The sequence below is a fragment of the Hemitrygon akajei genome, chromosome 12 (genome assembly GCF_048418815.1).
Source record: "Hemitrygon akajei chromosome 12, sHemAka1.3, whole genome shotgun sequence".
Classification (NCBI taxonomy): Eukaryota; Metazoa; Chordata; class Chondrichthyes; order Myliobatiformes; family Dasyatidae; genus Hemitrygon; species Hemitrygon akajei.
Window position 1 is genome coordinate 41419409 of NC_133135.1, and position 1153433 is coordinate 42572841.

The 1153433-nt window shown below is 40.6% G+C and overlaps 1 protein-coding gene and 1 long non-coding RNA gene across 4 annotated transcripts; one reads left to right on the forward strand and one right to left on the reverse strand.

The window, feature by feature from the left end:
• Positions 1 to 311452: 311452 nt before the first annotated feature.
• pik3r3b (phosphoinositide-3-kinase, regulatory subunit 3b (gamma)) lies at positions 311453 to 888632 on the reverse strand. 3 transcript variants are annotated; one of them, XM_073062975.1, is made up of 16 exons: positions 888397 to 888632; positions 887282 to 887903; positions 730821 to 730913; positions 725200 to 725277; positions 586905 to 587036; positions 550237 to 550438; positions 546681 to 546766; positions 332165 to 332276; positions 331258 to 331356; positions 327243 to 327423; positions 325330 to 325455; positions 323789 to 323931; positions 322681 to 322857; positions 322488 to 322562; positions 319372 to 319542; positions 311453 to 317584 (listed from the first exon to the last, which is right to left on the reverse strand). In XM_073062975.1, the coding sequence occupies exons 2-16, from the start codon at positions 887604 to 887606 to the stop codon at positions 317386 to 317388; spliced, it is 2199 nt and encodes a 732-aa protein (XP_072919076.1). In that variant the 5' UTR covers positions 887607 to 887903; positions 888397 to 888632; the 3' UTR covers positions 311453 to 317385. The 3 variants fall into 3 exon arrangements, with proteins under 3 accessions (XP_072919076.1, XP_072919075.1, XP_072919077.1); XM_073062974.1 differs by having other exon boundaries at positions 887282 to 887906; XM_073062976.1 differs by lacking the exons at positions 546681 to 546766; positions 550237 to 550438; positions 586905 to 587036; ... (2 more) ...; positions 887282 to 887903; positions 888397 to 888632 and adding an exon at positions 350324 to 350996.
• LOC140736930 (uncharacterized) lies at positions 432157 to 439077 on the forward strand. Its single transcript, XR_012101026.1, has 2 exons — positions 432157 to 432254; positions 437821 to 439077. It is a non-coding gene; the product is annotated as an uncharacterized lncRNA (long non-coding RNA).
• Positions 888633 to 1153433: the final 264801 nt, after the last annotated feature.

Here is a 1153433-nt window from a genome sequence, read left to right on the forward strand (position 1 = left end):
GACTACAGTCAAGTGGCAGCCCCCCTTACCCGGCTTACCTTGCCTACCACACCTTTTTGTTGGGACTCTGAAGCTGACTCGGCTTGAGACACTGGCCTGAAGAGGCGTTTCACAACCGCTCCCATCCTGGTCCATCCAGACCCTTCCCCTCAATTCATTGTCGAGGTGGACGCCTCTGACTCCGGGATAGGAGCAGTCCTGTCCCAATGATCAAGTTCGGATGAAAAGCTTCACCCCTGTGCCGCCTTTTCTCGCCTACTGTCCTCCAGTGAGCGGAATTACGATGTGGGGAATCGGGAACTACTGGCGGTCAAGCTAGCATTGGAAGAATGGAGGCACTGACTGGACGGGGCAGAACACCCATTTGTTGTGTGGACTGATCATAAGAACTTGGGTTATATTCAGACTGCCAAACATTTAAAATCCCACCAGGCCCATTGGGCATAACTTTTTTGGATGGTTCAAGTTTTCCCTCACATACAGTCCAGGGTCCAAGAACGGGAAGCTGGACGCACTCTCCCACCAATATGACTGCAAGGAGGACACTTACAACCTAGGGACTATACTCCAAACATCTTGGGAGATCGAGTCCAAAGTAAAGGAAGCCCAATGGGATGACCCTGACCCTGGCAATGGACCCAGCAATCGCCTGTATGTGCCCAATTCTGTCATATCTCGGGTTCTCCAGTAGGGGCACACATCTCGGTTCGCTTGCCAGCCCGGGAGTGATCGGACCCTGGCTGTCCTGAAAAGACACTTTTGGTGGCCATCCATGGAGACAGATACCCATTCCTATGTCTCGGCATGTTCCTTCTGTGCCTGTGGAAAAGACTCTCATCGGCCACCTGCGGGATTAGTTCGTCCTCTACCCTGGTCGCACATCGCCCTAGACTTCATCACCGGTCTACCCCCTTCCCGTCGAAACACCACAGTCCACACCGTGGTGGACCAGTTCTCCAAGACGGTGCACTTTGTAACCTTCCCTAAACTCCTTTCTGCTCAGGAAACCGCAGACCTTCTCATCTGTCACGTTTTCCGCCTCCACGGAATCCCTGCGGACATCATCTCTGATCGAGGTCTGCAATTCATCTCGCAGGTATGGAAGGCCTTCTGACAAGCTTTAGGTGCCTCGGTCAGCCTGTCATCTGGCTTCCACCCCCAGACGAAAGGGCAAACGGAACGGGGCAATCAGGACTTGGAGGTGACGCTATGTTGTGTAACAGCAAACAATCTGTCTACGTGGAGTGACCACCTCCCGTGGGTTGAGTATGCCCACAACTCTGGTGAGCTCTCCCATTGGGAAGTCTCCTTTCGAGTGCTCCCTTGGGTACCAACCCCCGCTGTTCCCCGCACAAGAAGAGGAAATTGCAGTGCCGTCTGTTCAGGACCATATTAATCGGTGCCTTAAGGCTTGGGAGGAGACACATATGGCCCTACTCAGATCAGCAAATCGCAATAAGTAGACTGCTGACCGACACCGGACTCCAGCACCAGAGTACTGACCTGGGCAGATGGTGTGGCTTTCATCCAAGGACATCCCACTCAAAAACAAGCCTAAGAAACTCGCCTCTCGCTTCCTGGGAGCTTTCAAGGTCGAAAGGGTCATCAATCCCACAGCAGTCTGACTTAAACTGCCAAGATCAATGCGCATCCACCCTACCTTTCATGTTTCCCAATTAAAGCCAGTTTCCATCAGCACCTGTGTCCTCCGGCTGAAACTCCCCCACCTGCCCGTATCATCGACAACCATCCACCATACACTGTCTGATGACCACTGGATGTGCACCGTCAGGGCAGGGGTTTCCAATACCTGGTAGACTGGGAAGAGTACGGTCCAGAAGAACGTCCCTGGGTTCCCCGCTCCTTCATTCTGGACCCTTCCCTCATCCAGGACTTCCATCGGGACCATTCAGACAGGCCTGGAGGATCACCTGGAGGCTCCCGTTGAGGGGGAGGAGTACTGTCATGGTCCTGTCGGGCAATGCTCTACCTTGCTATTATCTCAGTAATTGGGCCTCAATCCCCTCGTCTAATTTCCAATCATTCCCAGTTCCACTAATTACACACACCTGCTTCCCATCAGTAAATGCAGGATAAAAACCCTGGAATCACAACAAGAAGCTGCCAGTACGTTGGTCAGCTCTTGTGTGAGTAACCTCATTTCATGGACTGTCAGGTTAGTTCTAAGTTCCGCATTGTTTCCTGGATTCTCTACGTGAACCTTGTCTCCGTGTCAAGACTCTCCTGGATACCTATTCCCTGCTCGCTACGGTGCTAATGCCTCCCGACTCTGTCTCCGCGCTTGTGTCCTGCACTTGGGTTCGTCCCCAGCCACGTCCTTGCAACAGTTTGTTTATTTATTATTTTATTTATTTGAACTACAAAAATCTTATTTTCTCCCCATGAGAGTTTGACTGACTTCTCTGATTCTCTGCTTTGTCAGTGCCTCTGGTGCACTCCCCCAGGCTAGTGGCCCACAGATTGTTGCAATGTATCCACTTCAGTTTGCACTGCAGCTTGAAAGGGTTGCCCTGAAACCCTGGCCCTTTCTCAGCTCAAGACTCATGGTGCATACTATTAGCAAAGTAGCACGGGCAGTTTAGGTTGATACGTCTCTGGATATTTGTCATAGATAGATGTAAAGAAGATTTCCTGTAAATTCTTTCTTGTGAGGGATCTCACTTGGTCTGTAGCATTAATCATTGACAATCAATTATTTCTGACACCATGTTATGTACTTTATTGGAAAATTGTGCAGAGCACACCAGGACGCCAGCGTGCAGTATACTCAGCTGAACTTTATTGATAACCCTCTTTGTGAACTCCTCCCATGTGGGGGTGGCTAACTGAGTGGCATAGGAATCACACTATTAACTACCACCACAGCCACTGAAAACAAAAAAATTGACTCTTTCTATAATAATCCCTCCCTAGAATCAGAATCAGAATTAGGTTTATTATCCACAAAGTATACTGCAGATGCTGTGGTCAAATCAAGACGTACAAAAAAGCTGGATGAACTCAGCAGGTCGGGCAGCATCTGCTGACTGCTTCTTTCAACGGATGCTGCCCGACCTGCTGAGTTCATCCAGCTATTTTGTACGTCTTAGGTTTATTATCACTGGCATGTGAAGTGAAATTTATTAACTTAGCAGCAGCAATTCAATGCAATACATAATATAGAAGAGAAAAATTAAATAAAATATTAATAATAATAAATAAGCAAATCAATTACAGTATATGCATTTTGAGTAGATTAAAAATGTGCAAAAAACAGAAATACTGTATATTAAAAAAAAGTGAGGTAGTGTCCAAGGGTTCAATGTCCAGTTAAGAATCGGATGGCAGAGAGGAAGAAGCTGATCCTGAATCGCTAAGTGTGTGCCTTCAGGCTTTTGTACCTCCTACTTGATGGTAACAGTGAGAAAAGGGCATGCCCTGGGTGCTAGAGGTCCTTAATAAAGGATGCTGCCTTTCTGAGGCACCGCTCCCTGAAAATGTCCTGGGTACTTTGTAGGCCAGTACCCAAGATGGAGCTGACTAGATTTACAACCCTCTGCAACTTCTTTCGGTCCTGTGCAGTAGCTTGCCCCCACCCCCATACCAGACATTCATGAAGCCTGTCAGAATGCTCTCCACGGTACATCTATTCGTAAGTGTTTGTAAGTGTATTTATTGACATGTCGAATCTCTTCAAATTCCTAATGAAGTATAGCCGCTGTCCTGCCTTCTTTATAACTACATTGATATGTTGGGACTAGGTTAGATCCTCAGAGATTTTGAGACCCAGGAACTTGAAACTGCTCACTCTCTCCATTTCTGATCCCTCTGAGGATTGGTATGTGTTCCTTCGTCTTACCCTTCCTGAAGTCCACAATCAGCTCTTTCGTCTTACTGATGTTGAGTGCCAGGTTGTTGCTGTGCCACCACTCTTCTAGTTGGCATATCTCACTCCTGTACGCTCTCTAGACACCACCTGAGATTCTACCAACAATGGTTGTATCATCAGCAAATTTATAGATAATTTTTGAACTTTGCCTAGCCACACAGTCATGTGTATACAGAGAACAGAGCAGTGGGCTAAGCACACACCCTGAGGTGTACCAGTGTTGATCGTCAGTGAGGAGGATATGTTATCACCAATCTGCACAGATTGTGATCTTCCGGTTAGGAAGTTGATGATCCAGTTGCAGAGGGAGGTACAGATGCCCAGGTTCTGCAACTTCTCAATCAGGATTGTGGGAGTGATGGTGTTAAGTGCTGAGCTATAGTCGATGAACAGCTTCCTGACATAGGTGCTTGTGTTGTCCAGGTGGTCTAAAGCTGTGTGGAGAGCCATTGAGATTGCGTCTGCCATTGAACTATTGTGGCGATAGGCAAATTGCAATGGATCCAAGTCCTTGCTGAGGCAGGAGTTCAGTCTAGTCATGACCAACCTCTCAAAGCATTTCATCACTGTCGATGAGAGTGTTACCAGGCGATAGCCATTAAGGCAGCCCACATTATTCTTCTTAGGCACTGGTATAATTCTTACCTTTTTGAAGCAAGTGGGAACTTCCTCCCGTAGCAGTGAGAGGTTGAAATTGTCCTTGAATACCCCCGCTAGTTCATTGGCACAGGTTTTCAGAGCCATACCAGGTATTCCATCGGGACCTTCTGCCTTGCGAGGATTCACTTTCTTTAAAGACAGCCTAACATTGGCCTCTGAGATTCAGAGCACAGGGTCATCAGGTGCAGCAGGGATCTTCACAGCTGTAGTTGTATTCTCCCTTTCAAAGTGGGCATAGAAGGTGTTGAGTTCATCTGATAGTGAAGCATCACTGCCATTCATGCTATTGGGTTTTGCTTTGTAGGAAGTAATGTCTTGCAAGCCCTGCCAGAGTTACCGTGCATCTAATGTCACCTCCAACCTTGTTTGAAATTGTCTCTTTCTCCTTGAAATAGCCCTCCACAAATCATACCTGGTTTTCTGGTACAGGCCTGGGTTGCCAGACTTGAATGCCACAGATCTAGCCTTCAGCAGATGACGTACCTCCTGGTTCATCCACGGCTGTTGGTTTGGGAATGTACAGCAAGTCTTTGTGGGCACACACCCATCCACACTGGTTTTAATGAAGTTGGTAACAACTGCAGCATACTCATCCAGGTTCGAAGATGAATCCCTGAATACAGTCCTGTCCACTGATTCAAAGCAGTCCTGTAGGCGCTCCTGTGCTTCCCTTGGTCCTCACTACTGGTACTCCAGTCTTCAGTCTCTGCCTATACTCAGGGAGTAGAAGTACAGACAGGTGATCAGGCTTCTCGAAGTGAGGGTGTGGAATAGCACGGTAGGCATACTTGATGGTGGCGTAGCAATGGTCCAGTGTGTTACTTCCTCTGGTACTACAAATGATCTGTTGATGGTAGCTGCTTAGTGTTGTGGAGGGCTACTTCAAGGGCGAAGAGACAATTTCGAACGAGGCTGGCGGCGACATTGGATGCACGGCAACTCTGGCAGGGTTTGCAAGACATTACTTCCTACAAAGCGAAACCCAACAGCATGAATGGCAGCGAATTCAATGCCTTCTATGCCCTCTTGTTACATGTTAAAAATATGAAAGCATGGTAAAGGTTAAAATATTGAAATTCCTTGCATCAGTAGATCTCGCATAGACGAGGCAAGTGTTTTGTAAAAAGTGTCTTGAAAGAAGATTGATTCAATCTCATTACAGCTCCACATAAATTGTTCTCAGTATATAGATAGATGCCTTTTATTCATTCACGGGATTTGGCCATCGCTGTTAAGAGCAGCAATCCATTCAATCAGAATAGCTGTGCACTCAAGATTTGTGCTTCACCTCCTTTCAGAGATGCGAAAGGTATTGGATGCTCTGTGGAAAGCAGCATCCATCAGTAATTCAATGCAGGTCCTGTCAAAGCCCTTTGGGAGGGAGCCTGTGGCTGCTAGTTTTCACAAAACATCTCACAGAGGCAGCCAGTTGGAAGACAGGCAGCTAACAATCAAATGCCTTACATTCATTATTATGTGTTTTTGCATGTTTTTATTGTGGGTTATGTTTTGCTAATACTGATCTGATACAAAAAAAAGATAAGTGGAGCCAAGCCCAGACTTTACATTTTAGCTCCAGTAGCTAATTAACAGTCCTTCCACAGTGAAACTTACTGTTTCATATTTTTATCTCTTATGATAAAGAGTAATGCAGTTTCAAGAGTGATAGGTTATCTATTTATTCATCTGGTGAAGAGTTTGATGATTAAACATGGAACTACACTCTTTAAGTTTTCATTCCCTGTTGGATTATTATTCTGGAGAATTGGGACATTCCCCAGTTCATTTTTCACAGAGGGCTTCAGGAATGATTGGCCACTTCTCTGCTGAAGAAAGAATTGCAACCAGATCACATCTTCATAACGCCCAGACAAAATGCTGAAGGATCTCAGCAGGCCAGGCAGCATCTATGGACATTTCAGGCCGAAACCCTTCAGCAGGACTGGAAAAAAAAGCTCAGGAGTAGATTTGAAAGGTGGGGGGAGGGGAGAGAGAAAAACCAGGTGACAGGTGAAACTTGGAGGGGGAGGGAAGTTCATTGGTGAAAGAGACAGAAGGCCATGGAAGAGAAAAAAGGGGTGAGGAGCACCAGAGGGAGGCGATGGGTGGGCAAGGAGATAAAGTGAGAGAGAGAAAAGGAGATGGGAAATGGTGGTGGGAAGCATTACTGGAAATTTTAGAAATTGATGTGCATGCCATCAAGTTGGAGGCACGCAAATGGAATATAAAGTGTTGTTCCTCCAACCTAAGTGTGGCCTCATTATGACAGTGGAGGAGGCCATGGATGATCATATCGGAATGGGAATAGGAAGTGGAAATAAAATAGGTGGCCACTGGGAGACCCTGCTTTTTCTGGCAAAGGTGCTCGGTAAAGTGGTCTCCCAATCTATGTCAGGTCTCAGTGATGTACAGGAGGCTAGACCGAGAGCACTGAACACAGTAAATGACCCCAACAGAGTCACAGGTGAAGTGTCACCTCACCTGCAAGGATTGTTCAGGGCCATGAATGGTAGTGAGGGAGGAGGTGTAGGGGCAGGTGTAACACTTGTTCTGCTTACAAGGATAAGTGCCTTTGGAGAGATTAGTAGGGAGGGATGAATAGACAGGGGATCATATAGGGAGCGATACCTGCAGAAAGCAGGAAGTTGGGGGGAGGGCAAGATATGCTTAGTGGTGGGATCCCGTTGGAAGAGGCGGAAGTTTCAGAGAACCATGTGTTAGGTGTGAATTCTGATGGGGTGGTAGGTGAGGGAAAGAGGAACGCTATCCCTGTTAGGTTGGCGGGAGGATGGGGTAAGAGCAGATGTGCGTGAAATAGAAGATAATTTCAGCATCTGCAGATTTTCTCTTGTTTATAATGCCCAGCTATGTTAGCTCAAGCAGAATTCAAAGGATGATCAGATGAGACAGTAACCCACTGGCCCTATTCCTTCTTTCCCATTATTCCTCTTAGCACTTGCTTTCACATTCCCTCCACCCAACTTGCACACCACTTTCACCTCTGAACAATTTGAAATGCATTTCATTGGCTAGCTCAGTTCAGCAAAGAAACTTCTGGTCTGTAAGGTCGAGCTACTGGGGAGGCAGTACACAGGCAAAATCAATATGGTGAGGCATTAAATCTGTTTTCTTTATATGGTTTACCTGTTACAGCTTTGGAAAACTAACAAATGAAAGTTACAGAAGGAGACTGCAATAACTCACTCAAAATAGTTGGACAGCCAGTGGAAGAGGGGCTGGAAAGGAAAAGCCGGGAGGTTAAAGACAAAATCAAAGTCATTGCCAGATGCATTTTATATATATAGCTTTCACCTATTGTATTGAAAGAGCAGGTCACGACTGTGTGACTAATGTATCCTATGATTCACTTTAGTCACAATAAAGCAAAGAGATTGAGGAAGTCTTTACATTTTTAAGGAAGGTGGAATGCAAAACTTGGCTGCATGTGCCCATTGTCTGGCCACTATAGCCGACGATCTGCTTTGACATTCACATGCAATTTGTGTACTTAGCCCCAGTTATGGCTGAGATATTGAGGAGGGTATATTATCCCAAGCCAGATCAGAAAATAGTAACAGGTTAATAGTGTAGAGGCACAAGTTTAAAGCACACCAAAGTACCTCAGACATATAAGATAGGTTATAATTAAATTAATGCAATAAAAAAGCTACCATTAGGAAGGGTGACCATGAAATGACTGGATTGTTGTAAAAACCCATTTGATCATCCCTTACTAATTGTATTCTCAAGCTACTGAAATGCATCTAATTGCCATAAAAATATAATTAAAATAAAACCCAATAGATTTCTGCATGCAAACAAAAGTTCAGTGATCATTTCAGCTTCCTCCATAATTAGTGAAAATATATGCAGAAAATGAGCTATGCCTTCTCCAGCTAACAAGGCTCTTTGTTGGGCATACTTAGCTCAATACAATTTCACTCATGACTTTACTCTAAAGATTTAATTGATGGCTGGCAGCAGCATCCTCAAATTTCAAATACCAATACAGGCTGAGTTACTCTGAACACAATTGGTAGTAGAAATTTATCTCTGCTATTAAAATGAAGCCCTGGTCTCAATTTTAGATGACTTGCAAGCCACCAGTTTCTGCTTTTCAACTATAGATTTAGGCTTGAAAAGAGGGTGTTAATCAATTAAGATTATGTTTAAATTATAAACAATAATTCTAGTCTATAGACTTCTGGCTTATAAAAAGTGTACAATTGTGTGAATTGCACATTAATTTAACTGTAAATAGTTAATAAGTTTTGAAAATTATATCAGTAACTGACTTGAGTTTTACGTTTGCACAATAATTCCAGAAGTAATGAAGCTACAATGAAAATATTTGCAGAGAAAGTTTAAAGCAAGTTCAGATGATAAAGGTTGTCTTTTTTTTTGTTTTGCATGGTCTTCTTTAGAAAAATGCTGTCTTTGCCACTGAAGATGAGGACTGTGTAATACATGGTTATGAGTTCAAGGGTTCAGTATGGTAGAGGTCAAAATACTCAACTGACTTCACCAACTTAAAATAAGATTAAATTGAAAATTGTGTACTGATGTGAAAATACATAGAAGTTTTTTTTGTGTTAGTTCAGAATTCTATTAACTTCACAAAAATCCATTTTTTGCTCTAAAAATTCCACAAAGACTAGATTGAAATGTAAAGATGCGTGTTATGTATCATAAGAGCTGGCAAAAGGGTTTTGTTGTTGAGAGGTCAGGAAGAGGGCTGGATTAGCACTGATGAGCAAAAGCATAAAAGCAGGAATGAATACAAAAGGTCACCATTGCCACAGTCTAAAAAGCAACAAAAGAGGGTGAATTTTCAGATGCCAATGAGTAGTAATCACAGGAATAATCATAAGATGATTACAAGCCTCCTCGCTTTTTGGGACTTTCTTTCCCCAGAATTAAACTGGGCCCAAGGCATTATGTGCAGAAGAATAGGGCCTGTACAACTAATCTGTAATATTCCAAATACAGTACAGAGCAGACCACGATGAGTCCCAATGTGTCTCACCTTAGGATGGAGAACAACAGGGTGTATTCAGAGAAGAATGACCCACTGAACCTTTGTTAATGCAGATGTCCTTCCTCATTATTTTCCATGTGACAGCATGACTTTCATTGTAGGCACGGTGTCACCTGCGTGAGTCTTTCTGCCCAAGTGTGGAACCATGTGACTATGGTCCGTGTTGTGCAGTAGCCACCCTTTGATTTGCTGTGGAGGCTGAATTATTGAAGGAACAGCACTCCGCTGTGAAGTGAATACTTGCAAATATTGACCAGCATGCTGCCATATGTGTGGTAAACACAATAATTGAACTTTCAAGGTGTGATTGCCATTTGGATATATCATATCATTGAGTTGATCTACGTGCCCTTTGCAGCATGGGGTAGCTTACTATCCTTGATAAACTAGAAGTCCTTACTGCCTACAGTTCTCTTGCAAAGAAAAAATAGATATATTCAGCTCTCATCAGGTAGAATTCTTGACAAATGGAACACATTGCAGGTGCTCCATCTCATGATTGAAACAAACTGAATTCATGAAAGTTTATGGCCACCAAGAATTTAACAGAAGCAAGCAGACCTAAAGTACATCTGCGCTAGTGATGAGATTATCTTGGATATTTCAGCTTGGATCTCTTCAATGAAGCAATGGATTTAGGTGGCGTTAGAGAGTTGAACCTGAATAACATTGTGGATCTTTTTTCTTCCTTTTCTATCCCCTTATCTTCCTTGGGTTGACCTGCCATGCACACCACCGCCTCAATCTCCCTCTTGTGTTAGATATGAGGATGAAGGGGATGAATTACAACTTAAGTACTCAAGTCCGGTCGGTGTTCAAGAAGCCTTGAAATCAACACAGTCTCATTGAGCTTTTGAAACATCACTCTCTTACTCTTTATAATCTTTTAAGAAATCTATTTGAGCCAAAACAATATTCCATAGAAAAGTCACCAACAAAATCAAGCCTTCTTGGCACTAAGTGGATCATCTTCTGCTTTGGTTGTTCAGAGGTGTTAGCTGTATTTTGCAGTCCACTTTGTTGCTGTTTCAGTTGGATCAGCATTTCATACATATTGATGGCACAATCTGTCTACTTTGAACTTTTGCAGAGGGTAAAAGAATGGAACATGCACTTGCACCCTTCTCTTTATGTAGTTACCATCTCCCTGATGAAGTATCTTCAAACTGAGAGAGTAATTCTAGTATTAGTGTCTCTTTCCACAAATCCTGACTGATTTGCTGAGTGTTTCCAGGATTTTCTGTATTTATTTCAGATTTCCAGCAGTTTATTGAGTTTTCTGGTTCACAAAACAGGCAGAGCACAAAGTGCCATTAGTATTACCCCTACAAGGTGCATCACACAGTTGAAAATTTACTGTCAAAGTTTCTGACCACATCCTTTCAAACCTCCTTAAAAAGGAAAATTGTACAAGAGAATGGAGAGTAAATAATATGGCAGTTATTCAGGAATATTGAGAAATATAACCCATAGTTAAGTTGGCTAAATATTAGTTCTACACACACTTTTTGAATTAATAATTTATGATCAGACTAATCATTGTATTGAACAGTTTATGTTAATCTTGGACAGTGTGGAATGAAGAAAACATTCATGTTTGACATATTAAAGAGAGTTTTGAAGATATGGTCAATGTGATAGATAAAAGGAATGTAATCAACATCCATATTGATTCACAGAATTTGTTCAATAAGATATCTTGTAAAGTTTATTAATCAATTCTAGGCGATGAAGAGGAAATGTTCTGGGATGGCTGGAATATCAGTTGATGGAACATATGAAATAATTTAAACTCCTACTTTCTGGATGGGTCTGCTTTGGGTAAAAATTTAAATTTACAACACCTTCAAAACCTAATCCAACTCATTCTCTTTGGTTTTAATGGAGCCATTACATACCTGTGTAGAAACTAATTAATTCCCTGTCTGCGTATTCAAAACTGTTTTAATAAAGTTGTGACTTCTTTCCTTTCTCATTTTGCTTCAACAGTGGTACTGCAGTGTTCCAGTCATCAAAATCCCAGCAAATGAGGGGAGGTAAGAATTACTATATGGAATAGATGTTGTGCTTAGGTCAGGGAGATCATGAAAGCTTCCGAGGCCATTGACAATCCCCTCTCAATCCTAAATCCACTCTCCACCAGACTTCAACATTGGGCCTTCAATCTTCATTGTTAAATACCTCAGCAAATGCACCATCCCCCATTTTCTGCGATACAATGCTCTTCTGATTACCTCCTTTTCCTGCACAGGCTTCCATCAGCCCTCAATGATCTGCTCCATTTTGTTTTCTCTTTTTTCTTCTCCCTGACTCACTGGGCTACTCCAGCAACGTTTACAGGCCTTTCCTCCTCCCTGAACTCCACTTTCTTCTATTCTTCTCTTCTAGTGATACAGTTATCCTTCCAACAGCCATCCAGCATCTCAAGTCCTGGCAAATTTATTATAACCTATGTTTCCGATTTGTGACTGGTCAAGAATGTTTCACAATTTGTTAGATGAGCATCTAGCTTAATAAGATTTATCCTGAGCACTAGTTCTCTCCAGCACTGACGGATGTATGTCTGGAGTACAACTATTCTTTAAACTAGTTATTTATTAGAGTCTTCTGAAATTTTCAGTGTAATTTCAAGATTTGATATCATATTGGTATCATCATACCGAGCATATGGTTTCACATGATGCTCTATTATCAATTGAATTATTTTATATCCCCTAACAGTGTTAAGTACTTTTTCTTTTAGGAAGTGATGCTCTCTCAATTCCCTACTTTCTTTCTTTCTTTATCAATCTTTTTGTTGATTTAAAAAGAGCATATATACAAGTAAGAGGAGAATTATCTCAAATATATATATCAATAACAATACATAAATAAGGTAAAATAAACATTATCAAAATCATGCATAGTATTAATCTGATACAGAATGTATAATAAGGAAAAAGGTAATTAATTCTCCTCTTATCAATTCATGAAGAGAAAAAAGGCTTTTTGAAATTTTTATGTGAAAAACCCCCCACTATTCTAAACAAACAAAAACAAAAAGGAAGAAAAAAGGACTGGGCAGTCCATCCTGAGAGTAATACCAAGAAAAGAAAGACTTTCTGATCAAATCCAAAACTTCGGAAAAATAACTGGAAGCGGGTCATTACAAAAATCAATAAAGCAAATCATATGAAAATATTGAATAAAAGGTCGCCAGATTTCTTCAAATTTAAAGATTTCTTCAAATTTCTTCAATTCCCTACTCTCATGTTGGTACTAACTTCAATAAACAACTTTCAGAAACATCATATTAACAGCGATGTTATGTTTCACCATCTGGTCTCAAGATGAGTTCCAGGAAATCTGAAAAGTTCTCCTGTACTCAGGAAACTTGGTTTCCAATCTACTGTGGCTGATGGAGTCCACATCTGCATTTCCTCTAATTTCCTAGACTTCTGTTCTAACACTCCCCTTTATCCAGACAGTAGAGGGATGGAGTTTCTTTGCTCCTCATCTTACACCCCACTGGCCTCTGCATTGAACACATCATCCTTCATCATTTCCAGCAGCTGCAAAAGGATCTCACCATCAGTCACATCTTTTCTTCCTCACTCCTTTCTTTTTTCCCCCACAGGACCCACTTAATCAATGACTCTCTGGTTTTCTCACCCCTTGCCACCCACCTCTGTCTATCCCCTGGCACTTCCCCTGCAAACAAAGGAGGGGCAATACCTGTCCTTTTGCCTCCTCTCTCATCGCTATCCAACCTCCTCCACTGCATCTGGTGCTCTTGAGGTGGCCATCCCTACATTGCAATTCAAGGTGTAGACTAGACAACTGTTCATTGGAGCACCTGTGTCTCATTGCAATGGTCATTCTGACCTCTCAGTTGCATGCCATTTCACATTCCCACCAGAGTCCAGGATGTCTTGGATTCCTGGACTGACATGCATCTGGTCTATTTGAGTACAGCTGGATGTTACCACAGATGGAACTGATTGCAAGAGGGCAGCTTGTTGCAGTACAATTGAGCTCAATGTGTTCATCTAAATTGTCATAATACATGGTTGTACAATGAAGGTACATCTATAATAACCTTTTTTAAGAATTCACTGGTTCATACGATGTGGACCTAGTCTTATCCCTAAATGCTTCTGAACTGAGGTTGTAGGCAAGTGTGGATTACACTGGAGGAACTGAAGTCACACAGGTGTCCTTTCCTGAACCATACCAGGGAACTAGATGGACTTTTACAACTATCTGCTCCTGTGTCTGATGTCTCATGTCTTATGTTTTCCAACCTGGGACTAAAGCAAAATACTAAATATTAACAAGGAGAAAATAACCTTAGTTTTGGTATTTCAGTGTAGTCTCAGAGGCTTCAGTTATTAATCTATCATGAAGACAAGGAATCATTAAAGATTTCAGTACAGGAAACTACTTGGATCTTCATAGATGCACTGCCTCTTTCAAAAGGTCCAATTGGCTACACTTCCTATCTTTTTTTCTGCTAAGTTCTAGGAATCTTACTCTTCAAATATTTATTCGATTCATTTTCGGAAGTGACTATTAAATCTGATTCAGACATTCCTTCAGACGGACAGAAAAGGAAATGAAATGTTTCAGAAAGGGCTGAAAGAGAGAAAGCAGGGCTTTCCTTTATAGATTCTATTATGCGCAATGTTCAATAAAAATGGAGCATTTCTTCAACTATGTTGCAGATGGCAACATCATTCCCTTGGAAAGATGACATCTCAAGATATTCTGTTTACATTTAAGAATATTAGTTTATCTATTACTGTCATCAGATCAACTTGCTGAACCTGGAAGTTTATGTTCTTTATTGAAATTCTCTTTGTCACTCTAGTTTAAAGGAACACAGTGAATGAATGCACACAGCTCTGTAAATGACATAACCCAGGCACCAGCTGATTGCAGTTAAACTTTAATGTATTATAGACTTTGCCTAACAGTTTCAGAAGCAGAATGATTTGATTTTCAAATCAGCCACCATTCTAAACGGATATATATTATTCACTGTACGGTAGTGACTAAGAAATGGAATAGGTTAATGTTCCCACTGATTTCACCACATTAATTCATTGAAACTATCAGTAGAATTTTATTTAATGATAAAATATTTGTGCTTTTGTTTGTATTTTTTCAGTTGTCCTGTGACTGTCTACTGACGGAGCACTTCCCAAAACTCAGAATGGGAGCTATAGTGGGAGATTGGACAGAACACAAAATGGGAGTAATAGACGTGTGAACTTTGAAGTGTTCTTAAGCTGTATGAATTGTTTTTCAAAGTTTGTACGCAACAGTAATAATTTGCGTTTGAAGTAGCCTCAAAGAGCTTCCCAGAGCATTACCAGGTGAAAATTGACAGGAGATAGTAGGAGGCCACACTGCACACACCCAGAAATTGTTACCAGGACTGGGATGCTTGACTAGCTCACAGAGATTGTTTGTGATCAAGGCAACTTGCCAGCTTCAGGCTCACTCGTCATCTGCCTAATTGCTTTATGTATCCAGTGCTAACAATGCTATTCATTAGCTCAGTGCATCAGTAGAAGTCTGATATATAAATCATTAATACCTGAAACATTAAAGCAAACTTATGTCTCTTTAGGGCAGAGCAAAAGCAGATGCTGCAAGTGTTCCAAACAGAAGCTGACTGGAAGCAGTGAAGAACATAATGGCAAGGAAGCAAGAAAACTCCACTGCCCTGGTGGTTAAAAAAAGGAAGAAATTTGGCCAGTATGATTTTGGGGAAACCCTGTGAAGAACTGGTTGGAGAAGCCACGAGTAATGGTGCAGCTCTATAAAACTTTATTTAGACTACACTTGGAGTATTGTGTTCAGTTCTGGTCGCTTCATCATTGGAAGAATGTGGAAGCTTTAGAGGAGATATACCAGGATGCTGCCTGGATTAGCATGTCTTCTGAGGAGAGGTTGAACAAGCTAGGGATTTTCTTTTTGGAGAGAAGAAGGATGAGAAGCGACTTGATAGAGGATGAGACATAAATAGAGTGGATAGCCAGACCCTTTATCCCAGAGCAGAGATGGCTAATACGAGGGAAAATAATTTTAAGGTGATTTGTTGTTTACACAGTGAGTGATGGGTGTCAGGAGTGGCTGTGAAGACAGATACATTAGGGACATTTAAGAAGCTCTTAGGTAGGCACATGGATGAAAGCAAAATTGAAGGGCTCTATTGGAAGGGGGAATTAGATTGGTCTTAGAGAAAGGTGAAAGGTCTGCACAACATTGTGGGCCAGAGGACCTGTATTGTGCTCTACCATTCAATGTACAACGTTCTATAAACTAGGTCAACCCAAGTGCAGTGCCACCAAGTCCAGGGATCTCATGAGCATGCTTGAGCTTAATAAATGCAACCTTCAAAGGCATATCCCTCAGTCTGCACCATGAGCCTTTATATATTTCTAAGCACTACACTCTCGGCACTCCCCTAACATCAATCTCTATTGATCAGCATTCACATCTAACGCTGTCTGGTTCACTTCTCACTCAGACATTAAACATTACTGCAAGACTCACTCCCAATTCACCCTGTCGATTTTCAACCATGGCTATGACAGGACCCAAAGAAAGAACAGTACCTAACTCACCTTTATCTGTCTTGCAGGAAAAGGGGGTGTGTAATGAGAGGCAGCAGCAGCTAATAACCGGAGAACAGGAGGTGTAGTTGCAAAAGCTTAACTAAAACTGCATGGTATAGAAGGGATTAGCTTTAACAGTAGTGGCTCTAACCAAGATCTGCAATCTATGCATGCAATGATAGAAAAAGATGCTGCATGAAAATCAGCTAAGTCCAACTTTACAACTGAAAGATCAATTCTTGGCAATATTGTAGTCTAAACACTGACTTCTCACAGCTTAGGTTCTATCTTCTAATTATCTCCTCAAACTTTCAAGCTCTTTCTTCTTTCCCTTAGTCATTACACCACATCCACTGCCTGTGTGCCTTTCTCCTTTTTGGATCCTAAGACCCAGAATTTGTCCAAGGAGGGCAAAGAGAATGAAGATATGGCTACAGCAACACTCACATCAATGTTCTCAGCCAAGAAATGTAGATACTAAACTGCAAATGATTCAAGAGGAGAATCAGTGAATGATGAGATACAAGGCACTGTAGGCCTGAAGCCAAGGCAGAGAGAAAGGATAGTACAGGTACCAGCTCCCTGGAGTGTGAAGTCAGACATAGAAACATAGAAACATAGAAAATAGGTGCAGGAGTAGGCCATTCGGCCCTTCGAGCCTGCACCGCCATTCAGTATGATCATGGCTGATCATCCAACTCAGAACCCTGTACCTGCTTTCTCTCCATACCCCCGATCCCTTTAGCCACAAGGGCCATATCTAACTTCCTCTTAAATATAGCCAACGGACCGGCCTCAACTGTTTTCTGTGGCAGAGAATTCCACAGATTCACCACTCTCTGTGTGAAGAAGTTTTTCCTCATCTCGGTCCTAAAAGGCTTCCCCTTTATCCTTAAACTGTGACCCCTCGTTCTGGACTTCCCCAACATCGGAAACAATCTTCCTGCATCTAGCCTGTCCAATTCCTTTAGAATTTTATACGTTTCAATAAGATCCCCCCCTCAATCTTCTAAATTCCAGTGAGTATAAGCCTAGTCGATCCAGTCTTTCTTCATATGGAAGTCCTGCCATCCTGTTACGAATGTGGAGCAACTCTGATGGGCTGGAGGGTGCAAAGTTGCCCCCCCCCCTCCTTTTTGAGAATCGCAAGATCGCTATTATTTCAGGTCTGAGACCCAGGAAATGAGAGAGATACACATCATGTCAATAATGAAAGAGCGAGACGCAGGATCACAGCAAAGGCAGTTGCCATAGACAACGCAGAATACACAACCAGGTGGAATGTCTCCTGACATAAGCGGAGCGGAACCACTGATTACTGCCATTGTCTCTTGGAGAAGGAATTGTGTATTGAGTACTGTACTATTCATTGAAACCCCTCAGGGGACAACCAGAGCGGTCTGGTTGAGGGATTGCATCATCCCAACCTGATTGACATCTGAGACCCCGTGAGCGAGGATAAAAGACAGGTCTGGGGAACATCCCTTAGACGCACCAGGAGAAATGCTAGAAATCCAGGGACAGCGTTTTATAGCGAAAGCCGGTGGGAGCTCGTGTGCGTCCTCCCTTGCCAGGGTGGCGGGCTCATCACGGAAGAACAGTTTAGCTAAAGGAGAGGTCACACTTGAATGGCCACACCAACGAGACACCGACGGATCGAAATCATAAAGGAAGGTTAGCAAAACCCGTAGCGGTAACTGTTCCTATTCTCCTTTCTCTCTCTCTCTCTCTCTCTCCAACAATTGCAACACAGCGACAAACAAACAATGGCAGCCTGTGTGAACTGCAGTGAACTTTATATTTCCATCGGACAATTCATTATCCCCTAGACAACGATAGAGCATATTTCTTATTGATTATTATTATACCCGCACTTTTAGGTTTAGTATTGATGACGTATATTATCTGTATATTTGCATTGATATTATTTTTGTGTATTTTTGCTAATAAATACTGTTAAAAATAGTATCATCGGACTTCAACGGACGTCTCTATCTTTGCTGTAAGTAACCCAGTTACAGGGTTCGTAACAATCCCAGGAATCAATCTGGTGAACCTTCTTTGTACTCCCTCTATGGCAAAAATGTCTTTCCTCAGATTAGGGGACCAAAACTGCACACAATACTCTAGGTGTGGTCTCACCAAGGCCTTGTACAACTGCAGTAGAACCTCCCTGCTCCTGTACTCAAATCCTTTTGCTATGAATGCCAACATACCATTTTCCTTTTTCACCGCCTGCTGTACCTACATGCCCACCTTCAATGACTGATGTACAATGACACCCAGGTCTCGTTGCATGTGCTCCTTTGCTGTGGACTAAGATGACCCTGCAGAGGAGTCCTGAAGAAGGATCTTAGCCCAAAATGTCGACTGTTTGTTTATTTCCATAGATACTGCATGACCTGCTGAGTTCCTTCAGCATTTTGTGTCTGTTGCTGCAGAAGAATTTGATGATTTAGTGCCATGACATGCTTGGTGGATTGGCAGGCCTATCAAAATGCTTGCAGGGAACATGGAGAAATCCAGCACTGGTCATGTACAGTACTTCCAGCATTGAAGAGGTTGCCAACTCCAGGAGAGTTTTAGCAGTGGCCATCAGAACTTGCTTATAATGCAGCAACTCGTGGTGCGTGTTTCAGCTCATTGTAACATGAACGCATTTTGCCCAGTATCTGACAGGCTTTAACTTATACATTTGATTCAGTAGATTTTTGAGACAGTTTTTGTTTCTACATTGTGGCTATGTTCACAATGAAAGTCATCAAAAGGAGGAGGGATAGAGGTGGGATAGCGGGGAAATTAATCTGTACTTAGCTGACACAGCCCAGCCAGAATTGTCAGTGTAGATTGATTTCTCTCCTGCTGCTCCACAGTTATCCAAATTGGCACCAAAACTGGTGATAAAGAGGGTCGTATAAATTTCCAACAAAATATGAATCAACTGGGAAAGTGGGCAAGCAATAGCAAGTAGAATCTAACTCTCAGAAGTGCAGGGTGATGCATTTTGCGAAGTCAAAAGAGGGAAGGACATGTATAGTAAACGGCTAGGCCCTGGGATGTGTTATTGAACAGAGAGAGCATGTGGTTCCCTGAAAATCTGAACATGAGTAGGTAGGGTGGTGAGAAAGGCATATGGTGTACTTGCCTTTCTCAGTGAGGCGCTGAGTATGGAATTGGGATGTATTGGTACAATGGTGCAAAATGTTGGTTAAGCTGTGCTTGGAGTTCTGGTCACCATGCTATATGAAGAATGTGGTTAAACTGGAAATGGTGCAAAAAAATATGCACAAGAATTTTACCTGGATTAGAGGGTTTGAGTTAGCAGGAGAAGTTAGATAAACTGGGTTTCTTTTGTCTGGAGTGAAAGAGACTGAGAGAGAACACGATAAAGTTACATAAGATTATGAGAGGCATAGATAGGACAGGTGGTCAGTGTCCATTTGAGGGCTGCCCTCAGCACATCTCTAGGTGTGTTGGTTGTTAATGCAAACAATGCATTTCACTGTATGTTTCAATGTACATGTGATAAATAAATCTGAATCTGAATCCTTTTCCCATAGAAAGGGTATCTGAAACCAGGGGGCATAGGTTTAAGGTGAGAGGGAGGAGGTTTAAAGGTGATAAATTGTTCATACCAAGTGTACTTTGTATTAACTACCAGAAAGTGGTGGAGGCAGAAACAATAACAATACTTGTGAGGCATCTTGACAGGTAGCTGGCTGGTGTAGTGGCAGTAGCACCAGACTTTGGGATGAATGGTTCAGGGTTTGAATCTAGCTGGCCCCTTGCACACTTTCCATCCATGCTGGGTTGAGTGTTGAGCTAGCAACTGGGCCTCGCAAAAAAAAAAACCCAGAGAAATGCTAAGGAAATGGCAAAAGTGCTTCCCAATGTGCCACAAGGTAGAAAAAGGAACAACAACAATCTTGCCAGGTATTTGAATGAGCAGGGCACAATGCTGTATAAACTTAATGCAAGCAAGAAGGTAAAGTATAGATAGACATGATGTTCTGCATAGATGGAGTAGGTTGAAAGGCCTCTTTCTATGCTGCACAACTCTATACCTCTGTGATTTTAAGATGTGGGGAGCTGTCCCTACCAGTGATTACTCCTCAGTCAATTGCAGTGAAATTTACCCCAGGACAGGAAACAGGCTTTTGCGTTGCAGAATCTAAAATATTCTTCCTCTGAAACTTGATTTATTGATTTCAACATTATGAATTTTGGAGTGAGAGTACAGTTTGCTGATGGGATTATCTGATGTGTGTAGTGCTGCTGACTGGGGATGCAATTCTTGAGAATATTTGGTTATTATCACATTGTTGTTTGTGAGTGCTTGCTGTGAATAGATTGGCTGCTGCTTTCCCCATGTTACAATGATCACTAGACTTCGAAAGTGCCTCATTGACTGTGAAGTGTTTTGGGACTGCAGGAAGCTGTGCAAGTCATATATGTGGACATGTTTTTCTTTTCAAAGCATCCAGATCCGCAGTTTGGGCTCCTGAGGAGGTGAAGCCATTGACTGCTCCCTGGCCAGTTCCTTTTTGGGAATCTGCTGTAAATTACAAAGAAGGTTGCTGCTTGCTCCGATGTAAGAAAGAGAAAATGTTGCCACAAACTACAGTTATAGACTCAGGAGTCACTTCAAGGGCATTCTGAATCAGAGCTCATAACCTTAAAATACACTGTGTTTCTCATGGTAACTATCCTTAGGGGCTTTTTTTCCGAATTTATTGTATGGGAAGAAGACAAACAGATTTTTGTTGGTAACTAAACTACAATAATTGAAATGAAAAAAGAGGAAAATTGGTTTAATATTTTTTCTCAATGCCGAAGGCCCAATTTAACATCTTTAAAAAGGTAAATAACTTGATACGTCTGGCTGCACTCCAAGATGTTATTGGAGAGCTTTAGCAATGATTGGGTTTAAAGAAAGTCTTTAGTGAATAAATAAAATTTATTCACTGATATTGTACTACATTTTGAAGTAAACCATTACAACTAAAGCACTTAAAGATGTTTTAGAGGAATATGTGCATGGAAGTTATTTTTCTTTTTAACAATAGCCAGTGGAGCATGTAGGATGCAAAAACATAAAAGTGAGCTTAATATATATTTCACTTTAAAAATACAGTATGGTCTATAAAGTGAAATAAAAATATAGTCTCAAAGTCTGGAGTAAATTTAACATTGATTTTGATCTGTTGTGTCCCATATATAACCCTATATCATATAAATTTTATTTTTAAGTCTTTGCAAGTTGGAGAAAGAGGATGATTAAGTTAAGATTCTGAATGTAAGTTTACTTTTAAAATGAATGTCAGTGGCCAAAACTTAACCAGATTCATATGAGAAGTTTGATACTTAGCAATATCTGTGTCTTTTTTTAGAACATATGTTAGTATTTACAGTAGTTGCAACACTCCCTGGTAGTAATGAAGTGATGATTCAAGGACCATTATATTTCCTTTCCGTTACGCATTCACAACTGAATAGTCAGAATTTCCTTTGGGTCTTCAGCAGATTAAAGTAAATGTCATTATTTCTGGACTAAGAGAAGAGCAAAATCAGCTATGATTCATTAACAACGGTATGTTTCTGCAGGGTTGTTATTTCAGTCAAACATCCCAAGCCCCTTCACAAAGGAACTTGCTCTTTGCTGTCTCTGGTGACTCATACTGTAAAGTGTAAATCCAAGAGTGGAATCAGCCATATCTCTGTGGCAGAATGACTTACTGACATTCACGGTTAAGGCTCATCTTCACCAGTGACCTGAACTGAGAGCTCTCCTGTTGATTCTTCAAAGTATGTTCAGATACACAAGCAGAATTTCTCACGTTTACGTTTAGCTATTTCATAGTCTTTGGTTTGGCTCAAGCATCCAAATAGAACAACTTTGTAACTTTGCAGCTACTTTCTATATATATATTATAGAATGCTTATTAGTAACATTACCTATAAACACAGCGTGTATTGCAACATACGCGCACAAAATTCTGGAGGAACTCTGTAGGTCAGGCAGCATCTGTGGAAAAGTGTAAACAGTCGATATCTCTGGCTGATACCCTTCTTCAGGACTGGGAGAGAAGGGACGGAGGAATGTCTGAATTGAACAGTTGGGTGTGGGGAGAAAGGTTGGCTGGAAGGTGATAGTTGAAGCCAAGTGGGAGGGAAATGTCAAGGGCTGGAGAAGAAAGATTCTGATGGGAGAGGAGAGTGGACAATAGGAGAAAGGAAGGAGGAGGGACCCTGAGGGGAAGCAATAGGTAGATGAGAAGAAGTAAAAGGTCAGGGTGGGGAATGGGGGGGGGGGATAGCAAATTTTGTTCACCTGAAAGAGAAATCGATAATCATACCATCAGGTTGGGGGTTACAGAGATGGAATATAAGGTGTTGCTCCTCCACCCTGAACGTAGGCTCATTTTGGCACAAGAGGAGGCCATGGATCGACACATCAGAACAGGAATGTAGAGGAGGCTGCAATGAGAGCACTGGACACAATATGTGACCCCAGCAGATTTGCAGGTGAAGTGACACCTCACCTGGAGGACTCCTTGGGGCCCTGAATGGAGGTGAGGGAGGAGGTGTGTGGGCAGCTGTAGCACTTAGGCTGCTTGCAAGGTTAGGTGCCCGGAGGAAGAGTAGTGGGGAGGGCTGAATGGAGAAGGGAACTACAGAGGGAGTGATCTCTGCAGAAAGCAGAGGGGGGAAGGTAAACAAGAGGAAATCTGCAGATGCTGGAAATTCAAACAACAACACACACAAAATGCTGGTGGAACACAGCAGGCCAGGCAGCATCTATAGGGAGAAGCGCTGTCGATGTTTCGGGCCGAGACCCTTCGTCAGGACTAACTGAAAGGAAAGATAGTAAGAGATTTGAAAGTAGTGGGGAGAGGGGGAAATGCGAAATGATAGGAGAAGACCGGAGGGGGTGGGATGAAGCTGAGAGCTGGAAAGGTGATTGGCGAAAGTGATACAGAGCTGAAGAAGGGTAAGGATCATGGGATGGGAGGCCTAGGGAGAAAGAAAGGGGGGGGGGGAGCACCAGAGGGAGATGGAGAACAGGCAAACAACTAAATATGTCAGGGATGGAGTAAGAAGGAGAGGAGGGGCATTAACGGAAGGTAGAGAAGTCAATGTTCATGCCATCAGGTTGGAGGCTACTCAGCCGGTATATAAGGTGTTGTTCCTCCAACCTGAGTTTGGATTCATTTTGACAATAGAGGAGGCCATGGATAGACATATCAGAATGGGAATGGGACATGGAATTAAAATGTGTGGCTACTGGGAGATCCTGATTTTTCTGGCGGACCGAGCATAGGTGTTCAGTGAAACGGTCTCCCAGTCTGCGTCGGGTCTCACCAATATATAAAAGGCCACACCGGGAGCACCGGACGCAGTATACCACACCAACCGACTCACAGGTGAAGTGTCGCCTCACCTGGAAGGACTGTCTGGGGCCCTGAATGGTGGTGAGGGAGGAAGTGTAAGGGCAGGTGTAGCACTTGTTCCGCTTACAAGGATAAGTGCCAGGAGGGAGATCGGTGGGAAGGGATGGGGGGGATGAGTGGACAAGGGAGTCGCATAGGGAGTGATCCCTGCGGAAAGCAGAAAGGGGGGGAGGGAAAAATGTGTTTGGTAGTGGGATCCTGTTGGAGGTAGCGGAAGTTACGGAGAATTATTCGTTGGACCTGAAAGCTGGTGGAGTGGTAGGTGAGGACAAGGGGAACCCTATCCTGAGTGGGGTGGCGGGTGGATGGGGTGAGGGCAGATGTGTGGGAAATGGGAGAGATGCGTTTGAGAGCAGAGTTGATGGTGGACGAAGGGAAGCCCCTTTGTTTAAAAAAGGAAGATATCTCCTTCGTCCTGGAATGAAAAGCCTCATCCTGAGAGCAGATGCGGTGGAGATGGAAGAATTGTGAGAAGGGGATAGCCTTTTTGCAAGAGACAGGGTGGGAAGAGGAATAGTCCAGGTAGCTGTGAGAGTCTGTTGGCTTATAGTAGATATCAGTAGATAAGCCGTCTCCAGAGATGGAGACAGAAGGATCAAGAAAGGGGAGGGAGGTGTCGGAAATGGACCAGGTAAATCTGAGGGCAGGGTGAAAGTTGGAGGCAAAGTTAATGAAGTCGACGAGCTCAGCATGCGTGCAGGAGGCAGCGCCAATGCAGTCGTCGATGTAGCGAAGGAAAAGAGGGGGATGGATACCGGTATAGACTTGGAACATGGACTATTCCACAAAGCCAACAAAAAAGCAGGCATAACTGGGACCCATACGGGTGCCCATGGCTACACCCTTAGTTTGGAGGAAGTGGGAGGAGCCAAAGGAGAAATTATTGAGAGTGAGAACTAATTCCGCTAGACGGAAGAGAGTGGTGGTAGAGGGGAATTAGTAAGGTCTCGAATCCAAAAAGAAGCGAAGAGCTTCGAGACCATCTCGGTGGGGAATGGAGGTATATAGGGACTGGACATCCATGGTGAAAATAAGACGGTGGGGGCCAGGGAACTTAAAATCATTGAAAAAATTCAAAGCATGAGAAGTGTCATGAACATAGGTGGGAAGAGATTGAATAAGGGGGGATAAGACAGTGTCAAGGTATGCAGAAATGAGTTCAGTGGGGCAGGAGCAAGCTGAGACAATAGGTCTACCTGGACAGGCAGGTTTGTGGATCTCGGGTGGGAGGTAGAAACGGGAAGTGCGGGGTGTGGGAACTATGAGGTTGGTGGCAGTGGATGGGAGATCCCCAGAGCTGATAAGGTTGGTGATGGTATAGGAGACAATGGCCTGGTGCTCCTTAGTGGGGTCATGATCAAGAGGAGGTATCAGAGAGTTGTCGCTGTGCCTCGGCCAGGTAGAGGTCAGTACGCCAGATAACAACAGCTCCCCCCTTATCAGCAGGTTTTATAGTGAGGTTGGGATTGGTGCAGAGGGAGCGGAGAGCAGAGCGTTCGGAAGGAGTGAGGTTGGAATTGGAACAGGGTGTGGTGAAGTCGAGACGGTTGATGTCCAGTCGGCAATTAGCAATAAAGAGATCCAGAGCAGGCAGAAGACCAGAGCGGGGTGTCCATAAAAAGGAGGAGGGTTGAAGATGGGAGAAGGGGTCATCGGTGGGGGTAGGAGAGTCCTTGTCAAAGAAGTAAGCTCAGAGACGGAGCCAGCGGAAGAAGAGTTCAGCTTCATGGCGTATGCGGAACTCACTGAGGTGTGGGTGAAGGGGGACAAAGGTGAGGCCCTTAATGAGGACAGAACGCTCTGCCTCAGAGAGTTGAAGGTCGGAGGGAATGGTAAAGGCCCGGCACGGATGAGAGATGGGATCAGCGGGGGGAGGGAGGCTGGTAGTGTCAGTGGAGAGGGAAAGGTTGGGGTGAGAGGAAAATGGAGCCTCTGAGGGCCCAGGTGCTGATGATGGGATCTGAGGGAGAGGGGATTGCAGAGTGGTGGTGGGGCAAGGGGAGACAGGAGTCAAAATCGCAGCATGTGAAGACCCGGCCTGGAGTTCAAGGCTGGAGTCGCAGTTGGTGGTTGCGCAATCATTTTGAAGCTGTCCCATGATCCTTTCCCTTCTCCAGCTCTGTATCACTTTCGCCAATCACCTTTCCAGCTCTTAGCTTCATCCCACCCCCTCCGGTCTTCTCCTATCATTTCGCATTTCCCCCTCCCCCCACTACTTTCAAATCTGTTACTATCTTTGCTTTCGGTTAGTCCTGACGAAGGGTCTTGGCCTGAAACGTCGACAGCGCTTCTCCCTATAGATGCTGCCTGGCCTGCTGTGTTCCACCAGCATTTTGTGTGTGTTGTTGGGGGAAGGTAAAGATCTATTTAGTGGTAGGTTACCTTTGGAGATGATGCACTGGAAGCGGAGGCTGATGGGGTGCTTGGTAAGGATAAGAGGAACTCTATCACTGTTAAGGTGGCAGGAAGATGGGGTGAGTGCAGATGTTTGGGAAAAGGAGGGTATGTGAGGGCAGGGTCAATAGGAGAGGGAGGAAAAACCTGCCTTTAAAGAAGGAGGACATTTCTGATGTCATAAAATGGAAAGCCACATTGTGAGAATGGATGCGGCAGAGGTAAAGAAAATGAGAAAAGGGAATAGCATTTTTACAGGAGATAGGGTGGGAACGGGTATAGTCCAGATAACTGTGGGAATCAGCAGGTTTATAAAAGATGTCGGCTGACAGTTTGTCTCCAGACATGGAGATAGAGAAATCGAGAAAGGGGAGGGAGGTGTCAGAGTTGGCCAAGTGAATTTGAGGGTAGGGTGGAAGTTTAGGCAAAATCGATTAAATTGATGAGCATAGGTGCATGAAGCAACTTCAATGCATCAGTGTGGAGGAGGAAGAGTTGGGGAGTATTACTGGGGAAGGCTTCGAACATAGACTGTTATACAGAGCCAAAGAAGAGGCAGGCATAGCTTGGGCTCATGCCTACCCCTTGAGTTTGGTGAAAGTGGGAGGAGCCAAAGGAATAATTGTTCAGGGTGAGGAGAAGTTCTGACAGACAGAGGAAGGTGGTGGTGGAGGGGGATTGGTTGGTTCTTCTGTCAAGGAAGAAGTGGCGGGCTTTGAGGCTTCCAGATGGGGGATAGAAGTGTATAGGGCCATAACATCCATGGTGAAGATGAGGGTCAGGGAATTGAAAGTTACTGAGAAGATTGAGGGTATTTAGAGGTGTTGCGGATGTAGGTGAGAAGGGACTGAATCAAAGGGGATCAAATGGAATCACAATATGAGAACTTGATTTCAGCAGGGCAGGAGCAGGCTGAGACCAGAGGCCTACCTGGACAGTCTGGTTTGTGGATCTTTGGTAGGAGGAAGAAGCAAGCAGTGTGAGGTAAAGGAACTATGAGTTTGGTGGCAATAGATGGGAGTTCTCTAGAGTTGATGAGGTCAGTGATGGTTTTAGAGGCAGTTTTATGATGGTGTGGAGTGGGATCCACCTCAAGGGTTAGGTATGAGGAAGTGCCTGGGAGTAGTTGCCTGGCCTCAGCAAGATGGAAGGTCAGTATGCCTCACTACAACAGCATCCCTTTTGTCTACAGGTTTGATGGTAAGGTTGGGATTGAGACGGAGAGAGCAAATACCTGTGTATTTGGAAAGGCTCAGGCTGAAGGAGCAGAGATGAGTGCGGAAATCGAGACGAATGATGTCTTGTTGGCAATTAGAAATGAAAAGATCCAGAGCAGGCACAGAACCAGGGTGCGGTGTTCGAGAAAAGGAGGAGGGCTGAAAACTGGAGAAAGTGTCATCAGCATGAGGTGTGGAATCCTTGCCAAAGAAGGGGGCTCGAAGTTGGAGGTGATGGAAGAGCTCGGCGTCATGGTGGGCGTGGAACACACTGAGGTTCAAAGAAAGGTCAGGCCCTTACTGCGAACCAAACGTTCTGCCTCAGAGAGGGGAAGGTTGGAGGGAATTGTGAAGACCTGTCATGGATGAGAGCTGTGATCAGAGGGGGAAGGAGAGTTAGTATTGTCTGAGGAGAGGGGAGGGTTGGGGTTATCAGGAAAGGAGGTGTGAGAGGGAAATGGAGACTCCGAGGTCACAAGAGTTGATGAGGAGAGTGCCTGAGAGACACAGCATTGCAGAGTGGTGGGGGGAAAGGGGAGACTGGGGGGTCCGGTGGCAGCACATAGAGTCTTGGCCTGGAGGTGTTGGCAGTCAAGGTCCAGGCTGGAGCCAGAGCTACAGGTCAGACAATTAGCTGTTTGAAGGTGTCCAGGGTTGTAGGAACCGGCATTGACATTGGTGGGATCTGGGTGCTGAATCCACTTGGGATTGTTGGAACCGGAGATGGTGGTGGTAGTGTCACTGGTAGAAAGGTGTCCAGAGCTGTTGGGGCAGGAGATAGATTCAGAGAGATTCATAATTTGGGAGGAAACCAATGGAATCGAGGTCTGAATGAGAGGCAGCAGGGATCGCAGGGCTACTAGAGTTGGAAATGGTGAGATCTGCAGTCTAGAGATGGACGATCTTCCAAACCCTGCTGGATGCAAGAAACGTGAAGAACCAACGGTTGAAAGTGTGGATCCAGTGAAGGCTAAAGAATTGGAGAGGTCCATGCAGTGTGAGGACGGAAAGGCCTGGAGCTATGACAGCAACTGGGGCAGGGCCATCAGGTACCTCAGCATGGCGGAAAGGATGGCATGTAGAATGTGGAGAGAGAGGCAGTGGGAGAAGCAGGCAACTGAATATGTGTATCTGGGGATCTCAGTGAGTCCGAACTGAGAAGCCTGAAAACACTTCTGGAACCTATGTGGCACAAGATGACAGCAATTACATGCTCCCAGGAGGTATACCTGGCTATGGTATTGGTTTGAGTGAGCACATAGTCCAAGACTCTCAGTGCAGCAGAGATCATAGAGGGGGAGCAGGCAGTTCTGGGCAGGGCCTTTACAAGACAGGTGACCCCAGCTATTATCAGTACTCTTTAGAGATTGTCTGTCTATGTCAGTGGTCAGATAACCAGGAACTGTGATATGCACCAGGTGCTCATATGACCATACACCACCTGCTCCCATCTCTTCATGTGACCCTGATTGGGGGTCTAAGCAGGTGCTACACTTTGCCCAAGGGTGACCTGCAGGCTAGCGGAGGGAAGGAGCACCTTACACCTCCTTTGGTAGAGACGTATCTCCACCCTGCTACTCAGTGTCAATAATCAGCAGAAATATTTATGACATTATTAGTCTCCTTTTTAGTTTCCTTATTATGCACCTCTTTCCTAATAAACTCACCATTCTTTCTATTTTCTCATACCCTTCAGCAAAATATCTAACTTCCAGTGAACGTTCCTCATGCAAGTTGGATCGACTTTTAACCACTAAGATCATTATTGGCAAATTGAAATCATGACACATAATTAGAATTGCATTCCACAACCTGGCTTAATGGGAAAAAGAGCTCATATAAGCATAAGCTTGGGAAGCAAGCTCATACTTGCACATTTGGTCAAACTTTAACCTTAGTCACATCCTTTCCTAAGTTCTAAGTTCCCTTGTTACTAATAGTATTTACAGTAGCATCAGGCTGGGTAGGGAGAGATTAGAAGACCATAAAACCATAAGACATAGGAACACATTTTGGTCATTCAACCCATCAACTCTGCTCTGCCATTCCATCACTCTCAACCCCATTTTCTTGTCTTCTCCACATAACCTTTGACATCCTTACTATTCAACAACCTATCAACTTCCGCTTGAAATATACTCAATTACTTGGCCTCCATAGCTACCTGTGGCAGCAAATTTCCCAGGTTCACCCATCTCTGGCTAAAGAAATTACTCCTTATTTCTGTTCTAAAAGTATCTCCTGCTGTTCTAAGGCTGTGGTCTCTAGTCCTAGATTCCCCCAGTATAGAAAAAATCCTCTCAACTTCCACTCTATTTAGGCTTTCAATATTCAATACACTTCAATGAGATCCCTCTATTCTTCTAGACTCCAGTGAGTACAGGTCCAGAGCAACCAAATGCTCCTCAAACATTAACCCTTTCATTCTTGGGACCCTCATTCTCCTGGACCTCCTCTGGACTTTGTCCAATACCAGCACATCATTTAGATATGTTCTAAACTGCTAGAACTACTCACAATACTTCAAATGTGGACTGACCAATGCCTTATAATGCTTCAGCATTAACTTTGTAAGCCTTGCATTTAAGTCGCTTCCTTCATTGTGCCCATACCCCCCATCTAGCTATGCACCAATTATTCCTCAAGCTCTCATCCTCATCTTCCTTGCTCACCACAATTGTCTGTACTAAACTCTGGATTGTCCTCTTTAACCTTCTGACCAGCTCCTGCTTTAGGAATTTGTGTACAACCTACCTCATAGAACCAGTTGTAATTTCTTCTTACTTGGTACTGAGTCAAAATTGTCTTGGAAATTTTATAGAGCTCCCTAAATGTCAGCTATTGAAGAGCAGTAAAAGAGCAGCATGGAGGAAGATGTTGTGGGGGGCGGTGCTGAATCTGATGAAACTGCTCACAATACTCCAAATACTCAAGTGCACTCTCTCCTAATCTGTCTAAGTCCTCTGCAGACTCCCTGTGTTTCTTCAACACTACCTGCTTCTTCAGCCCTGTTTGTGTCATCTGTAAGCTTGGCCACAAGCCATCAATCCCATCATCCATGTCATTCACATATAATATGAAAAAGAAGCCGTTCCAACACCAACCCCAGCTGAACGGCACTAGTTACCAGCAGCCAAATGAAAATGCTCCTTTTATTCCCACTCATTGCTTCCTACCAGTCAGCCTAGCTTCTATCCATGTTAGTACCTTTCCTGAAATACTATGGGCTCATTTCTTGTTTACCTCCAAGAGGACCACAACCTTGTTGTGTTTTGGAGGCTTTCTTGCCTCAATGACCCAAGGAACTATGTTGGCTGGAGTCAAGGCTTTATGCTTTTGGTAGGTCACTTATGCTGAACAGGTAGAGGGCAAGACCAGACTAAGAGTGGTCCACCATTCCTCCATGCTCGGGGGTTCAACTCAGGGCTAACAACTCTGACTGATAAAACAAAATTGTTATGAAGAATCCTTCTACCTCTGAGTGTGACAGTATTCCTGAGCCTCCACCCAGGACTTGCATGACTGACAATAGTGAAAACTGAGATGAAGGTACTGACACGATGGAGGAAGCCCTGAACAAAGACAGAATCCCATCATTGCTGTCGGAAATGCCAGCGGCATTACAGGCAGTTAGTAATTAAGTTTTCTTGCTTAACAGTGGTACTTCATCAAAGGTCTTCTGAAAATTCAAGCGAAGAACATCCATTGACTTTCCTATGTTTATCCTGCTTGATATTTCCTCAAAGAATTCCAACAGATTAGTCAGACAAGATTTCCCTTTTAGGAAACAATTTTGACTTTGGCCAAATCAGTGGGTGCCTCCAAGTAGCTAAAGTCTCATTCTTAATAATGGACTCCAATATTTTCCCAATCACTGAAGTCATGGTTAACTAGCCAATAAGTTCTTTGGTCTCCCTTCCATCTTAAAGAATGGAGTGATATTTCCAACTATGAGAGATTGGAAGTAAATTTAGGGGCTAAATACACAAATGCCATACATTTAAATCTCCATTTTACTATTATCTATTTACTATTATCTATCTACTATTTATTATTCATAAAACTATTGAGTTGGAATATCGCATTTAGAGCTTCATTAACGTAGTGTGATTATTTTCATCTATCCTATTGATATGCCATTGTTTAATATTCATGCATACAAAATATTTTAAGGTATTTATTTTTGTTATTGTACTTTTCTGTGTTAAGTACTGGTTTTAACATTTCCATCACTGCCAGTTTTTTATATATAAGTCAATCAGATTGTTGACAAACCACTTTCAGACATTCTGTAACTTAATCCAAGCAAAGCATTGGATTGTCCACAAGAAGACGTTAAAGTTCAATGTTACTTACTTCAACTGGTGAAGTTGCTAAAGAAAGTGGGACTCAAATTTTTCTTTAGCGTAGAAAGCTGCATTAAACCAATAAGCCAATAAATACAGTGCCTTGTAAAAGTATTCAGCCCCCAACCCTTTGTTCACATAAATGAATATTATAACCACAGATTTTGATCAATTTAGTGTGAATTTTTATTTGCGAATCTCAAATTCCCAGTACAGACATAAAAACTGGGAAAATTGTAAAGCATGAGAAAATAAAAGTTCAAAACGTGAAATGTCAACAGTTCAAAAGTATTCATCCCAATTTGCTCAGTACTTAGTTGAACCACCTCTTGCAGCTATTACAACCAGTAGTCTTTTTGGATAAGTCTCTATTAGCTTTGCACGATGTGATGGAGCAAGGTTTGTCCATTCCTCCTTGCAAAACGGCCAGGTTAGTTGGGGAGGGGCAGTGGATAGCAATCTTGAGGTCTTTCCAGAGATGTTTGAACAGTTTAAGTTCAGTACTCAAGGACATCAATTTTCTTCATTTGAAGCCACTCCATGGTTGCTCTGGCAGTGCACTTTAGGTGGTTGTCCTACTGAGGGATGAATTCCCACTCTAGTTTAAACCTTTTTGGAGAGACTAGCAGGCTTTTATCCAGGATCTCTCTGTATTTAGCAGTGTTCATCTTCCTATCAATCCTGACCAGATTTCCAGTCTCTGCTGGTGGAAAATAACTCCATAGCATGATGCTACTTCCACCATACTTTACAGAGGGATGATGTTATCTGGCTGATGCACAGTATTAAATATACACCACATGTCCACTTAGCATTAAGGCCAAACAGTTTCACTTTAGTCTCATCCGCCGACAAGACCTTCTTCCACATCTTTACAGTGTCTTCTAAGTGATGCGTTGCAAAGTTTTTAGGGGCAGTGATATGTTTTTTTTCAGTCAGGGCTTCTTCCTTGCCACTCTTCCATAAATACCCTTTCTGTGCAAGGCCTTAGAGATTGTGGAGACATGAACATCATCTCCATTTACAGCCACTGACTTCTGCTGCTCACTCAGAATGACTGTTGGCATCACTGTAGCCTCTCTTACAAGTGCCATTCTTCTCCGGTCATTAAGTTTAGAGGGGTGGCCTTCTAGTCAGTGTGGCTGAGGCTTCATATTTTTTCCACTTTTTCTCAATGGACAGCACTGAGCTTTGAGGTATGTTCAGTGCTTTTGAGACAGTCTTGTTCCCTTCCCAGATGTGTGCTTCTCTATTATAATTTCCCTGACTTTCTTTGAATACGCTTTTGACTTTATTTTGGTTTAGTCTATTGAAAATCTACCATACTATTGGACATTACCGAGAGAGGGCATATTTATTCAGGTGATCCACCAATTTTTTACATCAACAAATTGGTGAGTTGGTACTGCACCAGAGGAAAGTTAATGTAGTAATTACAAAGGGGGTGAATACTGTTTCAGCTTTACAATTTTGGTTTTTAACTTCTAGTAAATTGTTGACAGGTTTTGGATTTTTTTTATTCGACATGATGTGCAATGTTTTGTAGACTAGCTTAAAAAACATACTACTTGAACATATTTTAAATTTAGAATGAGGCAGTAAAAGGTAAAAAAAAATTTGTGGGGGCTGAGTATTTTTTCAACACACTGGATTTTATTGTAACCTGCTGTTGTGAATTTCTATAGTACACCTAGCCCAAGGTCTTATGTGTCATAAAAATAGTCATACATCATTAACATGGTCAAAGGCCTTTCAATCATCATTTGGCAGTGTGTAGAGTAATATAGGTTGGTCATGGCTTTGCACACTGTGTGCAGGACAAAAGTTGCTGTCTGGGTTGAGGTCATAGAGGTAGATTATTGTGCAGGATTGGGGCATCAATTGATGGGCTGTGAAACCTACCTCAAGAGATTCACTAGAGAATCATTTTCTTTTAGAAAGGAAGATTTTGGCTTATGTTCAGTTTGGTCAGGGAAAGTCAGACTATGGAGAATACCAACCACAAGAGTTAAGTTTTCAACTTAAAGTAGATATACATGAAGGAAATTCCCAGCACCAAACTTTACTGTCTGGGGCCTTTTCAGAAGGGTCCACTTTAAATAACACTGAAACATTTCTCATACCTGGTTTGGTTTCATCTCTAATAATCATCTGTGCAAATTGTTGATTGCTCATGGCTGTTTGCACTATTATCTTGTGAATTATTGGTTGCTGTTTTGTTGCCTGTTATGGTATTGTCCTGTGTTTTATGCTTGGCAACAAACCACAGTCAATTCTGCTCTATTTCACATACTGGCAATAAAGTGATTCTGATTCTGATTCTGAAGGTCAGATTTTGCAATAAGTGGTCTGGCTTGTTTGCAGGCAATTCATGCATGCATGAAAACATAAAAATTATGTCCAGCTGTATGTCAATGTAGTTGGAGGCACCTGTATCATTACAGTGAATCAGGCTGAAGGAAAACTTAGAGGTCCATAAATCATTGAAAATGGCTGCTCAGGTAGATAGGATTCATAAAGAAAGCTTTTAGCATATTGGCCTTCTTAATCAATGTATTGAATACATGAGTTGAGCTGTTATGTTGAAGTTGTATAAGACCTAATTTGGAGTATTGTGTAAATACTCTTTACACTGAAATTTTCTTTCAGTTTTTGTTACATTTGTTCTATCAGTCTTGTCTGGGCCAATGTAAGTTACTGTAACCAGTGGGGTGTAAAGCTGAAGAGATGATGTGGAATGGACCAGTAAACAATGCTCAGGACCGGAGAATGTGTGTACAGGTCATTTGGATGTCACTGAAGTGGACCAGGTGCTGATGACGTTTGTGAGAAAAATAGCCTTGCTTTTCACCATCCATGGCTGGGAAAATGAATAAGTACATAAGTAAACAAGAGATTGTCTCAAATGGATGCTTCAAATATCTCAAATAGACAGACAGACTGACACGATAAATCAAAGATGTATAGATATTTCTTTTTGAAAGCATGGTGAATCTCAGTTCTCTGTATTAGAGAATTGTGGTGCTTAAATTACTTAAAGAAGAGCTTTGTATATTTTTGAAAGATCTGTAACTTGAAGCCTGTTGCAGATCAGCCATGTAGTATTGATTTGCTGGGCAGGTGACTTTCTTCTACTCCTATTTCCTTATATACAAGTAGATACAGTGCGTGATGAGACTGTGAGGAACAACAGGCAAATGATAGGGCAAAACTGGAGTTAGTAAGATGAGTTGAAGTATAACATGGGGACTAGATTATAAAAGCAAGGATGTAATGCAGAGGCTTTATAAGGCATTGATCCGAATGTACATGGAGCATTGTGAGCAGTTCTGGGCTCCTTATCTAAGAGAAGATGTGCTGGCATTGCAGTGGGTCCAGCGGAGGTTCATGAGAATGTTTCCAGGAATTAAAGGGTTAACGTATGAGGAGTATTTGATTGCTCTTGCTGGAATTTAGTAGAATGAGGGTGAATCCCATGGAATCCCATTGATATTGAAATGCATCAACAGAGTGGATGGAGAGAGGATGTTTCCTATAGTGGGGGAGTCTAGCAGCAGAGGTCACAGCCTCAGAATAGAGACCAGCTTTTAGAACAGAAATGAAGAGGAATTTCTTTAGCCAGAGGACGGTGAATCTGTGGAATTCATTGCCACAGATGGCTGTTGAGGCCATGTCATCGGGTATATTTAAAGGGGAGGTTGATAGGTTCTTGATAGTAAGGATGTCAAAGATTGTGGAAAGAAGGCAGGAGAATGGGGTTGAGAGGGGTAATAAATCACCTATGGTAGAATGGAGGATCAGGGTCAGTAGGCCAAATGGCCTATTCTGCTCCAAGTCTTATGGTCTTGTGTTCTTTTGATTTTGTGGGAGCAGAATTTCCAGAGCAATGGGCCCTCTTTTCTCAGCCCAGATGCTGCCAGCTTCAGAGTCGTTGTGTGGATGTGTGAGCAGCAAGATTACTGCCCCAGGTCTGCCACTGACCTCCAGCTCATAAAGTTCTTCTGATTTTCTACTTAGAGTCTGTATCACAGTGGCCCTGGCACAGGATTCATGAGCCCAGTTATTTGAATAGTTTTCACAGGATTACAGAAGAGATTAAAATGTAATAAGTTATGTATTTTCATAATCTGTTTTTAATGTTCTTAGATGAGTTAATTTTCTAACTCTAAAAAGAATAACTGAGTTTCTAGTGTTATGAAGGTGAAGCAACTCTGAGGGGCCGAAGGGTACAAAGTCGCCCCCTCCTTTTTGAGAATCGCAAGATCGCTATTATTTCAGGTCTGGGACCCAGGAAATGAGAGAGATACACATCATGAGGGAGAGAGACGCAGAATACACAAGGTTTGGAATGTGTCCTGACATCAGCGGAACAGAACCACTGATAATGGCCATTGTCTCTTGGAGAAGGAATTGTGTATTGAGTACTGTACTATTCATTGAAACCCTCAGGGGACAACCAGAGTGGTCTGGTTGAGGGATTGCATCATCCCAACCTGATTGACATCTGAGACCCCGTGAGTAAGGATAAAAGAGGGGTCTGGGGAACACCCCTCAGACACACCAGGAGAAACGCTAGAGATCCAGGGACAGCGTTTTATAGCAAAAGCTGGTGAGAGCTCGTGTGCGTCCTCCCTTGCCTGGGTGGCGGGCTCATCATGGAAGAACGGTTTAGCTAAAGGAAAGGCCACAAGTGAACGGCCACGACAACGAGACACCTGACGGATCGAAATCATAAAGGAAGGTTGGAAAAACCCATAGCGGTAACTGTTCCCATTATCTCTCTCTCTCTCTCTCCAACAAAGTGCAACACAGCGACAACCAAAAGACGGCAGCTTGTGGAACTGCAGTGAACTTTATATTTCCATCAGACAGTACATTATTCCCTAGACAACGATAGAGCTTATTTCTTATTGATTATTATTATACCTGCACTTTTAGATTTAGTATTGATGACGTATATTATCTGTATATTTGCATTGATATTATTTTTGTGTAATTTTACTAATAAATACTGTTAAAAATAGTATCATCAGACTTCAACGGATGTCTCTATCTTTGCTGGTAAGTCACCCAGTTACAGGGATCGTAACACTAGATAGGTATCTCATACTGAATAGTTCTTAATTGTTTCTGTATATCAAAGATAATGACCAATTTGACAATAGTTAAAGGCTTCCCCTCACTACACTGTGTCCATTCTGACTATTAAGTGTCCATCTATGTTAAACCCATTTTGAGCACTTGGTTAGTGATCTGCTGTGACAAGGCATTTCAAGTATTTATTGAAATATTGCTTAAATGCTGTAGGAATATTGCCTCCACCACTCCCTCAGACAGTCTATCCTTAATTTCATACAACCTTAGGACAAAAATTGTTCCTAGACCTACCCTTTCCCTTGAAGCTATGCCCTCTGATTATAAACACCTTGGTTATGGGGAATAATCTCATAATTTCTTACGATCTTCTCAATCTAGGCACCTCATAATTTTGATTGCCTCCATCAGCTCCCCCCCCCCAACCCACATTCTCCTTCATTCCAAGGAAAACAAGTCTGCTCCTTATATCTGAAACCTACCATCCCAGTGAATCGCTTCAGTACCTGCTCCAGTATTACTCTCTCCCTAGACCTTACATCGGAACAGGAAGCTTTTCATTTACCTTGTAAAAGAATCAAGGCCAGGTAGAGCTCTTCATTTCTCCACCAATTTCTACATTCCTCTTCCCCAACACACAGCAGAATTTTCCCCTCTTCCATTACACCCTTCAATTCAAAGACAGATAAACGCAGGCAACACATACAAAATGCTGGTGGAACGCAGCAGGCCAGGCAGCATCTATAGGGACAAGCACTGTCGACGTTTCGGGCCAAGACCCTTTGTCAGGACTAACTGAAAGGAAAGATAGTAAGAGATTTGAAAGTAGGAGGGGGAGGGGGAAATACGAAATGATAGGAGAAGACTAGAAGGGGTGGGGTGAAGCTGAGAGCCAGAAAGGTGATTGGCAAAAGGGATACAGAGCTAGAAAGGGGAAAGGATCATGGGATGGGAGGCCTAGGGAGAACGAAAGGGGGAGGGGAGCATCAGAGGGAGATAAAGAACAGGCAGAGTGATGGGCAGAGAGAGAGGAAAAGCGGGGGGGGAACTAAATATATCAGGGATGGGGTAAGAAAGGGAGGGGGGGCATTAACAGAAGTCAGAGAAGTCAATGTTCATGCCATCAGGTTGGAGTCTACCCAGACTGTATGTAAGGTGTTGTTCCTCCTGTCCCATGATACTTTCCCTTCTCCAGCTCTGTATCCCTTTTGCCAATTACCTTTCCGGGCTCTCAGCTTCACCCCACCCCCTCTGGTCTTCTCCTATCATTTCCTATTTCCCCCCTCCCCCTCCTACTTTCAAACCTCTTACTATCTTTCCTTTCAGTTAGTCCTGACGAAGGGTCTCGGCCCGAAACGTCGACAGTGCTTCTCCCCGTAGATTCTGCCTGGCCTGCTGCATTCCACCAGCATTTTGTGTGTATTGCTTGAATTTCCAGCATCTGCAGATTTCCTCGTGTTTGCTTTTTAACACATAAACACAGTGACACTTAATTAGATACAGGAGGTACTGAATAAAGTAGCCACTGAGCGTATGTTCATGGTCTTCTGCTGCTGTGGCCCATCTGCTTCAAGGTTTGACATAATGTGCATTCAGAGATGCTCTTCTGCACACCACAGTTGTAATGTCTTCGCATCAGGTTGAACCAGTCTGGCCATTCTCATCCGAGCTTTCTCATTAACAAGGCGTTTCTGCCCACAGAACTGCCACTCATTGGATGTTTTTTGCTTATTGCACCATTCTCTGTAAACTCTAGAGACAATCCCACGAGATCAGCAGTTTCTGAGAGACTCAAACCATTCCTTCTGGCACCAGCAATCATTCCACGGTCAACGTCACTTAGATTACATTTCTTCCCCATTCTGATGTTTGGACTGAACAACAACTGAACCTCTTGACCTTCTTGGTGCCATGATAGCGTAGCAGTTTATTGTGACTCTACAGCTCGGGGTGTTGAAGTTCGGAGTTCTGTTTAGGCATCCTCTGAAAGCAAAGTTTGTATGTACATCATGTGTGCGTGTGGTTTCCTCCAAGTGCACTGGATTCCTCTCACAGTCCAAAGATGCACCACTTAGTAGGTTAATTGGTCATTATAAATTGTCCTGTCATTAGGATAGGGTTAAATCAGTGGGTTACTGGGAGGCACTATTGATGGGCCAGAAGTGGCCTGTTCCATGATGTATTTCTAAATGAAATAAAATAAAATGTCTGTATGCTTTTATGCATTGAATTGTTGCCACATGATTGGCTGATTAGATATTTGCATTAACAAGCAGATGTACCTAATAAAGTGGACAATGATTGTATGTTCTCATCATAAATATATAGTTACCTTTTGTTTATCCCTTTCATGCTAGCAGCAGCACTACTGTTGATGTATGATCTAATGTTGTCTCATGGCTCTGTCCTCAGTTTAACCTCTATTCAATACTACCGAAAAGCTCAAAACGATGTGACTATGTCAATCTGCCTTCTAATGTTTCTCATCTTAATTCTTGTTTCTTGTCTTTGCTAGGGACTTATGACAACTTATACATCCAATAAAGGGAATCAGAACAAGAGTTTTTCTGGAGAGGAATTACTTTACACCCTGCTTAGGTTATTGAGTTAGTTAGATGGATCTGCACATGTTGAAACATGTATCGCCAGTTACCAATACCATGCACTGGTGTCAGGGACAGCCCAGGTCCCTCATGCCATGGCTTTGCTAAGTGTAGCTGAGGGATTGGAGCAGGGGGCAGGGATCCAGGTTTCTGGATCATTGGGACCTGATTTGGGCAGGCGTGACCTGTATATAAAGGACAGGTTGCAGTCGAACCTGAAGGGGACCAATATCCTGGCAGGGAGATTTGCTAAAGCTATTGGGGAGAGTTTAAACTAGAATTTAAACAGACCGGATGAGCTTAGAGTATACCGTAGTTCAGTACTTGGAGATGTGATGTTCTGGTCATTACAGAAACTTGGATGGTTCAAGGGCAGGAGTAGTTACTAAGAGTGGCAGGCTTTAGATGTTTCAGAAAGGACAGGGAGGGAGGCAAAAGAGGTGGGGACGTGGCACTGCTGATCAGAGATAGTGTCATGGCTGCAGAAAAGGAGGAAGTCATGGAGGGGTTGTTTACGGAATCTCTGTGGGTGTAAGTTAGGAACAGAAAGGGGTCAATAACTCTATTGGGTTTCTTTTTATAGACAAATAGTAACAGGGACATCGAGGAGCAGATAAGAAGACAGATTCTGGAAAGGAGTAATAATAACAGGGTTGTCGTGGTGGGAGATATTAATTTCCCAAATATTGATTGGCATCTCCCTAGAGCAAGGGGTTTAGATGGGATGGAGTTTGTTAGGTGTGTTCAGGAAGGTTTCTTGACACAATATGTAGAGAAGCCTACAAGAGGAGAGGCTGTACTTGATCTGGTATTAAGAAATTAACCTGGCCAGGTGTCAGATCTCTCAGTGGAAGAGTGTTTTGGAGAAAATGATCACAATTCTACAAACTTGTATCTCCTTTACCTCTTTACTGATTAAGAAAAGCCCCAAGGCATTCTGCAAGTATGTGAAGAGCAAAACGATAAGATGTGAGATAATAGGACTAATCAAGTGTGACAGTGGAAAAGTGTGTATGGAACCAGAGGAGATAGCAGAGGTACTTAATGAATACTTTGCTTCAGTATTCACTATGAAAAAGGATCTTGGCGTTTGTAGGGATGACTCACAGTGGACTGAAATGCTTGAGCATGTAGATTTTAAGAAGGAGGATGTGCTGGAGCTTTTGGAAAGCATCAAGTTGGATAAGTCACTGGGACTGAATGAGATGTACCCCAGGAGGCAAGGGAGGATATTGCTGAGCCTCTGGCGATGATCTTTGCATCATCACTGGGAACAGGAGAGATTCTGGAAGATTGGAAGGTTGTGGATGTTTTTCCCTTATTCAAGAAAGGGAGTAGAGATAGCCCAGGAAAATTTAAACCAGTGAGTCTTACTTCAGTGGTCGGTAAGTTGATGGAAAAGATCCTGAGAGTCAGGATTTATGAACATTTGGAGAGGCATAATATGATTAGGAATAGTCAGGATGGCTTTGTCAGAGGCAGGTTGTGCCTTACGAGCCTGATTGTATCTTTTGAGGATGTGACTAAACACATTAAAGGTAGAGCAGTAGATGTAGTGTATTTGGATTTCAGCAAGGCATTTGATAAGGTACCCCATGCAAGGATTATTGAGAAAGTAAGGAGGCATGGGATCCAAGGGGACTTTGCTTTGTGGATACAGAATTGACTTGCCCACAGAAGGCAAAGAGTGGTTGTAGATGGGTCATATTCTGCATGGAGGTTGGTGACCAGTGGTGTGCCTTAGGGACCACTACTCTTCATGACTTTTATAAATGACTTGGATGAGGAAGTGGAGGGATGTGTTAGTAAATTTGCTGATGACATAAAGGTTATGGGTGTTGTGGTTAGTGTGGAGGGCTGTCAAAGGTTACAGCAGGACATTGATAGGATGCAAAAAGTGGCAGATGGAGTTCAACCCAGATAAGTGTGAGGTGGTTCATTTTGGTAGATCAAATATGGTGGTAGAATATAGTATTAATGGTAAAATTCTTGGCAGTGTGGAGGATCAGAAGGATCTTGGGTTCCAAGTCCATAGGACACTCAAAGCTGCTGCGCAGATTGACTCTGTGGTTAAGAAGGCATACGGTGCATTGGCCTTCATCAATCGTGGAATTGAATTTAGGAGCCAAGAGGTAATGTTGCAGCTGTAAAGGACCCTGGTCAGACCCCACTTGGAGTACTGTGCTCAGTTCTGGTCACTTCACTACAGGAAGAATGTGGAAGCCATAGAAAGGGTGCAGAGGAGATTTGAGAATAGGTTGAGTGAATTTGGCTTTTTCTCCTTGGAGTGATGGAGGATGAGAAGTGACCTGATAGAGGTGTACAAGATGATGAGAGGCATTGATCATGTGGGTAGTCAGGGGCTTTTTCCCAGGGCTGAAATGGCTAGCATGAGAGGGCACAGTTTTGACGTGCTTGGAAGTAGCTACAGAGGAGATGTCAGTCGTAAGTTTTTTACGCAGAGTGTGGTGAGTGTGTGGAATTGGCTGCTGGCGATGGTGGTGGAGGGAGATATGGTAGGGTCTTTTAAGAAACTCCTGGATAGGTACATGGAGCCTAGAAAAATAGAGGGCTATGGGTAACCCTAGGTAATTTCTAAAGTAAGGACATGTTTGGCACAGCATTGCGGGCCAAAGGGCCTGTATTGTGCTGTAGGTTTTGTATGCTTTCTTTGTTAAATTAAAAAATGTTCAAAGACACTACAATGAAAGCTGTTGAACGAATGTGAACAGTTCTACTGAGTACTAGGATGATGGCCAAATTGTTCACCATAATGGCTGAAAACCGGGAAGGATCTGCTTCTATTCTGTGTATTCTCAGCTCACAGGTCAGCAGCGCTCTGCAGTCAGCCTTGGAGAGCTTTTTCACCTCTAAAGGTATTATAAAGGGGTCTATGTAACTTTGTTCGATAACTTTTCTTATGAATAAATTCTCATTCTCATTGACATTTCTTAGACTGCAGTATGTTGTCATCAGGTAATCTACATGAAGGTTTCAGTAACCCACATTGCAGAATCAGGAGAGTGATGAAGGTGTCACACTGGCTGTCAATGCAAGGGGACTTTTCTGACTAGTCAAATAAGGGAAGTTTCTAAATTCAGTATGCAACATCTTTAGAAGTTATCTAAGAATCTGGCAGAGGGATATCATTGCATTTACTGCTCTTTTTGTCTTTGTGGTGTCTTCCTTTCTTAGTGAATATTGGTACATTTCAGGCTTTTAACAGGTTAAAACTAAAAGCAGTGGTGTGATTAGTTTCAAACTCATCATGTATTGAAATAAGGGCCTTTGCAGGAAGTTGCAACAGGTCATCAGTGGTTTGACAAAGACCGGCAAAATTCCTAATTAACTTGCCAACAGGAAGGAAATCCAAGCCCCTGAAGTCAATTATATAGTTTCTGTTGCTGGGAAATTTCTCTGTATAATGGAAATCATTGATAATTTTCTTTTTATAATTGTGACATTGAAACGTGCATGTTTGCTAGCTTAAGTATTTATGGTTGAACTTCAAAATTCTATGTAGAAGAATGCTGTCTACTGTGAGTTATCAAGCCCCATTCCCTTGTTTGTCCCTATATTCCCAACTTCCATATCTCAGTTAAATTTACAAGGATATCGCCGGATCTTGGGGGCCTGAGTGACAGGGAAAGTTTGAAGAGATTGAGACTTTATTCTTGGGGCATAGGAAAATGAGAGGAGATTTGACAGAGGTCAAATTTGACATTATTATGAAAGGTATAGATAGGCAAGGAGGTTTTTTCCACTGAGGTTGGAGTGAGATTAGAACTACAGGTCATAGGTTAAGGGTGAAAGAAGAATCTGAGGGGTATTTCCTTGCTTAGCAAGTAGTGCGAGTGTGGAATTAGCTATCAGTGGAAGTAGTGGATGCAGGTTTGATTGCAAAATTTAAGAGAAGTTTGGATAAGTACATGGATGGGAAGGGTAGGGAGAGCAGGTTGATTGGATTAGACAGAATAACATTTTGGCATGGATTAGATGGATCAAAGATCCTGTTTCTGTGTTACAGAGCTCTAAGACTCTTATGACTCTAGTGACATCACAAATGTGGGCCGATGACAAGTGTGAATGTTGGTTCAGCAACCAAAGGCTACTACCTCACTTTTATTATTTCTGTTTTTGCACTATTTTTAATTTAACTATTTAATGTACTGTACATATATGTATACTTACTGTACTTTATTTTTTCTATATGATCATGTATTGCATTGCTGCTAAGTTAACAAATTTCACAACATATGTCAATGTTATTAAACCTGAATCTGTTTTGATTTAACATACAGTAATTGTCTGAGGAGTGAGAGAGGGAACTGAAAGACATTTTATTCACAGTTATTAAGCTATGGTGCCTTAACTTGAAGAGTTTTTAAAGCAGACAATGAGCTGAAGGGTGTTGACCTGAAACATTGACAGTCCATCTCCTTTCACAGATGCTGTACAACCCATTGAGTTTCTCCAGCAACTCAGTTTTTGCTCCAATTTCCAACATTTACATCTCTTGGGTTTTCAGTTTGTGATGCAGAATAGAAATTTAACAAAGCATAAGGACATCTACTAAGAGAATTAATTTACTGGGTTATGAGTTTACAGCCTACAGTCAAGTTGGAGCTCACAAAGGGAAGAAACCAGCAGAATTCTTTACTGGAGGGAGTCAATACTAAGCTTCTGGGTATGGCAGGTATAATGGTGAATCAAATTAATAGTAACTGGTACAGGTAACTACTACATTATGGTCATTCATTTTGCAGAAATTCCCCTTAAAGAACTCACAAATTACCACCCATATACAGCATTTGCGATACATGAAGAAATCCCATCAGAAGCAGGTTCCTGGAATGCCTGAGTTTAGTGCCTGAAAGCTGCAAGGATAAACATGATAGAAGAGGTTTGCAGTGAAACATTATAGAAGAATTATGTATTACATACATTTGGTCACTGCAGTGTAAGTACAGGTACCTCTGTGCTTTAGAGTTTCATATGTATGACGGTGAGAATGGAAAATCACAGATACTGCAATCATGTGCTAAGTACATAGTTTACATTTCCAGACTATTTAATCACAGAAATTATATTGTGTAGTACATGTAAAGGTCATGCTACTAAAAAAAACATAAGAAGGGCATTCATATATAAACACTGGAATAGTCGTAATATTTGTATAATGATGTTCACTGTCATATTATCTTTTTTGGTATTGAATGTCTTATGTTTTTCTACCCACAGGAACATTACATCACATAGATTACAAACTAATAGACAATAGACTTGACTTTTTTCTGATTAGCCATTTGATCCATGAGGCTAAGCAGAAAAAAAGGTGACCTAACAGTTGTCTGGTTAGACCTCGCGAACGCCTACGGGTCTATTCCACATGACCTCATCTTAGAAGGACTTGACCACAACTACATCCCAGTGGCTATTCGAAACATGATCACCAGCTACCTAGGAGGATTCAAACTCAGATTTACATCAGCTCATTTCACAACTAGTTGGCAGGACCTCCAGAAGGGGATTCCAACAGGGTGCACCATCTCCCCCACCCTATTTATTATGGGAGTGAACCTCCTAATATCAGCAGCAGAAGACGTAACCCATGGCCTGATGCTGGAGTCGGGCATTGCCCAGCCAGCTCTACGAGGGTTCATGGACGACATCACTATAACAACTGTGTCACATGTCCAAGCAAGATGGGTATTGGAAACCCTGGACAATGTAGCCACTTGGGCGAGGATGTCCTTCAAGGCCAAGAAGTCCAGCTGTATGGTGATCAGAAAGGGCAAAGTAACTAGAAAGTTTAGCCTCCAAGTTCAGGGTGAGGTCATCCCTTCCATTGAAGATAACTTAATAAAATGCTTGGGGAAGTGGTTTAATGCGTCACTGACAGATGGAGCCAATGTCACCAGTGCTGTGAAGCAGACAGATGAATGGCTGAAGAAGATTGAGAAATCTGGACTTCCTGGTAAATTCAAGACCTGGCTGTATCAATACGGCCTTCTGCCCAGGCTTCTCTGGCTCTTCACACTTTACGAGTTCCCCATGACTGCCGTAGAGCGCATCGAGAGGAAAATCAACAAGCACCTGAGGAAATGGTTAGGAGTTCCCCCAAGCTTCTCTTCAGTGGGCCTTTATATTTGATTTGGCCAGCTGCAGCTTCCCCTATCATCTGTTGTGGAGGAATTCAAGGTGGCTAATGCAGATCCTTATTAAGTTTGAGAGATTCCAATGACGACCTGGTAAAGCAAGCAGGTGTTACAACCAGATCCGGGCGCAAGTGGGCAGCCAAAGCAGCAGTAGAGCAGGCAGTGTGTTCTCTGAAGCTGAGATATCACCGGCAACCCCCACGTTGGGTAGCAAGGCCTCGGCTCGGTTCACTTCCGGCAGTGGGGAAACGCAAGCATAAGGAACAGGCGAGACTTGGTACAGGCAGAAGTACGGATCCGTGAGGAAGAGAAGCAGATGTCAAAGGCAGTGGAACAAGTGTCCCAGGGTGCCTGGACAAAATGGGATCTGCCCAAGCGCAAGATCTCATGGGCAGAGTTATGGAGACTGGAGCCCTTCCATATTTCCTTCTTCTTGCGATCCGTGTATGACACCCTTACTTCGCCATTACGTCTGTACATATGGGGGATAAGAGAGGACCCGAACTGTAAGCTCTGTGGTCAAAAGGGGACACTGGCTCATACACTGTCTGGGTGTAAAACAGCTCTAATTCAAGGACGGTATAGGTGGTGCCATGATAAGGTGCTGCTGGCTCTTGCTGACACACTAGAGCGAGAGAGATGCAAGAGGAGGACAGCTCGCACAGATTTGAGGAAGGCCATCACCTTCATCAAAGGGGGAGCTAGGCCTATCGTAACTAAATAACCAAAGCTAAATCTGCTGCTAACGGCCAGGTCCTGGGAAATGAGGGTTGATGTGGGAAGGAGGCTGCAGTTCCCAGAGGTGGTGCACACAACCCTCCACCCGGACATTGTATTGTAGTCAATTGAAGACCGGAAAATAATTCTGGTTGAGCTGACGGTGCTGTGGGAGGAGGGATGGGAAGAGGCCCATGAGAGAAAGGCTTTGAAGTACCAGTCCTTAGTGCAGGAGTGCAAAGACAAGGGATGGTAGGCATGGTTGTTCCCTGTGGAGATCGGCTGCAGAGGTTTCCCAGCCAAAGCAGCATGCCGGTTGTTGTCAGCTCTGGGCCTGGATGAAAGGAGCAATAAACAAGCAGCTCGTAGGATGGGGGAAGAGACAGACTGAGATTCTTGTTAGATTTGGAGTAGGCGAGAAGAGGGAAGCTGGAAAGCAGGAGCAGGTGGGCAGTGATTTGGCCACCACTGCCAGCCCACCAACTGGAGAGTGTCTTGGTTAAGGGTCGAACCATTCTGTGAAGGTTGGGAACCACCTGATGACATCTGCTCCTGGCTGAAGGCTACAGTTACCTCATAAGGTATCTGGAGAATGCACCATAACAGGTGTATGTAACAAGTAAAATGGATGAAAGCAAATTGACAGCTCATCTTTCCAACCCAATAAAAATAAAAAGTTTCAGTCATCATACACAACCAATGACGGATAAAAGTGTTCTATAAGAAAAGTCATTTTGGTCCTGCTTTTATATGTATACTCATCATAGAATGAAATGATGCAAATAGTGTTTAAGATTTGTTGTAATTTAAGGTGAACTAAAAATATATTGTCAAACTGCAGTGAGGGATAGTTTAATTGTTCTTCTTTTTGCAAATATGAAAACTGCACAAGATCACGGAGTGGATGCAATCAAGTAAGTGTATTATGATTGTACGATTATTTCAGGTGATTGGGATGTTTGATTTAAATAAGGCTATGGGGCTACAGAAGCCTGTTTTGGTTAACATGAAAATGATACACAATTTGTCAAAACACAGATATAGAAAAGATAGTACAGTAATGATAATTTAAAAAATTGAAACAGAATTTGGCAAAGTCGAATAGGCAATTTTAGATATCAAATCAAGATGAAGATTGCAATTTCTTCCATTTTGCTTAGTAATCAAACAATAAGTAACTGAAGTAACTTGACAGAATTGTTCCAAGAAATCCATAACATTTTTAATTTATCAACCTGTGCACTACTGATGAATGCATTTTGCTCATTTAACAATAAAATAATCAGCTAAACTTTTAATTTAACTTATCCCTTCTATGGAAAAAAATAACATTGTCATGACGTCTATACTTTTAAAGTTCAATGAACTGAAACAAACACTCTGATTCAGAAGTACAGGATAACAAAAGCTGAGGTAGTTAATGGAAGTTGTGAGGCAAATAAACTTTCATACATTGAATATTCCCAGGCAGTAGAAAACCACAAATGTGACCACAGTCATTTCCTCCGGAGACTCCCATTTTAATTAGTACATTTGTGTTTAGGTTTAACAGATTTAAAGATGATACTTCTTATTTTTTCAAACTGCATAATAAAGTGTAATATATTAATTTAGAACAATAAACTTTCTTTGCATTGGCAGGGTTGTCTCTTCAATACCACTGTCAAAATGTAATCTTCATGCAATTTTTGTAGTTTCAATTCTACAGCTGTTTGCAAGATCTGTGGAATGTTTGACATTGATGTGAAATCTCAGAGTGCTGCCTTGTTGTTTAACTTGACAATCGGTGTTTTTTTTTGGATCAGGAAAGAGGTTTTAAGCCTTGTTGTCATTTAACAACATTATCAAAAGCCTTGTTAAGAAGATTAGGTTTACTCAGGAAACAAACAAAAGCTGCCTTTTCAGAAAACTTAAATGCAATGCAATTATTTCGTCAGTAATGACAATCCTGGCAATTTTTTGCAAGGAAATATTGTCTTTTATCATTTTATAGATTATCTAAAATTTAAGTAACAATAATTTATGAAAAGTGCAAGACAATTTATTCTTAAATTTCTAATGAAGCAATAACCAATAAATTGCTCCTTGATGTCATACATCAGTGAAATTATATGATGTGATTTTATCATCACATTATACACTACTTTTAATCAAAAGAACGTATTTCGCAAATGCCTTTCAAACACATTATTTTCTTTACACAGAGGAAGTGTATGTATGGTTCAGGAAGCTGAAATTAGATAAGCTACTTAAGGAACATAAAGGAAGCAGGAAAGGATTTAAACAAGAAATTAGGAGGACTAAAAGGATCCATAAAATGTCCTTGGCAAGTCGGATTAAGGAGGATCCAAAGACAAAGACAGAGGATCCAAAGGTGGTCAGCAGCACAGGGGCGCCGCAGGGAACCGTACTCTCTCCGGTCCTGTTCACCCTGTACACATCAGACTTCCAATATAACTCGGAGTCCTGCCATGTGCAGAAGTTCGCTGATGACACGGCCATAGTGGGGTGTGTCAGGAATGGACAGGAGGAGGAGTATAGGAAACTGATACAGGACTTTGTGATATGGTGCAACTCAAACTACCTGCATCTCAATATCACCAAGACCAAGGAGATGGTGGTGGACTTTAGGAGATCTAGGCCTCATATGGAGCCAGTGATCATTAATGGAGAATGTGTGGAGCAGGTTAAGACCTACAAGTATCTGGGAGTACAGTTAGACGAGAAGCTAGACTGGACTGCCAACACAGATGCCTTGTGCAGGAAGGCACAGAGTCGACTGTACTTCCTTAGAAGGTTGGCGTCATTCAATGTCTGTAGTGAGATGCTGAAGATGTTCTATAGGTCAGTTGTGGAGAGCGCCCTCTTCTTTGTGGTGGCGTGTTGGGGAGGAAGCATTAAGAAGAGGGACGCCTCACGTCTTAATAAGCTGGTAAGGAAGGCGGGCTCTGTCGTGGGCAAAGTACTGGAGAGTTTAACATCGGTAGCTGAGCAAAGGGCGCTGAGTAGGCTACGGTCAATTATGGATAACTCTGAACATCCTCTACATAGCACCATCCAGAGACAGAGAAGCAGTTTCAGCGACAGGTTACTATCGATGCAATGCTCCTCAGACAGGATGAAGAGGTCAATACTCCCCAATGCCATTAGGCTTTACAATTCTACCGCCAGGACTTAAGAACTTTTTAAAAGCTATTATTAATGCTTTTTGAGATAGTGATTTAGATGCATATCATATTCTTTACTGAGTTAAGTATTGTATGTAATTAGTTTTGCTACAACAAGTGTATGGGACATTGGAAAAAAGTTGAATTTCCCCATGGGGATGAATAAAGTATCTATCTATCTATCTATCTATCTATCTCATATAATATATGAGTTAAGAGCAACATGGTAACTGGGGAAAGGGTAAATCCACTCAAGGACAAAGCATGGGATTTATTATGTGGAGTCAGAGAAAGTGGGTGAGGATTTTAATGACAAACACAGGAGATTCTGTAGATGCTGAAAATCTAGAATAACACACACAAAATGTTGGAGTCAATGTTTTGTGCCGAGACCCTTCATGAGGAGTGAGTGAGGTCTTTAATGAGTAGTTTGCATTGGTATTCAGAAAAGAGAGAACACAGATGATGGTGACACTATGGAGGGTTATGTTGATATTCTTGGGCATGTCAATAATAAGAAAGTGGAGGTGGTGGGTGTCTTGAAAAGCATTAAAGTGGATAGGTGTCTAGGGCCTGATGTGATCTATTTCAGGATATTGAGGAAAGGAGATTGCTGAGGCCTTGACAGAGATCTTTGTTTCCCTTTTAGCCATGGGTGAAGTACCAGAAGACTGGTATGTAGTCAGCATTGTTCCTTTATTAAGAAGAACAACAAACATAAAAATGGAAATTATAGGCTGGTGAACCTTCTGTCAGTGGTAGAGAAAAAGATTCTCGGGGAGAGGTTTACCAGCATTGGGAAACACATGGACTTATTTGGGTTATATTTGGCATGTCTTCTATGGGAATGGCTCTGTCTCATAAATTTGACCATCTTTTGATGATGAGGAATGATAAGGGTGGTATAGTTGATGTTGTCTAAATGAATAATAGACAAAACATTTGACAAGGATCTTCGTGGTAGGCTGGTCAAGAAGATGAAATCGGAGTCTCTTCTGGGCAGCTCATGGAATAAGACACGTGTTGGCTCTACTCCTTCCTTTTGCAACCTACTTTCCACTGCTACTTTTGTTTAAACTTTGAAGATTCATTACTTTTAGTGAAGGATTTACAATTTAATTACAATGGCTGGAACCCGAACTGGGATGGAATTAAGACGTGGCAAAATTCTTTCTGAAACGGAACAAACTGAACAAACAAAGGAGGCAGAGGAAGGCTTTACTTCAGAAAGAATGTTTTCTTTGATGCAAGATATTAATATCAAGGTCAGAATGGTGGACTCTAAAATTGATAAACTGATGAATGCTAATGAAAAGCTCGAAAAATCTCTCTCTGCTATCCAGGAATCTTTGAGGAATCTGGAATCTCAATATCAAACGCTTAAAAAGGACACCAATAGAATTGGAAGACAACAGGAGACAATACATCAAGTGATTAAAGAACAAGAATTAAAGATTTCTACCATGGAAAAGAAAATTGTTACAGTTTCTTCAGAATTATCAAGAATTAAGAAGAAAACTATTGATTTGGAAAGCAAAAGCCGAAGGATGAATTTACGTATACTGGATTTGCCTGAAAACATGGAAACCGGTGAGCCATTAAAGTTTTTTACAAATATGTTATACTCAATTTTAGTGAAATACTCGAAACTTCTCCGTTAATAGATAGAGCTCACCGAATCCCCCACCCGAAGCCTACGGTTGAGATGAAACTGTGTCTGGTGATTCTATGTCTGCATTACTATGCTACTAAAGAAGCAATTCTTCAAGATGCTAGGAAGCGGGGGAAGCTAATTTATAATGGAGTAGAGATTCATATAGTTGAAGATTTTGCCCCTGAGGTTTATGCAGAAAGAATTAATTATCGGGAAGTGATGGCTGAACTTTATAAGAACTGTCGTCCCGCTCTGTATTATCCAGCTCATTTGATAATTTTTCCACCTAACGCCCATCCAGAACAACTTAATTCCCCAGAAGAGGCTTGGAAATTTGTCAAGACTGTTGTGCAAGCAACTCCAACACTGTTTGTTTGGCAAGCAACTCCAACACAATCCTTAGCTGAGAGTCGTTTGTAGCTGAATCATTGAAGTTCAATCTACGTTCTATGTCTGCACAGACATTGCTTTGACTCTTTTATTTTATTTTCTTGAGGATTGTAAGAATTTAACACCAGTTGTAACATATTATTTGCTTGGATCTATCTTTTTTGAATATATGATCAATTTTTATTAAATGAATTTAAGATGGCTGCTGATAATTACATTCTAACATCTATTAGACATAATATTAAATTTAATCTTTAGCTGAGAGTCGTTTGCAGCTGAATCGTTGAAAGTTCAATTTACGTTCTATGTCGGCCCAGACATCGTTTCGGCTGTTTTATTTTTTCTTCTTTCTTTAGGATTTGTAAGAGTTTAATATCAGTCGTAACATATTATTTGGTTGGATCTATCTCTTTTGAACAAATTTAAGATGGCCACTGTTAACTACGTTCTAACCTCTGTTAGACATAATATCAAAATATTTGGAATTTCTCTATTTTTTCTATGTTTCTGATGTGTCTTTAGTCAGTGGTGTCAGTATATAACCCTTTTTTATAAAAAATAGAGTCTGCCTATTAGAGAAAAAGGGTTTAGGGTGTTTAGTTTAGCGTGCTGTCCATCTATTGGATGCTTTATTTCTGGCTTTGGGGAGAGAGCGGTGGGGCTATTAGTTTAGGTTTTATCGACTGGGCAGCCCTGAGAGGTTTTCCTGTCAATTATGTTGTTTTTTCTTCTTTCTGACTGAATCCATAATTTGTTCTTCCCTGCAGGTTTGGTTTGTGTTTTATAAAACTTTAAATTAAAGTCTTAGTATGGATGTTAATAAAATTAATATAATTTCCTGGAACCTGAATGGCTTGAACCAACCTATTAAGCATAGAAAGATCTTTAAGAAATATAAAACACTTCAAGCCAATATTATTTTTGCGCAAGAGACCTACATCCTTAGGGAAGATGAAAACCATTTTTTTAAAATTTTGGAAAGTCTCTCAGTTTCACTGTTCATCAGTAACTAAAAGTTGAGGGGTGTCTATTTTTATTAATTTTAAAGTCTCTTTTGTACATTTTAATACTGTCACTGATTCAACTGGAAGATACTTAATTGTTACTGGCTTGTTATGTAGTCAAAAGGTGGCTTTGGTGTGTGTGTGTGTGTGTGTGTGTGTGTGTGTGTGTGTGTGTGTGTGTGTGTGTGTGTGTGTGTGTGTGTGTGTGTGTGTGTGTGTGTGTGTGTGTGTGTGTGTGTGTGTGTGTGTGTGTGTGTGTGTGTGTGTGTGTGTGTGTGTGTGTCTACCTAATGTAGATAGCCCTGAATTTTTTAAGAGGTTGCTTTCTGCACTGCCGAATTTAAATGAATTTAAGTTGATTATGGGTGGTGACATTAAATGCTATCTCAATCTCTCAATTGATATGTCATCAACCAATCCATGCCTTCCTAATAAGGCTGCATCCTGTATTAATTCCTTTTTACTAGAATACGGTTTGGTTGATATTTGGAGATTTCTTTATCCTAAAGATAAGGATTTTTCTTTTTTTTCCACATGTACATCATAAATATTCAAGAATTGATTATTTTCTGTTAGATATGCGATTGGTGTCTTTTGTTGCTGATTGTGCATATGACGCTATTGTGCTGTCGGATCATGCACCCGTGAGACTAACACTGAAGCTCCCTGATAATACATGGAATGCATTTCAGTGGACATTTAATGCTGCATTGCTCCATGATTCAGCATTTGTAAGTTTTATTAAAGAGCAAATCTCTTTATTTTTTGAATTAAATATAACTGAAGGAATGTCAAATTTGGTTATTTGGGATGCAATTAAATCTTTTCTTAGGGGACAAATAATTTCATATTCAGCAGCTTTAAGAAGGAAGACTAAAGTGCAGCTTTTAGTGATTACTAACAAGATCAAAGAAATAGATAATATTTATTCAGTATCAGCTACTGAAGATTTATATAAGGAAAAGGTGGAACTTCAAACACAGCATGACTTGCTATTGACTTATCTCATAGATCAGCAACTTATGAAATCTAAAAGTCAATTTTATATACATGGGGATAAGTCAGGTAAATTGTTGGCTGCTCAACTCAAAGCAACTATGGCTAGAAGGCAGATCTTGAAAATACGAAGAACTGATAGAACTGAAACATCAGATTGTCAGGAAATTAATAAGGTATTTTTGGACTTCTACTCTTTTATAAATCTAATTTTCCATACAACACTATTTTTATGAATAAATTTCTTCAAAGATTGAATATACCCAAAATCTATACCCAAGATATGAATACATTAGATGCACCCATTAATCAAGAAGAAATAGCAGGAGTTATATCTTCTTTTCAATCAGGTAAAGCTCCAGGACCGGATGGATTTATGGTAGAATTTTTTAAGATGTTTACTGAAATACTTACACCTCATTTATGCCAAATTTTCACTGACTTTTGGGACCCTCCCGAAAGCTTTCTATGAGGCATCAATTTCATTATTTCCCAAAAAAGAAAAAGATTTATCTGAATATGCCTCTTACAGACCAATTTCCTTATTAAATGTGGATTCTAAAATTCTTTCTAAGATTTTGGCCAACAGGCTTGAGAATATTTACCTAAGGTTATTTCTAAGGATCAAACTGGATTTATTAAGAATAGATATTCATACATTAATATTCAGAGATTATTGAACATTATTCATTCTTCTCCATCTAAAGAATCTGAATGTATTGTTTCCCTTGATGCAGAAAAAGCCTTTGATAGAGTAGAATGGCCCTATTTATTCGAGGTTTTAGAAAGATTTAATTTTGGTACAGGTTTTATTTCATGGATTAAGCTGATCTATCAAGCTCCTATGGTGGCAGTTATAACTAACAATCAAAAATCTCCTTATTTTAGGTTATACAGAGGTACCCAGCAGGGTTGTCCTCTTAGTCTGTTGTTATTCAGCCTGGCACTGGGACCTCTTGCTATTGCTCTTTGGGACTCCAATAAGGTTCAAGGTATTAAGAGAGGAGATAAAGTACATAAGGTTTCATTGTATGCAGATGACTTGTTAGTTTATATTTCAGATCCTAAGAAATCTATTCTTGCTATGTTATCTATGTTTTCTGAATTTAGTAGTTTTTCTGGATATAAATTAAATTTGCACAAAAGTGAGTTATTTCCTATTAACAACTATTTGGATCAATATGACTAAATTCCTTTTAGTATTGCTAAAAATATCTTCACTTATCTTGCTATTAAAATACCAAAAATTTTAAGGACCTGTATAAATATAACTTTCTTCCATTAATTGAGTACACACAACAAATACTTTCTAAATGGTCTCTTATGCCATTATCATTAATTGGTCGAATTAATGCTATTAAAATGATAGTGTTACTGAAGTTTCTATATGTATTCCAAGCAATCCCTTCTTTTCTTAAACTGTTTTGTGATAGAATAGACTCTAAAATTCTATCTTTCATTTGGAATAATAAAAATCCTAGATTGAGTAAACCTTTACTGCAGCAATTAAAAAAGTATGGTGGTATGGCTTTGCCAAATTTTAGAATGTATTACTGGGCAATTAATATTCGATATATTTCTTTTTGGATTCATTTCTCAGACATACATGACTGTCCCTTATGGGTGGATTTGGAGAAAAACTCAGTGAAGAGGTATTCTTTGGCCTCTTTACTGGGAGCTCCTCTTCCTTTTTGCTTTCTAAGATTGGTATTCAAGACCTTAATCCCATTATCAAACATCTATTAAGAATTTGGTTTCAGTTTTGTAGATTCTTTGACTATAATAATTTTATTCTTTCTAGTAAAATCCATCTCAATTATTATTTAAACCATCAATTTCCAATCAGACCTTTTCAATTTGGAAAACCAAAGGAATAGTAACATTTTTAGATTTGTTTATGGGGAATTGTTTAATGTCTTTCACTCAGTTAGTGGACAAATATGACCTATCTAATGCACACTTTTTTAGATATTTACAAATTAGGAATTTTCTATGTAGTTTACTTCCAAATTTTCCCTTGGCTTATTCACCCAATATACTCTTTTTCAGGTTAAACCATTTCAAAAAGGACTGATAGCTAAAATTTATAAATGGTTATTGAATTTGCTTATGTTATCTAATGATAAAACTAAAGCTGTGTGGGTATTGGAATTTCAAGAGTCACTTTCAGATAATCAATTGGATTAAATTTTTCATTTGGTAAATACTTCATCTATTTGTGCCCGTCATTCCTTGATACAGTTCAAGGTAGTGCATCGGGTGCATATGTCAAAGGACAAATTAGCCTGTATCTTTTCCAACATTAATCCTATTTGCGATAGATGTAATATTGAGGTGGCTACTTTAACACATATGTTGGTATTGTATCAAGATAGATAATTTTTGGAAAGAAGTCTTTAAACTGGGAGCTGCCCAGTTCCCTTTTTTCCCTCTCTTTTTTTGTTTAGTAGGGTTTTTTATGTATATTAAAATTATAGAAGTTTCTTTATCTTCTTTCTTCTTTTCATGGATAAGAGGATAATCAATGATCTTTTTCTTTATTACATACTATTAGTTTAATACTATGTATGATTCTGATAATATTTATTTTACCTTTTATATGAATTGTTATTGATATAGATATTTGAGATAATTCTCCTCTTGTTTATATATATATATATATATATATATATATATGTACTCTTTTGTTTAATTAATAAAAAGAGTGATAAAGAAGATTAAGTCACCTGGGATGCATTTTGTGTCAGTAAATTTGATCTAAAATTCACTTGGTTAGAGAAGAAAGTGGGATAGTTGTAGCAGTCACGAGGAAATCTGCAGATGCTGGGAATTCAAGCAACACACGTATACTGCTGGTGGAACGCAGCAGGCAAAGCAGCATCTATAGGAAGAAGTACAGACGACCTTTCGGGCTGAGACCCTTCGTCAGGACTAACTGAAAGAAGAGATAGTAAGAGATTTGAAAGTGGGATGGGAGTGGGAGATCCAAAATGATAGGAGAAGACAGGAGGGGGAAGGATGAAACTAAGAGCTCGAAAGTTGATTGGCAAAAGGGATACAGATCTGGAGAAGGAAGAGGATCATGGGATGAGAGGCCTAGGGAGAAAGAAAGGGGCAGGGGAGCACCAGAGGGAGATGGAGAGCAGGCAAGGAATGATTGTGAGAGGTGCAGAGAGAGAAAAAAGAGAGAGAAAAGAAAACAAAGGGGAAAAAATAATAAATAAATAAATGAATGGATGAATGAATGAATGAATAAGGGATGGGGTAAGAAGGGGAGGGGGGGCATACCTGGACCATTCCTTTTCCCACCCTGTCTTGCAAAAATGCCACCCCCTTCTCCCAATTCCTCCGTCTCTGCTGCATCTGCTCTCAGGATGAGGCTTTTCATTCCTTTTTTAAAGGAAGTATTCCCTTCCTCCACCACCAACTCTGCTCTCAAACGCATCTCTCCCACTTTGGATCCCACCACCAAGCACATCTTTCCCTCCCCCCCTCTTTCTGATTACCGTAGGGATCGTTCCCCCCATCCCTTCCTACCGATCTCCCTTCTGGCACTTATCTTTGTAAGCGGAACAAGTACTACACCTGCCCTTACACTTCCTCCCTCACCACTGTTCAGGGCCCCAGACAGTCCTTCCAGGTGAAGTGGCCACACATTTTAATTCCGCATCCTATTCCCATTCTGATATGTCTATCCATGGCCTCCTCTACTGTCAAGATGAAGCCACACTCAGGTTGGAGGAACAACAGCTTATATTCCGTCTGGGTAACCTCCAACCTGATGGCATGAACATTGATTTCTCTAACTTCCATTAATGACCCCCTCCCCTTCTTACCCCATCCCTTATTTATTTATTTATTTATTTATTTATTTACCTACCTACCCTTTTTTTCCTCTCTTTTTTCTTTCTCTGCCCCTCTCACAATCACTCCTTGCCTGCTTTCCATTTCCTCTGGTGCTCGCCTCCCATCCCATGATCCTCTTCCTTCTCCAGCTCTGTATCCCTTTTGCCAATCACCTTTCCAGCTCTTAGCTTCATCCCTCCCCCTCCTGTCTTGGTCTATCATTTCGGATCTCCCCCCCCCCCCCCACTTTCAAATCTCTTACTATCTCTTCTTTCAGTTAGTCCTGATGAAGGGTCTTGGCCCGAAACGTCAACTGTACTTCTTCCTATAGATGCTGCCTGGCCTGCTGCGTTCCACCAGTTGTAGCAGTGTTAGTTGTAGCAGTGTTAGTTGTAGTTAGTTGTAGCAGTGTATTTTTTCTAATTGGAAGTCTATGGCCAACCCTGTACCATAAGGATCCCTGCTGGGACCTCTGTGCTTTGTACAAAGGTACCTTATGGAGCAGCACTGTCCACACGTTAATGATTTGGATGTAAATGCAGAATAGTGAAGAAGGCTGTATAAGGATACAGCAGGGTGTGCACTCAATGGCACTTTACTAGATACAGGCAAGGAAACCAGTGTGATCTTCTGCTGCTGTAGCCCATCCACTGCAAGCATTAACATGTTGTGCATTCAGAGAAGCTCTTCCGCATACCACTGTTATAACTCATGGTTGTTTTAGTTACACATGTTAGAACAGGTATGGGAATCAGAATTAAACTGTTTGGCCACCAGGAAATTCTGCTTTTGAGGGATGGAGCAGAGGTGCTTGACGGAATGGTCCTGCAATTTATGACGGACCTTACCAATGTAGAGGAGGCTGCATCAGGTGCTCTGAACTCAGTAGACGACCCAAGCAAAGCAGCAGGTGAAATGTTGTCTCACGTGGAAGGACTGTTTTGGGCCCTGAAGCAAGGTGAGTGAGAATGTGAATGGGCAAGTGTAACACTTTGGCCAGTTCCAGGGGTAAGTGCCGGGAGGGAGATTAGTGAGGAGTGATGAATGCCGTGTCTTAACCATGTCAGCATGCTTTTATGCATTGAGATGCTGCTGCATGATTGACTGATTGGATATTTGCGTTAATGAGCAGGTATACAGGTGTACCTAAAAAGTGGCTACTGAGTGTAGATCAGTTGGAAATTCAGGCAGAGAAATGGCAGGTGGAGTTTAATACGGACAAATGTGAGGTAGTGAATTTTAGGAAATCAAATGCAAGAGTATACAGCAAATGTCAAGTTTTACGGAGCATTAGTATACAGAGGGATCATCAGGTGCAAGTCCATTGATCCCTGGAAGTGCCAACACAAATAATTAGAGTGTTAAAAAAGCAGAAGGTATCCTTTCCTTCCATGGTTGGAGCACAGAATGTAGAAGTTGGGAAATAGTGTTGCAGCTGTACAAATCTTTGGTTAGGCCAATTTTGGAGTAATGTTTGTAATTTGAGTCTATGGGAAGGATATAACAGCTTTGAAGAGGGTGCAGAGGAGGTTTACTAGAATGTCACCTGGATTATAGGGTTTTAGCTATTAGGAGAGGTTGTCAAACTTGAATTGTTTTCTTTGAAGCTTTGAAAGCTGAGGAACTACTTGATAGAAATATATAAAATGATGAAGGACATAAATAGACCAGAGAGTCAGAGCCTTTTTCTGCAGCGTGGAAATGTCAAATCCTTGAGGACATAGGTTTAAGGTGAGAATTGCAAAGTTTAAGTGAGATTTGCAAGATGGTGTTTTTACACAGAGTAGTAAGTACGTGCGGAAGGGGTGGTGATTGTAGCAGATATGATAGCATTGTTTAAGAGGCATTTAGGCAACACATGAACGGGGTAGAATAAAGGGAAGCAGAGCAGACAATCTGATCTCAGATGGATTAGTTTAGGTTGACATCCTGCTGCCTGCACGTAGGATTTTCCATGTTTGATGCTCAGTGATCTCACTTTCATTCCATCATTTCTTGATGCAAAGGTATTTTCTTCCAGTTCTGTTCCTCTCCAGACTTGAACTTCTTCATCAAAGCTATATTCAGACTGATGTTCAACCTTATGAATTCCTGTTAAATCAGTTTGCTCCATCTCAGTAGTGGGAAATAAGTAGAATGCTTCTTTAACCATGCTCTACCAGGAGACATGAAGTATCATGCTCTCCAGAGCAAACAATGAAGATTCCATAGCCCATTCCCCGACCCTGCAGGTTACAGTTGTACTAATGGGTCTAGCATATGTGTGTTGGACACACTAGTCTGAAATGGTAGATATAATTCTGTGATTTCAGAAGGTGTTCACAACATTGATGGAACTCATTGGACCTCTCATCCATGCTGGTGCTATGCAAAAGCAATCCTTGTATGAATACACCCACCTTCTCCCCATGCCTCTGTCTATCATTTAAGATTCTTAATTGACTCCCCACAATTAAACTTAATTCAATGATTACTCCTGGAATGTATTTCATATAATAACTGCTCAACGTCGAAAAATGATTTTCATAATATCACTTTTTGGTTCTTTTGTTAATAACCTTTATTCTGTGTCTGCTGGCTCTTGCAACGGGTCCAGTTTCTCTTTAGAACTTCCATAATTTTAAACTCTCCTATTAGGTCTTCTTGCAATATCCTAAAAAATTAATTAATTTAACTGTAGAAGTTTATAAAACTATGAGAGGCATAGATATGGCAGACAGTCAGATTTTTTTTCTCCAGGTTGAATGCATGATACTAGAGGACAGGTACTTAAGATAAAAAGGGGAAATGGAGATATGCGAGGCAAATTTCTTATGCAGTATGGGCTTCCAGGTTTGTGGTGGAAACAGATGGTGTTTCAGATAGACACAAGAATGGAGGGATATGGCTCATATAGAGGCCAAAGAGATTAGTTTAATTTGATGTTCTGTTTGGCTCAAACATTGTGGATTGAAGGACTATTTCCTGTGTTGTCTTGTTAAAAGTTCTAGGTTCTTTGTTCTATGTTCTCCTCTGTTCCAAATAAAACAATCCAGTCTATCCACATAACTAAAGGCCTCATCCTTGCATTCATTTTAATAAATTTTCATATTCTCTTGAAAATACTTACGGCTCTCCTTAAATATGGTGCTCCGATTGTGCCCAATTCAAGCGATCCGCGAAAGCCTATCAGAAATTTCTTCATCCATATCATCCTAATCTGGACATAAATCCTGACCTTTTGGTAACTGGATCCAAAGGAGAAACTTTATCATGGGTTTCCCTGGCAATCGTTGAATACAAAGATAACTCTTCATGCACCTCCTTCATTTCTCTCACTTTTAATTAAAATCTGATTGATTAACATTTCCCCTTAAGTATAATAGCTTTCATTAACCTGCCTCAAATAGGCCTACCACTTGACTTGACAAAATAAACCATTTCTGGACTCAAGATGCTTAGGGTTGCTGGGTGAAGTTTCTAATTGCTTGTGTGGAATCCCTGAGAAGCATTCATATAGTGTTTTGTGATAAAATAGAAATCTTCAAAGGCACATGGCTTCTGCACACAGTTAACCAGTGTAATGCTTAGCTTAGGCTTGTATGGGTCCCTTTTATTGCTGTTTGGTATGAGGATCTATACCCTTATCTTGCATTATTGATTTCTACAAAATAATTCACCTATCTACATTAAAACAGATATTCCAATCCTCAACCCATGTTCTTAACTGTCTGAAATCTTCATTACCTGCCCAGAACTGCTCACCTAGGCAATTTCAATGACAATAATTTTTCAAGAAGATAAAAAAGAAGTTTGCATAGTAGATGCTGAGATGTTGTTTTCTCAGATTACAGAGTTTAAAACATTAAAAGATACATTCAGGACTAGAGTGCATGGTTAAGGTGAAAACAAAGTTCTGTACTTTTGGAGTTTTCTACCCTTTGTGTTGGAATAATGAGCTGAGATTGATAGACATTTGGATTCAAAGGGAGATATGAGGATTAGGTAGAAGTGGGGACAAAGGGTGTGGGGGTTCAGCCAACATCTTATTAAATGGTGGAATAGATTCAAAAAGTCATTTACTTTGTTTTTACTTCTATTTCTAATATTGCCAAGTTTTCAAGAAGTATCTCTGCCAGATTTTCTGAACAGTGCGAAGAGCAGGATAACATTTCAGTATGGCCTTCCTAAATTAACTCCAGAAGTATAGAATGTAAAACTGTGCAACTGTACTGCATGTTTCTGATCATTAATGTTAAGCTTAAGTTTCAAGTTAAACACACCTGGCTTATACCTTATTCTCAAGTCATGCTTGTTCAGAAAAGTAAGGGGCTTGTTAATCAGTTTTATTGGATATTGGATGATATGTGGTGTACTCACTCAAAGCAGTTGGTGGTTGCCTGAACAAGTTTGACTCCAGAATTTTAATTGAAAAAAAAAATGGCATTGGGTCATATTGATGCAATAAGACTCATTTTACATGTTATGATGAGGCTACCTTCATTAGCAAATTTACAGATGCTGTTTGAGCTATGCCTAGCCACTCAGTCATGGGTGTAGAGAGAGTAGAGCAGAGGGCTAAGCACACATCCCTGTGGAACTCCGGTGTTAATTGTCAGTGAAGAAGAGATGTTATTTCCAATTCTCACAGATTGTGGTCTTCTGGTTAGGAGATCAAGGATCCAGTTACAGAGGGAGGTACAGAGGCCTAGGTTCTGTAGTTTTCAAAACAGGACTGTAGGAATGATGGGTTTATTTGCTGAGCTATAGTCAATAAACAGCATCCTGACATAGATATTTCCATTGTCCAGGTGATCCAAGGCTGTGTGGAGAGCCATTAAGATTGCGTCTGCTGGAGACCTATTGTAGCTATAGGCAAACTATATCTATTGTGATGAAGTGCTTTGAGAGGTTAGTGACAAAACATATCAACTCCTGCCTGAGAAATGACTTGGATCCGCTCCAATTTGCCTACCAGAGCAGCAGGTCCATAGCAGATAGAACATAGAACATAGAATAGAACAGCACATTACAGGCCCTTCAGCCCACAATGTTGTGCCAACCCTCAAACCCTGCCTCCCATATAATCTCCCACCTTAAATTCCTCCATATACCTGTCTAGTAGTCTCTTAAACTTCACTAGTGTATCTGCCTCCACCACTGACCCAGGCAGTGCATTCCACACACCAACCACTCCCTGAGTAAAAAACCTTCCCCTAATATCCCCCTTGAACTTCTCTCCCCTTACCTTAAAACCATGTCCTCTTGTACTGAGCAGTGGTGCCCTGAGGAAGAGGAGCTGGCTATCCACTCTATCTATTCCTCTTAATATCTTGTACACCTCTATCATGTCTCCTCTCATCCTCCTTATCTCAAAGAGTAAAGCCCTAGCTCCCTTAATCTCTGATCATAATCCATACTCTCTAAACCAGGCAGCATCCTGGTAAATCTCCTCTGTACCCCTTCCCAATGCTTCCACATCCTTCCTATAGTGAGGCAACCAGAACTGGACACAATACTCCAAGTGTGGCCTAACTAGAGTTTTATAGAGCTGCATTGTTACATCGCGACATAAAGATCCTAGCCGGAGGCTCAGCAATCTCTTCCCTTGCCTCGTGGAGCAGCCTGGGGAATATTCCATCAGGCCCCAGGGACTTATCCGTCCTAATGTATTTTAACAACTCCAACACCTCCTCTCCCTTAATTACAACATGCTCCAGAACATCAACTTCACTTATATTGTCCTCATCATCATCTAGTTCCCTCTCATTGGTGAATACCGAAGAGAAGTATTCATTGAGGACCTCGCTCACTTCCACAACCTCCAGGCACATCTTCCCACCTTTATCTCTAATCGGTCCTACCTTCACTCCTGTCATCCTTTTGTTCTTCACATAATTGAAGAATGCCTTGGGGTTTTCCTTTACCCTACTCACCAAGGCCTTCTCATGCCCCCTTCTTGCTCTTCTCAGCCCCTTCTTAAGCTCCTTTCTTGCTACCCTATATTCCTCAATAGACCCATCTGATCCTTGCTTCCTAAACCTCATGTATGCTGCCTTCTTCCACCTGAATAGATTTTCCACTTCACTTGTCACCCATGGTTCCTTCAGCCTACCATTCTTTATCTTCCTCACTGGGACAAATTTATCCCTAACATCCTGCAAGAGATCCTTAAACAATGACCACATGTCCATAGTACATTTCCCTGCAAAAACATCATCCTAATTCACACCCGCAAGTTCTAGCCTTATAGCTTCATAATTTGCCCTTCCCCCATTAAAAATTTTCCTGTCCTCTCTGATTCTATCCTTTTCCATGATAATGCTAAAGGCCAGGGAGTGGTGGCCACTGTCCCCCAGATGCTCACCCACTGAGAGATCTGTGACCTGATCCGGTTCGTTACCTAATACTAGATCTAGTATGGTATTCCCCCTAGTCGGCCTGTCAACATACTGTGACAGGAATCCGTCCTGGACACATTTAACAAACTCTGCCCCATCCAAACCCTTGGAACTAATCAGGTGCCAATCAATATTAGGGAAGTTAAAGTTGCCCATGATAACAACCCTGTTATTTTTGAACCTTTCCAAAATCTGCCTCCCAATCTGCTCCTCGGTATCTCTGCTGCTACCGGGGGGCTATAGAATATTCTCAATAGAGTAACTGCTCCCTTCCTGTTCCTGGCTTCTACCCATACTGACTCAAAAGAGGATTCTGCTACATTACCCACCCTTTCCGTAGCTGTAATAGTATCCCTGACCAGTAATCCCACCCCCTCTCCCCTTTTCCCTCCTCTCTATCCCTTTTAAAGCACTAAAATCCAGGAATATTGAGAATCCATTTCTGCCCTGGTGCCAGCCAAGTCTCCGTAATGGCCGTTACATCATAATTTCATGTATGTATCCAAGCTCTCAGTTCATCACCTTTGTTCCTGATGCTTCTTGCATTGAAGCACACACACTTTAGCCCTTCTACCTTACTACCTTTACACCCTTTATTCTGCTTCTCTTTCCTCAAAGCCTCTCTATATATTAGATCTGGCTTTACTCCATGTACTTCTTTCACTGCTCTATCGCTCCGGGTCCCATTGCCCTTGCAAATTAGCTTAAACCCTCCCAAACCATGCTAGCAAACCTACCTACAAGGATATTGATCCCCCTCGAGTTCAGGTGCAACCCATCCAATCTGTACAGGTCCCACCTTCCCCAGAAGAGATCCCAATGATCCAAAAATCTAAAACCCTGTCCCTTGCACCAACTCCTCAGCCACGCATTCAACTGCCATCTCCTCCAATTCCTACCATCACTATCATATAGTACTGGCAGCAATCCTGAGAACGCCACCCTTGAGGTCCTATTCTTCAGCCTTCTGACTAGTTCCCGAAACTCACACTTCAGGACCTCATCCCTCTTCTTGCCTATGTCGTTGGTGCCAACATGTATCATGACTTCTGGTTGCTTTCTCTCTCGTACCAGGATGTCATGCACCCAGTCAGAGACATCCCGGACCCTGGCACCCGGGAGGCAACAAACCATGTGGTTGTCCGTCTCAAGTCCACAAAATCTCCTGTCTGCTTCCCTGACTATGGAGTCTCCAATGACGATAGCTCTCCTCTTCTCCGTCCCACCCTTCTGCACCACAGGCTCAGACTCAGGGCCAGAGGCTCTGCCATCGTGGCTAACACCTGGTCGGTCGTCCCTGCAAACAGCATCCAGGACGGTAAACTTATTATTCATGGGAATGGCTACAGGAGTGCTCTGCACTACCTGTCTATTCACCTTCACTTTCGCCCCACTGACTGTCACCCAACGACCTGCTTTTGGCAGCCTAGGTGTGACTACCTCCCTGTAGCTCTCATCTATGACTGCCTCATTCTCCCTTATGAGTTGAAGGTCATCCAGCTGCTGTTCCAGGTTCCTCACACAGTCTTCCAGATCGCCCAGCCGCATGCACTTCTGGCAGATGTGACTCTGCGGGAGAGTGGAGTTCCCCCAAGACTGCCACATCTCACAGGAGAGGCACATCACTGTCTCGGGAGGCATTTAAAGACTGACTGGGAACAAGCTCGTCCTCCGCCTCTTCTCATCAAAGCCTCTCGAGTCAAAGCCTCAAATCTCCACTCCTTCACTGGCCCACTCACTCACTGGCTGCTTTCCACGATGCCATCTCAATGGCTCTTCCATCAACCCTGGAATATCTGGATAGCAAAGATGCATATACCTGGATCAGGAAGCTCTTTATTGACTACAGATCAGCATTCAATACCATCATCCTCTCAATACTAATCATTAAGCTTCATGATCTTGGCCTCAATGCCTTCATGTGTGATTGGATGCTCAATTTCTTTACTTGCTGACCCCAGTCAGTTCAGATTGGCAGCAACATCTCTTCCACAATCTCCATTAACGCAGCTGCTGCACAAGGTTGTGAGCTTAGCCCCCTGCTCTACCTGCTTTGCATCTATGAAGATGTGGCTAAGCACAGCTCCAATGCCATAATTCAGTTTTGCTATGACCACTGTAATAGGACAAATCAAAGGTGGTGAGAAATCAGCATATAGCATGGAGATTGAACATCTGGCCCAGTGATGCCACCACAGCAATCTCTTACTCAATGTCAGTAAGAACAAGGACATGATTATTGACTTTAGGAAAGGAAAACCAGAGGTCCATGAACCCCTCAACCATTAGGATCTTGAACCAAAGGAGATAACTTCACTTGATCTATCATTGAAATGTTAACCCAACCTATGAACTCACTTTCAAGGACGCTTCATCTCATGTTCTTGATATTATTTATTTATTTGTTTATTATTAGTATTATTATTATTTCTTTCTTTTTGTATTTGCACAGTTTGTTGTCTTTTGCACGCTGGTTGTATGCCCGTTGGGTGTGGTCTGTCATTGAATCTATTATGGTTATTACTCTGTCGGGCATTTGGGGCTCGTCAGCCGCGGTCAGTATCTCACTTAGGAGAAGGAAAACTCTGATCTCAGACCTTCGCTGCCCCACTCATAAGGGAGGTGTAAGGGGTTTCTTCTTTATGTTACTGCGTATGTTCATCAAAATGGCTTCTTTGTTATGTTAAAAGTAAAAATGCTTCTTTGTCACGTTAACTGGTGAGAGAGTGCTTTCTTTCACAGCTTGTTTGGGTTATACTTACTGATAATGAGAATTGTATTCATTTGTTAACCAATTGGGATAGATGTTATTCTTTCTTGTGGGTCTGTAAGCTAGTATGTGGGTTTTTGGGGAGTTGGAGAGGAGATCGAGAGGAAGACAGACGTGCTGGGAGTGCTCTGGTCGATCACTTGGGGTGGTCCTGAGCTATGAGTCGTGGGGTCGGAGCGGATTGCAGGGGAAGAAGGAAGGTCTAGAACAATTCTGGGAATGAGAGGGTTAACATATGAGGAACGTTTGACCACTCTTGGACTGTATTCTTTGGAGTTTAGAAGAACGCGGGGGGGACCTCATAGAAACATTTCGAATGTTGAAAGGTATGGACAGAGTGGATGTGGCAAAGTTGTCTCCCATGGTGGGGGAGTCTAATATGAGAGGACATGTTTTGAGGATTGCAGGGCACCCATTCAGAACAGAGATGCGAAAAAAAATTTTTAGCCAGAGGGTGGTGAGTCTATGGAATTTATTGCCATGGGCAGCAGTGGAGGCCAAGTCATTGGGTGTATTTAAGGCAGAGATTGATAGATATCTGAGTAGTCAGGGCATCGAGGTTATGGTGAGAAGGCGGGGGAATGGGACTAAAGGGGAGATTGGATCAGCTCATGACGAAATGGCGGAGCAGACTCGATGGGCCGAATAGCCGACTTCTGCTCCTTCGTCTTATGGTCTTATGGTCTAACTCAGAGAGTGGTGGCAGTGTGGAACGAGCTGCCATTTGCCATGCTAAATGGGGGCTCACTCTTAAGTTTTAAGAACAAATTGGATAGATACATGCATGGGAGAGGTGTCGAGGGTAATGGACTGGGTGCAGGTCGATGGGACTAGCGGAATAAAGTTTTGGCACAGACTAGAAGGGCTGAATGGCCTGTTTTATGTGCTGTAGTGTTCTATGTTCTATGGTCCTGAGCTCCAACTGTGTGTGCACAAAGAAACTGAACTTTGATAAGTCTGGCACCTTTTTTTGTTTCCATTCATTCCTTTTTGTATTGTATCTTTATTAATTTCATGGTCCAAGTAAGATTTATAAAGTGTAATTTGTAAAATGTACATTGTGTGCTGGCTGATGATTGATGTTTGAGGCCGTATCAGGAGGCATTGCACAGCAACCGATGTAACCGTGAGACAAGGTTGGGCAGGGGACGGGGTCTCCCCTAGATGCGTACGAGCCGATATAGCTGAGCATTGCAGAGGCTTTTGGAGTAAACTCTGAGGGAAAAATCTGGAGGTGGAGTCCCTAAGGCAGTCTTTTGTTGAGTTCAATGCTGCTGGTACCAAACTGTCTCGGTCTCTGCCGATCCTCAGGGTTTATCAGTTGCGTGGAGAGGGGGAGCTTGCTACTTGGACAACAGCTTGCTCTCCATATCATACTGGCCAGGCGTACATATCTAGACAGCTAGGATGCAATATCCATGGTCAACTCTGATTGGTGGAAGCCCTCCTTATTCTTTTCTGGATTTATTGAGTATGGCCACAGGAAAGTGAAATTCAGGGTTGTTATGGTAACATAGATGTTTCTTGATAATAAATTTATTTTGAACTTTTACTTTGAACTTTGGATGGGCTACAGCTGCAGAAGATCACAAACATAAAGTCAGTGGCCACTTTATTCGGTGCAGGAGGTACCTAATAATGTTCACTGAGGGGGCGTACTTCAGAGTTCAGCCACCGGTGGTGCTACTGAGCTATCGTTGATAAAAGAAGTCTGCAAACCAGTTTATATTCTATGCTACTTCCAGAGGTTTTTAGAAATAATAATTAGTCAAGCTATCATTTGAGGTAGGTGGAAATGACATTTACATGTTGTCCATGTCAATTTTCAATTTTTAATCTAGTCAGCTCCATCTTAGGTACTAGCCTACAAAGTACCCAGGACATCTTCAGAGCGCAGTGCCCCATTATTAAGGACCTCCAGCACCCAGGGCATGCCCTTTTCTCACTGTTACCATCAGGAAGGAGGTACAGAAGCCTGAAGGTGCACACTCAGCGATTCAGGAACAGCTTCTACCCCTCTGCCATCCAATTCCTAAATGGACATTGAATCCTTGGACACTACCTCATTGTTTTAATATACAATATTTCTGTTTTTTGCACATTTAAAAAAATCTATTCAATACAGGTATACTGTAGTTAATTTACTTGTTTATTTATTATTATTTTAAACATTTTATTTGGTTTTTTTCTCTTTCTCTGCTAGATTATGTATTGCATTGAACTGCTGTTGCTAAGTTAACAAATTTCATGTCACATGCCGGTGATAATAGGACCTGATTCTGATTCTGATTTAATGCTTCTTTCATTAAACTATTACCTTTTAACCATTTAATTTCTCCTGACTTATGCCCTATTTCAGAATTTCCCTTCTGATTACTTCTTCCTGTCTCCTTTCTATTTTGTTTTTATTTCGACCTTTTCATTTCTGGTTAAAGTTATCATAAATATGAACTCTATTTCTCTGTCCAACAATAATACTTAACCTGTTGAATGCTTCCAGCACTTTTCTGATCTTGCCTGTATTACTCTCCAGTAATTCAAATATTCCTGTGTTGAAATCTTTACGCAAAAAACGAATATGGGAATAAAATCATGTATGTTGTAAATTGAAGTACTATACCAAAATAGTGCTTATGTGGGTGACAATGGGAGATTAATAAGCAAAGGATAAGTCTGCTCACTTTAAATGAAGCTTGCATAATCATTACCTAATTGAGGATGGAGGATTAATTCAACAAGTTAAAAGCTGAGCTGATATTCCTCAAGTTTTCATTGTTTCATAAGAACAGGATGTAGGAAGCCAGAAAGGTCAAGTCACACTTGAAGGGTGAACCAAGAGGTACGCAGAGCCTCCATCTAGCCTGTGTCTGGTCATTGTAATGTTGAGGGGACAACAATCTGAGCAACAAATTCAATCCCATGTTCCTGCTCTGCCTTTTGGAAGATTATTTCTGGTCTTCTGTTTCCTCCTCCTTCCTGTACAATCCCCGTAACCTTTGATTCTCTCGGTGTTCAAAAATCTATTGATCTCCACCTGGAATTTGTTTGATGACTGAGAATCCACAGACCTCTACATTTGAGAATTTGAAAGATTCACAAGCCTTGGAGCTGTCACATGCAGTCTTTTTCGCTGGAAATTAAAAGTTGTACTCTTATTCCTCATTCCTGGTATGCCACAAATACCAAAGAAGTCTGGTGCTCCAAATCCTGCATCCACTCCACCTGCCCAGTGGAAATGCAATGACTTTTTCCTTTCCCCTCTGCTTCACAGTGTTATCATTTGCTATGTCCCTAGACATCCTGCAATTGTCATTTTACATCTACCACTGTTGTGCAGCCTGCTTCCACAGTTCACATCCATGAACTTTCACACAGTTCATATTGTGTTGCTTCTCCCTTTTAGTATACACTCTGAGCCACATTATCAACAGCAGTCTACACAACTGCTCCCCTCTATTCACTCTTTGGGGAATAGCAATGTCACCAGGATTGAATATGGCCCATGTGCGGAGTGAGAGACTCCGATGCCGGTCGATGGTTCAAAGACTTTAATGCGAACGGTGTTACAGGGAAAAGAAAACAATAAACACTAGTCCAAACAGGGACGTTAACTAAAACTCTCAAATGGAAAATGAGGTCTACACTGCGGCTGAAAAGAACAACTAAATACAAAACAAATACTGCTAGTCTTCAGAGTCAGTTGATTCGACGGTCCAATTTCCCAGGCCGAATGCAAGCAGGCATTAAAGCATGGCTGTGTTCAAGGCTCGACTACGGAACGAATGGAGTTAAATACTATCACAATGAAATAATAATTAGCTGACATGTGCATATTAACAAGCACAATTGCCGTATGTACTGCACTGCCAAATCCATGGTTGTGACAAGCAAAGGGGCAATGAAAAGGGCTCTGACAACCATTCAAACCTCACTCTGATGGAGTAAACATTCAGGGGGATATCTAGTACTACGCCTAAATGGTCGGGTCTTAAGATGTAAGGTAACAGCTTGGAGGGTAGGAGAAGCAAAATATTTGATTAGTTAATTTTCCAGCTTTTAAAACAATCACTGACATAACCATGTTGTTTTGTCTGCACCCATACAGGTAGACAAGTCTAAGTGGTATCTGGCTACAAGTGAAGGTGTGCAAAATCAGGAATGCAGATTGATGTCTACTGATAGTTGGAGTGATAACAGAAAACATACAGAGCAAATATCTCCCTGGTTACTAGATCCAGGCCCATGAGATTCTTTCACCATTCTAGACAACAGAGTAGCCTTGAACCCTCCTGGAGTATTTAATGCAGAGATCATTCCGAGCCAATCCGTGTATGAATCAAGCCAGCTTTTTACCCAGATGGATTCAATTAATCTAAGAATATGTAGGCCTCTACTCCTTTGAAAAGGTTGAGAATGACACTCTTCTTGATGATTAAGTCAAAAATGACTTTGGAGACTTATTGATGCAAGCACTGATTTGCATTCTGTAAAAAGCCTCCTGCCTTCCTCTGGGATTTTCTCTCTCGGCAGGCTGTGGAGAAAACAGGGCAGAGAATAAAGCCATCCCATTTTGCTCAAAACAAAATCAATTTTTGGCTATCGGTCCGAATTGCTTGCCTGGCCTATTCCTGATTTCACCCTTTTTCTTGCTGGTCCTCCAAGCTTGCTCCATTAAGATTAAACATAGAAATACCTGACAGCAGAAATCCAAAGCCAGATGTAATATGAGTTTCTGACTTTGGAAACATTGGTTTGGCTTCTGCAGTAGAAATAGCACTGGGGCTGAGAACAATAGCACTGAATAACAAACTCCAGTGACTGCACAGGCACTTTAAAACATGGATATCAGGAAGCTGCAGTTGAAGTTGCTCTGCTCTATGGGGAAGCTGAGCTGTAAGAAGCTGTAACTGGGTCTTGCTAGCCTTGCACACTGCTCAGAATTGCCATTCAAAGAATCGCAAAGGTTACCTGATCCATTTGCTGGGAAACTATCTTGCTGGTCAGAAGTGTCTCTGTCCAGTGTTGAAGCCTTGAGCAGTGGTAGATACTCAAGCAATGCACTGGTGAAGCTTTATCCCTGAAGTTCCCCTGATTGATTTGCAGGCTGTCAAAGTCAGGAGAGCTTTAAATGTTTCTGAATGAATTAGCATGATGGAAGAGTGCCGTTTAAGTTGGGGATTCCGTGATTGTCCGTGAAAGTCCTGGATCTGCAGTCTTTTAATTCAGTGTACTGGCAGTTCCACTTGGCACCATTTATATGCAAAGATATGTCAATATCTTCCACACTACCTTTCACCACACCTGCTGGCCTCCCTTCCTTCTCTCTTGATACATACTCTACCACAACTTCTCTGAGTTGACATGAGGATCTCAGACCTGAAATTTTAACTGTAACACCGTCCATTGAAGCAGATCTGCCGGGATTTCCCATTATTTTCTGTTGTTATTTAGTCTTCTGAGCTTTTGCTTTGAGATACATGGAGTCAAGTTTCAGCATTCACCTCTCTACTTCTAAACCTACCAGAAAAAGTCTCCAATCCAATGTAGGAATTTCATTAAACAGTAAAAAAAAATGTATTTAACAACCAGTCTCTCTGTGACTGAAAACAGGTTTTAAAAACGAGTCTTTATGTTTGAATGGATATCCTTTTGTAGTCTAGTCAAGGATCAATTTTAAAATAATTTTAAACACCCAGGCACAATCTAAACATTTCTATGCAGTGTTGTGGAAATTTGCTAAAGCAGTTAATTGTTGAGTTTTAATGATGAAGGTTGGTGTCATGGTTTTGCTATTACTGAAGTGGCCTATGGCCCATAATTGAGGCTATTAGTAAGTAAGTAGGAACAAAGCAAATTCAAGCAGATTCATTGCATAAAGTGCAACTTTTTCATGTAGAAAGTACTCTGCATTTTGTAAAAGAAAGTTGGAGAGACTTACATCGCCAAATTATTTTCAGTTATTAAAACCTAGAGTCACCCAGTTGGCTCTAATCACTATAGATTGTTCTAAAGAAAGTTCCCCTTCGTGCATTGTAATTTGTCAGGCTAAACTCCCTTCAGGGCCTATATACGCTCTGTTGCTATTGAAAACTGCTTATTCAGCAGATTCCGCTTTTACAAGCACCAGCTTTGTATGTGAAGGCCTGGCTACCCATTGTGTGCAATGTTTGTTCTTCTGCCTGAGGGATAATTTTTTTAAGGGCCTGTCGATTTTGTTGATCAGATACCGGAACACGATCTGTGTGTGTGAATGCCCTTTTCAAACTGAAAACAAGTAAAACATGATGTGCCTGACTTAAACTATAAAACAGAACAAATCTAGCCTAGTTGGGTGGGTGAACTCAAGGCTAGAAAACAGTAAAATAAATGTATATCTAGATTAATGCAAAATGTCAACAAATAAGATCATAAGAATATAAGAAATAGGAGCAGGAGTAGGCCAGCTAGCTTGTAGTGCCTGCTGCACCATTCGTTATGATCATGGTTGATCTGGCCATGGACTCAGTTCCACCCACTCGCTTTTCCCCATAACACTCAGTTTCGCCCACTTGCTTTTTGCTATAACACTTTGTGATAGATATTCACTTCTTGGTTTATGTCTGTTAAACTTGCTTTCTAATCAACAGCAGTGCCATTTGTAAGTAAACTTCCAACTAACACTTTGTTTAGTTTCTGCTCATGAAAGGACGGCAGTCTGCAGTTCTTAAAATATAAATGAAAAGCAGAAATCAGCTTGAAGTTAATAACACTCTTTATAGAACAGTTTTGTTTCAAACAAGCTCTGTAATTGCAGACACTCTGTGTGGAAGTAGATGGTAGCTCGCAGCATTCTGTTTTCCTGCTCAAGAGTAGCATATATGTCAATAGTTTATTTCAAACAAACTGACTCTTAAGTTGCTTAGTTCAAAGAAGTTTGTAGAACAGATGGATAATATCATTTGGCATATCAATAAATGATGTGTTTATAGTTGAGAGTTTAATGTGCTCAAAGAAGTTAGCTTTACAGTATTAATTGTGAACTGTGAACACCAATCTAAGGCCAATGTTTCGAAAAGATGTTTTCAGACTTCTGATGTTAAAAGGATATCTGAGGAAATACCACATGCCTGTGCAGTCCCCAAGTGGGAGATACAGGTTATAAGTTTAGGGAGCAGTTCAGGTTTATTAGGAATGGGGTGAGGAATATCACGAAACAGGAAAGAAATACCAGGTGAACAAAAATCCACTCCTCCAGCTTTGGCTTATGCTGCAGACAACATTTCGTCTGCAACTTGTTGGTATGTCTTTTCAGTTTATACGAAATTGTACCAGTGTTTTGGAAATCCTTTGTCCTTTATCATTTGTGTTTAAGCAATGCTTTGTACTTTATATTTAGGAAATGCTTTGTGTTTTATGTTTGTTTCACATCTTGGATGTGATTTTGGAACCGTTGGAGACTGTGTTTTGCTGTTTGGAGGTCATTTGGGTGCTTAGTGCTCTGCAGTCTCCAAGATTCTGGGAGGCAGAAGCAGTGTGAGCAAATCTCGAGGTGAGAAGCCTGCAGGATGGCATGCAAGCCAATGTATGACCCCATTTCACTGATTATAGCTCCCGTTGTCCACTGGTTAAAGTGACGAGGGTGAGTGCAGAGGTTTGGAGATCGTTGGGATGTACCAGAGCTGTGTGGTCTCTAGGGGGATTCCAAGAGGCAGAGACAGTGCACAGGAACTTCATAACAGGCCGGCTGCAGGATGGGGCGCAAGCTGACGTTCAGTTCCATTTCGCCAATTAAAGCTTCTATTATTCACTGACTAAAGTGATGAGGGCAATTGAAGCTTCAAAGCGAGTGCGGAGGGTGAGCACTGGCTGCCCGGCTTTTGATCGCTCTGTATCAGAGAGGGAAAGGTCTACCGCTGGGCCCAGAGAGTGTTCCCCAGGCTTTTCTGCACCTTGGATTTGGACTTGCAACTATAAAATCTCCTTTTCAGTCTTATAGTTTTTATATTCTGTGTCTTTTTGCCCAGACTTCTTGGTTTTATTTGTGCAGGGAAGGGGATTTAGGGGTCAATGAGCCTAATCCGTTTTGCTTGGTTTTTGTGTGGGAGAAGGGATTGGGGAGTTGATGTGCTTGTTCCATTTTTGTTCATTTTTTTGCGGGGAGGTGGGATTTGGGGGGGGGGGGGTGGTTGCTGATCCTGCTGCCTTTCTTTTCTTTCTTGGTTTCACAACTACCCAGAGAACTGAAGAATTTCAGAGTTGTATACTATGATAATAAATGAACCTTTGAATCTTTGTTTTCAAAATATTTTATGTATAAGAAGTGGCTTGTAATTGGGAAATGTTTGAGATAGAAATCCTCTGTGCATTTTAAATGTGTTTTAAGAGTGTTGAAAGTGTTGGAGTTGAACGTGTATCACTGTAAAGATATGCGTAGATGTGCATTAAACTGCTTTGTGAGCTGGAACTATCTTATCCTTGAAGTGGGGAACCCACCACTCAAATAGTGGGTGTTGGCAGCTAAGCTCACCATCGAGAATAAACAGGGAAGTAAACTAGTCTTTGAAGATTGGTTAATTACAGTAAAATTTCCCTTTACTGAGTGTACTCGTGGCTATCTATATTGGATAGGGCTTAAGGTCTTCATTTGAATTTATAACTTTGCGGTCAGCAAACCCAATACCATCACAGTTGGTGCAAAACGTGGTCACGTCATACCAGAAGTATTATTTTTGTAAGAATTATTTTCTGGCAATAGTCCAGCTCAGAGAGCTCTTGACAAGTACTATGTCACCTCAACTCGTACTGTAAAATAGTCGTCATCCTGGTCTCCAGCAGTTGTGCAGGCAACTTTTGGTCGATTTGATGAATGTGCTTCTGATATTATCCCATATCAGAAATATCACACTGAACACGATTAATATTTTATTCTTCAACTCAGAGACTGGAATGATGAAGGGACAGAACTCAGAGTAGGATGCAGATTAGATGGACCAAACCCCACTGTGTAACCTATTGGCGACTCCTTTGCTTGTACCTTTAGAAACAGCTCTATTTCTATCTTTAATATCTCTATTTTTCCCTTTCAGGGTTCTTTTGAAGACCCTGACCTGGAGTTACATGCTGACTTCGGTTCTTTGTGGGAATGGGATCTACACGTGGGGTCTCACAACTGGCTGCTATTTGATATACCGAGAACGCAGCCTAGAAGACAAGCACGCCTTCACGGTTCCGGGATTTCGTGGCTCTGGAGGCGGGCGGACTCGAGGTCAGTGCCTCCGCAGGAAATCGGTGTGTTGTGGGAGATGGAAGATTGAAAGCACCTAGCTGGCTGCTGGCTGTGTGCCCAGAGACCCGAGTTCTTTGGGCACAGAGCTCAGAAAAGCGACGCAATAGACTTTTAACATCGTATATCAGTGAGTTGTTTGTTATGTCTCCCCTCTCGCTTTGAAATAGAGACACCTCTTTTCCCTTATTAGAAAGAGAGAGATCCTGTGATATGTCAAATTACCAGGTGAACGCGTAGTGTTTGGAGTACTGCAAGTCTGTGTCTTTATTGATGCATGCTTGAGTGCTCGGTGAGGGGTCGCAGATGCTTTTTTGCTGGTGGGGGAGGGGGGATCGCTGCTTTGCTGCTACTTACTCATGGGAGGGGGAGCTGGGGTGGGGCTTTGGGGTCCTAATATTTAGCTGTCATTCATTCTTTTGAGCACTCTATTTTCGTGGAGGCAGCGAAGAAAAAGCATTTCAGGATGTATATTGTACACATTTCTCTGACATTAAATCTACCTTTGAAACTGCCTTAGGTACGCTGGCTCTGGATTTCTTCCTCGGGGTTTATTCCTGAAGCTTTTCCCATGGGTGGGTATGGCCGCAAGGCAGCTGAGGTTTAAAATCAGAGTTTTCCTTCTCCTGGGCGAGCTGCCAACCAAAGCTGACAAACCCCAGCTGCCCAAAACAACTGGTTTTGGGGCACCAGTGGTCCACCTTTGCCCCTTCAGCAGAAACAATTTTGCTGGGCTTAGTAGCTAAGCCACACGTGAAGGCCAAGAGTTGGACTTGGTTGTCAGAGGCCGTTAGTGATGCACACCGTTTGGAAAACTTTACATGTAGTGGGGGCTTATCCCCACAACCACCCCTGGATATGACAACCTTAGGAACCATGCTAATGCTGAAGGAATCCTAAAGAGGCTTCTTCAGAAAACTGGGAGGTTCTGGACCAATCATACTCCCAACATTTTCAGCAATTCATATTAATGTCATTTCTCATCAATACTTATTAATGTTATTTCCCATAGCCATGGTATCACCTCCACATGAGTGTGAAAATCTAGATACATGAGTTTATAAACAAATTAATTGTGGAGATGTACTGTATGCAGAGGACTTAGCACTGTGTTGAGTAAAATAGTCAAAAGCCAGGGCTTAATAGCAGCTTATAAGACCAGAGAACAAATAGTGTGAGCAAACTGGGGCCTGGGTCATTCTATAATGTTACCCCTGTAACCTCGTGAAAACCTCTGCACCATGTGTGGAATGGCCCTTAATCAACACCCAATACATGAACGATTTCAGGTTCCTGTGCATCCATACAGCGGTAGCTGGATTACTGCTCATTTCCATACGAGGGCAACAAGGTGCTAGTACAGAGTTCTCTGCTTTCCCCTCTAAAGGGTATTTAGGTTCAGTAACTGTGGTAAACTATGTATACCTGTCTGGACACGCCCCTCTGCTGACTGCTTCTGTGGCTCCTCCCACAGACCCCTGTAAAAAGGCGATTGGGGCACTGCTCCTCCCTCAGTCTTCGACATGTCATGCTCCCCTTTTGCTGTTAATAAAAGCCTATCATTCACTTCCAGTCTCCTAGAGTTATTGATGGTGCATCAGTAACAAAGTTATCAAACTAACCTTGTTCCTTGGGTCGACCACGTTCACAGTGTTCCCCTACATCAGCCTCTCAACAGAGAAGATGTAATCAACAAACAAAACAAGTTTCCAGGAGACTTGCCTGCCCTTAGGAAGACATAGTTACCCACAACCTACAGTAGACGGCTAGACACTAGGTATAGGCCATGGCCTATAGTATAAAGGTGGCACTGGTGAAGCACAGTGGTGACTTGCTGGCTGCAACCAAAACTATTAACTACTTTAAAAATTACTCTTTTTCTCATAAACAACCATTGAAATCACTAGCCTAAAACTTTCCTTCTGTAATTGAGCTTTTAAACTGCTGTTTGACCTGGCATTTTTGAATGTGAACTGAAGCCTTGAAGGTACAGAATGGTTGTGGCATAGTGTGTACAGGCCAAATTGAGGTGGTGGGGCCAGGGTCCAAGTGCAGGAATGAGCCACTATTTGGCCATTACTGGAGTGGACTTGAAGGTGATTCGAAGCAGTAGAACTGAGGTGAGGCGAGCCCAGGCAAGAGTGAGGAACTAGCCACTGTTTGGGCAATTTAAGCACCGGGTCAGATTGGAAACATTGGGTACAGGCTGCATCGCCAGCAGGGCCTAGATCCAATAGTGTATTGAAGCAACAGGGCTCAGGTCCAAGAGCAAGGCCTGCTGTTTAGCCTGATTAAGCACTGGGCCAGATTGGAAAGGTCAGGTACAAGCTTAATCGAGGCAGCGGTGCCCAGGCCTGAGAGGGCTGAGGGTGAGGAAGAACCTGAGGTTTGGCCAATTTAACCACCGTGCTGAATTAAAAAAATCAGGGAGTCGGGTCTGGAAGAGAGGGACGGGCCGGAATTCAGCTCACTGTTCCCCGAAGTTTACTTGTCTCTGTGCTGAACTGAGACTGTGACCTGCCACTAATGTGCCCCTGGATCAGCTGCAATGATGACTGGCTTCATGGCTGTGGACTCGCTCGTGAGCTCCAGTTCTGTATATTATTTGCTTACTTTTACTGTTTGCATGATTTGTTTTTTTTTCTGCACATTGGGTGTTTGACGGTCTTGTTTTCTTAATGGGTTCCATTGGCTTTCATTGTTTTGTGGCTGCCTGTAAGGAAATGAATCTTAAGGTTGTATATAAATGTACTTTGAACTTTGACCTTAAGCTCCTCCCACTTTCTGTGTGGAAGAGACAAGGGGAAAATTCAGAGGCTCCATCTATATTATAGAGAAGAGTATACTGTTAAACTGAGCACACACCACAAGGCCTGACTCACCCTTCGTCTTCCAAATATACAAGAGGACAGGTCTCCTCTCAAATGTCCACCCCCTCACCTGCAGTTCAGGATAACAAAATGCAAAAAGGAGAGGGTTAAGGTTAATGTAATAAAAACTGCACAGGAGAATTTTTAGCAACAACTCTAATCAAAATTGTACTTTTGTTGAATAGGATACAGGCATACACATGCCTAAGCTTGCATTTTTGGCAAAAGTTGACCCTGCTATTTCGATACAGCAACAGCAATTACAATAAATGTTGCAAGGATTTCACTCATAAAAGTATAAATTTCTTGAAAATGACAGACAAAGACTATGTAATTAACATTAAAAAATCAGTTCTGCCATATAAAAGTAAATTTTCTAAGTATAACAATTACAAATCAGGGGTGTGTTTTAATTCCTGAATTTAGACAAAAAGTTACTTGAGTAGAATATCTAAAGACAATAAAAGCCTTATCATCAACACTAGACTTATTGAATTCTGCTCGAGCTTTCATACCTGGCTATGCACAATTGTTAAAACCATTACATGACAGTTGTAAAGTCATTTGTTCTAACCTCTGGAGATTATGAGGCACTAGAGAAATTGATGAATGCAGTTTGGCAAGCAAAAGACCTTCAGATAAGTGACCTAAGAAAATCTCCTGTTCTGTAAGTGAGTGTTTCACCCTAAACCACTGCAGTACAGCTATAATGAGGGAGAAGAAACACGAGCCCCCATACATTTCACCCCAACAGAACAGAAATGTACTGCCTTAGAAGGTTGTCTTACTATATTCTATACACTTATTGCAGTAAGGCAACTACAAGGGGACAAACCAGTTATTATCTAGAGTTTGTGACTTTGAAAAATGATAGTAAATTACCAACAAATGAATGGGGAGCTACCATAACTACATTTGGGAACTGTTCCCACAACCAATAGATTCCCTTTCAAGAACTCTTCATCTCATGTTCTCAATACTTATTGCTTATTCACTTATTAGTTTTACTTATTTCTTTTTGTATTTGCATAGTTTGCTGACTTCTGTACTCTGGTTGAACATCCAAGTTGGGCAGTCTTTTGTTATTTCTTTATATTGAGATACAGTGCGGAATAGGCCCATCCAACCCTCGCTCAGCGATCCTCCAACTTACTCTCAGCCTAATCACAGGATCAATTAACCTACCAACCAGAATGTCTTTGGACTCTGGGAGGTAACCGGAGTATCCAGAGGAAATCCATGTGGTCACGGAGAGAACATACGAGCTCCTTAAAGGCAGTGGCAGGAATTGAACTCAAGTCACCTGTATTGTAAAGCATTGCGCTAACCACTACACTACCATTAATATGCCTACAAGAAAATTAATGTCAGGGCTGTATATGATGACATATATTCACTTTGACAATAGATTTACTTTGAATTTGAACTTTATGAATGATGACTGACTAGATCATTGTTACAGGTGTTACACATCCCAGGACATACTGCAACCCTCTTTCACAGCTATAGTAATAAACAAGGTAATGAATAAGTTAAACAAGCTGTTGGGATGGACCTTACTACAGTAAGGGAGGTCAGGGTGTTGGGGGTAACTAAGTAACACTAAAAAAACCAGAATTACGCTGTAAGAATTCTCCTAGATACCACTAAACCCAGTTCCGAAGGATCTCCAACACAGTACAAATATGAAGCTGATGGTGAAAGTAAGGTTTGGGTATGCCTCCCTGAAAAAAGACAAGAAGCAAATAATACCTCCTATGTACTGGCACTCCTGCCTGTATATATGCCAGCTCTGATCTGTGCGGATTGGTGATAACATATCCTGCTCGCTGACGATCAACACTGGCACACCTCAGGGGTGTGTGCTAAACCAACTGCTCTACTGTCTGTATACACGTGACTGTGTGGCGAGGCATAGCTCAAATACCATCTATTAATTTGCTGACGATACAACCATTGTTGGTAGAATCTCAGGTGGCGACAAGAGGGCGTGAGATATGCCAACTAGTAGAGTGGTGCCGCAGCAATAACCTGGCACTTAATGTCAGTAAGACGAAAGCTGATTGTGAACTTCAGGCAGGGTAAGACGAACACATACCAATCCTCATTGAGGGATCAGAAGTGGAGAGAGGGAGCAGCTTCACGTTCCTGGGTGTCAAGATTTCTGAGGATCTAACCTGGTCCCAACATATTGATGTAGCTATAAAGAAGTCAAGACAGCAGCTATACTTTATTAGGAGTTTAAAGAAATTTGGCATGTCAACAGATACACTTAAAAACTTCTATAGTTGTACTGTGGAGAGCATTCTGACAGGCTGCATCACTGTCTGGTATGGAGGGGCTATTGCACATGACCGAAAGAAGATGCAGAAGGTTGTAAATCTAGTCAGCTCCATCTTGGGTACTAGCCTACAAAGTACCCAGGACATCTTTAGGGCGCGGTGTCTCAGAAAGGCAGCGTCTATTATTAAGGACCTCCAGCACCCAGGGCGTGCCCTTTTCTCACTGTTACCATCAGGAAGGAGGTACAGAAGCCTGAAGGCACACACTCAGCGATTCAGGAACAGCTTCTTCCCCTCTGCCATCTGATTCCTAAATGAATATTGAATCTTTGGACACTACCTCACTTTTTAAAAATATACAGTATTTCTGTTGTTGCACATTTTAAAAAAAATCTATTCAATATACGTAATTGATTTACTTGTTTATTTATTTTTTCTCTCTCTGCTAGATTATGTATTGCATTGAACTGCTGCTGCCAAGTTAACAAATTTCACGTCACATGCCGGTGATAATAAACCTGATTCTGATTCTGAAGTAAGAGTCTTCCCTCAGTGGTAAAGGCATTCAAGCCATGTGTGAACAAATGGGCTTACAAGCAGAGTACAGCACTCCATTCCAGCTGCAATCAAGTGGCATGTTGGACCGAAGGAATCGAGGGTTTAAGGAGGCCTGGCAAAAACAGTCTACTCTAGAGGCAAGTAATTTACACTTGTCCCTGAAATACAGCTGTCTGTAAGCAAAGTGAAAATAAGAGTACTCAAGAATGTTACACCTTATCTCTTAATGTACAATGTCTGGGTAAATACTTCCCCGAACTCTAACTCAGGTCAACCATCGCCTGTACCCAGTACAGCTCTCTTCAAGGAACTGAGAGAGTTTATGGGAATTCAACAGAAAGCAAAAGAACCTGACAAGGCAGTTTGGAGACCACAAAAAAGGGAACTGGGTCCAAGAAAAGAAATTCCATAAGAACACTTCTGAACCTAGTTTTCATCGTAGGTGGAAACCTCACGGTCTCATTACCCAGGTTATCAATGATAGGACAAGGACAATTGAGACCAGGAGAACATGCCCCAGGAGGATTTATTCCCTCAGAACGAGTAGAACCCTGATTTTAAGCGGAACATGGATCCGCCACAGAACTCCAACACTTCGATGGGGGAAGGGAAGTAAGGTGTATTGAAAAAATACAACACTTGTTTAGATCCAAAAGGCAAGGAAAACATTTCGGTTCACTTTAATATCTCATTGATATATTACCCATGGATAATACACCTGGAATGCATTGCTGTTTTTAGCATAAGGTGGTTCAAACTCCAGGCACAAATGTTGCTTTCATTGTATTTTACTTTTACTATTTGTGTTTATAATAATAATATTCAGTGTTGCCTTACTAACCGTTTGCTTTTTAACAGATTAAGTCACATTTACTACAGAAAGTGTCTCATCTGGCTCGGGCACCCCTGAAGCTTAATGACTCAGAGAATATCATTTGAGGGGATCTGTGAGGAATGATGATTGTAATTTAAGTATCACTAAATGGCCCTTACCTCTTGGTCATATGTGAAGTAATACACCAGAGCCCTTAATTCTTGCCGATGGCAAAGTGATTGTTCCTGTTCAAGTAAACATTCACTCCGACTACAGTGTGTCAGGCCCGCTCATGCAGGCTCCTCTCAGTGGCCTCACAGCCATCGATGGATGTTGCTTGGGGTCTGAGATAGTCAGAATGTCCACACAGTCTGTGCATGCGAATATCAGAGGGCACCACGAGTCCATTCAATTCCTCCTGGTCGACTCCTCTCATTTTGGGTTACCCCTGGCTCTCCACTTGGAGATAAATTTGTGGAGATTAAGTTATGGGGTGAAGTCACCAAACTCAGCAACTCACATGACTTAACCATCACCTTCAGTAAAAGGGAAGCCAGTATGTTACTAGCTCACAGACCACATGACTGTACCATCCACCTCCATCCGTTGTGGTCAGCAATGATTTGCCTAAACACTTTTAATGACTTTTTTGAAAAAAATGTAAAACTGCCTGTACTTAGGACTTGACAGTGCCTAATGGCATAATACCGCTGTTGTGATCCTTTGGTTCACTCAGAAAGTAGAAAGTTCTGGTGACTAAAGTTATTCGGACATACTGCTATCAGAGGATCACTCACTTTTTATAGAGAAGAGAATCTTGCAGTGATTTGATTATTTAATCTATGTTGCATATCTCAAGGCAGAAACACAGGTCCAGATTTTGGATGCAATGAAGAATGTTACAGAAGGACTTGAAATTTGTCAACAAACTCAAATTTCTCCGCAAGAGTAACTCAAACCACACAATCAGAGGAGCAAGACATCTCCTTTCACAAGTTTTCTCTGCAGACTCATACTAACCCCTTATTGGCTTAGCACTCCAGTGGAAACAATAGCCAAGACCTTTCCAGCTGTTGCAAATTTAGCTTTGATAGAAACAAATGCAGTTTCCGGGTGCATTAGCACTACTTTAAATTGGGCTGAATTTTGTTTTGCTGCAGTTTTCCAATAGACAAAGACAATTCCCTTAGCCTTTGGAATGATTGTTTATGTAGTGTTCTTTTTGTTGAAGACTACAAGGATGGAAGTGTGACTTCTGCTATTTATATAGTGGCTTCACTCCGAAAACTTTGTTAGCTCCCATACCTGTCCTGCACTACTATGGGTTACTTCTCATGTGTTCATTGCTACACACTTCCTCGTAGTTGCCTCCTTACCATTCCTCTGGTTCAGCCTCAACCCTGGAAGACTGAAGGGCAGGGACTGCCTTGATCATGTTATTCTTGCTCCTCTCCTTTTCCTAGCCCTGATCTCTAGCAATGCAAATGGACTTGCATGTTTCTCGCCTCATCTTGAGGGGCATTGGGATGTGTCTGTCATGAATAACTGGAGTAATAACACAATCCCATGGGAAGATGAGTTGATAAACATTATTTTTCACTTACCTCTTTGGATGTTGCATATTTACTTTTTTGCGTTTTATATACAATGAACTCCGGTTGATTGAGCATTTGTTAATTGAGGCAGCTGCTTATTTTGGAGAAATCTTGAAGAACAAGAACTCACTGAGAAGATAGCCAGGGTTCCCTTCACTTATTTGGGGCGTTTTGCCACTTAAGCGGGATAGGAGTCTGTTGCTGATCAGCTTTTAACTAGGGGCAGTCGCTTGCATTTCTTAGTCTGTTAGTGAGAAATAGCCTGTAGGGCAATTTAGAACTGTTTTCTCACTGCAGTTTAAACCATTCAGGCTTTGAAATGCCAGAAATGGCTGGGAGTGAAAATGAAAGGAACTACAAAGAATGTGAAGGAACCAGCAATAATCTTGAGTGTTGCAATGAAAATGAAGGTTTGGAGGATGCATTGAATGCAATAGATGCCTGCGCCAGTTTTGTTTATTTACACTCAATCAAAAGAACACAGCATCATACCCTGGATGAATTCTTCTGTTGATAACTATTAGGAACTAACACACAGTTTTATGGTACTGTAGTAATATTAGTAATGTTTTAATTTGTTCTATATTACATTTAAATACATAACTAACTTGTTACCCAGTTAAAGTGTAGTTTGTTGTTTTATGTTTTTTTTTAACTATTTCCTTGTAACTTCGGCTAATTGTGACAGCCGCTTATTGGGCCAAAATATACTGGTCCCAATGTGTCCTAATTAACTGAAATTCACTGTATATAGTTTTTATAAGACCATAAGATATAGGAGCAGAATTGGGCTATTTGGCCCATCACGTTGCTTGCCATTTCATCATGGTTGATCCAATTTTCCTTTCAACCCCAATCTCCTGCCTTCTCCCCATATCCCTGACCATTTAAGAATCTATCAGACTCTGCCTTAAATATACATAAAGATTTGGCCTCCACAGCTGCCTGTGGCAAAGAATTCCATAGATTCACCACTCTCTGGCTAAAGAAATTACTCCTCATCTCCATTCGAAAAGGACGCCCCTCTATTCTGAGGCTGTCCTCTGGTCTTAGACTCTTCTATCACAGGAAACATCCTTTCCATATCCCCTCGATTAATACCTTTCAACCGTCAAGTCAAGTCAGATTTATTTATAAAGCACATATAAAAACAACCCATGTTGACCAAGGTGCTGTACAAACCATAACAGGTAACTAAAATCATAAATACTAGAAACACAGATATAAACAACGAGGCACTCAGCTTATAGGCACAAAATAAACAATACACGAGCCTAGGCACAAGCCAAGAATCAACCACATCAGGAAGATTCAAACGCGAGTGAATAAAGGTAAGTTTTGAGCCTGGACTTAAAAGAGTCAATGGAGGGGGCAGATCTGATAGGGAGGGGAATGCTGTTCCACAGTCTAGGGGCTGCAACAGCAAAGGCGCGGTCACCCCTGAAGTTAAATTTAGATCGCGGGACAGCCAGGAGCCCCAGGTCAGCTGACCTGAGGGACCTGGGAGTAGAATAAGGCATTAGAGGGTCTGTGATATAGGGGGGGGGGGGCAGCCATTTAGGACTTTATAAACAAACAGGAGAACCTTAAAATCAATTCTGAACCGTACTGACAGCCAGTGGAGGGAGGCCAGGATAGAAGTACCGGTAATATGGTCCCTCTTCCAGGCCCCTGTCAGGAGCCTGGCTGCGACGTTCTGGACCAGTTGCAGGTGGGACAGGGACGACTGACTAAAACCAGTATACAGTCTATAGCTTTCAATTAGGTCAACCCTCTCTGAATTCCAGGGAATACAGACCCAGAGCCATGAATTACTTTTCATATGACAAGCTATTCAATCCTGGAATCATTTTTGTGAACCTCCTTTGAGTTCTCTCCATACTTTCTAAGATAGGGGACCCAAACAGGCTCATAATATTCCAAGTGAGTCCTCGTCAGTGCTTTATAAAATCTCAACATTATGTCCTTGCTTTTATTTTCTAGTCCTCTTGAAATGAATGTTAACATTGCATTTGCCTTCCTCACCACAGACTCAAACTGCAAATTAACCTTCAGAGAATCCTGCACAAGGACTCCCAAGTCCCTTTGCATCTGTTTTTTGTATTTTCTCTCCATTTAGAAAAGTCAATCCTTTCATTTCTTCTACCAAAGTGCATGACCATACACTTCCCAGCACTGTATTCCATCTGCCAGTTTTTGCCCATTCTCCTAATCTATCTAAATCCTTCTGTAGCCTCTCAAATTGCTCAAAACTATCTGCCCTCCACCTATCCTCATATTGTCTGCAAACTTTCCAACAAAGCCATCGATTCCATCATCCATATCATTGACTTATTACATAAAAAGAATCGGTCCCAACACAGACTGCTGTAGAACACTACTAGTCACTGGCAGCCAGCCAGAAAAGGCTCCCTTTATTTGCCTCCTGCCGATCAACTACTGCTTTATCTATGCTAGAATCTTTTCTGTAATACCATGAGCTCATAACTTGTTAAGCAGCCTCATGTGTGGCACCTTATCAAAGGCCTTCTGAAAATCCAAGTGCACAACATCAACCGATTCTCCTTTGTCCATCTTGCTTGTTATTTCTTCCAAGATTTTCAACAGATTTGTCAAGCAAGATCTTCCCTTGAGGACACCAGGTTTTTGGCATTGAGCATAGGTCCGTGGTGCAGAAGGGAAAGAGCAAGAAGTGGGGAGTGGTAGTGTTAGGGGACTCAATAGTCAAGCCAGCAGACAGGAGATTCTGTGGACATGAACAGGACACCCAAGTGGTACATAGCCTCCTAGGTGCCAGGGTCAGGAAGGTCTCAGATTGTATCCACACCATTTTGGAAGGGGAGGGAGAACAGTCAGATATCTGGGTATATATTAAAACCAATGACATAGGGAGGAAAAGCAAAAAGGTCCTAAAGAGAGAGAATTTAGAGAGCTAGGGAGAAAATTGAGAAGCAATTCCAGGGTAGTAACTTCTGGATTGTTGTTTGTGCCATGCACCAGTGATTTGGCAGATAAATGTGTGGCTGAGAAGCTGGTGCAGGGAGCAGGGCTTCAGGCTCTCGAATCATTGAGATCCCTTCATGGGATGTATGACTTGTACCAAAATGACATGTTGCACCTGAACCCGAGAGGGACAAAGACTCTTGTGGTCAGGTTTGTTAGAGATGCTAGGGAGGGTTTAAACTGATTTGGCAGGAGACTGGGAACAGGATAGGATGAATGGTAAAAAAAAAGCAAAGATAGTGTGCAGCCAGATTGTCAGGAAGGGCAGGCAGAAAATTGCAGCCAGCAGGATGAGTATCAGTGCATTAGGGAATCAGAATCAAAAAGGGTAGCAAATCCAGTACTCAAAGTGTTATATCTCAATGCACAGAGTATATACACATAGTAAGTTGTGTGATCTTATTGCACTATTAGAGATTGTTCAGTAAGATGTTGTGGCCATCACTGAATTGTGGTTGAAGGACACCTGTGGTCAGGAGCTGAATGTCCAAGGTTATATGTTGTATCAGAGGGATTGCAACGTAGGCAGAGGAAGATAAATAATGGCATGAAATCAGTAAAAAGATGTGACAAAGTATTGGAAGATGTTACATTCTTGCAGGTTCAGTTAAGAAACTGCAAGGGTAAAAGGACCCTCATGGCAGTTACATACAGACCTCCCAACAGAAGCTAGGATGTGGACAACATATTACAACATGATAGATAGATAGATAGATACTTTATTCATCCCCATGGGGAAATTCAACTTTTTTTCCAATGTCCCATACACTTGTTGTAGCAAAACTAATTACATACAATATTTAACTCAGTAAAAAATATGATATGCATCTAAATCACTATCTCAAAAAGCATTAATAATAGCTTTTAAAAAGTTCTTAAGTCCTGGCGGTTGAATTGTAAAGCCTAATGGCATTGGGGAGTATTGACCTCTTCATCCTGTCTGAGGAGCATTGCATCGATAGTAACCTGTCGCTGAAACCGCTTCTCTGTCTCTGGATGGTGCTATGTAGAGGATGTTCAGAGTTTTCCATAATTGACCGTAGCCTACTCAGCGCCCTTTGCTCAGCTACCGATGTTAAACTCTCCAGTACTTTGCCCACGACAGAGTCCGCCTTCCTTACCAGCTTATTAAGACGTGAGGCGTCCCTCTTCTTAATGCTTCCTCCCCAACACGCCACCACAAAGAAGAGGGCGCTCTCCACAACTGACCTATAGAACATCTTCAGCATCTCACTACAGACATTGAATGACGCCAACCTTCTTAGGAAGTACAGTCGACTCTGTGCCTTCCTGCACAAGGCATCTGTGTTGGCAGTCCAGTCTAGCTTCTCGTCTAACTGTACTCCCAGATATTTGTAGGTCTTTACCTGCTCCACACATTCTCCATTAATGATCACTGGCTCCATATGAGGCCTAGATCTCCTAAAGTCCACCACCATCTCCTTGGTCTTGGTGATATTGAGACGCAGGTAGTTTGAGTTGCACCATATCACAAAGTCCTGTATCAGTTTCCTATACTCCTCCTCCTGTCCATTCCTGACACACCCCACTATGGCCGTGTCATCAGCGAACTTCTGCACATGGCAGGACTCCGAGTTATATTGGAAGTCTGATGTGTACAGGGTGAACAGGACTGGAGAGAGTACGGTTCCCTGCAGCGCTCCTGTGCTGCTGACCACCGTGTCAGACCTACAGTCTCCCAACCGCACATACTGAGGTCTATCTGTCAAGTAGTCCACTATCCAATCCACCATGTGAGAGTCTACTCCCATCTCCGTTAGTTTGTGCCTTAAGATCTTGGGCTGGATGGTGTTAAAGGCACTAGAGAAGTCAAGGAATGTAATCCTCACAGCACAACTGACCCCATCTAGGTGAGAGAGTGATTTGTGCAGCAAATACGTGATAGCATCCTCCACTCCCACCTTCTCCTTATACGCAAACTGAAGAGGATCCCGGGTGTGCCTGGTTTGTGGCCTCAGATTCTGTATTATCAGCCATGGATGCGGAACATGGAAGGTGGGATGAATGCGGCGGAGAGTGGAGGGGAGCTTGAGATGGACAGCAACAGGGCTGATGACTTTAGCAATGGGAAAGGAGCTGATGAAGCGAAGGGCGAGCTTGCAGGAATCCACCTTGAGGGGCAGGTCTCAGGTTGATTCTGTATGTCAGGGCACTGGAGCAGGGATCCAATCGCAGACCCAGTACCATGCACACAATGATATTAATTGAGTAACAAATCCCAAGGTGCAAACAAAGTCAAGATCAAAGTTCAGGCAGAGGTCAAAACATTCAGAGAAATCCAAAAACCAGAATTGGGAAAAAGACAGAGTACAGATACAAATGCTGGAAAGGCTCAGGAAAATTCACTGGCACAATCTGGCAACAAACAGGTGAAAACACAGGACTGAAATACACTGAGCAATAAACAGAGAGGCAGATGATAGGTGGAGCACAATGAGACACAGGTGGCAGCAATACAGGTAATAATGAGAGACGGAGTACTCAGTGACACAGGGGCCGGAGTAGAGCAGGAGCGGGGACAGGAGCACATGGCAATACAAAACCACAGACTGACAACTAGGGGGAAACACACAAAAAGACAGAGCTCAACTGGAGGTACTGACAGTAACACCCCCCCACGCCACGGATGCCTCCTGCTGTTACAGCAGGTAGAGCTGAGTGCTGGCGATGAAAGTCCCTGATGAGAGAGGGGTCCTGGATGTTACAGGTGGGGACCCAGCACCTCTCCTCAGGACCTTAGCCCTCCCAGTCCACAAGGTACTGGAGACCATGGCTTCGGCAACGAATGTCCAGCAGTCGATGCACTGTGAAGGCCTCTGACCCATCGATGAGCCATGGGGGAGGGGGGATTTGGGGGCAGGGCACAGGAGGTGGCTCATGAAAGGCTTGATGCGGAACATGGAAGGTGGGATGAATGCGGCGGAGAGTGGAGGGGAGCTTGAGATGGACAGCAACAGGGCTGATGACTTTAGCAATGGGAAAGGAGCTGATGAAGCGAGGGGCGAGCTTGCAGGAATCCACCTTGAGGGGCAGGTCTCAGGTTGAAAGCCACACAGGCTGTCCCTGGCAGTAGCATAGGCCTTTGGAGCAATGGCGGTCAGCTTGATGCTTGATCCTTGCAGAGGCACAGAAAGGCAGAGAGAGTGCACCTCCATGTCCACTGACAACGGCGGATGAACGCCTCGGCAGATGGAACGCCAACCTCCTCCTCCTGGGCAGGAAACAGTGGAGGTTGGTAGCCAAGGCAGCACTCAAAGGGGGACAGACTGGTGGATGAGGACGGATGAGAGTTCATGGTGTACTTGGCTCAAGGTAGCTGCTTACTCCACGCAGAGGGGTTCTGGGACACCAGACACTGCAATACTGTCTCTAGCTGTTGGTTGGCCCGCTCGGTCTGGCCATTGGTCTGTGCGTGGAATCCTGAAGACAGACTCACGGAGGCACCCAGAAGATTACAGAATGCCCTCCAGAAGTTGGATGTGAATTGAGAGCCCCTGTCTGACACAACATCTACAGGTAAATCAGGTAATTTAAAAACATGCAGTACTAGTAACTTGGCTGTTTTTTTGGCCGAGAGGAGTTTAGGTAAATGAAGTGTACAGACTTGAAGAAACGATCCACTACTGTGAGAATGGTGGTGTTAACATCTGATGGGGGAAGACTGGTGACAAAATCCAAGGCAATGTAGGACCAGGGCCTCTTGGGGATAGACATGGGTTGTATCAGACCAGCAGGTGACCAGTTAGAGTTCTTGCCTTGAGCACAGACTGAGCAGGCTGAGATAAAGTTGAGGATGTAATCTCCCATGGAAGGCCACCAGAACTGCCAACTGATAAAGGCCTGAGTACGCTTGGTTCCAGGGTGACAGGATCACCGGGAAGAATGACCCCACTGCAATACCTATGAGCGGACAGAGCTGGGAACATAAACACGGTTAGTGGGGCATTGACTAGGGGCTCCCTTGCTCTGTTGAGCAGCTTGCACCATGGCTTCAATGTCTCATTGTGCTGCCCCCACGAGACAGAGAGCAGGGAGGATGACATTGCGTACCTCAGGGGTCTCAGAGGAATGAAATCTTCAGGAGAGGGCATCAAGTTTTCCATTCTTGGAACCAGGGCGGAAAGACAGAGTAAAATTGAAACTTGAGAAAAACAGGGACCAATGAACTTGATGGGAGTCGAGACGCTTGGCAGTATGGATATATTTTAGATTCTTGTGATCAGTCCAGACTAAGAATGGCACCTTTGCTCCCTCCAGTCAATGCCTCCACTCCTCCAGAGCTAGCTTCACAGCCAGCAGCTCCCAGTTTCTGACATCATAATTCTGCTCCATGGGAGTGAGGCGATGAGAGAAGGTGGCACAGGGGTGTACCTTCTCATCCTTGGCCATGTGCTGAGAGAGAACAGCTCCTACACCAACGTCAGATGCATCCACCTCCACAATGAACTGCCGGTCGGTGTCGGCTTGAATCAGGATGGGGGCAGAGGTGAAACGTTCCTTTAGGTCAGAGAATGCTTTTTCAGCAGCGAGGGACCAGGAGAATCTGACAGCCGATGAGGTAAGAACAGTGAGTGGTGCAGCCAGTGTACTGTAACTTCTGATGAAGTGGTGATAGAAGTTAGCGAAGCCCAAGATGCATTGCAATTCCTGATGAGTCGAGGGTTGGGGCCATTCGACCACTGTTTTGACCTTCTGTTGGTCCGTCTGAATGGAACCACCTGAAATTACATACCCCAGGAAAGAGACTGTATTGTGATGAAACTCACATTTCTCAGCCTTCACAAAGGGTTGTTTCTCCAGAAGGTGTTGGAGAACTCTGTGGATGTGACCTATGTATTCAGCAAGGGACTTGGAAAAAATAAAAATGTCGCTGAGATACACAAAATCAAATTGGTTCAGCATGTCCCTGAGAACGTCATTTACCAGGGACTGGAAGACAGCAGGGGCATTAGTGAGACCGAATGGCATGACCAGTTACTTGCAATGGCCTGAGGTGGTGTTGAAGGCCGTCTTCCACTTGTCCCCTTCGCAGATGCAGACAAGATGGTAGGCGTTATGGAGATCAAGCTTCTTGAAAACTGAGGCTTCTTGTAGTAGATCATGAGCAGAAGATGATAACAGTTCTTAGCAGTGACTTCATTCAGTCCCCGGTAATCAATGCACGGATGCAAGGATTGAAGTCTTCACAGCAAGAAGGAGTTGTCATAGATATACAGTTCCTGGCTTAAATTTCCTTTTTAAGTATCAGCAGCTGCTATCTGTAAGATCAAAAATAGTTGTAGGTAAACTTCCAACTGACAGTTTGTTAGTTTCTGGTCATAAAAGGAAGTCAGACTTTAGTTCTTAAAATATAAATGAAAATCAGTAATCAGCTTGAAGTTGAAAAATACTCTCTATAGAACAGGTTTGAAAACAAGCTCTGTATTTTGCAGACACTATGTCTGTGTGGAAGCATATGCTAGCTCACAGCATCCTAACTTCTTGCTTGAGTAGAGTATAAGATAATAGGTTTTTTCAAACAGACCAGCTGATTCTTACATTGCAGAACAGATGATAATATCATTTAGCATATCAATAACTGATGTGTTTATAGTTGAGAGGTTTAGGTGCTCAAAGAAATAAGCTTTATAATAATAATTATGAACTGTGAACATTAAGCACAGGTCTATGTTTCCAAAAGATGCTTTCAGACTGTTAGTGTTAAAAGGATATCTGAGGAAATATCACATGCTTGCAAAGTCACTCAAGTGGGACAAAGGGTATAAATGTCTACATAAGCAGTTCAGGTTTAGTAGGAATGGGTTAAGGAACATCAAGAAACATGAAAGAGACATAGCTTGAACAAAAATCCATCCCTCCTGCTTTGGTTTCTGCAACAATGACTTGTTCATCTGCAGCTTGTTGGTATGTCATTTTAGTTTATAGGAATTGTACTTGTGTTTTGGAAATCCTTTGCCCTTTATCCTTTATGTTTAAAAAATGCTTTGTGCTTTATGTTTAGGAAAGTTCTGTGTTTTGGAAATGGTTCATGTTTTAGAAATTGTTTGTAAATGGGAAATGTTTGAGATAGACATTCTCTGTGAACTTTAAATTGTGTTTGAAGAGTGTTTGGATTTAAATGTGAATCACTGTAAATAAATAAACTCTGTTCATTTAATGTCAATGTGTGAATTTAGAACTTCGTGGTCAGCAAATGTGATATTATCACACTCTTTTTCTTCTCCTGTGGAAGAATTTATCTAATTGTGTTTTAAGTATATCTATTGAGGTAGGATTTACTATTCCCCTTGGCAGAGAATTCCATAGATACACTACTGTGGACAAAGCAGTCTCTCTTCATCTCTGTCCTCAATCAACTCTCCAAAATTCTGAGACTATATCTCTAAGTTTTGTCTCACCTACCAATGGAAACAACATCCCTTTCTCTATCTTATCTATTCATTTCATAATTTTTGAATGTTGCTTTAAGATCCCCTCTTGTTCTTTTGACAGAAAGTCTCAAACAAATCAGTCTCTCCATATAGGCCTATGCTCTCATCTCTGTGATCAACCTGGTGAACCTCCTTTCCACCACCTTTCAAGCCAGCATATCTTTTCTTAAGTAAGGAGACCAGAAATGCAAGTATGACTCTAGTACCCTTACCACTAGCCTGTACAGTTGCACCGTAACTTAGCTGCTCTTGAATTTAATCCTCTGGTAGTGAACGCCAGTATTCTATTTGTCTTCTTCATAACCTGTTGCACTTGCAAATCTACCTTTTAAGATATTAGCACAAGCATTCCAAGTCCCTCTGAACAGCAGAATGTTCTAAGTTCAAAGTAAAACTTATTATCATACATGCCACCACAGAAGCCCCTTGAGATTCTTTTTCTGAAGGCTCACTTAGCAAATCTATAGAAAAGTAACTGTAAACAGGATTAATGGACATCAAACTGCACAAATGCAAATATAAATGAACAGCAATAAATACCAAGCATGAAATAACTAGATAATGAGTCCTTAAAGTGTGACCATTGATGGTGGGAACACCAGAAATAGAATGTATGTTGTTATCCCTTTTTGCCTGATGGTTGAGGGGTAGCAACTGTTCTCGAACTTGGTAGTGTGAGTTCTAAGGCACATGTCTCTTCTACCTGAATGCAGCAGCGAGAAAAGTGTGTGGCCTGGTAGTGAAAAACTTTGATGATTATTGTGTTGAGTGCCTTGTATCAGTCACTTTTCTTTTACAATGCCTATGATGTAAGAGTTGGCGCCAAACACTGGGAGGGGAACGGTCATACATTTTAAGCAGGGTGGAACAAAGAATTCTTGTGTTTCAGTTGGTGACATCAAGGCCTAAATTCGGTAATGGTCTCCAGCCTGATTTGTAAGATCATTTGTTTATGTTACATTCCTACACAGCATGCATGTCAGAGGAATTATTGGTTTTCATGTGTATCTTGGTAGTTCTGAACATTATACCATTTGTACTTTTACCACTTCTATTTGATTCTCTCCATGGGATGAAGCTGTCACAGGCAAGGCCAATATTTGCTTCCTAACCCAAGAGTACAACTCCTTCAGGGTAGAGTTGGCAAATGGCCACCAAAAGATGATGCACATGATTAATCTTCTCAATATTTCAGCCGCTAATTGGAATGTTTGCTCTTGGGGTGAAGCCTCTCCCCTCTTTCTTTAGCTCCACACTGCAGTCTGTAATGGCATCTCTTGGGTCGCTAAGAGATTAGTGGAGAGGCTAAGTGGAGTTCTTGGCTATGACTTCCCCTTCTGAATTGTTGAAGGAATATTTATTGTAAACTACACTGCAGATAGGGGTTTACTTAGACATGAAAACATGAACTCTTTCACGTCCTTTAACACCTGGCAGTTGTTGAATGTAAGTCAGCAAAGTGCATAAATATCTCATTAACGAGAATGCTGCTGTAGCAATTAGTAGAAGGAGAAGAAATAAGATGGCAGAAAGTGACCATGTCATGCTGTTAGACCGTGCTCTATATCTACTTTGGACTTGTCTCCACTAATTCCAAACATGGACAAAGATGTACCTAAATCTAAATTGCACTTATTAGATTCCAGCAGCTTAAGGTTGCATCATAGATGCCCTTGGGAATGTCGGCTTACTTAAGTGGAAATGTTATCATTTTTCCTTGATATTCACTGATATTACCATTGCTGAATTCTCCAAAATAACTATCCTGAGAATCACTGATGACCAGAAAATAATCTGAAGCAGGCACTTAATTACTTTGAATGCAACAGTATACTGGAAATGAATAATGCACTGCACGGTTTTCTAGTAGTTCATGATAGTGTGAAAGTGAAGCATCTACCATGGGCGCACTTATTACTTTATAATTTCTTTTATTATCAACACTAGACTTTGGAAACTAAAGCATCAGAGAACCACAACCTTACTCTGAGTGTGTCTATTAATGCATCAGATAACAGTTCTGTTGTTATATAACCTGATGTCAAACGCAAGGCTATTTGTAATTTAGAAACTATTTACATCAAATACTTGGGAATAGGTTTTTTTCTTAATCAATAATCACCTTGTAAGTGACAGCGAATCAGAAAGTGCTCAGTTTATGAGAATTGTTTGAGCTAATACCTTTCCTTGGCAATCACTCAAAGGAAATATCTGGCTACTTTTTTGTTAGCACGGTGAACAGGTCCTAATGAAGGGCCTTGGTCCAATTCCTATCTATAGAGGATGCTGGACCTGCCTAGATAAAATAATCTGTATTTCCAGCATCTGCAGAATCTCTTGTTCACTCTCAGATTTCCACAATGGCTCCCTGGTGGGTCTCAGCTGAGTGTGTAAAGATCAGTTCAAGGAATTTACTTCCTAATTCAAGTTTAGTCTCTGTGCTATTCTTTTGCAAAGCTCAAGTTCATTGACGACACAGGCCTTGACCCTTTCTCGATGTATACATGCGGGTGTGTGTGGACGTTGATGTGAATGCGTCTGTGTAACTGTGTGTGCTCATGAGTTTATCCATGTTCATGCTTAAGCAAATGTCTGTGTCTCTACATGTCTGTGTATAAATAGTTCATCAAATCTAATATTTTATTATTACCCTAACATTTCCTTTTGGTCAAGAAGTTGTTTACATCAGTAGCCCAGCACCTGGTGTGGTATTTAGCTTGATAGATTAGAAGTTCCATATGTGTGTTGATTGTACCTTCCTTCAACCCTGATCCCAGCTGCTGTGCTAAAATTGGTCTCCATAAACAGAATCATTCTTGGCTGCGATAGGATGCAAGGTCAAATAGCATAAAAACATGAATAATTGCAGCTGAAGGACCATCGCCTCAGTGTGGCAGCAATATTTATTCCTTTTGAAGATAAGTGACTCTGGAGGTTGAGACAATAACAACAAATTGGATATTCCTGAATGATTGTTGCTGAAGTTTGTCCATTGTCATTTTTCAAATTAGAAATTGTCACTCTTGGCCATTAGAAGAGAAAGATGCCACATTGTTGGATCAGCAAGGGTTAGTGCATTGTCCAGTTCCAGGTCACTGTATCTCATTGGGAAGCCACATAATAAGAGTATTGTCAGTATCTATCATTAAGGAGCTGGAATGATGATAAGTTTTTCTTTGTAAATGTCATTTAAAGACAACTGCTGAAACAATAATATGGTACATTGAAAATGAACCAGCACTTTGAACCTGAAATCAGACCTTGCTGAGCTGCATCATGACCCAGCCACTTCATGATGCTACAAAAGCTACATTGGCTTTGACTAAAGTAGATTGAAATCTAGAAATGACATTAAAAATAGAGCAAGATTTGTCAAACTGGGGTGGTTTCAAACTTTGATCTGGAGGATGAAAACCTTATCATTTCAAGTCTACTACTAATGTTGATATCTGGTTCCCTTAATTCCAATTACAATAATCGCAAGCAACATTGACTTAAACACATCCCGATGCTCAGTTATTATTGTATGAGTTTACATTATGATGGTTTAAGCTCTCCACTTTCTAAATGCCCAGAAGTAATAGAAATATTTTTATACTATACACACAATAATGATGTAGTATTATGAATCAGGCTCATTGTGCCTCTGATAGATAAAATAATTTACCTGTTATATAGTTTCTAATTTTAGCAGATCTAGGTCCAAATGACATGTAAACGTTGTAACAATATTATGGAATTCCATTACCTTTTGTGTGTCAACCTAATCTTTAGTCAATTAGTTTGTGAATACTTTAAGGAAGCAAGGCAGTGAAATGAAAGTTAATACATTGCCTGTTGCTTCCATCCTCTTAAAAAGGCCCTAAACTCTATAATAGAAAGATGAAGGTGTTTAATTCCTTGTCCCATACTAGAAAATGGAACAAGTTATCAGTAGGTATTGGAAAGATTTAAAAAGAGAGTTAAGAATGTATGTGTTTAATCAAGAAGATACTAACTGGAGAAACTGTTTTCACTAAGACAAAGCAGCCTGAAAAGACAGCTAAGATAGTGAACAAAATAAAGTAAGGTTTTGATTAAAAATGATCCCTGGAAGGTGGATCCACACTGCATCAAGTTCCTTATCCAGGCTGTTTATGGCATCCTTCCTAGCCCATCCAACCTGCACTGCTGGGGGAATGAGCAGCTTGCCCCCTCTGTGAGAAGATCGGTATGTAGGGCATATTCTGAGCTGCTGCCCCAGAGCTCTTGCCGATGGCCATTATCAGTGGCGGCACGACCAGGTCCTCTGGACAATTGCTGAGACAATCTGCAGCACTCTTAACATCTGCCGGAAAACAAGTCTGGTCAAGAATACCATCTGCTTTGTCAAAGAGGGGAAAAGACCAACACAACACCAGAAAGCAGCCGGGTTGCTCTTCACTGCGCAGGACTGGAAGCTAAAAGCAGACCTGGGAAAACAGCTGCAGTTTTCTCCCCGCATCACAGAGACTACATTGCGGCCCGACATTGTGTTGTGGTCTGACTCATCAAAGCACATTCTTATGCTTGAGCTTACCGTGCCGTGGGAAGAACGCATGGAGGAGGCCTATGAGCGGAAAAGAGCCAAGCATGAAGATCTGAAGAACAACTGCCAAAGAAGAGGCTGGAGAGCAAAGTGTTGGCCTGTGGAGGTCGGGTGTCATGGCTTTGCAGGCCGGTCACTCTGCAAAGTATACACTGCACTTGGAATCATGGGAGAGAGAGGGAGGAGAGACATTTCTACCACCACAGATGCAGCAGAGAAAGCATCAAGATGACTCTGGATAAAGAGGGCAAATCTGTGGGTTGCTGCTAGGGCACAGGCTGGGTCTGATCGTCCCCGGTCGGGTCACCTGGGTGAGGATGTATGATGTTGAGAGATCCGAAACACCTGACGATCCCAGGTGACATCACTGATGATGTGCCCTAGCTTCGCATCATGCAAGTGTTTCCGTAAGACTGAGCTGTAATTCCTGCTCTATGCAGCTTTGCTGGCCAGATATTCCAGGGTTGTGTGGAGAGCTATTGAGATGGCACCTGCTGTGGATCTATTGCTTCTGTAGGCAAATTGGAGCTGAATCATGTCACCACTCAGGCAGGAGCTGAGATGCTTCAACAGCAACCTTTTAAAACACTTCATCGCTGTGGATGTAAATACCACTGAGCAATAGTCAATGAGGCAGGTTACCCCCCTCTTCTTGGGCACCGTTTTGATTGAAGCCTGCTTGAAGCAGGTGGGTACCACACACTGCTGCAGTGAGAGGTTGAAGATATCTGTGAACACACCAGCTAGTTGGTCAGCACGGGTCTTCAGTACTTGGTCAGGTACTCTGTTCGAATCAAATGCTTTCCTTGGATTCACTCTGTTGAAAGCAGCCGGCATGTCACCTTCAGATACTGAGACCAAAGGATCATCAGGAGAGATGGGGTGTGCGCGATGGTTGCTCCCTATTCTAGTAGTCAAAGTGAGCATAGAATGCATTGAGCTCATCTGGAAGTGAAGCTTTGCTGCCACTAAATTTAACTTTGTTCAAACCCCGCCACAGCTGCTGAGCATCCCTCCTTGATTCTAGTCTAGTTCGGAATACCCACTTCACCCGTGAGCCAGCTTTCTGGAGATTATACCTGTGTTTCTTGTAGCATTCTTGATCTCCAGACTTCAATGCCTCTGATCTAACTCTCAGCAGATTCCAGATTTCATTGTTCATCCAGGCTTCTGATTGTGGAAGACCCTGAACAATTCCGTGGGACGCACTCATGCACAGCTGTTTCATTCAAGTCTGTTACAACCCTGACATAGTCATTAAGGTCCTCCGATGAGTTACTGAAAATGGTCCAGACCTGTAGCCGTTCCTCTGTCTTCAGCTACCACCTCTTAGTTGTCTTGAACCTCATTAAAATCCTGGCTAAGAATGATACAATCTTTCACAATTTAATGTTGATTTGAGAAATATTATGAGAAGTTCAATATATATTTATAGTAGTATTCTGAGAAAAATTTGCAATTGTGAAGTTCTGAAAATTTCATCTAAATACATGGAAATTCTGCAGGTTGTCTTCAGTTGATGTAAATTAGTAACTCAGCTTTAAGTTTTCTCTCCATGTCCATAAGTTATAGAATTAGTGCCAGTTTTTCTCATGACCCATTTTCCTTTATTTTTATTTTACTTGTTCGCACTTTAAGTATTGGTTTGGAAGTAACTCTCTCACTTCTAACTGAATCTTGTGAATTTAAACTTTGTTCTAGAGGTGAGATGGGCTCACTGCAGTGAACTGTATGATTAATACTAGAATAGTGGTAACCCTGAAGGAGGTAGATTTTGCAGTCACCCTGTTTCTTTATAACTGGGTTGGAGATCATGATGGCAGAGGTAATGCCCCAGGGAGAGGTTTGGAACATTCACCTGCTGCATTTCCCCCAACAGCACAGAAGTTCGCACCTGAATAATAATCAGAAACTTGGTCTGTTGTTGTATCCAAATTGTTTTTTGTAACGGGTTTTCCAATAACCCTTTATGTTGCAGCTTACCTGCTTCCTTCCGTTTGGCTCTGCTTTTCTGTCTGTCACTCAGGTCTTTCTTTGTTGTGTGGCCAATAGCAGTAGCAAAATCAAACATTACTGCATGATTACTGTCTGTGTACATCAGTGTTTTCTGCCTATTAATGCATGTGAACTAAAATGTCAAATGACAATTCAATTGCAAAGGACATAAGAATATCATGTTTATGCTACTGAATGTCCTGGTTACTGTATTCCTCACAGGGTATTAAGCTATGGACTTGTTTGTCCTCTTATTGACAATACTGTAACTGGATACACATCAGCACAAATATGAGATCTTGTACACAATGGTTTGGCTCTCATGCATGTAAATGGGAAAATAAACCCAGTGGCCACTTTATTATGTACACCTGCTCATTAATGCAAATATCTAATCGTGTCAACAACTTAATGCATAAAAGCATGCAGACATGGTCAAGAGGTTCAGTTGTTCTTCAGAGCAAGCAACATAATGGGGAAGCAATATGATCTAGATGACTTTGACTGTGGGAGGATTGTTGGTGCCATGCAGGTCATTTGTGTATCTTAGAATCTGCTGATCTCCTGGGTTTTCCACGCACAACAGTCTCTAGAGTTCACAGAGGATGGTGCAAAAAACAAAATAACATCCGGTGAGTGGCAGTTCTGTGGGTGAAAATGGCCAGACTGGTTTAAGCTGATAGGAAGGACAGTAACTTAGACAACCAGGCATGGCAACAGTAGTGTGCAGAAAAGCATTTTTGAATGCACATAACGTCAATCTTTGTAGTGGATGGGCTACAGCAACAGAACTACAAACATACAGTTAGTGGCTACTTTATTAGGTACAGGAGGTACCCAATAAAGAGGCCACTAAATATAGATCAGCATGGAAGTGAAGGGTTTAATGGCCCCTTCTATTCTGTATGATTTTTTGACTGCCCTAGCCCTGAAGGACAGGGAAATAATATGTAAAGGAACTGGTAAGCAGCCAATTTACATATAGCAAAATTCCACAAATAACAATGAGAATAAATTGTGAGGGACAGCTTTACATATTTGAAGAGTGTCACTATTTCTTAGCACAAAAGTATACCGAGTTAATTTTTCATTATATTTTTAGTGCAGTTGACTGTGGGAAGTATCAGTGCTGGAGATGTAAAGTATCAACTCTTCCTGGCCAAATTATAGGGAATGAGCCACACCTTTCTTCCAAAGGCTTGATTTTTTTCCAATACCGGAGGAATGATTCTCTTATGTTTATTTTACTTTTTCCATTGGTCTACACTAGTGTCAACTGCTATGAATGTTGGAGAGCTGTGTGGAGAACATCATTAAAATCTTGGCTAAGAATGTGCAATCTCATGTCACGAAGAAGCATTACAACAAGTGAAGAGAAGTGAAAATTTACTACCATATCAGATCTTGAAAGAACAGTCTCCAAACTTAATTCTCATAAATTATAATAAGACCCCATTATTGTGGATTCATTTCAAATTTTAAGGGGAAATGGCTACTGAGAAAGTAATGATGGGAAAGAAGAAAGGTTTATATTATATATAAATAAATGATAAAAGTTTGGCAATTCTCAAACTGAAAATGGTATGAAGAAAACTTTCAATGACAACAAGGCTCAATAGTTAATGACCTACCCCTGTTCTTGCTTGTTTACAAACCAGGTTAAATCATACTTTTAATACTAGCTGTCAGCTATTATTCTTGTTGAAATTAATTATATTTATTAAAAGGAATAATCTTGCCAAAATTCTAACATATTTGTTTTCATCTGGCAGACTGCACCTTTTCCTGATAACAGGACAATTGAAATTAGACGTATCCTAAGCAGTGCCTGGTTTCATTCTGCATAATTCCTGAAATAAATTGTGTCACTACCCAGCCTCTTCTTTACAAGATGTTTCTTTTTACCTTAGTTAGTTAAATTAATCTTTTCCATTCAAAACATCCGAAAGATGATGTATTATATATTCCGCTGACAAAGCATTTTGTATTCAATGCTATAAGAAAGCTACAAATTCCTTGAGAGGCAGTATACCTAATTACAAATATGGCTTTGAAAAAGGAGATTAGGACCAAAAATAATTTAAAATTAGAAATTTAACAACTTTTTTGTAACCTTTGCATTAATAAATTTAAGATAGTTAACTATAAACTATCGGGACTCTGTGTGGTGGTAGGAAGAGGGGCTTAATAATAAAACTGAAGAATTCACTTGTATGCAAAAAATAAGGATACTGCAGAATCAAAGACCTTATAATATGTTCTGTGTCATATATATCCACACAGAAGTACTTAAGTTGTAATGTATTTTGCCCTTGTACAAATGTCCCATGATTCAGTATTTGCTATCTCTCTTCAGCTGGTTTAAACTGCTTTCCAGTATGGAAGTTTGATCTGGAGTTTTTCAGTGTGGAAGAAAAAGAGCAATGTGAACATAACACAGAACTGTAGATGGGATGTCTTAACCGCAGTGGCCTGGCAGTACACAGTAGTTTTCATTTGCACGACAAAATTGGATGATCACCTTTTCCTGATGTAAATGAAACCAATGTGCACGGCAACTCAAGGAGCCTTTTCAGAGGAGTGGTTTTGTATTACCTGCGCTGGAGAATTATTTTTGGAAGCCAGTCCTGAACATAGACCTTTTTAATTTCCTGCGACGAAATGTATTTGAAGCAAAAGACATCATCTGTAATGCTACAGCTTGCCAAAATGAGGATTAAAATGTGCTAATTTAGCATCTTCCTCAACAGTAATTTTAGTTAATGGGTAGTGTTAGTGAATAGACAGCAACATTTAAGAGCAATGCAATGAATGCCAGTGGGAAGGAATAAAATAAAATATAATTTATTAAAATTAACAGTTGTTAAAAGATAATTGTATGAATTTGGTTCTGAGAATTGTGGGAAGCATGGTATAAAGACCTCAACCAAAGACTGAGGTATAATTATACGCTGTTATAATATTGAACTAGGATTCCGAATGTGCTTATCCAAATATTGGTTTCTTTGCTCTTTCTAGTACTTAGTTCATTGGAAAGGTTTGGTGATCAGTAATATTATATACAGGGATACTAAAAATTATAATTGCAACATAGAGCTGATAGTGCCTTTTATTTGGGTACTACTGATGATGTTTGAGGACAAAAATGACATTTGATGTGCAGATGTTCACAATTACTCTGACCCAAATATGGCATAGTGTAGTATATGCATTCAGTTCTTGCCAATACAGAAAAATTATTGAGAATCTTTCTCAAATCTGGTTCTCTGCAGAAATGTATTACCATTCTGCACCAGCAATATGAAATGCGATCCTAAGCAACAGGCCCACCAGAGACCCAATCACAGTGCAGAGTTGTATCAAACAAATTTCTGTCCAATCCTCTTTTCATTCTTCCTCACTGACATACTGCACTCTACCTCTAATAAACTGGCAATGAGATAAAGTAATGAAACCCAACCTTCATCATCTCCATTCCAACACCAAGATCACTCAACTTGTGGTCTTGGGCAGCAGTGGCTTCTTCAAAAAAGTGAATGAAAGCATAGGTCTCATGGTAAATGTTGTGAAGGCAAAGATCTTCTACCAACCTGCCTGCAGTGCAAAACACTCCCAACAATTAAGAACAATAAAAATATGGGTCAGTCACCATCCATTAGGATTCAATTCTCAGCCAGGACAAGCATTAATGACAGAATTTTTAAGGGCATCCATTGAACTAGCTCAGCTTTTTATGTTTGTGTAAAAGGACATTCAAAGTCTAAGTCCTCAAATCCAGCACCAAATTCAATAATCCTTCAAATCATGGACAGTCTACAGCAGACCTCTCAAAGTATTGGAGAAACACTAGTAACACGGTGTCCTAAAATTATCCTAAACCATTGGTGGATTAGGACAGCATCAGTGCCCTCTTCCATGTTTACGTTCCAGACTCTGTTCTTGTCATAATGCAAAGGTATGCAGTGGTTAATCAGAATTGTCTGCATACTCAGCACAAGTGGTGCATGCGAGCTCCATTGATAGGTAATTGGATAGTAGGGGTATGGCGGTCTATGGTTCTGGTGCAGGTCGATAGGAGTAGGCAGTCTAAATGGTTTCAGCATGGACTAGATGGGCCAAAGGGCCTGCTGCTATGCTGTACTTCTCCAAGACTTTATAGGGTGACTTTGCTCTATAGATATTAGAATTGGTTTATTATTGTCATATTTAACAGGATACAATGAAAAGTTTCCCTTGCATACTGTTAATACGGACAGATCATATCAATGCATTGAGCTAGACTGAGCTAAAACAATAACAATGCAGAATAAAGTGTTAAAGTTACCAAAAGAGTGCAGTGCAGGTAAACGATGAAGATCATAATAAGGTAGATTTGAGAACAAGAGTCCATCGTATTGTCAAGAGCCTGACAACAATGAGATAGAAGTTGTCCTTCAACCAGAGCGGTATGTGCTGTCAAATATTTGTGTCTTCTCTCCCAGTGGGAGAGAGGTGAAGAGGGTGGTTGGAGACTTTGATTAGGCTGGCTGATTAACTGAGGCAGCGAGAAGAATGATGGATTCCATTAAGAGGCTCCCATGATGTGCTGAGTTGTGTTCGCAACTCTATGCAGTTTCTTGCGGTCGCATGAGAGCAGTTGGTGTACCAAGCCATTATGCACCCAAACAGGGTGCTTTCAATAAATATTGGTAGCAGTCGATGGGACATGGTGAATTTCTTTAATCTCCTGAGGAATTAAGAGGCACTGATGAGCTTTCTTTGGTCAGTGTAGGCTATTGGTGATGTTTACACCAATTATTTCTAAGAGGACAGAGAAAACGCTTCATCAGCATTCTTAACAGTGTCCTAAGAAAGTGTCAAATCTTTACTGTCTCATGGGATCACTGCCCGTAACCACTCAGTGACGTCAAGGAACATCTTTGATGGCCAATCTCAAAAGCCATAAACAAACAATGGAAGCAATGCACTACATTCCAAACTATTCAGCTCCTGACCCGATCAAGAAGCACTTTTTCCTTTCTGGCAGAGCTTAGGGATCCCAGATAAGTTGCTTCAGCTATCTTAGAATCCATACAATATGATCAGAGAGGCTGCCTATGAAGAACAATAAACTACATAATGATTAATGTAAGAGTGCAGAGCAGACAGATTCCAGTCTCTGGACATACAGAACATGGAACAGTACAGCACTGTACAGTCCCTTCAGCCCACAATGTTGTGCTGACTTTTTAACTTGCAGCAAGATCAATTTAACCCTACCCTCCCACAAGGCCTTCCATTTTTCTGTCAACTATGTGCCTGTCTAAGAGATTGTTAAATATCCCCAATGCATCTGCATTTACCACCACCCCGGCTGGGAATTCCACACACTCACCACTGTCTGTGTAAAATTAACTTACTTCAGACATCCCCCTATACTTTCCTCTAAATACCTGAACATTATGGCCTTTCATATTAGCTATTTCCAACCTCAGGCCAGCCACTCTATCTATGCCTCCTATCATCTTGTACACCTCTATCAAGTCACTTCTCTTCCTCCTTCACTCTGAAGAGAAAAACACTAGCTTGCTCAACCTCTCCTTGTAAGACATACTCTCTAATTCAGCCACCATTCTGGTAGGTCTCTGTACCCTCTCTAAAGCTTCCTAAAATGAAGCAACCAGAACTATTACTAGTCTTCCAGCAATTGGCTTCTCCTCTATTTAGTTAACCCCTAATAGTCTTTTCTGCAGTTTGCTTCTTTCAAGTTGCCAGCTGAGACCTTTTGCTCAACTTTGGCCTCAAGCAAATCGGTACCCCTCCTAGCCTTCTCTCCTGTCATATTTGCAGATGATTCATGTCTGATATCTCACCACTTGCAGATTCCACCTCTCATGCTAAGATGGAAATGACAGCATACTGATTATCACCTTCATTCTATACTTCTGCACTAACTGACCTGGACTGTTTGTTATCTGAAAAGGTATTATCATCGAGACCAGGTGGAGGGAGGAAATAGAAGCTAATGCCATGCTGAAGCTTGTAAATCAGAAGCTACAGTTCTAGACAGGTAGCTACTCAGCAATATACTGGTTGATTATTGAAATCATTCCAATGAGCAGGCAACATTAGGTCGGCCTACTGCCACAGTTCAATTATGGGTACAGTTTAATTGCTCATTCTTATCCTTACACCTATTTTTTGGGACTATCTAATTTAGCATTCTGGTTTCTTTGAACTGGCTTTTTAAGTTTTAGAGAGTGGTAACAAGGAAGTGGATTGCTTGTTAAGGTACTGTAAATAAATAACAGCTAATAATAAAAAAATGTAGCTAAAGAATTTAGCCTATAATAACAAAACATTATAAATATTAGAGCGCAAACAAGAGAAAATCTGCAGGTGCTGTAAGCTCGAGCAACACACGCACAAAATGGTGGAGCAACACAGCAGGCTGGGCAGCATCTAGGAAAAGAGTACTGTTGATGTTTCGGGCTGAAACCCTTCGGCACGGCACGACAGGAGAAAAAACTGAGGAGTAGATTTTAAAGGTGGGGGGAGGGGAGAGAGAAAAACACGAGGTGATAGGTGAAACCTGGAGGGGGAAATACGAAATAAAGAGCTGGGAAGTTGATTGGTGAAAGAGACAGAAGACCATGTCCATTCATCCCTCCCCACTGATCTCCCTCCTGGCATTTATCCTTGCAAACAGAACAAGTGCCACATCTGCCCCTACACCTCCTCCCTCACAACCATCCAGGGCCCCAGACGTTTCACCTGTGAGTCTGTTGGGGTCACTTACTGTGTTTGGTTCTCCCAGTGCGGCCTTCGGTATATTGGTGAGACCCGAGATAGATTGGAAGACCGCTTCACCGAGCACCTATGCTCCATCTGCCAGAAAAAACAGGATCTCCCAGTTGTCACCCATTTTAATCCCACTTCCCATTCCCATTCTGATATGGGCTCCTCCACTGTCATAATGAGGACCTCATATTCCATTTGGGAACCTGATGGCATGAACATTGATTTCTCAAACTTCTGGTAATGCCCCCCAAACCCTTCCTTCACTATTTCCCGTCCCCTTTCCCCTCTCTCACCTTACCTCCTTGCCCACCCATTGCCTCCCTCTGGTACTCCTCCCCCCTTTTCTTTCTTCCATGGCCTTCTGTACCTTTCTCCAATCAACTTCCCAGCACTTTACTTCATCCCTCCCCCTCCGGGTTTCACCTGTCACTTCGTGTTTTTCTCTCCCCTTCTCCCACCTTTTAAATCTACTCCGCAGCTTTTTTCTCCAGTCCTGCCAAAGGGTTTCAGTCCGAAACGTCAACTGTACTCCTTTCCTAGATGCTGCCCGGCCTGTTGAGTTCCTCCACCATTTTGTGAGTGTTGCTTAATATTAGAGCTACAGGTTCAAACAAAGGAAGTATTGCTGAGCTATCTATTATGAATAAAATGACCAGACTAAAATTGCAATGCAACAAGCCTTATCTCCCTCGGTTATATTTTTTGGTAAGCAACTGCATAAAAATGTTCATTTTTTCATCGGATGTGAGTTTTCTAAATAAAAAAATACTATCTGTGGTTAATAATTTGCAATGTTGGGTGAACTGAAATCATGTGATTTCAGTGATAAAGAACAAACAAGTGGCTGTACAGAATTTTTTTTGACAAAAGGGTGCTTGGCATTGTTGAATATAACCATCTTTTTGTCATTTTTTCCATATCAGATTTATTAACCTCAATAGTTGTTTAAATGCGAGTTATTCCAGAATATTGGATCTACTAATTGTTCTCTAATATCCTTGATCTCCTCTTACTGACCAAAAAAAAGTAAAATGTCAGATCAATGAACACTGCAAAGGACAAAAGTTTGACTTCAAAGGATAAGTTCTCTTTTGAAGTCCTGCCTGGTGTGTCACTTCCTCTTGTCTACCAGAATGATTTATTGGACAGCAGTGAAATCCACTCTCAGTACTGGACTAGGAACATCAGACAACAACAAAAGGAACCAGGAGGATCTAGAGTATGGCTATTTCTTGGATGATTTTAACCTGCATCATGTAAGATTAATTTCACAAAGTTTGTAGGAAAAATCAAATGAACTGCATTGATGTGCTAATGGGCACATGATTTCTGGTAAATTCAACACAACAAAGATTTATTTTTCTTCCCAAATTTGTGTTAATATTGGTAAGAACTGTGCATGTATAGCTCCTGTAATAACCTTCAAGACAAAGAAGCAATTCTAAGTTTGTTTACCCCTGAGGCAGACTGATGTTTCTCAAAAAATATGTCTTATAATCCTCAAGTATGTTCACATCCAGAAAATAATCAGTGGGGTCAGGGGGTGGTTGTGAGGTTGGGCATAGGGCAAAGAGTAGGGACTGTCACGGAGAGAGAGAAAGAGAAATGCACACTAAAATATTGGATATGTAGATACTGGTATTTTAAAAACTAAAGGCATTTATAATTTGCAAATAAATAAGAGAAATGCATAACACATACTGTACTTTCCTAATGCCTGGAAATCCTGAATCTAATAAAAAAGTTGCAATGCACAAAAAGTAGCTTTCATTACAGTAACAATGATGTAATTTAGGTTAAATGAAATCAGGAGACATTTTGCTCAGCATATCTGTTCCAGCTTTGTGATGATGCAGCCAGTTTACCCCATGCCCAAGATAATTCCTCAGAGGAAAAATAATTGTTCCATCAGAATGCTTCATCTTGAATTCCACTATTAACCCACCATTTAATGTTCTTTTCTATAAGGAGAGTAACACTAGCTTCTACAGTCTCTCCAAATATTTGAAGGTGCTTGTTCCTGTGCCATACTACAGAATCCCCTCCCTACCTCTTCTGGGCCACCAACTACTTCCTAAATTGCAGTGCCTAGAACTGAAAATGTTAGTATTTCAATTGTAAAAATATAAATAGAACTGTAAAAGTTAGTATTAATTGTCTGCACAATCTCCAACAGCACAGGTGCACCACAAGACTGCATGGTTAGCCTCCGCTCTACTTGCTTTACTCTTCTGACTGTGTGGCTAAGCAGAGCTCCAATGCCATATTCAAGTTTGCCAACAACACCCCATCATAGGCCGAATCAAAGGTGGTGATGCATCAGCATGTAGGAGTGAGATTGAAAATCTGGCTGAGTGGTGCCACAGTAACAAATTCTTACTGGATGTCAGCAAGCCCAAAGGGCTGAGTATTGACTTCAGGAGGAGGAAACCAGAGGCCCATGAGTCAGTCCTCATCAGAAGATTAGAGGTGGACAGGGTCGGCTACTTTAAATTCCTCGGTGTTATCATTTTAGAGGACCTGTCCTGGGCCCAGCATGTATGTACATGTGGCAGCACCTCTACTTCCTTAGAAGTTTGCAAAAATTTGGCATGACTTTTAAAACTTAGACAAATCCAACAGATGTGTGGTGGAAAGTATATTGACTGGCTGTATCACAGCCTAGTATGGAAACACCAATGCCCTTGAATGGAAAACCTTGCAAAATGTAATAGATCTGGCCTGGTCCACCACAGGTAAAGCCCTCCCCATCATTCAGCACGTCTACAAGAAGCAACATCCCTCATCAGTGACCAGCACCACCCAGGTCCTGCTCTCTTTTCACTGCTGCCATCAAGGAGAATGCAGGGGAGACTCAGGCCCCACACCGCCATGTTCAGGATCAGTTGCTATGCCTCAACCATTGGGCTCTTGAACTAAAGTGCTTAACTTCACTCAACTTCACTTGCCCCATCTTTGAAGTGTTCCCACAACCTAAGGATTCACTTTCAATGGCTCTTCATCTCATTATTTATTTATTATTGTTATTTCTTTCTTTTTGTGTTTGCACAGTTGATGTCATTTGCACACTGCTTGAACACCCAACTTGGTGAAGTCTCATTGATTCTTTTATATTGGCTATTTATATTGGGTAGGGCTTAAGGTCTTCATTTAAGTTTGGAACTTTACAGTCAGTGAAACCAATGCTATCACAAAACAAATGTTTAGGAAGCATTTGGATGGACACATCAGCAGGGAGAGAACAGAGGTGTCAGACTATATACAGGTAGATAGTATTCATTTACACAGCCATCATGGTCAGTGCAGACGTGGTGAGATGAAGGAACTGTTCCTGTGTTATTCTATTCTATGTTATTTCTCCTCTCTAGTTGGTTTTGCTCCTCTATCATGGCATGCCTCATGTAGGGTAATGGGTTTAGGGTAATTGGTCACTGGATTACTGCCAGTAGCCAAATGTTTGGAAGGTGACCTTTGGGAGAGAAGAACAATTAGAAGCTGGGCAAGAAGCACCAGGAGGTAAGACATGTCAGAAGGGAGCCTTGGGAAGAGAATGGCCAAATGGGAGAGCAGGAAGAAATACCATTTAGCAAAGTTGGAAGACTGGCAGGTTATTAGGCAGAAAAAGGCATCTGGAAAGAAAGACCAATTGAGATGGCTTGGAAAAATAAAGATATTTTGGGTGGGAGATTGTTTTCCAAGATGTAGCAATGGGTAGGGGAGGGCGGAGGAATGGGGTAGGCTGGCAGTGAATGAAGATGTAATGGTTGTGACCTACAATTTGGATGTTCTGCTGGAAAAAAAAAGACTCTTAGTGTGTTCACAGTTTCAAACATGAGCTTGTGAAATATTCTTGTTTATAACTCTAGATGATATTGCTAACAAGTTCACCGAAGCAGCAATCAAACTTGTGGCTACGTCAATGCCTGCCATTGACCTTCCTGCTGCTAACTCTACCACAGCTGAAACATTTTTGCAGTATTTACTGGTTTTGTGGGTAGTTTTATACCATACTTTGGAACCAGATAATTAAAAATACATTTTAAAGGCTACAAACATATGTTAAGCATTACTCATAGGCAAGTTACACAAGGATTCTTGGCGTTTGCAGAGTTCTTAAAACTTTTCCACTGTTCATTGATTCAGCACTCTGTTGTCAGTGAAAACAAAGGGATAGAATGAACACACACCCAAATGATCAAACAGTAGCTCAGTGCTCAGTTCTACACTAAACGAAAGACGGAAATTTGGTATTGAACAGCTTCTCAATCTAAAATAAAATCATCCTCAACACAATTTTAATGATTGCAATGCTGTATTTTAAAGTAGACATTAAAACTGTCTTAGTGCTTCATATAATTACTATATCATTTATCTGGAATTCTCTCCATAAACCGTTAGTCTCCCTGAACATCTCGGGCACTTTATCTTTCTTTCACAGTTACATACTCTTTGAAAGTTCAATGATCAAGTGCTTTGCTCCCTGTCCTAATACCAGCTGTGTGTTTCAATGAATTGCTTTGCAGACTGCTTGTGGTAGGATATGCACACAAGCTTTTTATGTTTTGCCTTTACCTTTCACCATTAATCAAGAGATTTGAATTTAAATTTGTCGATATAATGTTGTGTGTCTGCACTTTCCAGCATGGAAAAAACCCATTATCAAATATTCAAGCCAATGAGTACGCTTACTCCCTCTGGAGAAATAACATCTTTAAGGGAATCTGTTCACTTCCACAGGTACAGCCATGTGTTTGGCTCAAGTAATCTTTGAAATAGTCTAGCTGACCATTAGGACTAGAGTTACAATGAATGGTTAAGAAATGCACCCCTTGCTTGTGATGACCATATCTTGTAAATAGCTAACAAAATAAAATAATACTAACTACGCTGTACTCTTATTTGACCCTCAAAATGTGTCATTTAAACTAAAAGGATTAAATTCCATCTGCCATTGATTTTCCCAACTTTCCAGTGGATTAATAACATTCAGCCTAAAATTGTCCTCTTCCCTATCAACGCCATAACTGGATTTCATGTCTTACTAAGCTTACTAAACTTACTAAAACTACCCCCTAAACATTGTTGCTTACTTTTATAAAAACAATAATTCCAGTTCTAATCCCTGTAGTACACTACTGGTCACAAGTTTCCAATCACAAAAGCAACCCTTCACAATCAACTTCTCCCTTCTCTACCAATCCAATTTGGATCCATTTTGTCAATACACCTTGGATCCCATGGGCTCCAACTTCTTGAACCAGCCTTCCACCTAGAACTTTGTCAAAAACCTTACTGGTCTATGTAGATTACATCAACCACACCATACTCATCAATATATTTAGTTGCCTCCTCAAAATAAACTCGACTATTGTCTGCCACCAACAATTCTGTGGTGGGTGAGAGTCAGCACTTTGAGCAGCATAGATTTGGTGTCCAAGATGAATTCTCAGACACCAAATTCCTAGCTTTTCATTCTGAAAAGTCCAATTGCCATAGTATATGGAGGGAATCATCTGCTTCATTTCGTGACTTGTTTGTGACCATAAGCTATTTGAGTAGTTAGTGTTAGCTCTAACTTGCCATGTTGCTTCCTGATATAAAGGAAGAGTGTAAACTCCACTGTCTCTCAGCCAGAATGGGAGAGCAGCCTCAATGCGTCGAATGGCTGAGTTCTCTTCCTTTGAGAAAATGCAACAAATAAACTCAAAAATGTTGAAGGCAATAATCAGAGGACCTGGGAATTTGTCTGTCGGCAGCAGCCCTTTTGTTCTGCACTGCAGCCATGGTGTGGCATATTATAATTTGTGGAGAAGTTTGATTTCACCTAAATCACTCTAGTACACATTTTAGTATGATTTGTATTACAGAACAGCAATAGTCCTCATTCCAGGGCACATTTATAGACAAGCCCAGTGTTGATACTTCTAATTCTTTTCTATGTCACCCTACAGTTTATGTTACGCTCAACTCTATGGAGTAGGTTTTGAATGTCCATTCTCCAGACTCAGTGACACAGACAGTACTGCTTAGTCATGAATGACACTTCTAGTTTATTTAAGGAGATTTTGAGTATCTCCTTCACCACCAAAAATAACATTTTCATGTTCCTATCTATTTGAACTGTTAGTGACACCAGAATAAATTGGACACTGCAAAAATATTTAAAATGTGTATTCTTGTTAATCTAAGTATCATTGATTTAGATTGAGATTTAAAGCTGCTTTAATCAGTGGAACTTACAAGCAGTTGTCAAAGAACAAGCCATGAAATGTGCACATTTACCACCAGCAGGGAACTCAATATCAGGTTTCAGTACAACTCTAAAAAAACAGCTCTACTATTGTGTACCATAAAAATCCCCACTAGAAATCAAAGTGGAGAACACCACTCGGCCATTGCTGATATATTTCTATTAACCCTTCCAGTCAATTTGTATGAAGCATTTATCTCTTTGATGAGCAAATGAAAGAGAGACAGTACCTTGCTTTTTCAAAGGCAGGAATAGTGACCTTTAATTTCTGTTCCTTGATTGATCCAGAACTCAGATTCATCTGCAGCAAAAAGTGGATACTCATCTCCTTTTGATTTTAAACATTCTCTTTGATACTCAATAACAGGAAAGCATGCAGAAAGCTGCTTTTGGTTTATACATTTTGCAAAGGATCTGGGCAAAATTTATCACAACTGATTGTAATTTTCGTGCCAAATTTAACATTTTATATAATACAAATAAGGATATAATATGGTATTAAAATAAATGCACATATGTTACATTGCTAATATAATCGGAGAACACAAAACAAATTAGGTTATTAAATTTATGTGGTATATTTATCTGTTTACTATAAAATGGATTTTATCAGCGGTTGCTCCATGATTCCTTTTGACCTTGAGATCTGATTGTTGAACAATTCTCCACTAGCAGTGACCAGCCATTGGGAGCTGGAAATTTAAGTCCTACCCTATCACTGCTGTCAAATCCCACATGATTAAATATCTCCAGTGGTTGGATATGTTAAGAAAAGCTCAAATGGATTTAAATAAAAATAAATAAAATTCATTAACAAATAAGTTCATTTAACAGATAGATAAAACTAGTAGGAATGAATTAAAGCATTGACATAAAAGTCAGGGCTTCTTTTCAAATTATTGTGGTCAAGTCAATTAGGCCACTCAATCTTGGCATTAGATCTCATCTCAATGTAACTCAATAGTACCTCATAACTACAAGAAATTATGAAGATACTGGAAATCCAGAGTTTAATGCACAAAATGCTGGAGGAACTCAGCAGGTTAGGCAGTGATTATGGAAAGATATAAACAGTCAATGTTACGGTCCAAGACCATTCATCAGGGTTGGCTTCTTTCCCCTTCCTTTCCAGTCCTGGTGAAGGATCTTGGACCAAAGCTATTTAATCATTTCCATAGTTGCTCCCTGACCTGCTGAGTTCATCCAGCATTTTGTCTGTGTTGCTCTCAATAAAAATAACAATAAATCTAAATTTCTGGGCAGCTTCTGAACCAAACAGGCTCTGTGCACCCCAACCATGGAATGGAACAAAAGTAGATCTTTGCCATTTATTCAGACTTTGGTGTGAAAATGGGTCATACAGAAAAGAAACAGGCCTTTTGTCCAAGCAAGTCCATTCCAACTATCAGTCATCCATTTACACTAATCCTGTAATAATCATATTTTTATTATTTTTTTCCTACATTTCATCAACCACCCCTTATTCTAGCATTCACCTACACAACGTGGAATATTCACAGTGGCCAATTAACTAACAAACACACATTTCTTTAAGGCATGGAATAAATTTAGAGCACCCAAAGGTCACAGGAGGATGCGCACACTCTGCATGGGTGGTACCCGAGGTCCCGATTGAAACCACGGCTCTTCCACTCGCTGCATATCACTGTGCTGTCCAGGGAACTGGTCTCCGGTTTATTGCAGTTCACAGGTACAGCATGATGAAGACCTGTTCATCGCAGTATTGTAGCTGGGAAAGAGGCAATCTTCCCGAATGAACCTGTGAAAACTGATGCAATCGGATCAACAGTATGTGTTGCAAGATGCCTGGTTTGACTTCAGGAGCAGCAGTCAATGTTTAAAACCTGTGGTTATGAAATATGGATGTAACCCTCAGGTTCCATCAGCTGCGTAAGTCTGGGGAAGACCGTCTCTGGCCCCAGCAAACGTGTGAGACTGAGGTGCCAAACGTCCTGTTTGTGTGGATGCTGTGTGATGTGTTACACTGTTACAAATCAGTACCATGAAATAACAGACAGTTCACCATATGCAGTTAAACGATTTAACTTTGTAGTTCTTTATTTGACTAGAGGTTTAGTAAAGTAAAACAAAAAGAAAAGGGCCATTTTAATGAAACAGTCTAACGCGCACGTTGGAGCTCATGATCTCCCTTCCATTGGTCCCTCATCGATTTCCCCGGGCTTCGTCGACTCCCGGCCTCACTCCGTCCACTCCTTCCTGGTGTCTATGACCTCTCCTTTCTGGCATCTTCTCTCTTCATCTTCCACTGAACAAAAGTCCCAGATCACCCCGGTCTCAGGCACACAACAAGAAAATCACTCCCTTCATTGGACGGCGATTGAAGTTTTCGTTCTGGCCTTCTGCCGATAAGGAGAAGGGAAAGGGGAAATCAGAGCGAGATCCCAGGAAGGCATCAATGATCTTAATGGCAAAAATTTGTTTAAATAAATGAAGATCGTCTTTTCCCTAACAGTGGGGCAAAACCAATGGTTTGTCCAATGGCTGGGATTTCTGGTAGTTCTAAGCAGTAGATAAAGCACAGAGAAGCCCTTGATAAGTACAAGGACCTCAAATGGACAATACAACCTTGGGGATGATGGTGGAAGGGGAAAAAGCCCATTATGAAGGAAAAGCAATGGTTTCCTGAGAGGTCTCAAGAAGCACACCTGCCTTTTCACAATGAAACCTGCAAATAAAATATTTAGAGATTACCTTCTGGGTCCCTTACTGTCCAGGAACCAGTTTATGACAGGTTTAGTGTAATAGAAAATACAAAACTATAGGGAAAAAACCAGGATTATTGGTGGCGACTGACTCCCATTACTTTCATTGCTTTTCTATCTTGTTTCAGCTGGGGTTGGGGTGTTTAAAATTAGGATCAGTTACTGATCCAAAAAAGCTAAAAGATCAAAGGAAGACTAGAGATGTTATTGAACTGGATTTTATTGGCATTTTTCCATATAATTATTGAAAAGTTCATGGTTTCTGTCCATGTATTTACATATCTAGAAGTTGCAAACATGATGGTAGCTGAAGCAAGTTCCTGGTGAGGCTCTGGGTACTGAATTCCTTGTGAAAACTAGCAGAGGATTGTGAAGCTGTTGCAGTTTCCTAGCATGGGAAATTCCTCATAGAACTGGAGTTAATGTGGAGTGGTCATAAAACCATAAGAGGTAGGATAACGACTAGGCCATTCGACCCATTGTCATTGCTTCACCTGCTCATCATGGCTGATCCATTTCCCTTTCAACCCCATTATCCTGCTTCCTCCCAGTAACATTTCATCCATCGACTAATCAAGAACCTATCAACCCCTGTCTTAAATACACCCAATAATCTGGCCTCCATAGCAGTCTGTGGCAATGAATTCCAGATTCACCATCCTCTGGCTAAAGAAGTTCCTCCTCTAAATGGATGTCATGTTGTGTATTTACTATTTCAATACTAATTGAATAATCTTGTAAATATGTTGCTGATTAAGCATTTTTATTCATTTAAATAAACAATTATGGGAAATATGTAAAAATATATTAATTGCATACGCCATCACATGAACTGTGTAGAACGAGCTTCCAGTAAAAGTGGGAGAGGCAGGTTCGATATTGTCATTAAAAAAAATTGGATAGGTATATGGACAGGAAAGGAATGGAGGGTTATGGGCTGAGTGCAGGTAGGTGGGACTAGGTGAGAGTAAGCGTTCGGCACGGACTAGAAGGGCCGAGATGGCCTGTTTCCGTGCTGTAATTGTGATATGGTTATCATGCTACCGTGTGATGCGCGTGCGCCTCGCTTATGTAAACTCGAACTACACCTGCACTTCTTGGACTCCCATGTTTCTTTGAATTAGTTTAATGTTTTAAAGTCACAAAACATAACACTGGTGAAGAGGTATTTTAAAACAAACCTGAGATGGCCACTCACCTATTAAACACAGCCAGGTGCTCGAAATAAAATAAAATGCAATGGGAGCACTGATGAGTCAAAAAGGCACTCCAGCATATGGTTGAGTTTAAAACAAAAGCAGCCAGGACATGTTCTTCAGAAGGGAAGATCCGATCAAGTTAAAGGACATAAACAGAAGAATTCAGGGTTCATAAACTGTGAGTACCGTGTAGTATTAATCATTTAAAAAATCAGAAGTGGCTGGCTACTTCAGAAAGATGGATGAGTTTAATTACATAATGGGTAATTGGCTCATGTATACTGAGCTATTGGAACAGTATTTTGAAGCAAATGAAACAACCATTGAGAAACGAGTGCCAATTTTGCTAAGTACATTAAGGTTAAAGGCATAGAGTTTGCTTCAAGTTTTGACTGCCCCAACCAAACCACCAGACATGAGCTTTGCTACCATTGTAAAAGTGATACAGGAACACATAGAACCAAAGCTATTGTTAATTGCAGAATGCTTTAAGTTTCATAGGTGGAATCAAAAAGAAGTCCATTTCAGTGTGAATGGTTGAATTGAAGAAATGGTCTACGCATTTTCATTTCCGTAACCTGCTTAATTATACACTGAGATTGTTTAGTTTGTGGAATCTGAAAAAAAAATCATTCAAAAATGGCTCCTAACCTGAAGTACAGGTTACATTTAAGTGAGCAATGGAAATCGTTCTTTTAATGGAAACTACAGACAGAGGCATAATTGAGTTGCAGTCTGGAAAGAAAGTCAGTGTGAAGAAAATTGCATTGTCTAAACAGAAACCGGCCTGGCTGAGTAAAATGATTTATTTTTGTGGCAGGACTCACATACACCAAACAAATGCAGATTTTAAAGGTGATGCTTTCCAAAAATGCAATAAAGTAGGACACAAACGAAGAGCATATTGGGCAGACAAAAGTAAATGGTCTGCACAGGGAAAGGGAAAGCACTGAAAATTCAAGTTGCTGTTTCAAAAAGAGCACTAATTAGCATGGTGTTGATGAACAATCTGATAATGATGAGAGTGACTCAGGATTGTGCAGCCTTGAGATTTATGGTGTAAGAATTAATAATAGACAAGCAATATGGCTTGTGCAAGAAGTGAATAGCAAATTAATTAAAATGAAATTAGACACTAGTTTAGATGTTTCAATCATTCCACAAAATGAGTTTGAGAGGCATTTCAAAGATACTAGACTGAAGCTTGCAGATATCCAACTAGGAACTTATATCGGAGAAAGGATAACTCCTGTGGGAGTGACATTCATTACAGTGAAATAAAACAACTGACAAACCACATTGACCTTGTATGTGGTAAAAGCAGGAAGACTAGCATTGTGGGGTCAGAAGTGGCTGAGACAACTACAACTTGATTGGAGATCTATTCACCATTTGCATGCCACATCCCCTGCAATGAAGCCATATGAAAGTGAATTCGGAAATGTACTGAATGAGGTCACAACTGTCTCCAAGCTGAATATTATCAGCCATTGCCCAACAGAGGGCAAACAAGTGTTGGTGCCAACCTTTGTGCCTCTGGCTGGAAATGATATTGGACCAAGGAAGGAGCATGCTGCTCAGAGGAAGTGTGAAAGTGATGAAAGCAGTGATCCAACTACAACAGTTTTTGTAGGTAACATATCTGAGAAAGCTTCTGATATATTAATCAGGCACATACTTGTGAAATGTGGCTTGGTTTTAAGCCGGAATGGAATTCAAGGTGTTTCAGGAAAGTTGAAAGTATTCATCTTTTGTGAATATAAAGAACCAGAATCTACTCTACGTGCATTAAGGTTATTGCACGAATTTCAAGTGGGAGACAAAAAGCTACTTGTAAAAGTAGATGCAAAGACTAAAACCCAGCTGGATGAATGGAAGGCCAAAAAGAAAGGAGTCAATGAAGGTATGAAAACAGAGACTTCGTCAGATGATGTTGTGGATGAGGAAACCAAGAGCAGAGATCAGAGCGTGAAGGACACAGTAGAAGGATTAATAAGAGAATACTCCAGTGAACTAAATGGACCTTCCCAAGATCAAGATGCACAAACTAGAAGAAAAAGGAGGGAAGAGATAGAGAGAAAGAATGTGAATGAGAAAGAGAAAGGTGTGAAAGAGAGAAGAAATGTGAGAAAGATAAAGGAAGGGATTGTGGTAGATTCAGAGAGAGAAATTGAGAAGAAAGGTGGCCAGAACTGTCAGAACCACTTCCTGCAGTCTCAGAGTCAACTCCTAGAACCACCAACAGTGGAGGCCTCAGAACCTGAGATTGTTTCACAGCCACATCTCACCTGCTAAGCAGAGAGATCCCCTTTGTCAGGAAAGATGTTATCCCAGAAGAGTAAGAAAGACTCAACAGAGATGAAATCTTTCAGCCTGAATGAGACAATTTAAAATTTACTTTAAATTTTGTCTGTATACAGTAGTTGTATTATATAATACACTGTGTATATAGTTGAAATGCATTCTACATTGAGTTGGAGTTTATAGCTAAGCAGTGAGGAGTGTTGTGTATTTAATATTTAAATAATATTTGAATAATCTTGTAAATAAGTTGTTGATTAAGTATTCTTGTTTGCTTAAATAGTTAATTACAGGTTATGTAAAAATATGTTGATTGTATACGTCATCATGCTGAGTCATGATACGTGCATGGCACACTTAAAGTAATCTCGAACTACAGCCATATTCCCAGACTCTGTGTTTTCATTTGAATTAATTTAATGTTTAAAGTTACAAAACATAACACATCCCTCAATTCTGAGGCTGCACACTCTGGTCCTAGACTCCCCCACTATAGGAAACATCCTCCCCACATCCACTCTATCACAGACATTTGATAGGTTTCAATGAGATCCCCTCCCAAGTACCCTGAGACCTCATCCTTAACAATCAACTCCTAACCACTGAGATCAGACTAACTGGCCCATAATTTCCTTTTTCTGCCTCCCCCCCCTTTTCAAAGAGTGGAGTGACATTTATAAATTGCAACTCTACCAAAACCATGCCAGAATCTAGTGTTATTTTTAAAGATCATTACTAAAGTCTCCACAATCTCTTCAGCTACTACTTTCTGAACCCTGGACTGTTGTCCTTCTAATCCAGCTGGCTTATCTACCTTCAGATCTTTCAGCTTCTCAAGCACCTTCTTCCTAGTGATAGCAATTGCACTCACATCTTCCCCCTGACATGCTTGAACTTCTGGCATAGTGCTAATCCCGTCCATCTACACCTTTTTTTTTTGTAATTTTTTTTATTGAAGTTCATCATCAAAAACATTTCCATAAGATGTATTTCAGACATTGTACATATATATCATATAATCATATATATCACAAATCTGCACATAGTATTTATCTGAGGTATACACTTACAGAAAAGAGTGGAGAGAAAAAACAAGCAAAAGGAAAAAACAATGTACAAGTAGGGAGTGATCTTTTTCTACAACAAATTCATTGATTTGTGAGAATAAAATCAGGCCTATGAGGCAGTATGTAGTTAAACCATTTTTCCCAGTATGAATCAAATTGTTCCAGCTTATGATTAACAGATGCTGTTATCTTCTCCATTTTGTAAATGTCCATTGTAATTTCCATCCATGCATTTAAAGTTGGGCACTCCTGTGATAAACATTTCCTAGTAAGAGTCTTTATCAGCCACCAAAAGTATATTCATTAAATATTAATCTCTTTTCAACTATTCTTGAGGTATATATTCAAAATATATGGTCTTACTCTCCAAGGGTATTTCACATTTAAAGATATCTTGTAGGGCATTGTATATCCCCTGCCAATAGTCTTTGATAACAGGGCAGTCCCAAAAAATATGATAATGATTTGCATTTTGATTTCCACAATTTCTCCAGCAAACAGGGAGGTTACTATCATAATGGGATTTCTGAGAGGGTGTAATAAAATATCTTATCAAGTTTTTCCATCCAAACTCCCTCCATTTCTGTGAATTGGTACACTTCCATTGATATCTCCATATTATTGTCCATTCTTCATCAGATATAATTATCCCTCCTTCCTTCTCCCATTTTGTTTTAATGTATGAAGTCGAATGTGTTTTAAGATTTGACAACCCCTTATACATGCTTGAAATGATTCTACTACCATTATCTAAATTGTATGTTTTTCTAAGTAGCTCTATCAAGCATGTACTTGCCTTGGTTACATTTTTAAGCGTCTTATTAACATATTGTCGCATCTGTAAATAATAAAAATCTTGCTTTTCTAATAAGTGTTTCTCTTTAAGCATTTCAAAACTGAACAGTGTTCCTTCTTTTATTATGTTGCAAAGAACTGTTATTCCTTTAGCTGTCCAGTCCTTAAATCTAGCATCCAATTTATTTGGTGTAAAATCCGAGTCATATGCAAACCATTTCAGAATTGCAATATCTCCCTCTAGAATATATATTCTTTTATAGTAGTTTTCCATATTTTAAGAGTCAATTTCACCCATGGGTTATCAATAGTATTTATGTACCTTTGCAGGTTGTTATCAGCCAAAATTGCTTGTATGGGGATGGAAAGTACCCGCTCCTCAATGTTTTTCCATTGAGTGTCATATGATGGGTTGCACCAACATATCACAGCTCTCAACTGTGCTGCAAAATAATAATCTCTAAGAGAAGGTAGGCCCCATCCCCCCTTTTCCTTTGCTAATTGAAAAGTTTTGAGACAAACTCTAGGCCTTTTACCCTGCCAAATATACCTTGATAACATGTTCCATTCATTGAATTGATTTTGATTCATCTCTATTGGTAGCGTCTGAAAGAGATATAACAGCCTGGGCAGTATATTCATTTTAATAGACTCAATCCTTGAACTGAGACTGAAAAAAGGAATCAGGTTCCATCTTGTCATATCTTCCTTAATTTTTTTATATAAAGGCTGATAATTACATTCTGATAATTTTGCCAAATCTTTTGGCATAATGATGTCCAAATATTTGAAAGACTCTGTTTGCCATGCCCAGGGATATCTACTTGCAATTTCTCTTGGTGGGCTATAGTTATATGAAAGTAATTGGGTTTTATCTATGTTGATCTTGTATCCTGATAATTGACCATATTGTTCAAAGGATTGCATCAATTTAGGTAAAGAGTATGTTGATTGCCTTAGATAGATCAAAATGTCATCCGCGTAACAAGCCAATTTATGCTCTGTCCCTTTAATAGTAATTCCCCTGATATCTTCATTTTGTCTGATGTATTGAGCTAATGGTTACCATGGTGACCATGCACAACCCTGATCGTGCCCCTTTCTAGGGTAAGACTATTTGAAAAATATCCATTGATTTTAATCCTAGCAGTAGGGTTGTCATATAGTGTCTGTATAGTTTTAATAATTATGTCTTGGAAACCAAATCTATGTAAAACTCTGTAAAGAAAATTCCAGTTAACCGAATCAAATGCCTTTTCAGTGTCCACGCTTATCACTATTGCTTCGATTTTATTTTTTTGTATATGATCCATAATGTGAAGTGTCCTTCGTATATTGTCTTGTGTTTGGCATTGTTGTATAAAACCTGTCTGATTGTTTCATATCAGTATGGGTAGAAGCTCATCTAATTGTTTGGCCATGATGGAGGTAAATAACCTATAATCTACATTAAGAACGGATATTGGTCTAAATGACCCACATTCCATTTGATCCTTGCCTTCTTTCGGTATAGTGAGACTATCGCTTCCTTCCAACTGGATGGCATTTGTGCCAGTTGAGTCCAGTTCAGTGTGGGGAGTAAAACAGGAATTAACTCATTTTTAAATTCTTTGTACCACTCTGCCATATACCCATCTGATCCTGGTGACTTGCTTAATTTAAGCCTACTAATTGCAGCTTTTAATTCAACTTCAGTTATGTCAGCAGTCATCATTCTATTTTGTTCTTCACTTAGAGTGGGTAACTCTAGAGAATTCAAGAAGGTGTCAATTTGGGTTATGCTTCCCCCTGGAACTTTGGAATATAGAGTTTTGTAAAACACTTCAAAAGCTTCTTAAATTTCATTTAGCTTATTTTTTATCATTTTCATTCTTGGGTCCCTAATTCTATGAATTGTATTTTCTGTTATCCTTTTTTTCAGTTTCCACACCAGTATTTTCATAGACTTTGATCCACTTTCATAATGTCTGTTTCAGAAACATTAAATTTTTCCTGGTTTCTTGCGTAGCCAAACTATTAATTTCATTCCTAACTTTTTAAATTTCCCCTAATGTATCCTGTGCCAAATGCAATTTGTGTTTTTCTCTAGTTCCTTCAGCCTATTTTGTAATTCCTCTAATGTTTTATTCCTTATTTTTTTCTTATATGAAGATATCGCTATAATTTTCCCTCTTAAGACAGCCTTCAGAGTATCCCATAAAATGGAAGGTGAAACCTGTCCATTATCATTAAATTCTAAGTAGAGACCAATTTCTTTTTTAAATTGTTCCTTAAAGTACGGATCATTGAATAGGCTTGAATTTAGTTTCCAAATAGTATTCTTTGGCTGTAGGTCAAAATCAACAGATAAATATATAGGTGCATGGTCACTTACATCTATTGTCCCAATTCCACAGGTGTTTATTTTGTCTTTGTCTTTTCCAAATATTATGAAATAGTCTATTCTTGTATATACAGAATAGGGAGCAGAATAATGAGTGTAATCCCTTCTGTCGGGGAAAGGTCTCTCCATATATCAATTAAACCAACATCTTCAAAAAGTGTATTAACTTTCTTATGTAAGGATTTTGTTTCATAGGTTTTTCTATTGGAAGAGTCTAAGTTTGGTTGAAATTGTAAATTTAAGTCTCCCCCACATATCAGGAGACCTTCTGTTTCCGCTACCATAATATCAGTAATTTTCTGAAAGAAACCAATATCACTTCCCGGGGGTGCGTATATATTCAATAGAGTAACTGAATTCCCATCTATATTCCCTCTTAGCAGAATATATCTGCCCTCTTTACCTCCCATTTCGAATACTTTTTCAAAATTTAGCTTACTGAGATAAGAATAGCAACTCCTCTCCTATGTCCTGATTTATATGAGGAGAAAAACAAATTAGTGAAGCCCATTCTCTTTAGTTTTCTATGCTCATTATCACTGAAATGAGTTTCCTGTAAATATACTACATGGGCTTGTTCTTTTTTTTTCATTTTAGATAAAATTCTATTATGTTTGATTGGATTTAATAGCCCATTGACATTAAAAGAAATGAATTTTACTTTGTCCTTAGCCATCTGTATTTATCTGTCAATGTATCATTGAAATTAGCAGAATAAAACTTAATCTACTCCCTGAACAAATAAGAACCAAGAAATGCAAATAATAACAAAAATGGCAACGAAGGAGTGATTCCAAGGCTGAGGTCTCTAGTAGATGACCCTGTGTTGAGCTAGAGGAAATGTCTAGCTGTGGGGGAATAACCCTCCTACTTGTGAGTTGAGGGCCCCCATTGCAGTATTCATAAAAGTCAGTGAACAAATCCATTACACAGAAAAGATTTCCCTGTGTACTCCTCCTACACACACACACACACACACACACACACACACACACACACACACATATATATATATATCCATATATATTACATACATACACATATATGCACGCATATATATATTCTCATTTTGGTGGGGGAAAAGGAGTAAGTGAGTGAATAAAGAATAACAACTAAGTAATATAAAATCCACATTATAATAAGTATTTCTCGAGATAGGTATATCACCGTCTACTTTTGCTTCCATTTAGCTTCTCAACATTTTTAAAGTTAGCCAAACCTTATGGCTCTTCTGGAGGGGGTGAGGACTGTCTTTGGGAAACTCCTGGTCTCTTCCTGATGTACTTCTCTCAGCCTCCTCCTGTCTCCTGCCTTCTCGATTCTCGCACTATTTCTGCCAGGCTTTCCCTCGGTTTGATCACACTGATGGGCAACCCTCTGGCCTTCATGTCTGTAGTCGCCTCTTCCATTATCTGGTACAACCGCGTCCTGTCTCCATAAAACACTTGAAATTTAGCAGGGTACAAAGTTTGAAATCTAATCTTTCCTAACTTTAATATTCACTTTATTTCAGAGTATTCTTTATGTTTCTGCAGGACCGCCGGGGGGGGGGGCGTAATCTTGGTTGAAATATATTAATTTATCATCTAAAAACACCCTCTTCTTACCCCAGGCCCTTCGTAGAATCTCTGCCTTGGTACTGTATCGAATGACTTTAATTATTATTGAGCATGGCGTATCTGCTCTATCTCGGGTAGGCTTTGGGACGAGCGCACAATGCGCTCTCTCAATTTCAGCTCCATAGTCGAGGGAAGCTCCAGCGCATCCCGCAGCAACTTTCTGACAAAATCCGTCATGGACAAACCCTCCGCTCCTTTGGGAATGTTGTATATTCTGATATTTTTCCGCCGTGATCTTCGCTCCAGGTCAAGCAGTTTACCTTCTTGTCGATATAGTATTTTTATTGTCTTACTTACAAACCCCATTTCCAGAAAAGTTGGGATATTTTCCAAAATGCAATAAAAACAAAAATCTGTGATATGTTAATTCACGTGAACCTTTATTTAACTGACAAAAGTACAAAGAAAAGATTTTCAATAGTTTTACTGACCAACTTAATTGTATTTTGTAAATATACACAAATTTAGAATTTGATGGCTGCAACACGCTCAACAAAAGTTGGGATAGAGGCATGTTTACCATTGTGTTACATCACCTTTCTTTTTAATAACACTTTTTAATCATTTTGGAACTGAGGATACTAATTGTAGTAGATTTGCAATTGGAAATTTTGTCCATTCTTGCTTGATATAAGACTTCAGCTGCTCAACAGTCCGTGGTCTCCGTTGTCTGATTCTCCTCTTCATGATGCAGCATACATTTTCAATAGGAGATAGATCTGGACTGGCAGCAGGCCAGTCAAGCACACACACTCTATGTCTACAAAACCACGCTGTTGTAGCCTGTGCAGAATGTGGTCTGGCATTGTCCTGCTGAAATAAGCATGGACATCCCGGGAAGAGACGTCGCCTTGATGGCAACGTATGTCTCACTAAAATCCTAATATACACCTCAGAGTCAATGGTACCTTCACATACATGCAACTCACCCATGCCGTGGGCACTGATGCACCCTCATACCATCACAGATGCTGGCTTTTTCACCTTTCGCTGATAACAATCAGGATGATCATTTTCATCTTTGGCACGGAGAACTCGACGCCCGTTTTTTCCAAAAACTAGTTGAAATGTGGACTCATCTGACCACAGCACACGGTTCCACAGTCTTTCGGTCCATCTGAGATGAGCTCGGGCCCAGAGAACTCGCCGGCGTTTCTGCATAGAGTTGATGTATGGCTTCCTCCTTGCATAATACAGTTTCAAGTTGCATTTCTGGATGCAGTGACAGACTGTGTTAAGTGACAATGGTTTTCCGAAGTACTCCCGAGCCCAGGTGGCTATAATTGTCACAGTAGCATGACGGTTTCTTAGGCAGTGCCACCTGAGGGCTCGAAGATCATGTGCATTCAACAGTGGTTTCCGACCTTGCCCTTTACGCACTGAGATGTCTCTGAATTCTCTGAATCTTTTCACAATATTATGTACTGTAGATGTTGAAAGACCTAAATTCTCTGCAATCTTGCGTTGGGAAATGTTCCTTTTGAACTGACTAACAATTCTCTCACGAATTTTGGCACAAAGGGGCGAGCCACGACCCATCCTTGCTTGCAAAGTCTGAGCCTTTGATGAATGCTACTTTTATACCCAGTCATGATACCTCACCTGCTACCGATTAGCCTGCTTAATGTGAAGTCTTCCAAACTGAATATTACTTGAATATTCTGTGCACTTTTCAATCTTATTTTAACTCTGTCCCAACGTTTGTTGAGTGTGTTGCAGCCATCAAGTTCTAAATTTGTGTATATTTACAAAATACAATTAAGTTGGTCAGGAAAACTATTGAAAATCTTTTCTTTGTACTTTTGTCAGTTAAATAAAGGTTCGTGTGAATTAACATATCACAGATTTTTGTTTTTATTGCATTTTGGAAAATATCCCAACTTTTCTGGAAGTGGGGTTTGAAGTATCCGTTTCACGTTTTGCACGCGATCTTCCACCTTCTCAATTCGAGTCTCTGCCACCGCTATTTTTTGATTGACGTTGGCGAGCTCTGACTTAATATCATGTAGCTGCAGTTTTATATCTTTCTGGAACTCCCTTATCTCTTTCAAAATTTTGATCATCTTCACTGCTTCGCCTGAACGAGGCCCAGCGTCAGCCTCGCTAGCATGCGGTCGGGTAGGAGAGCCACTCGCTGCAATCCTCTCGGCCGCAGGCTCCGCAATGTCGCTTTTTTTTATTTCCATTCTTTTTCCCCATTCTTGCCCCTCTTATCAGTTCAAATACTTTCAAAAAATACTATATTTGATGGGTTAACAGGGCAAAATACGCATTTTTCCGGAGGATCTAGTGACTTAAGCTGCCATTCTTAATGATGATGTCACCAGAACCCCGGTCCACTCCTATAATAGCCACTCCACTTCTCCCAAACTGATGGAGAAAATTCTCCACTGATTTCAATGCAAGAAATACTGATAAAGGATTATGATAAGAATTGGTATTTTTAGATTTTTATTAATGATTGAGGTTTATAAATATACTTTTAGGTTTTGGTGTTTTTATTATGTTATGTTTAAGCATTTTGAATATTTTTTAAGAAACTGAATTTTTTAAGGATATTTTTGAATGACTGAAATATTTATCCAGTGCCTTTTTCAGATTTACCTCTTGGGTTAGCTGTGCATCAAAAACATTTTCACTGTTTCACAGTGGAGTTTGTTACGGCCACTGTGACTGGATAAGGGGGTGGAATGGCTTATCATGGTGGAAAGCTAAGGCTGAAGCTGGCAACTTTCAGTGAGCTAGCTCCAGGAAATCCGCATAGGATATGAGTGATCTTTTCATTCGTTCAGCTATGAAGGTAGATAGCTTGCCACTGACTAGAAATTCTGGGTTGTAGAGATGAAAATAGTATTCAAAGACAATTAAAATCACGTTTACTGGTACAGGCAAAACAAATGAGTAGTTGCAAAAAACATAAGTGATTCTGCAGATGCTGGAAATCTGGAGCAATGCACAAAATGCTGGAGGAATTCAGCAGGTCAGGCAGCATCAATGGAGAGGAATCAAGAGCCAACATTTCAGACTGAGACCTGAAATGCCAGCTGTTTATTCCTCTCTGCTGAGTTCCTTCAGCATTTTGTACAGGTAGTGTCAAACCAAGTTAATTGTCAAATTATGTGCAAAAGAGAAATTATTTTTAGTGAGAGTAAAACAAAGTTGTTAAATTGTAAATGTTTACTTATATCTATGATTGTGTTCATCTAGTTTATATCTTCTCCATGATAAAGAGAAACAGTTTGATTATGCCTGATTTACAATGAAATTTTTGGATAATACCCGGTAGCTATTTTTAGCAAAAAATCTTTTCAGACCTTTGGTGTAATTCAGATTTTTTTTTGTGTTTTTTCTTCAGGTAAATTTTCAGGAGAAAGAAACCTATTTTTCATTTTTTGTTAGCATCATGACTTTTCTTCATGGAACCAAACCAGAAATAGAGAAGGAAAGGTCATCTGAACTCAAAAAATTACATCAAACTGGAAGCATTATCTTATGGAACTCATATAAAAACTTCAGCTTAAAAATGGATTTCACCTGCATTTGCAGCACTAACTAGCATTTAAAAATATAAAAGTGAGAAAATTTACCCTTAAAAATTGATAGAATGCTTTTCACCTTAATAAAAATATACAAGCAAAAGTAGGCCACTCATCCCTTCAAACCTGCTTTGGTACTTAATAATATCACAGTTAATCTGTTAAATCTACCATCCAGTTGACTCATGGTAACCTGTCATCACTTTGCTTTTCATTTGTGTCTGCCTTAAAGATATTCACAGATTCTGTTTCCACTGCTACTTCAGGAAGAGATATCTCTCTTTCGATATTTTTATTGGTTTCTGCATAAAGTAATACAGAGTACAAGAAGATATATATTATAAGTCAAAAGAAAAAAATAAAATAGTACCAAATACATTGTATTAAAATAGTTACAATCGCAAAATCCTGTATTCATAAAAATTAAATTAAATCATAATATAGAAATATAATAATTTTGTTGTACAGAAAAAATATCTAAACCCATTACCAAAGTCAGAGCCGTTAGGAAAAGCAAGAAAAAAGGGAAAAAACCCTTATCATATAATAAAATATATTATTAGCCACCACCTGTACTTTTACAACAAATCAAAGGTTTTGAAAATAACTCAAAAATGGTCCCCACAATGTATAAAAGTTTTGGCTAGATTCAAAAACTGAACATCATATCTTCTCTAAATTTAAACATGACATAACAGTCCATAACCATTGAGCATGAGTAGGTGGAACAGCATCCTTCCATTTAAGCAAGAGTGCCCTCCTAGCTATAAGAGAAATAAAAGCCAAAATATGCAAATCAGGTGTCTCCAAAATAAAGTCTTTTCCTCCACCAATACCAAATAATGCGGTCAAAGGGTTAGGCTTAAAATTTACTTTGAAAAGTACCGAGAAAGTTTCGAATACTTCCTTCCAGTATCTTCAAGGCTCGGACATATCTAAAACATGTGAATTAATGAAGATTCTCCATTATTACATCTATCACAGAAAGAGGATATATCCGAATAAAAATGAGATAGCTTATCTTTAGACATGTAAGCCCTATGAACCACTTTAAATTGTAAAAGGGAATGATGGGCTCATAACGATGAAGTGTTAACCAATTTAAAAGTTGCATTCCAAGTTTCCTCAGAAATTGAAGTGTGTAAATCTTGTTCCCAAAGATTTTTAATTTTGTCTATAGGAACGTTTCTCATTCCTAGCAACATACCATAAATATTGGATATTGAACCATTATAAAAAGGTTTCAAATTAAAAATTACATCTCATAAGTCCTTATCAGAACTTATAGGAAATGTATATAGTTGAGAACGCAGAAAGTCTCTAATTTGTAAATAACAAAAAAAAGAGTTTTGGGTAAACTATATTTAGCTGACATTTTTCTCAAATGAAAGAGGACTTCCTCCAACAAACAAATCCTGAAAGCATTTAATACCCAATCTATCCCATTCTTTAAAAACTGAATCGGTCATCGAAGGTTTAAAAAATAGTTAAAACAAATGGGACTAGACAAAGAAAATCTCAATAGACCAACGAATTTCCTAAATTGTACCCAGATCCTCAAAGTATGTTTAACTACCAAATTTTCAGTTAGTTTACTAAAAGATAAAGGGAGTGAGGATCCGAGAAGAGAAATAATAGAAAATCTATTAACAGAGTTAGCTTCTAAAGAAACCCATATCGGACTGCCCTCACGGTTAATATAATATGTCCAAAACATAAGATTTCGTATATTGACTGCCCAATAATGAAACCTAAAATTTGGTAAAGCTAAACCTCCATTCTTCTTAGATTTTTGAAGATGAACTTTATTTATTCAAGAATGTTTGTTTTTCCATATACAGGAAGATATAATAGAATCCAGAGCATCAAGAAAAGATTTAGGAATAAAAACAGGTAATGCCTGAAAAAGGTATATAAATTTAGGTAAAATGTTCATTTTAATAGAGTTGATTCAGCCAATCAAGGATAACAAAAGAGATGACCAGTTTGATAGTGTCCTTTTTACAAAATTCAGTAAGGTAAGAAAATTTTCATTAAATAGGTGTTTATAATTCTTGGTAATTGTTATACCCAAATAGGTAAATTGATTTTTTTTACAATTTTAAAAGAAATGTTAGTATTAATTGATGACAAATTATTCAGAGGAAAAAGTTCACTCTTATGTAAATTCAGTTTGTATCCTGAAAACTGGCTAAAATAAGAAAGTAGAGAAAGCACAGGAGGTAGTGAAGTCTTGACATTTGAAATAAAAAGCAATAGGTCATCAGCATAAAGCAAAACTTTATGAACAGTCCCTGTCCTTAGAATACCAGTAATATCATTAGGTTCTCGAAAAGCAATGGCTAAGGGTTCTAAGGCCAACTTAAAGAGCAAAGGGCTCAGGGGCCAACCTTGTCTAGTTCCACATTGAAGTTTAAAGGGTTTGGAATACTGAAAATTAATAAGGACCCTGGCAGAAGGAGATAGATACAGTACCGGTAATTAAATCCATTGAATAAAATTGGGCCCAAAATTAAATTTTTCTAAAGTTTTAAATAAATAATTCCATTCAACCCAATCAAAAGCCTTCTCAGCGTCCGAAGAAATCGCACATTCTGATACCTCCTTAGAAGGGGACATAACTCTCTGAGAGAAAAATCTCACCTCATCTCTATCTTAAATGAACAACTCCTTGTTTTTAAAGAATCGTCTCACAAGAGGAAATAGGCTCTCCATTTTCACCCTGCCAAAACCTTTGAGGATATTATACACTTCAATAAAATCATCCTGTACTCTTCACAATTTCAATGTGTTAAGTCTAGTCCTCTCATCTTTCCTTAAAGGACAAAATGCCCATTGCACTGAATTCTCTGAGTTACTTAAGTTGTAGTAACTTCTCAGTGCTATAAACAGCAATTCAGTTATGATTTCACCATGCCTTTTACAACTGAAGCATAATCTCTCTGCCATTGAATTAACATTATATTAGCTTTATCTATTACTTGTAGTACATTTATACTCGCCTTTGTGAATGAGATCTAAGGGCAGATAGACTCCTTTGCATCACAGAATTCTACAAGTTTTCATTTAAATGAAGTATTATTGTATTATATTTTATATAAAGTAATATATATATATAATTTTATCTTCCCTGCCAAATTGGACATTTCATATTTAAACAAAACTCTTTGCCCGTTCACTTAACCTACCTGTATCTCTCTAAAAGGTGGCATCTATCATTAAGGATTCCATAAGGAATTTGGGACTCCTTGTGCAGGATTCCCTAAAGGTTAATTTGTATGTTGAGTTGACGGTGAGGAAGGCAAAAGCAATGTTAGCATTCATTTTTTAGAGGACTAGAATATAAAAGTAAGGATCTAATGTTGAGGCTTATAAAGCACTGGTGAGGCCTCACTTGGAGTATTGTGAACAGTTTTGGGCCCTTTATCTAAGATAGGGAGATGCTGACATTGGAGCTGGTTCAAAGGAGGTTCATGAAAATGACTCCAGGATTGAAAAAGTTTGTCATATGAAGAGTGTTTGATGGCTCTGGGCTTGTATTCACTGGAATTCAGATGAATGAAGGATGACTGCATTGAAACCCATCAAATGTTGAAAGGCTTCAGTAGAGTGGATATGGAGAGGATGTTTCCTTTGTTGGAGGAATCTAAGACCAGAAGACACAGCTTTAGTTAGAGGGGCTTCCTTTTAGAACAAAAATGAAGAGGAATTTCTTTAGCCAAGAGTGGTGAATCTGTGAAATTCATTGCCACAGGCAGCTGTGGAGACCAAGTCATTGGGTCTACTTAAGGCAGAGGTTGATAGACTCTTGATTAGTCAGTGCATGAAAGGATAGGGGAGAAAGTTGGAGATTGGGACTGAGAAGGAAAATAGTTCAGCCATGATGAAATGGCAGAGCCAAATGGCCTAATTCTGCTCCTGTATCTTATGATCTTAAAGCCCAGGATATGTCCTCTTCTCATCACTACCATCAAGCAGGAGATATAGGAGCATGAAGAAACAGCCTCTCAGTATTTTAGAAACCCTCTACCATCAGATTTCTGAATGGACATTTAACCCATATTAAACCTGATTCTGATTCTCTTTGCAGCCTCCTCACACAATCTTCACAACTTACTTTCCTAAATCAATCTCCCAGCTATCAAAATATTGAGCAATCAACTTCATCCGAGTCACTAATATAAATTATAATTCACAGTCCATTTTCTATCCACACCAATATGTTACTTCCAAACTCATGAACTTTTCTTTCCTGCAGAAATCTAAAATTCATCACCATTCTAAATGCAGTCTGAGATGATAAGTATTACATATCCATCAGTATCCCTGTGCAAAAATATGAAGCTGTGTTAAAATGTGACAGGCATTTTAATATTGACACAAACTACCTGAAGACATCACAGCTACTGTGTCTTTACTTTTAAAATCATGGGAAACAAGTCTCAGTCTTAAGGATCTCTTCCCTTGACAACTACAGTACAGCAGTATCTTTATCTACTGTATCTATCTATCTATCTATCTATCTATTTTATTCATTCATTTGTTTGCTTATTTATCTAAAATAAACATCATAATAAGAAATATTTACAAGAATATACAGTTCAGCACTTTTTCATTCTTCCATTTGTACGGCATGTGCTAAGTGGAGTTAAATTACAGTTTAAAAACAATAGCACCATTACTACTCATGTGGTCCCCTGGGCTGGAACAGTACTATGGTAATTGAATGGCTTCCTCCCTGACCGGTAGTGGAAGATTGTAGATTGGTCTGTTCCCACCGAGCCTTTGCAGTGACTGCACTAAGCTCAGTGCTCTGCATAACAGTATAAAAGGTTTTCATGGAACTGATGGAAATTGTGGGAAGGTGATGGTGTTGCTACAACTTCTTCTTGGTAATTGGTCAAATTTCCATCTTACTTTTACCTGAAGTATATCTAAATATTAATATAAACTTTAGAAACAAGTAAAAGTACTGCTTTAATTTGAAATAATGGAAAATCAAGACTGAACTCTGAATTCTTCTGGGTAGCTTGGAAAAGGTCTTGCAATAATGATGAGTAAGAGAAGGTATTTACTAAAATGAAAGCAAATACAAAGTGTTTGCATCTATTTTATTTAACCAATAGTTAATAAATTGCTTTACCACACTCTAAGGTGGTTAACAGAAGCATTGTGCGTCACCCTACATTTTAACGTTTCACGTCACATCCCAGTGATAATAAACCTGATTCTGATTCTGACACTGCAATCGTCAATTGCATGATTTGCAAGATTTTTAAAACAGCATTAGTGGGAATCACCATTTAATAAACACAGGAGCTTCTGAAGATGCTGGAAATCCAGAGTAACACATAAAACACAGGAGGAACTCAGCAGGTCAGGCAGCATCTCTAGATGGGAATAAACAGTTTACATTTCAGGCCAAGGCCATTCATCAGAACTGGAAAGAAAAGGGCAAACATGAGGAAATCTGCAGATGCTGGAAATTCAAACGACACACACAAAATGCTGGTGGAACACAGTAGGCCAGGCAGCATCTATAGGAAGAAGCACTGTTGACATTTCGGGCCCAGACCCTTCGTCCTGACTGTGACATCCTGGCCTGCTGTGTTACACCAGCATTTTGTGTGTGTTGTTTGGAAAGAAAAGGAATGTGTTAAGCTTGTTGCTGAATCCACTACTACCAAGAACTTTATGCATATGTATAGTCCAACAAAATCCCCATGAATTCTCTGCCAGGACAAAGCAGGCCATTCCCAGAGATGGAGAGGCACTACTCTCGGCATCTTCTGGATGTTTTGGTATCTTGCACAGTGTGTGGCAAGTTGCTCAATCTGCTGATCTATACCAGGCCACCAGACAAAAAATTAGCCAATGCTTTCATTTTGACCACACCTAAATGACTGGCATATGGTTCTTCCAACATTTTAGCTCTCAGCTTAGATGATACAACAATTCTAAATCCCTGCATAAGGCAACCACGTCAAAGGCAAATTCATCCCAGCACTGGTAAAAATGGGGAACAGGAATTTCTGCTACACATTCCAGCCATTTTAGGTTGCCATGTAGACCAGAGACAGTGTGGGCTCTTCTCCTGTTTCCCTTTGGATCATCTCTGCTGAAATATGTCTTTTGATTTGCTTTAGGGAGAATACCTCACCAGGAGTGCTCTCTTCTGTAAATTTTTCAGGTATTTCCTTTTCCAAGGGTGAATAGGACAACCCATCGGCATTTCTATGATTAGTTGTTTAGTTGTCCTCGTGAACTCGATCTTGTAATTGTGTCCTCCAAGAAACAGAGCCCATCTCTGCATTCGTGTTGCTGCAGTTAGTGGAACACCATTCTGTAGACTGTAGACTAGTGGTTGATGATCAGTAATAAGGGTAAACTCCCAGACAGTACTGGTTGAAAAGTTTTACACCTCAAACCATACGCAAGGGCTTTCTGTCAATCTGTGAGTCATTTTGATGCAAAGGCAATGTAGTTTTCACATCCACCACTCATGTGACATGACTATACCTGTACTATGAGGCCAGGCATCACAGGCAAGCTTCACCAGATGATGTGGATCATAATGAATGAGTACAGTGGCTGATGTCACCATTTCCTTTGCCTTTTGGAAGGCCATATCACACTGCTTTATCCATTGCTATTTCTTCCTGATCTGCGGTAATGCGTTCAAGGAGTGGACCATAGTATCCAGGTTTGGCAGGAATCTGTTAAATTAATTGACAAATTTCAAAAGGGACCAAAACTGTGACATGTCCTTTATCTTTGGGGCATCCACCGCTGCCTGACCTTACTCAGCATACCTGTGTAATGCATGTTCGTTGATGGTGTGGCCGCAGCAAGTGATGTTTAGTTTAATGAACTCACTTTTGTTGCATTGTCCTCTGAGCCCATTAACTTCTAATCTTTTAACACGGTGCCTTGAGATTTTAGAGATGTTCCACGTCGTCCTTCCTGGCAACAATGATGGCATCCAGATAACACTGAGTGCCGGGGCAACCTCGCAGCACCTGGTCCATAGCTTTTTGCCAGAGTGCAGGTGCAGACACTACTCCAAAGTTAGGCTGACTATAATAATAAAGGTCTCTCCTTGCATCTCCACCTGTAGGTTGGCCTCAGCAAAGGACACTTTGCTGAAGTGTTTCCCTCCAGAAAGGTTTGCAAAGATATCTTCTATCCTGGGCAGAGGGTACTGATCTACTTCCAGTACTGGGTTGATGGTGACCTTAAATTCATCACAAAGCCTGACGTACCTATCCGACTTGCCTACTGGAACTGCTAGTGTTGCCAATAGGCTCCACTCAGCCCTGGAAATAATTCATTCGGCCTCCATGTAATCTGGTTCCCTGGCTACTTAATACAGGTGGTATGAGGGGTGATTGATAAGTTCATGGCCTATGGTAGAAGGGGTCAGTTTTAGAAAACCTAGCACATTTATTTTTCAACATAGTCCCCTCCTACATTTACATACTTAGCCCAGCGGTCGTGGAGCATACGTATCTTGGACCTCCAGAAAGTGTCCACAGCAGGGGTGATTGATAAGTTTGTGGCCTAAGGTAGAAGGAGATGAGTTACTAACTTCAAACTTTCGCATAATTAAAAGCCATCTCACACTGCATTGTTCATTGCCCTTTCTTCCCAGTCTGTAGTAATGAATTCCATGGGCGGAGCACTGTAGCCAGGTTTGGCAGGAACCTGTCATAGTATTTGAGTATGTGTCAAATGTGTTAAAAAGGATCATAACTGTGTCATGTCCATTGGCCTTAGGGGCATCCAACATTGCTTGAATATTCTCAGCCCACTTGTGTTTCTTGCGGGTCAATGATGTGACCAGTTAAGTAATGCATGGTTTAAAGAATTCACGCTTTTTGCATTGTGCTCTGAGACCATAAACTTCTAATCATTTTAACACTGTCTTGAGAGTTTGGAGATGTTCCTTGACATCCTCAGCAGTAACAATGATGTCATCCAGGTAACACTGAGTGCCTGGGCAGCCTTGCAGCACCTGGTCCATAGCTTTCTGCCAGAGAGCAGGTGCAGCTGCTACTCCAAAAATAAGCCTATTGGAGCAATAAAGCCCTTAGTGAATGCTTATGGTGAAAAGTAGTTCGGACTCTCATCATTATCAGATCTTTCATCAACAGTACTTAGATTAGTGCCTTTTTTGAAACTGCAACATGAATTCTTATCATTTTCTCTACCCTGTCCGATTCATTTATTTTTGTCTCCCTGCCATGCTCCTTGTATGTGTCCTACGTTGTTGCATTTTTTGCAAGTTTGGCCTTTAAACCTACATTGGTGAGGTTTCTGTGAGCCCCTGCCACAACAATAACACAATTCGTTTGCCCAGGCAGGTTCTTGTTTCGATTTTGCAATGTCGTTCATGCTCATGTTCATTTCTGACTCTGTTTCTACTGATACGGCAATTACAGCTGCTTTTTCAAATGTGAGTTCTGCGTCAGTTAGGAGCCATTTTTGAATGTTTTCTTGAAAGCTTCCCCAAACTAAATGATCTCAATGCATCATTAAGCCCATTATTGAACAGGAAATGTTTGGACAATTTCTCCAATTCAGCCACATAAGCTGAAATGGACTCTCTTCTTTTGATTCAGCTGAAACATTCCATGTACAACAATGGTTGCGGTTCTAATTGTCCCTGCATTACTTTCACAATATCAGCAAAGTTTATTTATTCTGTTTTGGTTGGAATAGTAAAACTTCTAAGCAATCTATACTTTTCCTCCAATTGCGCTCAGCAAAACAGGCACTTGTTTCTCATTGGCTATTCCATTTGCTTAAACATTCGGTTCAATTCATTCAGTATACATCCCCCAGTTAACTGTTGTGCGATCAAATGTGTCAATCTTTCTGATATAGCCAGCCATTTCTGCCCTTTTAAAATTGATTTTTTATTATCACCTGAACCTGCGTTCTGCCTCTTTTTAACCTGACTGTCGCTGTCCCATTCCGAAGAAAAAAATGTGCTGTGGTTCAACTGGTAGGTGGCTTTGTTTTAAAACTTCCTCATTGCCACTGTTTTGTTTTATAGCTTTGAAACTAATCAAAAGAAAAACACAAGAGCCTGGGGATAATATGTCTATTTAAGTTTACTTTAGTGAGGCGCTCCAGTATGATGTGGTGGCATGATGACATAGTCCTTTCACATACTTTTACATATAATCCATAATGAATTATGCAAACTGCAAGGAATGCTTAATCAAACAATATATTTACAGTATTTCTCAAATAATACTGAAAAGAAGAAGCCAGAATAAGAAGGTGGGGTGAGGGGAAGGAGTACAAGCTGGCAGGAGATAGGCAAAGTCAGGTGGGTGGGTGGGAGAAGGGGACGAAATTTGAAGCTGCAAGGTGGAAAGGGTAAAGGGCTGCAGAAGAAGGATTCTCATGGGAAAGGAAAGTGGACAGAAAGGGAAGGAGGAGGTGGACCAGAGGGAGGTGGTGGGCAGGGGAGGAAAAGAGAAAGGGTAAGAGGAGATCCTGAATAGGAAGTTGAAAAAGAGAAAAGGGATAGGGAGGAGAAATTATCAGAAGTTGGGCAAATCAATGTTCATGGCATCAGGTTGGAGGCTACCCAGCTGGAATATGAGTTGTTGCTCCTCCAACCTGAGAGTGGGAGTAGAGGGGCCAATGGGCCAACATGTTGGAATGGGAATGGGAAGTAGAATTGAACCAGGTGGTTATCAGGAGTTCCCACCTGTTGTGGAGGACTTAGTGAAGATGGTTGATGAAGTGATCCCCCAATCTACATCAGATCTCACTGATATAGAGAAGTATGCATCCGGAGCACCAGATACCATAGAGCACCCAGCGGACTCATAGGTGAGGAGCAACAATGTGTTCACTTCCTGTGTAACAAAAAATAGCTACCTCAATCATCTCTGAGCCCACTCTCTATGTAACTTTCTATGTTCACTCTCTGTATCCTCTGACACACCCTGTGTAACAAAAAATACCTACTCCTGACATATCTCCAATACTTTACTCCAATCAACTTAAAAGTATGTCCTCTAGTATTAGTCATTTCCTGTGGAAAAGGTGCTGGTGGTCGTCTGTATCCATGTCTCATTATCTTATACATCATCAGTCAGAATACACCCCATCTGCTATGACCCTGTGCCTTCTGTGGGCATGTCAATTCCAAACAGAGGGCGATAACTGCGTGGAATGCACTGCTGGGGTTAGTGGATTGGGTAGATACATTAGTGATATTTGAAAACCAGAGAAAATCTGCAGATGTTGGAAATCCAAGCAACACAAGCAAAATACTGGAGGAATTTAGCAGGACCTGCCGAAGGTTTTTGGCCCAAAACATCAGTAATACTCTTTTCCATAGATGTTGCCTGGCCTGCTGAGTTCTTACAGCATTTTGTGAGTGATATTTAAAAGACTTTTAGATAAGTACATGGATGAAAGAAATGGGTTGGGGGGAGGTATATGAGAATGAAGGGTTAGATTGATCTTGGAGTAGGTTAAAAGGTCAGCACAACATCTGAAAGGTGTGTACTATGCTGCACTGTCCTATATCTTGAATTGCATTGCTGCTGCAAAGCAACAAATTTCATGAAACACATGGTCAACATATCAGGAGCAGCATCTTCCCCTCCGCCAACAGATTTCTGAATGGACAATGAACCCATGAACACTACCTTAGTGTGATTTTTCCTCCCTTTTAGTACTACTTAATTAATTTTATTTTTATATATACTTATTGTAATTTGTATCTTTTTTATTGTTAAGTATTACAATGTATGACAAAACAACAAATTTCAAGACATATGCCAGTGATATTAAACTTGATTTAGAAATGAAAATTATTTTGGTTCCACTCTTGGGCTACTTGACAGTGATTGTTTTGGATGTACTGTCTCAAGACAAATCTCAAACTTACTGCCCAGCACAACCAAGAGTAAGTGTACTATTAATTCCTACCCATAAAGTTTTAAAATATAATGTGAGAGGGGAAAAAAGTCTATAACATTGTTCCAGCATTGCATGAACATTTTTTACTGCAAAAAGTACAAAGTTTCAAAAAATAATTTGACAGGCCTGAGTCCAGTGAAAAGCAACACAATGTTAAGTTAAATTTAATTTTTATTACCATGGTTTAAGTTAGAATATAAACATGAAAATGTGAAAACAATCTACTATCTTGTGTTCTAGGTGAGTGCACGTTGTGTATGAAAAATAGAGCTGTTTTTTCAGAAGGGAGGATGGATAATTGTGCATAAAATACTTTTTTAATCAGTTAAGTACATATAAACGAGACATACTGGCTTTGGTTGATCTCTAGAACAGGTCCTTTGAATAAAAATTGTGAATACCATGTGGAAAAGAGTGAAGAATACCTTATTCACATTATACTTGAAGGTCCTCAATGTTGTTCAACATGAGTGCTTAATGAATATGCGGCTCTTCTATAAAGGGGCAGTCAAAATTCACTGTGAGATTAATTTTCATTAACTACAATTATTTAATAATGATAATCAAAACAATTCACTTTATAATATGGACTGAACAAGAACCATCTTTCCAATTTGGGACTCAATGTATCGGTACATTGACTTCCGGTAAGATGGCGGTGCATTTGGTCACAACGGCTTCTACAAGGTCAATCCAAAGTATAATTGCCTTTTTTTAAAATATTTTTTTACAATCACAAAATTCTGCTGGACGTTAAGAACTTAAAGAACTGCAGGTCTACCCTATCAGTGAGCTTATTCTTTTCCATAAATGTTGCCTGACCTGCTGAGTTCCTCCAGTACTTGGTGTGCATTACTCATGCCAAGACTGCTGGGTTCTGTAATGAACTTTTTAGGTTCTTAACAGAAACCATAGTCAGGAGATGTCTCTCAAGAAAGAGTTAGAGATGGCAGCAAAAAGGGTCAGAGATTAGGCCAGACCAAATTCTTCCCTTGTTTAGTTTCTCAATTTGTTCAAACACCAAGGCTGTGGCTTCAGATGCAAATGACAATAAAGATAGCTGGTGGCTCAGTTTTATTTGGGAAAGGGTAAGGCTCAATCACAGCTGTGTGCATACATCTACTGATGCTTCTGGACACATCATCAGTGATGTTCATGGAATCATCGGGTGTTTCGGGTCTTACAACATCATACACCCTCCTCCAGGTGACCCAGCTGGGGCTGATCAGACCCCAGCCTGTGTCCAGATGGCTAGCTACACATGACTCCATGGCTCCCCTCTCTTGAGCCACAGCCACCTTGAGGCCCTCTCTGCCACATTGGGGGTACTGCGGATGGCTCGCCTCTTCCTCTCTCCTTCGATGCCCAAATTGCTGTAGGCTCTGGCTAAGGAACGGGCTGCGAATCCCCTACAACCAACCTCCACTGGGAGACACCTCGCTCTCCATCCAGTCTGCTGGCAGTTGCTGACCAGTCCTGCATACTTGGCGAGCTTCCTTTCAAAGGCTTGTTCCAAGCGATCTTCCCATGGGACTATCAGCTCCAGCATCACCACCTGCCTCGTAGACTCAGACACAAGGACAACGTCTGGTCGCAGGGTGGTGGCTGCGATATGGTCGGGGAACCTCAGCTGCCTTTCGAGGTCCACCAACAGCTGCCTGTCTCTTGCAGAGGTCAGGATACCAGAGATCCAGGCTCAATTCTGATCTTGTGTGATGTCTGAATGGAGTTAGCACATTCTCCCTGTGACTACATGAGTTTCTTCCAGGTGTTCTGGTTTCCTCTCATGTGCAAAAGATGTGTGCTAGTGAACTGTAAATAGACAATATTATGTAGGATCATGGCAAATCTGTTTTGGGTGATGATAGTCTGGGGAGGATAATGTAAGCATTAAAGTAAATGGATGTTTGGTGACCTGAAGGACCTGTTTCCTTGCTGTATGACTCTTGGCTCTTGTTATGTGGAAGAGACAATTTAATGCATACACTGTTGATGCACTATAAACACACTCCTTAGGTTTAAAGGATCATATCTCTTACGTCTTGCACTAAAATTATGTTTATTCTGTTGTGTAAAAGTCATGTATAATTTATGTTAATTTAAGTTGCCCATGATAATAACATTGAAACTTGAACCTGAAATCAATCTGGTGTGATTTGGAGAGAAAACCTACAGGTGATGGTATCCTTGTCTTTCTTGGTGATAGAGGTCATATGATTGGCAGGGATGATGTTAGAGGTGAGTGACTGCTTTGCATATCCTCTTTAAACTTTTACAGTCCTGCAGTCACTCTGAAAGACTGAACAGCAAATTTTGAAAAGAATACTCTAATCCCATTTTAACATAACCTTTACTGGACTTCAAGGCAGAATCCCCAATGTCTGTTTAATGCTGATAATAGTAGGACAACTATTCCTCCTGTCGTGTTTTGGATATGTGGCTGTCTTCTTTAAAAGTGGAAATAGCTAAATTAGAGTAGATCAAAAATTACCTTAAAATGAAATTTCAATATCGTATTTGTGTTTGTTGGATGATATTGTTGTACTTGGTCACACTAGGCCTAGCCCCCATGTTTAAGGCTGTTTGTTCCTAGAATTGGATCCATGTCAAAAATAACTATTATCAAATATTTTTTTGTATTTAAAATTACTTTAAATTTGTTTTTTTACAATGAAAAAAGATGTTATATTTCTGGGATGTTTCCTCTGCATTAACCTAAAATATATTCTATATTGGATTATCTGTCAATTTTAGTTCTGATATTGAGTACTAAGAAAGGAATAATTGATGATTTGATAGTGAAAAAACGTTGAAGGAACAATGCTCACAATGTTATTGATTTTTTATAAAGCAGTAAATGAAAGTGATTTAGTTCAGTCTGAAATCTGAATAAAGCTTTTATGAAGGCATAAGGAATGTGTCAGCTATAGTAGGCCAGGAAATTACATTAGAAATTATTAGAGTAAACAAGCATTGGCTAATATTTAAAGAATTAATACATACTTTACAAGTAATATATATCCTAAGGCAAAACAAAACAGGAAAGGTGGTCCAGCCCTGGCTATCAAAAAAAATTAAGCATAGTATTAGATCAAAGGAAAAGGTTAACATCGCCAAAAAAAGCAATGGCTCTGGGAATTGGAAAAAAGTCAAAATTCAGCAATGCTGTATCGATAAAGAAAAGGAAAGTAAAATAAAGTAATCAGCAAGAAACATGAGCAGGGCTTTAAAAGTTTTTCTGTTTATATGAAAAGGAAATGATTAGTTAAAGTTAATGTGGGTCTCTTTATCAGAAGCAGTGCACTACAGTGATTTAGGTGCTCAAAGAAATTAGCATTAGTAGAAAAATTAATTTTGGAGAAATTAATTGGAACGAAGGCAATAGAAGTCCAAGACCTGATGACTTGCATGCTGGGATTTTTGAAAGACTCAAGCAAACTGTATTATCAAAGTATGTACACAGTATATACTACCTTGAGATTCATTCTTTTGAGACATTTACAGGAAAATAAAGAACAAATATAATTTGGGAAAAAGACTGACAAACAACAAAAATATTATTTAGCATTTTGTTTGCACGACTTCAGTTTGCACTCCTGTACTTTGCAATATTCTGCTTTTTTGTGGTCTTCACTATTTATTGCTGCATTTAATATTACCCTGTCTATAGTTTACTCTGAACTTTATGCTTGTGATATATTTCTTTGCACCCTAGTGTATATGACAATGAACTGATCTGAATCTGAGTGGAGATAATGGATGTTCAGTTTGTATTCTTCCAAAATTCTCTGTACTTGTTAACGTTCTGACAAACTGGAGAGTAGAAAATGTAAACCAACAATGAGTACCAGTGTGGCACAGTTATCAGAGGTACAACTTCATAGCTCCAGTGAACCAAATTCAATTCTGACCTTTTGTTCTACTTCAGCAGAGCATCATCATTCTCCCTGTGACTGCATGATTTTCAGTTAGATGCTCTAGTTTCCTTCTATGTCCTCAGTTGCCAGGTGACCAGATAGTTGCCCCTAATCTGTAGCACCATTGCTCAATATTATTGTAAAAATCATTCTCAGTATTACCTCAGAATCATAATTAGGTTTGTATCACCGACATATCTCATGAAATTTGTTGTTTTGAGGCAGACCTACTGTGCAATACATTGAAAATTTATAAATTAAAATAAGAGATATATATTTAAAACATTAAAAATTAAATTAAATAAGTAGTGCAAAAGGAGAAAAAATAGTGAGGTTGTATTCATGGGCTGGCTTATTGTCCATTCGGAAATCTGATGGTGTAAGGGAAATAGATGTTCCTAAAATGTTGAGTGTGTGCCTTCAGGCTCCAGTCCCTCCTCTCTGATAGTAATAATTAGAAGAGAGCATGTTTTGGGTGAGTTTTGTAAATATTATATACTTGAAGGCCTGGTGGAGCTACAACTGAATCTCAGTAGAAGTAGAAGGTTGGAGCCAGTGTTCAGTGCCTCCACAACAAACACATTGGAACAAAGCTTGCTGGTTGCATCTGATGGTGGTAGAAAATTGAACAGCTAATAGTCAAAGGAGAATCCGTGAAAATCCCGTCATTGATGATGGTGGCAGAGCCCAGCATGAATGGAAAGGGTGGTAGTGAAATATATGCAACTTCCTTCAGCCAAGAAGGCACAGAGATTGATCCAATATTTGCCACTCTTGTGGCCCCCAGCAACAAGGAGGCCAGTGGTCAATTAATTTGATTCACCCCATCTTTGCAGAGAGGACCAGATGCAACAAAAGCAATGGGCTTCATCGATATCCCAGTGGAAGATGCTGAAGACTCGGGTTCTAGAATTAGATGCTATATCCTCAAAGTTGTTCCATTTTTGCTACAACACTAACGTCTAGTTGCCATTGTGCAATATTGACCAAAAATGTCCCATTCAGTAAAAATCAGGACAGATCTTTTCTAGCCAAGTGCCACCCCACCATTGTGCTTTCAATAAGCAGCAGTGATGCATGGTATCTTTGACAGTGTGTCCACTCCCCAACAATCTTTTGATGTTCCTGTAGTTTGGATTTCACCAAAGTGATTCTACTACAGATTTTGTTTCAGCCTCGTACCAGAGGTAGGGTAAGAGTAACACTAATATGGGAGATGAAGTTCAGTCTTTCTAAAGTTTCTGGTTTCAGGTTCACACTAGCCTTTGCTGCTGATCTCTGCCACACAAGTCTCACAGCTGCATTAGGGGAGTCATCAAAATTCCGTATTCTAGAAATGGAAACGTTATGTAGTTTTCCTTCAGTTCACAAGAACATCAGAGTGGGGCATGGCAGGATACATTGCAAGCCTCTTCAATATACATACATTCCAGCATATTCACTAATGTCCCTAAAGAAGCCTCCCTGTCAACTTGCAAATTGGAACTCATGGCTGCAATCTATGAGGATCCCTCTGCACAGTTAGAGAAAGAGCATTCTTCCTTTCTCTCTGGACACTTCTCTTCTTTGGCCAGTTGAAATCTCCTGATTCGTACCACCCACCCTTTCCCAAAAGCGCCACAGTGCAATGCTATTACAGATCAGGACGTTCGGAGTTCAAAGTTCAATTTGGTGTCCTATAAAAGGAATTTGCATGTTCTCCCTATGATCAGTGTGTATTTCAAAGAACTAAGAACAATACAGCACAGTACAGGCCATTCGGCCCACAATGTTGTGCCAACCCTTAAACCCTGCCCCCCATATAACCCTCCACCTTAAATTCCTCCATATACCTGTGTAGTAGTCTCTTAAATTTCACTAGTGTATCTGCCTCCACCACTGACTCAGGCAGTGCATTCCATGCACCAGCCACTCTCTGAGTAAAAAAACCTTCCTCTAATATCCCCCTTGAGCAGTGGTGCCCTGGGGGAGAGGCGCTGGCTGTCCACTCTGTCTATTCCTCTTAATATCTTGTATACCTCTATCATGTCTCCTCTCATCCTCCTTTTCTCCAGAGAGTAAAGCCCTAGCTTCCTTAATCTCTGATCACAATGCATACTCTCAAAACCAGGCAGTATCCTCGTAAATCTCCTTTGTACCCTTTCTAATGCTTCCACATCCTTCCTATAGCGAGGCGACCAGAACTGGACACAGTACTCCAAGTGTGGCCTAACCCGAGTTTTATAGAGCTGCATCATTACCCCGCGACTCTTAAACTCTATCCCTCGACTTATGAAAGCTAACACTCCATAAGCTTTCTTAACTACCCTATTCCTCCAGTTTCTTCCCATACTCCAATGACGTACTGGTTGGTAGGCTAATTGGTCATTGTAAGTTGTCGAATGTTAAATTGGTAGCTGGCTGGGCTGTGAGACTCGTTAGGCTGGTCGGGCCAATTCCACACTGTAATAAAAATAAAATAAAACTGGAAGCAATTTCCTACTATCCATCATCTTATTCATCACAACTGTCCCCAGTGTTGTAAAAACAGTATGACCCTTTATACACTGTTTGCAGTTATTGTACCTGCTGATCCACTGCAGCAAGGAGATGCCATACTGAAAACAATAGAGTTACACTGGGAAACCTGATAAAGTTCTTCCATGAACTTTGTATTTGAAGTTCTCATCTTCCTGTAAGTTTCATAAGTAGTATAGGGCGACCCACAATAATATGCCAAAAAAATTGGCGTAGACCAATTTCCAGGTCATAATTCAAACAGAATAAAGGAGACTTGCATTCCATCTGAGTTGGTCATCTAAAAAATTGGTTAAACCATTTGGGAGTTATTAAGGAAACAAAGCAGGGGCTCCCTAACTCAAATATTTAACTTTACCTACTTCTTCAGATTCAATTCAAAAATGTTTGATTTGCTTAACTACAGAGTAATGCCAGTAATTTAGGACATAATTTTTCTTCAAATATCTTTGAGATGGTGGTATTGGATCTGGAAATGGAAATGGGGTAATTAAAATGCCACTGTGATGCGATAAGCTTTAATTCCTTAATCAGACAGAATCTCAGTGTTACTTTATCCCAATTACAGACTGGAATTTGTAACAACAGAAACATCTGCTGTTAGCACATCTGGAGTAAAAAAAAATGTTAATCCAGATGTTACTACCAGTGTGGTTCTCCCCCTCATACACTGTTTTGCATTTGTTGCTATGATTAATATAAAATCTGGAATTTTAAGATAATTTCAACACTGCATTATTCTCGCTGTGAAATTTAAGAACATGGAACTTTTGTGAATGAAATACAGCGGTTGTTTTAATGGAATCTAAAAAAATGATCAATGATAAACAGCCTCTCAGAACCCGATTATCTAATTTAAAACTTATGAAGCTTCCTTCCCTCATTCAGTATCAAACTTAAAATCTGATTGTAAATAAATATTGATTTATTCTGATTTGATATATAGCTAATGTTAATCATCCCCACAGCATCCGGTGACCCAATGATTTCTGTCTTGGAGGCTGATGTTAGAAATTTTGCAGGAGGGTGAACCCTTGCAAGACATCAGGCCTTAATGGTGTACCTGGTGGGACTCTTAAAACTTGTGCCAACCAACTGGTGGAAGGGTTCAAGGACATCTTTAATCTCTCACCGCTGCAGTTGCAGGTTCCCATCTACTTCAAAAGGGCGACAATCATACCAGTGCCCAAGAAGAGCAGGGTGAGCTGCCTCAGTAATTATCACCCAGCGGCACTCAAATCTACTGTGATGAAATGCTTTAAGAGATTGGTCATGGATAGAATCAACTCCTACCTAAGCAAGGACCTAGACTCGCTGTAATTTGCTTATCACCACAATAGATCTACAATGGATGTAGTTTGGAAATAACTGCTCTTCCTTGCTGACTATCAACACTGACGCACCTCAAGGGTGTGTGCTTTGTACACAGTCCTACTCTCTCTGCACCCACAACTGTGTGGCTAGGCACCATCTATAAAGATACTGATAACACAACTATCATTGACAGAATTTCAGACGGTAATGAGGAGGCATACAGGTGTGAGATAAATCAGCTGATTGAGTGGTCTCACAGCAACAACCTTGCACTGAATGTCAGTAAGGTCAAGGAATTGATTGTGGACTTCAGGAAGGGAAAATCAAGGGATCAGCAGTGGAAAGAGTTAGCAGTTTTAAGTTCCTGGGTGTCAACATCTAAGAAGATCTATCCAGGACCCAACATATTGATTCAATTACAAAGAAGGCAACGTCAGTGGCTATACATCATTAGGAGTTTGAGAGAATTAGTATGTCACCAAAGGCTCCCACAAATTTCTACAGGTGTACCATGGAGAGCATTCTAACTGGTTGCATCACTGTCTGGTATGGAGGGATCACTACATGGGACTGAAAAAAGCTGCAGAAAGTTGTGAACTCTATCAGCAACATTGTGGGCACTAGCCTCCCCAGCATCCAGGACACCTTAAAAAGGCAGCATCCGTCATTAAGGACCCACCCACCCCCATCACCCCGGACATACCCTCTTCTCATTGTTACCATCGAGGTGGAGGCACAGGAGCCTGAAGACATACATGCAACATTTCATGAACACTTCTTCAGTATACTTCCTCTCTTTTTGCACTACTTAGTTAATACATATATATATATATATATAAAAAACAACAAATTTCATGACATACACTGCTGACATTAGACTGATTCTCATTCTGATTCTGATAATTAGGTCCACTACAGAGTGAAACAAGAGAAATTATATTTGGGAATAAGAAAATGGCTGAGAAATTGGATACTTTTTGTCAGTCCTCATGGAATAAGAAGACACAGTCAAATTACTGGAAATAGCAGAGACCTAAAGGACTAGAATAAATGAAGACTTCACAAAAAGTAGAGTTAGTAATAAAAACTAGTATTGAAAAAATTAATTTGTCAGGCCCTGAAAACCTTCATCCAGGGGATTTAAAGGAGGTTGCTTTGGGAACAGTGAGTGCACTGATTGGCATCTTCCAAAGTTTCATACATTCTCAAATGATTCCCACAGATTGGTAGTTTGAAAATGTAACCATTCAATAGACACAGATGAATGGGCTCATTGTTCCTGCATCAGGCCTAATCAGGCCTAACCTGTTGCAGGTTTTGCAGGCAGATTCTCCAAAATAGGTGAAAGAAATTTAGTAAATTCATTCTCTGTGTGGAGTCCACTGTTGGAGCACAGCCAGAAAACCACTGCAAATTTGTATCCTCCACATTTAAGCAGGAGCTCCTAACTGTGAGATCTCTGTGGAGTTATTGCTGGCAGCTTAGTGTGTAATTGCCAAGCGTATGCGAGTCGATGGTACTAAATTTCAAAAGCAGAGTGCAGTGTGTTACTGCTGAACGGTGTGTTTAGTGCTAGTCACTGAGGGAGGTGGGGGGGCGGGGGAGATTTCTTGACATTTAGATTGCTTTTTCACATATTCCTCCTTAGTGATACAACTTAAGATTCAGCCCTCAGTAAACTGGCTAGGGCATAAAGGTCCATAAGTCTAATTAAAACTTACCTTCAGAAGTACTTGTGTGTTCCACTGTAGGCACCAACATGTTTCAAATGTCAAACGTTATTTGAGAAATGAAGAAATGAAGAATACACCCTTTTTCCTCTTCTGATCCTCTAACTTTCTGGGAATTTGGATTTGGACCTAAAATAACATTCCTATTCATCTGACATTTGGTCTTTGATCTAATAATACCGTTCTTTCTCTCAACTCCCCTGATATATTGCATTCTATTTGATTATCATCCCATCATCAACCTTGCCAATTAAACCTAACCTCGCGTTCTACGTCTATTTATCAAAGACTTATATTAACCATGAATTGCCATATTTGTGATGAACATTAAGTATATATGGCCTAAGATTTTCTATCAATAATTAATGAGATAGAACTACGTACTAGCTTTCTCGCTTCTGAAAACATAGATAAAAAAGTAATGCATCTTCCATGAATGTAACAATGCTGAAAATTATGTAAATCTAAATGAAAGTTATTTTAACATATGTCAATAGGATCCATGTAGTATCTCAACTCCAGAGGAGATTTTTTTATCATCAGCAATATTGAAATTGAACTGAATTACAATGATGTTACTTTCATAAAAGGGATTAGATGCTGACATGTTGGAGAAGAAAGGAGTGTTACGAACCCCGTAACTGGATCACTTACCAGCAAAGATAGAGAGGTCTGTTGAAGTCTGATGGTACTATTATTAACGGTATTTATTGATAAAAATACACAAAAATAATATCAATGCAAACATACATATAATATACGTCGTCAATACTAAATCTAAAAGCGCGGGTATAATAATAATCAATATGAAATAGCTCTATCGTTGTCTAGGGGATAATGTATTGTCCGATGGAAATATAAAAGTCACTTTAGTTCATTCAAGCTGCAGGCTGCAGCCTTTGGTTGGAGTCAAGAGAGAGAGTTAAACTTGCCCATTCCTTTTATGAGGTCAATCCTTCGAGAGTCAGTGGGGACTGAATTTTCCTTTGTTGTTAGCTAAAACCGTTCTTCCGTGGCAAGACCCACCAATTCCGAGGCAAATGGAAAAGGACGCACGTGGGCTGTTTCCACTGGCTTCCGCTATTACGCTGTTACAGGAGTTCTATCGTTTCTTCTGGTGCGTCTGAGGGGCTGTTCCCATAGACCCTCTTTTATCCTGACTCACAGGGTCTCAGATGTCAATCAGGTTGGGATGATGCAATCCCTCCACCAACCCCCCTTGGTTCATTGCCTGGGGGGGGCTTCGATGAATCGTACAGTACTCAATACACAATTACGTCTCCAAAAGACAATGACCTGTTCCGTGGCTTTGTATCGCCGAAGGGCCAAACATTCCAAACGTCTCTCTCTCATTTCCTGGGCCTCCTGACCTGAATTAATAGCGATCTTGCGATTCTCAAAAAGGAGGGGGCTCAGGCGTAACAGGAGAAATGGAGAAAGAGGTGCATAAGAAATATTTATGACAAGGGTTAGGCTTCTGTGTGCAATAACCACCTCCTCCAGGCTCAATTGGTATTAACAAAGCAACCAATGACATGATCAGAGTTACTGAAAGTTGACATACTCTGCAATGTACATTATCATATAAATTATTCATCTATGGTGAAATATGCATACATGTGAATTTTTCTGAAGGGTTAAAATCTTGATCGGCACAGAAGGTCAGAGAGTTTACACAGAATAGCTGTCAGAGGATAGGCTGAGAGAGTGGAAGTTAGTTTAAACAGCTGTGCATATTGTTAATGACAAATGGGCATGAAAAGCTGTCTGTTTAAACAAGTTTTGGTAATAATTTACCTGATTCCAGGTGACAACAGATGCTCATGCTGAATATGTGCATAGATGTTGGGAGTAGGGCAAATGAGCAAACACATGACTATGGTAAAAAAAAAACAGAGAAAAACAGGATATCCAAAATAAGAGAGAAGATATATACAGGTAATTAAAAGTGATACTGATGTCAACTTTGTAGAAAGGAACTGAAGGTAATCATATGGTTAGCTGATCGAGACCATCTCCTGAAAGAATGTAGGCTGGATATGATGTTATGAATAGAATGAACGTATCAGGATGGCTGAAGTATAGGAATCATTGACAGTTTGAAATTCTACAATAAATCTCAAGGAACAAACTGATATTCTATGTTGACTGCTGGTATGAAGTAAAACTTTGGAAAGCTTTTAATAGGCTTTGCAATTCAATTAATATTGGAAGGTGAAAAACCAGGTAAGCATTTTCTCAAATGGGGCATCCACATAGGAGTTAACAGCAGGAGTAGATTACTCAGCCCCATGTGCCTGCTCGGCCATTCTCTAAAAAAATGGCTCATCTGACTGTAATTTCAATTCCATATTCTACCAACCCCTTTTAACCTTTGATCCTCTTGCTCATCAGGAATCTTTCTACCTCTCCCTTAAAACAGCATTACTCCCTTTGCTTCTGCTGTTGGCTTCCAGACCATGTAGGTGGCAATCTACCCTTTGTTCTCTTTGATCATGACACTGCGCTGCTGCTATCATTAGGCTGTGACATTGATCCATTAACCTCTTCCTGTAGTGAGAGCTTGGATATTTGAAGTTTAATGATGATAATGTTAGTGAAATAAGTAAACTGTCTAAACTTAATGACCTATCCCCACCACTCCACTTTTTTTATCTGGCCAAGGGTTTTGTGGAGCTGGGAAGAACATAATGCAATACAAGCAGTAGTCGGGCCTGTCCCACTATTTAAGGTGATCCTGGCTGATCTCAAGTCTGCAGATGCTGGAAATTCAAAGCAACACACACAAAATTCTGGAGGAACTCAGCTGAACAGGCAGTGTCTACGGAAGTGAATAAACAATCGACATTTCAGGCCGAGACCCTTCTTCAGGACTAATCTATACTGGCCTCAATTCCTCTTCTGTGTACTTTCTCTGTACCCTTCTACTCTGCCATCCATCAAGAGAGTGGTATGGAGAAGTGCCTCGTTCCATGCTGTAGAACTCTATGGTCCAATAGTTCAGGGAAATATTTCACATCCACAGCCAATTTTCCGTTTTTCTGTGCTTCCATTTTTCCTTCCTCTCTGCATCATGGTTAACTTCAGTTCTTTGAAAGTTATCCCTTTATCCACTGAAACTGCCTTCCTACAAGCTCTCATAGTTTGCTCTTTATTTCCCCAACATCTCTGCCCTCCTCAGATTAATTCCCATTTGTATTTGCACCATTCCCGGTTTGCCTCCTAACCTTAACCATGCCTTTCTCATTGCGATCATTCCTGCCACTATCTGTTACAGAATTACAGTGATAGTTTCTCTGCACTAAAAAGCAGTTAAACTAGATCTGCACCTTGGGTATAATTTAAAAGGTGAGAATAAGGAAATGTATAGCTGATTTGTTTAAATACAATTTTATTGCAATGAAATTCCACCAGTTTCCATCCTTGTTACTGATATAAATATTTGAATTTTATATAATATTCAAAAATGTCAGATTATTGTAACCTTTCTGTACAAGGTAAAGCAGAGAGAGCAGGGATGATCTTGCACCTCCAGAAACCATCTATTAGTATTAGATTATCCACTTGCTTATGATGAGGTGGCAAGGGTTAGGTGGGGTGGGGTACAGTGGAGGAAGTCTACTCATAATGTGCAAATAATGCACATTGGCTCTGATTATAAATTCAAAGTATAAATGGATACCACAGGAAGCATGGCTTTAGATATGAATTATATTACTCCACTATACAGCATGGAAACAGGCTCTTCAAACCAGCTAGCTAAGCAGTGCAAATAAATTCTCCAAATGCACTTTATTTTTGATAACAATGAGAATGCTTGCTATGAAGAATATTTAATGATTGTATTCCATTAGAAATCAGGTCTTGCATTTGCATAGGGCTTTTTAAAGACTTACAACATCAAAATTCTTCACAACCATTGTAGTAATTTTTAAGCCACTATGGTAATGCTGGAAACAGGCAGCAAATTTGTGCATAGCAGCCTTCCATGAGTAGCGATGTAATAATAACCAGGGTAATCTAATTTAAATAACGTTGATTGGAGTGTAAGCAGCGGCCGTGACCTGCGTGTAACTGTGCTCTTTCGAAAGCACTGTGGCATTTTTTTCCCATCCTGAGCACCCGGAGCTTCAGGTTAACTTTTCGAATATTGCTGAAAAGGAAGCCTCTGACCCAGTGCTTCAGTGTCCAGTGAAAGACATGTATCCTTCTCCATTTGTCTCTTTTTACCAATTGCATTTCAGATATTGTATCGACAGTTATTGATGGTGTGGAATAATAAGTACAATGGTGTGATTACTTGAGTCAAGTACGAGTTTCTCCTTTGGGATTGTCTATCGGTGTGTGTTCAGGTGCTGTAGAGGCCGATCTGAGACCCACATGTTCTCGTGTAGTGTAGGCAAGAGTAAGTGGTGGCTGAGGCTAGTGGTTGTGACTTTTGGTTGTTCAGCCTCTCCCTTCGCAGCTACTGTTCTTCGCTGTGTAATAGAGAGTTTGCTCTTAAGCTCCCTCTTGAAGAGTTTTCCTCCGGGCGTCTTGACTACAACGTCTTCCCAGTTTTCAGATGTACTGTTGAATTTCTTCAGGCTGCTTGCGATGTTATCTTTGAAGTGTTTCCCTTACCCACCAGAGTATGCTACCCTTCCTTCTACTGGGAGTAAAGGATGTGTTTGGGGAGATGCGAGTCAGGCATTTGGATGACAGGACCCATTCGTTGGAGCTGGAGTTGACAACACATAAAAATCCTTTAATCCAGTGTTTTTGAGGCCTTGATGGTGATAGACTAGCAGATTTTCTGAACGATTGGACATTACTCCTATTAATACCTAAACACAGTTTTATTTAACGCTTTTATACATCTTCCATGCTGGTTTAGTATATTTCCCAGTGAACTCATTGAATTTAAAGTGTGCAGGAAGTATTTCAGAACCTAACTCTGGCAACTTACGTACCTATGTTCCTGACCCCTTGAACTCCAGACATACTGTGGCTCTAACAGCATACCCAGCACATTGTCTAAACCATGTCTCACAACCAGACTCCTAACTCCCCGCTCTGCTCACATATCTCACCTGAAAGCTGGATCTCTGGCTCACATTCCAGACTAATGAGTGAACCAGAAGCTGAACCATCATGGTTGGATTATTGTAGTTTATTGTACATACAAAAACATCTCAAGGTCATGACGGTCGGTTATAGGTAAAAATTGAGTTATTCCATTTAAGGCAACCAGGCTAGAAGTGATAAGATTGGGCCACAGTGCAGCATCACTGTTAATATAAAACAATTTCACCTCTAAATTATTTCTGCCACAAAAGACCAGATCTCCGGTGCAGATCATGCCAGATAGAAAATAATTTTACAACATTTTATTAGAAGCTGAATGGAAATATGATCCACTTGTGAGAATATGCATTGATCCTTTTTGCTATAAACTGTATCAAATGTAATATTTGCTGTATGACCTTAAATCAGAATATGCTGTGAAGACAAATGATGTTCTGGGGTCATTTTTCAAGATAAGTGTAGATGTACAGACTGCAAAACTGATCCTGTATTTTTATAATCTTATTTAGTACAAAGTACACACTTCCCTCTAGGTGAACACTGTGCTTAGAATTATACATAATTATCTTAGACATCAAAGTATTTAGATGATTCAAAATTATCATAAAAGCAAAACTTGCTGGACTTACCAGTTGCTTCTCTGAACCTCTTTGCATGTTGGTTCTAAACAATTTCCTTCCAAATTTATAATGCTGCTGTGCTTCAAGCTAACCTTGAAAATATAGCAAAGCTGCTTTATTAAAGAAATTGGTGGTCTCTCTGGAGAGGCAGGCAACTAATGTTTCTGACCGTTCCGTGAGTAAATGTATACAATTGCCATAGCTGAAATTTAGTTCAATTGATCATTTTGATTGCATGGGACTCCAATGTGCAGCAGAGCTGCGTGGACTGGAAGAAATGGACCAAATCGCTTTGGGATAGATTTTGACTTTGTGTGATGACATAAAATAGGGGATGTTGATGTATATCATACTTGTGACAGAATAAAAATGGTCACTCTGATTGCCAGTCCCATTTATCACCCTCTCATAGTCAGACCATCATATCGACTGAGATAGAGAAGATGTCTATCACCAGGGAAATAACCCAATGTGAAGAGAATTTCAATAAGACTAAAATTCAACCAATGTGAAAAAAAGAAAGTGTGGCTAACTTACCTGAAACAACATCAGGCACCCAGAAAATATGGGTTGTTGCAGCCTTTTGATAAAAATGTGAGTTTTGATTGCTTAGCAATCTTTGTTTAACAGGAGGATGAAAATTTTATTAACTGGCCAATCAAGATGAATGAATATATCTTGTCTTGAAAATGATGAACTCTGCACTGAATCTGCTCCACTGGCACCCAATGTTGGTTCATAATGATACTGTATATTAATAAAATAGACATTAGCCCTCGATAAATGAATACCTGCCTTCAAAGATCAACTTCAGAAAAGTCTGCAATAATTAAATGTACAAATAGGTTTCAAGGTTTTGTCATAGATTACCAACTGCCATAAAATAAAATTTGCTAAATTACCCTGAAGTGATTTCCTTTTTATTAAGTTGAAGCAAACAGCAACCAATTAGCATTTTTATTCCCAAGTAAATCACTGTTTCCAAGGCTGAAAAGCAGCCATCTAGACAGCCATATATTATTTTAAATTTAATGTATTTCTAGCAATTTTGCTTTCCAACTTCAATAAAAATTGATAAATGTCAGGTTGAAACTGGATGAATCATACGTAATTAATTCTGTTTCAGCAGCTAAACACAATGGAATGACTGGAAGTCTAACACTATCTATTGTATGTCTTTTGCCATATGTCAGAATATCTGTACCACAATGTAACATCTCTATGAATGGGGGAAGGAAATTCAAAGAAGTATATTATTAAAATCTATTTGATCTCTTTTTGCCCATGTGATCAAAGTGAGTTTGGGGAAATTGCACTGAAGGTGGTTGAAACAAATAAAAAAAACATGTAAAACAAAGTTAATTTATAGACTATCTCAAAAAATGTCAATTTTTGCTATTTAATTTGCATTTACATCATGCATGAACACCTATTGTTGGTGTAGTGCGCAGCTGTTTTTTGCATTCACCTGCTGTGGAATAGGTTTATTTAGTATTCTAGGCAATTAGTACCACTATTCACAGCATATCTCTGTTGGCAAGGTCATCCTGGGGGAACAGACGCAAAGAGTACTGCCATACATTTCCCTCCAGCACGCTAACCTCATTCATGTTCTCCTTTTTGTTTAGTAAAAAGGATTGAATCTGGCAAATTTTTGCAAAGTAGTTTAAAAATTCTTTTCTACCTTACATACACATCTAATTAAACCCAGATGCCTGGCTTGCATTTTCTAGCGCTGCCACATTTTTTAACAGCTGCAGTTAAATATAAGCAGAGCCAAATACAACATCCGCTCCCTTTTTTTTAACTTCATGTGCTTGGCTCGGTGCTTGCATGGGCATCATTTCTATGAAAGACCACAACCTGAGCTGTTGAAAAAAGCTACTCTAATTTCCTGTCTACCCAAGCAATTTAGCCAACAAAAATGTTGGTGACAGATTACAAATTTTCCGCCCAGTCCTTTAGTGATGATCACAGGTGTGTGAAATCCGGTCAAGAATGAAAAATGACATCAGATTAATTTGCAATGCCTGAAACTATCAATGAGCTTGTCAAGAGTGAAACGTCTGCTCGTGACTAGATTCTTTTATGTTTTTAAAGTTTTAAAAAATTAACTTGGATGTATTTACTGTGGGTAGGAACTTCTCTTTTCAATAATTTCCACTGGAGATTGGTTTTATTGTGTCCAGTCCATGAAGTAAGGATGGAAATTTCGGTTTCAGGTTAGATCAGTACATTTAAAGAAAAGAGCCAATATTGCCTATAGCCTGTGGCTTTAAAAATGACAGGAATACAGCAGATTGACATTTGAAGAACGTCAGCAGCATTGTTGAGCTAGACTAACGTCAAGCTCAATAACATTGCTTCACTCAAATTTGGTGTCCACGACGTTGAGTCAATTTTCAGTGAAAAATGCTATATTGACTGGCTGTTTGATTGCTGATTAGAAAGTTGTGAGTTAAGTCCAAAATTAATGGATAGAAAGCTGTACAGTTAAGCTGATTAATTTTGTAGGAGTGATGAAAAAAGAACACTGGTGGCAAACAATGATTATTTGCACATATTTATTGAAGTTTGTACATTATTCCCTGTGAACGTGTGAGTTTCCTCCAGGTGTTTCAGTTTCCTCCCACAGTCCAGAAGCCTGCTGGTTAGTGGGATAATTGTACATTGTCTATGATTATGTTAGGGTTAAATAGATGGGTTGCTGGGGGCTGGGGCCCATTGGGCCAGAAGTGTGTCCGCGCTGTATCTCTAAATAAAATAAGCAAAACTTTTTAAAACAGTAGGATACTTCTGTAATGACTCCCTGCATTTGCCAATATTGAATCTGTGGAAAGGATGTGAAGTAAATGGTGTTGGAAGATTTAAAGATTAAGCTGCAAGGCCAATGAAAATAAAATAAAAATCGATCGATAGTGCTGCATTCTAAGCAAGCTTAAATATAAAAAGTTATGCCAAATTTGTGTGTAGAATTAAAAATGAACTACCCAGGCAGTCACATTATCCTTCCAAGGATTTGTACATATTCAATACCAGTAGCCTTATTAAGTATTCAGAGCTGATAGTACAGGAACATAGAAGAAACCTTATTGATTTGTTCATTAGTGTAAATTTCAAGCCCTTTCAAGCTTTGGCTAGATAAGCCATGGCTACAATTTTTTAATGATATGAATATTTTGGTACTATTTTTGTTTTCTCTCTTGACTTTGCCATAGGACACTGTTATAGTATGGGAGCACATTATTTGGTCATATCATTGCTTTTGATTGGCAAGCAAATAATTTTAATAGCATTTAATCACTCTGCCAATGTTATTTCAACCTATTTGTCTGTGTCTGTCTATTTAACAAATGCCAATAAAAATGAAGAGCCACAGCCCGGAGAATGGAATTAGCTAGGTAAATTCAATAATTACAGCTGGCTGATAGGCAGATTTACTGTTTACTCTTACTGAAAACATGTTGAAAAGTATCTCTGTATCACCCTTTTACAAAATTGTACTTAATGTGCAATGTGTTGTCATTGAGAGTAATGTAACATTTATGAAGTAGGTATTTCATTTGATGGAGTTCTCAAATACATATATATATTTTACATTCCTATATATTATATGAGGTCATTCTTACCCTTGGCAATTAGGCTCTATGAGTCAACCTATAGCCAGAGAAGTGACGACCTCCTCCTGTTAGACTCTTATTAGCCTCTGTTTAAGTTCTGTTTAGCTCTGTTTCTGAATTGCGCCCTGTGCAATTCTGTAGAATACTACCATCACTTCTTATCTGGACAGCGTGAATGTGCGCCATTACCATATTATAGTAATTCTTGCACTGCCATCTTATCATTGTGTGGTGAACTACATATACCTGTCTGGACATGCCCCCTGCTGACTGCTCCTGTGGCTCCTCCCACTGACCCTGTATAAAGGCGATTGAGGTCTGAGCCCGGCCTCTCTGTCTCCAGGATGTAGTATGGTGGTCAACCACTGCTTGTTCCTTCTTCCAGTCAATAAAAGCCGATATCTCGCCTTTACGTCTCAGAGAGAGTTATTGATGGTGCATCACATTGTGAATTTGTAAATCTTGTAAATCATGTAATCTTTGACATTGAAACCTTGTACATCTTATTTTTAAGGTAACTTAGTTTTTATTCTTCGTATATCTCTTCTGATATTTGTATATCTGTGCACTTGTAATGCTACTGTGACACTGTAACTTCCTTTGGGATGAATAAAGTATCTATCTATCTATTATGATACTGTTGGTATTGATCATTTATTTTAAAACCATACATGAGAATGTTTTTGCACCCAAATCTTCCTAATCATAAATTCTACTTTGTACTGACTAATACAAGGTATTAGTCAGAGTGACTACAGGTGTTATTTTTGCATAGTGAGTACAATAAGATATCCAATATTATATATGAAAATGGAAATCATTTACTAAGAAATGGTTCTTCATACATTAGAGTGGTAATTTGGAGTGGTACAAAAGGCTTATGATTTTCAAGTAACTTGCAAATAGCATGTTGCTGTGATGAAATATTTTCCAGAAATAACATTATTTCTTGAGTAAATCTAATTCTGACTCATGTTTACTGCTAAGCATAAGTTTTATATTAAATGAATAATACTTATGCATGCTTTTTCATGGGTCGTTATTTCAATGTAACTGTTGATTCAGCTTCTTGATATGGAGTACCAAATTTTAATTACCTGTATCATCGTTGTTTAAACGTGGCCCCCTGAAATGAACTACTTTGAACAATCCAACTGGATTGAACAATAAACTTAAAGGTGGCCTAACTAGTGACATCCATAAGCTGTGGAGTACCAAATTTGTGCCGATGAGTCAACGTTGTTTAATGGTATCTCGGCTATTTGTTTGGTCTGAAAGGGGATGATTTTCCATCTATTGGACTGATAATGTCGGTACAGTTTGTGCAAGAGATAGGAAGCAATACAATGCCCTTGTTCACAAACTGCACATTTTTCTCACGCCTTTTCCAACTTTAATAACTAGGTTTAGTCTACCAGTTGAAAGGTCAGTAAAATTTTGGAATTTAAGGAAGGATTGCTTAGTAATGAGCTGCTAACATTGTGGTTGTAAAAATTGATTCAGTATTTGTTGCACTGGCACTAATGAACTTTGTTGATCAAATATAGCCTCTCCATACCTGTTCTCATGCATAGTCCAATATTTACAAACACAAAGTCGCTAAGGGCCATAAAAAATAATTGTCTTTTGAAGAATGTAACTATCAGTGTGGAAGTCCAGCTGCCTCTGGAGCAACAACTTCTGATTGATTTTGTGTCATGAGCTCTGGATGTTGCTGTCTACCTTGACAAGCTGCAGACAGTCTGCACCATTTTATATGCTGCTTTGTTACACAGACCGTAGCAGAGTGCAACACACATGCAGGGCTCTGCGGCCCATGCTGTCTGTGCTGGCAACAATGTTAATTTCAACTGTATCCCTCAGTTCCCTGGCAGCTCACCTACCGGTCTAGATGCCTTTTAAATGGTGCTATTGCATCCACCTCCACCACTTCGACTGGCAACGTTGGCTGGGCCCTTACCAACCTCTGTAACAAAATAAACCTACCTCATAAATCTCCATTAAACTCTCACCTTATCACCTTAAATCTATGCCCACTTACACCCTGGCAAAAAGAATCTATCTACCCAAATTATGACTTTCTTAATTTTATGTGCTCTGTCAGGTCACTGTCAGCCTCTGACACTCCAGAGAGAACAATCCAAATAAATCCTTCTCTATTTACAGCTAGTACTCTCTGATCTCAGCAATATCCTGGCAAGTCTCTTCTGCACGCTCGCCGTAGTCTCTACCTATTTCCTGCAACACAGTGACCTGCAATACAGTACTTCAATGTGGACTTATAAAGGTTTTATACTGCTTCAGCATTACTTTCTGACTTCTTTATCGGATGCCTGAACCACTGAATCCTAGTGTGCTACAGGTCTTCTTTACTACCCTAACTACTCATGTTGCCACTTTCAGTGAGCTAGGCATTTGTACCCAAAAACCCCTCAGTACATCAATGCTCCTCATTTGTTGCATTATCTCCCTCTTACGTTTGACCTCCCGAGTTGCAACCCATGCATACTTGTTCAGGTTAGATTCCTGCTATTTCTCTGCCCGTATTTGCAACTGGACAATATCCCGCTGTATGATTTGACAGCCCTCCTCACTATCCACAACTCCCCATTGATTTTTGTGTCATCTGCACACATACTAATCAAGCCCAAATGCATTTTAGTCCAAATGATTTTTATATCACAGAGGTCCCACTGGGAACACTTCTTGACACCGATCTCTGGTCAGAAAAACACCTTTCTACCATAAGAACTCTTCCTTGGCCATCATAATTTTGAATCCAATCTACCAATTCACACTGGATACCAAATGCTTTAATCAGCCTACCCCGAGGGACCTTGTGGAATGATTTACTGTACAGTAGTTTGTTCCAAAATAGTGTGTTTTGTTTAAAAATGACAAAGATATATTCTGCTTTGCCTAATTGAAATGACTTCTTACCATTGGACCAAAGCTGTGTTCAGTCCCATTCATGTGTTTGCTGACATATTGTAACCACCGTTGGATCCAAATGCTTTTGTGGTACAAAGTTTCTTCAGAATTTAAGAATGGGACATAAAACTTATTGCTTTTGATCATTTTGGAGTATTGTGTGCAGCTTTGGGCTCCTTATTTTAGAAAGGATATACTGACATTGGAGAGGATTCAGAAAAGATCCACGAGAATGATTCCAGGAATGAAAGGGTTACTGTATGAAGAATATCTGGCAGCTCTTGGGCTGTATTCCCTATAATTCAGGTGAAAGAGGGGTGTTCTCATAGAAATATTCTGAATATTAAAAGGCCTGAACAGATTAGATATGGCAAAGTTATTTCTCATGGTAGGGGAGTCTAGGACAAGAGGGAACAGTTTCAGGATTGAAGGATGTCCATTTAGAACTGAGATGTGGAGAAATTACTTTATTCAGAGGTAGGTAAATCTGTGGAATTTGTTGCTATGAGCAGCTGTGGAGGCCAAGTCACTGGGCGCATTTAAGTTTCTTGATTAGCCATGGGATCAGAGGGTATGGGGAGAAGGCAGGGGAGTGGGGATAACTGGAACAATTGGATCAGCTGATGATTGAATGGCAGAGCAGACTCGATGGGCGGAATGGCCTACTTCTGCTCCTATATCTTATGGTCTTACTTTATTAAGTGTTACAAGGCAACAGAATAGCAAGGAATGAAGCATGTCGAGAGAACAAAGAAAGAGAGGAAGAACAAAGGGTGTGTGGTCTTTTTATACCAGACTAGTGACAACAGTAAATTCCATTGATAATATTAATAAGCGAAATAGCCAGAATCAAGCAATGTAACACCGACTGAAACCAACATTTCCAGGAAAATGCGGAGGCAACCATAACCACTGAAAATCTCTGAACAATTACGTGTGATTATATAAAAATACAAACAAGGATAAGAAAGCTACATGACAAGAAAAATAACAGTTTTACAGCCCAATCCAACACCACTTTACATAAAAAGAAACCATTCACGGGCATCTTGCTCTTCAGAATGAAGAGCAGAATTATAGACAACACCCAACAGTGGCAGTACTGAACACCAGTCCTCATTGTTGCCCCGAGTGACAGTAGTGGGCGGGAGAAGGCCGCTGCAACCAAAACGGTGGGTGGATGCACTTAGCTGGAAAGTCAAGATGAAAGAAGAACATTGCTGTTTTTGGATTGTCTTGCCATAAAGAATGACCTAGTTTTGCATCTCAGTGACTCCTTTGAAGAATACATAGATGTCTCACGATCCTCTGGCTCACTTTATTGCAAAATTGGCATGCCAAAGACAACAATACATACTTGGCTACATTGGAAGCAGTGGGCAAGGCCGTAAAGGAATTCTACTACATTCTTGAACAATCCATGATGCATGACAAACTGCTCCTCTTAAATGATTTCAATCCCAAAATCTCCATGGACAAATGAGCCCCTGGAAAGATGCCAGTGATAAGGACACAGCCGGACAAGCAACCTAGAGCACAACAAATGCAAAGAGTTAAGCAACATCTGTAACAAATTTCACAACACATGCCAGTGATGATAAGTCTAATTCTGATTCTGGAGTTCTGATCTTGTGTTATGGATGCTTTATCAAAACAGTTCAAAAAAGATGCTGCAGTCAATGCATAAACCTTCAAAAAAACTGTCAATGCTTAAAACATGTCCAGTTCTACCATCAGATCTGATATTCCTTGCAGTGTCTGCCATCTCTATTCTAGCACCATATATTATTTTCTTGCAATGAATTTGTTGAAGTGTATTGGATGGCATCCTTCTGGTACAGTAGTTGCCACTGTGGCATCTGTTCTCAAGTTCTTGAAATATACAACTTTTTCTTCCAGTGTAGTTCCACTTAAAAATAAATATGAAATTCACCAGATATTATTAGAGATCTTCTACACTCAGATGATGAGCTACTTTCTATGGAACCCTTGAAAGCCAGTGGTGACCCTTGATTATCCACTCAATCTAAAACTTCCCATTACCAAGAAGCTGCCTTCAGAAAATTTGTAGCTATAATTTGTATTACTTAACCTATATTATTTCAGAATTGTTGTAATATTAGTGTTTTAAAGCAACTAAAAGGCATTACAACAGCTGCTAGCACAGTGGATAGTATTAAGGCCTTGGTCTTCTCTTGAGGGTCTGGCTGATGCTCACGGCCTGCATTTCATTAAGGAATGATTGTGACGGCCAGGCCTTAAGGATGTGTGTGTGTGTGTGTGTGTGTGTGTGTGTGTGTGTGTGTGTGTGTGTGTGTGTGTGTGTGTGTGTGTGTGTGTGTGTGTGTGTGTGTGTGTGTGTGTGTGTGTGTGTTTATATATCAGTGGGGTTTGGGGGGTAGGTTCAGGTTAGCAGGTGGAGATGGTGTATGGTGCTTGAGAGGGTGTGGACATGGGTGGTAGCTTGGGTCAAGTACATTGTAGCAGAATGAGACAAATGTCACAAATCTTTCAGATTACAAAGAAATATTATATGATATCTAGATTTTTCATTTAATGAAAGGATAATTTTGATTGATTTTCTGAAGCAATATTCTGTTATTGTGTTAGTAAAATGTATTTGGTCTAATTTTGGGCTCGACACGAGCAAAGTCATTGCTCACATTTCTGTTTCTTCAATACCAGCATCAATTACCTTAAATTAGGCCTTTGACGTGGTTATTGGCATTGTTATTGGCATGGCAATCATGAAGGATATTTCAACTTGTGTCCTTTCTCAATCTGTAGACTGATCTTTGGGAAACTAAATGAAAAACCAACTCTAGATTCATCTAAGACATTAATGACATCTTGTTATCCCACCTCTCTTCTGAGGTACTTTGTCAGAGTTAGGAATGATTTAATTCAACTCCAAATCAGTGGACCCTGAGCTGACTGGAGAGTACTATGTGGGATTCATAATACATTGCCTCTGTAAGATTATCAGTGTGTAGTGTGAGATGTTCTGTGCCATTTGTGGAAGAATTTTTTCTGATAACTTGAAATCCAAAGAATTTAGTGTGGAATGCTCAGTTCAACAGCCCCGTGTCAACCCGCAGATTTCCAGGGCTTTGCTGAGATGCAGTTCAAAGTACTTTACCAGATTTGGAGTCAATAACTGCAAATTGCTTATGACTCCAAAACCTATAAAAGGGTGGAGATCGTTGTTGCACAATGTTCTTACCACCATTCAGGGCCCCAAACAGTTCTTCCAGGTGAGGCAACACTTCACTTGTGAGTCTGTTGGGGTCATCTATTGCATCCGGTGCTCCTGGTGTGGCCTCCTCTACATCAGCGAGACCCAGCGCAGATTGGGGGACCGCTTCGTCGAGCACCTCCGCTCCATCCGCCACAACAGACAGGATCTCCCAGTTGCCACCCACTTCAACTCTGCTTCACATTCCCATTCGGATATGTCCATACATGGCCTCCTCTACTGCCATGATGAGGCCAAACTCAGGTTGGAGGAGCAACACCTCATATACCGTCTGGGTAGTCTCCAGCCCCTTGGTATGAACATCGAATTCTCCAACTTCTGGTAATTCCCTCCCTCTCCCTTCCCCCATCCCACTTTCACTCTGCTTCCACTTCTAGCTGCCTATCACCTCTCATGACTCTGCCTTCTTCTACTACCCATAGTGCTTTCCCCTTAGATTCCTTCTTCACCTTTCCTGCCTATCCCCTCCCTGCTTCCCCTCTCCCACCCCTTGATCTTTCCTCTGATTGGTTTTTCAGCTGGCACCTTCCAGCCTTCTCCTTCCCACCCTCCCCCCATCTTCTTTATAGGGCTCCTGTCCCCTCCTTCTTCAGTCCTGATGAAGGGTCTTGGCCCGAAACGTCAACTGCTCGTTTCCACAGATGCTGCCTAACCTGCTGAGTTCCTCCAGCGTGTTGTACATGTTGATCTGACTACAGCATCTGCAGTGTACTTAGAGTTTATACTCATATTGATGCCTTAATTTTCAAACCTTCTTTTCTTCAATCAGTTAGAGATTGTGCAGGCACAATGAAAATCATGGGAAATGCTTCTCTGAAAAGGACTCCCAAGACATAGAAAGTGAGACACATTTCGTAAGATCTTGCAGTGGATCTTGATTGATTGTGGTACTGTTGTACAGTTTGGGTGGTGAAAAATCTTCACTTGCCAGATGTTTAGTGCAAGTCCCATTCTGCTTTCAGTGTTGTAAGTGGGTTGCACATACATATTATTTAAAACGGAGGTTGATAGGCTCTTGGTTAGTATGGTGGTCAAAGGTTGCAGGAAGTGGAGTCGACTCGATGGACCAAATGGCACAATTCTGTTCCTTTATCTTATGGCCTTATGGTTACTGTCTTCATAAAGTGGTGGAATAGTTCTAACTCTGGAGCAGAATCTATGCAAGTCCAATAGCTTCCAAAGAGAATAAGTCTGACAGATAATTGGTAAAATCTGACACCTCTTGCAACATCCAAGACATTTGATATCCATAAGACCATGAGACCAGAAGACATAGGAGTAGAATTAGGCCATTAAGCTCACAGAATTTACTCCTTCATTCCATCGTGGCTGATTTATTATCTCTCTCAGCCAATTCTCCTGTCTTCTCCCTGTAACTTTTGACTCCAACATCTTCCTAACTGCGGATGTCAGACTAACTGATCTATAACTTCCTTTCTGCTGCCTTCCTCCTTTCTTAAAGAGTGGAGTAACATTTTAATTTTCCAATCCTCTGGCACCAAGCCAGAGTCCAATGATTTTTGAAAGATCATTTCTAATGCCACACAATCTCTAACACTACCTCTTTCAGAACCCTGGGGTGCAGTTTATCTGGTCTGGGTGACTTATGTAACTTTAAGTCTTTCTGCTTTTTGAGCACCTTCTCTCTTGTAACAGTAACTGCACCCACTTCTCTTCCTTCACACACTACAACAGCAGGCATACTGCTAGTGTCTTCCACAGTGAAGACTGATGCAGAATACTCATTCAGTTCATTAGCCATCTCCTTGTCCCCCATTATTATTTCATTTTCTAGCGAACCTATATCCACTCTCAATTCTCTTTTATTTTTAACATACTTGAAAAAACTTTTGCTATCCACTTTGATATTATTTGCTACCTTGCTTTCATATTTCATCTTTTCCCTTCTAATAATTTTTTAAAAATTACTCTGTGTAGGCTTTTAAAAACTTCCCAGTCCTCTGTCTCCCACTAATTCTTGCCTTGTTGTATACCCTTTCTTCTGCTTTTACAATAGCTCTGACTTCCCAGGTCAGCCACGGTTGTACCATTTTACTATTTGCATATTTCTTCATTTTTGGAATACATATATCCTGCACCTTCCTCATTTTTCCCAGAAATGCATGCCATTTACCGAATGTCTTATCTTCCACATCCATCTGTGGCAATGAATTCCACAGATTCAGCACCCCTGGCTAAAGAAATTCTTCCTCGTCTCTGTTCTAAAGGGATCTCCTCATATTCTGAGGCAGTGATTTCTAGTCTTAGACTCCCCCACTATAGGAAACATCCTTTCCACATCCACTCTATTCCAGGCTTTCAATATCGGATAAGTTTCAATAAGATACCCTCATATTCTCTAAGCTTCAGTGAGCATGAGTGTATAGCTATCAAACACTCCTCATACATTCACCCTTTCATTCCTGGGATCATTCTAGTGAACCTACTTTGTACGGTCTCCGATGCCAATGCATCCTTTCTTAGATATGGGGCCCAAAGCTGCTCACAATATCAAGTGAGATACAGCCTTAAAAAGTTTTCTGAAAAAGTTAGTGGTTATTTTTCTTCTTTTTGGCTGTGCAATTTTACAACTTGTGGTGTTTTCCTTTGTTTTATCAGATAGTTTCAGTACCAGATCTGGTTCCAGATGAGACCACTCAAACATACTTCCGTAATCAATCCACTTCGAGGCATTTACCAAACAAGGAAGAGTACCTTGGATGTGTGGCTGGGCCAGACACATGAAAGTCTTGTGGTCCAGCAAATATGGAAAACATAATAAGCTGGACAGACCTGCCCATGGTGTTCATGACAGTTCTAAAGGAACAATGAAAATTTCTTGTTCACAGTGGAAAACCTTTTGGCCCAAATTCATAAAATAGATTGATCATCAAGGATTAACTCACTGGAATACTCAGAACAGAACCTTAAATGTCTAAGAAAAATAAATATTTCTCTTCTCTTATTCCAACCCTTTCAAACAACTGAAGACTCCATGTGGATGCGATCTACTTGCAGTTTTTCAAATATTCAGTTAATTCCACCTCCGGAAACTCTATTAGAAATATTTTTGAAATTATAGAAATAAAATATTGAGAGTAAATTCAGACTGAGGAGGAAAGGGGATAATGCTGAGACTACAATAGACCATAGAGTTACACAGTCAATGTTGAACAAGGTGCCTAGAAGAGCTAATCACATTTGTCTGAGCCTGGCTGATATCTCTCCAAACCTTTCCTATCCATGTATCTGTCCATTTTTTAACGTAATGAGCAAGGAAGTTCCGAAACTGGTCATTGCGAAATGTTGTGAACTGAAGCATCAAATTCAAATAGTAGATAGGTAAAACCTAGAGAATGCTAAAACAGCTTTTAAGTATCCACAAACACCACTTAATCGATAGTTAAATATGCCATTCAATATTTGTATGAGCCATTAGACGTTTTAACATTCCAGATGAAGAGAAACCATAATGACGGGCTTTATGGTTGCTTTGATAACAGAACTGTGTTCTGCTTCTGTATATTTACATTCTATGGAGCAGCCAAAGCCCACTCCCAGTGACTAATAAGCCTCTTAAGACTGGCATTTTGGAGTCAAAATTACTGCAGACCTTTATAATCTCGTTTGATAATCACATGTTTCCAAATGATACCATACCCTTGTCTTTTCAGCCTGTCTCTGTAATGTCTGCATTGGGTATTGTTGATTCTACAAATATCAACAGTATTAGAAACTTGTAAGAGTGCTAAAACTACAATACCACTTACTTTATTGTATAATTCTTAATTGCTTAATAAACTGTGCTGACGCAGACAGTCATTTCACCCACCTCTTTATTTTATAGCTGAAAAAATTCAGTCTCTGCCAAGATTCATTATCTTTAAGTCTGCCATGTTTTGAATGCAAGCTATAATTAGCAAGTGCCTAAAGCATATTTGAACAGAGGGCTATTACAGCATAGCCTGCTAATGTCCGCACATGTCACCGACTGATTTATTTTCTTGAATCCTAGGCATTGATTACATTGGCAGCACAAATGCCAGCATGGCTCAACATGTAACACTTTCAGCCAAAAGTCTGAAAGTGATTGGTTGAAAACCTGCTTCATAGTGTGATTCGTTTAATCTAATTTATCACTCCAGCCCAGCACTGAGTGCTACTCCCTGTTAATGGATGGTTAGCTTGTTTCTGTGGATTCCAGGGCTTCAAAAGGGCCTTCTTATCGTATGGCTGATACTTTTTCTCTCTTACAACAACACAAAAAATGGATGAACTGCCCATTGATTTCATTAATATATGAACAAATCATGAGTGTTTCTGCATTTTCTTGGGTACCAATAGTGACAGCTGAACAAAACCAGTTTGCTTGATGTGATAAGAAAAGTATAAACCGGCTTTTTTTTGCTATCGTTGCCCCAGCCTTGATCTGCAGGATCTTTGCAGCCTTGTCCCAGTCCCTATACATATTCTGTTCTTGGAGTGTTATGTGTTCTTCATGTACTGGGTGTCACAACGTTGGCTGAGCAAGCTGAAGCAGAGACCTAGGAAATTCCAGGAAACTACCATGCCATTTCCTGAACATCAGATCTAGCCTTTTTCGTATCTCTTCTGAAATATTCTCATGCATGTAATGGTAGAAAAATAATCAATGGGCTCAACTATTTAAGGCTAATCAGACCAAACTTTAAAAAGTTAGTGCTTCATGGTTATTAGTGCTTAATAATAGTTAATTGTCTGAGCTTAATTTTGGTGTAGAACTTTGGATGCTTACACCTGCACCTGCAAAATAACTTGGCAATTAGCTGCATTGCACATATGATGCCATATCACATACAAACAGCATATTTATCCTGAAAGCATTTTATTGAGAAAATGCAATAAGCTGTACAATCTGTGATTTTAGTGCGTTAATATTATTCATGAGTGTATTCTTCCCAATTTTCTGTTCTTTCTAAATTATTATTCAAAAAGGCTCTGTATTTACTTATGAATAGTTTGGAAGCAGAAACATTACAATGCAAGTACAATCAATACTTGGAGAAAATTGTCATCGATGAACAGGGCTAATGTCTGCATGTTGATCAGAGAAGGAGAAGGGCCTTTATTTCAAAAAACGTGGCTCATGGTTCCAACCCACGAACAAGAAAGGTATATTTTCATAGCATGCTTTGAGTTACCACTTCAACTAATCGTTTTATTCAGTTGTGTTGGACTCAACCAAATGTACCAAATATTAATCTGCAGAAATGTTTGCAGATTGAGTCAAAAGTTCATGACTTAAAATTTTCTGTTTCTATTGTTATATTATGCCAAATACAAGATATTTTAATAAATGCTAAGATAATTATGCCAATACTCTTTGTTGGTGTTGTAAAATATATTAGAATAAACAATATTTAACAAATAAGTACTCTAATTGGTATGTTCTCATCGGAAACATATGATGTTGAAATTCAAAATAATTGTGCCATGATCAAATTACATGTTGATATGGCTGCATAATTCACAGTATAAATCTATAAGCTTTGATACAATAAATTTCAATAAAAACTGGTAATTTCATCAGTCTTGACAGAACCTTGGATAAACATGCTGGTGCTGTAGGAGTCATATGCCTAATACTAATCTGCAGTTGCTGTCAAACGAAACGAGAGTCCAACCTTGAAGTGAGATATAAATGTATGTTGTGTTCTGCAAGAGTTGGTGTTAAAGTAAGCACCAATCATCCTCCTCCAGACAAAATGGCAGGACAATCTGAGTAAAAACTTCTCCACAGCTGTCAGCAGTGATATGCTGTGACAGACTCAGTGAAACAAGATAGGTAAAGCTAGTTTAATAGTGTTTTGCCTCCCTTCCCCCTTTATCAAGTTGTGCATCTGTTACTTTACTGGAGTTCTCTTTCTATACTTTGAAAATCCAGTTGAAAATTTCAAAATTTTCAAATGTGCAGTTATCAGAAAACATAACTGTGAAGTTGGCAGATGTTTGGAAGAACTCGTTCGTTAATGGCCTTGATCTACTGAACTTATCTAGTCTGACTTATTTATGACACATATGTTAATGTAGCTGATTGTCAGTATCTCCTGAACCTCCCAAGAAAGGAGGACCAGGAAGGACCAATTTGCTGACAATGACTTAAATAAAATATTCAATGTACCTTTGAGAGTGACAAATTATTTGTCAGTTATATAGATGTTGGATTGAGGTGCAATAATTTGCCTTCCATTTCTAGTAGTATAGCAGTGAGATCCCGCAGAGCAGTACAAAGGAAAATGGGATAGAGTAAATGCCAGCTGACCCCTGCAGTTGGCCTTAAATATTTCTCAGTCGTTCATTACACCTATTAGTCATCTGAGCCTATGTCATCTTCACTCCCCTCAAAACTGAACTGAGTCCATAACCTATGGACACACATTCAAGGACTCAACACTCACATTCTTGGAATTATTTATTTATTTGTTATTATTATTTTGTATTTGCACAATTTGTTTTTTGCACATTGGTTGTCGGCCTTTGTGTGCTCACTGATTCTATTGTATTTCTTTGTTCTACTGTGAATGCCTGTAAGAAAATGAATCTCAAGGTAGCATATTATGACATATACATACTTTGATAATGAATTTCCTTTGAATTTTGAACTTTGAGATAATAATGAAAGAGAATGGTTTAGGCTTTCAACAAATTTTGTTTTGAATTCAAGGAAAGTCCAAAGAGTAAGGTGTGGTCTGGTGTGCACTGAATCAGAAACTGACTGGTGATAACGGTGAAACCAGCAAGTTCTGAATGTCTCCTAATTTAGCTGCTTCACATTCACCTCTACGTAAATATTCCTGCAGAATTATTATCTCCAGAATCTGCACCTTTGTAGCAGATGAAACATTTTCTGTTTAGATTCTGTTTAGTTTCCTAAATCCAACTTAATGTCAGTGTGAGGTAAATGGGATCCAATATCATTGCTATCATACCTTCTTAGACCACAGAACAATACAGCCGAGGAACGGGACCTTTGGCCCATAATATTGTGCTGAACTAATTAAATTAATAAACAAATACCCACCTAAACCAAATACTTCTGTCTACATAATTTCCATATCCTTCCATTCCTGCATGTTCATGTGCCTTTCTAAGACCCTCTTTACTACCCCATTGTATTTGCCTCTGCCACAATCCCAGGCCGTGCTTTCCAGCCACCATCGTTCACTTCTTATGTTCTTTCATTCAGCTGTGAGCAGAGCAGCATTATCTGATGAACTTCCTTATTGTATGTTGTGTAGAAAGTTCCATCATTTCCCTAGGCATCATTAAATAGTGCCTCTTCATGACTTACAAAACTTCACAGCTGATTTGGTTCCAAAAAGCATAGTTTTTTTTAATAGCAGCATATACTAAATGTTCAAAGATTCAAAAATGCTCTGGAATATTAAAAATGTTTTCTTTAAAAAAATGTTTTTATTTAAAACATTTTCTTTAAATAAAAGTGGTTGTCTGCCTTCTGTACTGTTAAATTTGAAAGTAACCATTTTATTTTCAACTCAATTTTTGAATCAGTTGCTTCATCTCTAAGGTGGTTCTGTCTGTTTAGGGGTAATGGTCTTTCCTCTTGCGTGTAATCAGCTTTCTATTTTAACTTAACCTACATTTTAAATGTTATATTGTTAGAAGTTAGATATCCTGCACCCATCACATTCACTGGTGTTCCTTTCTGCTCTTTTCTGCTATTTGTGTCTTGGTATTAGAACAGTTGGGAGTTAGCCAAGGTCCCTTGCATACACAGGAATAGTGTATAGCTACAGTAATTTGCCTTGCCAAAGGCTGGAGAAATCACATGTGTTCACAGCTATTGTGCTGCACTTTTAAATATATTTCCTCATTTCTATTTTTAATTAGGATTATCCTTTACAAAGTAAATAAAGATCTGTGCACTTTATAACATTTCCATGGAAAATGCAGTTAATCATGAATTTTTTCGTTTGCTTGAAGATCTACCAAATAACAAGGTTAAAATATAAACATGCCAGAAAAGAATCCTACTTCTAAAAAGCATGCAGCATAAACTAAAACATATTTTTTAATGTAATCACCTGTCAAAGTACCTTTATTAAATTATCTCCTTATCAAAGTAACTGATGGTCGGGAACAATGTTCCCTCGAAGGTCAGTGCTTGTGCACACATGCACATATCTTTCCCTGCTACTGCACAAAGGAATTTAAACTGCACACAGAAGGTTGTCACCCTCTATCTTGTTGGCATGTTAAGAATATTTCATAATCGTACACAATCACATTTCTCTTTCCAGTTTCTGATGTGGGTGGTGTTGACAATGTCATGTTTGTGATGATCTGCCTGCAGATTTTAGAGCTGCCTTATTTACACTGCTTTTACTGAAGAAATTAATGAAACAATAATTCCGTGCGCCCATGTTGTTGTCACTGGGCAAAAAATTGCACAGCTCAAGATTTGTGCGCATGTTGGTCATTACAGATTAGAGGGACATTGGTCAGGAATGAAACACTCCTTTTTTTTCCTTGTGGTTATTTGAAAAAAGAGCTTTTGGGTTTCATAGCCAAACACAGAGCCAACTTTCTTCAGCTCTGTTAACAATGTCTCTTTCCCAAAAGCTCACAAAGTAGCATCATCTGCATTAAATTGGATAATTCCGCCTCCCGTAGTAGCCATTCTGTGGCAATTCTGATTGAGATTGCCAATTTACTGTGAGCACCAAATTATGAGCTGTTTGTATTGTGGAATTACAAGCACTACAGGGATTTGAGCTCAAATCATTAATGTTTATTTTCGCGCCTTTTACTGTGAGATTCCTAAGTGGAATGAGAATGGTTAGTTTTTATTCTGTTCTTGATAGGTAGCTCAGTGCAAAATTCTCCATTATTGGCACTAGCTCCCAGCGGACTGGAGATTTCAATCAAGGAAGTGAAAACTATGGCCCTCTTTATCATTGGTGATGTAATTCTGATCCAACGTAGGTAGACACTTGAGGTTATAGTTAAGAATAAAGAAACATTACTCTATATTAAACCTATTAGAAAAACAAGTGCAATGCAAAATAAAGGAAAAATATGATTCTCAAAAATACAAATTGTACTTGCTGATGTTGATATGAGAAGTCAAATTGAACGAATGGGAAATGAAATACAAACTAAATGTAAATACTATAAATTGGAAAGACAAAAATAATTCTGACATGGCATGTCAGTCATAATCAGTCGACAGGAAAGAGAAAAAGCCTCCTGCAGGACTGAATAAATTCTGGCTGAAAACAAGAATAAAACCAAATTTTTCATCAGCAATAACGGTAATGGTTTGAACTTGTTAATGGAAAGACTTGAGATTGTTTTATATGATCAGTCAGCCAATAGAAACAGGCATCAAAGACAAAATGCTTCATTGTGCTGACAAAGCGGGAAGCCCAGCCAAGGAAATGGGCTAAGGGGGTGGGGGGGAGAAACCTGATTACAAAAGACTTGCAGATCCTTCCAAAAATTAGGTTAGCAGACCATTCACCCATTTCTGAAACCGAAGAGCTTCTATTATTTTGGAAAATAAACTTCACTTCTAACTTAACATGAGCCATAGGGCACTACATGTGCGCCCTGATGCCACTCTCCAGACAGAAGCTGTAAGATGTATTGTGCAAAATACTAGTGATCACAAAGCAGTTTATCAGGCAGCAAGGCTAACTTGCCATGTGTGATCTAGTGGTGTGATCCTGCTCTAATAAAAAAACCAGGAAATGCTGGAAATATTCAGCAGGTCAGGCAGCATGGATGGAAAGCAAAACAGAGTTAAAATTTCAGGTCAAAAATGCCTTCTCTGTTGAACTGTTAACCTCCATTCCCAGAGATTCCTTATAATAATTCTCTGCCTTACAAATCTCCTTCTTGTCTCTAGCAATTTTTGTGATAAATACACTTAATCAAAGGATTTGTTTGTTTTCAGACATTTCAGTTTGCCAAGATCTATCAAACTGGACCCTGAATTAGGAGGAAGACTTATCTGCTGACATAATCAATGGACATTTTCCCAAGGTCTCTTATTCATCAATAGTTTCAAAGCAGTCTACATTTTTTAAAGTTCCTGTATCTTCTCTGATTAAAGACAATAGTCATAATCTGTATTGTTGCTGGCATCTCCTGATCTCACAGCCCATTCAACTATCCTCTTAACTTGATTATGTATGAACCAGTGAGCACCACCTCCTCGCACCCTTGCTGCTTAAAATGACCATTTCATCTTTGATTTGTTTGTCTATCGCTTCAATTAAGGTCATGGCTGTATTATTTCATTGTGATGATCATGGATAGTTCTTCCTTTTATGTTAAAGAACATCATGTCTCAGCTTTTTCATATTATTTCTTTGAAACCTATCAAATGTTTAAGGGAACACACACAAAATGCTGGTGGAACGTAGCAGGCCAGGCAGCATCTATAGGGAGAAGCACTGTCGACGTTTCGGGTCAAGACCCTTTGTCAGGACACATGTTTAAAGGCCTAGATAGAATAGATGTAGATAAGATGTTTCCTATAGTAGGGGAGTCTAGGACCAGAAGGAACAGACCCGGAATGCAAGGACAATTCTGCTCCTATGAGTAATGGTCTTACTTTCAAAACTATGTACTTAGTTCCTGGTTTCTGGTTTTGGGTCTTCTGAATGTTAAACAAGGTCATTCTGTGGTTGTTTCCCAGTGAGTAAATCTATTTATAACAAAGGCCAAGGTTAATACCGCTTCTCCTATTTGCAATTAAATTCACCAATTCTGATCATTGTTTTTTGAGACAAACTTTAAATTAAATTTTCACAGTCTCTCATTCTTTTTGTTCATTCATAGCAAACGTCTTCTACTTGTTGACATGAGAAAAGAGTAGCCAACGTTTCGGGCTGAGACCCTTCATCAGAGACCCTGATGAAGTGTCTCGGCCCAAAACGTTGGCTACCCTTTTCTCACGGATGCTGCCTGACCTGCTGAGTTCTTCCAGCGTTGTGTACGTATTCTTTGATCCACAGCATCTGCAGTTGTATCTTTGTGTCTTCTACTTGTTGAGTAGGTAGTTTGTAAAAGCTTGTAGATTTATAACGAAAAAGGTTCTTTGCTCTGGTCGCTTACTCCCAACCTCATTTACTTCTGAGTTATACTATTTTCTAAATGTGAATGTTGTAAGCAGACCTGACTTGGGTCAGATTTAACGAATCAGGAAAGCAAGGCAGCTTTGTGCCAACTATGTCCTCCCTACAGCCAGCTCAACCTGGTGTTTCCTTCCCAGCATTTATAAAACCAGCAGCTCCATTGTTTCTGTAATTATCCAGTTAACTTTAAAATCTACTGCTAGGACAACAACTTGCACAATGGTTTCTTGAAGCCTGTGTTAAATAAACATCAGAAAATAATTTTAGACTGCACTAACATCCCTTCAGAGTGAAGCTGGATTGTGGTTATGGTCCAGCTGTCGCATTAATACCAAGCTGGGTTGTAATCTGCCGCAACTTGGAACAACGAGAAATACAAATGAGAAATACAAAACATTTCTAATGTTATCATGCTTATACGCTACTGGCTGGTTTTACCTCCTTTCTAGTTATTTAATATCAGGCAGATTTATCCCAACAAATTCAGCAACAAAATGTTTTTGCTAACTGTTGTAGTCACAGAAGAAAAAAAGAAAATCTGCACGAGTGATTAATAACTTAATAATGAAGTAAATAAACATCAAATCAAAGGCCACCTGGATTATTAATGCATAATTGTTCTAAGATTGCTTGTTTTAGGCAAACTATAGCAATTTTAGTGCAATTATGTAGCAATCCAGGTGGCCTCAGATTTGATGTATATCTGTTTCCAGTGGTTTTGAGCACCCATTTGTTTTCCAATACCCAGTTTCTTAGCTATTAGAGAGTTATAAAACTTACTGCCAATGATTTACAACATTTGGAATTGTTTTTCCCATTTGGATTGGCTGCAGGTTTGAAGGAAAGGTCACTCTCAGAGAGAAGTTATTTGTTTTCTCATGCTGGTCATCTTTACTTTTCACTGCTGTGTTCTGACACCATGTGTTTGATTGGCAGGAAACAGTGCAAAAATATCAAGGCATTGAACCAGAAAGAGTCTTTCCAATCATCAAGCCTGCTCTTTCCACAATATATAAATTAAATCCATACATCCTTACTGAGGAAGATTCTGAATAATATCCTCTGATTCCAAGAATAATTAAGCAGAATACCTAACCTTGCCCTACCATGCCCAGAATCAGCTTAAAGTTATGATATGACTTTTAATGTTTCTTCCAAACAAGTACTTATCCAGCTCCCTTACACAGGAGTGGATTGGCTGAACCTTAGTTGTTTTCATTTGGAATTTGTTCAATATGCACATTGTGCTATGAAGGAAAACGTTTCTTTCAATCCGCTGTCTCCAGTTCTGTATAGATTAGGTTTCTGCTCAAATGTTAATGCCAAATAGTTTGTTTCTACTTGCATTGCAGCCAGTGCCCTTCATGATAGAGGCTTGGATTTGGCCTTCCCTTCGACTGTCGTCTTGTATTAACAACTTCAGCTTTTCAGGCCAATATTTATCCAGCTCCTTTCAGAAAGAGTTAATTAGCTGAACCTCAGCTCTTTTTGAAACTGAGGACCCTGACTTCAAAATAGTCTCTCTCCCAGAGGATCTTCAACACTCTACTCTGAACCCACTTCAAAGCGTTAGTATCTTTTAAAAAGAGGGGGCCAGAAATTACATAAATATTTTAAATGTGGCCTCATTTGTAATTTACACAAGGTTAGAATAACATGTTTTAATACATAATCATTGGTCAGATGATTCCCATATTTGATAGAAACTATGTATAGCCTGGAAAATGTCAACACATGATTAGCAATTATATGCAGGTCTTACTAGGAATCATATTCAGAAATTTTAATAGCCCTATTTGCCATAGATCATCTTATCCTGCTCTATGTTATGGTTGCAAGTTAGCGTTTTTATGGGATGTTTTCCTTTTGGTTAACCAAACAACGATCCTCATCAAAGGACCTTGCCCCCTACAGCTGTTGCTTTTCTATTTTTCTCTCTGAACGAGAGCATGCGTGGTAGATAGTTAACTGAGCTTATTCGGAACTCTGTTGATGCATTGCCAGAGTACTTGCAATGGATGATGCACCATACTTGAGCATGTGGAAATAAAAAGCCAGTCCTAGGCTTGACAACTGTTGAGTCTAGAAGTTTCCTACACATTTTTTGGGGATCTGCTCCAAGGAGAATCTATAAGAATCTGCTGGATCTGAATCACATGCAGCTGGAGACGTCAATCATAAAAGAGAACGTAAATGTTTTAGCACATTTCAATATTATTTTTCTCTTGCAAAGTTCAGTACCACACAATGTTAATGAGCTTCAGTGGCATTTGTTACCCAGTTAATGAGGAAATGTCAAAGTACTGATTGATAATCATTCAAAGTGAATTGAAGTGAAATGTATGGATACAATGTACCGATACATAATGTGCTATCGATGAAATCCTATTACATGATTTATCTGAAGAGCTTGTTTTGGGCTATGGTGCCGAGCTTTGATCCACTATGTTTATCTATGACGCCGAATGGTGTTAAGTGTCCTCTTGGTTCTTCAGGCCATTCAGTTTCTAAAGAAGCAGGCGAGAAGTCAGAGTAGTAATGGATGCTCCGAGGAAACGGTTTGCAGAGATATTCAGAACTCAACAAGAAGTGTCACAGAGTTATAGAGCACAGAAATGGGCTATGCTCACCAGTGTGCCCACCTAAGCTAGTCCCATTTGGTCTATATCTCACTAAACCTTCCCTTTCCATGTGCCCATTTAAATGTATTAATTCTACCTACCTCTACTGTTTCCTCTGGCAGTTCATTCCATATTCCTCTCACTGTCTGTTTGGAAAAAATTGCCCCTTTGAGTTTTCCCCTCTTACTATAAAGCTATGCCTTTCACCTTTACACTTTCCTCTCCCCATGAGTTTATAATTCTACAAGTTGACTCTCAGCCTCGTTTGCTGCAGGGAAAACTGTCCAAGCCTATCCAATCTCTCCTTATATCATAAGCCCTCTTGTCCAGACAACATCTTTGTTATACACAAGGGATTTCAGATGCTGGAATCTGGAGCATAAAACAACATGCTGGTAGGGCTCAGAGGGTCAGGCAGCATCTGTGTAGAGAAAGGAACTGGTGACCGCTCAGGATGAAACCTTGCATTAGGAGACCTGAAACCTCAGTGATTCCTTTCACTTCATATATGAGTGAGTTCCTGCAGCCATCTGATTGTTGCTTCGACACCTTGTGCATCTTTTCTGCTGCCTCTCTAGCTTAACACATCTTATAGTGTGGCAAGCAGACTGCATGCAATATTCCCAGTGTGTTGCTCCAGATTTCCAACATCTGCAGTCTCTCATGTGTCTCCACAATAGTCCAATTACGTTTACAACCATAACCATGCTTCCCCTGTGCGTTAATTTGGTCATACATTTAAATGCTGCGCACTGTACCACTGTTGTAAACTATTCCCCTTTCACTAAGATTTCCAACATGTAAATGGTTTAAGAGTGCTGTCTTGGAATCAAGTAATTACATCTGGATAGGTGTATCTCGATCATTTTGTTAACATTAAAATTGTGTAAAAAATGTAAAGGAAAAGTTCTCTGTATTTTCAAATCCTGTTATGTGTTTACAGTAAAAGGCAGAATTAACTATTTGTGGGATCTCTGTCCATTGCACTTCCTTGCTTCTTTAATGCATTGGATCAAATACCAAGCAATTTGGAAGCACTCTCTCCCTCTTCTGACTCGCCCAGCATCCTGTACAAACAAACCTATTACTTCTTCCACTTACATGATTTACTCACTTATTGAGTCCATTACTGGTCATTTTTTTCTGCTGGGGAAGCACTTCACTGTTGTTGAAATTGCCCCAAATTACACAGCCAAGACAGGAAATTGTGATGTGAGTGAGTGAGTGGCCTATCATCTAGTAACCCAATGCATTTGTAAGCAAATATTTTATAGCATCAGAGCACCAATTAATGACCATAAAGTTATTTTTTTACTTCATGTGTTCCACATTGTTTATTGTATTTAGGAAGTAATTTTTGAACACAAAAGATGAATAAACTTCCAGGAAATATTAACCCAGTCCATGTAGCAGTAATGTAAAAGTAAGATGGTAACTATGGTAACTGAGTTCAAAGGTCATCCAGCTTGATGGAGATGGATTTAAGTATGTGAGGCTGTCAGCATAAGTGCTTGTGAGCTGCTATTACCATGTGTAAAAGAGGCAATTGTGGATCATCAAATTTAAAAGCAGAATTATTGAATATTTGGCAAATTGTCTTAATCTTTCAGTAGAAACTGCATTAGATAAAATATTCTGAGACAAGCTAAACACTGGGAAGGTGGACTGTACTGTATTCAGTTTCTTTCACAAACTCTTTCTCAAAAACCATATGTTCACAGGGCAAATATACAAACTCCACACAGACATCACCGGAGATCAGGATTGAGTCGGGATCACTGAAGATGTGAGGTTGCAGATCTACCATTGTTCTTTCCGCCAGTTCATTACTAGGTCACTATTTAGCTGATTTCTGTTGATTTTCATAACACATTCATCCTTTATAATTCAAAATATAGCTTGAAAGATGACTAACTTTTTTTTTAACACAGAACATATAAATACACTTTCTGGAAAAGAGATTCCCTGCTGCAGTATTTTCAGCAATAGTTTTCCACTTCTCTGCTAGTGTCGTAGTGTCATAGCTAAATTCCTGTCACTTACTCATAATGATCCATGGCACAAATGAAGGCTATTGATTTTATACCAGCCAATAAGGGTTATTGAGTCTAATCCAACTTTACATTTCTCATTTCTGCTACTGTCTGTAAGGAGTTTATATGTCCTCCCCGTGACCATGTGGGTTTCCTGCAGGTGCTCCAGTTTTCTCCCACAGTCCAAAGCTGTACCAGTTGGTAGTTTAATTGTTCATTGTAAATCAGAAGTTGCTGAGCAGCGTGGTTGCAAGGGCCAGAAGGGCCTATTCCATGCTGCATCTCAGTAAGTAAACATATAAATATATTTCAGACCATATCACAATTACAGCACGGAGACAGGCCATCTCGGCCTTTCTAGTCATTGCCGAACGCTTACTCTCACCTTGTCCCGCTGACCTGCACTCAGCCCATAGCCCTCCATTCCTTTCCTGTCCATATACCTATCCAATTTTACTTTAGATGACACTACCGAACCTGCCTCTGCCACTTCTACTGGAAGCTCATTCCACACAGCTACCACTCTCTGAGAAAAGAAATTCCCCCTCGTGTTACCCTTAAACTTTTGCCCCCTAACTCTCAACTCATGTCCTCCTGTCTGAATCTCCCTTACTCTCAATGGAAAAAGCCTATCCACATCAACTTTATCTATCCCCCTCATAATTTTAAATACCTCTATCAAGTCCCCCCTCAACCTTCTACGCTCCAAAGAATAAAGACCTAACTTGTTCAATCTTTCCCTGTAACTTAGGTGCTGAAACCCAGGTAACATTCTAGTAAATCTTCTCTGTTCTCTCTCTATTTTGTTGATGTCTTTCCTATAATATCTCTTCAAAGGTGATGGGGTCCTCTGCTATAATCACCTTTTCAGGCAGTGAACTCCATGCACCTACCACTTTTCAAGCTGGTGATGAAATGATGATCTAATGCCGTAGCAATGTATTTGAATATAAAATTAAAATCTAATCCAATCATCATTGGATCACAGCCAACCTTGAAGCTGACCTAATCCAACGGAGGTCACCAAGCTGTTGATATGGATGAGTAGTTCAGAGCCAGAACACCTAGACTGTAGATAACCTTGTTTGGTTTCAGGCAGTTGTCAAAAAGAGCGATGGAGCTAATGACTACAGAACCAGTTAGGACAAGCGAATATTCGCTTGGGGTGTGCTGGCAAATGCCGTCGTTTGAAACAATGAACTGTAGAACCTAATGTTGTGGTAGAAAAGTTAGAGGGATTGATGTTATGGTTGTAGCAAATGACACATTAGTTGTGGCAGAGTAAAAAAAAACAGGTGAACGTTTCAGGAATATTTAATAATTTGACACTAAAGTTCAAAGTTCAGTACACAAAGCAATTTACATGTAAAATACCTTCCAAGGGCGTGTCCATTCCAATTGCCGTACTATTAAAACAAAAGTCAAAAACTCTGTCCATCTTCTTCTTCTTCATTATAGTCGTAATTGTGATGTTATTTGCTTGGATCAAAGAGCAGAAGGTGGTGTATGACTTGGAGATGGTACTATATCGAAATACTACATTTACACCAGATTTTGCATTAACGTCACTATCTTCTGCAGCATAATCAGGGGGCCTCTGCAATGATATATTAATGCAGAGCAGTGTTCCTTGCACATGCTATAGGAGTAAGACGATGTTGTCCCATTAATACTCAATCATGCACCCCTTCTATCTCCCTCTATCATCCCTTCACAAATCAGACAACCCTGCAATGGTTCAAAAGGACAATTGCATGGAGCGTGATGTCAGTTCTATGCCTTAGATGTAGAAATTGTTCTGGAATTGAATTGAATTGACTTTATTACTTACATACTTCATATACATGATGAGTAAAAATCTTTACGTTATGTTTCTGTCTAAATGTGCAATTTATAGTAATTTATAATAAATAGTATGTGCAGCAGGACAGTCAATATAACACAGAAATACACTGGTGTTAGCATGAATTAATCAGTCTGATAGCCTGGTGGAAGAAGCTGTCCCGGAGCCTGGTGGTCCTGGCTTTTATTCTGTGGTACTGTATCCCTGATGATAGCAGCTGGAACAGTTTGTGGTTGAGGTGACTTGGGTCCCCAATGATCCTTCGGGCCCTTTTTACACACTTGTCTTTATAAATGTCCTGAATAGTGGGAAGTTCACATCTACAGATGCACTGGGCTGTCCGCACCACTCTCTGCAGAGTCCTGCAATTGAGAGATGTACAGTTCCCATACCAGGCAGCAGTGCAGCCAGTCAGGGTGCTCCTGTAGAAAGTTCTTAGGATTTGGGGGCTTCTTCAACCATCTGAGGTGAAAGAGGTGCTGTCGTGCCTTTTGTACTGGTATGTACAGGCCACTTGAGATCCTCAGTGATATTTATACCGAGGAATTTAAAGCTACTCACCCTCTCAGCCCCAGATCCATTGATATCAATAGGGGTAGCCTGTCTCCATTCCTCCTGTAGTTCACAACCAGCTCCTTTGTTTTTGTGACATTGAGGGCAAGTGTGATTCATGATGTAAGTGTTTTGGTTGAATTTTCTAAGTGATGCATAATGACCAAATGGTTGCTATTATGTTTTATACCAGAGAGAAAAAAAAATCAATCTTTATTCAATAGCTAAAATCTGCTTTGCACCAAACCACTTAATAACTCGTGCTACAATTACAGATAAAACAGAATATGTTGAAAATTCTTAGCAGGATTGGCAACGTCTGTAGAAACAGAAACACAGTTGATATTTCAGATAGTAAAGGTCTTGGTGCACCTTGTTACCTATTTTTCTTTCCACGGATGTTGTCTAATCACTTAAAAGTTTCTAGTATTTTTTGTTTTGTTTATTTAAATGCCTTCTCTCTAACCAAGGCCAATCTGGAAGGTTCGAAGTGAAGAACTGATTTGGATTTAGTGAGGGTCACTGTGTTCCCTGGCTCAGTAAGATGAATTGTTCAATGTGCTGGATGTCATAAAGTTGACAGTTTGATCTACATATGGGCTCACTAAAATGCTTTGGTTGAGTGCAGGTGAACAGCACATTTAGCTTGTTGCTCCACACCCTGGCTCGCTTGCACTACGATCAGTGAAATGGGCTTAATGGCATTCTGAACGGCTCAGCTCACTTCCATTAAATAGCTCAGTATGGCCCGACTGGGGAAGGGCATGATGAGTGGGGAAATAAATCTACTGACGGTGCATAAAGGTTTGAAATTTGGCCAAGATTGCTCAAGCTAAAACCTTGTTATTAGTCTGTATTTACCACAGTGAAAGTGCCCTACTTTTGCAAAGCAGTCTGAATAAGAAGAACATGGATCAATAATTCCCAGTATAGGCTGCTTATTTCTAAAAGAAGAATTTAATGGAACACAGAACCTGGAATTTGTAAAGCCCTCATGGTAACAACTGACATTTGCAACAAATGATCTTCAATGCAAGTTTTTCTTATCATACCTGTTTCCCTTAGGGTGGTTTACTGAAATAGCTTTTGCCATTTACTTCTATGTTTTTTAAACTTTAAAAGGAACCAGTCATTTAAAAGCAGTGTCAAGATATCTTTTTAGTCAGGAAGGCATGCATTTGTAAACGTCATCCTAAACTGGCTCTGAGGCAATGACTGGTTGTATTAACATGAAATTACAGAAGATAACATAACCAACAAAAGTTATTCAGAATTAGGCCATCTTTAAATTTTAATTTCAAACCACATTCAGTTACATGAAGTTAAATTTCATTTTGGACGAGTCAGTTAATTTAATTTATCTTTTTTTAATTTAGAGATAAACATGGAACAGATCCTTCCAGCCCAATGAGTCACATCATCTAGCAGCTCATCTATTCAACACCAGCCTAATCACAGGACAATTTACAATCAGCAATTAACCAACTAACTGGTACATTTTTGGAATGTGGGAAGAAACTGGAGCACCTAGAAGAAACCCACACTTTCACAGAAAGGACGCACAAACTTCTTAAGAGGTCAATACTCCCCAATGCCATTAGGCTTTACAATTCAACCGCCAGGACTTAAGAACTTTTTAAAAGCTATTATTAATGCTTTTTGAGATAGTGATTTAGATGCATATCATATTTTTTATTGAGTTAAGTATTGTATGTAATTAGTTTTGCTACAACAAGTGTATGGGACATTGGAAAAAAAGTTGAATTTCCCCATGGGGATGAATAAAGTATCTATCTATCTATCTATCTTCTTAAAGACGGCATCAGAATTGAACTCTGAACTCCGACACCCCAAGCCATAATAGTATCATGGTGTTCATATAAAATAGCAACTATGATCCTCCTATATTTTTCTTAATCCATATTCCCAATTTGAGGAAGTAGGAGGAGGAGTCTTCTAAATATGTTATTACATTTGTGATCAGTATTGCTTCTGCTCAGTGTCAGGACAAGATCTATGCCATTTAATAAAGGAGAAAGCAGAATCTTAACCCATACCAGCACGCACAATGCCCAGCACATCTAAAGTCAAAATCTAATATTAACCCTTGGCAAATTCTTATATGCCCCATCAGCTGTTAACTAGCTTGTCCTCCAGCAACACACACAAAATGCTGGAGAACTCAGCATGCCAGGCAGCATCTACCCAAATGAATAAACAGTTGATGTTTCGATCCTTCTTCAGGACTGGAAAGATGTCAGAATAAAAAGCTGGGATGGAGAGGAAAGAGCATAGCTAGAAGGTGATAGGTGAAGTCATGTGGGTAGGAAAGATAATGGGATAGAGAGGAAGGAATCTGATTGAAGAGGTTGGCATCTTCTCCTTTCCTTTCCAGTCCTGAAGAAAGCTAGCGGCCCGAAATATTGACTGTTCATTAATTTCCATAGATACTGCCTGACTTGCTGAGTTCCTGCAGCATTTTGTGTGTGTTGCTTTCGATTTCCAGCATCTGTATTCTTTCTTGTGTTTATAACTTGTCCTCTGACATGTGTCCCTGGAGGAAAATAGCTCACTTTGTTGTAAAGTATCCTTCTCCAGACATCCTGACTGCAGTCTGCAAATTAACAACTGGATAATTTCAAATGTAAACCCACACTAGTGGTCTGTGGTGTTCTGATCACTGTATCAGTTCACTGCACTGTTCGTCCCCGCTCCCTCAAACTGCTAAAGTCTACAGCAACAGTGAGTAATTTTCCTACCCTAAGTATTATTTATTTAGTGTTACAGCATGGAGCAGTGTCACCCCAGCAACCCACAACAACCCCGATATAACACTAACCTAATCACGGGACAATTTACAATGGCCAGTTAACCTACCCGGTACATCTTTGGACTGTGGGAGGAAACTGGAGCACCCAGGGAAACCCCATGCATTCCACGGTAAAGGCATACTGAATCCTTACAGATATTGCTGGAATTGAACTCTGAACTCCGATACCCCAAGCCATAATAGCATTGCGCTAACTGCTACACTACTGAGGCGCAGATCCAAATGCAATTATCCATATTATGAATTAACCATTGGAAGGACCATACCAAATGCATTTAAAGAGGAGGTTACTTTCAAATAAATATGATAGGCAATGGCTTGCCACTAGAAATGCTCTAGCTGTTTTTTTTGAAGAAAATTCGATATGCTGACTTTTATTTTGTAATTCAACAGGTAAGGCAGGATGTGGAGCAAGTTGCAAGTTTCTAATTTAATCCTTGTCCATGCCATTTTAATTACTAGGCACCATTTGCAGCAGATGGACAGACTGTCTGCAATGAGGAAGGCGAACTCTTACACAAATTTTGTCCTTTTGCAGTCTCTGGTTCTGAATGCAAGATTAACAAGCAATGTGTTTACCAGAGATGATCAGGCTAGTATGTTCAATGTTAACTCTGGATTTTGTTCCAAAATACATTTGAGCATAATTTATTCATCCAGATATGGGTAGCAATGCTTTGAATACAATAAGTAACTTAGTTTAAATCAATTATCTGACACTGATATGATTGAGTTTAAAACAAATTAACTTTTTTGAAATGACGATAACTGCCAACACATGAAACTCCTGCAACCTAATATAAATTTGATTAAACTTATTTAATAACTTTAATATGGTACACCATCAATATGAATTATCATGTCAAGTATTAATCTAGCATTATTAGTGCTCCACATATTTGTGAGCCTCACTAACTACTGCAGCAAAAGAGATTTTGGCAAGTTGAAAATCAGACTTGCTGGACTTAATAGTAGGAAGGCAGGTAGACAGAAGCAGAAGCCTAGCACAGTGTTTCTGTACCAGAAGGTGGTACATACAAGATGCCATCCCCAATATCATAATGCTTGAGCATCTTGCCCCAGGATTATACTAAAGCTCCTATTCTGTGCCGGCTTGATTTTTCTGTCTGCTGTTTGTAGATAGCCACATATTAAGAAGGGTATTCACCCTCGTCTGCAACGAGAGCAATCATGCAGTAAAGAGAAAGGTTCTAATAGAACGTCCTTGCACTGGAATTTCTGCTCTCAAGGTCTGTCACGGTAATTGACTTAAAATCAGAGGATATTTACTCTATTGTATCCAACATACCAGCCAAGCAGCCACAGTAAGAACAGACTGGGATCATGGGCTGAGCCTCATACAGGGATCAATTAGAAAGAAAATGACATGAATGCTACACTCTGAATTGTGGGGGAGAAATGGGAATAATTGTTTGAGTTGCAAGGACTGCCAATCTAATATGGTAATAGACAATAGACAATAGACAATAGGTGCAGAAGTAGACCATTCGGCCCTTCGAGCCTGCACCGCCATTTTGAGATCATGGCTGATCAATTACTATCAATACCCGGTTCCTGCCTTGTCCCCATATCTCTTGATTCCCCTATCCATAAGATACCTATCTAGCTCCTTCTTGAAAGCATCCAGAGAATTGGCCTCCACTACCTTCCGAGGCAGTGCATTCCAGGCCCCCACAACACTCTGGGAGAAGAAGTTTTTCCTTAACTCTGTCCTAAATGACCTACCCCTTATTCTCAAACCATGCCCTCTGGTACAGGACTCTCCCAGCGTCTGGAACATATTTCCTGCCTCTATCTTATCCAATCCCTTAATAATCTTATATGTTTCAATCAGATCCCCTCTCAATCTCCTTAATTCCAGCGTGTACAAGCCCAGTCTCTCTAACCTCTCTGCGTAAGACAGTCCAGACATCCCAGGAATTAACCTCGTGAATCTATGCTGCACTTCCTCTACAGCCAGGATGTCCGTCCTTAACCCTGGAGACCAAAACTGTACACAATTCTCCAGGTGTGGTCTCACCAGGGCTCTGTACAAATGCAAGAGGATTTCCTTGCTCTTGTACTCAATTCCCTTTGTAATAAAGGCCAACATTCCATTAGCCTTCTTCACTGCCTGCTGCACTTGCTCATTCACCTTCAGTGACTGATGAACAAGGACTCCGAGATCTCTTTGTATTTCTCCCTTACCCAACTCTACACCGTTCAGATAATAATCTGTCTTCCTGTTCTTACTCCCAAAGTGGATAACCTCACACTTATTCACATTAAACGCCATCTGCCAAGTATCTGCCCACTCACCCAGCCTATCCAAGTCACCCTGAATTCTCCTAACATCCTCATCACATGTCACACTGCCACCCAGCTTAGTATCATCAGCAAATTTGCTGATGTTATTTTCTATGCCTTCATCCAAATTGTTAACGTAAATGGTAAACAGCTGTGGTCCCAATACCGAGCCCTGTGGCACCCCACTAGTCACCACCTGCCATTCTGAGAAACACCCATTCACCGCTACCCTTTGCTTTCTATCTGCCAACCAGTTTTCTATCCATGTCAATGCCTTCCCCCCGATGCCCTGAGCTTTGATTTTACCCACCAGTCTTCTATGTGGTACCTTATCAAATGCCTTCTGAAAATCGAGGTACACTACATCCACTGGATCTCCCCCGTCTAACTTCCTGGTTACATCCTCGAAAAACTCCAATAGATTAGTCAAACATTATTTATCCTTGGTAAATCCATGCTGGCTCGGCCCAATCCTATCACTGCTATCTAGATATGCCACTATTTCATCCTTAATAATGGACTCTAGCATCTATCCCACCACCGATGTCAGGTCGATAGTTCTCTGTTTTCTCCCTCCCTCCTTTCTTAAAAAGTGGGATAACATTAGCCATTCTCCAATCCTCAGGAACTGATCCTGAATCTAAGGAACATTGGAAAATGATTACCAATGCATCCGCAATTTCCAGGGCCACCTCCTTTAGTACCCTAGGGTGCAGACCATCTGGACCTGGGGATTTGTCAGCCTTCAGTCCCATCGACTGTTTTCTCATCACTGTTTCCTTCCGAATGTCAAACTGTTTCATTTCCTCTGTTACCCTATGTCCTTGGCCCATCCATACATCTGGGAGATTGCTTGTGTCTTCCTTAGTGAAAACAGATCTAAAGTACTCATTAAATTCTTCTGCCATTTCTCTGTTTCCCATAACAATTTCACCCAATTCATTCTTCAAGGGCCCAACATTGTTCTTAACTATCTGCTTTCTCTTCACATACCTAAAAAAGCTTTTGCTATCTTCCTTTATATTCCTGGCTAGCTTGCGTTCGTACCTCATTTTTTCTCCCCGTATTGTCTTTTTAGTTAAGTTCTGTTGTTCCTTAAAAACCTCCCAATCATCTGTCCTCCCACTCACCTTAGCTCTGTCATATTTCCTTTTTTTTAATGCTATGCAATCTCTGACTTCCTTTGTCAACCACTGTGGCCCCTTTCCCCCCTTTGAATCCTTCCTTCTCTGGGGGATGAACTGATTTTGCACCTTGTGCATTATTCCCAAGAATACCTGCCATTGCTGTTCCATTGTCTTTTCTCCTAGGCTATCCATCCAGTCAACTTTGGCCAGCTCCTCCCTCATGGCTCCATAGTTTCCCCTGTTCAACTGCAACACTGACACCTCCGAGCTGCCCTTATCCTTCTCAAATTGCAGATATAAGCTTATCATATTGTGATCACTACCTCCTAATGGCTCCTTTACTGCGAGATCGCTTATCAATTCCTGTTCATTACATAACACTAAATCCAGAATAGTCTTGTCCCTGGTCAGCTCTCGTACAAGCTGTTCCAAGAATGCATCCCATAGGCACTCTACAAACTCCCTATCCTGTGGTCCAGCACCAACCTGATTCTCCCAGTTCACCTGCATGTTAAAATCCCCCATAACTACTGCTACATTACCTTTACCACATGCCAATGTTAACTCCCTATTCAACTTGCACCCAATATCCATGCTACTGTTTGGTGGCCTGTAGACAACACCCATTTGGGTCCTTTTGCCCTTACTGTTCCTCAGTTCTATCCACACAGACCCTACTTCTCCTGACCCTATGTCCCCCCTTGCAAAGGACTGAATCTCATTCCTCACCAACAGGGCCATCTTAATGTGGCATCTTAAGCTTGGAGGAGGGCCTGAGACACTCAGTGGCACAGACATTAAAACCAATGTAAGGAATGTTCTCATTTTGGATAAATCCCCTATGGGTCTTGTTAAGGGTTTTGGCATTGTCTGCTCAGATCTTTTACTGAGGAATCAGAAAGCAGTAGATGTTACTCACCATACAAAGGCAAATCATACTTAGAGAGAGATGGATGGCTTTGAGGAGCATAAATCATGCAGGCAGAGGGTCACCCATCAGCACTTGGTTTAAAATGTGATAAAGGGGGAAATCAAAGAGTTGTCCAGGTGGATCAAAGGACAAAGGAGATGGAATCCTGATGGTGGCTGGCTATGTAGACTGGATAGAGTTATGGGGATAGGTCTGAAAGGGTGGGAGGAAGGAGTTTCTTCTGGATGGAATTGGCTCTGTTGTATGGTTTAGCTTTGATGAAATCCCTGCCCAGAGATCAGGAAGAATTGCACAGGTGATTGTGGACACCCCTCAGTCATCTCTGTCTATGGTGGATAGACATGAGAGTCCCATTCCAACGTGGTGGTGTTAGGGGGGATGGGAGGCTAATGTTCAGGCCCAGACGTTAGGGGTTTTTGGGGCAGACACAAACCCCTAACCTCTGGAGAGAGGAGAGGAGAGAGCTTGAGTAATATGTATGTAATTTCTCTCCTATCCTCATCTACTTTCAGTACTGCCAGTAATGAAACTTCAATGCAGGTTAAAGTTGAAGCAATATAAACACAAAAAAAGCTTAAAATATTTATCAGTGCTGCCTATTTGCAACATCTGGAGTTTTGAGTGTGGTAGCTAAGCCAATTTCATTAGCTTATCAGCGAACATTGTAGCTTCATATCCCTAATCTTGTCAGCAGGAAGCCTATCAATTGGAGGCCAATGAGGTTTGGGTTACTTTTTTAATATATTTATAACATTTATCTGATCAATGGTAATCAACTGTTTTTGAGAGTAAGGATTTGGCCTCAGAAATTCTTTTGTTCCTCCCTGCCTCATAATGTTAAAAATTAACACTAAGTTTTTGCCACTTTACTCAATGGATTTACTAAGTAGGACTCATGAAATTGTATCCAAAATTAAAATGTCTTAAGTATGTATATCTGTCATTAGAGGACTTAATATATATTTTGCTATTTTTTCATCAGTGTGACATTCAGCTTTTCCCCAAGAACCTGAACATCCTAAATATGGCTTCTGTGGACTCACCAGTTGGTATGTGCCCAATTTCCAGCTCCCTGGGAGGATTTGCACCACTGGCTAATTTTCAGAAAATGGGAACTTAAAAGGAGCATTAGGTGCTGCGCTGGCTTTGTCTTTTTACCAAAGAAAGGGTTATCACCTCAACAAGGAGCTTTAGTTTAGGGTCAATAAGTGGCTGAGATTTTGTTGGGCTTTGCAAGCAGTTCTGTGGTGAAGTCCCATCATTAATTCTCATAAATTATTGACAGGTTCAAAATTTGGAGAAGTTTGTTCTTGTTGACAATCTCTTGGTGACGGATGGCTTGGCATCAAATCTAGCAGAGAGGCACAAACTTGCAGAAATTTCACACCAATTAACAATGGTTGGATGAAGATTTTTGACAACAACAAGTACATTTTACAGTTGGCAATAATAGGTTAAACAATTTAAATATTGGAAATGATTTTTCTTTAAATTTTATAATGTCTTAATTGTTTATTTTGTTTAAATAGTGTTTGTTTCCTGAATGTAAAGAACATTGAGATTCATTAAAAAAACAAAGCATGTTGTGTGTTTACTATCTCAAGGCTTTGGTTTTCTCCAGTTTTGTGAGCCCTGGCGCACCCATGTAATTGGCTTATGTTTCTGGTGACAAGCTAGTCTTTGCCAATCAGATCCAGGAGTTCTTAGCTGGTTAATACACTAATATAAATATGCTTAAGCTAATGGTGGCTCTGGTAAGAAGGTGGCATTAAGTGGTGACTTTTTTTTATGCAGCCCTGTTAGGAATCAACTACAGCTGAAATCCACAGTCACAGCCAGAAGTACTTCAGTAAGCGGCATTGTTTTAAGACATTTTAAAAATCTATTGATACTCGAACTGGATGAATGTCGGACGATAGACTTGGGTTCTGAGTGCAGTTCCCCTTTAATAAAATAGAAGTGGGGACGCATTGTCGGTTTACAGAGATGAATGAAATGCAGAGGCTTTAGACTTCTACTCCCAACTATCCTGCTGGCATATGTACAGTCTCCGGAAAATAAAACTGAAGACAAGAACTGAAGCAAGGTTACTGTGCCAAAGGGGCATCAAGGACTATTCTGTATTCACTCTGTTTTACAGAAACATGGCTCACACTTAGCACTGCAGCCTGTTAGCTTCATATTCTCTGCAATGATAGGACAGCTTAGTCTTTTAAAGGGAAAGGAGGTGGAGTATGCTTTATGATTAACTCATTGTCATGGTGGTCTGCCTCAGTCCTGCTCACTGGACCTGGAACCCTTGGCGGTCAAATGTTATCCATTTTATCTGTTGAGGGCGTTTTCTGCCATTATCCTGGTAGAGTGTACAATTCACCTCAGGTCAATGTCAGGCAGGCACTGGAGGAACTGAGCAATATAATTAGCAGGCATGAAACTGCCCTCCCTGATGTCTTCCCTATCATTGTGGGAGATTTCATCAGGCCAGACTCTGAACAACCACCACCAACATATCACCTGTGGAACCAGAGGAGCCAACACACTTGATGACTGTTACATCAACACCAAGCACGCTTAACGTGCCTTTGCATGCCAAAACTTTGGAAAGTTTGATCACCTGGCTGTACTCCTTGCCTATAGGCAGAGACTAAAGACCGCAGCACCAGTAGTGAGGACCACGAAGATATAGTCAAGGGAGGCGGAGGAGCACTTACAGGACAGTCTTGAGTTAGTGGCCTGGACAATATTCAGGGATTAATCTTTGAATCTTAATGAATATATCACAGTTGTCGCTGACCACATTTGCCAGGAAGACGTGTGCCTTTGGGGTGCAGCCTTGGGCGGCCTCTGTGGACAGCCCGATTCCTTGCCTGTGTCACTAACTGGAACATCACGGAAATCAGAACATCGGGACAGTGGGTGTGGCTGTCAATGGCCTCTGCACCCTGGTGATCTCTCTCTCTCTCTCTCTCTTTCTCTGGGTTGGGTGGGAAAGTGCCAATTCAAGAGTCAGGTGAGCTCAAATAAGCGTCACTTCAGATTGTAACATTGAAACAGTAATCTGTTGGTCTCCCTTTCGCTGTGGGAAGGGTGACACTCCTCTGTCACTTGTTAGTGAGACAGAGAGCCTGTGGTATGTCGAAGTGCTAGGTTAAGGACTGTAGTTTTTGTTGGACTGCAGATCATGGGCTCTTTGGGGGCTTTGTGGATGGTGGGCACTGATGCTTCTTCTTGGAACGAGTGGGGGCAGGATGAGGGGATGGTTGATACTTTGCTGCTACTTGTGCATGGGAAGGGGTGAGGACTTTGGGGTTCTCATGTTTTTCTGTCATTCAATCTTTGGGGTTTTCTTCTGCTTCATGGCTGGCTGTGAAGAGAAAGAATGTGTTTATGTGTGTGTATATATATTTATATACACATTCTCTAATGTTACATTGAGCCATTGAACTTCATCAAGTCCTGTGTGGATGAGTGTGTGCCTTCAAACACACACTGGACATACGCAAATGAAGGCATGGATGAACCAGGAGATTTGTAGTCTGCTGAGGACTAGATCTTGTGGTATTCAAATCTGGTGATCCAGAACTATACAAGAGGTCCATGTATGATCTACAGGTCTATCTAAATAGACAATAGACAATAGACAGTAGGTGTAGGAGTAGGCCATTAGGCCCTTCTAGCCAGCACCGCCATTCACTGTGATCATGGCTGATCATACACAATCAGTACCCCGTTCCTGCCTTCTCCCCATATCCCTTGACCCCGCTATCTATAAGAGCTCTATCTAACTCTCTCTTGAATGCATCCAGAGACTTGGCCTCCACTGCCTTCTGGGGCAAAGGGTGAAAAAATTAATTCTGATTGAGTTTAGAGACTGAATCAGATGCATGCCAGCTCCGGCAGGGTTTGCAGGCCATTACTTCCTACAAAGCGAAACCTAACATCATTATTGGCAGTGATGCTTCACTCCCAGATGAGTTCAATGCCTTTTATGGACACTTTGAAAGGGAGAATAAAACGACACCCATGTGAATCATGATAGCATCTGGTGACTCTGTGATCTCTGTGTTGGAGGCTAACGTCAGACATTTTTCAAGAGGGTGAGCCCTTGTAAGGAGTCAGGCCTCTGAAAACCTGTGCCAACCAATTGGCAGAAGTGTTCAAGGACATCTTCAATCTCTCAATGCTGCAGTTGGAGGTCTCCACCTGCTTTAAAAGGGCAACAGTCATACCAGTGCCCAGGAAGAGCAGGGTAAGTTGCTTCAATGACTATCACCCAATGGCACTCACTTCTACTGTGATAAAGTGCTTTGAGAGGTTGGTCATGCTGGTTGAGTGGAGTTGCAGCAACAACTTTGTACTCAACATCAATAAGACCAAGGAAGCGACTGTGAGCTTCAGGAAGGAGAAGTCGAGGGAACGCACAACAGTCCTCATTGAGGGATCAGAAGTGGACAAAGTGAGCAGTTTCAAGTTCATGGGTGACAACATCTCTGAGGATCTATCCTGGGACTAACATAGTGAGGCAGTACAAAAAAGACATGGCAGCAGTTACATTTCACTAGGAGTTTGAGGAAAATTAGTATGTCACTAAATACACTCACAAATTTCTACAGATGTACCATGGGAAACATTATTAACTCGTTGCATTTGCTATGGAGGGGCCACGGCACAGGATCAGAGAAGTTGCAGGAAGTTGTAAACTCTTCCACCTCCATCGTGACCACCAGCCTCCCAAGCATGGAGGTCACCTTCAAAAGGCATCCATCATCCAGCACATGCCATCTTCTCATTGCTACCATCAAGGAGGAGGTACAGGAACCTGAAGGCACACACCTAATGTTTCAGGAACAGTTTCTTCCTCTCTGCTATCAGATGTACATGCTTATCAAGTTGCAACACCTTCTGTGATGATGTCAATCCCCACTTACATGAAGATTTGTCATAACCAAAACTGACGTTTTTCCTATTCTTGGCACAGAAAGTGGAAATTGTTCTAAAGCAATTCAGCAGCAGTTAAGGGCATTTGAAGCACATTGCCCTTCCAGTTGATGACACCTTAATGTAAGCCTGCCTGAATTATTAAGGTCAATACTCTCAACAGATAATGGGTCAACTTAGGTTCATCTACAGGGAACCATAGGCTTTCAGGGTGCAAGGTTTAGGAGACCGTAAATGCAGAAACAACTGAATGTAAGTGGTGGGGTGGTGTGCTTTCTTCCTATTAGTGTTATCTGTTCAGAGTAACTGAAGGCTTGTTCATATGCTCATTAGATAAAAATATTTGTCTCACCTTAGTCCTGAGCTGATCTTTCACCTATGTTTCCTTCTCCTGTGACCACAGTTTAAAGCTTAATTTATCTTATTACATTTAATGTTTTCCAAATCTCCACCAAGAATGCTGTCCAATTTAAGTCCTTGTACATTTCAAATTGTTTGTCATCTGCCTGACCGTGGCTTCTGCATAACATGAGTGGACAGCCATAAATAAAGCTGTAACCATAGGAATAAACAGAGTGACCTATTCGACTTCTAAGATTATTGCTTCAGATCTTCCCATCAAAATGATGACAGGCTTAATGTGGCATTGTGATTGTTGGAGCACAGATGTTGAACTAACTTAAATCTCGCTGAGTTGTGCCGCACCCCCATTAGCTTTGAGCAAGTTGTACCTTATTGTCTTCTGTTGTCATTACAATGTTGCAAAGGAGTGAAGCTGCTGTACTGGCACAAAGGACGTGGACAAAGCTCCTTTCCAGGAATTTGTCTTCATAATTACAGCTAAAGTAAGCTTTCAGAAACGTGTTGAAATACTATCAGTTGCTGTTTCTGGCACTAATAGTATGTGATTACAATTGAGATTTTTTATATCAAGTTATAATTGTCACAACTTTAAAAAGAAAGATAATATTAAAATTTTACTTTAACCTTTCTTTACTGGACTTTTTTTGTCTCTCATAACCGAATCCTTCTGTCTCCTTTCAGTACCTGATTTGACATTGAATTCACTGACCTAGAAATTCTATTGTGTAGTCTAACGTATTATATACTATATAATAGAGTTTTATCTGAAACCTGATCAATAAATACAATCAACCCTTTTGTTCATGTATTCCCATGGTGAGTGCTGCGTTTGCACAATGATGTCATTTGGCATCTCACACTGAAGTATTGATGTCATTTGCATGACAATTTACTGTTTATACATGACTGACAAAAAGGTAGATGTCAAACTTTGAGAGGTTGCTAACTGAGTGATTAAAGGCTGGTTCTGCCCTACCTTAAGCTGGTATCAGGGAGCGAAGACTGCAGCGATGTATCGCTCTTAAAGTTACGGAGCCACAAAACATGGAAATAAGCCATTCAGCTCATTAAGACTATTAACCACCCATTTGCACCAAAACAACAATCGTGGTATTTTAAATTTTCCCCATAATTTCATCATTTCCCCACATTCTGTGTTATGAACATCCATTGTGATTTCCTACCACAACTCCTTGTAATCAATTTGCACTTGTACACCTCTCTGCCACTATCCTTTTTCACACTCCTAGACTTCTATCTGAATCCTCTTTCTGTCCCAAACAAGAGAAAATCTGCAGATGCTGGAAATCCAAGTGATGCACACCAAATGTTGGAGAAACTCAGTAGGCCAGGCAGCATCTGTGGAAAGGAGTACCGTCAGCGTTTTGGGAGACCCTTTGGCAGGAGACTCCTTTTGCCCGTCCATTTACTCTGCAATGCCATACTCATCATCTCCCCAGGACCCATTTTCTTCCCTGGCTGTCTGGTCATTTCTTTCGCACCAATATTCACTCACCAGCCCAGTTGCAATTTTACATCCTCATCTCATTCCCAGATAACTTCCCAAATCTCTCAATCCTTCTCCCTGACAGCCTTCTCCCCAATAATCACATCCATCACTGCTCTCAACTGCTTCTACAACCTGCTTCCCTTCCCTCTCAGCAATTTCCCCTTCTACATGGAGGCAGGTTGCCATATGAAACCTTTTTTTGTTTGTTTGGGCATGCAAAGCTGGGGCTCACCTGTTCCAGCTTTAGGACCTTGTGCTGTAAACTTTATTAACTTTTAGGCTGATTGGATAAGAAGAACTGCTCTCTCTGGAACTAACTGCCCTGCTTTCTTCACTGTGATAGTCTTACGCCGTCACTCCCAGCATCTTGCCATGCAAGGAAAATTAAATATCTTGACATCTAAGAGGAAGTCTAACTAGAGGCAGATGCTATTAGGTTCACTCCTACAACAAATTATGACCCATCATAAACTGTAATAATGGCACCTTGTGCTTGTTTACACAAAATATCACAGACCACAATTCAGCCTCCCATCACAGCTCTAGTCAGACCCACAGGGAAGCCAATCACTTAATAAAATAAGAATTTATTTCCATTAAGTTTTACACAGTGTTTTTACTTCTTGGGAAGGGAAGTGGGCTGAGGAATCAGAAGGTTCAGTGCCAATAAATGGTTCTATACTTGTATATGCAGATGTTTCAAATTCTCCAAAATAATAATACAGGTATTTTCAGACCTTTTGCTGATGTGCTCCTGCATTGCAAGGATACTTATCGGGGGTTTTTCTTGAGCGCCTGCCAACTCGGTGCTATGGTAATAATAAACCACTTGCATCTGAAAAAACAAAATGTAGCTGCATAAAAATGACTGTGTACCATGTATGGCTAGGTATGAAAGTGAGGAAGCTAAAAAAAACCAATATTTGGGCAGAATCAAAGAAAACTTCCTTACGCCATGCTTAATTTTTTTTTCCGTTTTATTTGAGCAGCTTTTAAAATGAAGGCAGCTTTTGTTCTTGACTGAATTATGAACATTTTATTTTGAGCAAAGTGGTACTGAGCCTTGATAAACATAGTGAAGTTTCACCCTTAATCAATTAGTACCAGCCAATGTAATACAACTTCTGAAATGGAATTTTGGTGTTGATTTCACACCAAAGGGAGTGTACACTCCTCAAACTTTACTCCTTTCAATTTTCTTTTTCAGAAAAGAAATTTATATTTATTCAGTGCCTTTCATGATCTCAAAGTAATACTTTAACTTTAAAAATATTAACCCAAACTGTTCAGCCAAAACTAATCTTGTATGTAATGTTCTTAATGAAGGTTTGCTCAGGACAATCCTAATTTGATCATACTTTATGCTGATACTGGTTACAATAGATAAATATTTCATGGTTCACTTATTTAAAACATACATTATATAGTGCAACCCCTATTGGTTTATAGGGAGTTTGGAGATTTTAACATAAAACTGCATTATATTATAGAATTATAATTTAGTCTATTATATATGTACTCTGGCTGCCAACTATAAATCTGTTTCTCTTTCTTACAACATTTCATATATATTTTCCAGTTGCCTTTCAAATGTTCCTTTTGTTTTCAATCATCATTTAAAGTTTGTTATGAAACTCTTGTCCATGATTACAGGAAGCTACAGGTGAATTTGTGCCAATTTTCAAAATTTCATTTTGGTGTGTGGAAATCCATATGCTAATCAGCTCTTGATTCCTTTCAATGGAGGCCTGAAGTTTGGTCTTGATAACACTTCTTTAAAATAAGGTGCTCCCAGTTTCAATATTTTCTCAAGTTAGGGATTTATAAAATGTCATTTAATTTCTTGTTAGTTTATGCCACACTTATCAATCAGTGGAAATAATCTTTGATTATTCATTCTCACATAACTACTTATAATTTAGAAAGCTTCCATTAGATTTATACCTTAATCTGCTTAGTGTTTGGCTGAGGGTTGTGGGGTGTGATTGGGGAGGAGGCATTATCTCCTCGAATCCTTTTTGATATCCATAACCTTTCATTCAGTTGAAATTCCATTGCATCTTTACCAAACTCACTAAATAATCTTATTACCTTTCCTAAAAAGGGCACCAAAGTATTGCACAATATTCCTAATTAATATCTCGCACAAGATTCAGCATCACTTTTTTCCCTTTGTACTGATGTTCTCCTATCTTTTTATAGTTTATCCACCTACATTCGTAGCTTCAGAGGCTTGTCTGTCACCCCATCTTGAGATTTACTTTCCTCGGCTTTAGGATTTTTTCAGTTAGCAGTTTCTTTATCCAAAAATATACTACTTTACATTTCACAGTATTGAGCAGTTTACTATCTGCCCACACAGCTAATCTGTGTTCCTTCCCAAAGTTTTTGCGTTCTTACTCACCGTTGCTATGCACATTAATTTAATATAGTCAGCAAACTTCAGTATCAACCGTGCCTCTGTCTGAATCATTTATAGAAATGAGAAAAAGTGAAGAGTTCTGGAGCAGGTTACCATGCTGCACTTTTATCTGCATCCTTCTAGCCTGTCAGACATTTATTTATGCCTGCTAATGAAAAACACAAGAAAATAGGAGCAAGAGAACACCAATCAACCTCTCAGCCTATTTTGCAGTTCAATGTGATAATGACTAATGTGTGCTGGCCTCAACTCGTCTTCTTCACCAGTTCCCCACAAACCTCACATCCTTAGTCTTTCAAACATTTATCTATTTCCACCTTAAGTGTATGTAATGATCTAGAATCCCCATCTTCTGAGCAGGGAAATTCAGAGATTTAATACCCATTGAGAGAAGAGATTACTGTGCTTTAGTTCCACTGGCCAAGAAAGTCAATTGAACAAAGTATGTATTTTTAGTCACTGTGATTGAAATAATATCATATTTCAATTGTAATATAATTTCAATCACTGGATGCAGTCAGGATTTCATGGCACACACATGAAGCATCATGTGACTTTGAAAAAATACCAAGCATATAACGTGCACAAATGAGCCATTGAGAGAATACGATACTGATACCAGTTCATGCTTCTCCTGTGAAATTTATTCTATCTAATTAATTTTCATTGTAGGCTAAATGGGAAATAGGGTTTCAATGCTGGGAACACTGCACCTTTGCTGTTAAAGATGATTCCGATGATTGTTAGGGAATTAAGTAGATTGCATATTATGGTGTTACTTATGCTTATGTAATTTATGTTCATCATCTTTGTCATATACTCTACAGCTGTTGCAAAAATCCAGTTTTCATGATATTTATACCTAGGTATGTATGCACATAACAATGCCAATGAACTTGACCTTGGGCTGTACTTGAAGGGTCTTCCTGGAAGTCCTGATTGATATTTCATTGAACCCTGAGCTGAAGGATATCTATTTACTCATTGAATTATTTGGTGTCTCAGGCCTTGCAAATGGCCATGAGGAGGGGAGACATAAGGAAGGTTACTTTGTGGAAGAAACTTGGACGAGGCATTCCTTGAACAAGAATGCCTACCTCTTGAAATAATGGACCTTTCTCCAGCTCACCGGGAAACAGTTTGTTCATTGCATTAACAGTTTCTAAAGCAATCATCTTGTCTGGACCACTCTGCTGATGTTTCCCGGAGCCAAGCTCATGGGTTGGTAGTTGATGTATGACATATAACTTACTTTGGATCTGCCTGACTACAGCATGGACTTGCTGCCATTTGGACTGGCAGTGATAATTGGCCAATTTCAATGGTGCTCCATTTATACCTGATAATAATCAGCTGCATCAGGTGTAGTCTCACCATTGTTTCTCAACATTCAGTGGCATTATCACCATCCATTTTCCAAATGACAACATCCAGGAGGTTATCATCGACCAAAAATACAACAAAATTCCTGTAGGATGTGGGAGGTCATACCTGACAAACTGTTTTCAAAGTTTTTAAAGAACTAACTAAGTGGAAGAAGAGTGTAGAGCTGTGGATGTTGTGTGTATGGATTTTAGTAAGGTCTTTGATAAGGTGCTTCATGGCAGGCTGATCTGGAAGGTTAAGTTGTATGGGATTCAGGGGGAGCTAACAAGGTAGATTCAGAGTTGGCTCAAGGTAGACTCTTTGACTGGAGGCCCGTAACTAGTGGGGCCCAGGGGTCAGTGTTGGGATTTCTGTTTATTCATTATTTATGTTAAGTGGTGTGGATGTGAATATAAATGGCCTGATTAACAAGTCTGCTGATGATACTGAATTAAAGGGGTCTTGTGGATAGCGAAGTAAGTTGTAACAAATTGCAGAGGTATCTTTCTCAGTTAGAGAGATGGGCTAAAGTATAGCAAATGGATTTCAATTTACATACGTGTGAAGTAATGCATTTTGACATTCAGAACAGAGTAGGAACTATATAGTGATCAGCAGGGCTTTAATGCATGTTGTGGAACAAGTGCAAGTGTGTAGTTTCCTGAAAATGGCCACAGAAGTGGACTTGATGGTGAAAGAAGCATCTTGTATATTGACATTCATCAGTCAAGGCACTGAGTTTAGGACTAAGGACATTATGTTTTAATTATATAAGTTGTTGGTGAGACCTCACTTGTGGTATTGTGTACAGTTTATAACATTATGAGGGGTATGAATCAGGTAGATGGTCATAGTCTTTTCCCCAAGGTTTGACAGTGCAAAACTAGGATGCACAGATACAGGATAAGAGGAGAGGTATAAAAAACCCCCGAGTGATAGAGGGTAACGAGTTCATGGACTGAATTGCCACAGGAAGTGGTTAAGGCAGGTACAATTGCAATATTTAAGAGGCATTTGGCTAGGTACTTAGAGGGGAGGGTCTTGGAAGATTATGAGCCAGACTGGGGCAACTGACACTAGTGGGAAGGATGCTGTCGTCCACGTGGACCAGTTGGGCCTAAATGCCTGTTTCCATGCTGTATAACTCTATGACCGTCACTCCAGTTGTTGAGGCAAGATGAAAGCATCATAAAATACAATGAGAGAGTTAATTCCATTTTGATGATGCAGCCCCTGTGAGTCATAAGTCAAGACGAGGGAGGATTGGATACTGGCTACATGAGTCAAGACCAGCAGCATGCTGATCTCGAAACAATGGGAACTGTGGGCAACCTGAGGGGGGGGGGGGGGGGGTGGTGTGTGTGTGTGTGTGTGTGTGTGTGTGTGTGTGTGTGTGTGTGTGTGTGTGTGTGTGTGTGTGTGTGTGTGTGTGTGTGTGTGTGTGTGTGTGTGTGTGTGTGTGTGTGAGAGGGATGGATCTATAGGCACTGCAATAACACCTTCTCTCACAGCAACTTGATCCACCTTTAAAACCTTGTCATCCACCACCACTCTGCTGTAATTGCTACAGGCATGATATTGAACTAATCCTGCTTATAATGAATGGAACATCATGATTGTTGCTCCCTAATACTGGAATATTCATATAAGTGCAAGAGCAGCTGGCACCAGATTTCCCAGTGGTAACTCCTGTGTTTGCTTGCACGTGCAACAAAATCCAAGACTACAATATTTTTGTATTGAAGGCATTTGGTTAATATGAAGAGTTGTAAATGAGGGAAAAGGTAGATATTGTCTCCCTCTTGTACTGAGTTAACAGCTAGATTCTTTCTATACTCTTACTGACCTGGATTTGGGCCATACCTTCCAAATATCTGGACCTGACTTGCACTACCGTACTTTCCCTTTTCTATTTTCTAATTATGATTTATAACTTAAATTTTTATTATATTTACTTTGATTTGTACTTTTCAGGGAGCGTGAAGCGCAGAAACAAATATCACTGTGATGATTGTATGCTCTAGTATCAATTGTTTGGTGACAATAAATTATTTGTATTTACTTTCTCCCTACCAAATTTCAAATTGAACTCAGTTGTATTGTGATCACTGTCTCCTAAATGTTTTTTTTGCATTAAGCTCACTAATCGCCTCCATTTCATTACATAACACCCAATCCAGTATAACTGATCCCCTAGTAGGCTCAATGACAAACTGCTCTAAAAAGCTATTTCATAGGCATTCAACAAACTCAGTCTCTAGAGATCCACTTCCTGTCTGATTTTCCAATCGCCCTGCATGTTGAAATCTCCCATGACTATCATAATATTGCCCTTTTGACACACCTTTTCTATTTCCTGTTGTAATCTGTGGTGCAAATCCTACCTACTGTTGGGAGGTCTGTATATAAAAACCATCAGGGTCCTTTTACCCTTGCAGTATCTGAACTCAACCCACAAGGATTCAACATCTTCCAGTTCTATGTCACATATTTCTACTGATTTGATATCATTCTTTAGCAGCAGAAGAGCCAGTCCATCTCTCGGAATGCATGTGTTTTGCCCAGTTGCTCTAGTTTCAAGCCTTAGTCTAAAGCCGTACCAGGTAGGATCATTAGCAAAAGAAATTATCCCATGATTAGGTTAGGGTTAAAGAGGTTGTGTATTGAGTCCCATACTCTACTCCCTCTTCACTTACGATTGTGTACCTGCATTTGACACCAAAACCATTGTCAAATTAGCAGATGACACAACAGTGATCTCCAACAGAGACGAATCAGCGTACAGAGCGGAGGTACAGAACTTAGTGAGCTGGTGCTCAGAGAACAACAAAGACAGCAAAGACTAAGGAGCTAATTATCAACTTTGGAAAGTCAAGGGATGACGAGTACACTCCAGTCTACATTAATGGAGACATAGTGGAGAGAGTGTCCAGTTTCAGGTTTCTGGGAATACACATCTCAGAAGACCTTACATGGTCCATTAACACCACAACAATAGTTAAGAAAGCACAGCAACGCTTGTTTTTCCTCAGGACGCTGAAGAAAGCTGGTCTACCTGAACAGATGCTGGTGACCTTTTACCACTGCACCATAGAGAGCATCTTACCATACTGCATCTCTGTGTGGTATCTCAGCTGTACAGCAGCTGATAGGAAAGCACTTCAGCGGGTCGTCTCTAGCGCACAGGAGATCATCAGGACACAGCTCCCAGCCCTGAAGGACACCTACAGCTCACGCTGCCTAAGGAAAGCTACAAGCATTTGTAAGGACAATACACACCCATGCAGTCATCTGTTTAAACTTCTTCCATCTGGCAAACATTATAAGATTTTCTATGCCTGCACTTCCAGAGTGAAAAATAACTTTTCCCCCAGAGCTATAATTACTCTGAACCAATCGATCAAGCATCATCCATAAATTTGCTATATTGCTACTTTTAATACTGGTTTTATGGCTGTCATGCATCTGAGTTGTGCTTCTGTACTGCTGGACATTGCTTGTATTGGCTGGTTACTTAATTTTATTTATTGTTTATTTATTGTTTATTTGTTGTTTTATAGCATTGAGTACGAGAGTTGCAAACTCATTTTTGCTGTATTGGGGCATGACAAATTGTAATATGCAATGACAATAAAGATACTTCATTTCACTTCATTTCATTTTGGAGCTGTCAGGCATTACTGGGCAGCACAGCACAACAGGCCGGACTTGTCTACTCTCCGCTGTATCGCTAAATAAATAAATTCTTGCTTTAATTATTTGAGGAGCCTTAGGGTAGATTTTTTTCAGTTAGATGCTTTTAAACGTAAAAATGCAAAGCAGGACAACAACCTCTCCTAGTTTGTAGAGACAGTAACAAGCATTTCAGCTTTTGCAGCCCTAGTACAGCAAAAAAATTCCCAGAAGCTCCCACCACAGTAACCAATCTCTGCTCCCTGAGTGATTGGTCATTCTGACAACATTATTTCTGAACTAATCCCATTTGCCTACTAATTATGTTTAGAATTTCAAAGCACTGTGGGCTTTTCCATCCTCCAGTAATTGGACCTGCTTGTATTATAACCTCTACTTGAACACCTTGTGTTTCTTAATTCTGCCATTAATTCAACCTGCTGTAATCTCCTCCCCCTGTGAGTAGACCACCCTTGAGTTTATACACAGGCCATTTTACCCCACCTTCCATTATCTATCACCTTGTTCTATTGGAATCATCCCTTAATCATAACGTAACTGGCTGCTTCAGATGAAGAAAGAAAGAAAACAATATCAATCAGAGAACTGCAGAAAGGTGCAATTTTAGTTTCAGTTATATCCATCCATCCTCTAAAAAGAAATGGGAGGTGCTTCTTGCACACTAAAACATTGCAGTGCTAATTAGACATAATCAAAATTGGGTAGAGACCCAGCAAATGCTTGTATCGAAATTTCCGAGGGAACTTGATGAACTTACACTTGAAAACTGTCCAAGTCCAATTGGTAAATCTAATCTCTGGGGCTGTTACATGGGAGCTCTGATGCTCCGAGGTTGTTGAGCACTGGAAGGAGGGGTTAGAGATATGGGACTAGAAGCATTGTCAGGAGTGCTAATTCCAAAGAAATGTATGTTTTTACTTTGTTTGAATGTGCTCAGCACCAATCGGCGTCATGTGAAAAATAAGTATCATATGTATGAGGTTGGCAAGGTGGCCTTGATTTAGGGAAGTACAATGACAGTGGAATTTAACAAGATTGATTTGGGTGGCCTTTAGAATCACTGTCACATCCAGTTGTGCACTTCACACTGTCATATGCTTTAAAGTATATTGTTTATCAGAAATGAAAAATAGAATTATGCATCTGAAATCGTCAAATGCAGTAAGTTTGTCTCTGTCCATAAAGCAATATTCTAAAGTTGTCACGTACATTTTATATAATACATATTTCCCTTGCACATGCTTCAGATAGACACCCTTCTCATTACGGGCACATGCAACTACACAGCTGACACTTCCAACCCCATACAAACTTCATACACACACTCACTCAGACAGCCTCCACAATTCATACACACTTTACTTTTCTCACACAGGCTCAATGCAGCTGCTAGCCAGCTTGGTACTGCCATGAAACTAGGCGAGCTGTGCTACGACACTTGCTGAGCATGTTGAATAGCATGAACCCAATGTGAATGAGGTCTCACACCGCTGATAAATTGACCAATCAACCTTGAATTGCAGATGATCCAAGCCATTGTTTGCAATAAATCTGTTTTCTCAGGCTAAAGTGTTTGCAAATCAGGTATATTTGGTATAAACATAATTAACTTCTCATGCTGAGAAGGGTCCCTGCAAAGGATGCGACTAAGGCTCTCATTATGAGCATTTAATTTGTATTATGCAAAATGCCTATTTGATAATTATATTGAGGGCAATGTGATTTATTTGCAGTGCAAACTGAAAATAATTAATTCCAAAATAATTATTGCTTTAGTATTCATTAGTTCCCTTCTTCCCATCTCCTATCTTTCTACTACTCATATCGAAAACTGGTGGCACAGAATATAGCAGAACAAATGATAGTTTAAAAATACAAGTATTTAACTCAGTTATGTAAGAAATTAATATCAGAAGCTAAAATAAATGTTGTTTTGTGGGCCGTTTTTGAAAGCAATTTTATTAGATTAGTTCATGCTTACTTGCGTCTTTTTCTACTTTATTACTACACCTCAGAACATTAATTTGTCACATTAATTCCAAATTATGCTGTAGTGAAATGCATATGAAAGCACTGATAATTCAAACTTCGAGTTCATCAGTCTCCTGAGGCTCATTTTTTCAAGGTTGTCATGGTTGTTGAGTAATGGAAGCCTAATAGTAAAAATTGCAGATTTGCATTGATAAACTGGTGTGACCTATTCAGATAATACAATGCTGAATACTGACTTAAAGCTTTAGTCTTCCAACTCCAATCCATGTGATGCAAAAGTCTGCTCTGTAGCATGTTTTTGCGTTGTGTGGAAACCAAATTAGTTCCTAAAAGGTATCTGATGCAAGTGGAAGTGATACATCATGCTAATTTGACACCTATTGTTGCATTTAAATCAGAGCATATTTTCTTTAAACCTTATGCACTGGAACATCAGATGAAGCCATATTTTCTTACCCCACAATTGTGTGCTTGAAACAATTCACTTGGTTGCACATCAGCACAGGAGTGTGCGAGATACTTAGACCTCAATAGGTTTGTGCTTATGACATCTGCTCCCGTAACAGTGGATCCTGAGACCAGGGCAAACAATGGATTATCATAGCCTGATTATGGCCTACCATAGCCTAGCATTTATATGCATTGGTTTCCTTCAGGCTCAAGCTGAGGGAACTACAAGGTTTTGTATGGGGGAGAAAAAAAACAATCCTATCTCTAATCAAGGGCAACTTGCCAGAGAGCACAGCCAGTGTAAAGGCCCTGCTTCACTGGAATTGTAGAGTCCACCAAGCTGCAGAATATCATTCATGGCCTGTACGTCATTTGGCAGGTAGCCTATATCATCTCTGAGAAGCAGCACAAGACCAAGGGATTCCAGCTGTTGTGGAAGATGCATGGGTTTACCCTCTAACAGTCTGCTTCTATGTCAATTTGTCAGTCATCAGCATAAGTCCCATTGGTTGCTAAGAATGATTCACTGATGACATGGGTCTTGGGTTTAATGAGTAATCCATGGGTGTGTATCCACCATGCTTATAATGAAGGTCACATAAAATACCAAAGTGCTGCTTCTTGGTGTGTTCTGCAAACATTCTGCTGTCTTCGTCACCTGGTGTAGCTCACCAATTGGCAGTTAAATAAGTCTCATGACTTGTGGTGACTTGCTTTCTGGTGCACAATCTCTGCTTTGTATCACCTCAGACCTTGCTTTCATAGAATTATAGCACAGAATCAGCCAATTCAGCCTTACTCCTCCGCTCCAACACATATAAAACGCTGAGGGAAGTCGGCAGATCAGGCAGCATCTATATCAGCATCTATAAAGAGGAATAAACAGTTGGCATTTCATGAAGGGTCTCAGCCTGAAACATCAACTGTTTATTCCTCCTCAGTTCCTCCAGCAGTTTTGTGTGTGTTGCTCTGGATTCCCAGCATTTGCAGAACCTCTTGTGTTTATCATCCACATCAGCTGCTGCCAGTATTTGCTTACTGGCTTCAAGAGAACTCGCAACACTCACACCCCTCTTTACTTTGATGCCACAGCAGTGGAAACTGCTGACCATGCACATGGAACATTACATACTCTCGTGTCCCAGAACCCATTCTACACAATCAGGAATGCTCACCAATGCTTGCGCTTTCTGAGGAGGCTGAAGAGAGCCGGACTATGTACATCTATACTCATGTCCTTTTCCAGATCTGCAGCAGAGAGCATCCGAACAAGCTGCATTACTGCTTGGTATGGCAACTATACTGCAGTGCACAGGAAGGCTCTTCAATGGGTAGTCAAAACTGCCCAATGCATCACCATCACCAGCCTACCTGTCATCAAGGGCATATATTCAGAAAGGTGCCAAAAACGGCCAGTGACATTATGAAGGATCCCACCCATCCTGCTTATGGACAGCTAGTTCCATTCCCATCATGTAGGAGGCTAAATAGCATCCACACCAGGACCACCAGCCTCAAAAACACTTACTTTCTTCAAGGTTAACCAACACCTCCATCCACTAACTCACCCCCCCCCCCCACACACACCCCTCACCACCACTACTTTATCATTTCCTGTCCAAGTGACCTTATGTACAGACAGTCCTGTGTCCAGTGTCACTTTATGGACATACAAACAGTCTTTGTATATAAGCTATATTATGTATTTATATTTATTGTGTTTCTTTGCGCTGCATCAGAGTAACAATTGTTTCATTCTTCTTTACACTTGTGTACTGCAAAGGATGTTAGACAATCTTGAATTTTGAATTATTCTTGAATTCTCCTTTATGTCTAAGTGATTCCAGTGCTCATCCACCCACTTCTTTTTTAATATATTATTGTTTCTGTTTTTTGCACTATTTTTAATCTATTCAATATATGTATATTGTAATTATTTATTTATTTATTATTATTATTTTATTTTGTTTTTTTTCTATATAATGTATTGCATGGAACTGCTGCTGCTAAATTAACAAATTTCATGACACATGCCGGTGATAATAAGCCTGATTCTGATTCTCACATGCTGTTACTGACTCAGTTTTAACCTCACTCTGAGGCAGCGAATTGTAAATACTTTCCACTCCCTGGACGATGAATATCCTCTTCATATACCAAATATACTTTGATATAAATGAACCGTTTGTTGTTTGAGATGGGTGAATTTTCCTGCCACCTGTCCTGCCTATATCTGTAGCAATTTTATATACTTCAGTCATGTCCCCTGCACTCCAGGGAGAACAGATCTAGCTCCTCTAATTTCTCCTCATAACTGAACCGTTCCCAGGCAACATCCTGGAGAAGCTCTTCTGTGTTCTCTCCACTGCTATCGTGTCCTTTCTAAACCTAAACTCTGTGCGGTACTCCAGCAGAATAAAATTAGAGCACAACACCTCCTGTTTTCTGTATTCAGTGCCTCAGCTCCTAAAGGGCAGGATCCTATATGGCTCCCTAACCAAGTTATTTATCTGTATCACCATCTTCAAGGATTTTTGTAATCTGAGGTCCCTTTGTTCCTCAATACCCCAGGACCCTGCCATTCATGGTGTATGTCCCACCCTCATTCATGTACCCAAAATACATCTCCACCCGCTAATTTTTCACCCATTTTACCAACACATCAATATCTGTGCACCATAAAACTTCCTTCCACGCTATGTCGATCTTACTGCTATCTGCAAGTTTGCTGATCTTCCCTTCTGTGTCTAAATACAGGTATTTTTGGTGAGCAAGAGCAGGAGAAGGAAAAAGGAGAAGAAAAGAGATATCTCCCTTTGCTGACCATGAACAGCTCATCTCATTGTGATATCAATCAATGTATACATACTTCTCTATTCATAGGAATAGGTGCGGAGAGGACGTTTCCTGTAGCGGGAGAGTCTAGGACCAGAGTACACCCTCAGAATAGAATGACATCCCTTTAAAACAGAGATGAGGAGGAACTTATTTTGCCAAATGGTTGTGAATCTGTGGAACTCATTGCCACAGATGGCTGTGGAGGAGAAGTCATTGAGTATATTTAAAGTGGAGTTTGATTGGTTCTTGATTACTAAGGGCATGAAAGGTTAAGGGGAGATACCAGGAGAATGGTGTTGAGAAGAATAATAAATAAGCCCTGATGAAATGGTGGAGCAGATTCAATGGGCAGAATTATGTAATTCTGCTGCTATGTTTTATGGTCTTATATAATTACAATCAAACTTCTCAAATCCTCTACTTAGTGGTTTGACTGATGAAAGCCAGCATGTTAAATGCCTTCTTCACTACCCTGAATGTAACCCCATCAGTCTGCATAACCAAGCTTCAAATACTAAGTTGTCTCTGCAGAGGCTGCTGAAATGTTGGTAGATGCTGTAGAAAGTTGAATTTTCCAGTGGGTTTGTCCACAATTTCCACACTGGAAGAAATGGGTTTCATGATCCACAAGGCATGGTACAAGAAAGGTACTGGTCTCTTCCTTCCTTCCTGACAATACACAAAGGTTATCCAACATGCCAGCCAAATGCACCAAGCATTCTTTTGCCATATCATTTGCCACCTCTGCAGGTTGCTGCATGAGACATGTTGATGTAGTGGTTAGCGCATCACTTCACAGTGTCAGCGATGACCATTCCTGCTGCTGCCTGTAAGGAATTTGTACATTCTACCTGTGATTGTGTGGGTTTCCTCGGTGTGCTCCAGTCCCCCACCCCTGCCATTCCAAAGATATACAGTTAGGTTTAGTGATTTCTGGCCATGCTATGTTGAACCCAGAAGTCTGGCAACATTTGTGGGCTGCCCAGCACACACCTCGCTGATTTGATTTGATTCAAACAATGCTTTTCACTGTAAGTTTTGATTTTTCAATATACATGTGTTGAATAAAGCTAATCTTATTTCCTCAGTACCTTATGCAAACTCTATCTCTAAATGGAATTGTAAATTGTGTCTAATTTCATCATCTGAGCCACACACATTGGATTAATTGATGGATCATCCTCATCTCCAGACCTACTGGCATCTGACCCACTATTGTGGCTATCTTATAAGCTTCTGAGGTGGCAGAGGAAGCTGCTCAATTGTACCCTAACCACCACAAAGCAGAGAAAGAATAAAACCAGATGAAAAGTCCACCATTGACCACTGAATTGGCAAAGTCACCTCCAATCCAGCTGACCTTACAATGTCTACCACACAAACATCTGGAAACTGTTTAATTTGCTTGCTGTCTCAAAGACTAGCCAAGTAGCAGCTGAAGTAATTATCTTCAGAATTCTATCTTGCATGCAATGTGCCATTACAATCTCCACAAGGAATGTTCTAGCAACAGGACATGTTCACCAGGGTCAACAGCACAATGATGTACAGGTGGTAGGTCTAAGCCCCATGAAGCTTCAGCATCGACTCCTGACTTCATGATGTCTTGTAATATTTGGGCAAGAATGGGTACAGGAACTTCTTGTTAATTGCCATTAATTGTCCTTCTTCAGCTGCTATATAAAGTGTTGAACAGAACTTAGAAGAAACATTGAAAATAGCAAATGTATAGAACATACTATGGGTGCTGGACTTCAGGTTCCATTACTTAATGTATCTGGTAGCACCAGCAATGGCTAAATTGGCTGAACCCAGCTGTAACACATGTACACGAGATAGCAATTTTCCATAACGATAGGTTTTAACCAGCAACAGAGCAGATTAAAGCCCTCAGTGCAGGCACATCTAGTCATGAATGGCTGTGAATAATTTACATATTGGGAATAGGAGTTTCCGAGAACATTCACAGCCTTACAATAGCAGAGTCCAGCATATGTGTGCCAAAATCAGGGCTAAAGCATTTGTGACAAGATTTACAGGAAGTGGTTCCAAGTGGGATGATTTATCTTAACTTCCAGCTGAGAGGCCCACCATCTAAAAAGCCAAGCTTCAATTCATTCAATTCATTCCAAACATTATAGATGTAGTACAGAAGACTGGAGTTCCAGAACTAGTTGCTGTTTTAACCATTGTTCCAAACAGTTACAATATCATTGGAACAAACTGGTTAAAACCTATCACTATTTAAAATTGCCCTGTTCTGAAAAATAAAGCAAAAAGAAACTAATCTACCCAAGTACTGACCACTCAGCCTACTCCTAGTTGTTAGTAAATGGATGGAAAGTGTCCTTGGCAGTGTTATCAAATAGGGCACACTAATTAGCTTGCTCACTGATGTCCGATTTCTGGGTTCTGCCAGGACTGCTTGGCTCCAGACCTTATCGCAGCCTTGGTCCAAACAGATTAAGTTGCTGAATTCCATTAGTGACGTGAGATAGAATGCTTTTGATATCAAGTCAGCATTTAGCCAAATATGGCATTTTTGCTTCCATTTTTGGCAGCCGAATGTGGCTGGCTAAGCCATTATTTATTGCCAACTACTAAATGACCTTGTAAAGGTGATGGTGTGCTGCCTCTAGAATTATAGTGCTGATATACAGTGGATGCTCTTGTATTGCTCTTGGCTGTGGAACTGCAAAATTTAATCACAAAGAAAATGAGGGAAGAGAGATACATTTCTCAGGATGGTGTAGGAGGTTTCCTGCAGGAGATAGAATGGGCAAATAATCACATTGCATTCTGTATGTGTTATACCTTGCAGCTGCTGCTCATTGGTTGTAGGGAGGATGGTCATTTATGGTGGTTATTGCTTTGTCCTTTATTGGGCTTGAGAGTTGTTGGCACTGAATTCATTCAGACATATCGACAGCATTTCATTACAATCCTGGCTTGTACTTTGTGGATGAAGGAGCCATGGTGACACCAAAGTCAATGGGCATCAGAGGCAAAATAATCCAATGGTTGGAATGGAATTGACTTTATTACTTACATCCTTCACATACACGAGGATTAAAAACCTTTACATTATGTCTCTAAGTGTGCAGTGTGCAATGATATTAATTTGTAATAAATAGTATGTACAGCAGGTCAGTCAATATAACATAGAAATACAGTCTGATGGCCTGGTGGAAGAAGCTGTCCCAGAGCCTGTTGGTCTGGCCTTTCATGCTGTGGACCGTTTCTGGATGGTAGCAGCTGGAGCAGTTTGTGGCTGGGGTGACTCGAGCCCCCATTGATCCTTCGGGCTCTTCTTACACACCTGTCTTTGTAAATGTCCTGAACAGTGGGAAGTTCCCATCTACAAATACAATACCTAACACAGTGGAAAATGGTTGTGATTGTAGCAAGTCAGTCATTCCAGCTGCAGGACAACCTCAGGATAGTGTCCTAGTCTTGACAGACTTCAGCTGTTTCATCAATGACCTTCCTTCCATCATATGGTTAGAAATGGGAATGGAGGAAGTTTGCTGATAAGTACAGAAAGTTAAATTCCATTCACAAAGAAAGCAGACCATGCTTATATGCAACAGGATCGAAATGACTTTTAGACCTGGACTGATAAGTTTACATACTTTACTAGTACATGAAATGCCAGAAAAAAGGTCAAACTGTCCTTGATACTCAACGGCATTACCATTGCTGAGTTCTCCTACATCAGTATAGGTTTTCAATACAGTAGTTGACTAAAAAAGATACCACATTACAATTAATTAAATAAAGTAGGCATGCAGGATCTGGTGATGTGTTGTATCTGCATGATGTAGGACCAGGTGGGCCCACTGTGGTTCCTGATTTCCACATCTGCAGTAGTGTAGGTTGCTCAGGCAACTCAGACTCAAAGATGGTGACCTGGAATCTGAACTTCAAACACTGTGATACATCAGGGAAGGGGAGAGTAACCTGAACTCTGTGTCCCAGGAGACAGGCATATCCATTAGATGCACTGCTTCAGATTCAGCCTGTGGCCAGAGACCAAAGGGTGTGACTGCAAGTGAGACAGGAAAGGGGACTCAAGGGGTAGTGCTGGAGGAACCACAGCCCTTGAGCTAACCCAACAGGTGCAAGTTTGTTGCTCCCTGTGAGAATATGCATGGGGGCTGTAGGAAGGATGAGCAACTAACTGTGACACCTGGTTCAGAGAGCCATTCAAGAGGGGAGAGAGAAGAGAAATATAGTTGTAACTAGGGATTGTATACTCAGGACAATTGACACAAGTCTCTTTCACAAGGATCAAGAGCTCTGAAGGCTATGTTGTCTGTCTGGAGCTTGGGTTCAGGACATCTCATCTGACCTGCAGAGGAATTTGGAGTTGTGGTCCATGGGTTTACCATCAATATAGTAAGGACCAGGGAAGCAATCTTCTGAGGGAGTTTGAGTAGCTAGGGACTAAGTAAAAACAGAGAACCATTAAGGTAATTGCTACCTTAGCAACATGTCAATTGTCACAGATTTAATAAGATCAGAGAGTTAAATGTGTGGCTCAAAGATTCCTGTGGGAGAAGTGGGCTTGAATTTGTGGGACATTGACACCAGTATTGGGGAAGGAGGGAGCAGTTCAGCTGGGACGAGCTCCAGCTGAGCCAAGCTGTGACCACATAACTAGGGCTGTGAATAGGGCTTTAAACTAAATAGTTGGGGGGGGGGGGGTCAACAGTTGAGAAAATATGGATAAAGCAAAAGGGAAGATGGGTGCAAGAGAGGTTACAGAAGTCTTCAGAATAAAGAATTCAATAGAAAGTTTAGAAAGGCTTGTTAGGAATATAGGCAACATGGAGACAAATTTGAAGTGATGAGTGGTGAATAGAGGACTGAAGTTGTTATATTTGAATGCATGCAGTATACATAATGTTGTACTTGAGTTTGTAGCACAAGTATAAATAGGCAGGTATAATGTGGGCATCACAGAGTTGTAGATGAAAGAAGATGACAACTGGGAGCTTAATGTTCAAGTATACACATTGTTTTGAAAGGACAGGGTAGTGGGCAGAGGTGGTAGGGTGACTTTCTTTGTAAAAATAAAATCAAATCCTTAGAAATAAGTGACATAGGATCAAAAGATGTAGAATCCTTGTGGGTAGAGTTAAGAAATTGCAAAGGTGAGAAAGACTCTGATGAGAGTTATATATGGGCCTCCGAACAGTAGCCTTCATGTGGAATACAAATTACAATGGGAGGTAGAAAAGACATGCCAAAAGGGTAATATTACAATAATCATGGGGGATTTTAATATTCTGGTAGATTGGAAAAATCAGGTTAGTGCTGGATCCCAAGAAAAGGAATTTGTAAAATGTCTATGTGATTTCTTTTTAGAGCAGATTGTGGTTGAGTGCACTAGGATAAAGGCTGTTCTGGATTTGGTGTCGACTAATGAACTAGATTTGATTAGGGAGCTTAGGGTAAGTAAACACTTTACCTTAAGTTTGAGAGGGATTTCAGCTAAGTAAAGGTAACTGAAGAGGCACAAGAGAGGAGCTGGCCAATGTTGATTGGAAGGGGACACTAGCAGGAACAATGGCAGAACAGCAATGGCCAGAATTTCTGGGAATAATTTGGAAGTTGCAAAATCAGTTCATCCCAATGAAGAAGAAGAAGCATTTAAAAGGGAATATGAGGCAACTGTGGCTGACATGTGAAGTCAAATATAACATAAAAGCAAAAGAGAGGACATACAATATGGAAAAATATAGTAGGAAGATAGAGGACTTGGAAGCTTTTAAAAACTAACCAAGGACAACTAAGAAAGCAATAAGGAGAGAATAGATTAAATATGAAGAAATGCTAGCCAATCATATAAAAGAAGATAACAAAAGGTTTTTCGGATATACATATATAGAAAGGCAAGAGTGGACATCAGTCTGCTGGAAAATGACTCCGGAGAGGAAGTAATGGAGAATTAAGAAATGGTGGACAAACTGAATAAGTATTTTGTGTCTTTACTATGGAAGATGCCAGCAGCATGCCAGAAGTTTGAAAGTGTCAAGTGAAAGAGGAAAGTCGAGTTACTATTACTAAAGAGAAGATGTTTGAGAAGCTGAAAGATTTGAAGGTACATAAGTCACCTGGTCCATATAGATTACAGCCCAGCGTTCTGAAACATGGAGCTGAAGAGATTGTGGAGGCATTAGAAGTTATCTTTCAAGAATCACTAGATTCTGGAGTTGTTCCAGAGACTGGAAAATTGTAAGTATCACTCCACTCTTTAAGAAGGGAGGGATTTCATTATTAAGGATGAGGTTTTGTGGCACTTGGAGGCACATGACAAAATAAACTGAAGTCAGCATGATTTTCTTAAGGGGAAATCTTCCCTGATAATTCTGTTGGAACTCTTTGAGGAAATAACAAGCAGGGTAGACAAAGGAGAGTCAGTGGACATTAAGAGTCCTGATGAAGGGTATCAGCCCGAAACGTCGACAGTGAGTCCTGGCGAAGGTTCTCGGCCCGAAACGTCGACAGTGCTTCTCCTTATAGATGCTGCCAGGCCTGCTGTGTTCCACCAGCATTTTGTGTGTGTTGTCAGTGGATATTGTTTAATTGGACTTTTAGGAAACCTATGAAAAGGTGCCGTATATGAGTTTGCTAAACAGGATAAAGGCTCGTGCTATTACAGGAAAGACATTAGCATTTATAGAAGATTGACTGACTGGCAAAAGACATAATAAGGGCCTTTTCTGTTTGGCTGTCAGCGACCAGTGGTGTTCCGCAGGGGTCAGTGTTATGTGATATATATTAATAATCTGGATGACAGAATTGATGGCATTGTGGCCATGAATAGAAGGAAATCCTTTTGGAACAGAGATGAAAATGACTTTCCTTAGTCAGAGGATGGTGAATCTGTGGAATTCATTGCCACAGACAACTGTGGAAATACGTCACTGGATATACTTAAAGCAAAGTTTGATAGGTTCTTGATTAGTAAGGTCATCAAGTATTATGGGGAGAAGGCAAGAGAGTGGGGTTGAGAGGAAAAATAAGTCAGCCATGATCAAATGGTAGAACAGACTCAATAGGACAAATGGCCTAATTCTGCTCCTGTATCTTATGATCTATATCCTGAAGATTACTATTGATGAGAGAACCCAATTGGATTGTCTCACAAGTACTGTAGCTACATGAGCAGGTCAGGAGCAGAGAATCCTTCAGTAAATGACTCCCTTTCCAAATCCTTTCCATCACCAATGGTGCACTGTGGCTGCACAAATTATGCGATCTTTACTTCTCTCGGCTAAATCAGCTGCACTTCCACAGCTGCCACCTCCATCACTGAAAAATAGTGGTTTTAGGCATATGGAGATTACAACACTTGCATGCTCTCCTGCAAGTTACATAACAGGGGAATATATAACTAATATATAACTAATATCTAAATTTTGTTCTATTTGAATCTTGGAACTCGCTACCCATCAATATTGTGGGTGACTTTTATCAGAAAGACTGCTGCACATAAAAAGCTGGCTCACCTTCAAGGCCATTTATGGATGGACCATCGATGTTTACCTTGTCAACATTGCCCATCTCCTGGAAAATGAGTACAGGTTTCCCCCGCTATCCGAAAGTAGAGCATTCCTATGAAACCTTTCATAAGCCGACATGGTGTAAAGCGAAGAAGCAATTACCATTAATTTATATGGGAAAAATTTTTGAGCGTTTCCAGACCCAGTAAGTAACCTACCAAATCATACCAAATAGCACATGAAACCGAAAATAACACTAACATATAGTAAAAGCAGGAATGATATGATAAATACACAGCCAATATAAAGTAGAAATAATGTATATACAGTGTAGTTTCACTTACCAGAATCGGGAAGATTTAGCCAAAAACAGATTTGTGGAAAAATATTCAGCACATACACGCATGCGCACACACCTGCCCTCGCAAGGCTTCGCGGTCATGGTTGTCTTTCTTGGGGTCAACACAAATTAAAGCAGGCCCTGCCGTTGTTTCTTGGACCTTAGCTGCGACACTGCTCAGGGTACGTGCTGCCTCTCTAATGGCTCGCTGCAAAACAGACGCTGAATGCTATTTTCGCTTTTCACCTTTTCTCGTAAAAGTGAAAATCCTCTTCGGATTTCTTTTGGTTAGCGAAAACAGGTACTAATGTAGGTCTTTCATAAAAGCAACATGGCGTAAAGTGAACTTTCGTAAAGCGGGGGACACCTGTTAGTTTGAAAATAAAAATCTGTTTATTCTGCTACCGTCTGACTAGTTCCAGGTTCTCAACTATCACAAGTACAAAGACGCAGGGAAGAAAGTAAGAATTGCATGATCTGTACCACAGAAATCAGAAAAGATTGAAAGATGAGAGGAATGGGGTGGGAGAAGGAGCAATAGGTGTGAGGATATCATTACCTTCTATTATTTCAGCCCTGTCACTTACCAAGCTGTTAGCAATATTGTTCCATCATGCCCAGTACTGTCACCTCAATGTAGCTAATGATCTACATCTGTGCTCATCTTCTGCCGGTTAGATGCTGCTGCATCTGCTAAAAATAATTCCAGTGTTAGTGCCTCTCAAACCAATTTAGTTAATTCAGTTTAATCCAGCAATCACACCTGCGACCTTTGTGATCTGTCAAGATAATGATTGCTTAAAAAATACCCAATGGTTTTATTTCAGAATCTATCTAGTTTGATATTTTCAATAGGATTCTCGACTGATTCAGTCAGTAAAGTGCAGCTGACCTAAACAATTTTATTTTTTTTATCAAGTCATGTTACAGAAAAGGACAGTACAATAAATGGGGGAACATTATGATTTTTGTATGGTCTTTGGAAAGGCTGGTTCTGAAAATAAAGGAAGAAGCAGTTGAAATATTGTACAATGGATGTGTGATTGACCAATGAAACCCCAAGGGTTGTGAGCACAGGGCTGTCAGCTACCTGCAGGAATATTACCAGCATTACATTATTGAAGTGAGTGAGAAGTCAGTCAAAAAAGCAGATTTCTTGGGGAGTTGATAGAAATAGGAAGCCAAATGAGATAGATACTTTTCAGAAAATAATGTTTTGTTATATGGTATACATAGTCACAGAACACTAAAGCACAGAAACAGGCCTTCAGCCCAATGAGTCTGTGCAAGCCATTAATCTGCCTTGTCCCACTGACTTGCACCTGGACCATAGCACTCCATAACTCTCCCAATTTACCTATCCAAATTTCTCTTAAATTTTGAAATTGAACCCAAATCCACCACTTCTGCTGGCAGCTTGTTCTACACTCTCAATGCCCATTGAGGGAAGATGATCCTCCTCATGTTCCCTTCAAACAATTCAACTTTCACCCTTAACCCAAGACCTCTAGTTCTAGTCTTACCTAATCTCAGTGGGAAAAAAAGCCTGCTTGCTTTAATTTATCTAAAATCCTCATAATTTTGTATACTTCTATCAAACCTCCCCTTATTCTCCTACATTCTTGGGAATAAAGTCCTAATCTATTCAAACTTTCCCTATAACTCTGGTCCTCAAATCCTGGAAACATCCTTTGTAAATTTTCTCTACATTCTTTCAATTTTATTGATATCTCCCCTGTCAGTTATCTGACCAGATCTTGACACAATACTCCAAAAAAGGTCTCATAAACATCTTATTCAACTTCAACTTAACATCCCAACTCCTGCACTCAAGTAATTTGATTTATGAAGGCCAATATACCAAAAGCTCTGTTTATGATCCAATCTACTTGTAACACCACTTTCAGAGAATTATGAATCTATATTTCCAGATCCCTCTATTCTACAACACTCTTAATTGCCCTACCACTCAATGTGTAAGGCTTACCCTGTTCTGTCCTGCCAAAGTGTACTACCTCACACTTGTCTTCATTAAATTCCATCTGCAATTTTTCCAGTGTTCAGATCCCTTTGCAAGCTTTGATAGCATATACATGAGAAACAACAACGGACCCAACAGCACACCACTTCTCACAACCTTCCAAACAGAGATGTAACCATCTACTTCCACTCTCTGGCTTCTCCCACAAAGCCGATGTCTAATCCAATTTACTACCTCATCCTGAAGACCAAGCAACTAAATCTTCTTGACCAACCTCCCATGTGGAACTTTGTCAAAGGCCTTGCTTTCAAAGGAAACACAACATGTTAACTAAATACTTATTAGAAAGGGGTTTTCGGTTTAAATGTTCCAGATTTACATGACACAGAGCTTTTTTTCCCTTTCTACATGCTTAGGTATCCTGTAACTTAAATGACAAATGTTGATCACCATAATAATCGGCAACTCCATTTATCATTGCATCATGCAGATGAAAGGCTGTCAGAAGGTAAACAGGTTGGAGCTGTGTTCTTATTTTAATCTAAAAATTCCTGTGTTGCCACGTGAGGTGTATTTGAATAATTTCTTTAAGAAATAAACAATGTTTAACTGCTGTTTTGGATTTGAATAACAATATTTTTCCTATAACAATCTAAAATGAATTTTGTTCATTTTTATTACAAGGCAGTGGATTTAACCTGGTGACATTGTCTATCGTAGTGCTGGGTTTTGGAACCAATATCTGACCTTTCCTCACTTTGTAATTTAATGCCACCACCAACCATGTGGGTAAATTTTAGAAAATTAGACAACTATTGTTAGCGAAATACATTGTGTTCTTAACATTATGAACAATCACAAAAAATCTAATGACCACATGCACTTTTACTTTGCTATATATTATTTAAAACTCCTGATAAAAATGCTCCCAATTGCTCATTGTCACCAATAAATTTCCTTTTACTAATATATAAAAGTTATATATTTATCAAAGGAAAGAACATTGGAAGAAAGCATCAATGGGAAAAGATCTATTGGGAAACATTTATCCCACCTTTGCATTCTGCTGTAGATGGGCTGAAAAGTGAATCATGCTGTATATTTTTGGTGTTTTATTGACTATTGTCAGTTTTTATGTTGCGTCACATTAAATAAACATGTTATTAAAACTTAGCACAAATGTAAAATCTGAAGTCCAATTCGGGTAGAGTGTTCCAGAGATTTATTAGGTAATAATCATACACAGTGTTAGCATCAATTCCAGAAAGCTCCCATTGATAGTTCATTGCAGGAATCAATATTTTCTTGCTGTGGTTTTGTTTCATCCCAGATGCAATGCACTGGAATAAGATAAATATTATTGTTATTTATTTAAGATTAATATTTATCTAATATGTCGTCAATGCTAGTACTTGCTAACCATAATATAAAAATAATATAAAAGCAGGATACTAACAGTTTTTTCAGTTATATAAAGATCATAAGACCATCCCCGACATAGGAGCAGAATTAGGCTGTCTACCCATAACCTTTGATGCTATACAACCAAGAAATGATCAAACACCCAACAATCTGGCCTCCACAGCTGCCTGTGGTAATAAATTCCACAAAGTCAACAATGAAATTTCTTCGCACCTCTATTTTAAGTGGATGCCCCTCTACCCTGAGGCTGTGCCCTCTTGTCCTAGACTGCCCCATTATGGGAACATTCTTTCCACATCTACTCTGTCTAGGCCTTGCAACATTTGAAAGGTTTCAATGAGATCCCCCCTCATCCTTCTAAATTACAGACCCAGCGACATCAAACGTTCCTCGTATGATAATCATTTCAATCCCAGAATCATCCTTGTGAACCTCCTCTGAACACTCTCCAATGCCAGCATAACTTTTCTAAGATGATAACACTCAAGGTGGGGCATCACTATTGCCATATAAAGCCTCAGCATCACATCCCTGCTCTTGTATTCTACACCACTTGTAATGAATGCTAACATTGCATTTGCCTTCCTCACCACTGACTCAACCTGCAAGTTAACCTTTAGGGTGTTCTGCATAAAGATTGACATATCCCTTTGCATCTCAGAATTGCTGGTTTTTTCCTTGATTAGAAAATAGTCTGCATATTTATTTCTACTACCAAAGTGCATGACCCATGCATTTTCTAACATTGTATTTCATTTGCCACTCTCTTGCCCATTCTCCTAATCCAACTAAGTCCTTCTGCGGCCTACCTGTTTCCTCCACACTACCTGCCCCTCCACAAATTTTTGTATCATCTGCAAACTTGGCAACAAAGCCATCTAATTTCATCATCTAAATCATTGACATACAGAATAAAAAGAAGTGGTCCCAACACCGACCCCTGACAGCCACTACTCACTAGTGACCAACCAGAAAAGGAACCTTATATTCCCACTCGCTGTCTCCTACTAATCAGCCAATGCTCTAACCATGCTAGTAACTTTCTTGTAATATCATGGACTCTTAACTTGGTAAGAAGCTTCATTTGTGGCACCTTGTCAAGGCCATCTGAAAGTCCAAATACCCAACATCCACTGCATCCCCTTTATCTATCCTGTCCTGTGTCACCAAGTACTCCATAACCTCATCCTTAACGATTGACCACTGAGGTCAGGCTAACTGGTCTATAATTTCCTTTCTGCTTCTTCCACCTTTCTAAGAGAGTGGAATGACATTTGCAATTTTCCAGTCCACTGGCACCATGATTAAATACACCCAACTGATCCAAAGCTTTTTGAAAGATCATTACTAATGCCTGCATAGTCTCCACTGCTACCTCTTTCAAAAGCCTAAGGTGCAGTTCATCTGGTCCGTGTGACTTTTGTATCTTTAGGTCTTTCAGCTTTTTCAGCACCTTCCCCTGTTAATAGAAACTCCACTCACTTCTCTTCCCTCACATCCTTCAACATCTGGCACACTACTAGTGTCTTCCAAAGTGAAGACTGATGTAAAGTACTCACTTAGTTCATCTGCCATCTCCTTGTCCCCTAGTATTATTTCTATGGCCTTATTTTTTTGCAGTCCTATATCCACTCTCATCTTTCTAATTTTTACATATTTGAAAAAACTTTTACTATCCACTCTGATTATTGTTGCTTTCATATTCCATCTTTTCCCTCGTAATGATTCTTTTATTTGCTCCCTGTAGGGTTTTAAAAGCTTCTCAATAATCCGTCTTCCCACTAATTTTTGCTTTGCTGCATGACCTATCTTTTGCCTTTAAAATTAGCTTTGAATTCCCTTATCAGCCACAGTTGTTCTATTTCACCATCTGAGGATTTCTTCATTTTTGGAATACATCTATGCTGCACCTTCTTCACTTTTCCCAGAAACTCATGCCATTGAGTAAAAAGTAAATGGGAGGTGACAGTTGATATTGGACCACTGGAAAATAATCCTGTGAGGTAGTAATGGGCGACAAGGAAATGGCAGATGATCTTAAGGAGTACTTTGCATCAGTCTTCACTGTGGAAGACATTAAAAGTGTGCCAAAGGTCTATGTCAGGGAGCAGGAGTGAGTGTCATTTCTAGTAAAAAGGAAAAAGTGCTCGGCAAGCTCAGAGAACTTAAGGTGGGTAAGTCACCTGGGCCAGATGGACTACAACCCAGAGTCCTGAGAGAGGTTGCTGAAGAGATAACGGATGCATTGGTCATGATCTTTCAAGAATCACTTGACTCTGGCATGGTCCTGGAAGACTGGAAAATTGCAATTGTCACTCCACTCTTAAGGAAGGGAGGAAGGACAAAAAAGGAAATTATAGGCAGTTAGCTTAACCTCAGTAGCTGGGAAAGTGTTGGAATCCATTATTAAGGAAGAGGTTTCATGGTACTTGGAGACTAATGATAAAAAAAAGTCAAAATCAACATGGTTTCTGTGAAGGGAAATGTTGCCAGACAAATCCGTTAGAGTTCTTCAAGGAAGTAACAAGCAGGGTGGCAGTGGATGTCATTTACTTGGATTTTCAGAAGGCATTTGATAAGGTGCCACACGTGAGGCTGCTTAACAAGATAAAATCCTATCCTGTTACAGGAAAGATACTGGCATGGATATAAGAATGGCTGATAGGCAGGAGGTAGCAAGTGGGAGTAAAAGGGATCTTTTCTGGTTGGCTGCTAGTGACAAGCGGTGTTTCTCAGCAGTCAGTATTGGGACTGCGACTTTTCACATTGTTTGTCAATGATTTGGATAACAGAATTGATGGCTTTTTGACAAAGTTTGCAGATGATTCAAAGATAGGTGGAGGGGTAGGTAGTGCTGAGGAAGCAATATGATTGTAGTAGGACGTAGACAAATTAGAAGAATGGGTAAAAAAGTGGCAGATGGAATACAGTGTTGGGAAATGTACAATAATGGATTTTGGTAAAAGGAACAATAGTGTGGACTATTATCTAAATGAGGAGAAGGTTCAAAAATCAGAGATGCAGAGGGACCTAGGAGTCCTTGTGCAAGACCCCCAGAAGGTTAATTTACAGGGTGAGTCTGTGGTAAAGAAGACAAATACAATGTTGGCATTTATTTCAAGGGAAATAAAACATAAAAGCAAGGAGTTAATGCTGAGGCTTTATAAAACACTTGTCAGGATGCACTTGGAGTATTGTCAACAGTTTTGGGCCTCATATCTCAGAAAGGATGTGTTGACATTGGAAGAGAGTCTAGAGGAGGTTCATGAGGATGATTCTGGGAATGAAGGGGTTAACATATGAAGACCGTTTGGCAGCTTTGGGCCTGTACTTACTGGAATTTAGAGGAAGGCCTTGGAATCTTATTGAAACCTACTAAATGTTGAAAGGACTAGATAGAGTGGAGGCGAAAAGGATGTTTCCTCTGGTGGGGGTATGCAGAACTAGAGTGCACTAAATTGAGGGGCGACGTTTTAGAACAGAATTAAGTTAGAATTTTTTAATCACAAAGTAGTGAATCTGTGGAATGCTCTGCCACAGACGTTGGTAGAGGCCAAGTCTGTGGGTATATTTAATGCGGAAGTTGATAGTTTCCTGATTGGTCAGCATCAAATCATATGCCAAGAAGGCAGGTGTGTGGGATTGAGTGGGATCCAGGATCAGCCCATGATTAAATGGCAAAGCAGACTTGATGGGCTGAATGGTCTAATTCTGCTCCTATGTCTTATGGCCTTTTGGTCTAACCGATTTTTCTGGTTATTTGTTTTGTAAATAGAAGCTAACGAGTAAAAATATTTTTCACTGATAACATTTACTGTAATCAGAATCAATATAATGTTTTAATGAAACAAAAGGTTTTTGTCCCAGGGACCTGGGTTATATTTCAGTTTTGAAATGAAAGTCTTCTCTGTCTGTTGGTTGTAAAGGTGTCATACAAAAGACATTTTACATATGGATTCTTATGTTTTGGTGTTTTTATATTCTGTGTTTTTGCTCATTCTTTCCTGTTGCATGATTTTTTTTGTGCATGGGGAAGTTGATGTTTTTCTTTGAATGGGTTCTATGGTTCCCTTTATTTTGTGGCTGTCTGCAGAGAAGACAAATCTCAGAGTTATATATTGCATACATTCTTTGATAATAAACGTACTTGAAACCCTTGCTACCATAGATCTGTAAACTAAGACAGCCAATAACTTGCCAACTTCATTCACATGAGGCTACAAGAATCACTTACCCACAAGCTTTGAAAATTCACATAATAAACAGGACAAAATTTGCTGCTACATGACTGCTGCTACATTTCGTAGATGAGGTCTACATTCCTTAGCAGAATTAGAAAAAGGAAAAGTGATTTCGTTGAAGCTTATCCCAGTTTTAAAGAGATCTATAGAATGTATATGGAGATAAACACAAGAGATTCTGCAGATGCTGGAAATCCAGAGAATCATAGGCAAAATGCTGAAATAAACAGTCAACATTTCAGCTGAGATCTTTCTTTTGGACTGGGAAGGAAAGGGGAAGGCACCAGAATAAAAAGGTGCAGGGAGGGAGGGGAAACTAGCTAGAAGGTGATAGGTGAAGCAAGGTGGATGGGAAAGTTAAAGGGATGGAGAAGGAAAGATCTAATTGAATAGGAGCATGAACCATGGGAGAAAGGAAAGAAGGAGGGGCACTAGGGTAGAGATGTGCTTGGTGATAGGATCCCATTGAAGATGGTGGAAGTTGAAGATGGTAGGAAGGTACTACCGCCAAACACATTTTACCTCCTACCCCTCCCACTTTCTGCTTCCCACAGTGTCTGCTCCCTCTGTGATTCTTCTGTCCATTTGTTCCCCCGCCCCACTAATTTCCCTGCTGGCTCATATTCCTGCAAGTGACAGATATGCTACACTTGCCTAGTTGCCTCCTCCCCTACCTCCATGCCTCCATTCTGGACCCCAAACAGTCCTTACAGGTGAGGCAACACTTGTTGGGGGTCATCTATTGCATCTGGTGCTCCCAATGTGGCCTTCTCTAAGGAGTTGTAAGGCCTGATGTACATTGGGAGATTGCTTTAACAAACACCTCAGCTCCATCCCCCAAAAGCAGAACTTCCCAATGGCCAGCCATTTTAATTCTTATCTCCATTTGAGTTCCAACATGTCAGTCCACGGCCTTCTATTTTGCCATGATAAGGCCACTCTCAGGGTGGAGGAGCAACATCTCCTATACCGCCTAAGTAGCCTCCAACCTGACGACATGAACATCACTTTTGCCTTCCAGTAATTTTTTTTCCTCTCCACATTCTCCCTTCTTCTATTCCCCACTCTGGCCTCTTACCTCTTACCTCTGGCCTGCCTATCACCTCCCCCTGGTGCCCTGCCTACTTTACTTGTCACCTTCTAACTGGTGTACCATCCCCTCCCCCCATCTTTTTATTCCGTTACCTTCTCTCTTCTTTTTCAGTCCCGAAGAAGGTCCTTGGCCTCAAACATCAACTGTTTATTCAGTTCCACAGATGCTGCATGACCTTCTGAGTCCCTCCAGCATTTTGTGGATAGAGAGATATTTTCCCCAAGGACTTTAGAACACATGGTCTCAAAAGAAGGACTAGGCCATTTAGGATTCAAATTCAGATAATTTCTTTTCCACTCGAAGTGTGCAGTAAACTTTGGAATCAACATCCTGTAGGATTGTGAAGCTTCAGGCACCAAGTTCATTCGAAACTGAGATTGGTAGATTTTTGAAAATTAACAGAATCAAGGGAATAGAAGTAAAAGTTCAGTCATGAACTTGCTGAATGGTTAAGGAAAGGCCTGAATCTGCTGCTAATCCTTATGCTGATATGTGTCCAAAGAGCATGACTGTTTCAGGTGCTAAGCTTTTTTTAAAAAATATAGGCCATTCATGGCCATAATTTGATAATTAGACCCGGGTCAGATAGAGTTATAGAATAATGCAGCACAGAAACAAGCCTTTTGGCCGAACTGATTGGAGGATAAGAGGGGCAGAAGGTCAGTGACTTTAAATTGCTTGGTGTCACCAATTTAAAGGATATGCCATCACAAAGAAGGCACAACAGCACTTTTCTTCTTCCTTAAAATTTGCAGAACGTTGGTATCAAAAACTTTGACAAACTTCATTAGAAGTACAGTGGAAAGTATCCTGACCGGTTGCATCACAGCCTGGTATGGAAACATCAATACCCAGGAATGGAAAAGTCGATACAAAGTGGTGGGTACAACCTACTCCATCCCAGGCAAAGCCCTCTCCATCAGGGAGCACTTGAGCTCAAGGAGCACTACCACAAGAAAGCAATATTAATAATTAAGGACCCCCATCTTCCAGGCCACATTCTCTTCCTACTGCTACCACTGGGTAGGAAGTACAGTCATACACCACCAGTTCAGAGACAGTTGTTAGCATACAACCAACAGGCTCCTGAATTATGAGGATAACTCCACTCACCTCAACACTGAATTGATTCCACAACCTATGGACTCATTTTCAAGGATTCTACAATGCATATTCAAAGTATTATTTATTTACATTTTTATTATTTGCATGATTTGTCTTCTTTTGCACATCGCTTTTCAGTCTTTGTTATTTCATTTTTCATAAATTCTATTGTACTTTCCTGTCAAAGCCTGTAAGCAAACAAATCTCAAATTAGCATATAGTGACATGTTATGTACGTCAATAATAAATTTACTTTGACTTTGACTCTGCTTCCAATTATTGAGCCACTTCTGAATCTACCTCATTAGATCCCTGTAATTCCATGCATTCTAGCCTTCTAGATCAGTTTGCCACATGGGACTTTGTCAAAGGCCTTACTAAATCCCAGATAGACAACATCCACTGTCCTACCTTTACATATCCCCTTGGTTACCTGTTTGGAAAATCTCCAAAAGATTCATCAGACATTACCTCTCATTCTTACAACCATGATGACTATTCCTAATCAGGCCCTGACTAGCCAAGTGATGGTAGATCTTGTCCCTCCGAATTCCCTCCAATAACTTCCCTACTATTGAAGTCCTCTCTACCCTTCTTGAATAATGAGATAGTATTAACCTTCAAGCATTTTGCTGAAACTTTGCCTACAGGTAACAATGAAGCAAATATCTCTACAAGGACAATAATTACTGTATCTTATGGGATGCAATTTATTCACTGGCATCCCATAAGAACTAGCAGTTTGGAATGTTATTGGAAAACAGTGAAAGATTATGGCACTTACTGCTCAGAAATTATGATTATATTTTGTATTGGACTACAGCAGATTTCTCTAATTGTTTAGGTTCAGTACCACTGTAAATCCATTAATAAAAATGTCAGTGTATGTTATCTTTAAGCTCAAAGTCAAGAAAAAATGAACCTGTGCTTCTCTTTTTAATTGCAGCAAATAATAAGAGATCTGGCTAAGATTTATGTATTTTTATCTTGCGACATTACCAACACATCTGATGATTTAATTTGCAGCATTACCTGAGGTTCCTAGTACTCTAAATTCTTTCTGTATAGAACAGGTTGCAAGGTGCTGAATTACAGAATCGTAGCCATAGAATTCTCCAACTATTCAGCCAATTGTGCTGTAATGATCCTCTGAAAACACCATCCAATTTAGTTCCATTCCTCTGCCAACTTCCCATATCCTTTTACACTTTTTCAAATATTTATCCTTTTAAATACTAAAATGGATTATGTTTCCTTCAGTGTGTGAGATAGGGCATTCAATGCCTTAACAACCATCTGCATTATAAAGACCCCTCATTCTCTCCCTTTGTTCTTTTGCTAGTGATGGGACTGTGGAAATATATTTTCCCTGTTTAAGCACCACTATCAGATTTCCTCTTAACGTTCCATGCCTTAATAAGAAAAGCCTATTTTCTTTGCTTCACCTTTTGCTTACAACATCTAATGAGTGGTGTTGGTGACCTAGGCAATGCTCCCAAGAGAGACGAAAACTAAATCTAATATCCTAACTTCAACATATTCTGTAATGTTAGGATTCTCCTTTTACTTTTGCGTGTTATTCAGCTGCTTCTAAAATTCAGGTGTCCATAATCTTTCTAAAATAAGCAGCGTGCTTCATTCATTTTTATTTAAAATACTGCTCTGTAAAGTGTTGTTATTTAGCATGAATTTCCTTAAATCGCTCATAAAAATATTGTTAACTTCATTCCTCTGAAATAAATTTTATTTGAATTTACCTGCCCCACATGTGTATATACTCTTGACATTGTCTACCATTTTTAATAGTTGACCACATTTTTATGATTATGAACATTGATATTGCAATGCTAATTCTGAAGGTAATAGTGACTTTTAGCTGTTCTGATGGATTCCAGAGCCCCTGAAAGCAGTGGCTTCTTATTCAGACAACTTTCATAATACTTGGCACTATCCTGAGCTTGTTGGTCACATGGTAAAGTTAAAGGGGACTTAAAAAGATTGGCACACACAAAATACTGGAGGGACTCAGCAGATCATGCAGAGCTATGGAAAGAAATAAAGAGTTGACATTTCGGGCCAATACTCTTCGTCAGGACTTCAAAAAAATTGGTGAGTTTTTATTTTTTGATCCATTCCACTGATTATTAACACCTCATTTTGTATCCCACTGTTCATCCCTGAAATCTAATCCAGTAATCAGATCCACTATTCCAAAAGTATTTTTTTTACAATTTTGTACACTATTCCATCTCATTAATATAACATGATGCAAATGCACCATTTTCTAATGAATTATTTTCAGAAAGGTGTGGATAACATGGTACTGAATCCTACTTTTCTTCAGATATAGATACTTGTACTTAATGTTTTACAATATTTCAGCTATTTTGATTGTTTCAATTGCTGGTTATATATGATAATTTATGTTACTGGAGTGATACATGACTATTCACCACAATAGAGCCTTTACCTGAGAGACTAACAATGCAGCAAAAAGGTCCTGAAATGGGGAAATATGGCCAGGAGTAATTTAAGATGAAGATGTGTCATGCAGCATTTATGGTAGGAAATGAACAACCTCAACCATTCCCCCATAGATGCTGCCTGACCCCACCAAGTTCCTCCAGTGCATTTTGTGTTGCTCCAGATTCCAGCATCTGCCCTCTCTTGTATCCCAACCATTTTATACTTTTCCTTTTGGGTACTGCAGAGCAGCTGGGATATTTATCCTTAGAAAAGAGAAAGCTTAGAGGAATTTGAATGAACATTCATATATTAATGAAAAGTTTATTTCAATAATCAGAAGCTATTTCCAAGGCTGAATAGTTAACATCCACTGAGCACAAATCTAAAGACCTTGATAGAAAAACCAAAGGAGACATGAGGAAAAGATCTTTAATGAAGTATGTGATTAATATTTGAAATATATTGGTAGTGGAAAGAGATAGTTTGCAGAGGGAGAAATTGATAAGTACTTGTCACAGAAAAATCCATTGAGATAGGGACAGTGAACTCTTCAATAAAGCCTCTGTGAATCTCAGTTTCCCTTTCAGTGCTATACAATTTTATGAGTTTTATGTTCCAAAGATGGAAGTCAATTTTTTTTGACATAAAGTGATTAGTCATTTATAATTAATCCATTCGGAATATTTATCACTACACATGGAGTTGAGCTGATTATAGTTAAGAGAGCTCCAAGAAAAAAAAACTTTAGTCATTAAACTAAACCATATTAATTTCCAAAAGTCGGCTAACATGGGCAGCAGAAAAATGCCACGGTGCAGTTTTCCCCGTGAGGTGGATTTTATTAATATAAACATTAATGTGTTCGAGGATAGCTTCCTCCATTGTTGAGAAGAAGGAAAATATTTCAACTAATGAGTTTTAAAATATAATGATGATTCCCCTTCTGATTTTATAGGTCCCACTTTCTGATTCACCGAACTTTCATTTCATAGACAGTCATTTCATGGGACCTACGACTACACAGACTACTTGCTCCATTGCATTGAATCTACATACCATCTCCAATTTTATAATCATCCCCAAATTTCTCACCAAGAATGCTCCTTTCAACTGCCAAAAAGCTGAGGAGTAGATTTAAAAGATGGGGGGAGGGGAGAGAGAAACACAAGGTGATAGGTGAAACCTGAAGGGGGGAGGGATGAAGTAAAGAGCTGGGAATTTGATTGGTGAAAGAGACAGAAGGCCAAGGAAGAAATAAAAGGGGGGGAGGAGCACCAGAAGGAGATAAGGTGAGAGAGGGAATAAGGGGTGGGAAATGGTGAAGGAGGCATTACTGGAAGTTTGAGAAATAGATGTTCATGCCATCTATTTATGCCAACCTATTTATGAACAGTATTGGTCTCCTGCAGGATGCTGAAAATATTTCAGAGATAGTTTATCAGACTCATACCCGGTATGGGTGAGTTCCCTTGTCCAGATTTGTGTCTGCTGGGAGATAAGAGAAAGTGAAAGAGATTGAATTATAGAAGATCCTCAGGTGTTGATATTGTTGATGTGGAAAGAAATTAGCATTGAGGAATCATTGTCTAAATTTAACGGGGTTCCATTCAAGACTGGAAGGAGGCGAAAATGTTCCATGGGGGTTATATGTCTTTGAAAAAAAATTATTGTATTTTTAAAGCAAGACTAAATCAAACTTAGTTAGGTAAGAGTGTGAAAGGTAGACAGATATGAAAAGATTACAAACGCGAAAATCAGCAGATGCTAGAAATCCAAGCAACACACACAAAATGCTGGAGGAACTCAGCAGGCCAGGCAGCATCTACGGAAAAGAGTATTGTCAACATTTCAGGCCAAAACCCTTCAGCAGGACTGTCGAAAAAAAGCTGAGGAGTAGATTTAAAAGATGGGGGGGAGGGGAGAGAGAAACACAAGGTGATAGGTGAAACCTGAAGGGGGAGGGATGAAGTAAAGATCTGGGAGTTTGATTGGTGAAAGAGACAGAAGGTCACGGAAGGAAGAAAAGTGGGGAGGAGTACCAGAGGGAGATAAGATGAGACAGGGAATAGGGGACGGGAAATGCTGAAGGAGGGTGGGTGGCATTACTAGAAGTTTGAGAAATCGATGTTCATGCCATCAAGCTGGAGGCTACCCAAATGGAATATAAGGTGTTGTTCTAAGTGTGGCCTCATCGTGACAGTGGAGGAAGCAATGGACGGACATATTGGTTTGGGAATTAAAATAGGTGGCCATGGGAGATCCTGCTTCTTCCGGCAAAGTGGTCTCCCAATCTACATCAGGTCTCATCGATATACAGGAGGCCACACCGAGAGCAACAGATACAGTAGATGGCACCAACAGACCCACAGGTGAAGTGCTGCCTCTCCTGAAAGTCTGATTAGGGCCCTGGATGGTAATGAGAGAGAAGGTGTAGGGGCAGGTGTAGCATTTGTTCCACTTGCAAGGATAAGTGCTAGGAGAGAGATCAGTAGGGAGGGACGAATGGAGAAGAGAGTTTCTTAGGGAGCGATCCCAGCGGAATGCAGAAAGTGGGGGGGGGGAGGGAAAGGTGTGAGGTGTGCTTGGTGGTGGAATCCCTTTGGAGGTGGCGGAAGTTTCAGGAATTATGTGCTGGATGCAGAGGCTGGTGGGGAGGTAGGTGAGGTAGGGTGGCGGGAGGATGGGGTAAGACCAGACATGTGTGAAATGGAAGAGATGCAGGTGAGGGCAGCATTGATGGTGGAGGAAGGGAAGCCCCTTTCTTTGATAAAGGAAAAACCTGCTTCGATCTCTAGTCAGGTTTATTGTCATTTTGACCATAAACTGCTGGTACAGTGCACATTAAAAACGAAACAATGTTCCTCCAGGACCCTGGTGCTACATGAAACAACAGAAAACTACACTAGACTATGTGAGACAGCACAAGCCTACACTAGACTACATAAAACAACATAAAAACTGCACTAGACTGAAAAAGCACATCCTGACAACAGATGTGGTAGAGACAGAAGAATTGAGAAAAGGGGATGGTGTTTGCTGCCATAGATGCTGCCTGGCCTACTGAGTTCCCCCAACAATCAGATTGGCTCTGATCTTATTGAATATGGCAGCAAGTTTAAGGTTGTGAGTAACCTATTCCTCATCCTAGTTTAAAAAAGCAAACACGAGGAAATCTGCAGATGCTGGAAATTCAAGCAACACACACAAAATGCTGGTGGAACACAGCAGGCCTGGCAGCATCTATAGGAAGAAGTACAGTTGACGTTTTGGGCCGAGACCCTTTGATACGAGATATCCTGATGAAGGGTCTCGGCCCGAAACGTCAACTGCTGCTTCTTTTTATGTTGTATATCAACGATTTGGATTATGGAATAGATGGCTTTGTGGCTAAGTTTGCTGATGATACGAAGATAGGTGGAGGGGCCGGTAGTGCTGAGGAAACAGAGAGTCTGCAGAGAGACTTGGATAGATTGGGGAATGGGCAAAGAAGTGGCAAATGAATTACAATGTCCGAAAGTGTACGGTCATGCACTTCAGTAGAAGAAATAAACGGGCAGACTATTATTTAAATGGGGAGAGAATTCAAAGTTCTGAGATGCAACGGGACTTGGGAGTCCTCGTGCAGGATACCCTTAAGGTTAACCTTCAGGTTGAGTCGGTGGTGAAGAAGGCGAATGCAATGTTGGCATTCATTTCTAGAGGAATAGAGTATAGGAGCAGGGATGTGATGTTGAGGCTCTATAAGGCACTGGTAAGACCTCACTTGGAATACTGTGTGCAGTTTTGGACTCCTTATTTAAGAAAGGATGTGCTGACGTTGGAGAGGGTTCAGAGAAGATTCACTAGAATTATTCCGGGAATGAGAGGGTTAACATATGAGGACCGTTTGACCGCTCTTGGACTGTACTCCTTGGAGTTTAGAAGAATGAGGGGGGACCTCATAGAAACATTTCGAATGTTGAAAGGCATGGACAGAGTGGATGTGGCAAAGTTGTTTCCCATGGTGGGGGAGTCTAGTACCAGAGGACATGACTTGAGGATTGCAGGGTGCCCATTCAGAACAGAGATACGAAAAAAAAATTTTAGCCAGAGGGTGGTGAATCTATGGAATTTGTTGCCACGGGCGGCAGTGGAGGCCAAGTCATTGGGTGTATTTAAGGCAGAGATTGATAGGTATCTGAGTAGTCAAGGCATCAAAGGTTATGGTGAGAAGGTGGGGGAATGGGACTAAAGGGAGATTAGATCAGTTCATGATGAAATGGCGGAGCAGACTCGATGGGCCAAAAGGCTGACTTCTGCTCCTTTGTCTTATGGTCTTATGGTCTACACCTTCTCCCTCATTACCATCCAGGGCCCTAATCAGACATTCCGGAGAGGCGGCACTTCACCTGTGGGTCTGTTGGTGCCATCTACTGTGTTTGTTGCTCTCGGTGTGGCCTCCTGTATATCGATGAGACCTGATGTAGATTGGGAGACCACTTTGCCAGAAGAAGCAGGATCTCCCATGGCCACCTATTTTAATTCCACCCCACTCCCATTCCAATATGTCCGTCCATTGCTTCCTCCACTGTCACGATGAGGCCACACTTAGAACAACACCTTATATTCCATTTGGGTAGCCTCCAGCTTGATGGCATGAACATCGATTTCTCAAACTTCTAGTAATGCCACCCACCCTCCTTCAGCATTTCCCGTCCCCTATTCCCTGTCTCATCTTATCTCCCTCTGGTACTCCTCCCCACTTTTCTTCCTTCCGTGACCTTCTGTCTCTTTCACCAATCAAACTCCCAGATCTTTACTTCATCCCTCCCCCTTCAGGTTTCACCTATCACCTTGTGTTTCTCTCTCCCCTCCCCCCCATCTTTTAAATCTACTCCTCAGCTTTTTTTCGACAGTCCTGCTGAAGGGTTTTGGCCTGAAATGTTGACAATACTCTTTTCCGTAGATGCTGCCTGGCCTGCTGAGTTCCTCCAGCATTTTGTGTGTGTTGCTTGGATTTCTAGCATCTGCTGATTTTCGCGTTTGTAATCTTTTCATATCTGTCTACCTTTCACACTCTTACCTAACTAAGTTTGATTTAGTCTTGCTTTAAAAATACAATAATTTTTTTTCAAAGACATATAACCCCCATGGAACATTTTTGCCTCCTTCCAGTCTTGAATGGACCCCTGTTAAATTTAGACGATGAATCCTCAATGCTAATTTCTTTCCACATCAACGATATCAACACCTGAGGATCTTCTATAATTGAATCTCTCTCACTTTCTCTTATCTCCCAGCAGACACAAATCTGGACAAGGCAACTCACCCATACCGGGTATGAGTCTGATAAACTATCTCTGAAATATTTTCAGCATCCTGCAGGAGACCAATACTGTTCATAAATAGGTTGTTAAATTAACACAACATTTAATTAAATACACAGAAAATAGCACATAGCAAGTTGTTAGAGCACTGGAGTGACAAACCATTGTGTGTAATTGACTTCAAATGAGCTTTTATTCAATATCAATGCATGCAGTTTACAACAGAGTTCCAGTCTGGTAGAGGCAAGCTGGAGCTGCAAACAGTCTGGTGAAAGAACTTGTGGGTCGAGCAGCATCTGTGGGGATGGGGGCAGATTGTCACAGCCTTGGGTTGAAACTCTGCATCAGACTGAGTCCAGATGCCGGGTTTCACCCTGAAATACTGAAGTTCATTTCTTCCCCACCGATGCTACTTGACCCAGTAAGATCCTCCAGCAGATTGGTGTTCCATGCCTGTGAACTGTTTGCAACCTGGACAGTTTGCAATTCAGAAATGAAAGACACAAGCAGACCGACAAAAGATATCTGAGAATTACAGTAGCTGACCATATATAGCTGCAAACCGAATTCTCAGACAGAAAAAGACGCCAGCAGCCCCAGAGAAGCTGGCAGATCCTCAGAATCAGAACCAGGTTTATTATCATTGGCATGTGTTGTTAAATTTTTTTAATTTAGCAGCAGCAATACAATACATAATATAGAAGAAAAATAAATAATAAGTAATCAATTACAGTGTATGGTGTTACGAATGTGACACAACTCTGAGGGGCCGAATGGTACAAGGTCGCCCCCCTCCTTTTTGAGAATCGCAAGATCGCTATTAATTCAGGCCAGGGACTCAGGAAATGAGAAAGAGACATGCAGAATCCACAAGGTTTGGAATGTGTCCTGACCTCAGCGAAACGGAACCACTGATAACAGCCATTGTCTCTTGGAGACGGAATTGTGTATTGAGTACTGTACTATTCATTGAAGCCCCTCAGGGGACGACCAGAATGGGCTGGTTGAGGGATTGCATCATCCCAACCTGATTGACATCTGAGACCCCGTGAGTAAGGATAAAAGAGGGTCTGGGGAACAACCCCTTTAGACACATCAGGAAAAACGCTAGAGATCCCGTGACAGCGTTTAATAGCGACAGCCGGTGGGGCTCGCGTGCGTCCTCCCTTGCCAGGGTGGCGGGCTCATCACAGAAGAATGGTTTAGCTAAAGGAGAGGCCACAAGTGAATGGCCACACCAACGAGACTCTGACGGATCAAAATCATAAAAGGAAAGCTGGCAAGTTCTTCTCCAAATCTCTCTCTCTCTCCAACCATTGCAACCCAGTGGTCCCCAAAGGTTGCAGCCTGCATGAACTGAATGAACTTTATATTTCCATCGGACAATACATTATCCCCTAGACAACAATAGAGCTTATTTCTTATTGATTATTATTATACCCGCACTTTTAGATTTAGTATTGACGACGTATATTATCTGTATATTTGCATTGATATTATTTTTGTGTATTTTTACTAATAAATACTGTTAAAAATAGTATCATCAGACTTCAAAGGACGTCTCCATTTTTGCTGGTAAGAACCCCAGTTACGGGGTTTGTAACAATGTGGGGCCTCGTCTCGAGATTTGATACCAAATTGGAGGGCCAGTAAATCGGGCTTTTAAGTCCAAACTTGGATCTGGTTGTGCAGGTAACCAGATAGGAAACCAGCAAAGATGGACGTAGACGAATTTATAGAAAACCCAACTCTAGAGGCGCTAGAGGCTGTCACAAAGTCGGACTTGATAAATATTGCAAAAGGACTAAATCTCGCAGAGGTGAGGTTGTCGATGAAAAAGCGGGAGGTGCCGAGGGCCATAACTCAGTATTATATTGTGAAGAATGTGTTTTCGGCTGAGGTATTGGAAAATATCTCTGTAAAGGCACCAGCTAATGGGATGGCTCAATTAGAGTTGGAGAAATTAAGGTTGGAACATGAAATTAAGTTAAAACAGCTGGAAGCAGCTGAAAAAGAAAAAGAAAGAGCCGAAAAGCAAAGGGAGCATGAGCTCCAGCTAAAGGAGTTAGAGGTGAAGAGGGAGCAGGAAAGAGCTGAGAAGCAGAGGGAGCATGAAATTCAGTTAAAACAGCTGGAAGCAGCTTAAAAAGAGAAGGAAAGGGCCGAAAAAGAGAAAGAGAGAGCCGAAAAGCAGAGGGAGTATGAGGAGAAGGAGAAGCAGAGGCAACATGAGTTGGACATGGAGAAGTTCAGGCAAGAGCGAAGAGCTCAAGGGTCAGATCGAGAGGAGAGATTTAATGTTAGTAGGGAGTTTAGGTTAGTACCTCCGTTCGAGGAGACGGATGTTGATAGTTATTTCTTGCATTTTGAAAAGGTGGCAGTGAGTCAGAAGTGGCCCAGAGATCAGTGGGTGGCATTGTTACAAAGTGTGTTAAAAGGGAAGGCACAACGGGCATATGCGGCGTTGTCCATGGAGGAGAAGTCTGAGAATTATGAGAAAGTAAAGGAGGCCATTCTTCGGACCTATGAATTGGTACCGGAGGCCTATAGACAAAAGTTCAGAAATTTAAAGAAAGGGTGGAATCAGACATATGCAGAGTTTGCCTATGAGAAGGGTGTGCTCTTGGATCGCTGGTGTGCAGCAGAAATGGTGGAAGAGGATTTTTGGCATCTCAGGGAGTTAATTCTGATTGAGGAATTTAAAGGCTGTGTTTCGGATGATATCCGGATGTATTTGAACGAGAAGCCGAATAAGTCCATATCCGAATTTGCTAGGTTCGCAGATGAATATGCCCTAACCCACAAGACAAAGTTTTCCTCGAATAAAAGTTACCAGAGAGACCGTGGAAATGGTAGAGAAAGCCCGCCGGCTGAGGCAGAGAGCCAGCCGGGAGCTAGCAGTAAAATTAAGGAGGAGAAAAGGTAAGACGGCAGGAGAGGTCCTGGCTTGACCTGTTTTAATTGTGGAAAGGTGGGTCATATTGCATCTAAGTGCTTTGCTCCGAGGAAGGAGGTAGGAAAAGGGGGAGCAGCAGTCCCTACAGGGTGTATTGTGGTGATCAGTAAATCGACGAGAAAGCCCCAGGTAGACAGAATACGAGAGGGGCCTGAGAAATGTATTTCCGAAGGAACTGTGTCTGTGAAAGAGGGAGACACACCAGTTCCAGTGCGGATCTGGAGAGACACTGGAGCTGAGCTGTCATTGATTCGCAGTACGGTACTAGATTTTGGTCTCGAGACTGGAGAGGTAGCTTTGAGAGGCATAGGAAAAGGGACAGAAGCGGTGCCTTTGCATAGGATCATTATAAATTGTGAGCTGGTATCTGGACCAGTTGAAATAGGGGTGCGATCAGAATTTTCGAGAACTGATGGAGACATCCTTCTGGGTAACGATTTAGCTGGTGGTGACGTTTGGTCGGCCATGGACCTGACGAGCCAGCCTGTAAGTGTTGAGGTCTCACCCCCAGGTTCCAAGATCTATCCCGCGTGCGCGACCACTCGCAGCATGTCGTGAAAGGCAGCTGCGAAAGAGGCCAGTATCGATTTGGCTGAGACGTTTTTACCGACCCTGTACCAAGAGGGGTTAGAGGGTGGTAAAACGGAGAGTAGGGAGGTGAAAGAGAGTAAGGGAAAGGAGTTCGACCTGCCCTTAGCCAGGAGGAAATTTATAGAGGCACGGAGTAAAAATGAGAAACAGATAAGGCTGTTAGAAGGTCCAGGGTTGGACATGGATGATCTGTCTGGTTTGACAGAACTGTTTGAAGAAGTTGAAAATTTTAAATGTGTTCCTGATAATGAAATGAGGGCAGTCCTAGATGAAAAAGATGCCATTACCTTGAAGAAGTCTGCTGGGTTGGCAGATGAAGTTGTTTCAGCCTGTAGGGTTGAGTGTACTCCAGAAGGGAGTTGCCCAGAGAGTAACTGGGAGGATCAGGGGAATTTAGAATTTGAAAAGGGTACGGGTATTGAAAGCCTGGAAAACGCAGATGTCCCGTTTGAGTGTGTTCAAGATGTGGATGCACGTGGTACTGAACCTAGTAATGGAACTCAGGAAAAGTCTGAGGTATTTGATTCAGTTGAAAAGGAATGCAGTCCTTGTGGGTCAGATGGACTTGGTTCAGTGAAGAAAGGGTTAACCGTGGTACTAGTGGGAAGTGAGAATTCCCAGTTGTTTGAGCTTGAAGGTGTGTTAAAAGTTAGTGAGGAGATAAAAGGTGGTGAGGTGAATATTATTATTGAAGGGAAAGGGAAAAGTGTAGTTCCTAAATTGAATGAAGAAAATTTAAAGTCTGGATTGATATCAGAAGCAGTAACCAGGCTGAAGGGACAATGGCTTGTTAACACGGTGCCTGCGAATCAATTACAGGTTGATTTGGAATGTAAAGTTGCCCCACGCGCTATTGTTATTCAAGAGTGTGCTGTGAAGAGGCAGAATTTGAAATGCTGTTTGGACAAAGAGGGCTCGCTTGCAGATCTTAAATTGAAAACTAATAGAATGAAGGGTCCTGAAGATAAAATTAACGACTTGCTTAAAAATAAAGAATTGTGTGGACATTTGGCAAATGGTCTAAGTTTGGAACACATTGTTGATAAAATAACTCCTATGAAAGGAGCATGCAAAAGCCTATTCCACACTGGTGAGCAAGCTAACCACGTGGGAGTTAACTGGAAAAGGGGCGAGGGTTGACGGGATGTCACTTTAAATTACAGGATCCAGTTTTAAGGGATTTCGACAAAGCATGTAACTAATAAAGACAACCCCATGGAAGATTGACTGTTAAGTTTGAAAGTAAAATAAAGATTAGTATTTGCATGAACTTTTGTAATATGCACATAAGCTAAGATCACAACTCTTTAGTTTTTGTTTGCTGAAGAAAAGGAATAAAAATAGGTGGTTATTAAATTTGAGTCTGATGCTACAAGAATTTATTAAGGTACAAGATGTTAAGATATTAAAGGAAGTGACAATGTAATCGCTAACTGTTTAGATGCTGAATTGAATGTATAACTGTATTACTCTGTAGTGAAAAAAAACTCTTTTGTATTGTGTTAGATTCTGAAATCCTGTAAGACTCTGTATTAATTAATTTTTACCTGTGGTAAAAATCTTAGAAGGAAGGGGGTGTTACGAATGTGATGCAACTCTGAGAGGCCGAAGGGTACAAAGTTGCCCCCTCCTTTTTGAGAATCGCAAGATCACTATTAAATCAGGCCTGGGACCCAGGAAATGAGAGAGAGATGTCCAGAATACACAAGGTTTGGAATGTGTCCTGACCTCAGCAAAACGGAACCACTGATAACGGCCATTGTCTCTTGGAGACGGAATTGTGTATTGAGTACTGTACTGTTCATTGAAACCCCTCAGGGGACAACCAGAGTGGTCTGGTTGAGGGATTGCATCATCCCAACCTGATTGACATCTGAGACCCCGTGAGTAAGGATAAAAGAGGGTCTGGGGAACAACCCCTTTAGACACACCAGGAAAAATGCTAGAGATCCCGTGACAGTATTTAATAGCGACAGCCGGTGGGGGCTCGTGTGCGTCCTCCCTTGCCAGGGTGGCGGGCTCATCACGGAAGAACGGTTTAGCTAAAGGAGAGGCCACAAGTGAATGGCCACACCAGCGAGACTCCAACGGAGCGAAATCATAAAAGGAAAGCCGGCAAGTTTTTCTCCAAATCACTCTCCCTCTCCAACCATTGCAACCCAGTGGTCCCCAAAAGCAGCAGCCTGCATGAACTGAGTGAACTTTATATTTCCATCGGACAATACATTATCCCCTGGACAACAATAGAGCTTATTTCTTATTATTATTATTATACCCGCACTTTTAGATTTAGTATTGACGATGTATATTATCTGTATATTTGCATTGATATTATTTTTGTGTATTTTTACTAATAAATACTGTTAAAAATAGTATCATCAGACTTCAAAGGACGTCTCCATCTTTGCTGGTAAGTGACCCAGTTACGGGGTTCGTAACAATGGATATTGAATAGATTAAAAATCATGCAAAAACAGAAATAATAGATATTTTAAAAAGTGAGGTAGTTTTCAAGGGTTCAATGTCCATTTAGGAATTGGATGGCAGAGGGGAAGAAGCTGTTCCTGAATCGCTGAGTTGCTGAGTGTGTGCCATCAGGCTTCTATACCTCCTCCCTGATGGTAACAATGAGAAAAGGGCACACCTTGGGTGCTGGAGGTCCTTCATGATAGATGTTGCCTTTCTGAGACACCGTTCTTTGAGGATGCCCTGGGTATTTTGTAAGCTAGTACCCAAGATGGAGCTGACTACATTTACAACCTTCTGCAGCTTCTTTTGATCCTGTGCAGTAGCCCCTCCATAACAGACAGTGATGCAGCCTGTCAGAATGCTCTCCATGGTACATCTTGAGTGTTTTTGTTTACATACCAAATCTCTTCAAACTCTTCATGAAGTATAGTCGCTGCCTTGCCTTCTTTGTAGCTGTATTGATTTGTTGGGACCAGGTTAGGTCCTCAGAGATCTTGACACCCAGGAACTTGAAACTGCTCACTCTCTTTGCTTCTGAACCCTCTATGAGGATTGATATGTGTTCCTTCATCTTACCCATCCTGAAGTCCACAATCAGCTCTTTTGTCTTACTGACATTGAGTGCAAGGTTGTTGTTGCGACACCACTTCACTGGTTGGTATATCTCGCTCCTGTACACCCTCTCATCTCCATCTGAGATTCTACCAACAATGGTCTCAGATGGAGATCTTCTGCAAAATCTCCCAAATGCTTGTTCATATATGTGGTCTGTATATACTGTAAGTTGCGTACTCATCTCCTACAGAGGACTTGTATGTACAGGGGAGATCAGTTGGGAAGTTTCCTCGATAATTAACATACTTTGAGTTATATAGAACTTGGTCAAAATAATGATTTGTGACAGATGACTGACAGCATTTTGACATTGTTGATAAGGTTGTTGGTCAGGTTGGGTCTGTTTTTGTCCAATGCATTCATGGAACATAGAAATTTACAGGCCCTTCGGTCCACAATGTTGTGCTAACCATGTAACCTACTCTAGAAACTGCCTAGAATTACCCTACTACATAGCCCTCTATTTTTCTAAGCTCCATGTATCTATCTCAGAATCCCTTAAAAGACCATATTATACCGCCTCTTCCATCATCGTTGGCAGTGCATTCCACACACCCACCACTCTCTGAGTGGAAAAACTTAACTCTGACATCTCCCTTGTACCTACTTCCAAGCACCTTAAAACTATGCCCCTTCGTGTTAGCCATTTCAGCCCTGGGAAAAAGCCTCTGACTATCCACACAATCAATGCCTCTCATCATCTTATACACCTTTAACAGGTCACCTCACATCTTCCATCACTCCAAGGACAAAGGCCAAGTTCACTCAACCTATTCTCATAAGGCAAACTCTCCAATCCAGGCAACATCCTTGTAAATCTTCTCTGCACTCTCTCTATAGTATCCACATCCTTCCTGTAGTGAGGTGACCAGAACACAACACAGTACCCCATTCACTTCAGACAAAGGACTTCTCCTGGTATTTTTGTGTTACAATGGGCCAGTTATCATAATTCTCAGATGCATTGTGTCAGTCTACTTATATCTTGCCTGTTTCCTAAGAATAGCTGTTTTCTTCCCTTATATTTTCAAAGTACATATATGTTACTGTATATTTCCCTGAGATGGTGGGGATTCTTTATAATGGATGCTGCTTTCCTGTGACAGCACTCCTTGTAAATGTGCTCAGAGGTGGGGAGGGCTTTACCAGTGCGCCGTATCCACTACCTCTGTCGGCTTTTCCATGAAGCAACCAGTCAGTATACTCTCCACCACACTTTTATAGAAGTTTTCCAAAGTTTTACATGACTGCTAAATCATTGCAAACTTCCAAGAAACTAGAGATGCTGCCGTGCTTTCTTTGAAATGGCACTTGTGTGCTGGACCCAGGACAGATCCTCTGGTATGATAACAGTAAAGAATTTAAAGTGCTGACACTTTCCATCTCTGAATTCCTGGATGAGGACTGGCTCCCGGACTTATGGTTTCTTCCTCCTGTATTCAATAATTGGCTGTTTGGTTTTGCTGACATTGACTGAGAGGCTGTTGTGGTGCCACTCCTATATGCCGATTCGTCACCACGTTCGATTCAGCCAGAGACACTGGTATCATCAGTAACTTACATATGGCATTGCAGCTGTGCTTAGCTTCACAGTTATAAGTATAAAGCGAGTAGAACAGTGGACTAAGCACACGGCCCTGTGGCACACCTGTGCCGATGGTGACTGTGGAGGAGATGTTGCTAATCTGAACTGACTGGGGTCTGCAAGTGAGGACATTCAGGATCCAATTTCACAAGCAGGTTTTGATGCTGAGATCTTAGAGCTATTGATTAGTGTTAAGGGAAAGATGGTATTGAATGCCGAGCAGTAGTCAATGAAGTGCCGCAGCAACAAACTCTTACTGAATAAAAGGTAGAGCAAAGAGCTGATTACTGACTAGAGGAGGATAAAACCAGAGGTCTATGAGGCTGACTTCATTGGGAATTGGAGGTGGAGAAGGTCGGCAAATATTACATTAATTGGCATTATCATTTCAAAGGATCTGTCCTAGCTCCAGCATATAAATGCCATTACAAAGAAAGCACAGCAGAGTCTCTGCTTTCTTAAAAGTTTGCAAAGATTTGGCATCTTGTGTAAAGCTTTGACAAAAATCTATAGACATGCAGTGGAGAGAAAATTGACTAGTTGCATCAGGGCCTGTTCTGGGAATACCAATGCTCTTGAATGGAAAAGCCAACAAAAAAATAGTAATTCAGCCCAGTTCATCATGAGTAAAGCCTTCTCCATCATTGAGTACACCTACACAGAGCAGTATCATGGAAAAGCAGCATCCATCATCAAGGACCATCTAGGCCAGGCTCTTTTCACACTTCTGATATCAGGGAGGTGGTGAAGGAGTTTCAGGACTAACACAACCAGATTCAGTAACTACCTTTGCTTCTCAACCATCAGGCTCTTGAACCAAAGGGGATAGCTTGCCACAAGGGTCTGTGTTGGGACAAATTCTTTTGCATGAAATCTCAATGATTTGGACAATGGAATTGACGGCTTTATTGCAAAGTTTGTAGACAATATGAAGATATGTGGAGGGGCAGATAGTGTTGAGGAAGTAGAGAAGCTACAGAATGACTTAGACAGATTAGGAGAATGGGTAAAGAACTGGCAGATGGGATACAGAGTCAGGATGTGCACGGTCATGCAGTTTGGTAGAAGAAATCAAAGGGTTGACTATTACCTAAATGGAGAGAGAATACAAAAACTGACATGCAATGGGACTTGGTATTCCTTGTGAAGGATTCCCTAATGGTTAGTTTGCAGGTTGAGTCTATGGTGAGGAAGGCAATTGCAATGTTAGCATTCATTTCAAGAGGACTAGAATATAAAAGCAAGGATGTAATGTTGAGATGTTATAAAACACTGGTGAGGTCTCACTTTAAGTATTGTGAGCAGATTTAGACCCCTTATCTTAGAAAGGATGTGCTGAAACTGGAAAGGGTTCAAAGGAGGTTCACAAAAATGATTCTAGGATTGAATGGCTTGTCATATGAAGAGCATTTGATGGCTCTTGGCCTGTATCGCTGGAATTCAGAAGAATGAGGGGTGACCTTATTGAAATCTATCAAATGGTGAAAGTCCTTGATAGAGTGGATGTGGAGAGGATGCTTCCTATGGTGGGAGAGTCTAAGATCAGGGGACACAGTCTCAGAATAAAGGGGCATCCTTTTCAACTGGAGATGAGGAGGAATTTCTTTAGCCAGAGAGTGGTGAATCTGTGGAATTCTTTGCCACAGGCAGCTGTGGAGGCCAAGTCTTTATGTATATTTAAGGCAGATATTCTTGATAGCTCAGGGCATGAAGGAATACAGGAAGAAGGCAGAAGATTAGGGCTGAGAGAAATGTTGAATCAGCCATGATGAAATGGCGGAGCAGACTCAATGGGCCCAGTGGCCTAATTCTGCTCCTATGTTGTATGGTCTAACTTCACACATCCTAACACTGAACCACAACCTATTGAATCACTTCCAAGGACTCTTCAATGGTTCAATGGTTTAATTTAATTTCAGAGAATGTATACAGTATACAACCTGAAATCCTTACTCTTCACAGACATCCACAAAACAGGAAAAAACCCAGATAATGAATGACAGAAACAGATTAGGATTCCAAAGCCCCCCTCCCCCTCCCATGCACAAGCATCATCCCTCCCCCACTTACCTCAGCAGAAAGCATCAGTCCCCACGACCCACCGAGCCTCCAAAGACTAAAATTTATAGTCCATCAAAAACTATGGCTCATCACAACATCATGACATCTCAACAGGCCCTTTCTCTTTAATGAGGGAGAGAGAGATATTACTCCTGCACAGTGAAAAGGAAGGCCAACAGCTCACTGTTTCAATTTTCTAGTCTGAATGTCGCTTATTTCGAACACCTCAGACTCAAGAGTCAATAGCAATCTCTCTCACTCATTGAGAGAGAGCCAGAGAGCAAGAGAGAGACTGACCAACAGAAAAAAAGACTCTTTCATGTCAAAGTGAAAACAAACTCTACAAAGTGATTTATATTAATTACAAATATAAAATAAAATAGTTAATTGCCCAAGTTTTCACCCCCTTTAATATGACACATTCAAATCATCACTGGTGCAGCCATTTGGTTTTAGAAGTCACATTATTAGTTAATGGAGTTCACCTGCGTGCAGTCAAGGTGTTTCAATTGATTGTAGTAAAAATACGCCTGTATCTGGAAGGGCCAACTGCTGGTGAGTCAGTATCCTGGCAAAAACTACACCATGAAGGCAGAAGAACACTCCAAGCAACTCTATGAAAAGGTTATTGAAAAGCACAAGCCAGGAGATGGGTACAAGAGAATTTTCAAGTCACTGAATATCCCTCAGAGCACAGTTAAGTCAATGAAGAAATGGAAAGAATATGGCACAGCTGCAAATCTGCCAAGAGCAGGCCATCCTCACAAACTGAGTGACCATGCAATAAGGGGAGTACTGAGGGAGACCTATGACAACTCTGGAGGAGTTACAAGCTTCAGTGGCTGAGATGGGAGAGATTGTGCATACAACAACTGTTGCCCAGTTGCTTCCAATCACAGCTTTTTGGGAGAGTGGCAAAGAGAAAGCCACTGCTGGAAAAAAAACTCACATAAAGTCTTAGCTAGAGTTTTCTAAAGGAATGTGGAGACTCTGAAGTCAGCTGGAAGAAAAGTTCTATGGTCTGATGATATCAAACCTGAGCTTTTCGGCTATCGGGCTAAACATTATGTTTGGTGTAAGCCAAGCACCGCACGTCATCAAAAACACAGCATCCCTACCATGAAGCACGGTGGTGGCTGCATCATGCTGTGGGGATGCTTCACTGCAGCAGCCCCTGAAAGGCATGGGAAGGTAGAGGGTAAAATGAATGCAGCAAAACACAGGGAAATCTTGGAGGAAAACTGATGTAGTCTGCATGAGAACTGCAATTTGGAAGAGGATTTGTTTGACCCCAAACATAAAGCCAAAGCTGCACAGGAATGGCTTAAAAATGAAGTTAATGTCCTGGAGCGGCCAAGTCAGAATACAGACCTCAATCCATTTGAGAATTTGTGGTTGAACTTGAAAAGGACTGTTCACTCATGATCCCCATGCAATCTGACAGAGCTTGAGCAGTTTTGTAAAGAAGATTGGGGAAAATTTGCAGTGTCCAGATGTGCAAAGCTGATAGAGACCTATTCACACAGACTCACGGCTATAATTGCTGCCAACGGCGTATCTGCTAAATGCTGACTTGAAGGGCTGAATACATGCAATCAATTATTTTGTGCTTTATATTTGTAATGGATTTAGATCACTTTGTAGAGATCTGCTTTCACTTTGACACAAAAAAGTCTTTTTCAGTGGATCAGTGTCAATAAAAAACGAATTAAATCCATTGTCATTCAATGTTGTAAAACAAGAAAACCTGAAAACTTCCAAGGGGGTGAATACTTTTTCTAGGCACTCTATGTCATGTGGCTGCACTTCATGTAAAAAATTACCACACAGCTGTCATTCTACAAGGCAGTGGCCTTTCTTGACCCCAGTGTGTCCTGATGATTTAAATTGACAATTATTTATTTTAACATTGTTGGGAGAAAGGAGGCTCAATGTTTCTTTTCTTTTTACAATAGTCTTATTCAGAAGAAAAAAAAACAAGATTTACAGAGTGCAACACATAGATACATCTCAACATAACTTGTGTACATTCATATATTGTAATAAAATTGATCAAAATGTTATAGCATAACACATAAAGGTATACCACTCTGTAATCAAAAATTTAAAGATAAGTCATACATCATAAAAGGAATTTTTTATATTAAAAAAGTCAACACCTTACCAACTACCAAAGAAAAGAGCTGATGGATGATAATGGATAATTAGAAAAAAAAACATTCGCTTCAGAAGAGAAGATAAAAATATACGTAAAAGTCTGTGCACTGTTAAACTTTATAAATTGGAAAAGTAATTTAGGAAAGGTTCCCAGATATTACAAAAAGATTGTTTCGAATTTAAGACTGAGCAGCAGATCTTTTCTAAATTTAATTAAGACATAATATCACGTAGCCATTGAAGATGTGTAGGAGGGGTAGACTCCTTCCATTTAAGCAAGATTGCTCTTCTTGCTAAAAGAGAGGTAAAAACTAAAACCTGTAGGTTAGGAGTATTTAAAGTTATATCTTCATTTGCAATACTACCAAACAAGGCAGTAAGGGGATTTGGGTCAAATTGGACCCTAAAAAGTTGTGAGAAGGTATGAAATACTTCCCACCAAAACTTTTCAATTTTAGGGCAAAACCAAAACATATGAATTAAAGAGGCATCAGCAGAGTTGCATTTATTACAAAGTGGAGAAACATTCGGGTAAAAACTGGACAGCTTCTGTTTAGAAATGTAAGCTCTATGAACCACTTTAAATTGTAGAAGAGAATGACGAGCGCAGAAAGATGATTTATTAACCCATTTAAGAATTTTATCCCATCTATCATCAGAAATCTGACAATTTAGGTCATCCTCCCAAGCTTTTTTTATTTTATCTAAAAAGTCCTGTCTAGAATCAATCAACAAGTTATAGATACCAGTAATAGAACCATTAACAAAAGGTTTTAAACTTAAAAGATCATCCAGTAAATTTTTATCAGGACCTATAGGAAAAGTAGTTAATTGGAAACGTAGGAAATCTCTAATATGAAGGTATCTGTAAAAATGTGTTTTTGGGAGTGCAAATTTATTTGACAATTGGTCAAATGAAGCAACAGATCCTGAGATAAACAGGTCCCAAAAACACTTAATACCTAGTTCATCCCAATCTTTAAAAAATTTGTCAGTCATGGAAGGGATAAAAAAAAATTAAGGAGAATGGGAGATGATAATGAAAAATTCGCTAAACCAAAAAATTTCCTAAATTGAGCCCAAATCCTTAAAGTTTGCTTAACAATTATGTTATCTGTTATTTTACTTGCTGAAAAAGAAGAGTATGATAAAAGAAGAGAGACAATAGAGGAATTTTTTACAGAATTAACTTCTAAGGAGACCCATGTTAACAATATAGAGGATGATAAAAATAAGTTTTAGACTGGTGATCGCTTATCATTAATTATTCTTATTACTATATCGTCTGACAACCTCTGTCTGCTTCCTAACAACAGCACCAATCCCTTAGACAACTGGGGCATAAGTTCACTTCTTCTGTATTTAATTTTCCTCACAATAAATTATAATTTTTGTTGGCTTTTCTAATTACTTGCTCTATCTGCATGCCAGCCTTTTGTGAATCATCCACTAGAAAGCTCAGATTGCTGTTTCTCTCAGCTCTGTAATCTCTCACCACTTAGATAACCAATTTATTGATTCCACATTTTCTCGCACATTTTACTCTTTCATCACGTTTTTATCCACTCATTTAAAATGGTCTGTTCATTCCTGCATCCAGAGTCCCTCCTGCTTTGAATAAAGCTATTTTCCAATCTGATAGAGTATTCCATGAATCTCAGGAATTTAAAAAAATTAAATCCATTGCATCAGCTATCTCACCAGCTGTTGCTTTTTAGATTCTCAGGTGAAAACCATTGGGATGTAAAGATGAGTCACCCAGTATCTCTGAGTTTGGTCTTCAAGATAGAGTTTATCTTCCACCGAGGATAAGTGACCACATTTTTAATAAGCTTCTAGCCGGCTCATCGACAACCATTGGGGCTCTTCCTCAAACGGACAGCAGAGGTTTCAGCTTGTCTAAGATGCCAAATTCTTATATAGATGAATTTTAACATTCCTTGAAATTTGTGAAATCAGTCTGCCTGTTCAAGTAAGATGAACTACAGAATGGATAATAATGACACACTGAATCATTTAAACATATTTAACAATATTAAAATTTCCAGATCCTGTTTAAATATCTATAAGCAGCAGTGGCTATTTATATAAAAATAATCTGAGTTAGTGAGCCAATGCAGTGAACTCCAGGGAACAAAAACATGTTGGAAAATATCAAGACTATTCATCTCATTATGTCATTATCACATCTCAGGATGGCATTAGTAATATTAATGTTGGCCATGAAATAATGAACAATGAGACAAAGATCCTAGTTTAGACCATTATGCAATGCATAGTCAATCTGCATTATAGTCAGAATGACATTTTTGTTCAATGTGCTTCAGTAAAAGAAACTTATTTGCAAATACCTATCTTCTCAATCAAGCACTACAAACTGGAGCCATCTTCATTTCATCACACCAGTCATATTCAATTTTGATAGCAGGATAAATAGCCTTTGCCTGCATAGAAGTATCTTCTAGGCCAGGAATCAGAGGAGTTCAGATTTGTAAAGCGGGGAGCTTTAGGAACATGGTGATGGAGAGGAAGCATACATACCCTGTAATAGAGGGGGCAAAAGCTGCAGAGCTAGTTCAAAGAAGATCAGGAAGAGTACAAGTAAGGTCAGGAAGAATTCCCTGAGGTTTGAAAGTTACATAATCACAGGGTAGGAGGCCAGAAGTCATAGAAGGTTGGGAGTAGGCAAATTGGATTGGATATACACCGGCAGGAGAGTGAACCTACGGAAACCATCTGGCCCAGATGGGGTACCTGGACAAGTACTAAAGACCTGCGCTGAACTACTGGCTGAAATGTTCACCAATATCTTTAATCCGCCCTTCAGCAATCTGAGATACCCACCCTCGTCAAGCAGGCCTCAGAAATAGCAGTACTTAAGACAGACATCCTATCCTGCAAAAACACATCTCAAGGAGGTAGCACCATCAATTTGCGGGAGACTCCTGGAACTTCCAGGAGAGGTGGGATGTCTGCAATAGAGTAGCTCCTTAGCAGCTAGCCAGCTAGTTTAAATAACGTTAGCTATGCTAATGAACAAATGACACCTGTTAAACTCACCTCAACAGTGATTTAACCCACCATGGGCAATAGAAACAAACAGTGCAGCAAGCAACACCATCATTATTTTTGACCCTATTAGGCAGGGGTAGTGTAGTGTAGTCTGGGGTGAAGTACATTTTCCGTTTTCTGTTTTTGGAACACTCTGCTATGGTGCTCTCTCTCTCTCTCTTAATCTCGCTCTCTCTTTCTCTGGCTCGCTCAGTCTTGCTCTCACTCTCTCTCTGGCTCACTCAATCTCGCTCTCTTAAAAAATAATCAATTTCCGGGATATTGTATATAATTTGTGGGTGTCAGGGAGCCGCTATCAATATGCAGGAGATTCCCAGCACTTCCGGGAGAGGTGGGATGTCTGTTAAGAAGAACATGGTAACCTGCCTCAATGACTATCGTCCAGTAAGTCTTACGTCCATTGTGGTGAAGTACCTTGAAAGGTTACTGATGAAACACATCAACTCCTGCCCAAGCAATAAACAAGTAATAAATAACTCCAATTTGCATACCAACACAACAGGTCCACAGCAGATGCCATTTCATTGGCTCTTCACTCAACCCTGGAACATTTGAACAGCCAAGATGCTTTTTATCAGGATGCTTTTTATCGACTACAGCTCAATATACAATACTATCATCCTCTCAAAACTAATCAATAAGATTCAAGACCTTGACTTCATTACCTCCCAGTGCAACTGGAACCTCAATTTCCTCACATGCAGACCCCAGTCATCTTGGATTGGAAACAGCATCTCCTCTACAAACTCCATCAGCACAGGTGCACTACAAGGCTGTATGCTTAGCCCCCTGCTCTACTCGCTTTAGACTTATGACTGTGTGGTTAACCACAGGTTCAATGTCATATTTAAGTTTGCTGACAACACCCCTGTCATTGGGCAAATCAAAGGTGGTGATGAATCAGCAAATAGGAGGGAGATTGAAAACTGGTTGAACGGTGCCACAACAACCTCTCACTCAACGTCAGCAAGACCAAGGAGCTGATTATTGAGGAGGAGGAGGAATCCAGAGGTTCATGAGCCAGTCCTCAGATGATCAGGTGTGTAGAGGGTCAGCAATTTTAAAATCCTCAGTATTATTATTTTGGAGGACTTGTCCTGGGCCCAGTGCATAAGTGCAATTAAGAAGAAAACATGACAGTGCCATGTTCCTTAGAAGTTTACAAACATTCGACATGACATCTAACACCTCTATGTGGAGAGTATATTGGCTGGTTGCATCACAGCCTTGTATAGAACACCAAAGACCTTGAATGTAAATTCCTGCAAAAATTAGTGGTCAGCCCTGTCCATCACTAGGAAAGCCCTCTCTTCCATTGAGCACATCTACATGGAGCGCTGTTGCAGAAAAGCAGCATTCATTTTCATGGACCCTCACTACCCAGGTTATGCTCTCTTCTCACAGCTGTCAGGAAGGTGGTACACGAGCCTCAGGAGTCACATCACCAGGTTTAGAAAAAGTTGTTATCCCTCAACCATCAGGGTCTTGAAGAAGTGGGGATACTTTCATTCACCTTCACTTGCCCTACCACCCAACTGTTCCCACAACCTATGGACCCACTTTCAAGGACTCTTCGTCTCATGCTTTTGATTTTTATTGCTTATCTATCTATCTATCTATCTATCTATCTATCTATCTATCTATCTATCTATCTATCTATCTATCCTCCTTTCTATCTGCACATTGGTTGTTTGTCCACCCTGTTGGGTGCAGTCTTTCATTGATTCTATTACGGTTCATGGATTTACTGAGTATGTCCACAAGAAAATGAAAGTGATTGACATGTGAAGATTTCAGAGGTAGTGTAGTGGAGATAGTTTTGTTGGAGTTTCAAGCTTGTACAGATGTCAAAGTCACAGTCTTACTCTCCTCCTCTTGGGGAATATTTTTTCTGGAGAGAACTAGGGAAACTCAGTTTGGCCAGTAAATAAAATAATTCAATTGATAAATATATTAAGGTTCACTTGAGCAAACTTTTTGACATCTAATCAATAAAATGTTTTCAGTGAATGTTGCCAAGTATTCATAGACAAATATTCCTTTTCACCTGGCATTTGGTATTGCTTTACCAAACTTACTTTTTATTTATGGTGTATTTAATTTATGCCAATACTTTTATGCTAGAATAAGTTGGGGGAGGGGATGGGAGGGTTGATGCTTGTGCATAGGAGGCGAGTAGAGGGCTTTGGGATTCTTACTTTTTTCTGTCATTCATTCTTTGGGGTTTTTCATGTCTTTCAAGGATGGCTGTGGAGAGTGAGAATTTCAGGTTGCATACTGTATACGTTCTCTGATATTAAATGGAACCATCCATCTTTACTTATCTGTCTATTTAGTTGTTTTGCAATATTTGACCTTTCATGTGACTAACAGGATGCACCTTTAATATTATGATTACTTGCATAGTAATTAATTTCAGCATTTTAATTTATTAACCATTGTTTCAAAATGCAAAAATATTTGTCATTAGAATGATTAGATCTGCAAAGTTTGTGACAATTAACAATTACTTGTATCCAAATAAGAACTCATTTATTTGCATTGCACAAACATAGATAAAATAGTTTAATATAAAGCACCTTTCCTTCCAAGTTGAAAAGCCACATATTTAGATCTGACATCCCTTGTTTCATTGGATACAATCCCTGGGTAATATTAATAGAATGGAAAATAGCTGTCTTTGTATTAAATTGCCTGCTAAATGGACTCTTCATTACTTTTCTCTTTAACAACTTGGATTTGTAGCCTTCATCTAGGTGACTGATTCTAAATTCTAAAAGAACCTCTGGAAAAACGACAATGCAATTTTTGCAGAATGCTGTTTGCCAAATCGTTGTGAGAAAGTGTATTTAAACTCACAACATTTGCAATTAATGGGTAGTAATTGAGCTCTGGCTAGATATATGGATATACCAAATATGATATACAGGGACAATAAATGCTGATTGACTTCAATAAACAAATGCAATTAGGGTTCTGTTGGACTTGTTGAATTTACTGTTATACATATGGAAACTGATGTAATTAAGACATTTCTTCAGGGAAATTCAGCTGGAATCAACATAATAGTGCCTGTCAAAACCAAATTGCAAATGGTAATTGAAATTAGTTATTAATACATAGATAGTGCTTTATCATTCATTATAGAAATACTAGGAATATGTATTACTTTTTCGTCAATGTGCAGCTGCTATTCTGAAGGTAAGTATTCCGTTCATGCAGTGAAAAAAATCAAGATGGCACTGATAAAGGATGACTCTTTGGATGCAGTTCCAATGGGAATCATCAAATTTTCCCGTTCAGGACTACTACAGCTGAAATACAGTCATAACATGGGAACTTCAGTAAGCAACATCATTCTAAGTTTTTAAAAAATCTTTCAACACTCAAAAATTGACTCATCCCGGACTGCAGACTTGGGATACAAGTGCAATTCCCCTTTAAAAAAATGGAAGGTCATAAACTGAACCTATCTACAGGTATGATTTAAACAAAGAGCCTTTCAACCTCAACTCCTGACTATCCCTGCTGGGAAAGTAAAGTAAAATTCTCCATCTTTGGCCTTCATGGAGAAAATAGGCCAAATGCTCTTCTTAGTGTATTGAATATCAATCTTCTGCTTAGTTTTATTTTAGCTGGTTCTGCAGAGTTGAATAAAAGTTTTCTCATCATCTTGTCTGTAGATACAATATATTTGCGGTGGTGCATGTACTGTAGATACAGTTGATGACTCAAGACTTCACTGTAAGTTAGTCAATCTGTTGCATAGATATTGAACTCTACTTTCAATAGTTCACATAGTTCACATTATTTAGCTCTCATATCTTTATTTCCAGAAAGTTTTGTGAAAATAACAAGACCAAACCCACCCCGCCAAGCAAATAACGTAAATGATATGAAATCTGCAGTAAAATGTTACTTGGAAGGTGAAGGTTTTAAATCCCATTCCAATTAATTCAATCTGGCTTTTGTGTGCAGCAGTGAGTCCTGCACTGTCTGAGAGGCCGGAAGTTAAAATGAGGCCATGCCTATCTGCTTAAATAGATCCCATAACACCATTCAAAGAATATAAAGTTACCATACACTGTCACATCCCACCAAAATCCACATCATCTCTTCATTTATTTCTTTGGTATGACACCTCAATAAACACAAATCAGTTGACACGCTTTCTTGCATTATGCATCCAGTACATTTGAGGAGCTGTAAATCAGATAGGACATTTTCTTGGTGTGAAAATCATGACACAAATGCATCTTCATTCCTCTTTTTGCACATGTGCTTCTCCTACAACTGGAATAAATCATATTGCACACAAAAGGGGGAACTTTTGAGCTATTGTCATTCTACACAAATGGCAAATTTAATGCAGCCATAATTGGCTGTGAAAAGATTCCCATCTATACTATATACTGTCCCAATGAATTATTAGATAAAATGTATTAAATGGCATATTCATATGGAGGTCAGACTTTGGAGCAAGTTTCAAAATACAAAATTTGGATGGCATAATTTGTATTTTCTGAAAGCCTATGAAATATAGGAGTAAATGTGAAGCAATTTTATGAAAATGGAATGGAAGTGCTGGAATGTTTCAGAGTGGAAGTTAGAGACATTTGGTGGTGCCAAGATGAGACCATTGTAAACATAGTAAGAAATGCCTTCGCAAGAGAGGAGTTAGGCCATTACTACGAGACTAATGAAAATTCATAAGGAGAAAGGTACAGCTCTGGGCAGGTAAAACCCAAGGATTGTAGGCGGTGGGTGTTGTGGAAAGATAGCAAAGTAGATGACTGTTTCATTAGTTGATAAAGATTAGTAGTGGAACCGATAAATGGAATCTCTAATAGTGGGAGTAAGCAAATAATGGAGTGAAAACAAAACAGGAAACACAATTAATTAAGAGCAGAGATCTTTTTAGATTAGGAATAATACTAAAATAGCTTGATCAATACTAACCAAAACTGAAAGCCTACTTGGAGATTATCAGGAGCAGGCAGGAAGTTTAAGCTAAAAGATGTGTATAAAATACTGAAAACTAAAACTAATTTTAATATTCCAAACCCTTGAAATAAATGAACAGAGTAACTGAACTAGGGGAGCTGTTTATTTTTCCCTCTGTGGCTGATTATTTGTATCATTCTGTTTTATTGTACAGTAATATCAAGCAATCTAAATAAAACAATAAGGAAATATTCAGCCCACCTAAAATATCAACTGTTAATAGCTTCTAATGTCTGTAATATTTTCTGGTTTAGTTTTCAGAATTCCTGCATCTGTGGTATTTGATGTTATTTCTGGGCTGTGGGTTTGAATTTAGCTGATAATGATTGAAAAAGAGGGAATTGATGGGATGACTGAGAACTGGCACAGACTTGAGAGGCAATCTAACCTCTTGTATGCCATAAAGAATTCGAAATAGAAATCTTCCCTGACTGCTTGAAGAACTCTTTTCATATTGGATTCTTTCACTTTGTCAAGTAAGTGGGCAACTAAAATCATAAAATTATTTGAAATATCCTGCAGAATGAATATCCATACCTAGCGTATGGCCATTCAAATACTCGGGCACTGGTCTTGCATTGATCAAAATGAAAGCATTTAACTTCACACACAAAATGCTGGAGGAACTCAGCAGGCCAGGCAGCATCTACCTTTTTTTCCACAGCAGGCCAAGCAGCATCTATGGGAAAAAAGTAGATGCTGCCTGGCCTGCTGAGTTCCTCCAACATTTTGTGTGTGTTGCTTGGATTTCCAGCACCTGCAAATTTTCTCTTGTTTGTGAAAGCATTCCACTTATTGGCTTTAATATCTCTCTTATCTTCCCTCAAAACATCAGAGTTTCTAATACATCAGAGACTGTTTCCAATATGTATTGGAAATGTGGAAGAGAATTCCATATCTTAATTGCCTTCCCAAAGGAATCTTTAGGCATACTTAATCTTGGATTATTTGTATTTTCTAGTGATGATTTTAAATCTGTGTCCTTTAATTATGGAAAATTATCATCAACAAAATTCACTTATACAAAAGCACTCCTCTACTTAAAATATATTATACTGAGGTCTTGCAGTTTCCATAGCATTATTTTGGAGGAGGAAAAGGAGAATTGTTTATGTCTTAGCTGCATTCATCTCCTATTCCACGCTACTATAAAATGTGGGTGTTATCTCATTACTGCTGTGGGAACTGGCTGTGTGAAAATTGGTAGTTTTATTTATTGAAGTAAAGCAGTGGTACTGAATGTTTGGCGGTAAACTGAAGTTATGAAAGATGCTGTAAAACTGAAAATTTTCTTTCATGAGTAGAAAGTGCTGAAGATGATTTTTGATCATGAAAAATCATAAAAGGTGAAAGGCACAAGAATCTCAGGTTAACGGTTCTTATCATTTAACACTTAGTTAAGGAGAAAATACTTCACAAAAGGCAGCTGTAGATCTTAACGAAATTCCCTTCCACTGAAGGCTATGAATGCTCAGTTTGCAAAATTGAATTTTGATGATCAAGGAGATCTAGGTGATGATGATTGAATGGAAAAGTAGATAAGGCATAGAAGGAGACAATCTTAGTAACTGGAGAACTGGGTGTAAGGATCATGTGGCCTTCTTTTGGTTGTATTTCCTGTGCCCTTTTTCTGAAATACAGTCCCTTTGATCTTGGAAACCCTGAGTTTTACAGGCACGCTGTGATTGTCTGCTGCACCATCTGTCTCCCTGAGCAGGTCCTTTTCTCTAATGCCAAGTTTTACCCTGTAAACTCAAATCACACTGCATCCTTAAATCTCTTTGGTAATTTTGCAAACACAGGAGGGAGTGAACAAATCTTAGATTTCCAGCATCTGCAGATTTTTTTTCATGTTAGGGTTTATTTCTTGATCAGAAGAGAGGGGAGAAGTAAAATCCTGGGAGGAATTAAGCAGATATTTAAGATTTGTTCACAAAATGCTGGAGGAGCTCAGCAGGCCAGGCAGCATCTATGGAAATGAATAAACTGTTGATGTGTTGGGCCAAGACCATTCATCAGGAGTAAACACTGACTGTGCCCAGTGTACAACCACAACAGTTGACCCATGATCTGGATATCCACAAGCAAGTTCTACATACAAGTAAATGTTGCAACGGTCACACAGCAACTTAAATATAGTTAAGGAAGAAAGTTATTTAAATGTCACACCATAAACTCAGTATTAATGAAGTATTAATTATGGCATCAATCAGAGTCTGAAATTATCACAATTCTCTTATTTAGGTAGTTAAGTAACAGCTAATTTACTCTATAACTTCAGAGTCCAAATGAAGTTAGCTATATTTCAGGTTCTTTTACTTTGGCACAGTCCCCTTCATTCTTTGTAGGTGTTGATCCCACCTGGCAGGTTTTCCATTTTATTTCTGTGCAAGTTCAAATGAAACAAATGTTCAGCTGACAATAGCTGAACTGGCATAATTCTCCTGCTTCCCAATCTCAGACATTTTTATGGTTGGGGTCTCTGCCTATAACTGGCACTCCCAAGCATGAGGCGTATAGTTTTACAAATTGTAGATAAATTTGAGATTTCTGGCCACTTGCTAGTTGAATTTTCTATTAAGTGAGCATATCTCTATGTTGGGCAGTTTATAAATTAATTGACCTGTAATATACCAAGATAGATTTTGGAATTTATTCTTCCAGAAGGCCACATGACAACAGTTGCTTTCATGAATTGTTGAGTATAGGCAAGGGTGCTCAGCTTAGGAACAAATATTTTCCAAGGACTTGGCATGGAGCAGGATTGTGGTTGTAAAATGTGAAGGGAAACTAGGAGCAGGACATCTTCCTCCACTTACTTACTACAATATGATGATGATTGGTCTTACCCTTGACAAATTCCTGTACTTGTTTTCAGGACTAAACATCAGAGCGGTCATCTAATCATGACAAGCATGGCTAATCTCCTTCACTGCACTACCAGCAGAAAATACAGCAAACAACTCCACTTCTTGCTCAAGCAATAAAGTGTGGCCTTATCAGTAATAAACCAATTGTCAATACCTTCGGTTCCAACTATTTTCTGTCCTACTCTGAGGTATTACAGCTGTTACCATCAGGGAAGCAGTACCGCAGCATAAAAGCCGGGACCACCAGGCTCCAGGACAGCTTCTTCCACCAGACCATCAGACTGATGAACTCACGCTGATTTGACTGTTCTATTTATTATAAATAATTATAAATCACTGTGATTGCACATTGCACATTTAAACGGAGATGTAATGTAAAGATTTTTACTCCTCATGTATGTGAAGGATGTAAGAAATAAAGTCAATTCAATTCAAGTACTTACTAGGCATAATTAATAGGCTAAATTCAGAAAATATTTTGGGCCATTGAGCTCCACTAAGCAGTATCAGACGATCCCTCTGCAATGGCGACCAACTTCTGCCCAGTCATGGCAGGTTTGGAATCGAATTTTGCCATTGGTACTTTCATGTTTGGTGAGAATTTGACATAGCTTTTAAACTGTTGTTGAAGGATATATTCTAGATTGTGGTACTTATTCTACATTTTGTCTCTATAATTTAGAGAACACTAGGCTTATCAGGTGAGCATCATGATATTTCAATAAATATGGAAGCAAGCAAAGTGCTAACAACTTGTTTATCATGGTCCTTTGCAGAACAATGATGAAAATCCCATGGTTCTCACCTTGCATCTATTAAGAAGACATGAGATAAGAGACATAGGAGCAAAATTAGGCCATTCAGCCCACTGAGTCTGCTCTGCCATTCCATCATGGCTGATCCTGGATCCCACTCTACCCCAAACACCTGCCTTCTGGCCATTCAGGAAACTGTCAACTTCCACCTTAAATATACCCATGGACTTGGGTATATTTAGTTTGTGACAGATTCATTATTCCCTTGCTAAAAACTTCCTCTTTACCTCTGTTCTAAAAGGTCACCACTTGATTTTGAAGCGGTGCCCTTTAGTTCTGGATACCCCAACCAATGGAAAGATCCTCCCCACATCCACCTTATCTAATCTTTTCAACATACAGTAGGCTTCAATGAGATCTCCACACATTCTTCTAAATTCCAGTGAGTACAGGCCCAAAACTGCCAAACGTTCCTCATATGTTGCCCTTTATTCCTGGAATCATCCTCGTGAACCTCCTCTGGAATCTCTCCAATGACAGCACATCCTTTCTGAGATATGGGACCAAAACTGTTGACAGTACCCTAAGTGCAGCTTGACTAGTGTCTTATGAAGCCTCAGCATGATCTCCTAGAGCTTTAATATTTTATTTCCCTTGAAATAAATGCCAACATTTCATTTGCCTTCTGGACCACAGGCTCAACCTAAAAATTAATCTTCAGAGAGTCTTGCACGAGGACTCCCAAGTCATTTTGTGCCTCTGATATTTAAACCTTCTCCACATTTAGATAATAGTCTACTCTATTGTTCCTTTTGTCTATCTTTACTTCATCTGCAAACTGTGACTCAGACTCTGCTTTTTATAGACCACGTGCCACTGTTTCTGTATGGCATATTTCCAATACGGTGCCACTAATAAATATATCTGTCTTAAAATTTTACTTCACATGTAAGTGACTAGAGACAATAAGTAGTTAAGAAGGCAAATGGTAAATCAGTCTTTATTAAAAAGCCACTAGATTAAGGATATAGTAGGATTGGAGATAGTCCAAAAGAGATTCACTGGGCTAATTCTTGAGATGAAAGGATTGTGCTATGAATAGGTTAAACAAATTAGGACTATCTTCTTTGGCGTTTAGAAGAACGATAGTGATCTTACTCAAACACAAGATTTTAAAGGGGTATAACAGGATGTTTTATAGGGAGATGATCATCGAAAACCAAAATACACAGAAATTGGGATGCCTGGAACTCTGTCTCTGAATGATAAAAAGCTAGGATTAAGAGCTTTGGGGATCAGCCACAGTGGAGGAATTGAGGTAAAAGTGCAGATCAGCCTGGGGTTGTTTACTCCTTTGCCCATTTCCTTTTCTGCCCTTCCATGTACCTATCTTAGAGTTTCATTAATGATACTATTATACATGCCACAACCACTTTCTCTGGCAGCTTGTTCCATATATTCACTAGATTACTTTTGAAAAAGTCGCCCTAAAGGTCCCTTCTAAATCTCTGCTTCCTAGTTCTGGATCCCCTGTGCTGGGGAAAAGACTGCTATCATCTATCTCACCTCTGCCTCCCATAATTTTAAATAAGGTCACTCCTCAGTCTCCCTCATTCCAAGAAGTGAAGACCTGGTTTGGCCAACCTCTCCCTCTAACTCAGGGCTTCTCATCCCAGCAACATCCTTGTAAATTGTTTCTGAACTCTTTCCAATTTAACCACATCTTTCCTCTAATAGATGACAAAAACTGTACACAGTACCCCAAGTGTGGCCTTATCAGTGTTTCACATGTAATGTCCCAACTCTTATACTCAGTACCCCGACTGATTAAAGCAAGTGTGCTAAGTGCCTTTTTCACCACTCTGTCTACATGGGAGAACTGGACACGTACTCTCAAGTCCCTCTGCTCCAATACACTCTCTAGTGTCCTAGAATTCATAGTTAAATCCTACACTGGTTTGACTCTCCAAAATGCATCATTTTACACACATCGAAGGAATTAGAGTCAAGGGGTAGCTCAGCCTGGGGTGGCCTACTGCCTTACCAAGTTTCTTGTGTTTTTGTGTGACCACCACCTGGGGGACTTCTATTTCTATCACACAAACACACAAGACTATTTGAGTGTAAGTGCAATTCCTGGAACTCTAAAATTAAAATCCATTTGCCAATCCGTGGCCCACTTCCCAACATGATCTTGATCTTCCTGGAAACTATAATAACTTTCACTATCAACAACGCCTCCTCATATTATGTCATCTGTGAACTTACTGATCAATCTTTGTGCATTTGCATCCAAATCATTTATATAAATAGCATATAATAAAGGTTCCAACACTCATCCCAGCAGCATACAATTAGCCATTGGCCTCAATTTCAGAAACAACCTTCAGTCCCAGCTTCTGATTCCAACTTCTGAGCCAATTTTGAATCCACCTGGCTTCTATGGAGAGCCTTCAGACCAGACTACCATAACCTTTTCGAAGGCCTTGCTAAAGTCCAAATAGACAACATTTACAACTCTAAGTTTTTGGTTATACCTTAAAACAACCAAGGTTACTCAAGCATGATTTCCCATGCACAAAGCCATGATGATTGCTCTATTCTATCCAAATGCTGGCATATTCTGCCCCTCAAATGCCTCTCCAGTAATTTCTTCACTACTGGTCAGTGTTCCTGTGGTGAACTACATATACCTGTCTGGACACGCCCCCCCGCTGACTGCTCCTGTGGCTCCTCCCACAGACCCCTGTATAAAGGCGATTGGAGGCACTGCTCCTCCCTCAGTCTCCAGGATGTTGTGTGATGGTCTCTTGCTGCTGACGATGCTTTCTTCCAGCTAATAAAAGCCTATCTCGCCTCATGTCTCCGAGAGTTATTGATGGTGCATCAGTTCCCTGAATGGCATTTCAGTTACTTGCCCTGCCTTTACCATAAGTAGTCATGGATCGTATTTTGTGAGCTGATGCGGACAAAATTCCAGACCACAGCACATGAAGTTTATTATACAGACAATCAGTTATGAGATTTCCTTCCCACATCACAATTGAGTTTCCAAAGTGACGTCCAATCAGCTGATTGAAGTGTATATAAAGGCCAAGCGTTTGGAGGACACACCACAATCAACAGTGCACTGATGATATCTCCGCATGCGGTGACGAGATGTTTGCCAGTAAATTGACAAGATTGGAGAACAACTCAACCAACCATTACTATGATCTTCACTCTTGATTACTAAACTTGCTCTTCCTGGTTACTGTTTTATGACATAACCTGCTCCTCCTCAGAGTACCACCCCATTTAAAATATAGTTTAAATTCTCCTGTTTATCATCAGCAAATTTCCTGCAGGGATTTATCCCTCTCTGGTTCCAGAGCAACCCGCCCCACTACAGGTACAGGTTGTCTCCAGTATAGAAGAGATCCCAAAGGTCCAAGAACCTGGATTAGGGAGCATGTCTTATGAGGGAAGTTTGAGTTAACTAGGGCTTTTCTCTTTGGAGTGAAGGTAGCTAAGAAGCAACTTGACAGAGGTGTAAAAGATACTAAGACGGATAAATAGAGTGGACAAACGGTTCCATTTTCCAAAGTAAGTAACAGGGCATGATAGAAGCATAGAAAACCTGCAGCACAGTACAGGCCCTTCGGCCCACAAAGTTGTGCTGAACATGTCCCAACCTTAGAAATTACTAGGCTTACCTATAGTCCTCTATTTTACTAAGCTCCATGTACCTATCCAAAAGCATCTTAAAAGACCCTATCGTATCCGCCTCCACCACCATTGCCGGCAGCCCATTCCATGCTCTCAATACTCTGAGTAAAAAACTTACCCCTGACATCTCCTCTGTACTCACTCCTTAGCACCTTAAACCTGTGTCCTCTGTGGCAACTATTTCAGCCCTGGGGAAAAAGCCTCTGACTATCCACACGATCAATGCCTCTCATCATCTTATACACCTCTATCAGGTCACCTCTCATCCTCCGTCGTTCCAAGGAGAAAAAACCAAGTTCACTCAACATAGTCTCATAAGGCAAGCTCCCCAATCCAGGCAGCATCCTTGTAAATCTCCTCTGCACCATTTCTATGGCTTTCACATCCTTCCTATAGTGAGGCGACTAGAACTGAGCACAGTACTCCAAGTGGGGTCTGACCAGGGTCCTATATAGCTGTAACGTTACCTCTCGGCTCCTAAATTAAATTCCATGATTGATGAAGGCCAATGCACCGTATGCCTTCTTAACCACAGAGTCAACCTGCACAGCTGCTTTGAGCGTCCTATGGACTCAGACCCCAAGATCCCTCTGATCCTCCACACTGTCAAGAGTCTTACCATTAATATTATATTCTGCCATCATATTTGACCTACCAAAATGAACCACTTCACACTTATCTGGGTTGAACTCCATCTGCCATTTCTCAGCCCAGGTTTGCATCCTATCAATGTCCTGCTGTAACCTCTGACAGCCCTCCACACTATCCACAACACCTCCAAACTTAGTGTCATCAGCAAACTTACTATCCCATCCCTCCAGTTCCTCATCCAGTTCATTTATAAAAATCACGAACAGTAAGGGTCCCAGAACAGATCCCAGAGGTGCCCCACTGGTCCACTGGTGACTGACCTACATGCAGACTATGACCCATCTACAACCACTATTTACCTTCCGTGGGCAAGCCAATTCTGGATCCACCAAGCAATGTCCCCTTGGATTCCCTACCTCTTTACTATCTCAATAAGCCTTGCATGGGGTACCTTATCAAATGCCTTGCTGAAATCAATATACACTACATCTACCTGCCCTTCCTTCATCAATGTGTTTAGTCACATCCTCAAAAAATTCAATCAGGCTCATAAGGCACCTGCCTTTGACAAAGCCATGCTGACTACTCCTAATCGTATTATACCTCTCCAAATGTTCATATATCCTGTCTCTCAGGATCTTCTCCATCAACTTACCAACCACTGAGGTAAGACTCACTGGCCTATAATTTCCTGGGCTATCTCTACTCCCTTTCTTGAATAAAGGAACAACATTCGCAACTTCCAATCCTCCAGATCCTCTCCCGTCCCCATTGATGAAGCAAAGATCATCGCCAGAGGCTCAGCATTCTCCTCCCTCGTCTCCCACAGTAGCCTGGGGTACATCTCATCCGGTCTCAGCAACTTATCCAACTTGATGCTTTCCAAAAGCTCCAGCACCTCCTCTTTCTTAATATCTACATGCTCAAGCTTTTCAGTCTGCTGAAAGTCATCAATACAATCACCAAGATCCTTTTCCATAGTGAATACTGAAGTAAAGTATTCATTAAGTACCTCTGCTATTTCCTCCGGTTCCATACATATTTTCCCACTTGATAGGTCCTATTCTTTCAAGTCTTATCCTCTTGTTCTTCATATACTTGTAGAATGCCTTGGGGTTTTCCTTAATCCTGCCTGCCAAAACCTTCTCATGGCCCCTTCTGGCTCTCCTAATTTCCTTCTTAAGCTCCTTCCTACTAGCCTTATAATTTTCTAGATCTCTAACATTACCTAGTTCTCTGAACCTTTTGTAAGATTTTCTTTTCTTCTTGACTAGATTTATTACAGCCTTTGTACACCATGGTTTCTGTACCCTACCATAACTTCCGTCTCCTTGGAAAATACCTATACAGAACTCCACACAAATATCCCTTGAATATTTGCCACATTTCTTCTGTACTTTTCCCTGAGAACATCTGTTTCAAATTTAAGCCTCCAATTTCCTGCCTGATAGCCTCATAATTCCCCTTACTCCAATTAAATGCTTTTCTAACTTGTCTGTTCCTATCTCTCTCCAATGCTATTGTAAAGGAGACAGAATTATGATCACTCTCTCCAAAATGCTCTCCCACTGAGAGATCTGACACCTAACCAGGTTCATTTCCCAATACCAAATCTAGTACAGCCTCTCCTCTTGTAGGCGTATCTACATATTGTATCAAGAAACCTTCCTGAACACACCTATCAAACTCTACCCTATCTAAACTCTTTGCTCTAGGGAGATGCCAATTTGTATTTCAGAAATTAAAATCTCCCACCACAACAACTCAGTTATTATTACACCTTTCCAGGATCTGTTTCCTTATCTGCTCCTCGATATCCCTGTTATTATTGGGCGGCCTATAAAAAACACCCAGTAAAGTTATTGACCCCTTCCTTTTCCTAAAACCTCCACCCACAGAGACTCCGTAGACAGTCCCTCCATGGCATTCACCTTTTCTGCAGCCGTGACTCTATCTCTGATCAACAGTGCCACACCCCGAACCTCTTTTGCCTCCCTCCTTGTCCTTTCTGAAACATCTAAAACCCGGCACTTGAAGTAACCCTTCCTGTCTCTGGGTCATCTAAGTCTCTGTAATGGCCACCACATCATATCTCCAAGTACTGATTCACACTCCAAGGTCATCCGCTTTGTTCACAACACTCCTTGCGTTAAAATAGACACATCTTAAACCTTGGTCTGAGCGCATCCCTTCTCTATCACCTAGCTATCCTCCCTCTCGCTCTGTCTACCAGCTTTCTCTATTTGTGAGCCAACCTCCTCTTCCCCAGTCTCTTCAGTTCAGTTCCCACCCCAAACAATTCTAGTTTAAATCTCCCCAGTAGCCCTAGCAAACCTCCCCGCCAGGATTTTAAGAAGGTTGGAGGAAAGTATAGATGAAATGTCAAAGATAGTTTTTTTTTTAAACACAGGGAGTGGTGGGGCATGGAACTTGCTGCTAGAGGTGTTGGTAAAGGCACATACACTAGGCAAAGAAAGATTAAGAAAGGTAGGCATTGGCTTTATGGAATTTAGAAGAATGAGAAATGATCTCTAGGAGATATTCCATATTAAGAGTGAATGACAGGATGGATAGAAAGAGGCTCTTCTTTGAAAGTGTGGAAGAAGGTGCTTTGTGTCACAGAATAGGGCTCAACCGGTTTGGACTGAGAAATTTACTTTATACCCGAGGTCATCAATTATTGGATTTATTCTATTGAAAATATTGAAGGCTGGGATTGTTAGTTTTTGAGCACTTACAGGGTTATTGTGATCAGACTGGAAAGTGGACAAGGTACAGGATCAGACGTAGTCTCACATAGTGGTGTTGGCTCAGGGGTAATATTGATTCCTTTTTCTTTCACTCTTGTGTTTTTAGTTACGTACATTATCAATCATTTTGCAAAACTCCCAGCTTTTCAGATTGAGAATCAGGCATAACATTACTGACATAACATTACTGTGAAATCTGTTAACTTTGCGGCAGCAGTACAGTGCAATACTTTAAAAGCTATAAATTACAATAAGTAATGTATAAAACAATTTTAATTTAAATATGTAGTGCATAAAGAGAACAAAAATAGTGAGGTAGTGTTCATGGGTTGGCTCGCCTGAAGTCGGAGGGGAAGAAACCATTACTAAAACGCTGAGTGTCTTCAGGCTGCTGTACCTCCTCACTGATGGTAGTAATAATAAGAAGATGTGTGATAGGGGTTCTTAATGATGAATCAGTTAGACTTTTTGAGGATTGTTTTTCAAGACAGGGTCAGCATGTTTAACGCTTAATAAATTTAATAGACTATTTTGAAAGTGTAACTGACAAGGCAGGTAAGGAAGAGCTAGTGGATGCAGTTTAACCAAAGGAAGGTTTTGAAAATCCAGTTGTGATGCATATTGAAAGACTCTTTCATTCACGATTGCATGATTGGGCAGATGATCAATTAAAAGAATGCAGGAGGAAAAGAAGAGTCATATTCAGGTTGGCAACCCATTGTTCAGCATGTCACTGTTGGCCTCAGCTACTTTCAATCCATATTTATGTGTCAGATTAAATTTAAAGCTGCACTGCATCCAAGTTTTCTTCTGACAGAAACCTGGCTAGAAAGGTGAGCTGAAAGAATGATGCTTACTCAGCAAAGAAGTTCAGACCAAGTGCAGTTGAAGTATAATGTGGACATTTCAGGTTGTCTCGTACTTAATTTTGGAAAGAAGAATGAGAAATGGAATATTTTAAATAGTAGTTTAGTAAATGTTGGCACAGAAGGGCGCCTGATCTGGCCGAGCTGTTACATGAAATGTAGATAGTTAGTGAAGCTGAATTTAGTCATAGAGATATACATTATGGAAATAGGGGCCTTCGGCCCAAGTGGTAATGTTGACTGAGATGCACATCTAAGCGAGTTATATTTGCCAATGTTCAGCCCACAACCCTAACAGCCTTTCCTATCCATGTAACAGTCAAATAGCCTTTTAATTGTTGCTAACGTACCTGCCTCACTCGCGACCTCTGGCAGATCATTCTACATACTGACCACTGATATTGGGTGAAAAATTAACTCACAGGCTCCTATTAAATCTTTCCTCCCTCATTGTAAATTTCCTCAGAGTGGCAGGTCATATGCCTTCACCAGCTCTGTACCTTGTGCATATAATCCAGTAGCAATTATCTCCATAGGTCGGTCTCAAACCTTGTTGTCGGGACCCTGCAATTCTGCTGTAGATGGCTTTGTGTGTGCTGGGTCTGAAGATGCCTGGCTGCAGAAGAGTTTTGACAGCAAGCAAAGCAATTCCTGTATTCTCAACCAAGAGTTAAAGATGTTAAACTAGTAATTTAAATGTTTCAGGCATTAAATAAATAAAAAAACTATTAAAAAGTAATCTCAGGAATAAGAAAGTGACTTAAAAAAGAATTAAAACACAAGTAATAGAAAACCCATTAACCCAATAATTAGGAAAATTTTACCTGGTACTTGCTTCTTTCCCTCAGCCACTGAAATTTGAGTGGTGCAGCTGCGCACGTTCGCTGTCTGGGTTTCTTTGGAATACTCTGACTTCACTGCACATCTCAGAGACATGTGGATTGGTAGGTTAATTAGCCACTACATATTGTCCCTAGTGAGTGGTAAAATCTAATAAAATTGCTAGGAATGTGGGAAGATTAAAATGGGATTAGTATAGGCTGACTGTCCACATGCTCTGAACTTACTAAAGCTATGGAGGTAAATGGTAGCTTTTCTCATGACCATTCCAGTAAATACACAGGTAATAGCAATCACTAAGGAGGCAATTAATATGTTGGCCTTTGTTTTAGGAGTATTGGAGTACAAGAGTAAGGAACTCCAGAGAACAGTCTGCAGCTTTGCTCTCTACACCCAGGGACAGATTAACAATGTAGATTCAGTCGATTCATTGTTGGAGCAACAAAGGGAATTGCCCTGCAACAAGAGGTTGTGAAGTTCAGGCTATTTTCATTTCAGTGAGAAGTGATCTCATTGAAATACAAGACCTGAATGGATAATTCACCGAGCCAATTCCCTCTTAATGAAAAGACAAGATCTAGAGACAGGAGACCTTATATTTAGGAGCTGAGGTGAGAAATATCAAGCTTGTGAATCTTTGAAATTCTCCCCAAAATGACTGTGGATATTTAGTTGATAAGTATCTTCCAAGCTAAGATCAATGGAGAATCAAGGATATGGCAATTTCAGGTAGAACGAACTTGAGGTTGTGATGGCTATTAGTTTCCTGGGCCTAGGGGCCTCATGTTTTGCCAAGCTCAGCTTTCTAAATACAACAGCTACCACATGTAAGATCAAAGAGTTGTAAGTAATCTTCCAACTAAACTTTCAATTTGTTTAACTTCTGGGCATAAATGGAAGCCAGTCTTCAGTTCTAAAAATGTAAATGGAAGGCAGTAATCAGCTTGAAGTTAAAATACAGATTTGCAAACAAGCTTGGTCTATTGAGCAGACTGTTAACCCACAACACCTGGTTTATTTCAATTCTAGAGGTGCAGTATAAGACAATGGGTTATTTAATTCGGCTTGTTTCAAAACAAACAAGCGGACTAAATTGCTTAGTTCATGGAAGTTTGCAAACCAGATGGATAATATCATTTTGCATATCAAATAACTGATGCATTTATAGTTCGAAAGTTTATATACTCAGAGAAGTTAGCCTTGCAGCATACATGTGGGTAGCTGAGACTGTGTCTCCAAAAAACATTTAGACATTTTGTGTAAAAAAAGTATCAGAGTAAATATCATATATGTGTGAAGTCACTCAAGAAGCAGAAAAAAGTATAAATGTAGAGAACTGTTCAAGGTTATTCGGAATGAGATAAGAAACATCAAGAAATATGAAAGAAACATGTGGTGAACAAGAATCCATTCCTCTGGCTTCTATTCCTGTGATGGACTATTGATTTGACTGCATCGTTGGAATGTCTTTTTTTGTTTATAGGAATTGTAACTGTGTTTTGGAAATCCTTTGTATGTTAGAAATGGTTTGAGTTAAATTCTTTGTAACTTGGTAATGTTTTATGAGATAGAAATCCTCTTTGTGTTTTATAAGTGTTGATTGGATTTAAACATGCATCACTAAAAATAAATGAATATGTTTTAAACTACTTTGTTAGATGGAACTATCTGCTCCATGGTTGGTAGGGAAACCCACCACTCAAATAGTGGATATTGGTAGTGAAACTCATGATGGAGAATAAACTAGTCTTTGAAGATTGGTTAGTTACAGTATAATCTTCCTTTATTGAAAGTACTCATGGCTAATTATATCCAATAAGGCTTAAGATCTTTGTTTGAATTTAGAACTTCGCCGTCAGTTAACCCAATACAATCACAAGGTAGTGATGAGATGTAATCCTATTGAATAGGAGAACCAGGCTAGAGGATTTGAGAACCTAGTGCTAATTGTGCTCTTGTATATTATTAAATTAGAGGATTATTTCTCCCATGAATGCCATATAGTGTTCGAACAGTAAACCATTTATTGAAAAGGAGTGTACGGAGTAATAAATTCTATACTAATCTTGACTAAAAAGAATAGTTTTACTCCAGAATATTAAGCTCAAGTTGTTACTGAAATGTAGACAGCACTTCAGAATATTTTGTTGAAACATTACATTTTCATCTCTAAGTCAAAAAAAGATATGCCGGACAAATAACAAAAATTAAAATTGTATTCAAAGTAAATGCAATATTTATTTATTTTACTTTCATGTTTTAAATTTATTTTTATTTTTTCTGCACCCACAATCACATTTACTTTGAAATAGTGTTGTTATATTTACCCGGATAGCACCCTCTTTTTTCATGTTTATTTAGCTCCTTAATTAAAAAACGCATTTACCATTTTAAACTGACTCACTCACTGGAGTAATGTTAAATGTAGAGCTGTAACAGGCAGAGCTTCAATTAAACCCATACCCTCTTCTGTTTAATACAATAGATGAAGACTCTAGGTTCAAACAAACATAATAATTGTGAAAAGCTACCAATGTACTTAATTGAATTAGGACTCATCGTCCTATTAAATGATGTTCTAATTAACCTTTGGCATATTTTATTCCACTGTTAAACATCAGCTATGAAAATATGCTTCTTGTAATATTGAATCATCTATTTATTGGATGTTACGTCTAGGCAAGTGATAAGTGACCGTAGGATTTACTAAAACATGATTTTGTTTGAGTAGACAGTTGTCTGACATAAACAGAAACCTACTGACCAAGGAATGTTCAGAACAAGAAGCTAAGAAAAATATAAGTGATTACTTTTGGGTTATAAGCTGATGGTTCTAAAGGGTATTTAAGAATTCAGACATTCCTTACAGTCTTGAATTTAAATGGAGCTGCTAAATCTCAGTTTTACTGAATGACACATAGAACTGTCAAGTCAAACCCAGTGTAGGACTAGGAATGGATGAATGGGAACACTCTTCCTATGAAATACAGAGAGTTAGTTGGTTTGCTTTCATTTGTTTTTTAACTGAGAAACATAAGCAGGAGTAGACCATATGGTCCATCGAATCTGCTCTGCCATTCAAATAATAGCTAATCTGATCTTGGCTCTACTTTCCTGCATGTGCCCCATGACTTTCAACTTCCTTGTTGCCCCAAAAGCCATCTCAACATTAAATGAATTTAATGATTCAATCTCCATAGCCCTCTGTGGCTGAATATTCTGAAGATGCGATACGTTTTAGGAGCAACAATTGTTCCAAATTATTGGGTGACCCTTTTTTCTGAAACATGGTCCCAGCTCTGGATTCCCCAACAAGGGGGGATAAATCTTTCACCATCTCTTCAATAAATCCTGCTCGGAATCTTGTTTATATTTCAGTAAAGTCACCTTTCGCTGTTCCAAATTCCAAAGAATATAGGTCCAATCTGCTTGATCTTTTCTTAATAAGACACCCTTCTGAAATCAGGAATAAACTTAATAAGTCTGTGCTAAGTTGATACATGTTTTTTGATATAGAAAAGCAAGATAACATATGAGACAACATGGAAAGAAACAAAAAAAAGAGGCTGTGAAAGCTTCTAACAGTATCTAAAAAGAAAAAGAACAGCAAGGATAAATATGAGTCACTTACAACCAGTGATGAGATAACTTATATTGAGGTATATGGAAATTGCAGAGGAATTAAACAACTACTGTATCAAGGAGGATGTAACAAATCTGCCAGAACTGCAGAAAATTTATCAAGAATAAAGAAATCAATTAAGTATGTGATGGTTTCAGAAAAAGAGCTAGAGAATTTAGTCAGTAAATCTCAAGGAACAGATTAGCCATTATCACTTCTTTCAAGAGACAGTGACTCCATCAGTTATCACCTTCCAAAATTGTAAAATTCCAGGAATTGAGTTGGAGAGAAGGAAATGTAACTCAACTATTGAAGGGGGAAAAAGAAAGAGGATCTACCCAGGTGTAAGTGTGAAGTAGCTGTGAAAGTGTTGAAATCTGTAATGAATGAGGTAATAGCAGAATGCTTTGAAAAATTTGATAGTATTGAGCAGGACCAGCAAGCACTTCTGAAAGGAAAATCATGTTTAACTAATCTTATTGGAGTTCTTTGATGATATGAGTATATAAAGGGAAACTAGTAGATGCGGTGTATTTGAATTTTCAGAAGACTTTTGATATGGTCCCTTTTTGTAGTTTGATCAAAGAGGATAGGAGTTGGGAGTAATATATTGATATGGAAAGAGAATTTGTTATCAGACAGAAAGTAGAGCAGGCTGTGAATAGTGGTGGTTCACAGGGATCAGTGCTTGGGCCCTAGCTATTTATGTTATATTAGTGATTTAGCTGAGGAAACAAAATGTCAGATTTGCAAATGTGCTGATGATACCAAATTGGGTTAGTGTGGTGTGGTTGCTAGGAGGAGGATGTCTAGGCTTCAAGGAACATGGACCACAAGACATAGGAACCGAATTAGCCCAGGTAGCCCATTGTGTCTGCTCCACCATTCCACTGTGGCTCTCAACACCATTCCTCTGCCTTCTCCCCAAAACTATTTACAATGCTCCAAGTGCAGTCTGACCAATAAAAGTTAATTGAGCAGGCAAGAACGTGGTAGACACAAGATAACACAGATAAATGTGACATTATCCACAATAGCGACTAAAATTTGAAAAGCAGAATATTAAAAAACAATGTCAAGAGTTGGGCGATGCTGATGTTAAAAGTAGCCTAACTGTCCTTGCACAAACATCACTGAAAGCTAACAGGCAAGTGCAACGAGTGATTAAGAAGTCTAATGGTTTGAGTTAAGAAGTAAAGATGTACTGTAGTAATTATACAAGGTCTAGGTAAGATCACAACATTGGTCTACTTCCCTAAAAAGGGATAATTGTCAGAGAATACAGTGATGATTCACTGGACTGGTCCCAGGGATGGCAGCCTTGCCTACGAGGAATGATTTGGTAGTCACAGACTGTATTCTACTGAATTTAGAAGAGTTATTGTGTATACTTAAAATGGAGTTCTTGATTAGTATAGGCTTCAGTTATGGGGAGAAGGCAGGAGAATGGGGTTGAGTAGGAAATGTTTTTTTGGTATTTTCTACCCTGAAGATAGATACATTTCCAATTATTACTTCCCAAGACTTGCATTGCAATGTACTAATGGCAGTTCACCTTTTACTATACATCTCGAATCTTTTATATAGATTCCAAGTTAAATTCTATCATCAGCTTCTCTTGCTTTTTTAAAAATAATCTTCAAAATAGAATTTTAGAACTCAGCAATCTTCCAGCCTGGCACTGATCTTCCAAATAACATATGCATTTCCTGTTAATTTGATATTGCCCTGAATTGTGTATGGGTCATTCTTTTCAGTCTTTACAATTATTTAATATCTTAAATTCTTGCAACTGTTTACCTACTACATTATCTTCTAATCTACTTTCCTAGTTCATTTGACTTACTGTGCTTATCTACCTTTGGAATTGCCACTACTTAAATTCTGATGCACTATATTTTTAGACCTGCTTTTCAAGGAAAAAGAAATGTATATTATGATTGCTATTCTCCAGGCAATCCTTTACTATGAGATCATTAATAAATTAATCCTGTTCTTTAGAAATGGCCATATTCAAAATAATACACTACCTTATTGGTTGCCCATGTATTGTTCTCAGAAATTATCCCAAATGTATTCTATGAATTCATCCGATCTATACAAAGGTTAAAGTTACCCATGATTATTGCAATACCTTTCTAGTGGGGTTCCCTTTATTTCTAATCTTAATGTGTGGTTAATTAGGAGGGAAGGGGACCCAAACATTGCTTCTTTCCCTTATTATTTCTTAAGTGGAATCAGCTTTGGAGGAGATAAAACACAGAGAAAATATAATCTGGAGAAGCTGAATCAGATCCTTGCATTTGCTTCACCATTCAACTGATCTTTTAACCTTTGGTGCCTTGTCTCTGCAATACATTCATACCTTGCATTTCCGTTACTGTTTACAAAATACATCACTAATCTCTATCTTAAGTGGACTCAACCACGAGCCTTCACAGCACTCTTCACTCACAGTGAAGTTTAAAGATTCACTACCATCTGAATGAAATTTCTGCATCTGTCTTGAATCATTAACCTCTGTATTGAGTTTGTGATTCAGACACTGCAACCAAAGGAGACATCAGCTCCACATCTACCATCAAACCCAGTAAGAATTTTGAGCATTTTAGCAAGATCACTTCTCATTATTCTAAGCGTGAGGCAGCATAGATCCAATAACCTTAGGCTCCCCTTTGATTGTGAGCAACAAACTTATCCTCCCAGTAATCAGTCTAGTGAATCTTCACTGCACTTCCTTCATCACAGCTGGACCTTAGGCTGAGCGGCCAGTCCCACCAGGACCCTAAATAACTTGAGCAAAATATTTTAACTCTTGTACTAAAATCCACTATTGCTATTATTTCTTGTACTAAAGGACAGTGTATCATCTACCTTCCCTGTTACTTGCTGCATTTGCATGTTCATTTTTAATGATTTGTGTTAAAGGATACCCAGCTCCCTCTTCAAATATCTAACCATTACAAAAATATACCCTGTACTACCTTTCAATTTCTTTACCAAAGTGACTGACCACACATCCCCTCTGATCATCTGCAACAGGTTATTTCTCATTAGTGTTGATTCTCATCTTCAGAGTTTATCCCCCAACTCCACTTCATTTTTATCCTTCTGAATGTCATGTATCCTGGAGTAGTTGGTTCCCAGCTTCAGTCATCTTGTGAAACATGTCTCTGTAAAGGTTATGTGTTTATATCAATTTGTGTCATTTACTTCATTCTGAAAGCTGCAAAAATAATAAAAAGCCATGAATGTTGTCTTTTTCTTTCTGTGTCTTCATTTACAGAAATTCTGTCCCTTGTTCCACAATGACCTCTAACTTATGATTCATTTTACTACCCTGCAGTATTACTTTGAATTTTCTGCCTAACTTTCCAAATCTTTCCTCACCTTAGTCTCTCACCACAACCCCCTCTTCCTCCACTGAACATATAGTCCAGGATATTTATCACATAAGTAGAGCTTCTATTTTCCCCAATATTGGTGCCAGCACACATGAATTAAGTCCCAAACCTTCCACACAAATTGTTCAGCCATGTATTCAACTTTTCTCATCTTGGTGACCCTATGGCATGCTATTCCATGTGCCCCATGTAGTAATCTAGCACTAGTATGCTTGTGGATCTCCTTTTTAATTTAAATCCTAGCTGTTCCTGTTCTATCAATAGAATCATTCTTTGATATGAACGTGGATAACAATCAGATCATTTCCCTCCTACTTAATTTTCCCCTTTTCATTTCCCAAAGAGATATCCTTAATCCTAGCAGTGAGCAAGCAGGATGGCCTTCTAGACTGTCACTTGCACAGGCATCTATAAGATTATAAAATATGGGAGCAGAATTAGGCCTACTTTGCCACTCCATCATGGCTGATTCATTATCCCTCACGACACCATTCTCTTGCTTTCTCAGCATAACATTTGTTGCCCTGACTAATCAACCTCTGTTTTAAATACGCCCGAAGACTTAATCTCCACAGCTATGTGTGGCAATTAATTCCACAGATTCACTACACTCTGGCTAAAGAATTTCCTCCTTATCTCTGTTCTAGATAGATAGATAGATAGATACTTTATTCATCCCCATGGGGAAATTCAACTTTTTTTCCAATGTCCCATACACTTGTTGTAGCAAAAACTAATTACATACAATACTTAACTCAGTAAAAAATATGATATGCATCTAAATCACTATCTCAAAAAGCATTAATAATAGCTTTTAAAAAGTTCTTAAGTCCTGGCGGTAGAATTGTAAAGCCTAATGGCATTGGGGAGTATTGACCTCTTCATCCTGTCTGAGGAGCATTGCATCGATAGTAACCTGTCGCTGAAACTGCTTCTCTGTCTCTGGATGGTGCTATGTAGAGGATGTTCAGAGTTATCCATAATTGACCGTAGCCTACTCAGCGCCCTTCGCTCAGCTACCGATGTTAAACTCTCCAGTACTTTGCCCACGACAGAGCCCGCCTTCCTTACCAGCTTATTAAGACGTGAGGCGTCCCTCTTCTTAATGCTTCCTCCCCAACAGGCCACCACAATGGCTTTTCCTCAATTCTGAGCTTATGCCCTCTGGTGTTAAACTCCCCACTATAGGAAACATCCTCTCCACACCCACTCTAACTTGGTCTTTCAATATTTGATAGGTTTCAATGAAATCCTTCCCCTCATTCTTCTAAACTTCTGCAAGTACGGGCCTGGAGCCATCAAATACTCATATGTTGATCCTTCCATTCCCAGAAACATTCTTGTGAATCTCTTCTGCACCCTCTCAAATGCAATCTCTTCTTAAATACTCACAATATTCCAAATGTATTCTGACCAATGCCTTATAAAGCCTCCACATTACATTCTTGCTTTTATATTCTAGTCCTCTCTCAAGTATCTTTGCATCTCTGATTTTTGAATTTTCTCTCCATTTAGAAAATTATCTACACCTTTGTTCCTTCTAAGAAATTGCATAATTATATGCTTCCCTTCACTCTATTCCATCTGCCACTTCTTTATCCATTCTCCTAATCTCCTAACTGGATTCAGATTCATTGATTTATTATTATTATGGAGGTGTTAGTCCTACTGCAGACTCCCTGCTTCCTCTACACTACCTGCCCTCCACCTATTTTCATATTGTCTGCAACAAAGCAGAAAGCCATGAATTCCGGTATTGAAATCATTAAAGTATAACATGAAAAGAAGCAGCCCCAACACTGCCTAGTCACCAGTAATAGCATGGGCTCTTTCTGACCTTGTCTCACGTGTGGAACCTTGTCAAAGGCCTTCTGAAAGCCCAAGTAAACAACATCTACTGTCCTTTATTTGACTAGACCCCAAACAGTGATCTGATCTACAAGTACATCCCCTTTCTGATGCCTGAACTTGAATAGCTCTTTGCACTGCAGCATTGATTTCCAGCTATTCACTCTGCCTTCAGATACGAGGGGTGATTGATAAGGTAGAAGGAGTCAATTTTAGAAAACCTAGCACATTTATTTTTCAACATAGTCCCCTCCAGCATTTACACACTTAGTCCAGCGGTCATGGAGCATACGGATCTTGGACCTCCAGAAAGTGTCCACAGAGGAGTGATTGATAATTTTCTGGCCTAAGTAGAAGGAGATGAGTTATTAACTTCAAACTTTCTGCATAATCACTCAGAGTTGACGTGCATGTGCATGTAACAAGAGCTGTATAACTCATCTCCTTCTACCTCAGGCCACAAACTTATCAATCCCCCTTCTGTGGACACTTTCTGAAGGTCCAAGATCCGTATGCTCCACGACCGCTGGACTAAGTGTGTAAATGCAGGAGGGGTCTATGTTAAAAACTAAATGTGCTAGGTTTTCTAAAATTGACTCCTTCTACCTTAGGCTACAAACTTAACAATCACCCCTCGTATATACACTGATCCACAGACTGGAAGAATGATGTAGTTGTTTGGATCCACATAGCTGCCTCAGTTGTAGTCACACTTTGTCCACTGACCAACCCAAATATTCAGGTTTTAAGTTCAGTGTGGGGAGGAGGGGTTGTGAGTGCTTCCTGTAAATGTGCTCAGCTGATCTTTTCCCTGCTGTGGTATCGGAAGCTAATCAACTCTTAAGATGAATTTGAAGCTGCAGATGTGGGTCTGGTGACTTGCGATTTCTATCATTTCTTATGTACTGCAGATACAAAGCAAGTCCAGCCTTACATGTTCATCATAATTACAAATTAAATTATGTTTCAACGGAATGTTTATAATTATAACCTAACCTAGTTTAGGATGACTACTTAGTCACGTTTTACTGCTGGAGTAAAACTTAGAATGAACATATTTAAGAGTGCAAACAATGGCAATACTCGCAAGGCAATAAAGAAAAGCCTTGATATTTTCCTGTTTGATTGTGTTGCTACCTAGTTCTTCTTATTAAATCAACACTAACATTCTTTAAGATACAATCTCAGCTCTTTTTTCTAAAAGCAAAACTACTACAGGTGCTGAAAGTCAAGAAATGCTTAAAATACACAGTGGGCTATAGAGCAATATGAAGTGGAATCAGAGGTACGGTTTCAGTCTGAGGAACTGGCCCAGAGGAATGGTTGATGGTCAGTGCAGTTTTGGTGGGTGGAAGGACCTGTTCTCTGCTGTATCTCTCTTTAACTTAATGAACGTTTTATTAGAACACCTCCATAATAATAAAAAATCAATGAATCTGAATCCAGTTCCAGGATGGTTGTCCACCCAAACATTTAACACTGTTTTGCCTGACCTGCTGAATGTTTCTACTGTTTCTTTCTACAGTACTCCTTTCCTATACTCACCAAAATCCCAAGTTATATATTCTGTAAGAAGCCCTTGGTAGAACAATAGTTTATACTACTTAATCCGAGAGTTAGCAAAAAATTGTTCTGAATGTCTCAGAATGTCAAACACATTTAGCAATTAAACTGCTTCACAACTTTGACACAAGGTAGAGCAGTTCCCCAACATTTCCCCTTGTTGGAGCCTGACAGAACATCATGCCTACATCCGCAGAAGCTCTGAGTAGAGAGTCTGTGGCAAGAGCCCTTTGTATCCAGCAAGTATGGTTAAGTGGGAGCTGTGGGATCGGACTAAATCGAAGATAATCTGCCTCATCAATCAGTACTGTTAATTCATGTGTTTTAATGCTTTAATCATGCATGTCAACCAGAGATCAATTGAGAATTATTCCCCTCAGTGACTGACAAAAAAAAGTACATTAACAGAAGACAAACGTCACCTGATGTATTTGATCTGGGAAGAGCTAACCTCTACTCTTACCATTCCTTCTGCCAGGCATCAGGGCACCTCAGAAGGGGAAGGGGAGAAGGGTAGAGAGAAGGCAAGTCCCTGTACCAGGAAACACAAAAGCAAAACACTGCTGATGCTGGAAATCTGAAATAAAAATGCAAGATATAATCAGAAGAGCAGGCAGTAATTCTCATGAAGAATACAGAGTTAAGTTCAAAGTCAATACCACTCAGCAGAAGTTTTCAAAAGACAGTTAGACCATAAGATATAGGAGGAGAGTTAGGCCATTTGACCCATCATGTCTGCTCTACCAATTCATCATGGCTGATCCAATTTCCCTCTCAGCCTTCTCCCCATATCCCTTCATGCCTTGACTAATCAAGAATTTATCAGTCTCTGCCTTATATATACTTGATGCCTTGGTCTCTGCAGCTACCCGTGGCAACAAATTCCACAGATTCATCACTCCCTGGCTAAAGAAATTCCTCCTCATTTCTGTTCTAAATGGACATTCCCTCTATTCTGAGGTTGGATCATCTGATCCTAGACTCCTCCACCGTAGAAAACATCCTCTCCACGTCCACTCTATTGAGACCTTTCGACATTCAATGGGTTTCGATGTGGTCATCCCTCATTCTTCTGAATGCCAGTGAGTACAAGCCCAGAGCCATCAAACGCTCTTCATATGACAAGCTTTTCAATCCTGGAATTATTTGTGCGAATCTCCTTTGAAATCTCTCCACTTCTGCCCGACAGGAATTGACTCAAAATATTTCTCTCCATTGGTGCTGCCTGACCTAACTATTAACACGATTTCTGTTCTCCCCTGTGAACCCCACACACACAAACCCAGAATAGATCTGAACACATCTGCGATCCTATTAGTGCTGAATGTAACCAAGTTCTTTTGTAAAGAGCTACACGATGTCAAAGGTGAAACAAACAAAATCAAGGATATACAAGACACCCGAATTGAAGGAGGGAGATTTGAAGATTAATAAGTGGGGTGGAGGGGAGGGATGGGGTGGAAGAGATGGGATAAACTCAGTAGGAGGCATTTCAACTCTGATATTTCTGAATAATAGTATTAGGATTATTAATGCTATCTGTTTTCATACATTTAAGAATATTGGTACTCAATTTTGAAATGCACAACTAAAACAGAGTTTGTGCTGCACCCAGTCAGTGAACGGGAGCATTTCACTGCTGTTTTTGAAGTTTGAACTGCACTCAATCATAACACAGCATTTATTAGCAAGGGTGAATGAAAGTAAGGCAGAGGCAAGTGGAGCAGCCATTCTGTGAGCGGGCCAGTGCTAGAGTGGGGAAGCTTTGACTTTGGTGAGATCAGGCTTGGACGAGGAAAGTATCTGGTAAGTTTCTTCTTTTTCTTTATTCTTCATTCCTCATCTGTGAGTGCACAGGTAGAGCACTGAAAATGGCTCCAGGGCTATGTTGTGTTCTTTGTGTGGGATGTGGCAATTCTGGCAGACCTCCAGTCTCCCGGATAACCACACCTATACCAGATGCAACGAGCTGCAGCTTCTCAGAGAATATGTTAAGGAATTGGAGCTGCAGCCAAATGACCCTTGACTCATACTGGAGATTCAGGAAGTGATAGATAGGTGCTACAGACAGGTAGTCTCCCCAAGGCTGCAGGAGGCTGGTAACTGGGTGACTGTCAGGAGAATAAAAGGAAACGTGCAGCTAGTGCAGCGTACCCACCATGTGGCCATCCTCCTCAATAATAAGTATACTGGGTTGGACACTGATGGGGGTGGGGGGTGGGGAGGGAATCTACTGGGGGGAGCTGCAATGACCGGGTCTCTGGCACCGTGGCTCAGAAGAGAAGAGAGGCGAAGAGTGCTGCAGTAGTGATAGGAGAGTCCATATTTAGAGGAATAAAGATGAGATTCTGTGAACACAATAGAGACACCCGAATGATAATTTGCCTTCCAGGTGCCGGGGTCAGGGATGTCTCAGATCTGGTCCATGGCATTCTAAATGGGGAGGGTGAGCAGCGATAAGACTTTACGACATAGCAGCAGAATTGGGTCTTTGGACCATTGAGCCTGCTCCACCATTCAGTCATGGCAGTTCCTTTTTTCCTCGCCTCTGCCCCACTCCCCGTCAATCTCCCCATAAACTTTGATGCCATGTCCAATCAAGAACCTATCAATCTCCCCCTTAAATACACCCAACAACCTGGCCTTCACAGCTGCTTGTGGTAACAAATTCCACAAACTCACCACCCTCTGGCTAAAGAAATTTTTCCACATCTCTGTTTTAAATGGACGCGCTCTATCCTGAGGTGCCCTCTTGTCCTAGACTCCACCACCATGGGGAGCATCCTTACCACATCGACTCTGTCTGGGCCTTTCAACATGCAAAAGGTTTCAATAAGTTTCCGCCCCCCCCCCCCCACCCAATCTATCTAAATTCTAGCAAATACAGACCCAGAGCCATCAAACATTCCTCGTGTGATAACCCTTTCATTCCTGGAATCATCCTTGTGAACCTCGTCTGAACTCTCTCCAATGCCTGCACATCTTTTCTTAGTTGAAGAGCCCAAAACTGTTCTCAATACTCAAAGTGAGGCCTCAACATTGCGATATAAAGCCTCAGCATCACATCCCTGCTCTTGTATGGTAGACCTCTTGAAATGAATGCTAACATTACATTTGCTTTCCTCACCTCTGACTCAACCTGCAAGTCAACTATTTGGGCTGCCAAGTCCTATTGCATGTCAGATTTTTGGATTTTTCCCCATTTTAAAAATAGTCTGCACATTTATTTCTTCAATCAAAGTGAATGACCATGCATTTTCCAACTTTCTTGCCCATTCTCCTCATCTTTTGAAGTCCTTCTGCAGCCTTCTTGTTTCTTCAAAACTACCTGCCCCTCTGCCGTTCTTCATATCATCTGCAAACTTGGCAACAAAGCAATCTATTTCATCATCTAAATCATTTATATACAGCTTAAAAATTAGCAGTCCCTATGCCGACACCTGCGGAACATCACTGGTCACTAGCAGCCAACCAGAAAAGGATCTTTTTATTCCCACTCACTGCGTCCTACCAATGAGCCACTGCTCTAAACATACTAGTAATTTTTCTGTAAATCCATGCGCTCTTAACTTGGTAAGCAGCCTCATGTGTGGCACATTGTCAAAAGCCTTCTGAAAATCCAAATATACAACATCCACTGCATCCCCTTTATCTATCCTACTCGTAATCTCCTCAAAGAATACCAATAGGTACATCAGGTAAGATTTTCCATTAAGGGAACCATGCTGACTGTCCTATCTTGTCCTGTGTCACCAGGTACTCCATAACCTCATCCTTAACAATTGACAACATCTTCCCAACCACTGAGGTCAGGCTAACTGGTCTATAATTTTAATTCTGCCTCCTCCCAAATTTCTTAAACAGTGGAGTGACATTTGGAATTTTCCAGTCGGTGCAGAGTCAAATGATTCTTGAAAATTCATGGCTAGTGCCTCCACAATTTTTACTGCTACGTCTTTCAGAACCTTAGAGTGCAGTTCATCTAGTTTGGGTGACCTATGTATCCTTGAGTCTTTCAGCTTTTTGAACATCTCCCTTATAATAGTAACTGTACTCACTTCTCTTCCCTTAAACCTTTCCACTGCTAATGTTTCCCGCAGTGAAGACTGATGCAAAATACTCATTTAGTTTGTCTGCCACCTCCTTGTCCCCTGTTATTATTTCTGCAGCCTCATTTTCTAGTAAGTTCTAAGTCCATGCTCATCTCTCTATTTTTTATATACTTGAAATGCTTTTACTATCTACCTTGATATTATTTGCTAGCTTGCATTCAGCTTTCATTTTTTCCCTCCTAATGATTCTTTTAGTTGCTTTATTTTTAAAAGCTTCCCAATCTTTTATCTTCCCACTAATTTTTGCTTTGTTGTATACCCTCTCTTTTGGTTTTACATTCGCTTTGACATCCTTTCTCAGTCATGGTTGCACTATTTTGCCATATAAGTTCTTCTTTGCTTTTGGAATACATCTATCCTGCATCTTCCTCATTTTTCCCAGACACTCAAGCCATTGCTGCTCTGCCATCATCCTTGCCAGTGTCTCCTTGCATTTTAGTTTGGCCAACTCTTCTCTCATACCACTATAATTTCCCTTACTCCACTGAAATACCGCTATGTCAGACTTTACTTTTCTCTATCAAATTTCAAGTTGAACTCATTCATACTGTGGTCACTGTCTCCTAAGGGTTCCTTTACCTTAAGCTCCTTAATTGCTTCTGGGACATTACATAACACTTAAACCAGTATAGCTGATCTCCTAGTAAGCTCAACAACAAACTGTTCTAAAAAATCATCTTATAGGCATTCAACAAATTCACTCACTTGAGATCCATTACCAACCTGATTTTCTGAATCTACCTGTATGTTAAAATCTCCCTTGACTACCATAATACCTTTGGACTCACCTTTTCTATTTCTTGTAATCTCTAGTCCATATCTCAGCTACTGTTTGGAAGCCTGGAAATAACTGGCATCAGGGTCCTTAAACCCTTACAATTTCTAAACTAACAAGGATTCAACATCCTCTGATCCTAGGTCACATCTTTCTAATGATTTGATGCCATTCTTTACCAGCAGAGCCAAACTCCCCCCCCCCCCCCACCCCTGCCTACCTTCCTATCCCTCCGATACAATGTGCAACCTTAGACATTCAGTTCCCAACTACAACCATCCTTCAGTAACGATTCAGTGATGGCCACATCATACCCAACAATCTGTGAAAGTGCAACATGATAATCCACCTTACTTCTTATACTCTATGCATTGAGATTATAACACTGAGTACTGTATTTGCTACCCGTTTTGATTTTGCAACCCTGATGCACTGATACTCAACTTGCTGGCTGCAATTTTGTCATGTCACCTGCCTGCCCTTCCTGACAATCTGATAGTACACTATATATTTGCTTTTTTACAATCTGTCCTATCCTGAGTCCCTTTGCTCCCATGCTCCTGCCAAATTAGTTTAAAACCTCTCTAACAAACCTGCCCACGAGAATACTGGTCCCCCTGGGTTCAGTGCATCCTATCCCTTTTGTACAGGTCATACCTTCCCCAGAAGAGATCCCAATGATCCAAGAAACAGCAGCCCTGCAGCTGCACCAACTTCTCAGCCACATGTTTATCTGCCAAATCATCCTGTTTCTACCCTCATTGTGGGAATCATAGGTAGGCCTCCAAATAGTAGCAAGGGTAGGCGACCATGACTGTCAAGAGAAGTTAAGGACTGCCTTAAAACCAAAAAATGGGTATATAACGTAGCAAAAGTGAGTGGGATATTGGATGACTGGGATGCTTTTAAATCCTCCAAAAGACAACTAAAAAGCTATAAGAAGGGAAAGATGAAATATGAGGGCAAACTAGCCAATAATATAAAGCAGGATACTAGAAGTTTTTTTGTTATATAAAGAGTAAAGAGAGTTGATATAGGACCATTGGAAAATGATGCTGGTAATGTAGTAATGGATGAGAAAGAAATGGCAGATGAACGTAATGGGTACTTTGCACCTGTATTCACTGTGGAAGACACTAGCAATGTGTCAGAGGTCCGTGAATGTCAGGGAGCAGGAGTCAGTGCCATTACTATTACAAGGGAAAACTCAAAGGTCTTAAGGTGGATAAGTCACCTGGACCAGATGGACTACATCCCAGAGTGCTGGAAGAGGTTGTTGAAGTGATAACAGAGGCATTGGTCATGATCTTTCAAGAATTACTAGATTCTGGCATGGTCCCAGAGATTGGTGTTCTTGGTGTTCACCTGGCGGAGAATCTCACCTGGTCCCTCAACACCAGCACCATAGCAAAGAAAATCCAGCAGTGTCTCTACTTTCTGCGAAGGCTGAGGGAAGTCCATCTCCCACCCCTCATCTTCATCACATTCTACAGAGGATATATCAAGAGCATCCTGAGCAGCTGCATCACCACCTGGTTCGGGAATTGCACCGTCTCGGATCGCAAGACCCTGCAGCGGATAGTGAGGTCAGCTGAGAAGATCATCGGGGTCTCTCTTCCCGCTATTACAGACATTTACACAACATGCTGCATCCGCAAAGCAAACAGCATTATGAAGGACCCCACGCACCCCCCATACAAACTTTTCTCCCTCCTGCCATCTGGGAAAAGGTACCAAAGCAATTGGGCTCTCACAGCCAGACTATGTAACAGTTTCTTCCCCCAAGCCATCAGACTCCTCAATACCCAGAGCCTGGACTGACACGAACTTACTGCCCTCTACTGCGCCTATTGTCTTGTTTATTATTTATTGTAATGCCTGTACTGTTTTGCGTACTTTGTGCAGTCCTGGGTAGGTCTGTAGTCTAGTGTTGTTTTTACGTAGTTCAGTTGTAGTTTCTGTATTGTTTCATGTAGCACCATGGTCCTGAAAAACATTGTCTCATTTTTACTATGTACTGTACCAGCAGTTATGGTCGAAATGACAATAAAAAGTGACTTGACTTGACTTGATTTGCACCAGGACTTAGAGAAATCGGATGAATGGGTAAGAAGGTGGCAGATAGAGTACAGTGTTGCAAAATGTACAATGATGCATTTTGGTAAAAGAAACAATAGTGCAGACTATTATCTAAATGAGGAGAAGGTTTAAACATTAGAGGTGCGGAGGGACTTAGGATTCCTCGTGCAAGACTCCCAGAGGGTTCTTACAGGCTAATTCTTTGGTAAGGAAGGCAGATGCAATGCTGATATTTATTTCAAGGGGAATAGAATATAAAAGCAAGGAGATAATGCTGAGGCTTTATAAGACACTAGTCAAGCCACACTTGGAATATTGTCAACAGTTTTGGGCCCCATATCTCAGAAAGGATGTGTTGTCATTGGAGAGAGTCTAGAAGAGGTTCACAAGGATGATTCCAGGAATGAAGGGGTTAAGATATGAGGAGCGTTTGGCATCTCTGGGGCTGTACTCAATGGAATTCAGAAGAATGAGGGAGTGAATCTCATTGAAACCTACCAAATGTTAAAAGGATTAGATAGGGTGGAGGTGGAGAGAATGTTTCCTGTGGTGGTGTTATCCAGAACTCGAGGGCACAGCCTCAAAATTGAAGGGCGTGCTTTTAGAACAGAGGTAAGGAGGATTTTTTTAGTTAGAGCGTGGTGAATTTATGGAATGTTCTGCCACAAACTGCTGTTGATGCCAAGTCTGTAGGTATATTTAAAGTGGAAGTTGATAGTTTCCTGATCAGTCAGTTTATCAAAGGATATGGCGAGAAGGCAGGTGTATGGGATTGAGTAGAATCTGGAATGAGCAATGAAGGAAAGGCAGAACAGATTCGATGGGCTGAATGGCCTAATTCTGCTCCTATGACTTATGGTCTCACTGGCACGTGTTTCAGGTAGCAATCCAGAAATTAATAGCCCTAGAGGTCCTGCTTCTCAGCTTTCTTCCTAGCCTTTTAAATTCTCTCTCTTCAGTACCTCTTTGCTATTTCATTGGTACTAATATATACCAAGACATCTAGCTGCTCTCCCTCCCCCTCCAAAATGCTGTGGACGTGTTCCGAGACATCCCCGACCCTGGCAGCTGGGAGGCAGTATACCATTTGGGTGTTGCATTCACATCCACAGTATCTCTGACTATTGAGTCTTCTATCACTACCACCACTCTCTTCTCATTCTTTCCTTTCCACAGACCCATGCTCACAGCCAGTAACCTGGTCTCCATGGCATTCCCTTGAGAGGTCCAAAATGGCCACAGGGGTGCTCTGTGCTAACTGCCTATTCACCTTCCCATTCCTTCTCCTGACAGTCAGGCAGCTACCTGCCTCCTGCAACTTAGGAGTGACTATTTCCCTGTAACTCTGATTGATTTTCTCCTCACTCTTCCGTACAAGCCAAAGGTCATCCAACTGCTGCTGCAGATCCCTAACACAGTCCTCAAGGAGCAGCAGCTGGATGCACTTCACGCAGATGTAGTTCCGAAGAGACTCTGTGTCTCCCAGGACTCCAACATCCAGCATGAAAAACATACAACAACCATTCAAACTACACTAAGTACCCCTGATACACTAAGAATAAAGGGGAAACTTAGCAGACATTTACCAGGACACCTCACCCAGAGCCTCTTTCGAGTCAAAGCCAGACACTCCCAACAATGGCTGCTCCAACAAGCCAGAAGCCTCGGTATATCAGAATCTGGTGTATTATCACTGGCATGTATTGTGAAATGTGTTAACTTAGCAGCAACAGTTTGATGCAATAAATAATAGAGAAGAAAAAAAAATGGTAATAATAAATGAGTAAATCAATTACAGTATACATATATTGAATAAATTAAAGACTGTGCAAAAAAAACAGAAATAATATGTATTAAAAAAGTGAGGTAGTGTTCAAGGGTTCAATGTCCATCTTGAGGAAACAGAGAGCCTGCAGAGAGACTTAAATAGTTTTGGGGAATGGGCAAAGAAGTGTAAATGAAATACAATGTTGGAAAATATCTGGTAATGCACTTTGGTGGAAGAAATAAACAGGCAGACTATTATTTAGATAGGGAGAGAATTCAAAATGCAGAGATGCAAAGGGACTTGAGAGTCCTTGTGCAGGATATCCTAAAGGTTAACCTCTAGGTTGAGTTGGTGGTGAAGGAGGAGAATGCAATGTTGGCAAACATTTCCAGAGGTATAGAATATAAGAGCAGGGATGTGATGTTGAGGCTCTATGAAGGCACTTGTGAGACCACACTTGGAGTACTGTGTGCAGTTTTGGGCTCCTTATTTTAGAAAGGATATACTGACATTGGAGAGGGTTCAGAGAAGACTCACAAGAATGATTCCAGGAATGAAAGGGTTACCATATGAGGAACGTCTGGCAGCTCTTGGGCTGTATTCCCTGGAGTTCAGGAGAATGAGGAGGGATCTCATTGAAACATTCAAAATGTTAAAAGGCCTGAACAGATTAGATATGGCAAAGTTATTTCCCATGGTAGGGGAGTCTAGGACAAGAGGGCACAACTCCATTTAGAACAGAGATGCAGAGAAATTACTTTAGTCAGAGGGTGGTAAATCTGTGGAATCTGTTGCCACGAGAGGCTGTGGAGGCCAAGTCATTGGGTGTATATAAGGCAGAGACAGATAGGTTCTGGATTAGCCAGGGCATCAAAAGGTATGGGGAGAAGGCAGGTTAAGACCTACAAGTATCTGGGAGTACAGTTAGACGAGAAGCTAGACTGGACTGCCAACACAGATGCCTTGTGCAGGAAGGCACAGAGTCGACTGTACTTCCTTAGAAGGTTGGCGTCATTCAATGTCTGTAGTGAGATGCTGAAGATGTTCTATAGGTCAGTTGTGGAGAGCGCCCTCTTCTTTGTGGTGGCGTGTTGGGGAGGAAACATTGGGAGGAGGGACGCCTCACGTCTTAATAAGCTGGTAAGGAAGGCGGGCTCTGTCGTGGGCAAAGTACTGGAGAGTTTAACATTGGTAGCTGAGCGGAGGGCGCTGAGTAGGCTACGGTCAATTATGGAAAACCCTGAACATCCTCTACATAGCACCATCCAGAGACAGAGAAGCAGTTTCAGCGACAGGTTACTATCGATGCAATGCTCCTCAGACAGGATGAAGAGGTCAATACTCCCCAATGCCATTAGGCTTTACTATTCAACCGCCAGGACTTAAGAACTTTTTTAAAAGCTATTATTAATGCTTTTTGAGATAGTGATTTAGATGCATATCATATTTTTTACTGAGTTAAGTATTGTATGTAATTAGTTTTGCTACAACAAGTGTATGGGACATTGGAAAAAAAGTTGAATTTCCCCATGGGGATGAATAAAGTATCTATCTATCTATCTATCTATCTATCTAATCAGGATGACTGGAAGAATTGGATCAGCCCATGATTGAATGGCGGAGCAGACTCAATGGGCTGAATGGCCTACTTCTGCTCCTATATCTTATGGTCTCATAGGAATCAGATGGTAGAGAGGAAGAAGCTGTTCCGGAATCGCTGAGTGCGTGCCTTCAGGCTGCTGTCCCTCTTACCTGATGGTAACTGTGAGAAAAGGGCATGCCCTGGGTGCTGGAGGTCCCCAGTAATGGATGCTACCTTTCTGAGACACCGCTCCTTGAAAATGTCCTGGGTACTTTGTAGGCTGGTACCCAAGATGGAGCCAACTAAATTTACAACCCTCTGCAGCTTCTTTTGGTCCTGTGCAGTAACACCCCCCCCCCCCCCATTCCTCATACCAGTCAGTGATGCAGCCTGTCTATACATCTATAGAAGTTTTTGAGTGTATTTGTTGACATACCAAATCTCTTCAAACTCCTAATGAAGTATAGTCGCTGTCTTGCCTTCTTTATAATTTCATCGTTATATTGGCATCAATAACATAGGTAGGAAAGGCGAGGAGGTCCGAAAGAGATATCTTAGGGAGCTAGGTAGAAAGCTGAATAACAGGACCTGCAGGGTAGTAATTTCTGGATTGCTGCCTGTGCCATGCATCAGCAAGGGGAAGAATAGGAGCATTTGCAGTTAAATGCAGGGCTGAGAACTGGTGCAGAATGCAGGGGTTCAGATTTCTGGATCATTGGGATCTCCTCTGGGAAGGTACAATCTGTCCAAGTGGACAGTTTACACCTGAACCCCAAGGGGCCCGATATCCTTGCAGGCAGGTTTACTAGAGCTGTTCAAGAGGGTTTAAAATAATTTGGCAGAGGGCTGAGGATGGGGCAGTTGGTTTACAAACAGAAGCAGTATGTAGTGAGTGTGTTAGCAAGGACAGTCTGATGATATTGCCAAATAGCAGTCAATGAGATTATTTGCAATGTAAATGGGGACAAATTTGAAAAGGGTGATGAATATAAGATTACAAGTGTTATATCTGAATGCACGCCGCATGCAGAGTTAGATAGATGAACTTGTAGCACAGTTAGAGATTGGCCAGTATGACATTGTGGGCATCACTGTATTGTGGCAGGGAGCTGGACATCCAAGATTACAAAAGGACAGACAGGTAGACTGAGGAAGTTGTGTGGTTCTGTTGGTAAAAAAAAAAGAAATCAAATCCTTAGAAAGAGGAGACATACGATGGGAATGTGTAGAATCATTGTGGGTAGAACTAAGAAACTGCAAGGGTAAAAAGACCCTGATGTGAATCCTCCAAACAGTAGAAAAGATGTGGGCTACGAATTACAATGGGGGATAGAAAATGTATGTCAAAAGGGTAATAGTGCGACTGCCATGGGAGATTTCAATATGTACGTAGTTTGGGAAAGTAAGGTTGGTGCTCAATCCAAGAGGGGGAATTTGTAGCATGCCTACATGATGACTTTTTAGACCAGTTTGTGGTTGAGCCCACTAGGGGAAAGATAATTCTGAATTGGGTGTTGTGTAATGAACCATTTTTGATTAGGGAGCTTAAGGTAACAGGACTCTCAGGAGGCAGTGATCAAAATATGATAGAATTCACACTGCAGTTTGAAAGGGAGAAGCTAAACTCAGATATATCAGCATTGCAGTGGAGTAAAGGGAATTACAGAGGCATAACAGAGGAGCTGCCCAAAGTTGATTTGAAGGGGGACACTGGCAGGGTTGATGGCAGAACTGCAATGGCAAAAGTTTCTGGAAAGAATTTGGAAGGCACAAGATAGATACATCTTGAAGATAAAGTGGTATTCTAAAAGCAGGATGATGCAACTGTGGCTGACAAGGGACTTAAACCAACATAAAAGCCAAAGAAAGGGCATATAATAGAGCAAAAATTAGTGAGAAGTTGGAAGATTGGGAAGCTTTTAAAAACCAACAGAAGGCAACTAAAAAGTCAAAGAGGAAAAAGATGAAATATGAAGATAAACTGGCCAATAATATTAAAGAGGATACCAAAAATTTCTTCAGATATATAAAGAATAAAAGAGAGACAAGAGTAGATATCGGACTGCTGGAAAATGATGCAGGAGAGGTAGTAATGGAGGACAAGGAAATGGCAGATTAACTGAATAGGTATTTTGCATCATCTTCACTGTGGAAGACACAAGCAGTATGCCGAAAATTTGAGAGCATCAGGGACAGAAGTGAGTGAAGTTGCCATTACTAATGGAAATGAAAGATCTGAAAGCAGATAAATCCTCTGGACCAGATGGTCTACACCCAGGGTTCTCAAAGGTGGCTAGTCATAGAGTCATTGAAAAGTACAGCACAGAAACAGCCTCTTTGGCCTACCCAGTTGGTGTCGAATCATTTAAACTGCCTACTCTCATCAAGCTACACTGGAATTATAGCCCTCCATTCCCCTACCATTCACATACCGATCCAAACTTCTTTTATACATTAAAATGGGCTCACATGCACTACTTGAGCTGGCAGCTCATTCCACACTCTCACAACCCTCTGAGCAAAGAAGTTTCCCCTCATGTTCCTTTAAACTTTCACCCTTAACCTATGACATTTAGATATAGTCCCACCAACCTCAGCAGAAAAAGCCTACTTGCATTTACCCTATCTATACCCCTCATAATTTTGCATATCTCTTTCAAATATCCCCTCAATCTTCTACATTCCTAGAAATAAAGTCCTAACTTATTCAATATTTCCTTGTAACTCAGGTCCTCCAGTCCCAGCAACATCCTTCTCTGTACTCTTTCAACGTACTTACATCTCTCCAGTAAGTAAGTGACCAAAACTGCAAATAATACTCTAAATTAGGCCTCACCAACATCTTCTACACCTTCAACATAACATTCCAACTCTTGTACTCACTATTATGAAGGCCAATGTGCCAAAAGCTTTCTTTACGACCCTATCTATCTGTGACACAACCTTCAATGAACTATGGACTTGTATTCTCTGATCCCTTTGTGCTACAGCACTCCTCAGTGCCCTACCATAGACTATGTAAGACCTACCCTGGTTGGTCCTACTGAAGTGCAACCCCTTGCACTTGACTGCATTAAATTCTATCTGCCATATTTCAGCCTATTTTTCCAGCAGGTCCAAATCCCATTGCCAAATCTGATAGTCTTTCTCCTTGTCCCCTGCATCTCCATCTTGGTGTCATCCGTAAATTTGCTGATCCAGTTAAACACATTATCATCCAGATCATTGATATTGATGACAAACAACAGACCCAGCACCGATCCCTGGGGTACTCCACTAGTCACAGGCCTCCAATCAGAGAGGCAACGTCTACTATCACTCTCTGGCTTCTCCCACAAATCAAATGTCTAGTCCAATTTACTACCTCATCCTGACTGAGAAGCGATTGAATCTTCTTGACCAATCTCCCATGTGGGACCATGTCAAATGCCTTGCTAAAGTCTATGTAGATAGCTTGCACTACCTTGCCTTCATCAAATTTCCTGGTAACTTCCTCTTTGAGTTTGTTTGGACATGACTTGCCACATGAAGCCACACTGTCCATCCCTAATCAGTCCATGTCTATCCATCTACTCATATATCTGGTTCCTTCGAATACCTTCCAATAACTTTCTCACTACTGATACCATCAAAATCGGCCTTTCTCCAATTTAGAATCTTAACCCAGAAAGCAGACCTATCTTTTTCCATTTTTACTTTGAAACTAATTCCACTGTCACTGTTAAAGTCACTCTACTCTTGAAGGGGAGAGAGAGGATGAAGAAAGGAAATTATAGGCCAGGTTTTCTGATCTCAGTGGTTATGAAGATGTTGGAGTCAATTATTAAGGAAGTGATTTTGGGCTGCTTGGAGGCACATGATAAAATAGATCAAAGTCAGCATGGCTTTCTTGGGAAAATCTTGCCTGAAAAATCTGGTACAATTCTTTAAAGAAATATCAACAAAGACAGACAAAGGCGAATCATTGGATGTTGTGAACTTGGATTTTCAGGCCTTTGACAAGGTTACTTAACAAGTTAAAAGCCCATGGTAATACAGGAAAGATACTAGCATAGATAGAGCATTGGTTGATTGGCAGGAGACAAAGAGTGGGAATAAAGGGAGCCTTTTCTGGTTGGCTATCAGTGACTAGTGGTGTTCCACAGGGATCGATTCTCTTTACATTATATGCCAATGATTTGGATGATGTAATTGATGGCTTTGTGGCCAAGTTTGTGGACAATATGAAGATAGGTGGAGAGAAGGTAGTGTTGAGAAAACAGAGAGGATGCAGATTAAGAGAATGGGCAAATGGAATCCAGTGTTGGGAAGTGTATGTTCAAAGCTCAAAGTACATTTATTATCAAAGTATGTATACATTATACAACCTTGAGATTCATCTCCTAACTAGCAGCCATGAAACAAAGAAACAATGTATGATTATGCACTTAATAAAAGTGTAGACTTATTTTCAAATGGAGTTGAAATTCAAAATAATCAGAGGTGCAAAGGGTCTTGGGAGACTTAGTGCAGGATTCCCTCGAGATTAATTTGCAGGCTGAGTCGGTGGTGCGGAAGGCAAAGGCATTGCCAGCATTCATTTGAAGAGGACTAGAATATAAAAACAAAGATGTAATGCTAAGGCTTTGACGCATTGTTTAGACCGCTCTTGGAGTATTATGAGTAGTCTTAGGCCCCTTATTTAAGGAAGGATGTGCTGACATTGGAGAGAGTTCAAAGGAGGTTCACACAATGATTCCTGGATTGAAAGGCTCATCATATAAGGAGCATTAGATGGCTCTGGCCCTGTACTCACTAGAATTCAGCACAATCAGGGGAGACCTCATTGAAACCTATTGAATGTTGAAAGACTTAAATAGAGTGGATATAGAGAGGATGTTTCCTAAACTAAGAGTCTAAGACCAGAGGACATAGCCTCAGAATAGAAGGACATTCATTTAGAACAGAAGTTAGGAGGAATTTCTTTAGCCAGATAGTGGTGAATCTGTGGGATTAGTTGCCACAGGCAGCTGTGGAGGCCAAGTCATTGGGTATATTTAAGGTGGAGGTTTATAGATTCCTGATTAATCAGGGCAGGAAGGGTGACAGGGAGAAGGCAGGAGATTGGGGCAGAGGGGGAAAATGATCAGCCATGATGAAATAACAGAGAAGGCTCGATGGGCCAAATGGCCTAGTTCTGCTCCTATACCTTATGGTCTTAAAAATGCAATGAATCATAATTTAATTTTCCTTTAGAAATTATGCATTGCCCTAATAGTGAAATAAATCACTTCTACATATTGGTACTCCATTCAGATATGTACAAAGTTTAGTAACACCTTAGTGTTCACAAGGATAAAATGAATATTTGCTAATATGCAACTGCAGTGGGTTGTGGACGTAGCACAGCACGTCATGGAAACCAGCCTCCCCTCCATAGACTACACTTTTCACTGTTAAGCAACCTACATAATCAAAGACCATACATATCCATTCTCTTCTTCATCAGGCAGACGATACAAAAACCTCAAAGCACATACTTCCAAGCTCAAGTACAGCTTCTATCCCAACAATATGGACTCTTGACCTCACATTCTACCTCATTATGGCCTTGCCCCTTATGGTCAGCCTGCACGGTACTTTCTCTGTAATAGTAACACATTATTCTGTATTCTATTATTGTTACCCTTTGTCCTACCTCAATGTACTGTTGTAATGAATTGAACTGTATAGCTGGTGTGCTAAGCAAAATTTTTCAACAGTGGCTTAGCATGTGACAATAATCAAATTCTAATAATTTATTAACACTATTTAAAGCTTGTTATTTCTTGGGACTAATTCTCTTACAGGACTATCAGCTAATTAAAGCAGATAGTTACAAATTAATATTTTAGTGCATTTTTCTCTTCAACATAACAAATATTCTAATTTAAAAACACTGCTCACACTTAGCATCAATCATCCTCTTCAGATAATGCATTAACAAATATGGAACAAAATTCCTCCTATTCAAGTTTAAAACATGATAAAAGAACATAAGGCTAGCTGAAAAGTTTGCTGAAAATATTGCTGTCAACTTGCATATTTTTAACTCAGAACAATTTCATTTCAAAACTCATTGTACCATCATTAGTATATGGCAGGGGTAATATACATTTTGAGTGCTTCTATTACAGGACAATATCCATAGCCCGAGACCAAAAAAGGGTCAATTTAGATTTAATCAGCCTCGTGAAGAATTATCTGCCAAGTACTAGTGTGTATTCAGCTGCTAAAGAGCTGTGGGTCATGCCCCAAGTCAGGCTCATTAAATCTAGTGAGACTATTTTGAATCTCATGCTCAACTAGACGTGTGGAACAAGAAAAGCAGATCTTGAAAGTTTAATCTCCAAGTACAAATCATCTTTCATAATTTTCTGATCCTTTGTACCTGGACAATATTTTTCCTCCAAACAGGAACACATTTAAATGGAACTTACATTCATTCTGCTAATTTTTGAAGACGTATAATTTGAGACAGCTGATAAGGTAGCACGGGACAATGTATAAATTTTATCTATTCTGGCCTGGCAAAGATCCATTTAAATTGCAATTTTGCAGTGTGCAGGTTCTTCAAAACTGCAACAGCTTGGCATTGGTCATCAGTGCAGTGTTCTGCTCCACTCACACTCCCTTGCTCATGTCATCAACTGATTTGCGCTGCTTGAAACAGTCAGTCTTTAAAAGCGAGACAGCAGCTGTGAAGCGGAGCTAGTGGAGGGAATGGGCGAGGGAGCTGTCAGTGAGGACATTACATATATTTGCCTGAATGTCCTCCAAATCATGACTAAATTCCCATTAGATCATCAGACATAGAAGCAGAGTTAGGCCATTCAGCCCATCAATCTGCTCCGCCATTCCATCATGGCTGATTTATTATCCCTCTCAATCCCATTTTCCTGTCCTCATAACCTCTGGCACTTTTACTAATCAAGAACTTATTCTCTTCTGCTTTAAATGTACCCAACTCGGCTCCACAGCCGAGTGTGGCAAGGATTTCCACAGATTCAAAGTTCAAAGTAAATTCATTATCAAAATACATATACAAATACAACCCTGAGATTCATTTCCTTGCAAGCATTCCCAGTAAATCCAAGAAACACAATAGAATCAATGAAAGATCACATCCGACAGGATGGACAAACAACCAGTGTGCAAAAGACAACAAACTGTGCAAATGCAAAACAGAAAAACTAATAACTTAATAAGCAATAAATATCGAGATCATGAAATGAAGTTTCGTTGAAAGTGACCCATAGGTTGTGGGGCAGTTCAGTAATGGGGCAAGTGAAGATGAGTGAAGCGATCCCCTTTGGTTCAAGAGCTTAATAATTGTTCCTGAACCTGGTGGTGTGAGTCCTGATGGCAGCAGCGAGAAAAGAGTATCGCCTGGGTGGTGGGAGTCCTTGCTGATAGGCCTGATTTCCTGTGACCACACTCTGTGTAGATGTGCTCAATGGTGGGGAGGGCTTTACCCATGATGGACTGGGCTGTATCCACTACTTTTTGTAGGATTTTCCGTTCAAGGGCATTGGTGTTTCCACACCAGGCTGTGATGCAACTGATTAATATACTCACCATCACACATTTATAGAAGTTTGTCATGTGTTAGATGACATGCTAAATCTTCACAAGCTTCTAAGAAAGTAGAGGTGCTGCCATGCTTTCTTTATAATTGCATTTACATGCTGGGTCCTCTGAAATGAAATCACTGAGAAATTTAAAGTTGCTAAGCCTCTCAGCCTCTGATCCCACAGTGTGGATTGGTTCATGGGGCTCTGGTTTCCTGCTCCTGAAGTCAATAATCTGCTCCTTGGTCTTGCTGACATTGAGTAAGAGATTGTTGTTGTGGTACCACTTAGCCAGATTTTCAATCTCCCTTCCTCCTACATGCTGATTAGTCACCACCTTTGATTTGGCCAATGGCAGTAGTGTCATCAGCAAACTTAAATATGGCACTTGAACTGTGCTTAGCCTCATGGTCAAAATTATAACGTGAATAGAACAGGGGGCTAAACACACAGCCTTGTGATTCACCTGTGCGAAGGGTAATTGTGGAGGAGGTGTTTTTATGTCAATCTGAACAGTCCAGGTCTTTGAGTGAGGAAACCAAGGATCCAATTGCACTGGGATGTATTGAGGCCAAGATCTTGAAGCTTATTGATTAGTTATGAAGGGAAGATAGTATTGAATGCTGAACTGTCATTGATAAAGAGCATCCTGACGTATGCATCTTTGATGTCCCGATGTCCTAGGGTTGAGCAAGGAGCCAATGAAATGGCATCTGCTGTGGACCTGTTGTGTTGGAAGGCAAATTGGAATGGATCCAAGTCACTTTTCTGACAAGAGTTGACATGCTTCATAACCAACCTCTCAAAGTACTTCTCACAGTGGATGTAAACCCTGCTGGAGGATTGTCACTGAGGCAAGTAACAACGTTCTTTTTAGACACCAGTATAATTGAAGCCTGCTTGAAGCAGGTGGGTACCTCAGATTATGGAAGAGGGAGGTTAAAGATATCAGTGAACTCTCCAGCCAGTTTATCAACATGGGTCTTTAGTACTCAGTAGCCCATCTAGGATGGATGCTTTCCATGGGTTCACCCTGTTGAAGGATGCTCTCATGTCTGCCTCAGAGACTGAAATCACAGGGTCATTAGGGCTGTTTGCGACAGTTCCTCCATGTTTTGACAGTCAAAGCGAGCATAGCAGGCATTTAGCTTATCTGGGAGTGAAATCTTGCTGTCACCATGTCACTTGGTTTCACTTTGTAAGAGATAATAATGTAATTAGGAGTAATGTACATAATTCATAACCATCAACAGTGAGTTGGGCTTTCACTTTAACAGACTGGTCTGACGTGATGACATTATTGCGTTAAAAGTTTTTAGTGTGCTTTTGTTGTGTAGGTTTTGGAATTCAATAAAATGCGTTATGGGTTTCATTAAACATAAAATGTCTCACATTGTTTAATTTGCAAAAACCTAAATTGGTGACCCTGATGCTCTGGAAAGATTCCAGAGTTATCGAACATGTTGGCTTACGCAGTCGCTTTGAAACTATTGGAATTCTATGAGCAAAATACCATCACTTGGTTTATATAAGCTGAGGCCCAGTTCACACTGCTGACAGCACCAAATTCTACTATATGGTAGCGTTGGTCTGCAGTTTCACGGTGACGAGAGTGGTGATTCTGCTAGAACACCCACCTGAACACAATACTGATCGCTGAAAACTCAACCTGTACAGACTTTCGGACTATCGGAGTCTGAAGCGCGCCAAACAGTGGCTTTCCTTACCCAGTCTCAGCGATGCTAGGCCTTCTGAGCTAATGGACCACATTCTGTCTCTCCTGGGAAATCACCATGCTTGTTTTATTTCTGAAAAACTCCTCATGCAGCAAATGCCTGATCAAGTTTGCCCTCGTTAACACACCCGTGAAGGACCATAGGGAGCTTGCTAAAATGGCTGATGGTCTACACTCATCATTCCTCCATCTTTCTCTGCCTCAATAAGCCCAGTCAGCAACGCCCCCAATGCAAGGACACCTGCAGCTGTGAAAAAGACACCGCTGGGCCTGCGTTTTTGCCACACTCTATTTGAAAATGCTAAGAAGTACCGACCAACTTGCAGCTTCAACAGTGCCAGCACGTTGGGACATCAGAGGTCTGTGAACACTGTGGGTTCCAGCTGCCAGGGTCATCTACTGTTCATTACGGACACCCTTTCAGGGTGACGCTTCCTGTGTGACATGGGTGCTGCTAGCATCACCTGTTGATGAGAAGGCAAAGAGTGACGAAGCCTTGCCGGAGGTTGCCAACAGCAGCAGGATCCAGACTTGTGGGACACGACAGGTGATGCTCCGCTTCAGTGGGTGACGTTACTCATGTGACATTGTCCTGGAAAAAGTGGCTAGAATGTATTTTGGTAGATTGCCTCAAGGTAGCCCACCAAGATTTGGAGGATTCCATTGCCTTGCCCCTGGCATCACATGACCATGAGCGTGTGATCACACCTCTGGATGAGCCAGAGGCACCTGCCGTTGCTCCACCCATGGAACATTGGACCCGAGCCGGGCGGCTTGTCCGAGCTTCGGACAGGCTCACGATGCCAGTTTTAGTGAATTCTGGGGAGGTGGCCTGTCTGGGATAATGTAATCGGGAAAAATGGACATAACTCACAACCACCGACATTGAGATGGGGTTTTACTTTAAGAGGCTGGTCTGACACGATGATGTTATTGTGTAAAAGGTTTTTAACGTGCTTTTGTTGTGTAGGTTTTGGAGTTCAATAAATGTGTTACGGGTTTCATTAAACATAAAACACCTCACTTCATTTTATTTGCAGAAACCTACAATACTATTCAAGTCCTGCTACCATGCATCTGATCTGGCCTTCAGCAGATTGCTAATCTCATGGTTCATCTAGGGCTTCTGGTTATGGAGGAATCAATGATTTTATCACCTACACCTGCTTTTATAAAGTCTGTGACAACCATGGCGTATTGAGATCCCCTGATGAATCCTTGAATATGACCCAGGCCACAGACTCAAAGCAATTTTTTATCTGCTCCTCTGCCTCCCCCAGCCACCTATTTTTGTTGTCCTCATCTTTGGAGTGTTGCTCTTTAGTCTCTTCCTGTGTGCAGGTAGGAGAGCCAAGTGATCAGATCTCCCGAAATGCGGTCGGGGTATGGTAGGCATTCCTTATCATCATACAGTGGTGCTCGAGTGTGTTGGAACTCCTGATGCTGCAGATTATACGCTGATGTTAATTGTGTAGAAATTTCTCCAAAGAAGCTTAACTGAAATCCCTGGCCATGATCTAAAATCTGTTTGGGGTGGACAGTTTCTTTTTTGGTGATGGCAGCATTCAATATCTCAAGTGCATGATAAACTTCAACTTTTGCCAGTATGTAAAGTGTGGTCGAAGTCACAGAGGAGACTGGTCTTGGTCAGAACAACGGTTGGCACTTAATCATTAGATGCTCAAGATCAAAAGTGGGACAAAGCCACTCACCGGCAAAAGAAATTCCTTATCTCTGTTTTAAAGGGACATACTTGTATTCTGAGGCTGGGCCCATGAAAGGAAACATCCTCTCCACGTCAGCTCTTTCTGGGCCTTGCTAGAAAAAATGTAATTTAATTCCTTGTGTTCACTGGACAAAAAGGGTTGAATTCTCAAAACCTGATGTGAAGCAGGATTATTTAAATTGGGAGAACAAGATGCAAACTGTATCAATTATGGAATGGAAGAATTAGGTGGGGTTGGGACATCCTTTGTCCAGAGAATAGCAGAAATATGGATCATCTAATTGCCTGGGGAGAGGACAGTGGAAACGAAACAGAAAACCCTCGAATCTCTCAGCACTTCAGACAAAGAGACTTTGACTATTAATGTTAATTTTTCCCTCGCCCCACCCCACAGAAGCTGCCTGACATGTTAAATGTTTCCAGTTTTCATTTCAGAATTCCAGCACTTGATGGGAGAATTTGCTCAGTATTGATTTGCTTATTTAAACAGATGTTTGCTTCTCCTACGACATGACATGATATAGAATATAACTATGAGAGGATCCCTGATCTATCAGCAAGCGATTGGCTGAGTGGAACATCTGGGCCTGCTTTTAGGCCTGACATTTCCCAATGATTTCAGCCACAGAAGAGAAAACAAAAATTCTTAGAATCTGACCACTTCTGACCATGAAGACCACAACCCGTATTGTGAATTCTGTCAACAGATGCAACAAATGCAACTGTTGGATTTAGTTGCTTTGGCACTATTGCCTAAAAGTCATTAACAAGCTGAATTTTTGTAAGTCAAAAGAACCTGGTGCTCCGAAAGAAGACATATGGTGATATCCTTGAATTTTTGGCAAACAAATTAATCATTGTTACTTAATGTAAATCCACTGGCCTATATTTTAGACAGTTCTATAACCAACAGAGATCTCTTTGTTATATCCAAGAATAAACCAGTGAGGTCAAGAGCATTCCACAAGGAACTTTATATGTACTGTGCCAACAGGGAGATCGTCATGCATTAACAGTATAATATTTACGGCCCTTGGACAAGTTGGCATTTCAATTTCAGAAAATGCATGAAAAGTCATTTTTTTAATTAGTCAAGGGTACTATAACTTTTCAAAAACATTAGTGTCCTCTTACCTCATGCTAAATACAAAGAGAACTCTGTTTCAGAACTTGAAGCAGAAACTAACATAAAGGCTGTATGAAGAAGTGAATCTGTGCAGGTTCTGTACAAGAGCAGTCTAACTAGTTCCATCCCCAAAAGTTCTTCCCATTAAACTACCCATTCTTTCCTTTCCAGTCTGGCAGTACATTCCAGACCCCAACATCTCCCTGCCTTTTAAAAAGTTCTAATTAGCTCCTTTGCCAAACATCTTCATTCAGGGAAGTACAGGCCAACTTTTTATACTAAAGTCCATTTGGTAATTGAAAAGCTATTTCTAAATGTTTCTTTATTTTTGTTAGCATGTAAAAGGAAACCATTGCCAAAAACAGCTTTATGTAAAAAAAAATTCTATGGTAGGGCAGTATTAAAAATTAAACATACTTGATTGAGCATACAATTAAATATACAGGTTGAGATACTTGAAAAACTAAATAAAGAACTGGATTTTTGAGGATCAGAAAGGTGGATTGTCATTGAACCTTAAATAATGACCTATTGGGGGACTAGTTGCCAACATGGAAGGCAGTTACACAGGATGTGCTCATATGATGACCTCTACATTTGGAACACCAAAAACAGATTAGCTGATCGCCTTCTCAGACTTTATCCTCAAGGTTTTATCCTGAACTTGCAGAGGCCCAACACTTTGTCTTCATTCCCGCTCTCATTCTTTTACTGTTCCATCAAATCTCAACATACACTCAGAGACAGCATCTCATCTTTCATCTATTTATGTTACAGATGTAAGTCAATCAGTTTATGTTAGAATCTGACCACTTCTGACCACAAAGGCCACAACCTGTATTGTGAATTCTCTCAACAGATGCAACGTAGCCTGCTGGATTTACTCCAGCCTTTTTTTTATTTCCGATTTCCAAGAATGTGTTTTTCTCTATCTCTCAGTTCTAGCACTGCTTTATTTTCTTCCATCTCTGTTGTTGTTCCTTCACCTCATAGATCAATAGATAGGGATCGGCACAATGGGGCAGTGGGTAGAGCTGCTGAAACACAACTCCGGAGATCAGTGTTCGATCCCGACCTCTGCTAGTGTCCGTTTGGGGTTTGCAAATTCTCCCCATGACTGCGTAGATTTCCCAGGTGCTCCGGTTTCCTGCCATATTCCAAAGGTGTGCAGGTTGGTGTAACCTCTTCCCCAGTGTGAGATGAGTGGTAGAATCTGGAATTGGGGGGTGGGAGGGAAGAGTTGATGGGGATTGGGGAGAATAAAATAGGATTAGTGCAAATGGTGGTTGGCATACAGTGTGGACTTGATGTACCAAAAGGCCCGTTTCCATGCTAAATAACACTATAACTGCAAACAGCAAAAGTTTTCACACAGCTTCCTTCGGCACCATGTCTCGTTCAACATTTGGTTGCAGTACATTGTTTCCTACTGCCTTAAGACCAATACCACCAATAACAGAATATTTCCATGTTGTTAAGAACACTTCAAATTAAGAAACCATCAGATCACAACTTAGATCTTTCTTCTGAGCTGGAAATGCACTCTGCTCAAAGCCTTGCTTTGCAGATGCCGTCAGTGCGCTTTAGAAGGCACAGACCGCGTGAGTAGAAGTGGTGGAGGCGGATGCGATGGGGTCTTTTAAGAGACTCCTGGATGGCTACATGGAGCTTAGAAAACAGAGGGCTACTAGGTAGTTGTAAGGTAGGGACATGTTCGGCACAGCTTTGTGGGCCAAAGGACCTGTATTGTGCTGTAGGTTTTCTATGTTTCTAAGTTCAGATCCAGTACATTTTGCTTAGGGTGCAGGACAAAGATAACAAAATTGGTGAATCTTGGATGATGAAACATATTGAAGATTTAAAAAAGGAAACAATTGGGATCAGGAAAGTCTTGAGGAATATCCTGTGCAGTGCCTTGTAAAAGTATTCAGCCAATGAGTATTATAACCAGGGAGTATGATCATTTAACTGAGAATTTTTAATTTGTGAATCACATGCTCATTTTGTTTACAGTAGAGCCCCAAAATCAGGGAAAATGGCAAGCATGAAAAACTAAAAGTTCAAAACTGAAAGTCAGCAGTTCAAAGATATTCATCCCTCTTTGCTCAGTACTTGGTTGAGCCACCTCTCACATCTATTATAACCAGTAGTCTTTTTGAATAAGTCTCTATTAGCTTTGCACAATGTAAAGGAGCAAGATTTGCCCATTCCTCAAGCTGTGCCAGATTAGTAGGGGAGTGGCAGTGGATGGCAATCTTGAGGTCTTGCCAGAGAAGGTTTTAAGGTCACTACTCTGAATGGGCCACTCAAGGACATCAGTTTTCTTCATTTGAAGTCACTCCATGGTTGCTTTCGCAGAGTGCTTTGGGTTGTTGTCCTACTGAAACACGAACTTCCTCCCCAGTTTAAGCTTTGTGGCAGAGGTTAGCAGGCTTTTATCCAGGATCTTTTTGTATTTCACAGCCTTCACCTTCCCAACAACCTTGACCAAATTTCCAGTCTCTGCTGCTGAAAAGCATCCCAATAGCATGATGCAACCTCAAAAATACTTTACAGTAGGGATGGTGTTACCTCGCTGATGTGTAGTATTTATGCCACACATACTGCTTAGTGTTGAGGCCAAAAAATTTCACTTCAGTCTCAAGACCTTCTTCCACATCTTTAAAGTATTTTCTAAGTGACACTTTGCAAAGTCTTTATGGGCAAGGATTTTTTTTTAAAGCCGGGGCTTCTTCCTTGCCACTCTTACATAAATACCCTAGTACCTTTTTGTGCAAGGCCTTAGAGATTGTGCAGCCATGATCTTGATCTCCATTTGCAGCCACTGACTTCTGTATCCCATTCAGTGTGACTGTTGGTGTCACAGTAGCCACTCTTATAAGTGTCAGTCTGCTCCAGCAACTAAGTTTAGAGGGGGAACTTGACCTAGGCAGTGTGGCTGTGGTTTCATATTTTTTCCACAATGGGCATCACTGAGCTCTGAGGTATGTTCAGTGCCTTTGAGATGGTCTTGTACTCTTCCCCAGATTTGTGCTTCTCCATTATCATTTCCCTGACTGTCTTGAATGCTCTTTTGTCTTCATTTTAGTTTGGTCTGTTGAAAATCTACCACACTGTTGGACCTCACAGAGAAGGGAATATATTTTCTTATAAATCCTTCAGTTCTCTGCGTTAACAAATTGGGTGAGTTGGTAAGGTAATACACAGTATTGCACCTGAGGAAAGTTAGCACGGTAATTCCAAAGGAGATGAATACTTTTTCAGCCTCACAATTTTGGTACTCTAGGAAAGGGAGAGTGTCCTTAGGGATTAAAGGGGTAATTATGTGTGGAGCCAGGTGATCTCTGCAAGGTTCTAAATAAATACTTTTCTGTATTTATGAAATTATAGTGAAGTCAGGAAGAAGTATGTAGATAGTCTAGAACAGGTCAGACAGGGTTCTTAGGTCCTTAGTGCTGGATAAGAGTTATCCATGAATGTTGTGGGAAACAAGGAGGAGGTAGTTACAACCCTTACAGAAATGTTTGCATCTTCATTTGCCAAAGGCAAGGCAATGTTGCCAGTGTTCAGAAGGAAAGCTAATGTTCATTTACTTAAGACAGGTCTTAGCAATAGGTCAGTTAATTACAGGCTAGTGAAGCTTTTATCAGTAGTAAGGACATGGAGAAAATATTAAAGGATAGGGTTTATGTACATTTGGAAAGGCAGGGGGTGATCAGGGACAGTCAGCATGACTTTAAGTAGAATAAATCCTTCCTAATTTGGCAAAGTTTTTAAAGTGGTAACAAACAAGACTGATAAGGACAGGGTGGTAAACATTGTCAAATCCCATATCAACGCAGTCCGAGATGTTAGGCTGGACAAAAATGTTTATGGCACATGGGAGCCGAGATGAGTTGGGTAATTAAATTCAGTGTTGGCTTGATGACAGGAAGCAGAGGGAAGTGGTGGAAGGATATTTTTCAGATTGGAAACCTGCATCTAGCTGTGTGCCATAAGGATCTGTGCTGCAACTCTAGTTCTTTGTGTAAGTCAACAACGTATGAAGGTAGACAAATCTCTAGGTCCAGATGACGTATATCCAAGGACACTAGGAGATGCTAAAGAAATTGCGGGAGCCTTTGCTGAGATATTTGAACTTCACCATTCTCAGGCAAGATGCAGAAGATGGGAGGGTAACAAATGTTGTGCATTTAAGAAGGGTTATAATGATAGACCCACTAATTAAAACCTGTTATCCTAACATCCGTGGTAGGTAAGGAGCTGAAAAACATTGAGGGATAAGCTATACTTACATATAGAAATACACGAGTTGATTAGGGGAAGTCAACATGGCTTATCTAACAAATGTGATTGTATTTTTTGATTAAGCAATGAGGAAGGTGGGAGGAGAGGGTGGTAGATGTACTGTATGGGTTCCGATAAGGGTATTGATAAGGTACTGTACGGTAGGCTGCTCTGTAAGGTGAGATTGCATGGCATCCAAGGAGAGCTATCAAACTGGACACAAAATTGGCTGGATAGTAAGAAACAAAGGGTAACAGTGGAGGGAGGTTTCTCATACTGGAAGTCAGTGGCTAGTGGTGTACCACAGAGGTTGGTGCTGGATCCACTGCTTTTTGACATCAATATTAATAATTTAGATGAGAATATGTGGAACAGTTAAGAAGTTTGCAGATGACACTAAACTAGGTCGACAGTGAATAGAAGTATCAAGAATTGAAGCAGTATCTTGATCAGCAAGATAAGCGGGCAGAGGGATGACAAATGGAATTACTTTTCTAAAAATACGAAGTATTACATTTTAAAAAGACAAACCAATGTAGGAATCTGAAATCAAATGAAAGGCCCCTGACGAACAAAAAGCTTGGAGTACATGTGCAGTTCCCTTAGAATGGGATCACTGATGGATAGGGCAGTGGCAGTGGTGTTTGGCGTAATGGCCTTCATCACTCAGGGTATTGCTTATAGAAGTTGGGAGGTTATGGTGTGATTTTACAAAATATTGGCAAGGCCACACTTGAAGCATTGCTTTCCGTATTGGCCATCCTGTAAGAGAAAGGATGTGATTCAACTGGAAGTAGTGCAAAAGTGATTTACAAGGATGTTGCCGGGACTCAAGGAGGATGATCTCACTGAGGTAAATAAAACCATGCTGTGTATGGATAGGGTGAGTGGCCTTCCTCTCCAGAGTAGGGAAATGAAAAACTAGAGCACATGGTTTCCAGATTAGGGTTGAAAGGTTTAATAAAAACCCAAGAGCATTTTTAAAAATATTTATTTATCTCTCTCTTTCTCTCACACACACGTACACAACAAATGGAACTAGCTATCAAAGGAAGTGATTGAGATAGAAACATTTTGGTTGTATGTGGACAAATATGCAGATGACAAGAGTTTAGAAGGATGGGGTCTAATGCTGGCAAACAAAATTAGCTTAAATATATATTCAGAGTCCACTTTAAATACATTTGCTTGTTAATGCAAATATCTAATCATCCAATCATGTGACAGCAACTCAATGCATAAAAGCATGCAGACACAGTCAAGAGACTCAGTTGTTGTTTAGACCAAACATCAGAATGGGGAAGAAATGGGAACTCAATGTGTAATGGTTATTGGTGCTGGGCAAGGTGGTTTGGGCTTCTCAGAAGCTGCTGATCTCCTGGGATTTTCACACACAGCTGTCTCTAGAGTTTACAGGGAGTGGTGCAAGAAGCAAAACATGTTGGAAAATGCATGGTTATGTACTTCAGTAGAAATAAATGTACAGGGAAAAAACGGGGAGAAAATCCAAAAATCCAAAAATCTGAGATGCAGAGGGACTTGGGAGTCCTTGTGCAGGACACCCTAAAAGTTAACTTGTAGGTTGAGTCAGTGGTGAGGAAGGCAAATGCCATGTTAGCATTCATTTTAAGAGGTCTAGAATACAAGAGCAAAGATGTGATGCTGACGCTTGATAAGGCACTGGTGAGACATTGCCTTGAATATTGTGAAGTTTTGGGCCCCTCATCTTAGAAAAGATGTGCTGGCATTGGAGAGGGTCCAGAGGAGGTTCACAAGGATGATTCCAGGAATGAAAAGGTTATCATATGAGTAACGTTCGATGGCTCTGGGTCTGTAATCGCTGGAATTTAGAAGGTTGAGGGGGGAAATCTCATTGAAACCTCTTGAATGTTGAAAGGCCTAGACACAGTAGATGTGGAAAGGATGTTTCCAATGGTGGGAGAGTCTAGGACAAGAGGGCACAGCCTCAGGATAGAGGGGTGCCCTTTCAAAACAGAGGTGCGGAGAAATTTCTTTAGCCAAAGGCTGGTGAATTTGTTGTTACATGTTGCTGTGGAGGCCAGGTCATTTGGTGTATTTAAGGCAGAGATTGATGCCATGTCCAATCAGGAACCTGTCAAAGGTTATGGGGAGAAAGCCAGGAACTGGGGTTGAGAAGGAAAAGAAAAAAAAAGGATCAGCTTTGATTGAATGGCAGAGCAGACTCGATGGGCCAGGTGGCCTAATTCTGCTCCTAGGTTTTATGGTCTTACGGTCTATGGTCAACCTGTGCAGATTGGTGATAACACACCCTCCTCGCTGACAATCAACACTGGTGCACCTCAGGGGCATGTGCTTATTCACTGCACTACTCTCTATATACCCATGACTCTGTGGCTAGGCATAGCTCAAATATCATCTATAAATTTACTGATGATACAAACGTTGTTGGTAGGATCTCAGGTGCTGACAAGAGGGTGTACAGGAGTGAGATATGCCAACTAGTGGAGTGGTGCCGCAGCAACAACCTGGCACTCAATGTCAGTAAGACGAAAGGGCTAATTGTGGACTTCAGGAAAAGTAAGACAAAGGAACACATACCAATCCCAGAGGGATCAGAAGTGGAGAGAGTGAGCAGCTTCAAGTTTCTGGGTGTCAAGATCTCTGAGGATCTAACCTGGTCCCAACATATCAATGTAGTGAAAAAGAAACCAAGACAGTGGCTATACTTCATTAGGAGTTTGAAGAGATTTGGCATGTCAACACATACACTCAAAAACGTCTATAGATGTATCATGGAGAGCATCCTGACAGGCTGCAACACTGTCTGGTATGGAGGGGCTTCTGCAAAGGACTGAAAAAAGCTGCAGAAGGCCGTAGATCTAGTCAGCTCCATCTTGGGTAAACACAAAGTACAATGCAGATGCTGTGGTCAAAGCAACACATACAACATGCTGGAGGAACTCAGCAGTAATAATCTACAAAATACCCAGGACATCTTTAGGGAGTGGTGTCTCAGAAAAGCAGTGTCCATTATTAAGAAGCTCCAGCACCCAGGGCATGTCCTTTTCTCACTGTTACCATCAGGCAGGAGGTACAAAAGCCTGAAGGCACAAACTCAGCGATTCAGGAACAGCTTCTTCCCCTCTGCCATCTGATTCCTAAATGGACATTGAATCTTTGGACTCCACCTCACTTTAAGTATACAGTATTTCTGTTTTTGCATGTTTTTTTAAATCCATTCAATATATGCAATTGATTTACTTGTTTATTATAATTTTTTTTCTCTGCTAGATTATGTATTGCATTCAACTGCTGCTGCTAAGTTAACAAATTTCACGTCACATTCCGGTGATAATAAACCTGATCTGGGGTTCAAGTCCATGGTTCCCCGATAGTGGAAAAAAACGGTGAGGAGGCATAATGCATGCTTTCCTTCACAAGTTGGGGCATAGAATATAAAAATTGAGAGATTATGCTGAAACATTGGTTAGTCTACACTTTAAATATAGCACACATTCATGGTCACCACAGTACTGGTAGGATATTTATGTATTTATTTATTTAGATAAATTTGAGTTGCACCATCCAGCAATCCTCTGATTTAATCCTAGCCTAATCAGGTGATTAGTTATAATGACCAATTAACCTCCCAACTGGTCTATCTTTGGACTGTGGGAAGAAAACAGAGCACCTGGAGGAAACCCATGCAGTCATGGGGAGAATGTAAAACTCCTTACAGGCACCGGCAGGAATTGGAACTCCCTTCACTGGTACTGAAGAGCATTATGCTAAATATATGCAGACTGGTTGATATCTGGAATTTGCTGCCAGAGATGGTATTGGAGATCAGATACTCATTTAGACAGGTTCATAAACAAATAAGGCATAGAAACATATGGACCTAATGCAGGGAAATGGGATTAATGTGGATAGACAAAAGTCCTGGACTGAGGGCTCATTTCAGAGTTGTAAGTCTGAAACCAAGTGTTATTATTCAGTATTGTATAAAGTATTAGATACTTATTGGTGTAATTGAACTCCTGTTTAGCAGTTGCACTTGTGTGGTCTGCGTTATTCAGTCACAACATAATACATTAATGCATGGTAGATCAACAGCTTGAGTTGTGCAATTTCACTTACTGGTGAAAGCATAGCTCTTTTCCCCCTATGTAATTACTTTTCAAAAACCTTGGGTCCAACTCATCCATGCTGATTAAGGTGCCTCCGTGAGCTAGTCCTATTTGCCTTGTATTTGGCCCACCTCACACTAAACCTTCCCCATCCAAACGTTTTTTTTAAACATTGTGATTATACTCACCACTACAACTTCCTCTTGTAGCTTGTTCCTTCTACCCACTTTGTGAAAACATTCCAAAAAGTGTATAGATTAGTAAGTTGTGGGCAAGCTATGTTGGTGCCAGAAGCACGGTGACACTGCAAAATCCTCACTGGTCTGATTTGTTTTGAAGCAAACAATGCATTTCACTCTATGTTTCAATGCTCATGTGGCAAATCTTTTTTTTAAAAAAATCCTCATCTCAAACCTATGCCCTCTCAATTTAGATTCCACTACCTTGGGGAAAAGACACAGATCATCTATTTTATCTATGTCCACATTTTTATTAACCGTTGCCCCTCAGCTTATCATCGCTCCTCATAATTCAAGCCCTCCAAACCCAATTTCATCCTTATGAATTATTCCTGCATTGTCTTAGCTGAATCACATCCTTCCTGAAGTGTAGCAGTGAAAACTGCACACAATATTCCATATCTAATTTCATCAATATCATACAGAACTGTAACATGACATCCAAACTCTGTCACTACTTTCAGGGAACTTATAAACTTGTACTCTGGAATCCCTCTGTTCTACAACATTAACCCGGGCCCGTCCTGGTTTCACTTTGCACTTGTCTAAGTTAAAACCCATCTGCCTTCACTTTGCCCTCTTTCACAGTTTATCTAGATCCTGTTGTAAAATTAAGACAACGTTCATCACTTCCACCACAAGACAATTTTGGTGTCATCTACAAACTTAATCATGCTACCTATATTCTCATCCAAATCATTTATGATTAGCAATAGGGACCCTGCACCTATCCTTGTGGCAAATCAGTGGTTATAGGCCTCCTTTCTGGAGAAAAAAAATACTACTGCTCATTATCACCCTCACTCCTTTCACCGAGCCAATTCTGTGTGCAGTTGCCTAGTACACTAAAGGTCTACCATGTACACTCATTGAACCTTCATTCCCTAGTAACATTACAAGTACTGCAATGCCTAACACAACTCTCCCTTCTCTCATACCTCAATGGTTCAATTTAATATCAGAGATTGTATACAGTATACAACCTGTAATTTTTACTCTTGCAGACCTCCACAAAACAGGAAAAAACACAATGATAGAAATGTGAAAACCCTAAAGCCCCTCTCACCCTTCCCACGCACAAGCAGCAGCAAAAGCATCAACCTTCTCTCTCTCCCTACTTGCTCCAACAAAAGCACTTTATCATACTTCTAGTGTCTATACTCCAGAACACTGAGCTGTCAATTCTATCCATCCCACAAGCACATTTCCCTAATAGTAATATCACAACTCATGTGTCAATCCATACTCTGCGATTAGCTTCTTGATACATTAAAATAAATGCATTTTGCCCTATCAGACCTTTCTTGGTCCCTTTCTTGCCCGTTGGGACTTGCTTTCTTTAAATTTCAGCTATCTCATCTACTACACTACTATTTTCAGAGATCCCCCTGCCTTCTCCTAATCCAATATAATGCATTGATACATTATGCCAGATATTATAGCCTTCTCTTAAATCTAGTGAGTTTTTAAAAATATAAACCAAGTCTTTCTCATTACTGGAATACTCATTACTAACAGATTTGTTTCCTACAAAAGTATGTATAATTATCCAGCTAAAGCCTGTTAGGCAAAATGGAAGATATAGAAATTAAGTCTTGGACATCATTACAAACATGATGTCAGTATAATATTATGACATTGTAGAAAACTGGTTTGTGAACCTGGGACTCCCATTATTTTACAACCAATCATGCTGAATGGCATCATATTTCTAATAGAGGAAGCAAATTATTTGGTATTTTGATTTATCCATTATTAAAACAGCATGGAAATCCAACTAAAACATTTTGGAGGAATGCAAATCCTTTCAGGTTACAAATTCATTTATTTGTGCTAAATGTTTACTCTAAAGAATTTTACTTACTATTCCTGAAACTTTCCAGATCTATCCAAGCAATTGAAGAAATCAGATTATTAAATTATTTAGCACAGTTGCTTTATTTTCATTACAGTGAACTTTCCCAGTTTATGATTAATTACTTCCACTTAAAATGGAAAATAATAGTCTGCATTGCTTTTCTATTACACAAGTTCCCAAGTGTTTCTATAAAGCATCCTGAAGGTGTTTATAGAATCTAATAGATTTGCAAAGGTATCTCGTGAGAATTTCTTTGGTGCAAATTTATGTAGGAATTGTACTGAACTATTTTTCCCCCAACATGGTGGAGGACATCACAATCAACAGTGCAAAAGTAGAAATTAGTAAGTGAAATCGGTTTTATTTTCGTTAAAAAGTTAAACCGTTCACACTGATTCTCAACAAAATACATTTTTATTCTTCAAGATAGATGAATAATATGAAGTTATGGCAACTTGACAAAAAAAGGAAAAATATCACCAGTTGTGAAGACAGTAGCAGTTACTGTGTGTAGAGTGAAACACAGAGTCAATGCTTCTAATGCAGAAAATCCCATACATGCTGTGACCTGTTATTGGTGTCACAAAAGACCAATAGGAACAGATTTGCACAATTGATACAACCTAGTGCAGATACAGTTTTCTGTAAAGTATAACATACCAGGAATGGGAGCAAAATGCTACTCTATTAGTTGTAATGCACAATGTGACCTTTTCTTGTAAGCTACATAAGTTCATATTAAAACTACACCATTTACAGACAGAACAAAGTTGAATTACACAGATACAACAGTCAACATACTTAAGTTACATGCTGGGTTTTTGTCTTTGAAAAGTGCATGAAATTTCCACATGAAATTTTTGAGCGAGAGAAAGATAAACTTTGAAAGTGATGACACAATGAAAATGAGAGAGCAAAATTGAAAAGAAGAATGCACAATGTGTTTTTTTTTTGACTTCACTGCCTGGAACAAATCATGTAAGCCTTCTGTCCTGCAGAGAACCAAAACAATCCAAAATTAAAATGATCAAAGAATATAATAATTCAAATGAGGCAAGTATATCAGGCTAGAATTTTAAAGTGTTCATTAAAAAAAACTTGAAAGCACACTTTTTCTGCACCTAACTTATTTTGAAATAAAAATGTGCAAATACAATACTGACTAGAAAGGCATAAAAAGTTATCAATCAACACTAAGTTAACAATTGGTGACGATGCCACTGGAATCACAGCATTGTCCCATCATTAGGAGTTTCTACCAAGCTGGGAATTCTGTGTTGTCAACTGTTTATAAATAAATGTGCTTTCTTCACAAGTGTAGGAAAACCAATGCTACAAAAGATCAGGTAGCAGGAGATGGCAATGCTGGAAAGTACACAAATTTACTTCCTCTCCCTTCCCAAATAAATCTGCAATCAGCATTAATAGCTCAAAGTGCAAACTAATTTAATGGACGGGAATACTGAGCTCAACATAGCTTTTAATTCAGTGCTAAATGAGCAACTTGGAAAGACTGCAGTGGATTAAAAATCACATTCCAAAGTTTGGAACTAAGAATACCATAGTGGAATGTACTAAAGGGCTTCATTTTTCAATAATTTTGGCAGGGATTGATGTGATTATTTTACTGGCGATATTGACCTTAATTAAACAGAACTTTTGCAGTTTTAATATTATTTTGTGCAGAACGTCGATGCTTTTCACACTTACGAGTTAAGGTTTATCTGCCATTTTTTTCGGGTACTTAATCGGGTAAACTATGCACATGTTTAAGTTCCATCCTCATTTGCTTAATTTGATGCTTCAGTCATACACTGGGAGAAGGGGAAATACTAGTTGCACACAATTTTGAAGGCTCGGTTTGTGCCAGGTTTGTCTATTGCAACAAGAATGAAAACCACTTTGTTATCAGCATTAAACAGTCAAATCAAGCACAATATGCCAGATTATATAGTAAAACTCCTTTTGCTATGCTTTCATCGCCATTCCTTTCCTGTCAACCTCCTATCAATCTGAGATTTTAATACATTTCATTTTCAATACCATCACCACTTTGTGGTTCAAGCAGTTATTACTTAATTGGGTACCAATTAACAAGTAATTTTAATTCCCAGACCTCTGTTCTTTGGGGACTAAGCATTAACTAACAAATGCATTTTACTTTGTTCCCTAGCACATGGCAAAAGGGCAATGTCCATTCTACCAGCTCATACTACATTCAAATCAAGATCCCAGTACTGAAAGGATGAAATATTCCTATGCAACCAGGTGCTCTTAATTGTTTTATTCCTGCTGGCTTTTAATTATTTATTTCATGTTCAAAAGTGGTGATACTATGAAATTTATTTAAAAATCAAAATTGAGAAGTTTCAAAAAGTGAATGGATATGGCTTTTAAACAATAACTGAAAATACAAAATATAACAACACAGAAATTAATCAACTTTCCCCCTTTCAAATAACACAAGGATTTTGTTTAAAAATCATTTTGCTGTAAAATTGAAAACACTTCATAAACCATGTTTTCTGCTACAATAAAACTTCTTCAGTCAAGATCATTGGTCATTTTAAGTAAAATGGCGATGTAAAGAAGTGGCTTTTATAGCTGCAAGCTCCAGTTCCACCTGCCAAGCTTTCTCCCCAAACCCACTCAGTTTATGAGAAATTTCATCGAGTTAGAATTTTAATCCCAGTAAAGAACAATTCATTAGGTATTCCAGTTTAAGTAGTTTCATTACAAATCATGTATGTTAATAATTTCAAGATGTCTTGAAAGATTTATTTGTTCCAAGGAAGCATCAGAATGTCGCCTGCAATAAGGTGCCTAGGTAAAAAGCATCCCATTTCACATTCCTTCCCTCTCATTCACCTCCTCAGAAGCAACAGCTTCAAGAGAGTTTGATCTCCCCTTCTACCAATTATGGGCACAGAAGAGTCAGTCTGTGCAGTTTGAATGGGTAGAAGGAGAACAGGGTAAGTGGAAAAGAAACAATCCTTAAGAACAAGTCAAGAAATATTATATATTTTAGCCCTTATGGCACCTTATTTCAAATTTTGTTTAATTGTTGGCTACTACATAAGCATATGAAAAAAATATTGATGATAGATTGAACTATTCATCTGGAAAAATCAGGTTAAATATTGCAATTTTTAATTTTAATATAGCACTTTCAAATTTATCTTAACTGAACTCAATATAAATTGACAGCATGTTCTGAGTAGTCTGCACGTTATTTTATTGCCATCTTATTAAACCTGATTGGTAAAAAAGTATTTTAAAAGTTTCAGGACATTCCTACTCTTTTCCATCCCAATGTCCTACTCCTACTCACAACTGCACTTTGAAAAATCTCCTCCTTTCTGCATTTTCGGTCATTGTCTCTATTGGCTGCAAGAGTTGGACAGACGGGAGAATAATGTCAGCATCAATAAACACCAATCAGAGTCAAGATTGTTCTCCATTTTAATTTCCTTTACTTCTTCCAATCATCTGTCAGGAATTCTCTACAACTGAGGAAATATTCCAAATTGAAGACTTAATCCAGCTGGAGAATACCAGCTGTGGCTGATCCACACCTCAGAGCATAACACTTCACTGGCAGATTTGGTGTGGACTGTATATCATTCCTATTCATGTTTATAATAATTAAAACTGCACATATTTGCAAGACACTAGGCATGGCAGGGGATAAATAAAAATGTGTATTGGCATCCATAACATCAATACAACGAATCAATATTCCTGCAACTTTCCAAAAGGACTCAATTTGCAAAGTTTTGATATTAAAAGCATTTCCTAAAAATGTGACCAAATTACCCAGACTTGGTGTTTAAACACTTTCTCAGAAAAGGGTAAAATGCAATATACCCACTAAAAACATTATCTGAATATTAGCAAGAACACTCGAGTCTAAGTGCTTCTCATCTGCCGTTTAATACCTTTCAGAAGTACTTAATAATAATCACCTACTACCACTAATACCATCCCCAACCCCCTCCCATGAATCCAAGAAACAAAGTTCAACTATGCTCCAGGGTCCAACTTTCTTTACCAGTACAAATAAAAACATTCAATAACAGAAATAAGATTGCTTAAGTACCAAGAAAAGATTTTTTTTTAAGTAAATGGGCAACAGTTAACAGCCACACCGTTCATATATGCCGGATAAGTACCAGCTTGTGCACAGTGAAGTAATAATATGCTAATTCTACTTTTGCCATTACTTGCAGTGTAGCAGGGATCCTTATAAAATAAAACTTCAATGTTTTATTTAGTTCTAGTTGCCCTCAAGACTTTAAGCTGCCCCTACTTCTGCCAACTTCACTGTTAAAATAACTTGATACATAGTGCATCAGTTGTCTGCAACAACATCAAAAACCGCTACATACTTAAAATCAACCGCATCTGGATGGCTAGTAAAAGAAATCCCAACCATTTAATAGGTTTTGTAAATTCTTAAATTATCTGGGAAAGGAACCAGAAATACAGAAAACTTACCTTGGCTCTCTCTAAATGCTGGAGGTAATTTTCAAAAGAATTACGTTTCTCAAAGAGAGCCCATTGCTTTTATTCATAACAAAAAAGGAACAAAGCATTTTCAGTATTTTTGTTGATGCATAAATGGAGTAATAGAAGGAAGTGCAACAGAGGGGAAAAATTTGTAGGACCAAATTATTACTCAAGAAAACTAGCTGTGCTAGGTCTCAAAGTTTTGGCAGGAGACAGGAAAAGGTCAAAAATACTTCTAAATATATTATGAAATGACTGATCCAGCTCCTAAAATGAATTTGAAGCAAATATTAGATTCAAGAAAGAGACAATTATTGCAGAAAATTAGCTGCCATCATTTTATTCTTTTGGAAAAAGAACTGTAAAATGTTTTTTAATTTGAATTGCACATACCTAAACAAAATGCCCTGTGCATCCAAGGGGACTTGCTTCCTCGACTTTTTTTTATATTTTTAAAACATGGTATATTAGGGAGCATGCTCAGTGGATTTAACAAGTAGTCTCTTGCTTCACTTAAAATTAAATTGTTCACATAATCTACAAAGACTTCCATCCAACTCAAAAAAATTACTGTTGTACATTTCCAGCCATATTACATAAATCTGATTCCATGAATATGAAAAGTAATTCAGCTTGTGTTTTCTATTGGAATTGTAACTACCCACCAATTTAGTACTCCCATAACCATTCTTCCCAATACTCCCTTTAAGCAACATGATCTTTCTTTGCCATCCAGAAGCATTACAAATTGCACTTTCCATTCTTGAGCAATGAAACAAAAGTATTTTGTTTCAAGCAATGCTCACTTCCCTCTTAACTCAAATTTTAAGTACCTTTAAAGTAAGTGCCTTCTTACAACTAAGATCTGAAGCTTACCTTATGGGTTATGTATGACTAGTCAAAATAAAACTGCAAAATTTCAAGGTTATGTTAATAACATTACGCATTAGTGTTTTTATTCTTTAAAAACACAAATTTTGGTGCAAATATGTGCGGCTGCAGACATCTGACTGAATATTAAGTGCTAAAACCAACATCAAAAGATGCCCTGGTCTTTTCATTTTGGTTATATTTTTTGTGAAGAGCTCTAGAGTCACAGAAGCCATAAAATGTTCTTTATTTGTATTTCTTTTTTACTTGTACTCCAGTACATTGAAAAGCGACCCATTGTGCAACTTTTTTTTCCAAATTTCAAGAGTTTATTTTGTCAGAAGCTCTCCTGAATGCCTTTGGTCTTCTTTCACACCAAGTTCAGTGTCATCCAACGAGTGAAAGAAATCAGATAATCTGGTCGAGTCTAGTTCAAGAAGAATATGTTGACTAAACTAAAAACGTAAATAAGTCTTCTTCATACATTGGGTCTCTTGTAAGAGTTGCACTAGATGTTGTAAAGATTTGAAGTTAAGACTATCAGAGCTCTTACTGGCTGTTCCATGAAAAAGAACATCTGAAAGCTGGAGAATTTTAAACTCGTAAGATGAATAGCCCAGAGCCATCAGCACCAGATTATTTGGACTAAAGTTTCAGCTCCACACGAATGACACCAAAACAAAAACCAAAAGAAAAATATTAGATACATTTCCAGTTTTTTTTTGTGTTTCTCTCTGATTGAAAACAAAGTCACAGTTGGAGTTTAGGTAGCACCAGGTCACCTGAACTCTGAGTACACCACTGTCCTGATTCACATTCTGTACTCACTGTGCAAAAGCAGCCAAGTACAATGCCCTCAGTATTCTGTAATCTTTCATGGCCAACTCTTGAACATTCATCTGCGCAGAGAGGGCATCTGACTGTAGACAGGATAAGCCAGTCTCACATTCAGAGAGTCATTGTGCTGGACCAGTGAAGTTTGTTGATAATGCAACACCAGGTCTTTAAGCGTACTGTACAAATTGTATGGTTCGGCAAATCCATAACCCCTTGGCGTGCTATAAATCACGCAATGTTTTACTTCTCCATCAGCACTATAAAAGAAAATGAAACAAATTATCAGTGAGAAAATCTTATTACAGCACATTTTATTCAAGTAACATTCCTTTCATTCAATGGTGCTCAGGAGCATTAAAATGGATAAAATGCATTTTGTATATTTTGGCAACATGTAACTAAACACAAATAAATCTAGTTATTTCAAATAATGCAATAGCTAAACATATTGAATCCTGTAATCACTGCTGAAAAACTCAAGACAGAAGAATTTGTATTAATACTTCTATATTTATTGTATCCTGCCATTATTTTCTGATTACCTCACTCCTCCCTATACACCATTCACAAGTGATTTATTGAGAAATTCAATTTTTGTCTGTAGGTAGAATGCACGGTAAGAAGAATCTTAACTGATATTCCCTTTGGTTCAAATACTATTGCTCCAAATTCATTGTCCAAAGATCGGTTTCAGTTTCCTTCCAGTTACTTGGAAATACCAATAAAAGTCTCATTTAGTGCTGAATGTGAAAATGAAGATTTCCTTCCAAATCTTCAAAAGCTATCATATCTCTTTGTTAACTTTTATACAAAAAAAGTAGATCGTGTCCTTTATAAATCTTTATTAGACCTGGCAATCAACTGTTTGCAATTGTTCCTGTTGTACAAGTACAAATACTGATCACACATGAAGTACAATTGAAAGATTTCACTTATACGTAAAAATGTTAGGAACATTCCCATTAACTCACTAACATTTCTGTTTCTGTCAGTGTAAATGCAATGGTGTTTTTTTTTATTGTGAACGTCTAGTAAAGTTCATTAGCAATTGCAAGCAATTCAAAAAAAATTAAATTCAGCTCTTTTGCACAACTATGTCTCCTTCATGTGGCTTTTTTTAGACAGTCAGTGAATTAATAAAAACCTCCCATATAAACTTATGCCCATGTGTTACATTGGCAACTATTAATAGAAATTTATCCGTGCAGATGGTCAAAGTGCCACCAAGGTCTTCCACCCAAAAGAAAGACTGCTTTAATTCTTTGAGGCAGCAAGATTTTGGATTTTTACTGAGGTTTATTGTGAATGCAGCACAAAGGCATTCTTTTTCAACACAATCATCCTTCTGAAGCATATCGAACTGCTCAGTGTATCCCATAGAGTACTGGTCATGTGCCAGAGCGTGTAGACAAAGAGCCTTCAATATATCCCTTGATACCAGCTCTGAAATGCTAGCTTCCCATAGGACAAGACTCGCCCTAGGTCTGGCCCCAAGCTGTGGAAATTGGATGAGTGAAAAATTAGAAAAACTTCTGACAGAAAGGAAAGTGTCTTCTTAGAACAAGATGGAACAGGAATAGTAGAAATGAATTGGTATATCCAAAACATTTTAAGATACCCATCTTGCATAAGTCAGGTCTTTACCACACATCACAAATAAAACATATGGTCATCGTTGAATCCTGTCCTGTGTACTCCATCATATCAAATGACACTACATATCCCATCATGCTTGTGGATGATACGAAGACAGGTGGAGGGGCAGGTAATGTTGAGGAAGCAGGGAGACTGCAGAAGGACTTAGATTAGGAGAATGGGCAAAAAAAATGGGAGGTGGAACTTTGTGGACATACACTTTGGTAAAAGAAAAGTGTAGGCTATTTTCTAAATTGAGAGAAAATTCAAAAATCCAAGGTGCAAAGGGATTTTGGAATCCTTCTGCAGGATTCCCTAAAGGTTAATTTGAAGGTTGAGTTGGTGGTGAGGAAGGCAAATACTTATTGCTTTAAAAAAAATACTTCTTAAAAACATAAAAGTTACTTACACCACCGAACAGGCATAGCAGCCTTTTTTACTGCTCTCTCTGATTAGGAAGGCACCATCTGATTTTCCTCGAAGCAAATCTTCAGCTTGTGTTCGATTAATGGCTCCCACAAACCACGTCTTCTCATCATAGTGAGGGAGGTTTTCGTCTTCTTCAGTCATGAAATATGTGCTAAGGTGAAATTGTAGATATCAAGTTACTCTATGAAGCCCCCAGTGTTCTTGGTGTGACATGAGCAATCTGTCACTTTATAACTTAATTTCAATTATAGCATTAATGACACTGCATCAAAAGATTAATAGTTTAAATGTTTCTATCACTGCAGTTTTTAAAATACTTAGTGCTGTGACTGGAAACCAAGCTTTCAAAAAAGGTACAACACACACAAATGCTGGAGGAACTCAGCAGACCAGGCAGCGTCTATGGAAAAAGTACAGTCAACATTTCGTGCTAAAATCAGTCCTGCCAAAGGGTTTCGGCCCAAAACATCAACTGTCGTTTTTTTCCATGGATGCTGCCTGGCCTACTCAGTTCCTTCAGCATTTTGTGTGTGTTGCTTGGATTTCCAGCATCTGCAAATTTTCTCTCGTTTCTAAAAAGGAAACCTAGTTGCACAAAACTGCAGTGTTTTCAGAGCATTAAACTGGCATATTATATCATATTTTTACTGAGTTAAGTATTGTATGTAATTAGTTTTGCTACAACAAGTGTATGGGACAATGGAAAAAATGTTGAATTTCCCCATGGGGATGAATAAAGTATCTATCTATCTATCTAGGACAACAAAGGAAATGGCGAGAAAGCAGGTGTATGTGGTTGAGGGGGATCCAGGGTCAGCAATGATGGAATGGCGGAGCAGACTCAATGGGCTGAATGGCCTAATTCTGCTCCCATGCCTTATGGTATAATGGCATGCAAAATAAGAGGTTTTCCTAAACCACTGAGTAACAAGCTCATATAAATAGATCAACTGACTGTAAACAATCTAGTTTTTGCTCCATTATGTAGAACATGAAGAGATGAAATCATCTATTCTTGCTCTTGGGAGCAATATACATCTAAAGGCCCACCTATTCAAATTAACAGGCTGACATTCACAACTATAGAACCAAAGCATCCAGTTCAGTTAATTACACAAGTACTTGCCAAAAGTTATCACAAAGATACAAGCTCTAAACTATGCTTTGTAAATATGAGAAGCAATATCACCATATCTGAGAGTCCTGGATATTGGATATCAATTCCAAAATTAGTGAAGTCCTCCACAGAAAATAAAAGGTATTTAGCCATCTCTTAACCAAAGCCAAGATAACACTAGAATAATGCAAGTCTGAAATTAGAAGCATTGGAAATATAGCCTGATAATCCATTCCTTTTTCTAGTTACTAATGAAGCAATTAATTTGTTCATAAATTTCCAATCCTTATTACAATAAGAAATCTTATAGAATTTTTTGAAGATGTAACTAGTAGAGTGGATAGGGGAGAGCCAGTGGATGTGGTATATTTAGATTTTCAAAAGGCTTTTGACAAGGTCCCACACAGGAGATTAGTGTGCAAACTTAAAGCACACGGTACTGGGGGTATGGTATTGATGTGGACAGAGAATTGGTTGGCAGACAGGAAGCAAAGAGTGGGAGTAAACGGGACCTTTTCAGAATGGCAGGCAGTGACTAGTGGGGTACCGCAAGGCTCAGTGCTGGGACCCCAGTTGTTTACAATATACATTAATGATTTAGACGAGGGAATTAAATGCAGCATCTCCAAGTTTGCGGATGACATGAAGCTGGGCGGCGGTGTTAGCTGTGAGGAGGATGCTAAGAGGATGCAGGGTGACTTGGTTAGGTGAGTGGGCAAATTCATGGCAGATGCAATTTAATGTGGATAAATGTGAGGTTATCCACTTTGGTTGCAAGAACAGGAAAACAGATTATTATCTGAACGGTGGCCAATTAGGAAAAGGGGAGATGCAACGAGACCTGGGTGTCATTGTATACCAATCATTGAAGGTGGGCATGCAGGTACAGCAGGCGGTGAAAAAGGCAAATGGTATGTTGGCATTCATAGCAAAAGGATTTGAGTACAGGAGCAGGGAGGTTCTACTGCAGTTGTACAAGGCCTTGGTGAGACCGCACCTAGAAAATTCTGTGCAGTTTTGGTCCCCTAATCTGAGGAAAGACATTCTTGCCATACAGGGAGTACAGAGAAGGTTCACCAGATTGATTCCTGGGATGGCAGGACTTTCATATGAAGAAAGACTGGATCGACTGGGCTTGTACTCACTAGAATTTAGAAGATTGAGGGGGGATCTTATTGAAACGTATAAAATTTTAAAGGGATTGGACAGGCTAGATGCAGGAAGATTGTTTCCGATGTTGGGGAAGTCCAGAACGAGGGGTCACAGTTTAAGGATAAAGAGGAAGCCTTTTAGGACCGAGATGAGGAAAAACTTCTTCACACAGAGAATGGTGAATCTGTGGAATTCTCTGCCACAGGAAACAGTTGAGGCCGGGTCATTGGCTATATTTAAGAGGAAGTTAGATATGGCCCTTGTGGCTAAAGGGATCGGGGGTATGGAGAGAAAGCAGGTACAGGGTTCTGAGTTGGATGATCAGCCATGATCACACTGAATGGCGGTGCAGGCTCGAAGGGCCGAATGGCCTACTCCTGCACCTATTTTCTATGTTTCTATGTTTTTCCTATTAAATCAAAGTACACCAAAATATCAAAAATTCCTCTTTATGAAAGACAGCCCTGCAAATAACTACCTCTTTCATCATTTCTTTAATGTTACTTTTGTTGCATTATCACAACAAATGGGAATTGTGCAAGTTGAAGCTTAATTACTCATAACATGGAAAAGTTCATACAGAAGTTGGTTAAGTTCAACTACAGGTAGAAGTTCAAGGTGGGGGGGGGGGGTACCAAAAAATAAATAAATCACACTTCTGTAGAAATACCTTTTCAAATTACTGTATGGGATTCAGATTCAAAAAGATTACATTGACATTTATAAATTTGAGAATGTCAAAAGAAAACCTCTAAAGATTGCAAGGATAACATACTACTCTTTCAGTCTAAGGTTTCAGAAAGATTTACAAGAACAATTACACTCACTCGTCTGTATTTTCATTTTTGATTCCAAGCCAGTCATTTATTCGTTTTTGGCGCACTCCTTTGTGATTGAGCCATCTGCAAAATAGAAACAGAGGTACAAGACATCATGAGTTGTTAATTATTGTGATACCCAGCCAAGTATTGCCCCTCATTCAAGTAAATTCAATGTCATTTATTTTGTGTTGCCACCTACACAAGGTACTGATCCCTGATCTTCCGCAGCTGAATAAGGTCTGGCTTTATGCTGTTCATTTTCTTGTCAATCTCTCGGTTATCAGACGCTTGTTTTTTCAGATCTTGTTCGAGGCGCATCTTGCTGTCATGAATCTCCCCAAGACGAGACTTGAGTTTTTCATAATTCATCATTATCCTATTACACAAAGAAGGATTTGCTTCAGTTTAGTAACAAATGCACATCAGGATGAACCACGAATGGTTTTAAAATTTACTCACCTTCCATCCAATTGTATATTTTAACCAAATCCAGATTCATAAGTGCTTACCTTAAATTTTCTAACTTGCTGCAGGTAATGAGTTTACTACTCACTTAAGCTAGGTATACTCAGAGTGTACTTCACGAAAATGAAATTATCCCCATTACCTCATGCCTTCAATATTGTGCATATTTAGATAATTTTCAAGATAGGATTGACAGAAGGCAGCAAGAAAGTATTTCACTCATTGAGTTGTCAAGATTTTGGGGGCATAGTCTGAGGTATGATGAAGCAGACTCATTGATTATCCATTAACTTGGGCAAGCTGTACGACCTACTCCTATTTCTATGCTTCCTAGTCTTTTAGCAAACGAGTGCATTATGGAGAAGATTTTTATTGTGAAGTGATATTCAAATTCTGAACTTATCGAAGTTTGCTGATGACGTCAAATGAGGGGAGTAGTTAGTCCAGTGGAAAAGAATGCTTACTGGGGATTTATTTAAAAACAGATCCAAGGGGAATAAAACCAGAAAAAATGCACTAGCTCCTGATGGAAGGTCATTGACCTGAAAAAATAACTGTTTCCCATTTTGAAGAGTGTGGAGTGTTTTCTCCATTTTTTTTGTTTTATTTCAGATTTACAGCAACAGTAGATTTTGCTAAGACAAGGACATGACAAAAGGAAGTCAACTTATTTTCCAAGCACAAGGTACAGTGAAAGGAGTCAGGTGCAGGGCATAAACTAAAGATACATGTGTTGTATTGCAACTTTTAAATGAAGGTCCCCGTTAACAGAATACTGTGATAGATTCACTGGGCTACTTCATAAATTTATGATCTGGGAAAAAAAATATAAAATCACATACCGTTCAATTTCCTTCTCATTCCCTTCCCTGCGAAATCTCTCAATATATTCTTTGCTGTAACGCTCTTGAGTGTGACACTGTTCTTCAAATATTTTTATTGTCTCATTAAAGGCTTCAATTGCAGTTCTCTTCATTTGTATCTCCTGTTAAAGAGCGAGTTCAGTTTTACCTTTAAGTGATCAATTAACAAATTATAAACAATTCAATAGTTTTGTCCCATTAATTGCTGTTATTAATAAACAGGAGAGATTCTGTAGATGTCATAAATCCAGAGTAAGCTGGAGGAATTCAGCTGATCAAGGCAGCATCTATGGAGAGGAATAAACAGTCAGTGTTTTGGACTAAGACTCTTCATCAGAACTGATGAAGGGTCACAGACTGAAATGTTAACTGGAGTTCCTTCAGCAGTAAGCTAAATGTTCATGTTGAGATAGTGGTCTCAGAGCTCTGGTGCCAAGCAGCTCACGTAGCCTGTACAATGCAGTTTATCAGCCATGGATCTGAGCTTCCAATCCATTCCGTAAACCAGAGCTTAAAAAGAACTTTGTTCCAGTGCTGTGTAATTCAACCCGTAATGCTATATCACAGTACTACACTTGCGACAGTACAATGGCTTCACCAAGTAACTGTCACAGAATGAAGTTCATTGTTGTCACCATTTCTAGGTTTTTGATCATGTGGATGGTCAGAGGCTTTTTCCCAGGGCTGAAATGGGTAACACGAGAGGGCACTGTTTTAAGGTGCTTGAAAGTAGGTACAGAGGGGATGTCAGGGGTAAGTTATTTTAGCGAGAGTGGTGGGTGCGTGGAATGGGCTGCCGGCAACTGTGGTGGAGGCAGATTCAAAAGGGTCTTTTAAGAGACTCCTGGAGCTTAGAAAGATAGAGGGCTATGGGTAATCAGAGGTAATTTCTAAAGTAAGTACATGTTTGGCACAGCATTGTGGGCTGAAGGGCCTGTATTGTGCTGTAGGTTTTCTATGTTTAGAGAAATGCATCAATATCCGACAACAAACCAAAGAGAGCTGCAGTTTTACGATTCTTAGAAATATTACTAAAATGAATTCAGATATCATCAATCCACGTAGAACACTATTGTATTATTATAAGCATTAATGTAAACTTAACCAAGTGCACCCAGAATTTAATTAAAATGAGCACTAGATTATTCCTTTTTAAAAGGCATGGGAGCTTAGAATTTGTAAAATATAATCTAATCTTTGAAGGTTTTAGCAACAGATTTTACAAATCTGAGAATGACAAGTTAGTAAACTTTATTCAAAACTGCTTTTATAAAAGCAAAGTCTGTAAAGGGTGCAGTTTGAAGGACTTGGCTTTTATATACTGTATGACTTGAAGCAAACCACAAAGGACAAAGGTCTTCAATTTATCACTAATTTACAATATATTGTTGCTGGTCATTTATCCAACTAAAATGACCAAAAAGTAGCATCTGTTATTTGGATTGATGAATAAAAAGTAAAGACTAACATGTATTCTGTAATACAAATATTACTACATGACCTAGCATTGGTTCACACACCTGTGACGTCCTTGTGTATTCTTCATAAAGCCGGTCATATTCTTTACTCTTATCCTGATATTGGTTATGATATTCCTGCAGTTTTTTGCCAACAGCATCAATATTATCTTCTTTCACCACCTGATCCTGTTTAATAAAGTGAACAGCAGATCATAGAATAACCAGTCGCTTCACTACGAAGACAGGGCTAATAATCACACATAAAATAAATTATATTTCCAAAAACATATTTTCCCCATAATTTTCTTCTCACCAGACACTGACTATAAGAAACACAACTTGTTAAAATATTATAATTACAGAGTAAATCCCTTTGCAGAGGCCTAAATAAAACTTGAATTCCAGGGCAGCAGAACTTGCACTGAATTCTGCATCAAATAATCAGCCTACGAAATAAGGCAAAACTCGTGAGACACCTGATGTATCAGATACACTTATGATTAAATGTTTGGTATGACAGATTGATCTGTCATTACATTACCTTGACTGCATGCGTTTTTAATGGACAGCCTTTTAAACGGCAGACTGCCCTGTTACAGTAACCTCTCTTAGGATTGAGTAACTCCCATGAGAAACTGCAACAGGAGTACGTCATTCAGCCTGTCCACTGGCCTGATGAGTCTTTCACCATTCAATAAGATAATGCTAATAGTATTTTCATATCCAGTGGCTCTCCTTATCAAAATTATGAAGTCTCCATATCATTCATAGATAAAGTACTTTAAAGATTCAGAATCCTTTGAATGAAGCATTTTTTTCCTAAATCGCAGTGCTGAAAGATTTACCCTTTAAATGTGACCCTGTCACCTTGATCCACCATATTCCCTCCAAGTATATTCTTGCTTGGCACTGAGCCTAACAATATACACAGAAAATGGGCAGTGTCCCATTTAATAACAAGACGATTTCTCTGCACTTGTACACTTGATCATTTCGTGATGAGGCCAAAACATGATCTTTCTTAAAACTTGCTGTACTTGCATGTTAACTCCACGATTTGTGTCCTTAAACGTTCAGGCTACCAACTTCCTAGTTTCTCATCTTTTAAGAAAAATATGGAAAACTTCCTATGTCTCATTAAGTTCCATCTGGTATTTACTTTCACATTAACTTAACCTTCATGTCCCATCTCAGGCACATGGGGCTTGTCAAGACATAACTGGGGGCTCAACTAGGAGAAGGAAATCTCTGATCTCAAACCACTGATTTGCGGCTACACCCACTCATGAGGCTTACGGCGTAAACCCCTGAGGAAAAATCTGGAGCTGGAGTTCCTAAGGCAATCCTACATCGCGTTCAATGTTGACTGGCAACTCCCGCAATGCCACTGTTGCCAAACTGCTCCGATCTCTGTTGTTACTTTGGATTCATCAGCTGCATGGACAGGAGGAACCTGCTAGATGGGCAATAGCTTGTTCTTCATATTGTATTGCCCTAGCTTGCTTATCATGGTGACAGCTGGGATGCAACATTCATAGTCGACCCCGATGAATGGAAAGCCTACCTCTCCCATGTCCCGTTTTTTCCCCCCCCAGCCACTTCGCATCCTCATCATTTCTACCTGGCTTTGTACTGTCAGTATACCTGGCTACATTAAACTTGGACCACCGAAGTATTGATAGAGATTGCAGAGATTGCATAAATTAGCTGCTTTACACCTGTATTATTTTTTCATCAGATCCTCAGGATGGTTTGTCACATTTGAGATAAAATATACATAGGCAAACAGCATATTAGCAAATGTCTTCTGAAAATTCAAATACACTAAATCTCAAATTCCCCTCAATAACCAACTTAAAAATTCAGAAAAAGGAGATACCATACTTTATTGATATCTTCTAGCGTTAGATGAGCAAGGTACCACATCAAGAGATTCTAATATTATACACAAGAAATATAAAGGCTTAACTGACCTGCTGGAACTTTGAGATTGGATACATTAACTTCACATCTAGCTTTGGGTTGTACTGGGCAAGGGACTCGTGTCTGTAATGGTTAATGAGCTCCACCACTGAGTTAAAAGTGAGCGGGTCAGAGAAGCCATATTTTCCATCTCGATGGTATATTTTGATTAGTTTGTTATTGCCTCCTTTCCTGTAAAAGGCAAGATAGATAGTCATTTGAGAAACTACATACAGAAATATATCAATAGGTTGCAATTAAGTTCATAAAAGGTTCTTGTGTTGTTCATTGAAAGAATACATTAAAAAAAATCAATACCACAACTAAACTACACCTGAACAGCTTTGGTAGTAGAATACTAGATTATTCCACAAAGATTTGAGCTTAACTCCAGTCCAGTTTAACAATCATCTAGCAGGGATGCTCAGATCAAAGCATGGTGAAAGTAGCCCACAAAGAGAAGGTAACTTGTAGCCTATGCACTACACCCTGAATAATTGGTGCAATGTCAAGTATACTGATTATCTTAAGTTTAATATCTTTACATCGTTTGGTTTGAATAACACTATCACAGAAAATTCTAAGCATTATGAGTAGCAATTTACTTTTGACCCAGGACAGAGGCATCCAGCTGAATGCAGGATGATACAGATTCAACTATATCTCAAAGTATATATAAGAATTTTTTTTTAAAAACGCAGGAAGTGGTGAGTGCGTGGAATGGGCTGCTGGCGGCAGTGGTGGAGGCGGAAACGATAGGGTATTTTAAGAGACTCCTGATAGGTACATGGAGCTTAGAAAAATAGAGGGCTATGGGTAAGCCTAGGTAGTTCTAAGGTAAGGACATGTTTGGCACAGCTTTGTGAGCTAAAAGGCCTGTATTGTGCTGTAGGTTTTTTATATTTCTATGCCATAAACTTCAATACTATGTAGATAGCACCACCAGCACAAGGCCATCCATTGACACTAGGTTTGTCATAGTCATTACATTCACCTAAGCTCAAGTCAACAAAATAGATTTTATTTCAATTTGTGTGGATTCAAACTAGGGATTCAGTATAGTGAAGCAATTCATCTCAACACTTTAATCAAAAAGTAAAATTTTTAAAATGTAGACTATTAAGTGTAATTCCCTGAAACAACTAAAAAATCCTATTCAAAATAACAAGGTACTTGCTTCCTGTTTACACTAAGCCTCTTCTATCCACGTCCATTTTCAAAATTAGATCCTCACTTTCCAGTCAACAATTTGGTCATGAAATGTTGGCTGTCAATGACAAAGCTGGCATTTAAAACCCATCCCCTACAATGCCTTAACTGGGTGGCTTGCAAGGCCATTACCAAGGGCAGTTTAAGCATGGTGCTTCCAAGTGTGGAGTTTCATAGGTACGAATTGAGGAGTCATAGTGGCATAAATAATTCTGCTCTGTCTTCAGATAGGAAAAACTTGCAGAGTTGAAGCAGAAAGAAATTTGCATTGGCATTCTTCAGTTTCTGCTTAAAAAAGTGTAATTGGAGTAAAAATTGACACTCAAAAGGATGACTGCATATACGCTCAAGACTGACAATGTTTTTAGAAACATTACATGAGTTAGTTAGAAGGCATATGAATAAAAGAAAATCCTTTGGTGAATGCTATTTGTGCAAGGATTCTTTGTAAGTTAAGATGATAAATTGGGGTGATGGGGGTAAAAACCTTAACACTTGAGACTGAAAAGTGGTAAAAAAAAAATCAAAATTAAGGAGGCCGGTTTAGGTGTTCTCAGTGTATGTGTGGAAGCAGACTTTCAGAAAGAAAATGTTCCTCATTAGTAGTGTACTGACTGCCTGCATTATGGCCTGGCATGGGAACATCAATGCCCTTGAGTGGAAAATCCTACAAAAGATAGTGGATTCAGCAAACTACATCATGAGTAAAGCCCTCCCAACCATTGGGCACATCTACATGAAACATTGCCGTAGAAAAACAGTATCCATCCATCAAAGATCTTCACCACCTAAGCCATGCAGTTTTCTTGTTGCTGCCATCAAGCAGAAGGACTCAGGACTTGCACCAGCAGGTTCAAGAACAGTTACTACTCCTCAACCATCAGGCTCATGAACAAGAGAGGATAGCTACACTCATTCTATTTCTAGTGTTTCCCACAACCAATAGTCTCACTGTAAGGACTCTTTATCTTGTTATTTCACACTTTCATTATTTATTGCTATTTATTTATATTTGCATTTGCACAGTCTGTTGATCATTGATCCTGTTTAGTTACTGTTCTACAGATTTGCTACATATGCCTGCAAGAAAAAGAATCTCAGAGTTGCACATGGTTACATGTATGTACTCTGATAATAAATTTTACGTTGAACCTTGTATGCAGTTAAGAAGTGGGAGAGACCACAAATTAAATCTTGAGGAGAGACAGCCCGAACTAATGGTACAAAAATGGGGAAAAAAGCTGATGCAATTGACTCTACAGTTGCAATTTGATGATTAAGACTGGAGCTAGAAATGAATGGAAGTCAGATGTGACTAACGTCATGACACACTGAATGAAATTATTTCCATGAACAAGGTCACAGACATGAGACATTGGTCACTTCCTTTTCCAAGGATGCTACCTAATCTGCTGAGTGTTTCCATGTTTTCTGTTTGTGTCAGATTTCCAGCATCTGCTGTTCTTTCACTAATGATTCACACTTAATCCATTTGATAATAAACACTGGATTGTATGCGGTCAAAACAACCAAAGAATCAATGTCACATGATGGCTAACAAATTTGATTGAAACTGGCTCACCATTCTCTTCCCCACCATCAATTTATTTATCAGGAAACCAGAGTATAACCAAATATATTTTCTGAAAACGTCCATGGGTCGGGGGGGGGGGGGGGGGGGGAAGAAATGAGGTTAGGGTTAATATAGCATTCAAATTGCTGACATAAATAAAATTCAAGAATACTATACAAATTAATTGATGAACTAATTGTAAATATCTGCAAATGCTGGAAATCCAAAGTATTCTTAGAGGATCATATGAGAATGAAAAAGCCCAAGTGCCTTTGTACCAGGTTTTGCTGACACAACAGCAGAAGTGTAGAAATTCAGTGTTGACAGACAAGGATATCCTCACTCTGTACAATATAATGTGGAGTTATTCAATTGCTTCCTGGATGAGGGGATCCCTAAAGACAGTAGCAGAAGTGATCTCATTTATTGCATTGGAATGTTAAGAATAGAGTCTAAGAGGGTGCTTTCTTTGCCCAGATTTATTGTACCAGAATAAGGGGTCAGTCATTTTGGGATGAGATGATGAGAATTATGTTTAACTACATTCATCATTCTGTTTCCAAAGATGATGGATGCTAAGTAATGAAGCTGATCTCTTTGGACTGTACTTTAGAAGCAAGCATATGGAAAATGATGAAGATTCACTAATGAAATTGTTCGATACAAGGATTAGGTGGAAAAAGACATGAGATAAAGGATCACTCAACAACTTACTGAATGGCAACCTAAGCTGAAAGGTCACAAAGCTGACTGCTACTCCTATGGATTCTTTTAGCACTGGAACCTGGTATTGTCAATCAATACCAATCTGGATTCTTGACTTCAATGGTTGGATTGCAACTTTTACCATTTCAACCTCCCTTGCTCTTACCTAAAACAGCAATTCTCATCTCTTCTGGAGATAGAGACAACAGGACAAATTTTCTGTGCAAATTAAACCAAATCTCTCATCTGTCCTTGATCCATATCCCTCCATAACCTGCTATCCAAATAACTAAAAAGCCCCTTAGATTGATTATATGTCCTTGGAGATTTTTGTACAATTGCAGCATAGAGATGTGTCCATGTGTGGTTCAAAATGTGTGCTACATGTTGCATGGCTGACAGGTAACATGCAAAAAACATGTTTAAAATCCAATAACTGAATCCTGATCCTCGCTAGAACCCTGCTCGCTTAATGAAAGATGTGAAATACATTACAACTGTGTCAGAAAACACTTCATATTTTCTGAATTACTATATACCTGAGGGTCAAAGTATAATCTCCCTGCATCTTGGTAGAAGCATCCCGTACTAGGAATGTACCATCTGGCATGTCACGTAGCTTGTCGTTCACCTCTTCTCTGTGAAGAAAAAAAGTGGAAGGATTAGAAGGCTCTAAAGCAAGTGATTTATCTATGCAAAATGGTCACTATCAAAAAAAATCAACATATTACCACCACAGCAAGACTAGTATTCTTCAGTCACAATCAAATGGCGAAGGAGACTTGAACTCTGCTGACAGTCAATTCTCAAAACCTGCGCTTGCAAATCTTAATTACTTATTTATTGTGACGCAGTGTCGAGTTGGCCCTTCTAGTCCTTTGAGACACACTGCCCAGCATTCCCCCGATGTAACCCTAGCCTAATCATGGGACAATTTACAATGACTAATTAACCTACCAACCGATACATGTTTAGACTGTGGGAGGAAATGGGACACCCAGAGGAAACTCACGTGGTCATGGGGAGAACATACAAACTCCTTACAGATAACGGTGGGATTTGAACCTGGGTCGCTGATACTGAAAAGTTTTGTACTAAATACTTCATTACCACGCCTCCCCAAATCATATGCTTTAACTCTATTAGCAGTTAATGGTGATACCTCCTCATCTTTTTGTATTGTGTATCTTTTTTAATTCAAGAAAATCCTGATTTGTCATTGGTTTTCTTGTTCGAGCCTTCATGGACATGCTTAATATTCAAGACGCTGCTTGCTAGAAAATACATTTTTTTTATAAGCTATGTTGATCTGACTTTGAAATGCTTCTGTTGAAATACAAGTAGTAACAACTGCGGCCCATAGTTAACAAGGATCAAGGCAATGGTTTTGTTTTTAAAAAGTAGCAAACAGTGCAGATGAAGATTAGAGGCACATAAAATACCCACCTAGATATGTCTCCCCAGTACCATTCAGCATCTTGTAGAGATATGCTTCCACTGTCTTTGATTCCATTGGCAGATAATGACATCATAGGTTTAGGTGGCTTTGGAGGAAGAGCTGCAAGCAACAGAAGAAAAATTAATGCAGGAACAGTAGAGAATCCTCTGTAGTTGCTTTGCATCACAAATACATGGCTGAATAGAGTGCACAGTGTGCATGTTACTCTGGGAATCTGCAAAACCTTTGTCAGAAGCTGAGCGGCCTAACTCTGCTCTTACGTCTTATGGTTTATTCTACTACTGTTCATGAATTTCTCATGTCTCATTCTACAAACTACATTAAAAACTTCCAGAAAAATCTTACTTGGCCAAACAAATAATTGATGCACACTTCAAATGAACAATGACTAAGGTAGCAGGTATCAGGAGATATAACATAAGCTCTGTTTGCTACTGTGCAAAGGACTTATACAATATTTTCCAATAAATCTTCTGTGAAAACAATATGACTTAATGAGAATAATCAGTACTGGATTGACAAACAGAAGTTGTTGTAAAATCTGCTCATGGCTAGAAAGTGATGAGGAATTCCTTTGTAGAGCTCATTATATTTATTTTTTCAACAAGGGAAAGATGACCTAAATGTAACATATTATTACACTGGTTCAACACACAAAACATCGGAGGAACTCAGCGGGCCAGGCAGCATTATGGAGGGAAATGGATAGTTGACATTTCAGGCCAAGATCCTGCATCAGGAAATGAAAAGTTGAGGACACGAGTTCAGTGGGGCAGGAGCAGGCAGAAACAAGGGCAGTTAGGTTGTGGATCTGAAGCACATCAATACTAATCAAGAAAATATCAACTTCCGTTTTAAATATACCCAAACACTTGGCTTCCACAGCCGTCTGTGGCAATGAATTCCATACAGTCACCACACTCTGGCTAAAGAAATACCATCTCTTCTATGTTCTAAATGGATGTCCCTCTATTTGAAGCTGTGTCCTCTGCTAGACTTCCCCACTGTAGGAAACATCCTCTCCATATCCATTCTATCTGGGCCTTTCAGTACTCTATAGGTTTCAATGAGATCCACGCCCTGCCAATTCTGAACTCCAGCAAGTATAGGCTCGGAGCCCTCATTCCCCGAATCATTCTTGTTAACCTCCTCTGGATCCTCTTCAATGCCAGCACATCTTTGATAAGGGGCCCAGAATACTCAGAATACTACATGTGGCCTTATAAAGCCTCAGTCTCCCAGCAAATTGATATCTCCCATGACGATCATAACATTGCCCTTTTTACATGTCTTTGTCATCTCCCATTGTAATTTGTATCCCACTTTCAGGCTACTGTTTAGAGGCCTGTATATAACTGCTAGCAGGGTCTTTTTACCCTTGTAGTTTCTTTATCAACAAGGGTTCTATATCTTTTGATCCTGTCACCTTTTTCTAAGGTTTTGAGTTCACTTTTATGAACAGAGTCAGCTACTCCAGCCTCTCTGCCTACAACCTGTCCTTTTGATATAATGTGCATCTTTGGATGTTAAGCTCCCAACTATGATTTTCTTTCAGTCATGACTCAGTGATGGCTACAATGCCCTAACTGTCAATCTCTAACTGCTACTAGTTCATTTACCTTGTTCCGTATACTGGATGCAATTAAATATAACCCCTCCAGTCCTGTATTCATCACTCTGTTCAATCTTGCCCCCATGTTACACTTTAAATCATCCACTGACTGTGATTTTGTCCTATCATCTGCCTGTCCTTACAGTCTCACTACACACTGCACCTACTCGTATACTGTTCCATCTTCAGCCCTATCACTCCAGTTCCCATCCTCTTGCCAAATTAGTTCAAACACTCCCCAGCAACTCAAGCAAACCTGCCCATGAGGATATTGGTTCGCCTTGGATTCAGGTGTAATCCATCCTTTTAGTACAGGTCATACGTTCTGCAGAAGAGATCCTAATGATCCAGAAATCTGAAACATTGCCTCATGCACCAGTTCCTCAGCTATGCACTCATCTGCCAAATCCCCCTACTCTTTCTCTCACTGATGTATGGAACAGGCAGCAATCCAGAGGTTACTACCCTTGAGGTTCTACTTTCCAGTTTTCTACCCAACTCCCTACACTCTCTTCAGGATGTTCTCCCCTTTCCTACCCAAAATATTGGTACCAGTTCTTCTAGCTGCTCACTCTGCCCCTTAGGACACCGTTGACCCTGGCACCTGGGAGGCAATATACCATCCGGGTGTTTACATTACATCCTCTGAACCTCCTATCTGCTCCTTTATCTATGGAATCACCTACCACTCAGGCACTCCTCTTCCCCCTTCCCCACTTTCCCTTCTGAGCCCCAGAGCCAGACTCAGTACCAGAGACCCAGGCACTACAGCATGCTCCCATAGGTCATTCTCCCACCCAACAGTATCCAAAGCAGTATTGTTATTATTGAAGGGAATGGCTGCAGGGGTGCTCTGCACTGGCTGCCTATACCTTTTCCTTCTCCTGACAGTCACCCAGGTACCTGCCTCCTGTATCTTAGGGGTGACTACCTTTCTGAAGCTCCTATCTATCATTTCCTCATTCTTCCCTATGAGCCAAAGGTCATCCAGCTGGACCTTCAGCTAGATGCACTTCATGCATATGTAGATATTAAGGAGACTGGAGGTCTCCCAGAGTTCCCACATCTCACACAAAGAACATAACACTAACTTTGGACCTGTTCTCAATGTGATAGCCATGTACTAGGCAAGGAAAGAAGGAAAAAACCTTAACTAGAAACTTACTTACGAGTCTCTGTCTGCTCTTGCCCAAGCCTGTTGAGCCAAAGCCTAACCACTCTAACACTGTCTACTCTGGCCATTTATATTTATTATATCAATTACTTGATATTACCTGAGCTACAAGGATAAGCAAAGTTGAGAGGAGGTAATAACTAAATTTAATATAAGTTGATAAAAGCAACAATAAGGTTTTAAAAAAAGTAGATAGAGCTTTGGAATCCAATGCTTTCCACACCAGAGTCTTAAAAAACCTAATTATTAATGCACTAGTGTACGGTTTCAGGAATTGTCTCTGTGCATTGAAAAATTCATAAACGTGCTCCATTATTTAATGACAAGTTAAAATACTAAATTGTAAAGCTATTTGGTCTTTGATGCTAGAATCTATCAGGGGCAAATTCTGAATAAAGTGCAATGAATTAAATGCCATTGGTTTTCAGGCAGCAACACGAGATGAGGGAAAGCCTTTGAATGTCATTTGCAACATAGAAGTACAAGTCGAACTGCAGGCTATTTATTGAGTTAGATACAGTACTGGCTTGGAGTTATGAAATAGAGTACATGTATTCAGACAGGCAGGACATAACAGGCACTGTCCTTCAGCATCATTTACTCAGCCTTTGCTTTCTGTTAGACTTACAAATTAGGAATAATGAATTCTCGATCTAAGTTTGTTGATTAAGTTGGATGGCATAGTAAATGGCAAGAAATTTATAAATAGCAGACTAAAGACTTTTAGTGGGCTATGAAATTACTAAAGCATGAGGGAGAAGCAGATAAAGATGTATTAAAATAGCTAATGGAATCTCTGGCTAGAATACAAAGGTTGCACATATTGCTATAGGTGAACAGACTCATCTGCCGGACTGTACTCACAACTGAGCACCCACTGAAAATAGATGTATTAATCTTGGAAAGGGCATAACACAAACTCACTTGAATGAAACCAGAGTCAGAAGGATTAAATTGCAAGAGCAGACTGCTTTCACAAGGCTTGCATTTCCTTCAGCACAGAAGATTAAAGTGTCAATTAACTGAAGTATTAAAGATAACTAAATGATTTGACATAGGGAAAGAATAATTTATCAGAAGACGACCAAGACCAAAAAAAGGAGTATACCATTATAAATCAGAGCCGGATCAATTGCTAAGATTAGACGCACTTCACACTAAAGATCAAAGAAGCCCAGAATTTTTTCCTGACCAAAACCAAACTACCAACCCCTACTGACATACACCTTAGTCAAATGAAAATGAAAGAAATGGACAGTAGATATCTCTAATTAAGATAAAGTCTACTCATTATGTAACAACATGGTGAAGATAACTCCAGAAATAACTGGCCTTTTTTTTGGGTTAAAAAGTTTTTAATTGATTTGGATCATGGACTTGATTGCAAAGTTAGCAAAATTAAATACCAAACACAAAAATGATCCACTTTTGACTCCTTCCAATTTACTGTTCATAATTTTTCACATGCTAGCCCTTTTTTTGGAAAAAAAAAAGCATGACCTTACCTTACCTCTGCAAATCAAGCTATTAAATATAACTGGTTTGAAATAACTGGATATTTAAGAATAGCATAATTTACATCCAATGCTGAAATCAACTATATAACAGCAACGCAAACACAATTATAACCTGCAAAAGCTTAGAATAATAAAATGTTTTTAAATATAGTCAATTGCGTGAAATTCAAGAAGCCAGTTTAAGCATGAAATTAAAGCGTTCACTTTCGAACAAATAATATGCCAAATTGTCTTATTTTCAATAACCATTGGAAAAGATCTTTTCAATTAAACTGTTTAATAACTTTAAGTAATGCACAGTAGAGCATTATTCAGACTTGACAGGGAAGTTACAACAGAATACTTAACAAATAAAATCTGGTCCAAATCTCTTGACTTCAGAGAATTGAAAATCACAAGGTCCAAAGGTCAAATTTTGCCCTTTGGTTTTCCAAACTCACTTTGTTTTACATGGATTTTGTAAGAATTCCAAACCTTCGCTACAAATCTCAAAGTGTAAGTTTTCCTTCACTGTGGGACTTCCTATTATAAAATGGAAGAATTATGAAAAGGAACTTAAAATCCATCAGCCAAGAACTCCTTTCCACATACATCTTTCCCTGGTTATTCAACTATCATACAGTTCCCTCAGGGTTCCACAACATAACACTTCATTGAACAAGCTATCCAAAAATTGACCAAATTCATCTGATCAACAAGCTACAGATTACAAGGCACTAACACCAAACAATTTCATTATTTTTGCTGACTGCTGTAAAGTATTGAAACTGCATGGTTAGCTATTAACTCTAGCAAAACAAAAAAGACCACTTCAGTGGAAATTTTACAGGTTAGAGGTTGATAGTAACTGAGAAATTTCTAGTTTCACCTCAAAAATCAAAGTTTAAACTCTGGTCCACACTAATAGAATAGCTACAATAGACAATAGGTGCAGAAGTAGACCATTCGGCCCTTCATGCCTGCATCGCCATTCTGAGATCATGGCTGATCATCTACTATCAATACCCGGTTCCTGCCTCGTCCCCAAATCCCTTGATTCCCCTATCCATAAGATACCTATCTAGCTCCTTCTTGAAAGCATCCAGACAATTGGCCTCCACTGCCTTCTGAGGCAGTGCATTCCACACCCCCACAACTCTCTGGGAGAAGTAGTTTTTCCTTAAATCTGTCCTAAATGACCTACCCCTTATTCTTAAACCATGCCCTCTGGTACTGGACTCTCCCAGCATCTGGAACATATTTCCTGCCTCTATCTTGTCCAATCCCTTAATAATCTTATATGTTGCAATCAGATCCCCTCTCAATCTCCTTAATTCCAGCGTGTACAAGCCCAGTCTCTCTAACCTCTCTGCGTAAGACAGTCCGGACATCCCAGAAATTAACCTCGTGAACCTACGCTGCACTTCTTCTACAGCCAGGATGTCCTTCCTTAACCCTGGAGACCAAAACTGTACACAATACTCCAGGTGTGGTCTCACCAGGGCCCTGTACAAATGCAAAAGGATTTCCTTGCTCTTGTACTCAATTCCCTTTGTAATAAAGGCCAACATTCCATTAGCCTTCTTCACTGCCTGCTGCACTTGCTCATTCACCTTCAGTGACTGATGAACAAGGACTCCTAGATCTCTTTGTATTTTTCCCTTACCTAACTCTACACTGTTCAGATAATAATCTGCCTTTCTGTTCTTACTCCCAAAGTGGATAACCTCACACTTATTCACATTAAACATAATCTGCCAAGTATCTGCCCACTCACCCAGCCTATCCAAGTCTCCCTGAATTCTCCTAACATCCTCATCACATGTCACACTGCCACCCAGCTTAGTATCATCAGCAAACTTGCTGATGTTATTCTCAATGCCTTCATCTAAATCATTGATGTAAATCGTAAACAGCTGTGGTCCCAATACCGAGCCCTGTGGCACCCCACTAGTCACCACCTGCCATTCCGAGAAACACCCATTCACCGCTACTCTTTGCTTTCTATCTGCCAACCAGTTTTCTATCCATGTCAATGCCTTCCCCCCAATGCCATGAGCTCTGATTTTACCCACCAATCTCCTATGTGGTACCTTATCAAATGCCTTCTGAAAATCGAGGTACACTATATCCACTGGATCTCCCTTGTCTAACTTCCTGGTTAATCCTCGAAAAACTCCAATAGATTAGTCAAGCATGATTTGCCCTTGGTAAATCCATGCTGGCTCGGCCCAATCCTATCACTGCTATCTAGATATGCCACTATTTCATCCTTAATAATGGACTCTAGCATCTTCCCCACCACCGATGTCAGGCTGACAGGACGATAGTTCTCTGTTTTCTCCCTCCCTCCTTTCTTAAAAAGTGGGATAACATTAGCCATTCTCCAATCCTTGCCTTGTAATTAAGTTCTGTTGTTCCTTAAAAATTTCCCAATCATCTGTCTTCCCACTCACCTTAGCTCTGTCATACATTTTTTTTAAATGCTATGCAATCTCTGACTTCCTTTGTCAACCACTGTGGCTCCTTTCTCCCCTTTGAATCCTTCCTTCTCCGGGGGATGAACTGATTTTGCACCTTGCGCATTATTCCCAAGAATACCTGCCATTGCTGTTCCACTGTCTTTTCTGCTAGGATATCTGTCCAGTCAACTTTGGCCAGCTCCTCCCTCATGGCTCCATAGTCTCCTTTGTTGAACTGCAACACTGACACCTCCGATCTGCCCTTATCCTTCTCAAACAAGTTTAATTTTAAATTAGTGCAAGGGTAATCCCCTTCTATTTTTAAGAAAGCATCTAGGAAGCTTTGTCCAGAAATACAGATTGGTTGAGTGCAAGGGTTCCCAACCTTTTTAAACCATGGACCAATACCATTAAGGGGCCCATGGACCCCTCGTTAGGAACCCCTAGCTTAGAGATATATTTTTGGAGATTTAATCTGTTGAATCTAACAATAGCCACAATACTTGAAAAAAATACTTCTATTAATCTGAAGACAAAGAGAAAGTGTACTCAATTTTATCTGGTTCTTGCATGATATTTCATTCTTCCCTGTTTCCCATTTAACTCTCCCCATTGCACTCTTCTTTGAAATTAACCTCTGGATGAGGCTTCAGCCAATTCACCATATCTTCTTTTCCTAAAATGCCACAGACAGGCATTCAGCAGTAATCATTGGACAGAGATTAGTTGTGGTCAACCTGCCTGAATTTTTCCTCCTTGGCTGAGTGTCCATGCTTGGTTGTAGGCCATTTACCACTGGCTGAGCTTAGATTCCAAACTATTGGCTGGTCATTGTACTTGGCCTTCCTTTTTCAGTGACAAAAATCAGTACTTATTGCTTCTTGCATTTTGATTTGGAACAGAAAAGAGTGAAAGAGTTAGTTATGCCACATGGATACAGACCCTATAGCCAAGCTCATCCTGGCCTAGCAAGGAACAAGGAACTAATTCCATTTGCCTGATAGCCCTTTAAACTGTTCTTATCCATGGTATCTTTTAAAGTAGGTAATTGTACTCATCGCTTTGGCAGCTCAGTCCACATACCCACCAGCTTTTTTTTGTGAAAAAGGCCTCTAGGTTCTTCTTCAAATCTTTTCCCTCACGCATTAAATTAATGTCTCCCCCCCCCTCCCCAGTTTTAGAATCCCCACCTGGGTAAAAGACTGACCAATACCTGTGCCCTTATGAATAAGGTCACCCACTCAGCCTCCTTTGTTTCAAGGAAAACAAGTCCTAGCTTATGAAGTCTCTCCTATAAAAAAAGTATTCAACCCTTTGGAAGTTTTCATATTTTATTGTTTTACAACATTGAATCACAGTGTACTTAATTTAGCTTTTTTGACACTGATCAACAGAAAGACTCTTTCCTGTCAAAGTGAAAACAGAGTGATCTAAATTAACTACAAATATAAAACACAAAATAATTGATTGCAAAAGTAACACACCAAATCATAATTGGTGCAGCCAACTGGTTTTAGAAGTCACATAATTAGTTCAATCAAGACCTGTTTTTGGAGACCTGTGTGCAGTCAAGGTGCTTCAATTAATTGTAGTGAAAATATGCCTGTATCTGGAAGGTCTAACTGCTGGTGAGTCAGTACTCTGGCAAAAACTACACCATGAAGACAAAAGAACACTCCAAGCAACTCCACGAAAAGGTTATTGAAAAGCACAAGTCAGGAGATGGACACAAGAAAATTTCAAATTCACTGAATATCCCTTGGAGTACAGTTAAGTCAATTATCAAGAAATGGAAAGAATATGGCACAGGTGTAAATCTGCTGAGAGCAGGCTATCCCCAAAAACTGAGTAACCATGCAAGAAGGGGACTAGTGAGAGAGATCACCAAGAGACCTATAGCAACTCTGAAAGAGTTACAAGCTTCAGTGGCTGAGATGGGTGAGACTGCATACAGCCGTTGCCTGAGTGCTTCCAAGTCACATCTTTATCAGTGGTAAAGAGAAAACCTTTGTTGAAAAAAAAACTCACGTGAAATCTCAGCTAGAGTTTGCCAGAAGGCATGTGGGAGGCTCTGGAAGTAGCTTCTATGGTCTGATGAAACCAAAATTGAGCTTTTTGGCCATCAGACTAAATGTTGTTTGGCATAAGCCAAACACCGCACATCATCAAAAACACACCAGCCCTGCCACAAAGTATGGTGGTGACCTACTCATGCAGGCTTAAGACTGTAACTGCTGCCGAGGGGCATCTACTGAATACTGACTTGAAGGGGGCAAATACTTATGCAACCAATTATTTTGTATTTATATTTGTAATTAGTTTAGAGACCTGTTTTCACTTTGACAAGAAAAAGTATGTTTCTGTTGATTAATGTCAAAGAAACCAAAATTAAATCACTGTGATTTGATGCTGTAAAACAAGAAAACATGAACACTTCCAAGGGGGTGAATACTTTTTCTAGGCACAGTAACTCAATTCTTGTGAATATTAAGGATACCCTTCAGCATTAACATACCAGAGGATCTGTCCTGGGACCAGCACCCAAGTCTCATCATAATGGAGGCACAACAGCTCATCCACTTTCTTAGAAGTTAGCACAGAATCAGCTCATCACATTGACAAACTTCTGTAGACACACATTAGAGCATATCCTAACTGGCTGCATCATGGCCTGGTATGGAAACACCAAAGCCAAGGAACAGCAAAAATATCACTGACAGTGGTGCATACAGCACCATCCATCACAGGCAAGGCCCACCTCACCACTGAGTACATTAACATGGAAGATTGCCATAAGAAAGTAGCATCGATCATAAAAGACCTCCATCTATGCTCTCTTCTTGTTACAAACTTCAGGCAGGAGGTACGGACAGCTTTAGGTGCTGCATCATCAAGTTCAAGAGCTATCATCTGGCTCTGGAACAGGCATGAATAACTTTGGTGCCATCTGCTAATCTCACCCCCATATCCAAAACACGTGTTAAAGTGTGTAAATAAAGTTTTGTTCTATTCCGTATTAGCAGATTTTGCACAAACAAGAGTGAAATATTTCGCAAAACCCAAATTTGTTCTGATGTATTATGGGTACTCAAACAAGGTGCAAAGAAAAGTTGATTATTTTGTACAATGTGGCAACGATCTCAGATTCAGTTAAAAGTAAACAAAATAATGCTGAAGGATTCCTCTAAAGATATTTAGATACATGATTGTTTTCTATTTTGCTTAATTAAAAAAGTATATTTGGCAACATGAAAGGGTTAACTTTTCAATGTCAGATCCCAATAAATTTTGTTCACTTTATAACATATGGATATACACTCTTTTTACTGAAACATGACGACTGCATATTTCACATTGTCTTGAGGATACTTCAAGCCTAACTTTCTCATTGCATATTTCACTAAAATGTAATTATATTTCTACTCCTTTTTAAGAAAACTTTGCAACATTTTGACAGAAATCAAAAAGAAATGAAGAACATGCAAGTCAGAGTTCAATAATTCTGATAATCTATGTAGTACTGTACTTGTGAACCCCCGTATTCGATGCTTATATCTATGCTCTCTGATTATTTAAAATGAAATCAAAAGGCTTAATGGAACACAAAGTAGCAATTCAAACATTTCAAGGCAACATCATGTCACAGTAGTAAGATCATAGAGGATAGAACACCTAATCTAAAGCATCGCCTTATGTTACTTAATAACTGTAAGACTATATAGGAGTATAAAATCAAATTTTATAGATTGGGACTAACTGGTCTTAAGCGATTCGTTGCAAAATTAAAACAGAACTTTCCAATGCACTTAATCTCTTTGCATGGACATGCTTTGTACATTCCTTTGCATTTGAAAGAAGAATAAAGAAACACAGATGTTTTGAGCAAAAATATTCAAATCAGCATGGCAAAAAAAGCAGGTATAAACATATTTTGTGCTGCATATCAAAAAAAAAGAACAAAATCAAACTTTGCATTTAGTAATTTTACAGACAGCAAAAGTTTGGAAGTCAAGGTGGAAACTGAAATTTAAAAATATTTTTAAAACTATGAAATTTCAGAACTTGTCTCCAAGGAAATAATATATATTTTTAAAAGGGCTAAATTTATCCAAAGCATTTGTAACAGCATTTAAAATCTCAGTTGTCCCTCATTTATGGTTTTATAGCAAGAATGACTCCAGTAAAAAAAAATTGGAGTTATCATTAGATCAGTTATCAGTTAGATCTGCGAAGACTGCAACATTGCCCTCTGTGGAAGAGCATGGTATTACTGACAGCAACACATGGATTGATACTTTTGATTGTGCCTGTGGAGATGCAGGAGCTTGCTGTCAATTTCACACAGTAAGGTTGATCACCCTTGCAACCATAAATGTCAGGTACTAATCTTGGCACTTTAATTGCTTACAATTTGAAATATGCCTCCCTTGTTCCACTCACTTCAATCATGGGACAAAATGTTCCAATTCGTAGGGAATCCCCTGAACAGCTACATTTTAATAACTCTGTTTAACTCCAATGTCACCAAGTCTCATTAACTTCACTGTATCACTTAAAGGTGTAAATCTTTTCCAAGGTCCTCAGCAGTTCACTAATGTCAATATCTCCATTACATCTCTCACAATGCAGGAAGCCAGGCAATTTTCTACACTTGTAACTGTCCCATCACTGAATTGTTCTCACAACCTATGGACCCACTTTCAAGGACAATTCTCCTCGTGCTCTTGATATTTATTTATTATTGTTTTTCTTCTCTTTTGTATTTGCAGAGTTTATTGTCTTTTGCACATTGTTTGTTTGTTTGTCCTGTCGGGGCAGTCTTTCATTGATTCTATTATGGTTCTTGGATTTACTGAGTATGCCTGCAAGAAAATGAATCTGAGTGTTGTATATGGTGACGTACGTAATTTGATCATAAATTTACTTTGGAGTTGACTCTGGGCATTCCAATCTAGTAGAGGCTGAGACCTCAGACATTACAGCAGATCCACGCCTACAACATTTATTGGCGTGCCATTCAACAACCATGCAGAGGGCTTTTTCTAGTCCACTGCAATTTCTAGGCACAGATATTTAGCACTGCAGATATGACAGGCTATTTGCTAGTGCCAAATCTGCTCCAACTCTAGATACAAAATATATGATCAATAAAACCTAGGATCATTAAATGCATTTGTTAGACCCACACTTCATGCTTCCAGGTATCATAAAAGATACAAGCTGTATTCTAGCTCAACAACCACACAATTTCAATATAGATTTAATCCAGTTCTCACAATGCAGGTTAGAATAAGGTAGAGCTGTATTAACATATATAGTTGTAATCTATTCTGTCATATCACCAAAGGGAGGCAGCCATGTTGAAAAGAAGTGCTTTTTTAAATTCAGCATAATCATTTCAAAGTAGCACTTGCTATGAAAAAAGATAAATAAGAATTTCATACATAATTACATAAACAAGACTGACAGCAAATTTAATTAACTGGTAAAAAAGGTTCAAACATCACGGATTTCATTGAAGAGTACTACACAACAAATAAATCAGTAAACAAATATAAAAAAGCAAATCAATGTTTAAACTTCAACAGAAATTAATATGCAGCTATGCAACTGTAACGTTCATGCTTAAATTTTTAATCCTTGCTCGCTAATAATGTGCCTTCCAATTAGCTTTCCACCTAAAATGACAGCTCCGAAATACATCTTTGTTGCCTTACTGTGGATGGCAAACACTTCTGATAGAAGGCTGGCATGCATTGCTATGTTCAGGATATCTACTTCACGCATTGTCAGTTCCTTTATTTGTGTCGGATTCACTCCACTGTGCAGTATCATTCCAGCTAATAAGGCTGGATTCAGCAACCGCTGAATTTTAAGGCCTGTATCAGAACCACCTGGCAGTTCTAACCTTCTGAATGAAAGCAATGTTACTCAATCTTGGTACTGTATAAAAGTCCTGTGTTGTATATAAGCAATCAGCAAATATTAGGGAACATATGTTCCAACACATACCCCAATATCTCTCAGAAAGACAAGACCAGGTCTCCATTCCATGAAAACTAGATCACTTTATATAACAACATTTTGCTTCACTCTGGTAGGGTTTAATCAGCATTTTTCTATTCTTCTGTTAATTCCACTTATTTTCCTTCAAATGACAAATTTTATTAATCTGCAGCTGTGCATCCAAAAAAAAATTCAAGCAATTCCAAATCAGTATTTAAAACAAAACAGACAAGACCACTTGAGCACAGATGGTACTGTATGCCATCTCCATCCTTTCCCCCACAACTACTACTGCCAATGGGGGTAAACATTTCATTCATGCTACTGCCCCAGTACATTCAAATGGACATTTGTATCAATAAATATGGCTCTGCTGACCAGAAAAACTAATCCAATTTCTGCCTTAAGTGCAGAAAGTGTTATCATATAAAAACAAAAGGCAACTGCATATTTATCAGTATTATCACTTTGTGCAAGTATTCCTTAGGGATTTATTCCAAACTATCTCCAAGACCTCAAATTTCCAGGAGGTTTAGATGATTCTCATTTTATTTATTATGTAATCAGCTCATAGCTTCTTTGGGACTGCTCTACAGATGGGACAACTATTGATTGGGCACTGCACATCTATGATTAAGCAAAAAGTAACATAGCACAATAGGCTGCTATTTGAATAATTTCCATCTTCACCCACAATTTTTCTATGTGCCAATTTGCATTTGCAAGTAAAGAATAAGCCTTTCAAATCCAAAACATTACTTACACTGCAAAACACCGTCTATCACCTCTTTCACAATAACACTGGAATTTTAATCTAAGTTATTTTCCCAAAATGGCACAATAAATTGGAATGGATTTATGCTTTTATTCTGAGAATATTAATGAAGAACTGGTTCTCTATCATGTGTTTCCTACTTTATAGTTATAAAACATTCAACCTGCTTTAAAGGGGAAAATTTCTCAATAGTAAAAAGTACAAAGTCAACTTGGCTTTAAGATGCAAAATACTGACATTAAAGACTTTAAACGTTTACAAAGCTATATAAATAAAGATTCTAAATAAGCACATTGACGGTTACAAGTCATGGGACTTCATTGTCTACAAATCAAATATCAACCAACTTCAATCTGCACCAACTCCCATTTCCATCCATAGAATATACATTGCTTCACTGGGTTGATTTGATGCAAATCACTTCAATTTTTCAAAACCCTTGCATTCTTCTGTAACCGATCAGATTGGATCCCAAAACCCATAGATGCTCTGAGATAAGTTTACAAAGCTCCAATTGTGTTTTTGAGAGTTGGAAATTATTGGGAAAACAATGCTCAACTATTCTGTTTTCTGTGTCCGAATTGTCAATGGATAAATGGATCAATGGTTCTTAAAGAGTTCTGCAGCATGTAAACAGGCCATTTGGCCCACAACATCCTTGCTGACTAGTGTGCGCCCATTCATATTATTCCCATCTTACAGCACTTCGCTCATAGTCTTCTACGCGTAGGCAATCTAATTGCTCATTTAGGATATTCCAGTTCTGTCGTTGTTCTCATGCATCTTAAATGGTTACCAACAGAAATAGGCAATTCAGCCCATCAGTCTATACAAGCTCCCAGGAAAACAATCACACACCTTTCTCACATTCCCTCACTCCTTATTTCCCTGCGCAATTGTCACATATTGTGTCACGCATGCTTTTAATTCACTTTGTCATTAACCCACAGTGAAGTCATTTAGAGTAGCCAGTGAATCTATGGGCCGGTTTTTGGGATGTGGGAATAAATGCAAAGTACCCAGTGCAAACACACAGTCACAGAGAGAATGTCCAAGTTCTGCAAACACAGCATCCAAAGTAGGCTCAAACCCAAGTAAGTCCCTTGTGCTGTGAGACAGTAGCATCAAGCAGCACCCAAATTTCCAGAGTCTGACACCATTACTCAGCCTAATACAGACAGCTCAGTTTGGAAATTATGGATATTTTCCAAATTCTCTTCAACAAAATGGTTTTCAATCACACAATTACTACTGTATCGGCCTCAGTATGAAATACAGATACAAATAACATTGTGATCAGCAACTAGCAATTCAAAACCTCCAGAAGAAATTATTTCTGTATTAAAAAGGGTAACAACCCCTAAAGGCAACCTCTGCCAATAAACTTGAACTATTTGCCTGGCTTAATCCAATAGGACCCTTGAGGACAGTTACTCTGAATAAGGGTCTTTCTTGGCACAATGCTTCTTGCTTGTTGGTTACATCCTTGAGCAAGAAAAATACCAATCTTATTTGAGTACAGCTGTCACATAAGAACGCATTATTACCAACGCATCACCAACCTCAATGTAACAGTCAAGCTCGCATAGAGTTAGCTGGACTATTATGTTTAACTAACTTAGAAAAGTGAAATAAGAAGGGAGAAACTTCGCAGAAAAAATTAATTGCATGGAGTTTTAAACAATTTGATTAATTTACTTTGGATAGGTTCTGTCAATTCAATCTGTGGACAGAGGGCATCCAACAGACATATTTATCAAGTCACGTTATTTTATTTGAGAACTAATCAAAACTTTTCCCTAAAGTTATCTCTTACAAACAACTGGCCAAATGACTAACAGCTTAAACCCTGCTGAGTCCTCTGACTCTATAACTGGAAATACTTCTTTTTGCAAATTCTGTTCAAAAATATTGCTGTTGCAATCAGATTGAATTTTTTCCACATTAACAGGACAAAGATGAAAACTCAGATGCAAACGAAACTCAGACTGCATAACTGATTTAATTCTTGGACACATTTGCTAACTTGGACACAAGTTAGTGCACAACTAGGAAAGTGAACACATCACTACTTATACATCCTAGTAGTTTATCATTTGATCTTCACCATTTGCTATTAACATTAATAATAAGAATTATTTGCAACATTTATCAAAAAAATTTTTACAGAAGAACTGACATGTCATATTCTAACCTCTACAATGAAAATGAACTTTGTCAAGTACAAAATAGGGAATCATAAGCATTAAACTAAATTTGAAGCAATATTCTTAAGGATTTGAATGTAACGTGGATTATATATTACTCCTACAATGACCTTCCATATAGGACTTGGTACTTTATTGTCTATCACCAGGTTTGCAAAAGTGAATCAAATGGAGCCACACAGTTAAGCAACATCCTGACAGAATATCAGCACAAAGCTCAGCTGTTTCAAGAAGACTTGCTGCTGTGACATTATCAGGGGCTGAGACATGACACCCAGCAACCACACCCCCCCCCCCCCCCAACTCCACACCACCAACCTCTCCACTGCTCATGTAATCTTAGCTGAATAATGTATCCAGCCAAGTCCCGTTGGGATGTGAAAGCCGGAAAAATATAATAAGGGTTTTGTTAATTCCCATTACACTGGATCTGGTAACAGTATGCAAATAAAAATTGTGGCTATAGATAGGCCACTGCTCTGATGGAACTGCACAGTTCACTTTTCACTCTTGGAGAGCTGTTATGGAAATATATTGCTGGTGGAGTATCACTCTATGCACTATTGTCTTCAAATATGTGTGACATCATTTGCAAAGACTCTGATGCCTGCACATCTTCAGAATGCAAATGATATTCTTGTCAGCAACAGAGTGCAAGTTCCCAAACTGCAACATGGCTGTAATTTTTCCCAAAGAGAAACTGTTCATACTCCATATATTAATCCATTTGGATCAATATGGCAGCATAACCAAATATCTTTGCAGATGCTGGTCTACAAATTATGGCTTAACAGCAAGACAGCAAACCAGTTTCTTTGCAATGGGTAGGATTAAAAAGCAATGCAATGCTTTAAATGGGCATATCAACTATTTTTACACATCTACTTCATTGAATCACTAAGCATGAAATAAAGATTAAAATGGCCTGTTGCAGAAATAGCTGATGCTCTATAATCTCACCTAAAAAAAAAAAATCCCTAGATACTGCAACGTGATCTGCGGTGATCCAAAGAGAGCAGCAGCAAGAATCGGGTGGGGAGGGGAGAGTGTGGGTGTTAAAGAGAAAGTGTCTGGCCAAACTCTTATCATTACAATCACATCCAGAAGTCGCCAAGCAAGCAGAATTTCATGGTCTGTATAGCACTCTATTGGGAAGAGGTTGGCCAGAGTGGATCAGGGTAGTGCTGAGTTCACACACCGATTATGCATTCAAAGCTCATAAAGCAGACCACAGCTTCCAACAGAAATTATGCCAAGTTCAAGCAGACTCATGTTTCTCTTCAATAAATATTAAAGGAAAAAAGGCTGCAGAAACTCCTCCTCTCTCCCCCACACCCAATCATTACCCCCAATCCCTATCTGAACATGGTTAGAGCCTTACCCTCTTCTATTGTCTCCTATTCTGCTGGCAATCTTTTTCTAAAAGTCAGCAGCTCTATTTTAAAGGAAGCAGCATTATTAAACTTTCATCTTTTCATTAATGACTCTAACAGGACAATATTCTCTTGGAAACTTTCAAAATGAAACCTTTCTAACCCAGATTGCCTGCAAAATGCATGTTATTATAGCAGGGCTACCATTGTGAAATCAAATTACATGCCACTTTTCACTCACACAAAAAAATTGCAAACAGCAAAAATCACCAAAATTGTCAATTTAACTCCATAGTCTATTGATGATAAACAAGACCACAGTACTTAAAGGGTCAATGATGATTACAATGCACATTTCCCCCAAAATACAACTATAGAATTAATGTATAGCATTAATCTCTTACAAAAAAATTACACAATTTTCTAGCTATCTTTTTGCTCTCAAAAAAAGACTACAGCAACATTAATCTTTAGAAATAGTGCTTAGATCCCTACAAAGCAGACACTTTATAATGCTTTATTCAGAACTGATATGGCTTACAAAGAGCTCCTCTTATCATTTATGCTGTTCACACAATTCCTTTGCACGCAAAACTTTCCCTCGCCTGCTTATGAGGTTTGCTGCCATTCCACACAGACCAGCTTATACTGTCAAAAGCCTGTTTTTAAAGTGAACTATTCAAACAACTCATAATTAAAATATTCCTCAAGTTATTTTTATGGTTATTTCAGACAGCATATGTTATTTTCAATATGATTATACATAGAGCATTGTCATTTTCAAAAAAAATGTATGTCTAGTTTTGATTTCAAAATCGACATGCCAAATGCTTTTTCAAGGAATAAAAGATAAAGCTCTATGAAATGGGAAACAGGCCCGACCAGCAACAGGACAGAGTATACTGCAAAGACTATAAAGACTATGCACAGTCAATACACAAAGGAACAAAGACGTAGTGAAACCCCAATAAACTAAGGCTTTAAGTAGTCTAAGAATGCGAGAATAACCCGACCAAGGTAAAATATGAAGACTTATGTTACCTGGAGGGTCCATTTCAATGTAGAATATTAGCTCTGTTGAATAGGGCATCATCACTTCTCTCCAGTCTGCATCAGATTTGTCCATATTCCAAACTGTGTTGTACATTGTCTACGCAGTATTAATATTTACTTTTATATAAAATGCTGTCATACAGCTTCCACTTTACAGTATTTCTGAAAGCCTGCTTCAGTTGTGCTCTTCAAAGAAAAATCCTATTTTTGATTTTTTTTTGCTGTTATTTCTTGCTGACTTTCAATACTCGTGATTCGGGGGGTGGGGTGGGGGGGTACAGGGAGAATAGTTTAACAGTCATGGGCTGAATGTAGAAACCAGCTCTACGATTCTGAGCTTCCTTGAAGCAAGGGGCTAGACTTCATTTTAAGAGCTGAAGGGGCTGACCAGTGACCTTTGACATCAGAAGGCCGTGCCACTGCACGCCGGGGAAGGGGGGGATCTGAGAACTAGATCAATAGATCAGCAGGACTCACAGATAACTCACTTGCAGTTCGGTCAATGCAAGAGGTCTATCCCGGTACTGACTTTAATCTCAGGGCTCTTCAGGCTGCCCTTGAATGCGAAAGAAGAGTGTTTACATGGAGATGGAGCACATGGAGCTCAGCTTTTCCTGCCCTGCCAGCTGCCCCTCCCCTCCGGGTGGCGGTGGTGGTACAGCCCGCACGCAGGCTCGGGGCCGCGCAGCGAATCAGTCGGAGCGGCTGCCAAGCTCGGGCTTTGTCTGCTCTCTCATTGGCTGCTCCAGCGCACCGTGCCACAGCCTCAGCCAATCGCCTCTCAGCTGCCCCGGCAGGCGCGGGCTGATTGGCTCCGCAGTTACTAAGAGGGACAAAGGAAAGGCCGATTTGAAATAGAACAACTGACAGATCTCTCTCTGCTTAGCTGCAAGGGGCAACCAACAGATGGCTGAAAAGCCGAGTGCATAAGCAGACTGGAGTCACCTGAACCCGTCCACCAACTAACCCCCCTTTGCTTCCTGCCATTGTGTGAGCGCTTTAGCAGGCGAGCACCCGAACCGTATGAGCAGGAATCAATAACCTATGGTATAGATCGCTCAGGCACCACCAAGAGTTCTTGCAAAGCTAAGGAACACAAGATTGACTGCGGAGACCTTAAAATCCCCAGTGAATTCAACCATTGTTAACTCTTTCCACCACCAGTAAGAACATTTAAATCGTTACAATAAAGCACTAAACCATTAGTCCTGATTTTTTTTTGGTAAACTACTGCCTTAAAAATTGTTCAGATTATGCCATTCTAAGATAATAGACTACTTTGCCAGGAGTCCGCAGGCTTCCATAAAAAGTGAAGCTTCCCAATCCATTTTTAGAAAATGCCAAAGCAGTATTTTATAGGAAATGCTCGATTAACTTTACTTAAAATATTTAGTTATGGCTGAGAATCAGCATTTTAATTATTGTCTTGATCTTTAACTCTATGCATTGTAAAGGAAAGAAGGATAAAGAGCAAGATGTATACTGACAATAGCACAATGGTAATCACAGCGTTAATAGCTTGCTCCCTTAACACACTATCTCCAATGCAATACTAATCTATAGCCACATTTACATTAGTCATTCTTTGCCGTGAACAGACAGTAAAATTTCAAATAAATGAAAAAAATTGCAGAAACTTAAGCAATTTTTAACCTTGTGTCCAAGCTAATGAAGTAAGAAACTGCTTATTTTTTTCAGCAGCCATTGTTTCTGTGTCTGTGTTATTGGTTCCATGCAAAGGGAAAACTTTGGTGTTAAATTTTACATTCATTTGGCAGACTAATTTATCATAACCAATCTGTGCAGGAACTTGATACACTATTCAGCATTTTCAAAACAGAAGCATAACCTTCTGTTGATGCAAAGCTACAACAAATATACCGTTCAACAATGAAATTATGTATGGTATACTTTTTATGATTATGAAACAATGCTGATCTCAAATTTCAGATTAAACTCATTGTACATAATAGATTGATCAGTTTGATTTCAAATAAGGCATCTGATCTCCCTTGCTAGTTCCTCAATTCTGAATCCTATCTACCATACTGCCTTGCATAAACATAAAGTGGGCCAAAAAAAGGGTAATATTTTCTTGTAGGCATTGGGTCCATTCTGTGGCAATATCCTTAATTCAACTGGATGCTGAGTTAGTTGAAAAAAATGATATTTCTCAGATTCTCCACTAGGTGGAGTATCTGATCATCGCTGCAGCTCCAAAGTGCATGGTGGTTCCTGAGTCACAGGATGACATTACCAGAGAAATCTAGAGGTCTACAAATGTTTCTTTTGAGCTGATGGAATTACTGGGTATGATACATTTCGGAACAAATGGTAGTTCATGATCTTTTAGCAACTTACCTTTAAAATACTTAATTCCTTCTAAGCCAGTATTTCTTTAAATGAATTCAGTAGTCCCAATTCACTGCCATTTTAGATCCTATTGGTAAAGTCACCTTAACAGTGCAATAATTCCTAAAGGATCACTAGATCTCTCAGTTAGCTTAAAAGAAAATGTATCTTAAGTCTCCCCCCCCCCCCCCGAAAGCTAATTACTTAACAGTGTTGTGAGACATCCTTGGACTGTTACACATTTGGTTAAAATTGACCTTCTTAGATAAACACATGATATCTTAATATGTAAAATGGACAACAAACAAAAATCAACATGTTCTTGTGAGCTCAAGTACACCTTGTCCTGGACCTCATAACTGCCGTAACATAAACCACTAATGAAGGCCATGTCAGCAGCAGTTTCCCTTTTCTGATAGACTACATGTTAATTTCATAAATTAAAATCAAAGCCAGCTACTGTTTACTGTATAAACATTTGGAAGTAGGAGCATAAGTAAATTAAGCAATTAAATAAGTTAAATAGGCATAAATAAAATGTGAAATAATTTTAAACCACTGATATAGATAATTAGGGCTTAGTCTGGCAGCAATTTAGGTATTATTTTAGAATGCCTAATTTTTCGTGTTCTAAAAGACAGTTAAAAATATTTTATATATTGAAGATGCAAAAATGATGCACTGCTTTGGGTTAATAACTGAGATCAATAATGCATTCATCGCATTAGCCCGAATTGCCTCTGTGAATTATGGAAATCCCTAGTCCTAGCTACTGCATACTTAGCTTCACACTGGCTTCACCAACACGGTGATGTCATGCTTAGCTGCAATGTGACCTGCTCTCGCCTGATGCAACAGTCTGCCAACCATTTTAAGCAAGTCATTCTTATTCCGAGCTATTATCAGCTGCAAGCACGGTCCTACCTCCACTGTGAAGAATGAATTGGATTTTGTTCATCTGAAGCAAAGAAATAAAATTATAATGTAAGGTTTCATTCTGTTCTTAACAGAACCAGCAGCAATACTATCATAATTCTGACAGGTCGCAATATTTTCCTTTTGTTCCACTTATAGACTATTTTGCATCATATCTTTCCTTCCTGATAATTTTCACTTTGGGTTTCAGAGGCTGTGTTAATATCATCCCATTTCTTTCTGTTGCTAGGGAAATCTGTTATTATTACCAAATTACTAACCTAAATGATGTCCTGGGCTACAGTAATTTGCTTTCTAAATAAATCACTATGAGGTGAGAATGCTGGCTTTCAAGATAGGCCCATGTTCAGTCTTACTTAATTTTTTTCTATTCAAAAATTCTAGTAAAGGAATGCTCCAGCGGGATTAGTAAGTACTTGTATCAACGAGTACAAAGCAGAAATTCCCAGGATTAATCCATGCTGATAAACTGAATGCAGCAAGGACTTGGGAAAGGGGCTACATCTGTAATTAAGATGGAAAACAAACTTAAAGTTTTTACTTCTGGTAATCTTGGTAAATCAAATTGACATATTGAAGTCAAACTCATAATATGCAAAGAGTATATGTGTGAATTTAGTAGCATTTTGTGTTTGTGTGTGTGTGAGAGAGAGTATGTGTGTGTGTTTGTCTGTGTATGTGTGTGTGTGATTGACCGTGTAAGAGTGTGTGTGTGTGTGTGTGTGTGTGTGTGTGTTTGCATCCATGTGTGCATACATGCATGTGTATGCCTTTGTGTTTTTATTTCTATAATGGTGGTAGGTTAAACGGCCTTGTTAGATTTGTTAGATTATGATTCCACACAAAGCAACCTGCATTCCCATTGCACCCATGATTATCCCCATTCCTGAGCCTTGACCCTAAGATTTAACAGTACCATGTTCTCCGCGGGCGGTTTGGAAGGTGTTGAGGGAGGGAAGGAAGGTGTTGAGTGAGGGTGGGGAGGTATTGATAGAGGGAAGGAAGGTGTTGAGGGAGGGAGGGAAGGTGTTGATGGAGGGAAGGAAGGTGTTGAGGAAGGGAGGGAAGGTGCTGGAGGGAAGGGAGGTGTTGAGGGAGGGGCGGTGTTGACGGAGGGAGGTGTGGAGGGAGGGGAGGTGTTGAGGGAGGGAGGGGCAGTGTTGAGGGAGGGAGGGGAGGTGTTGATGGAGGAAGGAAGGTGTTGAGGGAGGGAGGGAAGGTGCTGAGGGAGGGAAGGGAGGTGTTCATGGAGGGAAGGAAGATGTTGAAGGAGGGAAGGGGGGCATTGGTGGGATGTTGCTGAGACACCATTGCCAAATCTGAGCCCATCATATTTAGACATTATAATGGGCAGCATGCAAAATGCCGGCCAGGCAGCATCTACGGAAATGAACAAACGGTCAACGTTTGGGGCTGAGACCCTTCATCAGGACTGGAAAGGAAGGGCGAAGATTCCATAAGAAAGGTAGGAGGAGGGGAAGGAAAACAAGCTCGATGGCGATTGGTGAAGCCAGGTAGATGGCGAGGTGGAGGGGGAGTGGGAAATGAAGTAAGAAGCTGTGAGGAGATAGGTGAAAAGGGTAAAGGGATTGGAGAAGAAGCAATATGATGGGAGAGGTGAGAGAACCATAGGAGAAATGGAAGGTGGAGGGGCACTGGGGGAGGTAATAGGCAGATGTGTAGAAGAGGTTGGAGGCCAGAGAAAGAAATAGAAGGAGAAGAAAAATATATTACTGGAGGTTGGAGGAACTGATCACCTATCACCTCCCAGCCTCTTACTTCATAGCCCCTCCCCCACCTTCTTATTCTGTCATCTTCCCCTTCCTTTCCAGTTCTGAAGAAGGGTCTCAGCCTGAAACATCCACTGTTCATTCATTTCCATAGATACAGCCGGACCTGCTGAGTTTCTCCAGCATTTTGTGTGCATTGTTCTGGACTTAAGCATCTGCAGAAAATCAAGTTCAAATGGAAGCTTATTGATCCTGACCATACATATATACGACCAAACGAAACAACATTCCTCCAGACCACGGTGCAGCCACACAATATACAGCTCATAAACCAAAATATTGCACTATAAACATGTTAATAAAATACAATTCAAAATGCATTTAGTAAAACACAAAACAGGTAAAAGAATCTCTTGTGTTTATACTTTATTATCTTTATTATGGCTCAGAAATAAGGCCAATTAGTTCTTTGAGCCAAAGTCAGCTTTCAGAATAATGCTACCTGAACCATTCCTCCTAACAGTAACCTGTAACCTATTCCCTCTCACATGCTATTGTTTTTATTCTCCTACCCTCGTTCTATACTGGGGATAATTTACAGAAGCCACTTAACCTTTCCACTACCATATCAGAATCAGGTTTACTATCACTGGGATGTGATGTGAAATTTGTTAACTTAGCAGCAGCAGTTCAATGCAATGCATAACATAGAAGAAAAAGATAAAGTAATAATAAATAAATAAATTAGCATATACATATATTGAATAGATTAAAAATTATGCAAAAATCAGAAATATTATATAATAACAAATGAGGTCGTGTCCAAGGGTTCAATTTCCATTTTAGAATCGGATGGCAGAGGGGAAGAAGCTGTTCCTGAATCGCTGAGTGTGTGCCTTCAGGCTTCTGTACCTCCTTCCTGATGGTAACTGTGAGAAAAGGACATGCCCTGGGTGCTGGAGGTCCTTAATAATGGACACTGCCTTTCTGAAACATCGCTCCCTAAAGATGTCCTGGGTACTTTGTAGGCTAGCACCCAAGATGGAATCGACTAAATTTACAACCCTCTGTAGCTTCTTTCAGTCCTATGCAGTAGCCCCCTCCCCCCATACCAGACAGTGATGCAGCCTGTCAGAATGCTCTCCATGCTACATCAATAGAAGTTTTTACATGTATTTGTTGATGTACCAAATCTCTTCAAACTCCTAATGAAGTATAGCTGCTGTCTTGCCTTCTCTATAACTGCATCGATATCAATGGAATCACACATGTACGTACATATGGTAGTAAAGAACAGTGATACTAATTTGGCAACTATTCACCTTTGATGCCAGTGGAATTAAAACAAGATGCAGTGCTAGATTAGATAGGATCAACTAGGTCAATATCAAACAGTGTTGTCATTGCATAGCAATACACTAAGATGTTCACTTCCTTGGAGTCAGCTCCACCAGCAAACAGGATTTTATTGAAGTAGTCCATAATTAACACGGAGATTTCATTATCAGTCAGCAACTCAAGCTGTTTACCAATAATGTCACATAAACTATTGCAAAGTACTACATTTTTATAAATTACATAAGGACTTCAAAAATTTAATATACCTGGACCTAATTTTATGGTTGGCATGGAAGATGGAGCACAGGAACTCTGCAATCTCAATCTATTCTATTGTAGCTAATGACAAGCAAACAGTATCCAAAACATTTCTGCCATGATTAAAATTTGAAGGTAATTTTTTAAAAAATCCTTTACGCTTGGATTTATCTTTATATTACTCAATAATAAAAATTGTTTTCTGATTGGATTGGCACGAAGAGCTATGTTGTCTGTTTATTTCTGCTCTATCCTGTTCAACTGGTAAATTGACTTCATTATTAATGAGATTGTGTAATGGTAAAGGAAGAATAACTTCTGCATCCAGCAGTTACCTGTGAAGTAAAAAGAATCAATTTTATACTTAAAAACTGACATAGATTTATCTGTCTGTCAGACTAGCACAGACTAGACTAGCACTTTGGCAATCTTCATGAATTGTCTTGAAATATTTCTTATTGTCAAATTACAGATTTTAATTCATTTTTAAAGTGTTGTTGTCAAAGCAGAGCACTACTATTGGCTTACAGAAAATTAAAAATAATTTCTGAATGCCAGCTAATTTATCAAAGAAAAATACCAAGGTTATTATCTGTGCATAATGACCATAAACGTTAAATATTACAAAAAATTATTGGAACATTGTCAAAATTCTTTTGCGTCCCTTTTCCATTCATCAGGTGCTTGATAAGTGATTCTGAGATGGTGACACGATTGATTAAGCAAAAAACCACCTTGTGCCAAAGTTCAGACCCTGTAAATAGGGATTGTATCTCATTCCCAGCCTTTGTCAGCTTTGCTATGAAGAGCTCTTCTTGGTTGACTGGGTCACAGTAAGCAGAAATGCTGCCATAATGAAGAGAACAAAAAGGCATCACCTTTTCAGATTTGTCTCAACAAGTCGTACCATAAAAGATCAAAGGACTCTTCCATAATGAATATGATCTAACTTTTATGATTTCTTGAAACACTGAAATGCCATAATTAAATATCATTAATTTTCTCACATTTAGCTTCAATTTCATGCATTCAGTTATTTTATTGTAGCAGTGTTTCTTTTATTTTTGTTTACCTCCATAGTTTCACTCTTATCTTCTATTCCAGTATTATTCTGTTACTTATAATGGAATACGCTGAGTTACAGTTCTATAAATAGTCCTAAATGCTGAAAAAAATTAATTTAAAACAAAATGCAGGAAGAGTGGCACTGAGAACACAGTAATAGATCATGTATTTCCATACACATCTATATGCAATTTTTAAAAAGTATTAGCAAAAAGAAGAGCTAAATTGAAAACCTATAATGGGCATAAGCAGAAGTATTGATCTCAAGATGTATCATTATTTTTTTATTTAATAGTGTGATATTTATTATTTCAGAATAAATTGCATAACCCCAGATATTTAACAGTGATTGCCAGTGTTGACAGGAGAAACACTAAAAATCAAAGTCCTGTTACGACACTATGGGAAGCTGAAAGATTATTACGAGGAATCTCTTCCTCCCCCCCCCCAACCCCCATCTCATTCCCTTCCTCTTGGTCATGCTTGAAGTTTAACAGTCAATTCCATTTTATTACTGGCACAAAATATAGTAAAGGCAGAGGGAGCAATGGTGAAGGTGGGGTCTGGTGTGTGCGTCAGTGGGGGAAGGGGTGTATTGAGGAGCTAATAAAAGCTCAGTTTCATCTGCTTTATAATCTGCCCTGTAAAGAATAGCTTTGAATGATGTGGAAAAGCTCATCCCCATTCCCGCAGAATTAAGGATGGCTACAGATAGATGGATTTGTGTTCTCATTTTAATGCTGTAGGCAAGATGGATCTAGCTGTGACTGAATAGTCTTTTCAAAGCTGCTCTCCAGGAGGACTATACATAGATCATTTAAGAAACTCATTTATTATTTATATGATCTGTATATATGCACTGAAAAAAAAACTATTCCGATATATAATTGGAAACATTTTAAATGGTCAGCTTGGTCTTGAAAGGATAATTACCTAAATATTGTATAGCATACTTCCCATCCATATCACGTAACTGGTTTTATAGTGACAGTTTTCATCATTTGTGAAACTGGATTAGCCACTTCCTCATCAGCATTCCTTACCTTTTTATGGTATCAGGTGTGCACCAAATGATATAATTACTCAGGTATTGCCCCAAGCCACTCATGTCAATATAAACTGGAGCACAAAGCTCCAAGCTACTGTCATTGTGGGCTGTGTTCATTTTGGACTAGTTTGTTCCCTTTGCACTATTTAAAGGGACTTGGTGCTCATACTGAGACAATCTATAGGCAGTATCAGAATTCACTGCAAACTGTTCTATGACTATGACTGCTCTATGTGCTTAAAATATAGTGTTTAGTTTTCCAGTGTTTATCTGTCAAAATGTTTATTCCATCTGTGCCTTAATGATGACATTGCTAGAGGCATCACACAAACTGCTGGAGGAACTCAGCAGGTCAGGCAGCATCTACGGAAATAAACAAATAGTCGATATTTCAGGTTGAGACCCTTCATCAGGACTGGAAAAGGAGGAGGAAGATGCCAGACTGAAAAGGTGTGGGGAGGGGGAGGAGGTCATGCTAGGTTACAGGTGAAACCAGGTGTGTGGGAAAGGTAAAGGGTTGGAGTAGAAGGAATCTGATAGGAGAAGAGAGCAGACCATGGGAGAAAAGGAAGGAGGAGTATCAGGAAGTGGTGATAGGCATGTGAGGAAAAGAGGTATGAGGCCAGAGTGGGGAATAGAAGAAGAGGGAAGAGGGAGGGAAAAAATTACTGAAATTTAGAAAAATCACTGTTCATGCCATCTCCTTGGAGGTTACGCTGAAGGAATATGAGGTGATGCTCTCCAGTCGAAGAGTGGTCTAATTGTAGCAGGAGGAGGCCATGGACTGACGTGTTGAAATGGGAATGTGGATAGGAATTAAAATGGTTGGCCATAGGGAAATTCATTTTTGACAGATGGAGTGGAGGTGCTCAACAAAACTGTTCCAATTTATGTCTGGTTTCACCATTGTAGAAGAGGCCTCACTGGGAGCACCAGATACAATAGACAACCCCAAAAGATTCTCAGCTGAAGTGCTGCTTTACCTGGAAGGACTGTTTGGGGCCCTGAGTTGAATTCCAGAGGCATTATGGTCCAGGGATTTGGAGTAGGAATCAAGGGCAAATGTGTAGCAAAAGCTCTTCTCTCTGAGAACCTTCATAAACACTGTTTCCAATTTGGAATTCTCTAATGAACAATGCAATCACATTCTCAGATCTTCTAAGGCATGCATCACCAAGGTATGTGACATTGTACAGAAAAACCTGCAGCCATATTTTTGTACCTTTACCACCCTCTGCATGAAGATCAAGATCACATTGATTATCATCATCCTTATCATAAGATTTTTCCAAACAACTGCTGTGGATGGCTGTCATATTTTTCCAATTTGCTATATCAGAGAGGTCATACAGAAACTATATTTGTAAATAGATATTCCATCTACTTTAATTTCACTGAGAACAGGTGATGTCTCAAGCACTATGATGCGCTGACTTTGCTGACTTTCCATGCATGCAGGCAGCTATTCAAGGAATCCAGAACATCTATTCTACAGGTAGGATGCTCCCTCAATGTGCAGGTTATTGTGGATGATATGAAGAATTTCCATGGGTTAATAGACACAGTTCAAGAACAATATGTGATTCCTTCATCTAGACAACCTTGCCAGAGATTCACAGTTATCAGTCTGGTCTCAGAGATGTCTAGGTCCATCCATGTAGATGTCAGAGCCAAGAAAGCTGACCAATGCCTCAGTTTCCTCAGGAGGTTACAGAAATTGGAATAGCCCCAACCATCCTAATCGACACACCATAGAAGGTATTCTATCTGACGCCCAATGGCTTGGTATGGCAACTTCTCTGCATGTGTTGAGAGAAGCTGTGGAGAATCATAGATACTGCTTAGAAGATCATGGAAACAAGCCTCCCCTCCATGATCTTTGTCTATACTTCTTTCTGCTTCCCATGGGGCAGAAGATACAGAAAGCACCTACCATCAAGCTCAAAGACAACTTCCATTCTGCTCATCGTAGGATTAGATGGACTCTTGAGCTTGCAACCTACCTTTTTTATGATCTTGCATCTTATTGTTTACTGACACAGTACTTTCCCTGCAATTGCTACACTTTATTATGCATTCTGTTATTGTTTTACCTTGTTTTACCTCAATGCTTTGCATATGATATGATCATATGAACAGTATGCAAGACAAGCCTTTTATTGCATCTCGGTGCATCTGACAATAATAAATGAAAACCAATATATCTGTAATATTAACTCAGCTTGTCTTTTTTTCCCTCCTTTTATTGTCTCTCTGCGAGCAGAAGAGTTGCCCACCATTACCACCTGGGACAGTCCTCCTGCTCTGCATTTTGCATCTCCACAATCTTTTGGACACACATGAAACTACGGATGCTTGATTCTGGAACAAAAATTATAGTTCTTCCGGGTCTTCAAACACATTGAAGTACTGTTTGAATATGATGAAGGTTCCCCTTTTCCCAGATTTTCATTTATTGTATCCAAATTTGTACCACATTCTGGGTGTTTCTTCATCTCCTCTTTTAACTTACAATCAATTATTTTAAAGTTACGTCTTCTGATTTTTGGCACCCTTCTACGTACTCTGTCAAGGGTCATCATGGTTGTATGTACTTCATTTAAGTCTCTCCTCACTGTTCTCTTTTTTTTCCCTCCCAACTCCATTCTCCTGCCTTCTCCCTGTAAACTGATGCTCTTACTAATCAAGAACCTATCAATCTCTGCTTTAAATATACCCAATGACTTGGCTTCCAAAGCTGTCTGTGGCAATGAACTCCATAGATTCACCACCCTCTGACTAAAGAAATTCCTCCTTATCTCTGTTCTAAAGGAATGTCCTTCTATTCTGAAGTTGTGTTATCTAATCCTACATTCTCCCATTGTTGGAAATATCCTCTCCTTATGCACCATATCAAGGGCTTTCAATATTTGGTAGGTCTTAATGAGATTCTCCTTCCTTCTTCTAAACTCCAACAAGTACAGGCCCAGAGCGATCAAACACTCTTCATATGTTAACCATTCCATTCCTGGGATCGCTCTCATAAACACTTCTGGACTCTCTCCAATGCCAATACATCCTTTCTTTGGATTATGGGCCCAAGACTGCACATAGTACTCCAAGTGAGTCAGAACAGTGCTTTATAAAGCCTTAGCATTACATCTGTACTTTTATATTCTAATCTTCTGGAAGTGAATGCTAATTTGTCATTTTTCCCTCGGTCAGCTGGATCATTCATATTTTCTTGCCAATGTAAAGCTTTCTTCTTCATTGTTTATCACATAGCCAATTTTGCGTCATATGTGGACATCTTCACTGTACCCCAAGATTTAATTTCAAATTGTTCATATACTGTGGCATGCAAAAGTTTGGGCACCCCAAGAGATTTGAGCTCTCAGATAACTTTTACCAAGGTCTCAGACCTTAATTCACTTGTTAGGGCTATGGCTTGTTCACAGTCATCATTAGGAAAGGCTAGGAGATGCAAATTTCAAAGCTTTATAAATACCCTGACTCCTCAAACTTTGTCCCAACAATCAGCAGCCATGGACTCCACTAAGCAGCTGCCTAGCACTCTGAAAATTAAAATAAATGATGCCCACAAAGCAGGAGAAGGCTAGAAGAAGATAGCAAACAATTTTCAGGTAGCTGTTTCCTCAGTTTGTAACATACTTAAGGAATGGCAGTTAACAGGAACGGTGGAGGTCAAGTTGAGGTCTGGAAGACCAAGAAAACTTTCCGAGGGAACTGCTTGTAGGATTTCTAGAAAGACAAATCAAAACCCCTGTTTGACTGCAAAAGACCTTCAGGAAGATGTAGCAGACTCTGGAGTGGTGGTGCACTGTTCTACTGTGAGGCAACACCTGCACAAATATGACCTTCATGGAAGAGTCATCGGAAGAAAACCTTCCCTGCATCCTCACCACAAAATTCAGCATCAGAAGTTTGCAAAGGAACATCTAAACAAGCCTGATGCATTTTGGAAACAAGTCCTGTGAACTGATGAAGTTAAGATAGAATTTTTTGGCTGCAATGAGCAAAGGTATGTTTGGATAAAAAAGAATATAGAATTTCATGAAAAGAACACCTCTCCAACTGTTAAGCACGGGAGTGGATCAATCATGTTTTGGGCTTGTGTTGCAGCCAGTGGCACAGGGAACATTTCACCGGTAGAGGGAAGAATGAATTCAATTAAATGCCAGCAAATTCTGGAAGCAAACATCACACCGTCTGTAAAATAGCTGAAGATGAAAAGAGGATGGCTTCTACAACAGGATAATAATCCTAAACACACCTCAGAATCCACAATGGACTACCTCAATATGGCGCAAGCTGAAGGTTTTGCAATGGCCCTCACAGTCCCCTGACCTAAACATCATCGAAAATCTGTGGATATACCTCAGAAGAGCAGTGCATGCAAGATGGCCTGAGAGTCTCATGGAACTAGAAGCCTTTTGCAAGGAAGAATGGGTGAAAATCCCCCAAACAATAATTGAAAGACTCGAGCTGGCTACAGAAAGCGTTTACAAGCTGTGATACTTGCCAAAGGGGGGTGTTACTAAGTACTGACCATGCAGGGTGCCCAAATTTTTGCTTCAGGCCCTTTTCCTTTTTTGTTATTTTGAAATTGTAAAAGATGAAAATAAAAAAAATAATCTTGCTTAAAATATTAAAGAAATGTGTCATCTTTAACTTTAGGCCTTTTGGAAATCAGGCCATCTTTTACTCCAACACGAGTGAATCTGCAGATGCTGGAAATAAATAAAAACACGAAATGCTGGCAGAACTCAGCAGGCCAGACAGCATCTATGGGAGGAGGTAGTGACGATGTTTCGGGCCGAAACCCTTCATTTACTCGCTTAGCTATTCACAGTAACACAAATTTTGACCAGGGGTGTCCAAATTTTTGCATGCCACTGTATATTGTATACAACACTGCAAAAAGTTAAAGAAATGCATATTAAGCCCTGTGGAAATTTATTGGCAACAGCTTTCCAGTCACAAAAACACCCATCAACCATGACCCTTTGCTTTGCTATTGAACCACGCTGGGACATAATTTGCACTCTCCCTTGGATTTCATGAACTTCTCCCTTTTTGACAAGCCTGATATGCAGAACCATATCATAAACCTTGCTAACATCCACATAGACATAATCAAATGCATTGCTTCCCTTGGTGTTCCCTTGGTGCACGCAACATAAGGAATAAGATGGATGATCTTGTTGTACAGTTACAGATTGGCAGGTACGATATTATGGCCATCACTGAGACATGGCTAAAGGATGCATGTCTCTGGGAGCTGAACGTCCAAGGATACACAGTGTATCAGAAGGATAGGCAGGTAGGTAGAGGGGGTGGCGTGGCTTTAATGGTAAGAAATGATATTAAATCATTAGAAAGAGTTGACAGCGGATCGGAAGGTACAGAATCTTTATGGGCTGAGCTAAGAAATCGCAGGGGTAAAAGCACCCTGATGGCAGTTATCTACAGGCCTCCAAACAACTGCAGTGATGTGGACTACAAATTACAACAGGAAATAGAAAAGGCTTGCCAGAAGGGCAGTGTTATGATAATTGTAGGGAATTTTAACATGCGAGTGGATTGGGAAAATCAGGTTGGCACTGGATCTCAAGAGAGAGAATTTGTAGAATGTCTATGAGATGGCTTTTTAGAACAGCTTGTTGTTGAGCCCACTAGGGGATCGGCTGTACTGGATTGGGTATTATGTAATGAACCAGAAGTGATTAGAGAGATTGAGGTGGAGGAACCCTTAGGAGGCAGTGATCACAACATGATTGAGTTCACTGTGAAATTTGAGAAAGAGAAGCCGAAATCCGATGTGTTGGTATTTCAGTGGAGTTAAGGAAATTACAGTGGCATGAAAGAGGAACTAGCCAAGGTTGACTGGAAAGGGACACTAGTGGGAAGGACGGCACAGCAGCAGTGGCTGGAGTTTATGCGAGAAGTGAGGAAGGTGCAAGACAGATGTATTCCAAAGAAGGAAGAAATTTTCGAATGGAAAAAGGATGCAACCGTGGCTGACAAGAGAAGTCAAAGTCAAAGTAAAAGCAAAGCAGAGGGCATACAAGGAAGCAAAAATTAGTGGGAGGACAGAGGATTGGGAAGTTTTTAAATGCTTACAAAAGGAAACTAAGAAGGTCATTAAGAGGGAAAAGATGAACTATGAAAGGAAGCTAGCAAATAATATCAAAGAGGATACTAAAAGCTTTTTCAAGTATATAAAGAGTAAAAGACAGGTGAGAGTAGATATAGGACCAATAGAAAATGATGCTGGAGAAATCGTAATGGGAGATAAGGAGATGGCGGAGGAACTGAACGAGTATTTTGCATCAGTCTTCACTGAGGAAGACATTAGCAGTATACCGGACATTCAAGGATGTCAGGGAAGAGAAATATGCGCAGTCACAATTACGACAGAGAAAGTACTCAGGAAGCTGAATAGTCTAAGGGTAGATAAATCTCCTGGACCAGATGGAATGCACCCTTGTGTTCTGAAGGAAGTAGCAGTGGAGATTGTGGAGGCATTAGCAATGATCTTTCAAATGTCGATAGATTCTAGCCTGGTTCCGGAGGATTGCAAATGTCACTCCGCTATTTAAGAAGGGGGCAAGGAAGCAAAAAGGAAATTATAAATCCGTTAGCTTGACATCGGTGGTTGGGATGTTGTTGGAGTTGATTGTCAAGGATGAGGTTACGGAGTATCTGGAGGCATATGACAAGATAGGCAGAACTCAGCATGGTTTCCTTAAAGGAAAATCCTGCCTGACAAACCTAGTGCAATTTTCTGAGGAAATTACAAGTAGGCTAGACAAGGAAGATGCAGTGGATGTTGTGTATTTGGATTTTCAGAAGGCCTTTGACAAGGTGCTGCACATGAGGCTGCTAAACAAGATAAGAGCCCAATTATGGGAAAGTTACATATGTGGATAGAGCGTTGGTTGATTGGCAGGAAACAGAGAATGGGAATAAAGGGATCCCATTCTGCTTGGCTGCCGGTTACCAGTGGTGTTCCAGAGGGGTCCGTGTTGGGGCCGCTTCTTTTTACGTTGTATATCAACGATGTGGATTATGGAATAGATGACTTTGTGGCTAAATTTGCTGATGATACAAAGATAGGTGGAGGGGCCGGTAGTGCTGAGGAAACAGAGAGTCTGCAGAGAGACTTGGATAGATTGGGGGAATGGGCAAAGAAGTGGCAAATGAATTACAATGTCCGAAAGTGTACGGTCATGCACTTTGGTAGAAGAAATAAACGGGCAGACTATTATTTAAATGGGGAGAGAATTCAAAGTTCTGAGATGCAGCGGGACTTGGGAGTCCTCATGCAGGATACCCTTAAGGTTAACCTCCAGGTTGAGTCGGTGGTGAAGAAGGCGAATGCAATGTTGGCATTCATTTCTAGAGGAATAGAGTATAGGAGCAGGGATGTGATATTGAGGCTCTATAAGGCACTGGTAAGACCTCACTTGGAATACTGTGTGCAGTTTTGTGCTCCTTATTTAAGAAAGGATGTGCTGACGTTGGAGAGGGTTCAGAGAAGATTCACTAGAATCATTCCAAGAATGAGAGGGTTAACATATGAGGAACATTTGACCGTTCTTGGACTGTACTCCTTGGAGTTTAGAAGAATGAAGGGGGACCTCATAGAAACATTTCCAATGTTGAAAGGCATGGACAGAGTGGATGTGGCAAAGTTGTTTCCCATGGTGGGGGAGTCTAGTACCAGAGGACATGACTTGAGGATTGCAGGGCACCCATTCAGAACAGAGATGTGAAAAAAATTTTTTAGCCAGAGGGTGGTGAATCTGTGGAATTTGTTGCCATGGGCAGCAGTGGAGGCCAAGTCATTGGGTGTATTTAAGGCAGAGATTGATAGGTATCTGAGTAGTCAGGACATCAAAGGTTATGGTGAGAAGGCGGGGGAATGGGACTAAGGGGAGATTGGATCAGGTCATGATAAAATGGCAGAGCAGACTCAATGGGCTGAATGACTGACTTCTGCTCCTTTGTCTTATGGTCTTATGGTGTCCCTTCTTACCTAATAGAATCCAACTAAGTTAATCAGACAAAATTCCCCTTAACAAATTCATTCTTGGTTTCCCAGATTAACCCTCCAATATTTTGCCTACCAGCAAAGTCATACTACCAGATTTATGATCAGGGTTATGAGAGTCTGCAGATGCTGAGATCTGGAACAAAGTCCTGATGCAGAGTCTTGGCCTGAAATATCAACAATCCTCTCTCCCTGCACATACTGCTTGACATGCTGAATTCTTCCAGTTTGTTTTTTGATCTGTAACTATTCTGTTTGTCCATTCCTTCCTACAACCTCAGGAGTACTCCAATCCTCTAACACCATTTCTGTCACCAATGATAATTGAAAAATATAAAATAAACCTCTGCAGATTCCTCCTTATTTCTTTCAACATCCTGATAAATATCTTATCTGGTGCTGGTTATTTATCCATTTTAAAGAATATAAAACTTTTAGCACGTGGCTTCTCCTACATTTATCCTATACATTATTTCACAGGTCTTTGACTTGACTTAAAATACGAGAGAAAAAGACCTCAGAGTTTTCTATTCCTTCCTTGTTTCTGATCATTATCCAGTGACCATGTCACAATGTATATTTAAAATGATTGCGAAACAATGATTATGTTTTGGTAGACCCAATATTGATATTTCTTTCATGGTCAAACAGCCTCACAGAAAAAACTGCCTGTGATAAAGCATGAAAAATTAACAATTAGGCATTGGAGGCTCTCAAAATTATATAATATTGCTGGCACCTCTCAGAATCATAGAAGAAAACTGACAGCAGTATTTCTGAAATTTACTTTCAATAAAATAAGACCTGGAGTAGAATGAAGAAAGAACAGCATACTGAAAAAAAAGCTTATATATTGTTGGGACTAACCAATACCAAACTAATGCTTCAAAGTCCTTTCCGATATGCCTACATTCATGAAGGGTTCACTGAACAACTACTTAGTGCCAGCTTTCTAAAACTGATATAACTAAACTCTGACCATGATAATAAAGTACATTGTTAGAGCCGCTGGTATGCAGGTATAATTCCTGATATCACATTAATCAACAGTGGTGCTCGCATACATTCCAGGCCCAAAGCCTATTTTTCCTTGTGGAATGTTAGTTCTGCAAAGCTTCCTGTTGAGTTTGACCCTCTCTTCTTGAACGTGAAATACAATTAACTGTTTCCATGCATAAATAATCCTTTACTAATAAATAATTTAATTTGACAATAAATGTTTCAACTGAGTTATCTTCGTTAAGGGTATAACATTTTCCACTTCTCTCAGCAAAATGCAGAGAACACATCTGCAATATCCAAACTTTGATGATGTTTCCATTCGATATTTTAATTTGCATGGAGAGATATTGTTCCACTCTCTGATAAATATATCTATTTGTTTATAATTTTCTGTTCACACCTGTTCCAGCCTTTATCATATGTGGTCAATACCTTTGCAGATGTGGCATAAAGAAATAAAAAGCCTCACTCCCAGTTTATAAATGACAATTATTTGTATTAATAAAGTATATCATTTAACACCAGACAATAGTCTATGGTATTTCACAGAAGGGTTATAATTCAAATCTTTGACACAAAACAAATATTAGACCTGAAAGCGAGGTCAACAAAAACTTAATTACTACTGTAACATCTTAACATCCATCAAGAAAAGCATCGTCCATGGATGGAATACAAATTCATTGTTTTGCACAAAGAGTTCTGAATGCTCATCACAAGATGTAGCATTGACAAAAATAATACAAGCCTCGGGAATGAGTGCGGATTGTGATTTAGGAATAGATCGAAGTTAGCAAGATATTTTTCATGTTATATCTGCACTAAATATAGGTCTTCTCCAGCTTAGGAACACCTGATAGGAACAGCCCATATATTCACAAGAGCACTCTGGAGATCCAGAAGCTTTTGGCAGGCTGGATTTGCCAGCTACTGCAGGGCTGTAGATAGCTTCTGCCAAGTGATAAATGATTTTGTGACCAGATTTTCTTGCGAACTGTTTGAACCCTGAATGGAACAGAACAGAACGCTGTTGCAACCTGGGGAGAACCTGTATACAGAATGACAGACCTATGTCCAGCTTTTGGCTTTGGCTTTGGACTAAATCATTGGGGCAGATTTTCCATCATAACGATTTTCTAATGTTTCTGGGTTTCCATGAGCATTAGTTTTGACTTAGGTTGGCATTGGCACCTTCTGCCCTGTCCTCATTGGTTGGTAGTAGCTGTCCTCCGATGGGCGTGCACAATCTAGTTACTAGCTAAGGAAATACATTAATTGAGTCTGTACTGGTTAAACCTACAAATAAATAGGAGCAGCAAGCTCCTTGAAGAAGTAATTATTCTTGTAGAATTTCATTCAAGTAAAATGTATTTATTTCAAAACACAACATATTCTGCAAATGCTGGAAATCCAGAACAATTCACACAGAACAGCAAAAATAAAATGCTGGAGGATCTCAGCAGGTCAGGCAGCATCGATTGAAATGAATAAACAGTCAATATTTTGGGCCAAGACTCAGAGGTCAGACAGTATCTCTGGAGGAGAATAAGCAGTCGACATTTTAGGCTGAGACCCTTCATAGAAAGGAAGGGAGAAGAAACCAGAATAAGGAGATGAGGGGAAAGGGAAAAGGAGTTCAAGCTGGCAATGGTAGGTGAAATCATGCGAGGGGAAAGGTGGGTGGATGAGGTACGGGGATGAAGTAAGAAGCTGGGAGATGATAGGTGGAAGAGATAAAGGGTTGAAAAGAAGGAATTTGACAGGAGAGGAGAGTAGACCAAGGGATGTATGGAAGGAGGACAGGCCCCAGAGAGGTGGTGATGGGCAGGTGAAAAGGGGTAAGAAGGGACTTAAACAATTAATTTATTTGAATTTTAGTGTATGGAGATGTGCTTTATCATTTTGAACATAAAACGAAACAGGCTTTTACCAAAGTTATTGAATTTTTGTAAGTGACAAAGGCATTTGATGACATATAAAGCTTTCACAGCCTCTGAATCATGGGGTGATAATGGGCTCCTCAGCAGCTGACAAAGCATCTCTGTGTGTGCAGCCGGTGCGAAGATAGCCTCTGTGCTGTGCTGGGCCATGAAGACTACAAGGAGCTGAGTTCCCTGCAGAATAGTGAGCAGGAGGCCAATCAAGAATAACCAATATTGAGCAATAAAGGATGTGCCGTTATCGTATCTATCGAAATAGTGAGCAGCCTTTTTGCAAGTTAAAATGACAAAGTGTCCATGTCCACAAAGTGGAAGTTACCCCTTTCCTAGTTAGGAATCGCAAAGTTGAATTCTAATCAGAAATCATTGGTCTTTATAAACATAGGTGCAAGGAGATTGGAACAGACCATAGATCAGAAAGCAAACTTTAAGTGAGATATTCATCACAGGCGATGAAGGAGGAACGGGTGTTGAATTGCTGGTTTATCAGTTTTGCCAAGGTTGCACCCTCATCTCATGTTATATCATAAATGGAATTCTTCAGCCATAATGCACACAATTCCACCACAGGCAAGTAGAATCCCAATATATCCAGAAGGAAATGAGAAGAGATTAGCTGACCACTCAATAAAGGGGTTTATATACAGACTGAAAAATAATGGACACTATAGACTCAAAATGTGGAATGATCATACATAAACTACTAGAAATACTTTATTCCAAGGAATATTGCAGGATTTAGGATTATAATTAAGTATTTCTGAATAGTTATTAAGATGGTAGTTATTAAGCCTAGGTAGTTCTAAGGTAGAGACAGGTTCGGCACAGCTTTGTGGGCCGAAGGGCCTGTATTGTGCTGCATGTTTTCTAGGTTTCTGTGTCTATGTAGCAGGAAAAAGATTGCATTAAATGATCCCATTTCTGAATCAATAGCCTGGTCATTCTGAGATAATTGGGATGTGTTCATACTTTGCTTGGTTTTAACAATGTTCTGATTAGAGTTTCTTAGGTCCAATGCATTTGGAAGTGAAGAAGATTCAGTATTTATTTTGATTTTATTCAAGAAAGAATTGATTCATCAGTCAACATCTGTGGAGGTAGAGGGATGGTCGACATCTTGGGTTTAGGCTGTATCCTCCAGTAGTTGATTCCTTTGCAGCAGATTCATGCATCGACAGTCTCTTGTGTCTTTAGCTCATCAGTACTGGCTGATTGTAACCACAACAGAACGTTCGGCTTACTCTTCAGTTAAGCACAACATAACAGCTGAAACTTACTATACTGAAACATCTGGATGTGAAGGAAGTTACCTTAATGTGTAATTGCATTTGGATCTCCCTTGCTAAGGTCCCTGACATAACATAAACGACAAAAAAGGCTTCTTCATTTTAAAGATCAGGTTAATTCCTCAAATAAATCTCAAGGGTGGTATATGACACACATACTTTGACAACAAATGTACTTTGAACTTTGAAACATACAGTAAAATGTGTCGTTTGCATCAATGATGAATAAGTCCAAGACTGCCCTGGGAGCAGACCACAAGTGTTATCAGGCTTCCAGCACCATCAAAGCATGCCCACAGCTTACTAACCCCAACCAGTATGTCTTAGGAAATGTGGGGGGAAGCTGGAACACCCAGAGGATGCCACACAGTCATAGGGAAAATGTACTAAACTCCTTACAAGCAGCAGCGGGAACTGAACCATAAGGGCCGAGATGGCCTGTTTCCGTGCTGTGATTGTTATATGTTTAATCTTCCAGTCACAGATATTGTAAAGCGCTACACTGACCACTACACAACCATGTTGGCCTTTCTGCTGTGTGCTTTGTTTTGTCCTTAAACTGAAATGGAGAAGCAGTTCTGTACACATTATAAAATAAATTTTGTACTAGGTCGATTAAATAATTTTGGGAAAAACATTGGAATTTCAGATTCTTGAAAACTCAAGAATTTAGAAAGCACAATGGTTGTGTATCTATCTCACTGGGTGGTGTTTTCTGCACAGTTGAAGTTCACCAGTGTCCATTCTCTGTTCTTCCTTGAAACTCATTGGGTTCGCTGGAAAATTTATTACTACTGTTTAACAGCTTAAGGAAAATAAAAGTGCATTTGATATTACAGAAATGATCTGATAGTCAGCTATCCTATTCTTTGAAATTACAACTGTTTGGCGTCTGGATCACGAGGAACCCGATTCCTAGCATTTGCTTTAAACATCAAGATTCCACACTCCTGTGAAATCACTGGGGCCCCAGCTCCCACTTTGCAGAAGCTCACCAGGGCTTTCTGCTTCCCACGACCGTTTGAAACTCACCACATTCACTGAGGTCCAAGTTCCCACTCCCTGGCAGCTCCTGGCAGATCAACCCAGAAAAGTGATTTATTTTGGAAGGTTGAATTTGAAGACAGAGTACATGGTTAGTAGTGGTTTGGAACAAACGGGTGCAGGGTTCCACGTCCATAGATCCCTCAAAGTTTCCATGCAAGTCTATAGGTTAAGAAGGCGTATGGTGTGTTGGCCTTCATTAATCGGGGGGCTGAGCTCAGGAGCTGCAAAGTTAGACCACACTTGGAATATTGAGCTCGGTTCTGGGTGGCTCATTGTACAAAGCACGTGGAAACTTTAGAGAGAGTGTGGAGGATATTATCAGGATGCTGCCTGGATTAGAAAGCATGTCTTATGAAGATAGGTTGAGCAAACTAGGGCCTTTCTCTTTGGAACAAAGGAGAATGAGAGGTGACTTGAAATGATCAGAGGCATTGATGAAATGGATAGCCAGAGATTTCTTCCCAGGGTGGAAATGTCTAATACAAGGGGGCATAATTTTAAGGTGATTGGAGGAAAGTATAGAGGGATGTCAGAGGCAAGTTCCTTAAACAGAGAATGGTGGGTGTACACAATGCCCTGCCAAGGATAGTAGTTGAGGCATATATATCAGGGGCATTTTAAAAACTCTTAGGGAAGTACATGGGTGATAGGAGAATGGAGGGTTTGTAGGAGAGAATGGTTAGATTAATCTTAGAACAGGTTAAAAGGTCAGCTTAACTTTATGGGGCAAAGGGCCTGCACTGTGCTCTATTGTTTTATGTTCACCAAAGTTCTGTGTCCCACGATCACTTGAAACTCACCAGATTCACTGGAAATATTACGTTACTGTCATGTATCAAGTTGAATTAACAGTGTGTGAGGTATTAATAGGAGTAACATCCAATTGTCCAGAAAAATCAAACATTCTGGAATCACCAACATTTCTGAGCATGCTGGATTAATAGTGTATCCCTGTATTCACTGGTGTTTATTTCTTTAATCAAGCTTGACACTGCATTACTTAATATCAAAGACTTATAGACAATTAATGTTTGAAGATTAGATGCTGCTAGCACATTAGGAACATTATACTTAAATAATTATTATATCAAAGCCAGTGACAATGTTGTGAATACTTTCCATCACTCAAACTCAGGTTGCATAAATATTGTAACGTGAGTGACTGTGGCCTAAGTAATGCATCAGTCGGAATGATGGTCATGTCAAGTGCTCTGTATGTGACTGAGTGACACCAAATGGAGTACCGCCGCATTACTTGATGTATAGACAACGTTCACCCTCCAATCCTCTACAAGAATAGTCATGTGGGCATTGCACAGAGGATTAAGAAACTTAATGGTTAAAGAAAACATCTTAAAAACTGCCCTTGAAATGCTATGGTACATCAGAATTGGGGGTTCCTTTAAGGCCAGCAAACCAACTGATCATTCTATATCCAGCCTCTGATTTACTTTACATGGAGTTCACATTCAGGCAGATTACATTATGCCACTCATTTATTTCTATTACTGTGAAATTTGCATCACCTTTCTTAGGTCAAAATATGCTAGGCTAAGCAACAGCATGTCCCAAATGCTTCAGCCCCTTCCTTGGCACTTCATATTTTTAATGTGGTATCATCTCATTCACTATTCACATGAGACCTAAAACACAGTGCTCCTTCTTCAATCATTTGTGCCGCTTAAAGCCAAAGGGGTAATATTGTTTCTTTAGGCAGAGAATGATGAATCTGTAGAATTCTTTGCCACAGGCAGCTGTGAAGGCCAAGTCTTTATGTACATTTTAGGCAGAGGTTGATAGATTCTTGATTGGTCAGGGCATGAAGGGATACAGAGAGAAGGCAGGAAATTGGGGCTGAGATGAAAATTGTATTAGCCAGAATGAAATGGTGGAGCAGACTCAATGGGTCAAATGGCCTATTTCCGCTCATATATCTTACGGTCTTATTATCATTTATACCACCTGAAAGGCTGAGCATTATTTCATTTTTACAGAAGCAGAAAAAAACATCACAATGTATCCATGATTATACTTAACAGAAATATGGAAAATTGGCTTTACACCATTGAATTACAAACAATTTTGCACTTGTAAGTGAAACTGTTGTGCTAATTATGAAACCTTTTACATTGGCCAGGGTGCTTTAGTCACACAATGACTGACTCTTTTGGCAAAATTCTGATCAGGGTCAACTTTACTTCAACTCAGTACAGAAGTTGATCGAGGCTTTAAAATACATGGTGAATATCTCCTACCAGGATAATTGTGATAAACACAAAACTGGTTGGCCATGAAACCATGCATTTCAATAAACGAATCCATTGGAAAATCTCTAAACTAAAGTCTATTTGTTTAGTTACAGCATTTTTTTTTGTCTAATCATACAATGGCACCTGCTAAACTAAAAGCTATAATTGACTAGACTTTGGAGGTTTCCTGCTGTCTCAAGTTTAATTTGAAGGCAAAGTACCATACTTTTTCTGAACATTAAAGAAAATAACTTAATTAGGAACTTCTTGGCCTTTCACTTAGGAAGTCTGTACTGTAATGGTAAGTGGGAAATGAATTGTAACTGCAGACTGTGGAAGTGTAGACAAAGGGTACTGCCTCATCAACCCCATTTCGAGAGCTTTTACTGTACTGAAAAATGGGAGAGATTAGACTGGAATTCTACACAGCAAATACTTTTGGAAAATATAATTCCACACAACTGATTGATATTTTAGAACTGTATATAGCACAAGGAACCAAAAATTTGCAGAGTCTTTCTCCAAATATCTGAGGTGGGCTCCAACTATATCCTTGAGATTGGATGACTTTTGATCTTGTAAGATTAGGAGGACTATTGAAGATTTCCCACCAGATGAAGCTGCTGGGAAGAGGAGGGTAGAGAAGTGGCTCAGCCAGCTGCGCTATTCCGCTTTATTTTTGTAATTTCCTATAAGACTTGGAGATCATCTCCTGGCTCTGCATGGTAGAGTTAGTCGCTCCCTTCCCCAGAAATCCTATCTCTGGGCATGCTTTACCTATTTTTAGTGGCTACCAACCACAAAGTTACAATAACCCATACCTTACGCTTGCTTATTTTGGATTTATACATTTTATTTGGAGATATAGGATAGTAACAGGCAATTCCAACCCAAAAGGCCTGTGCCACTTAATTACACTCATGGGACCAATTAACCTATTGTTCCATATGTCTTTGGAATGTGGGAGGAAACTCATGCAGTCATGGGGAGGATGTACAAACTCCTTCAGGTGGCGGTGGGAAATGAACCAGGTTGTTGGTGCTGTAATAGTGCGATGTTATTATAGCTTGAGGCATTGGAGTTTGGAGTTATATCATGACGTCCTCTGTAAGGAGTTTGTACTGTACTTTCTCCTTGCAGAATGCTCGGGCTTTTTCTGGTTTCCTTCCACAATCCAACGATGTACAAGTTAGTAGGTTAATGGGTCATTGTAAATTGCCCCGTGATTAGGCTAGGGTTAAATCAGGTTGCTGGGCTGTACCACTCTGAGGGGCACAGGGGACTATTCCGCACTGTACCTCTAAATAAATAAATAGCTGTGCCAGCCATGCTGCCATGTTGCCTTTGTAAACAAAACTTTTGCCATATCAGGCTTGTGCCTGCATGTAGTAATAGGTCAACAGATTTCATCACGACTAATTCAGTCTTCAAAGGAACTTTATTACTCTTTTGGGGATTGGAAGGAAGGAATTCTGCAGTATTCAGGAGTCGCCACTCTGAAATTCTTCCTTTACCATTACATGATAAGAAAGTTCATTACGTGGTAAATCTGATAAATTCTGCACTATCAGGTTTTCAAGACATTTTCCATGAATGGTGAAATGTTTCCTTCCAATTCCTCAGGTTCCACATTCGAGGCAGTGCTCACCAGTTCATTTTCTGGTATTCAAATGACAAAACGCAACATTTCACAGAGCTGTTCCTCACCCCACCCCACCCTTCCTGAAGTCAATGATCAGCTCTTTTGTTTTCCTGACACTGAGGAAAAGTTATCAGCATGACACCATATCACTAAGCTTTCCGTACTCCAAGTTATCGTTATTTGAGAACCGGCTCACTCTGGTGGTATCGGCTGCAAACTTATGGACGGAGTTAGATTTGAATCTGACCACAGAGTTGTCAGTGTATATGGAGTACAGTTGGATTTGCATCAGTGTTGAGCATAATTGTGGCAGAGGTGTTACTGCCTGTCCTTACTGATTGTGGTTGGTTGATCAGAAAGTTAAGGATTATTTGCAAAGAGTGGTACAGAGTTCTAGTCTAGGAGATTGCAGATAGTTTGCTTGGATTTATAAAATTGAACGTGGAACTATAGTCAATAAATGATAGTCTAAGGTAGGTTGATTTCCTGGCTAGATGCTCCAGAGACTAGAGAAGGGTCAGGCAAATGGCAACTGCTAGAGACCAGCTTTGGCCAGTGGAAAATTGCAGGATTCTTTGTAGAAAATCACAGCATTGACCCATTAACTAAACATATTTATAATTTTCGGTAAGCTTCAGAATAAAATAAACTACACATACTGATGAAGGAAGAGCAGTAGATGTAGTGTATATGGATTTCAGCAAGGCATTTGATAAGGTACCCCATGCAAGGCTTATTGAGAAAGTAAGGAGGCATGGGATCCAAGGGGACATTGCTTTGTGGATCCAGAACTGGCTTGCTCACAGAAGGCAAAGAGTGGTTGTAGATGGGTCATATTCTGCATGGAGTGCCTCAGGGATCTGTTCTGGGACCCTTACTCTTTGTGATTTTTATAAATGACCTGGATTAGGAAGTGGAGGGATGGGTTAGTAAGTCTGCTGATGACACAAAATTTGGAGGTGTTGTGGATAGTGTGGAGGGCTGTCAGAGGTTACAGCGGGACATTGATAGGATGCAAAACTGGGCTGAGAAGTGGCAGATGGAGTTCAACCCAGATAAGCGTGAAGTGGTTCATTTTGGTAGATCAAATATGATGGCAGAATATTGTATTAATGGTAAGACTCCTGGCAGTGTGAAGGATCAGAGGGATCCTGGTCCAGGTCTATAGGATGCGCAAAACAGCTGCGCAGGTTGACTCAGTGGTTAAGAAGGCGTTTGGTGTATTGGCCTTCATCAATCATGGAACTGAATTTAGGAGCCGAGAGGTAATGTTGCAGCTATATAGGACCCTGGTCAGACCCCACTTGGAGTACTGTGCTCAGTTTTGGTTGCCTCACTACAGGAAGGATGTGGAAGCCATAGAAAGGGTGCAGAGGAGATTTACAAGGATGTTGCCTGGATTAGGGAGCATGTCTTATGAGGATAGGTTGAGTGAACTCGGCCTTTCCTCCTTGGAGCGATGGAGAATGAGAGGTGACCTGATAGAGGTATATAAGAAGATGAGAGGCATTGATCGTGTGGATAGTCAGAGGCTTTTTCCCAGAGCTGAAATGGTTGCCACAAGAGGACACAGGTTTAAGGTGCTGGGGAGTAGGTACAGAGGAGATGTCAGGGGTAAGTTTTTTACTCAGAGAGTGGTGAGTGCGTGGAATGGGTTACTGGCAAAGGTGCTGGAGGTGGATACGATAGGGTCTTTTAAGAGACTTCTGAATAGGTACATGGAGCTTAGAAAAATAGAGAACTTTAGGTAAGCCTAGTAATTTCTAAGGTAGGGACATGTTCGGCACAACCTTGTGGGCCGAAGGGCCTGTATTGTGCTGTAGGTTTTCTATGTTTCTATGTTTCTAAAATAAGTAAATCTTAAAGTACTAGTCAACAACTTGGTGTGATAAATATTTGTTCTCTAGTCTGTGGGCCTCTTCTTTTCTGTCAGGCTTACCTTTCTGAACCAAGCAGCTGACACATCTAGAGATAAAAGGGACATTTTTGAATAATACACTTCCAATGAAAATTCTTTGTAGAACTTCTTGTCATAAATGGGAACCAGTATTCAGTTTTTAATGTAAGTGGCAAGCTATAATCAGTTTGAAGTTGAAAAGACAATTTTAGCAACAGATGCTCTGTCTACAGAATGCAGGATATTGGGTCACAGCATCTGGACTGACTTCTTAAGATGTGCAGTGTATGACAATGTGTTATTTAATTGTTTTTTTTTCAAACCAGACAAACCGGCTAAATTATTTAGTTTAAGGAAGCTTGCGGACCAGATGGATAATATCACTTAGCATATCAAATGGATGATCTGGTAATAGTTGTGAAATTTGTATGCCCAGAATCAACCACAGCTTTAATTGTGGGGATCTGGGAACTGGGTCTCCAAGAAGCTTGTTTATGTAAAAGGGTATCTGAAGAAATATCATTATGCATGAAGTCATTGAAGTGGCAGAAATAATGCACTGTGTACATGTATGGAGCAGTTCATGCTTATTAGAAATAGTTAAAGAACATCAAGAAGAGTGATAGAAAGATGGGGTGACTGGAATCCATTCCTCTGGCATTAATTTCTGAGATGGACAATTTGCTCATCTGGGTCACTGGTATGTCGTTTATGCTTATAGGAAGTGTACCTATGTTTTGGAAATCCTTTGTGTTTTAGAAATTTAGAAATGCTTTTGTAAGATAGAAAATCCCCTGTGAGTTTTAAATGTGTTTAAGAGTTTTGTCTGGATTTAAATGTGTATCACTAAAAGTAAAAAACCTGTGGTAAAACCACTCGGTTAGTTGGAAGTCTCTCCTCCTTGGTAGAGGCAGAACTTACACTCAAATAGTGGGTATTGGTAGCTAAACTTGCCGTGGACGATAAACAAGAAAGTGAACTAGTTTTTGAAGAGTGGATAGCTACATTATAACCTCCTTTCAGTAAGTATACCCATAGCTATCTATATCCGATAGGGCTTACGATCTTTGTTTGAGTTTAGAACTTCATAGATAGCGTGGATGTCCATTGCCTTTTCTCAGGGTGACAATGCGAGAGGACATACTTTTAAGGTGATTGGTTAAAAGTATAGAGACAATGTCAGAGATAGGTCTTTTACAGAGAATGGTAAGTGCAAGGAGCATGCTGCTGCGAGTGGTGGTAGACGCAGATATATCAGAGACATTTAAGAGAATCCGAGGTAGGTACATGGATGAAAGAAGAATGGAGTGTTATGCGCTGTGCTGGAAAGAAGGATCAGATTGATTGCAAAGTATGTTTATATATGTTGGCACTAGATAATGGGACAAAGGGCTAGTAATGTGCCTTATTGTTCTATGTTCTATGTATATAGCAAAGATTATTCTAGTTAACTTATGTGAAATGAGATAAGATTATGCATTGTTATAAAAGTAATCACAGATATTTGGAACCTAATTATTCCTTATTTCCTTTGATAAAGTTATGAGCCATACTATTACCAATCTAATAACATTTATTTTAAACTTACATGACATATTTGGGGAAAACATCAAATCAGGGACTTGAAGAGATTGTGCTGCAATTTGCTGAGCATATTTTAGTGCTAACTCAGCGAAGTTTCTCAGGAGATCAAGTCATTGAAATTGGTTGAAACATTAGGCTTCATGTAGGCCATAAGCTTTGTTACTTTATCAGTTTTAAATTTAAATTTCACAAAATGAGGAACAGGAATAGGAAAAGAAATTTGCAACTGTTACAAATTGCAAACATATGTAAAGAAAGTTACGAAAAGGGTAATTCCTTGTTCTGACAGATACAAAATAGTTTTCTATAAATAACATATTCAAGACAAATAGGCCAAGATCTATCTTCTACCAATATGATCAGATATATTAGTATCTTCCAGATATATTGACAATAGTTTCAATAGTTGGAACAAAAGTGAACATTTGCTGGTCATATACTGGTCATTACTTTTCAAACTATGATTTATTTTTCCCAGTTGCCTGAGGCTACAGTGAACTCAATTTCAAAATGTTACATTAGAAAGAAAAATTAATATTTCCAAAATGGTATTGACAAGATGTTGATTTAAAATATTTGTTCATTTGGAAATTGAACTAGTTCTAGAGTTTGAAGAAGATTGGAGTGGGGCTTTCATTTATTGTTCCTCATAAGGAAGATTGGAGATTTTGCTTTTGGATTCAAATTCTACTTTTTATTCAGATATTAAGAGTAGTCCAGTGATATGCTTGACTCTGGTCCAGAAATTTGCATGTTGACATTTTACTGAGATTGAATATAGGATGACAAATACAATGTCATCACTCAGTTGGTCAGCTAACACCGATGAAATCTGGTGGGCATGGAAATATATTTTGACTCTGACCACATTTCTACCCCTACTTTCCCAAACGTTGCAGTTCTAGTCTGTTTTTTCAACTGAGTTCCTTTTCTAAGTATGGAGAAGTTATTGGGGCCACTATAAAATTATAGTGCACACTAAAAGACTGCGTGGTTATGTCATTCTCATCAGATCAACTTACAAGGAAGATAACATTCAGATAAATTAAATACATTTTCTTCCCCTCTGGTAAGCAGATTAAAGGTAGCTCTCCTGGCCACATAAGGGGCTTCCATCTTGTCTGGTCTGCCACCCCTCACAAAGCTGAGTTCCAAGTTACCCATTGTATCTATTAGGGGCAGGGGAGACTGACAACTTGAGGTCTGAGTTACCTCAGATCGCAGATTATGGGGCTCCTTAAATCTCCACCCTGCTCACACCGATCCCCAGTTAAAATTGGCTCCATCAAACTTCAAATTGGTTTATTATAGTCACATGTGCTGAGGTACAGTGAATAAAACGTAGCTTGCATACCGACCATGCAATTTAATTCATGACAATAATGCATTGAGGTAGTACAAGGTAAAAGAATAACAGAGAACAGAATAAAGTGTAACAGCTACAGAGGAAGTGCAGTACAGAAAGATCGCAAGGGGCAAGGTCACAATGTGACAGACTGTGAGGACAAGAGTCCATCTTATCATACTGGGGACCATTCAATAACCTTATAACAGTAGGATAGAAGTTATCCTTGAGCCTGGTGGTATGTGTTTTCATGCATTTGTATCTTCTGCCCGGTGGAATATTAGAAAAGAGAGAATGTTTAGGTAGGTGGGATCTTTGATTATGCTGACCATTCCACCAAGACACCAAGAAGTGTAGACAGAGTCAACTGAGGGAAGGCTGGTTCACTGTGATGTGCTGAGCTGTGTCTACAACTCTGTACAAGATCTTATGGTCATGAGCTGAACCGTTGCTATATCAAGCTGTGGTACACCTAAGCAGGATGCTTTCTATGGTGCATCGATAAAAAATTGGTAGGTGTCAAAGAGGACACGCTACATTTCTTCAGCACCTAAGGAAGTAGAGGCACTGATGAGCTTTCTTGGCCAGGAAGATGACACGTGCTGTAGACCTGTTTCAGTGGCAGGCAAATTGCGGTGGACCAGAGTTTCTGGGAGGCTGGAATTAATGTGTACCATGAAGCACCCTCTTGAAGCACCTAATGATGTGAACGTCAGAGCCACTGGACAGTAGTCATGAAAGCACATTACCTTGCTTTTCTTAGGGGTGATAGTTGTAACCCAGGTTAATTAAACACAAAGATGTACTGTTAGAAAGCTCCACCTGTGGAGGGGTGAAAATGAGGTTTACCGAATTTTTTTTAAAAAAGAGAACTTGGGGGAGAAAAGCTATGCGAGAACAAAGCTTGCCTGCTGCGGGTGCAGACAAGCGATGGAAACACAGCAAACTATTAGAAACTGAAGATATAAAGCTGTTAAAAGTGGAATTAGTAATGAGTATCTCTACCCTACTTAATTGAAAACCTCAGGAAGAAACATCTTGAGGAGAGATGATATTGAGGAAAGGTTTATTGAAGCTATGGCAATAACAAGCAGCAGCTATAGTGAGACAATATCAGCAGAGACGAGTGTCCAAGATCTCTACCATGTAACCGGGAATTAGTTCTGCTAAATCACACCAAGGGAATTGGTTAGGGTTTTTTTAAAGTTTTTTGAATCAACTTTCCATGGATGATCAACTGCTTCATCCAACAAAACACGAAACAAGATGGTGAGCCACCCAAGATGAAGAACCAGCGTGGGAAAGAAATGTTTCATGACGTAGAGGATTCAATATGGGTTGGATGTATAAGTTTATTTTTCATTTGGAGGATTGAATTTGATTTTCTGCAAGAACTGATTATTTTTGCAAAGACTTTGCTGAGTTACTGGATGAGATTTACTTTGCTTAAAAGTTGTGATGTTGGAGAATTTGCCATAAAAGGAGTTAAGCTGTATATATGTATTTTTTTTGGTGCTGAATTTCAATTTGTAGACATATTGACTTGAACTGAAACTGGAGTTAACCATAATACTTAAGAATAGGAATTCAATTAGTTTTCTAACTCACCAGGGACAAATAGAAATGCAAAGTCTGTAAACCTTTAAGTAGGGAATAACACTAGATCCAATTAGTTAGAGAAACTGGAGTAATAAAGGTTATTCGAATGAATCTCACTGATTCTAACTAAAAAGGAATTAGGCTTTCATTTGATATCTGAGATTTGGTACCTAAAAAAAATGTTGGAATTTTCTATTGTTCTTACTCATGTAAATAGAACCACAGAACAGTACAGCACAGTACAGGCCCTTCAGCCCTCCATGTTGTGCCGACCCATATAATCCTTTTTAAAAAGTACTAAACCCACACTACCCCATAACCCTCCATTTTTCTTTCATCCATGTGCCTGTCCAAGAGGCTCTTAAATACCCCTAATGTTTTAGCCTCCACCATCATCCCTGGCAAGTCATTCCAGGCACTCACAACCCTCTGTGTAAAAAACTTACCCCTGATGTCTCCCCTAAACCTCTCTCCCTTAATTTTGTACATATGCCCTCTGGTGTTTGCTATTGGTGCTCTGGGAAACAGGTACTGACTATCCACCCTATCTATGCCTCTCATAATCTTGTAGACCTCTATCAAGTCCCCTCTCATTCTTCTACGCTCCAAAGAGAAAAGTTCCAGCTCTGCTAACCTTGCTTCATATGACTTGTTCTCCAAACCAGGCAACATCCTGGTAAACCTCCTCTGTACCCTCTCCATAGCCTCCACATCCTTCCTATAATGAGCTGACCAGAATTGAACACAATACTCTAAGTGCGGTCTCACCAGAGATTTGTAGAGTTGCAACATGACCTCTCTACTCTTGAAATCAATCCCCCTGTTAGTGAAGCCTAGCATCCCATAGGCCTTCTTAACTACCCTATCAACCTGTGCAGCGACCTTGACGGATGCATGGATTTGAACCCCAAGGTCCCTTTGTTCATCCACACTCTTAAGTAACTGACCATTAATCCTGTACTCAGTCTTCTGGTTTGTCCTTCCAAAATGCATCACCTCACACTTGTCCGGATTGAACTCCATCTGCGATTTTTCTGCCCAACTATGCAGCCTGTCTATATCCTCTTGTAACCTTCGACAACCTACAGCTCCATCCACAACTCCTCCAATCTTCATGTCATCTGCAAACTTACTCACCCATCCTTCCGCCTCTACATCCAGGTCATTTATAAAAATCACAAATAGCAGGGGTCCCAGGACAGATCCCTGCGGTACTCCACTAGTCACTGACCTCCAGGCAGAATACTTTCCTTCCACAACTACCCTCTGCTTTCTTCCTTTAAGCCAATTTTTTATCCAAACAGCCAAGGTTCCACTTATCCCATGCCTCATGACTTTCTGGATGAGTCTCTCGTGAGGGACCTTGTCAAATGCTTTGCTAAAGTCCATGTAGACCACATCCACTGCCCTACCCTCATCAATTTCTTCTGGTACCTCTTCAAAAAAACTCAATCAGGCTTGTGAGGCAGTATCTTCCCTTCACAAAGCCATGTTGACTATCCATGAGTAGACTGTACTTCTCCAAATTTTCTCCAAATACGTAAACATTTTGTACGTATTGCTATTTTTATAATGAAATTTACTTCCAGAAGTGTTTTCTATTCACTGCCTCCTTCCGATACATAGAGCTTCTGATGGCCTGCTAGCACCTTGTGTAGTGCTATGTAATTTGATTTTCTCATAAAGAGTGCGGCGAGCAGTCACACAAGATAAGACAAGCACTACACGGGTGTTCCATAGTGGTCTTCCTTAAAAAGGTAGAACCTTAGATTGAAGCAAGAAGAGGTTAATAATGTCTGTAAGTACAAGTACAACTGATGTGCCAGACCCAAGAACATAACTAGGAAATCATGCTCTGCGCAGGCTCTCTCTGCAGAAGTCTGATCTTACGTCACAACAGTGACTGTGGGTTCAGATGCACTGGAGGCTGTTCAAAAAGTGTATAGAATGTATTACGCTCTTCTCTGTTGTTGGCAATGCTGCCTGATTTTGTTTTGTAGCTATTTTTACCATGTAAGCGCTTCCACAACTGATTCCTTGTATGGGACTCTACTTTGGTCTGGTATTGTCTCTTGGCATCCTTTATAGCTTTATGGAGGTCATATCTTAATTTCTTGCAAAGATCAAGTCACCTAATTGGCACAAAACCTATAGTTTGTATGACACTGAGCCCAAAGCTTCACTGAGACATCACTCTATTGAGTCCAACTCATCAGATGCCAGAATCTGGATGTCAACATCTTTCTTTCACCTTTCTTGAAATAAGGGTGATAGGCCTTTTACCTTAAAGTTGGGTTTTGCAATTCAGCACTTACAATATGTATTTTTTTGTATTTCCAGCATATGCATTATTTAGCTTCTGAATTCCCACAAAGACTTCAGTTGTTCAAACTGACCTGCAATCGCTTTCTTAGCGCAACCGAGTATGAGGAATAAATACAGATTTACCAGTAAGCCTACATCCAAAGAACAAATATTTAAAGAAAAACCACTGAACTCAGGAGAGTTTACAAAACTTACCTTAACTCTTCATCTCAGAATAAAAGTCAGACTTGCAATGATAAGCCATTTCCATTTTTTTCAAACCAATCTGAGATGTTGTTCTCACCAGATGGATTACAATTGGATTAGGACGTTCCTCTCTCTAACAGCATCAACCGTCATCATCTAATGCCTGCCAAATTTTGCATTTCTCCCCCCTCATTTTTTCTTCCCTATCAACAGTTCCACATAATGGCTTCACCCTATGTAACTGCCAGTTTTCCACCAAAGGCAGCAATCCTCTCAAGATGTCTGCAAATACACAAGCCCCAAATTACAGGCAGTTGTTCACTGGTGATAACAGTTGTTCATGCTCTTGCGTCAAGTTTCATCTGCAATCCACAGAGGAGTATAATGTTGCAGAATTTCTTGATCAATTACTACAGAAAATAAGTTTGACCAACCTGAGCTCAGTTAAACCATTGCAGAGACCACCTTTTCATTGATTTCTAGTTGGAAGGGATTAAAGTAATTGGGTTTGATCATTGTTTTCATTTTATAAATGTTTACTTGCTTGAATCATTCTTGATTGTTTCCAATAGTGTTGAGTCGTCTTGAATGCCAGAAACACATGGATTTGCAACAGCTTTGGATTTTCCACAATCATACCAACGGGTCTGTGATCACTTCTCCATCAACTATTTTACCAGTGGAATGTTCTGCCACCCATCAGGAGAGCCATGCAATGTGAGCGGTAACCTTTCTAGTCATATCAACAGTGAGGAAAGGTAGTTCACTGCTGATCACAAGTTCTGTGTCAAAGAATACTGATTACATATAGTACTAAAGTCTCTACATAAAGACTGCCTAATTAATAGATACAGAATTATATTCCAATGAAAGTCTAATCATCTTTTACTTACTGCTTCCATTGTTTATGATGTTTCCAATGGCTTGTCACTCTCAATTAATTCATCATGCCTTTATTCATACAAAATAATAATTAGTAAACTCAGTAAGAGTATTAATCGAGGCATTGCAAGGCTAAGGGAAACCTCTTAACTATTGAAAATTTCTTTATATAAATATAAACTTCATGTGGGACTGAGTGTACTGGAAATTCGAAGGCCTGATAAAAGGTTCCAGAAAGCGTACTTTATTGACTCTTGATTGCTTGCTATATGTCAGTGTCTGACTTCCATAGTACTGCAACGCTGCTTACCGTCTTTCATTATGTTTAATATTTAAATAAGTGAGGTAACAAGGAAAAAATAATGCCCCTTTTAATTGCATAAAAGTGCAGGCTGTGATAGAAATAATATATTCTACAATGAAAGCTTAAAAAAGAAAACCTGTAGCAGCAGGCTCTTTCTAAAGAAAGTCAGTTTAAACTCTTTGATTTTTAACATTTTTTGTTATGCTCAGCAATACAAGGTGCTGTGGAGTGCTACAAGCTTGCAAATGGTTCTATATACATCCTGCCTCTGAATAAAAGAGATCTGTGGAATGCTACAAGCTTGAAGGTACTTCTATTCTCCTCAATAGCTTCACTTGCGTATGTCTCATGATGAAGAATGATCCCACCACTGTGAATATATAAGGTATGAAAGGGTATGAAGCATTGAAGGGAAATGACATTCCCACAAGAGGGTTCTTTTTAAAATGGCATTACCATATCATCAGGGATGTTGGGTACGGTGATTGATAACACTAACAGTTTGGATAATGCAGAGAATTAGGCTCTATAAGCCTAATGAGGCTCTATAAGGCACTGGTAAGACTTCACTTGGAATACTGTGTGCAGTTTTGGGCTCCTTATTTAAGAAAGTATGTGCTGACATTAGAGAGGGTTCAGAGAAGATTCACTAGAATGACTCCAGGAATGGGAGGGTTAATATATGAGGAATGTTTGACCGCTCTTGAACTGTACTCCTTGGAGTTTAGAAGAATGAGGGGGGACCTCATAGAAACATTTCGAATGTTGAAAGGCATGGACAGAGTGGATGTGGCAAAGTTGTTTCCCATGGTGGGGGAGTCTAGTACGAGAGGACATGACTTGAGGATTGCAGGGTGCCCATTTAGAACAGAGATGCAAAATTGTTTTTTAGTCAGAGGGTGGTGAATCTATGGAATTTGTTGCCATGGGTGGCAGTGGAGGCCAAGTCATTGGGTGTATTTAAGGCAGAGATTGATAGGTATCTGTGTAGTCAGGGCATCGAGGTTATGGTGAGAAGGCGGGGGAATGGGACTAAAGGGGAGATTGGATCAGCTCATGATGAAATGGCGGAGCAGACTCGATGGGCCAAATGGCCGACTTCTGCTCCTTTGTCTTATGGTCTAATTGTTTAAAGTCATAGTGCAGAGTTCAGTTCAAATCCATACATACAGTGGCCCAGATCTTCCTGATGGTTATGGTCAGAACTGCAAGCATTCGGCTTTTCAGTGAACAGAAAGTCCCCAAATTCTGCACGTGAATTGCTTCTCCAATCCTGCATCAGGTTAGATTTTGAACAAAGAATGACCTGTCTTTGATTTTGATGGGGATTGTAGGGCAAAACAAAGAAGAAGGGTTGTTATTTTTCTTTCTACAAAAATTATTTATGTATTTAGAAATCCATAATGTTTTTTTTACTTCAAGCTGAAAAATATATCACAAATCAATTATAGTTTAGACATCTGCCAAGGCCCTCAACCACAGGCACAGCCCACCTCTGCCACTGCCACAAGCAAATTTCAGTAATCCAAAAATCCTGTAGATTTGCAATGAAGCTGGAAAAGCATTTTAACATCATTCTAATTGTGACGCTGACATATTGAAATTGGCAACATGCCTCTCCTGAGGGATTCATTGGACACAATTTGAGAAGATTGAGTTAAAAGTTGGTGTTGAGGTTGATTTCCCTCTGCAATATCATTTTCAATTACTTTACCTGCCACAGGCATTCAAAACTATAGAATGTTGTGAATCAGAACTGTTCTTCCCCCAACCCTTCCCCCAGCCTCTGCCAAGTGCTGCCACCCCACATGGTTCTATTTAGACCATCATATTTCATTTCAAGCTTATTTTAAAAACACTGTACTTCCATTGCACTCTTAAAACCACCAAAGTTTTAAAATCATCAATCTTAATTTCAAAATCCTCACTCCTTCTTATCCTCCTCCAGCTCCATAACCCTTTGACATGTCTACGCTTCTCCACTTTTGACCTCTTGAGTATATTTGCCATTAAACACTCAGCTATCCAAGGTTTGGTTTTTTATTCTTCAATCTCAATACATTTTTACTTTTTTGCCTTGTACAAATGCTCGTTAAAGCCTCTCTCTTTGTTTAAGCATGCAGTCATCTTTCTAAGCATCTCCTTGTGTGGCTTAATGTCAAATGTGATAACAATTCTACTGAGCTTCTTGACAGATCTTGTTACATTATAATTGCCACATATAAAACAAGTTGATCTGTTGCTTATTAAAGCAGAAAGATTGCATACCTGTGGTCTGCTTCCTTGCTGGATACTGGGCCTGCTTTAGAGACAGCTTTCTCTTTCTTATTTAACAACACACACTCTCACCAAAATCCGGTAGAGCTTAAAGTTTACTGGATTTATTTAATTGATTGATATTGTATATCATAGTGGAGAGATGAAAAATGCTGGACATGGGGTGGGTTTGATAATGTCCTACTTACTATTGGATACTGAGGCAGCAATGAGTAATGATTGTTCTGGTTCATTATACAGTATATAATCAAGGTACTAACAGATCACAAATAAACACGTATTATGACAAGATTTCTTGAAATAGAAAATGAATATTTGCTCTAATTTTTCTCATCTTCTCTACTCAGGTTGTAATCTACATATCAGTTGAGCAAATTTAAATGTTCTGGTAACCATTTGATAACCTACCATACAAGTTGAACCTACATATAAATGCTAGTAAGTCAATCTATTATTTTTAATTTATATTGCTCCCCTGGCTGTGATTAGCCACCTCAGCAGAGACTAAAATTCTGTGAGGGTCTGTATGAATTTGTGATGCATTGAGGGGAGCCTAAATCATGAGGGGGGGGGCGGCATCTACCCAATTATGTAATAACACTCATTAGTAAATGCAAACTAGAATATTTCTGATTCAGTAGAAAAAAGAGATTTTCAAAAGATAAATCTAAACCAAAATCTTTACAAAAGGGTAGGAAGGATCAGTATTGCACAATTCATTTGTTATGATGTCTATTAAGATCCATGAACTTCCATTTATTCATGATAGTAGAATTTGTATGAAGTGCCTATTTTTACAAGAATGCCACACCAGCAAATCTCAGTTATAGGAAAACCAAGAAAGCAGCAACCCATTCATAAAACTCCTAATTCATACTACAAGATCCAGAATTCAGTTAATCAATTGTCTGGAGCATTATATTACCAGGACATAACACTCATTGCCTCCAAGCTTGGTCTGTATTGATCTTGGCATCAATCATATTTGGAGAGAAATGCAGTCATCATAACCAAAGCAGAACAAAGAGAGTGTAGGATCAATGATGGTGTCGAAGGGCTGTGAAAGTTGACTGAAGGTCAGCATTGCTGGAACAAATCCACCAACTAATCAATTCCACAAAATGTTTTATGCTGCAGAAGAAACTACAATAACCACTTTCGGAGATGAAATTCACATAATCAGTGGAAATAACTATTGCTGATCCCCAATTTCTGAACAGGAAGCTGGAGATTATTACAAAAATGTATAACACTGTTTTATCAACCTTACTTTCAGAAATTACTGACAACCTAAGTTTTTTTAGAGTAATTATAGTAATTATAGTGTTTCCCAATGGGCAGTATATAAAGAACAGATCCTTTGTTCAGAGGAGGGAGGTGGTGACAGGGTGTAAGGCTGGAGCATCTGATTCCTTTTTCAAGATATTCTTTGAACCATTTGTATAATACCTGGAAATTTACAGATAAATTTTTAAATGAATAACAGAATTTGGCTGGAGCCTTTTGGTATCTCTGTATTATGTTAAACAGCTAGAACATGCAAACACCATGCCACAACTAGTGGCAGATGCAAGTAATTTACAGCTTCCATTATGTTTACAGGCACATGAAGTTACAAATGAAACAAAGAGTTACTAAATGGAGAAAGTTAATGACTGGATATCACATTGATAGGATTCATTCAGAGGCATTAAGTCTGAATTTCCTTGAATGACAAGAAGTAGGATACTAATAATGCTGCTTCATGCCCATCTACAATTTTGACAAACTTCTGTAGATGTGTGGTGGAGAATATATTGTCTGGCTGCATCACAGGCTGTAATGGAAACAACAATGCCCTTGAATGGAAAATTCTACAAAAAGTAGTAGATACAGCCCAGTCCATCATGGGTAAAGCCTTCCTCACCACTGAGCACACCTACATGTAGCAGAAAAGCAGGATCCATCCTCAGTGACCCCCACCACCTAGGCCATGCTCTTTTCTAGCTTCTGCCATCAGGAAGAGTGTTCAGGAGCCTCAGGATTCACAACACCAGGTTCAGAAACAGTTATTACCCCTCAACTATCAGGGTCTTGATCCAAAGGGGATAACTTTAACTCAACTTCACTTGCCCCATCACTGAAATATTTCCACAACCTATGGGCTTACTTTTAAGGACTCTTCATCTCATGTTCTCAATAGTTGTTGCTTATCTATTTATTATTATTATTATTATTATTATTATTATTATTATTATTATTATTATTATTATTATTATTATTATTATTATTAATTTTATTTTTGTATTTGCACAGTTCGTTGTCTTTCACATTCTGGTTGAACACTCAGTTGATGTGGTCTTTCATTGATTCTATTATGGTTATCCAAGCATTTTCAAGTATGTAAAAAATAAAAAAGAGATGAGAGTGGATATAGGATCACTAGAAAATGAAGCTGGAGAAATAATAATGGGGGACAAGGAGGTGACAGATGAACTAAATGAGTATTTTGCATCAGTCTGCACTGTGGAAGACACTAGTAGTGTGCCAGATGTTGAAGGGTGTGAGGGAAGAGAAGTGAGTGCAGCTACTATTACAAGGGAGAAGGTGCTCAAAAACCTAAAAGACCTAAGGGTACACAAGTCACCCAGGCTAGATGAACTGTACACTGGTACTCTGAAAGAGGGAGCAGTAGAGATTGTGGAGGTGTTAGTGATGATATTTCAAAAATCATTGGACTCTGGCATGGTGCCAGAGGACTGGAAAACTGCAAATATCACTCCACTCTTTAAGAAAGGAGGAAGGCAGCAGAAAGGAAATTATAGACCAGTTAACCTGACCTGGGTGTTTGGGAAGATGTTGGAGTCAATTGTTAAGGATGAGGTTATGGAGTACTTGGTGGCACAGGACAAGACAGGACAAAGTCAGCATGGTTTTCTGAAGGAAAAATCTTGTCTGACAAACCTGTTGGAATTCTTTGAGGAGATTACAAGTAAGATAGATAAAGGGGATGCAGTGCATGTTGTATATTTGGATTTTCAGAAGGCCTTTGACAAGGTGCCACACATGAGACTGCTTACCAAGTTAAGAGCCCATGGTATTACAGGAAAGTTACTAGCATGGTTAGACCATTGGCTGATTGGTAGGAGGCAGCGAGTGGGAATAAAAAGATCCTTTTCTGGTTGGCTGCCAGAGATTACTGGTGTTCCACAGGGGTCAGTGTTAGGACTGCTTTTTTTTATGCTGTATATCAAAGATTTAGATGATGGAATAGATGATTTTGTTGCCAAGTTTGCAGATGATACAAAGATTGGTGGAGGGGCAGGTAGTGTGGAGGAAACAGGTCAGCTGCAGGAAGACTTAGACAGATTAGGAGAGCGGGCAAGAAAGTGACAAATGAAATAAAATGTTGGAAAACATTGAGCATGACATTAAGAAAGCCAGGGAGTGGGGCTGAGGAGGGAAAAAAGATCAGCCATGACTGAATGGCAGAGCAGACTCGATAGCCAAGTGGCCTAGTTCTGCTCCTATGTCTTATGGTCTTATGGTTATTATTCTATTATGGATGCATGCAAGAAAGATTAATCTTACAGTTGTATATGGTGACATATATATATGTACTTAAATGAAAAAAATTTTACTTTAAATTTTTCATGCCCTATCTTCCTGCCACACATTCCAAACTGTCCTGGAGAAGCAATTGAAATTCATGGCAGACCTCAGAAACTAGATATCCAATTGCTGACATCATATTTACAACAATTAAGCAAATCAATTTTTCATGAGTTGAGTCAAAGAATAGTGAGCTGCAAAAAATTACTTTAGTCATAGACATGCCAACCCACATCATTTAAAAGCACTTCAAGAAACAACGTTATTTAAGCATACTGAAGAATTAAGTACCTTCACTTGCAACATTTTTTTTAGTTTTGGTTGCTGCATTGAAAATATAATACAAATCCTGAAAAAATAATAACTACCAAAGATTTGAATGTGGAATGGTTGTGGGGGGGTGTAGAAGGAGGGGCAAGTTGAATGATTGCAGTGGGAGGGAACCAAAATAATGAACATCTCAATGTGTTGTCAGAGCTGCATAAAAGTCCCAAGAAATCTATGCTCTGTTAATTATTTGAATAAATGCACTATTCACATGAAATCATTTCCTGGGATTTTCAAAACTACCAATCAATTGCTGCAAATGGAACATTACAACAGTGCTTGCTTTAAAAGGTTTCTTGGTAACTTCAGTTGCGTAGTGTGGAACAAAATGCCTAACATACTGTTCAATGTGTAGACATTTATGTCAGAGATTCAATGAGAAGTCAATTTCTTCTTTGATTGCCACACTGTATCTAGCTATCTCATGGTCCCCCCAGCTCGCCTTATTGTCAATTAATTATTAGGAAACTAAATTAAAGCTCGACTTAATATAAATTGAAATTTGAAAATGTTCATGTTAGGGCAAGTAATTAATACAGGTTTATACTACTCAATTAACTGGCATGTATTTGAGCTCCAAGGGCAGATTAACATACAGATTTGGTGTAAATACAATACAAGGAATCACTATTTTCCCCAAATGTTAAAAGATTTTTCAGGTCTTCATACTATTTAATTTTCATTTTAAAAATTCTCAATAAGAATCCTTGGTGTAGAAATCAGCAAGATTCATGACAATCTTACTGTCTTGACTCTTGGAAGCACTACTGTGTGGTCTCGAGAGATATACGTAATAGGGTGATTTTGCTTCTTATTAAGGAATGTTTGACAGTACAATCAGTGTGCTGGGTAGATTAATGTTTAAAGCACTTTATGTTGCAATCCATGCATGATGACATTTAGTACGAGGTCAGAACGACCCAAATTGAAAGTGATCTCTCAGGGATAGTTGCCAAGTGAGTTTAGCTGGGGGTAGTCTTTAGTCATGTGCCTGAATGATGTGTCAAGCAACAAACATCTTGCATCAGGAAGCTTACACGTTTGGCCTTGGCCTCTAACTACTTCACTTGTATCTGCAGCAAGCGTAAGTCTTGAGAGTTTATGTCCAACACATTTTGAACTTGAAGGCAAACTTTTCCTTTTCCCAAGAGGCATCTGAAGGAATCAATGTTAATCTTATTCTTCCATTTCGTTCTGGAATTGCAGTGTGTACAAACTTCTGTTTTTCTCCTCTTATGTGACAGTAATGAAAACTATAGAGTAAGAATACCAGAGAGTTTATGTAGGTGTTCTTTAATGAAGGGAATTCCAGGCGCATGAGAGAGGAGCTTGCCCAGGTGGATTGGAGGAGGATACCAGTGAGGATGATGGCAGAGCAGAGGTGGCTGAAGTTTCTGGGAGTAGTTCACAGGATAGATATCTCCCACAGAAGAAGTTCTCAAATGGCAGGAGTAAGCTGTATTAAGGACTGTATAAAAGCCAAGGTAAGTGCAATATAAGGTAGCAAAAGTGAGTGGGAAGTTGGATGATTGGGATGCTTTTAAAATCCAACAAAAGGCAACCAAAAAAAGGGAAAAGATGAAATATGAGGGCAAACTAGACACTAATATAAAGCAGGATACTAAATTTTTTTCAGTTATATAAAGAGTAAAAGGGAGATGAGAATTGATATTGGACCACTAGAAAATGATGCTGGTGAGGTAGTAATAGGGGACAAAGAAATGGCGGAAGAACTTAATGGGTACTTTTCATCAGTCTTCATTGTGGAAGACACTAGTAGTGGGCCAGAGGTCCGTGAGTCTCAGGGAGCAGGAGTGAGTGCCATTGCTAATACAAAGGGAAAAGTGTGAGGCAAACTCCATAAGATATAGGACAGAATTCAGCCATTCAACCATCGAGTCTGCTCTGCCGTATCATGGCTGATCCTGGATCCCATTCAACCCTACATACCTGCCTTTTCGCCTTATCCTTTGCTGCCCTGACTGATCAGGAAACTATCAAATTCCACCTTAAATATATGCACAACCTCAGAGGTCTTAAGGTAGATAAGTCACCTGGACCAGATGGACTACATCCCAGAGTCCTGAGAGAGGTTGCTAAAGAAATATCAGGAGCATTAGACATGATCTTTCAAGAATCACTTGATTCTGACATCGTCCTGGAGGAATGGAAGTAACAAGCAGGGTGAACCAAGGAGAGGTAATGGATGTCATTTATTTGGATTTTCAAAAGGCATTTGATAAGTGCTACATGAGGCTGCTTAACAAGATCAAATCCTATGGCATTACAGCAAAGATACTGGCATGGATAGAGGAATGAATGACAGGCAGTAGGCAGCAAGTGGGAATAAAGGGAGCAGATACACTAGTGAAATTCAAGAGACTACTAGACAGGTATATGGAGGAATTTAAGGTGGGGGGTTATATGGGGGGCAGGGTTTAAGGGTTAGCACAACACCGTGGGCCAAAGGGCCCTTACTGGCCTGTACTATTCTATGTTCTATGTTCTAATAAGGCCCTAATCAGGCACAAAGTATTCTCAACAGTTTTGGACACTATATCTCAGAAAGGGTGTGTTGTCATTGGAGAGAGTCCATAGGAGGTTCACAAGCATGATTCTGGTAATGAAGGGGTTAATGTATGAGGAGCGTTTGGCCACTTTGGGCCTGTAGTCACTGGAGTTTAGAAGAATGTGTGGGGATCTCATTGAAACCTACCGAATGTTGAAAGGACTCAATAGAGTGGATGTGGAGAGGATGTTTCCTATGGCGGGATATCCAGAACTAGAGGGCACAGCCTCAAAATTGAGGGGTGACCTTTTAAACTGAGGGAAGGAGGATTTTTATAGCCAGAGAGTAGTGAATCTATGGAATGATTTGCCACAGACTCTGGTGGAGTCCAAATCTGTGGGTATGTTTAAGGTAGAAATTGATAGTTTCCTAATCAGTTAGGCCATCAAAGAATATGGAGAAAGGGCAAGTATATGGGGTTGAGGGGGATCCAGGATTAGCCATGATGGAACGGTGGAGCAGTCTCGATGGGCTGAATGGCCTAATCTTGCTCCTATGTCTTAAGGTCTTATGGACTAATCACATCAGGTGCTGTTTAGTCCATAATTAGTCCTTCTGTACTTTGTGTTGCTTATTAAATCGTGGCTGTGCTAAAAGAAAGTAACTGCTAAACTCTCTTAAATGTGAATAGTTTGGCAAAAAACTTTTTTCTTGCAGTATCTGTACACAGCTCAGAAAAATTGTACTTCTACCCAGATACTGAGGGGGTGTATATCTTTTGTTTCTTTCTCCAAAAGTATTTTTTTCTCTACTGGAATTCTAAGATAAATGAGTATTTAAAAGTTTTTTTTTCTCAAGTTGTTTATCTTACAATCTCAGCGGAAAAATTACTGGTTCAAATATGGTTTTATTTAGAAAAACATTAAGGAGAGAGAGGGAGAAGGAACTGGGCAGGTTGTGCAGCAATGAATCAAAAGTAAATTTTGCAAGAAGTTATCCTCCAGAGAGACCCCATTGCAAAAGTTTGATGGCTTGTTTCATGCCTTGGCTACAGAACAGTAAGCATCTGCATAGCAAAAAATAACCATCATCATAAAAGGTTCAAGCCAGAAGATTTCCCACAAGGATCCAGATAAAATTATTAATGGCTAAGGACAACCTTTCTGAACCACAGTACTTGCTTAGTTAAGTGAGGCTCCAGAAGAATTTAAGATTTTCAACTCTTAGAACACTCACGTTGCTCCCTGCTGACATGAAGTAAAGAAGACTTCTGGTCTGGTTTTAGAGACCAAGGATTAACTCTGAAACTACCACAATTGGAAATCAGAGATGAATGTGGATCAGGATTACTAAAGTAGATACTCAATTAAGTTTGAATTCTTTAGTTTTCCTGTTTTTGACACTGTGGATTTATGGCCTAAAGTTGCAAGAAAGAAGAAATTGACTTTTAAATGGCAGCAGTTATAAAGAGTCTGCAGAAGTATACAAAAAAATTACAATTTCTGAACACAGTCACAATATAATATTTCTAGAAATATTGCAGGTACTTGAAGTGATATATTAATAAGAATTTGCTGTTCTCTAATTTTACAGTATTATCACTCTAAACTTGTTCTAATTTTGACTTGTAGAATTTACTAAACAACCTTAAATAAAATAATAAGTTTTACCAGAGTTAGAGATTTTCAATTATCATACTTTCACAGAAAGATGTTTTCTTTTTAGATGTTCACAAAAGTGTTAGTATTTGAGTAATTTTATTGCTGCATTTCAACACAAGCCTTATTTCTTTCCCATGAGGGTCCAAGCCTTAGAGTCAAACTTTGGTTCATATTGCTCTTCACAACCTTTGAGAATCTCAAGGTGCCCTATAACTTGTGAAATACCTTAGAAATGTAGTCAGTTTTGTACTTCAGGGAAATGAAACAGGTAGTCAATAACAAGTTCCCTTGAATAGCAATACAATAGGCAGCTGGATAATCTGATTTAATGATATTGATACAGGCTAGCTGTCAGCCACAGATACAGTATGATAAAACCTCTCCTGCTTTCCTCTGAATTGCATTGTGGGATCTTTCACATCCACCCTGTGACTTCACATTTTGTCTGAAAGGTGGCATCTCCTTTAGTAATGCAAAGAAATGTAAGATGTATCTAAGTCTCCAAATGAGGCTGAACACTCACAGATTTCTGGCTCATATACAAAATTGCCACCACTAAGCTATACAGAACGCAACTTCAGAGAAATGAACAGAAAATTCTAGAGAATTCTCATGTACAATGCTTCTTATATGAGGTACGGTGTGCCTAGTCCGTGCTCTCACAGGCATGCAAAAGATCTCATGGCACCAACCTGAAGAAGAGGAGCGGAAATATGCATAGTGTCTAAACTAAGAGTTTGCTCTCAATAAGTGGTCAAAAGAGATTCTGTAGTCACTGACACATTATTGTATATTGAAATATGTCATGGGTAAAGAATTTCTTCATTAACACTTCTTTTGTTTTAAACCACTTGGTGATCAGAGTCCCCAATAAGCCATAAAGAAAGACATTAAAATAAAACAGAAAACAATGGAAGTCCATCTGTGTTTTCTTTTCCCCCACACTCTTCATGTCCTATTACAACCTTAAGTGTTTCTATTATATGTTTCTAGAGTGGAATTATTCATTATTGTCACATGTTAGAAGAGGACACGAAAGGGCCTTGGCAAGTCAGATTACGGAAATCCTCAAGGCATTCTGCACATACATGAAGAATAAGAGGATGACTAAATTGAGGGAGGGCTGATCAGGAATAAAAGGGGGACATGTGCCAAGAGGCGGAGAAAATAGGGGAGGTCCTTAATGAATAAATACAAGAGATTCTTAATGAATACTTTGCTTCAGTGTTCAGCAGGGAGGGGTTACTGAAACAAGTTGAGGTTAAGAAAGCGGTGGTGTTGGATCTTCTGAAGAACTGTAGAATCGATAAATCACCAGGGCAGGACAAGATATATCCTAGATTACTTCAGGAAGTGAGGGAAAAGATTTCTGGGGCTTTGACAATAATATTTGTATTCTCCATGGCCTCAGGAGAATACCAGAGGATTGAAGGAAGGCAAATGTTGTCCTGTTATTCAACACATGTAATAACGATAATCCTGGGAATTATAGACCAGTGAGACATGCCAGTAGTTGGCAAACTATTGGAGAGAATTCTTAGGGACAGGATTTATGAGCTTTTAGATAAGCATTGTCTTAGGTAAGCAGGCCGAGAGCCAAAATGAGCTTTGGTTGAGGAGAAGATAAAATGATGAAGGTAAAACAGTGGGCAGAGTGCATATGGATTTCTATAAGGCATTTAACAAGGTTTGCTGTAGTAGGCTCATCCAGAAAGTTATAAGGCATGGACTTCATGGGGATTTGGCTGCATGGATTTGGAATCAGCTTACCCACAGAAGGTAGAGGGTAGTGATAGATGGCAAGTATTCTGCCTGGATATGGGGGTTTTGTAGGAATTTGTTCTTGAGCTCCTGCTCTTTGTGACTTTTGTAAATGACTTGGATGAGGAAGTAGAAGGGTAGTTTAGTAAGTTTGCAAATCTAATTTTCGTGATTTTTATTAACGACCTGGATGTGGGGGTAGAAGGGTGGGTTGGCAAGTTTGCAGACGACACAAAGGTTGGTGGTGTTGTAGATGGTGTACAGGATTGTCGAAGATTGCAGAGAGACATTGAAGTGGGCTGAGAAGTGGCAGATGGAGTTCAGCCTGGAGAAGTGTGAGGTGGTACACTTTGGAAGGACAAACTCCAAGGCAGAGTACAAAGTAAATGGCAGGATACTTGGTAGTGTGGAGGAGCAGAGGGATCTGGGGGTACATGTCTACAGATCCCTGAAAGTTGCCTCACAATGTAGATAGGGTAGTTAAGAAAGCTTATGGAGTTTTAGCTTTCATAAGTCGAGGGATAGAGTTTAAGAGTAGAAATGTAATGATGCAGCTCTATAAAACTCTGGTTAGGCCACACTTGGAGTACTGTGTCCAGTTCTGGTCACCTCACTATAGGAAGGATGTGGAAGCATTGGAAAGGGTACAGAGGATATTTACCAGGATGCTGCCTGGTTTAGAGAGTATGGATTATGATAGATAGATAGATAGATAGATAGATAGATAGATAGATAGATAGATAGATAGATAGATAGATAGATAGATAGATAGATAGATAGATAGATAGATAGATAGATAGATAGATAGATAGATAGATAGATAGATACTTTATTCATCCCCATGGGGAAATTCAACTTTTTTTCCAATGTCCCATACACTTGTTGTAGCAAAACTAATTACATACAATACTTAACTCAGTAAAAAAATATGATATGCATCTAAATCACTATCTCAAAAAGCATTAATAATAGCTTTTAAAAAGTTCTTAAGTCCTGGCGGTTCAATTGTAAAGCCTAATGGCATTGGGGAGAATTGACCTCTTCATCCTGTCTGAGGAGCATTGCATCGATAGTAACCTGTCGCTGAAACTGCTTCTCTGTCTCTGGATGGTGCTTAATCAGAGATTAAGGAAGCTAGGCTTTACTCTTTGGAGAGAAGGAGGATGAGAGGAGACATGATAGAGGTGTACAAGATATTAAGAATAGATAGAGTGGACATCCAGCACCTCTTCCCCAGGGCACCACTGCTCAGTACAAGAGGATGTGGCTTTAAGGTAAGGGGAGGGAAGTTCAAGGGGGATATTAGAGGAAGGTTTTACACTCAGAGAGTGGTTGGTGCGTGGAATGCACTGCCTGAGTCAATGGTGGAGGCAGATACACTAGTGAAGTTTAAGAGACTACTAGACAGGTATATGGAGGAATTTAAGGTGGGGGGGGTATATGCGAGGCAGGGTTTGAGGGTCAGCACAACATTGTGGGCCGAAGGGCCTGTAATGTGCTGTACTATTCTATGTTCTATGTCCCATGACATGAAGGTTGGAGGTGTGGATAGTGTAGAAGTTTGTCATAGGATGTAGGCCGGATATAGACTGTCTATACAGGATATAAACAATCAGAGTCAGGTTTATTATCACCGGCATGTGACGTGATATTTGTTAACTTAGCAGCAGCAGTTCAATGCAATACATAATCTAGCAGAGAAAAATAATAATAATATTGTAAATAAAATTTAAAAATTAAACAAGTAAATCAATTATGTATATTGAATAGATTTAAAAATGTGCAAAAACAGAAGTACCATATATTATTTAAAAAGTGAGGTAGTGATGCAGAGATGCAGAGTTGGGTGGAAAAGTGGCATTTGGAGTTTAATCTGGAAAAGTGTGAAGTGATTCACTTTGGAAGGTCAAACTTGAAGGTGGAAAACAAGGTTAATGGCTGGATTCATGATAGAGTTGTATATGAGAAGCACAGATAGAGTGGACCAACAGCATCTTTTTCTCAGACTGTGATGGCCTATATAAAGAGACATCTGTTTAAGGTGAGTGGAAGAAAGTTCTAGGGAAATATCAGAAGAAGTGTTTTTACCCAGACAGTATTTGTGTGCCTGGAATGGTGGGGTTTGTGGTAGAGGCAAATACAAAAGGAACGTTTAAAATACTTAAAGATGGGCACATTAATCTAAGAAACGTGGAGAGTTATGTGCTGTGTGTGAGGGTAGGGTTAGACTGATCATGGAGTATGTTTATAGAGGTTGGCATAACATCATAGGCTGAAGGACTTATGTTCTATGTACCGACATACATAAAAGCCTGCTTTGCATATAGGTCAAATCATTGTACACAGACAACATAAAATAATAACAGAATGTAGAATTTCTCAACACCTCTTAAAGGGAGCTTAGAACTTCAAATGCTGGTGTGAGTCAAGATTTTTATGACTATTTTTAAATCTGTCATAATCTCTGAACCTGAAAGTCTGACCCTTGTGATCTCGTGAACTTTGGTTATGATGTACCAACCAATGCACTGTTGTGAACAATCCTATTGCTGTTCAGGTAGCTCTGCTATCATCCACAGTTAATAAAAAAGGATGTGTATTCATTTTAGAGAGATGAGACTAAGACATTGTTCACCTTCCTATCACTTGTCTCAGAAGGGCTTGTTGTCATGGCAATCTTTTTGTGTGGAAGATGATGTAATGGTGTAACTGTGATCGGGTTACCTCATTGTGATGAAGGTACTGGAATTTTAAAAAAAGAATTTTTAATTAGAACTCAGATATACCAAACTTAATAATAAATCAAACACTTAAGCCTTCATTTTTCAGTCCTGACAAATTGAGAGTGCACATGCCTGTGCCACAGTTTTGCCCCAAGATACACTGAATACCTGAGTTGAATTTGAACAGGGAGCAGGAGCAAGAAAAGCTTGCTGGTTGAGCTAATCTGCACCAAATCCACCCTAAATTTCATGGTGCCTTCAGGAATTAATCTCCGTCAGAATTTTAAGAGTTTGCAAAAGCAGAGGGCATTGTGAATAATGTGTGATGGAGTATGAGTTTCCTGTTGGGAACCAAAACTCAGAAAGTACCTGTATTGTCAGGGTACATATACGTCACCATGTACAACCCTGAGATTCATTTTCCTGTACGCATACTCCATGTTCTACCAGTCTGTTGTTGCCAGTACAATCTTCTATGTGGTGGTGTGCTAGGCAATGGCATCAACGTGGGTGATGCCAACAGGCTCAATAAACTGATTAGAAGGGCTGGCTCTGTTGTAGGAGTCAAACTGGACACTCTGGAGGCTGTAGTAGAACAGAAGACTCTACAGAAAATCCTGGCAATTCTGAACAGTGTTTCTCACCCTCTGCATGCCACCTTGGCTGAACAGAGGAGCACTTCCAGTCATAGACTAAGACAACTGAGCTGCTCCAAAGAGTGCTATATGAGGTCATTCTTACCCTGGGCATTAGGCTATATCATGAGCCAACCTATAGCCAGGGACATGCTGACCCCCTCCTGTTAGACTGTTTGTGGCAACTTATTTTTTATTCTTTCTTACTTCTCTTCCAATATTTGTATATCTGTGCACTTGTAATGCCACCATGACACTGCAATTACCTTTGGGATCAATAAAGTATCTATCAATCTATAAATCCATAAAATAATAACTAACATAATCAATGAAAGACCACACCAACTTGGGCATTCAACTAGTGTGCAGAAGACAACAAACTGCAAGTACAATAGAAAGAAATAATCATCATCATCATTAATAAATAAGCAATAAATATTGATAACATAAGATGAAGAGTCCTTGAAAGTGAGTTCACAGGTAATGGGAACATTTCAATAATGGGGCAAGTGAAGTTCAGTGAAGTTATTCCCTTTTGTTCAAGAGCCTAATGGTTGAGGGGTAATAACTGTTCCTGAACCGAGAAGTCTGAGTCCTGAGGCTCCTGTACTTTCTTCCTGATGGCAGCAGTAAGGAGAGAGCATGTCCTTGGTAGTTGGGGTCCCTGATGATAGATGTTGCTTTCCTGCGACAGCGTTTCATGTAGATATCCTTAATGGGCAGGGCTTCACCCATGACAGACTGGGCGGTATCCACTACTTTTTGTAGGATTTACTGTTCAAGGGCACATGCCAGGCTGTGATGCAGCCAGTAAATGCATTCTCCACTACACATCTATAGAAGTTTGTCTAAGTACTAGATGTCATGCCGCATCTTCACAAACCCCTAAATGAGGTAGAGATGCAGCTGTGCTTTCTTCGTAATTGCACTTAGGTGCTGGGCCAGGACAGGTCCTCCGAAATAATAACACTGAGTAATTTCAAATTGCTGTCCCCTTCACCTGATTCTCCAGTTAGTACTGGCTCATGGACCCCAGGCTTTCCTCTCCTGAAGTCAATAATTAGCTCCTTGATTTTGTTGACTTTGAGCAGGAGGCTGTCTTTACGGCACCACTCAGCCAGATCCTCAATCTCCCTTCTACATGCTATTCGGCCTATGACAGTGGTGTCATCAGCAAACTTAAATATGGCAATGGAGCTGTACTTATCCACACAATCATAATTGTAAATCAAGTAGAATAGGGGGAATATGCACACAGCCTTATGGTGCACCTGAGCTGATGGAAATTGTGGAGATTTTGTTACCAATCTGAAAGTAAGGAAATCGAGGATCCAATTGCACAATGAGGCATTGAGACCAACGTCTTGAAGCTTATTGATTAGCTTTTAGGGGATGATGCTATTGAATGCTGAGCTATAGTCGATAAAGAGCAACCTGATGTATGCTGCTTTGCTGTCTAGATGTTCCGAAGTTGAGTGAAGAACCAATGAGATGGCATTTGCAGTGGACCTGTTGCTCTGGTAGGCAAATTGGAGAGCATCTAAGTCACTTCTCAGGGAGGAGAGACCATTATTAAGCCACTTGTTTAGCTCTTACAATAGGTGAAAGAATTTCCCTGAATGGCTCTTATGACATTAGTTTACTAATAGGAGAAACATTAGAGAAAGTTAGTTTCAATAGCTGAGGCAATGGAAGTTACCTGATGAAATCTGTAAGTTAATGAGAATTGCAGCTGCAATTTGTAGAAGGGCTGCCAAATGCACGTGAGAGTCAGTTGTGATTAAAGCTGAATCGATCCCAATGAGTACATTGTTTCCTATTATTGCTAAGGATTTGGAGGTACGGAGACAACTGGGTCTTTGTACCTCCCTCAGCAACTGGATGCTTGACTTCCTTAACAGGAGAACAGTGTCAGTATGGATTAGAAATAACATCTCCTCACTAACAATCAACAGCTCAAGGACGTGTGCTTGGCCCATTGCTCTGCTCTCTCTGTGTGGACAAGATCAGCACCAACACCCATCTATAAATTTGCTAATGGTTTGCTAACACCACAATTATAGGTAGAACATCAGATTGTGCTGAAACGGTGTACAGAATTGAGATAGGTCATCCAATTGAATGCAGTCCTAACAAGAACTTCACACTCAACATCAGCAAGAATGAGGGACTGATAGTGGACTTCAAGAAGGGGAAGGTGGGGGTAGGAGCCTGAAGACCTTCATGCATTATTTTAGGAACAGATTCTTCCCTTCCATCATTAGATTTTGAATGGTCTATGAATCCCTACCTTGCTATTCCTTTTTTTTACACTATTTATTTTATTTTGTAACATACAGTATTTTTTGTCTTGCACAAAATGACAAATTTCATGGCATATGCCAGTGATAATAAACCAAATTTTAATTCTGATTCTTAATGCAAGGGCCCCCCACTGCAGAAAGTGCAGCTCCTTTTTACAGGGAGAGAGGGCAGTAAACACCTCAGTCAATCCCATTCCTTGTACTTTGCTGTCGAAGTGCAAGTTGATCAAGGTCAAGTTGTGCACATTCCTCACAGTAACCTCTCCTGTGGCTCATGAAGTATGGCGTGACATTAGGTTGGGTACTGATAAACCACTGGGACATGACATGCCAACCGTTGACATAGCTTTTTATACCGATTCTTAATGGCATCGAAGCGTGACGCTAGGAGGAGCTGAAATCAAAAGGAAGCAAAAATTTAAACACAAGAGACTCTGCAGATGCTGGGAATCTCAGCAATGAACACAAAATGCTGAAAGAACTCAGCAGGTCAGGCAGCATCTATGGAGGACAATAAATAGCTGACGTTTTGGGCCAAGGTGAAGGGGGGGGGGTGGAAGACTAAACAAAAAAGGTGGGGGAAGGAATACAAGCTGGCAGGTGATAGGTGAGACTACGTGAGGGGACAGGTGGGTGGTTGGGGGAGGGGGGATGAATAAGAGCATGGTTCCAAATAAGAATGAAGTCAGAAGCTGGGAGGGGATAGGTAGAAGACGTAAATAATTAAGAAAGAATCTGGTCGGAGAGGAGAGTGGACCATGGATGAAAGGAGGAGGGAAACCAGTGAGCAGGTGAGCAGAAGAGAAGCAAAACCTTCTCTGCTCAGAATATTGCATACTTGAGTAGTGACCATAAGAATATAACTATTTTCACTTCAGAGCGACTCTGTTGGTGTTTCTGCAGATAACGTAGGCACTATGAAGCCATGGTGTTTTTTTTCCAAAGTGGTTACTCACAGGGACAAATATTTTACTGTGGTCAATATCATTTTAATAGAGAAACACATGAGACTGTAGATACTGGAATCTGCAGCAATAAACAATATGCTGGAGGAATGTAGCTGCTGGGTTGAGCAGCGTCTGTGGAAGGAAGTGGACAGTTAGTATTTCAGGTGGAGGCTCTCATCTGGACTGAAAGAGTTGAGGGGTCATAGCCAGTGTAATGATGTGAAGGGGAAGGAGTGGGGCAGTAGATGGCAAGTGATAGGTGGATCCACACGAGGAGGGGCGGAGGGAAGGGTGGACGTAGTGAAAGAAGCTGGGAGGTGATAGGTGAAAACAACAAAGGGCTGCACAGATGATGGAATCCAACAGGAAGGGAAGGTGGACCATGAACCCAAATAATAGAGGTGGATGGGCAGACAGGAAAACTGGCAGAAGGGGACCCAATGGGAGGTATGTATGGGTGATGGACAGATGGAGGGAGGTGTGCTAAGAAAGAATTGGGTAGACCAGGAGAAGAGAGAAGGAGCAGGAGCATATTACAAGCCTTTCCTCTTCATGGAGATCATGTGTTTGATGTAAGGACTACATGTCCACAACTGATTAATTACATGCACCATCCTGTTGGCCAATGTGAGCACACCAGTTGTTTAAGATTCACGAAGATTATGCTTTATGTTGCATTTCTGTCATGGTAAATGCCTCCAGTGGTGGTTTGAAAAAAATCTGCTGTTCTGTCTACATACTATGGTATCAGAAAGAGATCTGCCTAACCCAGATTCTGTAAACAGATTACAATGCAGCAGATGGCATTTTGAAGCAATGAGGACAGCTTTCTCTGACATGTCCATATACTGTTTGAGTCACAGACCTGGTTCAGGTGCCAAGGGGTTAAATGCAGCAGTATTATTTGTCCTTTAGAAACGTCTTTTCCTTGTGCCAAATTTGTAATGTGCTTAGAGTCTCCACCTTGTCAATGTGTGAATTGAGTACTAGCTGCAGTAACTGATATTACTTACTCAATTAAAATAACTGGAGAGAATGAAGATGAAAACAAAAGACATTAAAATGTTACCTTGTGACTGTGATCACTGGGCTTCAACAATCTCCCATGTCTAGTATAAATGGATTAGGGTTGTGTGAAGGCCTGACACATTGGTTGTTTATTTCTCTTCATAGATGCTGCCTGGCCTGCTAAGTACCTCCAGCATTTTGTGTGAAAGTCATAAAAACACAAATGAGGTTAGATTCAATGGCTAAAAAGTACCATTTTTAACTTCAGTGTATAAAAATAAAACAAGATTTCATTTCTATAACTCCTTCCACAGCCTTGGAGTCCCAAAAATTCAGCTACAGAGTCATGCTGCATGGAAACAGGTTATTTAGCACACCATCTCTGCACTAACTAGAGGGCACTCACCTCCAGCACTTGGCCATTAACCTTCTATGTCTAGAAAATTCAAGTGCCTAGGTCGTGCCAAGTCACATCAAAGCTAATTAAGCAATTTCTGAAGTGTGGTCACTGTTTCAATGAGAAGCAAATATAGCCAATTCAGGTAGAACAATAAGAAAAAAATAAACAGATAATGTGCTAGTACAGATGGCTATGAGATTTGTGGCGAATCCTTCTCAAGGTTGTGTTCTCAGAAATAAATCGTCATTCTACATCTGCTACATTTTACTCATAAGCCATGTTCCTGACTAGTTAGTCTATCACAGACTCAGTAAAGACAAACTGAGGTCAAGCAAAGCTCCAACCTACTCCTCAACTTACTTTCAACAGTAGTTGAGTAATAGTAATTCGCTGGCTAAAATTCATAGTCAAATAGAGAATGGGTAGAGTTTATGTTTCGAGATAAAATAAAATTTAACTGCAATTAAATTTGATCATGGGTATAGCAAATCTCTAGTTTTTTCTCTCGCTGGTGGATATATTTGGCTCATTTCACACACTTTAGGAATGCTTAAAATACCTAAATCTCTTTAACATCTGTAGAGTATGGCAGACAGTCTTCCATGCAAAATAATTCAGAGGAATTCATCAATAGCACCATCTACTCCTACACTCAAGGTGCCTCAGGAACATTATGGGGGAAAATGTGTGCTTTTCATTCATTAAGAACTGCACTCTGATGATGGTTAATGGCCAATGTAAAAAGAGAACTGATCCTTTAGAACATTGTGGTGAACTACATATACCTGTCTGGACACGCCCCCTGATGTCTGCTCCTGTGGCTCCTCCCACAGACCCCTGTATAAAGGTGATGGAGGTCTGAGCCCGGCCTCTCAGTCTCCAGGATGTAGTATAGTGGTCACTCACTGCTTGTTCCTTCTTCCAGTCAATAAAAGCCAATACCTCGCTTTTACGTCTCAGAGTGAGTTATTGATGGTGCATCAAACATGTTTTCTCCCCTTGTCATAATAGAATCACATGCAGACACACTTTTTGGCATTTGTGCTTCTTGAGGCTCCTTGGGCTTTTCTGAAATAAGTAATGACTCTTGAAAATTGTAAAGCTCTGTGCCAGCCAGACCCACTGTTGCTGGAGTGAAAGATTACTTCAGGGCAGTCCCTCACCACTTCTGATCAATTCACTTGTGATGAAATTTGATGTCTTACTCTACATTCACAGTCCAGATCCTGCATTGCGGTGATAGGGCAATATCTGAATTAACGCAAGAGCTGCAGTGTAATTTGGCTTTTTAATTAATGGCAAGAAAGCCCATAGTACTCTCAATGATCTTACATGAAGGATGGCTGTCTTTCATTTGCCTTTCAAACAATGTATATAATGCTGATTCGAAAAAAATAATCAGTTAATACAAACTGCTTCATTTACAGGAATTCACAGATGTGCTATTATTCGAAATGACATTGCCTTAAAGTGATGGCCTAAGCCACTGATGTTTATCATAGAGAGATCCTTATCATTCAGCAGGGAAGTTAGTAGTTAAACCTCCTATGGAGCTGCCGTTATTCCATGCATAAAAAGAAACCATTAGTTGCAGTTGGCAATGCAGACAGGGAGGATGCTGATACACATCCAGAATAATATTCTCTGCTATAAAAACTATGTATGAAGATCTGGGCTCACTCTTGTGTTATCCTATGGTATCTCTTAGGACGGCATTTAACAAAGCAAGGCAAAACATCATTCATACATTTCTATTATTTAAAATGTAATTTCTTCCATGTCTTTTATTTTGAATTGAAGTTGGGAAGATCAACATGGCACTAATGAACAATGCAACCAATGGTTCTTCAGACAATTCATGAAACTATTTCTTTTTCTTTAAAAAATGATTCAATACTAAGTTGCGTGCAATTGGACCCTGTGATTTACACTGTAATAGTGTGTTTTTGGGCCAGTCTGGCTCTTTGCTGTCTCAGAGTGTGGGCTGGAGACCACGGGTGCGTGCCCATGATTGATTCCATTTCTCGCCAATCTTGCCGATTAAAGTGTTAAGCAAGATTGAAATCAACAAGGATAATAGCGCAAGGTGAATGAGTGTTCAGCACCATCTCCCTACGTTTGAGTGGTCTCCCTCTCACTTACTGCTGCTGGAGGAAGGTGCCGGAGTCTTAGCTCTTGGGCAAGGTTTGACTGGCGCAGTTTGAGGATTGTTCTCAATTTTAAAGGACCCTGCAGTTCATGTTATACATGTTTCTGGTTACTTTATGTTTTACTGCTATCGTACACAACTTTGATCAGGGCAGACAGGCTCTGCTGTGTGCAGTCAGTGAACGACACAGCTGAACTGAACTATATTGAACATTCCGAGTTTGTTTCAAGGACTCTACAGTTTGATGTGTGTTGTTTGCTTGTTTTTTCCATTAGCGCAATTTGTTCTTTTTTCCGCGCTCTGGGTGTCAGCGATTTTTCTTTGAACGGGTTCCATGGTGTTTCTTTGCCTTGTGGCTGTCATCAGGAAGACAAATCTCAGGGCTGCATACTTTCCACTGTGGATAATAGACACTTATTTTCTTCAACAACGTAACTTTATAATGTAACAGCACAATGAGGAACACATTCTGCATAGATTTTCTAATCAGAATTAAACAGAGGACATCAGACACCATCTATGCAGGAGTTTCCTCCTGCCAACATGGGTAGTCAGTGACAGTGTCATCCATGCCATTATGTGTAAATATAGGTGGGGTCAACCTGGACATTAAATTTCAGCAGGAGCAGGGGATGAATGGACTGCCCAGAAGGTTGCTTCAAACACAAGGTGGTTAATCAAGTGTACACTAATGAATATAATAAAATAAGCCAGTAAAATGCCTGAGACCTGTGACTACAGTGAGAGACTATGCCACGTTGTTGAACCTCCTCACTTTTCAAAGTTATGAACTACACAGCTGAAGAACTTGGTGAGGCCAGCTCTTGAGCCTTGTGATGTGCCTGTCATTGGAATGAACAGCGACTGGCGCAAGAAGAAAATCATTAATTCATAACACATTGTAAATTCTCAGGGACACAGAGTAGAAATCTTTACTTTCCCTTAGTTATTTTTCTCCTCATTTCTCAGTACCCTCACAAAGCTGAAGTACATTAGGGCATGCCAACATTTTGTAATTATTTGGCAGTTGTATGCTGAGACAGAAATCATCTGGCAGGTTATTCAGTAATAAAGGGCAGGACAAAGACAGCCACTATTCCATGACCTTCCTGCATTGTGCACTCCAAAAATCCTTCCACACTGCTGATGGTGAGCTATAATTGAACAATATCATGTCTAAGAATTTTTGGCAATAATGATAGAAACAACAAAGAAAGGATCATCTGAAACAAACGTAAGGTACTGATTGCTTCATTATTAATGTTCACTTCACGTCTTTACTCTGAGGCTCCGTGATAAATCCAAGCCAAGAATTAGGCAATGAATGTATTTTTGATGGTATCTGCAACAAGACAATATTAAGGCAACACCCTTCATTACATTGTTAGCAACTACTCTCTAACAAAAAACTTCCAAAAACGCTGGAAGAGCAGTAAAAGATGTTTACATTTTAAGAAAAATTATTTTCCTAACAGGACTTGCATCCTTTCTCTTAAGTGACAAATAGCAAGATCCCCAATTAAGGTGCCACTGATTAAAGAGCAATTGTTTTTGTTGGTAATCAAAACCTCTATTAGCAACATGATTCCACTCAGTAGAGAAAAGGAAAAATTCTTCATCGTAAACAAGAGAAAATTTGCCGATGCTGAAAATCCAGTTAGCACACACAAAATGCTGGAGGAACTCAGCAGGCCAGGCAGTATCTGTGAAAAAGAGTACAGTTGATGTTTCGAGCCGAGACCCTTCGGCAGCCTCTTTTCCATAGATGCTGCCTGGCCTGCTGAGTTTCTCTAGCACTTTGTGGGTGTTGAAACATTCTTCATGGTGTTCTACATGATTTTAAAATAAACAGTCCTCAGACTACTTACAAAATAGATGATTTTATCTTTTTGATGGACACAACTTAAATACACTGACCTAAACATAGCCACATTCTCCCCTATCTGTTGGAATTCACTACTACTAGTAGTACTAGTAGTAATAATACAATCACTCAAATTAAGTTTGACATTTTCTCCAAAAAGGTTCTCCTTGGTGGGTCCTCAGGCAGCTATGGAGACCACATATTCTGGTGCAGCGTGGACAAGAGTGGCTGTGGTTAATGGTCGGGTCTTTTGGTTTCTCAGTCTCGCCTTGTGCAGCTGCCATTTGTTCTCAGCGGCACTGCGGAGGTCGTTCACATACAGAACAGCCCCCCCTTGAATAGATTTCTTCTAGGTTTATCTCTTAAGTACAATGTCTTCCCAGTTTTTAAGATATAATGTTGAATTTCTTCAGGGTGATTTTGATGTTGTTCTGAAATGTTCCCTTTGCCAGTGCACTATGCTGAGATTAATAGATAATTGTCAGTGGAATAAAAGTTTAGTGTTCCAGTTGAGGGATCCACACAACCCTAATTAGTAGGTCTGGATACTTGCTTTTATATATCTGATGTTTAACAGAAGGCTATATAGAACCCTTTTCTTCTTAGTATTGCAAAAGACTTTTAAGGATTCTTTTAATAGTGTTTTCAGTTATGTTGGAAAAATTATTAACACATCCTTTGAAACTGGAAACATTTCCAGATGCCTTCAAAATTGTGGCTGTCAAACCCCTACTAGTGAGGTACTAGCTAACTACAGGCCAGTATCAAATCTTCCCTTCCTGGTTAAGATCTTGAGAAAAGTCATTTTCAACCAACTCAACAACATTCTTTAGAACAATGTTCTAGAAAAGTGTCCGTCAGGTTCCAGTGCAAACCACAGCAAGTAGATGGCCCTTCTCAACACTGTCAATGACCATAGCCTCAACATTGACGCCAACAAGTTCTCAGTTATAATTCTCCTAGATACAAGTGGTACCTTTGACACAATTGGCCACTACATTTTCCTAGACTGCCTTGAGAAATGGGTTGGCCTCTGGTAGCACATTTAATTGGTTTCGCTCATATATTTCAGAGAGAATTTTTTTTTTGTCTGTCTTGTAGACCATTTTTCTAGGTGATACAATATAGCTTTTGGTGTTGCTCAGGGAAGCTGTCTTGGTCCCCTACTTTTCTCCTTATGCAAGCTCCCCTTGGGTAACATCTTAAGAGGCATCATTAGAAACCATAAACTTGATTTCCACAGTTATGCAGATGACACACAGTTGTATATCTCGGTTGAACCTGATGGTGATAACACCCCATCTTCTCTGACTTCTGGTATGGCTAAAATAAATTAATGAATGAGCAACAATTTCTAAATGAAGATAAAACTGAAATGCTTTTAGTTGGTCCCAAAGCCTGAGGAGATAATCTTCTTGACAAACTTGGGAACTTGGCTCCTGTTGTAAAATCAGAAGTAAATAACCTGGGTTTATCCTTGATTCAGATTTGAATTTTAATTCCCTCATAATGACAGTGACCAGAGCAGCATTTCTACATTTGAGAAATATTACAAGGGTACATCTGTTTTTATCACATACTGACATTGAAAAACTAATTCACACCTTTATATCGAATAGGCTAGATTACTGCAATGCACATTTTACTGGCCTTCCAAAGCAATCCATTGATAAACTTCAACTCAGAGTGCTGCTACTAGACTTTTAACTAAAATCTGGATGAAGGAATACCACGCTCCCATCTTAACTGCTCTGCATTGGCTTCCTGTATCTTTAAGAATTGACTTTAAAGTTCTCTTACTTGTTTTTAAAGCTTTCAGAGTACGGCACAGAATCACTTTGGTTATATAATCTTGTCTGAGCTGAGGTCTACTTCCACCGGTCTCTTAAATTTAAACAATCTCCCTCAAAAGAACTGCCAAGTCAGCTTTTTTTAAAAATTATGCTCCTCAACCATGGAACTCGATATCTAAAACTATAAGGGATGCAGACTCAATTGACATTTCTAAGCACTAGCTCAAAAGTTGTTTATTTAACCTTGCTTTTAACTAACATTGTTTTGTCTTTTATATTCATGTTTGCACTTTATCCCATAGTAAAGCACTTTGAACTACATCATTTGTATGAAGAGTGCTCTATTAATAAGTTATGATATTATTAAGACCTCCAAAATAATTGAGTATTTTGTATTATGAAATGCAGATGAAAGCCTTCGTGAAAAAGGTAACTCATACATAATCAAGATCTGTATTGTCTTATAACCTACTTTAGTCCATTTTATTTGATACAATTTGTGTACAAGTCATTTAGCGGCTTGGGCGTGATTTTATTTTGGTCTTTCATACACATTTAATTTTTGGTTTGAATTTTGTTATTTTTATAACACTGCTAAATACAAAAGGCCCCAACAGTCCCTGATAGAAACTTGTGACTTCATCTAACATTCTTGTCTGCAGTTAATATTGACACAATTTTAACTTTTTTGGAAATCTTGTGTAGTTCACACTAAATTTAGATCTTATTAGTAAGCATGTGTTCTGTGAACTGAGACAAGGCCTTGCATGCAATGCTATCTGGACAGCATGGCTTGGGTGAGCATTAGACATGTTTGTTGTCTTTGACTTTACAATTTTCATAAGCTACCCATCCACTCAAACATTCATTAATACCAGCCAGCCCAGGCACTCTTAAACTATGGTGCACTGCAAAATGAGTTGATGGAGGGATCAAGTCTTTTACAGTAGCAAACGGCAAGTTACTGAAATCGAATCAAGTAGAACGCCAACTTCAAATCAATTTATAAAAGGGTTATTTAAGCAACCCCGTATTCCCTTGAATGGTTCCCTTTGCAGATCTTAGAAACAAAGATGAATAAGGGAGTAGCTACACTTATCCTATACGTTAGACTAAATGATATAAACTTTCCTACCATTGAATCACGTCAGGTCTGAATCTGTTGATTCCAGGTTAGGGAAAATACGCCCAAACTTTCTAACCACAAAACCCTTCGAAAAACAGCCTTGCCTTGAGAAGTCAATCCAAGAAGCAGCGACACTTTACTTGAAGAGGAAACTCCATAACACACGCTTAAGTTATTTACGTCAATAGTTTTGGCAACGTCCACTCTCAGTGTCGGACAAATGCACTCTATCTTCAGACTGTTCTGTTTACATTATGTTGATTAATAAATTGGTGCCTCAAGTTAATTGTTTCTGGTACTTGGATGCACTTAGTGATGACTTTCCCAGACATATAAATCCCTTAGTAAACAGTAATGGCTTATCTGATTTCTTTCTGACATACTTAATACGTGCTTAAAAAACAGAAGCTGCTATTCCAGCATTGAGCTGAAGAAACCATTTTGATAGCAATATCTCTCAGAACGTGCCCTACAAAGTAAGAAATAGGAAATGCTTACATTGACAAGTTTACACTGTCATAATTTCACTTAGAAACATAGAAACATAGAAAATAGGTGCAGGAGTAGGCCATTTGGCCCCTCGAGCCTGCACCGCCATTCAGTATGATCATGGCTGATCATCCAACTCAGAACCCTGTACCTGTTTTCTCTCCATACCCCCGATCCCTTTAGCCACAAGGGCCATATCTAACTTCCTCTTAAATATAGCCAATGAACCAGCCTCAACTGTTTCCTGTGGCAGAGAATTCCACAGATTCACCACTCTCTGTGTAAAGAAGTTTTTCCTCATCTCGGTCCTAAAAGGCTTCCCCTTTATCCTTAAACTGTGACCCCTCATTCTGGAAACATCGGATTTCCCAACATCGGAAACAATCTTCCTGCATCTAGCCTGTCCAATCCCTTTAGAATTTTATACGTTTCAATAAGATCCTCCCTCAATCTTCTAAATTCCAGTGAATACAAGCCCAGTCAATCCAGTCTTTCTTCATATGAAAGTCCTGCCATCCCAGGAATCAATCTGGTGAACCTTAGTCCTGCCATCCCAGGAATCAGTCTGGTGAACCTTAAACTTGTTTTTATACAATTTTACTAGATGTGGATATTGCTGACAAGTCTGGCATTTCTCATCCACTCCTAATTGCCCTTGAATAGGTGGTGTTGAGCAGCAATCTTGAAGCATTGTGGTCCTTCTGCTAAAGATACCCTAGTGTTGTTAGGTAGGGAATTTCAAGACTTAGACCCTGTAATGACGATGGAACACTGAAATCCTTCAACATTGCAGCTTCTAAATGTCGGAGGGCAACCTGAAAGTTGGTGATATTCTCAGTTGCTTGCTGTCATCGTCCTTTGTGGAAACAGAGGTCCAAGTTATCTACCTGGAATAGCACACGCTGTGTTTGTTTCATGAAAACTAGAAGTAATTAAGGATTGAAATCATAGGGGGAACTTACAGTAAGAATATTGAGAAACCAGGAATCTTAAGAGTATCTGAACTCCTATTAATATTCCCAGATGCCATTAGTGGAAGAGATGGAATCTCACAGAAATAGTGCATGCTTTGCATTCTGTTGGATAACACAGGGCAAGTCCAAGCAAATCTGCACACTAGTGTGTCAACCTCTAGAAGAACCAAGAAGGAAAATTATGGGCTTTACAAGTCCTGCAGTAAGCCCCTGATTTTGTATAACAGGAGGCTTCTCACTGAAATGCATTCAGCTACTTTTTGTAAACATTAAGCTGTATCATAGAATTTTTAAGCCTTTGTCATTAACAGGGAAATGCCTGTATTAGATAATAAACTTCACTTTTATACAAAATCAATATTACAACTTATTGCTTGAACATTCCAATAATGTATTTATTTGATAGCACACCTCTTCCTTTCATTTACCTTACCCCTCTCCATGTATCATGGACAAATGACAATGAAATGGATAATGTTGCAGCCTATGTGGCTTGGTTTTGCTAACTGAGGTTTCTCCTTACTGATGAAAAGCATTCAGCTGCCAATAGTTTTCAGCAGAAATCCCACACTTATGGGACCGCAAAGGTCCCCAAATTATTGATTAGCAATTCCCAGTCTGTGCTCCGGTGCCAGACTCCTCAGGGAGTCCAGTGACAGACCAGGACCTTGCTGAGAATACACTCTTGCATCCTTAGAACTAAGGTATGTTTTAATTAATCATTTTAGTTTAAAACATTTTTAAATAAGAGTGACAGTAAAAGTTTTATTTTTAAATAGCAATTTACAATGTTGAACTATTAAAAGTGCAATAAATAATTTGTAAAAGGAGACAGACATGGGAATTAGTGAGGTTAGGGATGAGCATGCTAATATTTCAGGGCATGTCGATATCAAGGAAGGGTTGGATTTCTTGAGGAATATTAATGTGGTTTTGTCCCCCGAGTCTGATGGGGTCCACCCAGATTATTGAGAGTGGCAAGAGAGGAGATTGCAGGGAAAGACAATAGAGTGTGTAGCAATATGGCATCATGAAAATAACCTCTGCTGTTTCAATGTCAACAAAAACCAAAGAGTTGATCATTGAGTTCAGGAGGGTGGGTAGTATATATGCTCATGATTTCATCTACAGTGTTGAGGTTAAGATGGCTGAGAGCTTCAGATTCCTAGGAGTCAAAATCACCAGTAACCTGTCTTGGTCCAACACATAGATGCTATGGCTAAGATAGCTCGCCAGGACTTTGACTCCCTCCAAAGGCTAACAAAATTTGGCGTGTCCCCATCAACTCTTACCAATGAACCATAGAAGGTATTTATCCAGGTGCATCACACTTAGCATTGCATCTGCTCTGTCTGATCACAAGAAACAGCAGAGTGCTGTGGACACAATGCAGCATACCACTGAATAAACCTCCCTCCAGGAAATCTATCTGTACTTCTTATTGACTCAGTAAAACAGCCGGCATCATCAAATATCCTATACATCCCGGACATTCTCAGGCAGAAGATACATAAGCCTAAAGCATGTACCGCCATGCTCAAGGACAGCTTCTACCCTGCTGTTAGAAGACTATTGACTGGTTCTCTAGTACATCACATGTACCTCACAGAATATCTCGTTATGATCTTGCATCTTATTGTCTACCTGCACTGCACTTTGTGGATGGTGAACATTATTCAGCACTCTGTTATTGTTTTACCTTGTACTACCTCAATGCACTGTGTAGTAATTTGATCTGTATGCTATATAAGCAAGATAAGCTTTTCTCTTGGCCTCAGTGCATAAGACAAAAATAAAACATACCACATTTGGAAAAGCATGGGCTTATTAGGACTAGTTGATATGACCTTGTGCAGAGTAGGTCATCTTATGAACTTGACTGAGTTCTTTCGGGAACAGACAAACGTGATTGAAGAGTGAAGGGGAGTGGATATTGTCTATACATGGACTTCAGAAAGACATTTGCCAAGATCCACAAATTAATGTACAAGAGTTCCAGGGTGGTCAGATAGAATGGATTCAGAATTGGCTTGACCATAAAAGATAAAAGATTGAGGTGGAAGGTTGTTATTCTGATTGCCATTCTTTGACCAGTGATGTTCTGCAAAGCTCAGTAATGTGGCCTGTTGTTTTCAAAGACTAAAAAGATTTCAAGTACATTTATTATCGAATTATTCATATGGTAAACAACCCTGAGATTTGCCTTTCCCAAAGATGGCCTCAAAATGAAGAAAACCGTGGAACCCTTCAAAGAAAAAGATTCGACCCCCATGTGCAAAAAAAACCCAACAAATCACACAAACAGCTACAAAAAAAGAGAGAAAAGCTCAGAATATAAAACACAAAATCAAATCAGCCCAGGCATATTCAGTTCAACTCAGTGTTCATTATTTGCAGGCCGCCCCGATTCAAAGTTGCCCAAAATAGCAAAAAAAAAGGAGCAACTAGAAACCAGAAGCACATCATAACGGTCAGAGTGCAATCCGCAAACTGCCTTGCCCACGACCCAGGACTCTGGCTCCATCAAGGGACAGAGGGACCATTTGAATGCAGGGAACAGCGAGCAAGAGGGAGAGACTCCTTCCTCCAGCAGCAGTAAGAGAGAAGCTGGTAGACGTGCTGAACACCAGCCTGCCTTCCACACTCGCCTCAGTGATTTCAATCTTTAACTGGCAAGGTCAGTGAGAAACGGAATTGACTGTGGGCTCCAGGCTTCTTAACCTTCAGGACGCACGCCTCACGGAAACCCCTCAGAGACAACAAAGTGCCAGCTCACTCAATCAGCTTGAAAACACACCATCAAGCTGTAGATCTGTGGTGAACTAGATATACCTGTCTGACTGCTCCTGTGGCTCCTCCCACAGACCCCTGTATAAAGACGACTGTGGGCTGCTGCTCTCCCTCATTTTCCCCAGGATGTAGTGCTGTTTATTCTTCCAGTCAATAAAAGCCGATATCTCACTTCCTAAGTCTCAGCGTGAGTTATTGATGGTGCATCAAGATCACAGGCTCCAACAATAGCTGGACCACATGAAAGAAAAGGAAGATGCAAAAGAAGTGAATTAAGTAGTTTTGTGAACTGTGGGGAGGATGTCGCCCTTGGTCACATTATTCACTGGCACCATCTTATTTATATATGTAGATAATTTGAATGAAAATGTAAATGGATGTATTAGCAAGACTACAGAAAACACAAAAAATTGAGGAGATGTGGACAGTGTAGAATGTTGTTGAATGATCTAGCAGACATACACTCAGTGGCCACTTTATTAGGTACAGGAGGTAACGTACTAATAACGTGGCCGCTGAGTGAATTTCTGTATGTTCATGGTCTTCCACTGCAATTGCCTATCCACTTCATGACGTGATGTGTTCAGAGATGCTCTTCTGCACACCACTGTTGTAAGCATGGTTACCTTAGATACTCTCACCCTTCTGTCAACTTGAATCAGTCTGGCCATTCTCCTCTGACCTTTCTTATTGATGAGGCATTTTTCCCCACAGACCTGCTGTTCACTGGATTTTTGTTCTTTTATTTCACACTATTCTCCATAAACTCTGTTTTGTGTGAAAATTCCAGGAGATCAGCAGTTTCTGAGATAGTCAAGCCACCATGTCAGGCACCAACAATCATTCTACCACCAAAGTCACTTGGATCACATATCTCATTCTGATATTTGATCTGAACAACAACTGAACCTGTTGACGATGTCGACATGCTTTTTGTGCATTACTGAGCAGGTATGCTGTTGTACCTAACAGAGTCACTGAGTGTAGATATAGACTGAGAAATGGCAGATGGAGTTTAACCCAGAATAACATGAGGTGTTGCACTTTGGCAGTTTAAATACAAGGAGAAAATATCTGGTAAATGTCAAGCCTCTTAGGAGTTTTATTATATAGAGAAACCTTGGGATGCAAGTCAATTGTTCCCTGAAAGTGGCAAAATCAGTGGATGGGGTATTTAAGAAGGTGTACAGCATGCCTGATTTCATCGTTTGGAACTCTCTGTATAATAGTTTGGAGTCATGTTGTAGCTGTGTAAACCATTGGTTAGGACACATTAGTGCAGTACTGCATTACAAGAAAGATGTGCAGGCTTTGGAGAGACTGCAGGACAGGTTTACCAGGACGTCACCCGGGTTAGAGTGTATCAGCTATAAGGAGAGGTTGGAGAAACTTGGTTTGTTTTCACTGGAATGAAAGGCTGGGGGTGGGGGTGACCTGGTAGAGGTTTATGAGATGCAGAAATAGGCTAGGCAGCCAGAGTCTCTTTCCCCAGGGTCGAAATGTCAAATACTAAGCAGCGTAGCTTTAATGTGGAAGGGTGCAATTTAAAGGAGACATGGAAGGTATATTATTCTACACAGAGACTGACAGGTGCTTAGAACATGCTCCCAAGGCAAGTGGTGGAACCAGATACAATAGTAACATTTGAGGCATTTAGACAGACTCATGAACATGCATGGAATGGAGGGATCTAGACTATGTACAAGCAACTGAGAACAGTTTAGTCTAACACTGAGCAGTTAGCACTAGTACTTTACAGAATGTGAACCTGCTGAATGATGCTATTTTTGGTAGGTTATGCTAGGCATCCAAATTGCTAATCAGGCATCTACTTCTACCAGATTTCATAGTCTTAACTGCATGTCAAATGTTTCAGAGACTGTAAATGAAATGAACTTAAAAGAGCTCAAGTTTGAGTAATAGAAATCTATAATGTTAAATGCTTTCCATGGCCTATGTCACCATGTAAAATCAGCCTCAGTGAGCAGCTGAATACCTGCAAATGATATTATTTAAACAAATTGATTTCTCAGATTAGTTACGGCTTATCTGAAGATAAATACTTCCTTTAATGCTTAATTGCGTTCTCAAGTCCTGGTAAACATGTTTGGAAACTGTGTGGTGCACATGATTAATCATAAGCACCCTTTACAGGCCCTAGAATATACACACATAAGAGGAGGAAGCTAGTCTTTGAGCTCTCAGATAGATAGCATGCAGTTCCCATGGTAGCTTTTCTTTGTGTTCTAGAGGCTGATTTATAAGCATGTTATAAGACACTCAGAAGAGTTTGCTGTCTTTAGATTGCCTCCCATGTGTGAAAACTGCAGGGCTAATACCTTGCTGTTGAACAGGCTGCAAAGGGAGTCTATAGATGACACAATCACATAAAAGGTAAGTGCCTTTCACTGCAGCCATTACATTAGAAGAGCACAATTTATTACCAGACTTACTAAAGATAATGGCATGAACTGAAAAGAGATTTCTAAATATCATTCCTAACAGGGAACCAAGCAACATACCCACAAATTAGAGAAACGTGGCTGGCTCAGAATTTATTTGGTATAGAAATTAACTGAAGTTTTGTATCCCTCGTTGAATATGGTTAGGAATATTTTTCTATGCTGCTGAAACCCAACATGATGTTGCCAAAATTAACTGTAGTTTTCATAGATATTTAGTATTACATGTATTTAAAATGCTTGATTGGAAATAGTAACTCCAAATACTGATGACCTGTACATGTTTTCTGCTTCACTGCCTCTGATCCAAAATCCTATTTGGCAACTGTAAATTAAAGAGTGATGAAGTACAACAGGGCAGGCAATTTAGCACTGCAACAGTCTGCATCCACTCAATCCCTTTAAGATTATTCCTTCAAAAGTACCTTGTGATGACATCATGGGCCACAGTTGGTTTTGGATAAGTCTGCAGGCATTGTTCTTTCCAGTGTTATTGAATTATTAGGTCTCCACCTATTTAACTTAATCCTTGCATAATAAATCCTTGATATCTCTTAACACCTGACAGTCTGGATATTGCAGATGTTATGAATACATTTTAGACAAATGAGATTTATGTATGAATACACTGTGCAATATCAAATTGTTGCCAATTAGTTGATAAAGGCTTATACTTTTAGCTGCAGAAACAGCTGAACAGTATTCCTTCTGACTCCGATATTAACTATTTCTTTTCCTGCACACTGCTTTATGAACTTTGTCACTTCACTTCTACTCCTGGGAGGTGAGAAATTAATTTTTAAAAGTAATATCTCACCAAAAATTATGTATCAAAAAATTGAAAAATCACAATATACAAATATCAGGCATTGCACATAGTACTTAGGTTATACTAATGGACATAATCAGATTGCGCACCATAGTCACCTCTGGCATGCATTTAGGAGGACCTTTGACTTAACCCACCTGTACCTCAGGAGGTAAAAGTCAAACAATAATTATGGGGAAAGTTGAATTAAAGTTTAGGTTTGCTGCATTCAGAGGGTTGAAGAGGGAGCCTAACTTTAAATACTGTAAGCGTGCATATGGGAAATCATGTAGAACAAGGTGTACGATGGTCATATGCACAATGGCATTAAAAAAACGGTTTCACTGAGAATGATCTCAAACAAATGTTACGATACTTTTAACAGGGGAATAAAGGAGATTATAACCAGGTAGCACAATGACATAGCAGTTAGTGATAAGATTTTACATCTCCAGTGATCTGAGTCCAAACCTGATCCAGGGTGTATTCTATGTACAGGTTGAACAATCTCCCTGTGGGAATGTGAGTTTCCTTCGGTGTAAAGGCACTTAGTGCTGATCTCAGTGAAAGCTGCACACAAAGACTCAGCGATTCCTGTGGCTTTGACTTCGCCTTTTCCAATCCGATTCACCTTATTCATTTCTCAGCACATACATCTGTATCATTACATCTCAATCCAATGCCTACAGTCTGTAGTGATGAGCACTTAAAGTTCAAGGATCTATTTAGTAACAAGAAGCCAAGCACTACATCTGGTGAAAACTGGGAACTCAGCTTTCCAAAATAATTGGTTCCTTGGCAAGACCATGGTCCATTCTTCCTCTGGGCCTATCATCTTGCTTTGGCACCTTCAGTGTAAGTGCAAGAGACCAAAGAATTGTCTTCCTCTTGCACTGCTGATAAATAAATGCACATTTTACATGTACTTCCTTTGTTCTTAAACACAATACCCAATGAACATTACAGAACCCCACTCAAAAGAGCCCAAATGTAGAATAGATGTTCGCTTTGCTAATATTTACCCTCCTGGCTATGAGCAAGGCCCCACAAGTCATTTGGACTTTCTTTCCGAATCTCATTCTGTCCTCTGTGCATCTTGCCCCTATATCAATGGCACTTAATACAAACCGCAGCAGATTTTCCGTGAGCTAGTTTAGAGTGCTCAGCCTGAGGGCAGAACAGTAATTTGAGCCATTAACTAAACCTCCCATTTTCTTTGCAGCAGAAATTCTAGAAATTTGTGTGACTGCCAGCATTTGGGGGGGGGGGGGAAGGAGGAAGCAATTCTGTTTGTGTGTTGGCAAAGGTCGGCTGGCAGGATGGTTTGCAGCTTTCGTGCCCTGCTGTTCTTTTTTTCTTCTGCCTGGTTTCGGGATCATTGGATTGCTGTGCACTGACAGATTCTCTTGTTTCCTTTTTGAATTGTCTATTCACCTTAAGTTTTTACCTTCTCACACATATTCTGGGTTATTTACATACATTTTATTTCCAATCAAAGTTCCTGGCTGCTTCATTCTTACATCACCTCCGCCATTTTCAGTTTTATTTTTAAAAGAAACTCATGTTAAATTTCCTATCGTCTCTCTTGTTTCTTTTTGCATGCTCTTAATCAACAACATCCTTCAGTTCTGGGGAAAAGCTTCAACACTTACATTGTTAATTTGTTCACTGCCTGACCTGCTGTGCTCTTCCACAATATTCTGTTTTGATTTTAGAGTCCAAGTGGGACTGTCTGAGATTGCCAATGGTTCTATTGCAAAAACAAATCATGCAGCATCTACTACTGAATCCAACTAAACAAATACACTTGAAGAATAATAAGCCATGATATTTCTTCATGCTACACCTGAAATGTTCAACGCATCACATATATCAAAGCCATGTATGTATCAAAGCTCATTGAGACCTCTAGTTACAAATAAAATACAGTACTGGAGGTTCAAATCATTGAAAATTGGAGTTTGCGCAATAATTTTAATGCGGTGACACTAGACTCATTCAGAAATAAGTTGGAGTGGACCATTTACACCTGGGTAAGGAGATAAAAATAAATGCATTCTGCTTTTCTCACCCCTATGTATGCCTTTCTCCTCCTTTTATTTCCTACTCTTTTCCCCTGCTTTAGTTTCTGGAATTGTACCAAGAGTATTCAAATAAGCTCAATGTTGCTTTTATAGCTGTTCTCAAACAATGATAAGACCATAAGACATAGGAGCTGAATTGGGTCACTCAGTCCAGCATGTCTGCTCCGCCATTCCATCATGGCTGATTTATTATCCCTATCAACCCCATTCTCCTGCCTTCTCCCTGACAAACCAAGAACCTATCAACTTCTGCTTTAAAGATACTCAATGACTTGGCCTCCACAGCCATCCATGACAATAAATTCCACATATTCACCACTTTCTGGCTAAAGATAGGCCCAAAAGTGCTCACAGTACACTGTGTAGTTTAACCAATGCCTTATAAAGCCTCAGTATTACATCCTCTTATATTCTAGTTCTCTTGAAATGGATGCTAACATTGCATTTGCCTTCCTCACCACCAATAACCTGCAAGTTAATCTTTAGGGAATCCTGCATGGAGACTCCCAAGTCCCTTTGCAACTCTGATTTTTGAATTTTCTCCCCATTAGCATACTCTACACCTTTATTCATTCTATCAAAGTTCATGACCATACACTTCCCTACACTATATATTCCATCTGCTATGTCTTTGCTCATTCTCCCAATCTATCTAAGTCCTGCAGACTCTCTGCTTCCTCAACACTATCTGTCCCTCCATCTACCTTTATATTTTCTGCAAACTTGGTCACAAAACCTTCAATTCCATTATCCAAATCGTTGACATGTAATATGAAAAGAAACAATCCCAAAAGTGACCCCTGCAGAACACCACTTGTCACTTGCAGCCAACCATAGAAGGCCACCTATATACTTTGCCTCCTGCCAATCAACCAATCTTCCATCCACGCTAATATTTTTCCTGTGATACCATGGGCTCTTGTTGAGCAGCCTAAAATGCAGCACCTTGTCAAAAGCCTTCCGAAAATCCATTTGAAAAAAATCCACTGACTTTCCTTTGTCTATCCTGCCTGTTAGTTCCTCAAAGAATTCTCGCAGATTTGTCAGGCAAGATTTTCTCTTAAGGAAACCACACTGACTTTGGCCTACTTTATCATGCACCTCCAAGTATACCAAAATCTCATCTTAATAATGGACTCCAATATCTTCCCAACCACTGAAGTCAGGCTACCTGGCCTATAATTTCCTTTCATCTGTCTCTTTCGCTTCTTAAAGAGTGGAGTGACATTTGCAGTTTTTCCAGTTCTCCAAACACCATTCTAGAATCTAGTGCTTCTTGAAAAATCATTACTGATGCCTCCACTCTCTCTTCAGTTACCTCTTTTGGAACGCTGGATTGTAGTCCATCTGGTCCAAGTGACTTCTCTACCTTCTGACTTAGAATAACAATAACAACAATAATAATATAAGTACTTTATTGATCCCAAGTGGGAAATTGTTTCCACTTCTTTTCAGCTTCCCAAGCACATTCTCCTTAGCAACAGCAACTACACTCACTTTTGCCCCTTGATACTCTTTCATTTCTGGCATACTGTTAGTGTTTTCCACAGTGAAGACTGATGCAAAATACTTATTAAGCTTATCTCCCATTTCTTTGTTGCCCATTACTATCTCTCATAATTTTCCAGTAATCTGATATTCACCCTCAACTCTCTTTTACTCTTTATTAATGATTCCTCTAAGGTGTGCGTGTGTGTGTGTGCACACACTATTTTTGCTACTAGCGCACAAAAGAATTTAAACTGCACTCTAAAGATTGTCACCCTCTACCTCATTGGTAAGTATATTTCACAATCGTACACAAGCATATTCCATTTTCTGGTTTCTGATGTGGACAACGTGGAGTTTGCGATGATTTGTCTGCAGATTTTAGAACTAGCTTATTTATACTGTTTTTATTGAAGAAATTCAAGAAATTTTATTGATTCACTATGTCAAATTCCAAAGAAGAAAAGGGCATGAAGCACAAAAGAACTGCTAGTTCATTTAAAAATGAATGGCTTATGAAACAGTAGAAACTGCACACCGAAAGCTCATGAGGTCAGGAATGTGCTGCTATGAGAAATATTTATGTACAATACAGAACCTGCTGTTACCTGCATGTATCGTCATGAAGCAAAAGTTGCTGGAAAATTTGCAAATGGGAAGAAGTGGAGTGATATTTGGAAACTTGACTTTTTGAAGTGTCATTTAGTAAGCAAATCATATATGGACAATATGCAAAAGCTCCAGCAAGAAAATCTTTCATTAACCACTACAGGTCTGCTACATATGCTTTGTGAGAGTGCAGGTGAATGACAGTGAAAACGATTAAACCTAGAGCAGATTAAAGTTCTTACTGACATTGTTTTGCTAGCTCTTAAAACATTGCTTTATGTATCTGAAAAATATTTTGGTATCCTCTTTGGTTTATTTGGCTAGCTTACCTTTTTATTTCATCTATTCCCTACATATGTTTTTTTTTAGTTGTCTTCTGTTGGTTTTTAAAAGCTTCCAAATCTTCTAAATTCCCATGAATTTTTGCTATATTATAAGCCCTCAAGTTTGCTTTTATGCTGCCTCTGACTTCCCTTATTATACACAGTTACCACATCCTCCCTTTAGAATACTACTTCATCTTTGGGATGCATCTATCCCATGCCTTCCATATTGCTCCCAGAAAACTCCAGCCATTGCTAGTGTTCCTGCCGGCATCCCTGCTAGTGGTCACTTTGAATCAACTTTGGTTAGCTCCTCTCTCATGCCTCTGTAATTCCCTTTACTTCACTGTAATGTTACTTTACTTTAACGTAATATTACTTTAAAATTACTTTCTCCCTCTCAAACTGCAGGGTGAATTCCAGCATTTTATGACAACTGCCTCCTTAGGGTTCCTTTAGCTTAAGCTCCCTAATCAAATTTATTTAATTACACAACACCCAATCCAGAATTGCCTTGCCCTAGTGGGCTCAACCACAAGCTGCTCTATAAAGCCAACTCATAGGCATTCTACAAATCTTCTCTCCTAATCTACCTGCATATCGATGTCCCCCATGACTATCGTAACATTATCTTTATTACATGCCTTTTTGGTTTTCCATTGAAATTTATATCCCACATCCTGACTACTGTTCAGTGGCCTGTTTATAACTCCCATCAGTGTCTTTTTACCCTTGTAGTTTCTTAACTCTGTCCACAAGGATTCTACATTGTCCAATCCTATCTCACCTCTTAATAAGGATTTGATTTCTTTTTAATTTACCAACAGCGACACCCCAACCCCTCTTCCTACCTGCCCATCCTTTCGATACAAGATGTATCCTGGGATGTTAAGCTCTGAACTATGATCATCTTTCAGCAACATCTTAGTGATGCCCACGACGTCAAAGCTACCAATCCCTAACTTCACTATAAGATCATCTACCTCATGCCCTGTACTGCGTGCATTCAAATATAGAACCTGTATTCATCACCCTTTTCAACTTTGCCACCATGTTCCATTTCATTTCATTCCACTGACTGCAATTTTGCCCCATCATCTGCCTGTCCAATTTCACAGCCTCACTATACACCTCATCAACCTGTATACCAAGTGCCCATCCTCAGCTCTATCACTCCAATTTCCATCCCTCTACCAACTTAGTTTAAACCCCACCCCACCCCCGACCAATTCTAGCAAACTGGCCTGCAATGATATTGATCCCCTTCAGGTTCAGGTATACCCATCCATGTTGTACAGGTCATATCTTCCTCGGAAAAGATCCCAAAGGTCCAGAAATTTGAAACCCTGCCCCTTATAGCTACTCATTCATCTGTCCAGGTTGAGTACCCCTTATCCAAAATGTCTGGTTTCGGATTTGTGATTTTTTCAGATTTTGGAATATATAATGGATGGTGGGGTGGCGATACATCTTTACCAAAGGAGATGTACCTCCACTGTCACCCTTGGACAAGATGTAGCACTTGATTAGCACCCCCCCCCCCCCCAATCAGAGTGATGTGAAGCCAAGAGAGCAGGTGGTGGGTGGTGGGTGGTCATATGAGCAGCTGGTGCATATCTCAAGTCCTGGTTATGCAACCACTGATGCCAGGCAGACAATCTCTGAAGAGTTTTGATCATGGCTGGGGTCACCCATCTTGTAAAGACACTGTCCAGGAGGCTTCAATGGCAAACCACAACTGTAGAAAAAGTTGTCGAGAACAATCATGGTCATGGAAAGACCATGATCACCAATGTCATACAACATGGCACATGACAAATGAACAAATGAGGTAGCCTGGGATCACCGTCATTTCTGACTCTGAATTTATGTGCTATTGGTAAGCAGACTTTGTCTTACACTTACTCATCATACATATGTACCTAACAGTAAAATATATTACATACAATTAATATAATGAAAATCTAATGTGTGCAGGGTAACCAAAGCAACGCAGCAACATCAGGAGAATACCTGAATCAGCTGTTAAACAACGACAATGGCAGGGTTTCACTCTACACCTACATGAGTTTTGATTAAAAGGTTATAGTTTTATTTTTTAAGGTTTTATGCAAGGTATAAGAACAATCAGCATTGTAGACGTTCTGGCATTAGATTTTCTCTGCAACAATCTTTAAAACACATCATGAATTTCTCTGCTGCTTTGTTTTTAAAAATTTAATGCTGTTTCTTTCCTTAAATTTCTGCAACCAGCTTGCTGAGAATTCACAATTACCTTCAACTTGCAGTTAGTCATGATAAATCTTTGCTTGTTTCGCAATGAGCATACTGTTAAGGGGCATATGTTCACCCTGATACTGACAAAATCCACTCTTTCAGTACACAATCAAGATCGTCAGTTCTTGCTTTATGCAGTGCTTCTATTTTTTTTCATTAACTTCTGTTCAGAGACTTATGCATTGCCTGGGAACCCTCCCAGGGCCTTGTGGAATTTCCCATTTGTGACGTCACGTCAGCACTCAAAAAATTCAGATTTCAGTGGTTTTCTGATTTTGGAATTTCAGAGAAGAGGTACCATCATCTTATTCCTGCCCTGACTGGCAACTGAAACTGGGAGTAAGATGGTGTTTGAAAGTTTCCTGAACCCACCTACCCACCAGGAACAAAACCAAAGTCGAGGTAAGACTGAGACTGAGATGAAATACACAGAGTATTCAGCAGTGCTGGGTTTTGTCTTGATGTCTATACATTTGTGTAAGTAAACTCAGTGGGGGATGAAGAATATTTCACAATAACTATTTTAATTCTGAAGTAAGCAGAATGTCCTAATTTTCAATTACCATTTGATAGTCAGAACAAAACACTGGTGTATCTACTTAATTAGGTACACCAGCACGTTTGACATGTGCACCCAGAGATGCTCTTCTGTACACCACTGTTTAAACACATGATTATTTGAGTTACTGTCGCCTTTCCGTCAGCTTGAACCAGTCTGGCCATTCTCCTCTGATCTCTCTCATTAACAAGTCATTTTCACCCACAAAATTTCCTCTCACTGGATGCTTTTGGTTGATCACATTCTCTGTAAACTCTAGAGACTTGTGTGTGAAAATCCTAGGGCAACAGCATTTTCTGAGAGACTCAAACCATCCCATCTAGCACCAACAATCATTCCATAGTCAAAGTCACTTAGATCACATTTCTTCCTCATTCTGATGTTTGGTCTGAGCAACAACTGAATCTGTTTAGCTGATTAACTATTTGTATTAATGAGCAGATGTACTAGTGTACCTAATAAAGTGGCCACTGAGTAAATGTACACTTTTGATTAAAGTAGGGAATGTACTTCATCTTAGAAGTCAAGTGCTCCCTTTTTTAATAGAAGTTGAGTGATCTCTGGCTTTCCTTTTTGGAGCGAAGGAGGATAAGAGGTGACTTGATAGAGGTGTATAAAATGAGAAGAGGCATGCGTAGAGTAGACAGGCAGCACCTCTTTCCCAGGGTGGAATTGGATAATATAAGAGGGCATCAATTTAAGGTGATTGGAGGACAATATACTGGGGTATCAGAGTTGTTTTTTTAAACACAGAGAGTGTTGGGTGTGTGGAATGCACTGCGTCTTGCCTGTGGTAACTGTATACATTAGAACCTTTAAAAAACTCTTAGATAAGCAGATGGATGAAAGTAAAATGGGGAATTCTACAGGAGAGAAGAGTTAGATTGCTTATTTATTTACTTTGCCTTGAGATACAGCACGGTAGCAGGCTCTTCAAGCCCAACAGGCTCATGCCACCCAATTACACCCATATGACCAATTAACCTTTTAAACGGGACACCTTTGGAACATGAGGAACTCATGAGTGTCCAGAGGAACCCCATGTAGAAACTCCTTCCAGGCAGCAGGGGGAATTGAACCCGTGTCTCTGCCACTGTAATAGTGTTATGCTAGCCACTACGCCCAAACAGCATTCACTTTTACAGTAGGTTAAAAGGTTGGCATAAAAGGCCTGAACTGTGCTCTACCGTTCTATGGTTAATATTTAAACTCTATCTATGGGCATTTAAAGATTATCTCTTAATTTCTGTTTGCAGAAGCTAATTATGTGCAAGTTGGTTATCATGTTCCTGTACATGTTTCCAAGGTACACTATTGCTGTACATTGCTTTGTTGAAGATATCATGCCATAAAGCCAACTTGTAACGGTCATATGAGGTGATGCATAAATGCCTCTATAAGTATGTTACAAAATCAAGTATTCTGTGAAAGTTTCATATCTGGTGTACAAAACTCACAGTTTCACTCACTAACAAATGGTCTAGCTCACATTAATACATTTTTCTTGCTAAATCAGCGTTGTCAGCCATATGATTCAAATTCAAGCTGTAGGGAGATTTGTACAAATAGAATTTTGATGTGTTACTTTTGTTGAATTTAAATAACTGCTGACTTCACTCTGCCTTTGCAATGTTTTGAAATCAATTAGTCTTTTTGGAACAGAATCCAAATAATTTTTACAAATGGTGAGAAAAGGCAAATTACTGCTAAGTAAATAACACTCCTCACATCATAGCTTAACAAAGTAATTGTGATATACCACGAGAAGTGCAAGTGAAACTTAAAAACTTCAAAAAAGACAGATGTTGTGTAACTGCTGCTATTTCCTCACTCTCTTGGCTTAACATCATTTGTTTGGTAGCTGACATTTCTTTCTCTGTCTGATTCGGTAACATTGTTCAATGGTCCCATGCAGAAAGGAACCATGCAATGGTGTTCCAGTGAGAAGGTAAAGGTAACTGAGGGCAGCTCTGTTCCTGGGAGCATTTTAACACCATATCTTGCAATTAACGAGTAACCAAGCTGATCTGAAACACAGAAACAAAATTGTTCCAACCATTCTTGCCACAAAAATGCTTTGAAATACACAGAGCAAAAGTCTGGCTTGTAATAAGAGAAGGAGCCATTGAAATACAACTGGGTATGGATAATTCTTTTCTGTTAGGACAGCTCACTTTTATTTGTTTTGCTCACGAACCACGCAAAATAATCTATCTTGATCATGGCTAAACTCACAAGAGGTATGTTTGTTTTGTTTATTACAGTGGTCTTATCTCTGCTCACTTCAGCTGGCCTGAACACTAGTCTCAGGATGCTCCATACCCATTCCTCACTTTATCCAGTCACGTCTGTCGATGCCAACGAATAACCAGATCGCACCAGAGGAAAATGAAAGCTCAAGAGAAGATCCTTCAGGTGTGATAAATTGTTGCTAACACTTTTCATACACTGTTCTTTGTTGATGGACTCTAAAGACTCTCAAACCATACAAAAATAATAGTTACAGATACAGCGGATAATGGTTAATTTAGCCATCGGCAAACCAGGGGACACGCTTATTGGGACAACTCTTGAAGAACAAAAACAAATCAAGAAAATAGCCAGGATTTCCTTCGTTTATTTGGGATACTGTGCCACATAATTTGGGTAGGAGACTGGCTGAGCAGTTTCTAACTAGCCTCAGCTGTCTGCACTGTGTGTCTGTTAGACACGGAGTGGATTAGAGCAAACAGTTTTTAAATAGTGTCAGTTGCATGCTGAATTTTATGCTGAATGGATGTTACAATGAAATGAAGATTTGGAGGATGCATTCATCCATAGCACTGAATGAAGACAGTCCATTTTCTACACTAGATGTCTGTGCCGATTTTATTCATTTACAGTCAATCAAAAGAAGGTGTACACTGAATGAATTCCTCTGTCGGTAACTATTAGCCACTAAAGCACAGTTTTATAGTACTATGGTAGTGTTGATAGTGTTCTAATTAGTTCTGTATTTCATTGAAATACGTAATTTGTTACTCAGTTAAAGAGCAGTTTATCTTTTTTATACATTTTTAACTTTCATGAAACTTTGGCTAATTCGGGCAGTGGCTTAATTGAGCCAAAATGTACTGGTCCTGATGTGTCCTGATTAACACTACTGTAGTTCTGCTTGTGTTGGGGTATTGCATTTCCAGTAAACAGTCAGAAAGCATTATAATGCATCGATGGCGTGGAGAGGGGAAGGCCTGCAGCTTGGGCAACTGCCGGTCTCCCATACAACCCTGCCCAGGCCTGCGCCCTGGAAACTCCAGGTGCAGATCCATGGTCTCTCGAGACCGACGGATGCCACCACCACACACATAAATTCCTAAAGAGTTAATTTTATTCCACATCCCAAATTTTTGGGTAGTGATTTGTGAATGCTCTAAGGGCATATATTCATTAACCAAACAGCCATAACATCGGAATCACCTTTAGTTTGCTCAATAGAATTTCTTTCAATAACATGCAAAAAATTACCTTCTAAATGCATATACTAGACATCCCATTTTGAATTATATATAATTTCCTCAGTGATCAAGCCTGTGGTAGAGCTTATGTCATAGGCTGCAGTACAAACATGAGACTGACATAGCCTTGGCAACACTACTTCAAAGCTTAAGTTAGAATGTTATGGGTTCAAATCCCCTGCCAGAGCGCAATCAGTCTAGCCTGACAAAGCACACAAGAGTTTTTAGATGCTGAAATCTGAAACGAAATCAAGCTGCTGGGCAATTCAACGGGTCGAGCAGCATTTGTGGGGGCGGGGGGGGGGGGGTTGTTAGGAAGGAGTTGAAGGAGTTGCCGACTTTCTGGGTTGAGACCTTGAATCAAGCAAGTTTCAGTCTGGATGTTTAATCAGGAGCATTTCTTAGTCTGACAATGAGGTAGGTGCTGTATTAACTTTAAGTAGAATAATTATCTTAACCAACTATCTTGCGTCTTGCCTTTAAGTAACCCAATAGGTGTATATAGAAGCAAATTAGGCGGTTCTCATAATTCCCTAACAACACTCATGGCAAAATCAATTAATCATAAGCACAGAACAGATTATCTGGTCATTTTATGACTGCTGTCTTTGGGATATTACTTGTTTAATATTTACAACAGTTTTCACAGAATGTAATTGTGACACTTCCAAAAGCACAACATTGCTTGGGAAGTGCTTGAGAAAATCCTGAGGTTAAAGGTATTCTGCAAATGTTGTTCTTTATTTCTTTCAATCTCATGCAAGTGGGAATAATAGGATAGTACTCATGTTACTGGACTAGCAAACAAAATGCCTGGATGAGTGATTTCAAATTGCACCATTTGGTGATATTAAATTTAGCTAATTAAATAAATCTGGAATAGAAAGCCAAAATCGATAATAAGAGCCATGAGTCTGTGAGATTGTCATGAAAGAGAGTTTGCTTCAACAATGTCCTTCAGAGAAGGAAATTTGCCACTTTTACCCAGGGTCCGTAACCTTTTCCTGAATGTCAATAAAACAAAAGAGCTGATTATTGACTTTGGAATGGGGCTGAGCACATGGTCCTGTTTACATCAACAGTGTTGAAGTTAAGAAGATTGAGATCTTCAAGTGCGTAGGAGTGAACATCACCAGAAGCCTGTTCTGGTCCTACCACATTGATGTCGTGGCCAAGAAAACTCACTAGCGTCTCTACTTCCTTAGGAGGCATGTCCCCACTGATTCTTACATTTCTTATCAATTCGCCTTAAAAAACATTCTGTCTAGATGCATGATGTCTTGGCATGGCAAATGCTCTCCACATGACTGCAAGCAACTGCAATTTTGGACATAGCACATCACAGCAACCAGCCTCCCCTCCACACTTCTAGCTGCCTCCGTAAAGCAGCCAGGATAATCAAAGACTCCCCCTCCCCACACACACACCAGACATTCTCTCTTCTCCCCTCTCCCATCAGGTAAAAGATACAAAAGCCTTAAAGCATGTATGACCAGGCTCAAGAACAGCTTCTATCCCATTGTTGTAAGACTTCTGAATGAACTTCTTGTACAATAAGGTGGACTCCTGGCTCATTATGATCTTCCCACTTTATAGTCTATCTGGACTGCACTTTATGCCTGGTTCGGTATTGTTACTGTTTTACCCGTGCTGAATGCACTGTGTAATGAGTTGATCTGCAGAAGCAGTATGCAAGACAAGCTTTTCACTGCATCATGGCATATGTGGCAATAATAATCCAGTACCAAAACATTACAGGCTGGCATTCTGTTTCTCCATGTTTAAAAGGCAATCAACAACACAATTTCTTCTGTACACTAAAATGTTTCCCTTCTATCATCATTAACACAGCCATAACAAAACAGTGGGTCTGATCAACACCACAACAAATCTAATGCCACACCACAAGTGTGCAACATCAGAAAACTTGTCATTTCGCATGTGCCCCTCCCCCTCCTACTTTCAAATCTCTTACTATCTTTCCTTTCAGTTAGTCCTGATGAAGGGTCTTGGCCCGAAACGTCAACACTGCATCTCTCTATAGATGTTGCCCGGCCTGCTGTGTTCCACCAGCATTTTGTGTGTGTTGCTTGAATTTCCAGCATCTGCAGATTTCCTCGTGTTTGCCAAGGTATACTTTGTAGCATCACTTACAGTTGGATATTAATGCAAATATCTAATCAGCCAATCATGTGGCAGTAACTCAATGCATAAAAGGATGCACGTGTGGTCAACAGGTTCAGTTGTTATTCAGAGCAAACAACAGACTGGGGAAGAAATGTGATCTGAATGGTTGTTGGTGCAAGACAGGATGGTTTGAGTAACTGAGAAACTGCTGATCTCCTGGAATTTTCACACACAACAGCCTCTCTAGAGTTTACAGAGAATGGTGCAAGAAGCAAAAAACATCCAGTGAGCTGCAGTTGTGTGGGCAACAATGCCTAGTTAATGAGAGAGATCAGAGGAGATTGGTTCAAGCTGACAGGAAGGCGAGAGTACTCATACAACCACACGGTACAACAGTGGTGTGCAGATACAGGAGACCTAATGAATTGGCCCCTGAGTGTATATTCACATTTCTTTATTGCTGATGTATCAGAGTTTTGAAACTCTCATCTGCAAAGGCCCATTTATCTTAAAGGCTCCAATGTTTCCAATAAACAACGCTACATTTTCAAGGGCAACTAGAAACATGTACAGACGTTGATCCTGCTTATTTGGCACCCATCGCAATCATAATTAATGTTTTACATAACCACATTCAAAAATAAAATTTTAAATATCTTCCACCTCCTTTCATTCCAGAACACAATAAATATAATCCAACTAGAATGATAGCTGGCTAGTGGTGTAGTGGCATCTGCATCGTTCTTTGAGGTGAGTGGTCCCGGGTTCAAATCCAGCCAACATGTTGCTCCATCTGTGCTGGGTTGTGTGGTGAGCTAGCAACTTGGCCTCATAAAAAAATGGACAAAACTGCTAAAGAAACAGCAAGGTTGCCACCTGGTGCGCTACAAGGCACGGAAAGGAGCAACAACAGACGTGTTTAACCATTTTTACTTTTCACTTCTGATTGCAATAATTTCTTACAGCTTGCAGTAAAGTGGTGGAAGAATTACAGCCTACAGATGGCTTTCTTTGCCACATCTATTAAATATCTATCTGAAACGAAACACAAACATTGGTCTAAAACATGCCATAAAACATCCAGTGACACTGAGTTCCATAACATGTGAAGCATGGAGATTACTTGAAAAGCTCTCTTCATCCAGTTATTGGGGAAGGTGATGTGAAAGTTACATTATTTTTTTATGGAGACAATACATTTCATTCCTTGTCCCATGGATGGTGGAAAAAGATATTAATTTTAAATGGCCAAAAATGAACCTACCTAATGTAAGTATTAATGCTTATTAATACTGCCTGGTTCGGAAATTGCACCATCTCGGATCGCAAGACCCTGCAGCGGATAGTGAGGTCAGCTGAGAAGATCATCGGGGTCTCTCTTCCTGCCATCACATTTACACTACACGCTGCATCCGCAAAGGAAACAGCATTATGAAGGACCCCATGCACCCCTTCATACAATCTCTTCTCCCTCCTGCCGTTTGGGAAAAGGCTCCGAAGCATTCGGGCTCTCCCGACCAGACTATGTAACAGTTTCTTCCCTCAAGCTATCAGACTCCTCAGTACCTGAAGCCTGGACTGACACCTTGCCCTACTGTCCTGTTTATTATTCATTGTAATGCCTGCACTGTTTTTGTGCACTTTATGCAGTCCTGTGTAGGTCTGTAGTCTAGAGCAGCTTTCTCTGTTTTTTTTAATTACGTAGTTCAGTCTAGTTTTTTGTACTGTGTCATGTAACACCATGGTCCTGAAAAACGTTGTCTCATTTTTACTATGCACTGTACCAGCAGTTATGGTCGAAATGACAATAAAGTTGACTTGACTTGACTTGACTTGATAAGATTGACACCATTAAATTGCAGCTGGTGGACCTAATAAGGCAATGTTTGTTTTGGAGTTGGTCATGAAAGTGGAGAAGTGGGTAAGTGTGGGTTAGATTAAGAACACAGTACATAGAAAATCTACAGCACAATACAGGCCCTTCAGCCCACAATGTTGTGCTGACCATGTAACCTACTCTAGAAACTGCCTAGAATTTCCCTAGCACACAGACCTCTATTTTTCTAAGCTCCATGTATCTATCCAAGAGGCTCTGAAAAGACCCTATTTTATCCGTCCAGGGTGGTGACACTTGCAGGCTGTCCAGCACAAGTCTCAGGGATTACATTTGATGCAAATGATGCACTTAATAATACGTTTTGATGTAACATAGAAACATAGAAAATCTACAGTACAATACAGGTCCTTCAGCCCACAATGTTGTGCCGACCATGTAACCTACTCTAGAAACTGCCTAGAATTTCCCTAGAGCATAGCCCTCTATTTTTCTAAGCTCCATGTACCTATCTAAGAGGCTCTGAAAAGACTCTATTATATCCGCCTCTACTACCGTTGCTGGCAGTGCATTCTTTGCATCCACCACTCTCTATGAGATCTCTTAGGAGATCTAGGCCTCATATGGAGCCAGTGATCATTAATGGAGAATGTGTGGAGCAGGTTAAGACCTACAAGTATCTGGGAGTACAGTTAGACGAGAAGCTAGACTGGACTGCCAACACAGATGCCTTGTGCAGGAAGGCACAGAGTCGACTGTACTTCCTAAGAAGGTTGGCGTCATTCAATGTCTGTAGTGAGATGCTGAAGATGTTCTATAGGTCAGTTGTGGAGAGCGCCCTCTTCTTTGTGGTGGCGTGTTGGGGAGGAAGCATTAAGAAGAGGGACGCCTCACGTCTTAATAAGCTGGTAAGGAAGGCGGGCTCTGTCGTGGGCAAAGTACTGGAGAGTTTAACATCGGTAGCTGAGCGAAGGGCGCTGAGTAGGCTACGGTCAATTATGGATAACTCTGAACATCCTCTACATAGCACCATCCAGAGACAGAGAAGCAGTTTCAGCGACAGGTTACTATCGATGCAATGCTCCTCAGACAGGATGAAGAGGTCAATACTCCCCAATGCCATTAGGCTTTACAATTCTACCGCCAGGACTTAAGAACTTTTTAAAAGCTATTATTAATGCTTTTTGAGATAGTGATTTAGATGCATATCATATTTTTTTACTGAGTTAAGTATTGTATGTAATTAGTTTTGCTACAACAAGTGTATGGGACATTGGAAAAAAGTTGAATTTCCCCATGGGGATGAATAAAGTATCTATCTATCTATGTGAAAACTTACCCCTGACATTCCCTCGGTACCTATTTCCAAGCACCTTAAAACTATGTCCCCTTGTGTTAGCCTTGTGTTATGCCTCTGGCACGATCAATGCCCCTCATCATTTATCAAGTCACCTCTCATCCTCTGTTGCTCCAAGGGGAAAAGGCCAAGTTCACTCAACCTATTCTCATAAGGTACACCCTCCAATCCAAGCAACATCCTTGTAAATATCCTCTGCACCCTCTCTATAGTATCCATATCATTCCTGTAGTGAGGTGTCCTGAACTGAACACAGTACTCCAATTGGGGTCTGAGCAAGGTCTTATATACTGTAACATTACCTCGCCACTCTAGAACTCAATCCCACAGTTGATGAATGCCAACACACCATATGCCTTCTTAACAACACTGTCAACCAACACAGCAGCTTTCAGTGTCCTATGGACATGGACCCCAAGATCTCTCTGATCCTCCACACTGCCAAGTTTTGCCATTAATATTACATTCTGTCTTCAAAATTAACCCACCGAAATGAGCCACTTCACACTTATCTGGGTTGAAGTCCATCTGCCACTTCTCAGCCCAGTTCTGCATCCTATCGATGTCCCACTGTAACCTCTGACAACCTTCCAGACTGTCCACAACACCCCAACCTTTGTGTCATCAGCAAACTTACTAACACACCCTTCTACTTCTTCATCCAGGTCATTTATAAAAATCACAAAGAGGTGCGGAACACCACTGGTCACCAACCTCCATGCAGAACACGAACCATCTACAGCCACCCTTTGCCTTCTGTGGGCAAGCCAGTTCTGGGTCCACACAGCAAAGTCTCCTTGGATCCCATGCCTCCTTACTTCCTGAAGGAGCCTTGCATGGAGAACCTTATCAAATGCCTTGCTGAAATCCATATACACAACATCCATTGCTCTACCTTCATCAATGTCTTTAATTAAGGGGGGGGGGGGGGAATCTGATAATTGATAGCACTATGTCAGCTGGCCTATCTGCACTATAACAGAACACTGAAATCTTGTTTCCCTTCTTTGATCCAATTGGTTTGATCTCTGTAACAAACAATACTTTCTCCACCACTGCCAAGAGATGGATCCTAATAAAGCTTTGCCCATTGACTGTGCTGGAACAACAACTAATAACAGGGCTTGAGTATCATTATGTTTCATAACAACACAAATTAGATCTCTATTTGGAAGTACTTGTGCTCAGCTCTAAGAGGATTGCAGCTGAAGAGAGTCAGTAACCTTAACTTCCTTGGTGTAATCACATCACAGGATCTGTTCTGGGACCGGCACCTAAGTGCCATAATAAAAGAAGCATGACAATGTCTCTACTTTCTTAGAAGTTTGCACAGATTCAGCATGTCATCGGTAACTTTGACAACCTTTACAGACGCACAGTGGAGAGTACCCTGACTGATTGCATCACAGCCTGATGGCGAACACCGATGCACCAGAACGGAAAAGCTCACAGAAAGGGGTGGATACTGCCCTCCAAAGCACCCTCTACCATCCAAGTCATGCTCTCTTCTCACTGCTGTCATCAGGAAGGAGGGCAGGAGGCTTAGTTCCCACATCACCAAGTTCAGAAACAGCTATATATTACCCTGAGTGAGTGCGGATAACTTCACTCCCCTCAACTCTGTACCAATTCCACAATCACAGACTCTCTTTCAAGCACTCGACAACTCATGTTCTTGGTATGTATGTATGTATTTATTTATTTATCATTATTATTATTATTATTATTATTATTATTAGTGCTATATTTGCACAGATTGTTTTTTTTTGGCACATTGGCTGTGTCAGACTATATTTGTGTGCAGTTTTTCATAGATTCTATTGTATCTGTTTGTTTTATTATGAATGCCTGCAAGAAATTGAATCTCAATGTCATATATGGTGACATATGTGTAAATTAATAATAAATTTACTTTGACTTGATATATCTGATTAAAAAAACAATTCTTTCTGTCAAATTTACTTAGTTGATGATCTGATTCTAATTCTATTAAAGCTGGTGAAACAATTTTATAATTGTCGACTTAATGTTTCATGTTCAACCTGGATTCTCGTTACAAAGCACTCCATTGTGTAAGTACTCCATTTTGCGTACTGCTTGGGGGGAGGCAACAGCAGCCGTGCCTCTGGCACTGAGTCTGGCTCTGTGGCTCAGAAGATAAGGGAACTGAAGAGGATGGCAGCAGTGATAGGAACTCTATAGTCAGGGGGACCATAGGTGACTGTGGATGTGAAAATGAAATACCGATAGTAGTTTGCGTCCCAGGTGCCAGGGTCGGCAATGTTTCTGAACACGTCCACAATATCCTGAATATGGTAAAGCAATGTTGGCAGTCATTTCAAGGGGAGCAGAATATAAAAACAAGGAGATAATACTGAGGCTTTATATGATGCCAGTCAGGTTGCATGTTGAGTATTGTTGGCAGTTTCGGGGTTGTCATTGGACAGAGTGCAAAGGCAGTTCATGAGGATGATTCTGGGAATGAAGGGGTTAACATAGGAGGAGTGTTTGGCAGCTTTGGGCCTGTATTCATTAGAATTTAGGAGAATGCGGGCAGATCTCATTGAAACCTACCAAATGTTGAAAGGACTACGTAGTGTGGATGTGGAGCGAAAGTTTCCTATGGTGGGGGCCAACTCAAAATTGAGGGGTGGTTCTTTAAAACAGTGGTAAGGAGGAAATTTTTTAGCCAGAGAGCAGTAAATCTGTGGAATGTCCTGTTACAGAATGCGGTGGAGATCAAGGCCACGGGTATATTTAGAGCAAAAATTGAGTTTCCAGATTGGTCAGGGCATCAAAGGATATCTCAAGAGAACATATGAATCCCCTGGCCAGCAACACTGGAAGCAGACAGCAGAAGGCAGGTGCATGGGGTTGAGTGGGATCTGGGATCAGACATGATGGAATGGAGGCGCAGACTCGATGGGCTGAATGGCCTAATTCTGCTTCTATGTCTTAGGGTCATTCACATCAATTGTTCTAAGTTTGAAGTGACAAGTGCACAGTTTGAAAGCCTTCAATCTCAAGTCAAGCCATCTGTAATTATCTGCAATAGTACTGGAGTTTCCTGGAAAACATTAATATTCCTTTTGCTAGCAAAGTATAAATGCTGCTAGCATCTGGAAGGCAGTGTGCTTGGCTCCCTGATTCATTACTTGATGAGCTCTGGAAATCACCTACACATGTGAGGCAATCCGAGCAGAAATGTGTAAGCAGAGAGAGGAACATTTGGCAGAAGATCTCAAAAAGTAAGAAATAGAGTAAAACATGGAACATAAAACGGCTTCGACCTTGTGGAGGGAGTGCTTGCTCTGAACACAGTATGATGAAGAAAAATGCAGCTGTAGTTCTACCTCACCTCATTTATACTACTGTACAAAACATTCTCAGATCATCTTCTGTACACATTGGGGATATTCATATGCCCAAAGGAAACATCAATGTTGCTGGCCAGGGGATTCATATGTTCTCTTGAGGTATCTTGTAAACCAGCCAAATTCCCTTCAGCATAATCAATTAGGTTGCCCAAGAGTGCTTCCAGGCTGTATCAGAAATAGCCAGAAACTTCATAGGCTAAGTTGCTCAAATTAGGCACAGATTTTGTGTTGTCCTGTTACAACTAACATTTTTGCACAATATTGACATCCATTCAAAACAAAAGAAAATGCAAGAATGGAAAAATGGAAAAATGTACAATGTACATTGTACAATGGAAAAATATATTGTGTCAATGAGAGGAAGAGCATTTTGGCACAGATTGCACTAAAGAGAAGCAAAGCATTGTATAAATATGCAAAGGCCACTGTCTCTTATACTGAACATTATCATAACTTTGAATTTTTCTTCCTATACTCACTTGGCCATAATATTGTCAAAATAATTGATAGCGATAAGTAGTAATCGAGAATGGGTAGTAAATGTGTCCATTTTTTTCCAATCAAGCTCTGTAACACTGTGATTTATATTGATATTTAACTTTTGGGAACCAATTTATTAAATAAGCTGAGAAAACAGTTGACTCTGCCCTGATGCTGGTGGACAGTAAAAATGAAGGTTATCACACTGGTAAAGTATGCAATACAGTTATGGAAATGTGGGTAACGTGGTTAATTGAAAGGAAAAGGAGATCATTTTGCATGGGGTTCAGCCTGTGCTGTTATATAACTGGAAAAATTGATCATAGTTCATGCTAACAGGGGATGCCATAAATGGAAAAAAAATTCTCACCATTGAAACACAAACTTTGAGACCAAAATTGATCGCTTGCCAGAAATGAAGGAAAGAAGCCAGCTTTGAAGCTTCATTAGATGGGTCAGCTTAAAGTTTTGGCTCCACAAAGACCTTCATTCAAGGTCAGTCAAGCATATGACTAATACATCACATGAAGTGATGTGATACCAAGGCAAATAATACCCATTTCTCAGAATTTTATTCACATGCTCAGTCGCACAAGTGGTTGGTTGTTAATAAAAGGATGTATATACTGACTGCATAATTTCAACTCCAGGGTCCTGAAATTGTTTTGCTTTTAATGCTTTGAGGAAATAATCTACATTTTATGTCATGTATTTTATTAACTGAAGTTACACAAATTAAAATCTGGCAAAAATATTAGATGTTTAATGAATTATTTATTATATAACCAGTCATATGAATCTGGATATTTTCGATCTATTTCTGGAACTGTGTCTGGTCCTTGAACTACCTCTGCAAATGATGATAATGCCTATTGGTTGCCAGTCACAGTAATTGAGGTAAAAACATCTGCTTTTCCTATTTTCTCATTTGTAAGAATCAGAACTCCCAAAGAATCCAAATCAGAAGCACAAACAAGAGAAAATCTGCAGATGCCGGAGATCCGAGCAACACACACAAAATGCTGGAGGAACTCAGCAGGCCAGTCCTGCTGAAGGGTTTCGGCCTGAAACATTGACTGTATATTTTTCTATAGATGCGTCCTGGCCTACTGAGTTCCTCCAGCATTTTGTGTGCATTGCCCAAATCAGAAGCAGTTCAGAACATCTCGTCTCCAACTGAACAGCTTAGTAAATTGTCAATGCAGCATTTTGCTCTGGCGTGTCAACATTTTCCCTTCTGCGATTTTCCAGTTTTGTGATTATGCTACTTTTTAAGGGTGAATGCCCTCTTCAAGATGCTGAAAATGAAAATATTATAAAAGCAAGGGCATTATTTTCTCCTTACATTTTTCAGAGGGATTTATCCTCAAATCAACTTCAGCTCATTTCACCATCATTAATCTACTGACTGAGTTTCTGGTCCACAACTGATACTGAGCAATCTAATCACTGAATATTCACAAACTCGCTAAGTTGTGTTACTTTTCTGAATAGGTTAAAAATTCCTGCCCCAAAATCATGGCTTAAGCCACAATTATATTATTCATAACATAAACTACTGTCTTTGTTGAAATTTTAATCTGAAGGCCAAAGGCTTTCCCAAATGATTATAATAGTCTCAATGTTTTCGCCCAAAGTTAGATTTAGAGCTGTTGGACTGTGAACTTGGAGCATATACAATGCATTTCATTTCCAAGGATATTCAAATATATTGATGCTACTCAACTCCCACAATTTTTCACCCAGGAGCTCTCCTTCTAAAGGAAGTTCAAAAGGCAAGACTAATTAAAACTAATTTAGGGTGGGCATTCTTTTGTTCTGCACAATGAAAATGTGTATGCATCTGTGTGTGAAATTACTTTGTGAAAACAATGTTTCATGTGGCATGGCTGTTGTAGATTTTGTTTTGTTCTGTTTTAAATCTTAAAAGGTATATCAATTAGGAAGTGAAAAGGTGGGTCTGTCATTTGTGGGAAAGCACCTTTAATCAATATCGATTAGGCAGTGGTCAGCAGGGTATGCCCTGCAAGTAGCCAGTGGTGGAGAACACAACGGACCTTGTGGGATAGTCCCCCTAGAAGACTATCAAAACCAGTTGGCAGAATGTATCATCACCAGAACTCAGAAATAAGCACCAAGGCCTTACTTAACTGACAGTGAGAGGAGCTCAGCAGTTAGACCCTTCCCGCACAATTAGCGAACTAGTGTCTCATTCCCAATGTCAAGTCAAGTCAAGTCACTTTTATTGTCACTTTGACCATAACTGCTGGTACAGTACATAGTAAAAACGAGACAACGTTTTTTCAGGACCATGATGTTACATGACACAGTACAAAAACTAGACTGAACTATGTAAAAAAACACAGGAAGAAACTACACTAGACTAGAGACCTACCCAGGACTACATAAAGTGCACAAAACAATGCAGGCATTACAATAAATAATAAACAAGGCTCTGGGTATTGAGGAGTCTGATAGCCTGGGGGAAGAAACTGTTACATAGTCAGGTCGTGAGAGGCCGAATGCTTCGGTGCCTTTTCCCAGACAGTATGCTGTTCTTAGGATGGTTGCAGTGAAGGACTTGATCACCCACCTTTTTGTGATCTGTGTGTTTGCAAAGAAGGCCTTAAAATATGTAAGGCTCCTTGCTTCAACCTGAGCTGCTGTATATCAGAGACTCTGTTATCTACAGGGCTGTTACCAAAGATCCATACAGAGACAAACATCAGCTGCAATTGGAAGATCATCTGCTCCAGGAAGGATGCTTGTTGGTTTTCCAGGACAAAATGTTGCCATGTGGTCATTTCCAGGTTGCTAGAGCACATGCTTTGGGAAGCACTTAAGCTTGCTGCATCCAATATGAATGCCTTGTGGGAAAGGACTGTAATCTAAAATGTCGTTGCCACTAGATATTGAGGGGCTGAGTCTGATACAACCACCCCCACAAATACATGAAGAAGATATTGTTCATAATGAGTGCACTTGGTGCTTTGTACATGGATGTATTAATGAAAATACAAGTGTAATAGATTGCCAATGCTATTAATATATAATGTAAGTTGGATGAGACTATGAACGTAAGGAAAACCTATTACTGGTTTTTATATCCTGTGTGCATTTTTTTAAGACTCAAATTTAGTTTTGAATACAAATATAGCCAAATCCTACAGAGCTCTTAATTTTGGCTGTGTGTTGTTTGAAAGTCAGATAAAATTTCAGCTGGAGACCTGAGTGAAGAAATTTCTGAGAGGACTAAAAGGTCAAGAACGTTGTTTTCCTTTCTCATGTGGTTAGCATTTGCAGAAGTGCTTCCATCTTAGAATACCTCTATTCAAATTAGCGTTTCTTGTGACTTGAAGACAATTTTCCACCTCCCATGAAGTTATTTAATGTTGAAGTGTGTGAAAAGTCACACAACCAGAATTAACAAAGGCTGGTAAATTTAAACAAACTCAAGTGGGGGAAAGTGCACTGCCCACGGATCCCCGAGCAATCCTGACCACATTCTGCTGATCTGTGTATCTGTCCATTACCTTTATTGCTTTTGCTTTCATCTTTCATCAGACTTCCAATTCATGCATTCAATTCTCCATTTACTATGTGATTCCATTTGGCTCCTTTTGGACTGTTTTTGATAGTTTATAAAAATATGTAAAAGACTTAACATATTAATACCATGCTCCAGGTATTCAACATGACCTTCAAAATCCATCTGACTTTCCCTGATCCGCTCCTATTTATCCAACTGCATTGTTATAGCAACACTGATAATGAATTTGAAAAACTTCCACACAAATGATATTCCATTAATACATTATTAACTTCCCAATGCTTCTTACATTGGTAATGTTCAAAGCAAGGGGACAAGCAGGGTTGGCACAGTAGCATTGTGACTAGCGCAATGCTTCGCAGTGCCAGCTGTAAGACCGGGGTTCTATTCTCACCGCTGTCTGTAAGGAGATTCTCCTTGTGACCTCCAGGTGCTCTGGTTTCCTCCCACATTCTGAAGATGTACAGTTAGGATAAGTGAGTTGCGAGTGTGTTACGTTGCTGCCAGAAGTATGGTGACACCTGTGGACTGCCCAGTACAATCCTCGATGATCTGATCTGATGCTAATGATGCATTTTACTGAATTTTCAAAGCTTTGGTGTACATGTGACAAATAAGGCTAATCTTAAATTTCTGATTTGCATTTGTTTTGGTAGATAATGGGTAAAGTATCAATAAAGAAAAGATTGAACATATAGAGCATACAAGAGTTTTAGGTTACCATCAGATGATGTTACAAATGTTCAAAATTCCATTAATATCCATAGAAAGAGAAACAGTTGATGTTCCAGGTTCAAAGCACTTTTCTCAGGTCTGGTTTAACAACAATAATCCTGGACCTGAGATGGTAACCATTTCACTTTCCTATATGTTGCTTGACCTGCTAAGTGTTTCCAGCAACTTCTGCTTTTATGTCAGATCTCTAGCATCTGCAACTTTTGGACTTTTGTATAACTAATCAGAATCAGACTTTAATCAGAATCAGAATCAGACTTTAATCGCCAAGTACCTATGCACATACAAGGAATTTACTTCCGGCAGATGTTGTCTCTCTGCTCATAACAATAATAATGATAAATATAAATGAAAATATAGATTATACATACAGGTAGTGCAATCCAAGTAATAGTTAGCCGACAGTTAACCGGAAGTTAACTGTTCAGCAAAGTGACCGCAGTAGGGAAAAAACTTCTCCAGTGCCTATTAGTCTTAGTCTGGAGGGATCTGAAGCGCCTACCAGACGGAAGCAGATCAAACAGTCCATGCGCAGGATGGGAGGAGTCCTTTATGATGTTCCCCGCTCTCTTCTTCAACCTGGAAGAGTACAGGTCCACAATAGAGGGCAGGGAGGCTCCAATGATGCGCTCGGCAGTCCTCACTGTGCGCTGTAATCATGCCAGTTTAATATTTCTGAAGAATAATTTTGCTTTATTCCAGACATCTTGAAATGCTTATGTAAAATTTGAAACTGGGGGTTGGGATGGGAGGACGCAATATCAGATTACTTGCCAATTAATTTAGGAAGCAATAGTCAGGGCCATTCATTCAATAATCAATCAATTGTTGAGAATTTGATTATTTACTAGTACATCTTGCTGGTGATGTTATGAATTGACTGTGGAGTGCATGAAGTTGATGGTTGAACTTTACCTGTAATATACACACAGGATTGGAAGATAATGAATCATTCTTGGATTTTTGTGTGTCTTATACTCTAAATGCTGAGCAAAGTGATTCTCAATCATGACCTTTTCTGAGCTAAGTATTCTCCTCAATGAAATTTAATGGCACAAAAGCTAGTTTGGTGAGCTGTTGCCAATGCTAGCTCTGAGGATGAACTCAACTGAATCATTCAAAAGAATTTGCCAAAAATAAAGCTGAGGTGGATGAGTTTATCTTCCTATCTTCGGCAAGCGGGAAATGAACAATTTTATAGAGGTAGAGGGGTGGTGGAGATGCTAAACGACAATCAGATTTGCTGTGCCTTTTCATAAATCCTCTGATTAAAGCTCAATCTAAAGTCTTGTGAGAGAAATTTTAATAGAGGCACACTGCTTGGATTGCAATAATTGCCCTTATTGCTCAATAAGAAGCTTCTGCAGTATGTATAGTTGATAGTTATGTTAAAGACTGCCTGGGTGATACAAAGCAGGACTCAGTTTCTGACTGAACACTTGCAAATATTTTATGCTCAACTTCGCCCTCAAATTTCTTACCCAAATAAAAAAATCAGCATTAATGCAGAGTGGGGAACTATTAACGTGATGTGTACTTAACAGTTTTATTGAAGTACACTAACAAGCAGTGGAAGAGTCAGTGCCAAAAAGGTTTTGGAAGACAAAAGACAGAGATCTAAGTAATTATGTGTTTGCAAAAAAATTTTTAGCGCATACTGCAGACAAAGCAAGATGAACTGAGTTCCTGTCTTATTATTATCTGAAGCATTGGGCATAAATCATGATTTTTTTTTGCCTCAGAATCCTCTCAGCCATTAACAGGATTTCAGCAAGACCGCCATATTGTGAACATCCTAGACATTGGCCTTTGTGGCATGGAATTGCACACCTCATGTTGAGGTTCTTCTGTCTGTCATACACACAGGCTTCAGCCATCAACCAATTTTCCAGCCTGGACTTCTTGTTGGTCTTCACAACTGGAAGGGTGAATGGTGGCAGCCTCATCACTGTGTAGGCAACCAACAACTTTTGTGTTGCTGGATGAACATTCTGAAAGAAATGCCCATGCATCTGACAACTGTAATTGATTGCTTGCTTTGCCGACTTCAAAGCCTTAAGGTGCCAGAGACCATAGGTGCCCAGAGCTGTTGAGGTACAAATTACAGGAAAATACAAAAGGATGACATTTTTTTGTCTTTTGAATGTTATTATAATACACATGTAGATATGCAGACATGTAGTTTGAATCTCAGGTTCAATAGAGACTAAGCATAGAAGATTGAATGGAGTCAAAAGTCCTCTAACTTAATGTTCCCTCCAGACTGTCTCAGTTTCACCCACATGTTGGAGAAGAGCGAAATGAAACGGAGGAAGCCCATTCCGACTTCACTGCTTACATTTTGGATATTGTCCGAAAGCAATCAGAGACTAAAAAAAAGTCAACACTTTTCATGTCATCTTTTACAGAGAACTCTGGAATGGTTGGAGAAAAATATCAGTGTGAATCTGACACAATATCCAGCCCTTAAATGAAAGGTTACTGCACCTTTTCTACAGTAGAAATTATCTAACCCATAGTATCTAATCAAATTATATTCCCAGTCAACAAGCCTTGATTATCCATCTCAGCTCTTGTGTCAATCTTTATCTGCTAAAAGGTTGTTTTCCTTTTTGTGAATCAGACCATAAGACCATAAGAAACAGGAGCAGAAACAGGCCATTCAGTTCATCGAGTCTGCTCCATTATTCAGTCATGGGCTGATCCAATACTTCCAGTCATCCCCACTCCGCTGCCTTCTTCCCATACCCTTTGATGCCCTGGCTAATCAATAACCTATCTATCTCTGCCTTAAATGCACCCAAGGACTTGGTCTCCACAGCTGTTCGTGACAACAAATTCCACAGATTTACCACCTTCTGACTAAAGTAATTTCTCCACAACTCTGTTCTAAATGGTCGTCCTTCAATGTTGAAGTTGTGCCCACTTGTTCTAGACTCCCCTACTAAGGGAAATAACTTTGCCATATCTAATATGTTCAGGCCTTTTAACATTCGGAATGTTTTTATGAGATCCCCCCCCCCCCCCCCCCCATTCTCCTGAACTCCAGGGAATACAGCCCAAGAGCTGCCAGAAGTTCCTCATACAGTAACCCTTTCATCCCTGGAATCATTCTTGTGAACCTTCTCTGAACCCTCTCCAATGTCAGTATATCTTTTTTAAAAAAAGGAGCCTAAAACTGCACACCATACTCAAAGAGTGTTCTCATGAGTGCCTTATAGAGACTCAATATCACATCCCTGGTCTTACATTCTATACCTCTAGAAATGAATGCCAACATTGCAATTGACTTCTTGACCACCGACTCAACCTGGAGGTTAACCTTTAGGGTATCCTTCGCAAGGACTCCCAAGTCCCTTTGCATCTCTGTATTTTGAATTCTCTCCCCATCTAAATAATAGTCTGCCCATTTACTTTTTCCACCAAAGTGCATGACTATACACTTTCCAACATTGTATTTCATTTGCCACTTCTTTGCCTATTCCCCTTACTATCTAAGTCTCTCTGCAGACTTTGTTTTCTCAACACTACCCACTCCTCCACCTATCTTTGTATCATCGGCAAATTTAGCCATAAAGCCATCAATCCATAGTCCAAATATTGACAATGTCATAAAAGCAGCGATCCCAACACTGACCTCTGTGGAACTCCACTGGTAACCAGCAGCCAGCCAGAATAGGATCCCTTTATTCCCACTCTCTGTTTTCTGCCGATCAGCCAATGCCCCACCCATATTAGAAACTTCCCTGTAATTGCATGGGCTCTTATCTTGCTAAGCTGCCTCATGTGCGGCAGCTTGTTAAAGGCCTTCTGAAAATCCAAGTATGCCACATTTATTGCATTTCTTTGGTCTACCCTGCTTGTAATTTTCTCAAAAAATTGTAGTAGGTTAGTCAGGCAGGATTTTCCTTTCAGGAAACCATGCTGGCTTTGGCCTATCTTGTCATGTGCCTCCAGGTATTCCATAATCTCATCCCTAACAATTGATTCCAACTTCCCAACCACTGATGTCAGGCTAACAGATCTACAGATTCTTTTCTGCTGCCTCCCACCCTTCTTAAATAGCAGAGTAACATTTGCAATTTTTCAGTCATTCAGTACAATGCCAGAATCTATCGATTCCTTAAAGATCATTATTAATGCTTCTGCAATCTCTCCAGCTATTTCCTTCAGAACCCAAGGGTGCATTCCATCAGGTCCAGGAGATTTATCCACCCTCAGACCATTAAGCTTTCTGAGCAACTTCTCAGCCATAATTTTCACTGCACAAACTTCACTTCCTTGACACTGTTAATTATCCAGTATACTGCAGATGTTTCTCATAGTGAAGACTGATGCAAAATATGCATTCAGTTCCTCTGCTATCTCTGCGTCTCTCATTACAATATCTCCAGCGTCATTTTCTATTGATCCTCTATCTACCCTCAACTCTCTTTTACCCTTTATATTCTTAAAAAAGCTTTTACTATCTTCTTTGATATTAATCGCTAGCTTCCTCTCATAGTTAATTTTTTCATTTCTAATGACCTTCTTAGTTTCCTTCTGCAAGTTTCTAAAAGCTTTCCAATCCTGTATCTTCCTATTAGCTTTGGCTTCCTTGTATACCCTCTCTTTTGCTTTTACTTTGGCTTTGACTTCACTTGTCAGCCACGGTAATCTTTCTTTCATTCGAAAATTTCTTCTTATTTGGAATATATTGGTCTTGCACTTCCCTCCTTTTTCACAGAAACTCCAGCCATTGCTGCTCTGCTGTCCTTCCTGCTAGTGTCCCTTTCCAGTCAACCTTGGCCATACAGCCAAGTTTATGGACAATGACGTCTATGTAATCTGTATGGCTGCAACAAACACAAAATGCTGGAGGAACTCAGCAGAACTAACAGCATCTCTGCAGCATCTATGGAAAAGAGTAAACAGTTGGTGTTTCGAGCCAAGACCTTCTTCAGGACTGTATAGCTGAGCTGGATCAGGTAAAGAACGAAGAAATGGTAAATGATGGATTTCTATAGATGACACAAATCAGTATCTGGCCTTAAGTAACTTGTAACTTCTTACTATACATAATTGGCAAAGAGTCAATTACATTGTCTTCAACGAAGGCTTCTTAGCATTTCTAATGTCTTCAAATCAGTAGCCCAGAGATACCCAAAAGAGCAGATTCTTTAAGTGTCATTTCTTTTCACTCGTCATGCAATTGCTCTCACAAGGAACTGGGAGATAATTGCAATTGAAATTCTCAGTATAGTGCAGACTTCACAACAAATGCTGTGTGTGATGATTTATCTGATGACAACCAAGAAGAATGACAGTGAGGAGCTGTCATGTTTCCTAAGCACTTAAATCATTTAGTAGCAGATATCATCTGGCCCTTTCTAATCAAAATCTTCCCAAGAACTCAGTCTTTCTGTGTGTCTGATAAAGTACAGGCTGAAGCTTTTAGTGTGCTGGGGAATTTAGCCAAGTGTGTGGATGGAGATTACAAATTCTGCTGCTTCCAACAGATCAATTTAAAGCCCGTCTGCATATTTTTACACCTGAATGAAAATGGCAAAGGAGGACACTGAGTTTGTCTCTGGTTACTTGCACTAGACAGGCACCACAATATTGGGTTTAATTTCTTTCTCAAAGTTTGGTTCTACTTTGCTCAATAAAATCAGATTTCAGCAGTGAAGTGGGTGTTCTGAGAAATTGCACTGGCTTAATGTGTGGTTCGTGATTAGACAAATCTCTGGTCCTTGGTCCTGTAAAGCTGCATTGCTGTTTACCAAGCCAGTTACAAGCTAACATCAGGCATGATCCTGGACCTGAGATGTTAACCATTTCACTTTCATATATGTTGCCTGACCTGCTAAGTGTTTCCAGCAACTATTGAGCGCAGCAGAAGTGTAGGGAGCTTGAAAGACTTTTAGAACATTTCATTAAAGCTAGTAATAATATATTGAGCAGAGACCTTCTTCAACTACTCACTGCTAAACTTTAGATGGATATTTCCACTCCCAAAAAATGACAGAATACTTCCAACATGCCCAGAGGCTCACATGAAAATACAAACTATTCCTGCTGTTGTCAAATCAGGACTGAAAACAACACAGACAGGTTCTTGTGTTTGGGAGTAAAATGCAGGTAGCTTATATTTAATGTAGTGGTGAGACTTGCTACGCTTAAAATTTTCAAAGGCAAGGATTTTTGCGGTGGTTCAAAAAAAAAATGTCCTTGGGACATATAGTATTTGTCACTTGTAGATGTGCAAAAATAACCTCCTGCATACAATTCTGCCCTCAAATATCCTGATCCTGTAACATGTTCTTGTGTACAGTTTCATGCTCCAATATCCCTGTGTGCAGTTGCATCCTCCCATATCCTCTCATGCAAGGCCCCTCTCTCCAAAATGGTTCTCTGTATGGATCCACCCTGTGACTTCCTGCTCAGGTGTCTACCTGGGCATTGAGCTGAAAGAAGCTGTTTGACCACAATGGCCACCAAACAACGATTCAGTCATGTCCTTACAAGACAACAAGTTTGGACGACTGTTTACTCCTCTTCATGGATGCTGCCTGTTCTGCTGAGCTCCTCCAGCATTTTACATTTGTTACTCAAGATTTCCAGCATCTGTAGAATGTCTTGTGTTTAGAAAATAATAGCTGCCAAGAATAGAACCTCTAGTTACATTTTCCTTTTCTAAGCTGAAGTTTCCAGTGCCTCCAACCTACAGTTCTGATGAGAATAAAAGTCAGGAAGGAATAAACAAAGCTTTTCTGGTTTGCCCATCATCATGCAGCAGTAAAACATCATTAATCAAGTATAAAGGCAGAGTACAGGTTCAAGGGCACTGTTCTTAATTGCGTTGAGGAATTGGGGGTTCACATCCATAGATCCCTAAAAATTACAGTACAAGTGAAAAAGCTGGTTAAGAAGCCAAGGGTGTGTTGGCCTTCATTAGTTGGGGAATTGAGTTCAAGAGGTAACGTTTGCAGCTCCATAAAACTCTGCAAAGCCCACACTTGGAGTATTGTGTTCAGCTCTGGCCGCTTCATTATAAGGAGGATGTGGAAGCTTTAGAAATGATTCAGGTGAGATTTACCAGAATGCTGCCTGGATTAGAAAGCATGTCTTATGAGGATAGGTTGACTGAGCCAGGACTTTTCTTTTTGCAGAGGAGGAGGGTGAGAGGTGACTTAATAGAGGTCTACAGTGTATGTTAAAAGGCATAGATTGAGTGGACAGTCAGAGACTTTTACCCAGGGCAGAAATGGCTAATACAAGAGGGGCATAATGTAAGCAGCTGGAGGGAAAGTATAGAGGCTGGGTGTCCGAGGCATGCTTTTTTCTCCCCTACAGAGGTGTATGTTACGTTCTGTCAGGGGTGGTGGTAGAAGCAGAAACATTCAGGACATTTAAGAGACAAGGACACGTGGATGAAACAAAAATGGAGAGCTATGTGGCAGGGTAGGTTAAAGGGTTGGCAAAATATAATGGGCTGAATGGTCTGTACTGCATTGCACTGTTCAATGTTCTACGCTCTAACGGCAAGGAACTGCTCGGTCGAGGTGTTCCCCAAAAATCCTAGTAGTTCATTAATCTAGATGTGGATTCAAAAGGGCGTTCCTTTACTTAGGATGGTGTTTGCCTTGGTCACTGTATTATTCTGGATTTATTTTGCATGTCTGATAGATAAAGATAGTCAATCTGGATGTTGGTCTACAGATGTTTTCTTCTATTTATCTTTTAAAGCCATTTACTGACTAGGTGTGAACATCACTGGCAAGATATACATTTATTGCCTGTTCTTATTTGCCTGAGAAGGTTTTTGTGAAACAACTTCTTGAACTGTTTTGTGTTTCTGGTGAGATAACTTCCATAGAAATGTTAGGCTGGAAGTTCCAGGAAATAAATCTGGTGATACATAGGTTCAACATCGTACTTCAGGGGTCACCAACCTTTCTTGCGGACTGGCCAATGGGGGGGGGGGGGGCGCATATGGGTGTTAATCGTGACTGGAATATAGCTGATAAGTCAACTATAAGTCACTTATAAATAGCTAATACACTCAATTTTGTTTCTAAAAGGGTTTACCTAATGAATTTAATATTAAACACACAGCGCATATTTTCCTCGCATGAACATATAAAATCATTGCAACACACCAGTGAGAGGACAAGGTCAGGGCCGGAGGTCCCCATACCGGGGCCACAGCAGTTGCAGTCTGGAGAGAGTGACCGACCGAGCGAGTGCAACAGGGTGCTTGCCCGCCCCCTTGTAGGTAGGTAGGATCTATCAGCCGACAAAAGTTTGGCTCGAGGGATGACTTTCAGTAGATTGCAGCGAGGTAGCTGCTCTGTTACTTACGAAACCCTGAGCCCAAATTAGGTCGTCTGCAAATATCTTAGCACCGGGTTCCCCACAAGCATTCGGTGTGTTGAACAGGTTTAGAGGTGGCGCCCATCTGTCCGCACGCCAGGCCAGTAGCTATGGCACTTCTTGTCGGCCACGCGAGGCAGCCGGTTACCTGACGCCAACCAGTGATCCCTGGGTGCGTGGGTATCACTGCATTTAGGCAACTGATGACCTCACGTGTGTAATGACTTGTGGACATGACAGGGAATGAGGAAAGGTGCAGCTGACTCATATCGTTTCATATCGACATATCAGATCGTTTCCTCGTGGCCCAGTAGCACATGCTTTGTAGTTGGTAGTTGGGGACCACTGTCATACTTTATGTACGGTGAGCATTTTTGAGGTAAACTTTCAGATCATGGTGTTCACACGTCCACACGTTCCTTGTCCTTCCTGTGGTACAAACTGTGTCATGTGGAAATGGTGCCAGATTAGCCCTGATGAGTAACTCTGGTGCATTTTGTAAACTTTGCCTCTCACAGAAGATGATGCAACTAGCTGAAACTGGAATCCATGTAGAATGATGTCCAGTAATTCCAGCTGCCTATATGAAACAGACTCACCTGGTCTTAATCTGTACAGTTATGTATTCAAAATGATCTTGAACTTTATGCAGGGTGAAATGAAAAATATGTAGTTAGGCCAGCAACTATGCTTTTCACATATTCGAGAATTCTGCTGCAGCAACAAAATTGACAACTTGAATACTACAACGCCCAGAAGATAACCAGCAGCAAAACCTTCAGATAAGATACTTCACAGGTGGACACACAAGAAAGCAAGGCAAAAAGTTTAAATTAAGGCAGTGAAACAAATAGATTTTTAAGTGGCTTGTAAAAAGATAAAATGCCCAAGAGAAACATCCCCAATTGATGGTGTTAAATATGCTATATCGTAGTACCAATATGAAGATTAATTAGTCTTGCCTTCAATACATAGAATCTGGCAGCTGCCTCTGTGTAACACATTCTGTGCAAAACTGGGGCCAAAAGCACTTGTGAATGAATGCTCCGTCGCTAACTGAGGCAAAGTCAACAGGATTGCAAAAGGTGGAATAGGGTCACGGCACAAACTAGGAAATGAGATGGCCAGCTGCTCTGGTGATTGAGACAAGCAAGGCCACAAGCAAGGGCTTAATGACAAGGAGCTATATTTTAAGTTAGACATATTGGAGTCTGGGAAGCTAACAGAGATCATTGAGGACAGAGATGATACCAAGCAGAACATGATACAAACGGCGCCTGTGTGACAATCTACAAAGTAAACACAAAACTAAATTTAAGACGAAAGATATTTAGAGGAATAATTTGGGGGATGTAACTCCAGTGCACCAACCAGTCTGCACCTTGAGTACTGTGTCTGTGGGCGGAGTCATCACCCAAGATTTCAACAAGCCATGTATTTTCAACGACGATATGTTGACAAATTCAAGTCACTTCCAAAGTCAATAAATAGATTATTTCCATATCCATGTACACTGTTTCCTGTGTGATTATAAATCCACCCTTGGTTTACTTTTAAACACAAGACTTTTGTTCAACATTACACTTAAAGCATAACATACTGGTCAGTATGTTTGGTCCACTGCAGCTGCTGTGGCATCAGCTGGTCTGTACGTGTGAATGGTCAACGCTGAAACTCAACTACGACAGACATTAATCCCTGAAATTGGATTGACATATCAGCTCTATCTCATGTTGGCCTGTCTGAGGCATCCAAGAAGCCAGAAATCACCTGATCATGTTTCAGAATGAGGAGACTTCACTAACAAGTTACAAAAGATCTGCCTGTAACTAGGAAGAATAAAAGTTTGACGAGCTCATTTTAGAAAATGTGTCCATTGAGAACCTTCCAGATAATGAAGAAGGCAACTCACTAATTAATGCAAATAATCTTGTAACCTTAGATTGCTCAAAAGATGCTTCTATTGTCCCGAAGAACAAGCTGATGTTAGCTTCCAGTAACAATAAAGTGCTCGACTGAAAAGGATGACTTGCCTTCCTTTTGCCTGGCTTAACCTTTCTTGTATGGCTTTTGATTTCAGACAGTGCCCGAGGCAATACTGCAGTTACTGATAATCAGGCACACTATCCAGCAGTGTAGGTCTATTGAGAAACATTCTTTTCTTTACCAGCACAGTCCTTTTGTCTACCCTAGCACCATGGGTTAAACAAATGTTCTCAAATGCTTCTTTTAGATCTACCTTACCAAGCAGTCCCCACGTTCTCCCGGAGCAAGTCTGTGATTTGATATTTTTTCTACATTTAGCCACTACAGTTACTGTATTTACATTATTATTTGTAAGATGACACAAGTTCCATTTTATCCTTTGATCTGAGCAATTATTGGCTTTATACTTCACAATTAGTTTTCTTGAATCGATTTGCATTGTCAGTGAGATTCAAATCTCCAAAAAGTATCTTTCATTCACGATGACTATTCTATAATCACAGGCAGTAAAGTAATCCAGAGAAATATTTTAACATTACCTTCCAGTTTTTGCTCTTGGGGATATGCTGGCTATCTCCCCTCTGTTTAAAAAATAGAACATAGAACAGTACAGACCCCTCACCCTGTGATGATGTGCCAACCTTTTCATGACTCTACTCGAAGATCAAACTAACCCTTTATACCCACACAGCTCTTAATTTTTCTTTCATCCAGGTGCTTTTCTAAGAGTATCTTAAATGGTTTTAATGCATCTCCCTCTATCACCACTCCTGGCAACACAACAACCACATTCTGTGCAAAAAAAACCTTATCCCTGACATACTCACTATATTTTCCACCAATCACCTTCAAATTATATCAGTCATATTAGCAATTTTCACCTTGGGAAAAGTCTCTGGCTATCCACTCCATCTAGCATCCTGTACACCATTATTAAGTCATCTCTCATCCTCCTTCACTCCAAAGAGAATAGATATGGTTCGCTCAACCTATGCTCTTAAGGCATGCTCTCTAATCCAGGCAACATCTGAGTAACTCTCCTCTACACCTCCTCGAGGCTTCCACATCCTTCCTCTAACGAGGCTCCTCTGAGGATCACGATGGAGAGGGTTGTGAGTGCCTCAAGTCCCAAGAGTTCAGCTCCTGAAGGGTCACCCTTGATCGTAAGGTAAAGGGGGAGGTTCCAGGCAGAGAGTGATCCAACAATGGTGGAAGAAGAGGCCTCATCACAAAGGTAGTGAAGGCAGAGGAAGGCTGCAAAAGTGAAGGGACCCAGTCTATCATGTGATTTGTCAAGGACCATGTGGTGGCTACCTGTGCATCAGCCTCCCTACATTAAACAAAGTCATGAAGAGGCATTGTCCATGAAGGGAATAATCTTTCCAGAGAATATCATACTCGACTCGAGTGATGACACATACCCTTACTACAATAATGGGGTGACTAGATCTGGACATAATACTCTAAGGCTATGTCCACACTACACTGGATAAATCCATAACCAAAGCTTTTTCTCTTCGTTTTTACCCTCCGTCCACACTAAAATGGCGTTTTCGTCTCCCAAAACCAGAGCTTTTCAGAAACGCTCTCCAGAGTGTGTATTTTTGAAAACGCCAATTCGGCAGATCAGTGTGGACGGGGTAACCGGAGAAATCTAAAAACGTTGTCAGATGGCAGCGCGCCATTTCATTGTTTTCTTGAACGCAACCTAACAATTTCAGAACAAACGGCAATGAGACTGAAGCCAGAAGAGTTAAAAATGTACTCACCAAATACTTTGACCCATAACTTACTGAATAAATAAGTACACTCACTTTGCCTGTTTTCTGTCCTTGCTCGTATGAAGGTGGTTTACCTATTTATGCAAGTACTTTTCTGACAATAGATGTGTAACAGCCTAATGCAACATTATATGGAAATACAAGATAACACTGATGCAGACATGTTTTATACACTTAACAAGGTGCTTTATTAATGCAACAGAGTTAGTCAGTTTTTCAATGTGCGTTGTCAGCCAGTTCATATTGTCCATGAACTCCCTGTCGGTTGTCTCCATACACTCCAATATTTGTTTTTTTTTTCACTTTTAAGTCCTCCTGCGCGAGAGCCAGCTGCTGCCCGTTGTTGAAGTTTTTCTAGTCTGTAGCAGCACAAACATGCACTTTCACGGCAAGATTCGACACCAAACATGTCGCTTGTTTTCGGTAGATGTGTCCTGTGCATGCGCAGTAGGAGGAGATTTGCCAAAATCTCCGTTTCAATGTGGACGGAGATATTTTTAAAAACGCATAGTGTGGACACCTATCATTTTTACGCGAAACCGGCATTTTCAAAATTATCCTGTCTGGTGTGGATGTGGCCTAAGTGTGTCGTAAACTGAGTTTTATAGAGCTGCAATATTACTTCATGCCCCTTGAACTCAGTTCCCCAACTAATGAAGGACAGCATTCCATACACCTTCTTTACCATTCGCCCGACTTGCTCAACAGTTTTGCAGGATCTCCTGCCATGGTCATCAAGATCCCTCTGTTCCTCCACATTGTTAAAATTCCAACAAATAATCTTGTACTTTAGCTACAAGTTGGAATTTCCAAAGTGTGTCACTTCACAGTTTCCCAGCTTGAACTCCATCTGCTGCTCCTCAGCCCAGCTCTGCATCCTACCAAAGTTATGTTGTAGCCTCCACTCTATCCTCAGCACTACTAACTTTCGTGTCATCTGCAAACTTACTAACTTAACCTTCCATGCCATCCTCCAATTTATTTACAAAAGTCACAAAGAGTAAAGGGTCCAGAAGAGATCCCTATGGAAGACCACTGGGCATATAATATGCTTGATTTGCATAATACCCTGTGCCTTCAGAGAGAAAACCAATTCTGAATCCATGCAGACAATTTCTCTGGATGCCGTGCCTTATGACTTTGTGAATGAGCCGACCACGTGGAACATTGTTAAGCATCGGAAATCCATATACACCATATCTACTGCTCTATCTTCATCAATTTGTTTTGTCACCTCCTCAAGGAATTTCATCAGGTATGTGAGGCACGACCTGCCCCTTGCAAAGCCATGCTGATGACACCAAATCAAAATATTCTCATCACTGACCTAAGACTAACTGGTCTATAATTCCCATGACTAAGCCTATTACCTTCTTGAACAAAGGTGTAACACTTACCACCCTCTGATCATCAGGTATTTCTCCTGTGGCCGCTGAGGATGTGAAGGTAATCACCAAAGGCACAGGAATCTCATCCCTTGCTTCCCATAGTCTATCCAGTCTTCCTTGGGGACTTGTCTATCCTAATGGCTTTCAAAAGTTCCAGCACATCCTCTTTCTTAACATTGACATGTTCCAGCATATTAGCCTGCACTATACTGTCCTCACATTTGTCAAGGTCCCTCTCACTGATGATTACTGAAGTATTCATTAAGGTATTTTTCCTCTTTTATCACTGTTCAGTCCTAGCCTCATTCTAGTCACCTTCCTGTTCTCAATATACATGTAGAATGCTTTGGGATTTTCCTTAATCCTACTTACGAAGGCCTTTTCATGCCCCCATTCTAGTTCTAAGTCCACTCTAAAGCTCTTCCTGGATACCTTGTTACTCTTGTAACACTCGCTTCACCTAGTGACTTAATAATGGGGGTGATAACACCCTGTCCGGCCATCTTGTTTGGGTGGATGCTAAGCGATGTGTCCCCTGTTACAAATCAGTACCCCAAAATAACAAACAGTACACAATATGTGATTAAACAATTAAGCTTTATAACTCTTACTTTGACTCTATGGTTAGTAAAGAAACAAAATATAGAAGAAAGAGGGCCCAAATCGTAAGATTTAATAATAAACAGTCTGTGCACAAAGTTGGAGCTCATGCAGTTCAGTAGTCCTTCTTCCATCATCGGTCTCCTCCGAGTGTCGCCGACCTTCGGACCCCCACTCCGAGTCCACCCCGTCTGGCAGTCTACCAAATCTCTCCATTTGCGTCTTCTCTCTTCATCTCTCTCTCCTCCTCTCGCAAAAGCCCGCGTAATCAACTGCTTCCCGAATCACAAGACACAGCACCAATCTCTTATTGGCTACATGCATCCTGTTATCTCCATTGATAACCCAAACATTGCTGCTACAGAGAAACCCTTACCTCAGCAGTGAACATTACAAAGAAGCCATTACATTAGCAGTGAAACCTTACAGCAAGTTACACTCTGAAGAGTCTTATCGGATTTTTAATTCTTAAATCTTAAGGAAGCATGCTTCTTCCTCTAGACTAGACTGTTCCTTCACTCTACCATCCTTTCCCTCCTGCAATGGAATGATCCAGAACCCCATGCAAATGCTTCTGATACAAACTCCAGATTTCCATTCTGCACCTCTCTAATTACACCTGTTCCCAATTTATGTTCCCAAGTTCCTGCCTAATAGCATCATATTTCCCCCACCCCAATTAAATGCTTTCCCAAATTGTCTGCTCCTCTCCCTCTCCAGTGCTATGGTAAAGGAGACAGAGTTGTGATCACCACCTCCAAAATGCTCTCCCAAGAGACTGACACCCGACCAGGTTCATTTCCCAATACCTTGTTACTTTTTCACCTCTCAAAATCTGGCTCTGATCTGCCCCTCCGTGTTTCAGTTGCTAATAGGGGGCTATAGAATGCTCCATTCCTGTTTCTGACTTCAACCCACACTGACTCAGTAGACAATTCCTTACGATATTGTCCCTTTCTGTAGTTGTGATACTATCCGTGATTAGCAATGCTACTTCCCCATTTCTTTTACCTCCCTCCCTGTTCCTTTTGAAACTGCTAAACCCAGAACATCCAGCTGCCATTCATGTCCTTGTGACAACCAAATCTCTGTAATGGCCATAATGCTATAGTTCCATGTAGACGTAGTTCCATGTGACAGACCCACAAAGAGACAACCCCTTAGAAGAACATCATACTTGACTTGCATGATCACACTACATAACTGGTTCCATGTACTGATCCATGCTCCAAGTTCTTCACCTTTCTTCATGCTACTTCTCACATTAAAACAGACACATTTCAACTCATCCCACTGACCGCAATTTTGCCCTGTCACCTGCCTGTCCTTCCTCACAGTCTCACTACCAACTGCCCCATCCTCAGTCCTATAACTCCTGATCCCATCTCCCTGACAAATTAGTTTAACCCCTCCCCAACAGTTCTTGCAAACCTGCCCCAAGGATCTTAGTCACCCTCGAGTTCAGGTGTAACTGTTTCCTTTTGTACAGGTCATGCCTTCTCCAGAAGAGATCCAATGATTCAGAAAAATGAAACCCTGCCCCCTACACCATTCTTGCTCGTACTATTGCATGGCACAGGCAGCAATCCAGACATTACTGCCTTTCAGGTCCTGCAAAGCTCCCTATATTCTCTATTCAGGACCACGTCCATTTTTCTACCCATGTTGTGGGTACCAATATGTACCACAACTGCTGGCTGCTCACCCTCCCCCTTAAGAATGCTGTGGATCTGATCTGAGATGTCCCTGACCCTGGCACCTAGAAGAGAACAATCATGCCATCTAGATATCTCTTTCACATCCACAACATTTCCTGTCTGTGCCTCTAACTATTGAATCCCCTATCAGCGCTAGTCTGCTATTCTCCCCACTTCCCTTCTGAGGCACAAAGCCAAACTCAGTGGCAGAGACCTGGTTGTTGTGTCTTTTCCCGACATGTCATCCTCCATCCCCCACTGCCCTTCTCAGCAGTATCCAAAATGGTATACCTGCTATTGAAGAGAGGTGCCACAGGGATATGTTGCACTATCCATCTATTCCCTTTCCTTCTCTTGACAGTCACATGGCTACCTATCTCCTGCGACTCAGGTGTGATTCCCTCCCTGTGGCTCTTATCTATCATCTCCTCATCCTCCCAGAGGCCATGCAGCTGCAGCTGTAGTCCCCTAATACAGTCTGTAGGGATCGGCACCCAGGTGCACTTCTCACAGATGTAAAAATCAGTGAAACTGGAGGTCTTCAAGATCTCTCAAATCTTGCATAAGGAGCATACCACTGACCTGGATGCTAGGTACTAATAAAAAAAAAAACAAAGAGAAACTCGACTGAAACCTCCAGCTAGACTCCACCTCTCACTGAAACCTCTTGAGGTAAAGTCTCATTTCCCCACTCTAACTCTGTCCCACTCACACAATGACCACTCCACTTAAACTTAACTTCTTTTATTAGCCCTTGCAAAGTGCATAATTACCCATATGATCTCAATTTTCGCAGAACATCTCAACAGGCCCCATTTGTTTTTTAAAGCTGGCGCCAAAATTCAGAGTATGTTTCTGAACCAGGATTCTCAACGATCTATTTCCCTCCACAGATGCTTCCTGACCCAGAGTTCTTCCAGTATTTTGATTTTTTTGCGTCCAACATTTTAACTGAACCAATTCCCTGGCTATACTACAAAAATGGGCAATACTGAATAAGCAGCACATTTTACACAAACTTCCTTTCCATTGACATCAATGGATATCATTTCTTTATCATCAGTCTTGCTTGACTGTTTAATATCAAACTTAATCTTAGAGTCATTAGGAACATCATTTCATCCAGCTGCTTTCCAATGATAGCAGCTTTCCTCTCAGTCCAAATTTAAATGATGGTTCAGGATCATTTTTTGAGAATAAACTTTCTCAGCAGAATTTATAGTAGAAAAGGATAATGTTCTGCATTTCACTGATGCTAACCATTATTACGCATTATTGAAGTCATTGGCCTATATCTCACAGTAAGTTGTGGATTTTACATGTAGTAACAGTGTCCCAAAAATGGAAAGCTACTCAGAATGAATGGTTAGTTTTATAACCAGAAATGTATTGTAATTTCTACATGAGGAACGAGTTCCAATTTTATCACCAACCTAGGTTAATTATTCATGCTGACACGATCATTTAAAGTCAAAATATTTGTCAAAAAGATCCTTTAATCATTTATACATTTGAGTCATACATGATTCATTGATGTTTGTGTACTTTGAGGCCTTGGTATAATGTACAGTAAAAAAAAGGTCACTGTCAGAAAATGTTCTAATCATGTTGAACACGAGGTGAAAGGGGTCATTGAATGGCCATCTTGCTTATGTGAATAATGGTTTCATTTGATCAATGCCATCATCCTCCCCTGGGACACAGTTAAAGTTACACTGTACAAATAGTTACTTGTATGCTATTGCATTAAAAACAAAACTGCCTTTGCTTTTGTCCCGGAACACTTGACTCATAAATGTGAGCCCCAAGTCTAACAGAGAAAAAGAGCTCTATTTTATGAATATGTTAAGTCTTTTCATATATTTGACCAGTCACGTACTTTCACTGTCCATATCTCTTTCACGCATACACACTCAATGGGAGAAACGTACATTGTGAACATTGTTAACCCCAGCAAATGCCAGTAAATCACACCAACAACAGTGACAGTGAGCAAAACTGGACTTAGGACTAAAAGGCAAACTAACTTACTGTTTCTGAGGATAGCCGTTAATTCTTCCAGGCATTATTCCTTGTTTCAGTTTGTATTTGCATAGATCTATTAGCCCAACAATTCCCAACACATGACCATAATCGGCTCCTTTATTTGTTTCCTACTTCTGTTAAAACCAAAAGCTGTAGCTGACGTTGCCTTATGAATCTCCCCCCTCCTTTCTAAATGGAGGTTTGAGGTTCACACTCTTCAGTTCCATCCAATTTCCCTTGAAAACTAAACATATGTTTACACAAATATGTGTTCTTTTGGTATGAGTACCATACTACTAAGAGAAATGTATATACGTTGATGGTGGGAAACTCTGTAGTGGTCAATAATTGAATGTTGCGGATACATGGTCAGGTTATCTGTTGGTAGAGAAGGTGATTGTATGGTACCAGTGCTGTTTGTCACTTATCAGGCCATGCCCTAAAGTTGATAGTTTTGCAGAATGCCATCATGGATCTCTTCATATGATAAAGAAATATAAATTATCCTGGACATTATGCTATTTTCTGCAAACATCCTTACTTCTGGAATTGTGATGAATGCAAGTCCTTTGGTAAAACACCTAAGAGGATTGGACCTAGAAAAATGCCCTAAGGAGAAGACTGCAGCGATATTCTGGCACAGGGATAACTGACTTCCACAACCACAAATACATTCCTTTGTTCAAGAGATAACTCCAACTTTGATAGACACTAACCGCAGTTATACCAGGGTATCCAGAGACTGTAATAAAGGAATTTGAAAAAATAAACACCTATATGGAATGATTTTAAGAGGGCAATTATGTCAAGCTGTTCTTGCCCATCTTGGGGCAGAGCTCCCTCAATTTAACTATCAATCTGTAGATTATGTGGAGAACTTCAGAATTAGAATCATGTTTAATATCGTCGGTATATGCTGTTAAATTTGTTGTCTTTGCAGCAGCAGTACAATGCAATACGTAATAATAGAGAAAAAACATGAATTACAGTGAGTATATATTATATAAGCAAGATGGTCATTCAATAACCCCTTTCACCTTGTGTCCAACATGTTTGGAATATTTTCTGACAGTGATTTTTTTTTACTGTGCATTATACCAAGGCCTCAAAGTATATTAAATAGTTAACTTAAATAAGTAGTGCAAAAAACAGAAATTTTAAAAAAAGTAGTGAGGTAGTGTTCATGGGTTCAATGTCCATTCAGAAATTGGATGGCTGAGGGGAAGAAACTATTCCTGAATTATTGAGTGTCTGCCTTCAGGCTCCTGTACCTCCTCCCTGATGGCAGCAGTGAGAACAGGGTGATGGGGGTCCTTAAAGTGGATGCCGCATTTTTGAGGCATCGCTCCTTGAAGATGAACTGGATACTTTGGAGGCTAGTGCCCATGATGGAGCTGACTAAGTTTCAGAAGTTGGCCATCTGGCCTGTTGAGCCTGCTCTGCCATTCAATAAGATCATGCCTGATCTGGCCATGGACTCATTTTCACCTACCTGCCATTTCCCCATAAACCTTAATTCTCCTACTATGCAAAAATCTATTCAACCTTGTAGCTTCCACTGTTTCATTGGGCAGAGAATTCCACAGATTCACCACTCTCTGGGAAAAGCAATTCCTCCTCATCTCTGTTCTAGATCTACTCCTCCGAATCTTGAGGCTATGTCCCTTAGTTCTAGTCTCACCTATCAGTGGAAACAACTTTCCTGCCTCTATCTTATCTACCCCTTTCATAATTATGTATGTTTATATAAGATCTCCTCTCATTCTTCTGAATTCCAGTGAGTACAGTCCCAGGTGACTCTATCTCTCCACATAGTCTAACCCCCTCATCTCTGGAATCAACCTTGTGAACCTCCTCTGCACCACCTCCAAAGCCAGTATATCTTTATTCAAGTATGGAGACCAAAACTGCACGCAGTACTCCAGGTGAAGCCTCACCAGTAGCCTGTACAGTTGCAGCATAACCTCCCTGCTCTTAAATTCAATCCCTCTAGCAAGGAAAGCCAACATCCTATTTGCCTTCTTGATAGCCTGCTGCACCTGCAAACCAACCTTTTCTGATTCATGCCCAAACACTCCCAAGTCCCTCTGCACAGCAGCATGCTGCAATTTTTTACCATTTAGATAATAATCTGCTTTCATTTTTTCTTCCAAAGTGGATGACCTTACATTTACCAACACTGTACTCCATCTGCCAGACCCTTGCCCACTCACAACCTATCTATATCTCTCTGCATCTTTTGCACAAATTGCCTTTCCACTCAATTTAGTATCATCAGCAAACTTAGATGCACTACACTCAGAACCCCCCCCCCCCCCGACCCACTTTCCAAATTGTTAATTTCAATCCTGGGCAGTAGCCCTCCCAGACCAGACAGTGATACAGCCAGTTAGAATGCTCTCCATGGTACATCTGTAGAAATCTGCAAGTGTCTTTGGTGACATCAAATCTCTTCAAACTCCTAATGAAATATAGCTGTTGCTTTGATATATTGGGCACAGGATAGATCCTCAGAGATATTGACACCAAGGAGCTTGAAATTTGTCACTCTTTCTACTTATAAAGTTGCTGGACTGGGAGAAACTTTGCCATATCCATATTCCATGCCATAACTGTTGCTAAGTGATTCATTTATATTTATTCTTCTTTTCTGCTTCAATATGGTGAATTGACACAATTTAATTCATTTTAGAAGCCAACCACATTACCGCTAATCTGGGGGCACACAAGGGCAGTTTGGGTAAAGAGGGCAGAGTTCCTCTTCTGAGGAGCACCAGTGAAACAGATAAGAGTTTTGTGATCATCATTAAAACAACTACTCTCTTGTTTTTTTTAATCTAGAGTATAAACAATTTACTTCTGTACCTGTTATGGTGGGGTCTGAACTCAATACCTTTCGTTTGTTAGCCTTCTGGGGAACTAGGTTTGTAAATTAAGCACAGTATTTTACCCCTGCATGCCTATACTGGTGCAGATTTTTTTTAAAATTCACTCCCTGGACGAATCCGCCTACTGCACTAAAACATTTGTGCTGTCACGATAATAAGCCACGGTTGGCAAAATATTACTGGGCACATTGGAAAAAGTACAGAAAACCTTTTGATAAGTAGTTGCAAGAGTTGCATAATACATAACCTTTGGAATAAAAGGTTAATATAAGACATCGAAATGCTTTAACTAGTGAAGGTGATTAGGAAAAAGACTCGGATAGCAAAGTAGAGTTATAGTATTTTTATGTTAATTTTTGAGATAGGGCTTGGATCCTGAAAAGATGATTACTTTACTTCCCAGAACCTCATAAGCTTCTTAAATGAAATGAGTTTGATTCATTCTGAAACAAAAGCAGAGTACTGCAAATTCTGGAAACAGAGCATAGAGAACCTACATGGAACATAGAACTTAGATGCAATACTGACCAGGAACAGATCATTTGGCCCACAGTGTCTGCATTGACCAGAACATCAAATTAAACTGCACATCTGACTGCACACGGTCTACATCTCTTCATTCCCTGCCTGTTAACAAGCCTGTCTAAATTCCTCTTAAATGCTGCCAGAGTGTCAGATTCCACCATCTTATCCGACAGCACATTCTCGGCATCTACCACTCTCTGTGTAAAAAACCTGTCATGCTCATCTCCTTTAAACTTTCCTCCTCTCACCTTAAAACAGTTTCATTTAGTATTTGAAATTTCCATCCTGGGGAAAAGACTCCATCTATCATGGTAGAAATTCTGAAATAAAATGATGGAGATAGTCAGGCAACATCTGGAGAGGGAAACAGATTTATCGGTTCAGGTTGATGATGTTTTATTGGAAAGTTTAATTAAAATGAGCTTGATTTATACCAAAATGGCTTTTGGTTGTGGCAGTCAATAACACAGAATTGCTTGAAAGTCAGTATCAGTCATCGAAACCTCATACAAAGGGGTAGCAGGAATGGTTAAAATAAGAGAAGAGAAATACTACATTACAGCATTGGGAGATTTCGTGAGATGTGTGTGCCCCAAAGAAGAAAGGCATCTAAAGTGAAAATTACTCAGACTGAAAATTGCTCCCTAAAGTTTATAGGGGTTCCACTTATTAGCCTTGACACTGGCTATGTCAATGTGAATGCATCAATTTAAGAGAGGCCGTCTTGTCATGTTTCTTTCACTGAAGGGCAATTTGTGGTTAGTCATCCAATAATGAAAGACTTATACATCAGATGACCAGTAATGATTTAGGCTTAAGATGAAGAAGAAACATACTGATTCAAAAACAGCTGTACTAAAACCCAAATGACACAGGCTTTAAATTAATAACGGTGATTAAGTTGAACATTTTTGCTACAGAGATCTGGTTAAATAGTTACAATGATGATGGGATCTTTTCACTTAACGGTCAGCAGAATAGAACTATAATAAACAAAACCATTGGCAGCTACTGGCATGGTCTGAGGAGAGTGAACTGAAAGAGTGATAGCTGTAACCATAACAGACCGATTATTTTAATTTGCAATGTGCAAGGGGTAACTTGAGTTCATTGCCCAGCACAGTTTATTTTAGAAGACGGAGTTCACTAAACATTGGATAACTTGGTACAACTGCAAAACTGAGAGCATTATTTTCATGTGACCTCAATATGGCTAATATGACATTTACATTGTAGGGAGCTACTTTGTAAAACACAGCTGTTCATTTCACTAAGGTTGCCAAAACAATATTCTGTACCTTTTAATTGTCATCAAAAATTTAAATACCGATTTATCAATGTTTTTCCTCTGTGACTCGATACTCCTGAAGCCAGAAAGTTTGTTACTACATTAATATATGTCCCTGAACATTACACAGAAATGCTAATTAAGAATTAAGAAGGCAAAGTGCTTACATTAATATAATATAACTTAAAAGTTTGTAATGAGAATGAGGCAAAGCTATTTTGGTCTCAGTAGCAATCTGTTAAATAGGTCACATCACATAGATAAGATTTTAACAATTTTAGAGTGTTTCAGGCCTTTAAATTTCTGTCTGTATTTACAAAATAATAAAAATTTGCTATATGAAGTCACCTTGAAATCCCATTCTCTGCCTGTCACTGTTTAACAAGTTTGTGCACAAGAATAGGGTGTGAGTGATAGGAGTTAGAAAAAAGAGGAAAGCAGAAAGAGTTTGAGCAAGAAAGGAAAAAGGAATAAAATGAGACCCAGATAGAAAAGGATAAAAGTGTACAAAATATGGAAGGTGAAACAATGAAATATCACACCATATGTGTACCGTGTGTCCTACTAATTTATTTCATGAGTTTTGAGTCAGTTTTTATGCCTCTTTCTGACAAAATAAAGTAAAAATTGTAAAATAAAATCTTTTAGTTGTGCAGCACCTTTGATATAGTAAAACTTCCCAAGGTTTTTCCACTGGAATATTAACAACATTTAAACTCAAGCCTCACATGCAGATATTGGGCAATTTCCCCAAGACATTGGTCAAAGTGATAGATGTATAGAGGGCATCACAAAGAAAAGACTAAGACTGAATCTGCAGCACCCAAGGTTTTGGCAAGTAAAGGGTGGCCATCATAATATAGAGTTAAAATTTGGAGAAGATCAAGAAGTGACACAAGAAAGGTAATGAGTGAATAGATCTTTGTCCAAATCAGAATTTTGTATGCCCTTATTGATGGAGATCTGATCGAAGGATGCTACCCAGAATTCAAGACTAGAAGTAACAAAAACACGGATGAAGGTTTCAGAAGCACCTGAGATGCAGCATCAATGGAGAATTATAGAGGCTATAAGAAGTTATATTGTTGACCAATCAAAAGTTTGGTCAGAGCAAAAATGAAATCCAAGTTGTAAGTCATCAAATTTAGCCACAGAGAGTTACCATGGAAAATTGATGGAATCTGTCTAAGGGTTCAAAGATGATAGCTAATAACTCCTGAATATATATTTGGGGGTAATGCCTGCTCTGTAATTCAGGAAGTAGGATAGACAATGTACTCATTTAAGAGTAGCGGACAGAATGTGAGAGGTGTCTATTGTTAAAAGCTACCCAAAACTAAGTACTGTTGTTGTATATCTTTATGGGTTGGAAGCGGCCTTGCCCCATGCCATTGTAGAATATCCCAAAAATATTTCTTTAGCTTCCTGGCTTCTTGGCCACTTTCCTTTTAATATACCCCTTTCCTGTATTCACATACTGATTATGACCTTCCACTTGTGCCCTCACAGTATCTGCGTTGAATTAGGGAATATTTCCATGGCTTTCTAAGGATTCAAGATGTTTTCATACATTTCTTCCAAAGGGTTATGTAAAATGGAGATGGAGGAGGAGGCAGGATGAGCAAGAGGTCATGCATAAGTAAAATGAATGTAAGGGAGGAATGAAGGAGGTAGGAGATTGAGATGGAGGACAGGAAGAGATGTCGAGGTAGTATGAAGAAAGCATAAGAGATTTTGATTGCCAAGGAAGGGGCTTTCAACCAAGAACTGTGGACTGAAGGTAATCAATATACTGTAGATAAAGCACAACAAAGACAAGATAGAAATAACACGGACCATTGAACACAGAATTGAAGACAATAAATCAAAAGAACAAATGAGTAAGCAAAACACTGAAAAAGAGACGTTTAATTTCAGAGAGGTATAATTCAGCAGCAGGGTATCGGGGACAGGCTCATATCCAAAGGGGTAGAAATTTGCTCATGTGACCATGAGTAAATTTCATGTATGCAACACGTAAAACTCAAGCAGCAAACTTGGTACCCTGTTTCCGAAATTTGCTTTCAAAATAATATTGCACATTCAGTATAAGCAACAGAGAAGGAACTTCTATTCCAACATTTCTTTAGACCTACCAGTGCATGAAATAGCCTTCTGTTTTGTGTGGCTTTCCTAAATATCTTTCAACAGTTTTGTAAAAGAAAATAATTGCAAAAATTCGCCAGTTCATAAGGAGGAAAACCAGAGGCAATCCATTACATAACATGAAAAAGAACCCAGAGTAGGCCAAGGGCCCTTCAAGCCTCTTAACCATTCAGAGATGTCATAGCCAGTCTTTACATATTTTCATTGTGAAATATTTACAAAAACTGAGCTGTTATTAAGGATAATTTTATATGAAAGGGTTAATATAAGTTGACCACTGAGAATAACAATTTCACAAGATCAGTCTACTGTTGGCCAAATCATTAACAGCAGTGCAGTTGCTTGTAACTCTCTTTGATCGAGCACAGATGGTCTATTATATGTCTGTAGACAGTCTCGATAAAGCCAGACTGATCATCACCCACATGATGATAACATGGATACAGAAAAGTCCAATTAATCATTAAAACCTACTGCTGCTGCACATGGCATGAGAATAAAGGATTTGGTTCAGAAGTCAAACTTCCAATTTGATGCTACTCATTTGTTGTAGGTTAACACTGACTACTTTGCTGGTTAGATAAAACAAGAGTACTCTAACTAGAGAGAAAAGATCACTTCATTTCTGCAGATTGTCTTTTAAAAATCTCAATATTGCGAAGTGTTTTGAACCAAGAAAAACTATTCTTTTTGTTGAGATAAGAGAGTCTGAGATCAGTTTAATATTATGGTTGTGCAAACAGAGAGTTTCTAGGCCAGGCCATGAGATTAAAAGCAGGTGCTGAATACAGGGGAGAGGAGATGAGCAAGCTACTCCTTAATTGTTATTCCTTGATAGTGCTTTGATGCGCACACACCCAGCCAACACAGCTCAGCTGTACTTTCTACTGACTAGAGAGCCCAACATCTGCTGTTTAACATTGCCTTTTTTTAAAAAGGAAGTAAATAAATGGAGAAATCTCACACCATCATATTTTCAATCACTATATACTATGTCAAGTTTATAAAGAATGTACATTTACTAACTATCAGACCAAAATGATGAATTCATGATATTGATTTGACTTTGTATTTATTGTTGGTCTTGTGATATATATTTTTAATTATGAAAGGAATTTGTACTTGTTTGTTTTCAATGCATGTGCATTCAGGTTATATACAGTATATAAGGCTATATATTATATATGCCTCTAAAATTGGGCTTCAAACTAAAAGCAAAGAAATAAAACACAGCTACTGTAGGGCAGGCTTTAAAGTTAAATGCTATAAATTTCTCAGTGTATTTTCAAAATTATTGAAGTTAAGTCACAGTGTCACACAAAGTCGCCATACATTTTACAAAACTTTATTTCTCCAACTAAGTCTTAAAGCTATTACATGGCTCAGTTAATGAATGATGTGATCCAGTCCGTAGGACATGCATACATATGTGTATGAAGCAGGGAAACATTTGAAGGAAGAGTGTAGTGGGTTAAAGGCATTGCTTTTACTTAGATAACCCTATATTCATGTGACACTGAATTCATAACACACACCAAAGAAAATAAAAAAAAGGAACATTTACAAAGGAGGCTTATTCCCAGAGTTCTAAAAAAAGTAGGCATTCATCCATGAAAAACATATCTATGTAAACAGACTTCTTACTGAGTCATAAAGAACCCAAGTTGTACTGTCCAGAGAGGGATTCGACTGAAGCCGCCTCTGGCGCATGAAAAAAAGAAAAATACGAAGTTGGTCCTTTTAACAGGCCAACGTTCCTTGAGAAATGAGCAAAAGTAACAGAAATTGGAGGTATTGTCTTACTCAGAGCAGATCAAATTTATTAACAACATTTCAGAAATTCAGCCAGAGACTGTTGGATGATATAGGAGACGATTATTTCCAGTCACTAAAAACTTTTAAAAACATTCAAATTAAACATTTCTAAGAAAAAGTGATTGCTAGATTCTGAAAGAAATAAATATCATTCAAATGCATTTTTATCTCCTAATAGAAAAAAGGCAAGATGACTGACTTGGCTGTTGATGTGAGCCAGCTACCAGGGATGTGCTTGTTGGAGGGACTCACAAGATTTCTAAATGTCACAGGGCATCCAGAATATCAAGATTCTTTTAGACGACTGTTCACTACGCATCCTCAGATCCACACTTTATAAGACACCAACCCACTTGATCTCAAAGCTATCATGACCCACAATTCCATTTTATTTTTTGTCACATTAGGTGGTGCAACAGACAATTTTGCTGTTTCTCAAATGTCAAAAATTGTAAAGGCTACCAGCTCTTGCATTCCAATATCCCTCTGGATCCATCTCTGACACACCTCGTGCCATGTTTTCACCATCCTTTACATCAGTGATACAGTAGTGGAAATTGCGAGCAGTTTGAAACTCCTGGGAGAGCACATTTCACACAAGCTCATAGCCCAAGAATACACTCTACGCAATCAACAACTTACTGAGGAGGCTGAAGAGAGCTGGTCTATGCATATCAATACCCAACGCCTTCTACAGATGCACAGTACAGTGCATCCTAACGTGCTGCATTGCTGCATGGGTCAGAGACAGGACAGCAAGAGTCCACAACAGGTAGTCAAAACTGCCCGAAACATCTCCAGCACCAGTTTACTCACCATCAAAGGCATATCCATATATAGAAAGGTGCCGGAAAAAGGCCAGCAACATCAAGAAGGATCACACCCACCCTACTCATAGATTGTTCTCAGGAAGGAGGCTACGTAGCATCCTCACCAGGACCACCAGGCTCAAAAACAGTTCCCTTCTACAAGCAGTAAGGTGGAGCAACACTTCCACTCAGTAACCCACCCCACTACACTGCCCCTCACCACTACTCTATCATTTCTAGTCAGAGTGACCTTGTGTACAGACACCCCTATGCCTAGTATCACTTTTTGGACAATCTATGTACTGTATATAAGCTACCTTATGTACTTACATTTATTGATTTTTTTTTATTACTGTGTTCTTTAATTTACTCTGCTTTTTTTGTGCTGTGTCGGATCTGGCGTAACAATTATTTTGTTCTCCTTTATACTTGTGTACTGCAAATGACATTAAACCATCTTGAACCTTGAACCTTTCTGATCTTCCCCTCCTATGCAATCAATCAGAAGCAGAAACCTCAGCTATGTTCACCTACACCTTCGTCTCGGTAAATTCCAAACAAGGCATGATGTTGAAATCCCTTTCAGCTGCTTCTACTTCTGTGCCCATTTCTTTGTCCAGGAGTCTTCACCCCAAATTGTGAAGCCTGTCACTCATCTTCAGTATTCCTGATCCACCAGGACATCTTCCTCTGACCGCTTACTCTCTCTAGATCTACTCGTTGCTGGCTGCCAGTACAACATCACTCTCATTAACCTTGCGGCACTAAAACCAACCCCATTACTGTCAACAGACTCCCTGACAGAGGGAGTACTGCTGTGGTCTGGCAAACAGACTTCCATCATGCAAGCAACACACACAAAATGCTGGAGGAACTCAGCACGCCAGGCAGCATCTATGGAAAATAATATTGTCAATGTTTCTGGCCTAAACCCTTTGGCAGGACTGAAGAAAAAAAGCTGAGGAGTAGATTTAAAGGGTGGGGCCAGGGGAGCACAAGATGGTAGGTGAAACAGAGGGAGAGAGATGAAGTAAAGAACTTGGAAGTAGATTGGTGAAGGAGACAGAAGGCCATGGATGAAAGAAAAGGGGGGAGAAGCACCAGAAAGAGGCAATGGGCGGGCAAGGAAATAAAGAGAGAGAGGGAAAAGGGGATGGGAAATGGTGGGGGGGGGGGGCATTACTCAAAGTTCGAGAAATCAATGTTCATGCCATCAGGTTGGAGGTTACCCAAACAGAATATAGGGTGTTGTTCCTCTAACCTGTGTGCCCTCATTGTGACAGTAGAGGAGGCCATGGATTGACATATTGGAATGGAAATAGGAGGAGAAATTAAAATGGTTGGCCACTGGGAGATCCTGCTTTTCCTGGCAGACAGGGCGTAGCTACTAGGTGAAGCGGGTCTCACCGATATACAGGAGGCCACACTGGGTGGACCGGATACAGTAGATTATCCCAACACATTCACAGGTAAAGTGTTGCCTCACCTGCAAGGACTGTTTAGGGCCCTGAATGCTTCTGAGGGAGGAGGTGTAGGGGCACAAGTAGCACTTGTTCTACTTGCAAGGATAAGTGCCAGGAGGGAGATCAGTGGGGAGGGATGAATGGACAGGGAGTTGTGTAGGGAGCGATCCCTGTGGAAAGCAGAAAGTGGGGGGGGGGGGTGAGGAAAGATGTGCTTGGTGGTGGGATCCTGCTGGAGATAGCATTCAAAGTTCAGGCATCAGCTCCCCGTCATTCTTCATACCTCCTTTTGGATCATTACTCCATTACAGAGCATCATGCCATGGTTTCCCAGAGAATCATGGACCTCCTTTTCTCAGGATGTCTTCCCTCCAGAGTATCTAACCTTAGAATGTACCAACCCTGTAAAGTTCACTTCTATCTCCTGCTCAAAATCTAAAAGCAAAATGCCTTTAGCAGACCAATTGCTTCAGCTTGTTTTTCCTGATCCTACTTATTTCTTCCAACTCTGACTCCATTCTTTCTCTTCTACCCTAGTAATTTCCCAGTTACATCTCTGATTTTGACTGTTTCCAATTCTCTGCTTACATTCTACTCCTCTATTCCACATCAGGATGCTCTGAGGGTCCTCTAGTTCTTCTGAGAACAGGACCCAACCAGTTCCTCTCTACCAAAAAAAAGTTTATTTGCCTTGCTGAATTTGCTCTCGCATTGAATACCTTCTGCTTCAACTCCACTCGATTCCTCCAGATCAAAGGTATAGCTATGGGTCCAACTAATTGTGGGATTTGTGGAACAGTGTTCATTCCAGAATTACCTGGGCCCACTCTCTCAGCTCTTTTACTGGTACAGCAGTGCTGGTGCTCTCTTGCATTAATCCATTACAAGCCTACTGACTCATACAGCTATATCAACTATTCATCGTTTCACCCTTCCTCATCTCCATTCTCCCCATTCCTCCATCTCTGTTGTATTTGCTCTGATGATCAGACTTTTTATCCCTGCTACTGAACTACGGCTTCCCCTCTAACATTGTCAACAGAATTCTTGACTACATCTAATCTATTTCCATGACTCCTCTTTCAGTCCCTCACTTCCTGGACAGTTCACCTTCCATCTCCCCATGTTTCATGCTCAACAGATCATTCCCTGAAATTTCTTCAGAGAGATTCCATCGCCAGACATGCCTTCTCAACGTCTCCCATTTCAAAATTTCACAGGAGTCATTCCCTTTGTGACTCCCTAGTTCATTTGTCCATTCTCTCTAACCACCTCCTTTTTCTAGCACCTTCCTTTGCAACCACGGGTGATGTAACATCTGTCCTTCCACCTCCTCCCCTTTTAACCATCTATGGATTCAAATGACTTTCCAGATAAAGAAGCAGTTCACTTAGGGTTCTCCAGTATTGCATCTGATATTCACAGTGTGGTCTGCTCCTAACGCTTCACCGTCCTCCCTGCAGATTGATGAGATTCTTTTTTAGCCTTCCCAGTTCTGCCAAGTGGTCTTCAGCCTGAGGCACTGACTCTGTTTCTCTTCCCACAGAGCTGGCCTGACCTGCAGAGTATCTTCAGTTTTTCCGTTTGTTTTAAATGGTTATTTGGTGTGAGGACATGCTACACAATGATCCCACCCTGCACATGCCTTCTCTGGGTCATCTTCAGCAGAACAACTATGTTGTGGCTAGTTCCCTCTTGAAAAATGGTCAGCAGGGTGTTGTGACCAGCCCATCATACAAGCTCAGGCCTCCAGTACAGGAATTCAAGTTGAGATCAGGAGCCTAAAGAAGAGGGCGCTCTCAACAACTGACCTATAGAACATCATCAGCATCTCACTGCAGACATTGAATGACGCCAACCTTCTAAGGAAGTACAGTCGACTCTGTGCCTTCCTGCACAAGGCATCTGTGTTGGCAGTCCAGTCTAGCTTCTCGTCCAACTGTACTCCCAGATACTTGTAGGTCTTAACCTGCTCCACACATTCTCCATTAATGATCACTGGCTCCATATGAGGCCTAGATCTCCTAAAGTCCACCACCATCTCCTTGGTCTTGGTGACATTGAGACGCAGGTAGTTTGAGTTGCACCATATCACAAAGTCCTGTATCAGTTTCCTATACTCCTCCTCCTGTCCATTCCTGACACACCCCACTATGGCCGTGTCATCAGCGAACTTCTGCACATGGCAGGACTCCGAGTTATATTGGAAGTCAGATGTGTACAGGGTGAACAGGACCGGAGAGAGTACGGTTCCCTGTGGCGCTCCTGTGCTGCTGACCACTGTGTCAGACCTACAGTCTCCCAACCGCACATACTGAGGTCTATCTGTCAAGTAGTCCACTATCCAATCCACCATGTGAGAGTCTACTCCCATCTCCGTTAGTTTGTGCTTTAAGATCTTGGGCTGGATGGTGTTAAAGGCACTAGAGAAGTCAAGGAATGTAATCCTCACAGCACAACTGACCCCATCTAGGTGAGAGAGTGATTTGTGCAGCAAATACGTGATAGCATCCTCCACTCCCACCTTCTCCTTATACGCAAACTGAAGCGGATCCCGGTCGTGCCTGGTTTGTGGCCTCAGATTCTGTATTATCAGCCGCTCCATGGTCTTCATCACGTGCGACGTCAAGGCAACAGGTCTGAAGTCATTCAACTCCTTTGGTTGTGGTTTCTTTGGTACCGGGACAATACAAGATGTTTTCCACTGTCTGGGTACTCTTCCCTGATCTAGACTCATGTTGAAGATGCGCTGTAGTGGTTCTCCCAGTTCAGTTGCACAGGCCCTCAGTAATCGTGGGGAAACTCCATCCGGTCCAGCCGCCTTGCTGGTACAGATCTTCCTCACTTCTTTGTGGTGGCGTGTTGGGGAGGAAGCATTAAGAAGAAGGACGCCTCACGTCTTAATAAGCTGATAAGGAAGGCGGGCTCTGTCGTGGGCAAAGTACTGGAGAGTTTATCATCGGTAGCTGAGCGAAGGGCGCTGAGTAGGCTACGGTCAATTATGGAAAACCCTGAACATCCTCTACATAGCACCATCCAGAGACAGAGAAGCAGTTTCAGCGACAGGTTACTGTCGATGCAATGCTCCTCAGACAGGATGAAGAGGTCAATACTCCCCAATGCCATTAGGCTTTACAATTCAACTGCCAGGACTTAAGAACTTTTTTTAAAGCTATTATTAATGCTTTTTGAGTTAGTGATTTAGATGCATATCATATTATTACTGAGTTAAGTATTGTATGTAATGAGTTTTTGCTACAACAAGTGTATGGGACATTGGAAAAAATGTTGAATTTCCCCATGGGGATGAATAAAGTATCTATCTATCTATCTATCTATCTATCTATCTAGAACAGCGGAGGCCCAAGGTAGATACATCTGTATTAGAACTGAATTTCATTCTGGGCTATAAAGGAGGTTGAATTTAAAGATTAATGTCCTACTCACTTTTTATGGCACAGAAAGCTTTGTCTGCTGGAGAAGCCAATTAACATAACTAAAGAGCATTTGTGGTTAAATTTATTTAATATTTGTGGTTTGGATGCACTGAGAAATTTTCCACAGCCTTTTTTTAAAATCACTAACAGTGTGACTAACTCAATTTATTCATGTCAGACTTGGGGGGAAAAAGGTTGTTTATAAAAAGAAAATATGGCAGATTCTGCCTCTAAATCATTGAAGTGGACGGGTATCAGAGAAAATGTTCCTCAGAGTCAGAAAGAGAGAGAGAGAATCAGACAGACAGAGACAGACACACATACACACACACACACAGAACACAGAAAAGGAAACAAAGACAAAAACATTTAGAGAAAAGGAAGGAAAGGAAAGAGAGCAGCGAATTTGGCTGTGGCTTCAGTAATGTGAATTTGCAGCCTTACTGCTGCAAAGAATCTGGTCTTCACAATCAGCTGAACCCCACTTTGGCCAGCATTAGTACTCTCCTAGACAGTATAACCAGGACCGAGTCTGGCAGAACTTCAACAACTGATGCTGTCTCTGCAATTCTACCTCCTCCTATGATGTTCAGCTGAAAGTAAATGAAAGTAGGAACTGCCTATGCAAGGGAACACAAAAATACCCACTGAGATCCCACCATATGCAGACTCGTTTTATAAAATCAGCTCCTCTTGTCAGACTAGAATACTAGAGGCTCCAAACCAGAATATAGGGAGAAGCACTGTCGACGTTTCGGGCCGAGAGTCCTGACGAAGGGTCTTGGCCCGAAACATCGTCAGCGCTTCTCCCTATAGATGCTGCCTGGCCTGCTGTGTTCTACCAGCATTTTGTGTTTGTTGTTGTTGGAGTATTATGAGCCACTTTAGGCCCCTTATCTAAGAAAGGATATGCTGACACTGGAGAGGGTCAAAAGGAGATTCATGAGAATGATTCTGGAAATGAAAAGGATATTGTATGAGGAGCGCTTGATCATTCTGGGCTTGTACTTGCAAGGAATTAGAAGAATGGGGGGTGGATCTCATTGAAAACTATCGAATATTGAAAGGCCTAGATAGAGTGGACATGGAGAGGATGTTTCTTACAGTGGGACAGACTAGGTCCAGAGGGCACAGCCCCACAATAGAAAGACCTTTCTTCAGAATAGAGTTAAGGAGGTATTTCTTTTGCCAGAGGGTGGTGAATATTTGGAATTCATTGCCACAAATGGCTGTGGAGGGCAAATCACTCTGTATATTTAAAGTGGAGGTTGATAGGCTTGTAAGAACGTCAAAGTTCATGGGGGTAGGCAAGAGGATGAAGTTGAGAGTGAAAATAAATCAGCTATATTTGAATGGCAGAGCAGATTTGATGGGCTGAATGGCCTAATTCTGCTCCAATGTCTCTTGGTCTTATGGGAGGATCTCACAATTATGAGCAGGTATATATTCATATTATTAAAACTATATTATAGTTTAAATAAAAATATATATATTACATTCATTGTTACATAACTTGACAGCAAAATACAGTGGAAATACTGGAGATCCTTCTATTTTCCCGGACAGGGAATTAGAGGTGTGCGCATCACACTATTATTGGACAGCAGTTAGTGCTGCTGCCTCTTGGCTTCAGGAACTCCCATTCAGTTCAAACCTCCGGCACAATCTACATGGAGGTTGCAGGGTCACCTTGTGGGCAGATAGGTTTCTAGAATGCTCATTAAAACATTTTTGCTCTGAAAGCAAAAGCTGAAAGAGTGACAACTTTACATTTTAGGAAGAACTATCAATGAATTATACCAGACTTGAAGACTATAACTTTTTGTCGACTCAGGAAGAAGTGGACCTCATATAGGAAGTTTCCGGATTGCATACCTTGTCTGTTCTGAGCTAATTTCTGTGAATCTAGGCATCAATGGTGACCTTTAGCCTGACATTTTCTAATCAGGGGAAAATCTACTAGCGTATTCTCCTGTGATCTAGATATAACTATGTTCTCACTACCGTTGGGCAGTCTCGTCTTTTCAGTATGCTTCAGGAAAAGAGAGCAAATAAGAAAAAGTCTAGCAAAATCCATGCTAAATGTGAAGCACACCTATTTACAAAAAGATTGTGTTAACCTTGATTATAAACCCTGGCCTTAAAGGAAAGACAAAGTTTGGCTTGAGTGAAAGAGACTGAACAGTCAGTGGAAAGTTCACTACCAATGTTTGCCACAGAATCATTTCTGCCGGACTGCCATTGTTTTTTCCTTTCTCTTCTGTCTATACTTCTCACCCAAGCCTCCACTAGTCACTCATATCAACTAAGCAGAGTGATGCTCCCATGGCCATCTCACGACTCCGGAAGGTTAGGTCAGCTAATCCAGGTTCGCTCTTTAACAACACGGACAGAATTCACAGAGACAAACTGGGCCTCCCTTGTAAATTTTTAAAGTCCTTGTAACTGCTGTATGCTGAAGGATGAGTATTTATTTATTTACTTACTTACCTATTGAGATACAGCGCAGAATAGGCCTTTCCAGCCCTTTGAGCTGCGCACCCAGTAACTCTAGATTTAACCCTACCCTAATCATGGGACAATTTACAATGACCAATTAACCTACCAACCGGTATGATGTTTGGACTGCAGGAGAAAACCGGAGCACCTGGAGGACACTCATGCAGTTATGGGAAGAACGTACTGTAAAGCATTGTGCCTACTACTATACTACCCTGCACAAAGTAAATGGTGAGACAGTGGGTGATGACATCCAAAGAAAATGAGGCATGCTTGACCATATGTAATTGAAAACTGACACACAGGAGTAACAAGTAATGAGGAGGCCAAATGAAATGTTATCTTTTAGGGCAGGAGAATTTGAATCAGGAAAAAGGTAGATTACTGAAATTATGTTGGGCCTTGGTGAGGCTGTACTTGAATATTGTGTACAGTTTTGGACACCTTATGTAAGAAAGAATGAACTTGCGATAAAGGGAGGGCAGCAAAGCTTCTTTGAACCTGTCCCAGGAACAATGGGGTGGCCATATGAGGTGAGGTTAATTGGAGTAGGCCTTTATTCGCTGGAATTTAGAAGGAAGATCTCATTGAAATATTAAAAAAATTTTAAAGGGCTGTGGAGACCCAGTCATGATTTGAACAACCTGGATATGTAGGGAACCATAGGAATATGGGGACTGTGCAGGGAAATGGCAGGAAAACCAAAAATTAGCCATGACTTGATGGAGTTGCAGCTGGATGTAAGCCTAGATGACTATTCCTACTCTTATTTCTTATGCTTTTATATCCTTTTTTTAAAAAGAGTACTGTAATTGTACACAGCCTTTCAAGTATGGGCTCCTCAACATCCTCTGCAGTTGTAGAAAGACTTACTTTCTTCTATATTTAACCCCATTTGCAAGAAAGGCTGAAATTTCATTATTAATTTCTGACTCACATGTTAACACTGCTTCATTTACAAGGACACATAAATCCCTCAACAGCACAGCCTTCTGCAGTGTTTCTCCACTTCATCAATTTTCTATCTTTCCTGATCAATGTGGATAACCTCATATTCCCCATATTATACCCCATCTGCTAAATTTTTGCCTTAATGCTTAACTTACAATATATTTAATCTTTACTTTACCACTTACCTTATTATCATATTGGGTTGTTTCTGTGTAATTTTGTTTTCTGACATCATATGTAATTAATACTATATGCAAGTATAAAATAAAGGATACCCATTTATAATACATTATCTTGATATAAACATATCTCTCCTGGAGCAACAATCTCTGCATTTTTAATGTGGTGGCAGTACCTTAAACTTTGGTCATTACTCACAGAGCCACTGAGGTGGCTGCATCAAGCTTAAGCACACCCCTTAGCACATAGTCCTGGACTTTGTAATGACGCAATAGACATTATTCAGTCATGGACAGCCCACTGTCTCATTGTGTGACTTTGGGAATAGTTAGTAGTCTAGGCTAGAGAGGGATACAGTGGCACTGAGTGTGGCGGTGATTGACAGATTAGAAAGGAGAGCACTTCTTCCCACCTGTCAAGCACAGTTTGAGGCAGAATCCACCCTCTCCTCTTTCGTCCAGCATCCTAAGGACATTATGACCAAAGGTATCCTTCTGCACCACCTTTTCTCTGAAGGACACATAGTGGGACATTATCCAGCTGATTGGCAGTACTGCACCCCGACCTATCCTTTGTAAGCTGTGGACAGGTAGAACCTTAGTACATAGTGGTTGTGGGGGTTTGCATACCCAGGGTTTATCTGTAGATGAAACCATTGCTAAACAGAAGTATCAGGATAAGGGCCAACTTGCTTCCATCTTCGTCCGGAGGTTTGAAGTTCTGCAGATATTGTCCATTTTCAGATAAAGTAGAAGACAATCCAGGCACTTGCTGCAGTGTGAGAGCAGGGTTTGGGCTGCACCTTTACAATTTACAGCAACACCAAGAGAACTTTGCACCTGCTGACCTGGTTCCTCCAGCAATGCCTTGGCTACACGTTTCACCCAGTTACCTAGCGGCCTGCTTTACCTTCTCCAAACCAGAGGTAAAGGACCTTCAGGTAATTGGATTTGGTAGTGAAGAGGACAAAAGAAGAGTCAGACCAGTTGCTAAAAAAATTGCCTCACTTTTGATGCATTTAAATCTGATACCCAGGGCCAATTCAAACCAGTTGTAGTAATCTCAGTGCTCAGCAATCTTATGACTGACAATGATTACAAACAGAAGATGACAATACCATCCATATACATTTGTATTGACCAGAGCGCTTTCACCATCTTGGATCATTAGCTCTCTTATAGCCATAACTTTCCTTAATATAAGAAATGTTCAAAGCTCATAGTAAATTTATTATCCAAATACATTTATGTTGGTCATATACAAATCTGAGATTCAGACTGAGAGAGGGCAGCTTTGCCTAATTCTAGATTTGATCATAGACTTTCCCCTCCCAAACCCAATATCTGTTTTGCAATGGCTATGTCTTCCCAGCAGCCCCACAAGAACCTGGGGGCTTGAACACTGACCACCATTATTTCAGGACTGGATTTTGCATGCGCTTTACAATTGGTGGTCATGTACTCAAGCACAATTTTGTCATCTCTCCCAATCTTTTTGCAAAGACTCCATGTTAGCTATCCTTTTTCAAAAGAACTATATAAATGCAAATGATTATGTAAATTATTTTTGATGAAATTTTGTTGATTGCTTATTTTTGTTCCCAATTACCTTGCATGCAAAACAATTCAAAGCTTTGTATGGTGAGGTTGGACAACCTAGTTTTTAATTTATTTTATCGGGTCTTATGAGGCAGCATTACTTTAGCTGCAGTGTTTCTCCTTTCTGCCTTTGTTTGAAAGCACCAATTACAATGCATCAGGGGAGCTGGCTGCAGCTGCACATCTCATCAACCATCTGCTTGATGGACAAGCTTTATTTTCAACATAATTTCTACATGCTGCTCCTAGATCATCCAAACTTGATGCAACTTGCTCCTATGTCAACTTTTGGCTCTGATTTAAATAATAAAACTTCTCCAAACCTGCGCCCCAGATATACTGCTATCTATGCCTATTAACAAACTGATAGCACACTGTGCTTGAACATTCACTTGCATTTTCCTAGCCATTTAGTAAATTTAACCATTAATAAATCGAGCAGATGGATGTTTATATCACAATGACTGTGCCAAACTTCATTCCAGACTGGCTCTGTCAGTCAAATGGTTCTCAAGTCCAATTCCCATCTTGCTTTATTGGCAAGCAATCTAATAAATACATTATTCCATCTCTGTTCCTCACAGTGTTGATCACATAATTGGCCAAGACTAAAAAAGTGACAATAGCGAATAAGGGGTGTAAAGTTATATCCATTCCACCTTTTGCTGATGTGCCTTCTTGCCGCTTCAATAATCTTTTGTGTAAACATGTTTTAAATCCGTATCGCACAAAGGAAAATGTATTTCATCTGCTCCAAGGCCATACACTTTTCCAAACAAAATCATTCTCTTAGAAAAACCCAAAATTCTAAGACATTTAAACTAATGTAAATTAAAGTTACCAGGAAGGCAATCATTTAAATTTATTATTTATTTGAAAGATACCTTGGTTTGTACTGTGAAAATCTTCAACTAGTCATTATAATATTTTATCATGATGACAGGAACTAGAATTGATTCTGAAAAGCATATTGGAGATGGGAAACAACGAATTAGAACACAGAACAGTAAGACCCTTCAGCTCATGACGTTGTGCCAACCTTTTAACCTACTCCAAGATCAATCTCATCTTTTTCTCCCACATAGCCTTCCATTTTTCTTTCACCCATTTACCCTTGACTATTGGGTAGAAGAAAGAAAGAGAGAGAAAAAAGAAACAGAGAAAGATTAGGAGAGTTTAGAGACATTAGGAGAGTAAAGAGGATTCATACTATCTAGTTAATTGTACACAGCACCTGGGCTATCCATCATTAATATTTGGAAACACATGTGGCAACTACACTTCCTGCTGTCACACTTACAACATTTTCTATTATCATGAATCCCATTGTTATGAAACAATGCTTCCTGAATCACAACATGAAGTTTCCTAATAAAAGGAAAATAATGGATTGATGGGCAGGACTCTGGAACTGTCACCGTGCAGCAGGTGCAAAAGACAATTGCAAACAGTCTGAGGTTCCACACCCTGGAAATTCTGGCATCATTTAACATCCATGACGAGATTATTGCCCTTTAAATATCTGTTGGTTAGGTCAGATTTTGAGTTAATGCAAGACCTTAAATTAATCGCATTTGACTGCACATGGTTCATATCTTTCTCTTCCCTACCTGTTCATATGTCTGTGTAAGTGCCTTTTAAACATTGCTGTGGCTTCTTCTATCACCTCATCTGGCAGTATGTGCCAGGCACCAGTTACTCTGCACGTAAGAGGTTTCCTTTGCAAATCTCCCCTCCTCACCTTAAACCTTGGTCCTATAGTATTTGATATTGTCACTCTGAGTACAAGACATTGACTATCTACCATATTAATGCCACATGTAATTTTATGTACTTCCATTAGCTTGTCCCTCAGCCTTCAATGCCCCAGAGAAGATGATCTGAGATTGTCTAACTTTTCCTTATAGCTAGTACACTCCAGTTCAGGCAACTTCCTGGCAAACCTCTTCTGCAGCCTCACCGAAGCTTCAAGATCCTTACTCCCAGTAAATGTGGCGTGACTAAAGTTTCATACAGCTACGACATAATTTGGCAGCTTTCTTCTTCTTTTCTGTTCATGGCCAAAGCTAATATTATAACTGCTGTCCTGATTGTAATCAGTCCATTGGCATAAATGAGGGATCTTATATCAATGCAAAACTATGTGTCCTTGAAGTCACCAGAAAAGTAAGAGATTTTGTTTTGTCATTAATTGTACACTAAAACAGTTCAATCAATTTTAGTAGTAGAATTAGAAACCATCTCAGTTCACTGTTACAAATTCTGTCCATGCACACAATGATGGTAGTAGATATCGAAATAACCCAAATAGTATTAAGAGTCATGCATCACAAAAAAAATTCCTTTGGCTCACCACATCTATACTGACCACTGAGTTTAAAGTATACTAATGCCATTTATCTGCACTTGACCCGTATCTTTCTGTGCATACTAATTCTCATTACCTCTTAAATGAGAATGTCTGCCTTCACCATCCTGTCAAGCAGTGTGTTTCAGATTCTACCTGCAATGTGACCTTCAGGGATGACGGATGTACTCCAGGGTGCCTTTGTCCCTGAGTACTCCCGAGAGCCTTATCATCATTTCCCTTACATTAGTCGTCTTTCCAAAATCCATCAGCTCATTCCAGTCAGGTTTAAATTCCATCTGCCGTTGCTCTGCTCTTCTTATTGAGACACCCTTCCTGTATATCAACACTACCACTGGATTATTTGCAAAGTTATTAATCATACCTTCTGCGTGCATATATAAACTATCAAGGCATGTGATAATGTGAGGGTCCAAGCAACAGTTCTTGTGGAATGTCACTGGCCGTAGGGTTCAATCACAGAACCAACCTCCGCAATTGCTCACTGCCTCCTACAATCAAGCCAGCCTTGGATCCAATATGTAAATTGCGCATGATCTAATGGATTCTTTGGACTAGTTTCCCATGGAAACCCTAACTCTAATCCCAAGAAATTACAACCACATTGTCCTTGTCAATACATTCCTTTTTTTTTGGAAAAATTAAATTAATTTGATCAGACAAGATCTCCCACTAACACAGCCATACTGATTATCATTGGCTTATTACAGTTTTACCAACTGTAGATTAATCCTCCCCCACAGAGTGTTTTCAAACACTGATATTTCATCCAGCAGTCTGTAAGGCCACATTCTTTAGTACACCTCGGTTAAATCTCCATTTAGCCTTAAAGAACTAGATCCTAGTTTATTCAATCTTTGCTTACTGCTACAAATTAAGAAATGAAAGTTGACTGATGCAAAACCACCCTCCCCTTTGGAAAATCCACTAATACCATGCTAAGTGACTTTAACAGGGTCTCTTCATGAACAATATCTATTTGTGTCACTGGCTCATCATGGGCAAACATCAGTCTTCACACGAAGCTTTAACTAATGTGGTTCTTTCACCAAACTGATGATTTCAGTAAATGCACTTGGAAACGTTATTTAAATGTGTGGTAAAATCTGTTCATCCATGTCATAGGAACACCAGAACAACAGTTCCACATTTAACTCTGCCATGCCACAACCATAGTTAATTTTACATGGTGACCAGCTATTTTAAGGCACACCCATCCCATTTCCTCCCAGAGCTTATTATATAAATTAACACAGATGTAGGCTGATGAACACAACTCCACAAGGCCATAAGGTATAGGAGCAGAATTAGGCCATTCAGCCCAATGAGCCTGAACCACCATTCCATCATGGCTGAGTAATTACCCCTCTCAACCCCAGTCTCCTGCCTTCTCTCCATAACCTTTGATGCTCTGACTAATCAAGAAGCCATCAACCTCCCCTTTCAATATACTCAGTGACTTGGCCTCCACAGATTCATTACCCTCTGGCTAAATAAATTCCTCCTCATCTCTGTAATAAATGGATGTTCCTCTGGTCCTAGAGTCCTCCATTACAGGAACCATTCTCCACACATCTACTCTATCCAGACTTTTCAGTATTTCAATGAGATCCCCCACCCTCCCCCCACATATATATGAGAGAGTGAGAGAGAGAGTGAGGAGTGAGAGAGTGAGAGTGAGAGAGAGAGAGAAGATGGGGAGAGAGGGGGGTAGGGAAGAGAGAAAGAGAGGGGAGAGAGGAGAGAGTGGTGAGAGGGGGGTAGAAAGAGAGAGCGGGAGAGAGAAAGAAAGAAAAAAAACAATGCACATGCGTAGACAACAGCACATGCGTAGACAAAAGATCAATATATAGTGCTAAGGGGGGAGGTCATGACTCTAAAGCAAGTAGATCTATACATTACACTTCCTCCCCCTTTACATTAATGCAACATAAAACTGTATATGTACAAAACATTCAATTTCCCTTTCATTAACCCATATTGCAAATAAACATGCTTTCACAATAACAGTCCAAAACTAACTTCATAGTTCTAAAGATTCAGTCTTTTGGGTGGTGCTCTGTTTCTTTGAGGACAGTGCCTCTGGACCTGTGGAATGGCTTCCGTTTGGCAGGTGACTTGTCTAAGACAACATTCTCTGCTTCCGGTGTCACATTGCTGTCAATGACATCATCACTGAGAGGTAAGTCCAGTAACTGTAATGTGTCCGCTTTATTAGATGCAGTCGACTTATGGGTGGTTTTCAGTTGAACATCCAGTATCTGGTCTAAATGACGTCTCCGTGTCTGATCTCCAGCATCCTCTGTGAACATCAGTTGTCTGGTTCTTGTAGCTATCTTACCGGGTGTCCACTTGGCTTCTCGGTAATCATGCGCTAGGACTTCCTGTCCAATCACAAAGCTCCTTGCTGCTTCACTTGGCAACAGGCTGAATTGTTTATTCTGCACTTCCCTTTGTAGATCTGGCTTCAGGAGGTCTATGCGAGATCTCAGATTCCTGTTCATGAACAGCATTGCATGTGTTCGATTTGTCATCACATGAACAAAAAGGAAATTATCTTCCTTATGCTTTAGAGAAATCTCCTCCTTGTCCATTGCTTTAATGGACTTCTTGAAGATTTGGATAAACCTTTCAGCTAACCCATTCATTGCTGGGTGGTGAGGAGCTGACTTGAAGTGTCTGATGCCTTTTTTCTTCATGAACAGTTGGAATTCCTCTGATGAGTATTGTGGTCCGTTGTCAGTCACAATTTGTTTGGGTAAGCCGTTTCTGGCAAAAATAGTCCTCAGAGCGGTGACAATCTTAGCTGAGGTGGTTAACTTCATTGGTATGACCTTCGGCCACTTTGAATGAACATCCACAACAATCAGAAACGTGGAGTTCATGAATGGCCTGGCAAAGTCAATCTGTACTTTTTGCCATGGTAATGATGACCATTCCCATGGGGGAGCATTTTGAACTTTTTGGCATTCTGAACAGTTTTTGGCTAAGTTTTCAATCTGTTTTTCTATTTCCAGCCACAACACGTAGCTCTGCGCGAGACTCTCCATCACGACAGTACCCAGGTGTCCTTCGAGCAGATTCTCTAACACTCTGGTGCACAGTTTAGAGGAAACCACAACATAAGATCCACACATCAGCATTCTTTAACATATCAACTGTTGGTCTTGTCTCACTGAGAACTCTGGAAGCATAGGGTTACAGTGAGCGGGCCATCCTTGCACGGTGATTTCAAAGACTTTTGACAATGTCAAGTCATTCCTTGTTTCCCTTTGTATTTTGGAATTTGCTACTGGCAACTGGTCCACCAATGCTGTATGGAACACTCCTGCTGGGTCACAATATGAAGACTTTTCTTCTTTAGCCGCCAATGGTGGAAGTCATGACAAGCCATCAGCATTGCTGTGTTGTTTGGTACCTTTGAACTCTATTTCATAAGAGCGGGTCCTAGGAATAGTGCCCAACGTTGTAACTGGGTAGCAGTCATCACTGGACTTTCCCTGGGATTGAAAATGGACACAAGGGGCAGGTGATCTGTAACTAGTGTAAACTTTTGATCATAGAGATAGTGGTGGAATTTCTTTATGCCCCATACTAGACCATGGGCCTCTCAGTTGACCTGTGTATTGTGTTCTGCGCTCGACAGCCATCTTGAAGCAAACAAAATCGGGCATTTAGATCTATCTTTCATAATGTTTGACAAAATAGGTCCAACGTCACAAGGTCCATCATACACCAGATTGATGGGTCATAATGGGTGAGCAGTTCTTTGGATGTCCTGATGAAGGGTCTTGACCCGAAACGTCAACTGTACTTCTTCCTATAGATGCACCAGCATTTTGTGTGTGTTCTTTGGATGCTATGTCTCTTTGTTTCCTTGAGTGCTTCTTCACCACTTTCTGACCATTCCCACTTTGCTCCTGTCTGTAACAGTGCATTCAGTGGATGTAGCACTGTAGCAATATTTGGGAAAAAATGTGGTAGTAGTTTACATAGCTCAAGTATGACCTGAGTTGTGACATATTTTCTCGTGTGGGTGCTTGTAGCACTGCTTCAATCTTCTCTTGTGGCTTATGTAAGCCACGCTTGTAATGACATGTCCACAATATGAGATTTCATTCTTGAACAACTCATATTTCCCTCTCGTTACATGCAGAACATACTTGATAAAATGGCTAAGCACTTTACCAAGGTCCTGGAGGTGCTGTTCATCACTTTTTCCAGTCACAATGATGCTATCAAAGTAACATTGATTTTTTGGGGTATCTTGGAGCATTTGGTCCATTGCTCTTTGCCAAAATGCTGGAGCTGATGCAATGCCAAAGACGAGATGATTTTACTGGAACAAGTCCTTTGTGAGTGTTGATTGTGAGCGACTTCCTGCTTGACTCTCAATCTCCATTTGCAGATACTATAGGCTTGTGACAAGTCAACCTTTGAAAACCTCTCCCCTCCTGCCAAAGATGCAAAAGATGCCTTCTATTCATGACAGGGAATACTGCACAGTATGCAGAACAGGGTTGAATCTCACCTTGAAATCCCCATGTAAGCAAATGGCTCTGGCCTTCCCTTTCTTGAAGAACAGAACAATGAGCATGGTCCAATCACTCCATTCAACCTTGGACAGAATTCCAGGCACCTCCAAGTTCTGGACTTCAGCATCCACTTTAGGATGTAAAGGGTAAGGCACTGGATGCAATTTGTGGAATCTTGGTGTTGCTGCGTCATCTAGTTCAATTCTGGCCTTGATACCTTTAAGTTTACCAACTCCCTTCTCAAACACCTTCTCATTAGCATTAAACAGCTGTGCCAGTCTCTGTTTAGTTCTACCATTTGGGCTACCATGCCTGTTGATGTCATACTTTTAGAGCTTAGATTGAGTGCCAGTCTAGTTGAATTTTTCTCAACCATTGATGCCTGAAAAGTGCTGGCCCTCCACGTTCCAATACATAAAGCTCTAACTGTTGTGTTTGGCCTCCATAAGTCACATTTACTTTCTCTTTGCCTTTGGGGGACACTTTTTCACCAATGTAAGTCTTTAGCATCACTGAGGTTTAAGGACTCTGAGGACTGTATCTTAGAAAACAGTCGGTTGTAGTCAGCCTCTGGAATTATGGCCAAACGTGACCCTGTATCCAGCTCGATTTTCAGTTTACAGCAGACACATCTATTGTGATCAAAATAATTTTGTGATCTGCTTTAGATATACTATGCTGTTCTCAGCATGACTGTTCACCTTTGTCAGACTCTGTGTTGTCTGATTCTGTTTTACATTCAGTAATTTTATGCACTTGCGGAGGCTTTTCACTCATTTTTGCTTTTGTCTGCTTTGCACATTCTATGTGACCTTGTTAACATATGAGGAACGTTTGACCACTCTTGGACTATACTCCTTGGAGTTTAGAAGAATGAGGGAGGACCTCATAGAAACATTTCGAATGTTGAAAGGCATGGACAGAGTGGATGTGGCAAAGTTGTTTCCCATGGTGGAGGAGTCTAGTATGAGAGGACATGACTTGAGGATTGCAGGGCGCCCATTCAGAACAGAGATGCAAAAAAAATTTTTTAGCCAGAGGGTGGTGAATCTATGGAATTTGTTACCACGGGCAGCAGTAGAAGCCAAGTCATTGGGTGTATTTAAGTGTATCTGAGTAGTCAGGGCATCAAACGTTATGGTGAGAAGGCGGGGGAATGGGACTAAAGGGGAGATTGGATCAGCTCATGATGAAATGGCAGAGCAGACTAGATGGGCCAAATGGCCGACTTCTGCTCCTTTGTCTTATAGTCTTATGGTCTGTGACATTTTTTGCAGACTTTTTCTTTGAACGAACAATTATTTGCATTATGGGAGGATTTGTCACATCAATAACATCTTTGGCTTTTTTGCATCATTCAGGGACTTTTTTTTGCATTTCACATTCTAACCTCCTTTCCTGTAGTTCTGCTGCATCCTTTGCTGCAATCGTTAACAATATTGCAATGGTTGATGCCTGTTCTAAGGTTAGGTCTCTTTTGGATAATGGATTCTTCTGAGTGTTTTGACTTGGCAGGCCACATACAAGCCTGTCTCAATGCATCAAGGAAAACTATCACTAAAGTCACAATACTGGGAAAGTTTGCGCAGTTCTACAGTGTATTTAGAAAATGCTTTCATCTTTTGACTGGTTCTTTTTGTAAAATCTAAATATCTCAGCTATTACCAGTAGTTTTGGGGTCAAGGGATTTTGTAAATATGTAACAATTTTTGTTGAACATCTTGTCTGCTGGCTTTGTAGGGGTGACTAAGTTGGGTAAGAGACTGTATGTTCTTGGGCCCATTAAGTTAAGAAGTGTAGAGGCTTTGTTTTGCTCCTCCGCATTGTTCTGTTTACAATACAGATCCACCCTCTAGATATTGGACACCCAGCCTTCATTACCGCTATCAAATTTTTCAACTTTCCTGACTGAAGCCATTGCCATGATATTTTTACTTTAAGTTCAGTACGTACCTGAAGTTCACTGTATACTATACACTGTACTCACAACTTTGTTAGCGTCTGTGACGGCTTTCTCATGCTTTCTCTTGCCGTTTTGTCCTGTAAATGTCGGTGCAGTTCGTGATATTTTCTGACATTCTGACACGTCACCAATCTGTTGTGTCTATGCACAACTATGTAACTACGTATTGATCAAATAAAAGTACACATGCAGGAAATGGCTTTAACTGATGTACATCACATTGCAGGAGAAAGAGAACAACGCACATGCATAGACAACAGATCAATACGTAGTGCTAAGGGGGGGGGGGTGTCATTGCTTTAAATGAAATAGATCCATACATAACACCTTGCACCTCTGATTTTTGAATTTTCTCCCTGTTTAGAAAATAGTCTTCATCCTTATTCCTTCTACCAATGTGCATGACCGTACACTTCCCGACATTGTATTCCATTAGCCACTTCTTTGCCCATTCTCCCAATCTGTCTAAGTCCTTCTGCAGGCTTCCTCAACACAACTTGCTCTCCACCTATCTTCAGATCATCCACAAACTTGGCCACAAAGCCACCAATTTTGTCGTCCATATCAGTGACACGTAACATGAAAAGAAGCGGTCCCAATACCAATCCGTGCAGAACACTATTGTCACCAGCAGCCAATCAGAAAAAGCCCCCTTTACTCCACCTTTTTGTGTTCTGCCAGTTAGCCAATATTCTATCCATGTTAGTATCTTCCCTGTAATTCCATGGGCTCTTATCTTGTTAAGCGATCTTATGTGCGGCACTTTGTCAAAGTCTTACAGTAAACAATATCCACTGACTCTCCTTTTTCTATCTTGCCTGTTATTTCCTCAAAGAACTCCAAGAGATTGTCAGACAAGATTTCCTCTTCAGGAAACCATACTGAGTTTGGCCTAATTTATCATGTACATCCAGGTACTCAGAATCCTCATCCTTGATAATGGACTCCAAGACCTTCCTAGCCTATAATTTCCTTTCTTCTGCCTCCATCCCTTCTTAAAAAGTAAAGTGGTATTTGGAATTTTCAAGGCTTCCAGAACCATTCCAGGATCTAGTGATTCTTGAAAGAACATTACTAGTGCCTCCACAATTGCTTCAGCTACTTCTTTCAGAACCTAGGGTGCAGTCCATCTGGCCCAGGTGACTTTATCTACCTTCAGACCTTTCATCTTCCCAAGCACCTTCTCCTCTGTAACAGCAACCACTCTCACTTCTGCCCCCAGCCACTCTCAAATTTCTGGCATACAGCTAACTCATACATCATTACTTGCAATTCAAATTCACCACAGAAAATCCACACGCTTGGCAGAACACATGGATCAGTGAAACTCCTTACCTCACACACTTTTTATTTCTTCCCACAATATCCGACACCACAGATATGATCTCATAACCACTTTAGGTGAAACTTGCTAAGCATGATTGCAGTTCCAAAGGCAATTGTTGGCATTCAGCCACTTGAATTGAAGTAAGTTCAGGACCTAGATGCACATGCGATGAGTCTAGGACATGGATTGATTTTACCCTTCGCCATATAGCCCCCTGGAGGAAATTGTGATATCCTCCATTGAAAATGGAGATTCCAGGCCTGAAGATTTGGTGGTGAAGTGGAAGGTGATTAAAAATATATATACTTTGGCTTGATGTCTTGATGCAATCATGACCATGACTGCATGCTTTTATGCACTGTGTGGCTGCCACATAACTGGCTGATTCAATATTTGCATTTACGAGCAAGTGTACAGGTGTAACTAATAAAGTGGCCAATTAGTGTTTTTCCCCTTCTCCTAAAAAAAAAGGATGCAGTCCAAGGACAGAAATTAGTTCTCATTACTCAGAGAAGCAAATCTTGTCCAACAGCATAAAAGGATTTGTCTCTAGAAGGCTATTTGGCATCCCCAGCTTGCCGGCAGCATTCTGATGAAGACCATGACAGAATACTGATGCAGGCCCTTTTCCATACCCATTATACTCCATTTTGTACTTGAATGGAAAACACATCCTAACTGATCTCAATGATTCTCAACGTGAAGAGTGGAAGGTGATAACTCACAATGTGCCATCCTCGGGCACAGTGTATGGACGATTTGCTATGCTACCCAGTTTAGTATTACTGATTCTTTGAAAAAGTCTTATTTGATGGGAGCCAGACTTGCTTGTTTGCATCAAAATGTGTTAGCTCAATGTGGCAGTGTAATTAAACACAAGCAAAAGCAGAGAAGAGTGCTCAATAGTGTATAATACTCCAGTCTTCTGTTCAGTGCCATTCTTTTGCTTTAACTAACGTTCTGCTGAAGTCTATTCTTTAAAAAAATAAGCTGTTAGCTACAGAACTCCAAGTAAAATCCCTTACATTATTAAATATGAGAAGAAAGATGAATGGACACATGACCTGCAAATAAACAGACCAAACCTTAATCACTTTATGCCTGTCTGTATATGAAAATAAAACTGAAAGATAGATGAATAGTTTGTCAACTTTCCTTTCTCTGCCGGCTGATATGATCTATTCCTACAAAGCTTTTCAAACAAGGGTATTTTCATGAATACAGTGTGTCCGCTGCACCCCATGGGGAATCCAAATCCAAAAAGAAAGCACAATGGTGTGGTGTTGAACAGGCAATAGAGACAATCAGTCCCACGCTGATGTCTTACAGTGACTCCCGCCCCCACCCACTCTCAACAGATACACAGCAACAGAGCGGAGACACAGGACAAAGGAAGAAAAGTACCCAATCAACCAGATGTAGATTGCCCACTTTCTTCAGGCCTGGAATGGTAATTTTTTAAAAGTTTGCTATTGTGAATGAGTAACAGACAACATTTGAGGATCCTTCAAATTCTCCCTTCCAATGAACTGGACTACTTTTCTTGTTTATTTGACCGATTCTTCAATAATAAAGAAGTTTCCTCAGCATGTCGATCTCCGTGCTTTATCTAGGCTCTCCATTAACGCTGATGTACTCTTACTGCATATACTTGATTTTAAAGCTCATTGTGTGTTAAAGCATTCTAGCGATGAATTAAATAAATTACTTTTAATAATAATGGAGTTATAACATGTACTTGAAAATCCAAAATATGAAAAAATATTATTTCTGATTATGAGCTTTTTTCATTTTTTCTTATGGAATGATTTACTATTTGGAATAATGAGGATTGGATTCCATGGAACAAAAGGACGTAATGTAAAACATTGAACATTTAAAGCTACACATTGTTGTAAGCTACTTTACTGCAATGTATTACCAATGCCAATGGATGCAAGTCCATTCTGCTCATCAGTTCCATTCACACCCTACGCAATAGCAATCCTGCTGATCCCGATTCCCTGCCTTTCCTTCTGCCATACATCTTATTTCCTTTCAGGTGTTCATCCACTGTGGCTGAACTGGCCTACTCCACGACCCTGGTAGTACATTCCTGATCCTCTATCCGGCTGTCAGGGAACCCGATGGTATGGCATGTGGCTCACTGGGTATTGCTGGCTGTGATCCTGCCCCACTCTCTGGGTCTCTGGTACCCGTGCTATCTTCAGTCATTGGGGCCCCAGTTCCCATTTTCTCTTTCAAAATCACTGAGGGCCTGGATTTCACATGCCCTACCAAATCACTGGGGCCCCAGCTTGAGCTTCTACCAACCAGGACCATGGTTCATGTTCTCCCTTTCAGCTATTCCACTTCACTGGAATATTTATTACTATACTGTGTAACAATTCTTGAAAGGGAAATAACAGTGTGTTGAGATATTAATATAAATAAATTCCAATAATCAGGAAAATTTCATGAGTTGGCAAAAGGTTGAAGAATTATTCCATTTTAATGCTAATTGGCATAAGGAAACACACAAAATATGGGTTCCAAGGATGGTGGGTTTTCGCAATGAGGAGAAATTGAATAGCAAAAGCCTGTATTCCACAGAATTTGGAAGAATGAGATTAAATCTGACATTCTAAAAGGAATCTGGAGCCAAGGGTCACAATCTCAGAATATAAGGTAGGCTGTGTGTGCCAAAGTACAAAGTAAATTGATTATCAAAGTATATAGATGACACCATTTACAACCCAGAGATTCGTTTTCTTGCGGCAATACTCAATAAATCCAATAACTGTAATCAAATCAGTGAGGACTGCACCAACAGGGAGGGCAACCAGTGTGCAAAAGAAAACAGTGCAAATACAGTACAAAATGAGAAAAAAGAAATAATAATTAATAAATAGATAGATAGAAAATTTGCATAGTAGGGGAATTAAGGGTTATGGGGAAAAGGCATGCAGGTGGAGGTGAGTCCATGGCCAGATCAGCCATGATTTTATTGAATAGCGGAGCAGGAAACACGGGCCAGATGCTGCTGCCCATATTTCTTATGTTCTTATGTAAATAAGCAATAAATATTGAGAACTTCAGATGAAGAGACTTTGTAAGTGACTCCATAGGTTGTGGGTGCAGTTCAGTGATGGGGCAAGTGAAGTTGAGTGAAGTGATCCCCTTTGGTTCAAGAGCCTGATGGCTGAGGGGTAATAATGGTTCCTAAACCTGGTGGTGCGAGTCTCGAGGCTCCTGTACCTTCTTTCTGATGGCAGCAGCGAAAAGACAGCCTGACCTGGGTGGTGGGAATCCCTGATCATGGTTGCTGCGTTCCTGTGACAATGTTCCATGTATATGCGCTCAATGGTAGGGAAGGCTTTAACTCTGAGGGACTGGTCTGTATCCACTGACGTTTGTAGGATTTTCCATTTCAGGTCATTGGTGTTTCCATAACAGTCTGTGTCAGGGATGAGGAGAAATTTCTTCATGTAGAAGATAGTGAATCTCTGAAAATATTGGTCCTTGCTAATTAAAGTTACTATTAATTCAAGCAATCTCCCGCTCTGCAGCCAAGTCTTGACAGGCCCTGCTCGATTTTTAGAACTGGCAAGTAAAATCCACAAGAAACTGTCTGCCACAGTTAGATCGTCTGTGATCCTGATGAATGGAAGAACAGCTCAAAGGGCCAGGTGACCTAATCCTGCAGCTATTATTTATGCTCCTATTTCTTATTAGAATGCGGTTGGTCAGGCTGCTACGGTTTATTTGTTCAAGTAATCATTTAATATTACTCACTGTGCAACAGAGTATTTAACAAACACAATCAAGCACAACGTTATCCTCAAGTACTGTATGTGACATGCAACCTGAAGATGACGTATATATGGTTTATCTTTTTCTTTAATTGCTTCTATATTAATTATTACATCTTTTTGTTTCTTTGTTTTTGTAGTTGCACAGTTTGTCGTCTTTTGCACATTGGTTGGTATGGTCTTTCTTTAATTCTACTAAGGTTATTGGATTTATTGAGTATGCCTGCAAGCAAAGGAATCTCAGAGTTATAAATGTACCTTGGTTCATAAATTCACTTTGAACTTTTCACACTCCTCTAAACCTGGGACATGAAAGTGATTTCTGCACCTCTGGTGTCCTGATTAAGTTACTATAGATAAAGAATGACAACCAGTACCTTCTGATGTGTGCAATCTAGTGCAACACTGGACTTTGAAATGTACAACTGAGATAATAGATTCAACAATATTTACAAAGAAATAATTATTGTATATGACTACTTATCTATTCATAATATGTTCAAAATTGCTTTCACATTTTAGCCTATCCCGTAACTCCTCAGGCAGATCATCTTCTGTTGTATAAAGTTCAGAATGGTCTGCCTGAGAGGCATGTTGAGTGTAGCATAAATCCAACTTTTTGATACATGCAGCAATCAGGTAGCTGAAATATCTTCTTTTACCAGCTGGATTTCTTTACAAGCTCTTATCATGCTGAATGTGCTATTGACACAAGTTGGTGACCTCAGTTCAACTTGTTCCATGTGACAGCATCTTTCATCACGGGAGCCAAAAGTCAATCCTATTCTTCACCCTGGATTTGCTAATGCAATCCCAGGTGCTGTAGGAATAATATCCATCCCACTAAAAGTGATACCCTGTAAACATCAGATATCATTGTGTTCCTGTCAATGCCAGCATTCAGCATAGCTCTCTCACTGTGTTGAGGAGAAACAAAGACTCTACCCGGAGCTCTGACTATTCCAGACACAGTAACGTAGCAAACAGGATGTGTCACAATTGAGATTCTATAGAATGGAGTATCTTATCTTCACATTTCTGCAGTGTGTCTTTACTTGCTCTCAAAAAACAGTGAGGAACTGTGCTGAACCTCGGACACTCGCCTCAGGAGAATTACAGGTAACCTGAGTGTGTTCATGCTGAGAGACTGGGGGGAGGGACAAGGGCAAATCTTCCTTAGCAGAGTCAGCCCAAGTGTCAACCGGCCTGGGAATGAAGATAGAACTTATATCTGTATCTTTAGAGCTCCATAAATTCACATGTCATATGTAAAAATCGATAAATGTAAAGCAGATAGAGATTCAGCAATCTTTACAAATCAATAATTTATCAATCAGATAACCATCATGTGTCAAAAATATCCAAAATATAACTGTTTTTCAAATACAACCACACACAATGTATATGGAAATTTAACTTTTAGGTTTGGCTCGAAGAAACTGATAATGACATAAATCAAGGGAAGACTTTAAAGGAAATCTTAATGACCTTCGTCTCTCTCATTTCCATTTTAACAATGGGACCAAGTCTCAGTCTCAGTACAAATGATCCCTCTCAGCACATATTCCTGCAAGTGACAAAAATGCTACACCTGCCCATTCACCTCCTCCCTCACCTCCATTCAGGGCCCCAAACAGTCCTTCCAGGTGAGGCAACTCTTCAGCTGCAAATCTGTTGGGGGTCATCTATTGTATCCGGTGCTCCCAATGTAGCCTCTTCTACATCGGTAAGACTGACGTACATTGGGGGATCGCTTTGCTGAGCACCTCTGCTCCATCTGCAAAAAGTGGAATTTCCTGGTACCCAACCATTTTACTTCCTATTTCCATTCCCAGTACGACATGTCAGGCAACATGGCCTCCTCAACTGACATGATGAAACCACTCTCATATTTCGTCTGGGTATTCTCCAACCTGAAGACATGAACACTGATTTGTCATTCTGGTATTTTTTCCCTTCCCCCTTCCCTCTTCTTCTATTCCCCACTCTGGCCTCTCACCACTTCTCCTCTCTTTGGTGCCTCTCCTTCCCTTTTTTTCCATGGTCCACTCTCCTCTCCTATCAGATTCCTTCCACCCCCGCCCCCAACCCTTTAAACTTCCCACCCAACTGGGATTACTTATCACCTTCTAATTTGACCTCCTTCCCCCCCCCCCATCCCCTACCTTTTTTATTCTGGTGCCTTCCCCTTTTTTTTCCAGTCCTGATGAAGGGCCTTGGCACAAAATGTCAACTGTTGATTCATTTCTATGAACACTGCCTGACTTGCTGAGTTCCTCCAGCATTTTGTCTGTGTTGCTCTAGATTTCCAGAATCTGCAGAACCTCTTGTAAAAACCATCCATTGCTGCTTTTTATCCTGCTGTTTACTTGCATCTGCTCTTTTGTAAAGCATAAAGAGAGTTAAATATGACTTTCAGGCCTTACAGCAACGATTGTGTGCATGCAGAGGTCTTAGCTGTTCCTGCCCTCTTGCCCTTCTGTTCAAACACACTATCAGAGCTTCTTGGTTCCACTCCTAATTCTACATGTTTGCTTTTACTGACAACAGTTCCTATCCACAAGCAAACAATAGAGGCACTGCACAGATGATCCAGGCTATTTCACACCTGGTAAATGTTCTGCTCAAATAACATACCAGAAAAAGCCATGTTTCACTGATTGGATATTGTCAGAAGCAATTACTTTTGCCTTTTACACTAACGGGCTTTACCCTAGAGTTTAAGATATTATAGATATGGTCTAGGGCCTACACCATGCCCATAACACCATACAATAATGTCTGTCACATAAACAATATTGTTTACTTTTCATGGAACCTAGTTTAAAGGGATATTACTGTAGCCCAAATATTTGTAGAAATGTCTTGTAAGCTTTGCTAACTACTCTGTATCACAAACAGTCCTGAATCAGTTTAGCTTACAGTGAAAAGGCTCAAAAATGAAACAGCGTTTGAACGCTCCTATTAATCATCCTAACGCAGAGTCTCGACCTGTCATCTCTCTTTTCACCTGCTTAAATATAACATGACACATCCAGATTATAGTATCAATAGTTTCCTCAGATTGGCTCTGAATCCAAATGCTGGCTTTGAAGATAATCAGACAAACTGATTCTGGATGGGTGGAATATTTTACCCTGCATGGGTCTGGTGGGAAACAGCTAATGCAGGAAGAAGGATTTTATCAAGATAAACAAAAATGGATTACAGTTGAGGTGAAAGGACGGCATGTTAACGCACTACACAATTTCATTACTTATAATACATGGAAGAGTGATTGAAGCTATACTATCAAATGGTAATTATCACATTGGCTCTGTGAGAAGAAATACATGCATTGTTAGATATTTCCTTTAGTCTGAAAGTAGCCATCCATTTGTTTGCACTCTAGAATTTTGAAATTAATAATGTATGATGTGAACTTCATAGCAGGAAGGGCAAGTTCCATTGGACACGATCCCAGCAGAGAGAAAAGAAAGGAAAATAGGAGGAGCAGCGGGCAAAATAGGTTTCAGGCTTGTTCTGCCATTCACTATGCTCATGCCTATCTGCCCCAGCCTCAGCTCCTCTCCTGTGCAGTTGCCCAGAGCTCTCTATTCCCTAACCTTCCCAAAATTCATCACCTTACTCTTTATATACCATCTGTGGTTTAGTTCCTGAATCCTCTCGAGAAGGGAATTCATCCTCCTCCTACACACTTCAGCTTTAAATGACACTTCCATATCTTGTGACTATTTCTCCTCATTCAAGATTATCCCATTGATGAAATCATCAGCCTTGCTTTGCCCCTTCAGGATCTTGTGTGTTTCAATAAGGTCATTTTTCATTTTTATAAACTTCTAAAAAGTATGAACAGAGTTTCTTTAGCCACTTGTGATAGGACAGCCTTCTCATCCCACGAATTAGTCTCCTGAATCTCTTTTGGGCTGCCTCCAATACCAATATTTCTTTTCTTAATTAAGAGGAATATTCGTGTATGCAGCACTCCAGGTATGACTACATTAGTGGCTTGGACAATTGAAACAATATTTTTCTAGGTCTAAACTCCAGTCTTCTTGCAAATAAGGTCAACATGTCATTGGCCTTCCTGAAGACTTGCTGCACCTGCCTGACTCTTTCTGATTCATGCACAGGGAAAGTCAGATTCTTTTGTACTTTGAGCCATTTTATTAAACAGCTTTTAAAAGTCCACATATATATCACATCAATTACGTTTTTCCAATTGACCTTCTCTGACACTTCATCAAAACACTTTTATCAAGTTAGTCATGGAGAGATACAGCATGAAAAGATTTTCAATCCACTTAGTCCGCACCAACCATCAGATGACCACCAACAAGCATCTGTTTTTTTGAACTTCTCATATTCTCAACAAATCTCCCCTTACCCCCAGATTCTACTAAACTGCACATTAGAGGCAATTTACAGAAGTGACTTAACCTGAATCCAAAGAACATCTTTGGAATGTGGGACAGAGCTGGAACAGCATGGCTTTTTGTTGGTCCAATTCCAGCCAGTAAAACCAAGGACCTAGTCAATCTACCTGGAGGTCCCAGGCAGGGAGCATAATTTGGGCAGTCAGTCCTGACTTCTCCTTGATTGTCTAAATGTTCATTTGAAACTCCAGTATCTGAATGTAAATCGCCTCACTTGACCTAATGAACTCAGAATAACGTAAACAGTTGATCTCCGTTAAACGTTTATAAACACAGGTCTCAGTTTCCAGCTGTTCAAGCACCCTAAATTTTATGTGCATGATTTTATAACAGCAACGGTGAAAGTTCATGTGAAATGTCCTGTTATTTAAATCAGTCCCTATCTTTTTGAGGTAAATATCTTTGGCCTTGAAGATAGGTGCCTCTTTCAATCTCACAAACCAAGCATTTTCACCAGTTGCAGGTGAAATACGCGGTGGGCCAGGCAGAATCTCTGAGTGGAGGAATAAACTAACATTTCTGCTTTGCTGAAAGGTCTACAGCTTAAAGCATTAATTGTTTCTCCAAAACACAAGAAAATCTGCAGGAAATCCAAGCAACACACACAAAATGCTGGAGGAACTCAGCAGGACAGGCAGCATCTATGGAAAAGAGTGAACAATTGATGTTTTGGGCTGAGATTGTTCCTCCCTCCATGGATGCTGCCTGATCTGCTTTTCATCTCTAGCATTAGCTTTTATTTCTGTTTGTTGTTCAGTAATTTAGCATAGAACAATAGATTCCCAAACATAACCTATTTCCTGATACTATGGTATCAAATAGCCCCACTGTACCAGTCCAGTAATCACTGCTTACATTTACACTTGCAGCTAGAAGTGACCAGAAGCACTGGTTTTGTTTCTGATGCTGATAATCTGTTACCACGATGATTGAAAGTACGGCTATGAGAGTGATAGAACCCGTACTGTTTTAGCTTGTGGAAAAATAATGCAGTTACAATAACTATGTCAACTTGACAAGGAGAAATAAGTGCTAATGAGAATTGTGGACAACTGGCAATCTCTCTCACTTGTTGAGACTATCATTTGCCTTCCTTGTAGTTGCTACCTCAATGTTCCCTTCCTTCTGATCTACTGGAGTGTGCACCCAACACACAAATTTTGGAGTGTGCAACCAACTTGCTTAGAAATCACCCCTTTCACCAAAAGTGATCCTTCCAGGAGAACAGTAATCTGGATAGCACAACCCTGAGAATACATAAGCCTTCCCACCACAACAAAGACATGATCAGCGAACATCTCCACAGAGCCTCAGGCTGCAGCAAATAAACTTGTTGCTGGCTGTTCACCTGTCCATCCGTTACCAGTATTTTCTGATTGTTAAGTGGGCTTTGGCACAGCAAGCTATAGTGAATTGGGTTTACCTGAAACTAACTCATGTTTATTGGTTTGATTTTTACCACATGATTAGACAAATATAAACCAGACTTCTGTCAATGTGTCATTTTGAGGATGTGTTGCTGGAGTTGTGATTCTTCCACAAAATGCTGGTGGAACGCAGCAGGCCAGGCAGCATCTATAGGGAGAAGCACCGTCGACGTTTCGGGCCGAGACCCTTCGTCGACAGTGCCTCTCCCTATAGATGCTGCCTGGCCTGCTGTGTTCCATCAGCATTTTGTGTGTGTTGCTTGACTTTCCAGCATCTGCAGATTTCCTCGTGTTTGTGATTCTTCCTCCTGCTTTTGACTAAATATTAATCATAACTGCTGATTCAGGGAGCAACTCCAATTCTTCCCACATTTATATATCATCTATTTAATGCAAATATGCAATGATAGCTGTAAACAAATAACTATTTTGGTGTTTTGAATGTTTATTTTAAATAAAGCTGATAGAACAAAAATATAGAAATCCTGTTGCAAAATCTGATGTTAGAGGATTATTATGTTATAATAATTATTTTATTATAAGGAACATTCAGCCCCAATTCATATTTCTTTGGATTTGAAAGCAGAGCAGCATGGACTTTGCCCACTTGGGAAGTTCTCGGAAGGAGCAATCAAATGCTAAGTCCTTTGAAGGAAGAGAAACTGTAAAAGAAACAAATACAGAACATGCAGAGACAGATGAACTCTAGAGACTCAGCATTTAGTCGTCTTTACTGTCTTAATTGTGCATCGCGTGCAACAAAGGGAGACAAATGAAATAAATAAAGCACTAAGTTCAATTAAAAACCCTCCTTTTGTGCAGTTAAGGAGACAAACATGTTCATCATTTGCACTTACAACAGTAATTAGTGGCAACGTACAAATTATTAACGCCTGATGCATCTGTAAGATTTTTAATTAATTTGGCTCTGAAATTATGTAGGATTAAAAAAAAGCTTACAAAGCACAGACAGAAAAGAAACAAAGCTGGAAATCCTCCACTTAGGCCAAAAATGATAATCAGGGAGTACATCACATGATAAGCCTGCGTGGTAAGCTGTGCATAATTAACAATGAATTGTGGCTAATCTTATAAAGGTTATTTAGGTCAGACTAATGAGTGGAAGATGACAGGGTCTGTAGAGGCTGTCTAACTTTTGTGTATTTGTGGAGTTAACTATTCTGAACTTTTTATAAGGACACAACTTTTCTGACCTACATCTACTTACTGGCTTTATATGGCAAAATACACAATACCTCATGGTGAAGAATTTTTGCAGTGTGCGTGTGTGTGGTGCACATACAATTGTTGTGTAGGTCCAGAACTTAACGAGTATTCCTACAGCCAGCTTAAATAACTATTTGGCAAAAATAATCTATGCAAATTACTGCAGCATGTAAATAAAAAAGACACGATCTTTGTTAAATTTTGATTACAGGATCTCGCCTTCATGTCTGATTCCTACGAAAGAAAGATGAGGGATGGAGCAAAGCTTGGGGAAGTGCACACACTCTGCAACATCTTCAGAGGCTAGGATTCCTTTGGTGCTGAGCTCATCTCCTAATTCTGCAAAGCCCGTCCTTCATCTACAAGGCTTGTCAGGAGTGTGACAGAGTACTGTCCACTTGCCTGGATAAGTGCAACTTAAACAACAAACAAGAAACGGAGGAATTAGCAGCATAGTTGATAGGCACCTCATCCACAGCCATTCACTCCACCTCAGGTACACAGTGGGACTAGTTTGTACCATTTACAGGATTCACTGTAACAATTCACCAAGGCTCCTTAGACAGAGCCACACCTTCCAAACCCACAACCTCAACCAGTTAGAAGGAAAAGGGCAGCAAAAACCTTGGAACTCCACCCTCTGGAAATTGCTCTCCAAACCACACATTCTCCTGACTTGGAAATACATCAATGTTGCTTTATTTTCATTGGGTCAATACCCTGGAAATGTTTCTCAACAGCATTGTGGATATCCACACCTCAGGGACAGCAGGGATTTGAGAAGGCAGCTTGTCTTTAACTTCTCAAGGGCAATTAGGGATGGGCAATTAAATGCAAAGCATACAACCTTTGAATAAATAAATAAGAATAGGTCACATAAATGCATGGCTGAAGGGATGGTGCAGAGGGCTGGGATTTAGGTTTACCGTTTTTGGGGAAGGTAGAATCTGTTGATCTGAACCAGGACAGAACCAACATCTCCTCAAGCCCGAACTTCATCTAAAAATCCTTTGGGGAGGATATGCAGGAGCCTAGCAATCCACCCAATGGTTTGAGCACAGTTTCTTCTCATCAGCCATCACACTTGTGAATGGCCCATGAACCCATGAACACAATCTCATTATTCGTCTTGGCACTATTTATTTATTTTTGTACTTTATTGTAATTTTTATGTCTTGCATTGTACTGCTGTTGAACAATACACTTCACAGCATGCACTGGCGATAATGAACAATTCTGATTCCAGTTATGTAAGGAGGTTTGCTGGTGCTGTGAGGTAGGTTTAAACTAAGTATGAAGCTCAGAGTAAAAGTTTGCATGGAGAGGTACAATAACCTGCACAGAAAATAGTAAACCCTGCTGGGAGAAAAAGTGAGTAGGTACCAATCAAGGGAATTCAATGCTAAATTGCATCTATTTTAATGAGAGCATCATTAGTAAATTAGATAACTCAAAACGTAAATGAATATGGCGGTCTATGTTATTGCTGTGAATGGTTAAGGGGGAGTAAAACAGGAAGTTGTTCTGCACCTAGCTAAAGACTGTGGTACCTTGGTACGAAGGGATGATATTCTCAAAGGCTCCTCAAATAAGGTCATACGAATAAAGATTGGAAACAAAATGGCCACCACCTTCACTTTGTTGGAGGTGTATTACAAATCTCTGAACAATCAGCAAGAGATGAAGAAATGGGTTTGTATGCAGATTTCAGAGAGATGCAATAAGATACCTGCAAGGGTAAAATTGGGTCCACATCATTCTAAAGGGGGAGGGGGAGCAGGCAGCATTTGTGGTACATATTGGTACCAATGACATGGGTAGGAGAAGAGATGAGGTACTAAACAGAGAATATAGGGCGTTGGGTAGAAAGCTGAAAAGCAGGACCTCCAGGGTGGTAATTTCTAGATCACTTCCTGCGCAACACTTCGGTGAGGGTATGAATAAGATGACTTGGCAGATGAATGTGTGGCTGAGGAATTGATGCAGGAGGCAGGGTTTCATATTTCTAGAATATTGGGATGTCTTCTGGGGAATGCTGGGATCTCTCCCGTACAAAAGGGGTGGGTGACACCTGAACCGAAGGGGGTGCAATATCCTTGCAGGCAGATTTTCTAGAGCATTTGGAAAAGTTTAAACTAGTTTGGCAGGGGGTTGAGAATGGGAATGATGCTGAGAATGGAACCATTGCTATACATGCAGATGCAGTGTGTAGTGAGACTGTGAAGAAGAACAGGCAGATGACAGGGCAAAATTGCTGTCAGTGGGATGAGTTGAAGTGTAAAATTGAAAACGGTGATGAATACAGGAATGAAAGGGTTACATTTAAATGCACACAGTATACAGAATAAGGTTGATTATCTACTAGTGCAGTTAGAGATTGACAGATTGATGTTATGGGCATCACTGAGTTGTTGCTAAAAGAAGATTATAGTTGGGAGCTCAACATCCAAAGATACACATTGTATCAAAAGGACAGACAGGTAGTTGGAAGGGGTGCGGTAGCTCTGTTGGTAAGAAATGATATCAAATCCTTAGCAGGAGGTAACATACTGTAGGATTCGAAGTTGTAGAAACATGGGTAAAGTTAAGAAACTGCAAGGTTATAAAGACCCTGATGGCAGTTATATATACACCTCTGAATAGTAGCCAGGATATGGGATACAAATTACAACAGGAGATAGAAAGACATGTACAATAGTCATAGGGGATTTCAATATGCAGCCAGATTGGCAAAATCATGTAGGTGCTGGATCCCAAGAGAGGGATTTCATAGGATGCTAAGAGATGGGTTTCTAAAGCAGCTTGTGGTTGAGCCCACTAGGAGAAAGGCGATTTTGAATTGGGGGGTTGGGTAGTGAACCCGATTTGATTAGGGAGCTTAAGGTAACAGAACCCTCAGGAGGCAGTGATCATAGCATGATATAATTCACCCTGCAGTCTGAGAGGGAGAAACTGAAGTCAGATTTTTCAGTATTACAGTGGAGTAAAGGGAGTTGCAGCGGCATAAGAGTGGAGCTGGCCAAAGGGGATGCTATCAGGGGTGACTGCAAAACAGCAATGGCTGGAGTTTCTGGGAGGAATTTAGACAGTGCAGGGTAGATGCATCCCAAAGGTGAAGAAGTACTCTCAGGAGGATGAGGCAACTGTGGCTGACACTGGAATTCAAAGACAGTATAAAAGGAAAAGAGGGGGAATAAAATATAGCAAAAATTAGTGGGAAGTTAGTGGATTGGGAAGCCCATAAAAACCAACAGTAGGCAACTAAAAAGCCATAAGGAGAGAAATATTGAAATATGAAGCTAAGTTAGACGATAATATGAAAGAGGATAACTAAAGATTTTTCAGATAGGTAAAGAATAAAAGAGAGGTGAGAGTACATATTTGACTACTGGAAAATGATGCCAGAGAGGTAGTAATAGGGGAATAACTTAATTACTATCTTGTATCAGTCTTCAATGTGGAAGACAAAAGCAGTATGCCAGAAATTTGAGAGTGTCAGAGACCAGAAGTAAATGTAGTTGCTATTACTAAGGAGAAAATGCTTTGAAGCTGCAAGGCCTGAAAATAGATAAGTCAGCTGGATCACATAGCAGAAGAGATTGTGGGGGCATTAGCAATGATCTTTCAAGAATCACTAGATTCTGGAATTGTTCCAGAGGACTGAAAAAGTGCAAATGTCATTCACTCCTTAAGAAGGGAGGGAGGCAGAAGAAAGGAAATTATAAGCCAGCTAGCCTTCCTTCAGTGTTTGGGTTGATATTGGACACTATTACTAAGGATGAGGTTTCTTGACGGCACACGATAAAATAGGCCAAAGTTAGCATGAGTTCCGTACGATGAAATCCTGCCTGACAAATCTGATGGAATTCTTTGAGGAAATAACCAGCAGGATAGACAAAGAAGAGCCAGTGAATGTGTTTACCTAGATTTTCAGAAGGCCCTCAACAAGGTATCACACATGAGGCTCATTAACAACTTAAGAGCCCATGGTATTACAGGAAAGATTCTAGCATGGATAAAGCTGTGGCTGGCTGGCAGATGGAAAAGAGTGAGAATAAACAGAACCTTTTCTGGGGGCTGCTGGTAACTAGTGCTGTTCCACAGGGGTTACTGTTGGGACCACTTCTTTTCACGTTATTTGTTAATGATTTGGATGATAGATATGATGGCTTTGTGGATGATACGAAGATAGATAAAGAGGCAGGTAGTCAGCAGAAGGTCTGCAGATAGGGAAAATGGGCAAAGAGGTGCCAGATGGAATACAGTGTAGAGAAGTGTATGGCCATGCACTTGGTAGAAGGAATAAAGAGGTAGACTATTTTCTAAATGGGGAGAAAATTCAAAAACTGGAGGTGCAAAGGGACTTGTGAGTCCTCATACAGGATTCCCTAAAGATTAACTTGCAGGTTATTGGTGATGAGGAAGGAAAATGCAATGTCAGCATTCATTGCGAGAGGACTATAACATTAGAACAAGCATGTATTGCTGCCGCTTTGTAAGACATTGGCCAGTCCGCACTGAGAGTATTGTGAACAGTTTTGGGGCCCTTATCTAAGAAAAGGCGCTGACATTGGAAAGGGTCCAGAGGAGGATCACGAGAATGATTCCGGGACTGAAAGGGTTAACATATGAGGAGTGTTTGATGGCTCTGGGCCTGTACTCGTTGGAGTTTAGCAGAATGAGTGGGGAGCTCATTGAAGGCCTTAATAAGATAGATGTGGGGAGGCTGTTTCCTTTAGTGGGTGAGTCTAGGACTAGAGGGCACAGCCTCAGAATAGAGAGACATCCATTTAGGACAGTAATAAAGAGAAATTTCTTTTGTCAAAGGGTAGTGAACCTGTGGAATTCATTGCCACAGATGGCTGTGGAGGCCAAGTCATTGAGTATACTTAAAGCAGAGGTTGCTAGGTTCTTGATGAGACAGGGTGTCAAAAGTTATAGGAAGAAGGCAGGCAAATAGGATTGAGAGGGTTAATAAATCAGCCATGATGGAATGACAGAGCAGACTCAATGGGCTGAATGGCCTAATTTGATTCTGTCTTATGGTCTTATTACCATCTACATCTAGCCTATGTACATTTAGCACCAACAGTTCAGAAGGAGCAGAGTTTTTGAGATGTGCTATGAAGAGCTTTTTGTCCCAGTATGTTGATGGAACAACAAGAGAAGGAGTATTCCAGGACATCTTGAGGAAAGAAGCTGGTTAAGTGAAGAGAGCTTCAGTAAGGGAACTAGTATGAGCTATAAGGAGAGTTTGGAAGAACTTTATTGTTTTATTGAAGCATAGGAAAGTGAGTCACTATCTGATAGAAGCATATAAACTACCGGTATTAGAAGCATAGGTATGCTGAACAGTCAGAGATTTGTTTTCACAAAATGCAAATGTAAAATACTAGAAGCCATAGATTTAACATGAGAGGGAGAAAGTTTCAAGAAAATTTGGAGGGCAGATTTTATTTTACTCAGGAAGTGTTTAGTGCCTGAAATGCACAGCTTGGGGAAGTGCTGTAAGCAAATATGATAACAATATTTAAGAGTCAGTTGGACAGATACATGATCAGGCAGGGAGTAAGAAAATATGGTCCATGTGTTGGTGTGTGGGATTAGTTATTATCAGGTTATTATAACAACCTGCGCTGAGTTGTTCTATGTTCTATCTCACCACATTCTAAAGTGCTGATGGAAAACAGACAGACAGAGAGACAGATATACTTTATTGATCCTGAAGGAAATTGGGTTTTGTTACAGTCGCACCAACCAAGAATAGTGTAGAAATATAGCAATATAAAACCATAAATAATTAAATAACAATAAGTAAATTATGCCAAGTGGAAATAAGTCCAGCACCAGCCTATTGGCTCAGGGTGTCTGACACTCCGAGGGAGGAGATGTAAAGTTTGATGGCCACAGGCAGGAATGACCTACTATGACACTCAGTGTTGCATCTCGGTGGAATGAGTCTCTGGCTGAATGTACTCCTGTGCATAACCAGTACATTATGGAGTGGATGGGAGACATTGTCCAAGATGGCATGCAACTTGGACAGCATCCTCTTTTCAGACACCATGGTCAGAGAGTCCAGTTCCACCCCCACAACATCACTGGCCTTACGAATGAGTTTGTTGATTCTGTTGGTGTCTGCTACCCTCAGCCTGCTGCCCCAGCACACAACAGCAAACATGATAGCACAGGCCACCACAGACTCGTAGAACATCCTCAGCATCATCCGGCAGATGTTAAAGGACCTCAGTCTCCTCAGGAAGTAGAGACAACTCTGACCCTTCTTGTAGACAGCCTCAGTGTTCTTTGACCAGTCCAGTTTATTGTCAATTCGTATCCCCAGGTATTTGTAATCCTCCACCATGTCCACACTGACCCCTTGGATGGAAACAGGGGTCACCGGTGCCTTAGCCCTCCTCAGGTCCACCACCAAGGATAGTGATGGACCATTAATTAAGTTCTTAACTTGAGGTAAGCCCAATTTCATTAACATAAGTTTGGCTTGGAACATCCACTTCCAATTAAGTGCACTGTGGATTGCACTCAAAGGAGAAGGAGCAGGAGTTCTAGGCCAGCGTGTTTCTGTAAAGGATGAAAGCCATGGGTAACACCTAGATGAAACCCTGGATGCTGAGGAATAGTCAGAATTGGATAAATATTAAAAAAAATAAACAGATGACAAGAATTGGTGTTAAATAATGGTGAAGACCTATCAAGAGTATAAAAAGTGGAGGGAGATGTTTAAAAAGAAAAGTAGAAAAGCAAAGAGGGGTCATGATAAATCACTGACAAACAGGATTAAGGTAATTCCCAAGGCATTTTCTAAGTATATTAAGGGCTAAAGAATAACAAGTGAAATAGTGGGCTCTGAAGGAGAAGATGAATGGATGGTGCAGGCCTTCATTAAGAAAAAGGATGCCTTGCCAATTTTAAAGGTGGACACATACCCTGGATGGAACTGTATTTATTGCAGGCTGCTAGTGAAGGCAAGGGAAGAATTTGCTGGGAATGTGGCTGAGAATTTTAAATATTTGCTGGACACAAGTGAGGTACCAGGTAAGTGGAGGATAGCAAACGTGGTCCCCCTTTTTTCAAGAAAGGCAGTTAGGATACATTCATGAGGCTAATATCAGTGGTGGGGAAGATATTGGAAACACTTCTGAGAGGAGAATTAATGATCATTTGGAAAGGCTGGGGCAAATTTGGGCCAGCACAAGAACTTTGTCAAGGGCAGAACATGCCTGATCAATTTGAGTGAGTTCTTTAAAACAGTAACAAAGTGTACTAATGAAGGTGTGGCAGTAGATGTGATTCACATGGACTTCAACAAAGCCTTTGACGAGGTCTAACATGGGAGATGGTTGCAAAAGATTTGAGTCCATGGGACTCGAGGCAAGTTGGTGAACTGGAGCCGAAATTGGCTTGGCAAAATATGACAAAATTGCTGTAGAGGGGATTTTTTTTGCAATTGGATGACTGTCGCTTGCAATCCCCTAAAGATCAATGTTGAGATCTGTGTTTGTAATATAAATAAGTGACTTGGTTGTGGATATAAGATCAATAAGTTCACATATACATGAAGATTGGCAGAGTTGTTGATAATGTGGACAGAAATCCTAACCTGTAGAAAGGCATTGATATTTTTGTACAATGCAGGTAGAGGTTATTTCAGTCTAATAAGAGGTGCTGCACTTTGGTAGCACTAATGAGGCCAGCACAATGTATTGTCTTCAGGAGTATTGAGGAATCCAAGAGTCCAAGTCCATAGATCCTTGAAGGTGGCAAAGAAAGGTAGACCTGGTTGGGCAAACATACAGAATACTGGTCTTCATTGGTTGGGGTACTGAATACAGAACTAAGGAGGTTATGCTTCAACTTTACAAAACTTTGGCCAGACCTCAGTTGAAATACTGCTTGCATTTCTGATCACAAAGGTAAAGAGAGGTTGTGATAGCCCCAGAGAGAGAGCGTGCAGAGGAGATTCGCCATGAAACTGCTTCAGATGCAGAAATTCAATTATTGGAGGAGAATAGTGAAACTGTCTTTTCTCTGTAGAGTGGAGGAGGTTAAGAGGGGACATGGCTGATGAACATTGTGGCCATGTTATGTTGGTGCTGAATGTGTGCCGACACTTGCAGACTGTCCCAGCACCTCCTTAGGTGCACTGGTTGATAATACAAATGGTGTATTTCACCGTATGTTTTGATGTACAGGCGCATGTGTTAAATAAATCAAAATCTGATTCTGCAAGAGGGAAGAGAACCCAACCATTTAGACAATAGGCTGGTGAATGAGGTATTCAATCAATGAGATGGTTAGTAACTGTCAACATAATCAGAAGAACAGAACAGCAGTGATGATTGGTTGAAGCTGGTCAGTTGGGGAAATCATGGTGGAAGACTTTAGCAGCAAGGGTCAGTAAGTTGATATGCTTGGTAAAAGGTGATCAACCAACTTCCCAGTCATGGTCCAATAAAGATTTATTCCTTTGAATATCTGACTCCGATCCCCTAGTGAAGATTTGCTTAACTGTTTAAGGTCTATGCTCTTTGCCGAGCACCAGGATCTAATTTCAGGAAGGGCACTCCTGGCATACAAAGCACCTAACTGCGTTTAGCCACATAAACACTGTGGTCTGAGGTGCAGGCCAGAGGCTGTGACTCACACCCTGACTTCCCAGAGTTGTTTGACCAAATACAAGGCACAAGTCAGGACTGTGATGAAATATTTCCAGTTGCTTCAGCAACTCTCAACAAAATCTACAAGGAAAAAGCCTGATTTATTCACATCCCACCATCGTCTTAAACTTCCATTTTCTCCCCACCACTGAAGCATAACTGTAATGTATACTTCTACAAAGCATACTCAGTGACTCAGCAGGGCTCTTCAAAACCTTCACCACCACAAACGTGACAGGCAGGAGCAGAATCTACATTGACTCAGAACAGTACAGCACTGGAACAGGCCCTTCAGTTTATAATGTCTCTCTCCGCTGACCATACTGTCAATTTAAATTAATCCCATCCTTCTGCACATCCCCTGACTCGCCATGTGATTCTCTAAATGCTTCTTAAACATTGATCTCTGTCTCTCGTAGTTTTACACACTTATACCAGATCACCCTTCAGTTTTCAACACTCATGATAAAACAATCCAAGTCTGTGCAATCCCTCTTTATACGTAGTTAATACACTCTATTCCAGGCACCATGCTGGTGAATCTTTGTTGCACCTTCTCCAAAGCCCCCACATCCTTCTTGTAATGCAGTGACCAGAAATGCACACAATATGCCAAATGGAACCTCACTGAAGTTTTACACAACTGCAACATGTCTTCTCAGCTTTTACACTTAATGCACTGACTGATAAACGTAATTATGCCTTACACCTTCCTTATCACCTAGTCTGCTTGTGTGGTAGCTTTCAGAATGCTATTGTCACGCACCCCAAACACTAACCACACATCTGCTCCTAGGAGTCCCGCTTTACTTTTAACATTTGATCTCCTGAAATGCAACCCCCACACCTCTCTAGAATAAACTGAATCTGCCACTTCTCCACTCATTTATCCAACTGATCTGTGTCGTTTGACAACCATCCTCACCGTCTACAACTGGGAGCTCCAGACATCCATAGTGGACAGAACTCCCAGTTGCAAACCCTTTTAGTTCTCCTCCTCATTCTTCCACTGACATCTCTCTCCTCGGTTTCCTCCACTACCAGGGTGAAGCTAACCATAACTTGGAGAACAGCATCTTATATTCCATTTGGGTAGATGACAACCCAATAGCGTGGTCTATTAAATTCTTCAATTTCACCAAAACTGCTCCCTCTCTGTCCCATTTTCCTCCTGATCTACCTGTTTCTTCCTATATTCGCCACTGCCCCTGTTACCCTGTTGCTTTCCCCTCTGCCATCCACTCCATTTGTCCTGCGCCCACACACTTCTCCCACTGGTTCCCATACCGCCATCTGCCCTCCCCACCTTCATTCCATACTCCACTACCCTGTCCAATCAGATTCCATCATCTTCAGTCATTTGGTGCCTGCACCTATCACTCCCAGTTCCTGTCACCATTTCCACACTGCCCTCCTCCATCTGCCTATCTCCCCTCTTCATCTTGACTCATCTATGGCTTCCTAGTACTTGCTCCCTCCTCCGTTCGCCTCACCTGCTGGCTTTCTCCCATCTATGTTTCAGTCCAGATGCAACTTGAAACATCAACTATTCATTTCCCTTCATGGTTGTCACCTGACCCACTGAGCTCCTCCACCATTTAGTTTTTCACTCCTGATTCCAGCACCTGCAGTCTCTTGTGTTGCTATGGATCATATTGGCCTTAGTCTTTTGAACCAGCCTATCATGAGGGACCTTGTTGAATGCTTTACTAAAGGCCATATAGCTAATGTCCACTGCCCTACTCTCATCAATCATCTGTGTCACCTCCTCAAAAAATACAATCAAGTTTGTAAGAAATGAACCCTCCCATCACCCACCCCACCATGAAAACCCATGCCATTATACCTAATGGGTTTATGCATTGCAATCGTGAGTAGCTCCTATCCCTTAGAATCTTCTTCAATAATTTCCTTACTACTGGTCTAAGGCTTACTGGCCTATATTTTCTTGTTTCCCATCCCCCAATTACCCTTCTTAAACAAAGAAATGCAGCACCTACATACAACCTCAAACGTACATACTAACCTGATTTTGAAATACATTGTATTTGGTTAAAATATTATTGAGCTAAAAGACCATGAGACATGGGAGCAGAATTAGGCCATTCTGCCCACTGAGTCTTTTCCGCCATTCTCTTGTGGCTATTTTTTTTTATTCCTCTCAATCTCATTCTCCTGCCTTCTCCCCATAATCTGTGATGCCCTTACTAACCAAGAACCTATCAACCTCCATTTTAAATATACCCAATGACCTGGCCTCTGCAGATGTCTGTGGCAATGAGTTCCACAGATTCACCATCTGGCAAAAGAAGCTCCACTTCATCCTTCTTCTAAATGGACACACCTCTGTCTGAGGTTGTGCCCTCTGGTCCTCCACTCCTCCACTAGAGGAAACATCCTCTCCATGTTCTCCCTATCTAGGCCTTTCAATATTTGATAGGTTTCAATAAAATCCCTCCACCCTCATTCTTGTAACCTCCAGCAAAAAGTCTGGAGCTCCTTCCTGCCAGTATTTCAGCACTGCCTTCTCTAAAAGAAGTGCTGCAATTCAAGGAGCTGGCTCACCACCACCCGATCCTGAGCAATTATGGAAATAGTTAGTAAATGCTGATCTTACAGAAGTAGACACCTCCCACGTACTGAAACTTCTGCAGCTGCAGTAAGTTACCCCTGGTTCACTGGTTTTGGCTTCTACCTGGCATGCTCCAGCAGCCTTTGGGATTCTGTAGATATAAGTAGCAATTGGCTGCTGTTCCTTCTGATTTTCCACTGAATGGCAACAGGAGCAGAACACAGTCATCAGATGTTGCCACATTGCTGCCTTCCAAATTGCTAGATGTCCCTGCTCTTTACAAATTTCAGTATGTAATTTGTAGAATGCTTTGACCTGCCTGACCCACTGATACTGCTGGCAGGCTAAGAGTGACAGAAAAGTATCCTGTGTACAAATATTGCTACCCAGATCATGTGTGGAGAGTGGGAGCCTACTGCACGCATATTGTACAGTCCTAGCTCGCATACTGTACTGTCTTAGCTCACACATTGACTTTGTTGGCCAAGTCTCAACATTCATGGTCGACCCCAACCAAAGGAGAACAAGATGGAGAATATACATATATACAAACACATACACACACCTGGTGGTGGGGGTGGGGGGGGGGGGGGGAGAGGAAGAGAGTGAGTGAAGGTGAAAGAGAGTGAGACAAAGAATGAGGTGCTAATGAAAATCAGAAATGTTGAAATAAAAATAGTTTGGGTTCTTCCTTTTGTCATCTGAGCTTCCTGCAAATGAGGAGTGCAGCTTCCTTGTGCAACTCAGTGACACAAGGATTGACAGGACTTACTATAATCCTCAATATAATTATGAAATTGGTTTGAAAGGCCTTTCATTTTACGAGGGCATTTAGTTCTCTTTACCCATCTACCCTGTGTATTTTGCTCATGCACCACACTTTTCACTTTAAATATTTATTCATTTGTAACCCACAGTTTACTTTTGAAAAGATTATCAGGCAGCTTGTGCCTGAATAAATACCATTAAAATGATGTGGAATATATCATACTTGGCTCAATATTAATAAAGCTTAAAAAGGTAATTAGCACAAAAAGAAAACTTTGATATAGTCAAGGATTCCTTCAACATAAATAACAATTGTGTATAGATGTCAAAACATGATTAATTTATCAACTTCAATGTTAACATCATTTACTTGATATTTCCTCTGATTAGTCTAACAAGTTAACAAGATACATTTGTTAAGGTGATGCACCACAGCCAGAGCATCACACTGGCAGTAGCATTCAATAATGTTCATTTAAAAATATTCTCCTTTTTGCTGGCTCTGGCTAAATTAAGTTTATATGCATAGTGTGTTTGCATAGAAAAGAACACCAAACCAAAATGAACCTCAAGCACAACTACAAATAATCAGATTTTAATGCTATACTGTATAATTCAAGTATTTTCCCTTTGATACAATGGTTCTACTGAAGAGCATTTAGTGCAAACTTGCCAGCCCATTTCCAACTAGTCCAAATTATACTTTGGGAGGGTTTACCCTGCCCGAAACATAAACAAATAAAACTTGCTGGTGTACTGTCTCTTTGACTGTCCCAAAGCTTTTAATTGTGAATGCTCATGGAAAGTCAATGGAATATGATTTAACCAGTTGTTGCAAAAAAAAAGACAAATTAGAGTATTATTGGAATTTTCCTCCTGCCGATTTATTTAGTAAGTCATGCAATGTGTAAATAATAGCAAGATGAATTAACTTTGGTGAATTCTACATTAAATAAACTCCACATTTGTGAACAATGTTAGTGTTTAAAGAACCACCCTGTGTGTAAATCTGACTCAGCTCAAGACAGAACAATAAAGCCTGACTCGGCTGGGTTTTTTTCAAAGGGTATTAATGAAACAGATTTATCACATGCTCTTGGATTTAGTGCTTCTTTCTCCCATCTTTGGGTTTCACAATGTGCAGGTGCTCCCTGACAGGGCTTGTTTATATTTACAATTGTCTCTATCATTCATAGGGCAATGATTGACAAAACTATTTGATCTTCTATCCAATATCCTTAATCAAGGATCTCTGATTTTCACCTCTGATTTTCTACCCATTTAGAAAATAGTCTATGCTTTTATTCCTTCTACTAAAGTGCATGACCATGCATTTCCCTATTCTAGATTTCATCTGCCACTTCTTTGCCCATTCTCCTATCCTGTCTAGGTCCTGTAGACTCTCTGTTTCCTCAACACTACCAACCCCTCCACTTACATTCGTAGCATTCACAAACCTGGCTACAAAGTCATCATTTCCATCATCCAAATCATTGACGTACTGCATAACGTGAAAAGAAACGATTCCAACACTGACCCCTGCAGAACACCACTAGTCACCGGCAGCCAAAGAGAAAAGTCTTCCTTTATTTCCACTCTTTCTCCTGCTGGTCAGTCAATTTTCTATCCATATTAGTATCTTCCCTGTAATACCATAGGCTCTTGTCTTGTTAAGCAGCATTCATGTGCAGCACCTCGTCAAAGGCCTTCTGAAAAGTCAAGAAAACAATATCCACTAACTCTCCTTTGTCTGTCCTGTCTGTTATTTCCTCAAAGGTTTCTAATAGATTTGTCAGGCAAAACTTCCCCTTAAGGAAACCATGCTAACTTTGGCATATTTTATCATGTGCCTCCCAAGGACCCTGAAATCTCATCCTTAATAATGGTCTCCAACATCTTCCCAAACACTGAAGGCAGGCTATCTGGCTTATAATTTCCTTACTTTTCCATCCCTCCCTTCTTAACGAGAGGAGTGACATTTGTAATTTTCCAGTCCTCCGGAATTATTCCAGAACCTAGCGATTCATGAAATATCATTGCTAATGCCTTCACAATCTCTTCTGCTACCTTTTTCAGAACTTTGCACTGTAGTCCATTTGGTCCAGGTGACTTTCAGTTCCCCAACTACCTTCTCCTTAGTAATAGCAACTACATTCACTTCTTAAACACAAGCTATTCTATAGATGCTGGAAATCCAGAGCAACACACACAAAATGCTGGAGGAACTCAGCAGGTCATGAAGAATCTATGGAAATGAAAAAACAGTTGATGTTTTGGGCGAGACCCTTCTTCAAGACTGGAAAGGAAGGGAGAAGACACCACTCACTTCTGCCCCAACACTCTTGAATTTCTGGTATACTGTTACGTTCTTCCACAATGAAGACTGACGCAAACTACTCATTATGTTTGGTTACCTTTTCTTTTTCCCCCATTACTATCATTCCATGGTCATTTCCCAGTGGCCCAATATCCACTCTCACCTCTATTTTACACTTTATATACCTGAAAAAGAAATTGTATCCTCTTTCATATTATTGGCTAGATTTCCTTTATATTTCATCCTTTCTCTCCTTATAGCTTATTTTAGTTTCCCTCTGTTGGGTTTTAAAAGCATTCCAATTCTCTCCTCCCTTTAGAATACTTCTTCAGCTTTGGGGTGCATCTGTCCTGTGCCTTTGAAATTGCTCCCAGAAACTCCAGATATTGCTGTTCTGTCACCATCCCTGAGAGTGTCCCCTTCCAATCAACTTTGGCCAGCTCCTTTCTCATGCTTCTGTATGCCTGTTTACTCCACTGTAATGCTAACACATCTGGCTTTAGCTACTCCCTCTCAAACTGCAGGGTGAATTCTATCTTTTATGATCACTGCCTATTAAAAAGGCAAACTACCATATAAGAGAGAGAGAAATTGCCTTTCAACTCACGAGACAGCATAGGCCATCAACCTTTTTGCTGTTGATGTTTCTGCAGCAAGCAATTTCTTTTTTACGAGGTCGAGTTGCTAGCTCGATGCTCAACCCAGCACAGATGGAAAGTGTGCACGGGAGCCGGCTGGATTCGAACTCGGGACGTTCTGCCCCAAAGTCCAGGGCTGATGCCACTATGCCACCAGCCGGCGCAAACTACCATATAATTGAGTAATAACTTATGTAAATTTATAAATTTGTTCAGTACAAATCTGAACACTGCCAATACTACTACAGTACGATAAAATTGTGTATTTGTTCCTAATAGTTATTGGAGGAATTCATCCAGCGTACACTGACATGTTCTTCTGATTGATCGTAAATGAACAAAATCAGGGCCAATACCTAGTGCAGTTAGTGGGCTACCTTGAAACAATATTTTCGATTATTGCATCCTTCAAATCTTCATTTCCATTGTAACATTGAAGATGAGTATCACTAATTTCAAATTCTTCATTGTTCCCAACTTGTTGAAATAATGAGATCACTTAATTTCATTCCCGGCCATTTCTGGCATCTCCAAGCCTAAATGCTTGAATCTACGATGAGCAAAAGACAAGCCGGCAGCTATACTTCATTAGGAGTTTGAAGAGATTTGCTATGGCAACAAATACACTCAAAAACTTCTATAGTTGTACCGTGGAGAGCATTCTGACAGGCTGCATCACTGTCTGGTATGGAGGGGCTGCTGTACATGACTGAAAGAAGCTGCAGAAGGTTGTAAGTCAGCTCCAGCTTGGGCACGAGCCTACAAAGTACCCAGGACATCTTTAGGGAGCAGTGTCTCAGAAAGTCAGCATCCATTATTAAGGACCTCCAGCACCCAGGGCATGCCCTTTTCTCACTTTTACCATCTGGTAGGAGGTACAGAAGCCTGAAGGCACACACTCAGTGATTCAGAAACAGCTTCTTCCCCTCTTCCATCCAATTCCTAAATGGACATTGAATCTTTGGACACTTTTTAAAATATACAGTATTTCTGTTTTTGCACGTTTTTGAAAAGTCTATTCAATATACATAATTGATTTACTTGTTTATTAATTATTATTATCTTTTAAATTTTGTTTATTATTATTTTTCTCTCTGCTAGATTATGTATTGCATTGAACTACTGCTGCTGAGTTAACAAATTTCACGTTGCATGCCGGTGATAATAATTCTGATTCTAATTCTGAATTGTCTCAACAATTTCTCACCAACGATCAGTGACAAAAATCACTACTTTCTGAACACATTCACACACGGCTGATGCTATTTAAAAACTGTTTGCTCTAAGTGCAGTGTATGTGTCTAAGCATCAAGGTATCCCAAATAACTAAAGGAAATCCTGACTATTTTTTCGATTAGCTTTTGTTCTTTTACAGTCGTCCCGATTAATCAATAGCCCAATTAACCGGAATCCATTGTATTCCATTTTTGTTTCCACAATGCCTGCACTTAGAAAACTGAGACTGGTGTTTTATTATTTCCTCCACACGCAGGGAGTTCTATCTGACAATGCTCCCATTCATTTTGCTTCTATCAGCAGAACTTTAGCGAGAGCGAAAAATTATATCACAGCTTCACTCACTCTAGAAAATAAATACTAATCTGATGTCTAGCTCAACATGCTTTCCTCTTAAAGGGCAAAGGTGTCATTACTTAAACTGAGATGTAAGCAATGGAAACATGATGCACATGGATGAAAGAAAAATGGAGGGTTATGGGGTAGTGTGGGTTTAGTACTTTTTTTTAAGGATTATATGGGTCGGCACAACATGGAGGGCTGAAGGGCCTGTACTGTGCTGTAGTGTTCTATGGTTCTATGATTAATTGATGTTCAACGAAACAGTGTTTTATATAAATATAAGGTGAATTAAGTAGATGCTGGTCTGCGGCTCTGAAGGCAGATGTCACTGATCAGTTGCTTCCAGCTAAGTACGTCTTAGACCTATACAGACTGACTGCAGGTCAGAGATATGATGGGTGACATCCACTGAAGTAGGATATCACTAGTATTATGACGTGGATCTGCTTCTCTGAGTCTACACCGACCAGATCTAGTTGAGGAGTGGAGACTTCATGGAGACTGCCGGTTAACTGTCGGCTAACTATTACTTGGATTGCACTACCTGTATGTATAATCTATATTTTCATTTATATTTATCATTATTATTGTTATGAGTAGAGAGACAACATCTGCCGGAAGTAAATTCCTTGTATGTGCATAGGTACTTGGCGATTAAAGTCTGATTCTGATTCTGATATAAATAAGAGGTTTTAAAAAAAAAACATTATACATAATACTTTATTTAAATAATTTGACTGTTTCTTCATGTTTAATCTGCTTTAAATTAAACTTAAAAAAGGCTTTTAATAGTTTTGAATTATTTATTGCAGTTTCAATAGCTTTCAAATACCTCTAAGCACAAGAGACATAGAAATGTGTGCAAAAGCCAAAGATTCACCTCTAGCCTTGGCTATTATCAAAGCTGTCAGAGAGTCTGGGGGTGGGATCTCAGTGGTATGCTGCACACTGAGGCCCCAAACACAAGAGATTTTACAGATGCTGGAAATCCAGAGCAACACACACAAAATGCTAGAGGAACTCAGCAGGTCAGACAGCATCGATGGAAATGTATAAACAGTTGGCGTTTTGGGCCAAGAATTTTCATTAGAATGGAAGGGAAAAGATTAGATGCCAGAATTAAAAAGAGGGAGGAGGGCAAGGAGTACAAACTAGAAAGTGATAGGGGAAACCTGGCGGGTGGGGGAGGGGATTAAGTAAGAAGCTGGGAGGTAATAGATAGAAAAGATAAATGGCTGGAGAAGAAGTAATCTAATAGAAGGGAGGAAAAAGGCCATGGAAGAAAGGGAAAGAGGAGTCTCACCAGAGAAAGTAATAGGCTTGTGAGAAGAAGAGGCAAGAGGGGGAGTTGGGGAAATGAAAAAGGAGGAAGGGGGAGAATTACCGGGTATTGGAGAAGTAGATGGAAGATAAGATGTTGTTCCGACCTGACAGTGGTCTCATCATGGCAGAAGAGGAGGCCATATACTGACATGTCAGAATGAGAATGGGGATTGGAATTGAAATGATTAGCCATTGGGAAATCCTGCTTTTTGTGGATGGTGCGAAGGTGCTCGACAAAGTGGTTCCCCAATCTTCATCGGGTCTCATCAATGTAGAGGAGGCCACATCGGCAGCACCGGAAACAATAGGTGACCCCAACAGATTCACAGGTGAATAGTCGCCTCACCTGGCAGGACTAATTTGGGCTCTGAATGGAGGTGAGGGAAGAGGTGAGTGGGCAGATGTAGCACTTCCAATGGAAAGGCACGCATAGATGGGGCCCATGGCTATATTGTGAGTTTGGAGAATGTGGGAGGAGCTGGAAGAGAAATTGTTGAGGGTGCGGACCTGTTCAGCCAGATGGAGGGGAACTGGTCATCACCCAGAGATCTCACCAGGTTTCTCAGGAATCTTGCCCTCAGATATCCTGTCAGATTGTTGCCCTCCACATCAGGCCACAGGTAAGTACAGTTCCTCACAAGATGGTAGTGTGCTTGGTCATGGCGGCCACTCCTGGTGAAATTTCTTGTCCTATTCATCTTTCCTCTGATTGGAAAATGCTGCTGATGATAAAATCTGCAAGTCTACCTCATCAGTAAGCGGAATATTGAAGATGCTGTGCAGTTATGGACTAACGTGGGGAGCGGGCCCTCAGTCTGTGCTGCAGTCTACGACAGCTACTCAGGGAAGCAGTCATCGAACTCAAACTCAGAGGCGTGGTAAGTGCGCCAGAGCTCGAGTGAGTCTTAAAGGTGGATCCCTGTAGTCCCATGCTGCCAACAATTCTACTTGCTAACGTTTGATTACCAGAGAGTAAAATAGAGTACTGTACCTGCATCTGCGGCTGAGCCAGCTGGAAATGAGGGACTGCTGCACACTCGTCCTGACAGAAACAGGACGCCATTCCAGACTCGGCCATGCAGCTAGAAAGCCTAATCTCTTTTTGGGCTGATGGAAATGATGTGACCTCCAGCAAGGCCTGCTGAGGAGTTCTATATGTCTCATCATAAGAACTGGTGTGTGAATGGCCCACCACTCACTGCAAACAGAGTTATTAATGGTGAAGTGCAGGCCTTTCTATTTGCCAAGGGTGTTCACTGACATTGTGATGATTGCTGTGTACATCCCCTCCCTACCCCGTACGAGTGCTGGGGAAGCACTGCGGGAGCTGCAACCCAAAGCCACTAACCCCGATGGTGTCTTCATTGCTTCTGGTGACTTCAATCATGACAGCTGAAAAACAGTCCTGCCAAAGCTCTACCAGCATGTGAACTATGCAATTAAAGGAGAGAATATATTCGACCTGGTTTATACCGATATTCCTGGACCTCCTGCCCCTCACCTCAGATACTCAGACCACATCTGCATTTTGCTCATCGCTGCATAACAGACCACTGGTTAAACGAATCCAACCAGTTCACATGGAGATCAGGACCTGGCCAGGAGGTGCCACCTCAGCACTGCAGGATTGCTTTGCAAGTTCATAATGGAGCCTATTGAGGAGGCAGCCACCCACAATCATCACATCAACATTGATGAATATGTGGGATCAGTGGCTGGCTGCATAGGAAATGGCACTGAGAATGTTGCTGTGATTAAACACTACGCTGCCAAGCAAACAAGAAACCATGGCTGACTGCAGAGGTTCATGCCCTGCTTATGGACCAGGATGCTATACCTTCAGATCGGGGGACAAGATAACTCTAATGTCAGCAAGAGCTGTGCTCTTCCATGCCATTGGGAATGCAAAGTCTGAATACACACGAAAATCCCACGGACACCTTTGTGACGCCGAGGATATGCAGCAAGTGTGGCAAGGTATGCAAACTATAACCTATGACAAGTCCACTTGCACGTCGACAACAGCGATGCCACCCTTCCTGAGCAACTGAATGCTGACAGTTCTTTGGATAATTTTGCGCACTGAATGATGTGACATCAAGGAAAACCCCCTGTTCCCCTGAGGAACAGGCACCCTGTCTGGCCACAGCCGAGAGCAGGCTTCAAGCAGTTACCCATATTGGTAACTGGCCAATATGATTACCACCCAGTGGCACTGACTTCAATAACCATGCAGGGCTTTGAGCAGCTGGTAATGGATCAAATAAAATTTCACCTTCCAGTTACACTGGACCCTTTCTAGTTCACCTACCACTCATACAGCCCACTGATGATGCCATCACCTTGGCCCTCCACTCTGTCTTGTCCCATCTAGAAAGCAATGCCTCAAACACCAGGATATTGTTCATTGATTTCAGCCCTGCATTTAACATGATCATTCCTCAGAAGACGGTAAGTTAACTATGCTCTTTGGGTCTCAATGCCCCTCCCTCTCTGTAACTGGATCTTGGATTTCTTGATGGAAAGACCTGAGTTAGTCTGAGTTGGCAGTGACATCTTAAGCTCCATCACGCTGAACACTGGTTTTCCCCGGGCTTTGTGCTCAGCTTGCTGCTGTTCACGCTGCTGACATATGACTGCACGGTGAGATTCAGCTCAAACCACATTATCAAGTTCACTGATAATACTATCGTGGTTGGCTGCATCAGCAACAATGATGTGTCAGCAAACAGAGGCTCGTCAAATGGTGAGAGAACAATCTGACTCTCAAACTGGACAAGATAAGAAAGATAACTTTGAAGTTCAGGAAGGCGCAGGTCCACCATTCCCCACTGCACATTAATAGTTCTGCTGTGGAGAGAGTGAAGAACACAAAGTTCTTTGGTGTGCCATTTGATCTGGCTTCAATTGCTATCTGAGGAAGATCATTCTGAATTTCTAGCACTCCCTACGTGGAGAAGTATTTTCTAGCTTAACCCCTGAAAACTCCACTTTAATTTACAGATAATGTGCTCTAGTCCAATATTCTCTTGATAATATTAGCTGATCCACCCTCCCTACCCTATCAATATTCCTTTATTCCTTAAATATTTTAATTTATTCACTCTAACTTTCAACATTCAAGATTGGACAATAGTTTGTATAATCTTTTCTAAACCCAATTCTTACCTTGAAGTCCACACCTCATTCCTGTATATCTACACTGCACTCGCTCCCTTCCCGGTATATTTAACCAGGGGCTGTGGTAGCCAGATGTGCAGATACTCCAGATGTGGTCAAACTGGGCTTCAGGTAGCTGTAGTCCAGTCCAATAAATTCTATTTGACTCGATTACTTCCTGATTTAGGAGCTATGTGCATTGATCTCCACAGCTTCCAGCTTTTCATGATATTTAGTGATAGGTGTTTTTTTTTATGTTCAAGTTAATGACCTTACATTGAAATCTGTTTGCTCTAATTTTTCATGCATTGGAATCTGCTTTCTCCAAATTTGGCTACCCTCTTAATCTATTAAGCAACTTCATAGTTTAATATTTCCATCAGTATTGTTTTCATTTTACTTTCTCTTAAATCTTTAATGAACAGGAATGGGATTTCTTACCCATCCAGGGTTATTTATAAAAATGGAGAGGAGTCACAAACTCTGCACGGATGTTTGGTGAGATGTCACACAGTCTTCCAGTAAGATGGAGGTGCATTTGGTTACAGCGGCTCCTACAAGGTCAACAAAAGATGATCGCAAGATCCCGCTATACATTAAAAACTTAAAGTACTGCGTGACTACCCCATCAGCAAGTTGCTTGTTGGAGGAGAAAATGAAGGAGTTGCACATCATGCTGCTGCTCGAGTTGAAGGAGGCGTACAGTCTAAAAGTGAGTGACTGTCTTGGTCACTTTTCTTGTGATTGCAAGACCCTTTTGGACATTGTCAACGTAGAATGCTGCAAGTCTGAGTCACTGATTTATTGGCAGAGAGCGAGGTGGATGGCGGGAAAGCTGTATGGCCTCGGTCAGCGAGCACTAGGCCTCAAGCCTTGGTGTTGCTTGTTTACAGCCACCAGGAGAGAAGTGTCGGAGCCAGGGTGCTCCACTGGGGGGGCTGTGGTGTAGCATCCGAGCTGGAGATGGTGCTGTCCGCTCGGCAGAAGACAAACTATATTGCCATCGACTGCAAATTTCTACGGCACTGATAGCTTGAGTTTGAACTCTTTTATTGTGTGGCTGTATCATACTGGTACCTCTGTGTGCTTGCTGTCTGTGATGTGCTATGTGTGCTTTGTGCTGTGTGTGACTGTTAGTACTGTATTTTTCACCTTGGCCCCGTAGTAACACTGTCTCGTTTGGCTGTATTCATGAGTATTCGTGTATGGTTGAATGACAATTAAAGTTGAATTGAATTGAATTGAATTGAGTCTGTGATGGACATCGTTCTATAAGGAACTGTTTCTGCCTTGCTGCCTATTAAAAGGCAATATATGAGTCACTTGCTGACCTCCACCCCAAGAAATCATGCATGTGCACAATGCTGGAGCCCATCCTTCAGACCTGAGCTATTTTCCTTCTGACACTGGGCTTTTTGCTTGCCTCAACAATAGCTTGCTTGCATTCCCATGAGAGTCAACTTTGACAAATGGATCATATTCCTACTGGAAGTCAACGTAAATAACGTCAGTTGACATTCTCCCAAACATAACTTTAATCACCTCCTTAAGGAATTTAATCACATCCATCTGGCACGACCTGTTTGCAGTAACCACGCACCAGATATCATGGCTGTAGACTAAAACACATAATTGAACTGAGCTACCAACCAAACATCCTTTACTGAAAATAATCAAATTTCATTTCATGGCAGTGTCTGCAGAATTCAGTTGGACCATTGTCGGGGAGGAATTCATTGAATAATGGCGGAGATACAAGTTGCCAGTGAAAGCAGATGGTCCTTTTGCATGAACTAATCAATTATGGGTGACTGAATCATTCAGGTTCAAGCACTCTGCATTTGGAAAGGATCAGTGAAGAGATTCAGGAGCCATTCATGCTTCTGGATGCATTAGTACCTTCTACATTATTCACGGTCCCAAACTAATCAGAGCTGAGGTGGGCTTCAGAGCTGGCAAGAAGACTATACTTTAGAAACACTGACATATAGAATTGCAATCTATAGCACCAATGGAACAGTGATAAAAAATGACATCAGTATTTTCAGGTACAAATTGGAATGAGGATACAGCGAAAATAGGTGTGATCAAGGTAAGCTATCAGAAGATAGATTCTGCAGAGAGAATTCGCGTGTAATGGAGACTGAGAAAATATTGAACAGCATGGTGATTAGAATTGAGTTAAACAGAATGTGATATCCCCAAGGGTGTATCTGTAATGCAAGTCAACAATATCAACTTTGCATGAGATAAAGAGAATGCATGGAGCACACATTGTATTATAATATGTGAAGAAACCCATGCAGGAACAGGGAGAAAGCAGAAACTCCTCACCAACAGGAGTGAACCCAAGTTGTTGGTCAGATGGTTCAGAGTGAAGGACAGGTTATCAATTGCACAGATCAAAGGCTCATTTGAAGGGTGACTTAGTACTTTAATAGCTATGAAATTGAAGCAAATGGCAAGCATTTACCATGGAATTAGAGATAAAAGAAAAGGCTCAACACTTTCATTCCAATTCAATCCAGTACAGATGAAAAGAAGTGGGTAAGATGAGTCTGAGTGAATTCTGGAAAAATGTGTCTAGTCTGGACACAAAACGTCAACTGTTTGTTCATTTCCATAGATTCTGCCTGAGCTGCTGAGTTCCTCCAGAATTTTGTGTGTGATTTTGTCAATAGAGCTTTTTATAGCTACGAAGTTACTGAATAGACTAAAATGAAAATCAAAAGGAAAAATGCAGATACTGGACATAAATAAAAACAAATAAACAACAAAAATAAAACACGCTCAAAATACTCAGCAACACATTTGGATAGAGAAAGATAATTAATGTTTCACACCGAAGATCACACTTAATTGGATGTTTCAAAGTATGTTTACAATATTGAATCATAGAGCAATGTAGCACTGATAGAAGTCTTTCATCCCAACCAGTCCATGCTGAGCATGATACCACAAAGCAAGCCACAAATTCCTTTGTACAGTCCATATTCCCTTGAACCCTGCTCCTACATGTATCTTAAATGTTACTATTGTACACACCTTCTTTGGCAGCTTGGTTCATATGCTCACCACCCTCTGCGTGAAAATGTTGTCCTTTCAATGCCTTTTAAATCTTTTCCCTCTCACACTAAATCTCTGCCCCTTGATCTTGGGACCCCCTACCCTGGCATAAAGACTGTTACCATCCAACTTATGTTTGCTTCTCATAATTTAAACATTGCTATAAGGCCACTCCTCATTCTCCTACACTCAGAGAGGTGACTTGGAGTACTGCACAGACACAACAAAAGTGTTCCCACGCAGATCTGGTGAAGCGTTTTTAAAAGCAGGGACTTTTTTCCACGGGAGTCGTTGATTGGACTTTGCGCCGACACAGCAGAAGTGTTTCTGCACAGGTCAGGTGAAGAGCTTTAAAAAGCCAATCTCCATAAAAGAGGAGTACCACTTCGTGGAGCAGTCATCTTGGAGTAGTCTGAGTCAGAGTAGTAAGGCTTTGGCTCAACAGGGTTTCAGCAAGAAAAGGCAGAGGCAAGGTAAGTAGGCAAGTTTATTCCTTATTTCTTATTTTTTCTGAATTAACTCTTGAGAGAGTAGGGAGTATGTCTACAGAGTTGGTGTTCTGTTCTGGATGTCAGATATGGGATTTCTAGGAGATTTCCAGTCTCTCTGATGGCCACATCTGCACAGGTACATTGAGATACAGCTCCTTAAGAGACCGTGTTAGGGAACTGGAGCTGCAGCTTGATGACCTTCAGCTTGCTAGGGAAAGTGACGCAGTGACAGGCAGAAGTTACAGGGAGGTAGTCACCCCAAGCCTACAGGAGATTGTTAAATGGGTGACTGTCAGGAGAGGGAAGGGAAAACGTCAGATTGTGAAAGTGAGATACTTGATTTTGAGTACTGTTGCAGGGGACAGCCCATCTGGGGGAAGCAACAGTGGAATGCCTCTGGCACTGAGTCTGACCCCGTGGCTCAGAAGGGTAGAGAACTGAAGAGGATGGCAGCAGTAATAGGGGACTCTACAGTCAAGGGGAGAGATAGGCGATTCTGTGGGTGTGAAAAGGAAACGCAGATGGTAGTTTGCCTCCCAGGTGCCAGGATCCACAATGCTTCTGAACGTATTCACAGTATCCTGAAAAGGGAAGGTGAGCAGCCAGAAGCCTTGGTACACATAGGTACCAACGACATGGATTAAAAGAAGGGTGGAGGTCCGGAAAAAAAAAAACAGGGAGTTAGGAAGGAAGCTGAAAAGCAGGACCTCAAGGGTAGTAATCTCCGGATTGCTGCCTGTGCCACGCAGCGGTGAGGATAGGAATTGAATGAGGTGGCAGATAAACGTGTGGCTGAAGAATTGAGCAGGTGGCAAGGATTTATATTTCTGCATAATTGGGACCTCTCCTGGGGCAGGCGTGACCTGTACAAAAGGGAAGGGTTGCACTCAAATCCGAGGGGGACCAATATACTTGCGGGCAGGTTTACTAGGGCTGTTAGAATTGGCTTAAACTAATATGGCAGGAGGATGGGAACCAGTATGAGAGAGCTGAGGATGAGCCAACAGGTTTACAAGTAGATGATGGATGTAACATGAAGGAAGGACAAGCCAGTGGTTGGATATAAATGCAGACAGAGCAGAGTTAAATTGTACCACAGAGGTGCTGTATTGAAGTGCGTGTAGCATTCAGAATAAGGTAGATGAATTTGTGGTGCAATTACAGGTTGGTCGGTATGATATTGTGTGCATCACTGAGTCATGGCTGAAAGAGGGGATGCATTGGAGAGGATGTTTCCTTTGGTGGGGGTTTTTTTTTTAGCCAGAGTGTACTAATCTGTGGAATATTCTGCCATAGAATATGGTGGAAGCCAAGTACATGGGTATATTGAAGGTGGAAGTTGATAGTTCCTGATCAGTCAGGCCATCAAAGGTTATGGCGAGAACGTAGATATATGGGCTTGAGTGGGATCCAGGATCAGCCATGATGGAATGGTGCAGCAGAGTCGATGGGCTGAATGGCCTAATTTTGCTCCTATGTCTATTGACTTATGGGCTTTGTCACTTCAAAAGAAGAGAAGAGGAAAAGGAGGCCAAATGTCTGTAGGACATCAAAGTGAAAACAAAGGCACAAAATAGTGAAATTAAGGAGAAACTAAAATAGAAATTATGGTGACTGATTATATGGTATCGAGTAATGAGGCAAAGTAAATGTAGCTGAAAGCATAGAATTACTAAGCCCATGTTAGATCAACATTTTGTGTTTAGAATTGGTGATACATGTATTGTCTTGAAACAATTATATTGAGGTAGCAAATGCAGAACAAGATGAGACAAACGGCAAGAAAATATTTCTGGAGAGTAACCTCCCGGAATTCTTCATGGCTTAACCAGATTCTTCTTAGATATGAAAGACATAATGAAAAGACTGTACTCGCTATGTTCACTGGTGTTCTAGGACCTTGTCAATCTCATTTCAGGAGTCCACAAATAGGACAGAAGTCTTGGAAAATGATGCTGTGGTCAGGCCATTTTAATGGAGTCTGGCAGAGGCCATACTCTTGCTGAAGATGATATCAACTTGCAGATGAAAAATCTAAAAGTCTAAAGAACAGGGTGAATGTGTTATTGGTTACATTTATAGGAGTGTATATTAATAATTTGTCAATAATTAGAGATTGCATAATTTCATAAGTGCCAATGATTAATTGATTCTATAATTGTATTTATGAGTTATAATCACATAATATGATATACATATATTGGCATGCTTTTAAGATTTGAACATATCATGTAATGTGATTTGAAATGTTGCAATTCATTCAGAGTTGAGTACCTTTAATAAGAGATGCTTTTTATAGCTCTATCCCTGCAATTTGTCTTAGTACCTTTTACAAATTTTATACATGGTTGGGACATGGAATTCTGACCTCAAAATTTGATGCTATGTTTATGATATTTATTGGCCTGATAAAGATTACTATTTGGCTTCCTGCCTTATATCTGTCTTCTATGATTCATGGAAGTCATTGAGAAGGTTTCAGCTTCCTGACTACATTTTTCTTCGTCTTGAAACGAGATATAGCCCTGAAATGAATGAGGTAGCAGTCAACAAACACAACAGAAAAACTATTCATTTCATTTTATTTTATGATACTAATTTGCATTATTCTGAGTAGTTGTTGGGATTTTTTGGCAGGATCATGTGGGTATTTTCAATGTTGTTGAAATTATTATGTTTCATGGTAAACTGAGTATTTTTTGCATGTTGGAAGGCGTTACATATGATGGTACTGAAGATTAGTCAGAGAATAAAAAAACCGCAGCTGCTGATAATCCGAAACAAATGTAGAGGATGTGGGGAGCTCTCAGCAGGTCAGGTCTCATTAGTGCAGAGTGAAACAGATGACATTTTGAATCAAGGGCCCTTCTTCAGAACTAAAAATGTGAACAGAGGAGCATAATAAGCTGCAGAAAAGCAATCGGTCTACCCCACCCTCTCTCCACAATCTGAACTATGCTAACAGTAAATTTATTTTAGAAAACACTTTACTTTTTTTCCTAGGTCTCATAGTGCCACATACAGGGGTGTGAGTGGCAGGGGTTGGTACAAAACATGGAAGTGTATATTCAGCACCAACTCCCAACTCCCTTCAATATAAGATTGTGTGGCAGGTTGTCACTTATGGATGCACTTCATGTCCAATGCTAGGACTCCATGAAGAACAGCCATGAAGGAGATCTGGATGAGTGGGAAATGGCAGAATGGTCCCATGGTTCACCAGTACTCTTAGCACTTTATCAGGCCACTTGTGTGCTGGCTACTTGAAAAAGCATGTACAATTATGTTTCGATTTCTCAGTCTCTGTGGCAGATTGAGATCACAGAGCCACGTACACACTAAATATTTGTGCACATTAAAATGACTACGTTCAGAGAGCATACTACTTCCTACCTATTTTCAGTACAATTGTTGTGCTTATGCTTCAAAAAGAGAGGGAAAAAAACAACTCTATGTCTCCAGAATGCAGGGTGCATGCTCATCTGACAAATATACGGTGGTATCAAAAGTTTAGCACATTATTAGCTGCTACTATTGATGCCATCTCCAACGGTCAATGGCATATCACAATTCTTTTTCTCCATTTTCCAATGGATTTTTTTTTGAGGATAACCTGGGGGAAAAAAATCAAAACTATATTCATAGAAATATGCAAGACTGGTAAGAAAGGGCATCGCGACTCATTTTTTTGACCTGTTCTTCAATGTATCTTTACTCATCCCTTTAGCTTTCTGCTCTGAGCCGCATCAGATAAAGCATTCAACGGTAATCTTTTATCAATGTTTCTACACATTGACTGATTCTATTGATTTGCTTTCCCCTCTGCTGCACAATACAAGAGCTTCAGGAGCAAGTCGCTTGAAATTACAGATCATGCAAATGAGGTGACATCATTCTTCATCCCTGCAGTATTTATAGCCTTTTTAATTTTCTGGTCCTTAATTTTTATCATCTTTATGTGAGCCCTTTATCTTCTGTGTTTAGCATCTCAATCACAAGGTGGTGGTTGAAGCACAATGCAATAAACCCATCTTTCAGTGTCACTGTGGTGTTATCAAAGCACTTTTCTTTCAGAGAATGCTTGCACAAGGGATTAGCTGGAATAGGTTTTAGGGCTTTCATTTTGGCATCTGAAGAGTGAGCTAACAAAAGCTGCCATGAGGATTCATTAGAGTTTGCAGCAATCTGTCAGTGTTGAGGGCTGTCAACAGACATTTTCCAACATATGCAAACTGCAGTTCACGACAGCAGAAATGGCCTAAAGGGAGGTAAGGGGACAGTGCTTGCAGGCAATCTTTTAGACCAAAGCAGTAATGAAGTCCGTTGGAAAAATATATATAAAAATTAACCAGAAGCAGGGTTCAGTATATTGTTGTACACTATGCCTCCTAGAGTATTGGACTACTGATGGCCAGACACTCTTTCCCAAAATGCATTAAATGGAATATTTGTTAAGGAACTGAAATGACATGAAGGAATTGCCCACAGATGAGCGGGAACACATTATGGTTCAAATCAGTTTTTGCTGTTGAGGATGTGTGGAATCACACAACAGCTCTTAAACAACTTACATTACTGAACTAGTCTCTCCTGTTGTCAGTATCCAGCACTCACCATGAAAATTCTGAGTCTCCATTAAAACACAGTGCTTTCCTGCTACTCTTCCACTGCAAGAGATTACTGCGTGAAGAAGGGAAAATATTCAATGATGGTCTCAAAACTGCCACCAACTTCTATGATTCTATGGCCTTGGAAATATACAGAAGCTCATCATAAATAGTGGAAGGAATACATCATCTCACAAACTATACATCTTACCATGCTACGCACCTCTCCCACTGCCCCAACTGCGGTAGAATCTGTGCATCCCACACTGACCACATCAGTCACCCCAGAACCTACAGCACTGGAGTGGAAATGAGCCATGCTTGATCCTGAGAGACACCCCAAAAAGGCAGAGATGAAGAGAAGGATGGTTATGAAACTATTGAATCTTATAGCCTATTTGCACTCTTTCCCCTGGGACTGTGTTTTTGAACTGCTCAGTAAGGCAATCTATATTTAACTGGATGTGTGAGAGTTTGATGGTATTGTCAGTTTTGTTGCAGTTGTTTTTGTAAATCTACTTTAATTTTACAACATTATGTAATTTAACTTCCATGCACTGTCAAACTGAGTAACGACAGATCAGTTTCAATGTCAAAGGTATATTAGTCTAATATTTGGAGAAGAAGAAATTTTAAAAGCACAGATAATGAATAGAATAAACACTGGTTAATCTTGGTTATGTAATATATTTTTGAACAAGTATATTAAATGGGAACTTCTGTCTTGTATGAACTGTTGACTTTCAATAAATTACTCTGCTCACCAGGGTGAGCAATGGCAGAATGGAAATGTTTTCTACTTTTAGAATTCAGGTCAAGCACCCCAGGTCAATTGCAACACAGACAAGATGCAGAGAAGAGCTCTGCTACAACAGTATGACTTATTCCAGCTTTAGAACCATTTGAACAGTTCTATTTACAGAAAAGTAGAATTGATATGCTTTCCTTAAAAAGGGAATCTAATCTTTTAATTCAGCTAATGTAGAGATAGGAGCAGTTTGTGCTCTGGACTGGAGGCAGATTTGATTGTAGCATTGAAAAGGGAGCTGGAAATGCATCTGCAGAGAAAAATAAATAATTCTATCTATTGTGGAGTGAGAACGGGGACACATTTGCATTGAGCCAATATGGACTTTGCACCTAAACTTGCTTCCTTCCATGCTTTAACCATTTTGTGATTTGCCTCCATCAGGAAGTGGGACGTAAGGGTTCTAAATCATAGGAGCCTGGTTTCCTGACGGCCAGCTGGCCGAAACAAGTCATTACCTGGTCATTTTACTTTTCTTTATGCCAAATGTATATTTTGGGTTACTGAGTTGTGGGCACACTACTGTATGTTGACATCGGAAATGTGACAACGTTTTTGCGGACTGCCCAGCAGAATACTCACTGATCTGATTTCAAGCAATGGACGCATTTCACTGTATGTTTCAATGTACCTACGACAAGTAAAGCTCATTATTAATCGCTAATAAATCACTTCTTTTTTCTTATTGTGATGCACTTTCCTAGCTAGCTTTATAGTATTTGTGTTTCCAGAAGTAGTTTTGTGATTCTGGCTGTTATTCCCATTTACATAGAATTTACAAGGAAGAGTACGTTTTGAATTTTGTGCAGTATTATTATTTCTACTTCAAACCAGCTACCTTTGTCAATAGTTGTAGGAGGTTTGCGTGGACCTGCAACAGCAACAGAATTGTTTTTTAGATATACCGGCCAAGTGTGAGTGTTTTTATTAACTAACTCTTAGTTAACCATCAGAAATAGCCTTCTCCAATTGGCACATCATATTTTGGTGCCTGGAAAACCATTGCTGGAAGATCAGATAGAACATAATTCTGCTTGAGTACTTTGCATTGCCATAATGTCCAAGGCATATATTGCCCACCTTTGAAGGAATAATGTAATTTGTAAATTCAGTCTAATGTGTGTCTGGTTCAATCAAAAGTTAAATCATGTTGAACTTGAAGAGCTCCAGAATGACAGTAAACATGATTTTTGTTTCCTGCTCTTATTTCACATTGTGGATAGCAGAACAATAGGATCGTTTTCCTTGAGGTTTCCCAGGTGACTCAAAAGGTCAACATTTATAATAAAAAACAGCAAACAAGCATTCACATTTGAGGTTTATATTATCACTACAACTAGCTATATCTACTTCCTTGACTTAGCAGTTCAGAAAGCAAGGTCGAAAAGATTATTGTGTACAGTTCTGGTCACCGAATGATAGGAAAGATGTCAACAAAATAGAGTACAGAGACGATTTACTAGAATGTTACCTGAATTTACTAGAATGCACCTAAGTTACAGGGAAAGATTGAACAAGTTAGGTCTTTATTCTTTGGAGCGTAGAAGGTTGAGGGGGGACTTGATAGAGGTATTTAAAATTATGAGGGGGATAGATAAAGTTGACGTGGATAGGCTTTTTCCATTGAGAGTAGGGGAGATTCAAACAAGAGGACATGAGTTGAGAGTTAGGGGGCAAAAGTTTAAGGGTAACACAAGGGGGAATTTCTTTACTCAGAGAATGGTAGCTGTGTGGAATGAGCTTCCAGTAGAAGTGGCAGAGGCAGGTTCGGTATTGTCATTTAAAGTAAAATTGGACAGGTATATGGACAGGAAAGGAATGGAAGGTTATGGGCTGAGTGCAGATCAGTGGGACTAGGTGAGAGTAAGCGTTTGGCACGGACTAGAAGGGCCGAGATGGCCTGTTTCTGTGCTGTAATTGTTATATGGTTATAAGATTGTGTCAACTCTGGATATATTTGCAAAATCTTTTACTTCTGCAGTCATGGAGACAGGGTCATGGTGAACGTGAGACAGGAATTCCAAGAGGTGAACAGCCAGAAAGCTTTGTTCTTTGCCTTGGAATCCTCCTAGGTCATTGTCCAATAAGCAGGGGGGCACTGTAATCTACAGCCCTTATGAAGAAGATGGCTCAGTAACATTCAGACACATGGACATACTGACAAGCTGCGATTTCTTCTATGCCAGTCTGCACATAGAAAGGTCATAGATGACACACCTCCTGAAACTTCCTGTTCTCTTATAGGAAGATTTAGAATGACAGCAAGCAGGAGAGTCTGGACCAGCAACCGACTTTAGAGGAACTGATCTCCATCATATCCTGGAATGTAATAAATCTTCTGAGAAACAATGGCTTACTGGCTGGGTTGTACTCAGGTCTGTGGGACTAGGTGGACCCAGGAACATATAATTGTTGAAGGGTCTCAGCCCGAAACATCGACAATATTCTTTTCCATAGATGCTGCCTGGCCTGCTGAATTCCTCCAACATTTTCTGTGTGTTCCTTGGATTTCCAGCATCTGCAGATTTTCTCATTTATCATCATCAACATGTTCAATTCCATTCTTGGATAGGTGATCATGCTGGTCCAAACTTGCTCTATACCCAGCAAGAAAACCTCTGACAGCCTTGCACTGCACAGGGATACCATTGCTCATGTGCAGGATAGTGAACCTGCCTGGTCAGCTCGAATGAGGAGTTGGCCTTTGGCAAAATATTGCCCACATACATGATGAACGTGCTCTCCAAAATGAGAGTGACGTTATCCATGTAGAGGCAGCTTTTGACTCTGAATGCTCCCACTGTTTGGTATGTTCCTTTAATGACTACATCCATCCTGATGCACTTTGCAAAGCGTTCTATTTGGCACACTGACAAGATAGGAGAGAGTGAGCAACCATGCCTTAGGTATGATGTTTCCCCATTTGGATTGTACTATCAATGTCTGTGCAGAGCAGGTGCATACAATTCTTGATTCCCTCCCTTTTCTTGGCCTTTTTTTTATAACTATGTTCCAATTATCTGAACTCAGATATAAGTCCCATTTACCTAGCATCCTCTTGCCTACTGATCTATATTAACTTCTGGTTAAGCCATACCTCAACTTTAAATTTTCACTTAAAATCTTAACCTCTTCCAGCCCTCAAAACATATTTGCACCCTTTCCATTCTGAGAATTTCAAATTTTGATTGCTCTATTATTGGTGAATAAACCGGGTGGAAATACGAGATATTACAAGGATTGTGTATGTAAAAGCAAACTTGTACCAGTTTAAAGTTTAATGCTTTTAACACTTAGCCTTAAGGCTATAAATACATTGAAATTAACTGAATGAATGCATCAGAAAAAGATTTTCTTGTTAAAATCTAATAAATTAACATTATAATAAAGCTTAACCTCTCTTACAGAAAAGATAAACAGGAAATCTAAGCTGGCCCCTAATTGTTCAGGCATAGGTTTGGCTTTGCGCCCGTTTTTAATCCACAGGGACAATTGATGTCAAGCCCCTTACTCTTGTATTTGTCATCCAATACACCAGTGACACATCCTGGTCCCCAGACATTTGTGAATGATCTTTGATCAGATAAAGGCTCTTTGATAAACTTCCCAAGCTCTAAACCAGTTCAAGACAGTGCCCTTCAGATACATTTTTCCAATATCTCCTCACTTGAGCTGTGCAGAAAATGGGTAAAGATTCGATTTCCTCCAGCCGTTTCGGAGTAGAGCCTCATAAATCACATCTAGCATCTGCAAAGTCATCCCAAATTGCATTTGACATTGGATAGGGGCTGACTGACTGTCTGGGCTCGCCCTCCCTCTCTCTTTAGCAAATGCATCAATGACCCTGCCTGGTTTGAGCTCTGAGCTGGATTTCCTATCTTTTAGGCATGACACTGTGGAGAGTCAAACTGTCACATTTGAAACAGCTATGTCTACAATTACCATGGCTAACAAGAGAAGGCTTATTGAAAATCCAACTGTGAATGTTTTTTTTAGTGGAGACGTGTCTGTTTCTCATTATAAAATACCCATGGCAATTGAGAGTCAAATCGCCAAGGATGTGTTAGAATAACTGGCTATTGATATAATAAATTAGAAATGTCTAATATGCATAAATCATATGACAATATCTTCATGCAAATGGCAAATTCAGCACATTTATATACCTTGTCCAAACAAATAAAATAATCAATGCATATTTTCAAACTTTTGAACCTCTCTTTCATCTGTCGCTGCACATTTAAGTTCAAAGTTTAGTTTTTTTCCCAACTTTTCAGAAATAATTTCTGTTGTAGAATATGTGCAAATCTGATGATGATAGAATGTATAAAACATTAAATCTGAATAAATAAAGCTTGCAGTTGGTCAGAGTTTGGTGCAAAATTGCAATTTTATTGGGCCAGATCAGTGTGCCAAACTAAATGCTTGACTTGCGCAATCAACCTTGTTAAAGAAATGTAAGAATTTATATGAATAATAATTACAATAATCTCTGAGGTATTCTGTAAAGATTGTGACCATTTTGTATGAACATCTGAATATCATTTTGCTTTAGAAATATTAATTTTTTTAAGATTTCAGCAAAACAAAAAAAAAGAAAATATTCTCTGCTGGTCAATGTGAAAGGTTGTTCATCATGAAGAAATTAAAAACAGAAACATCAGAAACCTACAGCACAATACAGGCCCTTCGGCCCACAATGCTCTGCTGTACATGTACTTTAGAAATTACCTAGGGTTGCCCATAGCCCTCTATTTTTCTAAGCTCCATGTACCTATCCAGGGGTCTCTTAAAAGACCCTATCGCATCCACCTCCACCAGAGTCACTGGCAACACATTCCACACACTCACCACTCTCTGCACAAAAAACTTACCCCTGACATCCAAATGATGAATATTTTCAACAGTTAACTAGTGGAAGATACTAATATGCATATTACAATAGTAGATAGTTGGAACGACTCAGAATTAATGGAAAGATAGAGCAAGAATCCAAACACAAGAGATTCTGCAGATGCTGGAAATCCAATGCTGTGTATTTAATATTTAAGTAATATTTGATAAATCTTGTATATACTTGTATATTGGTTGATTAAGCATTCTTGTTTGTTTAAATAACTTATTATGGGTTTTATGTCTAAATACGTCAATTGCATACATCACCACGCTTCCACATTTTTACGTGTTCACCTTGTTTAAAATAAACTTGAAAGTAGACCTGCATTTTGGACTCCCGTATCTTCATTTGAATTAGTGAATGCTTTGAAGTTACAAAACACAACATCCAGAGTAACACACACAAAGTGCTGGAGGAACGCAGCAAATCAGACAGCATGCATGGAAAGGAATACAGAGTTGGCATTCCAGGCAGAGACCCTTCATTAGGACTAGACTGATAATCCAAAGCACCTAATACATTATGTTGTAGTTTCATAAAGCTACCAGAACAACCAAGACTGAGTTATAGGATTGAAACATTTTCCTTGTTGTTTATCACCCAAAGAGTTAAAGGATTACACGTATATTTTTATAAAAGCCAAGGTTTACTTTTCCATTTCAAACTATTGGAGAAATGGAATAATGTTTGTGGTTGAGCTGCAATGTTGCATATCTATAAGGCATGATGACATGTCAATTTTATTACTCTTTCCCACTGAATTCCTCACTCAACTAAAATCCCCTGAGGAGCAGATAAGCAAAAATCTGGAACCTGGCTCCAATTCATGTGTGCTATAGGTTACTAGTTCACATCCTGAGCAATATTGTCAACATCCAGGAGATTGTGAGGTTGAAGTTGAGGGGGAGAGAAACAGGGGGCATGTTGGGCGAGAAAAGTGTATGTTTAGATAATTGTTGGAAAACAGCCAACAGTGGTCCTATTCTCAACTGACAACTACATGTGCACACTCAACAGCAGGAGAGCAGTCATCTGCAGGAATCCAGGGCATTGTTCCTGCTTCATCTTGACATCAGCTGACTCAGTACTGAGAGAGGTTTCTTAGCCGCCAACCAACTTAGCTATTCAGCAAACTCGCTGAGCCATCAGCAAAACGGTTCAAAAAAGTCAGCAGGTCTGGTTTGAATATTCACAATCCATGAAGCAACATCCCAGATGCTATTTAACATTTGCAGAAGAACAATACATGCAAAGTGTGGGCTTCTTTTCAGTAGACATCAGCAACAGTACTGACCCTCCTTTGTAAGGGCTCCAGGAAAATACAGCAGCAGTACAGCGTGGCCTCTGTCATTTAATCATCCAAACTAGCACTTTGCTACATAATAACATAGAAACCCCTTTGTAATTTTTTTAAGATCCTTTGTCACACAGTACAACAGTCACAGTCAAAAATAATGTGTTTGTCATGCTATAAAGTCCAGATGGTTGCTTAACTGCGTATTAACAATCATGAAAATACATTATAGACCAAAGAGTTCCTTGATGCAATAAAACTAATAAAACTAAATACGTACTGCAGAAAGGGCTCAACTCTGCAATTTTCAAAACCTATTCTGACTTGGAAAGAATTATGTGTAGCACCAAATATGTTTTAAAACGCTAGATACAATTCCGAAACCTATGCAGAAAAGGTAACTTTTCTGCCTTTCCTGCTAGCCAGCAGTATCATGCATATTGAAAGTTTAGCTAACTGTCACTTCAGAGACAGCCTAAGGCCAGCACATGGGCAGTGCTGAGGGAGTGCCTGGGTTGATATCAATTTGACCAATATTTCTGATGAACTAGTATGTGTTAAATCTGCCACAAGCCTGATAACAGAGCCTTACCGCATCTCGTGGATGGCCACTTCCAATTTACTTCCTGCAAATATACTGTATCAGGGAGCCATTATTCTTTGGGGACAGGATCACGTTACACCTCTGTAATTCAAAAGGAAGTGAAGAAGCTCCTCTCACCCTCATATGACCCATTTCAATCAACAGGAGTGGTCAATAAAACTAAGGCAAAGAGTCAGTGATCTTTCATATAACCAAAAAGGTTTACGTTCGGAAAATAAACTATTCAAATTATATCATGGGTTTAATAGAAATGTTTATATTTCACATTGTGCTATATATAGTCACCAGCTCAGTAAAGTTATTGTAATTGTGAGAGTGTATCATGTTGGCCTTGGGCAAATAAATTAAGAAAACAATACAGTTTCCCTACTATAACAAAATCATTATGAGCTTTGTTTTGCCTAGATTATATACCTTTGGTAAATACATTTTATGATTCTCGCAGCCAAGTTAAACTTGATTATGCTAGTTGAACACCAGTGTTATTTGTAGCCAAGTATAGTTGCTACAATAAAGTTGTTAAATTAGAAATCAAGAAAAAGAGTTTTCCCATTGTAAGATGTACAGCTCAAATCCTCTAATGCTCAACTTTATGATACCATCCTCATTATCTTCCATACTATCTGACTCAACGCAACCAGCATACATCAAGAACAAGAGAAAATTTGCAGATGCTGGAAATTCAAGCAACACACACGAAATGCTGGGTGAACTCTGCAGGCCAGGCAGCATCTATGGAAAAGAATATAGTCAATGTTTTGGGCCGAGATCCATCATCAGGACTGGAGGGAAAAAGATAAGGAGTCACAGTTAGAAGGTGGGGGGGAAGGGAGGAGGAAGCAAAAGGTGAAAGGTGAAATCGGAAGCAGGGGCAGGGGTGAAGTGAAAAGCCTTCCTACCATTCAGGGCTCTAAACAGACCTTCCAGGAGAGGCGACACTTCACCTGTGGGTCTGTTGGTGCCATCTACTGTATCTGGTGCTCTCGGTGTGGCCTCCTGTACATTGGTGAGACCTGACATAGATTGGGAGACCGATTCGCCAAGCATCCACGCTCCATCCGCCAGAAAAAGTGGGATCTCCCAGTGGCCACCCATTTTAATTACTGTGCCCATGCTTTTGACCATATTTAATACTATCAGTAATAATAGCAGTAACATTGTGAAAGCTAAACAAAGGTCATTTGCTACTGAGAGTATTTGAATTAGGAACAGGTGCCTGTTCCACTATCCAATAAAATGATAACTGATCTTTTACCTCAGTGCCATGTTCCTACATTAACCTCATATCCCTTGATTTCCTCACCACCTAAAAAAAAATCAGTCTCCACCTTGAGGTATTGACTGAGTCTCCATAACCCTCCAGTGTAGAAGTGTCTCTCAGCCAGGTCTCCCCTTCCACTGCAGAAGAAGTCAATCAACAACCATGTGCGGCAGTGGAAGCTCAATACCTGCCGTGCAAAATTAAACTGCTCCCAACCAGAGATCTTGATCTATGATGCCTCAAAGGCACCTTATCAACCCAACAAGCTGCCTCCAACAAATTCCATGGAGTATTATATGGAGAGTGCAAAGGAACTGCAGGAATTGATCTGGTTCTCTTCTCTTCAGTTAATAACATTTACCACTTGACAGAGAATGGCTTGTAAATGGTTGTCCCTCACCCTATTCACTCAACTTCTGAGCTAATTTTATAATTTCCTGCTCAATAGTGATCTGCAGTACTTTCTCTATCAAAATGCACTTACGGTAGTTCATAAAAGTTGCAAGTAAATAATACAGTGCATCAGTCACAGTACAAGACTTCTCATTCCATTCCTGACACGTTGGCATGCTTTTTTATTCATTCTCTCTCTCTCTCTCTCTCTCTCTCTCTCTCTCTCTCTCTCCCCCCCCCCCCCCCCCTTCCATAAGCAATAAGTCTCAGGGGTATTTAACAAGAATTCCAGCACCACAGAGTGCAGAACAGAATACAACCGTGTCCTTTCCCTGATGCGTGTGTATTCCTCAGCATGCCACAGACACAGGAATGTGCATTTCATTATCCACAGAAACTTGCATTGGAAAGATAAACAAGCTTTGGGATGATCCAAGGTACGTCTTTCAGCAGGTGATTGTTCTCTCAATTTCAGGAAATATCTCAAAATGCAGGGAGTCCTGTCTTGCACAAATGGTAAAAACTTTAGGATGGTACTTCAGGTCTTCGAAGCAGATGCATATTCCAGAAGGAGATGAGCTGATGTCCCACCCTGAATGTCTCTTTCCCACTGCAGTCACATTTAGGACTGTTGGAGTGGTATTGAGAAATGGGTTTTACAGAGAGCGCTGGGAGTTGAGATGGGGTGCTGATCAGGATTCTTACTTGCAACTAAGCATGGTCTTGGTGCTCAATTTAGACCAGCTAATGAGCCATTCTGCCAAATACTTTTGATTGAATGTTCAGAGAACCACCTGACAGGATTCACTATCACTGTTCAACTGAAATGCAAACAGGGCCCACCCTTCACAGTCCCAGAGGCAGACAGAATATCAGATAATACGGTATTTGTAAACCCAGAGCTCCTGCACAGCTTGATCCAAAGATCACAAAGGGACAGACCAAGATTCATTGTGCTCCATTCAGTACATTGTTTCCCCTTTCCTCTGGAGATGTGCGCATCATATCCCTCTATTTTGCTCTCCAGATAAAATGGGAGATATACTTGGGTGGCTACTATATCTGTAGTATTACATGAAGAACAAATTTTTTCCTACAGTTGAGAGGGAGCACTGCCAGACCTTGACTACACATTCCATCAATGAAAATTCACAATATGTTGAAGATGGGGATTCAGTGAATGCCATGACATTGAATGCCTCGTCAGTTTCTCTCTTGTTGGAGGTGGTACTTTTCTGGTGGGAATGTCTGCACCACATATCAGATTCTGCCTGCAGCACACTCAGAAAAAGCTCTCCTGATTTCACTTTCTTTCTTCTTCTTTCTCTTTACCCTGCTTGACTACTTCATGGTTCTTATGTTTGTGAGAAATGACAGAGCACCTGTAGGTGCCTGCTTGGGAACACACAATAAATACAAGGCATTAGGAAATCTATTCTATACTTTACCATAGATGTCTCCAGAATAGACAGAGGAAACTTTTTGAATATCCTAATTATATTATTATGATAATGGTGGAAGCAAGGGGCATCTTTCCCTCTTGTTCATGGGCTTATCTTAGATCATTATTCTTGTAATCAGCCTCTAACATGGCTCTTGTAAACACAGTCCTGGTTGTGGACTACAGGGGGAATGGAGACAGGCTCACCCCTATTGACATCAATGGATCTGGGGTTGAGAGGGTGAACAGCTTTAAGTTCCCTGGCATACACAACACCGAGGATGTCACGTGGTCTGTACATTATGGCTGTGTGGTGAATAAAGCACAACAGCGCCTCCTTCACCTCAGATGGTTGAAGAAGTTTGGTATGGCCTCCCAAATTCTAAGAACTTCCTATAGGGGAATGATTGAGAGCATCCTGACTGGCTGCATCACCGCCTGGTATGGGAACTGTACTTCCCTCAATCGCAGGACTCTGCAGAGAGTGGTGCGGACAGCCCAGCGCATCTGTAGCTGTGAACTTCCCACTATTCAGGACATTTACAAAGACAGGTGTGTAAAAAGGGCCCAAAGGATCATTGGGGACCTAAGTCATCCCAACCACAACCTTTTCCAGCTGCTACCCTTTGGGAAATGGTACCGCAGCATAAAAGCCAGGACCAACAGGCTCTGGGACAGTTTCTTCCACCAGGCCATCAGACTGATTAATTCATGCTGATACAATTGTATTTATATGTTATATTGACTATCCAGTTACATACTATTTATTATAAATTACTGTAAACTGCACATTGCACACTTAGATGGAGACATAACATAAAGATTTTTACTCCTCATGTATATGAAGAATATACATAATAAAGTCAATTCAATTCAATTCCTGTAACACAGCATTGCCCTCTAAAATCAAGTACAGTACATAATACAATAGATTGTATGAAGGGATAAATCTTATAGGTACATTTAGTTTCTTTGTTCTGTCATAGAATTTCTTCTAGATCCTGTAAACTCCAGAAAGGAATACAATTGGTGTTCCATTAAACTGACTCTTGGGCTGTATATTAACAAAGCAGGTTCATGAAATACAAAAAATAATCTGAGTGCTCAGTCCCATAAAATATGAGGCAAATACAGCCAACTAAAATAGATCATGGCATTTAGCTATTCCTCCCACATCACACAACAAACAAACGGGATCCTTTCACAAGACTCAAATAACACAAGCTCTGAGTTATCATTCCTAAAGATAACCATATACAATCTCTTTTATCTCTGACACAGCCTCCCACCTTTCCCATGATGAACTCTAAATGACTAATAAACTGGAAGCAGAATACACGAAGTGCCCTTTGTACTTTGATCAACAAAATCAAAGGGGAAGATGTATTTCTCAAAATAAATAAAGCCACCAATCAAATGTAAACTTAATAATACAAGGGTGTCTGCAGTTTCTAGCTACAGTAATAAGTGCCTGAACAAAATTCATTTATCAATTAACTACAAATTGCTTTAGTCTTAATTGGCCATCTGCAGAACAAAGCCAGCAGCCAGTAGGTAATAGCAACTCAAATGATTTTTCAATTAAGAATTATCATATAAAAGTGAACGAGTGCCATCCAATTTTGTCTCTGGGAATGGAGACAATAGAATACACAGCTCTCAATATACTTAAGCAGACATAGCTGTAATTTCAGAAATTAAAATGTATAATAGAGAAAATATTCCTTTTCATCAGGCAGGCTCTGCTTTATTCCTTTCAGAAGCACAATTTCACTCCTCATACAACAATGCCCCCAACATAAGACGGACACTATGCTTATTTCAGAGATAAACAGTACTGTGCAAAATTCTTTGGTACATGTAAAAACTTCTATAAAGCAAAGATGCTTTCAAAAATAATGAAGTGAAAAGTTTCTAAATATCAAAAAAATACTACAAAGAACAGTAAACAACAAAAAACTAAATCAAATCAATACTTGGTGTGACCACCTTTTGCCTTTAGAACTGCATCAATGCTCTGAGGTATACTGTCATGCAGTTTTAGAAGAAACTTGGCTGATGGTTGTTCCATTTTGGAGAACTTGCCACAGTTCTTCTGCAGACTTTGGCTGTCTCACTTGCTTTTGTCTCTCCAAGTAATCCTAGACAGCCTTGACGATGCTGAGATCAGGGCTCTATGGAAGCCGTATCATGTGAAATCATATTAAAAATACTAGGGGGCCTAGGACCTTTGCACTGTACTGGATAATCTTTGCTAAAGACAATGGGGATTGACTCAAATCCAAATTGGAAGACACAAGTGTCCTGCTAAGTGAAAGGACTCAGTATTTCCTGTATTTTCCAGCAGACACCAAGATCCGTTAAGGTACAGTTTCATGGGTATTCATCAGCCTCAGACTAACTCAGTACAGATCAATTGGACATAAGAACAACTGATCTATGATTAGTTATAAGGCATGAGTTAGTACCATATCAAACTGTTTTACAAGCTAATCAAAATGGTAATTTATTCCTCTTGCTTTATGCCTGGATCCAGTTCAATCATCCAAGTAGTTTGAGAAAGATAATAGGGCAAATAAGATATATTTCAGCTTGATGCAATGACACAATGACAAAATACATTCAAATGCAGAATGTGTGAAATGCCACCATAACAAATCATCGTCCTTTTCCAAACCATTCAAATAAAAATCAATCTGATGAATATTTCCACATAAAGTCAGTGTTCCTTTAATAGGTCAAGATCCCACATGCACCATCTTAGAAAAAACTTCAGTGGTTCGGACAAACTTGAAGAAATCCAAAAAAATATTGAAAATAGCTTCTGTATCTGAATGGATTCTATGTAAAGGCCAACAAGAGACTATTGTAACTAGTTGCTATCTAAGATACTTTTAGAAATACTTCATGATGTTGGTTGATGAAAAAAAAAAGAATCTGCCAAGGAGATTTCATAGCGCAGAAAAAGAATATTGGCTTCCTACCTGGTGCTACTTGCATTTCAGCCAAGCCTCCCGTCATGATAAGCGCCTCAATGATCTTAACGTGGAGCTCTGGATTCACATCAGCACTGGAAGCAAATATAACAAGCATTTAACATTTCTGTATACATTCAGCCTGGCAGAATGTCAGTTCCAAGCACAATTTACAACATTGGCATGACATAGGCATTCTACAAATTCTTGCCACTGACTTCAATTTACCGAACAGTGAAGTGTTTAATAAATAGTAATCAAAAGCGCGACATGGTAATGCTGCAAGCCACTGAGAGAAATTCAAATAGACCCATTATTCTACAGCTTCCTCTGCCTTTTCAGATTTGCTGACAAAAGCTTATAATCACGCGCCAGCCTTGGACTATGAAACAAGTACATTTGATTTGTTGTCCTCTGATATGTGCCAGGTCAACAAAGAGTTGCATTGAAAAGTTTGGAGGTGGTTTACTGCTGGAATGAAGAATATTTATTTAATATTGCTGCACCAATTTTAACTTGTCAGTCAAACAAGTGAGATTGGAACTGGAAATATACCAAATAAAAATCTGATAAATGACTTGCCATCTCCCTCTTCCACCCATCCTCACCTTCCATTTCTGCTACCCATTACACGCTTTGAAAAGTTAACCTCAGCATTGATTTACTTTGTATTCTCAACAACATGGTTCAAGCTTCATAATATTCTACACTCTGGATATTGGCCCAGCACCCATATTTCTCAGTTAATTAAATAAAGATCCAATTATAGAAACTTGATTAAAGGTACTATAAATTTCCAATAACCTGGAACATAACAGCTATTCAGCATTTTACACAACTGCTGTAGATAATTTTTTTGGTATTAAGATACTATGAAATATCTCATACCCTGTCAGGAAGGAAATTTTCTATTCAATTAAAATCACTGTAGTTTATGTCATCAGAAGCCTGTCTTTTATCAGTGGCTGAAGTCACCTAAAATACAGGTAACTGTTAAACCAAAGGTGGTCTGTTAGGACACAGGTTGGTCTCATTATCACTGATTGCATCATCATCTCATTATCATTATATGATAATGTGGGAAAGTGTGTATGGAATTGAAGAGGTACTTAATGAATACTTTACTTCAGTATTCACTATGGAAAAGGATCTTGTTGATTGCAGTGATGACTTGCAGCAGACTGAAAAGCTTGAGCGTGTAGATATTAAGAAAGAGGATGTGCTGGAGCTTTTGGAAAGCATCATGCTGGATATATCACTGGGACCGGATGAGATGTACCTCAGTCTACTGTGGGAAACGAGGGAGGAGATTGCTGAGCCTCTGGCAATGATCTATGCATCATCTTTGGGGACGGGAGAGGTTCCGGAGGATTGGAGGGTTGCAGATGTTGTTTTCCTATTCAAGGAAGGGAGTAGAGATAGCCCAGGAAACTATAGACCAGCGAGTCTTACCTCAGTGGTTGGTAAGTTAATGGAGAAGATCCCGAGAGGCAGGATTTATGAACATTTGGAGAGGTATAATATGATTAGGAATAGTCAGCATGGCTTTGTCAAGGGCAGGTCATGCCTTACGAGCCTGATTGAATTTTTTGAGGATGTGACTAAACACATTGATGAAGGAAGAGCAGTAGATGTAGTGTATATGGATTTCAGCAAGGCATTTGATAAGGTACCCCATGCAAAGCTTATTGAGAAAGTAAGGAAGCATGAGATCCAAGGGGACATTGCTTTGTGGATCCAGAACTGGCTTGCCTGCAGAAATCAATGAGGGGTAGTAGACGGGTCATATTCTTCATGGAGTTTGGTGGCCAGTGGTTTGCCTCAGGGATCTGTTCTGGGACCCTTACTCTTCATGATTTTTATAAATGACCTGAATGAGGAAGTGGAGGGATGGGTTAGTAAGTTTGCTGATAACACAAAGGTTGGAGGTGTTGTGGATAGTATGGAGGGCTGTCAGAGGTTACAGTGGGACATTGATAGGATGCAAAACTGGGCTGAGAAGTGGCAGATGGAGTTCAACCCAGATAAGTGTGAGGTGGTTCATTTTGGTAGGTCAAATATGATGGCAGAATATAGTATTAATGGTAAGACTATTGGGTAGTGTGGAGGATCAGAGGGATCATGGGGTCCGAGTCCATAGGACACTCAAAGCAGCTGCACAGGTTGACTCTGTGGTTAGGAAAGCGAACAGTGTATTGGCCTTCATCAATCGTGGAAATGAATTTAGGAGCCGAGAGGTAATGTTGCAGCTATATAGGACCCTGGTCAGACCCCACTTGGAGTACTATGTACAGGTCTGGTTGCCTCACTACAGGAAGGATTTGGAAGCCATAGAAAGGGTGCAGAGGAGATTTAGAAGGATGTTGCCTGGATTGGGGAGCATGCCTTATGAAAACAGGTTGAGTGAACTCGGCCTTTTCTCCTTGGAGCAACGGAGGATGAGAGGTGAACTGTTAGAGGTGTATTAGATGATAAGAAGCATTGATCGTGTCAGAGGCTTTTCCCCTGGGCTGAAATGGTTGCCACAAGAGGACACAGGTTTAAGGTGCTGGGGAGTAGGTACAGAGGAGATTTCAGGAGTACGTTTTTTACTCAAAGAGTGGTGAGTGTGTGGAATGGGCTGTTGGTAACGGTGGTGCAGGCAGATATGATAGGGTCTTTTAAGAGACTTAAGATACACGAGCTTAGAAATAGAGGGTTATGGGTAAGCCTAGTAATTTTTAAGGTAGGGACATGTTCGGCACAACTTTGTGGGCCGAAAAGCCTGTATTGTGCTGTAGGTTTTCTATGTTTCTATTACAATCAGACACAACACACAGAACTATACTGTAATGGGGACCATTCTAACCTACAGTAGTGCACTTGATCTACTCATCCAGTGAAATAAACCCTGATCTATCCCAAACAGTCAATTAAAAAAGGCATGTCGATTTGTTTTCCTTCTACCAATTAAAATACAGAACTATGAGGAACCAATCTCATAAACCATTTCAAAATGGAATAAAATATCTCATTGTGAATTCATGTGACACAAGATAAACATGAGATTATGTTTCTGTCTGGTGTAAGAATAGACTGCAACCACAAATATATCAGCACAGTTACTGCCAGCACCACTACTTATACATAATCTCCATAAAACTCCTTCCTTGAATCTTCTTTCTTACTATTTTCACAATCTTCCAAAAGGTATTATTATGGTGAGAATTTATTGCAGGAGCTTAGTGCTAAGAAACCACTATGGAGTTATAAATATATTTCAGGGTATCTAGAAAAAATGCCACATTCCATGTGGCAGAATCTCACAATCATATCAAATTAAAATGCATAATCACCATAAACTCCATATAGCCAACACCTTGCTCTGTTGTCTGCATACAAGTGGCCTGCTTTGGTTCATAAGGATATAGTCATGCTTTTAGGTTAAACTGATAATTTCCTAAAGCTAATTTGTTTTAAATATTCAGTGTATTGACTGGTAAATGGCTTTTATGCACAGTTTGGTATATTAAAAAATACAAGAAAAAGGATTCATTTCTTACAAGTTATTTCTAATATCATTTACCTTGATAGTGAATGCCTAAACAAGACATCACTGAAGATTTCGCCCAGAAGCCTTGGTGTGAGACGGTTTGCACCTTCATACTGACACACCTTACAAAAGTGCTTCACTAGGTGCTGCAGGATAAGGCAGTGTGGCAGAGGCATGCTGGGAGATTCCACAATTCTTCTGATTTGTTGGACACACTCATCAGCATTCTGGGTTTCTGAATAAAATAGATTGTATGACGTTGAGACATATGTCATGTGTTACCTCAAGTAAAACTTCATGATTGCGTACTGTGTACCATACATGTTCTTCAATTCCCCATAAATTAGTAAGTGTAGTTACTCATCATTTTCCCAAAGACCACTTTGACCACTATGCAGTACAAATGGACTTTCCTTTGTATCACAAACAAGAGAAAATCTGCAGATGCTGGAAATCCAAGCAACACACACAAAATGCTGGAGGAACTCAGGATCTATGGAAAAGAGTGAACAATCGATGTTTCAGGCTGAGACCCTCCATCAGGACTGGAAAAAGAGGTGAGAAGTCAGAGTAAGAGGATGAGGGGGAAAGGGAAGAAGAACCACAAGATGTTAGGTGATAGGTGAAATTGGGAGAGTGGGAGGGGTGAAGTAAAGAACTGGGAGGTTGATTGGTGAAAGTGATAAAGGGCTGGAGAAGGTGGAATCTGACAAGAGAGGGTAGAAGACCGTAGGAAAAAAGGGAATGAGGGGGAGCACCAGAGGGAGCTGATGGGCAGCCAAGGAGACAAGGAGAGACAGAGTACTGGGAATGGGGAATAATGAAGGGTGGGGGAGGGGGAAATTGCCAGAAGTTTGAGAATTCGATGCTCATGACATCAGGTTGGAGGCTACCATGACAGAATATAAGGTGTTGCTCCTCCAGCTTGTGTGTGGCCTTAATGCGACAGTAGAGGAGGCCATGGACTGGCACGTCGGAATGGGAATGGCATGTGGAATTTAAATGGGCGGCCTCTGGGAGATATCGCTTTTTCTAGTGGACAGAACATAGTGCACAGTGAAGCGGTCTCCCAGTCCATGTCAGATTTCAGCGATATACAGGAGGTCACCCCAGGGCACTGGATACAGCAAATGACCCCAGCAGACTCACAGGTGAAGTGTTACCTCACCTCGAAAGACTGCTTTGGCCCTGAATAGTAGTGAGGGAGGAGATGTGGAACTTGTTCCACCTGTAAGGATAAGTCCCAGGAGGGAGATCAGTGGGGAGGGATGAATGGACAAGGAAGTTGTGTAGGGAGTTATCTCTGTGGAAAGAGGACAGCGGGAGGGAGGGAAAGATGTGCTTGGTGATGGGATCCTGTTGGAGATGGTGGAAGTTACTGAGAATTATGAGCTGGACGTGCAGGCTAGTGGGATGGTAATATGTTCTTTTTTGTTCGAATTGCACTGTTTCTTGTAAACATTATATATAATTCATGTATAACTTATGCTTTTCTTCTGAATGCTGCTTATCTGCTGCTCTGTGCCTGCGATGCTGCTGCATTACTTTCTCATTGCACCAATGCATAAAAGTACTCCAGCATGTGACAATAAAGTCGACTTTGACATTTGGCTTTGAGTAGTTTTTGATATATCACCAGTACTTGCAAAAAACAACCTGCCGGGAGCCCTAAGGCAGGAAAATATCTAAAATGAAATGATGTGTGATACAGAATTCTTAAACTACCTGCTGGTGCTGGCAATGGACTCAGAGCGCAACTGTTGTCCACCACTGAGACGATGTGAAATGAGGTAATTCCTCACATTGACACTTTAGCTATCTGTCATAAGATGTGCAAGTTCAGAATGAGAAGGTGCATAGCCCGTTAACACCAATAACTCCTTTTCAATTAGTCATCTCTAGGGATTAAATACAATTATGTAATTTTATTCTAATTCTCTTCACTCCAGTAACTATGATACCGACGTGCAAGAACAACCTTTGGAGACTTTTGAAAATTTGTCATTTTTAATTATTTCCCCAAACCGCTAACCTTGTATCAGTTAATTTGAAATTGCATTTTGCCCTTATTTTTACCTTCATTCAATCATTTTTCTCATGGAATAAGTGATTGGCTTCCAGGTTTATTGACGTTTGTGAACACTCTAGCTCCCTCCTGCACAGACTGAGGACGATTTGTCCCATTTGTGAAATTGGAGTTTTAAATGAATGCAGCAAAAGTGCTACTAAGTAATCACAATGTATGATTTTATAAAAATATTGAGCATAAACAATTGAAAAGAATTGAATTGACTTTATTACCTACATCCTTTACATACATGAGTAAAAATCTTTACATTATGTCTCTGCTCAAATGTGCAATATGCAATTATAGTAATTTATAATACGAGGGGTGATTGATAAGTTCGTGGCCTAAAGTAGAAGGAATCAATTTTAGAAAACCTAGCATATTTATTTTTTCAACCTCCTCCCCTCCTACATTTACACACTTAGTCCAGCGGTCGTGGAGCATATGGATCTTGGACCTCCAGAAAGTGTCCAGAGCAGGGGTGATTGATATGTTTGTGGCCTAAGGTAGAAGGAGATGAGTTATACAGCTCTCGTTACACGCACATGCAGTTCAACTGTTTCAGTGATTATGCAGAAAGTTTGAAGTTAATAACTCATCTCCGTCTACCTTAGGCTACAAACTTATCAATCACCCTTGATGAGTTATTAACTGATGAGTTATTAACTTCAAATTTTCTGCATAATCACTCAAAGAGTTGACCTGCATGTGCATGTAACAAGAGCTGTATAACTCATCTCCTTCTACCTTAGGCCACAAACTTATCAATCACCCCTGCTGTGGACACTTTCTGGAGGTCCAAGATCCGTATGTTCCATGGCCGCTGGACTGTGTGTAAATGCAGGAGGGGACTATGTTGAAAAATAAATGTGCTAGGTTTTCTAAAATTGACTCCTTTTTTCCTTTTCAATTGTACTCAAATGATTGAACATCAATCATCCCTCATAACTATTATGTACAACAGGATAGTCAATATAACATAGAAATACAGTTGTGTCAGCATGAATTAAGCAGTCTGATGGCCTGGTGGAAGAAGCTGTCCCAGAACCTGTTGGTCCTGGCTTTTATGCTGCGGTACCATTTCCCAAAGGGTAGCAGCTGGAAAAGGTTGTGGTTGGGGTGACTTAGGTCCCCAATGATCCTTCGGGCCCTTTTTATACACTTGTCTTTGTAAATGTCCTGAATCATGGGAAGTTCACATCTACAGACGCGCTGGGCTGTCCACACCACTCTCTGCAGAGTCCTGCGATTGAGCAAACTACAGTTCCCATATCAGGTAGTGATGGAGCCAGTCAGGGTGCTCTCAATCATGGTCCTATTGAGGTTCAAAGCTCTTAGAATTTGGGGGAGGCCATATCAAACTTCTTCAACTGTCTGAGGTGACAGAAGCGCTGTTGTGCCTTTTTCACCACACAGCTGGTACATTTAGACCATGTAAGATACTTGATGATGCTTATGCCGAGGAACTTAAAGTTGTTAACCTTCTCAATCCCAGATCCATTGATACTATTAGTCTGTCTCGATTCCTCCTGTAGTCCACAACCAGCTCCTTTGTTTTTGTGACATTGAGGGAGTGGTTGTTTTCTTGACACCACTGTGTCAGGGTGATGACTTCCTCTCTGTAAACTACCTCATTATTATTTGAGATTAGGCCAGTGTAGTGTTGTCAGCAAATTTAGTTAGCAGATTGGAGCTATGGGTGATGACACAGCCATGGGTATACAGAGAGTAAAGGAGGGGGCTTAAGACAGAGTCCTGAGGGACACCTGTGTAGAGGGTCAGAGGAGCAGAGGTGAGGGAGTCCACTCTTACCACCTGCCAGCAATCTGACAGGAAGGTCAGGATCCAGATCTAGCTACACAAACAATATGAAAGTTCAAAAGCTCAAAGTAAATTTTATTATCCGTGTGTGTGTGTGCGTGTGCATGTGTATATATATATATCACCATATACAACCCTGACATTCATCATCTTGCGGGAATACTCAGCAAACCAAAAGACAAAAATTAATTAACTAAACCAAGATCAATGAAAGGCCAACCAGAGTGCAGGAGACAGCAAACTGTGCAAATGAAAATATAAATAAATATCAATAAATAATGATAAGGAGACAAAGAGTCCTTGAAAGTATGATCATTGGTTGTGGGAATATTTCAATGATGGACCAAAGAAGTTGAGTGTAGTTATCCCTTTTATTCAAGAGCCTTATGATTGAGGGGTAGTAACTGTTATTGAACCTGGTGGTGTGAGTCCTGAGGATCTTGCACCTTCTACCTAGTGACAGCAGCAAGAAGAGAGCATGACTCGGGTGGTGGGGATTCTTGATGATGGATACTGCTTTTCTATGACAGTGCTTCATGTAGATGTGCTCAGTGGTTAGGAGGGCTTTATCCATGATGTACTGGACTGAATCCACTAGAACATACTGTAGAACATAAGAAATGTGAGGTCCTCGTATTAGTGTGATCAGTAATGCTAAGCCACACACACCCATTTGTACTCCTCCAGTCACCTACTAGATCCTAAGAAATTCAAAGTTACAGAAGCTGATCATAAATATATGATGATTTTTGTGAGCCTGAAATTGTGTTCCACTATGAATTATCAGTATCAGTATGAATTAACTACATGTGTGAGGAATAGAAATATCACATATGGTAAATTCCATATGGTAAGTGACCCCAACTGATGTCTGCATAGAATAATTCCAGTAGTGGGAATGAGAGGGGAATTTTGCTTGTTATTGTTAAGGCACAAAGCCTGGTCATAGAATTCCCACTGATACTTCCTCATTCTGCACAGAACTTTTTCAGTCATTTATCTCACTGAATTTGGTTTGTTTGTTTAGCACAAAACCAAGGTTCAGGGGTAAATTGAAAACTTCTGGGTTTGACAACAGACTTTGAATTCCTGTATATTTGAGAATATATCATACATTTGATATTAAGCTTCACTTAATTCTTCTCAGGCTGCCAGATCTGAAATCCTGATTTGCTTTGATTTAACATGGGACTTTCTCTGATGTTACTTGGACCTTAAATCTGCCGAATATCCAGGTGAAGCTATGGACAAGATAAATTAGGTGGGACTCTGAGTACAGAGGAGGATACAAAGAGGCACCAAGGGGATATGGACCGAATGGATGGATGAGAACATGGCCGATGGAACATAAGGTGAAAATTTTGAGGTGACCCACCGTGGTGAGGATAACAGGAAAGTAGACTACTTGCAATATAATGAGCGAATGGGGAGTGTTGATACGCAAATGAACCTGGATGTGGCTGTACACAAGTCATCAGAGAGAAACGTGCAGGTGCAGCAAGCAGTTAGGCGAATAAATGATATGCCAGCCTTTACCGTGACAGAGTTTGTTTACAAGAGTAAAGAAGTCTTATTTCAATCCAGTAGGGCATGTTGAGACTGCACCCAGAGTATTTTGTACAGATCTGATCTCCTAACCTGAAAGGATACACATACCACAGTGGAAGTCTACTGATTCACCAGATTGGTTTGAGGGACGGGATTGTTCTATGAGGATAGATTGAAAAGACTGAGCCTATATTCTCTAAAGTTTAGAGGACAGGGGAGATCAGACTGAAACTTACTAAATCCTTGAAGTCTAAGAGCAGGAAAAATGTTTCCTCTGGCTTAAGAGTCTAGGACAAGAGGGCCACAAATTGAGAATAAGGGTTAAGCCATGTAAGACTGAGATGATGAGACATTTCTTCACTCAGAAGATCATGAATATTTGGAATTCCAATTGGTATGTTAATTCAAAACAGAGATTAATAGATATTTAGTACATCGATGAATATGGAGATAGTCTTGGAAAATGATGTCATAATCTTTTTACAGCAACTATGAATTCCCCTATGACCCATTCCTGCTCCTACCTCTTAAGTTCTTAAACAAGACTAGACCTTTCTTTTAAAACATATATCTGTTGCTCACAATATTAACTCATAGTTATAAACAAACCACATTCAGATAATGTGCAATTAGATTCAAACTCAGCAAAAGAAAAGTACAGATGGCTGGCAATCAAAAATGAGATCAATGAAGGAAGAGATGAAAGACAAACAAAAGGGTTTCAAGAGGTTCTTCAGACTGTCTTGATCCTCAAAATTGTTGCTGGGACAAGGGGACTTGAGTTATAAGGAGATACTGGATAGACTGGAACTGTTTTCGCTGGAGTGAAGAAAGGTGAGGTGTGGCCTAAAACAGGTTTAAAAATCAAGGGGTATATATAAGGTGGGTTGTCATAGTTTCTCCCCCCAGTGTATGGGAATCTAAAACTGGTGAGAAAAGTTTGAAATGACAGAGGAAAGCTTTAAAGGAGACCTGAGGGGCAATTTTTTCTACATAGCAGACTGTAAAGACTAGTTCAGGACAGTTGCCTGGTTGGCTTGGATGAGTTGAGCCAAAGGGACTGTTTCTGTAATGTATAACTCTGTGACTCTTTAACAGTTTCCTTCAATCAATATCAAACCAAAATGTGGAACACTGGCTTCTCTCCAATTATTTACATTATTGGACGCTACTGAATTTTATTAAAAGGGAGAAACCTCATTTTTGGCTGACAAGAATTTGGCCAATCTCAATGTGGAAATTTCCATGATTGTATGACTGGTTGGTATCTCATTCCTCTGCACACATTGGCTGCCACATTTCCTACCATACAGCAGTGACTTTGCAAGTGCTCCACTGGCTGACAAATGAAAGCGTGCTATTTATATACAAGTCTTTCTTTCTGGGAAGAAAAATCCAGACAGTTGGACAGAGATACAGACATAGGCACTGGTGTTGAGATGAATCAAGGAATCCCAGACCAATTCCTAGAACAGCCGGAGGCAGGATATTGAGTCCATCACATGTGTTGGCCAAAGAAGAGCACTCCTGCCAGTCCACTCTTCTGTGGCTTTTCTCCATTGCCCTGCAAATTACTGTAGTTTCTTAAGTGATAATGATAAAACAATTTACGAATTTCCCCGTGTGTGGCCAAAATATTGTTTTATAAAGTTGCAACAGATCATCCTTGTCATGGAGTCTTTCTTTAAAATGCTTGGATTCTCAAATGGCTTCACTTTGCCATCTTCAGGGACTTCATGTACATATTCAGGCCCCTGATCCTACAGATAGGAACATGCAGAAAGAGGACTGGAGCTTGATGTCTTCATGAAACCCAAGTCAGAGAATTACATGGTTATACGCTTTGACCATCAAAACATGGAGACATCTTCACAAACGCCCATAGCCCCTGATGACCCTGTGATTCCCGTCTCTGAGGCCAACAGAAGATGGCCTCAGATGGTGAACCCCAGATAGCATCCGACCCAGGTCGAGTACCTGGCTGAGTACTACAGGCCTGCGCTGATCAACTGGCTGGAGAGTTCACCGATTTCTTTAACCTCTCGCTTCAGGTTTCTGAGGTACCCAGCTGCTTCAAGCAGGCTTCAATTATACCAGTCCCTAAGAAGAACGTGGTAACCTGCCTTGATGACTATCGTCCAGTCACACTTGCATCCACTATGGTGAAGTGCTTTGAGGGGTGGGTGATGAAGCATATCAACTCCTGCCTGAGAGGTGACTTGGTTCCACTCCAATTTACCTACTGTCACAACAGGTCAACAGCAGATGCCATTTCATTGGCACTTCAATCAACACTGGAGCATCTGGACAGTGAAGGTGTATAGATCAAGATGCTTTTCACTGACTAGAGCTTGGCATTTCAATAGCAGTCTCCCCTCAAAACTAATGAGTAAGCTTCACAACCTAGGACTCAACACCTCCTTGTGCAACTGGATCCTTGATTTCCTCATCTGCAGACCCTAGTCAGTTTGGATTGGCAACATCATCTCCTCCACAACCACCATCAGCACAGCTCCAACACAAGGCTGTGTGCTTAGCTCCTGCTCTACTATTTTTATTCACATGACTGTGAGTTTGCTGACGACACCACTGTCTAAATGAAAGGTGGTAACAAATCAAAATATAGGAGGGACATTGAAAATCTGGCTGGGTGGTGCCAGAGCAAATAACCTCACATTCAATGTCATCAAGACCCAGGAGCTGATTATTGACTCCAGTAGGAGAAAACCGGAGGTCCATGAGCTGGTCTTGATTGAGGCTTCAGAGGTGGAGAGAGTCAGCAACTTTAAATTCCTTGGTGTTATTATTTCAAAGGATCAACCCTGGGCCCAGCATGTGTGTGTAATTATGAAGAAAGTGCAGTAGCGCCTCTACTTTCTTTGAAGTTTGTGAATATTTGGCATGTCATCTAAAACTTTGACAAACTTCTATAGATGTGCAGAGTATACTGATTGGTTGCATCACAGTCTGGTATGGAAATATCCATGCCCTTGAATGGAAAGGCCTACAAATTTAAAGCCCTCCCCACCATTGAGCACATCTACATGGAGCACTGTCACAGGGAAGAAGTATCCATCATCAGAGATCCCACCATCCAGGCCATGCTCTCATCTCACTGCTGTCATTACAAAGGCAATACAGGAGCCTTCAGGACCCACACCGCCACTCATCTCTGAAATATCCCCACAATCTATGGACTCACCTTCATCTCATGTTCTCAATATTTATCGCTGATTTATTTGTTATTGTTATAAATTCATTATTTCCTTTCTCTTTGTATTTGCAGAGTTTGTTGTCTTTTGCAGATTGGTTGTTTGTCTATCCTTTTGGGTATGGTCCTTCATTGTTTCTTGCATTTACTGTGGATGCCCACAAGAAGTTGAATCTCGGGATTGTACAGTATATATACCTTGATAATAAATTTACTTTGAACTTATTAGGTAGGTGGGAAGGGTTTGGTAAACGATAGTTTTGGGAGTTGAGGGAATGTGTGACAGGAAGAGATGAAGCATGAAAGGCATAGTTCATGAGGATGCAAATTTTTGATTGAGCAATTGGGGAAACATAAGCTAATTGCATGGATGATTAGTTAGTAGAAAACTGCAGGACTGCAGTTGGAAAATGTCTGGAGGAGCTTATCTTAACGAAAATGGAAGGTTTGCTGAGGGAGCACTGGAGAAAGCTGGAATTGATAAAGGGCTCAGGAAGAGGATTTCACAGCAGTGAAGCACAGACAGACTATGGAAGTGATCAATCTATGTAAATCATTTACGTGTTTGCAGTTTCTAGTGTGAAACAATTCTAATTGATAATGTAATAGAGAAATATACACTTGTGCTACATGCTTATTTGTTTTCTTCAAGATGGAATATTTGCGAATGACTTGTGATATACCCTGGAAACCTGAAGAATATTTAAAAAAATAGCGTAAAATACAGTGAGAACAGAGATGTGTCAAATGAAGTGGTGTACCACAATCCATTGGCTGGATGTAAATCAGGATACAGTGTTTAATTCAGCTTTCCTGACTATATAGTGTACATGACATTAATAAACGATTGAACTTTACATGGCCAGAGAGTTAATTCTTATCTGCACAAACACAAAGCCCCATTCACAATGGGAGCTAGAAAGGGTAAAAAGAATAAATATACGTGCACAGGATTTGCAGTTGCTTCAACAATGTCTCTATAGTCATTGCACATCAATAATTTTCATGCTTCTGCAATGAATTTGTTTCAGGCACTTCCCAGGTTGGTGAGTTTACTGCTCTGCTCAAAGACGTTGAAAGTTCCACAGCCAGGTCCAAGACAATCAGAGCAAATTGGTGATATTAGTATCAATTTTGATTATAAGCACCCTAATTTATGGTACTCTGAGGATGACTTGGATCCAACACTTAAAATCTTGACTCATGCTCACCTTTTACTACAGTGTGACCTGTGACAGTGCTCTTCAAAGTAGAAACAAACTTTTACAGATTTAAAGACTACTGCACTAAGAGGAATAGTATTAACTGGCTTGGCCCACAATAATCCAACAAAGATTATGGGAAAATCACACATCATTTTGTAATAACTTTACAATTCTATGAAATACTCAGCTGAGCAGACAATCTTGACTGCAGCCTGCTCTCACCCCACTTCAATCCTTTTTTCCTTCATAGAGTCATAAAACTTCAATACTTGACACAATATCACAATCTTGATGTAGAAAGAGATCTCTTTTCAACATTTTGAATTTCTTGTATTTATGCACTTGTAGAGTGGCACATTGGAGATAGGTCTCTACCAAAGGAGGTGTAACGCTTTCCTTCTGCTAGCCTGCGGGTCACCCTTGAGCAAGGTGTAGCACCTGCTTAGTCTCCAATCAGGGTCACTTGAAGCCATGGGGGCAGGTGGTGGATGATTGTATAAGCAGCTGGTGCATACAATTCTTGGTTATGTGACCATTGACACCAGATGGAAAATCTCTGAAGAGTATTGACACTGGCAACACTCTTCCATCTTGCAAAGACATTGCCCAGAAGAGGCAATGGCAAAAGCATTTCTGTGGAATCTGTCAAGAACAAATAAGGTCATAGACCATGATTGCCCATGTCATGTGACACAGCACATAATGATAATGATGATAGACTTGTGGCTATGGACGTTACACATTGCATTATCCATTCACTTCTGGAAGAGCAGAATTAGTTTGCTTTAGTATAGTTACTTAATGGAAGGCTTTGTCAGCTGTGTGCAAATGCACGATGTGACTCTTAACCTACTTTTGTGTCTCAAACTGTTTTCGTAATGAGACGTAGTTCACTTACACCAGTGTGGGCATATCCAGTTGTAATGCCATCCTCAGTGTTGACATAATTGGAAACCAGACACAGTCAGAGGGAGCAATGTTTCCTAATTGCTACCAGTTGCTTTCTGAACTCTGCTCTATAGTGCCATTTGGGAACAAACAGTGACCAGATGCATTGTTAAAAATAAATGCACATGTGCAAGCTTGTGTAGGAGCAGCTGTTTTGTGTTGTTTTGGCTGCCGTGGACACTACACTACATTAGAATGTTGACAATTTTAACTACCAGCAACCTGACCTACTACTGCAGAACTGTCTTGTTTTTAAATGGCACCAAAAGATAAATGTACTGTAACTTTGGTTTTATTCAACAATGTCATGTAGAATATCCAAATCTGGCATTGTAAATGGATCAAATCTGTTCAAATTAAATAGTCTGTTGGGACCAAGGATGACTTGAGATTCCAATCCATTTCTGTAGGTTCTAAGGTTGCTGATAAGACCATTGTGCCACTCATAGATTCTGCCCCCACTGGGGTTGGATATGTTTGACAGGAAAGGAAGATATATAGGTAATTTGGGAAGTTCTCTCCTCCAAACATTTATGCTAGGCTTCTTCATGTTCCTGATGAATAGATGTGAGTTTCCAAAAGACATCCCAACACACTTTCACACTTCTGAACTAGGGAATTCCAGAAGTATGTGGGAACATTACATTTTTTCAAAGAGTTCTGGAGAATACCCTTCAATTCTTTTTTTATCAGGTAATCTCTTGCTCTATGTTCAGGCACCTACTCAATTTAACCTTGACATTAAGGAGCTCAGCAGAGTATTTTTCATGAATAGGGTGTCAGACATGTGAACAGCATAGTCTGCTGACTTGAGGGATTAATTGTAAACAGGACGTTAATGCAGACGAGGTCAGCATGTTTAAACACAGCATTGGTTCACTTACTTTGCCAATGGATTTGGAAGATTTGGCAAAGGCAGCATAAGGTGATATCTTTCTAAACATTGCAGTTGCATCCCAACATCCACCCCTCACTCATTCCTGAAAAGGTAAAATGCTTCACAGGTGTTGCAGTGAAAGAGTTTCATTTAATCTGCTTCACATTCTTAGATCTGCTTGTTTTTTTTATCCCTCAATTGAAAAACCAGGCATACTTATTCTTAGCTTCAGCTTCCCCTTGATACAGACTTCAATTACTTAAAGGCAATCTCCCAGATAATTGATTCAAGGAAACTGCACACCTCCATAGCAAAGCAAAGCAGCCTGCTGCGCAGGAGTATTAGAGGAGGAACATCTGATGACAGAACGGCTGTGCAGTCATTCAGCTCTAGTTAGTTGACTGCTCCTAGTCAAACAACAGACAGATGTTTTAAAACCCTGGCTGTGTTTATGTATTCGTGATAAATGTTACAGAGTTATGGAATAATGGTGGCATGGCAGCATTGCCGTTAGCGTAACATTATTACAGCACTAGAGCACCAGGGTTCAATTTCATTGCAGCTTGTAAGGAGTTTATACGTTTTCCCCGAGACTGCATGGGTTTCCTCTGGGTGATTCAGTTTCCTCCCGCAGTCCAAAAATGCACGGGTTTTACAAGGATTTTCAGAAGGCCTTTGACCAGGTTCTGCACACGAGGCTGATAAACAAGATTAGAGCTCATGCTATTACAGGAAAGATCGGACAGAAGACTGCCTGACAGCAGGAGACAACATGTGTAAATAAAGGGAGCCTTTTCTGCTTGGCTGCCAGTGACTGGTGGTGTTCTACAGGGGTCACTGTTGGAACTGCTTCTTTTCATGTTATGTGTCAATGTTTTGGATGAGGGAATTTTGATTATTTATTTACTAAGATACAGCATGGAATAGGCCCTTCTGGCTCTTGAAGCTGTGCTGCCCAGTAACTCCTGATTTAATCCTAAGACGTCAGAGCAGAATTAGGCCCATTTGGCCCATTGAGTCTGCTCTGCCATTTAATCATGGATGATCCTTTTCTTTCCCCCCTCCTCAGCCCCACTCCCCAGCCTTCTCTCTATAAATTTTGATGCCATGTCCAATGAAGAACCTTAAATACACCCAACGACCTGGCCTCCACAGCTGCCATTGGTAATAAATTCCACAAGTTCGCCACCCTTTGGCAACCAGAGACTGTGCCCTCTTGTCCTATACCTCGCACCATGGGAAACATCCTTTCCACATCTACCACATTAGGCCTTTCAACATTCGAAAGGTTTCAATGAGATCTCCCCCACCCTGATCCTTCTATGTTCCAGCAAGTACAGACCCAGAGCGATCAAACATTCTGTGTATGATAAGCCTTTCATTTCTAGAATCATCCTTGTGAACCTCTTCTGAACCCTCTTACGGGACAATTTACAATGACCAATTAACCTACCAGCTGGTAAGTGTTTGGACTGTGGGAGAAAACCAGAGCACCTGGAGGAAACCCTCGTGGTCACAGAGAGAATATACAAAATCCTTACAGGCAGCTGCCGAAATTGAACCCTAGTCACTGGAACTGTAAAGTACTGTGCTAACCACTACACTGCCATACCACCTCAAATATTGATGGATCTCAGGCCAAGTGTGGGATGATACCACCATAGATAGAAGGGCCGATAGCATTGAGGAAGCAGGAAGTCTGTAGAGGACTTAGACAAATTAGGAGAATGGGCAAAGACGTGGCAGGTGAATAATAGTGTAGTGAAGTCTATGGTTAAGTACTTTGGTAGAAGGAATCAGGGGTGCAAAGGCACTTGGGAGTCCATGTGCAGGACTCTCCAAGCATTAGTTTGTAGGTTCAGTCGGTGGTAAAGGAGGCAAATGCAATGTGAGCAATTAATTCGAGAGGACTAGATTATAAAATCAAGCATCAAATGCTGAGGCTTTATAAGGCATTTGCCAGACCATACAGAGCATTGTGAGCAGTTTTGGACCCCTATCTATGAAAAGATGCTCTGACATAGGAGAGGGTGTTTGTCAGAATGATTCTGGGAATGAAAGGGTTAACGTGTGACTCTGGGGCGTAGTTGCTGGAGCTTAAAAGAAAGAGGAGGGGGGAATCTCACTGAAAATTATTGAATATTGAAAGACCTAGGTAGTCTGAGTGTGGGAAGGATGTTTCCTATAGCGGGGGAGTCTCGCAACAGAGGGCACAGCCACAGAATGCAAGGTTGTCCCTTTACAGAAGAGATGAAGAGGAATTGCTTCAGCCAGAGGGTGGAGAGTCTGTGGAATTCATTGCTTCTGATGGTTGTGAAGCCAAGTCATTGCGTATACTTAAAGTAGATGCTTAATTAGTAAGGGCATCAAAGTTTATGGGGAGAAGGCAGGAGGATGGGGTTGAGAGGGATCAGCCACAATGGAATGATGAAGCAGACTCAATGGGTTGAATGGTCCTATTCTGCTTCTATATCTTATTGGTCTGATGAGTTGGTAGGTTAATTGGATACATGCATGGAATTGGGTAGCATGAGCAGTTTTGGACTGAATGGCCTGGTATCACACTGCACCTCTAAATACAATTAATAAATAAAATGCAAAGAGCTGGAGGAAGTTTGTACATTAAGCAGCATTGATGGAGGGAAGGGATAGTTAACATTTTGGTTTGAGACCCTGCATCAAGTAATAGCAACAGACTGTAAGTAGAGAAAGCCAACATTCTATAGTGCAAGTTATTCCTATCCACTTGAGGGCTTTTCATTCAGTACCTTAAAATAATGCAAATAACTTATTTCTAAGTGATTATATAAACGATTAGAATAACTTTGATCTGATGAACAGCCCGTTACATAAAACATGATGAACAAAGGCAGGATTTTGTCTTCACAAATCAACATTAACTTCAGATAGTTAGGTGTAGGGATTACAACCATTCAGGGTTTCACATCAAGAGAGGCATTCTGAAGGGACTCATCAGCAGCTGTGATTTCATTGTAAAAATGTTACACCCTTGAAACAAAATGGCAACATTGCATTTGCCTTCTTTGCCATTGGCTCAGCCTGCGAATTACTCTTCTGGGAGTCATGCATGAGGACTCCCAAATCCCTTTGCACCTCTGATGTTTGAATTTTCTCCCCATTTAGATAATAGTCTGCATTATAGCTCCTTTTACCAAAATGCATCATACATTTCCCAAAACTGTATTCCACCTGTCACTTTTTTGCCCATTCTTCCAATTTGCGTAAGTCCTGCTGCAATCGCATTGCTTCCTCAGCACTACCTATCACTCCACCTGCCTTCATATCATTGACAAACTTTGCCACAAAACCATCAATTCTACTATCTAAATCATTAACAAACAATGTGAACAGAGGCGATCTAATACCGACCCATGAGGAACACCACAGGTCACTGGCAGCCAACCAGAAAAGGCCCCTTTTATTCCCACTTGCTATCTCCTGCTTGTCAGCCATTCCTCTATCCATGCCAGTATCTTTCCTGTAACACCACAGGACTTCATCATGCTAAGCAGCTCACATGAGGCACGTTATCAAATGCCTTCTAAAAATCTAAGTAAAGGACATCCACTACGTCTCCTTTATCCACCCTGCTTGCCACTTCCTCAAATAATTCTAACAGATTTGTCAGGCAAGATTTCCCTTCACAGAAACCATGCTGACTTTGACTTATTTTATCATTACTCTTCAGGACTGGAAACGAAGTGGGAAGACACTAGAATATAAAGTTCGGGAGGGGAAGGGGAAGGAGGACGCCTAGAAGGTGATAGGTAAAGCCAGGTGGGTAGGAAAGGTAAAAGGCAGGAGAGGAAGAAATGTGATAGGAGAGGAGAGTGGACCATGAGAGAAAGGGAAGGAGGAGGGGATCTGGGGGGAGATGATAGGCAGGGGAGAAGTAAGAAATCAGAGTGCGCGATAAAGGAGGAGGGAGGGGGAGGAAAGTTTTTAATCAAAAGGAGAAATCGATATCCAAGCCGTCAAGTTGAATATCAATTTCTCATTGTGGCACAACAGTGGATCATGGACCGACAGGTGGGTACGGGAATGGGATTTGGAATTAAATGTTTGGTCAGTGGCAAGTTCCACTTTTGACTAATGGAGAAGCGGTCCCCCAATTTACAATGGATCTCACCAATGGAGAGGAGGTTGCACACAGTCAGGTTTGTGGATCTTGGGTAGGAGGTAGAAGGAAGCAGTGCAGGGTAAGGGAGCTATGAGTTTGATGGCAGTGGATGGGAGTTCTCCAGAGTTGATGAAGTTATTGATGGTGTCAGAGACAGTTTTCTGATGATCTGGAGTGGGGTCCTCTTCCAGGGCAGGTATGAGGAGGTGTCTGAGAGTTGTTGCCTGGCCTGAGCAAGGTAGAGGTCAGTACGCCACACTAAAACAGAACACGTATTGTCTGCAGGTTTGATGGTCAGGTTGGGATTCGTGCGGAGAGAGTGGAGGGCAGTGCATTCAGAAGGGTAAGGCTCAAGAAGCATTGTTGTTTTGGATTTTATCAGAGTCAAACAGTCAGCAATTCACCAATCTAATTTGACAGCTTTGATGCATTGATTGTTGACTATTGGGAGAAACCCAAAATTTCTGTTTGGGGATTTTTTATATCAGTCTGACTAGGTTGATGCCGCTTAGCTTAGCATCATAACTGAAGCACAGCATCTGTAACATTGCAGTGTGTTCCTTCTTGAATCAAGTGCATAAATCCAGGAGTGCAATGTTAGTCAACAACTTTCTGATTTGGATAAGATTGATGAATCTGAGGCAGATGTTAGTATCAGTAATTGCTTCATTCCTAATACACAGTTCCTCTGAGCTCAATTCCTTGCTGGGGGCATAAACATTGCTGTTGTAATTCTCTGAACATTTCTCAAAATTCCCTTGGTCATTAAGCAAGAGGAGATAAAATTGAATGAAAGCGTATAAAACATTAAAAATCATAGCAGGTATAGGCCACTATTCTCCTCCAGCTTGCTCTGTCATTCAGAAACATCACGGCGGATCTGATTTTAACTACAACTCAATGTTACCATCCACCTTTATAACTCGGTATCTCTTGCCAATGAAGTACCTAACTATCTCCACCTTAAGAATATTCAAAACTCTAATTTGGCTTGCCTTTGAGGAAGAACATTCAAAAGACTCTGGAGCTGTTAGCACAATTCATTTGGGGACAAGCACACCCACTTGTCCATCTGATGCCACATTAGTGAGGATTTAGCAATTAAACTCTGCAAAAATTTTTAGCTTACTGGGCAAGAGTATTGGATGACGAACCCCTGTCAACAGAACAGAAGGGAAGGCCCAAGTATAATAGCCTCTGAAGTATTTCACTGATGCAATTTTTAAGGATGAAACATTAATGACAAGTTGTGAATGTACTAAATCACTTGTTATTGTGAACAGAAATCGTAACATGACCCAATTGCACTTCTACAAATAAGGTTAACCACCAGGTTGGATCGGCAGTAAGGAAAGCGAATGCTATGTTGGCATTCATTTCAAGAGGAATAGTGTATAAGAGTAAGGAGGTGTTGATGAGGCTCTATGGGGCACTGGTGAGACCCCATTTGGAATACTGTGTGCAATTTTGGGCCCCCTATCTTAGAAAGGATGTGCTGATGTTGGAGAGAGTTCAGAGAAGATTCACGAGGATGATTCCTGGAATGCAGGGACTAACATATGAGGAGCATTTGTCGGCTTTTGGATTGTATTCATTAGAGTATAGAAAATGAGAGGGGAACTCATAGAATCATTTCGAATGTTGAAAGGGTTGGACAGAGTAGATGTGGAAAGACTGTTTCCCTTGGTGGGTGAGTCCAGGACAAGAGGTCACAGTCTTAGAATTAGAGGGTACCCATTTAAAACAGAGATGAGGAGAAATTTTTTTTAGCCAGAGGGTCATTGTTTTTATGGAATTCATTGCCACATACAGCTGTGGAGGCCCAATCATTGAGGGTTTTTAAGGAGGAGATTGACAGATATCTAATTAATCAGGGTATCAAGGGATGTGGGGGAAAAGCCGGAAATTGGAACTAGACGGGAGAATAGTTTAGCTCATGGTGGAGTGGCGGAGCAGACTTGATGGGCCGAATGGCCTACTTCTGTTCCTTTGTCTTGTGATCTTGTGATGTGAATAATGCATATTTTGGGGAGATATGCATCTATGTGCATAGTACACATCTATTTAAAGGTTCCCTCCAGAATCTGTCATATTCAAGTATCTGCACAGGATCCCTCAGAACAGAATGATTGAGGAATCTGGCTGCTCTGTCAGAACCAGCTGAGTGTAGTCAGTGAGACAGAGCTGGGTACGGGCTTGGGAGTGGATGCTGAATTTTCTTTTATGGAGACGATGAGTATGCAATGCCAATTTGCTGGCATTTATAGTGCTTCCTATTGTCTGCATTTCCTTACCGCATTGAAGGAAATTTTGTGGTACATCTATCTGAGATCAGCATAGTTCAGCTATGATTAAACACGAGAGATTCCACGGGTGCTGGAAGCCCAGAGCAACCACTCAAAATGCTGGAGGAACTCAGCAGGTGGGGCAGCATCTATGGAGGGGAATAAACATTCCACGTTTCAGGATGAGACCTGAAAGTAAAGTCCTGCTGAGTTCCTCCAGCATTTTGTGTGGTGGGACAGGTTCCTTCTCCTTTTTTCTTGTGTCTATCCTGGCTCATGGAAAAATCCCTTTTTCCTAATTTCTCCTGTAACCTATTTTGTTTTCCCACATTCTCTACCATCACCTACATGAGGAGCATATTTACCACAGCCAATCAACCTAACAACCCACATATCACCAGGACCTGGGAGGAAACTGGAGCATTTGGAGGAAACCCACTCAACCACATGGAAAATGAGCCAACTCCACATCAGGAGCACACAAAAACCCAGTATAAAATGCACAAGGGACACTACCTACACACCTGTCCTATTAAGCATGTTTTATTTCTCTTTTGGCAGAGGTCAGGATCGAACCCTGATTGCTGGAGCTGTTAGACATCAGCTCTAACAGCTGTGCCACTATCTTGATTACGTTCACTACCTTCCTCTCTCGAGCTACAAAAGTAAGGTTGAAGCACATGAGAGATACCACCAATGCTGTCTTCACAAAATCCGCCAAATCTATATGTCATATAAATGAACTTCAATTTCAGAGTCCTCTCCCACTTCTAGCCCTCCAGAGCCGAGGTTTTAAATTTACCCAGCTGACTCTGCTGGACAGGAATTTTTGTTCATATAACAACACCAGATTCCTGAAACAGATACACTATTCGGAACTCCATGCTGTGAACAGATTACCGGGTTAACAGAAGAACCAATTTAAAAATCACTGGTCCAAGACTGTTCAAAATAGAAATCAAATTTTCGGGAAGGCACTGACAATTTACAGTTCATTTATCAGGAGCACACAAAAACCCAGTAGCTACTATCTACACTAAGGGACACTATCTACACACCTGTCCTATTCTACCTTTGGCAGAATCTGAAGATCCCACACAAATCTCATTTTACCTTTATACTTTGTTACTATAGACATAGGATAAACAGGTCCATCAAAGGTTGAAAATCTGGGCAAATTCTACTTTCCTCATGCTTACGTTATTGTATTTTTCTGTTCTTCTGTCGTTAAGCTTCATCATTGAAATGTTCCCACACCTCTTATCGTATGGGCTCACTTTCACAGGCACCATCTCATGTTCTGGTTATTCATTGCTTATTTTATTATTATTATTATTATTATTATTATTATTATTATTATTATTATGATTATTACCTTCTTTTTGAATTTGCACAGTTTGTTGTCTTTTGCACACTGGTGGAACACACAAGTTGGTGCGGTATTTCATTGATTCTATTAAGCATCTTATTCTATTACAGATTTATTGAGTATGCCCACAAGAAAAGGAATTCCAGGGTTGTATATGGTGACATACACGTGCCTTGATAATAAATTTACTTTGAACTTTGAAGTCCTTGATCTTTCTGAAGCACTGGATTGAGAGCATGAGTTCAAGAGACTAGGCACCGACACACACAACTTGCTTTTCCTACTTCCTGCTGAAGGTATGACTGATGTATCACCCAGCATCTCTCCTTTCCACTATTTCAACCTATCCTTCAGTGCTTTATTCAAAAGCATTAGAGACACTCTTTATCCTGTTGCACTATTTGTCATCGTTTTATGTTGAGGCATACCTCCCCACTATCTATACCATCTAGAATTCATTCCTTTCAGGAAGTGCAGAACAGACTGAAGTGATGTTATGAGACTATGATTTTGGCCCCCTATTGCATGCAGTCATCGCACAGACTGACAGCGATGGGTCAAGAAACAAACTGCTGAAGGAGCTCAACCAGTCGAACAAAGGGAGAGTCAACGTCTTGAATCAAGATTGTGCATCAGCCCCATTGAGTGCTTTGTGGCAATTGTGCAACTTAGCAGGCTGCATAAAGGAAGCATGGTGTCTCCATTTCATTCAACGTGTGTTGATTATTTGTCCATTATGTGTCAATTCCAGAGTCACTCCAACCACAAATCCTCTCTCTGTATTTTATCACTGCAGTCTAATCATGCTTCCTAATGATTTTGTAAGCTGATTTCTCCATCTTTCTTTTAATGGACAGAAAAGAAAATTAGATGGATCAACTCAAACATGAGAAAACGCAATCAGTATAATTGATAAACTACTCAATACTTGCACCTTAAATAGATTTTTTTTTCCATCAATGATTCTGTAGGCCTGACAGACACAAATTCATTTGTGATTTCTTATGAGTCATCCAGTCAGCCTTCCTTGCTATTTCACTAAAGGGGAATAAATGTCCTGTACACTTGATTCTATTTATCATCTCCAAGTTTCTGAATCCAAATTTATCACACTCTGATGAATTCCATTCATTCCATACAACTGCAGAAGCAGGTGTGAAAACCTCTGAGACTGCCAATAAAATTGACTGCATCATTAATAATTTGAAATTTATGTCAGATTCAACCATTTTTTTTGGAAAATCTATTGTGAAGAGAGAGAATAACATAGGAAAATAGCAAACAATAGAACATATGGATATTTTCTAGCAAGTTTGGTTCTAAGAATGGAATTTCTTGCTGGTGGACAATATTGATGAGGGAGTTTGAGGAATTAAGATGGGGTCAGCAGGAACAGATTCACAGCTGTGAATGAGAAATGGATCCCTATTGGAGATGCTTAGGATAAAAGGAAAGCACAGAGGTAAAGTGTTGTGAGGATAACAAAAGACTTGTGGATCAGAAATAGCAATGGTTATCAGATCATTTCTCCAACAGAGATGGACAGTGAAGATGAATGAGGTTGGGATATAAATAGTGGGCGAGAATGGATACAAAATGATTTCTGAAGTCAATTTCAGACTTCAAAAGTGGGAAGACTATCAACAAGATGAATGGAGAATTCCAGCTATGAGAGATATGTATATGCAGATCAGAATATGTGTGAGGTGGGTCAGGCACTTATCCTTTGTGAAGTGATTTTTATTATAGATTTGTTTGGAAGAAGGAGGTAAGGCTGTCTTTAGGTCATTTCTTGTGGTCTTCTCATAGAGAGACAAAACATCTTTGAAGACCTGGATACTAATAATGAGAAAGAATAATATAGCTGTGATTGTCAATACTAAAACTCCACAGAAAATGAAAAACATACTTTTAAAGGAAGAGGGAAAGGAAGAGGAAGGATGGAAGATTATACTCTGACAGAAATGGCAAGATGTTGTTGCATGCCTCCACTACTGGAGGCTAAAGAAACATGTTGGACAAGGGCTATTAAACCTTTTGGGATGCTCCACAAGGCCAACTGACTTCGGTCAACAAACTCTTACTCCTTAGTCCAAGTACACCACTGTGCAACTAGGTGTTGGACTTTCTAATGACCAGATCTCAAACAGTCAGGATGCACAACCATTCCTCCCTCCCCATCATGCTCAACACAGGTGTCTGCCCCCTGCCCTCCACCCCCACCCCCAGGGCTCTGTACTGAGCCCATTGCTGTTCTCTTTGTTCACACATGATTGCACAGCCATAGACCTGAGTAATCACATCAAGTTTGTCAAGGACACAGAAGTGGTGGGGCTCACCACCACCAACATTGAGATGATCTACAGAGAGGAAGTTGAATTTGAGGCACGGCACAGACAAGTAAACTGCTCCCAATGATAAAGGACAACTTCAGGAGAACTTACACCACTCACCTCTATACATCGGCGGCACAACAGAGGAAACTCAAGCAGTTTCAAACTCCTGGGAGTCCACATCCTCATTACACATAACCTCTGATGGTCCCAGACCACAACCTATACAGAAAGCTCACCAACACCTCTACTTGCTGAAGAGAGTTGGATTTTGCATATCCATACCTAACGTCATTCTATAGGTGTGCAGTAGAGAGCATCTTAACACTACATGACAGGCAGTCAAATTACCCAACACAACACTGGCACCAGCCTACACACCAGCAAGGACACATATACAGAAAGGTGCCGGAAAATGGTGAGTAACATCATGAAGGATCACACACACCATGTTCATGGACTGTTTGTACCATTCCCATCAAGGAAAGGCTACGTATCACCTATGCCAGGATCACCAGACTCAGAAACAATTACTTTTTCCAAGTATTAAGGCTAATGAACACCTCCACCCACTAATTCCACCAGTACTCTATTATTTCCCATCAGTCACCTTATGTACAGCCTAGCATCACTTTATACACATACAGTCTCTGGATATAAGCTATCTTATGCATTTATATTTATTATGTTTTTAATTATTATTGCATTCTTTACATTTTGTGTTTTTGGCGCATCATCAGATTCAGAGTAACAAATATTTCGTTCTCCTTACACTTGAACATTAATCGATCTTGAATCTTTCAACCACAGAAAAATATCCTTGCTAATTCAGTGACCCATTATCGTCAGGCACTGATGTTGGTTTCAATCACTCATTGGGTTCGATCAGGAATGCTATTGATCAGAAAAGCTTACTGATCATATTCACAGGGCATGTATGGTGTATAGTTACAATGCTTGCATAGGAAAAACAAAGAAAACAATAAAATTAGAATTTTTATTAACTAGGTTACAATTTGTACATACATGATTTTGTTCATGCATTCATCACTTGTAAAATACATAACCTTATTTTAGTTTTGGCCTTGTGTCATTTGATTACTTACCCTACCTTTCCAAAATTAAGTGTTGTGTCCACAGTGAAAACTAAGACCCACCTATAATATTGTATGGACAAAATTTGGACGGCAAAGGTAAACTGATTCTTAGGATGTAGATAAATGTTATCTGCTTGAACACAAATATTGTCCAGTTATTTATAGTAATCTGCTTCCAGCAAAAGGAAAAAAATAGTTGCTCCGTTTGAGAGAGAAGAAGGGGGAAAATTAATGAACTTGGGCACAAATAGCAAATGGTATTAGGTGAATGAGGGATTAAGAGAAAGACGGGCTGGGAACGGAAGCAACAAAAGCCTGTCTGCCGCATGCAGAACAATGAACAATGCTTCGCAGCAGCACTGCCTGCTACCCAAAGTTGCTTTCGAATCTACCTCTCACTACGTACTTGACAGGCTTTCACAGGGTATTTTCGTAGACGTGTGCTGGAAATTATTATGCTGCAAAGACATTTTGAGATGAATTCTAAAAGAAAAATTGGAAATAAAATTCAGGAACAATGCAAAAGGAACCATGATATTCTTAGGCGAGCTTGTGTATATAAGAGCTTGTAAAATATTTTTTTCTTCTGGAACAAAACATTTTTATGATAGCCATGCTGACAAGATGCCTTGATGGATCTATATCTTATTGAAGTATTTATTATAATGCAAGCACTTACAGTTTGTAGGTCACCACCAGCTCATTGGGAAACTTGCGGATGATGAATGGGCGGTAAGCCTATCTCAGCAAGGATGGATTAATTAGAATGCAAAGACTTGCCCTTGATCCAACATGGTTTGTCATGGCTGGAACATTACGTACTCCCTGCTGCTTTCCTTGCAGTGATTACCAGTGATGTGTGCTCTACAATGGAAGCTCACAATAAACTTTAAACTCAGTCAGCTGCTGCTTCGAATGACCTTATACTTTGGGAGGTTAAAACCTGTACGTATAATCTCAGGCCCAGATGGACCCCCACTCAAATCCTTCTTAATAATCTGCATATGTTTAAAAGGCTATTTATAAATGATTAGCATGTTGTAATTGTTTTAATCAAACAAATATCAATGAACCAGAAATTATCCTTTCTGGCGAGCAAACAAAAAAGTTCTATTTATTTAATGCTGTGGCACTGATGGAAAAACAGGTTTACCTGCAGTTTAGTTATTTCTAGGTTTAGATGGAATACATATTATTAAAACCTTTTAAATATAAATATGGCATAGTATGATATTATACCTTTGGAAATAAATATATGCATGCACAGCACATTACATAGTGAAATTAACGTCATGCTGTGGCAACAAACTACAAAACGTTTATGCAGAAAATAGAGACCAAAATCTGTACATTTTATATTAACATTTTACGTCTATTGACATTGATACAGATTAATACATTAAACCTTTGCCTATCAACTGGAAATGTATATGCTAAATTCAGAGGGGCTATTGATGTGCTTCTCCCCCAAGAAAAAGAGTCACTATTCCTGTGATTCAAATATACATTTACCACAGAACTTTTGAATTCGGCATCATTATTGATTTAGCTTGTAGTTAACCAATCAATGTGAGCATAATTTCTATTTTATTGCAGGACAGGAGATGCTGATAAAAAATCATCTTCTCTTGGCTTGATGAGTGAATATAGTGAATGGTGTGGTATTGGAGTCAACTGGACAGCAGTTCACAGAAAGTACATACTGACCGTATTCTTATCAACTCTGCAACCCCGTTTCGATCACTAGGATCCAGAGGCATACTCCCAGAAATGCCTCATTACCTTCTGCATTCAAAAACCTATATTATTTGCAATTGGTGGCTTTTTAACCTTGAATATTAAGTGATAATTCCTTCCTTCCTGACTGTTATAATGGCTCATGGCACCAATATCCAAATTATCACAAAGTCAGGAGCTTGAAAGTGGCTCCTGGGATGAAGTTCATCTAATAGTTTCCACCACAATTAGGAAGGACATCTTTTTCCCTCTCCTTCCGTTTGCCCATGCTCACTTATGAATGTTCCTTTCCACCTCTCCCATTTACAAAATTGGATTATTCATCTTTTCTCCTCCAGTCTGGTACTCATCATTTATTCTTCCTGAACATTAAACTGTCATTCTTCTCTGCCTGCATGTGTGGATACTGTCAGTTTCTCAGATTCTTATAAAACTTTTTAACCCTTCTCATTTCAGTTCATATCATTAATTTTCTCTTGGCTCTCGAATGCAGGCTGGCTTCTCCAAACACCATCCACATAGCCACAGTCTTTACTTCATAATTCATATCTCTCTCCCCAAATGATTCACTCAGTACTCTCCACCTCTTCAGATCATGCAGACTATTTTCATCCGTCCTTCCCCTTCAGCAAAGGCTACATTCCCCTTGGTCTATCACGCCTTGTCCCATCATGCTGCACTTCCGCTGCCATTCTCTTCCCTACTTGCTGTTGTTCTCAATTCCCTTTACACAAGATCAAAGAATAACACGAAAGGCAGGAATTCTCAGGAGTCCACAATTCCTGGAATAGCACCTAGTAGCCTGGAGAAATTTGTCATTTCTGAACCCCACTTGGCCATTAAAAGGTGCACAATATTCTGTACATTGTATGCATCTGGCTGACATAAAGGGGAAGCCTTTTAGGACTGAGATGAGGAAAAACTTCTTCACACAGAGAGTGGTGAATCTGTGGAATTCTCTGCCACAGGAAACAGTTGAGGCAGGTTCATTGGCTATATTTAAGAGGAAGTTAGATATGGCCCTTGTGGCTAAAGGGATCGGGGGTATGGAGAGAAAGCAGGTACAGGGTTCTGAGTTGGATGATCAGCCATGATCATACTGAATGGCGGTGCAGGCTCGAAGGGCCAAATGGCCTACTCCTGCACCTATTTTCTATGTTTCTATGTTTCTGTGACATCCCTACAGACCATAGGGCTTCAGAGACAGTACTGCAAACTGATCTTTCTGAGCACATTACAGCAAGAACAAAAACTCTGTCGTTCCCATTTATCCCTGGAATTTGCTAAAGCTGAATATTTCACACAAGAAATGAAACTGAAAACCGCTGCTGCTGAACGAGGAGAGCTTTTGAACGATACGTTGTCTCTCCAGTAGTGAGATTATCCCCAAAAAAGAATTTATATATTATGTCTGAGGTTCCTTTCAGAACATTACAAGGTGTGCCACAGTCAGTGAAGTACTTTTGAAATGTAAACAGCTCTGTAATCTGCAGCCAAGATCTTAATAATGTACTATGATATTCCTTCCTGACAAATCTGAATGCATGTGGTAGCTATGAAGTATCAACAGAGAAACAAGACTGAGATCCACACGGTATGGATCACTAGTGGAGTTATTTCTTTCATATGCATTGCATACTTTGGTCAGTGATGCACCATCAATAACTCTAGGAGACGGGAGGCGAACGATAGGCTTTTATTAGCTGCAAGGGACCATGATTAGCAGCAAGAGACCACCACACAACATCCTGGAGACTGAGGGGGGAGCAGTGCTTCCAATTGCCTTTATACAGGGGTCTGTGGGAGGAGCCATAGGAGCAGTCAGCAGAGGGGCGTGTCCAGACAAGTTCACCACAGTCAGCCTACTTTAAAAAGGATACCAGAAAAAAATGAGACAGCACACAGCTCCTAAACTTAGGTGGATTAAAGTGCAATAAAAAGTTTTTAGGGGTAAAGACAGACAGATCCAGACTGAGACAAACATCAACTTGGTGAAAATGCACTTAGTTCTGCATAAAACTTGTTCCACTGTAAAGAGATGCCTGCAAGTGAAAGTTGCTGATTGACCCACTCTCCAAGATCCAGAGGCACATGCTGACAGACTCACCGAATCATGGTGTAGCCAGTGAGAAAGTTCTGTTGGAAGGACCACAGTCTGGGGTTCTAGACACGGGACACTGAGGAGATGAGTAACAGCCTCGCAAATATTTAACTGGTGCATTGTCTGAGGAGGTATTGAATTGACTTTATTACTTACATCCTTCATCAACATGAGGAGTAAAAATCTTTACTTTTCATCTCAGTCTAAATGTCCAATGTGAATTAATAGTAATTTATAATAAATAGTACATACAACAGGACAGTCAATATCACATAGAAATAGAAATACAATTGCATCAGTATGAATTAATCAGTCTGAAGGCCTGGTGGAAGAAGTTGTCCTGCAGCCTGTTGGTCCTGGCTTTTATGCTGCAGTATCATTTCCCAGATGGTAGCAGCTAGAACAGTTTGTGGTTGGGGTGACTCTGGTCCCCAATGATCCTTTGGGCCCTTTTTACACACCTGTCTTTATAAATATCCTCAACAGTGGGAAGTTCACATTTACAGATGCACTGGGGCATTGACACAATGCGAGAGAATATATTGAATAAATGTTATAATGCATGCAAAAAAAATGGCCTGATTGTATTTACTGTGTATGTTATAAATACACATTTGAAAGGAAAAGTCCAAGGGGAGACCTGTACAGTGCACATTAGGTGCAAATTTACAATATTCAGCAGACAGTGAATAAAAATGTGCACAAAATTCATAAATCCTACTTAGCAATCAAGATGAAGATAGATGAAATTCAATAGAGAAATACAAAACTTGGCACCTTTTCATGTCCCTTTCAAAACATTCTACAGCCACAGAACTTTTGAAGTGTAGTCACAGCCAATTTTCACAGAGCAAGCTCCCAATTATAACAATGAGATACTGTCCGAATCATCTGTTAGATTAATGTACATTAAAGGATAGCTATATTGGCCAGGGCACAGGGCACTTGTCTGGTCCTCTCAAAAATGGTCTCATGGGATCTTTTATGTTCCCCTGAGAGAGTAGGTAAGCCTCAGTTTAACAGCTCATCTCAATGTTAGTAGATCTAATTGTACAGCAAACCCTTGGCACTTCACAAGAGTGTCAGTTTAGATTTATGTCCTCAAGTCTCTCGAGCGGGGTTTGAATTAACAATAATGTATTCAGGAAATTAGTGACAAATGTGGGAGAAAACTGGGGCCTGATCTGAGTCCATGAGAATATAGCATTTTCTAGATCTCATTTCATTGTTTCTCTACTGCCCAACAGACACACAAACACACTGACACCGTAATTCTTCTTATCTGAATGCAAGATTCAACCAGACATAACCTGAATCAAAATAATTCATGAATAAATATGCTCCAACATAGATAATCAGAGCACATTGGGCCACAAAACTGAAGCATGGTTTAGTGAGATAGTGGACAAGCTCCAAGGACAGGTATTTTATGGGAGTTCAATTGTCATCTTTAAAATGTAACTGGATCGATAGCAAAGCAGGATTGAAGGTTTTAGAGAAGATTAATGGCATCATTATTTTTGCAGGGGAGGCTAGTGAAGCCAAGTACTATTTGTTGAAGTGGAAGATCAATAAATGGTGTGGGCTGGCCAGTCTATGATGGAATAATCATACACGGATTTTGGCTCAGTTTGACATTAACAGAATTGACTCTTTGCACTGTAAGTTTTTAAATACTTTTAATATAAATACTTAATCTTGACACACTGCAGAAAAAAGAAACTGTAGTAACTTACCAAGGTGAATCTGTACCATTTCCCAATTTTACCAAAACAGACCAGGATAGTATAGGTACATAGAAACCACACCAACTATTGTATTCACTCCAAATCACCTATTTCTTCGTCATTATTGGCTCTAAATCCTGATGATCCCTTATCCAATGACCAATGGAGTTATCCTTAGCAGGACTGCAGCAAATCAGTGAGGCAGTTCACTAAAGCCACTGTCTGAAGTGCAATTGTTGATGGGCAATAAATGTTGGCTTTACCAGTGTTATTCTTATCTCATAAAATGAATAACAATCAGTCCACATTTACTGTTCAATGTTCACTTACGCTTCTTGTCTTGCACTTTACTTGGCTATTCTTTTGTGAGTGCATGACAAAGCTGATAGCAATGGTCAGGGTACACCATAGCAATTATGCAAAATTACATGACTCCCTTCATATCCGTACATTCTCCCCCACCCCCAAAAGCCTTATGTAAGTCTTTACTGTAGGGAACCTTGGAGAATAAAAGTAAGGCTATCTTCCTGGCATTACGTGGGCTTGGTGAGAGCACACCTTTGGCCTCCTTGCTGATGGCAGAATATACGTTATTTGATTCCCATGGTTAAAGGCTTCCTTGTTGAGAGAAATTATATTTCCTCAAGTTTAGAAAAAAGGGAGTAGATCCTTCTGAAACGTACACAAGGCTTAGGGCACTGGTTGAGGTCGATGCTGATAAAAGCTTTACATTTGATGACCTTTGGAATCTGGGCAAGGTTTAGTGCCTACAGTGCTATCCCATGTCCACACTTCGGAAAGTCTGGTCACCTGGCTGAACTTCTACTCCCTGAGTGTAAGCAGAGACCGAAGACTGCAGCACCGGTGGTGAAGACCAGGAAGGTATGGACCAGGGAAGCACAGGAGCGCTTTGGATCGGTGTTCAGGGAGTCGCCTTCGAGTCTGGATGAGTATGCCACAGTTGTTACTGACTTCATTAAAAGCTGCGCGGATGAGTGTGCGCCTATGAAAACAAACTATGAACCAGCAGGTTCACAGTGTCCTGAGGGCTAGATCTGTAGCATTTGAGTCTGGTGACCCAGGTCTGTATAAAAACAATAGGTATGGTATGCGGAGGGCTTTTTCGAGAGCCAAGAAACAATTCTGGGAGAGGTTGGAGGCGACATCAGATGCACGTCAACTCTGGCTGGATTTGTAGGCCCCAACTTCCTGCAAAGCCAACACAACATCATGATTGGCAGCAACGCTTCACTACCAGGCGAGCTAAATGCCTCTTATGCAGCTATGACAGTCGCTGCAACATTCGATGACCTTGTGATCCCTGTCTTGGATGCCAACGTCAGGCTGTCCTTCAAAAGAGTGAACCTTCACAAGGTGGCAGGGACCGATGGAATACCTGGAAAGGCTTTGAAAATCTGTGCCAACTAACAGGCAGGGTAATCAAAGTCATCTTCAATCCTTCATTGCTACAGTCAAGTTGCCTGCTTTAAAAGGGCAACAATAACACCAGTGCCCAAGAAGAACAGAGTGAGCTGCCTTCACAATTATCATCCAGAAGCACTCACATCTATGGTGATGATACGTTTTGAGAGATTGGTCATGTCTACAATCAGCATCCGTCTAAGGAAAGACCTGGACCCACTGCAATTTGCTTATCACCACAATAGGCCTACAGCCAACAGGTTCTGAATGGATCCGCCTGGCCTTGGGTCACTTGGACAATGCAAATACCTATGCCAGGATGCTGTTTATTGACTATTGCTCAACACTTAACACCATCATTCCTACAGTCCTGTTTGGAAAGCTACAGAACCTGGGCCTCTGTATCTCCCTCTGCAACTGGATCCTCGACTTCCAAACCAGAAGACCACTATCTGTATGGATTGGAAATAACATCTCCACCTCATTGACATTCATCACTGATGCACCTCAGGGATGTGTGATTAACCCACTGTTCAACTCTCTTCACAACCACGACAGTGTGGCGAGGCACAGCTCAGATGCCATCTATAAATTTGCTGATGATACAATCATTGTTGGCAGAATTTCAGATGGTGATGAAAGGGCGTACAGGAGCAAGATATACAAGTTAGGTGAGTGGTGTTGCAACAAAAACTTGCACTCAAAGCAGGCAAAACCAAAGAGCTGACTGTAGACTTCAGGAAGGCTAAGTAGACCAGGGATCACAAACCAATCCTCAGAGAGATCGGAAGAGGATAGAGTAAGCAATTTCAAGTTCCTGGATGTCAATATCTCTGAGGACCTAACTTGGATGCAACATATTGATGCAGCTGTAAAGAAAGCAAGACAGATTTGGTTTGTCAAATCCATCCACTCAAAATCTTCTACAAATGTACCATGGAGAGAATCACCGTCTCTTATGGGGGGAGGGATACTGCACAACATCAAAATAAGTTGGAGAAACTCGTAAAAAATCAGCCTCTGTACTATCCAAGTCATCTTCTTGGAGCAGTGCCTTATGAAGGTGGCATCCATCATTAAGGATCCCCACCACCCAGGATAAGCCTTCTTCTCACTGTTACCATCGGAGAGGAGGTACAGAGGCCTGAAGGCACACACTCAGCAATTCAGGAACAGCTTCTGCCCCTCTGCCATCGATTTCTGAATGGACATTGAACCTATGAACACTACATCACTACTTTTGTTTTTGCACTACTTATTTTAGCTCAACTATCTAATAGACGTATATATCCTGTAATTCAGTTGTTACTGTCTGTATTTATTTATCATGTATTGCATTGTACTGCTGCCTTAAAGTTAGCTAATTTCACAACATATGCTGGTGATATTAAACCTGATTCTGATTCTAATTTTGATGTTTTCCAGTATCTGCAGAATCTATAAAATAAGGGGCTGGCCATTTAGTACTGAGATGAGGAGACATTTCTTCATTCAGGAGGCAGTGGATCTTTGGAATTCTTGGTATGCTTGGTCATTAAACATTGTCAAGATTAAGGCATGCAAATTCTTGGCCTCTTAGGGAACAAGACTTTTGAGAATAGTAAGGGAAACTGATTAGAAGTCCAACCACAATTTATTGATGACAGAACCGGCTTCTTGCACATTATGAATGGCAATATACCCTGGCATGTTACTGTGGGTACAGCATTGATCTGTAACTCTCTCAAATAGCTTCCTATTGAATGCAGTGGGTAATGAGCTGACTGTCTAGTCTGCTCCAGTGCTTAGTGCTTTCAACCAAATGTCGCCAGCTATTGATCAGTAAGGAAAAAGCCTTGTCAAATACTCCTTTCTCTGTATTAACTTGTAATGTTGCAACCCCAATTTAATGTCACTGAAATTAGTCAATCCAAGTGATTCAACCCAGATAATGGAAATCCATCTGCAATTTTTTGTGTGCTAGACAGACTTTTGCAGTGAGCTTTCTTCAATACTTCATGTTCATTCGGTGTGCTTATTCTTTGCAACTTATACAGGGCCTTTGTGTGATGCACGGCCTCAAGAATCTCACAAACATCTTGAGTGCTCCTCCAGTTGGAGCTATCGTGGGCCAGAGGCTCGGAGGGATCAGTGGGGAAGTTACAAGAACATTTGTGAATCTTTTTATCCATCTGGCTAGTACTTTCCCATGATGGAGCTTGGAACAGAGTGCCTATTTCAGGTATCAGTTGTTAGGTATTATGCATTATTATATAGCATCTGGTTTTCATTGACACCACAAATGTTTAGTAAGCTTCCCCCAGCAGGATGAAAGAGAATATTGAGGAGGAGGACAATTAACATAGGGCAGACAGACGAGAGTAAGGGAAGCTTGAGTGTTTCTTAAAAATCAAGACAAGATCCTATTAAACCTACATTCTGGCAACTTTCTGTACTCAAGAATCGTACATAATGTACCTTTATCTGCAAATTGTTTCCACCACTTTCTGCTTCAGTTATAAACATACAGCGCTTGCATTATGTTTTACACACACAACTAAGTGATGAATTAGGCTTTTTTCCTTTTCCTGTTGTCACACTGGCTTTTATCAATGGTCCTGTTACATTACAACCTGGCCCACTATGCAGCTGGATCTAGCTCCTTTATCAGTTAGTGCATTCAGCTGACAAGTTTATGATGTATTTAATATTTCCTTTGCAAGATTAATCACCAAATCCATAATCTTTCTTTTATTGTTATACTCAAGCTAGCAGCTACAAAAAGGTTACTAAATTCTAATAGTATGTGTGATTATTCCTGTAACCGGTAAATTAGAGATATACTTTACATACCCCCATTCCTTTAAACTCAGCTTCAAGTACTGTATACATTCAGATAAAGAAGATGGAATAGAAGAAATGGGAACACCTTCAAGGACATAGCAACACACACAAAATGCTGGTGGAACGCAGCAGGCCAGGCAGCATCTATAGGAAGAAGCACTGTCTGTATAGATGCCTGGCCTGCTGCGTTCCACCAGCATATTGTGCGTGTTGCTTGAATTTCCAGCATCTGCAGATTTCCTCGTGTTCAAGGACATGGGACTTCAAGGGGCAAGGACTTCTAAATTCTAGCTGCACTAAATTCCAACTATACACAGATATATAATGTTGGATGTCAAAATTCACATTAATGTATAATAGATATTTTACTAACTTTTCACAAAAGATGAATAGTAGAGGAATAGTTATTAGTATCTTTTATTTGAGAAAGCTTACTCTAATTTCTACCTAGTTGAGGTGATCTCCTTGTGCTATAATCTAACAATAGTTCATAGTGGATCTGGAAGGAGGAACAGGAGACTCAGGGCTCCCAGCACCAGGTTCAGAAACAGTTATTAACCCCTTAACCATCAGATTCTTGAAACAAAGGGGATAACTTCACTTGCCCCATCACTGAAACGTTCCCACAATCTATGGACTCACTTTCAAGGACTCTTCATCTCATGTCCTCAATATTTATTGTTAGTTATTTATTATTATTCTTTCTCTTTTGTATTTGCACAGTTTGCTGTCTTTTGCACACTGGTTGAACACGCAGCTGGTGCGGCCTTTCATTAAGTCTATAATGGATTTATTGAGTATGCCTGCAAGAAAATTAATTTCAGCATTGTAAATGTACTTTGATAGTAAGTTTACTTTGAACTTTGATGTCATCATACTCTCAAAGCATTCCCCAAAACAACCACAACAAATGGCTTTCCCTCATGCAGGGCAACAGTTGTTTGGGTATCTTCCTTTCCCCTGCCCTGACACCTTATGTTGGTGTGCTTTATTACCTTTCTATAACCAAACCACTGACATCGAATATTTAAGCATGTGTGCTTTAATAAATCTATTTGGTTCAACAATGCTTTCCCTTCAGATCAATGCAGAGCATTTTGTCCTGCTCCAGTTTCAGATATACCATCTATAATAGCCTTAGGATCTGATTGATATTTTTTTATTACTTCAGTAATATTTTATGAAGATGAAGATTCTGCATGTCAGCTCTCAAATGACTTGGCCTGACTTTGACTCCATATCACTAAAAATAACAATACTAAATATCAAGACCTCAAATATTGGATTAGAATGATAAATAAGTTCATAATTAGTAATTATGAAGTTAAAACAGTACATTACTTCCAGTATCAACATTGAACTAACATTTGACTTTAATTAATAAACGGCAGCTATTATTGAAGACAGTATTCTAAATGGAGGATGAGGGAACTGTCACTGACAAGGCAAGTCAAGGACAGAATAAAGGGAAAAGAGAGGGCATAAAATATAGCACAAGTTAGTGGGAAATTAGAGGATTGGGACGTTATTAAAAACAACTAAAAGGTAACTAAAAAGCCATAAGAAGCAAAAAGATGAAATATAAAGGTAAGCTAGCCTTTGATAAGGTGCCGCACATGAGGCTGCTTAACAAGATACCATGGTATTACAGAAAAGGTGCTAACATGGATAGAATATTGGCTGATTGACAGAAGGCAAAAAGTGGGAATAAAGGGGGGCCTTTTCTGACTGGGTGCCAGTGACTAGTGGTGTTCCGCAGAGGTCGGAGTTGGGAAAGTTTCTTTTCACTTTATATGTCAATAATTTGAATGCTAAATTGATGGCTTTGTGGCCAAGTTTGCAAACGACACGAAGATAGGTGGAGGGATAGACAGTGTTGAGGAAGCAGGGAGTCTGCAGAAGGAAGGACTTAGACAGATTGGGAGAATGGGCAAAGAAGTAGCAGATGGAATATAGTGTAGGAAAGTGTATGGTCATGCATTTTGGTAGAAAGAATAAAGGCATAAACTATTTTCTAAGTGAGGAGGAAATCAAAACTCAGAGGTGCAAGGGGACTTGGGAGTCCTCGTGCAGGATTCTCCGAAGGTTAAATTGCAGGTTGAGTTGGTGGTAAGGAAGGCACATGGAATGTTAGCATTCATTTTAAGAGGACAAGAGCAAGGATGTAATACTGAGGCGTTATATGGCATTGGTCAGACCACATTTGGAGAATTGTGAGCAGTTATGGTCTCCTTAGAAAAATGGTTCAGCACAGCCAAGAAGGGCCAAAAGGCCTGTTTCTGTGCTGTAATGTTCTATGGTTCTATCTAAGAAAAGATGTGCTGGCACTGGAGGGGTCCAGAGGAGGTTCACGAGAACGATTCTGGGAATGAAAGGGTTATCATTCAGTTTAAGAAGCGATTGATGCCTCTGGGGTTTAGAAGAATGAGGTGGGATCTAATTGAAACCTGTCAAATACTGCAAAGTCTGAATAAAATGGATGTGGGGAGAATGTTTCCTGTAGGAGGCGAGTCTAGGACTAGAGGGCACAGCCTTAGAATACAGGAACGTCCATATATTGTAGGACAGAAATGAGGAGGGATTTCTTTAACCAGAAGGTAGTGAATCTCTGCAATTCATTGCCATGGACAGCTGTGGATGCCAAATCATTGGGTATATTTAAAGCGGAGGTTGATAGGTTCTTGATTAATTGGGGTATCAAAAATTATGGGGAGAAGGCAGGAGAATGTGATTGAGTGTATAATAAATCAGTCATGATGGCGCGCAGGCTCACTGGGCTGAGTGGCCTATTTCTGTATGTTTTGTGTTCTGGTCTAATCGCATGCTTGCAGCCAGTTGGCAGCATTTGGAACTATTTCCAGAGCAGTATTGGTTTTTTTTTTCACTTATTAGTGCAAAGTCATCTATTTGCTGCCGCTGACAATAATCTCTTCTTATTCATAATAAATTGGCTCCTGTTGACTTGAAGCTCAGCTAAAGATAGGCTGATCTGACAATTTTGCCATTTTTATTCTCCCTTTTACCCACAAGTGTATGCAGTTCTGTAGGCACCAGAATCTAAGACCTGCCATCCTTCCGAAGGGCTTGACAACAGTTCACAATATTTATCTTTGGTGAGGCATTGCAGTGGTTTCGGTGGCTGATCCTGCCCTCACGTGATATTTTACTGCAAGTCGTGAGATATCATTGGCTGATGAATTAGACATCCTGACTGATTTAATAAAAAGTAATGTGATTCAGGAGGTACTAAGAGCAGGGGTTCCCCGCCTGGGGTTCACAGACCTCTTGGTAAACGGTGAGGCTCTATTGCATAAAAAAGGTTAGGAATTGTTGCACTAGAGGGAAAATACTGCAGGGCTATGGGGTGAGAATGATGATAAACTGAATGATTGGTAAACAGAATGACCTCTGGCCATGGTATAGTGATTCCATACATACATCCTACGTCTCTGAATAGGATTGCGGATCCTCACCTGGCTATAGTTTCTTAGATCCTTACAACTTATGAACATTAAACATTTCTGGCCTAAATTATTGCAAAACACTTGGAGTTGAGTACTTATTCATTTTGCCATTGTGTTAATTAAGATAAAATATGCAATGCTCTAATTGGATAGTTGAGAACTGAATCTAAATTTTCAGAAAGAAGCATGAATATTATAGTTTAAAGCAAAATCTGTAAAGTGTTTACATTAGTCCATTGACAAAATAATAGGTTTCTATAAACAATCAGTTGCAGGAACAGTTAACATTTCACAAGAAACAAACCTATGTAAAACAGATATACTGATTTTAAGCCTTTTGACGCTTATCAAGCAAAATTGATTGATATAACAATACTCTTAAATGAAAAGAACGTGACCGAGCTTTTGGAAAAAGAGAACTGAAAAGTATCACCAATTTATCAGGCTATTATTCACCATTACATTGTAGAATAGATTTTTATTTACAGATTTATAAAAAAGCTAAGAATCAGGCATCATTTTACCTTGGGCAGTGTAGACTAGCTCACTGTAAATAGCTGGTGGAATCACAGGTAAAGGCAACCCTCGTAAGTAATGCTTGAGAGCATCAGCAATGGTGTGGATGTCATATTGATCGATGTCAACAGCTGCCATATCTGCAACATAATGAAGGAGGTTAGAGACCACAGTATCTTTATTAGTGCAATTCATCAGTGCTCTTCCTGCACCTAGATAGCCAACAGTAGCCTTGTTGCTGGCATTGTTTGTGATTACCCATGTTGAGGTAACAATATATTTAATTTGTTCATCCCTCCAGGTTAGAGTGCAGTCATAAATTAATGCACCAGGAATACCAGATACTTGAATCTGCCAGACCCACTTCCACCAGGTACTTTCTTTGTTGTCAGTTTACCTTGGAATCTTAAATAAAAATAATCTGTCTTGCTCTTCTGGTATGCCTCTAATTCATAACAGACCTATCTGAGATGCAAAGGGACTTGGGGGGAGGGGTCCTTGTGCAGAACACCCTAAAGGTTAAAGGTGGTGAAGAAGGCAAATGCAATGTTAGCATTTATTTCAAGAGGTCTGGAATGCAAAGGCAGTGATGTGATGTCAAGGCTTTATAAGGCACTGGTGAAGCCTCACCTTGAGTAACGTGAACAGTTTTGGGCTCCTCATCTAAAAAAGATGTGCTGGCATTGGAGAGAGTTCAGAGGAGGTTCATAAAGATGATTCTGGGAATGAAAGGGTTATCATATGAGGAACATTTGATGGTTCTAGGTCTGTACTTGCTGGAATTTAGAAGGATGGGAGGGGGTCTAATTGAAACCTTTCAAATGTTGAAAGGCATAGACACAGTAGATGTGGAAAGGATGTTTCCCATGGTGGGAGAGTCTAGGACAAGAGGGCACAGCCTCAGGATAGATGGCCATCCATTTAAAACAGAGGTGCGGAGAAATTTCTTTAGCCAGAGGGTGGGGAATTTGTGGAATTTGTTACCACAGATAGCTGTGGAGGCCAGGTCGTTGGATATATTTAAGGCAGAGAGTGATAGGTTCTTAATAGGACTCGGCATCAAAGGTTTTGGGGAGAAGGCTGGGGAGTGGGGTTGAGGAGGGGAAAAAGGATCAGCCATGATTGAATGGTGGAGCAGACTCGATGGGCCAAATGGCAAAATTCTGCTCCTATGTTTTATGGTCTTATTTTCAGAATCCTTTCCTATGGCTTCCTCCTGAAGAAAGGGAGCTCTGAAATTGCAATAACTTGCACATGCATTCCCCTCACCTCCCCCAAAAAAATAGACTTTCTCCTTATTGGGAGGGCTAAAAGGGTGCTGTACTTAGTGCTGACATCCAATCAGAGGATCCTATTACTATGAAGAAATTAGAAAAAAGTTACAATTAACACACTTGGTAGGTTTTGGCACCATGACGACTGTGTTAAGATGAGACCTGAATGATTCCACAACCTAAGGTCCAATTCAAATATAGACTCACTTTCAAGGACACTGTAATTCATGTTCCCAGTGGTATTCATTTACTTATTAATTATTATTATTTGCACAGATTGTTTTCTTTTGCACATTGGTTGTTTTTCGTTCTATGTGTGTAGTGTTTGTTGATTTTATTGTACTTATTTGTTCCAAGAATGCCTGCAAGCAAATGAATCTCAGGGTAGTTTTGGCAACAAATACAGTATGTCCTTGGATCATAAATATACTTTGAACTTTGAACTTGAGAAGTAGCTGACTGCTGAGATTGCAACTGCTATGTTTTTGCCGCTGCGGATGGTGGTATTTTAGACTCAGCCTGAAAGAACATCGAGTACTATCACACAGGAACAGGGCTTTTGGCCCATGAAATCAGTGCTGACCATGATGCTCATCCAAACTAATCCCAAAAACGGTTTGTATCTCTCCATTTCCTATTCATGCACCAGTCTAAGTGCATCTTAATCATTTCTATTATGCCTGCAAAAATGCTACCCTTGTATCAGTTTACACACTGCAATTGTTACATTGTATAATCCCTCAGCGGCGGACACAGTACAGCAGCAAACGAAGTTGCCATGGAGGTGCAGGAAAACATGGGAACATAGGGAGGGTAAGAGATACATTTAATGTGAATGCCTGCGCAGATTGAGTCTTGCGCTGTGAGTGATCCCAAGCTATTCATCGCTCTGCATAGCTTGCAATATGTACTGTATCTTTGCTGTGCAGCAGTGCAGCAAATGGTGTGAGACACAAAGAACATTAAAATCTCAGGCAGGTAGCTGCAGACCGCTGTAACTCTTTGTTCCTACCAAGACACTTTAACTCATGTCTCATAGCTAATTTGTTCTTGGGTTGACTTCTTCTTTAGCTGCGAGTTAAAATCAGGGACAATGAGCTTAAATATTATTGTTCGAAACTTCCCAAGTGGCAGGATAATGAAGGATATGGTTATAATCCGGAAGTCCAGCAAATATTCCACGTATGGCATTTGTCATAAATTGTGAGAGAAGTATTCACTGGTTTGATATATTACTCATGGAATGGTACATCATCGAAACTATTTTAATCTTAGGCAGTAGGTTTAATGGAGTCATTATCATCACAAGGGGTCTGTTCTGGGACAACAGCTCCAACAACATTAATTTAAAATTCATCCTTAAAACTGCTACAGTGAGAATATTGACTTTTCTTACTTATCAACTTTGCTATTAGAAGTGGCTTATCAGGATTGTGTTTATTGCATTGAGTATAGATTAGCTTGCCACCCACACAGTTCATTATGAAGTAAATCAAGCAAACCCATATAACACAATCAACAAGATCATTTAAACTGAATTGAGATTGCATCTCTTCCAACATTATTCAATTAACTTGTAAAACTATTAAAACTCTAATTTAATCAGCAAATCTGAAATGATTTATTAATCCAGAAGGTTTCCCATTGCCATCTATTGATTAAGGTGAATTATAACAGAGCTGTATAATGGAAACTATGACCTCCTGCAGGAAGTCTTTGTATTTTGGTGAGGTGTGGTGAGTCATGTCCATTAGCTTGAAAATTTACTTTATCTTCCTGGTTTTCTATGGAACAAGTAGGTTGACACCCTGTAGTTCTGTTATATATATCTGGACTGCTCCACAAGCAATACGGTTTTAGTGGTAAAATTGCTTAACAACCACCCAACTTTAAAGATATCACTTAATTTCAAAAACTTGAAAAGCTATCTGAGGAGGTTATGTTAGCACATCTTTCTTTCATTTTTTTAAGTATAATTGGGCCATTAATTAATCGACACAGCTGCTTATTTGGGACAGCTCATAGAGAACAAGAACTAATCGAGAAAACGTCCGGAATGCCCTTCATTTATTTGGGAAACCATGCAACTTAACTGGGGCAGGAGACTGTAGCCCAACACTTTCTAACTAGCATCAGATGCATGGACATGTGTGGCCATGAGAAACTACACTGTACTTAAAGTGAGCAGTTTTTAAATAGTGTTAGTCACATGCAATTGTGTTCAAAAAGCAATGCTTTTGTCACTAATAGTTGGTGCAAAATTAGCAGTAAGACAATTCAGAACTGTTTTGCTCACTGCAGTTTCAAGCATTCAGGCTTGGAGATGCCAGAAACAGCTGGGAGTGAAAATGAAACTATTTCATTACTTCAAGAAGCTAGGAACTACAAAGAATTTGAAGGTATCACCAGTCATCTTGAATATTACAACAAAAATGAAAATTTGGAGGATGCAATTATTGACAGTATTGCATGAAGGCGGCCCATTATCTACACTAGGTGTCTGTGCTGAATCCGTTCATTTACAGTCGGGTACACTGGATGAGTTCCTCCTTCAATAACTAGTAGGAACTAATAGTTCTATAGAACTGGAGTATAGTAATATTGAGAGTGTTCTAATTTGTTCTGTATTTCATTTAAATGCAGAAATTATTACTCAGTAAAACAGTAGTTGTCTTGTTTTTATACCTTTGTAACTATGTCCATGGAAATTTGGCTTAATGGTGTAGCCACTTATTTGGGCCAAAATGGATTGGTCCAGATGCGTCCCAATTAACCAGAATCCACTGGATTGCTACCCTCATGGGATGTGAAGGCTTTAGTGTCAATTAGCAATGAATGGTAGTTACAACCTGAAGCCACATGCCCATGAATTGTGGAACTCTATTAAGATGTCAAGGTACACAGTGAAAGGTCATCATTATTTGAAAATATCATAGAAAGGTTATAAAAGTTATTCACTTTTATCATGAATAAAATGAAGATGAGCAACATTGGCAACAAGTTCCGGAGCACATGAATAATATGGTAACACAGGCCAGTACTGTGTACCAATGGAAGATTAGTTTTACAAACATTACCCTCAGAAATTCTCTATTCTTGCTACAATCAATTGTTTTACTTGAGGAGTATGTAGCTCACTCCTTGCCCTTTCCAAAGGGCTCCATCACTCTCAGGACAAGTTCTGATGGGTGAACAGCAGAGGGAATGTGGAATATTCTAGCCTTGGACATCAACATTTCCAAGTTTGATAGCTCAGACAAGAACACCATTTCAGGCAACACACACAAAATGCTGGAGGAATTCAGCAGGCCAGGCAGCATCTATGGAAAAGAGCTTAGTCGACATTTCGAGTTGAGACCCTTCGTCAGGACTGGAGAAAAAGATGAGGAGTTAGGATTCGACAGTGGAGGGGAGGGGAGAAAGAAGAAACACAAGGTGGTAGGTGAAGCTGGGAGGGGGGAGGTGGGGTGAAGTAAAGAGCTGGGAAGTTGATTAGTGAAAGATACAGGACTGGAGAAGGGGAGATCTGATAGAAGGCCATGGAAGAAAGAAAAGGGGAAGAAGCACTAGAGGGAGGTGATGGGTGGGTAAGGAGATAAAGCGAGAAGGAAATGGGAATGGGAATGGTGAAGAGGGGGCATTACCAGAAGTTCAAGAAATTGATATTCATGCCATTAGGTTGGAGGTTACCCAGACAGAATATAAGGTATTGTTCCTCAACACTGAGGGTAGCCTCATCGCGACAGTAGAGGAGGCTATGGATAGACATGTCAGAATGGGAAGTGGAATTAAAATGGGTGGCTGCTGGGAGATTCCACATTATCTGGTGGATGATGCATAGGTGCTCGGCAAAGCAGTCTCCCAATCTATGTCAGGTCTCACCGATATACAGGAGGCCACACTGGGAGCACCAGATACAGTAGATGACCCCAACAGACTGACAGGTGAAGAGTCACCTCACCTGGAAGGACTGTTTAGGGCCTTGAAAAACACCATGGACAGCACTGGAGCTGATTGTGTCAGGGTCTGAAATGGAGAGGCCACTGCACAAGATCAGAAAAGGCTGCAGAGTGTTGTAAACTGAGCCAACTCCATAATGGGTACTAGCCTGCCCACCACCAAGGTCATCTTCAAAAAGTGATGCTTCAAAAAGCTGGTATCCATCATTAAGCATCCCCACCACCCAGAACATGCCCTCCTCTCATTACTACCATCAGGAAGGTAGGCACACTCAGCATTTTAAGAACAGTATCTTGCCCTGCATCATCAAATTACTTAATGGTCAATGAGCCCATGAACACTACCTCAGCATTTTTGCTTTCTTTTTGCAGAATTTAATTTGTTTAAATATATATATATTTCCTACAGTAATTCACAGTATATTTTATATGTCACACTGCACTGCTGCTGCAAAACAAAAAAAGATCACAACATAAATACCAGAAATTCTGCAGATGCTGGAAATCCAAAGCAAAACACACAGAATGCTGAAAGCACATCAGATGCTTCTTCAGGACTGGAAAGACACTCGAATAAAAAGGTGGGGAGAGGGGAAGGAGAACAAGCTAGAAGGTGATAGGTGAAGCTAGGTATGCAGGAAAAGTAAAGGGCTGGAGAGGAAGGAATCTGATAGGTGAGGAGAGTGGACCATAAGAAAAAGGGAAGGAGGAGGGGTACCAAGGGGAGGTGATTGACAGGGGTGAAGAGGTAAGAGGCCAGAGTGGGGAATAGAAGAGGGGAGGGGGAAGGACATTTTTTACTTGAAGGAGAAAACGGTATTCATGCCATCAAGTTGGAGGCTACCCAGGCAGAATGTAAGGTTTGATGGAAAAGATGAGGAAACTTCATGTTAAAATTGTTTTTTTTTGCATGTGGTTATCTAACTTTTACAAAAGAAGTACCAGTATAATGGATACAGCATTTCAATAATAAACAGAGAAACCATGTCCACTTCAAAATTATTAGTAATTCATATGACATATTACCAATTGGAATTGCTTTTTCTATTGTAGTTTCAAATTGAATTAGTGAACCAGTTATCAAATTCTTATGACACTTGGGGGCATTTGTGGATCTTCAGCATTTGGCTGCTAATTTTACACATCAGGTCACTGCCCAAATATTCCTTGTGAGGATCCACATCAGCTCTAGCCTCAAAAATGATAAGAAAAACTTTGACAGTCAACTGAGCTACTATGTCTGCATTTTCAAGCTGTCAATAGTTTTTAATTTTTTAATGTTTCCAATATAGTAAGGTTACTAAAGTAGATTAAATAATCAAAACATCATAGAAATTAAGATGAGAAAAACTAAAAGGCATAAAATTAGTGTTTAAATAATTAGCTAAACACAGTTAATTCATAACAAAACTTCTGTATTGCACTTCAAGTTACATATGAGACGATTCCTGAGAATTGACCATAAGCTGATTTTTCCATATATTAGAAACGCCTGTTTTCTTTAACTACCTATATTGTATTTAAGTGTATACACTTCCTGTAATAATTTCATTTCATTGACTATTTGTCCTAACACTATCCATAATTACATTAATGGAAAATAAACTGCATCCAGCAGTTAATAAATACCACAAAACATATGATTTTATTACTGACTTGAAAATCTTGTTCTATATTTATAACAGAATTTGCATAAAGTTGTATTTCCATAAATCAGGTTTTCCATAGCTAAGGAAGCCTCTGTATTTATCTTTTGTCCTCAATCAGTTAAATACATTCCTATGCCAGGTCTAACCTGGTTAGGTTGCTCATTGTAATTGCAACCCCATGCATTGCTGCCGATCAACATAGGAGCACGCTCAGGAAATCACCCAGATCAACGTAGGAGCTTATCCAGGAAATCACCATCAACTTGCTGTCAGCAACTTCTAGACCTCCACGTTCACTAGGGAGTCCCGAATCTGGTTATAAATGTCTTGTGGAATTTCTTGCATTTCTCAGGGACCAGTACAATTTTTAATGGTGAGCAATTCACTAATATGTCCTGTTGTGTTAGAAATTATTGCTCCTTAGGAATGATAAGAAAATGATTTCAAGTTACAGCTTCTTCTGAGAATTCAGGATCATGTTAGTGTTGTGATTTGTTCTTGTGTTTTATGATGTATGTGACCCTCTTTAATGAGCCTCCTGCCTTTCAATTATTCTCAAAAACCAATTTTGTTCCTTAAAATGAATTTCATTAGTTTTCTTTGAAAACTGCAAACGAATGTGAAACCTTGGCCAACTGGAAGCAAAACAAGCTGGGTATCTCTTTAATGCACTCAATTTTAACTAATCATGTGCAAAATTCTCCATTTGTGTTAAGGTACAGCACTTAAAGCCTTGAGGCGTTGTTCATGCTTTGCTGATTTTTGATTTAATGTTGAAGTTTACTACACTTTGAGATTATTTAGATTAACATCATGGTTAATGTGGTCATGATGGGCTGCAGGCCTATTCCAGTACTGTACTGTTCTGTTTAATATGTTCTACAAAACAGATTTGCAACCTGTTAAAACATCCACAAAATGTAATTAAAGTTTTAAGGTAGGGTGGGTTAGATCTTGGCTGTATGCATTAGCTGTGTAAGGAGCGTGGACAGTGCCAAGTCAAGTTCAAAGCTGCCCTCATATTAGCACTGAAATGAAACAATTCTTTTCTGAGGTTTGCTGAAGAAAGGAGCATCATTTTAACTGTAACAATGTTTACCCGCAGACAAATGCATTGCTACATTGGCAAATGAATATATTTATAGCTTAACTTTTGAAAGCAACCCATTTGAGATACATGAGGAAATCTACTGTCAAGACAAAGCCATACTCTGGTTGGAGAAACAACACCTTGTATACTGGCTGGGTAGCCTCCAACCTGATGGCATGAACATTGACTTCTCTAATGTTCGTTAATGCCCCTCCTCCCCTTCTTTCCCCATCCCTGATATATTTAGTTTTTTTCCCCCTCCTTTTTTTTCTCTCTTTCTGCCCATCACTCTGCCTGTTCTCCATCTCCCTCTGGTGCTCCCCTCCCCCTTTCTTTCTCCCGAGGCCTCCCGTCCCATGATCCTTTCCCTTCTCCAGCTCTGTATCCCTTTTGCCAATCACCTTTCCGGCTCTCAGCTTCACCGCATCCCCTCCAGTCTTCTCCAATCATTTCGCATTTTCCCCTCCCCCTCCAACTTTCAAATCTCTTACTATCTTTCCTTTCAGTTAGTCCTGACGAAGGGTCTCGGCCGGAAACGTCAACAGTGCTTCTCCCTATACATGCTTCCTGGCCTGCTGCGTTCCACCAGCATTTTGTGTGTGTCATTTGAGATACATGGATGGTTTGAAGTTCAAATTAATTACAACTAAAATAAAATTTCAATTGGAGGCCATTTGCTGAATCATATTGACTCATGTTGTGGCATCAGCAATGAACTCTGGGTCTACAACCTACCCAGACCTATTCAAGCCTTCCTTTGTTTGTAATGATTTGTATTGCTTTCCTGCTGTTGAACCTCTTGCATGACATGCACTATTACTTAAACTTCCACTGGAGTTCTCCAAAGAAAAGCTAAAAAAAAAAAATCAACAAGCACTCTGCACCAATTTGTTTTTGAATATTTCTCCCAGCACCACAGGGATGCATCTCTGGTATTATTCTGTACCTCCGGCCCTCTACCAAGTCTCCTTTAGCTGCCAATCCAGCTGAGATTGAAAAAGTGGCACTTTAGATTTCCTGGGCAGACAGTAATACTAAGCTACTCTATAATTCAAAGTCATTTGCATCATCATTTTGACTAACTTCAAATGATGTATATTGGCTGCAGATTTTTGTCTTTACAGAGAAAGTTCAAATAGGATTCCTGATTTGCAAATCAGCATCTGTGCATGTTGTACATGTTTTTTCTTTGGTACAAGAATAGCATGGAAACATAGTCACCAAGTTTTTCAAGTCACTTTCTATTTAACTGGTTCATCAATTAATAGTTGACTTTTGTTTCAGATTGGATAACATTTCCCATCAACGTTATCACTGTACAAACTATTTTCAGTTCTAACATTAAATAACAAGGTAACTGTAAGCTAAGACTGCAGAATGGAAGATTAACAACAAAGACACAGTGACAATATTATAAACAGGCAAAGTTTAACATTCTTCAAGATCTAGTCTCTGGGATTTGTTTATACTTATGTGCTTTCTGAACATATCTCACTCCTGAAATTTTAAATGTCTTCCTGTAAGGGTAATGCTCCAAGAGTTTTAAGCTGGTAGCAAAGTGGTTAGCACGATGTTGTTACAGCTCAGGGAGTTCAGAGTTCAGATCCGTTGCTGCCTGTAAGAAGCTTGCACGTGCTTCACACGAGCACATGAGTTTCCTCTGGGTGCTCCGGTTTTCTCCCACATTCCAAAGACGTACCGATCAATAGGTCATTGTAATTTGTCCTGTGATTAGGCTGGGGTTAAATAGGTGAGGTTTGTTAGGGTGAAAGGGCCTGTTCCACATGGCATCACCAAATAAATAAACAAACAAACAAACACTAGCTGCTCCCCAAGACGATGTGTGGTATCATTTGGATTTGTGCTCATTGGGTTACTTTGATCAGCTATGCCCCATTAGTAAGTGGTCAACTGTTTTACTACAGGCAGACTGAGAATGCCATGACAGGAACAGGTCAACAAAGGACACTCTTGTTTTAAGGAGAATCTGAAAATAACATGTGATTATATAAATCTCCTCTGTAACTGCATGGATGATTTTTAGTGTAGATATTTGGCATGATGTCAGCGTCATCCCCCACGGAAAGGTCATCAGGGTCTATTATTAGACATACCTTTGTAAAAGACATAGGTTCTGCACACAACATTTTTTATAGCGAGTTAATGGCAAGAGCAGTGATAAATAAGGTATAATGAGCAGCTGATCATTGCAGTGTATTGGCATTCTGAGTCCTGGCAGTTTATTAAACAATTCATCAGTCTGCGATCAATGTAATTAACAGTCTCTGAACAGATGGAAAAATGAGCAACTACATCAGTGTCACAGCTTTCGTTGCTGTACAGTGCAATAAGAGAATAGGTTGATTACTTCTAAGAATCTATGTTAGCCCTTTAGCTGTCTAGGCCTTCTGTCTGCTTCAATGATTGTCAGTAAAGAATTGCAGGTTGCAATAGGTTGCCAAGTAATTATAAAGCAGTAAGCATATTTGTGTACTGTGTCGCTATGGAATAAAGGGCAGAACTTCTTTCCGGAAGATCGAAAATATTCCTAACAAGAAACACAGCAGGTTTAGTAATGCTTGCTACTAAAAAGGAAACATGAATTCTTCAAAATAGAAGATAAATTATGTATAAGTATCCTCCAGACAGGTATTACCTAAACCTCATTTGGCAGATTGGTGGGGGGGGTGGGGGGTGGGATGGGGAAGGGATGGTAACATGCAGCCTTAGATTGCGAGGATGAGATCATCTGCCGTAGCGTCATGAAGATCAATCCTTGTTTACAGCAACAGACACATGAAAAGTGATCCCATGTTAATGGTCTTAATTATTTGGTCTTAGATACAGAGTATTGAAAAATAGATTAAAACATACACAATCCATTTGTTTTAAATACACCTCATTCTTCACCTCGAAATTTAATAATAGCAAATGTGTACATTGCTCCAAATAATCCAGAAAGTTTGCAACTGCATAGGAAAACCACTTCAGTTCTCAAACTGATAACATTTTTGCATAGATTTGTAGGAAATAAAGTCGCTGCCCTGACAGATTAGGAGATAAAGCAGATTTAACTTGGCAAATCCATACAACCTAACACTCCCAACAGGGAGAGAACAGGTCTGTCTCAATCATTCTCTGCACCAGCCCAATCCTTCCTCAGTTTCCAAAGGGCCACACAGCATAAGTTCACATGCATTTGTTGATTAGCTCACATTTCAGGATCTGGGCATTCCAACTGCAAGGGGTGGCATCCTAATTCATCCTTTAGAAGGATACTCCTGGTGTGAGAATGGGGTGTTAACTCTCCAAGCATAATGCGGTTGTCATTTCTATCAGAGCCACTGCGGACAGATACGTTTGCCCTGGGTACGTTGGTCAAGCAGGCTCATTTCTGTGTAGCTAAATATCCAAGCACATCTGTGCATGAATGCACAAGCTCCTAACTTTCTGATTTCCTGACTGTGTTCCCACCTTTGACTCCAGTGCATTCCAGCGACAGAACGCTGACTTCCTGCATAGTCCCTAACAGGGATGTTGGGATGTCTTAAATACACAAAAGCCTGCAGATGCTGGAAATCCAAAGCAACGCATCAAATGCTGGAGGAACTCAGCAGATCTGGCAGCATCAATGGAAATGAATAAATTGTCGACATTCCAGGCATTTCAGGACTGAAGCAGGGTCTCGGCCTAAAATATCAACTGTTTATTCACTTCCATAGATGCAGTCTGAACTGCTAAGATCCATTTTTGCATTTTGTGTGTGTTTCGATGTGCCCTCACAAAGCCTGAGTCAGTATCTCTAGATATTTAACTGGAGACAAGCTGTTGTAACACAGGGGGAGTTAAGATTCAAGTAACTTGCATATTTTGAAAAATAAGTTAAATGTATTTAAAAATCAAAAAAGGGACAGATGCTAGAAATTAGAAATAAATTTGGAAATTTCAAGAAGGAAGACCTGATCCACTTTATTGTAATCATGGTGAAAACAGGAACAGTTAGTACAGGTTTACTACTGTCTGGAAAATTTAGCTCAATAATTATTTTTTTATTTGCAATAACTTACATCATTTGGTTCACTTTGGATTATGGTTTGCAACCAGTTCTTTTGAATACTGTCCTGAAACTGTACTCATACTTGAAATTTAAATGTCCATTCTTCCAGTGATAATTCCGAAGTATATTGCCAAAAGGTATAATACATATCCTTTGTGTTCTTCTGTGTGACACGAAGAGACAGGGTATGTGGCTTCTTTTTACCAGAGTCTACATAGGTTCCATTTCTAACTCCTCCAGAGCAAGCTGTGCTGAGAGACAGATGGGGGCAGGCAGGTATATTTACGTAACTAAAGCATAGTTTAACATACATTAGATGAACAAGTAGAAAACTTTAAGTAGTGAATTTTACTCTGTCACACTGTAAGTTTTAGTATGACAATAGAGGAAGAATAAGCTAAACTAAACTGTGCAAGAAAAGTAATTACCTGTAATAATTTTACTTTCTTGATGCAAATATTTCCACCCTTATGAAACCCTGTTCAATGCCACTGGCATATCCAAGTTTAACTTCAGGCGAACAATAATGTTGCCATCCCATCAGGAACTCATGTACCTGTGTTCGATTGTAGACAAGATTCGCTCGCATGCACACACACACACACACACTCTACCTTCCCTCAGCTCAAAAAATTCCTTGGTTTCTCATTGAATTATCTCATCTTATCTGCATCCTCAGCTTTGCTGTTTATCCATTGTAAGTGAACACATAGGCACAGGAAAATTAGCTCTAACCCTACAGTACAAGTCAGCTCAAGTGCCTCCAGCAAATGCTGGAAAATCTCAAATGAGCAGTCCACACTATTTCTTGTAGCAGTGAGCAAGTTCACCATCTGTGCAAACTTGAAAATTGCATTTCTTAACAATAATCTGCAAATGTCACTGGACAAATTGACAAGTCAGTGAAGAGGAATCAGCATTTAAAAGATGAAGATTATACAAAAAAATGTCAACTGACCTACCGTAATGATTCAGTGTCTAATAGTTTGAACTGGGATAGTTTTAGCATGTCTGGAACAGCCAGTTCACACATCTTCTAGCGCACATATGTAGACAGACATCTATACCTACTGAGGTTAATTATAATCTAATTTCTCCCATGAGGGCATTCCAATTTATCGTTTCCACATTTGAAATTCTAATCATGTCTCCACTAAGTCCAGGATCCCACCTGGAGCTCCCTCTGAAAATTAAAATAATTGAATGATTTAGTAAACAATTCTGTCAACAACTATTCTTTTCATAATAACATTCTGCACTGATTTTATTTATGATGATGATGGTGGCATCCGTTAGTCTCGCGAGACCATGGATCTGCACCTGGGAAGTCTTGCAGTGTCCTCTCCAGGGTACAGGCCTGGGCAAGTTGGTATGGAAGACAGGCAGTTGCCCATGCAGCAAGTCTCCCCTCTCCACGCCACTGATGTCCAAGGGAAGGGCAAGGGCCGATACAGCTTGGCACCAGTGTCGTCACAGGAGTTGCCAGAACGAGGTTGAAGACAACGTCGGACTGCTTTAGGGACTCCAGCTCCGGATTTGTCCTCAGGGTTTACTCCCGAAGCCTTTCCCATAAGTGGGTATGGCTGCAAGGCAGCGGAGGTTTGAATCAGAGTTTTCCCTCTCTTAGATGGACTGCCTTCCCAGGCCAATGAGCTCCATCTACCCGAAGCACTGGTTTTAAAACGCCAGGACCCGCCTTCACCCCTTCTCCTGTCAGTAGAAATGGTTCCGTCGGGTTTAGAGGCTAAGCCACACGAGAAAGCCAGGAGTTGGACTTGGTTGTCAGAGGCTATTTGAGGCGCATGGCGTGAGGAGCACTTCTAGGCAATGGGAGCTTGTCCCCACCACCACTCCTCGGCTTGACAACCTTGGATTTTATTTATGAAGGCAGATTTTAAACTATTTTGTGAGAATTTTCTCCAGTATTGAATGACTTATTACCAATTACTGAATAAGACCATCTCAATGAGTGGTGTAACCTTCAATGGATGGTACTGAGTCGCAAGATAATGGGCAAGATGAGGAGGACTGATGCATCAACACTAACAAAGTAGGCTGATTAGTCTGGTTTGAAGCTGTACTTTGTCTAGAATTCCATGTGATCTGTGAACAGTTAAGGACAAAAGTTTGCAGTGTCTCAAATCTTGTGGGATAAATTTGCCTCCTTTGTCAAGTATGACAAGCATAAAAACTAACATAACACTAATATTTTCCCCTTCACATTGCTGCAGTGTCAGTCAATTTTACAATAGATTTCAGATCAGAAAAATGCTTTGTTTATATTCCTTATGGAGGCGTAAAAATCTGGCAATTACACAACACATCCGATTCTCAGTTTAGTGCTGTGCCTACTTCTTAAATCTAATAAATTAGACAATCTAAATGTAATATGACCACTCAGTTTATCTGTGACTAAGTTATTACTGGGCAGTACGATAGTACTTTAAAACTTCAAAGGTGTGACCGGACACACCTTTTTTAGCTACAGAGTGGTGAATCTGTGGATTTCATTGCCTGATGCACCATCAATAACTCTCGGAGACGGGAGGCGAACGATAGGCTTTTATTAGCAGAAAAACGGAGCACAGCATCTCGGAGACTGAGGGAGGAGCAGTGCCTCCAATTGCCTTTATACAGGGGTCTGTGAGAGGAGCCACAGGAGCAGTCAGCAGGGGGCGTGTCCAGACAGGTATACATAGTTTACCACATTCACTCCCCCTTTGTTTGAAAAGAGAGTCCCCACGGGGCAAAGTTTCTTACAAGTATATTTACAGGTTAAGTCTATCAGGCGGTCGAGTCTGTCGCTGCGATCTACGTAGCACCGGTGGTGACTGCATTATTGCCGGTGGTGATTTCATCGGTGACGGTGGTTGCGCTGGCTCCGGCCTGACTTGAGGTGCCAGCCCGTTAGGCGTCAGTAATCCCTCAGGTGTGTGCGTGGTACCCGGTATGGGAGTGTCGTGAGGAGTCTGTGTAGGGCTTGGTGTGTGCGGTGTCTCGTGGGTATATATATCGATGGGTACGGGGTTCATAGTCACCGTGGAGTGTTCGGGGTAGGGGTCTGGTGCTCCTGTGGGCGCCAGGTCGCGGACGGAGACCGTGTCCTCCCGCCCATCAGGTAAGACCACGTAGGCATACTGGGGGTTCGCATGAAGTAGGTGAACCCTCTCGACCATCGGGGAGTATTTATTGCTCCTCGCATGTTTCTGGAGCAGCACTGGCCCTGGGGACATCAGCCAAGCCAGTAGGGTGGTCCCAGTGGCAGACTTCCTGGGAAAAGAAAAGAGTCGCTCATGAGGGGTGGCATTGGTGGACGTGCATAACAGGGAGCGGATGGAGTGGAGTGCCTCGGGGAGGACCTCCTGCCAGCAAGAGACTGGCAGTCCCTTTGACCCAAGGGCTAAGAGTGTGGCCTTCCACACAGTGGCATTCTCCCTCTCCACCTGTCCATTTCCCCAAGGATTATAACTCGTGGTCCTACTAGTAGCAATACCCCTAGCCAGCAGGTACAGGCGCAGCTCATCACTCATAAAGGAGGACCCTCTGTCACTGTGGATATAGCAGGGATATCCGAACAGAGTGAAGAGCTGGCGCAGGGCTTTTATGACGAACGTGGCAGTGGTATCAGGGCAGGGGATGGCAAAGGGGAACTGCGAGTACTCGTCGATTATGTTGAGAAAGTAGACATTGCGGTCGGTGGAGGGAAGGGGGCCCTTAAAGTCAACACTCAGTCGCTCAAAGGGGCGGGTGGCCTTGATAAGTTGTGCCTTTTCAGGACGGTAGAAGTGCAGTTTGCACTCAGCGCAGACTTGGCAGTCCCTGGTCATTGTCCTGATTTCCTCAAGGGAGTAAGGCAGGTTCCGGGCTTTCACGAAATGGTAAAGTCGGGTGACTCCCGGGTGGCAAAGATCTGCGTGGAGGGCGTATAGCCGGTCGAGCTGCGCATTGGCACACGCTCCCCGGGACAGGGCATCAGGGGGCTCATTGAGCCTTCCAGGCCGGTACAGGATGTCATAGTTGTAGGTGGAGAGTTCTATTCTCCATCTCAAAATTTTATCATTTTTGATTTTGCCCCGCTGTTGGTTGCTGAACATGAACGCAACTGAGTGCTGGTCAGTCAGCAAGGTGAACTTTTTGCTGGTGAGATAGTGCCTCCGGTGCCTAATAGCTTCCACTATGGCCTGGGCTTTTTTTTCCACCGCTGAGTGCCGAATTTCAGCGCCTGAAGGGTACGAGAGAAGAATGCTACCGGCCTTCCTGCCTGATTGAGGGTAGCAGCCAGCACGAAGTCGGAGGCGTCACTCTCTACTTGGAAGGGAATGGTCTCGTCCACCGCATGCATCGTTGCTTTGGCAATGTCCCCTTTAATGTGGCTGAAGGCCGCGTGGGCCTCGGCTGAGAGGGGAAATGCGGTGGACGACCAGGGGGCGGGCCTTGTCTGCGTAGTGAGGGACCCATTGGGCGTAATAGGAAAAGAAGCCCAGGCACCTTTTGAGGGCTCTGAGGGTGGTGGGAAGAGGGAGTTCCAACAGGGGGTGCATACGGTCGGGGTCAGGGCCAATGACTCTGTTCTCCACGACATACCCAAGGATAGCAAGTCGGGTGGTTCCGAACATACACTTGACCCTGTTATAGGTAAGGTTAAGAGCTTTAGCCGCTTGGAAAAATCGTTGGAGGTTGGTGTCATGATCCTGCCAGTCGTGACCGCAGATGGTGATGTTATCCAGATATGGGAACGTGGCCTTCAGTTGGCACTGGTCCACCATCCGGTCCATGTCCCTCTGGAAGACAGAGACACCATTCGTGACACCGAAGGGGACGCGCAGGAAGTGATAGAGCCTGCTGCCCGCCTCGAAGGCGGTGTAGGGGCGGTCCTCCGGGCGGATGGGGAGCTGATGGTAAGCGGATTTCAGGTCTATGGTGGAGTACACCTTGTACTGAGCTATCTGATTGACCATATCCGTGATGCGGGGTAGGGGGTATGTGTCAAGCTGCGTGAACTATTGATGGTCTGGCTATAGTCCACGACCATCCTATTGTTCTGCCTGGTCCGAACAACGACCACCTGGGCCCTCCAAGGACTTGTGCTTGGCTCAGTGATCCCCTCCCTGAGCAGCAGCTGCACCTCCGACTTAATGAAGATCCTGTCCCCTGCGCTGTACCTCCTGCTTTTAGTTGCCACAGGTTTACAGTTGGGGGTCAGGTTGGCGAACAGCAGTAGGGGAGGGATCTTGAGGGTGGAAAGGTTGCAAGTGGTGTCAGTAGCGCGGCTGTTGGCATGGTGTTGGGTGGGATGTGTGGGTCGGTGTGTGTGTGTGGTCAGTAGCGGGGTAAATGACGAAGTCCCACAAAACTGAGGATTTCTGACAGTGATTGGTGGGAGGGGCCCATCATACTCCATTGTCACAATTTTCAGGTGGCTCTGGAAGTCGAGCCCTAATAGCACAGGGGCACACAGTTGCGGCAAGACCAGTAACACAAAGTCCCGATATTCTGTGCCCTGCACCACCAATGTCGCTACACAAACCCCCCCCCCCCCGATGTCTGTGGAATGCGATCCAGAAGCCATGGTGACCTTCTGGCTTACTGGCTGTGTCACGAGTCCACAGCGTTGCACTGTGTCCGGGTGAATAAAACTCTCAGTGCTGCCCGTGTCAAACAGGCAGCTAGTCCTGTGCCCCTCCACCAGGATGTCCATCATTGATCTTGCGAGCTGATGTGGAGTGCTTTGGTCGAGGGTCACAGAGGCCAGATTTGAATCACCGTCTTGGTGCCCGGTAAGCACCCGTGGGTCAGAGGTGGGGCGAGGTGACGCTGACAAAGATGGCCGCCCCCATGCCTCGCACGCAGTGGGCAGGCAAGATGGCCGCCCCATGCCTCGCACGAGGCAAGCAGGCAAAATGGCGACCACCATGCCTCTCACGCGGCGCTGCTCGACCCCACTCGTGTTTTGGACTTACAGGCCTTGGCAAAGTGGCCCTTCTTTCCGCAGCTGGAGCAGGTAGCTTCTTGGGCTGGGCAGCGTTTTCGGGGGTGCTTTTCGAGTCCGCAGAAGTAACACCGCACAGACTTGTGACTGGCAGCAGCCATGGTCGACTTGCCAGCAGGTTGCGGGGATTTCACGGACTCGCGACTGGGAGCAGCTGAGGTCGATTCGCCGGCGAGTTGCGGGGTCTGCGGCATCCATGGGGCCGGTGGGAGATTGCGCGCCTGGAGAGTGTCAGCGTTGTGCAGAGCGGCCTCCAGCATGTCGGCCAGCTCGACCGCCGAATGTAAGGTAAGATCAGCGCGTTCCAGCATTCGCTGGCGCACGTACACTGAACTGATCCCCGTAACAAAGGCGTCTCTTACTAGCAGCTCAGCATGCTGTTCCGCCGTCAGTCCCCTGCAGTCACAGGCCCGCACGAGTGTCTGTAGGGCCCAGACAAACTCAGCGCTCGACTCTCCAGCCCGCTGCTGCCATGTCGCTAAGAAATGTCTTGCGTAGACGGTGTTCACCGGTCGCAGGTACTGTCTTTTGAGGGCATCCATCGCACCCTGGTAGTCCGTTTGGTCTCTGAACATGGAGTAGACCCTTGCACTGACTCTGGAGAGGAGAACCCTACGCTTTGTGGCAGGGTCGGTCACATGAATCTCCTCCAGGTACGATTCGAAGCACGCTAGCCAGAGTTCGAAAGCGTCGCCGGCTCCCTGGGATTGAGGGTCGAGATCCAATTAGTCTGGTCGTAAAATGCTCTCCATGTTTTAAAATTGCTGCTAATAAAATTGATGCACCATCAATAACTCTCGGAGACGGGAGGCAAACGATAGGCTTTTATTAGCAGCAAAACTGAGCACAGCATCTCGGAGACTGAGGGGGGAGCAGTGCCTCCAATCGCCTTTATACAGGGGTCTGTGGGAGGAGCCACAGGAGCAGTCAGCAGAGGGGCGTGTCCAGACAGGTATACATAGTTTACCACATTGCCACAAATGGCTGTGGAGGTTAAGTCTTTGAAAATATTTGGAGTGGAGGTTGTCAAGTTCTTGATTAGTCAGGGTGTCAGAGATTACAGGGAAAAGGCAGGAGGATTAAGTGGGAAAATCAATTAGCCATGATGAAATGCTGGAGAAGACTCAATGGGCTAAATGACCTGTCTTATGGTCATATGGACACAGTGACCACCCACAGCAGGTAGGATTATCTACACCTCTAACCCAGATGGTACCGCTTAGTATTTCACTAATATACCGTAGATTCCGGACTACAGAGCGCACCTGATTAAAAGCCGCAGGCTCTAATTTTAGAAATAAAATCAATTTTTTAATTGTAAAGGCCGCACCGGATTTTAGGCCGCACCGCTACTTTTAAATATACATACGTATCGGTAACACAAATTACGTTGCATATACTTTTTTACTGAACAGCACGAACAACATTCCAATATCTCCTAGCGACTGGTAAAAATATATATACTGCAGCCTACCAGGAAAAGTTATTGATCGACTTTAACTTAAAAGCAGCGTTTTCGCTCGGGTCTGACGCGCTTGCGTAACGCGATCGGGTCTAATCGGGTCTGACGCGCTTGCGTAACGCGATCGGATCTAATCGGGTCTGACGCGCTCGGGTCTTGCTTTTCTTCGAGTATTTTCCATGTTGATGAGGGTGAGTACAAATGACTGATTTACAATAATTTAATTGTGAAAGTGCGCTTGATTTATCGTACAATTTCATTGGACCTCTGTGAACTACTCATCAATTTTATTGGTCTACTGTTACGAGGCAAAATGTTTACGAGGCGGCATGAAAAAAAACCATGTATTAGCCGCTCTGGATTATAGGCCGCAGAGTTCAAAGCTGTTCAAAATGTGGGAAAAAAGTAGCGGCTTATAATCCGGAATCTACGGTATACATTTTTTACAAACTGGGTACCACTTTATAGGCTAACATTGATTGTCCATACTGAAATATCCTTGAGTAATGAACAGGGACCCAACTTCTTAACTACTATAGTCTTTCTGCTGAAAGTACTCTCAAACACATTTGGGAGTTCCAGAATGCATTCCCGACGATGATGAAGGAACAGCAATAGATTTCCAAGCCAAGATGATACCGTACGCCAAATACTATGAACAGAAAAATATTAATATTTTCCTTTTCACTTTGCTGTGGTGCCAGCCAAATTTTCAATGCATTTCAGATCTGAAAAATAATTTATTAAATTCCTTAAGGAAGCATTGGACGCTTGGAGGGAAATTTGTGGGTCATGTTATGTCTATGAAACCGGAGTTCTTGCCATTCATAGTGGAAGAGGTCATAGGGTTTGGGAAATGGTGTCATAGTAACCTACTGGGTGGACTGAGTACCAATCAGATAATTCTCCAAGTGCGGAGTTTCTTCAGTGTTGTTCAAGCTGCACTCATTAAGCCAAGTGCAGATTATTCTCTTAAATTCTTGACGTGCTTGGCAGATGATGGAATGTGTTAGAGCTGTCAATAGATAGGTTACTTATCATAGGATACTTAGTCTATGATACCTGCCAGTGGAAGGGGTGGATGTGGGTTCAATGGCAACATTTAAGAGAAGTTTGGAAAAGTATATGGATGGGAGGATTATGGATGTCTAAGTTCCAGGTGCAGGTTCATGGGACTAGACAGGGTAACAGTTCAGCACAAACTGGATTAGCCAAAGAGCCTGTTTCTCTATAGCTGAAGACAACCAATCTCATAGGGGGAGAAGTACATCAAAGTGAAACTTGGATGCTCTTGGAATCCTCTTAGTAACTTGCCCCACCACACCAGAACCAGATGTTGATTCCTGTCTCCCCTTTCCACAGGAGATTTATGGCTTGCAGAGATCAGAAAGAGGGAAAAAACAGCAAACACGTAACTAAGTATTGATTAAAGAATGGTCATGTTCTAAATGGATGCCATTACACTTCCAAAAACATTTTCACAAAGAGTAGTTGCTGAGCTCATTACTTAGATGAACTACTGATGCAAAGTAGAAAAATCAATAATTCAGAAATAAATATATAAAGACATCAAAGGAAAGTGCTGCAGTTTCTGGAACTGAAATTAAATGCAAAAATGTTGGAAGTTCTCAGTTGTTCAGGCACCATCTATTACAGCAAAATGGCAGTTAATATTTCTGGGTTCATCCACCTCTGAAAGATCATCTGCCTGTAAACTTCACTGATTACCTCTCCACTGACGCTGGATAAGCTGCACCGCTTACACTGTAGGTTTCACAAATAAGATAGCAGAGGCATTTTATGTTTCAGAAAAGCCGTAGCAACTTATTTATTGAACACCAAAAACACGGAACTCAATGCACACCAAAAACCCTATATGTATTTACGTCATCACATCAGGCCAACTCAACGTCGGTGGTTGTGAATTACGTACACTTCCACCAATAATTTTACCCTCCAACACCACTTTTTCACAGGGTTTTATTTTTCAATTATTGTTGAATTTAATGCAACTTCACGCCATGAATTCCCACCTTGAATTAGCTCTGTTCTTTTTGGCAGGATTTTCATTTGTTTTCATCTTGTTCACCTTCATTGCTTTTTATTTTGCTTCTCATCTTTGGTGATCTATTCTCTGAGAGCCACACAGCAAAATGGCCTTAACTTACCTCCACTAAGGCTTGCACTTGCTCTAACTCACATTAATAAAACCACCTCTAAAACTGTTGCATGTTAAGTGGGTGAAGACTGAGCCCGAAATCTTTATACAATTAACTGACATGAGACGAGGCCAACAGGTAGTACAAGCCACAGATTGCTCTGATCTGTCTGTTTCAGTATTTTTTATAAATATTTATTTGAAATAATTCAAGGTTAGAATGGTACTCATTTGAATACCAGAATCAGATTCAAGTTTAATATCACTGCCATTTGTTGTGAAATTTGTTATCTTTATGACAGCAGTAGAATGTAAATGTGGAACAGTGGAGAATTGGCCAGATGGGGCACACGGTGGGAATCCGTATCAAGGAGCATTGGAGGTGTATCCATTTGGATTACCTGGAGAAATTGGTGACAGCAGAATATACATTTGCAATGGCCATAGGATTGACTTCGACAGCACAAAACTACTGGTGAAGAAAGCCATTGAAAGACAACTAGAGAAAAAGAAATTTTAACAAAGATGAAGGTCTTGCTCTAAGTAAGAACTGGAATTCAATTGTAAGCAAGGTGAGACAGTGGAAACCAGATTGGATGAGGACTAACCATTCAGGAAGGACAGATGACTGGGTAGATATACCACCAGACTAGACATGCCTAGGTATTGTCTCTGATTAAGATGGTGGAGTTTGTCATTGAAATGTTGGTTAAAATGGATACCTGTCCCAGCTGGAAGCCCAAGAAGAGTTTATTTGTAATGAAATACATAATAAATAAATACAGAGGAAAAAATGAATTACAGTAAGTATTTATATGAATATTAAGTAAAGTTAAAATATGTAGTGCAAAAACAAACATAAATAAAAAAGTAGTGAGATAGTGTTCATGAGTTTAATGTCCATTTAGAAATTGGATGGCAGAGGGGAAGAAGCTGTTGCCAAATTGCTGAGTGTGCCTTCAGGCTTCTTTCTTTACTTCCTTCCCAATGGTAACATTGAGAAGAGGGCAAGACTGAAACCATCCATGATTCTCTCATGATAGTACAGGATCCCAAATTGTGCCAGATATTTTTTGCCCCTTTACCCAATACACTCAATCACTCTATCTCACTGGATCATAGTCTACATTTATGCTTTATCACTTACTTCATCCGCTGCTTTATCCAAATATGTTTTCCATTCAGTTGACAATGATCTTTGGATTCCAATCCCACTCTGAATCTTTCCTCCTTTCCATTAGCTGATCTCTTTCCTTCTTCCAATTTCACCCCTTATGGACACAACTTATGGTTCTGAGTAGCATAGGCTTTAGCTTCTCATCAATGAATTTCAATCCTGACATAATGTCCTCAATAGAGCAACTCCTCAAAATTTACTAAAGTGGCCTTTCTATGACCATGCACAAATCAGGAAGTGACAATTGTGCGTGACGAGGAAATAGATATTTCTCATCACCTGAGTCAGGACCACAGGGATTGGCTACAATGTCCAAGGCTTCTGACTGCAAAATAGTCTTAGATGTGTCCATCTATAATCCTTTTCGCCAAATGTCTCAGGAATTGTTGGGTGATGCCTGACCACCAGCTCTGGAGCGGCAACCATAAAGGAGATGCAGAAATACAGCAAGCTTGGACCCTGTAATGGCTTCCTATCCCTCCAATTTAACTCCAAGTATTCTCCATAGCTAGCCCCTCCATGCTGGGTCCAAGTTGTCTTCAAGCAGGTAAAACTCATCAGTGTTCTCTCATCTGTGATAGCTTCAGTGCTGCACTCAATTTTACTGAGATCCTGGCATATGCACAAGTGAGGTCCACCAAAGAAAAGGCCCCCACCTCCTCGATAATCGTTAGCACATTAAAAATACCAAGGTACAGACAGGTATACGTGAACAGTGTCTGTGTAATGGCTCCTGCAAATGTGGTTAGGTTGATGATCCTGGAACTGCCTGCATTTCTCCCCCAACACTACCAATGTTAGTTCTGCCATTAGACTCCCAATTGCTGATGGTCAGCAAATAAAATCATATCTACCTCTATCTATTTGGGATTTTTAAAAATATAAATCTGCTCAACTCTGGAAGCTGCTTGTTTGCACTTTTTATAAACTGAAGCATCCCTCATCTATCAACAGTACGGAATTTGCGTGTATCTCCTTTTTCACTACTGAAAATATGTAATTAAAAAATATAAACAAAAATGTTCACCATGTGCAAGTATTTAAATAATACATATATCAGACAGGAGACAAGCGACAGATTTCAGGACTGTAATCTAATCGTAAGATTCAGATAATGGCTATAAACCTCTCAGCTTCACTTTTGCAGTCAATGATCTCATCTGAACGTTGCTATTAGATTACATTGAGAATAAATGATGCGTCTAAGGAGGGGCTGGAGAGTCCTAATGATGCTGTGCACTTTAAGAACATTTGGAGCGATATTATTCTTTAAATGCACGTCGATTTGGGCTCTGATATCCTAATCTCAACAACTCATTCCTTGATGGAAGAAAGAATGCTGCACCCACGTTAGTAATAAGGATGCTTTTAGACATTTTATGGCACATAGTTCTGTAAATATTAGTAATTTTGGAAGAATAGTAACATTTTGGTTTAATTTTTGCTTTTATACATCCTGTAATTGACACTCACTTGTTTTTACTGAATTGCTTACTTCGACTGTAAATGCCCTCTGTGTGCTTCATGTTAACCCTTGGTTAAAAATTTCAAGCCAGTGGGGGGCGAAGATTTTGTTCGTGTATGAGGGGGAGGGGTAGAAGTATGCATAATTGTGTACACTCCCTTGGGACTCTGGCACAATAAAATTTGGCAGCCAAGGGCTTTGCACAAGCAGATGTGGCCTCATTCCACACTATTTTTACCTGCATATTAAGACAGTGAGGAACCAATCACTTAAAATTCAAACAAAAGAAAACTATCAATGCTGAAAGCCCATGAGAGTAATCAATATACATCCCGGACTCTATAAAATGAATATTTATAGAGTTAGAGCCTCACTGGCAAGGAAGGTCTTACTGTCCATCCTCCAGTGCTTCCTGCCCATTTCAGAAGGTGGTAGAAAGTTAATTACGTTGGTGAGTCTGGAGTCACCTGTTGGCTAGCTTGGGCAAGTCTGACAGATTTGTAGGATATATGTGAGGTAAATGAGGCTTTACAATAATCTAATTGTTCTGTAGTTACCATCAATGACACTAGCTTCTTATTCCCAATTTGTTTAAATAATTGCATTCAAATTCCACAACTCTCCTGGTGGGGTACAAATTCATGTCTCCGCATCCACCGTCCAAGTCAGAAGCTGGAAAATGCTGGGTAAAAATTCCTCTTCTGCTACGTGCAATAAATACGTGATGAAATAACATACCTGCATTGAGCTCAGCCTTTGATGGAATTAAACTTCAGAGAGAGATTTCAAAGTTCCTACATCGCTGCATTGATAGTAGAGTGCAGAATGAATTTCCCACCAATATATAATTAGTCTCTAGCCACTTGAATTCTTTAAACTGTTCTACTCTCACTGATTCAAACCTGTACAAAGTTTTTGAGGCTTCCCGTAATTTTTGAAAATTTAAAATATATTAAAGAGATCACTACTGAACCTTGTATTTGTAACTTATTGCACTGGTAAGGACTGGGGCAAATTGTATGAATGGGAGAAGCCACTGAATGAGGAAAATGTGAAACCTGGTGTAGATTTGACTGACCGATCTATCAAGGAACCATTGCAGTTTTCCCATGCGCTTACATCAGTTCAAACAGTAATCAGGTTGTCTCCCTAATGACTCACTTTGTTAATACATTTCCCAGGCTGGATTTCAGCCACACAGTACAGTTCGGGAAGTTACAAGGTTCATTTCCAACTTTGTATCAGTTAGTCTCAGTCAAAGTCCTCCTCACTGCCCAAGAACTAGCAAATGAAAGAACAACACCTCCACCACCTCTGCCAGTTTTGCTGTTGGGCGCAATTTTGGGCATAAAATATAGTTATTGCAGAACTCCCTTCCTGTCAGTTTTATCTCAGGAGCACTGTGCTCTAAGGCACATTTCTGCAGCCTTGTGTACAATTATTGCCTTTGGCAGCAAAGGGACTTGTCACTTTTTTTTGAACACGAGGAAGGAGTTATCCAACTGTAGAGTGATTGATTGCACCTCTCACCCTGCTATTTGGGAAAGTCTTTTTGTTCAGATTCTGTTCTCTTTGTGTGTTCCGGGGACTGGCAGCTATCACAGATTTCAACAGTCTGCCTTGTCATTCCAAAGCAGAATTTGAAAATAACAGCCTGGCTTTACAATGATGGGCAAAGGGTGAGGATGCATTGTTGTGGTGGGTGGGAGTTGTCAATCTTGCAGTATAGTGCTGGAATCAACAGGAATTAAAACGTTCATCCCCCTAAACACTGTTGAGAAGCGCAAGAGAAGGATCATGGTGACGTTAAAAAAATATTCTATTCCCCCTTTATACACTGTAACGAAAGTATTGGAAATACAGAACAAAGGTGGATAACTAGCCAGGGGTGGGAGTAGCCTTGGGGAATTTGATTGGAGGTGGCTAGTCATGTGACAATATCTCCAGAAATTTGAAGAAACACCCACTCAATGCTGCATAATTTGCCACGAAAATCAAATTGAAGATCTAGATCCAGGCACCACTCTGAGCACATTTGTGAAATCATCAGCTGCAGAGTTATGGAAAAACCTGAAAAGCTGTTGATTGGAGGTAATACAAAAGAGGGAGAGCAAGCAGTCCCAATTAGTGACTCTTAACACGGAAAATTAACAGACAACTGCGTCAGATTATAACCTGCCAGCAAGGACAAATATTATTTTTCATCAGAAATTACAGAAGGAAGCCTGCATTGTGTTGTGCAGGAGTGAACTTTGGCCTTGACCTGATATGCCCAGCTGTAGTGCCTCCTATTGTGATGACAGATCATTTTGCAGGAAACACTTGCACACAATAGTCACGTTTGTCATTACTGAGGAGAATGTAGGCCAGTGAAAAATTAAACCAGCCGTGTGGAGAGGTGTGATTGCTGTTTCCACTGCTGAGCTAACAACTCCTGCGAGATATAATACTGCTTTTTTAGCACTGGGATATTTGGAGCATGCAGTAAAATAAAATGAATTACCGGGAGCCTGATGGCAATCTTACTGAATACACAAAGGGAAGTTGTGTACTCAAATAAAGCTGAAACTAGATTCCAGTCACTCAGCTTTTTTAAATTTCAGAATCTGGAGTCATGTAAGGAAACAATATTTCACCATCTTTTGAAATCAGTGCACTTAAATCCCATCACTATTAAGTGCTGTAATTTCTTTCCCTCTTTTACAATGTACACTGGATAAGGTTCCACAGGAAACAGCAGCTCCCTGGTTCCTCACCACCTCACGAAATGGGCTGTTCTTCCTCTGTGACCTTGCACGGCACAAGTCTGCCTGTACTTACACCCACAGAGTCACAGAGTTATAGAGCAATGCAACACAGACGCAGGCCCTTTGGCCCAAACCGTGCATGCTGACCACCCAGCTAGTCTTGCATCCAGTCTATATCCCTCTAAGACCTGCACTTGCATATACCTATCTAAATACCTCTTAAATGATACCATTGTATCTCCCCCAATCACTTCCTCTGCTAGCTATTCCATATATTCACGACCCTCTGTGTGGAAAAATTCTCCCTCTGGTCCATTTTCAATCTTTCAGCTCTCACCCGAAAGCTACGCCCACTAGTTTTGGACTCCCTTAGCCTGGAAAAAGAAATCTACTTCATAATGTTAAACTGCTCTGTAAGATCACCCCTCATTCTTCTATGTTCCAAAGAATAGAGACCTACTCTTTCCAACCTCACCCAGGCCCACTAGTCCTGGCTGCATCCTCGTGATTTTTTTTTTCTGTGCTCATTCTAATTTAGCAATGTCCTTCTGATAACAGAATAACCAAAACTGCACACACAACCCCAAATGCAGACTCACCAATTACTTATGCACCTGAATCATAATGCCCCAGTGCCCGACTGATGAAGGCCAGTGTGCTATGCTTTCAATGAACTACGTACTTCTGTTCCTGGGTCGTTCTGTTCCATTACACTCCCTAGTGTCCTACCAGTATTAGTACAAGTTTTACTAGTACAAGCTTGACATTCCAAAATTCATCACCATACACTTATCTGCATTGAAATCCCTTTGTCACTCGGCCCGCTCCCTGACTGATCATGATCCTCACGTAATCTGTGAACCTTGTTCACTATCAACAATCCCTATTTAGTATCATCAGCAAGCTTACTGATCTTGCATTTTCATTTCCATCTAAATCATTTATATAAACAACAAACAACAAGGATCCCTACACCATCTGCTGCAGGACACCGCTAGTCACCTGCCTCCAGTCTGAGAAACAACCTTCAACCACATTCCTTCTTCTTCCAAGCCAATTCTGAATCCACCAAACTATCTCTCCCTCGATTCCTTAGGACCTCACCTTCCAGACCAGCCAACCATGTGCAACCTTATCGAAGGCTTTGTTAAGGTCCCTACCCTCATCTGCCTTTTTGGTTACCTCTAGAAAAAACTGTAAAAGATTCGTTAAGCATGACTTTCCATGCACAAAGCCATTCTGACTCCTCCTGATCAATTCTAAGTCACAGAATGTAGAGCAGCATAAACACAAGAGGTTCTGCAGCTGATGGAAATCTTGAGCAACACGCATAAAATTCAGGAGGAATTTAAGTCAGGCAGAAGGTGAGGAGGGGAATAAACAGTTCACGTGGCAAGTTTATTCCCCTCCTTCAATACCACCTTCATCAGGACTAGAAAGGAAGGGGGCAGAAACCAGGATAAGGTGGGGGGAGGGTATGGAGCACAAGATTGGAGAGGCAGGTGAGCTCAGGTGAAGGGGAAAGGTGGGTCTGTGGTGGTGGGTGAATGTAGTAAGAGGGATTAAGTGGAAGAGGCAAAGGGCTGAGAAAGTAAGAATCTAACAAGAGAGGACAGCAGAGCATGGAATAAACTGAAGGAGGAGTGGGACCAGAGGAAGGTGATCGACAGATAATGAGAAGAGAAGGGGTAACCAGAATGAGGAATGCAAAAAGAGAAAAGGGAGGGAGGATAAATTAACAGAAAAGTTGGGGAAATCGATGTTCATGCTATCAGGTTGGCATCCCAGATGGAACTAGAGTTTGGCATCATCATGGCAGTAGGCCATAGATAGATACCTCAGAATGGGACTGCGAGTTGAATCTTAATGGGCAGACAACCAGGAGATCCTGCCTTTTGCATCAGACAGGACTGCCAGGAGATGCTACTTTTGCAGTGGACAAAGCTACCGGCGGACCCTGCTTTTGTGGCAGATAAAAAGAACAGCACATCATAGAAAGAGTTGTCTCAGACCAAAATGTCCACCATAAGCACATTGCCATATTAAACTAAATTTCTTCTGCCTGTACATAATCCATATCCCTGCATTTTTCTTTAATTGGGTTCTTTTGGGCTTCTTGCTTTGTGGCTACCTATAAGCAAACAAATCTCAAGGTTATATAATTTATACATTCTTTGATATTAAATGTACTCCGACTTTCTCTGCACATTCATGTGTTTGGCTTATATCCTATCGTATCTGCCTCCACCACCACCCCAGCAGCCCTTTCCAGTCTACATAAAAGAAAAAGACTTGCACTATATGTTCCCTTTAAACTTTCCCCCATCACATTAAAGACATGTCTTCTCGTACTTGACATTTCCAACCTAGGAACAAAATTCCGACCATCCACCTCTCAATATTATACACTTCAGTTAGGTACCTGCAATACACAGATAGTAACCCTATCATTGCATGAGCCTTAGTGAAACAATAAAGGGTGAAACATGTCATTAGAAAAAAAGAGGGGTGGTTTAGCCAATCTGAGCTGGTATTTGATTTATCACCACCTATGCCATGGATGAGAGACTTGGTTGATGAGAGCAATTAAGGTAGTTCCAGAGATGACGTAACCACTAATTTATTTCTTTAAATAAAATTTCATTTTTCCCTCTGCTCCACTGGCAGTGGCGGTGAAGTGAGGGCAGATATTTTGCGCCACATTTCTGATGCTGGTGGAGATTAATTGGGTTCCTGATGGCTGGGCAGCAGGAGTGTTACTGCCAATTTCGGTTTGACCAAGCACCGTAGCACATAATTGTAGAGGACATGGCAAAGAGGGACATGACACAGGATGGATGATATACATTGTAACTCCTGCTCCTGTTGCCAGAGTACCATGTAGACGACCACTAACACCAATGCCCTACTCTTGTGGCCCTGTTCCCACTACCTCAGGTAGCTGCTGCTACCACCAGCATCCAACCCCACTCTCAATGTCTGGCCTGTCTTATTCTTGGGCGGGCCAATAGTTCAGTAGTTCCATTTAATATCAGAGAATGTATACAATATCCAACCTGAAATCCTTGCTCTTGGCAGACATTCACATAAACAGAAGAGCATCCCATTGAATGAATGACAGTATAAACGTTAGAATCCCCTTCTCACCCCTCCATGCAAAGCTTCAACCCTCCTCCTCCCATTCCCCCACTTATTCCGGCAAACAGCATCAGCACCCATGAGCCAAACAATAGCAAAGCCCCCAAGAGAGACCGTGATCTGTAGTACAACAAGAACTGATCGTTCACCCAACAATTCGTCATACCACAGGCTCTCTCTCTTCCTAATAAAGGGACAGAGAGGTGTCAACACAGCGAGAGGGGAACCGACAGAAACAAAACAACCTGCTGATTTACTGGAGGAAGATCACAGGAGGAAGGTGCCAGGTGAGGCATGGAGACTGCTTCAAACTCATCAGCACATAACCAAGTCAGGACTGTCCGGCTGAAAGAGTGGTCACCCTGGTGACTTCCCTTACATTATTTCCCAATCCCTTATCTGATGGGGTCTCAAAGCAGATTACAAGAATGTTCAGGGAGGTTGTTTATCATCACTATAATTTATTCGTGGCATATTTCCCTCAGTTCAATTGCGATCCTACTGAAAGCCACCCTGCACAGTTAATGAGCCCTTGTCTAGAACAAACCGCTTTTAGCACGCTTGCTGAAGACAATACAAAAAGACAGCATGTATTGTGTTCGGAGTGGGTGTATAAAGTTACTGCAATTATGCAGGAAATTTCACTAAGTAAACTTACACTGAATAGCTAGCCAGGAAAGTGCTCTGTGCGAGAAAAGGCTCCTCCGGCTGCAGCATCCTGCTGCCCCCTCCAGAACTCCTGGCTCCTCTCACGAGGTTTTTTGGTCAGCTCACTATAACGGCTCTTGTTACTGCCTCTACAGCTGTGCTCTGTTCTCCGGCTCCAGACTACATGCTCCTGAGGTAATGGCAACCACTTCTCCCCCTGCTCCTGAAGCTGCTTCCATCCTCTAAATGTGATACCCAGTTCCTGCCTTACTTCTGCTGCCAATCAGGATAACCCTTACTGCCCAACACTGTTGTTGACTGGCTCCACACGGGAGAGGGTTGGAGTGGCTAAGTGCAAGGTGTTGATCCCAATAATATTCCTGACTTGTTTGGATCTGGAACATGAAGAGATCGGCTGGCTGATTCTGTACAGGTGGGATGGGCTGGGAAGCGACTGTCCAACTTGCCCCTGTGGCAAATTGAACCCTCCTCTCTGCTGTTCATTTAGCTCATGGCTGACCCAATCTAATTTTCGATGCTATTTTCTTGCTTTCCCTCTATACCCCTTAAGCTCCCTTGTATCTGCAAATATTTAGCGATCCCATCTCTTTTGGTTTCTGGGGTAGAAATTCTCAAGGATCATGAGAGAACAAATCAGTCCTCATCTCTGCCTGAAATTCAAGAATGTCAGGGAAGTGAAGTTTGTGCAGTGAAAATTACGGCTGAGAAGGTGCTCAGGAAACTTAATAGTCTGAAGGTGGATAAATCTCCTGGACCTGATAGAATGCACCCTCGGGTTCTAAAAGAAGTAGCTGGAGAGAATGCCAAGGTATTAACAACGATTTTTCAAGAATCAACAGATTTTAGCATTGTACTGGATGACTGGAAAATTACAAATGTTACTTCACTATTTAAGAAGGGTGAGAGGCAGCAGAAAGTAAACTATAGACCTGTTAGCCTGACATCAGTGGTTGGGAAGTTTGAATCAATTGTTAGGGATGAGATTACAGAATACCTGGAGGCACATAAGATAGGCCAAAGCCAGCACGGTTTCCTGAAAGGAAAATCCTGCCTGACTAACCTACTGCAATTTTTTGAGGAAATTACAAGCAGGTTAGACAAAGGAGATGCAACTGATGTTGTGTACTTGGATTTTCAGAAGGCCTTTGACAAGGTGCCACACATGAGGCACAAGATAAGAGCCCATGGAATTTCAGGGGAGTTACTAGCATGGATGGAGCATTGGCTGATCGGCGGGAAAAAAAAGAGTAGGAATAAAGGGATCCTATTCTGGCTGGCTGCTGGTTACCAATGGAGTTCAACAGGGGTCGGTGTTGGGACCGCTGCCTTTTAAAATGTATCTATCCAAAGATAGGTGGAGGAGCGGGTAGTGTTGAGGAAACAGAGAGCCTGCAGAGAGACTTAGATAGTTTTGGGGAATGGGCAAAGAAGTGGCAAATGAAATACAATGTTGGAAAGTGTATGGTCATGTACTTTGATGAAGAAATAAATGGGCAGATAGGGAAAGAATTCAAAATGCAGAGATGCAAAGGGGCTTGGGAGTCCTTCTGCAGGATATCCTAAAGGTTAACCTCCAGGTTGAATCAGTGGCGAAGAAGGCGAATGCAATGTTGGCATTCATTTCTAGAGGTATAGATTATAAGTGCAGGGATGTGATGTTGAGGTCCGATAGGCACTTGTGAGACCACACTTGGTGTATTGTGTGCAGTTTTGGGTTCCTTATTTTAGAAAGGATATACTGACCTTGGAGAGGGTTCAGAGAAGATTCACGAGAATGATTCCAGGAATGAAAGGGTTACTGTATGAAGAACGTCTGGCAGCTCTTGGGCTGTATTCCCTGGAGTTCAGGAGAATGAGGAGGGATCTCATAGAAACATTCCGAATGTTAAAAGGCCTGAACAGATTAGATATGGCAAAGTTATTTCCCATGGTAGGGTAGTCTAGGATAAGAAGGCACGACTTCAGGATTGAAGGACTTTCATTTAGAACAGAGATGTGGAGAAATTACTTCAGTCAGAGTGGAATTTGATGCCACAAGCAGCTGTGGAGGTCAAGTCATTGGGTGCATTTAAGGCAGAGATAGACAGGTTCTTGACTAGCCAGTGCATCAAAGGGTATGAGGTGAAAGCAGGGAAGCAGGTGATCTAATGACTGGAAGAATTAGATCAGCCCATGATTGAATGGCAGAGCAGACTCAATGGGCTGAATGGCCTTCTTCTGCTCCTATATCCTATGGTCTTATGGTCTAAATTGGTGACCACTTAGTCTGTTTTAATGCCCATTGTTCCACACAGAAAATCAGCAAGTCAGGCAGCTTCATGGAGGGGAATAAGCGGTCAATGTTTTGCACTGAAGCCTTCTTCAATCAGAAAGGAAGGGGTCAGAGTCAGAATAAGAAAATGGGGGGACAAACTGGCAAGTGATAGTTGAAACAAGGTGAAGGATGGGGGGGAGGGAAAGGGAAAGGGGGAGGAGGGAGAGGGAGACAGACACGGGGGTGCGGGGGAGGGGGATGAAGTAAGAAGCTGGGAATGGATAGGTGGAAGGTGTAAAGAGCTGAAGAAGAAGGAATCTAATAGGAGAATCCTGTGGACCAGGGAAGGAGGAGAACCAGAGAGAGGCGATGGACAGGTGAGGAGAAGAAAAGGGGGTAAAGTGTAACCAGAACAGGGAATGGAAAAAGAGAGAAAGGTGGATGGGGCAGAAATTACTATAAGTTAGAGAAATCAAAGTTCATTCCATCAGCTTGGAGGCGACCCTGATGGAATATGAGGTGTTGTTCCTCCAACCTGAGTCTGGCATCATGGCAGTAGAGGAGGCCATGGACAAACATGTCAGAATGGAAATGGGAAGTCAAATTGACATGGGTGGCCACCGCAAGATCCTGCCTTTTGTGGCAGACAGAGTGAAGTTATTCAACAAAAGTCCCTCAGTCTGCATTAGGTCTTAGCAATGCAGATGAGGCCGCACTGAGACTGTTGGGAATAGATGACCCTGGCAAGCTTACAGATGAACTTTCCAAGATGGCTCTCCTGGAACGATTGTTTACAGACACAAATGACAGTGATGGTGATGGTGTAGGGGCGGTGTAAGTTCTAAAAGATTTGAGAAAGTTATCACGGCAAGTGAATTGGCTGTCGGACTTCAACCTAACACTTCTCAGTATCTAAGAACAATTAGTTTAAAGAAGGCTGGAAGACCTGCTCACTGTTAATTCTCATGGCATTCTCTCTCAATGCCAGCACCCAGTAATCCTCAAAGTTGCTTTCAACATCTGCTCTTTCGGGGGGAGGAGGGAACCTGTCAATTTTATCTGAAAAATATAATTTAAGCCATAGCTCCCATGCCCCTGAGAGGCGTATGGAGAGCTATGGTTTACATACAAGTTGATGGGATCAGGCAGAATAATAGCTCGGGATAGGCTAGATGGGCTGAAGGGCATGTTTAGCTCCATGACTCTAATATCACAGTCACAGAACAGAGGTCACAGGTTGTTGGACATTAGAACACAGAAAGTTTAATGGAAACAGAACAGGATTTAAAACATGAATAATTTGCTTTTAGCACCTTAATAGAGAAGTAAAATTACTTTAAATGACATTAATGCAAGAAATTTTCATAAAGTCGATGCTCCTGCTGAGCATGATTCAAAAGCAGTTTGCCAACATTGGCTATGCTTGATCTTAGACCATAAGTGTCCACAAGTTGTTCAAACACAGAAGACAAGATCAGTGAATCTGACAGTTACAGATTCCATTTTCCAACACTGCTGTTCTTTTTCTCTATTCATTTGCGGGCAGTATTGAAGCCAAATGTAGCAGCTGCTTTACCATTCCAACCATTGACGGCTGATTGAACTGACCTTCTATACATGAGCATTGGGACTTCATGGCTGCACCAGCTGGCACATGGATCCAGAATACCGTTGAACATATTTAGGAACAGGAGTTTCCACTACTCTTTTTTTTAAAAAGCACATTTCACCTGAAATCACCCTGAAGTAAATCCATCTGGCACAGATTAGGCAGGTTCTCAAGCTTTCCTGCTGGATTGGAGCAACTGACTCCACTCAATAGACTGACCAAAGCCTCCAGAATTAATTGATCATCATTCTGAGTTTGTGAGCTAATTTAGTACATTTGCAAACACTTGAGTAGCTTTTAAAATAAATGCCTTTCTTTGAGATTCAAAGACAGAAAATCAAGCTTTAAAAAATAATATTTTACTTCAATTAGTAAGAATGAGACTATTTTGCAGTAATCCAACTGGTAAATGGTTGTGTAAGTTATTTTGAAGAAGAATTTTTGGTTAATGTCAACTTGCTCACAGGTAGTCAGCCAGACACATTGGGTGAGATTCAGTACAGAGCCACTAACAGTTAGCACAACCCAGCTCTGATTTTTTAGCCAGATACACCATAATTGAATGAGTTGCTGACCCTGAGTAAAAGAGTAACTTACAAGTAAATGATTAATGAAGTTAATTTCACCGTAACAATATTAATTTTTAGTACAAGTTGCTTATAATTAAACTTGAAATTTCAATCTCTTTGAACAGTTTTGAATGTATCTAGAGTTTGAAGACTTCTGTCAACAGTGTTTTTTTAAAAGGCAGTCTGAGTATTTTAGGGGAAGTGGGAGGGATTACAATGCCTTTTGACATAAAGACTTGTCATTTTTTGTCCCTCGTCCCTTCACAAGACAATGCTGGTGTATGAGGGTGAACCAGCCATCTATATGTGGAATATGTTACAGAGATACAAGAGGCTGCAGATGCTGCAGTCTGCAGCAGTGCACAAAACCCTGGAGGAAATTCAGTGAATCAGGGGGTGTCTATGGGGGGGGGGGATAAAACAGTCAAGTGGTTGTCCATTTCCTCCATTGAAGCTGCCTGACCCGAGGAGTCAGCGCTTTGTGTGTTGCAGTTGAAGAGGTCAGTGCAAGTTAGCTGGTTAGTTGCCACCAGCCTAAAAAGCAGTTGAAAGAGTTGCCTTTGAAAGCTGCCTTATGCTACTAATTTATGGTAGATTCTGAATTTGGCAATTTTCAAATGTGTGGTAATAGAAACCTGAGCTTAATACAAAACCTCCTGAGAACAAATATATCCTGGAATGTAATTGTCCCAGATAATCTCTGCACTCAAAGCAGACCCTGGGTCATACACTGCACTTTGAATTGTACTTAATGTATCTCAATTAATTTGCCAATGCAGTTTGCCAATTTGTAATATAAAAAACAAATGAAAATGAATAGTTCAGATTGCCATGTCTCTACATTAATTTTCCATGAAGAGTATCAAAGTGGGTCTAAGGAGATCACATTTTCTTAATTCAAGTTATCACAATGAGTTAATGCCTAGCTTTCACAGTGTTATGGCTCTTGGCTTAACAATAGTCATGGCCAATCAAGCTTCTCTTAGTAATTCACTTTTCTCTTTGAGAAAATACTCTATAACACTTTACAGAGGGAATATCTGATTACATTACCTAAGTTGGCACTAGGCTTTGTTGTAATACAGCTCTCTCAAAGCAGCCACTAAAACCTGGTTCCCATGATACAATGTGCCGTTTGGACACGGTCGCTGAAACCCAGTACCTGAACAGTTCAATTTCAAAAGATCAGCATTACTCTTTAATTGAATGGCATAAGATGGTATTCTTATGATTGACATTCTAGAACACTGACTGGATAGGAACCAACAAGGTTCAAAATGCTGGGAAACTTTAAAAAAAAACCCTGTGTTTTCTATTGTCTTTTTTGATGACAATTCTATCTAAACATGGGATCACAACATGAGCTGTAGGGAAAAATGGACATAGTCCTCAATCAGATTAGACTTTTAATTTTAGAGTAATATAAGGCTTTTGGATTTATTGATTTATTGGCAATTAGTGCAGAGGTAATGCTGGAAGAAACTGGCAGAAAAGTTTAAAAAAAATCACAGTCAGCTTAGTGAAAGCTTTAAGTTAAACGGAATTCACTGGGCTATATTTCCACAGAATATGTGATTGAGAAAAGTTTTGGTAGTGTTCTAATTTGGTTTGTATTTCATGTAAAGACATAATATATTACTATATATATATAATCAGAATCAGGTTTATTATCACTGGCATGTGTTGTGAAATTTATTAACTTAACAGTAGCAGTTCAATGCTATACATAATGTAGAAGAAGAAGAAAAAATAAATAAATCAAATGCAGTATACATATAGTGAATAGATTAAAAATAATGCAAAAACAGAAATAATAAAAAAAGTGAGGTACTGTTCGGATCAATGTCCATTTAGGAATCGGATGGTAGAGGGGAAAAAGCTGTTCCTGAATTACTGAGTGTGTGCCTTCAGGCTTCTGTACCTCCTACCTGATGGTAACAGTGAGAAAAGTGCATGCCCTGGGTGCCGGGGGGTCCTTAATAATGGACTCTGCCTTTCTGAGACACCGCTCCCTGAAGAAGTCCTAGGTACTTTATAGGCTGGTACCCAAGATGGAGCCGACTAAATTTCTGACCCTCTAAAGCTTCTTTTGGTCCTGTGCAGTAGCCTCCCACCCCCATACCAGACAGTGATGCAGCCTGTCAGAATGCTCTCCACCGTACATCTATTAAGGTTTTTGATTGTTTATATTGACATACCAAATCTCTTCAAACTCTTAATGAAGTATAGTTGCTGTCTTGCCTTCTTTGTAGCTGCATCGATAACCAGGTTAGGTCCTCAGAGATCTTGACACCCAGGAATTTGAAACTGCTCACTCTCTCCATTTCTGATCCCTCTATGAGGATTGGTATGTGTTCCTTCGTCTTACCCTTCCTGAAGTCCACAATCAGCTCTTTTGTCTTACTGACATTGAGTGCAAATTTGTTGCTGCAACACCACTCCATTAGTTGGCACATCTCACTCCTGTACGCCCTCTCATCACCACCTAAGATTCCTCCAACAATGGTTGTATCATCAGCAAATTTATAGATGGTACTTGAGCTCTGCCTAGCCACATATAGTATATAAAGACACTTTTCACCTTTTACCCCTAAGTATCTGCAGCCTGTTCTAATGTAGACCAAAAAGCAACAAATTAGTACTTATAATGACATATTCAGCACAGCATAGTGGGTTGAAGGGCCTGTATTGTGCTGTAGGCTTTCTAAGTTTCTATGTTGCTATAATGATCCCACAGGCAGAGGGAAATGATTGAGCAGTTAATTTTTCTCTGTGATGGAAAGATAATTGTTGGTCAGGGAATATTTGTTAACTGAGATAGCCTAGCACCAATGTTTTTTTTTTCAAATAATGTGGTGGAATCTCGTACACCCATTTGCACAAGGAGATAATTATAAGTGCCTCACCCTAAGAATGGAATGAAATAATTTTACCTATCGAAGCTAACACCAATCTCACGTGCATATATCGGCTACTACTTCCAATCTATTGAAGTTGCTGATTAAAGTCAAAAAGTTTTTTCTTCCATCTTCAAGCAATACAATTTTTCAATCATACTATGAACCATCAGCCTATATTGTGTGCTCAAGAGATAAAGTGCAGAAGCACTAAAGACACCGTTGATTCATGACAGAAAACAGCTGGACCTGAACTGCATTGAATGGCTAGATATCCTGCATCTTCTCCTTTGGTTGGGCAGGCACCTGGGTCATCCATTGCTCCTCATTTAATCGTTCCAGTGAAAGATTTAGTGACTTAAGATAAATGTTACTTTCATTCAAAACTGATCTCTGGCAGTCTTTCAGGATGGCAGGCATTCACTCCTGCTCTTTAGGTTCTGTGGTAAGAGACATGGTCCAAGTGGGACATACCAACACTGCCAAAGGTGGGGACAAGTATACTTGACAGGGTGGCTCAGTGGGTAATCCTTGAGGTGGTGTGCATCCACTGCTGTTTATGCTGGGCTTACATACCGTACTTTCAATACAAGGACCTGAGGTTCTTGACGTCAACTAGAATACTACTTCTCCACTGTGAGTAATCATTTTACAGGGATTCTCAGATGTTGCTGAGTACATTGAACTTTTTCAAAGGGTTTTGAGAATTATGCTGGAATACATGAGGCTTCCGTCCATGTGGTAATCTCTTCTCATGACAAGTCGGCTTGCACCAATCAACTGAGCGTAATTAAACCTCAATACTGCAGATGTCAGACTGGGAGAGGGCTCTGAAATAATAATGCTGGAAACCTTCAGCAGATCACGCTACATCTGTGGGAAGAGAGAAAGAGCTAAAATTCCAGGCCAAAGACCATTTGTCTGGTGAAGTGGCTTCAATCTGAATCATTGGCTTTGTTTCTCTTCCCACCGATGCCTGATCTGCTGAGTATTAGCAATGTTTGCTGTTTTTATTCTACAGTTTCAATACCCCTTGACTTGCCCGCTGTGAGCGGACCCAGTCTCAGAAGCAGATAAGATGACAGGAGTACCTGCTGCCTGGTTGACAAGTGAGACTTGTACATAGTTTGAGGACTTGATCTTTTCCTTGGATGGTCAAAGATTGTGTTAGCACATTGAAGGCAAGGGTGGATTTCATAATCACAATCTGCCTTCGCTGAAGTATCGGAAGTGATCCATGTCTTTCAGGGTCTTGCAATAGATCTTCATTGTCAAGACTGGATAGAATAGTAGACCCATCCTCTCACAAACCTCTTTGCTCTGGCAAATGATGCCTTGAAGTTTAGCCTTTAAAAGCACACATAACCAAACACTGTCTGCATAATATAGTTTGGACTATTGAGGTTGAGGTGACTTTCATTCTCGAGTGCAGGCAATAGATCTAATATATTAGCTGGATTCCAGTGGACAACTCTATTGAACATGGGAGTGGCAAATACCAAACGCACAACCAGAAAAGAAAGTAAAGGTAGAATCAACAATTTATGTATTAATCCACCTCTTTGATAAACTACACCTTTTGCTCCTTAACTCTGAGCAAGCTGCTAATCATACCATTTTATAAATGTACTAGTTTCAATACTGTATACTATATACACAAATTAGTCATTAATTAACAAGTTCAGAGCATGTGGCCAGCAATCTGAAGTTATAGCTAATTATGATGGCTGTATATTACCCATTCTTATAAGATCATTTAGTTTTCATTAGTTCATTATTACTTTCTCACTGAGTGAACTAATCAATATGCCATGCTGATACAAAGAATGGCTGGGAAATAATGCAATTAAGCCAAGCAATCAAAACATAGGTGTTATTAAGCACTCACAAGTGAAGTACAAAGTAATGTTCTTTCTCTTCTCTCTTTGCTCTCCCCCTAATTTATTTTCTTTTGCTTATCTGCTGCATGCAAAATGATTGGTGCTTTACATAATACCACTATCAGAAGCAGACACATTGCCAGCACTTACAATCACACATCAATGAGAAGCAGATGTCTTGCTTAACTTGAGGCACAGCCGTAAAGAGTGATTCTTACTGCTGAAATTGACTAATTCACACACACACACACACACACACACACACACACACACACACACACACACACACACACACACACACACACACACACACACACACACACACACACTTTTAATGGTTCAGAACCAAACTTGCGTTGTCATACATGAATGGAGAGAACTTACTGGTTAGGAAGCCACTGTGTTAGATACTTGAGACCTATGTGGAATTTATTGTCAGTTGTGCTGAATAAGATGCAGTTTTCACCTTTCCTTGTTGCTGATCATCACTTTTTATCAAAGTAACACTGTATAGCCTCATTTTATCTAAGTACCCAAAAACACTTCTCAGTTATACATCTGTTTAACTTTATGTCTTTCATCAGGAACTAATAAGAACAGCTTGCATTTATATGGAATTTTAACTCAGAAAAATGGCCCAAGAATCTTAACAGAGATAAACCCTGAAAGTGGAAACTATGCCAATAATGATATGAGGAGTGATGATTGAAGAATTAGTCAGAAGAGTTTTAAGGAAGATCCTAGAGAGAATAAAGAAAAGAATAAGAGAAGTTGAGTTACATAGGATGTGAGTTTCTGATCCTGGGATGAGTCAATGAAGACAAGGCCATTCATGTTAATTTGAGTGGAGAGAAGAATGCACACAATGGGAGATATAGAAAAGGAAGCTTGAGAGGGATTCATAGCGGCAAGAACAACAAAGCCAAGGGAGCAAAGAGACAAGGATTTCCAAGATTCGAGATTCAAGTACATTCATTACCAATGTATGTATACATTATATAACCTTAAGATTTGCTTGCTCACAGGTAGTCACAAAGCAAGAAACCTGAAAGAACCAGATTAAAAAAAGAAAAATAAAAATATAAGACCAACCCTCAATGCCCAAGGGAAAGAAAAAATACAAATCATGCAAACAATTGAAGTAAACAACAATTTCAACACGATACAGACAATTTGAAATGTGGAGCATTTTGAGTCAAATGCCAGTGGGATGGGTGTAAAGATTGGGTGGATTTCAGTTGGGAAATAGTGCAATTAAGCCATTGGGTGAGCTGAGGTTCACAGATAGGAAGAAATGATGCTGGCCAGGAACGCATTAACTTCAAGTGGGATAGAGCGATCTCTGCTTGTCCTCCTATGTTCCAGTAAAGGCCAAAGTAAATTCAAGGAACAACATCTCATCTTCCATCGATGCAACGCTTGGAGTTCAATACTGAATTCATCAACTTCAGTTAACCACCCTTTCTTATATGTCTCAGAACAGACTGAACCTGGTGCAAGAGCACAGAATTATGATGGCACTTGGAAAGTTAAGCTGACATTGTGGGAGGAAGGCAAGGTTCAATGTTTTAGCTCAGTGACCAACCTGTAATATTGTTTCCATAAATGCAGCCTGACTCGCTGCTTTTAATTCAGATCTGCAGCTTTTCCTGATATTTTTAAAGCAGAAACATCATAAGCTAAAGTGACAATGTCATGACTGAGGGTTTTAGGAGCAGTGTTTCTCAAGGGTCAGAAATATATAATTATAAGTGATTATACTTTGGGAATATATATCAATTGTTAGTAATACTACATTTCACACTAAGTATTAAAATAGAGGCCCATCTGCTTTCTCACATGAAACTATACGGTCACATGATGTTATTTTTAAGAGTACAGGAGATTCGTTTTTCTCTCGTCGGCCAATATTTATCTACTAACGTTAACTGTAACATTACTGATTACTTCTATGTGCAAATAGGCTTCTGTGTTTACCACATTATTAGCAGACTATGATCAGCGAGTACACGATTGGTTGAAAAGCACTCTATGGTATGTTGGGTTTATGAAAGGTGCTACATAAATGTTAACTTTTCCTTCCCAAATGTTTTTGGTTCAAACTGAGGTCAAAGCAAAGGGATCAGAAAGGACTAGTTAGACTGAAGGATGTGTAATTGGGCTGCATTGCTGATAGTCTGTGACAGACAGACATACTTTATTGATCCCGAGGGAAACTGGGGTTCGTTACAGTCGCACCAACCAAGAATAGTGTAGAAATATAGCAATATAAAACCATAAATAATTAAATAATAATAAGTTAATCATGCCAAGTGGAAATAAGTCCAGGACCAGCCTATTGGCTCAGGGTGTCTGACACTCTGAGGGAGGAGTTGTAAAGTTTGATGGCCAGAGGCAGGAATGACTTCCTATGATGCTCAGTGTTGCATCTCGGTGGAATGAGTCTCTGGCTGAATGTACTCCTGTGCCTAACCAGGCAAAGGCTGAAACCTTCCTTTCCCCTTTTTACTGGAAGACGTTTAGCTAAAAACTGACTGGATTGAGGAGTATCACAAAGGCCGGCCGTTGATGCCAAAATTGGATCTTCAATTGCTCAGAATTAAAAGCGTAGGGGCAACGAGAGATGCTGTTACTCACAGATTGGCAGTAATGGAATGGAGCACGAAACAAAGGCTGGAATAAGGAACTGAAGTCAGATACCACTATCACAAGAACTGAAGGGAGGTTGAAAAGCATGAAGAAGGATGGTGTACCATAAGCAGTTCCAGAGAATCATTTTTGTAAATTGAGTTTGTACAGTTTCAATGCCCAGTTTCATTAGTATATGATAGAATACTAATTGGAGAAGTTATAAAATATAAAAATTTGGGAGGTAACAGCTTTCAAATTTTTCATAGGAGAGAAAAATCTTGTACAAAGTAATGTATCACAACAACCAGTGCATCAAAATATTGCATCACATTTACAAAATATTTTAATTACATTTAGAAATAAAACTGACTATACCTGGCCGTAAAAGTCGGTTTCTAAAATTTGTACGTTCTATATTACCTCTTGCCATGGACGGCAATTGGGCTTTTAGCATTAGAAATGTTAACAGATTCCTTCATTAGGTGCCTCTGAAGTTATTGAGACTGCTGGTGCGAAATACATCTGCTGTAGTTAATCTGGTTGTAGACTCAGTCCAGGTGAGGAAGGGAACCCCGAAATAAAAACAGGAGTTCTAGAAACACTCAGCAGGTCAGGCAACATTTATGAAAAGAGAAACTGTGAAAGTGTTTGGTCCAAGACCCACTGTCAGTTCTCAGACTTGAAGCATTAACTCTGCTTCTCCTTTCACAGACGCTGCCTGACCTGCTGAGTTTTCAAACTTCTGCTTTTATTTCAGATATCCAGCATTTGCAGCTTTTTACTGTTGGTATTAAATTCTCAAATTGAACTTTAAACCCTGTCAAGAATTTAAACAAAAAAATCGCTGGAGATATTCCGAAGGTCAGACATCAGAGAAGGAGAGTTCGCATTTCAGGTTAATGACCTTTCAACAGAACTGATTTCATCAATCTCACTTACGAAACCTATCTTACTGTCTCCACAGGAGCTGTCTGAACCACTCAGCATCTCCAGTATTTTCTGTTTTTATTCTGGATTTTTGCTATCTGCAGATTTTTAGATTTCTCTCAACTCCTTCCGTGACCAGAACTGAAACTTTAGTTTGCAACTCACCAACTAATTACAAATGCACACATTTACTAAGCCTGTGGTCTGCTACCACGAGGGGTAGTGGAATTTGCTCATAACATGACCAAGGTTGGTTTGCACAGCATGAAATTGTCAGTATGTTAAAAAATTATTGTAATATAAAGGATATTTAATATATAGCACTTTGTACTACGGGCATCTGCTGAGAACTTGGAATGTCCAAACCTATTTAATTTACAGTTCATAAAAGTAGTGGTTAGAGGATACTTTCCCCCATTTATCTGGATTAGATTTGTAGACAGATCCCTGAGGAGAAAGAACAGTTGTAACCCACTGATCCCCATTAAAACCAATTTTATAAAATAATAGAGCCTTCATAAACAGACCGAAGAAATGCACAATCCAGAAAGATCAACCTATGTTATCCTATGAGACTTTGGTATGGAAGAAGATGCACAGAAAACATACATTGGTAAGATTCCAGCTGACTTGATTAATGGCCTCTGGAGGCCTAATTCAATAGCCCCTGAAAACAGATCTGGGGATCGTGAAGCACATTTAATCCAAGACCACTGTGTGCAATGCAGACTGCTAATGTTCACAACCGCCAGGGCTAACTGCATTATTCATTGACTGCAGACATCAACGGGGAAATAATATTGTGAACGGGTAACAGCAGTTAAAGCTGGCCTCACAGCTAAAGCTGCCCAGCATCTCTCAGTTCTAATGAGATTTGAGGGGTCTGAAAATAATTGGGTACCTGGCATTGCACAGAGGTCGAAGCCCATTCACTCCAGAGTGACAGATATCTCCAGTCACTCACTCCTGCACCCAGTCATCAGTTGGTAAATTGGTTTATTATAGTCATATGTATTGAAGTACAGTAAAAAACTTGGCTTGCATCCTATTCCTCCAGATCAATTTAATACAGCAGTGCATTGAGATAGTACAAGGTGAAATGATAACAGTGCTGAATAAAGTGCTACAGTTACAGGGAGAATGCAGTGCAGATAGATAATAAGACACAAGGACATAATGGAGCAGATTGTAAGGTCAAGAGTTTATATTATCATACTAGGGGACCGTTCAATGGTCTTATAAGAGTGGGATAGAAGCAGTCCTTGAGCATGGTCGTAAGTTCTTTCAGGTTTCTGATTCTTGTCCAGTAGGGGAGGGGGAAATGAAAGAATGCCCAGAACAGGTGGGCTCTTGGATTATGCTGACTGCTTTACCAAGGCAGTATGAAGTGTAGACAGATTCTCTGGAGGGGAGGCTAGTTTCCAGGATGTGCTGAGCAGTGTCACACTACTCTGCAGTTTCTTACAGCTCAAGCAGGCCAAGCTGTGAGGCATCCAGATAGGATATTTTCCATGGTGCATCGATGGAAATTGGTGAGGGTCAAAGGGGACTGGCTGAATTTCTTTGGTCTCCTGAGGAAGTTGAAGCATTGGTGAGCTTCCTTGGTCGTGGCATCAGCGTGGGTGGATCAGGACAGGCTAATGGTGTTGTTCATTCCTAGGAACTTAAAGTCTTAAATATCTCAACCTCAAAACCTTTGATGTAGACTTGAGCACTACACACCCCCACCCTCAGCCCTTCTTGAAGTCAATGACCAGTTCTTTTGTTTTGCTGACACTGAGAGACAGGATAGTGTCACTAGACTTTCTATCTCTCTTCTGTACTCTGACTCATTGTTATCTGAGATACAGTGACTATGATAGAATCATCCACTAACTTGTAGATGAAGTTAGAGTAGAATCAGGCCACCTAGTTGGGAGATTGGAGTTAATGTGTGCCATGACCAGTCTCATGATGCTGAATGTCAGAGCTACCCAGGCGGTAGTCATCAAAGCACGTTATCTTGTTTTGAAGGCGCTGAAAACAATTTGGCATCTAACATTGCACAGGTGCCCATTCTTTCCATTGAAGCAGGCATCTCCAATCACTCACTTTGGCTCTCAGTCATTTTGTTGCATTCAACGCAGCACTAACAGCAACCTCTCAATGCCTGAGTGCGCTTTGAAGCACATACATCTCATAAGCAATGTCAATCTACCATAATATTCATCGAGATAACAGATTACACATTATCATAGGGTCTGCAGTACCTCAGTGTCTAGCAGGTAACTAGAACATCTTAGAAATATCAGCAGTTCTATGGTATATTAATTTCCTTCACAAGACAATATTGAAATTGTCTCCCCTGCCACTTGCCAACACCCTTGCCATGGCTGGTGCAGACTGCTGTCTGCTTCAGGTCATCCTCCAATAACATCTCCTCCTCACCAACAATCAACATTGGCCCAACTCATGATTATGTAACTAGGCACAGTTCCGATGCCATACATGAATTTGCCAATGATGCGACTGTTGTTGGCAGGATCTCAGATGGTGACGAGGAGGTGTACCACGGTGAGGTTGATCATCTGGTTGAGTAATGTTGTGACAACAACCTTGCGCTCAGTATCAGTCAGAGCATGGAGTTCCTTGTGGACTTCAGGAAGGGCAAGTCAGAAGAATGCTCAGCAGTCATTATTGAGGGATCAGCTGTGGAAAGGGTAAGCAGCTTCCAGTTCCTGGGTGTCAACAACTCAAAAGATCTATCCTGGGCCCAACATATTGATGCGATCACAAAGAAGGCACAGCAGGAACTAGACTTCATAAAGAGTATGAGGAGATTTGGTACTTCATCAAAGACGAGCAAATTCCTACAGATGTACAATGGAGAGCATTCTGAGTGGTTGCATCACTATCTGGTATGCATCCAACATGAAGGACCCTTACCATCCTGGACATGCTCTCCTCCCATTACTATCATCAGGGAATAAGTACAGCAGCCTGAAGACATACAGTCAGTGTTTCAGGGACAGCTTCTTCTCCTCTGCCATCAGATTTCTGAATGGTCCCTAAATCTATTTTGCTATTTTCTTTTTGCACTTTTTAATATATTTTTATTGTAATTTATATCAATTGTTACGTATTGCACTGTACTGCTGCTGCATAACAACACATTTTATGACATATATCAGTGAGTATGACATCTGTTGGTTTAAGATGGTGCTGGTGAAACACAGCAAAGCCTTGCTGGCAGCAAACAAAATTACTAATTATTCTATTAATCACACTTTTTCTGATTAAAGATCACTGCAATTAATATCCTGTAGCTTCCCTTTTGGAGTTGAGGTTTTGAACCACCTGTATGACCTGGCATTGTTGTGGTGTGAAGTCTCAAAGGTGGAAAGATGGCTGTGGTGTGGCATGTACGGGACAAATCGAGGTGATGGGGCCTGGGCCTGAGAGAGTGAGGTATGGGCCAATCTTTGACTGATTTAAGTGACCGGCCAGATTGGAAAGGTCTGTACAGGCTGAGTCGAGGTGGCAGGCCCTGGGGTCAAGATCATATTGAAGGGGCAGGGCCCGGGCTCCAAGATGAAGGAATGACCTGATAGTTGGCCGATTTAAACACCGGGCCAGTTTGAAAGGAAGGGCTGGTGTTCAGCTCGCTGCTCAGCAAAGTTTGTTCTTCTCTACGCTGAACTGAGGCTGTGGTTTGCAATTAAAAAGCTCCTAGATCAGCTGCAGCGTTGACCAACTTTGTGATTGTGAACACACTTCCCAGAATGTCAGTTCTAAATGTTATTTGCTAACTTTTTATTGTTGCACAATTTGGTTTCTTTTGCACATTAGGTGTTTGATAATCTTCTTTAATGGATTCTACTGGGTTTCTTTTTTTTAGTGGCTGCCTGTAAGGAGATGAATCTCAAGGTTATACATCCTTTGATAATAAATGTACCTTGAACTTTGACTAATAAACTTGATTTTGATTCAAATTCATTCTGCAGTCTCCACCACTGGAAGTCAGCAGCCTTCCACCTGCAACTCTGCATTCACTGGTATGGTATTGCTGTGGAACACCAGGACAGAGAAAGGCACAGAGGAGAATGGGATGAAGTGTGCTTGGCCAACTGTGTTATGCTGTTTGGCATGATTCCATCCATCGCTATGATGTAGATGCTTTATTTTAGGGATGGGTTTATTTTTCCATTGCTACCACAAAAACAACAAATTTCATGACATATGCTGGTGTTATTAAACCCGATTCTGATTTTGTCTTTGCTGACTATGGGAAGTTATGAAGCTACAGTACAAGGAACTGGAATTGTACTTATGAATGTCTCAGTGAGGCTTGTGCATGGATAGCACAACCAGAAAGGAAGCTGGGTGCTTTGTTCCTTGTCCTCTCCCTCCCCTTCACCCTGCCCTTGCTAATCTGCTGGGGACAAGGGCAGAGCCCTCACAATAGTGAGACTGCGTAGCATGCAGCAGACCATGCAATATTTGACCCTTTCTCTGCAAGGTATGGGAGGGCTCCTCCAGAGTGGTCCAGATGGCAGAAGTACTGCTTCAGTGGCCTGTTCCACCACATTATTTGTGTCAACAAAACTTACCTTTATCAATATGTTGATTTATCAAGAAAGTCGCACCCGCACTTAACCTCAATCCTGATGGCTCTTCTAGTGACTGAAAAGGAGCTGATGATGATCAGGATTACCTATTATCTACGTTTTCATATGTACATGTATTAATCAGTTTACCATCAAGTATTTCAGTGGAATTAATATCAATCAAGGATCCTTGGTGCCATCACTAAAATAGTAAATTTTAAAATGTTAAAGATATCCCCCTTTGTGGCGTGGATGACTGCAATTCTGACTTTCATTTTAGTTTGATAAATGTTAACTTGGATGCTATAAATTATTTACCCATATATGTGCAGGCGGTGTCTTCGGCAGTCTGCTTCATGGAGGCTTACAGTAAATGTGGGCAAAGAGAAAGCAGATGCTGGTCAGTGTCACTGACACAAGTTAATACTTCTCCAAACCAAACGTCAGGCTGAACTGGTTACTATTGTCACAATCTTCTACAGTTTACATAGAGGACTTCTGGCTGCAAATATTACTGTTTAACTTTTCCCCATCCATACTCCCAGTATCCTGTCCTTTCTTTAATGTTTTCTGTTGATAAACATGAAATACCAATACCAAATGGCTTCTGACTGCATCAGCAAATCTCAGAGCTGTGGGAAAGTGCTTTCGAGTAATACCCCAAAGCACTTAAGCCTGACGCGTTCAGACTTTGTCAGTGCTTTATTTTACTTGTGCTGATTACCATCAACTCTGCAGCACAAAGGGCTTGAGGATTTCATTCCTCCTCTGGCTGCATGCCCGTGCTTTTCCAGTTTAAAACTGGCTGATGGATCTAATTTCAGCTAAAGTGAGTGACTGACAAAACCCTCAATAGTTTCAGCCTCTTTTCACACACGACTGCTTCCACTCCTCACTCTCCCTCCAAGTGCAAAAGGTCTCCTTTTGTACTCACCACAGACCATTCATCTTCTGCTGTATGCAACAGACTGATCTCTGTAATTTCTCCACCTCCGGCATGGTACCTACATATCTCCTTCCCTAGAGCAGAAAGCCACCCTCTTCACCATATAGAGGCTGATTTCATAATCAACCTCACATCCCACCGAAGTGCTGATCATCGTCTTGTATTCGCTTCCTGACTCTCCTCCCCTACTCCCAATGGCTCTACGCACTACTTCCAGATGAAATAACCATTTCTTGTGCTTCCTCAGCCCAGTGTTCTATAGTCATTGTTTTGGGTAGTTTAATTGGAGACTGGACAACTCTTTTGCAGAATATCACCTTTTAGTCTCCAAGTATGACCCTAAGCTTACAACCACCATTCATTCTTGATTCGCTACTCAGCCACAGATGAATTCTAAACTGCATTCCCAGTCTACTACACATTTCCAGAGAAGCACAATGGATGTAGCTCACCTTCTAAACCTCCACAATACAGCCATCCAAAGTCAACACTGAGATGCCAAATACGTCAGATAATAGATGGACAGGCCGGTGCCTCAGAATTATCACAACTGTTTTTGCATCTCCATGCCTACCTGAGCCAGATGTGGAAGCCCAGTCACACTGGCCCTCTGCCTCTGTAACCTTTGCTCTAGCAGCATGGAGCACAGAGCTACAACATAGTGTGTGACTAAGGGCCTTTGCTCTTGCTCCTGATACCCGTGTCTGAGAGCAAATCTGTGCCCAATGTCAAAATTCCCACTAATTCCCATTGCCTGACTTTCAGGGACATATCAACCAATTAGAACTGAAAGAAATAATTAAGATACAATTTACAAACTTTTAAAAACTATTTAAGCACATGGAAATGCACAGAAATAATTAAAACATGAAACTAAACCAAAGTAAATGAAAGTAGAAACTTTCCCTTTCACCTCAATCTACAGGTCTACAATCCCCACTGAAATCACTGGGGTCAGCATCTAATCTAATGCAGGATCTGAGTGACAAGATCCAGAAGTGAAGGATAGACCAGAGACAGGGCACTGGAAATGACCTGGCCTCAGAATTTTAGTCTGTAGCTGCAAGCAATATACACGTATACAAGTAGTATACGTGTAGCTACAGACTAAAAGTCTGAGGCCTGATTGATTTAAGCCAATGTTTCTGCTGCGTCCATCCACACCTCTAGCCTCACTTTTCTTTTGTCCCATTACCACCACTCTTTGTCCTCGCACACCTCTCTCCATCCTTTCCCTGATTTCCCCTATATATCCAGTAGTCTCTGCTGCTATTTAGTTTTCACGGACTGCCATTCAGCAAAGTGATTAAAAAAATTCACACACAAGTTTAAATTTGATGGTCATACTTGGTGAAATAACTTTCTATGTAAGCAAAGCTTCAAAAAATTTGAGTTCAAGTTATTTTTGTGCTTGAAGGCTGCATCTTTTATCATATACCTGGCTGGTTATACTAGTGGATAGAAACCAGGATGGTTGCAACTTGAATTCTGATTTGTGTTTTGGTATGGGCAGACAATAATGATTGTATATTAATACATCATGGAATACTGAAATTAATGATTTCTGTTCCTGGAAATGCAAGTCTTCTGCTGTTTGATTTTTTTTTATTTAAAACAATCCCAACAGCCTGGTAAAACCTGTTGTACTAATCCAAACAAACATCAGAACGGTGATAAGGCTGATGCACAGACCCGTTGAGAAGGCTATGGTGATGGTGCTGTGGGGTAGAGAGGCTAGTGGAGTGGCTGTTGGAGCAGGGAGATGGAATCACATTGAATGCAAATTGAACTTTGTGATTTTAAAGTGGGGGCGGGAAGGAGGGAAGCTTGGAATACACGAGCACTTTTTTTGAGTCACGATCCATAATAATGAAATTGTTCTTTGCTATTGAGGTTGACTCTGTGGTTAAGAAAGTGTACAGTTCATTGGCCTTCATCAACCGTGGGATTGAGTTTATGAGCCATGAGGTAACGTTGCACTTATATAGGACCCTGGTCAGACCCCACTTGGAGTACTGTGCTCAGTTCTGGTCGCCTCACTACAGGAAGGATGTGGAAACCAAAGAAAGGGTGCAGAGGAGATTTACAAGGATGTTGCCTGGATTGGGGAGCATGCCTTATGAGAATAGGTTAAGTGAATTCGGCCTTTTTTCCTTGGAGTGACGGAGGATGAGAGGGGACCCGATAGAGGTGTAAAAGATGATGAGAGGCATTGATCATGTGGATAGTCAGAGGCATTTTCCCAGGGCTGAAATGGATAGCATGAGAGGGCACAGTTTTAAGGTGCTTGGAAGTAGGTACAGAGGAGATGTCAGGGGTAAATTTTTTACGCAGAGAGTGGTGAGTGCGTGGAATGGGCTGCTGGCGACAGTGGTGGAGGCAGAAACGATAGGGTCTTTTAAGAGACTCCTGGATGGATACATGGAGCTTAGAAAAATAGAGGGCTATGGGTAAGCCTAGGTAGTTCTAAGGTATGGACATATTTGGCACAGCTTTGTGGGCCAAAGGGCGTGTATTGTGCTATAGGTTTTCTATGTTTCTAACAAACTTTTGCTTTTACTGGTCCTCTCCATGTTATGACTGCCTAACGTATGGACGGCCCACACATATGAACTGGGGGGATGCAGTTGCTGGCTGTTGTAGAGCTGGAAACATCTTCTGGCATGTGGACACTCAGTTCTCAGCAACACCATTGCATCTTGCTGAGTAATCGGAAAGGATGAGCAAAATCTCAAGGTTCAACTAACATGTTGTCCTTGGAAGGTCTATTTTTTATATTGAAATATATTGCTAGGAATCTGCAAAATGTCTGTGTTATATACCATTGTCACAAACCGAACCCTGTTGTAACCAGGAGAGGACATGCATTATGAAGTTTTTACTTTATACTGTACATGCTAGGTGAAAAATAATGCTCCTTATGTTCCGTACGCATATGTCACAGCAACCTCAAACCACATCAGGTGCTTGACTGGAAAAAGCAGGTGGTTGAGTGGAGATGGCAGAGAGAACACAAGACAAATTTTATTCAGTTTATAAACATTCTCACACTCCTGCTAATGTTCTTTCACCAGCCCCAACACAAACTTAACCAGGTCGTCTGCGGTTAAAATTTACAGTCAGTTTAAAACACAGGCATCAAATTTTATGGACAGCGAAGGCAATGCCAAGTATTGGGAAAAGTTATGATTTGCTCAGATAATAAGTCATTAAATATCAACAACTCCTTAAATGTAGAGAAATAACCAGTATTATCAAATGTAATTCACTCTGGGAACAAATGAGAAACAATTTAACATAACAGAGGTTTGTGCAAATGCAAGTAATAAAGGCATGGGTTAAACTGGAGGGCCGAATGTGCTCTTTCTGTGTTGTACTTGTTGCTTGCAAAGTTTTCCAAAGCCTTATCACATCCTGGTGAATGCACTGTCATGTCACTGGATGCATCATTTAAGACACTTACCCAATTTCTTCAGGAATTTGATTAGATAAAGCAAACAGCTTTGTGGCAAAAACGTAAAACACAGATTTTTGGCGATATTATATAGCAACCTCTCAAAGAAAAAAGGACTTTCATTTTAGGGGAGGTTACTTGAAAGATGGTGGCAAGAACTAACAAGCAGTTTGTACTTGGTACACACTAATAACTTGAGTATCTAACAGAACACGTCTGAGTGTTCTCACAGAAGTTCAAACTGTACTCAGTAGTGACGCATACTCCATAGTGACCCTGCTCCTTGCTCTTCAGAGCTGGCTGTTCTCTGCTTGACAGAATGTACAGGGCATTTAACTTCATCACTCCTAAGGCTTGAACTCTCGAGATTCCAGCTTTTCTGTCCGCAATGAACAGATCTAAGTATCTGAATTTTGCTGCAAAGCACATTAATTGAATTCCTAGCATTCTTGCCTTGAAAGGAAAATATGGCAAGTATACAAATTAGAGCAACGGAGCTAAATAGGCGAAAAGGAAAGCTAGGCAGGAGTCAGACAATCCACATCAGTGGAACGAGAATATTCCTTTATAGGGAGCTACATTCATTTTAACTTGCTCCAGCTTAAGCAAAGCTCTTGGCACTACATTTTGAACTCAGTTTGAAATTCGAATCTAAGAATATTACAGCACAGAAACAGACTCTTTGGCTGATTTAGTCCATGCTGATCTATTAACCTCCTAAGTCCCATCAACCTGCACCTGGACCTTAGCCTTCCATATCCCTCCTATCCGTGTACCTCTCCAAATGTTGAAATCGAACCTGTATCCACCACTTCTACTGGCAGCTGGTTCCACACCGTCACCATCCTCCGAGTGAAGAGGTTTCCCTTCATGTTCCCCTTAACTGCTCAAAAAGGGGAGGGGGAGAGGAGTTCAGAGTTCAATCCCAGTATCCTCTGTAAGGAGATTGGATGTCCTCCCTGCAACCACATGCGTTTCCTTCCACAGTCCAAAGACGTAACAGTTAGTAGGTTAATTGGTCATGGTAAATTTTCCCACGATTAGGCTAGGGTTAAATCGTAGGTTGCTGGCAGTGCGATTCGAAGGGCCGGAAAGGCCTATTTGGTGTTATATCTCCAAATAAATAAATAAACATAACATCCTAACCAATAAAATCTACCTACAAAGCCTCCACTTCTCTTCGCTGAAGCCCCAAATAACCAAAGCTTAACCTCTCCACTTTAACACTAGCCCACTCACACAATGGCCACTCTGCTTAAACCTAACTTCTTTTTATTGGCTCTTGACATGTGCCTAATAATGCACAATCCAACGTCTCCTTGGGAACTATGGTGCGCAGAACGTCCTAACTGGCCTCGCTTGTTCCTCTTGAAATCTCTCTGTCACGTTCTGGCATTGTACTCCAAGAATATCAACAGCGCTATCTCGTGTTGGCCAACTTTCCTATTTGACTAGCTTCATTGCATACATCCAATATTTTGCTATGACAGTGTATCTGTCTGTGTATCGATGCATATGGGTATCCTGTGGGTCAAGCAAAATCTTCTGGAAGTCCTGCTTGGAACAAAGTAACAATGACTGGAATACTAAGTCTGTAACAGAAGCTTGAAATTTCAGCCTGTACATAGGTCAAATGTTTTGCCTTGCAAATAAACAATGACCTCTTTTGATAGCAGTATTCTGAGCCTCCATGTGTTTTATGAATGCAAATAAAATTGTCAATAGCAATAGATCCCGTGTGAGCTTTCATGAATTTTGAAGGACACTCATAATTCACAGTGGCTGGGTTTAAGTGACAATGTAGCATCAGTTTTCTGTGGTGATTTGTTGCAACCACTCAGATGGAACCTTGCTTGTCTTAGGCATGTAACTAGAGTGTGGAGACCAAGGACCAATAATGGCAAGGGACTCAAAGCTGAATGTACAGTTTATTATCAGGTTATATACATGTCGTCACCACATACAATCCTGAGATTCTTTTACGTGCAAGCTTGCTCAGCAAATCTATAGAATAGTAACAGGATCAATGAGCAGGATCTATGCAAGAGCATAGAAGACAACAAACTTTTGAAATGCAAATATAAATAAATAGCGATAAATAACGAGAACATGAAGTAATAAGATCAAGAGTCTTTAAAGTGAGATCATTGGTTTTGGGAACATCTCAACTGATGTGTGTAATTATCCTCTTTTGTTGAAGAGCCTGATGGTTGAGATATAGTAACTGTTCTTGAACCTGGTGGTGCGGGTGCTGAGGACCTGTATCTTCTACCTGATAGCAGCAGTGAGAAAAGAGCATGGCCTGGGTGGTGAGGATCTTTGATGATGGCTGCCACTTTTCTACAGCAGCATTTCATGTAGATGTGCTCAATAGTTTGTCCGTTATGTACAGGGCCAAATCCACCACTTTTTGTAGGATTTTCTGTTCAAAGGCATTTGCGTTCCAATGGACCCATCAATCAAATAACATATACAAATGTTGCCATATAGGTGTGATTTGGACAATACAACTATCTTGACTGGGTACATCAAAATGATGAACATGTTTGACAGTTCAACAAACTAACAGACATGTTATTTAGCGGGACCAATATCCTGGAGGCTAAAGGAGAAACAGACATAATGAAGGCAAAAACACTGTGACTGTAAGAAGATAATTGTCATGATGAAGACTGGGCCAGAGGAACTGAACAAATCTTCATGTGCCCTGAATGGCTTTCCTTAAAGATCAACACATACAAAATGCTGAAAAAACTCAGCAAGTCAGGCAGTATCTATGTGGGGAATAAACATGGATGAAAGGAGACGTGATTAGAGGTGTACTATATAAGATGTTAGAGTGGATAGCCAGACTTTTTTCCCCCCAGGGTGGAAATGGCTAATCCCAGGGGGCATAGCTTTAATATGAATGGAGGAAAGTATAGGGAGATGTCAGATATAATATTTTTTAAACAGACAGTAGTAAGTGTGTGGAATGCACACTCCACATGGGGGGGGGAGGGTGTACAAAATTGTGAAAGGCATGGAGAGGGTGGATTGCAATGAACTTTCTTCTTGGTAGTGACATCTAAGACATAGGTTTAAGGTGAGGGGAAGATGTTTAGAGGGGCTCTGAGGAAGATCTTTTTCCACTCAATGGTTGCGATCTTAAACATACAACTTGAGGAACTAGTGGGGGCAGGTACTCCCCCACGTTCATCAGCAGTTATTTGGTAAACTCACATCTGGCATGTGGGTGTCATTTAAAAGGCCTGCTGATCAGAGTGCAGGACACCGATGCTCCGCTTAGGGGGAAAGACAACAGTGATAAGCGATGACCAGAGAACTCGTAAATTCTGCCAAAAAGAGAAAGAAAACACACCGCACATTTTGCTCTCCCTACTTATTGTTTCTTACTGTAACTTGTGGAAATGTTTTATTTGTGCATTGTATTGCTGCCACAAAACAACAAATTTCATGTCGTGTGTCAGTGATAATAAACCTGATTCTGTTAAGTTTCAGGAAGTTGAAATTAGATAGGGCCTTTGAAGAACATAAAGAAAGTGAGAAGGACCTCAAGCAAGGAATTAGAAGAGCCAATGGGAGTCAAGAAATATTCTTGGCAACTGGAATGAAAGAATTCCAAGGCAATTTTTTGTACATACATTAGGAATAAGAGGGTGACTAAGAAGGGGATATGGCTGCTCTAGAATAAAGCAGGGAATTTACACCTAGGCTCAGAAGATGTCAGCAAGGCACCAAATAATTTGGCATTCACTGAGGACATGGTGGACAGCGAGATCAGAGTGAGGTGTTCTAATACACAAATGCATTTTGATATAAAGAAGGAGATGATGTTGGGTTTCTTGAAGAGTATTAAGATGGATAAATCCCCAGGGCCTGATTGGATCTATCATGATTATTGAGGAACAGAAGTGAGGAAATCTTTGGGGCTTTCTAAAGATCTTTATTTTCTTTCTAGCTTCAGTAAAATCCTGGAAGGCTGGAGAGTCACCAGTGTTCATTTGATTAAGAAGGGAAATAGGGATAATTTAAGAAATTACCAGCTAGTTAACTGTACATCATTGGTAGGGAAGCTTTTGGAGAGGATTCTTAGGGATCAAATTTGGTAAACAATAGGCTAATTAGGGACAAGCAACATGGCTTTGTACAGGGCAGGTCTTGTCTTACAAACTTGAGTGAGTTTCTTTGAAGGCCTATGCAATTGATGAGGCGAGTCAAGTGGATATTGTCTACATGGACTTTACGAAAGTATTTGACAAGGACCCTCATGGAAGGTTGATCAGAAGCATAAAGATGCATGATGACGAGATACTTTAGACAGAATTGGTTTGCCCATAGAAGACAGAGGTTAATAGTGGAAGAGTGTTATGCTGGTTGGATGGATGTGACTAGTGGTGTTCTGTGGGGATCACTGTTGGGATCTCCACAGACTTGGATGAAAATGTAATGAGTTGGCTAGTAAGCTTGCAGAGGTGGAGTTGTAGAGAATGAAGATCATCATCAAAGTATACAACAGAACATAGGTACGAGCAGAAAAATGGTCATTGTTGTTTAATACCGCTAAGCTGCTCTCTGACAGATCACATGCAATGGAAAAGTATACAGTTAATGGCAAGATCTTTGACAGCATTGACGTAGAGATGGATCATGGGTTCAAGTCCATTGCTCTTAACAGGAAGCAACACAAGGAGATGGAGTGGTAGAGGAGGCATATAATATGATTGTCTTTTAAGAGTCAGAAACATAACATACAAGAGTCACAAAGCCATGATGATGTATGAAAATTATGGCCAGGATGCACTTGGAGTATCATTGGGAGTTCTGGTCACTCGATTACAGAAAGGATGTGAAGGCTTTGAAGAGGTTAACCAGAAGCTACCTGGATCAGAAAGTCTTATCTATAAGGAACAGTTAAACATAGATAGTTTCTCCAGACTGAGAGGAGACCTGTTAGAGGTTTATTAAATTATGAGTGGCATTGATAGACAGATTCTTTACCCCTGGAGTAGAAATATCGAATACTAAAGGGTGTAGCTTCATAGCGTTAAGATGTGGTGGGGGGGGGTGTGTGGGGGACTGAAAGATTAAAGAGGAGTGGTGGCAGAGGCAGATACATTAGTGGTGTTCAAGAAGTTATTAGATAGGCACGTGAATATGCAGAGATTAGCGGGATATGAATCATATCCATTTTAGAAGTGATTAGTTAAATTGTCATCATGTTTGATGTTTGCCATCATGGGTATACCAAACATAAAGACAACTGTTCTCTCTTCCGTGTTCATGTATAGCGCCTTGAAAAAGTATTCAGCTCCAAACCCTTTGTTCACATAAATGAGATTACAACCAGGAATTTTAATCAATTTAATTGAGAATTTTTATTTGTGACTGTATATGCCAGAGGGGAGACTAGCCTGGATAGTAAGCCATACGATCATGAAATTGTGTTTGAGTTGGAACTAGAGCAGATTCTGGGAAGTAAAACACTAACTCAAAAGCAAGCACAAAGGAGGAAACATAAGCTTCTGGGAGTTCAAACCCAGAACAAAAAGTCCAAAAACCTTGTGCAATCCAAGTCTGTAACTACTAAACTAGATGTATTGCTGTTCTTGATCTGAAACGGAAAGCTGGTTATAACTGTGTGAAAGCTGCATATTTTCCTTTTAAGGGAAGAAGGGTAGCTGTCTTAGATCAGTTGGCTGTGTACCTCTTTGTATGGATATAATGTACAGTCATCCAGTTGGACAGGGGAATTGTAGCAGAACTGGTTTCCAACATTGTAAAGTTGACCAGAATATTTTGTAGCAAAATGCTTATATGGACATGATCAAGTGTTTTACCTTGCTGATCAGTAACATTCTCCTTTGTTGCATATATCAACACATTTCTGAAGAAATTACTCCCTTGAAACAACAGTCATTGAGCATCAGAGATAAAAACAACTTTCAGGACCATAGAACCTTAAATGTGGAGAACTACACCAAGATGTTTCAATATCAGGTTTATGACAGCTGGATTTAATAGGATGCTAAGGAAATTCAAGTATTATCTCAAGATTTTAACAACTACACAATGCTGGTTCTGTTGCTATTGGGATTGCAAAAGTACTTTTAAGCTTGTTAGCTACCAGTGTAGTTCACCAACGGACTGGAAAATTGAGAAGGACTTTTTACTATTGCCAACCACACGGAAGCACACTTTCTCAGCAGATGGTTCAGTTTTATAAAGCATTGTCATGAGGCTTGGAGAAAAGGTGGTCTGCCTGCCCTGCTTTCTGAATAGAAGAGGTATGCAAGGCAAAGAGCTGGTTAGTCCAAATAAAGCGTGTTTCAATGAAGAAAGACGAATCTCAGTGATGTAATTTCCGATATCTGCCTGTGTACTGGGAATATTATTTCTGAGATATCATATAACCATATAACAATTACAGCAGGAAACAGGCCATCTCAGCCTTTCCAGTCCGTGCCGAACGCTTACTCTCACCTAATCCCACCTACCTGCACTCAGCCCATAACCCTCCATTCCTTTCCTGTCCATATATCTATCCAATTTTACTTTAAATGACAATATCGAACCTGCCTCTACCACTTCTACTGGAAGCTCATTCCACACAGCTACCACTCTCTGAGTAAAGAAATTCCCCATCGTGTTACCGCTAAACTTTTTGCCAACTCTCAACTCATGTCCTCTTGTTTGAATCTCCCCTACTCTCAATGGAAAATGCCTATCCACATCAACTCTATCTATCCACCTCTATCAAGTCCTCTAAATTCTCTAAATACCTCTATCAAGTCCCCCCTCAACCTTCTACGCTCCAAAGAATAAAGACCTAACTTGTTCAACCTTTCTCTGTAACTTAGGTGCTGAAACCCAGGTAACATTCTAGTAAATCTCCTCTGTACTCTCTATTTTGTTGACATCTTTCCTATAATTCGGTGACCAGAACTGTACACAATACTCCAAATTTGGCCTCACCAATGATGCTTTGTACAATTTTAACATTACATCTCAACTCCTATACTCACTGCTCTGATTTGCAAAGGCCAGCATACCAAAAGCATATCAAATGGAATAATGCCTTTGGTATTTGGTAAATACTGGAGTCTCCTGATATCTGTCTAAGGCATGAAACGTTGTCTGACAATGGAATCAGACAGACTTCCTTAGAAGTTTCTGAAATAAGACATCTAAAACTTTGATGAACTGTTATAGATGTATGGTGGAGAATATACTGTCTGGCTGCATCACAGCCTGGTATGGAAACACCAATGCGCTTGAAAGGAAAATCTTACAAAAAATTGGGGGATATGGCCCAGTCCATCATGAGTATAGTCCACCCTACCAGTGAGCACATCTGGATGGAGTGCTATTGTAGGAAAGCAGCATCCATGATCAAGAACCCCCACCACCCAGACCAGCCTCTCATCTTGCTGCTGCCACCAGGAAGGTGAGTACAGGAGTCTCAGGACCCTCATCACCATGTTCAGGAACAGTTATTACACCTTCGCCATCAGGCTCTTTAACCAGTGGGGATAACTTCACTCACCCCAACACTGAACTGTTCCCAAACCTATGGACTCACTTTCAAGGACTCTCCATCTCATGTTCTCGATGTGTATTGTTTATTTATTTATCATTGCTTTTTTCTCTTGTATTTGCACATTTGTTGTCTTTAGCACATTGTCTGTTCTGTTGGGTGCAGTCTTTCATCAATCCTATTGTGTTTCTTGAATGTCCACAAGAAGATGAACCATAGGGTTGTAAATGTAACTTGATAATACATTTACTTTGAACTTAGAATTAATATTTTTTCAAAGTTCTATTCCTGCAAAAAGCTGATTTCTTAGAGCAATAATTAACTTACATTATCTGAGCATAACAATATAGAGTGCATTATGAGTGTTTGGAGACCTACGATAGCATTCTTTTCATGTGGCACTGGAAGTGTTGAGGTATCTAATATTCTCCTTACATCACCTATTGACGTTTAGACTCAGCAGTGCAGTGGAATTGAAGTGTGCCAGTGCATCAGAGGTTCAATATTGAGGGGTGGATTACACATCCCTCACCATTGAGAGTGTCCTGACAAGTTGCATCTCCATCTGGTAAGGCAGCAGTCAAGCATCGGACCAGAAGTCCCAACAAAGGACTGTGAGAACAGCTTGGAGGATCATAGGGGTCTCCCTACTATCCATCGGGGACATTTATCAGCAGCACTGCGTATGCAGGGCCCTTAGTATTATTAAAGATCCTACCCGTCCATCCAGCATCCTCTTTGACTTTCTACCATCAGGCAGGAGACTCTGATGCATAAAAACAAGAATGGGCTTCTGACCTCCCTGCTGCATAGTATTCGAAGTGTCACTGGTTAATCTGTTCTGTATCTTACAATATTTAATATTAATGCACTTTAGTTTGTTATTTATGTGTGATCTTCTATAGATTTTATCCTTACCTTCATAAGTTATCATGTGCTATGTGTTTTATGTGTACTACTATGCTTAACATCGTGGTTCAAAGAAACATTGTCTTGTTTCTATATATATCATGTTATCTATATGTATATAGTTAAATGACAATAAACTAGACTTGACAAGCAATAGCTTAGTTTTCTATCCAACTACAAGTGGGGAAATGAGACCCGAGCCCATAACTTGTCATGAAAATAACTCTGTATTGTCTTCTGAGGATATTTGTATAGGGTTCACAGTTACACCATCTCTATTTTTAACTTTCCTACTTTAAATCCTAGTGCAGAACAGTTGGAGAGGATTATAAAAGTTAATTCTCTGGCCAGTAATGCTGTCATCACCTTAATATGTTTGCATGGCATCCCCTTTACAAAATAAATTAACTCATGATGCAACTTAAAAGCTCTACTATGGCCTGACAGCACAATTTGAAATCCTATTTATACATACCCACTATCTCTGTGTTAGGATGTGAAATTCTCCAAAGAGCTTTGAAGGTTCTTGCAGGTGCTCCTTGATTACTAATCTCTTGCAGGTGCATCTGGATTTATAATCAAGATTGGCTTCAACCCAAGACAAAGTTTACATATACACATTGATTTTTTTTTTGTATATTGTGGTAGAGACAGATAGTTGTATAGGATGATAAGAGTATTTCAGAAACCTTTCTGATTTCTGCAGTATCAAACAGCGGGCTAATCCTGTTCCTAAAGAAAATGAAAGTGAAAGGTTATGAAGATAATTTACCTGGACTTAGAAATAAGGTTTTACGTGGGACGTGAAGAAGTACATGATTATATGACCATGAACACATACTCAGTGGCCACTGAGTGTATATGAATTTTGATAATAATTTACTTTGAACTTTGACGTTCTGAGTTCTCCTAGTGTACTGTGTGTGTTGCTCCAGGTTTTCAACATCTGCAGTCTCTCCTGTATCCCCATTTTGGGAGACTAACTAACTTCATGTTGTTTGTATCTTCAACCAGCTATTCACATGTCCGGGAAATACTGACGATAATGCAAAGTTGACATATCTTCACTGATGAGCAGGACTTTTCCCGAGTCTGGCTTAAGTCATTATAAAGTCGACTGACAGAGGTAGACTGGTAAATGTTGAATGTCTGGTTACATATACCGTGAATGTGCATGTAAATGTTTATACCTCTATAAACAATTCTGAAAGTGTATTTCTCTCCACTCTCAAGTTATTAGTTTCCCTACTCTGTCCCTCCAAACCTGTAACACCATCCATTATTTGTCTCAGAAAATGGCCCAATGATCTATTCCCAAGTCTCTGACAATGCTGTTCTATAATTATCTGCAAAGAGGCACAGGAGGCTCTGCACAGTTGTAGATTCTTGGTTTTCTTAGCACTATTCTGTGCCTGTATCCTGCATTATTCTCAGAATCCTAAAACCACACATTCCATCCTCTGAGGGCCATGTACATTATAGTTTAAGGTGCGTTCTTAAACATAACAGCTATCTAGTTTTTAAGAATTATTGCTGGTTAAATAACTGCTTTAAATATCATTGCTTCAAGTGCAGTGCTTTCTCAATACTGCAGTTTTTTTTTCTGCAGCATGCCATAATTTCCCACTCAACCTTCCCTATTCCTCACCTCCCTTACCAACCCCCATCTCAGAGAATGACTTCTATACCCATTTGGCACACTCAGAAAATATTTCAGAAAGCAGATTCTTTGAAGAGCTCCCAAATCGTGACCAGGAATTTCCAGAACTCTGTGCCTTTGTTTTATCAAATAAGCCCACCACTCTTTCCCCATGTGTTTAATGCATCAATGAAAAATTTGGAACACACTGAAATTAAAACATTTATTTCTCTCTGTACTGCTGGCATTTGATTTTGCATGGGGAAAATCTCTGTGATTATGTGTGGTACAAATGCAGATTCAGCCACTGCTAGTAATCACTTAGAACACATGTTTCAATGCCAGATTCTGCAAACTGCAATCATCAAGTGAGGCAGATGGTTTTAAAGACACTTCAGCGTCAATGTTGAAGCTAAATATTCAATATTTTCCCCACTGTGGCTGCTTTTCCCAAAAAATAAAACACTCTGCAAAAGTGAGAGCACAGTCATTCTGTTGGTTTCCCTTCCATAGGCTGAGTGAAAAGAAATTCAAACAAATCTGGAATTTGTTGAAAAAAGTCAGTGGATTAATGTTAATCACAAGTAAAGATCTGTGAAGCCTGTCAGATGACAGACAAAAGCATCTACTCAAAGGGGCTAAATACGAAAAGAAATATTTTTGTTTCAGCTATCTTGGATAAACTTTCGGACCTGCATAGGCTTGCCTGATCTTCAGCTGAACACGACCAAGGGGATGTTTATCCAGTGGTGCTCACATTACTTGAGCTTAATGAGAGAACATATCGGTCAGTACATTTGCTGTTTCTTGAATATTTGGCGTTCTCTTACATCTCAGTTAACAAGGATTAACTGACATAAAAATGCACTTGCTGGGAATGGTCGATTTATAATCACAGTTTAGCTTATCAAATTACATTGTTTTGATGATGTTTTACAAGTCTAATGCTTGATGCAGTTCATCAAAATTCAGAAAATGAATATTTGAAGTCCTTTTGAATATTGGTAAGGATTCCATGTAAACACGTGAGCACGAGGCTATGTGATGTAGTAGGTCAACAAAGTAGGGTGATTTGTGTGCTCTTCATTAGAAGTAGCTGCTATTCAGTAGCTTTCAGTTGTAAGTATTTTTGAAATGCTTCACCAGCTGGACTCCTTATTAGAGAAGATATTGAGATGACTCGGTCCAAAGACAAAATATAAACAAATTATAGTCATCATACCAGATCAGAGTTCTGTCCTAGTCAGTATCATCAGAATCTCAAAACTACATTGTTGTTAAATGGAATTATTATTGTTTTGCTGCAGCTTTATTTCTCCCTTTAAATGGATGCCGCTACTAGGAACACACTGCATTGGAGTTGGACGGTGTAGAAACAAGCCAAACTTGTTCATGCCGACCAAACTGTCTTCCTGAGCTAATATCATTTGCTTACATTCAACACATATGCCCATAACCTTTCCCCATCCTGTACCCGTCAAAATGTCTTTTCAACATTGTAATTATATCTGCCTCTATCTCTTCCTCTAGCAGCTTGTTTCATAAACACACACCCCTCTTTCTCAAAAGTTAAATGCCTATCCTGTGCCCTTTAAACATTTCCCCTGTTCTTAAACCTATGCCAACTAGTTTTAGACTCTTCTATCCTGGGAAAAGACAGTGACCATTCACCTTATATATGTCCATAATCTCAGCCTCCTTCTTTGCAGGTAAAACAATGTCAGCTTATCCATTCATTCTTCATAACTCAAGCCCTCCAATCCCAGCAATACTCTTGTGAATATATTCTTCACTCTCTGGGGTAATGATATCCTTCCTATAGTATGGTGACCAGAACTGTGTGCAATGTTTCAGATCCCATCTCACCAGCTTCAGAATCAGAATCAGGTTTATTATCACCGGCATGTGATGTGAAATTCGTTAACTTTAGCAATGGCTTTCCAAATCTTGTTATATAAGGAGTTAATAATTTGGTTCAAAGCCAATGGCTAATGTCTACATCAGTTATACTTTTGTTAGTATCAGCTCTTTTCTAATATGAAAGCAATTAATGAAGCATATACATCTTGGGCTTTATAAATAAATGCAGTTCAAGTGAATAGGTGGTTTGTAGTACCTTTAGTCAATATTGGTTAGGGTATCACTGAAGCATTGCTTTTGTTCTGACTGCCACACTTCAAGGAGGATACGACAGTTCATGAACAAAATTTCATCACAATAATTTAAGGAAGAACGATTCCTGTTACACATTTGGGTGGGATGGGGGGGTTGACCTTCTCCTCAGAACAAAGTAAATTAGAAGATTTAATAAGAGGATATAGAATCATAATGGGTTTAGATAGGATCAATGGGGAGAAGCAGTTCCAAGTAGTGAAAGATTTAAGAACTAATGAACATTGACTTATAACAATTGGCAAGAGATCGGGTTATATGAGGGAAACAAAAACATCATTTATGCAGCAAATGTTTATGATGTGGAATGAATTCCCCAAAAGTATGGTGGATACAGATTCAATTATAACTTTCAAAAAGGAAATAGATTAATGTTTAGATTTAAAATATTTACAGGATTATTGGGAGAGAGCAGAATTGGAGCTCTACATAGACTTAATGGTCTGAATCGTGCTGGTGTTAGAAAGATTCAACCATCTAAATATTTGATCCATAACATTGTTATTTTCAGCATTGCCTGAATTAAAAATTATTTTACCCAAAGGGAAACAATCATTCTCAGATCAGCTGATACTATAAATGAAATTCAACTGGGCATTTCCTGGAAAAGGTTATTTGTATAACTATGCTGACAGTATAAAGTGAACTCCCAGGGAGCATCAAGGGAACACGTTTTATTGTGACAGCAGACTCTCTACTCAGAACGGAAGCATTGAACATACAAAGTTGTTAAGTTAACGTGTGACAGCTTAAGATAATGTGACCTCACCAACCTTAATGTAACAGTTACACAAAGCAGCTGGTGTACCAGTAAGAAACCAATATTTGGAAAAGAATCCTGCTTCCGGTTTAGGGGTCCTTCCTTTGGCCTCCAACTTCACTAAAGCGCCTTGAGGTTAGTTCTACCTTTAATGGTAAACTCATTTTACCAGTGATATTCTAGCCTTGTGTCTCTTTATCTGATCTAAATCTTGCTGTTATAATGCTGCCTATCCTACTTGCAAAATGTCTTAATTTCATCTGCAAGGGGGTGACACAGTAGCATAGTGGTTAGTGCTCCGCTGTGAGATCGAAGTTCGATTCCCAAACTGTAAAGTTTGCACGCTCTCCCCACGACTGTGTGGGTTTCCTCCAGGTGCTCCAGTTTCACTGCATATTCCAAAGCCAGATGCTTAGGGTTAGTGAGTTGTGGGCATGCTCTGTTGACGCTGGTTGCATGACGATACTTGTGGGCGGCCCAGCACAATACTCACTGATTTAATTTGATGCAAACGACGCAGTTCACCGTACGTTTTGGCATTAATGTGACAAATAAAGCTAATCTTTATCTGTTGGTCAGGGTGGACTCCACATTCAATCAGAACTTTAAGCTTGCTATATGACTATACAGTAGGTCTTTGTACAGACATTTGTCCCAACTTACCAAGAATTAACTAAACCCCTTGTGGATTGACATACTTTGTAGGTTACAAGGGGATTCCAAGCAAAAAATCTGAGGTCCAACAATGAACCTATAGAGTTTTGGGATCTTTAATTTTGATCTTAAGCAGATAAAGGCAAGTAGGCCTTCATCAAAACTATCAATACAGCATTGCTTTCTCCATTCTATATTATAGCCCTCATGAGAAAAAGACAAATATTAGCTGCTGTAGGTGCCTTGTGCACATCCATCAGCTTTCAGTGATTTGTGGAAAAGTATACCAAAAAGAATGCCTTGATTTGCGTCTCTTGAACAGAAGTCATTGTTACGGATTAGCGGATGTCCCAGCAGTTACCAATGTAACAAAAGTTTGTTAGTTTGAGAACATAATTCTGCTACTGATTTCTTTATATAAATACACCTCTTTGCAGTTTTATTACCAATTCGGTTTTACATTTACATTAAATACAGCATAGTTTTCAGGATCTTTTATCTCCAAAAACCTAGCGACTAGCGCAGCCCTCCAAATACTCCACATGGGTACATTGATCATAAACCTTGAGAATTTCCTTACTCTAAAGAGTAGTTCATTTCTTACACGAAAGTACGGTTTTGGCATGATTACAAAATATGGTGTTGTACATCTGGCTGATGTTGCAGCTTATAATCAGTTTTAATCTTTATGTGACAAACTTTGTTTACAGTGCAGTGTACTGGCCAATTCTCTATAATTTTTCCTAGATCTGATGTTCACACAGAGAAGCAAGAACAGGTTCACTAACGTTCCTTCACATATTGTATGGCCTACCACTAAAAATGCAGATAGAATTGCTCAGATTAACTGACCTTTTTAAAATCAACTTAAAAACACCCAAAGCTAATTTATTTTCTGCTCTATTGTACTAGTTGATGAGACTTTTGGAACATCAGGGACAGTAACCTGATTATTGTGTTCACAGTTCTGCTTTGTCTGAACTCCAGTTGAGCTTCTTAGTGTAAAACTAGGCTGTCTATGAAGCCCATTATAACTGGCAGTTCTGTACCTATTTGGGTTCAAGTAGTACATAAAAACCTTCCTTAACAGTCCTGATGAAGGCCTGAAACGTTGACTGTTTATTCCTCTCCATGGATATTGTCTGGCTGGCTGAGTTCCTCCAACATATTGTGTGTCTTGCTCAAGTACCATATGCTTTTTCAAGCTCACTAGCCTACTTTTTGTCATATTAATGGAGGCTGTGTAGAAATTAAGGCCGAGTGCAGTCACAAAGTGATTTGCTTGGTTCTTTTAGATTATAAATTAACTTTACCCAAGCAGAAATACAATAATGGATATTCCCTAATTATTTGTGCCATCCGGATGTCCTTCTAGATACTTCCCAGCTGAGTCACGTTTATGACTGTGGTGAACTAGATATACCTGTCTGACTGCTCCTGTGGCTCCTCCCAAGACCCTGCTGACTGCCCCTGTGGCTCCTCCCACAGACCCCTGTATAAAGGCGACTGTGGCCTGCTGCTCTCCCTCATTTTCCCCAGGATGTAGTGTTGTTCTTCAGTCAATAAAAGCCGATATCTCACTTCCTAAGCCTCGGCGTGAGTTATTGATGGTGCATCAATGACTGATGCCATTTCTGTGTAAGCTATACAAAGGATACGACTATCCCAAGTACAACCCATCTTTTGGAACACTGTGGAGGAATTGAGGTTCCTACTAGGGTTTTGAAACCTTTACTTTTGTACTTCTTTAGAGAAATTCAACTGGTAAAACTAACATCAGAAGTTGTAAACCTAAATATGCCCTAAAGGAAAAAAATCTAAAAATAAGATGTGAATTAGCTATGGCCAGACTTGTTTTTTTAGGAATAATATTCTAGACATTAAGAGATTCAAGGATTTTGGGAATATTGTTGGAAAATGGTACTGAAGCAGATCAGCCATGACCGCATGAGCATAAACTCAGAAACAGATTAGTAGACTGGTCAACACACACAAAATGCTGGAGGAACTCAGCAGGCCAGGCAGCATCTAGGAAAAGAGCACAGTCAACGTTTTGGGCACTTTGTGTGTGTTGCTCGGATTTCCAGCATCTGCAGATTTTCTCTTGTTTGTTAGTAGATTGGTCAAGTAGATTTCAGACATAATGTCATGTAGAGTGACGTAATTTGAGGAAAGTAAAGAAAGGGGCCTAGAGATTCTATTATATAACAAACATTAATGGGCACTACATGATAACATTTTTTAAAATGCATACTGTTGTGAAAGGAAGTTGAGACCTTAATTATATCTCCGGACAGAAACTGTGATGCCTAAGAGCACTCTGTGAGCACTACATCACTAACATGTGTCCTGCTGGTACTGTGTGTTATGCTTTCTAACTCCAAAACATAAAACTAATTAAACAGAAAACATGGAAAGTCCATAATGCGAGTCTAACTTTATTTTTATTTTAGTGAGACACATATGTATCACCTTTCAATGTAATGCCATGTACCATTTAAGTACATTTAACCTGTACTGGTAAATAACAAAGAATGCTTAATCAAACAATATATTTACTATATTACTCAAGTATTACTGCAATTTTAAATACACTACACTGTGTGCCTCTCATGCAAAAATAGCCCTTTACCTTACATGAAGCTTGCTTCAACATTGATGAAAGGGATCTGAAACTGAGAACCTCTTTCAGGAGCCCCATATACAACTAAATGTAATTCTCAGGCCCTAATGATTTGAATCTCTGAGGCCTTGTCTACCTGACCCGTGGGCACCCTAAACCCTTAGACCTTAATTGACTAAACCTTTCTCACCTGACCTTCAAGCCCCAGTCCTTTGACACAAAGCCTTCATTAACTCAAGCCCCAACCATCCCACCCCACCTCAAGACTTGATCACATAAATCTTTGATCATTCGATCTAACATCAGACAGAACTCCCAACTTCCCAGCAATTGCACACTATTTCCTCATCACTGAACAGTATCTGAGCCTTCATACACATCTTCATCTTGCCATCCATGATCTCTGGTCTCTCTCCCCAACAAGATCCTGGACCCAGTCTCTTTCAGGTAGACCCATTTTAATGTCATTGCTGAGGCCCTCTACTGCTCCCCTTCTACCTGGTCACAAATCCCAATTGTGCTGAATCCAACTGAGGTGCTACACATGCCCCCAATCTAAAAGCAAGCTCGATCCTACTATCTGCAGTATATTGCAACTAGACAGCCCACCCTCCTAATACAAACACACGCAAACATTCTCTGCCCATCCTGACTTTAAAATTCCAATTATTCCCTGACTTACACGAGATCCCCAACTCCTTGGACCTCTTTCTCTCTCTCTCACTGAACCCTGTAACATGTTAATTGTATCAATAACTGATCTATTTTAATTTGTATATTTCATAAAATATTTCATAGTGCTATTTCAGGATCATTCCAAATTCTCTCACTAATCTTTTCTCTTCAATCAGTATGACTTATCATTTTAAAAAAATCACATAATAAGGTAATAATCATATTTCTCTCTTTGGTGCTTTAAAACTGGTAAAATAAGCTTAGTCTTTCTTCTGCACCTCTTAAAATGGCTCTTTTATAAATATTTATCAATATCTGTTGCAAAAGTAGTCTGCTTTTGCTGTTTCAGATAGTAAAATTTTAGTAATTTGCTGCACAAAACTGATAATTTTCCTAAATTGTCTCTCTTTTTTTGATATTATTTTTATTTAGTTACTGACTCAGAAGCCAGCCAAATGATGTTTTTAATCAAAACCTTACTTTATTTTGTTTACTATCTTAGCTGTCTCTTCTGGCTGCTTTGTCTTAGTGAAAACAGTTTCTCCAGTTAGTATCTTCTTGATTAAACACATACATTCTTAGCTCTCTTTTTAAATCTTTCCAATACCTACTGATAACTTGTCCCATTTTCTAGTATGGGACAAGGAATTAAACTCTTTCATCTTTCTACTATAGAGTTTAGGGCCATTTTAAAAGGATGAAAGCAACAGGCAATGTATTAACTTTCATTTCACTGTCTTGCTTCCTTAAAGTATTCACAAATTAATTGACTAAAGATTATTTTGACACACAAAAGGTAATGGAATTCCATAATATTGTTATAACATTTACATGTCATTTGGACCTAGATCTGCTAAAATTAGAAACTATATAACAAGTAAATTATTTTATCTATCAGAGGCACAGTGAGCCTGATTCATAATACTACATCATTATTGTGTGTATAGTATAAAAATATTTCTATTACTTCTGGGCATTTAGAAAGTGGAGAGCTTAAACCATCATAATGTAAACTCAGACAATAATGACTGAGCACCCAGATGTGCATATGTCAATGTTGTTTGCGATTATTGTAATTGGAATTAAGGGAACCAGATATCAACATTAGTAGTAGAGTTGAAATGATAAGGTTTTCACCTTGTAGATCAAAGTTTGAAACCACCCCAGTTTGACAAATCTTGCTCTATTTTTAATGTCATTTCTAGATTTCAATCTACTTTAGTCAAAGCCAATGTAGCTTTTGTAGCATCATGAAGTGGCTGGGTCATGATGCAGCTCAGCAAGGTCTGATTTCAGGTTCAAAGTGCTGGTTCATTTTCAATATACCATATTATTGTTTCAGCAGTTGTCTTTAAATGACGTTTACAATGAAAAACTTATCATCATTCCAGTTCCTTAATGATAGATACTGACAATACTCTTATTATGTGGCTTCCCAATGAGATACAGTGACCTGGAACTGGACAATGCACTAACCCTTGCTGATCCAGCAATGTGGCATCTTTCTCTCCTAATGGCCAAGAGTGACAATTCCTAATTTGAAAAATGACAACGGACAAACTTCAGCAACAATCATTCAGGAATATCCAATTTGTTGTTATTGTCTCAACCTCCAGTGTCACTTATCTTCAAAAGGAATAAATATTGCTGCCACACTGAGGCGATGGTCCTTCAGCTGCCATTATTCATGTTTTTATGCTATTTGACCTTGCATCCTATCGCAGCCAAGAATGATTCTGTTTATGGAGACCAATTTTAGCGCAGCAGCTGGGATCAGGGTTGAAGGAAGGTACAATCAACACACATATGGAACTTCTAATCTATCAAGCTAAATACCACACCAGGTGCTGGGCTACTGATGTAAACAACTTCTTGACCGAATGGAAATGTTAGGGTAATAATAAAATATTAGATTTGATGAACTATTTATACACAGACATGTAGAGACACAGACATTTGCTTAAGCATGAACATGGATAAACTCATGAGCACACACAGTTACACAGACGCATTCACATCAACGTCCACACACACCCGCATGTATACATCTAGAAAGGGTCAAGGCCTGTGTCGTCAATGAACTTGAGCTTTGAAAAAGAATAGCACAGAGACTAAAGTTGAATTAGGAAATAAATTCCTTGAACTGATCTTTACACACACAGCTGAGACCCACCAGGGAGCCATTGTGGAAATCTGAGAGTGAACAAGAGATTCTGCAGATGCTGGAAATACAGATTATTTTATCTAGGCAGGTCCAGCATCCTCTATATTAGGAATTGGACCAAGGCCCTTCATTAGGACCTGTTCACTTTGCTAACAAAAAAGTAGCAGATATTTCCTTTGAGTGATTGCCAAGGAAAGGTATTACCTCAAACAATTCTCATAAACTGAGCACTTTCTGATTCGCTGTCACTTACAAGGTGATTATTCCTTGTATTTGAAAAAGACCTATTCCCAAGTATTTGATGTAAATAGTTTCTAAGTTACAAATAGCCTTGCGTTTAACATCAGGTTATATAACGACGGAACCGTTATCTGATGCATTAATAGACACATTCAGAGTAAGTTGTGGTTCTCTGATGCTTTAGTTTCCAAAGTCTAGTGTTGATAATAAAAGAAATTGTAAAATAATAAGTGCCCCCAAGGTAGGTGCTTCACTTTCACACTATCATGAACTACTAGAAAACCGTGCAGTGCATTATTTATTTCCAGTATACTGTTGCATTCAAAGTAATTAAGTGCCTGCTTCAGATTATTTTCTGGTCATCAGTGATTCTCAGGATAGTTATTTTGGAGAATTCAGCAATGGTAATATCAGTGAATATCAAGGAGAAATGATAACATTTCCACTTAAGTAAGCCAACATTCCCAAGTGCAGGTATGATGCGACTGTAAGCTGCTGGAATCTAATATGTGCAAAAGCCTTATCACATTTAGATTTAGTTACATCTTTGTCCATGTTTGGAATTAGTGGAGACAAGTCCAAAGTAGATATAGAGCACGGTCTAACAGCATGACATGGTCACTTTCTGCCATCTTATTTCTTCTCCTTCTACTAATTGCTACAGCAGCATTCTCGTTAATGAGATATTTATGCACTTTGCTGACTTACCTTCAACAACTGCCAGATGTTTAAGGATGTGAAAGAGCTCTTGTTTTCATGTCTAAGTAAACCCCTATCTGCAGTGTAGTTTACAATAAATATTCCTTCAACAATTCAGAAGGGGAAGTCATAGCCAAGAACTCCACTTAGCCTCTCCACTAATCTCTTAGCGACCCAAGAGATACCATTACAGACTGCAGTGTGGAGCTAAAGAAAGAGGGGAGAGGCTTCACCCCAAGAGCAAACATTCCAATTAGCGGCTGAAATACTGAGAAGATTAATCATGTGCATCATCTTTTGGTGGCCATTTGCCAACTCTACCCTGAAGGAGTTGTACCCTTGGGTTTGGAAGCAAATTTTGGCCTTGCCTGTGACAGCTTCATCCCATGGAGAGAATCAAACAGAAGTGGTAAAGTACAAATGGTATAATGTTCAGAACTACCAAGATACACATGAAAACCAGTAATTCCTCTGACATGCATGCTATGTAGGAATATAGCATAAACAGATGATCTTACAAATCAGGCTGGAGACCATTACCGAATTTAGGCCTTGATGTCACCAACTGAACCACAAGAATTCTTTGTTCCACCCTGCTTAAAATGTATTACCGTTCCCCTCCCAGGGTTTGGCGCCAACTCTTACATCATAGGCATTGTAAAAGAAAAGTGACTGATACAAGGCATTCAACACAATAATAATCCTTGTCTGGACTCTGCCTATGTTACATTGACGTGAAAGCATGAATGCTTTCATGTCCTTCACATCTGGCAGCTGGGTTTGAATGTATCCCAGGAAATTGCATAAATATCTCTCCCTCATGCCTGCTTTTACATGGCATTTAAATTACCAAGCACATAATATTTACACAATTATGTTTTCAAATGAGCCTGTTTTAAAATCAAGATAAGTAAGAACTCTGTGGAGAGAACTACACACAGCACACAAGCACAACATTATCAGCTAATATCCTATATGTTGTTATTTTCCCTTGAAAATCCCTAAAAGCATTACTGGGCCATAGGGACATAATCTCAGTTCCCAATACTGTACCATAGTCTCTGGGGCCCAATCTGCACAAATCCGCATCTTGTAGGGTCATCAAACACTGAGCCCTTGTACCTGGGGACCTCTGAACTAGGGTGAGTTCCTGAGCCCAAAAGAACAACAGAATCAGCTCTCTGGGAACCAAACAACAAAGCTCAGGCTCTCAGAGCCTGCACAACACCAAGGTCAGGTCCAAATCCCATTGGTTCACGCCACACCAAACCCAGTTTCCAATGGTCTACCTTACACCAACCAACAACTAAACCTATTCTTTGAACATGCCCAATACTGACTTGGTCTCTGGCCCATCCAATCCCAAGCCAAACTCTCCAGAGCTCACCTGAGAGTAAACTCAGCCCCTTAGGGCTACCCTTCACCAGGTCCTTGTGCCTGTGGGCCATTTGATACCATCTTGATCTCTGAGACCCAACCAATGTACGACTGGACCTCTAGGGACACCCAATATTATGCTCAGCTTCCCGGATTCAGCAAATTCTTGGGCACAAGTTTCTTGCAACCCAAAGTAAGCTCAGGTCCCTACAGTTCACTTGACAGTTGAAATCAAGATCCTAGGCTCCCCAGAGTCCAACTTTGGCTCCCTGAGCCATTGACAAAGAAGTAGTGTAATTCTGCCAATTCTGTAGCCAGTTTCCCACAGCTCGATTGGTGCCAAATCTCAACTCTGGTTCAACAGTAGGCTCCTGATCAGGAAGCTGACTGGGCCAGAGACCAGGCGCTCATGGATGAGGCACCGACTGAGGAAAGGTCCAGGTCACATGTTGGGGCTGGCCTTAACTCTAGGGCCCAGAGCTGGTCCAGATCCATAACTTGGCTGAGACCAGGTGGGCACAGATCCATTATTACAAAGCAGGTACTGGCTTTCACTGTTTAATGCTAATGTACACTCAGTGGCCACTTTCATTGGTTACAGGAGGTGCCTAATTAGGTACTGAGTGTATGTTCATGGAGTTCTGAATCTGTATCCAATTCACTTCAAGGTTAGATGTGTTGTGCATTTGGAAACTCCCCTCTGCACCCCACTGTGGTAACATATAGGTATTTGAGTTATTGCCACCTTCTAGTCAGTTTAAACCAGCCTGACCAATCTCCTCTGATCTCTCTTCTTAACAAGGCATTTTCACCTGCAGAACAGCCACTCACTGGATGTTTTATCTCTTTTGACATCATTCATTCTAAACTCGGGAGACTATTGTGTGTAGAATTCCAGGAGTTCAACAGTTTCTATGATACTCAAACCACCCTGTCTGGCACCACTGATCATTCCATGGTCAAAGTTACTTTAATCACATTTCTTCCCCATTTTGATGTTTGATCTGAACAATGACTGAACCTCTTGATTATGTCTGCATGCCTCTATGCATTGAGTTACAGCTACATGATTGGCTGATTAAATATTTGCATTAATGAGCAGATGTACCTGCGGCCACTGAGTGTATAGTACCAGTTATTACATATTTGTTGGTTGGGAAAGGTGAGTGAGCAATAGGAATGGTGGCTGTTGTGTCTTTCAACCTGACTGGAAATATCAATATCTGTATCTACAAGTAATGCCACACACAATCAATGGAGAGATAATTCTTTCTTCAATAATTCTCTGCCTATTTAATCACTAGCACTGTCTTTAATGCACAAGAGCTGCCCTGGGATGAGGTGGCAGCAAGGGTAGCATATCAACACTTTGGTAAAGGCAATAGGTGAATGCAAAATCCAGGCCTTGCTTTGCTCATCATCAGCTAACTGGGGCATAGACACCTAAACCAGGCTTTAGGCCTCTCACTCAGATATGCACAACACATCCACTTGGATTCAAATTCAGAAGTAGTCGAAATGTCCACATGGATTGCGCAGGGTGCTACCTCACTGTTCATTTAATCATCATCACGTCTAATGGATACAGCTGAGTGGAATAGAGGTCTTTATGTTCTTTGAAATTAAGGGTGACTCCAGATTTTAATGGAGAGTTGTATCTTCAGGGGCACTTGTATGAAACTCACTAAAGATTTACCTTAAAAACGGAAAAGTGCTGAAGCAAATCGGCTGAAACATCAAAATCTACAGTTAGGAAGTATGTCAGGGGTCATCTTGGGTAACTGGAATTCATGCTTAGTTTATTAAGTGACATTCCTAGCATATTGAACATAAGATGAACTACAACTCGAGGCCATTTGTTTTAGTGCAGGATTTCACCACAAGTCTTTCATTACTTCCTGTCAAGTTGGAGTCAGGACCCACACTAACCAACTATAGGAGCTGGCCCAGACAACATAAGCTCAGAGGAGTTATCCTGAAGTTGGCTTGCAGCTACTTCAGCTTAGAATTATTGTGCAGAATTTACTTAACTAAAAAAAAATCATCCTGCTCAACATAAGATCATGTGCATTATGTATCTGTTACAAAGTAGACGGATTATCTAAGCAGATCTCAGCAAATCCCTTTTCAATTTCTAAAGTTCTAACCATGGGTTTTCAGTTTAAGAAAAAAAACATAACAGCTGACTGGAATTTCAAAGCATCATCTCCCAGGATTAGCTCTTTAATATGCCATTGCTATAGTGAAGGCTATGAATTGCTACCCCCATACACTGACTGTTTCGAGGGGGAAGGAGACAATCTTCACTTCAAATCAATTTCAGCTTCGGCCTCATTATTAACAGGCAGGAGACATAGAGAACAGGGGAAGGAAAGGAAAAAGGGAAACAAATTTCCAATAGGATGTCACCTCTAGCTGTTGGCAACTGGGAACAAGTGGAAAATATAAAAAATCTGGTCCCGCTGCTAAGCTAACCATTTCTTGCCTTGGCAATTTCCTTTCCTCCCTCCCCCATACACTCCCCAGCTCTCCGTAAATATCACTGTCTTTGTCTTTTTGAACTTGGATGTCCACCAATAAAAGACAGCTGTTTTTAATATATGAGCTCAAAAGACATTTTATCTCTGAAAGTGGTCTTGTTAGTTTCCACAAAAATGTGTAGAACTCTCTCCTTAACAGATGAATATAAGCATGACACAGTGAATAAGACCTTTGGACATCATATATTGTTGACTCTTGAGACATCTCAAAATGCAGTACAAACAAGGTAGTAAATGAAAAAGAACTGAACAAATGTCATAGGTTACTTAATGTGAATATTTAACACTTAGCTAAAATTCTTTACTCTTTAAGTTAAATAGTGATTCTAATTTGTTTCAAAATGAAAAAGGTTACCATTTCAGCTGAGATGTTATTAGAGTCACAGAGACACACAGTACAGAAACAGGCCCTTTGTCCCAACTAAGATTTCCATCTAAGCTTGTCCCATTTGCTTACGTTTGGCCCATTTTCCTCTAAATCTCTCCTACGAATGTACTTGTCCAAATACCTTTTAAATGTTGTTTTTGTATCTGACTCAATTACTACTTCTGGCAGCTCATTCTGACCATTCGCTGGGTGAAAATGTTGTTCCTCATGTTCCAATTAAATCTTTTCTTTCATCTTAAGTCTTTGGCCTCTAGCTCTCGATTCCCCACCCCAGAGAAAAAGATTCAATGCATTCACTCTATGCCCTGCATGATTCTAATTACCTCTATAAGATTACCCGTTTTTTTCCTCCTACACTCTAATAAAAAATGTCCCAATCTTCTCAACTTCTTTCCCTAACTCAGTCCCTTAAGGCCAAGCAACATCATAAATCTGCTCAGTACTCTTTCCAGCTTAATGGCATCTTTCCTATAAAACCGACACCAAACCTGACACAATATTCCATAAGCAACTTCACCAACATTGTTAATTACATGTGCAGTTATTTGGGGCTGGAAGTCTGTTGCCTGGAACTGAGGTCAAAGAGAAAGAGCCAGTGGCAATGGTCTGGAGCCAAGTCTAAGTTGATGATCGGACACATTGCTGGGATTAAGTATGGAGTAATTATGGGCAGAAATCATTTGAGGTCAAAAATATGATCGAATATTTGAATTTTCAACAGGGACCTCAGGGGAAACAACTGAGTCAGGGCTTGGGGCATGGCCAGATAGTAGATGAAGAAGTGTCTATATTGATCTGCTACTTTGCAGGGAGATCAGTGGCCTGTGGTAGGAAGGGGAGGTGGTTTGGAGAAGTAACACCAGAGCAGAAGTTGAGGGGGCAACCATGACTATCTGGAGAAGATGAATATCAGAGTTGTACCATACATGCATACTTGTGACAATTGAACTGAACTGAATTGAACTGAATTTATTACTTACATCCTTCATATACATGAGGAGTAAAAAATCTTTACATTATGTCTCTGTCTAAGTGTGCAATGTGCAATTTATAGTAGGTAATGAACCATTGAACCAATGCATAACATGTAACTATAGGACTCATTTTAATTAAAAAAAAATATTTTTGGCTTTTTATAGGACTCACATGATTTTTCACTATATCAGCATTCTAAGGGCATAGCCGGCTTGGCTTTGCCCAACAGTACTCAGTCGTGGGAGAAAATTGCTTTGTTCTGAAAGGAACGTTGCATGGAAATGACATCAATACACAATTGCAACACATGCTAGGAATTTTTGATTTTCCATAATGAAACAAAATGACCTGGAAATGGTCATTATCCCATATCCTTTGTGATAAGCACATTTACAACCATCATTATGCTCCCAGCCAAATGTTTCTTAATATCTAAAATTTCAACTTCTTTTGAAATGTGTTGACAAACTTAGCAGTAACTGCTCTAAACTGGTCCAAAACACATTTCGCTAGGGACTCTTGCAGTGACAAAGAAAGGGAGACTCATCCCATTAGCCTGAGAGGGATTTAAATTCACATTCCAGAGAGTGAATATTTTAATACACTGCTACAACTGTGTAGTACTGGAGATCTGGTACAGCACCACATGAGATTAAATTGTATAAGATGGAAGAACACGTGTAAAGGAAGAAATATGTTCAAAATTGAATATATCCATCAAAAGTTTTTCTTTAAATTTGAAATGGTTAGTACTATAGTATTATGCTAACAATTGATTAGAGCTGCACAAATCACTCTCTCACCTAGATGGGGTCAGTTGTGCTGTGAGGATTACATTCCTTGACTTCTCTAGTGCCTTTAACACCATCCAGCCCAAGATCTTAAGGCACAAACTAACGGAGATGGGAGTAGACTCTCACATGGTGGATTGGATAGTGGACTACTTGACAGATAGACCTCAGTATGTGCGGTTGGGAGACTGTAGGTCTGACACGGTGGTCAGCAGCACAGGAGCGCCACAGGGAACCGTACTCTCTCCGGTCTTGTTCACCCTGTACACATCAGACTTCCAATATAACTCGGAGTCCTGCCATGTGCAGAAGTTCGCTGATGACACGGCCATAGTGGGGTGTGTCAGGAATGGACAGGAGGAGGAGTATAGGAAACTGATACAGGACTTTGTGATATGGTGCAACTCAAACTACCTGCGTCTCAATATCACCAAGACCAAGGAGATGGTGGTGGACTTTAGGAGATCTAGGCCTCATATGGAGCCAGTGATCATTAATGGAGAATGTGTGGAGCAGGTTAAGACCTACAAGTATCTGGGAGTACAGTTAGACGAGAAGCTAGACTGGACTGCCAACACAGATGCCTTGTGCAGGAAGGCACAGAGTCGACTGTACTTCCTTAGAAGGTTGGCGTCATTCAATGTCTGTAGTGAGATGCTGAAGATGTTCTATAGGTCAGTTGTGGAGAGCGCCCTCTTCTTTGTGGTGGCGTGTTGGGGAGGAAGCATTAAGAAGAGGGACGCCTCACGTCTTAATAAGCTGGTAAGGAAGGCGGGCTCTGTCGTGGGCAAAGTACTGGAGAGTTTAACATCGGTAGCTGAGCGAAGGGCGCTGAGTAGGCTACGGTCAATTATGGATAACTCTGAACATCCTCTACATAGCACCATCCAGAGACAGAGAAACAGTTTCAGCGACAGGTTACTATCGATGCAATGCTCCTCAGACAGGATGAAGAGGTCAATACTCCCCAATGCCATTAGGCTTTACAATTCTACCGCCAGGACTTAAGAACTTTTTAAAAGCTATTATTAATGCTTTTTGAGATAGTGATTTAGATGCATATCATATTTTTTTACTGAGTTAAGTATTGTATGTAATTAGTTTTGCTACAACAAGTGTATGGGACATTGGAAAAAAGTTGAATTTCCCCATGGGGATGAATAAAGTATCTATCTATCTATCTATCTATCTTATTGTAGTGCTAGAATGGTACAACGTTTTAGCTATAGTTTATAGGGATTGTAATTTTCCTGAAACTAACAGGTTAAATAGTTAAGAAAAAGGAATCTGTAAAGTGTTTTACAAATAATCACATGATTAAACATTAGTGGGTTGTGAGAATCACTGTGTTCAATCAGAAGGATAAATGCTTGGAAATCTGACTGCATTCAGAACAAGGGAAAGAAGCGATAGATGCCCACTGGAGATCGCTAGTAGTATTGACTCAGAAGGCAAACACCAGCCTTGTTGCAGATGTAGGTGGGTAGCCAACACCAGCTACAATGATCACAAACTGCACAGCCTTTCAAAGCAGAGATGTACTTTGCTGATGGCGAGGGTAACATCAACAACTATGACATCAGAAAGACAGCTAATGGCACTGAAGGAGCATTGTACCGATAGCAGTCACCAGGTAAAGGAGAAAATGAAATGTCAAATACTAGAGGTTATATGCATAAGGTAAAGGGATGAAAATTTAAAGATCTGCATGGGAACTTTCTCTTTACAGAGAGTCGCAAGTGTCTGGAACATGCTGGTAGAAGCAGATAAGATAGCAATGTTTAAGAAGAATTTAGACAGTCACATGAATAGGTGGGTAATGGAAGGAATCAGACCATATGCAGGAGTAGGTTTAATTTGGTATTATGATCAGAACAGACATGGTGGGCAAAAGGGCCAGTTCCCAGATAGTACCTTTCGCATTTCTAAATGTCAATTTTCTGATTTATTCTGTAATTCCTATTACTATTGGTATCTCAAATGGCAAAGCAATGAAAATTGAATGTTCAAGGAATTAATGGATATAGGAAGAGAGAAGAATCGAGGGAAAGGGCTTGAAACAAGTATTTAATGTTGATCAGTTATGATCATTCAATGGTGGAACAGTAGAAAGGACCAAATAGTCCACTCTTGTTTCTATTTCCCAGTTCTTAGCAATATAATATAGCAGCAAGTATACATAATAAATTATTGATCCAAGATGCAGTAATTGGCCTGCTTCTATGAAAGTAGAACCAAGAATTGAGCAAGGTCAAGGGGGCAGATATACAAAGTAAATTAATCATTTCTAATTACTACAGACTAGAAAACATGGTGGTTCTGCAAGTGGTGCAGTTGTCTCACAGCTTTGGTGACACAAGTTTGATTCTGAGCTCGACTGCTGTCTACGTTAAATCTGCATATTCTCCCTGTGACTGCATGGGTGCTCCACTTCCCTTCCATGTACGAAAGGCAGCGTGCTGTAGGTTCCTTGGCCAATTATAACTGCCCCCTAATATTAATGGCTGGTTGGTGACTTGGGGTGTGAGATAATAGTTCAAAGTTCAAAATAAATTTATTACCAAAGTCCATATGACATGATATACAACTCTTGAGATTCATCATCTTACAGGCATACTCAATAAATCTATCATAACATAATAACCATAATAGAATCAATGGAAGATCACACCAACATAGGTGTTCAACCAAGGTTCAAAAGACAACAAACTGTGCAAATGCAAAAGAATGAAATAATAATAATAGTAATAATAAATAAATAAGTGATAAATACCGAGAACATAAAATGAAGAGTCCTTGCAAGTGAATTCATAGGTTGTGGGAATATTTCAGTGATGGGGGCAAGTGAAATTGAGTGAAGCTATTCCCTTTGGTTCAAGAGACTGATAGTTGAGGGATAATAACTGTTCCTGAACCTGATGGCAGAAGCAGGAAAAGAGCATGGCCTGTGTGATGGGAGCTCCTGATGATAGATGCTGCTTTCCTGCAAAAATGCTCTGTGTAGATGTGCTCAGTGTTGGGGAGAGCTTTATCTATGATGGACTGATTTACTATGCTTTGTAGACTGTTCCATTCAATGACATTGGCGTTTCCATACCAGGCTGTGATGCAGCCAGTCAATATTCTCTTCACTACACATCTATAGAAGTTTGTGAAAGTTTTAGAAAGTCATGCCAAATCTTTGCAAACTCCTAAGGAATTAGATGCACTACCGTGCTCTCTTTGTAATTGCACTTACAAGCTGGGCCCAAGACAGGTCCTCCAAAATTGTAACACTTGGGAATTTAAGGTTGTTGACCCTGTCGACCTCTAATCCACTGATGAGGACTGGCTCATGGACATTGGGTTTCCTACTCCTGAAGTTAATAATCAGCTCCTGGGTCTTGCTGTCATTGAGTAAGAGGTTGTTGTTGTGGCACCACTCAGCCAGATTTTCAATCTCACTCTTACAATGGTGCTAGAAATTTTGTGAACCCTGTAGAATTTTCTCTATTTCTGAATATGACCCAGAATGTGATCAGATATTCACACAAGTCCTAAAGAGGTCTCAATTAAATAAACTACACAAAACATTATACTTGTTCATTTATTTATTGAGAAAAATGATCCAATATTACAGATTTTCAGAAAAGTACGTGGATCTTTGCCTTCAGTAACTTGTGTGACCCCCTTGTACAGCAATAACTTCAACCAAATGTTTCTGGTAACTGTTGATCAGTGTTGCACATTGGCTTGGAGGAACTTTAGGCCATTCCTCCTTACAAACCTGCTTCATCTCTGGATGTTGGTGGGCTTCCCTGCTTGAAATGTTTGCTTCAGGTCCTTCCACAACATTTCTATAGGACTAAGGTCAGGACTTTGAACTGGCCATTCCAAAATGTGAAATTTCTTCTGCTTTAACCATTCTTTTGTAGACTGACTTGTGTGTTTAGGGTCGCTGTCTTGCTGCATGACCCGCTTTGAGCTTCTGTTCATGGACAGATACCCTGACATGTTCCTGATACAGTTCAGAATTCAAAGTTCCATCAACGATGGCAAGTCATCCTGGCCCAGAGGCTGCAAAGCAGGCCAAACCATGAAACTGTCACCACCATGTTTCACAGATGAGATAAGGTTCTTATGCTGGAATGCAGTGTTTGCTTTTCGCCAAACATAACACTTCTCAGTTAAGCCAAAGAGTTCTTTTTTGGAGTCAACTGTCCATAGAAAATTCTTCCAATAGCCTTCTGGCTTATCCACATGGCCTTTAGCAAACTTTAGATGGGCAGCAATGTTCTTCTTGGAGAGTAGTGGCTTTCTCCTTGCAATCCTGCCATGCACACCATTGTTGTTCAGTGTTTGTCTGATGGTAGACTCATGAATGTCGACATTAGCCAATGCAAGAGAGGCCTGTAGCTCCTTAGATGCTATCCTGGGATTCTTTGTGACCTCCTGGAATATTACACACCTTGCTCTTGGAGTGATTTTTGTTGGTCGACCTCTCCTAGGGAGGGTAAAAACAGCGTTGAATTCCTTCCAACTGTGGATTATTGGAGCCCAAACTCTTTAGAAATGGTTTTGTATCCTTTTCCAGCCTGGTGAGCAACAACACCTATCTTCTGAGGTCCTCAGAATTCTCCTTTGATCGAGGCATGGCGCACTACCAAAACCCTGTGTGGTGAAGATCAGACTTTGACAGTGAAGACCTAGGTTTATGTTCTTTAAATAGGGTAAGGCCTCCCACACATACACCTGATTGTCATCCATTGATTGAAACCCCTGACTCTAATTTCCCCTTTAAATAAATCGATAAACCTAGAGGTTCACATACTTTTCCGAAAAAGTACACGTAATAGTGGATAATTTTCCTCAGTAAATAAATGAACAAGTATAATGTTTTTGTGTTGCTTATTTAACTGGGTTCTCTTTATCTAGTTTTAGGAAAAGTGAAGATCTGATTACATTTTAGGCCATATTTATGCAGAAGTAGAGAAAATCCTAAAGGGTTCACAAACTTTCTAGCACCACCACTGTATGTGGTGATTTATCACCACCTTTGATATGGCCTACAATAGTAATGTTGTCAGCAAACTTGAAAATGGCTTTGGAGTTGTGCTGAGGCACACACCCATAAATGTGAAGTGAGTAGAGCAGGAGGATAAGCACACGGTCTTGTGTTGCACCTGTACTGATGAAGATTGTGGAGGAGATGTTGTTTGCCATCTGAACTGACTGCGGACTGCAAGAGAGGAAATTGAGCATCCATTTGCACGGGAAGGTATTGAGGCCAAGGCCTTGAAGCCTATTGACCAGTTTTGAGGGGAGGATGGTATTGAATGCCAATCTGTAGTTGAAAAAGTGCTTCGTGACGTATGTATCTTTCCTGTCTTGATGTTCCAGTGTTGAGTGAACAGCTAATGAAGTGGCATCTACTGTGGCTAGTTGCGCCAGTAAGCACATCGGAGCAGTTCTAAGTCAGTTCTTAGGCAGGTGTTGATATGTTTCAACAGCAACCTCTCGCCAACACTTCACCTCTGTGGATGTAAAAGTTGCCAGGTGATAGTCATTGAGGCAGGATACCATATTCTTCTTAGGCACTGGAATAATTGAAGCCTGCTTGAAGCAGCTGGGTACCTCAGCCTGCCGAATTGAGCTGTTAAAGATCTAGGTGAACACTCCAGCCAGTTGATCTGCATGGATTGTTAGCACTTGGTCGCTACCCTGACTGGGTCTGCTTTTAGTGGGTTCACCCTCCTGAAGGCTGCTCGTATATCAGCCTGAGAGACTGAAATCATAGAACCATCGGGGGAAATGGGTGTTTATGATGGTCTCTCCATGATTTGGTGGTCAAAGCAAGCATAGAAGGCGATGATCCCATCTGGAAGAGAAGTCCTGTTGTTGTTTAAGTCGCTTCATTTTACTTCATTAGAGGTGGAAGAATTTAAGCCCTGACACAACTGTTCGTTGATTCAAGTTTAGTCCAGAATTGCCACTTTACCAGTGAGGTGGCTTCCAGAGATCCTAGCTGGACCTTTCATTACTTTCTTGGTCACCAGAATCGAATGCTTTTGATCTGGCCCTCAGCAGATTACAGATCTCATGGTTCATCCAGGGCTGCTGGTTGGAGAAGACTCTGAATGGTTTGAGTAACAGGGTATAGAACAGAAAATAAGTGGGAGAAAAGGGAAAAGTAATAATGGTCTGATAGAGAATCTAAACTTAATAGCCTCCTCTTATGAAAACACGAGAAGTAAGGAGGACTTAGGGGCCATGACATTATTCCAGGTTTGTAGCCACCTTCACATACATTTTAGTGACATTCAGGCAAATGACTGTGGAGAATGCCAAACAAACAGAGTGAAGAGGAATTCTTCTTGGTTCATTGGCAAACTGTTGGAAAAAAATTCAATGTTAACTATTCTAAGTGGAATCAGTGAAATAGATGTTACAGTTGGGGTAAGTGAACAGAATTTGCACTTGTACACCATCTGACGACAGGGTCAGGCAGTACAAACCTTCTTGTAGATTCATACTCGTATCATCAATGGTTACTGATGGATGTTATCAGTAGATCTGTATCAAACAAACCATTTTTACTGTACAGGTACGTTCCAATGAGACAGGGAAGTTATGGTAGGGTACAGGAACAGTGGTGTACAAAGGCTGTAATAAATCTAGTCAAGAAGAAAAGAAAAGCTTACAAAAGGTTCAAAGAGCTAGATAACGTTAGAGATCTAGAAGATTATAAGGCTAATAGGAAGTTGCTCAAGAAGGAAATTAGGAGAGCCAGAAGGGACCATGAGAAGGCCTTGGCGGGCAGGATTAAGGAAAACCCCAAGGCATTCTACAAGTATGTGAAGAGCAAGAGGATAAGACATGAAAGAATAGGACCTATCAAGTGTGACAGTAGGAAAGTGTGTATGGAAATGGAGGAAATAGCAGAAGTACTTAATGAATACTTTACTTCAGTATTCACTATGGAAAAGGATCTTGATGATTGTAGTGATGACTTGCAACAGACTGAAAAGCTTGAGCATGTAGATATTAAGAAAGAGGATGTGCTGGAGCTTTTGGAAAGCATCAAGTTGGGTAAGTCGCCGGGACCAGATGAGATGTACCCCAGGTTACTCTGGGAGGCAAGGGAAGAGATTACTGAGCCTCTGGTGATGATCTTTGCATCATCAATGGGGAAGTGAGAGGTTCCGGATGATTGGAGGGTTGCAGATGTTGTTCCTTTATTCAATAAAGGGAGTAGAGATAGACCAGGAAATTATAGACCAGTGAGTCTTACCTCAGTGGTTGTTAAGTTGATGGAGAAGATCATGAGAGGCAGGATTTATGAACATTTGGAGAGGTATAATATGATTGAGAGTAGTCAGCATGGCTTTGTCAAGGGCAGGTCGCATTTTATGAGCCTGATTGAATTTTTTGAGGATGTGACTAAACACATTGATGAAGGTAGAGCAGTAGATGTAGTGTATATGGATTTCAGCAAGGCATTTGATAAAGTACCCCATGTAAGGCTTATTGAGAAAGTAAGGAGGCATGGGATCCAAGGGGACATTGCTTTGTGGATCCAGAATTGGCTTGCCCACAGAAGCAGAAGTGTGGTTGTAGACGGGTCATATTCTGCATGGAGGTCAGTCACCAGTGGGGTGCCTCAGGGATCTGTTCTGGGACCCTTACTCTTCGTGATTTTTATAAATGACCTGGATGAGGAAGTGGATGGGTTAGTAAGTTTGCTGATGACACAAAGGTCGGAGGTGTTGTGGATAGTGTGGAGGGCTGTCAGAGGTAACAGCAGGACATTGATAGGATGCAAAACTGGGCTGAGAAATGGCAGACGGAGTTCAACCCAGATAAGTTTGTAGTGTTTCATTTTGGTAGGTCAAATATGATGGCAAAATATAGTATTAATGGTAAGACTCTTGGCAGTGTGGAGGATCAGAGGGATCTTGGGGTCCAAGTCCATAGGACGCTCAAAGCAGCTGCGTAGGTTGACTCTGTGGTTGAGAAAGCGTACGGTGTATTGGCCTTCATCAATCATGGAATTGAATTTAGGAGCCAAGAGGTAATGTTGCAGCTATATAGGACCCTGGTCAGACCCCACTTGGAGTACTGTGCTCAGTTTTGGTCGCCTCACTACAGGAAGGATGTGGAAGCCATAGAAAGGGTACAGAGGAGATTTACAAGGATGTTGCCTGGATTGGGGGGCATGCCTTATGGAAATAGGTTAAGCGAACTTGGCCTTTTCTCCTTCGAGTGACGAAGGATGAGAGGTGACCTGATAGAGGTGTATAAGATGATGAGAGGCATTGATTGTGTGGATGGTCAGAGGCTTCTTCCCAGGACTGAAATGGTTGCCACAAGTGGACACAGGTTTAAGGTGCTAAGGAGTAGGTGCAGAGGAGATGTCAGGGGTAAGTTATTTTACTCAGAGATTGGTGAGTGGGTGGAATGGCCTGCCAGCAACGGTGGTGGAGGCGGATACGATAGGGTCTTTCCGAAGATTTTTAGATAGGTACATAGAGCTAAGTAAAATCGAGGGGAATAGGTAAGTCTAGTAATTTCTAAGGTAGGGACATGTTGGGCACAACTTTGTGGGCCGAAGGTCCTGTATTGTGCTGTAGGTTTTCTATGTTTCTACCTCTTTTGGTAATGGGTAGATGCTCAGAATTACACAAAGATTAAACATACGCATATAGTCAAAAAGAATCTAGTGCTTTCCTAGCATCAATGACAAATAAACTCTTCTCGGGCTTCCAGCCAGGTTCAGGTATTTGTGCATATGGTCTTCAGTTTACCATTGAACCCACAGATAAGCAGGGTGCTGTAGTAATCTGGCAGACTGACCTTGCTGAGGCCAGGTGACAACTGTCAGGCACCTCCACTTACTTACCACTCAAACAGGACTCTACCAAAGAGCACCAGGCCATTGTCTCCCACACCATCACCAACCTTATTAATTCTAGGGATCTCCCATCCACTACCGCCAACTTCACAGTTCCCTCACCCTGTACCTCCCGTTTCTATTTCCTACCCAGGATCCACAGACCTGCCTGTCCAGGTAGAACCATTGTTTCTGCTTGTTCCTGCCCCACCCAACTTATTTCTGCATACTTCGACTCAATTTTATCCCCCGGTTCAGTCCCTTCCTACCTACATCCATGACACTTCACATGCCCTCGATCTTTAAAATGATTTCAAGTTCCCTGGCCTGATCATCTTGTTTTCACTATACACCTCCATCATCCACCAGGAAGGCCTCAAAGCTCTCCATTTCTTTCTGGACACCAGACCTAACCAATTCCCCTTCCACCATCACTCTCCTCTGTCTGGCAGAACTGATCCACTCTCTCAATAATTTCTCCTTCAGCTCCTCCCACTTGCTTCAAACAAAAGGTGTTGCCATGGGCACTCGCATGGGTCCCAGCTTTCCTTGCCTGTTTGTTGGCTACGTGAAACTTTTCCTATGCTACATTGACGATTGCATTGTTGCTGCTTCCTGCACCCTTGTGGAGCTCATCAACTTCATCAACTTTGCCTCCAACTTCCACCATGCCCTCAAATTTACCTGGTCCATTTCCGACACCTCCTCCCCTTTCTCAATCTCTCTGTTTCTATCTCTGGAGACAGCTTACCTACTGATATCTTTTACTGATATTCTCACATCTACTTGGATTATACCTCTTCTAGAGTCTAGGACAAGAGGGCACAGCCTCAGGATAGAGGGTGCCCTTTCAAAACAGAGATACGGAGAAATTTCTTTATCCAAAGGGTGGTGAATTTGTGGAATTTTTTGCCAAATGCAGCTGTGGAGGCCAGGTCGTTGGATGTATTTAAGGCAGAGATTGATTGGACTTGGCATCAAAGGTTACGCAGAGAAGGCCGGGAACTGGGGTTGAGGAGGAGATAGAAAAAAAGGATCAGCATGATTGAATGGCAGAACAGACTCGATGGACCAGATGGCCTCATTCTGATGGTCTAATGGTCTTATGGTTTTCCCACCCTGGTAGATGTAAAAATACCGTCCTCTTCTCCCAATTCCTCCATCTCTGCCACATCTGTTTTTCATTCCAGAACTAAGGAGATGTCCTCCTTCTTCAAAGAAAGTGGCTTACCTTCCTCACCATCAATGCTGCCCTCACCCGCACCCTATGTTCCCTCTAAGCAGTGTGCCTGTGCGTGTGCAAACACATTCTTCAACCGGCGCACAAAGGAAATTAATGAGCGCACAAAAGGTTAGTTACCTAAAATAATGTAGTAATTAATAATTATACTTATTGAAAATAATCTTTTAGCTAAATGTTTCTGTTAACTAGTTAGTCGGTTTTTCAAATACCACAATGCACGTCGCTAATTTATGTCACCTCACCTTTCCTGTCCCGGTTTGTACTTCTGCATCACGGCGGCAGCCATCTTCGACGGACAGTGTTCATATCATAAACTTCACATTTGGCAATGAACAAGTTCATGCCTTATGTCTAAAATATCACGATTTTCTAACTGAAAATACTGTAATAGCTAGACAGTTTAATGATTACAAATTTTCCGTGCAGGAAAAAAATTAAATCCAAACGGATTTCAAACTTTGCTCAAATGGTGGCATTTGTACTTCAAAATGAACAGTTTTGCGACCTTGCACAGTTGGTGGACATTGGGATAACCTTTCTTGCGTCTAGTGCGGACTGTGAGCAAGATTTTAGCCTAATGAATGAACTCAAAAACAAGCTGAGAAACTGTTTAGGTGAATGTCATTTGGATATGTTAATGAGAATCAAAAGCTATCAATTGGATGGAAGTTCTATCAGTCTAGATGGAATTTAGAAAGAATGGGTAAACGCCAAAGATAGCAGAGAGAAAAAAATAACTGAGTGACTGAAATATGTATATTATTTTGTTGTTATTCTGTGCAATTTTATGTCAAATATTTTGTAAACCTACATAAACTGTGTCATGTGTGCATTCAGTGCGCACATACTTTTGTCACGGGAATAAAATTTGCACAACATAAGATTTTTTGCACACACTGACTACTAAAAATTAGAGGGAACACTGCCTGCATCTCTTCCATTTTGCCTCAACCCACCCTCCCGCCACCCCTCCAGGGATAGGGTTTCTCTTGACCTCACCTACCACCCCACCTACTTCCGCATCCAACCCCTAATTCTCTGTAACTCCGACATCTCCAGCAGGATCCCACCACCAAGCACATCCTTCCCTCCCCTCACCGCTTTCTGCTTTCTGCAGGGATCACTCCCTAAAACTCCCTTGTCCATTTGTCCCTCCCCACTGATCTCCCTCCAGGAACTTACCCTTGCAAGTGGAACAAGTGCTACACCTGCCCCTATACCTCTTCCCTCACTACCATTCAGGGCCCCAAACGGTTCTTCCAGGTGAGGTGCACTTCACCTGTGAGTCTGTTGGGGCCATCTGCTGTATCTGGTGCTCCTGGTGCAGCCTCCTGTATATCAATAAGACCTAAAGCAGGCAGGGAGACCACTTTACCCAACACCTACACTCCGCCTACCAGTAGCCACCCATTTTAATTCCACTTCCCATTCCCATTCCAACATGTCAGTCCATGGTTTCCTTGGGAGGAGCAACACCTCATATCCTGTCTAGGTAGCCTCCACCTAATGGCATGAACATTGATTTTTGAACTTCTGGTCATGTCCCCCTACCTCACCCTCACCATTCCCATCTCCCTCTCTCACCTCGTCTCCTTAACTGCCCATCACCTCTCTCTGGTGCTCCTTCCTTTTCCCTTTCTTTCATGGGCCTTCCATCCTCCCCCTTTTCCAGCCCTTTATCTCTTTCACCAATCAACTTCCCAGCTCTTTACTTCACCCCTTCCCCTCTCCCAGTTTTACCTATCACCTACTACCTTGTATGTCTTCCTCCACTCCTCCCCCTTCTTACTCTGACCTCATTATTTTTCTCCAGTCCTGATGAAGGGTCTCAGCCTGAAACATCTACTGTTACTCTTTTCCACAGATGCCTGGCCTGCTGAGTGGATTTCCGGCATCTGCAGATTTTCTCTTATTTGTAGTTGTTTCAGACATACAAGGTGGTATCAAAATTTTGAATGGCTTAATCATAGGCAAATTATAACTTATTTGCAGCAACCAAAGATTATAGATATAAGTATGATAGGAACATAGCATCAGAAGTAGAGCACCCAGCCTTCTAAGCCTGTTTTACCATTAGTTTACATTGCTCGCACAACTGAGAAATGGTAATGGTTGCAGTGATAAATTCTGCCTCATTTCACCTTCATGGTTTCTAAGTGAAGTATGTTGCAGAGCTTTTAATATAAGATGTTAACAAAAGATTCCTACTGTTTTGATAGCTACTAGGCTGGATCAAGGATGAACACAATTAACTGTGACTTGGAACCCCAAAGATGTGTCATTGTTGTGAGATTGTTCCCTGTGTTTGGCATCACCTCAGCTGGATCCAGGAGAAGCCAAGTGACTATTTCCTCATCCCAAGGGCAGCTGTAGCTTACCAAATTATTTCTCCCTGCAAAGAGCTGTGCAGTGAGAATTAAAAAAAAAACCTCCTTGTTTCACTGTCTCCATCCCAACCAATGTCCTTGTCTGATGGGGAAACAAAGGCAGTCTGCTCCTTGGTTTCTGCCAAGCCAGGCACCAGGCCCAGTTATCCACTGCCTCTGTCACACATTCATGCCAACCAGTAACAGTGAGTCGCTCACACTCATTTTTAAATGTAACCATTTGATGTACAGTGTGTCACATTAAAATAAAGAGTTCCACTAGGATAAACAAATTGAGAAATGTTACTGTTTTTTAATAACATTCATTCCTAGTGTCCTAACTACTGACAGAGTATTTGTAAAAGGTGCTGAGAAATGTGAAAGTCAAAAATAGAAAATCCAGTTATTCCTCTATCTTCTTCTTTATTTTCATGATTAACATATTAAAAGACTTCCCTAAAATCCTTCTTTATAAGATGTTCCTTCTTTAAATACTTATCTCATGTCCTATGCCAAAAACCATGGCTATATTTGACCTTTGGTTGCTCGGACTCAAGGCTGTGACTTTGTACATTCAGCTCTAATGTGGCAATGTCTGGCGATCAAACAATAAGCCCAGTTACCGTATTTAGCAAACTAGATATGATTTTGACTCCTTAAAGCTGAGATAGCAGAAATATCTCAAGGACTATCAGACTGGTTTGGGACAGAAATGACCTATTATTAGCAACAAGATATAACAATCTGCGCAATGCTTTGCAGAACATTTAACCATTGCTCTTACGTGCATTTCAAAGCAGAAAATACATGAGGGGTTGGATCATGTTCAGCTGTCGCTGATGGTCCCGTAGAGAGCCACCGCCCACTTTCCGCGTGTTGCCAGGTGGAAGTCAGCTTCAGACAGGAGGGCAGTCGATACTCCACCGATAGAACCTCTGATGAGCTCACTGGTGGAACTCAAACGTACTGACTTGAAGGGTTGCTTCGATGTGGCATCCAACTCCTCAGTGGAATCACTCAGGTGGTTTAAAATGGTAAATGTGGGTAAATAAAAACAAGAGCACAAGATTCTGCAGGTGCTAAAATTGCCGGAGGAACTCATCGCGATCCTTTGAATCCTTTTGCTCCGTCCACAACAGACTGGATTTCCCAGTGGCCAATCACTTAACTGCACACCCCATTCCCATTCCGGTGAGTCAGTTCATGGTCTCCTCTACTGCCACAATGAGACCATTTTCAGGTTGGACGAGAAACACCTTAATTTCCATTTCGGGAGCTTCCAGCCCAATGGCATGAACATTGATTACTCTAATGTCTTGTTGTTTCTTCCCCTCTCTCTTTTCCCCTTCTGGCTCCTCTCTTACCCCTTCTCTTCTCAACAGTCCCTTTGGTGGCTTATCTCCTTGGCTTTCTGCCATGGTCCACTCTCCTCTCCTATCAGATTCATCCTTCTTCAGCCTTTTCCAACTATCACCTCCCAGCTTCTCACTTCAATCTCCTCCCCCTCCCCATTAGATACCTTCCCCCTCATCTAGCCTCGCCCATCACCTGCCAGTTTGTTCTCCTTTCCTTCTCCCCACCTTCTCATGCTGTCTTCTTCCCACTTCCTATGCAGTCCTGACAAAGGGCCAATGACTCTGAGTTTACTGAAGACTGGGAACCGACTGATTTTATGGTTGGTAAGAAGATTGCTTTTGTGAAAAGGATACACCAGAACAGTTTATTTTCAATAATTACGTGCCTGTGCTGTAACTGCACTGGAAAGCTTGGCTTTTTGTAAGACTCTGCTACAGCTGGGATACTAACTGGTCCCACAGCTTTGTTGTAATCAATGCTCTCAGACGTTCCTGCATACCATGTGGAAGTGATACATCTGGCTTTGGGCTGGACTTTTCAATGGTGGATACCTCAGAAGGAAGTTGAGTTGAATCATCTATCTTGTACTTTACATTAAAGATGACTGCAAATGCTTCCGCTGAGTATTTCTCCCCCTACCATTGTTATGACCGGGAAAGTACATGGAGCCTCTGCTTTTCGTTATCAGTTTAATTGTTCAACACCACTCACAACCTGATATGGCAGGGCTGTATAGCTCCACTTTGAACTGTTGGCTGTGACATTGTTATGCTCGGTCTATTGCAAACTGTTTTCTGTTTAACATATTGGTAATCGCATGCAGCTATACACCAGGTTGCTGCCTGATGCACCATCAATAACTCTCTGAGACGTGAGGCGAGATATTGGCTTTTATTGACTGGAAGAAAGAACAAGCAGCAATTGACCACCATGCTACATCCTGGAGACTGAGAGGCAGGGCTCAGGCTCCAATCGCCTTTATACTGGGGTCTGTGGGAGGAGCCACAGTAGCAGTCAGCAGGGGGGGGGGGGGGCGTGTCCAGACAGGTATATGTAGTTCACCACACTGCCTCCTTTTTAAAGTCTGCCTGCTGTTGCTCCTATCTTTCTTCTCTCCTATTGGACTAGGGTCGGTGTTACGGACGGAATATAACAACAGTATGAAACCATGAGTTTACAGAAGAGAAGGTGCTATTAAATATTTCTGCTGCTGTTGTTGGTCTATATCACTTCAAGGGTGGCCAAATTTGCATTGCTAGATTTGTTCTGAATCTATTCAATTTGACATGATACTTATGCATCACAAAGCAATGGATAAGAGGCTTAGCATGAAAGCAAGACTTCATTTCCAGATGGGCTATGCAGGGCTCAGTTCTACTCAAGAGATCATGGAAAGTCCACCTCTCGATCACCTCCATGAGGCTTGGTGTGCAAATACAAGAGGGGATGACCGTGGTGTACTTTAGCCTCTGAAGCTGCAAGCAGGATCACTGCAAAGTTGTTACCAAACTACTCCAATGCTTTTTAGCACCTCAACCAAAATATAAAACAAAGACACTACATTTGGCGTGAAAGCCCCTCAAGCTGTTCCACAAGGTGCACACTGTCTCAATTTCACTTTGCCACCTGATCTTAAATTTAAATACAATTATCTCACTTACATGATTATGGTATTCAATATATGACCTCAGTTTGATTAATTTTAGGATACAGCAGTCAGCGTCACAATCTAAGTGTGGTTATGGAGGAATGATAGGCATTAACACTTCACATAGGGCAGTAGGTGACATGCTGTCCATGTGACACATTCAGGTGATCAGTGACAATATTTAAAATTCAATAAAGTACATTTATTTAAACTGTGATACAATACTTTAATGAGCAAGATTAAGATTACATGACTTTTGGAATTTCTGAGTGTTTATCTATAAAGCATACTACTAATCTTCTCTTATACTAGATGTAAAAAAATACTGTGGCAAAATCACTTTACCACAAAGCATAATGATAGGCTTTTTTAGTCTCTAAACCTATAAGAATCCACAAAATTTAAATCAGTATTTGTTACTGCCAATTGCTTTTCCAACATTTCCCAGTCAGTTTTGCTACATAAACAGTTGAAATAGTGACACTGAATACCATCTGGCTTAATGGAACACACATCTATAATCGCTCTCAACTCCAGAAGAAATTAACAAACGCTTGTTTATCATTATGATGCAATAAGTCTGCAGTAGTAATGGCGTATTTTGCAAATATTTACAAGAAACCAATTAATATTTGACGCAGTTGAGGGAGATAAGAGCAACTGAATGAAATCTCCATTTCAAGGAAAAAACCCCTTCACCCCTGTAAAAACAAAGATATTCAGCTGCTGCATGATGCCTGCTTAAGACCTCAAATGACATGTTCTGACCTACACCCTTATCCAGTTATATTTCTGACACAATCTTCTCTCTTTCAGAACAAAATTCCATTTTTCATACCAGGTCTATATCTGAATTACTTTGTTACTCAATGAAATAACTTCCTTTTTCCTTGAGAAAAGCACAGAGCTGATATTCCAAATGCATTGCTTTAGCAAATCCATTCATTTGAATTTTGAAAGATAATGATTTAGTTAAAGTAGTGCACAGGAGTTTGATGCAAATGCATTAAAACTTGTGCTCAGAATAGTTCTATAAGACCATTCGAGAGCCATTCAATCAAGGCTGATTTACTTCCCCTTAACCAATCATGACTGATTTATTTTCCTTCTCAACCACATTCTTCTGCCTTCCCCATAAACTTTGATGCCCTTACTTATCAAGAAGCTATCAGCCTCTTCTTTAAACATACGTAATGACTTGGGCTCTACAGTTTTCTGTGGCAATGAATTCCACAGATTCAGCACCCTCTGGTAAAAAAAATCCTATTCATCTCTCATGTAAAGGGACAGCCTTCTATTTTGAATCGGTGACCTCTGGTCTTAAATTCTCCCACTATTGGAAACATCCTCTCCATGTCCACTCTACCAAGGCTTTTCATAATTGTCATTTTTGATGAGATTTCCCCCCGCCATTCCACTAAATATGAGTGAGTGCAGGTTCAGAGCCAAATGTTCCTCATACATTAACCTTTCCATTCCCAGGATCATTCTTGTAATCCTCCTCTGGACCCTCTCGAAGCCAGCCCATCATTTCGTACACATGGGATCCAAAACTGCCCACAAAACTCCAAATATGGTATTGTAGCAGTGTGCTACACACAGCGCTGAAATTACGACACGGAGTCGATGAACTGCAGTTACAAAAAGATTTTATTTGAACTTCGCGGCCTCGCTTTAAAGCCTTCCTGATCCTGTCCTCCCCGGGCGCGGATGCTGTAGGGGGCACATATTCACGGTCCTGTCCCGCACACGGATGCTGTAGGGGGCACGTATTCACAGTCCTGTCCCGCGCGGGCTTTTTCCCTTGCTGGTGAAGCAGACGGCGCCCTTTTGGGACTGGTCTTTATGCCGGCGCGCTGGCTATTTGTGGGCCAGTTCGAGTGCGCTAGGAAGTGGGTCGCCACATAACCCCCCCCCCCAGAACCGGCGATACACCCCCCAATATCCACAGTCTGGGCCGGACCCTGTTTGGGAGGTCGGCCTCTGCGCCGCGGTGCCGGGAACTCGACCGGTTGCGTCACATCCACATGGGCCAGTTTGAGTCGGTCCACTGTGAAAACCTCCTCTCTCCCCCCAACGTCCAGCACGAACGTGGACCCGTTGTTCCTGATCACCGTAAACAGCCCCTCGTAGGGCCGCTGTAGCGGTGGCCGATGCCCGACCCTTCGTACCAACACAAACTTACAGTTCTGCAGGTCTTTGGGTATGCAGGTCGGGTTCTGCCCATGCTGCGAAGTGGGAATGGGGGCCAGGTCACCGAGCCTCTCGCGTAGTCTGCCCAGGACTGCTGCGGGTTCTTCCTCGTGCCCCCTTGGGGCTGGTATGAACTCCCCGGGGATAACCAGGGGTGCGCCGTACACCAACTCGGCCGACGAGGTGTGCAGATCATCTTTGGGCGCCGTGCGGATTCCGAGCAGGACCCAGGGAAGTTCGTCCACCCAGTTAGCTCCTCTCAGGCGGGCTGTTATGTACCCCGTAACTGGGTCACTTACCAGCAAAGATAGAGAGGTCCGTTGAAGTCTGATGGTACTATTTTTAACAGTATTTATTGATAAAAATACACAAAAATAATATCAATGCAAACATACAGATAATACACGTCGTCAATACTAAATCTAAAAGTGCGGGTATAATAATAATCAATAAGAAATAGCTCTATCGTTGTCTAGGGGATAATGTATTGTCCGATGGAAATATAAAAGTCACTCAAGTTCATTCAGGCTGCAGCTTTTGGTTGGAGAGAGAGACGATGTTTTTAGAACTTGCCCGTTTTCCTTTCTATGATGTCGATCCTTCGAAATGTCGTCGGTGTCCTTTTTCTTTTTTAGCTAAGCCGTCTTCCGTGGTCAGCCCCACCAATTCCGAGGCAAATGGAAAAGGACGCATGTGGGCTTTCCACCGGCTTTCGCTATTAAACGCTGTCACGGGATTTCTATCGTTTCTCCTGGTGCGTCTAAAAGGGGTTGTTCCCCAGACCTTCTTTTATCCTTACTCACGGGGTCTCATATGTCAATCAGGTTGGGGAGGATGCCATCCCCCCAACCAGCCCACGTTGCTCATTCCTTGAGGGCATCGATGAATAGCACAGCACTCAATACACAATTCCGTCTCCAAGAGACAATGGCCGGTTCCCATGGCTTTGTATCGCTGAGGGGCCAGGACATTCCAAACCCCCTGTGGATTCTGCGTCTCGCTCTCATTTCCTGGGTCTCCTGACCTGAATTAATAGCGATCTTGCGATTCTCAAAAAAGAGGGGGCTACTTTCTACCCTTCGGCCCCTCAGAGTTGGGGCGCAGGCATAACAGGGCCATGAGAGCCGACTTTAGGTGACGGTGGAAATGCTCCACCAGGCCATTCGACTGTGGGTGGTAGACAGTTGTGTGGTGCAGCTGTGTCCCCAGAAGGCTGGTCATAGCTGACCACAGGCTGGAGGTGAACTGGGCGCCTCTGTCAGAGGTAATGTGGGCCGGTACACCAAAGCGGAACACCCAGTTGGCGATCAGTGCCCGGGCGCATTATTCAGAGGTGGTGTCGGTGAGCGGGATCGCCTCTGGCTATCTTGTGAACTGGTGCCGCGCTCCTCGCGACACTGGCAGGGGGCCCACGATATCCACGTGAATGTGGTCGAAACGCCGGTGGGTGGGGTGGAACTGCTGCGGCAGAGCTTTGGTGTGCCGCTGCACCTTGGCCGTCTGGCAGTGCATGCACGTTTTGGCCCATTCACTGACTTGCTTGCGGAGTCCGTGCCAAACGAACCTGTTGGAGACCATCCGGACAGTTGTCCTGATGAAGGGGTGCGCTAAGTTGTGAATGGAGTTGAAAATGCGCCGTCGCCGCCAGGGTGCCTGGACGACAGGATGGGGTTGGCTGGTGGTGACGTCACAGAGTAGGGTCCTCTCACCTGGGCCTACGGGAAGGTCCTGGAGCTGCAAACTGGAGACTGCGGTTCTGTAACTAGGGATCTCCTCATCTGCCTGCTTTGCCTCCGCCAGCGCCTCAAAGTCTACCCCTTGGGAAAGGGCATGAATGTTAGGGCGAGAGAGCACGTCCGCCACGACATTGTCCTTACCTGAGATGTGCCGGACATCCGTCGTGTATTCAGAGATGTAGGACAGATGGCGCTGCTGGCGGGATGACCAGGGATCGGACACCTTCGTGAACGTAAAGGTAAGCAGCTTGTGGTCCGTGAACGCGGTGAAGGGCCTACCTTCTAAGAAGTACCCGAAATGCCAGATTGCCAGGTATAGCGCCAACAGTTCCCGGTCGAAAGCACTGTATTTGAGCTCGGGTGGTCGCAGGTGTTTGCTGAAAAACGCCAGGGGTTGCCAGCGACCCTCAATGAGTTGCTCCAGTACCCCACCGACTGCCGTGTTAGATGCATCCACTGTGAGGGCGGTAGGGACGTTCATTCTGGGGTGCACTAGCATCGCGGTGTTTGCCAAGGCTTCTTTCGTTTTAATGAAAGCGGCGGTGGACTCCTCGTCCCAGGTAATGTCCTTGCCTGGACCTGACATCAGGGCAAACAGGGGACACATGATTCGGGCAGCTGAAGGGAGGAAGCGGTGGTAGAAATTTACCATACCCATGAATTCCTGAAGGCCTTTGATTGTGGTGGGTCGGGGGAAATGGCGGACTGCGTCTACCTTAGCGGGCAGAGGGGTTGCCCCGTCTGTAGTAATCCTGTGGCCCAGGAAGTCGATGGTGTCGAGCCCGAACTGGCATTTGGCCGGGTTGATTGTCAGACCGTATTCACTCAGTCGGGCGTAGAGTTGACGGAGGTGGGACAGATGCTCTTGACGACTGCTGCTGGCTATGAGGATGTCGTCCAAATAGATGAAAGCGAAGTCCAGGTCACGTCCCACCGCGTCCATTAACCGCTGAAATGGCTGTGCGGCATTCTTCAGGCCGAACGGCATGCGGAGGAACTCGAAAAGGCTGAAAGGGGTGATGAGTGCCATTTTGGGGACGTCGTCCGGATGCAACGGGATTTGATGGTATCCCCAGAAGAGGTCTACCTTGGAGAAGATCCGTGCGCCATGCAGGTTTGCTGCAAAGTCCTGAATGTGCGGCACAGAGTAGCGGTCCGGTGTTGTAGCCTCGTTCAGCCTGCATGGTCTCCAGCCCCCTGTTGCTTTGGGCACCATGTGCAGGGGGGAGGCCCATGGGCTGTCGGACCGCCGTATGATCCCCAATTCCTCCATCCTCTTGAACTCCTCCTTCACCAGTCGGAGCTTGTCCGGGGGAAGCCTTCGAGCACGGGCGTGGAGGGGTGGTCCCTGTGTCGGGATGTGGTGCTGTACGCCGTGTCTGGGCATGGCTGCCATGAACTGCGGTGCCAGAACCGATGGGAAATTCGCCAGGACTCTGGTGAAGTCGTTGTCAGACAGCGTGATGGAGTCTAGGTGTGGGGCCGGCAACTGGGCTTCACCCAGGGAGAACGTCTGAAAGGTCTCGGCGTGGACCAGTCTCTGCCTCGGCAGGTCGACCAGTAGGCTGTGAGAACGCAAAAAATCCGCACCCAGGAGCGGTTGGGCTACGGCGGCCAGTGTGAAGTCCCACGTGAACCAGCTGGAGCCGAACTGTAGCTGCACCGTACAGGTGTCGCGGCCCTCGGGGTGGGACCCGGTTCTCTGTTGCGGGTGTCATAACTCGTCGGAGGTAAGATGCTGATCTCGGCACCGGTGTCGACCAAAAAACGGCGTCCCGACCGCTTGTCCCACGCATACAGGAGGCTATCCCAATGGCCAGCTGCCGTAGCCATCAGCGGCGGCTGGCCCTGGCGTTTCCCAGGAACTGGCAGGGCGGGCGACAGCGGTGGGCTTCTGCGCCCCACCGCTGGTGGTAGAAGCACCATTGTTCGTTGGTCTCCTCACCCCTCCCTCTGGGGTTAGCGGGCTCTGCGGCCGGGCCTGGTCTGGTTTGCTGCTGGGAGCGTGGCCTGGTGATCTGTGCGACGGACACCCCACTCTCCTTCTTGGCGTTCCACAGCAAGTCCGCCCGGGCTGCCACCTTCCGGGGGTCGCTGAAATCTGCGTCGGACAGCAGCAGGCGTATGTCCTCGGGCAGCTGCTCCAGGAATGCCTGCTCAAACATGAGGCAGGGCTTGTGTCCTCCGGCCAGAGACAACATCTCATTCATCGAAGCCGATGGCGGTCTGTCCCCCAAACCATCCAGGTGCAGTAAGTGGGCAGCGTGCTCGCGCCGTGAGAGTCCGAAAGTCCTTATGAGCAGGGCTTTGAATTCCATGTATTTGCTGTCCGCTGGGGGAGACTGTATGAACTGCTCAACCTGAGCCGTGTGTCCTGGTCGAGGGAGCTCACCACGTAGTAGTAACGTGTGTCCTCCGAGGTTATCTGCCGAACGTGGAATTGGGCTTCTGCTTGCTGGAACCATTGGTGAGGTCGCAGCGTCCACAAACTTGGCAGTTTCAACGAAACCGCATGAACAGATGCGGCGTCGGTCATCTTTGGCCCAAATATCGTTTGGGCCGTCGTGGTCACCAATTGTAGCGGTGTGCTACACGCAGCGCTGAAATTACGACACGGAGTTGATGAACTGCAGTTACAAAAAGATTTTATTTGAACTTCGCGGCCTCACTTTAAAGCATTCCTGATCCCGCCCTCCCCAGGCGCGGATGCTGTAGGGGGCACGTATTCACAGTCCTGTCCCGCGCGCGGATGCTGTAGGGGGCACGTATTCACAGTCCTGTCCCGCGCGCGGATGCTGTAGGGGGCACGTATTCACAGTCCCGCGCGGGCTTTTCCCCTTGCTGGTGAAGCAGACCTGGCGCCCTTTTGGGACTGGCCTTTGTGCCGGCACGCTGGCTATTTGTGAGCCGGTTCGAGTGCACTAGGAAGTGGGTCGCCACAGTATGACCAATGCCGTATGAAGTTTCAGCATTACATCCTTGCTTTTATATTCTCGTTTTATCAATATGCACGCTAATATTGCATTTGCTATCCTTAACTCAACCTGCAAGTTAACCTTTAGGTACTCCTGCACCAGGACTCCCAAGTCCATTTGCACTTCCAATCTGTGAATTCACTCTCCATTTAGAGTGAGAGCACTGCAGCACAAAACAATCCCTTCCGCCCATCTAGTCCATACCAAGCTTTTTCTGCCTAGCTCCATTTCCCAACACCTGGACCATAGCCTTCCACACCTGCATTCACCTCTTTTGCTGGCTGTTTGCACCTCACCTGAAGAAGTTCCCCTCAGCTTTTTCTTAAATATTGCATTTTTCACCCTTAATCTATGACTTCTAGTTCTAGTCTTGCCCAACATCAACGGAAAAAGCCTCCTTGCATTTATCCTATTTATACACCACATAATTTTGTATACCACTATTTTAGGGAATAAAGACCTAACCTATTCAACTTATCCTTGTAACTCAGGTCCTCAAGTCCCAGAAACATGCTTGCAAATATTCTCTGTACTCCTTCAATCTTATTGATATCTTTCCTGCAGGTGACCAGGACAGCACACAATACTCCAAATTAGGCCTCACCGACATATTCTACAACTTAAACACGTCAATTCACATACTCAAAGCTTTCATTTATGAAATGCAATGTGTCAAAAGCTCTCTTTATGGTCCTATCTACCCTTGACACCACTTTCAAGGAATTATAGATATATATTTTCATATCCCTTCATTCTACTGCAGTCCTTAGTGCCCTACCACTTACAGTTTGACTAAAATGCAATACCTCGCACTTGTCTGCATTAAATTCCATATGCCCATCATTCCAGCTGGTCCAGGTACTGCTGCAAGCTTTCCTCACTGTCCACTCTGTTCCCAATCTTGGAGTCATCTGTAATTTGCTTTTCCAGTTTACCACTCTTTCGTTAATATCGATGACAAACAACAATGGACCCAGCACCAATCCCTGTGGCAAAGGACTTATCACAGCCTCCAGTCAGAGAAGAAACCATCTACCAGCACTCTGTGGCTTTTCCCGTACAGTCAATGATGAATTCCATTCACTACCTCCTGAATGCCAAGCAACTGAACTTTTTTGCTAAGTCCCCTGGACCAGATGGACATGACAGCAGGGTTCTGAAAAGAATGGCTGAAGAGACTGTGGAGGCGTTAGCGATGATCAAATTCATTGTCATTTGACTGTACATATATATACAACCAAATTAAACAATGCTCCTCTGGACCACAGCGCACCCACACAACATGTAGCACGCATAGCACAAAAATCAAAATATTGTACTGTAAATAAGTTAATAAATTATAATTCAAATGTGTTTTATAAAGCGTAACAGTGAACAGCTGGTTGACCTAGTGTCGAGAGCTTAGTGGTGGCAAGGTATTCATTAGTCTCACAGCCTGAGTGAAGGAGCTGTTACCCAGTCTGACAGCCCTAGTCCTGATGCTTCCTGATGGTACTGAGTCAAAGAGATTGTGGGAAGAGTGGTTTGGGTCCTTTGCCTGCAGTGCTCCTGGTAAATATCACAAATAGGGGAGGAGGGAGAGCCTGATGATCCTCTCAGTGGTTTTTACTTCTATAGGTCATGTGGTCTGATGCCTTGCATCTTCCATACTACACAATGATGCAGCCGGACAGGACGCTGTTGATGGCACTCCTGTAGAAAGCTGTTGGGGGGGAGGTAGGGAGACTTGCATGCCTCAATCTCCTTAGCTGTGCCTTCTAGACAAGTGAAGAGGTGTTGTTTGTCCATGTTAGATTGTCCATTATGTGCACACCAAAAAACTGTGTGCTCTTCCCTATCTCCATGGCAGAGCCATTGATAGGCAATGGAAAGTGGTCGACCTGAGTCCTGAAGACTCAGGTTGTTCCCTCACTATTTCACAAGCCTCCCTACCTCCTTTCCGTACGCTGACTCACCGTTGTTGCTGATGAGGCCAGTTACTGTAGTACCATCAGAGAACCTGATGATGCGGTTTGAGCTGAATCTGGCAGTGCAGTCATGAGGCAGCAGCGTGAGCAGACATGGACTGAGAACACGATGCTGCACTCAGAACCTAGTAATTCTTTCAATAGTCTTGTTGGAATGGAAAATTGCAAATGTCACTCTGCCTTTCAAGAAAAGAGGGATGCAGAAGAAAGGAAATTAAAGGCCAGTTAGTTTGACTTCAGTTATTGGGAAGATGTTGGAGTCCGTTATTAATGGTTATTAATTAATTGGAAGAGGTTGTGGTGTACTTCGATGCACATGATGAAGTAGGCCAAAGTCAGCATGGTTTTCTTAAGGGCTAATTTTGCCTGAAAAATCTGATGGAATTCTTTGAGGAATTAACAAGTAGGATAGACAAAAGACAAAGGAGATTCAGTGAATGTTATTTATTTGGATTTTCAGAAGGCCTTTGACAAGGTGCTGCACATGATGCTGTTTAACAAGTTATGATCTCATGGAATTGCAGGAAAGATACTAACATGGACAAAAGATTGGCTGACTGGCAGAAGGCAAAGAGAGGTCCTTTTCTGATTGAAATGAAATCAGAAAAATGAAAAGGTTAATGTATGAGGAGCTTTTTATGGCTCTGGGCCTGTACTCGCTGGAATTTAGAAGAATTAGGTGAAACCTATCAAATATTGGAAGGCATAGATAGAGTGGATGTGGACAGGATGTTTCCCATAGTGGAGTCTTCTAGGACCAGCAGGCACAGCCTCAGAATTAAGGACAGCTTTGAGGAGGAATTTCTTTAGCCAGTGTGTGGCGAATCTGTGCAATTTATTGCCAAGTCATGGAGTACACGTAAAGCAGGGGTTGATATGTCCTATATTAGTCAGGGTGGCAAAGACAATAGGGAGAATGCAGGAGAATGGGTTTGCGACAGATAATAGATGGAACTATGTTAGAACAGTAGAGCAGACTTGAAGGGAGAAATGGCTCAATTCAATAGCTCCATTTAATCTCAGAGAATGTATACAATATACATCCTTAAATTCTTGTTCTTCGTAGACACCCATGAAAACAAGAGTGCCCCAAGAGATGAGTGACAATAAAAACATTAAAACCCAAAAGTCCCACTCCCCCTCCCACACACAAGCAGCAAAACAACGACTACCCCTCCCCCACTTTTCTCAACAAGAAAGGCATCAGCACCCTCCACCCACCAAGCAAACAATAGCAAGGCCCCCCAATAAAGGCCATGATCTGCAGTACAACAAAAACTAATAGTTCCCCCAACAATTCAGCATACCGCAGGCTCTCTCTCCCCCTAATAAAGGGACAGTGAGGTGTCACCCTTTCACAGCAAGAACAGAGACCAACAAAGCAAACATTCTGTTCCTTTTGCTGCTCCTGTATCTTAATGCTCCTATGGCCTAATATCACAAAGCAAAGTAAAAATAAGAGTATCAGTGTCAGGTTGAAACAAACTTTGGAGGGTACAATTTAATTTATTTTAAAAAAGTAGTTTTTTAAAATTCTTTCTTGCATTCATGTTTTGAGAGAATGATTTTTCACTAATGTAGTAATTGTTCTTCTGAATTAGAGAAGTTGTTCAATTTAATGCATCATTAAAAACTCAATTGTTGCTGTTGGAATATGGTTAATAGTTTAACAATCTCAAATATTGTAGTCAATTTTACAGAGAATGACGGAGTATTGGCAGGTTTTCTATTACTGCAACTTCAAATTCTAGCCATCATCATTAGGAATAATTGGTCAGATACTGGTTGTGTAGGGCACATTAGCGTAAACATCTGGACTTCCTGAAGAATGAACGGTTATTGTGAACCACCACAGAAGAGCAGCAAAGCCTACCAGAGGTCAGTCATGATGATATTGAATAACGTTGTAGGCCTTAAAGGCAACTTGGCCACCTCCTGTTCCTATATACTTGTGGCAACATGTACGCTGTGGTGTTAACTGGATTTCTTTATGCACCCTAGAATCTGAATTTAACTTGAATGGTAACTTGCTGAATCATGGCCTCATAAGAGGAACAAAATATCTGAGAATGCAATGAATGGTGGAAGTTAAAGAGTTTCTCCTTGACCAATTTCATGCAAGGAATGAGGAATATATAGAGAGATGACTGATGGGAGCCTTAAAGACAAAATGAGAGAGATAAAGAAGGTAAAACAGAAGATTTAGTCGAGGCAGGAATCAGATTAACAAGTAAATTATTCCCTTTCTGAAGGTTTGGTATTGAATTAACAATTATTACATTGTTAAAAAGCTACTTAAAATCATATTCCAAACTTACCTTTGCTTTGTGAGTTTGGTAAACATTTATAGTGTTTTTTTTAAACCGAGGCTGTTGAAGGTGTGACGTTACTTGCATGAAGAAAAGGGAGTTAATTCAGGATGATTTGCAAATCATGCCTATTCAGTTTACAACCTACATTGCTGGTCAGTTTATGGATTAATATTGGTGGATGTCATCAACATGACTTTAAGTATCTAGCAAGATCTGGCCAATATTCTATCAGCAACCAGGCTCTCTGGAATGGTACCCTCAGGGAGAAAGTTCTGTATCCATCCAGCTGATTATTTAAAAATAATTAAGCACTTATTGTGAAATAGCACTGTTATAACCTTGTTTGCATCAACTCGATTTTTAACAGCTGCACTCTGCATCAACTGTTCTATCACACTATTGGTGTATCCCTTAACTTGATTGAACTCAATATTATTATCAATTGAACATAGAATCCTCTGAGAAAATACTGGGGCACGTTGAACCTCTATCTACTGTGCTAATATTCTCTTATAATGCCCTGTAAGTTTATCCTATTGTCTAGGCTTTTGATTTTTATTGTCTTTTACTTTTATGGTATCCCTGACAACTTGGTCTTTAAAATAAACAATAAGTTTATAGTGGATTTCAGTACAAACCCAAAGGATAACTTATTATTCTTTGACAAAATACTGTGATTAATTACTGTTCATCTTTTGGTTCTGACCTGATAACTTCCTTGGTTGCAAAGCCCATTTGTACCCCTTAATGGCTCTATTTATTGCACCATTAAATATAATCAGTTATATGCCTATGGTCAAGCACAAGCAGACATGAAAATACAATCCCTCCACTGTTTCTTAATTCTTGTTTCTCAATCTATTGAGTTCACTAATATGCTTAAATTGGGTTGACTTATGTGGCCACTGATAATTGTTGTATAGTCTTAAAAGACTCTGCAAAAATTTGTCATTATAGATTACATATATCTATTAATCAGTACTCCACTGAATGCCAATATATAAAAAAATGTTGGTAAAATGTATAGACAATGCAACACACATCAAAATAAAGGTTTGGCCCTTTTGTTAAGCTCAGAAACTGTGCAAATAATGTTTGATGAATTTAAATCTTAGTGATAATACAAAATCTAGATAAATATGATATAATGTATGCAATATTCGAGGATTTTTATTCAAAAAAAGGAAATGAATCAGTGCAAAAGACATTAATTTTTGAAGAACTTGCATTATCTTAATTATCCTTTTTGTTTATCTCCTTCCAAACAATTGCTGGGAATATTAAAGATAATGAATGAGTAATCATTTCAAATGAATATGACAAAGAAAATGAGGGTGGATGGTGCCTTTTAATGATCTTGTCTCGCACATCCATCAAAACCTTATCCACAGCCCCATTCATAAGTGATCTCTTGACCCATTTCTCCTCTTCCTATTCATTTTCAAGACTGAGTGCTTTCTTCTGTTCCCTGGTGCTCCTCCAGGATTATTTTCCTTTCAGCTGGTAATGGAATAGATGTAAGGGACCTATTATGCCTTAACATAATGCATTTCATTCTTGGAACAGCATCACAATAAAAGAACAAATTATTGCTTCATTCTACTTGCCTCCACCCAAATTCCATTCTGTTTCAATGTTATTTAATTTGTTTCTTTCTGTGATATTTCCCCATAAATAGCATGCAGTTTATTTTACGATATATCTGGGATTACATCCAAGGACCTAGTTTGCTCACCGTTCATAGAAAGCTGGTTACTATTACCTAACCTTGAGTAGTACATGCACCTGAACACCACAGTTTTGTTTTGTTTCTCCATTACCAAGTTGTTGCATTCACTTCTCTACCGTGGATCCAATTATCAGTTGTAATATCTACTGTAGATGTGTACATTTTGTTAAAGTGCCAGAGACTCTATGGAATACCTAGACTGTGTAGCCCTAGGGAATATAAATTGCCTGAATAGTTATTCTTACCCCAATCTAACACTCCCACTGTGTCAATTTGGTTTTCAAATTGCTTCATAGTTTGGTTGTAGAATTCACTGACTTTCTTTATAAATCTTCATTTAAGATTATTAATCAACCCAATGTTTTAATCCACTCAACTGAAACAAGGTTGAGTCCTTATGGGACAGTATGGCATAGCACAGCAGCATACTATTATGTAGAATTACAAAAAATATATCAGAGTATTCAACCAGTCCCTGACAGTACTTATACCAGTCATGACTCCCCCATTCTTCCTCATTTACTTTCATCAGCATTAACTTCCATTCCTTTCTCTCCCAAAGACCTATTCAGTTTGCCCTTTCAACCTACATTTCTGATACCATACTTTCTTCACCCTTCCTATAAACATAACATCCTTTCTGAATATGTAGTTATCATTAATCTTGAGTCAAAGTTCTATATTCCTTGAGAAATTACTCCCCATGTAACACTTCAGTCTGCATTCTGTTATTGTTTCAGCACTAATTACTTAACTACCTTAATACTCCGTTGCAGTGATTTAACCTGTAAGAATGGTATGCAAGACAAATTTTACACTGTACCTTAGAATTTTACAGTATTTTATACTGTACATGTAACAATAATAAACAAATTTACCAACTTCATATTTCTTCTCTTTTATTTAGATGAAATTATACCCTGCTCACACAACAGCAATGCAGGACAAATATAATTTAATTACTGCCCAATTTGTCTATTGATGATCATCAACTAAACGATGACAAGCTGTCAATAGCAGTGCTGTGAAGCTTGACTACCAGTAACCTGTTTACTGATGCTCAGTTTGAATTTTGCCAGAACTACTGAGTTCTACAACTAATCATACTCCAGTCTAAATGGGGACCAAAGAGCTGAACTCTAGAGGCGAGTTGTAAATTACATCAAGGCAATATTTGACAGAATCAAGGCAAAGAGAATACTCCGTAGATGGAATCATACCTCGCACAAAGTGAAATGGCTGTGCTTATGAGAGGTCAATCATCCCAGCACTATACATCACCGTACAACTTCCTCAGAGCAATGCCCCGGGCTCAGCAGCACCATCTATTTCATCAAAGATGTTTGCTAATGATGGCAAAATATTCAATTCCACTGACAACTTGTCAATAAACGAGGCAGCCCATGACGACATGCAGCAAGGCCCGGGTATGGGGTGATCAGTGCAACATTCCATTCACATTAGAGACATGAAAGACAATGACCATCTCCGACATGAAAATCACCTGCCCTTGACTTTCGATTACTTTACCAAGTCTTTCATCAACAGTCTATAGATGAGTAATAACCAGAAAATCAACATTAACAAACAGCTCTAACAAATAGTTTCACTATTTTAACATTCTGGCTGCAAAAGACCGGATGTCCTGAGAAATGTGACTCATTTCCTAACATCCGAAAAAAAACTTTCCATTGTCTTCAAGGCAGAAGTCAGGAGGGTTCCAACAACATTCAGGAATTTTGACAGCATCCAATACACTAGATAGATGTTCCATCTGCCAGCCTAAACATTCACCCATTTTACCACCATGGCACTGTGTATCATCCACAAAATGCACTGTGGCCATTCGTGTGGCATCTTTGACAGCACCTTCCAAACCCACAGCCTCTGCTACCAAGAAAGGAAAGGGCAATAGTACCATCTTCAGGCTCCCACCAGGGAGCACAAAATCCTGATTTGAAACTACATCATCATTCCTGGTTCCAAATCTTGGAGCTCCCTACCCAATGGGCACCATGAGAGTACCTTTACTGGACACATTGCATTGGTTCAGGAAAGTGGCTCATTTTAGTTTCTTGAGGCCAAGCAGGAACAGACAATAAATGCGGAACATGTCACCAGTGCCCAGATTCTGAAAAATCTCAGTTGTCATACCTATTTGATTCATCTCCCTGTTAAGTACCAAGGAAAAGTTTCAGTACTTTATTTCTTTATTTTATTTCTATCATTTTAATATCTATGATTTTAGCCAGTCCATTCTTTAATTGGCCATATTCCCATTCTATATTTCCTATTTTTATTTATGTGGTTGTAAAATATTTTACAGTTTTGTTTAGGTTTATTGTATGTAATTTTGTAAGTTTTTTTTGCTACCCTAAATGATTTCTGATTTCTCTTGCAATCACTTCTCACTCCCTCTTATCATGCTCTTTTTCTATTTGACTTCTTTACACTCTTCTTTTAGACCTTTATTCATCCATGGAAACAATGATGTTAAAATATTTAAATGCTTCTCATTAGTTTTAACTTTAAAATTGCCTTTTCTTCAGTCTGCTGCTGAGCCATTGTCAAGGATGCTTACCTTCTCAACAGCTATTCCTAGACCACTTTCATGTCTCTTTCTGATTTTAGTTTATTCTCCACTTCCACATACATTTCTCAGTCACTGGCGTAGTAAGGAATCATGTCTACCATGCAGGAATTCACATTCTAGGTCTTTACTTACTTCTAGTCAATTAAACTGGGATTGTTGAGATTCCTGATGAACATTCTTCAAATTATTTCTTATGTCCTTAATTTGTTGATATTCTGCATTTCTTGCTCTAACTTTGCTAAACAGCTTTATTATTTTAATCCTTGGTGCTCGGTTCCAAACGTAATTTCAGGAAAATCTTCACCATATATGGAAGGGCAATTAGGAATGAACAATAAACCATGCACGGCACAATGGCAATGTTGCGCCTCAAGGCTTCAGCAACTCAGATTTGATCCTGATCCCTGGTGCTGCCTGTGCGTAGATTGCACATTTTCCTTGTGATCATGTGGAATTGCCCTGGGTGGATCCAGTTTCCTCTCCCAATTGAAACATGTACGTGTTGGTCAGTTAACTGTCCACTGCAAATTACCCACAATGCAGTTGGGAGAACGTGGAGGGCGTTTAACAGGCTACGAGGAAGTAAATCGGGAATGGCATTGATCTGAGAGCCTGCATAGACTTGATGGGCCCACTCTGATGTTGTGAGTTTCATTATAAATATGAAAGTTTGCAGCCACTAATTCCCTTGCAGCCGTGGTCTTACTAACTTGTAACATCTTAATAATAGCAACATACACTATTATGTAGTTCCAAAATTACATAGAAATTTAAGCATGGGGACAGGCTGTTTGAACCAAACTGTAGATGTAGTATTCATCATCCAAGAAGATGGAACTTGGGCACCTTCTTGACAAGGGAAATACCTTATTCTTATTTAATCCATTTACTTCATATTTTGTGCAGACAATTGTCAGATCTGAAATAGTTGTAGAGTAAAATTAACAATTACGTCCCCCAACAGCAATTACACTAGTTAGGTCAATAATGAAACACACGAAGAGTTCAGAGTTGACTACTCATCTCTAAAGCTAAGTGATTTCTGCACTTCGACGCAAGACGACAGAAAAACTTTGCATCGACTAGCAGTGAGGATAGGAAAGGGCTTGGCTGGACATTTCCACTCCCGAACAAACTGCTGCCTCTTTGTCTCATCTTGTGCATATAAATAGGAAAGAGGTCATCAGTGGTAAAATATACCTCAGCAAAACCAGGAGACGGGAAAAATGCGTGAAGTGTGACGGACTCTCAATAATCCATTTAATTTAATCTCTTATATGAGCGGAAGGACACTGTGAATTTTCCCCTTTATTCATTGTTTGAACTTCCTGTGTGCAGTTATTAAAAGTAATATTTCCCCTACAGATTAAGAGAACTGGATAGACACAAAGTTTGTTTTGTGGATAGTAACATGCATTATGCAAGCAGTGCAGCCACTAAATTTAGACCCTTCAATTTTGCCAAAGGAACTCAGTGAAAGATATTGCTCATCCATCAGCTCCCGGTGAAAGGTTGGTAGTTTCATAATTACATGTATTAATCACCCAGTTTAAATAATGACAGGGATGTAATCTGGGATTGAATCATAGTCTCAAAACAGCATCATATGTAATTTCTAGCCAATATAAACATCGGGGTGTCTGTATTTAGCAAGTGTTTAAGACAGTGTGGAAAGTTTCTATTGCTAACCTGAATGAACTCAACTGATCTCCAGCCAAAAATACAGTTTAATGTTTTCAAAGTGAAGTAGTTAATTTGTTCAGTGTCTCATCATTCCTGCCCCACCCTGCTCATAAAATTCTATCATTCTTATAGTAAATGTTCTTCATTACAGCATGACTTCTATAGATATATCAATGAACTAAAAGTAAGCCGGTACTGTGCCAGAAATAGAGTGATGCCTAGGACTTCATAAGGCAATGGTGCTGTAACACTGTACAAAACATCACCAAGTGAATTTCACAAGGTGAATCATTTATCAATATGTAAACTTCCTGGCCTTCTGCTGCCCCTACTCCTTACATTATTATGAGGTGTCTTGGATGATATCAAGATAAAACATGCAATGTATTTCCATTCCTTTAAGGTCAGCCTTTGAATGCAATTTGAAGTTTTATTGATGACAGCTGTAAAAAAAAATTTAAAAAAGCACAATACACAAGAATGATTAAGTATAAAATAGTTTCTGAAAATAGAAATACTATTAAATTGTGTTTGGCTTATGTATAATGTTGATAATGCCTCCTTCCTACTCCCAGGCAGCTACTGAATGAAGTCATGCTTATAATCATTCAAGGAAAATGATTATAAATCAGAATAGCTGCATGCAAAGTGAAAACATTGTCCATGCTCTGCAGCAAATTCCCAATATTAATCCATTAGCCCCAGTTGGTGGGAGATTAAGTTGTTTAAATTGGGTCAGGATTATATGCAGTGCATAATTAAAATATGTATATGACTTTTACTTGAAAACAAGTTTCACTGGGTTGATTTGTAGTGGTACCAATGAAACAACTCTCGAATATTCTAAACTGGTATATCAAATGTAGAAACCGGGTGTTGTGTCTGGAAGCTGATGCCTTGAGGCTTGAATTTTATACGCTCTCGTTAGCAGTACCAGGAGGCCTCTAGGTACTCACGGTTCAACCACTATTCATGTAAGAGTTCTAAATTGTCTGCTCACTGTCTGGTTCTCCAGAGATTGTATTCCACACTTCACTGCTAAATGAGGGTTGCACCTATGAGGTATTTGCATCCTTCATAGCTATAGCAGTTCTATTAACAGGTATCTCTCGTGGTGTACACAAGGCAATTTAAGTTAATGATTCAAAATCTACCATGCTGAGAAGCAACTGGAGAGATTGGCAGCAAGATATCTTTACTATACAAGTGAAAATACAGTATTTTTTGAAAATTCAATCAGCATCATAGACCACTACAGCACATCAATAGGCCCTACAACCCATCTAATCCATGACAAACTATTAGGACCAGGACCAGACCCCTCGAAATGCTTTCCATCCAGGTACTCATCCAAACTTTTCTTACATGTTAAAATCAAACCTGCATCCACTACTTCTGCTGGCAGCTCATTAAAATATATGTTTGCAAAATAGGCATAAATATGATTGAATTACAGCACTAATTAATTAATTCTTCCTTAGTTCCTTAATGCAGAGTAAGTGCTATAGTCCTGCAGACTCCTTGCCTTGTTACTAAAGAAGCCATTGGTATGATCACTCAGTAGCACAGAATTTAGAGCTGTCACCTCACAGCCACCTGGACCTGTCTTTGGACCTGATCTCGAGTGTGAGGTTCGCAAACTCCCTTCATGACCATGTGGCTTCCTTCTGAGAGGTTCATTTTCTTACTACATCCCAAAAATGTGCTGGCTGGCTTACTAGCTTAATGAGAAAAGATATCTATCAGGAATCTATGAATGGAGGATAGTAAGTAATAGAGGTGCAGGGAGAAGGAAGATAGAAACAATAGGTTGTGATAATCGGTGATTTTAACTTCCCACAAGTTGACCCGGTCTCCTGTATAGCAAAAGAGCAGGATGGGATAGAGTTAGTCAGATTGTGTTTAGTTAAGTTTTCTTAATCAATACATCGAGGCCCAAGTGGACAGAGTATGATACTAGATTTCCTATTAGGGAATGAGACAGTATGGGTGACAAATGTTTGTGTAGCGAAACACTTTGCATCTAGTGATCATAATGCCATTAGTTTCAAGATAATTAGAGAGAAGGATAGATCTGGTCATCGGGTTGACATTCTAAATTGGAGACAGGCCAAGTGTGGATTGGGACAGGTTGTTTTCTAGCAAAGGTGTATTTGGTAAGTGGGAAGACTTCAGAAGTGAAACTTTGAGAGTACAGTGTTTGCATAATCCTGTCAGAATAAAAGGCAAGGAAAACAGGTTAAGAGAACCTTGGGTTTCAAGAGATATTGAGGCTCTGGTTAAGAAGGAGGTGCTAAGCAGGTATATGAGGTACTTGAGAAGTATAAGAAATGCAAGAGAAGGAAATCAGGAGGGCTAAGAGTTGGCATGAGATTGTTCTAGCAGACAAGATGACAGTGAATCCCAAGGGCTTCTACAGATATATTAGGAGCAAAAGGATAACAAGGGACAAGATTGGTCCTCTAGAAGAGGAGAGTGACTATCTATGCATGCAGCAAAAGAGATGTATTTGCATCTGTATTTACTCAGGAGATGAATATCAGGTCTACAGAAGTGAGGCAAAACAACAACGAGATCATGGACCAAGGTTACCAAGGTACAGATTACCAGGGAGGTGGTGTTTGCCGTCCTAAAGCAAAATAATGCGGATAAAACCATAGGACCTAATAAGGTGTTCCCTCAGACTCCGTGGAAAGCTAGTGCCCAAGTAGAGATATTTAAAACTTCCTTAACCACAGGCAAGATGCAGAAGCATTCAAGGATAGCTAATGTTGCTCCACTGTTAAGGAATATCTCTTAGAATAAGCCAGGAAATTATAGGCCAGTGAACCTGATATCAGTAGTCGGTACGTTATTGGAATGTATTGTAAGTGTTACGCCTGTGCCCCCCCCCCCCCCCTTTTTGAGAATCGCAAGATCGCTATTAATTCAGGTCAGGAGACCCAGGAAATGAGAGAGAGACGTTTGGAATGTTTAGCCCCGCGGCGATACAAAGCTACGGGAAACGGCCATTGTCTCTTGGAGACGGAATTGTGTATTAAAATACTGTGCTTCGTGGAAGCCCTCAGGCAAAGTGGGCTGGTTGGGGGATGGCATCATTCCCCCCCTGATTGACATCTGAGACCCCGTGAGTGGGGATAAAAGAGGGTCTGTGGGAACAGCCCCTCACACACACGCACCAGGAGAAACGCTAGGAGTTCCGTGACAGCGTTTAATAGCAATAGCCGGTGGAGGGCCCACGTGTGTCCTTTCCCATTGCCCCGGGATTGAGGCCCTACCATGGAAAGTGGCTTAGCTAAGGAAGAGATCACCACCAATGCCATTTTGAAGGATCAACATCATAAAACGGAAAACCGGGCAAGTTCTAAAAACCTCGTCTCTCTCTCCAACCAAAAGCTGCAGCTTGAATGAACTAAAGTGACTTTTATATTTCCATCGGATAATACATTATCCCCTAGACAACGATAGAGCTATTTCTTATTGATTATTATTATACCCGCGCTTTTAGATTTAGTATTGACGACGTATATTATATGTATGTTTGCATTGATATTATTTTTGTGTATTTTTATCAATAAATACCGTTAAAAATAGTACCCTCAGACTTCAACGGACCTCTCTATCTTTGCTGGTAAGTGACCCAGTTACGGGGTACGTAACATAAGGGACAGAATATATAGTATTTGGATGGTCAGAGAATGATTAGGGATAGTCAACATGACTTTGTATATAGTAGGTCATGTCTAACCAAAATTCTAGAGTTATTTTTTGAGGAAGTTACCAAGAAAGTGGATGAAGGCAAGGCAGTAGGTGTTGTCTACATGGACTTTAGCAAGGCCTTTGATGAGGTCCCGTATGGGAAGTTGGTTATGAGGGTTCAGTTGCTTGGCATTCAAGATGAGGTAATAAATTGAAGTAGTAATTGGCTTCTGGGAGAAGCCAGAAAGTGGTTGTAGATGGTTGTCTCTTGGACTGAAGGCCTGTGACTAGTAGTGTACCACAAGGATCAGAGGGTCTGTTGTTGTTTGTTATCTATATCAATGATCTGGATGATAATTTAGTAAACTGTATCAGCAGATTTGCAGATGATACCAAGATTGGGGGCATGGTGGGCAGTGATGGAGGCTATTAAAGCTTGCAGTGGGATCTGGTCCAGTTTGAAACATGGCAGGTGAATTTAATGTGGACATGTGTGAAGTGGTGTACTTTGGGAGTACCAGCCGGGGTAGGACTTGTACAGAGTGTGGTAAAGGATTGAGGAGTGCTGTAGATGAGTGATCTAGATGGGGTAGATAACAGATCTATAATTCCTTGAAAATGCCGTCATAGGTAGATAGGGTCATAAAGAAAACTTCTGGCACATTGACCTTCATAAATCAAAGTACTGAATACAGGAGTTGGGATGTCATGCTAAGTTGTATAAGTTGATGTTAAGAGTTGTCGTGTGCAGTTCTGGTCATCAACCTACAGGAAAGATGTCAAATAAGATTGAAAGAGTGGAGAGAAAATTTACAAGTGTGTTGCTAGGACTTGTGCACCTGAGTTATATAGAAAGGTTGAATAGGTTTGGACTTTATTCCCTAGATCTTAGGAGAATGAGGGGAAATTTGATAGAGGTTTACAAATTTATGAAAGGGTATAGATAGGGTAAATGCAAGCAGGCTTTTCCCACTGAGTCTGGGTGATACTAGAACTGAAGGTCATGGGTTAAGGGTGAAAGGTGAAAAGTTTAAGGGGAACATGATGGACAGCTCCTTTCTTCACTTAGTGGGTGGTGAGAGTGTGGAAAGAACAACCAGTGCAAGTGGTGGATACAGGGCTGATTTCAACTCTTAAAAGAAATTTGGATGGAATGGGGATGGAATGGGTATGGAAGGCTATGATCCAGGTGTAGGCCGATGGGACTAGACAGATTAATCGTACAGCACAGACTAGAAAGGACAAAGGGTCTGCTTCTTTGCTGTAGAGTTCTATGACTCTATGACCAATGAGATTGCTCCCTGGCAGTCAGCATGATCACAATGGGCTGAATAGCCTTCTTCCAGCATGAGATATATCCAGCATTAATCCAAGAATTTACATTTCTGTAGAAGGTGGGTATTCCAGAGTGAATGGCTTACTTCTTGATCACCTAAAGCCTTTTTATTGTCCATGGAACAAGTTGCAGAAATAATAAAATAATGTTTACTTCAGCCAAAAAAAAAGAGGAACTTGTTGGGTCTGGCAGAATCTGTAGAGGGAAATGAAGTGACATTTGGGTCAATTCTCTTCACCTGGTCCATTCGTCAACACTGTCCACTTGCCACACCAATGACTTCTGTGAAGCTTGACACCATCGGGACAAAATAGTCACATGACTGGTATCCCATCCACAAACAGTGCAGAGTGGCTACGGTATATGCCATCCTCAAAATACCACAAACCACTTTAACTTGGACTTATTCTTCATCTCTATTGGGTCCAATTCCTGAACTTTCCTATCAAAGGCTGAGATCATGACCACCTTCTCCAGGGTAATTAGGGACAGGCAATAACAATGCCCTGTCAGGAATACCTACGTATCCCCTAAACAAACAACATACATCCAACATGACCTTAAAATCACTAATTATATATCTGAACACTAACAGAACAGCCAGGAGAGGAGCAGGAGATCACTACAAACAATTTCTGCGGTACCACACTTGTGGGTGGCAGATATTGTTGCACGGTAATGATGGACATGCTATTACTGTAACAAGGGCAGGCCATTCTTCTCTGGAATGAGTCTTTGGCACTTTGATGTTGATACCATTAGAAAGGAACTTGCAAAGGGTGATTGGGAGAGGTGGTTAGCAGGTAAAGGGATCCCTGGCAAGTGGGAGGCTTTTACAAGTGAGACTGCAAGAGTTCAGGGCTGATATAGTCCTGTGAGAGTGCAGGGAAAGGGTGGCATGATTATGAAGCCCTGTTTGTTGAAGGATATTGAAAGTCTAGATAGGAAACAGGATATGTCAAGCATTAACAGCTGGATATGTAAATCCCTTGAGTATAAGGGATTTTGGAGTATACTTGGTGACCAAGAGGATTGATGAAGGCAGACATTGTTTACATGAACTTCCTCATTTCAGAGGATCTGTCCTGGATCCAGCATCTAAGTGTCATTACAAATAATGCACAGCAGCATTTCTACTTTCTTAGAAGTTTGCAAAGATTTGGCATGACATCTAAAATATTTATAAAATTTTATAGACATGCGATGGAGTATATAGGTTGGTTGTATCATGATTTGATATGGAAACACCAATGCCCTTGAATGGAAAAGCCTACCAAAAATTAGTGGATACGGCCCAGTCCTTCACAGGTAAAGCCCACCCCACCACGGAGCCCTATCATATGAAAGCAGCATCAATCATCAAGGACCCCCACCATCTAGGCCATGCTCTCATCTTGCTGCTACCATCAGAAAGAAGGTATATGAGCCTCAGGACTTGCCACCAGGCTCTTGAACCAGAGAGGATAACTTCACTTGCCCCATCACTTAACTGTTCCCACAACCTAAGGTCTCACTTTCAAGTATCTTTCATCTCATGTTCTCGATACTTATTGTTTATTTATTTATTACTATTATTGGTTGTTTGTCTGTCCTGTTGGTTGTGGTCTTTCATTGATTCTACCGTGTTTCTTGTGCTTATTGTGAATGCCTGCAAGAAAATGAATCTCAGGATTGTATATGGTGACATAGGTACTTTGATAATGAATTTACTTTGAACTTGAACTTTGAAACTCAGGGGCTGTGTAAAGATCCCACATGGCAGGCTGTTCTGGAAAGTTAGATCACATGGGATCTATGGTCAGCTATCCAAAATTGGCCTAGTGTTGGGAATCAGCGCAGTAGTGGAGGTTTGTTTTTTTCTCACTGGAGGGCTGTGGGCAGGGGTGTGTTGTAGGGCTCAATGGTGGGTCCTCTGTTGTTAGTCATTGATATTAACAATTTCAATGAGAATATGGGTGACAAGATAGGTTTGTGGATGACACCAAAATTGGTGGACAGTAAAGAAGGTTATCTAAGATTACATCAGGGTCAAGATCAGCTAGGGAAATGAACCAAGGAATGGCAGATAATTCTGACAAATATAAAATGTTACCTTTTGGAAAATTAAACCAGTGTAAGATATTGGTAGAGCCCTTGCCAACATTCTAACTCAGAGAGTCGTCAGGGTAAATATATATAGTTACCTCAAAGTGGTAACGTATGTAGAAAGGGTGGTCAAAGTGGAGTTGGCACATTTGCCTGAATTGGTCAGAGTCAAGGTGACATTTTACAGCTGTACAAGATCTTGGTGAGACCACACTTGGAGGATTGACTATAGTTCTGATTGCTGAGCTATGGAAGGTTGTTATCAAGTTGAGAAAAGGTGCCGAATAGGATGTTACTGGGTATGGAGAGCTTAACTTGTAGTGTGAGCCTGGCTAGGCCAGGACTGTTTTCCTGAAGCAAAGACGAGTACCCTTATAAGGGTATATAAAATCGTGAGGGGAACAGACAAGGTGAATGGTCACAGTCTTTTTCTCAGGATAGGGAAGTCTACAATTAGGGGGAGACATTTAAGAGGTGAGTTGAGAAAGATTTAAAGGGAACCTTGGGACCACTTCTCCCCCACCCCCTCACAGAGGTGGGTATATGAAACATGTTGTCAGAGGAAGTGGTTGAGATGGGTACAATTAGAATATTTGAAATAGATATAGACACATGGGCAGATAGAGGAATATTGGCAAAATACAAGCAAATGGGACTAGCTCAGGTAGGCATGTTGATTGGCAGGGTTGAATTGGGCTGAATGGCCTGTTCTGCTGTTGTATAGCTATGAGTCTATAAAGCACTGACACAGACCCAGAGAGTGGATGAGATTTAGCCTGTTTTACTGGAAATTTAGTCTGCTGAATTCTTTCTTTTTTTGCGGGGGAGGGAGGAAGTTTTGTGTTCCTGGCGGCAGCAGACAAATAACAGCACACTTAAGTTTTTTTTAAAGTTTGGTCCTGCTGCCGTCATTCTTAAGTTCCGAGATACAAGTGTCTCCTGCTGTAGGAACATGGCTCTTTTTCTTGGGGCTTCAGCTCAGCTGAAGCTGAAAGAAAGCTGGGGGTAGCTCACAATCGCTCTCAGCAGCAGGAATGAAATAAAAGCTCTCTGTTCTGCCTCTGAGTTGTCAGAGGTGTCTGCTGTTGCTTCATTGATATGACAGGCCCGTGATTGGGGCTGCTCCTTTTGAGAATGCAGTAATGGAAAGGCAGCATCAGATGAATGGAAATTTCCCAACAAAGTGAGCTGGCAGCTTCGTACTGTTCGAAGAAGGCTCCCAATGAATCAGTGCCACAATGGCAAAGGTCATCTTTACATTCCCAAAACATATGGACTGTGAAAGGAAGGAGAGTGAGGTCTCACCCACACCATACATATTATACAATAGATACCATTAACAAATAGATCAATTTAAAGTTGAGGAGTTAGAAATTAGGCACCAATTATCCTGATTTTTACACTTGCCAGCTGCTTAGAAGGGTGAATGCACATGCTTCTGGGGACATCTCAGCTTTCCCCCAAAAAGCAAACATGATTGACAGTCCCTGAAATCTAGTTAAGAGTTTTGAAAAGTCGACCATCCACCATTGCTAATAGCTAGCTGACCCTCGGAAGCCCCGCTGTATTTCAAGCCTGGCAGGCAGGTGAAGTGCTTGGTCCTATCTTTGTGTTTCATCCTGAACTCTGCTTAACTGTCTCATGGATTGCATCAAGTACCATAAACATAAAGCTCTTCAATTACATAATGGAAAATAATGCCAATTAAATACATTTGTGAAATTCCTCTGTGTGCAAGGAGGCGTTAACCCCATTTGTTCTAAACAGAATAATGTTTCCACTGAGGGCAGAGAAAGTAATGACATTGTGTTCATCTGCTTCTATCACAAGGCATCATTTCAGGACCAGGCTGAATTGTGTCTGACATAACCTTAAAATAACAGGCAGGCCATTCATGAAAGAAGATTGGAAGCAGTTCTTTGTGCAAAGGCTGAGAGTCTTCTGACAAAAAGCAGTAGGTGTAAGTTTTACTAATAATTTTCAGGGAAGAACGTACTGCTCAAGGCCAAGCATATGCATTAGAATCTACCTACAGAGGCTGATTTTGAGAATCTTTCTCCAACAGTACCATACAACCTTCCACCTTAGCGCCAACCAGATATTTACAGGATACAGGAATTTAAATCTGGTAGCTTTTGAGAATTCGAGCTATGCACACAGAAAACAAGCCCTTCGACGCAACTCATCCTTACCGACCAAGTTGAATAACTTAGCTAGTCCCATGTGTCTGTGTTCACCATATCCTTTGAAACCTATCCTTTTTACGGTTTTATAGTGAAGAATCACTATAAACAAGCATATTTTACTGATGTCCTGAAGATGATTCATGGGGCCCTTGCCTCTGCTGACCAACCCCTCCCTTTGGGTACAATCCCTGGCCCCAATCAGAAGCGTGCTTTGCAGTTTCACCCCTTAATCCCTCTAGCTAAATCCTGATTATATTCACAAACTAATTGCCTGTAGCATGGACTTCTCCACCTCACATTAACATTCAAGCATTTCCTACCTCACCCCACACTGGTGTTCCGTAATCTGATAAATTGCAATGAAGCTGTGCCAGTAAGTGATATTTTTAGCCAATTACTAAATGTCAGACATCAGCCCTGAAGCTATGTTTCATCATTCGGAATATGGGTGGGTTCAAGGAACTGTAACTCAGCTCACCCATGACTACGTTGACAGGCTGGGGGCTGATTCAATAATAAACACAGCTGAGTCTCTATCTAAACTTATGCCTTGAGTTTTAGGCATAGACCGGTGGATCACAGTTGCCCAGTTGCCCAGTGCCCATTGAATGCTGGCAGCAGTTCAAAGTGATTAGTACAGAACTTCCAAACTTTAGGTCACCAAAATACTGAGCAGCCAGGAAAATCAGCTGCAGCATTGACTTTACTTTGCAATGTTGATATTACTTAAGACATGAGTTAATAGAAGTTTTATTTTCATTTTCACTCCGGTCATGATTTAGTTCACACCACAAAGAAGTCAAATCAGATTGTTCTAATTCACATGTGTTACCCCAGCTTTAAGTTCCTCGACATCAACATCTCAGGGGAGCTGTCCTGGGTCCAACACATTGATGCAATCACAAAAGCAGCAGTCCGCAGCTCTACTTCATTAAGAGCTTGAGGGGATTTGGCATGCAACCTTGCAATTTTCTGCAGATGTAGAGTGGAGAGCATTCTGACTGGTTGCATGTCAACCTGATGTGGAGCTTCTAAAGCATAGAGGCTTCAGTGGGTTCTACACTCAGCCAGTTCCATCACATGCATGTCACCCCACCATTGAAGACATCTTCAAGAAGCGGTTCCTAAAGAAGGCAGATCCATCCTTAAGGACACTCAGTTGGCAGTAATGCAACAGTGTGGATGCCAACTGCCGTAAAAACTCAAGGAAGAAGAAGAAGGACACTCAGTATAGGGGACAGGTCCACTTTTCATTACTACTGCCATGTAAGAGGAGCCTGAAGACACACATATTCAACAACTTAGGAACAGTTTCTTCCTCTCTGCTATATTTCTAAATGGCCCATGGACACCACCACATTGGAATATTTACTTATTTTGCACTTGTGGTAATTTTATGTCTTTGTACAGTACTGCTATCACAAAGCAATACATTTCACATCATTTCACTCAACGATAATAAACCTGATTCTGATTCAGTCCCTGCTCACAGTGCTGCCTTTCCTGTTTGTGAAATACTCAGCATCAAGGATCCCAGCCAAACTAGGTGGTGATAAAGCTGGATCAATAAAGAAGACAATCTCATCAATCATCTCCTGAGCGATCTCACAGAGGCCGAACATCAGCTCTCAGCTATAATTTCCTAACTCTCTCTGGACGAGGACAAAACATCAGCTGTCTCTCATGCAGTCTCAGACCTGGTCCTATTGGAAGATCTTCATTTCCAAAGCCTCGGGTTTGTAGTATGCCATTCCACACAGCCTGTTTAACCTCCTGTCCTGTAGAGCTGGGTGAGTGGACTCATGTCACCCTACTCTTTCTCCCTTGGATTTATTTCTTCCTAAATTGTCTTCCTTCTTTCTTCCCAAACCAGTCTCTTTGGTGAGCCCCTGCTACATCAACAGTTTACAATTTCTTGGACAGAAGTGGATCATGAACACACAGTTCCTCATGCCACAATCCCACAACAACACGATCTAAGGGATCAAACTTCTTCCATGAACACAGTCCTGGTTCACTCTCTTCCTCTGATACGGTCAACTGACTGCTGAAAACGTCCTCTCATTGAAGAAATATGCCACACTGCTCACTTTCTGTACCTCTCATTGATGTCCTGCATCTTCGCTCTCATTCCTTCTGTTCCTCAGTTTCCTGTGATCCTCAGTTCTCCCCCCACCCACCTTTCAGCCTTTGCATTAAATGGGCCATTTCTAATTTCTGCCACATTCTGCAAGATTCCACCAGCAGCACACGTTTCCCACCCCGCCCTTTTCAGCATTTCAAAGAGACTCTTCCTTTAACAACTCTTGTGATCTACTGTTCGAAGTAAATTGACTATCAAAGTATCTATACCATATACAACCTTGAGATTCATTTACCTGCCATCCCCATAACCATTCTCCACTCTTTCCATGCAATTGCATCCACGAATAATAATAAGTACTCCATTGACCCTGAGTGGGAAATTCTTTCGTTACAGCAGCAACATTTGAAAACACACTTAGCAGTGTACAGACTTAACTAATAATACAGTACAGAGTAATATACACAATAATAATGTGCCTATGCGCAATAATATGCAATACTGTGCAATAATAACGTACAACAGGGATTTGGTAGGAAACATTTTCTGTAACGATCGTTGTGACAGTGGAGCTGAATGAGTCTGTTCGAAAGGGGGCTCCGCTGCTTATTCAGTCAGTCACGGAGAGGATGTGTCTGATTGTCCATAATGGATAACAGTTTGTTTAGTGACTTCCTCTCCGCCACTAACTCAAAAGACTCCTGTTTGTGGCCAAGGATGAATCCAGCCTTTTTGATGAGTTTATTTAGTCTTTTTGCATCACCGGCACCGACGTTGGAGGAACAGCATAAAGCTGCAAAGAAGACTGCACTCACTACAACAGACTGATGTTAAAAGATCTCCAACATACTACTTCCTTAGAGTCCGCTTATCCCCTTCTTGTAAGCAGCCTTGGCGTTGGTCTGCCAGTCAAGTCTGTTGTTGAGCTGAGCACCCAAGCAGCTGTACTCCTCCACTACCACAACAACTTCTCCCAGAACGTATACAGGACTCGTCACAGACCTCTTCCTCCTAAAATCAATCACCACCTCCCTGTCTCTGTGCCTCTTTTCCGACCATCCAGTCAGTCTCTATAGATGAAGCAGTGACTCATTTACACTTCTGCTATTCTAGTGGTCTCACAATGTGAAGAAAATACACTGGATTCTGGTTATTTGGGCCATTGGTTAATCGGGGTATCTGCTTATTTGTGAACACTCTTAAAGAACAAACACTAATTGAGAAAATAGTTGGCATTCCCTTTGTTTATTTGGGAGACTATGCTGCTTAATTGGGCCAGGAAAATGTTGCCAGACAGGTTCCAACTTGCAGCAGTTGAGAGCATTTGTGTGGCCATTGGATACCACACCGTGCTCGGAGTGAACAGTTTTTAAGTAGCATTAGTTGCATGTGCTTATGGTATGTTATCCATTTGGGCCAACGGATGCCGATTCAAAAAGGAGTTATTTTTTATCATTTTGCTGTTTTATTTGCCTTTGAAAAATTCAACCGCTTGTCAAGATGCCACAAAAAGATTTGACACCAGCTGAAAAAATTACCCTACTGGACCAAATTAAAAGCTATCCGCTTAACACCACTCATTGTCAGCTGGCAAAAATAACTGGAGTGCTGAAATCTACAACTGCACGCTTGATACATCAGCAAGATAAACTGCAAGGAGAATGGTCATTATGCGATGCCAGGATGCCAGGAAATTTATTGTTGGATTACAACACTACTTCATGCAGAAAGGCAATGAAGGCAGTCCATTATTTGCACGAGGTGTCTGCACTGATTTTGTTCATTTACAGTCAATCAGAAGAACACAGCAGCATACACTGGATGAATTCTTCCATCAGTAACTATTAGAAACTAAGTATTTTTATAGTAGTAATATTAGTAGTGTTCTAATTTGTTCTGTATTTAACTTAAATACATAATTCGTTACTCAGTTAAATGGTAAGCTTGTCTTTTTTATACCTTTTTAACTGCTTCCATGAAATTTTGACTAATTGGGGCAGCCACTTAACTGGGCCAAAGTATTGTGGGCCCAATGCTTCACAATCAACCAGAATCCACTATACGTAACAGTACAAACTGCCCATGCATTATCTTTAAATTTAAACAAATAAACTTCTGAATCTTGACTAGTTCCTCAGAATAGGTTTTTATTGCTTAGTAGGAATGACTGGGATCTTAGCATCTGTGCATGCATCTATTTTATATACAGTGCACGTTGTTCCAGGTGCAAAATAAGTTGAGAATACAAGGTTCTCCTACACTGTAAACTGAATCTGTGATATTCCCTGACCAAACATCAATTCAGAATTTGACTGAGTGAAGCCTATATTTGCTTAGCAAAAAATTAGTCTCTGCAAACTTCAGGAAGCACAGCTTCACTGTAGCTAGAGAATTATCCAGTGTTTAGTATCCCTGAAATTTAACAGTGAGCAGTACTGTACATTGAACAGTGAAGAACTGAGCATCTCTCTCTTCCCTGGACAATGGTCACTCCCCAGTTACTAGCTTAAATAATAACTCGCCATGCAATTCACTGCTGCTAGCGGGCCTTGCTAAGCAAATATCGTTTGCCGAATCTTTTCTCACAGATAACAATGATCAAGAATAACAATGGTTGCACTTCAGAGAGCGCTGTGTAGCAATTAGTGTAACCCTATTACAGCACCAATGACCTGGGTTCAATTCCCAGTGCTGTCTGTACATTCTCCCCGTGACCATGGGGGTTTCCTCGGACTACCCTGGTTTTGATATATGTGAGTTTTGTGGTGAATTGGTCACATGGTTGAAATTGGGCAGTGTGGACTCATTGGACCGTGCAGTATCTCCAAATTTAAAAAAAACACTTTAATGACTGTGAAGCACATTTGAGATTCATGGTGGATTTGCTTATGTTTTCTTTCCTTATTTCCAAAGGCTGGGCATTTAAATAAAGTCTTTCCTTACTGAAACAACCTGCCCTTTGAGACAGATAGCACCTGCATGGATGTGTACAGTGCAGGTTATTGTAGAAGCAGTTAGCCCCTGAACTGGGAAATGTGAGCGAACAAGTTTTTGACACTCATTGATATGTAATTTACATTGGCACTTGTGTGTGAAAGGTACACTCAGAGACGGCACACATTGAAGACCATAGAGCAAATTAAGATTTAGTGCTATTCATGTGTAAATCAGGGCAAGTAAGTAACATCCATTTTCTGTCAGTAAACACAGATTTAAAACACCTTTACAGACATCTATCATCAAATGCTTAGAACAGATGCCTGTTATTATCTTTTCAGTATAACAAATGCATGTGTTTAACAATCTGTGAGCAACTATTGGTGGACTGCTTAGGAAACTGGTAGTTTGTGCTTTTATTTTGTGGTGTGAACAGTTTTTACACAGGCTGTATGTTATTATTAAAATCGCTAAAACAATTTTAGTTAATTTGATGTCTAGACTCAGTTTAAAATCCTTAAATCGCATAACCATTTGATTAACCTTGCCTCTGCCAAATATAGCTTCAGAATCAGAGTTTCAATCAGTTATCCTATTAATCAGTAGTGATATGTGCATTCATGAAGTTCTGGAAATCGGAATTACACAGACATTTATTAGTCTGCAAGCACATGGTAGAAGAAAAGAGTATACAAATATCCCCAAAAAAAAGGAAGATCAAAGATATCTTTTTAATCCCCAGATGGCCTCCTGTCTTGAGGGTGCCAGATGGGAAAGGACTACAGTTCCAGAGACATGCATTTCTCTCTCGTGGTTCACACAAGCTCTGATTGAAAAAATCCTTTTCACATATAAATTAGTATCACTTGAACTGTTTCCTGGAAGGGGAATTTCTGCTATAACACTAATGCAAAGAGAATATATTTTGATTATTACACAATCGAGCTTTACTGGGAAACCAAAATGACGAGCTGGAAAATGATAAAAGGCTGGCTGTAACTCTGATAAAGCAGCAACCCCTAGTGGCTAACTGCAAATATTCAGCTATTAGATCCAGATAAAACATAAGAGAAATGCATCATGGCGAAAACTGTACACAAGTAAATAGATCAGAATGGATTGTTAAATAATGTTACAAAACACCAGGATATACAGTGATATTAATATGCACTGTTGTTTAATGCACTGACCATTCTCCATTTCTAAGGAGTCCATTACTTTTATTTCGGTAATGAACTTGGCTCCCCTTAGTCCTTTTCCTGTGCCATTTTAGTTGCAGAGAAATGTGCATTGCTGACTTAGAGTTTATGAAGCTGACCCAGAGTTGACAGAGCAGATCAAAGGCAAAGAGATACAACTTGGAAACAGATCAAACTATCACTTGCTGTAGGCCAACAAAGGCTATCGTTCCAAAATAAATTGAAACAGCATTCCCTCTCACTGACCTCCACTCTCCTCTCTCGACTCCACAGGAGATTTATAGGTTTTTAAATCACGATAGCTGCCCGTGCCTTGAAGCACTTTCAAACATCCACATATTTTGGCCACACAGCATCAGCCAAACCATTTTTTAAAGGGATCTCAGAGCTGACAAAAATACAAAATCACAAAAAGATTTCAGACTCTGCAGAGATAAAAAAATATATGTTTCCTGTACATTCAGAAGGGAGGAGTGAGCTTGTACATCAGTTGTAGGGAGCGGGAGTGAAGATCTCCATTCTGGGATACATCTGATGAAAATGGTTGCAGAGGAAAGTTAACATTCCACACTCACATTATTTCTGATGATAGGCTGACTGGGGAATACTGAAGCATCTTTGTCAGAGGCCTAAAGTGGTAGGCGCCTTAAGTAATTCTCTTCAGATGCCTGATATTTGCATAAGGAAACTAGGAAGAACTTAGATTTTGATTATCATCAATAAATGGTCTATTTGGTGACCCAGATGTTGCAAAAATCCACCTGGGGTGTCACTACTCATCCCTTCAAGCGCACTCTCCCATTTCACCCAGTGGCCTAGCCCCACAACAGTTGCTGCTCACACCTTGGAAGAATATATTAATCAAGCATGTTAACCAATTTCCCATGGTTTTACCACTGGCTACAATGAAAGTTTGGAAATTCTTCAGTTCTTGGGCTACCAATTCCTCGGGCAATACTCCATTTTCACTGAATCTCAGCTTGCCTTCCTTATTACTTACTAATCCATGGGAAAATGAATACAGTGTATTCAGTTAATTGGGTCACATTGGGACCAGTCCATTTTGGCCCAATTAGCTGAAGTTTTATGGTAATAGTTAAAAAGATGAAAAAGACAAACTGAATACCAAATGATGTCTTTAAATGAAATGCAGAACAAATTAGATAGATAGATAGATAGATAGATAGATAGATACTTTATTCATCCCCATGGGGAAATTCAACATTTTTTCCAATGTCCCATACACTTGTTGTAGCAAAAACTCATTACATACAATACTTAACTCAGTAATAATATGATATGCATCTAAATCACTAACTCAAAAAGCATTAATAATAGCTTTAAAAAAAAAAAAAAAAGTTCTTAAGTCCTGGCAGTTGAATTGTAAAGCCTAATGGCATTGGGGAGTATTGACCTCTTCATCCTGTCTGAGGAGCATTGCATCGATAGTAACCTGTCGCTGAAACTGCTTCTCTGTCTCTGGATGGTGCTAAGTAGAGGATGTTCAGAGTTATCCATAATTGACCGTAGCCTACTCAGCGCCCTTCGCTCAGCTACCGATGTTAAACTCTCCAGTACTTTGCCCACGACAGAGCCCGCCTTCCTTATCAGCTTATTAAGACGTGAGGCGTCCTTCTTCTTAATGCTTCCTCCCCAACACGCCACCACAAAGAAGAGGGCGCTCTCAACAACTGACCTATAGAACATCTTCAGCATCTCACTGCAGACATTGAATGACGCCAACCTTCTAAGGAAGTACAGTCGACTCTGTGCCTTCCTGCACAAGGCATCTGTGAATACCACAAGTAGTACTATTTTGCTATAAAACTGTGTATTAGTTCCAAATAGTGTTTGATGGTGTTCTTTTGATTGACTGTAAATGAACAAAATCAGAGCAGACACTTAGTGCAGATAATGGACTGCCTTCATACAATGGTATTGCTGATTACATCCTCCAAATCTACATTCTCATTGTGACATTCAAGATGATTGTCATTAGAAAATTTAGATTCTTCATAGTATCTAACTATAAAATCATTTCATTTTCACTCCCGGCCATTTCTGGCCTCTCCCAGCCTGAATGCTTGAAACAGCAGTGAGCAAAACAGTTCTAAGTTGTCTTACTGCTTATTTCTTGGCAACTATCAGTGACAAAAATCACTGTTTTTGAACACAAGCACATGCAATTGACACTATTTAAAAACTGTTTGTTTTAAGTATGGTGTAGCATCTAACACCCACACAGTTGCAAGTGATTGACGCTAGTTAGAACCTGTTCAGCAAGCCTCCTGCCCCAATTAAGCAGCACTGTGTCCTAAATAAACAAAGGGGATCCCAGCCCTATTTTCTGGATTTGGTTTTCTTCTTTAAGAGTTGTGGCAAATAAGCAACTGCTCTGATTAACCAGTGGCTAATTAACTAGAATCCACTGTATCTCCATGGTCATTTATTCCTGTTACCTCTCCTGTTGAGAAATTAATAGGTGTTCTGTGCCACATATCACTGGAACGTTACACTGAAGGGAAACTTCAGCATTTTACAAAACTTCAGTCAGTCTCATTCAAAGAGAGTGAAATTGATGTTCACACTATATTGTACTTTTCTCATAGATAACAGCTTTGATCGTTGATTCTAAACAGTACATGTCTTTGGGTAACTGCTTTGACCTTCACCACTCTTCTGCTCACTGTGTTATTTCATATGAGATTAATTATTGCATCCTAAGGAGGCTCGTGTCAGTTTCATCAATCCTATTGGTTTTTGGCTTTGCTATTGCTTTTGGCTTATTATCATCACATGTAGCAGGATGCAGTAAAAAGCTTGACTTGCATACAGTTCATACAGATCAAGTTGTTATATAGTGCATTGAGCTATAATTAAGGTAAAAGAACAATCCAGAATAAAATGTATAAGCTACTGAAGGAGTGAGTGCAGGTAAACAATAAAGTGTAAGATCATAACGAGGTAGATTGTGAAACCAAGAGTTCATCTTATTGTACAAGAGGTAGGTTTAGGAATCTGATAACAGTGGGACAGAAGCTGTCTTTGAGCCTGGTGGTGATATCTTTGAGACTGGTATCCGTAGGTCTCTCTTAGCATTACCCTGCCGGATTCTTGTGATAACTTGTAGAATGGCAAATTACCAGAGTTCACCCCGTGTCACATTCAATACCGTCCCTGCAAACTCTTCCAAAGTCTTTGGAATGACTAGTGAACCGGTCTTAGAGTACTCTTCAGGGCCAACATCCCCAGTTACACTCAGCTGATTCTGTTGGCCAAAAGATATTGCCAAAAACTTGACACCAGGCTTCAAGAAACAAATACTCCATTTCAAATTCTTTCGAAGCCTCCTTGAGAAAAAAATAATAATTTTATTTATAGAGCACTTTTCATACAGATGATGTCAAAGTGCTTTACAATAGGATAATAGTACAAACAATAATAAAAAAGAAATCAAATAAAATATAAGTAAAAAAACAAAAATATATTACTTAAAATCAAGGACTTGAACTGGTGTTTAAAAATGTCAACTGAGTCTGCATCCCTTGTAGTTTTAAGTATTGAATTCCCCAGTTTAGGAGCGCAGTTTAAAAAAGCTGACCTGCCAATTATCTTTTGAGGGAGATTGTTTAAATTTAAGAGACCAGCAGAAGAAGATCCAAGAGCTCAAGCAGGATTACAAAACTAAAACAATTCTGTGATGCATTTCGGTCCCAGGCCATTAAGAGCTTCAAAAGCAAGTAAGAGAACTTTAAAGTCAATTCTAAAAGACACAGAAAGCCAATACAGAGTAGCTAGAACAGGAGTGATACATTCCCTCATCCCTACCAATGCACAAAATGCAACATCCTCACCATTTCCTGGCATTCTTTGCCCCAAAATCATCCAGAGCGGAGAAAGAAAATTTTCTGGGATGGCATTGAGAGCCACAAGTCCATGTATCCATGTTCATGTATAAGCAGTAGAAGAAATGGACCCCACCATCACCTGACCAGCCACTACCTGTCCCATTTCTTTGTGGTAGAGACGGCAGTTCCTTACTTCATCCCATTAGCCTCCTCGGTAGTAAGGAAATTAATGAAAATAGTTCTGACCTTGAGGTTAATTAGCACTTGAAAAGGTAGCAACTGATTCGTTACAGTCACTTTCTTCAACAAACTCATCGTGTTAATGAATGCAGTTGACATAGTCAGTACATGGACAGACCCAAAAGTTAAGAAAACATTTAAATTATTTTTTTATTTCAAGATACAGTGCGGAATAGGCCCTTATGGCCCCTTGAGCTGCAGTGGCAGCAACCCCAATTTAATGTTAGTCAAGTCACAGGATAAATTACAATGACCAACTGACCTACTAACCAGTACGCCTTTGGAACATAGGAAGAAACCAGAGCACTAGGAGAAACCCACGTGGTCACAGGGAGCATGTACAAGCTCTTCACCGGCAGCAGAGGGAAATGAACCTATGTCACCTACACTGTAAAGCGTTGTGCTAACCATTATGTTGAGCATGCAGAACATGATGAATAAGGATTAATTGTGCATCTTGAAAGCCTGTGATCAGTGATGTACAGCAGAGACCAGTGCTTAGACTCCTGCTATTTTTTGAACATTAATCATCTGCTTATGAATGTAGGAGAAGTGATTAAGAAGTTCATAGATGACCTAAAGGTTGATAATTATTATTAATAGTGAGAAAGGCAGATTTTGGCTATATAATGGCCTTGGTCAGTCGGTAAGATAAGTAGAGAAATGGTAAATGGAATTTCATTCTAAAAAAAGGTGAAGTGATATATTTTGGAGGACTAACAAAATTAGGATGGACACAATAAATGGAAGGACGTAGTAATTCATGAGGAATCAAAGAACCTTGGAGCAAACGCTCAAGAATTCCAGCAGGCAAGCAGATGTTAGTAAGTATGCGATATTTGCATTCATTAGAGGCATAGAATAGAAGAGTAGGCCATAATGGTACAAATGTAATAACTGTTAGTTGGACGACATCCTGAGTGTATTCCTGATCACTACACTACAGCAAAAATGTGATTGCACTGAAGAGGCTGCAGGGTAGATTCACCAAGATCTTGTCTGGAATGAAATGTTTCCGTTATGAAGAAAGACTGGAAAGGATAGGTTTGTTTTCCATGGAATAGAGGCAGATGAGATGAGCGAATGGTTTAGTGGAGGGGAGAGAGGGAGAAACCTTTCCCTGTTGTAGGGTTCCCTATAACCAGAAGGCGTGAGTTTTGGATAAGAAATGAAAGATTTCTAGGAAGGAAGTGTACACCCAACAGTGGTTGGAATCTGAAATACATTGCCTAAGTGGCTGGTGGAGACAGATCCTCTGGCAACATTTTAAGTACTTAGATGAGCACTTGAAATGCCATAACATTAGGAGGCTGCTGGCTGAGTGCTGGAAAATGGGATTAGTATGGATAGATACTTGATACTTAGCATGGACTGTTTCTGTCTGTATGACTCTATGAAGCAATGAGAACCCATTAAACCGGACAGAATAAATATCCTCAATCCCGAGGAACAAGAAGAATGCCTGGAGTTCCATTGAGCTGAATCATTCAGCACCCAAAGATCACAGCCACTAATTCACAAGTTAATGTGTTTTTGTTAAATTTATAGAATAAAGTATGATTAGCTTCTAACAGCAGGCAGAATCCCTTGTCATCAGGTTATTCCCAGCCCTACAGAGGGAGTAGATCTTGAAACTAATAGTTATCTGATTTATGATACATTGCAGTCTGGAATCTGCATCGTTGCTCTTCTCAAGCAAGTACTGTACACAAGCAAAGATTCAAGCAGCCAGAGGAACAAATCAAATTCATTACATTCCATAAGTAAGAAGTACATTGAATTATATGGGAGGAAATGGCGAGCAGAGCTTTATTAGACTGCTTATTGGGATTCCCAACATCCATTCTCCAGGAGACAGGGAGGATGATTAGAATTATGAGAATGCCCTCAGGGCTGAAACAGTGAACAATAACAGTCCCAAGTTCTTATTCCTCTTGACAAAAGAACATAATCTTGATTTGTTTCTTGGTGGTATTGAGTTTTACACTGAATCCATAAGCTGCTTCTTACCATGTTCCTCAGCAAAAGTCAAAAGAAATACAGGCAAGCACTAAATGAAAACCATTTCTATCCGATCCCACAATGAAAATCCATGATTCAGAATAGTCTAACCACGTGCCACTGCCAATAAAATATCTAAAATATATGCTGCTGAGTCATTGATTATGAGTCATTGTTCTTGAGTCTTTACGTCAGCTATAAGTACTGTATATTGATGATACAATAATTGGATGGTTTTGGGATATCTGCAGATATGGATGTGTTTAGGGTGTGACTGGGATCTCTGTAGACGTGGAAGTTACTGTGACCTCTGTAACGGGGGTTTTTTTCTTTTTCTTTGTTACTGTGTATGTAATCAAAATGGCGACTTTTATTGGAACAAATTACGGGAATACAACTTCCTCATAATCCAATATTACTTTTACTAGGTGATATTGAAGGGACAAAACCGAAACTCAAACTAAATAAATATCAGAAAGAATTCATAAAAATTGCACTGGCTGTAGCCAAAAAGGCTATTGCAATTACTTGGAAATCAGATACACATTTAAGTATAGATTGTTGGAAAAAAGAAATCTATGGCTGTATTCCATTAGAAAAAATTACTTATAATTTAAGAGATAAATATGAAACATTTTTGAAAATTTGGGGCCCTTATTTACAAAAGACAGGATTAAATATATAGGTGCTCTGAAGAGGAAATTAATGGTTACTTGGGGAAAGAAATAAATATATATACTAAAGTTATTAAGAACTCCATGGAGCATGTGGAGACCTTCCAACAACCAGGCACTCTTTCTTTCTTTTTTTTTCTTTCTTAATTTTTTTTATATAGGGAAGTTAGGGGGGAGGGGTTAAGGGGAGGGGGGAAGGGACACATACTTTTTTTTTCTACACTTGTAATCATTTAAAAATGCAATTAAATAAAAAAAAATTTAAAAAATGGCGTCTTTGTTTTGTTAAAAGTAGGAATGCTGGCGCCTGTGTTAATAGTAGGAATGCTAGCGTCTTTGTTATGATAAGTGCTGGAAGCTTGTTTGCAGAACTTTGGGGCCCAGATCCTGATTAGGGTAATTTGGTCTATTCCAGCTACCTATTTGCAATCATAACAACAAAAGTACACTTTAACACACACAAAATGCTGGTGAAACACAGCAGGCCAGGCAGCACCTATAGGGAGAAGCGCTGTCGATGTTTCGGGCCGAGACCCTTCGTCAGGACTAACCGAAAGGAAAGATAGTAAGAGATTTGAAAGTAGTGGGGGGAGGGGGAAATGCGAAATGATAGGAGAAGACTGGAGGGGGTGGATGAAGCTAAGAGCTGGAAAAGTGATTGGCAAAAGTGATACAGAGCTGGAGAAGGGAAAGGATCATGGGACGGGAGGCCTCAGGAGAAAGAAAGGAGGTGGGGGGGGGGGAGCACCAGAGGAGCCCCATCCCTGACATACTTAGTTGTTTGCCTGTTCTCCATCTCCCTCTGGTGCTTCTCCCCCCCCCCCCTTTCTTTCTCCTGAGGCCTCCCATCCCATGATCCTTTCCCTTCTCCAGCTCTGTATCACTTTCACCAATCACCTTTCCAGCTCTTAGCTTCATCCCACCCCCTCTGGTCTTCTCCAATCATTTTGCATTTCCCCCTTCCCCCCCCCCCCCCACTACTTTCAAATCTCTTACTATCTTTCCTTTCGGTTAGTCCTGACGAAGGGTCTCAGCCCGAAACGTCGACAGCGCTTCTCCCTATAGATGCTGCCTGGCCTGCTGTGTTCCACCAGCATTTTGTGTGTTGTTGTTTGAATTTCCAGCATCTGCAGATTTCCTCGTGTTTGCTCTTTAAAAGTACACTTTACGTTGGCAAGATAAAGTTAGAAACACCAGAGCATGAATGTAGTGTCAGAAGGCAAATAGTCAGAGCCCTACCTCACAACATCTGTGAAATCCAGCACCTAACATTCACTCTGAGTGAGTCTTCTATTTACAAAGGCAATCAAGTCCCCTTGAAATTATAAAAAGCCCTGGAAGATGTTACATTTTTATATCATGTATGGATCATCCAATTTATGATGAAAATTACCATGTAACTTCTGGTACTGAGCAACAAGTATCTGCAAGAGGAAAGCTCAGCTTTCAGTAATCAATAGAAAAGACTATTCAGTCAGCATATATATGCAGTGCTGCAGCTGACGTAGCAAGAAATGAGTTGATCACGATAACGCGAAGGCAAGATTCACCTTGTAATACCAGCACCACAATTTTTCATTCACCTGTGTAGTCAGTTATTACAGAAAGAATATGCCCTTGATATCATCTGTAAAGACCTTATCAAATGTAGTACATACTTTGATAAAGAAGATGAAAGTAGTGATTGCACATTTTTAAAAGATGTTATTGATTACAGTTGTCATCATTGCTCTGAAATCCACCTCTGTGCAAACTGTGTAAGGGTTCATCTTTAGTGTAGATCAGGAGGATTTTTTTTAGTCAGAGGGTAGTGAATCTATGGAATTCATTGTCATAGATGGCTGTGGAGGCCAAGTCATTTGGGTATATTTAAAGTGGAGACTGATAGATTCTTGATTAGTATATTTCGCAATGGTTACGGGGTAAGGTAGGAGAATGGAGTTGAGAGGGATAATAAATCAGTCATGACGGCATGATGGAGTAGACTTGATGGGCTAAATGGCCTAAATGGGCTAAATGGTTGAAGAAGAGGGCGGGGAACATCATAAAGGACTCCTCCCATCCTGCGCATGGACTGTTTGAACTGCTTCCGTCTGGTGGCGTGCGCGCTTCAGATCCCTCCAGACTAAGACTAATAGGCATTGGAGAAGTTTTTTCCCTACTGCGGTCACTTTGCTGAACAGTTAACTGCCGGTTAACTGTCGGCTAACTATTACTTGGATTGCACTACCTGTATGTATAATCTATATTTTCATTTATATTTATCATTATTATTGTTATGAGCAGAGAGACAACATCTGCCGGAAGTAAATTCCTTGTATGTGCATAGGTACTTGGCGATTAAAGTCTGATTCTGATTCTGATTCTGCTCCTATGTCTTGTCGTATGTAAGTGAGGCTAAATATGTAGTGCAGTAAGATTTGAAAACAGAGAAAAATGTCTATGCATATGATGTCTTTCTAAAGTGGTTCACAGACAAGAATTTACTGTAATATTGGAAATGCGTTTACTGCCGCTAATAATTTGCACAGAGTAAGATCTGACAAGCTGAGAAGTGTTCTGTGGGCTACCATGGGATTCCCAATATGTTTAGAACAGTAGAATTAGGAATGCACAAGATGTAGAGGGCAAACAGCAGCAAAGACCTCCCCTTCAACAATACAACACAAAGCTATAGTTACTTGTGAACACATTCACCTCATTTTATGGCTGCCTGACACACATATGCTTCCAAAGTTGGCAAATATAAATTCTTGCACATGCCCATGAGCATGGAGGGATCGTCAGTATCTGTGCTGGCCAGGTTGACAAGCTGCCACAATGAAACATCTCATTCATAGATCAAAGACTCCAGCAAGGTAGCACTCCCTTTGTACTTAGAGCTTGTGCTTTGTAATTGGAATGTCCCAGACTCACCTGTGTGACCCAGTCTTAGCATGGGCCAATAAAATACCACTTTGATTGATGTATTTCTACTCTTCCTCAATGACAAATGATATTCATTTTATAATCTGCTGGAAACATTTTTAAAAGAGGATTTTTTAAACAAATTATTTTCTAACTCACTCTGTCGTACTCGTCGCCTAGCTGTCTCTCCACTGTAACCCAGCAGGACCGAGCCAGCTGGAAATGTGTAGCTGCAGCCTGCTCCCCTTCATCACCGGCAACAGCAATTACTGCAAACTACTCCTCCACATCACACAGCGAGACAGCAAGTTGTCAATCTCCTTATTCCATACATAATGGAGTGAATAAATTGGTATTTACCACATGCTCAAGAAAAATAATAAGTAAAAGAAGCAAGAACAGCTCAAAATTATCATGGTGGTTGTCCCGGTCCCTGTGCAAGTCTGGCAGATAACCTAACAGCCATTTATTTGGTTCCTCTAGGCTTTCACTGATATCAGTATGAGCCCTGCAAACATACTACTGTAGCTTTTCAAGAACAAAAGAGATCTCTGTGGATGTATTAAATTAAGGCACTGCCTTTCATCATGACAATAGCCACATTTATTTGGCTCCTTTAAGCAAGAAACTAACTTCAGCACAAATATCACATTGCAATGAAAGTCCATGGCTCGATGATTTTGTTTTAAAGCCAGTTGCCTGTTGGTTGAATAGCAAGCAGTGTGAAAGGTGCATTGATGTTCAATGTGCGGCAGGTTAAGATGCATCGTATTTAAACAACCCCACTGCAAGGAGAGCAGGACAGTTGGAAGTGGCACAGAATGATGTGGCAGCATGGCAGGGAGTAGTCAGCGTGATGAGAGAGTGAAGTGTAGAGGTAGCAGGCAGGAGGAAAGAGCACAGAAGCCATAGGACGTAGTGGGTGAGGACCCAGCAGCGTGGCTGGAGCTCGAATGGACCTGAAAGAGAGATGATAGGATGGAGCTCAAGCAGATTGTGTAGGGTGAAAGAGGGGCAGGGATTTTATCTTCGACAACAAAGGGGCATCTAACTTAGAAATGCATAACTGTAAAGAGCCACAAGGTGAATCAGGGAGAGCCCGTGTTGTCTGTCAGTCACATGCTTGCCCAAAATCCTTTGTGTGTATTCCAGCTCAGTGTGTCTATGCCTTTGAACTTCTTGTCAAGGTCCTGTGCATTTTAGCATATCAGACACGTAACAAACTTGGAAGTAAATTGTGGACATTATGGAACTCACATTCAGTCTACAACTCCCTTCTGCTAATGATTTTGCATGAAATTATATCACGGAGGTCACAAAAGCATTTAGTTCAGTTTCAACATAACCAAATATTCAAAACAGGAGAGTCTCATTTGATTCCCATTCTGTGTGTTGTGGACTTGAGCAACTCGTATCATTACAGATGACTACAGGAGGGCAATGCAAGAGAGAATGAGCCATGGTTTCTACTTTATTAATATTTATAAAACTTAGTAAATAAACAAATACTATTTATGCTCGAAGATGAAATATTCCCACTCTGGACAAGTAACCACAAGACTTTTAACCCACATGGAGATAAATGTATCATAGTAGGAGAACAATGCGGAGGAAAGAAAATCCACCTTATCTTGAGGAAGTCAGTTCTAGTCTTTGCAAATGAAAACAATGATTAGCTTAAAGTGTTTATCAGCCCTTAATGTCTTACCAGTTTCAAGAGCTTCCTTGATCTGCAAGCCATTGTGTGAGCCAGGAGGAGGCCGGTAGAGGCTTTCACTTTCTGTACCTGTCAGGGAGAGTAAACAGAGTTCAATTCAGATGGAAATAAGGTCACTGCAATGTTCGAATTTATCAATCAGCAACCCTGGGGTTTAAGCTGGTGTACTTAACAAGAACTACAGCCAGTGATGCTAGAGAACTTTTCAAGGTCAGATAGGTGGCTGCCATTGATGGGCGCCTATACTTTTAAGACTCTCACCTGCACCGACCAAGTGCTTCCAGTGATCTTTTACTTTGGATGGTTCCAGTTGGGTCTGTAAAAGCAGAGACTCTTCATGGATGTCATTACACTTTCTACTAGGCCAAGGGCATATTTAGAATTGGGGAAATACACTGAAGGTTTTTGGTATACGTGGGAAATATTCATTAAATTATTGGTCCAACAAGTTGTACAGTGGCAGGTTATAAAATGTGAAGGGCACAGAAATTGCACTCTGCAGTGATACGTAGTATTTGTGCTGACATATCTCTCAAAGTCCCCAGTGACTTCAGACACACTACATTCTCTATACCTCCAAAAGCAATTAATCAAGTTTTATATTCATTCTTCTTGTTTTGCATACTAAAAATAAAATGTCACCAAGAATGTCATCAACAGAGCAGAATGTAAACTACAGGTCTGATGTGGAAGAGTGAATGCACGTTTAGTAAATGTTGGACGAACTCAACTGGTCAGGCATCTGTGGAAATAAATAAACAGTCTATGCCATTCATCAGGACTGGAAAGGAAGGGCGAAGACGGCAGAATAAGAAGGTGGGAGGAGGTGAAGGAGTACAAGCTAGAGGTGATAGGTGAAACCAGGTGGGTGGAGGAAAGGAGGTGAAGTGAGGAGCTGGGAGGTGAAAAGTGAAAAAGGAATCTGACAGGAGAGGAGAGTGAACCATGGGAGAAAGGGAAGCAGGAGAGGCAGCAGGGCAAGGTGATAGGCAGGGAGGAGAAAAGAAGGGGTAAGAGGTGGGCCAGAGTGGGGAATTGAAGAAGAGGGAAGGGGGAGAGGATGGGGTGAAGGCAAACCCTCTTTTGTAAACCTACCAACTCCCACAGCTATTTTGACTCTACTTTTTCTCACACTGTCTCCTGTAAAAAAATTCCATTCCCTTTTCGCAGTTCCTTTGTCTCCACTGCATCTATTCCCAGGATGAAGCTTTCCTTTCCAGGGCATCTGAGATGTCCTCCTTCTTCAAAGAACAGGGTTTCACTTCCTCCACCATTGATACTGCTGTTGTCCACATCTCCTCCATTTTCCAAACATCCACCCTAATCTCCATCTTTCTGCGACCTTAAAAGAGATAGTGTTCCTCTTGTCTTCATCTACCACCTCATGAGTGTCCACATCCAACACATCATTCTTCGCAACTTCTACCATCTTCAACTGGACCCTCCCACCAAACATATCTTTCCCTGCCCCCCACACTCTGCATTCTAGAGGGTTCACTCCCTCCATGGTTCCCTAGAACATTTCTCCCTCCTGCAACCTATTCCTGTAAGTGGAAGAAGTGCGACACCTGCCCACTCATCTCCTCCTTCACCACCATTCAGGGCCGCAAAAAGTCCTTCCAAGTGAGGCAACACTTCGCCTGCGATCTGTCGGGGTTGTCTACTCTATCTGATGCAGCCTCCTTTACATTAATGAGACTAGATGTAGATGGGGGACTGCTTTATCGAGCACCTTTGCTCCATCCACATAAAGCAGGATTTCCTGGTGACCAACCATTTTAATTCCAATCTCCAGTACCATTCCAGCAGGTTGGTCCATGACCTCCTCCACTGCTCTGACGAGGCCATACTCAAGTTGGAACATCAATTTCTCTAATTTCTGGTAATTTCTCCCCCCTCCCCTTTTTTATTTCCCATTTTGGATCCTCTTTACACTTTTCTTCTCTTAACACCTCTCGCTCATGCCTCTCCTATTTCCGTTTCTCCCACGACTCACTTTCCACTCCTATCAGACGCCTTCATCTCCAGCCTTTGACCATTTACCTCCACCTTCCAGATACTTACTTCATCCCTAACCCCACCCACCCTCTTCACTTAGCACGTTCTGGGTGGTACCCATACTCCTCCTCCCACTCATTATTCTGCTTTCTTTCCCCTTCCTTTCTAGCGCTGATGAAGGGTCTTGGCCCGAAACATTGATTGCTCATTCTTTTCTATAGATGCTGCCGTAACTACTGAGTTCCTCCAACATTTTGTGTGTGTCTTGCATCCGCAGAATCTTTTGTGCCTAAGCTCTGTAATTCAATGCTTCTGACATTTGCTTTGGAACGGGCAGTTCTCTTTATTTGCATTCGAGACAGATGCGCCTCATAACGAGTCCAAAGAAATGACCTCCAAGGGCAAGCTTCACACTGAGGATTAGCTATGTAACAAATTTGACTAAGACCCTTGCTGTTGTAATGACTTAATGAAGCCACATCAAAAATATTTACAGATGGAAAGTTAAAATTAGTACCACATAATTCTAAATGTTGGAAAGATGTCTATCCATGTGGGTGGGTGTTGCTTGCATTCAGATGCTCTCCGTTCCTTTTAGGACTTTTTGGATTTGGAATCTGGTGCTGCTTAAACGAGTTAGAGTGTGTGTTATCAGCTCCTGCCCTCCTGGCACAGAAGCTCAACCACAAGGCCTGCCGGTTGAGACAAAACAAATGTACAACCCATCATTTTGCATCAAGTGCGCAGGAGATCCAAGATTATCTGCAACCCTGGGGCTGCTGCAGGAGGGTAAGAGCTGAAACATATCCCCTTTAAGATTCTTCTAATAATGTTACTGCCCAGTCTGGAATATGTCCTATCTACTGCTGAACCTGAAGGGTATAACACTACCCAATTGTAAATTGCCAACAGGTAGAATTAAATTTGATCAAGATTATTTTGTGACGACATAAAGCATCATAATTAAATGTTCCCCCTCACTCTGTAATGTGATCTAGAAAGACATATTGATGTCACATCATGAGAAACTAGGGTGTAGTTGAGCACGACTGGTTCTACCTTCCACCCTTCTTCATGAGCCCGGGATGCCCCTGTGGAACCCTGTCAGGATACTAATTAGATAGGCATAAGTCATCCATGGGTTCCAGTAAACTTTCCTTTGTCACACGTTTCATCAGAGAAACAAAGAAGCAGTAACTGGAAGTTCTCCAATGTCCACCTCAACCCCAGTGACTATAATTGAAATTATCTCTCCATTTTTAGCAGATTCCCAGTGTTGTGTGTGTGGAGCAAGAACAAGCTGATAGAATAGGACGTCCTGGACAGTTCTGCTTTGCCAGGAGGCAGAAGTGCTGGGTTAACATGAGGCAGGATCTCCACTGAAAGTGAAGCCAGTGACTGGAAGACGATGGCCTGCTCTTTAGTGTTGGAGTCATGGCCCAGAGGGAAGAATGAGGAAATGCACTGTTGGTCTTCAGCCTCATTGAGATAGAGATCAGTTTGCCAATCAACATCAGCTCTGCCTTTGTTAACACATTTGACAGTAGCCTTGGAGTTTGTCTTTACTGCGGGGTTAGGGGCGAGCAGCATCCCGTTGGCTCAGAATTCACTGTGTTGTATTAGTAGGGGAATAAAAACGAGTTGCCTGCTGAGGACTGGTCATCTGCGATCAGAATGGGGAAGGTTAAAAGAGAGACCAAAACTCAGCAAGGTGTAGAACTGGGGAAGGAGGGGGAAGTGAAAGTGAGAAAGATACGGAGGAGTATTAGAATTTAAGAGTTACTGAAATCTGAAACAAATGGGGAAAGGCTTCTGTCAAAGAACCAAATGAAGGAGCAACAAGGGAGTTTTGAGATGAAGTGGTACAAATAAAAAATTATAAATGTGCAAGTCAGTTGCCCTGATTCTTTGACACATGCACGTTGCTTTAGGAGAACAGAGCCTCTTAGAGGATTAAAAGATTGTCCTGCAAACCATTCAAGGCAGGGGAGACTACACAGGTCAGGCATTCTCCCATCTCCTCATAAATTCAATAAAGAGGAATTTCATACGGACACTGTCCCAGACTGCTGAGGTTTAAAGATGGAAAGCTTTGGAGGGGTGAAGGCTTCACAACATAAAATGGATACGAACTCAGACTACCTCAGTGGTTTGTTTGGCTGCAGTTTCCTTAGACAAGTAGCGTGGTTGACTATTCTCATTGTGTTAGTGTTCCTTTCTGTCTTCTTTAAATCACAAAGAATTCCATCACTTTATAAATACTTTGAAATTTTGAAGCACATATTGGTTTACAGCTACTTGAAATGAATGGAATGCAGTTTGGTAAATTTGGAAGCCAGAGCATATTAAAGGTGTGTCCTCGTTCAGCTGTGAAGCTCTAATTCATCTAGAAAAGGTACAAGCTGCCCTGCAGGAAGGTGAGCTGGAGGAATGCCAGGTCATCTACTCTGCATAGGCACAATTATTCTATTCTAACTAATAAACAAGTTCCATCTATCTAACATAACAGTTTATTAAACATTACACAACTTTCAGAACCCAGCCTTAAAGCAATGGTGTGAGCTTGGATCCTGGTGAGATACCTCCACTCACAACAGTTCTCCATAAGCATAGTATTCCCTTGTTACATCCAAAGCAAAGATATCATAAAGAACCCAAGTGTCAAAACCCAAAGAGCAGAGAAGGAATTGAGAGCAGAATAGAGGTAAACACTCTCAACTGTTAGCTTAGCTTAAAAGGAGTATAACTGGCTTTACTAACCCTTCACAAATCTACCCCACCCAGAGGCATGGCAGCTAAAGGGGTCAGAATAAGACGCATTGCTCTATCTAATCTTAAGAGTCCCTTCTGAGCAGCATTAGAGAATTGGAAAGGATGAGATCAACAGCTCATCTATTCACTGCAGAAAAGCAGGCCAGCTCTGCTGCTGATCTTCCCCATGTGAACTATCTTTCCAAATCCTGCTCCCTCACACGTTCCTCAGCCTAGTCAATATTCTTTCTTTTAGCAATGATCAAGTTCTTTTCTCAGGAATCAATGCCTCCAGCAGTTTGTGACAAAAACCTTGCAATTCAAACTCAGGCCAGGTAAAACCTTTTCTGAGGCCAGCAAGGACTTGTTGGGAGGGTGAGGGGCAAGACAAACAATCTGCTGGAGGAACTCACGAGCTGAGGCAGTTTCAGTGGGAGGGAGGGAACTGTCAACGTTTCAGGTCAAAACCTTGCATCAGTCGACATTTTTAGTAGGGCAGTGTCATGCTGCCATATTGCTTTGTTTGCCTTGACATTTGAAGGTCTGGAGGGAAGCCTAGTGGGTGTCTCTGACTTTGATTGATGCCAGTGACCTTGATGAAGAGTTGTTGACCTGAAACATTAACTCTGCTTCTCCCTCCATGGATGACCTGTCAAGTACTTCTAGCACTTCCTGTTTGTACATGAGGACTAGTAATGCAATCGTCAGCACGGACTGGAACCTGAACCCTCTAATTTTGATGCAAAAAAGAGTTGAGTCTGTATTCTGGCAATGAACCGCATGCACCCTAGAATGCGCTTGTGCAAGTGTATGCCTACGATTTGCCCACACAGCATAACTGAGAGAATTATTAATGACAGTACCTTGCTTTTCCAAGGCCTCAATCAGCTTCATCACAATCTGCGGTGCTTGATCTGGCAGAGTTAACAGCTCAGTTAGCTCCTGCCCCGAGGGAACTGTCAATGTAGAACACAGAGAGACTATTTATTATGCCAGCCCGCAGACTCCTCTGAGCATCAACTGAACTGGATTTTTAATCACAACCATTATGTAACAAGCTGCAAACATCTTGTATTCTGACATGTATCCTTATCATTCTTGACAAGCAGTCCAGTTGGCTATTCCAGCAGGACTGGAAGCATTGGAAGGGGTATTTCTACAATTGCAGCTATATAAACTAGCATTGCTTTGTGCAGGACACTTTCTGTTAAAAGAGTCACATCATTTGAAACTACAATATAATTAAGTTAGAGCTGGCTGGTGAAAAACTGACCAGCTTACACCGTGGACTGGATTCAGAAACAGCAGAACATGCGCGTATTTCAGAGTTCTTTGATGACATTTTCTATCTGGATTACTCCTTCACATCAACTATTTCAAATATAAAATACTACATTTAGAAACTATTTTAAAAAAAAATCGATTCCTACAAGAAGTGCTTTTAAATAAGATAATGGCAGTTTACACTTCTGCTAATGACTGATTTTAGGTGCTGGGCCTTTAGTAAATGAGTAAGGCTCACCCACTTTAAGACTGCTGAGCCACAGACTGAAGACAAAAATATGACTCAGCAAATAATGGCGGCAGCTTCAGTAATGCATGCCCGGATTCGTGACCTCCGTGCTCCCAAAGGCTGCATAATTTGGGTGTTCAGTAGTGAATATAGGGCAGTTATAATTTCTGCATTTTATCTACAACACCTGTCCAGTGAGGTCAAGCATATCTGTGCTGTCCCAGCATTGAGTCTGATTGAGAGTTGTGGCGCAGAAACCCGAATTCAACTATCAGTAGTTTGAGGTGATTGAAGCTACTAATCTGAATACGATGCTGTCTGATACAGGTACCAAGTTTTAATGGCATGTATAATCACCATTCACTTTCCACATCCACCCCAACTGTCTCTACAACACAAATTGTAAATAAATGCATGATAAATTGAAAAAGAAGCTAATTCCTCATGACTAATGGATTCACAATACTATTTTAGGGCCACTTCTATTGGAAGTTAAACTATAATTAAGTTAAAGCCAGAAAGCATTGAGGTAGATTCTGCAAGATCTGGGTGCTTGTAAGACCATAAGGCTATAAGCTATAGGAGCAGAATTAGGCTACTTGGTCCATCGAGTCTGCTCCACCATTTCATTCTGGCTGATCCCTTTTTCCTCTCAAACTTCTCCCTGTATCTATATTTACTAGAATGTTAACTGGGTTTCAGCACCCAAGTTACAGGGAAAGGTTGAACAAGTTAGGTATTTATTCTTTGGAGCGTAGAAGGTTGAGGGGCAACTTAATAGAGGTATTTAAAATTATGAGGGGGATAGATAGAGTTGACGTGGATAGGCTTTTTCCATTGAGAGTAGGGGAGATTCAAACAAGAGGACATGAGTTGAGAGTTAGGGGGAAAAAGTTTAGGGGTAACACGAGGGGGAATTTCTTTACTCAGAGAGTGGTAGCTGTGTGGAACGAGCTTCCAGTAGAAGTGGTAGAGGCAGGTTCGGTATTGTCATTTAAAGTAAAATTGGATAGGTATATGGACAGGAAAGGAATGGAGGGTTATGGGCTGAGTGCGGGCCAGTGGGACTAGGTGAGAGTAAGCGTTCAGCATGGATTAGAAGGGCCGAGATGGCCTGTTTCCGTGCAGTAATTGTTATATGGTTATATGGTATCCCTTCATGCCCTGACCAATCAAGGATCTATCAACCTCTGCCTTAAATATACATAAAGACTTGGCCTCCACAGCTGCCTGTGGCAACAAATTCCACAGACTCACCACTCTGTCTAAAGATAATCCTCCTTCTAAAAGGGTATCCCACTATTTTGAGGCTCTTTCTTCTGGTCTTAGACACTCCCACCATAGGGAACATACTTTCCACATCCATTCTATCTAGGCTTTTCATCATTTCATAAGACATAGGAGCAGAATTGAGCCAGCTGGTGGCGTAGTGGCAACAGTGCTGGACTTCGGGGCAAGAGGTCCCGAGTTCGAATCCAGCCAGCTCCCATTAAGAGCTGATGATCTCTTAAAAAAAAGCAATGGCAAACCACAGCTGTAACTTGCCTGGAACGCGATTTCCCAATACGTCAGAGCGGCGTGGAAGGAAATCGTCCGCTACCTGGAAAGAATTCCAGATGTGACACACCTACCTACCTAGGAGCAGAATTAGGCCATTCAGCCCATCAAGATTTGTCATTCGATCACGGATGATTTGTTTCTCTCTCAACCCCATTTACCCACCTTCTCCCATAACCTTTAACACCCTTACTAATCAAGAACCCGCCGACCTCTGCTTTAAATATACCCAATGACGTGGCTTCCATAACCACCTGTGGCAATTAATTACACAGATTCACCATCTTCTGGCTAAAGAAATTTCCCAACTCTGTTCTAAAGGGACATCTTTCTGCTATGAGGTTACACTCCCTCTGGAGCTAGACTCTTCCACTATTATAATCATTCTTTCCATGTACACTCTGTCTAGGCCTTTCAATATTTGAAAGGTTTCAATGAGAGCTTCACTCCCTCATTCTTCTAAACTCCAGTGAGTACAGGCCCAGACCCATCAAACACACCTCATATATTAACCCCTTCATTCCTTAAAAACCTCCTCCAGACCCAAACAAATGCCAGTACATTCTTTCTTAGATAAGGGACCCAAAATTGTTCACAAAGCAGTGTGTGCAAAGCAGTGAATTTGATTCTAATGTCCTCAAGTAATCTTTTTTGTTGATTTGCAAATCTACCAGGAATATATCCAAATTACAGTTAGTAAAGTAATGCAAGAACACAGAGTTAGAATGGAAATTATAGTTATTTGTCCCATTTGTAATGGAAATTTTACCCTGGCCTTCTTACCTGCTTTGCTATTCATTACAATCATTAATGATCCCTTTCTTCAGTTTCACTTTCTTGCACTAATCCCTTTAGGGATCATCCACTATTAGGAACTTGCACTTAAATTTCCTGCTAAGTGTTTAATCAACATCAAAATACTAAAACAGTTTGGAACGAGTAAGAATGCATTGCTACCAGCAAGACAATACCATGACTGACTGCCCTCTGCTCTGTTTTGTCTTCATGTCCTCTTCTTCTATTATAATGTCTAGTGAGAGGTCTTTCCAATTACTCAGTTGAAAATATCAGGAGTTCAGACTGAGGCTGAAACCATTTTGTTGGCTCCTGCACAGATCTTAATGATATAATTCAAGGATTAACTGGAAAGGGAATGTCACCAAGCTCAGTTCCACTTGCCTCAGGTACCAGCTGTTATTGTTGGGTTTAAATTTATAGCAGCTCATGACTTGTGCAAAAAACTCAGGAAACTCATCTTTTCCATAGTTTGGCACTCTGGATAAAACTATGCAAGCAAGGAAGAACATTTTGTACTTTATCAATGAAATCCAGACACAGCAATATTTAAGTATATACCAGTTACTTGAAAATTTCTTCATGAGAAATTTGTCTTGTTTCTTGGAATCAACTAAATTTCCTGGAAACTCCAGGCTTTAACGATGGGGTCAGTGCACTCAGCCCTATGTCAGGTATATTTGGGAAGTTCAAGTTCAAATCAAGTTTATTTGTCATGTGCATATGTACCCAGAATATAAATTAGCTTTTTACAACAGCGGCATAATACAGTTCAAACATGACAAAAAATTAACATAAGTTATACATACAGAATAAAATAAATGTAACAACATTAAGGAAAGTTGAGAAAAAAAGGAAGAAATATAGTCCAAGGTAGTGTTAGGACTTTTTTAGGTTGGTTCAAGAGCCTAATAGCAATGGGGAAGTTGTTGCTGCACCTTGAGGTGTGGCTCTTTAGTCTCCTGTTCCTCCTCTCTGATGGCATCATTGAGAAGAGGGTATGGCTTAGGTGGTGGTGGCCTTTAATTATGGATGCCACGTTCCTGAGACATTACCTCTTGTAGATGCTTTAGTGTTCACTATGCTTTAATCTTTGCTGTTGTGTTGACAGAAGGTCACTATTACTTCACTTACTCTGAAGATAATGCTCAATGCATTTCAAAAAGCTTTGTAATAATGAATAAAGTATAGAATATTCTCTTTTTTGATTTTGAAGGCAAAGGGAATGCATTCAAGCAAACAAAAGCACCAACTTCTTTCAAACATACAATGCTGATGGAGGTACACAGATCAGAAATGGGAAGGATCGTTCAAATCATACAGGAGGCATAGAATAGTCTAAGAATAAAGAGGGAACACATGACTGGAATGAGGAAACATTTCTTAACAGTATTTTCAACCACAGAAAATGGTAAATGACAAGTAAATGAATATATTCAAAGAGAGAGCTATATTTCTATACTCATTCTGCATTAAAGGGTACAGACAGAGAGAGTGGATTTATACTGGTGAGATAGGGGATTGGCTGCAATTGTATTGAATGGTGCAGCAAAGTCAAAGGGCTGAAATACATACATATATGGTCGAAAAATGATTTTGCATCACTTGACTAAAAAGAGTAAGAATTTATTGAGGCTGTAAAACAGGGGAGTACGAAATGTCCTATGTCTCCATTACAGTTAGTTCCGTGAAGCCAATGGAGGTCTGGTATAATGTGTGAAAAGGGGAAAGAACTTTTGGCTGTGTGATGCTGACTTGTATTGCCAAAGCCTTGGAATTTGGCATTCAGCACAGCTGCCGTTTTTAACACATAGCTATAGGCACCACAGAAATTCAAAGGCAGAGAGCTCCAAGAACACAAACACTAATAATGCTATTTCCTTGGCTCACATGTTTAAATTAGTCAAAACATCCATATTTATCATTTTTCTATTAAAACTCTTCAAAAGACAAGGCTGGATCCTAACTGACAGTTGGTGTTTTTCTTTGCATTTTTAATGAACTAATTTGCACAGAGTGTGAGAAAAACTAAATGAGTAAGCAATGCAAAACGAGATGACTGGCAGTAACTTCCAAGCAAGCAATGTCACAGAAATCAATCCTTCAGGCAATGTTGAAAATCAAACTCTCAATTGAAGGTGGTAAAGGAGTGAGCTTCAGCTGCTGTCAATTAGTTGAATTAAATTGATTTTCCTGGAACTGACTGTATTTTCCACAATAACAAGGAATCTGTCTTTGTTTTAGACATGTCACGAATTTAATACAATTTTCTTTCCTATTACAAAGTAACATTTCTTTCAATTTATGCTCTAGTAGATAGATAGATAGATAGATAGATAGATAGATAGATAGATAGATAGATAGATAGATAGATACTTTATTCATCCCCATGGGGAAATTCAACTTTTTTTTCCAATGTCCCATACACTTGTTGTAGCAAAACTAATAACATACAATACTTAACTCAGTAAAAAAATATGATATGCATCTAAATCACTATCTCAAAAAGCATTAATAATAGCTTTTAAAAAGTTCTTAAGTCCTGGCAGTTGAATTGCAAAGCCTAATGGCATTGGGGAGTATTGACCTCTTCATCCTGTCTGAGGAGCATTGCATCGATAGTAACCTGTCGCTGAAACTGCTTCTCTGTCTCTGGATGGTGCTATGTAGAGGATGTTCAGAGTTTTCCATAATTGACCGTAGCCTACTCAGCGCCCTTCGCTCAGCTACCGATGTTAAACTCTCCAGTACTTTGCCCACGACAGAGCCCGCCTTCCTTACCAGCTTATTAAGACGTGAGGCGTCCCTCTTCTTAATGCTTCCTCCCCAACACGCCACCACAAAGAAGAGGGCGCTCTCCACAACTGACCTATAGAACATCTTCAGCATCTCACTACAGACATTGAATGACGCCAATCTTCTAAGGAAGTACAGTCGACTCTGTGCCTTCCTGCACAAGGCATCTGTGTTGGCAGTCCAGTCTAGCTTCTCGTCTAACTGTACTCCCAGATACTTGTAGGTCTTAACCTGCTCCACACATTCTCCATTAATGATCACTGGTTCCATATGAGGCCTAGATCTCCTAAAGTCCACCACCATCTCCTTGGTCTTGGTGATATTGAGACGCAGGTAGTTTGAGTTGCACCATATCACAAAGTCCTGTATCAGTTTCCTATACTCCTCCTCCTGTCCATTCCTGACACACCCCACTATGGCCGTGTCATCAGCGAACTTCTGCACATGGCAGGACTCCGAGTTATATTGGAAGTCTGATGTGTACAGGGTGAACAGGACCGGAGAGAGTACGGTTCCCTGCGGCGCTCCTGTGCTGCTGACCACCGTGTCAGACCTACAGTCTCCCAACCGCACATACTGAGGTCTATCTGTCAAGTAGTCCACTATTCAATCCACCATGTGAGAGTCTACTCCCATCTCCGTTAGTTTGTGCCTTAAGATCTTGGGCTGGATGGTGTTAAAGGCATGTAGTAGTAGCATACAAGTACTATTGCATCCTTTTAGAGTTTTTTTTCCAGTTCAACATTTGGCTTTTTCGACAAGATGGTAAGTAGCAGATGGACTGCTGGGCCTCTGCAGATGCATGCTCCATACTGGGTCCACCAGCCAGTGTGCCCTCTCCCTGGGGGAAGGCACTGCAACATTGAGAATAAGGAGGCTACTAACATACTTGGCACCTCTGCCTCCCGCATCTCTGGGGTCACAGTGGTTTGCAACATCCTTCACCAGGAAGCAGCACCATCCCCCAACCCATCCATGAATTCCAGGCAGTGACAAAGTGAGATGGAGGAGAAATGGCGTAGGAAGTCAATACCAGCAGTGAGGTCTAATAGATGTGGCCACAGTGCTGAAAGAAATGTCATGATCTCACCAATCTGATTAAAGCCAGAGAGGGGAGCCACCAATCCCTTCAGCACTGTGCCTATGATAAATCCATTTGCCTTGAGGATGGTGATAGCACTCTCCACTAGACTGCTTTAGTTGCAATTTCCTACGGAATCATGTCCAGGTATTCAGGAGAGAAGCAGTAGCTCTTATTGCCAAGATCCATCCCATCGCTCAGCATTGTACCGGTAATGTAGGCTGCAGAGCAGGCTGTGTCTGGATGAGCATGCCTCGGTCTTTCCTGGATACAGGGTCCGCACTCTTCTGTTGAAGGCCATACAATGACGTTAATGTTCTTGGCTCTGGACAATACATACTCCACCATCCGCTTGTTTGATGTGTGCTAATTTACAACTGACTCCCTGGTCACCTCATTAAACATCTTCTTGCTGTTCAGAACTACGTTCTGATACATGGCCCACACTGATTATTAATTATACTTCCATGATTCAAATTCCTAAGGAAGTCTTGCCCAGAGAATGATGCGATTGATGATGCCCAGGTACATTTATTTTATATATTTATTGAGATACACTGTGAAGCAGGCCCTTCCAGCCCATCAACTCCTCTATTTAACCCTAGCCTAATCACTTTTACAATTACCAATTAATGTACCAACTGATACGTCTTTGTATTGTGGAAGAAAACAGGAGGACACTCAAACTCCTTACAGGCGATGGCGGGAATTGAACCCGGGTCACTGGTACTGTTGTGCTAACCACTACACCACTGTGCCGTGTTATGACCTCGGCCCCCTCCTTTGTGAGAATCGCAAGAGCCCTAGTCAAGGGGGGGTCAACTGACCCAAGAGGGGGAGAGACGTGCTGAATAGACACAGGAAATGGGAGAGAGAGAGAGAGACATGCGGAAGACCACGTTCTCCCGAGAAGCAGAATAAAGGCGACATTAACTATTGTCTCATGGAGACCACGTGAAAAGCCCTCGGGCAAGGTGGGCTGGTTGAGAGAGAGATCACATCACCTGCAACCTGATTGACACCTGCGATCCCGTGAAGAAGTATAAAGGAGGGTCTGAGGGGGGGACAACCCTCAGACGCACCAAGGAAGCACGATACCGATTCCCGTGGGAGCGGGAAGCCATTTTGAAGGAAGCCACGTGCGTTAGATTCCAAATTTTGAATCTGTGGCTAGAACCAACAGAAGACCGCTTTTAACTAACAACGGGGAAGCCTGCTCCCCTGATTCCAAGGATTTGCTCTGTAAAGACAACGGGCAAGTGTTTATCCTTTCTCAACCATCTCTCTCTCTCTCCACAACGTGAAACCCCAGCGGTTCCCAACAGGGAAAAGCCTGCAGCCTTCTGAGTGACTCTTTATATTTCAATTGGACTCAGTATTACCCCCTAGACAACTATAGAGCTTATTTCTGATTGATTATTATTACACCGGTGTTTTAGATTGAGTTTTGACGATGTATATGATCTGAATGTTTTGTATTAACTATACGTTTGTGCCCCTTTTTGAATAAAACGTTTGAAAATAGTAGCATCCGACTCAGCTGATCCCGCTATCTTTGCTGGTAAGTTACCTGGTTACGAGGTTACGTAACAGCCGTCTATCATGGGTAGCATTCATGTACCCCAGTAAAGTCTGCATTCTTCACTAATGCAGGTAGTTGGTTGCTGTTTTGTTTCACAAATTTGTGCTACAAATTTGATGAGATGGCATTTAAAAAATAAACAAGTTGGCCAGAAAAGCTGAACACAGAGCAGATAATCCTCACCAGTTCATAAATTAGATAAAACAACAGCTATTCCAGAGAGGATGTGGGTGTGCATGAAGACAAGGGAGTCTCTTTGACTCTTCAATGATTGCACTCAAACACATACATGAAAATCATATACGTACATGCACGCACACTCACGTAAGCGCATAAAGGCATCCACACAAATGTGTATACAATCCTAAAGCCCACATGCAGTCATGGAATACAAATGCACAAGTACATACACACGATCATACACAGATACAAAACACATCATTATACACGTACCAAGGCACACATACATATATTTATATGGAAGTTTATATGTGTACATACAATCATACAGAACATGCACTTACAACCCTTATAATCACGCACATACAGAGAATAAAACAAGCATACACACGCACACACACACGCACCCACACACACATACAATTCTCACACACACACACACACACACACACACACACACACACACACACACACACACACACACACACACACACACACACACACACACACTCACGCGCTATTAATTGAGAAGTCATACAACTCAAACTGGATGTTATTCGACTCTTTTTGTGGCCATAGAGTACTGAGCTGATCAACAACAAATTGCTACGAAACATTTTAACAGCTCACAGTAAAAAAAATCTCAAATTTTCAATGAACAAGATGAGCTACTTTCAACACTTTTTTTTCCCTCTGTTTGTCATTTCTTAACGTGTTCACAAGATACGTGTGCCCCAAGTTTCCTCAAAGCTGCACTAATGACACCTCATACAAAGCCAAGTTCTTGGTCTCTGAAGGAAAACATGTATATCTGTTAGTCTGAGGGAACACTTGGAATGCTATCCAAAATTCAGAAGAATAAACAAACAAGAGTCAAAACAGCAAAATGTCTCAGAATTAGCATAACAGTAAACTGAATGGATGCTGGAGACAATAAATGGAGGTCTGTACTCAGATCCTCAGTGACTGACCTTCCCCAGGGCAGCGTTACAACGTCAATAAAGCGAAAATGCATAACGAATACACGTGACCAATGTTCCTCCTGTACATTGAACAGACCAGTGGTTTTGGAACTAACCACAATAAGTATGCTTTGACAGAAGTGGTCAATTTAAATAGCAGGAATCAGCTTTTACAGATTTGCCTCGAATGGGCAAATCATTTGGGTGGAGTTACTAACAAACAGTCTATTCCAGGCATGGGCAATAAGCTTTTTAATCCGGTCCACCCCTGGTCTATTCACTACTACTTACTTAGGCCACTGACAAAGGTGAACAATCCAGCGGTCAGGCAGCCAACCCAATCCAAGTACTTGGCAGCTTTAGTGTGCAAGTCAGGGTTCTCTTGTAGATCAGATTAGTATTTCAGGATTCAGATGTACAAAGCTACAACGTGCCTCTGCAGTCAGCTAGAAATCAAATGCAGCCCAAGGAGCCATCTGTTTCCAACCAGCCACTCCTCTGGACTCTCTCATTGAAGCATCAGGTCCCCTATTCATGACAATCAGCACACCTACCTGTCCTGAACCACCATCCATTACCTGTTATCCCATATCCTACTGTCACACCAGCCAGAACCCTGACATTGCAAGTGACGGACCTGGCCCAGACGCAAACCTGCCAGATGTGTATTCATGAGGTGAGGTCCATGTACTAATGTTGTAAAGCAGCAAGCAAAAACTTGAGTCTGAATAATAGCAGTCTATTCCTCTGAGTTGAATTCAGCAGGAAATATTGGCTTATTTAGGAAATGGCGTCACAAACCTGATTAAACATCATGAAATATGACTTTTAATTAATTTGCTAGCTGGTTCAGACAGTGTAATTGTGTCTTTAGGTACGGTGATATCCAAGCCTGCAATAACATCAAAGGGTCATGAATATCATAGATATGTTCTTTGAATTTGATTGATTACTTTCATCACTGTACATCTTCACTGAACAAACCGTCAGGGATCCAGACTAACACAAATGGTTCAAAAAACAACAACTTCTATTTATTCATGATGTTTAACATAGCCAGAGGTTCTTAGGAGTATAAATCAAAGAGGTGAGACTTGGAGGATTGCAGGTGTCATGGAGGGCTGTCAGAATGGAAAAGGTAACAGAGACAAGGAAGAGCAATGGCCAGAATCTGAAAATGAGCTACAGAATTTTAATGTCAATGCTCTCCTCCTGTTCTTCTGTTCCATGCTCCCCCAGAAAGACAAACTTTGTGCGAAACCAGCAGCAACAATAGCACACGCTCCAGTAAACATTAATGCATAATTTCCACCAAGTTCAAAATAAACTTATTATCAAAATACATATATGTCATCATATACTACCCTGAGATTCATTTTCTTGTGGGCATTCACAGTAAAGGCAAGAAACACAATAGTACCAATGAAAGACCACCCAACAGGATGGACAAACAACTAATGAGCAAAATGCAAAGAAAAACTGTATAAATACAAAAAGAAAGAAAAAAAGAATTAATAATAAATAAGCAATAGATGTTTAGAACATGAGATGCAGAGTTCTTAAAAGTGAGTCCCTAAGTTGGGAGAGTAGTTCATTGATGGGGTGAGTGAAGTTATCCCTCTGGTTCAAGTGCCTGATCATTGAGGAGTAATAACTGTTCCTGAACCTGGTGGTGTGTGCCTTGACACTCCTTTGCCAACTTAAGTATGGCACTGGAGCTGTGCTTAGCCTCACAGTCATAAGTATAAGGCGAGTCGAGCAGAGGTCTAAGCACACAGCCTTGTGGTGCACCTGTGCTGATGGAAATTGTGGTAGAAATGTTGTTGCCAATTTGAACTGACTGGGGTCTGTGAGTGAGGAAACTGAGGATCTAGTTGCACTTGGGAGCTATTGAGGCTTAGGCATTCTACAAGTAAAGTAAAATGTACAATTAGAAAAGCCAACTCCCCCAGAGGAAATTTATTACTGTTAAGCTCATCAAGGATTAAATGTTTCATGTTTATAGCCTAGTCTTCTGGTCAATGTCAAGGAAGATTCCTTCACAAGAAGAGCATCCAGGATTTGTAGGGAAGACACAGGTACACAGACGCAAGCATAAACAAACACACACACAAACACAAATATATTTTGACTCAGTGCAAAACAGAAATTTAAGTGTCCCACCATGAAACGGAACCAAAATATTGCTGGATATTTGAGAAACTGGAACAGCAAGGTCAGGAGGCATTAGTGAAGAAAGAACCTCTATAGATGCTGCTTAACCTTTCAGTGTTGATGATCTTTCAACACACAGGAGTTCTGATGAAAGGTCATTTGCCTGAAACATCAGCTCTGTTTCTTTCCTCCAACCCGAAGCCCCCACAGATGCTGCCTGATACATCAATTTCTGGCACTTTTGGCAAGATAATGATGCCTTTAATTTTGTTTTTTTTTAATGTACATTAACATCCCTCTGTTTGTTGTTTCACCCTCTACAGGCCTTGGGTCTCTGGTTATCACTGCAACCCTGGAGCCAGCTTGAGGAAATACAGCTTTCTCCTGTTCAAGAGGAAGTCTGTATAAAATTCTGCTTGCTGTAACTTTTGCTATCATAGTGTTTCATACCCTACCTATAAATCAAGCACTTTGGTGAAATAAAACAGACCAACTAAACAATGTCAAAAACATGAGATGGGTAGGTCAACCACTTTATGAAATCCAATAGAGTTTAAACACCAAATGGAGTTAGATTCCAGTTTACATCAGACTCTTGCATATGTAGTATTGTATTTGAATCTCCATAAAATCTGCAGAGTTCTCTTACATTCTATTAGGTTTGGTCATCAGGCGTCACTTTCTTATAACTTGTTACGCCTCAGCTCATTCTGAAAAGTTTAAAGTTGCCTCACCATTAAGTGTATTACAAAGTAGGTACATGTCATTACATAGTACCATGAGATTCATTTTCTTGCAGGCATTCACAATAGAACAAAAAATACAATAGAATTATTGAAAAACTACAAACAATCTGACTGACAACCAGCCAAAGTGCAAAATATGACAAATCTGTGCAAATAGAAAAAAGCAAATATTAATAATAAACAAAAGTAAATAATACTGAGAACAAGAATTGAGGAGTCCTTCAAAGTCCATGGGTTGTGGAAATCAGTCAGTGTTGAGGTAATCCTTGCTAGTTCAGGAGCATGATGGTTGAAGGGTAATACTGCTATTCACTACTATCGAAGGGTTGGTTTATACAGACTAGGAGTTTGCTTCTGCCTTACCACCATGACATAATTAGAAAATCATGAATACGCAGTTTACAAAATATAACCTTCTGCCCTATGGCATAAGTTACAGCATTATCTGGGAGAAACTCCAATAAAATTATAGGCTAAGGTACTATGCTAATCTGTTTTGACTACAACTGATGAAGAGAGTTATTTGTGCTATATTTTGATTAAAGCTATTCTTTAATGTTGTACGGTGATCACCAATCTCTGTGCTTCTTACTTGCCTAAAATGTTGACTCTTAGCTAGAGTCCAGTTCCATGGCAACTGATATATCTCCAGGTACTGGAGTCATGAAGTCATAGAACACCACAGCACAGAAACAGACCCCTTTGGCCCATTTAGTCCATGCAAAACTATTAATCTGCCTAGTTCTATCAACCTGCAACTGGACCACAGCTCTTCAAAACCCTGCTTTCCATTGTTACATACCTCGTGGGTATCTTGTGACTGTCTTATGACCATGATGTAATTGAATATCTGGTGAGCATGATGTAATGGTCTTGTGATGGTAGGGTGATGTAATTTCCCACCAGTGTGAGGTCACATGATGTAATTTTCCCACAAGTGAGAGGTCATGTGATGGCCTGTTCCAACAGGTATAAAAGGGGAAAGCCTTGCTGTGACGCAGGTCAGTTCGTTGTTTAATTCGTCAGTGATTCCGTTATGCTGCGTATTCATCTCATGACGCAGTTTTGTTTTAAAGTGGAGTTTTACTTTCTGCCTTAAGTCTCAAAGGTTATTGCCAGCAGTCTCATCAAACACTGCCAATTTTGATTCCTACCTTTGCAATTCAGTCAGAGAATGAAGAATTATTGAAGTGCGGAGACCCGAAAGATCGAGTAAAGTTGGTGTTGTCATCAGTAATACAGGATCAACCTTACTGCATCCTCATTCAGAAGGTAGTAACCTGCATCCAAGATATCTCCTGCATTGTGAAAGCAGAAAGAGCTGGACGCAGCGGTATTCACCAAGGAAAGGTCAGTGCCTTTAAGCCGTTTTATTTCCTTCGTCGTAAATCCTTCGGACAAGGAATCTTTCAATGGGGATCAGCAGTAACGTCATGTTGTCGAGGAATTTGTTACTTCAGGGAAGTCTCTCCTAATTGACTGTGTAAATCATTTGGACTTTTGCATTTACCACTTTTAAGAACTGTGTTCGCATTTATCACTTTAAGAACTGTTTGGGTTGCCGTATAGCTGTTAACTTCCAGTTAAGTTAGTCATTTGTTTACTTTTGGTTTTTTTTTATTGAGCAGTGTTTAATAAATGTTTTATTTGTTTATAAAAAACCTGTCTCAATTCTATATTCATTGTTGCTGTATCATAATACCATGTACCAATCCAAATTTCTTTTTAATATTGAAATTGAACCCACATACACCACTTCAACTGGCAGCTCGTTCTGCACTCTCATCACCCTTTGACTGAAGAAGTTCCCCTTTATGTTCAACTTTCAACCTTAATCTATGACCTCTAATTCTAATCGCACCCAACTTCAATGGAAAAAGCCTGCTTGCATTTATCTATACCTCTCAATTTTGTATATCTCGATCAAATCTCTACTCATTTTTATACACTCCAGGAAATAAAGTCCTAATCTATTCAAAATATCCCTATAATTCAGATTCTCAAGTGCTGGCAGCATCCTTGTCAATTTTCTCTTATTGATATCCTTCCTGTAGAAAGGTGACTAAGACTTCAGATTAGACTTACCAGCATCTTTAGCATTACATAGCAAATCCTGTACACATTGCTTTTATTTATGAAGACCAATGTGCCAAAAACTTTTCTTATGACCCTATCTACCTGTGATGCCACTTTCAAGGAATAACGAATCTATATTCCCAGATCATTTTGTTCTACCACACTTCTCAGTTCCCTACTGTTTACCATGTAAGTGTTTCCCTGGTTTGTCCTCCCACAGTGCAACACTTCACACTTGTCTGCATTAAATTCCATCTGCCATTGTCCCAGCTGATCCAGGTCCCACTGCAAGATTTGATAGTCTTCCTTGTTGTCTACTACACCCCAAATCTTGGCGTCCATTTTACCACGTTATCTACCAGATCATTGATATAGATCCCATCGGTCCAGCATCGTCTTTGACTTTATACAATCAGTCAGGAGCCTCTGATGCATAAAAACAAGAATGGTTAGTTTGGGAAACAGTTTCTTCCCTCTGGCTATTAGGCTTCTGAGCTCTCTGCCGCATCAGACTCAAAATGACACTAGTTAGTCTGCTCTGTACGTTATCATATTTAATTTATGCACTTTATTTAAATGTAACCAATCTATAGATTTCATTCTTACTTTCATTAGTTATTTTCTGTTATGTGTGTGATGTATACTACTGAGCTTTATGCCCTAGTTCGCAGAAGTATCGCCTTGTATGACGGTACACATGCATATAGGTAAATGGAAATAAACTTGACTTGACTAGTTGACAAATAACAATGGATCCAGCACTGATATCTGGAGCACACCACTAGTCACAGGCCTCCAGTAGAGAGGCAACCATCTACAACCTCTCTCTGGCTTCTTCTGCCAAACCAATGTATAATCCAATTTACTACCTCATCCTGCATGCCAAGTGACTGAATCTGCTTGACCAGCCCCCTTTGCGGGACCTTGTCAAAGGCCTTGCTAAAGTCCATGTAGACAACATCCACTGACTTGCCTCAATCAATTTTCCTGGTAACTTCCTCAAAAAACTATATGAGCGGTAAGACACAACTTACCACACAACACCAAGTTGACTAACCCTAATCAGTCCCTGACTATCCAAAAACTTATATAGCCAGTCCCTTAGAATAAATTCCAATAATTTACCCACTGCTGATGTCAGACTCACCAGTCTGTAATTTACCAGCCTATTCTTAGCATCTTTCATAAGCAATGAACGGCATTAGCTAACCTCCAATACTCCCGCACCTCACCCATGGCTAAGTGCATTTTAAAATACCTCATCTAGGGGCTCTGCAGTTTCTGCATCAGCTTCCCACAAGGTCTGAGGAAACACTATATCAGGCCCTGGGTAATTAGCCAACCTAATTTTCCTCAAGACAGCCAAAACCTCCTCGTCTGTAATCTATATGTAGTCTATGACCTCTCTTGCTTTGCCTTACTTCTATAGACTATTCGACTACCTCCTATGTAAATACAGATGCAAAAAATTCATTTAAGATTTCCCCCATCTTTTTCAGATCCATGCATGGATGACCACTCTGATCTCCCAGAAGGCTAATTTTGTCCCTTGTTATCTCTCTATCTTGTCTGCTAGAGCAACCTCATGCCTTCCCTTAGCCCTTCTGATTCTTCTTGTCTTCTCTTGCATTTCTGATACTCAAGTACCTCATATCCTCCTTCCTGCCTAAACCTATGTACCTCCTTCTTTTTCTTAACCATGGTCTCAATATCTCCTGAAAACCAAGGTTCCCTAAACCTTGGTTCCTTGCCTTTTATTCTGACAGGAGCATATAAACTGAACTCTCAAAATTTCACTTTTGAAGGCCTCCCAATTATCAAGTACACCTTTGCCAGAAAACAACCTGTCCTAATCCACACTTGCCATATCCTGTTGTTGAGTGGAATGGCCGCAGGGATGCTCTGCACTGAATGCCGATTTTGCTGAATTGGTTGTTCACCCTTTGTATTAGCTTTCACCGAGAGTAGCTGGTATTTCAGTCAACAATTCAGTTCAAGCAGGGGTCACTGGGAGGGAGCAGGAATGGAAGCGACAATAATTTTTCCTCTTAGCCAATCACTCTTCAAGCACAGCACCACCTCTGCCCCCTATCCCACTCCTCAAAATACGATTGGCTAACATAGCATAAGGCAGGAATGGACACTGGAAATTATCCAGATTTATTAGCCAATGGGGCAACCCAGAGATACTATACTACAGTGTAATTGGTTAACCATTTTACAGAATACTGACATTAAATAATTACGATACAAACCTGAAGTCTTACAATATTGTGATGCAACAATGTCCATAATGCAAATTGTATAAAAACTGTGACTGCATTACAATTTAGTAATGAATATGTGCAATGCTTGTAATATCCACACAGTGGTGCCACAACAGTTCCAACACCAAATAAATTAGTATGATTTTCTGGAAGGATAAAGAAACCAGCAGATACCACACAGCAACAGAGGCAGCTCAACTCCACTATTGGTCTAAATCCAAAAGAAAGGTAGAGGCGAACTTCCTTTACATAAAAGGTTGAACTGACAGGACAGGACACAGTAAAGGTTCACCCTGTGTTCTGTTCCAGACTTGAGATTCGTTAAGGATAAAGGAAAGGCACCTCAAGGTTGTCCCAAAGAACTCTACAGCCAATGAAGTAATTGTTGAGCATTGCCATTATTGTCGTGTAGACAATTTTTGCACAGTATTGTGACTGGACTTTGTGATGTTGACTGTGGGTAAATATTAGATATGACAGTAGAAATTACTCAAAGTGGTACCATAGCATTTTAGCTATCTGAAAATGCAGAGGACTTAATAGGAAGGTTACGGATGCAAGACAATCCACTTAGCCTATAAAGTCTCTACCAGTACTATGCAAGGACAACTAGTTAGTCTGACTTTTTGACCTTCTCTAAGGAGCACTGTAACATTTCTCCTTTCTACTTCTAGTCATCTGCTGAATGCCAGAGTGGTGCAAAACCCACATGTACCAATGCTGAGTGTCAGCCAAGGAGTCCTGCAATGCTGGAAAATACCTCTGCCAGTTCTGACTGCACCTCGAGGAATAGGAAGTGAGATCCCTTCCTTAGGTATAGAGTTTAAAGACAGAGAGTTTAATTTTATCAATAAAAGGTTAACTCACATGGTAAAATATAGCATTTTGTGTCAACGACTAACACAGTCTTAGGATGATGCTGGGGGTAACCGCAAGTGTTGCCACATTTCTGACGTCAACATGGCATACCCACAGTTCACCAACCTTAACCCTAAGCCTTTGGAATGTGGGAGGGAAGCCACATGGTCACAGGGAGCACATTCAAACTCCTTACAGACAATAGCAGGAATTGAGTCCTGATAGCTGATTGCTGACGCTGGAAAGCTATTCCGCTAACCGCTTTGCTGCCCACAGAGTTTGGATGTCTCCCTATTGCAGCAGTGAGCAGTAAATTGTGAATATAGCAAAGGTCAATAGCATAACCTGACATGATTCAGAGGGTATTAAACAGTCATGGCACACACGAGGCTGTTATTTAAATCATAAGAGTTTACAGATCTCTGCAGCTACATAAAGCAGTTTGAGTGCTTTCAGGGGAAACAGGACTAGTAAAATCCGGTTGTTCTGTGAGTAAATAAAAACAGATGCTTTTCAGGCCAATGGAGTTGAAAAGCTCACTGTCAATAGATGCTGAGTTCTGCAGTACAGGTGGTTTCTTTTGGGGACAATCTCTCTGGGGTAAAAACATTTGGGGGAACCGAAATCTCAATCAACGAGCAGATGGATTCTTGATAAATACTAGAACACATAGAAATGAGTGTAAAAGTGTTCTACACCTGGTCAAGCTAATTTTTAACTTAACTGCACAATGTTGCCTTTTTTCCAATGAGATGTGTGAACATTTCTAGCCCGTATCCTATTTATTCAGATATTTCAAAATTGAGAATGCTGTGTATATTTACAGAACTGTGAAGGTATTGTAATCCAGCACCATTGCTTTATATTCATCCTGCACAGAACATGGGACACCAGTCAAGCAATCAACTTCCCAGCAATTACTGTCATGCAGCTTTCCATCAGAACTTAGGAAGATTGTTTTAGGGTATACTGAACTTTTAGAGACCATTGGTTTACAGTACGTATTTAACATTGCTCCTTTCATTACTTACTATGTTTCATTTATCATTACCATACTTCCTATTTAAGATACAGTTTGTGCATATTTCTGCTGGACAATAACTTGGAAAGGATCTTTCACAGCGGTGATACCATGTTTGACAGGTGAGAGGTCAGCGATCTCTTGCACTGCACTCTAAATCAACTCCAGTGTACAAAGAACACAAGCTAATAGAACCTAGTACCATTAATAATATTGGCCCAGAAGGCTGTCATGAAATGAACCATCTGCTCTGGATTAGTTTTGGTGCAGAGCAGACTCTCTCCTCTCTCTAGCTCTGGATAGTGCTGACTTTGGTAAAAAGTGGATACATTTCCTAGCCTGCTGAGTTCCCCCAACATTTTGTGTCTATTACATTTTCAGCTTAGCCATGTCTGCTTTCATAGTCATTTTAACTCAAAAAATTGCTCAATTCTTCTTTTTCATACTTGTCAAGTATTAGGATTATATTTAACATGCAAGTGTGTGTACACTACAAAAGATGTTCCTTAACTCCGGAGATAGCAGTAGCAGTTAATAGAGAGGGATGGATCAACAAATATTAATAATCTGGATAAGGGTCCACAATGTGGGTCCTTCAACGTGTATACAGGCACAAGACGAAAAAAGGATGAGAAAGTTGCACGAATATTCTGTGAAGATACAAGCCAATGATTGAAAAATGCACAAATTATATCACAGTATTTAGACAGGCTTAGAATTTCCCAGACATTTTAAAATCTGTGTGCTGGTTAATGGGAAAAACTTATCTGCCATTTTGTCCGCATTAAAATCTTGACATAAAGTTTTTATTTGATAAAGCTACCTTTCACGAGCTTATCTCGTGGTCAAAACATACAAGTGATAATCTTGGCCTTATTTCTCTTCTCAGCTGCCTTCTGCCAGGAAAGCTTTTTTCTCACACTCCACTGGGTGATATGCTTTCTAAATATTCATGCCTGTATTTGCTGCCCTGCAGTGCCAAGGACACCCAGTCACTATCAGTTTCAGTGGAGCAAATCTCAACTGGCTTTCAGCAGCAAATTAAAGCAGGCCTAGCACGCAAACATATGCTAACAGGGATTCAAATAGGAGCCTTTATCCCCTGCCATGGAAAGCCGCCAAAAATTGCTGCTCCTTTGAAAAAAAATATTTTCCATCACAGATCTCTCCTGCTGTTGCTTTTGCTGTTCTCAGCACTTTTTTTCTTAAATTTACCGATGCTTAGCCGGGTGACATGAGCTAAAGCAATATCATTAAAACTCAAACGTTTAGCTTAACTTCCAGCTGTTTCCTGATTTATGTTATACATTAATAGGGGATTTTCTAAATTAAAAAATGTTATTGATTTAATCTTGCTCTATGGTTGCTATGGCAGATTCTTTATGAATTAAGTCTCCAATCAGCCATGCTATACATAGTGTAACATCGCAGCAAGTCTCTATGTTTTATTTCAAAAAGTACAGTATGTTAATTTAAAAAGTTGACACACAAAGAAGATTTGCAGCTGGAAAACATTAAAAGTAAACGATCTGGTGATTCATTTGATTAATGAGGCATTTATTGAACCACATACAAAGCATTAAGCCTTTTAAAGCCCACACTGCAAGGGTAGGGTGGGCCGATCACGCTACTGGACAAGTAGCTCTGAGATTGAGAGTCCAAATTGTCAAAGAGATGTGAGGAAATCAGTTCAATATTTGTCCCCAGTTGGGTTAAATAAAGGTCATCTCTAAGCCGCTTTCGTCCTTTGAGAATATAGACTATCGCCTCTTTGCCCACAGTTGGTTCACATTTGATACAAAGCACCTGACTCTAATTCGCTCGCTGAAGAGACAAAGCAAGCCACCTGGCAACTGGATCTATCTTGAACCAATTCAGTTCACCCACGCAAATTATTTCTCAATAATTTCTGGGGGATGATGGTCCAAGCTGAGACAGCTGGACTAAGAAAGAGGATCATGCTACCAGAGGCCAATTATTTCAGTCCGCACTGCTAAGGTTCTTCATGACATTACTCAAAGGCTGATCGGCCTGTGGATTCCTGGCTTATCCTTGCTACCCCTCTTAAACAACATGAGCTTTTTTCCAGTCTTCAGGAATTTCACCAGTAGTTAACAATAAAGCAAACATTTCCACAGAGATCTCTGTAATTTCTCTCTAACTTCTTACGAAGTAAAAGGAATTCCCTTTAATCAGGCCCTGAGGACTTATCAGCCTTCATTATCTGTAAGGCATAGCTGCTCCCTGGTAACAGGAATGCCCTCCAAAACGCCAGCACTTGTTTCCTTGTCTCTTGAGCAACCATGATTTCTTCCTCAGTCAACAATGAAGAGAAATATTCATTAAAATTCCCACCAATCTCTATCAAATCAAGACATTGGTAGCCCTGCTGATCTCTAAAGGGACCTACTTCCCCCTAGCCACACATCTACTCTTAGTACAGCTGCTGGGATTTTTCTTAATCCTACCTGTTGACCATCTCATACCCTCTTTGCCATCCTGGTTTCCTTTTAACTATTAATCCTTTTATAGTCATCAAGGGATTCACTAATCCCTGATTTTCTAAATCCAATATTCGCTTCCTTTTTCTTCAGCAGAGCCTCAATCACTGATCAGCTAAATTTCATCAAACTTGCCAGGTTTACCCCTCACCCTAACAAGAACATGCTACATCTGGAGTCTTGCTATTGCACATTTAAAATCCTACCAGCTGCTCATTTTCCTTCAAACAGACTCAGCCAACTAACCTCTGCTAGATCCCTGCCTAGTTCTCTAAAAATCAGTCCTGCTCCAGTTTAGGATCTTAATCTATCCTATCCTTTTCCATCACCATGTTAAAACTAATAGAATTGTGATCATTAGAGCTAAGTTATGTATGTCACTTTATGAGCATACAATCAATCTATGTATGTATATAAGCTATTTTATGTACTTATATTTATTGTTTTGTAAATTATTATTGTGTTCTTTATCTTATTGCGTATATGTTTGTGCTGCATAAGATCCAGAGGAACAATATCTTCATTCTTCACTGCATTTGTACACTGGAAATTACATCCTGAATAGCTCCCTAGCTGCCAATTCAGATATTTGGCCTGCCTTGTTCCCCAAGGCGCATCATTGCACCATCCCAAGAAGGGCTCTCTATATACTGACTCACAAAACTTTTCAAGACAGAACAGTGCAGCACGGCAGAGGCCACTTGGCCCATGATGTTATGCCACCCTCTTAATCTACTCCAAGATTAATCTAACCTTTCCCTCCTACATAGCCCATAAGCCTCCATTTTTCTTTCATCCATGTGCCTTTCTAAGAGTCTCTTAAATGTCTCTATTATATCTGCTTCTACCACCAACCCCAGCTGTGCATTCCAGGCACCTACCACTCTGTTTAAAAAAAAAACTACCCCTGATATCTCCCCTAAACTTTCCACCAATCACTTTAAAGGTATGTCCTCTGGTACTGGTATTAGCCATAGCCACCCTGGGAAAAGGGTGCTGCCTCTTACAATTTTACACACCTCTATCAAATTGCCTTGCATCCTCATTCGCTCCAAAGAGAAAAGCCCTAACTTGCTCAACCTTTCGTCATTAGACATTCTCTCTATTCCAGGCAGCATCCTGGTAAATCTCCTCTGCATCATCTCTAAAGCTTCCACATTTTTCCTATAAGGAAGCAACCAGAACTGAATACAATACTCTGAATGTAGTCTAGCCAGAGTCTTATAAAGCTGCAACGTTACCCTGTGGCCAATCCCCTGACTAATGAAGACACATTTCAGAAATTTCACCCTGTCTATGACTTTCACAATTTGGATGGCCCAGTCAATACCAGGAACTAAAATATCCCATTAATATAAATCTATTATTCTTACAACTAAGAGCAGTTTCCCTACACACCCACTCCTCCAGTCCCCAGTAACTTTTGGAGGTGGTGGGGTGGGGAGGGGAATGGCCTATAATTCTGACTCATTAGACACTTCTACACTAGTGTGGTAGTGTAGTGGGTAGTGCTTGTTACTTTCACTTTCAGCTTCCACTACTGGCTAGCAGTCTTGCGAAAAGGAGAGCTGAGTGTGTAATTCGCTCCCTGCCAGTACATAACCTCTCCAACAGCAAGCTTCATATAGTGACTCCTCACTAGTGACATACGGAAACTGAACTCCTTTCGGACCCTGGCTGAACTAGAGAGGACGGGGAGGAGGTCTGGTCCCTGCACACATCGCACGCAGGCCCACCGGCACGTGGACATGCTCCGGTGCTTGTGAACCAGATGGGTAAACAGCCCCACTGCCTTCAGGAGAGACGAAGGTTATGGGAGTAAACCCAGACAGCAAATCCAGAGTGGAGCCCCTAAGGCAGCTGAACATCATTGAACATCCTTCTGGCAGTTAGTGCCAAACGTATTGCTTGATAAGCTTTCCTTTGGACTACACTGGTGAGGCTGAGAGGGGGGTCTTGATGACTGGGCATCTCAGGATCTCCAGACCTACAGCCCAAGCTTGTGATGATGATGACCATCACCCATTATCCTTTGAGTCAGACAGATGCCAACCATTACCTGTTAGTGGGGTGAATGGGCATAAAGAGACCCCTACTCCCCCTACTTTTCTTGATTGTCATCCTGAAGTCTGTATTCAAGTTGTGATCACTTCTGTAAAAATCACTAAAACTAATAGTAAACTACACAACACCATGAGCTTTTGAGCCTACACTTAGATGTCATCTGTTTTTATTCCATAGCAAACACCTCTAATAAAATGCAATTTTAGCAAAAGAAAATGGAAACATCATTTATCTGAAGTGACGAACAAATTCTTAGCGCATCACTGCAATTTTACTAGATAATAATATTTGCTGCTTGGTTCATTGATACAATGTCTTCTCCCTTAGATTTACTGTTCTAGATAAATAATGAGTTGAAAATGGATTATTAGCAAAATCTAAATTTTACATAGCTCTGGTTTCATGTTTGTGTTGGAGCATAGAAATAAAGGTTTCCAACTTCAGATCACAGTGCTAATGCTGAGTATCCCTCTCTATCTATCCAACATACTGTGACTCCTAGAACAGAACCTTCCACTAGACCAACACAAACACATTCAGTTTGGCAGCATCCATTCCCTATGGCCTCCTGGGAGTTAGACCTGTGGTTTAATATAAACTGATAATGAGTAATTGGCATTTTCAGAGTAAGTCCTCTTGGAATGAGATTCAGACTTTGCCTAAGTTAATTTGATTTAAAAATCTTTGAATTAGCAGTGGTAAACTGATTCCAAAGATGCAGGGAAAGTACTGAACAAATATTAACAAGAAAAGCTGTCATTAGACAGGAAGCACACATTAATGTTTGACTTAGATTCCCCAGGTTAGTATAACAAATTCACTTATTTCAGAGAAATTCAAAACAGTGATAGTCATGGAATTGTAATAGAGAAAAGCCCTGATAACTCAGCATCTGATTGTTTGGCATTTGGCTCACTCTATACAAGTTAAGGATTTACTATCAGTGATAAGTACACAAAAATTTTCAGCCAGGCTTGGGGTCAGAATTGTGGGCCAGGTTTGCAGCCATAGTTAAGATTGTGATCATGAAAACAGGAGTCAGGGTTCTGACAAAAGTTCACCAGCCTGAAACACTAACTCTGCTTCTCTTCCCACAGACCTGACCTAATGAGTAGTTCCAGAATTTTCTGTTTTTGTTTCAGATCACCACCATCAAGGACATCTTCAAAAGTTAGTGCATGAAGGACACATCCATCAGTAAGAACCGTCACCATCTGTGATATGGTCTCTTCTCATTACTGTCAGGGAGGAGGTACAGGAGCCTGAAGGTACATACTCAATATTTCAGCAAAAGTTTCTTCCCCTCTGCCATCAGATTTCAGAATGGTCCAAGATATTACCTTGATCTTTCTCCCTTGCACTATTTATTTTGTATTGTAAGTTATTGTAATATTTGTGCCTTACACTGTTTTGTTGCTACAAAAGAACAAATTTCACAACATATATCAGTGAAATAAATCCGATTCTGATCTGCATTTGTTCTGCTTTTCTCATTTTTGTCTGCAACATAGAAGCTAAAACTCATTCCATTTCCCACACCTTTTAAATGCCATTTAACACTTTTAAACAGTGAAATAAAAGTTCATTTGGGCATTAATAGACATAATAGTCTAGAAAGTCTGCCTGTTTGGCATAGACTTGAAGGAGTCATATTATCAGAGTTTCACCAGGAGATTCAAAACAAGATATGTTCTCCTGGCATCTATTTCTACGAGCCACTGATGAAAATGAGAAGCATTTCTTCAGGATCTTTTCCACGAAGTCATAAGCCAGTCAATCCAACTACAGTTGCAGATCACCCTCAGCACTAGCCAACCAGACATAGTTATTTAGGTACTTGGACTATCACTTGATGCTATAATTAGTTTTCTCTTCTGCTGTTAAGAATTGTGTTTCAACCAATCAGATTTACAAGTACAGTGGGTGGAGAGGACAGGACTGCCAAATTTACTTTAAAAAATGCTGCTTTGCACTTCTGCATCCACTTAGTGGTGGCAAAAATTGTCATCTTATCCGGAATATTGATTATTTATTATCTGAATCCATTTGCCGAACTATTTGGTGATCTCAGGTTTGCTTCTACCATTGTAACTGAGATAAAACAACAAACATCCTCTATGCAGCATTTTAAATCTTTTTCAATGTCTCCCGATTGTTCTGTGCTGAGCTTTCCTTGAATGTTCAGATCATTTGACATTTCCCCTTGACAAGAGTGAAAGAAAGATAAATGACCTCACTAAGGACTAAACGTTCCTCTTTGATTTTTTCCTTTTGTGCCCTCATTTCAGTTATTGGATGTCAGTTTTGCCACAAGGGCATGAAACAAATATGCAATGTCTGCTGAAAAATTAATCGTAATTTCTACTAGCAAAGGATATCTGAAGTTATCTAAAGTGTCTGAATTCATGGAGATTGATTGTTAATAGCCATATGTAGGGAAACATAACACTACCTTGTTACTGATCGCCCTTCAATCTAGTGGCCTGCAGGAACATTAGAGAACTAGAGGGATTTACATTGATACAAACAGACACCGTTATAACACTGTGAGATTTAAATTCATGTCTTTAAGTCGCTGGTGCAAACCTTCGGAGCATTAGTCCCACAATATTACTGCTGTACAATAGCATCAAGCTCAACATGGAGAGTTTATATGATTAGAAACTGATTACAGATAAGGGAAATTAATCATCCCAATTTGGTTTATCCCCATCTGAAGTGCCACTAAGTCCACTTATTAGTCAGGAAGCCTTCGGAACCAATATAAGGAATGGGGCTTTGAATTTAATCAAGAAGGATAAAGACAGATAACACAAGAAGGCAATTTAAAAGAAAGGAACAGGGAAGAGTTGTGTTTGAGATTTGTGTTGCACCTAATTAATGAATATAAAGGAAATATCTTCAAATGCAGGAACATTCTACAAGCATAATGTATTTAAAAATCTTAATCATCATTGTTGTGTTTTGTAACTCCAGAAAACTAATTTAAAGAAAAAGACAGGAGCCCAGATACTGGTCTACTTAGTTTTCTTTAGTGGGGCAGTCACACATGGCATGGGAGCATAATGATGTACGCCATTCATGTACTTCTTACATGTAACACATATCGAATTATATAAACTAAGAATGCTTAATCAAAGAATATATTTACAATACTACTGAAATATTGAATACCCTGCACTTATCACTGCCTAGCTATAAACTCCAACTCAATATAGAATGCATCTCAACTCAAATGTTACGTATTGCTCTCTAGTCACCTTAAACATATATATATATATTATATATGCATTACACATACATATTATACATACACACACACTCACACATATACAGACACATACATATACATATGGCAGGTGAGATTTGTGGCTGTGAAGCAATCTCAGGTTCTCAGGTTTTGGGGCCCACTCTGTGGTGGTTGTAGGAGTTGACTCTGGGACTGGGACGGTAGGAAGTGGTTATCAGAGCTCTGGACACCTTTCTTCCCTAACAATTGACTCTGCTCTCCTCAGCTGATCAATGTGTTGTCTCCAGATGACATGAGACACAACCTATACTGTTTAGGAGAGTGGTAATTTCTGTCCTTAATCTTTCCAAGTACCTGCTTTTGATCATCTCTTAGTCCCGCACCAGGACTGTTAGTCCAGGAGTGAAACATCGAACCTCCTTGTTTGAGGAGCCTTCAGTTTCTCTCCGGTGTTCGTCCTGCATACTCCTGAGACTGGGTTGGGTGAGATCCAGTCACAAGCACAAGGGACCACCCTGGAACAGTACAGCTGGTTATGGAGTGCGCTGCAATGCAATATGCAAGGAGGAAATTAGTGAGCTTCTGATTCAGTGTCAGTATAGTGTGTTCTGCTGATGTTGTCTGCAGTGCATTCTTTAGACTCTGGACAAACCTTTCTGCCAAGCCATTTGTAGTTGGGTGGGTCGGCACAGCTGTAATATGTTTTATTCCTTCATTTTCCAAAATGACTGAAACTGTTCCACAACAAGCTGTGGTCCATTGTCACTGACTAAGTGTTCTGGAACACCAGTCCTTGTGAAGAGGCTTCTCAACACGTTAGCAGTGTGGGAGGCTCTGGAAGAGACTATTAGAAACACTCCTGGCCACTTTGCATCCATTACTACCAAGGAATATGTGCCAGAAATGATCTTTCAAAATCCACATAAATCCTCTGCCAGGACAATGCAGGACATTCACAAGGATGAAAAGGCACCACTCTTGGCATCTTCTGGATGTGTTGGCATCCCGAACAGTACACGGCAAGCTGCTCGATCAGCTGATCTATCCAAGGCCACCAGACAAAGCTTCAAGCCAGCACTTACATTTTGACCAGCATGTAGCTCCTCCAACACTTTAGCTCTCAGTTTGGATGGTACAATAACTCTCAATTTCCACGCTAAGCAACTCCTGTTAAGGGCAAGTTCATCCTGGTGCTGGTAAAAAAAAAAAGTGGGGTAACTGGAATTTCTGCTGCACATCCAAGGCGTTTTGGGTGGCTGTGTAGATCCGAGACAATGCCGGGTCTTTTCTGCTTTCTCTTTGGATAATCTCTGCTACAATAGGGAGACTTCCGATTTGCATTAGGGAGACAACACCAAGAGCATCATCCTCTATTACATTATTACACAAATATTACTGAAATATTGAATACACTACAATCATGATCAAGAGAGTGTTACAATATCAATTAGACAGCGGCGCTGCTAAATAACAATTGACAATAATCCATTTAATACCACTTAATAGTGTTACCCCATAAGGCTGCATCCTCGGCCCCTACACACCCATGACTACATGACCAGATTCTGCTCTAACTCCATCTACAAGTTTCTGGATGATATAACCAGTGGACTGGATCTCAAACAACGATCAATCTTTGTATAGAAAGGAGACAGAGAGCTGCATGACACAGTGTCATGACAACCTTACCCTCAATATCAATAAAACAAAAGAGCCGGTTATTGACTGCTGGAGAGGACAGTGCACATGCTCTTGTTTACATCAATGGTGTTGAGAGTTTCACGTTCCTAGGAGTGAGTATTGCCAACAGCCTGGCCTGGTCCAACCACATTGATGCCATCGCCTCTATTTCCTCAAGAGAAGAAAGAAATTTGGCATTGTTCCCTTTCACCTTCATCAATTTTTAATCGATCCAACACAGAAAGCATCCTTTCTGAATGCATCATTGCTTGTTATAGCAGCTGCTTTGCCCACAACTTTGAAACTAACAGAGTGTGGACACAGCCACACATTACAGAAACCAACCTCCACTCCATGTGGACTTTGTCTCCACTTATTACTGCAGCCAGCAAAAATCAAAGGTTCTACCCACCCTGGACATTCTCTTTCCCCCTTTACCACTGGGCAAAACATACAAAAGCCTGAAAGCACGTAACACCAAGCTCAAGGATAGCTTCTATCCATCTGCTATAAGATATTGAATGATTCCCTGCTTAATAAGATGGACTATTGGCCTCACAATCTACCTCATCGTAACCTTGCATTGCACTGTCCACCTGTACTACACTTTCTCGTACTGTAACACTTCATTCTGCACTCTTTTACCTTGTACTGCCTTAATGTACATCTGTATAGCTGGTGTGTAAGCCAAATGTTTCCCTGTCCATCACTACATGTGACATTAATATTAAACCAATTTACTAATTTAACTTCTGGGGAGATGCAGGAGGATAACTAGGAATGCTGTCAAAGTTGATGTAAACTTTTGAAACTAATTTGCTCTGTATTTGAGTGTGAGTCTACCATTTTACTGCTCCCTTTCTGGGTTCCCAGAAAACTACTTAAAGCATAATTGCCAACTGTAAGAAGGCCATAGATAAGCTATATGTTTCTCTGCATTTCAAAATGAGATCATGCACAATAATAAAAGATTGTTTAGCACAGCCATGGCAGAAAATTTCACCTTTAGCTTTGTTTAGAAAATGAGGTTAATACTTTTCAACAATTGTTTTGTTTTAAACTTGATACTTCTTGGCTCAATGCATATACATAATCATTGATTTTGTAGGTATCAAAAAGTAATTTACAATCAACCAGAATTAAATGTTTACCTCTTTAGTTGCTACAAGATTGGGCATACAATCTTGGTCTATAGTTCACGTTCTCCTTTCAGGGGCTCAGATTTAGAAATAAAAACACTTCTTGAAAAATGTGACCACGCACTGCTATTTTTACCCAGAAAATCATGACACTCTCTGGATTTCAAGGTAAACACAGGGGCAAAAATGAAAGGAGCGAACATCTTCAAAATTATTAACTGAAGTTTTGAACCCAACACGAAAATCAAGTGGTTCTACAATGAAAACAATACAAAATGATAGATGGCTCCACCCTTACCCGAGTCCTGGTCTTAAATGGGAATCTTCTTTGGCTTTTGGTGTGACCTCAGAAGGCAGGAAGACTGATAGAGTTAATTAAAGGAATTAAATAAATTAACCGGGAGACTAAATGTCAATCAATGTAACATTGGTGGTGGAGAAATTATTGACTTTTTTAAATGCACAGCAGAGAAGGTTGATTGGGCCTACTTGAAGAAGATGCATACACAGAGTTTCTGAAAAACCTCAACAAAGAGTCTCAGGAAGATTTATTAGCAGATAGAGCTCAGGAGAAAGTGGTGCAAATGAAATCAGCTCAGTGACAGAAAGCAAAGGTTATTTTTCTGAGGAGAGTGATGATGTTCAAGGATCAATTTTAGTTCCACTGTTCTTTGCAAATTTTATCAACAAACTTAACCTCAATGTTAACAGTATTATAATGCTTCCAGATGATACAAACTTGTCAAGGACATAGATTGATAGGCAAAAGCCTGGCAGATGAATTCAAAGGGAAGAGGTAACTGATGGTCTTTGGGAGAAATCATGTAAAGAGAACATACAATTGATTGAATGACATTCATAGGTGCAGGTGAGCAGAGAGACCTCGGTGAATTCCACAGAGGAATTGATAAGGTTATTACAAAATAAAATTGATTACCTACTTTATGAGTAAGGTAGGAAAACAAAATTAAAGATATCATGCTAGAAATTTATAGGTCAGTTGCTAGGGTCCACTGGAGTATAACTGACTGATTCTGGGAGCCACAGGTAGAACAATGTATGAAAAGGTTTACCAGAATACGGCTGGGGAAGTTATGAGATAACACAAGTTATGAGATGAGGCTGGGAAAGAGGTTTGGATTATCCCTCTGAAACAGAGAACAAGAAGAGGTGACCTGGCAGACATTTTAATGTAGTATAAAAAATAGCAGTTTCCTTAGTGAGTGGGTAAGTAATCATAGGTTTAAAATCATCTCTAAAAACTTGTGGATAATGGATTCATCTCTCTTTTTCCAAGACCAAGTCCAGACAGCCTGTGTGTTATGGTTCTATTTCTATTCCACAGATGGGCACTTGCATTTCCCACACCAGTATCTTCATGATTTTCCAGCTTGTTCAGCTTATGAAGCATACACAAATTTATGCTTTGCATTCATTCATTAAAAGATAGATTGCATTATATGCTGAAATGCCTGATTCACAATCAATAGAGAATACTCTGAACAGATTGCTCAGGTCTAAATTCAAACATGGCTGATGAGACGAAGGACAGTTTATTGATCATGTCATCGACCCACTTCCTGAAGGATTAACATTTTTATCATAACACAGTATCATATTATGACATGAAACCTTACAAAGTATATTTAAAAGGCCACCATGCCACAAGCAGTCTTATTAATACCTTTCAGAATTTAGTAAATTATTTTTATACATCTTGATTCCAAATTTAACTTCTTAGCTAATGTCTGCCATTACTAGACAGGCTGTCAAAAGCTGATTTATAGTAACACTCGAGATAAAAGCAAGACACCTCCAGGAAAACTGATCTCGCATATTAGTGTCTTATTCCAATAACACACATGAACACAAAAGTGCTACAGGGATAGCTAATAATTTAAAAAGGGTAATGCAAACACCACCCAGAGCCAAGTCCACTTTGGCCACTGTCAACATATTAGACTGAATGGCAGAATATTTCATTGATTATAGAGATGCACCAATTGATAGACCTGAATAGTACCCCTATCCCTGTCAAGAATCCTCTCTTTGTCCTTCTAAGGACCAACCAAGTCATCCAAAACACGAAGGACAGCAACCAGTTCAAATTCCACAAGTACCTTCTCGCCTTAAATAGCCTTGCATTAAACTGCAGAACTGGGCTGTGCCTTGTCTGTACTGGGAATGCAAGACAGCAGATGCTTGACAGATTCTATCTTCAGTGTCATCCATCAGACTCAAATGCTTTTATTCAATTACAAGTGCAAAGTAGACAGCTGTAAATGGCATGTTTCAAATCATTATGTACAAGACAGCTCCTGCCTGTCCTCTACCTGAATATCATGGACGGGATACATTTAATTTTATGTTCCTAAGGGATCTTAAAACCAGGGACAGAGTTCACAGTGGAACTTTATTTTTTTCCCATTTTATGATTTTATTGTGATTATACCAATCTTTCTCATACAATTTTATGACTCTTTTAATTATGCATTGGAGACAGAAAGAAAATGCTTCCAAGTTGTCGACAGAAACACATTAACAGAATGCTGAATGCAAAAGATTTTATTTCTAATATAGTTACTGAATTAATAGTTTACTGAAAGGCCGTTGAATTACATCGTAGTTCTGACCAAAATCTTTTCCAGTGATAGGTCATGTAATAAGTCACTCAGCTGCATTCTTTGAACACACATCAGTTCCTCTGTTGCTATTTTGCACATATTTTTCATTGCGGAGTCATCATATTTTCTATATCCATTATTTCCCCTGGCAATCTGCAGTGTGTGACAATGCCACAGTGACATTGAAAGCAAGGAGGAAGAACGTTGCTGGCCAAAATATCAAGCTCAATACCAATCATGGTGATTCAACATGACGGTGTGTTGCCCTGTCAACATGCTGAAATGTGCTCAATATGGTGTGGTTCTGCACAATGAATTTCCATGCTGGGAGACGTTAGTATCAGTCAGGACCACAGAAACAGGAAGGCTCCACCTACCCACTGATTACCACACAACTTCCAAAGAAAGAACGTACAGCAGAACTGGCAGGAATCATCTGACCAATCATCGTTGATCCTTTAAACATACTGGATTTCAAAAGAATCTAGCATAAAAGTCAATGATTAATCTCAGATACCACCACGCTTTAAAACACACAATAATCCCACTAATCTTTTTTTGCGAGCAAACATGAGGAAATCTGCAGATGCTGGAAATTCAAACAACAACACACACAAAATGCTGGTGGACACACAGCAGGCCAGGCAGCATCTATAGGGAGAAGCGCTGTTGATGTTTCAGGCTGTGACACTTCGTCAGGACTAACCTGACGTTAGGTTAGTCCTGACGAAGGGTCACGGCCCGAAACGTCGACAGCGCTTCTCCCTATAGATGCTGCCTGGCCTGCTGTGTTCCACCAGCATTTTGTGTGTGTTGTTGTTTTAATCTTTTTTTGTGTTTGTTGAGAATGAAGACATAAAGGAAAAAGGGATCGTCTAATTAAAAAAACACAAATATGCCATGTTACTCTATATATGTACAGGTTAAGAAACTTCAGGTATTCAGTGCTTTAACTCAGCACACAGATTTGTAACATTCACCACTCTCCTCCGATCCTCATGTGGACTGCAGGATCACACCTGTACACAGTATTCCAGATCAGTCCCACCAGAGTTTGATTATATGGCAACAAGTTACTGCTTCCATTCTCCTCCATTTCTCTTGCGGTAAAGTTCAACTCAGCATCCACCTTCCATATTTCTTGTATCTGAATGTTAAATTTACACAATGGCACGCAGGTCCCTTTGCCCATAGGCAAATTTCAGTCTTTCAGCATTTATAAAATTCTGCAATTTTCTATTTTACTATCAAAGGGTGCAAATGTGATGAATAGGTGTAAAAAAATAAGAGGTCTCACTTTAAGCCATAGATAGACCAGTTTACCTTTTATAGGGATTTACATTATTTAATATTGTGTTAATCTTCTTGAGTTTTTTGAGGATGTAACTATGAAAATGGACAAGGGAGAGCCAGTGGATGTAGTGTACCTGGACTTCCAGAAAGCTTTTGATAAAGTCCCACCTAGGAGATTAGTGGGCAAAATTAGGGCACATGGTATTGGGGGCAAAGTACTGACATGGACTGAAAATTGGCTGGCTGGCAGGAAACAAAGAGTAGTGATTAATGGGTCCCTTTCGGAATGGCAGGCTGTGACCAGTGGGGTACCGCAAGGTTCAGTGCTGGGACCACAGCTGTTTACAATATACATTAATGATTTAGATGAAGGGATTAAAAGTAACATTAGCAAATTTGCCGATGACACAAAGTTGGGTGGCAGTGTGAAATGTCAGGAGGATGTTATGAGAATGTAGGGTGACTTGGACAGGTTGGGTGAGTGGGCAAATGTATGGCAGATGCAGTTTAACGTGGATAAATGTGAGGTTATCCACTTTGGTGGCAAGAACAGGAAGGCAGATTACTATCTAAATGGAGTCAAGTTAGGAAAAGGGGAAGTACATCGAGATCTAGGTGTTCTTGTACATCAGTCAATGAAAGCAAGCATGCAGGTACAGCAGGCAGTGAAGAAAGCTAATGGCATGCTGGCCTTTATAACAAGAGGAATTGAGTATAGGAGTAAAGAGGTCCTTCTGCAGCCGTACAGGGCCCTGATGAGACCCCACCTGGAGTATTGTGTGCAGTTTTGGTCTCTAGATTTGAGGAAGGACATTCTTGCTATTGAGGGAGTGCAGCGTAGGTTCACAAGGTTAATTCCCGGAATGGTGGGATTGTCATATGTTGAAAGATTGGAGCAACTGGGCTTGTATACACTGGAATTTAGAAGGATGAGAGGGGATCTGATTGAAACATATAAGATTATTAAGGGATTGGACACACTGGAGGCAGGAAGCGTGTTCCCGCTGATGGGCGAGTCCAGAACTAGAGGCCACAGTTTAAGAATAAGGGGTAGGCCATTTAGAACAGAGATGCGGAAAAACCTTTTCACCCAGAGAGTGGTGGATATGTGGAATGCTCTGCCCCAGAAGGCAGTGGAGGCCAAGTCTCTGGATGCATTCAAGAGAGAGTTAGATAGAGCTCTTATAGATAGCGGGGTCAAGGGATATGGGGAGAGGGCAGGAACAGGGTACTGATTGTGTATGATAAGCCATGATCACAGTGAATGGCAGTGCTGGCTAGAAGGGCCAAATGGCCTACTCCTGCACCTACTGTCTATTGTTATGTAAGTGTTAGTCATTTATTCTCCTAATTTACCATTGCCAACCCATGCCTATGTTGCATACATCTTGAATTTCCAGGGATATATTCACTCCCACCTTGCCTTTGCAGGGTAAATGGAGGCAGCTGATGTCACAGTCGGGTTGGTGGGAGTGAAGTTTGATTTCTTTTGGCAGTTTCAAGATTGCCTTTGAGTGGAACAGAGATGGGGTACTCCTGAGGGAGAGTTATAATGAGGTGCAAGTTTTTAAAGTTACAGACCACCTCAGTGCAGCTGGTTCTCAGTGAAGGGCTCCGCAGGCCATGTAGAATATTGTAGAACTTGTGTTCATGCATTCGTTGTTCCTTTCAAGTCTAGCACAGCATGTTCAACTGTTTCCAGGCATTAACACATCATCTGCATTTGCAACCCAGAAGCAAAATCATGAATTTCAGAGTTAATATGGTGAGCATCAGACCGTATTTAACAATTAGTTTCCCAGTACAATTTTATTACAAAGCAGACAGTGCTCTACACCCCCAACTTGTAATAATTCAGTGATTTATTCTCTTAAATGATCTCTACATTTTAAATTCAGCAGATGAACAAATTTACTTGAGATACAGTTACCCCACAATAAAATAGTACAATCAGCATTTTAAACCCCATATCTGAACAAGTATAAAAAGTGCGTCTTTTTTGTCAATTCTGTGCTGATTTAAAGGGTAGACTGCCCCTGATTTCTCAAACTACATTTCTTGAAGTATTATCACAAAATATGGCATATGTCTTATGGTCTAAAGACAAATGTACAAAATGTGATGGTCACATCTGCAAATGTCTGTAAATCTCGGCTGAATTTTTCAAGTCCCACACCTGTAATTAGACTCTATCTCAACGTGCCTGACAGGTGTGAATAATGCAGTACAGGTCATCATACAAAAAGGCAATGCAACTAAACCCTAGAAAAATAACGTCAGGAATACTATTTTAAGTGGATCAGATGTTGTTAGGAAGATTGAAGACAAAGCAGAAGAGCCAAATAGTTTTCAAGTGATCAGAAACATCACTAGGGTCATTGTTGCACAGTAACATATTTTATTAATATTTTAAATAATGGAAATTCTACTTTATGACAAAGCTTATTATGTGTAGTGTATGGGGTATCCAGCGGGGGGGGGGGGGGGGGCGGTAGCACCTCTGGTGAAGGAGCTTGTCATGTCCATTCTGGGGCAGCTCATTCACCTTTGGTCCCCACCGGACACTCAACTGTCATCTGTGGCTCCAAGTAGTTGTTTGCATGTGACAGCGGCGACAGCCTGATACACCACTTCAACAGGCAGGCTAAACCAGGTGTGGCCTCATACCCCAGTGAGTTAGGGACATGCCTGTCCCAGCATGTAAAGTCAGCTCTGGCCAACTGCGCGGATGAGATCCAAGGGGCAGGAAAGTGGTACTGCAACAATCCATGGAGAGTGAAGGGTGTGAGAAGACACAGAAGACATCATGGTCATTCTCTACAACCAAGATCCTGTTTGTTGCCCTTGCTGATACCACTTGAGTTAGACTTCTAAGGCTTTTCCACTTTCAAAACTCCTGTCCAGGTTTTCCTGTCATCATCAGACATGACAGACAACCACCACAGGATTATTATATATGTGATTTATCAATATTTCTACATATTTACCGGAGAACATTCAGAATAAAAAAAGACATTCATAATTATGTAAAACACATGATTTATTCCAACTTCAGAAGCTCTCCTGTAAAAGTAGAATGTTGTTTGGAGAAATTAGTGCCAGTTATTAGATTCTTTGTACTGCAGCTGACATTTGTCAAAACACAATCCCACAGAAACAATTGCCACTGATTACTCAGATAGGTTTAAAAACTAAAGCCTGTTTCTTTACAGCAGTATAGATACAGTTTGACTGGACTGACTTCTATAATGTAACAAGGGAGCCGAACTGCCTACGTAGCAAAACACGACTTTAGTTTGACATACTGAGGACAGACAGCCGAGGGTCATGCATGAGTCAGAACAGGTATGCTGTTGGGCATAGTGCAGTGGGAATCTGATTTACATTGCAATCTTGCTCAGAGAACGCTAACTCACCGCGGCTTCAGAAGAGAGCTCAGGTTGATGCCCGTTCATTTGAAGAGCTGAAATGTGAACTCTGCTGCCTGACCTGCTCGGAGTTTCCAGTTCCTCCACCATTTCTTTGGAGGATGTTGCTTTTGCAGCTGGCTTTTTGTTCAAGGCTAGGCTTGCATCTTGTAAAGCTCAAGTAGTTTAACAGTTAAGGAGAGCATTGCCGCCTGGAGCTTATTCTACTCAGGGCTGCTAAAACCAAGTGAACCTTCTTAGAATATCTCTGGGCTATGGGTTTACAGGATGCCTAGTCATGAGCGTGGATCGTGTCTGAATGACTTTCGTCTGCCTGTCATGTTCACTTGTTAGTGCTTGGGCTTTAACAGCACTGAGCTTAAAAATGCCTGTGGTCTGGAGGGATTTCAGCTTGATAGCTTTGCCTTGCTGGGTATAATTAATCACACAGGCTGATTGAACACAATGATTAATTGCACTATGCATCATGGTAGACTACTCGAGAAAATCAAATATATTTTTTCATTAGCTGTATTACCCCACAGCAACAAACCATTTTACTTTGCCCAAGGTGGGTGACTGGTCAGCGGAAGGAGTCTACCAGGACAGATTAATGGCCGTAACATAGGGAACCAGGGCCTGGAGGCTGAGCATCTTCACCCTGCCTGCGCTGTGTCTGTTGTGGTAGACAGAGAGCATAAATGAACAGGCTGGCCCAATTTCTGGCAGAGTTTGAACCTATCTGCAGGTAACAAGGTGACTCAGGTAGATAAAATGATAGAAGGTCTTTCACAACTAAATGTCCTGTGTTCAGCGACGCTATTTGTACAGACTTCTAAAGTCAGGCGTAAAACCAGATACAAATATTTCAGTCCTGCAAATGTTTTGAAAATATATGCCAAATGTTAGCTTGCTGATTGACATCTGTAATGTGGCAGGAATTCCATTTACCAGGCATCCAAGTGGGAGATTCCCAAAGGACGTTTGCAGTGCTAAGCCTCATCGTCCCGATTGTGAAAGTAGAAATACAGCCTGCGGCCACTGCACCATCCATAGCTGCAAACACAGTACTTAACCCTGAAAAACCCTGAATTTGGACAAATTCTTAATCTTTATATTTCAATATTTTTAATCAGTTAAAATCCTGCCATTTCAAAGTAATTTACCTCTTCTTCCTCATCGTGCACTCTTAATTAAAAATACTTTGCTTCTAATTTTCCCAACATCAACCATCCCACACTGCAGAACAAAAGCTGGCCTCAATATCAAATGCTAAGCCAGGTTTCCACCTAACCACCCATACCCTGCCCCAACTCCAAGCGGACTTCTCCCTCCGAAGCACGCAGATGGTGGGAATTTTGGCTACAGTATGGAAAGGTTTGATGTAATCATTGATCTTTTGTAGGACATGGACGCTTCTCGCCCCCTATCGGCACAAGCTTGAATGTTTTGTGCCATGTGACCACTGCCTGTTTCATTCGCTGAGCCTTGCTGTTGTTTCTGATATTCCTCAGTGCAGATGAAAAACCTCTTGTGCATGAGAAGCATGTTCAGAGAGGGCCTCTCATTGCCACCTCTTCCCTGGATCCTCTACCTCTTCCTCCAACTGTTGTAGCCACGTGGTGTCTATGTTGTACTGGATGCAACAAGATACTCTCTAGTTCATATCTGGACCTAGCCTAGTATCCAAATCTTTGCTGGAGCATGACAGGTGCCCTTGTGTTGGCAGCTCTGGCAGAACATTAGTCCGCGTTTAAGAGAAAATTCATGTCAGCAGGTTCCTCCAGCAGTTTATTTTCTAATTCCAAGTCATTGAGGATCTCTTTAAACTGCATACATGGTGGTGGAGGGGAGGCAGGGATGATGGTGGGGTGGGGGGTGGGCTCTTCCAGCAAATTATACACTATGGTTGACATAGTGACATTAGTGGGATCGTCACATTAGTGGGATTGAGCAGAGCTCAAAGCAGCATGCAACAAGGATTGAATTCATCACCTGATTACTCCGCATGCACCTATGTGTGATGCAACCCCCACAACACAATTTTCTGAGTAACATGTCGTGCTATAAATATCAGCTGTGACTTGTGATTGAAAATAGAAACCAGCAAATCGTGCCTTAGTCTGGGTAAATGGGATTAGGCAGCCCAATTTTGGGAACGCTCTGCATCTCATAAATAGTATTACTGGAAAATCCAGTCACCTTCATAACCCATCCTCAAATCACATTTCATTCCTGGAACATGGTTAACTGGAAAAGATGTCTGAACCATTTTTGAGGAAAGTGATGTTCCCAACAGCTAATCTCTCATTAAAAATGGAGTCTGGAATTAAATGTCTTTTCATTTCATCCTCCCACTACGTAGAGTACATATGAAATTATTTGCATGAACTACACTGTATCAAATTCTTCAGTATAACCTTAAATTAACATCGCAAAATGTAGTGACCATATTTTATGCCAGTTTTTTCCAGCTTCGTGCTATTGCCAAAATCAAGCCGTTTCTCTCTTTCAAAGATCTCGAGAAAGTCATCCACGCCCTTATATCTGCCTGCTTGGAGTACTCCAACTCCCTGTATACTGGGATTAGTCAGTCATCCCTGTCCCACCTGCAACTGGTCCAGAACGCCACAGCCGGGTCGCTGACAGGGGCCCGGAAGAGGGACCATATTACTTCTATTCTGGCCTCTCTTCACTGGCTACCAGTATGGTTTAGAATTGATTTTAAGGTTCTCCTGTTTGTTTATAAAGCCCTAAATGGGTTGGCCTCCTCCTATATCACAGACCCTCTAACCCCTTATTCTACTCCCAGGTCCCTCAGGTCAGCTGACTCGGGGCTCCTGGCTGTCCCATGATCTAAATTTAAATTCAGGGGTGACCGCGCCTTTGCTGTTGCAGCCCCTAGACTGTGGAACAGCATTCCCCTCCCTATCAGATCTGCCCCCTCCATCGACTCTTTTAAGTCCAGGCTCAAAACTTACCTTTATTCACTAGCATTTGAATCTTCCTGATGTGGTTGATTCCTGGCTTGTGCCTAGGCTCATGTGTTGTTTATTTTGTGCCTATAAGCTGAGTGCCTCGTTGTTTATATCTGTGTTTCTGGTATTTGTAATTTTAGCTACCTGTTATGCTTTGTACAGCACTTTGGTCAACATGGGTTGTTTTAAAATGTGCTTTATAAATAAATCTGACTTGACTTGACATATTGTTAATTAACAGGGATATCTAATGGGTGAAGGAGGTGGTGCTGAATATACTCATCAGATAACCACATACAGAATAGACGGACATCTCTTTACCCCACAATAAAGCCCAAATAAAGGCAAGAACTATTGTTGCATGAATGGAGTCATTGGAGAAAGGTACTGGCAGGTACAAAGCAGCTTCTTTATTCAACAAAACAAGGTACAGCAGGCATCATACAGAGAGGTTTTCATTCGAAAGGTCTGCAGACCCAGTGTGGGGCTCAATATTTTATGTGCTAAACATCAAAGGACAATTCCATATTTACAATGTATCTACAATGCTTTCTTTGAAACTACAACAGGCTTCATACCTCCTGATTCACACACATGCAAATGAATTTTAATCAGCATCATCTGGTCTGGAATTCATGGCTTTTAGGAACCCATAGTTCAGAGCTGCACTCCAAATTAGAGCCACAATACATATTCAGATGTGAAGGCTGGTAGCCAAAGTTACTTGCTAAATGTAAATGTACTACACCAAAAAAATGGCTCTAGAAGAGGCAAATTAAACTGTGTTAGTGGAAGTTTGTGCTTGGTCACATGCTAAACCAGATGCTGTAATTGCTGCATGCTATAGTCCACTTCTGATATCTGGACCTGAATTTTGGACACAGAAGAAAATATGCAGGTGCGTCTCCATATATGCTTCTAGTGCATGCAACTGAAAACAATTTCCTATCCCAAATACACTTCGAAGTTAATACCGCACTATCAGATTTGAGGCAGTGAATAAAAGGAATGGACAGCAAATTTGACGAATATGGCATCATGAGCTGTGCCCTATAGCGTCTTTGAAAATGGAATTACTTGGTGTTTCCTCATGAGTTTGCAAACTTCTCCTCTTAAAGGTATTAGCGGGTCCAGGAAATCACAGCTCTCAGTGAATATAAGGAGTGCGACTTGAGCATTGAATCATAAATTAGATTGGTTTTGTTGGAAATGGGATTAACAAGAGTTGCTTGTTCTGAGCTACTGTTTTTTTTGGAAAATAGATCATTGGAGATAAAATTTTGCCTCTTGCCCGAGTTCTGATATTACCCAGGGTGACTTTGCACTGAAAATTATGCCTAAAAAGATGAGGGGAAATTTCTCAGTGATAAGGCAGCACAAATTATTCATCAAATTACACTGCACCACCTGGATTCATTCAATTTCAGCCTAATACAAGCCGTATGTTAGCGCAGCGCTATTACAACTTGAAGTTCAAAGTCCAACCGTACATTCTCCCGGTGGCTGTGTGGGTTTCCTCCACATGCTCAGGCTTCCTTCCACAGTCCAAAGTCGTACTGGTTAGCTGGTTAATTGGTCATCGTAAATTGTCCTGCGATTAGACTAGGTTGCAGGGCGATACAGATTATTGTACTGGATGTGCTGTACCTCTGAATACAGAAATGAACAAATAAATATTCTGATTTTGTTGTGTGATTTCTAGATGAAGTCTTCTCATTTTGTATCTTCAGCTATGGAAATCCACAGAATCAGAGGGAACCCATTACTCATCTGCTCAGCACATCCCCACCCACCCGCAGTGGTAGTTTAGACTGTGAATTTTAATTTATTTAAATCTTACATCTGTCCCACAATGTAAGGGAGTAAAAATCTTTCTGTAATGACTCCATTGCAATGTACAGGTATGGGAATTTATAAATCTAATGGCTTGTAGCCATTACAAAGAAGCTGTCCTGTAGCCTGTTGGTCCTGGCTTTAATGCTGCAGTACCATTTGCCAGACAGAAGTAGCTGAAACAGTTTATGGTTGGGGTGACTGGTGTCCCCAATGATCTTCCAGGCCTTCTTTATGCACCAGCTGCTGTAAGTGTCCTCAATGGAGGGAAGTTCATGTCCACAGATATGTTGGGCTGTCTGTACCACTCTCTGCAGTGCCCAGCGATCAAGGTTGGTGCAGTTCCCGTACCAGGCGGTGATACAGCCAGTCAGGATACTCTGAATGGTGCCCCTGCAGAAAGTCTTGAGGATTTGGAGGCTCTTGCAGAACTTCTTCAGTCCCCTGCGGTGGAGGAGATGCTGTTGTGTTTTTTTTTGCCAGAAAGCCGGTGTGTACAGTGCAGAAGAGATCTTTGGTGATGTGTATACCGAGGAACTTGAAGCTACTCACCCTCTCAACTGCAGTCCCATGGACATTGATTTGGGCGAGTCTGTCTCTCCTCCTCCTGTAATCCATGATCAGCTCTTTTGTTTTTTGGACATTGAGGGTGAGAGTGTTAACCCTCTGCTCTGTAGGCTGTCTCGTCACTGAGTCAGTGTCGTGTCATCTGCACATTTGATCAGTAGGTTGGAGCTGTGTGCGGCAGCACTGTCATGGGTGTAAAGGGACACAACCCTGGGGGCACCTGTGTTGAGGGGCAGAGGGGCAGAGGTGAGAGTGCCCATCCTTGGCACCTGTCGTCAATCTGACAGGAAGTCCAGGATCCAGCTGCACAGGGCGGGGTGCAGGCCGAGGTCTCTGAGCTTCCTGTCAAGTCTGGAGGGAATTATGGTGTTGAATGCTGAACCGTAGTCCAGGAACAGCATTTCTCTTCTCCAGGTAAGTGAGGACAGTGTGTAGTGCTGTGGCTATGGCATCAACAGTAAACCGGTTCCAACGGTAGGCAAGTTGTGGTGGGTCCAGTGTGGGTGGTAGCATGCTGCAGATGTAATCTTTAACCCAACCTCTCAAAGCATTTGCTTATAATTGAGATGAGTGTGACAGGGCGCCAATCATTCTGGCATGCTACCTACGGAGCAAGGTACAACAAAAGGACAACTTTTGTTTATATTACCCCTACCATAACCAGAATGCTTTACAGCCAATAAAATGCTTCTTAACACGTACAAACAAGCTGGGTGAGCTCAGCAGGTTGGGCAGCATCCGTTGAAAGGAGCAGTCAATGTTTCGGGCTGAGTCCCTTCATCAGGACCCTTCGACTGGTCCTGATGAAGGGTCTCGGCCCGAAACGTTGACTGCTCCTTTCAACGGATGCTGCCCGACCTGCTGAGTTCATCCAACTTGTTTGTACATGTTGATTTGACCACAGCATCTGCAGTGTACTTTGTATTTAAAATGCTTCTTGTACTGCAGTCAAGGATGTGACATGACATAAATGCGAGGTAATTTGTACACAGTGAGTTGCCAGAAATAGCAATTTTAAAGAGGCTGCAACAGCCATAGTTCTTCCCTATTATGGGGAAAGGAAGAGTGCAGAGAGTTATTGGCTAGTAGTTGGGGACAGGGACTGTGGCAATGGGGAGATTGAACTCAGCATTCTGCAAGACGATTTACTGCAGACCGTATATAAAATATGACGTACCTAAACAACTTGTATTTCAGGTCAACCAAAAAGTATTCTGGGGTTTCTTTTTGCTAGGTTTTCAAACATGTGGTTTCAATTTAGAAACAAAGCTATTTGTATATTCTCTGCTCAGAGGAAATTGCACTGACACTTTAATGAGAACATAATCCATATTCTAGACTTTTGCTGGGTGCCAAGATATTGCTGCATCATAGGGTTATTAAATGTATGGAAAAGCTGCAGAATTCACGCTGAGTTGCGTAAAGAGATAGCCGCTGAAACAAGCAATGTTTTAATAACCATGTTTTCCAGTAAAGTTCTCTTTTTATTTTAAAATATTTAGACCTTAATGTTATTATAGCTTATTTTGGATTAATATTTTGGTTCCTTAAGGTTGTTATAGCAGGGGGTGGTAGTCGGGATAAGCTCCCACTACCTATTAAATGCTCACAATGGAGTGCATCTCAAATAGCCCCTGACTATCAAGCCCAGCTCCTGGCTACTCAGTGGAACCCTTTCTACTGACAGGAGAAGGGGCAAAAGCAGGTTACCAACAACTTAAAACCAGCTGCTTCGGGCAGATGGAGCTCGTCAGTCATGGCCGGCAGCTCATCCCGAAGGAAAACTCCGACCTCAAACCTCCACTGCTGAAGGAATAATCTGGAGCTGGAGTTCATACGGTTCGTCCTACACAAAGTTCAATGCTGACTGGAAACTCCTGTGATACTACTGGTGCAAACCTGTACCGGTCTCTGCCGTTCCTTTGGATTCATCAGGAGAGGCTGAGCCTGGAACATGGGCAACAGCTTGCTCTCCATGTAGTACTGCCCTGGCTTTCATATCACATGGATAGTTGGGACGCAACATCCATGGGGTCGACCCCAACCATCAGAGGGCCTCGGTATTTTGTGAACGAAGCAGAAATTAAAGGCAGCACTTTAACAACTATTCCTGTTTTATATGGCAAAGGAAGAATACACTGAGCTCAATCTGACATCCAGAATCTAATCAAAGTTGCCTTTCTACTGCTAAATTCCAGCTGAGAGACTAAATCCTGTATTTTAAAGCTTTTTCCTTCTTTGCCAGATACTTCATGAAGAGATTGAGCAGTCTGCCTGGTGCCATTTCTCTGTCAATAGCATTTGACTGCTTAGTGCCAGAGACAAACATTTGCTCCCAGCAGCCAGGATTTGATCACGATAGCATCAGAACATTTAACTTGCTGCTTCATACTTGGCATCTCTTCTTCACTTTTGTAGCAATGATACCTCAAGTCTTCCTACTACTGTTTGTTCCGACATATATTAAAAAATAAATGGGCCAGAATTTCAAGGCAGTGAAAAGCCAACTGGATTTGTTATTTTTCTCCCCACAACTTCCAAACCTTCTCTGTATGGATCCCTACATAGTGATTCCTTCTATACACAAAATCCACCAGGTGGTGAGGCCACAGCAATTCCTGTGCACACAATTGCTAAAGAAGTTTTAACAGCTAGTCCCTGTCTCAGGACACCAGCAAAGCAGCTTTGAATGTTCATCATTGTTTTATGGTTTCAGAACAGGAAGACATTGTAAAAGATCTCCGTTCATCAGGTCACAATGGATTGTCAAAGTGGAACCATGGGGATATTGTGTAAGTACTGAATATCAACTATATGGCAGAAATGGGCAACAGATGACCACTTAATGAAGCATTGAGACATGTACATGAATACCAAGGGAATGGACCAAATTCAGGTAAATGGGATTAGTTCAGATAAATGCAATGGTCAATATGAACATGATGGGCTGAGGGGCCTGTTTCTGTGCAATATGACAAAATGATTCTAAAGTGCTCTTTACATCAATTAATACATTCATTTGATACCCAAAATCTCCATCTCAGAGGACCAGTCTTGGCCCTATCAAATAAATATAATTGTGAAGAAAGAACAACAGCACCTCTACTTCCCCAGGAGTCTGCGTAGATTTGGCATGTCATCAAAAACCTTGGTAAACTTCTATAGAAGTGTGTTGACATTATGGCCTGGTATGGGAACATCAATGCCTTTGAGCAGAAAATCCTACAATAGGTAGTGGATTCAGCCCAGTACATCACAGGTAAAACCCTCCCAAACATTGAGCACATCTACATGAAATGTTGCTGTAGAAAAGCAGCCTCCATCGTCAAAGATCATCACCACCCAGGCCATGCTCTTTTCTCACTGCTGCTATCAGGTAGAAGGTACAAGAGCCTCAGGATTCGCATCACCAGGTTCAAGAAGAGTTACTATCCCTCAATCATCAGACTCTTGAATAAAAGGGGTTAACTACCTCATTTAAGGAGTCTTGCCTTATTTCATGTTTGTAATTATTGCTATTTATTTATTTATTATCTGCACTTGCACAGTTTGTTTACAGCTCCTGATGTTTACAGTTTACTGATCTGTTTACAATTACTCTTCTATAAATTTGCTAAGAATGCCCACAGAAGGAGAATCTCAGGGTTGTATGTGGTGACACGTATGTACTCTGATAATAAATGTTACTTTGAGAAGACGATGATCCAGTACAAGATGTTCAGAACAAGCACCTATTTAAATTCTGGATGGTTTCTATGATGCAGCCATTGTTGAACAAGGCATGGGTTGGAGTCACAACAATAATGAATGTTACACAACCTACAAGAGCTGAGAAAAAAATATCGTGGGCTCTTCAGAGATAACAACATGTACCTGTGCAGATGGGAAGGGCTGACAGATCAAGGACGACACAGTTGATTAAAGTTATAATAGGTTGAGCTGAGAGCTGTGCGTACATGTAGAAATACTGAACATAGAGTATAGATGGTCTTCAAATGTAGATAGGGTTGGGTTGATGGCTTGTATATGCTTCTATGTATAAACATATGTCCAAGAGCTGAGTGCACCAAGTGATGTGATCTTGCTAGATTGCTGTACCAGATTCCAATGATTTGGTTAAATGTTATAAACTTTAAATAAATAATATTCTGAAAACAATTACACACACAAAATGCTGGAGGAACTCAGCAGGCCAGGCAGCTTCTATGGAATAGAGTACAGTTGACATTTGGAGCCGAGACTTCAACTGTACTCTTTTCCATAGATACTGCCTGGCCTGCTGAGTTCCTCCAGCATTTTGTGTGTGTTGCTCGGATTTCCAGCATCTGCAGATTTTCCCTTGTTTGTTCGGAAAATAGTTCTACATTTTGTAACTTCAAACAATTACTGCAAATTAATTCAAATGAAGACAAGCTAGTCGGTGAATGCGGGTGTGACTTGGTCTATACTTTAAGTAAGGTGCCCATGTATCACATGATAGCATGATAACGTATGCATTTAACGTACTTTTACATATAACCCAAAATGAATTATTTAAACGAATAGAAATGCTACGCACATAAGATGACACGAATATTATTGAAACATAAAGTACACAACACTCCTCCATGCTTAGCTATAAACTCCAACTGAACAGAGAATGCATCACGACTATATATATATATATATATATATATATATATATATATATAGATAGATAGATAGATAGATAGATACTTTATTCATCCCCAAGGGGAAATTCAATGTTCCTCCAGTATGATATCACATAAACACAAGACAGACCAAGACTAACTGACCAAAAAACCACATAATTATAACATACAGTTACAACAGTGCAAAGCAATACCATAATTTGATAAGAGCAGACCATGGGCACGGTAAAAAAAAGTCTCAAAGTCCCAGATAGCCCATCATCTCACGCAGATGGCAGAAGGAAGAAACTATAAACAGACACCCATAGCTCGGTAAATTTAAATTGTCCAGTTCATGCCCAAAGATTTAATTGCTGCGGAGGATTTCTTATTCTTGTGGGTAGCATCTTTCCTGACAAGGGGGTCACTCTGCCTGGCAGGTGAGACTTGTGGCTGCGAAACAATCTCAGGTTCTTGGGCCTCCTCTGTGGTGGTTGTAGCAGTTAACTCTCAGACCTCAGGAAGTAGTTCTGCCATCTCTGACACCTTTCTTTTCCTTTTCGCTCTCTGGACCTACTTTGATGCCTTTCTTTTTTCTTTTGCACATTCCCTCTCACAGTTTTTCTTTCCTGCTCACATTCTTTTTCTCCATCTTTCCCCTCCTTTTTCTTTCTAGTTTGTGCACCTTGATCTTGGGAAGTTGCATTTAGTTCTCCGGAGTAGTCTCTTATTAATCCTTTCATTGTTTCCTTTACAATCTGATCTCTCCTCTTGGTTTCTGCATCTGCAACATCCTCTGACAAATCCTCTGTTTTCACATCTCCACTGACTCCTTTCCATTTGGCCTTCCATTCATCCCACTGGGCTTTGGACTTTGCATTTACTTTGACAAGCAGCTTTTTGTCTCCTATTTGAAGTTCATGCAAGAACTTTAGTGCATACAGAGTTCTTTATACCAGAGTTCTGGTTCTTTATATTCACAAAATTCTAAAGCTTGCAACTTTACTGAAGCTCTGAATTTTTCTGGCTTAAACCCAAGTCACATTTTGCAAGTAACTACCTGATGAACGTATCAGAATCTTTCTCAGATATGCTGCTAACAAAAACCATTGCAGTCAGACACAAGAAAGGCTGCAACATCCAAATATCTCCAAAGTGTGTGACAGGACCTAAAAGGTCCCTTGAATGGGAAGAACAAAATCATAGCCATCAACACATTCGCCCTACCAGTCATCAGATACCCAGCCACAATAGTGTGCTGGCCAAGGAACAAATTGGAAGCTGCTGACATCAAGAACTAGAAAATACTAACAATACGTGGAGGATTCCATCCAAAGTCCAACATCGAGCAACTGTACACCAGCCGGAATAAAGGAGGACGGGGACTTGGAAGTGTCAAGGCCACAGTCCTGGAAGAAATTTAAAGCATCCATGACCATGTCAGGAAGATTGTCCCTAAGGACGAACTGCTAGGAGAATACCTCAGACAGCAGACAGGGGACATGGAAATGGAAGTGGGTGATGCAGAGCCAGAGGACCAGAGGCCATGGCAGGACAAGCCACTGCACGGGATGTACCATCACCAGATATCAGAGGTCGCTGACGTGTGAAAGTCCTACCAATAGCTGAAAATGGCAGGGCTGAGGGACAGCACAGAGACACTGCTCATGGCTGCACAAGATCAGGCACTGAGCACAAGAGCAATAGAAGCAGGGGTCTATCACACCAGACAAGACCCAAGATGCAAACTGTGCAGGTAATCTGCTGAAGCCATCCTGCACATTGCAGCAGAGTGTAAGATGCAGGCAGGGACAAAAGACACTGGATGACACAACCAAGTTGCAGGAATTGTGCACAGGAACATCTGTGCTGAGTATAGATTGGACACTCCCAAGTCCAAATGGGAAACACCCAAAAGGGTAGTGGAGCATGACAGAGTTAAGATCCTGTGGGACTTCCAAATACTGACTGATAAGAAGGTACTGGCCAACCAACCAGACATAGTAATACTGGACCAGGAACAGAAGAAAGCTACAGTAATGGATGTGGCAATCCCGAATGACAGTAACATCAGGAAGGAAGAATATGAGAAGCTGGAGAAATACCAGGGCTTGAAAGAACAGATAGAAAAGATATGGAAGGTTAAAGTCAGTGTAATCCCGGTGGTGATAGGAGCACTTGGGGTTGTGACACCTGGACTGGGAGAGTGGCTCCAGCAAATCCAGGGAACAACATCTGAGATCTTAATCCAGAGGAGCACACTACTAGGAACAGCAAGGATGTCGCGCTGAATCCTCCAGCTCCGAGGACTCTGGTGGAGGACCTGAGATTGAGGGAAAAATACACTTACACTCCACCCATAAGGGGTGAGAAAAAATTTATTATACTTATACATCTACATACACACATTTATTATTTATAATGATTATAATATATGTTATATATAGATAGATAAGATGCTGAGGATTTATAAAGCACTGGTGAGACCTCACCTTGGGTACTGTGAACAGTTTTGGGCTCCTTATAGAAGAAAAGATGAGCTGGCATTGGAGAGCATTCAGAGAAGGTTCACAAGGATGATTCCAGGAATTAAAGGGCACAGGAATGTTGAAAGGCCTAGACAGAGTAGATGTGGAAAGGATGTTTCCCATGGTGGGAGAGTCTAGGACAAGAGGGCACAGCCTCAAGATAGAGGGGCGACTATTTAAAACAGAGATGCGGAGAAATTTCTTTAGCCAGAGTGTGGTGAATTTGTGGAATTTGTTACCACATACATATATACACACATACAATATTACTCAAATATTATTGAAGTATTAAGTATGCAAGTTTGATTTTCTTTGCTTAGTTAAGTAGCATCACATAGTGAACAGATATGACACATAACGCTAAACCAGCCAAAAGGTAGAGACTTCTTCACAGCAGGTCTGTTCTCCTGTCACAAATATGTCAGAACTAAAGAAGAAGCTGTTTCAGCAAGTTATTCATGACAATGGAATGGGAAATTCTGGTAAAAGCCTTCACAGTTTTATAATTTCCTTCAGTAACATATACAAAGTAAACCATAGAATGTTACTAGAGCAGGGGTTCCCATCTCTTTTATGCCCTGGACCTTTACCATTAACTGAGGGGTCCATGGCTTTTAAAAACAATGGGACCTCTAACAGCTTTATGGTACTGAAGTTATCTTACACACCTAACCCCAATTTCTCACTTTAAATTTGTCCTATGCTTTATTAATTTTAATGCCAATGTGGGAATCATAAATTGAAAGCCCTTTGAGCTATCTTAAGGCCCATAAGCATGTTCAGTATACAGAGACTCGGCCAAGTGTCCTCCCTTCACCTGTTGTGTGATATCAGCTCTGACTGAACTATTCTGATCATTAGAGTTGATGTCCAAGCTATTGTTAGACACTAAATCAATTCAACACTGGTCTCTCCTACCCTTGAACAAATTAACTGAAGAGACTCTCAATTTGAACTTCAACCAAGACATGATTTTGATTTTGTAATCAGCTTTGAGGTAATAACCCTTGCCAGAGCCTGGACTGACACCAACTTACTGCCCTCCACTGTGCCTACTGTCTTGTTTATTATTTATTGTAATGCCTGCACTGTTTTGTGCACTTTATACAGTTCTGGGTAGGTCTGTAGCCTAGTGTAGTTTTTTCTGTGTTGTTTTTACGTAGTTCAGTTTAAGTTTTGGTACTGTTTCATGTAGCACCATGGTCCTGAAAAATGTTGTCTCGTTTTTACTGTGTACTGTACCAGCAGTTATGGTCGAAATGACAATTAAAAAGTGACTTGAGTTGACTTGAGAGTGGCTGCAAAGGAAGTTAACCAATCACTTTAACGGCATGTATTTCCACCTCCTGGGAACGTGGGTGTCCCTGGCAGTGATGGTACACTGATCAATCAATTCTCACAGGATGGAAACTGGTGTAATCATTCATATTGATTGCTTTTACAAAATGCAGAATGAGGACTAGAACACAAGTATACAATTGATGCAACTTTACTTTTAAAAAAGAAATTAAACTGTAAAGAATTATTTTGAGGACATAAAATAGCATTTGACAGCCAGTGGGCTTCATTCAACAACTTTAAGGGTTACTGCTGTGTTAATAATGCACCAAATGCTAAATCTGGCATTTGCACAGTGACTTTAAATGATTGCCATTTGCAATGGCTTCAGTAGCATACCTGGTGGAGGAGTAAGGAAAGCATCACTTAAAGGACATGAACATCAGTACTTCAAAAGCCAAATTCTCAATTGCTAGAATGGCAGTCAAAGTATTTCTCAACTTACTACAGGGTCCACTGTTAATGGCAAAAATACAAAGTTACATTTATTATTGTAATTAGATGATTGTCACAGCCTCAAATAATTTCTTTTTTAATAATAAAGGCCTTGAGGGTTTTTGTTTAAACCTTGTCCATGAAATTTTATGGCAGGGATATGCAATATTGACTTGCATTGAACATTTTGAGCATGTATGCAGCAAGATGACTAGTGTCAGGGTTGGTAGAAGGAACTGATAATAGAATACATTTAATAAGCACTGAGAGCCCCCAGGCTAGACAGAAGACAAGGCAATAAGTGTCTAACAGCAATCTTAAATCTAGAGAAAGAAGCCCATATACAATGGCCAAAGGAGCAGGGAGAACAAAGTACTCCATACTAAAGAAACATCTGGAGGAGACGAAGATAAACATCACTTGTCTCCTCCCTCATCCTCCACCAATGATCAGTTTTTCCCTTACTGAGCCAGTCAAATTCTTCCCTCACAGCCATTAGACACTTAAGGATTTTTTTTTTTTTTTTTGCTGTGAATCCATCCACAGCCCACTCAGTATTGGACTAAATCAACCAAAATACATTCTGCATATACAGGCAGCACAGAGGGAACTTTCATTCCATCTTCCAACCTGAAGCCAGATCTTGAACATGGGTTCAAACTGATAATCAGCTCCATCTGCAATAATATAACATGCCTGCAAAGATTAGAAAAAAAGTGACATTTTTATTCATGATGATTAAAATAATTAATGAATACACTAGCCAATTAATATTGTAATGATGCCGATATTTCTTTATGCACCAGCCTATATCCTAGTAAAAATTATGATTAGACAACATGAATTCAAATTAACCTATTTGCAAGCAGCACTTTCCATTTACAATCCAATTATAAGCTATCATGCAAATAAATTAATTGTAATTGCAGAAGACCGCCTGAATTTAATATGGTAACAGCATAAGCATCACTGTTAAAATGACAAAATACATAAATTTGCAGAAGCTTTGTGGATCTTCAGAAAAGTCAGCTAAAATTGTTCTATCTAAATGGTGCTGGAAATGTCCATCAAATGCGAACACATTTGGGCTGCTTCCCTTAAACCATAAAATATGTTTTAGCACATTATGTAAGAATTTTGGTTGTAGTCACTCAACATGAACACAACCAAATCAATTATGGTTCACACATCTTCTCAAAAGTGAGAATTTTAGAGCTTTGTGTTTTGCAGTTTCTCAACCCCAAATCACATTCAAAAATGCTGCTTAACCCATCGAGCTCTTCCAGAACTTCGCTTTCTCTACAGATTCCAGCAGCTGTTGTCCCTTTTGCCTTCGTACTTTTTTATTCATACGTGGGACGTGGCATCACTGGCAAGGAAAACACGTAATGCCCAACACTATGCGACTTCCAGAAGCTTAAGCTGAAATGCTCTTTGATTTACCACAGTCCTTCGTTTGACAGTGGCATCAAATAGAAAATTATATGACTTTGCGGCCCAGTAGCAAGAAAAGGAACAGCAATATATTGCCAAGTATTGTTAGCTTGGTGTATTATTTGGAGAGAAATAGTCCCATGCACTTGCTGTCAAACAGCGTCAAGGCCATGGGTGTGGAAATGGACTGGCATATTGCTCTTGGTAGTGGGAGTCTGATCTGATTGTAATGATGTAAAGGACCATTCATTAGTTAGCACATTCTGATTTAGGAAATAAACGGCATCTGTGGAAAGAAAGGAAAGATTGATCTTTCAGGTTAAAACCACTTTGCGCTGAAACAATTTTTTCTTAATCCCAAGTATGCTGTTTGAAATGAATTCGTCCACCAGATTGTGTGTGACTCCAGATTCCAGTATCTGCAGTCCTTTGTGGCTCTATTTTTAGTTGGTACTTTCTAAAATTCACATTTGCTGCTCAGTAAACCTTGTTTGCCCACATCACAGAAATAAAAGTGAGTGTTCCTACAATTTGATTAACTGTAAAGCTAACAGAATTTACTTTTCCTTACTTGTTTATCACAAGATAGTCCAGTGGAGAGTCCAGCGCATCTGCAGGTGTGAACTTCCCACTATTCAGGACATTTACAGAGACGGGTACATAAAAAGGGTCATTGGGGACCTGAGTCACCCCAACCACAAACTGTTCCAGCTGCTACCATCCGGGAAACGGTACCGCATCGTTAAAGCCAGGACCAACAGGCTCCAGGACAGCTTCTTCCACCAGACCATCAGACTGATACAACTGTGTTTCTATGTTATATTGACTGTCCTGTTGTACATAATATTTTTTATAAATTACTATAAATTGCACATTGCACATTTAGAGAGACATAACAAAGATTTTTACTCTTCATGCGCAGGAATGATGTAAGTCATAAAGTCAATTCAAATCAAACTGTCAGGTCAATTTTTCAGTTTTAAACACCCAGTTTCAAATGGAAAATGTCTTGGGCTTTGCCTCAATGACCAAAATAAGACATGAGGCATCAGACAAAGGAGCAGAATTGGGCCATTTGGTCCATTGAGCTCATTCCACCATTCAGTTATGACTGATTTATTTTCCCTCACAGCCCCATCCTCCTGCCTTTCCCCTGTAACCTTTGATGCCCTTACTAATCAAGAACTGAACAACTTCTGCTTTAAAATACCCAATGACTTGGCCCCCACAGCAGCCTGTGAACAGAATCACTACTCTTTAGCTGGAGAATTCTTCCTCATCTCTGTTCTCAAGGGTCATGCTTCCATTCTGAGGTTGTGCTTTCTGGTCCTAGATTCTACTTCTATAGGAAACATCCTCTCCATGTCCACTCTAAGCCTTTCAATATTTGGTAGTTTTCAGTGAGTTCCCCCCACCGCCATTATTCTTCTAAACTCCAGAACTCCAGCGAGTACAGGCCCAAAGCTATCAAATGCTCCTTGTACATTAACCATTTCAGTCCTGGAATCATTCTTTTAAACTCTCTTCTAGACCCTCTCTAATGCCAGCACATAGCTTCTTGGATAAGACGCCTGAAACTGCTCAGAATACTCCAAATGTGGCCTAACCAATGCCTTATTAAGCCTCAGCATTATATCATTGCTCTTATATTCTAGTCCTCTTGAAAAGAATGCTAACATTGTATTTGCTTTCCTTACTACTACCTCAACCTGCAAGTTAATCTTCAGTGAATCTTGCACTCCCAAATCTCTTTGCACCTCAGATTTCTGAATTCACCCCCATTTAGAAAATAGTCTACACCAATATTCCTTCAACCAAAGTGCATGATCATAATCTGTTCAAGTCCTTCTGCAGACTTCCTGATTCCACAAAACTGCCTGCCCCTCCACCTACCTTTGTGTCATCCGTTATGTGGCCACAATGCCATCAATTCTGTTGTCCTGATCATTGATGTATAATGGGAGAAGTAGCTGATTTCCTTTCCAGGATATCAGATGTGTCCCCCTCCTTCAAAAAAGCTTCCCTTCCTCCACCATTGGCGCTGCCTTCACCTGCATCTCTTCCTTTTCCCGAACACCCATGCTCACTCCATCTTCCCGCTGTCTTAACAGTGGGAGAGTTCTTGTCCTTAGCCCATGAGCCTCCACATCCAGCGCATCATTTTCCGCAACTTCCGCCATCTCTAAAGGGATCCTACCACCAAACATATCTTTACCTCTCTCCTCTCTCCACTTCCTGCAGGGATCGCTCCCTCTATGGTTCCCTCGTTCTTTCATCCCTCCCCACTAATCTCCCTCCCGGCACTTATTCTTGCAAGCACCAAAGTACTACACCTGCCCATTCACCTCCTCACTCGCCTCCATTCAGGGCCCCTAGGAGTCCTTCAAGTGAGGCAACACTTCACCTGCAAATCTGCTGGGGTCACCTATGGTTTAGGGTATTCCAGACACAACCTGCTCTATGTTGGTAAGACCCACTGTACATTGTGAGACTGCTTCATCGAACATCTCTGCCTCATCCACCAAAAGCAGAACTTCCCGCTGGCCAAATGTTTTAATTCTGATTCATACTCCCGTTCCGACATGCCGGTCCATACTACCTCCCCTTGTGCCACAATGAGGCCACTCTCAGGGTGGAGGAGCAACACCATTATATTCTTTCCGGGTAGCCTCCAACCTGCTGGCATGAATATTGATTTCTCCTTCCAGTAAAAAAAAAATTTCACAGTAATACTTCCATAAAATTACATTTTTAATTTAATTTTATACAAAATATGTATTTTCCTTAATTTTCCCTTTCTATTACATTTCCCTAGAACAAGGCTCTACCATCATACTCTCTACCATGTTGTGACACTGCACCTTATGCATTCTACCTTCTCGGTATTGGAACACTTTATCCAGAAGTTCTGGATGAACTAGGAGATTTGTAGTCAGCTGAGGGTTAGATCTGTGGCATTCATGACCAGTGATCAAAAACTGGTTGATTGGTGACACAACACCAACTTCTCACTCAATGTAAGCAAGACCCAGGAGCTGATTATTCACTGCAGGAGGAAGAAACCAGAGGTCCGTGAGCCAATGCACATCAGGGAATCAGAGGTGGAGAGAGTTAGCAGCTTTAAATTGCTCAGTGTTGTCATTTCAGAGAATCTGGCCTGGGTCCAGCATATAACTGCAATTACAAAGAAAGCACGGGAGTGCCTCTACTTTCTTAGAAGTTTGTCAAGATTCAGCATGTCATCTAAAACTTTGACAAACCTCTATAGATGTGTGGTAGAGAGTACATGGAGTGGTTTCATCATGGCCTGGGATGGAAACACCGATGCCCTTGTACAGAAAATCATACAAAAATTAGTGGATACGGCCCAGTCCATCATGGGTGAAGCCCTCCCCTCCATGGAGCACATCTACATGGAATTCTGTTGCAGAAAAGCAGCATCCATCAAGGACCCTCATCATTCAGGCCATGCTTTCTTCTTGCTGCTGCCATCAAGACAAAGGTATAGGAGCCTCAAGACCCACAACACCAGGTTCAGGAACAGTTATTACCCCTCAAACACTAGGCCCTTGAACCAGAGGGCATAACTTCACTCATCCATCACTTAACTGTTCCCATAACCTATGGACTCATTTTCAAGGACTCTTTCATGTTCACAATATTTATTGCTTATTTATTTATTACTATTACAAAAAGAAAGAGGGAAAAAAGTATTTGCACAGTTTGTTCTATTTTTTGCACATTAGTTGCTGTTGGGTACAGTATTTCACTGATTCTCTTCTGTTTCTTGTAGTTACTGTGAATGCCCACAAGAAAATTAATCTCAGAGTTGCATATGGTGACATATATGCACTTTGATAATAATTTTACTTACTTTGAACTTTGACAAAGTCCAGGTGTATCCTACAGAAGTCTGTTTTAAAGGTGAAAAAACAATTTCAATCGAGGCCAGAGACAAAATCAGATGCATGTCAGCTCTGGTAGAGTTTGCAGGTCATTAAGTTTCTACAAAGCAAAACCTAACATTATTAATGGCTGTGATGCTTCACTCCCAGATGAGCTCAACACCTTTAATACATGCTTTTAAAGGGAGAATATAACTGCATCTGCCCAAATCCCTGCAGCATCTAATGATCCTGTGATCTCTGTATTGGAGGGCAACGTCAGAACATCTTTCAAGAGGGTGAACCCTACCTGATGGTGTACCAGATAGGGCTCTGAAAACCTGTGCCAACCAACTGCTCAGAGTGTTCAAGGACATCTTCAATCTCTCACTGCTACAGTCAGCAGTTCCCACCTGCTTCAAAAGGGAGGCGATCAGACCAGTGCCCAAGAAGAGCAGGATGAGCGGCCTCAACGATGATCACCCAGCGGCACTCACGCCTACGGTGACTGCATGTTTTGAGACGTTGGTCATGGCCAGAATAAACTCTGCCTAAGAAAGGACCTGGACATGCTGCAATTTGCGCATCAGCACAATATGTCTACAGTGGAAGCAATCTCACTAGTTCTCTACTCGGTCTTTGATCACCTGAGCAAGAGTAACATTTCCATCAGGCTGTTGCTTATTAATTACAGCTCAACACTCAGAATCATACCCTCTGATCAAGAAGAACCAAATTCTGTGTCTCTACCTGCAGCTGCAAATGAATCCCTGACTTCCTCCCTGGGAAACCACAATCTGTATGGATCAGAAATAACATCCCCTCCTTACTGACAATCAAAACTGCCACACCTCAAGAATGCATGCTTAGCCTAGTGCTCTACTCTCCCTACACCCGTGACTGTGTGGCTAAGCACAGCTCAATCAGCATTTATAAATTTGCTGATGACAAAACTATTGTTGGCAGAATTTCGGATGGTGACAAAGAAGCATACAGGAGTGATTTAAATCAGCTGTCTGAGTGGTGCAGAAGCAACAATGTTGGACAACATCAGTAAGCAAAGGAAGTGATTGTGGACTTCAGAAAAGGGTAGTCGAGGGAATACACACCAGTCCTCAGAGGAATCAGAAGTGGGAAGGTTGTTCAGTTACAAGCTCCAGAGTGTCTACATCTCTGAGGATCTATTGTGGGCCCAACATATTGATGCAATTACAATGACATACTGTGTATTGTGGAGAGCATTCGTTATGTCATCATCTGCTACGGAGAGGCCACTACACGGGATCAGAAAAAGCTACAGAAAGTTGCACACTCAGCCAACTCCATTATGGGCACAAGCTCCCTAGCATCCAGGACACTAGCAAAGGAGTCATCCATCACCCAAGACTCCCATAACCCAGGACATCCCCTCTTCTTATTGCTGCCATCAAGGAGGAAGTACCAGAGCCAAAAGAGAGACTTTCAATGTTTCAGGGACATTTTTCCCCTTCTGCCATCAGATTTCTGAATGGACAATGAACACTACCTCACTATTTTCCCTCTCTTTTCTCTACTTTCTCTTCTTGACATATATACACTTACAGTAATTTATAGTTTTTATTATGCATTGAAAAGTATTGCTGTCATAAAACAACAAATTTCATGACATATGCCAGTGATATCTAACCCAATTCTGACTTATTCTGCGTTCTCTTATTATTTTACCTCAATGCACTGTTGTAATGAATTGAACTGTTTAGAAGAAATTCAAGACAAGTTTTTAAAAGTCATGTGACAATAATAAACAGATTTACCAATTTTTTGCTAGGGCTGGGATTTTAATAAGAGTACACTGCAGCAGATTGTTCAAAGAAATTGCTTTTGTGCCTCGAAATAAGGTTTCCAGGATTCCACCACTGTTGGCTCAATATAGACCAACTAACCTCATTACTAGGCTGTAGGAAGAACAATGGATGAAGTCCTGTACAGCTTCACAAAGTTTAAACTAATTGACTTATCTGTTTTTGGCACAATGCAGTTGACTCTGGCAATAAATGCACACCCCATTAAAAATGGCATGAAAGGTTTCCGTCCTTTCCGTTGCTGGAATCTAAATGAAGGTGTCCAATCCTACACAAACATTATTCATACATTTTTCACACAGTTGGTATACGTCTCAGTTGGCACCTGTGGCCATACTCAGTCTGAAGCTGAATAATGTTGTCCCGCCCAGGAAGTAAACAGCCTATGAACTGGATTAGAGAAAATCAATCTGTGGTCGTTCTGTGTGAGCAAATCAGAGAAGACATGTGACTTTGAGCACATTTTGCAGGGTCTGCAGAAATTTCACAGTCCTATCAGGAAATTGGCCCGAGCATTTGCTGATATGATTCACCCCAATGCAGACATTAACTGCCTGCTGTATTTTGTGCAGGTAATGGCGTCAACAATAAGCAAAGTGGATATTACTTACTTCGGCAGACAATGGATCAACGATGTGGAATTCAGTCAGGATTACTGGCATGCAGTTTAAAGAAATGAAACTTCCATGATTTAAACTGTCCCCTCAGAATATTATTTTCATGTCTAAAAGTTCATAGGCAGTGAGGTGTTTTCTTCGATATACAGCTTCATTGCTGGCAGTCATTGTAAATTAAGCCATGCGTGAAGTGCTGATTTATGTCTTGATGGTGTGACTGATGGAGAGTCAGGGGAGCCCTCCCTCGGAAGACCAGTGCTGTCACCTCTACCTCTGCCCGTATCGCACTTCTGTTTGTTGTGATTCTCGCACTGTTCAGCTCCACGTGAATGGCATCGTCAACAGTGCTGACCCACTGCCCAGGGGTACGAATGGGATTGCTGTTGCTGCTGCTGCAGTTTTTCAAAAATAACAATAAATCTCAGCAATACTTTCTTAAAGCAAAGACGGTCCAATTCATTATTTTGCACTTTCACTTTTGCACTTTAGCCTCAGTAGTAAGATAAACTCATACACGTTGCATGGAAAATTTCTGGGAGCATCCCTCTGTCTCTTTTCCTGAGTTTATTTTATGAGACTTTCTTTAATTTGGTTTAACGGATTTATTTTATGTGCTGTTGGCTTTGAATACAATTTGAAAAATGGTAAAGAGTCAAAATACATATTTATGTGTTAAATCCAAAATGTCCTGGCTAAATATTGTGGGGGAGAGGGGATAGGGATGATGAGCCAGATCCAGAGCTTAGATATACTAAAGTGAACAGATTTTTTTCCTAGGATTGGGGAATCAAGAACCATTCAGAGTAGGATTAATATGAAAGGAGGGCAACTTTTTCACCCAGAGGATAGTCACTAGATGGAATGGACTGCAAGAGGAAGTGGTTGAGGCAAGTACAGTAACATATTTAAAACTGGGAAGTTTTACAGCAGGGGTTCCCAACCTTTTTAATACCATGGACTCCTACCATTCACCAAGGGGTCCACAGACCTCAGGTTGGGAACCCCTGTTTTAGATGGATATGGGCTAAATGGGAATCTTGGTCAGCAGGGCCAGCTGGACAGAAGGGCTCATTTCTGTTTTCTATTACTCCATTACATTTTGACCCTATTTAGCTTGATGTTGTTGGGGACAGGGACACAGGTGGAGGTTGCCAACTACTTAAGAGGGAAGCTGGGGTAGAGTGCATGCACCCAGAAGGCATAATTGGTAATTAGAGAATCAGGGTTGATATTGGGACCGTACAGTGGGACTATCACCAAAGTGGTGAGGTTAAGGTAGTTTGATGAGTAATTGAAGCACAGATTGGATTGACAAGGCCTGCGCAAAGTTCTTTACACAGAGCGTGCTGAGTGTGTGGATTGGCCCAACAGGGGTAGTGATAGAGGCAGATACAGTAGGGGCTTTGAAGAAACGTTTTGATAGGCATATGAAAAATGGGAGGGCTATGTGGGAGAGAAGGGTGAGATTAACCAAGTTAAAAGGTTGGCAAACATTCTGTGCCAACAAATGGCCTGGACTGTTTTCCATGTTCTACGTCCAAAGAGAAGAGAGAATCAATGATCAGAGGGTCAGGGGAAATTAGCATTCAGAATACCAGGACTGGGATAGGAGCTAGTAAAGAGTGGTATTGAAACTAGAGATATTGGACCCAGTTTTTGAGTTCTGAGGGTTGGATTTCCTGGGAGACTTGGGCTGGGAAGCACAGACCCAAAGGATAGAAACAATTATGGGATTCATCTCAGTAGGTTGCCAGCCTGACAATAAACTGAGGATGGTAGTCCTGAGAATGACCAATGATGGTTGCTCCCATGACAACGTGGGTCGATTTCCCCAGCACCGTTCCAAATACTGAATGGCATCCTTCGATGCATGTCTCGTAACTACGCCACAAAGTGCCAGATTTAGTTTTTTATAGTGACACGAAGTGACCCAGAAATGTTGTTATGTTTCTTCCTGGGAAAATTTCATTTTTAATTGGGCAGTTTGAAGATAAACAGAACACACCATCAATTTTCCAGGCTGCCATGCTCTTAACAATAAAGCAGCTGATTGCTTGACTGAAGCTTATTTACAACAGTGTGCCTGAATAGAAGAATCATTTGCAATGCACGGGCAAACCTTGAGAGGGAAAAAAAAACAATTTCCCTGAAAGAAATTACTCCCAAGCATTTTATGCAGAACTACAACATCCTCTGAATGAGGCAGAGAATCAAGTCTTCAGCTCTGAGCAGCACGAGCTTGCTGAAGTACCAAAATCACATGAATAATAAAGTAAGCTATAACAAAATACTTCCACAAAAATACTGGCCTATGAGTTAATATATTAAGTTATTTTAGCTTATAATCATAACCGGTATATGCACACCACTTACTCGATGTGAATATGACTGTTTACACCATTTAGCTGAGTTCTAGCAAATGAGTAATTTATTTCTTACAGCCTAGCTAAGCACATTAGATCAAAGTAGAGATTATGTTATTGCTTTACAACTGACATTCCAGGAAATTATGGATATATTCTACTCTATCCTGTGAGACCTTCAGGGGATTTTAAAGAAATCCTTCTGTACCTTCTGGAACAAACTGTAAATCCTTCAACACTGAACTGTGCCTGAGAAGCTTTACAGTAATAATATATCAGTTGGCATTTTCAGCATATTAGTTTGTACTATGTTCTGTGAACTTAACTTCAGAGTCACAGGGTGATATTGCATGGCCATAGGCTCCCCAATTGGGCAGCACAGTTAGCACAACTCTTCACAGCATCAATTGTAAAGTCAGGGTTTAATACCCACCACTGCCTGTGAGGAGTTTGTACGATCTCCCCATTACTGCATGGGTTTCCTCTGGATGCTCTGGTTTCCTCCCATATTCCAAATATGTATGGTCAGGGTTAGCAGGTTGTAGGCATGCTATGTTGGCATCAGAAGTGTGGTGACACTTCCAGCACAATCCTTACTGATGCGAGCAATGAATTTCACTGCATGTTTCAATGCACAGGAGACAAAAAGTTAATCTCTCTTTAATCTTTGGCCAAGCGAACCTCCATGACCATCATCACTGGTGCTACAGCTGTGTCATTTTAGTCACCCCATATTCCCAAAAATTCCACCCAGATTCTACCACTCACCCACGGCTGGATAATTACCCCATCAACCTGCACTTCTTCAGGACGTCGGAGGAAACCTGGGTACCCTGATTAACCCATACAGTCACAGGGAGAACGTGCAAGCTCCACAGGAACACAGGTCAGGGACGAATGAGGTCAACGAAGCTGTGAAGCAAAAGCTCCACCCATTGCCCAATCACCCAATTTGCCCAATCTTGATTTTACGTCAATATGTCGTTGCAGAGCAATAGCAATCATTTATATTGAGAGCCCCTTAAATGATCAAACCGATTGAACAAATTCCCTATTCAATTAATGCAACCTCCAGCAATGGAAGCAGAACTTCGCACTGGTCTTCACTGTGGAAAGCACTAGCAGTGTGCAAGCGGTCCATGAGTGTCAGGGAGAAGGAATGAGTGCCATTGCTACTACAAAGGAAAAAAGTTAATTTACAGCTTGAGTCTGTCGTAAAGAAGGGAAATGCAATGTTTGCATTTATTTCAAGGGGAATAGAATATAAAAAAAGCAAGGAGATGATGCTGAGCCTTTATAAGACACTAGCCAGGCTGCACTTGGAGTACTGTCAACAGTTTTGGGCCCCATGTCTCAGAAAGGATGTGTTGTTATTGAAAAGAGTCCAGAGTAGGTTCACGAGGATGATTCCAGAACGAAGGAGTTAACATATGAGGAGTGTTAGGTAGCTTTAGTCTTGTACTCACTGAAATTTAGAAGAATACAGGAGGATCTCATTGAAACCTGCTGAATGTTGAAAGGACTAGATAAGGGGGATGTGGAGAAGATGATTCCTATGTTGGCTATGCCCAGAACTAGACCACACAGCCTCAAAATTGAGCAGTAACCCTTTAGAACGGAGGGAAGGAGAAATATTATTTTGCCAGAAAGTAGTAAATCTGTGGAAGGCTCTGCCACTGACCGGTGTGGAGGCCAAGACTGTGGGCATATTTAAAGCAAAAATTGATAGTTTCCATATTGGTTAGGGCATCAAAGGTTATGGTGAGAAGGCAGGATCCAGGATCAGCTCTGATAGAATAGCAGAGCAGACTCAATGGGCTGAATGGCCTAATTCTGCTCCTATGCCTTATGGTCTAACTCCTCCGTGAGGAGCACATTGTCATTCAGATACAGTATGTGTGCTCACTGAGATCTTACCCTCCTATAAACTTCAGACTACAAACTGATGTGTGTGAGATGCAAGGATTTCGAAACAAGGTGCAGGATATTCTGTCAAGGATTCTTCACAGACTGCTTTTGAAACTTTCTCCACCAATGGTTCCTAAAGTGAGTGTTATCATCATCCTCCCCAGGGGCAGTGGGCACTTCTAAGCGAGTGATAAGATAAAAAGGGCTTTGGGCAGTGCTCAGTAGCAAGGGGGGTAGCTGAAGGATCAGCGACTTAATTTAAGAAATTAATTACATCTTCAGTGCATCATAATTGATTACAATGATCATTTCATTTTTCAATCTTTTTTATTGATTTTCAAATAAAGAATATACAAATCAGAAGAGGAGCTTAACAAGTAGATAATATAAAAGACATATAAACAGCAATAGTAAAAATAGAAAGTATATAATGTCAAAATCAAATAGGTAATATATTATGCTGTTATGTGCACAATGGTCAAAAAGAAACTACAACTCCTCATAGCAATCATAAAAAAAGATTGGAAATTTTATTGATAAAGAAAAAAACCCCACTAACTAAACTGAAACAAAAAAAGAGAAAGAAAAAAAGGAAAGAAAAAGAAAGATTGGGCAGTCCAATTGAGGATAAAATTAGAAAAAAGAGAGAGAAAAAAAACACATCCTTCCAGTCATCTCCGAACCTTCATGGATAAGGATTTCTCCCAAAGAAAATAAAGAAAAATAAATAAATAAAAATAAGTTAAATCATGTGAAAATATTGAATAAAGGGTTGCCAGACTTGTTCAAAATTAAAGGATGTATCAAATGTCCGGCTTCTAATTTTCTCCAAGCTTAGACATGACATAATGGAGGAGAGCCAATAGAAAACAGTAGGTGGGTTAGATTCTTTCCAGTGTAGCAAAATAGCTCCCCTAGCCAGTAAATTTGAAAAACCTATCACATGTTGGGCAGAAGCAGGCACTTTGCTTGCTTCCTCTGGAATAATCCCAAAAATTGCTCTGTGGATTAGGTTGAACATCCATATCTATAACTTTAGATAATATTCCAAACACATCCCTCCAAAAATTATTTAAACTTACACATGACCAAAACATACGAGTTAGAGCAGCCACTTCTGCGTTACATCTGTCACAAATAGGGCTTATATTAGGAAAAATATGCACCAATTTATCTATCAAAAAAAGATGGAGGACTGGCTTTACCAAACTTTAGATTTTATTATTGGGCAATTAATATTCATTTTATTACTTTTTGGATTTATGATATAGACGACCAAGATCGCCCTTCATGGTTACAGCTGGAGGAAAATTCAGTAGTGGGGTTTCCGTTAGCTTCTTTATTAGGAGCTCCCCTTCCGTTTTCACTCTCCAGAATAGGTAGACAAGTTCTCAACCCTATTGTTAAACATACTTTAAAAATTTGGTTTCAATTTCGTAGATTTTTTGAATTAAATGATTTTTTACTTTCTAGTAATATTTATTCTAATTTCTTTTTTAAACCATTAACTTTGGATAAGGCTTTTTTAACATGGAATAAAAACTTTTTTAGATCTGTTTTTACAAGACTGTTTAATGTCTTTTTCACAGTTAATGGATAAATATGATATCTCTAATACACATTTTTTCAGGTATTTACAGGTTAGGAATTTTTTACGTGATTTTTTACCGTATTATCCCATGGCCTGCTCTTTAAATTTGGCTTATGTTATTTTTCAGTTTAAACTTTTTCAAAAACGATTAATAGCTATCATTTATAAACAGTTAATAAATGCTCGCATGTTGCCTAATAATAGGGTTCAACACACCTGGGAAGTAGAACTTCAACATTCACTTTCAGATAATCAATGGAGTAAAATTTATTATTTAGTCAATAATTCATCTATCTGCACACGTCATATCTTAATTCAGTTTAAGATAGTACACAGGGCCCATACGTCTATGATTACAATGATCATGTAATCACCATCTCCTGCTAACCCATTGTTCTCTTAAGACTTTGCCTAAAGCATGCATAGTTGTTGAAAAGCAATGTGATGCCTCTGTATTTGGCATATCATGAGAAATCTGGACTAAAGAAATTGTGTCATTTTCAGACCTGGCCCAGACATTACTGCCGCTCACTATTGCAGTACAGTGTTAGCTGGTACAGTTCCCATAATCTAATCACACAGTGATGCAATTACTATGAATTAGAGTGTGGTGTTCAATGGAGTAAAGGTCAGAATCTGCCCTTTCGAGTGGTCTTGACCACATTTCTCTAGCCCATGGCCCAACCAAGACTTCGCTTCCCCACTTATTGCACCTTCAGACGGAATCAGGTTTTGCCTGAGCTATGAGGACACCATAACTTTCGCCTTTATTGATCGCGGTGCTTATGATTGGACTTAAATGATAAGCAATTGACCGTAGCTATTAATCCTTAACAAAAATGGCAGAAGCAGTCCAAATGAAAAAGTACAGACAGCATCATGTGAGGTATCTGAAATATGGGTTTACACCAGCACCAAGCAACCAACAGCAGCCAAGCTGTCTGTTGTGTGAAGAATTTTTTTTCCCCAAAATGAGGCAATGAAACTGACCAGGCTTCTTGAACATTTGAAGAGAATACACTCTGATAGAACAAGGCAAGAAACTGGCTTATTTTCAGTTACTTCATGAAAACTTTCAGAAACGGAAAACACTTCAAAACATGTTTGCCAGCACTTCACAAACATAAACAGTGATGCTTTGCGTGCTTCATACAACATTTCATTGCTCTTTGCTAAATCTGGAAAGCACCATACAGTTGGAGAGGAACTGATTCTGCCAGCAGTAAGGGAGATTCTGAGAGTGGTTAGACCAAATAATTAAACTAATTGTGCTCAGCGACAACTCCACTCAAAGACGAATAGGTGAAATGTCTGAGAATCTGGAAGACACACTGTGCAACATACTTAAGGCCAACAGAGTTTATCCTGCTGTTGGATGAGTCAACTTTGCTTCTTGGTTATGCTTGCTTCATAAAAAAATGAAAGCATGCTTCAAGAGTTGTTATTTGCAAGGGAATTAGAAACAGACACGAATATTTCAGTTGTTGAGCAATGTTTCAAAGAGGACTCAGCAACATTCTCGCTCGTGCAACAGTTGAGGCCGCCAAAGGTTTATTATTTCCTTGAAAAAAGCTGTACCTAACATTTACTGCTCATTGTGAAATTTAGACAACATCTTGTCACAAAAAACCTAAATGAACAGCTGCAAAAATCATTAAATACTGGTATCACAGTGGTAAATAGAATCAAAGCCCATGCTCTCAATTCTTAACTATTTCGAGAGCTTTGTACTAAGAATGATGAACAGTTTGAACACTTGCTGTCACAACCTTTTCCAAATTCTGAGCCCCTGAGTTGGAAGAGAGGGAGAAAAAAAATACCAGATGACGATCTTTAAGTATACAATGCCCACATGGGTGAACTGCATAAAGACGTGTCAGAGAGATTTCAGGATCTTCTCTTGATCCAAACTCCAAATTGGTAATAACAGGAAGGATGGAGGAAGAACTGATCTCAATCCAAAACAACTTAGAGCTGACGCCAAAGTTCAGAAAAATCATTAAGACTTATGGTTGCAGAAAGAAATCTCTGAATGCTATACTGAATTGTAGAAAAAGATCAGTACGTTCTTTTTTTTTTTGCCTTCCCCACATCATACTTAGGGGTGCATGGTTTCAGTACAGTCACCCACCTTCTTTCAAAGCAACGAAACAAACTGAACATGAGGATCTGAGACTCCCTCTGAATGACACTCAGCCTGATGTTGAGAAGCTGATATCACTGCACCAAGCCCATCCGTCTGGTGAAAGGTGAAAAAAACGAAGTCGTGAATACTCTAATATTGTTCATGAAAATTATTTTTACTGTAATTAAGAAATAATTTTATTTATAGCTTTAAATAGATTTAAATATTTTCACAGTTATTTATCAGGGCATCGAATGTGCAGATTCCAGGTCCTCCCTCTGTGCATCACAAATCAAAATTATTTGTAGTTTTTATATAATGGCTGAAAAGGGAGAGGGGGTTGCTGGGGATGTGAACTGGGAGCCAAGTGGGCAGTAACTCAATAAAGTTTGGGAACCTCTGCTCTGTACACACTGTTGCAACCCGGTTAGTCACATGTCATGCTCCAGAAAGGGGAGGCAACCATAGAACAACAATTGTTGTTCACCACCAATATTATGTATGCTATACTTTAAGGCTACAGACAATTATAATTAATGAGCATGTACATTTCAGAATACCATGCTATTGGCTGAATTTGCTGCAATATGATAGCCTCTATTTCAGTTCCAGACATCAGCTAGTTTTACATAAAGTTTCACTTTCAGTGAAGAGTGTACAATGATTAAATACAGAGAAACCTATACGGGTTCTCAGAAGGTGCAGGAAACTTTGGTTAAAATTGCAGATGTTTAGAAATAGACAGAATTGATGGAAGTGTTCTGATAGCTGATATCTGTGAGAGGAAGAAATGTAAATGTATCTGAAAACTGATAGTTTTGTTACGCTGAGCAAAAGAAATAAAATTTTTAAAAAAAGAAATAGACAGAATGGGTCACTAGCTACAGCACACTCTGTAGGCAGAATGTTTCCAGATGCTGCCTGATCTGCTGATTGCTTCCAGCATTTTCTGTTTATACCAGACTTCTGGAAGTTGTACTATTTTTTCCTCTATACTAATAAGCCCATATACAGTGGAACAAATATAAAATCAAGTCCCAATTCCCCTGACACATTACAAATGACATAGTTCTCGTTAACCCAACCACCAGTAGATGAGAAGCTAAATGAATCTCACCAAGTGCATTAAAGTTTAGAGATTAATATATGTGAATTTTATGCAAAATAAATAATTAACAGAGAAACTTAGGAGGTTAGTAACTTGAAACATGACCTTTGTCATTACATGTTTTTAAAAGCTTCAAAAAGTCCGCATTCGTATTTGTGTTTATTGACAGCTTCGTCTGTTGTTCAATGGGTTTTGTGTCTTGCCCTACCTAGCAATTACTTTCAGAAATGCAGTAGGTCTCGATGTTTACTGTAATGACAATGCTCTGCCATTTTATTTCAAAGCCTTACAAAATTATATGCCCAATAGCACAATTTTTTCATCATATTGTTGGTATTAAAAATTAAAAGGCCCTTGAATTGGTATCTGCGTTTCCCTCTCCATGGATGCAACCTAACCTGCTGAAGATTCCAAGCACTTAGAGCAAACAGCACAAAACAAAACTTGCTGACCATTTGCTATTTCCCATTATCTCTATAGTCTCTGCCAGAGTTCTGAACGACCTTATTATGCCTGTTGGCACCCTAAGCCTTTTTCCTTTAATGCAAGTACACTGCAGTATTTAATACATTAATGTGTTGAAATCCTCCCAGGCCTTCATTCCTCGTGCTATTAAAACCATACCTTCCTAAATCATTGCTGCTTGATCTGCGGCATAAAGTTACCCTATAGCATATGGTAAATTTTCAGGGTCATTTTCCTATATCAAATATCAAATGCTAGAGGGCATAAATATAGGGTGAGGGGGGAAATATTTTCAAGGAGATTTGCTTAAAATTTTTTGTTTTGGTCAAAGAGTGGTGGGTGCCTGAAATACCCCTGAAATGAAATGCAAAATGCCAGAAGATGGTGGATGCAGGTAGCAACAACATTTCAGAAGCTGTACTGCAGCCACGTGAACAGGCAGGGAACGGAGGGATATTGACCACATGCAAGCAAAATATGTGTTCCTCTCCACACCTTGTGGTGCACCGAGTGGCAACCTTTGCTGTTTTCTTGGCATTAGCCTGTTTCGTTTTATGAGGCCAAGTTGCTAGCTCAACGCTCAACCCAGCAAGGATTGACAGTGTGCAAGGAGCCAGTCAGATTTGAACCCAGGACCACGCGCCTCAAGGTCCAGTGCAGAATGCCACCACACCTCCAGCTGGCATGTACAGGCAAAAGGAAATAGTGTAAATTGGCATCCTTGTTGACATAAACACTGTGGGCAGAGGAGATTGCGCCTGTTCTATACTGCCCTATAGTCTATGAAATATCATTTTCATATTTGCAATAAAAATTGTTTGCTTGCAGATTGTTAAAACTGAAGTGTATTCTGCTAAATTGCCTCTGACAAGATCAAATACTAAGTGATCTCTAAATCCCTATTGGTATCAACTGTTTCACTCTGCAATACATTGAAGGTCTTTCATTTCATTGTCCAGGTTAATATACATCCTACATGAATTATCTCATTGTTTGTGTTTGTGATGAAGGAGGAAATATATCTAGCTCAAAGAAACTAATATGCAATTAAGGGAGAATCAGGTAAAAACTTCCCATTTATTCAGATTTTTCCCTTAATGAAAATTAATTTAAGCTGCCACTAAATCAAAGACACTGAAAGCACTAAATATAGAGAGCACGTCTCCTTTACAGGAACCTTCAGGTCACATGACAAAATGGATGGTTGCTTTGTGAATCTGGCCCTGGTTCATGTTGAACTCTGAGCACTAACCAGTCATGTGATGGACTGTGCAGATAAGGTGTGCACTGCATTGGAAGCATTTCTAGGAAACTGGGAACATGATTGCCTTTTTCTCTTGATACGAGCAGCCAACCACATGACAAAAAAGAAAATCAATAAGAAAACACAAATTTCAACACTGACATCAGTTCAAAGGTCACAGTTCCTTCAGCATTCTGATGTTTTAGCCCTACAGCCATTGCTGACAATTGTCACTTATTTCCGAAGTGAAATATTACCTCCAATCTGAAGGAACAACACATTATGTGCAGCTAACAAAACAGATACTTATCAGCTCAGTTCAACAGCGTTCCATCACCATGCACGGTCAGATCTGTTCCTGTTACAGTGTGAGGGACGCTTGTGTTGATGTGAGCAGATTGCAGAGGGTTGCAGTTGCAATGCAAGGGTACAGCATTCCACTTACATACAAGAGGAATGCAGACCATTGAATTTGCAGAATAAGGTGAAAGCAGTGTGTTATATTTGCTATGTAGAGACTAGAGACTGTGGTGGATGCAAAGTGAAGGGATTGAACATTGTGTTTTTACAGTGTGAGCAGAAGGTGTTTGTGTATTGAATGTACAGTAGTGCATTCAGTCTGAAATGTGATGGGGTGGCAGTGAACACTGCAGAGTGTGCTTGTGGGAGTGGAGTTTAGATCAGGGCATTGGACTTGCAGAGGGAGTAGACTGCAGAGAGCTGGAATTACAACAAAGCGTGCCACTTGTAATGTGAGGAGAACATAAGCGTCAGCTTCCGAGCACGGGAACAGCAAAGCATTGTGTAAGCACGTGTTGGGGATTTCAGGAGGGTGTGTCTGCAGTGGACAGGGTGAGCGGCTTCAAATAATCTTCCAAGCCAGCACACAGAGGCAAACATTAAGGTAGCACACCAGCATCTCTACTTCCTTCAAAGTTTAACGAGATTCAGCATGCCTTGATTGGTCAGGGAAGTGGACCAACAGGCGGTAAATGACTTTCAATACAGAGAAGTGTGAGATGATGCATTTTGGAAAATCAAACTACCGGTACTATAGGAGTTGTGCTATGAATGATGGGGTACAAGGGAGTGTGATGAAACAGAGGAACCCAGGAGTACAAGTACATAGTTCATTGAAAGCAATGAACAGGTAAATGGAGTGGTTAAAAGACATTTAGCACATACATCATCTGGGCCATGCCTCTTCTTATTGCTGCCCTGCGGCAGGTGGTACAGGAGCCTGAAGACCTGCCCTTCAACATTAAATTCTCCCGACTGCCAGCTGGCTCTCGACTTCACCGAAGATTCTTAACACAACCTCAGATTTTTCTTTTTATTTACCTTGGATTTGATGTCTATTTTGTTGCTTATTTTGCATGCAAGTTGTGTATATTTTGTAACTTCATGCAAATTTGTTTGTCTTGTAGCGTACTATGCTGCTGCTGCAACCAGTGATTTTAATGGCATTTATAACCTGTCTATTCATGCTGATTGACAACAATGAACTTGAATTGCGGGGGTGGGGGGACTCCACGGTAACACATACCGTGTGGATTCTGCAGTATGTGAGCGGTGTCCTGTGAAGAAGGCCGTACTGTCTAATGATGTGTAACCGGACTGCACTACAGAAGGCGTTGCCATAGCTGTTCAGCAGAGCAGCTTGGATATCACTCCTCCCTCCTCTTTCAGAAAAAATTGAGAGCTGCAACAAGACTTGCACAGAAGTTATTTCAACACATGAAGCAATCAGAGCAGGAATTGGCCATATATTCCATTGGGCCTGCTTTGCCGATCAGTAAGATCATGATCCAATCTTACTAAGGCCCACTTTCATGCTTACTCCCCATCCCCTTCAAATTCCCTCTCATCCAAAATTTTTGCCTGGCTCAGCTTTGAATTTATTCAATGCATCAGGTGCCACAGGCACCAGGGTAAGGATCTCTGATTCACAGGTAGCTCCGGGATAAGGAATTCTCTTTCTGACTTAAATTAGCGACCTACCTAACTTCTGCCCCTCCCCCCACTCCGACATTTTGAAAGTCTATCTCCTGGATTCCCACTCACTGGGAAATATCCTCTAGACTGAAAGTAAAATGCTGCATGTATTAAAATTCCAATAACCACAGAAAACGCTCAGAATTTTCTGCAGTTTAGGCTACATTGTATAGAGAGAAACACAGTTAATACTTCAGGTCACTGGGTTTTCCTCAAAACTCTTCATCTACCCAATCAATCCCTCTCGTAATACTGTAGGTTTCGATAAAATCATAATACTCTTCTGAACTCTGTAACTTACACTATCTTTCCTCAGATTCACACTTCTATTCCAGGAAACAACTCAATGAACCTTCCCTGAATTATTTCCAAGGTAAGTACATAAACAAAGAGACCAAAGCTGCTCACAGGGCTCGAAGTTTGCAGTATTGAATCATACATCCAGATACACTAGTTGGGAAGAGGTCACCAACTATCTTTTTTTTGACTGTTTCTAGTTACCACAGGCAGTTAAAATGTGAGATGTGGAAAGGAAAATAAACAGGATCTTCCATAGAAGCCAAAAGAATGTTTTATTAATATAGTTAGTCATTGTTCACCATGTCAGTGTAAAATACACTCAGTGTCCGCTTTCTTAGGCACCTTGAACCAGGCTGTCTGTTCTTTGTAATTTATAGAGGCTGGTGTGCGTGAAAATCCCAGGCGAGCTGCAGTTTCTGAGATACGCAATCCATCCTGTCTGGCACCAACAATCATTCCACAGTCAAAGTCACTGAGATCAGATTTCTTCCCCGTTCTGATGTTTGCTCTGAACAACAACTAAACTTCTTAACCATGTCTGTGTGTCTTTATGTACAAGTTGCTGCCATATAATTGGCTGATCAGATATTTGCATTATCTAGGTGTACAGCTGTAAAGTGGCTGCTGAGTGTAGCTACCTACAACATCCATGATAGAAATAAGAATTAGGAGAATTACCACGCAGATTCCTAACTTGTTCTCATCAATTTTATACCAGTTGTATGAAATCAAGATTTATTGTCATGTGTCAGAATTTTACTTCGCCTTCAGAAGTTGTCATGCTTTGTCACTTCGCTCTTTGACGTTTAAATCAACAAAGAGTGAACTTGAATTCATGTCACTTTCTTCATGAGTCAAAACATCTCAAAAGCCAACAGCCTATAACTATGTTCTGAAATGTTATTGCCATTGAATCCAATGTGCACAACAGTCCAATCCCACTTATAAACAATAATAATAACCTGATGATATGGTATAACATTGCTGAATGAGTGATAAATTTTGGCCTGGACATCACATGTATTTCCCTGAACTCTGCGATTTATTACACACTAAGTGGCCACTTTATCACATAACTCCTGTACCTGATAAAGTGTATGCTCATGGTCTTCTGCTGCTGGATCCCATTCACTTCAAGGGATGATGTGTGGTGCATTCCGAAATGCTCTTCTGCACACCACTGTTGTCATGCATGGTTACTTGAGTTACTGTTGCCTTCCTGTCATCCAGAATCAGTCTAGCCATTCTCCTCTGACCTCTCTCATTAACGAGGTGCTTTCACCCACAGAATGACAGAAAACTAATTGAACGATGATTATTAATCAATACAAATCATAACAAGTTAGAGAATCTGAACCAGATGTTAAACCTAACAAAATTCATTAAACCCAACGGCATCCTTGGCGATCCCAAAGGATTATGGGACATCATAACTGGCTTAGCTGTAATTCTCAGCAGTAAATTTTAATTTGGCACCACTGAGATTCGCAAAAGTTATTCCACAGCTGCTGAAGTGAGTTTTGTAAAAATGCCAAAAGCATTTTAAGATACAGAATTCCCAAATGATTAAATCATATATTCTCATCTGAAGATTTAATGCCAGTTCAGTTCATCTGTGCAATTTTGTCTAATTTGAAATGTTACCATAAAGCTTCTTAAGACTAATATTAATTGTTCTCCATGAACCAATGGTGACACTGAGTTCACATCAGTGGGATAATCCATACCAATTAGTTATCATAGCTTGGAATTTTATATTGTAAAACTAATTTTGCAATCCTTCAACTTTTGCCTCTTGTATATTTCCCAATCTCTTCTCCACTCAGTCATCCAGACTCAAACCACAAGAGAAAGTGATTACTTGAAATTAACCCTCCCTTAGGTTTAAGTTTGGGGCAGGAGTTATGCCCTTCTACCTTTCTCATCCTCAACAGCCTGCAGTCAAAATCTACAGAAGATACAGGTCAGAAATGTTGCAAAACAACAAATAATGTTTCCTGATTCCAAATGCAGCATCTCTTTTATTTTCACATAAATTGTTAACTGCTTTAGCTTTGTGAAATACCCTGGGACATTTTTCCATATTAATGATGCCCTATCAAGTTATGTTGTTATTTTTTTGTACTGTCTCAGTTTGATCACCTTGAACGGCGAAAGACCGCACCTGGTCGCAGCAGTTATCTTTGAGTCCTCCAATGACCCTGTCCTTCAGCTTTCAAAAAAATACCTTATCTGCTTGTTTAGCCTGCCACACAGAGAAAGTTAAACAACTAAACAACTTCTGAAAAAAACAAAGTTCATCAGCCTGTCCTTATAGTGAAAGTTCACAGCGTAATGATATTTATGTAAAATCACAAAGCTCAATACTTTTAACAGTTAGACTTAAGTAGGAAAAAGTAGTTACTTTTACCCAGTTGCGTACCATTCATTTGCAACCCGACTGAAGAACTTAATTTATTCATTGGTACCAGTTGGGTCTGGGCTCTCTCCAAGTCCTCAGTTCTCGTAAGACATAATATTATTGCAGATGTGCAAAGTAGAATGAGAGAATTAGCCAAACTTAAAAACAAGGTTCAAGACACCAGTATCAACAACATTTACAAAAAGCTTGCCAGAGAATAAATATGAGAACATCTGCAGATGCTGGAAACCCAAAGCAGCTTTCAGTGAATGCTAGAGGAACTCAGCAGGTTAGGCTTAAAATGTTGACCCTTTATTCTTTTTCATACATGTTGCAAAAGAATATTTTGCAAAGTGGATTGGTGGGATGATTGTGCTAAGAGTTCAGGGAAGGGTGATCCGTCTATTTTTGGGATTCTAGCTGAGGGTAATTTTTAAACATGACATTGACCATCTTCTCTGGGATTTCACAGGAGTTTCCCAAACGCACCCAAGCAATGAAAAGAATCACCACAAAAACTTCAGTCATAGTGATCACAGTAGCTGAATTCTATGAACTTCTGCTAAGCTAAAATGGAAAGATTTGGCTGAATTGCCAAAAGTCAAAGTAACTTTTCAACCATGTTCCCCAACAATGACACATAATTCCATGACAAGGCCATAAAGATGGTCAAAGAACAAAGAAAGACAGTTGCCTTGCCATCTTTCCACCAGGTAGGTTTAAAGAAGGAATTCCAGAACTCGGGAACTGAGTGGATGATTGTACAAGCCTCACGATGGAATGAATGAATGAATGAATTCAGGGACACCCAGGAAGCCAGAACTGGAGTACTGACACCACAGGGGATTATAATGCTAAGGAGATTCTAGAGAAAAGGAGGGCCAACACGGTGCAGGGATCTGAAAACAAAGCTGAGAACTTTAACACTGAACCACCCCATAACTGGGAGTCAATCTAGATCAGTGAGAGCAGGAGAGGAAGAGCCTGATATGTTGCTGCTTGGAGCACAAGCAGAAATAGACTGAACAACCTTGAACTGAAGGAGGATAGAAAATGGGAGGTCCAATAAGGGTATATTGTTTGCTCAAGTTTAAAAGACATGGATGAGGATTCCAACAGATCACCTGAAGGAAAGGTGAAATCTATTGAATGACAATGGAAATTTACTACGCATAGAAGTGGTGCTGGTAACTGGTATGAAACCAATAACATGCATTTCAGGACAGCATTGGGAAATGGAATTAAATGAGGATTTGCACTAGATATTGTTAGCTTTTCAATTCTAAACTCTTGCAGAAGTGATCAATGTTGGGAAGGTAGAAAGTGCTGCAAAATGTTGCCTTTTAAACAAAGTCAAATAAACACCATTTTAATTTGGACTCTCAACTCTACTTTCCCCTTTTCAAATATCTTAGCCAGAACCTCGAGATGATTTTGCCCCTGCAGCAATGTGATATCCGGCTTCTTTACATCAGCTGTTTGGTGGTAGGTGAGGTTACAACTGTAAAGTGCTAGGAACACTCAGCAAGTTAAAAGCCATTCATCAGGACTGCAAAAGTGAGATTAGTTTTAAATTGGCTGAGGAGCAGTATACGTAGGACAATAGGAAAGTAGCAGCTCAGATGAAGCTATAGTTGCTAAGATGACTTCAATGGCTATGGAGCCTTCTGTTTAATAGATTATTGAAGGAGAGAGAGGAAAAATGGACACCACCTGAAATGTTAACACTGCTTCTTTTACCACAGATACTGCCTGACCTGCCGAGTGCTTCCAGTACGTTCAAAAGTTCAAAGTAAATTTATTATCAAAGTGTATATACAGTGTGTTTCCAGATTACTGTTCAATCCTGAGATTTGGTTTCTTGTGGGCATACTCACTTTGCTTGTTCATATTTCAGATTTTATTTCAGCTTGTTTTTATTTCAGATTTGCAGCATCTGCAGTGGTGTTTCTATTTTCTATAGGCGTGGCTGTTGATGCAGTGCCAATTCATGCAAAAATGAGAACACCTTTAGGCTGGGTAGCAAAAGCAATCACAACCCAACTGAAGCCTGGCAATAAATGGTTTCATATCTGCCCCACAATCAACAGGAAAATTAATTACCTCCATTAAAGGCATACAAAAATAACACCCAAATCCTGCTGGAAAAAGGAAAAAACGCTAGCCCAGACGACTAGTAGTCAAAACATACATTAATCACTTTTGGACCAAATACTTCAAAAGGTTCATTTCAACATCATATAGTCTACTGACAAATTAATAATAAGAGCAAATTGAATTTCTGCTTATTGAATGTTACATATACTGTATCATAATAAATAATGCTAAAGATACACATAGACAGAATATCATTACTTCATCAGCTTTTTTCCCTATATTATTTCCTACTGCATTCAACATTAGCTGGTGAAAACTGATCGTTTTGTACCTCATAGCAATGATTATATTTCTGCAGGTGAAATCCAACAGCAATAGGGAACGCCTCATCTGCCTAATTGAGTCTTCCCAATGTAACAATGTAAAGGTCCACACAATTTTAATTTTGTCTATGTCTGAAGTTTGTGAACGTCTGTTCCAATGCTTTGCTGATAAGTTGTGCTTTGTTAATGATGCTCCCGCTGTATGGCGGTAAAGCAGATTGTTTACTCTCTGCTGAGTTGGTAGAGAAACAAGCCGTTACTCTGAGATGACTTATTTAGTACCAGCGATCCAAAGTTACTGCTCTACAGCTAATTACTGGTGCTGCAGAGTGAGCAGTATTTAAATTTAAAACTTCTAGATTAAAGCAATCACATGATGAGCAATTTCTCTAATTTACTTTTTTTTTAAAACTGCTGCTATAAAATACGTTCTTTCATCAATAACCTTGCTAAGTATTAGAAATAAAACATAGCTACTGCTGCTAATGGAAATCCTCTATTGCATTCCATTTCCAAATGTAAAGATCAAATATAATCAGGTATGGCTGAATAAATATAATAGAAAATGCTCCTCAGGGACTGTACTCAGTGTTTGGTTAGGAAAGATACTTGTGATGATGTTGACAATCAGCTGCATTACTGCACTGATCTGTGAACAAATGAAGAAGGCTTCATTCTCCACTTCTTTAAGGCCTCACCTCACATTGACACTGGATGTCAAAACAGGAACTTTTTATTTTCCCATTAGTCACATATCTAGCAATCTTACTGTTTTTTTAACTCTATAAGCAACAATTAATCTACAGACTTATGAATTCACAGAATTGGATCTGGGATTTTAGACTACGCACAGTTCACCTCATAATACTACGGCCTTAACGAATTGCCCAATGAAATGATCTGTACAAGTACATCTTGGTCTTCAAGATTAAGCAAGTCAGACTCCAGGATATTTATTCACTGCAACCTTTTCCATTCGTCTTTGGTCTGCTGCCTGCCACATTAAACATTCCACACAGCTCGAATAGCACTGGGACCATTTTGCCCTGGAGTGCTTTCACTTACCTCAATCTTTCGCTTTTCTCCAATATAATTCCTAACTTACTGAAAGACTTAATCAGAATTGCAACTCAGAGTCTGATCAGAATATCAATTTGCAAACATTAATTTGACTCAGCAGGCCGGTTTTCAATGTTTGAAGCCCTGAGTCTTTCTGGTCCTGCATTGTATTATTTACAGTGTACTATCTCTTAGAGCAGGGGTCCCCAAACTTTTGTTATGCCATGCACCAATACCATTAAGCAAAGGGTCTGCAGACCCCAGGTTTGGGACTCATATTTTAATGGAATGATAAAGCTGGTCTGTTGAGGTGAAGACTGCATGAGCAAGTTCAGGTAAGAGCAGTTTGCTTATTGCCCTGGCTAATGGGAATGTCCTGACCAACATGGAAATGCAGATGAACTCTTGAAGCTTGCTTTACTTACCCACACTGAAAGCCACAAGGTGATTTTGAGTTGTCCAGAAATATGTAAAAGACATTCAAAGTGCAAACATGCTTTTCATTGGGTGTGAGAGTGGAGATTTTCCTCTGTTTCAGGTTGATTTTAAAATAGTAAACATTTCCAATTGTGCAGCTTCAGTTCAAATAAGGCAACTTTTTTTTTAAAAACACCTCCTTCTATATCCCCTCCAAATGTCCTTCCCCCAATGAAATTAATCTGAGTCATAATTCAGAAATTGACAGCTTGTGAAATGCTTTACTCATTCTACTATTATGCTCCCAACACACATTCTGCATGCTCCTCCTCCATTTTGGGCAGTCTGGTAAAGGACATGTAAACATCATTGCTACATAAATGATGGCTACCATACATCATTGGGTCAAGCTCAAAGCCCAGTGAATCTATTTTCCACATGACAATGGTACTGAGTACTATTTGAGTTTTTACTCTCTTCGATTTTACTCTTCCAGTCAATTGTGATTAGTGTTCTAGACTATATTAATAAATGACCAAGGAATATATGGAATCCAGTCACTGAAATAGGCAGGACAGGTTGACAAGAATGTTCAATAAGTACAAGGAAATTTGGTTTTATTAATGGAAGAAAAGGGCAGAAAGAAAGAAAATTATCTTAAAAAGACAATATTCAGACCTTGGGCTACATGCTGGGTAGGAATTAGACAGGTGCACAAGAAATTTGCCAGCTAATATGGGTGACTTCTGTTAAGTGGGGGGACTGGATAAGAAAGGATTGCTTCTCTGAAAGTAGGGTAGTTATGAGATTTGGCACAACTGTTCAAAATAATTAAGTTTTAATTAATTAAAGAGAGAGTGCTTCCAGCAGAAACCAGAGAACATAACTATAAGGAGATTAGAAAAGGAATTGGAGATGACACAAAGAAACTTTTATCTTGTCCCACAGTAGCATAGCAGTTAGTGTAACATTATTACAGTTCGGTGCGTCGGAGTTCAGAGTTTAATCCCAGCATCCTCTATAAGCAAGGTGTCTCTGTACATATGTGGGTTTTCTCTAAGTGCTCCAGTTTCCTCCCATAGTCCAAAGACATGCCGGTAGGTTAATTAGTCATTGTAAACTGTCAAGCGATTAGGTTAGGGTTAAATCGGGGTTGTCAGGAGTTGCTGGAATGCACAGCTCACACGGTTGAAAGGGTCGGTTCCACACTGAATCTAAATAAAAAATAAAATACACAGCAAATTGCTCTGTGATGCATAATTTATGATAATTTAAGTTTGCATAATTCATGTCTGCACTGTGTTGCAGCTGTAAAGAAGCAATGTTCATGGCAGTTACACCTTGCGTATGGATGCCCATCACAATAAACTTGAATTATTTTGAATGTGTGATGCTGAGGACTCATGAAAGCAAATTGTAATATCTAGAGAAGAATTAGTTGGAAAGGGAAAACAAAATCCCATGAAAGAAAGCAGGTTAGTAATCAGGTACTCTACCAATGGGCCAGTCCAAGCACCGTGAGCTGGGCAGCCTCCTTAGGTACTGTATTCTATTATTGGATCCATGGACTGGAATGCATCACCAGGATGAAAACTCCACACTTCTGCAGACACTTGACAGGTGGTGGGGATCAGGCTTCAGCCATTTACCCATGGAAAGATTTATGAACCCAACTGACAAACACTATTCAAATCTGAAAGGTCAGTTGTAGATCTCCCAAAAAAAGACAACAATATTTTTGGAATCTAAGGCAGAAATGTTTAATTTGTGGGGGTACAAACAGGGCAAAATCTGATTTAATGCCTATTATCTGCCACTGGTAAAATTAAACATTTTGATCAAAGTGTTATAAAACCCAGGTCATTTTTATGCATTGCAAATGAACACAATGGCTGTACGTGGTATGACTCAACCCCCACCCACCATACAATAATGTCCAAATAATCTAATCTACTTTGTAATGTTGAAAAAGGATAATTTTTTGGCTGGCACACCATGGATAAACCTACTGTCCTTTGGATGGGATAATTATAACCACTTGAGTCATTAGCCTTAATACTTCACTTGAAACACATTGATTCTGACAGTACAGCACTTTCCCATAATTGCACTGGAGTCACCTTAGATTGTGGTTATAGCATGAGCTTCCAAACCCATGGGCCAGGACTCAGATGGCAGATTACGACCAATTGAGCCACATCATCCATTTTGTTATACAAACTCAACAGCATTCCGAACCTTACCTGACTTCAAACACCAAAATGTGGCCCATAGCTGCCTACTGGAGTAGACACAAGAATAGGTATCAAGACCATAAGATATAGGAGTAGAATTATTTGGCCCATCGAGTCTGCTCCACTATTTCATTATGGCTGATCCATTTTTCTCTCAGCCCCAATCTCCTGCCTTCTGCCCATATCCCTTCATGCCCTGACCAATCAAGAATCTATCAACCTCTGCCTTAAGTATACCCAATGACTTGGCCTCCACAGCCACCTGTGACAACAAATACCACAGATTCACCACTCTCTGGCTAAAGAAATTCCTCCTCATCTCCATTCAAAATGGACATCCCTCTATTCTGAGGTTGTGTCATTTTGCCTTGGAAACCCCAAACACAGGGAACATCCACTCTACTGAGTACTTCCAACATTCAATGGGATCTCATTGAAATCTTAATCATTCTTCTGAATTCCAGTGAGTATAGGCCGAGAGCCATCAAAAGTTCATCATATGATAAGCCTTTCAATCCTGGAATCATTTTCATGAACTTCCTTTGAATCCTCTCCAATGTCAGCACATCCTTTCTTAGATAAGGGGCCCAAAACTGCTCACAATACTCAAGTGAGGCCTCACTGGTGTCTTATAAAGTCTCAACATTACAGTCTTGCTTTTATATTCTAGTCCTCTTGAAATGAATGCTAACGTTGCATTTGCCTTCCTCACCATCAACTCAACCTGCAAATTAACCTTTAGGGAATCCTGCACTTCCACTCCCAAATCCCTTTGCATTTAGATTTTTGAATTCTATCTCCATTTAGAAAATAGTCTGCACTTATATTTGTTCTACCAAAGTGCATGATCTTGGACTTTGTGACACTGTATTCCATCCGCTACCTATTTACCTATTCTCATCATCAGTTTAACTCCTTTTGCAGTCTCTCTGCTTCCTCAATATTACCAGCCCCTTCACCTATATCCATATCAGCTTCAAACTTGGCCACAAAGCCATCAATTCCATCACCAAATCATTGATACATAACATATAAAGAAGCAGTTCCAACGTGGACCCGTGGAACACCACAGGTCACCAGCAGCTGACCAGAAAAGGCTTCTTTATTCCTACTCTTTGCTGGCACCAACACTCCATCCATGCTAGTATCTTTCCTGTAATACCATGGGCTCTTAACTTATTAAGCTGCCTCATTTGTGGCACCTTGTCAAAGGCCTTCTGAAAATCCAAGTAAACATCCACTGATTCTCTGTCGTCTAACCTGCTTGTTATTTCTCCAAAGAATTCTAACAGATTTTTTCAGGCAAGATTTGTCCTCAAGGAAACCATGCTGACTTCAACTCAATTTATCATGTGCCTTCAAGTATCCCAAAACTACATCCTTGACAATCAACTCCAACATCTTTCCACCACTGAGGTCAGACTAACTGGCCTATCACTTCCTTTCTCTGCTTCTCTCCCTTTTTGAAGAGTGCAGTGACTTTGTAATTTTCCAGTCATCCAGAACCATGCCAGAAACAAATGATTCTTGAAACATCATTAATAATGCCTCCACAATCTCTTCAGTCACCTCTTTCAGAACCCTGGGTTGTAGACAAACTGGTCTGGGTGACTTATCCACCTTAGACCTTTCAGTTTCCCAAGCACTATCTCTGTACTAATAACAACTTCACTCACTTCTGCCCACTGACAATCTTAACTTCTGGCATACTGCTAGTGTTTTCCGTAGTGAAAACTGATGCAAAATACTCATTCAGTTCTTCTTCATTTCCTTGTCACCCATTACTACCTTTCCAGCATCATTTTCTAGTGGTTCGATATCTATTGACCTCTCTTTTACACTTTATATATCTGAAGTAACATTTGGTATCCTCTTTGATATTATTGGCTAGCTTACCTTCATATTCCATAGTTTCTTTATTTATGAGTTTTTAGTTACCTTCTGTTGGTTTTTAAAAACTTCCCAATCTTCTAACTTCCCACTAATCTTTGCTTTATTATATGTCTTCTTTTTGGCTTTTATGTTGGCTTTGGCTTCTGTTGTAGCCATGGTTGTGTCATCTTGCCTTTAGAATACCTTTTCTTCTTTGAGAATATATCCCTCCTTCCCCTTCTGAATTCCTTCCACAAACTCCAGCCACTGGTGCTCTGCCATTGCCCTTGCTAGTGTTCCCTTCCAATCCTTTTTGACCAACCCCTCTCTCATATGGTTCTCTGTAATTCCTTCTACCCCACTATAATGCTGATATATTTGACTTTAGCATCTCCATCTCAAATTGCAGGGTGCGTTCTATCAAATTATGATCTCTTTCCCCTAAGTGTTCCTTTAAACTCGCTAATCAATTCCAATTCATTACACAACATCCAATCCAGAATAGCTGATCCCCTAGTAGACTTCACCATGAGCTGCTCTAAAGAGCCATCTTTTTCTACAAATTACCCCTCTTAGCATCCATCACAGATATAATGATTTCCCCAATCTACCTACATATTGAAATCCCCCAGGACTGAAAGAAGCTGCAGAGGGTTGTGGGTTTAGTCAGCTCCACCTTGGTTACAAGCCTACAAAGTACCCAGGGCATCTTCAAGAAGAGAGGCAGCGTCCATTATTTAGGACCTCCAGCACCCAGGGAATGCTCTTTTCTCACTGTTACCATCAGGTAGGAGGTACAGAAGCCTGAAGGCACACACTCAGTGATTCAGGAACAGCTTCTTCCCCTCCGCCATCAGCTTTCTGGATGGACGTTGAGCCTGTGAACACTATCTCACTTTTTCAATATGTATTGTTTCTGTTTTTGCACAATTTTTAATCTCCAATGTACATTTACTGTAATTGATTCATTTATTTTTCTTCTGTATTATGTATTGCATTGAACTGCTGCTGCTAAGTTAACAAATTTCACGTCACATGCCGGTGATAATAAACCTGATTCTGTTTCTGACTATCGCAACATTGCTCCTTTGACATGCATTTTCTATCTCATATTGTAATTTGAAGCCCACATCTTTGCTACTGTTCAGAGGTCTGTATACAAATCCCATAGGGTCATTTTACCTTTGCAGTTTCTTAACTCTACCCACAACAATTCTACACCTTCCAACTCTATGTCACCGCTTTCTAATGTTTTGATTGCACTTTTGTGGCTGTAACTGTGCTTCAAGTACATCGACCTTATTCTATGTACTGTGTGCATTCAAATGTAACACCTTCAATCCTGTATTCATCACCTTTTGTCAATTTTAGCCGCCTTTTACATTGCAACTCATCCCATTGACTGCAATTCTGTCCTATCATCAGCCTCTCCTTGCTAGCAGTCTCACTTCTCGCTGCCTCTGTTTGTAAACCAATTACCCCAAGTAGCAGCCTAACCAATGATACCCAGAGCACAAATGATTAAAATGAATTGTATTATAGTTTGGAGTGCATGGTGGCAAATTAAATGGCTTTCCAAAAACAAGACAACATTGAAGTGACTTCCATCAGACCAATCCCTATTTTGCAAATGGCATTCTCATGCCCAATATAATTTCCATTCATCATCATTTGTATGGGATATTAATATCCTGGTATAATTTACTTACCACCTCCATGTGATATTCCACACCCTATAATTTTCTGAGCATTCCAAATCCAGAAACATTTAAAAATAGGCAAGTTAAATAATTATTAAAATAAATTAAAAACAATGCACTAATTTAAAACATTGACCTATTGTAAGTGAATTAAAACACAAATACAATGAACAGTGTGAAAATAAAAGACAAAAACAGCTTAGCTGAACTAACCTTTTTAATTCGAGAGCCTTATTGAAGTGAAGGAGGCCATGCTGAGGGGTGCTAATAATGATGATTTAAGTGTGAAATACCCCCATCTGACCTCCAGCATGTTTCACACTTCCATGATGCAGTCCACAGAACCACCTGCCAGCCATCTCTGTTACTGTGGTGATGTGGCAGGATGGCAAGTTATAAAATAAAAATGATGTCCCAGCAGGAACACTCTAAATTGCACATGATTCACTATCTTCAACATGATGTGCTCCTTGTATCACTGAGTTAGAAATAATCCAATTTTTGTCCATAAGTAATGCATGTTGTCCCAATGCTACCTTTGTTAATAACAATCCTAGTCCTGTTGATAATTTGCAACAATAATGAATTACATTAGGCTGTCAATTTAATCGTGGAGATTTACAGTGCAGGATACACTCCACTGAAAAACATTATTGTTTAAACCGAGGTTATTAGTGTGAAACAATTTTCCACATATAATCAAAACACAAGTGATTAAGTTGTAATTTGATTATGGACGGTTGGGATTATGAAATTTAAAATAAAATTATACTGTCCCAAGTAGTTGGTCATTTACAGTTACAATATAACCTCGCTGAGAATTGACAGTATATTTGCTTTACCCAGTGTTTTGCTTTCTTAATTATAGTCTAATTGAAGACAATCCACCCACGAAATGGCAAATGTTATTAGCAGATGAAAATAGAAACAGCAAAATTCAGGGTTCAGTTAAGGTACAGGAACAAAGAACAAGTAAGTCAAAATCTGTTTATATTACTTAATTATTCAGGGATTCTACTTGTAAATTAGAAATGTATTCTTTGATAGTTTGAACTTTTTCATGGAAATTGGAAGTCAATAATTTTCCTCAGAAGACCTTAAAGTGTCAGAAGTCTTAAATATGTTAAGATCCGAAGCATTTCTGTGAGATTACATCAACATTATGATTTATTAGAATATATCCGACCAAAGAAATTCATATGCACAGTAACACGATAACGTAGCTGTACGCGCAATCGCTTTGCAGTGCCAGCAGTTACAGATTGAGATGCAATTCACGCCACCGTCCATAAGGAGTTTGTACATTCTTCCTGTGATGTCGTGGGTTTCCTCCGATGCTCCGGTTTCCCCACACATTCCAAGCATGTACAGTTAGGATCAGTAAGTTGTGGGTATGCTCCGTTGATGCCAGACGTGTGGCGACTCTTGTGGGATGCCCCCGCACATCAATGATGCCAAACGATCATTTCATTGTATGCCCCAATGTACATGTGACAAATAAAGCTCATCTTTTACAGTATATGTGCTTTGGTGATTTTTCTCAGTGCTGTATACGTCGTTAAAACTTGAGTTAGAATGCACCACTTTGGAAATTCTCTGGTCACAAGTCACATTTGCATGGTAGCATAATTTTGGTATCAAACATGCATGGAATGACATCTATCCCCATGTAATTCTCTCTTAGTTTATTGCCAGGAAATGCGATCAAGTTTTTCTGAAGTATACCTGTCACAGAGCTCCTGCAAAACAATTATATTTGAAATTGCACTGCTCTCCAAGTCTAAGATTTCAGCTCAGCTCCCTTAGTTGCCTTCTGTTCTTCAGGCCCCAGACTATTCACAGTAACAACCCTCCCCTCAACCAATCTTACTCAACTCCCCAATCACCACCACCACTAACCTTTAAAATTTTTCTGATTGGTCTCCATCCCCAATCCATTAAATGAAACCAAATTTGTGACTCCAGTTGCCCACTGGCTCTTGGAGTGATGTACTGTCTCAAGCCAAACCCTGATTCAATCATAAAGCCATATACCGGTCTAAGCCTTCTACCTGGATGAGGCCTCCTGACTAGAGTTCTCCATCAGTCTTCTGCTCTCTCCTAGACCCAGCAGAAATTCTGGATTTACCTGATATTTCCTTTGTGTGCTCCAGAATAGTGCAGCTTTCATAGAACAATGCACAATATCTATTAAACAATGCATCATCCTTCTAGACATTGCTGAGTTCCTAGAGTCACCAGATGTCAAACTCAATGACAGCCATTCATTTGGCATGGAGCCATTTGAAATATTGAGCTGCTTTTGCTTGGGAAACAAAAGGACTGGAAGCTGCTGAGAGCTTCTGGGAGTTCCAGTGTTAGGTCCCAGACTTGGGGCTGAGCTCACCATGGAATTCTACAGTACAGCCTCAACCTATTACACTTCCCCACACCCATCACCCATGGGAGAGAGAAAATAGGGAATTATAGACCGGTTAGCCTGATGTCAGTGGTGGGAAAGATGCTGGAGTCAATTATAAAAGACGAAATTACGACACATTTGGATAGCAGTAGAAGGATCAGTCTGAGTCAACGTGGATTTATGAAGGGAAAATCATGCTTGACTAATCTTCTGGAGTTTTTTTGAGGATGTAACTATGAAAATGGACAAGGGAGAGCCAGTGGATTGAAAATTGGCTGGCTGACAGGAAACAAAGAGTAGCGATTAACGGGTCCCTTTCGGAATGGCAGGCCATGACCAGTGGGGTACCGCAAGGTTCGATGCTGGACAGCAGCTGTTTACAATATACATTAATGATTTAGATAAAGGGATTAAAAGTAACATTAGCAAATTTGCTGATGACACAAAGCTAGGTGGCAGAGTGAAATGTCAGCAGGATGTTATGAGAATGCAGGGTGACTTGGACAGGTTGGGTGAGTGGGCAAATGTATGGCAGATGCAGTTTAATGTGGATAAATGTGAGGTTATCCACTTTGGTGGCAAGAACAGGAAGGCAGATTACTATCTAAATGGAGTCAAGTTAGGAAAAGGGGAAGTACAATGAGATCCAGGTGTTCTTGTACATCAGTCAATGAAAGCAAGCATGCAGGTACAGTAGGCAGTGAAGAAAGCTAATGGCATGCTGGCCTTTATAACAAGAGGAATTGAGTATAGGAGTAAAGAGGTCCTTCTGCAGCTGTACAGGGCCCTGGTGAGACCCCACCTGGAGTATTGTGTGCAGTTTTGGTCTCCAAATTTGAGGAAGGACATACTTGCTATTGAGGGAGTGCAGCGTAGGTTCACAAGGTTAATTCCCGGAATGGCAGGACTGTCATATGTTGAAAGATTGGAGCGAATGGGCTTGTATACACTGGAATTTAGAAGGATGAGAGGGGATCTGATTGAAACATATAAGATTATTAAGGGATTGGACATGCTGGAGGCAGGAAGCATGTTCCCGCTGATGGGTGAGTCCAGAACTAAAGGCCACAGTTTAAGAATAAGGGGTAGGCCATTTAGAACAGAGATGCGGAAAAACTTTCTCATCCAGAGAGTGGTGGTTATGTGGAATGCTCTGCACCAGAAGGCAGTGGAGGTCAAGTCTCAGGATGCATTCAAGAGAGAGTTAGATAGAGCTCTTATAGATAGCGGGGTCAAGGGATATGGGGAGAGGGCAGGAACAGGCTACTGATTGTGTATGATCGGCCATGATCACAGTGAATGGCGGTGCTGGCTAGAAGGGCCGAATGGCCTACTCCTGCACCTACTGTCTATTGTCTAGTGTCTATCACTGCTAGATGTGCAAACAGATGCTATATTATATGGCAGCAACAAGATAAATCTTCTTCTTTCTGCTTCCATATTTTTAGCAATAGGTTAAGAGGTTTCTAACCAGTTCTGCATGATTTGATCTTCTGGCACATTTTTTTTGAACACTTATGTATAATTGTTGGAGGTTCAGAAGCCAGCAGGCTTGGCAGAAAGCAAAACTGGAAGGTGTGTCTTTGTTCTCTGTCAATGATATTCCCTGTTTGTGCTGTACTCTTTCTGGCCAGCCTACAAATGGACTGCATTTTATGAAGCCATGCCACTACACAGGGCCTCATGGGATGTGTCCAGAACATTTGTATCCAGCAAGGTCAACACTGAAGACATGAATCAGGTAATCACATGACTTCAGTAGTGAGGTATGAGTGGTGAGAGCCACTCAGCAAGTTCCAGGCCAATATGATAAAGCTGCAGGCCACTGACAGGTAGGTAGATGGGATTTGTTTGCAAATGATGGATTGACCCTGAGCTCATGCAAAACTTGATACCAGTGTCTAAAAAGGATATATTTCCAATTTCTAGAAACAGTTCTATTTCTAGATCTGGGCAACATGCATCAATACTGTGCTGCACAGGGATCATGTAAATCTCTGATAAAAACTTCATTTAATCTAACACACACAAGAGATTCTGCTGATGCTGAAACACTGAAGCAACACACACACAAAATTGCTGAAGGAACCTAGCAGGTCATGCAGCACCTATGAAAATGAACAAATAGTCAATACTTCAGGCAGAGATCCTTCAGAGACTGGAAGGGGGAAGATGCCAGAGTAAGACGACAAGCTAGAAGGTGATAGGTGAAGCCAGATGGGTGGGAAAGGTAAAGGACTGGAGAAGAAGAAATCTGACAGAAGAGGAAAATGGACTGTGAGAAAAAGGGAAGAAGGAGGGATACCAGTGGGAGCTGATAGGCAAGTGAGAAGAAGAGGCAAGAGATCAGAATGGGGAATAGAAGAGGGAAGGGGGAGGGGAAAAGAAAAATAATTACCAGAAGGAGAAATCTATGTTTATGCCATCAGGTTGGAGGCTACCTTATCTAAATATGAGGTGCTGCTCCTCTACCTGAGAATGGCCTCATGTGGCAGAGCAGGCCATGGGCCACAAGTCAGAATGGGAATTAAAATGTTTGGCCACTAGGAAATTCTACTTTTGGCAGGGGGAGGGGAAGTGTTCGACAAAGCTTGGCAATGTCGAGGAGGCCGCATCAAGAGCGCCAGATACAACAGACGACCCCCAGCAGTTTCACAGGTAAAGCATTCCCTCACCTGGAAGGATTGTTTGGGGCCCTGAATGGAGGTGAGGGAGGAGAAGAATGGGCAGGTGTAGCACATCATCTGGTTGTAGGAATAAGTGACAGGAGGGAGATTAGTGGGGAAGTGGGGAGTAATAAATGGGAAGGGGAAGTTATCCCTAAGGAAAGCAGGATGGGGGAGGGGAGTAAAGATGTGTTTGGTGGTAGGAACCCTTTGGAGATGGCAGACATTGTGGTGGATGATGTGTTGTATGGTGGAGGCTCATGGGATGACAGGTAAGGACAAGAGGGACTCTCTCCCTGTTAAGGTGGCAGGAGGATGTCCAGGAAATTGAGAGGTGTGAGGGTGAGGGCAGCATCAATGGGAAGGGAAACCCAATTCTATGAAGGGGGATAATGCTGATCTTCCAGAAAGGGAAGTCTCATCCTTAGAACAGATGAGGTGCAGACAACAGAACTGAGAAAAGGAAATAGTATTTTTACAGGAGACAGGGTGGGAGGAGTTATATTCAAGGTTGACAGGGAAATCAATAGCTTTATAAAAAGATGTAGGTAGACATTTTGTCTCCAGATATAATAATTAGTAGAGTTGTCAAATTAATTTTGAAACACAGGATAAAACATTGTTTCATCATTTCTCATTTCCATCTGATCCAATATCCAAGCATGACAAATCTGTACAATGCAAATATTTCTTTATATCACGCAAAACTGGCAACCATGAGGAACTTAACTAGGTAGGTTTTGGTGTATAGTAAAAGGGTGGGCCAGTAATTTGTGCCCAAAGAAACACCACAACTGGTTTCCAATCAGATTTTCTCAGAAAATCCTTCTGAATCTGCAGTAAAAGACTCATTAATATGACACAATGTTAAAAAAAATGAAGTGAAATGTAAATGCATGTTTCAAACAAAACATTATACTTGATTAGAGTCATTTTTAAAGAGTCCAACAGGCACAGTAGCTAACCAAGGGAAGTTACAAGGTTTAATCCAACAGGAGAAAAAGGAGAAAAGTTTATCTTGCTCCAATCAGAATTTTAGTCCGATTTTATTTTTACAGGTCCATTTGAAAATGAGAGATTGCATAGATCTGATTCCACTGCTATTATTTATTTGGTCTAGTTTTTTTTCCCTAAAAACAATTTTATAGCGAAATTCAAAATCAAACTGGTGACATGCATTCCAGAGAGACAGATTTTTCTAGTCACAAAAGACCTCAACATTCCAATTTGACCTCAACACCAGACCCATTTTATTAACAGGTTAAAAAAAAAAAAACATATGCAGATCTGTAGCATAAAAATTTGATTACATATTTTTAAAGAAGAAAGCCTTCAGGACACAATGAACAGAAGATGAAGATTCCAAATAAAATCTGGAATTATATATCTTTCTCCACAAATATAACAAGTTAAACATTTTCAGGATTGCATTCATTTGCAGGACAGTACTGGTATACCAAGGTAGCTTAATAATGTTTTACATATTTTCTCACTGCATAGGAAGAGACAATTTTATCAATCAAGGGTCTGCCGGCACTCTCAGGAATTTCTTCAGTTCCATTCCCCCCACGATTACTTTGAAACCTATCTTCTCCCACAGCCCCATCCAATCAACCCTTCAGCTGCCACCTACTTACGATATCCAATTAACCCACCAACATGCACACCAATGGGATGTCACAGAATACTGAATCCTACATAATCACAAGGAGATTGAGTGATATCCACAACAGACTGTACCCAAAGTCAGAATCAAACCCAGGTCACAGGAGCTGCACGTCTGCAGCACTACTTTCTTCACCATTCTGCCAAAGTTTGCTTTTTATGGCAAAACAGAACCTTAGTAAACAAAATGGTTGGGTGTGATTGCCACTTCAAAACAGTTTTCACGAATAAAGCACATCTAAAAATTTGGCAGCCAAGGTTTTAGTGGTGCTCAGAGATGATAAAACCAATAGGGAAATAGTTTCCTTACCCTATTATTCCAATTATGCCTTAATAGACTGTCTTATTAATGCAATAAAATACACTTGCAATACTTAGGAATGGGCCTAGGTTATTGTTCTTTCTTATTAATCAGACCAGGAGGCATATTCCCACTGAGGAGAGTCTACGTTCTACTTCAACCTGCAGAGTTATCCTTCTTCCTTTGAGCAACAGGCCACAAAGTGACAAAGCTAAAGAGTAACTGCCTAGATTCTCTCCCAGGTGGAAGGCTGGAGAAAAACAACACAATAATAGAGAAGAGGAAAAAAAAACTGTAGTTGTTCTTCCTTGACAGTTGAATTCACATATTGAAAAGGGAAGCCAGATGTCCTTATAGCTGTCTTGTTTTAGGAAGGGCGGTAGGTATTATATACCAAATTCCCACAACCTCTGAAGTCATTTATTACTGGGATGTCCATTGTAATAACCACAAGGTAAGACCATAAGTTTGTGGTAAATTTAAATCTTTGCTGTATTTCTAAAACATTCAAGGGACACAGTGCCTTAAAGCATTTTGATTGTAGGAATGCTTTCTTTCTCAAATTTCAAAGTAAATCTATTATCAAAGTAAATACACTATATGCCACCATATATCTCTGAAATTCATTTTCTTGTGGGCATTCACAGTAAATAAAAACAATAGAATGATGAAAACTTTCAGATGACAGAGATGGATAAATCACCAATGTGCAAAAAACAACAAGCTGACAATACAACAAGAAGGAAAAATAAGCAATAAATATTGAGAACGTAAGTTATAGAGTCCTTAAAAGTGAGTTCATAGGTTGTAGAATCAATTCAGTGTTGGAGTGATTGAACATCCCCTTTCATTCAGGAGTTTGATGATTGAGGTCTATTAACTTTCTGAGCCTGGTGGATGAGGGACTTGAGGTTCCTGTGCCTCCTTAACGGTAACAGCAAGAAGAGAGCATTGTCTGAATGGTGGGATTCCTTGCTGATGAATGCTGCCTTCCTGCAATGACACTCCGTGATGATGTGCTCTTGCAGGAGAAGGCTTTATCCAGAATGGACTCGGTCATACTACTTTTTTGTTGTTTTGTTGTTTTTCTGTTCAAGGGCATTAGTGTTTCCATACCAGGCCATGGTACAATCAGTCAATATACTCTCCACCACACATTTATAGAAATTTGTCAAAGTTTTAGATGACATGCCAAATCTGTGCCAACTTCCAAGTAGAGGAGCTGCCGTGCCTTCTTTGTAATGGCAGTTACATGCTGGACCCAGGAGAGATTCTGATCCCCTAATGAGGACCTCCAGTTTTCTCCTCCTGAGGTCAATAATCAGCTCCCTGGTCTTGCTGACATTGAGTTGCTGTTGTGACACCACTCAGCCAGATATTCAATCTCCCTCCTCTATGCTGATTCGTCACCACCTTTGATTCGGCTCACAGCAGTGGTGTCATCAGCAAAACTTAAATATGGCATTGGAACTGTACTTAGCCTCACAGTCACAGCTATAAAGTGAGTAGAGCAGGGGGCACCTGTGTTGATGGTGATTGTGGAGAAGATGTGGTTGCTGATCCAACCAGACTGGGGTCTGCAAGTGAGGAACAAGAGGATCAAATTGTACAATGAGGTATTGAGGCCTAAGTCTTGGTGCTTTTTTGATTAGTTTTGAGGGGATGATAGCAATGGCTGCAGAGTTGTAGTCAATGAGAGCATCCTGATGGGTGCACCTTACTGTCTAGATGTTCCAGGGCTGAGTGAAGAGCCAATGAAATGGCACCTGACAATCACCTGTTGCTCCGGTAAGCCAATTAGAGCAGTTCCAGGTCATTTCTCAGGCAGGAGTTAACATGCTTCATCACCAACCTCTCAAAGCACTTTATCACAGTGGGTGTAAGTGTTCCTGGACAACAGTGATGCAAGCAGGTTACTGCATTTTCCTTCGGCACTGGAATAACTGAAGCTTGCTTGAAGCACCCAAGTACCTCAGACTGCTGAAGCGAGAGGTTAAGGATATCAGAGAACAGTGCAGCCAGTTAAATAGCACAGGTCCCCATCTGGCCAGATGCATTCCGTGGGTTCACTCTCCTGAAGGATGCTCTCCCGTTAGCCTGAGACTGAATTCACAGGGATCCCAGGGACAGTGGGATTCTGTGGAGATGCTTCCATGTTTTGACAGTCAAAGTGAGCAGAAATTGCATTGAGCTTATCTTGTCACCAACTATGTCACTTGGTTTCACTGTGCAGGAGTTCATAACACTCAAACCCTGCCACAGCCATTGATCATTCTTCAGTGATTCAAGCTTGGTCTGGAATTGCCACCACATGTGAGATGGATTTCTGGAGCTTCCACCTGGATCTTGGCTGTCAAATGTGAACGCCACTAATCTGGCCCTCAGCAGCTTATGGATCTCTTAGTTCATCCATGGCTTCTGGACGGAGAAGACTGAATGATGTTGTGGGGATACACTTGACTAAGACAGCCTTTGTAAAGTCTTTGACAACCATGGCAAAACGTCAGCTGTTTATTCCTTTTCATGGATGCTGCCTTTTGTGTGTGATACGCTGGAATTCCACCAGCTACAGAACTTCTTGTGTTTATCGCCAGCAATATCAGACATTTTTATTAACAAACTCCCCTAAAACGTAAGCTTTAGTTTCCCCTTACTTTACAAATATCTTTGTAAGTCTGCATAATTAAATCAGGACAAGTGCTGTAAGAATTCAGTGGTTACAATACGTTTCATAATTTTAGACTAAAAATACTCAGTAATGTATTACAACTATAACACAATATATAGAAAATCTTTTCTTCCTTCTCCTCCTCCTCCTTCAGGCCCTGAATTTCTTTTTTAAAGTAGCTGCTTTACTATAAAAGATGTTTTGGTGAAAGGTGCATGACTGAGGTCAGGATGCAGAAATTAAACTATTTTCAGGCAATACTTTATTTGTATTTCTAAAGCAAGCTTTGACACAGTTAATTAAATTATTTCATTTCTCTGAGATACATAGACAATGAGATCCCCCAGTGGCCCAAGTTTAATGTAAAAACTAGGGATATTTCCATTGCCAGAAAAAGATGAATACAATGAGGCGCCAGTTGGAATTTTAATTAGGCCCTGAATCTGTACTCATGTGTTTCACTTGTGCCAAACCATGAGGTGTGAAGAAGTGAGAAGTGAGAGTTAGCTGAAATCTGTAAAGCCAACAAGCTTCCCAAATGAGTGGTAACCTGAATGATAGATGGCCTAGGCAGCTTTGTAAGACTAGACTGTAAATGAGTAGCATCTATAATTGCGCTATCAAATCAAAATACTGGTCGCCATAATTTCCTTCCCTTTGTGAATCCCTCTCTCTTCATTTTCATTCTGCACATTTTTTCCTTACAGGGTGTCATGCATAAAACTGCAATGCCTTTGGCTGCAAGCACCATTATAATGATGGAAATAAGCATTCAAGGATTTAGAGTCATACAGCAGGGAGACAGGTGTACAAATACTAGAGCTGAATTTCTGTAGGAGCTCTCCCACTCATGCACTGCACATGCAATGCAGAAACATAGGAAACCTGTGGGGGAGAAAGAAAAGCATCAACTACATTTTCCTCAGGTTTCTACAACTTGTTCAAAGTTTAATTTCCATAAACCTTACGCATAAATCTCCTTACATTAACTCTGCAATGAGCAAATGATGTGTGAATTGCAGCTTGAACTGACAGGTTTTATAGGAAACCACAACTGAACATCTTTTCAATATTTGTCAGAATAGTTCCTGCTGGCTGATGCTACTGAGGAAATGTAAATAGCATAAAGAACATAGCTGACTTTTGCTATATAAAAAAGTAGAAGAAACTTCTGCTGTTGTAAGAATGCAAATCTAAATTATTAACCAATCATGGGTAGAATAAATGAGTATTTTTTAATGATTTTTCTGTATATTCACGGTATAATGAATAAAAAAAACCTAATGCCTCTGGCATTCCAGTGGTTTGGGAGTTAATGGAATTTGGGCTTTAGCCTGCCAGTTATCAAGTACACACAGATTTATTGAATGAACATCACAGATAGAGGTTTTTCCCATGCATTCCAACTGAAAAAGAATGATTGACACTGGTATCACCATTCCAGCATTTAGACCTCACTCGTGCTTGCCGTAGCTTTTCGAATGCTCATCCAGTACCTAAGAAAGTTGAGGATTTCATCTGAGGTAATGAGTTCCAGATTCTCCAGCACTTTGGGAAGAGAAATATATTCCAACCTGTCCTGTATAAGCCTTTTCAACCATTTCATTGGGTTTGTGTTTTGCCAGCAGTGAGTGGGAAGAATGAGCCCGCCCTTGGTCAAGAGCCGAGGCCACAAATTCCATGATTTTATGGGTCTAATGCCTGATTTTCTGAAGTGGAAGCACTTCAGCCAGAGAATCCCAGTGCCAAGACAGAACCATGGAGTCATACCGCACTGAAATAAATCCTTCATAAGACCAAGATATAGGAGCAGAATTAGGCCATTTGGCCCATCGAATAAGATGTGTATAAGATAATGAGAGGCGTTGATCATGTGGATAGTCAGAGGCTTTTTCCCAGGCCTGGAATGGTTAGCAGAAGAGGGCAGAGTTTTAAGGTGCTTGTACGTAGGTACAGAGGAGACGTCAGGGGTAGGTTTTCCCCCCCCACACAGAGACTGATGAGTGCATGGAATAGGCTACTGGCAACAGTGGTGGAGGTGGATACGATAGGATCTTTTAAGAGACTCCTGGTAAGGTACATGGAGCTCAGAAAAATAGAGGGCTATGGGCAACCCCCGGTAATTTCTAAGGTAAGGACATGTTCGGCACAGCTTTGTGGGCCAAAGGGCCTGTATTGTGTTGTAGGTTTTTCTATGTTTCTATGAATCTGCTCTGCCATTTCATCATGCCTGATCCAATTTTCCTCGCAGCCCTAATCTCCTGCCTTCCCCCAGTATCCCTTCATGCTCTGACCAATCAAGAATCAATCAACTCCTGCTTTAAATATACATAAAGACAACCTCCACAGCTGCCTTCGGCAAAGAATTCCACAGATTCACCACTCTCTGGCTAAAGAAATTCCTCTCCTCCATTCTAAAAACACACCCCTCTATTCTGAGGCTGTGTCCCCTGGTCTCAGTCTCTTCCACCATATGAAACAACCTCTTCACATCCGCTCCATTCGGTAGGTTTCAATGAGGTCACCCTTCTTTCTTCTGAATTCCAGTGAGTACAGGCCCAGAGCCATCAATCGCTTTTTATATGACAAGCCACTCAATCCTGGGATCATTTTGTGAACCTCCTTTGACCCCTCTCCAGTTTCAGCACATCCTTTCTAAGATAAGGGGCCCAAAACTGCTCACAGTACCCCAAGTGAGGCCTCACCAGTGACTTGTAAAGTCTGAACATTACATCTTTGCCTTTATATTCTAGTCCTCTTAAAATGAATGCTAACATTGCATGTACCTTCCTCATCACAGACTCAACCTGCAAATTAACCTTCAGGGGATCCTGCACAAGAACTCCCAAGTCCCTTTGCACCTCAGTTCTTTGTATTTTCTCTCCACTTAGAAAATAGTCAACCCTTTCATTTCTTCTACCAAAGTGCATGATTATACACTTCCCAACACTGTATTCCATCTGCCATTTCCTTGCCTATTCTCTTAATCTGTTTAAGTTCTTCTGCAACCTCTCTACTTCCTCAAAACCACCTACCACTCCACTTATCTCCATATCAACTGTAAACTTTGCAACAAAGCCATTAATTTCATCATCTGAATCATTGACATATAATGTAAAAAGAATTGGACCCAACACAGACCCCTGTGGAACACTAGTCACTGGCAGCCAGCCAGAAAAGGCTCCCAACTCATTTCCTCCTGCCAATCAGCTAGCGCTTTATCCGTGTGAGAATCTTTCCTGGAATACCATGGATTCACAGCTTGTGAAGCAGCCTCATTTGTGGCACCTTATCAAAGGCCCTCTGAAAAACCAAGTACATAACATCAACCAATTCTCCTTTGTCCATCCTGCTTGTTATTTTTTCAAAGATTTTCCAACAGATATCTCAGGCAAGATTTTCGCTTGAGGAAACTATACTGACTAGAGCCTACTTTATCGTGTGCCTCCAAACACCATGAACAATCGACTCCAACATCTTCCTAACCACTGAGGTCAGACTAACTGGCCTATAGTTTCCTTTCTTCTGCCTCTCTCCCTTCTTGAAGAGTGGAATGACATTTGCAAATTTCCAGTCTTCCAGAACCATTCCAGAATGTAGTGATTGTTGAAAGATCATTATTAATGCCTCTATGATCACTTCAACCACCTCTTTCAGAAATCTGGGGTGTACACTATCTGGTCCAGGTGACCTATCTATCTTCAGACCTTTCAGTTTCCCAAGAACCTTTTCTCTAGTTATGGTAACTTCACACACTTCAGGCTCCCTGACACCTAGAACTTCCAGCATACTGCTGGTGTCTTCCACTGTGAAGGCCAATGCAAAATACATTCAGTTCGCCTGAAATTTCCCATTACTACTTCTCCAGCACCGTTTTCCAGCAATCCAATATCCACTCTCGCCTCTCTTTTAAACATGTATCTGAAGAAACTTTTTGTATTCTCGAATATTATTGGCTAACTTACTTTCATATTTCATCTTTACTTTAATGAGCTTTTTAGCTGCATTCTGTTGTTCGTCTTTTTTTTTAAAAAAAAGCTTCCCAATCCTCTAACTACCCACTAATTTTTGCTCTATTATATGCCCTCTCTTTGGCTTGTATGTTGGCTTTGACTTCTCCTGTTAGCCTCGGTTGTGTCATCTTTCCTTTAGAATACTTCTCCTTGGGTTGCATATATCCTGTGCCTTTCAAATTGTTTCTAGAAATTCCAGCCATTGCTGCTCTGCTGTCATCCCTGCCAGAATTCTTTTCCAATCAACTGTGGCCAACTCTTCTCTCAGGCCTCTGTAATTCCCTTTACTCCACTGTAATACTCATACATCTGACTTTTACTCCTTCTCAAATTGCAGGCTGAATTCAATCACATTATGATCACTTTCCCCTAAGGATTCTTTTACCTTAAGCTCTCTAATCAATTCTGGTTCATTGCACAACACCCATTCAGGAATAGCTAATCCTCTAGTGGGCTCAACCATGAGCTGCTCTAAAAAGCCATCTTGTAGGCACTCTAGAAATTCCCCCTTTTGGAATCCAACGCCAACCTGATTTTCCCAATCTACTTGCACACTGAAGTCCCCCATGACTGTTGTAACATTGCCTTTTGCATGCATTTTCTATCTCCCATTGTAATTTGTAGACCACATCTTTACTACTGTCTGGGGGGTCTGTATACAACTCTCATCAGGGTCTTTTGACTCTTGCTCCTTAGCTATATTCACAATGATTCAACACCTTCTGACCCCATGCTACCTCTTTCAAATGATTGATTGCATTTTTTTTAACCAACAGAGCAATCCACTCCCTGCCTATCCTTTTGATACAAAGTGTATCCTTGCTCATTAAGCTTCCAGCTATAATCTTTCAGCCAATGTTCGGTGATGCCTACAACATCATATCTGCCTACCTGCAACTGTGCTGCAAGTTCGTCTCCATTATTCCATATATTGCACACATTCAAATACAACACATTCAGACCTGCAGTCACCTTTTCATCCTGTTGACTGCAATGTTGCCCTATCAACAGCCTCTCCTCACTACACATAGCCTCTGTTTGTAAACCAAACTCCATCTTCAGCACTATTATCCACCTTTCCTATGATTCTTCTTGCACTGAGTTACAATCAGCTCAGGACTAGTCACACCATGCTCAACTTTTTGAATCCTAACTTTGTCTGAGGTCTTACCAACATCAGCCTCCACAACCTCTCCACTAACTGTTCTGACACTCTGGTTCCCACCCCCCTGTAACTCTGGTGTAAACCCCACCGTGCAGCATTAACAAACCTTCAATAGGATATTTCTTCCACACCAGTTCTGGTGCAAACTGTCTCTTTGGTACAGGTCCCACCATCCCTGGAAGAGTGCCTAATGATCCAAAAACTTAATGCCCTCCCTCCTACACCAACTTCTTAGCTACATATTAAACTGTATAATCTTCCCAGTTCTGGCCTCACAAGCACGTGGCACAGGTAGAAATCCTGGGATCACAACCCTGGAGGCCCTGCCCTTTAACGTAGCATCTAACTCCTTTAACTCCCTATGCAGAACCACATCACTCATCCTACCCATGTCATTGTTACCTACATGGACCACAAGTTCTGGCTGCTCACCCTCCCACTTAAAAGCATGATCTGAGACATCCTGGACCCTGGCACCTGGGGGAGGGGTTGCATACCAACTGGGAATCTCATTCTCACCCACAGAATCTCCTGTCCAAACCCCTCTCACCAGAGCGTGCCTTTTCTCCACCCTTCCCTTCTGAGACCCATTGACGGAGACTCAATCACTGCACCTTTCTTCTGTTAGGTCATTCTTCCAACAGTTTCCAAAGTGATACCTGTTGTTGAGGGGATGGCCACAGGGCTACTCTGCACTGGTTCCTTTAACCTTTTCCCCTTCCTGACTGTCAACCCAGTGTCCTGTGTCCTGCACCTTGGGTGTAACTACCTCTCTATATGTTCTATCTATCACTCCCGCAGCCTCCTCAATAATCCAGAGTTCACCCAGTTCTAGCTCTAACTCTTTAATGCAATTGTTAGAAACTGCAGCTGGATGCACTTCAGCCCTAAACATCTGTGCTGAACTATTTACGACTACTTCTTCAATAAACCCATTGCATTCTCTCTTCCTTCCCGTCAGCTCCTCTCCCATTCTTAGATTCTCTTACAGGATCGTTCTGAGCAGGCAAAGAAAGTTACCCAAATACTTAGGGGCACTTGGATAAGAGAAGCACTTTTCTGGAAAGGGTTTATCTGTGACAGAAAATAATTAGAAATACATACATGTTGCCTGATATTACAACAGTATAACATGTGTAATAAGCAGAGTACCCCATTATTTAAATTGAATATAGTACGTATTATAAGAATACCAGGTCATTGTGGATTTCATGATAAGACATAGGAGCTGAATTAGGACATTCAGACATTCAAGTCTGCTCCACCATTACATCATGGCTGACCCATTTCCTGCTCAACCTCACTCTCATGCCTTCTCCCCATAACCTTTCACACCGTGACTAATCAATAACCTATCAACCACTGTAATACTGATATATCTGTTTTTAGCTCCCACTCAAATTGCAGAGTGAATTCTATCATATTATGATCACTACCTCTGAGGCATTGCTTTACCTTAAGCTCCCCAATCAAATCAACATCCAATCCAGAACAGCTGCTCTAAAAAGCCATCTTGTAGCCATTCAACAAATTTTCTCTTGGGATCCTGCACCAAACTGCTTTTTGCAATCTACCTGCATATTGAAATCCCCCATGACTATCATAACATTGCCCTTTTGACATACCTTTTCTATCACCATTGTAATTTGTAGCCCACATCCTGGCTCCTATTGACTGCAATTTTGCCCTATCATATGCCCAATCTTTAATATCTTTTCTCATTCTTGGGAAAATAACAATAAAACAAGTGTGAACAGCATTAATGTATTATAATCAACAAAACTGTGGAAGGTTTATGACTAAAATTTACATATTTTCACCAGTCTGTTTCCATTTGAGAGCTTGATAGTTTCTTTGTCTCTTGAGCCATGTTTTCATCTTCCTAAGAGATGCTGGCTCCACTTTAATTGCAACCCTGTGCTGAGTCTTGCAGCATTGCCCATAAATGACTTTGTTCCTCCTCTTCCACATATTCTCAGCTTCTCAGGCACGTCTTACCAAATACTGGCAGGAGTCCCATGTGCACTCTGCCTAACTTAATTTTAAAGTGCTGATCTCTGGATTTTTGACAGGTTCACCATGGGGGCCATGGAATGTGAAGAAACATTGCTGTTCCAATACACAATGGTGGCTTGAAAGGCTGGGAACTTTAGGAGCAAGACTTGGGCTCAATTTTAAAAAGACTGCTTACATGAAATTAAAGGGGCCCCAGTTAACAGTCACAAAAATGTTGTTCATTCATCACCAAAGCTTGAAAACATTATTTATCCCACAAACCATAATGAGTGCAGTATGAACAATATTCCTTCAGAGTATATAATATCCAAATTTCTTGGCATTTTATTATAAAACACTGCAGCTGTTACACACACTGGAAACAAAGTCTTTCTTTCTTTTACTAAAAAGTAGGGAGTTCAGTCACTTTCTTTATCTGGACCAAATAAGTGTTCTGGACTTTTACAGATTAATGTTCAGTCAAAATCCTGGCTTAATTTCACCTCCAATACTCCTATAAACTCTGTGCTATATTTTCATAAGCTGTAATGAGTATGGGAATAGATGTTTATTTGCTGCTCACATTCTGCAACCTAAACGTGATGACAAGTGTTCTTTCCCTTGGAAATCATGGAAATTACTGTAAACATGGTGGAAGAAAGCCCAGGGAATTAAATACATACGTGGGGGACTTCACCCTGTGGTCTTTTAGGAAAAGAGACAAGGGTATTATCCTGAAATCACTGAAAAATACCTGCAATCGTATGGATTGTGTTTGGTTGTCTGCAGCATATGGTAATAATTTCCCCAAATAAGATACTGAGACAGGTTAGAAGTTTCAAGACATTTATGAAAATTCATTTATGACTTCCTCATTTAAAAGATCTTTCTATTCATTGATGAATTGTATGCCACATTATCAATCAGTAGGAATCTGGAGGTCAAGCAGAACATCCCAGCCATGCAAGCTGTAGGCTGGCACCATAACAATCTGTGGCAATCAGCGATTTATCCTTCAGAAATTGAAGATGCAATCTCTCTTTATTCAAGATATTTTCACTGGAGACAATACTTACTCAGTATTCATAATCTAGGCCACCTTGGATTAATTGAAATTATCTACATATGTGTACAAAAGTGTTGTCTTTCAAAAGGTAATACTTTCTCCCTGAAACTTCCTTCCATGAAAGAGTGACCTTGCTTATATTTAATACTTAGTAACTGGGCAATGGACTGTCAACAAATTTCCATGTACTAATATCACCCAGTTTGCCAAAAACAAGACTACAGTCAGTTCAATTACCTTTTGCTTCAAAGCAGGTTTAGTGACATTGAGTTCAGCTGCAATGTATTCCACAGTTGATCAGCTTAGCATGGGCTGCCGTTATACACAAACTTTAACAATTCCTACTTTTGGAAACAAACCTTATTGATAGTGTCATACTGATGATGTGGTAGCTAAGGAGGATTAAAAAGGAATGGTTATAGAATATGAAACATGACAGGGCCTTTGGCTCACAATGTTGTACTGACCTTTTAACTTACTCTAAGATCAACCTTACCCTCCTTTCCTTCACAGCTCTCCATTTTTCTATCACCTCTGTGCCTACCTATGTTTACCACCAGAAACATCAATGATTTTTAAGAATGCTAAGACGCTTCTGTCAGATTCGTATGTTAATTTTTATTTCATCAGCACAAATCCCTCCTTTAAAGGTCAGAGAAGAAAAATAAATTGCAATGTTTAATTTGGACCTAATGCTGTTTCCATTGAGGGCTTGATAAGAACAAAGATGTATCAACATAAAATAATGACAATTGGAATGTAAAACTCTGAGATCCAATATTTTATAGAAATTGAAAGCAATCTAAATTCAATCAGAAACCATGCTCTCAAATCTGGATAAAGCAAGTATGATTATATGAGCCCTGAGTTGACTATGGTATTCTTGGAAAATAAATTAATAAAGATCATTGTATAACAATGGCTAACCTTTAAATAATTATTACATATTTATTAAGTTAAATATATGCCTGTCAGATAAAGAATAGGAAATATGATCTAATGTTGGCTTTTAAGTTAAGATAAAGTTAAGGAAAAGACTTACAAAACATACTAAAACCAAATCAAACTGAATCCAGTCGACTTTATTTGAATTGACTTTATTACTTACATCCTTCATATACATGAGCAGTAAACATCTAACTAAATGTGCAATTTATAGTAATTTATGATAAATATTATGTACAACAGGACATTCAATATAACATATAAATACAGTTGTATCAGCATGAATTAAGCAGTCTGATGGCCTAATTCATTGGTGGAAGAAGCTGTCCTGGAGCCTGTTGGTCCTGGCTTTTATGCTGCAATACCATTTCCCAGATGATAGCAGCTGGAACAGTTTGTGGTTGCGGTGACTTGGGTCCCCAATGATTCTTCAGGCCCTTTTTACACACCTGTCTTTGTAAATATCCTGAATAGTATGAAGTTCACGTCTACAGATGCACTGGGCTATCCGCACCACTCTCTGTAGCGTCCTGCGATTAAGGGGGGTACAGTTCCCATACCAGGCACTGATGCAACCAGTCAGAATGCTCTCAATTGTGCCCCTATAGAAAGTTCTTAGGGTCTGGGGGCCCATACCAAACTTCTTCAACCGTCTAAGTTGAAAGAGGCGTTGTTGTGCCTTTTCCACCACACAGCCGGTATAAACAGACCACGTGAAATCCTCTGTGATGTTTATGCCGAAGAATTTAAAGCTGTTCACCCTCTCAGCCCCAGATCCACTGATGTCAATAGGGGTTAGCCTGTCTCGATTCCTCCTGTAGTCCACAACCAGCTCCTTTGTTTTTGCGACATTGAAGGAGAGGTTGTTTTCTTGACACCACTGTGTCAGGGTGATGACTTCTCTGTAGGCTGCCTCGTTATTATTTGAGATTAGCCCAATCAGTAAAGGGCCTCAGGATTATTAAGTACCAACCAACAAGGACCAAGATAGTCATGAAAAGAAAATATTAGCAAGAAACAGAACAATTTCTAGGAGTTTCTATAGAAATATAAACGGAAAAGTTTAACGGAAGTTAATATTGATCCAGTACCCACCAATTCAGGAGAAATTACATTGGGGAGTAAGAACTGGCAGAGAAATTGAGTATCAGAGAAAACTGTATAATAAACTTCCTAAATATAGTAGAGGACTGTAAATAAGATCAACAAAATTAGCACTTTTTTTCCAATATTACAGAACCATAAGACATTGGAGCGGAATCAAGTCATTTGGCCTATTGAGACTACTCCACCAGTAGAACATGGCTGATTTATTTTCCTCTCTCAACCCCATTCTCCCTTTCCCCTCCCATAAATTTTGGTGCCTTGAGTCTGTAATTAATGAGACTGAAAGGCAATAAATACACTGGGCCTGATATTTTGCCTCCTAATGTTCTTAAAATGAAAAATAGGAAGTTAATGGATATGTTGGCTGCCCGCTTCCAAAATTCCACACATTCTGGAATGGTTGTCACAGACTGGACACTTGCAAATGTTACCTCATTGTTTAAGTACTGAAGAGAAATAAAAGGCCCTTGGAAAATAATCAGAGCATTGTATAGAATTAACATAAATTTATGTAAGGGAAATCATATTTCACTAGAGCCTTTTGAAGTTATAGCTAGTAAACAGATAAGATTGAACCAGATCATGTGCCATATTTGGAGTTTCAGATGCCATCCATTTACATCCCATTCATGACAAAATTAAACAAAACCTCTACCAGTTGTTGACAATCTAGGTGCTGCTGATGCAGAGTTGGATAAAAATGTTTACCATGTGGAAGATGGAAGAAAAGCTTTAGGAGGAAATAGAACTGATGAATGGGCAAATGCAATGTAATGTGGGAAAAATATGAAGTCATCCACTTGAGTATTAAAAATAGAAAGCTTGAATAATTAAATTGTGACAGACTGCAAGATGCTTGTGTCAAAGGGCCTTAAGCATCCTTGTATAAAATCATTAAATGTTAATATACAGTTCATCAAACAATTATTGAAAGAGGAACAGAGTAAAAGAGTAGAGACATCTTACTTCAATTATAGAGAAAGCTGCTGAGTCTGGTCTTCTTACCTATGGAAGAATATACTGGTGATAGAGGGACTGCTGTAATGTTCCACCAAATTGGGTCCTGCAACAGCTGCTTTGCCATATGAGTAATTAAGCTGATAAGCCTTCATTATTTTAAGATAGAAGAGTGGGAGTAATTTCATTGTAGCATACAAATTGTTAAGGGCTTAGCAAGACAGATGCTAAGTTAATGTTTTCTCTGGCTGGGGTATCTGGAACCAAGGATTCTCTCTCAAAAGGACAATTTAGACCTAGTCATATAAAAGTAAAGCACAGTAACAGGCCAGTTGGCCCATTTATTCCATGCTGAACCATTTAAACAGCTTAATCCCTTCAACAAATACTGGACTGAAAGTGTTGTATTTGAATGCACGCAGCAAAAGAAATAAAATGGATGATCTTGAAATTTAGCTACGGATTGGCAAGTATGATGCTGTGACCATTTCTGAAACTTGCTTAAGGATGGCTGCCATTGGGAGTTGAATGTCCAAGGATAGACGGTGTATTGGAAAGATAGGTTAGTAGGCAGAGGGGGTAGTGTGGCCATGCGTACAAGCAATAATATTAAATCATTAGAAAGGGATGACATATGATCGGAAAGAATAGAGTCTCTATGGATTGAGTTGAGAAATAGCAAGGGTAAAAGGACTCTAACGGCAGATGTATTTAGGCCTCCAAACAGCAGCCGGGATGTGGATTACAAATTATGGCAGGAGATGGAAAGGCATGTCAGAAGAGCAACGTCATGATAATCGCTGCGGATTTCAACATGAAAGTGCATTGGGAAAACTAGGCCAGTACTGGACCTCAAGAGAGAGAATTTGTAGTATGTCTAAGGGATAGCTTTTTAGAACAGCTTGTTGTTGAGTTCACTAGGGGATTGGTTGTGCTGGAATGAGTGATAAGAGAGCGTAAGGTTAAGGAACCCTTAGGGAACAGTGATCACAATATGATCGAGTTCACCTTGAAATTTGAGAAGGAGAAACTAAATTCCAATGTGTCGGTATTTCAGTGGAAGTTACGATGGCATGAGAGAGAAACTGGCCAAGGTTGACTGGAAAGGGATGCTTGCAGGAAGGACAGCAGAGCAGCAGTGGCTGGAGTTTCTGCGAAAAATGAGGGAAGTGTAAGACAGATATATTCCAAATAAGAAGAAATTTTCAAATGGAAGAAGGACACTACTGTAGCTGACAAGTGAAGTCAGAGCCAAAGTAAAAGCAAAAGAGAGGGCATACAAGAAAGCCAAAGCTAGTGGGAACATAGAGGATTGGGAAGCCTTTAAAAACTTGCAGAAGGAAACTAGGAAGGTCATTAGGAAGGAAAGGATGAATTATGAAAGGAAGCTGGTGATTAATATCAAAGTAAATACTAAAAGCTTTTTCTAAGTATATAAAGGGTAAAAGAGAGTTGAGGGTAGATATAGGACCAATAGAAAATGATGCTAGAGATATTGTAATGAGAGACGCAGAGATGGCAGAGGAACTGAATGCATATTTTGCATCAGTCTTCACCAGTGGAAGATATCTGCAGTACAACGGACATTCAAGAGTGTCAGGGAAGTGAAGTATGTGCAGTGAAAATTATGACGGAGAAGGTGCTCAGGAAGCTTAAGAGTCTGAGGTTGGATAAATCTCCTGGACCTGATGGAATGCACCCTCGAGTTCTGAAGGAAGTAGCTGGAGAGACTGTGGAGGCATGAACAATGATCTTTCATGAATTAATAGATTCTGGCATTATACCAGATGACTGGAAAACTGCAAATGTTACTCTGCTATTTAAAAAGGGTGAGAGGCAGCAGAAAGGAAGCTATACACCTGTTAGCCTAACATCAGTGATTGGGAAGTTGTTGGAATCGATTGTTAAGGATGAGTTTACAGAATACCTGACAAGGCCAGTATGGTTTCCTGAAAGGAAAACCCTACCTGACTAACCTACTGTAATTTTTTGAGGAAATTACAAGCAGGGTAGACAAAGGAGATGGAGTAGATGTGAGGGTGTACTTGGATTTTCAGAAGTCCTTTGACAAAGTGCTGCACATGAGGCTGCTTAGCAAGATAAGAGCCCATGGAATTACAGGGGAGTTACTAGCATGGATGTAGCATTGGCTGATCAGCAGAAAACAGAGAGTAGGAATAAAGGGATCCTATTCTGGCTGGCTGCCGGTTACCAGTGGAGTTCAGAGGCCGGTGTTGGGACCGCTGTCTTTTACAGTGTATGTCAATGATTTGGACTATGGGATTAATGGATTTGTGGCAAAATTTGCTGGTGATACAAAGATAGGTGGAGGAGCGGGTAGTGTTGACGAAACAGAGAGCCTGCACAGAGACTTAGATAGTTTAGGGGAATGGGCAAAGAAGTAGCAAATGAAATACAATGTTGGAAATTGCATGGTCATGAATTTTGGTGGAAGAAATAAACAGGCTGACTATTATTTAGACAGGGAGAGAATTCAAAAAGCAGAGATGCAAAAGGACTTGGGAGTCCTTGTGCAGGATATCCTAAAGGTTAACCTCCAGGTTGAGTTGATGGTGAAGAAGGCGAATGCAATGTCGGCATTCATTTCTAGAGCTATAGAATATAAGAGCAGGGATGTGATGTTGAGGCTCTATAAGGCAATTGTGAGACCACACTTGGAGTATTGTATGCAGTTTTGGGTTCCTTATTTTAGAAAGAATATACTGACATTGGAGAGGGACCAGAGAAGATTCACAAGAATGATTCCAGGAATGAAAGGTTTACCATATGAGGAACATCTGGCAGCTCTTGGGCTATATTCCCTGAAGTCCAGGAGAATGAGGGGGGATCTTATAGAAACATTCCAAATGTTAAAAGGCCTTAACAGATTAATATGGCAAAGTTATTTCCCATGGTAGGGGAGTCTAGGACAAGAGGGCACAACTTCAGGATTGAAGGACATCCATCTAGAACAGAGATGCGGAGAAATTAATTTAGTCAGAGGGTGGTAAATCTGAGGAATTTGTGGCCATGAATGGCTGTGGAGGCCAAGTCATTGGGTGTACTTAAGGCAGAGATAGATAGGTTCTTGATCAGCCAGAGCATCAACGGGTACACGGAGAAGGCAAGGGAATGGGGATGACTGGAAGAATTGGATCAGCCCATGATGGAATAGTGGAGCAGACTTGATAGGCCGAATGGCCTAATTCTGCTCCTATACCTTATGGTCTTAACCATAGCCTTCCCACCTCTACCATCCCTACCAAACATTGCATAAATGCTAAAATCGAGCTCGCATGCACCGCTTGTGCTGGCTGCTCATTCCATACTCTCACGACTCTCTGAGTGAGGAAATTTACCTTCACGTTCCACTTAAACTTTTCACTTTTCACCCTTAAACCATGACCTATGGTTGTAGACCCACCCAATCTCAGTGGAAAAAGGCTACTTGCATTTACCCTATTTGTAACCCTCAATTTTGTACACTTCTATCAAAACTCCTCTCCATTTTCTACCTTCCAAGGAATAAAGTCCCAACCTATTCAACTTTTCCTTATAACTCCGGTCCTCCAGTCATTCAGAATTCTTAAGAAAAAAATGTAATCATCCAGATGATGGCAAATCTTTGGACTTCAGCTGCCAAGAGTGTGGTGGAGGCTTTATCTCAGAGGATGTTCAGGGCAGAGGTCATTAGATTTTAAAATACTAAGGAAATCAAGGGGTATTAAATGACAGATCAACCAACCATTTAATGGTGGATTTGGGATAAGGGGCCAAATGAGTTAATCCCAATTGTATTGTTTATGTTCTGATATTCTCATGCAAAAAAATGAGGCAACTGACATTAGTATTTATATTATTTTTATTGGGGCTAAAGCAGTGAATGATGGAATCCTTCACTGTATACAGAAGGGAGATGCCAGGAGGCTAGTGATAATGCAGTAATGTCACAAGCAAGCACATCCGATTTAATCTGCTGCTTCATTGGTCATCAAATCAAAAACAATCATGCCCACACCCGGTTCTTTTCACTTTTATCCAAAATAAATCTTGCTGGAGCAGTCATAAGTAATGATACCCAAGCTAATAATAAAATATTCAATATATCTACCCCCCAGTGGTTCTGAAAGCAATCATTGAATATTAAAAAAGTGACTTCACTCTCTAATGATATGGAAGAACAAATGAATCCATTATATCAGTTTAATAAGACACAGATCCAAAGTTCTCAATCATTGCACAGTGATGTTTCTGCAATGTCATTCCCTTTCTGATGTCGAAATGAATTGTAAAGCTTCAACCTTCCATGGAAGTCAACAACCTTCAAACTTTTAATGAAGTTCAACTTTGGTTATTTCAAAGTAAACACAGGTATTTGCTGCAATAAATGCAAGAAAAGCTGGAAATACTCAGCAGGTCAGGCAGTATCTGCAGAGAGAGCGAGCGAGAGAGAAACAGATGTTTCCATTCAGTGGTGTTCCTTGTGCTGCTTGCCCTGCTGTGTCTTCCCACAACTTTCAGCTTCTTTTTCAGATTTCCAGCATTCATGATTTGTTTTTAAATGCTGAACCCAATAGACATGAACAATGAAAATCTGCTGGTTTAATTGAGGTGTAGTTCAATGGCTGTTCAGCTATTAGCCAAAATTTGTTGATTGACGCTGGTGTCAAAAATGCATTGAATAAATCAAATACCACATGTACTCTCATATGCACGACTTAAAGGTTGATTTTACCCCCTGCTGCCAGCTGGATAGCAGCCATCCCAAGAAGTTCGCTACCTTTGACCTCACTTGAGCCCATCCAAATCTGGGCTTAGGCCAATAGCATGGTGATGTGGAGTCCCCAGAAGGCTGACTCCTGGAGTGGAGGAAGGAAGTCCACTGCTTTTCCAACGAGCAACAGACACCGCTGCAGCATTTGGGCATTGTCCAAAACCACAGCAGAAATGTACTGATTCTTGCCACAAAATTTGGTGAAATAAGTAACTCACACAAAATGCTGGAGTAACTTAGCAGGTCAGGCAGCATACGTCTCTGCCTGAAAAGTAGACATTTTAATCCTTTCCACAGATTTTGTCTGACCTGCTATGTTCCTCCAGCATTTTCTGTGTGTTACTCTGGATTTCCAACATCTGACAAAACCCTTGTGATAGTGAAAAAATTGAAGCTCACTGACTTCTCACCAAACCTATATCTACTAATTGGGCAGAGGTTTGACATATGCCTTAAAAGTCCTCTTTAAGAGGGAAGGAATTATTCTTTTGAGGACCAAGTACATAAACAAAAATAAGCTGTGTGTTAGTGAGATTCACCTTCAGTTTTCACAGGAACTGGGAGTTCCTATGAAGGAAGCCCATCAATTCTCATGAAATTAAAGGTCTTGAGGACAGTTATGAGACCATTGATGAAAATGATGAGCAGTGAATTGATCCTCACACTAAAATCCAAAAAAAGATTTCACCACTTCCTCCCCAACACACTCACACACACTTTCCTCAAATTCTGTTCTGTGATACAAAAAATGTGTTGGATTAGGTGCCAATATGTGCAGAAGGTCGATTTATTTCACAAATGAAGATCTGCTGACAATAACAAAAAAGTTGCGGAGTGGCAAAATGTCACATCTATCTTGTTACATCCCCCTTTCTACATGCAGACTCCAATTTCCTATGACTAATGGAAGTGACAGACTCTCCCTGTACATCATTATAGCAGGGGTTTATCTGAAAATACACTCCAACAACATACATAATCCTCATTTTATTCTCTGTCGCACAAGTTCATTAAAATCAAAAAGTACTATTTGTAACAGTAGATTAAGGGTATACTTCAATTCATCAGTTGCCCCAAATGATGACTTAAGATAAAAGGAGAGGCCCATAAGATTCCATAAATATATTAAAAGCAAAAAGGACAAACTAGGGAGAGAGTATGTTCTCTTAAAGATTACTGTAGTTGTTTATGTATGGATATGGGCAAGATTTTCAATGAATAATTCTCATCTATATTTACTCATGGAAGCTAGGGAATTCAGGGAAGTGAACAAAGATGTCCTGAATCACCAATACTATTAAAGAGGTGTGGCAGCATTAGGGTGCATAAATACATAAATGTCAGAGGGGGAACTCAGCAAGTCAGAGCATATAGCACAACTGAAAATAAAATAAAAAAGTTATAAACCTGCTTTCATATTTTCTTGTGGAACGTTGCATTTTAAGAGCATTTCCTTCCCCCCACCTGATAGCAAATCAACCAAATATTGGCATTGCTAGAGTCTGCCTATAGCTTTCAAAGCCATCTCTACAGCTTCCAATGCCCTCAATAAAACTAATGTTAATAGGGCTCAAAGAATCATATGAGCAATCCTGGCACTGTGCAACCTGCTAAGTGTATTTATGTAAAATCAGTACTTTAAATATTCAGTGTCCCCTACACTCAGCACACAATGCTCCGTAAGCATCACTGGATCTGGATTGAATATCAGGCAGCAATCGTCTTTAAAAAGTGTCACTGATCATCTCTAGATGCAAATAGCTAATGAGAAACTGGAGATCTATGTAAAAATAAATGAGGGGGCCCATGTAGATGCACACATTTGGGAGAGCAGGTGACTCGGTGGAGTGGAAGGCAATCCTAGAATTACAAGCAGAATCAGTAATATACTGTAGATGAAGGAAACAGACTTTGAATGTTAGTAGATGGAGAAGAAATTTGTTGAATATTGCATGGTTGTCAAATTTAATATGCTAACAGATGGCTTTATCATTGTAGTCACCTTCCAATGTGCCTTCAAAGCAGTCTTGTTTCTGCGCATTGTGTAATGTGGCTATTTCTGACTCAGTTTGCAGGCAGTGGATATATTAGCATGGAGAGGAACATTGTACAGGGCAAACAGAAATTAGGGTCACCAATACATCAATACAGGTAGGGAGCTTCACAGATCTTTTGCGTGGAGACCATACTTTATTTTTGTAACAACGTAAGCGATCATAACATTTTAGCTCTTCCTACTTAATCTTCTTGCAAACACGAACTCTCTCAGTTGAAATATTGTAAAATATATCTCTCTTCAACTTCTAGGTGCCAAGTAGAAGGGCAAGTAAGAATCCACAAAAGAGTACTCCACAGCATCTAGTATAGTGGCAAGCACTGCTAACATGAATGAGCAGCAAGATGATTTTCCAAAGTAAAACAGAAAGCCCAAGTCAGCAGGGTTAATGGTATATCCAGGCATAAAAATCTATTGCATGGAGGGCCACCTGAAAATCTCCTCAATTTTTGATACTTCAGGATTTAAACCTCACATAAATGATCTTAAAAAAGCACTTTCATAACTCAATGCCAATGTATAATGGAATCATTATGGAGGACACATATAGCCAATTATGGAAAATGGGTAGTGTGCAGAATGGAAGTTGGGAAATGTGGTGGGTGGGGGGGGTAAGAGAAAAAGAGAGAGAAAAATCATTAGATGAGGTGAACTATCAAAGTTACCATATTCAAATGAAAATCTCTCCATGTGCAAGCAGAAATTTCTACATGATATGTGTGGCAATTAAATCTAGTGGTCGATGTCAGACCTGAAGTAAGCCATGGACCCCACAGAGTTTTGGGAACTGAGTTGTTAAGTTGTTCATTTTTAGGATCTGCATTATTTGAGTTGAATAAGGATATTACCCCAACTATTATCTATCACGTAGGATACAGTATATCATTCTAACATGTTTATTCTCATTCACCCAGATCACTTGTGCCAAAATTATTTGTTCATGAAATAAAATTCATAAACACAAAAGTAGTTGAAATAATAATATATTGGGACATTTTAGATACTAGAGTTCAATATTATTGAAGCAACCTTCAATATAGCAACATAAAACATGTTTAAAGTCACGCAGCACTTTAAACCTGAAAATGTTTCTTCGTGACCCTGAAGAAAATGGTAGGGGGAATGGATTATCCACTGATTATTAAGTAAATAGACTCCATTAATCTGACTGATGCCTTATCATGAAGCAGCTATTGATCCAAGCATGTTGACAAATAGACTCAAAACCAAGATCTGGCCTGGCCAACAAATTAATACCTTGAGTTATTTTGTTGTCGCAGGTCTGCAGTGTATAAACCCAAAGTATACACCAGAAGTCAATGAATTGGGGGAAAGGCATGGATTCTGGCGCCAGCTGCACACTTCCTTCATGAAACTGAGTGAATGTGTTTTAAGCAATACAGCTGTGGCATTCCAACCTTGAATGCAGGATCTGTGCTACCCTTTGGCTCATAATTTAACGAGCTGTCATGATTTTCACATTGAATCACATCAGACCTTTCAAAGGAAAGCTTAATATTCCCAGCTGATTCAATCTGTAGTCAAAGTGCGAAAGACTGGAACATTATCATGTTATACAGTTAAGTATAACTTATAAGTTACCGTTTATGTAATATATTAATCTACAGTAGATCAGAACATTCATAGAGCAGTACAGGCCATTTTGTCCACAATGTTGTCCAAGATCAATCAATCCTTTCCTCCCATAAAGCTCTCTATTTTTCTTCCAACTACCCAAGGGTTTACTAAGTGTCCCTAATGAATCTGCCTCTACCACCACTCCGGCAGCATTATCCACACACGTAACACTGCGTCTTTAAAAAAGACATGACATCCCCCCAAACTTTCCTCCAAACACCTCAAAATTATGCTCACTCATATTAGCAAATTCCATTCTGGGGAAAGCGAAGTCTCTGGCTTCTGTAATCCTGTTTCACCTTATGTCTTTTTCAGACTCCATGAAATCTGACTTCTGGTTGAGTTACATGACATTCACGTGGGTCTTGTACCCCAGTTAAGTGTTGTATTTCTTTACATTATTTGTTTTTCTCATTCAATCCTTCAACCTACATCTTAAACATAGGTCACCTATGCCCAATTATTGACCAATATATCTACTGATGAGAAGGACATTCATTAAAATATTGAGGCTCCACCTACAGCTCTGTATGGCTTTAGCCCCTTAATTAAGTTTATATTAGCATTGGAGGTAGTCGAGACAAAATTAATCCCTGGGATGAGAGGATTTTCCGATCACCAACAGACAAACAAAATAAAATAGAAGCAACACACATAGAACGCTGGAGGAACTCAGCAGGTCAGACAATATCTATGGAAATGAATAAACAGTTGACGTTTCAGGCAAAGACCCTTCTTCAGGACTGAAAAGGAAGGAGGAAGAGGTCAAAATAAAAAGGAAGGAAGATAGCTAGAAGTGATAGGTGAAGCCATGTAGGCAGTTAAGATAAAAAGCTGGAGAGGAAGGAATCTGATAGGCGAGGACAGAGGATCATAGAAAAAAGGGAAGGAGTAGACAACCAAGGGGAGGAGATAGGCAAGTGAGAAGAAGAGGGTAGTTTAAATGGCAGTTGTGTGTTCTTCATGCCGGATATTGGAGCCCTGGGACACCCAGAGTCTCCCAGGGAACTATATTCTACATGAGGTACATCCAGCTGCAGCACCTTGAAGACTACTGAGGGATCTGGAGCAGCAGCTAGATGACCTTTGGCTGGTATGGGAGAGTGAGGAGATCACTGATCGAATTTACAGGGAAGTAGTCGCACCCAAATTGCAGGAGGTGGGTACCTGGGTAACAGACAGAATGGGAAGGCAAAAAGGAGGTTAGCAGAGAGCGCATCTGTGGACATTCCCCTCAATAATAAGTATACTGTTTTGAATACTACTGGGGAGAATTAGCTCCCATGGGAATGCTACAGAGAACAGATTACTGGCACTGAGAATGGGGCCATGGTACAGAAGACACAGCGGGAGAAGAGGGAAGCAGTAGTAATACGGACTCAATAGTCAGAGGAACAGACAGGAGATCCTGTGGATGTGACTGGGGCACACAGATAGTATGTTGTCTCCCAGCTGCCAGGGTCAGGGATATCTCAGATCAAGCCCACAACATTTTGGAGGTGGATGGAGAGCAGACAGTTGTCTCGGTACATTTTGGTACCAATAACATAGGAAAGAAAAGTACAGAGGTTCAGAAGAGAGGATTTAGAGAGCTAGGTAGAAAGCTGGGAAGCAGGACCTCCTGGGTAGTAATTTCTGGATTGCTACCTGTGCCACATGCCAGTGAGGGTAGAAACAGGCCGACTTGGCAGATAAATGCGTGGCTGAGAAGTTAGTACAGTAGCAGGGCTTCGGGTTCTTGGATCATTGGGATCTCTTCAGGGAGAGGCATGACCTGTACAAAGGGGATAGGTTGCACCTGAACTCAAGGGGGACCAATATTCTCACGGGCAGGATTCTTCGAGCTGTTGGAGTAGGTTTAAACTAATTTGGCAGGGGAGTGGGAACCTAAGTGAAGGGACTCAGGATAGGATAGGTGGTAAAAGAACAAAGATAGCGTGCAGTTAGATTGTCAGGAAGGGTGGCAGATGACAGGACAAAATTGCAGCCAGCAGGGCGACTATCAGTGCATTTGGGATTCAAAATTAAAAAGATAGCAAAAATATTACTCAGTGTTATAACTCAACGCACGGAGTATAAGAAATAAGGAGGATAATTCTCGTTGCACTTTTACAGATTGTCAGGTATGATGTTGTGGCCATCACTGAATTGTGGCTGAAGGATGGTTGTTGTTGGGAGCTGAATGTCCAAGGTTACACATTGTATCAGAGGGATAGGAAGGTAGAGAGAGGAGGTGGCCTGGTTCTGCTGGTAAAGGAAGACATTAAATCATTAGAAAGATGTGACATAGGACTGGAAGATGTTGAATCCTTGTGGGTTGAGTTAAAAAGCTGCTAGAGCAAAAAGACCCTGATGGCAGTTATATACAGGCCTCTCAAAGCAGTAGCTGGGACATGGACCACAGATTACAATGGGAAATAGAAAAGGCATGTTAAAAAGGGCAATATTATGATAGTCATGTGAGATTTCAACATGCAGGTAGATTGGGGAAAATCAGGTTGGTAATGGAATCCAAGAGAGTGAATTTGCTGAATGCCTACGAGATGGCTTTTTAAGAGCAGTTTGTCATTGAGCTGACTATGGGATCAGTTATACTGGATTGGGTGTTGTGTAATGAACAGGAGGTGATTTGGAACTTAAGTAAAGAAACCCTTAGGAGGCAGAGATCACAATATGCTTGAGTTCAACTTGAAATTTGACAGGGCGAAAGTAACTCTGACATAACAGTATTCAGTGGAGTAAAATAAATTAGTAGTATGAGAGGGGAGTTGGCCAAAGTAAGTAGGAAGAAGATGCCGGCAGGGATGACAACAGAACAGCAATGGCATGAGTTTCTGGGAAAAATGAGGGAGGTACAGGAGAGATGTATTCCAAACACAAAGAAATACTCAAATGCCAACATAGTACAACCACGGCTGACAAGGGAAGTCAAAGCTAATGTAAAAACAAAAGACAGGGCACACAACAAAGCAAAAATTAGTAGGAAGATAGAAGATTAGGAGCTTTTAAAAACCTTTAGAAAACAACTGAAAGAATCATTAGGAAGGAAAAGATGAAACATGAAAGCAAGCTAGCAAAATATATCAAGGTGTATTTAAAAAGCTTTTAAGCATATAAAAAAAAGATGAGAGTGGATATAGGACCACTAGAAAATGAGGCCAGAAAAATAATAATGGAGAACAAGGTGGCAAATGAACTAAATGAGTATTCTGAATCAGTCTTCACTGTGGAAGACACTAGCAGTGTGCCCGATGTTGAAGGGTTTGAGGGAAGAGGAGTGCAGTTACTATTCCAAGGGAGAAAGTGCTCAAAAAGCTGAAAGACCTAAAGGTACACAAGTCACATGGACCAGATGAACTGCACCCTAGGGTTCTGAAAGAGGGAGCGGTAGAGATTGTGGAGACATTAGTAATGATCTTTCAAAAAGATCACGGTTCTGTAGAACGGGAAAATAGCAAGTGTCACTTCACTCCTTAAGAAAAGATGGAGGCAATAAAAAGGAAATTATAGACCAATCAGCCTGATCTCAGTGGTTGGAAAGATGTTGGAGTCAATTGTTAAGGATGAGGTTGTGGAGTACTTGGTGACACAGAACAAGGTAGAACAAAGTTTCCTTGAGGGAAAATCTTGCCAGGCGAACCTGTTGGAATTCTTTCAGGAGATTACAAGTAGGATAGATAAAGGGGATGCGGTGGATACTGTATATTTGGATTTTCAGAAGGCCTTTGACAAGGAGTCACACTTGAGGCTGCTTACCAAGTTAAGGCCCATGGTATTACAGGAAAGTTACTGGCATTGTTAGAGCATTGGCTAATTGGCAGGAGGCAGAGAGTGGATATAAATGGATCCTTTTTCTAATTGGCTGCCAGTGACCAGTGGTATTCCACCGGGGTCAGTGTGGGGACTACATTTTTATAACAATGATTTAGATGATGGAATAGATGGCTTTGCTGCCAAGTTGCAGATGATATGAAAATTGGTGGAGGGGCAGGTAGTGTTGAGGAAACAGGAAGGCTGCAGGGGAGAACAGGCAAGGAAGTGGCAATGTTAGAAATTGCATGGTCATGCACTTTGGTAAAAGAAATAAATATGCAGATTATTTTCTAAATGGGGTGAAAAACTGAAAATGTGAGATGCAAAGGGACTTGGAAGTCCTTGTATAGAACACCCAAAAAGTTATTTTGCAGGTTGAGTCAGTGGTGAGGAAGACAAATGCAATGTTAGCATTCATTTCAAGAAGTCCAGAATACAAGAGTAGGGATGTGATGCTGAGGCTCTAGAAGGCACTTGTGAGGCCTCACCTTGAGTGTTTGAACAGTTTTGGGCTTATCTGAGAAAAGATGTGCTGGCATTGGAGAGTGTTCAGAGGAAGTTCACAAGGATGATTCTGGGAATGAAATGATTATTATATGAAGAACATTCAATGGCTCTGGGTCTGTACTCACTGGAATTTAGAAGGACGAGGAGGAAGCTTATTGAAACTTATTGAATGTTGAAAGGACTAGGCAGAGAGATGTGGAAAGGATGTTTCCCATGGTGGGGGAGTCTTGGACAAGAGGGCACAGCCTCAGGATAGAGGGGCATCCATTTGAAATAGATGTGGAGAAATTTCTTTAGCCACAGGCAGCTGTGGAGGTGAGGTCATTGGGTGTATTTAAGGCAGAGCTTGATAGTTTCTTGACTGGACATGGTATCAAAGGTGACAGGGAGAAAGCTGGGGAGTGGGGCTGAGGAGGGGGAAAAAGGATCAGCCATGAGTGAATAGCAGAACAGACTTGATGGGCCAAGTGGCCTAACCGTGCTCCTATGTATTATGGTCTAAGAGGCCAGAGCATGGAATAGAAAAGGTGAGGGGGAGGGAGGGATTTTTTAAAATTTTTTTAAAACTGGACAGAATAATCGATATATGTACCATCAGATTGGAGGCTACCCAGTTTGAATACAAGGTGGTTCTCTTCCACCCTGAGGGTGGCCTCTTCATGTCAACACAGAAATGGGAATTGGAATTAAAATGATTGGCCACTGAGAAGTTCTACTTTTGACGAATAGTGCAGAGGTTCCTGATGTGATAAACAAAGTAAGATGTGTAGGTGTCAGAGTTAAGAAAGGGGGTGGTTAAGTTAATACAACATGCAAAACTATGGATATATCATGGAGTAGTTGAGTTATTTCCATTTGTGGGGGTGCCTTGAATGAGGCTTCCTGGTTACAAGTTTCTTCTTGCAGAAGGTAGCCAACCTCTGGAATTCTATAACAGAGGGTTATGGAGTTTAAATCACTGGAAATATTTGAACAGAAGATATATAATTTTGAATAGCATGTGAAATACTTACATAAGAGTTGAAAATTGGTTGGAGTTATTGGTTGGGCCTGAACTTGATGTACTAAATGTCCAGTTGTCCCAATACAGATGAAAATGCCCATTTGGCTAAGAAATACCAATGAGGATCATTCATGGGATAACTTTGTCAAATTTAGAGCAATGCGCCTAAAAGAGAGTGTTGCACAGTTAACAATGTCATCTCTTTAGATGACTGATATGAAATCTGAGCCAGGCACACATTGGCGAATCTTTGCAGAATAGTGCAATTGACCAATAAATAGTCATAATCATTTTCCACTTCAGAAATAAAAGTTATTTTGAGGTAACTAACTTCAAAAGTAGTAGTACCACCTCCCCAAATTTTTAGGCAATACCATTTAGGAATACTTTATTTAGGATGAACACTCTCATTTGTATATGTAAAAAGTAGTCATCCACACATTAGATATGAACACATTTATACTAATTTTGGTGCAGTTACCACTTACTGCATTTTATTCAACTGGTCCATCATCAAAAATTAAACACAAATGTACAATAGCAAAAACTCAATTGTCATATGGCATGCTGGCAATTAGAGCTGTACCCAGTATGAAAGAACTTACGTAATGTTTATTTGCACAAATAAGAAACAGTGCCAAGGGGCATATACATCCTCATTTCAGAATACAATATGGAATAACAGTATATAGTATATCACTTAATCCAATGTCATTTTCATAGGTAAATAATTTGAACCTTATCCTTATACTTTATACTATTTCATTCTTTCAGCAGAAGAAGTGGTAAATACACTTTGCCCCTGAATTCAGAGCCCTTTAATCCCTATGGAAACTAAGAGGGCCGTGTCTCAGGTCTATCCTGGCACCAAATGGAGGGCCCGCGGGAAGAATGAACTGACAGCATTGTCAGGATATCCAAGGCTTCAGTTTGTCACAGTCTCACACCTGCATCCATTTAAAGAGGCAAATTACCAGGGATATTCAGGCCAGTGAAGGCTGCCGGAGGAAGAGGACTACAAAAGAAGTAAAGTGTGCCAGGATCAAAAGATGATTATTAGTTAATGCTGAGAATTACTATTTCCTCCAACCCCACTTTATTAAAGACTTAGGAGATCTGAGAGACATTGATGATAAGATTTGAAGGTCACTGACAAAGCAAAGGTTAACAAAGCTGACAAAATCAACTGCAGATGCATCCATTTCTGAATCATGTTAAACACTGGATAATATTAACCTATAATAAAATGTTAATTATTCTGAATATGGCATCATTGAAACTTGCTGCACATTTTCCTTTTTAAAAGATTATATCTTATCTTTACCAGTTTCCACCCATTAATTAATCTCAACAAACATGTGGGTTTCGGGTACATGGAGGAATTGAATAAGATCAGTCCTGAAGCAGAGCATTTGTGGCATATATTGTCCAAAACTTCAAAAAAAATGGAATAATGTTAGGAAACAAGAAACAAAACTATTCCAGTTCCTTAAATTCCCTAAGAACTGAAACATTATCGAATGTACAAAATGCATTTTTACTTTGGTATCATGATGGGATACAATTACTGATCTCCAGGGACACATTATTGGCCCCATGATAATCATGGCAGCCAATTGTTATGATAGAATCACCAATGGTTTATTTGTCAGAGTGATGGTTAACAATATCCTTGCCTCAGTTAACAGCATTAAAATGGATTATCTGGTCATTATCACATTACTGTTTGTGGAACTTGAGTGGGCATAATGGCTGCGTCAATGCCTACATTATCACAGTGACAACCCCACCCCCCTGAATTACGTAATCGTCCTGCAAGAGGATTACTGCCCGTTCATGAAAGTTGTAAAATAATGACAAAGTATCCTTTATTTGTCAGAACATCTGAAATTTATGGTGTTATTTTTCTGTAAACATCACAAAGAGAAATAAGGCTCTTTTTGTGTAGAATTATACAGATCACGACCTACATGAAGTTTCACAAGAAAACTTCAAAAAGATGTATAGAATGGTCAACAGAATCTGAAATTCTCCAATTTGAAACCAAATTAGCCGTCTTTTGATTGACCATTGATCTGGAGTACATATATTGAAGTTCACCAATGTCACAAAACTGTGCAGTATTTTGAATTGTGAAGAGGATGCAAAGAGGCTTTAAAGTGACTTAAGATAGGCTGTGTTAGTAGGCACAGAGCATGTACAGTACAGAATTGATTAATGTGAAACTACTCAGTTTTGCACAGAAAAAAGAAAGATAAAATATGATAAAATTGATGCTTTAGGAGATATTGATGCACAAAGAGATCTTAATGTGTTCATGTACTCCAGTGATATAAAGCAAACACGTTGGTACAGCAGTCAATTAAGTTAAGTGAATCACTGGGCTTCATTGTAAGAGCTTTTAATATTTAGGAGGAAGGATGCCTTAGTGCAATCATACTGGGCCATTGTAGAATACCGTACAGTTCTGGCTGTACCAGCTAAGTAAAATGGAAGGCAATGAAGATTCAACAATAATGGAAAACAAATCTGCTGAAATCTTCACATAAACAGAAAAGTTACAATAGTTTTGAAGAGGAGCCCATATGACCACAAGACATAGGAGCAGAAATAGGCCATATGGCCCATCAAGTCAGCTCCACCATTCAAACATGGCTAATCCTTCTTTTCTCCTCCTTAGCCTTACTCCCCAGCATTTCCCCGTAACCTTTGATGCCATGGTCAGTCAGGAACTTAACAATCTCCACCTTAAATATACCCAATGACCTGGCCTCCACAACTGTCTGTGGTAACAAATTCCACAAATTCACCACCCTCAGGCTAAAGAAATTTCTCCACATCTGTTTTAATGGACGCCCCTCTATCCTGAGACTGTGCCCTCTTGTCCTAGACTCCCTCACCAGTGCCATATAAAGCCACAGCATCACATACCTGCTTTTATATTCTGGACCTCTTGAAATGAACGCTAACATGGCACTTGCCTTCCTCACCACCGACTCAACCTGCAAGTTTACCTTTAGGGTGTTCTGCACAAGGACTCCCAGGTTCCTTTGCATCTCAGAGTTTTGGGTTTTCTACACATTTAGAAAACAGTCTGCACATTCATTTCTACTACCAAAGTGCATGACCACACATTTTCCAACATTATATTTCATTTGCCTCTTTCTTGCCTATTCTCCTAATCTAAGTCCCTCTACAACCTTCCTGTTTCCTCAACACTACCTGCCCCTCCACCAATCTTCGTATCATCTGCAACTTGGTAGCAAAGCCATCTGTTCCATCATCTATATCATTGATATACAGCATAAAAAGACACGGTCGCAACAATGACCCCTGCAGAACAACACTAGTCACTGGCAGCCAACCAGAAAAGGATCCTTTTATTCCCACTCACTTTCTCCTACCAATCAGCCAATGTTCTAACCATGCAGCTAACTTTCCTGTAATACCATGAGCTCTTAACTTGGTAAGCAGCCTCCTGTGTGGCACCTTGTCAAACACATTCCAAAGATCCAAATATACAACATCCACTGCATCCCTTTATCTATCCTACTTGTAATCTCCTTGAAGATTTCCAACAGGTTCATCAGGCAAGACTTTCCCTTGAGGAAACCATGCTGACTTTGTCTAATCTTATCCTGTGTCGCCAAGAACTCTAAAACCTTGACTCCAACATCTTCCCAACCACTGAGATCAGGCTAATTGATCTATAGTTTCCCTTCTCCTGCCTCCCTCCTTTTTTTTAAAAGAATGGAGTGACATTTGCAATTTTCCAGTCCACTGGCACTATGCCAGAGTCCAATGATTCTTGGAAGACTATTAACAATGCCTCCATAATCTCTACCACTACCTTTTTCAGAACCCCAGGGTGCAGTTCCTCTGGTCCAGGTGACTTATTACCTTTAGGTCTTTCAGCTTTTTGAGCACCTTCTCTCTTGTAATAGTAACTACACTCACTTCTCTTCCCTCACACCCTTCAACACCTGGCACACTGCTAGTGTCTTCCAGTGTAGACTGTGGCAAAATACTCATTTAATTCATTTGTCACCTCCTTGTCCCCTGTTATTATTTTTCCAGTCTCATTTTCTAGCAGTCCTATATCTACTCTCGTCTCTCTTATTTTTTATATATACTTGAACAAGCTTTTTAAATCCACCTTGATATTGTTTGCTAGGTTGCTATCATATTTCATCTTTTCCCTTCCATTGATTCCTTTAGTTGCTTTCTATAGGTTTTTAAAAAAGCTTCCAGTCCTCTATCTTCCTGCTAGTTTGTGCTTTGTTGTACGCCCTCTTTTGACTTTACATTAGCTTTGATTTCCCTTGTCAGCCAGCGTTGTACTAATTTGCCATCTGAGTATTTCTTTGTTTTTGGAATACATCAGTCCTGCACCGTCCTCATTTTTTCCCAAAATCCATCACCATGCTCTGCTGCTCTGCTGTCAGTCCCATCAGCATCTCCTTCCAATTTACTTCGGCCAACTCTTCTCTCATACCACTGTAATTTCCTATACCTTACTGATATACTGCCAACATCAGATTTTTCTTTCTCCTGATCAAATTTCAAGTTGAACTCAATTATGTTATGATCACTGCCTCAGAAGAGTTCCTTTACCTTAAGTTCCCGAATCAACTCTCTTGTTCATTACATAATACCAAATCCAATACAGCTGATCCCCTGGTTGGCTCAATGACAAATGATCTAAAAAGCCATCTTGTAGGCATTCAACAAATTCACTCTCTTGGAATCCATTTCCAACCTGATTTTCCCCAATCTACCTGCATGTTAAAATCTCCCATGACCATCATAACATTGCCCTTTTGACATGTCTTTTTTATTTTCCATTGTAATCTGCAGTGCCCATCTCAGCTATTGCTTGGAGGGGCCTGTATATAACTGTCATCAGGGTCCTTTTACCCTTGCAGTTTCAACCCACAAAGATTCAATATCTTTCGATCCTATGCCATGTCTTTCTAATGATTTGATTTCATTCTTTTCCAGCAGAGTCACACTACTCCCTCTGCCTACCTTCCTATCCCTCTGATGCAAGTTGTAACCTTGGATATTCAGCTCCCAACTACAACCATCCTTCAGCCACAATTCAGTGATGGCCACAACATCATACCCGATATTCTTTAAAAGTGCATCAAGATCATTAACCTCATTTCTTATACTCCATGCATTGAGATATAACACTTTGAGTATTATTTTTGCTACCTTTTTTTAATTCTGAATCTCTAATGCACTGATACTCACCCTGCTGGCTGCAATTTTGTCCTATCATCTGCCTGCACTTCCTGACAGTCTGACTGCATGCTACCTTTGCCTTTTTACCAGCAGTCCTATCTTCCGTACCTTAACTCCTGTACCCATCGCCCTGCCAAATCAGTTTAACCCCTATTCAACAGCTCCAAGAAAACTGCCCGCAAGAATATTGGTCCCCTCAGGTTCAGGTGTAACCCATTCCTTTTGTACACGTCATACCTCCCCCAGAAGAGATCCCGATGAACCAGGAACCTGAAGCCCTGCCCCCTGTAGCAATTTCTCAGCCACACATTTATCAACCAAATCATTGTTTCTACCCTCACTGGTGTGTGGCACAGGTAGCAAACCAAAAATTACTACCCTGGATGTCCTGCTTCACAGCCTTCTGCCCAACTCTCTAAATTCTCTCTTCAGGATTTCTTTGCATTTCCTTCCTATGTGATTGGTACCAATAAGCTGCTCTCCTTTCCCCTCCAAAATTCTCTGGATGCGATCTGAGACATCTTTGACCCTGGCAGCTTGGAGGCAACGTACTTTCTGGGTGTGCCGTTCACGTCCATAGAATCTCCTGTCTGTTCCTCTGACTGTCGAGTCCCCTGGTCTCCATGGCAGTCCCCTGGGAGGTCATCCCCCACAACAATATCCAAAACAGTATACTTAATGAGGAGAATGGCCTCAGGGTTACTCTACACTAACTACCTATTCACCTTCCCATTCCTTCCCCTGACAGTCACCCAGCTTAGTGGTAACTATCTCCCTGCCACTCCGATCAATGATCTCCTCACTCTCCCGCACCAGCCAAATTGCTGCTCCAGATCCCTAATACGGTCTTCAAGGAGCTGCAGCAGGATGCACTTCACACAGATGTAGTTCCATGCGAGACTCATGGTCCCCCAGGACTCCAATATCCAGCATGAAGAACACAGATTGGTTTCTCTTCCCACAGATGCTGCTTACTTGCTGACTTCTTTCATTTCTATTTCTGTGAAGATTCAAACTGATTTCTGAAATGTTGGAAGTACTGTACAAAAAGTTTAGACAAATGTACCTGTATTCTCTGTGGTTTAGAAAAAATGAGAGGTGATATCATTGAAGTATAAAATATATACCTGGAAATGATCTGGCTCAACAGGTGGGTGCAAGAAGGATGTATCCCCGCTCTAAGTGGGGTGAAGATTAGAGGGGAAAGAGATAGTTGGTCAGAAACTATTGGCCATTCTCAGGATAGAGTGTAGGACATTCAGGAATATAATAAGAAACTCTTCACATGGAAACAATCATCAAATATAATTAAGAATCACTGGATAGATTTCAAGACAAGTCTGACATTTGTTGTACAGTGCCAATGCCCACTTAGATCTGCATCAAAAAAGTTCACAAAACTGGACAAAAATAGACATTTTACAATGATACATACACAAAAGTCAGTTTCACCTTTCTCCATGCCAGGCAACAAGGGCCGAGAGCAGAAATTTCCAAAGTTCTCAAATATCCGGCTCTAGTTCCATGCGGCCAATGGCTTCGCACAGCCTTGCTGGGGGGGGGGGGGGGGGGGGGGAGGTGTCGGCAGCAGTCATTAAAGCTACTGAATATATACTGACCAATCAAAACTAAATCTAGAAAAGGCTTTCAGCTAAACACTAACGTCACAATGGATATCCTTTAATTTGCGATGCTTTACAAGGTTTGCTCCTTGTGTAACTATGCCTCATAGAAAGGGGGCACAAGTTAAAGCTTCGTGTGCCAATCTGGTAATTGTAAAAATGCTAACACATGCTGATGATACAAGCTGGTACTGGTATTGCATTCAGAACAACCATGTGCTGGAGTGAGAGATTGTGCAAATGTCTTGTTGAACATTAATTGAATCGAAAAGTAGTGCAATTTACCCCACTAAAATTCATTATTAGACAAAACTTATACATGAAAGCTTGTTCAAAGGAGTCCCATTTCTAAGCTTTAGTGTTCACTTAAGTAACTTGAGATATGGCCAGATACTAATCTGAATATCTTTGGCTCAGAGCCATCCAGGTTAAAAGCAACGTCTAGATAGCAACTGTAGCCCACAAATATCACAAACAAGAGAAAATCTGCAGATGCTGGAAGTCAAAGTAATACACACATGATGCTGGAAGAACTTAGCAGGCTGGACAGCATCTTATGGAAAAGGGTAAACAGTCGCCGTTTTGGGCTGAGACCCTTCATCAGAGCTGGTCTGCGGAGTTCCTGCCACAAATATTAGCTCTTCTGTCTCCAAATGGCAAGGCTGGCACTTCAATGTAACAACAAGTGAGTGCAAATCTGAGAGGTGATGCCCTACAGGTGTGATATTAACCTCCTGCCCTGTTAAAGATCCCGTTGCACTATTTCATAAAGCAGGAAGATTATTCCTGATACCCTGCATGCTTTCGTCTTTAAATCAACATCATTCAGGTGATCTGGATATTACCAATTGCTATTATTTATTCTTTGTTTAAGATATGTGAACACCACTGGCAACGCAAACATTTATTTTCAATTCCTGGTTGGCCCTGAATTGGGGAGGGACACAGTTACGAGTATTGTATTGGTGGATGCGGAGTCACAGATGGGCCAGATCAAACGGAGATGCACAGCTCCTTCCTTGAACAACATTAGTGAACCAGATGAATATTTACAACAATCGAGTAGTTTTGTGCTTTCCAATAATGAGATAGCGAGGAGGACATAGACCAGCTGGGTAAAGGAAGGAGAACATGATTAATGGAATATAACATTAAAAAGCATGATGTTATCTACTTTGTTAGACAAATTAAGAAAGGTGTTTTCTTTTAACAAGAAGTTGAAAGGTATTGGTTTTCGGAGGCCTGGTTGTCCATGTGCTGAAATGTATTATGCAAATACATTAAGCAAAAAGGCTAATGAGTACAAGAGCAGTGACATTTGACTGCAATTATACCAGATTCAGATGGAACCACGCATGGAAAGTTGTACACATATCTGATCTCCATACTTCTCAATGAGGGATTGTAGCAAAAATTCATCAGATTGATCCTGATGAGATGAAGCAGACTGGACTTGTTCTTCTAAACTCAAGAAAATACAAGAGATTTTTTTCATTGGAACAAATTTCTACTGGGATTGAAGAAAGCAGAAGCTGAGTTAACATTTCCCCTGGTTAAAGTGCATAAAACAAGGATCACACTTTTAAAATGAGGACAGAGATAGAAAATAAAACTGGTCACCTTGTGAACTGGTTTTCTTGTGACAGCTCAGATGGTCAGTTGCTATTTTCAAGATAAAATTAAATGTATTAAAGAAAAGAAAGAATATTGAGTTGATGCAGAAAGCAGTACCGTAAATGATCAACAGTCATCTTATTAAATGCCAGAACCAGTATGAGGAGCTGAATGGTCCACTCCTGTTTCTATTTCTCAATTTTGAAATGCGTGGTTTGGGTAGATACTGTGACATACTTTCCTGGGAAGGTACAGAATATATAGAACACAGGTGATACAGTGGTGGAGGTGGTAGTGTTACCACAGCTGGAGAATCATCATTATTAGGAGAGGCTGACCAGCCTGGGTACATTACTGCAACAAGCACAAAATGCTGGAAGAACTCAGCAGGCCAGGCAGCATCTATGGAAAAGAGTACACAGTTGACAATTTGGGCCTGATTTTGTGTGCATTGCTAGGATTTCTAGTATCTGCAGATTTTCTCCTATTAGTGGGTATGTTACTGTTTTGGAATGAAGGAGACAGATGAGGCATTTGATTAAGGAGTACAAACTTATGACAGGCCACAAAAAGGGAGATGGCAGAAAATGTCTACCTGTAGTAGTACAAGTTTCAGTTAATTGGTGGACCCATTATAGGGAAATTAACAAAAAACTATTTTTCACTCAATGGATAATGGGGTTCCAAAAGTTTCAAAGGATGGAGGATGCAGTAACCTCACCTCATTTCTTCATTCCATACCTATTCGATCTCTCCTCATAACTTATAGTTCTCCAACATCTTGGTGAAACTCCTCTTCACCCTCGCTGGTGCAATCACATCCCTCCTACCATTTAACAGCCAGAACTTCACACAATATCCTAAGTGCATTCTAACCAGACTTTTTGAAAACATTACACTGCAGCTGTTATATTTTATTCCCCTACCCATGAGGGCAAACATGTCATAAGCTTTCTTCACCATCTCATCTACCATTGTTGACATTCATAGGTTACTGTGGACCAGAACCCCAATGTTACTTGCTTCATCAACAGTTCTTAGCACCCTATCATATACTGTATAAGTCTTAACACTGCTTGATCTCTTAAAATTTATTATCTCGCACTTGTCAGAATTAAATCCCTTCTGGCAAAACTCTGCCCAAATAGACCTAGAGAACTTTTTTCCTATCCACACAACCACCATTTTCCATGTCACCCACACATTATTCGTACTTTGCACATTTACACCCAGGTCATTAATACAAATCTCAAATTACACGACTCCCAGCAATGAATGTTGCAGTACATCACTGGTAGACTTCCAATCAGAAAAGCATTCTTCTGCCACTGTCCTCTCCTATCACCAAAACCATGTCGGTCCCATGTGCCTCAACCTTCTGGGTTAAACACCTGTCAGCTATTAATCATCTACCACCTGGGACTTGGTCAAATCTCATACTAAAATCAATATAAACAATGTCTACATCTTTGCCTTAATTAATTTTCTTAGTTAACTCATCAAAGAACTCTATCAAGTTAGTGAGGCACTCTTTACCGCATGAGGCCACACTAACTATCCCTGATAAGCCCCTGCCTTTTCAGATGTATGTAAATCCTATCTCTTAAAACTTCTCATCGATAGTTTCCTCACCACTGACATGAAACTTGCAGTTTACTAGATGCTTACTTACTTGAAAATACAGACGTCAGCAACACGCATTGGATTAATTGTCAATAGTCTGTAAAGATTAAATTCAGACACATTGACAAAACATGAAATAAACGAGCTTTTAAAACAATATTATCTTTTGCAACAAGATGATTGTCGGGGTAGAACAATATGCCATAGAAACATTCAGCACTTCCTGGTATAGAAGTACCAGATATATCTAGTGGACCGAAGACACATAGAAACTGTTAGTAACGCACACAAAATGCTGGCGGAACTCAGCAGGTCAGGCAGCATTTAGGAAAACAGTACAGTCGCCATTTCAGGCTGAAATCCTTTGGCAGGACTGGAGAGAAAAAGCTGAGGAGTAGATCCCAGTTATTTGTTAAAAGAGAAAAGCTAGCCAGTATCATAGTCTTAGCACATGATTGAGAGGGTATTTACTTTGGTTTAATAGTTGGCAGATCCCAAAGTTATATTTTAGCCAAGTAGAATCGCGATAATAAATCATTTGTCACCAGGCTGACATGTGTTATTTTTATGGTGACAGGTTAATTACAACTAATCTATTCATTATTTTGCATTCCATATTCAAAATGCTGCTCAAAACACTCATAACTCATGCAATTCTGGAGCAATTTATTGAGCAAACTCACAGCATTAACAAAACCACATTGTCAACTGATGAGAAGAAAATATTTTTATTCTTACATTGAATCAACAATGAAATGCTTTAGTCTGCATAATCTGAAGTTTAACCCATCAGAAATATTAGGAAGATAATTACTTGCCGATGCCTTTCTGCCTATTTAATGTACGCTGAAATGTGAAAAGAAATAGCTTTTCCCGTGCTTATATTTAAAAAAAAATCTCTTCAGAAAGGCTGTAAAATCCTAAGTCACATCAATGACTATGAATACAGCATCCATGATGTTTGCAAAGGTGTACCTGCAACATTCCCAGTGGCTCTAAGTTTGTTTGCGGTTTATCACTGTTGCCATTATTTAAAAAGCAGAACCTTCAGATGCTGAAAATCTAAAGTTAGAACAGGAAACAGTGGAACTACTCAGCAAATCATGCAGCTTCCTTGGAGAGAGAAGTGGAGTTAACACCTCAGTTTCTAAATTTTTTGTCAGCTTGAAAAGCTAGTTCTGTTTCTCTCCCCATATACTGCCCCACCCAAGTTTGTCTTATGCATTTTTCCCTTTTGTTCTGCTAATTATTTTTAATTAACAGTTACTGAGCTGATTTTCCTTTCTTACTCCATCAAAATCTCATAGAACCTTGCATGTCTGCTAGGTTTCTCCTTGCTAAAATAAAAATATGCTAGCTTACTGAATTTCTGTACACAAGTAATTGAAGTCCTTCATATGGACATCCCCTCAAAACCCTGTCACACCTTTCCAAGGGCTTTGACATCATTCCTGGAGTATAGTTATTAGTACTTAAACAATTATTTCAACTAGGGTATAATCAGAAATTTGCAAAGGATAATTAAGATTTTCCATTCAGCGTCCTATTTACAACCCAAGTGCCCCCATGGCCACTGACTTAACTGCTGATCTAATAGTTTTACCAAGGATTTGTGATTTTGGTTCTCTAGGTTCAATTGTTCTTACATGAAGTTAGGCAGCAATACAGCATGGATATTGGCCCTTCAGCCCAACAAGTTAACAAACCTGACCTGGAAAATCTAATGACTGTGCCGTCCGTTCTACTTACAGAGGAAGTTCTCCTCTGTGATCATGACCACAGTTTACACACAGCCAGAAGCCGATGTTCAGCCAGCACTCAATGTATTGAATGCAGCGATAAAGCAAACAAGAAACAGCCTATTCCAATGCCTTTCAAACCATTGCCAGGGACTTTAATCAGGCTTGCCTGAAAAATGTCTCTGCCCAGTTATCATCAACATATCACCTGTAGCACCAGGGGTCCCAATACACTTGACCACTGCTATACCACACTACCATTATTCTACCATGTGGAATGCTACCATTCCATCTATAGAGAATCTGCTCATCTGGCTGTCCCTCTCCTAACAGCACACAGGCAGAGGATAAAGAGCAAAGCTCCAAAAGTAAGGACAATGGACAGGTGGTTGCAGGAGGCTAAGGAGCAGCAGGACTGCTTTGAGTGAATGAACCGGGTCACGTTCAAAGACTCAGAGGTTCTAAATGAATACACCACTGCTCTCATGGGATTTATAAAGTCAGGTGTGGATGTGTGCCTCAGAAAATCATTTAATCTTCATCAACCAGAAGCCCTCGATGAACTAAGAGATGACAAATCTGCTGAGAGCCAGATCTTGGCGTTCTGGTTTGGCGACAAAGTAAAATACAAATGGTCGAGGTATAACCTCCGGAAAGCCATCTCACATGCTAAGTGGCAACTCCAGAACAAACTGGAATCACTGAAGGATGCTCGGCAGCTGGGTCAGGGCTTGAAAGCTATCATCTCCTCCAAAGTAAAACCAAGCAACATACATGACAAACACGAGGAAATCTGCAGATGCTGGAAATTCAAACAACAACAACACACGCAAAATGCTGGTGGAACACAGCGGGCTAGACAGCATCTATAGGGAGAAGCACTGTCGACGTTTCGGGCCAAGACCCTTCGTCAGGACTAACCGAAAGGAAAGATAGTAAGACAACATGACAACAAGGTTTCGGTCTTAAATGAACTCAATGCCTTTTATCCTCACTTTAACAAAACATGGTGGCACCTTCTCCATCTCCTATAGCCCCCAAAGACCCTATAATTTCAGTCTCTGAAGCCAACTTGAGAGCATCCTGCAGGAGGATGAACCTATGGAAAGAATCTGGTTAAGATGGGGTAACTGTTCGGGTATTAAAGACCTACGCTGATCAATTGGCTGAAGTTCTCACATATATTGAACCTCTCACTTCAGCCACATACATCAAGCAGGCTTCAATTATACCAGTGCCCAAGAACAATGTGGTAACCTGCCTCAGTGACTATCGTTCAAGTAGCAATTACGTCCTTTGTGATGAATTGCTTTTATGGAAGTTGCAGTAAGGCAAGGGTTAAAGCCAACATCCAGATGAGGATGACTGCAGTGGTGCATGGTCAAACCTAAACAAGGGAGACCTTTGAAGTGAAACCACCAGAGCCCATCTTGTTTACTGCAGGCAGACAGGTGAGAATGACTATGCAGTGTGTTATCAACCTTGAAGAACTTGCAGTAGCTTCCCTGTACAGAAAAGGGAGTGCCAGAGACAGACAGGATAGGATTAAAGAAGGGATGTGAAATACATTCAGCAACAATTGCTTTTCTAACTTAAAAATATATTTAGCTGTCAGCTTGGAGTTTCAATTGACTTTTAACACTTCTACTATGAATGACAATTGATCTTGCTAGTAAAGAATTCAAACATATACAACTTAACAAATGGCCAATATCCATAATTGATAATCCAATACTGTATAAAAATAGCTGCTTTCTGTCCAGGCTTCAGAACGTTGTGGGTGACATGGTCCATGTTTGAGTCATAAGAGGGTGAATGTTGTGGCCCCAGTTATTTTAGTTTTTAAATTATTAGCTATGACACTGAGAGGTTGGTCATGAAACATATAACCTCTTGCCTGAGGAGTGACTTGGATCCACCGTCATAACAGGTCAACAGTAGGTAGCATTTCATTGGCTCTTCACTCAACCCTGGAACGTCTGGACAGTAAAGGTGCATACATCAAGATGCTCTTTATTGACTATAGCTCTGCATTCAACTCCATCAATTCCTCAAAATTAATCAATAAGCTGCAAAGACTAGGCCTTGATACCCTGTGTCATGTAACAAAATTATTTTTAGATTTTGTTGCCACTACAGAAAAATATTCAAAATTAAAGACATTATCTACATACCTTATGGATTATTTGAACATACAAAAGTGGACCTGAAATCAATTCAGCTTTCATAATGTCCCAGACAAATATAGTCACCCGGTTTCTATACAAGCTCATTTCCCTGTACAGTCAACTGTCTAACTCAAGAGCACAGTTAATTTCTCAAGAGGGCTAAAATTTCACAACGGTGAAATTTAGCTTGGAATACTGAATAGATATGTGATGTTGAAACCATGGCTGGTCTTTCCCTTCTTTATTCATGGTTGCTGTTACAATCTGTAATGGCCCCAGCAAATATCCTTCACCTGATTAAGCTGTCCCATTTGGGATCAGGGATGCATGTACAACAAACTGCATTAATTCTCCCAAACATTTCTCAATTACTGGAAACTCAATAGGATAATGTACTACTAAGGTTTAAATCTATCTTTGTCAGTAACACTAATAATAACCCTATGTCTCCTTTACATTTGATTTGTTTTTCCTTTGAAACAAGTGTGAAACATTTTGCCTGTTATTAGCTGCACTACAAACAAGACAGATTATTTTGCTGGATGCCAATGAAATCTTTCACCCAGTTCATAATGACTTCCTATATCCTAAAGCAACAGTATTCACTAAAGAGATCAGATACTGATTCTCTGCTGCTTAGAATAAACTCTTCTCGGACTTCCAGCAGAGTACAGATATTAACTTGATCCAATTTTTCCAATGACAAGCTCTGCCATCTTCATCAAGGATGACACCTAGGCATGACTAACCCAGTAGTATATATACACCCTGTTGTCTGTCCCTCCTGATTGGCTACTTCCATATAATCATGTTTCCACTGTCCCATCTTGTTTACAATTAAATTCCAGTTCTTATTTAGAGCAGAACCTTCGTCTTTGTGAAAATTCTTTACCTTTAGTTTTATTTCAACAGCTTCCTTCACCAGGCAGTCCCAAAACCCATTGGCCTGCCTCTCTAGTATTGTGCCATTGAAGTCAATCCTATGGCCATTGCGAATGAAATGATCTGTTACCACCATTTTCTTCAAGTAACCCAAACGGATACACCTCCTGTGTTCCTTGATGCAGGTTTCCATGGCACAAAACTACTGTGCTGCCCCAATGGCTTTTGGGACTGCCTGGTGAAGGAAGCCATTGAAGTAAAACTAGAGGAAAAGAATTTTAACAAAGACTCTTGAATTTGATTCTAACAAGGTAGGACAGCAGAAACCTGATTGGATGAGGATTAACCAATCAGGAGCGATGGATGACAGGGGTATAAATACCACCAGGCTAGACATGCCTAGGCATCATCACTGATGAAGATGGCAGAGTTTGTCACTGAAATGTTGGTTAAAATCAATACCTGTACCTGACAGGAAGCCCAAGAGTTTATTCATCATATATGCTGGGAAAGCACTGGATCATTTTTTATCTAATGCTTCATAACCTGAAATTCCAATGTGTTCTTAAACAAGATAAAGGGCAATTTTCAGGGTTATTTACCACAGTGCTGTAAAAACCCACAGTAGGATCATTCAATGAAATTAGCTAAAATTTACACTCAGGAAATGACAGCACTAAAGGGTGAGTTACATTTATATGGTACCTCTCCTAAACTCGGGATATAGCAAAGACTTCATTAACCAATGAAGAACTTGTGTCATGAGATCATTTTTCATATTCTAGGACACACTAAACCAATTTCCAAATAGCAACATTTCAACAGTGAGATAATTTATATGATGGATAGATACCGGTAAAATAATGCCACGGTCCTTGATTTAATACGTTTGACAGTGCAGCTCTCCCTTCATACAGTACTGTTATGGATTGAAGCTTAAGGAACAGGCTCAGAGCCAAAACCTTTGTTCCCAGATTTTGAAATATTACCAGCTGAATGGATTTGTGCCACTGTTAAAATAACGGGAAGATACACTTAATGTTTTTACATGAAAACTATGTTGGTAAACTTATTTCTAGACAAAACTGTATAAAATTGAAGCATGAGAAAGTAGAACCATGTCTAAAGGAATAAATACAATGAGAGACAGACACTTTAGTGTTTAAGACCATTGAGAAAGGGAGAGATAATTCGATTCCTTGCTATTTGCTTTTCAACATTATGAAAGATGCTGATTTAGAATTGGATTCATTCCAAGGTAAGGAATTGTGGAAACTTGGGAGCAATAGTTGAATACATTACTCAAAGAAAATGCTGATGCATTCAACTTTTAACTCAGCCAGTGGCTTTAATTATTCTATTATTTATCAGTGTGGTAAATCAATTTGATTGCTAAAACATGTTGAATCTATTCAGCCTAACGTAGAGTGAGGTAATGCCATTGCGAAGAGGAAACAATGCACAACTAGTGATAGGGTCTCAAGATAGTAGTAACAGAAAACTTTGGAGTGTATGTGATAGATCAATGAAGGTGGATGAGACAGACTCATCCACTTGCTTTCATTGCCTGAGGTATAGGATACAAAAGCAGGGCGATCACACAGCTGCTCTATACAAGTACAAGTCAGACCTCAGTTTGAGTCTTTATACATTGTAGTTACCAAACTACAGATAAGAATGGAGTACCCCCAATACTGGCACAGTTCGGTTTGTTTTCTTCCCAATAAAAGAGAAACAGCGATATTTAACTGAGCAGTATACAATAAAAGCATGGTCAACAGGTTGTAAAAGTAAATTCTATTTCTTCCTCAGCAGAGGGGAGGGGATACAGATTGAAGTAGAATTAAAAAAGAATTGAGGAAACACAGTCATTTCCTTGTAATGGAGATCGGAACTTACTGATAATGAATAGTGGGAGAAGCAGATTTTTAAAACTACCTGGATGCCCACTTGAGGAGATACAACATACAATGCCCTATGCTTGGATCAAAGTGAGTCTAATATAAAGTTCATATTTGTCGGTCATGAATACAACTGGTAAATGCAACCTCTGTGGCGTATACAATTAATCTGTTAGCTGTGTAATATGCTAACACTCAGACAGGGTATTTCCTTATATTTTTTATCAAATGCCATTACGATGTTCTCCTGCATCAAAAACAACACAAAAGGCATTTCCTCTATGGAGCACTCTTGTTGTCGAACATTGGAGATTCTTTTAGTGAAATTGCCAAGTTATAAACAATTCAACATTCAGGATTCATTTCCAGACAAGTCAGGCATCTCTTGTTGGCAAGAGGTCCAAAACTGCATCTATGGTCAAGTCAAAAAACACAAAGCACAAGTTCCTAATGTGGTTCTTTACCTAACCACTAGGCAAAAAAAAAAGCACCCATTGATTATTATATCCAGACACCAGCTTTCCACTGTACCTCTCAAAAGTTAAGCTTTAAAAATTTGCATCATCATTTTGACCAACAAAACATGAAGACACCTTCATGATCTCCCCCAGCCCCAACGATCCTGTGATTTCAATATCTGAGGCCAACGTGAGAGCACCCTTCAGGAGGGCAAATCCGTGGAAAACATCAGGCCTGGACAGACTACCTAGCTGAGTACTGAAATGTTAACTGATATCTTTAATCTCTCACTTCAGCAGCTTCAAGCTAGCTTTAATTACATCAGTGCCCAACAAGAACAGAGTAACCTGCCTCAATGACCATCATCCAATAGCATTTACATCCACCGTGATGAAGTGCTTTGAGATTTCGGAGATAAAACATACAAGCACCTGTCTCAGGAGTGACTTTGAGCCACTCCAATTTGCCTAACATCTCAACAGGTTAACAGCAGATACCATTTTAACCAAAAACAGGGAAAATTGTAAAGCATGAAACACTAAAATTCCAAAAACTGAAATGTCAGCAATTTAAAAGCATTCAATTCCCTTTGCTCAGTACTTAGTTAAACCATCTCTACAGCTATTAGAGTCAGCAGTCTTTTTGATTATGTCTCTATTACTTTTGCACAACGTGATGGAGCAAGATTTGCCCATTTCTCCTTGCAAATTTGATCAAGCTGCGTGAGGTTCATTAAAGAGCAGCGGTGGACAGCAATCTTGAGGTCTTGCCAGAGATGTTCAATCAGATTAAGGTCAGGACTCTGTCTGGGACGCCCAAGGACATCAATTTTCTTCATCTGAAGTCACTCCATGGCTGCTCTGGTAGTGTGCTTTGGGTCATTGTCCTACTGAAAGACGAATTTCCTCCCCAGTTTAAGTTTTCTGGCAGATGCTAGCAGGCTTTTATCCAGGATCTCTCTTTAGTTAGCAGCATTCTTCTTCCCATTAATCCTGACCAGATTTCCATTCCCTTTTGCTGAAGTGCATCCCCATAGCATGATGCTACCTCTACCATACTGTACCTAGCTGATGTGCAATATTAGAGTTACACCACACGTACAGCTTAGTGTTGAGGCCAAAAAGATCAACTTTAGTCTCATCTGACAACAAGACCTTCTCCCACATCTTTACGGTATTTTCTAAGTGATGCTGTGCAAAGTCTTTACAGGCAAGGATACATCATTTTTTTTAATCCAGGGCTTCTTCCTGGCCACTTTTCCATATTTTTCCATAATTACCCTTTTTTGTGCAGGGCCTCAAGGATCGTGGAGCCATGAACTTCATCTCTATTCACAGCTATTGACTTCTGCTGCTCACTGACAGTGACTGCTGGCATCACAGTAGCCTCTTACAAATTCAATTCTTCACCAGAGACTAAATTTAGAGGGGCAGCCTGACCTTAGGTAGTGTGGCTGTGGTTTCATATTTTACTTTTTAAAATGATAGACTACACTGAGCTCCGAGATATGTTCAGTGCCTCTGAGATGGTCTTGTACCCCTTCCCAGAATTGTGCTGCTCCACCATCATTTCCCTGACTTGTCTTGAATACTCATCTTCATTTTGATTTGGTCTGTTGAAAATCTACCATACTGTTGGATCATAAAGAGAGGGTGTATTTATTCAACTGATCCTCCAATTTCTCACATCAACACATTGGGTGAGTAGATAACATACAGGATTGCACCTGAGGAAAGTTAGCATAGTAACTACAAAGGGGATGAATACATTTTTCGTCTCAATTTTGGTTTTTAATTTTTAGTAAATTGTTGAAGATTTTGATTTGACATGACGTACAATGTTTCATAGATTAGCTGAAAAAATCCGAAGGACAATATACTTTAAGTTTAGAAAACAAGACAGTGATATGTGAAAGTATTTGTGGGGGCTGAATACCTTTTCAAGGCACTGTAATTGGGACAAGAGACAGTTGCCAAACAGTTTCTAAGTAGTGTCAGTCATGTGTATCTGTGTGACCATTACACCATGCTTATCCATTTGAGCAAATGGACACTGATTCAAAAAGTAGTCTTTCTTGATCATTTTGTTTTTTTTTATTTTGACTTCAAAAAAAAAATCAGATCCTTGCCAAGATGCTACAAAAAGATTTGACACTAGCCAAAAAATTACCCTACTGGCCCAAGTTAAAAACCATCCACCCAAAACCACTCATCTTCAGCTGGCAGAGGTAACTGGAGTGCCAAAATCTACAAGAACACTCTTGATACATCAGCAAGATAAACAGCGAGAAGAATGGGCTTAACCCTCACATTCTGTTCGGGTCAAGTTTGACCCGTTTTGACATTTGACGGCAGTAAAAACACCCTAAATGCTATTTTTTTTAGCCAAAATTTGATGACTTTTCCTAAAGTGACCCAAAGTGTGCAAAAATGAAAATATTTTAAAATGTTATACTTCTGTACAGGTGCTACAAATTTTTGTAGATTGAGGCTGCTCTGGGTCAAGTTTGACCCATATCTATTGAAATGGATTTTGGATCTCTAAAAGATTAATTAAGGATTAATCACCCATTTATTAATGTCAGATAGGCTATTTATATTTTCTAAATAGATCTGTAGTTCAAAATTTGGTATTTATGAGGGGATTCAGGGGCCGGGGGGGGGGGGGGGTGGTGCTGGGTCATAATTGACCCACACCATACTGTGAAGGCATAGAATATGAACAGTATGTAGGGGTTAAGGAAAAAGACAACAGGAAACATCTCAAAAATGAAAGCATGAAGGTAGGGATCCAGCTGTTGAAGAGGACCTTAATGAATAGTTATCCATTGTAACAGGATGATTGGGTGAGCTGTGCATGTTAGTGAACCAGTGTTAAAAAAAAACAAGTCAGAAAGTCAGAGGAAACTGCCAAGAAGCTGGGTCATAAAGATTTTAAAGCGATGGAAATGTTGGCACTACATTAAATTTTAGAAAGCAGAGAAAGAATTAGATACTGCTGATGCTGTTAGTGCAGAAACCTGGAAATCTACAAAATTCTGACTTGCTTCAAAAATTGTGCAGAATATATTGAAAACAGCCTATTTTTTAAAAAAAATCATGCTACACTGAACAGTTCCCTTGGCTACAAACACGCAACACTATCAGGTCCAAAGAAAGTAATAAATCAATAATAGATTGATTATCTGTACTAGGCATTTACACTGATTTTGTCCATTTAGAGTCAAAACATGGAAGCATACACTCGATGAATTTCTCTATAAATATTAGGAACTAATGCGCAGCTTAGCACTGCAGTAGTATTGGTAGAGTTCTATTTTTTTCTGCATTTCTTTTAAACACATAATGTTCACTCAGTTAAACAGTAATTTGTCTTTTTTTAATGCCTTTTTAACTATTGCGATGTACTTCAACTAATCGGGGCAGCTGCCTAATGTACGGGTCCTGACGTGTCCCAGAGAACCCGAATCCACTGTTTTGCAGCTCTCATGTTGCTCTAATTCTGATCAATAATTGGCCCGTAAAGGACCAATCATGGTCTTTTACTGTACTTGCTGTATTCTCTACAATGTTATCACAGAAACTGTTGAAGTTCCTTCCCACAAGAAGATGGTTCAATTCCAGCTTCATCTGACCTTTAAGATTGAACAGTCTTTAATGACACTCTGTTTAGATGAGTAACCATTTATGAAAGCAGAATGCAAGAAAATGTATTTTGTTTATTATTAGACACAAGATCCTAAAACTATACATCATACTCTGATTTTCTCTTCTACTTCATTACAAACAGTAAGTGGGTCAGATAGTTCCACAATTTTCAGTCACCGAGGTAAAAGGAGAAGTTATATAGTATTAGATTTAATTAGAACACTCACAGTATTCTGGTAACATGTTCATACTTAGTAAACAAAAATTCTAATTTTGACCACTACTTATAGTCATTGAACAATTCCTCCCAGAAGTTTCTGGAAATTACTTTTTGTTTTAATTGCAGCAGTTTTCAGGGATTTTAAATGACCACATTTGCAGCATTTTCTACATACAAATCAGATAAGTCAACTAAAATCATTATTTTCAATTTTGACCAAAACCAAATGCCACCAGTGATGATCTAACTTTACTTTTAGGAGAATATTATTGACTAAAAGATTATCAGACAGCAACATTTGTTGATGACTAGAACAGAAGAATCACTTCCTCCAATACAGGTATCCACAAGCTCCTGTTTAAGGTTTGTAAGCAGAGAGGTAACAAATTCTTGCTAGATTCCACTGAGGTGATGAAGTACTTTGAATAAGTCTACTGCACTCAGTGAAATAATTATGGAAGAATATTCAAAAAGCTTAAAACAGAATTATAAATGAAAAAAATGCACCTTAGATGCTCAGAAGCATTTCACAAAGCAGCCAATTTAGTGATTAAGATGACCATATTGATAGAGTCCTCTTATTTTGGTATCAAAACTGCTTTGTAACTATTTGAACATACTTAATTCAAATCTATGCAGAAACTTTAAAAGGTCCTTCAATTTCAAAATAATTGTGTCTCCTGACAATTCACATGCTTAACGTGTTCCAGGCAACCAGAAGACAGACCTTCAGAAAAATTAACAACTTAGATAATGGTCAGGACAGAAGAACAATCATTTTGTCAGGCTGGGTGAAAATGAGGGAAACCGTGAAGGCAGGTAGGATCTGGAACAGTGAAATGGGTAGGGAGTAGGTAGCAACAAGACTTTACGTGGAGATTTCGTAAAGTGAAACGACACTTTCGATTTCTGTCCCAACTATACTCAAAATCTATACATAGAAGATAATCCAAGTTTAAAGCATACATTAAACTATAGGACAATTCAGCGATTCTTCCAGTAAGGAGTAAAGTGCAAGTGAAAGAATCAAAGCCACAATGTTAGAGGCTTACCCACACCTGCATTCCCTCCAGCACTATTAATTAACAAGTACTTCAAATGAAGGAATGCCAAATTTAATAATTGAGATGATTTATAAACAAAACCAGTACAAATCTTACACCAAGATTAATCAGAGGTAATCAATACTATTTTCCACAGTTCTAAATATATCTCTTTCTCCTCTCCAACAGTATTTTTGATTTTAAGGCCAAGCACTTCAAATGCTAAATACAATCCTAAATACCGTGCAAGTATTTTCCACCATTACTGGATATAATTAATAGAAACAGAATTTTATTTATAACAGGACTTTCCAGACTACAGCGCACAGTGAGGACTGCCGAGCGCATCATTGGAGCCTCCCTGCCCTCTATTATGAACCTGTACTCTTCCAGGTTGAAGAGGAGGGTGGGGAACATCATAAAGGACTCCTCCCATCCTGCACACGGACTGTTTGATCTGCTTCCATCTGGTAGGCGCTTCAGATCCCTCCAGACTAAGACTAATAGGCACTGGAGAAGTTTTTTCCCTACTGCGGTCACTTTGCTGAACAGTTAACTGCCGGTTAATTGTCGGCTAACTATTACTTGGATTGCACTACCTGTATGTATAATCTATATTTTCATTTATATTTATCATTATTATTGTTATGAGTAGAGAGACAACATCTGCCGGAAGTAAATTCCTTGTATGTGCATAGGTACTTGGCGATTAAAGTCTGATTCTGATTCTCGAAAATCCACAAAATCAATAAAATTGCCTTGATGACAATACACATTCAATAATGTAACCAGGTTATGACAATGTTGTATAAAATGTTCCCAGAGCATAGACTAAATGGTGGTAAAAGGCAACTTCTGCAGATTTCTCATGACCTCCCTTGTGGGGAAAAAACCTATAAGCCACTGAGTGATGAACCACAGTTGATGAAAAATTCTTTTTTGCAAATTATCTTTCTTCTGACTTGTTCAGGGTAGCTAACGAGGAACAAACTACTGACCAAACAAAAGCAGAAATAGAAGTATTTGCATTAATTTATGTCAGAAAATGTTTTTTTTAAATTAAATCAATCAAGAACTTCTTTGATTTAATGCTTGCCTCGCAGACATACTTCCTTTTTTTTTATTAAAGTTAAAAAACTATAGCTGCTGGAAATTTGAAATATAAGATACTGGAAATACTCATGGATCATTCAACATCTGTAGAAAGCTAAACAAAATGAATGTATCAAGTTTGGGACACTTCATCAGAACAGGTACAGAGAGAAACAAATTAGTTCAGACACAACAGGTGAGGGAGGGATGAGTAGAACAAAGGGAATATTTCTATCAGAGCAAGTCCAGATGTGTTAATGGGACAGATGGCAACAAAGTATGCTTTGTCAATAATGAGGCTCTGGACTCAGCTTTTCAAAGATATGCTTTTTATCAACCCATTCTTGACTCATCAACTTTGCTACTAAAACTTGTTTTTCCTCTCTTCCCCAGTGTTGATGAAAGGTCTGGACCTGAAATCTGAACTGTTTAACTCTCCATTGCTGCTTGACCTGCCGATTGCTTCCAGCACTTGTTGTCCTTGTTTACTCTTCTTCAACTTAGCAACTTTTAATTTGGATTTCTACCACATTTGACCATAGAAAATGCACAAAATCATTTCAATATCATTATTAAATACGAATTATAGAAACTTGCAGCAAGAAGATGCTATGTTGATTCGTGTTTCTATGCCTGCCAAAAGGAGAACTATTTAACTAACCCCACTGTTCAGCTCAGATTGTTCTCCCAGTGCTTATTCAAAAACTTGTCTTGCATACAGTTCATACAGATCACTTCATTACAGCAATACACTAGGACTGAACTGAAAACAGTAAAGCGAAAACTGAATGCAGAACCAGGAATTAAGACTCCATTTTGTTTTACTAGGGATCCAGTCATTTTCTAACAGTGGGGTGAAATCTATCCTTGAGCCTAGTCTGGATCTCCTTCCTTTGTGGGGGGGGGGGGGTGGAGTGAGTAAAAAGAGAATATATCTCTTGCGAGTGGAGATTTTGAATACACTGGCTGCTTTTACAAAGCAGACAGGAGTGTAGACAGAGTCCACGGACAGGAAATTGGTTGATGTGCCCTGCTGAGATGGGTCCAACATGCTCCAAGATTTTGAAGGCAGAGTTATAATCAATAAATAGTCAACATAGATGTCTTTATTGGCTCGTTGCTCCAGGGATGAGGGCCAGGAGGTGGCATCAACAGTAGACCAGTTTAGGTGGTCAGCAAAATATGTGGGTCCACTTCATGTGGTAGACGTCAGAGCCACCAGGCAGTAGTTATTAAGGCACAAACAAGAGAAAATCTGCAGACGCTGGAAATCCAAGCAACACATACAAAATGCTGCAGGAATGCCTGGCCTGCTGAGTTCCTCCAGCATTTCGTGTGTGGTGCACTTATTAAGGCGTGTAACCTTGTGTTTTTTTTCCCTTGCATACTGAGAGGACAGTATTCTTCTTAAAGCAGGTGGGAATCACAGATTGAAACAAGAAAAGGTGAAAAATGTCTGCAAATAACCGGGCCAGCTAATCTGCACGGTATCTAAGGGTATGGCCAGGGACACCTTCTGAGCCAGATGCCTTCTGTGATCTCTCTCTCTCTGGAAGATTTATCTTGTGTCTGTAACAGCACCCTGTTCAGTGCATACCCACAAATTGTTCAAAATTATGCAACTCACCATTATAAATTGTAATGAAAGGCCAACGACCCCAAACATTATCTCTGATTATTTCTAGAATTTTCCATTTTATTTCAGACTTCCAGCATCCACAGTATTTTCTGTATGTTTTTTTTTCCAGATCATGGACCACTAACTTCCTTGTAAATTGGAGCCTGGTCCCTCTTATCCCTAATTCTTAGCATTGATGCGGACTGGCAGAGATAATGGAAAATGCAAATTTCAATAAAGGAGAAATTATTGAAAAGAATAACTTGTATATAACTAATTTCACAGCTTCCAGGAAGAAAATCGTCTGTGATCCAGATTCTTGTCCTATTGTCAGAGACTGGCAGGAAATGAGTACTAGGATAACATCTTCAAATACTCGTATGATGCACATATTTCACAAGCTATGATCCATTTAAAGCAACAAACACTTTTTCATTAATGACAATATATGAAAGATTACAGAAAGTGAAAGAATAATTTTTGCCCTATCCAAATTTATGTTTCAGATGAAGCACAAGCCCTTCTTTCACTCTGCAACAGTTGCCGTGATCAATCTTCAGCTGGCTTCAGTTCTATCTCACAGAACACCAAATTGTGCCAAAGTATACTCTGGTTTTACAAAGCTGCACAATGGCAGCATTCAGCAGCCAGCCACTATTGCTTCAGTACTGCAGTGTCAAGTGATGTAGCAGACAATCTCGGACAAGCACATCAGTGAACTCCAACAATCAAAACAAGCTTCTTCTTCTAACTACATGGATTTATTTCCAGAAAATCATAGTTGAGATTGGCTAATCTTTTATCCAAGATTAAATCCTTACATTAATTAATATTATCACTCAAAACACAAAATAATTGTAGAAATATTTTATATATTTGATACAAGCAATCATGTTCCGTGCAGTGCTAACTTTTTAAAAATTTCAACTCCAGTAAATACACCTCAACTAATCCATGTCCTACAAAATCAAATTCTTCATTATCACCAATGTTGATGATCTGATTTTCCAGGACCTCAAACACCTTCCACTGCCAGACTGATGGCACAAATCTTTAAAGGACAAGTCTGAGCTTTTGGTATTATTCTTACAGTAAGAACATGTGCTATTGTAACTAAAATAGACCAAAGGGATGACCGTGAGGTTCAAAGATCAAAGCATGGATGCACTCATGAAAAATGATTAGTTGCCATAATGTCCTACATCATAGAATTAGGACTTCTGCCCCTCATGCCCAGCAAACTTTGAAAAAGGTTCTAGCCATTTAGTTCTAGTCACTGATAGTTTCTCCAATAACACTGCAAGCACTTTTGCATTCAAGTAAATAGCCAACTGTCTTTTTAAAACCTCCTATTGAATTTGATTCAACCACTCCCCTTCAGCCATCAACCACTTGATGCAGAAAAGAAAACTGCTTTTATTACTAATCATCTTGTGTTAATAATCCTCTGTTGAATGTCAGTTCTTCCTTACAAACTGCTCATTAGCCTTAAATGATACCCAATAAGAAAATCAATATTTTAGAATTACATAAATATTCCAGATGAAAATTATAGTCAGAATTAATGCTGTGAATATTATAGATGACAGTAGATACAACAATTTTACTGGAAGTAAATGCCACATTTTTGAAATTTATAAATATTTCTTCTGCAGTCCTGGAGCGGTGTTATATTTAGGCTGTGTCAGTTATGTGTGGCAGATACTTTCAAGGAAGAATATTGAAGTTTTACAGAAATCAAGCAGTTTTTCATGGCCAATCCATTTTGGCAATTGTCCCAATTTATCAAATTTCTTGAATTTACTTCCACATTTCTCCTTGATGAGTTTTAAATTTATGATTTCTGGGTCTGGTGCAACAAGTCTCAAAATACCTGAGCTCCTTGCAGAAGATTATATGGTGGCTTTTAGAGCAATTCATATGAAATTGGTCAAGCCAATGTGAAAGAGCTAAAATGGTCAAGCAGATGTGGAGTGCAGTTTAGATTTTTTATTGAGTATCACGCTGTCTGCAAGAAAAAAGACACACCAACAGAGGAAATGCAATTTTAATAGACATATATTTAAGGAAAATCTCTTAATATTCAGATGAAGGGGAACATTCAACTCTTAAAGGAAATTTCACGTTCCCTTTCAGCAAGAACCAATATACTATTAGATTCCATCAGCTAACGATGCATTAACAATTAAGTTCATAAGAAATTAAGACAATAAAAGCTGTAGTCCATAATTCATGGAACACATTTTTCCAATTCATTGTTCAGGGTCGACCATAGATATTGTGTCCTAGCTCTCTATGTGATCCACAAGCCAGGGCAGTAGGATACAAAGGCAAGTAGTTGCTCATACAGCAGGCTTCTCCTCTACATGAAACTGATGAGTCCAAAGGAACAGCAGAGGAGCATCACAGGGGCTGCCAGTCAGCATAAAACTCCGTGTAGGATTGCCTGACAGACTCAAGTTCTGAATATTTCCAAGGTTTACACCTAAAGCCTTCCCCATAAGTTGGTATAGCCACAAGACAGCAGAGATTTGAGATCAGATTTTTCCTTCTCCTAGATGAGCTACCAACCATGGCTGACGAGCCCCATCTGCCCAAAGTGACTGGTTTTAAGTGGTTCCTTAAGATAGTCATAGCTGGAGGGGAGAGGGTGGTAGTGGGGATAAGCTCCCCACTACATAATAAATGCTCCCAAAAGCCTCTGACAACAAAGTCCAGTTCCTGACCTTCACGTGGTTGTGGTTTAGTTACTAAGCCCGGCGGAACTGTTTCTACTGACAGGAGAAGGGGCAACAGTGGGTTACTAACCAGTTCAGTATGTTCAATGGAATAGTACTGAATCTCTGCAGGAACATTTTCCCCACTGATAGTAATATGAACCTTGATATTCACATGTAGTTTTACGTTCTTGAATCTAGACTTCTTATTCTTACAACCGAATGAAAACCAGATGGAATCTCTAGTGGGTATTGCATTCTCTCAGATTAGTAGTTGGACCGTGAATTCATTTTTTACCCCATGTTTACAAATTTGAACTCATTAGAGAAGGGAAATAGCCTTATATTTGGAAAGAATCAATAATCGGATCCAAGTTCAGAGATGCATATGATTTGTATTAACTAAAAGGCAAGTAACCTCATCTTTACAGATCTAGTATCCAAACTTTTTCATCGAAAGTACTAATTTATAAAATCTTATCCCAGAGGACCCACAAGGTATATCAACAGATTAATTTATCTTATTTACAACAGTGCAACTTTCAGAATCAGAATCAGGTTTATTATCACCAGCATGTGACATGAAATTTGTAAGCTTAGCAGCAGCAGTTCAATACAATACATAATCTAGCAGAGAGAGACTTTCCTTAGATATTTACAAGGAAAGTTAGTTCTAATCACTCTGCTTTCTATTTGATTGGAAAAGTTTCAAAAATGCAAAACATACAGTATATGTTAGAGTGGATGAGTTTAGACAACATTGCCAAGAACTGGGTTTATAATCTCAACAGAGACTTCATCCCTCTCCTGCATGTTCAGTGGTGGTATCATTGATGCAAAATGTCACACCAAAACCTCATCGGATTTCTCAAGAGAATGTAAAAGAACCCACTGTATCCCCACTGGAAGAGTAGAGTATTTTCCTGTACTCTACTGGGTTCATTCTTCTCCATTACAATAGGACTTGTCCCTCAAAATACTTTACCTACTCAGGTCATGAAATGTGCATTATGAATTCAAGCCTTTGGATGGTGTTTATTTCAATAATATTTTGTGATCACCAAAGAAAATGTTTCAAAGTGTAATCTCATCAATTCATTGACATTTATATTGACCCGTGTACTATTAACTGTGTTGCATGCAACATTTCGTTTTATTTGCTTTTCTTCACTTCTAGTCTGTGAGGGGAGGATTCAATTATATAATGAATATAATCACTGACTCACAAACATACGAAACTAATGTGCATTTTTCCCTTCTACTTCTGTTTGCATTAGTGTTATTCAAAAAGAATAATCCATTCGAAGAGAGCTCACTAAAATTGTTCAGGGACTGGATCATATGCTGTTCCCATTCTATGAAAAATTAAAAGAACTAAAATGTAACTATCCATAAAATTATTGAGGAATAGTCTTTTTAACTTTTCTGGTATTATAGTTCTGCTTGAATTTTTCAATTATATTGAAATAAAGAGTTGTCAAATTCCATTACCAGAAAGTCTCCAGCATACACTATGGGTAGAAAATTAGTAATACCAATAATTGGTGATTTCTAATATGAAGTAAGGATTTTTTCATCAAATATATTTGAGCCAGATGCCTTTCACCAGCAATCTTTCACAGGTGCCATATTTTGCTGCAGAAACCAGCTTTCCACTGCTAAGAAATCTTATTCAGACGTGGTTCTGATATAAAGTATAGACAAAATGCAAATATGCATGACTGGCTATAAAAATAAACTTGTAATCTATCCACAGGCTTCAGATTGTAATGCAGAGCATGACGGCAAGACTTGAGAAGATACCATTTGAAAGTATTGTTTATATTATGACTTTAAAGCTATCCAATATTTACAGCATTTGCTGTAATATTGACATGAAGTAGAAGCAAAGCTTCAATTTAAGTTACGCACAAAGTGCACTGACTGAATACTGAGTGTAACGATTTATCAGCACAAAATACTTCGCTGCACATGGCCAAGTATTTTAAAATTGAGAGTCAAGCATAACAACAAGATTTGAAGGTCTGTGCCTGTCCTTTCCAGTCTTGATGAAGGGCATCAGCCCAAAACACAACTTTATTTATTTCCATAGTTGCTGCCTGACCTGCTGAGTTCCTCTAGCATTTTCTGATGTGTTACTTGAGATTTGGAGGTATTTATTTTTAGCAGACAGTGATAATTATAATCCCTCTATTTGTATTCAAGCTAATATCCAAAAAAGAAAACCAAGGTAAGTGCTTATATGAAGAATTAAGTATAGGCAAAAAAAAATTAGCATCCACTAAATACTAAATGCTTCTTTCATTTGATCTGGATATGTTGCCTTTGATGACTTAGCAAATGTAAAACACACCTTTTCCACTTTGTCAGGAATACACTGTCCTCTCTTGAATTTTTATGGCTCAAAGTCAAACTAAAATGAAGTCAATAGTTTTTAGGTGTGAATAAAACCCCCAGGTAGTTTATCTGGAATAAATTGGTCCTAATTTGGTGGCTCAAACATACTTTGACAATATTTATCATTATTGGCTCAAAACCATGCTATGGGTATGGTGAAACAGCTTGATTGCACAAGTCTTCAACACTACAAACAGGGTATCTTTGTGATCCCATAATATTTGCTGAAATGTTTTCAAATACCCGAGACTTGCCTTCTGCACACACTTCTGGGCAAAGTAGGTTGCCCTCTATATTATAAGATCATGACTCCTAAATATGAACAAGCTCCCATAACATTAAAATCCAACATGCATATATTGGTTCCTACAAATAGCAGAACTAGTTTCCTCTGTCTTTCCAATTTTGATCATTGTTATTTCTGACGAGTCTTACATGCATTTGATGCCATTCATTACAATACTGGGGAGGTACATTTACCACATCCAGTGAATTTTCTGAATCATGGAAGATAACTAACTTATAACTAACTTATGGACATCAGTGAAAATTCATTGCCCAAGGACGGCCTGTCCTATCATAGAGCATTCTCCACTCACAAGTCATTTATCCACCACCATTCAAGACTGCATGCAGCAAGACTATGGAGCCCGAATCTGGCTGCAGACGTGGCTCTAGGATCACTTAGATCAAGTCTACAATATCAGTCATTTGCAGAATTTGACAGGTATCTAGCATAACTAGCACAGAAAATATGTAATCAAAGAAAAATATTCCATTTAATAACAACTTAAAGCAACAGAAAAACTATGACGAGAATGATTCTAAGAAACACATTTGAAAGTAAGGCAATTACTTTCAAATACCTCATTGGCAAACTGACTAGACAATTATCATCTTTGCATGCCCTTCCCCAAGAGAAGCCATATTATACCAAGGTAGATAAGGTACAGAAAAATACAAGTGCATACCTACTGAAGCAGCAGCAAGTAAATATCGTAAACTCCCATACATAATTTTCTACATTATATACCTTCAAAACAAAAACTGAGCACTGCATTACAATTTCAGATTTGCAAACTTACTGTCACCAGTATGACAGACAGAGAGACAGACATACTTTATTGATCCCGAGGGAAATTGGGTTTTGTTACAGCCGCACCAACCAAGAATAGTGTAGAAATATAGCAATATAAACCATAAATAATTAAATAATAAGTTAATCATGCCAAGTGGAAATAAGTCCAGGACCAGCCTATTGGCTCAGGGTGTCTGACACTCTGAGGGAGGAGTTGTAAAGTTTGATGGCCACAGGCAGGAATGACTTCCTATGACGCTCAGTGTTACATCTCGGTGGAATGAGTCTCTGGCTGAATGTACTCCTGTGCCTAACCAGTACATTATGGAGTGGATGGGAGTCATTGTCCAAGATGGCATGCAACTTGGACAGCATCCTCTTTTCAGACACCACTGCCAGAGAGTCCAGTTCCACCCCCACAACATCACTGGCCTTACGAATGAGTTTGTTGATTCTGTTGGTGTCTGCTACCCTCAGCCTGTTGCCCCAGCACACAACAGTAAATATGATAGCACTGGCCAGATAAAGATGAAGAGATAAAATAAACATCTTCAACCAAATACAACACCGATTTTCACCTAAAATGGAGTTCTTCAACTAAAATGTTCAAGATTGTAAAACAGTTCACTGATTTAGGAGATCTGAAATTATTTCAACATCTTCCATGATTTAAAATGTAACATTAAACTTTTGATGTTACTGGAGCAAGCTTCTTTACATTACTTGGTTAAATAGTTGGGATTAAGTTTCACAAAGTCTTCATAAATGTTTCTTTCGAAAATGTAATTGGGCAGATCAGAGGCATCTGTGATCTTTGCCACAAAATGTTCCGATTTCAATGTCAGGATGAAAGCATTTCAAAAGATAATACTCATTAAATCAAAAGTGCAAAATGTATCCATTCTTAGTCAGCTACTTACATGCAGAAACAAAATCAATAAAAGGCACAGAATGTTGCTGTTAAATACAAAAATAATTATCTGAGGCCGACACTTATCATTTGTTAATGCAAGATGATAGCAATGTCTTTCCTGTAAGAAAAAGACATTTAGAATTTGAATATTTGTAGCCTTGTTCTGATAAGGTGGGTTTTTTTTGTGCTGCATCTGATCCAGAGTAAAAATCATTTCATTCAAAAACAAGAGAAAATCTGCAGATGCTGGAAATCCAAGCAATACACACAAAATGGTGGAAGAGCTCAACTTTTTTTTAAAACTTGTCCTGCAGAAGGATTTCGGCCCCAAATATCAACTGTACTTTTTTCCATAGATGCTGCCTGGCCTGCTGAGCTCCTCCAGCACTTTGTGTGTGTAGCAACAATCATTTCATTCTCCTCTATACTCATTTACTGAAGAATGACAATAAACAATCTTGAATTCTGACATATATGAGCTTCCAAAAACATTCAGACATCGCTTTGCAAACAAGTGCAGAATAAAGGAGAAAGAAGAGAAGTTTGCTGCTCCTTTTCCATAAAAACTACTTGCATAGATCTTTCCATATCCTCAAAGGTCAACTGTTGGGATCTGCAAGCCAAAAAAATGAACAAGGGCCAATTTCATATCTTCTGCAAGTGAACTGTGAGGGCAACCAAGCAGTCAACAATTTAAAGACAGCTCTTACATTAAAGACAAGTACCCATACATAAATTTGTATATAGATATACATAAATTTCTTCACTTGCATCATCATAAATATTCCAAAACTCTGAAAGGTTAATAAAATAATTGAAGGTCCAAAGCTAATAAACGTAGCATATCCAGGAACTTCTCAGTGTTTGTCTATATTATGACTAATAGATTTTTTTTTAAAGATTAAAATACATTTGGAATTTCAACAAGTTCAGGGGTTAACTTTCTCTATCCTGATTTTGTCTTCAACACTCTAGCTCCAAAAGTACCTGAAAGAAAAGGAGGCTGAGAGACACAGAAACTCCTTCCAACCCTCACATTTTTACTGTAACACTACTCCCACCTTCACATCTTATACTAGAACTCTTCTACCTCTGTGTTAATTCCACCTGTTTACTTTTACCTCCACCAATTCAGTTAATACTATATGGTTCTTCCCCCTTATTAGTTCATTCATGATCCCCTTTCCTCGACAGAGCACACCGTCGGCCCTGACTTGGTTGCAAGGAGCTAAACACTTGCCAGTACTTTAGTTGATTTTAAAGTAAGTCTACCTTTAAATTTACCAGAAAAACATTTGTTGTGTATACTTGTGTATACAAGCTAATTTATTTATTGAGGTACAAAATGGAATAGGTCTTTCTGACCCTTCAAGCCAAGCCGCCAGCAACCCCCAATTTAATCCTACGACCAATTAACCTACTAACTGGTAGGTCTTTGGACTGTGGGAGGAAACCGGAGCACCAGGAGGAAACACACACAGCCACAGGAAGGAAGTACAAACTCCTTACAAGGCAGCGGTGGGAATCGAACCCAGGTCACTGCTACTGTAAAGCGTTGTGCTAACCGCTATGCTATCATGCCACCCCATGTGCAAGGTGTGCATAATAGATGTGCAAGAACACACATGCAAATGGTCAAGCTAATGGACAGACAGAAAGCAATAATCCATTTTTAATTAAAAGTCCTTAAATGCCGCATATATTGTCATTTTCTACACAGTACATTATCTGAAATAAAAAGCCAGAAGCCAAGCCCAGTGGCAGCCAGGCAAAGTACTCTGGTGGAAAGGTTTAATGAATGCTAGTGATAAGCCTGGTTGTAAACCACAAAAATGATAATAATTACCTTCCTAACCCAGGTGTAGAGCTGTGGTGGTGTTGTGGTTATTGCAACATTATTACAGCTCAGGGTGTCAGTGTTGGAGTTCAATTCTGGCATCCTGTGTAAGAAATTCTCCCTGTGTGCATGTAGGTTTCCTCCAAAATGCCTAGGTTGTACCAGTTAGGAGGTCAATTGGTCATTGTAAGTTGTCCTGTGATTAGGCTAGGGTTAAACAGGGGATTGCTAGGCAGCGTGGCTCAGTGGGCAGAAAGGACCTGCTCCATGGCGCATCACACAATAAATAAATATTTTACCTACCAGGGCTGTTGCAACCTTTCAGTGTTTGGGCATGGGCATCATGTTTTCCTGAGAGAGCAAGTTAACTGAAGCTACTTAGCTGCTGTGCTAGGCTGGAGTTGCATCCAGTCAGATTTATTCAACAAAAAGCATGGCTTAAGAAGTGAACGCGAGCCTGAGTCAAAACATACTTCAAAACAGCTATTACAATCCGGATACTTTTAAACCTACTATACCAACAAGAGAGAGAAGTTCCACTAAAATATTTACCATAGGTACAGATTTTAACGGGAATTTTAACTGCAAGTCAGGACGCCAAGTACAATTTTACACATCGGGATGTGATCAATCTATTTGTGACTTTTCTGGAATCGCCAGACAGAGCTAACAAACTTATTTCAAACAGAAGTGTCCATAATTTTAACTGTTTAACTTCAATGACTTTAAATCAAAATTGACTTAAAATTTATTGTGACTATTAATCCTCAAAATTTAACTCTCCGTGATAAACCAAGGATGTAAAAGTTAATAAAAATCAATAAGGGTCATCTGAATTAACAGAAAATTAACAAAGGAGTAAGACTACAATGAACAAATCCTGTCTGTTAGTATGTATTTGATTTAATATCAGCAGCAAAAATGGACAAACAAGACACTTCATTTTTTAAACTAGGAAGAAATTAATTTCACATGCTAAATAATTTATTCTAAACAATAAAAATAACAAAAGGAAAATGCTTTAAATTGTCTGAAACTGAAAAACAAATTCAGTTCAAAAGATGAAAATGCAGTCACAATAGCATTCAGCAGTTATATTTCCCACGCCCTAACCAATAATTATTTTATTCTCTTCTGTTAACTATGTTGAATCCCCATGTTTGAAAACATTTTATCCCTCTATTTCCTCGGAGATCTTCAGTATTAAAAAAGAAGCTAAAGGAAAGCCATTTGCTCAGGCTCCTGCTCAGTTTATTGATCAGTTCAAAAATCCATACGTTGATAGAAATCCTTTGCTTGCAGTGAGATATGCTTCAAAACATAACAATCTAAACCTCAAAGTGAAGTTGAACTGCCGAAACTGAAGCGCAAGAACTTTATGTTACATATTTTAAATTTTCTTTCCAGTCAGAAACATAAAATGCAGGGAGATGAACAATAAAAATATTCTGTCAGAAATTCCGCACTTCTTTAGATGGAGGATAACAGATTAGAAAAAAAAAGATTTATTACTTCAGGTCTTATTTAAACATTGGATTCACAGTCTAAAATTAATTGGTATGCTAAATGTCTATCCAGAGACTAGGTGAGGTTTTGGGTTATATACATTCAATTGCTAAAGGACAATTATAAATGGGGACTGATTTCACAGACACTTCCTTTAAATTATGTCAAAAATAGTATTTGATTATTATCTGAAAACCTGCATTTGTTTTTTTTGGATAAGTAAGTTCAATGCATTTATAATAAAATTCTCTTTCAGTTCTTTGTTTCTGATAGCCTTTGACTTTACCATGCTATTAAACAAAGCCTTTTATTAATTGTAACATCATCATTCTTAAAAATATTGAACTCTGCTGTGTGAATACAGCAACTCCATGTCTTGTGTAATAGTTACATATGCAAGCTTTTAGTGTCTATGCGGCATTAAGCATTATCTTTCACCTATCCCAAGATAATTCTGCCATTTCCAAGATCTTTCTGCACTTCTGGTGAGCCCACTTTTTTCTATGAAAGACTATGATATTCTTTGATGTGGTTATGATATTGATGAAAGTATTCTGCATAAGCCTCTTTCAATCACCTTCAAAAATTCATAACAATGTTCTCAGGTCAGAATATTTTTAATATACACATGTACACATTCATATACTCTCTCTCATATACACATTCTTAGGAGCCACGGCAATATCCATACAGCAAATTAACTATCTGTAGGTTCATTAAAAAAAAGCCTATGTTTGCAGTTATTAATTTGCCAAAAGCGCTGCTACGGAAGCTTTTAGTTTAAAATGCAAACTTTCTTTTTATTAAAATGCTTATTTACAGCAAAGATGATATATTAATTGTGGAATAAATTACAATATTTTTCCAAGTGACTGGAAGTTTACACAGAGCCAATAAAAAGTATACCCATCAAAATCATATCTAATTTAATTTGTTTGAAATGTAAGTTATCGGCTTCAAATCTCTGATCGACCATCTCATCTGCTCACGTCATCACTTCATCCAAAAGGCTACTTGATTGCTATAATTTTTGATATAATTATCTTAAGCTATATTTTGTTGTTTATACTCAACTAGCCACTTGTTCAAACATGAACATGATTTTGTTTTAATTGGGTGCAGTAGTTAAAATGTACTTAAATTATAGGGAATGCAAAAAAATATTAGTAATCCCTGGTCCTTCTATCCAACCATTACTGCAGAAGTTGCAAATGTTAAGAGTTTTTAGTTGGATACCTGAGTAACTTTTGATGCAAAAGATATAAACAAAATGCCAAAATATACTAAAAAAATTCATTTGAAATATTTCAATATTTTGTTCCATCTTTCTCTTGTGAGGAATTGTGACAGTTTGAATCCAAATCCCTAATTGCAGAAATTCAAACTTAACTCCAGCCATGACCTTAAAGACTTTGAACTTTAATTCTGATGGATTTTCAAAAGTATAGAAAACCCAAGATTTTAGCTATTGAGCAGAAATTGAGGGTTAAGTACACCTGCCCAAACATTGATGCAGAGGGTTGATCTCTTCACAAAAAGGAAGCCACCCTCATAACCAGATTTACTGAAGTTTATACATCAATATCTGAAACTTTTATTGATGCAACGGTATCTGAGCTAAATCAGAACATTCTAGATAAAAAAATATTTACTAGCTCTATTTGAGTGAACTTGAAAAACTGAAGCTCATTGTTAGTGCCAATACTAAGCAACTAATAATCATTTTACTTTTAATTTTCCACGTGGAGAACAGCATCCCTGGAACAAATAACTCCCTTTAGGTACAGCTACGATCCTCTTTCAAATAGCATTATGATGATGCAACATTAATGTCGGACGTTAGCGAATATTCCTTACAGCAACTAGAAACTAGAGGCGAGTAGGTCAATACATTATCTGTTAACATGCTCATTCCAGCCTGAGAGAGTTTATTGAGAATATATACTGGTACTGAAAAAACACAAGTTATAATAGCTTGATGCCAGAGGATGGGGTTTTAATCCAGTATCTCCAAAGCTTTCCCAATAGATTGTTCTGAGTAATAAAGGTTAGACACGTTTATACATAAACTGATTTTAGAATTTTTAATTCTTTAATTCCCTGCGCGTTCACTGAGTTCTGCCAAAGGAAAAGATATAGAATGCTTGGGTGGCAAGAAAGGCCAGTTGACTTATTTTCAAAAATCAAAGCATAGCATAACTTTCCATGCCCTTAATTCAATCTCTATATTTTATATGGGGAATTTCCATCTCGCGTAGTAATAACTAAGAACTTGCAGCCACGAAACAATAAAGGAATCACAAATAAACCCATTCTGTCTGATCAACGTTGTGCACCGTTAATAACGGGCCAAACCTCACTCCTGCTGATTTCATCTTTAATAACTTTAAACGTTTGTGCCTGTGCACAGCTATCAAGAGGCACCTACCAGAAAGTGGAACCGGACTGGCCGCTGCCGAGCCGCTGGGGGTCGGAGGAACAGGTCTCGGTCTTGGCTTGGGAGTTGGAGGCACAATTCGAATCGGTCCAACGAACTCGACATAGGTCCCAGGAAAGTCTCCTTTGTCTTTATTTCTTTCGTTAACTCCATTTAGCCACCCTTTGGGATTTTTCTCATCCCCTTCCTGATAATTGGCAGTCAGCAGCACCGACTTGCTAACGGTGAGCAGGTCACCCGGCAATAGGTTGATATCTTCTTCCCGCTCCTTCTTGTACTCAAACAGAGCCCGGTACTGGAAACCCTCGGTGCACATGGCTTAAGGAAATAAATGCTCTGTTTAAAAAAAAAAGAGATGGTGGTATCTCCTGAGGACGAGCACCGACTCTCCCCTAGAACTCAAGGTCAGTGCCAAAACCCTGTTAATTTCCCCTGTGTGAAATGCCCGCTGTTCCGCCTGCTGCAGTTTCCATTCCCCACACTTCGACAGAGCTGGCACCGAAGTTGCGTGACGCCGTGAAACTTCACGAAGTGTGCTGGCTATGTGGCTTCTTCTGCTTCGGATAGATGCTAATCAAGCGGAATCCATCCGGTTCAAGTCCTTCTAGTAATCCTACTGAATTAACCAGGGACAGAGACGGGTGGAGAGAAAGAGGGAGCGAGAGAGAGAGAAAAGAGCTCGTTAAAGCGTTAAAAAATCAGAGGACGTTACATGCGCTTATAATTATCTAATATGTACAAGGCACTAGAGGTGTCTGTGCGGAAGTGCATGGGACACACTAACAGCGTTTGGGAATAGGTTAATTTTATAATTCACCACAGAGCAAAACCAACCCACTGCAGTTCATCTCCAGAGCTCATGCGTCTTCAGCCGTTCTGGCCAATGGGGACCAAATCCCACCAATCCCCAATTTTAAAATATCTCTGAAGCTTTTGACATTGAACGTAAAGAGAAAGTGAAGCAAAATACAAACGCAATTTGAAAACGAGCAATTCCCACAATAAGATGCGTTGCTCTTTATAGAATTTGAGAGCGCAAGCACCAAGTTAAAACAAAACAATTCCAGACGTCCCCAATTTTCGATATTAGGGTTAAAAATACATACCTCTGCAAATCCCACGCGATTTGTCGTTGAGATGCTCTGTGCCACTTGGATGGGAGTTCAGGCAGACCCAAGTACACGGTCTGCTGGAAGTGACGCGCACTGCCGTGCCATGGCTGTATTTTTCTCTGCTGTTGTTTTATTTTAGTTGTTCCTTGCTGAGACATCCGAAACTCCGCAGTTAGGACTGTTCATTGCAGTCACTTACACCCAGCCAGACTTCCAGCATTTATAACGTGACGTGTCTAACCACACCCACCGTCAGTGATAAATTGCGAGTGGAAGTCGGTCATTGCACCGCAGAATCTGTGCAGATGCGCTGATACCTCCCTGGGAAGGACCAGGACCCGGTTCACTAACTGGGTGGGAGCCGCTACGTGTTGCATTAAAGCACGCTGAGCCGCGGACTTGGGGAAGGACTGCAGTAAACTTGTGGTATCTAGAAAGGGCAAAATCCCTACTAAGATTATTGTTGTAAAAGGGGTGACAATTTGTAATGTAGGTGTTTCGGAAAATACATGAATAGTTGTATACCATAAACAAGTCGTACCGTTACTGGTTAAGGAGCTACTATATAGAAGAAAACGCTGGAGATACTCAGCAGGTCAAGCCACGTCTGTGGGAAGAGAAGCAGTTATGAACGTTTCGGGTCAAGTTTCCCTTTTGACTAAGAGTCATCTACTTGAAATATTAGCGCCGCTTCTCTCCCACAGCTCCGGGCTGATCTAGTGAGTATTTCCAGCATTTTCTGATTTTACATCAGGTTTCCAGCATCTGTATTTTTTGTTTATTGCATTAAAATACAATGTCACTGAGTGATAAGGTGTCAAGATGACGAGGAATCCAGAGGTCTGGTCAAGTGATTTGGAAAGACTGATTCAGATCCTGTCACAACAGCTGAGGAATTTCCATTCAATTAACAATATTTAAAATACATAAAATAGAGATCTAGTAATGGTAGCCAAATCTTGAAACCTATTAGGTTGAGGGATGCCTTCTAGGAAAGGAAGTGTGCAGAGTTTATCCAGTGTGGGCTGCTGATGCAATTCAGATTCTGCATGAGCTTCCTCCATATCATTTAATCCAGTCTCAGGGAATCTGACTGTTTCCAATACTGTATCACTTTAAGAAATAACTGAGTGTAATGGATGCCCCAAAGGTTATGGGACCCAACTGTACCTTGTTTGTCCTGTTGAGTCCATGTCCAAAGTATGGGACACCTCTAGCCATTCTGTTCTGTTCCAATAAGGGTGGCATTTATATTGATGAAGGATCTTAACTCAAACCATCTACTGATTATTCCTCTCCATAGAAGCTGCCTTAGTGGCTGCGTTCCTCCAGCAGTTTGTGTGTATTGCCCTGGATTTCCAAAATCTGCAGAATCTCTTGCATTTGGCATTTATACTAAGATGTTCAATAGATCCATTTAATATCAGAGGATGTATAGAATATACAACCTGAAATGCTAAGGATGTCCTGGCCACAAAATTACACCATTTGAGCCAATTGCCTCACCCCCATAAGAGTCTTCTCACTTATCAGTAATGGATGATAACAAATCTCCATCTCTGTGTCTACTTATTTGACAAGGATTCTCCAGCCTGCACCAACGATTCCTTCTCCCATCTTCAACCCTCCTACTCTTCTTGAACACCCTGCTCTGGATCTTTTTATCTCTTAACTGCCAATGAGACATCATCCACCTCAACTTTACCACTCCTCTCTCCAATTCAAACCTCACTCTCCCTAAATGTGCTGCTCTCCCCTCTCTCCACACTAATCCCAACCTCACCATCAAACTTGCACATGGGGGTGGAGGGGGGTGCTGTAGTAGTCTGATGGGCTGATCTCTACATTGCTGAGGCCAGACGGCAACTCTCAGACATCTCCTCTTACTTACCCCTTGAACAGAACCCCACTAAGGAGCATCAGGCTATTGTCTTCCACACCGTCACCAACATAATCGCTTCCGGGGAACTCCCATCCACTGCCACCAACATCATAGTTCCCTTAACCTGCACCTCCCATTTCTACCTCCTACCCAAGATCCATAAACCTGACCATTGTTCTGCCTGCTCCTGCCCCATTGATCTCGGGTCTGCATACCTCAACTCTATTTTATCCCACTTGATTCTGTCCCTCTCTGCCTAAATCTGTGACACTTCACACACTCTCGATTTCTTCAAGGACTTGAAGTTCCCTGTCCCCATCTCATTTTCACTATGGATGTCTAATCTCTATACAGCTCTCTCCCTCCCATCAGGAAGGCCTTAAAGCTCTCCAATTCTTTCTGGAAAGCAGACCGATCCAGTTCCCCTCCATCACCACTCTCCTCCATCTGGTGGAACTGGTCCTCACCCTCAATCATTTCTCCTTTGGCTCCTCCCATTTCCTTCGGACTCAAGGTGTAGCCTTGGTTTCCAGCTTTGCCTGCCTTTTTGCTGGCTACGTAGAACAGTCCATTTCCAAGTCTACAATGGCATCACTGTCCAACTCTTCCTACACTACCTTAACGACTGCATTTGTGCTGCTTCCTGCACCCAAGCTGATCTCATCAATTTTATCAACTTTTTCTTCAACTTCCACCCTGCCCTCAGATTTTTTTGGTCCATTTCTGACATCTCTCTCCCTTTTCTCGATCTCTCTGACTCCATTTCTGGTATCTACTGATATCTTTTATAAACCCATTGACTCTCACAGCTTTCTTGCCTATACCTCTTCCCACCATGTCACTTGTAAAAATGCCATTCCCTTTTCGCAGCTCTTCAGTCTCCACTGCATTTGTTCACAGGATGAGGCTTCTCATTCCAGAACAACTGAGATGTTCCCCTTCTTCAAAGAAAGAGACTTCCCTTTCTCCACCATCAATGCTGCCCTCCCCTGCATTTCTTCCATTTCATACACCTCCACCCTCCCCTTCATCCTGCCTCCACACCAGGGATAGGGTTCTTCTTGTCCTCACCTACCACCCCACCAGCCTTTGCATCCAGCACATAATGCGCCGTAACTTCTGCCATCTCTAACAGGATCAGACCACCAAGAACATCTTTTCCTTCCCCAATTACCACATTCTGCAGGGATCCCTCTCTATGTGACTCGCTTGTCCACCTGTCCCTCCCCACTGATCTCCCTCCTGGCACTTACCCTTGCAAGCAGAACAAGTGCTACATCTACCTCTACACCTCCTCCCTCACTACCACTCAGGGACCCAAACAGTCCTTCCAGGTAAGGTGACACTTCATCAACGAGTCTGTTGGGGTCATCTACTGTATCCAGTGTTCCTGGCGTGGCCTCTTGCATATTGGTGAGACCTGACATAGATTGGGAGACCTCTTCGTCAAGCACCTTCACACTGTCCACAACATAAAGCAGGACTTCCCAGTGGCCACCCACTTCATTTCTACTTCCCATTCCCATTCCGATATGACAGTACATGGCCTCCTTTACTGCCATGATGAAGCCACACTCAGGTTGGAGGAACAACACCTTATAGTCCATCTGGATAGCCTTCAACCTGATAGCATGAACATCAATTTCTCGAACCTCCAATAATTGACCCCATCCTCTCCTTCACTATTATCCATTTTTGTTTACCTCTCACACCTTTTCTCTTACTTGCCCATCACCTCTCTCTGTTGCTCCTCTTCCTTTCCTCCATCGTCTTCTGTCCCCACCTATCAGATTCCTCCTTCTTCGCCCCTTTATCTCTTCCACCGAGCAACTTCCCAGTACTTTACTTCACTCCCTTCCCCACTCCCAGTTTCACCTATCATCTGCCACCTCTATTTCTGCCTCCCCTACCCCGCCATCTTATTCTGACTTCTTCCCCCTTCTTTTCCAGTCCTGATGAAGGGTTTCAGCTCAAAATGTGGATTGTTTATTCCCATCCATTGCCTGACCTGCTGAGCTCCTCCAGCACATTGTGTGTATTGCTCTAGATTTCCTGCAACTGCAGTACCTCTTGTGTCAATAACCTGTAGACGCCCATTCGAAGCTCTATAGCAACAGGTCATAACAAGCCTTGGTCTTGATTTGGATAAAGGAATTGAGTTCTATATATGAAATACAACTTCCATTTACTTAATGAAGCAAAAAAACTTATTAGTTAAGATGTGCATTATATCAAAACAAAAATTGATGCTAAACTCCATGAGTTATTAGGGTAAAAACTTATTTGAAGAAGAAGTTTTTAAGGTATTTTTTAAAAGAGAGAGATGTTCCCAGGGCTTAATATCTCGTCCACAAAAGGGTGGGTGCAATAGTGAAGAAATTCAATTTGTCAATGAGCAAGAGGCCAGAATTAAATGAGCGCAGATTTCTGAATCAGAGTGAAAGTAGAAACTGGATAACAGAAAAGAAAGAGTATGCCTGACATCAAAGCAACTTTTAACATGGGAAACAAGTAAATTTGAAGTCAATGGTAATTGTGGTAAAGCTGTTCATTCCCTGGAGAGAATCCTACCTGTTGTTATGGGTAGTTCATTGCCTCACATCCAAGAAGCTGGAAATATTTCTCTGCAGGATCCTAGGACTATAAGACCATAAGATGTAGAAGCAGAATTAGGCCATTCAGCCCATTGAGTCTGCTCCGCCATTCCATCATGGCTGATCCTGGATCCCACTCAACTCCATACACCTGCCTTCTTGCCATATCCTTTGATGCCCTGACCGATCAGGAAACTATCAATTTCTTCTTTAAGTATACCCACAGTCTGTGGCAGAGCATTCCACAGATTCACCAACCTCTGGCTAAAAAAAAATTCCTCCTTACCTTTGTTCTAAAAAGGTCATCTCTCAATTTTGAGGCTGTGCCCTTTAGTTCTGGATACCCACACGATAGGAAATATCTTTTCCACATCCACCTTATCTAGTTACTTCAACATTCGGTAGGTTTCAATGAGACACCCCCGCATTCTTCTAAATTCCAGTGAGTACAGGTCCAAAGCTGCCAAACGCTCCTCATATGTTAACCCCTTCATTCCTGGAATCATCCTCATGAACCTCCTCTGGGCTCCCTTAAATGACAACACATCCTTTCTGAGATATGAGGCCCAAAACTGTTGACAATACTCCAAGTGCGGCCTGACTAGTGACTTATAAAGGCTCAGCATTATTTCCTTGCTTTAATATTTTATTCCCCTTGAAATAAATGGCAAAATTGCCTTTAAATACTTTACCACAGACTCAACCTAGAGTACAAAGACTCCAAAGTCCGTCTCCACCTCGATGCTTGCATTTTCTCCCCATTTAGATAATAGTCTGCACTTTTGTTGCTTTTACCAAAATGCATTATCATACATTTCCCAACTGTATTCCATCAGTCACTCTTTTGCCCATTCTTCCAATTTGTCTAAGTCCAGCTGAAATCACATTGCTTCCTCAGCATTACCCCACCACTATCTCCATATCATCTGCAAACTTTGCCACAAAACCATCAATTCCACTGTCTAAATCATTGACAAATAATGTGAACAGATATGGTCCCAAAACTGACCACTGAGGAACACCACTAGTCACTGGCAGCCAACCAGGAAAGGCCACTTTTATTCCCACTCACTCCCTCCTGCCTGTCAGCCATTCCTCTATCCATGCCAGTATCTTTCCTGTAACACCATAGGATGGTGTCTTGTTAAGCAGCTTCATGTGAGGCACCTTATCAAATGCCTTCTGAAAATCCCAGTAAATGACATCTACACTGTCTGTCCTTTGTCCATCCTGCTTGCTACTTCCTTGAAGAATTTTAACAGAATTGCCAGACAAGGTTTTCCTTTACAGAAACCATGCTGACTTTGACCTGTTTTATCATTAGTCTCCAAGTACTCTGAAACCTCATCCTTAATAATGGATACCAACACTTTCCCAACCACTGAGGTTAGGTTTACAGGCCTATAATTTCCTCTTTCTTGTCTTCTTCTCTTCTTAAAGAGTGGAGGATTTGTTCTAAAAGGGAATGAACATTTGCAATTTTCCAGTCAGGTCTTCCAGGACCATGTCAGAATCATGATTCTTGAAAGATCATGACCAATGCATCCATTATTTCTTCAGCAACTTCCTTCAGGACTGTGGGATGTAGTCCATCTGGCCCAGGTGACTTATCCACCTTAAGACCTTTGAGTTTAACCATATAACCATAACCATATAACAATCACAGCATGGAAACAGGCCATTCCGGCCCTCCTAGTCCGTGCCGAACTCTTAATCTCACCTAGTCCCACCTACCCGCACTCAGCCCATAACCCTCCACTCCTTTCCTATCCATATACCTATCCAATTTTACCTTAAATGACACAACTGAACTGGCCTCTACTACTTCTACAGGAAGCTCATTCCACACAGCTATCACTCTCTGAGTAAAGAAATACCCCCTCGTGTTTCCCTTAAACTTTTGCCCCCTAACTCTCAAATCATGTCCTCTCGTTTGAATCTCCCCTACTCTCAATGGAAACAGCCTATTCACGTCAACTCTATCTATCCCTCTCAACATTTTAAATACCTCGATCAAATCCCCCCTCAACCTTCTACGCTCCAATGAATAGAGACCTAACTTGTTCAACCTTTCTCTGTAACTTAAGTGCTGAAACCCAGGTAACATCCTAGTAAATCGTCTCTGCACTCTCTCTAATTTATTGATATCTTTCCTATAATTCGGTGACCAGAGTTTGCCCCACGATATTTCATTTGTAATAGCAATGACACTCACTCCTGCTGCCCAACACTCCCAGACCTCAGGCACACTGTGAGTGTCTTCCACAGTGAAGACTGAAGCAAAGTACTTATTAAGTTCATCTGCCATTTCTTTGTCCCCCTTTACTACCTCACCGGCATCATTTTCCAGTGGTCCATCCAATATCAACTCTCACCTCCCTTTTACTGAAAAAAACTTTTAGTATCCTGCTTTATATTATTGGCTAGTTTGCCTTCATATTTCATAATTTTCATTCTTATAGCTTTTTTGGTTGCCTTTTGTTGGATTTTAAAAACTTCCCAATCATCCAACTTCTCACTCACTTTTGCTACCTTATATGCCCTTTCCTGGCTTTTATGCAGTCCTTAACTTCCCCTGTCAGCCACGGTTGCCTAGCATTGCCATTTGAGAACAACTTGTTCTGTGGGACATATCTATTCTGCGCCTTGTAAACTATTCCCAGAAACTTCAGCCATCTCTTTTCAACAGTTATCCCTGCCAGTATCCCCCTCCAATCCACCTGGATAAGCTCCTCTCTCATGGCTCAGTAATTCCATTGTGATATTGGTACGTGTTCGTAGGACAACTTGGCCCAGAGCGGGTACTTCTTCCATGTGGAAGGGCTAGGTGTGGCAAAATATCGCAGAAACTTCACAAGCTCCTCTCTCATGCCTTTGTAATTCCCTTTATTCCATTGTGATACTAATCCATGTGACTTATGCTTCTCCCTCTCAAATTGCAGTACAAATTCAATCATATTATGATCACTAATTGTCCTTTGCAGCTTGGTCAATGGACCTATGGATACACTCAGTAGGCATGCTTGTCAGGGTACTTGTCACATCAACAAATAAGTGATGTGGTGGCAAGTGTCCATGAAAATTACTGTGGAGTGCAAAGTAAGAGTTGTCATGAGGGAAACAGCAGTGATAGGAAGGATAGGTGAGTTGTGACTGTAAGGGATTCTCTCAGGAAAAGATAATTGTACACAGGATTCAAAACGCCAAATGGTATATTACCTCTGAGATAATGGGGTCAGCAACAATAAGCATTTCTAAAAAAGTTCTGATCAAGTGGTCAAAGATCGTAATTTCAAGTGAAATCAATGACAGGATCTAATCAAGATTAAATTTTCAAGATGATGCCTGAAATGGAGGCTTTTTACTTTATAAGGAGAGTTTGGATAGGTTGATAACTTTTCTCACTGGATGTAGGAGCCTTAGGGATGATCATATTATGATTTATAAAATTATGAGGGCATGGATAGGGGAAATAGTTTGTATTTTTACTAGGAAAGGGGAGAGTAAAACTAGGAAGTATAGGTTTAAGGTGAGGGGGAGAATTTGAACTTGATCTGAGTAGCAGATCATTGTTTTACATGTAGGGTAATGGTTGTATGGAATAAGCTGTCAGAGGAAGTGTTTGAGTGGGTACAATTAGAGTCGTTAAAAGGCTCTTGAACAGGCATTTCCATAGGGAATAGGTGAAGGGATATGGGCCTAATGCAGGCAATCAGGATTTGTGTAGATCGATATCACATTGTCAGCATGTATAAGATGGGCTGAGTGGCCCATCTCTATCCTGTACAACAATGTCCCTAAGATTGCAGTCTCTGGATTATTCCCATAATTATAGATTGGGCCAGTCTTCAGACTAATTATGATTCGATTGACAGTGAGTGACTGGAAGGATGGAACAGAATGGACAGATTAGATCCCTACTACTCCAAAGCCAATTCTGGTTTAATATTTAAGCAACATGCTCTTCACAGTAATTGATGAACGAACTACAACCTTATAAAAGGGTTTAACAAGATTAGTTTGAAAATGTAATTTGAAAGAGCCAATTGAATTTTATGAGGTATAAATTGTAATTGGTATATTGGTGTATTATTGTCACATGTACAGTGAAAAACTTGTCTTGCATACCATTCGTACCGACCAATTTATTACAGCAGTGCACTGAAATAATAATAACAGTAATAGAAGTGCAGATTAAGGTGTAAGGGGTGGGAAGGGAATTTGGTGTGGGGTGAAGTGTAAGGGCAATGGTGGTTCACCAATATTGGAGAAGTCTCTTCAATATTTAAAAAATGTGCAAAAAAGAACTGAGTTCTCTACGCATTAACAGTTGCCCCAACAAAGGTGCAAGTAGATAAGAAATGAATTAAGATTCTGCAGATGCTGGAAATCTGGAGCAAAAACACACACAAGATGTTGGAGGATCATTCATTCATTTCCATTGACCATCCTAATGAAAGGCCTTGGCCCGAAACGTCGACCGTGTATTCATTTCCATAGACGTTGCCTGAGCTGCTGAGTTCCTCCAGCATTTTGGGTATGTGTGTCTTGATAAGTAAGATAGCACAAACTTAGTTTCAATATTACAGTGTAGTTGTCTTTAAAGTGACTGAGCCTGATTGGAAGGTGTATATTGCAGGTAATATGATAGGGTAGGTTAGTTGGGAAAGATGGAACAGGGACAATATTGCAAAAAGATGTAACTGGGGGCTTGGATTGAATGGTGGTGTTTTGTTTTGTAACTCTAGAAATTAATCAAATGAAAAACAAAGGAGCCAGGATATTCATCTACTGAGGTTTTCTTTAGTGAGGAGCACACACATGATGTGGTGGTGTAATGACATACCCATTCACCTGCTTCTTACATATAACCCATAATGAATTACATAAATGAAGAATGCTTAATTAAACAGTATATTTACAATATTAGTAAAATACTACAGGTAGGTGCTTTTTCCCTTTAGTGAAGGGGTTGAGTACAAAAGGGAATAGAGGATAGACAAGTGGTGGAAGAGTCTGTGGAGGAACCCTATGTGAAAAATGGCAATGCAGGATGATTTGTGGTAGTCATGGAAAAGGATAAGGTTGCTAAAACCCCTGCAAGTGTTGTGTACAGACGTAAAGATTTTCCGTAAGTTCGACTTGTCTGACTTCAGTAGTATAAGACAGCACCTGGAGAAAGTAATCCAATCACCAACAAGAGAAAATTGGCAGTTGGTGGACATCCTAGCAGCACACACAAAACGCTGGAGGAAGTCAGCGTTTGCTGCATTGTGTGTGTTTCATCTGGAGAAAGAAGCTGATACAGAGACAAGTAAAATCAGATAAATGGCAAACACTTAAAAGCAATAAAGAAAGAGTTCAGAGTCAGATATCCCAGTAGGGGTAGGAAGCAAAGATGGCAAGATTAAGAAACCTTGGCTAACAAAGGATATTGAGAGTTTTATCAATGAAAATAAGGAAAATTATATGAAATTCTTATGAAGTGAGTCTTTTGAGGTTTATAGCCAATTATGGGGGGGGGGGGGATTTTAAAAAAACAGTGAGGAGGCCAATAAGAATGGACATGAAATGATCCTGGCTAACAGAATTAAAGCAATTTCTAAAAATATTTTATAACTATTTTAGAAGCAAGGTGGCCATGGAAAGAGTAGGCCACCACCTCTTTAGGTAGGTGAGAGTAGTCATTCTGGGAAAATGTGTGGCGACCTGAATGAATACTTTGCTTCAGTATTCACCAGAGAGAATGATGATGAGGATGGAGTGTCAAGCAAAGTGCACACTGATTGTCTGGAATATGTGTGTGTTAGGAAAGAGGACGTATTAGAGATAACGATACACATTAAGGAACTCAGATCCCCAGGACCTGATGAGGTCTATGAGGTCTACGAGGAGGGTTCTGCAGGAGATGGCTGGAGTTTATGCATCATCTGTAGCCACAGCAGAGGTACTGGAAGACTGCTATTCCCAAGTTCAAGGACGGTAGAGAGAAGCCAGGTAACGACAGGCTGGAAGGCAAACTAATGGAAGAAGTTCTTAGCGATAGGATTTATATCCATTTGGAAAGATAGGGACTGAGGGGCAGTAAGGTCAGTATAGTTTTATACATGAAGAATTGTGCCTCACAAATCTGAGTTTATTGAGGAGATTACAAAGAAAATTGATAAAGATAAAGCTGTAGATATAATAAATATGGACTTCAGCAAGATTTTTATTACAGTCTAGAATGCTAGGGTGGTCCAAAAATTAGAGCACATGGGGGGGCGGGGTTCAAGATGTATAGCAAAATGAATGCAAAATTAGCTTGGTGATAGGAGGCAGAGGGTAGTGGTGGAGGTTATTTTTTTGACTGGAAGTCTGTAACTAGTGGTGTACCATGGAGATCAGTGGTGGAACTTGTAACTTGTTCTAAATATGGCACTTTTGTCACATAAATGCCTTTGTGATCTGGCAAGTAAGTTTGCTGACATTACAAAAATAGGTGGAGTAGTAGATAGGATGATGATTCCTTTAGGATAGAGAGGGGCATAGATAAACTGTTAACTTATGCAGAGTGGTAGTGGATGAAATCTATTTCATATTGGCTAGGCCACACTTAAAATGTTATGAGCAGTTCTGGTCACCACACTGTAGAAAAGATGTTGTAGCACTAGAAAAGGTCCAGAAGAGAATCACAAGGACGTTGTCTGGAATGGAGAACTTTAGGAGAAAATGGATAGGGTGGAATTTTTCTCATTGGAGTGCAGGAAAATGAAGGAAAATCTTATGCAGATCTTACAGATGACCTTCTAAAATTATGACAAGGATAGATAGTGTACTGTCACAGTATTTTTCCATGAATAGGTTGTTCTATAATTAGAGCACATGTAGTTTTAAGGTGAGACGGGAAATATTTAAAGGTGACCTGGGAACCAAGTTTTTCACACAAACGGTGGTGGGCAATTGGAACAAGCTGCCAGGGGAAGTGATAGGGGCAAGTAAAAAGAACATTTGGACAGTATGTGGATAGAAAAAGTTTAGAACAATATGGACCAAATAGAGGAAAATGGGATCAATGTAAACAGGCATCTATGTCTGTATGGATGGGTCAGGATGAAGGGCTGTTGTATGACTATAGTTTGAAGTAAGATGTGTTGTAATGGCTATGAAATAACTGAATTTAATGTAAGTTTTAGAAATGCAATTGAAGTTTCAAAAGTGATTAGGATAAATTGTGTTGAAAAACTACTATGTAACCCTACAGAGTGGGAATTGTGGAACTGCTACAACTGACTGGGCTTCATGACTGAGGACGCGTTTTCTTTATAAATGCTATCTGCTTACTTTTATTGTTTGCACAATTTTTTCCCCCTCCTCTCTGCACAGTGGGTATTTGGGTATTGAGTTTTTTTATGGGTTCTTTTGGGTTTCTGGTTTTGTGATTACCTGCATAGAGATCTCAAGGTTGTATAATGTATACATACTTCGATAATGTGTTGGCGCGTGGCCTAGTGGGCAAGGCATTAGACTAGTAACCTGAAGGTCACTGGTTCGAGCTTCAGCTGAGGCAGCGTGTTTGTGTCCTTGAGCAAGGCACTTAACAACACATTGCTCTGCGACGTCACCAGTGCCAAGCTGCATCGGTCCTAGTGCCCTTCCCTTGGACAACATCGGTGGCGTGGAGAGGGGAAGGCCTGCAGCTTGGGCAACTGCCGGTCTCCCATACAACCCTGCCCAGGCCTGCGCCCTGGAAACTCCAGGCGCAGATCCATAGTCTCTCGAGACCGACGGATGCCACCACCACTTCGATAATAAATGTAATTTAAAATTTGAACTTATGTGATTAAGAAGGAATTGATAAAATATGAGGAAAATATAGTATTGAAGTAAAAGATAAGTTTTGCAGAGCCATAAAAAGTGTGTGAAAAATTTCTAATGGAACAATATGATATTTTGCTAAAATTCCAGCAAGGTGATTAAATGTGGTTTGTCATTTACTAACAATAAGGACTAATTTGGCATTATTGGTAGTTATTGTATGATCCAGACAAGCTAGTTTCTTTTGTCACTCCTCCCTCTCCATTCACCAACTGATTATTTTTGTTTCAACAAAGAATCTTCATAGTTTCAGATAAAGTGTGGTAATTTTGTATCTTGAACAGGCTGTCTCCGAGCACATGACCTTGATGGTTCGTGTCTCTGAGTTTATAATGTAGGTATTGTTTCATCTAAGTATTTATAGTGTTGATTAGCATTGGCTGTCTAGTTCCAGTTGTTTTGAAAACACATTTAAGAGAGAACAGACAGAAATATAAAATACATTATCACTTTTCAAAAGTCTGCAAAACACACACTGAATGCAAGAGGAACTCAGCAGTTCGGGCAGCATCTATGGAGAGGAATAAAAGGTCAACATTTTGGTCCAAGACCCTTCAACAGGAAGGGTCCCTGCTTACCCACAGTGGCCCTGTGCTGTAAGCTTAATTTTTTTTCACTTTAACCTTTGACCTCTCACTTTGACCTCTGTTTCTTCACCTTCTTAATTTATATCCTGCCATTATGGCTCCTATGGGGAGTCAAACTGGTGTGGCAGGACCAGTGGCTTCACCCTGAACAGAACACTTCATCAATTCCCTTCATCTGCTAAGAGTCATCTAGGCATCTCCTCTCCTGTTGGTTAGTTTCATCCTCCTGTACATCTCCCCACTGCTTCTCTTGATGACTATGTTGTATTACCCTGAAACCAATCTCTGAAATATATCTTCTTCTCTCCAAGAAAATCATCTTGACCAAACTTATTAGTAAGACAAGTCAGTCCATGGCCTCCTCTACTGCCACGATGAGGCCACACTCAGGTTGAAGGAGCAACACCTTATATTCCGTCTGGTTAGCTTCCAACCTGATGGCATGAACATTGATTTCCTGAACATCCAGTAATGTCCCCCCATCCCTCACCATCCTCCATTCCCACTTCCCTCTTTCACCTTATCTCCATATCTGCCTATCACCTTCCTTAGGTACTCCTCCCCTTTTCCTTCTTCCATGGACTTCTGTCCTCTTCTATAAGGTTCCCCCTTCTCCAGCCCTTTATCTCATTCACCAATTGACTTCCCAGCAATTTGCTTCAACCCTCCTCCTCTCCCGGTTTCACCTCTCACTTCTACTTTGTATTTCCTCCTCTCTGCCCCCCAACCTTCGTACTCTGACTTCTATTTTTTCCAGTCCTGATGAAGGGACTCGGCCTGAGACACTGACTGTTTACTCTTTTCCATAGATCCTGCTTGGCCCTCTGGCACTTTGTGATTACTGTATTACTTTGCACCATCTGCAGATTTTCTCTTGTTTGTGGTTGACCAAACTTATGGTCACTCCTCCCTCTCCTTTTTTGTTTGGACATACAATTTTTATTTGTGCATCTGTTAAACACATTTTAATATTTCAGGGTTGTATAAATAATGTTGTTATTGTTGTGGGTCACATCACAGCAGCCCCACCAGCCACAATGTAGAACAACATACTCATAAAGTTTTATTTTTAGCACTGAATATCTTATTGATCTATATGTAAACATCCTGCGTACAAATGATCTAGCCTCCTTCAGATGATAATAATAATAAAAGTATTTTCAGACAAATTTAAAAACTAGAGCGTTTGGTTCAAGATTGAAGTGAGACACATCTTTACCCAAATAATAGGAAAGGTATTTTGAAACGGATTTGAGGGGCAATCGGATGCCATTCATAATAAAGTTGAGGGACATCCTATAAGGATGATATTAAGTTGATATCATTAAAGATCTAATGATTATTTCAATTCTGAAAAGTTCTATTATTCTAAAATTCTGCTTTGTCCTAGATCATTCAGTCTTCACTTGTTAACCTTGCTGAAGGTAACATTACCCATCATTCCAAATAAACTGGCTCCTAAGCTCCAGAACTTGGGTCTTAGCACTCAGATCTGCAGCTGGATCTTCAACTTCCTCACAGACAGGACCCAGGCGGTAAAGATAGGGGACAAGCTCTCCTCTACAATCACTCTGAGCACCGGTGCCCCACAAGGCTGTGTATTCAGCCCCCTGCTGTACTCACTGTACACCCATGATTGTGTAGCCAAGTTTCCATCGAACTCAATATATCAGTTTGCTGATGACACCACAATTGTAGGCCATATCTTGGGTAATGATGAGTCGGAGTACAGAGAGGAAATTAAGAACCTGGTGGCAATGGTGCGAAGACAATAACCTATCCCTCAAGGTCAACAAGACGAAGGAATTGGTTGTTGACTTCAGAAGGAGTAGCGGACCGCTCGACCCCATCTATATCGGTGGTGCACAGGTGGAACAGGTCAAAAGCTTTAAGTTCCTTGGTGTGAATATTACAAATGACCTGACTTGGTCTAACCAAGCAGAGTCCACTGCTAAGAAGTCCCACCAGCACCTTTACTTCCTGAGAAAGCTGAAGAAATTTGGCCTGTCCCCTAAAACCCTCACTAATTTTTATAGATGCACCGTAGAAAGCATTCTTCTAGGGTGCATCACAACCTGGTATGGAAGTTGTCCTGTCCAAGACCAGTAGAAGCTGCAGAAGATCGTGAACATAGCCCAGCACATCACACAAACCAATCTTCCATCCTTAGACTCACTTTACACCGCACACTGTCGGAGCAGTGCTGCCAGGATAATCAAGGACACAACCCACTCAGCCAACACACTTTTTGTCCCTCTTCCCTCCAGGAGAAGGTTCAGAAGCTTGAAGATTTGTACGGCCAGATTTGGGAACAGCTTCTTTCCAACTGTGATAAGACTGCTGAACGGATCCTGACCCGGATCTGGGCCGTACCTTCCAAAAATCTGGACCTGACTTGCACTACTTACTTTCCCTTTTCTATTTTCTAATTATGATTTATAATTTAAATTTTTATTATATTTACTTTGATTTTTACTCCAGGGAGCATGAAGCGCAGAATCAAATATCGCTGTGATGATTGTACGCTCTAGTATCAATTGTTTGGTGACAATAAAGTGCATAATGCTCACAAAATATTTTCAAATATTCTAATTTCTTCTCTTCACTATCTTTGTAAATTCTTCCAACCCTAGTTATGGTAACTTCACACACTTCATGCCCCCTGACACCTGGAACTTCCACCATACTGCTAGTGTCGTCCACAGTGATGATTGATGCAGAATACTTATTCAATTTGTCCGCCATTTCATTGTCCCCCCCACCCCCCGCCAGTGCTGCCTCTCCAGCATCATTTTCCAGTGGTCCAATATCCACTCCTGACTATCTTTTACACTTCATGAACCTGAAGAAACTTTTGGTGTCCTCTTTGATACTATTAGGTGGCTTACTTTCGTATTCCATCTTTACCTTCTTAATGACATTTTTTAATTGCCTTCTGTCGGTTTTTTAAAGCTTCTGAATCCTCTATCTTCCCACTAATTTTTGCTCAATTATATGCCCTCTCTTTGGCTTTTATGTTGACTTTAACGTCTCTTGTTGGCCACAGTTGAATCATTTTTCCTTTAGAATACATCTTCCTCTTTGACATCTATATATATATATATATATATATATATCCTTTGCTTTCCAATTTTTCCAGAGGTTCCAGCCATTGCTGCTCTGCTGTCATCCCTGCCAGTGTTCCTTTCCAATCAACTCTGGCCAACTCCTTTCTCACTCCTCTGTAATTCACTTTACTCCACTGTAAGACTGATTCATCTGACTTTAGTTTCTACTTCTCAGATTTCAGGGTGAATTTGAACATATTATGATCACTTCCCTAAGGGTTCTTTCACCTAAAGCTCTCTTATCATTGCACAACACCCAATCCAGAATAGTTAATCCTCTAGTGGGCTTAACCATGAGCTGCTCTAAAAAGCCATCTCACAGGCACTCTAGAAATTCCCCCTGCTATAATCCAGCACCAACATGGTTTTCCAAATCTACCTGCAATTTGAAGTCCCTCATGACTATTGTAACATTGCCCTTTTGGTATGCCCTTTCTGCCTCCCATTGTAATCTGTAGGCCCCATCCTTTCTACTGTTTGGAGGTCTGTATACAATTCCCATCAGGGATTTTTATCCTTGCAGTTCCTTAGCTCTATCCAAAATGATTCAGCACCTTCTGACCCTATGTCACCCCTGTCTAACGATTTGATTTCAATTTTACCAATGGAACAATGCCGCCCCCTCTGCCTTCCTGCCTATCCTTTCAATACCTTTAACCTCAACCTAAATAAGAGTCTGAATAATGGAAAAAATGTCCTATTAATGTATGGAATGATAGAAGTTTGGACAGGTGCATTCATGAGAAGGGTATGGAGAGCTAGGGGACTAGGCAGAAAACCAAGCCAGAATGGACTAGATGGACTGAAGGGCCTGTGTCTGTGCAGTAGTCATCTATGATTTTATAATAACTTGAATTCTGTGCCTACATCTCTTGCCGTTCAACAGGAAAGTAACAACTTCATAGTCAAAGATGGGAGTGCTACTTCATGCCACAAGCATAAAAATGTCATGCTTTTGAGATCCCAATAAAATCTATGAGCATCAAGTATACAGGACTTATTTTTGTATTTTATTGTGTTTTGAGGTATATGTGGTTTAGTATGCTGCCAAAATTAATTATTATCAGAATTTCCAATTTATTGCTGACAGTTCTGATTGTTATTGTTCTGATTTTCTAGTGTGCAAGGACTTGGTGTGGAGAGTAGCAGTGAGATCTTGTGGAAGAGGGGCTTACTCAAAGCGAGCCGAGGATCATTGTTATTAAAATAAGGCAATAACACCATTATCGCTCTCATCAATTATTGTTAGCACTGCAGATTCCTCAGATATTTGACAAAACATTGACAGAATGTGGACAAATACAGTAGTACAAAAAAGGAAACATAATTAGCAACCAGGTAAAGTTGGAAGTAGGCCAGGCAATTACTTGTTCAAACTACACATTATTTCTTGAGGCAGTGTTCTAACTACATCCTGAGATCTACACATGTATGTATTAACTTTGCTCTACAACTGTATCGACTCCCTTAATCCCAAAGCCCACAGTTACACTTCATTTTTGCTGCCTCCATTGTGGTTATACCCGATGTAAACATCCCCATCTTTTGACTTCCAGTACCAATCCTGAGCTTTCTTCCACTTCACTTTCCTCAGATCCCAGATCTTCCCTGAATTCCAATCCCAACATTTTCACATTCCCTCTGATCTCCCCAACTCTGACTCTAAGTGATCAGTTCCCAACAGAGAACTCCCACCATCCAGGCCATGCTCTCTTCTTACTACTACTTTCAGAAGGAGGTAAAGGAGCCTTAGATCCCAGACCAGCAGGTTCAGGAAGAAATATTGCCCTTTAACAATCAGGCTCCTGAACCAACGCAGATAACTTCATTCTCCTCAACTCTGTACTATTTCCATAACCTATGTTTCTAACTTTCAAGTTCTCTACAATTCATATTGTAAGTATTATTTATAACAGTAAGAATTATTATTATTCAAATGCCCTATTCATGTTTGTTGATGACACCACTGTCGTAGGCCAAATCAAAGATGGGGATGAATCAGTATATAGGAGAGAGATTGAAAATCTGACAGAGTGATGCCATAACAACAACCTCTTACTCAATATCAGAAAGTCAAAGGAGCTGATTATTGACCTGAGGTCCATGAGGATCAGAGGTGGAGAGGGTCAGCAACTTTAAATTCTTCAGTGTTATTGTTTTGGAAACCTTGTTCCTGAGCCCAGCGTGTAAGTGCAATTACAAAGAAAGCACGGCACTACCTCTACTTCCTTAGGAGTTCGTGGAGATTCAGCATGACATGTAAAACTTTGACAAACTTCTATAGATGCATAATGGAAGGTATATTGACTGGCTATATCACAGCCTGATATGGAAACACCAAAGCACTTGAACAGAAAACACTACAAAAAAGTAGTATATATGGTCCAGTTCAGCACAGGTAAAGCCCTCCACACTGTTGAGCACAGCTACATGGAACGCTGTTGTAGGAAAGCAGCATCCATCATCAGAGATCCCCACCACCCAGGGCATGCTCTCTTGTCACTGATGCCATCAGGAAAAAGGTACAAGAACCTCGGGAATCATAGTTTCAGGAACAGTTATTACCTCTCAACCATCAGGCTCTTGAACCAAACGGAATAACTTAACTGAACTTCATTTGCCCTATTATAGAAATGTTCCCACAACCAATGAACTCACTTCCAAGGACCCTTCATCTCATGTTCTTGATACTTGTTGCTGATTTATTTATTCTTATTATTTGTTGTCTTCTGCACTCTGGTTGAATAGCGAAGTTGGGCAGTCTTTTATTGGTTCCACTATGGTTATTATTCTATATATTTATTGAGTATGCCCACAAGAAAATGAATCTAAATGTTATACATGGTGACATGTATATACTTCAATAATAAATTTAGTTTAAACTGTAGACTTTTTATTTGCACAGCTCATCTTCTTTTGCACATTGGATGAATAGCTTTTCATTGACTTTATTGTATTTCTTTGTTCTACTATGAAAGCCTGCAAGAAAATATATCTCAAGGTAGTATATGATGAAATGTGGTATGTATTTTGATAATAAATTTACTTGGAACTTTTGAGACCTTAGATACATGACTACAGTACTCTTATGTCTGCACCTCAATGAACTCTGGCCCCAAATTATGCCAAGCCACCCGATGACACTCCTATCCCTCCCCGGTAATTCTAGTTTCCCTGAAATAACCCACACCCACCCCTACCAGGCCTCTTACCCTCCCTTGATCCCTTTACCAATACAGCTGCTGTTTGGTCTACTGGGTTCTCCCAGCACTTTGTTTTTTATACTCTATTATTCTTCCAGTTCTGAGGAAAGATTGCTGACAGAATTGTTGACTGGTTTCTCTTGGCTGACTGAATTCTTTCAGTATTTCTGTTTTTAACACTAAAAGGAATTATGGTTATTTCAGGTTCCAGCATTTGCAGTGTTAGCAACACACACAAAATGCTGGAGGAACTCAGCAGGCTAGGCAGCGTCTATGAAAAAGAGTAGTGAACATTTCAAGCCAATTTATTAGGACTGGAGAACAAAAGATGAGGAGTCAGAGTAAGAAGGTGGAGGGAGGGGAGGAAGATACACAAGGTGATAGGTGAACCTGGGATTGGGAGGGATGAAGTAAAGATCTGGGAAGTTGATTGGTGAAAGAGACACAGGGCTGGAGAAGTGGAAATCAGATAGGAGAGGACAGAAGGCCATGGAAGAAAGAGGGAGGAGCACCAGAGGGAGGTGATGGGCAGGTAAGGAGATAAAAGTGAGAGAGGGAAATGGGAATGGGAGATGGTGAAGGGGGATGGGGCAGTTACCAGAAGTTTGAGAATTCGACGTTCATGCCATCAAGTTGGAGACTACCCAGACAGAACATAAGATGTTGCTCCTCCAACCTGAATGTGGCCTCATTGTGACAGTAGAGGTGGCCATGGACTGACATGTTGAAATGGGAATGAAAAGTGGAATTAAAATAGTTGGCCACTGGGAGATCCCACATTTTCTGGCAGATTTCTGGTGATTGGCAAAGTGGCTTCCCAAACTACGTCGGGTCTCACCAATATACAGGAGGCCACATCGGGAGCACCAGATACAGTAGATGACCCCAGTAGACTCACAGGTGAAGTGTTGCTTCACCTACAAAGACTGCTTGGGCCCTGGATGCTAGTGAGGGAGGAAGTGTAAGGGCAGGTGTAGCACTTGTTCCGCTTGCAAGGATAAGTGCCAGGAGGGAGATCAGTGGGGAGGGACGACTAGACAGGAAGTGGGGGAGGGAGGGAAAGATGTGCTTGGTGGTAGGATCCCATTGGAGATGGAGGAAGTTACAGAGAATTGTTTGCTGGACATGGAGGCTGGTGGGGTGGTCGGTGAGAACAAGAGGAACCTTATCCCTGGTAGAGCGGCAGGAGGAAAGGGTGAGTGCAAATGTGCGCAAAATGGAAAAGATGTGGGTGAGGGCGTTGTTGATGGTGGAGGAAGGGAAGCCCCTGTCTTTGAAGAAGGAGGACACCTCCTTAGTTCTGGAATGAAAGGCCTCATCCTAAGAGCTGATGTGGCAGAGATGGAGGAATTGAGAGAAGCGGGTGAAATTTTTTACAAGTAACAGTGGGAAGAGATATAGTCCAGGTAGCTGTGAGAGTCAATGGGTTTATAATAGATGCCAGTAGTTAAGCTGTCTCCACTTTCTTACTCTGACTCCTCAGCTTTTTTTCTCCAGTCCTGATGAAGGGTCTCGGTCCAAAACACCGACTGTACTGTTTTGCAAAGATGCTGCCTGGCCTGCTGAGTTCTTCCTGCATTTGTGTGTGTTACTTGGATTTCCAGCATTTGCAGATTTTCTCTTCTTCTTAATTTGCATGATATTTGTTTTCAGGCAATTAAGTTCTCTTCTTTCCTTTTATAACATTCTGCTTTACAACCTGAGACGCAGTTGCCCCTGCATACGTCTGCCCCATTTTCTTTGTCATCACTGCAGGTATAAATGAATGTACACATGATGCACCTTCCCTGCTCTAAGTGGCTAAGCTGCAAAACAACTCAAAATCCCTTTCATCTGTCTGATTGCTCTTAAAAACTGTGGCTAACAAAAATCCAGCAGTATCCAATTTAAAATTACCAGTCAACTTAATATCTCTTTGCAGAAAATTCCAACATCCTTTACATTAAAAAATTACCTTCCAAAATTTATTCACTCCTGAGAAGTCAGGATCCAAACTTTGGCTCTTGTCTCAGGCCCTAGACTCTATTAGCAGCAAAGATAGTTTTGTTTCCATCTGCTATCTGAATGTACATTGAAAACACAAAACTTCTAATTTCCAGGGAGTAGCAAGTTTCAGTAATCGTTCTTACAGTTTAGCTCAGACTCCAGATATCATTTTGTAACATCTATGACATCTTCCAAGTAGTTGGTGCTCATGATACTTGTAGTGTGATATAACCAGCTGATTCAGTGTAACTTCTACCTTTGTGAATTCTAGAGTTCTACTTATAGAGCCTTTTTAATTATATTCTGTGCCTTTACATTATATTTTACTGATTTAAGTACCTGGATTCCAAATCCTCTGTCTCACTTTTGTTTCCATCTTTTTATCATTTATATCTGCTAAGTTCCAAGCAAAAATCCATTTGCTTCATTCTTGTCTTTTCACCACTGATTGATAGCTCCTTGTGTTTTAATGCATTGATTTACAGTGCTTACAACATTGACCATTACCTTGTCCATGCAAAGGTTGATGCAGTGCTTCTGTCAGTTGTAAACACAGGGAACCTTAATGGCCCCGACACTGTGTAAGAAACACTAGTCACATCTTGCCAATTTGAGTGTCTGCCCATTATACAAAATCTTCAAGAAAAAGGAGCTAGTGTGGAGGTGTTAAATATTTGAATGAAAAGATGCATTTTAAAGGAGGTCTTACAAAAAAGGCCCTTCAGACCATGATGTCTGTGTCGATCATGCCAACTTTAATTAATCCACACTGTCTGAAAATGGACCATACACCTCCATTCCCTGCCTATTCATCTGCCTTTTAAATACCTCTTAAATATTGATCTCATAGCTAGTTCCACCACTTAAACCCTAGCATCACATTCCAGGAACCTACTACCCTCAAAGCTTGCCTCAAATCAAATAGGTGGGTGTTCGGCCTGCCTGCATTTGACTGGTATTACTTTCCCTCTCGCTAGTTGCTGTCAGAGGAAAGTTGCAAAGATTCATCGCGAGATTTCTGGCTGTAGGTTCATTTTGGGGGACTTTATGATTCATATTCCATGTGCTTCTGGAGTCTGGTTATTCTTTTCTCACTGTTTTGAGGGGTTTGATTGAGGCGATCTATGCGGACTGGGGCATTTCAGTGAAGACTGGCAGAATACTGATTTAGCACTTCACCCACATCCTCAAGCTCCAACATTCTTGCTTTTGTCCTTGAGTGGTCCTACTCTCCCATGGCTACCCTCATTATATGTGTATATGTGTTTTGGTGTGTTCTTTAATTCTACCCTCCAAAGATCCTTCATGCCCTCTTTTAGCACTTCTGATGACCTGTTTAAGTGTTTTCCTGTTTCCTTTAGATTTCATAAAGGCCCTGCCTGATCTCATCTTCCTAAATTTTACATATGCTTTTGTTTACTTTCTGTCCAAGTTTACAATATCTCTCATCATTTAAGGTTCCAGAATCTTGCCATCCTTGTCTTTCTTCCTCACCTGTACATGTTGGTCTTGAATTCTAACCAGTTGATCTTTAAACAACTCTCACGTGCCAGATTTAGGCTTGTCCTTCTCCAATACAACACCATTCTTATCCTTGTCCATAATTGTCTGGAAAACTTCAAAGTTGTGACTAAATTAAGACTATCAACATACTGCAATAAAACCTTTAATACTGGAGAAATTAAAGTGATTCACTGTAATATCCTGTTGTTTTAACTTTCTATAATCTGTCAAGATAGCAGTTCCTTTATTTTATGCAGGGTCTCGGGACGTCAGTAGATTAACCTTGTCATCATGATTGAACCTTTTTTATTCCTGGTAGAGACCCATGTTTCTTCATAGGATAAGCCCTCCAAGATGTACTGTCACTCTGCGACGTTTTCTCTGTTCAGTAGTGCGACTCCCCACCTCTTCTATACACCCTCTGTGTTGCATTTGGAACACGGAGCTGTCAGTCCTGCCCTTGTCTCGACCAAGCATTTGTAAAGTACTAATCCAGATTCTAAGTACTTCTGCCCTACCTGCAATGCACCTTGTATTGAAAAAACACACTTTAGCACATCAGTGTTCCTTAACATGGCCCTGCCCTTTCTTCCTTTCACCCTAGACCCAATATCTACCTTTCCCCCAGTTCCTCACTTGTTAACCTACTACTCTGGCTCCCACCCAACCATCACACTGGTTTAAACCCACGTATGTAGCACTTGCAAACCTCTCAGCAAGGATACCTCCAGCTTAGGTGCATTCTTTCTTATTGAACCAGTGCTACTTGCCTGGTAGAAGCCCAGAACTCCGTGTACCTGAAGCACTCCCACCCTCATATCCTGCATCAGCTCCTAAGGCACATTTAACCATACTATTTCTTGCCTAGGCAGAGTTATAACCCTAGAGGAACTTTTTAAACTTTATACCTAACTCTTTAAATTCTCTTTACAGGCCCTCAGCTCTGTGCCTGCATATGTTTTTAGTACCAACATGGCTGCTTATCTTCACATTACAGAAAGTCCTGTGCACAATCAGAGATATCCTTGATCCTGACACCAGGGAGGAAACTGGACTCTGGCTCCCAGCCACAGGAACATCAGTCTGTGCCCCTGAATATAGAATCCCCTGTCTAAGTTGAAAGTTCAAAGTAATGTTTATTATCAGAGTACATACATGTCACCACATCCAACTCTGAGATTCTTTATTCTGCGGGCATACCTAGCAAATCTATGGAACAGTGACTGTAAACAGGATCAATGAACAACAAACTGTGCAAATGCAAATATAGATAAATAACAATAAATAATGAGAGCATGAAATAACAAGATAAATAGTACTCAACGCGAGACCATCAGTTGTATGAACATCAGAAGTAGACTGATAGTTGTCCTCTTTTGTTCAAGAGCCTGATGATTGAGGGGTAGTAACTGTTCTTGAACCTGGTGGTGAAATTTCTGAGGCACTTGTGCCTTCTACCTGATGGCAGCAGTGAGAAAGATAGAAACATAGAAAATAGGTGCAGGAGTAGGCCATTCGGCCCTTCGAGCCTGCTCCGCAATTCAGTATGATCATAGCTGATCGTCCAACTCAGAACCCCGTACCTGCTTTCTCTCCATACCACCTGATCCCTTTAGCCACAAGGGCCAACTTCCTCTTAAATATAGCCAATGAACCGGCCTCAACTGTTTCCTGTGGCAGAGAATTCCACAGATTCACCACTCTCTGTGTGAAGAAGTTTTTCCTCATCTCGGTCCTAAAAGGCTTCCCCTTTATCCTTAAACTGTGACCCCTCGTTCTGGACTTCCCCAACATTGGAAACAATCTTCCTGCATCCAGCCTGTCCAATCCCTTTAGAATTTTATACTTGAGCATGGTCTGGGTGGTGAGAATCTTTGATGATGGATGCTGAGGAAGTATTGCTTGCCCAGACTTTGCCCTACAAGCAGTACTTGGAGGTACGTGATAAAATAAGCAGTAGACAGCATGGTTTCCTCAAGGGAAGATCTTGCCTGACAAATCTGTTGGAATTTTTTGAAGAGATAACAATCTGGATATGACAAAGGAGAATCGGTTGATGTTATGTACTTGGATGTTCAGAAGACCTTTGACATGGTGCCACACATGAGGCTGCTTAACAAGCTACAAGCCTATGGTATGACTGGAAAGATTCTAGCATGTATAAAAAAGTGGCTATTGGCAGGAGGCAAAGCTTGTGAATGAAGAGAGCTTTTTCTGACCGGCTGCTGGTGACTAGTGGTGTTCCACAGGGGTCTGTGTTAGGACCGATTCTTTTTATGATAAATGTCAATAATTTTGATGATGGAATTGATGGCTTTGTTGAAAAGTTTGCAGACAATACGAAGATAGGTGGAGGGGCAGGTAGTTTTGAGGATGTAGAGAGACTACAGAAGGATTTAGACAGATTAGTAGAAAGGGCAAAGAAATGGCAGATGGAATATAGTATCAGGAAGTGTATGGTCATGCACTTTGGTAGCAGAAATGAAATAGTTGGCTATTTTCTGAATGGAGAGAAAGTACAAAAATTAAACAAGGTACAATAGGATTTGAGAGTCCTTGTGCAGGATTCCCTAAAGGTTAATATGCAAGTTGAGTCCGTGGTGAGGAAGTCAAATGTGATGTTAGCCTTCATTTCAAGAGGACTAGGATATAAACGCAGGAGTATAATGTTGAGATTTTATAAAGCACTAGTGCGGCCTCTTTTAGAGTATTGTAAGCAGTTCTGGGCCCCTTACCTTAGAAAGAATGTGTTGAAATTGGAGAGGTTCAAAGGAAGTTCATGAAAATGATTCCAGGATTGAATGGCTTGTCATATAAAGAGTGTTTGATGGCTCTGGGCCTGTGTTCACTGGAATTCAGAAGAATGAGGGGTGACCTCATTGAAACCTATTGAATGGTGAAAGGCCTTGACAGAGTGGGTGTGAAGAGGATGTTTATCTGGTGGGGGAGTCTAAGACCAGAGGGCACAGCCTCAGAATAGGCCAGAGTGTGGTGAATCAGTGGAATGCTTTGCCACAGGCAGCTCTGGAGGCCAGGTCCTTACGTATATTTAAGGCTGAAGTTGATAGATACTTGATTGGTCAGGTCATGAAGGGATATAGGGAGAAGGCCGGAGAATGGGGCTGAGGAAAATTAGATCAGCCACGATGAAATGGTGGAGCATACCTGATGGGCCAAATGGCCTAATTCTGTTTCTATATATTATGGCTGATTATGGATATTCCCTCTGTTATGTGCATTCTGACTGGTAGCTTTTCTGCAACTTAAAAAATACCTTACTTCGTCTTATTTTTGCTACTTCTAACCAAGGTTCTCTGATCTGAAAAGTCTTCACAAAGATGTTGACTCTACCGAGAGAGATTTCTAACACTTGCAGTTTCTTTATTTTGATATTTCAGTTGCAGTACATTGAACGGAGGTTGGTTGGTTAAAATCGGTGATTTACAACAAATCCAGCATAGATTTGGTTGTGAGCATGATTACGCAATCAAACCAATTCTGGCTGGAAATTGCTGTGCCATTATGTGGAGTCTTTGTTTATTGCTGTTGGTGAGACCTGAGTCTGTGTTTACATTCATTACAACAGTGAGCAAACTTCATGAATATTTTATTGACTGTCAATTGCCTTGTGAAAACAATATTAAGCGGAAATAATTTATTTCTCAGCTCCTTGGCACATAACATATGTTGTAAAGAACAATGGATTTTGGTTGCAGCCATTAGTTAGGGCTGTCTGCAAATGATCAATGCAGCTAAATTGATCATTCCTTCAAAAGGTTACAGCTGAACAATTTTTGAGTGGTAATTGCACTGACCAAATGATGGCAAATCATCCAGGATGACTCCTATGCAGAAAAAGTACATTTAAATTAATTAAATCTAATCAATGAACATTGTTGTTTAAAAGTTAATTCAACATTCAAGGCAAATTTATTATCAAAGTACCTATAGAGCCCCAAGGTTCGTTTTCTTGTGGGTATACTCAGTAAACCCAAGAACCACAATAGAATCACTTGAAGACCGCACCCAAAAAGATGGACAAACACTCAATGTGCAACGGACAACAAACTGGGAGAATGCAAAAGAGAAAATAACAATAATAGCAAATAAATAAGCAATAAATATTTAGATCATAAGGTAAAGAGTCTGTTAAAGTGTGTCCATAGCTGAGTGAAGTTATCCCCTTTGGTTCAAGAGCCTGGTGATTGGGGGGGGGGGGGTAATATCTGTTCTTGTAACTGGTGGTGAGGGTCCTGAGGGTCCTGTACCTTCTTCCTGATGGCAGCAGTGAGAAGAGAGCTTGACCTGGGTGGTGGGGATCCCTGATCGTGTATGCCGCTCTCCTGCGACAGCGCTCCATGTGCTCAAAGGATGGGAGGGCTTTACCCGTGATGGGCTGGGCCATATCCACTACTTTTTGCAGTCTTTTCCGTTCAAGAGAACTGGTGCTTCCACACCCGGCTGTGATGCAACCAGTCAATATACTCTCTGCCACATACCTATAGAAGTTTGTCGAAGTACTGGATGTTGTGCTGAATCTTTGCATACTCAAATATAAAGGAATTTCTTGCCTTCATTACTGCATGCTGGTATCTCATATAGACAAACTGTGCCATAACAGTGAATTTTAAAAATAACTACCTACTAATATTTTATAACAATTTTTTCATGAACATTAAATAATCAACACCCACACAAAATGCTGGAGGAACTCGACAGGTCAGGCAGCATCTATGGAAATGAATAAGCAGTCAACATTTTGTGCCAAGGACTGGAAAGAAAGGGGGAAGATGCCAGAAGGCAGGGGTAGGGGGAGGAGGACAAGCAAGAAGGTGATAGGGATCAGACCCCTTCTTCGCCAGCCCTTTACATTTGCCACTTATCACTGCCCAGCTTCTTACTTCAACCCCCTCACCCATTCACCTTGGCTTCAGCTATAATATTCTAGATTACCCTTCCCCTCCTCTCCCTGCCTTCTTATTCCGGCATCTCCACCACCCCCAACCCCCCGCTTTCCTTTCCAGTCCAATGAAGAGTTTCAGTTCCAAACGTTGACTCTTTACTCATCTGCAGGACTTCTTGTGTTTATTAATTAAATAAGTTTCACTGTTTTCATGAAAGCTAGTTAAATAGCTACAAAAATGCATCATCTATTTACTAACAGACTGTGTAAATTCCAGATGCATGGCCAAATCCATCATTCAAGTTGTCAGATCAAAATAACTAACATCCTGAAAAGATAGATAAAAATTGACAAAACCATTCAGAATTCAATTAGTTGTAAGGCATTTGTCCTTATAACATTAACCCTCCATCTTGTCAGATCTAACCATTGAATAAATTGGACTTGTAATGTCCAAATTTAAAAAGAAATATGGCACAGATGGAAAACATTTGATCCATCATGCCTATGACAACCAAAGATGGCTATTTAGGCTGATCTTGCTTTCCAGCACTTCAGTTGATACTTTTTCAAAGCCAACATTGAATCTTAGGCACATTATGGTTGGTGGTAAGCTTCTCCTAGAGTCAAAGCTAAGCTAATACTTTTACACTTCTCAGACTTCATTTGGAAAACATTCTCATTTAATTCATGCTCCATTCACTCTCTCTCTTTGTCCCTTTCCATTTTTCTATCTGTCTCTCCCTTTCCTTCCCTCCCTCTCATACAGACGTTAAAAGCATTAGAACTCCGTACCCTTATCCCACTCCTGTTGAGTTCAAGCACACATATTGATTATGACTGCATCTCTACACCAAAACACTCACACACCATCTCAGCAGTGCTGCTAAAAATTAAGCACAATCAAGTAATATGTAATCATTTACCTTTCAAGATGTCTGCACAGAAGCAGGAATGAGTACCTGTTCCACAGCAGGCAAACATGGTACAGGTCAGGGTCAGGGATGCTCGGATCAGGTCCATGGTACTCTAAAAGGGGAGGGTGAGCAATCAGAAGTCTTGGTACTTATTGGCACCAATGACATAGGTAGGAAGGGTAAGACGTCCTGAAGAGAGATTTTAGGGAGCTATGTAGAAAGCTGAAAAACAGGACCTCCAGGGTAGAAATCTTCGGGTTATTGCCCATGCCACGCGGTCAACAAGTTTCTTCTGTTAAATAAAGTGTAAAAGAGAGGCAAGAGTAGATATCGGATCACTGGAAAATTATGCTGCAGAGGTAGTAATGAGGTCAAGGAAATGACAGGTGAACTGAATAAATGTTTTCCATCATCCTTCACTGTGGAAAGCACTAGCAGTATGCCGGAAGTTCAGAGAGTGCCAGGGGGCAGAAATGTGTGAAGTTGCCATTACTACGGAGAAAGTTCTAGGGAAACTGAAAGGTCTGAAGGTAGACAAGTCACCCGGACTGGATGGTGTACACCCTAAAGTTTCTGAAAGAGGTGGCTGAAGAAATTGTGAAGGTATTAGTAATGATCTTTCAAGAATCAATTGACTCTGGCATGGTTCCGAAGGACTGGAATCAGAATCAGAATCAGGTTTATTATCACCAGCATGTGACGTGAAATTTGTTAACTTAGCAACAACAGTTCAATGCAGTACGTAATCTAGAGAAGAAAAATAATAATAATAAATTAAATAAAACCAATAATAAATGAACAATTAAATCAATTACATTTATTGAATAGATGTTTTAAAATGTGCAAAAACAGAAATACCGTATATTAAAAAAAGTGAGGTAGTGTCCAAAGCTTCAATGTCCATTTAAGAATCAGATGGCAGAGGGGAAGCTGTTCCTGAATTACTGAGTTTGTGCCTTCAGGTTTCTGTACCTCCTACCTGATGGTAACAATGAGAAAAGGGCTTGTCCTGGGTGCTGGAGGTCCTTAATAATGAACGCTGCCTTTCTGAGACACCGCTCCCTAAAGATATCCTGGGTACTTTGTAGGCTAGTACCCAAGATGGAGCTGACTTACAACCTTCTGCAGCTTCTTTCAGTCCTGTGCAGTAGTCCCTCTATATTAGACAGTGATGCAACCAGTCAGAATACTCTCCATGGTACAACTATAGAGATTTTTGAGTGTATTTGTTGACATGCCAAATCTCTTCAGACTCCTAATAAAGTATAGCCACTGTCTTGCCTTCTTTATAACTACATGTTGGGACCAGGTTAGATCCTCAGAGATCTCGACACTGAGGAACTTGAAACTGCTCACTCTCTCCACTTCTGATCCCTCTATGAGGATTGGTATGTGTTCCTTCGCCCTACCCTTCCTGAAGTCCACAATCAGCTCTTTTGTCTTACTGATGTTGAGTGCCAGGTTGTTGCTGCTGCACAACTCCACCAGTTGGCATTTCTCACACTCGTACGCCCTCTCTTAACCACCTGAGATTCTACCAACAATGAATGTATCGTCAGCAAATTTATAGATAGAATTTGAGCTATGCCTAGCCACACAGTCATGTGTATATAGAGAGTAGAGCAGTGGACTAAGCACACACCCCTGAGGTGCTTCAGCTTTGCTCATCAGCGAGGAGGATATGTTATCACCAATCCGCACAGAGTGTGGCCTTCCGGTTAGGAAGTCGAGGATCCAATTGCAGAGGGAGGTACTGAGGCCTGGGTTCTGCAACTTCTTAATCAGGATTGTGGGAATGATGGTATTAAATGCTGAGCTATAGTCGATGAACTGCATCCTGACGTAGGTGCTTATGTTGTCTAGGGGTCTAAAGCCGTGTGGAGAGCCATTGACATTGCATCTGCCATTGACCTATTGTGGCGATAGGAAAATTGCAAATGTCAATTCACTCTTCAAGAAGGGAGAGAAGCAGATGGAAATTACAGGCAATGTAGTCTGAGCTCAGTGGTTGGGAAGATGTTGGAGTCGATTGCTAAGAATGAGGTTTCAGAGTACTTGGAGGCACATGGTAAAATAGACCATAATCAGCACAGTTTCCTTAAAGGAAATCTTGCCTGACAAATCTGTTGGAAATCTTTGCAGAAATGACAAGCAAGATGGATAAAGGAGAATCTCTGGATGTTGTGTACTTGGATTCTCAGAAGGCCTTTGACAATTTGACACTCATGAGGCTGCTTAACAAATTCAGGGACAATGGTATTTCAGGAAAGATGCTAGCAAGTATAAAGCAGTGGTTCATTGGCAGGAAGCAAAGAGTAAGAATAAAGGGAATCTTTTTTGTTTGGCTGCTAGGGATTAGTGGTGTTGGGATCAATTCTTTTTGCATTATATGTTAATGATTTGGATGATGGAATTGATGGTTCTGCAGACAAGTTTTCAGATTATACTAAGATAGGTGGAGGGGCAGGTAGTTATGTGGAATTTATAGAGGCTGCAGAAGGCCAGACAGATTAGGAAAATGGGCAAAGAAATGGCAGAATATATTGTCAGAAAATGTATGGTCATACACTTTGGGAGAAGAAATAAAAATACAGACTATTTTTGAAATGGAGAGAAAATTCAAAAATATGAGCTACAAAGGGATTTGGGAACCCTCGTTCAGGAGTCCCTGGAATTTAATTCGCAGGTTGAGTTGGAGGTGAGCAAGGCAAATGTGACGTTAGCACTCATTTCAAGAGTACTTGAGTATAAAAGCAAGGATGTAATGTAGCTTCATAAAGCATTGGTGGGGCCTCACGGAGTATTGTGAGCAGTTTTGGGCTCCTTATCTAAAAAAGGATGTGGTGATGTTGGAGCGGGTTCAAAGGAGATTTACAAAAATAATTCTGGGATTGAAAGGCTTATTATATGAGGAGTGTTTGAGTGCTCTGTGCCTCGACTCACTGGAATTAAGAAGAATGAAAGGTGACCTCATTGAAACCTATCGAATGTTGAAAGGTCCTGATAGAGTGGAGATGATGTTTTTAAATATGGGAGAGTCTAAGAGCAAAGGACATAGCCTCTAAATAGATAAGGAGGAACTTCTTTAGCAAGAGAGTGATGAATTTGTGGAATTCATTGCCACAGGCAGCTGTGGAGGCCAAGTCACTGGGTGTATTTAAAGCGGAGATAGATAGATTCGCGATTAGTCAGGGCATGATGGGACATGGGAAGAAGGGAGGAGATTGGAGCTGAGAGGGAAAAGTGGATCAGCCATGATGAAAAGACAGAGCGGACTCAATGGGCCAAATGGCCTAATTCTGCTGCTATATCTTATGATCCTATGGCCTGTTTCAGTAGAAGAGTGTCTCTATTGTGGCAAAGTATCTGTGTAGGCAAGGGCACTGTAAGGGAACATGCTTGTGTAGAGGAACATCTTTCATGAGGGGAAATGCTGGCCTTAGCAAAGAGCAAAACAAGCTGCATGCTTTGGCTCTATGGGGTAAAGCCAGAATGACCTGCTGAGCAGGAAGGCTCAAATGAACTCCATAAACAGGAAGTACTCAGGCTCATACTGTTCAGTCGGTCACCTAGGATATTTGGCATAGCGCTCAGCTTGATAGAATGGATTCACGGGATGAGTAAGTGTGTGGAGGAGTTCATGTCTACATTCTCTAGGATCTGGTGCATGGCAAAGAGAATCACAGTTCCACGTTAGGTAACGACTTCCCCCCCCCCCCCCCTCTGTCTGTTAATGGTAATGATGAGGAATCAAAAGATCTAAGGGGTAGGTTTCTAGTTCGACTGAAGCCAAACCCAATCCTCCAGAGCCCAGCTAATCCTGAACAATCAGCAAGCTGAGCCAGGTTCAGTAGGCCTTTGGTGTGCTGTAGACCTTTGGTGCAGTCCTGAGGGAGTGGACAACTATGTTCTACTTGCCAGCCTTTGGCAGGGTTCTGGACACTGCAGAACGCTGCTAATGTGTAATCACATTGCAGCAACCTTATTGTGGGCCGACAAAGCTGAGAGCCTAGCTGTCATTGTAGCACTGACCATCTGTTGTGTTGTAGTAACCAGGAGCCAGGAATGGCCTTCTGCCCAAGATGATGCAGCATGTATTTAGAAACATGATAAGCAGCTGTGACTACCTAAGAAGCAATTTATTGTGTGAACTTCTATTTCAAGCTGACTGGTTGAACAATTCTCTGGTGGTCTCCTACCAAATGCATATCCAGGCACTTCGACATTCCTGTTATCCAAAATCTGTGAGCCATGAACGCGAGTAACCAAGGGGCAGGCATGCACAGTGTACAATTGCCAGCAGCTTGAAAAAAGCCGCAAGTTCAAGTTCAGTTCATTGTAATTCAACCGCACAAACGTATACCACCAAAGGTGCACAACACAGAACACATAAAGTAATGTTACTACTAGTAAATTAATAAACAATAAGGCATATTTGTGGCACAAGTTAAAAGGTAAACAGTATAACTCTACTGCTGCTTCATATGTGGTGAGACCTGGGTGGTGGCAGGTAGTTCAGTAATCCTACGGTCTGTTTCCCATCCTAACAGGCCTAATGCCTGTACCTCCTGCCTGATGGGAGGGGTCAAAGAGATGGCTGGATGGATGAGAGGGATCATTGACCCTGCATACACAATGCCTCTAATAAATACCTCTGATGGATGGAAAAGAGACCATGATAATCCTCTCAGTAGTTTCTGGTCAGGTGCCTTACCAGACGGTGATGCAGCTGGTTAGGACACTATTAGCGGTACTCCTGTAAAAACTGGTTAGAATGGAGGGGTGGAGGGAAATTCACTCACCTCAATCTCCTCAGGAAGTGGAGATGCTGCTATGCTTTCTTGACCAAAGAGGTGGTTTGTGGGTCCAGGAGAGATCATCATCTGCATTTCCAAAAAGACAGTGCTCCTATCTCTCTCTATGGGGGAGCCATGTATGTGCAGTGAAGGGTGTCAGCCTAAACCTTCCTGAAGTCCACAATAATCTCTTTGGTCTTGTCCATGTTGAGACTCAGGTTGTTGTGCTCACACCATTCTACCAGCCACTCGCCTCCTCACTGTACGCCGTCTCGTCAATGCTGTTGATGAGGCCAACCACTGTTGTGTCATCAGCAAACTTGACGATTCAGTTTGAATTGGATCTAGCAGTGCGGTCGCGCATCAGCAGCGTGGAAAGAAGCGGGCTGAGCATACGGCCTTGGGGTGCCGGTGCTCAGTGTGATGGAGCTAGAGGATGTTTCTGCCAAGTAAGTTGTCCCATTGTTAGGCTAGGGTTAAATCGGGGGAATGCTGGGCATCACAGCTCGAAGGGTTGGAATACAGCGCTTAGTCTGCACTGTATTTCATAAATAAATACAAGTCCAGGATATCTGCCCTTCGTCTAACCCTTCCAGTCCACTGAAGGAAAAATAGATGAAGCCTCCATTGTGAAGCAAAGGGTAGCAAATGCCTCCACAGTTAGCAGTGAGTAGCAAAACATGGGGCGGGGGAAGTGACATTCTGTAAATGTGTAGCTGCAGCCTGAAATGTTCCTGAAGCCGGCAAGCTTTGATGGTAAAAGCAATGCAACTTCCCATGGGAGCCTTCATTTAGGACTCTGAATGGGAAGGAGGCAGGGAGAGAAGAATCATGGTTGGGAAAAGGTGAAGGGAGCGGGAAGCACTAGGGAGACATTCTGTAATGATCAATAAACCAATTGTTTGTAACTGAGTGACCTTGCCTGGCGGCTCAGGGCTGGGCATGCCTGTACTCACACCACTCCCAGCCCCGTCCCTCCTGTCCCACTTCCCTCTCACAGCACTTCATCCTCACCATTCCCAACATTCTTTACTCCCACCAGGTTTACTAACTTGCTCTCTGCTCCCCGTTGACAAATCCAGTACTGTGCATTGGTGTGTAGGAGGGAGGAACGGGGCTTGCTTTGGTGTTGGTGTACATTTTTGTGTTGTTCTGCCAAGCATGATGCGCATTCTACAATATGTTGGCACTGGAATGTGTAGTGACACTTGTGGGCTGCCTCCATCGCATCTTTGCATGCTGGTTGTTAATGCAAATGATGCATTTCACTGCATGTTTCAATATACATGTGATAAATAAATTTGAACCTAACTATGACTCCCTCTAATCCATGGATGGATAAAGTGTGGATGCTGTACATCTCTGTAACATGGTCAGCATAAGTGTCTTTGGTGCCTTAGAGGTCTCAGTTGTAGCTCCATGTTGCACAGCCGGGAGGGCTGGGCCAGACCATTTCCCAAAAGTCAGTAGTGGTTGAGGAACAGCATTTGAATGTGCCAGGATGGCTTATTCTGCTGTGTGAGCAGGCAGCCAGTCTGCAGGGCGCTGTGCAGTTGTCTGCTCATGAATGCAGATTTTTAGCAGCACTCTAAAGGTAGGTTACTGTTCACTTTTCATTGTCATGGTCACTTTCCAGATTAGGATGGCTGAGAACCTCATTGGTAATGAATTATGACTGTTGCCCAACTAACAATGTCTTTCTTGAAGCTGCAAACCAGAGCATGAAAATCTTGCTGGAAGATGAAGTGAGGATGTTGCAACAGCCATTAAAACATGCACAAAATTGTGTTTAATGTAATTTTCAGAACTTCTTGCTTGGATCATTCAGCATAACCCCTGAAAATACTTTTTCAAGCCAAGAAGCACAATAATTTTTCTGTTTCCCTGTCAAGATAACTTGGTAAACTGGTTAATAATTGGTAGAGTTAACAATAATACACTTAATCACATTACATTTGATCTAGTATGACTGAAATTAATTTCCATTATATCTTGAAACTCACTCATGCTTGTGATGAATTACCTGCCACGGTATAAGGGTTAGCTAAATCTCTAACACTTGTCAGAAAATAAGTGTTGTTTTATTTTTGTTGGCGATCATATAAAACAGCTCAATTGGCAAACAATCTTACGTTTGTGGTCTGAAGAATGAATATATATGTTTTCCACACTGAGCTGGTTGAACTGCAGTTTGGAAGTTACAATGTACAAACCGTTTGTAACTTTAGTCCAAATTGTATTCCTTAATTTTTCACAGTCTTGAAAGGCAGGCATGTTTTTGTTAAAACCTTTAATATTATGATAAGATTTAAAATATTATGATATTGATTTCAAGAGTTATCACTCCAAGATAGGCAAGATAGTTAGATTGTCTTGTTAGATAGGGAAAACAGTACTGATTATGAGTCTCGGCCTAAAACATCAATTCCCCTCGATAGATTCTGCCTGAATTGCCAAGTTCCTCCAGCATTTTGTATGTTGCTCTGGATTTCTAACTTCTGCAAAGCCTCTTGTGTTTAAAAACGTTATGATTATGATTGGGGGTGATTCTCAGCTTTATGGCATTTGGAAGCCTGGAAGCTTAAAAAGCATAAAATGGCATTTTGTTTGACAGTTTGGAAGACAAATCCTCAAAGTTGAAAAGGATACAAAGTATTTCCTGTATTCATCTTTCATCCCCCCCTCTCCTCTCCTCTCTCACATATACAAGTGCAAATACAGAATAAATGCACAAAGATGGCTCACTGAACTTAAGCTGCTTATGTAAATATGAAAGTACTTCAGATGCTGTCTAATAAAAACACAAAATATGGAAATCACTCAGTCGGTCCCGAAATATTAACCCTCTGTCTCCACGGATGCTGCCTAACGTTCTAAATGTTACTATGCAAACAACCAATTAGGTTCAGGGTGATTAGGGCGAGAGTGAGTTTTCATTAATTGTGGCTGAAGGACTGATAGGATTTAGATGAAGCTTATAATGAGCATTGTTTGCTTTCACAAATAAATTTCATGTAAGAAAGCATATGTCACCTTGGTGAAGAAGCTTTTAATCATTGCACACAAAAATAAATGTATGTAGCTCAGATGGGAATCCTTGGCAGCCAGACTGGGTAACAAGTAGAACAGGTAACATGCCTTTCAGACCCTACTTTCATACAATGGGCAGTAGAGTCATAGAACACCACAGCACAGAAACATGCCCCTCAGCTCACCTAGTCTGTACCGAAACATTAAACCTTTTAGTCCCATCGACCTACACCAAAACCATAGCCCTCCACTCCCCTCTCATTCACAGACCTCTTCAATTTTCTCTTAAGTGTACAAGTTGACCCTACATCCATCACTTGCGCTGGCAGCTCGTTCCACACTTTCACCACCCTCTGACTGGAGAAGTTGCCCCTCATGTTCACCTTAAACATTTCACCTTTCATGACCTCTAGTTGTAGTCTTGCCCAACCTGCTTGCATTTACCCATCTATACCCCTCAGAATTTTGTATACCTCTATCAAATCTCCCCTCAATTTTCTATGTTCTAATAAAATAAAATTATAACTTATTCAACCTTTCCCTATAATTCAGATCTTCAAGTCTTGGCAACATCCTTGTTAAATTTCTCTGCACTCTTTCATTCAATTCTCATCTTTCCCGTAGATTTATGATGAAAACTGCACACAATTAGTCCTCACCTACATTTTATACAATGACAACATAACATCCCAACTCCTGTACTCAATAGATTGATTTATGAAGGTCAATGTTCCAAACACTTCCTTTATAATCCTATCTACCTATGACACCACTTTCAAGCAATTATGGATCTGTATTACCAGATCCCTTTGTTCTACCACACTTCTCAGTGCCCTACCACTGTGTAAGACCTACTCAGATTGGTCCTCCTGAAGTCCAACACCTCACACTTGTCTGAATTAAATTCCACCTGCCATTTTTCAGTCCATTTTTCTAGCTGGTCCATATCCAGTTGCATGCATTGATAGCCTTCCTTGCTGTCCTCTACACCTTCAATCTTGGTGTCATTGTCACACTTGCTGATCCAGTTTACCACATAGTTGATGTAGATGACAAACAACAATGAACTCAGCACCGATTCCTGCAGCACGTCACCAGTCACGGGCCTCCAGTCAGAGAGGCAACCATCTACAATCACTCTCTGGCTTCTTCTACAAACCCAAAGTCTAATCCAAGTTATTACTTCATCATGAATGCCAAGCCACTGAAACTTCTTGTCTAACCTCCCAAACCGGACCTTGTCAAATGCCTTACTGAAGTCCATGAAGACATTCACTGCCTTGCATTCATCAACCTTCTTGGTGACTTCCTTGAAGAACTCTGTAAAATTGCTTAAGCATGACTTACCATGCACAAAGCCATGTTGACTATCCCTAATCAGTCCCTGTCTATCAAAACCTGCTTCCTTAGAATACCTTCCAAACTTTCCCACTACTGATGGCTCACCAGTCTATAATTTCCTGGCTTATTCTTATAGGCTTTCTTAAACAACAGAACAACATTGCCTATCTTCCATTCCTCCGGCAACTCTCCCATGGCTAAAGATGTTTTTAATATCTCTGCTGGGGCCCCTGCAATTTCTGCATTTGCTTTCCACAAGGTCCAAGGGAATGCCTTGTGAGACCTGAGGGATTTATCCACCCTAATTTGCCTCACATCTCTCAACTCTGTGTCTGTATCCCAAGTAAATACAGATGCAAACAATCTATTTAAGATCTCCACCTTTTCTTTTGGCTCCATGTGTAGATTGCCACTCTGATCTTCCAGAGAACTAATTTTGTCCCTTGCTATCCTTTTGCCCTTAATATGTCTGTAGAAGCCCCTGGGATTCTCCTTCACCTTGTCTGCTAGAACAACCTCATGTCTTCTTTTAGCCCTCCTGATTTACTGCTTAAGTGTTCCTTTACATTTCTTATACTCCTCAAGTACCTCATTGTTCCTGCCTGCCTATACCTGCTATGTACCTCATTCTTTTTTGGAGGCGGGGCCTCAATGTCTCTCAATTAACAAGGTTTCATCAACTGATTATCCTTGCCTTTTATGTTGACAGGAACACACAAACTCTGTACTTTCAAAATTTCATTTTTGAAGTCCCCCCCACTTACCAAATACACCTTTGTTAGAAAACAGCCTGTCCCAATCCACAATTTCCAGATCCTTTCTGATACCATCAAAACTGGTCTTTCTCCAATTTATAATCTCAACTCGAGAACCAGACCTATCCTTTTCAACAGTATATTGTGGTGAACATTTTGTCCGTAATGACAGAGAAGGAAGCTCTTTCACTCAACAACAATTTTACTGTGATAGACACAAAACAGACCAGGCACCACGACCCAGAGAGTGAATCCCATCTGTGTGAGACTGATGGGGGAGGTAACCATCACGCACCCCAGTTACAGTTAGGGTGACCCACAAATACACAAGCAAATAACTGTATAATCCAAGCTAAAATGTAACAATAAATGAACTGGAACTTCCCACCATATTCCTACAAAAGCATTTTAACACAAGAACAGTAAACAGTGCTGGTCATTAGAAATGCAGGGGCGAGCTGTCGACCACGCCCCCACCCAGAACACCACAATATTATTAATATTAATATATTACTATTAAATAGGATACTAATAATTTATTCAAATACCTTGTGAAAGGTGGTTCAAGTACACATGATGTGAGAGTAGACATTGGACCACTGGAAAACGATTCTGGAGAGGTAGTAATGAGGGATCAGGAAATGGCAGATGAGCTGAATAAGTATTTTGCATCAGGCTTCACTGTGGAGGACACCAGCTGTATGATGGGAGTTCCAGGTGTCAGGAGTCCTGAAGTGTGTGATGTTACTAGAGAGAAAGCTCTTGGGAAACCGAAAGTCTGCAGGTAGATAAGTCACTTGGACCAGATGGTTTACACCTTCAGGGTTCTAAAAGAGGTGGCTGAAGGGATTGTGGAGACATTAGTAATGATCCTTCAAGAATCACTACATTCTGGAGAGTTCCAGAAGATTGGAAAATTGCAAATTGCACTCCACTTCAAGAAGGGAGAGTGGCAGAAGAATTATAGGCCTTTTCTTCCTCCAGCCCTGCGGAAGAGTCTCGGTCTGAAATGTAGACTGCTCTCGTTTCCATAGATGCTGTCCGGACTACTGAGTTCCTCCAGCATATTGTGTGAGCTGCTTGTATTTCCAGCATCTGCAGATTATCTTTTGTTTGAAATTATAGGCCAGTTAGTCTGACCTCAAGTGGTTGGGAAGATGTTGGAGTAGATTATCAAGGATGAGGTCTCAGGTTACTTGGAGACACATGATAAGACAGGCTGTAGTCAGCATGGTTTCCTCAAGGGAAAATCTTGCCTGACAGATCTGTTAAAATTCTTTGAAGAAATAACAAGCAGGATAGACAAAGGAGAATTGGTTGATGTTGTGTACTTGGATTTTCAGAAGGCCTTTGACAAAGTGCCACACATGAGGCTGCTTAACAAGCTACGGGCCCGTGGTATTATGGGAAAGATTCTAGCATGGATAAAGCAGTGGATGATTGACATGAGGCAAAGAGTGGGTATAAAGGGAACCTTTTCTGATTGGCTGCTAATGACTAGTGGTGTTTCTCAGGGCCCGTGTTGGGACTGGTTCTTTTTATGCTATATGTGAAACCCCTTTCTACCGGGCATCTCTAGAGATGCAGTTCATTAGTCCCTCACTAACAGCCACCAGACTCAAACATCATACATCTAGGGTCAATTATGACTTAGGTGCCACCACAACCAGGAGGTGGAATTTCTCACCCCCCTGAACCCTGACATGTGTTAATACTGTGTAATTACTGCCCCCATGCAATCGCTCGTCGGCAAGAAATAACAGACTGTACACTGCATACAAATATAAAGAAAGTCTATTTATGAATTTTAACAATAAAACCATCATTAATGAAGAGAAAACAAAAAAGAAAAGAACAAAAGGGCTCATCATAATTAAAACAGTCAAATGTGCACAGATTGGCCCTCAAATCTTCCAAAAGCTGATGCATCCAAAGTACTCATGACACCTACTTTATTCACCATTTGCTGGTAGGATACCCCCACTTGGACTCCATCAAATTGCACATTCCCATTAGATCAAATCCAATGGCTGGTTCATTCAAACCTCTTCTCTCTCCATCTCCTGTCGAAAAAGACCTTGCCCCACCCCCCCTCAGTGTCCATCATAAAATCTCTCCACCCAAAGTTCTCTAGAACCTTCTCCCAATTTCACCATCCTGAGTGGATGGCATGAACATCACTGTAGCCAAGCACTACTAGCAGAACACATTGTATCTACAGACAACCATTAAATGAAAAACTCTTAACCAGGGATTACACCCCCCCCCCCACCAAAAATAGTCATGTCCTCATGACATGGAAATTTACCGACCCATCATTAATAACACAGTTCTCAAAGGAATTTTGTGATGCCATGATCTGCAATCTATTTATAAATGGTAGTGACATATCTCACTAGGGGGATAGGCACAACACTCTGTTCCCCGGGTGCATCATAGGCCAACCTATCTGTGGGTTTCCTGACTCTTTGAGATTTCCTTATCCCAGAAGAACCAGTCTCGGACCAATCCGCAGGTCTTGTCAAATCCCAAATGACCTGAATCATCATGAAGTGACAATCCTCCAGTGCTTCTCAGGTAAAACCAATAGGGAAGGCCGAGGCCTCTCTTCAGGAGATTCGACCCTGTACAGAACCTTTTTCCTCAACTCCAGTTTGTTCCATTCTCTAGGTAGTAGAGGTATGACAGGTTGTTTCATCTTCTCAACTTGGGCCATATCCCTTCCCACAACAGCTGACCGAACAGTACCCATATGCAGCTCAGAACATTAGTCCCACCTATTGACTCCTGACCTCATATAAAGGCTTAACAACATCTTTCTCCACAATTACTGCACTATCTGCTCTGGCATTCTGGTTCCCATCTCCCTTGAACTCTAGTTTGCAGGGGGATCAGAACTAGAGTAAAAGAGGATTCCTAATCATAGTCAAGTCAAGTCAAGTCAACTTTTATTGTCATTTCAACCATAACTGCTGGTATAGTGCATTGTAAAAAATGAGACAATGTTTTTCAGGACCATGGTATTACATAACATAGTACAAAAAACTAGACTGAACCACGTAATAAAAAAAAACACAGAGAAAGCTACACTAGACTACAGACCTACACTGGACTGCATAAAGTGCACAAAAACAGTGCAGGCATTACAATATATAATAAACAGGGCAGTAGAGCAAGGTGTCAGTCCAGGCTTCGGGTATTGAGGAGTCTGATAGCTTGGGGGAAGAAACTGTTACATAGTCTGGTCGTGAGAGCCCGAATACTTCGGAGCCTTTTCCCAGGCGGCAGGAGGGAGAAGAGATTGTATGAGGGGTGCATGGGGTCCTTCATAATGCTGTTTCCTTTGCGGATACAGCGTGTAGTGTAAATGTCCATGATGGCAGAAAGAGAGACCCCGATGATCTTCTCAGCTGACCTCACTATCCACTGCAGAGTCTTGCGATCCAAGATGGTGCAATTTCTGAACCAGGCAGTGATGCAGCTGCTCAGGATGCTCTCAATACAACCCCTGTAGAATGTGATGAGGATGGGGGGTGGGAGATGGACCTTCCTCAGCCTTCGCACAAAGTAGAGACGTTGCTGGGCTTTCTTTGCTATGGAGCTGGTGTTGAGGGACCAGGTGAGATTCTCTGTCAGGTGAACACCAAGAAATTTGGTGCTCTTTACGATCTCTACCGAGGAGCCGTCGATGTTCAGTGGGGAGTGGTCGCTCTGTGCCCTCCTGATGTCAACAACCATCTCTTTTGTTTTGTACACATTAAGAGACAGGTTGTTGGCTCTGCACCAGTCCATTACCCGCTGCACCTCCTCTCTGTAAGCTGACTCGTCGTTCTTGCTGATGAGACCCACCACGGTTGTGTCATCAGCGAACTTGATGATATGGTTCGAGCTGTGTGTTGCAGCACAGTCGTGGGTCAGCAGAGTGAACAGCAGTGGACTGAGCACGCAACCCTGGGAAGCCCCCGTGCTCAGTGTGATGGTGTTGGAGATGCTGCTCCCGATCCGGACTGACTGAGGTCTCCCAGTCAGGAAGTCTAGGATCCAGTTGCAGAGGGAGATGTTCAGGCCCAGTAGGCTCAGCTTTCCAATCAGTTTCTGAGGGATGATTGTGTTGAATGCTGAACTGAAGTCTATGAACAGCATCCGAACGTATCTGTCTTTTTTGTCCAGGGGGGTTAGGGCCAGGTGGAGCGTGGTGGCAATGGCGTCATCTGTTGAGCGGTTGGGACGGTATGTAAACTGCAGGGGGTCCAGTGAGGGTTCCTCATAAGGTGGTTTTGAAGCAGCGAAAATCCATGCAGACTCAGACATTCTGTAAGACAGTGAAAAGCTGAAACTATGTTAAATACTAATACCGTAGCTGGGCAGGTTTTCAATTCCTTGGACGAATATCCAGTCAGGTGACCATGCTGAGAGACAGTTCAGTACCAATTCTTTTTCAGATAACCTGCAAGCTATGTTCTGGATAAAAAACGCTTCAGGCTCCACACACAACAGAATTCTAACCAGCAAGATCTGTACTTTAACTGGTTATATCAGTGATAACACCAGCTTCCTAAATGGCATAATTGTGATAAATCAGAAATTCTTTTGTGACAAGTTGCAGTGTTGCAACTCATTCTTTTTTTGCCAAAATTTATGATTGAAAGAAAATTATTTAAAGAAAAATTCTTTTGAAAATGAATTGTGTTGAAAGGTTATTAAAGTGTTAAAATTCTCAATAACAATGAACAGTTGTGTTGTGCAGTGAAGGTGACTGCCAAAGTGTTTCACATATTGCAGGATCTCTTCATGAAGAGGAGTGGGTAGGGCAGCAGTGCAGACTGGTACAGTAGCTTTGTCTTTCAGTAGTCACGAAGAGATAGGCCACACAAACAGGCAGTTTGTCACACTCAGTTAGCATCAATCATTAATGACCTATTTTACACCAAACCTACATTTATCCCATTTTTTATTCTCCCTACGTTCTGAATTCCCCATAGATTCTACCTTGCGTGTACACATGAGGGGCAATTTATAGTGGCTAATTAATCTCGCCACCCACACATCTGTTGGATATGGGAGGAAACTGGAGCACACAGAGGAAGCTCAGGAAGAATAAACATACTCAGACTGCTCCCAAGGTCAGTTGTAAACACAAACCTCCAAAACTGTGAGACAATCGTTCCATTAGCTACGTCATTGTGCCGAGGCGAAGTTTTGTTTCAATGAATCAGTCAGCAATGACTTGGAAGTTGTTCTCTGATCGTCTACAAATGCAAGCATCATCGGCATATAGTAGCTCAGCTCCTGAGGTTCAGGTAGTTTTAGAGTGTTGTCACAGCAGGTTGAATAATTAGTTGTGAAGGTTAGCTCCACTCCTGTCAGATGGCTGTTGGTGATGCAGTATTCAGCACCGAGCCTGCCCCGGCTGTGTACAATGCTAATGTCATTAAAAAAATGGGGACTTCTGAAAATGCAGCACAGGGCATTTTTGCTCTACCAAATGACCTGAAACAACATTTGTCAGCGTTGATTGCTAACGTGTAGATCTGTCTCCAGAGGTTTCCTCAGGGCTTCTGAAGCCTAAGGTTTTTATCATATGACTGAAGACGAGAGGGTCTGGGACTCTGCACAAATTTGACTTATTTTAACTGCAAGCAATGTAGTGCCGGTAAAGGAAAAGAAAATGTCGAATGGATAATCAAGTAAACTGAAATGGATAATGAACCATCATTCAGGACTGATGAAGTGCCTTGGCCCAAAACATCGATTATACTCTTTTTCATAGATGATGCCTGGCCTGCTGAGTTCCTCCAGCATTTTGTGTGTGTTGCTTGGATTTCCAGCATCTGCAGATTTTCTCTTGTTTGTATATCCCTTTATGTTCTGAGGCTGGAATCTCTTATTGTTTGCTGATATACAACCTGTTCTGTTATGCAAAGATGGTTTCTGTAATTGTATTTCCATTAAGCACTAGTTCTCATACATGAGTCAAGGATAAATTTCTGGTTAGACTACTAACAGCTTGTCAATACGACAGTAGAGTTGAGGCGCTCAGAGATGACTAATAAACAATGTAGTTTCCTTTCTTTCTACAGTCATCAATAAGCTCAGCTTTTTCTCAGAATGGTGAGAACTCCTTGAGGTGTACCAGATAAATGGGTAGAATTTCAGTAGCTGCCTTGAAGTAGAAGGTGGGGGTCAAAAATATTCCCTTATTTTTAAACCTGCTATTCCAGTGTGGCAGATGTAGGTGAACATTTTGTTCAACCCACAATACCTAGCCTTCCCAGGAGCAATTGACCTGAGATCCAAAAGGTTCTGATACCTTGTACACTGCATCCAGGTTTGCCAACAACCTTGGCAAAACCCTTTAAAACCAAACCCAGTTTATGTTATAGTAAATGCATTGTGGAGGTGATGCAGTAGAAAACTATTTACGTGTACTGATTTGATAAAGCGTTAATTAAACCTTTGCTCAAGTTGCATGTTGAGGTTTCTAGGTCAGGCCGTATCTCTCAGTGACTAGGGTGTGCACAGAGATTAACAGAAGTTCATTGTTACGTGCAATTTGATGCTTGTCTCGTGCTCAGAATAACAGAACATTGTTTCTCCCTGCAATGATGTAAAAGCACATTCAATGCTTGAAAAATGCAATTATGAAAAAGTCTGTTCAAACATTTTAGTACTGATCAAAAAGGTCTAAATTTTGCTCCATTAATGTTTTTTATGTCAATAGCATTGACCTCTGTTGACTACAGTTATGACAATGAGATCTATCAATTTTAAGTCTGCAACAAGCTAAATGAAAGCTTCATGTTTCCTTGCTATAATAAGATAATAGCTCCTCAAATCAAATTGAATATGTCAATTGATCTTCTAAAAAGGGCCTGTATTGTGCTGTAGGTTTTCTATGTATGTAAAAAAGGTTCTTGATGAATAGATGAGAATTTATTCCATCTTTTACATATGACAACGTAAAATCAAAATCAAACACTCCAGTTATCTTTGAGCCCGTTGCTCAGACTTCATTCTATAAACATTTTGACTGAATCAGGTCAAGCAACTTGGGAAATCTTGATACGAGTAAACTCAACCTTGAAGGCAAGTACCCAAGACTCTAATATATAATTACAAGCAATTTTACTTCAATTCTAAAGCTACTTAAAGAGGTTTTCTAAATGAATTACACAAATGTCCAGTTCAATTTTAAAGCAACTGGAAGGTAAATAGAAAAATAATTTGAAAGTAATGGTTTGAAAAACTCAAGATTGTCAGGAAGCTTAGAGGAGGCTTGACTCAACTGCAGAGTCAATTTAGCAGAGAGCAATCACTTTAATAATAAACTGGGCCACAATGCAAGATAGGATGGATACTTAACCCAGCAAGGTAGCCAAGGTCTAGGAGCCTTGTTCACCCATTGACATAACCTGGTTCAGGCTGGCTGGTTCAATGGGTGAAGAAGGACTGTGAGAGAGCTGGGTTTATATCACTTGGAGGCATGTGGCAGGTGACTCCAGGTGGGGACTGGGTGGTGTCTGCCTATGCAGGCCTGACAAAGATGTTCTAACACACAAACTAAATACATTGATAAAAACAGAAAATGTTGGAAACACTCAGCAGGAGAGGCAACATCAGTGGAAAGAGTAACACAGTTAACATTTCAAGTCCAAGATTCTTCCCCCAATGAAGTTCCTTTGGACTAGAAGCATTAATTTTGTTTTCCTTTCTTACAGATGCTGCCTGAGTTGAAAAATGCTTCAAGAATTTTCTGTTTTTGTTTCAAATTCCCAGCATTGGCAGCTTTTTCTTTTGTTTTCATTTAGAATAAAGTATAATTTTCCCGGGAGAAGATGGTCATGTAGACAAAACAACTAAGATAATGCAGGAGGAAATAATTATGGTAATCGTTTGGACACAAGGATACAATCAAAACAAGTTTAAACAGATGAAGGGAGGGAATAAAGGTCACAGATGGTGATGGGCTGTCAGTCAGGTTGCTGCTTTAATCTGGAAGGTGTCAAACTTCTTGATTTTGATGTTAGACCCAACAGGTCAAAGGAGTCAATTCGATTAGAATAATCGAATCTTGACTTGTGCCTTGTAGCTGGTGGAGAATCACTCAGTGCAGAATTTGCATGACAAATTTTTTTCAAACTGGCAAAGAAGGACACGTCAATTTAAAATGGATCTGCTCCACATCTATCCCACAGTCATAAAGTAGTCAATAAGAATCAGACTATTGTAGGTCAGGACTAAAAGCAGGGAGGGTGGTCAATTTGCACAGGAAACCGAGATCATGGCCTACTTTACTGGCAGTAAAATTAACGTGATTGATTTCCATCAGCAGGTTATCTCCATCCATCCACCTGATAATCTCCTCAAAATCAAAGCAGTCAATGAAACTGCTAAGACATCTTTTTGTTTCTGACTCCTTTCTGAAGTCACATTGAGTCCCTTCTCTGCCCACGTGTTTCTATGAGCTGTCGATAGCAGTCCATTGGAGCAGGCTGCTTGTACATGGCAAGTTAATAAACGTGTAATATCTCAGATCCATTTTTATTGAGCTTTTTAAAGGAATTTATTACCTAAGTGATTTATCGTCCAGCCTAGACACTGATCTTACTGATGACAAATGGTGACCTCTGTCAACATATGAATCCCAGAACAATTTTGTATAAAATTAACAACCTGACCAGGACAGGCAAGGCAAGCCACTAATAATACTCACTTTCTTTTTTTCTGCTGGACAAAGTTCAGTAATCACGTATTGAAATTTGCTGTAGAGAAACTACTGTCTTAAAGACAGCCAGCTGTTGAGCATCAGATGATAGGGTTTTTACAGTGAAGTGACAGCTGCCTCATAGTGCACAAACAATATACAGAATTTGCTAGCTGGGCCTGCTCTGATAGAAACCCATCTAGACACTGAATAAGATGTTTTGTTCTTATAGCAAGAAGCTTTATTTACTGTAAACTCAAACAGGTTGCAGCTTGAGTTCACATAAGCAATGCCCAGCCTGGATGTCTGCAAAGCCTGTGGAGCAGTATGGTGGTGTAGCAGTAGGGTTTACAGCGCCAGCGACTGGGTTCGATTTCTGCCGTTCTCTGTAAGGAGTTTGTAAGTTCTCCCCGCGACCACAGGGGTTTCCTCCAGGTGCTCCAGTTTCCTCCACATTCCAAACAATTTACGGGTTATTAGGTTAATTAGTCATTTGGGGTGTAATTGGGTGACGAGAGTTCATTGAACCAGCTAGGCCTGTTACTGTGCTGTATCTCTAAATTCAAAAAAATTATAGAATTAAATTAATATCTACCAGGATTGATGTATTTCCCAGACAGCAAGGCACCTTAACACCATCATTGCCCACACATTGAGATTATAGTTTTAAAAGCTATGTCAAGATAGTGATTTAGCCTTCCTGTGTTCACCCCTCAGGAGATGAATGCTCCAATACCATCAGTGGTGCTGTAAGGAAGTAAGCTATCAGTTTTCTGAGTTTCTAGATGCAGACACTGAGTGATTCTTGCAATTTATGTAAGATTGGATGATTGTGAGAGGCCAATGGACATTCTAAACCTTTAGATGACTCTGGGCCCCCAGGCCTTGACTGCATCTGCAACAACCAGGAAACAGCCGTTTTTTTGTTGGTTCATTGCCTATTGGGACCACAATCAAGACCGCTATGTATTCATTTTCAGGCCTGTGGTCTGCCCTGTCTTCCCAGTCACATGTGCCAGGGGATGCTAGCATCTGACAAGATTCACCCATATATGTGGATAAGAGGCATCTCCATCACAGGATCCATCGGTTCTTACTTGAAGTCCCATGCCCCTTCAGTCCAAATTCAGTAGCCACTCTTTCAACAGCTCCCTGATCTTCACCAGCTTCCAGGCACAACAGATCAATATCCTTCTGAAATGCATCCTTTGGTATAAGGCAAGACATGAGTGGTCAGGATAAGTTCCTTCTATTAATTCCATTGTTGTTCTCCGTCATCCTCAGTGTTATTTTGTACTACAGGCTGTTTCTGGGTTAAGAACATCAACTTACCTACCCCCCGACATATGAACGAGTTCCCACAATTTACTAGTTTCAGAAGTCTGACATTTACATTAATTCTTATCAAAGACAGGACTAGTTTTCTCTCTCTTCTTGTCCCTGCTTCTGTCTCTGTCCATTTTCAGTAATTGTTTTATTTTCTGTGTTTTGATGCCTTTCATTACGATACTGGTAGAGATATGGTCACCATATCAAGTAATCTTTATGAACTTTGGATGGGCAAAATCGTTTTATGGATGTCTGTAAGGATGGGACCTACTTGTTATCCAGTAGATAGATAGATAGATAGATACTTTATTCATCCCCATGGGGAAATTCAACTTTTTTTCCAATGTCCCATTGTAGCAGTCTGGTTGGGAAAACTGAGGGAGCAGTTTCCAATTAACGGTTTTCTGTCTTTCAGATTTTGTCCTTAGTCTGTTTTCTTTTGTGTTCATACTGGAAAAGATCTCTTTTGCTCATTGACTGAACATGTTTGTTTAAGGTATTGGCAGCATGAACATAAAACTGAAAATTATGTAAAGCATTTGATAATTAGCTTGTTTTTAAGATATTTGTACTGTTCAGTTTGTGAAAGGAAAGTTACTTATTAACAAAGAACATGACATCAAAAGATTTTTAAAAAAAAGATCATTTCTGTTGTAACAATAATTGCTAACAGTCTGGAATTTAAGTAATTGAACTTTTTGGCTGACACTGGCCTTTTGTCAGTGACCCTCATCTTTGCAAAGGGTCATTGAGGACTTAAGTAGAAAGTGTAAGACTAGCACAAAATGTCAAAACCAAGGCACTTCACCTTTTGCTTAGTGATATAAAAGCATCAGGACCTTATTTGAATTTTATTTGGAGCTGTATCAACAGTAGAAGTCCCAATGTTTCTAATATTGTCTGGCCTCACAGTGTTCTTCCCTTGGAAAATGACAGAAGGAGTCACTGAATTGCTGTGCTTTGTGCAGAAACACTAAATCCTCAAATCCGTTTTGTCCAAGTAAGGAATTAATGCCCAACTAGTTGGTATATACACCCAACTAGTTGCCGTATCCCTGAATGTTCCCTCTAAAAGATTTATCTGCTGAGTTTGAATGTTGTGTAAAATGCTACAAAATGAATATGTCTTGTTCTCCAAGCAAGATATTCAGGTCAAACTCAACAAAACCAAAGGAATTAATAATGTGTATATTTTCCCTTGCTTTCTTAATATGCATTTATAAAGTTCAGGAGTGACTCAACTTTCCAATGTTTAATGTACAAGAAGCATCAAATCTGGGGTGAAAATTAAGAAAAAAGGCAACATCTTTTAAAATTAGGACTCAGCTTTTTGGGAATGCTCTCCACTCGTCATGTAGTTTTACTCATTAAGGGGAGGGGAAATCTGGAAACTAACTCTGTTTAACCTACAAAAGTAGGGATCTTGGTTTACTGGGAGATTTCAAGCCTGAGGATAATAAATTATTCAGAAGGTACCAAAGGAAATGGAACAAAGGCATTGAGATGCGTGCTAGCCATGATCTAATTGAATAGTGGTGAAGGGTCAAGGGTTTGGTTTTCTTGATCATGTTCCTTTAACATGTGACTGGTCCTGGGTTTCTTCAGGAACATCTTATGGCGAAACTATCTTTTCTGACAACTACTGACTTTTCAGTTTTCCAGTCTCCATCAATGGATCAACTTTGGACCACAAATACTTGGTAAATTAATGCTAAAAAACACAGATAAGATTTTGTTGCTATGTTGTTTTTCTTTTGCCCAGAGGGATTCATCAAGCTGAAGAACCTGTCACTGCTGCTTTAGATTAGATAGAATACTTTGCTGAATCCTGCCTGGGAAGGGCAAAATAAGCATCTAGAAAATCCTTAAATCTAATGGAAGGAAACTTCTCATTCTAACCGTAGAATAGAAGGATATAATATGTATTTAAAGTTGTGGTAAACACACCTGAAATTCCTTGATGTGCACAGCTAATGGACTAACTCACCGCACCTACATAACCAAGGAGACATGTTCCAATATCACTCCTTCTGAGGGTAGGTGTGGGCTAAATCCTCACTGAAGAAAAAATTCATTCTATCTTGTTCAAAACATGGTTATAAGCTGTAGAGTCATAGATTAAGTTGATGAAGGCAAAGCAGTGTCTACTTGGACTTCAGCAAGGCATTTGACAAGGTCCCGCATGGGAGGTTGGTCAAGAAGGTTCAGTCGCTTAGCAGTCAAGATGAAGGTGTGAATTGGATTAGACATTGGCTTTTTGGGAGAAGCCAGAGAGTGGTAATAGACTTGTGACAAGTGGAGTACTGGGTGCATTGTTGTTTGTCATCTATATCAATTTTCTGGATGACATTGTGGTTAATTCTACCAGCAAATTTATGGATTAGAGCCAGATTGGGGGGGGGGGGGTGTAGAGAACAGCAAGAAAAACTATCAGAGCTTGCAGTGGGATTTGGACCAGCTGGAAAAATGGGCTGAAAAAATGACAGATGGAATTTAATGCAGACAAGCGTGAGGTGTTGTACTTCAGTCAGCTTCACAGTGAAAGGTAAAGCACTGAGGAGTGTGGTAGAACAAAGGGATCTGGAAAAACAGATCCATTGTTCATTGAGAGTGGCATCACAGGAAGATAGGGTCATAAATAAAACTTTTGGCACATTGACCTTCATGAATTAAAGTACTGAGTACCTGAGATAGAAATTTATGTTGAAGTTGTAAATACATTGGTGAGACCTAATTTGGAGTATTGTGTGCAGTTTTGGTCACCTACCTGCAGTAAAGATGTAAATAAGGTTGGAAAAGTACAGAAAAAAATTTACAAGGATCTTGCCAGGACTGAAGCATATGAGTTATAAGGAAAGATTGAATAGTTTAAGATTCTATTCCTTAGTACGTAGAAAATTGACAGGATATTTGGTTAAAGTATGTAAAATTATGAGGGGTACAGATAGGGTAAATGCAAGCAGGCTGTTTCCACTGATACTGAGTAGGACTACAACCAGAGGTCATGGGTTAAGGGTGAAAGGTGAAAAGTTTAAGGGGAACATGAGAGGAAACTTCTTCACTCAGAGGGTTGTGAGGGAATGAGCTGCCAGTGCAAATGGTGTATGGGTACTTGATTGTAGTGTTTAAGGGATAGTTACATAGATGATATGGAATTGGAGGGCTATGATCCAGATGCAAGTCGCTGGAACTAGGCAGTGTAAATGGTTCAGCATGGACTAGATGGGCTGAATGGCCTGTTTTGTGCTGTGCATTTCTATGACTCTATGCCTCTGACTCTATTAACATAGAACAAAAACAGGCCATTTGTCTCAACCCATCCACAGAGACCAACACACACATCTAAGCTGACCCTATTTTCCCGTGATTGACTTCTAAATCTTTCCCTTCTCACCTTTAACCTATGCTCTCTACATTTGAACTCTTAACCCTGGAGACATCCTGTATCCTGTGCATGTCCTGTATTATCCTCGTGTTGTGGCACAGCGGCTAGGGCAAATGAAAGGCACCAAGAAGAGGATGCAATAGATTATGTTTCCTTTTTAAGACCAGCACATATTTTTCTCAAAGCCTGTGGAACTTCAGGAGTCAGTCAGTCAAAAGGTGTACCAGTCTCCTTGGGTTATTGCTTTAGAGCATGGATGATTTATTTATCAAAATTGCATCTACTGAAGCGACAGATGTTACAGTATGGAAAATAAATCTGTCCCATATCAGACACCAAATCTGAGTGACAGGATGAAATTGATTAGTTCATTTTCAAGAAAATTAAAATTGAGTGAGATATTTTCAATGCAGTGAAATGATGCCCATTGGTGATATTGGTGCTGGGTCTTTCAGGTGTTTGCTTCAGCCCGGTAGATGTCTCATAATTACACATTTGTAATGTAAGTAGCACAAAGAGGACACCAGTGGAGAAATGTTAAGCTGTGAACCAATCAAATACCCAGCAGTGATCACAAAAGTTAACTGTAAATATACACATAAATAAATTGGCTTGGCGGAAGGACACAGATAGTGGTAGTGGAGCAACATACACACACAAGCAGAATTGGTTTTCAAATTGGATGTGACCAGTGATGTGCCACAGGGATTAGTGCTAATCTGGACCTAGGGGTGGCTTCGCCCGTGAGCCGGAATTCGGAGTATCCCCGACAACAGCAACTATCAAGTGATGGCTAAGAAATCTTTGTGATTTGCTATGTAGTATTCTGGGCATTCTATTTTATGAAATAAATTAGGCTTAAGTTATTTTATTGTACGATTATTACCATATCTTGAATAGTTTGGGACTGATTAAATAAGCCTATTACACTTTGGCGCTGTAAGCAGGGTCCAGGAAAAATATAGCAGTGGACAAATAAGTTGAGCGATACCATACCCAAGACTTATCATGTCCCCAGATAGACGGATAACTCTGAGGGTTTTAGATCACTGGCTAATGTTCTGAGTAAATGGGGTCCACACAGATGATAGGAGAAGGTATTTGCTGAATTTTCTGACATTAAGCTTCTGTATGTAGTATCACAATGCCTCAAAGAGGGATTCTCTGCCTCAAGTACGGTGACTGCATAGCAGCAGTTGAGTACAGAAACAGCGGAGCACTCTGAGGAGAACAAGTGACTGCTGCATGAGTCAGCCGAGTTCTCAGAACACTATTTTAAGTGAAATGGCACACATGGTGCAATAATGTGCTGAGTATTCGGAAGTTAAGCGAGTTGCTATGGCCTGTAGATTGGCTGCATGCAGCTTCAGCTGTATCTTGTAAAGGTCCGATCTATGGTCCTGCAGGAGGATTGGGACACAGTTACTTGGGACAGGGACATCTGGTCTGATGATGATTCAGATGGTGATGGAAATTATATAATCGTGTCCCCTCAGTCGTGTAAAAGTTAAAGAGGAATACCGGAATGCTGATGAACAAAATCGAGCTGCAGCGGCTGACCCTGTCACCACTGAGACCACTGTCTGAAACGACACTGTCACTGCGTTACAGGATGTAGCCCAAAGGCTGCATCAGCTGCCAGGGGAATTCCTGCCTAACTGGCTCACCTGCCCAGGAGATTTAGGAGCCTCCTAACTATTGGAGGACTGCTTGGGCTGACAGAGTGGAATGCTCCATGTCAGATGAGCTGTCTGTGCTCCCTAACCTGCCACTTTGGATTAGGATGCATTACCTTGTCTCTGGAAACCCCACCCCCAGCGCAGTAGCTGGATTTGACAGGAACCTGTTATAGTAATCGACAAATCCCAAAAAGAACCACAACTGTGACACATCTTTTGGTCTTGGGGCATCCACCCACTGTTTGAAATTTCTCAGCACACTTGTGTAAATCTTGTACATCAATGCTGTGACCACAGTAAGTGATACTTGGTTTAAAGAGTTCACACTTGTTGCATCATGTTCTGAGCCCATTATCTTCTAATCTTTTTAACACTGTCTTGAGATTTTGGAGATGTTCCTTGTCATCCAGGTAAAATAGAGTTCCCAGGCAGTCCTGCAGCATCTGGTCCATAGCTTTATGTCAGAACGCAGCACAGGTGCTGCTCCAGAAATGAGCCTATTACAGCGATAAAGCTCTTTGTGAGTGTTTATGGTGAGAAACACTTTAGACTCTTCTTCTGTCTCCAGCTAAGACAACTTTGCTGAAGTGTTTCCATCTAGAAAGGTTTGCAAAGACATCCTCTATCCAGGGCAGAGGGTATTGATTTACTTTGAGTACTGGGTTGATGGTGACCTTAAGCTCACCACAGGGAGACCCATTCTTCTTGTCTACTGGGACCACTGGTGTTGCCCGTGGGTTCCACTCAACCTTGAAAAGAATTCCTTCAACTTCCATGCGAATTAGCTCACTGGCTACTTTATCACATATGGTATGAGGAACCGGATGGGCTTTGTAAAATGAGGGTGTGGTATTTTCATCTTACACTATTTCACCACTGATATGATTGAGTTTTCCTATGCCATCCTTGAACACTGCTGTGGTGTCATCCAGTACCTTTCTTAATTTGCTTTCTGTTCACTCTATTGCAGGGGACATGGCATGCAAATGGTGGATGGATCTCCGATCAAGTTGTAGTTATTACACTCAATCAAAGCCACACAATGCTGGCCCTCCTGCTTTTACCACACACAAGCCCAGTGTGGATGTTAGTTGGTTGTATTTCACTATTACAAATGTCATTCCCATAAGAGTTATCTTCCGACAGTATATGTTCTTAGCAAGCTTCAGTTCAATTCGTACTATTCGACCTCATTTTGTAAAATGACTGAAACAGCCAAAAGCCAGTGTCCAATTCCATTTTAGTTAATTTGCTGTTCACAATTGTCTATTGTTAGTTTTCACATTTTAGATCTCGTGCTATTCTACCTTGTTCAGTCCATTTATTTTTGTTTGCCTGACATGCCCTTTGTTAGTCCCCTATTTTGTTGCATTATCTGCAACTTTTGCCTTTATACCCGAATTGGTCTGATGTATGTGAGCTCCTGCCACAATGGTAACACTATTTGGTCAGCCAGGCCAGTTTCTGTTTAGACATTGCAATTTTGTTCACACCCACTTCCGTTCCTAAGTGCAAACTCAACTGCATCTCTGTCTGCTGTATCCATTGATACAGCTGTTTCAGCTGCTCTTTTAAATGTAAGTTTTTTGAATTATTTCTTGTAAGATTCCACAAACTAAACAATCTCTCAGTGCATTATTAAGCCCATTACTGAACTGACAATGCTCAGACATCTTCAATTCAACCATGTGCACTGAAGTGGACTCCCCTTCATTTTGATTCCACTGAGGAAATATAAAGTGTTCTGAAATCAACAATGGTTTTGATTCTAAATGTTCCTGCATTAAATTCACTACATCAGTAAAGTTCATTTCAGCTGGTTTGATTGGAGCAGTTAATACTTCTGTATGCATTTAAGCCCAATGTATTCAAGCAAAACTGGCACATGCTTCTCATTGGCTAATTTATTTTCTTCAAAATACTGCTCAATTTACTCAGATTACATATAATAAACACAAGATATTCTATAGAAGCTGGAAATTCCTACAGCCTGAAGAAAGGTCTCAGCCTAAAGTATAGACTGTTTATTCATTTCCATGGACACTGTCTGACCTGCTGAGTGTGTGTTCCTCAGTCTGCATATTCCAGTTACCTCGCGCAATTGAACATGTCTATCTTTCCAATGTAGTCAGCTATTTCTGCTTTTTTTAATTTATGTTTATGAATCCATGAATTTGTCAGTTTTCTCCCTTTTTTTTAACCTCAACTGTCTCACTGTGTTTCAACAGATAGGTACTCATCTCGGGTTCATTTAAAACCTCATTATCACAGTTTTATTTTGTAGCTCCAAAACATCAATCTAATTGAAAGAAAAAGATGGAAACCCCAAGAACATGTCTTAGCTTCTTTTTTTTACTTTAAGTGAGGCATGCATTTATGGCCTGGTGGCATGGTGACATATGACATTCACATACTTTTACACATAACCGTCAACGCATTGTGTGAATGACAAATAATACATTCACAATATTACCTAAATATTAACTATGTAACAGTGGACACTGATTCTGGCATTTTTGATGGCAATCCCTACTGTTAAAGCTGATCAGGATTGTACTCTTCAGGGATTTAAACATCTTGCTTCTGCCTATGGTGGTCCCCTTGAAATTCAATCCAGTTCGCACTTTTACAGGTTGCAGGGTACAAGAGTGAGCTGTCTCCAGTGGAATATGTGTATCTCCCATGCCCCCTATTTAAACAGCAAATTCATTTACTTACTGCTACCCACCCCTTAACTGGTTGGTTACCTGTACTTCCCCATGCTTTGTTCAATTTCAGCATCAGCCCCTTAAAAGGGGCTTCACAATAAGCCCCTTATTGTTAATGACAGCACAATCTATTCCTTTTGTTTCTTAAGGCACAACTGATCATGCTGATAAAGAGCTAATTCAGTTCTGCAAGGTGGGCGCAGGGGAGTAAAGTGTTTGTTATGTACCCATCAATTCCCTTCCCTTCAGTGCAGGGTGTGATTATCACTGATAGATAAGGAGAAACATACTGGGTGATGGTACGAGGACAGACCCATCCTGTGTATGTGGATAAGAGTAAACTGATTAAGAGGGAATGAAAAAACAAACAAGAGAAAATCTGCAGATGCTGAAAATCAAAGCAACTCACATAAATGCTGGAGGAACTCAGCAGGCCAGGCAACATCTATGGAAAAGAGTACAGTTGACGTTTCAGGCTGAGATCCTTCGGCAGGACTAGGGTCTTGGCCTGAAACATCGACTACTTTTCTCCATAGTTACTGCCTGGCCTGCTGAATTCCTCCAGCATTTTGTGTGTGTGTTGCTAACAGGGAATGAAAACATTTCTAATTATCTCCCTGCTTTTGTTTACCTGTACTTCCCCATGCTTTGTTCTGCCAGAAAGTTGTTTTGATTTGCTTTAATGCTTGTCTTATGTTTTGTTGGATATTGGACTTCTGCTGAGACCCAATAAGCCACTCATAACTTTGTGATTGGTGAAAATTGTATTATTGTTTCATGAAAAGATGTACCTTTGTGATATGTGCTAACTGTGGGCCTGTAAGTGTGAGATAATGTTGTATACCAGTGACTGACCTCTTACAGACTTTTTTGTGAAGCAAACAAGGTGTCAAATTGATTGCAATTTGACTTTTACATTCTGATCACGATGTAGTGTTTGTAAATCTTACTCATTCCCACCTCCCTAGGGATGAGACATATATTTTAATGTGAATGTTGAAGTTAATCCTTGGATCTATATAATTTTGCATATTTTAATAATTGTGATAATATTAGATTTAATAATCCAAGAGATATTAATATGTATTCTTCCTTTAAGCAGAAGGAAGAGCTTTGTGTGTCTATGACCTGCCAGACATTCATGAGGTGCAAAGTGTCATAGAAGATTTAGTAAAACATTGGATGAATGTCAGGAAGGTCAAAATAGAAGTCAGATAATTCTCAAAAGGAAACTCCTATGCACTTTTTGAAACTGGGATAAAATTCATTAAAGACTCAAATGCTTCATTCGGTAATCAACTCAAGAATATTAGGCATGACATTGCTTATTTGTCAGAATTATTCACAAAGTTTAATGAAATTAATTATTAATTGCAGGGAAATGATGTGAATCTTATCAAAGTCAGATCGGTCATCACATTTCTGTCCAAGTTAACCTTGTTTATCTGCAACATCAGCTGTCACAATATTTTTCCAATTTCTCTGAGTTGAAAGAGAATGAAAGAATAGGAGACAATGATCTTCCTGTATACTGTGCCTACCTGCCTGAGCTGCATAAAGACACATCAGAGAGACTTCAGGATCTTCTCTCAATTCAAATTCCAGATTTGGGTAAAAAATCCATTCCTGAAAACCTGTACTGGGAAATTAGCAGGAAGGATGGAGGAAGAAGTGATCTCACTACAAAATGACTTTGAACTGAAGCCGAGGTTCAAAAAAATCATATCAAGACTTTTGGTTGCAGAAAGAAATCTCTGAACACTGTCCTGCACTGTGGAAAAAGGTCAAGATGTTATTTATTGCCTTTTGAACATCATATTTAATGGAGCGTGGTTTCAGTGCAGTCACCCAACTTCTTTCAAAGTAATGGAATAACTAATGAAACAAAGTAATGACTGCAAATTACTGAACATGGGGATCTGAGACTCCCGAATGACATTCAGCCTGATGCTGAGAAGCTGATATCACTGCACCCAGCCCATCCGTCTCATTGAGAAGTGAGAAAGCAATAAAGTAGTGAATAGTTGGACTACTAAATTACACTCTAAAATTGTTGATGAAGATTGTTTTTACTGTAAATATGCAAATAAGGAAATAATCTTATTTGTAGTGTTAGGTTTGAATAAATTTTGCAATTATTTGTACTGCTTTGAATTTGTAGTTCCTAGTTTCTGTCACTGTGCATTGTAAATCCAAATACATTACAGTTTTTATGTAATGGCCTGAAAGGGAGAGGGGAACACTAGGGATGTGGTCTGGGAGCCAAGAGGGCAGTAATCTAACAAAGTTTTGGAACCACTTGTTTAGAGGGATATGGTCAAATGCATGCTCAGGAAAATATATTGGTTGGCATCAATGAGTAGGGCCAATGGGCCTTTTCCCATGCTACATGATTCTATGACCCTGTTTCCTTTGGGATAGCATGATAAGCCAGATGACAAGCTCTGGCCCTATGTTGACTGAACGTACACAGAACACTTTCTGGTCAGATGTCTGGCCTTAATAAGCACTGTTAGAAAAACTCCATTCAATTCTAACTGGAAGCTATGTGTTAATGCTGGTTTAACCACTTCCAATTTAGGACCAGCAGAAGCAGATACAAAGCAAACTCTCATTCTCTGCCTATCAAGAGACCACAGTCAAGAAAGTGTAACCTGATTACAACAGTTTTACAATCTCAAACCAGCCATTTAGTGGCTTTGAGGTGTGAAGTTACTAATTTGCACTAAATTACACAAATGAATTCATGCCACTAAAAGATACATTAAAGTAGATTGAAATTATTTTATCACTTCATAAAGCATTCTTAAAACCAGCAAGGTTATTTTTGTTCTCCAGTCCAGGCTGTATGTCAGTCTTCAAAGCAGAATAATTATCCCCTCGCCTCACTACCCAGTTCCCCAAATAGCTGCTTGCATCTCAAATCTGCTTTGTCAAAGGCATCTGAAAGCATTTCACATAATGACACACTTTGAAGTTCAGGGATTGCTATTATTTAGCTGAAAGCACCATACAGTCAAGCAACAACTTTCCCAGCAAGAACATGAAAGATCAACCAATCTGTTTCTGTTAGCTGGGACCAAAGAAAATCAGAACCAGAATCAGGATTCTTATCACTCTCATGTCACGGAATTTGTTGCTTTGCTGAAGCAGTAGAGAGCAATACATCAGAAAAAAAAATTACTACAAGCTACAATAAGAAAAATAAAAGAAAAAAAGTGTAAAAAGGCACCAAAATTGTGAAGTAATGTTAATGGGTTCACAGTCGTTCAGAAATCTAACGGAAATGGAGAAGATATTCCGAAAACATTGAGGGTGCATCTTCAGACTCCAGTACCTCCTTCCTGATGGTAGTAAAGAGAAGAGGGCAAGTCCTGGAGGGCAAGAGGGTTCTTAGTAACAGATGCTGCCTTCTTGAGGCATCGCTTTTTGAAGATGCCCTCAATGATGGGGAGGCTTGCAGCCATGATGGTTCTGGCTGAGCCGACAATCCTCTGCAGCTTTTTTCAGTCCTGTGCAATGGAGAATCCATACCAGGCAGTGATGCAACCAGTCTCCTATTACAACACTCTACTTTGTGAAAAATGTGCCACTTGTCTCCACGAAGCCATGCTCTGAGTTCCTCTTCCCTTGTCTGACTCTGCTGCCCAGTGAAGCAAATCGGAACTGGAGTGTTTGCAAGTCATTCTCAATCCTAGGGGAAGACAGCAGCTACAACAAACACTTCCTTCACATCCTCTGGCAGCAGTAGACGTTCCAATATCCTGCCTCTCAATCCAGCTCCTTCAGCATCAACGTCCTAATCATATTCCCCCAGCTTTGGCAGGCAGAACATATCTTCTGTGTGGCTGAATGCCAGGCCCTTGAAGCAAGTGCTCTGACTTCCATGACAGGAAGCTATTTCCAGACTGACAGGGAAAATGACTCAAGGATATTCTCAAAGTCTCCTTGAAAAAAATACCAACCAACTCCTGGGAAATCCTCAGCCAAAACTTTTTCAAACTGGTGGGGAATCACATTGTAATTCAATAGAAGAGCAAGGATGCCAAACGGAAAAAAAGAATGCAATCCAGTTAACACCCACTCAGCTCATTAGTCTCACCTATCCCACATGGAAAGGGTGAGCAGCCAGGTGCCTTGGTGCCAGTCACAGGAAGGAAAAGAGAGGAAGTCCTAAAGAGAGGATTTAGAGAGCTAAGTAGAAAGCTGAAAAGCAAGGCCTCCTGGGTAACTATCTCTGAATTGCTGCCTGTGCCCTGCCAGTGAGGGCAAGAATAGGATGATTTGTCAGTTGAACGTGTGGCTGAGGAACTGGTGCGGGGGCGGGTTTTCGGATTTAGCGATTATTGGGATCTCTTCCAGGTGAAGTTGTGACCTGTATGAAAAGGATAGGGGTACACCTGAAACCGAGCAGGTCCACGATCCCGACAGGCAGGTTTGCTAGAGCTATTGGAGATGGTTTAAACTAATTTGGCATGGGGATGGGAACCGGAGTGATAGGGCTAAGTAAAGGGATGTTGGTTTACTAGCAAAGTAAATATGTAGTGAGACAGTCAGGGAGGACAGGCAGACAACAGGGCAAAATTGCAGTCAGTGGCATGGGTTGCTTTGTAAAAGGGGGGAAATTGAAAAGGGTGATAAATACAGGTCTGAAGATGTTATATTTGAACACACTCAGTATACAAAATAAAGTAGATGATCTTATAGCACAGTTAGAGATGAACAGATACGATGTTATGAATATCAGGGAGTCATAGTGGAAAGACAGTTGTAGTTGGGAGCTTAATAACCAATGTTACACAATCTATCGAAAGGAAAGACAGGTAGGCAGAGGAGGAAGAGTGGCTCTGTTGGTAAAAATTGAAATCAAATCATTAGAAAGAGGTGACATAGGATCAGAAGTTGGGGAATCCTTGTGGGTAGATTTATGAAACTGCAATGGCAAGAAGACCCTGATGGGAGTATTTAAAGGCCTTCAAATTGTAGCCAGGATGTGAGGTACAAATTACAGTGGGAGATAGAAAAAACATGTCAAAAAGGCAATATTACATTAGTCATCGGGGATTTCAATATGCAGATAGATTGGCAAAATCAAGTTGATGAGGCATCCCAAAAGAAAGAATTTGTGGAATGCCTCCAAGATGGCTTTTTGGAACAACTTGTGGTTGAGCCCAGCAGGGAATCGGCAATTCTGGAATGGGTCTTGTGTAATGAACCAGATATGATTAGGGAGCTTAAAGTAAAGGAACCCTCAGGAAACAGTGATTATAACATGGTAGAATTCACCCTGCAATTTGAGAGGAAGAATCTAAAGTTAGATAGATCAGTATTACAGTGGAGTAAAGGAAATCACAGCAGCACGAAGGAGAAAATGGCCAAAATTGATTTGGAAGGGGATATCGAACCACTGGAAAATGATGCAGGAGAGTAGTAATAGGGGACACTATTTTTCCCACTATGAATCAAATTGTTCCAACTTATGATTAACAGATGCTGTTATCTTCTCCATTTTGTAAATGTCCATTGTAATTTCCATCCATGCATTTAAGGTTGGGCTCTCCTATGATAACCATTTCCTAGTAAGAGTGTTTTTACCAGCCACCAGCAGTATATTCATTAAATATTTATCTCTTTTCAACCATTCTTGAGGTATATACCCAAAATATATGGATTTACTTTCTAAGCGTATTTCACATTTAAAGATGTCTTGTAGGGCATTGTGTATCCCAATCCAATAGTCTTTGATAATGGGGTATTCCCAGAAAATATGATAATGGTTTGCATTTTGATTTCTACTATTTTTCCAGCAAACAGGGAGGTTACTATCATAATGCGATTTCTGAGAGGGTGTAATAAAATATCTTATCAAGTTTTTCCATCCGAACTCCCTCCATTTCTGTGAACTGGTACACTTCCATTGTATAATTCCAGGAACGAAAGGGTTATTATATGAGCAGCAATTGAAGGCTCTGGGCATGTATTCAATGGAATTTGGAAGAATGAGGGAAGAACTCATAGAAACCTTTTGAATGTTGAAAGGCCCTTTTAGAGTGGATATGCAGAGGATGTTTCCTTTGGTGGGCGAATCTAGGACCAGAAAGCACAGCCTCAAAATAGAGGGAAGTCCATTTAGAATAGAGATGAGAAGCTATTTCTTTAGCCAGTGGAATTCATTGCCACTCTCCAGTGGGTACACTTAAGGCGGAGGTTGACTGGTTCCTGACTAGTCAGGACATGAAAGGTTATGGGAAAAAGGTAGGAGAATGGGGTAGAGAGGGAAATGGATCTGTCATGATGAAATGGCAGAGCAGACTGGATGGGTCGAATGGCCTAGTTTTGCCTCAATGGTTTATGGTCTGCAGAGGCCACATTAGACATGTGTAAAATAACTAAGGGACTGTCTATGAAGATACTATAAGACCAAAGACATAGGAGCAGAATTAGGCCATTCAGCCCATCAAGTCTGCTCTGCCATTCCATTATGGCTGATCCCGGATCCCATTCAACCCTTCTATGCATGCCTGTATCTTTCCTGTAATGCCATAGGATTTTGTCTTGTTAAGCAGCCTCATGTATTGCACAATATCAAATGCCTTCTGAAAATCCAAGTAAATGACATCCACAGCCTCTCCCTTGTCCACCCTGCTTGTTACTTCCTCAAAACAAATTTGTCAGGCAAGATTTCCCTTTACAGAAACCATGCTGACTTTGACTTATTTTATCATTAGTCTCCAAGTACCCAGTGTGGAGGATCAGAGGGATCTTGGGGTCTGAGTCTATAGGACACTCAAAGCTGCTGCACAGGTTGACTCTGTGGTTAAGAAGGCATACAGTGCATTGGCCTCCATCAATTGTGGGATTGAGTTTGAGCTGAGAGGTAATGTTGCAGCTATATAGGGCCCTGGTCAGACCCCACTTGGAGTACTGTGCTCAGTTCTGGTCGCCTCACTACAGGAAGGATGTGGAAACCATAGAAAAGGTTCAGACGAGAGTTTCCTGGATTGGGGAGTATGCATTATGAGAAAAGGTTGAGTGAACTTGGCCTTTTCTCCTTGGAGTGATGGAGCATGAGAGGTGACCTGATAGAGGTGTACAAGATGATGAGAGGCATTGATCATGTGGATAGTCAGAGACTTTTTCCCAGGACTGAAATGGCTAGCACAAGAGGGCACAGTTTTAAGGTGCTTGGAAGTAGGTACAGAAGAGATGACGGGGTAAGATTTTTTTATGTAGAGAGTAGTGAATGCGTGGAATGGGCTGCTGGCAATGGTGGTAGAGGCAGAAACGATAGGGTCTTTTAAGAGACTCCTGGATAGGTACATGGAGCTTAGAAAAATAGAGGGCTGTGGGTAACCCTAGGTAATTTCTAAGGTAAGGACATGTTCGGCACAGCTTTGTGGGCCAAAGGGCCTGTATTGTGCTGTAGGTTTTATGTTCTATGTTTCTATGAAACGTCATCCTTAATAATTGACTCCAACACTTTTCCAACCACTGAGGTTAGGCTAACTGGCCTATAATTTCCTTTCTTTGCCTTCCTCCCTTTTTACAGAGTGGAGTGACATTTGCAATTTTCCTGTCCTCTGGGACCATGCCAGAATCAAGTGATTCTTGAAAGATCATGGACAATGCTTCAATTATTCGCTCAGGACTTTGGGATGTAGTCCATCTGGCCCAGGTGACTTATCCACCTTAAGACCTTTGAGTTTGCCTCGCATTTCTTCCTTTGTAATAGGAATGGCACTCACTCCTGCTCCCTGACACTCACGGACCTCTAGGACATTGCTGGGCCAAAAGATGGGCCAAACTAGATAAAGGATGGCAAATTCTTTCCATGCAGTCGTTGTGATTCACATTGGTTTTTCCTTTAATCTCGTGCTTTCAGGTTCACTGTTATTGATGCTAACATTTTAATTTGAGATTTATTTGATTAAATTTAAATTTCTCTGTTGTAGGACATTTCCTCATTTTTCCTGATCAATAGTCTAAGCCTTATGATTTAGAGGCCTAAGGTCCAATTACTAACGGTATTGAGATTTTTTATCTTGATTTTTGCACCAGGCAAAGAAGCTGGAAGCTGAGGAAAACGAGGCAAAGATCAGGTTAAGGGGTTACAGTTCAGGAAAAAAAACTTAGGTTAGATGATTTTTTTCACTGGAGTCAAGCAAGTTATGGCATAATGTTAAATCATTGAATTGTTGAGTTTCATGGAACTGATGAAGACAGTCAGCCAGCTCAGTCTGTGCCAACCATGATAGAGCCATTTAACAGTGGTCGACTTCCACAGCCTTGCATGAAGTGCTCACCACAGAGAAGGGATGCTCTCCCCCAACTTAAATGGATGTGAATAGAGTGAGATTTTAATTTACAAATGACCCTTATATATATCTTAAATATCTTATGTATTTTATTAGCTTAAAAACATTGTTTAAGATCTTTCTATGAATTTAAAGAAATCTTTAATCCCTTTCTAATTTAGATATTTTGAAGTATATAAAACTGTTTAAAAGTACCTGAGAGCATTTAAAACATGGTAAAGTATATTAGTATTTTAGGTTTAACATTTTCTGTTCTTAAATTGTCGTAATTGTCTTAATTTTAAAAAAAGCAGTTCTTATACTTTTCTCATTAACTTATCACCTTCTCCAAAAGTTCCATCTCCTCTTTATCATCGCCATATACAGTATGTAGAGCTGTGATATAATCAGGTTATGAAACTATTGAAGTTACATTAAGTTACACATCTATGTAACATTCTACATTCCATGGGAAAAGTAAAATAGACACTTTGTGTCATCTTAATATGGCCAATTATAGAACCTAAAATTCTATAATTCTATAATGGGCAGTCAATAAACAAAATCTTACGTTCTGGTCATATTACATTAATCGTGAAGACAGTCCAGTATGGGTCTCTTTGGAAGCTAATTCTGTTATGAAATTTTTTATTATCTCTCTTCTTAGATCCTCACTTCCTTTATCTTTAAATCAATTAACTGACAATTTGGTAGTTAAGCATACTTTGAGGATCTGGTTACAATTTAGAAAATATTTTGGTTTATTGAGATTTTCTCTTTCTAGTCCCATTTTTTCTAATTGTTTTTTAAACCTTCTATGACCGATGTAGTTTTTAAAGAATGGGATAGATTGGGTATTAAATGCTTCCAAGATTTGTTGGTTGGAGGGAGTCTCTCTTCTTTTGAGCAATTGTCAGTTAAATATAACTTACCAAATACCCATCTTTTTTTCCAATATCTACAGATTAGAGACATTCTGCGATCTCAATTAAATACATTTCCTATGAGTCCTGATAAGAACTTAATAGATGTAATTTCTAATTTGAAACCTTTTAATAATGGCTCAATATCCAATATTTATGACATGCTGTTGGGAATGAGAGAGGTTCCTTTAGACAAAATTAAAAAAGCCTGGGAACAGGATTTACAGATTTCAATTTCTGAAGAGACTTGGAATGTAATTTTTAAATTGGTTGATACCTCATCACTATGTGCGCGCCACTCCCTCCTACAATTTAAAGTGGTCCACAGGGGCTCACATGTCCAAAGACAAGCTATCTCATTTTTATGCGGATATATCTCCCTGTTGCGATAAATGTAACAATGGAGAGGCTTCATATGTTTTGGACATGTCCGAGTCTTGAAAAATGCTGGAGAGAAGTATTCCAAACTTTTTCTGTACTTCTTAAAGTAAATGTTAAGCCTAATCCTTTGACTGCCATGTTTGGTATTGTTGGAGAAAGAGGCATACCTTTGGAGTCATCCGATTTGCATGTATTGGCCTTTATTTCTCTCATGGCTGGGAGGGCAGTATTGCTTGGATTGAATGATGTTTCTCCACCTGCTCATGCTCAATGGTTATGTGATGCTTAAATTTAGAGAAGATCCGTTGTTCAATTTCTGATTCTAATAAAGACTTTCAAACACTGTGGGGACCTTTTTTGAACTATTTTCAAAACCTTTGATCTGGTGTTAAAGTACAGATATTGGCTATTAACGTAAATCACTATGTGATAAGGTTTTTTTTTTTGTCTTTCTTTTCTTTACCAAACAGCTTCAATCTTGGTAGTGGGTTTAGATTCTTTTTTAAATAATAAAATTAATAAAATTATTATAATAAAATTATTACAATTCAGTTTAATTCATTTGTTTGATTATGAATATGGGGTACTGTGATTACAATAGTATGATTTAAATATAGTGCATTTTTGTTCTTAAATTTGTGCATGACACAATGGACTCAATACCAAAGAACCCAGAAGACAAACCTACACCTGTCTCAAACATCTTCAAGCTGATTTCAAAGAAGGTATTTATCCAGCTGCTCAAATCAGCTGCTTCTGTTGTAATTGGAGAAGCCTGCGATACTCATTCCTCACTACTTGCATCACCCAGTTGTGCAAGTGTAATCCAGTTAAGTTACTCAGTCATATAATGTAGACTGTTATATGAATATCCTCCAGGAGGACCACAGCCTTGTTATAGGATTGGAGGCTTCTGTGTCTTAATGACCTGCAGAGCTGTGTTGGCTGGAGTCAGGGCCTTCGGCTTTGGTTCTTGGTAGGGTCACCCATGCCAAACAGGTCAAATGGTAGAGGCCAGACTAAGAGTGGTCCATTGGTCCTCCAGGTTCAGGGGTTCAGCTCAGGGCTAACAACCCCTGACTGGTAAAGCAAAACCTACAGCAACAGCAATGAAGAATCTTCCTTTGTCTGTGTGCAATGGTATGGACAGGCAGAGATAGAGAACTTTCACTGCTAATCTAAACACCAGCAGTGTAATAGGCAATATGTACGTAAGTATTATATGAATATAGAACATTACATGTTAGACTTTTGTTTATTGACTGTGGCTCCACATTCAATACTATAATTCCAAGCAAATTCAATTCAAATCTCTTCGATCTGTAACTCAACAGCCCCCTTTACAACCGGATATTTAACTGCTGACCTATAGAGCACAATTAGTAAGGATAGGCAGCAATAGGACCTTCAAGATTATCCTCAACACTGGTGCCCTACGAAGCTGGTCTTCAGCATTCTACTTTACTCCCTACTGCGTGGCCAGACTCTGCTCTAACTCCATTTACAAGTTTGCAGATGACAGAGCTGGAATGAGTATATAATGATGAAACAGAGTACAGGAAAGAGATTGAGTGCCTAATGACATGGTGTCATGACAACCTTTCCATTAGTATCAGCAAAACAAAAGAGCTGGCCACTGACTTCAGGAAAGGAGGCAGTGCACATTCTCCTCTTTACATTAATAGCACTGAGTTTGAGAGCATTCCTCTTCCTAGAAGTGAACATCACAAATAGTCTGTCCTGGTCCAACCACATAGACTCTATGACCAAGAAGGTGCATCAAATACTATTTCTCAGTGCCTCTGCATCTTCAGAAAGCTAAAGAAATTTGGCATGCCTTCATTGACCCTTACCAATTTTTATAGATGCACCACAGAAAGTATCCTATCCAGATACATCACAAGGTACCAAGAGTTAAAATCAGCCCTCTATCTTATTGAAGGAGAAGTGCCTAACTGACCAATTCCTTATGCAGACTATTCAGGAAGACAGTAACTTTCAGTTAGTTTAACCCCAACATGTTTATACAATAGATTTTTCTTTTCCCAATGCTATAAAAGGCAATAGCTTCAAATTTTTCAACCAAGATGGTCTATGCCTAATGTGAAAGACTTTGTGTTTGGAAGCATAGAATACCACTAAGCTGATCCAGAAATATCACAGATCTACCATTAAAGCTATTCATTTCTAATATACTAGCACATTTGTCTTTAGCCTGTGTTTCTTTATTATGAATACTCAAATTATGAGCAAGGGATGGTCATTTGGCTCCTCATTCTTTTTCCACCATTTAATGAGATCATGGCTGATTATGACCTCTATTCTGCCATGCTGTTTGCTTCAGGTAATGTTCCACCCCTTTGCTCATCAAATACCCATCTACTTTTGTTGAAAGAGTATTCAAGCTTCCGGCTTCTTCCACCCTTTGAAAAAGAGATTCTCAGTGAGTCAATCCTCTGAGAGAATAATAAAAGTCTTAAATGACTGGCATTATGTTTAAAGAGTAACCTCATTTGGATTCTCCCACAGGATCTTTCATGATCTTATAAGTTTAAATGAAGATCCCTCTCATGCTTCTGGACGACAAAGGAATCAAATCTAGTCTATCCAAGCTTTCCATAAATGGAATTAGTTTAGTTAAATATTTCATGGTCATAAAATAGGCTAAGAGATTGCTTTTTTCATCCAGTTGGAATTCAAGTGCCAACATATTGTTCAAGGTAACTCTGGCGCTAACCCTATTCAGTTATTAAGTCCATGAAAAAAGCAAATCAGCACATAGCACATGCTTTAGGTTGTATCCAGCAATTCATCAAAGACTAGTGGAACCTGTGTCTTGCAAGAAAAGGGTCTATGGCTATTGACAACTTGCCCATGATCCTCTTCTTATTTACCCACTACTGTATCTCACATCATAGTCGAAAAATTGTCCAAAGTAAGACACCACAGAACCATGGCAATTCATAGGTGCAACCAGTGCCTCCAGAGAATACCTGACAATTGTCCTGTAAGTCGAAAGTTACTCCAATACTGAGTCTCCCAGTTTATGTTGTAAGCTGTCCTTAGTAGTCCAAAAACAGCTCGGCACAAGTGTATACCCAAATTCAGAATGCATTTCATTTAGAAACATAGAAAACCTACAGCGCATTACAGGCCCTTCAGCCTACAATGCTGTGCTGAACGTGTACTTTAGAAATTACTTAGGGTTATCTATAGCCCTCTATCCAGACAACATCCTTATAAATCTCCTTTGCACCCTTTCTATAGTTTTCACATCCTTCCTGTAGTGAGGTGACCAGAACCAAGCACAGTATTCCAAGTGGGGTCTGACCAGGTCCTATATAGCTGCAACATTACCTCTCGGCACCTAAATTCAATTCCATGATTGATGAAGGCCAATACACCAAATGCCTTCTTAACCACAGAGTCAAACTGCGCAGCTGCTTTGAGCGTCCTATGGACTTGGACCCTAAGACCCCTCTGATCCTCCACACTGCCAAGAGTCTTAACATTAATACTATATTCTGCCATCATACTTGACCTACCAAAATGAACCACCTCACACTTATCTGGGTTGAACTCCATCTGCCACTTCCCAGCCCAGTTTTGCATCCTATCAATGTCCCGCCATAACGTTGACAGCCCTGCACACTATCCACAACACCCCCAACCTTTGTGTCATCAGCAGATTTACTAACCCATCCCTCCATTTCCTCATCCAGGTCATTGTAAAAATCATGAAGAGTAGGGGTCCCAGAACAGATCCCCAAGTCACTCCACTGGACACGACCTCCATGCAGAATATGACCTGTCTACAACCACTCTTTGCCTTCTGTGGGCAATCCAACTCTGGATCCACAAAGCAAAGTCCCCATGGATCCCACGCCTCCTTACTCTCTCAATAAGCCTTACATGGGGTACCTTATCAAATGCCTTGCTGAATATCTACTGCTCTATCTTCATCAATGTGTTTAGTCACATCTTCAAAAAATACAATCAGGCTCGTAAGGCACGACCTGCCTTTGACAAAGCCATGCTAACTATTCCTAATCATATTATGTCACTCCAAATGTTCATAAATCCTGCCTCTCAGGATCTTTTCTATCAACTTACCAACTACTGAAGTAAGACTCACTGGTCTATAATTTCCTGGGCTATCTCTATCCCCTTTCTTGAATAAGGGAGCAACATCTGCAACCCTCCAATCCACTGGAACCTCTCCCGCTGAGTCTCTGCAAAGATCATTGCCAGAGGCTCAGCAATCTCCTCCCTCATCTTCCATGGTAGCCTGGGGTATATCCTGTCCAGTCCAGGTGACTTATCCAATTTGATGCTTTCCAAAAGCTCCAACACATCCTCTTTCTTAATGTCTGTATGCTCAAGCTTTTCAGTCTGCTGTAAGCCATCCCTATAATCGCCAACGTCCTTTTCCATAGTGAATACTGAAGTATTCATTAAGTACCTCTGCTACCTGCCCCGGTTCCATACACACTTTTCCACTGTCACACTTGATTAGTCCTATTCTGTCACATCTTACCCTCTTGCTCTTCACACACTTGTAGAATGCCTTGGAGTTTTCCTTAATCCTGCTCACCAAGGCCTTCTCATGGCCCCTTCTATCATTACCTAGTTTTTTGAACCTTTTGTAAGCTTTTCTTTTCTTCTTGGCTAGATTTTCAACAGCCTTTGTACACCATGGTTCCTGTACCCTACCATCCTTTTCCTGTCTCATTGAAACGTACCTATTGCAGAACACCACGCAAGTACCCCCTGAACATTTGCCACATTTCTGCTGTACATTTCCCTGAGAACATCTGCTCCCCATTTATGCTGCCAAGGTCCCGTCTGATAGCTTCATATTTCCCATTACTCCAATTAAACATTTTCCTAACTTGTCTGTTCCTATCCCTCTCCGATGCTATGGTAATGGTGATAGAATTGTGATCACTATCTCCAAAATGCTCTCTCACTGAGAAACCTGACACCTGACCAGGTTCATTTCCCAATATCAGATCAAGTAGGCTTATCTACATATTGTGTCAGGAGTCCTTCCTGAACACACCTAACAAACTCCACCCGATCTAAACCTGTTTAACATAAACATGTTAGAAACATATTCGAGCCAGACCTTAAGCACAGTGACATCAAGGAGAGCCTCTGTACAAATTTCAGAAAAACATCAAGCATCCTGAATGAAGTCTTCAATGACAAAATATTTTTCATAAAGACAACAATTGTGTTTGTCTTTACAGTTTCTGAAACATGATTCATTCAGGACACAGTGGGTCCCAGATGTGCAACACTTGTCAGAGTGAAACTCAAAATCAGGACACCTGCCTGTTTCGCATTTCAATCCTGCAAAGATTCACTGAATCATTTAGCTTCAGTTGAAATATTGAGCTCTCTATTAGACATATTGATTCCAGAAGTGATAGGAGCAGAATTAGGTCATTTGGCCCATCAAGACTGCTCCGCCATTTCATCAGACTCATCTAATTTTCATCTCAGCCCCAATCTCCTGCCTTCTCCCAGTATTCCTTCATGCCCTGACTACCCAAGAGTCTAGTAATGTCTGGCTTAAATAAACATAAACACTAGGCCTCCACAGCTGCCTGTGGCAAAGAATTCCACAGATACACCACTCGCTGGCTTAACAAATTCCTCCTCATCTCCGTTCTAAAAGGACGTCCCTCTATTTTGAGGCTGTGTCCTCTGGTTTTAGACTCTCCCACCATAGGAAACATCCCCTCTTCATCCACTCTATCAAGGCCTTTCAATGAGGTTTCCCCTCATTCTTCTGAATTCTAGTAAATACAGGCCCAGAGCCATCTCTTTTAAGAGAACATTCTTCAAATTACAAGACATTCAATGCTGGGATCATTTTCGTGAACCTCCTTTGAACCCTTTCCAGTTTCAGCACATCCTTTCTAAGACAAAGGGCCCAAAGTTTCTTACAGTACTCCAAGTGAGGACTCACCAGTGCTTTATAAAGTTTCAATATTATATCTTTGCTTTTATATTTAAGTCCTCTTGAAATGAATGTTAACATTGCATTTGCCTTCCTCAACACAGACTCAACCTACAAATTAACCTTTAGGGAATCCTGCACAAGGACTCCCAAGTCCCTTTGCACTTTAGTTTTTTGTATTTTCTCTCCATTTAGAAAATAGTCTATGCTTTTATTTCTTCTACCAAAGTGCATGTCCATACACTTCCTGACACTGTATTCCATCTGCCATTTCTTTGCCCATTCTCCTAATCTGTCTAGGCCCTTCTGTAGTCTCTCTACTCCCTCAAAACTACTTGCCCCTCCACCTATCTTCATATTATCTGCAAACTTTTCAACAAAGCCATCAATTCCATCATCCAAATCACTGACAAATAAGTACTGCCAGACTGGAAAGGCTTCCTTTATTTCCACTCTTTTCCTCCTGCCAATCAGCCACTGCTTTATCCATCCTAGAATCTTCCCTGTAATAGCTTGGTAAGCAGCCTCACGTGTGGCACCTTGTCAAAAGCCCTCTGAAAATTCAAATACACTACATCAATTGGTTCGCCTTTGTCTATCCTGTTTGGATTTTCTTCAAAAAGTTCCAACAGATCAGTCAGGCAAGATTTTCCCTTGAGGAAACCACGCTGACTATGGCCTATTTTATCATGTGCCTCCAAATACCCTGAAATCTCATCCTTAATAATTGACTCCAACATCTTCCCAGTCACTGAGGTCCTTTCTTCTGCTTCTCTCCCTTCTTGAAAAGTGGAGTGATATTTGCAATTTTCCAGTGTTCTGGAACCATTCCAGAATCTAGTGATTCTTGAAAGATCAATACTAATGCCTCCACAATTTTTTCAGCCACCTCTTTCAGAACTCAGAGGAGTACACCATCTGGTCCAAGTGGCTTATCTACCTTCAGACCTTTCAGTTTCTCTAGTTATGATAACTTCATGACCTCTGACACCTGGAACTTCCACCATTCTGCTAGAGTCTTCCACAGTGAAGGCTGATGCAAAATGTTCACTCAGTTCATCCGCCATTTCCTTGTCCCCATTACTACCTCACCAACATCATTTTCCAGTGGTCCAATATCAACTCTCGCCTCTCTTTTTTCACTTTATGCAGCTGAAGAAACTTTCAGTATATTATTTATTTATTGGCTAGTTTACTTTTGTATTCCATTACCTTCTTAATGACTTTTTTTAGATGCCTTCTGTTGCTTCCCAATCCTCTAACTTCTCACATGTTTTTGCTCTATTATATGCCCTCTTTTTGGCTTTGACTTCTCTTGTTAGCCACAGTTGTGTCATCTTTCTTTTAGAATACTTCTTTCTCTTTGGGATGTATATATCCTGTGTCTTCTGAATTGCTTCCAGAAATTCCAGCCGTTTCTTCTCTGCTGTCATCCCTGTCAGTGTTCTTTTCTAATCTATTCTGGCCAACTTCACTCTCAAGCCTCTATAATTCCCTTTACTCCACTGTAATACTGATACATCTGATTTTCAATTCCCCTCAAATTTCAAGTTGAACTTGATCATATTATGATCACCTACCCCTAAGGGTTCTTTTACCTAAGCTCTCTAATCACTTCTGGTTCATTAAACAACACCCAATCCAGAATAGCTGATCTCCAGTTGGTTCAACCATGAGCTGGTCTAAAAAGTCATCTCTTAGGCACCGTAGAAATTTCCCCTCCTATAATCTAGGACTACCCTAATTTTCCCAATCTACTTGCATATTGAAGCCCCCATGACTATTGTAACATTGATCTTAAGGCAGGCATTTCCAATCTCTCATTGTGATTTATAGACCACATCCTTATTACTGTTTGGGGGTCTGTATACAACTCCCATCAGGGTCTGTTGACCCTTGCAGCTCCTTAGCTCTATTCATAATGATTCAACACCTTCTGACCTTATATCACCTCTTTCTAATAATTTGATTTCAATTTTTACATGCTGCCCCCCCCACCTTCCTGCCTATCCTTTAAAACCCTCCTAAATAAGAGCCTGAACAATGTTAAAATGTCCTGTTACTGTATAGAATGATAGATGTTTGGACAGGTACATTCATGAGAAAAGCATGGAGGACTTTGGAACTAGGCGGTAAACCAGGCCAGAATCATCTAGATGGGCTGAAGGGCCTGTGTCTGTGCTGTAGTGCTCTATGACTTTCATTTTACACTAAGAGAGCAATGCCACCTCTCTGCCTTTCTGCCTGTCCTTTCGATAAAATGTGTACCCTTGGACATTAAGCTCCCGGCTATAATCTTCCAGTTACGATTCAGTGATGTGTACAACATTGTAATTGCCAATCTGCAACTGTCCTGCAAGTTCATCTATTTTATTCCGTATACAGTGCACATTCAAATACAACACCTTCAGTCCTGTATTCACCTTTTTCGATTTTGTCCCCTTTTTACATTGCAACTCATCCTGTTGACAACAATTTTGCCCTGTCATCGGCCTCTCCTCACTACACATTGCCTTGGTCTGTAAACCAGCTACCTCATCTTCAGCACTATTATCCGCTGTTTCTACGATACTTACATTGAAATGTACGCAGCTCAGCACACTGGTTGCACCATGCTCAACCTTTTGATTCCTGACTTTGTCTGAGGTCTTATCAACATCTGCCTCCACAACCTCTCCACTAACTGTTCTGACTCTCTGGTTCCCACCCCCCTGCAACTCTAGTTCAAATCCTACCATGCAGCATTAACAAACCTTCCCACTAGGATATTAGTCCTCTTCCAGTTCAGGTCCCACCTTCGCTGCAAGAGAGCCCAATGCTCCAAAAATCTTTTGCCCTTCCTCCTACACCAATTCTTTAGCCACGTGTTAAACACGTATTACCTTCTTAGCATGTGGCCTGGGTAGCAATCCTAAGATCACAATCCTGCCCTTTAACTTAACTCCCTGAACTGCCTATGCAGAACCTTGTGACTCGTCCTCAGTATCTACGTGGACCACGACTTCTGGCTGTTCACCCTCCCATGGGAATGCTGAGGAATTGATCTGAGATATCCCAGCTGCTGGCACCCAGGAGGCAACATGCCATCTGTGAATCTTGTTCTTGCCCACAGAACCTCCTGTCCATTCCCCTGACTAGCAAATCCCCTATCACCACGTGTGCCTCTTCTCCCCCATTCCTTTCTGAGTCACAGAGGCAGACTTAGTGCCAGAGACGTAACTACTGTGGTTTTCCTCAGTTAGGTCATTCGCCCCTCCTCTCCCTAGTGGTATCCAAAGTGAGATACCTGTTGTTCGGGGGGATGGTCACAGGGGTACTCTGCACTAGCACCTTAACCTTCCTTCCTTTAATTTGCTCTTTCTAATCAATCCCAAACACAGGAGCGTCAAAGCTCTCTTCCGCCGCCATGACTTGCTGCTACCTTTTTATCCTCAAGCAGTGTACCCGACTGAAGTCCTTCCTTTCCACTGGCCACTGGTCAAAGCTCTTTTTGATCGCTTGTATTGGTCCTGGTATTTTATCTGTAATTCCTAATATGTTATCATAACTAATTGAACAGATGAGTCTCAAGTACAAAACCAGCAGTCAAGTACTAAATAGACATCAAAGCTATTAAGAAAGCAGATTAAAAAGAGGAGAAAAGTGGAAGAAACTAAATTTAAAAATAAGCTGATGGAGAATGGTTCATAGATTCAACAGGATAGATTGCCTTCTGGTGGAGTAGTAGAAAGGAACCACTTGAAGAATGTGTGTATGCAGCCAGCACTGCTGTACACTTCACTGTGGAGAGGAGGAAGGCTTTGCTTTAAACTGATGCTGAAGAGATGCAATGATAGACAGCCTGCTCTTCACCACAAGGTATTTCACACAATAAACTTTAACTTTAATTGGAAAATGGATCAAATACTCACAAACACAGGAGATTCTGCAGATGCTGGAAATCCAGAGTCGCACATACAAAATGCTACTGGAGCTCAACAGGTCAGGCAGCATCTATAGAAAGAAAATAAAGAGTTGATGTTTCAGGTGGAGGGCTGCCTGAGCTGCTGAGTTTGTCCAATAATTTTTGTGTGGTACATACAAACTCACAGCCTAGTACATATATGTATTGTCCCACAAGTTGAAGCACAGTTTTGCACCTTGGTTGTCAGTCTTATAACCATATATAGTTTTTCATTTTTAGTCTTATAGTCTTATAAACATATATAGTTTTTCATTTTACAACCACATATTTCTTTTTTATGTAGTTTTTCATTATTTCTGTTTTATTTCTCTATTTCATGTAAATACTTGCAAATATGAATCTCAAGGTAGTATGTGTCATCATTTAGATACTTTGATAATAAATTAATTCTTTTCTAATCCTTGGAAAAGAGGCTTGATTTGCTGATCAAGATGATGTTGATGACCAAAGCCATTAACTTAATGTTCTGCTGGACCTCCCAGATTTGCTCTGCCAATGACTGTCAAAGTGACCACAGTTCTCACTCTCCATGGTATGCTGGAGATACCAGCAGGATTCCACTACCATTCACATGTGAAGATTCATCCTTGTGCTCCTCCATTGCATTATGAATTCTACTATCTTGTAATGATCCAGTGATCACAGTAAGCAAGCAAACAGCTTCAAAGAGTAGCTGTTGAACAATGAAATTATACCGATGTCTCTCAAAACTTCCTCCTGAGTTTGTTGAAAGTTAACCAATAATTCTTGTGAAGAAAGCCTTACCCTGGAGAGTAGTTGTGGAGATCAGTGTTTACTAGGAAACTGTATTTTCTGCTCCTCAGCATCTGTCCAAGGAACTCTGTTCTATCCCAGGGTTTCAAAGGCAAGTTTCAAAGAGCTCAGGAAGACAGTGCTGTCTGGGTTAAGTCCCAAAACCACAGTTAACATTGTTGCTAAAGAGCCATTAACATTTAATCTCCAAGTTCTCCTCTCCTGCAGGGGTTTCCCAATCACTAGCTAACAATACAGGAATACTCACAAAATGCTGGAACAATTCAGCCGGCCAGGCAGCATCAATAGAAAAGGGTAAATATTCGGTATTTTGGGCTGAGACACTGAGTTTTCCATAGATGCTCCCTGACCTGCTGAGTTCCTCCAGCATTTTGCATGTTTTACTTTGATTTCCAGCATCTGCAGATTTTCTTCTTGTTTCTAAAATTCAGAAGCATGTTAGGTTGTGTCAAATTCCCAACTTGCTGACTATTTCCCTAATTTAACACTCCACATGCTGCAAAATCCATCTATTCTCAGCAGTTAACATTCAATCATTACACCCCAGCTCTATAACCTCAACAGTGATGTAAGCAAAATCATGGCTCTTGATCTGCACTTCAAAGCCCTGAAGCAACCAAAAACAGGTTATTATGTGGAAATTTCAAACAACAGTGGTGAATGTAAAATATTACAGCCTGAAATAATGTCGTTATCTGAACTCTTGCCCAAACTGCTAAACTCTACAGCTACAAGAGTGGGGAGTAATAAGATGAAACAGCAGTAGGAAGTTCACACTAGTACTTCCAAACTGCAAAGCCTACCAACCAAAATAGAATTGAAAGTGACCCCTGCAGAAAACCACTGATGTCAGCTTAAATTGGCCTTCCTGTCACTCCAAATACATTAAGACCAGCATTATTTACAGCCTCACTTTTAAATATTGGCTGAAGCTGAAAGCTGTGATGGAATCTATCACAAAGGCCCACAACAGCTGACTGTGCAGTTCTCAACCAACAGACTGCAGAATCAAGCATCATCATTTTAAATCACTTTTCAGAAAATGAAATGGCACGAATTCCTCTCATTATCATAAGTCAACCATTTGTACCTTTTAAATAGCAGGTCATTTGAAAGCCCAGTAAGTAATACAAGGGGAGAAGGGTAGCATGGGCATTCATTCTTCAAACTATAAATATTAATCCTCATCAAAGAAAATTGGAAACAAAGATCTTTCAGGAGGGAGGTCAAATGAGCAATGATTATCTATCTAACCAGGCAAGCTACCGAACAAAATACCTGTGTCTTAAGTAATTCATCTATTCTTAGTAACATATTAAACTGGTACTGCACAGTAGGGTCATACTAGATTCTTGGAAGAACCACAGAAGTGGAACATTCTAGAAAATAGAAAATGGAATGGGTCACATAAATTAGGATTGTGACTCCGGGCTTCCTAGCAGAGAACCTACAGTACTTGAGAAGAGCAAATTTTGCAGCTTTAGGGAAAGTCCTTCATTAGCCGATGAAAGGTCACTGAAATGTTAACTCGCTCTGCCTTCAAAGGTGTTGTCTGACTTGCTGAGAAGTTCCATATTTTATCTGTTTCTATTTTAGATTTTCAGCATCTGCGGTTTTTGTAAACTATCAGTTGTGATTGCACTGGGCTGGATTGCGTTTTGCTCAACAAATTGCCAGTGTTCATAATCACAAGCGATTCTGCAGATGCTGGAAATTTTAATTAATACGCACAAAATGTTGGAGGAACTTCGCAGGTCAGGCAACATCTATGGAGGGGAATTAACAGTTGATGTTTCTATTGCTGGGGCTGCACTGGCTTTTCAAACTCCATGGGTTGAATAAAGCTCAAGGGTGTGCTGCTGAGGTTGTTTGGCAAGGTGGCGCAGTCAATGATCAGCACATTGTCCTCAGGCTGCAGGTTCTGTGGGGCAGTCTCTGACCAGACCATCCTAATGGCTTTTTGCCCTTAATGGTTCTGTAATCAAAGACATTTTAACAGTTTAAAGAAATATTAGAAAATATTTCAATTAAAATTAAATTCCTTTAATTTTGACTTATCAACCATTTGTACATTTCAAACAGGAAATGTTAAAACAACAAGAGTAAGTAAACCCAAATCCTCCATAAAATTGGGTGGACAGGCGCAATAGCTTGTGCTTCACCCCTGGATTCAAAGTTCAAAATTCAAAGTAAATTTATTTTCAAAGTACATATATGTCACCATATACAACCATTAGATTCATTTTCTTGTGCACATACTCAATAAATCCATAATAGAATAATAACCATAATAGAATCAATGAAAGACCACAACAACTTAGGCGTTCAACCACAATACAAATGCAAACTAAGAGAAATAATAATAATAATAATAATAATAATACATAAATAGGCAATAAATATCAAGAACATGAGATGAAGAGTCCTTTAAAGTGAGCCTATTGGTTGTGGGAACAGTTCAATGACGAAGTGAAGTTGAGTGAAGTTATCCCCTTTGGTTCAAGAGCCTGATGGATGAGGGATAATGGCTGTTCCTGAACCTGGTGGTGTGAGTCCCAAAGCTCCTGTACCTTCTCCCTGATGGCAGCAGTGAGAAGAGAACATGTTCTGGGTAGTGGGGTCCCAGATGATGGATGCTGCTTTCCTGCAACAAAACTTTGTGTGGATGTGCTCAATTGTGGGTAGGCTTGGAGGACTAGGCTGGTCCCACTACTTTTTTTAGGATTTTCTGTTCAAGGGGATTGGGGTTTCCATATCAGGCTGTGATGTAACCAGTCAATATACTCTCCACCACGCATCTATAGAAGTTTGTCAACGTTTTCAATGTTATGCCAAATCTTTGCAAACTCCTAAAGATGTAGAGGCAATGCTGTGCTTTCTTCATAATTCCACTTGCATTCTATGCCCAGGACAGGTCCTCCGAAATGATAATACTGAGTAATTTAAAGTTTCTGACCTTCTCCACCTCTGATCTTCTAAAGAGAACTGGCTCATGGACGTCTGATTTCCTCCTCCTGAAGTCAATAATCAGCTACTTTGTCTTGCTAATAATGAGTGAGAGGTTGACAACACTCAGCTAGATTTTCCATTTCCCTCCTATATCCTGATTCATCACCACCTTTGATTCAGCCTTCAGAAGTGAAGTTGCTTCTCAGGCAGGAATTGATATGTTTCATCACCAACCTCAAAAAACACTTCATCACAATGGATGTAAATGCTGCTGGATGATAATCATTGAGGTAGGTCATCACGTTCTTCTTAGGCACCAGTAGAAGTGAAGTCTATAGGTACCTCCGACTGCCGAAGCGAGAAATTAAAGATCTCAATGAACACTCCAGCCAGTTGATCAGCACACGTCTTTAGTGCTTGGCCAGGTATCCTGTCTGGGCCGGATGCTTTTTCTGGATTCACCATCCTGAAAGCTGCTCGCACGACTGAAGCTGATCTCAGAGACTGAAATTGCAGGATCATCTGGAGCTGTGGGAGTTTGTGATGGTTCCTCCATGATTTTATGGTCAAAGTGAGCATAAAAGACATTGAGCTCACCTGGAAACAAAGCCCTGTTGTCACCTATGTCACTTGATTTTACTTAGTAAGAGGTGATCGTATTCAAGCCCTGCCACAAGCTTTGAGCATCTTTCATTGATTCAAGTTTAGTCCAGAATTACTAATTCACCTTTGAGATGTCTTTCCAGAGATTGTACCTGAACCTCTTGTAACTTTCCTGGTCACCAGACTTGAATGCCTCTGATCTGGCCTTCATGGTTCATCCAGAGCTCCTGGTTGGGGAAGACTCCAAATGATTTTGTGGAGACACACTTGCCTACAACTGTTTTAATAAAGTCCATGACTTTAAAGTCCATTCAAGCACTCCTCTGCCTCCCGTGACCAGCTTTTTGTTGTCCTTATCTCGGGAGCTTTGCTCATTAACCTCTGCCTGTATGCAGTTAGACGAAGGACAGCCAAGTGATCAGATTTCCCGAAATGTGGTCTGGGCATAGAACGGTAAGCATTCCTTATCTTAGTATAACAGTGGCCTAGTGTTGATGTCTGGTGCTACAGGTTATTTGCTGATGGTAATTGGGCAGGGATTTCTTCAAACAAGCCTGGTTGAAATCTTCAACCATGATTTGAAATGCATCTGGATGGATTGTTTCTTGTTTGGAGACTGCATCGTTGAGTATCTCAAGTGCTTGATTATAGTTGGCAGTTGGTTCATGGATGAGAGTTCCTTAGGCAAATAGAACGGATGACATTTGATCATTATGTGCTCAAGGTCAGGGGAAAATGATTTTGACGAAACAGCCACATCAGAGTACCACCGAGAGTTTATCCTGAAATACACACCTCCACCTTTTGCTTTCTCCAGATCAGTAGTTTGGTCCACCTTGTGAATCGAGAATTCTTCGTGTCTGATAGCCATATCTGGTATACTGGGAGTAAGCCGTGTCTCAATCAAACATAGCTCAACAATCTCTCATTTCCCTCTGTTACACCAATCGTGTGTTCTGGTCCTCAATTTTGTTCTCCATTGACTGCACACTTGCCAACAAGATGCTGGGTAGAGGGGATCTCATTCCTCAGTTTCAGCCTGGCTTGGAGATCCCTCCTTGCTGTTTCATTTCCGGCTATGGCGATGAACTTTAGTCCGCTTACAGGTGCTGTACCCGCTTGCTTGCGAGGCAAATCCACCAAGTCCTTCAGAAGATCGTGAAATCTGCATTTCATTAAGTCGATGTAAAAGTATACTCTATAGAAGGAAATAACATGCTGCAGATTGCAGTGAGAATAATTGAGAAAAGGTTGATAAGTGCTGAGGCCAGCAACTCAGCAAGAAAGCAGATGTGCCAGCACCTGGTTTCCAACCTGCTCCTCGGCTCTCTGTCGCAATGTACAAGTGTGGAGTCAACAGGGAGCTGACTTGTGCACAATACAATTAGTCGATTACTCCGTCATGTTGCAGCTGCATAGAAGTTTAGCGAGGTCACATCTGGAGCATTGTGTGCAGCTCGTTTCACTGCATTGCAAGTAAAATGTGGAGTCTTTGGAGAGGTAGATGTGGTTCTCCAGGGTTAGTGGTTGGACAAACTTGAATTGTTTCTCCGGAGCTTCAGAGGCTGAGGGGCAACCTAATCAAAGTATATTAAATTAGATAAAATCGAAGAAAGATTCATTCTCCAGAGGAGGAAACGTGAAGTTCTAGAGGCTATATATCAAAGATGAGACAGGAATAGTTTGAAAGAGATTTCCAAGGCAAGTTTTTTTATTATCACCCCAAGCCATAGAAACCTGCAATGCGCTTCCAGAGAGGGGATGATGGTGCAGATTACAAAAGCAACAATCAACATCTGGAAAGGCTCATGAATAGGCATAGAATTAGAGCATGTACAGTAGAAGATGAGATTAGCTTGACTTGGTAGACATTGTGGGAGAAGTGCTTGTTTCTGTGCTGCACAGAACAATGGTTACAAAGTGGTGGAGATTATTATTATAACTTACAGAACACCATGGTACTATGCATTCTTGTAACATCTGAACACAACTGTTATATCAGTTATATATGAATGAGAAGAGGGATGTCAGTTTAGTGCTAAAGATAGGTTTTCCTCTGACTATATGGCTTATCCTTTAAAATTACTGGTGGTCTCAATGCAATGGGACACCCCAACAAATCTTAAAATACAGTACATAACACTATCCCTAATAGCTGGAAGCTAACATAGATTTCAATATATCAAGTTTGTATGCAAAATTTGATGACCATTCAAATAGACGCTGTAAGACAAAGTTGTTTAAATGTCTGAAACTCTTGTTACTTGACCAATGTGCAATACCAACAAGTTACCAACAGTGAGGAAATCTGCAGATGCTGGAAATTCAAACAACACACACAAAATGCTGGTGGAACACAGCAGGCCAGGCAGCATCTATAGGAAGAAGCACAGTCGACGTTTCGGGCCGAGACCCTTCGTCAGGACTAACTGAAAGAAAAGATAGTAAGATTCTTACTATCTTTTGGCGGGGTGGGGGGGGGGTCCCTACAATCACCAAGGTCCTTTTCCTTCGTGAATACTGAAGCAAAGTATCCATTAAGTATAGGTACCTCTGCTACCTCCCCCGGTTCCATACTCACTTCTCCACTGTCACACTTGATTGGTCCTATTCTCTCACATCTTATCCTTTTGCTCTTCACATACTTGTAGAATGCCTTGGAGTTTTCCTTAATCCTGCTCACCAAGGTTTGAAAGCTTTTCAGTCTGCTGTAAGTCATCCCTACAATCACCAAGATCCTTTTCTTGGCTACCACATCATAGGTTCAAGTACTAATCCACGCTCTAAGCTCATTTGTTTTGTTCATGATGCTTCTTGCATCAAAATAGGCACATCTCAAACCGTCAGTCTGAGTGTATCCCTGCTCTATCACCTGCCTATCCTCCCTCTCACACTGTCTCCAAGCTTTCTCTATTTGTGAGCCAACCACCCCTTCCTCCGTCTCTTCAATTCGGTTCCCGACCCCCAGCAATTCTAGTTTAAACTCTCCCCTGTTGCCTCAGCAAACCTCCCTGCCAGGATATTGGTACCCCTGGGATTCAAGTGAAACCTGTACAGGTTTCACCTGCCCCAAAAGAAGCAGGTCACACCTGCCCCAAAAGAAGTCCCAATGATCCAGAAATTTGAATTCCTGCCCCCTGCTCCAATCCCTCAGCCACACATTTATCCTCCACCTCACCCTATTCCTATACTCACTGTCACATGGCACAGGCAATAATCCCAAGATTACTACCTTTGAGGTCCTGCTTCTCAACCTCCTTCCTAACTCCCTGTAGTCTGCTTTCAGGACCTCCTCCCTTTTCCCACCTATGTCATTGGTACCAATATGTACCATGACCTCTGGTTGTTCTCCTTCCCACTTCAGGATATCATGGATGTGATCAAAAACATCCCGTACCCTGGCACCTGGGAAGCAAACGACCATCAGTGTTTCTTTCCTGTATCCACAGTATCACCTGTTTGACCCCCTAACTATAGAATCCCCTATTACTTCTACCTTCTTCATTTCCCTACCCTTCTGAACCACAGGGTCAGACTCTGTACCAGCGGTGTGACCACTGTTGCTTCTCCCAGGTAGGCTGTCTCCCCCAACAGTACTCAAACAGGAGTACTTATTGTTAAGGGGGACAGCCACAGGGGTACTCTCTAGTATTTGCCTCTTGTCCTTCCCTCTCCTGATTGTTACCCACTTATCTGTCTCCCGAGGCCCCAGTGTGACCACTTGCCTGTAGCTCCTCTCAATCATCTCCTCACTCTCCCTGACCAGACAAATGTCATCGAGCTGTAGCTCCAGTTCCCCAACCTGGTCCCTAAGGAGATGCAGCTTGATGCACCTGCTGCAAATGTGGCCGACTGGGAAGCCGGGAGTCTCCCTGACTTCCCACATCTGACACCCAGCACAGAACACCGGCCTCACAGACATACTTCCTGTTTCTATTCTTCACAGGTAACTTACTTGGCCTCAACCCGTTATCACTGAAGCCCCATTGAACCAAAGCCCTCCTACTCTTGTTTACCACTCCTCTGATGCCCACCCTGTAAAGATGTCTCCTTTTAAACTTCACACCGGTCTAACTCGCTGACGTTCATGCACTTGCGTGATCATCCCTTGATCAAACAGCTGAAGGATAATCTGTCTCCTTTTAAACTTCACACTGGTCTAACTCGCTGACGTCCATGCGGTTGCACAGTCATTCCTTGATCAAACCTAGCGCCACTCTATGGGCATAAAATCAATGTATATAAGTTATCCAATATATTTGTATTTATTGTGTTTTTTATTATTGTGTTCATTATCATATTGTGCTTTATTCTGTGCTGCATCAGATCTGGATTGTAATTATTTTGTTCTTTACAATTGTGTCCTGGAAATGACAATAGACAATCCTAAATATTGAATCTTGAATTACACTTTTTTTAAAGGTTTAAAATTTGAGTGCACATATTGTGCAACCTCTTTTTGCTTCCAACTATTAGTTTATTTTCATAAACTAGCTTGTGTTGAATCATTGATTCCTGTAATTGCCTCTCATTACAAAAGGAGGTTCAACATATTTTCAGCGCAATGAGGCATTTATAGCATTCATTTGTAGTTATGTCCTCTCCTGAGCCTTCTAATAAACTGATGTTGTGTCAAACTAATTAAATTAGCAATTAAACACTGAATTAAACTAATCGCTTATGCCTACACAATGTCTAAATCCCTATGTTCCCAGCACATTCATGTGCCTATCTAAGAGCCTCTTAAATGCTTCCATCTTATTTGCCTCCAACACCACCCCTGACAGCACATCCCCATGTAAAAAAAGACTTGCCCCTTCTCGAAAATTTCCTTTGAACTTACCTCCCCCCCTCTTAACTACATGCCCTCTATGTTAGACATTTTGATCTTGGAAAAAAATTATACCAGATATTTGTTTATGCCTTTTATAATATTATACACTTCCATCAGGTCTCCTCTCAGCCTCTGCTACTTTGGAGAAAATTACTCTCATTTTTCCACTCTCTCCTTACAGTACATGCCCTCCAATCCAGGCAGCACCCTGGAAAAGCTCTTCCCTATCTTCTGCAGAGCCTCCACATTCTTCCTATCATGGATCAACCAGAACCGGATGCAATTAGCTGTGGCCTAAGCAGAGGTTAATTAAGTGGCAGCATAATTACCTGATTCCTGGACCATCCCTGGTCAGAAAGAAGGAGCCTGTAGGATTGTGTTGAGAATGAGAAGTCGATGCATCGAGAGGGGTTGGAAGCCATGCATAAATGGAGGAACAAGTACATCACTCTCCATTGGATCCTCTCCTGCAGCTCTCCCTCCCTCACAAGTTACTCTTACTCTCCCACAATGGCAAAACAACAAATTTCAAAACATTTGTCATTGATAATAAAACTGATTCTGATCCTGAATCATGAAGCAAAATTCTCCTTACCTTACCTCTCCTTTTTTATTATTATTTATTTATTAAATTTTAGAAATTACAAGGAATAAATGTGATAATAAAATAGTAAGAAAAATAATGTTGACCCTCCCCCCTCCCCTTAACCCTCCCCCCTTAACCCTTATCTAAAGAAAAGAAAGAAAAAGAAAGAAAGAAAGAAGAAAAAGATTGCCTGGATATCGGAGGACCCCCACATGCTCCATGGAGTTCAAAATAATTTTGATATTTATTTTTACTTTCCCCAGTTACTATGATTTTATCTTCAAAGGACCTGTGTATTTAATCCTATCTTTTGTAAGTATGGGAGCCAAATTTTCAAAAATATATCATATTCATTTGTTAGATGAATTACCTCTCCTGTGAAAGAATTTAATTGGAGAATTGTCATATATTTTGGTTCCAAGTTTCAGGTAGTGACGATCATATGGATGCAGAGTACATTTAACTGAGCAAACATAAAAACATCTCTTCCCACCTTCTGAAGTCTTTCCCTTATTATTAAAGTTAAATGACTTGCCTTTCAATTAAGTTTTATATCGAATAGAGAAACTGCTTGGTGAATAGAGAAAGAGATCGTTAAACCCCGTTTCTCAGTTAAACAAGGACTGTTCTGGTGCATTAAAAGCAATGGTAAATTTCTTCCTTGAGGCCTCTCTTCATTGAGAGGTGGCTCGTGAGATATGCAAAGTGTTCCAGATTTTCTCAGATCTCAGCATCTCGTCATGGGCGTGGAACAGTGGGGCCTGATTGGTCATAGTCTTGCAGACGTTGCATTTAAGACCCATCCCCTTATATATTTCAGTGGGCGAGTCATCAATGATTTGGACCTCAGCCTCTGAGCATATGTAAATGACGTAGCCTGCATAGAAGAGCTGACTGGGGGCAGCATCATTGAAATATTGCAGATCTATGACTGGTTTCAGGTGAGTTTGGTTTTAGGACATAATCAATCTGGACTGTAAAGTTTCCCATGAGTTATGAAATTTCACTCTTTTCCCATGAGAATTTTATTAGATGAGAGATACAAATTTGTATCCGGAAAAAGTGTTGTAGAAAAAAAATGGAAGGAAGCATATCACATGCATTTCCCAGAAATTCCCTTCCCTGACCACAAAGCAGGCTGACCCTGCTTCATTGCTTTGTATGGTGGTTACAAACTCCCATGGTCAGAGGGACATGAGGGCTGCAGTCAACACCATACAGGCTCCCTAACCTTTACAGAATCTTGCTGATGTTAATTACTCAAGTTAAAAATCACAGACCTCTTTTTGCACATATAAATGAAGTCCAAAGGTCACACTGCTTTGCAGTATTGAGTTACTTACAAATGGCATAAGTCACAAACTATTGAACTAATATCTGAAGATGACAGAATTGAAGGAATTTGCCTGAGCTAGTTTTGGTGACAGTGAAGTGTTTGGAATTTGATGATGGTCCATGTAACTTTGAATTAAATGGGATGAAATATTTTCATAGACAAAACACACAAAATTAAAATAGGCAATAATATTTGGGAAACTCCAATTCTTTTTCCACTGGAGTCAACAGCAAGGTATGAGATTAAGTGTTGATCACTACTATCCGTTGTCCATGATTTCCAAGAGCAAAGCAACTAAATCTGACATTCTACTATGCATCCTAAAGTGCCAATCACACAAATATTTCTGCATCAATTCTTACATGAAATAGCATGAAAAATTTAGCAGAACTTTGATCTGAAATCATCAATACATTCAAACATCTAGCAAGTGTTCTGTAATCTCTCTCACAAAACTAGGAATGCAAGTTCTACATCAATACAGAAGCAGTTGCATTGCACAAGATTTACTGATCCTCCAACAACACAGCTAATCTCCTTTAATGCTATCAAGGAACAGAGCTAAATTCTGGTTTCTTATTAAGAAATAAAATGTACGTTGTCACTTCAATATCTGAAGCCGAGACATCACTGGGGCCAGAATGACGTTGAGTTGGCACTATACTCTACAGCATTTGAAAACAGTTACATCCTCCAGAACTTGACATTAGCCTTTCTTTTTCTTCCTCTCTTCTGCTTTGAAAATGATCTCAGTTTTCTTTCCTGGGCCAAAGCCTCACTATGTCTGTGCCTTGGCAAGTCTCTGAGCTGACAAAATCTTTGATTTATCAGCAGTTCTTCATCTCAGTGGACTTCTCTGTTGGCAAAATGGAAGAGAAATTTGGAAGCTTTTAAAAAGATAATCTACTTCAATGTGTGTTAAGCAGCAGTGGAAAAATCAACACTTCTGTTAGAACATTCCAATCTCATTCCGCAAAAGAAATTTATTTTGATTTTCCATTCTTCTGGGTCTGTTGCATTTGTGGATGTTTTTCCTGTCCTTGTTTCCTTTCATTTGCTTCCATTTGTTCCATACATTCTGAAGATCTGGTCTACCCATTCACAGTCCTCTGTAGAGTTTGAATACCAGGCACAGGATCAGTTGGACACAGTTGTATGACTCAACCATCTGGGCAAAGAAAAAAGACCACTTAACAGATTCTTTTATTTAGTTGGGGATTGGTTCAGATGATCAATCAAGAGCTAATGTGGAGTCTGCTAAGACTGAAGGTGAATGCTGATATAAAGAAGTCTAAAAGACATTTCCAACTGTAATGTATGATGGGTGGTTTGATTCATTATTCCTTGACATGAACGCTGCTAGAAATTGTTAAACAAAATGCCAGTAACAGGTGTCAGACCACAAATATTTTAAGTGTATTTGCTGCCATATGCTTATTTACATGTCAGATTTCACTGTGTCCAACATACATGTCATCTGAGAGTTGCATTTGAATTCCTCAGATGCCACAATGAAAGTGAGCCATTGCTGGAGTGGATAATATCTTTTTACAATGACTAGGTGCGTGTGGATCACCAGTGCAGCTGACTTTCTCACAGAGCGGCAGTAATGTGCTGTCTTCAAAATGTAAGGATCCTTGGCCTCACTAAGATCAAAGAAGCAGAACACATCACCACAGTTCTCAGATCTTTACACTGGCTTCCTGTCCATCAGAAGATTGACTTTAAAATATTGCTACTGGTTTATAAAGCACTGAATGGTCTAGGGCCAAAATACATCTCCCATCTCTTGCTGCATTATGAACCTTCCCGAGCTCTCAGGTTGTCTGGGGCAGGTCTGCTTACTGTCCGCAGGGTCGAAACTAAACATGGTGAAGCAGCTTTTTGTTACTATGCTCCACATATCTGGAATAACCCTCCAGAGGATCTGAAATCTGGCCCAACTTTGAGTTCTTATAAATCGAGGCTTTGTGGCGACCCACTTTCTACGCAGGTGAACCAGCTCACAAATAGCCAGCGCGCGGGGGGAGACTTTGGTAATGCACCTCTGATGTCATTTCCGCCTGGAGAGGGCGGGCGCTAGGGATTAAATGCCAGCGCCGCGAAGTTTGAGTAAACTAGTCACCAAATGACTTACAGACTGCGTGTCATTATTTCAGCGCTGTGTGTAGCACATCGCTACATTGGTGACCCCAACAGTCCAAATGGGATTCGGACCAAAGATGACCGACTCTTCATCTGTTCACGCAGTTTCGCTAAAACTGCTGACTTTCTGGATGCTGCGATCACACGTGTGGTTTAGCCAAGCAGAAGCCCAGTTCCAGATTCGGCAGGTATCCTCTGATTCCACGAGTTACTATCATGTGGTGAGCGCCCTTGACCAGGAGACGGCCGCCCAGGTTGCGGATTTCATACAGTCGCCCCCGGAAGAAGGCAAATATGAAGCATTCAAAGCGCTGCTCATTGGGACCTTTGGCCTCTCACGGCGTGAGCGGGATGCCCGCCTGCTTCACTTGGATGGTTTGGGAGACAGACTGCCGTCAGCATTGATGAACAAGATGCTGGCCCTGGCTGACGGACACAAGCCCTGCCTCATGTTCGAGCAAGCGTTCCTAGAGCAACTGCCCGAGGACATACATCTGCTGCTGGCCGATGCAGATTTCAGCAACCCCCGGAAGGTGGCGGCCCGGGCAGACGTGCTGTGGAAAGCCAAGAGGGAGAGCGTGGCATCCGTCGGTCAGATTACCAGGCCACGCGCCCAACAGCAGACCAGACCAGGCCTGGCAGGGGGGCACACACAACACAGAAGCAGGAGTGAGGAGGCCAGTGAACAGTGGTGTTTCTACCACCAGCGGTGGGGCACAAAAGCCCGCCATTGTCGCCAGCCCTGCAAGGGCCAGGGCCAAGTGCCCGCTCATGACTACGGTGGCTGGCCACCAGGACAGCCTCTTGTACGTCTTGGACAAACAGTTGGGACGCCGCTTCTTGGTCGACACCGGAGCAGAGATCAGCGTCTTGCCCCCGCCGGGGTACGACACCCGCAACAGGAAGCCAGGACCCACCCTGAGGGCCGCAAACGGCAGCATGATACGGACCTAAGGCACCCGCACAGTGCAGCTGTAGTTTGGTGCCAGCCGGTTCACGTGGGACTTCACACTGGCCGCCGCGGCCCAACCACTCCTGGGGGCGGACTTCTTGCGAGCTCACAGCCTGCTGGTCGACTTGCAAGGGAAAAGACTGGTACATGCCAAGACTTTCCAGATGTTCTCCCTGGGTGAAGCCAAGTTGCCGGCCCCACACCTGGACTCCATCACGCTGTTGGACAACGAATTCACCAGAATCCTGGTGGACTTTCCATTGATTCTGGCACCGCAGTTCACGGCAGCCAAGCCCAGACACGGGGTACAGCACCACATTCTGACCCAGGGACCACCCCTCCACGCCCGCGCACGAAGGTTCCCCCCGGACAAGCTCCGCCTGGCGAAGGAGGAGTTCAAGAGGATGGAGGAATTGGGGATCATACGGAGGTCCGACAGCCCATGGGCCTCCCCCCTGCACATGGTGCCCAAAGCAGCCGGGGGTTGGAGACCATGCGGCGACTACCGTAGACTGAACGAGGCTACCACTCCAGACCGCTACCCCGTGCCACACATACAGGACTTTGCAGCAAACCTGCACGGGGCAAGAATCTTTTCCAAAGTAGACCTCGTCCGGGGATACCATCAAATCCCGGTGCGCCCTGAAGACATCCCCAAAACAGCACTCATCACCCTGTTCGGCCTGTTTGAGTTCCTCCGAATGCCGTTCGGACTGAAGAATGCCGCACAGACGTTCCAGTGGCTAATGGATGCGGTGGGACGCGACCTGGATTTTGCGTTCATCTATTTGGACGACATCCTTATAGCCAGCAGTAGTCACCAGGAGCATCTATCCCACCTCCACCAGCTCTACTCCTGCCTGAGTGATTTCGGTCTCACGATCAACCCGGCCAAATGCCAGTTCGGACTCGACACCATCGATTTCCTGGGCCACAGGATTACCAAAGACGGGGCAAAACCTCTGCCCGCCAAGGTAGACGTGATCTGCCACTTTGCCCGGCCCAACACGGTCAAAGGCCTACAGGAGTTCGTTGGTATGGTGAACTTCTACCACCGTTTCCTCCCCTCAGCAGCCTGTATCATGCGCCCTTTGTACACCCTGATGTCGGGTAAAGGCAAGGGCATTACTTGGGACGAGGAGGCCGAGGCCACTTTCGTTGAAGCCAAGGAAGCCTTGGCAGATGCCACGATGCTGGTGCACCCCAGAACAGACGTTCCGACCACCCTCACGGTGGATGCATCTGACACAGCAGTCAGTGGGGTGCTGGAGCAGCTCATCGAGGGGCGCTGGTGACCCCTAGCGTTCTTCAGCAAGCACCTACGACCACCTGAACTCAAGTACAGTGCTTTCGACCAGGAGCTGTTGGCACTGTATCTGGCAATCCGGCATTTCAGGTACTTCTTAGAAAGCAGGCCGTTCACTGCGTTCACAGACTACAAACTGTTGACCTTCGCGTTCACGAAGGTGTCTGATCCCTGGTCAGCTCACCAGCAGTGACATCTGTCCTACATCTCCTAGTACACGATGGACATCCAGCATGTCTCGGGAAAGGACAACGTCATGGCAGACGCACTCTCCAGACTAGCTGTCCAGTCCCTGTCCCTGGGGGTGGACTATGCAGCACTGGCGGAGGTGCAGCAGGCAGACGACCAGATGCCCAGCTACAGGACCGCAGTCTCAGGTTTGCAGCTGCAAGACTTCCTCGTAGGCCCAGGTGAGAGGACCCTCCTGTGCGACGTGGCTACCGGCCAACCTCGCCCCATCGTCCCGGCAGCCTGGAGGCGGCGAGTTTTCGACTCCATACACGGTTTGGCGCACCCATCTATCAGGACAACCGTCCGGCTGGTCTCCAGCAAGTTCACGTGGCACTGACTTCGCAAGCAGGTCAGTGAATGGGCCAGAACGTGTGCGCAGTGCCAAACAGCCAAGGTGCAGCGGCACACTAAAGCCCCGCCGCAGCAGTTCAAACCCACCCACCGGAGGTTCGACCACATTCATATGGATATCATGGGCCCCCTACCACTGTCCCGAGGAGCACGGTACCTCCTAACTATGGTAGACCGGTTCACGAGGTGGCCAAAGGCGGTCCCGCTCACCGACACATCTGCCGATTCCTGCGCCTGAGCACTGATTGCAACCTGGGTAGCACGCTTCAGGGTACCGGCCCACATTACCTCCGGCAGAGGCGCCCAGTTCACCTCCAGCCTGTGGTCGGCTGTGGCCAGCCTGTTGGGAATGCAGCTGCACCACACAACTGCCTACCACCCACAGTCGAACGGACTAGTGGAACGCTTCCACCATCACTTGAAGTCAGCTGTCATGGCCCGCCTGAGAGGACCTAACTGGGTGGACGAGCTTCCCTGGGTCCTGCTTGGAATTCGTACAGCGACCAAAGAGGATCTGCACGCCTCGTCAGCCGAGTTGGTGTATGGCGCACCCCTGGCCGTCACGGATGAGTTCATACCAGCCCCAAGGGGGCAAGAGGAAGAACCCGCAGCAGTCCTGGACAGGCTACGCGAAAGTCTCGGCAACCTGGCCCCCGTACCGACTTCACAGCACAGATGGACCCCGACCCATGTACCCAAAGACCTGCAGAACTGTAAGTTTGTGTTTGTATGAAGGGGCGGACACCAGGCACCACTACAGCAGCCGTACGAGGGGCCGTTCAAGGTGATCAGGAACAACGGGTCCACGTACGTTCTGGACATTGGGGGGAGAGAGGAGGTTTTCACGGTGGACCGACTCAAACCAGCCCATGTGGACTTGGCGCAGCCAGTCGAGGTTCAGGCACCGTGGCGCAGAGGCAGACCTCCCAAACAGAGGCTGATCCAGACTGTGGACATTGGGGGGTGTATCGCCGGTTCTGGGGTGGGGGGGGTTATGTTGCGACCCACTTTCTACACAGGCAAGCTGGCTCACAAATAGCCAGCGCACGGGGGGAGACTTTGGTAATGCACCTCTAACGTCATTTCCGCCTGGAGAGGGCGGGCACTAGGGATTAAATGTCAGCACTGCGAAGTTTGAATAAACTAGTCTCCAAACGACTTACCGACTGCGTGTCATTATTTCAGCGCTGTGTGTAGCACATCACTACAGCTTAAAACTTTTCTTTTTGCTGCAGCTTTTAGTTAGAGTCTCCTGCACTGTAACTTTATTTATCATATCTATTTGTTTGTGATTTTATTCTCTTATATATTGTCTGAAATATGATGTTTGATTTTTATATCTTGTTCTATGTAAAGCACTTTGAATTGAAAAGTGCTATACAAATAAACTTGCTTGCCTGCCTGCCTGCTTGCTCTGTAGTGAATAATGTTCTATTGAGGATATATTGCATGTATCTGCACAAAACACTTGGAATTTAAATTAAGCTCATAACAAGTCATCTATTATCCTTGCTTTTTGAGACAGTTATATTTTCTTTAACATGGTATCAATAATGACCTACAATCATTTCACATTTGAGATTAAATACATACTCTCAATCTAAAATTTACTAGAATGTTAACTGGGTTTTAGCACCTACGTTACAGAGAAAGGTTGAACAAGTTAGGTCTTTATTCTTTGGAGCGTAGAAGGTTGAGCAGGGACTTGATAGAGATATTTAAAATTATGAGGTGGATAGATAGAGTTGACATGGATAGGCTTTTTCCATTGAGAGTAGGGCAGATTCAAACAAGAGGACATGAGTTGAGAGTTAAGGGGCAAAAGTTTAGGCCTAACACGATGGGGAATTCTTTACTCAGAGAGTGGTAGCTGTGTGGAACGAGGTTCCAGTAGAAGTGGTAGAGGCTGGTTCAATTTTGTCATTTAAAAAAAATTGGATAGGTATATGGACAGGAAAGGAATGGAGGGTTATGGGCTGAGTGCAGGTAGGTGGGACTAGGTGAGAGTAAGCGTTTGGCACAGTATAGAAGGGTGGAGATGGCCTGTTTCCGTGCTGTAATTGTTATATGGTTAAAAAGCAACAAGATGTATTAGAAACTGTGGCAAACATATGGATTCTTTTAGGAAGTACATTGGTCACAGAAATATAGAATACCATGCAAATATATTGTGAACCATGATGTTCACTACAGGAAAGAAGCAATGATGGCCCTTATACAGACCCAGCCATCTTACATAGCTTGCCTACTCAACCAGAAGGGACTGTGAATCACTTTGGACAAATTTGGCTGTCTAGCAGAAATTTGTCTCCTTGTTACAACTGTTCCACAATATGTAGTCATACTACACATTCTAAAATTCACAGAGGGTGAATTTTATGGGAAGGACATGCTAACTCCTTACAGACAATGTCAGAAATGTACTCCAAACTCCGACATCCCTAGCTGTAATAGCATCGTGCTAACCAAAATGGCATTCTTACTCCTTGTCTGCACCTTCCGTTGACTAGTTTCATTCCAAGCATTACTGCTCACTGCAGCACCAGGGATACTATCCAGTGGAAAAAAAAGCATTATTGACTTCTTATAATGCAGTGAGCCATTGGTATCACCAGGATGTGAAGTATGTGCAGTGAAAATTACGATTGAGAAGGTGCTCAGGAAGCTTAATGGTCTGAGGACATACTATTATTTAGATAGGGAGAGAATTCAAAATGCAGAGATGCAAAGGGACTTGGGAGTACTTCTGCAGGATACCCTAAAGGTTAACCTTCAGGTTGAGTCGGTGGTGAAGAAGGTGAATGCAATATTGTGTAGAATATAAGAGCAGGGATGTGATGTTGAGGCTCTATAAGACACTCATGAGACCACTCTTGGAGTACTGTGTGCAGTTTTGGGCTCCTTAATTTAGAAAAGATATACTGACTTTGGAGAGGGTTCAGAGGAGACTCACAGAGAATAATTCCAGGAATTAAAGGGTTACTGTATGAGGAACGTCTGGCAGCTCTTGGACTGTATTCCCTGGAGTTCAGGAGAATGAGGGGGGATCTCATAGAATGTTAAAAGACCAGAACAGATTAGATATGGCAAAGTTATTTCCCATGGTAGGGGAGTCTGGCACAAGACGAAATGAGTTCAGGATTGAAGGACGTCCATTTAGAACAGTGATGCAGAGAAATTACTTTAGTCAGAGGTTGGTATATCTGTGGAATTTATTTCCATGAGCAGCTGTGGAGGCCAAGTTGTTGGGTGCATTTAAGGTGGAGATAGATAGGTTCTTGATTATCCAAGGCTTCAAAGGGTATGGGGAGAAGGTGGGGGAGTGAGGATAACTGGAAGAATTGGATCAGCCCATGATTGAATGCTGGAGCAGACTCAATGAGCCAAATGGCCTACTTCTGCTCCCATACCTTATAGTCTTACGGTCTTATTTGCACAATAACTGTAAATTATTATAGGTAGAAAAGGTTTCTAAATCCTCACTCTGCAAGTGGCTTAAATCACAAGAGAATTATTCTGTTCTGAACGCCATATGGCCAAGAAATGCGCCTGATTCTTTTATTCTGAGGGAGATCATATGGCTGGATATTTTCAGCATCAAAATCTCACCAGAAGGATAGATGCTGTGGAATCAGAACTATGCTATACTTATCTTGCTACATACATTAGTTTCTGCTCCTGCTCACAAGCTGAATACTGACTTAAGCACCATACGAGTGCATTAATGGAAGATACCACTGGTCTCCTGAAGATGGGATCTGTTCTTATAATAGTCCATGGATTCCCTGCAATGCACATGGGGATTTGTTGCACAATTTAGCACATCGTAGACAACAACTGGTACCACAGGAAGAAGCCTGATCACAAACAAGAGAAAATCTGCAGATGCTGGAAATCCCAGCAACACACACAAAATGCTGGAGGAACTCAGCAGGCCAGGCAGCATCTAGGAAAAGAAGGCCCGAAACATTGACTGTACTCTTTCCACAGGGAGAAGATCCACATTCAGAAGGCCATGAGGTGAATCTTCTAAAGAAGCACAAGCTGGAACTGCAGGAAGAACAGGTTGGCTGCCAGTGGAGGTCCTTTCTCATCATCCACAACCTCATCCCACGGCTGGTGCAGGTAGCAGATATCGACCATGTTGGACAGAATGAATAGAACGGAATCCCTTTAGGAGAATAAGGGATGTAGGAGGATATTTGAGAAGGAATTCAGGAGGGCAAAATAGAAACATGAGATAGCCTTGGCAGATAAGATAATGGAGAATCCGAGAAGATTCTATGTATATTAAGAGCCAAAGGGTAGCCAGAGAAATGGTACGTCCCCTTAAGGAGCGGTGTGGTCATTTATGTGTGGTGCTAGGGACAATAAATGAGGCCTCAAGTGAATACTTCTTGAATGTATTTACCATGGAGAAAGTAACGGAAGCTAAAGAATTTGGGGAAGAAAACAATGTTGTCCTGAAACATATCAATATTAAAAAAGAGGAGATGGTGGCTGTCATAATGAGCATAGAGGTAGATACGTACCTGTGTCCTGATCAACTGTATGCTCGGATAATAAGGATTTTGGCCAATTGTTTTTTTGTGTGGGATTCTTAAATGGACATTAGAGCTAAAAATTGTCATCTCGTAATTAAATCAAATCAATTATCGTTGAAACCGTACATAGATACACCTTGGCATTCCTCTGGGGCCAAGGTGTAAAACATTTAAAATAGCAAGCAAGCATTTAAAAATAGCAAGTAACATAATTCAAAATAGCGAGCAAATAAGCTTAGTCACTTGAAAAGCAAAACACATATATATGGTCCAAGACGCTGAGCAACAACATCCAGCAATTGATGGTACAGTTTCCCAGTAATGTATAGACGCACACAGTCCAGCTTGAACATTATATCGCCTAATGTATCAAAAATGAGTAGAAACAATCTGCACCCTAAGTGTTTACTAGGCTGAGTGAAGAACCATTGTATTCACAGTTACAACCCAACTAATACACAATCTGCCAATAACAGACCTAGGTGAGGGTTCTTGCTCCTTATAAAATTAATGATTGTAAGAATGATAAAAAAATTAATATACTGTAACTAGTCTTCAGAGTTAAATATATTACTGTGAAATATGATTGGATCACCTAATCTGTCAAGTGGACACACCCTGCACAATTCATTCACTTCCCCTTGAGCATTTAACATTTCTACAGTTTTACACAGATGGCTTCAAGCCAACATCAAAGTTCAAAATGGTCTGATTTTATTATAATCCATTAACTTCATTTCTCAGCTGGTTTTATTTTAAATACAGTATGCAAAAAGTATCAGGAATTATGTATATGTAGGGTTAACATTTGCAATAGCTCTCCTATGAATTTTTGAAATCTGTACGACAAGTTCTTTTGATGGCATGTAATATTAGATTTCAAAATGCCAGAAACTACTCCACATCAAATAATCTCAAGAATCTTTTTATGCTGTGCTGCTCCTGATCACCCAGAAATATCTGTTGCTATGCAGTTGTCTGTCTTTGTTACAGTCATTTAACATTGATATCTTGAAGAAGATTCTTGTCTACAGATTGTTTTAATTCTCTTTCCAGTGATATTATGCAATCCTTTATGAAGTTTTGAATCATAAATTTTTACTGGGAAAATGAAAGATAATGTCATAATTTCTCAGGATCTAGATAGAAATGACATTGGTCCATTTCTCAGGTCTTTGGTTAATTAGTGAAATATCAGTTTTAAAAAATAAGAACATAAGAAGTCGAAAGAGGGTAGCCATAAGGCATTATGAACCTGCACTATTCAATAAGGTAATGGAACTTTCTCCTATCTTCATTTCCTTTAATCCTATGACAATCCAAATATCTATTCAGTAAATGAGCTTTCATGGTCCCCTTGGGAAGAAAAGTCGAAATATTCACAGCCCTTTGAAGGCAGTAAAATCACTTCCTCTTAGACAGAAGGAGCCAAACAGTTGTGTTACATTGTGGCTGCTTAGCAGTTGAAGCAAACCAATATAGAGTACAGTACAATAATCACCTAAATCTCAGAATATGGGAAATGTGTTTTCATCTTCATATGACCAGAGTACCCACATGAACTCAGTCCTTCAGGAAAGAGTGACCTCTGAACTGGGTCCGATCTCTGCCGATCCAGGTCAAATGTGCTGATCTGCGACCAAACACAGATATTGAGAGACAACAAAATCACTCTTGCCCACCATGTGTCTTTGACTTTATTATTCCTCTGAAAATGCAACACTGTACATTTGCCAGGATTAAATTCCATCTGTCCATCTCACCAACTCCTGGAGCCCAACTCAGCCCTCTTAACTATCAACAAACCCATCAAATTTTGTGTCAGATATGTTTTTTTAAATCATATACCTGCATTTGAATCATCAGTATATTTGACAAAAAGAAAAGGCCAAACATTGATCTCTGCAACCATTGATTACAGGCTTTCAATCACAAAAAATCTCTCTCATGCATTATCCTCTGCTTCCTATTTACAGGCCAGTTTTGGATTGAATTGGAATTGTCTCCTACATGGGACCTTGCCGAAGTCTATGTAGATAACATCAACTTCACAGTCTTTATCAGTACACTGTATTCTTTGAAAAAGTCAAATTGATCAGAGAGGATCTGCTCCTAACAAAGCTGTGTTCATTAGTTTTAATTAAATCCCAGCCTTTCCAAGTGCAATTTTTTTCAATAATTACCATATTATTGATGCTAGACTTGCAGACTTGGTTTATCTCTGCTGCCTTCCTGAGTAAAATTACAATTTTTTTATTCTTAAGTTATCAACACTTCCCAGGTGCTAGAATTTTAGCATCTCTCTCCCCGAATTCTCCAAATACATTGTTCTGCTCCTTAGTGAAAACAGATTTGCGGTATTTAATGAAAACCTCATCCTCATGTCATATGTGCAGATTACCCTCCAGATGCCAAATAAGACATAAGACATAGGAGCAGAAATAGGCCATTCAGCCCATCAAGTCTGCTCCACCATTCAATCATGGGCTCATCTAGTTCTTCCAGTCATCCCCACTCCCCTGCCTTCATCCCATACCCTTTGATGCCCTGGCTAATCAAGAACCTAGCTATCTCTGCCTTAAATACACCCAATGACTTGGCCTCCACAGCTGCTCATGACAACAAATTCCACAGATTTACCACCCTCTGACTAAAGTAATTTCTCCATATCTCAGTTCTAAATGGACATCCTTTAATCCTGAAGTTGTGTCCTCTTGTCCTAGAATCCCCTACCATAGGAAATAACTTTGTCATATCTAATCTGTTCAGGCCTTTTAACATTCGGAATGTTTCTGAGATCCCCCCTCATTCTCCTGAACTCCAGGGAATACAGCCCAAGAGCTGCCAGACGTTCTTCATACGGTAACCCTTTCATTCCTGGAATCATTCTTGTGAATCTTCTCTGAACCCTCTCCAATGACCTTTCTAAAATAAGGAGCCCAAAACTGCACACAATACCCTAAGTGTTGTTTCACGAGTGCCTTATAGAGGCTCAACATCACATCCTTGATCTTAAATTCTACACCTCTAGAAATGAATGCCAACATCGCATTCGCCTTCTTCATAACTGACTCAACCTGGAGGTTAACCTTCAGGGTATCCTGCACAAGGACTCCCAAGTCCTTTTGCATCTCTGCAATTTGAATTCTCTCCCCATCTAAATAATAGCCTGCCTGTTTGTTTCTTCCAACAAAGTGCATGACCATACACTTTCCAACATTGTGTTTCATTTGCCACTTCTTTGCCCATCCCCCTGAACTATCTAAGTCTCTCTGCAGGCTTTAGGTTTCCTCAACACTACCTGCTCCTCCACCCATCTTTGTATCACTGGCAAATTTAGCCACAAATCCATTAATACCATAGTCCAAATCATTGACATACATTGCAAAAAGCAGCGAGCCAGAATAGGATTCTTTATTCCCACTCTCCGTTTTCTGCCAATCAGCCAAAGTTCCACCCATGCTAGTAACTCCCCTGTAATTCCATGGGCTCTTATCTTGCTAAGCAGCCTCATGTGCGGCACTGTCAAAGGCCTTATGAAAATCCAAGTACACCCTCACATCTACTCCATCTCCTTTGTCTACCCTGCTTGTAATTTCCTCAAAAAATTGCAGTAGGTTAGTCAGGCAGGATTTTCCTTTCAGGAAACCAGACTGGCTTTGGCCTATCTTGTCATGTGCCTCCAGGTACTCCATAATCTCATCCCTAACAGTTGATTCCAACAACTTCCTAACCACTGATGTCAGGCTAATGGGTCTATAGTTTCCTTTCTGCTGCCTCTCACCCTTCTTAAACAGTGGAGTAACATTTGCAATTTTCCAGTTATCCAGTACAATGCCAGAATGTATTGATTCTTGAAAGATCATCATTAATGTCTCCACAATCTCTCCAGCTACTTCCTTCAGAACCCAAGGGTGCATTCTATCAGGTTCAGGGGATTTATCCACCCTCAGACCATTAAGCTTCCTGAGCACCTACTCAGTCGTAATTTTCACTGCACAAACCTCACTTTCCTGACACTCTTGAATGCCCGGTATACTACAGACACTTTCCACTGTGAAGACAGTTCCTCTGCCCTCTCTGCATCTCTCATTACAATATCTGCAGTGTCATTTTCCATTGGTCCTATATCTACCCTTGACTCTCTTTTACCCTTTATATACTTCAAAAAGCTTCAAAGTATTTTCTTTGATATGAGTCACCAGCTTCCTTTCATAATTCTTTTCATTCCTAATGACCTTCTTAGTTTCATACTGCAAGTCTTTAAAAGCTTCCCAATCCTCTATCTTCCCACTTGTTCTCGCTTCCTTGTATGCCCTCTCTTTTGCTATAGACCTGTCCTTTCCCTGGTTCCCTGGTACAGGAGCCTGAAGACGTTTCAGGAACAGCTTTTTCCCCTCCACCATTAGGTGTCTGAATGGACGATGAACCCATGAACACTACCTCACTATTTCACCTTCTCTTTTTGCACTACAGATTTGTTAATATTTATACATATACTTCTTATTGTAATTTATAGTTTTTAAAAATATTATTATGTATTGCAATGTACTGCTGTGCACTAAAACAACAAATTTCATGAGATATGCCAATGATTTTAAACCCCTTTCTGATTCTGACTATAGGGCATACCTTCTGAAGAAAAGCTGAGCGAGACATTGCTCTCTTTGGAGCAATGGAAGATGAGAGGTGACTAGGCAGAGGTGTATCAGATTATGAGAGGTACAGCCAGAAAGGACAGACAATGATGAGTAATACTAGAGGATACCTGCTTGACGTGAGTGGAGGAAAGTTTAGGGGAGATATCAGTAGTGGTGCCTGGACTGCACTGATGTTGTTGGTGGAAGAATCTGACAGAACAGGAACAATAAAAACTCTTAGATGGGCACATGGATATAAAAATGGGCATAGGTCGTGTAGAAGGGATTGATCATGGAGTAAGTGTATATAGGTCAGCACGACATAGTGGACCATACACCATGGTACACCACACTGTGCTGTACAATAGTACACTCGCTGAAAATGGAATCCCGTAGCCCTGAAGCTATGCGAACCAAGATCTGGCCAGCAAGGAGAAAGCTAGTCATAAAGGAGAGTTCTGGGGATACTGCATATCAAATGGAGATGTTAAAAAGCAGAGGAGCACTACAAAAAAAAAGAGTTAAAGCATACAACTCCGAATTCCAAACTGGGAAGATTTGAAGAATGGGAGGAATGGAAATCAACCGGAACAGGAATTATGGTGAAGAGAATGTGATGTCAGCTAAGGGGATGGCATTCAGATTCTGTACGTGTAACAGATCTGAAATTACATGGGCGTTGGCCTTCAAAAGAAATAGCCCCACACTGTCCACCTGATATGCCAGAACTGGCAAAATATGGAAAAGGTATAGCTTAAAATTGACAGAATTTAAAATCTTTTGTGGGAATAATTTAATCCAAAAATAACGTGGTGACTTAAAAATTATTAATCACCTTTGTATAAAAAATACATATTACCAAAGTCATTTTATGCTGACAATTATGAAACATGTCTTTTACTCAGTGACAATAACCAGAGCCAAAAGATTGGGACAACATTTGACATAAAGCAAAAGTTGATAACTCTTGGCATCATGCCCAGGGAAAAGAATATGTCATTGTAAACTCAACCTCAAACATGGCATTAAGAGTTAACTGTAGGCTCAGAACTGCTCTCTGTAAAGTTTTATTTCTCTTTTTTCAAAATATAAATGCTAATATAATCACTGCATTGAAAAAGCCTGTTTCTTTGAAAGACCGCTGACAACTTAACCAAAGGCAGGGAATTAAACATGTCTTCTTGGAAATAATACTTCTATTCACAAACAATCAAGAAAAAATTATGGAGGTTATTTGTCTTTTTCAATATTAATGGAATTAAAATAACTAATGCTTATATGATCCTGCATTGCATGCTTATGAATTGCATGAGCACTTTACAATGGAATGTACCTATGCTCCAATAATCGAAGCATTCTTTGTTCCCTCCTGTGAGTGATGCTTTAAAACCAGTCAACGTTACAGGAAATGTTGGATTTGAGTAGATTTTGTCTTATATTTTAAATTTATACTTCAATCACATTGCAAATAGACAATAGACAATTGGTGCAGAAGTAGTCCATTCGGCCCTTCGAGCCTGCACCGCCATTCTGAGATCATGGCTGATCATCTACTATCAATACCCGGTTCCTGCCTTGTCCCCATATCCCTTGATTCCCCTATCCATAAGATACCTATCTAGCTCCTTCTTGAAAGCATCCAGAGAATTGGCCTCCACTACCTTCTGAGGCAGTGCATTCCACACCCCCACAACTCTCTGGGAGAAGAAGTTTTTCCTTCACTCTGTCCTAAATGACCTAGCCCTTATTCTTAAACCATGCCCTCTGGTACTGGACTCTCCTAGCATCTGGAACATATTTCCTGCCTCTATCTTTTCCAATCCCTTAATAATCTAGAAGAGAGGAACAAACTGTCAAATCAAACAAGCAAGTCGGCTGTCGAGGTACATTTATAGTTCCGAACAAGATCCTAGTTGGGCATAAGTTAGACCATTGTATTGGGTTTTGGTCTGTTTGTATTGTAAGTGATTCACAACCTCTAGAAAGAGTGCACTGGAGGACTACTAATTCCCAGTTTAATGCTACTTTATCACGATTAGCATTAAAGAAGATACTCCATTTTTAAAATATGTAGACTTAGACGTGGCATGATTAAAATTCATAGTATGTGTTTGAGCTGACAGCTGTTTCCAATTAAGTAGGTCAGGGAGAACCAGCAATCAGGTTGGAAATGATTTGCATGATTGAGGCTTGACAACAGTCCTTTACTTTGGAAGTCATTGAGCTCTGGGACACTTGCTGCCTGGTGCAATAAAAGCTGATTCGCCTAATTGCTGTTAATGTTAAACTATTGTAGTGTGGTCCCAAATGAGGTACAGAAAACAGAGCAGCCAATAAGACCATTGCTAGTTCCCATAAGATCAGAACAACCAGATGACTTGTTATTCCTTTCACGATGGTTCGAAGATATTGGATATTGGGGATATCTCAAATAAAATACTGCAGATGCTGTAATTCACAAATGGTGCAGACAGCAGTGGAAAGGCACAACAAAGTTCAAAGTAAATTTATTATCAAAGTACATATATGTCACTATATACAACCCTGACATTTGTTTTCTTGTGGGCCCACTCAAAAAAAAGTCCAAGAAACATAATAGAATCAATAAAAGACCACACCCAACAGAATGGACAACCAACTAATGTACAAAAGACAACAAGCTGTGCAAATATAACAGGAATAAAGAAATAATAGCAATAAATAAATAAACAATAAATATCGAGAACATGGCATGAAGAGTTCTTGAACAGTTCAGTGATGGGATGAGTGAAATTATCCCCTCTGATTCAGGAGCTTGTTTACTGAGGTGTAATAATTGTTCCTGAACATGGTGGCATGGGCCATGAGGCTCCTGTAGCTTTCTCCTGATAGCAGCAATAAGAAGATGACATGGTCAGAGGTCCTTGATGATGGATGTTGATTTCTTGTGATAGTGGTTTTGTGTAGGTGTGCTCAGTGGTGGGGAGGGCTATGCCTGTGATGAACTGGGTTGTATCCATTATGTTTTGTCAGCTTTTCCATTCAAGAGCATTGGCATTTTCAGACCAGGATGTGATGCAACTACTCAATATACTTCCCAACACACATCTTTCAAAGTTTGACAAAGTTTTAGATGTCATGCTGAATCTTTGAACGTTTCTAAGGAAGTAAAAGTACAACTGTGCTTTCTTCATAATTGTACTCACATGCTGGCTCATGATAACACTGACGAATTTAAAGTTGCTGACCCTGTCCACCTCTGATTTCCCAATGAGAACTGGCTTATGGACCTCTGGTCAATAAACCGTTCCTTGGTCTTGCTGACACTGAGTGAGGGATTATTGTCATGGCACCACTGAGCCAGATTTTCAATCTCCAACCTATTTGCTGATTCATCACCGCTTTTGATTTGGCTAATGATAGTGGTGTTGTCAGCAAACTTAAATATGGCAATGGAGCTATACTCAGCCACACAGTCATGAGTGTAAAGCATGTAGAGCAGGGGGCTAAGCACACAGCCTTGTGGTAAACCTGTGCTGATGGAGATTGTGGAGAAGAAGTTGTTGCCAATCCAAACTGACTGGAGTCTGCAAGTGAGGAAATCAAGGATCCAGTTGCACAAGGAGGTATTTAGGCCAAGGTCTTGAAGCTTACTGATTAGCTTTGAGGAGATGATAGTGCTGAATGTCAATTTGTAGTTGATAAAAAGCGTCGTGATGTATGCACCTTTGCTGTCCAGATGTCCCAGGGTTGAGTGAAGAGCCAATGAAATAACATCTGCTGTGGACCTGTTGCTCCAGTAGGCAAACTGGGGTGGCACGAAGTTATCCACTTCTCAGGCAAGAGTTGATACGATTCATCACCAACCTCTCAAAGCACTTCATCACAGTGGATGTAAATACTATGATGTTAGTTACTCAGGCAGGTTACTACATTCTTCTTAGGCACCAGTATAAATGAAGCCTGCTTGAAGCAGATGGGTACCTCAGACTGTTGAAGTGAGAGATTAAAGATCTTAGTGAACACTCCAGCCAGTTCAAAAGTTCAAAGTCCACTTATTATCAAAGTATGTATACTTTACACAATCTTGAGACCTGCCTCGTTACAGGCAGCCACTAAACAAATAAACCCAATAGAACTCATTAAAAACAAAATATTCATACATCCAATGTGTAGGAAAAAAAACACACTGTGCAAGCCATAAAAGTACACAAATAACATGCAGAACTGCTGTCCACGACAGTGAGCCCATAGCCATGAAGCCAGTCACAGCTGATCCAGGAGCCTGTTAGCTGCAGGCCACAGCCTCATTTCAGTACAGTACACCAAGCAGTGAGCTGAACACTGGCCCATCCCTCACCTCCGGCCCTGAAACCCAAACCTTTTCAATCTGGCCCAGTGCTTACATCAGCCAAACAGCGAGTCATCCATTGCTCTCAAACCCAGGCACTGATGATCTTATATGCTCTTGGGCGCGGAGACCTCTGCCACAATTTGGTCCTACCTGGCCCATGCTTAACTCAGTCAAACACTGGCTTGTTCCCTACTCTCGGGGCCAGGCCCCACCACCTCAATTCAGCCCCGTCTCAGTTCTGCCATCTCAAATGGCCTCCAAGTACACCTCAGTGATGACCAAACATTGGGCTTGTGCCCCACTCTTGTCCCGGGCCCCACCACCTCAATTCAGCCCCGTCTCAGTTCTGCCATCTCAAATGGCCTCCAAATGCACCTCAGCGATGACCAAACATTGGGCTTGTGCCCCACTCTTGTCCCGGGCCCCACCACCTCAATTCAATCCACACATGCCATGCCACAGTATTCCTACACCTTCAAGACTTCAGTTTACATTACAAATATGCCAGGTCGTGCAGGTGGGTCAAAAGTTCAACTCCGTAAGGGCAGTTACAGGGAATGATTGCAGCGATCATTTTAGAGGAGTATAATTAATAAAGTAGTTTGTAGTTTTGTTTGCTATCAGTGCATTGTCACTGTGTTTCACCAGCACCATTTAAACCAAATGTTGATCAGCACAGGTCTTTAGTATTTGGCCAGGTACTTTGTCTGGGCCAGATGCTTTCTGTGGTTTCACCTTCCTGAGACATGCTCTCACATTGGCCTCAGGGACTGAAATCACAGGGTCGTTGGTCAGGTCTCCTTCTACAGATCAGCCAACATCTGTCGAGGGAGAAGCTAAGTTAATGTTGTAAGTGAATAATCTGTCATCAGAATTGGGGAAAGAGAGACAAGTATGAGATTACCTAGTACAGTATTTCTGCTGTTTGCTGTTTTACTGGACAAGGCTTTCTTTTCTTCAAACAGATCGATGGAATCTTTTACATCCAAGGAGCAGTGATGATGCAGGGAATGAAATCGGAGCTACCTATAATAGGGGCGACATTGGTGTCAAACCAAATTAATAATGATATGGAGACACAAGAGAATGCAGATGCTAAAATCTGGACCATAAACAGACAAACTACTGAAGCCTCAGTTTGAAATACTATCCATTCCTTTGCCTGCCCAGCTGCCACCCGACCTGCTGAGTTCCTCCAGCACTTCAGTTTTAGCTAATGATACAACTGTGGAATAGTTGTTCCTGGAGTGTGCATGCAATAACATTTTTAGACCAAACTGAGAAGAGGTGATTGTTGATCAGGGAATGTGCAATGAGAACAAACAATCAGCATTTATACTGTGGGTAGTCCTTTAGTGAGGGATAATCACAGCATGTTTAGTGCTCCATTAGCCTTGAGAGTGAGTAGGACTATTCCAAGGCTTAAATGATTATTTTATGAAAATAAGGTGTTTCAAATTAACTTGTATTATGTTAGCTTGAAAATTCCTTTAACTCATCAGCAAACAGTGGCCATTTTCCCTTGCGGTGATATTCTGGGCAAGTTGCTATAAGGGTGATGCATCATCAATAACTCTCTCTGAGATGTAAAGGCGAGATATCGGCTTTTATTGACTGGAAGAAGGAACAAGCAGTGGTTGACCACCATACTACATCCTGGAGACAGAGAGGCCGGGCTCAGGCCTCAATTGCCTTTATACAGGGGTCTGTGGGAGGAGCCACAGGAGCAGTCAGCAGGGGGCGTGTCCAGACAGGTATATGTAGTTCACCACATTCACTCCCCCCCCCCCTTGTTTTAAAAAGAGTCCCCATGTGGCGAAGTTTCTTACAGGTTAAGTCTATCAGGTGGTCGAATCTGTCACTGCGATCTACGTAGCACCGGCTGTGATTGCACAGGAGCCGGTGGTGGTGATTGCACAGATGCCGGTGGTGGTGATTGCACAGGTGCCGGTGGTGGTGATTGCACAGATGCCGGTGGTGGTGATTGCACAGATGCCGGTGGTGGTGATTGCACAGGTGCCGGTGGTGGTGATTGCACAGATGCCGGTGGTGGTGATTGTACAGGTGCCGGTGGTGGTGATTGCACAGGTGCCGGTGGTGATTGCACAGATGCCGGTGGTGGTGATTGCACAGGTGCCGGAGGTGGTGATTGCACAGATGCCGGTGGTGGTGATTGTACAGGTGCCGGTGGTGGTGATTGCACAGGTGCCGGTGGTGATTGCACAGATGCCGGTGGTGGTGATTGCACAGGTGCCGGTGGTGATTGCACAGGTGCCGGTGATGGTGATTGCACAGGTGCCGGTGGTGGTGATTGCACAGATGCCGGTGGTGGTGATTGCACAGGTGCCGGTGGTGATTGCACAGGTGCCGGTGGTGGTGATTGCACAGGTGCCGGTGGTGGTGATTGCACAGGTGCCGGTGGTGATTGCACAGGTGCCGGTGATGGTGATTGCACAGGTGCCGGTGGTGGTGATTGCACAGATGCCGGTGGTGGTGATTGCACAGGTGCCGGTGGTGGTGATTGCACAGGTGCCGGAGGTGGTGATTGCACAGATGCCGGTGGTGGTGATTGTACAGGTGCCGGTGGTGGTGATTGCACAGGTGCCGGTGGTGATTGCACAGATGCCGGTGGTGGTGATTGCACAGATGCCGGTGGTGGTGATTGCACAGGTGCCGGTGGTGGTGATTGCACAGGAGCCGGTGGTGGTGATTGCACAGATGCTGGTGGTGGTGCTTGCACAGATGCCGGTGGTGGTGATTGCACAGGTGCCGGTGGTGGTGATTGCACAGGTGCCGGTGGTGGTGATTGCACAGATGCCGGTGGTGGTGATTGCACAGGTGCCGGTGGTGGTGATTGCACAGGTGCCGGTGGTGGTGATTGTACAGGTGCCGGTGGTGGTGATTGCACAGGTGCCGGTGGTGATTGCACAGATGCCGGTGGTGGTGATTGCACAGATGCCGGTGGTGGTGATTGCACAGGTGCCGGTGGTGGTGATTGCACAGGAGCCGGTGGTGGTGATTGCACAGATGCTGGTGGTGGTGCTTGCACAGATGCCGGTGGTGGTGATTGCACAGGTGCCGGTGGTGGTGATTGCACAGGTGCCGGAGGTGGTGATTGCACAGATGCCGGTGGTGGTGATTGTACAGGTGCCGGTGGTGGTGATTGCACAGGAGCCGGTGGTGGTGATTGCACAGGTGCCGGTGGTGGTGATTGCACAGGTGCCGGTGGTGGTGATTGCACCGGAGCTGGAGGTTGTGCTGGTTCCGGCCTAACTGGAGGTGTCAGCCCACTAGGCGTCAGTGATCCCTCACGCGTGTGCGAGGCGCCTGGTATATACGCGTACGAGACTCCCGGTATATGAGCGTCGTGAGGAGTCTGTGTAGGGCTTGGTGTGTGCAGTGTCACTTCGGGTACAGGGTTCATAGTTACCGTGGAGTGTTTGGGGTAGTGGTCTGCTGCTCCTGCGGGCGCCAGATCGCGGACGGAGACCGTGTCCTCCCGCCCATCAGGTAAAACCACGTAGGCATACTGGGGGTTCGCATGTAGAAGGTGAACCCTCTCAACCAGCGGGGAGTATTTATTACTCCTCACATGTTTCCGGAGCAGCACTGGCCCTGGGGACGTCAGCCAAACTGGTAGGGTGGTCCCAGTGACAGACTTCCTGGGAAAAGAGAATAGGCGTTCGTGAGGGGTGGCATTGGTGGACGTACAGAACAGGGAGCGGATAGAGTGGAGTGCCTCAGGGAGGACCTCCTGCCATCGAGAGACCGGCAACCCTTTTGACTTAAGGGCTAAAAGTGTGGCCTTCCACACTGTGGCATTCTCCCTCTCCACCTGTCCATTTCCCCGGAGATTATAACTCGTGGTCCAACTGGTAGCAATGCCCCTAGCTAGCAGGTACCGGCGCAGCTCGTCACTCATAAAGGAGGACCCTCTATCACTGTGGATATAGCAGGGATATCCGAACAGAGTGAAGAGCTGGCGCAGGGCTTTTATGACGGATGTGGTAGTGGTGTCGGGGCAGGGAATGGCAAAGGGGAACCGCGAGTACTTGTCAATAATATTGAGAAAATAGACATTGCAGTCGGTGGAGGGAAGGGGGCCCTTAAAGTCAACACTCAGTCGCTCAAAAGGGCAGGTGGCCTTGACAAGTTGCGTCGTTTCAGGACAGTAGAAGTGCAGTTTGCACTCAGCGCAGATTTGGCAGTCCCTGGTCATCGTCCTGATGTCCTCCAGGGAGTACGGCAGGTTCCGGACTTTCACGAAATGGTAATGTCAGGTGACCCCCGGATGGCAAAGTTGTGCATGAAGGGCGTATAGCTGGTCGAGCTGTGTGCTGGCACATGCTCCCCAGGATAGGGCATCAGGGGGCTCATTGAGTCTGCCAGGCCGGTACAGGATGTCAAAGTTGTAGGTGGAGAGTTCTATTCTCCACCGCAAAATTTTATCATTTTTGATTTTGCCCCGCTGTTGGTTGCTGAACATGAACGCAACCGAGCGCTGGTCGGTCAGTAAGGTAAACCTTTTGCCAGTGAGACAGTGCCTCCTGTGCCTAATAGCTTCCACTATGGCCTGGGCTTCTTTCTCCACCGCGGAGTGCCGAATTTCAGGGCCTTGAAGGGTACGAGAAAAGAATGCTACTGGCCTGCCTTCCTGATTGAGGGTAGCGGCAAGCGCGAAATCGGAGGCGTCACTCTCTACTTGGAAGGGAATGGTCTCGTCCACCGCATGCATCGTTGCTTTGGCAATGTCCCCTTTAATGCAGCTGAAGGCCGCGCAGGCCTCAGCAGAGAGGGGAAAAGTGGTAGACTTGACCAGGGGGCGGGCCTTGTCTGCGTAATGGGGGACCCATTGGGCGTAATAGGAAAAAAAACCCAGGCACCGTCTGAGGGCTTTGAGAGTGGTGGGAAGAGGGAGTTCTAACAGGGGCCGCATACGGTCGGGATCAGGGCCAATGACCCCGTTTTCTACGACATACCCAAGGATAGCGAGTCGGGTGGTCCCGTACACACACTTGTCCCTGTTATAAGTAAGGTTCAGAGCTTCGGCCACTTGGAAAAATCATTGGAGGTTGGCATTGTGATCCGGCCAGTCGTGACCACAGATGGTGATGTTATCCAGATAGGGAAATGTGGCCTTCAGTTGGTACTGGTCCACCATCCGGTCCATTTCCCTCTGGAAGACCAAGACACCATTTGTGACACCAAATGGGACGCGCAGGAAGTGATAGAGCCTGCCGCCCGCCTCAAAGGTGGTGTAGGGGCGGTCCTCTGGGCGAATGGGGAGCTGGTGATAAGCGGATTTCAGATCTATTGTTGAGTACACCTTGTACTGAGCTATCTGGTTGACCATATCCGCGATGCGGGGTGGGGGTACGCGTCAAGCTGCGTGAACCTATTGATGGTTTGACTATAGTCCACGACCATCCTATTTTTCTGCCCAGTCCGAACAACAACCATCTGGGACCGCCAAGGGCTTGTGCTTGGCTCGATGATCCCCTCCCCGAGCAGCCGCTGCACCTCTGACTGAATGAAGGCCCCGTCCCCCGCGCTGTACCTCCTGCTTTTAGTTGCCACAGGTTTACAGTCGGGGGTCAGGTTGGCGAACAGCGGTGGGGGAGGGATCTTGAGGGTGGAGAGGCTGCAAGTGGTGTCAGTAGCGCAGCTGTCGGCATGGTGCTGGGCGGGACGTGTGGTTCGGTGTGTGTGTGTGGTCAGTAGCGGGGTATATGGCGAAGTCCCACCAAACTGAGGATTCCTGACAGTGAGTGGTGGGAGGGGCCCGTCATATGCCATAGTCACACTTTCGAGATGGCTCTGGAAGTCCAGCCCCAATAACACAGGTGCGCACAGTTGAGGCATGACCAGTAGCGCAAAGTTCCGATATTCTGTGCCCTGCACCACCAATGTGCCCTGCACCCCAACCCACCCGGATGTCTGTGGAATGCGACCCAGAAGCCAAGGTGACTCTCTGACTTACTGGCCGTGTCTCGAGTCCACAGCGTTGCACTGTGTCCGGGTCAATAAAACTCTCAGTGCTGCCCGTGTCAAACAGGAGGCTAGTCCTGTGTCCCTCCACCAGGATGTCCATCATTGACCTTGCAAGCTGGTGTGGGGTGCTTTGGTCGAGGGTTACGGTGGCCAGAGCTGAGCCGTTTTGGTACCCGGTAAACACCGGTGGGTCGGGGGCGGGGCATGTTGACGCCGACAAAGATGGCCGCCCACATCCGGGCATGCAAGATGGCGGCCCCCACGTCTCACACGCAGCGCTGCCTGACCCCGCTCGCGGTTTAGACTTACAGACCTTGGCGAAATAGCCCTTCTTCCCGCAGCTGGAGCAGGTCGCTTCTCGGGCCGGGCAGCGTTTTCAGGGGTGCTTTTCGAGTCCGCAGAGGTAACACAGCTCGGGCTTTCGCCTGGCTGCAGCTGTGGTCAAGTTCGGGGAGTTCGTGGAATCGTGACTGGCAGCGGCGTTGGCGAATTCGCTCGTGGGAACCGGTGGCGGCGGGGTCTGAGGTGTCCACGGAACCAGCTGGGAATCGCACGGCTGGACAGCGTCAGCGTTGTGCAGAGTAGCCTCCAGCATGTCAGCCGCTTCGATCGCCGAGCGTAAGGTAAGATCGGCATTTTCCAGCAGCCGCTGGCGCACATACACTGACCTAATTCCTGTAACAAAGGCGTCTCATACTAGCAGCTCCGCATGCTGTTCTGCCGTGAGCGTTTTGCAGTCACAAGTTCTGACGAGTGTCTGTAGGGCTCGGAGAAATTCGGCGCCCGATTCTCCAGGCCGCTGTCATCGCGTAGCTAAGCGATGTCTTGCGTAGACGGTGTTCACCAGCCGCAGGTACTGTCTTTTGAGGGCGTCCAGTGCCCCTTCGTAGGTTGACAGGTCCCTGATAAATGAATAAACTTTTGGGGTGACCCTCAAGGAGAATTCTGTGCATAACAGCGGGGTCAGTTGCACGAACCTCCTCCAAGTATGATTGGAAGCATGCAAGCCAGAGTTCAAAGGCAAGAGCTGCTTCAGGGTCTTGGGGGTCCAAATCCAATCTTTCCGGACGTAAAACGGTTTCCATGTTTTAAAACTTCTAGTCAATAAAATTGATGCACCATCAATAACTCACTCTGAGACGTAAAGGCGAGATATCGGCTTTTATTGACTGGAAGAAGGAACAAGCAGTAGTTGACCACCATACTACATCCTGGAGACTGAGAGGCCGGGCTCAGACCTCAATCGCCTTTATACCGGGGTCTGTGGGAGGAGCCACAGGAGCAGTCAGCAGGGGGCGTGTCCAGACAGGTATATGTAGTTCACCACAAAGGGTAAATGGAAACAGTTCAGCACCCAATGAAGAAATCTGGGATCTACTTGAATCGGTTAAGAAAGCTTGCAGGCCCTTAACCTAACAGACTGAAGGATCCTAGGCTAAGTGAGAAGTGAAAATTATAGGTCACATATTCAACATCAAATCAGGTAGCTTTGAGGGAGAGGAAAAAGAAAGAAATATCAGATTAAGAGAAAAACAATGAGAAAGCAAAAATAAGTAAAACAAAAAATTTTAAAATAATTTCTAACACCAATGAAATCCTAAAAGAATAAGATTCTACATGTAATAATTTTAAGTACCAGAGAAGTTGATTGAAGTAGCAAGTATCAATCCTGACACTAAAAGATAATTAAATTATTTTAATGAACAACCTATGGCTAATTTGGTTTCTATCTATTTTGGGACAAAGCACACTTAATATTATTCAATTATTTGAATGCGGCATCAGAGAGAGAGAGGCGTCACACCATTTGTGTGATGCTATTGGAGGAACACATTTAAATCTTGAGAGAATAGGAGGCATGTCTACAGAGCCAGTGCTCTGCTCTGGGTGTCAGAGGTGGGATTTCCAGGAGACTCCCAGTCTCCCCGATGGCCACATCTACACCAGATGCATTGAGATGCAGCTCCTTAGAAACCATGTTAAGGAACTGGAGCTGCAGCTCGATAATCTCTCGCTTGTTAGGGAAAGTGAAGCTGTGACAGATAGGAGCTACTGGAAGGTAGTCACCCCAAGAGTGCAGGAGACAGATAAATGGGTGACTGTCAGGAGAGGGAAGGGAGAACATCAGATAGTGGAAAGCACCACTGTGGCTGTCCCCCTCAACAATAAGTACTCCATTTTGAGTACTGTTGGGGGGGTGGGTGGGTGTGACCTACCTGGGGAAAGCAACAGTAGCTGTGCCTCTGGCACTGAGTCTGGCCATGTGGCTCAACACTAGTTTAATTCCCTGTTTATTCTCCACGGTAAGTTTAGCTACCAAGACCCACTATTTGAGTGGTGGGTCCCCTCTCCCTACCAAGGAGAAGATACTTCCAGCTAATAATAGTTTAAAACTGTTCATTTATTTTCAGTGATATGCATTTAAATCCAAGCACTCTCTTAAACACATTTAAAGCTTAGAGTATTTCTATCTTAAACACTATGAAATTACAAGCCATTTCTAAAATGCAAACCATTTGTAAAGCACAAAGCATTTCCAAACCACAATGGTTTTCCAAAACACAAAGCATTTCTAAAACATTAAAGGATTTCCACAACATTTCCTATAAACTAAAAAGATATATCAATGATGTAGAAGAATGAATCGTCCATTTCAGAATTTGAAGGTAGTGAAATGAATTTTAGTTCATCTCATGTTTCTATCATTCTTCTTGATGTCCCTTACTCTTTTTCTAATAACTCTGAACCGCTCTCTACATTTACACATTTTCTCTTTGCCACTTAGGTGATCTCATGCACATTTGATATTTCCTTGGATACCCTATTTACACAAAAGTTTAGAAAGCTTTTCAGAGACACAGATTTCAGCTAATGATGTAAAGCTAACTTCTTTCAGTACATAGCACTCCCCACATTAATAGATCAATTATTTATATGGTAAGTGTTTGTTTCCATCTGGTCTGAAAGCTTCCTTGAACTGAACAATATAGTTAGCTTCTGTTTTGAAACATGCTTTAAGAAAATCACCCTTTGTCTTATACTGCACTATTTGAGCAGTAATAAACCATATGCAGTTACCAGCATTTGTTTTCTATAGACAGAGTGTCTGCTATTTTTGTTTTCAAAGCTGTTTCTCAGTTAGTACCATGCTTTCACTTCAAACTGATTACTGCATTCCATTTACAGTATAAGAGCTGAAGACTGACTCCAGTTTGTGAACAGAAGCTAAACAAAGAAATATTGGTTGGAAGTTTACTTACAGCTGCAGTGTTTAGAAAGTGAGCTTAGCAAAACATGAGGAAAATGCCCGGGAAGCGAATATCCATCACAACTAATGACACATATTGAGGTACTTGTCTGGATGAAGGCCAGAATATTTCACCAGTAGGACATAATTCTCAAACACAGATAATCAAGTTCTAGGGTTGGTAAGCTCCCCAGCTTTCAAAGAGCTACCAAGCAGGCTTTGCAAACTATTCAAATCCCTTTAGTTAGAACTGCATTCAGCATTTTCCTATGATGTGTAATAGAAGGAATTTTTTTTTCTAACTCCCAATCCAGATGGTGTTGAACTGTAATGTCTATCTATGTCGTGGCTCAGACATGGTTTTTTTTAAAATAAGTTTGCACAAAGGTATTAGGGACCACAGGAAGTTAGGTTTTAGGGACAGGATGAGGGAAAGTTTGAAGTCAGAGGCAAAAAATAAAGAGACAGAGGCAGGAACTGGTGTTCAAGTCAAGTTGGCAACCAGCTGTGATGTCTGCTGGTGTCATGGCTCAAACAGTTAGTTTTTCTTTAGATTCATCAGAATAGTTTGGGGGATAGTGGGGGAGTTAGGTTCAGATTAGGATCCAGGGACAGGGATAAGGGAGAAGGAAGAGTCAGGGGCATGAGCCTGTGTTCAGTGTCCAGGTTGCAGTGTTCCATATTCAAAGGTCATATGGTGTTGACAGATGCCAAGGACACCAACAATTCCCCCAGGTCAGCGAAACCAGAGTCAGAAGACCATACAGCCAGGATTCACATGGGCCAGTGACACCCCCACTCCCACAAGCCACCAGGACTGGCAGTTGGTGCGAGTTCAGAAATTGAGGCCTGAGGCACTCTACGATCAAAGGCCAGTGATTCCATAGGTCATGTCGGTCAAGCCCCAAAGGTCAAACCTGTGATCAATGAGTCCTGGCATTGATACCCATAGGTTGCAAAGTCCAGAGGGAAAAGTCGAAGTCTAGCGAGTCCATAGGTAGAAAGCCAGAAAGGTCAAAGACTGAAGTTGGTGAGTCTAAAGGTAGAGGCCTGAAGGTCAAGTCTGCGAATCCAGAGCAGGGACTGGATGTTGGAAACCTGATGTCTGAGAGTCTGGAGCCAAGGACTGGAGGCCAGGCAGCCTTCCGTGGGTCAGAGTGAGGGTCTGTGTGAGGGGCTAGGGGTACAACGTGCAGAGGAAGGTGGCAAAGGGGCTTGTTTGTTGTTTTTCTCTTGTTCTGTTCTGTTGCTGTTTGTGTTGTTCTGTGTTACGTTGCTGTTATTGGTGTTGAACATTGTGGGTAAGCAATGTTGACGTCGGAATGAATGGCAACACAGCCCCCAGCATATCCTTGCAATGTGTTGGATGTTAACCCAAGCAATGGATTTCATATTGTATTTCAATGTACATGAGATAAATAAATCTGAATCTGAGAATTATGTGTGTTTACATTGTATCAAGTGTACAGATCATTCTACAACACAATCATTTTGTTGCAACCGTAACATAAAAAAACTGTTACGGGCACCCTAACCACCAACATTCTGAATAACCTTGTCTCTGAATAAATACTGTAGTTCAGATTATTCTGATAGTTGTTTCATCTTTCTCCTTGGAAAACTGTTACTAAATCACATTAAAACATCGAGACAGACTCTGTTATTTTATTTAGATACAACACAGTAACAGAAGCCGTAATTCCAGCCTAATGAGCCTGTGCCACCCTGCTACACCCACGTGACCAATTAACCTACGACTCCGTACATCTTCAGAAGGGGAGAGGAAGCTGGAGTCCCCAGAGGAAAGAAACAGGGAGATCAGACAAATTCTTCAGAGACAGTGATGGGAACTGAACCCAGAGCACTGACGCTGTAAAGCGATTGCGCTAACTGCTAGAATAGTGTGCCACCCCAACTCACCTTGTTAATGTTATTTTCTTCTTTATTTGCTGGATTCAACCAGAAAATATTGAGTTGTTTTACTTGAGGTCATCATCTCTCAGTTGGCAGATCCAACAATTTTCCATTTTTTCCCCTATGAGTTTGGAATAGATGTTGTGACACGCTTGTGTGCAAAAATCACCTTGAGCTTACAATTTGTCACAACGTGATCTGACCCGATTGTTCGTTAAATAATTCCGTCATCCAGGTTTCGCACTGTCAAGTCCCTAGATACTGCAGAATCTGACACTGTAAAAGTCACACTCTAATAAACCTGGGGAAATGCTTCACAATTGATGTCAGTCTTTGTCATCAGGTCAAATGGCATCAAAATGCCAAGTCAATAGAACAAAAGCAATTTTAATAATTGTTGTCAAGTATATTTTATCTTTTCATAAAATAAAATTTTTACTGTTGTGAAGCAAGAAAGTCTGGTTATTAATTATAATGTAGGTTGCTCCATGATTCAATGAATCAGGTCATATCAAAAATATTCTTTTATAGCATTATTAAACTGTCAATCTAATTCTTATGAGAATAGAATACAAAATGTGACTGCACTGATTTGAGACCTCAATATAGCTTTGATCATTTAGTAATGTGGCTTCTCTCAAAATTTACAATGCATGTAATTACTTTTCAAAACTAGCAACTAACAAAGATATTAAAGAAAGATCAAACAATTCTGCAGCAATAAAAAATGAAGGCAGGTTAAAGGAAAACAATAAAATAATCGACGATTCAAAAATCACAATTTGTCGCGGTCCGGTCCGTTGACTCTTTGTTTCAGTTAATTTCCTTTCCCCGTGTTCCAACTGGGCTCCTTGATTAGGGCGCCTGAACCTTATTTGAACAGGTCAGCATAAAAGCGCCGGCCGGCTTACATCTACTCGCTGCTGGTCCGTCACCTCAGCACTGCAGCTATGCTCGTTCCGGGCTGCCGAGAATGAGTCGAGAGCCTGTCATCCGATGTTCCTGCCTCAAGTCAAGGGGCTGGTCCGTCACTGTAGCCAGGGCAGCGATGAATCTTTCAAGCCGCCAATGATAAGGGGCCGTTTTCATGAACTTCTCCGTGTCAAAATATGTTTTCTCTGTTGTTTGTTTTTGTCATCTTGTGTCCAGCTGAGTGGGTCTGGCTGTTTTGCGGCTGCTCCGAGCCGGGATGCGATGGTCTGTCATTGTTTTTGTCGCCTCGTTTCCTGCTGAGTGTTGCCGGCCGTTTTGCCACTGCTCCGAGCTGGGATTCCAGTGGTGTGTCACTGTTTTGTTTTGAAGGCTCTGAGTCCCAGTCCAAGGCTCCATGTCCGATCTGGTCAAGGCTCCGAGTCCAGGACAAGTCCAGGCTCCGAGTCAGAGTCCAAGTCCGTCTCCGTGCCCTGCTCTTGGGTCCACTTCCTCTGCTGCCCATTGCAACAGAATTGTTTGTAAAATAAATTCAAGATTACTGAATGGGAAGTGCAAATGAAGTGTACTGCTTGGAAAGCCTAAAGCAACACAAGAATAAAATTTATATGTTGTGTGGGAAGAACACATCCATGGTGAAGATAAAAGAAAAGTAGTCAACTGACTGGCAGTTCGCCTTCACCACCAGCAGAATCTTTCCTGCCTGATCCTATTTTATATATGTCAAAAACTAAAGAGTATATTATATTTTCTTCTACCAATGAATGTTTTATTTATTCTATTGTTTTTCTTTTATCCCGAGATCAGAATTTATTTATTATCCGACAGACCAAAGACATTTCACAGGAACACAATAAACGACACATTGATTCAGAGCCAAGAGTTTATTATAATGAATAAGTAAAAGGTTTGGCAAACGATGACATTCTGGAGAGTCCCAAGGAAAAGGAGAATGAGAGAGAGATTGAGTCAAAGGACAGAAGAACAGAGAAACAGGGAGAGTGAGACAGAAGGAAAAGAGATATGTGGATGAAAAGCAAAAGGGAATGCAAATGAGGGAATCGTCATCAAGGTGAAAATTTTGAAATTGAAATGTCGGTTATTTCTGAATTTCTAAAAGGAATTATGCTCAACCATTACTCTTCTTACCTCTGAAATGAAGACAATTTTTTTTCTTTAGGAACCCAGTCTATTTTCCATAACATCATTCTCTTTGAATAATCATCAGCTTTTTAAACTATGTTACTCTTTTATACACTTCAGCCTTTCTGCTGACCTGATCTCAGTATCTCTGTAAAAGCATTTCCATTACAGTTTGGCAGGCACCTTGAATTTGCGACTTCTTTTCATTCTAAAACTTACTTCATGTTGTTTTATGAACATTATCAGGTGCAATAAATGTATTAAACCAATACATTCAGGTTGGCATGTGTATGGGTGTCTGCTATGTGTTCTGTTGCCAAAATCTAGTGATTATAACTTGGTGTTTTTATAAACTCATGGGTGACATTTAATCAGCAGTGCTAAAATAGTACAAGCAGACATTCAATGTATAATATTAATCAATATCACAACTAAAATGTGCAATATTGTTGCAAACACTGGTCAACAATAGAGGTTGGAGGCAGAGCTTCGGTGTATGTGATCCAAGTCAGACTGCACACTTGAGTAGTAGTGTGATCACTCATGTCCAATGTGATGTCCTCCAAAGGGGTTGTCTATTAATTAGTGGGTCCTCAGGTGGCTCGAGAGGTCAATCCAGGATCCACATAACTGGCATGTTAGGGTGGATTCCCCTTAATGGGGAACAGCTGTGCATGATTTTGTTTTATGTGGGGAAGCTAATGCATGGGCAGCCACCACACAGTCTTTGACAGACTGGGGGCAGGGTTCAATAGCATGGTTTGAAAGATAACTAGGGTACCCTCACTGCTGCTGTAATATAACATCATCTTCCGCAGAATCCACCATTGTAGTTTTGGTTGGAACACTGTTTGTCTGGAACATCCCCCTTGACCTTACCACCATGGGTCACCCTACCAGGAGCTTAGCACTAGATGACAAAACTACAGAAGGTATTGCTCTTGGTGCCTCAGGAACTCACAAACATCTCCACCAATTCAAGGTGAAGATCCTGAGAGAAGAGATTGGACATTGCAGTAAGCCAATGACTGCACTCTTGTCAGAATCAGAAATACATTATTTCAGGCCCAGACCAGAACTTTGAGCATGAGCTAGAGGTTGAAACCTCAGTGAAGCACCCACCAGGGATTGTACTGCCAGAAATGTTGTTTTTCCAAACAATAGTTACTGGGTGCCAACCTGTCTTCTCAAGTGGCTCTGAAAGGTAGTGTGGTATAATGAATAAGACCAAAAATTTCATTCCAGTATTCCTAAATATCAATTAAAAAGATTATCTAAAGATTCAATTCATTGCTTCTACATTGCAACCCTGGCCATATTTCAAAAGTATCACAATTGCTGTGAAATGATTTGGGATCTTTTAGGAAGACTACTTAAATTTAGTTGTAGCGTTACAGGTAAAGATAGAATCTGAATTAGAATCCAGATAGTTTATTATTGTCTTGATACACACATTGTAGCAGCATTGCCCATAAAGGGTAATGGGTTCCAATAACAGGGTTAGTGATTTGCTTATTAGAATGCTGTACACTACTATAATCATCTGCCACTTCTCTCCTTCCACAGTGCCTAAAGCAATTTTCTGACTGTGAATCCATTCTAACATTCCATTGAAGTGAATAGTTATTTAGTCTTGCAATGACAATGGCATGAAATATAAATTGGAGTTTGCTTGAACTGCTGACTTATCAAATAACAGAGCAATTAAGCACACAGAATTATTCTTACTGGGACTCAAGTATCAGTTACACAGTCAGACAGGTGATCAAGGGCACATATTCATTTAACTAGAAAAGCACACTCTTAATTGATTGAAAAATAGATGATAGCTTTTGTACCTCCTTACCCTAGGATTACCTGACAAAAAGCCATGGGCAAAGCAATTATTATAGGATTATTGCATCACTACAGGCACACTGTATTAGTGAGAAAAATAATATTTATATACCTTAGTAGAGTTAGGTCAACATCAACAGTGATAGAAGCTGTAATCAGTGGGCAAAATATCAAATGTTTTTAAATAAATTTGTTACACTATACCAACAATTGTTTCTTCCTTCAGAATGTCAAAAAATTGGTGAGCACAGTCCTCATGAACAGAATTCCTCATGTTATCTTCTTTAGTGTTTTTCTTCAAAGCCATATTTCTTCAAAATTGTACTTTGCAGAGATTAATCTGAAATATAACTTAATACGATGAGTATAGAATCTCATGCACTCTTTAAAATAAAAGATTTCCCTGTAAAAAACAAACACATGAATGTCATACAAAATGAATACTTTTTAAAAATCTTTTTATTGATTTTAAACAAACATAAATGAAACATGAATACAGAGAGTTTGAAAGTACATAATTAATAGGTTAAGAATACATTCATGATGATAATCCATATATAATAACCTCCCAAACGCATAGTAATTGCGAAAAAGGGAGTAAATAACAGAAAAAAAAACCCAAAAATGAAAAAAAAAACACCTAACCAACATGGGCCGTTGCATTATGTCAAATATACACAGCAGCGTCAATAACTCCGCACCTCCATCCAAATAATTAAGGATAATAGAAGCAGGGTTTAGGAAAAGTCAGTTTAACTGATAGGAAAATGTTGGATAAATGATCTCCAAGTTTCTTCAAATTTAACTGAAGAATCAAAGACAACACTTCTAATTTTTCCTAAACTCAAACAAGAGATAGTTTGAGAAAACCACTGAAATATAGTTGGAGGATTAATTTCTTTCCAATTCAATAGGATAGATCTTCTAGCCATTAATGTAACAAATGCAATCATCTGTCGAGCTGAGGGGGATAAACAAATATTATCCACCATTGGTAAACCGAAAATTGCAGTAATAGGATACGGTTGCAATTTGATATTCAGAACTGTTGAAATAGTACCGAAAATATCTTTCCAATAACTTTGCAAACAAGGGCAAGACCAAAACATGTGGGTCAATGAAGCAACTTCAGAATGACATGTCACAGGTTGGATTAACATGAGAGTAAAATCAAGCAAGTTTATCCTTGGATATGTGAGCCCTATGTACATTCTTAAATTGTATTAGGGCATGTTTAGCACAAATAGAAGAGGAATTGACTAATTGTAAAATTTTCTCCCACTGCTCAGTGGGTATAAGACAATGAAGTTCTTTTTCCCATTCCTTCTTAATTTTTTCTGATACTTCTGGCTGTATTTTCATGATCATATTATAAATGGTGGCTACTAAACCCTTCTGGCCAGGATTCAGAGCTAACATTTTTTCCGTAATGTCCATTGGACATAATTTTGGAAAAGACTGTAACATATTGTTCAAGAAATTTCTAACTTGCAAGTATCTAAAAAAATGAGTTTTAGGTAAATTATGTTTATTAGGTAGCTGTTCAAAGGACATAAACCTATTATCTTAAAATAGATCATGATTATAGCAAGATGCTATAATTGATTCTTGTGTCCAAAATATTAAATATCGAATATTGACTGCCCAATAGTAAATTCTCAAGTTTGGCAAAGCCAAACCACCCTCCTTCTTAGGCTTCTGTAAATATTTTTTGCTTAGTCTAGGATTTTTATTCTGCCACAGATACGAAGATATTTTAGAGTCAATACTATCAAAAAAAGATTTAGGAATAAAAATTGGTAGTGCTTGGAATAAATATAAAATTTTGGGTAACACTATCATCTTAATAGCATTAATTCAACCAACCAATGACAAAGATAATGGGGACCACCTGGTAACAAGTTGCTTAATTTGGTCAGTTAAAGGTAAAAAATTAACTTTAAATAAATCCTTATGTTTCTTGGTAATTTTAATACCCAAATAAGTAAAATGATCTGTGACAACTTTAAATGGTAAGTGTTTATAAATTGGAACTTGCATATTTAATAGAAATAATTTACTCTTATTAAAATTCAGTTTGTAACCAGAAAAGCTACTAAACTGAGCAAGCAAGGATGAAATAGCAGGAATAGATCTCTTAGGGTCAGATATGTATAGTAACAAATCATCAGCATATAATGATAACTTATAAGTCCCTTCCCCACAGGTAATACCCAAAATATTAGGTGATTCACGAATGGCGATAGCTAAAGGTTCCAAAACAATGTCAAATAGTAAAGGACTTAAAGGACAGCTTTGCCTCGTACCTCGGAATAACTGTAAAAAAGATCTTTGATTATTGGTGAAAACCGAAGCCAAAGGTTTATAATATACTAACTTAATCCATGATATAAATTTTGAACTAAAATTAAAATGCTGCAATGTATTAAATAAAGATGGCCATTCAATATCAAATGCTTTTTCAGCATCTAAAGAAATGACACATTCTGGTATTTTGGATGAAGGAGTATAAATAATATTAATCAATTTTCTGATGTTAAAAGATGAATAACGATTTTTAATAAATCCAGTCTGATCAGATATAATTTGAGGTAATATATTTTCTAATCTAGCAGCCAAAATTTTCCTAAAAATCTTAAAGTCCGTATTTAGCAAAGATATAGGCTGATAGGATGCACATTCAGTGGGGTCTTTATCTTTTTTAAGAATTAGAGAAATAGAGGCATCATAAAAAGATTGTGGCAATTTACCTGCAGGTAACACATCTTTAAAAATTTTATAAAGCCAAGGAGAGAGTATAGAGGAAAAGGATTTTAAAAATTCTGCAGTATAACCATCCGGACCAGGGGCTTTACCTGAATTCATTGAAAAAATATCCCCTTTTATTTCAGTTTCCGTAATAGGTGCATCTAGAAGTATGCTATCTTCTGTAGTTAATTTTGGGATATTCAATTTTCTTAAACATTCATCCATTATAGAAGAATCCGCAACAAATTCTGATTGATATAAAGAATTATAAAAATCTTGAAAGGCTTTATTTATCTCTTTATGATCAATCGTCAAAGCGCCATCTCGTTTACGAATCTTAGTAATTTGTCATTTAACTGAAGCAGTTTCAATTGATTAGCCAATAATTTGCCAGATTTATCTCCAGGTACATAAAACTGGGTTCTAGATTTAATTAACTGATTTTCAATCGAAGAGGATAATAACAGACTATGCTCCATTTGAAGTTCAACTCTTTCTTTATAAAGTTCTTTGCTAGGGGTCACTGAATAAATCTTATCAATTGCTTTAATTTTATCAACCAATGTTAATATTTCTGAATTAATTAGTTTCCTAACTCCAGCAGAGTATGAAATAATCTGTCCACGAATAAATGCTTTAAAAGTGTCCCATAATGTTCCACTAGAGATCTCTTCTGTAAAATTTGTTGAGAAAAACAAATCAATTTGTTGTTTAATAAAATTAAGAAAGTCTAGGTCCTGCAATAAAATAGAGTTGAACCTCCAAGATTTAGCATTAGAAGATGAATCCATTGTCTTAATAGATAGCTTCAAAGGTGCATGATCAGAAATGGTAATAGAATCATATTTACAATCAATAATATCTGTAAGTAAACGATGATCAATAAAGAAGTAGTCAATTCTTCAATAATTATGATAAACATGGGAAAAGTATGAAAATTCTTTGTCATTGGGGTGTACAAAACGCCAAATTTCGGAGATTCCAGAGTCAACCATAAAGGAATTAATAAGAGAGGCTGATTTATTTGGAAGAGCTTGAGTGGGCTTAGATCTATCCATCGAAGGGTTTAAGCAACAGTTAAAATCCCCACCCATTATCAGCATGTACTGATTCAAATTAGGAAAGAATGTAAATAGACACTTAAAAAATTCAGGACAATCAGTATTCGGAGCATAAACATTAACTAAAACAACTTTTTGATTAAAAAGTGAACCAGTAATAAGCAAAAATCTACCTTGTGTGTCCAAAATTGTTTCATAGTGTATAAAAGAGGTTGAAGAATCTATAAAAATGGAAATGCCTCTTACTTTGGCTTGGGAATTCGAGTGATATTGTTGGTCCTTCCAAAACCTAAAAAAACGTTGACTATCTACCTTCCTCACATGAGTCTCTTGTAGAAAGATAATATTAGCATTCATTCTGTGGAATACTTTGAATACTTTTTTCCATTTGATCGGATGATTTAAACCATTAGTATTCCAAGAAACAAAATTAATAATCTTATCCATATTGCCAATATTTATTACAATTAACATATAAGGTTAAACAAAAGATGACCTCATGAATCTGGAAGAGGGAAGTAAGTTCAAGGAGGAACCGGAAGTCATGACTCTGCAACCATTTTTGTAGTTTCAAGTCAGCCCATGAAGTAAAACTAAGCGTGAAGCAAGCAAAAAGAAAAGTCCCCCTCCGTCCACCCTCAAAACCCCAGGAAAAAAGCCAAAAAGAGGCAAGCAAGCAATCTAAAACTAATTTTACCCCCATGTCTCAAGATGGCAACTCAAACAAAAAAGTAAAAAAAACAGATACAAACCACCCATATTTAAAGAAAGGGTTAATATAACAAAGATTAAACTATAAAACTAGTGTTATATATATAAAACAAAAGGATTAAAAGAAAAAAAAGAAGAAATCTAAAACATTAAAACCCATAAATGGATAATATTGTATTAGTATTTTAAAAGAAAGTCCTTAAACTTATTCAGACAGATCCAAATGGATGTGACGTATCCAAGCACCCTAAGGTCTTTTGGGGAAAAGAAATGACATCTTAGAAAAGTTTTTTATTTAAAAAAACCTTAATATTTAAGCGTTAAAAATATTTTAAAAATGTATATGAACTTAAAAGAAGAACCTAATAAGTTACTTTCAAAACTAACAAAATAATAATATAAAAAGAACAAACTCAGGATAAACCAAAAAAACGGACCTTTACCGTGTGTAAGAAATACACTGTTAGCTATCACACAAAAATCATCAAATTATAAAAGATCCAAATCTATAGGCTAATTATTAGCATGAAGAAAAGAAAAGAAAATTTAATACAAATAGTAAAATTACAATACATTAGTCAACTCGTAGTAGAAAAAAAGTACTATTCTTCAAGGAATCTTTGAGCATCCGCTGGAGATTTGAACAGCTGATAAGTCCCATCTTGGAGAGTAACTCTCAAATGTGCTGGAAATAATAACGCTTGTTTATAGCCTTTCTGATGAATTTCCGACAAAATGAATACTTAACTTCTCAAACATAAATTAAACTATTACAAATGACCTAAGTTTGGATGGAAAAACTTGATAAGATATTTTATTACACCCTCTCAGAAATCCCATTATGATAGTAACCTCCCTGTTTGCTGGAGAAATTGTGGAAATCAAAATGCAAATCATTATCATATTTTTTGGGACTGCTGTTATCAGAAAATATTGGAGGGGGATACACAATGCCCTACAAGACATCTTTAAATATGAGATACCCTTAGAGAGTAAGACCATATATTTTGGATATATACCTCAAGAATGGTTGAAAAGAGATAAATAATTAATGAATATACTGTTGGTGGCTGGTAAAACGACTCTTACTAGGAAATGGTTATCACAGGAGAGCCCAACTTTAAATACACGGATGGAAATTACAATGGACATTTACAAAAATTGAGAAGATAACAGCATCTGTTAATCATAAGCTGGAACAATTTGATTCATACTGGGAAAAATAGTTTAACTACATAATGCCTCATAGGCCTGATTATATTCTCACAAATCAATGAATCTGTTGTTAAAAAAAAATCACTCCCTACTTGTACATAGTTCTTTCCACTCTTTTCTATAAGTGTATACCACAGATAAATACTTTGTGGAGATTTGTGATATATATGATTATATGATATATATGTACATTATCTGAAATACATCTTATGGAAGTGTTTGTTTGATGATAAACTTCAATAAAAAAATAAATTACAAAAAAAAAGACAAATGACCTAGATTTCTCTGGTAAATGCTGATTGAGATGTCTGTTTGCCCACTTAACCGTCAAAACTGAGAAGTCCAGCATAGAACTGGATCTTGTCAAGATTCCCATTATTAATACTAGGAAATCAGATTTCAAATCTTACATCCAATGAGATCTTCATGGACTAATGAACCCACTGATTTCACTGAAGCTTTCAGAACTACAGAGAAGATTGGCTTGTAGTCAAGTTCCCTTGTCCTCAATTATTTTTGATTTATTTAGTGATATTAATTAAACATTTTTTTGTGTTTTGTTATTTAAAGATACAAATGTTTTTAAATTTATAAAATTGTTTTTGTTTGGATGCCTTTAAAAATTGGAGATAGAGAAATATTAAAAAATCCCAGCAGTTTTGAGAGCCTGTATGTACTGATCAGTGGATAAGCAGAAGATGTGGTTGAAGACAGAGGATTAAGAAGATGGACTTTCCCATTTTGCTACTGAAAGCTTTACCACTATTAAGATGGTGTGCTGGATTCTTGAACAGTTTGTGTCAGCAAAATAGACCCATGGCACCAGAATGTGAAGAGTTCAGAAGACCAGCAATTATGAAAGGTGTTATAGTTCCAGAGAAATTAAGACAGTTGTTTTGATTAACTTAAATCACCCTCAGAACTATTACAAGGCTTCTCAATCCCAAAGAAAGCTGATTACCATTTATAGCAAAATACAAATGAACATGGTATTTTGAACTGTAGAAGCAATCTGAATCTAATAACTACATTCCCTATTGCTTTATTATGTCCCTAAGGCAGTCCTACATTGAATTCAATGCTGACTGGCAACTCCTGCGATGCTGCTGGTACCAAACTGTATAGCTCTCTGCCATTCCTTTGGGCTTATCAGATGTGTGCAGAGGGGGAGCTTGTTATATGGGCATCAGCTTGCTCTCCATATAGTACTGCCCAGGCTTGCATGTCTAGACAGCTATGATGCATCATCCATGTGTCTATTAAGGAATTAATAGGGAGATAGGCAGGTGGGGAATAGGGACAGTGGGAATTATGTACTTTGTAAGTAGCTGGGAGGCGATAGGTGGAAGTGACCAAGTGTCCTGTTGATATCCAGGAACTTGAAACTACTCACCCCTTCCACTGCTGATCCTTCAATGAGGACTGGACTACATTCCCTAGCCTTCCCCTTCCTGCAGTCCTCAACCTATTCCTTGGTTTTACTGATGCTGAGTACAAGGCTGTTGTTACAACACTGCTCAGCCAGCTGATCTGCCTCACTCCTGTACACCTCCTTGTCACCATCTTGTTAAACCCATTTAGTTCTTAGTAATTGGCAAAACCTCAATTACTATGACCACTTTGATAATTTTCCACTAAAATGGACTTAGTTTCCTTTTTGTTCTAATTGTGTTCTTTCTTGAAAATTTGTGTATAATTTACATTTAGTTTACATTTTCCTTGAGAACTGTGCTTATGTAATTCTATACACCGGTGATGCTGCTGGAACATGTTTTTCATTGTACCTGAGCATACATGCACTTGGGCATATAACAAGAAATTTGACCTTGACTGGCAGATTGAATGGGTGGGGAAGGGGAGAGATGGGGTGATTAGAGCTGGTGGGATAAAGGAAAGAAAGGGACAGAGGGAGAGATCCGGGCAGGAAAGGAGGCTATAGACAGACATGTTGGTGTGGGAATTGGAAGTGTAATTACAATGGCTGGCCACCAGGAGATCCTGGCTGGTGCAGTGGATGGAGCAAATGTATCTGAGTTTGATACCAGGCTGTTATTTTGCTTTGTTTTAAATAAAATATTTATACTAAAGGTAAATTTCAAGCACCTTCACTTTGTTACACAGAATGCTCTAAAACAAAAAACCTAAGCAGAGGAAATAACTTGCAATAAATGTCCATAAGGTGTTTCCAAACATGAGAAATCATCAGAATCAAGTTGGTGAAAATGAATTTGTTTCAAAACACAAAAATTACTTTACACAGCAGTGGAGTTTAGGTGACATATTCTGGATTTTTTTTGGCGCGTGGCCAAATGGTTCAGGCTTTGGGGTGGCGATCTGAAGGTCGTTAGTTTGAGCCTCAGCCGAGGCAACGTGTGTGTCCTTGAGCAAAGCACTTAACCACACACTGCTCCTGCACGTTTATAGCCCAGTGGCGGTGATTGGTGCAGTATTTAGAAAAAATATATAAAGGAAAGCAAGTCACAATTCAATTGCAACACACACAAAATGCTGGAGGAAATCAGCAAGTCAGGCAGCATCTAAGGAAATGAATAAGCAGTCAACATTTCAGGCCAAGACTCTTCTTCAGAACTGGAAAGGAGAAGATGGCCAAATAAAAAAGCTGGAGGGGGGGGGAGGGAAAGAATGATAGCTAGAAGGTGATAAATGGAGACAGGTGGGTAGGAAAGATAAAGGGCTAGAGGGAAAAAATCTAACACATGAGGAGAGTACAGTAGATTATAGAAGAAAGAGAAGGCTGAGGGGACCCAGGGGAAGGTGAGAGGCCAAAGCAGGGAATAGAAGGCGACGGGTGGGAAGGGAAAAAGGGAATTTTTTTTAAACCAGGAAGATAAATCGATATTCATGCCATCAGATTGGAGGTTACCCAGACAGAATATAAGGTGTTGCTCCTCAACCCTGAGGGTGGCCTCATCATAGCTCAAGAGGAGACCAAGGACTGACATGTCAGACTGAGAATGGGAAGTGGAATTAAAATGTTGGGCATCTGGAAGTTTCACTTTTGGTAGATGGAGTGGAGGTGCTTGACGAAGCGGTCTCCCAATTTATGATGCACCTCACCAGTGCAGAGGAGGCCACATTGGGAGTACTGGAAACAATCGGTGACCCCAGCTGATTTGCAGGTGAAGTGTTGCCTTAACTGAAAGGACTATTTGGGTCCCTGAATGGAGGTAAAGGAGAAGGTGAATGGACTGGTGTAGCTCTTTGTCCACTTGCAGGGATAAGTTCCAGGAAGGAGATTAGTGGGGAGGGACAAATTGTCAAGGGAACCACTGAAGGAGCAATCCCTGTGGAAAACAGAGGGGGGGGGATGAAAAGAATTTTGTTTTGTTACGCCCGTGGCCCCCTTCTTTTTGAGAATGGCAGGATCGCTATTGATTCGAGTCAGGATGTACGATGCATCGAAGCCCCCAGGCAATGAACGGAGGGGGGGGGGGGGGGGTTGGTGGAGGGATTGCATCATCCCACCCTGATTGACATCTGAGACCCTGTGAGTCAGGATAAAAGAGGGTCTGAGGAACAGCCCCTTCAGACGCACCAGAAGAAATGCTAGAACCCCTGTAACAGCGTAACAGCGAAAGCCAGTGGAACCAGCCCACGTGCGTCCTTTTCCATTTGCCTCGGAATTGGTGGGTCTTGCCACGGAAGCATGGCTTTAGCTAACCTCGAAGGGGAAATCAGTCCCCCAACGACTCTCGAAGGATTGACATCATAAAAGGAATGGGCAAGTTAAACCTCCGTCTTTCTCTCCAACCAAAAAGGCTGCAGCCTACAGCTTGGCTGAACTAAAGTGACTTTTATATTTCCATCGGACAATACATTATCCCCTAGGCAACGATAGAGCTATTTCTTATTGATTATTATTATACCCGTGCTTTTAGATTTAGTATTGATGATGTATATTATCTGTGTGTTTGCATTGATATTATTTTTGTGTATTTTTATCAATAAATACTGTTAAAAATAGTACCATCAGACTTCAACGGACCTCTCTATCTTTGTTGGTAAGTGACCCAGTTACGGGGTACGTAACAGTTTAGAGGTAGGATCCCTTTAGAGATGATAGAAGTTGTCTGTTGTAAGCAGAGGCTCATGGGGTGGTAGGTGAGGACAAGAGGAACTGCGGATATTCGAAAAATGGAGGAGATTATGGGTGAGAGCTCTGTCAGCAGGGGAGGAAGAGAAACCCTATTCATTGAAGATGGAGGAATTTCTGATGTCCTGGAAAGGAAGGCCATGTCCTAGGAACAGATGCAGTGGAGATGGAAGAACTGAGAAAAGGGAAAAAACATTTTTACAGCAGAGAGAATGTAGAGAATATAGAACATTGATATAGGAAAGAGATATAGTCAAGGTAATTGTGGGAATTAGTAGGTTTATAAACGATAATCTCATTACATATTTTTGTTCACTTTTATCACCCTTGTGTGGAGAAACAGATTTTCGATTTATTTTCTGTGCTTCACTTCTCTCAAAACATCTGATAAGAATGTGTCAATGCAAACGTTTGCTTGACAAGGTTTCCTCTAGGCTGCCATACTGTCATCATTACACCTCGTAATGTAACAATGCTCAGGTACCCAGAACACCATGTGAAAGAGACTTTGCAAATGGAATTTGCTTCATTGATCACAAAGGGATCATCAGGGGAAATTACGCCTGTTCAAAGTGAGTTGAGTCAATGCAAGTATATTATCTCCCGCCAGTAGGCAAAGAATTCAGCACCTACATTAAAGATTTAGATTAATATTTTTTCATGATTCTCAGGATGTTCTGAAAACTTGCATCTAATGTAGTACCTCAGAATCAAAGTCATATTTAAAATGTAGGAAACACAGCAGTCAGTTTGTCTTACAAAACAGAATTGTGATAAAGACCATAGATTAAGGAATAAATATTGTTCATCATACAGTAAAATCCCACAATGCTTCTGGAAGAGCAAAAGGGTTCATTTAATTTCAATCTAAGAAGGCTTCTGTTTAAGGTCTCATCCAAAGTCTGAGTGAAAGTCTGGGATTTATGCTGAGCATTCTGAAATGGTACTCAATCCCACAGTCTCTGACTCAGAGGACCTGCAGATGACATCCAGAGGAATGATTGTTTCCTTTGCAATTGAAACTGAACATTAGTAAACAGCATACTAAGAGAGTGCAACAAAGATAAATTAACATGGCTGAGTGTAAGTTGTTTGGTTGATTGCATTAGTCAAATGGATGCTGTAATTTATCTCTTTCAAGCAGAAAGATCAATTCCTTTCCCCAGCCAATACTCACAATGAGGTCAGCAGCAGTTACTATTCAGGTATTCAACAGAAAACATCGAGAGAGAATCAATTAGAACATGATGTTCCAAACAGCTTTGGAAGAAAAGCAACAACTGAAGCTGTGAAAATAATCAAATTATTCCAATCATTCTGCTTTTGTGTTCAGAAAGCAGAAGTTCTTCAGATTCTGGTCAGCCAAGATGATGCTTTGTTGATGGTGGAGGGGCGAGTGGAGGGTGTGTACAGAGGATTTAATTGTTTAATTATACAAAGAGCACAAAACATGTAACAGAAACTTTAAAGATTGAGAACAGAAATAATTAGAAACAAAATGTGTTGAAGTTGCTCATCAATGGCTAATAGATTCTAGTTGATTGATCGATATTGCTAGGCTACATTATTGTCTCCTGGTGACTTTGCGTAATTGATAATCTGATTTGCAAGCACTCACAGAATGACATCATGTTCCTATGTTAAAAGCGTTATTAGGCATTTCATCTCGCAGGGGAGGTTTTCAATGCCAAAGACACATTAGGTTTTCAAACATTATGTGACGGGCTTTAATATTAGCTATATACTACCGTGACAACAGGATCATCTGACAGCCCACTTAAAACATTCTGTTCTATTATATTGCTTTTGATGAAGGCACCAAACAGTTATTTCATTCCTAAAGGTTTGGAGGTCAAAGTTATACTAGTGAATGAGATTATTCATTTATCTATTGCCTTCTATTGTTCTACCAAACTCCTTGTTTGAATTTCCTCAAATATTACAAAGTAGTGCATAGATACACTCATATAATGAGTATTAAATCATGAATTCATAGATATATGTCTAATGTGGTACCACCAGGAGTCCTGATGAATGGACTCTGTCCACAGGCCGACTGTTTATTTGTTTCCATAGATGCTGCCTGACATGTTGAGTTTCTCCAGCATTTTCTGTGTTCATCCGGATTTAGCTCATTTCTCATATTTAATGAATATGGAACAAGAATAGAAATTATTATTTAATTATTATTCAATATATCTTGTTTTTATCATTAAGAACCATCTCAAAGTAAATTTAAGAGCTACATCATTGTATCATACTCCAGCAATAATATTTTGCAGTAACTGCATTATAACAGATGACACTGGTGGTACAGGTAAAGGATATTATGTTCAGATTAGATCCAGACATCAGATTTCATGTTTAATCTCACTGTAAATCTCTGGTCAGTTACAGATAAAAAACATCTGGTAGTTCTTACAGGTGTACAACATTGGGTCGGGCCGGTCATCTTTCATGAAGTATAACACTCATGGAGGGCTGCGATTACTTATTCAGTAGGGGTATTTATAAATGTACTTCTGCTTCCAGAGGAATATCACTAGTTGTTATCAGATCACTGCCCTTGTCCAGTAAATAGTTCTTCCTTGAGATTTTTGGGATTTTCTCAGGGCAAATCTGTCCATATCAAAAAAAATCTTTGTTTTTTAAAATTATAGACCCCATAGAACTCCAGTTAAAGGGTTGTGTTTATTTCATTAAGAGAAGAAAGCTACCCAGTTGAAGTTCTATTGGCAGACATACTATCTGCTTGAGTAAGCAACCACTTTACCTCTAACCTGAAATCATCTAAACTGTGAGCTAGATGTTGATTCCTATGCACAACATGATATGCGCCAAAGAGTGTTCAATCTCTTAAATGTGGTTGTACATTTCTCTCCTAAGATCATTATGGAAAAGTCAAGGATGCAATAAAAATCCTCAATGAGCAACACCTGTCAATCAGAAGACATGATTTCTTCCCTACTCTGTCTCCTTCCTACTTCTAATTCATATATTTTATGTTTGCTGATAATCACTTGTGCAGACACTTATAAAGTTGCTGTGGTATAACAAAGCAACTACATTCATGGACACTCCAATATGTCAACTTCCATGCACCTGACTAATATAAATGAATGTATAACTCTTCTTCAGCAAACATTGCTTTATTTAACAGTTTATAATCTCATCTTCAAGAGTTTCTTGCCTCAAAAAAACCTTTTGCTATTCTACAATAACTGCCCTATTCTACAATAACTTCCCTTAAGACAAATGGCATATCTTTCACATGGCTGACAAAATGAAATCTTTCTTTCATTTCAAGTTGACTCATTTCAAGTTTAAATAATGTATTTAGTGTTTAAAAACTACCACGCTATAAAACTCTCTGAAGCTTTTTAAAACTTTCTCAACATAAAATTATCCCTGCAAATACACAGGGTGGAGTTCTAGATGTGGTGACATTACTCATTAGTGGCTGATCCCTGAATACTTATTTTGGTTGTAACCATACTATTGGCACAAGTGTCATCAACTTCAACTAGTCTTTCTTGTCAATTGTTTTCCAACCCTTTATTACCTGAATACGTGGACATCACCCCAGGATTTCTCAGGCCTCCACTGCAAACTGTTCATGTTTGAGCCTTGTCAGTCTACTTCACTGCAGGTCAACTTGACCAATATGTGCAATATACTGGAGAAACTCAACAAGTCAGACAGCATTTACAGAGGGAATAAAGTGACAACATTACTGGCTGAGAGTCAGTTTGATGTCCTGACATTCTCCAATTCCAGTAGGAATTCTTGGGCATCAGGTGCAGACTGTACAAGGGGTGACTGTTAAGTTTGTGGCCTAAGGTAGGAGTCAATTTTAGACAACCTAGCACGTTTATTTTTCAACATTGTTCCCTCCTACTTTTACGCACTTAGTCCAGCGGTCTTGGAGCATACGGATCTTGGACCTCCAGAAAGTGTCCACAGCAGGGGTGATAAGTTTGTGGCCTAATGTAGAAGATAAGTTATACAGCTCTCGTTACATACACACACAGTTCAACTCTGAGTGATTATGCAGAAAGTTTGAAGTTAATAACTCATTAGGGGTGATTGATGTCCATGGCCTAAGGTAGAAGGAGATGAGTTATTAACATCAAATTTTAACGTTCAAAGTTCGAAGTACATTTATTGTCAAAGTATGTATATATTATACACCTTGAGATTTGTCTGCTTATAGGCAGCCACAAAACAAGAAACTCAAAAGAACCCACAAAAAAAAAGACTGACCTACACCCAATGTGCAAGGAGAGAAAAACAACAAATTGCGCAAGCATTAAAAAGTAAGCAAATAGTATTTGGAAGAAAAGTGATTCTGAGACATGAAGCCTGGAGCAGGCCCACATCCTCAGCACTACCAAGAGCACCAAGCATAAACAAATGCCATTTTATTAACCTTTGAACTTTCTAACTAAGACGACAAATAGAGGCAGTGGAAGGTACGCACAAGAACTGAGTAACCAATTGGACAAAGAAAATCAATGAAGGTGAGATTGACAGTTAAAAGTGGCAAGCAGCTTGGAACAAATGAAATAGAATTCTAGGATTGTGCAGGACAGATGTTACAGATTTTACATTTGCCCTTGACATGTCAGAAGTCATAAATTCGGCTGATTAAGTAGCTACTATAACCAGGAACATGGTCGTCAATGCCCTTTGCAAGGAACAGAAACTCTAAAGCAATAAAGTAGCACATTTACCTTTGTGGAAACCATTTGAGTTTTGTTACTGAATTCAATAGAATAAAAATCAAGCAGGCTTTGTACAAACAACACACACAAAATGCTGGAGAAACTCAGCAGGCCAGGCAGCAACTATGGAAAAATATTCAGTTGACGTTTCCGGCTGAGACCCTTCATCAGGACTGGAGGAAAAAAAGACGACAATGAGGAGGAAGAAACACAAGGTGATAGGTGAAACCAGCAGAGGAGGAAGGGTGAAGTAAAGAGCTGGGACATTGACTGGTGAAAGAGATACAGGGCTGGAGAAGGGGGAATGCGATAGGAGAGGATAGAAGGCCAGGGAAGAAAGAAAAGGAGGAGGAGCACCAGAGGGAGGTGATAAGCGGTTAAAGAGATTAGGTCCGAGAGGGAAATGGGAATGGGGAATGGTGAAGGAAGGTCGGGGGGAACATTACTGGAAGTGCGAGAAATCGATGTTCATGCCATCAGGTTGGAGGCTACCCAGATGGAATACAAGGTGTTGTTCCTCCAAGCTGAGTGTGGTCTCATCATGACAGTAAAGGAGGCCATGGACTGATATGTTGGAATGGGAAATGGAATTAAAATGGGTGGCCACTGGGAGATTCTGCTTTTTCTGGTAGACAGAGCTCACGTGCTCGGGGAAGCGATCTTCCAATCTACACTGGGTCTCAACGATATACAGGAGGCCACAACAGGAGTACCGATCACAATGTATGACCCCAGCAGACTCACAGGTGAAGTGGTGCCTCACCTGCAAGGACTGTTCGGGGCCCTGAATGGTAGTGAGAGGAGAGGCGTAGCATTTGTTCTGCTTGCTAGGATTTGTGCCAGGAGGGAGATCAGTGGGGTGGGGGGGGGGTAAACAAATGGACAAGGAAGTTGCATAGGGGGTGATCCTTGAAGAAAGCAGAAAGTGAGGGGGTGGGGGAGAGAGAATGTGCTTAGTGGTGGGATCCTGTTGGAGATGATGGATGTTATAGAGAATTATGTGCTGGACGCAGAGATTGGTGGGGTGGTTGGTGAGGACAAGAGGAACTCTCTCCCTGGTGGGCTGGCAGGAGGATGGGTTGAGGGCAGATGTGCATGAAATGGAAGAGATGTAGTTGATGGCAGTGTGGATGATGGAAGAAGGGAAGTCCCTTTCTTTGTACAGGTCTTGTGATCTTCCCCACCAGTCTTATCTCCAGCCAAAGAAGTCAAACATTCAGATCAGAACTACTACAGTGGGGAACACAAATATACATATTAATCCCCATTTCAAAGACATATGAAAACTTATATGAAAGATATTACATACACAACTTGTGTACTTCTGTAAATTACATAGAATTATGTTCAGTTTTACCACAATTATTTATTCATCGAAGGCACAAATATAGTGATTGATTTAAATAATGATTATTGATCAAATGAACAATGTGCAGATTCTTTTGACTCTTTAGATTCAGTAATTGAAATGTTGGATAGATCATATTTGCATTTGGAATTTATCCAGATATTTAACATAAGAGATAGTCACTTTCCAGGAATGAATTCAAGTGGTGACTTTAATGGGCTATAACTTAATTCCAGTGCTTCAGAGATGGATCTTAAACTTGTGTCAAATTGATGAAATATCATATAAACCCCTAGTTAAATGGAAAATTATGTTCCACTTGTGTATAACCTGAAAGTTATAATATGTATAGCTAATTAAAATACTTCAGCCTGGTAAGATAAATCATAAGATGACAAGACAGCACAGCTAGAACATAGTCCAGCCACATCTTTTTGAAATTTATCTTAAACAATACATGAGAGTAGTTTCACCGAGTGTGTTGGTTGGTTGTTCAAAGTTCTAAGTACAAGTATTACCAGAATACGTAAATGCCTATACACCATTCTGAGATTCATTTTCTTCCAGGCATTTACTATAAATACAAAGAAACAACTGAGTCAATGGAAAGTTGCACACAAAGACAGGCAAACAACCAAAGTGCAAAAGACAACAAACTGTGCAGAAAGAAAAAAAATATAAAAAGTAAAAAAGAAAGTAATATTAATAAATAAATAAGCAATTAATATCAAGAACATGAGGTACAGTCCTTGAAAGTGAGCCTGTAGGTTGTGGAATCAGTTCAGTGATGGGGCGAGTGAAGTTATCCCCTGTGATTTAAGACACTGATGGTTGATGGGCTCCTGAACCTGGCGGATGGATCCTATAGATCCTGTATCTTCTTCCTGATGCCAGCATTGAGAAGAGAGCATGGCTTGGATGGTGGGTGTTCTCGATGATGGATGTCGTTTCCCTGCAACAGCACTCCTTGTAGATGTGCTCAATGGTGGAGAGAGATTTACCCATGATGAACTGGGCCACATGCACTACTTTTTGCAGTCCTTCCCATTCATGGACGTTGGTGTTTCCATACCAGGCTGTGATGCAATCAGTTAGCATACTCTCCTCTGGGCATCTATAGAAGTTTGTCAAAGTTTTAGATGACTTGCTGAATCAGCATAAACTTCAGAGAAAGTCAAGGTGCTGCCATGCTTTCTTTATAATGGCAGTCATGTGCTGTTTCCAGGATAGACCCTCTGAAATGATAAAGCTGTGGAATTTAAAGTTGCAGGTTCTCTTCCCCTCTGATCACATGATAAAGAATGGTTCATGGATCTCACTTTTCTTCCACCTGTCGTCAATATATCAGCTCTTTGGTTTTGATGATTTTGAGTGAGAGCTTGTTGTTGTGGCACCATTCAGCCATATTTACAATCTACCTCCAATGTGCTGGTATGTTGACCAACAAAGGTGGTGTCATCACCAAACTTAATATGGCCTTAAAGCTGTACTTAGCCTGACAATTATTAGTACAAAGCGAGTAAAGCAGGGGCAAAGTTGCTCAAGGAGGTATTGAGGCTTAGATCCTGGAGCTTATTGATTAGTCGTGGAGAGGATGGTAGTGTTGAACACTGAGATGTAATCAATGAAGAGCATCCTGATGTATGCATCTTTATTGTCCTGACGTTCAAGGGTTGAGTGAAGAGTAAAATAAATGGTATCTGCTGTTGACCTGTTGTGACAATAGGCAAATTGGAGCAGATCCAAGTCACTCTTGATGTGTTTCATCACCCACCTCCGAAAGCAGTAAATCTCTGTGAATGTAAGTGCCACTGGATAATAGTCACTGAGGCAGGTTAGGCATCGGTACAACTGAAGCCTGCTTGAAGTAGCTGGGTAACTCCGACTGCCAAGTCAAGACATTAAAAATATCAGTGAACACACCAGCCAGCTGATCAGCACAGGTCTTCAGTACTTGGCCAGGTATTGCCAAATGCTTTCCGTTTATTCAATCTGTTGAAAGGAATCACAGGGTCATTGGGTGTGGGAGAATGTGAAGGTGTTTCCATGTTTTGTTGGTCAAAGTGAGCATAGAAAGCATTGTGCCTATCTGGGTGTGAAGCCATGCTGTCACATATGCCACTTGGCTTTACTTTGTAGGAGGTGACTGCATTCAAGCCCTACCACAACTAATGAGCGTCCTTCTGTGATCCTGTCATTCAAGTTATTCTACTTTCTAAACACATTTGTTTAGAGTGCTGCCTATGTTTGAAAAGGAAGTGAAATATTCCAGGGTTTCTTTGGTTGTTGATAATTTCCTTCTGACTTACATTTGGCTTGCATCCAATTCCTTCATAGAGCTTACAGCAACAACTTAAGTATTTTTTGGCATAGTTATAACCTCAGGGCACCAAGACTCCATGTATATTGGCATGCAGACATCAAAAAAGGCCATTTTCCCTTGAAAATGGAACTCCATTAATGATGATGACAGTGATGATGAGAATAATAACAATTCTAATCAGAAAACAGACTGACTACTCATATAGTTTGCGTGTATTGGATCACTTCACAATGAAGCATAATCATCGAACCCAAGATTAAAATTCAGTGCAATGCAAGGTAAGCACCATCCTGCAGAATGGATTTACAACTGAGTTGTCATCTAGTCATTCAAGCATATAACATGTTTTACAGTGAACACCACAGGATTCTCTAGGTGTCAATATTGCACTTTAAACAGAATCCATCAAACCAGTGGAAGATGCATAAAAATTAGGGGCAGGAGAAGGCTATTTGACACTTTGAGCATGCTACATATTCAGAATGATCATGGTAGATCTTTTGAATTCAGTACCTGGCTTCAGCTTTTACCCCATATTCCTTATCTTTAGATATTATTACTACATCAAACTGCAGTTTGAGAGGGAGAAGATAAAATTGGATGTGTTGAGTAAAGGTAACTAGAGAGGCGTGGAATAGGAGCTGGTTACATTGATTGGAAGGGAAAACTAGCAGAGATGACAGTACAACATTAATGCTTGGAGTTTCTGGGATTAATTTAAATGATGCAGGATTGGTTCATCCCAAATGAGAAGCATTCTAAAGGGAGGATGAGTGAACAATATCTGACAAAGGAAGTCAAAGAGAGCATAAAGGCAAAAGAGATGGCATATAATATAGCAAAAATTCGTGAGAAGGTAGAAGATTGGGAAGCCAACAGAAGGTAATTAAAAAGCAATATGGAGAGGTAACCAATAATATAAAAGAGAATACTTGAAGTTGTTTTATATACTGTATATACAGAGTAAAAGAGAGGCAGGAGTGGACATCAGACCACTGGAAAAGGATGCTGGAGAAGTAGTAATGGAGAACAAAGAAATAGCATATGACTGAATAAGTATTTTGTGTCAGTCTTCTCTGTGGAAGATACCAGCAGCATGCTAGCAAATCAAAGGAGTTGAGGCAGAAGTGAGTGTAATCGCTATTACTGAGGAGAAGATGCTTGGGAAACTGAAATGTCTGCAGATACACAAGTTGCCTGGACCAGATGGACTACACCCATGGGTTCTGAAAGAGGTAGCTGAAGAGATTGTGGAGTCATTAGTAGTGACCTTTCAAGAATCACTAGATTCCAGGGGAATGGAAAATTGCAAATGCCACTTTGCTCTTTAACAAGGGAGGGAGGCAAAGGACAGGAAATTGTAGGATGTATTGGTAAACTAGTTAGCCTGAATTCAATGGCTGGCAAGATATTAGAGTCCATTAAGGATGAGCTTCCAGAGTACTTGGAAGCACATGATAAAATAAGCCAAGGTCAACATGAATTCTTTAAGGGGAAATTTTGCCTGACAAATCTGTTGGGATTTTTTGAGGAAATTACAGACAGAATCGACAAAGGAGAGTCATTGGTTGTTGTTTACTTGGATTTTTAGAAGAACCTCGACAAGATGCTGCAAATGATGCTGCTAAACAAGGTAGAGTCCATGGTATCACAGGAAAGATATTATTATGGATAGAAGATTGGCTGACTGGCAGGAGGTGAAGAGTGGGAATAAAATGGACCTATTTTGGTGACTAGTGATTTTCTGCAAGGGTCGGTGTTGAGACCACTTCTTTTCACATTTTATGTCAATGATTTGGATGATGGATTAGATAGTTTTGTGGCCGAGTTTGCAGATGATACAAAGATAGATGGAAGGGCATGTAGTGTTGAGGAAGCAGAGAGTCTGTAGAAGAACTTACTTTGTAGATTAGGGGAATGGGCAGAGGAGTAGCAGACGGAATATAGCGTAGGGAAGTGTATGGTGATGCACTGTTATAGAAGGAATAGAGGCATAGATTATTTTCTCAACAGACATAAAATTAAGAAATCAGATGTGTAAAGGGGCTTGGAAGTCCTCATGCAGGGTTCCCTAAAGTTTAACTTGCAGGTTGAGTCAGCATTAAGGAAGGCAAATGTAATGTTAGAATTCACTTCAAGAGGGCTGGAATATAAAAGTAAGGATGCAATGCAGCATCTGCATAAGGCATTGGTCAGATTGCACACAGAATATTGTAACATTAGTGCAGTGCTCATCTTCTCATGTGACTGGTCACCACATTCTTTATGAGAAAATCAAATTACATAGCACTACACTAGCTGCTAGTAGGCCATCAGAAGATCTAGGTAGCGAAAGGAGGCAGTGAACAGAAAACATACATGTCTGAAGGCAAGTTTGTTTATAAAAATAGCTATATATATACACACACACACACACACACACACACATATATATATATACACACACACACATATATACACACACACACACACAAAATATTTATACAAATAAGAATAATTCAAAATTACAACATTCTGTTTTAGGTTCCAAATCTCAAATATCACTGAAAACCAAATTTCTTTTATCTAGAATCAGTGAGTTTCATTAGAATCACTGTTATTACTCCAATTTCTCTAACTAATTAGATCTAGTGTTATTCCCCATTTAAAGGTTTACAGACTAATGATTGCCTTTCTATTTATCTCTAGTTAGTTAGGAAACTAATTGAACTGCTATTTCTCAGTATTATGGTAAACTTCAGTTTCAGCTCAGATCAGTATGCCTACAAATTCAATCCCAATAAATAAATAAACTTTAACTCCTTTCATGACAAATTCTCCATCACAGCTTTTAAACAAAGTTACTCTCATTGAATAACTTACAAGTCTTGAAAAAAAATAATCCGTTCTTCCAGAAAATCAAAATCAGATCCTTCAAATGAAAAATAAAGTTATATATCCAACCATATTAAATGCTCTACACACTGTGAAACATTTTGTTCCTACACTGGTTCTTAGATCTTAGATGGCTTGCCATCTTGTTTCTTGGTTCATTGGATGAAGTAATCAGTTGTCCATGGAAAGTTGATTCATAATACTTATACAAAAAAAACTGACCAAATCCCTTGATATGATTTAACAGAACTAATTCTCGGTTACATGGTAGAGATCTTGGACACTCTCTGCTGATACCATCTCATTATAGCCGGTGCTCATTATAGCCATACCTCCAATAAACATTTTATCAATATCCTCTTTCCTCCAGGGGTTTCACCCTGAGGATTTCCAGTAAGTAGGGTAGAGATACTAACTACTAATTCCATTCTTAAGTTTTATCTTTAGTTTCTATAGTTTGCTGCATTTCTATTGCTATTCATTTCATTTGCATCACTTATGCCTTGTTCTCGCTAATTTGGTAAACCTCACTTTCATCCCTCCACAGGTGGAGCTTTCCAGCAGTACATCTTCGGGTTTAATTAACCTGGGTTACGCTCTCTCCATTTGAATTTATGCTACAGATTGCACTTTAATGGGTTTGGGGTGTTCAATGTATGTAAAAGCACAAAGAGTCTAAAATAGCTGAACTCAGACCTTGGAAAAGTCACTAAAGGATTTCCTAGCTCAGGATATGTTGGAGTTTTAGGTTTTTCTGTGTCTAGAAAACCACCTGAGTTCAGGCTCTTCTTTGTGAGATATCTCATTTTCCATGTGTTTTGTAGTCAACACTTCATCATATGTCTCTTTTTCTTGTTGAATCTCAGATTCATTTGCAATTGACAAGATTTCCAGACTTCTTTCATCAGGTAGGATACACGGATTATGCATTTCCTCGTTTGTTGTTTCTTCCAGTGTTTTCTTCTGGACTGACAGGAAAGTTACTTTCTACAGTAGATTCCTTTACATTGGATAAGTAACTTTCATTTCTTTGGGGTTCCAGCACTGGTGGGTTAGAACCCACAATTCTTTTATGGGTTTGACTCTTAGAAAGTTTATCTACAATGTCAGGTCTTGATCTGAGGTAATAAACCTCATACTCTTCAGAGTCAATTAGATTTTCTTCCTCTTCAACCAACTATTCATTCTTAGTACTCCTGTGAGTCCTGTATTTGAGAACAGGGTTAAAATGTGGTGAACAGTTTATCTAACCTTTATCTAAGGAGGAAGTGCTGGCAATGGTGAAGGTCCAGAGGAGGTTCCTAAGAATGATCCCAGGAATGAAAGTGTTAATGTATGAGGAACATTTGATGGTTCTGGGCCCATTTTTGCTGGACCATAGAAAAATGAGGGGTGAATGTCATTGAGACCTCTATAGAGTGTAAGTGGAGCAGATGTTTCTTATGGTGAGGGATTCTTGAACTCAAGGGCCCAGCCACTGGATGCAAGGATGTCCCTTTAGATCAGAGATGAGGAAAAATATATTTAGCCTGATGATGGTAAATCCGTGGAATTCATTTCCACAGATAACTGTGAAAGCCAAGTCATTGAATATTTAAAATGGAGTTTATAGGTTCGTGATTAGTAAGGGTGTCAAGGGTTATAGGGAGAAGGCAGGACAATGGGTTGAGGGGGGAGTATAAATCAGCTATGATAGAATGGTGGAGCAAACTCAATCACTTAATTCTGCTCTTATGTTTTATGGTCTTTTGGGAGTCCTAGTGAAGTCAGAAATAAGGCAGACAAATGCAGTGTTACCATTCATTTTGAGAGGCCAAGAATATAAAAGCAAGGACATTATGCTGAGGCTTTATAAAGTATTGGTCAGGCAACATTTGGTGCATTGTGAGCAGTTTTAGACCCTATAAATAAGAAAAAGCTTGCCAGCATTGGAAAGGGTCCAGGGGAGTTTCATGAGAATCTTGTTGAGAATTAAAGCATTCACCACAAGTCAAAGTATTCTAGATGAGTCAGGAGTTTAGAAAAATAAGGGGAGACCTTATTGAAACTTACCAAATGTTGAAAGGCCTAGATAGCTTCAACCTGGAGAAGTAGTGGGAGATCCTAGCAGGACACTGGAGCAGGCCCAGTGCTGTGTACACAGTGATATTAATTGAGTAACAAATCCCAAGGTGCAATACAAAGTTGGCTTCAAAGTTCAGGAAGAAATCAAAACATACAGTGAAATCCAAAAACCAGAATTGGGAAACAGGCAGAGTCAATATTCAGACAGAGTACAGCTACAAAAGCTGGAAAATTCACTGGCACACTCTGGCAACAAACAGGTGAAAACACAGGACTGAAATACACTGAGCAATAAACAGAGAGGCAGATGATAGGTGGAGCACAATGAGACACAGGTGGCAGCAATACAGGTAATAATGAGAGATGGAGTACTCAGTAATACAGGGGCTGGAACAGAGACAGGAGCACATGGCAATACAAAACCACAGACTGACAACACACAAAAAGATAGAGTTCAACTGGAGGTACTGACAGATCCAGGGTAAGAGGGCACAGCTTCAAGTTACAAAGTCGTCCCTTTAGATCAGAGATGAAGAGAAATTTCTTTGGCAAGAGGGTAGTGAATCTGTGGAATTCATTGCCACAGACACCCATGGAGGCCATTCATTGGGTATATTTAAAACAGAAAATGACTTGTAACGGTATTAAATTCTTTTAGGGAAAAGGCAAGAGAATGGGCTTGAGAGGGAACATATATTAGTCATAACTGAATGGTGGTGCTGACTCAATGGGTTAAATAGCCTAATTCTGCTCCTATGATTTTATGGTGTTATGGAGTGTAGGTTTGGAGTTATCCAGTATCAGGAATATTCTATCTGTATCTTATTTATCTTGTCCCACCAACACACTTTTAGAAGCATTATTTAGTGTTTGCTGTTAGAAATGACATCAGATTTCAGGTGCAGTGTCAGCAGGTGACACTACACCTGAGATCTTAAAGGTTTGCTTATCATTGTTAAAACACACTTCAGCTGAAGGGGAGCAGGTTTGTGGTGAATTACTGCAGAATGAGGAGGCATATAGGAGCAAGACTGATCAGCTGGTTGAGTAATGTCGCAAACTAATCTTGTATCAACAGACCAAAAGACTGATTGAGGCCTTCAGAAAGGGGAAGCTGGGATAGCAGACACCAATCTGCATTGATTTTACTCTTTAGAGGGCTTTACTCTTTGGAGAGAAGGAGGTTGAGAGGAGACATGATAGAGGTGTACAAGATATTAAGAGGAATAGACAGAGTGGACAGCCAGCACCTCTTCTTCAGGGCACCACTGCTCAGTACAAGAGGACATGGCTTTAAGGTAAGGGGTGGGGAGTTCAAGGGGGATATTAGAGGAAGGTTTTTTCACTCAGAGAGTGGTTGGTGCGTGGAATGCACTGCCTGAGTCAATGGTGGAGGCAGATACAATAGTGAAGTTTAAGAGACTACTAGACAGGTATATGGAGGAATTTAAGGTGGGGGGTTATATGGGAGGCAGGGTTTGAGGGTCGGCACAACATTGTGGGCTGAAGGGCCTGTAATGTGCTGTACTATTCTATGTTCTATGTTCTATTGAGGGATTAGCAGTGGAAAGGATGAACAGCTTCATGTTCCTGGGTATCTACATACATCACAGAACTTCCATCCTGGACCCAACACATTGTTGCAATATTGAAGAAGGCACACCAGTGTCTCTATTCATTAGGAGATGGAGGAAATTTGGAATATCACCAATGATTCTTGCAAATTTCTAAAGATGTGCAGTTGCCACTTTTCTGTCTGAATGCAGAACATCCTGGTATGGAGGTTCCAATGCACAGGGTCGAGAGAGGCTGCAGAGGGTTGCACCCAGTTGTGTCAGAGACACAACCCTCCCTGCAATGAAGGACATCATCAAGAGGCAGTGCCTCAGGAAGGCAGCATCCGGCATTAAACTCTCATTGTCCTATTCACATTACTACTGTCCAGGATGAAGTACAGGGGCCAGAAGACCCACACTTAATGATTTAGGACAGCTTCTTCCTCTCTGCCATCAGATTGGGGAATGGTCCATGAGCCCTGTCTAATTACTCCTCTCTTGCACCATGTATTTATTTTTGGAACGTATTGTACAAGGGGTGATTGATAAGTTCATGGCCTAAGGTAAAAGGAGTCACTTTTAGAAAACCTAGCACATTTATTTTTTCAACATCATCCCCTCCTACATTTATATACTTAGTCCAGTGGTCATGGAGCATACGGATCTTGGACCTCCAGAAAGTGGCCACAGATGGGTGATTGATAAGTTTGTGGCCTAAGGTAGAAGGAGTTGAGTTATACAGCTCTCGTTACATGCACATGCAGGTCAACTCTTTGAGTGATTATGCAGAAAGTTTGAAGTTAATAACCCATTTCCTTCTACCTTAGGCCACCAACTTATCAATCACCCTGATGCATTATTAACTGATGAGTTATTAACTTCAAACTTCATCACTCAAAGAGTTGACCTGCATGTGCATGTAATGAGAGCTGTATAACTCATCTCCTTCTACCTTAGGCCACAAACTTATCAATCACCCCTGCCGTGGACACTTTCTGGAGATCCAAGATCCGTATGCTCCAAGACCGCTGGACTAAGTGTGTAAATGTAGGAGGGGACTATGTTGAAAAATAAATGTGCTAGGTTTTCTAAAACTGACCCCTTCTACCACAGGCCTTATCAATCGCCCCTCGTAAGTCTTACAACACGTACTGCTGCCGCAAATCAATAAATCTCACAACATATGTCAGTGATAATAAACATAATTCAATTCAGAATACAAAATATCTCTAATGATGATTTCTGCATCTGTTTCAGTAGATTTGGAAGGTGCTGCATTATCTTTCTCTGCTGTGGTACCTATCACACAGGCTACTGCTTTCTGAATGCAGTAGTGAGCGTGGCCGCTGAAGATTTATGTAGTGCATTTGCCGTGCAGCTAAGTAACAGGAGCTGTTTTCAATTGCACCTGGTCCCATTAGGCACCATAAAGACTTGCTCAAGTATATCTTTCTGTCTTTAACTTATTCCAGATTTCTTTTTTGTTGTACCAAACACACAATGCTTTAATGCACCAAAAAATCAATCTTGTTTCTGAACAACAAAATGTAATTGAGGCCTGTAACAGAAGGTAAAAAAATAGATTCAATTGACTTTGTTTTGACATTATGTCATGGTAGAGCAAAGAAATAGAAATATTTTATTACACAGTTAATAATGCGTAGCTGGTAACAATAGTCATACTGTAATCTTGAAAGAAATTAAAATATCTGTGGTGCGTAATGTTTGGTTTGAATTGCCTCGATAATGGTCATGGTTAACCACGATCTCCCAGAGTAGGAGAGGAATTAGTTAGAATGGTTCCAGAGATTATCCACACTCTCAGCTTTTCTCATTATATCTCTCAAGAGGGAAAGCAATGGAACTGTGATCAGTTGAAAAAGAGAAATGCAAACTCTCTTGAAGAAGGTGAACTTTAATGATCTGGAAGGAATTTTCTTGCATTGCTTTTGCAACTTTCACAGCAAAATCACTGACATGTGTCTCTTCATTTGCACATTAGAGAAATCTGAATACTTACATTTATGTGAAGTGCATAGGAAGAGAATAAATAGAATAGCTTCTACAAATTATGCCAGTTGGCTCCATTTTTGACAGGAACACACTTCCAGAAACTTTTACCTCAAGGATTTAATTACAAATACTTTTCTGATATTTTTGAACCGAAATCTTGATGAGTTCTTTCAATAAGTCCATATAAGAATGTTGGCATCTGAAACAAGCCGATCTCTATGGTAAAAAGAATAATATTTCCCTCCCTAATATCAGAATTTGAACAGATTTAATTCAGATGATGTGTTGCATAAACCTGCCTTGCACTGTGAAATATAAACATTCAGAACACAAGGCTTTCTGGCTCACTGTCCATCATAAGTTATTCAATCAAGGTGTTGTTTGAGCAGAAAACGATATTGGTAAACAAACAACAAACATAAAATGCTGGAGGAGCTCTGCAAGCCAGGCAGCATCTATGGAAAAAGGCATAGTTGATGTTTCAGGCCGAAACCCTTCGGCAGGGCTGGAGAAAACACAAAGCAGAGTAGATTTAAAAAGCTGGGGGGAGAGGAGAGAGATACACCAAGTGATAGGTGAAATCTGGAGGGGAGGGATGGAGTAAAGAGCTGGGAAGTTGATTGGTGGTGAAAGAGACAGAAGCTCAGGATTGATGGTTTACATCATCTTGAAGCACAGACTGCAATATTTTATTATGAAGTTATAACATCAGGTTAACATGGTTAACAGTTGTACCAGCAGACAAAGATCCCGTGACAGACAAGTCCTCCTGATGCTGGCCCACAGAAGAAAAACATTTAATAGTAATGTATTGAGGCTTAAAATAAGCAATATCATTTGCAAGGCTACTAGATTTCACACCATTCAATCTTTCTCTTTTCAACTGCAGAAGTTAAGCATGAATATTAAAGTCTAATCTAGTATCATAATTCCAATATCAGTGCAAGATGGAATTGTTTAAATCTGAAGCATCTTATAAAGATTTTCTTGGAATTTAATGCACGAAAGTGAAGCAACTTCACAATTTGTAAATAAGAAGCTGGTTGCTTGATTATGTCCATCCCTCAGCTAGAAAACACCTATGTGTATTCAACATACATTATCTGAGTGCGACTCTTCTAGTCAAAATATGTAACATTGTTTGGAAAGTTAGCCTAACAGCTGCACTAAACATCTGATTTTAAGACTCTGAAATTCACTTCATAGAAATCAATGGAATAAATTAGGAGCCAGACTTCAAAGATACAAAACAGCACATTGTGTGTTTATCATATGTGGATAAATTTCCAGTCAATATAGAGCACGCATATGTGGCCCCTTTATTAGGTACAATGGCTCATTAATGCAAATATATAATCAGCCATTCATGTGGCAGCAATTAATTGCATAAAAGCATGCCTATGTGGTCAGGAGGCTCAGTTGTTGTTCAGACCAAGTATGTGAGTGTGAGAGTGCGAGAGAGATTGATTTATATATAAGCTGCTTAATGTTCAATGATAATACCTGGTCTTTGCTCTGAAAGTGTAAAGACATTACTTAGTCAGGAACTCAGAAAGTTACGTTCATCAAAAAGATTTACCTCCATTCTTGTTTTCTTAACTTTTGATGATTTAAAGATATTTAGTAAGTTTTTTGTACACTCTGTTAAGGTAAACTTTACTAAATACACAATACCATATGAATTATCCCAGTAAAATATTCACATTTCCTTTGTTCTTGTTAATTTTGTTAAGAAGTTGCAGTAGATCAGTATGGGCAGCTATGGAGTAGCAGTAAGAAAATGGCCAACGGAATGAGCAGGTAAAGGTTATATTAGCAATACTAGTTATATAATCATAGCAGAAACAAATTTAAATTACCTCTACTCCTGATATTAACCTGACGATAGTATTATATTTACATCACTTTCATTGTTATTTTGATACTTTTCTATCGATTTTGAGACCAATGAATACATATGGTTCTCTGAAGATATCCACTTTGATGACTTGAAGCTGAATACAAGTTAAAGACAGCACTTGGGTGTCTGAAGACATTCTTATAGATGAAGATGAAATAACTCACTAAAAATTGTTTAAGTGATAGATTTTTTTCCTAATTTACCTTTGTATGGCTTCATGTGTCAATTATTCTAAAATAACTGTGAGAGTGAGGAAAATAGCACTGTATGACTCAGTAATAAATTCTGGCCTTGTTATTTTTGGGGTATTATAACTTTGAAAACTCATGATCTCTAGTTAGGTAATGTATTTCATCTACTCTGCTGAAATCAGTGTGATTTGATGCTACATTAGGTGTAAATTGCTTTTGAGTGTCAGAGCTATGAAGAATGCTCTAACTTTATCTTACTAATCAGAAATTCATTTGGATCATCTGGATTACATCAACCCAGTGGGAAAGTAATTGAAAAGGAGTTATATCCCAACCCATCCCTTTCCCCAGCCTGGGACATCTGGAGTCATTGGTCCGGACTACATTTGACACACCTCACACTTTGAAGACACCCTCCCATACTCATTCTGTGACTACAGCCACTATCCCCATAGGACTGTAGACCACATGTGGTATCTCAGTTACAGGTACATCAGAGATAGTTGAAACAAATAAAATAAACAAAATAAATATAAAAATAGTGATTATATAACATTTAAAATATATTAAATTACTGTCAAGTACAGGTGTACCCTGCTTTACGAATGTTCACTTTATGCCACTTCGCTTTTACAAAAGACTTACATTAGTAACCTGTTTTCACATTACAAAGAGGATTTTTGCTTTTAAGAAAAATTTTCCCATATAAATTAATGGTTCTTCGCTTTATGCCATTTCAGCTTAAGAAAGGTTTCATAGGAACACTCTACCTTTGTAAAGTGGGGGGGGGGGATACCTGTAATTAGAAATATAACTGCATTGTATCTGTGGTGAAAAAATTACTATAAACTATGTTGCAGAAAATAAGTGTTGTTTATCAAAAAGCAAATTCCTGATAGTTTAAACTAACAAGTACAAAATTTCTAAGTATTTTCATCAAACTTTGACTTATTTGGTTGCTAATCTGTGGTTTCATCTTTTATTCACCCTTAAAATAATTCATGAGCCAGATATTTTTTTCTCCTCCTCTTTGTGCTTGTAATGCTTGTGTTTGCTGAGCTGAATTATTTAATTTGAAAAAAATTAAAATACTCTCGAGAATAAGCCAGCAAGCTTGAACAAGTTGGCTGCTATTTTGAACTGGAGAGTTAATTATTAAATATAAGGCTAATTACTAATTCATTCCATTTCAGCTTTGGGAGGAAGATGAACTAAATATATGGATTGCCCAAAAAGGATACTTTCTGAGGTCCCATCCTCACAGAATTAATGAAGCACTATCACAGGAAAGCAGCACCCATCTTCAAAGAACCCCCAGCATCCAGGCCATGATCCTTATCACTACTGCCATCAGGAAAGACATACAGGAACCTCAGGATCCACAACACCAGGTTCAGGATCAGTTATTACCCGTCAACCATCAGACCCTTGAACCAGAGGGGATAACTTCATTCAGTTTTACTCACCACAACACTGAACTGTTCCCACAACCTATGGACTCATTTTCAAGGACTCTTCATCTCATGTTCTCAATATTTTTAAACCTATTTATTATTATTTCTTTGTAGTTATTGTTTATGCTTGCAAGAAAATGAATCTCAAGTTTGTATATGGTGACATATATGTACTTTGATAATAAACTTACTTTGAAATTTGAAGTTTTTTTTTTAGGTTATATTGAAGTTGTATAAAACATTAATGAGGTCTAATTTGGAGCATTGTGTGCAGTTCTGGTCACCTACCTACAAATCAATAAGATGGAAAGAGTAAAGAGTAAATTTACAAAGATGTTGCCAGGACTTGAGGACCTGAGTTGTAGGGAAGGTTGAATAGGTTAGAACTTTATTCCCTGGAGTACAGGGACATGAGGCAAGATTTGATAATGGTATAAAATTATGAATGGCATAAATAAGGTAAATGCTACCAGGCTCTTTCCACTGAGGTTTGGTGAGACTGAAAATAGAGGTTGTGGTTTAAGCATGAAAGGTGAAATGTTTAAGGGGAACATGAGAGGGAACTTCTTCACTAGCAGGTGGTTTGAGTGTAGAATGAGCTGCTAGCAGAAGTGGTTGGTGTGGTTTTGATTTAAACATTTAAGAGAAATTTGGATAAGTACATAGATGGGAGGGGTATGGAAGGGTATTGTCGGGACGCAGGTCAATGCAACTGGCCAGAAGAATAGTTTGGCATGAACTGAAAGACCAGTTTCAGTGCTGTAGTGTTCTATGACTCTATCTCTCCCTTCCTCTCTCTCTCTCTCTCTCTCTCTCTCTCTCTCTCTCTCTCTCTCTCTCTCTCCCCCCCCCCCTCTCTCCCCCTCTCTCTCCCTCTCTCTCCCTCCCTCTCTCTCCCTCTCTCCCTCTCTCTCTCCCTCTCTCACTGTCTGAACCACCACTGTGAACAATGTGATAGTCTAGACGACTTGCTTTAAATAACTTTGTGAGCACTTTTTCTTACGCGCAGAGATTGAGCCAAGTTGTATCGTTATTCATATTGAAAGCAAAGTTCATAAATTCTCAAACTTTTAGCCAAATTCTGGATTTCTTCACTCTCAAAACTCTTCAGGTTTCATTTTTTAAAAATTTATCCTGAAAGCAATTCTTATTAATTTCTGGTCCATTTTCTATCATCCTGCATTTTTCTTGTTGTGTTCACTAAGCTGAACTTATAATATTTAAATAAATTTTATATACTTAGCCATTCATATATTCAAATTTATTTTGTTTGCAGTTTGTAATGTCAATAGAGTGTTAGTCTGTTTTGTGTATCCTTTTACAAAATATTATGTTCATAAAATGGTTTAAAATCAGGATCATCTTATTTAACTAGCAAAATTATATAATCTTTTTCTGACATATTAGCAGGCCAAATGAGCTTAGATTTGCTGATATTGTTCTATTAAAACGTACTTTAAAAATTTGGTGGCGATGTTCCAGGAAGTCTTTGAGAGAAAAGGTACTTGTGGTCAATACCATCTCACAGAAGCCCTCATTGAAAAAATTAAGCAGTGAATTTTCATTGCTAGCTTGTCATTCCATATCCCCAAACCTATTAAAATCTGTCCAGTGGACAACTTTAATCTTAAAAGCAGGAATGCATAAACAACAGATTCCCACAGCTACCTAGACCAACACAGAATGGTACTGAAGAGCTCCAAAGCAACAGTGTGTTCCAGTGGATCACAACTTGGGTAAAACACAATTTCTTAGACCATAAGACACAGGAGCAGAATTAGGCCATCTGGCCATTCGAGTCTGCTCCACCATTCAATCATGGCTGATCCTTTTTTTTTCTCTCTTCCTCAACCCCAGTTCCCAGCCTTTTCCCCGTTACCTTTGATGCCATATCCAATCAAGAACCTATCAACCTCTGCCTTAAATACACCCAATGCTTGGCCTCCACAGCTGCCTGTGGCAACAAATTCCACATATTCACCACCCTCTGGCTAAAGAAATTTCTCCACATCTGTTCTGAAAAGGCGCCCTTCTATCCTGAGGCTGTGCCCTCTTGTACCAGACTCCTCCACCATGGGAAACATCCTTTCCACACCTACTCTGTCTAGGCCTTTCAACATTTGAAAGCTTTCAATGTGATCCCCCCTCATCCTTCTGAATTCCAGCAAGTACAGACCCAGAGCCATCTAAAGTTCCTCGTGTGATAACCCTTTCATTCCTGAAATCATCCTTGTGAACCGCCTCTGGACACTTTCCAAAGTCAGCACATCTTTTTTAAGATGAGGGGCCCAAAACTGTTCACAATATTCAAGGTGAGGCTTCACCAGTGCCTTATAAAGCCTCAGCATCACATCCTTACTCTTGTATTCTAGACCCCCTGAAAGGAATTCTAACTTGGCTTTTGCCTTCCTCACCACCAACTCGATTCTTTCTCCATTTCCCAACCACAAACTCCAATAGCATTACGGCTTGCTGTTTTTAAGGAATTGAGAAGATCTGGTTGCTAATAGTCCTATAGTCAGATTTATTGATTTTATTTGTATGGTACAAACCCTTCCGATCCAACGAGCCCATGCTGCCCAATTACACCCATGTGACCAATGAACCCACTAACCCGTACATCTTTGGAATGTGGGAGGAAACCAGAGCACCCAGAGGAAACCCAGAAGGTCATGGGGAGGTTACATAATCTCCTTATGGGCAGGGCAGAATAGAATTGGGTTGTTGACACCATAATAGTGCTACACTGATGCTACATTACTGTGCCCTACCTTTAGAGCAGGGGTTCCCAACCTGAGATCCACAGACCCCTTGGTTAATGATAGGGGTCCATGGCATAAAAAAAGTAGGGAACCCCTGCTTTAGAACAACTATTTATGCCTTGCATATGTACACTTGGACAGTAACATCTCCAAATTTTCCCTTTTCCACCCAAAATGAAAAACTGATAATGCAATTCTCTAGTCATGGGTGGGAACATATGTAGAGGAACAGCCTCTCTAACTTGTTCGACCATTCCCTCAGAAGATGGCTGATCTATCCTTTAACTGCATCCACTTGACTTGTTTCCATAAATCTAATATACCCTTGACTAGTAACAATGTTGATTTTAATGATCAGCTTTGGGAGAGGAGTGGGGAAAGGGGAGAATGTGTGACGTCTATCATCATACAAGTGGAGAAAGTTCATTCAGACATAATCTCTGAACTACTGAGCTTGGTCTGATCGATATGAAACTCCAGCACCACCGATATAGTCTATTCTGAAATGGCCTTAGAAAACAAGCCACTCAGTTCTGAGGGCAGACAGTGATGATCAGCAGCTCCTGGACTTGCCAATGTTACAAGCACAATGTTTCTCTGTCCTCTCCTTGGCCTTTTCTGTTTGGCATGTTTCTATTTTAGGGATGTTTATTAGGAATCATTTTCTTATCGTACTAACAAAACTTGCTTAAATTCCTGGTGGCAATGGAAAGGAAAGTCATCAACGAATGCATCAAGTGTATTTTTACTTTTTATTGTGAACTTACTTCTAACTGACTTAAACATGATCAATGCCTCACAAAACACCTATAAAATTAGACCTTCCTACTCAAGACAATCACACACTGCAGGGTGAGAACTATTACAATATTCAATTTGCTTGTCACTCAAGGGCAATATATTTACTAACCTTTTTTTATAATAGTGGTTCTCACTCTGCAATATTAAACCTCAGTTAGATAAGAAAATGTGTTTTGGCTTTGCAATACTCCCTTTCTGACATAATGTTCTATTAATACCTATTATTCTCTAGAGTTAAACTCAAACGACGACTTTAATAAGATATTACTCGAGATCTTTACGACACAGAGGTATTTCTTTGGATATAGATTCCATTATTATGTAAATTTACATGGCTTTATTGTTTCAATACAGCATATCAATCAAAGTAATCCCATTCAGTCTATAAAATCTGTCTGTCATCAAATTGGTGCCTTTGCTCTGAAATGTAATTCAACTGTTATTTTTTGTTTCAGGTCATGGCAACTTGGATGCATACCAAATACACGTGAATGATGGCCAGAATTTTGGTACTTGCCACCAATATCGTCATTGCATTCATTCCACTGTATATTTTTAATTTCATTTTAAGACCTTTACCTTGATCTGAGAGCATTCCGCAGTTGCAATGAGTGGGTTAGTCAGTTACCGATTCTATAATCTCACCAGCTATAAAAATGACAACTTTCCAGTCCAGATACTGATTACAAGCTTAAACATGCCAGCTTTGTTGCATAACCAGTGCTTAACATGGAATTACATTGATGTTAAAACATGGGACTCGGCAGACTAACGTGACAACTGGTTCATCTTGGCATTTGTCCTCCACATATGCTTCAATCGCCATTCACTGATCCCTATTCTATTTACTTCACTCTTCTCCATCCATCTATGTAATATAACTTCAGCGTGAACATGGTGTCAGCTTCAAGAAATAGTTCTTTACTTCTTATTCCCCGGATGAATTAGATGTGTTTTCAATAGCAATTGTATCCTGCTCTGCTGCCTCGTTCCCTGCTTTAGCAAGTGGCAGAGACAGAAACTAAGTGGACGTAGCTTAATAATTAAAATGGAATAGATTATCCTCCGATTGCTTTGTTTGGAAAGCAACATTTGTTATTTGGAATTACAGATGCTGAACTATTCACATAATGATAGTCTTCTGTAGGTATTTAGATGCCTGTCAGCACATTTTATATGGAAACCACAAGCAAATGGAAGGTGTTAAAGGATACCACTGCTCAGTTGAGTAAATGGAACAGATTCTTCACCTATATACAGAATACATGGTGCAGAATTCTAGGGCAATATATATGGGCATGTTGAAGTCAAAACTAAGACAAAAATAGCATTCATAAAAGAGCTAATTTTATAGGAATATTGAAATCCTGTTAAAATAACCATTGGATTGGTGCAAATAACAAATTGAACTGATCAGATAATTTGTGGCATAAAAGAAATCAGGCAAAATGACATTCATTTTATGTAACCTGCAGGGGATAAATTATTGTGTTTTCAGCTGGTTACGATGGTATGATATTCAGTAAGATTCTGGAAAATGCTCCCGCTTTATTACATAAATGACCTCCTGTACTTTGAATTAAAAGTGTATCTTGCCAAGTTGAGGTAATTCCTTTCAGCCAATCTCATCCAAATCAAATTATATCCCAGTATCAGAAGAGAATCAGGGCCAATTTTTTTGCAGTACTTGCAATAATGAATGCATACTTTCCAGCTAATGCATCAGCCCCAGTAACATGGAATAGGCATACAAGCAATAGGATTAGTGACTTATTCTAGACAACTGAGACAGCTAAGTGATAATTGGGAACCATTGCCTTTACATGCACTTAGTCCTTCAGAAAATTCATGACAATATATCTCAGAAAGAATGCCATTAAAATCAGGCAATAAGAATTATGGCAATAAAGATTTATGGCAACCATTGGAAATGGGTAATGATTTGGTTGAAAGGTAAGGGAAATAACACTGTGAAAGATTAAGGAGATACAGGATGAAGGATGTACCGAGGCCCCATGATAGGGCCTCTGCAGCTTTTGGTTTGAATTAGCCATTTGCATTCAGAAACCTAATGGAAATAGTAACTTTATAGACGGAAACAAAAATCAAATTAAAAACTGAAAGCAAGAACTTAAGACATTGAAAAGTATTTCAATAAATGATAAACAATGGCAAAGTAAACTTTTAACACAGTAATTGTATTTGGAAGGTACAATGTATGCATTGAGAGCAGGGATGAGATCTGCACGCAGGAAATTGCGAGTAGCTAGTTGGACAACATAGTCAGGATGGACTCATTGGGACAAAGGATTTGTAACCGCACTGCATTCATTACTCTATGAATCTATGACCCAAAGATAAAGTTGAATTTAATCAATAGGCCCTGCCTTTTGCCCAATTACGAAATACCAGTGGCCAACAAAGCAGTCAAAACTGCAACTCTGAATAAAAGCCAACTCATCTTACCCTGCAGTCACCGTCCTGAATGAGGATAGAAGACAAAGAAATTGATGGCTGGCCATGCGATGGTTCACAGACACTGGGGGCAACCTGCACAGTAGGATAGCTGGAATTCATGAGTGGTTCTTGTTGTTTTTTCCAACTACATACGAAATGTGGCAATTGATAGCTTTATTATCTAAATGTGTGGCTGTATTTATGTTCTCTATCAATGAAAATAATCCTGGACTGTGCATTAACCATAAAAGAAATGTGGTCTGAAGTGACCATGAAGAAGTGTCTAACCTGTTCTATGAGGAGATTGCAGTTTTTTCTATTTTTCGATAGGTGCATTTAATGTCAGAGAAATGTATACAATATACATCTTACAATTCTTTTTCTTCGCAAACATCCACAAAAACAGAGGAATGAATGACAGTTAAACATTAGAGTCCCAAAGCCCCCTCCCAACTCCCCAGTCCCATACACAAGCAGCAGCAAAGCAATAAATTTCCCTTCCCCCACCAGCAAAAAAGCATCGGCGGCCTCCACCGAGCATGCAAGTGTGCAGCAAAGCATCTGTAAAGACGCAGGTTTGCAGTACTCCAGAGACTACTCATTCACCCGGTAATTGGACATACCACAGGCTCTCCCTCTTCCTAATAAGGGAAAAAAAGATGTCTCCATTTCACAACGAGAAGAGAGACAATGTCTGTTGTGTTGCTTCTCCCGAGCTCTGCGCCCAGAGAATCGGCACTGGAAAAGCTCAGGTCTCTGGACATACCACTCCTGATGTTCTGTGTTCTCCCGCAACGCCTCAGTCAGTGGCACCGGCCTTGAATCAGTCCGTCTCCAGAGCCACGGAAAACCGGCACCCTGAAGGTGCACTAGTCTTCCAGGCTGCGTCCTTGGCACATCAAAAAGTGGCCAGTCATGAGGCCCTGAAAGTGGGTCGCATCCCACAACGAACCAAAGTCAGAGCATAATTCCGGGTCATGGTCTTCAAAAGAACCTTGAAAAGGAAAAAGTGAAATATCAAAGATAGAAATAGAGCTGTTTCTGAAGATGCAAGCAAAGAAGTCGCCGTTTAGTACCATTTTAACTTTGCTCCTCCCTCCATGAAAACTTCACAAGTTTATTTTCTCCTGTTTGATTACGTATCGATGAAAGCTCAATTTCATAACTATATTCTGGACTAAGTTATTCTATATGGTTTCTAACTGAAACCTTACCCTTCATTCTTCTTTGTACAGTTGATGTTTTGGATCAAAACTGGAATGGAAGGGGGAAGAAGCCGGAATAAGAAGGTGGGAGAGGGGAAGGTGTACATGCTGGAAGGTGACAGATGAGACTAGGTATGAGGATTATTCCTACCATCCTCATGGGTTGGGGAAGGGGGGATGAAGTGAGAAACCGGGAGGCCATCCTTCAATCTTCTTCACTTCTTTGATTCTTCCCTTTGTTATGAATGCAGCAGCAATGAATATGAAACTGAGACAGGGTTTATAAACAAATCCCGAGATCTATCAACCTCTGCTGTGGTGCAGAAGGGTGGGACAGAGAAGAGGAGAACTGTCGTCACTGGAGAATCTATAGTCAGGGGAGCAGACAGGAGATTTTGTGGCTGTGAGAAGGACAACTGCATAGTTTGTTGCCTCCCGGGTGCCTCCCGGGTGTCTCTGACTGGGTGCATGACATCCTGGTACGAGAGGGAAAGCAACCAGAAGTCGTGATACATGTTGGTACCAACAACATAGGCAGGAAGAAGGATGAGGTCCTGAAGTGTGAGTTTCAGGAACTAGGCAGAAGGCTGAAGAACAGGACCTCAAGGGTGGCGTTCTCAGGATTGCTGCCAGTGCTACATGATAGAACTGGAGGAGATGGCAGTTGAAATCGTAGCTGAGAAGTTGGTGCAGGGGGCAGGGTTTTAGATTTTTGGATCATTGGTATCTCTTCTGGGGAAGATGGGACCTGTACAGATTGGATGGGTTGCACCTGAACTCAAGGGGGATCAATACCTTGCAGGTAGGTTTGCTAGCATGGTTCAAGAGGGTTTAAACTAATTTGCAAGGGGAATGGGACCCGGAGCAATAGAGCAGTGCAAGAAGTGCATGGAGTAAAGCCAGAGATAACATATAGAGAGGCTTTGAGGAAAGAGATACAGAAAAATAGATCATGTGATTTGATTAAATCTGCAGAAAATAGAGCCAATTAACATTGTTTTCAGGCATTGTCAGTACTGGAAATCCAACACATGCCAGGACTGAGGAGGAGTTTTCCTGAAGCCAGTATATTAATATTTATTCCAGTCTGATTACATTCTTGAAAATAAGAAATTGGCTTCTGATCTGTCCTACTTGAGCCCTAATAAATACCTCAACTGCATAAATAAATTCTGCTGGATGAGACACAGAGGAGGACTTGGATCCCATAAATTCTGCCTGCATTTGGCAGAGTTCCTTCGACTGTGGGTTATAAACTTTTGGAGGAGTTGGTGGAAAATCATTTTGAAGAAAGTTAATGGAAAACAATATGACAATCAACCAAGTTCTGCCACTGCCCCACATTTCCAGCTGAAGACTGCTTGCTGTTAAAACAGCCACAATCTGGTTTTTCGAAAAGGGTGGTGGGCTATTTTTTCCTTAAACCACCCACATGTTCACTCCCTTTCATCTATCCCTCCACTTAGAATGCATTTCTTCCCATCAGCCTATCACCAGACTCAGTTTCTGCTCCAGAATTAGCCTCACTTCATGTGTGGGCTTCTTGCAAAAGCAATTTCAGTGCCATTAGTCATCAGAGCTCTGTGATTTCTGACAGACTAACAATTACTTCTTGGTTTAACTGAAAGTGTTCTTGTCCTGTGAAAACTGATTAATGAGGGTAATAAATTAAAAACTTCAGCTAAGACCAATGTTTTCAGTCTGGATTTCATTAATGTCATTTAGATCGCCATAAAATACAATCAACTCTTACTGACTCCTTTAGAATAAGTGAAATATCCAGCAACACATTGTCTTAACATCCAGGTAGTGACAGTGTCTCATGTATCATTGGCCATTTATGTTATCGGTGCTCCAGTAAGTGAAATGAATCCAAATTAATCTGCAAATAGGTAGTGGATATTTTCACCAAATACAATGGCTGGTCATTCCATGAGGGCAATGGCATATGCAGCGAAATTGCACACGGAAGCAATGCATAACGTAAGTCCTCATGGAAAATTGAACTGTTGCCAGCTCTGCAAAACTGGCCCACACTAATGAACATACTATCCTCTGTTAAGCTCATGTGAGACCTGCAATTAGCATAGGCACTGGTCCCAGCTATCTAATAGCTCTGCTTCTTCTTCCACAGACACTGTCTAAATAAGCTTCTACACCAGGGGTCAAAAGTATGGCTGAGACAGTTTTCTGCCTTGTGTTGTGTAGAAAACATCTTCCTCACAAACAAGAAGGGTTTGATAAAGGGTCTTGGCCTGAAACGTCAACTGCACTCTATTCCACAGATGTTGCTTGGCCTGCTGAGTTCCTCCAGCATTTTATGTGTGTTACTCTGCCTCTTCACCTCATCCAGTGCTGCCGCTAGAGCAGTTTCTAAGGGAAGTTGGCTTCCCCCTCCTCTTCTTCACCATATCAGTGTGCATTTTTCTCATAGTTCCATGATTCTTTGAAGCTATCTCTTTAAGTAGTGCAGGCCAGGATCAGATTTTCACTGGGTAGTTCCAGCTTGTGCTAGCCTCTGCAGTATTGTGGTAAATGTGCCCGTCATCAGGTAATGCATAGTACTTGCTTCTCAGTCCAATCATGCAAGTAAGTTTTGAGGACAAATTTCTCACACAACTCCCATTGGTTAAAAAAATGCTAATCGCGTATTATCAGGCACAGGTCTGTTTGATAGTACCATCCAATTTCTTCTTTCTGTGGGAGGGAGCAAGAGCACATGGAGGTATAGGAGGAGGACAGTGGCTATATCAGATAGTACCAGTAACTGGGCATTGGATCACAAACTATGATTAGCCCATGATCCCAAGTTCCAGTGCAGAACACATACAAAATCTGTGCAGCAAGTTAATGGGCATAATTTCACTGAGCATCCAATGTTAATTGGGTTGCTTCTTTTCCGTAGAACATCAAACAGAATGAGAGCTGTCTTTTTGGATAATTGCATCAGTTTAACAGACAAAGTGCTGGAGGAACTCAGCAGGTCAGGCAGCATTTATGGAGAGGAATAAACAGTCGGTGTTTCGGGCCCATTCATCAGGACTACTGAAGTGCCTAAGCCCGAAACATTGACTGTTTATTCCCCTGCATAGATGCTGCCTGACCCAATGAGTTCCTCCAGTATTTTGTGTGATTTGCTCTGGATTTCCAGCATCTGCAGAATCGCTTGTGTTTATGTATCAATTTAAAAGAGCTAACAGTAATTGAAGTCAGCCTTTATAAATGCGTGACTACCAACTGCAGTGGAACTGTAGTGAAAGTCATCCCGCAGATTGTTTTGAATTTGCTAGCATATCATAGAGGCACAGTATTGTAAACCAGTGAACCCTCAGTTCACCTCATTCATGCCAACCTTTCACCCCATCTACACTAACTTCAATTGCCCACGTTAGACCTATGCCTTATCTATCTAATGGTTTCATTATGAGCCAGAGCTAACCTTAAATATCCCAGCACACATGCACACAATTACCATCTCTGCAGCTTACACCATCCAAACACCTGCAATTACAAGCACTTCCACATGTCCCCCCTCATGTAGAACAAGGTGCTGCACCATTCGCAACAGACCAGCGGGGAAAGAACGTGGCCCTGACAGATCATTCTTTGCACCGGGGGACTGCAGGCTGCAATTGTAGCAGACCTCACAGAGTCCATGGTCAGCGATTGTCCTGAGATGGTTGAAGATAATGGCAGAATCATAGCTAATTCCTATATCCTATTCCAACGTCTTCTTTCCCCCCAAACTCAAATAATCACAGGATGGCAATGGCATATAATTTCACCTCTTACATTCTTCCACCCCCTCACCTACCTGGATACCTTCCTCCTTTCAGACAGTCATGAGTTCCCAGCAGACCATGAAACATCTCAACTCCAACAGAGCCCTGATGAAAGTGAAAGGGAAGGATTGTATTAGGATGAAAGGTAGAGGACAGAAAACAAAAAGTGATCACGCCTTGTCACAGACCACCCTCCTATCTTTTCTTTGCAGCTTCCTTCTCTATTTCCATCACTGTTTTTAACCCCTTCTGATAAAAAGCCATTGATCTTTAACATCTACCATTAAAATATCTAAATTATCTTTGGCCACAATCTACAGTGATCTTCCAATTTCTGGGGATCTCACATTTCAGAAGTGTCACTGTTCATAGAAACATAGAAAACCTACAGCACAATACAGGCCCTTCGGCCCACAATGCTGGGCCGAACATGTGCTTACTTTAGAAATTACCTAGGGTTCCCTATAGCCCTCTATTTTTCTAAGCTCCATGTACCTATCCAGGAGCCTCTTAAAAGACCCTATCGTATCTGCCTCCACCACTGTCACCAGCAGCCTATTCCACTCACTCACCACTCTCTGCGTAAAAAACTTACCCCTGACATCTCCTCTGTACCTACTTCCAAGTACCTTAAAACTGTGCCCTCTCGCATTAGCCATTTCAGCCCTGGAAGAAAGCCTCTGACTATCCACATGATCAATGCCTCTCATCATCTTATACACCTCTATCACGTCACCGCTCATCCTCTCTTGCTCCAAGGAGAAAAGGCCAAGTTCACAAAACCTATTCTCATAAGGCATGCTCCCCAATCCAGGCAACATCCTTGTAAATCTCCCGTGCACCCTTTCCATGGCTTCCACATCCCTCCTATAGCGAGGTAACTAGAACTGAGCACAGTACTCCAAGTGGGGTCTGACCAGCATCCTATATAGCTGCAACATTAGTTCACGGCTCTTGAACTCAGTCCCACGGTTGATGAAGACCAATGCACTGTATGCCTTCTTAACCAACAGTCAACCTGTGCAGCTGCTTTGAGCGTCCTATGGACTTAGACCTCAAGGTCCCTCTGATCCTCTGCACCATCGAGAGTCTTATCATTAATACTATATTCTGCCATCATATTAGACCTACCAAAATGAACTACCTTACACTTATCTGGGTTGAACTCCATCTGCCACTTCTCAGTCCAGTTTTGCATCCTATTGATGTCCCGCTGTAACTTCTGTCAGTCCTCCACACTATCCACAACACCCCCAACCTTTGTGTCATCAGCAAATTTACTAACTCATCCCTCCATTTCCTTATCCAGGTCATTTATAAAAATCACGAAGAGAAGGAGTCCCAGAAGAGATCCCTGAGGCACACCACAGGTCATCGACCTCCATGCAGAATATGATCTGTCTACAACCACTCCTTGCCTTCCGTGGGCAAACCAATTCTGGATCCATAAAGGAAGGTCCCCTTGGATCCCATGCCTTCTTACTTTCTCAGTAAACGTTGCATGGGTACCTTATCAAATGCCTTGCTGAAATCCATATACACTACATCTACTGCTCTACCTTCATCAATGTGTTTAGTCACATTCTCAAAAAATTCAATGAGGAATGACCTGCCTTTGACAAAGCTATGCTGCCTATTCCTAATCATGCCTTTCCAAATGTTCATAATTCCTGCCTCTCAGGATCTTCTTCATCAACTTACCAACCACTGAGATAAGACTCACTGGTCGATAATTTCCTGGGCTATCTCTTCTCCCGTTTTTTAATAAGGGAACAACATCTGCAACCTTCCAATCCTCTGGAACCTCTCCCATCCCCATTGATGATGCAAAGATCATCACCAGAGGGTCAGCAATCTCCTTCCTTGCCTCCCACAGTAGCCTGGGATATATCTTGTCCAGTCCCAGGGACTTAGCTAACTTGAAGCTTTCCAATATCTTCAGCCCACCCTCTTCCTTAATGACTATATTCTCAAGATTTTCAGTCCGCTGTAAATCATCCCTACAATCACCAAGGTCCTTTTCCGTAGTGAATACTGTAGCAAAGTATTCAGCCAGTACTGGGGCTTCTGCAGGCTAGCTACCCACGGCAGCAGGATCCAGCATGCAAAGGTGCATGGGTCCCACCCTCCCTTGGCTACGAACACTTGTAAGAAGAAGATACCCCTTGAGTCAGTGAGAGTGGGGGCAGAAGATGACTCATCGGCAGACAACCCGGCAACTGACACAGGAACAGAACAGACAATGAGTTGGATGACCAGTATACCTGAGGCTGCGGCAGCTGCAGCACGACACAAGCTCCAGAGTTGCATATGTGTCTGGGCAAAGGTTACTTCCACTACAGGCCTGAAAATACATCAGGGCAGGAAGGGATGCCTGAAGAAGGGGCAACAGGGACCTCGCATCGACAGCTACCTTTTGAGAAGCAGGCCGAGTCAGTCGACTGAAGTTCAGCAGCAGGACAAAACCCAAAGTCTGCATGACATCCATATCCCTGTCTCAGCGGAGGAAGAGCAAGGCACAGGAGAGCAACCCGAACCCAGCCCATTACGACCTGCAACCAAAAAGAAGACCCAGGGGTAAAATCAAGTTGCTAAAATCCTGCGAGAAGGCAATGCTGACCTCTGCAACATCTTAGAGACACTCAGAGGTAGCACCATGAAGAAGTTGGAAAGAATGGGGGAATTAAACTATAGCTATGGAGCGGAATGTTTTGGAGTGCTAGAGAGGAAGAAAGCTACACCGACGATCCCCAATAAATCCAGGATGCAGAAGGAAATAGATCGTCTAGTCAGAGAGAGGAGGCAGCTGAAGAAACAGTGGGGGAAGGCCACAGAGGAGGAGAAGGAAGGCATAAAACTGTTGCAAGCAGACATCCAGAACAGGCTTGCAACACTCGGGAGAGCTGAGAACCTGGTAAGGAAGCGCAGGAAGGAGGAGTGGACAAGAACAAGCTTCCATAAAGATCCCTTCAAGTTTGTGAAGGGTCCCTTCACAGGGGAGAAGAGTGGAAGTCTCTCAGTGTCAAAGGCAGAACTCGAAAAACACCTACAGAAGTTCTACACAGACAACCGAAACCACAAAGAGATCACCCTCTCACCTGACATGCCACCAATCCATCCACTGGAACACCAACTAGATATCAGCCCACCTAGATGAAGTGAGGTGGAGAAAATTGTGCATAGAGCAAGAGCCGCATCAGCCCTAGGTACCAACGGAGTGCCATACAGGCTCTACAAAAATGCACCAGGTGTCCTGCGGTTCCTCTGGAGGCTGATGAAGGTGGTATGGCGTAAGCAGGAGATACCAACATCCTGGTGGAGAGCCAGAGGACCCCTGATCCCAAAGGAAGAGGGTTCATCAGAAATTGGCCAATTCTGCCAGATCAGTCTCCTAAACATCAAGGGCAAAATCTTCTTTAGTGTGGTGGTTCATAGGCTGTCAAGATATCTGCAAAGAAACCATCTGATTGATACATCAATCCAGAAAGCTGGGATCTCGGGCTTCTCTGGCTGTCTGGAACACATTTGCACCATCTGGCAACAGATCCAGTTCGCCAAGAAGGAGAGAACAGATCTTCATGTGGTGTTCCCGGACCTTGCCAACGCCTTCCGCTCAGTCCCTTGTAACCTCCTCCGGACTGCCTTCAACTTCTTCAGGGTCCCAGCGGCTCCCACAAGCCTCGTTAAGGCCTACTTCCAGGACATGCAGCTATGTTTGACAATAGCAGACTACACCACAGCGTGGCAACATCTGAAAGTGGGAATCATAGTCGGTTGTACCATCTCCTTGCCAGCCTTCACCATGGCCATGGAGGTAATCATTAGAGCATCTTGATGGGTGGTTGGAGGACAGCGTATAAGACTTGGCCTGAGGCCAGTCTCGAAGCTGGAAAAGCTGGAGAGACAGATCAGCTCATACGTAAGGAAGTGGCTTGGTCTTCCCAGGTGCCTCAGCAGCATCAGGCTCTACGGCAAAGGAGTCCTAGACATTACCCATTTCCAGTCTTTCAGAGGAGTACCAGTGCACCAAAGTAAGACTGGAGGTGATGTTGACAGAGGCCAGTGATCTATTTGTAGCACAAGCTGCCCTCATCCTGGATACTGGGAGGAAATGGACTCCATCAGAAGCAACCGAGCAAGCAAAGGCGGCACTCAAGCACGGGGACATCGTGGGCCGAGTGCAGCAAGGGTGGAGCGGTCTTGGCTGTGGGGACCGTACACCAGCCTGGAATGAGGCTGCTCCGTCTCAGAGACGCAGGAAATACATCGGCAGGAGGGAGGCGGCAAGGTGCACAAAGGGCGTCGCTCAGGCAGGGCAAGAAGAATGGATGAGATGGGAGGGAGTGGAGAAAGGAAAGCTCTCCTGGAGAGAGCTGTGGGAGATGGAGACATTCAGAGCAAGCTTCACCATCAGGGCTGCCTACGACGTCTTGCTGTCTCCCATGAACCTCAGCCAGTGGTATGGAGAGGACCCCACTTGCTCCCTCTGCCCAACTTCAGCAACACTAAAACACATTCTGGTGGGCTGCAAGACCAGCCTCACTCAAGGCCGATACACCTGGCGGCACAACCAGGTGCTACGGTGTCTTGCAGCAGTGCTGGAAAGTCGGCGGACAAGCATTAACGCTCTTCATCCCCCGTCATCCCGATGGCCGTTAACAGCATTTGTCTGGGAAGGTGAGGGTTAAGCCAGACTCGCCACATCAAGACCAGACACCGGGCGGCTTGGCGGGCACGTAATTGGAAGATGGTGGCAGACTTAGGCCAGAGGCTCTGCTTCCCAACTGAAGTCGTGGAAACCAACCTCAGACTGGACTTTGTGCTAGGGTCGGCCACACTCCATCTCGTTTACATCATTGAGCTTACAGTGCCCTGGGAGGATGCAGTAGAGGCCTACAAGCTCAAGAAGCTGAGGTACGCTGAGCTTGCAGCCGACGTGCAGCAACGTGGCTGGAAAGCAAGGGTCCGACCGGTCGAAGCAGGCTGCAGAGGATTTGTCGCCACATCAACATCAAGGCTACTCCGGGAGTTGGGAGTGTGAGGGAAGACACACCGACAAGCAGTCAAAGACCTCTCAGAGCTGCTGAAAAGGGAGTCAGTGGCTCTGGATGAAGAGAAAGGATTCCATCTGGACCCCCAAGTGAGTGAATGGCATCTAGGGGGTGAGCCCGGGATGCTGGGATTCACTGCTGAACCCTCTGGAGGTGTCGTGGGCCTATCAGTGAAACACTGAGGAAGGAGGGCACCCACTTGATAACCTAGAAGATGCCACCACTCACTTGGCTACCCCACAGAGTCTAGGCAACATGTGTCAGGAGTGCAAATAAGGGATATTACCATCTAGTCCTACATAACATACCTCTGCTGTCTTCTCCTGTCCCATACACACATTTCCACTGTCACACTTGATTGGTCCTATTCTTTCATGTCTTATCCTCTTGCTCTTCACACACTTGTAGAATGCCTTGGGGTTTTCCTTAATTTTGCTCGCCAAGGACTTCTCATGGCCCCTTCTGGCCCTCCTAATTTCCTTCTTAAGCCCCTTCCTGCTAGCCTTATAATTTTCTAGATCTCGATCATTACCTTTTTTTTGAACCTTTCATAAGCTTTTCTTCTGTTCTTGACTAGATTTTCAATAGGCTTTGTACACCACGGTTCCTGTACCCTACCATCCTTTCCCTGTCTCTTTGGAACATACCTATGCAGAACACCACCCAAATATCCCCTGAACATTTGCCACATTTCTGATGTACATTTCCCTGAGAACATCTGTTCCCAGGTTTGTACCTGATAGCTTCATATTTCCCCTTGCTCCAATTAAACGCTTTCCTAACTTTTCTGTTCCTATCCCGCTTCAATGCTATGGTAAAGGAGATAGAATTGTGATTACTATCTCCAAAATGCTCTCCCACTGAGAGACCTGACACCTGACCAGGTTCATTTCCCAATACCAGATCAACTACAGCCTCTCCTCTTGTAGGCTTATCTATATGTTGCATCAGGAAACCTTCGTGAACACACCTAACAAACTTTACCCCATCTAAACCCCTTGCTCTAGGGAGATGCCAATCAATATTTGGGGAAATTGAAATCTCCCACCATGACAACCTGTTATTATTACACCTTTCCAGAATCTGTCTCCCTATCTGCTCCTCAATGTCCCTGTTACTATTGGGTGGTCTATAAAAAACACCCAGTAGAGTTATTGACCCCTTCTTGTTCCTAACCTCCACCCACAGAGACTCAGTAGACAGTCCCTCCATGACTTCCTCTTTTTCTGCAACCATAACACTATCTCTGATCAATAGTGCCACACCCCCCACCTCTTTTGCCTCCCTCCCTGTCCTTTCTGAAACGTCTAAAGCCTGGCACTCGAAGCAGCCATTCTGTCGTATGCCCACAGATGAAGTGAGCAAAGAGATAAAACGTTACTCTGATCATTCAATTGCATCTCATCTGTTAGTCCCATACAAAAAAGATTAAGGCCTTATGTTTCTTTCTGCCTTTGCATCTACTGAGTGCAGACTGTCCAGGCAGAGGAGTGAGGATTGCAGCCTAGAAATGTGAAAATGGAGCGATGTATTTTCCAAAATGGAATTCAATCACACTGGTTTCCAGATTGAATTGTACCAGTCCAGAAATTCTGCCATCTGGTTGCAAATCACTCTTGTGCTGATTGTGCATTTTTCACCCCGTAGACACACTGAATCCCATCTGTTCCCAGTCAGAGTAAAGCCGAGGGGGCTGTGTGGATATTGTTCTGAAATGTGGCTGTTTGTGGGCTCTCAACCCAGTCGGATTTAGTGGTTCAGTTTGGTTTGCAGCCTTGAGCATCTGCTAAGTGCAGACTGTCCAGGCAGAGGAGTGAGGACAACTTGAACTTTTAAGTGATGGACCCATAACCAAAATAAATGTTGAAGACCCAGCAGCAATGGTCAACACACCACTGCAGGCTCTGATGAATTTCATCGTCCAACAAACCATGAAGTGGTGAATAAATCAATCAAATTGATATTTAAACATACTGTGTAAGGAATTGAAAATGAAGAAAACCAGGGCATTGTAGGATCATCAGACCTGGTCTGAAGGGACTGAGTAATAGGGAGAGGCTTTTACTTCTTAAAGTATAGGCAATTGAGAAGTGACCTCACCAAAATTTTCAAAATCATGAGGGGTATGGATAAAACGTACAGTCAGTCTTTTCCCTACAGTTGTAGAGTACAAAACTAGAGAGCGCAGATAGAAGATAAGAGGAAAAGATTTATAAAGAGGTCTGAGAGGAAACTCCTTCACCGAGAGGATAGCGAATACTTGGAATGAGCTGCCAGAGGAAGTGGCTGAGGCAGGTACAATTGCCACATTTTAGAGAGCAATTGGATAGGCACATGTGGGGGGGGCAGTGTGGGGAGGGGGCTTGAAGTGTTATAGGCTGAACACGGGCAATTGGAGTAACAGGAAGGATGGTGTGGTCAGCATGGACAAGTTGGACTGAAGGGCTTATTTCTATGCTGCAATCATCTATGACCCCAAGAAAAAATGCATTAATGTAGGAAAAGATGTACCACATATTGGTTTCAACAAAACTGGAAGATTAGGTTTCATTGCTTGCTTAAGAACAACAAAAAGGAGAGAAACAATAATTACAAGTAGGAACTATTACATTGTTAATTGAAGCGACGGACTGGAAAGATTTCAATGAGGAAATTAAGTTGGCTTTGAGATGGATGATAGTAAGTGTGTTTATCAAAATGTTGTCAAAGTGATTGCACTAAAACCTGATGGGATCTATTGCCAATAACAGACTTTTATAATGCTGTGACTTCTGCTGAACACAACGAAAAGCTAATTATCACCCTTTAGTAAAAATCCTATTTCACTCCTTCATCTGACAGCACTACATAAAAAACTGCAATTCTGTTCTCTCACCCTATTTCATTTCTGCACACAGACTGAATCAAGGAATATATTGACATGAAGTTCCTTATAGAATTTCCGACGTGTCAAGACCAGCTTCTCTGGCTGACCAATGATGTTAAACTTTTACACTCACTAGGATACTCAAAAGGTAATTGATTTGAACCCAGAACAAGAGAATCTAAGCTTAACTGAGATGTGGAATCTAGCTTTAAAGGCGAAGCTGACTCTATCCTGGAGTCAACTGTATATGTACATAAACAACTGTGTTGAATCTGGCCAAAGTCACAGGAACTAGAACACAAAGTCAAAGGGATATTAGACTTCTGTTCCATTGATCTCAACTGAGCTTGAAGATGACTCCCATGGTAGGAAACAAATACTTATGCTACCCTCTCACTGGGGCTCAGACACCAACTTGGCATGTTAACTAACTCTGCTAACAGCCACGTGACTCAGTGGTGAGAAGACCACCTTTCATAAGCAATATACATCAGGGTCAGTATGATTTTGGGTTCACCCCAACTGGAAGTTGGGATGTTCTGGGGAGGAACGTTGATTGTAGCAAATGCTGTGTAAATACTGCTTCATGAAAAGTTATCTTTCATCAGGAAATTAACAGATCGCACACCACCATAAAATTACAAAGGAAGTATACTTACCAAATTTCAGCTTAAACAAGCAGTTACAGAAAAGGAAAAGAAAATTAAAAGGGTCCATTACATTTCAGCTAAACCAGTTCAATGTGTGCATAAACATTGGAGCTCATTTCTGGAGTAGTCAGGTGTATCACTTTAATCACACGTTGAACCCACATTCTTCATGAAAGATACTAGCCACATTTCAAGCTTCCTTCGAAGATCATCTCAAATGAACTGGCTCTGTCAGGAGTATTAGCACTTCCTCCTTGGAGCCATTCATCTGTACAAAGCACTTCTTACAACAGGGTTTCTCCTTCGAACGACATACTGCAGCATTTTTCTTTGTGCCTTGCTCAGCAGCTCCCACCCCAAAGAACCCAAACTAAATTACAGTCCTTTAGAAATCTGATCCTGCCAAGCTCTCCCGAATCTTCCACTGGGCAGAAAGTTACAGCACATACTAAGACAATCCTGGCTGGCTGACACAACACTCCTAAATTGGACAACGTGGCTCCTTATCTTTAGCCGAAGCCAAAACACTCTTACAGCAGGGCACACTGCTTTTGTAGAAAATAGTTAAAATAAAAATACCTCACAGCATAGCAATAGAAATCTTAACCAGGACATCACACTTAGATAAGCTTAAAAATTTCAGGTTATTTATTCACTGAAGAATATCAGAATATATTCATTAGGCAATAGTAGACACATTAGAATTTAAGAACAGCCCTCTGATGAAAAGGGAGTTGAAAGCTAAAAGTCAAAGCTGAGACACAAATAAACAACATTATCACATTTGCAGAAACTGTTGAAGTAATGGTATTCGAAGCTTTTTAAGAGTAAAGCTTATGTAAGCTGCCTTTGTATTAATAACCTTTTTTACTTAGGCCAAAGTCCTTCATATCAACTGTTATGGAAGTCAACATCTATATTCACCATGCAATTTGAAGTTTATGACAAAATTTGTGAAAATGAAATTGGAGACAAGCTGCATTGAGCAGAAAGCAAATGATTTACCTTTCGGTTGCTCAGTTTATCTGATACCTTATATCTGCCTGGCAGCACCCAGTACAACCCTAAAAAAAGCACAGTGCATATTAGGATGCTATTTCTGTGGATTTCATTCACATATGTGTGACTTGCCGAGTTAGCAGGCCATGTAAACAATAGACGGTCATCAAAACAATTGAGGCCTACTCTGCTACAAGCTTCAGGGACTCATGGAGTCCGCCATTTGGAATTGGCTTCAGTTAAGTCCATTTCCATTTACAAATTTACCCTTCATGGATCCTCCAATTACAGCTCTTGTCTCAGCCTAAGCTGATCCCATCACATGCCAGAAGGATTTATGCCCTATCAGCTTTCCTGTGGCCATCTGACCTCTATTAACCCACCCTCAATGACCTATAATTCAGGCCTACCAGCTTTCCTTTATTTGATCCATAATGCAGACGTGGTGGGAGGAAGATGAAATTGCAGAAGAAAAGCTCTCTGAGCACTTTAAGAATGCAAGGTTTGCTCTAATGCACATAATGCCTTTAGCCTTACAATACTTGGTCCTCAGCAGAAAAGCTTTGGCTTAATGCAATCTAAGCCTCTTTCCACGTGTTATTTCTTGCCAGTTCTTCCCTTGTAATATTAAGCTGAACTATTTGCTGTTTCCTAGGTTGCTCATTCCAAATGCTGCATCACTGTCTGGTATGGAAGGGCCACTGCACAGGATTGGAAACATCTGCAGAGGGTTGTAAACTCAGCCAGATCCATCATGGGCACTGCCCACCATCAAGGGCATCTTCAAATCTTCAAAGGGAAATGCCTCAAAAAGGTGGCATCCCTCATTAAGGACCCCCACCACCTAGATCATGCCCCGTTTTCATTGCCACCATCAGAGAGTGCCTGAAGACATGCACTCAATGGTTTAGGAACAGCTTCCTCCCTCTCTATCAAGAGATTCATGAATGGACAATGAACCCATGAATGCTACCCACTATTTTTTGCTCTCGTTTTTGCATTACTTATTTATTTTTTAAATATACCATAAATTATAAAGGAAATATATATTGCACTGTACTGTTGCCACAAAACAATAAAGTTCAGTACATATGTCAATGATAATAAACCTGATTCCAATTTCCATGTTTGTTGTCCTCTATTCTTGATTGGTCAGGGCATAAAGGGATATGGGGAGAAGGCAGGAGACTGGGTCTGAGAGGAGAATTGGATCCTCCCACGATGAAATAGCAGAGCAGATTCCATGGGCCAAATGGCCTAATTCTACTCTTATCTCTTATGGTTTTATGGCCTATTAATTTTTCCAGTGGCCTAGAGAAGCTCTCTTTGTTTGTAACTAGAAATTTCTTTCATACCACTTGTATCAAAGATTTTTGGTTAAGTATAAAATTCGTTGCAACCCAAAATAATGAATAATATAAAGCATTGAGATCATGACAATCAATGCTCATTGATCGGCCTGATACGTCAACTGTACTTTTTTCCATGGATGCTGCCTGGCCTGCTGAGCTCCTCCAGCATTTTGTGTGTGTTTCTCATTCCTTCTTTACATTTAACAGACAAGTAAGATAAGCAAATTATCTTGTATCTGCAAACGTAAAAGAGGCAAGGGACATATAAAGAATATTGCACACAAACTTCTCAAAAGATTATCTGCAAGCAATATATTTTTCAAATAATAAGACTTGAGTATTAAGAATTTATTATACAGCAGCATAGAAGAGACAAACTTTGCAATTTAATAAAGCATATGTTTGCAGATTTCCCAAATCTAATAAACGCTACTTGGATTTGAATGATAAAGGAGTCTAGCCAATTAGTGGCATGATTATTGGTGCATGGGTCCAGGTTTAGTTTCACGGAAGGACAACATGCAAGTGTTGGTGTAAATATTTATTACTAAAGCCAGAGCAACGTCCAGGCATGAAAATGATCAAATCAATTGCACCAAAGTCACACTATATTGCACTACAAATGCCTGTTTAGATATGTTAGTTTAGGATGATTATTGTGGCCTCCAGCCAAGGAAAGCCAGTTGGTGTTCTACAAGAACATGCACTAAAGAGTGGTTTGCTGTCAGAGCAAGGGGGAAAAAATCATAACTGCAATAGCTTCTGTTCAATTCCTTTTAAAACTGGTGTAAGTATTAATCTTTCTTGTCTGGCACTGCAAGTCTTTAAGAAATCCCTATCTTCCAGTTTATTAAGATGTAATTTGAAGCCTCCCTGTTTTCTTCAGATGAACTCATGAATCTCAGCAAGACAATTAAATTCTGGAAGTCAAGTCACATTAAGCGGTTACAGATATTCATCATTGTTTTGAATACAAAATCAGCTGTCACTCTACCCCTTTGACTGTGCAGTCAGAAGAAGCCCCAAGTCAGTTTTGTGTTTGGGTTCAGTTAGCATAACCGAAATTATAACAATTGTGGTTCTTAGTAGCATGTCAAGGCAATAGTTCAACCAGTATAACGATAATCTATAGGTAGCATGGAGGTCCTTTCAGAAAAGCTGCTCTTAGCAATGGTTCTGATCAGCAGGCAATATGGCATCCTTGACAGTGGCCTGAGATATCTACAGAACAAGTGAGCAGGATGATAATGGCCCCTTTGTCCTTCAATGAAAGATGTACTTGTGAGCCATCAGCAATGAAGAGAAGTAATTCCAAGCATCCAATTATAACATCCCTACAGGGAAAACATTTTTATATCTCTCTTGCATTCAGTGCAGTACCATAACTTTTTGTATTTAATTCAGCCTGGAACTTTCTAGTTGTACTTCTCCTACCTTCAACATCCTTCCACCAATGACAATGCAGCACCTCTTTCCACAAGCATGTATAGATTTTAATTTAGGTTCAGTTCTCACATCTGCCTCCTTTCCTCTTGGCTACAAGTGCCACTGCTGCTTCTCAAATTATTCACCTTGCTGAGATATCTCAAACATTTTCAAAATCTTTCAATAGTGCACAGAAAACCAGAAAGTGTGCAAAAAAGACAAGTGATCTCTATAGTTTGGCACGGCTTTCTCTCACATTATTCCATTGCATCTATTGTCCTGTATGTCACGATCCTTGGCAATTGGCTTGTTCTCCACTAGGATGAGGCATGAGTTATAGTTGCTTTTATTTTACTTGGGATTTTTTTTTGCTGTGATAGATATGTCCTTTAAGTACAGTGCTCCATTTCCAAGCCTCTTCAATACAAGTATTAATGATTTGCAGCAATGGTAGCCAACATATTAATGTGTTCTCTCCAAAGTATCCCTGTTAGCTTTCCAACATCTCATGCAATCTTCTATTGCAGTACATTTAAGCCTTCTTGTGTCTAGTCTATTATTTTCCCTGATCAATAAATTACTTATTTACTTCCCTAGATTTTCTTGCTTATCCATCACACCATTCCTTTCAAAATGTTGCCCACACTGCTTTATTTTTTTTACTTTCCTTTTCATTACCAAGCAATTCATTATTTCTCAAGAGTTTCTCCATGCAACTACCTTTTGTGCTGACTGATTATTCCACAAGTTGCCTCCAACACCCACAAAAGTTCTACATTCTCCAAGGTAGTAAAAGTGAATATTACCTACTTCCCATAAGCAGCAATAGACATCAGAGGTGTTAACCTCAACTGGTGTTGGTTTCTGATTTATAAAGCTTTGTTTTCCATACATTTCTCAACAATTATTTGAAGGAGCAAGTTCAAGATAATTTAGAATAAGGAACCATTGGATTTGCAGGTAATTTTTTCTTACTATAGATTGAATAGGCCCAAATAAGAATAATGGCTTGGATTTTCTGAATCTTCAGATAGAAAAAAGTCAATGCATATTTGATTAAAATGGTATTACTCATGAAAATTAAATTTCTGGGAGATAAACTTTATTTCATTAATGCTTTGGGCAAAATAACTCTGAAACATTGATTTTTTCCCACATATTTCTCAATATATGAACTAGCTTTATCTGTATCATCTAAACACTGCCTCAGATTCAAAATTCATAATCTCTCCAGCTAAGAGAATGTCCTGGCTGTCTCTCAATAGATTACAGAAAGTAATCCAACTGGGTTGCATTTGATGGGCAGATGCTATAGAAGATTATAATGAAATCTGAACCCATTGATAACTGAAATACTGTTTTGAAACTTGCCGACAGTCATCCAATATCCTCTATTTATTGCAGATATGGCTCAATTTCTTGAAATAGTCTAGTTTTTTTTATATCGAGGTAGCATCGTGATTTAGACAGGGAGGATCCAAGGATGTTCATGTGACAAGACCAGAAGGACTTAACTGTCGGAGCGAGGTACTGCAAATACTTCTTGTTCAGTCTAGTGCCATAGATCAGTCCCCTCCTTCAGAAATGTCCCAGGTGATGAATTTGAAATGCTGCTTATACAAATGAACCAGCAGATTGAAAATCTATCATATCAATACTTCTATCTGATGTAGTAATCCTTGAATGCTCTTTATTATGTTTAACGCACATCCAAAGAATGAAGTTTATTTTCTGATCCCAGTGGTGACATGTTGCCAGACATGTCACATCAACTGTGAATTATTGTGAGCCATGAATATCTGTAGCAAGAAGATTGCTGGCATTCAAGAGAACAGCATTGGCTTCAAACCAGCAATACAGAGTTACTGACTTTGTCCTCTCCACATTCTGTATGCCATCAATATTTATTAGGCATCCCTGTCACTCCAAGGTCTTTTGGTCTTCCTCAAGATTCAAGTAAGGAGTGTGATGTAATACTCTCCACCTGCATGGATGAGTGCAGCACCAAACACTCGCAAGAACCGATGCATCATTTAGGACAAAGCAGCCTATGAGATTGGCACCCCATGAAATGGCCTAAACTTTCGTTCCCTCCACCACCACCAGCATACGATGGCTGGGGTATGTACTATCCACAAAATGCACTTCAGTTACATGGCCAGGCTAGTCTAACAGCACTTCTCAAACTAGTGCTCCTGGATAGATAACAGACAGATTGAACACCACCACCTGCAGGTTGCGCTTCAAGTCGGACACCATCATCACTTGGAAATCTTTTCTCATTCCTTCTTTGCTGATGAATCTAAATGCTGGAATCCCTACCCAACAGCGCCATGAGAGCACTGGAAGGACCACAGTAGTTCAGTAAGGTAGCCCATCACCACCTTCCCCATTAGGCATGGGCAATAAAAGCTGACATTACCAAGAGCCCAGAAGGTGAATAATTTAAAATATAGTCCTACAAACTTATGCTCCAGGATTACACCAAAAATGCACACACTCCATATCAGACCCCACTTTCAAACACTAGGAGGCTATGCACCTCCAAAGAAAGCCCAAATTGCCCTCCTTAGATCAAAGTTCAAAGTAAATTTATTACCGAGGTACAAATATGTCAGCATATACAAACCTGAAATTCATTTTCTTGCAGGCATACTCAGAAAGTGGATGCATGCGCACGTTAGGCAACAGCTTTAGCTCTTAGTCACATTTTTTTTCTCTCAGAATGAACATTTGCAAATTCAAACTCCAATCGAACAAGATTTAAATTCAGAATCAGGTTTAATATCACCAGCATATGTCGTGAAATTTGTTAACTTCACTGTAGCAGTACAATGAAATGCATGATAAATAATAGAGGGGAAAGTGAGTTACATTACATATATTTTAAATAGTACAGTTAAGTAGTGGAAAAAAAACAGAAAAAAAAGTAGTGAGGTTGTGTTCATTGGTTCATTATCAGATTAGATTATTAGAAATCAGATACTAGAGGGGAAGAAGCTGTTCCTGAATCACTGACTATGTGCCTTCAGGCTTCAGTACCTCCTTCCCAACAGTAGCAGTGTGAAGGGGCCGCAATCTGAGTAAACTATGAAGGTCCATGCTAAAGATCACCAACACCATCACTATTCTTTCAGTTAAAGGAATAATCCCCACTATTGGTAATTGTGAATAAGTAGCGCTTAGGAGCTTTCCTGGTGACCTGGTAAAACAAATTGCTCCATATTGACAATTTTATTTCATCTCGTATATATGGAATCTTTCAGTGCAGGTAAGTCATTATGTTTTCCTTTATGAGTTGACCATTTTGGATGTTCTGAAATTGTGTAGGGCACGTCATGAAGTGTCTCTTATTTCCCTTCTATTTACACCCCTGAAGAAGGAACTACTTTTAATAATCACTTTATTTCTAGTCGTTCCTTTCATCATGATGCCACAAACATCCAGGCAGCCTGGATTCTGTCTAGTGTGGCTTTCTGATGCCCCTCCAATACTTGCCTGTGTGGTGAACTACATATACCTGTCTGGGCTGCTCCTGTGGCTCGTCCCACAGACCCCTGCTGACTGCTCCTGAGTGAGTTATTGATGGTGCATCAGCCTGCAACTGCATTTCTTTGAACAATGCCAACACTACTTCTTGTCTTCATAAAAATGCCACTGTTGACATCTTTTCAAAAACCAAGTAATAGATATTCTCATCTGTAAGTGACTGTACGAACTTTTTGAAATAATTTAAAAAGAACAACATTAGTTCTATCTGTAGTTGGAGGCTGTAGCTTTATTTGGAACAGAGGCCACACACTTACATTACTTCTGATTTACCTTCACCTACCAGCAATTAGTCCATAGAATACCCATGACGGACCAAGATGTTCAGTCAGCATGAGTCATTCATTGTTTTCTGAAGTAAAACCTAATTTATCTCAGGAATGTTTCCACAGGAAACCTGTGGAGGCGGTGGGGCGTGGGAGACAGAGATGTCCAGACATTTCAAATCATATCTCAATATAGCAGAAACACCTTCCACATCATAATGGGATCACTGTTCTTAGAAAGGTTACAATGGTTGACAGAACAAGCCTGCTCACATAAAAGATCATGCAAACTCAGCCTTTTCTCCTTGGAGCAACGGAGGAAGAGAGGTGACCTGATAGAGGTGTATAAGATGATGAGGGGCATTGATAGTGTGGATAGCCAGAGGCTTTTTCCCGGGGCTGAAATAACTAACGCAAGGGGCCATAGTTTTAAGGTACTTGGAAATATGAACTGAGGGGACATCAGGGGTAAGTTTTTCACACAGAGAGTGGTGGGTGTGTGGAATGCACTGCCAGTGGTGGTGGTGGAAGCAGATGCAATAGGGACTTTTAAGAGCCTCTTAGATAGGTACATGGAGCTTAGAAAAATAGAGGGTTATGCGGTAGGGAAATTCTAGGCAGTTTCTAGAGTACATTACATGGTCGGTACAACATTGTGGGTCGAAGTGCCTGTAATATGTTGTAGTTTTCTATGTTCTATGTTCAAACTTACTGCTAGCGTAGCCTCACCGCATGAGTTTGCCAGAACAAGCAGAAATGAATCTTCCACACATTCAAAAACAATAAAAAGCTTTTAAAACACAAATTGAAAAAAGCTAAAAGATCTGAATTAACTAAATGTTCCTTATTCTCTCCCGACATTCCTCTCCAGCGAAACTAATGGGAAATACGTCCTGCCCCAACTCCAACCTGGTGCATGAAAGTTATCTGGACAAGTGCAAGATGTGGCATTTCGCTAAGTTAAACTACGCTGTCTTCATTAGTCAGGGCAGTAAATACAGGAGTTGCACCATCACGTTGCAACTGTATAAGTCACTGGTGAGTCACATTCAGAATATTATGTTCACTTCTGGCCACCCAGCTATAGGAAGGATCTCATTCAGCAGGAAAGGGTGCAGAAAAGATTCATGTGGATGTTAACAGGATTGGAGGCCTTGAATTGTAAAGCAAGGCAGATTCCTCCTATCGTAGGAGGCTGAGGGTAACTCAAGAGGTATATAAAATCACATGGGGCCTAGATAAGGTAGATGGCAGTCTTTTTCCTAGCGTATGGAGTATAAAATTAGAGAACATAGACTTAAAGTGGGGAGGAGAGAATAAATAAGGATCTGAGTGAAACTTTTCACAGAGCTGCCGGTGGAGGTGGCAGAGATGGGTTAAGTTAGAATGTCTAAAAGACATTTAGACAGGTGCACACATAGAAAAGGTTTAGGAAAGGTTGTGAGCCAAATGCAATCAAATAGGACTAGCTCAGACAGACAGCTCAGTCAGGACAGACAAGTTCGTCTGAAGGGCTTGTTTCGATGCTGTTTTAACACTATGATTCTATTCCCTGCAGCAAATAGCAGTATCACAAAATGGTTATGAACTACTAACAGCAACTTCAAGACTAACAGCTTTTTTTCCCTCAAAAAGAAAAGAAATGCTAACATTTTTGTAGCTTTATAGTACTTAGCAATTCCCTACACAACCAGGACCAATATATAGGTTTCGTGGAAATGGTGGATTGATTGTCCTTCATTTCAAGAAAGTATTGTAGTAAAAATCAAGGTTACGGGAGGATTATTGTGCAATCAAGCACTGTTCTTTTGTTCAAAGACAAGAAAGTTATCAATGCCTCAATACCGAAAGGGCACATTGCAATTTTCTTTGTACATTCACTGGGAATTCAATTAGTTGCCAGGCAACTGTACCATCAACATTTCTGAAGGTGAATTAAAGCTTAATTTAAAACAATGTTCTATTCCATTCTTTGATTTTTTTTCATCATTTTTCACTCAATTACTGAATCTTTTTTTTTACACAGAAATGGCTTCACTGACATCAGCAGCTTTGAAAATGCCTAACGTACTTAATGGAGCTAGCAGTAAATTTCAAACAGAATGAAGAGTTTGCCAGCATTACATTAATCCAGATGGACATCAAAGGAATATATTTTACTGACCTAATAAACGTGTTATGAACAACCTAGAATGTCATATGGAATAAAATTAAATATTAGGGTACACACATGTCTCTGTGCTTGCACATGTATGCATGCTGTTCATTTGTGCCTGTACAAATGCTATGGAGTAAGACCTTTCTTCACTGATATAACTACTGACCAAATTGAGATTAGTTGGATTAGAAAAGAAAGAAGGAAATACTCACTCTGACCATGTGCATTTTGTAACCTTAGAATGTTCTGAATACTTCACAACCAGTGCAGTAGTTTTTAAATGTAGTTAGCATGGCAGCCAATTTTCAATAGCTATCTGTCATAAACAGCAAAGTGGAACTGGCCAGATAAATACCTCTTTTTCCAGAAAGGCCTGTTGTTTGGGTCTAACCAGTTTCCCACACCCACACTCTGCCCGTTCTCATAATAATGCTGCAAGTTATTTTTATGTCTGTCCTAGAGGACAGCTGAAGTCTGACCCAAAAAAACAGCTCTGCCATCTCTTCATCTCCCTTTCAATGGAGCATCATCCTACCTTAGCTTCACTAAGACCTTGCACTGGATTCTCTGAAATGGGATTGGAATTCAAAAATATCTGAGTCAGAGATGAGAGTGCTCCCGAGATGCTGCTGACTTTGTAGTGCAGGAGGAAGATTGCCAGAGGAGAGGGAAAACGAAACCATTTTATGTGCTTGGAGATTAACAAGAAGTTCTAAACAGGTACTAAGGGAATTGCTAAGGACTGAGTCACCACTTAGCATCATCATGGTCACAAAAGTTCAGTGGCTCCAGACAACATTCAGAAAGATGCACCAAACTAGATTCGTTGGGTTCAGAACCTGAGATTTTACCGAGGATCTTTCAGAAGGACCTGCTGGGAGTTACAGGTAACAGCCTTACATCAGGTAGCTAACTCACTGCAAAAGCAAGCAAAGTTGTTGTCTGATTGGCCATCAATATCAAGAGGTTACTTTGTTAAACTCCAGATAGCAACTTGATGAAGTATTGTACAGCAGAGATAATTTGCTTGTTGTCTACAGGCCACTCCTCGCTTAGACAACGAATCCATCTGCAATTTCTCCACAGGGCGCCTGTACCCAAACGTATTGCCACGTAAACAAATAATCAGATGAAGCAGAGTCCTCAAACGGTGGACCATATAATTATAAACAAGAGAAAATCTGCAGATGATGGAAATCCAAGTGTTCTGCTTGACCATATAATTATATTTTATAATGATAAAATTAATATAAATTGCACAGATATATTTAACACATTACGTGAGCTGCCAGCATTTGTTAAAGTGCTTAAGGAGATCCAACAGTAAAACTCATCCAGGGCATTCATTCTGGGGTCATTCCCCATGGGGATGAATAAAGTATCTATCTATCTATTTTCATCTCTCCCACATATAATTCACAGCACAACAATGTGGATGAAGTGAGAGGATGAAGACAAGGGATGTGACGGTTTCCTGCATAACTTAGCCACTTCCACTCATACGCCAAGTGGGGATGTAAATTTATCAAAGGGTAACTCACAGCACCTGAGACACTCAGAGCAATAGGAAGAGGACCAAAAGGCTGGGGATAATTACCCCCAGTAAAGAATGCAGCACACTCAACTTCCCTTACATGCTCTGAAAATATTGTTCAATTACTAATGTACTTAGCTTGAGGTATTGAGGGCCATTCTAAGGATATGAAGTGGGTGATAAGGACACAATGGAAATAGTGCTCCCACAAATGTGACTATCTCAGTAGGAATTTCCCAATAAATACACTAATAGATAGAGGGAAACCTTATTGTAATTTGCAATAGCCATCCAGATGAATGGCAGACTACAAGCACAGGCCTTTGGAGGTCCTTTCAAATTCTGGCACTGAATTATAGGAGTAGCTAGTCCTCAGCAGAATGATTAATATTAGGCAAAATCCCCGAGAGGCTCTGTACCTATGATTGCAACCACTAACAACATTGGCTCCCAAGTAACACTTAGCAAAACCAGTAAAATAGTCTTAAAATGCACACCCAGCACCCAGTGGAAATACAGTGAATTACTTTGTGGGACAAATCCCATAGAATAAAATAATTAAACAGATGTTGTTGTTTGACTTGGCTCCACTTTTAAAAGCATCTATTAGTTTCCCTGGTTTGTGTTCAAAATTGCAATAACTGGTAGAAGGGATGCTACTCCAAGGAAAATATCAGATTAATAATCTTATTATATTTTCCCTGGCAAGTAGAAGAATCCCCTCTTCCAAACCAAGATCTTCCAGGATGTTGACCTTCCTGGTATCCTCACCACCACATGATTTCTACCCCAGGGCACAAGTAAATAAAGTAGATCTACTGAATGATACTTCTCTGAAATATCATAATTCTGTTTTCCATTCCTATAAACTCCACTATACAAACTCCAACTCAAAAATATTTAGAAAGGGTTTTTTATGGTTCATCCATAAAAATTTGCAATTAATATTTTTAAGCATACTGTATGTTGGGTTTAGTGTTGACTATTAAAGCTCTCAGTCCTCCACCTTTTGAACAATGTGATATTGAACCCCCACACTTCAATCCTAGACCCATTCTCAGAGCAATCCTTGGGTATGATAGGATAATCTTGACATCACCTTCAAAATACAAGGTTCGGGTACAATCTCCAGAAAACCATCTCACATGCAAAGAGGCAATTCCAGACCAAACTTGAATCATAGAATGATGCTCAAGAGCTGTGGCAGGGTGTGAATGTTATCACCTCCTCCACAGTAAAACCAAGTGTTGGCCCTGTGATCTCACTCTCTGAGGATGAAGTGAAGACATCTTTCCAGAGAGTGAACCCATGGAAAACATCTGGCCAAGTACTGAAGACCTGTGCTAATCAACTGCGAGAATGTTTACTGACATCTTTAACCTACCGCTTCAGCAACTGACGTACTCACCTGCTTCAAGCAGGCTTCAATCATACCAGTGCCTAAGAAGAATGTGGTAACCTGCCTCAATGACTATCATCCAGTAGCACTTAGATCCACTGTGATGAAGTGCTTTGAGAGGTTAGGCATGAAACACATCAAACTCTTGTCTGAAGAGTAACTGCTCCAGTTTGCCTACCGTCACAACAGGTCAACAGCAGATACCATTTCATTGGCTCTTCAATAAACCCTGGAACATCTGGGCAGTGAAGATGAATACATCAGGTTGCTCTTCATTGACTACAGCTCTGCATTCAACATCATCGTCCCTTCAAACCTAATCAATAAGCTGCAAAATCTAGGCTGCAATACCTCCTGGTGCAACTGGATCCTCAATTTCCTCACTTGCAGAACCTCATGAAGTTTGGATTGGCAGCAACATCCCTTCCACAAGCACCATCAGCACAACTCCACCACAAGCCTGCTCTATTCGATTTATATTTGACTGTACAGCTACAATGCCACATTCACTCTTGCTGACAACACCACTGTCATTGGCCGAATCAAAATTGGTGATGAATTGGCATTTGTGAGGGAGACTGAAAATCTGGTTGAATGGTGTCACAACAACCTCTCACTTAACATCTCACTTAACAAAGAGCGGATGATTGACTACAGGAAGAGGAAACCAGAGATCCATATGCCAGTCCTCATCGGGGATTGGAGATGGAGAGAGTCAGTAACTTTAAATTTCTTGGCATTATCGTTTCAGAGAACCTGTCCTGGGACCAGCACGTAAGAGCAATTATAAAGAATACACAGCGGTGTTTCTACTGTCTTGAAGGTTGTACTGATTCAGCATATCATCTGCTTACCTTATTAATCACACTTTTTCTTGAAAACGAGAGAAAGTGTGATTAATAAACTAGATGATATGCTGAATCGAGCTTTTGAACTACCTGCATGACTTGGCATTTTTCTGGTGTGAAATGAAGTTTCAAAGGTGCAGGATGGTTGTGGGGTGGTATTTACGTGCCAAATTGAGGGATAGGGGCCAGGGCCTGAGAGCAGGGAATGAGCCAATGTTTGGCTGCTGGAGCAGACTTGAAGGAGGTTCAAAATGGCAGAACCGAGATGAGGCAGAGTCGCGGCACCAGGGCCCAGGCCTGAGAGCAAGGAACAAGTAAGGTTTGATTGATTTAAGCACCATGCCTGAGAGCCAGTAATGATCTGCTGTTTAGCTGTTTCAAGTGCTGGGCCAGATTGAAGAGGTCAGGATGTCAGGTCTGGAGGCAAGGGATGGGTCAGTGTTCAGCTCAATACTTCATGATGTAGAGTAATGTCATGTGCAAATCAGAAGCCATTGCTTACGTAGAGGTCCGTGCATCACTGAGGGATTGTGATGCTGTGTGTAGATCGGGGGATGCAACAGCTGTCAAGGGAACAAGAACTATGCGCTCCCACTCCATCAGGAAAGTGAAATGGGAGCATTCTCAGAAAACTTACAGTCACTTCTGTAACACAAGGTGCATGAGGCAGGACTTTCAGAGGATTACAGACAACAAGTCCACCCTGTGCATCAGTGACCAGGATGCTTCACACCCTGAGAGGCTGGATGTCTCCTACGCCTGGTTTGATGCGCAGACCAGGGGAGCAGTCACTCTGTCTGGATGAAACTGAGGTGAGAAAAACCCTGGACAGAGTCAACCCATGCAAACCCCTGATAATATACCAGGTCAGGTTTTGAAAGACTCTGCAGCCCAGCTGATGAATATATTCAACATCTCCCTGGAACAATCCATTGTTCCCTCAGTTTTCGAGGTGGCAACCATCATTCCAAAGCCAAAGAAGTGACGGTTACCTGTCTAAATCACTATCACCTGGTGGTATTAACATTGCTTTGAGCGGCCAGTCATGGAGCACATTAAAGCCTTTCTCCTGACTATATTGGTCCCTTTCCAGTTCGCTTATCACTCAAATCCATCCACTGCCTCTGCCCTCCACTCTGAATTGTCCCACCTGGAAAACAGGGTCTCATATGCCAGACTGTTGTTTATAAACTTCAGTTTGGTGTTCAACATCATCTTACCACAGAAACTGGTGGAGAAACTGTCCTCGCTGGGGCTCAACACCTCCCTCTGCAATTGGATACTGGACTTCTTAACCATAAGTCCACTGCTGTTCACACTGCTGACACATGACTGTGTCACAGGATCCAGCTCAAACCATGTCATCAAGCTTGTGGATAACACAACAGTCGTTGGCCTTAGCAAGAATGATGATGAGATGGAGTACAGAGAGGAAGTGGACAGGTTGGTGGATTGATGCAAGAAGAACAACCTAAGCCTGAATGTGGAGAAGACAAAGGAAATCATTGTGGACTTCAGGAAAGTGCAGGCGAATCATTCACCTCTGTGAATATATGGCTCCTCTGTACAGAGAGTTAAGTATACCAAGTTTCTGGGAGTTCACATCACAGAAGACCATAAGACTATAAGACATAGGAGCAGTATTAGGCCATTTGACCCATTGAGTCTGCTCCGCCATTCAAACATGGCTGATCCTTTTTTCCCCTGCTCAGCCCCATTCCCCAACCTTCTCCCCATAACCTTTGATGCCATGGCCAATTAGGAACCTATCAACCTTTGCCTTAAATATACCCAATGACCTGGCCTCCACAGCTGCTTGTGATAACAAATACCACAAATTCTTCTCATCTCTGTTTTAAATGTTCACTCCTCCATCCTGAGGCTGTGCCCTCTTGTGCTAGACTCCCCTCCATGGGAAACATCCTTTCCACATCGACTCTGTTTTGGCCTTTCAACGTTTGAGATCAATGAGATCCCCCTTTATACTTCAAAGTTTTAGCAACTACAGGCCTAGAGCCATCAAACATTCCTCATATGGTAAACCTTTCATCCTTGTGAGCCTCCTCTGAAACCTCTACAATGTCAGCACATCTTTTCTTCGATAAGGAGCCCAAAACTGATCAGAATCAAGGTGAGGCCCCACCAGTGACTTAAAGCCTGAGCATCACATCCCTGGTCCTGTATTTTAGACCTCTTGAAATGAATGATAATATTGCATTTGCCTTCCTCACCACTGACTCAACCTGTAGATAACCTTTAGGGTGTTCTGCACAAGGATCTCAGATGTTTGGATTTTCTCCCCATTTAGAAAATAGTCTGCACATTTATTTCATCCCATCTCCCTACCAAATTATTCTCATACTCTTTACTTCCTGAGAAAGCTGAAGAAATTTGGCCTGTCCCCTAAAACCCTCACTAATTTTTATAGATGCACCGTAGAAAGCATTCTTCTAGGGTGCATCACAACCTGGTATGGAAGTTGTCCTGTCCAAGACCGGAAGAAGCTACAGAAGATCGTGAACACAGCCCAGCACATCACACAAACCAATCTTCCGTCCTTGGACTCACTTTACACCGCATGCTGTCAGAGCAGTGCTGCCAGGATAATCAAAGACAAGACCCACCCAGCCAACACACTTTTTGTCCCTCTTCCCTCCGGGAGAAGGATCAGGAGCTTGAAGATTCGTATGGCCAGATTTAGGAACAGCTTCTTTCCAACTGTGATAAGACTGCTGAACGGATCCTGACCCGGATCTGGGCCGTACCTTCCAAATATCTGGACCTGACTTGCACTAACTTACTTTCCCTTTTCTATTTTCTAATTATGATTTATAATTTAAATTTTTATTATATTTACTTTGATTTGTACTTCAGGGAGCGCGAAGCGCAGAAACAAATATCACTGTGATGATTGTATGCTCTAGTATCAATTGTTTGGTGGCAATAAAGTAAAGTATTAAGTATTAAGTATTAATCTGTCTAAGTCCTTCTGCAGCCTACCTGTTTCCTCAATACTACCTGACCCCACCAAACTTGTAATCTGCTCAAAGAATTCCAACAGGTTCGTCAGGCAGAATTTACCCTTAAGGAAACCATGCTGACTTTGTCCCATCTTGTCCTGTGTCACCAAGTACTCCATAACCTCATCCTTAACAATTGACTCCAATATCTTCCCAACCACTGAGGTCAGGCTAACAGGTCTATAATTTCCTTCATACTGCTTCCTTCCTTTCTTACAAAGTGGAGTGATATTTGCTATTTTCCAGTCCTCCAGAACCATGCCAGACTCCAATGATTGTTGAAAGATCATTTCCAATGCCTCCACAATCTCTACCTCTCCCTCTTTCAGAACCCTAGAGTGCAGTTCATCTGCTTTGGGTGATTTATGTAACCTTAAGTCTTCCAGCTTTTGGAGCACTTTCTCCCTTGTAACGGTAACTGCACCCACTTCTCTTTCTTCACACAGTACAACATCCAGCACACTACTAGTGTCTTCCATGGTGAAACATTATGCAAAATACTCATTAAGGTCATCTGCCATCTCCTTGGCCCCAGTTATTATCACTCCAGCCTCATTTTCTAGTGGTCCTATATCAATTCTCATCTCTCTTTTATTTTTTATATACTTGATAAAGCTTTTTCTATCCACCTTGATATTATTTAATAGCTTGTTTACATATTTTATTTATTCCCTCTTAATGATTCTTCTAGTTGTTTACTGTAGGTTTATAAAAGCTTCCTGATTCTCTATTTTTCCACTAATTTGTGCTTAGCTGTCTGCACTCTCTTTTGCTTTTACATTAGCTTTGATTTCCCTTGTTGTACTTGGTTGTACTTTTCTGCCATTGGAGTATTTCTTTGTTTTTTTTTAATACATCTTTCTGCACATTCCTCATTTTTCACAGGAATTCATGCCATTGCTGCTCTGCTGTCATCCCTGCCTGCAGCCCCTTCCAATTTACTTTGGCCAGCTCATCTCTCATACTGCTGTAATTTCCCTTACTCCATTGAAATACTGCTACGTCAGACTTTACTTTCTCCCTATCAAATTTCAAACTGAAATCAATTATATTGAGATCACTGTCTCAAAAAGGTTCCTTTAGCTTAAGCTTGCTAATCGCCTCCATTTCATTACATAACACCCAATCCAGTATAGCTGATCCCTTAGTAGGCTCAATGACAAACTGCTCTAAAAAGACATCTCGTAAGCATTCAACAAATTCATTTGCTTGCGATCCATTTCGAACCTGATTTTTCCAATCTACCTGCATGTTAAAATCTCCCATGACTATTATAACATTGCCCTTTTGACACGTCTTTTCTATTTCCCATTGTTATCTGTAGTTCACATCCCAGCTACTGTTCTGAAGGCTGTATACAACTGGCATCAGGGTCCTTTTACCCTTGCAGGCTTTTAACTCAAACCACAATGATTTAACATTTCCCGATCCTCTGTCATATTGTTCTGGGATTTGATGCCATTCTTTACCAGCAGAGCCCCACCACGCTCTGCCTACCTTCCTATCCCTCCGATACAAGGTGTAACCTTGGACATTCAGCTTCCAACTACCATCCTTCAGCCACGATTCAGTGATAGCCACAACATTGTACCTGACAATCATTAAAAGTGCAACAAAATCATCCACCTTATTTCTTATACTCCATGCTCTGAGACATAACACTTCAAGCAGTGTATTTGCTACCCATTTTGATTCTACATCCCTAATACACCAATACTCACCCTGCTGGCTGCAATTTTGTCCGATCATCTGCCTGTCCTTCCTGACAGGCTGACTGAACACTACCTTTGCTTTTTCACCATTTATCCTATCCTGAGTCCCTTCATTCCAGTTCCCATTCCCACGCCAAATTGGTTTAAACCTTCCCCAACAGCTCTAGAAAATCTGCCAGTGGGAATATTAGTCCCCCTCAAGTCAAGGTGTAAATTATTGCTTTTGTATAGATCATACCTCCCCCAGAACAGATCCCAATGATCCAAGAACCTGGAGCTTCTCACCCATGCATTTATCTGCCAAATCATCTTGTTTCTACCCTCATTGGTGCATGGCACAGGTAGCAATCCAGAAATATCTACCCTGGGGTCCTACTTCTCAGCTTTCTGCCTAGCTCTCTAAATTCTCTCTTCTGGACCTCTTTGCTTTTCCTACCCATGTCATTTGTACCAGTATGTACCAAGACTTCTGGCTGGTCTCCTTCCCTCTTCAAAATACTGTGGACGTGATCCGAGACATCCCTGACACTGGCAGTTGGGAGGCAACATACTATCCATGTGTCCCATTCACGTCCACAGAATCTCCTGTCTGTTCCTCTGACCATAGAGCCCCTATTACTACTGATTCCCTCTTCTCCCTCTATCCCTTCTGCACCACGGTCTCATGTTCAGTGCCAGTAACCTGATCTCTGTAACATTCCCCTGGGAGGTCACCCCCACAACAGTATCCAAAATGGTATCCTTAGTATTGAAGGGAATGGCCACAGGGGTGTTCTGCCTATTCAAATTTCCATTCCTCCTGACAGTCACCCAGCTACCTGCCTCCCACAGCTTAGTGGTGACTACTTCCCTGTAGCTCTGATCAATGATCTCCTCACTCTCCCGTACAAGCCAAAGCTCATCAGCTTCTGATCCAGATCCCTAACATGCTCTTCAAGGAGCTGCAGCTAAATGCGTCATGAAGATGTAGTTCCCTGGAAGACTCTGGGTCTCCCAGGACTCTAACGTGCAGCATGAAGAACACACAACTGTCATTTAAACTACACTAAGTACCCCAGACACAGTAAGGAAACAAGGGAAACTTAACAAAAACCTACTCAGAGCCAATGCCTCTTCCGAGATGAGCCAAATCCTGACGCTCCCATTCTCACCACAGGCCCACTCCCAACAATGGCCTCCCCGCTTGTTCCTTCTGACCTTTCCTGGTCCCTTAATATCACCTCCCTGAACAAGAAGGCACAGCAGCGCCTAGGAAGATTGAGACAAGCAAGGTTCCTCCCCCCATCTTAACTGTGTTTTACTGGAGCACTTTTGAGAGTGTCCTGACTAGTTGCATCTCCATCTAGAATGGGAACAATCGAGCATCGGACCAGAAGTCCCTACAAAGGGCTGTGAGAACAGCTGAGAGGATCATAGGGGGTCTCCCTGCTATCCATCAGGGACATTTATCAGGAGTGCTGCAGACACAGGACCCTTAGTATTATTTAGGATTCTCCCCCCAATCTATTTAACATCCTCTTTGACTTTCTACCATCAGGCAAGAGACTATGATGAATAAAAACGAGAATGGTCAGTATGAGAAACAGTCTCTGCCCTCAGAACTTTAGGTTTCTGAACTCCCTGCCACATCATATTCTAAGTGTCACTAGTTAATCTGTTTTGTACCTTACAATTTTTAATATTAATGCACTTTAGTTTGTTATTTATGTGTGATTCATCTGTAGATTTTATCCTTACTTTCAAAAATAATTGTGTTATGTGTACTACTGTGCTTTACACCCAAGTTCAGAGTAATGTCTCATTTCTATGCACATTATGTGGTTATATACATTATATTCATGTATTAAATGACAATAAACTTGACTTAACATATGTTTACATATAATCCATTATTAATCAATATATACACTATACGATTATTCAAATATCAGTGAGATATTAAATACACAATGCTCCTCCCTACTTAGCTATAAGCCCCAGTTCAATGTAGAAGAATTGTGAAGATTCAATAGAATCTCACAGTGTATTATATAATATTACTACTATATACAGATCTCCACACCACAGTAGATTTTAAATTGTCCCATTTAGGCTGAAAGATTTCTCCATTGTAGAGGCTTTCTTACTTTTGTGAGATAACACCTTTCCTGACAAGTGGGATCCCTCACTTGACAGATGAGGCTCTTGGCTGTGAAAACAATCTCAGGTTCTGGGGCCTCCTGCGTGGTGGTGGTTGAAGTTGACTCTGAGACTGTAGGAAGTGATTCTGACAGCTCTGGACACCTTTCTTCACCTTCCTTTTGCTTCTAGTTTGTGCATCATGATCATGGGAAGGTGTATCTAATTCAATGGAGTATTCCCTTATTGCTCTCTTCACAATCTGATCTCTCCTCTTAGTTTCTACGTCCACACCATCATCTGATGTATCTCCATTGACTCCTTTCTTTTTGGCCTCCCAGTCATTCACCTGGGCTTGGGACTTTGCATCCACTTTTACAAGCAGCTTCTTGACTCCCACTTGAAATTCATGCAACAATCTTAATGCACACAGGGTAGGTTCTGGTTTCTATACTCACAAAAGCTAAATGCATGCAACTTTCCTGAAACTCCTTGAACTCTTTCCAGCTTAGTTCATCATCACATTTCACAAGTAACTGCCTCATTAAGATATCAGAAGCTTTCTCAGGTTTGTTGCTACAAACACTGTTGTAGTGGACGACTGCTTTCATCACTTTCACGATTCCTCTGGGCAGCTTGGCCCTTTCTTAGGCCAATATGCTTTCCAACCAGAGGTACTGAGGTTGACACCAACATGTGTTTGTCCTCTGCTGGGCAATGATTCATGGTGTTCTGCATGGAGAAGTTGTGCATCATCCAGTACCTTTCTTAATTCACTTTCAGATGGCTTTATTACAGGGGATGATTCATGCAAATAGTGGATGGATCTCCAATCAAGTTGCAGTCGTCTGAGGCAATCACGTCCCACAATGCAGTTCCTTCTGTTAATACCACATACAAGTTCAATTTGGCTTGCTGTTTGTTGTATTTCACTGCTATGAATGTCATTCCCACAGGATTTAACTTTTCACCTATATGAGTTTTTAGTTGGATATCTGCAGACTTTAATTTGGTATCTTTGAAATGCCTCTCAAACTCATTTTGTGGGATGACTGAAACAGCTGAATCAGTGTCAGTTAATTTCAATTAATTTTGTTTTAATTAATTTGCCATTCACAACTGGTGTAAGCCATATTGCTTGTCTATTGCTAATTTTCACATTGCAAATCTGAGGGCTAGCCAGTCCTGTATCACTCTGATTATTATCCAACTTTTCATCAACAGCATGCAGATTAGTGCTCTTTTTGAAATTTCAACCTCAATTTTATCTTTTTCTCTTCCCTGTGTAGTCCGTTTATTTTTGTTTGCCCGGCATTCTCTTTGCATGCGACCTACTTAGTTGCATTTTCTGCAAGGTTTGCCTTTAAATCTGCATTGGTCTGGTGTATGTGAGTAACACAACTTGTCTGGTGAAGCTGGGTTCTGCTTAGATGTTGCGATTTTGTTCACGCTCAATTTAATTCCTGACTGCAACTCAATTGCGTCTCTGTCTGTGGTTTCCATTGAAACAGTGATTTCAACTGCTCTTTTAAATGCAAGTTGTGCTTCAATTAGGAGCTGATTTTGAATACTTTCTTGTAATATTCCACAAACTAAGCGATCTGTCAGTGCATCATTAAGACCACTACCAAACTGAAAATTCAGCCACATGGGCTTGAATGGACTCCCCTCCTTGTTAATTCTGCATAGAAACCTAGAGTTTTGCAATCAACAACAGGCTTCAGTTTTAAGTGCTCCTGCATTACTTTTACAATATTAGTAAAGCTCAAATCTGCTGGTTTGGTTGGAGCAGACAAATCTTGAAGCAAACTGCATCCCTTTAAACCCAATACACTTTGCAAAATTGGCTCCCGTTTCTCATCAGCTATTTCATTTTCTTCAAAGTAATGTTCCAATAATTCAGTATACATCAGCCAATTACCCTTCGTATAATCAAACTTGATCGTTCTGATGCTTAGCTGCTTCTGATTATCACCCAATACTCACTCTTTATGAACCCTAAATTCTTGTTTTCTGCTTTTTTTTTTGTTACTCGAAGTCTCTGCCAAGATCCTCATTGTGTTTTTTTTAGTTTGGATGACTTGCTGCACACAAACCAGTCGATAGCTGTCTTGGGTTCATTATTTGAGAAAAAAACTAGTCAATGTTATGTTTTGTAACTTCAAAGCATCAAACTAATTCAAAGGAAGACACGGGAGTCTGAAAATGCGGGTCTAATTTTGAGTCCACTTTAAATGAGGTGCACACATATCACGTGGTATTTTTACATATAATCCATGATTAATTATTTAAATAAACAAGAATGCTTAATCAACCAGATATATACAAGATTACTCAAATATTATTGAAATATTAAGTACATTGTAATTTGTATCATACACCTCGTTATGGCATTGCATCACATTGTGTGCCTGTGCTGCACTCCCTCTGTAGCTCTAACATATTATCCTGCATTCTGTTATTGGTTTTACTCGTACTAACTCATTGCACTGCTGTAATGAAATGATCCGAATGGATGCCATGCAAATCAGTTTTCTTATTGTATCCCACTACATGTGACAACAGGAACATGATTTAATAAACAAACAAATTTTATTTATTTATTAAATTGGGTTCTTATTGACACATGCACTGAGAGAGACTTTGAGAAAATTTAATTATTGCTGTATCATTAAGTTTTATGAACAAATAAAAGCCATTCCCATTCCCTTTCTTCATTGAATGCTACAGTAATAGTTCAATGTTAGCAGCTCCTATCTATCTATCTTTTCATCATTAGCTCTATGAGACTACTATTCCTATATTTGAACCTTATTTGTGTTTTAACAGGTGAAGGTGAATGCATCATTCAACATAGTAAAACATGTAAAGGATGATAACTGTAATAGGGTGAAAAAGGTTTTTAAACTTTCAGCATTAAACACTATTAAAAATATAATTAATTGACAATTTAACAATATATAAAAATTACATCACAGAGGAAGAGATTAGAAAAGGAACACATCCTGTCCCGTGAGTATAAATTTTTAAGGAAAGATGAGTTTGCAAGTTAGAAAATGACTGGTTTTCCAAGCTTGCTTAGAAAATTATATTACTAAGGATGAAGAAACTTCTGCATTTTAAATTTTAAAAGCTTGAGAACTCAAAATATTCATCCAAAGTCCATACTAAAGTAGAAGTATAGAAATAGAGCCTGACCTTCATAGACTGTAGACTCAAGGCCACACTGGAATGGGATCAGCGTCGTTCCCTCTACACAAACAACGACCTCGTGATGGTGGCCAGTTGAAAAGTACATCCAGTTCCAGTCAGCTGAACACATTCAGGCTCAAACTAATCAAGGCAAAACAGTTAAACCTTGTACCTCTCCCCTTCCAATAATTATATTGAAAAATAAAAAAATCTGTGCAGGCTGATATGAAACTTGCCTGAACCACACTTTCCTCGGTCAATAATTGGACACCAGTTAGTTGTGTGCTGAGCTTCAAGCCCAGATCCTATCCATCTCAAATCCCACTGATCTCCAATTTTTAATTCCATACCAAACTTTGGCATTGAAATATTGGATGACTCAGTTTTCCAATCATAGAATGGTTCTGGCACAAACATAGGTGTAACTAAAGCTAAAGGTCTCATTTTCAGAGTAAGATGTTAGCCATTTAAAGTGAAAAGAAAAACGTTTGTATTCTACAAGGTTGTGTTGTTTGTTTATCTGAACCTTTTGAATTATCTATTCCACAAATCCATTCAGGTTGAATCATGGAAGGACAATTACAATGTTTTGCAGGTACAGTTGCACTGTTTAAACAGACAATTATATATTATATATAATATTTATATATAATTTAAATATTATATTTAAATTATAATATTTAAAAGACATCTAGAGAGGTACACAGGTAGGAAAGATTTAGAGGGATACAGGCTGAATACAAACAGAAAAGACTATGTTAGATTTGCATTTTGGTTGGCATGAAAGAGATGGGCTGAAGGGACTATCTATCTCCTTGCTACATAACTCTATATTCAGAGATAAGGTTTCTGGCATTGCAGAAAATCAATGGTTTTAGGACAAGCAAGGAAGTAGACCTGAAACTAAGAACAGATTAGCCATTATCAAACTGAGAGTGGAGTGGGTTCCTGTTGCTGGGTTTTATTAGTTTTATGGTCTGCACGTGCAGAAGAGAGACTGCATTAAAAAAAATTGAGGACACTTTTAGGCAATTGCTTGTCAGAGGCACAAGGAAGCATTGAAAACAGATCAGTGAAAAGTCGATGGCAAATTGTTCATATTAGAGCATTGAATGAAGAACTTAACTTTGGATTTGATGTAGAATCACAAAAGCATTAATCCATTACTGAGAGAGCACTGTCAATTTGGTCTCATTTTGCGGTCACTTGATTGCAGTGCAGCAATTTAACTTTCCATGGATACAGATTGCAAGGAATTAAATATGCACTCAATCACTTGCTCAGCCTATGACTAATGCATTAAGAAAAGTGACATTTTTTTTTAAATGTCTTTGTAACCACTCAAGCAACCTTACATTTTGGAATATAATTGGCTCTTAAGGTCAAATTTGTTTACTATCCAAGTTAGTGGGCTTCACCAGTATCAGTGTATTTACAAATGAAAAACTAACCATTCCTGAGAATTTACTCAACTGCCTAGTACAATGTTTGACTCCCCACTGCCAGGACTAACCGAGTACATTCCCAAATCAATTTCCTTAGCAGTCAGTCACATCCCTATGGTCTCCTCTACAACCATCTTTTCTCCCATACTTTGAACCATGCAGTCCCAATTTACACCACATTGAAAGAAGCTCTAATGCCCCTTTTATATTGCACCTACCAATTTTAAAACAAGGACATTTAGTTTTACTGTATTATAACTATACTGATTAGTGCTGCAACCTTTGGCAGAATATATAATGTATTAGAACAGAAAGCCAGTGCCTTGAGGTATGGTACTGGAACAAGTGGAGAGTTTATTCTAATTCCCAGGGGTAGTAATGACAATCTAGCATGTGATACATTTTCTGTTGCAATAGCAGGGAAGCTTTCATTATTTTTTATTTAATTATTTATTAAAATGCTGAAACCACACTGGAGAAAAATGGAACTACAAGAGAGCGCAGGTGCTGGAAATTTGTGGCAGCACCCAAAGGACCAAGGATCTTGACCCAAAATATCAAACCCCATTTCCCTCCAAAGATGTTGCCTGTGCCCGACCCACTGAGTTCCTTCAGCTCTTTTGTATGTTGCTGGGAAATAATGTTGTGAATGTAGATACAAGAAAATCTTCACCAATTTCACAATACAAAAGAAGCCAAACCCATTTGTAAATGCTATGTTTATTCCTTTGTTCTTTTTTTCCCTATCAGAGATATTCTCTTTGTCCCAATCACCCCACCCTCACCTTCAATACCTCAACTCAAGCTACAAGATCATGGTTATTAATATGTCCAAAATGTTCTGAGACCAAAAAAAAAGCTTCATATTGATGTGAACAAATTGAATCTTGCCTTGGTTTCTTCCAAAATCAAGGCAAGGTCGCTGTCTCGGTGAAATTCTGGCAACAACTGAACCCAGGTGTGGAAGAACAACAGACTCCCATGTGGAGGTAGAAACAAGCGTTCATATATAGGATTACCAGCAGAACATCAGTGGCATGACTGAATGATACCACAAGACAAATCATTCTCAGCTTAAGGACCCTGTGATGAATGCTAGACTGTTCCATGTAGCCAACAAACAGGCAGGCATAGCTGTGACCCGATTTTTGGAAGTGGAACTAAAGCACTGGCTGGGTCAGAGGTATTGTAAGAGCTGGGAGACAAGACAGAAAGCTACCATTCCATCAGAGCTGCGAGCTGCAGTCAAACTAAGCCTCCATGAGGATAATTCTAGATAAAAGCTCTGTAACTATTATGCACTTACAAGGCCATGTGCAGAAAAGAAAAAGGTTTCCTCTGATTGGCCAGGCTTTACAGGGTACAGTGACCGTGCCATCATTATGGCTTGGCATTAACAAAATGGGATGTATTTTGTAAGAAAAAGTAGTATCCTTTAGGAAACATATTAAACTGAAGATTATAGTGCAAAAAAAAGGTAAATAACATCTTTCATTTTTATTGAACCAAAGGTATGGGAAATAATTTCATAAGGCCATGTCCTTGATTTATGTGAACAAACCATTTAGTGCAAACATAACCTTTCATTTAAGTATGTACAGATGCAAAACATATATAAAAACATTTGGGTGATGCAATTAAATCAACTGGTTAAAGATGACAGGATTAATGTCCAAATACACAAATCAATACATAATAATGTGCTAAAATTGTATTAAATAAGAGACTTGAAAATTATTGAATTCAGAATTCATAAAACAGCATAAGAGTGGACTATTTTCCATTCAAAACACCGAGCTGCAATAAATGAGTAATGTTAGACATGAAATTGAATAATATCAGCACTCTGCACAGCACAGAGACAATATGGCTGAGATAGTAACACTCACACTTATACACACTCACACTTATGAAGTGACACAAGAAAAAATATCATCCTATTTAAAAGAAACATAATGTAAACAATAGAAAGGAATCTACAGAGCAGAGATAGTAGAGATGGTACGCAAAGATTCAGAAATTTTGCAGGAGCTGATATGCTCCATCAGCTATTATTCACTGTCAGCGATGTCAGAGACTTGACAGGGTAAAGAGACCCGGACCTCATGTTAATTCATCAGACGAGAATCTCTGAAACAAATGAAGCCTGGAAATTGCAACACCACCTCTAATGAATTGTCCCAATAAATCATTTTAAATGGAAAAAGCTAATTAGTTATCTTGTCACTTCCCATCAAAAGGGATTTTATAGTGATAGTGAAAACAAGGAGATTTGAATACATTTTTGAAGATGCAGCTGTCTTATCCTTTCCCCAAATCCAAAGGTTGAAACTCTGAGGTATACAAATAAAAGAGAAACTGAGACCTGCATTATTTTAACATGAGATACAGAGGTATTTTGCACCATTTGTCAGGAAATATAGTGGAGGCTTGATCCAACAGCAGAACAACAACAAACATCAACTTTACTAATAAGCTTCAAAATAACAAGCCAGAGGAGGCACGAAACAAGAGGGAACAGATAGTAAGCCAAGCAGCCAGCAAGGTAACTAAACAGTAGGAGTAAATAATTAAGCCTGGCTGGTTCGATGAGTGAACAAGGATGGTGGATGAGAGCTGGCTTTAAATAGGCTACAGGTCATGAGTTGGAAATGAGTGCCAGGTGACTCCTGTTAGCTGGTTGGAGACTGGAAGGTGCCTACCTGTACTGCCTGAAAGGACTCCCCCTCTTACGGTGGGCACCTGACAGCCCAGGGTGATCCTGATGGGTCTGGTCAAACTCATTAAGCGATAGATCCAAGATAAAACTGGATCCACACTCTTTCCATGGGGCTGTACCATTTCCAATCTACCAAGTAATGCATACCCCATCCATGAATCCATCAGCCAGTGAACCATATACCTGGACCGCCTTCCTCCATTCTAAGTTGCAGGAGTACAGGCTCAGATGGGGTGAATATGGTCTATGTACAACAGGCTTGAGGCAGGACATGTAGAAGTTGGGTGTGATCTTCCAGGATGGTGGCAGCTGGAGATAAGTAACTGGATTGATTTGATGGGTAATCCTGAAGGGACTAATGAACTGGGACGACAACTTGTCGGAGTGGATGTGCAGGGGAAAATCTCAGGTGGATAACCAGGCAAGGTTCCCAGACAGAGTAGCCTGACTGGATGCCGCCTGCTGTTGGCCTGGTAGCAGGAGGTGCGGTTGGCAGTTAGGATGACGTTCCGTGCCCTCTTCCAAGCATTCCAGCAGCAGCAAACTAGGGCCCTGGCAGATGGGTCCTCCACCATTGGCTCCTCCATGGTGAAAACGGGGTTTGGTAGGCATGAAGCATTCCAAAGGGTGACACACTGTATCTGCAGTAGAGGAGGTTTGTAGATTAGACTATAAGACCACAAGACACAGGAACAGAATTAGGCCGTTCAGCCATCGAGTCTGATCCACCATTTCATCATGACTGACCCTGGATCCCATTTAACCCCATACATCTGCCCTCTCACCACATCCCTCGATACCCCAACCAGTCAGGAATCTATCAACTTCCGCTTTGAATGTACCCACGGACTTGGCCTCCACCGCAGTCTGTGGCAGAACATTCCACAGATTCACCACTCTTTGGCTAAAAAAATTCCTCCTGACCTCGGGTCTAAAAGGTCGCCCCTCACATTTGAGGCTGTGTCCTTTGGTTCTGGATACTCTCACCAGAGGAATCATCCTCACCACATCTAGTTCATTCAACATTTGGCAGGTTTTAATGAGATCAGCAAGCATTCTTCTAGATTCCAGTGAGTACATGTCCAAAGATGACCAAACACTCCGCATATGTTAACCCCTTCGTTCCCAGAATAATCCTTGTGAACCTCCTCTGGACTCTCTCCAATGACAATACGTCCTTTCTGAGATAAGGGGCCCCAGAACTGTTGACAGTACTCCAAATGTGGCCTAATTAGTATCCTATTAAGCTTCAGCATTATCTTCTTGCTTTTATATTCTATTCCCCTTGAAATAAATGCCAACATTGCATTTGCCCTCTTTACCACAGACTCAACTTGTGAATTAACTTCCTGGGAGTTGAAGGATTGCTCAGTTTCTTTGTACTTCTGATGTTTGAATTTTCTCCCCATTCAGATAATAGTCTGCACTCCTGCTCCTTTTACCAAAATGCATTATCATACATTTCCCAACACCATATTCCACCTGCCACTTTTTTGCCCATTCTTCCATTTGTCTAAGTCCTGTTACAATCGCATTGGTTCCTCAGCACTACCTACCCCTCCACATATCTTCGTATCATCCACAAAACCATCAATTCCACTATCTAAATCATTGAAAAACAATGTGAAAAGCAGTGGTACCAATATTCACCCTTAAGGAACACCACTAGACACTGGCAGCTAACCAAAAAAGGCCCCCTTTATTCCCACTCACTGCCTCCTGCCTGTCAGCCATTCCTCTATCCATGCCAGTATTTTTCCTGTAACACCATAGGATTTTATCTTGTTAAGCAGCTTCATGGGTGACACCTTATCAAACACCTTCTGAAAATCAAAGTAAGTGACATCCACTGCCTCTGCTTGTTACTTCCTTGAAGACCTCTAACAGATTTGTCAGGCAAGATTTCCCTTTACAGAAACCATGCTGACTTTGTGACTTATCATTGGTCTCAAGTACCCCAAAACCTTATCTTTAATAATAGACTTCAACACTTTTCCAACCACTGAGGTTAGGCTAACTGGCCTATAATTGCCTCTTTTTTACTTCCTCCCTTCTTAAAGAGTGGAGTGACATTTGCAATCTTCCAGTCCTCAGGGACAACGGCAGATTCAAGTGATTCTTGAAAGATCATGACCAATGCATCCGTTATCTCTTCAGCAACCTCTCTCAGGACTGTGGGATGTGGTCCATCTGGCCCAGGTGACTTATCCACCTTAAGACCTTTCAGTTTGCCTAGCACTGTACTATCAATGGCACTCACTCCTGTGCCCTGACACTCACAAATCTCAGGCATACAGCTGGTGTCTTCCACAGTAAAGACTGAAGCAAAGTACTTACTAAGTTCACCTGCCATTTCTTTGTCCCCCATTACTCCCTCACCAGCATCATTTTCCAGTGGACCAATATCAACTCTAACCTCCCTTGTACTTTTTATAAAACTGAAAAAAACTTTTAGTATCCTGCTTTATACTCTTGGCTAGTTTGCACTCATATTTCATCTTTTCCCTTCTTATACCTTTTTTAGTTGTCTTTTTATTAAAAGCTTTCAATTATCCAACTTCCCACTTACTTTTGCTACCTTATATGCTATTTCCTTGCTTTTATGCAGTCCTTAACTTCCCTTGTCAGTCACAATTGCCTAGCATTGCCATTTGAGAACCTCTGAAGGCTAGTCTGACTGGTTTGATGAGTGATCAAGAATTATAGATGGGAGCTGGGTTTAAATAGGCTGCAAGTGATGAGTTGGAAACGAGTGGCAGGTGACTCCTGGGAGCTGGGTGGAGACTGGGAGGGGGCTGCCAGAGCAGGCCTGATAACACTGACTGATGGAATCTGATTCTTCTTATTATGATTTCATATTCTCAGGCACATAATTTACAGACTCTTTTCCACGTCTCCCAGTTACTAGCTTAAGGACCTGACAATAATCTGTGTTAATTCATCTGTCTCTTCAGTGAAGGATAAAACGAAGTATTTTCTAGAAGCCCTATGCCTAAGCAACTCATTGAGATTAGATTTTTATACATTTCTAAAACCTGTTTTTCAAATTCAGTCTTTCAGCAGTGCCAAGCATAATGTATGAATATGGTGAAAAACAAATGGATTAGAAGGATTTACAAGGAAATAATCTAGAGTACTGATGTTTTTTAAACCAATGTTACTTGCTGTTAATAACATCTCTTCAGAGATTATTTTATATTAAATGCTTTTTAAAAAAATTAGTTACAACAAAATTGGTAATATTCAATGTGGCATTGAGAATTAATACACTTACATGTTTGGGAATTGAAGGTTACCGAGATCTGATACCCACATGCTGATCTGATTTAATAAAAGGGGCTTTGGCACCGCTGGCATTCAACATCACATTAAAACAAATAAACATTTTTGTCCTGTTGGAGTTTAGGCCCCTTACTCTGCTAAAGCATATCAGCCAAGACTATAGACTTCTAAATCCTGTCAGTGATCATTATGCAAATAATAACCCCACGCAGTTCTAAAAAGTAATATACTTAGACTTCTGGTGATGACAGGTTAATGTCATCAAACATTTTGTAGCACTGGGTCTTATTTATATTGTGACAGCATTTGGCAAAGCATACTTCTGAATAACTCCACATCTTAACTAAATCAATGTAAGATGAATTTCAGTCAGGCAGTTCAAGGAATGTCTGTGGAAGTGGATGGTGAGGACAGACCCTACCCACTGCATACTGTATGTTTCTTTGTCTATCAACTGATCATCTAATGCTGAAACAAATTGTTGGAAACTTGGAGGATTCTGCTCACAGTCAACACTTTTTAATGTAATCACACATAAAAGTCGTCCCATCTTCCCGCTGCCTTAACAGAGATAGAATTCTTCTTCTCCTAAGGATTAGTGCATATATGTGTGGATGATAGTGTGGATGATACTAAGGCAGTGACTAGTGGGGTACCGCAAGGCTCAGTGCTGGGACCCCAGTTGTTTACAATATATATTAATGATTTAGATGAGGGAATTAAATGCAGCATCTCCAAGTTTGCGGATGACACGAAGCTGGGCGGCGGTGTTAGCTGTGAGGAGGATGCTAAGAAGATGGAGGGTGACTTGGATAGGTTAGGTGAGTGGGCAAATTCATGGCAGATGCAATTTAATGTGGATAAATGTGAGGATATCCACTTTGGTTGCAAGAACAGGAAAACAGATTATCATCTGAATGCTGGCTGATTAGGAAAAGGGGAGGTGCAACAAGACCTGGGTGGCATTGTACACCAGTCATTGAAGGTGGGCATGCAGGTACAGCAGGCGGTGAAAAAGGCAAATGCTATGTTGACATTCATAGCAAAAGGGTTTGAGTACAGGAGCAGGGAGGTTCTACTGCAGTTGTACAAGGCCTTGGTGGGACCGCACCTAGAAAATTGTGTGCAGTTTTGGTCCCCTAATCTGAGGAAAGACATTCTTGCCATAGAGGGAGTACAGAGAAGGTTCACCAGATTGATTCCTGGGATGGCAGGACTTTCATATGAAGAAAGACTGGATCGACTGGGCTTGTACTCACTGGAATTTAGAAGATTGAGGGGGGATCTTATTGAAACGTATAAAATTCTAAAGGGATTGGACAGGCTAGATGCAGGAAGATTGTTTCTGATGTTGGGGAAGTTCAGAATGAGGGGTCACAGTTTAAGGATAAAGGGGAAGCCTTTTAGGACCGAGATGAGGAAAATCTTCTTCACACAGAGAGTGGTGAATCTGTGGAATTCTCTGCCACAGGAAACAGTTGAGGCCGGTTCATTGGCTATATTTAAGAGGAAGTTAGATATGGCCCTTGTGGCTAAAGGGATCAGGGGGTATGGAGAGAAAGCAGGTACAGGGTTCTGAGTTGGATGATCAGCCATGATCATACTGAATGGCGGTGCAGGCTCGAAGGGCCGAATGGCCTACTCCTGCGCCTGTTTTCCATGTTTCTATGTTTCTAACCTACCTCCTGATGAGCCTCTGTATCCAACACATCATTCTCCACAACTTCCGTAACCTCCAAAGGGATCATCCCACCAAACTCATCTTTACCTTTCCCTACTCTCTGCTTTCTGCATGGATCGTCCTCTCTGTGAGGCACTTTTCCATTCGTCCCTCCCCACTAACCTCCCTCCTGGCTAAGTGCCACACCTGCCCACTCACCTCCCTCCTGGCTAAGTGCCACACCTGCCCACTAACCTCCCTCCTGGTTAAGTGCCACACCTGCCCACTCACCTCCTACCTCACCACCATTCGGACCCCAAGCTGTCCTGCTGGTTGAGGCAACACTTCACCTGCAAGTCTTTTGGGGTCGTTTATTGTATCCAGTGCTCCCGATGCATCCTTCTCTACATCGGTGAGACCTATTGTCAATTGTGGGACCGCTTTGTCGAGCTCCTCCATACCAACCGCCAAAGGCAGAATTTCTCAGCGGCCAAACATTTTAATTCCCATTCCCATTCCGACATGTCAGTCCGTGGCCTCCTCTTGTACCATGATGAGGCCACTCTCAAGGCAGAGGAGCAACATCTCATAGTCCATCTGGGTAGCCTCCAACCTGAGGGTACGTATATTGATTTCTCCTTCCAGTAAATTTTTTCCCCTTCCCCTTCCCTCTTCTTCTATTCCCTACTTTGGCCTCTTACCTCTTCTAACCTACCTATCACCTCTCATTGGATTTCCTCCTTCTTCCCTTTCTCCTATGGTCTACCCTCCTCTTCCCTCCTGTCTAGCCCTTTACTTTTCCTACCTACCTAGCTTCATCTATCACCTTCTAGCTATACTCCTTCCCCTCTCCCCCCACCTTCTTATTCCAGCATCATCTTCCTTCCTTTCCAGTCCTTAAGAAGGGTTTGGTTATTCATTTCCATAGATTCTGTCTGACTTGCTGAGTTCTTCCAACATTTTGTGTGTGTTGCTTTGGATTTCCTGCATAGGTAGAACTTCGTGTGTTCAGAGAAGTGGCTATTGGGATCAGAGCCGAGTTAGATGCATTTCACCCTGTAGGTTTATACACAATCCATTTTGAATTCCTAGAGTAACTGGAAGAGGGTGTGACTGCCAGCTTCAGGAGCGGAGCATGGGCCACACTTGTGTCAGACAGAGTAACACCGAAAGCTGATAATCCAGCTTTCACCTAGAACCAAGATGGAGCACATTCTGGTTTTTATTTTGGTTTTACTATGCACTCTATCATTTCTTGGCACATACTCCAGCTCCTGTGAAGCAGATTCCTGGTACCTTCGGGTAATTGGATGGATCTGAAGGTAAAGGGAACATGGACTCACTTTTGCTGTGATTGATTCTGGCACACAAGGCCTGTTGAGACTGGGTACAGATCCTCTTTAGTCTGTGCACAACAGTGGTTCCAAGCAGAAAACAGTGACATTGTCTCTTTGACTTGACTGCCTCTTCTGCCTGGGACATCAGCACTCAGATACTGGTGTCCTTCCTGATGGATATGGCAAAGGGCTCAGTTCAACACACAAACACAACAAAGAAGTGAGGGCAGTCTTATCTGACCCTTGATCTGATTGTGAAGTTTTTCTTTTCCCACCCATTCAATTAAACAATGCAACTGCTGTCTGTGTGCAAGTTACTGTGTGTAACATAAACCTTTGGTTTAAGATGGCGCTGGTAAAGCCCAGTGACTACTTACTGGTGGCAAACAAGGCAAAGAATACAACTAAGTACTTTATTAGTAACACTTTTTCTTGTATTTATGGTAAACGATCACCAACAAACAAAGGAGAGGTGAGCGAAGGTGAGGATGAGTCAAGGGTTGAAGCATGCAGGTACAAGATGGAGGCATATTCGAGGCAAAGTTCGAGCGGAGGAGAGGCAGATTCGAGGCCCATCCACCTAAACCAAGAACAAGCTTTGATCCATCTAAGCGGCAAGCCAATTTGGAAATGTTGGGTACAGGCTAAAATGTGGCAGCGGGATCCAGGCCCTGAGCATATCGATGCGACAGTGCCCAGGTCCTAGTGTGAAGAACAACCTAATGTTTGGATGATATAAACACCGGGCTAGATGGATTGAAAAGGCAGGGGTCAGGCCAGTTCTGCTCATTGCTTTGCAACATTTACTCGGTTCTGTGCTGGACTGAGGCCTGCTCCGGGCTCCTTGTCTGTGGACTCTGCGATGTTTACTTGGCTCTGCATTGAACTGAGGCCGAGGCTGAGGCCTGCTCCAGGCTCCATGTCTGAGGACTCTGTGATATTTACCCGGCTCTGTGTTGAACTGAGGATGTGGCCTGAGGCCTACTCCGGGCTCCATGTCTGAGGACTCTGCGATATTTACTTGGCTCTGCGCTGAACTGAGGCCGAGGCTGAGGCCTGCTCTAGGTTCCATGTCTGAGGACTCTGTGATATTTACTTGGCTCTGTGCTGAACTGAGGCTGAGGCTGAGGCCTGCTCTAGGCTTTGTGTCTGTGGACTAACTTTTGTTCTGAATGCTATTTGCTTACTTTTATTGTTTGCATGATTTGTGATTTTTCTCTCTGCACAGTGAGTGTTTGACAGTGTTTTTGTTTTCATGGGTTCTTTTAGGTTTCTTTGTTTTGTGGCTGCGAGTAAGGACACAAATCTCAAGGTTGTATAATGTATACGTAATTTGATAATAAGCGTACTTTGAACATTTGAACCTTAAACACGTGTAATATTCTGTTAAAGACAATCTCCTGGTCCAAGCTAACTGAACATACCCCATGTAAAGCACAGCAAAAGCAAGCTGCTGAAGGAACTCGAGCAGCCTCTGTGGAGACAGGGATGGTTGATGTCAAGAACCTGCACCAGTCCTGATCATTCATCTGTCTCCACAGATGCTGTGTGCCCTGCTCACTTCCACCAGCAGTTTGTGGGTTTTTTTTGCTCCATATTACAATATCAGTAGTCTGTTGGGTCTCCTGCCCCATATGTAGGTGATAATATCTCTGAGCAATGCCAGGCCGTCGGGTATCTCCCTGTTGAACATGGTGTATTTCAGAGCAGACTTGACTCGGTTAGCAAGGGCCTTAAAATGAGGTGGGTCATCAGTTCTGACTAATTCCCTCTCCCCTTTCTGCTTTGTTATGAATTTCAAGATGCTGCCACTAACAGCATTGCTCTAGATCAAGTAGATCACTCAGAAGATCGAGCTCCACCCAGTCCCACCTCAGTAAGCAAACCACTGCTTCCAGGAACTTTATTTGTCTCAAAGGAAAAGATAGATCTGATAAGCTCATGTAGAATTAATAGCTGGTCCAGATTCCTCCACTTGTTGTCGTCTAATATTTTCAAGAAGGAGGTCAGGAACTTTCTGGAAGACTGTTCTATCTGTGGTCTTCCAGTTACTGTGTCCTGCAGTGAAGGCCTAGCAGATCCTTAATAAGACAAGTTGTGAGAAAATTACTGAGCTCCTCCTATTTCTTATGGATGCTGATAAATAACTTTTTGAAAGAAATATGAACGCAGTTCACCCTGCTCCATGATGCAGACACTAGAATGAAAGTTAATTTTGGAGAACTCCAAGATAAACAGTGAGGTTTGCTGGCTCATTACTTCTTGAGTTCCTACTGTTACTTCCACTCCCATTGACTTCAGCAGAATCTGATCCTGCATGCTTTACTGGCACTAAACCAATATCCTCTAATACTCTGTTGTTCCCTGAAACCTTATTCTGGTTTTTAACACATTAGCAATTTGCAGTACAGCACATCAGACTGCCTCCAGTAACTGTCATAAACACGGGATATTCTGCAGTTGCTGGAAATCCAGGGAAACATGCACAAAATGCTGGAGGAACTCAGTAAATCAGACAGCATCTATAGAGAGGAATAAACAATCAATGTTTCAAGCCAAGACCTTCATCCAGATGAAGGGACTCTATCATAAACAGGAGAAAATCTGCAGATGCTGGAAATCCAAGCAAGAAACACAAAATGCTCGAGGAACTCAGCAGGCCAAGCAGCACCTGTGGAAAAGAGTGCAGTCAAAGTTTCAGGCTGAGATCCTTCAGCAGGACCCATCATCATTATCCTTCATCAGGATGGCTCTCAGCCCCTAATGTTGGAGGACCCAGCCTGACCTGTTGGGCATTTTGTATGCATTTTGCTCAAGTAACTATCCTTTCTCAAAATGAAGAACTTCTTTTCACACTCTGCACATTCTCAATGGGTCATGTTATGATTATGTAACGCTTACACGACTGGCTGGTGTATGTCTAGGGGAAAATTCGTCCACCCGCCAAACCGCGCCTCCCGTATATGTGGATGCTGTGAAGTACATGCTAATACAAACTCGCACACACAATATCAAGCTCACACCAGGTACGTTTACAGAATACACTTTATAAATCTTACTAGAACTAAATGATTTAAAACGATACAATATATATGAAGGGAAAGAAAATAAAGAAAAGGCGCCAAAACTTATCAAAGTTCAGTCAATTAGTGCACATCGTTGGAGCTCAATCATCAAATCCACCGACCACTCTTCGTTCTTCTCCGACCTCCATGACCCGCGCACCTGGGACCACCCTGGGTGATTGACCAACAGTGTCGCACACATCCATCTTTCTCACCGTCTTCTCCCTGACTCCCAAAAAGACCGCGCAATCCGAGCTCCCAGACCCACAAGAGAAAATAACCTCCAACCCAATTGGTTAACAAATGAATCCATTCCTCATTATCAGCAACTTTAACCCAAACAAGCTTCGAGAAGCTACGAGAGTGCTCTGCAAGAAAGGCACACCCTCCCCAGTTAGCATAACAAAGAAGCAGTTTTACTTTTAACAAACAAAGAAGCCATTTTGATTAGCATACGCAGTACAATTATTTACGAGTTGTTAACAAGTTGCCAACATGGTTGTTCTTTATCATCATAACATCATCTGCATGAGCAATGCTTCATGCTTCTTATTACTTTATTATCATGAGGTAGTGTTGGATAAGGGTACATCTCCTTATGTCCCTTGATTCTGGCTTCAACATTCAGTACAATATAGAAAAATATTCTGGTGCTCCAATAATTTCATTAAAGTATAAATGTCTGTATAGTTTAAACTACATCAGAGAAACAGGACGGTTTGGTAGCATAGCAGTAAGCATAAATCTATTATAGGACCAGTGACCGGGTTCAGTTCTGCTGCTGTATATAACGAGTTTGTAAGTTCTCCTGGAGACCGCATGCGTTTCCTCCCACATTTTAATGGTGTACCGGTTAGTTGGTTAATGAGCCCCATAGGTCTAATTGGGCAGCACGAGCTCATTGGGCTGGAATGGCCTCTTACTTACTTTGACATCTCTAAATAATTTTTTTTTAACTCTGTACATTCAGTGTAAAACTCCAAATCTCTAACGTGTTTTGGCTGGCAAACTTTTCTCCCAGACAGTACGCATTACATTTTTTGTCTGAAGTTTTTTCACCTCTGCATTCACTTAGAGCAGGAATGGAAGATGGAACTTAACTCAGACAAGTGTGGGGTGTTGCATTTTGGGACCAGAGCTGGATTTGCACAGTAAATGACAGGGCCGTGAAGAATGCTGTAGAACAGAGAGACTTACAGGTGCAGGTACTCAGTTCCCTGAAATCGGCAACATGGGCAGTCAGGGTGATAAAGGCTGCTTTGGTCATGTTGGCCTTCACCGGTTGGGGCACTGAGGACAAGACATGAGATGTCATGTTACAGTTGTACAAGTCATTGGTGGGACCAGACTTGGGAGTAACGTATGTGTGTAGCACTGGTTGCCAGACTCCAGGAAAGATGTCATTAATCTGTAAAAGTTGCAGAAAAGATTCACAAAGATGCTACTTGAGTTATAAGGAGAGGTTAGCTAGATGGCCACTTCTTTTCCCTACAATGTAGGAGCCCGAGGGATGACCTTACAGAGGTGTATAAAATCATGAGGACCAAAGATACGGTGGATGGTCAATCTCTCTCCCTGGACATTAGAAAACTAGAGGACATTGATTTAAAATAAGAAGGGAAAGATTTAAAAGAGACTTTAGGGGAAACTTTTTACTACACAGAAGGTGGTCAGTGTGTGGAACGGTCTGCCAGAGAAAGCTGGAGAGGTGGAGGAAATGTTTAAAAGGCATTTTAGGCAAGTACATTCATAGAAAGGATTAGAGGGATACCATGGGTAAATAGCCCAGCTCAGAAAGACATCTTATACAGCAAGGAGGAGTTGGGCCAAAGAGTCTCTTTCTGTGCTGTATAACTAGAGAGAAAATGCAGATGAATAGGATTAGCATGGATAGTCATCTTGGCTAGCATGGACAGGCTGCACCATAGAACTATTTCCATCCTATTTAATCTATGAATCTCTAAGGCATTTAACTCAAGAGACAGATTTGTGATTGATTTATTTTCAAGAGAAAGAATTTTTTTCACCATCATATTTTTTGCTCAAATAACTTTCTCAAAAGTAAACTCATTGTCACTAAAAGTGAACAAATTCAGGAGAATTAATTACAACATACATTTGTCTGGATTACTACCAAGTGAGTTAAATAATTTATCACACATTCAATGCCATGTGATTAAGCCAAAAACAATGTAAGCAGTTTAACATGGCAATAATATTAACACTATCTGCAGTTAACATTTTAGAAATAGCATGGCTATCATTACCGTTTAATAAAAGGAAAAAATTGCATCTTTCCAGGAACACCCTGTTCTCGCCAATTCAGTTTTAGAAAAAAATTTACAGCCTGCCAAGAGAGGGTTGTGTAATAGTCAGCAGACTCATGTAGCAACCTTCTAAGAGAGATTATCAGCTACAGAGGAATCCACAAACTGCAGCAGAGTGGCCGTTAAATGGCATCGAATATAGATCCAGTTATAGACAGGAGTAAGAAGAGAGAGAATGAATGTTTACGGAGCATTGTTATAAAGTCATTGTGAAGTAATGATATTGTTGAAAAGTAGAAAAATGTAGCTGTATTCAATTAATTGCCACAAGATGAGTAATCGGTTTTGGTGACAATGGCTGGAAATAATGTTACCTGGGGTGTCAGGAAAGTTTTCCTCCAAATATCAGCGTGGTACTTTTAACAGCCAGTAAATGGGTTGAAAAGAGTCTCGACTTAATGCCTTGTCTGGAAAACAACAGTCTTCCATTGCTTTACTCCATTAGTTCTGCATTGGAGACTGTCCAGACCAAGGGCTCAAGGAACAGGAATGGAATTAGAACCGAGCATCTTTTGACTCATGGGAATGCGCTCAGCCAGAGCTGACAAGAGCAGCACATAACACATGTATTCATGGGAAGAAAAAGCAAGTGCTGAACTGGAATGAGAAGCACAATGGAAAAATAAATAAGAGCTTTTAACTAGGCCCATGCAGGGATATGTCAAGCTTTTGACAATTTGGCAGTGAAATTGATAAATCTGCTCAATTCAGGTTTAAATATTTGATTGATGAAGCAGAATACAAATGAGATTAAATTTGAACAGATTCAATATTGTTGCAGCAAATGTGAATGGATGCATTGTGGAATAATTTTAAATTTAAACTAAATGTTACAATATTAAAGTACAGCAGTAACCACGAGGGCTGAAGGATCACATACACCAATATGGCAGGGTGTTTATGAAGTTATTTTAAATGGAATTAATAGTTCTATGAATATGAATATTAGCCACAAAAATGTGGAAATTGTGTTGAAGATTTGTGAATCACTAACCTTGGTTCAGAGGTCATTTCCATTTCTAAATGCTACTGAGTTGGAAAGATATCTTGGCCTCAAAGAGATTATGATGGATGAGAAAGGAGGGTAATGTGGAAAGTCTGCAGAAAGTGATAATTTTCTCCTTGAAGCAGAGGAGTTTAAGGAATATTTGAAAGAGTACAAGATGATGTAAGGGCTTGATAGAGTAACCAAAAAGATGGTTTCCACTGGTGAATAGGTCAGTAGTCAAAGAATACAGAGAACTAAGGGGAATATTTCTTTCACCAGCACGTCATGGTGATCTGCAAAGTTCTAACTGCAAGAATTATAGAATAAGTTTAGTAACACATTTAGAAAGTGACTGGAAAGAAAAAAAAATTAAAAAGGAAGAAATACATCTATGGCCCAAACAGCAACTTCTGTGCTGTGGGCTTTTACGATCCATAATGCTCCACATAAAGTTGATCTTAAGAAGAGGGAGAAGGGTGATGTTTGTTCACTATCCAGTCTGTGTTCTGACTGTTTTGCTGATCAAAGAATAGCAATATTCCAATGAAAAAAATATTATGGATATGTAACTTAAACTCTCGGACAAACCATATTTCTGTGAAAAGGACTATCAGAAACAGAGGGTAATTGTTTTGCCTGTAATAACATCTGAAAAGACATTAATTAAAAGTGCTTAGGCTATTAAGTGGTTGAAGATTGTCTAAATGTACAGATTCGCACAGCTGCTGGGTACTAAGGATTGCAGCTGTTTTCACACAAATCTGTAATACTGAAGTGCCATTGTCACATTTAACACATTTGGCACATCCTTCACCAAGTCAGTAAGTGCAATAGCTTAGTAAAGGATACACACAGCATGTGTGTGCACGCTCCAGATATGTCCATGCATGGTAGCTAGAGAGCAATGAATGTAGGAAGACCTCAAAATATGAACTTCAGTATTGATAAATGAAGAGTATTGTTTATATATATTAATTATTAATCATCATACTTTTCTTTCCTTCTCTTCTGTGCTTTGTGTCAGTATTCCGATACCTTCATTAGAAGGCATTTATTCAGTAAGTGATTCAAATTTTTTCAGCCTCTCTTAGTCCAGATACAAGTAATAACTTTAAGATCTAACAGCTGCTTCCTCATTCCTTACCATGTCGCAGTATACTTATAAATATTGGTCCTTACCTAAACTCCAGATCAATTTTTCTTTTTTGTTCTTTATGTAAGAGGTTGCATTGAATCTATAGACAAGCACTGAACTGAGCAATATGTTTTCTCATCACTTCTAGCTGGTTCTAAAGTATAACACGTATACTTTCTCCAGCATTTTGTGGGTACAGTCGGTCCTCCTTATCCGTGGGGGATTGGTTCCGAGACACCCCCCCCCCCCCCCCGCCCCCGTGGATACCAAAAAACTCGGATGCTCAAGTTCCTTATTTAACCTGGCTCAGTGTGTTGTTCGTTAGGACCCAGCGGAACCCCGGACCTCATTTAACCTGTATCAGTGCGGTGGACTTTAGGACCCGGCGGCGAGGCTCTGAATCCGCAGTGTTTCTGTTCACGAAAATAATCACGATCACAATTGAAAATAAGGTGGAAGTAATAAAGCGATCGGAAAGAGGTGAAACGCCATCAGTCATTGAAAAAGTGTTAGGCTACAGTTGGTCACCGATCAGAACAATTTTAATGAAACATGTGAAAGGCCCTGCCCCGATGAAAGCTAAGCAACGCAGTGGTTTAATTATTGAAATATGTATGTTTCTTAAGTGTTTTATATGCATAGAAAGGTAAAATATGTACTATATACTAAGAAAAACGTTTGACTAACTGACGCTAAATAATACCAGATGTACCTGTTCCGACTTCAACTCCGACTTAAAGACGGACTCAGGAATGGAACTCATTCATAATCCGGGGACTGCTTGTACTTTTAAGTCATTTCTAGATTACTTATAATACCTAATACAATGTAAATGCTATGTAAATAGTTGTTATACTGCATTGTTTAGGGAATAATGACAAGAAAAAATAGTCTGTATGTGCTCAAACAATGAGTGCTGGAGAGAGAACTTCCGGGTTTTCTCGATCTGCAGTTAGTTGAATCCGCGCATGCGGAATCCACGGATAAGGAGGGCCGACTGTATTACTTTGGTTTTCAGCATCTCAGATTTTCTCTTACTGGTATACCTTAGATGATAGAAATGGAATGTGAATACTTTCAAGCCAGAAGTAAGTAAGTAAGCAAAAGGGTGAAAGGCTTCTGCTGAAAGATGGGAATGGAGAGCTGAGGACACAATCAGATCAGTCAGGAGCAGGATTGAGGTGCCAAGTGAACCTCTCCTGCTTGTAATTCATATGTATTAGGTATATTAAACCTGGACTTAGAGAGTAGCATGAAAGTAGACTGGAATAATAAGTATTTGGGATGAAATTTGTTTCAATTAAGATTCCCTTTATACTCATCATTATAGGTACTTTTATAACCACATGTGATATGGACTATCTATTTTAACTGAATAGCGTATTTGCATGTGACATATTTGCTAAATGTTCAATTGTTATTTCCAAGTATCCAAGTACAGACCTATGGTCTGGCTGTTCAAAAGCACACACCAATCCACTTTCATCGCATTAAATCCTCTTCAATTAACATTTCTGATAAAGGGTACTGACATGTACTCTCATAATTTGCCCTATTCCAATTTAATACTCTCCTACAAGATCCATTCTGGTACTAATATATAACTTTTCACAAAGAAAATAGAGCCAGGTGGCTAGTGGCACCCCGAACAGACCTACTGCCTCACAGTGCTCGAAACCTAGGTGCAAACCTGACCTTGGATGCTTGTGTGGAGCCGATATGTTCTCTCTGTGAATGCATGGACTTCCTCCAGGTGCTCCAGTTTTCTCCCAAGGACATATAATTAGTAGGTTACTCAGAATAAACTTCCTCTACTGTGGCGATGAATTTGTATCGATTTTTGCGTGGTAGGGGAATTCAGGGTTATGGGGAAAAGGCAGGTAGGTGGAGATAAGTCCATGGCCAGAACAGCCTAATTCTTATTGAATGGTGGAGCAGGCTTGATGGGCCAGGTGGCCTACTCCTGCTCCTACTTCTGTTCTTATGAATGTTAGGAAATGAGCTGATGAGAATGGAGAAGTTGATGAATATTGGGAGAATAAGAAATGATTAATGTATAATTAGTGCAGATGGTTTTTGATGGGTAGTGCAGATTCTATAGGCCTAAAGGCCTTGTTCTGTGCTATGACCGTTCTAACAAAGCATTCTTGGTATTGCAGTTACTGTCCCTGATTGTGAACCGATAAACACTTAAGGCATCAAGAAGTGTGAAAGAATACCAGCAAAATGGTCTTAAGTTGAAGGATTAATTCAGATGCTATGGAATGGTGAAACTGTCTTGAAAGGTTAAATGCCCTCCTGCAGCTGCCATTTTCAGTATTTATTTACTGTATTACCGTGACAGTAAGCAAAAATTTACCTCTTGGATAAGTAAGAGTATTTGGAAGTCCGAGGATGATAGAAATAGAATATGATTTTTTTTCAAGACAGAGGTAAATAAGCAAAAGGGTGAAAGGCTACTGCAGAAAGATGGGAATGGAGAGCTGAGGACACAATCAGATCAGTCTGGAGCAGGATTGAGGTGCCAAGTGACCCTCTCCTGCTTGTTATTCATATGTATTAGATGTGTTGAACATGGATTCAGAGGGCAACAGGAAAGCAAATTGGAAAAATAAGCAATTTGGAAAGAATTTTTTTTCAATTAAGATTTATTTTATACTCATTATTATAGGCACTTTTATAGCCGTCTATTTTGACCAAATAGTGTATTTGCAAGAGGCATATTTGCTAAAAGTTCAATTGTTATTTCTAGGTATCCAAGTATAGACTTATTGTCTGCCTGTTCAAAAGCACACACCAATCTATTTTCATAGCATGAAATTTTCTTCAAATAGCAGGACAACAGAATGCAGTGGATGCTGGAAATCTGAAAAGCTGGTGGGTCAGACAGCAGCTGCAGAGACAGGTCAATAAGCTGAATGTGTATTTCCTCTCTGTTGTTCAACAATCTCCACCCCATGGCTGTTGCCTGGCCTGCTGGGTAATTTCAACATTTCCTTTTTAAATACCACCTTTCGTGTTAATGCTGAATATCTGCCAGTGTACGTTTTTTATGCAAAACCGATCAAGGTGCTATTTTGGAAAGCAGCTTGTGAATCGAAGCTAATTAAATCACCTAATTTAATGAGTCATAGCAACTATGAATTGTCCACAAAGGTAACACTAATCACACCTACAATTCTTCTCTAATCCTCCTGAGGTGACCATTTTCCACTGTTTACCCAGCTCTGGCTGCTGCAATAGAATCAATAGAACATTAGGGCAGGTTGCCATAGAAATATGCTGTTCTTTAAATTCAACAATTATTGCACTGATAGGTTTTGGAATGAATGAAAATGAATAATAAAGCTGATTTAATCAAAGTAAAATAAATAAGGTTTTATTACATCTCCTTTTGTTGACTCATTGATCACCAAGTCATTAACAGCAGCATCCCAAACAGCTCACTCAATCCATTTATAATGGTACTTACTCTAAGTCAAGTGTAAAACTTACATGTAGAAAGTTGATACTCCCATACTTGAGTAAATAGAATCAGCAGATTGTTGATTACTTTAAAGCAAATTCTCCTTTGTCCCACAGACTGACTTTCATTGATTTTACCTCACCAAATAAACCAGAAATATAATTAGCCAGGGAAAGCTACACAGAAGCAAAATGCAACTCTATATCAAAGAAACAGCATTTTCTCTCAAAGTAATTGTTTAATGAAGTATTTCATTTAATTGTCCTGGTAGTTTAACATTCCATGTACTGTCGCCGAACAATTTTTGGATTGATTAAATTATCTGGCTTTATCATCTGAAGTTCTTAATGTAGCAATACTTGAAAACAAACCAAAAATGCTGAAAGACTAAGTCAGGGTAATCGACACTGTGTAACGAAGTTCCAAATTGATAAAGGTACTTTTGATCTTTTATTATGAAACCAGCAAAGACGAACGATCTTATAGCGCTAAAAAACCAACGAAACAAAATTAGCAAATAGCAATCTGAGCATTCAAATTAACGTAACTATGTGGTATAAATGGCAATATAACTAAGCAATACAAAACCTAATTAGTGCTCTGATAGTGATCTAGTTAGCGGTCGACAAAATATATCAATCTCCACAGTTCACTCTCTGCCCACCAGACTAAGCAAGATTATGTAGCTATATTCATTTGTTTTTACTAAGCCCCAATCCACATAACAGATCACCATAATAAACATGCCACGAAATACAATACAGACAGAAAATAGATGAATGGCTCATATATCCCAGCCCCTAATTATTATATTATAATAATTACAACTACATACTACTAAAATAGGAGACATGAAACCTTCAAGGACAAACATCTTTACATTTATACAAAGGTCCTCATTCTTCCTTCTTCTTCCAGTCAGGTCATGCAAGAGTCATCTAGGCCAGAGGTTATCAGCACTTAGCACAGTACAGAGTGACCTTTACCACGCTCTCTGTCAAGTCAAAGTCATGAAGCTTCTAGATTTGTAGCTCCTCAAATTTCTGCCTCCTGTAGAAGACAGATCTTGGTTGTAGGCCTGTCCAGACAGCTGGCCTTGGTCTTGATGTGCTCCTGCCACACAAATACTCTTCAGGCTGGAAAGAATTGAATGACTCTTCCCATGATCTATGAGTTTTGAAGCATTATGTTGTCAACTATAAGCACAATGTCTCATTGGAGGAAACTACATCCAACCTGAGTGTGGCTTCATCTTGACAGTAGAGGAGGCCATCAGTAGACATATCAGAATGGGAATGGGACGTGGAATTAAAATGTTTGGCCGCTGGGAGATCCTGCTTTCTCTGGCGGACAAAGCATGGATGTTCAGCGAAACAGTCTCCCAGTCTGCGTCGGGTCTCACCAATATGTAAAAGGCCACACAGGGAGCACCGGAAGCAGTATACAACACCAGCTGACTCACAGGTGAAGTGTTGCCTCACCTGGAAGGACAGTCCAGGTTGGAGGAACAACACCTTATATACCAGCTGGGTAGCCTCCAACCTGATGGCATGAATATTGACTTCTCTAACTTCCGTTAATGCCCCTCCTCCCATTCTTACCCAATCCCTGATATATTTAGTTTTTTCCCCCTCCTCTTTTTTTTCTCTCTCTCTCTCTGCCCATCACTCTGCCTGTTCTCCATCTCCCTCTGGTGCTCCCCTCCCCCTTTCTTTCTCCCTAGGCCTCCCGTCCCATGATCCTTTCCCTTCTCCAGCCCTGTATCCCTTTTGCCAATCACCTTTCTGGCTCTCAGCTTCACCCCACCCCCTCCGGTCTTCTCCTATCATTTCGCATTTTCCCCTCCTCCTCCTACTTTCAAATCTCTTACTATCTTTCCTTTCAGTTAGTCCTGACGAAGGGTCTCAGCCCGAACCGTCGACATTGCTTCGCCCTATAGATGCTGCCTGGCCTGCTGCGTTCCACCAGCATTTAGTGTGTGTTGCTTGATCATCACTGGTTCTCTTCTTAATCTGGTTATGACTCTAATTAGTGAGCAGGTAGGATCTGGTCCCTGTAAAACCTGAGCATTAAGAGTTATTCCCTGAAAAGTTGCTCCACAATCAAACACAATACAAATTTCCCTTTTCTGGGATGGTAAACACCATGATGTAGACTTTCTTATTTCTACATTTCAGATCCTCTGCTGGCACTCTTTCAGCATAACCTTTGAAGATAATGTCCTTCATGGAATCTATGTAGTCACAGTGAAATGACAAATCCCTCTTAAACCTCTTCCTTAGATTCAGAGCATGCTGCTCCCCAACCTTCCTGTTATTTGGCATGTTAATCTCATTCTTTCTCAAAGGGAAACAAATCAGGTCATGGCCATCCACCAGTTTTGCAGAATTTACAACCAACTCCATGAACTTGCGCGCGTCTCTTGACAAACCAAATTGTTCCTCTTGAGTGCATTCAGTGAAGAACTGCTGCTGCCAAAACTCATCCAAGATCAAAACTGAGATCCTGTTAACTGTTACCTCTGACTGTGCACAGTTCCATCCAACAACATTGTCTCCTTTCAGTGGTCCATTCACAGTTCAACTCAACATTGTTTTAATTGCACAGGGTCCATCATTAACACTGCGAATCACTTGCAATGGCTCCAGTGCTTTAGGCTCATACATCCCTCTCAGTTGCTCAATTTCTGAATTAATCTCAGGTGAGACCATCCCTAGAGATCCCTCTGATGAGGAATGTTAGCTTTGTGGACAGGTATACTTTCCTGCATATAGATGATAGGTAGTTCGCAATAGTTTTTACCATGCAAACCAGCCACTTCCAATCCTGAAGCAATGTAGCTACTCATGACCTTTTCTTGACCCATGGTGTGTGAGAGGGTGCACGTGCTTTTTCCTGTGACATTGAGCTTGTTCATGAGGCTCACTGTGCAGAACACTGCTGTACTCCTTGATCTAGGAAAGCGTAAGTAACCATTGTCTTGTTGTCCTTCTTAGACTTCACTTATACTGCAATTATGGGAAGTTTACAATCATGATTGCCAACCCCTGTAAGGCCATTGGATACCAGGGTACTCCTCACTGCTGTGTCTGATTCTTCCATGGCTTGTTTTGATTCTGCACCCTTTTCGTCAGGGTGAATACGAAGGATGCTTGCCACTGCGTACCTTGCATGAAAGATGTTTCCTGTAATGTTGCTGATGTGCCCGTACACAAACAGCCAAAGCAGAAACCATTATCCTTTAGGAAGGCAGACTTCTCACTATGTCCCCTTTTCTCCAGCTCCATTTTGTGTTCACTCTCTCAGAACTGACAAACCCCTTTGGCTGATGAGACAATTTTCCATTCCTTCCAGGTTCAGTTTTATCTTTACTTCTCACCGTGGTCACAGTAGTGTTAAAGTTGCTTCCTTTAGCTTAGAGTGAAATTGTGACTTCGTTTTGTTTATACTTTTGTTAATTATGAGAGAAGTAGCATCCTGTATATTCCCAAACACTGGGTGTGTAGCAATCTTTACTTGCCTTTCATTTAAATCAAAAATGCCAGTGAAAGTAATTTTACACTTGTGCCTTTCTCCCTGTTCACAGACTACTGTTCTACATTTATTCCTAAGCTTGTAGGACAATTTATTTATGACAATTGACATATTAACAGGCATGTCAAGCTCACGCGTGTACTACAATTCTTCCATTGCATTGCCTATAGGAAAAAGAGCTTTCATGACTTCAGATTTAATAGGTCCAAAAGAGTGTTTCCATGCAGTAAGTGAGTGTCTTCATGAGCCATTTGAGCTGTTCAATATGCCATAGGTTCAGAGTGCCTCATGAGTGCAGGCTGAGAGTAAACACCCTGAACTATCTCTTGGGAGCCTTGCACGTGCACCCCAAAGATTAGAGGAACTAATGGATCCAAATTAAGCTGGTTTCTTCCTTTTCCATAGCTGTTCCTCTTGTTCTTCCAAAGCATGTTTATCCTTCAATAATCAATGCCATGTGTTTTAATGGGTGTAGAGGAGGTATTAGATACAGAAGGTGTTCTTTATGTTGCAGAACTTCAAACGCTGACATTAGACACACTGTCATTTGGTTTCACATCATCCCGTTGGCCCTCTGCTGCATGCGTCGTCAAAACATGCCTTGGAATTTGAGAAACATTGTCGAATGGAAGGTGAGAAATATATTCACTTGTTGCAGCAACATGACCTTCAATGGAACATGTTTGAAAACCATCCATTTTGTCTTTTCTGCTCCATCTTGGGAAGTAATGCGGTTAACAGCTTCATAGAGTTTAGTCATTCTTCAGCTGAGATTACACCTGTAAAGTGTTTTCTTTAATTTTCATAAGATTATTAATTGATGATATTAAACCTTTAATTTTGTTCACATTTGTTTCATACTCCTTTTGAAAGCTTTAGCTTTAACTTCTCATTTGCAAGCCCTGACTGCAGAATCTTTGTTGCCAGTTCCATGTGTCAATACACACGTTACTTTCTCTAGCTGTGCCTTTCACAATTACCTCCTTGTTGCATACAGCACTGGTGATATTTGATTTAATAAAAGTAGGTAGCAAACAAATTGTTCATGTGTCCACAGCACTTAAACCAGACTGAACAAAGAGCTTTCAATTCAAACATCACAACTGGAAGATTTCAGCACATCACTGAAACAAATCCACATGTTCAAGCAACAGTCCCACAGGCAGCACTGACAACTCAAAATTGTGTTCAAAACACAGATACACAGCATGAATCAACCAAAAAAGGTCACTAATAATCATACTGCAAGCTAATCAAGTTTCACCAATAGGTCGGAGGCAATTCTTTGCCGTAGACTGGTGGTCAGTTGATATAACTAAATTTTTGTGTTGATAAAATGTAGTTTTGGAAACAAACCAAAACTGCCAAGAGACTAAGCCAGGGTAAACGAGACTGTATGATGCTCTACCAAATAACAAAGTTCCAAATTTAGAAAGGTACATCCAGTCCTTTATTACAAAGCCTGCAAAGGCAAATAATCTTATAGTGCTGAAAAACTAACAAAACTAAATTAGCAATATAGTGATCTTGGCATTCAAATTAGCATAACTAAGCAGTTTAATTGGTAACTAAGTGATACTAAGTGTAATTAGCTCTTTAATAATGACCTAGTTAGCAGTCAACAGAAAATAAAATTCTCCTTGGCTCACCCCCTCTCCACTATACTAAAGTAAGAAAAAGCATGAATACATAACTGTACTTCTGCCAAGCCCCAATCCATGTTACAGATTACCATAATAGACTCTCCACCAAATACAATACAGACAGAAAATAGATACATGGCTCCTACACTTAATATTGCCTGATGACACTCATGTTAACCATATCTGAACTGATATAATATCCACAAAATCCCTACAAATGATCACATGGATAAGGTGGCAGCATTTCTATTATGACCCTTCCAGAATCTCCAACACCACTGAAGGTAGAGGAGCCTGGTGTATTGCAGCACCACCCTACCTTCCATTGTGCAGTGTACCATCTACAGAATCCACTGTCATTACTTGCTTGGGTATTCTGATAGCAACCTTCGATCACTACCACCAACAAGATTGAAGTCTTCATCAGAACAACATTGTTTGGAGATTCCCCTCCAAGTCACACATTATGCTGCAAAAAATATATTACAGTACCTTCTTCATCACTGGGTCTAAATCTTGGAACTCCCTGCCCGTCAGCAAATGGGTTGCAGTTTTCAAGAAAGTAGATCACCACCACCTTCTTGATGAACAATGGACAATAACTGCTGACCTACAAGAATAAGAATTTGGACAATCTGTATATTGACTACTTTTCAATATTGGAGTTGGAGGGCACTTCTTTGCTATTAATGGATATTATACAAATTGTATAATTTGTATACTTTGTATAATTTGTACAATTTCTATAAGAGTCTATAGAGGTTGTGTTAGGTTAAAGTTGATTGTCTTAAATTGATGTAAATTATTAATAGAAATTGATGTAAAAAGATTAAGTTAGTGATTAGTCTTTACCATCTGAAAGTTGTAAGAAGAAAATGTAAGAAGAAAATATATATATAATTATATATTTGCACCATTTTCCGTATTAAAAGGAACTATAATTATTTTTATGAAATTATCATATGTAAATGAAAGCGAAGTACAATAGAGCTGAAAATCTGAAACCCATGGAATAATACGCAGATACACATTCATTGCCAGGTTAGCCCTTGGCTAAATTTGATTGCTTCACATAGGTTTAAATATTTTATCACATTCTGGTGCGTGAGAATGCTGATCAATAAAAAGAAGTTTTTTTTAACAGCTATGAACGTTCCTTTATTCTACTTTTACACGTGTGAATACTTAACAATAGAACTTTCAAATTCCTGAACCATCTGTGTACAGTTAAAGGACAATTTTAGGCTTGTGATCTGTATTGTATTACATGCCAATTTTCTGGCACATCACAGCCTTCCATCATTTAGATAACAACAATTGTACATTTGCAGAAACCAAACTGGGTTATAAACAACCACTGAATCCCACAATAAACCACTAAAAATGAAGATCTACAACTCAGGCTTGAGTATTTTAATTTAGTTGCTGGAAAGTGTGGGCTGGAAAGGCCTGCTAAATTCCAATTCTACAATCATGTTGAACACTGATTCTCGAGTTTCAATTAAAGGATTTTAATTTATTATTCTGTTCAGCATCAGCTTTCCAGCAACAATATGTTTGTGGGACCTTCCATTGATACAGAGCAGTGAGGAAGTGTTTATGTGGTGACGGTGGTGGTAGGGGGAGTCACATAAGTAGGGATAAATGAAAGTCTTTTTCAGAGGATTCCTACACTGTAGAATCTACAGCTCAATCAATGCCATCATTTCTGGTGCAGATGGATGCAACATCTATTTCTCGACAATTTATTTGGACCTCCAGCTATTTTGGAAAAAGAAATTAGTAAATTAATTCTGCTCTGCTGGAATGAATGCACTTATTTTAAGCCTATTTCTGCATTAATGAGATTAAAATGACAGCCACTGTGAATAATAAATAGATCAATTAACTTTCAGTGGAGCCACAGACTACAAGAGCCCAAAAGCTTCTCAGCCTCTTTATCTCTAGTGCAGGGGTTTCCAACCTGAGGTCACGGACCCCTGGTGTATAGTAGGGGCCATTGGCGTAAAAAAGGTTGGGAGCCCCTGTTCTAGAGCAATGTTTGTTGATCTTGCATGAAGTCTGTCTTGTCCACCAATTTATGAGTTGTAAACAGTCATCATTGTTTGCTGCAAGAACATCACCTCTTCCCCTTGTTTGAGCCTGCATTTTGCTTTGTAACATGGTCAGGTTACTAAACCAAGACTCAAAAGTTGATCATCTCCAATCTGGAATTTAAGTCCATAGCTCCCTTAAAGTGGCAGCACTTGCTGATAGGGTGTTAAAGAAGACACATGGCATTCTTGCCTGTAATAGTTGAGTTCAAAAGTCACGAAGTTATGTTTCAACTTTATAAAACCTTGGTTAAGTTTGGAAAACTCTGACTTAAGAAGTATTGCATTCAGTTCTGTTTAATCCAATATGTTGAAGAGGGTGCAAAGAAGGTTTACCAGGATGCTGCCTAGATTAGAGAAGAGGTGAGACAAACTAAGAGTGACGGAGGTTGAGGACAGACTAGATAGAAAGTTTATAAAAGTATGAGGCATTGAATGAAAAGAATCCCAATATCTTTGTCCCAGGTTGAAATTTCTAATTCTACAGGGCATGCATTTAAGCTGAGGGAGAGAATTTCAAAGGAGATGTTTGAGGCAAGATATTTTTACACAGAGAATGGTGAGTACCCGGAATGTGTTGTCAGGGATGATAGTGCAGGCATAATCCATAAAGGCATTTAAGAAGCTCTTTGATTGGCACATGAACATACAGTGTTTGGAGAGATATGGATCAAGTGCAGGTAGAGGGCATTAGTGTTATTAGGCATCATTAGCTCATTAGCCCAGCACGTCATCATGAGCTGAAGGCCCTATTACTGTGCTGTTCTGTTCTAAGGTCTGTGTTCTATAACTTACTGCAATCAAGTAAGATAGTCAAGGCTAGTTAAATGCTATAATACTATTCAGCATAGCTAATTCAACAAATGATCATGTCCAAAAAGAGTGTGGTAACCTGTCCAAATGACTATCGCCCAGTGGCACTTACATCCACAGTGATGAAGTGTTTTGAGAGGCTGGTGTTGAAGCAGAACAGCTCCTGTCTGAGTGGCGACTTGGGTGTTTGCCTACCGAAACAACAGCTCCACAGCCGATGCCATCTCATTGGCTCTTCACACAACTCTGTAATATCTGGTTAGCCAAGATGTGTACATTGGGGTGCTCTTTATCAATTACAGCTCAGTATTTAATACCATTATCCCCTCAAAACTAATCAGTAAACTCCAAGACCTGGGCCTCAATACTCCCTTATGCAATTGGATCCTGGAGGTCCCAGTCAGTTCAGATTGACAAAAACATCTCCTCCACAATCTCCATCAGCACAGGAGCACCACAGGGATGTGTGCTTAGCCACCTTCTCTACTTAGTTTACACCTATGACTATGTGGCTAAGCACAGCTCCAACACCATAAACAAGTTTGCTGATGACATCACCATTGTGGGCCAAATCAAAGGTGGTGACGAATCAGAATACAGAAGGGTGATTGAAAATTTGGCCGAGTGGTGTCATAACAACAACCTTTCAGTCAATGTCAATAAGACCAAGTAACTGATTTTAGACTTCAGGAGAGGGAAACCACAGATTGATGAGCCAGTACTCACTTGGAGGTTCAATACCCTTAAATTCCCGTATGTCATTTTCTCAGAAGATCTGCCCTGGATCTATCATATAAAAATAATTGTAATGAAAGCACAAGAGCTCCTCTACTTACCTAGGAGTCTGCAGAGATTCGGCATGTTATCAAAAACCTTGGCAAATGTCTAGATGTGCGGTGGAAAGTGTACTGACTGACTGCATTATGGCCTGGTATGAGAACACCAATTCTTTTGAGTGGAAAAGATAGCGGATTCTGCCCAGTATATCACAGGTAACGCCCTCCCAACCATTGAGCACATCTACATGAAACATTGCCCTAGAAAATCATTCAGTATCAAAGATCCTCACCACCGAGGCCATGCTCTTTTCTCGCTGCTGCCATCAGGTAGAAGGTACAGGAGCCTCAGGACTCACACCACCAGGTTCAAGAACAGTTACTACCCCTCAACCATCAACATCTCGATCAAAGGGGGATAACTACACTCATTCTGTTTCTGGTGTCCCCACAACCGATGGACTCACTTTAAGGACTCTTTATCTTGTTATTTCATGCTCTCGTTATTTAATATTATTTATTTATATTTGCATTTGCATAGTTTGTTGTTCATTGATCCTGTTTACAGATACTGTTCTATAAATTTGCTAAGCATACCCGCAGGAAAAAAGCATCTCAAGGTTGTATGTAGTGACATGTATGTACTCTGATAATAAATTGTACTTTGGACTTTGTTTAGGCATGGATACTTTTCCACTGCGAGAAAGATCCCATTGATAACTAATAGAGAGTCTGTTCTTCTTTCTTTTTCCCCTACGATCATATCCTTTCCAGGGAGAAGCTGGTGAGAGAGATGTTAAATCCTGTGCTATCACCTCCTTCATTTTGCCAGATTTCCCATCACTTGTTGAATAAATTTTCGCTTAGATAATAATACATAGTTAAGAAGCCCTAGTGACAAATTACCCTCTCTTTCTTTGACTTTTTCAGGAGTCAAGATTTGCAATCCCAGTTTTCCAGAAAGCAACATATTTTATGAGGTGCAACTAAAATTCATATTTGAGTTACTGGATAAATTACAGAATAAATAAACAAATTCATGGGTTTTATTGGAATCTGGGCTTACGGTAATTGGATTTTGTAAACAATGTGAAATTAAAATAACAGATTTACACATAAAACAAAGTTGAATGCACACTCAGTATCAATCTCATAAGTGGGTTACTCATTGATTGCATGGTTCTTGAATAGATATGCAATTGAAACATTGCATCAATCAGTTATCTGTTACTTTAGTCACTGAAAAGATATTTTGAAGAGGTCAATATATTTCATTTTATAGGCCTGAGTGTCTTCAGTGTGTAAGGCCCTTATTACTATAATAATTGATCAATTAACTAACCAAATAATTAGCTTATCTAAATATGGCATTGTAGTATAACAGTTGGTATAACACCATTACAGCACCAGCAACCCAGATTCAATCCTGCCACTGTACGTACATTCTCCCTCTGACCCCGTGTGGATTTCTTCCAAGTGCTCTGGTTTCCTCCCACATTCCAAAGGTGTATGGCTTAGTAGGACAGTTCAGACACATTGGTGTAAATGGACACCATGGACTCAGTGGGCCAAAAGAGCCCGCTCCTGTGCCTCTTAAAATAAAATGAACACTCACAGTCACACTTATCAAAAAAGTAGTTGAAGGTGAACTAACTGCCCCTCTAAGTGCAGCCTGTAACTATTAAATGCTAGAGCTGCATCTAGTATAAATTGTTGACACATGATCAATGCAAATTTCTTGATTAGTCTGGGCATGAAGGGATACAGGGAGCAGGCAGGAGATTGGAGCTGAGAGAGAAAATGGATCAGCCTTAATCAAATGGCAGAGCAGACTTGATGGTCCAAATGGCCTATTTCTATTCCTATATCTTATGGTCTTATGGTCAAATTTAGCTGGTTTTGGAAAATAAACATTATCTGATAAAGCAGATGGAGAACAATTTGGAATTAGTGATATTCAATCATTTTGATTTTAAGCCAATATTTTTCCCACCGTCATGTATTCAGTGAGCATTCTCCCAAAATGCCCATCAATCTTTCAAAATTATCCATCCCTCCACACAAGAAATGTAGAAATATTGTATTCATGCCAGTTCTGATTGGATGCAAGCTTATTCCTACAATTCAGATTCAGATTCATTTATTTAATTACATGTACAATTGAAATATAGTGAAACGCATCATTTGCATCAACAATCAACAAACCCCAACTCTGTGCTGAGGGTATCATCAAACATTCTTTTGCCAACAGACATATCCACAATGCTCAGCAGAACAACACAGAATAAGCAATCAACAACAGTAAAACCAGCCCCTTCCCTCACTCCCACATGGACAGTCCTCAACCCCAGGAAAAGCCTCTGGACCTCCAGTCTCCTGGCTCTGGCCATCAGATTTCGACTTCCAGACTCCCAATCGACTTTCAGGCTTTGTCTTTCAGTATTGACCCCTGGATTAGCTAATGACAGGACACCGGACGCCAGGCCTCGAACACCGGGTTCACTGACTCCCCGATCCAGGGTCCCATCAACCTGGAACAGCCTGACATCTACAGACACCCTTCATCACCTATCCTTGTCTCTGGTCCTTGAACATGGAGAGTAGGCGAAGACTCTGGATGTCCTTTAACATCCATACACGCCACTGCCCTAAGTGCAGGTGGACGCCTAAAATGCAGATGTCCTTGACCCGACATTATCAGCACTGGCCTTCAAACGCAGAGTGGAGGCCTGGATGCGATATCTCCATTGTGCATCCATGTCACTGACTTACAAATGCAGAAGCCTAGACACTGGCCTGACCCTTAACTCCTTCATGTCCCTGTACCTAAACTCTAATCTGACATCACATCACTGTCCCTAAACCCCAACCTGACCCCTAACTCCCCTCTCTGTCCTGACAACCAACCATAAGAACATAAAAAACAACTAAGACCAACCCATGATCTTGATGGTGGCAGTCGCTCAGCACCACCTTTACTATAGAAACCATCTCTGAGCACGGTGCGGCTCAGGTTTTTACCTCTGGTGATTCCTGACGAGTTTTCTATGTATATACTACATCAATAATAGTGAACTAAAAAACTTAAGAGTAGGATCCTTTCTCCTTGGTTTTCCTGTCCCATTTTCCAGTGCCCATCACTCACACACCTGTGTTCTTCTTCTTTGGCCTAACCGCCCTGCACACCCTCCATCGGATTTCACCTGCCCATTAACCCCCTTCCTTAGATAGTTCCACTTCCCTTTCAATAAGCCTATTGATTTTAATTTCCTTTTCTCGAGTTTCGACCTATCATTCATCATCAGCCTGTTTCTGTGATCTCCCTCTCCTACACCCTGCTTCATCTGCCCAGCATCTCACCTCACCAGGTCTGACTTATCACCTAGCAGCCCGTCTCAAGCTCCCTCTCATCTCTTTGTACTGCTATCCTTCTTCTACCATATGCTCTCAATCCTAATGCAGAATCAAAACCAGAGAAAAATACCTATCCCTTTACCTCCACAGATACAGCCTGACCTGCTGACTTCCTCAGCAATTTATTTTTTTCCTCCTCAATTCAACCATCAGTATTCTTGTTGCATCCCCAATTGCAGGCGTACCCTTAAAGACCATTTGTATCACACAATATCACTTTTCTACTGAATTCTGTGGTTGGTTATATTTGCTGCCTTTAATATAAAATATTCTGTTAATGGTCATCATATACTTTTGCAAACCACAATCTTAAAGATCCTTTAAACATTGTAGTGTTTTAGTTTTATTTTTGCAGGGATGTATAAACAAAACCCAATTAGATTCCTTGGAGATGAACAAAGTATTTGAATTATTTTTAAAGGAAACATCAAAAAATATAAACCTTTCATAATAGCTGCCCTTTATTTACACAATATCTTGTATAAGCATATTTTCATGACTTCTGATCGGTTATTTTTATGCATATTGTAGATTCCTCAGTTTTGCTCACACGAATTCCTGCTCATTTTACACTAGTTTTTAATATTTCAGCATGCACTGGCGTGTTTCTCTACCATTTTAATATAAACTGAAGGTTATGATTTTTGAGGAAATAGTGAATTAATATTTCCACAACTAGAATTTAGGAAGCAAATTGCAAATTGAAATGAAAATATTTCAATTCGTTTGAACCTTTAAACAACTAATCTGAAAGAAGAAGTTGCGTTTGATAGAGCTTGTCAATGTTTTACATCCAGAGGTCTATGTTCCCCATTGAGAAGTGCAAATTACAGGGCGTCTGCTTGGCATACCAGGAGTGAAAAATTTACACAACAGGTGTCTGCATGCCCTTGGCTAGACATGGCATTAAATTGTCTGAATTTAGTAGCAAAAGGACACTGTTCAAAATATAATAAAAATACCTTCAAAAGGTTGGAGAAAGTTCAAGCTATAAATGCACTATTTGCAACCTATTTGGGTTAAGTTCAAAGTTTACAAGACCTGTTGTGCAGCAGGATCATGCTATCAATCAAAAAGTGAAATTTAATGTCTATATCGGGGCAGCATACTATAGGGTGAATTGCTGGGTACTATTACTGATTGCATAATGCTGATGGAAGGCTCCTTACGGTTGTTATAGCCAGGGGTGGTAATGGGGATAAGTTCCCACTACCTATTAAATGCTCCCAAGAGCATCAGTCTCAAATAACCTCTGACAACCAAGTCCAGCGTCCGGCCTTCAGGAGTGGCTAGTTACTCAGACGGGTGGAACTGCAATTACTAACAGGAGAAGAGGCGAAGATGGTTTACTGATGCCTTAAAACATGTCAGTTCAGGCAGATGGGGCTCATTGGCCATGATTGGCAGCTCACCCAAAAGGAAAACTTTGATCTCAAACCTCTGCTGCCTTGAGGCTATATCTACTCAGGGGGAAGGCTTTGAGAATAAACTGTGAGGAGAAATCTGGAGATGGAGTTCCTAAGGCAGTCCTACATTGAGCTGAACACCAGCTGGCAACTCCTGTGATGCCAGCGGTGCCAAACTGTATTGGTCTCTGTGTCTTCATTGGATTCATCAGCTGCGTGGAGACGGGAGTTTGCTCTCCAGATCGTACTGCCCTGGCTTGCGTATCATGTGGACGGTTAGGACGCAATATTCATGGTCGACCCTGACCAATGGAGGGCCTCATAATACTGAAATAATATCTGTTGAGATTTACATGACATTCCAGGAACTTACAGCAATGAAAGCTATCACTGATAGTAAAAATCAAGGTAAATGTAACAAAAATTTGAATTCAATTAGAATCTGTAACTCAACTTAAAGCACTTCATGCGAGTGTTAGTCTGTCAATATTTGCACTAAGATATTAAGGGATATGAGTTCAGGACAGATAAACACGACACTCGTCAAAAGGATGGGTTTAAAGACATGTCTTAAAATAGGAGAGGGATGGATAGGTTTGGAGTGGGGGTGGAATTCCAGAGCCTAGGGTCTTAGCAGCTGAATTCATGGCAACCATTAGTGGAGAGATTAAATTAAGAAATGATCAAGAAGTCAAAAATAGATGAGCTTAAATAACTTGGAGAATTATAGAGAAAGGAAATAGTGAGGCCATATAGGGGTGTCAGAACTGAGAAGTGAATTGTAGAACTGATGCTCTACAGTACCAGAGACCAATGAAGCTTCAGTATGAAAAAATTTGAAAATGATTATATGTGCAAAGTTCAGCTGGAAGATAGAAAATAAGACTGTACCAGACATCCTTTTTAATAAAGGAATGAGGTAAATAAGCAGTTACTCGATCTATTTCAATAAGGAAAGACTGTATTTGTTTGGCACTTTTCACATCTTTAGGACTATCAAAAACATCTTTCAGCAAATAAACAACTTTATGGTGCAAAATAAGTGTTGTAATAAGGGAATCAAACAGCACAGTACTATGAGGAGCAAAATGGCAATGACTAGGTTGGCCTAATTTCAAATAATAACAAGGCAGCCTACAGAGAAGAAGTCATCACCCTGACACAGTGGTGTCAAGAAAACAACCTCTCCCTCAATGTCACAAAAAAAAGGAGTTTGTTGTGGACTATAGGAGGAAAAAAAGACAGGCAAACCCCTATTGACATCTATAGTTCTGGGTTGAGAGGGTGAACAACTTTAAATTCCTCGGCATACACATCATCAAGGATCTCATGTAGTCTGTACATACTGGCTGTGTGATGAGAAAAGCACAACAGCACCTCTTTCACCTCAGACAGTTTGGTATGGGTCCCCAAATCCTAAGGCCTTTCTGCAGGAGCACAATTGAGAGTATCCTGACTTGCTGCAACACTGCCTGGTGTGGAAACTGTACTTCCCTCAATCGCAGGACTCTGCAGAGAGTGGTGCAGACAGCCCAGCACCTCTGTAGACGTGAGCTTCCCACTATTCAGGACATTTACAGAGACAGGTGTGTTAAAAGGGCCTGAAAGGACCCAAATCACCCCAAACACAAACTGTTCCAGCTGCTACCATCTGGGAAATGTTACCACAGCATAAAAGCCAGGACCAATAGGCTCCGGGACAGCTTCTTCCACCAGGCTATCAGACTGATTAATTGACGCTGATACAATTGTATTTCTATGTTATATTGACTGTCCTGTTGTACATACTATTTATTACAAATTACTATAAATTGCACATTTAGATGGAGATGTAACAAAGATTTTTACTCCCGTGTATGTGAAGGATGCAAGTAATAATGTCAGTTCAATTCAATTCAATTCAAATCTATTCACGTGATATTTAGGAAGGGATTAATATTGGCCAGAGAGAACTTGTCAATATAGATGGAAACTTAGCTTAATGTCTCAATGTATAGGCATCGTCTGGAATCAAACAGAAGCCAGAAAAGAACTCAAGGAGGGAATTAAGTAAGCCAGAAGGGGCCATGCAAAGCCCTTGGCAAGTAGGATTAAAGAGAATCCCAAGCATTCTATACCTACATCAGAAGCAAGAGTATAACTAGGGAGAGGGTAGGATAACTTAAGGATAAGGGAGGGCTGGTTGAACATTGGCTTGGATGCAGAGGATGTAGGTGAGGCCCTAATTAAGTACTTTTCATCAGTATTTACAAGGAAATGGACGGAGAATAGGAAGATTGATATGCTAGCAGAGCTGCGCAACCTGTGGTCCACAGACCCCTTGCTTAATGGCATTGGTCCATGGCATGAGAAAGGTTGGGATCCCTTGTGCTAGCATATTTCAAGGTAAAGAAGGAGGTAGCATTGGGTCTCTTAAAGAGCAATATGGTGGATAAGTCCCCAGTGTGTTCTGGGATATACTCCAGGTCACTGACTGCTGGGGCCTTGATCAATACCTGAGTGTCCACTCTAGCCACAGGTGAGTTTGTGGATGTTCTATTATTCAAGAAGGGAACCAGGGATAATCCTGAAAAATATAGACCAGTAAGTCTCATGTCAGTGGCGGAGAAGTTATTGGAGAGAATTTGTAGGGCATTATGAGCATCTAGAAAACCATGGCCTAACTAAGGAGAGATAGCATGGCTTGTGCATGGCAAGTGGTGTCTTACTAACTTTATTGAGATTTTATTTTTTTTATTTACCGTAGATGCCGGATTATAAGCCGCTACTTTTTTCCCACGCTTTGAACAGCTTTGAACACTGCGGCCTTTACTACAGTGCGGCTAATGCATGGTTTTTTTTCATGCCGCCAAAAACATTTTGCCTCGTACAGTAGACCAATAAAATTGATGAGTAGTTCACAGAGGTCCAATGAAATTGTACGATAAATCAAGCGCACTTTCACAATTAAATTATTGTATATCAGTCATTTGTACTCACCCTCATCAACATGGAAAACACTCGAAGAAAAGCATTGTGCTGCCTTTATGGCAGTTATTTAGTTTATAATATTTTCGCTTAGTAATTCATTTGTTAGTATTTTCTAGTTAAAGTTAGAAGTGTTTTAAGTATACTTGTTTTCTGTACTACATCCCGGGATGCTATGACGTCACATCCGGTTTCGCCGCGTCTTGTGGGAAAATACCGGTTTGCGATAAACGGAAAGGTGGGGGCGAGCGCATTAGACCCGCACGAGAACGCTGCTTTTAAGTTAAAGGCGATCAATAACTTTTCCTGGTAGGCTGCAGTATATATTTTTTTACCAGTCGTTAGGAGATATTGGAATGTTGTTCGTGCACTGTTCAGTAAAAAAGTATACGCAACGTAATTTGTGTGTTACCGATACGTATGTATATTTAAAAGTAGCCGTGTTACAGGCACGGTTCAAAAAAAAGCATTTGCAATATGTATTTGTTTATGTTACCATACGGATTTAATTAAAAGTTAAAAAATCCTCACGTGTAATATCTTTCTGTGTAAATATCTCATATTACAACGTGGGACACCTGCGGCTTAAAATCCGGTGCGGCTTGTACAAGTACAAAATTGATTTTCTTTCTAAAATTAGAGCCTGCGGCTTTTAATCAGGTGCGCTCTGTAGTACGGAATCTACGGTACTTGGAAATGAGATAATGAGGGTGATTGATGAAGATAGAGCTGTGGATGTCTACATGGATTTTAGTGAAGCATTTGGCAAGGTCCATCATGGGAGGTTCATCCAGAAGATTAAGATAGATGGGATCCTTGGTGAATTGGCTGTTTGGATTCTGAACTGGCTTGTCCATAGAAAGCAGAGGTTAGAGGTCGAAGGGTCTTATTCCAGCTGGAGGGCTGTGTTCCACAGGGATCTGTATCAGGATCTCTGCTGTTTGTGATGTGTATAAATGACCTGGATGAAAATGTAGATGGGTAGATTAGTAGGTTTACTATAAGGTGGCACAGTAGCGTAGTCGTTCGCATGATGCTTTACAGTACAGGTGACCCAGGTTCGATTCCTGCTGATGCCTGGAAGGAGTTTGTACATTATCCCTGCGACCGGCTGGGTTTCCTCCGGGTGCTCTGGTTTCCTCCCAAAATCCAAAGATGTACCAGTTGGTAGGTTAATTGGCCATTGCAAACTTTCCAGTGATTAAGTTTGGATTAAATCGGGGGATTGCTGGGTGACATGGCTCAAAGTGCCAGAAGAGTCTATTCCGTGCCAGATCTCAATAAGTAAACAAATAAAAGATTGGTGGTGTTGTGGATAGCAGAGAAGACTGGCAAAAAACACAAAGGGATAAAATCAGTTGCAGATATGGGCAGAGAAATGGCAAATGGAGTTTCACCTGGCCAAATGTAAAGTATTACCTTAATAGGTCAAATATAAGTAGACAGTGCACTGTAAGGGCAAGATGAGCAGAGGAATCATGGGGTCTATGTTCATAGCTCCCTGAAAATGGCTACATAGGTTGATAGGGTGGTTAAGAAGGCATCTAGCATACTTGCCTTAGTTAATCGAGGCACTGGCTCAAAAGTCAGTAAGTTATGTTGCAGGTTTATAAAACTTAATTAATGCCACACCTGGAGTATTGCATACAGTTTGGTTGCCCCATTATAGGAAGGATGCTGAGGCTTTGGAGAGACCACAGAAGAGGTTTACCAGGATGTTGCCTGGATTAGAGGGAAAGTGCAACATCATGTGATGGCAAGATTATCCTTTTTACAGCTGCCAGTTACCACTCTTCCACCTAATAGAAAACATGTATCAATCTAATGTAGTTTGAAAGTGAAAATATGAAAATAATTATAAAGTATTTACCATTCAGTTATAACATTTTACAGTTTTAACATGCAATATCCTATTGTTCTAAATATCTCATCATTCTGAAATTATTGTTAAATATGGGGTGGTGTGAGAAGTTTCATTCCTTCTGAAAAATATACTGAAGAAAAACTGAGGAGGAATAATTGAGCATTTCACTCAATGTTCTTTCCAGTTTAATTGGGATTAAGCCATTTTATGGAATGGACAAACAGCTGTATTTTGTACAACGTTCTAGTTCTGAAGTTTCAGGATAAACTATTATGTAACAGCATACTGAATGCACAAATGTCTGTGACATTTATGAGAACCTATTTTGCACCATAGTACACCAATATGGAAGTTAGGATAGCAAGTAATCTATATTTTAATGTAAACATTATATACCTTCTTGACTTAAAATAAAGACACCATAAACAAAATGACCCATTTGAATGGTTTATTAAGATATTTTCATGTTAACAATATTCAAAGCATGTAATTCTTTGTCAAGTGTCAATTTTCATTTATAGATAACAATTGTTTGGTCTACAGAAAGAGGGAAACTAATCATAATTTGGAAGTACTTGTTAGAATGGAATTAAGTAGCAGGTGGAACGACAAAGTACAAAGTGACAAAAACAGGTGATGTGCCATGACTTGCATTAGGCAACAAGGAAATGTGCACATTAATAAATTGCTAATTCTTTTCAGTTCAGGTTGAGCAAGGAGAGTAATTATTGCTTCCAGTGCAATTATTGAACATATTTACAATATGTTGACAGTACTATCCATACATCTCAGAAAATCATAGTTTTCATTTTAAGAATAATTAATAATCTTACAGTGTTCTCTTCAAAATAGCAATTGCATTCTATAAATAATGGATTGCTGACCAAAATCTAAATGTATAATTTGTGCATATGCCTGGAATCTAACAAGGTATTGATCTAGAGCACCTTTTCTGCTATATTGCCATATTTAATATGATTCAATTATTTTAACTTTCCAATATATGTTATTACTATTGTGTGTTTAATTCAGGGTGGCAGATGCATCCAGTGGGATAACATGGTGAGAAAGAAACTGCATGCATTTGAAGGCAATCTTAGTTCATTGAGTGAGAAACAGGTACGGAGCTATATAGAAAACCTGTTGATTTGCCGGAGACTTTAAATCAGATCCAGAATATCAAATAAAAATGGTGAGAAAAACACTTTTATATTATACAAGTGGATATGCTGTTATTTTATCCAATGTAGCACACAATAAAAATGAGGTCTGTAACCAATGATGTTCTGTAAGAATTGGTGCCGGAACCTCTGATGCTTGTATCAAATATTTGGATGAGAATACAAATTGTTGAATGAGCAAACTTATGGATGACACCAGGATTGGCGAAAACATGGTCAGTATAAAAGTCCATCAAAGAATGCAGTGGGATATAGATCAATTATATCTATGGATGGAGAACTATCATATGGAATTTAACCCACTGGTGTGAGGTGTTGCACTTTGAGAAGTCAAATGAAAGTATAATAGTTAATGGCAGCCCCCTTAAAGCCACTGAGGTACAGAGGGATATGGAGGTCCAGGTTCATAGTTTACTGAAAATGGCTACGCAAGTGGAAAAGGTGGTAAAGAAGGTATATGGGATGCTTGCCTTCATTGAATTGGTGTTGAGTATAACAATAAGGAAGTCATGTTGCAGCTATATTAAACTTTAGTCAGACCACACTTGAGGCTTTGCATGCAGTTCTGGTCATCCCATTATTGGAACAATGTGGAAAAGATACAGATGAGGTGTACCAAAATGTAGTCTGGATTAGAGGGTATCAGCTACAAGGAAAGCTTGGGCTGTTTTCCCTCAAGCATCAATGACAGAGGGGAAATCATGATAGAGGCTTTAAAGTTATGAGAAGTAAAGATAGTGTAGACAAACACTTTCCCCAAGGTAGAACTGTCAGCCACCAGAGGAAAAAATTTTAAGTTCAGAGGAGCAAGATTTTTTGTGCAGAGGGAGGTAGGTGCCTGGAATAGATTAACATTAATAGTAGTGGAATTAACAAACACACAAAATACTGGAGGAACTCAGCAGGTCCGGCAGCATCTGTGGAGAAGAGTAAACAGTTGACATTTTAGGTTGAGATCTTTCATCAGAACTGGAAAGACTCAGAAGTCATAGTAAGAAGTTGGGGGAGGGGAGAAAGTAGTACAAGGTGGCAGGTGATAGATGAAACTGGGAGAGGAGGAGATGAAGTAATGAGCTGGGAAGTTGATTGGTGAAAGCGATAAAGAGCTAGAAGATCTGAAGAAAGAGGAATCTGATAGGAGACTACAGACCATGGAAGAAAGGGATGGGGAGGAGCACTAGAAGGAGGTGATGAGCAAGTAAAGAGAAGATGAGAGAGGGAAATAGAAATGGTCTGCAAGAGGTAGGGGGCCATGACCAAAAGTTCAAGAAATTAACGTTCATTCCATCAGGCTGGAGGCTACCCAAACAGAATACAAGGTGTTGCTCCTCCAAACTGAATGTGGCCTCATACTCCATAAAATAGTGGTGCACTCAGATGCTGAGGCCTTTTTTGGTCCAAAGTTGTAATTGTTCATCCTTTGCACCTTTTTCACAATCACAAGATACTGCTGCTTATCAAGAACATCAGCTACCACGGGAGTACCCCACTAGCTGTCATAAGGGGGGGGGGGCCAGGTTGGAAACAGACCCAAATGCCAGACACAGACACTGAAGTACTGGGAACTGGACTGGATGAGAGTTAGGGACAGGACTGGACACAGTTTAGGAGCTGGGACAGGAACACAGACTTGCACTAGGACTCCAGCTAGGAAAGCGGGACCAGGAGAATGAACTGGGAACTAGGAGCCTGGGCTAGGATTCCAAGCCAGGCACTGGACAAGGACCCAGAACATGGGTCTTGACTCAGGCTCAGACCCCAGAACTAGGCGAGGACATGACGTGGCTATAGGACTGGACAGGGCTTTCCTGGGCAGGACAAGGTACTCCTTCTAGAGCAAAGGGCTGGGCCCCTTCCTTGGACACTGGGCCAGGACAACTGCCAAGGTAAACCACCAAGGAGACTGTCAGGGATTCAGATGGGGAGGGGAAGAGAACAGTCCTGCCTCAGGGTAACAGCAAAGACAGCCTGGCTTACCCAACAGAGGCAAGGACAGGAAAGGACAGATCCAAACACAAGGTAATAACAAGGACAACCTGACTTACCTCACAGAGGTAAGGACATGAAGGGAGCTCAATCCAGGGTGGCTCCAAGTCTCAAGGCAGCCAGCAACCTTGGCTGGCTACAGAAACAGCCAAATCCACATCTAGCTCATATTGGCAGAAGGACACTCAGCTGGCCCCAGAAATGGCCAAATCCATACCCCAATTACTGCTCCAGCTAGAGAGAACAAGGCTCCATGGAGCAGTTCTCCTCCACCAGCAGGCTGCTGCAAGGGGATTCTGACAAGACAACCCAGCCACCACACTCAAACCCAGGGCCACTTATATTCCCAGCCTCAAGACCAGAATTAAGTGCCTATGATTAAGCCCAACTGAAGCAAGGGACAGCCGGAAGACCCGGAGTCTGGAGCTCATGGACCGGACCGTGAACCGGAATGCGGACTTCACGGACCAGACCGTGACACTAGCGGGTTAGTAAATGGTGATCTAATCACCAACATGAGAAAATCTGCAGATCCTGGAAATCCAACCAACACACACAAAATTCTGGAGGAACTCAGCAGGCCAGGCAGCATCTATGGAAAAGAGTGCAGTTGGTCTTTTGGGATGAAATCTTTCAGCAGGACTAGAGAAAAAAAAGATGAGGAGTAGATTTGAAAGGTGAGGGGAGGGGAGAGAGAAACACAAGGTGATAGGTGAAACCAGGAGGGGGAGGGGTGAAGTAAAGAGCTGGGAAGTTGATTGGTGAAAGAGATACAGGGCTCGAGAAGGGGAAATATAATAGGAAAGAACTGATGGTCATTAGCACATGAGGAGATGAGGTGAAAGAGGGGAAAGGGGATGGGGAATTGGGAAGAAAGGGGCGGAATATTACTGGAAGTTCAGGAATTTGGTGTTCATGCCATCAGGTAGGAGGCTACCCAGGTGGAATATAAGGTGTTGTTCCTCCAACCTGGGTGTGGTTTCATTGTGACAGCAGAGGAGGCCATGGATAAACATATCGGAATGGGAATGGGAAGTGGAATTAAAATGGGTGACAACTGGGAGAAGCCGCTTCTTCTGGCAGACGGAGTGTAGGTGCTTGGTGAAGCGGTCTCCCAACTGCGTCAGGTCTCACCGATATACAGGAGGCCACATCGGAGGACACAGTAGATGATCCCAACAGACACACAAGTGAAGTGTCTCCTCCCCTGGAAGTACTGTTTGGGGCCCTGGATGGTAGTGAGGGAGGAGTTGTAGGGACAGGTGTAGCACTTCTCCACTTGCAAGGATAAGTGCCAGGAGGGAGATCAGTGGGGAGGGATGAATGGATAAGGGAGTCACATAGGGATCGATCCCTGCAGAAAGCAGAAATTTGGGGGGGTGGGGGGAGAGGGAAGATGTGTTTGGTGGTGGGATCCAGTTGAAGGTGGCAGAAGTTTCGGAGAATTATGTACTGGATGCAGAGGCTGATGGTGTGGTAGGTGAGGACAAGAGGAACCCTATCCCTGGCAGGAAAGGTACACCTGTTGGTGGTATTTATTTTCCCTCCCCTCCTTTTAATTCTACTTGTCTTTTTTTCTCCAGTCCTGCTGAAGAATTTTGGCCCAAAACGTCAACTGTACTTTTTTCCCATGCTGCTTGGCCTGCTGGGTTCCTCCATTACTTTGTGTGCGTTGTTAGTAAATAGTGGTGGAGCAGGACTTGCTGTGCACTGTGCTTCAGCCACTGAGGAATGAAGGCATTAGACAGCGTGCAATCCAATGAACGATTCAGGTGATGTTCTTAGTTCTTTTTGTTGTGATCACAAGACCCCGTTGGACGTTGATAATGTAGAATACTGCGAGTTTGATTCAGTGGTTTATCGGCAGGACCAATGGTTAGGGAGCTGCATGGCTTCAGTTTTGCCACAGACCAGGCCTTCATTCGTTCCTCAGGGCTGCTGTTGTAGCCGGATCTGCCTGTGTGCCTTGGAATGCACGTTGGGTTTGAGGCAGCTCCCTCCCATCGATTCTGCCCTCCAGTGTTTGCACGGTGGGAAACAGGGTGGATTGCTTTCATCTGTGACTGCACTGAGCGACATGAGGAATCGCTACGGGTTTTTTCCTGCAGAGATGCGGCTACAGAACAATATCCATGCACATCAATCTACAGGCTGCGACATTCAGGGACTTGGGCTATATTATTATTATTTTTATTTCTGCTATCATAATTATATGTGCTGTGTGCTGTGTATGACTATTAGTTCTGTGTTTTGCACCTTGGCCCCTGAGGAACGCTGTTTCATTTGGCTGTATTTAAGTGTATGCTTGAATGACAATTAAACTTGAACTGGAACTCTTCATTGGAAATTCCTAAGCAAGATAATTCAACATTCCTGCATTTTAGAAACAGAAATCTGATTGGTCTGCCTTTAAATCAACCCATCAACGTCAAATTTAAAAGGGGAAGTGTACACCAAGAATTCCCCAAGATGGAAGATGATCATCCAATATGCTCAGAGTGCTGCTAATGAAGGTCTCCTAATCATCAGCCATTTATTTTGTGTAGGAGGCTTGGTCTGAAAGTCCAAATAAAAGAGAAACGCGCTCCAATCAGCACTGACAATGTGAAGTTTGTTTAATATTTGGCCACCAGTACTACATGCAGCAGCAAATCTTTGCCCCTTCAAGATGAATATTAAGCAATACCTTTGGTCAGAAAATTCCAATTGTAAAATTATCTTGTTTCCTTAACTGCTAGTATTCAACTAATTGTATACTCTTGCTTTCACCTGTTTCAGATATGTATGATTTTATTGTCTAACATTCCAAGATATGGGAATACACCTTTGCATACAGGAAAATAATAGCAACAAGTCCATGGTAATAGTAAAAACAAAAATATTCATGGATTGAGGGCAGGCATACATCTCATTGATTTTCCATTGTACTTACTCCATTTCAAGAATCTTTCAAAGCATGCAGGGCTTTGACTTTCTGCTCCTGTTGCAACTATGGTTGGATTATTTTTAGTACATTTGAATTTAGATGAAGGTTGACCTAAATAGGCAGCAATTCAGTCAACCTAATATCTGAGGTAGCTGTGTTTCCAACTACATTGAAATTACAGCTTGCCGGGATTAGGATTCCCATTTTACTCCTGGTCAACATAATTCATCTTACAAAACAGCTGTAAAATTATTTATATTTCTGTGACACAATGCAGAATATCAAATATCTAGACTTATAATACCTTCTAAAATGGTGTAGCAGCCTTATTAAATTGGAATTTTATACTTTATTATGGGCAGTTGGCTTATGAAGTGTTGAAACCCTTATAATAAATGTAGATATGAAAACCTTGGAAAACTATCAAATTGCACTGTGCTTTTGACCTTTTTACATTATAATAATTTGCTTAACTATATTTCTGCAAATATCCCCCTTGTTGCCCTCTTCCTTTCAACTTATTATATTGTTTAATTAAAAGATGCCAACATTTTTCCTATTTTAATTACTTCTGCATTAGTGTCAGTTGCTGAATTCTGGACTGTAGATTGTGCATGCAACTCTTGTGTTGATATTTTCTTTCTGGTGCTTTTGAAATTTTTGGACCTGATCATTCTTTCTGTAATGTTTCTTTTTTCAGTTATGAAGACTTATAATTCTCAAATACTTAAAAATATTAATTGATTTGAATATTTTAGAAACCAAATGTAAAATTTAAGTTGATCCCTTCTTTGTGTTGTGCCTTTTAATTCACTATTCAATTTCAATCCAATTTAAGTTTAGCTGTCATTCAACCATACATGAATACGGCCAAACGAGACAGCGTTACTCTGGGATCAAGATGCAAAACACAATACCAAAAGTCATATACAGCACAAAAAACACAAGAGCACATACAAGATAGCAAGCACATGTTAGATGTCAGTAAAAAAAAGAATAGTCCAAACTCTGAGTCCATGTACAATACACCTCAGAAATCTGTAAGTCAACCACAATACAGCTTGTGTTCTGCCGAGCGATCGCTGGGGTGGGGTGGGGGGTGGCAGCACCAACTCCACTGTGGCACACAGTGCCACACCGCCCCTGGTTGAGCACACAGGCTTCCACACCTCTCTTCTGGCAGCCGCAAACAGGTGACACCACAGCTTGAGACCCAGAGTTCACGAATGCCGCAGAAATCTGCAGTCGAGCACAATCCACAAAATGGCTTGTCTTCCACCAAGCGAATACTGGGGGGGGGGGGAGGGGGGAGGTGGAGAAGCACCGTCTCCCGTCTAGACTCCATGCCACATCACCTCTGGTGGAACACACTGGCTTCCACACCTCTCTCCTGGCAGCCGCAAACAGGCGACACCATAGCTTGGGGCCTAGTCCAGGTTATGACCGAGGCCACGCAGCTCCCTTGCTGTCTGCAAGTCAATCAATGAATCAGAATTGTAGCATTCCACGTTAACAAAGTCCAAAAAGGGTCTTGCGATCACAAGAAAAATGACTAAAACGCTCACGTGCTATCAGACTGCATGCCTTCTTTGTGTACCAGCTCTTCCAAAGCCTCTCCAACGCAAGCAGCAGCACGAACTACACCAAGTCCAGCTCCTTCTACCAATGAGCAGCTCACTGATGGGCTAGACTGTAAATCCTTAATGTCTGGCAGGATCTTGCAATCGTGAAAAATACATTTAAAATGGACAGCAACACCTATTGTTGAACCCATAGAAGCCGATGCGATCGAAAGCACCACCATCGTACCAGAACCAACATTCCCCAATTGATAGGCTTACCTGCTTTTCTAGAAAGCAGCTTTCAATTTATGTTTCTAATTATCTCATTATAATTTTATTATGTTTGTAATTGTTATCTAAACAGACTTGCACATGAGAAATATTAAAATATAACAAATAGAGAGGTGAACTTAAACAGGCTGAAAAATGATTTTGGAAAGGTAGTCATCAGGGATAAAGAAATGGCCAACAATCTCAAAACGTATTTTGTATCAATCTTCACTGTGAATTACACCAGCAATATGCCAGAAATTCGAGCGCCAGTTGACAGGAGTGAGTGTAGCTGCTGTTACTATGGAGAAAGTGCTTAGGAAGGTTTGAAGGTAGATAAGTCACCAGGATCAGATGGACTACACCTCAAGGTTTTGAAAGGTTTTGAAGAGATTGTGGATGTACAGTATTAGTAGTGGTCTATCAAGAATCACTAGGTACCAGAAAGGTTCTAGAGAACTGGGAAATTGCAAATGTCACTCCGCTCTTTAAGAAGGGAGGGTGGCAGAAATAGAAACTATAGGCCCATGAGCCTGACTTCAGCAGTTAGTAAGATGTTGGAGTCCATTATAAAGATGTGGTTTCAGGGTACTGGAGGCACATGATAAAATAGACCAAGGTTAGCACGGTTTCCTTAAGGGGAAATCTTACCTAACAAATCTGTTGGAATTCTTTGAGGAAATTACAGGCAGGATAGACAAAGGAAAGTCAGTGCATGTTGTTTACTTGGATTTCTAGAAAGCCTTTGACAAGTGCCGCACAAAAAATCTACCGAACAAGGTGTAAGAGCCCGTGGTATAAAGATACTAGTATGGATAGAGATTGGTTGATTGGCAAAAGGCAAAGAATGGGAATAAAGTTGGCCTATTCCATTTGCCTGCCAGTAATTAGCGGTGTTCTGCAGAGGTTCACGTTTGGATTGTTCTTTTCACGTTATATGTCAATGACTTGGATATCAGAATTGAAGAATTGATAGCTTTATGACCAAGTTTTTGGATGATACCAATATAGGTGGAGGGGCAGGTCGTGTTGAGGAAGTAGGGAGTCTACAGAAGGATTTAGACAGATTAGAAGAACGAGTAAAGAAATGGAAATTGGAATATAGTGTAGGGAAGTGCATGGCCATGCACTTTGGTAGAAAGAAAAGGCATAGACTACATTCTAAACAGGAAGCAAATTCTGAAATCAGAGGCACAAAGAGATATGGGACTTCTTGTGCGGGTTGAGTCAGTGGCAAGGAAGGCAAATGCAATGTTAGAACTCATTTCAAGAGGACTTGGAATACAAAAGCAAAGGTGTAATGCTGAGCCACAAACTCGAGAAAATCTGCAGATGCTAGAGATCCAAGACAAAACACACAAAATGCTGGTCAGGCATTATTTACGGCAATAAACAAACAGTTGACGTTTCAGGCTAAGACCCTTGCTTTGTTCTGTCAGGCATCAGTCAGACAGCACTTGAGGTGTTGTGAGAAATTATGGGCCGCTTCTCTAAGAAAGGATGTGCTTTTATTGGACAAGGTCCAGAGCCCAGAATGACACTAGGAATGAAATTTTTGAGTTGTGTTTGATGGTTCTGGGCCTGTACTCTCAGGAGTTCAGAAAAATGAGAAGGAATCTCTGAGACCTATTAAATGTTGAAAGCCTATTGGACGCAGAGAGGATGTTTGCAGCCAATCCAGATATCTGAAGTTTTGAGTGGAGGGGACTTCAATCAGGTACACCGCATGAGTGCAAAATGCAGCAGTGGATCGCTGCAGCGAGAAAGAGCTTTGATCAGTGACCAACTGGCATTTGGGATTGATTAGCATGAGCGAACTGAAGGAAGGCGAGGGTAAGCACAGCAGCCAGCTTCACAGCGGCTTTCATCTGAGTGGACAGTCAGAGAGGTGATCTCGAAGCTTTAGCTTTTCGAGGTTTCAGTGAAGAGAGGCTTCAGTCAAAGAAGACAAAGAAAAGAAAAGCTCTAGGTTATTTTTTTCCTTCCCTTCTTTATATCCAGGACAGTGGAGATGCTAGGCAGCATAGTTGAATGCTCCTCTTGTAGGGTGTGGGAAGGCAGGGAGGTCTCCAGTGTTCCTGAGACTACACTGCAAGAAGCGCAGCCAGCTGCAGCTTCTAACAAACCGTGTTAAGGATTTGGAGCTGTAACTGGATGAATTCTGGATCACTGGGGAGGCTGAAGGGGTGATAGATAGGATATATAGAGAGGTAGTTACACCCAAGGTGCAGAACACAGGAAACTAGGTGACAGTCAGGAAGTGGAAAGGGATTAAAGAGTCAGTAGAGTTCTCTTGTGGACATCCCCTTCAATAACAGGCCAGTTATATCACATTGGATACTGTCGGGGGGAGGGGGGAATGACCTAACAGAGAAAAGTCACAGTGGCCAGGTCTCTGCACTGACCCTGCCTCTGTGACCCAGAAGGGAAGGGAGGAGAAGAGGCATGTTGTGGTGATAGGGAATTCGTTACACAGGGGAATGGACAGGAGGTTCTGAGGGCGAGAACAAGATTCCTAGATGGTATGTTGCCACCTGGGTACCAGGGTCTGGGATATCTCGGATCGAATCCTCAGCATTCTTAAACGGGAGGGTGAACAGCCAGAAGTCGTGGTCCATGTATGTACCAAGGACATGGGTAGGATAAGTGATGAGATTCTCATGGGGAGTTCAGGGAGTTAGGTGCTAAGTTAACGGACAGGGCCTCCAGGGTTGTGATCGCAGAATTGTTACCTATGCCACGTGCTAGTGAGACCAGAACAAGGAAGATTATACAGTTTAATACATGACTAAGGAGTTGGTTTAGGAGGGAGGGCATAAGAATTTTTGGATCATTGGGCTCTCTTTCAGGGGAGGTAGGATCTGTACAGAAGAGATAGTTTGCACCTGAACTGCAGGAAGACTAATTTCCTAGCAGGAAGGTTTATTAAAACTTCACAATAGAGTTTGAACTAGAGTTGCAGGGGGATGGAAACCAGAGTGCCAGAACAGCTAGTGGAGAGGTTGTGGAGGCAGATGTTGGTAAGACCTCAGATGAGATAGGAATCAACTGATTGAGCATAGTGCGACTAGTGTCCTGAGCTGCCTGTATTTCAATGCAAGAAGGACTGTAGGAAAGGCGGATAATAGTGCTGAAGATGAGGTAGATGGTTTACAAACAGAGGCTATGTGTAGTGAGGAGAAGCTGTTGATCGGGCAAAATTGCAGTCAACAGGATGAGTTGCAATGTAAAAGGGGGACAAAATTGTAAAGGGTGAATACTGGGCTGAAGGTGTTATATTTGAATGTGCACACTATATAGAATAAGGTAAATGAACTTGCAGCACAGCTGCAGATTGGCAGGTATGATATGTAGGCATTACTGAATCATGGCTGAAGGAAGATTATAGCTGGGAGCTTAATGTCCAAGGATACACATTGTATCGAAAGGACAGGCAGGAAATCAGTGGGGGCAGATCTACTCTGTTGGTAAAAGAAATGAAATCAAATCATTAAAAAGAGGTGACATGGGGTTGGAAGGTGTTGAATCATTGTGGAGAGAGCTAAGGAATTGAAAGGTTAAAATACCCTGGTGGGAGTTATATACAGACACTCAAACTGTAGTAGGAATTTGGCCTACAAATATCAACAGGAGATAGAAAATGCACGTTCAAAAGGCAATGTTACAATAGCCATGGAGAATTTCAATATGCAGGTAGATTGGGAAAATCAGATTGGTGCTTGATTCCAGGAGGGGAATTTCTAGAATGCCTGTGAGATGGCTTTTTTAGAGCAGTTCGTGGTAGAGTCCACTAGGGGATCAGCTATTCTGGATTGGGTGTTGTGCAATGATCTGGAACCGATCAGGGAGATTAAGGTAAAAGAACACTTAAGATCCAGTGATCATAATATGATTGAATTCACCCTGAAATTTGAGAAGGAGAGGCTATAGTCAGATGATCCCTATTACAGTGGAATAAAGGGAATTACAGAGGCATGAGAGAGGAGTTGGCCAGTATTGATTGGAAAAGAACACTGGTAGGGATGAAGGCAGAGCAGCAATGACTGGAACCTCTGGAAGCAATTAGGAAGACAGCTGATAGGAACAAGCCAGTAACATCCATAATGATGAAAAAATAATGTTAACTTCAAAAAATATTACAGTTCTGATTGCTCTGGAACAACTATTTTATTAAATTTGGTTTTGAGCTAGACATTTTCACTTATATGCTATAGTAACCATGGAATAAATTTGGACAAGTCTTTGGACCAGAAATTATCCTTCACCCAAAACTCATATTGCAGCAGAATTGGTAAACCTAGAACAGTAATGTGGGAGGTCCCCTACTGACAACAAATTTCTATCATGTCTTTGGCCTTGTGTGTAATCGAATAGGTTAACATTAACCCTATTAGTATGGAGAGGGAAGTGGGACAGAATGTCTATCGATCATACAGGGTAGTGTTTTCTTGAACAGCCATTGTAGCTGGGGAATGTATACAGCTGGCAATTACCTGAGGACATTGACAATGATGAGTGGATAGCAAAAGGGGTATATACTGAGAAAGCAAACACAAGGAAATCTGCAGATGCTGGAAATTCAAGCAACACACACAAGATGCTGGTGGAACATAGCAGGCCAGGCAGCATCTATAGGGAGAAGCACTGTCGACATTTCGGGCCGAGATCCTTCATCAGGACTAACTGAAAGGAAAGATAGTAAGAGATTTGAAAGTAGGAAGTGGAGGGGAAAATACAAAATGGAAGGAGGAGACCGGAGGGGGTGGGGTGAAGCTGAGAGCTGGAAAGGTGATTGGCAAAAGGGATACACAGCTGGAGAAGGGAAAGGATCATGGGACAGGAGGCCTAGGGAGAAAGAAAGGGGGAGGGGAGCACCAGAGAGAGATGGAGAACAGGCAGAGTGATGGGCAGAGAGAGAGACGAAAAGGAGGAGAGGGGAAAACTAAATATATCAGGGATTGGGTAAGAAGGGGAGGAGGGGCATTAATGGAAATTAGAGAAGTCAATGTTCATGCCATCAGGTTGGTGGCTACCCAGCCAGTAAATAAGGTGTTGTTCCTCCAACTTGAGTGTGGCTTCATCTTGACAGTAGAGGAGGCCATGGGTAGACATATCAGAATGGGAATGGGACGTGGAATTAAAATGTGTGGCTACTGGGAGATCCTGCTTTCTCTGGTGGACCCAGCGTAGGTGTTCAGCGAAACGGTCTCCCAGTCTGCGTCGGGTCTCAATAATATATAAAAGGCCACACCGGGAGCACCGGACGCAGTATACCACACCAGCCGACTCACAGGTGAAGTGTCGCCTCACCTGGAAGGACTGTCTGGGGCCCTGAATGGTAGTGAGGGAGGAAGTGTAAGGGCAGGTGTAGCATTTGTTCCACTTACAAGGATAAGTGCCAGGAGGGAGATCGGTGGGAGGGGATGGGGGGACGAATGGACAAGGGAGTCGCATAGGGAGCGATCCCTGTGGAAAGCAGGAAGAGGCGGGGAGGGAAAGATGTGCTTGCTAGTGGGATCCCGTTGGAGGTGGCAAAAGTTACAGAGAATTATACGTTGAACCTGGAGGCTGGTGGGGTGATAGGTGAGGACAAGGGGAACCCTGATGGCATGAACATTGACTTCTCTAACTTCTGTTAATGCCCTTCCTCCCCTCCTTACCCAAACCCTGATATATTTGGGTTTTTCCCCCGCCTCCTTTTTTGTCTCTCTTTCTGCCCATCACTCTGCCTGTTCTCCATCTCCCTCTGGTGCTCCCCTCCCCCTTTCTTTCTCCCTAGGCCTCCCGTCCCATGATCCTTTCCCTTCTCTAGCTCTGTATCCCTTTTGCCAATCACCTTTCCGGCTCTCAGCTTCACCCCACCCACTCCGGTCTCCTCCTATCATTTTGCATTTTTCCCTCCCCCTCCTACTTTCAAATCTCTTACTATCTTTCCTTTCAGTTAGTCCTGACGAAGGGTCTCGGCCCAAAACGTCGACAACGCTTCTCCCTATAGATGCTGCCTGGCCTGCTGCGTTCCACCAGCATTTTGTATATACTGAGAAAGTTACTTTATGGCGGACCTGATTGGAAGACGATGGCTGATTAGGACCCCCACAGCTGTGCTAACCTTTGACTGTGAATTGAACCGCTTTAGTTCTGTGTTCTTGAGCAAAGGGAAACAGATTCTCAGCTCCCACACTATCAGACCCTCTCAAATATTTCAGTGCAATCACCTTTCATTGCTCAAATCTGCTGTGAGCACAGGGCCATTCGATTCAGCCTATTGTGGGAAAATAGAATTATCATAGAATCAGAGTTAGAAATAATCACTGGACGGCACATTTGGGCAAGGCATCGCACTATGGGGAATGTGGGTCTTCCACGTACCTCTGATACACAAAGCATTGCTCAAGGATGTGGTGGGTAGAGGGTTTCTGCTCATTAACCATTACTGCTGGGTGCAGGGGGAGCTTATTAAGCCACTGCTTCCAAAAAGTTGGTAGAATTCAATGTAATGTAAGGAGTTAAAGTTGCTAAAGATGACAGATAAGGCCAAGAGCACATGAAGGAAATATATTAGCCTACTGACCAGCAAGAGACAGGATACTGTGTACAAGCCTTCAAGTGTTTTGGAATTGGCAAGGTGATCATAACAGTAAAAGTTCTCTGTGGAACCCAGGAAAGTAGAGTTGCAGACTCAAAAAAAGGTTGGCAACTCTGAATCGGTAGAGCTGGTACAATCTGTCTGCTCTTTGATAGGGTTTCGAACCTGGTAACTCAGCTAAGTTTGGTAAAGCTTCTAGTACCCATTAACATGCAGAAATGAATGAGGCAGCATACATTTCCTTCATGCATTCCAGTTCCCCAAAGAAGAAATAAAATTATTTAAACTATATTGAAACTCTCCTCAACAAATCCTTGTCCTCTTCTCAGTTATTGGCACCATTCTATTTTCCTTTGTATCTCACTTTCTCAGAGCAAAGTGGATGGTGTCTGAATAAAAGACAATGAAATTATTGTCAGCCTTTATCTAAATACATTGTCACAATGGAAGGTTTGTGAATGTACTATGGTATTCAATTTCCAATGAATTGTAGACCTTCTATAACGTCTTATTCTCTGCATAGTTACAAATGCCAACAAATCAGTGTCAATGAGACACCACGAGTGGAGGAAGGAAAAGCATTAGCACTAAGCCAACAATGAGGAAGATTGATACCCTGGGCTGGTATTACACAGAGAAATGGAAGTAAGGCAAAGAGTTGAAAGGGTTGTGAGGAAATAGGCTTCTTCAAGGGCAAGCAGGAATGACTGACTTTGGCCAAGGAAGCTATAGGTCCAGATCAGAGAAGCTCAGCCTTAAAAAGAAGCAATATTCGGAACACAGATCTTATTGAAATTATTTCCTTTATAATATTATGAATTCCTAATAATTCACAGCTGCCAGAGTAGATAGAACATCCTAATGAATATACCCTTTCAGGAGACTTCTATGGCACAAGAAGACAGAAAGGGCTCTAGGTTTAATGAATGGGAACTTGCCAGGCTGCATCAATGGGCCTATTAAGCACTTCTTAATTCATGAATTTCAGGAAAAAAAATGGAGAAATTTAATCCATTTTCAGGTAGACCATTAGCCTAATAAAGACTATAACAACACAAGTGACTATGAAGCGAGATCAGCTATGTCACTGTTTCCCATCAATTGAACCTTATATCAGACCAGAGAAAGGAGTTTGTGTTGGGGGATAAAGATAATGTCTCAATTCTAACACAGAATTGAAGGACAATTCTGTTCATCCAAGAATTAAAAGGATATTAACTTCCTATTAAGTACATGAATAATTACATCAATGAAACTGCATAATGAAGTTTAAATTATTAAAATTGAAAATACAACAAAATAGCAACATAAGAAATGGGAACAGGAATAGACTTAGTCCTGCCGTTCAACATAATCAAGCTTCCAAAGACTCTAAACAAGCTTCTACAATTGCATTGTTGGAAGTATCCTGACAGGCTGCAACATGGTCTGGTTTGGTATTTCTCACACACAGGATGTAAGAAGCTGCAGAAAGCAGTGGACTCTACCCAATTCATCACTGTTGGTAGAGTCTGCAAGGAGGCACTGCCTCAAGAAAGCATCATCCATCAAAGATCCTCACCATCTGGGCAGTGTCTTCTTTTCACCCTGTCATTGGACCAGAGGTACAGAAGCCTGAAAACCCACATCACCAGGTTCAAGAAAACCTACTTCTGTTCAACTATTCGGTTCTTGAACCAAACAGCAAATCTCTAATCACCACAGTGTAGCAACACTATGACTATTTGATCACCTTGCACTAAAAATGAACTTCGGTTTTTTGTTTTAATTGTTGTCCAGATCAAGATGGCAGCGCGATGCAGCTTGCAGCAGCCACTCCGGAGCTGATATGTTATTTGTTATTTGTTAAGCGGGGTGCCGTGCACAATCCTAATCTAATGAAAAACGGACGTGGGAACACGGAGCACGAAGGAACATATGGAAATCTCAAGGAAGGCCCTCTTCGTTGCTGCTGCTGTGAGGTCCAGGTCTTTGATGGGAAGAACAGGCACCCAGTCTTCGGGGTTGCGTTGCCGGTGGTCGTTGGCGGGGGTGTCTTAATACACTCGGCAGAGGATGGTGCTCAGAGAAGCTGTGCCAGAGGGGATGGTCGGCAGCTCGGAGGTTCAACAGACTCGGAGTCCGCTGCGGTCAGGTCGCTTTCAGTGTATGTTGTGTCTGCAAGGCTGGGTTTGAAGGAGCTTTCATTGTGTGCTGCGTCTGCAAGGCTGAGTCGGGCAGCGCCATGGAAGTCCATAGCGGGGGTATTCCCTTCTGCCGCCGGAGTGGAATGATGAGTCTTTCAGGACCCTGAGGACTTGTGGAAACTGTGTGGTGGTTTCTTTCAAACTTTGTCTTTTAACATCTTTGGACTATTTTTACCGTGCCCATGGTCTGTTTTTTTTAATCAAATTATGGTATTGTTTGCACTGTTGTAACTATATGTTGTAACTATGTGGTTTTGTGCAGATCTTGTAGCTTTAGTTTTTGGTCTTGTTTTGTCTGGTGGATTTGGAGCTCCTTTCCGGGGAACATGCTAAGATGGTAGCTCGATATTAATACGCAGCAGCCTCTCCGGACTCTGAATTGGGGATTGCCAAACGTTATGTGGATTTTCTGGTGTAGTCTATTTTGTCATGTGCTTTGTTGATATAATTCTGGAGGTACGTTGTCTCATCTTTTAACTGCATTGCATTTGTGGTTTTTAAATGACAATAAATTGAATCTGAATCTGAATCTGTAATCATGTATAATTTAGGTTTTTCTTGTGAATTTTGCTTATATGATACTGCTGAAGGGTTTCAGCCTGAAATGTTGACTGTACTCTTTTCCTAGATGCTGCCTAGCCTGCTGAGTTCCTCCAGAATTTTGTGTGTGTTGTTTATATGATGCTATGTGCCTATGATGCTGCTGAAAGTAGGTTTTTTTTTTGTTGCACCTGTGTGTATGACAATAAACTCAACTTAGACTTCAATACCATTCTCCTGCCTGTTCCCATAAACCTGGTTTCCCCTGTTGTCCAGTAACTTAGATCCATACAGAGTTTTCATCCTCCCCCTCAGCTCGGGATTTAGGTCAATAAATCTTCACTGCAGCACCTCTAAGGGAGAAATATACTTTTAATGCTAAGGAAACAAAAAATGAACTACAGCACTCAAAGTATGCTCACATAAAAGCCCAGTACCGTTACAGCAAGGCCTGCTCGCTCCCTTGCCCCTCACCACCTTTCAATAAACAATAATACTTCATATACAATTACTTGCTGTGACTGACCGGTAACTTCCTATTTCTCATATGAGGACACAAAATCTTTCTGAAGATCACCATTGTGTAGTAGATAGATAGATAGATAGATACTTTATTCATCCCCATGGGGAAATTCAACTTTTTTTCCAATGTCCCATACACTTATTGTAGCAAAACTACTTACATACAATACTTAACTCAGTAAAAAAAATATGATATGCATCTAAATCACTATCTCAAAAAGCATTAATAATAGCTTTTAAAAAGTTCTTAAGTCCTGGCGGTAGAATTGTAAAGCCTAATGGCATTGGGGAGTATTGACCTCTTCATCCTGTCTGAGGAGCATTGCATCGATAGTAACCTGTCGCTGAAACTGCTTCTCTGTCTCTGGATGGTGCTATGTAGAGGATGTTCAGAGTTATCCATAATTGACCGTAGCCTACTCAGCGCCCTTCGCTCAGCTACCGATGTTAAACTCTCCAGTACTTTGCCCACGACAGAGCCCGCCTTCCTTACCAGCTTATTAAGACGTGAGGCATCCCTCTTCTTAATGCTTCCTCCCCAACACGCCACCACAAAGAAGAGGGCGCTCTCCACAACTGACCTATAGAACATCTTCAGCATCTCACTACAGACATTGAATGACGCCAACCTTCTTAGGAAGTACAGTCGACTCTGTGCCTTCCTGCACAAGTCTCTTACCATTTAAATAATGCTCTGCTTTTCTATTCCCTACCCTCTAGAAATCAATCCATACCTTACCCTCATTTTACATCTGATTTTTGTTTGCATTCATTTAATGTGTTTTTATCCCTGTTCAGCCTCCTTAGCTTGGAAACCAGAACAGGATAATATATTTGTGCCAGTTTTAATACGTAAATGCGTTTTCCACATTTTAAAATTGGTTGCACCATTTCTTACTGAAACTCTAACTACCGGGAAAATAGGCTGCAATTCACAGCATGACATCATCAGCATGCTTTTCCACTCTAGGAGGAAATTGGATCCAAAGGGTGCAGCCAACAACCTTCCATTTTCCCATTTTCCCCCACAGTGACAAAAAGAATAGACAATGCAGCAAGTTGAGAACCACAATTTAAAATGTCCTGTTGTGACCTCAGTCATGTTCTTCAAATTCCTTGTTTTCATTTTCACACATTGCACTTTTGCACACAAGGCAGCAACATCTCTATGTTTTATGACACAGCTGCAGACTGTGGCCCCAATGCTAGCAATAACAGTGGGCAACTTATAACATGGAGGCGTCCATTGGAGCCCAGTGCTGTCACAAAATTTACACAAGTACCTCACAGAATTCTGCCAAGTGCTCTTAATCTCTGTTTAGTCTTCAATGCATTATATAGAGAAATTCAGCCTTAAGGTGGGCAGTTTTAACATGCAATACTTAACGTTATTTAATGTAAAAGTGTTTATTTTTCACATATCACTACACTACCAAATCCTCATAAAGTGTGTTTATTTGTCACCTGTCCCTTGATTACTAACAATTTCCTCCAACTTCTATTTCTCAGTTGAACAATGCTTAGAACCTGCTAGCTCAGTCACACTACAAATATATTCTCAATATCAGCTCCCACCAGAAACATGTAGGGAAGGCAGATCATGACATCAGTGAGCAAAGCTGACTTAACCCATGCTGTCCTCCTGAAACCCATCACTCCATGCTCTCGGCCAATATGCAAAGTTGTTCCTGGTTCCTATCATGCTCTTTGATGTGGCAAGTCTGCCAATCCACCATTCAACTCAGCCTTCAGCCTTTCTTATCCCCCCGTGGATAGCAAACCCAGAGTGAACAGCAGAACACATGCTGGTCGGGACACAAACTGGCCTCTCAGGCTTCCTCTGACATTCATTATGACAACTTAAAAAGTGAGTTGCCATTGCATACTCTGCTAAAAGAAAGTTCATTGTTATTTAGCCTAAAATAAAAGTTATCTCTCTCCACCTTTTCCAGTTTTCCTTTCCAACCTTTAATAATATTAAAAATATTCAGATTGTTACATCTTTTTGTTCTCTGAGCTTTTGTTTCTTAATAGCATCTTAAGATTTATGCTTCTGTAGTTCTATTTTCTGACTACAAGATCATGTGTTACTGAGTGATATATGTGCTTTCTTCGATGAATATACTGCTCTATTGACTAATGCAGTACAATAGTGCAAACGGTGCACTTGTGCCTATACGAATAGAGATCCCTATTTATAACTCAAAATACATAACAAAAATACTAAAAGCAATCTGTTGCTGGAAATGAAAGAGTTCAACATAACAGACACACCAGCACTCAATTTCTGCATCTATTACATAAGTCTATAAATAAATTGAGTAAAAAGGTAAACAGGAGAAACATTATGGCACCTGTCACCAACTTTAGGCAGGCAAGTTTCATGCTATTTCCCCATGTTATTCAATAAACACAAACTATATTCTAAATCAGCTGTGATGAGAGAAGTTTCAGAAAGCTCACACTGTAGAGGCGACACATATTGGGGCCAACGTTCCTGTCAGAATGGTCTCCAGAGAACTTGGGTTCAGTTAGAACTGTTCTGTCACTTGCCATTGCTGCGTTATGCTGAGGATCAATTAAACCAAAAATTGTGTGTAATGCCATTGTAGCACTGCAGCATAACAGACTATATTCTTTCGCCTCATCCCTCCAGCTACCGCTCAAATTTGGCAAATATTGAGTGCAGCAGAGAAGCTGAGGCGTGCGGGCTATAAACAATTGAACCAGCTGAAACATGGTTAAATCTCAATTGTAGCTGAATGTGTTGGAGTCTAAACACTTCTCTCTCACCTGATTGGTTTGTTTAACTGGATCCCCCTTTCTCCGAATCACCCAGAAATCGCCAGGCCTCAGCATCCCCACTCTAGCTCAGGACAGGATGAGTATCTTGAAGTGATCTGGGCAAGACTAGGCTGGGCTGGACCAGGCCAAGTGATGAGTCCAGAGGGGAAAGATGTTCTCCATCTGAGAACCAGTCTTTATTTAGTCAATACACAGTATTCAGGAAAATCTTGTGAAGCTAACTAAAGTGAGCAGAGCGGGTTTATAGATAGGGGTGAGGGTTTGAAGGAACTGCCATTGAAAACCATCTATCACCAGGATAGTGCACAATCACAATATGATGAGGTCAGTTTATTTTTGATATTTTTAAAATCCTTTTTAAACCTTCTAAAGCAGGGGCTCCCAACCTGGGGTCCGCAGACCCCATGGTTAATGCTAAGTGTCCATGGTGTAAAAAAAGTTGGGAACCCCAGTCTAAAATCCAATCATCAAAGACATATAGAAACAGTTGAAATAGCATTTGCAGTTAAAACACTATCAGGACAGTTTGGAGCAGAACGAAGGTGAAATTGGATGCAGAGTCACATAAATTTATTGCAGCCACAGTCCTGGCACAGAAAACAACATGAATGAAGAAATTGCCAAGTGTAATGTGTCAATTTTGATTAATATGGATATGTCTACACTTCAGTGGAGGACTTCTACCTCCCACCAAATCCCCCAAATGCACGGACCCAGTCCTTTGTTGTGCAAAGTGCAAGTAAATTAGACTCGTTGTTTTGTGTTGTTTTTCACCATGTTTCTAGTTATTGCAATGTAATCACTGTAGCAACGAAGAAAATATCAATTCACACACAGAAACTTTCAACAATGCAGACTGAACCAGCAGATAACAGGGCAACTAATTCTCAGGTATGCCCAAGAGTAGGCAGTAATGAAATAGAACAAACTCTCAAGCTTAGAAACCTGTTGTAAAAAGAAAGATGAAGCAGATAAATTGCTTCTAAGCTTCAGCTCAGGCTCATTCAATCTCAGTTTCCCATGCAATGTATCTAGACTGAGAACGTAGAAGAGTTCAGCTGTTACTGTTTCATAAATGCAGGAAATTCTGCAGATGTTGGAAATCCAAAGCAACACACACAAAAAGCTGGATGAACTCAGCAGGTCAGGCAGCATCTATATAATTGAATGAACAGTCAACCCTTCAGGCAAAGATCATTATGTTTTCTAACTCCAAGACATTAAACTGATTGCAAAAAGTAGACAGAAGCCCAAGAGAACTTAATTAGTTTGTTTTTAGTGAACTACTCACATATCACATGGTGATGTGATGACATATGCCAGTTATATACTTTTACAGATAACTCACAATGCATTATTTAAACAACAAAGAATGCTGAATCAAACAATATATTTACAACATTATTAAAATACTACTGAAATATTGAATACACAACACTCCTCCATGCTTAGCTATAAACTCCAACTCAATGTAGAATGTATCTCAACTATATACACAGTATACTGTATAATATAACTTCTATACAGACTTCCACAGCAAAGTCAATTTGATATTATCCCCTTCAGGCCTAAAGATGTATTTTCTATGGAGCATTTCTTACTCATGTGGGATACTATCTTTCCTGACAAGGTGTGTGTGTGGGGTTGGGGGGGGGGGGGCAGGAATCATTCTGGTTGGCAGTGGCCCTTATGGCTGTGAAACTATCTCAGGTTTGGGGGCTCCTCCATGGTGATGGTTGTAGGAATTGAATCAGGGATTGCAGGAAGTGGTTCTGAAAGTTGTGACCACCTTTCTTCTCTAGCAATTGACTCTGTTCTCCTCAACTGATTTGATATCTCCAAATGATATCAGAGGCAATTTCTGATGTGCAGGAGAGTGGTCTAGACCTGTCCTTAATCTTTCTGAGTACCCACTTTTGATCAACTTTGCAGTCTCTTGCCAGAACTGCTTACCCAGGAGTGAAACATTGAACCTTCTTGTTTGAGGAGCCTTCAGTTTTCTCAGCTGTTTCTCCTGCATTCTCTTTCTGAGATTGGGTTTGAGGAAGTCCAAAGTGTGAATGCAAGGGATGAACCAAGAACAGCACAGCTGGTGAATGGTTGGTAAGGAGTGTGCTGCATTGTGATATATAAGGAGGAATTTGGCGAGCTTCTGATTCAGGGTCAGTGTGGTGTGTTCAGTTGACATTGCTTCCAGTGCAGTCTTCAGACACTGGACAAACCTTTCTGAGGCTTCTCAACACATCAACGGTGTGCGAGGCTGTAGCAGAGACTATTGGAAACACTTCTGGCCATTTTGGAGCTGCATCCACTACTACTAAGAAACTTGTGCCCATGAGTGGTCCGGCAAAATTTAAATAAATCCTATGCTGGGGCAATGCAGGCCATTCCCAGGAACAGGAGGTAGTGTTCTTGGTGTCTTCTGAATGTACTGTTGACATCCCAAACAGTACGTGGCAAGCTGCTCAATCTGCTGATCTAGCCCAAGCCAATAGACAAAGCTTTGAGCCAATGCTTTCATTTTAACCACATATAGATGACCAGCATGTAGCTCCTCCAACTCTTTGGCTCTCAGCTTGGATGGTACAACAACTCTCAATCCCCACATAAGACAACTTCCATCAAGGGCAAGTTCATACCAGCACCTGTAAAAATAAGGGAACTGGAGTGTCTGCTGCACATTCCAGCCATTCTGGGTTGCTGTGTAGACCAGCGACAAGGTGGGATTCTTTCTGGTTTCTCTTTCGATCATCTCTGCCAATTTGCATTAGCAAGAATACATCCAAAACAGTGTGTTTTTTTCTGTTATTTCCTTTTCTTTTTTTTGTAATTTATTTTTTTTATTGAAGTTCATCAAACAAACATTTCCATAAGATGTATTTCAGACATTGTATATATATATCATATAATCATATATATCACAAATCTCCACAAAGTATTTATCTGGGGTATACACTTATAGAAAATTGTGGAAAGAAAAAAACAAACAAAAGACAGTATATGACAATCCTACTGCTAGGATTAAAATCAATGGATATTTATCAAATAGTCTTACCCTAGAAAGGGCCACGAGACAGGGTTGTGCATGGTCACCACTACTCTTCACATTATATCTGGAACCAATAGCTCAATACATCAGACAAAATGAAGATAACAGGGGAATTAAAGGGACAGAGCATAAATTGGCTTGTTATGCAGATGACATTTTGATCTACCTAGGGCAACCAACATACTCTTTATTTAAATTGATGCGATCCTTTGAACAATATGGTCAATTATCAGGATACAAGATCAACATAGATAAAACCCAATTACTTTCATGTTACTATAGCCCACCAAGAGAAATTGAAAGTCACTACCCCTGGGCATGGCCCACAGAGTCTTTCAAATATTTGGGCATCATTATGCCAAAAGATTTGGCAAAATTATCAGAATGTAATTATCAGTCTTTATATAAAAAAATTAAGGAAGATGTGGCAAGATGGAACCTGATTCCTTTTTTCAGTCTCAGTTCAAGGATTCAGTCTATTAAAATGTTATTTCCTTTTCTAAGGGCAAACAGGACAATCCATCAGAATTTCCATAATTAGTCATCCTCTTGAATTCAGTCCTGCAATTGTGTCCTCCAAGAAACAGAGTCTCTGTGTTTGTGCTGTTGCCATTAGTGAGACACCTTTTTGTGGATTAAAATGGACACTAGTGGTTGATGATCAGTAATGAGGATAAAATCTTTCCCATAGAAGTACTTGTTGGAACATTTTACACCCCAAAGCACACTCAAGTCCTCTCTGTTGATCTGTGTTTTAGTTTTCTCTGCAGTGGTAAGAGAATGTGATGCAAAGGCTGTGGGGCATTTACTTCCATCACCCATAACATATGACATGATGGCACCTATTCCGCAAGTCAAGGTGTTACAGGCAAGCTTCACTGGATGATGATGTGTGAGTGCAGTGTCTGACGTCACCATTCCTTTTACCTTTTGGAAAGCCACCTCATACTGTTTTGTCCATTGTCATTCCTTGCTGATCTGCTGTAATGAGTTCAAGCAGTGGAGCACTATAGCCAAGTTTGGCAGGAACCCGTTATAGTAAATGACAAATCCTAAAAAGAATAGCAACTGTGACACATCCTTTGGCCTTGAGGCATTCACCCACTACTTGAAATTTCTCAGCACGCTTATGTAATCTTCGTGCGGCAATGGTGCGACCATAGCATGTGAGGCTTGGTTTAAAGAATTCACAGTTGTTGCATCATGCTTTGAGCCCATAATCCTCTAATCTTTCTAACACTGCCCAGACATTTTGGCGATTTTCCTTTTCTTCCTTACTGGTAACGAAGATGTCATCCAGGCAACACTGACAGCCTTGCATCACCTGGTCCATAGCTTTCTGCCAGAGAGCAGGTGCAGATTCTACTCCAAAACTGAGCCTATTGTAGTGATAAATCCCTTTGTGAGTGTTTACGGTGAGAAACACTTTGGACTCTTCTTTTATCTCCATCTGTAGGTAAGCCTCAGCTGAGCCCACTTTGCCGAAGTGTTTTCCACCAGAAAGGTTTGGAAAGATATCCTTTATCTTGAGCAGAGGGTATATACTCTAATTTCAGTACTGGATTGATGGTGACCTTAAAATCTTAAGATCTTTTAACATGGTGATCATGGTGACTTGGCTATTGGGACCACTGGCATTGTCCATGGGCTCCACTGAACCTTGGGAAGAATTCCTTCAGCATCCATGCAATCTATGTCACTGGCTGCTTTATCACAGATGGTATAAGGAACTGGAAGGGCTTTGCAAAGCCTGGGTGTGGCATTTTAATTTAACACTATTTAACCCTTGATATCTTTGAGTTTTTCAACACAAGCTTGAACACTGCTTTGACATCATCCAGTACTTTTCTTAATTTGCTCAGTTGACTCTGTTACAGAGGATGTGGCATGCAAATGGCGGATGGATCTCCAGTCCAGTAGTAATTGTCTCAGCCAATCACATCCCGACAATGCTGGCCCTCCTGTTTTACCACATACAAACCCAACGTGACTTGTTGTTTGTTGCATTTTCTTTATATAGACGTCATTCCCACAGGAGTTATCTTTTCTCCAGTGTAAGTACTTAGTTGAATATCTGCAGGCATCAGTTCAGTATTTTTGAAAGGCCATTAAAACTCACTTTGTGGAATGACTGAAACAGCCAAGCCAGAGTCCAATTCCATTTTTATTAATTTGCCATTCACTTCTGGTATAAGATATATTGCTTGCCTAGTGTTAGTTTTCACTTTATCATTCTTAAGGCTACCCGGTTATGAGTCACTCTCATCATTATCAGATATTTCATCAACAGCATGCAGATTAGTGCTCTTTTGAAACTGCACTTTGACTTTTTAGCCTTTCTTCTTCCCTTTGCAGTCCATTTTCTTTTTCCTTCTGTATGATCTTTGTATGTGCTCTACTTCGTTTCATTTTCTGCAAGTTGCACCTTTAAACCTGCATTGGTCTGGTGCATGTGAGCCCCTGACACGATGGTAACACAATGTATTCAGCCAGCCAGACCTCTGTCCAGATGTTGCAATTTTGTCCATGCTCACTTTTATTCTTGACTGCATCAATTGCATGTCTATCTGCGGTTTCCATTGATACAGATATTTCAAATGTTCTTTTAAATGTAAGTTATGCTTCAGTTAGGAGCCATTTTTGAATGATTTATTGTAAGATTCCATGAACTAAATGATCTCCTAGTTCATCATTAAGCCCATTACTGAACTGACAAAGCTTAGCCAATCTCTTTAATTCAGTCACATACTCTGAAATGGACTCCCCTTAGTTATGATTCCACTTATCAAATCTAAAGTGTTCTCCAATCAATAATAGTTTCAGTTCTAAATACTCCTGCATTATTTTCACCATTTCAGCAAAGCTCATCAGCAAATCTCATTTTGGTTGGTTGGTTGGAGCAATTTAACTTTGAAGAGAACTACATGCGTTTATACCCAATGCACTCTGCAAAGCTGGTATTTGTTTCTCATTGACTATTTCACTGGCTTTAAAATACTGTTCAATCCACTTCATATATAATCTCCAGTTATTTATTGTGTAATCAAACACGTCAGTCTTTCTGATGTAGCTAGCTATTTCTGCTCTTTGTTATGATTATTATCAGCCGGTGCTCAGTGTTTATTAACCTGTGAATTTAGTCCATTTCTGCCTTTTTAAACTTAATCATCTCTGTCTTCTTTTCTGAAGGAACACATGCAATACTGCTTTTTTTTACTTGGCCATTTTGCTGCATTTTTTAAACTCAAACATCTCATTGTGCTTCAATAGATAGGTAGACATCTTGGGTTATTTTAAAAATCCCTTGTTGCCACTGTTGCATTTTGTAACTCCAAAACATAAATCTAACTACAAGAAAAAGATGGGAGCCCAGGAGAATGGATCTTAAGAGATCTTTAAAATAGAGAGAGTACAGAGAAGATTTACTAGAATGTTACCTGGGTTTCAGCACCTAAACTACAAGGAAAGGTTGAACAAGTTTGGTCTTTATTCTTTGGAGTGTAGTAGGTTGAGGGGGGACTTGATAGAGGTATTTAAAATTATGAGGGGGATAGATAGAGTGGACATGGATAGGCTTTTCCCATTGAGAGAAGGGGAGATTCAAACAAGAGGACATGAGTTGAGAGTTAGGGGGGAAAAGTTTAAGGGTAACATGAGGGGGAATTTCTTTACTCAGAGAGTGGTAGCTGTGTGGAACGAGCTTCCAGTAGAAGTGGTAGAGGCAGGTTCAGTATTGTCATTTAAAGTAAAATTGGATAGGTATATGGACAGGAAAGGAATGGAGGGTTATGGGCTGAGTGCAGGTCAGTGAGACTAGGTGAGAATAAGCGTTCGGCACGGACTAGAAGGGCCGAGATGGCCTGTTCCCATGCTGTAATTGTTATATGGTTATATAGTTTGTTTCTACTTTAAGTGGGGTGCTCACTTTTCACATGATGGCATGATAATGTCTGCAACTTATGTACTTTTACAGATAACAAACAGTGCATTATGTGAACACCAAAGAATGCTTAATCGAACAATATGTTTGCAATATTACTCTAATATTACTGAAATATTAAATACAGAACAGAGATATTTCCTCAAAACATCATGTTTAGTTAACTAGGACATGAAACAATAACAAAGAAGCTAAGCCAACAAAGAATCTGGTCTTCCAGGCTAAACTAAATGTGAGGCGAAGAAATGGTTAGGTCATGTGTGACCTCCTAAACACGAGAACATCTACTTCAAAACAACAGGAAAATTAACATTCACAAATTTCACTGAAGATTAGATTTCAAACTAAAAATATTTATTAACATAGAACATAGAAATTTACAGTGCATTACAGGCCCTTCGGCCACAATGTTGTGCCGACCATGTAATCTGCTCTAGAGACTGCCTAGAATTTCCCTAGTGCATAGCCCTCTACTTTTCTAAGCTCCATGTAACTATCTAAGAGAGTCTTAAAAGACACTATTGCATCTGCTTCCACTGCCGCCAGCAGTGCATTCCACATACCCACCACTCTCTGTGTGAAAAACCTACCCCTGACATCCCCTCAGTATTTATTTCCAAGCACCTTAAAACTATGCCCTCATGTTAGCCATTTCAGCCCTGGGAAAAAGCCTCTGGCTATCCACACAATCAATGCCCCTCATCATCTTGTACATCTCTACCAGGTCACCACTCATCCTCTGTCACTCCAAGGAGAAAAGGCCAAGTACTTTCATCCTATTCTCATACGGTACACCCTCCAATCCTGGCAACATCCTTGTAATCTCCTCTGCACTCTGAGGTGACCAGTACTGAACAAAGTACTCCAATTGGGATCCGACCAAGGTCTTATATAGCTGTAACATTACCTCATGGCCCTTGAACTCAATCTCACGGTTGATGAATGCCAACACACCATACGCCTTCTTAACAAAACTATCAACCTGCGCCGTAGCTTTGAGTGTCCTAACGCCACGGACCCCAATGTCTCTCAGATCCTTCATACTGCCTAGAGTCTTACCATTTATATTATATTTTGCCTTCTGATTGGACATATCTGGGTTGAAGTCCATCTGCTATTTCTCAGCCCAGTTCTGCATCCTATTAATGTCCCGCTGTAACCTCTGACAACCCTCCAGACTATCCACAATGCTCCCAACTTTTGTGTCATCAGCAAACTTACTAACCCACCCTTCTACTTCCTCATCCAGGTTATTTATAAAAATCACAAAGAGGAAGGGTCCCAGAACGGATCCCTGTAGAACACTACTGGTCACCGACATCCATGCAGATTTCAAAATATTAAAATAAATAAGAAATCTACTTTGAATTCTCCTGTGTTATTTGCAGTCAAATTTCTTATGATGGTATAGTGCTGAATCTGTCCACACTCAAAGTCTAAGTTGAGATTAGTGTCATATGTACATGTATGCACAGATGCAATGAAAACATGCTTCCCACAGCAAAGGCACATACAGTACAATCATACAGGCAGCATTCAAAAGAAGAACATCAATTTACAAAAGTTTTACAAGAAAGTACAAATAGAACAAAATAAAAACACGGTCTACTTCAGTGCAAGATAGTCAATGCTGTCCCAGTGTCGCTCAATGCAATGATTCCATTTCACTGGTTAGGTCAAGAACTGAAAGACTGAAGGGAAATATCTGTTCTTGAAGCTGGTGATTGGTGACTTGAGGCTTCTGTACTTCTTGCTTGGTAAAACATAAGACCATAGGACATGGGAGCAGAATTAGACCATTCAGCCAATCAAGTCTGCTCCATCATGGCTGATTTATTAACATACTAATCCCCATTCTCTTGCCCTCTTCCTGTAACCTTTGATATCCTTGTTAATCAAGAAGCTATAACCTCTAATTTAAGTATACCAAATTAGATGACCTCCGCAGCCATGTGTGCCAATACACTCCACAGACTGACCACCCTCTGGCTAAAGAAATCTCCCCCCATCTCTTTTCTAAGGGGACATCCTTCTATTCTGAACTCCAAACTATTCATAACTAACTATGCACATTTACTTGCCTGATAAGGTAGACCTGACCCCACAATCTACCTCATCATGGCCCTCGGAACTTATATAAAAGATAGAACAGTACAGCACAGTTCAGGCCTTTGGCCCACTATGTTGTGCCAAAGGTAAGATCAATCTAACCTTTCCCACCCACATTGCTCTGCATTTTTCATTCATCCATGTGCTTATCTAAGAGTTTCTTAAATTTCCCTAAGATATCAACATCGAACACCACCCTGGAAGCATGTTCTACACACCCAGCACTCTCTGTGTAAAAAACCTACTGCTGACAGTCTGGCTATACTTTCCTCTTTCCTCTAATCACATAGAATTATATTCTCTCATGAATAAACTCTTCTTGAGCTTCCGGTTGGGTACAGGTGTTAATTATAGCCAACATTTTGATGAAAAACCCTGCCATCTTCATCAGGGATGATGCCTGGGTATGTCTAGTCCAGTGGTATTTATAACTCCGAAGCCTGTTGCTCCTGATTTTGAACACAGTCCTCATCCAATCAGGTTTCCACTGTCCCACCTTGTTTTCAGTGGAATTTGAGTTCTTACTTGGAGTGAGACCATCATCTTTGTTAAAATTCTTTGCCTCTAGTTTTATTTCAATGACTCCCTTCACTGGGCAGTCCCAAAAGCTATTGGCATGGCACAATAATTTTGTGCTGTCGAAGTCAATCCTATGGCCATTGCAAATGTAATGATCTGCTTCCACTGATTTCTCCAAGAAACCCAAACAGATACACCCCCTGTACTCTTTGATGTGTGTTTCCACCGTGCATCCTGTCTGTCAGATATACACTGCTCCATATTCACAGGGAATCCTGTTAATGCCAGCCGACCTGAGTCCTAGGTCATCTTTAACTCACATAAGCTATGATTTGAGCTCTTCTATATCCTCTCATATTAGCCATTGCCAGCCTAGGAAATGACTCTGGCTGTCTACCTGATCAATGCCTCTATCATCTTATACATTTCTATCAAGTAATCTCTCTTCCTCCTTTGCTCCAAAGGAAAAACACCCTAGCTCACTCATTAAGAGATGTTATCTAATTCTGGCAGCATCATGGTAAATTCCCCTTCCTTCACTGATCATTCTCAATACAGGCTGTTTCCTGACTAGAAATGTCTGACTTACGAACACTGCATACAGCTCCTGCAATATTATTAAAGTCTAAAGTTCATTGTATGTGCATGTGTTTGTTCTTACAAATAGCTGAACTAGTTTCTTCTCTCTCCACTTTTAATTATTGTTCTTTCTTATCAGTATTTGTACTCCTGATGCTATTCACTAGAATATTGTGGATGTATGCTTACTATATTGAGTGATTTTTGTGTATTTTCTAAGTTATGGACAAGTTGATTTCTGGACATCTGTGAAAATGGAAGACATTCATTATCTGGGTATGGCCTGTATTTATACACTTATTTAGTTTATACAGAAGCAAAAATAAATTTCCATTCTGATAGATTCATATCTTTGCAAATAAACAAGGAAGTATGTCATTAAATGATAGAAATTCCAGACGATTAGTACATCTCTTAGGAAATCAGTAGGTTCAATAGGTAAATTTAATGTCAG

Excerpts from the sequence above, each read along its gene's own strand:
- pik3r3b (XM_073062975.1), bottom strand. The coding sequence starts at position 887,606 with ATGTGCACCGAGGGTTTCCAGTACCGGGCTCTGTTTGAGTACAAGAAG. Across the intron at positions 730,914-887,281 it reads CAGTCCGGTTCCACTTTCTG|TTCCCTCGGGGCAGGAGCTA; the intron begins GTAGGTGCCTCT and ends CTACATTGACAG. Across the intron at positions 331,357-332,164 it reads TACTGGGGAGACATATCTAG|AGAAGAGGTGAACGACAAGC; the intron begins GTGGGTATTTTA and ends TTTTCTTCACAG.